Here is a 1153433-nt window from a genome sequence, read left to right as displayed (position 1 = left end):
CAGATCCTTCCCTTTCCTTCTGAGGGCAGCCCCACTGCCCCTCCTTCATCTTCCCTTGGTTTTCACCACACTCTAGATGAGGAGGGGTCATTCCAGAACATCACCTGTTTCCTTTTTCAACTCTGTCTTCTTTTGTCTTCTTCTGCATTATGAAACGGGGGACTTCGGGGGCCATTCTAACTCCTCCCATAGTGCTCCTCATGCCCCTAAGTCCCATCATTCTAAAGACAGTATCAGAAATGTGACTTTGAGTTGTGGGCCACTTTCAGAGATGGCAGAGCTATGAATTACCTTTAACTTTCTTTCCTCCTGTGTGTGAGATTTCACAGCATATTGTAGATATCCTTCATTGTTAATGCTTTGAAGTTATGATTTATTTTCCTTTTTCTTTGGATATGGAAATTTCTTTACCTTTTTTTTTAGATAGGGTGGGGTTAAAAGAAGAAAATAAAGTAATAATACTTTTACATAGACTCCACCCTTATTTTGACTCATTTAAATGTTACCCTGTACACAGATGTTTATGTAAATCCTCCCTTGTGAAATAAAGAAAGTTCTGATATGCTAGTAACAACTACGGGGTAGCCCTAGCCCCTGTACTTGCTAGGCTGTGACTTTTGATGAGCAACTTCATCTCCTTGAGTTGTCACTTTTGCAACTGCAAAATGAAAATTTAAACAAAACAAAAATTCTCATCCTATCTTTCTCATAATTTGAATTGTCTTTAAAAATAAAATGTGTTATGCCTATAAAATTTTGGTGGCTAGTTTATGTTTTATATGTTTCAATTTTCATGCACTGAATTCTTAAATTAAGACACAGATATCTGATTTCATCTTATTTATATTTTAATAATTTTATTTTCATATAGCACTTAGATACTGACAAAGTTTCACAGATATCTTTAAACTTTGCAATAATTCTGATGGGTAGATATTGTTTAGTCTGCAAACTTAGGTTTAAAAGAGGTAAGTCACCGACCTATGGTCCATACCTCCAAAAGTGAAAACCAATTTTATACTACAGCTTATCTGGATACAGTTTTAATGCATATTAAGTAAACTGTACTTTTTCTCATGTGGGCAAACTAGGGTATGTGGACATTTAAAAATTTCTAGTTCTTACTTAGATAACATGCTGACTGAATAATGACATAGTTAGCAAGACTCATTGAATATCCTTTAGGTTCAGAAGTGAAAAAGTGCTAAAAGAAGTAGCATCCCACACTCCTTAACCACAAGGAGTTAGGGAAAAGGAGGAACAGACTGAAGTAGAGTCTTTTAAGATACAAAAAGAATGTGGCCTTAAAAATAGAGGACGTGACCAGAGGAATGATTCCATTGTGTCTTTAGAGTAGCGAGGCTAATCTAGATGTAGATTATGGAATTTCTGAAGGTCTCATTTAATTTTTTTTATAATAATTAATTTACACAAGTTTAATAGACATTGATTTTTATGCATCGTTTTCTTGTCCAAGTTTTTAAGGTAATAGCTGTAATTTATACCATTGGGGGAAAAAAGGCTTTACAACTAGTATGAGAATGCTTCCTCGTTATAGGTAAGAGCTACAGGTAATTGAGTAGGGTAAAAATTATTCTAGTCGATGTAGGGAAGACATTATTAGGGTTCGAAGCCGACGGCCAAGAAAGAATTCTTGAGGACATCTTTGGTTCAAAAAAGTGCCTTTATTAAAGCCCGGAGACAGGACCCGTGGGCAGGAAGAGCTGCAATGGGGTCATGAGGGCGTGACCCCATTATATACTTTCAAGTTGGGAGGGGGTAAGGGATAGCGTAAGTCTCTAAGGAATTTTGGAAGCAAGGTTTCCAGGACCTTGAGGGGGCTAGCTGTTGTTGGAAAAAGGTCATTTATTACCATCTAATAAAACCTTAGTCATGAGACCCTTCAGATGCCATCTTCTTGTGGGATGATTGCCAAAGTGTATCTTGGGGGTATAAAGATAAAGGAAGTTTCCAAAGGAATTTTTACATGTTAAGGTAGACTTACAGGATCTGGTGTGGGCTGGGGGAGGTTCGGGCTAGGATTGCCTTTCGCCCTTAACAAAGTATTAACATTGAGGCAGTTGAGTCCCTAGAAGAATGTCCTCCGCCTGTTTCAAGGACTTGTCAATGGGCTGTATGTAGTAAGGAAATGTAATAATTTTTCTTCTGCCTTTGTTTCCCACATCATTAGTTAAACAGCATCAAATCTAATTTGTACTGCTGGATCACTAAATCCCTTTTTGAAAAATTTTTTAAATGCTTCCATTATAAATATGTGGAAATTTATATACTCACATGTACATATAAACATATATTTGTGTATGTAAACTATAAATATAGAACAAAGTTTTGATGACTGTAACAATCACACACTATCTTAAAATAGTGAGATTGGTGATGAAAAGAATGGATTTCTATATCTTTGTACACTCAAGTTTTTCTATTTATCAACTTTCAACTAAACAAAAAAAACAAAACCCAAGAGGCAAAATCTTATCAATGTGGATCTCCAGATGATGTCGGCTGTTGTTATCTAGTTTTGTGCTTTGTGATTATGACGAAATTGTTATCAACAGTTTTTCAGAATAGACTCACTTTTTAACTATATATCCATATCAAAATATAAAAAATATTTGACATTAATATAAAAAATATCTCCATATCAAAAATAAGATTGAATTACAGCTGATTTTTGCTCTGTTTTTGGTTTTCATGCAATTTCCTAATTTTCTTTACAAATCACTTGCTTAGAAAATTAAAACATAGCTCTACTTCTTATATACCGTAGAGGTGAAAGGTTGAAATAAATTTCTAAATTCATTTACTTACATCCCATATGCTCTAATAAATACCCATTTTTTATTTTGCCTATTACATGTACATATTTTGCAATAATAATATTATCAGTGTTCCCTTACTTAAAATGGTATATATTCTTGTCCATAATGAGTAAGATTTATTTAATATTAATGAATGGAAATATAAATACAGAGAGGTTAGGCATTAAAACTATTACTGTGATATGTAAAAGTAATGGTCTGTTAGAATAATGTTGGACAATGATAAATTTGGGGTAGTAAATGATAGAACCATGCTCCACAGAGCTCAGAGGTTCCTCAGGCTTGCTTTGCATATTACTATTTTGAACTCTTTATGCCATAAGCCCACTCAAACCAAAACAATTCCCCTTTTATCTGTCTTTTTTATTGATCTTTAAGATTTTGTTGCTAGAAAGGTTTCTCAAGGTCAAAAATATTTGAAAACATTTTATTGCTGTAGAATATTAGAAGATTTTCTTTCCATTAATGTGTCCCATGGGAAGGCATGCAGTGCACATCATTATTGAGCATGATTATTTATTAAGTTACCATCTTAGTTATAGGAAACCAATAATTTAAAGAAGGTTTACTGTGGTTCATATATGACATTAAAGTACTTATTAGGTGTATTTACTATATATGTTGTGATCACATATTTCTTCAAACTCTTGAAAGTAATCCCTATAATTGATACTTATATTACCAAAATAAAACACCTTATGATTCTGTTTAAAAAAGAGTGTCATATAAATGAATCCTCTTAATATGTTCAAAATTATAAGTATTTTCAGTACTATAAATTGTATCTCTTTAAATTTGTGTCAGAGCTTTGAAATTACCAATTAAAAGCAATTAATCTAGGGGTGCCTGGGTGACTCAGTCATTAAGTGTCTGCCTTCGGTTCAGGTCATGATCCCAGGTCCTGGGATAGATCCCCACATCGGGCTCCCTGCCAGGCGGGAAGCCTGCTTCTCCCTCTCTCACTCTCCCTGCTTGTGTTCCCTCTCTCGCTGTTTCTCTTTCTCTCTGTCAAATAAATAAATAAAATCTTTAAAAAAATCAAAAAAAATAAAACCAATTAATCTAAAAGTAAATAATGTTATTAATGAGGTTTTAAAAAATAAACGTCCTTCTTTCACTCTCCATAAAAGAAATCTGACCTTAACTTTATCTTTTGTATATGACTCACTTATAACTCATAATATTTTTATAACATAATATTTTAATGTCCAATCCATATGGAACTTTTTTTACATATGGCCTGAGATAGAAATCTATGTTATTTTAATAGATTGCTAACTGTCCTATATACTGAACAATCCATTTTCCACACATTTAAATTACCATTTTTATTATATACAAACTCTAATGATTTTAAAAAGTGCTACCAAGTATGAAGAATTGTGTTCCATAAACTTAGATGTTGACATTGATGGTGAATTTCGTTTGGAAATAAGTGCCAGATGGAGTCGTAAGCATTGAAATAATCAGAAAACTTGGTCTAGATGAAGCCAACCCTGGTGAGCATGTAAAGAGAGAGAAGTGCTATCATGAAATATTGATGAACAAGAATAAAAGACTAGACAGCAAGTCAAAAAAAATGTAGGAGAAAATCTAGGGTATCTGTTCCCCACAAGCTAAAACCTGTACACTCAGGAAAGCAGATGTACAAATATGTTTGAAAAAGCTCAAGTATGGGAAAAATATAATGTGTCTTTTGTCTGTAGTAACAAAGATGTTCTAAGTAACCTTGGCTAATGTAGTTCCAGAGAAGCAATGGACCAAAACTGAGATTTGGAAAGCTGTTTCGGAAATATTACAAACTTTGGGATCTAGAAAGTGGGCTTGTGATATGTTTTTTCCACAAAATTCATAGGCAAAATAAGTATTAGAATGGCATTGAAGTTAACTGCCACAAATAAGTGAAATAGAAGGAAGTAAATCCACAAAACAAGGAAATAACTGTTTGTTTTCATTTAGAGAATTTTAAGTGGGTGACAAGGGAAAATTGTGCATATTTCATGTTCAACACATTCCTGGTATTGTAGCTACTCATGTGAAAAATATTCAAAGTGTACTTACTTCAAATGGTAACACTTTAATTGTTTCTCTGTGGGTAAAATGAGTTTATTCTCCAATTTGGGGGCAAAAATTCTGCTTTAAAATTTGTTTGATTAGGGGAATCTAATTCTGTTTAAGAAAAAGGAGTCTATAATCCCAGGTAAATTGAGCTCTATGGCTGTAGAAGATACCTTACTATGATTGTAGTAATAAAACTCCATTGTTGTAGCATGTTTCCAATTAGAATTACATATAATTACACCAGATGATTGGTATGCAGCCCACTCGATAAGTGCTATTTATTATTACTTAAGCTTGACCTTAAAAATGAGTAGAATTTTCATACTGAACACAGTGGTGGAGGGAAGATGTAATAGTAGGGGTAAGTAAAGGCATCCCAGATCAGAACAAAAACTCAAAGACACAAATGAAGCCTGAAATTTCAAGATATTTGTGGAAAATACCTTAGGTCTGGCTAAATATCCTTTTTGTAAAAAGATTTTTATTTATTTATTTGAGAGAGAAAGAATGAGAGATAGAGAGGGGGGAGGGTCAGAGGGAAGAAGCAGACTCCCTGCTGAGCAGGGAGCCCGATGTGGGACTCGATCCCAGGACTCCAGGATCATGACCTGAGCCGAAGGCAGTCCCTTAACCAACTGAGCCACCCAGGCGCCCCTGGCTAAATATCCTTACCTCTATATCAGATATATCATCCATTCAGGGAAGGTACATCAAGTTATCTATTTAAAATGTAATTTGTATTACATTATTTAACATGTAACTGTGTTAGTTAGGCCCCACCGATTCAAAGCCGAGCTGTATCTCATGTTCTCAGGGAGTTGGTAGTGCAGTGGGATTTAGGAAAATAATGAAATTGAAAGGGCTGAGAGGTTGTTTTAGGCAATGAGAAGAGTTTGGAAGGAGGAGAGTGACAGGCTGCCAGTGTGGAGATTAGCTCAGCACATCCAGTGATTAGATCAGAGCAGATGAGCCCAGGTGTCCAGTGAGGAATCAGGAGGGCTGCAACTTTGACATTTCTCCCCTCCTTGTCCACACTCTGCAGTCCCACGTCAGCATTTCAAATCTTGGTTAAAAAAAAAAAATCACTCATCAGCCTTTAAATGTAATTTTGTTCATTCTAAGGGAAGTGTAGAACTTCTGAATGGCGTTCCAAAATCAGGTCCCCTTTATGGGTGAGGAGTCAGCACTACTTGACCACAGTAGCACCTGGTGGGGGTTCTCACCCAATTTCCAGGAGTGAGTTATAGTTGCTGTGTCTATGTATGTTTTTCACTTCTCCCTGCTGTAGCAACACCTTGAAGAATCGAAGCACAAACTTTTTCGTAGTTCCTCATCTCCCTGTGGAATCTATTGCAGACAAGATTTCTTCTTACGGTGTATGCAGGGTTGAAAATGAAAGTCCTAGTGGCATAGAACTTGTAGTCACCAGGACCTCTGCTGCTTCCATGTGCCCTCTTTTCCTCATTTCTCCTGGCTGAGTCAGGAAATACAGTGGTATGTCTATTTTGGTAATGCAAATTTCCTTTGTGCTTTTTTTTTTAATACTTTATCTTTGATCTTAGGTCTAAGATATTCCTTATAACATATCATGCCTATACTCTGAATGCTTGAATACCATTGGGACTTCTTTTGTTTCAGATTTCAGATTGAGGCTAACTCATTCATCATGTACGACTGCATCATTTCATTCAGCTGGCTCTTCTAAATTTGACACAAGGCAATTCTTTCATTATCAGTGTCGCCTTCATTTATAAGAGCGTTCTTTCTATTGAAAATAGGGGCAAATGATTTGCAGTGAGGCTCATTTAATTATTCAGTGATTGCTTTTAATCATATAAGTATTCCATATGTTATTTCCAATTTTCAACAACAGAAAACCATATTGGTTTACTTAAATATCCTACTTGCTCTATTTTTCTATCAGTATTTCTGCAAAATAAATATGTCCTTATTGAAGAATAAATGCAAATACATTAATTTGAAGAAAATGAGAGCATTTTCAAATTTTATATTACAGTCTTCCTTTTATAAACCATTGCTTTAAAAGTATATACATTTATCTGTTTTCCAGTTATATCTTGAGCAGGGTATTAATTTCTCTGCCACACTCAAAGGTACGTTTTATTTTCTGTAAATATTTTATAAGTGAATAAACACTGACTCATGAAAGCTTTCTTATATTTAATCTGGAAATCATACCTTTTTTGGTTTTATACTAGTTGATCAAATTATGCCAAAACACATTCAAGTGAAGTTTTAGCTATCTAAGAATCTACTGCTTTCCTGGGTAAAAGATAGTGAGTTTAAAAATATTGATTCCATTTGAAATTATTTCTTCTCTAGTACTTGTAAAACATTCTAGTTTATTTTTTTTAATTTTTTATTGTTATGTTAATCACCATATATTACATCATAGTTTTTGGTGCAGTGTTCCATGATTCATTGTTTGTTCATAACACCCAGTGCTCCATGCAGAACGTGCCCTCCTCAATACCCATCACCAGGCTAACCCATCCCCCTACAACCCTCCCCTCTAGAACCCTCAGTTTGTTTTTCAGAGTCCATCATCTCTCATGGTTCGTCTCCCCCTCTGACATACTCCCCTTTTCTTCCTCTCCTGTTATCTTCTTGTTCTTTTTTCTTAAAATATGTTGCGTTATTTGTTTCAGAAGTACAGAACTGTGATTCAACAGTCTTGCACAATTCACAGCACTCACCGTAGCACATACCCTCCCCAATGTCTATCACCCAGCCACCCCATCCCTCCCACCCCCAACCACTCCAGTAACACTCAGTTTCTTTCCTGAGATTAAGAATTCCTCATATCAGTGAGGTCATGTGATACATGTCTTTCTCTGATTGACTTATTTCACTCAGCATAACACCCTCCAGTTCCATCCACGTCGTTGCAAATGGCAAGATCTCATTCCTTTTGATGGCTGCATAATATTCCATTGTGTATATATACCAGATCTTCTTTATCCATTCATCTGTCGATGGGCATCTCGGCTCTTTCCACAATTTGGCTATGGTGGACATTGCTGCTATAAACATTGGGGTACACGTACCCCTTCGGGTCCCTATATTTGTATCTTTGTGGTAAATACCCAGGAGTGCAATTGCTGGATCGAACGGTAGCTCTAATTTCAACTGTTTGAGGAACCTCCACACTGTTTTCCAGAGGGGTTGCACCAGCTTGCATTCCCACCAACAGTGTAGGAGGGTTCCCCTTTCTCCACATCCCCGCCAACATCTGCCGTTCCCTGACTTGTTAATTTTAGCCATTCTGACGGGTGTGAGGTGGTATCTCATTGAGGTTTTGATTTGGATTTCCCTGATTTCCGAGCGATGTTGAGCACTTTTTCATGTGCCTGTTGGCCATTTGGATGTCTTCTTTGGAGAACTGTCTGTTCATGTCTTCTGCCCATTTCTTGATTGGATTATTTGTTCTTTGGGTGTTGAGTTTGATAAGTTCTTTATAGATTTTGGATACTAGCCCTTTATCTGATATGTCATTTGCAAATATTTTCTCCCATTCTGTCGGTTGTCTTTTGGTTTTGTGGACTGTTTCTTTTGCTGTGCAAAAGCTTTTTATCTTGATGAAATCCCAATAGTTCATTTTTGCCCTGGCTTCCCGTGCCTTTGGCGATGTTTCTAGGAAGAAGTTGCTGCAGCTAAGGTCGAAAAGGTTGCTACCTGTGTTCTCCTTTAGGATTTGGATGGACTCCTGTCTCACGTTTAGGTCTTTCAACCATTTGGAGTCTATTTTTGTGTGTGGTGTAAGGAAATGGTCCAGTTTCATTCTTCTGCATGTGGCTGTCCAATTTTCCCAACACCATTTGTTGAAGAGACTGTCTCTTTTCCATTGGACATTCTTTCCTGCTTTGTCAAAGATAAGTTGACCATAGAGTTGAGGGTCCATTTCTGGGCTCTCGATTCTGTTCCATTGATCGATGTGTCTGTTTTTGTGCCAGTACCATACTGTCTGATGATGACAGCTTTGTAATAGAGCTGGAAGTCCAGAATTGTGATGCCGCCAGCTTTGCTTTTCTTTTTCAGTATTCCTCTGGCTATTCTGGGTCTCTTCTGGTTCCATACAAATTTTAGGATTATTTGTTCCATTTCTTGGAAAAAGTGGGTGGTATTTTGATGGGGATTGCATTGAATGTGTAGATTGCTCTAGGTAGCATTGACATCTTCACAATGTTTGTTCTTCCAATCCATGAGCATGGAACGTTTTTCCATTTCTTTGTGTCTTCTTCAATTTCTTTCCTGAGTATTTTATAGTTTTCTGAGTACAGATCCTTTGCCTCTTTGGTTAGATTTATTCCTAGGTATCTAATGGTTTTGGGTGCAATTGTAAATGGGATCGACTCCTTGATTTGTCTCTCTTCTGTCTTGTTGTTGGTGTATAGGAATGCCACTGATTTCTGTGCATTGATTTTATATCCTGCTACTTTACTGAATTCCTGTATGAGTTCTAGCAGTTTTGGGGTGGAGTCTTTTGGGTTTTCCACATACAGTATCATATCATCTGCAAAGAGTAAGAGTTTGACTTCCTGTTTGCCGATTTGGATGCCTTTGATTTCTTTTTCTTGTCTAATTGCTGTGGCTAGGACTTCTAATACTATGTTGAATAGCAGTGGTGAGAGTGGACATCCCTGCCACGTTCCTGACCTTAGGGGAAAAGCTCTCAGCCTTTCCCCATTGAGAATGATATTCGCTGTAGGTTTTTCATAGATGGCTTTTATGATATTGAGGTATGTACTCTCTATACCTATACTCTGAAGAGTTTTGATCAAGAAAGGATGCGGTACTTTGTCAAATGCTTTTTCTGCATCTATTGAGAGGATCATATGATTCTTGTTCTTTCTTTTGTTAATGTATTGTATCACGTTGATTGATTTGCGGATGTTGAACCAGCCTTGCAGCCCAGGGATAAATCCCACTTGGTCGTGGTGAATAATCCTTTTAATGTATTGTTGGATCCTATTGGCTAGTATTTTGGTGAGAATTTTTGCATCCATGTTCATCAAGGATATTGGTCTGTAATTCTCTTTTTTGATGGGGTCTTTGTCTGGTTTTGGGATCAAGGTAATGCTGGCCTCATAAAATGAGTTTGGAAGTTTCCCTTCCATTTCTATTTTTTGGAACAGTTTCAGGAGAATAGGTATTAATTCTTCTTGAAATGTCTGATAGAATTCCCCTGGGAAGCCATCTGGCCCTGGGCTTTTGTTTCTTGGGGAGATTTTTTGATGACTGTTTCAATTTCCTTAGTGGTTATAGGTCTGTCCAGGTTTTCTATTTCTTCCTGGTTCAATTTTGGTAGTTGATACATCTCTAAGAATGCACCCATTTCTTCCAGGTTATCTAATTTGCTGGCATAGAGTTGCTCAAAATATGTCCTTATAATTGTTTGTATTTCTTTGGTGTTGGTTGTGATCTCTCCTCTTTCATTCATGATTTTGTTGATTTGGGTCATTTCTCTTTTCTTTTTGATCAGTCTGGCCAGGCGTTTATCAATCTTGTTAATTCTTTCAAAGAACCAGCTCCTAGTTTCGTTGATCTCTTCTACTGTTCTTTTGGTTTTTTAGTTCATTGACTTCTGCTCTGATCTTTATGATTTATCTTCTCCTGCTGGGTTTAGGCTTTATTTGCTGTTTTTTCTCTAGCTCCTTTAGGTGTAGGGTTAGGTTGTGTATTTGAGACCTTTCTTGTTTCTTGAGAAAGGCTTGTATTGCTATATACTTTCCTCTCAGGACTGCCTTTGCTGTATCCCAAAGATTTTGAACAGTTGTGTTTTCATTTTCATTGGTTTCCATGAATTTTTTTAATTCTTCTTTAATTTCCTGGTTGACCCATTCATTCTTTAGTAGGATGCTCTTTAGCCTCCATGTATTTGAGTTCTTTCCGACTTTCCTCTTGTGATTGAGTTCTAGTTTCAAAGCATTGTGGTCTGAAAATATGCAGGGAATGATCCCAATCTTTTGGTACTGATTGAGACCTGATTTGTGACCTAGGATGTGATCAATTCTGGAGAATGTTCCATGGGCACTAGAGAAGAATGTGTATTCCTTTGCTTTAGGATGGAATGTTCTGAATATGTCTGTGAAGTCCATTTGGTCCAGTGTGTCATTTAAAGTCTTTATTTCCTTGTTGATCTTTTGCTTAGATGATCTGTCCATTTCAGTCAGAGGGGTGTTAAAGTCCCCCACTATTATTGTATTGTTGTCAATGTGTTTCTTTGCTTTTGTTATTAATTGCCTTATATAATTGGCTGCTCCCATGTTAGGGGCATAGATATTTACAATTGTTAAATCTTCTTGGAGGATAGACCCTTTAAGTAGGATATAGTGTCCTTCCTCATCTCTTATTACAGCCTTTGTTTTAAAATCTAGTTTGTCTGATATAAGGATTGCCACCCCAGCTTTCTTTTGGTGTCCATTAGCATGGTAAATGGTTTTCCACCCCCTCACTTTCAATCTGGGGGTGTCTTTGGGTCTAAAATGAGTCTCTTGCAGACAGCATATTGATGGGTCTTGTTTTTTAATCCAATCTGATAGCCTGTGTCTTTTGATTGGGGCATTTAGCCCATTTACATTCAGGGTAACTATTGAAAGGTATGAATTTAGTGCCATTGTATTACCTGTAAGGTGACTGTTAACTGTCTGTTGTCTGTGTTCGTTTCTGCTCTTTGCTGCTTTTAGGTTCTCTCTTTGCTTAGAGGACCCCTCTCAATATTTCTTGTAGGGCTGGTTTCGTGTTTGCAAATTCCTTTAGTTTTTGTTTGTTCTGGAAGCTTTTTATCTCTCCTTCTATTTTCAATGATAGCCTAGCTGGATATAGTATTCTTGGCTGCATATTTTTCTCGTTTAGTGCTCTGAAGATATCTTGCCAGTCCTTTCTGGCCTGCCAGGTCTCTGTGGATAGGTCTGTTGCCAATCTAATGTTTCTACCATTGTAGGTTACATATCTCTTCTCCCGAGCTGCTTTCAGGATTTTCTCTTTGTCTCTGAGACTCGTAAGTTTTACTATTAGATGTCGGGGTGTTGACCTATTATTATTGATTTTGAGAGGGGTTCTCTGTGCCTCCCTGGATTTTAATGCCTGTTTCCTTCCTCACATTAGGGAAGTTCTCTGCTATAATTTGCTCCAATATACCTTCTGCCCCTCTCTCTCTCTCTTCTTCTTCTGGATCCCAATTATTCTAATGTTGTTTCGTCTTATCATATCACTTATCTCTCGAATTCTGCCCTCGTGATCCTGTAGTTGTTTCTCTCTCTTTTTCTCAGCCTCTTTATTTTCCATCATTTGGTCTTCTATATCGCTGATTCTCTCTTCTGCCTCATTTATCCTAGCATTCAGTGCCCCCATTTTTGATTGCACCTCATCAATAGCCTTTTTGATTTTGATTTGGTTAGATTTTAGTTCTTTTATTTCTCCAGAAAGCGTTTCTCTAATAACTTCCACGCTTTTTTCAAGCCCAGCTAGTATCTTTAAAGTCATGATTCTGAACTCTAGGTCCGACATCGTACTAATGTCCGTATTGAGTAGGTCCCTGGCTGACGGTACTACCTCTTGTTCTTTTTGCTGAGGTGATTTCTTTCGTCTTGTCATTTTGTCCAGAGGAGAATAGATGAATGAGAGAACAAAATGCTAACAGGTTTACAACGTCCCCAGCAAATATACTGTATACAAATCAGAAAAGTCCTGAAACCAGGGGAAAAGAAAGGGAAAGAAAGAAAAAAGAAAGAGAAAAAGAAAAAAAAAAGATAAAAACAAAAACAAAACAATACAAAAAAGGCAGAATATGATAAAATATGATCAGGCTAGTGCATAGATCAGTGCCACACACTAGATTTTGGGCGTATTTTGGTCTGTTAGAAAAAAGTGCCTCCTAAAATTTTAAAGGAAGAAAGACATATATGTACAAAATAAGGGTTGATACAATGAAGGGATGGAAGATGACTGTAAAGATGAAAATTATAAAAGATTTTATAAAAGGACTTGGTAAGATAAGTTGTTTGAAAAAAGAAAGAAGATTTAAGGAAAAAAAAAAGGAAAAAGGGAGAGAATGTGATCAGGCAGGAGACTAGAACAAAGCCATACACTAGTGATTTAGGGTATATTTTGATCTGTTAGAAGAAACTGTACCTCAAAATTTTAAAGAGAGAACAACTTATATATATATGCCAAAAATAAGGGTAACTACTATGAAGGGATAAAATATGACTCTAAAATGAAAAATAAAAAATGTTTTTTTTTTTTTTAAAAGGGATTTATAAGATGTTGGTTGAAAAAAGGGAAAAAGAAAAATAATAAAAAAAAGTCAACAAAAAATAACTTTGATGAAATAATGAATCATGGTAAAAAAAAAAAAAAAAAGCCATGAATCTATGTGCAGTATTCCCCCTAGCGCTGGAGTTCTCCTATTCTCCTTGATCGATCAACTTGGTCTTGGCTTGCTGGCTGTTTTGTGCTGATCTTCTGGGGGAGGGGCCTGTTGCTGTGGTTTCCAAAAGTCTTTGCCGGAGGCGGAATTGCCCCGCCCTTGTTGGTCCGGGCTAAGGAAGCTGCTCCGGTTTGCTCTCAGGAGCTTTTGTTCCCTGCAAGCTCTCGGTACAGCTTTGGAGGACCAGGGCAGAAATGGTGGCCTCCCAATCTCCACTCGGAGGAGCTGAGAACTCAGGGCCCCGCTCCTCAGTGCGCCCCCAGAGAAAAGCAGTCACTTCCGTGTCCCCGGTCTCCGGCCGCACTCCGTGCTCACCGGGCCTGTGATCGAGCGTTGCTATCTCTGGCACCCGACCCCGCGCGGAGTCTCCAAACCCAGCAGATCCCTGCAGTGCGTTCCTGCACCGCTCCTCCCCGGGAAGGAAGGGGAGTCTCCCCGGATCTGCTGCTTGTTGGGTCCCTGCTGGGGGAGCCGTGCCCCGACTGGGCCGCAGATCACAGTTTATGGCAACCCCGAGCTGAGAGCCCGCGACTCTGCTCCGTATCTGCAGCCAGCTTCCCTGCTCTGATACCTGGGAGCTCTGGCGCACTCAGGCACCCCCGGTCTCTCTGTGACCCCAGGGGTCCTGAGACCACACTGTCCCGGGAGGATTCCACCCCCCGCTTAGCCACTGCAGCGACGTCCCTCCGCCGAGCCAATTTCTAAAAGGTCCGATTTTGTGCTCCGCGGCTCTAGCACTTGCCAGAAGCGGCCGGCGGAGGCCCCTCCCCCGCCGTCTATCCTCCCGAATATCGCCTCGGATTCACTTCTCCGCACGCCCCTACCTTCCAGTAAGTGGTCGCTTCTCTGTTCAGAGAGTTGTTGCTACTCTCCTGTTCGATCTCCTGTTGAGTTCGTAGGTGTTCAGAATGGTTTGATCCCTATTCAGCTGAATTCCTGAGACCAGATGAAATCTAGGTCTCCTACTCCTCCGCCATCTTCCATTCTAGTTTTATTTGAAACCTTATATTTGGACTTCATTTTCTTAAAATGTAGATTTTCAGAGATTCCACTATGATCCACATTTGATGGTCCATTAAAATAAACAAAAAAGTCAGGGCATTTCATCTGGTTCCTAAAGGAACGAATATTATGGAAATATCACCAAGTTCTGTCTTGTGTTATCAGAAAAAGGAAGACCTTTGGTCTTCCTTGTGACCAAAGGGTCACAAATTCTTTGATATGTACATTTGTGATAGTTTAACAGCACTGTAAAGAATCTAATCTCTCCCCTTACCTCTTGCCCTTACAGAGTTGGTAAGTAACGTTTCTTAGTCACAGATCAGATTATAGCATCCCCTTTCTATGCAGTATTAAATAAATAGCTCATAGGTTAGTAACATTTTGAATCATACTAATACCAGAGAGCTCTCCAGACTGAACCAAGGTTAGTGTAATGTAAATTTGAACGGCTAGCTCTGAAGACAGCCTCAATTAAAAATATATAATTGTATGTTTCTATGTCGAGTCTGTGCAGCCTTGGGGGTATGATGTTATTTACTCAACAAATAATTACTGATTATCTGTTGTGTGTTAAGAATATGTGAAGTGTGGCAGATTAATATGTAAATAAGATCCAGCTTTTCATCAAAGGTTCTTTCAGCCTGATGAAAAGGACCGCCCAGTGAACAGTTACCCTACACTGTGAGAAGTTCTGTGGTAGACTATTGCTTTGGAATTTATAAAAGGAAAAAAAAAATGGAGCCAAGGAGCACACTGACTCTGCCTTCTATAAAGGGAACTTCAGAAAAAAGATTTTAGGACTGAGAGTATGTGAGGTAGTTGGGACTGGAAAGATCATTGCATCTGTCAAACTGTGGAGGCCTAAGAGGGACCAGGTACCTACCTGCTGTGTAATATTTTCTTCTCCAGTGATGGTGGAGCTGAAGCAGAACAGGGAAATTGGACTGGACTGACGGAGACTTTCCCACACCATGCTAAGGTTAACAAGGCCTTTTCTTTTCCTCAAACTTTCAAAAGTATATTAACATTCATAATTTTATTTCTAGTGTTAAATAATTTATTGTAAGTAAGATGCCTAGACTTCTTCATTCTTGTCAAGGTGGTAATACTTGACTCTGTTTTGGCTATTTTTTTTTGTGTGTGTGTGTGTGTTACAAACATCACAGCTGCTTTCTATAGGATTAAATCCTAGGACTATCACATATTCCTCACATCTTCCTCTTCTCCGAGGGTCTGACTATATCTCTGACATTGATAGTGAATGTTGCCCTCAGTTTCCAGATGCCCAAGAAACCCTTTGTATGACGCACATGCAACATCTGGAACTGTTGAGATTTTTTTTTTCCCTTCAGTTTCAACATATTGTTAGAGACTTCATATTCCCTCATAAAACTGAAATTAGAACAATAAGGAACAGTTATAATCTAAGAAATATAATGAATGAATAAAGTCTATAGGATTGACATGACATCTACTCTCGGTAGTAAGCAGGATATAAAATGAAATTTTCCTTACTTAGAATGTCAAGTAGTCAATAATTTGTATTAAATATAGGAGATTTAATGATACCTTATAAGGAGTTAAAGATCATGGCATAATAATTTCTTTTCTTATTACTGTGTGAAGGATTGATATTCAAGGAACTTCTATAGCATGAAATGAAAAAGAACATGTATGGATAAAGTTCTGAACATATTTCAAATATAACACTGAGGGACCTTGCAGACAGTTGCACCTGGTAAGCCGCAGTTGGAAAGAAGGTGCTTTGTTTTGAGTAAAGATTTCTGGCTAGTTCTCAAACCAAGGAAGTCAAAAATACCTGCATCTACAAATTGTTTCAGCAGCCACATATTAGCAGATCATTTTTAGTTATTCATGGTTTTGTGATGCGAGTGGGAGGTAAGCCTGCGTGGCCAGTGATAACCTGTACTCCAAGCAGGCTTTCAGAAGGATGCTCTTTGTTACAGCTTTGTGATTTCAAGTGTACCAGTTATAATTACAGGGAGATAATACCATTTTAAGGCATGGAGATCTTTATATGACAGGGGAAGAGCCAAAATTAAAATTAAATTATACCTGTTTTAAAAAAAAGGATGAAACCTTGTTCTTTTACATTCTACGTCTATAATTTAATATGCCAGTTCAGATACGCCCGGCAATGGGTTTCCTATTCTCAGTTACCTTGTGGGTGTAATAACATGGTTAAGACTTACTCAAAAGTTATTACTGTAATGTCGGTCTTGCAACACTTTGACTTTAAATCTACTAAATTAGGAAGTAATCATGATAGTTGGAATTTTTATTTGTGCTTTTTTTTAAGTCTTTTTTATTGTTATGTTAATAACCATACATTACATCATTAGTTTGTGATGTGTGCCATTATTCATTGTTTGTGCATAACACCCAGTGCTCCACGCAGAATGTGCCCTCTTTAATACCCATCACCAGGCTAACCCATCCCCCCACCCCCCTCCCCTCTAGAACCCTCAGTTTGTTTTTCAGAGTCCTTCGTCTCAAATGGTTCGTCTCCCCCTCCAACTTACTCACCTTCATTCTTCCCCTCCTGCTATCTTCTTCTTCTTTTTTTTTCTTAACATATATTGCATTATTTGTTTCAGAAGTACGAATCCGTGATTCATTAGTCCTGTACAATTCACAGTGCTCACCATAGCACATACCCTCTGCAATGTCTATCACCCAGCCACCCCATCCCTCCCACCCCCCACCACTCCAGCAACCCTCAGTTTGTTTTTTGAGATTATGAATTCCTCATATCAGTGAGGTCATATGATACATGTCTTTCTCTGATTGACTTATTTCACTCAGCATAACACCCTCCAGTTCCATCCACGTCATTGCAAATGGCAAGATCTCATTCCTTTTGATGGCTGCATAATATTCCATTGTGTATATATACCACTTCTTCTTTATCCATTCATCTGACAATGGACATCTTGGCTCTTTCCACAGTTTGGCTATTGTGGACATTGCTGCTATAAATATTGGGGTGCATGTACCCCTTCGGATCCCTACATTTGTATCTTTGTGGTAAATACCCAGTAGTGCAATTGCTGGATCGTAGGGTAGCTCTATTTTCAACTGTTTGAGGGACCTCCATACTGTTTTCCAGAGGGGTTGCACCAGCTTGCATTCCCACCAACAGTGTAGGAGGGTTCCCTTTTCTCCACATCCCCGCCAACATCTGTCGTTTCCTGACTTGTTAATTTTAGCCATTCTGACGGATGTGAGGTGGTATCTCATTGAGGTTTTGATTGGGTTTCCCTGATGCCGAGCGATGTTGAACACTTTTTCATGTGTCTGTTGGCCATTTGGATGTCTTCTTTGGAAAAATGTCTGTTCATGTCTTCTGCCCATTTCTTGATTGGATTATTTGTTCTTTGGGTGTTGTGCTTGATAAGTTCTTTATAGGTTTTGGATACTAGCCCTTTATCTGATATGTCATTTGTAAATATTTTCTCCCATTCTGTCAGTTGTCTTTTGGTTTTGTGGACTGTTTCTTTTGCTGTGCAAAAGCTTTTTATCTTAATGAAATCCCAATAGTTCATTTTTGCCCTTGCTTCTCCTGCCTTTGGCGATGTTTCTAGGAAGAAGTTGCTGTGGCTGAGGTTGAAGAGGTTGCTACCTGTGTTCTCCTTCAGGATTTTGATGGACTCCTGTCTCACGTTTAAGTCTTTCAACGATTTGGAGTCTATTTTTGTGTGTGGTGTAAGGAAATGGTCCAGTTTCATTCTTCTGCATGTGGCTGTCCAATTTTCCCAACACCATTTGTTGAAGAGACTGTCTTTTTGCCATTGGACATTCTTTCCTGCTTTGTCGAAGATGAGTTGACCATAGAGTTGAGGGTCCATTTCTGGGCTCTCGATTCTGTTCCATTGATCGATGTGTCTGTTTTTGTGCCAGTACCATACTGTCTTGATGATGACAGCTTTGTAATAGAGCTGGAAGTCCAGAATTGTGATGCCGCCAGCTTTGTTTTTCTTTTTCAACATTCCTCTGGCTATTCGGGGTCTCTTCTGGTTCCATACAAATTTTAGGATTATTTGTTCCATTTCTTTGAAAAAAGTGGATGGTATTTTGATGGGGATTGCATTGAATGTGTAGATTGCTCTAGGTAGCATTGACATCTTCACAATGTTTGTTCTTCCAATCCATGAGCATGGAACGTTTTTCCATTTCTTTGTGTCTTCTTCAATTTCTTTCATGAGTATTTTATAGTTTTCTGAGTATAGGTCCTTTGCCTCTTTGGTTAAATTTATTCCTAGGTATCTTACGGTTTTGGGTGCAATTGTAAATGGGATCGACTCCTTGATTTGTCTCTCTTCTGTCTTGTTGTTGGTGTATAGGAATGCCACTGATTTCTGTGCATTGATTTTATATCCTGCTACTTTACTGATTTCCTGTATGAGTTCCAGCAGTTTGGGGGTGGAGTCTTTTGGGTTTTCCACATACAGTATCATATCATCTGCAAAGAGACTTCCTCTTTGCCGATTTGGATGCCTTTGATTTCTTTTTGTTGTCTGATTGCTGTGGCTAGGACTTCTAAAACTATGTTGAATAGCAGTGGTGAGAGTGGACATCCCTGTTGCATTCCTGACCTTAGGGGAAAAGCTCTTAGCTTTTCCCCATTGAGAATGATATTCGTTGTAGGTTTTTCATAGATGGCTTTTATGATATTGAGGTATGTACTCTCTATACCTATACTCTGAAGAGTTTTGATCAAGAAAGGATGCGGTACTTTGTCAAATGCTTTTTCTGAACTATTGAGAGGATCATATGATTCTTGTTCTTTCTTTTGTTAATGTATTGTATTACATTGATTGATTTGCGGATGTTGAACCAGCCTTGCAGTGCAGGGATAAATCCCACTGGTCATGGTGAATAATCCTTTTAATGTACTGTTGTATCCTGTTGGCTAGTATTTTGGTGAGATTTTTTGCATCCATGTTCATCAAGGATATTGGTCTGTAATTCTCCTTTTTGATGGGGTGTTTTTCTGGTTTTGGGATCAAGGTAATGCTGGCCTCATAAAATGAGTTTGGAAGTTTCCCTTCCATTTCTATTATTTGGAACAGTTTCAGGACAATAGGTATTAATTCTTCTTTAAATGTCTGATAGAATTCCCCTGGGAAGCCATCTGGCCCTGGGCTTTTGTTTGTTGGGAGATTTTTGATAACTGCTTCAATTTTGTTAGTGGTTATAGGTCTGTTCAGGTTTTCTGTTTCTTCCAGGTTCAATTTTGGTAGTTGATACATCTCTAGGAATGCACCCATTTCTTCCAGGTTATCTAATTTGCTGGCATAGAGTTGCTCATAATATGTTCTTATAATTGTTTGTATTTCTTTGGTGTTGGTTGTGATCTCTCCTCTTTCATTCATGATTTTGTTGATTTGGGTCAAAGAACCAGCTCCTAGTTTCGTTGATCTGTTCTACTGTTCTTTTGGTTTCTATTTCATTGATTTCTGCTCTGATCTTTATTATTTCTCTTCTCCTGCTGGGTTTAGGCTTTATTTGCTGTTTTTTCTCTAGCTCCTTTAGGTGTAGGATTAGGTTGTGTATTTGAGACCTTTCTTGTTTCTTGAGAAAGCTTGTATTGCTATATACTTTCCTCTCAGGACTGCCTTTGCTGTATCCCAAAGATTTTGAACAGTTGTGTTTTCATTTTCATTGGTTTCCATGAATTTTTTTAATTCTTCTTTAATTTCCTGGTTGACCCATTCATTCTTTAGTAGGATACTCTTTAGCCTCCATGTATTTGAGTTCTTTCCGACTTTCCTCTTGTGATTGAGTTCTAGTTTCAAAGCATTGTGGTCTGAAAATATGCAGGGAATGATCCCAATCTTTTGGTACCAGTTGAGACCTGATTTGTGACCCACGATGTGATCAGTTCTGGAGAATGTTCCATGGGCACTAGAGAAGAATGTGTATTCCGTTGCTTTGGGAAGGAATGTTCTGAATATGTCTGTAAAGTCTATTTGGTCCAGTGTGTCATTTAAAGTCTTTATTTCCTTGTTGATTTTTGCTTAGATGATCTTTCCATTTCAGTCAGGGGGGTGTTAAAAGTCCCCCACTATTATTGTATTGTTGTCAATGTGTTTCTTTGCTTTTGTTATTAATTGCCTTATATAATTGGCTGCTCCCATGTTAGGGGCATAGATATTTACAATTGTTAAATCTTCTTGGTGGATAGACCCTTTAAGTAGGATATAGTGTCCTTCTTCATCTCTTATCACTGTCTTTGGTTTAAAATCTAATTTGTCTGATATAAGGATTGCCACCCCAGCTTTCTTTTGGTGTCCATTAGCATGGTAAATGGTTTTCCACCCCCTCACTTTCAATCTGGGGGTGTCTTTGGGTCTAAAATGAGTCTCTTGCAGACAGCATATTGATGGGTCTTGTTTTTTAATCCAATCTGATAGCCTGTGTCTTTTGATTGGGGCATTTAACCCATTCACATTCAGGGTAACTATTGAAAGGTATGAATTTAGTGCCATTGTATTGTCTGTAAGGTGACTGTTACTGTATATTGTCTGTGTTCCTTTCTGATCTATGCTGCTTTTAGGCTCTTTTTGCTTAGAGGACCCCTTTCAATATTTCTTGTAGGGCTGAGTTCATGTTTGCAAATTCCTTTAGTTTTTGTTTGTCCTGGAAAATTTTTATCTCTCCCTCAATTTTCAGTGAGAGTCTAGCTCGATATAGTATTCTTGGCTGCATATTTTTCTCGTTTAGTGCTCTGAAGATATCATGCCAGTCCTTTCTGGCCTGCCAGGTCTCTGTGGATAGGTCTGTTGCCATTCTAATGTTTCTACCATTGTAGGTTACATATCTCTTCTCCCAAGATGCTTTCAGGATTTTCTCTTTGTCTCTGAGACTCGTAAGTTTTACTATTAGATGTCGGGGTGTTGACCTATTTTTATTGATTTTGAGAGGGGTTCTCTGTGCCTCCTGGATTTTGATGCCTGTTTCCTTCCCCACATTAGGGAAGTTCTCTGCTATTATTTGCTCCAATATGCCTTCTGCCCCTCTCTCTCTTTCTTTTTCTTCTGGGATCCCAATTATTCTTTTTTTTTTTTTTAAAGATTTTATTTATTTATTTGAGAGGGAGAGAGAGAGAATGAGAGATAGAGAGCACGAGAGGGAAGAAGGTCAGAGGGAGAAGCAGACTCCCCGCTGAGCAGGGAGCCTTACGTGGGACTCCATCCCGGGACTCCAGGATCATGACCTGAGCCAAAGGCAGTCGCTTAACCAACTGAGCCACCCAGGCGCCCATGGGATCCCAATTATTGTAATGTTGTTTCGTCTTATCATATCGCTTGTCTCTCGAATTCTGCCCTCGTGATCCTGTAGTTGTTAACTCTCTTTTTCTCAGCCTCTTTATTTTCCATCATTTGGTCTTCTATATCGCTGATACTTTCTTCTGCCTCATTTATCCTAGCAGTTAGTGCCCCCATTTTTGATTGCACCTCATTAATAGCCTTTTTGATTTCGACTTAGTTAGATTTTAGTTCTTTTATTTCTCCAGAAAGGGTTTCTCTAATAACTTCCACGCTTTTTTCAAGCCCAGCTAGTATCTTTAAAGTCATGATTCTGAACTCTAGGTCTGACACCGTACTAATGTCGGTATTGAGTAGGTCCCTGGCAGACGGTCTACCTCTTGTTCTTTTTACTGAGGTGATTTTTTTTTTTTGTCTTGTCATTTTTTCCAGAGGAGAATAGATGAATGAGACAACAGTGTGCTGACAGGTTAATAATGTCTCCAGCAAATATACTCTATACAAATCAGAAAAGACCTGAAACCAGGGGACAAGAAAGGGAAAGAAAGAAGAGAAAAATAAAAGGGAAAAGAAAAAGATAAAAAGAAACAAAAACAGAACAACAACAACAAAAAAAAAAACAGAATATGATCAAATATGATCAGGCTAGTGCATAGACCAGTGCCACACACTACCTTTTGGGCATATTTTGGTCTGTTAGAAGAAAGTGCCTGCTAAAAGTTTAAAGGAAGAAAGACTTATATATGTACAAAATAAGAGTTGATACAATGAAGGGATGTAAGATGACTGTAAAGATGAAAATTATAAAAGATTTTATAAAAGGAATTGATAAGATAAGAAGTTGTTTTTTTTTTTTAAAAAAAAGAAGAAGATTTAAAAAGAAAAAGAAAAAAAAAGGGAGAGAATGTGATCAGGCAAGAGAATAGAACAAAGCCATACACTAGCGATTTAGGGTATATTTTGATCTGTTAGAAGAAATTTTATATCAAAATCTTAAAGAGAGAACAACTTATATATATATATGCCAAAAATAAGGGTAACTACTATGAAGGGATAAAAATAGGACTCTAAAAATGAAAAATAAAAAATGTTTTTTTAAAAAAAGGGATTGATAAGATGTTGTTTGAAAAAGGGAAAAAGAAAAAATCAAAAAAAGCAGTTAAAAAAATTAATTTTGAAAAACTAATGAATTATGGTAAAAAAGCCATGAATTCTATGTGCAGTACTCCCCTAGCGCTGGAGTTCTCCCGTTCTCCTTAATCGGTAAACTTGGTCTGGGCTTGCTGGCTGTTCGTGCTGATCTTCTGGGGAAGGGGCCTGTTGCCGTGGTTCCCAAATGTCTTTGCCGGAGGCAGAATTGCCCTGCCCTTGTGAGTCCGGGCTACTCAAGCTGCTCCGGTTTGCTCTCAGGAGCTTTTGTTCCCTGCAAGCTCTCGGTACAGCTTTGGAGGACCAGGGTGAAAATGGTGGCCTCCCAATCTCCGCCTGGAGAAGCTGAGAACTCAGGGCCCTGCTCCTCAGTGCGCCCCCAGAGAAAACAGTCACTCCCGTGTCCCCGGTCTCCGGCCGCACTCCGTGCTCACCCGGCCTGTGACCGAGCGTTTCTATGTCTGGCACCCGACCCCGTGTGGAGTCTCCAAACCCAGCAGTTCCCTGCGGTGCGCTCCCGCGCCGCTCCTCCCGGGGGAGGAAGGGGAGTCTCCCCGGCTCTGCCGCTTGTTGGGTCCCTGCTGGAGGAGCAGTGGCCCAACTGGGCCGCAGATCACGGTTTATGGCAACCCCGAGCTGAGAGCCCGTGACTCGGCTCTGTCTCTGCAGCTGGCTTCCCCGCTCCGATACCTGGGAGCTCTGTCGCCCTCAGGCACCCCCGGTCTTTCTGTGACCCCGAGGGTCCTGAGACCACACTGTCCCGCGAGGGTTCCACCCCCCGCTTAGCCACTGCAGCGACGTCCCTCAGCGGAGCCGGCTTCTAAAACTTCCGATTTTGTGCTCCGCGGCTCTAGCACTTGCCAGAAGTGGCCGACGGAGGCCCCCTCCCCCGCCGTTCATCCTCCCGAATATCGCCTCGGATTCACTTCTCCGCACATCCTACCTTCCGGAAAGTGGTTGCTTCTCTGTTCAGAGTGTTGTTACTATTCTTATCCTCGATCTCCTGTTGAGTTTGTAGCTGTTCAGAATGGTTTGATCCCTATTCAGCTGAATTCCTGAGACCAGATGAAATCCTGGTCTCCTACTCCTCCGCCATCTTGCTCCGCCTGGAATTTTTAATTGAGAAATGTGGGAAGATTCCCTGGGAAAGAATTCTGGACTTTTCCAGAAAAAATATTAACTCCAGTGACCAACGGATTATCTTAATATTTTTATTAATGCAATGTAGTACTTAGGGAAAAGGAAATAATATTTGAAATTAGTGGATACAGATTCATATAATTATCCAAGCCTGCATGGTAGAAATATTCCAACAGTTTTACCACTAATTTTCTAAGGGTTTCCAAAACTGAATGGACTTAGTAAAGTTAATCAGAAGAATACGTCTTGGGTTGATTAGTTTTAGGTTAACGTCTGTAAGATTGAGTATTATAAGTCCTGAACATATGACTTACTTACATTAACAAAAGCAAACCCCATTTCTACTGCTGTCCTAAATCAGTGACAGCAAATGAGAACATTTGGAATTTGTATATCCACATTATTCAATTATAAGCCTGCAAAGCCTGCTAGCCAAATATTAATCTCCTGCAAAAAAAGTCATCTCTTGATTTGTATTTCTGGGGTGTTCTCAAGGTGCAGTGCTCTGAATAGATTCCTTTACTGTGGCCCTCTGGTCTGTTTGTGCCAATGCCGACCCTCATGGCAGGACCCCTCTCCTGGACAGTTGCATCCTCAACTGCTCAACACAAGCCATGGCCCCACTTTTGCCTCAGGACTCCAAGCTGATCCCTGAGCTACTGCAAGTCCTTTGCCACTGCTGCTCTATGAAAAGGGGGGAGGGGCGGCTGCTAGTGCTGCTGTTTATACTCAGTCTATCTCCACATCAGTACAATACTAATAGCTTACTATTTCTTCTACCATCCCCCACTGCTGATGTGTTCCAGGTGTCCATGTCTCAGAGTCTAGGGTTCAAGAGTTCAGAGACAGATAGAAATCTCTTCCTCTATCATATTGGTCAGATATTAGTTTAGTATGCTCTACCCAGAATTCACTAGTTCATGGAATATTTGACGATGGAATCCTCAATCCCCTTAACAAGGGAAAGAGAATATCTGCTTCACCCATAATAGCCAATTTCATTCTCTCGCCCAAAGGAGATGCTCAAAATATAAATAGATAAACAAACAAAGTAGCTGCTATGGGCATTAGCATGGAGATCTTTATTTTGGTGTGTGTGGACATATGTTTTCATTTCTCATGCATAAATACTAGGTAGGTGACCCAGTAATTTTATTCCTAGGTATTTCCCCAAGGGAGATGTAAACATATGTTTGCAGAGAAACTTCTATATAAATGTTCATGGGAGTTTTATTCATCATAGTAAAAAATAACTAGAAATGACACAAATATCCCTCAACCAAATGAATTTAAAATGGATTTCAAATTTAAAATAAAATGGATTTTTTAAATGCGGTACATTCGTACAGTAGAAGTCAGCTGAGAAATAAAAAAGGACAAACTTTTGATATTGCAAAAACATGGGTGAATCTCTCTAGCATTATGTTGAACAAAAGAAGTTGGACACAAAAGAATGTGCACTATATGATTCTATTTATGTGAAATTCTTGAACAGGCAAAATGAACTTATGGTGACAAAAATCTGAACAATGGTGGCTAGAGGTTGGAGAGTGGAAGAAGGGGCATAACTGCAAAGATAGAAATGTTCTGTACTTTGATTGGGGTGGGGTCACTTAAATCTGTAAATTTTATCGTAGGTCAATTACTCCTCAATAAATGTTTTTTTTTGTAGGACCTGGGGAACATTGCTTCCCAAGGTCTGAGTCATTCAGTTCCTATCCTGCTACTCTGATCTTTCATAGTACTTTCCTGAAAATATTTTCATATGATATTCTCAATTGATTTTATAACTACTCTACATACAGCTTTTATAAATTAAATAAGGCAGATATTAGTACCCTATTTTGCAAGCTTTTGCATATTCTGAAACATGATTGACTTTCCTGGACTTGCCTTCCCTTCTCAGCTCAAAGCCATGGTACCTACCAATGCAATATACAATTCTCTTATATTTACTAACAGAGAACAAAGTTTAAAAAAGTTTCTTTGTAGGGCGCCTGGGTGGCTCAGTTGGTTGGGCGACTGCCTTCAGCTCAGGTCATGATCCTGGAGTCCCTGGATCAAGTCCCGCATCGGGCTCCCTGCTCAGCAGGGAGACTGCTTCTCCCTCTAACCCTCCCCCTTCTCATGTGCTCTCTCTCTCTCAAATAAATAAATAAATAAAATCTTAAAAAAAAAAAAGTTTCTTTGTGGGATGCCTGGATGGCTCAGTTGGTTGGGCATCCTACTCTTAGTCATGAGCTCAGGTCATGAGCTCAGGGTCATGGGATCCAGCCCCACGTCGGGATCCAAACTCAGCATGGAGTCTGTTGAGATTTTTTTCTCTCCTCCCTCTGCCTCTCCCCTGACTTGTGCACACATTCTTTTTCTCAAATAAATAAATATATCTCTTTTCAAAAAGGTTTCTTTGTGACAGCTAATAGAAAAAGAAAAAAAAATGCCTTGCTTTCTTTACTCTTTTCAATGCATTTGTAATAATAATCTAGTTTTAACTTGTGGTAAGTTATAATTTTGAAGTTTGACTTGAGTTAGAAGGTGATATATCCTTGATTTATGCAAAAAGCATCTAACTTCTATATGACATAATAATTCATGACATTCGTTAATCATATCCCTTCATCTCCTTATCATCTGGTCATTTCCCCACAGAGTAAACTTTTATAAAGCTATTTCCAAAATTACATTTTTCGTGTTTTTAAATGCTTCACAAAGTCATCTTTATTCTTTTCACTTGATATTTTTAGCCTTATCTCAAGGTTGCGACAGTTGCATTGCAAAAGTTTTTCCATTAGAAATGGTACTGACTGTAAAATAATGTTCTTAAAATAACACTCCAGAAGTATTATTTATTTTCTCCTTGGCACAGAAAATATACTGCAACAACTTTATAAACTTGTTCAGCAAAGTCAGCCAAGAGCCATTTACAACATATGCTATATACACAAGGGCAGTGTGTTGACTCGAATTCTTAACTAATTGTGTGTAACACAAAGAAAACCTTAAAAGTATTTTGAAAAGTAAGTACTCCATGAAACTTGCATGTACCACATAAAATCTATCATAAGCAAATATCCCAATGTCACTGAGGTTATTGCTCTCATCACTAAATACAGTCTTCTCAACAAATACATCATAGAGTTACAACCATCAAACAAAATGAGATTGATTAATATTTCAGGTAATATCTTAGTAAATATAATTCTATGTCCACAATCTCACACACAATTTCTTCTATTTAGTTTAGGCAACTTTTTTTTTTTTTTTTTGGTTTGTGTAACCTTATATATCTAAACTATTGCATCAGATTAGCATTTAATGTGTGTAAGCACAAGGTGTATCTTCCAATCTTTGGAGGAATTATCCTAATAACAAGGCACCTGGGTGCCTCAGTCAGTTAAGCATCTGCCTTTGGCTCAGGTTATGATCCCAGGTTCCCAGGATCCCAGGATCGTAGGATTGAGCCCACATTGGGCTCCCTGTTCAGCAGGGAGCTTGCTTCTCCCTCTCCCGCTCCCCCTGCTTGTGTTCTCTCTCTCAGTCAAGTAAATAAATAAAGTCTTTAAAAAAAAAAGAATGCTTTTACTCTATTTCCTACTTGTCAACAAACCTATAGTCAAATTTACTCTTCAGTTTTTTTCTGATTTCTTCTTGTTTCTAGGAATTGTGTGCCATCTTTACTTTTTTTACTGAATAAATGCATACTCCAACATTTGTATGGCCTTGAGTAATCCAGAATACTTAAATTTGTTTCTATGTTGCTGAAATGACAAAGAACCTGAGCTTGAAGAATGTAATACATAATATAATCTAATATTAATTGTTCTTTATTTTGATGAACTACATAGTTAAGGGAAAAGGTATCCAGGTATTATGGTAAAAGCATGTAACTATGCGATGCCTGGGTACAGCAATTGGTTAAGCACCCAGCTCTTGGTTTGGGCTCAGGTCGTGATCTCTGGGGCCCTGGGATCTGAATTCTGTTTCATGCTTCCCACTAAGCATGGAGTTGCTAAAGTTTCTCTCTCTCAGGGTGCCTGGGTGGCTCAGTCAGTTACGTGTCTGCCTTCAGCTTAGGTCATGCTCCTGGAGTCCCAGGATTGAGTTCCACATTGGGCTCCCTGCTCAGCAGCGAGTCTTTTCTCCCTCTGCCCTTCACCCCACATGTGTGCTCTCTCTCAAATAAATAAATAAAACCTTAAAAAATTTTTAAAAATCCCCTCTCTCTCTCCCTCAGCCCCTCTCCTGCATGCTCTCTCTCAAATAAATAAATAAATCCTAAAAAAAAAAAAAGGCATGTAACTATAATTGAGAAGATGGACTCTTTCTACATGGTATAAAATGAAACCGGGTTCAAGGTTTACTTGTATCATTTATTAACAAAATAAATTTGAATCAGTCACTCCTATTTCACTCTTTCATCTCAAAAAGGTGCAGAGGAGGGGCAAGAACCTCATCTTAAAAAGAAGGAAGTAGAAGCTTACAAGCATTTCTTTTCCTTTCCAAGTCTACCTTAATAGTTTAATTTGGCTTGAAATTGCTTTTTTAACTAGTTCAAAGTTATTAGTAAATTTTGAAATGATACCGATGCAGCAGTTTTAACTTAAAAAATCATGAGAGTCTGGCCCCTTGCTACATGATTTAGAAGATATATATGTAATTTGATTTTTACTAAATTAGTGAAAGATAAATAAAAGGTCAAGCTAAACTCTAAAACTTCATAATTAATTCTAAATTGCTTATATTTTGCAAAATAAAAGAAAATTGGCATGGATTTTATTCTTTCTGAGACCAGAGAACAAATTAAGAAGTATGTAATAGATGATGTCTTTTATTTTTAGTCTTTTTATGAGGTTTGAGTATATACACAAAAGTGTGCCTAACCTAGCTGTATAGTTTGGTGAATTTTCATAAACAGAATACACTTGTATAATTAACACCCTGATTAGGAAACACAACATTACTAGAAGCCCAGAGTCCCCTTCATGTCTTCTTCCAGTCACTAGCCACCACACACAATACAAGTGTGGCCACTGTGTTGACTTCTAAAAGCATACTTTAGTATGCTTTTAGTATTCACATATTTTCTATTCTACAGAAATGAATTATACAATTGTTTTATTGTGTGATTCTACCCACATTTACTTTTCATTCCCCTAGTGATCATTTAGATGAGTTAAATATTTATATCATTTAAATAGTTTACTTACATAGTTAGAGTTAAGTAGTTAAATGGTTATATCATTTATAGTTATAGTTAAATAGTTTTATCATTTAAATAGTTCCAGTGTTTGGTGGATCCAAATAATGCTAAAGTGGTTATTTTGAAATCTGTCTTTTGGGGAATATAAATGCGTGTCCTGTTGGGTATATACCTAGAAGTAGAATTATTGGCATAGAGAGGATGTGTGTATTCAGCTTTCCTAGATACTGTTGTGTGATTTTTTTTCAAACTGATTTTATCACATTTGGCTCCCATCAGCAACACATGAGGATTCCTGTTACTTCACATCCTTGTCAACACTTAGGATTACCAGATTTTTAAAAACTTTAGCATTTCTAATGTGTGTAGTAGTAGTATTACATTCTGTTCTTAATTTGAATTTTTTTGACAACTCATGTTGTCAAGTATCTTCTCTTATGTCTTATCTATTCTTTTCTCTGATGAGTTTGCTCAAATCTTTTTCCCATTTTCCTTCAGTTGTGTCACATTCACATTATGCAATTCCCAAGATCTTTGTGAAATACAGTTTTTTTTTGGTGTAGAAAAACATATATAAAGAATAGGAGAATCAGAATTTGGAGGATGCTGGAGGGTCTCTAGTCAGTGTTGCTACTCTAGTCTTCCCTGGAACTAAAATAAATGTCAATAAGTATCCATGCACAGTTTCATGGGGACAGCACAAAAGCCACACCTGGAATTTTTCACTAGCAAGCATGCCATTGATTACAATTTTTGTCATGTTGCTATGAGCATTATCTAACAATAAGTCAGCTCTGAGGAGAAGTTCTGTGTTTTTACATAATATTTTTATCTCTGTGCAGCGACTTACCTTTTTGTAGCATGGCTCCCTCCTAGCTTTTCTACCACAGGTAGACCTTCCTAGGTTTCACCATTGCAGATTGTGTGTGTGTGTGTGTGTGTGTGTGTGTGAATTGTAGTAGTTCCTGGTACATTTTGGATATGAGGGTTTTGTTTTTGGATATCTGAATGCAAATACTTCTCCAATTCTCTGAGGCACTTTTTCCTTTTCTTAAAATTGTTTTAATGGAAATTTTCAATTTTTAGCATAATAAAATGATCAACTCTCCCCCTGGATAATTAGCTCTCTTCATCTTAGCATATTCCAAATTAACTCAGTTAGTTTTCTCTATTGTCTTCTATAAGGTCTATTGTTTTATAAGGTAATTGCCATGTAGATCAGCCATTTCTCAGAAATTAAATTTTGTGTAATTGTGAAGTAAGAGTCAAGATATTTTTCGTTTCCTGTGTGCTTATACAAATGCTCCAGCACATTTTAGCAAGAAGGTTGTTTTTGCCCTATCACACTGTACTGTCCCTGTATCATAAGTCAAATGATCATTTATGTGGGTCTTTTTCTAGACTCACTCTTTTGTTCTTTTAGTCATTTTATCTACAATATAACTAATGCCATATTGTTTTAATTATCTGATAAATTTTGTTTTGTTTTTCTCTTTTTCAAGATTGCCTTGTCTATTCTTGGTTCTGTGCATTTCTACATAAATTTTAAAATCATCTAGTCAATTTCAGCAAAAAAAAATACAGACTTTTATTTGGATGACATTATACATACACAAATATAAATATATTGTGTCCTGTTCATAATGAAAAATGAAAGCCATGTATGAAATTCCATTGTTATTTCAAATTCAGTTCTTATAAAAGTAAGTAACTCCCATGTAATTGGTGTAAAAGAGAACAAAGCAATGAGCTGAACATTTAATAAAATCAGATTTGATAGAGATGGCTGAGGGTTGTCACTTAAGAACCACAAAAATACAGATACAGGAAGAATTTAAGTGTGGGGGGTTAGTGGAAGAAGATCGTTGCTTATAATTCAAATTTTACCTCTGATTTTTCATTCAAATAAAATTGGAAGTTTTTCAACACAAAAAAAGTATAAACAGGGATCAAAGCACTTAAGGAGAATTCCAAATGTTGGAGAGATTTATGATGTAATGTTAATAAACATTTTCAATTGAGATAAAAATGTGTCTGACTCTTAAGTTCTCAACTGACTAAGAAATAAACCTAAAATGTCTGGAAGTTGACAAATTGGAATGAAATAATATGAATCTAGTTTAGAAAAGATATTATGACCTGTTCACATTTTTTAAGCCTCAAAATTGTGTGTTCATTTAAATAATTACAGTTAAGCAATTGAAATAATTAGTGTCATATATTATCTGTAAAATTTTCTGAAAATGTTAACTTAATACAAAAAAGCCTGGAAATCTAAGAGAAATTTAAGATCCTAAAATGAATCTAAGATCCTAAATTTAAGATCCTAAATGAATCTGAGATCCTAAAAATGATAAAGTATCACTTTTAGGTATTTCAATATTATATTGAAATATCAATATTATATTAGCTTAAAATTTTCTCACATTAAATTGTATTATTGACTATCATTTGAAGAGGTAGTGTGATTTACCAATTGCCTATGTTGGAGCTATTTCAATATACAGATAAAATATATTTTTTTCCTTTACAAATGCTCAAAAAAATCACTCAATAACAAAACATTAGGCTAAAAATTGGCAATCAGATGTAGAATTACCTGGAGTAGTTTTGTTCCCCAGGAATATTTAATAAATTATATTTTCTTTAATTTCTGTTCATACCTGGTGATCATATTGCACTGAGATTAAGTGAGAAGTCATTAGAATAATGGGGAAATAACTAACTTTCCCAGTTTATGATTATATATCATTGAGAAGAGCCAGTACAAGCTTCCAGCGAAATAATCCTTCATGTAAATTTGACAGTGGTTCTTTTAGAAATGGGAAAATGTGAAATAACCTGGGAACGGTTTTCAGGAATTAACGGAAAAGGATAAAGGAATTTGACTTTGTGCATGAAGCAGCAGTGACTATATTGGATTAAATAATGTGTGCTCCCTTCTTCCACTTGGTCCTTCATCTTAGGGGTCTTTTTCCCCCATACCATAAGATATCTCTCGAAGTACAAAGAGAACTGTTGTAAGCATTGGCTTGTTTTTTTTTTGCCATTATTATTATTTTTTTTAATTTGAGTATGGTTGACATACAGTTACTTAGTTTCAGGTGTATTCCTTCATCTCTCTCCTCAGCCATGTGTACTTAATGTTCTCCATTTGGGTAGGCAGTTCAGAAGAGGTGATTTTGGACAGAAAGCAATGAGGAAAACCTCTGCTCTCAGAAAGTCATTGAATCATATCCAGTTGGTTCTAGTGCTCTATGCCTGGGTCCTGACCTCAAATAATCTGCACTGAGCCTGGGTTCTTTTCTGTTTTCCCTCCCCTTCCTTCATCTTTACACGGCCCATTTGCTTGCTTCCCTTACCTCAAATAATTCTGCTCACTTTTATGTTGCTGGATTTGTGTTTTGGTCCCTCCCTTCCTCTGCACCTCAAATGTCCATTCGGCCCTGTCCTGATGCCTCCCAAGCCCCAGACTGACAAAACCTGTAGATTGTTTTAGTGAAGAGTATGTATTTAAATTTTTTGGTGGCTTGTGATGAAAAAGACTTTAGGATGTTTGGATCTGTCCAAACAGAGTAATTCAGTTAAGACTGGATTGACTAGGGGCACCTGGGTGGCTCAGTAGGTGGAGCGGTCGATTCTGTTTCAAATCGGTTTCGGCTCAGGTCTTGATCTCTGGGGTCGTGGAATCAAGCCCTCATTGGGCTCTGCACTCAGCAGGGAGTCTGCTTGAGGATTCTCTTCCTCTGCCCCTCCACCTGCTCATGTTGTCTCTCTCTCTCAAATAAATAAATAAATCTTAGGGGAAAAAAAACTGGATTGACTGTATATTTTTTTTTCTAAATTAAATCGAGACAAACTTCCTAATTCTGTTGCACAGGTTTTATTTTATATTGTTCTCTTAGTTTTCATAGTGCTCAATAATGACAATACAGTCATCTTAGAGCTATAGTTTTAGTGTACTTGTTCTTCTAGAGTGAATATTTATATTTAACATTATATCACAGAATCATCTAAAAGGTATCTTAAAGAAATGAGTCCTGAGAGATGGCCAATTAAAACAAAAAGAGATTATTTGGCCAAAAACATTTGGAGTTATGAATCATACCAGAGACTTTTTTGAGGATGTTTAAATGCACTTGATTACATCAAGGTCCTGCAGTTTAAAACATATATATTAATTTATTAATACATATTAATAAGCCGTTTTATCTTATTCTTATTTGAAAGACTTTGGAAAGGAACCACACTATTGTCCTCTTTTTGTAGGAATACATAATAGTTAATATACCAGTCTACATAATATACTTCAAAACAATCATCATTAGATCTATATTTATTTTTATTGCTCATTCCAAAAGTGGGTGGAAATGGGCTCTGAGAACTATGTTTGAAGAACTTTGCCTGCTTCTCTTATTTATATTGCTTAGTCCTCAAATTCCAACTGAGTGACTACCGATTTTGTTAAACTCCATCGTTTGATAATAGTAGGAAGAACCTATGTTTTGGACCTGAATGAAGATAGATCTATTTCTTGATTTCTCTACTTACTATCTTTGTAGACTTGGGCATCTTCACTAAACTCTCTGGGTCTCAAATTTCTCCTCTGGAAAACAGCATGAAGAGTTACCTTTTTGTCCTGCAGAGAATTAAATGAGATAAGATACATTAAGTAGACAGCACAGTTCCTGGATATAGTATTCCATAAATGTTAGCAGTTGCTGAAAACTGTTTCTGAATAATTTCTGAAAGTTATTGCTCTGTATTCATTTTAAATTATTTCTTAGCACATCCTAAAATTTAAAATCATGGATCCAGACTTGTTCTATATGAGAGAAAATGAACATTTTTAAGTTATTTTGTGTAAAGCAGATTTTACCTAAATGCCTAGTAAAATTTCAGTTAACAATTTTAAAAAATGCCTATTGCAGAAAACGTTAGTGAATATAATTCCTGTTGATAAAAGCATACCAACATTCCTTTTTATCTAGATATGAGTCAAAAGACCAAGAAACACTTGGGAGAAACATCACTTAAACTTCCAGTTTACTTATTTATGTAATTTTGTTATTTTGGGTTATATGTGAAAAATTATTGTTTTAAAATTGCAATTATTCTTTTATTCATTTTGAATATATTTGATCTTGCATTTGGTACAGTACTGTTTTCCTTCACATTCATCTAGCCTCCTATTTGATTAAAACCATATAACATATTAGAAGCAAGAGAAGCTGCCCCTTTCTGTTTTCTCTGCCCTGAGAGCAGTTCTCCTGCCACAGCCCCTCATCCCCTAAAATTGTACGCCTCTGCACAGTTCATGTCCTCCCCCTTCTTGGGCAGGAGCACCCTTCAGTCGAGCCCGATCGCTGTCTGCAGTGGCGCTAAGAACACCAGAGACACTGACGGATGGGAAACTCAGCGGCTTGGCAGCCCCACGTCCCCTGACCTCGCTTATTCCTAGCTGCAGCTTCCGAACCAGCGCCATTTCAAGGGACATCCAGACAGCGGCCAAGTTCACTGTGGCTGGGGCTGCCATGCTAGGGGTGGCTGGCTTTGGGGCTGGAATCAGGACTGTATTGGGAAGGGTCATCATTGGTTATGCCAGGAACCGTCTCTGAGGCAACAGCTCTTTTCCTACGCCATTCTGAGCCTTGCCCTCTGGGAAGCCATGAGGCTCTTTTACCTGTTGGTGGCCTCGTCATCCTCGTCTCCCTGCGAAGGAGGCTTCTCGGCCTCCCACGGGTCTTTCTCCAGTGTTTCATCTGTCCTGTTATATTCCTTTTCCTCTACCTCCCGAGGCAGCCTGGGGAAAGTGGTTGGCTCAGTGTTTGGCACAGGAAGACAAATAAATACTGTAGAGAAAGGAAAGAGAAAGAAAAAAAGAAAAAGAAAGAAAGAAAGAGAGAGAGAGAGAGAGAGAGAGAAAGAAAGAAGAAAGAAAGAAAGAAAGAAAGAAAGAAAGAAAGAAAGAAAGAAAGAAAGAAAGAAAGAAAGAAGAAGGAAGGAAGGAAGAGAAGGAAAAAAGAAAGAAACAAACAAGAGAATCCTTTTCATGTATTTTGAGATAAATAATGACTACCAAAACTTAGAGAAAACTGAGAAAAGTTCGAGTTTAAAAAATGGAAATCCCTAAGCAGAACATAAAATACACATCTAGACATATGTCAGTATAATGATTCCAAACAGGCCCTTTCAAGACTGTCTGATCCTGGAGTGTGTTGCTCAGGTCCTCCTTCAGAACCCAGGAGTCATCTGGCTGCTCGCAGCCCAGTCCCTCGCCAGAATTTCCTTGCATCCAAAGGAAGATACTTCATCCACACTGACATGCCCTCTCCAGGGCAGCCAGCATCCTAGGACTGATCACAGGGAGGTTTCAAAAGGCCTGTTCCCCCGGTGTCAAAAACAGCTCTGAGAGGCACTGCAGCTCTGGAGCTTTCTGAATGAGTGACTGAAGCTCTGTTGCTGCTGTTTAGTCCTGCTGCCCTGCCTCACATGGGTATTTTCTTCCCCACAGAACCCCCATTAAACCTCCTGGTTGCAAACCTGATTTTCATTCGGTCTGTTTCCCTAGGGAAATCAACCAACAGAAATCCTGAAGGAAGTTGTGAGAAATGATTTGGTTACAACTCAAAGAACTTATATCTTCCTCCAATCCCATTGTACTCCAAAACCTCTGTTAAAAAAAAAAAAAGTAAATTATGAGGTAGAAAAAGCTATACCAATAAAGATAGAGGATCTATGGTGGAAATAATTGAGAATAACCGTGTAATCAATTTCTTATGGGAAAATGTATCTGAGACCTCTAATAGCCCTCACAATTTTCAAATGTCAATAAGTGCAGTCAATTAAATCTTTTGATATTTATTCAGGTGAAAATGATATGTGAAGGCATCCCATTCCCTGTTTTCTGTCCAATCCTGGGAAATCACACACAAAATCATTCTTTATATTCTGCATTACAGCACAGCAAACAATGTAGTACAAATGTTTTCATTAGTTTATTGGCAGGAGGTAATATGGATTAACAATCTGTCTAAAAATCAATACCAATGATTTGTAAGTACTGATTAAATTGAAAGCCCTTGTTAAGTATCAATTAGATTGAAAGTAATACTCTTGATAATGAAAAGCGTGGGTAGGCTTTAATAGCGGAGAAAGAATTGCATTTGGTTCCTGGGCCGCCAACTGGAAGAAGAAAATACAGAGAATGACAAGGATAATAAAGGGACGTTCCACCGCATATCAGTCAGATAAATTCTATTCCTCAGAGAGGTGAGGGTTAAGCCTGCCTGTTTACCTGAAGAAAATAAATAAATAAATAAACCCTGTAATTTAAACAAAGAGAACAACAGCCCTGATGGAGGATGGACTTAGTGCCAAACCTTTAACATGGAAACAAAATCTTGGAGATCAAGATTCCAGATTCAGCTCTTAACTCACGGCCAAACTCAGAGAAACTTGAGGGTGTGATCTAATAATTTGCAGCCTCCTAGGCTCAGAGTCCTCTATGATCCGAAAACAACTTCAGATTCTATATTTGGAAACATATTACTGTATCTATATACTGATAAGAATTCTAAAAAGAGCACGGTGAAAATTATAGGAAACTACATGCTTGTATTCAAAGAAGAATAAAGAGTATTCTTGTTCTTAAGAAAACACTTTTCTTGAGTTGTTAGATCCTGTAGTCCCAGCACAGCTAAAACTGTGTTAAATTCCCAACTGCTCTGTTTGCTCTATGATCTTGTGAGAATCTCTAAGCAGATCAGAAAATCAACTTTCTTAAAGGAGAATGATAAAGTATTCATCTCATATGATACTTACAGGAATGAAGTAAAATTTCATATGAAAGTATGGAGTACAGAGCTTGTATAGTAGATTAACAGTTCACCAACTGTTAATTGTTTATTTGAGCCACTTTCAGTAATTGAAATTTATTATTAATCTTTTTTTAATTATTTTATTGTATTATGTTATGCTACTCACCATACATTACATCATTAGTTTTTTTTTAGATTTTATTTATTTATTTGAGAGAGAGAATGAGATAGAGAGAGAGCATGAGAGGGGAGAGGGTCCGAGGGAGAAGCAGACTCCCTGCTGAGCAGGGAACCCGATGTGGGACTCGATCCCAGGACTCCAGGATCATGACCTGAGCCGAAGGCAGTCGCTTAACCAACTGAGCCACCCAGGCGCCCTACATCATTAGTTTTTGATGTAGTCTTCCATGATTCATCATTTGCCTGTAACACCCAGTGCTCCATTCAGCACGTGCCCTCTTTAATACCCATCACCAGGCTAGCCCATCCCCCAACCTCCTCCCCTCTAGAACCCTCAGTTGGTTTCTCAGAGTCCATAGTCTTTCATGGTTCATCTCCCCCTCCCTCCAATTTCCCCCCTTCATTTTACCTTTCCTACTATCTTCTTTTTTTTTTAACATATAATGTATTATTTGTTTCAGAAGTACAGATCTGTGATTCAACAGTCTCACACAATTCACAGCGCTCACCATAGCACATACCCTCCCCAGTGTCTATCACCCAGCCACCCCATCCCTCCCACCCCCTGCACTCCAGCAACCCTCAGTTTGTTTCCACAGATTAAGAATTCCTCATATCTATTTTTTTGTTATTATTCTTACCTTAATACTTAAGTCTAACATTTCCAATAATTCTAATTTATTTTAACCAAAATCAATCATTGGAAAGTTAGGACTGTGCTTTAAATATATTCATATAAGACATAAATGAAATTTTCAATAAACAATTACACATATGGAAAAATTATAAATAAGCAGTATTTTTAAAATCAATTTTTTTCTTTTCAAGGTTCTATAAATCTTACTGAGATAATGAATTTTGTAATTTTGAAAGTCTTTCTCATATAATGAGTATTGTGCAGCACTAAGTAGATTTAACTACTCTGATATTCTCTATTACTGATTTTCAATTGCCATATTATTATTTTGGCATTTCAAAATCTTTTTAGAACCTCTTATATAAAAGACAAATGGGTTGTGATTGAAGAGCCAATATTCAAGGTCTCATCTTAAAAAAAAAAACTGTCTTTTTTTCCATTCCAAAGCATAAGAAATAGAGATCACTATCTCAATTTGAAAGAAAAAAAAAGATATAACTAAATGAATAATTTTAAAAAGCTAAAAAAATAGTTGATTTACTAGAGTATCTGTTTCAAGAAATCAGAAACAAAAGGAAAAAAATCAAAGATAATGAAGGTGGATGTTGGGAACTATTAAAAAGGAGGAGTAAAAAACTCAAAGTAGAAAACAAATATAAAATAGAGAAATCCAGAAATTATAAAGTTGAGTCTTTGTAAAGCTTAATAAAATGAATATTTTATAAGGATGATCAAAAAGAGAACAAAAATATCAGCAACAAATTTTTAAAAAATTAAAATAATAACTAAATTAAACTAAAATTAAAATACTACTATTATGAAGATATAAGGACATCACATAAGGGCGCCTGGGTGGCTCAGTGGTTAAGCGTCTGCCTTCGGCTCAGGTCATGATCCCAGGGTCCTGGAATCGAGCCCCGCATCGGGCTCCCTGCTCAACGGGGAGCCTGCTTCTCCCTCTTCCTCTCCCCCTGCTTGTGTTCGTTCTCTCGCTCTCTCTCTCTCCCTGTCAAATAAATAAGTAAAATCTTAAAAAAGAAAAAAGACATCACATAAAATTAAAGTTATGTAAGATCTTTAAAAATAGAACAAAAACTCTACAAAACATGTTTGGGAGAAATTAGAGACTAATTAAGATTATGTTATATTCATGGATTTAGAGAGAACATTGTAAAGATATGAATTTTTGGCACATTGGTCTATAGATTTAATGTAATTTAAAGCAAATTCCCAGTAGATTGTTTTATGAAAATTAACACACTGATTATAAAATATACATGAAAATGCAAATTATCAATAATAACCAAGACAACGCTGGTACTAGAGGGCTTTATTTAACTTTCATATTTTATATATGACTTTATATATGACATAACTTTCATAAAATTCCAGTGTGTGAACAGTGGGTTGTTGGCGTATATATAAGCTAATCAGTGGAACAGATTATAAAGTCCAGAGGCCCACCCACAGATATACAGCCAACTGACTATGACATGAAAAAAATTAACCTAAGGAAAAGGAAAACTGACAAATTGGACTTTATTAAAATTAATAAATTGTTTCTCAAAACACACTAGTAGGAGTTTGAAAAGGCAAGCCATAGGGAGAAGATTATATGTAAACATGTGTATCATGTATGTGTATGTATGAATGACAAATATTAAGAATATAAAAAGAAGTATTTCACATCAACAATATCAAGATAGACAACCCAATAAATAATAGGCTAATGATTCAGTCAAGTATTTTAAATAAAAGCCATCCAGTGATCCATAAAGATGAAATGATGCCCCACATTATTCATCATCAGGAAAATGAAAGGCAAAACAACAATGAATTACTACTCTACATTTGCTAGAATGGCTAAAATATAATAAGATACTTCCATTTCTAAGCATTGGTCCAAGGATATGGGACTCTCATATATTGATGGTGGGAGTGTTACTTTGTATACTCCCTTTGGAAAAGTATTTGACAAATATTTGCTGAAGCTAAGTGTGCATATATATTTTGTAAAGCAGTGATTTTATATCTATGTATATGCCTAACAAGATGAATACATATGCTCATCAAAATACATGAAAAAACAGGGGCACCTGGGTGGCTCAGATGGTTAAGCATCTGCCTTCGGTTCAGGTCATGATCTCCAGGTCCTCAGATAGAGCCCTACGTCTGGTTCCCGGCTCAGCAGGGAGTCGGCTTCTCCAGTCCCCAATCATGCTCTCTCTCTCACTGTATCTCTGTCTCGAATGAATAAATAAAATCTTGTAAAAAATACATGAAAAAACAATCTTTATATCAACATTACTTATAATACGTAAAATGTCCATTACTATTAGCTAGATATAGACTGACATATTAATGGTGAGCTTTATGTCAATGAAAATGAATGGACTAGCATTACGTATAACAACATTGATAAATTTCGGTAACATAATGTTAAGCAAAAGAGCTAGACCAAAATGTACATATGGCATAATTTCATTTATATGCATTTCAGATGTAGTCAGTGGTGACAGACGTTCAAAGAGGGTAATCTTTCATGGTGGAAACAGTAACTGAAACACAGTTAATCATATTGAGTTATTAATAAGAATGGGGTGTACAACTGTCAGGAATGGAACATATTACATTTCTTCTCTTTAGTTCCTCATATACTTTTTAAATAGAGTTTCTAAACTACAGGATTGCCTTTGCCTTTCATGGCAAATGATAAAGAACACTTAAGTAGGTTCTAAAAGAAGTATGACCCAATATGCTAGGCTCATTGATCCAAAGCTAACCTGTTTTAAAGATCTATTACATCTCTTGAATCAAAATCAAAACATAGGTGTTCAGAATAATGCGAGTCAAACTCACTGAAATTCTCTTTGCTTTAATCCCCTATAAATCAGATATCAGTACCTTCAAAAAGCGATGGTGGCATCCAAATTAAATGATGACCTCTGGATTGTCATACTATGGAGCCGCTTATAATCTTCCCCAGTCTCAATTAGCAGAAGGAAGAAAGATATTTTTAATCATTTTATTGATCCATTCGTTACCTGAACAATGTTGAAACATAAAGTGATTTGTTTTTCAAAAACCTGACTCCAGGACAAAATTGTCAGACTCCCAGCTGTGCTCATTCTCTGCTACCATCTAAATCGTACACTCATGCATGTTACCCACCCCCCGCCTTATTGTGTGTTTCACAGTGTGTAATTTTGCTAAAACAAGCCCTTTAATTATACACTGCCAAAAGTGTCACCTACTGTTAAATGATTCCTGTGCTGCAGACAGAAAAACTGTAGGTCCTTCAAGGTTCTGAAGTTTCCATTACGTGCACAGACCCCAGGAGCAGCTGTTAACAAATCTGTTGGTGATTTTGTATAAAAAAAGAGCCAGGCTGTGCTCCTGCTGTACTTTCGGTCAGAGAGAGCAATTTGCATTTTGACAGGTTCCGTGGGCAAGAGAAAAGACAACACATGTAAATAACAGCTCAACATGAAACATTTGGACCAACAGATTCCTAATATTGAAAGTTTCATTAAATAATGAGCAGTGATCAGAGAGAAATTTATCTTGGGGGAAAGGTAATATGAAAGCTATTTCTTTTGATTTTGCATTATTCTTAAGTATTTTTAAAAGAAATGTATACTTTAATATTCTATTAGACTGTTTTTATTTTATTTTATTTTATTATTTATTCAAGAGAGCGAGAGATAGAGTGAGACCGCAAGAAGGGGGAGAGGGAGAAGCAGGCTCCCTGCTGAGCAGGGACTCGATCCCAGGAGCCGAAGGCATATGCTTAACCAACTGCACCCTTCTTTAGACTGTTTAACATGATTCTAAATTGATCAAAATCAAGTAGAATAAGACAAATTTGGGTAGTGGTGTGACTAAATTTTGTTTTTAAGAAATTTTTTTAAATATTTGAATTTGCTGTTCTTTTATTATATGGAACTTTTATCTAGGGACGCCTGGGTGGCGCAGTCAGTTAAGTGTTTGACTCTTGGTTTCTGCTCCCCAGGTCACAATCTCAGGGTTGTGAGATTGAGCCCCACACTAGGCTCCACACTTGTCGGAATCTGCTTGAGATTCTGTCTCCCTCTGCCCCTCCTGCTCGTGCTCTCTCTCTCCCTCTCTAAAATAAATAAATAAGCCTTTAAAAAAAAACCTTACCTTTTATCTATGTTGGACCTGTTTATGACAAATTATAATAAATTATATATAAATACAGATTATATAACCAAAATATCTATATTTGCATTTAGTCTCCACTCCATTTTTTTTTAATAGACCTTAAACATAGTGATTTAGAGTAGAGCATGAGCACTGCTGGATTTAAATGTTAAATCTAAATTAACTCTTACTGTTGCCAAATTATTTCCCTTTAAGTCTTCACTGAGTAATAGAGATAATAACTTCAAATTTTGTACATCAAACATAGATCTCAACATAAAATATTTCACATGTATAAAATGTTAATTAAAAAGAAAGACTTTTTAACTGTGGTAGAGGTTGATTGTATTTATCAATGTTTAGTTCTTCTCTGGAGGTTAGAGATACTTAAATACATTTGTTTCCCAGCCTCTTTGCTTCTGAATGGGGCCATGAGAAAAATTTTGACTGGAATGTATGTGGCAGAATTGTTTATTGCTCCCAGAACTGACCAAAAAGCAATATTCAATACTTGTCTCTCTCCTCTCCCAGACCCTAGAAAATGGCAGATACAATACGAGATAGGGTAAGTCATAGCATGGAAAGGAGCTGTGAGCCTAACAGGGACCAAATGTACTGAATATACTAGACTTTACACAAATGAGAACTAAAATTTTATTGTGTTAGCCCCAGAAATTTAGGGAGCCATTTGTTCTTATAGTTACTCTACCCAGATTAATATTATTATTATGCTGATATTTAAACAAAGTATGCATGCCTCTCTAAAAAAAAAATCTATATTAACTTCCTTGACTTAGCAAAGGTTTCTTTTGTTGTTGTTGTTGTTTGTTGTTGTTTTTGGCAATTAAGCTAGACAATTTAAAAGCTAATGTAATAGACACTCTAGATGAGAAACTTAAAATACAAGGACTGAAATACAGTATATCAACAACCAAGAAAAAGTGCATAATTAAGACTTTGTACTGTTGTCTTTACTATCTATATGTAATATAATGGATAATATAAGCAGATGATTTTAAAAGATAATTTTATTATATTCACAAGTTTATAAAGCACCTACGCTATGCTTTAATTGTTAGCTACATAGAAACACAGAAATCTTTCCTTTAAAAAATGGCTTTATAAGTAGTTGCACTAAAACATGCATGTAGTTATCAATAAATAGTACAGTAACTCTACTTTATTATTCTTAGGTATATATTTTTCAGACTAAAACCCAATCTTAATTCTTCAGTTATATTATATTACAATCAATTTTTATACATTACAACAGATTAATATAGCTAACATTTATGTAACAGAAAGGATTGGGAATAAAGTAATATTGTACATATAATGTTATATATATAACCATCATATAATATGATGATTCCTTGGAAAACAAACTATAAATCATATGCAAAACTAAAAAAAAGTAGTTTTCTGAGGTAAAACTTTTAGAAAACAATACTTCTTAGACAAGTATACTATAATGTTTTTCTAAAACATAGATCTACAGTGAATACAGAATACATCCTGAAGACAAACAGATCATGATTTATTTTAGTGACTCACTCTATGACTGACACATTTCTCATTTTTACATTTTCCCTTGAAGGAGCGGCATGTCATAGGCCCAGAAATGTCCAATACACTTGCCTTGTCACGTATTCCATTTCCCCATACTCTCCACCCACTGCTCAACACAGTCTTTTCGCCTCCAATTTGGTCCTTTCACCTACCAATCACCATTCCATTCAAGGCGGTAGAATGACTTAGTACTAGAGGGAGTGTAGTTTTATGGAAATGATATTTCCAGATTTACTGGCGAACTTGAAGCTTAGCATGCCTTATTGACACTGCAGCCTTGAGCAGTATAAAGACAATCCCCAACTTACGATGGTTCAGTTGACTATTTTTCAACATCTTGATTTGCAGAAGCGATATACATTCAGTAGACACTGTACTTTGAGTCTGGGATTTGGATTTTTTTCGCCGACTAGAGGCATCAGTGTCATCCCCTCTGGTGACACTGGGCAGTGGCAGGGGGGTACAGCTCCCAGTCAGCCATGTGATCACAGGGATGAACAATCGATACACTTGCAGTCATTCTCTACCCACACAACCACTCTGTGTCTCACTTTCCAGTATTCAATACATCACATGAGATATTCAACACCTTATTATAAAGTAGTTTTTATGTTAGATGATTTTCCTAACTGTAGGCTAATGTAAATGTTCTGAACACATTTAAGTTAGGTGGTCTAAGCTATGATGTTTGGTAAGTTAAGCTGTTAAATGTATTTTTTACTTAAAATATTTTCAGTCTCCAATGGATTTACCCTGACATAACTCCATCATAAATTAGAAGGATCTGTACAAAAATTCTTAATAAACTCTGTCTCTGGGTAAGTTTGAGTTATACTGTTGATTGGGAAGTGCCCAGTCGATTCAGAAATTTCTGAACAACTGTTGAAAATACAATCAGCTAAGCCACTGGTATCAAACAGACCAAGTATCAGGACATAGAACAAATACATCTAGAGAGGGTTTAGTCCAGACAGTTGAAGATTAGCATGGAATAAACCCACGTGAAGTGAATATATTTCTGATGAGAAGTTCGTTTTTATCCACCGAGCAAAGTTTTGATCAACCAGGTAAATTGAACAAAGAGGGAAGATACCAAAGGGCCAAGCCTGTGAAGTTATCCTTATATATCGCAAAACAGACATACCTCTTAAGGGGTGCCTGGGTGGCTCAGTCGTTAAGCGTCTGCTTTCGGCTCAGGTCATGATCCCAGGGTCCTGGGATTGAGCCCCCTATGGGGCTCCCTGCCCCATGGGAAGCCTGCTTCTCCCTCTCCCACTCCCCCTGCTTGTGTTCTTTCTCTCGCTGTGTCTCTCTCTGTCAAATAAATAAATAAAATCTTAAAAAAAAAAAACCTCTTAAAAACTTTATTCAATATGAAGAATCACAAGGTTTTACTTTTCTTTCCTTTTACTCTCGGACTTCTTGAAAATTCTATAGAATGCCTTGCTTTCATATTTTCAACTGCAATTCATTATTTCCTCAACTCTTTACATCTGGTTCCTTTCTTCACCACTTTATTAAGATTTCGGTCTTAAGGATCATGGAGGGACTTCAAATTTGCTTCTTCCATAAACTGTTCTGAGCCCTTTCCTCTGGCATCATTTACTCACACTTTTTTTTTTCTGGTTTTGCTTTTCTGTGATACATCTCTGCCTTCCTTAGTTTTTAAATCATGTTTTAATTTGCTGAACCAGATTGTATTTCAATTTACTTGTACGATTCTTCATCTTCTGCTATCGACTTATCTCCAAAATACTCGTTCTCATGTTCTGATGCTTCAGACTTACTGAGCTTTCTTTATTTGCTTGTACTTGACATCTGTGTGAGCCATCCTCTCTACGGAGCTTTTATACTTTCCTTTTAAATTATGCTCAGCAAGATGACCTTAAAATTTCCCTCAGCTTGACCAAACTTTAGACAGGCTTATTCCTGCCTCTAAGCCCTGACCTCTCTATCACATAGATCTTTACAGAACCTTATAGGCCCAACCACAGAGGTCTATTGCTTCCCTTTTCTTAGAGCACTTACTTTAAAAAAAAAAAAAAAAATTGTAACTGCAAATTCTTTCTCTGCCCCTTTGAGGTGTAAATCTTTTATAAAGCTTCTTACCAGTTTTACATCTGAAGACTATCTTTCTCAAGGACCTGAGAGCTATCCCTTCAAAACGTAATCATTAAGGAAGATAGCATCTCTATCTCCAATCTCTGTGTGAGGGTAAGAGCCTAACTTCAGTGAGTGCCTTGCTCCAAGCTGTAATATTACCTGCTGTTCTACAGATATAAGAAAGTTTACTTTTCCTTTGGGTAAAGCCAATTAGCAATACAAATGGCCTATAATCTCCCACCCCAGCTATATGGAAATGACCACCAGACAGATGGTCTTCAGTAAGGGTCACCTTCAAGTCATAGCAACCCTGATAGAAGAAAACTAAGGTGGGAGGAGGTTAGTAGAATAAACATCCTGATCACACTTGCCTCTCTCCCACTATTGGCCTGCCAGTACTCATCTCAAAGTCAAAAGTTAACAGAGCCTATGGATAAGGTCATATGGGCCACAGAGCAGAGTAAGCTAGTTGATTCATCAATCGGTACATTATCCCTTCAACAATGTTTCATGTGACAGACGTTATATCATGTCCTAGAGATAAAAAGATGGAATACAGCATTACATTAACAACTGCATAGTACTTGCTACTATAGCAACATTCCCAAACCCTGTGGAATTCCAGGAAATAAAGCTAGGAAGTAGTGAAATCTTGACTACTACCTGAGATAGGGCTTAAAGATAAATACATTGCCAGAAAAGAAGTGGAAACTCAGCTTGCTAGACGTGAGGGCCTCCATAGATCTGAACTATATTAATTCGTGAATGAGATAAAAAAATATTCAAAGATATTGGTAAAATGATAGATGGAAGATAGATAGATAGATGATAGATAAATAGATAGATAGATGGTAGATAGATAGATGATAGATGATTGATAGATAGACAGATAGATAGATAGATGATAGATAGACAGATGATAGAACATCACCATAGACACCAAGAAAAGACAGTTTCTAGTAGCAACAATCAGCAGTGTCCTCAATGTGGAACAATCAAAGGAATCAAAACTGAAAATTGACCTTTGAGTTTTGATTGTGAGAATTGTTGATCTTCACAAGCTTTGCATAACAAATTACAAAAGGTTGATCTTTATTCAAAGTTGAAGAAATCTAAAAAATCTAAATAATTGTGACTTGAAAAATTTTCAAAATAATTATGATAAAAGGAAGGGTTAGTTTGATTTGAAGTACAACTGTTACCTCATTTTTCTTTTTCTTTTTTTCTGAAGGAGGAGAAGATTTTAATGGTGGATTTTATCCTTATTGCCTTCCAGACCTTGCCTTTGTCATCAAGGGAAAAATAAGAAAAGAGGTAACCATTATTCTGCAAATAGCACATGAAACTTTCTAAATCGCTGTCACCATGTATACATAAATCTTGAGCCATGTAATGTAAACCCTAAATGTGTGAGAAGTAAACTTAGCATTTCTAATCTATCAGATCATCCAACAGAATATTTTTCTTTCATTTTCTGTTTTAATTTACAAGGCATCAATGAAATTGTCAACTACAATCTATTAATTATGAATTTTTATTATTTTTATTGAAAATCATTTTAGTGGTACTTCTAGATAGTGTTTGCAAGTTATTAATTATAGGTTTAATTATAAGTACTAGGAGAAGATATTTATACCTTAGTATTTTTATTTTTTATTTTATTTTATTTTATTTTATTTTATTTTAATTTTATTATGTTATGTTAATCACCATACATTACATTATTAGTTTTTGATGTAGTGTTCCATGATTCATTGTTTGCGTATAACACCTAGGGCTCTATGCAGAACGTGCCCTCTTTAATACCCATCACCAGGCTAACCCATCCCCCACCCCCTCCCCTCTAGAACCCTCAGTTTGTTTCTAAGAGTCCATCGTCTCTCATGGTTCGTCTCCCCCTCCGAATTCCCCCTCCTTCATTTTTCCCTACCTACTATCTTCTTCTTTTTTTTAAACATATAATGTATTATTTGTTTCGGAGGTACAGGTCTGTGATTCAACAGTCTTACACAATTCAGAACACTCACCATAGCACATACTCTCCCCAATGTCTATCACCCAGCCACCCCATCCCTCCCACCCCCCTACCACTCCAGCAACTCTCAGTTTGTTTCCTGAGATTAAGAATTCCTCATATCAGTGAGATCATATGATACATGTCTTTCTCTGATTGACTTATTTTGCTCATCATAATACCCTCCAGTTCCATCCATGTTGTTGCAAATGGCAAGATTTCATTCCTTTTGATGGCTGCATAATATTCCATTGTATATATACACCACATCTTCTTTATCCATTCATCTGTCGATGGACATCTTGGTTCTTTCCATAGTTTGGCTATTGTGGACATTGCTGCTATAAACATCGGGGTGCATGTACCTTAGTATTTTTAAATTTTATTTTGGAAAATGATACTTGATCCTATTTATAAGAGCTCCTAGAGAAAATAACTCAAGAGTAAATACAAGTGCAGGACAGCTGGTCGGCTCAGTTGGTGGAGCATGTGACTCTTGATCTTGGGGTTGTAGGTTTGAGCCCCATGTTGGGTGTAGAGATTACTTAAAAAAAACACAAAATCTTTAAAAACAAGAGTGACCATGAGGGAAGTACATATCAGTCTATGAGAGAAGAATGAGGCAATGCAGAAAGACAGTTTCAATATAAAGAGCAACCAAACAATTCAAAGTCTAGATAGACCATACTGAGAATACAACTTTTAGTGACAAAGGTAATAAAAAAATCAATCTAACAAATTATGCTAATATACCCTTATTTTCCCATAATTTGGAATTCCATTGTCCATTAAAATTTTCTGCAACTTCGGTAGCCACAGATGTTGATTGAATTCTTATCACGTATCAGCAAATTTGTGTAGAGTTTAGTATGTTTAAAGTTATTCAGCTAGTTATCTGCAATAGAGGATTTTTTCCTAGGTAGATCATAAGTGTTCAGTGCAACATTTCACATTGTAATATTATTGAATATATCTTTTGTCCACTCTAGACTCTAAGCTCCTTAAGGTATAAATTAAATTTTTTCAACTCTGCAATTTTTTTCTTTACTACAACAGTGACAGTGTATGAATAAATTGGAATATAGATATACAGACCAAAGAACAATAAACAAAACACCATAATATACAGGGTTACAGTTTACATTAATTTATATCAGCAATGTCTAGAAATCAACCAGTAGCTTCATGAAAATTCTGACCTGCTGAGCAAATTCTAAAGGAATGGCCAAGTGTATGCATGAGCCCGAGAATGTCTTACCTTGAGACTGGCAGATTTGGTTTCAAGCTGCTCTAAGGAATTAATAAGAATCTGAAAACCAAGATTTAGGAAAAATTCCTAGATATAGGTAGATGATAGATGATAGATAGATAGATAGATAGATAGATAGATAGATAGATAGATGATAGATAGATAATGATAGATAGATAGATGATAGATAGATAGATAATAGATGATGATAGATAGATGATAGATAGTTACATGATAAATGATAGATAATAGATGATGATAGATGATAGATATATAATAGATAGATAGATAGATGATTGATAGATGATGAGTAAATGAAGAGAGATATATAGAGACAGAGAGCTATTAGTGTTAAAAAACAAATTCCAAGAATCCAGAGTCTGCTGGCATAAGATAAAGACAGGCAAACTGGTGACGAACTCAGGTTATGTAGGTCATTCTACAATGCCAGTAAGCAGAGGGTCTAGGAGAACCTAGATAGAAATCCTTGTTTCTGAAATCTCTTTTATAGTTAGAGCCACATGTGGCCCATCCTGCCTGTGACTAGAAAGTAAATTTAACAAGAGGCAGAATCAAGAGTAAGAGCTCAATTGTCTCTTTCAGGGGAAAAGATAGATCTAAGATTACAGGAAAACATCTCTCATATGGAAAATACGAGCTAAAATGTTTTATTTCTAACTTATATGACAAGCAGTTCATACTCTTAGGAAATTCGATTTGTGAAACTTGTCTGCCATCAAGAGTAAGAACCAAGGGTGAAATAACTATCCTTTCTTAAATGAATATCCATCCATTTGTGGTCTTGTTCAACCAGACTTTGGGTAGATAGAAATACACACCACCTCATGACTGAATGAAACTTATTTTCCCTATTTCCTCCACATTAAAAGAATTTTGGTATCCTAAGGAGATAATATAAGGGCTAATAACAAGTTTTTCAATATTCAGTTTTGGTCTAAAGGTTTAAGATTATGAACCTTGAAAAATATTTGAAATCATTAAAATTTTGTCGATTGACCTTTCATTGGTAAATAAAGCATCTGGAGTTTGAGAGGTTTTTTGGTATTTTTTTTCTTTCCTTCAAAGTTGAAGTAATAAACATTTTGATAATAGGTTTTGGAGTGGAACATGCTACCACATGAAGAAATTAGCAACCACACTGAAATTCCCAAGCAATTACATTGTATTTCCCTCCTGAATTTATGACACACGTAGGCCTATGGAAAAGTTTGTGTTAGATGACAATGTTTTACAAGTATAATCATGTATGGATGTGGATGTCCAGTTGTATCAGAAATGCTCTGTAAACAAGGTGATATTTGGTGTTGGGGGTGTGTCTTTGAAGGAAGGCAACTATATCCTCAGGGAGGAAAATAAGCATAATGAGTAATCAGAAAAGGAAATGAAAAAACAAATGGGGGGACGGTGTGTGGCGCTTTTTGAGTAAATAAGTGTGTAGAGATTTGTTTGATAAACAAAACAACTTAGGAATCAACTGCATAATTTTTAATTTTATATTTTATAAAACTCTTTTGTTCCTTCTATAAATTGCAACTAATCATTATTTGAACTACTAAATAAAAATGCTTGAAGGAATGTCAGAACAACCATTTAAATAGTAGATATAATTTTAAAAAGTCATGTGTGGAGGGGCACCTGGGTGGCTCAGTCATTAAGCGTCTGCCTTCGGCTCAGGTCATGATCCCAGGGTCCTGGGATCTGGCCCCGCATCGGGCTCCCTGCTCCGCGGGAAGCCTGCTTCTCCCTCTCCCACTCCCCCTGCTTGTGTTCCCTCTCTCGCTGCCTCTCTCTGTCAAATAAATAAATAAAATCTTAAAAAAAAAAGTCATTTGTGGAAACCCAATTAGATACTACATGCAATTAAGCAGAAAATATGTCACAATGCTGTTTCTAAAAAAATACATCTGACCATAATTCTAAACTGAAAAATGATTAATTAACCAAGATAATCCTAGGTATAATCCCTAAATTACTCTGTTATGAATTTCTTTAGAAATTTATAAATTCTTCTATTGGCTTTTGAAGATAATATAGACTATATATTAGTAATTTGATAAAATAAGTATTTATTACCTGAAATTCTTTAGGATTCAGAACACTAAGAACTTATTTCACGTTTACTGTTTTCATCATTATTCTATCAGAACCAAAATATTTTTAATTCTGGGCTCATCCTGAGAAAAGAATGGGTGTAGGAGAGTTTTAGACATATATAAGCATGTTAAAGAATGATCTATTGGGTTAGTTAGAGAAGCAGACAAGAGTCTATTTGCATGTAGGAGGAGGTGTTGAGGGGTCTTCTGAAAGAAAATGAATTCTAAGGTGAGAAAGACCTGGAGTCTACAGATGTAACCCTATAATAATAACACCTATAATATTATAGATAAGAATAATAACTCTAAACAAACTTGAATGCTTTCTTCTTACCCAGCCTATCTATGTGAGGAACCAAAAGTAAAAACTGAAATCTATAAAACATTGGACTGCAAACAATATTGTTTTAGGACATTAAATGCATCACTAAAATAGAGCAGTATAAGTTTCACAAATATATCCTCCTAATTCCCACAGATATCACCCTGCTTTCGTACCAGGCATCAGTGTTAAGTGTCAAGTAAAATAGCCAAAATAAAATGTTGCAGTCTGGGGTGCCTGGGTGGCTCAGTTGGTTAATTGTCTGACTCTTGGTTTCAGCTCAGGTCATGATTTCAGGGTCATGGGACCACACCCTGTGATGGGCTCCACACTCAGTGGGGAGTCTACTTCCTTTCTCCCTCCCCCTCTGCTCCTGCTCATGTGCACTCTCTCTCTTTCTCTCTCTCAAATAAATAAATATTTTTTTAATTTTTTTAAAAATTGTATTTTATTTTATTCAAATTCAATTAATTAACACAGAGTGTATTATTAGTTTCAGAGGTAGAGTTCAGGAATTCATCAGTTGCATATAACACCCAGTGCTCATTATGTCACGTGTCCTCTTTAATGCCCATCACCCAGTTACCTCATTCCCCTTCCACCCCTCCAGCAGCCCTCAGTTTGTTTCCTATAGTTAAGGTTCTCTGATGGCTTGTCTCCCTCAAATAAATAAATAAATCTTTAAAATGTTGCAGGGTATTAAGGGACCTGCAAGAGCAACAAAGGTCCCTGGAAGGAACCCATGAGTAAGCCATGAAGCACCATCAACACTGGTGCTGCAAACCACTTGTCCCTCTTCAGAGCAGAAAACATATCTCTCCCAATGTTTCTGCATATATCCGTTCATCAGAATCGAGCTGTAGTCTGTATGTCTAGAATGCGCATTCCACTTATATTGGATATATCAAGAGTCTCATGTCATTTATGTTTTATTTCCTAACTTATGTCTTTTCACACCTTTTTTGTTCCTAGTCCTGAAATACTTTATTCAGGAAGTGTTCTAAATAACTAACATGCTTCCCCAAAGTACTCACTATGGTATCTGTTGCCTCCATATTACTGGCAACCCTGTTTTCTATTTTTCTTCTATTATCAGCATGTTTTAATAATTTATTTTGTATCATGAAAGCCTGCTTTTATAATTTATGCAAAAAAATCCTTAATCTGTTTTCATAGAGATTTTCTTCCAGTGAAGTCCATTTGCTCTAAGTGTTCCGATGATACCCATATTTTAAGCCACATCAGCCCCCATTCCCTGTACTTATTGGAGATTAAGTTTAGTCAGTATGGGTAGTTAATTTGGGCTCTCAAAGTAATTGTGTAAGTCACTGTTAACTTCTTTCAAACACAAGCTAGAGAAACGTGGAAAATTCAGATTTTGTTTCCCTTTGGTAGTACCAAAGTGTCACAAGTTATGCAAAAAAGTGTCAAAGCTCTAGCCACAAAAACTTGGGACTTGTTTATCCTGAAAACTTGAAGTCGATTAGGGAAATGAAATTGTTGTTGTTGTTATTTTTGCCCAGAATCTGACCTAGGTGATTCCATTTCCCATTGTAACATCCCGTACTCACCTTTTTTTTTTTTTTCTTTTTTTAGAGGGAGGGTGACTGCTCTTTGCAGGCTCATAATTGATTTGGAGGTTTAGGATATTGTCCATGTCTTCCCTGTTCTTAGCCATCTTTCTGAATTCTCTTTTCTATCAGACTCTTGTCTGTTACCCTCTTAGACTCAAATCTCATCAAATATCTGTATAGCTGGAATTTGGACAAGTGTAAATTTTACTTATTCTCTGGCCAGTGAAAGCATGCTAATTTGTCACCTAGACTGCCCTGGCTCTGAAAACAGATGGGTGTCAAATGCATGGGCCTACTAGACCACTACATTTGTCCTGAAAGTCATAGATAGATGATAGATAGATAGATAGATAGATAGATAGATAGATAGATAGATGATAGACAATAGATAGATAGATAAATAGATAGATGGTAGATAGATGATAGATAGATAATAGATAGATAGATGATAGATTGATAGATGATAGATAGATATATGAGAGATATAGCATCTCTGCATTTACATATATATATGTAACAGCTTTATTGAGATGTAATTCGCACGCTGTACCATTTTCGTTTATTTACAGAGTTGTGCCTTCATCACTGTAATCAATTTTAGAGCATATTTGTTACCTTGAAATGAGAGCTCATATGCTTTAGTTAACACTCCCATATCCCCAAATCCTAGAAAACCTTTAATATAATTTCTGTTTTTATAGATTTGCCTATCAGACTTGTATATAGATGGAATTATGTGTGATCTTTTGTGACAAGATCTTTCTCTTGACACCATATTTTCAAAGTTCATCATGTTATGGCATGTGTTAGTACTTCACTTGTTTTTTGTGATTGAGCAATATTTCACTGTATGATTATGTGACCTTATTGCCATGAAATTGCACATAGCAGTCATATGCATATATATGTTTGTGTGTGTGTGTGTGTGCATGCGTGTATTTTATTTTATTTTTTTTTTTTAAAGATTTTATTTATTTGTTTGAGAGAGAGAGAGAGAAACAGCATGAGAGGGGAGGGGGTCAGAGGGAGAAGCAGGCTCCCCGTTGAGCTGGGAGCCCGATGTGGGACTCGATCCTAGGACTCTGGGATCATGACCTGAGCCGAAGGCAGTTGCTTAACCAACTGAGCCACCCAGGCGCCCCAGCATGCGTGTATTTTAATTTCTGTAATACAATGCCTCTATTTCTTTTTTTATGCTAGCAGTTTTCATTTTTCCCCTTCTCTTTTTTTTTCTCAATATAACTAAACATTATATATTCTATTGATTTTTTCAAGGAACTAACTTTTGGCTTCATTGATTTTTCTCTATTGTTTTCTATTCTTTATTTTATTAGTTTTTCAATCTAATTTTTTTTCCCTTTTTCTTGTTTTAGGTTTAATTTGCTCTTACGTTTTCAGTCTCTTACAGTGGAATTTTAGGCTACTGATTAGAGATCTTTCTTCTTTTTTATTATAGTTATTTACTGCTTTAAATTTTCCTCCAAAGATTGCTTTACTTGTATTTCATAAATTTTGCTACATTGTGTCTTCATTCTTATTAATGTCAAAGTATCTTCTAATTTTTTCTGATTCTGAGTGTGAGAAAGTTTAAACGTAAGGGCATTCTCAATATCACTGGAGGCTTTGGTGGAAAGCAATAAAAAGGAGATGGAGATTTTTGAGATACATTAAACATATGTCAGCATTTGAAATATGTTAAATCATGGGCCAATTTGTTTATCAGAGAGATTAAATAGAATAGAAAAGTAAAAAGAGCCTTCTTGAGGTCAGAGTAAACCTAAAATATTGAACTCAAATAACCTTGGCTATTAGAGGAACAGAATGAAAATCAGGTGGCTCTACTATGGTGGATGAGGAGGAAAATGATTATAATTTTTAGTCTTTTGGTCATCATATCTCCTAATCCAATTAGCATATTGGCAAATTAGCATATGTAATCAGCTAAGATTTAGAGCTAAGTATTATATAAAAATGTAATTCTCACTGTATACCCCAAATTTTACAAATTGTATGAAATGTGGTTATAATTACTACCATGATCTCCTGTGCCTCTCATATCGGATTATTGTTAAAATATAGATATTTTAGGAAGAGAACTATTCTCAAGTTAGATTTGATTTTCTTGTTATCCATCTATATCCGATGTTGCTCTAAAATGCTTGACATGCAATCCATAATATAGTAATTCATTTACTTTGGACCTCTGGTTTATTTACTCTTCTTCTATAAGTGTCCTATAACTTCATGTAGGCAGATTGTTAATTAACTTGTAATTGTTCCAATCTAGAGCAGGTTCAGCATTGTCAATCATACAAAATAGTTGTAGACCCATCATGTAGGAACTCTGGAAATTATGTTGGCTGTGTAAAGAGCAAGAAAAGGAATAAACAGCAATTAGTTTTGTTGTTGTCCTTGTTTCTTTCCTTTCTCCCTTCATCACTTTTTCCTTGCATGAGAAGAACCTGAAACAGGTGTTGGGGTGGTCTATTTTTTTGTACATCCTGATGGCAGGCACTGCAGTGGTTCAGAAGGAAATTCTAGCAAAGTGGGAAGCCATAGGTTTTGGTACCAAAATCCTTGAACTTGTGTTTTAGTACTAATTTTTCTTGGTCGTGTGACCTTCAAAAGTTTACTTTAATTTCTGAGTATTAGTTAATTCCTTAGATTACTGCTGGTAATAAAATCCCACAGAAAAGTGTTATGAGCACTTAAATAAAGTGGAGAGATGAAATATAGAAAAGCACTTTTTGTAAACTGTTTTGTTATTTACCATTATTTTGCATAGTTTAACCAAAGAAGTTAGAAATTTTCAAATTACACAATTAAAGGTTCATTTATACATTTCATAATCACATTTCTGGCATCTTATTCTAGTTTATGGAGATACAGTGTTCTATTACATAGCATATATTCTATTGGAGACTTTGTAACTTTTAGTGTCATTTGAAAAAAACTGGTAAGTACCATAAAAAGACATGAAGATTACAACTTTTTTGAAGTTTTTTTAGAACCTCTTCATCCCAAACCAATGTAAGTTAATTTAAGATATTACTTTAGGGTCTTTTCCATTGTTCTTTAAATCATTCGCAAGACAGAGCGCATGAAGTCACTTGAACTAAAGCTGCATCTGGCATTGTCAGGGGTGGGAATGGTGCAGAGAGTCAGGAGGATTGGGCGGTGAGAAGGGCAGGCATCAGGTGCTGTTTCCTGTTTAATAGTTAATAATTACATTGAGGAATTTTGCTCACACTTCTGTTGTATTCTAATTATTTATAGTTCAAGTTCCCAGCTCTGTCATCCTACTTTTTACACAAGTCTCTTGAGATATCTGAAAGCAGCTGCAAGAAGACAGTGACTTCAGGTCATGGACTAAGTTGGATTTAAAGTCTTCATGTTGCAGCATACGTTATGTAGCTTTTTCCTTCCTATAGTGGCAACAAAACTTCTTTTGTTTTATTGATCGTTTCCAAGCTATCTCAAAGAGTGACAATCAATAGATAAATTGGAAGAAAAAAAGAACAATGACAAAGAGGAGGTATTGCACTCATCCAAGACTGCTGCTTATGTTGCTTGACATGATATATTCAAACGCAGTTGTAAGTGTTGGGTAAGGAAAAATATTCCAGAAAAAGTTGAGTTCTTGAAAGATAAAAATCTGATTAAAACACAGAATCCTATTCAGAGAGTCTACTGTACCTTTCTTGTTTTAAAAATTCACATATTACATTAGACAGGGCATGCAAAAATTTTGGACATACAGAAGACTAAAAGATTGAGAAAAATCTCAAAAATACTAAAATGAAGTAGGAGGAGTTGAAGAAAAAAATAAAATAATGACAGGCATTGAAGAAAATAGCTCCCTTGGCTAAAAGCTTCCATATGGAATAGCATATTGAGTTGCTTCTCAAAGAGTAGCAAAGCTATACTTTGTATCAGATTGATTGAATCTATCCGCCTATGGCTAGACACATGTATGGAGAATGTAGAAAAATGAAGGTCATATTAAGTGTTATGTGTAGTTTCTATGTTTCTTAAAAAACAGGAAATAACTACCCTGTAAGTGGAATTTAAATTTTTATTTTAGAAACTATGAGATAATATATTTAAATATGTTTTCAAGCTATGAATTTTATTACAATTACCTCTTCTAGTCTGAAATACTTGTCAGTATAGATCCCTTGAATGAATACAAGATATTAGTCACAAAAATGATTCCAAGTTCTCCCCATCTTATAAAGTTTTTAAATATAAAGATCAATAGCTTGGCTCACAGTGAATTAAGAAAAATTCAAATTCTAATATGCTTATGTTTACAAATATGTGTGTAAATATACTGATTTATATTTATATATGTAAGCTAAATTAACAAGTTAACCTCACTTTTAGCCTCTTTTATATAGCATTTTATACACCCTCATATTTCAAAGAAAAGTAACAGGCTTCTTGATACTATAGCAGGATAGTCCTGATAATGAGACTATGTTAAAGGTCAACTGAAAAAAAAAATGGATAACCCACAAAAGCACCCTATAAAGATGGTATCAGGTAATTCTCAAGTCTGTATGCATTTCTGTACAGTTGTTTTCAATGGAAAGATTTGTATCAAAAATTAAAGTAATTTTTAGATAATTGTAGGACTAATCCTACAATTGAAATGATTTAAGAGTATTTCACATAGGGGCGCCTGGGTGGCTCAGTCGTTAAGCGTCTGCCTTTGGCTAGGGTCATGATCCCAGGGTCTTGGGATCAAGCCCCGCATTGGGCTCCCTGCTCAGCAGAAAGCTTGTTTCTCCCTCTCCCACTCCCCCTGCTTGTGTTCCTTCTCTCGCTTTGTCTCTCTCTGCCAAATAAATAAATAAAATCTTAAGGGTTGGAGGGATGAGGATTCAAAGTTCCTAAGATCATATAGACAGTTAATGGCAAGAATCTGAAATAGAAAACTTTCTGAATTAATGTCCATTTTTCTTTTGATTAGATATTCAGTCTCTCAATTTTATTTTGGCCTACATTCAGTTTTATTCATTATTCTGGATTCCATTCATAGATGATGTTTGGTGGGGTAAAAAACCAGAAGGAATTTTAATATCTAATAAAATGTTTTAAAATTTTGAATACCTAATATTATTATTTTAAAGTGTGTGTGATTTTCAAGCATTAAATTAACAGTGCTCATTTAAAGAAATTGTCTTCAATATATGTGGTTTCAGTCAACTTTGTGAGTTAATCATTCATATGCACATTAAATGCATCCTATATTTTTAGCTTAAAAAATTATTCAAGCATCATTTGTCAAAATTATTATAATGACATAATAATGTGTTTAAAGGGCTATAATTAGGAATGTTAGCAATGCCATCTGAAACTTAAAACTGAAAGAGGATTATAGTTTAATCCAATTACTCCTTGCACATGATCTCAGCCTTTTGAGAACTTCTAACTAAATTTTCATTGTATTTTTAGAGAATACGGGCCACCTAAAAGAATTCTGATGATAGAGCTCCTGATTAAAATCATGTGTTTAGTTGAGAGAAAACAATTTGATGATCTCATTTATGATCATCTCATATAAATGAGATTTATATGATGATCTCACATAAATATCTAAAAATTTCAAGTTTGATAGTGTTCAAAAGTGAGAGAAGCAAAGCTGAACATATTGAAATAATATCCAGTTTTCTATGAATTGGCAACTCGTTTCATTTGTTTTGTGAATTCACAGGAATTGAGACTGGAAAAATATATCTATATTTTGTCAGGTAAAATTGTCTTCTGTTTGCAAAATATTTGTAAACTGTACTGGAAGAATTTGAACCTTCTTATACTTGGGGTAAAATGCCAAGCAGAAAAAGAGGAGAAGATAATTTTCTGTCAATTATGCTCCATAATCGCTTCTTTCCAAGTTGTTTCTAATGATCATGTATTGTAGGCAGGCACCCTGGTTCTCAGAACAAATCAAATGGAGCGTCAATAAGCCACTTGGGTCTGAATGGCAAAGGATTTTAAAATGTATTCACTCTCTTGTTCTGCACCTGATGTAGATGTTACTAGGTTCTGCCCATCTTTCTGATAATCTCCCATGTTAAATATTAACAGAGAAAATATGCCTTACTTCCTTGACTTTTAGGTGCCTGAGTGCCTAGGATTGTTCGATTCCTTTTAAAGGTACTCCTCAAACTATCTACGGTGAAAAAAAATTCTTTTTATTATTCATTTCCAATGTATTGGTTTTGTGCACTGAGACTTTTATAAAATAAAATAGAAAATTTAAAAATGCACACAAACACAAGCAAATTACTTCCATTATTGGACTCCAGAGATAATATTATTGTTATGCTGTAAAATTTCCAAACACCCATGATGGTATTAATCTCTTTACTGCTCATGGTTTACTGACAGGAACTGCAGTCTTTGCTTTGAGCAGCACTGCTTATTGAATGAGCTCACAGGAGGGAGAATTAATTTCTTCCTGGCTTATTCTTGCCAGTTCTATTTCCCGATAATGGAATCTTTCTCACTGGCTATTGTCTTTCGTCAAGTAGAAATCTCAGATTGGCTTCAGTTCTGCCTGATTTATTTCTCTTTTTCATGTATTTAACAAAGTTCTGTAACTCTTTTCCTGAGTCTTACTCCTTTTCAGACCTCTATGTCTTGCCTAAAACTGAAGAGAATCAGTAATCCTTGTTCATATCGGCATTAAACGACCCATAGGGCATTGCCCTGCGAACCAAATAGCTCCCAACCTAAATATATCCCAGCTTCCTTTTCAGTCTGAAGTATACCATGATGCTATATTGCTCACCATAACTCAAAGGTTCTCAACTGAGCTTCCTAGACTCCTAGAGCATCTATGGATTTACTTTAGGATGTTCATAAATCTACTAAATTACTGGCAGCATTTTGTGCATTGGTGCACATGTTCATGTTCAAGTCTTTTTTGTTAAAAAAAGATTTACTGCCACAATTTTTACGGAAATGTTATTATGCTATAAGGCAATAAACTGTAATAGATTTAAAATCCCGATATTCTTGATAGGTAACTTGGACTCAAGGCAATCGTAGCATTATTATCTGTATCATTACCATTCATCATCACAGAGCATTATTTTTCAGGAGTTACTTAAAAAAGTACACAGGCCTTGCCTTCTAGATTATGCTTATGCTCTACATAGGCCAAATAGAGCATCACCAAAAGATTCAAGCATATTCTCTCAACATTCAAACCAACGTATCAGCATGTGATCAAGATCAACAGTCACAATAAAGTTTTGAACTTTATTGCTGTAGATGCAACATGATAATCTAGGCGAAAGATGCAAACAGCCATTGCTGGTTTGAGGATGAGGGATCACAAAGAAATGAGGTCAGCCTCTATAAGCTGGAAAAAGTGAGAACGCTTGCTTACCTAGAAACCTATATAAAGGAAGACGGCCCTGCCAACCCCTTACTTTTAGCCCAGTGGGACCATTTCAGACTTTTGACCTTCAGAATTTTCAGATAATAAGTTTGTATTATTTTAAATAACAGAAAGAGACCCATTAAGGCAGAGAACAAACTGATGGTTGCCAGAGGGGAGGAGGTGGGTGATGGGCAAAATGGGGAAGGAAGAGTGGGAAGAACAGGGTTCCAGGTAAGGAATGAGTAAGTCAAGGAGATAAAAGGTACAGCATAAGGAATATAGTCAACGATACTGTAATAGGGTGTGATCACAGATGGTAGCTACACTTGTGATAAGCACAGCATAACGTATAGACTTGTTTGTGGAATCACTATGCTGTACACCTGAAACTAATGTAACATTGTGCGTCAACTGTACTCAAATAAAAAATAATGTGCTGTTTTAAACTACAAATATGCACTGTGTTAAGTTATATATCACATTTTATAACACAAATGTTACACAAATGCTATAATAACACGAAGTCTTGAATGAAAAACAAATCCAAATTTGTAATGAATACACCAGAAGTATTGTCTTGCTTAAATCTATCCTGAAATTCTTCTTTTGCTTCCATTTTTTTTTTCCCCTCCAAAAATCAGTCTCTGGTCCTGGAACTACAAAGTAAAGAGACATTTTTAAAGACTATATTTGGTTTTAACATTTTTAATTTCTCAAAAGCTTTTTAGTAAATCAGCATGTCTATGGTTAGTAATTTTAAAAAGCCATTTAATAATCAGATTGTAGATGGATACACACTTCCATAGAAAAATGAATTGTTAGACAAATTGAAAGATGAAGGAAGCTATATTTAGGTTTAATTTATTCATTTTCGATGCAGGCCTATGGAGCAGCAAAGACAAGCTACAATTTCTAATAAATGATTGCGCTGTGTAACATTTTCAAGAAACCATGACTAAATAATTCTGTGCACTGCAGAATACATATTGAAATGGCAGGTGTTGTGTGGGCAGTGAGTTTAAAGAGCTACCCTAAGTGTCTGTGTGTACGTGAGGGAGAGAGAGAAAGAGAAAGGAATTAATATCTATGTCTCTCCCCTATTTAAATATTGAAAATGAGTTCTTTTATTTAAAAATATATTTGTATCTAAAAGTGACTTTTATCTTTTCATCCACATCAGAACAGAATCAGCTTTATAGGGTACGAAAATAACTCCTATTTCAAGAAATAGAAATACATTCAATAATCACGCCCAATTCATTGCTGTGACCACATCAATGTTTTATGAGATGAAAATGTTTTGTAAAATGAATTGGAAGGATCATAGCAAGTGAAAATAAATTATTTCTTGCTAATTAGAATATATCAAATACTTAATGAGTAAAAGTCATGGATTTGACATTATTAAAAATATAATGATGTAAACCATACCTCCCAAGCCCTTCAAATTTATGATCTAGGGAAAAACATTTCACTTTAAAAACATTTTCACATTAAAGACAAAATAAAAGGAAATATGTCACAAGATAGTCCGGATTTATTTGCCAAATGAATTGTTATGGCATTAAAATAAGGTTATTGAAGTAATAACCTTATTTAAATCTATCTAAAGTGGCGAGAATAAATCTATCTAAAATGCAAACAAAATGCCAATTGAATAAAATTAATTCCTCAATGTTGTAGGAAAGTTGATATTTGTCTGATGGTGCAAGATTTATATAACCAGATATAAGATTCATTAACACACAGTATGACCTCAATTTATTTAAAAATATTTCTATATATTTTAGGGAGCCTGGGTGGGTGGTTCAGTTGGTTAGGCATCTACCTTCGGCTGGGGTCAGGATCCCAGGGTCCTGGGATCGAATTCTGCATCAGACTCCCTGCTCAGCGGGAAGCTTCCTTCTGCCGGCCACTCCCCCTGCTTGTGTTCCCGCTCTCTCTCTCTGTCATGCCAAATAAATAAAAAATCTTAAAAAAAATATTTCTACATATTTTAAAGTGCAGAAGAAAGAAGGAATGAGAGAGAGAAAAGTGTTGATTATATTCTGTATCTTGATCAGTATGTTTTATTCACATGCAGAAAAGAAATGCATACAAAAAATTTCCAGGTTAAATATCTACATGATAGCATTATTATCGATTGTTGTATTTGACTAGTATGAATTCACCAAAGTTTCAGTATTTTACATATATTGTTGCCATATTCAGAGAAAAAATAATTATCACAAAACAATAAATAAACACACCAAAGTGAAGGTCCAAAAGAAAATGATCTAGCTTCGAAGAATATTTATGTATATACCATAATGAGAGTCTGCATTTTCCCAAGCACAACATCTCTCTCTCTCTCTCTCTCTCTCTCTCTCTCTCTCTCTCTCTCTCCCTCTCTCTCTCTTTCTCTCATCTCTATTTCTCGTTCAAGTCAGGAAAGAGTCAAATACAGATTTAAACTTCAGGTAATTACTGTAACTGTAGCTTGGAGAATGGACTAAATAGAGGCACAGAAGCCATTGTAAAAAGTTGTAGCAAGTTTCCAGTGATTGTGGCCTAATTTAGTAAAGTGTCAGGAGAGATAAAGGGAAGTACCATACGTGGTTTTAAGACTTATTTAGAAGAAAATATAGACAGAAAATGTGATTGCTCATTTTCATAGTATGATGAAGGAAAAACAAATAAGGTGCTATGGTTTCTAACTTAAAAACAAGGAGATTATGTTGCAATTCATTGAGATAAGAAACAGTGGTGAAAGTTGGAAAACAGAGTCATATTTGGAATATTTTGTGATGTCTATATTAGAAATAAGCCAGCCATCTAGTAAGCACTCCGATGTACAGATTTGATTTGAAAGCCATCTACATATAATGTGATTGAATCGTCCTAGGTAGTGGGTAGGATAAACGTTAGGGAATGTGTAGGGATAAGAAGAGAGATTTGGGAGCAGACTATGTAAAATCAAAACATTTCATAGACAAAAAAGATATCAAGGTGGCTGATTATCACAGAACCCAGGAAGAGTGGACTTCATTTACTTATACCAGCTTTTTATAACATTTTCATTTCAAATAATGCAACAAGTTGGCATGATAAAAGAATGGAGATGTGATTTATTGTTCAATATTAACAAGTAAATTGATAATGAAATTGTTAAAACTAGGATGTGAGTTTCACCTCCTTTTGAGGTGAAATTTTCCTTCTTTCTACTTGATGCCCTTCAATGTCTCCCTGCTCTCAGTGCAGATGATAAACATTATTTGTCGCCATACACTGCTCTTCATCTTCTCAGTCCTGCATCAATAACTCCTCAGATCTGAACCACACAAAATTATATGGTTTGTTTGTGTGTGGTGTAAGTCAGTTGCTAACCATGTAATTTATTGCAGTTATTTTTAATCAGCATTACTGAGGTATAAATTACATACAATAAAATAAATCCATTTAGAGTGTACAGTTCAATGAATTTGATAAATGTATACACATGTGAAGCCATCACAACAATCGAGATATATGAAACATTTCTACCCTCCTTTGAAGTTCTTTCTTTCAAGAAATACAACGAAATTCTGATACTCACATTGTAAATCGTCATGAACAGTATGCAAGGAAAAATTATTAGCCATGTGAAAAAAACAGGAAAATGTGATTCATAACAAATGGCAGTTAAGATTGTATATGTATTTTTATATCTCTCTCTGTGTGCATGTGTGTGAGAGAGATGGAGAGAGACAGAGAAGGAGAGATGCAAAGAAAAAAGGGGAAAGGGATAAAAGGAACCATAAAAATGCAAATGGAAATCCAAAAATGCATTTTTTCTATGTAAATAAGTTACAGTTGACCCCTCACCAACAAAGGTTTGAACTGCATGGGTCTACTTATATGTGAACTTTTTTCAATAAATATAGTACAATCCTATAAACACATTTTCTCTTCCTCGTGATTTTCTTAATAACATTTTCTTATCTCTAGCTTACTTTATCGTAAGAATACAGTATATAATACATATACAAAATATGTGTTTTTTGACTGTTCGTGTTATAGATAAGGCTTCCAGTCAAGTAGGTAAGTTTTGGGGGAGTTAACAGTTATGCTCAGATTTTCCACCACGTAGCAGTTGGTGCCCCTGACTGTCACGTTGTTCAAGGGTCAACTGTATTTCTAATTCTACGGAGGAATTTTCTATCTGGTATTTTGCCAGTGTTTCTCAACTTAATAAATCTCATTGCAATAATGCATGCTGAAAACAAATTCATTCGAATGAAGTAACACACGTGGCAGCAGTACTTAGAGGAAGTGTAATTAGGATTTTACCACTTGCTTAGACATTTCATGGTTTTTCTAAAAATTGAACTGGTGTTTGGTAGATCAGTGAGCTGGTGTGAATGACAGTGTGGAGATTGCTCCCAGCTTACTTTCGAAATGCAACCTCATTTTTCCTTGCTTGTTAAACTGTTTCTACACAATTGGTCCCAAATTTATCTGTTTATAATTACGCATGGTATTTAAATTTATAAAATAAAATATAATTTAAAGCACACATTTCAGTGTTTTCAAGAATTTCTCTTTTTGAGACCACGGAGGTACATCACAGATTTCTGATTCTTCATGGCCTAAGTTTTCCAGGATGAAATCTGTGATTCCCTTACCATTTAACTTAGGACTATCTAGGTCAGACTGACAAACAAGTTTATGATTAAAAAAAAAAAAGTGGTCACAAACACGTAAAGAATTATGAGCCAAATTTATTGTGGATATTTTCCTAAAACCATATTTACATAAACTGTCAGTGATTATAATTCAGAGACAAATTGTCTGCTCATTGCAGCATCATTTTCTTGAATGATAAGGGTAAATGAGATTTTGGGAAAAGGTGGTTGAGACACGAGTATAGTAGAGTGGTTTTCTTAATAGAGCCTCATCTTTCTTCTTGAAAGTTAATTGTCTGCTTGATAATTAAAGCTTAGTGCATTGTTTTAATCTCGTCCCAAAATGTTGTATGTAAAATATATTGTAATGAATCAATATGAGACAACACTGATGCATATTTAAGGCATAAAGTTTTAACGAAAACACTTCCAAACTATAATGTGCCTTATTCATTTGTGGACTTTATAAAAGATGCATGCCTGTTCCCTGCTGACTCAGAATCTTTATTAATGGAACTAAATGGGAAAAAAATTAACTTGCTTCTAGTGTGAGTCAAAAACACACATTAAGCATACCGAATTTTAAGAGCAACTGAACTAAAATATTCTTGCTTGATAACAAGTGTAAAATGTGGTAAAATGAAATTTCACTTTATTAAAAATCACTACATTGTCACTGAGTAGTATTAAACATTGAAATCGTGAGTTTATTGATAGGTGTCACATAAAATGATAAAAGCAGACTTTCTGCATGTGGGGATGGGGTGGAGGGGAAAAGCAGTTTCTTTAATAAGAACTTAGCTGTAACATATGTTTTGTAATATTACCCAAGTAAATGAATAATCTCCACCAAATATATAATAGTATTTTTTCTCTGTGCTATGTATCTACTGAGATTATGATGTAATAAGCAAGGGGAAAAGTTGCCAATAATACATTTATTTTACTTTTTCATTTATATGCAACAATATTAAATTTTACAGTGTGCAGTTCTGTAAATTCTGACAATATATAGTGTCATGTAACTGCCATTACCATAAGGATACAGAACAATTTCTTCACCAGAAAAAATTACCTATTGCTGTCTCTTTGTAATCATATCTCCCCCCACCACACCTGCCACCAACCTCTGACAAACATTGATCTATTCTTACTGCCTATAGAGTTTCATTTTCCAAAATGTCCTATAATTTTCTTTTTGGAAGCTGTAGGTGGGTGAATACATCTGGCTTCTTTTGTTAGCATAATGCATTTTAAATTCAGCCATATTTTTGACATTCAGTCATTAATTCAGTTTTATTTCTGAAAGGTATTATAGAGGCACCTGGGTGGCTCAGTCCATTAAGTGCGGGACTCTTGATTTCGACTCAGGTCATGATCTCAGCATAGTGAGATCAATCTCCACGTTGGGCTGGGGGCTCAGCAGGGAGTCTGCTTGAGATTCTCTCTCTCCCTTTCTCCCTGCCCCTCCCAGCTGTGCATGCACACTCTCAAATAAATAAATCTTTTAAAAAATAAATAAATAAAATACAATACTATATTTAAAAAAAATGAAAGACATTATATTCTACTGCTGCACTAGTATGTTTATCCCACCTGTTAATGATATTAGGCTATTTTCAATATGTGATGATTATGAATAATGCTGATAGATACAATTGTGCATATGTTTTTGAGTGAACAAAACTTGTATTTTTTCGGAGTGCCTGGGTGGTTTGATGGGTTAAGCGCGTGCCTTCGGCTGGGATCTTGATCCCAGAGACCTGCGATCGAGCCCTGCGTCTGACTCTCTTGCTCAGCGGGGAGCGGGCTTCTCCTTCTCCATCTCCCTCTACCTGTTGTTCCCCTTGCTTGTGCGGGCTCTCTCTGTCAAATGAATACATAAAATCTTTTTTAAAAAGGTTGTATTTTCTCTAATGCAAATACTAAGATCAGAACTTTTGAGGGGCGCCTGGGTGGCTCAGTCATCAAGCGTCTGCCTTCGGCTCAGGTCATGATCCCGGGGTCCTGGGACGGAGCCCCGCATCGGGCTCTCTGCTCAGCGGGAAGCCTGCTTCTCCCTCTCCCACTCCCCCTGCTTGTGTTCCCTCTCTCGCTGTCTCTCTCTGTCAAATAAATAAATAAAATCTTTAAAAAAAAAGAACTTTTGAGTCATATAGTAAGTGTATATATATATATATAGCTTTATATAAATGTACCAAACCATTTTCCAAAGCGTCTGTATTCCCACAGTGATTTATAAAATTTCCAGCTGTCCAGTATCCTCTGAGCTTTTCATTTATCACTCATTTATTCATTTTTTTCCATTCATATTAGCTAGTCTAAAACGTATGTGTGGGAATCTCATGTTGTTTTAATTTGCATTTCCTTAATGACTAAAGATGTTTTCATGTGAATTTCTGGCATCTATATATCCTCTTTGGTAAAGTATTTATTCAAATCTTTTGCTTATTTTTAAAATTTGGTTGTTTGCTAATTGTTGAATTTTTATAGTTAACATTTCATTTTTTGAGTTTTTTTTAAGATTTTATTTATTTATTGGGGCGCCTGAGTGGCTCAGTCGTTAAGCAGCTGCCTTTGGCTCAGGTCATGATCCCAGGGTCCTGGGATCGAGCCCCACATCGGGCTCTGCGGGAAGCCTGCTTCTCCCTTTCCCATTCCCCCTGCTTGTGTTTCCTCTCTCACTGTGTCTCCCTCTGTCAAATAAATAAATAAAATCTTAAAAAAAAAAAAAGATTTTATTTATTTATTCATTTTGAGAGAGTGAGAATGAGAGAGAGCGAGAGAGAAAGCACACGAGAAGGGAGAGGGTCAGAGGGAGAAGCAGACTCCCGCTGAGCAGGGAGCCCGAGACTCGATCCCAGGACTCCAGGATCATGACCTGAGCTGAAGGCAGTCGCTTAACCAACTGAGCCACCCAGGCGCCCTCACTTTTTGAGTTTTATTGAGATATAATGGACAAATAAAAATTGTATACATTTAAGGTGTACAGTGTAATGTTTTGATATATGTACGCTTTGTGAAAGGTTGCCACAATCAAGCTAATTAATATATCCATCATGTCACATAGGTATCATGTTTTGTGTGGGAAGAAAAAAAAAAGAACAATGCTTAAGATCTACTCTCTTGGGCGCCTGGGTGGGTCAGATGGTTAAGCGTCTGCCTTCGGCTCATGTCATGATCCCAGGGTCCTAGTAGGATCGAGTCCCGCATCGGGCTCCCTGTTCCTTGGGAGCCTGCTTCTCCCTCTGCTTCTCTCCCTCTCTCTCTCTCCCTCTGTCTCTCATGAATAAATAAATAAAATATTAAAAAAAAGAATTTTAAGATCTACTCTCTTAAAAAAAAATCTACTCTCTTAGCACATTCAAGTATACAGCACAGTAGTATTAACTATACTCACCATGTGCTACATTAGATCTGCAGAACTTATTCATCCTTATATAACTGATCTCTGATCAATATCTCCCCTTTTCTTCTACGCCCAGTTCCTGGTAACCATCGTTCTACTCTCTGCCTTTATGAGTTCAAGGTCTTTTAGTTTCCACATGTAAATGACAACTTCCTGAAGGGTTTGACAGGTGGAAAATAAAAGTAGCCTTCCTTGGGTTTGCACAAGTGAGTTCAGCGTTCATGCCTTGCACATTTCCAGAATCATGACCTTCTCCACTGAATGCAGTGGCCCTACTCTTTATATGCAAACCAAGGCCATACAGGTCTTCCCCACCTGCTGGTAACCCATGTGCAGGCTTCTCTCCCTGATCACTAAGAGCCCTGCTCTGCCATACAGAGGAGCGCCTTTTCCTAACCCTCTGAATAGCACAGGACTCCCTACACTGTCACGTTCCCTCTGGGACAAAGGGGCAAGAGAAAAAAAAAAGAAAGAAAATAAATGGCAGCATTTTTTTCTCCCACATTTAAGACAGCAGAAGTCCTTCTTCCCAGTCCCTCTGAGCAGAGAAGCATAAGGAAAACATAGTACATGTCGTTCCTTGAGTTGATTTTCCTCCCTAATCCACCTGCTCTTATTTTTTTCAGGGCCCTCTGAGTATCTGCTTCTTGGGTGTGCCCAGGGCTTCAATGGCAGTCTGGGAAAGGTGGGGTGGAGCGTGCTTGCCCCATCTAAGCCAGATCCCCAAGTCCCCAAACACGTCGTTATGGTCACTTAGACAATCGTTTGTACAGGTTCCCCTTTGAGCTAGAAACTGCATTTCCTATGAACAGAAATATGCTATCAATGTACAATAAAATTAATTAAATTAAGAAACATGTACAGGGATCCCCTCAGTGGTAAACAGTTAAAGTCTTGCTGCCTAAGATCAATTCTTCAACCACCTGATTTTTCCTGGGGTGGGGGAGCATTGCATTCCACTCTGTCCAGAGAGGTTGGTTCCCGTACAAGAGTCTGAATCAAAGGCAATCAAAGCTGACCTAGGGATTTTGTGGAGTGACCAGTAGAGATGATTATTTATTCCAGTTCACTTCAAGCAGTATGAAAACATGCCTGGAGATTCAGGAGACTGAAGCTAGGGCTCTCGTGTGCCACGTCGCATGAGAGTGAATAAAGCACAGAGGAAAGTAGAATGGTAAGTGATACACCAATATACACAGGTAGAGAGAAAGAAAGATAAATCGCACCCTGATGACATCATCTGAGCTTGGATTTTCTAGAGATTGAAGAATATTTACTCCTGGGCTTTTCAGTTAAAAGATCTAATAAATGTCTCTTTCCCTCTCTCTCTTCCTCTCTTTCTCACCCTCTCTATTTTTTAGGATGCTTAAACTAAGTTTGATTTTCTGTCATTGGCAGTAAACATTTTTCTAACATATCATAGAATTCCTTCTGGTGCCCACTATCATAATTCTGCGTCTTCAAACTTGCAAGATCATAAAAAACAGTTAGTATTTATTTCCCTGGGGATTTTGTATTTGAGTAAGGGTTCTGTTTTTAAGAATGGTCTGGAGATGAATCTTATGGTCAGAAAGCATGAAAATCATCATAATAGTATAATACCTGCAAAATAAGAAAAATATTAATATGCTATCACATCTTACTTGCTAAATATTATATAATTCTCTGATTTTCCTAGCAAATCAGCATAGAACCACAGAATTATAAAACCTTAATGATGGAAAGAATAGTAGTCATAATCTGGTCCAACAGACTATTCTTTACAATGAGAAAATTGTAGCTTAGAGAAGTAAAATCGCACATATAAATCCTATAGGGAGTTAGCAGCAGAATAGATACTATAACATGAATCTCCTGCTAGATTCATTTTTTAATTACAGAAATCACATTTCTAAATTAGAAAATCATAAGAAAAAGTACATAAATAGTAGGATGCTGAAAATTTACCTTTATTCTTCAAGCCCATGGCAAATTAACCAAAAGAGCTTATAGCATGTTCTAAATTCTTAGTATTTTTATTATGAATGAGCACTCCTTGGTTGACCATTATAACCATAGTGAATCTTTACTATTTAAACAGACTCTAAACACTTCCCCTAATCCATGCTGTGATTTTGTAACCATATCCTCTAATGCTTTTATAACAAGTATTTTATTTATAATAAAATATTGAGAGCTGTTACGGGTGAAAAGACTTTAAGAGTAAATAAGTCGGTTTTTTTTTTTTTTTAATCTAAGAATTAACACAAGAAATTGCCTGAAGAATCAAGTGTTCTAAATGCAATGGTCTCAAAGCAAATTTATAGAGTTTTGGATACCGAATAAGGGTTTTCCAATTTTATTTCCCCAGTGTTTGGTAAAGAACTATATGCAATAAAGACCCACACCAGAGGTGGCTGCATACAGGGTTTATATGAGATCATTTGATGGATATACAGGAAAAAGGCTTCTTCACATTATAAAATAAAGCATTTTAAACTAAACACCTTCATCATTTTTCCTCCCCTTGAGGAGCAAAAATCAAACTGAATACCTGCTAGCGCTGAAATTGTTAACGAAAGCCTTCCATTAATGTCACAAAAGGTGATATTCTGAACTATTTATTTCCATCTCAAAACTCCAAGGCCATAAAAATATGTAAGCCATTGTACATATAAAATGTCAGCATTGCTCATCTAAGGAATTTTCTCATATTTGCTTTTACAAGCTGAAAAAATACATGTGTTTATATAAATATTATAGTCACATAAATTCATTACACATAAATTCTATTCTTTATAATATTTTTTCCATAGGAAATGTTTCTGAGTGTACTTAAATGAAAAAGATCAATCTTATTATCTATTTGTAATGAAAATAAGCAAGTATCCATAATTTGGGAATGGGTTTGGAAGAAGAGTTAATGAAAGTATTTATGTCATTGTATAATATTTGTTAATTAAATTAAATTGAAGTAAAATTGAAATAAAAATTTCAATTGAACAAAATTGAAATAAAAATTTTCTTTTATTTTTTTTAAGTAAGCTCTATGCCCAATGTGGGGCTTGAGTTTACAATCCTGAGATCAAGAGTCACATTTCTACCAACTGAGCCAGCCAGGTGCCCCAAAATAAAAATTTAAAAAAATATTTTGTCCCCAAAAAATCTAAACCATTGTTTTCCAAAATTCAGAATTAGCATGGATGTATTTCAGAAAAATGGATTCCTCACTGTAAGCTTATTGGAATCTTAGGAAGTGGTGCCATGGACTCTGTACATTTTATAGAAAGATTCCACCTGGATTTGTAGAGGATCATCAATATCATCACTGAAATCTTTCTCCTTGTGGAGTCCTGCAGCCTACCCAGAGGAAACTGTGGACAGCGGCATCTTTTCCTACATCTTGGGCAACTACCACATGCTTGCCAAGCCTTTTTGCAGCAATCAGTGGTTTGATGTCCAAAAGATAACCAAACTTAAATGTGTCTATACATGTTTTTTCTTCAGCAAATAACAACAGCAAAAGAATAAGGTTGATAAGATTGTGTGATGAAAGTATTAGAAGCTAGGATTTGTGTTGATTGTTTAAAAGCACTTCAAAGATTCCTGATTTTCAATATAGTTAAGAGAGTGAAAATAAAGTTATTTTATATAATCTCTATGTCTATGCATGTGCGATCCAGTTACGGGAGCAGCTCTATACATTTATAACTAAGAGAATCGAAGAGTGGGACAGGCACTGAGAGAGCTCCTTAATGTGGTTTGCTGCAGTGCCTTTTAATAATGTGTTATTTTCATCCCGTGCTTTTCCCCAAACCAGTGTCAGTTTGGATCTTTAGGGATTAAAGATAGAAACACTGAATATACATTTTTATGTGGTACTTCCACTTCTTTGGGGTTTAAACTACCCATCCTCTCTACGGTCTGAATTTCAAATCATCTTAAAATTTGATAGCCTCATTTGAAGTGTTATGCTCTTGGTTTGTTTTGATATGTAAATCACTCGGAGACATCTATATAAGCTGCCTTATTATACAAATGAGAGACTGGATTTTCATCTTTTAAGTGGTTTTTCAACTCACTTCTTTGAATGAGAAAAGTGCAATAGCTCACTGAAGCATATGCGGGTATGATTTTATTTATTTTGAAGAAAATCCACTTCTCACTAAACTATAGTTTGTTATTATGAGGAATTCAAAGAAAATACTACTAGGATATTTTAACATGTGAATTATCATACAAAGCATTCCTTTTCTCCCATCAAGAAGTACCTCGTGCACTGTGAAAAACATACCAGATATTTTTGTTGTTGTTACCCAAGATATTAACAGTTACCAGCTTCCTTCGTTTTCATTTCTTTTTCTTTCTTTACATGGTTTGGCTGTATTCAGTTGGACTGTTTCTTTTTCTTGCTCTTTTTGCTATTGGATCTATTGAGAAACTTTTGTGGTATTACTTAGGCAAAAAAAAAAAAAAAAAAGGAAGCCTAAGGCAAATAGTGTGAATAGGTCAAATAATCATTTTTATAACATCTCACAACAATTTTTTAAAAAGATTGATTTATTTATTTAAGTAATCTCTACACTCAACGTGGGGCTTGAACTCATGACCCCAAAATCAAAAGTTGCATGCTCAACCAAATGAGCCAGCCAGACACCCTCCTATAACTTCTTTATTGAATGAGAACACATTAACAATATAAGAAAACTTATTCAATAAAATTATAAAAAAGATTGAGGAACATGGTTCAGATTACTTTAGAATTCAGGGTTTAACTATTTTTATTTTCAATGTTAACAGGTAGTGAGTGTACCATGGCAGGAACGTTCTTACTTTTATTTTGTTTTTGTTTTTTTAAAATTCCTTCCAAACTATGAATATTTGCTTTCTTCCATTGTAAATAGTCATTTGAATCCACCCTAATCACATAAATCTATTGCCCACATGAAACCCTTATAAAATTTTATCAAACACTTTGCCTCAGCTATAACTGCTTTATATAGAAGGATACAGTAAGATCTTTTGTGTAAGGAATAGTTGTGAGTATATTCCAAGGATAGCTCTGCAAACAATTTCCTGAGCTTTTGTTATCCCACAACCTAGTTCATCCTCATGGCCTGCTTGAACCATGTCCAAATCTAGTGCAATTTCCAAGAGGAGGAACAGGAAAACATCCATGGGACCTCATGTAAAGTAGAAGCTCCTAGGCTACTAAAGTGGCCTTGTCACAAAGGGGAGACACTGGAGCTCATGGACTGGTATAAGTCTCCTCCTTAATGAGTTAACTGAGACCTTCTGAGTTAGCTCTCTGCTTAACTTTGCAAAATGGTGAGCAAGTGAGCCTACCAGGCCATCCAGATTTGTCTTCTGAACACCGAGAAAGCAAAATCATCAGCACCTCCTGTTTTCCTAAATTAAAACCTTGGAGACTCTGGTCCTAGAATTGTTTTCTTAGTAACAGAAATCAAGTCTTTTCACCCCATTTTCAGTTATTTGAGATGATATAATCAAGTGCTTCCAGAGAACTAATCAAAATGGGATTGTGAAATAAAATCTATTCTAATTTTTAAAACAAATCAAATTTCAAGATTTCAAAAAAAGCACAGCAATATTTTAGATTTCTTGATTGGCATATCTATTTAATTTCAGATTGTGATGGAAGTATGTACCTTACTGTCTTAGCAAATAAATTCAAAAGAAGAAACATTCCGGGAGTAGGACTGATAATGTATGGAAAATGAGTTAATAACTATTAGATTCATACAATTCTCATTGAATTAATTCTTCTTAATTAATTCTTGCCATATGTATTAATTCTTCTTAATTAATTCTTACCATATGTGCACGGAAAAGCAAAAAGAATATCTCAGGTAGTTTTGCAATTTAGCATCCTCTTCACTTTGTTGAATATTTCCTTTGTGTAGCTTTGAAATTGGTATTGGCAGATACATACTAAGATATACATAAATATTTCTAATTATTTGTTTAGATGCTGAATTTTATTTTATTTTATTTTTTTAAAGATTTTATTTATTTATTTGAGAGAGAGAATGAGAGAGAAAGCACATGTGATGGGGGGAGGGTCAGAGGAAGAAGCAGACTCCCCGCCGAGCAGGGAGCCCGATGCGGGACTCGATCCAGGGACTCCAGGATCATGACCTGAGCCGAAGGCAGTCGCTTAACCAACTGAGCCACCCAGGCGCCCTAGATGCTGAATTTTACATTTCAGTTAAACAATCCCTTCCTGTTCTGAAATTGAAAAGTCAGGTAATGAGTACCTCCATTTCCCAAGACTAATATTTTAAGATAACTATTTTCTATTATTATTTTTGAAAGCCTTGAGTGACTCTTGGAATCTACTTAGGAAAATAATCAACAAACTAAAATTACAAAAAAGGCATTATAACATTATAACATGTATAATGCTAAGTGAAGTAAGTCAGAGAAAGACAAATACCATATGATTTCACTCATATGTGGAATATAAGAAGCAAAACAAAGAAGCAAAGGCAAAAAATAAGAGAGAGAAAGGAACAAATCAAGATACAGACTCTTAATTACAGAAATCAAATGGAAGGTTACCAGAGGGGAGGTAAGTGGGTGGATGGGCTGAAAGGTGATGGGGATTAAGAGTGGACTTGTCATGATTAGCACAGGGTGATGTATGGAATTGTTGAATCACCATATCGTACACCCGAAACTAAGGTAACACTGTATGTTAACTAACTGGAATTAAAATAAAAACTTAAAATTAAAAAATGGCATTATCAACACTCACTATTCTTAATGTAAGGCTAATTATTAACAAGGGGGAACCATTCCATTCAGAGCAGTACAACAACAAAAAAATGGACTCCTCCTGGCTCATCAATATGGCAGAAAAATATTTGCAAATACATAAATATGATAAAGAGAAATAAACTAAAAGTGATTTATAATAAAAATATATAAATGTGTTTTAAAATATATAACAATCTTAAGATTTGCTTTCTTCTGTCTTTGTGATTAAGTATTTAAGTATGAAGTCAGAGGCCATTCCTTACAAGAATAGGAAAATGTACAGTTAGAGATATGAGTGAATGTACTCTAAAATTAAAGCAAATATTAGACAAGGTCAATATTTGAAAAATCAATTCTATAACTATACATTAGTTATAAACAATTGAAAGTCAAAGTTTACAAACGACAGATATATTTAGATGTGATTCAAACAATATATAAGCAAAAATATATGCTAAACATTAGAAAACATTAATAAAGAAAATCAAAGAATGCCTAAATAAATTCAAAGATATACTACATACATGGATTGGACAACCGAATATAGTTAACATGCCAAGACTCTTCAAAGTGATTTACACAGTCAACAATTCAAATCAAAATGTCATCAGGCTATTTAGTTGATATAGAAAAGCTGAATCTAAAAATTATGTAAAAAGCCACAGGAACGAGCATAGCCAAAAATTTCAAAGAATGAAAACAATGTCAAAAGACTCTCTCTAATTGATTTCAAAACCTACTTTACTTTTATTTATTTATTTTTTAAGTTGGCCCTACATCCAACATGGGGCTTGAACTCATGACACCAAGATTAAGAGTCACATGCTCTACAACTGAGCCAGGCAGGCATCCCTCAGGACTTACTTTAAAACTAAAATAATTGAGATGAATTGACAAAAAGACCCATCTATCAGTGGAACAGAGTTTAGAAATAAACCCACATATATACGAGGTCATCTGATTTTTGAGAAAAGTGCAAAGACAAATCATTGGAGAATGGATGGATAGTCTTTTCAAAAAATAGTGTTGAAACAACTGGACATTTATATACAAAAAAATTAATCTCAACCCATACCCTCACACCTCATACAATATTAACTTAGAATGGGCTAGGGATTGAAATTTAAATCTTAAAATTACAAAAGTTCTGTAACAAAACCTAGTAGAAAAATTTTGGTGACTGACTTTGAATTATGAAAAAATTTTAGGTACGATACCAAGAGCACAAACAAATTAATAAATTGGAGCTCAACAAAACAATACCTTTGCTCCTTGAAAGACACTGTTAAGAATGAAAAGACAAGCCACAGTCTAGGAAAAATTTCGGTAATTGCATATCTGACCAAAAAAAAAAAAAAAAAAAAACCAAACTAGTATCCAGAATGTTAGAGAGCTTTAATTCTCAATAATAAAAAAACAAATGACAAGAAGATACTGAGCAAGTAGAATTCCCATACATTGTTGGTGGAAACACAAAATGGTATACTCAATTTGGGAAATAATTTAGCAGTGTCTTTTGAAGTTTAAACATATACTTATTATATAACCCATTGATACCATACCATCATACTTACCCAAGAAGAGTAAAAACTCATGATCACAAAGAGAGTGTGAGAATATTTACAGTAGCTTTGTTCATAACCACCAAAAACTGGGATTAGCCCAACTGTCCTCCAACTGGGTGAATGGATAGACAAACTGTGGTACAGCCATGCTATGGAATATGACTCAGCAATAAAGGGTAATGAGCGAATGACACACATAACAACACAGATGACTCTCAAACATGTTATGTTAAGTGACAGAGCCAGACTCAAATGTCTAATCAACTATATGATTCTACCTTCCATGTGTATGATATCCAGGAAATAGTAAAAGTGGAAGAATAGAAAACAGGTCAGTGGCTTACAAGGGTTATTGTTGGCAGTAAGAGGGAATTTAGGGGGTTGATGGACCTGTTCTATATATTGATTGATGGTGATATTTACACAAACACTTGCATTTGTTAAATGCAATGGTTGATACCAACATCATGTTGATATAATAGCTTACTGATAAAACTGTTCAACTGTTAGAGTGAATTTTACTATACATAAACCTTAAAAAATGAATTAAAAATGTAAAAATAATAGAAAATAGCAGACTAAATTTGTGCTCAGTAAGACAGAGTGAACTAACATTCAAATCAGAGAAAAATTCTAAAACACGTGACAGATCATTGCCACGAAGTGACACATAATGAAGTATGATGTGCTCAAAGGCAAGCTTTCCTTATTTACATTGTGACATAGGATAAAGTAGTGACAGATTGTCACCTGACCTACATTTCTTATCTTGAAATATCACCATCTGATGGAAATATACTTTGTCTCTTTGTATTTAAAAACATCTCAGAGATCGTATCTTTAGACTGGCAGCGGGGAAAAGATGTAATGGGGGTGGGGGAGTGGGGTAGGGTGGACAAAGTGGTCATATAAGAAACCATGGGGAAACTGATTTAATTTTAATATTTTTTCTAACAGTGTGTGGCTCAGCATATTCCATGGTCATTTGTGCTATTCCTAAAGAAACAATAGTCTCTCTCTCTTTTTTTTCTTTAATGGTAAGGTTCTTTTTTTTTTTAACATGAAAATGACAGAAAGTTTTCTCTAAATCTTTTTTTTTTTTTTTTTTTTTTTTTAAGATTTTATTTATTTATTTGAGAGAGAGAGAGAATGAGAGATAGAGAGCACAAGAGGGAAGAGGGTCAGAGGGAGGAGCAGACTCCCCGCCGAGCAGGGAGCCCGATGTGGGACTCGATCCCGGGACTCCGGGATCACGACCTGAGCCGAAGGCAGTCGCTTAACCAACTGAGCCACCCAGGCACCCAGTTTTCTCTAAATCTTGAAGGTATGTTCTATTTGCCAACTTTATCAGCATGTTTCATTGTAAAATAATATATTCAACTTAATATTTAATTATTTCATTAGAATAAAAATAGTCAGCAGAATGGTGAGCACTGTGAATTGTATAAGACTGATGAATCACAGACCTGTACCTCTGAAACAAATAACACGTTATATGTTTAAAAAAAAAAAAGAAGATAGTAGGAAGGGAAAAATGAAGGGGGGGAGATCAGAGGGGGAGACAAACCATGAGAGACTATGGACTCTGAGAAACAAACTGAGGGTTTTAGCGGGGAGGGGGTGGGGGGATGGGTTAGCCTGGTGATGGGTATTGGAGGACACGTATTGAATGGAGCACTGGGTGTTATACGCAAACAATGAATCATGGAACACTACATCAAAAACTAATTATGTAATGAATGGTGACTAATATAACATAATAAAATAAAATTTAAAAAAATAGCAGATTAAGTACATTGATAACTATTTTTGTGGCAGATATTTAAAACCCAATTTGAAATATACAACCAAAAATGTTGTTATATGTTGGAATAAGTAGTAAATCCATAAGAAATAAATATTTTCTTTTTCTTAAGAAATAAATATTTTCAAATAGTCATATAAAGTCATGTGCAGACACAGACTGGCATGAGTGAAATCTACTGGCAACTAAAACTCCTCAAATAGTTTTGCCATTAGTGATATGATTTCTAATGTATTAAATTACACTGGGTAAATTTGAAAGTAGCTAGAGCATAATCACACCTTAATTTACTTATTAGATTTATTTGTAAAAATTTAAATGTCATTAAAGCCAGGCAAAAGTATTTTTGTGTGGATTGACATTTTAAAAGATAGATTTTATAAATTTGTAATGTACATCATTATCCATCAAAGTATTTGAAAGTTGTGTGGGATGTGAAAACACCGTTTCTTGTTTAAAGTTGTCTAACCCACGGCAAAATGTCTTGTATCTATAGCACTTAACTATTAACTGCCAGCTTCACCATCATATCACTGAAACAAAATTCAGATAATTATCGCCTAGAACTGCACTGCACAGATAAAATCTCACTATCAAAAACCGCAGGCCTCAATTTTCCTATGAGCTTCCAAAGCATCATATTGATCATGTCACTACTCTGCTTAAAATTTACAAAAGTTAGTCTCCAGTTTCCTTAGTCTGGCAGCTAGTATCCTCCATCTTATGGCCCTAAAACCCAACTCTAGCTCTGTCAAGATATCTTATCTTAATGTTTCAGTTAGTAAAGAATTTTACTCATTTTGAACTGTTTGTCTTTCTTTTACATGGTATTTATGCTGTGCTATTCTCCTCTGGGTATGTGTATGTCTACTTTGATTTGCACATTATGTGGGCTTGCTATAGATGTATTATTCAACCTAACTGGGTTTGTCCAGAATTTTTAGCAGCTGGAAATCAATTCTTAACATACACATAATTATTATTCTATGCCACAAATATTATTCACACACTTACATCCACAAATAGAGTAATATTAAGGTGTTAAGAAAACATTCTTCTGGGGCACCTGGGTGGCTCAGTCGTTAAGCGTCTGCCTTTGGCTCAGGTCATGATCCCAGGAGCCCCGCATTGGGCTCCCTGCTCAGCGGGAGGCCTGCTTCCGCCTCTCCTGCTCCCCCTGCTTGTGTTCCCTCTTTCGCTGTGTTTCTCTCTGTCAAATAAATAAATACAATCTTTTTTCTTTTTTTTTAAGATTTTATTTATTTATTTGAGAGAAAGAATGAGAGAGAGAGAGCACATGAGAGGGGGGAGGGTCAGAGGGAGAAGCAGACTCCCTGCAGAGCAGGGAGCCCGATGCGGGACTCGATCCCGGGACTCCAGGATCATGATCTGAGCCAAAGGCAGTCGCTTAACCAACTGAGCCACCCAGGCACCCATAAATAAAATCTTAAAAAAGAAAACATTCTTCCATTAATATCTTTTGGGAATATAGTTTATCCCAAAGCTCAAATAACAAGATGCAAAAATCTAAAAATCCTTTTCAGATATTCAACTGCATCTGATCTATGGCAACTTAATTAATAGATTTGCTTGGTTCTCAAACCATTTTTCTTTAGAAAATCACATTCTCTCTAGACTTCTAGAATTTCCATTGTGTTTCTCGTGGCATAAACATGACAAGAAGAGATTTAAGCCCAATTAAAAAATAAAACTTTCACATTCAGGCTGAGCCTATGTGTGTGTAGTTGAATCAAAATGATCTATAGGTTTTAGTGGGGTCAATTTGCTACAAAGAGTCTGCATGATTCTCCCAGTGACAAAGAAGCTAGATGTGACAGTCTCAGCTATACAAGACACAATGTGCATTAAGTCACAGTAAATTGGGTCTATAAAACCACTCAGTTATAGAGTGATCTCCCACAGAAATGTAGACTCAGCTAAAGATACTGGTTAAACTCTCTCAAGCCCACAGGACCCAATATTAAAGAAAAATTTATTCTCTATGTTATATATGAGTCCTTGAACTAACAATAGCAAAAATATGCATAGCTTTTTATCTATAATTAAAAGATATAAATGAAGGAGAAAATAGAGAACAGAAAGAAATGTTAATGGCTAAAGACATAAGGGGAAAAAAAGGTACTTAGTAAGTTAAAAGCAAAGGAAAAAAAACAATTTTTATATTAATTAGGAAGTCAGCAAATTAATAGAACAGGTTATTTCCTTCTTAATCACAAATAGGGAAAATTTGGACTAGAATGGAATGGCCGGGTGTTATTCATAAACATACTAAACCAGACTCCCCATTCAACTCTACCACATATTTGCATAGTGAGCTTGTTCACATTATTTAATTTTTGTGAGACTTAGTTTCATCTGATTTCTTTGGACCTCGGTTTCCTTATTTGAAGGTGAGTTGCTGGTCTTTATAACATCTTTCATTTATTAGAAATTCAAAGCTTATTTATGGCCTAGATTAACACAAATTTTCCCGCTCAGGTTGTTTTCAGAACTAACCTTTTAATGAATCCTTTTTCTGAAAAAAATCTTTGTATATCACATGCTTTGTTTCACCACTTAACCACATGTAGATCTGACACACTACATTAAAGAATGATACATTTTATTTTGTTTGCAAATATATGTGATATTTTAGCTGAATTAATTTCTGAACATTCCCAACTGGTCCTGTTGACCTACTTCAAGTTTTACTAGAGTTGGTACAATAGAATTTCCCCTTACCCGCTCGGGCACTTGGACACTGCTCATCCTTGGTTCATATGGGAATCAAACCTCAACCCTAGGCTAGATTTGAAGTTGCCCTAGTGTCTCTCTCAGCTCACATAAAGTTGTGAGAATGAGGAACACCCTGCTATACTACTGCTATAAAGACCATACATGTGACTACATTCAATAAATGTGGACTGCAAAATATTTTCTCTAGCACAAAGGGGATACTCTCTCCTATAAAGTAGTATAAATGCTTATTACCTATGTAAGTGTAGCAAACCAAATTTTTTTCTGTTGATCATAAGCAAAATCAAATTTTACATATATATATAAAATACATAAATGTATATTTGTTGGCACATACATACACACATATTTTAATATTTCTGGAATGACCTAGATATTAAGATACATCTGTGGTGAAAAAAACTACATATATGCAATTTTTTTTTTAAGATTTTATTTATTTATTTGACAGAGAGATACACAGTGAGAGAGGGAACACAGGCGGTGGGAGTGTGAGAGGGAGAAGCAGGCTCCCTGCGGAGCATGGAGCCCAATGCGGGGCTCGATCCCAGGACCCTGGGATCATAAACTGAGCCGAAGGCAGACACTTAACGACTGAGCCACCCAGGTGCCCCATATATACAATTTTTTGGAAGAACTTTGACTTCAGCAATAATATTGTACTGGAACAAACTTCCCATCAAAAACAGCTATCAAATTGGGTAAAATATATACAACTTTTTTTAGGCCTTCACAATTAGTCAGTATTGTCAGCTCAAGACTGCAAGTCCTAAGAAAAGAAAAACTCATGATTTCCCTACTAATTTCCCCATGTCTCTGTCTGAGGATAATTTCCCAACTGTAATTCAGTGAGCTGGAGGCCAACAGACAACGGCATCTCCTCCGAGATGAGGAGCCAGAGAAGAGAAAGCTGAAGAGACAACGGAGAGAAGGAAGGCACAGAATGGGGTTCCACCGGGAAGGCCCCATGTGTACTATCTGGGAGTCCATGCCCGAGGGCTGGGCTGAGTGTTTTAAAAACCACGGCAAAACCTGTATATAGTTAAAATTACTGCATTCATCATCTGACAGCAAAGGAGACTGAGATTTAAAATGCATTGGAGGAACTTGCCAAAGCTCACAGAGCTGGTATGTGTTGGTGTTTATGAACCCAGACGTCACTCTGAGCCTGATTGCTTTCCACCGCACGTCCTGACTCTGCCGATTTGTCAAAACTGGGTCCAGGAAATGATAGTCCATGACTGACAGCTTTAGACAGCAAATATAAAATACTCGGATTTCACTTATGGATCTGATTTAATTATCCTTTCTTACTACTCGTTTTCGGGGTTAAATAAAATGATTGCAACTTTCCTCATTACTTTAGATTTCTTGATAGATAAAAACCCTTTTCTCTTTGAAGTAGTCCCACTAAATTAGTTTTATATAAAAACAAGCAACAAACAAGAAAACAGGAGCAAGGAAAACTGTGGAAGAGCATTTTGAGAATAGTGAAAGACAGGAAGATCATCCTAAATTTAAATTTCTTAGACTCCAAGCCTAATATATCTGCCCTCTTTACATGAAAAGAAAGTCTCTCATTGGGGTATTCACTTATCTAGAATGTCTTTGAGGAAAATATTATGTATACTTCTTTTTTTTCGCACCAGGTTCTGTGATGTGCTTGCCTGAGGCTATTTGCACATATCCACTTATTTTCCAATAAAACCAAACTACAGCTAACAGAGTTAAATATTCTCCCCCAATGAATGTTAAACCCATGTGGAATCCCTAAGCTTAATTTTATTATAGTTGTGAGTCTCAGGAATCTTGTAATTATGTTTCCTCAGTTACTAAAGATACACAGTCCTGTGGTATTAACTAACATATTATAGAAAAATTTTGTGCACACAGAACAAAGTTAGTGTCCCAAATCCTCAGGTTTCTTCCTAAGGAATTAGATTTACTCTAGCTTTTTCCTTGCTCTTATTTCTTACTGTTGCTAAATTAGTAGTCTCTCTTGTCTTATGAACGCCCCTTCTCTTTTCTGCCTATTAACCCAAGTGTGGAACAAACCTATATTCCCTATAGTTTCCCCAACTACATTTTATACAAATTAGCTATTTGTAATAGAAATTTATTAAATCAAGTAGGTCATTATTATTTTTATGGCCCAGCATTTCATTTCCCTTTTTTGGGAATAGTATCCAGATGTTTCATCTTGAATATTTATGCAATATGCTTCAGTAAAACTCACTCATACCTAGATCCACGGGTTAGTCATGCGGCCTCAGCTAAGCCAAACAACATTCCATTCTCTGAGTGCCTGATACACATCAGAGCAATCAGGTCGAAGGTAACAGAAGGCAGAGGTGGGTGTTGGAGGGGCGATTTGAGGTCTGAACTCCATGTCTGAAGGGACCTCTGGTTCTTAATTTTTCAGTTGATATAATCCAGTGAATGCTTTTTTTGCAGAAGCCAAGTTGGATAGAAGTCATAGCATCTGTCATTTGAAAAATAACATCTGATACAATGTAGGCGGAAGGGGAAGGGAATACCAGGAACAAATTAACATACAGTAAATAGAAAGTCCTGTTTATAAACATCACCTCATCACTATTATGAATAGTTCAGACATCATCTTTTAACTTCCGTTCCAATACACACAATCTTTCTAGGCCCTTCCTCTTCTATCATCATTCATCCTATTCTTCTTCCCCTTCTCATCTGATTGGCTAGTAAAACTAAGCATTTTGCTTAGTTTATTATGCAGATGAGATAGAATTTTCACAAGATTGGTCAGCCAAATTATTATTATCATTTTTAATTTCATTTTTATTTTTTTTACTTTTTATCATTCATTTTTTTATTTTATTATGTTATGTTAATCACCATACAGGACATCATTAGTTTTTGATGTAGTGTTTCATGATTCTTTGTTTGCATATAACACCCAGTGCTCCATGCAGTATGTGCCCTCCTTAATACCCATCACCGGGCTAACCCATCCCCCCACCCCCTCCCCTCTAGAACCCTCAGTTTGTTTCCCGGAGTCCACCGTCTCTCATGGTTCTTTTAATTTTAAAACGCAGGACATGTCCTAGTACAAAATTAGAAAGGCACCAAGGATACACAATGAAAAGAAAGTTTTCCTACCCTTGCTATCTCCAGATGTATGTATATATATAATATATATACTTTAAAAGCATGTATGTACTTTAAAAAAAGACATTTAAGAAAATATTTAAACGAGGGAAATCCAAATCAAAACCTCAATGAGATACCACCTCACACCAGTCAGAATGGCTAAAATTAACAAGTCAGGAAACGACAGATGTTGGAGAGGTTGTGGAGAAAGGGGAACCCTCCTACACTGTTGGTGGGAATGCAAGCTGGTGCAACCACTCTGGAAAACAGTAGGGATGTTCCTCAAAAATAGAGCTACCATATGATCCAGTAATTGCACTACTGGGTATTTACCCCAAAGATATGAATGTAGGGATCCAAAGGGGTACATGCACCCCAATGTTTATAGCAGCAATGTCCACAATAACCAAACTCTGGAAAGAACACAGATGTCCATCAACAGATGAATGGATAAAGAAGATGTGGTATAAATATACAATGGAATATTATGCAGCCATCAAAAAACACGAAATCTTGCCATTTGCAATGACATGGATGGACCTAGAGGGTATTATGCTAAGTAAAATCAGTCAGAGAAAGACATGTATCATATGATCTCACTGATATGAGGAATTCTTAATCTCAGGAAACAAACTGAGGGTTTGCTGGAGTGGTGAGGGGTGGGAGGGATGGGGTGGCTGGGTGATAGACATTGGGGAGGGTATGTGCTATGGTGAGCGCTGTGAATTGTGTATGACTGTTGAATCACAGACCTGTACTTCTGAAATAAATAATACATGTTAAAAAAACAAAAAACAAAGATAGTAGGAAGGGAAAAATGAAGGGGGGGGAATTGGTTGGGGAGACAGACAATGAAAGACTATGGACTCTGAGAAACTGAGGGTTCTAGAGGGGAGGGGGGTGGGGGATGGGTGATCCCAGTGATGGGTATTAAGGAGGGCACGTATTGAATGGAGCACTGGTGTTATACGCAAACAATGAATTATGGAACACTACATCAAAAATTAATGATGTAATGTATGGTGATTAACATAACATAAAAAAATTTAAAAAAAAGAATGGGATTTATATAGGGGTGCCTGGGTGGTGCATTTGGTTGAGCATCCAACTTCTGCTTTCAGCTCAGGTCATGATCTCAGGGTCGTGAGATGGTGTCCTGCACTGGGCTCTGAGCTCAGCATGGAACCTGCTAGAGATTGTCTCTCCTTCTCCTTCTGTGCCTCTGGCTGATGAGCCTGCTCTCTCATTCTCTCTCAAATAAATAAATTAATTAAAAATAAAAAGAAAATCTTTAAACTTTTCTACGGATTTTTAAAGAGAATTAGTAGATTACACTTTCATAGAACATTTCAAAAAATATTGCTTTAGTTAAATTACAATAAATCATTTTGCAAAAAAGCATAAAATAATTAGAAATATAATTTTATGCTTCTTAAGGAAGTACATAGAAATTGTCTTTTCTGTTTGCCTTTAGATTTATTCCATAAAAGGGATTAATAAATTAGGAGTTAAATAAAAGAGAAAAAATGATTCTGTATCCCCTAGTTATTATATGTATTATTTTTAGGTTTATGTGAAAGGGATAAAGGAAGAATATCATTATAAATGATACAAAAACATACATATTTTGAAATATGCAGATGAAATAGCCACTTAAAGCTAATGTCAATTAATCAGTGTCTCAGTTTTCTTTTTACAATTGAGTATCCTAAAGTTAAAAATGAATTAGTCTTTATATCTCACTAATCTTTTTAACCATGACTTTAAAAATAGATCAACCCTAAAGGAGCATATTTTTAAAAGAAAAATTGGAACGTCAATGAAGTGTAATAACATTACGTTTACTTTAACTATGCCTATTCTTAGAGCTCAGGATAGCCTGTTCTAATTCTCTTCCTCCGGGCTGTATACACATGCAGGAGACAAGGACTTAAGCACAGACACACATACACGTTCATGGAACAATATGGATATTTTACACTGATTTTCATGCAGGGCTTTTCACTACTTCTCTGTGAAATATATAAAAGTAGAATCAAAATCTTCTTTTAGCATTAAGTTACCAACATGGTTGAACTAGTTCTGTCAGTTTTGATCCTTCCATTATTTTGCATTACTTATCTTGGATAAAGAATTTGTACTTTTGCTTAAGAGAATAGATTATTCTTTTTCAAGCTCCACATAGTGCTCAGTATGAACTCATCTTTTCTACCTATATAGCTTATATTTTGAAATACCAAACCACTAATAAAGCTTTTAGGCTGTACTTAGATAGCAATTTTCCTTACTTTATACTTGGGAAAATTACACTGTGACAAAAGCACGTTTTACCAAGTATTAATGTTCTCACCATGACACGCTGTTTTTTTTGTCCCCACTTCACTGACATAATGGCTTTAATGTAATAAGCTTGAAAGGGCAGGTCTCTGATGATCACTGAACCTAGAGACATAGAATGTCCATTTTTAATTCCAAGTAGATCTGGTAAGAATAAAGAAGGGGGCAGAACAATATAATCCATAATGAAATGGAAATCAGATTGTATTATTCCTGTTTTGGAAAAATGTACCTTCCGGCTCAAGCAGTATAGATATTGATTATAGTTCTTTTAAAAAAAAATATTTATTTGAGAGAAAGAGGGAGAGAGAGCAAGTGGGGAGAGGGGCAGGGGGAGAGAATCTTCAAGCAGCCTCCCTGCTGATCACAGAGCCCAATGTAGGGATCAATCCCATGACCCATGAGATCATGACCTGAGCTAAAAACGAGAGTCAGAAGCTTAACTGACTGAGCCACCCAGGCACCTCTGATTATATTTCTAATAATAGTATGATATCATTTTCCTAAAAGAGGAATTGAAAACTGGAAAAAAGTGAAAAACTGTCAGAGAGGATAAAAAAAAAAAAAAGGAGACAAACCAAGATTGTATGTCAAGTTTAAAATTCAGTGAATTGAAAATAAAGATATACGTTCATGTATCCCAAAATCTCTCTTCCATGGGCCCAGCCACAGTGTAAGTTTTTCTTAATTATTATTTATAATGCAACATATTCAGTCTATTTCCAATAGATAAGAAAATCTTTATGAACCTGCATCTGGAAGACACTGAAAGATGAGTGAACTTTGGTAAGATCTTGGAGGAAAGGATTGATAATTCTGGTTGATTATTGCAACGGGACTCCTAACCAGAAGAATCATGAGGGAAACATTAGAAAGTTGTGGTGAATGTGGTGAATACAAATTCATTATAATAGATAAAAACAATTCAACAAATTCAGCAAACCTTAAAATGGTGTTTTATTCTTTCCATTGTTCTCATCAAGGGAGTATGTTTTTTGACAAAAGATTTGTAGATGGAGTTCAATAATAACTTCTATTTGTGCAACAATCATATTTTACAGAACACTCTCACGTACGTGATTCAATGTGTTTGCCGTTTTTTTCCTAAAAATTCTGCTAAATGTTTGGTCTTACAGTTCAACTTAGATTTAGGAGGATTAATATGCTATTGAGTTAAGAATTGTCAAATGTTGCCAGAATCATCATTCATTCCAATTTGGCACTAGTTAAAACTAATTTTCAGTATTTCATCTTCACTTACAAATGTCATCATTAACATGTTCATTCCCAAATTCACTGTTTGGCTTTGCTAAACAATATATACATAAAAGCAAAGCACATGTTGATACTAAGGAATGAATGGACAGCAGAGCTTTGGAGGAAGATACTGTTGATGAATTGAAGACATGCTACACATGGGATTGTGCACAGTATGTCAGAGTGAGAAAAAAATAGGAATTGGAGAGAGTAACTGAAAAAAATAGATATGTATGTAATACTTCTTGAAGCATAAAGATAAGGAAGGAATCAAGAATGCCAACCTTTTTAGTGTTCTGATCAGATTTTGTGATCTGATTTTATGATTATTTATCTACAGTTAACTTTGGAGGGGTCAAAGTTCACACAAAAGATCCAGGTTTGCTTAACCTAAGACAAATTTCTCCACTAATGTTATAAATAATCAGATTTCCTTTATTGAATTAGATTTGTAAGTTGTCAATAATTTATACTTAAGCATGAATACTTTTACATGGAAATAGAAAAAAATCATTCTAATCTTCAAGGAATTGATCTCAAAATCTAAGATTTCTTATGTCCTTGATTGCACAAATAGATTTAGAATTTTCTACTTCTAGCAAATATTCAAAAAAACATTACCAATCAGAAAATGTGTTCTAATTATATTTATAGAAAATGTCAATGATCTGCATGAAAATAACAGATATGTTAATATCTGGAGTAATTTCAAAATTCTGGAGCATAATCAAGCACCCAAGTATAAGATAAATGAACAATTAGAGCTTCCACCGATAAAATAATCATTGATATTAATCACTGACCTCATATTTAATTGGATTCCCAGGCCATAGTGAGTTAGAAAGAACAACAACAAAAATAAAGAAATGAAGATGCTCTCGGAGGTGGCATATAGTGATGGGAAAAGAATTTACCACCAATAACAGAAAGAATGAAACACTCTAAAGTAAACACACAACTCTGTTCATTCAATTAATATTAGTGAATAAAGTTTCAGTTAGCACTGTCTTATCAAAAACCTTAAAAATATTCAATATTAAAACAGCTGGTTGGGTTCAAAGATTCAGGCTTCTGATGCAGAGCCCTGGGGCCCCAATCTAACCTCTGCTGTGGTCCAGAAGCTTCAGTGACTGGACACAAGGCTCCATTCTGAAATTAGAGAATAAGATGTATCAGGCTGGCAGAGGACCTGAATGAGAGCCTGGCGGATACTAACCAGGGCTGTCGGCTTTAGCCATATTCTACTGCCTGTCCTTTACCATTTTCCTCTTTCTCCTATTCCTGCAGAACGAACTACAATGCCCTCCAAAGGTCACTCGCTTCTCCCTCCACACAAACTACAGACTGTCATCAGCCCCTGCCAAGTGCCTTTGACAGGTAAAGGAGCAGGGCATGCAGCTCTGCTATTGCCTGGAAACATGCAGATCTAGGTCTGACGGGGGACAGGCAAGACTGCACGACAATACCCTACACAAAGTTTTGCTGAATCTCAGTCTTTATAGTCCAGTGGATGCCTAATTTTTTCACTGGCACACATCAAACTCCCAAAACAATGGCTTGATACCATGAACTGTGGCAGAGTATACAGCGTTAAAACAAGTTCTGTGCAACTATTTCATTGAATGAAATGGCCTTCTTAGCACAAGTGGGATCTAGGGGAAAAAACAGTCTTTTCTCACTGGAATCCAAGGTATGCTTACAGTACACAGTCTACAGCTGGTCCAAAGGCAGTACCAAAAATCCAGAAACAGCAAAAAGAAAACCACCAAATTAGTGAATAGTATTTAGTTAGAGTTGAATGTGCATAGAAGAGCAGTTTGGGAATAGGCAGCTTTCAAATTCAAAGACTGATATGAAACACAGGGGCCTGACATTACAGAATGAGAAAGTTGTCTTAACATTTTCAATGACTAGCTATTAAGATGGGGCTTCCAGATGCAGAGGATTTGTTAAAAGTGATTATCTTATACCATTTTTAGGAAGCTGATTTAGGTCTCTTTTTGATTATCAGAGACATTTACAAAAAGCTGACCAAGTTAAGTTTTACTTGTTTTGCGGAATAAGCTAAGTGAAGTTTCATTTATGTGGCTGAAGTGGTTTTGTCCATTCAGGGAATTTTCAAGTCTGGTCTCCATTTTGTATTTAATTTTAACAATTCCCCCCATGTGGTCATTTCCTCAGTACGCTGTAAGCATGACCATCTAGTACAGCGTCACTCCCAGTCACCACTGTTGATGTGGTGAGGCTGAAGCATCATATATTGCTGTTTCTGCTGGTTGAGTGTCAACACTGATGGTCATGTAGTCACCATGACCGATATTTGCATTGTCATTGTAGACACAAGTCAGATCATTGAGTTCTCCCTGTTGGCTAGTCCTGATGGATATCATTTGATGTGTGAGTGGCTGCTGAACATAATTTAAACCCCTTCAGAAGATATAGCATACTAGACAGCTTAATATAGTGACTCTAAAGAAAATAATAGCCAAGGTTTGAAAAATTCCCCAAAGCTGGGATCCCCAGGAGCCAAGACAATCAATTAAATAAAACAAGTGGGTTATAATCAGATTCAGGCTTTATCTTTATAAATCCATCTACATTTTTGTGAGTGATGTATAATTGGTTTTCAATTTTTTCTGAGTTATTTACATAGGCACTGCATGATGTATCAGCAATCACATATCTTTATGATTTCTTAAGATAGATGAACATGAAGAAGTTTGATTTCAGGAGATGGTGTTACAAGTCAGCTTCCACCTAAAATAGGCCTCTATATGATGTGAACAAGCAGTTAGTTTAATAAGAAGCATTTCTGTAGAAACAAAAGAAAAGCTAAAGTTAACTGTTCAAAGTATAAACTCAGTTTCTGAGTTTGCACAGCTAGTTGAGAAAGTTTCTAGATTTGAGTTTGAAGCACTTTTAGGTGATGGAATGAGGATGTCAGTTTCAACTTGATGGATTTTTCCTAATTTGTAGTTTGGATGTTTTTGATAATGTCATTGATTTCTGCTTAATTCTCTTGAGTGGTCTATACAGCAACAGACATGAAGTTTGCCTGTATGTGATCTATTGTAGTGGTTTCGCTGAAGTTTACAAGTGGAGAATAAGACCTCAAAGACAACAGGACTAGAATCTGAGAATGGACACACTAGTTTTTAGTGAAACACAGTTTTCTATAATCATTTCATTTTTTATCAAAGATAATTACAGTCAAAGTAAATTGTTTGTAAAATAAGTCGTCTTATTAAGCTTCTCCTGATTATTTACATAAATGTAACAAGAATGATTCAATGCGTATTCTCAAATATGAAATTCCAGTCAAAGTTTTGTTAACATTTAGGAGCTTTATTGGCTCCGTAAAATCAACCTTATTTCTTTAAAATTGTTTGGTAATAAGGAATCTCAGATTAGACCTTGCAAAGTCCCTTTAGGCTAAGAAGCCAAGCTAAAGATTTACCTAATTGTGTCTTACTACAAAGAGAACAGATTCTTTTTCTTTTAGATTTAAGATTTTAAGAGAGTGAGAGAGAGAGAGGAAGGCAGAGGGAGAGGGAGAAGCAGGCCCCCGCAGAGCAGGGAGCCTGATGTAGGACTCAATCCCAGGACCCTGGGATCACAACCGGAGTGGAAGACAGATGCTTAACTGAGCCACCCAGGGGCCCCAAGAGAACAGATTCTTATTGACCATATGCAAATATACTCTGTGCCATGAAAAATAAGAATATTTAATACGAGTTTTTGAATTCTGGAGGGATCAGGTCTGGAGAAAAATATAAATGTTTCAAAACTATGCTTTTCCAAATTCCTGCAAGTTATAGATAGCCTAAAAGAAAGGAGAAGAAAAGATCTTTTAAAACCTCGAAAACAAAACCTTAAAGAGCCAACAGTGTTTTAAATGAAGTCATTAAAAACTGTAATCATCTTCATCAGTTCATCCAGTCTCAAGTAATCATTTCTTGTTTTTCTTATTCTTGGGTTAACAGCTTTATGAATCAATCAATTTTCCATTAGATTTTAAGAAATTCTTACCAAGTTCAATGTTCAGATCATAAAGATCAGAAATCTGTGTTCTAGAATACTTGTCTGGGTCTTTTTCATGAATTTCTTTGGACATGAAACATTGTTTGCCTCTAGTTGATTGTAAATATTTTCAAAGAATAATTGAGAGTAAGGGAATACTGGACTGGAAATGACAAGACTTTAAAATGGCAATGGTTATAGATGTAATAAGAGTTCACACACAAAAAAAAAAGATGTAATTTACAAATAAAAAAAAGAAAAAGAGAGGTGGCCATGAATATACATATAATAATTATTTTCATAATACATGCAGTTTAAATTAAACATTTCTGTTTATTGAAACTGGAGGCTCAACATAGCAGGAACATATATTTATGGGGACAGACATCTTCCAGTCATGCTCAAACTTGTGAACCTGAATCTGTCCTAGTTTTCAAATAACCACATGGACCCAGCACTTAAAATGAAGGATATCAGTCAGCTTAGGCTACTTTAGATTAAAAAAAAAAAAAAAACCCAAATGTTAACTGTATGCAGCAACAACGGTGAATTTCTCTACAGAAAGCAATTATTTCATGGGTCAGCTGCAGGTCTTTATTCTGGGACTCAGGGTCCAAGCAGTGGGAAATGAGAGAAGTAGCAGATCATAAGATGGCTCTTAAAATTAAGTGGCACACGTTACACATTATTTATGCTTATATTCCATTTGGCAAAGTAATTCAGATGAGCCTAGTCTCAATTCCATGGTTTAAAATGTGTAATTTTTCTGCAGCAAAGAGCTTTATTTATAAAGGGAGACTGAACATTCTGAGAAGTAATATGATCTACCAAAAGAAGTTTTAAATTTCATCTTTCTCTCTGTCTTTTCTATAGTCCACTGTAAATAATATGCCATTTATCTCTGGCTACTTTTAAGGGTTTTTTTCTTTATCTTTAGTCTTCAGAAGTTTAATTATAGTGTGTCTTAGCATGGATTTCTTAGAGCTTATTAAATTGGGCTTCTCACAGCTTCTTTAATCAGTATATTTATGTCTTTCACCAATTTTGGGAAGGATTCAGCAATTATTTCTTTGGTTACTCTCTTAACCCTGTTGTTTTTCTCTTACAATTCTAGGACTCTGGTGATATGAAATTTGAAATGTTGTTGTTGTTCCACAGATCCCTGATAGTCTGTTTTCTCCTGATTTTCAGATTTGGCAAATGTTATTACAGGCATATTGTAGGCTTTGCTCCTGACTACCACAATAAAGTAAATGTCTCAGTAAAGTGAGTCAAATGGATATTTTGGTTTCCTAGTGCATGCAAAAGTTATGTGTACACTATATTGTAATTTATCAAGTGTGCAATAGCATTGTGTCTAAAAAACAATGTACATTCCATAATTTAAAAACTCTTTATTGCTAAAAAATGCTAACAATGGTCTGAGCTTTTGGTGAGCCATAATCTTTTTGCACCTGGAGGGTCTTGCCTCATGATTGATGGTTCCTGACAGAATTGCTGAAAGTTGGGGCCGCTGTGGCAATTTAAAGAAATAATACAACAATGAAGTTTACCACCTAAATTCCTTTCAGGAAGTATTTCTCTGTGCCATGACATGCAGTTTGATAGCATTTTATTTACAGTAGAACTTAGTTCAAAATTGGAATCAATCCTTTCAAAATCTGCCTCTACTTTATCAACTAAGTTTGTGTAATATTCTAAATCCTTTGTTGTCATTACAACAATCTCCACAGCATCTTCACCAGGAGTAGATTCCATCTCAAGAAACCCCTTTCTTTCTTTATCCATAAGAGGGAACTCCTCATTTGTTAAAGGTTTATCATAAGATTGTAGCAATTCAGTCCCATCTTCAGGCTCCACTTTCAATTCTAGTTCTCTTGCAGTTTTCATTATATCTGTGTTACTTGTTCCACTGAAGTTTTCAACCCTTCAAAGTCATCCTTGTGGGTTGAAACTAACTTATTCCCAACTCTTGTTAGCACTAATATGTGGACCTCTTTCTATGAATCACAAATGTTTTTGATGGCATCAAGAATGGTGAATCCTTTCCAGAAGGTGTTCAATCTACTTTGCCCAGATTCATCAGAGGAATCAGTCTCTATGGCAGCTATAAACTTTTGAAATATATTTCTTAAGTAATAAAGCTTGAAAGTTGAAATTGATCTTTGATCTGTGGCGTGCAGAATGGATGTTGTGTTAGCAGGCATGAAAACACTAGTCTCATTGTATATCTCCATCAAAACAATCGGTGACCAAGAGTATTGTCAATTAGCAGTAATATTCTCAAAGGAATCCTTTTTTCCGAGCAACAGGTCCCAACAATGAGCTTAAAATATTCACCAAACCATGTTGTAAACAGGTGTGCTGTCATTCAGATTTTGTTTTTAAGTTCATAGAGCATACCCAGAGTAGATTTAGGAAGTAACAAATACATAGCAACATACAAGAAAGAACATACAAGATATATAGACATAAATATCTAAAATACATAAACTTGACAAGGAGGTAAGCAGAGAGAAAATGGGGCACAAAAATATATTAAGTAATACTAGTCTAGCATTTTCTAAAACTAATAAGACATCAAGCCCCAGTTTCAAGATTGCTATGAACTTTAAGCAAGGTAAGCACAAAGAAAGTCAAACCTGCAACCAAAAGAAAAGAATGGAGAAAAGAACCCACCAAAAGAAATGAAAAAATGAAATAGAGTAAAAGAAGACCGTGAATGACATCTTCAAAGTGATGAATAAAATAACTGACAAACTAGAGCTCTATATTCATCAAAAATATTCTTCAAAAAGGAAAGCAAAGTACAAACACTGGCAGAAATTTTCACCAGAAGACTGACATGAATGTAAATATTGAAGGAAGTTGTTAATTCAGAGAGGAAACGACCCACTGATGAAAACACGATTAACATCATAGTTAATGGTGAACAGTTAAAAACATCTTCCCTCCCTTGAAATTAAGAACAAAACAAGGCTGCCTGCTATCATCAGTTCTATTTAACATCATACCAGAGGTCTTATTTGGCACAAAATACAGGAAAAAAAAAAAAGAAGTGTAATGAGTGGCCCATAAGAAATAAAATAGTCATTATTCACAGATAATACATTCATATGAAATGAAAAGCAGGAACGATGTCTATTGCATTAGAAGTCCCATTAAGGGTATCTTGGTGAAAAAGCTAGAAGGTTGTGAGAGAGGAATTGGAAAGGGCATAAGAAAGACTCCTGGGGTTTGTCCTGCATTATGTTTTGATCTAAATGGTGATTACATGGGCATGTTCACTTAGTAAAAATTCATTTAACTCTCTTGGTTATACTTCGGTGAAAATTTGTGTACATGCATACACACATATACACATGGAAGAAAGCAGTAAGTCTACATGATTATCAGGAGCAAGAATTTTTTCTAGAGCATCCCCTTTTTAAATATCAACTAATAAGACAGGCAGAATTTAAATAAAACAAAAGCATTTATTTAGGCTCTCAGAATTGAAATTCAGGGAGCATAGATTTGGGTGGCAACCCAAATTGTGTCCCCCTAGGGAACGAAAGTCAAGGGTTTTAAAGACAAAATGTGTTGTTTACAAAGAATTTTGGTTAGTGTTGGTGGCAGAAAACTGATCTAATCTGAATATAATTGAGTGCTGAGAACATCACTAAGCAGTCCTACTGTAGCAATTTACAAGTGTTTGGGCAGTGTCCTTGGTATATTTGCAGTTTGGCCCCTTCTGAAGTTCATGGTTTCAGTCGCGAGAACATTCATGAAGCTCACTTCCTTAATGGCTTCCCAGTTACATTTTAAAACTCCTTAACATAAGTGACTCCACTGACATTCACCTTTCACAAAAGCAAGTTTAAAACTTTCATAATTGGGAAACCACTAATTTTTGAGTCACCTATGCAAACCAAAATATTTACAATTCTCTGCCTGGTGTAATGAGAGATGGTTTTCATTATTCATTATTTATAATTTCTAGATATTTAACAATCACAATGTATTGCTTATAAAGCAGGAAAATGAAAAAAAATTTTTTTAAGAAAAATAATTACCGGGCGCCTGGGTGGCTCAGTTGGTTAAGCGACTGCCTTTGGCTCAGGTCATGATCCCGGAGTCCTGGGATCGAGTCCCACATCAGGCTCCTGGCTCAGTGGGGACCCTGCTTCTCCCTCTGGCCCTCTCCCCTCTCATGCTGTTTCTCTCTCTCTCTCTCTCTCTCTCAAATAAATAAATAAATAAAATCTTTAAAAAAAAAAGAAAAAGAAAAAGATAAAGAATTACCAATGAACAGAAAGTTAGTGACAACCTATGATAGAAACCAAAGTGATAGCATTGCCTGTTGTTGGTGACTCGAATCCAACTAACACTGCCAACTTGTGAAGGCGGGTGACAGGACCCTTCTTAGTTGCTCTCACATCATGGCGTTAAAATGAAGACTTGTTCTTAATGAGAAAAATAAAATTAGCATCTGATATCTGGAACTGATCTGATGTTCACAGCTAAATGTCAGTGTTATTATTAGCTAGCTATTTTGTTCTCCATTTGGTCATAAACAATCTTGCAATGTACCAAACTCAGATAAGGATACTCTAAAACTATGATAAAATAAGACCAAACAAAGACATTTCACAGTTTGTCTAAGCACAGACAAGATTGAAGTTATCCCCTCTCGGTTAAAATGAGTGACTGCTACTTCAGTACCAATTACAAATTTATCTTCATTCTAGTCTCCCTTTCCTGTATATGAGATGTGTTGATGATGTGGTTTTTGGACTATAGGTGAGGTTCAGTGGGGTGAGGTCCAGACAAGGTGAGGTCCTGACCACCAAGAAAGGATTTTTGAGAAGCCTTTGGTGCAAAAAAGGTCGTTTTATTTAAGCATAGGGACAGGATCCACGAACAAAAAGAGCTGTCCTGGGGTTGTCAGGGGCAATTGATTATATACTATGGGGTTGGGGGAGGTAAGGAAAAAGGGAGGTTTTCAAAAGAACTTTCATATGCTAAAGAGGACCTACAAAAGATACTGGAGGCCTTGCCATTGTCAAGTTAAGGTTGTTTTTCCCTCTAGTAAAGCAGTAACATTAAGACAGTAGGGAGCTTCCTGGAAGAATATCACACATATTCCACCCAGGAGTGGGGGTTGAGGGGAGGTTGCAAGGTGTCAGCTTGTACTTCGTCCTCAACTAGCCTTCTGCTCCCTCATCATTAAGATACTGAATTATAGAATTCCCCCTGATTTATGACAGCATTCAGTCTAGAACAAAACTCTGTTTCCTTAGGCCCTCTCCCAAATCATCTAATAAACCTTTTACTGAAATACTCATGTTTCCCATGGTGTGTATTGTCCTTTGATGCAACAAGTAATAAACTTGTCTAGTTTTAAATGTCTTCCTTGTGAACATTTGCTTAAGGACACTGATGTATATTGAAGATTCTAATTTCTTGATAATCCATTGACTAACTTTATTGGGCAATACTCAAATTTGCTGAGATTCACAGTCAAATTCCTTTCTATACCTGGCGTCGTTGGTAAAACAAATAAACTATAACATTAATTTTTGCCTTTCTATATTAGTCACTGGCAGAGAAGTATTTGTATTGGTAAACTCTGTTTACAAAATTCAATTAATGCCAACAGGGAAGTCATTTCTTAAAATTGGTCTAGAATTAATAATATTTAAACCTAACAATATTATAGAATTCACCTGATTCAAAATTTACAGTGGTTCTCAAGTTACTCCTAATTCAGTGATTAAAAATAAATCATCTCCAGGTACATAGGTAATCTCAGAATATAAATGCTTATTCTCTATGTAGATGGATACTTAAGTTTAGAAAAGTTGTTATTTTAATGAGAAATTTATAAATTTTAACCATTTTTGTCAGTTTATTATAGCATATTTCCTTATAATTCTTTTTTCCCCAGTTTTCCTGATATGTAATTGACACATAACATTGTATAAGTTTTGGGCTCCTGGGTGGCTCAGTTGGTTAAGTGATTGCCTTCGGCTCGGGTCATGATCCTGGAGTCCCAGGATCGAGTCCCGCATCGGGCTCCCTGCTGAGCAGGGAGTCTGCTTCTCCCTCGGACCCTCCCCCCTCTCATGCTCTCTCTATCTCATTCTCTCTCTCAAATAAATAAATAAAATCTTAAAAAAAATTGTATAAGTTTATGGTGTACAATGTGATAAGTTAATACATATATATTGGTAAGTGATGACCAAGTTAACACCTCTATCACCTCATATAATTCAATTTTTTCTTTTGTCTGTGTTCGTTTTGGTGTGAGAAATTTTAAGACTCATAACAACTTTCAAGTATCTAATACAGTTTTCTTAAATGTAGTCAACATACTGTACATTAGATCTCTTGAACTTGCAAATGACAGGATTTCCTTCTTTTTTATGGCTGAATAATATTCCATTGTGTGTGTACATGTGTGAATTATATATGTAATTTATGTATAATTACAATTATGCATACATATGCTATATTACACACACACATTTTCTTTATCTCCATTCAGCAGTTGATGGACCCTGAAGTTATTTCCATGTCTTGGCTGTTGTAAATAATGATGCAGCGGACATGACAATGCAGATATCTCTTCAATATAGTGATTTAATTTCCTTCAGTTATGTACCCAGAAGTGAAATTGCTGGATCATATAGTAGTTCAATTTTTTAGAAACCTCTATACTTTTTTTCACAGTGGCTGCACCAGTTTATATTCCCATCAATACTACACAAGGGTTCCCTTTTCTCCACATCTTGCCAACACTTGCTATATTTTATATTTTGATAATAACCACCCTAACATGTGAGAGGTGATATAGCTCGTTGTGGGTTTGATTTGCATTTCCCCGATGATCAGTGGCAGTGAACATCTTTTCATGCACCTACTGGCCATTTGGATGTCATCTTTGGAAAAATGTCTATTCAGGTCTTCTGACCATTTTTTAAATCAGATTATTTGGGTTTTTGTTACTGTGTTGTATGAGTTCCTTATATATTTTGGATATTATCCCTTATCAGATAGATGGTTTGCAAATATTTTCTCTCATTCTATGGATTGTCTTTTCATTTTGTTGATTGTTTCTTTTGCCATGTGTATGTTTTTTAGGGTTTTTTTTTTTTTGGTGTAGTTCTACTTGGTTATTGTTGTTTTTGTTGCTTATATTTTTGGTGTCATACCAAAATTTGCTACCAAGGCCAACTTTAAGGAGCTTTTTCTCCATACTTTCTTCTAGGAATTTTACCATTTCAGGTCTTCATTTAGGTGTTTAGTTCATTACAAGTTAATTTTTGTGAATGGTGTAAAGTGGGAGTCCAATTTTATTCTTCTGCATATGGTTATCCAGTCTTCCCAGCACCATGTACAGAAAAGAACATTCTTTCCCCCACGTAATATGTTTGGTTCCTTTGTCAAATATTAATTGACTGAATATGTGTGGGTTTGTTTTGTGGATCTTAATTTTATTCCATTGATATATGTATTTGTTTTTATGCCATATACATAGTTTTTGGATTAGTATAGTTTTGTAATAAAGTTGGATATCAGGAATTGTGATGTCTTCAACATTGTTCTTGCTTTTGCTGTTCAAGGTCTTTTGTGGTTCCTTACAAATTTGAAGAATGTTGCTTTCTTTTTCTGTGAAAAATATCATTGGAACTTTTATAGGTATTTCATTAAATCTATGGATAGCATAAGGTATAACGAACATCTTAATATTAATTCTTCCAATCCATGAACATAAGGTAAATCTTCATTTATTTGTGTCTTCTCCAATTTCAACTTCCAGTTTTACCTCCTGTTACTGACTTCTAATTTCATACCATCTTCTCAAATTTGCTAAGACTTGTTTTTTGACCTAATAAGTGCACTATCCTGGAGAATGTTCCATGTGGGCTTAAGAAAAATGTCTATTTTACTGTTGTGGGATGGAATGCTTTAAATGTGTCTGTTAGATCCATCTAGTTTAAAGTGTAGTTCATATCCAATATTTCCTTATTGATTTCCTGTCTGGATGATCTATCCATTGTTGAAAACAGGGTATTGAAGTCCTCTACTATTATTATAGAGTTGTTTATTTCTCCCTTCAGATTTGTTAGTATTTGCTTAATATATTTGGATATTCCACTGTTGGGTGCATTATATTTACAATTGTTATATCCTTTTGATGAATTAATCCCTTTATCATTATATAATGTTATATAATGATCTTCTTTGTCTCTTGTTACAGTTTTTTTTTTTTTTTTTTTTTTTTTTTACTTATAGTCTATTCTGTCTGATATAAGCATGGCTACTTGTGCTCTCTTTTTGTTTCCTTTTATGTAAAGTATCTTTTTCTATTCCTTCATTTTAAGTCTATCCTTGTTCTTAAAGCTAAAGTGAGTCCTTTGTACGTAGCCTAAGTTTGCACCTTGTTTTTCTATTCTATTGATTGGATAATGTAATTCATTTACATTTAAGGTAATTATTAACAGGTAAGGACTTACTAATGCCGTGTTATTAATTGATTTATGGTTGTTTTGTAGTTCCTTCTTTTTATATTTTGTGCTTCTGCTGTAGAATTTTGCTTTGTGGATACCCTAAGACTAGCCTAAAACGTCTTACAGATTTAACAGTCTATTTTATGCTGATAACTTAATTTCAATTACATGCAAAAAATTTACCCTTTTACTCCCCTCTCAATACTTTGTTTTTGATGTCACAATTTGCATTTTTATTTTGTATCCATCAACAAATTATTATAAGTATAGTTATTAATACTTTAGTTCTAGAACCTTTATACTAGGGTTAAGTGTTTAACACACCACCATATTATAGTATTAGAGTATCCTGAATTTGATTATATACTTACCTTTGCTTGTGTGTTGTATATTTTCATCTGTTTTCATGTTCTTAGTTAGTATCTTTTTATTTCAGCTCAGAGATTTTCAACATTTCTTGTAAGGCAAGTCTACTGGTGATAGATTCCTCAGCTTTTATTTGATTGGGAAAATTTTTATCTATCCTTCATTTCTGAAGGACAACTTTGACAGGTAAGTTATTTAACAGTTTCTATTTTTTTCTTTCAGAATTTGAATATATCATCCCATTCTCTCCTGACCTGCAAGGCTTTGCTGAGAAATCCACTGACAGCCTTTGGGGCTCTTATAGGTGAGTAATTATTTTCTGTTGCTGCTTTTAAAGTTCTTTCCTTCTCTTTAATTTTAGACAATTCTAGATTAGATGATATCTCTTTGAGTTGAATCTGATTGTGGGCCTATGAACTTCATGAACTTGGATGTTCTAATCTCTTCCCAGATTTGGGAAGTTCTCAACCATCATTGTTTTAAATAAGTTTTCTGGCCCTTTCTTCTCTTCTGTGACCCAAATGATACATAGATTTTTTTTTTTTTCCTCTTAAAGGTATCCCATATTTCACATAGGTTTTCTTAACTTTTTTTCATTCTTTTTTCTTGGTTCTCTTGTTCATGGATAATTTCAAAGGACCTGCCTTCTACTTCACAGATGATTTTACAGCTTGATTCAGTCTGTTGTTAATGTTTTTTATTGCATTTTTTATTTCATTCCTTGTACTCTTCAACTTCAGAATTTCTGCTTAAGTGTTTGACTGCTTGTTTCTTTGATTCTTATCTCTCTGTTAAACTTCTCATTTTGTTTATGTGTTGTTTTTCTGATTTCACTGGATGTCTTTCTGTGTGCTTTGCAGCTCACAGACCTTCCTTAAAACAACTATTTTCAATCCTTTGCTGGGAAAATCTCTGATCTCCATTATTTTGTGGTCAGTTTTTGGAAAATGGCTGTGTACCTTTGGTGGTGTCATGCTTCTTTGATTTGTCATACTCTCTGACACCTTTCACTGCTGTTTTTACTTATGAAGAAGTAATCATCTCTGACTTTGTGAGAGAAACACTTTCCACCAGCCCTGTTAGAAATACTGAGGATTTCTCAGACCATTTCTATGGGTATTTCTGCTCCACACTTCCTTCCCATTTCCTCTTGTCGGGGGGAAATTCTTAAGACTGTATGCCTCCTCTCAATCTTGCAAATCCATCCTTGGTGCTGACGACCTCCCTTGGGTGGTGCTGAATGCTCAAATTTGTGAGGTTTCTCCTAACCCTGCAGAGTCAGGCCAGCTTTCTGCACATGCTCACCAGCCATCTGCAAAGGCTCACTCTCACTGCTCATGGGAGTGTGCACAGGGAGTTGGAACAAGGTGATGAATGTGTGAGTGAGGCACATAGTGTTTTGGTGTGCCCCTGGCCAATTGAGGGGATCTGGAAGTGAGGGGACCCCGGTGCCTTGTATGCTTCCTAATGGAGTCCTTGACATAGTTAGTAGGATTCATGTCCCTTTGATGCCAGTCAAAAGCTCTGTCTGCTGTTCTTGCTGCTACCCACCCCCCAGATATATAGCATATCTAGATGTATTCTGAAGAGGGTGAGAAAAGAGTGGGCCTCTCTCACTCTCTCTTACAAGAGTAATCACAGGCCAAGAAGGTCTCTCCTTGTCTTCGAGATGTGCCATTATGGGTAAGAAGTAACATGGGTAAAGTGAAACTATCCCTTTTACCCTCTTCAGTGAATTCAATCAAGGAATATTTTGATCCAATTGTGTCCTACTGGACTCCTGGACTTCCACAAAAGTTCTCTCGTCAATAGGTATTTGTCTAAATGGGTAGTCTTTGAGGGGAAGACTATAGAAAACTCTTATTCTGCCATAATGAAGATGTCCTCTTCCCTTATGTCAATTATTTAAAGTCAATTTCTCATAGAATATTTAGTTCATGCCTCTAAAGTGTCATTATTTTCATAATGAAAATAATAGATTTATTTGATTGTTTTCCAATGGCAAAAATGCTTTTCCCCAGTTTATGATTTTCAAGATTCATGAAAGTAAAGAATACAAATAGAGCAATAACAGTAAACAGCAATTAACGTATAAGAAATAACTCAAGGAGGGGCGCCTGGGTGGCTCAGTTGGTTAAGCGACTGCCTTCGGCTCAGGTCATGATCCTGGAGTCCCGGGATCGAGTCCCACATCGGGCTTCCTGCTCGGCAGGGAGTCTGCTTCTCCCTCTGACCCTCTTCCCTTCGTGCTTTCTATCTCTCATTCTCTCTCTCTCTCAAATAAATAAATAAAATCTTTAAAAAAAAAAATAACTCAAGGAGTAATATGCTGATAATGTGTGTGGTAGTTGGGTAATAGATAGTGTCCAAAAATTATATTATTTTTACAATATTTATTCAGTTAATCAGAAGTACTAAGAGATGTTGAGTTTCATACATGTAAATAGTTACAAATATTGAATTTTTGGATGTGTTGTATTTTAGAATAGCTAAGGTTTTAAATCACTGAGTTATAAATTCTATTAGTTCATCTTGGGTTATTACTAATAGTAAACTATATAGAAATTATACAGTACATCATTAAGTTACAAGTCAATTCTATTTAGGAATTTTTTTTAAAGATTTTATTTATTTATTTGACAGAGAGAGAGACAGCAAGAGAGGGAACACAAGCAGGGGGAGTGGGAGAGGGAGAAGCAGGCTTCCTGCTGAGCAGAGAGCCAGATGTGGGGCTTGATCCCAGGACCCTGGGATCATGACCTGAGCCAAAGGCAGACACTTAACGCTCCCCTCTATTTAGGAATTTTTTTAATGCACAAATAAAAATAAAAATTATCTATTATGTGAAATCCAAATATACATTATCTACATTTATGGAAAGTTTATAAGCTAATAAGATTTTAAGATTTCTGTGTTTTTTTCATATAGCTCCATTGATTTTAGATCTGATATGGTCATTTTTTCAAAATTCCATTATGTTTATTTTTCCTAATTCATTGGTGCATTTTCACTTAAAGAATGTTATTTTCCTTGCAGGGAGAAAATGAGATTGCTCCCCATATATGGTTATTTTAATTCTCTTTTTGTAAGTACATATGCATTTTCAACAATAGATCACTCATTTACCATTAAAATCAATGTTTTGAAAATAACAAATCACATAATAATATATTTGCATTACACCAAATACATATTACACATTTAATGAAACAAAAGCCACAAAAAAGTTAATTCAACTATGTGCATTTGTAATTAAACAATTAAAATTTTGTCTTTACATCATAATGAAATGAAGTGTCTGTCACTTAAGTAGTTTTAAAGTGGCAAAATTCCATATGTCATTTTGAAAGTCATACACTGGATGGATTAGTAACACAATATGAAACATTTTCCCCTTCAGGGGAATCTATTAACCCAATAAATTATAACAGATGACAACTGCACCACGTTGAAATTTGCTGTTGCACAACACAATAAGCAGCCAAAACATTTTAAAAAATGAAATTATCAGTTGCCTACATTATCATCTTATGTAAGATTTTGGACATTTTTCAGACTCAAATTTAAAAGTAGTGGTTCTCATTTCTGGCTGATATATTGAATCATCTAGACAACTTTTAAAATTCTGATGCCTGAGGTGTTTTTTGTTTTGTTTTGTTTTGTTTTAAGGAATTTTGATATAAATGCTCTGGATGCTCTGGAGCATACTCTGGGCAAGAGTATATTTTTTATTTAGTTATTGATATAAGTATAAAACATAGCCAGAGTTGAGCAACATTGCCTTAAAAGTCAGCTATGTGTTTACTTTTAGCATATTTCCAATTGAAATAAATAGTTGTTATACCCACTATTCCTAGACCCTGCAGAATATTACCAACTAAGGCTTTCTATGATATCAGTTGAGCACTTCATATTTGGGAAAAAGGGTAAAGAAAAATAATTTCAAAAAGAGTTGGAACATCATAACATTTTAGAAGTGTTTCTTTTTAAGGGCACGATCGCCTATTTCTATAGGCAAAGAAATACTCTACAAAATGTTATCGAAACACATTATCTTTAAATCAGGCCATTATGGAAACACAGGCTTTATTGTTTTAATATTGGGTCAGTTACTTACCTTCCTTAAACCTTGATTTCTTTTTCTCTAAATTAGAAAAATCCACTATAGTCATTTTGAAAATTAATTTAAGGTAACAAAGAAACAATTTTGTAAGTACATTGTGAATGCCACTTTTCCCCCAAAGGGTTCTTACTTTTTTATGTATTAGAAAATTAATCACACAATTAAAAATCAGATAGCTTAATTCTTGAATAAAATATGTATGATTCTTCTTTGAAGTCCACCGAGTAATTATATACTAATTAATTCAAACTAATCAAATCAATAAAGTTAAGGACTGACTACTGAAATTTCAAAAGGAGTTGTTTTATAAGTTCTCCCACACATAAATACTGCAGTATCAACCCAAGTCTCATAATATTATTAATCAAATTTTAATTAGCTCTCAAGTTTTCATAAATATATCAGTTATGTAAAGTAAATTACATCTCTAGTTTTTCAGGACTATTAAAACATAGAAAATGTTCCTTTCAGCTTATTACATATACTTTTTGACCTTGATCACATAATACTTCTCCATTACGTACATATTCACATTCTTCTTGCTGTGCTATTCATTTTCAGACTCAGTGTTTTTTCCTATGGCCAGTACATTCAAAATTCTGTTGCAAATCCATATGGTCATAATTTCTAAGTATTTTTATAAAAGGAGACAAGATATATTAATTTCCCAGAGATCCAGAAAGGCTATAGTGTAAAACCCAAAAAAAGTCATCAATTCTATAAATTGAATGTCTTTGCTCAAGTGCCCAGCCTAACAGGCTCAGGGTCAGGGCCATGACATATAGAATATGGCCACCTATAAAACAGAGAACGGGCAATGCCTTCAACACAGAATGATATTGAGCTATAGCTTTTGAGTATAAGGAACAGAACACATTTGTTCATTGTATTCCCTTGCTGTTGCCAATTCTGCTGTCCAAATTTTAAGTCTACAAGTTTAGCAGTTTTCGACTATCATAATCTCTCTTACTTCTGTGGTTTGCAGAATTACAGTTCTCTCTACCAGAAATGACCTCTCATTTTCTTTCCCCCTACTTAACTACACTTCATCCCTTAGATTCAACTCAGTGTTGCCTCTTCTGGGAAGCCACCTCTACATTCTGCCTGCTGATTGGTTAGAGAGTTTGACCTATGCTTCTGATAGCATAGTATTCTTATTCCATATAAGATACATTCCACTTCTCAGAGTCTATAGATCTCTTAGTAGGCACGTGGTCCACAGACTAGTTAATTTGTCTTGCATACATCTTAACTGTATCTGAATCAATAAATAACAATCAGGACATTTCACAGAAAAGTCCAGTCTTCTCAGGAAAAACACACATATCCACATGGCATAGCAATTGTTAGGGCTAAGTAGATGTTGTCTCCCTAGAGGGGGAATGACTACAGCTTTTATAAATACCATTCTAAAACTAAACTTGTGGTTTCTGGCTAAATGTTTAAAATGTGTCCATATAATCATCAAGATAGCAATCTAAGATCAATAGTGTCAACATAAAAATTACATTTAAAATTCAGTGTTATTGAAGAAATAGAATAACTATAAAATAATAAAAATAAAAAGTCAGCAGAATATACATACATTTAAGACACATCAATCATTATATGCAAGGAATATTAGTGGAAGGATTGAACAAGAGCATTTCTTCACTTAGTAATGGTCTAAGTGGATACAGTTTATGTGAAATAATGAAAAAAATCTTGTAAGGGTAACATTGTTGTGGCTTCATGACCTAGAATTTAATGGTTTAATGGAAAGAAAAGTGAACTCTGCCCATGGTGTATTTAATAAAGGCTGGGAATCAAACCTAAGCACAATCAAAATAAAGATTTATTACTCACATCAAACTAAATTTAACATGAAGGAGGAAAATGCATCGAAATGTATTATTATTAAATCAATAGCAAGAATACACTAGTCATAAGAAAAATCTGTACTTATAATTTATACAAAAGAAATATTGTGATTTCATGAAAATCAAAATCTACAGAAAAACTAAATATTGAAAAATCTCTTGCTTACTTTATAAAATCATCATTCTGAGATGATTCATTATAAAGAGAGTATCTTTTTCATTCAGAGCATTCTAATAGATGTCTATTATATAGAAGAGTATACCAATTAATATTAAACATTTCATGGACTGAGACAAACATTAAACAATTGAAAACAGTTATCTTTTTTTAACTCTATGCACACATTGAATTGTAAGAAAAGGCAATATATACAACTAAAACCAACTTCTTAAGATGTATTATGTCAATTTTAACATTTTAAACTTTTTTGGATGTAATTAAATTCAAATGTCTTCAAAAGAAATTCAGAAAAATGAAATTTTCCTTATAAAGTTGTTATTTCTGACAAACATTTACTGTACTCTACCCTAAAAGTGCAAAGATGAAGATTCATGTGTCTACTACACAAGACCAGGTGAATTAGTCTATTTTCCTTTCAGCATGGATTACCATGTTGAGTGGCTTCTGGTTTAGAAGAGTCTGGAATAGGAAGAGGGAGAGGGACAGGGAGAAAGGGAGAAAATGCTTTCCAGTTGGAACATATTATCTTTAAAAAAATGATGGAGTGCACATGAGAAATGATCAAAAAGCAGTTGAAAATATGTGTCTGAAAATCAAGACAGAGTCCAGGCCTAGAGATAAATATTTGAGAATTATCTTTATGAAGGTATAGGATGATTTTTTTTAAGGATTTTATTCATTTATTTGAGAGAGAGAGACAGGGAGAGAGGGAACACAAGCAAGGGGAGTGGGAGAGGGAGAAGCAGGCTTCCCGCCGAGCAGGGAGCCCGCCCGATGCGGGGCCAGATCCCAGGACCCTGGGATCATGACCTGAGCCGAAGGCAGACGCTTAACGACTGAGCCACCCAGGCGCCCTGGTATAGGATGATTTTTGTCATCAAAGCTTTCTGCCATCTGACCCTTGTTTGTTTCTCCCTCTGCTTCTTTTCTACAACTGATACTTTGAACATAGTGAACAACTTATAATACCTCAAATGTGTCATATTTCTTCAAGGTACTACCTGGAATGCCCTCCATATTTTCTTCCCCCAGCATAATCCTAGAAAACCTTTACACCTCATGTAAGACCCTGCTGAAAAGTTTATGTTTGTAAGAATTTCCACGCCCTCTGAAATGAGAATGACTCACTCTGTTTATTTTTACTCCTCTTTGGTATTTATCACATTAATTGTAGTTATGTGTTTGGTTATCTGTCTGCTCTTTGGCTCCTTTAGGGAAGGTTGTACCTTATTGACTGAGAACATAAGCAATTGTTTAACACATTTGTTGAATAAATGGATTAATTAATTAATTAAACATTTAACATGCTTTCCTGCTAATTCGCCACAACATATTTGCTTTTGCAAAAATTCTACAAATATGTTTGCAAGAGTTCTTCACCTGAACGGGATACAAGTGATTTTAACTGTCCTTATATAGAATTAGACTTGAATTTATCAAAGTCAATTTTTAAATCAGGGGTAGAGAAATTGCAGAGCAATTCCTACAACAACTCAGCTGTAGCCAATACAACTTCAAATTTGTCTCAGTCTCCATCTAGACTGAGGTAACACAGCAAAGGGCAGGAGAAAATTCTTTCATATATGTGTGTGAGCTGTTACTGTTAAAATTCTCTTTGATAATACCGGTGTGATCCCCCTCTAACCGATCCAGATTCATGTTTGTTTGACATTCATTTCATGCCCACTATATGCCAGGCATTGCGCTACTTGCCCTAATCCCTCCCTGGTGACTCCTAGGGGACATGTGAAGAAATTAAAATCTTTTAAAATTATGTATTAACATTAGCAAACACTGAAAAAGTTTAGAATGACTTGAAAATAAATATTATCCTATTGCTAGAAAAGTGAACATCAGTACACTTGATAGATTACATTTAACCAAAATTAATGATTTTGAAATTTCTATTCATATTGTAAAATATGTTCACACTGACATTGGGCTTTTATCCAGTTCTCATATAGAATGTGATAAACAAAAAAAGTACATAAAAGGAACTCATTGCCTTCGAGAAAATCTCCCTCTTTGCTCTTAAACATGATCAAATTAGAATCAAATGTGTAACAACTGAGAAAACTATAAAAAGTAAATATGACCAAAAGCGAATTTCATATGTAGTCTATACTTGGAAAACATCAGGCATGTTTAAAGTTACATTCATTTGAATAAACAGTGATCCTACAATACAGATGAGTTACCCTAAAAGAAGTTAATTGAATTATTATAGTGTAATTTAATAGGTGCTTCTTTTTATAAAACATTTTGTGAAATGGAAGATATTTCCAAAGTTTTAATCTTTTCCCTTGGATTTGATTCTGTAAACTGAGACACGGAAGGGTTCATGTGACCTCCAAAACCAGAAATAAACATAGGAGAGAATTCCTATGGATTTAGCTCAAGAAGGCAACAGAATTCCTAATACTTACAGTGTCTGGCACCTTCATGCAGCATTTTTGTGGTTCTAATCAAGCATTTGTATAGTCTTGTCTATCCCTCACCCTCTCAAAAAACTGAATTATTTTTAAGGCAACTTGTGACAGATTAAGGGACTATCAGTGGTGGCAGGATGGTTTCCTAGAGACTTTTGTGGACTCACCTTGTTCCAAGAGAGGAAATGGAACGTACACTTAACAGGGATTTTTTTAGATTCCAATTTTAAAGGCAATCCAACATCTTTACAGTAAGCAAGATGGATTATCATCCACCTCCCACAACTCAAAACCACCTGTTTGGATCACAAGCTCAAGATCCACTTGGGTCTTAAGAAAATACTCCATACAAAGTAAAGCTTGTCTCTGATAACAAATAGAATTATAAATAAATATTTTTAAAGTAAACAAGATTTCTTAGCTATTTGGTATTAGACAACACACATACAGATAACCTCTTAAACAAAAAAGAAATCAAAGTAAAATAAGATATGGAAAGTAATAAAATGGAGTTTGTGAACATCAAAATATCTATATTTAAGAGGAAACTTTTTTAATTAAAATAATGAAAACAAGGAAGTTTACATTCACCTAAGAACTTTGTAAAAAAGGAGGAGATTAATCAAAATAAATCAATCATAACATATAAAAGATATGAGAAGAAATTAAGTAGAAGTATAAGCTGAAATTAATAAAAACCAATAAAATAGCTAGCCCCTTGTAAAACTTATAGAAGATAGAATATAGATAAAAATATATATTAGGACTGAGAAAAAGTAAAGAGCACTCTCTACTCTGTCTCTCTCACTGAATGCAGCTAAATGTGGAGAGAATGGACAAAGCAGCAATTTGAGGATTTGGAAACAAAAAAATGGTAAGGTAAATCAGAGAAGAAGACCAGAATCTGGAGTATCACTGAATGGGTTTAAGATTTATTTTCTTCTTCCCTATCCCCACCCCCCCACCCCCACCTGATCTCAAATGACACTAAAATCTAGACGTGGCCAACAGTGCAAAGACAGAAACAGTTCTAAGAGCACCCGTCTAGTTGTGGTTCAAGAAGAGGACGATAGAGCTCCTAACACTCAGAGTGTGAAATACCTAGTTTATTTTTTGCCACTCTGTCAAGTCCTGTTTCCCAAGCAATCCTATGGAGGCCATGGCCTCAGCAGCTAAGGAAGTGCAGAGCAATACCCAGGGAAGGGTAATCTTCCTCTCCAGTTGGTGGAGCTGTAGTTCCAAGAGTGTGAGGCAAACGCCCCCCCTCCGCCCCTGCTCATCCATTTGCCTTTTAGTCTTTCGGTCCCCCTGCTACTTGGCTTAAAGATATGCATGCATTTTTGGAATCACACAGCAGAGCAAGATAACTAAAGCACACACCTTCTGACCAGAAGACTATGAGGAACCAGGAAATATCAGGGCGATTGCTGAGATGGAGAAGAAAAAAATAACCTCATAAAGTTGTATGTGAACACTCTCACGCACTTCCAAGTTGTACATACATGGATCTGACCCTGAAAAACAAATCAAAGAATTCTGAAAACTGATGTAAAAAATAAACAAATGCCAAATCCCAGTATAGTAACTGTGTTCATTTTCCCTTTTACTTTAACAAATCATAGCAAAATTAATGGTTTAAAACAACACTTATTTTTTTCATCTTACAGTTCTGATGGTCAAACAGTCTAAAATGAGTCCTATGGGGCTAAAATCAATGTGCTGGTAGAGCTGGTAGATCTCTGTAATCTATGAATCTGCTGAAAGGCACTTATAAAAAATGAAACCATCAGTTCTGACTTGACTGAGCAAAATTTTAATAAGAATTTATCATCAAAAACATCTTAATATGCTACTTAAATCTGACATGGCAAAAATATTTTTAAATCTCTTAATATGATTAATAGATACTTATCAAGTGCCTTTTATGCCTAGAGTAGTAGAATAACATTACTTTAGTTGTATATATTATGCATTACACGTTTATTTTTTGTGACAAGTATATAGTCTATAGTACATTGGAATTTCCGTTAAGCTCTGTAGTTCATTTAAGAGTCTGTGTATATTATTTTTAAATCAATATCAAAGTTTATTTATTGAATATAAACTCCTTAGCCAGAAATATAACCACATCAATCTTCAGAGAAAACAGAGTGTTTTTCATGGCAATTCCCAAAATGACCTAGTTTCCAGGTAGGTGTTTTGCTGAGAAGCGATCTAGACTCTACAGAGATGTCCCTAGCAGAAATGTTTCCCCCTCAGCTCACTTGAATCAAAATACTGCTATAGATATTTCACAATTATTACTGAAAAGTATACTGAAAAAATCAAAACAAAAATAGAGTTTCTGCCTTGCAAGTCTTCATTATTAGCTAGTGGATTCTAGCTGGCACTCACATGGGGACAGAAGGAAACATCCGGAATAGCAACAACAGGCTTTTCAGGCTCTTATGCATCAATTTTCTACCAAATACCAACAATTGCACCCACGTGTATGTGTGTATGCGGGTTTGTGTGCACACGTGTGCGTGCGTTTCATATTGGTTCATAAGATAATTTTATGGGAACTGAATATATTTGTGTGAGCCCGTTTAAAAATTTTGCATAATGAAATCAGAGAACAAAAATTTTAATTTGGGTGAAGTATTTAAGGAAGATGCTTATCGAAGGAAGTTTTCCCAATGTATTTAGGGATTTTACTCTCTCTTTTTTTATTACTATGGATTTAGAGAGCAATGAGTCTAACAAAAATAGAAGATTATTTGAAAGTTAGTAAACAGAATGAAGTCATGGCTCTCTCTATTTGGCTTAGTTAGAATCCTGGAAAGGTCAGTAGTTCAAAAGTTTGAGTCTTTTCAAAGGTTCTTTTTTTTTTAAGATTTTATTTATTTATTTGACAGAGAGAGACACAGAGAGAGAGGGAACAGGAGCAGGGGGAGTGGGAGAGGGAGAAGCAGGCTTCCCGCGGAGCAGGGAGCCCTATGCGGGGCTCAATCCCAGGACCCTGGGATCATGACCTGAGCTGAAGGCAGACGCCCAAAGACTGAGCCACCCGGGTGCCCCTAGTCTTTTCAAAGGTTCTTACAAAAGATTTATTCCTCAACCTCTTTCCCTTACTCCCTTCACCCTCGTGCTCTCTTAATCACACTCAAGCATCCACGAAAACCTGTGGGTTGTTATTTCCTGAATTGTGGAGAATATAAATGATGGTAAAACATTTTAATGGTTGTCAATAATCTAAAGGTGACCTCCTTATTTTCCAGTTGTTCCTGATGCTACTGGGAGTGGAGTCAGTTGTAAAGAGTAAATGAAATATAAGGAGAAGTGAACTTGTATATAAAGAAACTGTGAAAAAATTATGTCAACCTTGACTCTTAAACACGGAGAAGTAACTGGTGGTTGCCAGAGGGGAGGTGGGTGGGCAGTGGTATGAACAAAATAGATCAAGGGAATTAAGAGGTGCAAACGTCCAGTTATAAAATAAATAAGTCATGGAGATGAAAAATACAGGACAGAGAATATAATCAATAATATTGTATACCATTGTTTGGTGACAGATGGTGACTACGCTTATTGTGTTGAGCACTGAGTAATAGAATAGTCAAATCCATTAGTTGTACACCTAAAACTAATATAACATTGTATGTAAGTTATTCATCAAAAATACAAGAAAAGATATGATAGAAAATAAATAGTAAAATGGCAAAAATAAATAAATAAATAAATAAATAAATAAATAAATAAATAACGTTAACCAGTGCCTTGCATTTTGTGACGAGATTTAATATTTTAAGGAAGGGGGTTTTGGTTTTGCCCTTCTGTACTACTTAAATTCCTGTCCAAGGGTATAGAAGTCATTTCTAGATAAACTGAGGATTTTATTGTAGTTCTGATCTGACCTAGATGTGTATAAGAAACAAAGAGATTTAGAACATTTTCTATACCGTTAATTGGGTTGAAACTCTCTCAAGATGAGTTCAGTTTTCAGGAGGCCAATTCTGGACTAGTTTAACCTCTAAATAATAAATAGGGTCCCCAAGGAAGAGTCTCCTGGATGATTAAACCCTGTCATTTAAAGCAGGATGATTCTAAAGAGAAATAGGTTCCGAGATGGTCCTGGATGCAGACCCTGCAGTAATGCAGGGACTCCCTTTTCAGCTTAAGAAGCTTGTGATTGCTGTGTCCACCCCCAAAAATCAGTGAATATTATGCAATTCCACTCTCTCTACGGAAAACCTGGCAGTAAAAAGCAAACTCAAGAGTAATAGAAAATAATGGGACAATAGTAGTTCAGACCAAGAGATATAATGTGAAATGAACTACACTTTTACCATGTGAAGAGAAATAAAAGGCTATCAAGAGTCATGGAAGTATCAACAAAGTAATAGAATTCCAACTGTGCACTCTGTAAATGAAGACCAGATTGATAGCACTTCCTGGATTGATACCACTTCCTGGCTTATATTTTAATGTGTGTGTGTGTGTGTGTGTGTGTTTATGTCAGTAGACTCCTGAGTTCACAACTGAGTTGTTATCTTAGTTGTATCTTAGAGTTTTTCTTTCTCCTCTCTTCTATGTAGAGGGACATATGTATACTTCCTTTATTAACAAGATAATTTTATGTTCTGCCATGACAACTGTTAAAAATCTAAGATTATGCACAATACTAAACATTTATGTACCTACTGCAAATTTGAAATTAATTTTATAATTCTTGAGTTCTGGTTTTCTTTTGGCCTTCATTCCAAGCCTATTCAACATCTTTTGCATTGCTAATCTGTTCCCAATACTGCTAAAGCTGAAACAAAGTTGTGCAATACCTGCTCCACACAGCAGGTGCTGTAGGAAATATTCTATTGTTATCGAGGTAAATGCCAATTTAGTGTAATCTAAATTCTTCCTTAGCATTACTCTCTAGCTTGAGGAATTTTGCAGTGTCTAGACCAACTACTGCAAATGTATGTGATTGGATGCCCTGTTGTGAACAGATGTGTCCTGAAAAAGAAATTGAGATTTTTGACAAGCTTCCTGGAAATTCCAAAACTGCAAACACGTGGGGTTTTTACTTTCTAACCATGGTGGTAAAATCTCTTGGAATTTAAGAAGCACGGCCAGGGCAGGAGGAAGAAAGGTGCCACTCTGTGTTTCCCACACCTTGAGTCACTCCTGAAGTATGCAAATTCTTTGAGCCGTATTGTAGCTGATACTAGAAGACCCAACAGGAAGAGAACTGCGAAATATCAAATGGTGCTTCCCTTGAAATAATAACATTATTTTATCTGTTGACCTAAGCCTTTTTTAGAATTCTGAATCAATCTAGCATCATCTGTAGTTCTTAAAAAATACCTGCCAATGAGGTAACTGCTTAGGCCTCTACCTCAGGTATTTATGCCACCAAAGCCGCCACTATCAACATTTATGGAGAATAAGATTAGAAGAACAAAAGCTACTGATGGAATGAAACATATATGTATATGTAATAATATATGTTATGTACAATATGTAATAATATATATTATAATTATATAGAGGGGCGCCTGGGTGGCTCAGTTGGTTAAGCAACTGCCTTCGGCTCAGGTCATGATCCTGGAGTCCCAGGATGGAGTCCCGCATCGGGCTCCCTGCTCAGCGAGGGGCCTGCTTCTCCCTCTAACCCTCCCCCCTCTCATGTACTCTCTTTCTCGCTCTCTCAGATAAATAAATCTTTGTTAAAAAAATAATAACTATATAGAATATATATTATAACTATATACAACTGTAATATATACATGTAATTGGTATTACTATTTGATTAATAAAATTTATTATTATTACTTTAAATAACTGTATTCTTTAATCCCCAGCACCTATTTCACCCACCTTCCACTCACCTCCCCTCTGGTAACCATCTGTTCTGTATAGGTAAGAGTCTGTTTTCTGGTGTGTCTCTCTTTTTTATTTCCTTCATTTGTTTTGTTTCTTAAATTCCACATATGAGCAAAATTACGTGGTATTTGTCTTACTCTGATTGGTTTATTTCACTTAGCATTATACTCTCTAGTTCTCTCTGATGTAGGAAAGACGTTATTAGGGTTTGAATCCGATGGCCAAGAAAAACTTCGAGATGTCTTTGGTGCAAAATGTGGTTTTATTAAAGCACGAGAACAGAGCCTGTGGGCAGAAAGAGCAGCACTGGGGTCATGAGGAGTAGCCCATTATATACTTTCAAGTTGGGAGGGAGTTAGTGATAGCAGAAGTCTCTAAGGAATTTTGGAAGCGAGGTTTCCAGGACCCTGAGGGGGCTAGCTATTGTTGGGAAATGGTCATTTATTACTATCTAATAAAACCTTAGTCATGAGACCCTTCAGATGTGTATTGGTGGGCCATATGCTTGGGGGATGATCGTCTACACGTATCCTGAAGGGTTTAGAGATAGAGGAAGTTTCCAAAGGAATTCTTATACATTAAAGTAGACTTACAGGATCCTGGGTTGGGGGTGGGGGAAGGTTCGGGCTAGGATTGCCTTTTGCCCTTAGCAAAGTATTAACGTTGAGGCAGTTGAGTCCCTAGAGGAATGTCCCTCTGCATGTTTCAAGGACTTGTCAATGGACTGTAGGTAGTAAGGAAATTTAATAATTTTTCTTCTGGCTTTGTTTCTCACATCACTACCCATGTTGTTGCAAGTGACAAGATTTCATTCTTTGCTATGGCTGAGTAATATTCCACTGTGTATATATACCACATTGTTATCTATTCATCTATTGCAGGACACTTGGGCTGCTTCCATACTTTGGCTATTGTAAATAATGCAGCAAGAAACACAGGGGTGTATGTATACTTTCAAATTAGTGTTTTTGTATTCTTTGGGTAAATACCCAGTAGTATGATTATTGGATAGTTCGATTTTTAACTTTTTGAGGAAACTCCATACTGTTTTCCACAGTGTCTGCACCAGTTTGTATTCCCACCAACAGTGCATGAGCTTTCCTTTTTCTCCACTTCCTCACCAACATTTGTTGTTTCTTGTGTTTTTTATTTTAACCATTCTGACAGGTGTGAGGTGATATCTCATTATCATTTTGATTTGCGTTTCCCTGATGGTAAGTGATGATGAGCATATTTTCATGTGTCTGTTGGCTATCTGTATGTCTTCTTTGGAGAAATGTCTGCTCATGTCTTCTGCCCATTTTTAATTCTAAAATATGTAATATATATTAGCAGGTGGAAAATTTACCCATTTTAGATTCTGAAAATAAATGTTTGTTGACCCATTGACTGACTGACTAAAAAAATGTAAAAGATGAATTACATATTATTTTTAGCCCTCAGACTAGAGGATGAGGCTTTGGGTTTTATGAAGGTTCCCAAAATAGTATTCCATTTATCAATCTGAGCTGTGCACCCACTAACTAAGACAAAGGAGTATGGCAAATAGAGGTCAAAATATCATCCTTGTTACCAATAAAGACTAGATATTACAGAAGATTAATTATTTTGGGTACAATTAAATTTATCCCCTCACTCAGCCCTAAGTAATACTGGATGTGGGTATGGCTTTCAAGATATGGCCTTTTCCAAGAGTCATAGAAAAGAATGACTATGTCCTGCAAGCAGATTGATCCCCATAAAATGAACTATCACATCATGTATTTTCTATATCTAGTGCTCTTTACTCTTTGTGGAGATCCAAATTTCCATATAGTAGTTTTCTTCCTGCAAGAATCAACATTGTTAAGATATCAGTTCTCTTTAAAATTCTCTATAGATATATAGATTCAGCGCAGTCTTTTTCCCCCTCAATGAAAAAAAAATCCCAGATACTTCACCAAATTTGGTTGACAAATGACTTGTTGTTAGGAAAATGAAAACTAAAAGTGCAATGAGATTCTACTACATATGTTTTACTATGGCTAATATATAGACAAACTGAAAATTCCTAATTCTAGCAAGTCTGAGGACCCAGCAACTAGACCTCTCATATGCTGATATTGGGAATGGAAAATGCTGTGGCCACTTTTGAAAAAAATGGCAGTTTCTTATAAAATTAATCATACACTGACCATAGGACTCAGCAATCCTATCCCTAGGTATGATTTATCCAAACTAAATGAAAGCTCATGTTCATATAAAATACCAAATGTACATGTTCATAGAGACTTTATTCATAATTACCAAAACCTAGAAACAACCCAAAGTCCTCCAATATGTGAATGGATACATAAACTAGATGCACCTTTGCAATGGAATATTACACAGCAATAAGAACCAATGAACTTTTGCTTCATGGAAGAACATGGAAATGAACTCTGATAACTGACAGAAGGCCAACTCAAATGGTTACATACTCTGATTCTGGAGAGGCATTTCTACTCACAAGGAGATAATCTGGGTTGATGTAACTAATTTACATCTTGGTATGGCTGTATTTATTTGTTAAGACTCAGGACTACGTAACAGGATGTGTGGATTTTACTGTATAATTACATCACAATAAAAAAACATGAATTGGGAAGTAGGAGAATTTTGATTTCGATAGTGGGATAAAAGAAAACATTTTCCAAACATAATTTGCCCTATTACAATAATATTTGCTGTATTATCAATACCCACACAGCTTGCTTGCTTAAGAACCAAATTTGAGTTCAATTGCATATAGTCACTAAAATATTTATTTTAATGAAAAAAGGCATTCTTGCAAAAAAATTAATGACTATTAAATACTTGTTATGTGAGAAATGAAGCAGCATACTAGAAAAACGCTAATTTATTATTATTAATATTATTATTAAGAGAATAAGTACACAAAGGAAATGTCATTTGTGAAAGAAATTCTATTGAATTTCTGGTAATTGTTGCCTTATAAAAATGGTATAAATAAAATTATTGATTAGATTCATTATTAATCCACCTACATGTCAGTTGGTAAAAATATTCAGATCTTTTATGGGTCAGACAATACTCTTAGCATTTCTGGTTCTCTTTTCATTATTCGTTTCAAATTCTATTTAAATTATTGTCATATACAGCAGCATTATTCTAGAAGGAAAACCAGAAATTATCTAGTCCAATCATATGTGTTGTGTCATTCCTTTTCACCAAATGCAGAACAAATGAGACGACGTGAAGTAATATGCCACACAGATCTGTCTTTAACAGGTCGTTCGACCATTACACCATTTATTATGAGTTGTCAGTTTTTAGGACCTTCAAAAAATTCATTTAAATATAAAGAAAAGTCCTTGAGCCACAGAAATTTGGTATTCATTTCATCTGTATAAGTGATAGTCTAAGGATTTGAAGGCAAAGACACAGAGACTTTCATATGGAACTTGGAAAAACTGAGAAAAGTAAGCAAAGATCTGTATTGTCAGGGGAGTATCCTCTGCATGCTACTAAAGTGTACCTATAGAGTGCTTGCAAAATAACCCGCCCAAAAATAAATCAACATGTTGACTTCCACAGGATTTTGTGTGCATTTGTTTACTTATTATTGAAGGAATCGTATCATATTCATCTTTGAATCAGAAGGGCTAACTCACAGTAGCTACCATAATTCAGGTCCTCAAGCGGGAACTAACTTCTACTAACTACTGAATTTAACTCCATCAGCATACGAACAGTTTTATGACTAAAATCAAGTCTGACTTATAAATATGAGGGGCACCTGGCTGGCTCAGTCAGTGGAGGATGTGACTCTTGATCTTGTGTCATGAGGTCAAGCCCCAGGCTGGGCATAGAGTTTACTTAATTAAAAAAAAAATCTGAATTACAAATATAAATATAATGCTCCTTGGAAATATTATAATTCTGGACTTGCTTTTTCTCCAGATTTTACATATGATTAGAATAAGGTAGCTAAATTAATCATAAAATGACTGAAATTAATTATTTATATAATACAGAATCTCTTGTAAATCAAGTTTCCATCTCTGGCCCTAAGGAGCATTTGATTAAAACATTGAATAACTTAGATCCAAGATAATGTAACACAGTAAGCACTGGCCAAGTTAGCTTATAATAAAAGAAATATGTGTAAATAATAGTTAAATTACAAGGCAAAAATACAAATAAGTACATACAGAGGAAAAAAACATATCAACACTTTAAGTTAATATGATTGTTATGAGTCAAAGCCAAAAGAAAACGAACAGGTTTTACAGCTCTCATTCTATAGGAAAAAGAGGTATCTCAGTTTTGATTATATATATATATATATATATATATATATATATATATATATTTCTTGCCTTGAGCAAAATTGTGAATATTGCTTTGAGCAATAATTTGATGCTGCTAAGGCCTTATGTCCCTCACTATTGTAGCACAAGCAGTTTTACTGACCCTGAGGTCTGATAAGAATTGCATATTAGTAGCATGAGAATTTATAACTGAAGGCCCATCAATTTTTTCATATGTTCTTTATCCATCAATATATTTGTTTAATAATTATTTGTTCAATTCTTGTTCTAAGATTGACACCATGCTAAATACCTAAAATTAGTTTTATAGAATAGAGTAAAAAGCCTTCCTGATTTTGGCAAAGGGAGATGAATTCTCACCTAAGATTTTTAGGATACTGTTTTTCACTATTTTCATCAGTTTTTAAGCTCAATCTATTGAAATAACATGTACCTTCTAATTCATCCAAAATAGCGTTCAGAAACAGTTGGAAAACCCCAGAATCTTGGATGGCTTTTCATTTTCCCTCACACCATTTCAAATAATTGGCGTTAATACAGATGTTTACTGCTGAGTACAGTGTGTTGCTGGGCAAATTAGTGGGCCCTCACTACATATTACAACTTCTCAAAACGAAATCAGATAATTATTTGCTTGAGAAATCAATAGTGTTTATGATGATTACACTTATTTTTAGTAGCAATGCCCTGTAAATATACTCTACTGGCTATACACATATATACAAAATGCATAATACTTGTATAGAGTTGAAGTTTTTAGTGTGTCAAAAGCAACTGATAGCAGACAAAGCAAGGCTAGGTCGTACTAGGATATATGCCCATCAGAAATCAACCGATGTCGCATGTATCAGCAGTGCCTTCCCTGTGCCATTTTCAGAGCTCTAAAGCAAAGGTAAAGCTCTTACGTTATTGCAATTGGAGAGCAACAACAATTAAAAAAAAAAAAAATCTCTTCCCTATGAAAAGCTTTGTTTCTCAAACACATATTTTTTTGGTCTTTCCTTAAAACAAATAATTTAGATGACCTCTGAGAAGCAATAATGGAGTCACAGAAGGCAACTCTATTAAAAATACCAATTGGGCTAATAGCTTGCTCTGTGTCATGTGAAGTAGTGCTTTGTGAATTGAATTTCCTTGCTGATATTTTTAGCTCTGAGTCCATCACTTAAAGGGGATCATCCATCTCTTAACTAATGCAGTTTCCATTTTCTATCCTAGCTTAGAAATCAATTGGAAGTGATTGAAGGAACAAGGAATTCTATTTGTGCCTATAGAAGACGCTCAGCAGTTTTAACAAACAATAGGGAAGGTCTACAATAGTCTGATCTTATCCTATGCAGCTAATATTTCCCAACAAGTCCAAACTGCAATCATTTATTACAGTCAGAGTGATCTCTTTCCAAATGTGCCAGATAAATGCCCAGCTCTGTACTTCAGAGCCTTAGTCCCAAAGCCAGACAGCCTGGATTCAAGTCCTAAGGCTGCCACTTATTATACTTTGGCAGTCACCTATTTTGAGCCTGCTTCCACATCGTTAAGGGAAATAATAATATTACCTTCTCACAAGGTTAGTGTGAAAATTAATATATAATATATGTAAAAATTTAAAAATAAAATCCGACCCACAGTAAGTGCTATATGAGTTTTTATTCAACTCTTTGTTCAAAGTCTTTACCATCTTTCAAGTGCCAATTTTATGCTTTTCAAGTGTGAATTTGAGCAACAATTTTGTCTAACTACCATAGTTTATTCAGACTTTGATTTCTTTTGAATTTCTAAAGCACTTTGGTAATATCACATTCATGTACTTATGATTTGCTAATTGTTTCATACATTTCAACACTATACAAAGAAACTATTAATACTTTAAATAGGTAAGTTTTCCTTTATTTCTATGCATTCTAAATTTAGCCCAGTGCTAGGAAAATAATGAACTCAAATTATTTTTTAAATGAATGACTTATAAAACTCAATTTATAAAATTGAAGACTGTATTCCATTGCAATTGACTAAAAACAGGTTCATAGACTATTTTTTTTTTTTGAAGCCCCAATATGCTGTTAAGCCCATTCAAGGAAACTTTTATTGCAAAAACTATATTTTGAATTTAAGAATTCCATTTTTTAAAGTTTATATTTTGGGGCTTGTATTCTATATATGCTCACTCATTATGTACATCTTTTCCTTTAAATAAAGTTAATAATAGTTCTTTTAATATTTTATGATAATTTCCACATCATGTCATTTCTGAATCCGTTTTATTGATTCTTAATATACCCAATTATGGGTTATATCATTATGTTTCTTGAAATATTCATAAGAAATTGTGGATATTATGTTGTTAATTAATATTTATTTCCTTTATTTAAAGAGTGCTATTATTTCTGGTTCCTGCTTAGAATATAGGAAGCTGGTAGAAGCACTGCTTGTATTCTTCAACCAACCAACCAACAAATTGAAACAACCTGCATTGTCACAAATTTTCTAAAACTGATCATAGATGGAAAGTCACAGGCCAAACAACCAACCTGAAATCTAAGGAAAGGCAAATGCCTGCAAAAATGAAAAACAAGACATGAGCATTTACATCCCTCAGGCGAATGTAGCTACACAGTAGTAAGAATTTAGGCAAAAATGGCAATGAGTAGGTAAATGTAGTGTGTGAGCCAGCAAGAGAGTATAGAAACGCTGGAGACCAGAGATAAATGGAGAATGCATATCTATTCATAGGTTCCACTGCACAAATCTCACAGGGGCTCACACACACATGAAAAATACTGGTAACTGTAGTCATACAGAGTCATTTGTGGTTTATGCCTTGGGAGAGGAATAGGCTGCTATGGGGGAAAAAAATAAAGCAATACCTCTCCCCACATTCTTTTTCCCTTTTCTCCCCCAGAGACAAATATCTAAACTGGGAGGGAAATACCTTTTTGTTTCCCCCATGGCACTAGCAAAATCCTTCCTACCTAGAAAAGGAACAACAACAAAATAATACCCTCTGCATCTGAGGAGAAGTGAAGAAATGGATGCTGAGCACAGAACTACAGGTGGGCAATGGGCAACACCACTGACATGAGCACATTTACAAGGTCCAGAAACACGGGGCTTGCCTTGGACCGAAACTTAGCCACAAGAGTGAATGAATACTCCCTATCCTCACCACTAGTGTAAACACACTGAGTAACAAGTAACAGTGAAGTACTGAGAGGATACTAGAGCTTGTAGAGATTTCTCCAAAGTGCACCACAAAGGAAAACGTAAAGCTTAGTGTAAAGCAGACAGAGAGAAAAATCCTCTGCCAAACTAACACCAACCACAAACACAAGGTATCAAAAAGGAATTGGATGCTTGAACTGCAGTGTGGGAAAGCATTCCAACAACAAACCCTAACCAAAGCTCAACCCTTGACTAGACTGAGTCTGACTAGATTGAGTCAGTGCCTGACACCAAAAGCCTCATAGAAGGAAAAGTTTGCCCATATTGTGGCATAGTACCACAAAAGATATCCTATGTCATTTTTACTGTCCTACAATAGATGCTTTGCATGAGATAACCTACAAAAGTTTGAATAATATTTCCAGGATCCTCACTGGTATACTTGCCATGTTCTTCTATGCCTCAAGAAATCTGTGCTCATTGTTCCCTCTGCCTAAATTATTTATCCTCAGACAGTCACTGACTGAAAATTTTTCTTTAAGTCACACTCAAAAAAATCACCTTCTCATAAAACCTCACATTATTATTTTTTTATAGAAATGTGCTTTCTTCACAACTCTTGCTTTTATCAGAAATTATCTTATTTTCTTGATTACTTATTTGGTATGTCTCTTCTCCTTCTATTCTTTACTAGTATGTACTTTCTCTTAAACAGGAATCTTGCACGTGAAACCAATATAACATTGCATGTTAACTATATTTCAATAATAAAAATTTTAAAAAGCCTACAAGAAATTTTTCTCTCATATTTGATTTTGGCCCTGGAGTTCCAGAAATTAGAACAGTGACTGATAAGTTGTATGAGTTTTCTTTAACAAAACATTTCTTGGGATTACAATGTTTTTGTTCTATATAAATATTCTCTAGTTCAATACGGATGGCATTTATTATAATAATGATATCCTTGTTGTTGGGTAGACCAGGGTTATAAATAATACATTTTCTTGTCTATTTAAAGCTTTTTTATTTTTTGAAGTTTTTATATTTAAATAATTTTGCATTTATGGAAACGTTGCAAAGATAGGGCAGAGTTCCTGTATACTGTTCCCACAGCTTCTTTTAATGTTATTTTCTTACATAACCATGGTATATTTATTAAGATGAAAAATTTTACGTTAGCATTTTACACCTAACTATGTAATCATACTTCATGCAGATATCACCAGTTTCTTCTAAGACTTAATTTTTTAGAGAAGTTTTGGGTTCATAGCAAAATTGAGAGGAAGGTAGAGAGATTTCCCATATACTCCCTGCTCCCACACATGGATAGCCCCCCTCCCTCATTATTAACATGCCCCACCAGAGTGACACATTTGTCACCATCAATGAACCTACACCCATCATAATCACACAAGGTCCATAGTTTGCATTACTGTTCACTCGTAGTGTGCATTTCTATGGTTTTTGACAAATGTATGTCTTATTCACCATTGTAGTATCGTATAGACTGGTTTCACTGCTCTCAAAATCCTCTGTGTTCTGCCTAGCCATCCCTTCCTCTCCATTTGCCCCTGGCAGTCACTAATAGTTGTACTATCTTCATAGTTTTGCCTTTTCCAGAATGTGATATAATTGGAATATACAGTATGCAGCCTTTTCACATTAGCTTCTTTCACTTGGTAATATGCATTTAAATTTCCTCCATGTCTTCTCATGGTTTGATAGCTCATTTCTTTTTAGTGCTGAATAATATTCCATTGTCTGGATGTGCCATAGTCTATTTATGCATTAACTTACTGAAGGACATTTTGGTTGCCTCCAAGTTTTGGCAATTATGAATAAAATAGCTATCAATGCCCATGTGCAGGTTTTATGTAGACATTAGTTTTTAACTAAATTCTGCAGGCTACTACATTGCTTTTTCTCATTATATCCCTTTTCTCAGTTGTTATTTGTCTTCCATGACCTTAATACTTTTGAAGAGTACTGGGCAGGTATTTCATAAAGTAGCCCTCAATTCCAGTTCATCTGATTGCTTATCCTGCAGGATACTACATTGCTTTTTGCCATTATATCCCTTTCCTCAGTTGTTATTTGTCTTTCATGACCTTAATACTTTTGAAGAGTACTGGGCAGGTATTTCATAAAGTAGCCCTCAATTCCAGTTCATCTGATTGCTTTTCATGATCGGACCAGGGATAATAAGACAGAGAAGAACTCTTTTCATCCCATCATATCAGGGAGTACATGGTATTAATATGACTTATTACTGGTAATTTTAACCTTAATCATTTTGCTAAGGTGATATCTGTCAGATTTCTCCATTATGGTTAGTGTACATAATGTTTTTCATTATAGTGGGTGCCCCTTCTTGATTGGCAACATGAACTATGTAACAAATAAAATGAATTTTCATTCTTGAGCCAATAATGTTGATACTGTTGTATTCTTTTAGTATAGTCAGGAGTTATCTATCAATTTCATTGTAATTCCTCGTGCCTCTCTCTTGAGTAGTTTTACAATCTGATCCACTGAAATGTAAGAAAATAGATTAGAAGAACTCTCAAAGTCCTATTGCTTTTATTCTATTATTACAATGAGGAGATTGATGAAAAGGGAAAGCAAGTTTCTATTTAGTTTTTAATAAAAGTCAATAAAGCCATTAGGCTAACATTAGTATAACATCTAATCAATATTATTAACATTAATGTATTTTGTTTCCTTTGTGTTCCTTAAGAAAAATTTGAACCAAGAAAATATTTTCTTTGATGCTTTTTACCCTCATTCAATCTCTCCTTCAAAGAACCTAAAGCTTCTGAACCTCTTGGCTGGGCCAAGAACATTCACTCCTTGTGGCAAACATGTCCCAACACCATCACCCTCCTCCAATTTTTCCAAAAACATTCATCTACATAAGGATACATAGCTAAGCTAAGCCCACAGGTGTACATGAAAATTATAGAAACTGTGATTTGTATGTCCTAACAACTCACAATCTAACTGGGAAAACAATAGTTATTCAAGGGAAATGTAGGGCGAAACCATAATAAAGGAGGTGGAAATTAAAATGTGTCTTTTATATAAGTGGAGAAAAGAGTATTTAGGAAGCATGATAAAATAACTGGGATGTGGGGCGGGGGAGGAAGTGAGCATTAGAGAGCCAAAAGAAATAATGGGGACTTGTCAAAGTAAGATTTTTCTGAATCATCAATCAACCAGTATCCTATGGAGCAAAAATTAAGTGCTTAGCAATTTTATTTCCAAATGATTTTCATTTTTGTAGCTAGCTAATGTGATTAATAAGGTTTGTTAATGGGTGCTGAGGGCTAATCTGTGAGGTGTTTGTATTTTTAGGCAGTGATCTAAATGAGTGGGTATGATCAAAGGAATTGGATATTAGAGAAAATACTCTGGGTTTGGTTATGTCCAATAACACAGATGTTCGGAGATATTTATTTAAGCATGTAAACAGACTAGCCTCATCCATTAAATGTAAATCAGTGCCCACTTATTATTAGGCACCCCAAACACCTAAAAATATGACACTACTCTTATATCTAAAATTTTATGTCATTTCAATTTAAAAATGTTTAAACCAATACAGAATACAGAATTGTCCATATAAGAAACTCAAAGATTTATTAAACATTTTAAAAATAGACATTGCAGTATGAGGTACATGATTGTAATCCTTGATTAAATTTGGGTATTATTCTTTCTCCTAACATTCAGTTAATTAAATTATTTTAATGATTCTTTTTCCAGTCAGGAGCTGAATCACGGCATTGCCTGATAATAAATGTACCAGGCATGCTCAAAGTACAAAATGAACATGCTAACAAGTTACTAATTAATATGCAATCTTCCGAATGACAAGATTTCCTCTCTACTAATTTGTCTACATTGGTCCCTAAAACTCCAGTTAAGATATTTTTAAATGATACACTTAAGTTATCTCTACAAAACTAATGTAGATTGTGAAATCTAAAGATCTAGCAAATTTTGATGTAAAAATCTTCCAGTAAAATTTATACATAAAGCATCTGCACAATCAAAATACTTTTACTAAGAAATTGTTAGCCATTGGGTTACTGCATATAACCTTTCACATAGGGCATTTAAATAATTTCAGTGTCTTTATAATTATTCTAAACACCTGGGCTTAGTGGAGTTTACTTTTTCACCACTTCTTCATTCATTATCTGTGTTTGATGTCGAGTATAGAGAAGCTCATATGACAGAACTAATTTTGGATCCATGTTGTCTATGTGTTTTGTTTTTGCTATTTTATTTGCTCTGTGTTTTTTTATTGTGGAATTTGATTAATTTTTTAAGAAAGAAAGAAAACTATGCTGGCTTAGCTGTTGTTTCTCAAAATCCCATCATAATATTTAAAAAAATAAATCTACTATTATACTACTATCATTTTCATAATGTTTCAATATCTTTTGCAGTTGAACAAACTGACAATGATCGTGCCCTACCATGAAATTGGTGATGCCTTCCTTCGGTCATGATCCAAGTTCATTTTGCACCACTTCATTCCTCTGTCCTTCTTTGTCCACCGTCCTTTTTCAGTTCCTCACACACAGCATGCCAACTTTCAGGCCTTCACACATGTGTTATCTTAGCAAATTGCAGTCTTTCTTTTCTCAGTCCTCTGTTCCAAACCTTACCTGCATACACATGTGCACAAACACGTATTTTCCATACAAGGATGATTCCTTTTTGCCATTGCTTTCTGACAAACCTATATAGTAATCTCCCACCGCATTATTTCTATCATTATGCCCTGTTTTCTTACTCAGTTTTGCCTTCATTATATTATCACATTTTTAAATCATACAATTATGGGTTTTTTAAAATCTGTTTATCTGTCCCACATTCCAAAATGGAGCCTTGTAAGAGTAGAGACTGCATTTTCTAGCACAGTATGTGGTACATGTGAGTTACTCAATAAATATTTCTTAACTAAAATAAATCTTTATTTCTCGCACAATATAATGCCTGTTAAAGTTGGTTGAACCCTTATTCAACAGACTACAGGTGCAATGAGAATAATCAAAACTTGCTGCAAATCATAGCAATCTACTGTTCAAATTCCCCTCCCATCTCCCCATTCCCATATTCCATGGTTATGAGGACCTTGAATTAAATTCCTAGGACTCCCGTTATACAAGTGTGTGAACCAGAAGCATATTTTCTTTTATGTAGTGCAGGCAGGAGACAGAAATACTCCAGCATATGCTACTGCTATTCTCTAATAGGCTTTTGGAAACATCACCTTTATAGCATGCCAATAGCTAGGAACACCACACAGGCTCTGCTCTGCAGATATCCTGGTCCTCTGTTCAATGACCTGTACCCACATCGGCAGCCATCGTTCTTACTCTGCCCTTACTCAACTCAGGCACTTTCTACTGGGTTCAGAAGACTTGTACATAGATGATTCTTAATTGTACTCTCTTTTTCAACCAAACTTATAGAATATTTCTCTCTTTTGAGGAATTTAAAGAATGTCACTGGGGCTGGTCCAAAAAGTCTGTTTAAGTGGTACCATTGTGTTTTGACAGCTTAGTAATGCTCAACGTCCTTAAAATGTGTGTTCTTACTACCACAACTGAGTACTTTTTCTACAATCCTGATGTGAGTTCTCAGGACTTGGAATAGTTTTTATCTATATTTTTGTAATTGTTAAGTGTTTTGCTTTTATTCTTCTTTTTAATCTTAACATTGGTATACTCTAGGTCTAATCAAGATTGCCAAAACCCTTCATTTTACTCAGGGGAACATAGGGTCTTCAAATAAGTCTATATTTTTATCATTCACATTGGCCTTACCTCAAGTGTCTTATTTTTGAGAGGCAGACCTGTACTTTGGTGACAAATAACTTTTAAAAATAAGGTCTTATCACGAGCTTGTTGAGGGATATTGTTTTCCCTTGGATTTTGATCTAGAGATATTTTGTCTGTGGATGTATACATATGCTTCCAGATGAAAGGTTACAATCCAATATGTTTTCTCTTTTCTTTTGTTCCAAGAAAACTAAGAATAAATTTCAGTGCCATGTTGTAGCTATCAATTTATCTTCAAGTGTTTAGAAACATTTACTCCTTCTGTTTTCTATAAATGTATTTCATTTTGGTTAACCCCTTAATTTATTCTTCCAACGATGTGTTTTTTTAAGAATTTTTAAAAAGATTTTACTTATTTATTTGCCAGAGAGTGAGAAAGAGAGAAAGCACAAGCAGAGGGAGTGGCAGGCAGAGGGAGAAGCAGCCCCCCACCCGGAGCAAGGAGTCCGATTCAGAACTCAATCCCAGGACCCTGAGATCATGACCTGAGCTGAAGGCAAAAGTTTAACAGACTGAGCCACCCAGGTGTCACACCAACAATGTGTTTTAAGCATGGGTTACTTAAAGTCCCCTTAGAAATGGATCACTTGTAAACCATACACATGTGTGTGTGCTCGCACACACACACACACACACACACACGCACGCACACACAAATACTTAAGAAACTAAGGTACTGGCTAAAAGATAATAGTGACATTAGCAGGAATTAATACATTTTTTGATTTAGAAAAATGGAAGTTATTTCCCCTTCACATATTAAGGAGTAACATTAACTAAATTAATTAAATTCCATGTAGATAATTGCAACTACAGAGAAGATATGAACAAGTCAATGGTTGGATAATATGATGATTTTAGTGCACTTTAATGAGGACAGTAGCATTACAGAAATCAAATAAAAGAAAAAGTAAGAAAAATATGGACCAATTTATAAGAGAAAAAGAATGATAATTAAGAAACTTTAAAGCTTTAAACTATAAAAATTTTATCAGAAGAAAAGAATTCAAAAGATTTTTAAACCACATCTTTTTTCATTGCAATTTTGAATTATATTTTTTTCCTCTCTGACGGATAGTACCAATCAGCCGCATTATAAATTTGAAAACTTCATGTTTAAAGGAAGAAATTGGACAGAAACATTTTGTGAACCCAGACATGAAAGCCATCAAAGAAAACTCTAGTGGAACAGTACAAGATTACCAGTTTCTCAAGGCTCTGTGAGACCCAAAGAATTTTCATAGGTTTTTATGACCTGTAAAGATCAAAGAGCATCTTAAAAATTCTAAAAGAAGAAACCTTGGGTCTTGTGCTATTCGCCCTAATATGACTTATTTAAATCAATATGTGATTAGACATAATGAAAGTACACCAAAATTCTGCATGAATTAAATTTTCAGATGCATCCATTTTTATGTGTGTGTACACGTTTTGTTAGGGAAAGGGAAATCCATAATTGTGTGTTATTTGAATCAAGATGAGCAGAATATGATTATTCAGAAACACAGATCCACTGTTGTTTTCCTCTTTCCTCTTATTAATTCCCTGCCAAGAACTTAGAGTTTAAACCTTTTTATGAGCCCACAATTAACTGACTTTTTTTCTATTCCTCTGCTTCATTTCCCCTTCCCACCAGAATGATGCATTGATGAGTAGTGTTCTAAGTCCCCAGGAGATTCAGATGGTAAGTAAGCATCCTGTGCTCACATCATGGATCAAAATGTCAGGAACCAGAAACTGATCAATCAACTTACTAACTGCTGTTAGTTTCTCTGAAGCAAAATCATGCCAGCTTTATTCAAATACTCCCACATGAACCATCACTAAAGATAGAAACATGCTATCATTATTAAATGCACCTTAAACATATCTTTACTAATATTTGGGATACACATGCAGATTAGAAGAGTATACAATTTAGAATACTCACAGTTGCAAATTGAAATAAAAAATGGAAATGTGCATAATTATATTGTCCATATGGCACAGCAGCAGTATGATTTTATAAGATTAAATCTTGTATGGGGATGAGAAATGATAAGCCAGTGTTATTATTATGAACCACACAATAACATATGGGATGTGGGTCAATAGCATCACTCTAAACCAACCTTAGAATTTCATAAGCCACTGAATGTTGCAGATGGAAGCTATTATTCATTCCACCTTCCTGACATGATGAGAGATAATGATAAAAGTTTAGAAGTAAAATTAAAATGAAGACAGCTAAGCCTCCCTGTACTCTACTGGCTACAATTATTAGTGATGTGGTGGTTGCAGAGGCCAGAGGTTCATATCAATCACCAGGCTATGACAAGATGACAGTACATTAATTCTAAAAAAATTTAATAGGTATCTAATTTTATAATTTAAATAGTAAAAACAATGCTCCTATAATCCTCCTTGTAAGGAAGATCCTAAAAAGAAGAAAGCATGACAGATTATCTAAATATATAGATGACATATGCACCAAATATACATTTAGGACTAAACCAATTAGAGTTAAGGACTAACTAATTTCTTCCTAGTTACTTCACTTAGCATAATATTTGTCATTTTTCTTAAATTTTTATACTTTGGATCCAGGTGGCAGGATACAATTTGAAATTGATCGGATGATTCAGCATGCTAATGGAGTCAATTCTCCCTAAATTGATCTAGGGATTTATCACAATTGTAATCAACTCCCTCCCAGCAAGATTTTGGTAGATATAGACAAGGTCACTTGAAAATTTATATGGAAAGACCAATGAACTAGTATAAGGAGTAGATTGGCCAAAACAATTTTAATAAAAGAAGATCAAAGATGGAGGAATCAGGCTACCTAGATTTAGGTCTCACTGTACAGCTATGGTAAATATGAAAGTACAGAATTGGTAAAGGGATGAACACATGGATTGATAGAGCAGAACAGAGTCCAGAAACAGACCCAAACAAATATGGCCAGTGATTTTTTTTAAGTATAAAGGCAAATAAATGGGGGGAAAAAAGATTGTCTTTTTAACAAATGATGTTAAAATAGTGCAAAAAAAGAACCTCAATTTCAACATGATACCTTATATAAAAATTAACTCAAAATCAGTTATAAATCTTAGTTTAAAATATAAAACTAAAGAAAAATACATTGAAGAAAACTTCATGCCCCAGGGTTAGGCAAGAACTTCTTAAACAAGGTCAAAAAATTTGCTCCGCTAAAGGTACTCTTAATAAAATAAAAAGAATGTCAGGAACTGGTAGAAGATATTTGCCAATCACATATTTAATGAAGAATGTGTATCTAGTGTATATAAAAAATACTTAAAACTCCACATTAAGAAAATAAATAGCTCTTGGGGCACCTGGGTGGCTCAGTCGGTTAAGCTCTTGACTCTTGATTTTGGCTCAGGTCATGATCTCTGAGTCCTGGGATTGGGCCCCACATCCTTTGGGCTCTGTGCTCAGCCAGGAGTCTGCTTGTCCCTCTCCTTCTGCTCTTCCTCCTGCCCCCTCTCTCTCTCCCTAAAATAAATAAATAAAATCTTAAAAAAAAAGAAAAGAAAAGAAATAGCTCAGTTAAAAAATGGACAAAAGCCTTGAATAGACACTTGACTGAAGAGAATAAATGAATGTAAAATAGTACCTAAAATTATATTCGTCATCATTAGATATTCAAGAATTACACATTCAAATAATGATGAGATACTATTTACCTAATAAACTCATTAAATAATATATTTATATTGCTTATATATATATATATATATATAAGTACAACATACATGCTGCTGATAACAGGAAGTGTTGGTGAGGATTCACAATAAGAACTCTCTTATATTGCCGGTGGGAATGCAAAATGAGACAGCCATCCTGGAAAGGAGAATGGCAGTGTCTTAGGAATTTAAATCTATACTTACTCCATGACCTAGCAATCTCAGTCCTAGCAATTTACTCAGAAGGATTAAAAATCAATGTTTATACAAAAACCTGTATATTAATATTCATAACAACTCTATTTACAATTGTCAAAAACTGGAAAAGACAAAGGTCTTTCACAAGCAACTGGATAAACTGTGCTATATTCATACAGTGGGCTAATCCTCTGAAATAAAAAGTAGTGAGTTATGCATCCACACAACAACTTGGATAAATCTCAAGGGAATTACGCTGAGTAAAAATGTTCTCAAAGGTTGTATATTATATACTTCCATGTATTTGACATCCTGAAAAAGACAAAACTATAATGAAGGAAAAGAAATTAGGGGTTGATGGGGTGCCTGGGTGGCTCAGTCAGTTAAGCGGCTGCCTTCAGCTCAGGTCATGATCCCAGGGTCTTGGGACTGAGCCCCAGGTCGGGCTCCCTGCTCCGTGGGGTACCTGCTTCTCGTTCTCCCTCTGCCCCTCTGCCCCTCTGCCCCACTCGTGCTCTCTCTCTCTCTCAAATAAATAAATAGAATCTAGGGGGGAAAAGGAATTAAAGATTGCTAAAATTGAGGAGTTGAGGGAGAGTATGATTGCAAAGGATAGTAGAAGACAGTTCTGCAGGAGAGGCCATGAAATCGTTCTGAATTCTGATTATGGTAGTCATGACCACACAAACTTATGTATATGTTAAAATTCATAACATTCTGCACCAACAAGTGCATGTTAATGGTCAAGAAAATAAATTAAACTCTGAGTATAAAGGGAAATAAATTTCTCTTCTCTTCCATTCCAAAAGATTTCCTCCTGCATGTTTCATGGGATACTTATTTTCAAATATTGTGAACAATTTGACTTCTACACTTTGAGACACTCATAAGGTTTGTAACTAAGAGGATAACCTAATCATCTTAGCATCATGAAAGATAATATAGTAAAATGTGGATGGATGGTGTGGACGAATAGATAACTGACATCCTCTGAATGCCTACATATCAGGAACTTAAACTTAAAAGTTTCTGTTCCAAGTAATGCTTCAAGAATATAAGCAGCAAGTACTCTATGGAAGATTGTATTTTCCAAATATGGCTACAATATCTCCCATGTCATTTGCTCTTCAACTTGCTACTTTTGCGTGCAAAGGTGGCATCCATCTCTCTAACCCCTTAATCAAGCCTGAACAGGCCTTATTATTGTTATAATCAATAAAATATCACTCAGTTCCAGTTATGGTCCCTAACAGCCCTGGCAGCTTCTGCTTCCTGTCTGGTGGGGCCTTCTGATAATGCTAGTCTGAGCTGTTACTTGACACAAACCCATGAGAGATCTCAAACAAGAATTCTCCAGCTAAGCCAAAAATCACAGAATGCTAAGAAATAATTATAAATTGTCATTGCCACTAAGTTTTGTTAGACTATAATAGGTAACTAGAACATACTCACTGCCTCCAAAGACATTATGCAAATGTATACAACTAAATGTGTTACCTACAGCTAACTCCTATAGGTCCAGCCTATAGAAGAATCTGGAAAGATGAAGAGAAATGAAGAAGTCTCCAAAGAGGCCATTGAGAGGACTTCATAAGTATTCTCAGGAGTTTGCTGTGGGCAATAGGAAGGAGGTAGGTATCTACCTCAGTGTGAGCAAAAATCCTAAGGACCAAGCAGCTTGAGGAAGTAGCCTGTAACAACAGAGTAAGGGACTGTGAAAGGGAAACAGCTATCCTCTGACCAACAAGAAGTAGAATATTTGTGTTTCGGTTGCGCTTGATGTCTGAATACCTGGAGGAAGGGCAGGATGGAGAGAGAGAGAGTGAGACACTCGCTAAAAAAATGAAGCTGGCCCCATAAATGCCTGCCAAGCCCAGGGGGTGTCTCTGCTAACCACAGCCAATAAAAAACCCTTTATGTCTTGGTATCTTGGCCTTTTCCCTCACTTTTGCTGTGACACAGTGGGGAGTAATAGCTAATGAGGGGGAAGGAAGAGCGGGGCCATCTCAAGAGAGAACATGCCTAGTGCACTCTTCGTCCACCCCCACCCTGTTTCCACGTTTCCATCTCAAGTTCCTGCCATAACCAAATCTGAGCTAGGGAAGGAAGACGATTTTAACTCTAAGGAAACTCTGGAACTCTGGTGATTGTGTGGAAGACACATTTTAACTGTGGAAATGAGAGTAGTTTTGCATCTTGAAATTCTGAAGGGGATGTTTTTTTTCATTTATCTGAGAATGACCAGAAAGGCTTTCTTAGATTTCATCCCTGGGTCAGTACACATTGTGTTGATACAGACAGGGGATAAAGTCTTTTTCTGTTCATCTGATGAGTCTCACTTGTTTATGAGTTTGGTTACAGCTGGTATGTTCCAGGTATAGTGATAAATTGTCCATTTGGTTTTCAGAAACCCCCAGGAGTGTAGTCATTAATATCTTCTTGAGAAAAATTGAAGGTTGGGAAATTTAATGACCAAAATTTTATAATTGGAGGATAGGAACGCACAGTGCAAGAGTTCCCTCCCAGGTCATGGAGTAGGCCTGCTCATCAGCTGTGGCTTCAGGCATGTCCTCTCCGAGCACTCCAAGGGAAGAAGACAGGCAGTGAGAATGGCCTTTTGTGAAATCATGCCTATTTGTATTTAAGATCCTTATTAAAATGAATACTACTGCTCTCAACTGGGAAAATCCTTTGCTTTCAGCCTTGCATCTATAAGAATGGCGACTCATTCTTGAAATCCAGTCATTGAACATTTTTTAAAATAATAAATTTTGAAAAGAAAATTAAATAAAAATTTTTTAAAAAGTCTTTCGAATTACTACACTGGATCTTAGCCAAAAGGCCGAGAAGCGATAAAAAAGTCTTTTGAATTACTTTCTTTAACCATGGTTTTTAGGTTTGGGATATTATACTTCTCGCCTATTTAGACCTAGTTAATGGTGCCTTTTTGAAAAATTCTTATTCAATTTTTAGAAATATCTTTCCCTATATTTAGTATACATAATAACTTTATATAACTTTATATTTTAAAGCAGCCTTTCCTCATTTATAACTTGCCATTGAATGCATTGGGTTTTTTTGATGGTCATGTGTATATCTAAGAGATATGTGATTTCCATATGATATTTAGCCTAATAAAACCTCACACGCTTTGTAGCCAAAGTGGTGTAATTTAATGACACCATTTCTGGTCACCATTAAGCTTCTTTATGCTTCTTTTCCAAGTTGGAAAGTTTATTTGAGTAGATTTTTATTCAAAAATTAGTGCCAAAAGACAGAATGCATATATTCCTTAAACATTCACATTTGCCCTTATTCACATAAGGTGTACTTGACTTCCGTAAAGTACTTCCTTGAGAGCAGAGATACAGATGGACGTGGGCACACAGGTGAAAGGCAGTGCTCTGGGCACTGAAGAAGGCACTTGCCAGGGACCACGAAGTTAGAGCAGGCTAGATTTTGGAAAGTCATCTTCAATTCAAAATATTGCTGATAGTTTTGAAATTTTTGGTGGCTAACATTAAATTTCTTTAAAAAATCTTCTCCCTCTTTTAGCTTTATTTCTCTTGTTCCCCCCTCCCCTTTTTTTGGTATTATTTCTGTTTCTTACCTTTGCCTCAAGCCCGTGGTTAATAGTAACAAGCCCCCGACAGTCACTGAATTCCAGGAACTCTGCATCAAGCTCATTAAACTTCTGAAGTTGCTTTACAAGTTTTAACTTAATTTCTTTTTATTTTCATAAAAAAATAGGCACTTGAAATAGATTTTGAGAATTTCTACAGTAACATTACAGAGTAATCATCTTGGTTTCTCAATTATAAAATGTATTTGATTTCCCTTACCTGCTTAATTTACCCAGTAATTGTAGGTGGCTTATTTGTAATAACAGAAGGAAAAAAATAATAAATTACCTTTGTGACATCTTTCATTCTGTCAACTAATCCTGACATTTGCTTTAAAAGGCTTGATATGCTTCTCTGTGGGATAAGTTTTGCAAAATCATCTCCTTAATCAATTTAATTGGATTTTCTCTAAAACTGTCATATAGATTTTCTTTCTAGCACAGTATAAGTATACCCTGCCTCTTAAGTGGATAAATCTAAATAAATTCTTAGTTTCTTTTACATAAATTAATATGTGTGAATAGTTTAATTTTGTTAAACACAAAAGACAAAAATAAAGTATTTTTACAATTAAAAGTTTTAAGAGAAAATGTCAAGAAGATCTTAATCACTATTGTCTAAAAATAAAATAAGTTTCCTTTATTCATCTACTACATTCTTAACTACAGCTGGTAGGATATTTAGCATTAAAACGTGAGATTAAAAAAAATCTCTGAATAGATACTGTATGTCATTTTTCAAATAACTACCTAAAATTATTATAAGAATTTATGCTCTATTTAACTTTTATTGGTAAGTACTAGGAAAGAAATAGAAGGAAAAAAGGAAAGTTTCCTCTTTTACATGAGAAATTTAAGTCTAAAAGCCATGCTAAAGCTGTAGAGCTAAAAATGAATAAATAAAAGTCATGACTTTGGCTCAGCTGTCAGTTACTGGGCAACCGGAAAACAGATTTAGTCAACAGGAAAGCTGAAAATCCTTTTTACACCATAGCAAAACATTTGGAAAAACAGCAGAAAGATAACAGATAAGTTTTAGATAAATGGAAGGCTTACAAACTCCCTACTGAAGTGTATAATCCTAGATGTTGGAAAAAAGAGTCAACATTTGGCATATGTTGGCTTCTTCTTGATGCCAGCACAATATTTAGGAAAGCAATGAGGTGGGGAACAAACTAGCTCTTCTGCAAACAAATTGAGGACAATATAGAGAACCCAGAACTTAAGCTCTTCCCTGGTGGGAATGCTAATTGTTCCTGCAAGCCCAAACAGCAAAATATGAAACTGAAAAAGACTTTGAACAACAAAGACCCCAGAGAAGAACCAAAAAAAAAAGGGGGGGGGGAGAGGGATAGGGGGGGCTTTGAGCAATAAAAGCCCCTGAAGAAACAGCAAACAAAAGGCCCTCAGTTTTGTGACAAATACATAGATAAATAAATAAGAAAAGCGTGCTCTCTCTAGTCAATCTTATGGTTTCAGATGGTTTCAAGGTAGCTGCCATTTAGCAGGCAGAGAAAGAAGCAATGGCACAAAATAAGCAAAGAAATAAAACAGGCTTAAGAACTATTTCCAGAAAATAACTGGGGTTGTGGTTATAATTACATAGAAATGTATAGAAGCAGTAATGTTGAACACTATTAAGATTTCAAAACTATTTATTGAAGTATAGAGAAAAATGCACAAATTATAAGCTTGAAGTTTAACACAGTTTAAAAAATCCCTGTATATCAATCCCACAGGGTAAGAAAAATCATGTTACCTGAAGCATAGACATCTCCATGCCCATATTTCTGTAAATAAAATAAATGAATATTATCAAATATATCTTGGGATATCTTTTTATTGGAATAGTTTAATTTGGTGTTACTTATATCTGTCCCCTCATAATAATTTTCTAATAGGTGTGCTTTGAAAGGAAAACTTGACGGGAACCTGGGTGACTCAGTAGGTTAGTATCTGCCTTCCACTCAGGTCATGATCCCAAGGTCCTGAGATGGAGCCCCGCCTCAGGCTCCTAGCTCAGCGGGGAGTCTGCTTCTCTCTTTCCCTTTGCCCCCCCCCATGCTCATCCTCTCTCAAATAAATAAATAAAATCTTTAAAAAAAAGTTTTGAAAGGGAAAACTTGATGTTTTCTCTGGTTTGCCTTTTTCTTTTTAAGATTTTATTTATTTATTTGACAGAGAGAGGGACAGTGAGAGAGGGGAGACAAACGGGGGAGAGGGAGAGGGAGAAGCAGGCTTCCCGCGGAGCAGGGAGCCCGATGTGGGGCTCGATCCCAGGACCCCGGGATCATGACCTGAGCCGAAGGCAGACGTTTAGTGGCTGAGCCACCCAGGCGCCCCTGATTTGCCTATTTCTATATAAGACAAGGTTGTTTTGATTAAAAAATTATATATATATATAAGATATATATATATATATATTTGACGAGGATGATAAGACCAGTTAGACAAAATTCGTAGGTATGTATCCTTTCCAACAGAACACAGGTTAATTTTATTTAATATGAAACAAATACACCTTCACTGATTCTTCCTGGTTTCTTAAACAACGTTGAAGAGAAAGTGAAACAGCAAGCCATTCATTTTCAGAAACTGTAGTGAGTCACCAGCGCCAAATTAATATCCTCCTGATCTCATCATAAGCTGAGAACATATGGAAAAAATATATCTTCATATTTTTAAGCTTAAATTAATAAAACTAGGAATCAAAATGTTTAAATCAAAATTAAATTCATTTTCAACAAAAATTAAATTCATCTTTTTATTTCTAGAGTTTCACTTAGTTGACTCACTGAATATTATAGTAAATTAGAGAATCAGCCATTCTCTTAAAAATAATCAACACCGGAACAGGCTACCATGAACATTCTGAAAGATTTTTAGATCACAGTGTACCTATCTGTCTTGCATTGTTTGGGTAAACTCTGTTGAAATCAGGAAATTGATTGGATGATAACTAGTTACAAATCATTTAATGTCTACTACAAGAACTGAATAACTTTGATGCGATATAAAAATTAGGGACTATAGGCTTTGACTCTAGGGATCAGTTGCTATTTATACCCTGTTCACTTTTCTAATCTTAATGTGAAATTCTAGATATAAAAAAGAAAAGTGGTAAACCTTTTATAAATGCCTGAATATTTAAAAGTCGCAACCACATACTAAAATGATGACAATTAGCAGTTGCCACATTCAAAGTGTTGGAGAAGTATTAAGATGTTAGTGTATCTCTTTAGTGCACTTTGATGAAACTCGTATCAAATACTATCAATAGGATTTTTCACTCCTTCAAACTACAAAGAAAATCTATCGCCAGACAATTTTCACAGCTCTAATTACAGCATTGCTTTTGCAACTCTATAATTAAGAGTGAACTACAATTTTGCTTCCTACTCTCAGCTGTAAAAAATAAAAATAAAATAAAAATAAAAGAATTAAAAAAATAAAACTTGTTCTGGATTTAACATGGTATTTATTTCTGTAGTTCTTCATCTCCTACAAAATTTTGTTGAAATCAAATTTAATTCATTTATAGATATTTCTAATCTGCAATAGATGTCAGTCTTTTAAAATGTATGTCTATCTCAAAATTTCAGCTTCCCACAATGCCTATGTTTTTTCCTGAATTTCTATGTAAGTATTTTCAGTAGCTCATCTGTATGAATTAACATGCCCGCAAATAAGCTCCTCCATTTCCTGCTTTCATCATCTCTTTCCAAGGTGTGTGAATGTTTCTTGTTATGTTACAATGTGACATATTTTTATCTCAGATTAAATACAATTATTTAAAAATTAGATGATGTTTCAGATATTCCTCCTGCTAGCATCTGGGTTCATTTTGCAAGTAACTCTTGGAACTATGGCTCCAGCTATTAAACCATAATACAATCTATGATTCCCCCCCCATATACCACATGATTTTGCAAATCTTGATAAAACTTCCAAGTAAGCACAATTCACTTAGCATAGCAATTTGGAAAATAGTTAACCGTGCAGTTGAATCCCACGATAGTGCTTGTGTATACCTCCTGGTCTGCACTGACATTCATCCAAGACATCGGAAGGGAAGGACTTGTAGCTTCCCAGTCCTGGGAAGTGAGAGTTTAGTGTCACCTCCTCCAGGGATTGAAAGTTGGAGGACTTCGCAGCCCATTTTTTAAAGATACCAATGTGCACCCATATGGATCAAACCCATGCTAAACCAGAGAAGCTGCTTTGAACTGCCACCGACTGGGATGCCCAAGAGTCACCCCTCCTGTTACTTTAGTCAGACAGATCTGGCTACTCGCGGAATACGTTTCCTGGGTTTTTCGCTTTCCTGCCTCTTCTGTATCTGCACCTCCTCTCCTCCCAATTCTTGCCTGGGTTCTTCTTTTTGCAGCTATTCTACCTCCTCTCGCTCTTTGTCAGCTCTTCTTCCTTCTCTTTACACCCTTACTGTTGTCTTCCTTCTCTTTTCTGGTTCCCTGGCTTTGATGTAAGAGAGAGCCTCGGTTTAGAAGTAAAGCAAAGTAGAAGGACAAAACGTTTGAATAAAAGTCTCATAATCCCCGGTACTGTGAATCTCTGAAAGAAGAACTCCAAAAGTAACAATAGTAGAGAAGTAGTAACGGTAATAGTTATTACTCACCACACCTCCTTGAGGTAAATGTTATCATTACCCCCATTTAACCCACGGGGAAACTGATTTGCTGAGAGATTAATAAAGTAACTTCTCTGGGGTCAAACAGCTGACACAGGGAGAAACAGGGATTTGTCTGTCTTCACTTTTTAATTTATTTTTTATTTATTTATTTTTTTAAGATTTTATTTATTTATTAGACAGAGAGAGAGACACACAGCCAGAGAGGGGACACAAGCAGGGGGGGTGGGAGAGGGAGAAGCAGACTCCCCGCTGAACAGGGAGCCCAATGTGGGGCTCGATCCCAGGACCCCGGGATCATGACCTGAGCCGAAGACAGACGCTTAATGGCTGAGCCACCCAGGTGCCCCGTCTTCATGTTTTTGAAGAAGAGATGATTAGCCCTAAAGGATCATCCAACCACAAGCTTTCTGTTACAATCAAGGGAAATAGTCGATGTAAATCTTCCAAGATTTACTGGTAAAAGATCTGTTGAAAAATGCACTTTAATTTCTTGTGATTCTTAATTTTATCTCCAATTACATTGGACGCATTTCCATAAATGTGAATTCTAGCATAAATATTTATGTCAGTTATTATAAGCTAACTGTACACATAAAAGTAAAAAACAAAACAAAACAAAACAAAAACAAAAACAAACAAAAAACCCATAAAGTTCACCATAAGCTTTTTAGCACAGAGTCCTATCCAAATATGAAGATAACTTTTGGGCCACTTGAAACTGTAAAAATTAATCACTTTTGATGATTAAATGGTTAGGATCAACAGTTACTTGCCCAAACAAGAACATTTTTGGCACTTTTCAATGTGCGAATTTATCACCATTCCTTCTAAGCAGCTCTTATTATTCTGTTTATTGTGATGTGTTGTGTTTATCTTCTTGTTGCCTGATACAAACTGCTATGCCCTTGCCCATACTTATTTATTACTTGTCAAATTTATTTCGATTGATTTGTAATTTTATTCTGCATTCTGATCAGAACGAGGGCTCAGTGGTGTGACTGGGATTGATAACTGGCACCAAACAGCAAGCTAGCCTTGGGCCCCCCACTAAGCGGCCATGTGTGTTTCTCATCTCTCTACGAGTCAGCATCCTGTTCTGCTAGTGAGGAGTTGGAGCTGACATCACAGATCCTTTACGAACCTAACAGTCTGATTTTTCCCCTTTATTGGGGAATTAAAATGTTATGAATGAGGGTACTTCTCTAAAAATAGGCTGCTGTTCCCCTTGTATTTATCAGTGTTTGCAACTCCTTGTTATAGGAGATGAATGATGTTTAAATAAAGATCGCCATCTTGAACAAATGAGGGTTTCATTCTTGCTCTAGGCTGGTATCTTATGCTTCTTCTCTATCATTTGAAATATTATCTGTCATGTCTTTTTCTTCCGTTTACCTTGAATACACTGTATTTTATTTTTATGCATAAAAAGGCATAGTATGAGTATCTCTGTATAAAACATTGAGTACATTTCTAAAACTCAATACCATTAAGATGAATTACCCAAAAGAAGAACTTAGGTAAAATCCTCTTTACCTCTTTACTTCATTGTTTGCTTCTGCACTCTGAATGCTGACTGTCACACTGTTACCCCAGGGGAAAGTGTTAGAATAACTGCCAGCATGGTCTTAGGCCTACATAAAAAAAGCTATTTATAACTACTGGGTATTTACCACAAAGATACAAATGTAGGGATCTGAAGGGGTATGTGCATCCCAATGTTTATAGCAGCAATGTCCACAACAGCCAAATTGTGGAAAGAGCCAAGATGTCCATCAACAGATGAATGGATAAAGAAGATGTGGTATATATACACAATGGAATATTATGCAGCCATCAAAAGGAATGAGATCTTGCCATTTGCAACGACGTGGATGGAACTGGAGGGTGTTATGCTGAGTGAAATAAGCCAATCAGAGAAAGACATGTATCATATGACCTCACTGATATGAAAAATTCTTAATCTCAGGAAACAAATTGAGTGTTGCTGGAGTGGTGGGGGGTGGGAGGGATGGGGTGGCTGGGTGATAGACATTGGGTAGGGTATGTGCTATGGTGAGTGCTGTGAATTGTGCAAGACTGTTGAATCACGGATCTGTACTTCCGAAACAAATAATGCAACATATGTTAAGAAAAAAGAAAAAGAAGAAGATAGTAGGAGGGGAAGAATGAAGGGGAGTAAGTCGGAGGGGGAGATGAACCATGAGAGACGATGGACTCTGAAAAACAAACTGAGGGTTCTAGAGGGGAGGAGGGTGGGGGGATGGGTTAGCCTGGTGATGGGTATTAAAGAGGGCACATTCTGTGTGGAGCACTGGGTGTTATGCACAAACAATGAATCATGGAACACTACATCAAGAACTAATGATGTAATGTATGGTGATTAACATAACAATAAAAAAATTTAAAAAAGCTATTTATATAAAAAGGTATCAACTATGAGATGGAAACTTATCAGGATTTCTCTTTATACTACATTGTAGTGATAGTTTCATTCATTTGGTCATTCAACAAATATTTATTGAGCACCCACTTTCCCCTAGACTAGGATTATAGCATGCATGCACACACACACACACACACACACAGACAAAGAGCCGGCCTTCATGTGTTTATATTACAGTAGAAGTAAGACCAATAATAACAACAACAATAATAAAATTATTTATCAGATGTCGATAAACATCATGAAATATAAAACAGAATAAAAGAAGAGAAGAGACTGGGAGAGTGTGAGTTTAACTTTTAAAGAGTATGAAGAAAATCTCTGCTAAGATGGCATTTGACCAGAGTTCTGAAGAGAAGGAGGATTCAAGCCAGGCAGAGGGAGCAGGTATAAGGTCCCTGAGATACGAGTACTTCTGGTGTGTTCTATGAATGGCAAGCTGCCATCTTTGGCTGTAATTGAGTGTGCAAGCGGGAAGTCATGAGAGATGAAATACCAGTACAAAGAACGTGATGTTATGGGCCCCTGAAATGCTTAGCTTTTGCTCCGAGGGAGATGGGCTGTCAGTACAGTATTTTGAACTTTGCAATTACATATTATAGGGACAATTAAAGTAACCAATCATACTTAGCATTTCTATATATCTGCATGCAGGTATTCTTCTAACTCATTTTGCACATATGCTCAGTATGTTTTATTTTTTATATTTATTTATTTATTTATTAAATTCAATTAGCCAAGGTATAGTACATCATTAGTTTTTGATATAATGTTCAATGATTCATTAGTTGAGTATATCACCCCGTGCTCATCATATCACGTGCCCTCTTTCATGCTCATCAGCCTTTTATCCCATCCCCCCACACACCTCCCTTTCCACAACCCTCAGTTTGTTTCCTGGAGTCAAGAGTCTCATATGGTTTTTCTCCCTCACTGATTTCTTCCCATTCAGCTTTCTCCCCTACCTCTATTGTCCTCTGCACTATTCCTTATGTTCCACATATAACTGAAACCATAAGATAATTGACTTTCTCTGTTTGACTTATTTCACTTGGCATAATACCTTCCAGTTCCATCCATCTCGATGTAAATGGTAGGTATTCATCTTTTCTGATGGCTGAGTAGTAGTCTATTGTATATATGAACCACATCTTCTTTATCCATTCATCCACTGATGGACATCTTGGCTTCTTCTACGGTTTGGCTCTTGTGGACATTGCTGCTATAAACATTGGGGTGCAGGTGCTCCTTCTTTTCACTACATCTGTATCTTTGGGGTAAATACTCAGTAGTGCAATTGATGCGTCACAAGGAGCTCTATTTTTAATGTCCTGAAGAACTCCATACTGTTTTCTGGAGTGGCTATATCAGCTTGCATTCCCATCAACAGTGTAAGAGGGTTCCCCTTTCTCCACATCCTCATCAACATTTGTTGTTCCATGTCTTGTTAATTTTAGCCATTGTGACTGGTGTAAAGTGTTATCTCATTGTGCTTTTGATTTGTAAGCTCAGTATGCTTTAAAAGACCACTCTAGTTCCTGAGTGGAGAAAAGACCATAAAAGCTGAAGGGTGTAGAAGAGATTATTCAGATAGTATGTGAGAAACATATGCAATCTAATGGATAGGTGTGCATTCTACATTGAGCATAAAATACACAGAATGTTCACACAAAAATAACATTTTGAAAGTCTAAGTACATGAATAACTTCAGAAAAATACACAGCTTGATGATTTTGAAATTCAGTAATGTATTTTTTTAGAGATTTTGTTTTTTGGGAGTAGTTTTAGGTTTACAAGAAAGTTGAGAAAAAAGCATAGAGATTTCCCATATACTCCCTGTATCCACACATGCATACCCTTCTCCTGTTCAACATTATTCACCAGGACAGTACATTTTTTTTTTTTTTTTTTTTTTTTTTTACCAAGGATGAACCCATATTGACACATCACAATCACCCAACACCCACAGTCCACCTTAGAGTTCATTTTTGGTGTTGTACATTTTATGGATTTGGACAAATGGATAATGAAATATATCAATCATTTTAATATTATACAGAGTATTTTCACTAACCTAAAAGTCGTCTGTGCTTGGCTTATTCATTTTGCCACCACAATCCCTGGCAACCATTGGTTTTTCTATTGTCTCCATAGTTTTGTCTTTTCCAGAATACCATATAGTTAGAATCATACAGTGTATAGCCTTTTGAGCCTTGGTTTCTTTCATTTAGTAGTAGACATTTAAGTTTCCTCTATACCTTTGCATAGCTTGATAGCTCATTTCTTTTTAGTGCTGAATAAAATTCCATTTTCTGGATGTACTGCGGTCTTCTTATCCTTTTATCTACTGAAGGACATATTAGTTGCTTCCAAGTTTTGGCATTATGAATAAAGTTTGGCATTATGACAAAAAATTTTCAAGGTATACACACATTTTATTTTTAAAAAGTTAACATTTTTCCTTAAGAGTTTATAATCAGAGGAGGCATTATACATATCTGTGTGAAGATTTTTGTATGAACATTAGTATTCAACTCCTTTGGGCAAATAACAAAGATCCTGATTTGTGGATCATAAAGTAAGAGTATTTTTACAATTTTTTTAAGATTTTATTTATTTATTTGAGAGAGAGAGAGACTGGGAGGGAGAGGGAGAGAGAATCTGAGGCAGACTCTGCAATGAGCGCAGAGCCCAGTGTGGGGCTTGATCCCATAACCAGGAGACCATGATGTGAGCCAAAACCGAGTGGGACGCTTAACCAGCTGAGCCACCCAGGTGCCCTGAGTATGTTTACTTTTGTAAGAAATTTCCAAATTGTCTTCCCAAGGAGTTATACCATTTTTCATTTCTATTAGCAATGAATGAGAGTTCTTGTCGCTCCGCACCCTTGTCAGCATTTGCTATTGTCAGTGTTCCAGATTTCGGCCAATCTAATAGCTGTGTAGTGGTATCTCATTATTGTTTTAATTTGCATTTCCCCATGACATATGATGTAGAGCATTTTTTCATATGCTTATTTGCCATTTGCTTATCTCCATTGGTGAGATATAGCTTAGAGTCTTTGACCCACTTTTAATCTAGATGCTTGTTTTTTTATAATTGAACTTAAATGTTCTTTGTATATTTTGGGCAACAGTCCTTATCAGATATGGTTTTTGTAAATATTTCCTCTCAGTTTGAAGTTTGTCTTCTTATTTTCTTGACATTGTCTTTCACAGAGCAGAAGTTTTTATTGAGTTCATTAATTTTAATGAAAGTCCAGCTATCAATTATTTCTTTCTCAGATTGTGTTTTTGGTGTTGTATATAAAAAGGTCACTATCCTGAAGGTCATCTAGGTTTTCTTCTTATGGTATCATCTAAGTGTTTTAGAGTTTCAAATTTTATATTAAGATCTATGATACATTTTGACTTAATTTCTGTGAAAGGTGTAAGGTCTACATCTAGATTCATTTCTTGCACATGGTTGTCCAGTTGTTCCAGCATAATAATATATTTTAATGGTGTTTTCTTTAGTCAAGAGTTTTTTACTAAAATTTGTTAATTTAATTAGCAACATTTTAGATAAACTACTATGTATTGTCATTTTTAATAGATTGAGAGAAATTTGGTACAGAATATATGAACTAAAACATATTTATAGTTAATTGAATATAGATACATGCTTAGGTAAGTGGAAGCAATACTATATTCCTATACATTTGCAAATATATAGTATACAATGCTTAGAGTGGTTTAAAAATATATAAATACACAGTGGTATACACACACACACACACACACACACATATGTTGCCTAGAAATATTTAACTATGGATGTGTATATACTAAGTCCTCACTGAAAGATTTTTAGAATTTTTTTTGACATATCCCGCTGCAGTTTTATTTGTACAAGTAGTACAGGAAGACAGCCACCCCATGCAGACAGAAATCCAGGGGTCAAACCACACCTTCCATCCTCATGTCAGCAAACAGAAGCCTCTACCCTGGAGGCTTCGTGGGAGCTTGAGCTGCAGCAGAAGTCTGGGCCTTGGCTATTGGCTGGCAGAGCCAGAGACTCTTGACAATGTAGGTACAAGTATGTTTCTGAGTTTGGGGTGAGCGATATAGGCAAGTCAATTGAGCTTGCAGCTGCCACCCTTTGGGATTTGGGCTTAACCTCTTTGGGCTTAACAAGGACTTTAATAGCCTCAGCACGTGTACTCATGGCCTTGGCACTATCGGCCTGCATCTTCTTCAGGCCCTTTTTCTTGTGCTTCTTGGAAAAGTGCATGTTCCTCAGGAAATTGGGGTTTAACCCCTTAAGAGATTCAGATCTTCAAATCTTTCTTGTTGTCGCTTCTGTGCCATTTTCATGACTGATTGTGCACGGTGTGGTTCTTGGACTTGGCTGTGTCTGCACCAAAGCCCATGGCTCCCGAAACATCTTGTACCTGAAGAGAAAGAGAGAAATAAAATTTTTTAAAACTTATTTCTCTATGCCGTCATTTTTCTTCTTAAAATATCTCACACAAATTTCCAAACACAGTGAAGGCGCAATAAAGGTAAATGATTAGTCTCTAATCACATGTTTCTGACTATTTGGATAATGCTTTCATTCTCAACATTGTTCAAATGGGAAATATCTTATTAAATATTTTACCTACAAACAATTCATGTGCCACTCAGGATGCCTTTAACCTAATCTCAGATTTCTTTTTCTCTCACAATTAATAATGGAATCTTTTTAGCTATCAATCATTTTCCAAGTTTTCCACCTCAAGGTGTGATTGTTAAATGAGATTATACACATGAAAGCACTTTGAAAAGAGCTGCACAAATGTTAATTATCATTTCCAGAATTTTTTTTTTTTCTAAATTTCAGGTCTGCTACCTAACTAGATGCATGACTTTGAAACATCCTTCAAGTGATTGGCTAGATCTGGAAAGCTTTCCCCCCCAGTGTTTCCTCAATGCTTCCCCAATGTTTCCTATGACCCTTCTTGTCCTTCATGTCTCATTTTCATTATCACCTTCTCAGGGAAGGTCTCCATGACTCACCAAAATAAATAATTCACTCTTATTTTTCTCTTTCCTGGAACCCTATCCCTTTTTCATCCAATTCACCACAGTTTGTAGGTATGTAATTATAGTTTTTGTGTGGGACTATAATGCCCATGAGGCCAGGAACCACATCCATTTCATTCACCACTGTGTCCCTGACACTAATCACAAGGCCTGACTCAGAACATTGGCCAAATGGGGATAAAAATAATTCATCTATTTATATTGAACATTGTTATGATGGTTAAACAAGATTATGTATAAAAGATTCACAAACTTACAGGAGTAGAGAAATTTAAGGTGTTATACTTATTTTGAGGAATAAGTTTAAGGTATTAGTTGTCTCCAACCTGTTCTCCACCAAGCCCCCAATGTGAAGTACAAAGCACACAGAGGACAAAGACCAATAAATGTATATGCTTTATCATTCTGGTCTTTGGCTTAAAATGACAATGTTCAATCATGGACAAACACCAGGATCACATGAAGAATACTTTTCTTATGGTGAGAGGTATAGGAAGATGAAAGAGACAAGACCTGGAATCAAAGCAAGACCAGTAGCCACTACTGCTTATCACCACCACCCCTTGCCCCCGCCTTGAACTCTCATGCCTCAGAGAGAAAAAAAATCATTGTCCAGAGCAAAATGCCAGTTAATTTGAACTATTTCACACACAAATGAAACACATTCTCATTCTGTTCCCTCTAATGTCTTTTAGTGAGGAAAAAGCTTGCTAAAATAACATACTTGCTTCCATTCTGATCTTGTCTGGATCATCCTCTTTGGTAAACTAATTGACATCATTGTGTATTTCATACTTGTACAAATATATGAAAAATTGAACATTTTCAATACCTGTCCACACTTTCTCAAGTTTTGGGCTTTATTACTGAATCTCCATTAAAAAAATATACACAGAGTATTGTTTTTCCTGTTGATTATCATAGTTTTATGGATGATCAGGAATCTCAACTTCACTTTAGTTCTGCAATCAACTCTTGCTGCTGTCTGTTAGCACCAGAAATGCACTTTTCTCTATTTTACATTCTGTAGCAGGAAGATGGAAAATAAGAGGAATTAGCTAAACTATTTGGGTTTTTGGAGACCGGGGAATAACTTATGAGTTTGGGACTCAGCATTAATGAAGTATGCACATTTGGGGGTAGCTTCCGGTGTTACAATCACAGGCAACATTCACTATCCATCCCAGAACATTCAGGAACTCGAGTTTAAATTTTTATTTCTATTTATATGTTGGCAGATGTAGATATTTTAGTCAAAATTAAATGCATATTCTAAGGCGAGGAAGTATAATTAAATCCAAGAAAAGGAGAGATCACTTGTGGTTTGTATGAACAGGCGACACATGTTAGAGATGATGGATAGTGATATTTAATCTGGAATGTCAAGCCTTGTGAGATCTCATCAAGTGTATGTCAAGATGAGGGATATTCTGAATACTTGAGATAAATGTCTGGTGCTTTCCTCCAGGGATATACAAGCATCTAATTTAGTATGTGAAGAAGAGTAGGAATAAAGAAGGCCATAAAGGTAATTTGAGTCCAAATATGGAAGATCTTTAATAACAAGTGAAAATGTAACACTTAAAATAAGAAATAATGGATCCCTGCCAGGATTTGAGCAATAAATTGACACAATTAAAGCTTTAGTGAAATTTGTGTCACAGCTATGAATTAAAGTGAAAAGCAACCGGAAACAGAGAATTGAGGTTTTTAGAAAGTCTAGAGGTTAAGTAATAAGGGCGAGATAAGAATGGCTAAACCAAGAATTGTGGCTGTTCAAATAGTCTAAGACAGAAGGACTCCCAAAAAACTTCTCTTTAGAAATGTGAGGCTCAAGATCTTGTGAAAATCGAGATAAAATTTCATAAATTTGCTGAAATTATGCTGTGCCCCCAAATGAAGCATGAACGTTTTAGCCAACCCACAAATAATAGTAATTCAACAATTGGCATTAATTTAGGCAAAGTCAGGGGCACCTGGGTGGCTCAGTTGGTTGGGAGTCTGCCCTCGGCTCAGATCATGATCCCAGGGTCCTGGGATGGAGCCCCACATCAGGCTCCCTGCTCGGTGGGGAGCCTGCTTCTCCCTCTTCCCCTGCTCGAGCTCTCTCTCTCTCTCTCTTGCTCTCTCTCTCTCTCAAATAAATAGATAAAACTTTAGGAAAATATTTTTAAAAATTTGGGCAAAGTCAATGCCAATGTATACTATTATGTTCTGAGAAAAACACAACTAAAGATGCACAAGAAAATTGTATACAAATCAAATGAGAATTATGATAAAAATGGAAACAGCTCTAGACTGTGAGTCAGGAGACATTTTTTCACAAATCATTAAGCTTCCATGGACTTCAGTTCTATAACTACATCATAATAAGTGCAGATATGCTGTCCTACACAGCCCCTTCCAGTTTTCTTAAACCCTATCACCTATGACTCAAGAATTGGAGATTTCAAACTAAATACTCTCTAAGATTGTTCCCAGCTATAAAATTATACCATTCCATAAATCTATATTTTTACATGTTTTGAAAATTTAAAAAAACTCCTGTTTTCTTTTTTCTTTTTTTTAAACCAATGTTCATTGTTTTTTTTTTTTAAGATTTTGTTTATTTATTTGAGAGAGAGAATGAGAGAGAGAGAGAGAGCGCACATGAGAGGGGGGAGGGTCAGAGGGAGAAGCAGACTCCCTGCTGAGCAGGGAGCCCGATGCGGGACTCGATCCCGGGACTCCAGGATCATGACCTGAGCTGAAGGCAGTCGCTTAACCAACTGAGCCACCCAGGCGCCCAAAATCTCCTGTTTTCTTGACTATAATTATATTTACCAAAAATCGGACTAACCTTAATTGGCATTTCATTGGTTGTACACATATTTTGGGAAAATGCTATGAGGCGATTTTTTTCCACCATTAAATTCAATCATCTCCCTCTTAACAGCTTCATCACATTATAGTTAACATGCAATGGACTGCACATATTTAAACTATATAGTTTGATAGGTTTTTACAAATTTATACATCCATGAAGCCATTACTTCAATCAAGATAATGAGATATCCATTACCTTAGGAAGTTTCCTTGGGACTCTGAATGGCTTTCTTCTGTCCATGCTCCACTTCTTTTGGACATTGGGGTTATTTCCAGTTTGGGGATATTGTAAGTAAGTTTCTATGAATATGTGTATACAGTATTTGTTGCATTGTCTTCAACAAGGAAATCAGTCATTCTTGTCTTTGTTCATCTGTACATAATTTATCTATGACTGCTTTTAGATTTTCTCTTTATTACTGGTATGTGAAATTTTATTATGATTTACCTTGATGTGGTTTCCATCCTATTTCTTGTAATTGGGGTTCATTGATAGTTTTGGATCTATGGGTTTATAGTTGTGGTCAAATTTGGGGAGATTTTGGTCCCTACTTCCTCAAATATATTGTTTCCTCTCCCTTCACTCTCTTGTCTCCTTCCTTCCTATTGTTCCAAGGACACCAAACACATATATGTTAGGCTTCTTATAGTTGTCCCACAGCTCACTGGCACTGTGATCATTTTATTTGTTTGTTCTTATTTTTTTTTGTTCTCTGTTTCAGTTCAGATTATTTCTATCGTTATATCACCAATTTTACTCACCTTTTCTTCTGCAATAGCTAATCTTCTATTGATGCAGTATACTTTCCACCTTGCATTGTGTCATTTTCATTTCTAGAAGTTTGATTTATTTTTTCTTCATATCTTTCCTATGCATCCTTAAATTTTAGATGAAATGGAATGCAGTTATAATGTTTTAATGTCATTTTTTGCTAATTCTAACATCTGTCAGTTAAGGGTCAGTCTTTGTCCTCACTATGGTTTGTATTTTCCTATTTCTTTACATCTTTGGTAATTTTTGAGTGCATGTCATAAATCATTAATCTTACCTTAATGGGTTTTGAACATTTTTGTACTTTATAAATATTCTTGGCATTTCTTTTGGGGCAAAATTAAGTTTTTTAGAAAGAGTTTAAACCTTTGAGTCGTGCTTTTAAGTTTTATTAGTCAGAAACAAAGCAGTAGTCAGTCTAGAGGTAATTATTCACTACTACTGAGACTTTCTGAGCACTCTACCCCTTGGTCTGTGAATCATGAGTTTTCCAGTCTTCCTGGTGAGAATGTTCTAAGCCCTGTGGGTTGTCTTGTTATTGTTCCCTCTAATCCTTTTGGGTGGTTTTCTCACATATATTTACTGATTAGTACTCATTTGAATACTTGCGGGAATGTTCTACATTTCTCTGAGAGTCTTTCTTTTTTTTTTAAGATTTTTATTTTTTATTTGAGAAAGAGGGAGAGCAAGGGGGAAGGGCAGAGGGAGAGGGAGAAAGAATCTTAAGCAGACTCTGTACTGAGCACAGAGCCTGACGCATGGCTCGATTTCACAATCCTGAGATTGTGACCTGAGCTGAAACCAAAAGTCATTGCTTAACCAACTGTGCCATCTGAACGCCCTGGAATTCTTTCTAAGGGTAGCTCTCTGCTGTCCTGAACCAACTCTATCTGCATCTGCTCAACTCAGAGTGTCCTCTGGCCTTTGCCAGGTTCGCCTCTCCCTGTTCCCCAGTCTAGCAACTCAAGGGAGTAAGCTAGTAAAATTGTAGGGCATCATTGGTTTGTTTACATTACCTAGAGATCACTGTCCTTCATTGTGTGTTGGTCTTTTTCTGGACACCATTGTATCATATACTTTGCCCATTTTTGTGTTGTTGCAGAATGGGAAAGAGAGTAAATTATGGTCACGTTTTATTTCGTGTTGTTCAAAAGCTCAATTTCACATTTTTAGTTTAAAACTCTCAATCTCTCATGATAAGTTGCAAGGGTATTCTATTTTTTTTTAATTCTTATTTGTATAATGAAATATATTGAAGTGAATCTTCCATTTGCCCAAGAATAACAAACTTCTTACAGAGGCATATTCATATAAAACCTTTAAACCATGCTCCCTCTATTTACTGTGTCCAGGTGTCCTCTCACCATGAAAACTGGGTAGTATCACCCAGGAAATGATCACTGACAACCAAAAGACATCTCCCCAAGATGGCATTTAACTCGAACTCAGTACTGCCTAAAATCAGTCCCTTTACATGGCAACTCAGAAAATGAATCATGTCAGTGTGCCTTCACATAGATACTTGAGATTCCTAGCCTCAGCTAAAGAATTAGAGCATTCTACACAAAAAGAAGTAAACAAATTAAACAAAGGCCAAAAATGAAACAAAGAAATGTATATTGAGGGTGGGGGGATGGGTTAGCCTGGTGATGGGTATTAAAGAGGGCGTGTTCTGCGTGGAGCACAAACAATGAATCATGGAACACTACATCACAAACTAATGATGTAATGTATGGGGATTAACATAACAATAAAAAATTTAAAGAAAAAAAGAAATGTATATTGAACACCTATTGTATGGCTAGGCACAGTTTTAGGCATGGACACTGACATGCAAAAATAAGAATGAAGGGGAGTAAATCGGAGGGGGAGATGAACCATGAGAGATGATGGACTCTGAAAAACAAACTGAGGTTCTAGAGGGGAGGGGGTGGGGGGATGGGTTAGCCTGGTGATGGGTATTAAAGAGGGCACGTTCTGCGTGGAGCACTGGGTGTTATGCACAAACAATGAATCATGGAACACTACATCAAAAACTAATGATGTAATGTATGGTGATTAACATAACAATAAAAAATTTAAAGTAAAAAAAATAAAAAAATAAAATACTCATTTGTAAGTTTACAATGAGAAGTATAAACGTTAATGGAAACCAAACAGCCCTTTTGCTCTGATGTTTGTTCTCTTTCTATATGCAGGCACTGAAAAGTCAGCATGCCTAGTGACTAAAAATTTATATGTAGAATATCATAAAATCAGTTCATTGCAAATACATTTACCATGGTAATGTCCATTGTGAAAAACAGATTTCCAAATAGATTTAATGCATAATATAAACTTGAGTTTATAAAGATAGATTCAGATGCTGCCTTGAGTTGTTAAACCTTCCACTATATCTTAAACATTATTCGATTTAAAAACCATCTCTCTCTATATTAGATTTTGGGTGGAATTTGCTTTTGTAAGATGAAGACTGCTACATCTACTGTGGGCCTTGAAAGAATATTACATTCCAGCTACTTAACTGACTCTTTCAACATATATAAATGTTTTACAAACCATTTTAAAGAAATTCAAACAAATATTTTTGTTTGTTTGAGTCTCTACTTTGTACTTAAGATTTTCAAGACACAAAGAGAATATTGAATGTGAATGACAGATATTATTAACACATTTAGATCAGTATTATAATTTGCAAATTCTGCTCAAGCTTTTCTGTACTTGATTTTATGACACTTAGAAACTCCATACTTTTCTAGAAAGGTTGCATACATCTGCATTCCAGTCTTTTCATAGTACCAGATTGTCCTTGTATTTATTTATTTATGCCACTCAGAACTCCCTACTGTTTGTGTAATAACAATGCAACAGTAACTAACCAAATTGTTTTTTCTTGGGATATCTGTTCCCATGCTTCTCAGAGAATTTTTTTTCTTATTCATTAAAATAAAGAAAAAAAGAAAAACCATCTTCCATTCAAATTGCTATCCTATAGAAAGAATATCTGTGTACTTTGAAACTGGTTTTAAAAAGTTGAACCATATGATCCAGTGGTGATAGTGGACATCCTTGCTGCGTTCCTGACCTCAGGGGGAAAGCTCTCAGTTTTTCCCCATTGAGAATGATATTCGCTGTAGGTTTTTCATAGATGGCTTTTATGATATTGAAGTATGTACCCTCTATACACTGAAGAGTTTTGATCATGAAAAGATGCTGTACTTTGTCAAATGCTTTTTCTGCATCTACTGAGAGGATCATATGGTTCTTGTTCTTTCTTTTATTAATGTGGTGTATCACATTGATTGATTTGCGGATGTTGAACCAACCTTGCAGCCCAGGGATAAATCCCACTTGGTCGTGGTGAATAATCCTTTTTATGTACTGTTGGATCCTGTTGGCTAGTATTTTGGTGAGAATTTTTGCATCTATGTTCATCAGGATATTGGTCTGTAATTCTCCTTTTTGATGGGGTCTTTGTTTGGTTTGGGGATCAAGGTAATGGTGGACTCATAAAACGAGTTTGGAAGTTTTCCTTCCATTTCTATTTTTTTGGGACAATTTCAGAGGAATCGGTATTAGTTCTTCTTTAAATGTTTGGTAGAACCCCCTGTGAAGCCATTTGGCCCTGGGCTTTTGTTTGTTGGGAGATTTTTGATGACTGCTTCAATTTCCTTAGTGGTTATAGGTCTGTTCAGGTTTTCTATTTCTTCCTGGTTCAGTTTTGGTAGTTGATACATCTCTAGGAATGCACCCATTTCTTCCAGCTTATCTAATTTGCTGGCATATAGTTGATCATAATATGTTCTTATAATTGTTTGTATGTCTTTGGTGTTGGTTGTGATCTCTCCTCTTTCATTCAAGATTTTGTTGATTTGGGTCATTTCTCTTTTCTTTTTGATAAGTCTAGCCAGGGGTTTATCAATCTTGTTAATTCTTTCAAAGAACCAGCTCCTAGTTTCGTTGATCTGTTCTACTGTTCTTTTGGTTTCTAGTTCATTGATTTCTCCTCTGATCCTTATTATATCTCTTCTCCTGCTGGGTTTAGGCTTTATTTGCTGTTCTTTCTCCTTTAGGTGTAGGGTTAAGTTGTCTATTTGAGACCTTTCTTGTTTCTTGAGAAAGGTTTGTATTATTATATACTTTCCTCTCAGGACTGCCTTTGCTGTATCCAAAGATTTTGAACAGTTGTGTTTTCATTTTCATTGGTTTCCATGAATTTTTTTAAATTCTTCTTTAATTTCCTGTTTGACCCATTCATTCTTTAGTAGGATGCTCTTTAGCCTCCATGTTTTTGAGTTCTTTTCAACTTTCCTCTTGTGATTGAGTTCTGGTTTCAAAGCACTGTGGTCCGAAAATATGCAGGGAATGATCCCAATCTTTTGGTACTGGTTGAGACCTGATTTGTGACCCAGGATGTCATCTATTCTGGAGAATGTTCCATGGGCACCAGAGAAGAATGTGTATTTTGTTGCTTTGGTATGGAATGTTCTGAATGTATCTGTGAAGTCCATTTGATCCAGTGTGTCATTTAAGGTCTTTATTTCTTTGTTGATCTTTTGCCTTAGATGATCTGTCCATTTCAGTGAGGGGGGTGTTAAAGTCCCCCACTATTATTGTATTGTTTCTTTGCTTTTGTTATTAACTGCCTTATATAATTGGCTGCTCCCATGTTAGGGGCATAGATATTTACAACTGCTAGATATTCTTGTTGGATAGACACTTTAAGTATGATATAGTGTCCTTCCTCATCTCTTATTACAGTCTTTGGTTTAAAATCTAATTTGTCTGATAGAAGGATTGCCAGCCCAGCTTTCCTTTGGTGTCCATTAGCATGGTAAATGGTTTTCCACTCCTTCACTTTCAATCTGGGGGTGTCTTTGGGTCTAAGATGAGTCTTTTGCAGACAGCATATCAATGGGTCTTGTTTTTTTATCCAGTCTGATACCCTGTGTCTTTTGATTGGGGCATTTAGCCCATTTACATTCAGGGTAACTATTGAAAGATATGACTTTAGTGCCATTGTATTGTCTGTAAGGTGACTGTTACTGTATATTGTCTGTGTTCCTTTCTGGTCTATGTTGCTTTTAGGCTCTCTCTTTGCTTAGAGGATCCCTTTCAATATTTCTTGTGGGGTTGGTTTTTTGTTTGCAAATTCCTTTAGTCTTTGTTTGTCCTGTAAGGTTTTTATCTCTCCTTCTATTTTCAATGACAACCTAGCTAGATATAGTATTCTTGGCGGCATATTTTTCTCATTTAGTGCTCTGAATATATCATGCCAGTCCTTTCTGGCCTGCCAGGTCTCTGTGGATAGGTCTGTTGCCAATCTAATGTTTCTACCATTGTAGGTAACAGATCTCTTCTCCTGAGCTGCTTTCAGGATTTTCTCTTTGTCTCTGAGACTCGTAAGTTTTACTATTAGATGTCGGGGTGTTGACCTATTTTTATTGATTTTGAGAGGGGTTCTCTGTGCCTCCTGGATTTTGATGCCTGTTTCCTTCCCCAAATTAGGGAAGTTCTCTGCTATAATTTGCTCCAATATACCTTCTGCCTCTCTCTCTCTTTCTTTTTCTTCTGGGATCCCAATTATTCTAATGTTGTTTTGTCTTATGGTATCACTTATCTTTCAAATTCTGCCCTCGTGATCAGGTAGTTGTTTATCTCTGTTCTTCTCAGCTTCTTTATTTTCCATCATTTGGTCTTCTATATCACTAATTCTCTCTTCTACCTCTTTTATCCTAGCAGTTAGACCCTCCATTTTTAATTGCACCTCATTAATAGTCTCTTTGATTTTGACTTGGTTAGATTTTAGTTCTTTTATTTCTCCAGAAAGGGTTTCTCTAATAACTTCCATGGTTTTGTCAAGCCCAGCTAGCATCTTTAAAATCGTCATTCTGAACTCTAGTTCTGACATCTTATTAATGTCTGTATTGATGAAGTCTCTGGCAGTCAGTACTGCCTCTTGTTCTTTTTCTTGAGGTGATTTTTTTCCATCTTGTCATTTTGTCCAGAGGAGAATAGATGAATGAGAGAACAAAATGCTAACAGGGTAACAACGTCCCCAGAAAATATACAGTAAAAAATCAGAAAACACCTAAAACCAGGGGAAAAGAAAGGGAAAGAAAGAAAAAAGAAAAAAAAGAAAAAGAAAAAGATACAAACAAAAACAAAACAAAACAAAACAAAACAGAATATGGTCAAATATGATCAGGCTGGTGCATAGAGAAGTGTGAAACACTAGATTTTGGGCGTATTTTGGTCTGTTAGAAGAGAGTGCCTCCCAAAATTTTAAAGAAAGAAAAATTTATATATGTACAAAAATAAGGGTTAGTACAATGAAGCGATGGAATGTGACTGTAAAGATGAAAACTATAAAAGATTTTATAAAAGGAATTGATAAGATAAGAAGTTGGTTGAAGAAAGAAAGAAGAGGATTAAAAAAAAAAAGGGAGAGAATGTGATCAGGCAGGAAACTAGAACAAAGCCATACACTAGAGATTTAGGGTATATTTTGATCTGTTAGAAAAACTGTATCTCAAAATTTTAAAGAGAAAACTATATATATATATATATATATATATATATATATATATATATATATATCAAAAATAAGGGTAACTACTATGAAAGGATAAAATATGACTCTAAAAATGAAAAATAAAAAAGATTTTTTAAAAAAAGGGATTGATAAGATGGTTGAAAAAGGGAAAAAGAAAAATTCAAAAAAAAAAGAAAAAAGAAAATTAAAAAAAATTAACTTTGAAAGGCTAAAGAATCATGGGGAAAATGCCATGAATTCTGTGTGCAGTAGTCCCCTAGCGCTGGCGTTCTGCTGTTCTCATTGATTGGTAAACTTGGTCTTGGCTGGCTGTTCTTGATGATCTTCTGGTGGAGGGGCCTGTTGCCGTGGTTCTCAAATGTCTTTGCTGGGGTCAGAATTGCCCCGCCCTTGCCAGTCGGGCTAAGTATTCTGCTCGGGTTTGCTCTCGGGAGCTTTTGTTCAGCCTTCCATACAGCTTTGGAGGACGAGAGTGAAAATGGTGGCCTCCCAATCTCCGCCCTGGAGGAGCCAAGAACTCGGGGCCTCACTCCTCAGTGCGCCCCCAGAGAAAAGCAGTCAATCACTCCCATCTCCCCGGTCTCTGGCCACACTCCATGCTCACCCAGCCTGTGACCGAGTGTTTCTATCTCTGGCACCCAACCCCATGTGGAGTCTCCAAACCCAGCAGATCCCTGTGGTGCACTCCTGCGCCGCTCCTCCTGGGGGAGGAAGGGGAGTGTCCCCGGATCTGCCGCTTGTTGGTTCCCTGCTGGAGGAGCAGTGGCCCGACTGTGCCACGGATCACAGTTTATGGCAACCCCGAGCTGAGAGCCCACTCCTTGGCTCTGTCTTTGCAGCCGGCTTTCCTGCTCTGATACCTGGCATCTCTGCTGCACTTAGGCACCACCGGTCTTTCTGTGATCCCGAGGGTCCTGAGCCCACACTGTCCCAGTGAGGGTGCCACCCCCCACTTAGCCACTGGAGCGACTTCCCTCAGCGGAGCCGACTTCTAAAAGTTCCGATTTTGTGCTCCGTGGGTCTATCACTTGCCAGTAGCGACTGACGGAGGCCCCCTCCCCCGCTGTCTATCCTACCGAATATCACCTCGGATTCACTTCTCTGCATGTCCTACCTTCCAGAAAGTGGTCGCTTTTCTGTTCAGAGAGTTGTTGCTATTCTTTTCTTCAATCTCCTGTGAGTTCATAGGTGTTCAGAATGGTTTGATCCCTATCAAGCTGAATTCCTGGGACCAGATGAAATCCAGGTCTCCTACTCCTCTGCCATCTTGCTCTGCCCCCACTACATGGTAAATTTTTAGGAAAGGAAGTAATTAAAACCTCCATAAATAAAATTAATACATATTTTTTATACTTAAGAAATATATCAATCTAGTTTTCCAGATTGATTAAGTGTCTGTACACAGAAGAGTCTAAAATCTTTACGAGACATCCTCAGAGGAACATGCATATGGATAAATGTATATATTCAACCAAAAATAATTAAGCAATCATTAAACAGATGAATACTTTTATTCACTTTTTAGTTCCCAAAGATTTTTCACACAAACTCATGTTGCATTGATGTCTTTAAAATACAGAAATAGATATTTATTTAGAGTACATTAACTATCAGTGTCAATGGTTTTATTCTTCTCCAATTATTCATCCTTAGAGCCATTTTTTTTTCTCAAAAAATCAGGTATGCAGGGAAGACAGTGCACATGGTGAATAGGAGGGGCAGTATTAGTGCAATCAAAATACAAAGTACAACATTTGGCCCTCTCTGAAGCTGACATTAGAGTTTGAGCAGTTATTTTCATTTTAAAAATGCATACCTAGGAGACTTAACATTTGTCTTGATAGAGGAATGTTTGAACATTTTTATGCCAGGTTATTTTTCCCCTATGATCATCAATTGCAAATTATCATCCAAAATTCCAAAGAATTTACTCCTGGGTTTAGCTAAAACTAATTTCTTTCCAGGGATTTTTTAGCGGAACAGTTTGTGGACTTAATCACAAGCAAAGATCTCATTTATAATATGGTTCGGGGGAAATGGCCATCTTCCACCCACCCTCACTCGGCTTATAATAACTGATTATGAGAAGCCTCAGGAAATGAGGAGGGAGAAACCCAGAACAAAGAATAAAGATGGCTATGGATTGTACAGCAGAAACTGAATAGTCTTCTTCATTGGAGGGTCAATACTTTTACGCAGTGAAGGCTGATGGTGAATGCGATGGATTTGTCACATGCTCGAGACATCTCATGAAACATAATTTTCTGACTGTTGGTCAAGAAATATATGGGGAGTGGGAGATACAGGCTTCCAGCTTTGGAATGATTAAGTCACAGAAATAAAAGGTGCCACATAGGGAATACAGGCAGTGGTGCTGTAATAACGTTGTATGGTTGACAGATGGTAGCTACAGTTGCAGTGAGCATAGCGTAAAATGCATAGAGACATTGAATTGCTCTGTTGTACACCTAAAACTAATGTAACAGTTGTGTCAACTATACTCAAAAGAAGCCTTAAAAGAATGTATGGCGCGTTTAAAAGGCTTTGACTGGAAATGATTTAATGAAAGGACTATTTGCAGGGTAATAGATACTAACTACAGATGGTGAGACACCCAGAAATTAGAAATAACAGGAAGCCATTTACCTGACTTCAAAAAGGTTATTCTTTGGAACTTACCTTTGCTGGTTATTTTCTTTATCAGTTGCATGATGCCTCATCGAAATCAGCATTAAAATACACACATATATTTGCATTTTAATGAACAGAGCCTGGAGTGCATGGGGGAAAGAAGAAAAAGATTTAGAAGGAAAAAGAATCACAAGTGGTAGAATGTAGTAGCACATATAAAGAAGAAAGGAGAACATGTTGACTCATTAGGCCTGCCAAAGGAAGAAATGCAAAAGAAAACAAAGTAAAATAAGACAAACGATCAAACAAACAAGCAATAGGGAGAGCTGAGCTAACAGTAGAAAATCTCCCAGGTCACTATCCCCATCGGCCACTCATTGGTAAGGAGCAGGGAGTGAGGAAGAGAGTTTGGATATCTGAATCACTTTTAGCATACTTTACTTTTTTTTCTAGGTCCAGAAGCAGAGAGTCCGAGAGAGTGCCTGTCTTGCAATGCTGCAGTTATTAGGAGCGTGGTGATGGTGGAGTGGCCCAAGAGAGATGGTTAAAGGGCTCTTCTCATCACCCGCTTTGTTTGCTGGCACCTTGCTCTTAATTCCTATAGCTGAAGGAGAAGCTGGTCAAAAAGGAAGTAAGGAAGGAAGGAAGAAAGAAAGGAAAGAAGGAAGGAAGGAAGGAAGGAAAAGAATTAACACTTGAAGCCTCATCAGAAATACAAATCCTAGTGTGAGAATTCCATCCAGTGCCTTCTGGATGAAAAAAGAAGTTTTTGGCAGAGAATGGAGAAAATAAGAAAGCAATATAATACCAAGTGTCTGGGAGAGTTTGAAGTGGGAAGGTAACCAATGTGGCTGGGGAGAAAGGCAGAAAAAAGTGCAAATTTGGAAGCCAAAAATAAAATTGGCTTCTTTCTAACTTTGCCTAAAATGACATAATAAAACCTTATCCCGAGCACATGCAACAACTGACCACCTTGAGATGAGAAATTGCCTGAAAAAGACAGAGGGATTTATGGAGCTAAGCAGAGTTGGAAAAGGATTTCTATCCTTCTACAGTTGTTGAACCTGTCTATCCTAGGGGACCATGGGTCTTTTCTTTAACTGTCTCTAGGCTGGTGTTTAAAAAATACCTATTACATGGCATGCTTGCAGGGCCAAGATTTTATCCCCCCAATTCTCTGACCCTGTCTGCAGAAATTTGAAGATTATAATATTATTGCAAATTCATAAAATTTACTGAACTAGTCAGAAGGACACAGGACGATGGCATTAACTCATTCCCCGTTCCAGAAGGAAGGAAGAGCTGGGGAAACCATAGTCCAAATCAACTGGATTCAATGACCAGGTTATCTATTGTTTCAGTGGTTTTTATCAACCCTCTGCAGTTTAAAATCGAGTTAGTACTTTGTCCCTTCGACTGTAATAGATTCTGGCAGTCGATAGAGGGTCTCTAGAACGAATTACTCCCACATTCATCGTTCTACCAGCCTTCCGATAATTTTGTCAAATCACCTGCTGGACTCCAATTTTCCATTTCTTCAGTGAGATATCTGACTGCAGTCAGTTGTTTCACAGCTCCAACAAAAGGAGCTTGAACCTGCAATAAATAATTGAAGGTTACCAGGGGAAAAAAGAACCTGCAGCCTTGAATCAAGACTCTATTAGAAATAAGCTCGGCAAGAGCATAGAATAATACCGGAGAATCTAGCATAAAAGGAACAGATTGGAACATAAACCATTAAGTCTTTAGTTCTAAGATCCCTTATGAATTCTTAGCAGTGCATGCCTCAGTTTCCTCCTGCAATAAGACCTACACACAAAGCTGAATATAAACTACAGCAACCACCTCAAGTCCTCAACTTGCCTCTATTCCTATACATTAGGTTTTTGGTTTGGGGAACGAACATCCATGTATTTGCCCAGCTTTTAAATATAGGAATTATCTGTAATTTTTTAGTTTCCTATAATTCGCACATCCATTCATATATCAAGTTTTGTTAGTTCTGACTCCTACATACTTCCAGAATCCATCCTCGTTTCTATTTTCACTTCCATTTCTTTAATTTGTGCCCACATCATTGCTTACCTAGATTATTTTTTATTATTATGTTATGTTAATTTACCTAGATTATTTTTAATAGCTTTCTAACTAGACCTCTCCCAGTCTCATTCTATGCCTATACAACCTTCACATTGCTTACCAGAATGGGTTTTTTTTTTTTTCAAAGAAAGAAGTTAATTTGTAGCAATCTCTTATTTTAAATAAGCCACGGAGATAAAATTCTAAAATATAGCAAGCAAATCTAGTCCTCTCAGGATCTGGCCTGTTTCTATTTCCTATAAACAACCTTACATACCCCCATATATGCCTTAACATCCCACATGTTGCTGAATGAGTCATTTTCTCTTTTGCTCACTCCTCTGCCGGCAATACTTTTCTCACTCTTGTCCATCTAGCACGTATTTACTCATTCTTTGAGATTCATCTCAGGTATCACTTTTCCAGTTAACCCTTCTCCTGAATGAGTTTTTTAAAGGCAGAGAAAAATGACCCCCTTTCTTGGCTTCCCAAGACTCACAGTCATGATTCTAGTAAATGGTTCCCATGTACTAGTTAATTTTTCAGATGTAAAGTTCTTTCCCCCAGATTCGAGCTATAGAAATTGAGGGACCACATCTTATTCTTGTGTTTTAACACATTGTTTCATGTGGACAGTAAGGATGTCATAACTATTTGTGGAGAGTGCTATCTGAACTCTGAAAATTTAAGATAGTTTTGCAGATACTGTGGATTTTTAAGCTGGGCTGATATTCTTTAATCACATGTATTGTTCAATTACTTTTTGGATTTCCTTTATGAATTTCTACATTTTAATTTCTTACTGGCCTAAGCTTCCTAGGAATATTAGTCTACTGGGATAAACTGTTTTGTTTACACAGACCCTCCCATAGTACCAGATTCCTGTTGACTCTCAGAAGACCAGCAACCTTGCCTGGGGCGTCTGAGTGGGGCAGTGTTAATAATCAACATTTTCAACCATCTTAAATTAGACCTCGCTGAAGAGAGAAAGAGAGAGTGAACTTTAAAAAGATGTTTGCCAGAGAATCATTTCGTAAGAAGCCATTTCTGGAAAATAATCTGTGCTAATGAGAAAACGAAGTGAAGAAAAAGTGGGTTGTGAGCTTTGCTATTTTCAGCTCTTTGTTTTGCTTTCAGCAAGGTGTCTTCTAATCCTTGCCATGAATATCGTACATGCTGTCTGGGTTGCATACTCTGAGAAGTGCAAATGAAATCATACCAAGCCCCAGCCCCATGATATGTGTAGGAAGAAGGACCTAAATCATTAACGTAAAGGCAATACCTCTGGGGAGAGTTCTGCTGAACACAAAAGACACATTAATTTGTTTTACTATTTTGGACATGCAGAGCTCCAAAAGGAACATTGCAAACTGAATAAACAAGCAAAACTATGGCAAACCATGAACACGTAATTTCAATTATCTGACCATTCTGTGTTCAGATTCTAAAAAGAAGGGATTAGAGAATACAAACTCCTGGCTGGACTGCCTCTGAAAACCTCAGAAAACTGTAGCCTGCATTAATTATTTTTTTCATTTTCTTAATTTTATTATTTATTTACTTTTTATTTAATTTCTAGTTAGCTGACATACATTTCAGTATTGTTTCAGGAGTAGAGTTCAGTGGTTAATCATTTACATCAGCCTGCATTAATTAAACAAGTGATAGGGGAGATATTTTTCCAAACAAAATGCCATGAATTTCAGTAGATTGTGTGTAAGAAAAGTTGCCATTTATAACTTTTGCCTTAAATTATTTTCCTCTAGTCAAAGTAAGAAAACCCAACTCTCTTAGTGTCTTCTTATTTTTCTATCCCCTTAGAGTTCACAAATTAATTAGTTATTCAAACTGCTTTAATATTTCATTTCATACAATTTTGCTTCACTACACATATTCTAAATAAGTAAACAAATAAATCATATTAGAATCTATACTTCTGTCCTTACATGAAATATCTAAATAAAAGATTTTTCCTTTTTATCCCTTTGTCATTTTGTATTGGGCCACAAACTGTGCTCTAAATGATACAATCCCAGAACACACTGAAGCATAGCTAATCCCTTTGTATTTAGATACAGCCTCATCTTTTAAAGCAAAGAAATGGAAATTGCTCAGATATGTCTTCTAGAATGCCAACCCTTTCCATTCTTGTTACAGAACCTAAAATAATTTGGTGAGCTTCTTCAGTGTTATGTAGCCAAAATGTAGGACATTTTAGATAAGGCTTTTTCCAGGTGAAGTGATTTAAGATAGAAGCATTTCACTTTATAGATCTGGGAAGTTGATAGATAGCTATGTTGCCCTGTAAGTCACTAAAAATCAGGTTGTTACTGGTTATCTTTATCTTCCTTTATGAGCAAAAGCACAGGTTGATGGTGTGAATAAGTGTGCAACAGATACTGTTGTTCTGCCATTTATACCCCATGTGAGAATAAAGGATTTTCATGCACAAAAAGCCAAAGTTATAATTCTGTTATTAGGTTCATAACCTTTATCTCTATACCCAGCAAAGAACATTTCTGTGTACTTAGCTACCTAGACAATCTTCACATAACCACATCTTTTTATTAAACTCAAAGATGAAGAAATTTCTGGTTTTTTAGTCATTCTAATAATCAGCATAACTGCATATCGTACATACATATAACTCGTACCTTGCAGATTGCAGAGTGACTGACACAGCAGTCTTGCAAGGTATATATTATATATCATTCCTGTCTTAAATTTGTTCAGATGAGAAAATTGCAGCTCCAAAGTTATGTGACGTGATGGACATCATTGAGTATAGAAGTGGTGAGCACAGATTTAAATAAAACTCTTCTCTTGGATCTACACAGTCCAGTGGGAGAGCCACTAACCACATGTGTCTATTGAACCCATGATACATGCAAGTTTGAACTGAGATTTGTTGCAAGGGCAAAAATGTCCATCAGATATTGAAAACTTGAGATGAAACAAAAGTTGTAAAATAGCTCAATGATTTGTATATTGATTGCACGTTGAAATGATTTTCAGGTTAAATGCAGGTTAAATGAAATATATTATTAAAATTTATATCACCTGTTTATCATTTTTACAATGTAGCTACGTTAAAAAATTTGAAATTCCATATGTGGCTCACATTTTGACTCACATTATATTTGTATTGGACAGCATTGTATTAAGCCATACTGCCTACACATCTGTAAGAAAACTTTCTTTTGATTACCTACAAGCATTTTAAGAGAAATAAACCTTTTTTAACATTGGATTATGATTTTAGCCTCAAAAGTACATATATGCTTCTTATTTATATGTACCAGAAATGCTGAATACCCTTGAAGAAAATCACTTTTTCCCAAGAACGTGCTTCCCAGTCTCAACCTGGAGAAACATCATATTCTCTGCTCTGTGTGTGTGTGTGTGTGTCTGCAAGGACCGTACTGTGCTCTACTATCAAGTATCATCTGCTCTGTGTATGTGTGTGTGTGTGTGTGTGTGTGTGTGTGTGTGTCTGCAAGGACCGTACTGTGTTCTACTATCAAGTATCATCTGCTCTGTGTGTGTGTGTGTGTGTGTGTGTGTGTGTGTGTGTGTCTGCAAGGACTGTACTGTGCTCTACTATCAAGTATCATCTGCTCTTGTGAGGATTATTTTTGCTGCAGAGCTCCCAACACCTGGATGCTCTGCATGACTGGACAGTTTCTCCAGGTAATCAAAGGTGTCTGGAATGACAATCTCTTATTGGAGGAAGGTCACAATCGAACGGTGAACAGCAGCTGTCCTTACACTTTGATGTCCGTAACGATGATGAGGGCCGCCTGTGAAAATGATCAATTCCCAGCTTTCTACTTCCATTGAGTTTGACTCAGGAAGTCTGCATAGTATTGAAATTTTTATTTTTGTCAGACTTCCCAAGTAATTCTGATGTAGCTAGCCTATCTATAGACAGACCTCCCTTTCGAAGGCATTTCGCTAGACAAAGGGCTGTGGATGCATCTGGAAGCAAGAACATAAATATCTTAACAAATGGTATAGATGTCAGTTATCAGAACCCAGATCTTATTTTTATGTATTTGTTTACAAAACTATCAACTTTTTTATACAGCCCTGACATGAATCAGTGTCATGTTAGGGTATAGAAACCAATCAGAGATGGAATGATTGTATATTGATACAGAGGTTTCAAAACCCTGGGTTTGAAAATGACATTTGAAAATGACAAGTCTTTTTTAATTCCTGAAATTTCAGTTTCACCATCTATATAATGAAAGAGAATTGTTTGCATCACTAAAAATTAGTGTAAATATTGTTATTCTTTAAACTTTATACATGAATGATACTTTATACATGAATGATACTTTAAATAGATGAATATCTGGTAAGATCCAGTAGATATCCTTCATTGTAGTTTGGAAAAAAAATACAACCTAAGTAGAAATTCATCAGCATTCTGATATTTATTCTCTGACTCAGATCATACACGAGAAACCTTTCAAAACATTGAAATGGGATTGATATTTTGTAAATATAACACCTAATAGATAAAGAGATTTATATTATATTATATTATATTATATTATATTATATTATATTATATTATATTAGCTTTTAGATTGTCAATGACTGATCTTCTTGTCCTTTGGCATTTACTGATATTATTTGCAAAATTTATACATGGGTATGTCCAGACCCCAAAGAAATCTGACCTTGCATTCTAAAGTTAATAATTGAACTTTCCAATTTATTAAATAATGTCAATGGAATACTGAATGGGCAAAGATGTGGCATGGGTATGCTGCAATATACATGACTGGTTTCTAATAATAAAAGACCAACACATATGACACAGAAAAAATAAAGTTACTGTCTTTATATTAACAAAATCCAGCCATTCATCTCATTCCCCTATTTTATTCATCTTATCATAGGGAGACAGAAAATGCTAAAGTGTGTCACAGCAATTCCCTCCCAAGAATAATGTTCAGTAGAATTAAGTGATCATAATGTGTAAGACATCTTACTACGTACATTATTATAGGAAAGCAAAGTCATGGTCTGTGCCTTGCAACATAAAGCCTAACAAATAGAAAGCCATGTGGACTATACTCAGCATCCATTAAACATTTGATGAATAAATGAATTAGTGAGTAAACAAATGAACAAATATAAATGTAGCTAAACAGTTCTATCAAAATTCACGGGAGAAGAGGTGCCTGTGTAGCTCAGTCAGTTAAGCATCAGACTCAGTTTTAGCTCGGGTCATAATCTCAGGCCCATGAGATGGAGTCCAGAATCAAGCTCCTTGCTCAGTGTGGAGTCCACTTGGGATTCTCTGTCCCCTTTTCCATTTGCCCCTCCCCCCACTGACGCTCTCTCTTATGGCTCTCTAAAATAAATAAAGAAAATCTTTAAAAAAAAATTCTGGGGAGGACACATCCCTTAACTACCAATGCTCTCTTCTTGGGGTATATGAAATATTTCTTCTCAGGTATCAACAGCCCCTCCCTATAATTGCGAGAGGAAGAATTCTGAATGTTAAATATAATTGTCATAGACACAACTATGTGTAAATACTATAGCACAGGCTGAAGATTATTAAATAAATAAAAAAGTTATAAAAGAAAAAACAAAACCTCCATTTGCCAGCTATGGGAGTGGAACCTGTGAAATTAAAATAATTCACTCAGTGTCACATCCACTACTACACAAATTTAGAATGACAGGATGCAAATTTTTTACCAGGTGGTTTTTCACTAGGGCAAAGGTCTAGCGACACTCAGTGCTTAAATTCGTGAATTAACACTAATTATTAATATGCCCTAACCATCCAGAAATAAGATTGATAGCATCAGGACAATATTAATGGGGAAATTAAGAGAGCGGTCCAGTATTTGTTGAGGGCTTGCTATGTGCCAGACCCTTTAATTCTGCTTATCTCAATTAATCCTAATACCAACACTGAGAACTAGCTATTACTTTAATTTTTTGGCAATGGAAATTGAGCTTCTATGTTCTCACCTACCTAACAAAGTTATATAGTAAAGAAACGATAGGGTCAATATGTCAATTTTAATTCGTCTATTTCCTATGCTTTTTCCTCCCACTCTGCTGCCCCTCAAGGACGAATATGCCTTCACCACTATCTGAATAATGTCTGGCGTCACTGGTCTTAGTTTTAATTTTCATTCTACTTACAGAGCCTCTGGTGCCTTCTAATATTATATGCCATACAGAAAAGAAGAAACAATTATGAATAGGAAAATGTCTTAATGATCAATCCAAACGAACTCTGCATTCCAAAACAACATGGAAGGCGGAAGTGCAAGTAGGACGGGTCTATGAAGTAAGTAGAAAATTTCACTTCCATAGGCAGAGTTTGGAACAATCTATCAAAGGAGCCAGCTACCATGCATGAATCCCTATGCTGACCCCATTCATTTCCCCGAAGCAGAAGAAGAGAGGCAAGAGGGAAATAAAGAATTAGTTTGGCCGATTCCAGTAGGTTTTTCTGTCTAGTTCTATGTATGTTTTCGTGTCACATCAAGTTTGAAACTGTGCAATCACAGAACCAGAAAGAACATATAGATAGGTGTCTCTAAACTGCATTACTTTTATGCAGTTAACCGTCTGTCTTTAAAGAAGGGACCTATTTTATTGAAATGAAAGAGAACTCTGTGGGGGAAATGCAGGCATTTATGTTAAAGAGGGAGAATGGCAACTGCTCTGAGAGGGCAAGTCCTAAACTAGTCCTGACAGTACAGGTGACAAAAGGTATATAGTAGACAGTAACTGATAGAACTCTAGAAACTGTGGGAAGCCATGTGTATGGAAAGTAGCCACTGTTGTGCAGTGAATATCGAATCTCTGGGGCCAGATACCTGAAATCCCTTGCCTGCAAGCAGAACTCACCTTTCCTGGAACTGATGGGGAATGCTATTTAGGCAAAGCCTACTCTGACTATGCCCCCGTGCTGCGGAGCTACTCCCCACCACTCCCTTTCCTTCTGCAACATCTCTGTTCTTGTGCTTGCCATACTTGATAGGAATTTATATGCTCATTTTCCCCTATTTAATTATGAACCCCTGAAAGCAGTGACCATGTTTTATTTATTTCCTCACTTCATTCTCAAAGCATAGTGCGTGGCACAACTGGAACATAGTTCTTTCAACCACCGACTTTCCCCCTATACCCGCCTACATAAACAATCCCCACTAAGAATTAGCTTCTTAGCTTCCTAACAAGTGGTACTTTATGCGGCACCAGTAATGATCTCTTTCAATTATATTCCATTCAAGTTAGACTTAGGGCTTTAATTAGGTTGAGTTTGCCCACTTGGGAGGGCATTCCAACATCATCCACCCTGAATCTGTATGAACTGGCCCATGAATTTGGCATCAGTGACTAGGCTTGACTCACCCATGAATGATAATCAGACATTTAGTTGGCACTCAAAAAATATTGCTGGCAGAGTTAATATTTAAAATGCAGGACACCTCGCAAGGATCAATGCAACAGAAATTAAGACTGATTCAATTCTATGCAACTAACATTAAAATAAATAAGAAGGTTAACTTACAACCTCAAAATAATTTCAAAATATACTGATCTTCCTTAATATAATAATTTCAGAGAGAAAATTTAAAAACATACACATGAGGCAAAACGACAAAATCTGTCATCATTTATGAAGATTCCTATGCTCAAGCACGGGGACTTATGACGTGAATTAAAATCTAAATTAGTTGTAATTTGCATGGGTTCACAAATCTTCATATGCAATTCCCAGAGCTGTATACAACAGCATTCCCAATATGGGCTCATCAAGCTGACTTGGTTTCTAGGGTGTCCCGGTGCTTGTTTTGGATTTGTTCACACGCAGATTCAGATGCATTTTAATCTCCAGTTCATCCCATATGGTCACCCCATGAGCATTCAGAATAATTCTCAGGTACATAGTCACTCAGCTCTGAAACAAAAGTATGAGCATTCCAGGCATATATCTTATTCATCATCTTCGATACAGTAATTCATGAACCTTAAAGAAATGGTACAAACTCTACTGAAGCCTATTAATTTTCAATTCCTCTTAATAGGAGGATCAAAAGCTGCCTGTGCTCTGAATGTGAGGGGCATGCATGGTTAAAGAATGGATACTCAGAAACGCTTTCTCCACCAAGCTGAGGTAGGAAGCTTCCATCTGAGTAGGAGTTCAGGATCTGTTCTGTGATTTCTGTTGCTAAGCAACCGCTTCCTTTGTCTGCTTTGTTCAGAACAGTTGCTTTATTTATACTTGGTTTAAATGATGCAGATCATAAAGTGAAATCATAAAAGAAAATAGGAAAAAAATTTATATTAAAATTGTTCCAGAAAATTTGTAATTCTGTATGAAAACTCATGAATGCTGATGCAAATAGAGCTCCCCCCGCAAAAAAAAAAAAAAGAACTATAACCCAGCAGCCTCTATCTACCTGATACTTTTTGAATAAGCTACATGATAACCTAGAGGCAACTTTTGAAATTATCTATGACTGACCAAAATAAAATCAAGTATTTAGGCAATAAATAACATATTAAATAATAATAAATTAAATAATGCAATATATATCTTGAGGGCAATTTGCAAGAATAAATAATTTCATTAGTGTGAGATGTTGAGATGATTTGGAGAAGGTTAAAATGCATTAAAATTTTTAAAAAATTAAAAATAATAAACTGAGAAACAAAGAAGGCAAAATAAGTAAGAAGATTAAGGGGTACAGAAGAAAGCTATACTATATAAACTTTCCAAAATTTTGAAATATGTAATACATTTTCTGTATCTCTGATTTACACATACTATAAGAATTGAACTAAATAATCTTGATTGACAAAAATCTCACTTTGAATATATCATATGTGACTTTTTTAATGGTTGTTATCTATTATTTTAAAGGTGATTTTTAAATGAAGCAAAAACAAGGCTATATCCTCTGATCATGTTAATTGTCACTTAAGTTTTGCCTATGCCTTACATATTCATTCTTTTTCTCATTAGCAAGTTCTTCAGTTTTTTCTTCGCGCATTAGTAACAATCAACAATTGAGTGCCCACAAGGATCAGATATTTTAACACTTTACAGATCTTAGTTCATTTGATCTTCAAAGGGCCCTAGGAAAAAAGTACTAATATTATTATCACCCCCATTGTATAAATGAGAAAAATACAGCACAGAGGTGTAAAACAATTTTCCCAGAAGGATCCAGCAACTAGGTGGCAGAACAAGGATTCCAACTCACATATTCTGATGTGGATCCCACCTGCTGAGCCACTAATATATGAATTGTGAGTTTTTTTTTCCCCTGCAACACAATTTTGTGATTGACTATTTTCTCTTTAAGTACCCTCCTTGATTCGGATTTTCATAAAATAACCAGCTAACTCAATATCTTCTATCTCCATCTATTTTTATTCTCAAGCTTATGTACCATGGGTTATAAAACATTTCAACAGCTGCATTCTAGTTAAAATGAGCCCTACCTAAAATGTATCCCATTCACATCATTAACTTTCTTGCCTTTCCTACTGTTGCTTATAGTACTGAGTTCTCATATTCTTGTTATAGACTTACTCGCATAGTTATGATTGTCTTCAGTTTCTCCATTATGCAGAAAAGTGATAAATAAATACTAAGAATTAAAGACCAAACATATAGATGCAGACTATGTGTGAAGTCTGACTATTGATATTGTGGCTAATGAAATTTTGGCTCTTAAAGCTAAGCGAAAGTCTCAGCATGTTTTCATGCCCCCGTAATTACAAGCCCTTTATTTTTTTTTTACTCTACCTTATTATTATTCCACAGAAAATAGTTGGACAAATTTTCAAAGAAGTAAGTTAGGTGTCACAAAGGTGTTTGTTACCCTTATGCCTAAATGAACCCTGAATTTGAGAGGAGTAAAGATTACTTTTACCTTATGCCAAGGCATACTGAAAGGAAAACAAGAATGGAAAGAGCAGAGACATTTTGATGCCACCAGGATTTGTCATTTTAAGGTTAAACTTCAATACATTCTGGTTTGCTGTATTCTGTATGCAATTGGCTCCTGATGAAATTTTCCTCCCTAAATCAATAGTACTCAAACTTTGCACCCCAGACAAATACAGAGCAGAGTCTCAAACGCACACTGTGACCCCTTGCTTCTTCAGTGAACGAAAAAAGAAGAGCAAAACAAAACAAACCAAGAATTACTGGCCGGGATGAAGGGGTATTTAATTTTCTTAAGGTATTTAATTTTTTAAGGGGGTATTTAATTTTCATGTGATTCCGTTTAACATTGTTTTGAACCAAATGAAGATTATTTCAATTCAATTACAAAATTATAATTTCTAGAGTATAAACTCCTTTATCTGTCAAGAATATACCTATCATGAAGTTATTTGTTATTATAATTGTTCTTTTTGTGATTATTAAAAGACTTTAAAGTCATAAGAAAATTTGTTATTGTTCCTTAAGACTACTCTTTGGAGTAATGCACTTAGACAATAGACAGTTTCACATAAGATCATCTTTTTTATAGCTTTTGTCATTCCTAAAGACTGATACTCAGAAATATTACCAATTTCTCATATATCAACATGTATCTTTTTGAAATAAAATGTATACTATGTTATAAAGTATAAAATATACAACTAAAAACTATCAAGAGCACATAAACTATAATGTGGTGTCTACAACAGGAAGCCTTCCATAAGCTGAGTATGGGACTGAAAAGTGAGCCAACAGCTCCAATGATAAATGTCTTCTCTCAATTTGCTACAGTACAGAGAACACTTAGGGTTCAGTCAAAGACTAGAGAGGGATAGTGCAAAAGCCCACCTTTGGATGTGACAAAGACTCAGTAGTCACTGATGAGGAGAGGCATCTGTAAATCAACACGTATGCAGGGGAGGAGGACTGAGATTTGAAACTTCTCATCTTCTGAAAAAACATTAGAATTCTGCCTCTTGACATGTTGGAATATTGCTCTGGGTAGAAGTTTCTCTCCATAGCATCACATAATAAAATTAAAGGACTGCAAGGGCCACACGGGTGTCCAAACATTTGGATCAGGCTAGGTATTCAATAACAGGGAGTGCTAATTACTTGAATGAAGACTTTCACATTTGTTATCTGCAGCTAGATTCATAATCAGTCTGCTGAACATTAAAATGAGGGATCATTTTATACAGTAATATGGGAAAATATTGTTATTTTTATTTAAGTAAATAATAACAAGAAGGAATACTCATATTAAATTTTTTTAAAGATTTTATTTATTTTTATTATTTGAGAGAGAGAGAGCATGAGCAGGGTAAAGGGCAGAGGGAGAAGCAGACTCCCCACTGAGCAGGGAGCCTGATGAAGGACTCGATCCCAGGACTCCAGGATGATGACCTGAGCCAAAGGCAGACGCCTAACTGACTGAGCCACCCAGGCGCCCTCATAATACTAACTTACGCCAAGAACTAATCAATATATATTGTTTAATTTAATTCATATAATAACCCACAAGTAGATACTATTTTATCCCCGTTTTAGAGGCAAGCCACAAAGCAAGTAGGGAGTTGGTCCAGGGTCACATAGCTATTATATAATACAGTTAGATTAAAACCCATGCAATCTGGCTCAAGAATCGTGGTGTTTATATTGACCTAATTTATTAATTTTGACTTTATACTGCTTTGCCTTTAAAAAAATAATGAGAGTTGTCCTTTTAAAAATTATTAATTAAAATATAAATTTCTTTATGTCTGCAACTTGTCAAATTTTTCTTAAAAACTCAGTAATAGAACGAAAACATGACTGCTAAGACCCATGTTCCATAAGTACAATTTGATATCATAACTGAAATCTACCATGATGCTGACTGCCACCTCTGTTCCAGATAGAAATCCACTTAAACTTAATGAAATCTGTTTCTGTATTATCATGTATCTTCTCAGTAAAAATCAAATTGTCTTTAATTTTATAAAATCAATAGTAGGTAAATAATACCTTAACTTCAAATTATATTGCTAAGAAAAAAAAAGAAAGCACAAGATGATGATACACATATTTCAGCAAAACAAATTATTTGTGTAATACTACGTCTTCTACATATATAATACTTCTCAACTGTGTTTCCTTCTCATAATACGTATAACTAGATTTTTGAGCAATGAAAAATGACTATGGAAATGCAGTGCTTCCTCATATCTGATAGAATATAATCACTCAAGATTTATAGGCAATATCTAAGTTTATACCTTTTTTTTAAGATTTTACTTATTTATTTGACAGAGAGAGAGAGTACAAGCAGGGGGAGTGGGAGAGGGAGAAGGAGGCTCCCACTGAGCAGGGAGCCCACAGGACTCGATCCCAGGACCCTGAGATCATGACCTGAGCCGAAGGCAGATGCCTAACCGACTGAGCCACCCCGGCGCCCCTATACCTTTATTTTTAATTAAAAAATTACAAAATATAAGGCATAAGAAAGGTATAAAGTTTATGTTTTATTTTTGATATTTTGGCTTAATTTTTCTATATTTGCTCCCCCCATACCTCCCTCAACATAGAGTTATAGTGAAAGCTAAGAGCACCTTGAGCAGTTGGTGACAGAATAATGCAAGCTGTTTTTTGATCTCTGATTAGCATAGGATCCCAGGATGGGGAATTCACATAAATTAGCTTTGGACCAAAAGAAAACGTATTCTGGGTAAATAAAAGCACACACTATACCACACTATTGCCTGTCTATACCTCGGAAAATAGAAGTACTAGGAACAATTCTAAATAGCCAATAAATTGTGAATTTGTCATTTGTTGGTTAAAATTACTAAAGAACTGTATTTCGCTCTCAAGAGCTTATGTTCTAAAAAACTGTAAATATTGAATCAAGTAAAGATACGTTGCTATTTATATTTGGAGCCATCAAAGGGCACAGAATTACATGTCATTCATCATCATATAAAACCATTTTAAATGTTAGATGATTGATGTATTTTTCTCATATTGAAGTGCAACAACTATCTAATTATAGAATGGGGCATTTGAATGCATGTATGTGTTTAAACCGATGGTGTTTCTTGGTCCCCAGTTTTAAGGCTGTGAAAATAGGGAAAGTGTCACTTGTGACACTTTTCTTAAATTCATAAGAAAAAATCCTGTGGTGAGAATGATTAAATTTGAAACAGTGGGATGACGATGAAATGTGAACTCTCTGTCCACTTTGGTCAGCTCACATTATCCTTAGTTTGACTTTTAAACGGGGAAAATTAGAGTTTCTACTGGCTTGTTTATAAATTTCTGACAGTTTGCTATAAGACGAATCTGGAAATTTCATGCTTATTTAAGTACTTACAACAAAGTTTGTTAATAAACAATTTAAAACTCAATTTAAAAATCTGTTTTTTAAATAGTCATTGATAGAAAAAAAAAGGGTTTTATTTTTGTTCACAGGCTGACCAATTAGACGTAATTATATGTGATCTTTGAGGTATCTGGATTCCCTAATGGAACGCCGCTATTCTTCTGTAGTGCTCCTTAGTTATAAACTCTGTGCCTCCAGGATTTAATGATTTAGTATTTTAATGATTGTGGATTAAAACCACAGCCATTTGTCACATAGCGAAGGCTTAATGCACTGCAGGAGGTACCATCAGCAAGAACAGCAGGGGTGAGTTCTATTAAAGTAGTTTTGCCACCCTTAGACTATAAAATGCAAGCTGTTCTTAAACATTAGTCCTGATGTAGGTTGCCTCCTAGAAGTGGAATTCTTTGCAAAATTTCACAATGCAAGTTTTTCCCCAGGGCCTGTCAATGGATGTTTGAAAAACAACAAAAGAAATAGGAACAAAAAAACCTCTCTTATTGGTTCTAAATATTCAGACTTTCTTTCTGTCTATATTTTCTACTTGGCTCATAAACATATGCTGCTAGATTTAGATGGAAACAATCAAATTATATATATTTTAAAATGTGTTGTTACATTATGTGCTTTTGTCCCGTAGTATGTGTTCTCTCCAAGCTCCATAGAATTTTTTGATTTTAGTTAACATCTGGTACTTTACATTTGTCAACCCTATTTTGACATAATTAAGTCCATTTTTAGGACATACTAAAAAATTGAGTGATATAACCAGATAATACATCCAGTCACATCATGGCTTGGACCCAAGTGATTCTAGATAAATTTTTAGATTGGTCTGGTTCTTGAAGACTGGTTGAGTCTTTTGTGTTTAGCAGACTGAAAATATCCTGGATTTCTAGATTTAGCTTTCTATTTCTTATAGATTCTCACAGCATTAAAGAAGCAGGTTGTTCCTTAGTGTTGTAAATTCTCTAGTGATGCTTTTGGATGTTCCTTAATGTGTTATGTGGAAAAAAGTAAGAAAATAGAGAGGATTATTTGTGCCAAATTCAACATTATATCTACCTACAGACAGTGTTGATGTAGCATGAAGGCGTCTGATTTGTCCTCGTGGATCCCTGCTGAAAAGCATTGCATGGTCAAGGATTAGCTTTTAAATTTGCAATAGAGAGGTTAAAAGGAAGAATTGGAACAAAGTAGCAGCATGAGGCATTTGGATAAAATATAAAGAAGAATTTTACAATCACACATAGCTAGGGTTAACTTTGTAAGAACTGAATGGCAAATTGCCAATCAATATTTCTTCCAGCTTAACCCCCCAAAACAAAAGAAGATGAGAGCTCAGAGTATTGTAAAATCTATTGCATGAACAAGTGGGATTTGGAAGCAGTCTGTTGTCCTATGCCGTAAAGCAAAGCACTTATGGCTTAACAGAACCTAGATACCGTGAGAAACAGTGACCTCATGTTACTAAATAATAAATAATGTGGTTATACATCCACATATTCCTAACAGGTAAACTGGAACTTGTTTAGTAGAAAGTGAATCCCAGAAATCAGAAAGCTAGGAGCAAGGAAACCATATTCCCACTCTCATGTGTAAGACTTCAGAAGAATCTAACCAGTACGTTTTTGGATTCTCTCCCTAATATGAACACAGTCACAGAGCTTTGAGTTGTCCCAAACAGAGCTATGAACTGCAAGTCAACATTAACATAGTGATTGTAGAGTTCTCACTCCGCCATTGGTGTCTGGCCTGTTAAGAATGGAGAGCATTTAAGCCACTCTGATTCATTTTATATAATTTTTATGCAACCTACTAACAGGAATGATGTTTTGCATACTGCTTCAACTTTTAACTTGAAGTATTTTCCATGTATTTAAAAAAGAACTGTTTTCTTACATCATTCTATTTAAGTGTAGGTTTGATTGGAATGACATTAATTATAAGTAAGTCTAATTTAACAGATGGATGATAATGAGATAAAAATTGAATAACCAATTGAGAGAAAAATACACACTTAGAAAATGACAATGAATTATTCACTGGTCATTTGTAGACTATATCCAGTATTTTAAATAATCAGATTTAGAATATTAATCTTTATTAGGTAGTACATATATACCATAAATGTGAGTTATGCTTACACCAAAATACATGATTTCAATCATGCTGATAAAATATACCTATATTAGGACACTGCTTTCGAAGGGGCTAAAAGTTGAGGGTCTAATTCTATTTGCACAGAATCCTCCATTAAGTTCTATATTAACTTTTAAATTTAACACTCTCAGTTCATGTTTTTTACATTTATATATTTTTAAAGATTTTATTTATTTATTATTTATTTATTTATTTGACAGAGAGAGAGAGAGAGCACAAGCAGGAGGAGCTGCAAAGGAAGAGGGAGAAACAAGTTCCCCACTGAGCAGGGAGCCCGATGCGGGGCTCGATCCCAGGACCCTGGGACCATGACCTGAGCCGAAGGCAGACACTTAACCAACTGAGCCACCCAGGTGCCCCAAGTTATTGTTTTTTTAAACATAATGAAGTAGTTACATGAGTTTATTTAAATATTACATATACACATAGTATATCATATAATAAATTAAAGCCGTGATGCTTAATTATTTTTAATGCTGATTAAATAACATTTTTAAAATAATGATTCAATGATTTTATACGATTCTCAGTTCTCATCAAGATAAGTGTTCTCTTAATCCCCTTTATCTATTTCAATCATTCCTTCCCCACCCCACCTCCCCTTTGGTAACCATGAGTTTGTTCTCTGTATTTAAGAGTCTGTTTTTTTTACTTAGAAGAAAGAAAAGAAGAGAAGAGAAAAGAAAAGAGGGAGAGAGAGAAAAGGAAGGAAGGAAGGAAGGAAGGAAGGAAGGAAGGAAGGAAGGAAGGAAGGAAGGAAGGAAGGAAAAGAAAGAAAGAAGAAAGAAAGAAAGAAAGAAAGAAAGAAGAAAAGAAAAAACTCTAGCTTTTTTATTGTTATCTCTCTTTTTTGTTGTTTATTCACTTGTTTTATTTTTTAAATTCCACATATGGATGAAATTGTATGGCATTTACCTTTTTTTACTGATTTAATTCACTTGGCATTATACCCTCTAGGCCCATCTGTGTTGTTGGAAATGGCAAGATTTTATTTTTTATGGCTAAGCAATATTCCATTATATACATGTATCTATGTATACCACCTCTTCTTTATTAATGTATCTATTAATGGAAATTTAGGTTGCTTCCATAGCTCAATTTAGTAACATTTAATAATTTTTAAGGAAGTTACAGATATTATGATGAAAAAAATTAAAAAGTCATTTATGAGGAATGTGTGATTCTGAGATACATTTGTTCAATGATTAACACAATGTTGAATATGCTAAGCCACAATTACTGCTCCCTAGCATATTTAAAAGGTAAGGAACATGTTTACAACACTACTCTCATTCTCTGAACACAGAACAGTCTTGTCTGAAAGAGACTATAGTGAGTATATTCACAGCCTTTTGTTAAATATGCTTTTGACAACTCCATCAGTGTTCAGGTATGTCAACAAACTTTGCCTTAAGGAATTCTTTTGCATATAATTAATCAACTAGAATAAGATATTTAAACATGAACATGAACAAATATATTCCTGGAGTTGTCAATTCTTTATTAAGATTTTTAAAAAATTTTCTCTCTACATTTTTGATAATAATTTAACCACCACACACACACACACACACCCCACATTCTATACTATCTTGATAATCACCTTTCAACCAGGCATTACCAAATGATTTTAATGCCTGCATCTCAGTTTAGGATAGACTTAAGAGCAGACAACACATTTTTACTTGTCCTTGAGTATTGAGGAAAGGACTCAGACTCAACTCCTAAGTTTTACATTTGTGCAAGTGAAATTAAAAATGTTTTCCACAATGCTTTATAATATATATATATATATATATGTTTTTCAGTTTGATTTTAGAAAAACCTTAGAATTTCTCAGATATGACACCAGAAGTACAGGCAACAGAAGAAAAAAATAGATAAACAGGAATTCATCAGAATAAAAAACCTTTGTGCATTAAAGGACACTAGCTCCAGCATGGAAAGGCAACTCAAGGGATGCAAGAAAATATTTGCAGACCATATATGAGTGATTAATATCCAGAATAAGGTAAAAACTTCTTCAGCTTAACAACAAAAAAAACAACCTGATTTTAAGACAGGCAAATGACTTGAATGGACATTTCCTCAAAGAAGATACACAAATGGTTAACAAGTAATGAAAAGATGCTCAACATCACTCATTAATCATTGGTGAAATGCAAATCAAAACCACAATGAGATAACAGTTCATGCCCATGAGTATGACTGTTATAAAAAAAAATGTATAACCCTACCCCTGCAAAACAAACAAACAAAACCCCAGAAAATAACAACTGTTGTTGAGGATGTACAGAAATTGGAACACTTGTACCTTTGTGATTTGCTGGTGGGAATGACAAATGATGCAGCTACTGTGAAAAATGGTATGCTCATTCTTCAAAAAATTAAACATAGAATTTCTAAGTAATACAGTAATTCTACTTCTGGGTATATACCTAAAATAATTGAAAGCAGGGATTGAGCTGATACTTATACACTAATCTTCACAGAGCCCTTTTTCACAATAACCAAAATGTTGAAGCAGCCCAAGAGTCTATTAATAGATGAATGGACAAACAAAATGTGGTACATATTTACAATGGAAAATTATTCAGCCTAGAAAGGGAAAGAAGTTCTGACACACGCTACAACATGAATAAGACTTGAAAACATTATACTAAGTGAAATAAGCCAGTGAAAAAGGACAAATATTGTATGATTCTACTTTATAAAATGCCCAGAACAGCTACATTCACAGAGATGATTCAAGGGCAATGGTGGAGGTCAGGGACTGGGGAGAATGGTGAGTTATTGCTTAATGGGTATGAAGTATCAGTTGGGAAGATAAAAAAGACTTGAAGACGGAGAGTGGTGATGGTTGCACAACAAGGTGAATGCATGTAATGTCACTGAATTATACACTTAAAAATTGTTAAAATAGTAAACTGTATGTTATATGTCATGTATCATAATTTTTAAAATTAAAATTAAAAATTAAAAAAATAGCTGTTTAGAGGCTGTCTAAACATTATAAGCATCAAGTCAAGGGAACTTCCTTAAGACAATTATTTCTTAAAACATGACGTTTTAATTTGGGCAGGGTTGCTATTTGTCATAATAATCATTAATATTGTCGTTAACACAAAATAGAAAATGTGTTTCATTCTTAACCGACTGAGGCACCCAGGCACCCCTAAAATAAAATAAATTTTAAAAATAAAATTCTATTCTAAGTATCCAAATTGTTATAATAAATCAAGAAATAAGGATATGAAATGTTGTTCAGGGGCGCCTGGGTGGCTCAGTCCTTAAGCATCTGCCTTCGGCTCAGGTCATGATCCTGGGTCCTGGGATCGAGCCCCACATCAAGCTCTCTGCTCAGGGGGAAGCCTGCTTCTCCCTCTCCCACTCCCCCTGCTTGTGTTCCCTCTCTCGCTGTGTCTCTCTCTGTCAAATAAATAAATAAAATCTTAAAAAAAGAAAGAAAGAAATGTTGTTCAACATCTTAAAAGATAAATTAAGAAAACATTAAAGGCCATGAAAAAACACTCAATAAAGAATGAGAAATACCACATTGAATGAAAAAATTCAACATTTTAGAGATAATAATTCTCCCCAAATGGACTAATAAATTTTAGCATACCTCTAAAAAGAATATCAACATGATTTTTCATGAAACTTACCTAGATATCTAAAAGACACATAAAGGAAAACAAAAGTAGCTATGATATTTTGAAAAGTAACCAGTAACAGGAACTTGTCCATCGGATTTCCAAATAATTAAAACTAGGTGGATTCAAAGTAATGTTAGCCAAATATATCTATGATATATAAATAGAGAGACTAGTAAAAGACACAAAAACATCATGAGAATGTCACAGACCTCTGAATATATTGGAAGCTGGTTTTGGCAGCAGTGTTATGCATCAGCAAGGAAAAGATGGACTCTTCCTACAAATTATGCTATGACAACTGGCTCTCCGTATGGAGGATGATAAATTAGATGCCTACCGCATACACACTCAGAAATAAATTCCAGGTGAATGAAATACCTATATGTGAAAAGCAAAACACTGCAACATTTATAAGAAAATATGTGAAAGCATCTTTATGACATCAATGCCGAGAGAGAAAACAACAATAACAACAACAAGACTGACAACATTATCCCTGTAAAATTGAAAGGAAATCCATAGTCTGAGAAAAGTATTTGCAATGCATATAACCAATTCAATTTTGGTGGTCATTCTTCTGGAAACACAACACGTGCACGAGAAGAACTGCAAAGAATTTTAGGTGAAGTATTGTTTCAAAGAATGAAGTATTGTTTGGAAGAGTGAAATTTGGAAGTATACACGTTTACATAAGTAATACAGATATACATATATATATGTATAGATTTTACATGTTGCCAATTTATTTATTTACTTTATTTATTTTTACGCCAGTTTTATTTTTATTTTATTTTTTTAAGATTTTATTTGTTCATTTGAGAGAAAGAGAGAGATAGAGAGAGCACAAGCAGGGGGAGAAACAGACAGAAGGAGGGGGAGCTAAGCAGGGAGACTGATGCGGGGCTCGATCCCAGGACCTGGAGATCATGACCTGAGCCGAAGGCAGACACTTAACTATCTGAGCCACCGAGGCGCCCGGATGCCAATTTTATTTTTTTTTAATTTTTAATTTTTTTAAAGATTTTATTTATTTATTTGACAGAGAGAGACACAGCGAGAGAGGGAACACAAGCAGGGGGGGTGTGGGAGAGGGAGAAGCAGGCTTCCCGCAGAGCAGGGAGCCGGATGCGGGACTCAATTCCAGGACCCTGGGATCATGATGTGAGCTGAAGGCAGATGCTTAACGACTGAGCCACCCAGGCGCCCCCAGATGCCAAATTTAAATACACTTTTAAGGTATTGCATTTTTCCTTTACAATACAATGTTCATGAAGTGCACTGTTATTTTTTTCCCTGTGCACATATTTCATATTCAAGTATCAAGGATGGCCAGGTATTTACTATAACATTTCAACTTTAAAACTGCCATGGAATTTGCTACATTTGGGTCCTTCAATTTTGTGTGTGTGTGTGTGTGTGTGTGTGTGTGTGTGTGTGTGTGTGTGTGTGTGTGTAGAATAATGCTAGTGTATGGTAAGATTGACTTGATCAGCCTTTTTAATGGTGGACCCAGAGGAGGCACCACCCGGTGGAGGAGCTCCACCACTGGGAAGCCCCCACGCATTCCTCCAGGCGTGCCCCTTACACTCTTGGGGTTGGTAATGGTGTGGTTGCAAACTTCCTGGCTCTTGCTCTTGATGTTCCTTCTCTGAAGTCTGATTCTTATTAAACCAGTTGATGATTTTATTACAGTTGTCAAGAATCTTCTCTTTGTCCCCATCATTGATCTTGCCTTCAACAGTTGCTTTCATATTGAATGCATAGTGTTTCAAGCAAATTCTTTGAAAACACCTTGTCTCACTACTTTTCATCTTTAGCTTTGTATGTCTCAGCTTCCTAGATAATATACTTGATTCTTCCTTGCTCTCGTGTATATGTGTGTGTGTGTGTGTGTGTGTGTGTGTGTGTGTGTATGTATTCTCTTTGCTGAAGTACATATTGGGTAAACACACATATACATATATATGCATACACACATATGTACACATATATTCATTTATGTATATTTGTTGAAAAGCCATAAAGTGGAATACTACATGAGTTAACTAATCTGGTTTTGATAATACTCATGATCTACAAAGATACTTACTGAATACATAATGAAAGGGCAACGAAATGAGGAGAGAAAAAGAATAGATTTTAAAAGCATGCATAATGGGTGTGCCTGGGTGGCTCAGTGTGTTAAATGTCTGCCTTCGGCTCAGGTCATGATCCTGGGGTCCTGGGATCCAGCCCTGCATCGGGCTTCTTGCTCAGCAGAGAGTCTGCTTCTCCCTCTTGGTCTGCGTGTCACTCCCCTTGCTTATGTGCTCTCTCACACTCTCTCTGTGTCAAATAAATAAATAAAATCATAAAAAAAAACAAAAGCATGTATAATGTTCTACTTTCATGAAACTTTGAAGCAAAATTAAGTATTAACTTTGACAAATCTTAGTGAGGCATACATTGATTCACTTATATTTTATTCTGTATTTTATTATTGTTATTATTAATTTCCAAAGTATAAAAATAAAATTACTTCAAAAGACATGCTGCATTTCATGATTAATGTCCCTTTACTTATAAATGTTATAGTTGTAGATGTGATGACATGAAATGTAAATATAATAGGGACAAAAGGAATAGGCACAAGGGAAGACAATGTACATGTAAAAGAATTCATAATTTCAAATGGGCCTCAAAAATCATAGAATTTGGGAAGAGCAAGAGAGTGTAGTATAAGAAAAAGAAGCAAGTCAGCAACGTGGATATTACTGGGGTATGTTGAAGGGTGAATGAAGAGCCTGATCTAAATGGAGCAGATTTTAGATTCTGGGCTGAAGCGATAATTAGGGATTTCAAAAATGGTATTAGCTTATGAGGACCTTTGAAAAGAGTCAGAGAGATTAGCAGTTGATGTATATATTTCTTACATGAACAAATTTAATCTTTATAATTGGACTTTTTTTGGTTGGTTCCACAATGGGTATGTCAAGTTATCTCCTAGGGAGGATTAATCCTGGTATTAATTTGTCGGCTTCCAGCCGCTTCATCACCAGTTATAGAATGGTCCAGAATGACAAAGATGCTTCTCCCCTTTAATGGTATAAATCTTGCCTAACTTTCTCTTCCCCAAGCCTCTTCCCATAAAAAATACAGTCTGTATCTCAATGGAAGGTTTAGTAATTTCTTGATGAAAGGAGCTGGAGATTATTCCAAAAGAGTAACATGCGATTGACTTGGAAAAGTGAAGCCACAGTGTGCTTGATTTCCGGGTTTTTCCCTTTTCCTGTGTTTTTCTGAATTTATATCTGACTTGGACACTCCCTATGCCTTCAAAAGTTCTCCCACAACCTTCCCTGATTCTCTCACTACCCACGTTCTTTTTGGTTTACATTAGAAATGAATATTTTCTTCTTTTCATATAACTTTGACTCTATATCTTTCAAAATAAGTTATACGTTTTCTCTGAAGCCAGACTGCCTGGGTTGGAATATGAGTTATGTTACTATCCATATAACCTCAGGCAAGTTATTACTTTCTTAGATTCTCCATTTCCTTAGTATAATAAAGATGTATCTCATAGGGTTTTTCCAAATATTAAGTCAATTAATCCCTATTAAGCACTTATAATAGTGCCCGCCACATGGTAAGTATCAGAATCATTCACTGTTTGACGTTTCACTATCTGATATTTATTTTACATTTCTCCTGGTAACCTCCCACTGATAGCATTGAGGGAGCACCAGTAGTCTCTGTGCTTCTAGAAGAGAAGTTTCCACTCCTTTCACTAAAAGTGGGCATTGGATTAGGCCTGACGGATTAGAGCAACACATTCCCCTAGCCATATGATTAATGGGGGGATGGGCATATAGTCCAACTAAAGGCCATGAGAGGGAAGGGAATGGGGGTGGGGGAAAAGCAAGGAGAGGTGCTAGAAATGAGGCAGGTATTCATCTCTTCTTACTTACATAAATTGTGAAAATGCCAAATGAAATTTACTGGTAGTTATTTAATAGACTATTAATAGTTATTTAATCAGACTAAGACCATGTCCGATTATATGTTTCATATTTTTCTAGTTTGAGTTGTGTTTCTTGTCACTTGAAGCAAATATTCTAAATTATGTACTTGGTCTAATAAGCTAAGAGAAGATAGTTGCCTTCCTGTACTTAGTTTAATCACAAAAATCCCTTCTCCTTCACATTTGGGGGAAGTGTTTAGGAGGAAATTGAGTGACTAGCTCTAATCCTTCATATCTTATTCATCTGAAGGAATACTAACGAAAATCAATGTTCCAGGAATATACACGTTTTCACCCAATCCTTGCTAATGAAAACACCAAGCAGGGCCCAAAAGGGTAAAAACCAAAGAGCAGTCTAGCTACCTCAGAGAATAAGTCCAATCCTGAACAAGAAGTGAGTCATTTTCTCACCATTCAGCAATAGTTGATATAGTCATTATTTTTGTTTAAAACTGTAGGTAAATGTAGTTTGATATTTTACTTCGATATCTCACCATAGTTAATGAGACAAAAAGCAGTAATTTTATAGGAGGCATTTTATTACCATAGTCATGAATAACAAAGCACTGAGACTACTTAATCATTAAATTTCATATTAGAAAACCAAATAAAAAAGAGAACTTTTTTCAATCTAGAAAACCAGAAGAAGGGAAATGTCTATGGTAAATCTATTCAATATACAGAGTATCAATAGAATCTGCAGTGTCTGGTTCAGTAAATTGATACATGCAGGAAAGACAGTCAATGGAAAGGTGATCTTAAATATGTATCTGTCTGTTACTAGGTGAACAGATTGTCTCCCTTAATGTTGAAAAGGTTAGAAACATTTCTAACTCCTAATGTCCCTTAAGTGTTTAGTTTTGATAAAATGCATTGCAGATTTAAAAAAAAAATTGAAAAGTCTTTTGATTATACACTGGAATATTTTCTTGGCTTTAACATCACCTCAGCACTTTTTAGATGTGCTTATGGAAAGAAATATTTTGATTTTGATTTAAATTTTAATATATATAGTGGAGTTAATACTGACCATTCAAAGAGTCCCATTTTACTTTCCCCTTATAATAAAAACAGGTCATTCTTATTTATTTACTCAACATGATCTGAATTTTAATGTATAGTAAGCCTGTATTTTGCAGATTAATACAAACAGAAAAATAACTTTAAATTAAATTTGGTTTCAGAACAAATCCTTATCCACTTCTTAAATAAGCATTTTGTTCTTTATTTAAATTTTAGAATAAGACCTGTTAGAAAGCTCTCTACCTCTTGTACCGCACAAATGAAAAGGGAATCTAGAATGAGAAAGCCTTATACAATTAATTTTAAGAATCCTAATAATGAAATGCAAATACTGATTTAGAAATCTAAATATCAAGTATATATATAGCACTACCACCCCCAAAGCATTTATTATGCCACTGATTGTTCATGACATTATTTTAAGCTTTGACAATAAAGTGTCTTCAGTTACAACAACATCTGTTACATTGTGTGTTTCTAAGGGATAGAAAATACATTATTTACTTTTCCAATTCCCCTGCTGTATGAAGTACCATTGGTAATTAGCTGATAATCGTAAATTAGCAACAAGAAAGGCTATATCAAATTCAGTGTTTGGAACACATTTCCCAATTTTACACGACTATGATTATTTTAATTTAATGCATTTTAGTTATATTTCTTGGCATATAATTCACATTTGATAAAAATCACCTTTTAAAGTACATAGTTCAACAAGTTTTACAAGTGAATCCAGTGATGAAATCATGTTATAATCAAAATATATTTCATCCCAAAATTTCCAAGCATTTTGTAATCAATCCCCTCTGCCCATCCCAAGCCCCTGGAAATCACTGATCTAATTTCTGTCTCTATGTTTTTTTCTTTTCCATAATATCTTATAAATGCCATCATAAAATGCATAACCTTATCCATCTGGTTTCTTTCACCTAACCTAATGCTTTAGTGATTCATCCATAATATTACATATCACCAATAGTTCATTCCTTTTGATTACTGAGAAATATCCTACTGAATAGATACACCACATTTTTTTTATCCATCTGCATGTTGATGGTCATTTGGATTGTTGCCATTTGGGGACAATTATGTATAAAACTGTCATAACTATTTGTGTTCAGGTCTTTATGTAAACATACGCTTTCATTTTCCAAAGTGCTGAAACATACTGTCTTTCCAAAACAATGTAGGAGAGTTCCACTTGCTCTGCATCCTCACCAGGATTTGGAATTGCCTATTTCTACATTTAAGCATTATAGCAGGTATGTAGAAGTAGCTCACTATGAGTGTAATTTGCATTTCCTTCATGACTAATGATGCTGAGCATCTATTAATGAGTTCATTTGCCATTGTATATGTGTTCTTTTGTTCACATCTTCAGCCATATAATTCACTAGGTGTCTTTATTCTTATTGTTGAACTGTAGTATTTATTATGCCACTGATTGTTCATGACATTCATACAGTTTAGATACAAGTCTTTTATCAGATACGTGTTTTGTAAGCATTTTCTGCCCATCCGTGGCTTATATTTTTATTTTTTCTGCAGTGTCTTCTGAAGAGCAGACATTTTTAATATTGGTGTTGAACTTATTTTTTTTTCTTTATGGTTCATTTTCTTTTTGTCCTAAGAAATCTTTGCCTAACTCAAGGTACAAAAATGTTTTCTTATGTTTCAACTGAAATTGTTATAGTTTCATGTTTTACATTTAGTTCTATTTCTTCAAGCTAATTTTGTATATAGTGTGAAATAAGGGTACAGGTTAATTTCATTCTTACATATGAAAGTCTAAATAAAGCACCCTTTATTCAAAGGACTACTCTTTTCCCCTTAGAATTATTTTTACCTCATTGTTAAAAATCAATAATTTTCTATATGTGACTATATTTCTGCACTCTGTATTTTGTTTCATTGATGTTTATGTCTTTCCTTTTCCAAAATGACACTGCCTTGAATTTTCTCAGCTATCGTTTTTCTGAAAATGTCTTCATTTATAGGTAAGTCTTAAAATGCAATAGTCTGTGTCTTCCAGTTTATGCTTTCTTTAAAAAAAATTGTTTTGGCTGATCTGGTGCTTTTCCATATAAATTTTATAACTGAGTGGCCAATTTTAAAAAAATGTGGAATTTTGATTGAGGTTGCATTGGTTCTTAAGTCATTTTGGAAAGAATTTGATAGCTGAACATATTTTTCTCTTCCAATTCCCAAACATCATACATGTTTTTCTTCACTCAGGTCTTCCTTATCTCCATAATATTTTAGAGATTTTGGTATAGAAATCCTTAAATTTTTCATCTTTTTTACATTGTTATAAAAGATATTGTTAAATTTCAATTCCCAATATCTCACTGTAATCTTCAAATAAGTCTTCTTTCTGTCCAAGTGTGATATCCCTGGGAGTTGGGAGATGAAGGTTAATATCCAATGGGAGGGACTTCAGTTAAGGTCATAATGTATTTATTTATAAAAGGTGAATAAAAGGAACAGCCCATAGTAACAGCTATGATCTTTCATAAATCTAACAATGAACTCAATATGGAAAATGTTAGTTTACATGCCAGTATTAGTTATTCTTCTCCAACAAGAGGTAAAAAATGGTCAGCAGTGGTAGGTTATGTTACAAAAAAAAAAAATTCTCATTCAAAGATTAGTAGGTTACCACTAAGTAATTCATATAGCTTTAATTTGTGACTAATATAACATTTGTATCCTGGCATTTTAATGGATAATATGTTTTTCAAGAAATAGCTTCTGTATTTAGAAATTGATAATGAAACACCCTGAGAACTAAAAACACTGTAGAAATTATGCAATAACCTCTCAGTACTTTGAAATAAAATTCTCATCAAACTAGGTGTGAAATAAAGTTAACTTGAACAAACCATCATTCAATGAAAATAATGCATCATAAAATAGGAATTGGGTTATGTAGAAATATCCTGCCATATATTAGCATTAATAATTACAGATTTGATAATCTGTAATTATTTCAGCACATAACTTTTTGGTCTATGTAAATATAAATATTTAACTGACATATTTTCTAGATCTGGGGGTATTATAATATTCTTTCCTAGCCCATATTATCCTTCTGCCATTTTTATGATTCCAGATTTTTTTAACCAAATAATGATCTAAACAAGTAAATATGATCTAATAATTAAAATGATCTAAATTATTCTCAAAACTAAAATATGATTACGTTTGTATTCATATTTGGTTTTGATTGAGGGAATGAGAATCTAAATTGTAAGTCTAAATGTCATAAAAGAAATAGGACAAAATAATGAAAGAAAATCTCACCAAAATTCTCCAAAAAATTAAATACATGAAAAAATTTAATTTATTTTTCATTACCAATTCATGTTAGTATTTGCTAAAAGTAAGAACAAGTCTTTTTTATTATAAAAATAGACCAGTCCTATATAATGAACATCTCTAGATCCCAACTTATACTATATGCATATTTTTTCTATTAAAATAAATCAAGATACCATGGAAAAATCAATGGTTCCATGTCTGGGGAAAGAAATAAAGTGAGCCTGAAAATCCTCAGTATAATAGAAAGTAAGGATGCTTTCAAGACTACTAAAGATATAGGTGGTAACCTGCTTCCAAAAGGGCTACCAGTGACCTGCATATCTTGGTAGTCATGTGCTTATGTAGTCGAGGAGAACAGAACCAGGTAATCAATAGGATATGTAGAAATAAGTCTGTGTGTATTCTGAGGCTAGGTCATAAAAGACCTTGGTACTTGGGCCTTGCTCTTTCTGACATGATTTGCTCTGGGGGAAGCCACCTACCATATCATAAGAGCCCCTGGAGAGACCCGCGTGGCAAGGAATCGAGGCCTCCTGCCCTCAGGCAACACAAACTTGCCAAGTATGTGAGTGGGCCAACACAAAAGTGGATCCTCCATTTATATTCAGGTTGTCATATGATTGCAGTTCAGACAAATGTCTTGATTGAAAGTTCATAAGAGATCTCAATCCAGAACTACCCAGCTGAGCTATTTCTGAATTCCTGAGCCACAGGAACTATGCAAAATGGTGAAGATCTTTTTGTTTATAGGTACTAAGTTTTAAAGTAGTTAGTAATATAGTAATAGGCAAAACAAAAGGTCAAAAGAAGTAAGGAATCAATTGAACTTGACTTCCATTATCCAAAGAGAAGGTAATTTGAGCTGCAATAAGAAAAAAAATAACTGCAATAGGCTGAATCACTTCAAATATATTTAAAACCATATGATAATAATAGCAAAACAAAACAAAAAACCTAAAACTCTTAGTTTTCCTTTTGGAGGGTCTTAGATGACCAGGGCATCACACTGAAAACTTGTAAATCTGAGGAAGGACTCAAGTATTTATTCTAAATTTCCTGTATTAGTTAAACATCATGGTAAACAAATATTTGGTGATAGGGAGTGTTACAGATTTCTCTCTACTTCTGCAGATGTCAGGAAATCTCCATCATAAAAGCTAAAGAACAGGGCACCTGGCTGGCTCAGATGGTTAAGTGACTGCCTTTGGCTCAGGTCATGATCCTGGAGTTCCAGGATCGAGTCCCACATGGGGCTCCCTGCTCAGCAGGGAGTCTGCTTCTCCCTCTGACCCTCTTCCCCCTCGTGTTCTCTCTCTCACTCACTCTCTCTCAAATAAATAAATAAAATCTTTTAAAAAAGCTAAAGAGCAATACTTAATCATGAAAGGTGATGATAATATTTTAACTCACCAATTCTGTTTGAAATATGTACTAAAATAACTTTATAGGACTTCAGTTTCAAGGAAAATGGACTGGATTTTGCTTATTCCTCCCACTTACTATAACTAAAAAACATGGATATTATATATGGAATAGACATAAGGAGACTCTCAAAGGTAGAGAGAAGAAGGTAGATGGGAGAGGAACATTGGGATCTAAAGAATGAACAGTGGTGAGTTTACTGAGTTTACTTTTTACCTCATGTGTATCAGACATGGAAATGAAAAAGCTGACAAAAAGAAATGCCAAACACTAAGGGAAAATCAAAGACCCACAAAAGCCTGTTTTCTCCAGCCAAAGGACCAGAAAATAGCATTTTTTTAAAGATTTTATTTATTTATTTGAGAGAGAGAATGAGATAGAGAGAGAGTATGAGAGGGGGGAGGGTCCAAGGGAGAAGCAGACTCACTGCTGTGCAGGGAGCCCGATGTGGGACTCGATCCCCGGACTCCAGGATCATGACCTGAGCCGAAGGCAGTCGCTTAACCAACTGAGCCACCCAGGCACCCGAAAAGACCATTTTTGTAAGACAGAAAGTTTTAGACAATACCAAACAACTGCTCATTTCAACCAAACAATAAAGAAAAAAACTGTGGCCCATCCCCATGCATGACAACAGAAGTTGAGTGGGGAACCTAGACGTCTACCCCGAGAAGGCTGTTGGGAATCCAGTCCTCCAGCTGGTAGACAGAGGGGTCTGGGGAAAGATGATGTCAGAAGAGGATGTGTACAGAGCTGGGACTTTCATCCACACTGGGTAGAAATGATGACCTTCAGTGTTTCAGTGGAAACCACTTGGGGAACCTGAGCTTCAAGCCCCAGCAGGCAGTAATGGGGCACCACACTTCTGACACTGCTGTTAGAGGAATCCTAGAGAAAGTCAGAGCTTTCTCTTCAACATAATGGTAATGAGGCCACTTCCCACTGGTTGGTAGTGAGGGTACATGAAGAGTAGTAATGAGGTACTTCTCTACTTCTCAGCCAGTGGAGATCTACTGGGGAGCCAGAACTATTACTTCTATCTGGTATCAATTGAGATCTATTTGGGATCTGGACTTCTATTCCTAGTAGGTAGTAGTAACAAGGCAGTCCCCATTTCCCTGCCATAGCAATGTCAGAGAAAACCAGCTAAAGTGCAAGTTTTAAATAAGATCCAGAGTCTCATAATATAATACCCAAATTGTCCAAGTTTCAGTTGAAAACCAATCAGACTTCCAAGAACCAGGAAGATCCCAAACTAAATGATAAAAGGCACTCAATGCTAATACCTAAATGACAGAGATATTTGAATTATCTGACAAAGATTTTAAGATAGCTATCATAGAAATGCTCAGTGAGAAATTATGAACTTTTTTGAAAATAAAAAGAATCTTAGCAAATAAATAAAATGTCTCAGCAAACAAGCAGAAGATATCAATAAAAAAACAAATGGGTATTTTAGAACTGAAAAAATACAATACAACATGGGACACCCGAGTGGTTCAGTCAGTTAAGCATCTCCCTTCGGCTCAGGTCATGATCCCAGGGTCCTGGGATCAAGCCCCGCATCGGGCTCCTTGCTCAGCAGCTAACCTGCTTCTCCCTCTGCCTGCCGCTCCCCCTGCTTGAGTGTTCTCTCTCTCTCTCTCAATCTGACAAATAAATAAAATCTTTAAAAAATATATAATACGATAAAAACACAGAAAAAGTACTTAGAGAAATAATGACTAAAAATGTTCCAAACTTGACAAAAGATGATTCTACAGATTAAGGAAGCTTAGTGAATCCCCAAAAGGTAAAATTTAATCCACCTGATTAAGACTTATATAACCACAGTAGACAAAATTATAGCATTTTTAATAAGCAGTGTTAGGGCAAGTGAAGATCTGTATGCCAAAAAAAAAAAATTAATCTCAACCTACACCTTATTCCTTACACATACCTTAAACCAGACTAACTCAAAATGGATCACAGACATACATATGAAACAGAAAACTAAGGAGGCCTGTGTGGCTCAGTCGGTTAAGCGTCTGCCTTCGGCTCAGGTCATGATCCTGGGGTCCTGGGATCAAGTCCCTCATCGGGCTCCTTCTTCAGGGGAACCTGCTTCTCCCTCTGCCTGCCACTCCCCCTGCTTGTGCTCTCTCTCTCTTTCCTGTCTCTCTCTGACAAATAAATAAATAAAATCTCTTAAAAAATAAACAAAACAGAAAACTACAAGAGTTCTAGATAGAAACATAGCACAAAATCTTCATAATCTTAATGCAAGGCAAAGGGTTTTTAGACCTGACACCAAAAATAGGATCCATAAAAGAAATGTCAATAAATCGGACATTATCAAAATTACAAACTTTTGTTCTGCAAAAGTACGTATAAAGAGGATGAAAAGACAATATACAAACTGAGAGAAAATATTTGCAAACATTATATTTGACAATGGATTACTATCTAGTATTTATAAAGAATTCTCAAGACTCAGCTGTCAAAAAAAAGAAAAACTGGAAGAAAGACTCTTTTTTAAATTTTTTATTGTTATGTTAATCACCATACATTACATTGTCAGAGAGACTCTTAATAATAGAGAACAAACTGAGGGTTGCTAGAGGGGTGGTGTGTGGGAGGATGGGCTAACCGGGTGAAGGGTATTAAGGAAGGCACTTATGATGAGAGCGGTGTTACGGGCAAGTGATGAATCACTAAATTCTACTCATGAAAATAATATTACACTGTATGTTAACTAACTAGAATGTAAATAAAAACTTGAACATTAAAAAAACATAAATATGAAAGTGGATAGAGACTTGAACAGACATTTCACTGAGGAAGAGGTACAGAAGGCAAATAAGCACATGTGAAGATGTTTGACATCATTTAGCCATTAGGAAAATGTAAGTTAAACCTTCAGTGAGATATGTGAAACCTATCAGAATGACTAAAATAAAAAATAACCAAAAAACAAATGTTGGCAAAGATAAATAGGGACAAAAACAAATGCTGGGAGGGCATCCTAGTTAACTTATACATTGCTGGTGGGAACGTAAAATAACACGACTCTGGAACACTGTTTAACATTTTCTTAAAAAACTAAACATGAAACTACCATAAGACCTAAAAATTATGCTCCTGGATAATTACCCCAGAGAAATAAAAGCTTATGTCCACACAAAAATCTACACACAAATATTCATAGCAATTTTATCCATAATAACTCAAAACCAGAAACAACTCAGAAGGGTTTCAAGGAGACACTAGTTAAGCCTTGTTAATATTCATACATGGAATACCACATAGCAATAAAAGGAACAAACTTTTGATACAAGCAACAAATAATTAAGTGAATTTCCGGAGAATTCTGGATGAAAAAGCCAATCCCCAAAGGTTACATTCTGTATATTTTCATTTATGTAACATTTTTGTAATGACAAAACTATAGGAATGGAGGACAGGTTGGAAGTTACCAGGTGTCAGGGACAGGGTGGATGAGGCTCTAAGAAGTCAACAGGAGGGATCCCTGTGGGGATGGAAATGTTCTCGATAGAGATGTATGAATGAAATCTAACTTACGCACTTGGAAATATACTAGTAACATTTGTTTATTGAAAATATATATATATATTTCAAGTATAAATTAAACAACTAAGTTTTATTAGACTGCATAGATATTTGTCTCATGGATCCTTATAATATTATTATAAGGCCTAGAAGATACATCATGTTTATAGTGCTAGTTTGTATGTGACATTATTAATATTATTAATAGTATCATTTATGTTAATGATAACCATTCAATTTTTAATAAACATTATTTTCCCAAATACTATCACAAATATCAATATTTATTTGATGAATATGTCTCTCCATATTTATTCATGCTTTCTTTCATATTTTTCATTAGATGTATCCCCACAAAGAAAATTTCTCAGGGGCTAAGTATGCTTTAATTTTGGAAGTATAATGCAAAACTACCCTCCAGAAAGGCTGTGTCATAAAAGCTTTTCATCAAGACTGTGTGAATGTTCCCACTTATCCAATATTAGTTGACCTCAAAGAATGGATACTAGCCAGGAAACTCTCACTTTGACAATCCCAGAGCAAAATTACTAGCTATTACTGTGAAAGAGGCAAGGGGGTACTCAAGTAGTGAAAAATTTTATTCAAGGTTGAACAACACAGAGTGAAGCCGAGAGATGGAAGAGAGACTTTATACTGTTTAAATACCTAAGAAGGAATTCAAGTCAAAATGGGGTAAAATAGGGGCGCCTGGGTGGCTCAGTTGGTTAAGCGACGCCTTCGGCTCAGGTCATGATCCTGGAGTCCCGGGATCAAGTCCCGCATAGGGCTCCCTGCTAGGCAGGGAGTCTGCTTCTCCCTCTGACCTTCTTCCCTCTCGTGCTCTCTAACTCTCATTCTCTCTCTCTCAAATAAATAAATAAAATCTTTAAAAAAAAAACAAAAACAAAATGGGGTAAAATCAATATTGCTTATCATAGGGTTGCCTTTCTGAAGGCAACAAATGATTGCATTGCTTCAGATAAATTATTATTATAACAAAAAACAATCTGTGTACTACTGTTTCAAATTAGCAATATATTGTACATTTTCTGCCCATAGTTTCGGGAACATATTCTGATGAATTTAATTTTAGTGCCAAATGATTCAGATGCCCGTTAACACTGGCCAATATCCCTCTCCATTCCTCCTAGAGCTGGCTATACACAGCTGTAGGTGTTGTGTCCTGCTTTGATCCACATTTTCTTAGGGTCAAGAGATTTTATTTATTTTTCAAATTTTTTAAAAGATTTTATTTATTTATTTATTTGAGAGAGTGTGTGCACAGGAGTGGAGGGGAGGGGCAAGAGGAAGAGGGAGAAGCAGACTCCCCGCTCAGCAGGCAGTCCCTTGTGGGGGTATCAATCCCAGGACCCTGGGGTCATGACCTGAGCCGAAGGCAGATGCTTAACAGACTGAGCCACCCAGGCTCCCCCAGGGTCAAGAGATTTTAAAAGCGACAGACTTAACTGTGACTCATCAAATCCCAATGAAGACAGAAAGACACGAAAATAAGCTCCCCAGCTTCAAGGGGAGTAAGTCGGAGGGGGAGACGAACCATTAGAGATGATGGACTCTGAAAAACAAACCGAGGGTTCTAGAGGGGAGGGGTGTGGGGGGATGGGTTAGCCTGGTGATGGGTATTAAAGAGGGCACGTTCTGCGTGGAGCACTGGGTGTTATGCACAAACAATGAATCATGGAACACTACATCAAAAACTAATGATGTAATGTATGGTGATTAACATAACAATAAAAAAACTATTAAAAAAAATAATAAGCTCCCCAGCTTCAAAAAATGTCATAAAAAATGTCATCAAAACAAAGCCTTTGATTCCTCATATGTAGGAGACAATTTATGGATAAACCACCTAGAGTTGATTATTTTGTACAGCTGTTTTAATGAATTAATTATATAGAAACGATTTAGATAATCCCCAAAAATGAATTTAAAACATACAAGTTGCTTTTATATCATTATGCTTAGAAAAACAGACTCATGGAATAGAGATTTTGTGTAGCTTAGGAAGTTGTAAGCATAGTCAGCTAGCCCTGTGATGTAATCCTGACTCCACCCATCCTTTCCTGGTATATGACATTAACAAGCGATTACCTCTTTAATCTTCCTTTTTCTTTATCTGTAAAAGGCAAAAGAAAACCTGCCTAATAGGGTTTTTGTGATCACTAGAGATAATGTCATATTCAGTGCCTGATACAGAAACTGCTAATCAATAACTCTTATTTATGGTGACTATCATAAAGCTGGTGCCTTACAGGAGATGTCACCTAACACAGTGAATTATACTTATGTACCGCATATCTATATTGGCCAACTAAACTGGGAGTTCTCTGTGCGCATTGATTATGTCTTATCTTTGTGCCCTATTATCTAACGCATGGTTGTTGCTACATAAATGTTTGCTGGGATCAACTGAAAAATTCCTCAAGTTCCTGAAACCATCTCATGCCAGATACAGAGATTACTATAACCAACTCTAAGGATATGAATAGAATGTTTATGTGAATAATTAAAGTAGACCACATGGATTTTATGCAATTTAGATCACTACTGAGTATATTTTTAAAGCTAATCAGTGCCTCTAAAAATCTATAGTTCATTCCTTATCACCATTCTTAATATGTAGTTACTAATATCCTGAAGCTTTATAAGCTAGGGTTTGATAAATGTTTCTGAAATTAATTCTATATGTATAGCCAAATTTATTCAAAACTTTCAATAATTTCCTGAAATACTTTGTCATGTATCAGGAAGAAGGTAAACTGCAAATTAAAAATCATAAAAGGAGAATATTTAAAACTTCTTATATCCCAAGAGAATAGAGAAAAATGGTTCAACACTGAGACTCATGGGAGAGAAGTCAACCTTGATCTCCTTGTGTTTCTCTTTGGTGATGACCTAGTACAAATGCAAGTCCTGTTGATTAACAAACTTCTGATGCCAACTGTATCTACGTCTTATTAACATACCTACATTCTATGAGTCTCATTGCTTACTATTATTTATATTATATCATATCATGTTATATGTAGTATATATTATAACATAAACATATATTTATTGTACTAATATTATGCAGTATTAAAATGTTTTGTATGTTTATCGAGTGCCTGTTATTTCTTACTACCTTTATACATTGCCTACCATTCACTTACCTGAATACTCAGCATGGACCCATAATCAAAGTATGGACATTTTTAGATCTCTTTGACCTTCGTTTTCTTTCTTATGAGTTTTAATTTACTCTTCAGTTCTGCTATCATTTCATTCCTAACTTTTCTCAGTGTGTGTGTGTGTGTGTGTGTGTGTGTGTGTGTCTATTTGTGTGGTTACTTGTCTATCTGTGCCCCTGCCCCAACCTCCAGTAGAGCCAGCTGCTTTTCCTGAAGCAGAGTTCTCACACTCTGCCTTCCAAACCCAAATGGACACATATGATTTCCACTTCCAACATCCTGCCGTCACGGTATGTTTGAGTGTGATGGTTACCATGATACGCCGTACTAATGTGTTCCAATAGAGAAAGGACAGAGAACGATCCTCCCGATATAGGTCCTTTCTGTGCATTGTTGAAGTGACATTTTAGAGGAAAGCCCATCTACTGTGCCGAAGGTTTCAGGCTAGAAGCGAAATGAAGTTGCCTTTATGTCAAAATCAGCTGTCTAGAAACACGCTAGTAGTTCCTTTTCATGCATCCACATGCATAGCATCCAAGAGACAATTTTCCTGTTTACGCATTCCCTAACCACTCCCTCGACCCCACTAGCTTCCTTCTATCTGAGGAACTCATCATCCCTTGCCCAAACACCCAACAGCTGCTTTGCGGGATCCTAGTACCTGAATCCTAGTCATCACTTGTCAGGGAGACTCATCATGCAATCACATCATGCCATCACCTTGTTCAAAATTCCTCACTGGTTCTCATCAACTGAAAGATAAATGCTCATGTTTACTACAAAACACGCGGGGCCTTTGTTGTTTGGCCCACTTTCCCGCCACCACAAGCCCTGAACTCTACGCTACAGAAATGTTGAGTTATTTGCAGTCTCCAAATCACGATGCACAACCAGAACACCACCTCTGCATTTGTTGCTCTTTTCTCTGAAATAGTCATCCTGACTTAGTACAGCAAAACCTTAGTTTTCTTTCAAGTCTTAGATTCATTTTGTCTGTTTGGTGATACTCCTCTATGTGGTTTTTACAAATTAATCTAAAATCATCAGCTATTCTCCCACCAGATCTTGTACGTGATACTCATTATTATTAGTGTTTTTACAAGTTTAATTTGCATGATTTTCTTCCTACTAACCTACATACTTTTTGAAGATGGAGACTAATTCTTGTCACCACTGTGTTCCCAGGCAGCGACATAGTAATGGCACATATTAGGAACTCAATAAATATTTGTTGAGTATGAATGCAAGAAGGCCCTGGGCTATCACTCACATCCTAATTGGGTACATTAATGGCTAGCCCATTCCTTACTCAACCATGTGCTTGTTTTTAATATTCATGGATCCGGTGGGGGGAGCTCAACATAGATCACCTGATTTTCCTGTAAACAGCTTCCACCCCGCTCCTCCTCGGTTAATATGAAGTACCCACAGAAAGTTAAAGTGGAAAGGGGAAACATGGTCACTGTTAGTGCCTAAATCATATTCCTATGCTAGAGAAACATTAATATTATCAACCGCTTATCATTTAACATTCTCTAATACATAATATTTCTAATACTTAATATTGTTTAATGCTTTGTAGTCTTGGAAATATTCTAAAAATTGTTCATAGGTTAATTCAATTAATGTATAGGTGCTAAAATTATTTTGATTTTAAAAATGAGGGAATTGAGATAGACATGTTCTGTAGCTTACCCAAGATCTTACGGAAAGTAGGTGAAGGAGCAGGAATCCAAATACAGGCAGTGTAGATCTAGAGGTCTACGTTCCCAAGCATTACACTATATAACCTTATAATTGACTATAGTGCCAAAAATTTTGACTCAGTCTATTTCTAGCCTTGTCTGATGAACCATTGGTAAGTCCACCAGGAGTTATTTGCAAAAAAAAAAGGATTATTTTTAACCTGAAAAAAAACAATTGGGAAAAGGTTTCTGTGCAGGTGCCTGGGAGAATTGGAAAGGACTGCGGAAGATAGCATGGTACCCGTCTTGGGTAATAGTTCTCCAGCAGGGACAATGAACTTTTGCCTGAGGCTTAGGGAGAGAGGAATTCTCAACCAAAAATAAAAAAGCTCTTTGCACAAGAAGCACAGGAGACAAACAGCTCTCAGAACTCCAGATGACAACTCTGGGGAGATTAGCATTTATCTCACTTCCACATAGAGCACAGCATGGATATGGCCTCTCAGCACTTAGAGCAGTGCTTCTAAAACTTTAATGTACATAGGAAATCCCTGTGGGGTTGTTAACATGCATTCTGATTCAGGAGGTCTGGGGGGAACGGGGGCTGAGATTCTTTTTCTCTAACAAGCTCCAGGCAATGTTAATGCGGCTGGTTGAGAGACTGCGCTTGGAGAATGAGAAGGCTCCAAGGACAAATTGAGGGACCTTGCTTTTAAGGTCTGTCCTGTGAAATCCTTGGTCAATAGCAGGGACATATGGACCTCGTAGCTGCAATAGTGATGAGTTCTCTTTGGTAGTTTTGCGGGCTGTGGTCACCAACAAGGGAGCTACAACAACAATAAAAACAAAAACAAAAACAAAAAAAATGGGGGAAGACTGAAAAAGACCATGTGAAGCAACCTGCAAACACAAAATTATCTGATTGAAGCTTGGAGATGATCTAGATTTCCTGTGTCATTTAGGAGCAGTGGGAAGTCCTTCAAACAGAAGCAAAATTCTGATAGTTTAAATTTTCATGGCAACTTTGAAGTACCAATTCTGGCCTCTGCTGAACTAATTCTTACTTCAACCCCTCCTTCCCTAGGCATTTGTTTTCTGCTTTACAATTCTGACCCAGGTGGACCGTTGAAGCACTTGTTCTCATTCCCCCCCCCCCCCCACAAAATATTGCATTCAAAGTTTTAATTTATTTTTTAAAGTTGTTTTCTTTTTTTAAAAAAGATTTTATTTATTTATTTGTACGAGAGAGAGAGCACAAGCAGGGGGAGTGGCAGAGGGAGAGGGAGAAGCAGGCTCCCTGCCAAGCAAGGATCCTGATGTGGGACTCGATCTCAGGACCCCAGGATCATGACCTGAGCCGAAGGCAGCCGCTTAACCAACTGAGCCACCCAGGCGCCCTATTCAAAGTTTTTAATGCACAGCAACTTTCAGTGACACTTATGGGGCAGTGAAGGATTTTTATATCTGAAAAGCGTGCATCTACTACTTCTTGTAAAAGTTCTTTGGCCTCCTCACCTCTGGGCATTTTTCTCTTATCAACTTTCCCCAAAAACCCAGCTTCATGTGTTCTACTACATGACTACTTCCCTTCTCACACTCCATTTCCCCTGGCTTGGAGAAAATTCCAAATTCCTTTTTAGTGTTTTATGAATAACAGTATGGTTGTTACAGCTGACCCTTGAACAACTTGAGTTTGAACTGCGTGGGTCCACTTATATGTGGATTTCTATTGATAAATATAGTACAGTACTGTAAATGTAAATCTTCTCTTCCTTATGATTCTTTTTTTAAAAAAAGGTTTTTAATTATTTATTTGAGAGAGAGAGAGAGTGTGTGAGAGAGCGAGAGCTTGAGAGAGAGAGAGAGCAAGAAAGCACAAGCAAGGGGGAGGGGCGGAGGGAGAGGGAGAAGCAGGCTCCCCACTGAAGAGAAAGCCCGATGTGGGACTCGATCTCAGGACCCGGGGATCATGACCCGAGCAGAAGGCAGACGCTTAACCGACTGAGCCACTCAGGCACCCTTCCTTATGATTCTCTTAATAACATTTTCTTTCTTCTTACTTTGTTATAAGAATACAGTATATAATACTTATAACATATGAAATATGTGTTAATAGACTATTTACATTATTGGTAAAGCTTCCCGTCAACCTGAGGCTAATTACACTTAAGTTTGTGGAGAGTCAGAAGTTATAGGCTGGTTGCATAGAGGCCAGCCCCCCAACCCCCACATTGTTCAAGAGTCAGCTGTTCTTTGTTTAACAGAGACCAAACCATCCAAAGCCCAGACATCCCCTCCCAGGGCTGCCTTTCAAAGAAGCCTCCCCAAACTAAAAACACAAGGTAATTTTTAAAAATTCCTTCTTTACAGAATCCCTGGTGGTAGAAATTAAAATAACTTTTTCACCCTACTACATATGAATGTGTATTCTTTTTTTAAAAAAGATTTTATTTATTTATTTGACAGAGAGAGAAAGCACAAGCAGGGAGAGCAGCAGAGGAAGAAGCAGGCTCCCCACTGAACAGAGAGCCTGATGCGGGGCTCGATCCCAGGACCCTGGGTTCATGACCTGAGCCAAAGGCAGCCGCTTAACCAACTGAGCCACCCAGGTGCCCCTGTGAATGTATATTCTTAATTGATTGTCAAATGTAAGGGTAGAACAATCCTATGTGTGTCATTAAGGTTTGCAAGAAATTCCACTGGCTTTCACTAATTATTTACATAGAAATTGCCTCTCACCAAGGTTTTTAAAGCACCATTTAATTAATTTGTGTTTTTTAATTGATTTATCTTAGCCATTTAAATAAAAATACAATTATTTTATTTTTACATATATACTCATGTATATTTAAAGTTACATGAACAAATAAATAGAACCATATACCAAAAGGTTTTTAGTTTAAGACAGTATTTTTCTTTCTTTTCTTTTTTGTTTGATTCCTCCTTATTCCTCTTCTCCTTCTCCACTCTCTATTTAAGCCCCATTCCCACCGTACTTGTTAAAAAATAAGTACATGTCTTCCTGTATTATTCATTGTACTAATAGAAACATACCTAGAGCCATACGTGTATCACACACATGTGCACATACATACATGCTCATGTATACATATGCAGAAGAAGGGAGACTGCTCAATTTCTCAAAAATACATCCAGGGAGTGCCTCTATATAAACTCATATAGCTATAATTAAATCTTTGTAATGACTATGCTTGATTTATTAACATTTATACATGAGTGGAAAAATATGTCTATCAAATGACCCTTTTTTGAAAGCAGCAAATTTATCTCCAAGTAATCAGCAAGAGCAATCAATAAAACCATACCTTTTATAAACTTTAAATTATTTTATAAAAACAAACATCCAAATCTCTAAGACAACTACAGAATTGTGCCATCAGGGATCTCGCCATACTTTGTGGGGTAACAACCAAAAATGAAAGTTGGTGGTTATTGTTAAATTTACTAGGAGAAGGCAATTACGGTTTTTCGTGGACAGAGGCATTGATTTAAAGATCCAGTTGTTTACAATATATTATGAAACCCACATTTGGAAGACTCATTATGCTTTTTTATTGACATAAGGAAGTTAAGCAATATTTTTTTTCTTTTACCAAACCAAGATCATTAAGTCCTTTTTCCTACATTTATAACTTCATTACAAACTCATAATGAACCACAGGCATCATGAGTTGAATGCAGTATGGTTTCATACAAAGACTCCTCTGCAGGTTAGCTAGTATTAATAGCTCAGCAGGCACAATGCCAATTAACCTGCATGACCTAAATGGAAAAGGAATATAGGTTGCATTTAAATGTTAGAACAATGCACAAGACTGTGCTAAAATGTCAGGCCAGGGGCTGATTACAGGAGGGAAAAAAAGAAAACGCATCATAATCGCCAGAGTCAAACAACAATGAACACACCTGTTTGTACAAGGCTATTTAAATAATGGTCATCTCATGAGCAGTAAATAATGCCCCTGCTTTCCCTTTGGTAGCAGCAGCCTATTATTAGGAGAGTAACGCAGATATTCACCCTGGTCAATAAAGGACTACCTGTTTTCATATCTCAATACCTCTTTCTGGAAACTATATCAGATTGCTGGATTTTGGCACAGAGCATGTCAGAATGTGCTGTGTGTTGGCATGCTGGAGAGTAAACTGCATTGCTACAGAAGTCATTTTATCTAGAATCTTTTGTCCTGGATCCCGGCTTGGCCCTTTGTCTTTCTTTTCACAGTAGGAAAAACTGCTAACCGTGCTATCTTCGCTTTATAAAACAGACAAAACACGCCATTTATTTGTTATTCATTTCTTGTGCTTCTTCGCAATAGATGCCCTGTGGTGCTGAGACCCTGATCTGTGGTAACCTCTTTTACTTCAAAAACAACCAGACTCCAGCAATAATAGTCCGGTGACAATAACAGCGAAGGAGAAATGTAGGAGACTCGGTGTGGTGGAAGTGAGGTGGAAGGGAGAGGAAATGGAAGGGTAAGAAATGGAGTGACACAAAGTGCAAGAAATGGAAGATTAAAAAATAATGAAACCATTAAAAAATGTAAAGGCTTCTGCTGAGGAAAAATTCTTTAGAATCTTGTGGCTGTTGATTTGTCTTCTTAACTCAATAAATCTGAGTGATCACCTGAAATCTGTACTCCTGTCCCCAAATTCTTGTATCACAAATGCTGAGGACTGTAAGTAAGATTAGTAAGTATTCTGTTTGTGGTTTCCATCACCCACACATTATTGCTGTTTATGACACACACACACACGAGAATTTCTCATAAAGTTATATTACTATTTTAAAATATGTATTGTGTGTAATAATTATGACCTTAGACAATTTTGCAGAAAAAAATACATCCAATGAAAATTGGACAAATTTACAAAGATAAACAGGAGGCAAATAAAACTCTTAAATCATACCAAATTTACATCTGATCTTTGTTATCTATCCAAAGCACTATGGTAAAAAGCTCTAATCACTATTGCTGTTTTATTTTCAGTTCTGTTTATGCAATTTAATATAGTTCTTATACTGTATTTCCATTTAGGACAGAGTATGCATTCTTCTCATTTTATCGATAGTGTGGTATTTGTTTTAATTTATGCTCATTTTGTTGGTTGCTTGGGAGATGTTTTTGTTTTTTGTTTTTTAGCTCTCCTGGAATATATGGTATTGTGTTCTTTCCAAAAAAAAAAAAAATCTTTTCTTTCTTCAAATATATTTCCAGGGTGTGGACTCAAACATGAAATTGCAAACTCTAAGTTTATATTTGAATTTAAAACTCATTATTTCATTGTTTAATAAGAATTTATTTGAATCTTAACATTATTTTAATTCACATTCCTTTTAATGGTAGAAAGATTATCTGTGTTCCTCTGATGACTTAATATCTATTTGCTTTGTGTTAAATTATTTATCCACTTTGAGGACTTGCTACCTTTAAATCTATAATAATCTAGACAGTCTGGTCGTATCATAAGGATAGACAAGTAGATCGATAGAACAGATTTGATAATCCAAAAATAAACCTTACATTTGTGGTACATTGATTTTTTTTCACAAAGGTGCCAAAGCAATTTGGTAGGGAAAAGATGGACTTTTTAACAGAATGTTCTGAGACAATCAGATATACACATGCAGATCTTTATCCTTCTCTCACACCAAATGCAAAAATTAGCTTAAAATAAATGACAGACTTAAATGCAAGAGCTAAAACTATAAACTTATAACAAAACATATGAGAACATTTTCATGGCTTTGAATGTCAAAGATTTCAAAGATGTGACACTAAAGGCATGATCCATAAAAGACATAGATGATAAACTGAATTTCATAAAAATTAAAAACATCTGCTTTTAAGGACACCATTAAGAAAATGGAAAGCAAGCCATATACTGAGGGAAAATATTTACAATTCAGATATAATAAAATATTTATATTTTAAATATATAAAATAATCTTAGCCCAATAAAATGACAAAAATCTTGGAATTGATAACTTATCAAAGGAAATATATGCTGGGGCACTAAATACATGGAAAGATGTTCAATGTCATTAGTTATGAGGAAATGTACATTAAGCCACAATAAGATACCACTTCACACTGAAAAAGACAGCTATATAATATATATAATCATAAATAATTATGTAAACACAAATATGTGTGAGAGTGTGAGCACTCTCATAATTTTCTACGAATTCTATGTTTAGAACTGCATAAAATATCTCTGGAATATTGTGATTAATATGTGTGTATGTATAAAGAATATTTCTGGATACATAAAAAATGAACTGGCCATTGTCTTTGCCTCTAGAGATGGGAACAAAGCAGTTCAATGAGAAAAGTATAGAAGACACACTTTTCACTATATAGTCGATTATAAATTCTGAATTTTATACTATGAAGTTACATCAGCTACTTGAAAAATAATATTTACCAAAAAATATTGAGACTCAAAGTTGTATCCAATATGCTAAAACTGTTACCTTCAGGTCAGAGCTGGAGATGAACAGTTATCTTCCCTTTAAACCAAATATGACATTTTCAAGTGCTCAGATTTTTCTGGAATTTCTTTGAACAATTCTAGGTATCCTTGCAATAACTATAAGTTAAAAACAATGGTCTCGAACCATGAGAGACTATGGACTCTGAGAAACAAACTGAGGGTTCTAGAGGGGAGGGGGTAGGGGGATGGGTTAGCCTGGTCATGGGTATTAAGGAGGGCACGTACTGAATGGAGCACTGGGTGTTATACGCAAACAATGAATCATGGAACACTACATCAAAAACTAAGGATGTAATGTATGGTGATTAACATAACATAATAATAATAAAAAAAAAACAATGGTCTCTTTCCCTGTCCCTTTCCCTTCCTTCTTTCATAATTGTTTCTTTTGCCTAACTAATTACTCTGGGATACTGCTATTATTTTTCCCCATCTACCTTATAAGTATCAGTCCATTTTGGTATATAATATTCAATTCATGTGAAAGGGAAAGGGGAGGGGAGGCGAGGGGAGGGGAGGGGGAAGGGAGAGGAGGAGAAAGGGAAGGGGAAGGGAACATTTATTTATTTATTTATTTTTATTTTTTTAAGATTTTATTTATTTATTTGAGAGAGAGCACATGAGAGGGGTTAGGGTCAGAGGGAGAAGCAGACTCCCTGCGAAGTAGGGAGCCCGATGCGGGACTTGATCCAGGGACTCCAGGATCATGACCTGAGCCGAAGGCAGTCACTTAACCTACTGAGCCACCCAGGTGCCCGGAAGGAAATATTTAAAAACATTTGAAATGACTCTTCAAGTGATACTTAGATTAATGAGAAAATTGGCACATTTAAACCTTTTATTCCAATATAATGTTATTTCCATTTTTATTTGATTGTTAAGCCCCTGTAAAACTATTCATATTACCAAAGGAACAAATATACCAAACAACAACATTATGGAGTGAAATGGAAAATGTTTATGCTATAGTGAAGTAAATCATAAAACTTCAAAAAAATGATTTCTGCTAACAGCTATGACATCGTTTATCATTTTTTAAAAATTCTATCACTAACATTTCTGTTTCTTTTAATTATTTTGTAGGGTATCACAGGTATAGGACCTTTTTTTCTTTTATCAAATGTTAGAATGAACGTGTAGACAAGAATATTTTTATTTAGATCAGTCATATTGCAGCATATGATACTGCTTTCAAAAGCTCAGCATTACAGCATTTTTGTAAAAATTAGATAAAGGAACTCTTTCTGTAAAGACACATTAGAAAAAATTTCCTCTCTGGACTGAGCAATTAGACAAAAAAGATGTCCATCTGGGGCACAGTGTACAATGTACAATATACAGAAGCACAGTGTACAGCTTGGTGGACTGTGCGGAGGTTGGACATTAGCCCTCCAGCCAAAGCACAAACCACCCAATAGAGTTGCCTTGACCAGCCTAGGATGGAGACAAATTCCAGGTACGGTTCAGGACTATTGGTTTACTTCATATCAACTAATATAAGTTATGCCAAAGAAAACTGACATCTTAACCCACCTCCACTTAGAGTGAGCTGTGTATTAGAACTCATGTCAGAGAAAAAGAACTTTGTTCTCTCAGATAAATCAATATAAATAAATAAACTTCTCCTCCAAATAGAGCCACCCAATCTCCACTTAGTTCCAGCCCTCTAAATCAACGACACCTTCAGCTTTTCCTGAACCCTCCCCCGGGGTGGGGGGGGACAATTTACTGATTTTGGGGGGCAAATGTCTGAAAATCTGACAAGTCTTGTAAATATGATAATTATGTGGAAAAATAGTTTTTCATCAGCAACTGGTTTCCGTCAATAATCTTGCTATACTTGTAGATTTTTTGCCCTTTATAAATACCTGAGATATTTGTATTTGGTGAGCCAATACATCTTTTGCATTCATCTTTGCAAGTAAACATTTTTTTTAATTTTTCTTTTCATATCTGTGTCTTAGTTGACATTTACCATTTAGATGATGCTTTGGTGGGGGAGCTAGGGTTATACAATATGTATAGACAGTTTGATTTGTCATGTGCTGTGTGAAAATTATAAAGGCCATTGTATTCTACTGTGCCAGTAAATCCAGTCAGCTATCTTGAGAAATATTTGGATCACAACCACTTCTCACTAAATCCACAGCTGTCTCTCTGTTCTTCTGCCAACATCTCCTGTGTGGATTCTTGCAGATGCCTCCTAAATTATCTCACCAGGTTGTTCATGAAGCCCCTTATCAATCTAAACAAAGCAAACCAGTGTGATCCTGGTAAAAGGCAAATGAGATCAATGTCACTCTTTTGCTCAAAATTCTCCCAATAACTTCTCATTCCACGTCAGTAAATTCTTTGAGAGATTCCACTCGTCTTTTTTTTTTTTTTTATGAAAGAGGAGAGATCACAACCAACACCAAAGAAGTACAAACAATATAAGAACATATTACGAGCAACTATATGCCAGCAAATGAGATAATCTGATGCATTCCTAGAGATGAATCCACTCGTCTTTACACATTGCCACTCACCACCACCTCCCGTTACTTCATCTCGCCCTCCTCAGTTATCCCTAGCTGAATTGTCTTTGCTGTTTCTTGACATCAAATCACCAAACATGTTGATGCCTTGAAAATATATAGCCTGGTGATGGGTATTAAAGAGGGCACGTTCTGCATGGAGCAACGGGTGTTATATGCAAATAATGAATCATGGAACACTACATCAAAAACTAATGATGTAATGTATGGTGATTGACATAACATAATAATAAAAAAAAGAAAAGAAAAGAAAATATACCCACTTTCTAGACTGCTCTTCTCAAATCACACTCTCTCAGGCCGTGTGGGTCCCTGCCCTGGCACATCTCATGCTTCTGACATTCTTCTGGGTAGCATACATCACTCTTGGCATATCGTTTATTTTACCTATGTGCTTTATTTATTGCTTATATTTGCAACACTGCAATACAGGCTCTGTGAGAAAATGTTTTTTGTTTTGAGTATTTTGTCTTCTGTAACATGTATTTGTTCAGAAAATACATTCATCTCACTCATTGACCAGGTCCTTGCCCACAGTAGAAGAACAAGTTGGTCAAGCTGCTTGATGCCTCTGTGTGTCAGTATCTTCATTTTTATCATTTTTTTAAGGTGAGTTCGACTCCCAACATGGAGCTTGAACTCATAAGATCAAGAGTCGCATGCTCTACCGACTGACACAGCCAGGAACCCCAATACCCTCATTTTTAATAGGAGCATAATAATTACATTTATCCCATTGAATTCCTTTGATGGTTAAAAAGAAGAAAATGCACGTAAAAAGAGTTGTTATTATGCCAGACACATAGTAAGTCTCCATTAATAATAACTACATTAATAATTATGGTGAATGATAATGATTTGCTACATGATTCAGGGAATGCTTGGTTGGATTTGGTTTCCTTTTTTTTTTTTTTAAGATTTTATTTATTTATTTGAGAGAGAGAGAGAGAATGAGAGATAGAAAGCACAAGAGGGAAGAGGGTCAGAGGGAGAAGCAGACTCCCTGCTGAGCAGGAAGCCAGATGCGGGACTCGATCATCATGACCTGAGCCGAAGGCAGTCGCTTAACCAACTGAGCCACCCAGGCACCCCATGGATTTGGTTTCTTAAAAAACAACCAAAACCAAAACCCGACTGCCTATTCCTTAAAGAGCTAGCCAACCAAAGGCTAATTGGCCACGAAAGACTCATGTTCTCAGAAGTTTATTAGCATTTGCTTGCCATTCTGCATTCGCCAGGACAGTACACTTCAAATCTATCTTGCTGATTCACTTTATTATAACTTTCCTGTCAATATATACCGTCCAACCAAAAATCATCTTCTGAAACAAAGGATTCTCTTTTCCCTGGTTTTATTATTCAAGCTGTGCAGTCCAAAATGCACAGGCAAACATTTCATCTTCCCAAGGATTTAATTCTCAGAGGGAATTGCAGCCTCCAATTCATTCATCCCAAATCATTTCACTTTTTTTTTTTAAGATTTTATCTATTTATTTGTCAGAGCACAGCAGGGGAAGCATCAGGCAGAGGGAGAAGCAGGCTCCCCGCTGAGCAAGGAGCCCAACGCGGGACTCGATCCCAGTATCCTGGGATCATGGCCTAATCCGAAGGCAGATGCTTAACTGACTGAGCCACCCAGGCATCCCTCATTTCACTTTTTAATATAACTTTTGTTTAAATGTATTCCATTTCCGCTAAACAACAAACCACTTTCCCTTCTACAATATTGGAATGTTACTTACATGTACCCACCCTTTCTTGTTGTCATCCTTAACCGTATGCTTTTACTCTTTTGCCACACAGCCTAAAATGTCATTCCCTAGAGAACTGAATACTATTTTACCAGCAATTTAGTAATACTATTATTACTTCATCAAAAACCTTAAGAACACAAATGTCAAAATTATCAGATATTACTATTCTGCAATCAGCTTTATCTAAAGATCACACTGATTTTAGGTATACTATAAAAGACATCATCTTAGGGGCACCTGGGTGGCTCAGTCGTTAAGCGTCTGCCTTCAGCTCAGGCCATGATCCCGGGGTCCTGGGATCGAGCCCCGCATTGGGCTCCCTGCTCCGCGGGAAGCCTGCTTCTCCCTCTCCCACTCCCCCTGCTTGTGTTCCCTCTCTGGCTGTCTCTCTCTGTCAAATAAATAAAAATAAAATATTAAAAAAAAGACATCATCTTAAATATGTTCCAAACACATTTTTGTATCGAATTTTGCAAATTAAAATTTCAATATCAGATTTGAAAATTGAACTCAGAAGCTGAAATATGTATATGGTCCATTTCAACAGTTTTACTCAACACCATTCAAATATAAACACCAAAAAAAGTTACCTTGTTTTTACCCAGAAAAATGAAGATTTTTAAGGCCACACTCATAGGTTGTTTTGTTTAAAAAAAAAAAAGAGAACAAAACAGAAATAGACTCACTAAATATAAACACTAGTGGTTGCCAGGGGGGTTGGGATTTGGGGGATGGGTGAAATAGGGGAGGGGATTAAGAGGTACAAACTTCCAGTTATAAAGTCAGTCAGTCACAGGGATAAAAAGCACAACATAGGAAATATAGCCAATAATATTATAATAACTTTATATGGTGACAGATTGTAACTACACTCTTCACAGGTGAGCATTTTGTAATGTATGTAATTGCCAAAGCACTATGCAGTAACCTGAAACTAATATAATATTGTGTGCCAATTTTACTTCAAAAAGATTAAAAAGGAAATACATAACATTAAAAAAACTAGTGAACTAAACATTGAACTAAACTTTTTAAAGTTTAATTGCGCTTTTACCTTACCACAAAGAGATATGTTTGCTGATTAAGTCAATGTTAAAAATGCTTGCTGTTTGAAAGTAATTATTGAATTCCATGATAGAGTGGACTTGTGTATGCACAGGCTTGTATTGATCCTGGAGTTTCTTCTATAAGATATGATTTAAAGGGGAAATGAAAAGCCTAAATTATCAAAGAAATAATTCTTGGAAAAAATCATTCCCTTTTGATGAAGGCATTGTATAATCTATGTACTTACGGAAGATGCCAAAAACAAATTCAAAGCATAGAGGATAAATGCCGTTTTGTTTTTGGGAAAGAGGATAATGTTTAGTCTACGAATGTGAGCAAAAACTGTCATCTTCTTGGGTGCCTGGGTGGCTCAGCTGGTTAAGCTTCTGCCTTTGGCTCAGGTCATGATCCCAGGGTCCTGGGATTGAGCCCCATTTGGGTTCTCTGCTCAGGAGGGAGCCTGCTTCTCCCTCTCCCTCTCCCCTGCTTGTGTTCCCTCTCTTGCTGTGTCTGTCTCTGTCAAATAAATAAATAAATCTTAAAAAAAATTGTCATCTTATTGGCTATTTTTATGGGAAAAGCAGTATCACAATTGTTATCCAGATAAGGGTGTTAAAATGTTCATATTTTAGTTTGTGAGGTCTTGTGGTGGTAGGGGTAGTGGTGGCTGTTATGTTTTCTGACTTACAGAGGCAGGCTATGGGATAAAACTACATGAGCCTAGTTATTCTGTAACCGGTTGTAGAGAGTATAATTGACGACTTCATCTATGGGATCTGTCAAGCTGTCCTTTGCAAAAATGCATGTGGGAAGTTAATTTTCATTTTTCTTTTCTTTTTTATACAATGTTACGCTTGCCAGATTAATCCACATTGTTATCTGTGGTCTAGTTCCTTTATTTTCATTGCTTTATAGAATTCAATTACGTAGACTTACAATTTATTTTTCCTTTCTACCATAGCAGGACATGTGGGGTTTTTGCTTTCTCAAAATTATGGACAACGCTACTGTGAATATTCTTTCATGGATCCTGGCATGAATGTGCCTGAATTTCTCTAGTGTATGTATGGAGGAGTGAAAACGCTGACTACAGATGGAGATACCTTTAATTTTAATACATAAGGCCATATTTTCCTGTAGAAAAATAAATAAAATAACTGTCCCTCATATCATTTTGCCTGCAAAGTCAGCCCAAATTCTCAGTCCAGTTAAAACACAAGGTAAGACCTTTTAAGTCACATATTTCTGTTTCTTTTTTTTTTTTAAAGATTTTATTTATTTATTTGAGAGAGAGAGAATGAGATAGAGAGCACGAGAGGGAAGAGGGTCAGAGGGAGAAGCAGACTCCCTGCTGAGCAGGGAGCCCGATATGGGACTCGATCCCGGGACTCCAGGATCATGACCTGAGCCGAAGGCAGTCGCGTAACCAACTGAGCCACCCAGGCGCCCACATATTTCTGTTTCGTTTCTCTGTCCTTTTAGTTCGTTCGGTCATGTTCTTGTGTTTGATTTTTAAAATAATTTATTTAAATTTTGCAATTCTTTGTATTTAAAAGGCTACCTCAGAGTCTTTGTGGTTAAGAATCTAAAAAGCAGGGGCGCCTGGGTGCTCAGTCGGTAAGCATCTGCCTTCGGCTCAGGTCAATGATCTCGGGGTCCTGGGATCGAGCCCCACGTCAGGCTCCTTGCTCAGCGGAGGAGCTGCTCTTCTCCCTCTCCCACTCCCCCTGCTTGTGTTTCCTCTCGCTGTGTCTCTCTCTGTCAAATAAATAAAATCTTTAAAAAAAAAAAAAGGAATCTAAAAAGCAGAGAAAGAGTAAAATAAAAATAAGTACACAATAAATAAAAGGGGCAGATATTCATAAGGGATATAAGGAAGGGAACATATTAATTTGAGAATAAACAGAAAATTATATATGTATATCTGTTTAGCGGTGATTAGGTGGAATATATATATTTTTATATATAGATATATATATATAGAAATATATATATGTAATGTATGTATGTATTCCAATAAAAGTCTCACTTACCATCATGGGTAAGATCTGACTCAGAGGGTATAGGTTCTCCTCTTCAAGTCATTTTATAAATCTCAAAACTTCTATACGACTGAATAACAATGTAATTCTTGAGCTACCTGGAGGTTTGTGTGGAGTGCTACACATTTCATATTTGATATTTTTTTAAAGATGGAGAGAAGAGCAGAGGACATATTCTGGCAATTTCCTGTCAGCCTAGAACTTGAGGAATTTATCTGTTCAAATTGTTAAATTATTTCAGAATTATCATAGTCTCCTAGGCAGACAGAAAAAAATTCTTCATGTGATCCCCATCTCCTATTATCAATGCTTTTAATGTAATCCCCAGACTCGAGTGTGGGCAGGACCTGTGGCTGGCTTAAACAGAATGAGTGTGGCAAAGCTGATGGATTTAGATGGTTACATACATGTGACACATAAAACCTGTGGCACCTGTCTCTCTGTCCTTTCCGGGCTTTGAAGAAGCAAGCTGCCATGAATCCTATAGCCCCAAGGAAAGTAATATTTCTTACCTGTCTTGATCATATTAACTTCTAAGTAGAGAGTATTATAATGCATAACCTAATTATTTTTTTTAAAGATTTTATTTATTTATTCATATGAGAGAGTGAGAGAGAGAGGCAGAGGGAGAAGCAGGCTCCCAAGGAGCAGGGAGCCCGATGCGGGACTAGATCCCAGGATTCTGGGATCATGACCTGAGCCGAAGGCAGATGCCTAACCATCTGAGCCACCCAGGCGCCCTGCATAACCTAATTATTAATCAAAGATAAGCAGGCCCATATATTTCTCACCCAAGACTGGAAGACCACAAGAGTCATTTTAATTAGACTTTATCAGAAAAATAGCACTCAGCAACTACACTGAATCTTTTCTGTTAGAAGCTACCATTGTGTTGATAATGAAAGGAATGAGGATTAAGGAAGAGTTCAGTGGGCTTGTAACTAAAACCTTCTGCCAGGATGGGTGGAACTGTAATCACACACCCATTATTACCTGAGGAATGTTTTCTTGTACCATAGTTCTGGAAGAAAATATGATATATCCTCACTGGCATGACATTAACTTCTATTTGGAAAATGATTATGGAAAAGAAAATTGTTCTACAGTTTGGCAATTAAGATGTCATCCAATTTACCAAAAAGAATTATTGACAATTTAAGCCACAGCATGAAGCGAACGGTTTTGAACCATCCAGATTGTTTACACAGAGGTCTGTGTGCAGACTAGAGTCACTGAATTTTCTCCATTACAATATTAGTTTCCTCCTCTAGACTGAACTGAAATTATTCTATGATCTGAGGGGTCTCATTTGTAGATAAATACAAAATAGTCCTCCTAATGTGTTAAAAAAAAGGATCGGAGTATTTTATCTATTTTTCATATCCTCTTTTTCACTTGCATATTTATTTTGAAATCACATAGATGTGAATGCAGGCATCTAAAATAATAACTGTTGCCTCTTTCTTCCCTCTCAAACAAAGAGCATAATTTTCACATTTCAAACTTTCTGGAAATGTATATAAATATATGTATACCAAAAGATATTAGGTCATTTATTATTTTGAAACTATAATCTAGTTAGTTTTTACGTATTGAATAGACATGAATTCTAACACTAATTAAAATAAACACTTGGCTTAGTGATTTGGCAGCTTAGATTTTTTTAAAAACTATTCTGAGGTGGAGTTTGGCTGACTAGCTTCTTCAGTATTGTTTCCTTTTTTGGTTTTTGCCAAGTCAGCTGTCAGTAAACATTTTCAGGTAAGTCCATAAATGAATTTCCTCCAAGAAAGCCTCTACACTGAGGAATTTTTCTGAGAGAAAACTGAAAACAAACCTGTTAATCATACCAAAATGTATCTGCCCATGTTTAATTTTTTACTAGATATAAATTAAACTTGAGTTTATAACGAGAGACTGGATTAGAGGTTGGCACATGTCTAACCTAACCAACCAACTCAAAGAATATACACTGTATTGGTGCTCATTTTCCAGATATTGATTAGGGTGGTCAATTCAATTCAATTTCTACTGACATTCCCATTGATTCTCTCTGATTTTGAGGAGATCGAAATCTATCTACACCATTGATTAGCTATGCCTTCATTTTTCTTTCATAGATGTGAGAACTTAGCTGTAAGTTAAAATTGTTTTTTTTTTTTAAAGATTTTATTTATTTATTTGAGAGAGCGAGAATAAGAGAGAGAGAGCACATGAGAGGGGGGAGGGTCAGAGGGAGAAGCAGACTCCCTGCTGAGCAGGGAGCCCCATGCGGGACTCGATCCTGGGACTCCAGGATCATGACCTGAGCCGAAGGCAGTCGCTTAACCAACTGAGCCACCCAGGCGCCCTGTAAGTTAAAATTGTAAAGGGGCAACTCTGATTTTCATCTCGTCAAAGCTCACACAGTTACAGGGGTGAAAATATATGTGGCTTATATATGAATATCAGTCCACATGTGGTCTACATTGATGGGTCACTATGCTGAACCCCTAGGCTGAATGAAAGGGTGAATGTGTAATCATTTATTACTTAGTGAGAGGTGATAACAAGTTTTTATGTCTATGCAAGTAGTTACTGGAAAAATATATTTTACTGCATACATTTTAAGCTCTAGTAATTTAACCAGTGAATCATTAATTATTAAAATATAAATAATGGAAAACCTATGATATTATGTCAGAAGACTCCAATTTATTTGCCCACATTGGGTATTTTTTTTTATTCCATCTTGTAGCAGAGATGAATAGGAGTTACTTTTCTGAAACATGTACGTGATTCACTTTTTTTAAAATTTTATTTTATTATGTTATGTTAGTCACTATACATTGCATCATTAGTTTTTGTACCTGCTTCACCTCCAGATTAACAAGTGTTCCAATATCAGAATTGTTGTTTTCAATCTTTTCTTCTTTACAATTTACATTTTACCATTGTTATTTAAATTGATTTAATGCACTTAACTGTAACAAAAGAAGGAAAAGAGAGGAAATAAACTTTCAAATAACACTTTTCCTTTGGGGAATGGTTCAGGTAATTTGGAGTGCTTGATTGCAGTGCTTGAATAAAGAGACATTTTGTGAAAGTCTAATGAGATCTAAAAAGATCTGAAATTATTGGTTCTTTGGAGAATTGTTGGTTTTCTCCTTTTCAGGTAAGGAAACCACATAAAATGATTTCCTTTTTTTTCTTACCTGCCAGGAATGAAATATTACATTCAGTTATACCATCTATATTAATCTTTACAGTTAGACTATATTTTTTGCTTTTTTTCTCATCTCTCTTGTGTATTTGGTTTTATGCATATTTTCCTATAACATTTTGTAAGCCTCATAAATTCTTTTTTCTGGGGGATATAAGCTATAAATAAAGTTTAATGAAAAATATATTGGTTTCAGGGGAATGGAAATTGGGGAGTTCATTTTTCCATAGTGTATGTTGGAAGAGCCAACTTTTTAAAATACGTATCTGATTCCATCATCCTTTTAAAATTTTAGAAGTTGTTTTCAACATAAAAACCCAACTATTTTCTGTGGCTTATAATATATTTTATGAATGGGTCTCTACTTACCTTTCTAATTATCTTCCATATTAATCCACTTCTCACATCCCATGTTCTAGTCTTTCTGAACTACTTATATTTGCAAACCATAATAAGGTTTCTAAACTCTATGAATCTATACACATGGCTTCCTTTACTTCTCCTCCTTTTCATTATCTATGTAATTTCCTCAAATCTCTGTGAACAGTCTTAGTATTACTTACAGCAAAATACTTTTGAAGATCTTCCCACCTTCTTTAACTTCACCCATTCCCACCCACACAGGTCTGAATTGCTCTACCTTCTTTCTCAAGCCCCCACAGTACCCTGTGCAGTTATGTTTCAAAACATTCAGGACAGTATATTTTAATTATCAGTCCATAACTCTCAAGCAAGAGCTCCCCCTATATAAAAAGGCTGTTGGACAATTGGAAAGTTTTAGTAGGAGATTGGAGAATTTAGTAGGACAAGTTTTAGTAGGGAAAGAAACCAAATAAATTATGTAACCGGTGACTAAAACATAACTTACTGGTTAATAATAGATGATTGATATGAATACTGGTCATTCGCAGTTTGTGCTCCATTTCAACTGCAACCAACATTTTGACTCTCATCTCTGGAGAGAACTGCCCTCTTCAAGACTATATATAATGCATACTTCCTGAAGCAATTTTTTCCCTCCAGCTTGGTCATCAATAATTACTTTAACCAGATATTAACAAGACTAGAGCTTATAATTAATTCTAACTTTTTTTTAAAAAGAAACTATATATTCCCATCATGGTATAGATCTCAATTTACCAAATATTTGGCACTTGATGTCTTCTTTATAGCTGAATATCAACTCTGTAAGTGGTCCAGAATGGAAAATGCCTGTGTTAAACATGATGAGTCTTATATTAGTTAAAAAAAAAAAAATAACAGCAACAACAACAAAATAAACTGGCTGGATGACAACCAGTTCAGTCACATATCCAAATCTAGATATTTTAGGTAAAGGTGTGGATAATGTGAAAAATGAATCCAGAATGTAATGTTAACATGTTATCGTACTACAGATCTTATGTGTAGGGAAATAGCGAGTAGAGTCAAACTTATACAGGCTTATAAAAATATGACTCTATTAACATAATTGTCTCATTCTGTGCACAATTTCCCCTTAATATAGCTTTTTATATAAAACTGAGAAGTCACTTTAGCAGTGAAGAGGGGAAAGAGATAAAAGTGGATAATAAAAATAACATTTATTTAGGAACGTTCAATAAGAAAGGAAGCCATAAATCTCATTAGACTTCACAATGGGATATAGGGTGGAGGACAGGCTATCTGCTTCATTTACAAAAATAAACCTGCATCTAAGTGACATTTTCCATTTTGCCCTTCTCATTTGGTTAGCCACTAAAATTTAAACCTGATCAAAGTGCCAGTGCCCAAGGGCCCATCCAGAGTCTCTGCATGCAGTTCATTGATCCTTTGGTTAAAATACAATGGGATTTATTTCTAAAATTAATTTCTAGGTTACAAGCTTTCGGACATTTTAAGGGTCTATGTAGCATAGTAATATTTATCTGTCAACAAATACTGACACCAGCTTGTAGGTTGATCTACTGAAACTTAAATAAACCCTTAATATTATATTGTTTGCGGATCATGGGGTGGGGTGACCAGCCAAGAAAACAGTGGCCTTGACGTCAAACACAAGCTTGACATACAATGTTCAAGACATTGAAGTTATGGGTGCTACTTTCATTCTATTTCATGAAACCGTTTTGCTTTTGTTTTATTTTGTTTTGTTTGTTTTTTGTTTTTTGTTTTTTGCTTCTCTATGAAGAACTATAAAATAATACCTGGTCAGACATTTGCTCACAGACTATGACAAAAATAGATTCCTAAGGGAATAATTAAGTAATGTCTTGTTAAATATGTTTCCTCACATGGAAGGATGTTATTAATGAAAATAAATGCCTGCCCTTATTTTTAAATCTACAGAAAAATATATTTAGATTTGAGGAAGAAAGTATTTTTGTTCAAATTATATTCTCTTTAGATAAAAGACGATAAATAAGAAAAGTGAGGTAGTCAGAATAATAACCCCTCAAGTCCACCTCCTAATCTCTGGAACCTGTGAATATGTTAACTTACTTGGCAAAAGGGACTGACATATATGATTAAATAAAGGACCTTGACATGGGAAGCTTATTTTGAATTATCTAGGTGGGCCCAGTGTAATCACAGTGGTTTTTAAAAGTAGAAGACCAAGGTAGAGGAGTCAGAACAAGATGTGTTCATGGAGGAAAAGCACAGAGAGATTCCATTTTTCTGATTTTAATGATGGAAGGAGGGGGAAACCAGCCAAGACTGTGGCCTCTGGAAACTGGACAGATCAAAGAAATGAATTCTATTCTAGAACCTTTAGAAAGAAAAGCATCCCTAGGAGCATACTGATTTTAGCCCAGTGAGACCCCTGCTCGACTTCTATCTATAGTCCATAAAATAATAAATTTGTATTATTTATGTTGCTAAATTTGTGGTAATTCATTATAACAGTGATAGAAAACTAATACAGTTAACTAGGGTTTCTTCTCAAAGTGGCAGATCAAATATAAGCATTAATCTCTGTAGCTTCCTGGAACACTGAAACAGAAGGCTTTTAGGGGGATTTTAAAGGCATAGCAGAGCAAAGATGTGAGGAAAAGGCACGCTTTCCTTTGTTCTAATCAAGTCAACTTGTTAACTGTCCCTTCCGCACCCTGGTAAAAAGAACTGAAGATTTATTTTTGTTTGAGGGGAAGACAGTATTTAGAATTCAGAACCTACACACAACTAAGAATGAGGATGCTGTTCTGAAATCCAGGGATAAAGATAATCTTTTCCTGAACTCACGTGGCTCTCAGAACACTGGTCACCAGGTACCCCTTCTGCAAAGAGGTGATTAAAAGAATCTTATCGGGGCAATGTTATTGACCTTAAAGAAGCAGCCCAAAGATTCTGACTTCAGGTACATAGTACAAACCTGTCACTCAACAGTGAAGAGGGTGGTTGGACTTACCCCATACATTTGCACAGAGCCTCAATCATCTTTGTAATTGGTCCACTGGAAAATAGACTAAAAAACACATATTAAAAAATAGTAGAAACAGAATGTAGAAAAGAAAACATTTAAAATACACTACAATTAATAATTCGAAAGACCTAAGATCCTTTATCCATGATACAAGGAAAAAAACCTTTAAAAAAAGAAACATGTGGAGAACCAAAATTTTTTTTAAAAATCTTGATAATTAAAATTATTATACAATAAACTAAAATCTCGGAAGATAAATAAAATCAAATAAATGGACATAAATGGTCATAGATGATAAAATTAAGAAAATCTTCAAGAAAGTAGAGAAAAAAATGCAGCGATAACAAAAGTGCAACTATGAGACTATTAGAACATAATTCTAAGAATTCTTACATCCAAATAAGGAAAACCCTAGAAAGAGAGAAAAAGGAAAATGGTGGGGAATAAAGAAACAACTTAAGAAAATTTCCCTGAAGGATATGAGTTTCCAGATTGAAAGGGCACTGCAAAATGGACTAAAATGTGCTCATACTGAGGCAGATCGTCTTGAAGTTTTAGAACACTGTGGAAGACCAGCATATTCTAAAACCTTGAAGGAGAGGAATGCTTCATACAAGGGACTGAAACTCAGAATGGCGTCACACGTCTTCATAGCAACATTGTCACTGAAATTCAGAAGGAAAGAAATTTCTACACGAGGTCAAACTATTAACATTAATTATGAGGAAAAGATTAATTTATTTCAAGATCTTGAGGACTCAAAAAGTTCACTGCCATATTTTCTTTCTCAGAAACTTCTAGAAAACGTGCTGCACTAAAAAGAGTAAACCAAGAAAGATGAAAACCTGTGTTCCATGAAACAGAGAGTGTAAGGAAAGGAATCCTCCAGGATGATGATAAAAGGAGATCCCAAGACAAAAGCAGCACAGTAAGACTTAAATTCACGTAATTTAGCAAGTCAGAATGCTTTGGGAGAGATTTCCTCAAGAAGATAAAATTGTTCAAATATTAATGTGTTTGATGAATTAATAGGAAAGTATTTCTAACTGGGAAAGACACTGTGGCTGAATTAATGGCAAGTATACATATAAATAAGCAAAGAAAAAAACAAGACAATTATTAACCTTATGGGGGAAAATGCTGTGAAGGGTGAAAAAAAGGATCAAAACACATGAGTTCAATTGTAATAGCACTAATGAAAACACTGATAATTAATAAAAAAATTAACACTATTGGAAATTTAGGGTAGGGTGGATGTGGTGCAGGTATAGTAGGTAGCAGGAGTTGAAACTGAACTAGATCTTTATCTACCACAGTAAAAAGTAAATAGATAATGCCCCCCAATGGAAACTCAAGAAGAAACATTATAAGAATGGTTAGAGATTTGCATATAAATAACAACAGCACCACCCAGAGAGCAGGGACTACTCGTGTTTGTGGATTTAATTTAACTAAAAACTGGCTCAACAGCCTCTCTGAGAATCAGTTTCTTCAAGCGTGAAATGGGGCTAATCTCTACCACGCAGAATTATTGTAAAGATTCAAATAATGCGTGCAAATTGCCACGCGAGTGATTGACACAGGGAGCTGGGAAAGAATAAGAAGGGGCTAAGGATGTGATTTGTAATAAGCAGTGAGGAGCTAATGGGCCTTACCGTATATGCTGTTTATAGCATCCACTGATCATGTGCAGCCCAAATATTCTGAAACAGCCATGATTTCAAGGCAACTTTTCAGGTAAAAAAATCAGAATTTGGAGAAAAAAAATTCTACTTACTGAATGATGAGGAGCACATTCTTTGAACTCCACTAGGCCAGAAGCTTCAGGAACTTGGCTTTTTAAAATTACTGCTATGCGGTGCCAGGGAGCTGGACACATTACATACCACAGAACTCGTCTGATGCCAAATTAGGAACATGCTTTTTTTAAGGAACATTTTTAGGAAAAATAACTCAACACTTTTTAAAAAGGTGATTTGATATTTAAACAAAATTCGGAAAACTATGTATTTATCTGTTTTACTTACTATGACTTTTGAAACACTGATTCAGCGAAGGACAGGATGGTCCCGAAGATTCCTTTAAGAAATGCAGGTCGGAAATAGTCTGCATTATTATGTGCAGGGTCCATACCACTGAAGCATCTCACCAATAAAGAATAAAAACGAAAGTAACCCTCCAGGAATGAGTTGTGATGGATTGAATCGTCTTTTAGGAGTTAAGAGTCTCGTGATAAACTGAATCGAGGACTAAGAGTAATTCACTGTTGGAAAGTGGAAAAATGATGAGCACACTGTAAAAATTAAACCTAGTCATGTTTTGAAAGTTTAATATAGTTTTTATAAAACTGAATTTGCAGTATTGAATACATGAATTTATATTTGTGTAACCTAAATGACCTTGCACATTTAAATAATTAATTGCATGCCAGAAAATGCAATTAGCTTGATTCTAATTTGAATACTATGTACAATGTAATTCAAGCACAAATTCTGAAGTAGAGCCCACAGAGTTGCTGTGCAGTCAAGCTGAACTCTCTTCATAGTATGGAATTGTAGAAATTTTTCATAATACAGATAGAATATAAGCCACCTTCTCCATAATCTCATTCTTTCTGCAACAGAAATAATCCATTTTGGCCCATCCTCTCTAATCAAACAGGCTCTTCAGTACTGAGACAACTAAATACCTTTCTTAGGATTTAAAGCTATATATGGATGAATTCAAAGCCACAAAAGGATTTTTCAGAAATAACTAATGATAAAATATCCTTATTTTTAATTTGTATATACTTACAAAACTATTCACATATTGCTGAGAAGAATATTTCAATTGAAGATAGACATTATTAAAATAATCATATTTCTTTTATTCACATCATTTTGATAAATAGAATGAAATATTTTACCATGACAGGAGCTATACCATGAAAATCCCACAAAAGGGACTAGTTTCCAGTTGGTAAGTAGAGTTACTCAGTTCAATGAACATAATTACATTTTGCTTTCCAATAGTCACCACATTGGTGGGCTGACAATTATCCTGGCTTCTGTTGACTTTTATTCTATTTGATTTGAGTTCTTGTAACTTCCTGGAATGGAAATACCAGAGATTTATGTTTTATGCAGTCAATAAAACTCATTACTTTTCACTGCTGAGAAAACATGTCACATACAGATCGAACAAATGTTACACGAAATCACTTTGATAAGAAGTCCTGGAGGCTGAAATATACGAGACGGAGATGATTTTTCTTGGAATGATCAGTGTCAAAAAAATCAGCAAAAAGAGAAGAAAAAGCAATTCTTTATTTTTATCCAAATATATCAGACTTCATAATTTAGTTAGTTTCAACAAAAACATTGAGTCACCATATAATGTATCATCCAAACCAGGACATTCGAAGAGTGAAAGGGAGTGCTATTACTAATTACACAGATACAAGAGGTATAAACTGCGTTCCAGTCCCCGGGGAAACTGGGACCTCCGATCAACTTAGCAATACGCGCTAAACTGCAATTACATGCAGAAATCATACCTTTCCCATACATATGTGGAAAAGATAAAGGAATAGCATCACTGAGAAAAATTAATTTTGGCAACAGTGGTTCTTTCTCATTACGCAGATGTCTGTTGAAATATCACCCCCTCCCTAAGCCGGTCACCTCTTCTAAAATAATCAATTCTTAGTCCACCTAGTCATTTTCCATTTTGATGTCTTGTTTTTCTTACCTTAAACTGATATTTTGAGTATCTGAAATGATCTCATTTGTGTTCTGTCTCCACAGGGCCCCTCCCCACTCTCCTAACAATACGCAGTGTTCAAATGGGCAGCGACCTCCTCTGACTTAGTCATAGCCAAATCTCCAGGACCTAAAACTGCCTAGGACATAAAAGGCATGCAAAAATTTTGTTGAATGAATGAGTGAATACATTCAGAGAGTTTGTTTTTGGTCCCATATTCTCCTTGGTACCAAAGACAATAGAATGACTCCTCAAATTAAATTATGGCTCTGTTTAGTGTTAAGTGTTTGGACTAAATGATCTATGGAGTTTCTTCCACTGATAATAAATGTCTCATGCCCCCTAGACCCCCTTCTCTCTCTGCTATTAGTTCATTTTCTATAACCAGCAAATGGGATCAAGGGGTAGAGCAACTAGCTCTATTCACAGTGGATGAATGCTCAAGGTTGATCATTTTGCCAGTAACAGTTCCCTGGGATATGTTTGCACCTACAAAATTTGGTTGATACAGAGGTAGCCAGAAGGTATTATTGAAGTTATGATAGAATTGTTGATGTAATCATTTTCCAATAAGAAAATCATCACAGGATTGCTAAAAAATGGGAAATGATGGGAGCCCAAACCAGCCATTAAGGATTTAGATATTAATAAGGAGAAATAGCTTAATTCTGGAGAGACTTACAATGCAATGCCCAAAGAAATTTTATAGGAAAATCCATGATATTTTGATAAGGAACACTTATAAATTTTCATAAAAATCTCTGCATTCCAAATCTTTATTTTGTAGGTGTTCTTCTGAGCAATAGTTTTTTTTTTTTTTTTTTTTTTTTTTTTTTATTTCCACTAATGAGTAATAAGTATCAGACCTTGGGGTTAGAAAAATAGTACTGCTAAAATTACTTTGGTAGGCCAGGGATCCAAGACACCCATAAAGTCAGTGTTTACCAAACAAACAAGCAAACAAAAAAAGCCCACATGGGTAAAATATCTTCAATTCATCTAATTTAAAATTCTCTCAGGTATATACAGAACATTCTTCCTGAATGGAGTGACAGGCATGGGTGGGATAGGTTCCCCAGATGCGGGAAAAAGTCTGTCCTGATACAATAAATGCCACAAACAAGAGAACAGCATTAAAAAAGAGACTCATTTAGACATACATATTTTAAGCATAAATATTTATCATCTGTTTCATTGTGTTGTTGTATCTCCTCAAAATAAATTATTGGTTTTTAAACTGACAGAAATTTCAGAAAAAGAGTGGAAATGTTACCAATTGACTCAGTTTGAAACAGGGAACATTAATTATGTAATTTCAAGCAGATTCTGATATATTCAATGTAAGTTGGCTACTGATGATTACAGTGATTCAGCATTTGTTCATAGCTCATGTTTGTGTTAGATCATATACAAAACAGATTTCCAGACTTCAAGTAGTCCAGAAAAGGACCAATTCTCAAATTAACCAATTTTTCCCTAGTACTAGCAACTTTTAAAAATCATAAGAAATTTTTAGCATACTGGTATGCTCTAAAATTTACAAGTTAAATATATAATGGTTATATTTATGCGGGGCCAAAAATAGCATAGACTTGTGTGACTCCCTCATATAAAGTACAATTGATAACCTCCCAGGACCTTAAACAGCAGAAAACATTAAATCAGATTTTAAAATGACAAATAATTTAAGGCTAAAATATTTGGTATTAATAATTAATGCCAGAAGCCTTCCTAGCCTAATAAAGTAAACATGCACAAGAACTACAAGTTTGAACAAAACATCACAATTTTATCGGATATATATATGTATGTATGTATGTGTGTGTGTGTGTGTGTGTGTGAGTGTACATATATATATATGTGTGTACACACACACACACACACACATATATATAGTTTTATCGCCCTGAAAACTATCCACTCATGTTTGGCTTAATATATATGTTAGAAATGTCGTGAAGAGTACCACCTCTTTAAATATATATATATTTTTTTCCATAATATACAATATAAATATACCATATATAAATCATGCCATAAAACTAAATGCAAAATTTGCACATTATTGCATGCTTGATGTGATAATACATGCCCGTTAATAAGAACTTTCTTAGGATGTCTTCCCTTTACATAACTTTTGCTTTCTGCACAGTGGCAATACTTGGGAAGAAAGGGTTCTCAAATAAGCATATATGACTGGGGGGGGTGGGAAATGTACCTTTCGGATTCCTTCGAGAATTACCTCATCAGCCAAATATTGGACTATTACTAAATCAAACAGCAAATAATGCCAATGGGGGTGTTTTGTTATGTGAATCGATCAGAGTTCATTTTTCTCAGTTTGGCCGGGAGATTCCCTTCCATCCTCGCTGCTCCTCCAGCCATCTTTTGAAGCTTTGGTGGCAAGTCAGCCACGGACTGGCTCATGGGGTCAGACAACATCTTGGTGGTTTTCGATACCAGTTTTTCTTCTGAGTTACCGGGAACTGAACTTATTCGTTGAAGTTTCATGGGCAAATCTCCCAAGCTGTAGGCTTTTTCTGAAGTTGTAGAACTCATCCTCAAGAGTTTTTTGGGAAAGTCTTCTCTTCCGGTAATTTTCTGCAGTTTAGATGGAAGTTTTGTAGTAATGTCATCTAGTCCATCTAAGCATTCCACAGAATTATGTCTTTCTTTGCTGTTAGTTATGGCTGGTGCTATTAAAGGGGATGACATAAGGAGCATCTCCTCCTGTTCTTTCACACTATAAGGTGGGGTGGGGACTTCAAATGTCGCATGGAACTGGGAGTAATCGACTTTAAAGAACCCTTCTTCTAAGGAAATCACAGGAAAAAAACGATGACCCCAAAGAACTTCATCTTCAGTGTAAGATGTTCGAGCTTGACAAGTCATCCCTATAAGCAAAAAGAAAATCTTTGATAAATTATGCGTAGTAGAAGGAAATACAAAGCCAGTTTGACCTAAGGAATTCATTTTGCTTTCTTATTTAAGCTTTGAACTGTTTGTCTAAGTAAACTGAATAAAAGAATATGTTAAAATTTTTCATGTTAATAGTTTTGATACATATACTTTCTTCCAATGAAAAATACAGGGAGCCTTTACTGTACATGTTTGGGGGGCAGTACATCGAGGCCTAATTAATTGCTTTGCATCCATGAACCAAAAGTAAAAATGGCACAGACCAATTGCAGAACATATGTGTCTCTAGAAGAAGTAGAGAAATCACAAAATCATTTTCCCTTGTTCACGAAGCCATGTGATAATATGAAACAGACCTGACTTCGCATCCAAACTTCACCACTGTGTAAACTTAAGAAAGATACTTAACTAAGTATCATTTCCCTCTTCTGTAAAGAAGACTGAATATACCTGTATCACAGGACGGCTGAACACGAAATCAAATAACATACAAAAATGTAAAATGTGTCATATAATGTCTTATTAAATGGGGAGCAAATATAACTATCCCAAGTATTTGCTTAATTAATGAAAGTTGAAAATATTGGGCGCCTGGGTGGCTCAGATGGTTAAGCGTCTGCCTTCGGCTCGGGTCATGATCCCAGGATCCTGGGATCGAGTCCCGCATCGGGCTCCCTGCTCCTTGGGAACCTGCTTCTCCCTCTGCCTCTCTCTCTCTCTCTCTCTCTCTCTGTCTCTCATGAATAAATAAATAAAATCTTTAAAAAAAAAAGAAAGTTGAAAATATTTTTATACCGGATAATGGAAGGTCATCGCAGTGGTTCTATTCTTCTGGACCTTTAAGGCTAGAAGGAACTTGGGCTCGAGTCTTAGGAATCCATATGCTAAAATGAGTAATCTGTGACAACGTGATGTTTCCAGCTGTATTCCTGCTATGGGAATCTCTGAGCCTGGATGCTGGATATCAGATCTAAAATTTTGCTATTTACATGTTATTTGGGTATCATTTACCTCATGCTACTCTTTTTTTACTCAACTATATTCTCTTCACAAATTATATATTTAGAGTGGGTTACTATTAAATCAGTCAACCTCTGATCTAGACGTGAACACTGGAAGTAAATGAATACACTTAAAACATATTATCAAATTTCAGTCTTATTTTAGCCAAAAGATATAATTTTCTGTAAGTTGTAAAATTCACTCTCTTCCACTTTTACTATCAGACTTCTAGTAGAGCCTATTAAAGCGTAAAATAATAGACATGTTGTAAAAATGCACCTCTGTAAAATTAAGTATAATTTAACCAAACGATGACAGTCTTTCTGCGTACATTTCTATTCTCCCAGTGTCAGCCTATAAATAATTTCCATTGTGTTTAAGCCTGGAATAGTCTGGATAAAGGGATATTCCATCTTTCCCCCTGACTAGTGATCACACAAAGAATACCTGAAATTAGGATAAATGCATAACTGAAAAGCAGTATTGAAGATAATTTCTTCCTTGAATCTTTCCAAAATCTTGCCTTGTATATATCACCAAGGAAGCAGTTATTACACTTACATACCATCTTTTCCAGACGTTTTAAAAATAACTGATGCAGAAGATGAATGCGGATCATATCTCAGGCACTGGGTTAGGTGCTATCTGTATATTATTTCTGATTCTCAATATCATCCTAATAAGAAAATATTCCTATGTCCAATTTAAAGATAAGGAATATGGTGCTCAGAGAAATGATTAACCCTTGACCTTCCTTGGCCACAGCTCTAGGAAGCTGTAGAAAAAAGTACCGTATTATTCTAATTTCTGGTTTGATTTGGTTGTTCTTTTTACTTTGCCATCATGTCTCTGTTACTTTAGTTAGGAACCCCATTCTAAACAACCTATCCAATTAACTGTCACACTGAAAATCTGATACAGGCCAAATACCAGTCTTCACAGTCAACATCTTATCAGGAATTGTTCCCGGAAACATTTATATATGGGATAACAAAACTAGTTTAAAAAGTAATTTGTAAGCCTTAGACAGTAGCAACTGTCTTTTCAAACAATTTTCTAGCTTCTATTTCATGAAAAAAATTACAGATCAATACTTATTCAGAAAAGATTCAAAAATGTATATCCTGATATAGTCACTGGACTTTATCTTGAATAGTTTAAAGATCTAGCAAAGTACCTAGAATAAATGACAACTATCAACGTACCTACCCATTAAGTTACAAAAAATAAAATAAATAAATAAGTACCCTATATTTGTTCAAAGAAGTACCCTTTTGTTTCTCTCCAAAAGCAATCACTCTTGTAAATTCTTTATGGATCTTTCCAGCCCAGGATATTAATTTAAATTTAAGAAAAAAACCATAAATGTATATTTATTGCTAAGTAGTAGTACTTCCTTTATAACCCCATTTTAATTTTTAAATATTATTCCACTGAGAATTGATGGTGGAGAGAATTACCTGAAGTAAGGGTACACAGTCAACATAACACAGCATAACAAGGTCTGTAGGTTTGTCCTTTGGTCACTATATATCCATGCATATATTAATAGTCGAAGTAAATTCAGATCCTAAACTTTGTTCAATTACTTGTAACAGTAAGTGAATAAATATTGAAACAAAATTTTATTACTATCACCGTCTTAGCTCATTTCATTTTAGTGACTTTTTTTACATTGGGAAAGGAAGATGAAATTAAAAATCAAAATTCTGTCCCCATTATTTGTCATTTTAACATACCACATTGCTGATCCTTACCCTGAGTTGTTTCCTGTGAAGTTATCAGAAATCATAGAAAAAAACACTAGAGAAATTTAAATGGTGGGGAAAAGTGGGGGAAATAAAGTCTTACAAAATTTTCACTTTGGGGAAACAAGCCATCGATTATTAAGGTGCTTATGGTACAATGTCAGTGGGTATTTCAAACATTTGTTCACATACAAATACCCATAAGCATTGTTACTCAAAGCCAGTGGATGATTCTGACTGAAAAGTATGGTGGGGAGATTTTATTCTACTATATGAAATTAACTAACTTCCCTCCGTAGCAAACTGTGATACTTGTGAGGCAGCATCTTTATAAAACTGAAAAGTATATAAATTTGGCTGTCAATTCTATTACTTAAGTAGCTTGTGAAAATTACCTGAAACTCCCTGAGCTTCCGTTCTCTCTTCTACAAAGCAGAGTAGTATCCTCTCATAAGAGTGTAGAGAGTTTGGGACAAGGGCACAAAACAGTGCTTGGTATTTAGGCAGTGCTTAATAATGACTGCTGGGTTTACTGTTCTGTAGTGATCGTTTGCATTTCCTATTGTCTCTGAAAATTAGTGTTACTGCATTAACATAAGTGGGGAATTTTGACATATTAGTAATTTGTGCCATATTAGCAATACAGAAAGTTAAATTCAAAAATGGCTAGATATAAGATAGCAATTCCCTTTTTGGAAATGTCAGTTAAATATTCAAAATTTTTTAAAATATAGAAAAACGGGGCGCCTGGGTGGCTCAGTTGGTTAAACGACTGCCTTCGGCTCAGGTCATGATCCTGGAGTCCCGGGATCGAGTCCCACATCGGGCTCCCTGCTCAGCAGGGAGTCTGCTTCTCCCTCTGACCCTCTTCCCTCTCGTGCTCTCTATCTCTCATTCTCTCTCTCTAATAAATAAATAAAATCTTTAAAAAAAAATAAAATAAAATATAGAAAAACGTACATTACTCACATTCCCAATTTTTAGGGTTTCTTATTTTCCACCTAAGTATCTGTAGTAGCTTGGGAGACTGAGTGTAGAAGCTTGGGGTGGTATTAAAAAGCCCTGCAGCAAGGTGACTAAACCCATGACAATACTTTAGTAATTATACCAAGAACATTTGCCAGCACTTTAACCCTCGTTTGTTTTCTGCTGTTTCTTTTACACTTTCATTAGATGTAGGCACACAAATATAAACATTTCCAATTCAACAGCATCATATTTATTTTAAGATTTTTTTTCCTTTTTTAAGTTTTTACTTAAATTCCAGTTACCTAACATATAATGTTAGTTTCTGTAGTAGAATTCTGTGATTCATCACTTACATACCCAGTGCTCTTCACAAGTGCCCTCCTTAATCCTCACCATCCATTTAGCCCATTCCTCTGCCCACTTCCCCTCTAGCAACCCTCAATTTGTTCTCTATATTTAAGAGTCTGTTTCATGCTTTGCTTCTCTTTTTTTCTTCTCCCATGTTCATCTGTTTCATTTCCTAAATTCCACACATAAGTGAAATCATGTGGTATCTGTCTTTCTCTGACTGACTTATTTAGCATAATACATTCTAGGCCCAGCCCTCAGGACACTTCTCAATCCCCAAGGGCCTGGCCCTGCCCCTGCACTACCCCTCAGACTCCCTGGCACTTGAGACCCCTACCCCCGCCCCTGCAGTGCCTTTCACTTTTATTTATTTATTTTTTTTACCCAAATATCCAGGGGGGTTGGTAGGGGTAAGTCCTGTCAAGGGGGGCCCAAGGGAGAGGAGGGGATAGGCTTTCAGGGATTCTTTATTCTTGTAGTAATAGTAATACTAACAGTGGGGAAATTGTGTCGGGGAGAAAACCAGACCATTAAAAGTGCTCGTGGGGGGTACCTGGGTGGCTCCATCGTTAAGCGTCTGCCTTGGGCTCAGGTCATGGTCCCGGGGTCCTGGGATAGAGCCCCGCATCGGGCTCGTGCTCCGCGGGAAGACTGCTTCTCCCTCTCCCACTCCCCCCTGCATGTGTTCCCTCTCTCGCTGTGTCTCTCTCTGTCAAATAAATAAAATCTTTAAAAAATAAAATAAAATAAAACTGCTCGTGGTTTAATCCCCATTCAGGCTCCTCCTACGTGACCTGGACATTGTGGACTTGACAGGGAGCGGGCAAGAGTCAAAGCAGGGAGGCCCTTCCCAGGACAAGGAGACACTGACCAAGACAGACAGGGAAAGCAGTCTTCCTCCACCCAGTTCTTTGTGGTGTCTTTTGCATCCAAGACACTGAGGCATCTACTCATACTCCTCACCTACCCCCCCAACCCCTGAAAAAAAATACAATGCAGAAATGACCAAAAAAAATATATGTATGTATGTATACACACATACCACTGCTTCTTTATCCATTCATCATTTGGGCTCTTTCTATAATTTGGCTATTGTTGATAATGATGCTATAAACATCAAGGTGCATGTGTCCCTTTGAATCAGTATTTTTGTATCCAGCATCATAGCTTTTAAATCTGGTTTCAACTCAGAATATTAATGTGAAGTTAACATATGGATAATGATATTAAAGCATTGTAAGTTGGATAACAGAGAAATGCCTTTGATGGTCAATCTGCAGTTTAGACAATGTTCTAAGATAACACATAATTGACAGACTACCTCTTTTTACAAAAGTTTTCCCAAAATGATGTTAAAAAATAAAATACAATTGAAAAGATTTAAAGTAAATATAATTATGTTTCCTAAGAATATGTGTGTAACATAGTATTCTTCCTTGTAGTTTGCGTTATCTTATGCTTCTTACTCTAAATCATTTTTAAATAATCCATGCTTAGATTCATAATTGCAAATGCCATTTGAATCGAAATAAATGCAGGTAGGTAAATAGCATTATTCACAGGGTAGTATGTGACTGCAACTCTTAACCGGCAGCGCGGCTGTTTGCGTATTTTAACCAGGTTCCAGACTTGAACAAATGTGATGAAAATCAACACGAGCTCATCTCTGTGGAAAATGGTAAAGCAACAGATGCTGCTACTGGAAATAGCTGGGACTTTTGATCCTCAGATGAAAAACATTTTGTGAAAAAAGATGTATTCTCTGCATTAATTCTTAGATAAAAAAGCTATATATTTCTGCTTAATGTATTCCAGCACTAGTGTGTTGATCTAAAATGATAGAGGCAACGGAGTCTAACCTTTTTCCTTTTGACTTTCCCCCTTCTTGATTCTACCTGTATAGTTTCTCTTTAACTGAACTGAACACTCATTCAAATAACAAGTCTGAGAGCTTTTTAAGTGAAAATGGCAAAGCGAGTTGCTATTTGACAAGTCCTTAATGAAACTTTCAGAATGCCACCAATTCAGTTATTCTCTGTTGTTTCTGCTAGTCAGAAATGGTCGCCTACATGAGGTGGGTATGAGATGGTTAAACACAATATAACCACAGGCCAAGAGGAATGTCTGAATGCTGTGACACAGAAAACATCAAATAATCAATAACTTCTGCACAGCAGAGGATTTATCTAAACCTTAATGTAGAAGTTGCTGAGAGAGAGAGAGAGAGAGAAAGAAAAGAAGAAAGAAAGAAAGAAAGAAAGAAAGAAAGAAAGAAAAAAAAAAAAAAAAAAAGAAAAAAGAAAAAAAAAAAAAAAGAAAGAAAGAAAGAAAGAAAGAAAGAAAGAAAGAAGAAAGAAAGAAAGAAAGAAAGAAAGAAAGAAAGAAGAAAGAAAGAAAGGAAGAAAGAAAGAAAATACAGAAAGAAAGAAAGAAAGAAAGAAAAGAAAGAAAGAAAGAAAACTCCCATTAGGGTGGCTGTGTTTTATGTGTGCACTAAACAAAAGGGAAAAAAAGAGAAAATCTCTTTTAATTAAGCCATGTAGTAATGATGATAGGTAACAATAATAACAAGTAATATTCCTATAGGGCTCACTGGGTCCAAGAATCTTTCTAAGCACATTGTACATGTTATCTTGACTTCTCACAACTCTGAGGAAGTACTTGAACCCCAGTTCTGCTACTAATTAATGTGTGACCTTTAAAACAACTATTAAATCTCTTTAATCCTCAGTTTCATCATCTGTAAATTAAGGCCCACTCTACTGATTTTACATAGATATTGTGAGGATTAAATAAAATTAAGTGATATGTATAAATTGCATGTGCAATAAATATTGCTTATTTTCTTCTAGAAGAGTCCCTAAATGGAGGTTACCTGACTATGCTACAAGTTTCATTTATATGCATACACACACACACACACACACATACACTTGCAAATTTTAGCCAAATAAGACATTGTTTTTCTTCATCAAATCTGTCTTTTTGTCTTTTTTTTTTTTTTCTCGGCAGTGGTTTTTATAAATGAATCGACTAACAGCTTAGCATGTGTAGCATGTGCTATTACCCCAGCAGTTTCCTAGACTGCCCTACGTTTTTTGCTCTGAGGATTACTAAATAAAGTCTGTAGCCACTTCTTCCCTGCAGTACTCCCAAAATTTTGCCCATCCCCCAAGCTACCATAACTGTAAGGCTTACTTGGCATTCTTTGCCTGGTCTCTGTTGTGGTGCACTGAGCTGAACCCAAGTTTAAACTATAAACTTTCTGAAGAAGTATATGATGTTTGGTTTTTTTTTTATCTTGTTTATAAAACAAAGACACTGTGTACACCACTGTTCAATAATACTAAGGTTATGGCATCAGGCTCCTCTGGGATATAGGTTGCAAAGCTATTAAGAATATATAAATTGCTTCCAGAAACTGCAGTTTTCAAGTAGATGGAATCCCTTTAAAGCACAATATATTCTGCTCAGACACTTTTAGAGAAGAGTACAAGTTTCTGGCATGCATTCAACCCAATATTATCCTCTATTATTTACAGCACTTGGTCTTACAATGTGTTAGCAGACATAAGCTTGCCATTATTGCTCAAGCTAGGTCAAAAAATTCTAAAAAGATTAAAAGATAAACGGAAGAAGAAAAACCCAATTACATTTGTTAGAAAATAAAATGTCAATAAGAAACTTAGCAACAAAGATTTCAAATGTAATACTTCAGGTTTCTCGGTTTCCAGAAGAAGAAAAGAAAGGAAAATAGATTTTTAATGACAACAAAGAAAATGTTAGACTCCCAAAAAGGAATATAAATGCAGGTGTGAAGAGTTAATGGCAGGTAGAAAATATGACAGATAATTCATGGTCATACTGCTGAAAACGTATTTAAGAGACTCAAGCTTATATTAAGCCAAAGAACGTGGGCTTTGAATATTGAGGTTGCTGTGGTTTTAACCACACACTATTAGTAAGACCTTAGGCATATTATTGAAATTATCTGAACCTTAATTGCTATAAAACATGGACAGTTATAAGGGATAAAGATATATAATTTATAAGGTTATTGCAATTACAAATTATATGATCTATTTAATGGGTCTACTATATTACCTGGTAAATAACAGAGGCTCAACAATTGGTAGCTATTATAATTATCATTATTGGGGTTCCAATTAGCTCAAAGGTCATTTTTAGATATATTTTGATTCTTTAGTGATCACCCCATTTCTCAGAAATAACTCCCAAGCAAATGAAATAATTTTTGCATTTTTGGTTTCTATTAATTTGACATAGACCATGTTGTCCACATTTATCTGAAATAAGTGGAAGGCCCATTAGTACATATAATATAAACAGAGTAATGCCTGGCACTGTCAACATGGTGTACCCTGCACAAATGTGACTGGCTTTACAGTAGCAAATACTTCCCTTGAAATACAATTAACCTCTCTGCTGTGTTGACAAGGCACTACAATCAGCTATCCACTCCCACTTCATACAGAAGCATTCCAGGATTTGACCAATACACTTTCAACTGATTATCATTTCCTTAACCCAACAGTGGAAATGTTCCATTTTGAGAGTATCTCTTTCTCTTTTCCTGTATGGCACCAATTAAAACATGTTTCCTTACACTGACAATTACAGAACCAGAACAATAACTACCTAAATCTATTCCTTCTATAGTTTTCTCCTGTTAAAATAGGATTTTTAGCTTCTAAAACATCTTAATGATGTAAATATAATGGAACCAAATTACTGTTGGGGAATACCCCATATTATAAGACTGACATCAGAAAAGATGTTTTTCAAAGGGCAAATGTAATACAGTTCTCACTTAAAAAAAAAAAAGAACATTTTTCAGATAATGCTGGAATTTAATTATTTTGAAGAACATTATCTCTAGTCATAGGGAAGAAAACTTTTTTAAATATTGTCTAAAGCAATAACACACATCAGCTTTTAAAAACTGTTACATATAAATTACAATAATTAAATGCTTACATTATTTCCTGTTTTTTTTAAAGATATTCCTAGAACTGTACTTTAAAAAATGTCATTCATATCCACTTTGTATGGGGTTATGAACTGAAAGTTTGTGTCCCCTTAATATACAGGTTGCAATCCTAACCTCTAATGTGAGAGTATCAGGAGGCAGGGCCTAGTAGCTTTTAAATTATGTGATATTTAAACAAAATAAATAAATAAAATTTAAACAAGAAATAAGAAACAAACCCAAAACTTACCAGCATATCTTCCTAGCTCCTTCAAACACTAAGTGTCCGTTATAGTTTTATCTCTTTAAAAACTCTTAACAATAACTACAACACACAGTAAAAGATATATGCTATATCCAAAGTATTTTCTATGTATATTGTAATTCTCTCCACCATTCTATGAAGTACGTAGCCTTCATTTTCTCATATGATAGATAATGATACTGAGGTATTAGGAGGGGAAATAGCTTGTCCAATGTCACATGACAAGACACGGTGGTAGTAAAGGTGTAAAGTCAAGCCCTCCAATTCCATGCTATTCTTTTTAACCTCTACATTATTCTGCTCCAATTTTCTTTTTTTTTAAAGATTTTATTTATTTATTTGAGAGAGACAATGAGATAGAGAGAGAGAGCATGAGAGGGGGTTGGGTCAGAGGGAGAAGCAGACTCCCTGCTGAGCAGAGAGCCCGATGCGGGACTCGATCCCGGGACTCCAGGATCATGACCTGAGCCGAAGGCAGTCGCTTAACCAACTGAGCCACCCAGGAGCCCATCTGCTCCAATTTTCTTGAATGGATGGCTTTCCCATTAAAAATCACTATGTTCTAGGGGCGCCTGGGTGGCTCAGTTGGTTGAGCAACTGCTTTCGGCTCAGGTCATGATCCCAGGATCCTGGGATCGAGTCCCACATCAGGCTCCTTGCTCAGCAGGGAGCCTGCTTTCTCCCTCTCCCTCTGCCTGCCACTCCCCCTGCTTGTGCTCTCTCTCTGTCAAATAAATAAATAAATAATCTTAAAAAAATTACTATGTTCCAGACATATTACTTGGTCCATGTATCAAATACTTGAAATGTCCTCTCATCTCTCCACCTCTTGACATAATTCCTCATATTCAAAGCTCAAATCAAATGCCATTAAATGTATGAAATCTTTCCTGATTTTTCTACTTTAATGTCTTTGAAATATACCATATTGTCATGCACACACACACACACACACACACACGTATGCATAGGCACATACACCCACATTTCTCACCCACTAGTACTATAAATATCTCAGTGACATGCATAATTAACTTCATTCAGTAATAACACTTAACATTTATTAATTTATTAAACATCTCTTTTCTGCCAGGTACTCTTCTACATGCTGAACGACAAGATGCTATGGCAATGGAATGAAGGATCAACCCACTCAACCTCTATGTTTAAACCTAGTCTCGAAAAACAAGTAGTAGTTTGTTACACGGTCCCTGTCTACCATGTGAGAAAGACACATTCTGGGGTGGGTAGAGAGCATATGCAAAAGCACAACCAGCTGCACCTGAATTTAAGACACAGTTTCTTTTTTTTTTAAGATTTTATTAATTTATTTGACAGAGAGAGAGAGCACAAGTAGGGGGAGCAGCAGAGAGAGGGAGAGGGAGAAGCAGACTCCTCATCAAGCAGGGAGCCCAATATGGGGCTCGATTCCAGGACCCTGGGATCATGACCTGAGCCGAAGGCAGCTGGTTAACTGACTGAGCCACCCAGGTGCCTCTAAGACACAGTTTCTATTTGTCCATTCGCTGCAGTTACAAACACATATCAGATTGGAATAAGCTTCTTAAGGGAGCTCTTATCTACCTTGGCATCCCTAGTATCCAACACTGTGTCAGGTATTAGATGCTCAATGCATTCTTCAGTAGAGATACTAGGAGGAATGGAGGAACAGGAAGAATAGGAAAGTTAAAAATGTCAGTGCTGGAGAAGTCAACTTTTTGAATGACACAGAAGTCTCATACTGGTCAGTAATCTACTAGATTGCCAGATCCACTAGAAGAGGTCACTAACAAAAATGCAAGGGACATAATGATACTAAGAGCTTCTTATTTTGATTAGTGAAGTGGGGCAGGGGAGAATATAAAAATAAATTATATATAATCACTATATAAAATATGAATGACTCTTCTTCCACAAAGAAGCAAGAGACACTTGCTCATAAATCACATTCAACGGTAACCAGTTAGTTTTTTCCTCACCTTTTTGTGAAAATATACATGGACAGATGTAGGTCTAGATTTATTTTCTAGAGAGGTTAGATTTATTTGCATTTAACCATTAAGCCACATGATAATTAAATTAATTGGATATTTTGATACACTTGAATACTTGACCTCTAGTTAAATCTAAAGTTTTGGTGAAATTTCTATCCCTCATGCCACTGTAACTGTTCACTTTAGAAAATGCAGTTATATCCATTTTTACCTGACAATTTAAAACTTGTTTTCTCCCAAAGTTATAAGGCTTACTTTTTGTATAGGCTGCTACATCTTTTTCAGTCTCAAACTATAGCTATTTTTTGACATCTCCTTTGGCAGAAATTCAAATATTTTTTTGTTTGCTTGCAGGCTTAGAACAGAACCTGGATAAATATTTATAATTCAACAGTTATTCTGGTTCTGTGCTTTGCAATCAAAAGAGACTTTCGCTTCTAATTTTTGCTCTGAAGTTATATATAGAAACTTATTGAAGTGTAAAATAAAGTCTCTATAATTTTATGGACACTATTACAGAGTGCCTTTTATTCTAGATGTGAAAATGTCACTTCGAAGTAATAATCACAAACATATGATATTTAGCACATGTATTTTAAAAGAAAACTGAATGATTGGCTTGAACATGTACATACATGTCTTATGAAACCATTTAATTTTCTGCCATGACGTAAACAGGTGTTTAAAAATTAAAGTATTAAGTTTCCCTATCAACATCACTCATCATCAGGGAAATACAAAGCAAAACTCCAATGAGATATCACCTCATAGCTGTCAGAATGGCTAAAATCCAAAACAAAAGAAACAGTAAGTTTTGGCAAGTATGTGGAAAAAAGGAACCCTACTGCACTGTTGGTGGGAAAGGCAAACTGGTGCAGACACTGTGGAAAACAGTATGGAGGTTCCTCAAAAAATTAAAAACAGAATTACCACATGTTCCAGTAATTGCACTACCAGGTATTTACCCAAAGAATATGAAAAAACAGAGATCTATCTGAAAAGATATACACACGCCTATGTTTATTGCAGCAGCATTATTTACAATAGTCAAAATATGGAAGCAACCCAAGTGCCCACCAATAGATAAGTGGATAAAGAAGTGGTGTGTGTGTATGTGTGTGTGTGTGTGTGTGTGTGTGTATACATATATATATATATATATATATATATAATGGAATATCACTCAGCCATAATAAAGAATGAAATCTTGCTATTTGCAACAGCATGGATGGATCTATAGGGTATTAATGCTAAGTGAAATAAGTCAGTCAGAGAAAGATAAATACCCTATGATTTCCACTCATGTGGAATTTAAGAAACAAAACAAATGAACAAAGAAAAAAAAGACAAACAAAAAACCAGACTCAAATACAGAGAACAAATTGGTGGTTGCCAGAAGGGAGATTAATGGGGGATGGGTGAAAGAGGTGAAGGGATGAAGAGTACACTTATTGTGATGAGCACTGAATAATGTAGAGAATTACTGAATCACTGTATTGTACACCTGAAACTAACATAACACTGCATGTGAATTATACTAGGATTTAAAAAAGGTTTCCCTAAACCACATGGTTTCTCAGCTTCTTTGATATCATTTTAATTCACTTTAATTTTTTAACAAAAGAAAATCACTTAAAAAAGGCACAATATAGAAATGCTGAATAATTAACATATGGGATGCAATCAGAAACTTCCTTAAGATTGACATTTTCTAAAAGGAAATGATAACTGAACTCCCTAAAGTTTATCTTAAAATATAACTGAACTCCTAAGGCAGCCTAGATTTTCTCCCAGATTTTTAAGTGAAAAATGATCTGTCTACAAGCATTCTGTTAATAGTAGAGAACCACGGTATACTGGCAAAATTCTTATCTGACCTGGTGATCTTTGGGGGAAATTTTATCTTATATATCTTTGCAGAATGTTTTGACATTTGTGAACAGAATTATTTATATCATACAAGTAATACTAAGAGAAACAATATACAATAATGTCTAATAGTCAAAGGCTTATTAATATTACAAAACAATATGTTTAAGGTCTAAACAAGGAAGAGAGAGAGAAGGAAGAAAAGACAAGTGAGTTAATCTACTTGGAATAATAGAAATCAAGCTCTCTGGCCAGATGCCTACAAAGGAATCATAAGATAGAATAAATAATTGGTGAAGAAGCTTGCATTTTGTGGCCGTACATACCCACAGGTATCAATTTTCGTGTCACTCATAATCAGAAACTGCATTCCTATATATTGTACCAATTTTAATAAACTTTGAATTAGTGGTGTTTATTCTTAGATATATCACTTCTGAACAAGCACCAAAAAAAAAATTAGAAAATAATTTAATCATGCAGTTACTTTCTCTGCCTAATAAACATTTCAGAAGTTAATAAGGTAATCCTTCATTTGATCAACGTGCAAGATATATGAACTGTGTCTGATTAAATCCTCCTATATATATACGTACATATATATATGTACGTATATATATATATATATATATATATATATATATGAGAGAGAAAGATAAGCACCCAGTATCATTCTGAGAATGTTTCATTTATTAATTCAAAAATTCCATAGGAAAAAAAATGACAAAATTTCTCTGCATTTAGGTGATGTGTCGGGAATAATAGAAATATTTTAAGCCAAATCACAAAGAAGAATATTGAGAGACTATTTTTTTTTAAATGGGAAAAGAAGCTGGTTGGTGGGGTGGAGTGGGGAGAATATTATTTCAGACATGTTATGAAGTTAAGCAGATAGTTTATAACAAAAATATCATCTAATATTTACTGTACCTATATTCTAGGGTCTATGCTAAGATATCTAAATGAATTAGTTTATTTTCAAAATCCCTGTGGAATAGTTACTATCCTTTCTTTTTTTCAGATGATAAACCTGCCCCTAAAAAAAAAAAATGGGCAAAAGATATGACCAGACCCTTCATCAAAGAATATATACAGATGGTAACTGATCATATGAAAAGATGCTCCACATTATATGTCATTATGAAGCTGAAAATTAAAACAACAATGAGATACCACTAGGTACCTATTTGATGGCCAAAATATGGAACACTGAAAACAGCTGCATTCTGGAAAATGCAACTATGCAGACAGTAAAAAGATCAGTGATTACCAGGATTTGGAGATGAGTAGGTGCCAGGCTATTCTGTCTGATACAATAATAGTGGCTACATGTCATTATACATTTGTCAAAACTTAGAATGTACAACACAAAGAGTGAGCTCTAACGTAAACTCTGGACTGAGGTTGATAATGATGTGCCAATGTTGGTTCATTGATTGTAACAAATGTACCACGCTGGGCCTCCATGGTAACAGTGGATGAGGCTGGCAGGGCAGGTGCTGCTGGGCTGGGGGATGTATGTACCTCCTGCACAATTTGTGAGCCTAAAACTTCTCTAAAACATAAGGTCTATTGATAATAAGTACATTAAAAAGTTAAAAAAAATTAAAACAAAAACAAAAAAGTCAGTACCTAAGAGAGATTATGTAACTTGCTAGGGCCTCATGGCTTGTAAGTGATGGAACCAGGTTATTTCTGTTCTTGGTGTTCACTATGCTGCATCTCAAGAGCCCTCATCCTGGCTTATATGCTATGTTTCAACCATTCCACTAAGCCATAAATGTGGACCTATATACTACGATGCATATGGTGAAAAAAAAGACAATTAATATACAAATTAGCCACCAAATTTGTCTTTTTCTCTAACAAGTTCTAAATTTTGATTATTATAGTTTAGGAAGCCATAAATAAAGAGGTTTTAAAAACTTAAAATTTTACTTTAAAAAATTGCTTTTGAGGTTAAAATGAGAAGTCACATAATCAAACACCCTATTTTGTTGTTCTCAAATGTGTATATTCCAAATACCCTGCTTACTGTGTTCGACCATATCTAGCGTATTCATACATATACAAGTAGGCACATCAGTTTTGCTGTACCTATGTTGTATCTCCATGAAATGAATGGAGGCAAGAAATAGGTATGTTTTCTATGCAGGCTAAACTAATTTCCAAAACCCATGTCTAATGTCAAAGTTTCCACAAACAAAGTTTGTGTTAAAATTACATAATTATTCTTTCACAATATAAAGACAATTTCCCCTCTGTGATTCGAAGCCATCATTATCACTTAACACCGTCTTTGAGGGCTCCATTCTCGCTGATGCTGACAGCTCCTGGTTATTGTGGAGGCTGCTATCATGCTCTTTTAAATCCACTTCTTGCCTCCAGCAATATATATTGTTTTCTTAGTCTTTCTTGAGACATCAATTCTTTTAAGTGTGTATAATATCTAATAAACTGTGGAAGAAGTAGAACTCACTATAAACTACCCCAAGATCTAAGTCTAGCGCCGTTATTAGAATATGGTAGGATTTTAATGCAGAAATGTTCCTATCACCATAAAAGAAAGGGAAAAGTACATAGACTATATTTCAAGACAAACACAGTAAACACTCAAAGGTTCAAACTGCCAGAGGAGGACTTAACATGACACTTAACAAAGCTTAGGTTTCAGAGACCTTCACTAGCACAGTGAAGCACATTTTCATACATTTGATGTCATAATTTTATATTATTTTTATCTTAAAGAGAAGCCCCCAGATTATGCGAGCGTCCACTGCTAGATAGATTTGCACCTGCAAAGTGTTATAACATGTAATCCAAACAAGGCTCAGTGACTCAGACTGCATGCAGTTAGAAAGATTTGCTATTCCCTTGCTGATATCATTTTATACTTCATCTGTCCTTAATATTTATTAACTCCAGAAGGAGAGTACACATTCAGCATACCTTTTATAGGCATTTCCTATTTCACCTCAAGTGTGTACTCACATCTCATCCATACAAATTGCTCACTGAACACTGGTCTTAACTTGACATCATGCTCTCCCACCCAAAAGCTGTGCAAGAATCGGCCTTCCACAGCACCTGACAATGATCTTGACTATGGACTCTTCCTCACAATTTCCATTCCTGTCTTTCATAAAGGACTCAATAAGTGTTAGCTGTGATTACTATTACTATTATTTATGTTTTAATATCTACTTTCAGAGACCAAGATCTTATTATGCAAAACTATTTTTACAGTGAGAGGTTAAACTTTTCTATTTCCTTGGAATGCTGAAAACCTCTATCGGATAAGGAGTATTTGGTGTTGTATCTTGAGGGGATATTGTACTTATCACTTGAAAAAACACATCAGTCCACTCACTGGGGGGCTGGGGGCATAACTGGTGTGTTTTATCAAAGGCTGTGGCACAGTCTGACAGTGTTTGCTAGAAATCACCTCGACTGCTCTATGAAGAAAAATATCTGATCAGGGCAAGACTAAAGCAGGCAGACCAGTTGGGAAGCTCTGGTGAGGGACGATGGCCAAACAATGGCTGTGGAGATAGATCTAAAAGATATTTAGGAGGTGAATCTTTTTTTTTTTTAAGATTTTATTTATTTGACAGAGAGAGACACAGCGAGAGAGGGAACACAAGCAGGGGGAGTGGGAGAGGGAGAAACAGGCTTCCCGTGGAGCAGGGAGCCCGATGTAGGGCTCGATGTGGGGCTTGATCCCAGGACCCTGGGATCATGACCTGAGTCGAAGGCAGACGCTTAACGACTGAGCCACCCAGGCGCCCCTTAGGAGGCGAATCTAACAAGACTTGACAATTGATCGGATGGAGAGGGTTAGAAAGACTGGCGACCAACAATTTCATATTATTAGAATGATGAAAACGGACATGCCATGAAAGTTTACTTGTACTCATAAAAAAGAGAAGCTAAAAATAGTAAATTAAATCATACCCTTTTATTTTCTCAACTTTCTGATTAAATTCGTCTGACAGTTTTGTACTGTCGTGCCTGCCAACTTATAGTCCGAGCAGCCCGTAGCATGAGAAAAATAACCATTCTCATCTAATCATGTGCCATTAAACTAAGAACAATTACTTCCAACTAAACTGTCTCTCCATTCTGCTAAACTCAAAGGAAATGTTATGACCGAAATGTCACCTCAAATCTCAAGTTTCTATATCTGGCATTAATTTCATTAATTATAGCTTCATTGTTTTACTCCTGATCTGCTGACAGAGCACTGGCTGGGTCTCAGCCAACTAATCAGATTAAATACGTTGTGTCTTTGAAATGTACGATGTGCATCTTAATGAAACTGTTTTTCCTAGGCTCCTTTCTAAACAAACAGGTATCAATAATCTTATGGCGATTTGGTGACATTAAAATATGTTTTTAATGGAAGGCTTTAACTTTCTTATAATCAACGGGAATCTGTTGGAGTACAGCCAAATTCACTACTTCTTTTTCAGGAATATAAGAGCGAAACAGGCAAAGAAAATGTACTTTATTAAGAGCTTTATTGAGACAAAGAATTATGTCTGTTGTAAATCTAATAACCTTATTGCCTGAATAGTGCAATTAAAGAAACACATAATAATTTGAGTTAGAGAGGCCTTAGGAAACAATCTAAAACACTAACTTGTATCAAAGAGGGTAACTGAGGTACAGAGGAGTAAGAGACTTTACCTATTTTCACTTTTTTTTTTACCTACTTTCACTTATTATAGCACAATTTGGTTTAAAGATGATGTCAACACTAGAGAGGTAAAAGGACAACATGGGCTCAACGACCAGATGATTTGAACACAATCTAAATCCTTCCTCTAAAATGAGAAAGGTTATTTTGTCTAAACTCTCCATATTAACTTAATTCTCTGTATAGGTTTAGTCACATTCTGAGCTGCCCCTTACTTTAATTAACAGCTCTAGTTGCTATTACAACATGTGAAGGGAACAGCCATCTGTCTCTTTTTCTACTGTCATTTAAAAATAATAAATTTGTGTTTCGGTTCTTGGTATACCTATTCTGAGGTCCTATCAGCTCCTTTGAATTCAACCCCTACTCAACTAGGGCAAGGAGGCAAGTTACAGAACCAAGATGGTGTGGTGGATGAAAATACACTATCAAATAGATGATTTTTTTTTTTAGTTTATTACTTTAGACCTAAGTATTACATAAAATCTACTATATGAGAGAGCATAATAATATTTTTGATATAGTGATTTGGTTAAAAAATCTGTTTTCCACTGTCTTCTGTTTAAAAAACTCAAACTAAATATTCTACTCCTAAATCTATCTAACAATATAGAGCAAACTTTATTGATTTTGAAGAATATAAAATTTTACATGTCCAAACTATGGACAAGAAGAGAGAGTAACAAGAAAACTTCCAGCATTGCCAGAAGGATCACCACTCAAAAGAACAGCTTAGGGCGCCTGGGTGGCTCAGATGGTTAACCTGAGTCTTCGGCTCAGGTCATGATCCCAGGGTCCTGGGATCGAGTCCCACGTTGGGCTCCCTGCTCCTTGGGAGCCTGCTTCTCCCTCTGCCTCTCTCTCTCTCTCTCTTTCATGAATAAATAAATAAAATCTTATAAAAAAAAAAGAACAGCTTAGGTGCAAAGCTTGTGTTTTCCACACTGGAATAGAATAACCTGGTTTTACTTGAGCTAAGAGTCCATGTTTATCTGCTCTTCTCATTTCCATTCCCTGTTGATGTCTCTCAACCCTGGTGGTCCTAAGTCAACTGATTACTTCAAATCTCCTGACCAGTCTTGACAAGTGACCTCACAGAAATGCCAACACTCCTCCCTCATCCAGCAAACTGATGATCTTGAACATATTTAAAACTTCTAACTCAACCTTCTTCCCTCCCAGCACTGGGGAATCCACCTTTCCCTGCCTTGGTTGTTCTTGCGTGTAGGAAGTGGGCAAGACAGAGATCACTATCGGTCCTAGTAGACTATCTAAAGCTCTTTATAACCTATTCTAAACATCTGGGCAGGCTCTCCAAGGTTCAGGTACATAAGGTTTTCATATGATGGCTCTTGTCAATGAAATCTACACATCCAGTGATCTTGTGAAAGCCATGCTTTATAATTTTTAAATGCAGACAATAGTAGATAACTAGTTCGTAGTGATTTCAAGGAGTGACTCATTGTATTCTGGCTGTTTATTTAATCTTCCAGGATTTAATTTGAGCATAACTACAATGCAAATGTCAAAACTGTATCACCTATTTAATATGAAGGTAATAGAGCACAGAAATGCATTAGAAATCATATTCTTGAATCTAACATATTATTAGACTCACTAACATATAACATGTTAGTGTGTGTATATATGTATGTATACATACATATGTACTATATGTATACATACATATATACTGTTACTGATATATAGACACCAGCGTATATACACACTGGTGAATGTATCAGATGTAGCTAATGTGATAAAAGCCAGTTAAGAAGGAAATATTTTAAATGCACATGTTTAATAAAATTGACAATTTTCTGAACATTTATAGAAAGCACTTTTATAAACCTGTCTTCAATTTGTTGACCCCTCCCCATCTATCCCGTGTTCTACAAATCTCACCAACTTGTGAGACTCCTAGAGATTTAGAGCCTGCTGTAAATTGTATTGCAAGCAGAGACCATCACTAGAAAGGGGCAACAGTCTCTTCATACTTTCCAAGCAGAGAGAGTTTCATCAGCATGGGGCAGCCCAGTTAGTAAAAACATCCGTTAAGCTGATTTAGTAAAAATATCCTTTAGAAGAACTGGGGGGGGGACTTTCTAGGTTATAGCACTAAACCACAGAAATGGTGATGGCTTTTATCAACACACATCAAAAGGAATGAGGGCCTCTTTAGAGAACTTCTTGATTGAAATATATTTTTAAATAATACTGCAAGCCCCCCCAAAAAAAATTATTGCAAGCCCATGCCTAGAACATTTTGCCTCCAAAAGTTAGATTTTCTCAGCAAATCAAAGAGAACATAAATTAGTTAAAAGACACGCTTATGTCATACCAGCGGAATGGGAAAGTGAAGGAAAATGAAGGCAGATTTATTGAGATAGAGGAATGAAGGATTTGATTTGTGCGTGGCTGGGCCGCGGGTGATGCTGCTCCGGAGTTTGGTTGGGGGAGGTCGGACGGTGGCCGCCACTGCCTGCGGTCCGGGGCCACGTGGACCCTCCAGCTGAGACAGGTGCCAAAGGCTTCCTGGAGGTGGCAGCATTCTTTACAGGCCGCATGCCTGGGTCCAAGTCCGTGAGGGCACAGAGATTTTTGGGAAGGACCATGTAGAGGAGGGCTCTCAATCAGGGGCAGATGGCACAGGGCAGCCCAAGTCGTCCTTGCCTGGCAGGGGCCCTCCAGAAGCCCTGTATCCCCCGCCGCCTGAGCTCCAGCCCCCAACAAACTGCTGCATGAGTGGCTGCCCCAACTGTGTGTGGGTAGAGTATGCAGATGCACTGCTGCGGCATTACCGAGACGGTGATCAGAGGGCCCTGGCTGCCCTCGAGGAGCACGTGGCTGACGAGAACCTCAAGGCCTTCCTCAGGATGAAGATCCAGCTCCGAGTGAGGAGTGGAGGCTGAGCCGACTTGCCCAACACCCACGCCAGCTCCAGCCTGACAGCTCCTTCTCAGGAAGCAGCACGGAGCTTTACCCGTGGCCCTTCGTGAGGCCGGAGTCGGGAATAGAAGGAATTATTTAATGACTTTATCTGAGAATAAATAAGTCTCTATGGTGATTAAAAAAAAAATCTTAGGGAACAGACACTACCAATAAGAAAGGGAAATGGGGATCTTGGAGGCTCAGATAAACAGCCACAGAAAGACAATGGAGATGTACACCCTCTAACCTGCTCTTGAATGTGAAACTGTACAAGATGCCTGGAGGCCCCCAAACCATGTATCCTGTTTGTGAACAGTCACTAGAAATATATGCAAATTTATTAAGTTCAAATTCCTGTTAAATGAAGTGCACATGCTTTCAGTGAAAATGAAGCTGCAGAAAATATCCTCCTACAAACACACACACATATAAATATACAGGTAGCTTTATTCAAAAAATGAAACGTTTGGTCAAAATACTCATCACAGCACCGGTGCTCTCTTGGATTCAACATGCAGCATTTTGCAGCACGTTGGCACAGGATGTGTTGCCCGAACTCAATCCTACCCTAACTAACTACCATGATTCAGGGCTCTTGTCAAACAGAAACAACTATTCAAAAGTATCCATGTGTATTTATTTCTAGTTCAATATAAAATGAGCTTTAGCATTACGTCTGAAAAGCAAATTTTAGTGACAATTCTCAACAAATCATCTGTGTGGAAACAGTAAAGGTTTTTCGCACGTTAGATTAAATGGGCAAAACTCCATGAGCCGACACTACAAACGACTGACATCTTCACTAAATTCCCTTTCGTGTAAGTAAAAAGAAAATAAGGGTTAAAAAGTCTGTAAATATTTATAAGTATCTGAAAATTTTCAAATACAAAGGTTAACATTTCAGAGAAAAAAAAAAAAAACCTGTTTCTGCCCAAAGTGCTATGTTCTCTAAACTGTTTCTTTATGGACATTTGGACATACCCCATTGGACAAAGACTATTTCCTATTCATCTGTGCCCTTTCTAATGATTATTTGAGGCAGGTACATACTTGGCTCTCAATAAACAATTCATGAATCTTGAGTAGCAATCTACCAAGTGACCAAGGATAACAAGAGGAAGACAGGGCCTCAGTCTCTCTTCCTCATTCTCCCTCCTAAACCAAATATGCACCAAATCTACCCTGTAAGATTAATAAATGGGAGAGAAGTATTGCTGAGGATTTTTTTTCAATAAAACAAATAGTGAGTTCATGTCAGTTAATTTCACCACTGATCTTTGACTAATACAATTTCTATCCCAGCCCTGTGTTGGTGGTGGAGTGCAAATGTACAATTAAGCTTGTTTGTAATAAGTGATCGCTAATGAAAAATTTTGCATGGGCCCCTGGGGCCCTGACCCTTCATTCCTGAGATTAACTTCTCAAAACTACCACTTGCTCCTTAACATTCCTCCAAATATTTTAGTTATGTCATCAATATATCCATTCACACGTGTGTGAGGTACCATACGAGGTACTCAATATAAATCAGTTAGCAAAACAGGTTTGTTCTCCACTCTAGTGGATGTATGAGTCTAGCACAGAGTAGATTTTTAAACACAACATTTCACTGAAGTGTGATGAATTCCATCCCAGCCCTTTTGGAACACAAAGTTGAGTCATTCACCCTGGTTATTAGAGGTCAGGGAAAGTGAGCTTCCCAAGGTGGGTAGTACGTGGAAGGATGATAAAGAACAGGTAAGTTGGAGGAAGACTGGTCCAGCCCAAGAGACCTGCATACCAGAATGCCCAGAGGGGAAGCTAGAAGGCACCTCGAGTATGCTGAAGGAAACCAGTCATGGACAAAGAAAGCACAGGCTGCTAAAAAGAAGGAAGGGAAGAGACACCAACTAGACAGTGACCAGGCCACAGGGAATGATGAAACCATAGTAATCACACTGAACTTTAAGAGAACTATGTAAGCATCAAAGGATTTTAAATGTATCACATATCTAGCAAGTGATCACTGCCCTTTCAGATTTGTTTTCCCTTTCAAAGGTCTCCCTAATACAGACTGTATAGCACTACTAGTACCAAATACATTTTATGACTATCTTCCCATAAAGGAGTTTTACATGTGCTTCACAGCAACCCTTTTGAAAAGACCCCATTATGGTCATCAGTTTATAGTAATTGCTTTGGCCTGCATCCCTTGAAAGGTTAGCTATAAATGTGTTTTTGTTATAAGCCATCTTGTAGCTACATGATCCCTCATCTGGCCCTTAGCAACATCCTTTCCTTGTGCCTGGATTCTGCTTCTTGATTTCCATGCATGAAAATGTGTATATGGCCTATGTCATATGATTTAAAAATATACACAGCTTTCTTATTTTGCAAATGCTTTTGCATTTTTCTCAATAGAAAGGATACCATTGCAAGCAAGAGGTATATCTCAAGCTTCTCATAGATTGTTCACCGGTTTCATTTCAGTGGTAGACCCTCAATGAACACTAGACTTTAAATGACTTTGAAAGAAATCAAATTTGTTGTAGTGTGACATTAATGTCAATATTACAGTGATATAAACCCAAGTGTAGGATAATTTAAGGCAAATAGACTTTCCTCAAATTCACATCCCTTTAAAACCAAAGCAAAGAAAGTACACTTAACATGAAGAACCCTGAGTAATATATAGAACTGTAGAATCACTATATTGTACACCTGAAACTAATATAACATAACTGTATGTTAACTATACTGGAATTAAAATTTAAATAAAAACAAAGACAAATATTGCCCACCAATAGTTTTACTTGAAGGAAGTGGCAGGTCTTTAATAATCTACTCATACATTCAAGAGTTCCATGATGCCAATCACTAAATGATAGTGAGACCAGAGATGAATAAATGACACAAGACCCCTGACCCCATGTATATCACAGCCTTATATAAAAGGCAAAATTATACACAAATTCCTTGCAAAAAAGTAATATGAATAAAACAAGAAATTTTCATATAAATATTAAGATAACAGAAAAAGAACTAATTAATATTGGGCGTTATGAGTGACAGCAGGGACACTATTCAAGAAGAGGTAGTAAATGAGCTGATACAAATCAACTTATATGATTGATAAGAGCAAAAGGAGACAAGGAATAGATAAATGGACTAATGAAGGCAGGGAGATGTGAGACTACATATGAGAGATGGAGGCCACATGTGAGTGATATAGGCATTAGGATCTATGAGATCACCACCTTATACGTTTAAAAAATATTTGTTGAGGTAATAAAAGACTAAATAAAACCATTAAGTTATCACTGGACTTTGGTCATTGACTAGACATGGGAAGAGAGAATGTGGGAAATCTCTATGGTATCTCAGTTGTCTTTATTTACCTTGGCCTTTGGTTTTCCTTCTGTCTTCTAATTCTGTATCAGCATTAACTGTTCCTTATCTTTTTGTCTTTCAATATTGTCTATTTATTATTCATATAATTACATTAATGTACAGTAGTAAATGGGTAAAAATCAACTCAAAGTTGCATATGCATGATTTATATACCATACTTTTTGTTAGAGTTGTGTCAATATTATTTTGCAATATAAATATTAGAAACAGCTGTTAAAATTCCAAGCTATCAAATAAAAGATACAGTGCTATCATTACTTCAGTAAAATAATACCCTTCATGTTAGAAAAGAACTCCAAACTAGCATTTCCACAAAATATCCAATGCCAAATTTAACTTACAGCCTCAACTACTGCATAGTCAAGCAAAAAACATTTATGATTATAGTCCTAAAAATTGTTTTTCTATCTACTTCTACATCAGATTACTTTATCCTAATCTTTATTGGCATGCTTATACACTCAGATGCTGATGCTTTTAGAAAATACTTTTCATTTTAATAATTTTAGCAATTTAAAATATGTTTTTAACAATATCTTATTAGCATATTAATTAAAATAAAGATTCGTTTACTTGGAACAATTAGAACCTTACTCTTGAAATCTCCTAGGGATGTTCTGTTCCCATTCAAACACAAAGTCCATTATTACACCAAAAAGTTCAGAAACCACACTACATGTATTATCAACTACACAGGCTAAACTGATTACAGTTATCTTGTCAATGAAGCAAAGGCAAATGTAAGGATATCTATTTTCCGTATCATAATGAATGGACAGGTTGTCATGGGCCCAATTCTTCTAGTATATACCACACTCACTATTTCATTTTGCAATGACAGAAACTAAATAAAACAGATTTAAATGTTATCCTAGGTCAGTTAGAGCTACTCAAATGCCCCAGTGGTTCAAGATAATTATGAGGCACATAATGATGAAGATGATGAAGATGAGGAAGAAGATGAAAACACGATGAATACCTGTTAGTATTGTAGTTTAATATTTTGCATATTTAAAAAACTAAGTGATCATGTATATATGACCTATTCCACCTCAGATATTTGAAAACCTGCTCAGTCTCATTTGCAAACATCTTCAGATATCATACTTCAAACCTAAATACCGGAGTCAGGAAAATATGACTCTGCTACTTGTTTTCCATGTTTTTGTGTAGAACATCATCATTAAGCTTGACAAGAGTATTGTAGGTAGTGAGCAGTAACAGTGGCCTGCTGAGGTACTCTGAGTCCAAAATAAGGAAGTAGCATGACGGCAGTCTTTGGTGTAGTTCTGCTGTCAGACAGATGCACACTTGTTTGAAAAAAAATTAGCATATTCTCTTTTGCTTTTCTGGAAAGATTTTGGTGCTAGCATTCCCATTTAGTCACTGTAGGCTTCTGAGGTAGGTTTTGCTTTCTTGAAACTGGAAGGCCATCCCAAGAAAGGTGCAAGATACAACTCATAAAATCTTGTTAAAGTTATTGTGCAGAAAATGATTTGGAGATAACATGATTTTTGAAGGGCTGGAGAAAAATTTTTTATTTTTTGTATACAAATTCATTTAATCTAAGCAAGGGGGTACGTTACAAATAGCTACATATTAGAATACATACACACACCATATATTTCCCCCGTGCTTTTTATTGAGGTATATTTGATATATGGTATTGTATTAGTTTCATGTGTACAACACAGTGATTTCATATGTGTATACATTGTGAAATGGTCACCACAATATCACAATGACCAGCTGTCCTGATACAAAGTTATTACTATTATTGAATATGTTCCCCATGCTACACATTACATCCCCATGACTTACTTATTTTATAACTGGAAGTTTGTACTCTTTAATCCCCTTTACCCATTCTCCCCCAACCGCCTTCCCCTGTGGCAACCACCAATCTGTTCTCTGTATCTATGAGTCTGGGTTTTGTTCTGTTTTTTGTTTTGTTATGTTTTTAAATTCCATATGTAAGTGAAATCATGTGGTATTTCTCCACCTGACTTCTTTCACTTAGCATAATAATCGCAAGGTCTATCCATGTTGTTGCAAATGACAAGATTTCATTTTTTTTTACGGCTGAGTGGTGTTCCATTGTGAGTGTATGGGTATATATGACTTAGGTTGTTTCCATATCTTGGTTTTGGTGAATAATGCTGCAATGAACATAGGGGTGCATATATCTTTTCAAATTAGTGTGTTCATTTTCTTCTGCTAGATATCTAGTAGTGGAATTGCTGGATGGTAGCTCTATTTTTAATTTTTTGAGGAAATGCCATGCGGTTTTTCACAACAGCTACAAGAACCTGACACGGAGCTTTATCCCACAATCCTGAGATCACAATCTGAGCTGAAATCAAGAGCCGGACACCCAACTGACTGAGCCACCCGGGGAAAATATTTTTTTTTAAAGATTTTGTTTATTTATTTGACAGAGAGAGACACAGCGAGAGAGGGAACACAAGCGGGGGAGTGGGAGAGGGAAAAGCAGGCTTCCCGCCGAGCAGGGAGCCTGATGTGGGGCTTGATCCCAGGACCCTCAGATCACTACCTGAGCCGAAGGCAGACACTTAAGGACTGAGCCACCCAGGTGCCCCCCGGGGAGAGTATTTTTTAAATACAATTCCTAACTTCTAAACCTTGGAAGTAGGTTATTTTCTAATAGTCAATCACCTAATGTTCTGCCCAGGAAAATCATGGACTTCAAGGAAGTGTCCATGTTTTTGACGCTTGGTGTCCAGGCTATGCATTCTCAATACCAATTTCACACACACACACACACACACACACACACACACACACACACACAAAGGATCCTGGGCTTTTTGAAGAATTGGCTCATTTGAGGTCTCAGATAAGAAATGCACAGGATGAGATTCTGACATTTTGTTACTCTGAAAAACAAAAAAAGTGTCGGAGTCTAATGGGGTTGTAAGGAAAGAACACAAGAACCAGATCATGAGCTAGGACTGATGAGAGATGGGGAATTTCAGTGTGAAAAAGAATAATGGGCACAATGAATGGAAAAAGCGAATGTAATGTATACAAATCTATTAACTCACAGTTTTATTTAAAAACACATCTATAGATATAGATATAAAGAGAGACAAAGTCCTCAAAGAAACAAAATAAAAGAGAAAAATAAAATCTCCAGTGTTCATTGGAGGTAGCTAGAGCACCAACCCCTTATTTTTAAAACTTAGTAATTAAAGGGAGAAAATTAAATTTCAGGGTGTTATAGATTGAATTGGGTTCCCTTAAAATTCATATGTTGAAGCCTTAACCCCCAGTACCTTAGTGTGTGACTGTATTTGGTGACAGGTCTTTTAAAGAGGCAGTTAAGGTTAAATGAGATCATAAGGGTGAAGCTCTAAGACAATATGACTGGTGTTCTTATTAGAAGAGGAAGAAAATCCAGAGATTCACAAGCACAGAGAAAAGGCCAAGGGAGGACACAATGAGAAAACTGTCATTTGCAAGTCAAGGAGAGAGACTTCAGGAGAAACCAAACCTGCTGACATCTTTTTTTTTTTTTTAACCTGTTGACATCTTGATCTTCGACGACCAGCCTCCAGAACTGAGAGAAATTGCTGTTTTTAAGCCACCCAGTCTGTAGTAATTTATTAGGGCAGCACTTGCCAACTGAGCCGAGGGCTTTCTGTGTATTATCCTTATCTGATAAATGAGGATAATACACAGGGTAACTAAATAATTCTAGCTGTTAAGGGCAAATTTCTCTTTACAGGGTGGTTCCAGATAATACATTATAAAAAGGAACATAAAAATTAGAAAAATATCACCGTTTTGAAATCCCAAACAAAAGATTAAGGCAATGATTATCAATGGATATGAAATTAAAACATGAAACGTTGATGGGGGAATTTACAACATAATAACCTCACTGTGAACACCTGCAGCCCCAGCCTATCTCCATCATTTAAATGGGATACGTGTGTCTGATGTGATATGAAATTAAATACACAGCATAGGCTTTGAAGTATTTTTGTGAAAAAGATGAACCTAAGTTGAATCAAACCTTTTTTTTTTTAAGATTTTTATTTATTTATTTGAGAGAGAGAGAATGAGAGACAGAGAGCACGAGAGGGAAGAGGGTCAGAGGGAGAAGCAGACTCCCTGCTGAGCAGGGAGCCCGATGCGGGACTCGATCCCGGGACTCCAGGATCATGACCTGAGCTGAAGGCAGTCGCTTAACTAACTGAGCCACCCAGGTGCCCCCTGAATCAAACCTTTTGATATAACTTCCAGTTCTCAAGAAAAATACTGGATCCAGGTACATAGTCAATAAATACCACGAGGAAGTAGTCGGACAAGTTCAAAATGGAGGACATTCTACCCTTCATTTTTTTTTTATATATATAAGTTTATTAGGGTAGGCAAATATGGACTATAAATCAAACCAGGTGTCCTTTCAATCCTGGAAAAAGAAGGGCACCAGTAAAAAACAAAACAAAACAAAACAAACAAACAAAAAACAGGTGAAATTAGAATAAAGTACATAGTTTAGTTAATAATATTGTACCAATACTAATTTCCTCATTTTGATCATGGTTATAAGATGTTAAACTTAAGGGAAGGTACATGAAGGCTTTTCTGGAACTCTGTGTGATTTTTTGCAATGTTTCCATAATTGAAATTATTTTGAATTTAAAAGTATAAAAAAGAGAGAAAGGCAAAAGTGCACAGCATATTTGGTTCCTGATTTGAACATATCAACTTACAAGTGGACAGTTTTTAAAGACAATCTAGGAAATTCTAATATGAATTCAGTATTAGATATGCTGAATTTTGTAGGTATGAAAATGGTACTGTGGTTATAGAAAAACTCCTTACTTGGAAAAAATACAAAAGCACTTAGTGATAAATATCATGATGCCAAGAATTTAACTTTAAAATTCTATAGGAAGGAAAAAAGGGAAAATGAAGCATTGGCTATTTTCCACTGATGGGGTGAATCTGGGGATGGCAAATGCGAGTTCATTATAACATCCTTTTCACATTTGTGTTTCTTTGCAAACAAGAAAAAGCTACTAAAAAGTGTGTCTTCTATAACTTTTGCTTGGCCATGCCACTACAACAGAGTTCTGGGCATATTCTCAGTATCTACCCACAGTGTTCACTGCTCTGTGTTGCTGAGTGGGACAACTGCTTCAAGACCTTGCTAAGGTGAGGGCTTCCTGGTATCCTCTGTGCCTGCTTTTAGGTCTGCAGGAGGATTTCACAAGACAAAGAAAGATTTTTCAACTAAAGCTCAAGTGCTACAGGATTCCTATTACATTTACTATGCTACTGAATTCTAACAAAACAAACAGAATGTCAAATGCGTCCTTCGTGTTTTGTCCACCATTATGATTTTCAGAAGTCTGAACATTCCATTCATGGAATCAGAGTAATGAAAGAAGTACAGTTTCTTAAACATCTACATACTTAGTAACATTAAGTGATAATGAGCTATGTTAATTCTGTTCTCAAGATAGAAAAGTAGATGTTTCTGTTGAAACAATGCTGGTCATATGATAGGATATAGATAGCTAATTTATGTTCACTTTTTTTTTTTTAAAGTATGTGGTTTCCCTCACTAGCCATCTGTGTCAGAAAATATTTTCAAAGTTAACTCTAATCCAATACCCGTGATTCAGGGGGATTTCTGAGATTGGGGAAAGATATGTTGGTCCCCATAACCTAGAGGAGCCCAAAGTCATACGTGGTATGATAAAAACATACTCCATTTCCTGATATCTGTTGTCTTAGACAGCTTGGGTTACCACAACAAAAGACCATAGACTGGGTGGCTTAAACAACAGAAACTTATTTTCTACTGTTCTGGAACCCAGAGGTCCTAGATCAAGGCATCAGCCGATTCTTTTCCTGGGGAGAGCTCTCCTCCCAGCTTGTAGACAGCCACCTTCTTGACAAGGCCTCAGAGGGCCTTTCCTTTAAGTGCACAAGGGGTGAGAAAAAGATCTGCCTTTCTTCCTCTTCTTATGAAGCCATCAATCCTACTGGATTCAGGCCCTACCCTTATGGCCTCATTCAACCTTAAATACTTCCTAGAGGCCCTATATCCAAACATAGTCACACTGGGGATTAGGCCCCCAACATACGAGTTTGGGGGAGAGGGGAAAAACTCAGTGCACAGTACATGTCCTGGAATATTTGTTTTAACTCTCCCTCTACCACAAAGAGAAGCTGGGTGATGGTGGTGGGGCGGAACATCTCTGATTTTTGATATAAGGACCTGGAGGCAGAGACAATTATATAAAAATGATTATCTCAGTTTCAACTACACATGAAATCAGGATATTTCTTAGTTGATGAGTAAATATGACTTTGGTTGGACAAGTTTTTTACCCTTCATAAGTTTTCTTATTGCCCACATTTTGAATCTCAATTGGTTAAATATAAAACTTATTTGATATGTGGGCTGAATATAAGGAACAGAAACAAATGGACAGTAAAACAAAGGTTAAAATAAGAGAATAGCATGAAATTAAAGGGGAAAAGATGTAGCAATTAGGAAGCACTTCCCAACAATGAAATCTATTAGAGCAGGGAAAGTTCTCCTGGGGGAAGTATAGAGGTCTTATGGACCAAGTCATTTCAAATAGACTAGACAAAATAATCAAAAATGGCATTAAGAGAACAGTCCCTCAAGAGAAAGACAGGGGTAGGAGGTTGATTAGATAATCTAATAGAGCTGTCTCATCTTTAAATTTCTTTGAGTCTAAAATTCTATGAGATTTTTTTAGACAGTTTGATCACCCAGTAGAGAGATTTTAATTTCATTTTTTATGACATATCTAATAGGTGAACAGCAGTGATCATTCAAGCTTGGCCTGGCTTGCTCTCTGGGGCTTGGATTTCTGGCACGGCACTAACTACAACTCTAACATAAACCTCAATGAAACCAATAATTACTAAGTAATCCCTGTGCAGAATTTCCATCAGACATCGAAGGCTCATACCAGCACTGCTAATGTAGAATTATTGAAATTTAAATCAGAAGTGTTTATCCAACACTGTGATGAGATAAAATGATTTGAGATTGCTTATCATGATTAAGCCTGCAGATTGCAGGTTATTATTAGGACGCAAAAGGGATATGAAATTAATGGGAGGAAAACCAAACATAGGTTCTTATTACCAGGGAAGAGAAAAAGAATGTGTCTTGAATGCAATTAATGCACTAAAACGGTTGCGGTATTCTCTTGTTTCCTCCCATTAATCACTTTTATAACCGAGGACTGGCATGGGTATGACACAATGCCTCAGGGCCAAGTGACTTGCCAGCAGAACAAAAAACAAAGTCCTGAGCTGTCTAAAATCTCTCTCTCATAGATCTCATCTTTTACATGCGAAACTATTATTAGTGACTAAAGTAAAGGCCGATGAGAAATTGCAGTACGGATAAAAAAAAAAGGACGGACTTGGAACTACACTTTAAATCCACATTTCCGAATATTCCGATAGAATAATTACTCACACTTATACAAAAATGTCATCCCTGGGGAATTTTTTTTTTCCAAGACTCACATAAACTGAACATTTAATGGCAAACATTATGTGCTATGACATCTGCTGATGTATACAGAATTTTCTAATACTTTTTAACCCAAAGTTATAAAGATATCTGCAGAGAGAGTCTACCAACTCGTAAGTATTTACATTTATTAAAAAGTATGTGTATAACATATTATAGTACATTGTCAGTGCTTTTATGTTTTCAACAGTACACATCTCCTTAATATTTGTAGATGTGCTTTCATTTCCAACTAGAAAATGACCTCCTTTGGCTTAGGGATCTCATTCATCTAAATACCACATTGTGTGATGTATATACAGCAGGCAATCCAAAATATGTGTTGCATGAAGGGAAAAAATTAAAAACAACTCAAAACCAAAAACAAATTATGATTTTTTTCATCAGTGACAACCATACTATAGTGTGCAAACTATTTTTAGAAATGCACAGCTTTTGAAAAATATTGCTCAAGTCCCAACAATCAATATTCCCTTTCATATAGTAACAAACAGCAATTTTTCCTCATTGTAGCTTCTTCATAAGAGATTGTTTTGTTTGATTAGGTTAACTGATTTACTCCCTTTTATTAGTATTCTGAATTTCTCATCAAGAATTGCTTCATCATTTCAATTATAAATAATTTTGAGAATACACTTTGTAACAGGAAAAAGAACACCTCATGAAATTGATATTCTAATGGGAAAAGCGACAGAAAATAAAGAAATAATTGAATAACATCATACCAGGGAGTGATATGCTCTCTAAAGAATAATAAAGCAGTGTGATGAGGAATGCATTCACATATTAGGCATCAAGAAACACCTCCCTGCAGATGTGTAAATAAAATGAGCAAAGGAAGCTGTGAAATTATCTGGCAAAACAGGGTTTTCACAAAAGGACAGTAAATGCAAAGGCCCTGAGGTAGATGCAAACTTGGTAAGTATGAGTAACAGCAGGGAGTTCAGTGTGACTAACAGGTAGGGAGTGAGGCAATGAATACTAAGAATTGAATCAGGGAGTCTGCTCAAGAGGCCTTTAGACTGAAGCAAGGAGGGGCAGGGTATAAGGAAGACAGGAAGGGGATCTGTCCTTGGTCAAAATGTATGAGCACTTCATATATGCCTATGCCTAAGTACAAATAAGGTCAATACTGGTTGACTCATACATTTTGCATCTATCCAGCACTGACTCTTTCGGGTGAACAAAGGCATCTGTAATAAACCTATAAATAAATTATAAACAGGAACACTGTAGGAAGCTGACAATATATAATCAATATTAATATCTAATGCAATTTTTAAAAGAAAAAAGAGGAGGAAGAATAAAGACCTGAATGAAAGATGCAGAACCTGTCTGCTATCACCAGTTACTAATACTGACTTTTGAACAGAGTTAGCAGTTGAGATTTTTTTTTTTTAATTCCTGCATATTCTCTATAGCAGAATTAAGAACCCATGTGTATTCACCTTTTTAGGACTGAGTTAAATTCAAAACATATGTTGAAGAAGTTAAGACGAACCTCTTCTTGAGAAAAAAAAAATGATACAGAGAAATAATTTATATAGAAATATGGCTTTAAAGGAAATGTTTATATCAAACAGAAGTCAAATCAGGCCACTCTCCTCTCCTATCTGCCTGACTCTGGGGGGCAGCTGCAGCTATTCCTGCACACTCAACATGCCATAAATACACAAGCCTCGCTTCTGGCTAAGTCACGGTGCCGGCTTTAACTCTCTTACCTATTTATGGCTGTGATCTTTTCCAGAATGGCTTTCTGGCTCTGCAAGTAGTTTGTTAAATTGTCTACCTTACAATACATCCTTTTGTTACCACTTTATTCTTAGGATTTAACAAAGATTCTAAAACATTTCAGGGTGGCCATCTTTCACAATAATGCACATACCATCACTGATTATTAATTTTCACCTGCAGGCCTTGAAAGGCATTTCCACTCAGATCATTATAAAAGAAAAAGATCGAAAGGAAGCAAAAATAATTTTTATCAACTTAATACACTGAAGGATTTCCTCCCTTATCCGATGTTATTTTTTTATATTCTACAAATTCACTGTGACTTATACTACTATTATACCAGGCACCATACATTTGAAAGCTTTGCTAGTAATGCATGGAATTGCATCTGTCCCCTGGGAATGGAGCTATGACATCTTTTGTCAAAAGTCAGACACTTAAGTAAGAAACAAGAGAAATCATTAAATTTAAAAAGTTAAATCATTTAATTTAAAAAGTTAAGCTACAAGATAAAAAAAAATGTGTATGAGGTAATAATCTTGACAGAAGAGCTGAACCATTAATGACAGTGTGGGAGAGAATGTGATGAGACCAGAATTCGTGACATAGATTAATTAAAGAGACGTGCAGTCATTGCCCAGCGAGTGGCAACTACGTAGACAGCAGCACTACCGGTTCATTAATATACACATCTTTAAAGGTTACAAGTTGTGAGTATTCCTCTAGGACAAGTAAGTTCAATTTTGTAATATATTATAGGGACAATGCTTTTATGTTATTTCTATATGAGGAAGATATTGACACCATCAGAGTTTATAACTCAAGCCCTCCCCAAATCTTAACATCTTGTCCTTAGGGCAAAAAGGCTGAGTTTACAAGATCAATATGAGGAGTTACGTATTTCAATCTATAATGTGAAATCTGATTCAGCTCACTGGATGATATCAAAACCAAATACATGTTATTTCATATTTTGCTGAGCAATTTATAAAACTGGTCCCAAATAATAACAAATTTGTCTTGAATAGTGGCCAATTATATATCTATCTAAACCTACACTCTACCAGTAGGCAAAAACATGTAAGAAAAAGGGGAAAAAATGAGTTAAACATCGGATCTTAAAAGAAGTAAATTCTGCCAAATAGACTGTAGAAAGTATCAGACAATGGAAAGATGACTCTGGTCATGATTCCAGGTATGGTGCAAAAGCCTGTTGGGGAAACAAGGAGAGCAGATCTCAGAGGTCCATGAACAACATGCTCTATCTTGAAGAGGTCATGGGCAGTGGGTTCTTAGCAGCTGTTCTTGGGTAGAGGCTTCAGAGGGCTTCCCATGGTTTGTGCTTGGAAAGGCCACTGTGCCAGGCAGAAAGAGGGGCACGGCTGCAAGGTGGTTACTAATGTGGGCAAATAGGCTCACAAAAAGAGGGTGGACTGCCCCTCCCAACTACTAAACACAGCTATCCAACACACCACTTAGGAGTGTGAGTTCCAGCTACTTACTGGCTATGTAACCTGGGTTAACAAGTTAACATCCAGTCCTTACTAACATCAATTTCTGCATCAGAAAAACAGGAATGATAATAATAATATTAATTTTGTGGACACTGCCTGGATTAGTGGATACTCTGAATGTAAAGCACTAAAATATATGAGACACACAGGAAGTACTCAATAAATATTGGTCAAGATTATTATTAATATCCATAATATCTATAATGAGGCTTTTATTGCCCTTTTCCTAGCTTCACTAACTATGTCATATGACAAGAAATCTAACGTAATATCTGGCAAAGTACATTATAGACTAACTATTTTAATATCTCCTCATCAGATTATGGAGAACCATAATAAATCAAAACAAAATTTTGTAGAAGTTCACATCAACTTCCAATATTGCATCGTGCCTATAGGAATGAGAAAACAGAAAGATCCCAGATGTTTTGTTAAAAAAAAGATTCTTTAATCTGAAACAGGGGGTTACCCTGGAGACTCACAGTTACCCTAGAGAACCACTGTCTCGCCGTGAAATCAAGGTCCTTCAAAAAATGTGAAACAACTTTAGAAAATTTCTAATTTATCTTCTCAACAGAATTCAAATGATTCTGCAGCTTTCACAGTACAACAGTGATGATACACGAGGAAAGCTTAGAGATTATTTTAAGGTTGCTTTAAAATTAAAAGTATAAATATATATGCTATATATAGATATGTAACCTATTTGTTACAGTTTTTGTCCTTACCCTTCTTTTTCAGCTAACAAATTGGATACATTCTATGTGCTACACATTATGACAAGGCAGTTTGTCAAAATTTCACTGATTATATAAGCACCTGTTTGGTTCTACTGTGCTTTTGATTAGAATTGCATTAATTTTTGAGATCAATGTGAACAGAGTTTTCCCTTTTTAATATTGATCCTTCTCGCCTAGGACAATGGCATTCATATTTTGGCTAATAAACAGTCGATAAGCATTTATGAAAGGAATAAATAAATGCCACCTAATTATTTTTTGCAGTGTTCTTAAAAAAAGGTCTTAACATTTCGCTTCAAGGTTATTTCAAAACGTTTTGTGTTTTTGGTAAATTAAATCTTTTTCTCCTCTTACAGAATTTTCTATTTAATTGTCACTATTTACCAGTTTAAAAGATGCTGAGCAGAACTTTTTCCTTTGCCCAACAATTGACACCAGAAGAGTAACTCTTATGAAAACCCAAAGGAAGCTGTTAAGTATTTTTTTGTTTTAAAGAGGACTTCATGCAACACAGCTAGATCCTTCCCCAAGACTAGTCAAGTGCGGCAGAAGTGGATAAAGTATCACTGGTCTCTCCTGTGAGCCCACAGTTCTCTTTCCACTATCCCGTTTCTCTAAGACGGCTGAAAAGCACACTAACAATCACTTCTTACGTGGACATTTCTGAGGAAGGAAGTTTCCCTGGAGTGACTCACGCTGGTAGAATGCGAACGGACAATGGTGTGGTGGGTGGGATCTCACCTTAGCGGACAGGGGCCAAAGAGAGACAAGGCTGCTACTCTCCAAGAAAGTGGAGGGACTTGAAATAAAGTTCAAAACTGTCCCCCAAACACTCTTATCTTTCCTGAGGAAGCAACTTCATTGGCAAAAACTCCAAACACATACAGAACCAATTTAGAGCCACCACCCCCTAATTCCTCTCACATTTAACATAACCTGTTATGTTATATATAAACCCCCTATTTAACGCCTATCATATCTCCTGTCTCTCCTTTGACCAGGAATTCCAGCAGATTTAAAAGGGGTGGAAGAGGAGATGTCCCCAAAACACACTTTTTAACCACAAGACTCTGAATGAGTACACTATGGCCTTTCCCCACTCAGGTCCCTCACCCGAATAGGACTATGGCTGGGTTTAAATGGGTTATTATTTATCTGTGCTTACAGCAGTGTTTGGCACTTATTAAATACACACTAAATGTAATGAACATATAAAAGTGAAGAAAATTACCCAGGCTTTATCTCACACAGGAACAAACCCAGTCATCGTATTTCTACTCTGGACAAGAGAATGAAAGACATCACAACAAAATCTTCTAAAATAACATTGGAACTTGGAATAGTGAAAAAGCCACCCATGAGCAATAGCAAATAAAATGTCTTCATACTGACAAAGTTTTGAAAGAGTTTGAAACCAAAGCACTGGCCAGGAAAGAAAGTTTTATGTATTTAAATCTCTGTCTGTATCTATTATAGTTTCTTTTCACTGGCCTAGTAAATGGCCTAGCCACACTAAACTCAAATATTTAAATTAGATGCCCATCTAGTTAATTTTGGTTTAAATTTTATTTTTTAGTTCATCTATACTTTAATTTAGTACATTTTTGGATATTTCTCAAAGAGTAAACCAACTGTTACAGTATCCTTTAATGATTTTACTAATATAAATTGATCTGGGAAACTAGGTTTAAGATATGCTGAATCTGTTTCTTGGTCTCCTACTTTGATCAACTGTCTGGTCTAGTCTTATGATTGTATTTTTTAAGTACATAATCTCTTAATCTCATAAATTGCTTTAATAATTGCCTTTATGATATCCTATCTAATAAGATATGATTTTTAATGTGTCCTTGTCTTGCCTGTTTTTCTTACTCCCTGACCTTAATGTGGAGAACACGTCGTAATCGTTTTAAAAACCCTTTTTAGTGCCCTGCACATATAAATGCTCCATATATGTGGCACTGAACTAAATTTTGGAAAATGTAAGTAAGATAAATATGTGTATGCATGTATGTGTGTATATCTGTAATTTTCAATGATGAGTAATTTCATATGCGTTATGTGAAATAGATAATGTTATTTCTTTATAAAGATTCATACAAAGGTATAAAGCATGTATAAATTTGGTATGCAATGCTGGCTCTTTAAATACTAGACAAAAATAAAATATTATTGTGGATAAGACACTATTCTACCAAGTATGTTGCCGCTCTGCATGAGGACATCGTCAAGGTGGCTTTGGGTTTCAGTTTAAAGTTCATAAACAAACAGACACAATTGACCCCTCTATACTTCTGATGGAAAACCGGTGAATAAAGGAAAAATACCAAGCTAAGGTATAAGAAGTTCAAACAAAAAAAACTGACTACTCTTTTGTCAATCCAATGCTACTTATTCTCAGCTCTCTATGAGTGTTTCTGATTTTTGCTTTGTAGCCAATTCACTTTGCCTCTCAATTTGGTTAATTAACCTGATTAACTTATGTAATTAGCTAACTCTAGCCTAGTCGTTTTCACAGCACAGTTGTAGGTGAGATCCTGCCCTCCTTTTCCTAGTTTCCTGCCTATCAAAATGAAGTTCTAATTTCTCAAAGGTATTGGGAAAACTCTCACTGGTCTTACTTCTCTGAGTGGTCAGGAGAAGGATTTATCAGGAATTGCAGATATTCTTCCTGCTGCCCCTCTATTCTGCATGAAGGTGCCCACCCCTGGACATGGCTACCTACAGTGTGCAGGGCTGCTTGAATACGCTGGAGGGAGGGCAGCAGTAAGCTGTTATTATTCCAGACTCATCAGCCACCCTCCCGCCACATCACTGTGGCCTGTGAAACTAAATTATGTGTATGTTCAGCCTTCAAGATCATTTACCCACTAACCATCTGACAATGGTGCACCTTTTGTCACAAAGGTGGCACCCAACATTGGGTTAACAGTCAAGGTAGTCGATGGACAGTGTAGAAAGTGTAGAATGTCGATGGACATTCTACACTTCTTTCTTCCTGAACTGTCAGTATCATTAAGAAGTGGCATGGTTTAAAAAAAAAAAAAAAAAAACACTGGAAAGATTTCTAACTCCACCTTCTTCACCTTCTCCTGATCCACTTACCTTAGTTAAGGCAATTTGTTCACTAAATGTCGCAGTTCCCCCAAAATGATTCTTTTCCTGGTTACCTCCTGAATAATGATCAGGATCACAGGGTGGAGGAGTTGCACTGACCCTATTTCAAAAATTTGGGATTCCACTCTACCATTTCTGGCCATGCTGTTTCTTTTCATCCCCTAACAACAGCCTCAGGTTGGCCTGGCACATACTCTGGGTGGCATCCTGGCCAAAACGTGGCCTACAGAATTCAAACTTAAATCTAGTTCAGCCACCTGAATTCTCTTGCTGGGTTGTTACGGTCATATAGATAATAATTATTAAGTTGTGTACACTGATTCTCAAGTGCATGACAGAGACCCACGTGAGGGAAGGTGGGAGGGAGGGTAATAATGCATCTCAATACATTTTATTAAGACAGTCTTAACCCCTTTGCATGTAACACTCCAGCTGAGAGGTCTGGGTACAGGGAGATGATGAGGGGGAAAGGTGTATTTATAGCTACTAGAGTTGGACACACTGATTTGGGGGAATATAGGGAGAGCAACAACTCTGACATCTGGGAGGGAACACCTTAGAATCTGGGTGCAGAGCAGGGAGGGACACTAATGATCTCTTGTCTTTTAGAACCACCCTGGAATCTTCTTTCCTGTTCAAAGAAAAACATCCTGGTGCAGCTTTCACAAAAGATAGCAGGCTGCTTAATTCAAATGACACCTAGATCTGCCACTCCTCACCAAATGGTAGGTGACCAGGACTTGATATCCAGTCTCTCTAACTTTACTGAGAAGCCAATCAGAAATATTAGGGGGTGATCCCAGTTCCTGCATCTCCCATACAAAATGATTGTCCGCACCTCTAAATGTCTTTCTACCTCTGTTCCTATCTCTATCTCTGAGTCATGACACGGGATGGATGAATACCACCTAGCAGGTGGTGTAAACAAATACTGTATCTCAGACTGATGCCCTCATGCAATCCCACCGAACACAGGCTGGACCAGAATTAGGAAAACTAATATTTACCAGCTGGCCACGAAGGCATATTGGAAACTGTTAACCTGTGTCCCCTGACTCATGTAGGTCATATGTGCTGTGAACAACAACTGCAATTAACGCTTTCCTTCCAGGGGCACCCAGCTGCCTTTGGGATTGAACTAGGGACTGAACTTCTTCTGTGGAAGCTAGACATTAACTTATATGCACTTGCTGTGATTTGTAGCTAAGGAGTGATCATAAGAGCTCTTCAAGCGTTTAAGAAAACACCACCAGCAGATCATGTGGCTCCCAGATGACTGTGGAGATCCCTCTGGTACCCTTAGAGTTCTAAAAGGGATAAATCACTCACTGTATATGCACTCATTGGGTAGGTATCCCTACAGTGGGAACCATCCAATCAGAAAATTTGGCAGGAAATGTGTCCCCGGACTTCAGCTGAAATTATCAATGATACCATTTGGATACAGAAGGCATTCAAGTGAGTTTCAACTCACTGGCCAGAACTGCTATGGAAGACAGAATTGCCCTCCACATCCCTCTTTCAAGACCAAGGTGAAACCTGTGCAATCACTTATACATTGCTACACCTGGGTTAATTCCTCTGGAAAGGTGGCAAGTTCAGTGCAGAGACTCAAATAGAAAGACATGTGTCTTTATGTCTTTATGTTTATGGGATTTCTTCAGCCTGCTTTGTCTTGGGCCCTGGGGGTCATGATTGAGGTCAATACTGCAGGTTGGCTCCATCCTGCCACTTGCAGAATTACTGATAGCAGCTTTAATTAAATGTTGTCTGAGACAAATTGAACAAATATAGGTCTAGTCCCTATTGATAAGATTAATCAGAATGGCTCACAGAGCGGCACACTCATGTGAAAATTTGAGTTCGGCTAAGAATGTGTAGGGCTAAGGGGTGGTTTTTGGGAAAGGCAGTCTGCCAGGGCTCTGAGCATCCCTGAATATTCTTGCTGAGTGAGCCAAATTGGAAAGCTTACCAGTCTCCTGATACTGAGCAGTTTTTCTAGCTTGTCACATAAGCAACTAAGTAGGCCAAGTCCACTAGAGTGTGACAACCATGTAACTGCTTGTTTTCCTGTGGAAGGGAAATCTGATATTTTTGCCATTTGCTATAATGTTTGCTGCTTGCTCAAAAAGTGCTTTGGCCCTGGGTCCCTCAGTTGTGAAACAAACCCACTGCATGTGCAGCATCTATCTGGGTCCATGGCAAGGCCTCAGTGGGACTTGGGAGGGAAGAAGGACCGGCAAATATGGGGATGCTCATGCTTCTGGCTGTGCCAAGAGTGATAAAGTTCTTTGTCTCTGACCCAGGAGTCCTGAATCTTCTGCCAGAATGCATGGAACGATGGCTGGCTCACTTGTTGGCTTACAAGTAGGGTAAAATCAAATCTTAGAATGTTTACAGTTCTTGAGAGAAACAACATGAATTTTGAATGGGACAGAACTGTATTCTATTTAAACATCTCTTAATCATCTTCCAAATTTTTTAAATACATCCTTCCAATTAATAAAAGGCACATTAGCTGGCAAGTAGCTGGACTAGGATTTGAATTAGGCAATATGGATGCAGAGTGTGTTTTTATTCTCCTATATTTCTCTATATGTTGATGTGGTTTAAAAGCATTGGAACATTTTGCATCTTATTTAGTGATTTTCCCATGTCTCCTTGATGTGATTCTGTTTATAACTCATTAATCATCAAGTTTTTCAAAGTCCTATTTTCTAAGTTAGTAATCACTTTAAATTTGACAAATCTGATCATTTTCTTTCATTTGTGTATGATAAACATTTTCAAAACAAACTAATTCTAACATGCCCATGTTTCACACCATAACTATCATTTGAATATAGAGAGCAGTTAAAAGAAGGTTGATTCAATATCAATTAAAAAATAATTTAAATCTAGTTATATCATAGCCCTTTAATTGAAAAAAATCCAGAAATCTAGATACCAAAATTTTACAAAATAACAACATAATCTTTTAGTTACCTTGTTCCAATTTGTAATTCATAAGATGTGCCCACTTCGAAATTATCCCTGTACTATCATTTACTAATTAGCCAGGAAAAGAAAAAGACAAATTTAAAATCATTTCAACGTGTTATGAAAATGTTTTCTGAGACAGAAAAAAAACGACTTACAGATATTCTATTTATGAGTACAAAATAAGCCAACTTCCCCAGACTTCTACTTCATCTTAGCCTAAGGCTATTCTACTCCTCAAGTTTTTGCTCCTATCCCGCCACTTACACTATTTCAGCAACTGAGCTACCCCAGAGTGATGACACCAAACACAAGAAGGATATCCTGCCTTAAATTCCCATCACTTCCTTTAGCCTCTCCTTTGTCTGTTAGGTCAGAGTTTTTACCAAATACTGCACATCTACCCCTATTTTTAAAATCGTTCACCACCAGTTATTAAGTCTACCTCTTTTGTACACACATCTATAAATTATGACTTTTCACCTACACACCCATTCCAATTGCTGGGTAGACTTCTTACAAAAATTGTTGGTTCTTCTCAGAATTCCATTGGTTAGTCCTTCAAAGTACTCAGTCAGAAGGCCCTTTGGGAATTCTACTTATCTTATATACTAATTTGTCCCTTCTGATTATACTAGCTTTTCCTCAACTTTAAAGACAATTTTAAATTTTATTTCTTATCCTCATCTTTAAAAATTGATTTGGAAATGAATTTTGGGACATAATACATTTGTAATTGAGGACTCCCTAGAATTTTATATTAAAATATAGAAAATTCCAAATAACATAATAATGGAAAATTGATAATGTATAAATAATTAATATTATAGACAATTTTGTCTAATGTTTAATAAGGTTAGGAACATGCCAAACATTGGCAAACATTTCTTCAGCTGGGAGTATGGCTTTGAGTTAAACTGACCCAGGTCTTATCAGTGCCATTACTTTTTAGTATGTGAACATGAATAAACTCTCTAACTCCATCTGTTTTGGGTTATTCATCAATAAATGTGCATAACACCTAGTTTACAGGGTTGGATGTTATAAATGCACCTTGCATGATACCTGACACTTGTCACAGTGGGTGAAGTAAATCCAAGCTGTTATTATCTGATGAGAAATTCAGCAGAAAATTTATCATGAGAATATGGTAGAATATGGTTTCTCCTTCATTCTTACTCATTTGCCCACTTCACATTACAATAATGTGAAATATTTGCCAGGCAATTGGGAAACAGAATTTTTGCAAATAGGGACAATGAAGGAAAATTAAGAAGTCTGTGTGACTGAAAAGCAAAGTAAGTGACATAGTATCAGAAATACCTGTACAGTAAATTCCCTTGATTAGATTTTTATTTAAAACTGGCACTTTCAGGGCACCTGGGTGGCTCAGTCAGCTAAGCACCTGCTTCAGCTCAGGTCATGATCCCGGGGTCCTGGGATTGAGCCACATATTGGGCTCCCTGCTCCGCGGGGAACCTGCTCTCTCTCTGCCCCACCCCCTTCTTGTGTTCACTCACTCTCTCTCAAAGAAAGAAATAAAATCTTTAAAAATTTTTTTAAAAACTGGCATTTTCAGTTAAGTTGAAAATCTACAACTTTATAACTATTTCCTTAGAGATATCTCATAAGCCTGTCCCCCAGGATTCAATGTTTACTAATCTTTCATGCCACACACTGTGCTGTGCTATTTCTCATGTATTATCTTTCATGTGTCTGAAAAACTACCCTTTGGAGTAGGTATTATTTTTGCTATTTTTTTCTTTTTTTTAAGAGTTATTTATTATTTTAGAGACAGTGTGAGAGCATGAGCATGGGGGAGGTGGGAGGGGCAGAGAGAGAGTGTGAGAGCCTGAGCATGGGGGAGGGGGTAGTGGCGGGGCAGAGGGGGAGAGAGTATGAGCCTGAGCATGGGGAAGGAGGGAGGGGCAGGGCAGAGGGAGAGAGAGTGTGAGTGTGGGGGATGGGGGAGGGGCAGAGAGAGACTGTGAAAGCATGAGTGTGGGGGGCGTGGGGCAGAGGGAGAGGTAGAGAGAATCTCAAGCAGGCTCCCTGCTGACGGGGGAGCCAGAAGCAGAGTTTGATCTCAGGATCCTGAGATCATGATCTGAGCTGAAATGAAGAGTCAGATGCTTAACCAACTGAGCCATCCAAGTGCCCCTATTTTTACTATTTTATAACAAAAACCAATGCTCAAAAAATAAAATGTCTTGAGAAAAATCATAGCTAATAAAATTCTAGGATTCCAAATTTTGAAACAGCCCCTCAGAACACTGAAATCTTTCTTAAAAATATAAAAGCTTTTTAAAAATAAGCTTGAATACCTTAATATAGAAGGCATTTTAATACTAATTAGATACTATCACAACTTAGATTTTGTAACCTTTCGTGTGCTCTTTTTAATTTTTTTCTTCTGCTCAAAAATAGTACTTAAAGTAGCACAATTTTCTGTAGCAAGAACACCATTATTATTCACGTACAATGTAATCAACATTATTTACTCATTTTTTATTACCCTCCGGCTCAAATTCAGTATTAATCTTGACTACATTTCATTTCCATACTACAACGTATCTTTATTTTTATAGACGCTTGTTAATGAGATGGTCTAGTTAACTTTTCATTCTGATTTCAAATCCATGACAGAGAAAACAATGTCAGCATACCCCCATGTTTACATATGTATTTTAATAGCCAGGATTTAAATCCTAGGTTTCTGGAGTTATGATTAGAGAGATACATAATTTAGTTCAAGACTAAAGGATAAAATCATGATTAAGAATATGTAATCTAGAGGGCGCCTGGGGGGCTCAGTTGGTTAAGCGACTGCCTTCGGCTCAGGTCATGATCCTGGAGTCCCGGGATCGAGTCCCGCATCGGGCTCCCCGCTCAGCAGGGAGTCTGCTTCTCCCTCTGACCCTCTTCCCTCTCGTGCTCTCTCTCATTCTCTCTCTCTCAAATATATAAAATCTTTAAAAAAAAAAAAGAATATGTAATCTAGATTTTCTTAGTCCTTCTCTGAAGCTATTTGCTCAAAAATACCATGTAGATATACAGCTGCAAAAACTGGCAATATTAACTAAAACTATATTTGAGATGACAGAACCAAGTCACAGCAGGGACCAGAAGACCAAACAGCCACAACTCTGCTTAGGGTCCCTCACCCAAGGCCCACTGAATCAAGCCTCCCCATATTACGACTCCTCTTTTGTTCCCACCAGCACTATGTTTTTTGAAGATTTTATTTATTTATTTGAAAGGGAGAGAGAAAGAAGAGCGAGTGTGCACCAGTTGGGGTGGGGGACAGAGGGAGAAAGAGAAGCAGACTCCTCGCTGAGCAGGGAGTCCGACGTGGGGCTTGATTCTAGGATCCTGAGATCATGACTTGATGAAGGCAGATGCTTAACGACTGAGGCACCCAGGCGCCCCCCAGCAGCACTTTCTATATCACTGTAAACAACTGAGAGACAAGAAGGCTAGAGAGAGAGGAGCTGTTGCCAACAAACAAACAAATCTTTAAAACCCTGGAAACATCACATAATGGGTAAATCGGTAGCAGGTTCTTTCATCAAAGACACACTTAAGCAGCTATACATTATTCCTGACTGAACTACAGTCAGAATAAAATAGCCAGAACTGGAGAAAATCCCAAAGCATCAGCATATTGATATAAACTACATTAATACATACTAAGAAAATGAGGATTAAAAAACAAAGAAAATGGGGCTAAGGCTATTTTTTTTTTTTTTGGTTCTGTTGTAATTCTAGGTGTAACACAAAAGGGGAGCCTGGAAAACCTGAGGGGGGTAAACACAATTCCTTCCCGATACCCAAAGCTAACAACTGATATATGTGTTCTTTTTTAGAGTTGAATAAACAGAAACAAATAAATACAAACCCTGGGATCTGTAAATAATTATAAGTAAAATGAAGAATCAATTTGCTAACACGTATCATTCTTACTATTTGTCAAACATTCTTTTGAATATTTAACAGGTTTTTCTCATTTAATCCTAACAATAACCCTCTACAGTCAGATGACACTTTATTTCCATTTTTTAGATCAGAAAAATAAAGCCAAGTAACTTACAAAATTAAGGTAAGCGATTTGCCTGGGGTCCTGCAGCAGACCTGAGTGAATAAAAGTGAAATTTAACTCAGGCATCTGGCTCCAGAGGACACAGGTTTAATACTCTCTTTATCTTCCACATCAGTGGCTTTAAAAAAAAAAAGGAAGTGAGAATGTCTAAGATTCTAAAACACTTAGTGGGCACCTCATCCAAGTCAGGGGGGAGCCAGATAGGCAGCAGGGTTCTGGAGGCAGGAATGTCATGGGAGCTTGTTCCTCTGAGAGGAAGAATCCCACCAAGTGTCCTGCTTTCACACAGCCACCTTCCAATTAGGCTTTTATATTTTCTACTTAAAACAGAATCTAAACAACAAGTAAAACCTGCCTCTAAAGGGGCTATGGAAAAGCACAACAGTAAAAAATTATTTTAAAAATAGGATTCAAAACACATTTTTTTATTGGTTTCAAAGATTTTATTTGTTTATTTGACAGACAGACACAGCGAGTGAGGGAACACAAGCAGGGGGAGTGGGAGAGGGAGAAGCAGGCTTCCCGCCGAGCAGGGAGCCCGATGCGGGGCTCGATCCCAGGACCCCGGGATCATGACCTGAGCCGAAGTCAGATGTTTAACAACTGAGCCACCCAGGAGCCCCCAAAACACATTTTTGAAAATAATTATTTGATATCATCAAAGAGTGTCAAGCTCTATGAAACAAGACAATGGGCCAGAAGGAGAAGACAACCTAGAATGAACAAGATATTATAAAGAAGTCGGCAGAAAGAAGGAAAAAAAATGCAAAATATCCTAGACACTGATGCTCAATTAAAAATCATTTTGAAAGCAGTAAAAAGCAGAATTAAAAACTGAAAATTACTAATGGAGAGGAAAAACATATGAAGTACTCTGAAAAGAAAACCAAAAAAACTCACTGAAAGAAAAGTTACAAAAGTTGACAGATGTGAGGGAAAAGAATGGAGAGCAAACCTATACATTCATCCCCATTCCTTCATTCAGCAAATATTTCTTTTTCCTAGGACTGTTCAAACCCCAAAACTTCTTGCTTCCAAAAATCACGTCCAAAACAGAAAAGAAAAGAAAAGAATAAAGGGGTGCTTGGGTGGCTCAGTCATTTAAGTGTCCAACTCTTGATTTCAGCTCAGGTCAAGATCTCAAGCCCCACAATCAGGCTCCATGCTTAAGCAGGGGAGCGCACTGAAGATTCTCTCTCTCCCCTCTCCCATCCACAGCTCAGGCACTCCCTCTCACTCTCAAATAAATAAATAAATAAAATCTGTTTAAAAAAATAAAATCATGTCCATATTTTTATAGAATTCATAAATTAAGAGAAGCTGACCTTTCACACTTATTTGTTTGAATTGTGATGAAATTCCAAGAGTTCCCTTAGAAAGGACTAGAAAAAAACTAAGCTATATTCAAAGATATGAACTGTAAACTCTCCTGAGCTGGGGGCAGAGAGGACCTAAAGCTCTAGATCAAAACAAGTCACCGAAGACCAGACAAATGTAACACAAAGGAGCCAACATGTACATATTTTCTTGACTTCTTTTTTGGAGTTTCGAGAGTAATGAAAACAAACTTTTTACTGTAGAATCCAGCTATATGCACTGCTAGTCCTCTTGCCTCTTTCAAGACCAGGCACAAATGTCACCTTTTCATTGACTCGGTCCTGACAATCCTATTTCAAATTACAACCCACTCCCAACTTAATCCCACTCTTCAGTTTTTATTTATCCTTAGCACTTAGCACATGTTAATATGTCATATAATTTCTCATATGTTATGTCTAGAACATAAGCCCATTGAGGAATTGAACATTTTTGTGTGCTTTATTGATAAATCCCTAGTGAACAGTGCCTGACACATATTAGATATTGTTAGTTTTATTAAGGAATGAAGTGCCCAGGAAGGAGACAGAGGGCAGGCTACATACACAGAAAAAATATCAGGCCTCAAGTGCCTACACTTGGGAGAAAAACCAGAGGGTGATTTGAATGGCAGACTGGGGTCAAATCATGAAGAAGGGCGTTTTATTCTAAGAAATTTGGAGATAGTTCTAGAGACAATGGGATTTATTTATTTATTTATGTATTTATTTATATTTTAATTTTATTTTATTACGTTATGTTAATCACCATAGATTACATTATCAGTTTTTGATGTAGTGTTCCATGGTTCATTGTTTGTGCATAACACCCAGTGCTCCATTCAGTACGTGCCCTCTTTAATACCCATCACCAGGCTAACCCATCCCCCCACCTCCCTCCCCTCTAGAACCCACAGTTTGTTTCTCAGAGTCCATAGTCTCTCATGGTTCATCTCCCCCTCCGATTTCCCCCCCTTCATTTTTCCCTTCCTACTATCTTTTTTTTTTTAAATATAATGTATTATTTGTTTCAGAGGTGCAGGTCTGTGATCCATCAGTCTTACACCATTCACAGCACTCACCATAGCACATACCCTCCCCAGTGTCTATCACCCAGCCACCCCATCCCTCCCACCCCCACCACTCCAGCAACCCTCAGTTTGTTTCCTGAGATTAAGAATTACTCATATCAGTGAGGTCATATGATACATGTCTTTCTCTGATTGACCTATTTTGCTTAGCGTAATACCCTCTCGTTCTATCCATGTCGTTGCAAATGGCAAGATTTCTTTTTTTTTGATGGCTGCATAATATTCCAGTGTGTGTGTGCGTGTGTGTGTACCACATCTTCTTCATCCATTTATCTGTTGATGGACATCTGGGCTCTTTCCACAGTGTGGCTATTGTGGACATTGCAGCTATAAACATTGGGGTGCACGTACCCCTGCGGATCACTACATTTGTATCTTTGGGGTAAACACCCAGTAGTGCAATTGCTGGGTCATACAGTAGTTCTATTTTCAACTTTTTGAGGAAACTCCATACTGTTTTCCAGAGTGGTTGCACCAACTTGCATTTCCACCAACAGTGTAGGAGGGTTCCCCTTTCTCCACATCCTCGCCAACATCTGTCGTTTCCTGACTTGTTAATTTTAGCCATTCTGACGGGTGTGAGGTGGTATCTTCTTGAGGTTTTGATTTGGATTTCCCTGATGCCGAGCAATGTGGAGCACTTTTTCATGTGTCAAACTCAACACCCAAAGAACAAATAATCCAATCAAGAAATGGGCAGAAGACATGAACAGACATTTTTCCAAAGACAACATCCAAATGGCCAAGAGACAATGGCATTTAGATTTTGAGCTGTCCTAGGTAAAAGAAGTGCTGGTGTTTGAATCCAATGGACAGAGACTTAGAAACATCTGAGACTTGAGTAGACGACTGGCTTCTCCATCCCTCTTCACTTTCCCTGCCCAACTACCACAAATTCATAGAACCATACACAGCGTCCTCAAATACTCACCATCATACATACTCAGTCCTGCTTCTCCCTACTCTAACGCATGCACACCCACAACACCCACAGCCTGTTCCTCAGCCACAGCATCTTGCTCACCACATACCAAATGCAAGATACATGGTTAAACTTCAAAGGTTTCTAGACAAAAGTTTAGTACTTTAAATACGTCACCTCTTCCCAGATATATGTGAAAGTCACTGCAATCTTAATCAAAATCTCAACAAGTTTTTTGTTATTTTTTTTTTCTGAGTAGATCTTGTCAAGTTGATTCTAAAGTCCATCTGGAAGAAAAATTGTTCAAGAACAGCCAAGATATTTCTGAAAAAAAGTAGAATAAGGGAGGACCAGATTTCCTGACATTAAAGCATACAAAAGGTTGCAGTAATTAAGATAGCGTGGTTTCAGTGCAGGAATACCTCAATGAACGAGAATAGTGTCTGTGGCTACCGGAACCTGAGATTTAGGATAAATGAACTATATGACATTTGGGGCAACTTCACTTAGTGTTAAAAACAATAGAGGCAACCTAAATGTTCAACTTAAGAATGGTTAAATAAATCATCATATATTCCATAAAATATGGTATCTAGGGGAGAATGCCAACAATATAACTTTCAGGAAAACAGAGAGAAAGATATAGTACGTGTGTGTGTAAAGGTATATTTTATATACCTATACGTGTATGTATATACAATATAAAATATGTTTCTATTTTTATAAAATAATACTAAAAAGAGGAACAACAAAACAAAATATGTTTGCCTGTATGCATGGACATGGCTAAAAACATCAGAGAACACATTAAAACTGAATGATGCGGGGCGCCTGAGTGGCTCAGTTGGTTAAGCGACTGCCTTCAGCTCAGGTCACGATCCTGGAGTCTTGGGATCGAGTCCCACATCGGGCTCCCTGCTCGGCGGAGAGTCTGCTTCTCCCTCTGACCCTCCCCACTCTCATGCTCTCTCTCTCTCTCTCATTTTCTCTAATAAATAAAATCTTTAAAAAAAAACTGAATGATGAGGTTTGGGAAGGGGAGATTTTTCACTTTCTGTTTTAGAGTTTTATATTATTGGAAATATCAAATAAGGAACATATTATGTATTATATCTTTTGTAATTAAATGTATATCTGTGCATGTATCATGTATCAAATTTCAGGCTTTTAAAAAATATCTATTATCTAATTTATTTTACATCAACTTTGTGAAACACAACCATACATTAATATTCAATTTTACAAACGAGAAAAGAAGTAAAATGAGATGCTCCATAAGATGAGATTGGAATGCTTATACACTGGAAAAGTGACAACCCCCTTTGTATGCCAAGCAGCTAGAACATTAAGTGATGCATTATATGTCTTAGTAAATGCTCAGTGACATGAATAAGAGATAGACTGTTTCTAAAAGCCAGGATTGTGAACACCCAGACTGAGACTCTTCCTTCTCCCACTCCCTGAACAGGTTAAACCCCTTGCTAGACACTACTGAATGGCAACATGCCACAGAATTTTGGTCAGCAATGCTACCACTCAATGGGCTCAAAAATGGGTCTAAAAGATAGAAAGGACTCAGCCAGCTATAGCCACAGATTCTGAAGCAAGAACTTTTAAAAAGACTTTTCTGCTAAAAAAAAAAAAAAAGACTTTTCTGCTTTTAAAAGAATAGTTGACACAATTGAATTTATGGTCCCTCCTAATAAATATATTCTGCAACTCCTAAATAACCTTCCAAATTTAAAGTAATAAACAACAGTAAAACTGACAATCATTTGGTAACCTAGGTAACCTACTTTAAATGGTGCCTGCATAAAACCATTCAACTCTCTAATACAGTATCTTTTTTCATAATTATTATCACAAAGAAAACTTTAAAACATGATTTGAATACAGTGACTCAAAAATTGATGAGCAACAGAGACTTCTGTATTAGCTTTTCAAATGTTGAATGCTATGTCTGTGTTTGATAGAAAAACATAACCCAGGAGCTTCAACTGAGTTAATAGCCAAAGGGTGTCACTTCATTGAACAAGGTAGTTAGTATTCAAAAAACACAAAACAAATAATTATATCAATATATATCAGTGAAATCTCTAAGAGAAAATGAAAAAGGCAGGTAATGGGAATACTTAAACATTGTCTAGACAACATAATTGGAAAAACTGCATTTTTTACTTTTGTAAGAGGACATTATGTGGGATCTTTTCTTAAAGATTTATTTATTTATTTATTTATTTATTTATTTATTTGAGAGAGAAAGCATGAGCAAGGGGAGGGGCAGAGGGGGAGAGAGAGAAAATCTCCAGCAGATTCCCCACTGAGCAGAGGATCCCCACGCAGGGCTCCATCCCATGACCCCAAGATCATGGCTGTAGCCGAAATCAAGAACCAGATGCTCAACTGACGGAGCCACCCAAGCGCCCCTCTGCCAGATTGTTTAAACCCACAGAAATCCACAGGAGTTCTAGTGAGTGCCTATTTTACTTGGCATCTTTTCTTTTCTGAATGTATCCCTCGAGTGGCATTCCTAGAATGAATGCTTCTGTTGTAGATCCTGTACCTTAAAGATAGACTTTGATTTCTTCAGATAACCTCACAGGATTATGTAATTTAGCATTCCACCACAACCTTTGTTTAGCACCACAACTCAGTTGCTGCTTAATCCAACACCCATGTTATGCAGGCAATAGCAGGAGAGACACCAATGAAAGAGAGCTGCAATTTAGTAAAGAATAACAATGGTCCCAGGTTTCGTGAATTGGTCTGCAAGGATATTCCAAAGGACACCCTTCTCTTAGAGTTTGAGTTACTGTCATTCATACTCCAGTGGGGAAATCCAATTCCTCACAATCCAATTTCTCAGGTAGAAATCTAATTCTCTAAGTCTTCTCCTACTCTGTAATGATGCCTTGGGCTCCACACCAATTTAATAGGGAGAATAAAAAGGAAAGCACCTCACAAAGCAATGCAAAACTAAAACTATTCTTTAAGACCCCAGAAAGGCCTACTTTTCAAGTGTATATTAGACAAAAGTACTGTTCATAATTTATTTCATTTAGAAATAAGGCAGCAAATCAAAATGAAACATTTAAAAAAAATTTTTAGCTCATTAGGTATTCTTAATGAGCTAAAAGACTTGAAGATTTTTAAATAGGGAAAAAGTTATGTATGAATATAGTAAAAAGATGAGTTTTAGCATTGAAATTTTCTAAAACATTTATAAAAATTAATAACTATTATTACAATAGTGAGATAGCCAAAGGGAATTAATTTTAACAAATGATTGTCCACTAAATGAGAAGCACTATATACATATACATATAAATGCATATAGATATACACTCACATATATGTGTAAGTATACAAATATGTATATATACATGAATACATATATAATATACATATTATAGGCAGTAAAATATAACTTCAGCACTTTTGCAGAGGCAATTTTACTTGATTTTTGTTTTTCTAGGTGACAGATTATAGATTTGTGATCTCCAATTTTATAAAACTCATTTTTCTTTAAAATTGTGGAAAATACGTCATTAATGTACACTAAGCCCATCTAAAGGAGAAATGAGAAAGTCAACATAATAGGCTTCCTTAGGCATAGAACATAAGAAAAAAATAGCAAAACTGAAAGAGGCTCTGCACAGATGAAACCAGCATATCTACTTTTTAATACTGTAAATCTGAATATAATCTACTAAAGATTCATGATGTCAACCAAAGTTATTTACTGAAGAGCACTGATTTGTGACAATGGACATGTTACAGTTCAACAATTCATACTCATTTGCTAAATTTAAAATACAAGCCTCACAGAGAAGATAAAAGGAAATTATGGTTGATTGTCCAAAAGTGTAGCTTTAATCAGATTATTCCAAGATACCTGCAAATGTTACTAAGCAACTAGCCTTTCTTGATGAAGCTTCCTTAATGTCCTGTATAACATTTCTATCTTAGAATTACAGATCTGTGTTCCTTACTATGAGTTTCCTGAGGGCCACAACATTGTTTTTTTTCCTTTTTTGGAAGATTTTATTATTTATTTATTTATTTATTTATTTATTTATTTATCTGAAAGAGAGAGAGAAAGACTAGGCAGAGGGAGAGGGACAAGCAGACTTCATGCTGAGCACAGAGCCTGACACAGGGCTCGATCTTAACCACCCTGAGATCACGATCTGAGCAAAATCAAGACTCGGACACTTAACCGACTGAGCCACCCAGGCACTCCCACTGTTTTATACCCATTTTTATATCTCATTACACAGTGACTGGCATATAGTTTGGGTATTAGAAAAGAAAGCAATACATTGTAATTGTTCTTTGATAAGGAAAGTACTAGGCAATGTTTGTGGATGTTCGATATGTCATCATTCACTTATACTTACTAGAATACCTACTATGTGCTGAGCACTGTGCACATTCTATGTGGACCGAACGGGGAGCTAAATTACCTTTGATTGAAAAGGATGAGGAGTCAGATGACTCATTTATTATACAACAACATTTAGTGCTTCACATAAGTTGAAATATTCATCAAAAGTAATGATCACACTTGTTCATAAATTAGATTCATTATGACTTTGAGGGCAAGATGCCATTTGGCAGGTTAATCCCCTTTGCTGGGGAAACGAAAGGAGAATTTAGCTGTTAGTGCTCTTCTAGATATATTTATTCCTGGATCTCTTTCTCTCCTCCACTCAGTCATACCGCAACATATTGCATACTGCTTTAACTTGGAACAAGCACCAACTTCAAAATTCAATTTGGAAAACCTTAAAAATAGACTGAACATATCATGACAAATCAAACATTTTGAAATAACACTGTTGGCAAGGTGGCTTTTACTTAAAATTGAAAATGTTAACATTTTGCAAGAAGGTGAATTATTTTTCTTGGCAGATATGTTTTAAAGAACATAGAAAGAAAAATACTGAATAAGAACAAAAGTTTCTAAAGTAAAATCAGTTCTCTTAAAGGAAATAAAAACATCAAAGAGAAATGACAACAAAATATATATTATTTCCTATCTGACAAAAGCAACACTATCTGAACAAAAGCTTCCTACCAATAAAGCAACAGAAGTTCTTACTCAATAGCCCAATATATAAAATTACAGAATATATTCATCCAAGGCTTCCAGTTCTATTTGAAATGTCAGCTTTTAATTCAGTAAAACAAAACTTTCTTCATAGATTGGCTCTGAGGAGTTTCTAGACTCCTCCACCTTATACTCCTGAAAGTGAATGCATGAAGCCCTGACTATAGCAAGGCATTTGCTTGGGGGGGGGGGGTGCGTGTAGGGGGGGGGCGGGGGGGAAGAATTACCATAATGTTTGGGCTCAGAATCAGCAAGATGAGTGTCTAGAGGCATTAAATCCTAGCATCTACATTCAATCCATAGTCATTTTTCTTTTGGTACTTTTCACTCATTTACTCATTCAGCCAACAAGTATTTGTGAACTGCCAGGCCCCCTGGGTCAGTTGCTGACTTTACAGACATATGTACTGAAGGTTAGTCAGCAATCCGTGAAAATCTCAATCCCAGCCCTATGTGTGTGTGTGTGTGTGTGTGGTGTGTATTTAAAAGAACTATCCAGTAGCTAATACAAGACAAACATAAAATTTGGGAAGCTTATATAATGCTCTCATTCAGAACATGTCTGTTCATAGTTTTTAAACCCACAGATACCGCTTTATGAAATCACTTTAGAAAAATTCATATGTGTAAGGAATATAAAACAGGATTAAGGACCATGGAGTCATAGTAAAGTGATTTAATCACATCTTTCTGAATTTTTGTGGTGTGGTATAGTTCTGGAAATCATATTTTTAAAGAGGACGTTAAAAGGCAGGACACCGCAACACTGCGGTCAGATATACGCCTGCATTTCCCGCGTTCACCATCAACTGACAATCAGGTGTCTACAAGGCACAATTCTGACAGTTTATGCAGTTGCCTTGATTACTCAAAAACGGTTCAGTGTCTTCAGTGGATATTTTCCAGTGAGCAAAAAGTAGATTAAAGGTATTGGACTTCCTCAAAGAGAAAGAAAATACAGTGCAAACTCACCAATATAAGTCTTATGACGCTAACTTGCAGTTTTCGTTAACTCACTGATTTTCCCGGGAACTTGAAGTGTTTTCCTTTCAAGTGCCATGATATAAACCCTTAGAAGCTACACTTGATTCTGAGGGAAAAAAATACCTTGAATCAGCCTGGTGTTTAAATCTATTCTGTTCCCTTAAAACTGACCATTTTAAGAAGCACTTCCCAGTGCTCTATTTAGTACAACTCCAGGTTTTCATTTCAAATAAAACTGTTTTATTTTTATCTCCCTTCTGAAGATTTATGGTAGGGGTTTATGGTAAAGATTTCCTTTACCTCATTCCTACTTCTATGATCTTTATTTATAATCATAAAAGTTTATTTTGTTCGGGAGACAGTTTTCCATTTGAGTGGGTTGAAGTGTGTTTGAAAGCATGATGAATTAAGTTAATATTTTTAAGTAGGATAATCATGTCTCTAAAAACCACACGAACACCTAAAAGAGAAATAAATAAACAAGGACAACCATTCTGTGAGGCCGCAGATCTCTGCTTTTGGCCTTGGCTATGATCAAAATTAAGGATGATTCTCCAGGTCGACACAATCACTTATAAATGATTCCCTGATTTAGACAAAGTCTGCAATGCTCCTAATAGAATTTTTTTGGAATTTTACACTACTTAAATAAGTGTGATTATGGGAAGGAGATCTAGAAGCAGGAAAATCCATACTGAAATGCATACATGAACTAATAAGTTAGCCTGTCACAGCTTTATGGATTCTCACAGAAAACATAGGATTCCTGGATCAGGGACATGGAAACTTGATTCTCATAGCAAAAGCAGAAACAGATGTCATCAGCATAGTGGTGCTGGTTCCCTGAGCCCCCAGTGCCATAGGATAACCCAGAGATCTACACGGAGGCTGCAAGTGCAATAGGTTGTGCCACCAGAGAGGAACCCTGAGTTTAGGGAATCTGCTACTTTTACAGCAAGCAGTAAGCGAGCCTCTGTTCTGTTCAGAGGGAGACCAATAACACAGGATGCATTCCTGAGATGCATTTCCTCACCTTTCAGAGTCACCTGCTGTACAAACAATCCCAAGAGGGGCATAGGTAAAGGAATGAGTTGGCACTCTCTGCAAAACCCATAAAAGCACAAGTGGACCATGGTGGACTGTCTTGCCACAGTTCTGAAAAATATTTTGTATGTAACCCAAAGTTGGGAAGTCCCATGCTCCTAACTAGAAACATAAAAGCAGTTAAAAACAAACCGTCCACTTCTACTTCTGCTTTGCCCTCTGAAGAAGCTGGATAAGGATGGGGCCTTTATCTGCTTTTCAGACCAATGTAAGCTCAGGACTTAATAGGGACCTGGGCCCATAATAGGGGTTTAACATGTTTTTCTTGAATGAATAAATGAATTCTGCTTGCCAGTGAACTTGTCCCATTCTATTAGACACCCTGCTGATGGATCACATGGATCTCGTATATTTGCTGCTTTGCTGTCCTTTGCTGTAAAAAAAAAAAAAAAAAATGTGGCTTGTTCCTGTAAACTAACACTAAAGGCTTTCTAGTCTCTGCTCCCAGACCCTCGCTCTAATTCTCCTGCCCTTTATCTACCCCGGAGCTTTTACATCACTAGCCTGGTCTTGTTCTCCACAGCTGTGCATCCTTACCTCCCACTCTACTGGTTCTGACACCCATCCATACTGCTGAAAAGGGCAGATTGTCTGGTCAAAATCTAGTTTCAAAACCTGTCTTAGTCATCCGCTAGCTGCAGGAGCTATGTCATGCACTGCAATCTCTCTTGGAATCACATTCTTTAAAATGGTAACAATAATAGAATCCACTTCATGAGAATCAAATGAGGTAAAGCATGTGTAACCAGTCTGCAGAGTAGGCTGGACTCAGAAGGATTCGACAAAGAATAAAACACTTATTTTTTTTAACATTATAGGCTTCTAAAATTCACTTTGGAGCACCATTTCTTCTCTTCCCTGGACAAAATCTGGAGCATAACCTTGAGATTTTTTACAACTTTCAGAAATTAATTAACAAACATCTTATGCTATGTATTTTAAGCTACAAAATTTTTATTTCAACCAGTTAAAACTAACATACTACCCTCACTGAGGCACAACCAACCAATTCCAAAGGCCAAGCGTGGGGACAAGACTTACGGGTTGCTTTTTTCATTTGTTTGTTTGTGTGTTTGTTTGTTTTTCATTATGCTTCTACTTTAAGCCCCAGTTCTTTGTCTGAGCCTCTACCTCTAAACGTCTTCTGGCTCTCACTCTCCAGATTGTAGGAAAAGAGGAGAAATGTGAGGATAAAATCAAAGTCTATTTAACTAAGGCTGTTGAAATCCAAATACTAGTAATCTCTACAGGGATACTTTTCTGGGTTATTCAAAGACCTCCCTCTCTTCTCACTGGGTCCTCCCACTATCCACTCCTCAGCAGAAGGGGCAAAACCCCTTTGGCCAGACTCCTCAGGACTCTCCCTCAACTCCTGCTGTATATTCCCTATAGCTTCTTTCAGCTAGAATCACCTCAGCCATTGGAGGTGCATGGATTTGAAAACATATGCCTTCCCACTGAGAACACATCCAAAAAAAAATCCCAAGATCTTGATCATCAATAAAAAGGAAACACTCTTACAGCTTACAATAATCTTTATAAACCTGTTTGATTTCTTTGAGGGGAGAAGCAACTTTCTTCAAAGCACTTGAACCCCACAACAAAACTGCAGTGAGAAAGGAAAGACAAGCAAAATAGTTAAACATTAACGTATCTGTCATCTAACAAACTGAGGGTTCTAGAGGGGAGAGGGTTGGGGGAGATGGATTAGCCTGGTGATGGGTATTAAAGAGGGCACATACTGAATGGAGCACTGGGTGTTATACGCAAACAATGAATCATGGAACACTACATCAAAAACTAATGATGTAGTGTATGGTGATTAACATAACATAATAAAATAAAAAAAAAATCCAAAAGAAAGAAGATAGTAGGAAGGGAAAAATGAAGGGGGGAAATCGGAGGGGGAGACGAACCATGAGAGACTGTGGACTCTGAGAAACAAACTGAGGGTTCTAGAGGGGAGGGGGTGAGGGATGGGTTAGCCTGGTGATCGGTATTAAGGGGGGCACGTATTGAATGGCGCACAGCAAACAATGAATCATGAAACACTACATCAAAAACTAATGATGTAATATATGGTGATTAACATAACCTAATAAAATAAAAAATAAATAAATAAAATGTATCTATCATCATACTCACTAGTCATTCTTTGGGAAGCCTCAGAGTAATTTGAGAGTGTCAGATTCAGGACAAGTATGTAAGAGGAGTAATGAAAGCAAGTGTAGGAGATAACTGAAGTTCATGCAACAGTATAATTAGGGAATCATTAAAAGTGTCAGAAGAGGGTTCAAGTTATGTTTGGCATCTGCTGCTCTATTTCCCTAGCAATTTGGTTGTCAAAGTAAGACTTACTAAATTTAAGGTTTGTTCTACACATGACTGTCTCACCTGTGATGGCAAAACACAAACTCTAGGATATCTTTTCAGTTCTCTGTATTACTTTGAACAATTTGGTCAAGATGTCTTAAAAGTTGTGCTATGTTTGAAATTCTGTTAAAACAGTATCTGTTATCTATCTGTCATGAGAGGGAACAAAGATCTGCCCCCCAAATGAGAGTAGTATTTATGATACATATCAGATCAGTGGCCTTCCCCTTTTCCTACATATAAAAAAACAGCTGCTTGTTATGGATCAGACTTGATGGAACCTGATTTCTATGAATTCTCAAACATCATAAAGTATTATTAATAATATTCTTATTAGAGAACACTGATCACATTAAAGTTCATTTTATATTACTTTATTTTGCTCCAAATGCTCTCTGTTGCAAATCTCTATTCTCTTCCTCACAACTTCTTTAAACTTTCTTCTTCTACCTACCTATTTATCTCCGAATAGCCAAAGCCTTTCTTATTTGGGCACTTCAGCATCAGTGTTACACATTTCCCCATAGAATGTCAACACAGATTTTAGATTCTCGATAATAATCTAAAATACCTGGGTGAAAATACACATCTATAGAGTTGAGGACAGAGGATAAAGGAAATTAATTTCTCTATATATCTTTTGTGGATATCTCTTTATCTTGCCAGGACGAGTTTATGTTAAAATAAACTAATAATATCTAACATTTGAAAGGTGCCTCGTATATGCTAAGGCACTTTCGACTGTATTATCTCAGTAATCAGAGTGGACGTCAACACCATTCTGTGAAGTATATTAGAAGCGTAACATGTAGAGTTAGTATTTTTCAAAGAAAATAACCCTCGTTTCTGAGCTCCCTTGGCCCTGCTAGTTCCTTATAAAGCCTCCCATAAAGCAAACTCATACAATTCAGATTCCTTGGTGTTTTCTTTGCATAAAAGCCCCATGATATTCCAAAACACAAAGTAAATTCAAAGAGATAGTGGTTTAATTTCCCTGGGGGCACAGTCTTCATTTTAAGCCTAGCCTGATTACTATGAGGCCCTAGATACATAACTGCTGGGTTTGTTGGTTAGAAGGAAATCTAATACTCAAAGATCCTTGTGCTTTCTCTTATTGCAATATTATACAGCTAAGAAAAATATCAGCCACCAAATCTCTGAGTCCTCAGCAAATTAAGGATTATGGAATTAATATAACACAGGATAACCAATAATAGCAAAACTTAACACTCATATCAAAAAGTTATTGACCACCTGGTAAAGGTTTCTCACCCCCTAAAACTGCACTTCAGAGTGAAAATCACAAATAAGTCTGAATCAAGAGCAGATTACATAAGTTTGTTCAGAACTCTCATATCCACATCAAGACAAATTTAGGGTAACTTTTTTTTCTCCAGTACATCCTTATTTTTCATGCAACACGTTACCTCATTTCTTGAAAATCAGCTGTCAAATACATTTGACTAGTAGTTCTCATACTTGAGTTGAAAAACATTTCAAACTCAAATAGTGATATTTCTTCATTCATCTTAAAAACTATAGTAATATTAATTGTAGGAAACATAAATATATTTGAAATCAAGATTTTAAAAATAGGAAGAATGGATGACTTATGCAAGCCACATGTCTACAATAAATATTACTAGCTATTTTAAATTTTTCCATCAACATTTATTTAAGACTAGTTTTGCTAGCAGACAAGCAGCTGTGGGTATCAAAGGAACAGAGAAAATGACAAAACATCCACTTAGGCTCAAGAAAACTCTATCCAGTAAGTTTGCTTCCTCTGCAAATTGGGAAAAGACTGCCATATTTCTCAGTTCTTGCAGTACAGCACCTGAACTCAGAGTTGAGAATACCAGCAACCTATGGTATACACGAGGACCACTTGCTCAGTTCATAAGCTTACATTTAAGCAGCCCTTTACTATCAAAAAGCAATGGTATAGAATTATATGAAATAATTTTTACTGTTTTCTTTATTACATTTCAATAGTTCTACTTTGCCAGGTGCACATTTTGGATAAACTATATTTATGTAGATGACATTTACTTTATAATATGGTAAAGACTACAGATACATGATATGTGTGTGTTTCTTCTTACTCTCTCTGATTGGCCTCCTTTTCTGTATCTTATATATTGGTCATCTTCAAGGCTTTGCCCAAGCACCTCTCATCTAGCTTTTCATGCATTTTGTAGCAATATCAGCCACTCCATTTCTTAAATTTCCAAACTGTAGAAATGGGTGTGGATGAATGTCTAGGTATCTTCCTGAGCACTCTTCCCTCCACTCAAGGAGTTTTGGGCCAGTTAACACTAGTGTATGTTGGATTATATTACAAAGAAGGGTAATATTATTGTCAAAAAGTATTGAATCTCATTTAGTTGGAAAGTACCAGAGAATGATAGTTAGAATACTTGAAATGATTAGCAAAGGATGGACAGCTTTTCAAAAGGCAAAGATGAAAGATTTTGTGTTCCACTTAGAGGGAAAATCATAGGGAAAAAACATCATGAATGCAGAAGGACAAAGGGTAGGTTTAAGGAACCTGAAAAGCACAGGCTGAACAGCGGGTATGGTACCCAACACTATCTACATCTAAATCCACCCAGATATCGCTTTTCCATCTATTTATTACTGCTTGTTATGAGAATTGGATTGGGAAGTTTGAGAAAACAGGAAGAATCACAGGGGTAAATAAACAACTCTGTCATGCTTGGAGCAGTCACATTCCTATGTGGCTCCTTGCTCACTAGGGTTTCCAAGAGGCCCCCAGTGGTTATTGTGGTGGGAGGGAAGTGGAAAAGGAGGGAAGAGTACACAGGGTTTACCCAATCATTGGGGCAGAGAAGCTCCATAAAGATATGTTGAAATTCTATTGAAGTTCTTATTCAAAAAGAAGGTGAAAGGGCAAAAAAAGAAAAAATATATACACTTAAAATCAATTTCTTAGAAAGAATACTAGGAGAAAAAGCCATTGGCACATGAATGAATGAAACATCAATGAGAGGAAGACAAGGTCATGTCAGTAATACCTAATGTTATAGAAACACAGGGAAAATGAAATGGAACCTTAATTCCAAAACAGAAGAAAAAACATCGTGTTCTTTCATTTTCTAATTATAAAAATAAATCTTTTTCCCTTTTTTTTAAGATTTTATTTATTTATTTATTTATTTATTTATTTATTTATTTATTTGGCAGAGAGAGAGAGAGAGAGAGAGAGAGAGTACAAGTAGGGGGAGCAGCAGAGGGAGAGGGAGAAGCAGGTTCCCCACTGAGCAGGCAGCCTGATGCGGGGCTCGATCCCAGGGTCCTGGGATCATGACCTGAGCTGAAGTCATACGCTTAACCTGGCTGAGCCACCCAGACGCCCCTAAAAAGAAATCTTTTTCATCTCAATTTACTTTTGAGCTTTTTTTTCAACTGGCACACATTCTTTCTAGTGGCAAAAACAAAACAAAACAAAAAAACACTTAGTAGAAGATTCCAACTAAAAAAGCCAACCAATATCATTCATTAACAGCAGGTCCCCACTTGATAACTCAAGATTCCTCTAAATTGTATAGTAAACTACATTTGAAAACAACAAAATAATATTTTCTGGTGTATATTTGCAAACATACTGTTAAATCTTTTGCTTCCCCTCTAACATGGACATTATCCTCTGATATATTCTGGCTACTTCACTCTGGGTTTGCTCTTCAATTACAAACACTAAAATTCATAATTCAGCTTTTGGAAAATGCTATATTAAACAAAGGAGTATATATACTGCCTTGTTTTCTTTTTCAGTTGACTAAAATGAAGTTATTTTTATGATGATACCTTTATTACAGCAATCCTGATGTTATCAGAAAATATTTTGATTTGTTTTGTTTTGGCCAGAGTAAAGTAATAAATAATAACAAAGTCTTATGTAGGTATGTGTATGAATATATATTTCTATTTATTTATTATTTATATTAAGACTCCTCTCTCTCTTTCTCCATATATACGTATATATGTATAGATATATGCATCTCAATGGTGCAAAATACAGTAGCCTCAAGTACTAAGAAACAATTGGACTGCAAGTAACCTGGGGATGACATTCCATTCCTCATGCAAACTATGTCCAATAACCAATTGCTAATTATATAGCTTTGGTGGATAACACCATTCATCTTGAAAAACATTCCTAAGGTCCAATTTCTAATTCCCAGAAATTAGTGAAATATTTATAAACTTGAGTAATTTTTTTTCAGGGAATGTTTGGTCTTCGATATCTGCTATGTTCCCACAGGTCTTTGAAGGGAAATTTTTTATAACTTTCTCCCTTTGTTTCTCAAAGTGACAGTATAAACATTTCATCAAAAATTAATTGAACACTGAAAGGAACACTGAATTTTCTAACTGGTGATTATTTCAGTTGTAAATATATGGAGTCAAAAGTCCATTTCAAAAGTTTCTATCAGATTTGGAACTCTTTAAAATAGCTTTGGTCTGATTATAGCATAATCAATCCATTACCTTAGGGAATAACCTTCATATCACAATAGGCAATCCTAAATTTCAAGATTGAGGCATTAAAAAGAGATGAATGACATCTGGTCCAGTTGGTCCAGACATTTAGTCACTGGTCTTCAATTCCTTTGCTTCAAATATAACTGTTATAGCCTAAACTGTGTTCTCTCATAACTGTTACATTGAAGCCTTAAGCCCCACTACCTCAGGATGTGGCTGTCTATGGATATAGGGACTCTAAATAAGTAAGTTAAAATGAGGCTATTAGGGTGGGCCTTAATCCAATCTGACTGATGTTTTTATATGAAGAGGGAATTTGAACACACAGAGAGACACGAGGGATGAGCCCAGACCAGGGAAATCCTTTGTGAGGACACAGTGAGAAAGGAGTTATCTGCAAGCCAAAGAGAAAGACCTCCAAATAAACTAAACATGCCAACACCTTGATCTTGGAGTTCTAGTCTCCAGAACTGCTAGAAAATTAAAAAAAATAATTTCCTGTTGCTTAAGCTACCCAGTCAGTGATATTTTGTTATGGTAGCCCTAGCAAACTAATAAATGATTTCACCACACATTGTCACCATTCATATGAAAGAAAATTGACATTTTCTTTAGTCATCATAAGTTCTCTATGAGAGAAAGGTTGATAGCTGCAACATTTGGAGTAATATTTCACTTCCATAATGTTGCCCTGTCTTACCTTCTATTTAGCATATTTAGATCAGTGTCCAGTAAAGCTCTCCTCCTCCTCTTCTTCTTCCTCCTCATTATCACCACCATCAACCCAACAACACCAAAATCTAACTAGAATGTTGTAGGCACTATTCTAAATGCTTTATATATGAAACCATTTAATTCTCATGATTCTACAATTACTGTACTCATTTTATCAACTGGGAAACAGACCTAGAGAGGTAGGTAAGTTGGCCAAAGACAGAGAGCTAGGATAGAAATCCAAGCAACCCAATCACAGATCGTTCCTTGACCACTACTTTATAGGGTTTAAAAACACCTTTCTGCCATTTAGAAAGTGAAACTCTCTTCCATTTTGGCTCAGTTACTCTCCTTGGATAACCTGAATCTTTTTTTCAAGTCTTGTCTACTTTTTACACAAAGACTTTTCTCTTTTATATAATTTCAATAGCTCTTTGGCTGAGATAGACAAATAAGCTAAAGCTAAATTTTGTCCAGTTTAGAAAGGGTCATAAATAATATTTCTGTGATACAGGATAACTTTTAAGTATTCAACATTGTTTGAAAATCCGTGGTAACTCTACCAATTGGAAAACCAAATTTACCCTTGCCACAATTATTGATATATCATTAAAGCACTACCTTAAAATATAAATCGGGTATATTATAAACCTCAAATTTTATCTCCCAACAGGAAAAAAATTTAAATTAGATTTTTCTTTAAAGCTTATTAAATGAAAAGAGTAGCAAACTCTTCCATCATACATTTATAAATCAATGTTAAATTTCATTATGATATGTGTTTGAGAAATTTTTTTCTGACATCTAATCCAATCAAATAACAGTAATCCAAATACATTCTAAGGTTGCAGCACACGTAGAATTTAAAGAGGGCATTTAAAAAAAGACATTGTAGGGGTGCCTGGGTGGCTCAGTCGTTAAGCATCTGCCTTCAGCTGGGCTCATGATCCCAGGGTCCTGGGATGGAGCCCCGCATCAGGCTCCCTGCTCGGCGGGAAGCCTGCTTCTCCCTCTCCCACTCCCTCTGCTTCTGTTCCCTCTCTCACTGTGTCTCTCTCTATCAAATAAATAAATAAAATCTTAAAAAAAAATGTACAAACACGGGGGCGCCTGGGTGGCTCAGATGTTTAAGCGTCTGCCTTCAGCTCAGGTCCTGATCCCGGGGTCCTGGGATCGAGCACCACATTGGGCTCCCTGCTCAGTGGGGAGCCTGCTTCTCCCTCTCCCTCTGCCTCTCTCCCTGATCATGCTCCTCTCTCTCTGTATCTGTGTGTCTCAAATGAATAAATAAAATCTTAAAAAAAATAAAAATAAAAAAAGACCTTGTAATGGAAATAGCTATCATTGAGTTTCTTGTATGGAAAAGAAACACTGTCTCTTGTAGTTCAGAAATGTAGAGTAAAGGTTACTTGAGCTGAAATCTGACTCTACCACTTTGTAGCTGTGAGATCTTGGGCAAGTTCTTTAGCCTCCTGCTAAAGCCTCAGTCTTCTCTTCTGTGTGTATAATCGTAATGCGTACCTCGGAGTTTTTATGAGGATTTAAGCAGTTAATATTTATAAGTCACTTAAAACTATAATTTGGCCACAGTATCTTCTACATATGTCTTTTAATTCTGTAGTTAACCCAAGATGTTAGTGGTAGCAGAAACACCTGTAGTAAGGAACCATTTCCTTACTATGGTCATGAGGAAACCACATCGCCAACGTTTCCTTGTCTCTGTATCATTCCAAGAGAAACAAAGAATCCAAAAAACAAGGGCTAGATCCTTGAACATTACTAAAACTCATATAAAAATATCTGAATCATGAAAAATGCACCAAGGGATGCAAATAAAAAACTTTAAACATCCTTGACTATTCCAACACTTAAAATCCAAGCTACTTTTTGTTGCTCCAATGTCACCTCTGGATGTTTCTTCACCAAAAACATACTAACAGTACTCTTTCATGATTTAAGTGCAGAGCTCTTTATTCAAAGGAATTATGAAATTATGTCTTAAGCAATGTAATTTTAATCCTTATTCTCCTTTTGTATCTTTACATACCCTGATCAATGGAGAAAGTAAACAAAATAAGGATGGAATTCTCTGTGCTTTGATCTGAGTAAAACACTACAAAGAAACTGTATCTCTCAGCCAGATCTTTTCACTGAGGCAGACTGCAAGGAAAGGCTTTATTAGTTCCCATGCATGTTACCAGACAGGCAGCTGGGGACATACTTTTACTAGTAGTTATTTTATCATGTCAGTCTGCCTCCATTTTCTGATTTATAAATCGTATGCTGGAGGTAAAAGTGTGTATCTGTGTGTGTGTGTGCACATACTTTGTCAGAAAATGAATATGTACATATGTATGATGTATGTGTGTTTCATAACAGTTCAAAATATATGTTTCAGTCATTTTTAATCACATGTGAAGTAAATAATTATAGCTAGCATTTATTTAACACTTACTATGAGCCAGTCACTGTTCTGAATACCTTCATTATATTAACTTATTTAATCCTTTTGACGTGCGAATGAGATAAGCAATATTGCTATCCCCATTCTACACATAAGGAAGGATAAGGAACTTGCCCAGAATGGAAAAGTTGGGCAGGCAGGAGAACCACATGTAACCATATGCTGATTCTGCAGTTCTTCTCTAAGCACTGCCAGTACTTCTTTAAACTACCTCATCAAATAACGCTTCCTAATAACCACGATGTGCATGAGCAAAATGAAGCTCCTAAACAACCACAAATTAAATGATACTTTAATTTCACTGACAGGCCAAATAATTACAAGAAGAGTTGAAAATGCACTGAGAATTATATACCCACTTCAGAACATTTCTCAGCACTCAAAGCCACTGAACATTCTGTCCAGGAGGACATACTGTTTCAGCACTCACCAGTTCGTCTGACCCAATTCAACACTGAACCAAAGCAACTTTATTCATTTAAGGTTTACTGAGTGCCTAAGTAGAAGTAGGCATAGTAAAGAAATAAAAAGTCACAGATGTACCCAACATTTACATCATCAGTCTCTGTGTGGATTAAATATAGCAATAGTATAAATTATCAAACAGTTCAGGCAAGTAAGAATTAACCAAATATTGATGTTTTTCCCTTTAAGATCCATTTTTATCTTACTATATCATCAGTAGCCAAGAAGCAAGCCAATTAAAAGCCAAGATCTTGCATGCTTTTGAATTCTCCTATCATTTCAGTAATTAAAATGCACATTACTTAAGTACAAATTTCTAAACAGACCCTCATGGCTAATTTTTGCATCTATACTTTTGTTTCATTGGGTGCTGCTTCTTTTTTCCTTTTTAGACTGTTTCTTCTACTAGCAAAAGACTAAAATTCAAAGGTAAAACTTCTTTGGAAAGGTTGTATATGATGTTTTAGTACTAATGTATTACTTGTGATCTTAATGTAAATAATTGAGCACGGATGATAAAAAAAAAGTTAGTCTTAAGGCTCATCTTATGTTCCAGCGATGAGTTAATTTCTTAGTGCTACTTTAACAAATTATCACAAATTTAGTGTTTCAAACAAATTTATTATCTCACAGTTTTATAAATCAGAAATCTGAAATGGGTCTCTCTGGGCTAAAGTCAGTATGTTGGCTCGGCTGCAGTCCCTACTGGAGCCTCTAGGGCAGGCTCCATATCCTGGCTTTTTCTTCTTCTAATGACTACCTTAATATTTGGCTCATGGCCCAATTCCATCTTCAAAGCAGGCAATAGCCAGTTGAGTGTTTCTCACATCTCATTACTCTGACACTGACTCTTTTACTTTTCTTTCCCTTCCACATTTAAGGACCTCTCTGGTCACATCAGGCCCACCCAGATAACTCAGGATACTCTCCCTAATTTAAAATCAGCTCATTACCAACATCATCTCATCCACCACTTTAATTCCCCTTTGCCATGTGGTATAACATAATCAGTGGTTCTGGGAGTCATATGTGAATATCTTTTGGCGGACCATACCCTGACTACTGCAAGAAGCCATTCTTTCTTTGATATTTAGAAATCATTCCTATCAGTCTTTCTTTAAAAGCAAGAAGAAAGACTGAGAGAGAGTTTCTAAATTGATATGTATCATATACTTCTATGACATATGCATAATATGTAATATATGTACAAAACAAGGACATCATAACCACAAACTTCCTGAGAGAAGTTCCTCTTCATCATTTAACTCCAATATTTCTTCATAACTAAATTCTTCCCTGGCCTTTCCAAAGTGGGATATTTCTTCCTCTGTATTCCCTTAAATAAAATGATACATTTACTACTCTACTAGTGAGTTTATCAGATTACTCTTGAATAAGTATTCTCCCATCTCTTTCTCTCTCACACAGGGACACACACACACACACGCACACACACATGCGCACACACACACACACATGCATGCACACGCACACACACACACACCCTTCTCTCCTCTCCTCTCTGCTACTGTCTCTTTTCCCTCCTGTCTGCCTGGGATTTAATCCCTTTGAGGGCAAGGGCTATACAGTTGCCATTTTTCAATCTGTTCAACGTGTAACATTCTTATAGGTGGCACTTAAATATTTGTGAAATACAAGTTATTCTTTTATTATACTATTTATTATTATATAATGTTATACATGTATATTATGTATAATTCTTATCATATTGTTATTATTAGTATTTAGTTACCCTAGCATAAGAAAACTGACTTTTCCTCACAGGACAATAGTGCTGAGGCATATTTTGAAACCCATAGAAAATAAAATTCCCATACTTCATCATAATCCTAACTAGAAGACTACACGAAGAGTCAAACTATTTGGGAGTCTGACTCTGGGAGCTAACTTGGGAGATTTCCTAACCAGTGCATTATTCAACTATCACACTAAGAACTGGCTTGATAAGTTACCAAGTATTTAAGCCCATTGGGTTGGTAGTGGGAGCTCCCATGTTAGAGAAGCAAGTATCTTCAACAACTTCAGGTTTCTAGGCATCACCCGGAGTGCTCTCTTCTTATCAATGACTCTGTACAAGGTTCACAGACACTGATTCCAGGATAGAGATAAGTAACTTCAAACTGACATACTTAAACATCTCAAATCATTCTGAATTCAATCAATCTCCAAATTAGACAATGTGATGACTAGTCAACATACTGTGGTTTCCTCTGTACCACATAAAAGTAAAATAAACTACTAATAGATTAGTAATAAGTTTTCTTTCATTTTTGAAGAGGTAATTCTGTTTTATTTGATGTCTATTACGTTTGTATGGAATTTACACACATTTAATCCTTATAGCAGCTTAATGAGAGGCACACTAGTATCTCTATTTTATAGGAAGAAACTGAAGTTTAGGGTGTTACACCAGCCCCTTGTTACTAAGGTCACAAAGCGTTAGCCCCCTCCAATGACTAAGCACATGCACTTAAACAGTAACCTTTTCTACTTCCCATGAACCTGAACAAATTAAGTGATAACACCTCTTTCTGACATCAGAAAAGGAAGAGAAGGGAGAGTATACCCAATCTCAACTATATAGTCTCCAAAAGAGGCCTATGCATACATACTATGATGATTAAATAAATCAATAACAATCAAATAAAACAATCTCAGTTCCTAAAGCTATTATATCATTTACATGTTTACATACTTAACTGTTTTAAGGGAAAACTATCCATGCCTAACTCTATAATAAATCCCATTATAGGCTAAAAGTTTGAAAGAAGATTAACATTAGACATTACTGTGAGATTCATACTTTGGGGCACTTTGGATGCCTACAAGGACAAAGGGAGGCCACAGAACTAGGAGAGGAAGAAAATGGGAACTGAGACAAGTAATGATAAATAGAACAATGGCTCATTAACATATAAAAAAGGAGTCGCCCTGGCTGGGACCCCATGAGAAGATTAACACTTTAAATGTCAAAAACAATACTCTCTGAGTGATACTGCAGAAAACAATTCCTATTCTAGAGATTTCAATCTACCAGATTAATATAGTAATCTATATTACTATTCAATATAGTAATCTTGGTAACAGCATACTAACCAGAAGCTGTGATTGATGATTAACTCCGTTTTCATTTTTTTAAAAAATGAATGGTTTCTTTATATTAATCTTTTGAAATTTATTTTTTTTCAAAATACAAATTCTCTCAGTGAAAATACAAAATAAGACTTTGGTTGTAAAAATTTTGAAGAAGGATTTAGTGTTTAAGTAATCATACTGTATAAACATAAAGGTTCTTCAATAAAGAATCAGAAGGTAACACAACTTTACAGGTATTATGCCTCGTGTCTTTCCTTTATGATTTCTGCTTATTCCTCTTCTTTGTGAAGAATAAGTAAGAAAGAATAAGTCACTGAACACACTAGGGAATATCTATTACATGGCATGCAGAGTTTGTGGATGCAGTGGTTCATTGACTCCATTTTTGGCTCTTGTCATTAAAGTTCCACCAACAGAGCTCCATACTCATGTTGCTGTTTTATTTCCTAATGGTACCATAAAGCCAGTCACCTTTATCCCTTCAGTTTTCTTCTGTCAACTTAGTCTATAAATTAAATTGGTTCAATTGACTCAGAGTAGATGAAGTTGAAAAAAATCAGCAGGTTTATACAAAAAATCTTTTTTAAGCCTTTGAAAAAAGCACTTCAAAAGAAAAATAAAATAAAAGTTAAAATACACCCAAAGTCACATCTTTTTTAAGAGAATATGACAAACAGTGGGGTTCAGAAGAAGGGTGGTTGCTGATTCAGCTAATAAAATTACCAGTTTCTGATATTCTACACTATGCAGAACTATAAAAAGTATCAGTTCACTGGCAGGAAATGGAAGAGGGGAAAAGGGTGAAATTAAAAAAAAAAGAATTTGATAGAAAAGAAGGAAGATAAGTTATGAATTTCACAGGATTGTTGACGGCTGTATAGCTTGCACCAGGTCAGACAAAGCCAACCCGGCTAAGCCAAGAAATGCAAGTAACATTCACTAACAATGAAAAAAATTAAAAAAAAAAAAACACTTGCTGACAATGTATGTCTGACATACCCACATGTACACACACACCCACTATACATACATCCATATGTTTAAAAAAAAGCCCAGGAATATACAGGAATATGATGTAGTCATAGTGAACTAACAAGGCCTATAGCAGTTCAATCCACACATTCTCAAGGAAAACTATTTGTAAAGACCCTACTTACACAAAACATTTTTATTTATGTGTGCTGTGTATGAATAGATGTTTTTAGCATGGGTTTACTATTTTGTTCCATCAGACAAATTTAGGTCATGCTTCAACTGCATCTTTCCAATTTGATGACCTGTGTGTGTACATGTGTGTCTTGCCGGAGGGGGGCAGGAAGCAGGGGAGAAGGGTAGGGAGAACATCAGGTGAGAGATTTCTCAAAAAGATTTCTTTAGAACATTTAGAAACTAGGTGATTGATATGTGTGATGATGCCATTTTAAAAAAGAATACTAGAATATAATTCCACTGTTGTGGATTTTTTTTTAAATATAGAGAGTTTTTTTTTTCTGTTTATTGCCAAAGGATTGCTAACAAATGTGAAAATACAAGACAAACAATAATAAAATATCAATAATCTTGTGGGACATTGCTAAATATTTAGTACTGTCATCTTTTTCTTTCATTATCTTCATTTAACTATAATAATTTTTTAAGTTGATATTATATATATCTTTTCTTTAGTGGAACTAAGATATTAATTCAATGTAATCAAGAATAAATTTTTAAAGTACTTATGTGTCCTTATTGAATCATATTGTACAGATATGACCATGCCATTGAAAGAATGTTTCATATATTAGTTATGTGACAATTTCAACAATGGAAATGACCTGTTTTACAAAATATTTGTTTTGAAAATTACCATGAAATGTCTGAAATCTTCAGCTTCAAATGAACTAAATTTAATTAAATAGTTTATGAATTAATTCATTAATATGTATATCAATATATCATGTATACTCTAGGGGCCAAGGCAGGCCACTCCCAAATTTGCCACTTTGGCATGCACTCTATGCTGACTGAAAAGAATCAAGGCCCAGAAGTCCTAGGAAGAAACTCTTGATACTGTTCTCTTCCCCACAACAACCCAAAAGATTTAAATAAAGAACCTGCTTCAGGAAGAGAGCTATCAACACAGATAACTACATTATAATATGAACTAGGTCTGGCAGACAGGGAGGAACCTCCCAAGGCCTGCGTAATCAAAGTCCCCTTTGTTGTTCCCTTGTTTCCATATAAACCAGCAAACATTTGTTAACCAAACATTTACTCTTTTTCATCTTTCCATGAACTGCAGTCATTCCCCATGAAGTTCCAGACCATACCCCTCTTCTCCTTAGTTTAGGATGACATATATACCTCATTCTGTTTGTCTTTGGAATCTCATGTCTGTGTGGATTTTCCATACCTACGGAATGAAATTTGATTTTCCTCTATTAATCCCTCATGTCAATTCTTAATTCAGCTAGAAGAATCTTGAAGGATAGAGAAAACATTTCCTCCCCCACAGTACCTATCGGTCTTTATCATGACCAATAGTGAACCACTGCTTTTGTTAAGGTCCTTCCCTATTTATTCTCCAAACTTTCAGGCAGATAGGGAGGGTGAGAAAGGGAACCATAAGAGTAAAAGAGCAGAGCATCAAGTATCCCTTCTCCTGAATTTCTTTTTAAAATGTTGTTTTTTTTTAATTTTATTATGTTATGTTAATCACCATACACTACCTCATTAGTTTTTGATGCAGTGTTCCATGATTCATCGTTTGTGTATAACACCCATGGTTTGACAAACAAAGATGCTACTATGAACACAAAATAAAATAAGAAACAAGCAACCTCAGTATTTTGGAAGGAATTTTTGTTTGTCTCATAGACAAATTAGATTTATCTAAACTCTGGTTTCTCCCTCCTTCCCGGTACTTTTATCTCCCAAGTTTGCCCCAGCCTGGGTCTTGCTTTTTCAATGTTCATTGAAATTACTTATGCCCAAATCATTTAACTGATTTGTTCTATAAAATCTCAAAGGGACAGGCAGCTGTCCTTTGCTATCTGAAAGTAGAGCATTCTTATGAAACCTTTCATAAGCCAAAATGGTGTAAAGCAAAGAAGCAATTATCATTAATTTATACTGAAAATTTTTGAGCATTCTCAGACCCAAAAAATAAACTCTCTTGGGCTTTTCTGATACCTTAGGACACATCTTGCTAACGATGCACAAAATAAATTGAGATAAAAAAAAGATGGTCACAGATAACACTTCAAAAACTATGGTAGCTTGTTGCTCAGAAGCTGAATGTAGTTCCTGTGGATGGAACTGGGTGGTGCCATTCTTCCCGCTTCAGGTGAGTGCTGCCTCTGTAAAGGCTTGTTGCAAACCATGCTTAGCATTTTGCTTTTCATTGTCTTTGCTTTCTGCCTTCTTTAGTAAAAGAGAAAAACCTCTTTGGATTTCAGTGAAAACAGGTACTAATGTAGATTTTTCACAGAAATGAAGTGGTATAAAGTGAACTTTTGAAAAGCAAACTTTTTAAAAAGCAGTATACTGTATACTGAATTCCCTTGATTCTAAAATGTACAGTGAATTCCCTTGATTCTAAAATGAATGTTGACACATAATGACATTTGTAAAAATGTGTTCTAAATTCAATAATGTATCTAATTAAATAGTATTATTTGATTGTTTTTGATGTTAACTTAGCTCACAAAATGTGCTGTAAACTCACTTTTTTATACTTTAGCAGTCTATGATATTTAGAAAAGGGGAAAACAAGACAAATTATATATTAGGGAAACACTCTACATAGGATAAGACAGATACCCAAATTCTGAGAAGCAAACAGCACTGTATTACATAAATAGAATACAAAAAACAGAGATGAGTGGTCTAGCAAAAACTGTTCTGCAAAATGCTGGTTCCTGAATAGCAAAAATAAACTGGTCAAGTTTCTTCATGATTTTTTAAAATTTTACGCAACTAGAAAGAAATACAATTTTCTGTGATATTCCATAAATATTATGAAGAAGGCCATTCTTCTATCTTGAAAAAAAAATAAAAGCAAAAGTAAAATTCAATGGAAGAGGTTAAAAAAAAAAGAGGAATAACTTCATGTGCTTACCTGAATTTAATAAACAAAAAAGTGTCCAATTATTATATTGTCATTATGAAAGCTAAAATAAGTGACATCCAAAAAGGCTAAACATGGTTTTAAGAAAACTGTCTTTTCCCTTTTTCTAACAAGTTCATAATTCTAAGTTTTTTCCATGAATACAGAATTGCTTCTAAACATTACTTATAATACTGATCATTTTAAGTGGAGTGCATGGTTTCCATCAACTGCTCATTATAGTTTTAACCATTTTATCAAAATACTTGCCTCATTATTACTAGTTAATCTCAGAACCAATGAGAACACATTATTGCTCTAAAAAAATAAGTATTTTCACTATAATGATTAATTAATTTATTTACTTTTAATTTATTTATTTGACAGAGAAAGAGAGAGAGCCCACATAAGTAGGCAGAGCTGCAGGCAGAGGGAGAGGGAGAAGCAGGCTCCCCGCTGAGCAGAGAGCCCGACATGGGGGCTTGATCCTGGAAGCCGGGATTATGACCTGAGCTGAAGGCAGATGCTTAACCAACTGAGCCACCCAGGCGCCCCTATAATGATGAGTTTAAATAATTAAATCCTAAAGTTAAAGATGTTGCAAGAAATTATAACATTAGTCAGTTCTAAATATAAAACACTAAGGAAATCAACTATCTTACTTTGGATACTTGTATTGCTGGGGTAGGATAAATATTGTTATGTGTAAAAATATCTGATGTAAAATATTATATTGACTCATCTGACCACAAATCACTACATTAAATTGAAACACTGAAGCAATGCATGTAACCAAGAGGTAGTACAGGAATGCAGCCTTCTTTTATTTGAGTGTTGTTAAAACATTCTTGGAGATGAAATGAGACAGAGTTTACAGGCATGGCAATTAGTTTCTATTTGAGGGAACTAATTCTACTTTCCTTTAAAGCATTTGTCCTGGACCAGCGAGTTTTTTTTTTTTTCCATTGGGAAGATATGTGTCATTTTAAACCTTATTTGCTGGAAGAAAATTATGATTGGCAAATGAAAGTTGGTCTACTTGGAAGTAATTAAAATCTTAAAGCATTACTCTCTAATTTTTTTTAATTTAATAAAATGGGAGATCAACATCCATCCTTGGCCAACTTAATTTGTCAAAACTACATCTGATGACCTTTCCTGTAGCTCACTGGGATGCCATAAATAGAAATACGAACTCATAAGAAAGGACAGAATTAAAGAAAAACATTTTAGCAATCATGCATTGGTGGTATTAATAGTTGCATAGTAAGTTTAGAAATAGCTGAAGACTAATGAATTTGTATCTAAAAACTTATTCTCTAACAAAGTATTAAGAAATAATGTAATATCATAATGATTACACAAATGTTTTTAGCAGGTGTAATTTACATATTAAGACATGCTTTCAAGTATGAATATTAGATATTCAATCACCTTAATAACTCTTTAAAACTTCTAAAAGAGCATAAAGGAAAAATGTGCAACCAAAAAAGGAACAGATCTGAATTATTAAAAAAAAAAAGAATACTAGTGCTATCCAAGTCAGAATAAAAAGGCACTTGGTGTTATACGCAAACAATGAATCATGGAACACTACATCAAAAACTAATGATGCAACGTATGGTGATTAACATAACATAATAAAATTTTTAAAAAGGCATTAATTGAAACACAATTTCACATGACTATAGCTCAACAGTTCTTGACATTTGGGAGACAAAAATCAATTTGGCAGCACCATGGATCTGCTCAAAACTGAAAAATATTGCAAAGGCAAAAATCATCTCCAGATCATAAAATCTGTCCCCATATTCTAGGTACCTCATATCCTAAGGCTGTCCTCAAACTACCCTCAAATTCCTATTTTCAAAATCACACTTAAGCCAACCACTTAGTAAAACAGCCATGGTCCAAAGATATCCCAGATTTAACACCACCCTTCACACACACAGTCTTAAAAATCATATTTTGGTGCTAATCTCAGCAGCTATGAAGAAGAAAGCAATCCCATGGTGTCATGTGTGGAGGAAATACAGTAAGCCATTCAAGGAGGTGTTTATAGATTAAAAACAAAGACTAAATGTATTAAAATAATTAAACAATTAATGTAAATTGAAAGTTAATTTTAATAGTTAAAATATGCCATTTCCCCCATATTAAATGTGATAACTTTTAATCCAGGGTCTCTTCTTATGTCCCATGCTTAATACATTGAACTGCCCTGTCCTAATCTGTTTGTTGGAATTTGCCACCCATTTCTTAAAGACTAATGGATTATATATTACAAAGCATCAAAGACTCCAGTGATGGGATGCCTGCGTGGCTCAGTTGGTTAAGCATCTGCTCTGGGCTCAGGTCAATCCCAAGCACCTGGGATTGAGGATCAAGTCATGATCCCAGGGTCCTGGGATTGAGTCCGGAGTTGGGCTCCTTGCTCAGCAGGGAGCCTGCTTCTCCCTCTGCCTGCCATTCCCCCTGCTTGTGTGCACTCTCTTTCTCTCTCTGACAAATAAATATATAAAATCTTTTAAAAAAAGAAAACAAAGACTCCAATGATTTTCATGGAATAATAATAAGGTGAATTTAAATTTGCAACTGTTATTTTAGGGCAATACTGGGTTAGTGAAAATATTTTGTTAGTGAAAAAGAATTCATCAAACTTGCACAGCTTGAATTATTAAAACTTTCTGCTCTTTTTATTTTTTTATTTTTATATTAAATGCCAGTTAATTAACATATAGTGTAACATTAGTTTCACATTTATAATTTAGTGATTCAACACTTCCATACATCATCCAGGGTTCATCAAGACAAGTTCATTCCTTAATCCCCATCACCTAGTTAACCCATCCCCCCAACCACCTCCCCTCTGGTGGCCATCATTTTGTTCTCTGTAGTTAAGAGTCTGTTGCTTGGTTTGCCTCTCTCTTTCTCTCTTTTTTTCCCCCTTTGCTCATTTGTTTCTTAAATTCCACATATGAGTGAAATCATATGGTATTTATCTTTCTCTGACTTATTTCGCTTAGCGTAATACTCTGTAGCTCCATCCAAGTCACACTGAGATTGGTAAAGGAAAGAAGGCTTGAAAAGTTTGCCACTGCCAGCTTATAAGAAATGGCCTCTAAAAGCAAAAGTTTAAGGATAATAATTCAAAATGAACCTCAGATTTCAAATTGCTCTGATTTTCTGAGTTGATGTTTAAATTCAAAATATTTTAGATTGAGGTGACCACGCAGTATCATACTGTCAAAAATCACACTTTGAGAACAAAACCAACTATTAATGTAGATGTAGATGTTATATTACTTGTGTTACAACCATTCCAAACTCCATGATGCATTTTTAATACCCATGAATTGCACATTAGAATTTTCTTTATTCCAGCAGTTGTTAACAAATTTAAAAAATGAACTGAGATAAGAAACTGTTATCCATAGTCATTCTCATCTTTTATCTCTTGCTCTCTCTTTCAATCCCATTGAGAAAATAAATGTAAGGCAATGAAGATGGGAGGATGAGACTGATCCCTTGAGTATATTACATAAATTACAAAGATACCCTGCATCTCTGCAAATGATCAGAAAAGTATTTATCACTGTTTAGATGTCTCCCTAAATTCAAACTTTCATTACAGGTGATTGAATGTCAGTGTTGGCTTAAGGCCTCACTCAGAACCAGTCCCCTTTCCCAGTATTGATTTGTGTATTTTTAGCAGCTTGACACCAGATCTTTCATTTCCATCTCTGCATCTGTTCCAGCACAGGTGGGGCTAAACCTCTAAACACCAAGTGGTTTCTCTGATTAATTCCAAGCATAAGCAAGAGGAATTCAAGCTACTATATTATTTAGATATTTAGTAACAAGCCACCCTTTGTGTGAAGCTACCACTAACATTGGGCTCCAAATTCCCAATCTAGTAACATGCGTAGCTCACCTTGCTAGTATCAATTCCTCCTCTAAGGAACTAGAGTCCAACCCCTGACCTCAGCCTCAGGCTATGGTCCTGTCACCTGGAACCTAGAATCTACTTCCCTTTTGAGCAGTGTCCATTCTTTTTCCACTGGACCTGTAGAGCACAACTTCTTGATAGCTGGCCCAAGGTATAATGGGTTTACCCTTTTAAAATACAGAATCTATCAACCGTGTGGTTGGGTTTGTCCTATGTCTGCCCTTTCACCCTTATCTTTTCAACTATCCCAGCCCAGTAGTTCCAAACTTTCCCATAGATTCCTTCTCACTATCATCAAATTAATTTTTCACAGTACCATTCCATATTTACAAAGTAATTCCCCCAATGTTTTTATCTAGTATTTTAATGTTTTAATGTTTATATTTGAATATTTGATAGTTTTACAATTTATCTCACGTAATATGAGGTATGGGTCCAAATTTATTTTCCTTTCCACATGACTGCTTACTTGTCCCAACATTATTTATCAAAAAGTCTTTTGTTGTTGTTGTTGTTTCACGGGGGATAGAATCACTAATGTTTTTTCCATCTTCTGAACAAATTATTTTTAACAAATAACTATTAAAAATCATCTTTTTGAAATTTACTATTTATGAAAGGAAATTTAATATTTTAATCATTACAAACATATTACATAAATCAAATTCTGTTGGCACTTTCAAAATAATGGTTTCAGTAGTTTGCTCTAAGAGAACACATCCAGGGACTAGAGTAAGGAATAACAAAACTGTTTCTGATAAACAAGTTAATGAAAATTATAGGATCTTTATTGATTCTTATGATTCCTAACATACCTCCAATTCACTACTTCTCCAGTACTCCAAGAAAATAACAAAAAAAAAAAATACTTTAAAAATAACAAGCAATGGAATGACTGAAACAGAAGACAATCCCTTATATCAGAAAATCATCTCATTAGCAATGGCATGAAATGATCAAGATACTATACAATAATACATTTTCAAAACACTGTAGGCAAGAAAGAAAGAGAAAAAGAAAAAAAAATCTGAGGCAAAAAACCCTATTTCTCAGTTTCTTCAGTCTGCCAAATATGCTGCATCCTGCTTCCAAGAGCTGTGCTGGAACAGAATTTAGGACTAGGCCAACTTCTACCCACATGACTTCTATTCATCTTTCCAAGAAGTTTTGGTATACAGATTCCTAACTAGATGGGTTGGTGCACAGTGTCTGGAATTTCACAGAGAATTGTTGAGGAGAGCAGTGCAATGCAAAGATATGACAGGGCACGAGAAAGCAAAAGAAAGCTCATTATTATACATATTTTTTTGTAAGTATGTTTAATACTAAGAATTGCAGATTGTTGAATTTTCTCTAAATGACACTGTTAAGGTGTGGAACTCATTCTGAAATTTAATCTATCATTGTAGTACTTTCCCAGAACTAGTAATAATACAAGTTTGAAGATATAATCACCTTACAAAAGAAGTCTTTTAAAAGGCTTGAATTTATTACTGAAAATTTCTGAATTAAAACTATCAATGGGGAAAGGATATCAATAAGCAAAGTTTATTAATAATTTCAAGATTCATATATTTTCCCTCTCACCCATCTCTACAGTAATTCATATCACCCCAGGATGTTGGGATTGGTCTACAGAGTCCATTACAAATGTAAAGAATGTACAGGCATTAAGTCAGAGTTGGATTTTCAGCTAATAAATTTGATTTCATTACTAATGACATTTACTCCACCTTTGGCACAATTTAGTGAAAGTTATTGAAGAAGCAAAAGCAAGGAGATTTGGAGTTTAATGAAAAGTGATAGTTAAGGCCGATTTCAAATGAATTCTTCCGAGAGCCTTATCCAGTACAACCAAAGTATTAATAACTTATGAGTACCTCAGGACCCCTCTGGTAGATACAGTGCTAAGGTCTAACTAGAGACAATAGCTTAGTTTCAGTCTTAACAGACAGACAGACACTGTGAAAATGAAAATATAAATAACAATGTTTTTTAACTAAAATTTCTTGTTTTGAGTAACCCCAAAATCCTCTAAAATCAACCCTATTTTCTTTGAGAATTGAGCTTCAACATAATGGCAGGAGAAAACCTGCAGCCCACAACCATTTTAAGTCTCTTATCATATTTTCTTTTCCAAATCATCATGATGCATCACATCATAAATACATTACAGTCAGACCGCTTAAAATATGTTACTGCTTATATAAGGAACTAGAAACTAGTGTCTATAAAAAGAAAGCATTTCGAAAGGAAATGGTTAAAATGGGTAATGCTGAGATTTCCAAACTGTCTCTCCTTGTCACTCCCTGTTTGCCTTAGCCATTGTCTTCTTTAGTCCTTTGTCCAAAAGAAATACCTAATTGTCTATTCATTAGAGAGTTAGTTCAAACAACTTACTAATTATTTATGTCCTTAACAACTTGGTAGTCATTTTAAAGACTAGTAACAGAAATCAAAAGAGAAATGGTATTTTATTCCATTTTCAAATAACCACAATTACTTGCTAATGGCATGTGTGCACCTGTTGTCACAAAACCATTTCTCAAATCCTAGAATCAGTTTGATCATGACCCTCATAATCTGTTCCATATTGATTTTTCTTATGGTAGTTGCTTTGTATCACAGCAAATGTCAAAAACCTAGCTTTGCAAATAGGACATCATCAATAGTAATGTAATACAACCTAATGTTGAAACTGAACTAACTTGAGCTAGTAGTCTGCAAGGTGTGTGGCAAATATTACTCTAGTTTCCTGAAAAAAAATTTAAAATATCCCACAGCTTCTGTGAGTTTCCTGGGCCACCTTAGCACACGGTTTGGGAACCACAGGGCTAAAGATTATTATAATGACAATAACAAAACTCAATGTTGAGACCCTAATGATTGCAAAGAATAACTGATTTCAAAAAACTTTAATGTTATATAGTGGAAAACAAAGAGAACCCAAATCAAAGTTCATTAAGTTTACAAACGCATAATGAGTGCCAGATCTATGCAAGGTGGTATGCGAGGCACTAGGAATATAAAGTAGAACCAGGCAGCAAAAGTTACTTCCTCTCTGGAATTTACATTATAGCAATTAAAACAATTAATGCAAAATATGCAAATAAGTATTCATTCCATAATTTTATTTGTGACAAGTTTTACAAAGGAAACCAATAGACAAATAGGATAGACTGATTTTAGAATAATGGGTTGAAGGAACCAAGTTATTTTAGGACACAAAATAAGGAAATAATATCTCCTTATTTATAAGGAATAATAATTCCCTCAATAAGGAAATAATATTTGCAATAAACTCTAAAGTAGTGGTTCTCAATCCAAGGTGAGTTCACCCCCCATGGGACAGCTGGCAGAGTTCGGAGACATTTTGGTTGTCATGAATGGGAAGTATGCTATAATCACTCTAGTGGGTAGAGGCCAAGGATGCTGCAAACATCCTATAATGCATAGGAGAGTCCCCAAGCACTACCACTCCCAACAAAGAATTTCTGACCCAAAATATTAATAATACTGAGAAGGATTTAAATAGGCAAAGGTATATATGTGGTTGTACATTTGCAGGTAGGGGGCATCAGCAGACATTCCAAGAAAAGGAACCACACATGCAAAGACTCTTAAAGGGTAAGAATACAGTACATCTAATGCACCAACAGAAAGCTACTGTAGATGGAGGCTAGTGTAGACAATTGCAATAATTCTCAAAAGTAACTCAAGGAACTTAGAAGGAAATGTAATCAAAAAGGAGATTTCACCTAAATAATCCTTAGGGTAGAAGGACAAAGAGTAGTGTTTGTTATTTTAATTATTTAAGCAAATGCCTATATATAGTATTCAACTTTTCCTTCTGCTGTAAGTTGTGACACAGCATGCAAAATAAGCGATCTACACAAAGGCCTACTTAGTCATTAAATGGCTGCATCATGGCTTGTGTTGGCCACTGAACAGCTGTGAGATTCTGCAGGTTGATCAAGCATAACTTGATCAAGCCAAAAACCCTGAAGGGGAAAAGAGAGGGCATTTTATAATCAGAGATGTTTTCACTCCTTGGCTTGCATTATACATTACTTCCATGACTTTTGTCATTGACATTTCTTTTCACCCAGCTTATAATTGAGATAGTTACAGCATTTTTAATAGTTAAACAAGTCAATGATGTAGTAAGCTGACAACAAAGATTGATACCACCACTGAGGAGAGGGAGAAAAGCTCATTATTTGAGTGATAACTTTGGATAACTCAGAAGCAGAAGAAATGGCTGGAGGAGAAGGAATATATAATCATGTTGGTAAGAAATACTGGGACTCCTAGCAGCAGAGACCTGTGCAGAATCACCTGAAAAGGACAAAATAAAAGGGCTACATAGAAAAAAATCCGATGGGGGAGACGAAGATTCCATTTATTTCTTCTCCACACTGCACTGGCTTCTAAGCTTTAGTAGGTAGCCACAGGCAAGGGACTATATTCATTCTGATAGCATCATAAAGAACAAATTAAAAAGGTATACTCTAATGTATTTAAGTTTTCAATATCTAGGTGAAATCCTCGTAAAATCTGTCAGAAACTTAAATCCCAAAGTTACAAATACAAACATACTGGACTGATGAGTATTTTCATTATTTTGCCTTATTTTATCACCACAACAGCTCTGCAAAGCTTTAGGATTGTCTCAATGTTACAGAGGAAGAGACTAAGTCTTGGAGAAATTAAGTAATTGGCCTGAATGGATAATGGATGGTAGAATGGACAATTCTCTGCACTTTCCTGCAAACCACCTGTGGGCCACTGTTCCCCATCCCGAATCCCCACCCAATATCCCACCCCCTTTCTATCTCTAGGTCAAACAGCTTAAAGCTTCCCGGTCCTCGCAATAAGCAAGAGAGGTTACTTAAAATATTTTCAAGTCAATATCCAGTGTAATATCATGGTCACAGTTAGAAAGGATCTATTCCATTTTGATTACCAATTTGTTTCTTCTTTCTTACTATCTCCCTTTGTTTAGGCCTTGGGAAATAGTCTTTCTTACCATATCCCTCCGTATATCACCTGACAGCTTCTATACAAGATCTGACTTGTTTTTCCTAACAATTCCCAGAGGTAAGGGATGTTATAAATTCGCTTGTGTATGTGCACATGCGCGCGCGCGCGCGCGCACACACACACACACACACACACACACACACACACACACACACACACACACACACACAGGCTCCCAAGAGGTGAACTGGCTGGGAACACTTTGTAAATAAGTGACTATCAGGTCTTCAAACGTCTAACTCCAGATATCACTTATTACAAATGACTGCCTTTCATATTTTCAAACAGGCTTAAGCCATGGCCCACTCTCCAGGGGTCTGTGGATCCATCACAGATGAGCAACTGGTAATGATAACCCATCTCTGTATGCCTAAACTCCTTGATCAACTTCACTAAAATAACAAATGTTTTAAAATAGATACATTTGTTATTTGATAGACAATATTAAAGACACTTTCTTCTTCATCCTGAATCTGATCAGAGCCTTGCAAAACAATTTCATCAGAAGGTGTATTTTTTTCCTATTGCTGCTGTAACAAATAACCACAAACTTAGTAGCTAAAATCAACCCAAATTTATTATCTTACACTCTAGAAGTCAGAAGTATAAAACTAATGTATTGGTAGAACTGAGTTTCCTCTAGACACTCTTGGGAAGATGCCACTACTTGCCTTTTACAGCCTCTAGAAGCTACACACATACACTGGTTTGTGGCCACATCAACCTAGCCTCTACTTGCATCAGTTCCAACTTCTTCTCTGTCTCTTACCCGTCTCATTCACTTATAAGAACCCGTGTGATGACATTGGGTCCTCCTGGATGAGCCAGGATAATCTCCCCCTCTCAAGATCCTTAACTTATATGTCTGCAAAGTCCCTTCTGCCATGTAAAGTATATATTCACAGGTTCTGAGGATTATGACACAGATATCTTTGATGGGTCATTTTTCTGCCTACTACCAAAGATAAATTTTAAAATGCAAGTATCAAAACAATCACTTTTTACATAATTCTCACAGGCTCTGACATAGTCACTTCAAGAAGTAAAAACAAAAACAAAAAACAAAACTAATCTAATTCATATTTGATAAAAACTAGAAGCATTCCTTTTAAAGTACAGAATAGAAGTAATATCAATGTCAGTGAATGTCATCTACTTTATTCAATATGCATGGGTGTCCTAGAAAGCATAATAAAACAAGAAATATGTAAACCATATAAAGATGGAAAGATTATGAAGTTGCAAGTCTCCTAAAATAAGCCTAAAAGTTCAATGAAATTCTGATCACCATTCCAATAAAAAATTTTTTCTTAGAACTTGATAGGCTGATCCTGAAATTATAGAAAAGATGAAACAACCAAAAATAACATAGGGACACATGCCTTATAAGATCTCATGACTTATTTTAAATCTCTAGTAATTAAAATAGTGGGGACTTGGTACAGGGATAGAAAGAACTCTGAAATAAGCTAAAAGACTAAAAATTGATGCAGGTATAAACAGAAACTTATGAGGCTGGAAGTGGCATTTCAATTTGGTGGAGAAAACATCTGATATTTCTTCTACCAAAGTCAGCCAACCACATGGAAAAAAAGATGACATTAAATCATTACTTCACATAATATAAATAAATGAATTCAAAAGGGATTACAGACTAAAAATGAAAAATAAGGCTTTACAATATTTAGAAAAATAAAAGAGAATACCCTTAGACTATTAGATTGAGAACAGATTCCAAAGATAAAAGCAAACTAACTTTAAAGAAAAAGACCAAATTTAACAACAAATTGAAACCTACTATATAACAAAAACTCCTCCATAAGTGTTTAAAGCCAAAAACTGGAAGAAAATAGTTATAAAACACATATTGCATAAAAGATTATATCCAAAGTATGCCTGCAAATCAAAAAATAATAGGCAATTTTGGCAATGTGTTACAGTACTTAGAAAATCTGTTGAGGTGCACTCCCTACCACCCCTCATTTCCTTCCACAGTTCTGTAGCTTGTACAACTGTCTTATCTTTCTAAAATAATATTCAGTTCAGCAAAGCTTATAGTACTTGAAACTGGAAATGAACAAAGCATCAATAAAACACTGATGAATGAACATTTTATTCATACCATGGAAGACTACAGAGCTGTTAAGTGCATGAACAAAATCTAAGTTTCCAGAACATATAACAAAGTTTAAAAAAAAAGCAAGTTGCAATGATATAATTTGCCTACATTTTAACAACAGAAAAACCACTATTTATAAGGATGCTTATAAATATGATGAACATTTTTTAAAAACTGTTCATGGTATTAATACATGTAATTTCAGAATTGTAATTTCCTTGGGGGAAGGAAGAAATGGAAAGAAAAGTATAGTTAGGTCTCAGTGATTTGTGTTCTTAAAGCACAAAACCTGAAACAAATATTTCCTAAGGTAAACAACTGTTAGATTCTGAATAGAAGATACACAGATGTTTCTTTTTACCCATATGTTTGAAATATTTTAAAATTAAATTAAATTGAATTAAAACCAATATGAAGAAAGGCCCTTTTAGGTATATTGCAAAAATAACCAGCTCAAATGGCAAATAAGCAGACTTCTAGAACCACATTGATATCAAAAGTGCAAAATCCTGGTATATCTGAAAGTCATCCTCAGTTCAAACACTGGACTGAGGTGTCTGTTCAACTCCACGAAGGACTAAGAATTGACAATAACGTCCCAGTACTGTGAGCTTGTTCCAAGGTTCAATCCAATTCCACACAAACCTGTGCTTTACAGCCCTGACACTCATTCTGGGCTGGGCACAGATACAAACATTATAAAAGGGAATTTAATGGAAGGATTAGGAGCACCATCTGTTCATGAGCCAGCAAAAACAGAGAATTTCTATCAAGCATTTTAATTCTTTATTTATGAAACTTGTTTTATTGTTGTCAGAGGCCTCTAGGGCAAACCCAAGAGTCCAATCAACAGTGTAAACTGCAAACTTAAAATCACTAAGCATAATGCCCTGAAGAAAAAGCTAAAAAAGAACTGTCATGACAAATACTTTCAAAGCACCCTTTTGCTTTAAACTGGGCTCCCATATATCCAGCTTATTATGTAATCCAATAAAGGGATCAGCTTTTGTTTCACATCAAAAAAGAATTTTTTTTTTCCTTAACACATTTTACCTATTGTCCAAGATGGCAATTCCTCTAGGGACACCCAACATTAGTATGCAAATGTACTTGGTTAGACACAGCTCTTACATCACTACCCTGTGTGGTAATCGCATTTAATCTACCACTTCTTTTTTTTTTTAAAGATTTTATTTAGTTTTTTGAGAGAGAGAGCATGAGAGAGGGGAAGGTCAGAGGGAGAAGCAGACTCCCTGCCGAGCAGGGAGCCCGATGCGGGACTCGATCCCAGGACTCCAGGATCATGACCTGAGCCGAAGGCAGTCGTCCAACCAACTGAGCCACCCAGGAGCCCTAATCTACCACTTCTTTGGAAGTCAACACTGGGTATAAACTCTGAACAATGGGCTGACCAAGTGCCATCCTCACTTACCACACTAAAAACAATCCTTATTCTGGAATTCTGATTTGCCACCAAAAGCCCTGTAAATACACTCAGCTTAAATGTAAAAATATAATTGTCAAGAGATTTTCTATTGTCAAGAGATTTATAGGAACCTCACTTGGTTAAGATTATGTTCAATAGGCTTGAAATGCTGAGTATTTCTCCAATCTTAAGCAAATAATTTTTTAAGATGTCATCAAAATCATAGATTAAAACCAAGTTTACAAAATAGAGCAGAGTATCCCAATTTTTTTTTCTCCTTCATACTCCATAATGATATCTCACAGGGAGAGATAAAAGTCAAAATGGGTGTATTCACAAAGTTGGGAGATACAGAGAAGAATTTAAGGAGGCAAAGGGGCAAAGAGTTTACTTGGTTGAGCGAAAATTATATTTTAAGCTCCTATTCCTACTTTTGATAGTCTAGAAGCACTATTTCTGATAAGGGAACAGCCTGAACCAGCTGTCGTAATACTAAACCTTCCTCCCCAAAATATTCCCTTCACTTATAATACTGCTCTACTGCTAACAAATACAAAATCAGCAGCTTTCCTTAGTTGCTCATCTAGAAAGAGCCAAAAAAAAGAGGAATGGAAAGAACATTCTGTTGCATTTAAATATATCTTCATTTATACTATTTTATCTATTAATATGTTATAGTTCACTCTGAGAAATCCATACTTGCTGTGAAAATATTTATATAATACTTTGACATTTAAAAGTACTTTTTAAATTCATTATTAATGTCTTTGTAATGGCCTATGAAGTTATCATTATCATTCTTCTTTTTACCTATTTCACTTGGAAGGACATAGAAGCCTAGAGATCTTAAGTTCTGTAATTTTTCCAAGATCATGTAGTTCCCCAAAGGGGATCTGAGTCAAAATCCTCTCACACATATCTTGAACACTTTCTACTATAAATTTCTTACATGTTAAAATTCACAAATTTACTTTTGTCCTAAATATTAAATTAGACTGAAAAAAAAGGGCTTTGTTCTCTTATACCACATACCATGTTTAATGAAAATGGCACTATGAAAATATAGCTACTTATAGCACCAGTTTTACAGAAATCTAATATAGATGTTCCCAATACACAAAAATATGAATTTGATATTCATTGAATTGTCAAATATGAGTCACAACTAAGCTAGAGGATATCAGTGCTTGAGTACATAATACAGTGTTGTTTTGAAAAATAAAATGACATGCATAAAGTTCTTAAAATAGAACCTTCCAAATAGGAGGTAATTAATATACATTTGATAATTACTACAGTCACCACCATTAGTATTTATATTCATGGATATTCACTAACTTCCTTTGGTATTGGTATCAAGTCATATTGCATTTACACAAAATGAGGAAAATAATAAACTTGTAGAATGAAGGTGGCATTCACATCTAAACATGAAATTCCCATTGCTTTGAGGTGAGGACAACAGAGATTAGATTCTAGGATTGGTCAAATGCTGATAATAAGAAAAAGTGTGCCATGTATGCTGTTTATATAGAATTATATAAATTGTCTGGAAATCCAGGAACCATAATGTAAAATGATGAAGACCATCAGAATGAAAGGAAAAAGAGAATGTCCTCAAAGTGGCAAATGGTATGGAAGAACGCCAGCATCCTTAAAATGTAACAAAACTAGTGATAGAATCTTGCAGATATCTCTGTCTATATTATCACCAATTCATAAATAAATAAAGTGCAGGAAAGTTTAATTAACTTACCTAACATAAAAAAGCTAGTAAAAGCCAGAACCAAATTCCAAGCCCAACTGTCCAATCTAACACACTAACCTTTAGATGGAATTATTTGTTATATTTTTATATTCTTTTTGTGTAAGTTCATGTCTGTGTAAACTTAAGCGCAATAAAGAACATGTCAGTCTAGATTCAATATCAAACAATAAAGAAAAGCAGGTTTGTGAGAAAAATGTGAATGAAAATCTTAGGATAAAATAAATGTCTATGTTTGCCCTCACAAGCTTTATGAACATAAAATGCTGAGCATGATGAGAAACAATTTAGTATGCTATAATAAAAATCAAAATTATTTGAATTTGACTACTTTCTGTGGCCACATATATTCACAGGGATTCTTCATCTTTTGGGTATGAATTTCTTAGACAGAATAATGTTCTTAAATACATAAAATAACAGATTAAGTAAAATATTCAACTAATCAGGAATTTAGCAACAAAACTCGAAAAAAAGTCTATGTGCCAAAATTTGTCAGAATAAAAACTATGTAATATTTTGAATTAAATGAAAAGTCAAGAATCAGTAATCTAAGCTTTCAATTCAAGAATGTACAAAAATATGACAAATCAACCTCAAGAAAAATTAGAAGATAAAAAGAATGTTAATAGAAGAAACCAATGGCAAAGATGGCAGACATACAATAGAGAACCTCAATAAAGCCAAAAGTTTAGTCTTTGAAAAGCTTTAAAAATGTTGAAAAACCTCAAGCAAGACTGATGAACAAAAGGGAGAGAAAAGACACAATATCAATTACAGGAAGGAAAAGAAAGGCATCATTATAGATCTTACAGATATTACAAAGATAATACAAAAATATTACAAAAACTTTTCATCAATAAGTTTGACAACTTAAAATAAATACACAAATTGCTCAGTAATACAACTCACTAAAACTGATACAAGAAAAAACAAAATCTGAATAGTGCTATATCTGTTAAAGAAGTTATATTTGCAGTTAACACCTACTACATGTCCTACAATGGATGAATGGATAAAGAAAATGTACACACGCACACACAGAGGAATATTATTCAACCATAAAAACAAAGGAAATCCTGCCATTTGCAACAACATGGATGAAACTGGAAGGCATTAATGCTAAGTGAAATAAGCAGATTTCATAGAGACAGAGAATAGAACAGTATTTGCCAGTGGCAGGTGCGAGGGGGAAATGGGATGAGGTAAGTTAAAGGGTATACATTTCAGTTATAGGAAGAAGTTCTGGGGATATAATGTACAGCTTGGTGACTGCTGTTAATAATATGGTTGTGTGGGGCTCCTGGGTGGCTCAGTCGTTAAGTGTCTGCCTTCAGCTCGGGTCATGATCCCGGGGTCCTGGGATCCAGCCCGGCACTGGGCTCCCTGCTCCGCAGGAAGCCTGCTTCTCCCTCTGCCCCTCCCCCTGCTTGTGTTCCCTCTCTCGCTGTGTCTCTTTCTGTCAAAAAAATAAATAAAATCTTTAAAGAAAATAATATGGTATTGTGTATTTGAAAGTTGCTAAGAATAGATCTTAAGCCTTCTCACCACAAAAAAAGAAAAAAAAAGTTAACTGTTAATTTTGTGAGTTGATGGATGTGCTAATTACCTTGATCTTGGTAATTGTTCCACAATGTATACTTCTATCAAATCATCCCATTCTACAATTTGAATATACCCAACTATATCTGTCCATTACAGTTGACCCTTAAATAATATGGGTTTGAACTGCGAGGGTCCACTTATACGTGGATTTTCTTTGATAAATAAACCACAGTACTGTAAATGTACTTTATCTTCCTGATGATTTTCTTCATAGCGTTTTCTTTTCTCTAGCTCACTTTATTGTAAGAATACAGTATATAATACATAGAACATACAAAATATATGTTAACCAACTGTTTATGTTATTGGTAAGGCTCCAGTCAACAGTAGGCTGTAAGCAATCAAGTTTGGGAGGAGTTAAAGGTGTACATGGATTTTCAAATGTGGGAGGGGTCGATGCCCTTAATTCCACATTGTTCAAGGGTCAACTGTATTCCTCAAAAAGTTAAAAAAAAAAAAACCTGCTACAATAAAAACTCTAGAGCCAGATAACCTCACTAATGAATTTTATGAAATGTTGAAAGCAGAAATAATATCAATCTTAAATTCATTCAAGAAGAGAAAATGTCTTAAACTTGGCAGGTATATATATATATATATATATATATATATATTGCAATATAGTATATAACATATATACTTGTTACATAGATATAACAAGTTGTAGACTAATATATCTTATATAAATTGACAGACTCTTAAGTTAATTCCAAATCAAATTCACCATTATATAAAAAAAGGATATTGAAGCATTTACTAAAGGAATGCTTACTCAAGGTAGTTGAAGAATGTTAGGTTGATTAAATACCCCAAAATCAATGTATCTTAGTACATCTATGGAATAATAGTACTTGATAGAAGTCAACAATTATTCATGAAAGAAACTAAAAATAGAAAGGAACACTGTTAATCTTTGCAATTTTCCTATAAATCAACACTATTATAAATTAAAAGTTTATTTTTAAGAAAGATATTAGTGGGAAAACTTGGAAAGCTCAAGTAAGGTATGTAGTAAAGAATTATTGAGTTAATATGAATTTCCTGGTTCTGACACTTATACCGTAGCTATGAAAAATAACATCAAGAGAAGTTAGGTGAAGTTTAAGTGGAAATTCTCTGTATTACTTATGGTAACTTTTCTATAAATATAACACTATTTCAAAATAATAAGGTTTTTAAAAGAAAAGATAAGGCAAATGTTATGGGTAAATGAGCATCTATGTATATACGAGAAAATACAGAATTTTCTTGAAATATCATCTGAATGATATTTAAAATCTGTCATATATTAATGCCAAAAAGTCCTTCTCCCGCACCCCCACCGTAGCCTCTGGAAGCGTTTCCCACTTGCATTCTTTCGGAGTTTCAGATACACTCTATTTTCAAAATGCAATTTTAAAAACTGGGAGTAAAAGCCAGTCACATGGTTAAAACAAACCAAAAAAACTATTTGCACGGTGGACTGCAGTTTGCAGAAACAGACTAAGTATGAGAATAAGGAAATTCCCACTGGAAATTAAAAACTGGGTGAAGGACAAGACATTTATGCCTCAGTGCTAAGACCCAGAACAAGTTCAACAATTAAGATAAACTCTTAACATCTTAAATCTGGGTGAAGGCAAAAATAAACAATAAATGAAATAAAGGAGAAAATGTTCCTAATGTTAGCATCAACACAATTTGAATAAACCAACATGCCATGCTTCTTCTAAATGGCAAGTCATTTTGAATTTCAAATCAATCATAAATGCTATTAATAAACATTACTATACTTCAAAGGAGGGGCATAATTGGTATAACCTGTATTGAAAGCAATAGGGAGTTGTCATATTATGGGCCTGTGATCTTGTAATTATAGTTTTAGCAATCCATTACAAAGAAATATTTCAATAGCCCAAAAAGGCTTGCTACAATAATAGTTATTACATTATAATTCACTAGACAAAATTTCTGTCCAGTAGAGAGGATTAGGGTCTTCATCTGAGGTCAATGATAATACCAACCAAATAGGATTGCTGTCTTAGGACAATAACTGGTACATAAAAATTGCTTAATATTACTTCTACTAGACTGTCTCATACACTGATTGTTGTATCTATTTAATGTTTTAGACATGATAATTTGTTACATTTCATGTATGTTTTCTTTGTGCCTGCCATTCTTCTTTTAACTCTATTCATGACATTTTTAGGTTACAAAAGATTTAATCTGCATATAGGCATATTATCAATAGCTTTTTTTACTTATTTAGTTTTATATCTCTATGTTCAATAGTTTAATAGAATTCCTAACCCCGCATGTCTTATTGGAACAATTATTATCCCAATTTTACAGTTGAGAAGACCAAGGTATAGAGAAGTACAAAGAATTACAAAAGATCTTACAAAAAGCAAATAACTGAGAAATGTCTGGACCCAACAAATAATACATACTTGAGAAACTCTAGAAACTAATAAATAGTAAATATTTAAGGAAAAGCTAGCAGTAAGCTATTACTAATATTATAGTCCAGGATGCACCAAAAAGAATATTTTTAGTAAACTACTCTTTTACATATAGAATTTTAATTTAACTAGAAACATGTCTCTCTCCATTTCTTCAAGTCTTTTATATCCTTCTATAAAGCTTTACGTTTTCTGTGTACCTTCTACATTAGATTTATTCATATGTATTTTGTAGTTTGTATTGTAGTTTATGTTGTTATTATGAATGGATTTGATTTTTCCCTTCACATTTCCTAAATGGTTATTGATGTTGCAAAGGAAAAGTAATGATTTTTGTTGTATTACTTTTATAATAACAACTGTACAGTTTAAAAGAAAAAAACATTATCACTTTGAGTAAAACAAAATGTTCTTTCTGTATTCAGTAATATTTTTTTTGTTCTGCACTCAAGATAACATCAAGCCACTTCACTTACCTGGATAGTTATAAGAAGAAATTAGTTGAAATGAAAATAAAAGAAGCAACATTTCTTTAAATGATTCAAAAGTAATTTTAATAGATGTTATAAGCTGAATTGTGCTTCTCCAAAATTCATATGCTGAAATCCTACGGCCAAACACCTCAGAATGTAACTGTATTTGGAGATAGGGCCTTCAAAGAGGTAATTAAGCAAAAATGAGATCATCAGGGTGGGCCCTGGTCTAATATGACTGCTGTCATAAAAAAAGGAGATAGGACGGACAGACACAGAAGAAAGACCATCTGAAGACATAGGGAGAAGACACCAGTCTGTAAGCCAAGGAGAGAGAACACAGAAGACACCAACTCAGCCGAGACCTTAATTTTGGTCTTCCAACCTGTAGAACTGTGAGAAAATACATTTCTGTTGTTTCCACCACCCAGTCTGTTGGCCTTTGTTAAGGCAACCCTAGCAAACTAATATAATAGAAGCAACAATGAAGTCCCTTATTTTATTCTGGAAGATATAATTCTATGATTTTGTGACATGTTTTGAGAGATCATTTTAGTCTTTTAACATTTTACAGCGAAATGTAATTAATAGGCAAAAAGGATCACATAATAATAAGCTGTAATATACTGGATACCAATCATATACGGCATATTCTTTGTCTGGAAATCAATTAAGGGAAACATTAATAATGAGGTTTAAATTGTCACAAATTGGGGGAAATTATGCAATAAACTTCTCAATACCCTAGTTTAAAACAGTAATTAGAAAATAATTTTAGGAGCACCTGGGTGGCTCAGTCTGCTAAGTGCCCGACTCTTGGTTTCAGCTCAGGTCATGATCTCATGGCTTGTGGGATTAAGCCCCAGGTCCCCAGGTCAGGCTCCATGCTCAGCAGGGAGTCTACTTCCTCTTTCTCAGTCTCATTCTGCCCCTCCTCCCCACCCCTACCCCATGTGCTCTCTCTCCCTCTCTCTCAAATAAATAAAATCATTTAAAAAAAGTTTGTTGACTGAATAAAGGAAAAGATTTTTTAAAAAAGAAAAAAATATTTTTATATTTAATAAAAACTTACTATCCTATGAGACAGAGCTAAAGCTTTCCTGAAGGGAATTTGTATCTTAGGGGGAATCTTATTGCATATATCTGAAAGAAAAAGGGCTGAAAGCCAATAGGCTAAACTATTAGAAAAATAAAAATTCAGCCAAGTGTTATAGTTTTAAAATGATATAGATAATAAAGTTTTTTGCTTTATAATGATTATAGACAAAGCTCAACTTGCCAAATCCCAAATACAATTTTTCAGTTTATTTGAAGGAAAATAATTCTTTATGACTAAAGGCAAAAGTGAAAAATATAATTCCTTACTGGAAAATATATGCAATTATGAGGATTTTTGTTGTCCTTCTAGTTATAAAACTTATACCTTTTTTTCATTCTATTCATGACCTGTGAAGAAAAGAGTTGCAGTGAAGAGGGAACTAGCAAAAGTTTAGTTGATAAAAAAAATCTGTAAAGTAAAACAAAGCCATATCTTTCATTGTTAGTTCCATCTGGTAATAAGGTTGTATATAGGAGATACAGCAGCTATAAGATTGAGGATAAATTAATAAAGTGGTGTTTTTGTTGTTGCTTATGTGTTTGTCTATTTGTTTAGAATGACATGAAATAATGGAATCATGCCACAGTTCAGAAACTATTCCAATAAATGGTGTAATTTCAAGATAAAAATTCATAGCCATGGATAAAGAATTTTAATCAGTTTTGAAAGAAGTCACCATTGTATTAAATAACCACAAAACATGGGACACCTGGGTGGCTCAGTCGGTTAAGCATCTGCCTTCACTCAGGTCATGATCCCAGGGTCCTGGGATGGAGTCCCCACATCAGCAGGGAGCCTGCTTCTCCCTCTGTCTGCTGCTCCCCCTGCCTGTCCTCTCTCTGACAAATAAATAAATAAATAAAAATCTTTAAAACAAAATAAACCACAAAACATCAAATTTTTTAAAGTTCCATGGTTTACATATATTTGCTTTATCTAAGACCTTTTTTCAGTGTTGATATTTTAAATATATTAACAATAGTTAATAGTACAATATTATTATGAATTAGCAAAGCTCATGACCAAAACCTGTAACTACTGAAGCTAAAATAAAAGCTTTTGTTAATTAATCACCTAATTAATTATAGTACCACAATATAAATGTGTTCAAATAAAATATAAAAAAGCCCTTTACATGGGCCTGTTTCATTTATAAGTTGCACATAATGTTTATATAGGTCTATAGTTTAATATTGTTTGATGGGAGAGGGACGCCTGAGTGGCTCAGTCGGTTGGGGGTCCTACTCTTGGTTTCAACTCAGGTCATGATCTCAGGGACGTGGGATTGAGAGCCTTGCTTTGCACTCCTTGCTCAGTGCGGAGTCTGCTTGAGATTCTCGCCCTCCCCCTCTGCCCCTCCCTCCTCTGGAATAAATAAATAAATCTTAAAAAAATATTGTTTGATGGGAGAAATATGAGAAAAAGATAACTCTGGAAATGTACCATCTTAATTGGAGGGCATAATTTACAGTTTCAAGTTTATACAAATGTAAATGAGTAAGTATTTAGTGGTTAATATACACTCATCACCACTCCCTCAGAAATAATCTTTTCTCATTTTACAGATGAGAGAAGTATGTATCAGAGAAGTCACATTTCTTTGCCAAGGTCATAAAACTAAGTGATAAAACCAGTGCCCAAGCACAGTTTAAAATACAGAAAAGCAAAAGACAAGATGTCTTGAGTTATAACCCTCTGAAGTGAATTACATTGTCACACAGTTCAACAATTTTGAGTTACATTTATGCAATATGACAGATACAACCAAAAATTGCACTGATTATTTGTCCATAGCACACCTGTAGAACACTGAGATCAACAGAGAACTGGCTTAAAATCCTAGGGGTTGGCAAACTCACTACCTTCATGAACCATGATGAGGCACATCTCCTGAAACTTCTGAGCAAATCCAACTTTTCCATGGAGATGGAGATGAGCCTGCTACAAAAGTGAATATCTGAGAAAAACCTTAATGTTTAAGGGTTGCTTGATCTCAACTAAATGCATTTGAAAGGTTTCTTACTTGTTGGTGAATCTAGTAGTTACTGTTCAGTGGCTAAATTCCTAAGTGATAATTTATACAAAATTAATAGCTTCTATAAGAACAGCCTGATTTCTTTGTTGACACAAATTCACCCCATCAACTGCCCATTCCAATTAAAAATAAAAGCAGTGATTCTCATTATGTGATACACCTGGTACCTTTAAAAATGAAATGGGAGGGCGCCTGGGTGGCTCAGTCGTTAAGCATCTGCCTTCAGCTCAGGTCATGATCCCGGAGTCCTGGGATCAAGTCCCACATTGGGCTCCCTGCTCCGCGGGAAGCCTGCTTCTCCCTCTCCCACTCCCCCTGCTTGTGTTCCCTCTCTCGCTGTGTCTCTCTCTGTCAAATAAATAAGTAAATCTTTAAAAAAAATGAAATGGGAATGATCTCTGCTAATGTTGAACAATGAAAATATTAATAGCTCTCCACTGGAATGAGTCTGGTCAGCTGAAACTTGCAAAGCGCTTTGCAAAAGTTACTTCGTTTTTCACTATTGAGCTAGGGAAAAATCAAGTAGCTGACAAATAATTGTTAATATGTTCATATCTGTAGTCTATTTATCAAATGTCTAATCTCTTAAGATCATATGAAACAATTTGTGTTTTCTTAGTATGTCTACCAGTGTTCCACTGACAGTCTGGTAAAAGAAAGAAAAGGAAAAGAAAATTTGGATTTTATCACTGCTTCTTGAGCATGTTATTACCTATTTTATTTGCCTAATACAACTGACTGAAGAAAAGTATCGGTTTCTAAGAAATTTGTCAATCATTGTATAACTGATAGTTTTCAATTCACTCATTTTTATTTTTTTATTTTTTTAAAGATTTTATTTATTTATTTACTTGAGAGAGAGAGCGTGTGCATGAGTTCGGGGAGGGGCAGAGGGAGAGAATCTGAAGCAGACTCTCCCTGAATGTGGAACCAGATGCAGGGTTCAATTACAGGACCCTGAGATCATGATCTGAGCTGAAATGAAGAGCCAAATTTATTTTTTACAAATTTTTATTTGAAAGGGTGTTATATCTCTAGCCCATAAAAGAGAAAGTGGAAAAAAACAGGGAATCAAACTATTTTAAATTGGTTTAAAACAGGAGGTCTGTTACTTTTAAAGAATATTGCTTAATAGGCATGTGTGCAACATGAATTTGGTTTATGAAAGGCAATCAAGTGGAAGAAAAGCCATATTTCATAAATTTTTTAGAGATCAAAATAATCTAATATGGTTTATTTCTCCTTGTCACACAGGGATGACAGGAAATTCTTAATCATGCATTGTATTCTGGGATGGGAGATGATAGAGGTAAGGACCCTCAATGATACCTAGGGTTTTACTAAAGTCCCAGGGAGGCATATTTTGTCCAGAAAAATTTGAAGAACTTTGGGTTTAATGAGAATTGGTCACTGCAGGGATGTTCTCTATGTTCATGCAGTTCATTTGAAGATGAACTGCTTTCTTGCCTTGGGCACTTTATTTCCCAAAGCCATGAGCTTTGGTATTCAGCTCCCAGTAGGTACATACCACTCCATCAAACATCTGGCCTTCCTCTGGGGCTCTGTAGGGTTCTGGGCTCAAAGTTTTGCCACTACTATGACCTACAGCCGTAAGCCCATTCCTCTTGGGAAATTACTCTATGTTGGGCTACTTGTCCTTTTCAAATTACAGCAATAAGCTCTCCCTTCTCTTCCCTGAAACAGGAATGAAACTGTAAACTCTTTTACTTGTAGGAGGGCAGATGAGTAGTGTAAAGAAAGCTCAGGCTTTTAGCAACACTAATGTTGTGTCCTACCACCTCACTCCACCCCCATTTTCCAGAATAGTAGTAGAAAACAGATTAGATTCATTCTTGCTTAATGGTCCACAGCAAAAGGAAAAAAAAGAAAAAAAAAAACCTGTACACCAGTTTTCTCCTTAAAAGTACACCTTGTTACATAAGTTTTATTTTTAAAAAATAAGCAAAAGATAAAAAGTGAAGTAGAATACTAATTAAATTTTCTCAATTTCCCCCTCAAGAATTCTTTAGTCTTATCTCTTACTTTTCTATTTTGCAAATAATTCTATAAGAACTAGAGAATAGTGACCTAATCACACTGAAAAATGAGTAAAAGGAACAACTGTTAATAGCTCAAAAGGTTTGTTTGATGACAAGTATAATACTGACTTCTCAAGAGAGACATTATTTTCAGTTCACTTATAGTTAATAGACTATATAGAACAACTCTAAAGTGGTACCAATGAAAGTAGGAATGAAAAAGTACTACAAGTGTGGTACATATCATTTATTGTACAAAAAGTAATATTCTGGGGCTTCCCTGATTTTCAATAACAACAGCAGGAAGTAGTTTGCCTGTTAGAAGCTCTTACTGTCATTTTACAATAGACAGACTGGATTTTATTGCTATGATCTGAGCAATGTGCTATTATTGCTCATTTAGATAAAAACTTGCCCATAAAAATTATGGTGTAATAACTTTGGAAATTTATTTTGATTTTCCAGGAAGTTATAGCAAGAAAATATCCAAGGGAAGAGTTTGTGGCCTATTAATTTCCTATACTGTTTCAGAACCCTTTATGAACATTCTTGTATCCACTGTGATCATCTTCAAAATAAATAAATTTCAGAAATGTATATATATATGATGTATGTTTGTATATCCTTACCACCAGTAATGATAATGGAAGTAATGTTAGTACATGCCTTTATCATTTTAGTATATGTTTGTCTAAGAATCAAAAATTTCATAAATTTCCCTGGAAGGCAGCCAGCAAATTGATTACACTAAATACCTTTTATAAATAAAAAAAAAAAAATTCAGAGGGACTTCCACTTCTGGGAAGACAGACTAGATATATTTATTTCTGTTTTTCTGGTTGAGTATAACTGAAAACTCTAAACACTACATATTAAGCAAACATAAGAAAACTGAAAGCTAGAGAAACTGAAAAAGGGAAAATGGCAGTGGATCTCAGGGACCAAAGCAAGACATGGAAATTAATTCAGTGATCTGGTTTTTTTTTAAAGATTTTATTTATTTATTTGAGAGAGAAAGAGAGAGAGAGAGAGAGAGAGCGCACAAGTGGGGGGAGGGGCAGAGGAGAAGGGAGAAGCAGATTCCCCGGCTGAGCAGGGAGCTCAGTGAGGCTGGATGCCAGGACCCTGAGACCACGACCAGAGCCTCAAGCAGATGCTTAACCCACTGAGCCACCCAGGTGCCCCAATTCAGTGGGTTTTGTTTTTGCTTCATCTATTCCAGACTTGAAGCAAAGAACTGGCAACAGAGAAACTCCAATGGGCACAGATAGAAAAGCCCCAATAAAAGTCTGCTTTCTCTAGCCAAAGGACAGAAGAAGGGCAGTCCACCAAGATAGAAAGCTTTTAGGCAATAATCACTCCACACAAGTCAAACACCACAGAAAAACTTTGGCCCTGCCCCATGCATACCTACAAATATTATGTGAGGAACCTATATTCCCGTCCTCACTGGGCTCTAACAAGGTACCCCTAACTCTCAGGCTGGAGAAGTCTCAGAGAAAACTGAGTAGATGCCTCCCACCCTCACCTCTGCTGTGTCAGTCGAGATCACATGAGGAGTCTGGACTTTATCACCAACTGGTAGTAAAAAGGTGCCCTCCTTCCTTCTGTTGTAAGAGTGTCATAGTGTCAGGGAGGCCTACTCAAAAGAAAGGATTTTCATCAGTAACCACAACGACCCCTTCAGCTCATAGAGTCAGTGGAAGCCACCTGAGAGAAATAGAGTGGCATTCCTACACTTCCCAGCCACGTAGGCATTAGTGGAGGCCTAGCAGGGGACAGAATTGCCACCCCTGTCTAGTAGAAGGGCACACCAATGTCAATGGAAGCTGACTGAGAACCCAGGTTTCTAATTCCCACCTTACCTTTCCCTACCAAAATGGTGTCAGAGGAGGCCCACTAAAGTGGAAGGGTTAAGTAAGGTCCAAAGTCTCATAAAATGTCCATTAGTCGGGCACCTGGGTGGTTCAGTTGTTTGGGCAACTGCCTTCAGCTCAGGTCATGATCTTGGAGTCCCAGGATCGAGTCCCGCATCGGGCTCCCTGCTCAGCAGGGAGTCTGCTTCTCCCTCTGACCCTCTTCCCTCTCATGCTCTCTATCTCTCATTCTCTCTCTCTCAAATAAATAAATAAAATATTTTTTTAAAAAATGTCCGTGAGTCATTCCAAGAACTAGGAAGGTCTCAAACTAAATGATAAAAGACAACCAATAGACACCAAAACCAAGAAACAAATATATTAGAATTATCCGAGAAAGAATTTAAAGCAGACTTCCTAAAAATGCTTTAATGACCAATTGTAAACATTCTTGAAAAAATGAAAAAAATTCCCAACGAACATACAGAAAATATAAACAAAATGAAATTTTGGAAGTGAAAAACACAATTAACTGAAATAAAAATTATCAGGAACAAAGAAGGACATCAAATAATGATAAAAGAGCCAATCCACCAAGACATAACAATGCTAAATGTGTATGTACCAAACAGCATAAATGAAAACTACATGAAACAAAATCTGATAGAAATGAAAAGAGAAATACACAAATTAACAAGTAGAGTTGGAGACTCCAAAACCCCTCTTCCCACAATTGATAGAACAACTACACAGAAGAGTAGGAAGGATACAGGACAATTAGAAACATCATTAACCAACAGGATCTAATCAACATTTAGTAAATATTCTACTAACCAACATCAAAATATGCATTCTTTTCCAGTACCCACAGAACCTATACCAATATAGACCATATACTGAGCCATAAGACAAACCTCATCAACTTTGAGAAGTTGGAAATCATGCATCAAGTGTTCACTAACCACAACCAGAAATCAGTGACAGAAAGATAACAAGAAAATTTCCAAACACTTGTAAATGAACCAACACACTTCTAAATAATTCATGGGTCAAGTGGAATTTCTAGGAAAATCAAAAAAGTACACTGAACTCATGAAAATGAAAATACAATGTATCTTATGTAGTGCAAGACAGCTAAAGCAATGCTAGAGGTAAATTTACAGCACTAAACACACACACTAGAAAAGAGGAAAGTTCTCAAATGAATAAATTAACACCCTACCTCAAGGACCTAGAGAAAGAAAAGAAAGAAAAAAGCCCAAAGAAACCAAAAGGAAGGAAATAATAAAGATAAGAGCATAAGTCAATGAACTGAAAGCAGAAAACTCAAAAAAATAAATGTTACAAATAGCTGGTTACAAAATAAATGTTTACAAATATTACAAAAAAATAAATGTTACAAATCACCTCCCAAAGGGCCCCTTCCAAATACCATATCATTGGGGATTGGGTTTCAACATGGGGGGTGGTACAAACATTCAGTCTATATCAAGGTAGAATATAAATACAAAAATACCTATCTTATTTCTATATACTAGCAATGAACACATAAACACCCAAATAAAAATGATCAATAAAATTGACTAAGGTCTAACAAAAAAAGAAGATACAAATGGCCAATATCAGTAATGAAACAAGGGATACACTACAGACCCTGTAGACATTAGAAAGCTAGTAAGGTAATACTACAAATATTCTACATATAAATGTTTGACAACTTTGATAAAATGGACTAATTCCTTAAAAAATAAACTAATAAAATACAATAGAAAATAGAAATTTTGAGTAGTAGTATAGCTGTAAAGAAGCTGAATTCCTAGTCAAAAACCCCTAAAATAGACATCTTCAGGCTGGTTTCACTGCAGAATTCTACAAAATATTTTAAAAAGAATTAACACCAATATCCAAATAATCCCTTCCCAAAATATTGAAAGAGAAAGAAAAAATTCATTTTATGAAGTTAATATCATGCTGATACCAAAACAAAAACAGTACCATCAAAAGAAATCTACAGATTAACATCCCTCATAACTATAAATGCCAAAATATCTAACAAATATAAGCAAATAGAATTCAGCAACATATAAAAAGAATTATAAACCATGACCAAGTGAGGTTTATTCTAGGAATGCAAGTCTAGTTCAATATTTAAAAATTATTCAATATAATTTACCATATTAACCTACTAAAAAAGGAAAATCAGTTTATCATATCAATTGATACAGAAAAAGTATTTGACAAAATACCCATTCATAATAAAAACACTCAGTAAACACTCAGGGAGAACTTTGTCAACTTTATAAAGAATGTCTACAAAATCTATAGGTAGTACTATATTTAATATTAAAACAACTAAATGCTGCTCTGAAAAAGGAGAATAAAGCAAAAATGTCCACACCAGGGGTGCCTGGGTGGCTCTGTCGGTTGAGCTTCCGGCACTTGATTTCAGCTCAGGTGATGATCTCAGCGTCCTGAGATCAAGCCCCAAACTGGGCTCCTCTCAGTGGGGAGTCTGCTTGAGATTCTCTCTCCCTCTGCCCCTCCCCCACTGTTCATGTGCACTCTCTGTCTAAAAAAAAAGAAAAAGTCCACACCAATAACCTGTATTCAGCAGGGTGCTAGAAGTTCAAGTCTGTACAATTATGCAATAAAATAAAATAAAATGCATTCACATCAGAAAGAAATTTATAAATAAAACTGTACTTTTTCATAGATGACATGATTTTCTATGTAGAAAATTTCAACAAATCAAAAAAAATTAAAAACCTCTTAGAACCAACCACACCAGCAAGGTCACAGGTATGTCATAGTCTGTTCAGGCTGCTAACAGAATTATTATAGATTGGGTGGCTTATAAACAAACAGAAATGTATTTCTCATGGTTCTAGAAACTAAGAAGTCCAAGATTAAAGCACTAGCAAATTTGTTGTCTGTTGCAGACCCACTTCTTGGTTCACAGATGACCATCTCTTTGTTGTGTCCTTACATGGCAAAAGGGGCAATGGAGCATTCTAGGGTCTCTTTAAAAGGATACTACTGTTCATGAAGTCTCCACCTTTATACCTTAATCACCTCCCAAAGGGCCCCTTCCAAATACCATATCATTGGGGATTGGGTTTCAACATGGGGGGTGGTACAAACATTCAGTCTATATCAAGGTAGAATATAAATACAAAAATACCTATCTTATTTCTATATACTAGCAATGAACACATAAACACCCAAATAAAAATACAAACCATTTACAATCAATTAAAAAATACTTAGGAGTAAATCTAACAAAACATATACAGGATTTGTATGCTGAAAAACTACAAAATATGATAGAATAAATCAAAGAAGATTTACATAAATGGGGAGACATACCTGTTCCTGAATTGGAAGACTTGAAATAGTAAAGATCTCAATTATTCCCCAAATTGAACTATATGTTTAAAGCAATTTATATTAAAATCCCAGCAAGATGTTTTATAGACATAGTAAGATTACACTAAAATTTATATGAAAAGGCAAAAAAAACCCCACAAACCTGGACTATTCAAAACAACTTTGAAAGGAAGAATAAGGTGGAAAGAATCTGTCTACCTGACTTTAAGATGTATTATATAGCTATAGGAACTAAGATTATTTGGTACTGTCAAGGGAAACACATAGATCAGTCGAATAAAATAGAGAATTTGGAAGCAGACGCACACAAATATGCCCAATTTTGACAAAGGTATGGAGGTAATTCAAAGTAGGAAAGATGGCCCCTTCGACAAATGCTGCTAGAGCAATTCAATATCCATTGTCACACACGAAAAAATGAACTTTGAGCTAAATCTCACACTTCATACAAAAATTAATTCAAAATTGATCAAAGATTTAAAGGTAAAATATGAAGCTAAAAAATTGTTAGAAAAAAATAGAAGACGCTTTTTGGGATCTAGAGCTAGGGAAAAAGTTCTTATACTTGACACCAAAAACAATTTGTGAAGGGCGAAGTTGATAAATAGGACCTCATCAAAATTTAAAATTTTAGACCCTGTAAAAAGGATAAAAAGATAAGCTACAGACTGGGTGAGAATATCTGCAAACCATGTATCCAACAAAAGACTAGTGTCTGGAATTGATAAAGAGCTTTTAAAACTCAAGAATTAAAAAAATACAATTAGAACATGGGGAAAGGAAATTAATAGACATTTCGCTGAGAAAGATATACAGATTTATTGATGGCAAATCAGTTCAATATAGTTAACCATTAGGTAAATGCAAATTAAAACCACAATGAGACACCTGTAGGAATATCTAAAATAAAAAATTTCATCAACACCAATACTAGCAAAGATGCAGAGATATAAATGGGACATTATGCAAAACATGTTGGCACTTTCTTAAAAAAAATAAACATATGACTACCATCTATCGTAGCAATTGCATTCTTGGTCATCCAGAGAGATAAAAACATATTCAGACATAAACTTATACATGAATATTACTAGCTTTATTCAAAATGGCCAAAAAATAGAAAAAACTCAGATATCATCCAAAGGGTGAATGGTTAAAGTCTGCTAGATGAATACCATAGAACTGTACTCCCAATACAAAAAAACACACTAGTGGTACACAAAACAATCAGGATGAATTTCCAGAGAATTATGCTGAGTGGGGAAAAAAATCATAAAATGTTATATATTGTAGCTTCTATTTATATGAAATTCTTGAAATGACAGAATTAGAGAATTTGAGAACAGATTAGTGGTTACCAGGTGTTAAGAAAAGGGAGAACGTGGGAGGGAAGTAGGTGCGGCTCTAAACAGGCAAAATGGGCAAGCCATGTAATATGGAAATGTTCTGTATCTTGATTTTTCCAGTGTCAGTATGTTGTGATACGGAACTGTGGTTTTCCAAGAGGACACCATCAGGGGAAATGTGTCAGGGGTACACGGGCTCTCTAGTATGTCTTGTAAGAGCATATGAATCAACAATTATCTCAAAATAAAAAGTTTAAGAAATCAAAGCTCAAAAATGTTAACTGGCCCTGAAATCAGCAAGAAATATGCCCACACCCTTTCTACTGAGTCACTCTGCCTGAGTTAATCAGAGTAAAAAGATAGGATAGAATCAAAATAAATGCTTGAAATGAAAGAAGTCATCAGAAAGCAAGGGCTGACTAGTTCTAAAAAAGGCAGATCAGGAGAAAATGCCAAGTTGGAAACAAGGTCAAGAATAGGAGATCTTCATCAAAAGGTCAAACCAAAATTTTAAGATTTCTGCCTAGACTACCGGAAGCCAAAATAGTGGACAATAAGGAAGAGAAAATTGCCTGGGAGTTTCAAATACTTGGCTACCTTACTCCTGATGGCACTTCTACATTTTCACTGGTTCTAAGGTTAACTCCCACATGACAAAGCTACCCCTCTCCCTCCAGGGACCAATCTGGACCAGAAATCAACTGATGAATATTTATGGAGGACTCATCAGAAATATTCAGTACTTGGGAAAAGCTTTGCATCAAATCTGTCCAGAAATATTTAAAAATGTAAAAAGGATACAATTACAAAAGAAAGTGTATAAATAATACCATTATGAACATTAAGTTCAAGAGTAAACAGGTCAGCAGCACACACAAGAACTTGTCCCAACATTTACTAGCTATGTACCTTTGCACATAGATTCTCCATTGATAAAACTAGAAGATTGTAAACATAGTGTTTTTATAAAGATCAAATGAGATAACAGACATTGATTGTGTGTAAAAAAATGAATAAAAATCTATTTAAATTGCCTTAACAATCTTAAAAAATAAACAACTACATTCATCATATTTCTACCCTAAAATATGATTTTGTGCTTTTTGAAAACAGTAAATACACTTTTTTTTTTAAATGAGTGATCTAAGTAATGCTTATGAAATTTATGAGTTTGCCCAGATCCAGATCTTGTGGACTCGGCTGAACTGAACCTAAACTATATACTGGACTTCCTAATGGAAATATCAAATATAGTTCCACTACAAATTTGAATAAGAAATTTAAAGAGAAAACTGTCCTTACTGAGGAATCGTCATGATTATAAAGCAGTTGACTGAGTCTGATTTTTTAACTCTAGCTCAATACTATAAAGAACCAAAGAGGTATTCATGTTAATTTCTAAGTCCTTTCATTGGCATACTTACACTATTATTACGTATCTATTTATGGTACTTAGGTTCATTGCTATAAAAATCATGAGACTTTTACTGTCATATACATAAGCCTATATTTGTAGACATGTACTTTTTTATAGATCACTTTAGCAAAAATAAAACTATCCTAGAAATCTATAATTATAAATAACTATAGGATATAGTTATCAATAATTTAATGCACACAGAAACTTTGTCTCATGACAAAAACACCACAAATAAAAGATTCTAATTGGTAATCTGAATATATTCAAGTATTTTTCCATTAATGCAATGTTATTTTATTTTATTTTTTTAAAGATTTGATTTATTTATTTGACAGAGGGAGAGACAGCGAGAGCAGGAACACAAGCAGGGGGAGTGGGAGAGGGAGAAGCAGACTTCCTGCTGAGCAGGGAGCTACGGAGCTCCATCCCAGAACCCTGGGATCATGACCTGAGCCTAAGGCAAACACTTAATGACTGAGCCACCCAGGAGACCCAGTGCAATGTTATTTTAGAAAACAGGGTCATTTGAAGATACTATGTTGCCATACAGAAATGTCTTTATTTTTCCTTAGGAAGTTTTATAATCTGAAATCAGTAATTCAGTAAACCCTTTGTGATTTCAATTTTAAGAGACTTCTAAGTAAGTTAAGCAAACAGGTGACATGCAAATGCGTCTTGTGACTAGCAAACCTTAATTCCAAAATTGTACTATGCATTCTTCATCTTTGATTTGTTGCTGATGTTGCGATTGCTGTTCACTTTTCTTCCCAAAGAGCACTTTGCACAGTGTGTTCTCTCCCTCCCATCCTTCCCTCTTCCTCCCTCCCCACCTCTCTTAGGCTTGCCAATAATTTGTCCATTTTCTTGCCCATTTGGACAAATCAAGCTTGGAGTTCAGTGCTTCCTTTCTGAGATACAGATTCGGGTTAGGTAGGTAAAGAATGAGCAACAGTTCTGGAAATATATTGGGATTTTCTCCATGACCTAATGTATGTGTGATGTCTGCAATTAGTTATTCTCAGTAGGGCATAGCAGTCACTTTACAATGTATCTTAATAAACTAAATTTTCTAAACTTTGTGAATAATATCTTTTATATCCCACTTAGATTTTGTTGTTGTTGTTGTTTATTACTTTGGACAGAAATATTGTATCATTGTAGATTTGTCAAATTGCCCTTGTATTTCCATACTTTTTATTCTTTTTTATTTGTTTTTGAGTCTGTTCTATTTTATCACCTAAAAGTTAGTAAGAGCACTATCATCTAATATACTGTACCTTTTTTTGACAATTGTTTTTCTATTGAATGCATTAGTCTCTATATATTACCTGGTATTTTCTAATCATTGAGTTCCTTTTGCCTGGCATATCTTTGTCTATCCATTTGCTATAGTTTCATCTTTTTAACTGACCTTTCTTTGTTACGTTAAGCATTATAGCGCTGGGTTATGAACTGATCTAAGAACTCCGTTCGAACAGAAAATGTACCTCTGATTTGATTTATCAGATGTCAAGTACTGAGGTTTCAATGGGCTTTGTTTTGCTCTTCTTTTAGTCCTTACTAACATTATCTTTCCCTCGATCTCCAATGAGGAAATTCTCGCTTAACCTTAACAACTGTTCTCCCAGGTTTACCAAGGTTACAAACACTGAGGCCAGCAGAGGGGTCCGAGTGTACCAATGCTTTAGCAGATTCTTCTCTGGGGGGAAGAATTCTGTTGTGAGTTCCACAGTGAGTAATGTCTTTGCTCTGAAGCAAATTTCAGCTTCAATTTTTGTGTTCTAAATTTTTCTGCTCTGAGTTCTCCCTCACCTCATTTGTTTAACACATTTTAGAAATTCATCAAATTGTCTTATTTTCTGATTGTATCCTTTCCGGCTTGACCAGATTCTTATAGCTTCCTTTCTCTGCACATACATTTTTCTGTCATTTCAATGAAATTCGGGGAAGGGTGGGAGCTTAAACTCATACGTGTAACATGCCATTTTGAACCCCAGGTCAATACTATAAGTTACGTTTTCAGCTATGATTTTCCACATAGACATCGGGAAATAAAATTTTTTTGCTCAAATTTATCCAATTCCAACTACTTCCATATCCCAGAAGATTTTAACGAAGAAATTTCCATGTCCCAGTATCAATAAAACAATTCAATTCTCATAATTTTTAACACAATCAATTCCCTACCACCCATTTTCAATCAAATAAATAAATAAAAAGCCTGAGTCGGGGTAGGGGGCAGGGGAAGCAAAACTTCTATTAAAATACAAAATTGGAAAATGACATAGCAAAGCTAAAAATGTATATTTTTATTTTCCTGTAGGAGAGTTTGAATTAAACTCATTGGGCAAATGTGGCACGAGATGGGTTCGTAGAGTCTCCTGGAGATAATCAAGTACTGCAGTATACTACATACCAGCACCTGGCCTAGAGTCGGAATGGAAGGACTCTTAGCTCAGATGCACCACTAGCTAGATGTGTGGCTTTGAGCAAGTATTTAACTTCTCTGATAATCAATTTCATCCATTGTCTGTAAATATAACAGTGTCTACCTCACAAGGTGATGAGAGATTTAAATAATATATGAAAACAGTTAAAGTAAGGACTAGTACATAATTGCTCAATAAATATATCCTAAGATTTCGTAAGATTATTAAAGCTGTTTCTCTCAGAAAGTACGGATGTAGTCCTGCCTCGAAACAGTACTACATTAATTTCAGTTACAAGATTCTCTAGAAAACTGTGTTGTAGTGAGTAAAATATTCAGCTAAGCAGTACCTAGTACAAAAGCTCAAGAAAAATGACTGAAGTGTTTTGTATTGGTCTTATTTGTAATTTGTATTATTTTCTGTCTGGCAGAATGCAGAGCCAGAACTTGTAGACTCTGCCAATACAAAATTTGTGGTTTTGATTTTATATCATGTGCCACAGTAAAATGATTTTAGATGAGAAACTTGTCATTTTTTTGTTATATAAAATTTTCACCAAAAAATATAGGAAGAAGATTAAAAAGAGTCAGTGCTAAAGCAGACTCTTTAAAAGCAAAAACCCACCATCTGTAGCAGGAGGACTTCATAAAACCCAGGGGTGTCTTCTTACCCAACTGTCAACACCAGGAAATGTGCCAAGGGGACAGATGCTAAAATTGGAAAGTCTCATCTAGGGCGTGACATCAGAGTTCTATAATTGCTCTCTAAAAAAGCATCAGTCACCAACACAGCAACAAAGCATTAAGGAGAAAACAAAACCACCCTCCTTAATGAAGAATGGTTTCCATTAAATAGATATACTACTAAAATTCTATTAACAAAAATGAACATATTGGTTTGTGGGATGGGAGTTAAAATCTGTATTGAGGTAGTTTCCAAGAGACCAGGAGGTATTTTTTTTTTAATTATTGGCAACAACAGGGAACATATGATCAATAAGGAAAATAATAACAGAAGCCATAACCAAAAATAATTTCCATGAAAGTGCAGAGTCAAAGGAAAACAATAAGGAAATCTCTCCTGCTGTTTTAATAATACACTAAGACCTGATAATGAAAACTGATAACTCAGATATTGCATTCAGCATCAAAAATGGAAAACAATCGATAATTAACAACATTACATGGGGAACCGATGGTCCAGAAAAACAGATATCCTTCAGCAAAACATATTTCGTGCTCATTCAAGAACTGTTGAATTTGGATTTTCACTCCCATTAGACTTTCACTTCTATCAGAGAAATTTGGCTTTTTTAGAGTCTTCAACTGTTTTCCAGCCAGGCTGAATCTGAAAGTGTACTTGCGGCTTTACTATCTAAAGCAGAGACTGCAAGTGCAAAGCATGTGCCAAACAGGTAACATGAATGAGTGAAGCCAACTGTGCGAGAACTGCGGGAACCCAGCGAGAGGGTGCCACAAGCACAGGAGATGGATGCTACTTAGCAGCATGCTAGAAAGCAAGCCTGGTATTGTCAAATCTCATTTTCTAAGAGGAAGTTTTAAAATCCACACTTGTATTTGAATCACCAAGTTATGTAAGTGTTGGAAGAAGAGAGAAAGAAAGAAGAAAGAAAGAAAGAAAAAAAGAAAGAAAGAGAGAGAGGAGAGAGAGAGAGAGAGAGAGAAAGAAGAAAGAAAAAGAAAGAGAAAGAAAGAAAGAAAGAAAGAAAGAAAGAAAGAAAGAAAGAAAGAAAGAAAGAAAGAAAGAAAGAAAGAAAGAAAGAAAGAAAGAAAAAGAAAGAAAGAAAGAAAGAAAGGGAAGGAAGGAAGGAAGAAAAAGGGAGGGGGGAAGAAAGAAAGGAAATTTATTTTAAAACTATGCATTATTTTAAAACTATGGGTGCCAAATATGACCATAAACTAAATCCAACACACAGGTTACCAGATGGTAATCTCAGAAGGGTTTCCATTATAATTAAAGCTCATAAGGGTAAATATAGCTGTTTTGTTTGTTTTACTTTGTTTGGGGAGTATGATGATTTAACCATACATGCCCCCCAAAAATCATATGACTTTTTAAATGAAGATAAAGCCTGTGATTTGCAAATTCTGTTCAGTTTTTGGTATGTGTGTATATAAAAGATCTAAACTGGCTAAGAAAAACAAGATTATAAAGCTTTATTCAGCACCCCAATATCAGAAATAATGCTAGATTTCTCAAGAAATCAAAAGAAAATGAGAGAAAGATAGCAGTTATTTGCTCTATTTCTAAAAGGTAAAAGAATAATATAAATTTGGGGGCACCTAGGTGGCTTAGTTGGCTGAGCTGTCTGCCTTCGGCTCAGATCATGATCCTGGAGTCCAGGGATGGAGCCCCACATGGAGCTCCCTGCTCAGCAGGGAGTCTGGTTGTCCCTCCACCTCTCACCCTTGCTCGTGCTCTCTCTTTCTCGCTCTCTCGCTCTCTAATAAATAAATAAGTATTTTTTTAAAAAAGAATAATGTAAATGTCTCTTTGTGTTTCAGGTAAGAATAAGCACTAATGTAACCCAGTCTGGTTGTTGGTTGGCTTATTCAGTGTTTCAGAGGAAAATAAAATCATGAATAATGAATGTGTTTTAATGAGATATGAACCACTAAATACAACTCTAATGAAAGAGACTTAAATAAATATATCATTGTTTCTCCTTTTTAATATATGAGTAAAAACAAAAACCACAAATAAAAACATACCAAAGGGAAAAATTAATATAAGGACTACCAAAGGTGAATATTTTATCAATTTCAACTGCTACTTCACTCCAGGAAACCCTTATTACCCACTTTCCCTTCATTTCATTCTAAGGAAAAGTGATAAGGAAATTTTCTTACCCTCAGGCAGACTTTTCCATTTCTATACTTCACTGCTTCTCATTTCTGTTTACAGGAAAGGAAACTCATATACGCCATACTAATATAACACAATGTTATTTAGGGGCAGTCGTAGGGCTCACCTCATTTGTCTCCTGTCTCTCAGGGATCATTGCCCTTCCTCTTTTGATAGCCAAAGTCCTGAAACTTGTTGTTTAATATAGCTTGTCCTTTTTTAGATGTGTCAGGTGAGAGAGTATACCTTGTCCCTGTTATGCCATCTTTGCTTCATGGAATTTTTTTCTTTTGCGGATATATAATTAAGAATAAGAATCTAGGGGCGCCTGGGTGGCTTAGTCGGTTAAGCATCTGCCTTCGGCTCAGGTCATGATCTCAGGGCCCTGGGATCGAGCTCCATGTGGAGCCTGGTGTGGAGCTCCCTGCTCAGCAGAGAATCTGCTTCTCCCTCACCCCCCCACCCGCCACCTCCCCAACCCCCGCTCATGCTCTCTCTCTCTCTCCCTCTCAAATAAATAAAATATTTTTTTAAAAAAAGAATAAAGAGTAAGAATCTGTTCTTTTCTCCCCACATTCATTGCCCTTTATAATTCCTATTGCTTCATTAAATATGCACATTGTAAAGCTTCAGGGTGGGGAAGTAGTACTAGACGAAGTTAAACCAGGGTGTCCACAAGCAGAATCCAATGTTAGGTCTTCTTGTTTGTTTTGTTGCTTTTTACCTAGGACTAGTGACTCCCTGTCACTTTCTCCCACTCTAAAAAGGCAAGAAACAATGGCAAGAAGGTAAGAGACTTCTTAAGGATCTGATGTCTGTTTTGAAACACTCAGGTTCTAGACGGTAAAATGACTGCATCAAGAGCTGAAATACTTACATTTGTGATTTATTATACCAACCAATGTATGCTAAGTTCAGGAAAACCATATATACAGTCTACAGCAATGAGAGAAAAAAAGGAAGGAACAAAGGAAACAAACTCCAAGAAGGATTCAGGAGATACTGAGTTTCTAGAAACTAATGTCATAATAATACATTGTATACTGTGCCCTGGGGCATTAACAGAAACATAGTAGCCTTTTTCTTACAGTCAAGAATTATAACACAAAATTCAAAGTTGAACTTACTACATATTTTATTGTATCAAATTAGAAGGATAGAGCTAAAACTGCTTAAGCCACACCATGGCATCTTTCTATGAAACAGACCAAAGCCAATCACTCAAAATCAAATTTTCTCAGTTCTGTTCTCTTTTGCTTCTTCTCAAAGATATTAATGGAGATAAAAAGTGAAATATACACCAAGGATGACTTTCTTCAGAAATTCTGACAATTCCGAAGGAAATAAATATTAAAATGGTAATTAAATGAAGTCATCTGTGATAAGATATAAAGGAAAAATTAAATCCTCAGAACAATTGGCGACGTCTCTATAGATGCCTAGTTCTACTTTTAAATTGGCCTTCTTAATATTCAAAAACAGTTTGTACTCGCATCAATAATTCAAGCAAATTTAATTAACTACATCCCAGATGAAAACAGAATAATGTAGGATTTTTACTAAGTGTATTTCCAGGGTTTTCCCTTCATGTTGGGAGAAAAGCTGCCACATAATTAACCTATTCTTATCCTGGGAGGAGGACTGTCTTGCCATCTCAGGTGGTTTGTGTCACCAGGAACACAGACTGATGCTCACACCAGTGACCTGGAGACAGGCGCACAGCAGGGACGCAAAGCGCAGCTAGCTAAAGCCCGCACTATTCCTTGACTGAACATACATGGACCTTGTTTCTTGAGCAGCCTGAACTTGCTGTGGATAGGAAAAATGTCCTTTTTTAACCCTATTTTCCCGCCTTTCAATTCACTTGGTGGGATCTCAAATCTTCAGTAAATGACAACATCTCAGCTTTTGGGGAGCCTTTGGGTAAAGAGCAGTCCTTTCCTGATCATTACAATTCACTTTCACTACTAAATGGTTCGGTCTCATCTAAAGTCAAACTTCCATCTCCTACGTAATTCTTTTTAGTCCGCATCAGCAGGGGCATGTGGTCTGATCCTTCACTCTCTGTCTCCTCCCTCACCCTCTTCGTCTGCTGCTTCTGTGGAACTGGAAAGGGTGGTGGGAGGAGGGATCAGAGGGAGAGGAGTGAAACACTGGCACCTCCGGTTCTGGCTTGTCCATCACAGTCTCCATTCTGGCGATCACTAGTTGCTGGTTCTTTTATAGGACACATGTATGTGTATGTTGGGGGGGGGCAGGTTGAGGCACCTTACCATTTCTTATGATTGGTATTTCACTAATTCCCTTTCTTTGTTGAGGCAGGCAAGTGGGAAATAATGACTTAGAAAGAAGTCAGGGGCACCTGCGTGGCTCAGTCAGTCAGTCAGTTAAGCATCCGGCACTTTGTTTCAGCTCAGGTCATGATCTCAGGGTCCTGGGATTGAGCCCTGTGTCAGGCTCCCCACTCAGCGGGGAGTCTGCTTGTCTCCCTCTTTCCTTGCCCCTCCCTCCCATCACACACACTCTCTCTCAAATAAAGAAATAAATCTTTAAAAAAGAAAGAAAGTAATTTCAGACCATGGGGAATCATCCCAGATTTTCTTATGTTAGAGTCTCTCCTCCCCTCCAGCAGGCAGCCTTCTTGGGCAGGATTCCCCTCAGGATGGTTGCAGCCTGGCTCCTTCCTCTGATATGCAGTTAGCTTATGGCAAACTAAGGCATCCTTGCCATGCAACATGATAGATACGTTAGCTCTTTCCAGTCCTGTAGAATTCTGTCACCTCAAGCATCTCCAGCAAATTTCCAAGAATTCCCATGAATTCAGTAAGCGAGAAGCAAGTATGAGTTTATATTAGAGGTGGATTTATCATAAAAATAAGGAGGTTTAAGCTTAGAACCCCCTGCCCCCATGCATGGGCCCTATCTAAATCTCTGGAAAGGGCCTTAACAATGTGTTCGTATGATTAAATAGTTTGTAAAATTTGCAAAGCTAATGTAAAGAGTAATATAATTAAACTGCATACTGGATAAGCTCTAGGTCCCACAAAACTTGGGTCTTCTCTATATTCATTTATGCTCACGGAACTGCAAGAGGGACAAACACATATCAACTTCTCTAGGAACTCTCATTAGGATTTTTCCTCATCAACCTTCAATGGGATAGGGGTGGACAAATGCCCTAGGATAACAAACTCCCCAGGAGACTGACCCTCTACATTAATAAATCTCAATACTACTCTTCAAAGTGGAAGTTGGCAATGGGCTTTAATAGTAACTGAACCAGTTTTGTTATTTTTTTTGAAAATCCTACATAAATATATGGAGCACCTCCTTTATATATAAACGGGACACATCACTTAGTAAATTTCAGCTTTGGAGCTTCAGCTTTAAAATGCAAGGCAATAAGGAAATGTCCATGTAATTCCCTATTACATAAGCATTCACCTCAGACAGCATGGGTGGTTAGCACTGACTCAAGCTTCCTTGGCCATCTAAAACATCTTCCACTTAAAATAAAAATGATAAAACTATTCAGGAGGATATATTTATATTTCATATTTTATTTTATTTTCCTGAATAAAAAAGAAAAAACACTTTCTCTTTAAGGGACAATGAAAACAAAGCTGACAGTTCACCAAAACGTTTATTATATCTCAATGAAAAGCAAAACACTGTAGATTATTTTGCAGAAGGTAAGAATCTATGGTTTTTAAATTTAAATTTATAATTAATAGAGTAAGACAAAATCACTTAAGAATTGGGTTTGAGGGGCACCTGGGTGGCTCAGTCGTTAAGCGTCTGCCTTCGGCTCAGGTCATGATCCCAGGGTCCTGGGATCGAGCCCCGCATCGGGCTCCCTGCTCAGCGGGAAGCCTGCTTCTCCCTCTCCCACTCCCCCTGCTTGTGTTCCCTGTCTCGCTGTGTCTCTCTCTGTCAAATAAATGGAGTCTTAAAAAAAAAAAAAAAAAAAGAATTGGGTTTGAAATAGCCAATTCAATAAAAGTCATAATACAGTAACTAAAAAAGTAAAATTAATTCTACAACTAAAAGAAAAGGTAAAGTGGAATCTGTTAAAAATAAAATCTGTTTCAGTACTCAAAGTGGGTTTTTACCACAGGTAAACAGGCTAGTTTAATCTCTAAATCTGAATAAAGGAAAGCAGATTTTGAAAACCAAAATGCGTACATACCAGTAACAGGCTAAACCAAAAATCAATACTGAAATTTTCATTTGTTTGCTTTTTCCAATGTTGTGCTGGGCAGATTAGGCCTCTATTTCTTGGAAATGCACTAAACATCTGATTTATTTTCCACTTTTTAAAATAAGTTACTGATAAAAGCTAAATGTGTTTTTGTACTTTCCATCCTTGATTAATCCCTAGTGCTTTCAAGTGATCTGTAAATAATACAGATCACATAATGCTTCTGAATGATATCTTGCCCTTTTGTTTTTAGCAGGCCCAGAGCCACACACTGAATTTTGATGGGCAGTTAGTGAAACAATGTGAAGATGAACAGCTAATGAGGTACTTGGGATGCCAACCTGGCATTTTGTCCAGGAAAAACTTCAAACCAAGTGGTGATACAAAGGAAAAAAATGATTAAAGCCACAAATCCTTTGAATCCTATTCTAAAATATGACCCTGCAAGATGTTTTTATGTTTCTGAAGAGTCCACTGAAGTCTGGAATTGTCTTTCATTTACCTAAACACCAGTGGGTAAGAAAAGTATGGACTGCCAGGAAGAAAAGGAAGTGAGGGTTGAAAAAGAGTAAAAAACAAAACATAAATGCTATGCTAATTAGGAAACAATGACAAATTTCATAGCAACAAAATTGTACTGGGATATCTGGGGCATTTAGAAATTTAAAATACAAAGATATGCAGAACGAGACAAGGTGCAAAACTTATTTCTTAACAAGCTGTGCTTCTACAAAGAGTTTCACAATGGCAGGAAAAAATGAATAAATTGTACGACCAGCACTTTTTAACCTACTGAGCAGGTATCTTGGCTTATCTCACAAGGTATAAATGAAGACTTTGACATATAAAAGGCAAATACTCTCAGATTGTTTCCTCATCCACAGATACGCGAAAAATACTGTCTAACTCATGTGGAGGTTGTTGAGTAAACAAAAGGCATATTTCGATGTGTTTAACCTCTTTCCTGGCACATTATAATCAATATACTATAACTGTACTAGCACTACATGTCTGAAGAGCATGATGCTGACTTTTTGGCACACAAAGACTCCCTAAAATGAATTAGCATTTTCATCTTGACAATTCTTTTAGTAGGAAAAAAAAAAATGTTTGTCTGAGAATGCATGGGTGATCCAGGAATTCCCTTCACTAAAAAAAAAAAAAAAGAGAGAGAGAGAGAGAGAAAAAAAAGAATTGAATCATTTTGTTTGAAAAAGTACTGAGAGACAATTTTCCCCCCCAGAGCAAGATCTTTATCTCCTATTTGAAAAGGTAATTTCATTTGACAACAATTATTTAAGACAGTAATGCATAAATATGATCACTAATTCTATACACAATAGGTACTAGTTATATATATTTAAAAGATACCCAAAGAAGTTATCTGGCTTATTCAGAACAATTCAAGTATGTATATAACACAAGTATTTTTAAAAATTTTCTTGAATTAACTCGGTAAATTCTCTTATTCACAAAATAGCTAAACTAGTATATGAACTTTGGCAGAAAGCACAAAGAAAATAGGCAACAGAAGTTAGTAATTTTAAGATAAAAATTTTTACCATATACATTTGAATTTTTAAAATAGTCCAGAATTCTGCTAATCCCAAAGATGCTATTTGAATAGGCTTCATTATCTGACAACCCCATCTCTTATTTTGTGTCCCTTACAGAAGGGCACATAGCTACCCAAATGATACCACATTGCCTGTCCTTCAAGCCTTTGCTTTTGGTGCTGGGTAAAATTCTATTCATCTTTTAAAATCCTAGTGAAGTAGTGACACTTCATCTGAATAGGCTGCCTTGACCTCGAACTCTCAAAGCATTTAATCATACTTTCCTTTACAGGACATTTCTTTATTCCATGTCCTCCTATTATTATATGAACCACACCAGAGAGTTAAATGAATTACACATTTTTCCCTTTGCAGAAAAAAAAAATGCTAAGTTACTTTTTAAATATGATTGAAAGTTTTAGTAGACCCACTGCACCACACCTCAAGTAGGGAGTAATTGCAGCTTATTGGAGGATATGATTTAACAATGTCTTATAGATAAAGAACCATCTACTGAAAGTACATTTCTAATCTGTGATGAGATTCAAACTAGACTATGTTTAGGGGGGAAAAGTTCCTTGTATGAATGCACCATTAAGGATAACATAAAATTGGATATTTCCATAATATTTTATATGGGTTTTAACATTTATTGCTGTACAATTAATGAGACTGCAAAACAAGTTTATGCTACTTTTCTTTCCTTAGACCTTAGCCTTATTCATATTTTAAAAAATAATTGTAGGGTAACACCAAAATACTAGACTGAATAATTTTAATACTCCTCTACCACTAATTTTCTTACTTTGCATTAGCTTTTACAGGAAAAAATATAAAACTCTTACATTTGATTATTTGCATATTTAGGTAGAAGAAATATCATTTAAAATCAGTACTTTGCATTATATTGCCTATTCATACAACCTTTAAAATTTGGTTAAGCAAGGATTTCCTTTTTTTTGAGATTATCCATTCTCCCATCCCATCATTCTTACTGAAAAAAAAAAAAAATTACCAAACAAACAAACTCACCTTACTTAAATCAAGAAATTATGTACAGCTAAAAGCTATCAATTCCTAAAACTCTTCTGGTTGGGGCAAGGGAGTCAGAGGATGTTCAAACCAATGCAATGGAGAGAACTTTTCCTAGGCAATGTCTTTCCTGAATACAACATCGCAACCTCCTTAGGAGAAAGCTCTGTTGCCCTTTCCTCTTCCCCATTCTTTCCACTTGAAACTAAAATGACAGCTGAAGGTGGAGTAGCCCTCAAGACCACTAGTAGGAAACACAAATGTTGAAGATGGCAGCGCAGGAAGACTGGAGGCATCTCAATACTCCAGGAGGGTCTTTGATGACATCCTGGAGCAGCTGGACCAGCCTGACTGCTGGCTCTGAACATATTGTTATGGGTGAAAAATAAAGTTCTAACTGTTGAAGTCACTGTTGGTTGCATTTTCTACTATTTGCAATCAAATGCATGCCTAACTCATACAATCTTATTTAGGAGGAAACATATTGCAAATATAAATCAAGCTTTCTGATTTAAAGTTATTCTGATTAGAATTATTTCATTAGGATATGCCTTATAATAAAATATTAATTATTTTTATTCACCCTGTTTTTAAAAACCAATTTATATAGTGCATATTATTCCAGATATGCAGTGGGTTAGCACCCAGTCCTTGCTTCTCGTGGATGATGAGAAGTCACAATAATTAACCTTTTTTGTCAGTCATTATAAGCCAATATACTGTCTCATGGGTGATGGTTGATAAAAGGATTAAGCTATCAAAAAATACTTTAAAAATTATAGTATAAGAGAATTTTTTTAAAAAGGCCTAAGTCAATTATGAGTTAAATACACAGCTGCTAAAAAAATAAGATCTCAGATTAAGAATTCCTCATGTCAGTGAGATCATATGGTACATGTCTCTCTCTGATTGACTTATTTCACTCAGCATAATACCCTCCAGTTCCATCCACGCTGTTGCAAATGGCAAGATTTCATTCCTTTTGATGGCTGCATAATATTCCGGTGTGCGTGAGTGCGTGCGTGTGTGCGTGCGTGTGTGTGTGTGTGTGTGTGTGTGTGTGTGTGTGTGTGTATACCACATCTTCTTTATCCATTCTTCTTTTGATGGACATCTAGGCTCTTTCCACAGTTTGGCTATTGTGGACATTGCTGCTATAAACATTGGGGTGCACGTACCCCTTCGGATCCCTACATTTATATCTTTGGGGTAAATACCCAGTAGTGCAATTGCTGGATCGTATGGTAGCTCTATTTTCAACTTTTTGAGGAACCTCCATACTGTTTTCCAGAGTGGCTGCACCAGCTTGCATTCCCACCAACAGTGTAGGAGGGTTCCCCTTTCTCCGCATCCCCGCCAACATCTGTCGTTTCCTGACTTGTTAATTTTAGCCATTCTGACTGGGGTGAGGTGGTATCTCATTGAGGTTTTGATTTGGATTTCCCTGATGCCGAGCGATGTTGAGCACTTTTTCATGTGTCTGTTGGCCATTTGGATGTCTTCTTTGGAAAAATTATTTCATGTCTTCTGCCCATTTCTTGATTGGATCATTTGTTCTTTGGGTGTTGAGTTTGATAAGTTTTTTATAGATTTTGGATACTAGCCCTTTATCTGATATGTCATTTGCAAATATTTTCTCCCATTCTGTCGGCTGTCTTTTGGTTTTGTTGACTGTTCCCTTTGCAATCTGAGGGTTGCTGGAGTGGTGGGGGCTGGGAGGGATGGGGTGGCTGGGTGATAGACATTGGGGAGGGTATGTGCTATGGTGAGCACTGTGAATTGTGTAAGACTGTTGAATCACAGACCTGTACCTCTGAAACAAATAATACATTATATATTTAAAAAAAGAAGATAGTAGGAAGGGAAAAATGAAGGGGGGGAATCGGAGGGGGAGACAAACCATGAGAGACTATGGACTCTGAGGGTTCTAGAGGGGAGAGGGGTGGGGGGATGGGTTAGCCTGGTGATGGGTATTAAAGAGGGCATGTACTGAATGGAGCACTGGGTGTAATATGCAAACAATGAACCATGGAACACTACATCAAAAACTAATGATGTAATGTATGGTGATTTACATAACATAATAAAATAAAAATAATAAAATACTTAAGAGACAAAAAAAAAAGATTCCAAAATACGTATAGGATTCCTGGGAGGCCATTTGGTAATACCTTTAAGATGACTGTTCTAGGAATTTATCCTAACGCAATTACTAAAATTGGACTTAACAGTTTACCCAATATGGTTAAGTGTGACATAATTATAAAAGTGAGGGATTGAGGGAAATGTCCAGCAACAGAGGGACAGGTTAAGTAATAGACAAACTATGGCGGGTCCAGGGGAAAGAATACCTAAATAGCAATTGAAAATGAAGCTGTTTTGTTAAAAATAAAAAAAATGTGGAAAGCTGTTCACAATAAATTAAGTAAAAAACAAAGACAAAATAAATTAAGTAAAATTAAGGGAAAATAAAAGGGCACTAAAAGCATGTTGAGTTTTACCACAGATGTGCGTATCTGTGCACATGGGTGTGCATGTGTGTGCAAGGGCATGCAAGCCTACACGTGTGGGCCTGTATTGGAAAAGTTAGTCACCAAATCCATAGCTGAGGTTATTTATGGGTGATGGTATTACAGGAACTCTAACTTTTGTCTTTTTGCTCTGATAAGAACAATAAATGTCTGTTATCTTTAAAAAAATAAAATAAAATAAGATCTCAGAGAAATATTCTGAATGTTGGACACTATATTTAGATTCATGGACCAGTTCTAAAGGAACTTAATTAAATGACCATGACTTAGTTAAAGGAAAGGCCCTTACTCTGTTAGCACTCTATGACATTTTATAGCATTTAATTAAAGGACAGGTGAAATTCCTCTACATCTGGCTGGCAAAGGTAATTGTAAAAACTACAAATTTTGCATGCAATCCTTCCTGGTATAAATAAATACAATTTTCAACTATTCTAGTATTGCTAAACCTGCACTTGTCCATTAAAAACCTGCTGGAACTGAGGAAGCCTTCATTTCTGGCACTTACTAATAAAACTGCAATGTAATTCACATAAGGGCCAATCTTTGGTCAAAGTTTAAGAGAACTAGTCCAATGATATTGGTATATATTACGTATGTTAATGCATTATTATTCTCCAAAAATGTGTTCAACTAAGAACTCTCTATTAATAATGCTTTTGACAATATCAATAACACTAATTTTATTGGGTGACCCTTAAGTCCTAGATAATATACTAAGCACACTCACTATTGTATCTTATTTTAATATAGTTAGTTTAATCCCCACCCCAAAAAAAGATATAGAAATAATTTATACCACAATTTTACATATGAAGATCCTGAGGAAAGGGAAATTAATCAACTTGCCCAGAATCATGTAAATACATGGTGTCTAGACTCTAAAGCCAGACAATCTGACTCTGAAGTCTATACCTGTAATCACTGTGTACACCTATTTTCTCAATTCAATAACCCAATCTCCTCTAACACCTGACATATTTTAAAATCAGCAGGTTGAAATATCATGCAACACCTTCTTCTATAGTAAATCAGCTCTTCAAATACTGAATCTTTTTACTAAGCATGACAGATTTGTGCCGGTGGTTTCAGGAACCCACCATACAAATTCCCAGAAAGTGAAGTTAAACCTGTGGTAAATTAATAGAGAAGAAGTTTACTGTAACATCACCAAAGTTTTGAAAATATATAATTTTTTTGATATTCCCCTTCCAAACTGACATCAATAAAAAGTGGTCCAGAGAGTTATATGGCTACTCCAACATCAGACCAGAGTGTTTTAAAATACATAAAGATGAGCATATAACATGGTAGACAAAAGTAAACCACAAGGCTATTTCTATAGAGAATAAACAATGTCAAGAGCATCATTGGTTTTACTGGCTATAACTACACTGTCATTAAAAAAAAAAAAGAGGTCACAATAAATAACCAAGATTGTATTTTTACTAAACATATATGCAAGGACAAATACTATTGAAATTTTGGTACAACAAAACAAGTTAAAGAAATACACCTGAACAATAATGACATAAATGAAATACTAATAAGTTGAAAAGTGATATTTAAGTCATTTTCATTCATAAAATCATTATATTTTACATATTATGGAATTTTATGATTTCATAAAATATTAATTTCCCTTTGCCTTAGCAAAAACCAGACAAGGAATATTATTTATAGATTATAAATAAAAGAATTTACTCAAGAATATTATTGGACTTAGTAAACATAACATGGCCAGTTAGGGGCAGAACTGGCTTCTAACTCAGAGTTCTTTCTACCATAGTAACCAGTCATGTAGGTATAGGACTATTCGAAATGCTATTTTACAAAGTACCATGTATAACCTCTGTACCCCAGAAGTTTTCAATATAACCAAATTCTCAAGGTGAGAAACTATATAAAAAGACCTACAATATTCTCTAAACACTGAAAGGATACAGCTTTTGAATAAATGTAGTTTATGCCTTTTCCATACATTAATTTTCAGATTATTGGCAGATCTTTGTAGATAATAACAAACAGTTAATAAAAACAGAAAGTCAAGAGTATTGCCAAGAGCTAGTGAAATAGTTGGACACAGAAAATTAATTAAATATTTCTAAAGAAAAATATTGTAAACATGACCAGGAAAATTCATGTCTTTAAATAGGTGGTACAGGGGCGGAGGGGGTTAGTGAAAAATAGCAGACACCATGAGTTTGAAGATGTTCTCCTATACAGGGCTTAAATTCTGCAATGCATGGTCTATACATCAGGTCTTTGAACTCTTAGGATAAGTTTAAGTGGTAAGCGGAGAGAAGAGGATATGTATTATTACCATTTCCAAAATAAAAGGAGACTTTCAAAGAAAAAAATATCTGCCCAAAACACCCAGTTAGTTGGTGGAGGATGCAAGATATAAAAAGTAGAAACAAGCAGAAGATAATTTTGAAGACAAAACAAACAAGAAACATATATTGTGTGACTAGTGAATGACAGGGCAGGAATGTGATCAAACTAGTAACAATCTGAAAGATTTGATTTTTGGGAAAAAAAAGGCTATAGAGGATATTATTACCAGTGAAATTATATTTCTCAAAGGAGATTTTTAAATGAAAGAAAATTATTTTGAAACATGGACCATTAAGCAGCAAAAGAATCTCCTATGGGAAACATTAAGAGCCCAGATGAGTCATTAAAAACTCTTCAGAGAAAGATAATACTTCTCCATGTCTCAGCTCTGCATTAAAATATATACATAGGTTTAAAAAAAAGTAACATTTTATTTATATTTATAAAGAATGTGAAGTAAAACATTTCATGGGTAATGTAACAGTAATATAGAATTTACTTTCACCCATTACATCAGATTTTATTCTCCCAACCAGTTAAGATCCTGGTTTTCCAATCTGAAACAGTATTATATAGGAGCATAGCAAAGTTAATGCAGAAAAGCAATCAACCCATTCCTATGGCACATAATTGCTGGCATTATTTCAGGAAATGAAATGAGTCCGAGAAGAGGCATTTTTCAACAGGTTATGCTCTCTTCTAACTTTTGCTTGCAGAGCAAAAGCCACTGCATGAGCAGGAAATTGTATAACAACTTAGATTGACCTTGGTAACACATCAGAAGAAAATCCTTCAGCCCTTATAAAAATGGACTTACCTATGCTTTTTTTCCCCAAAATCAAGTTGAAATGTATTTGTTTCAAAAATAGTGCAGAATTTGTCTATATTCAGTACCTACTGAATTGTTACTCTTATAACAACACAGATCAAAATAATAATAACATAATAGCAATAACAGACATAATAGCAACTCTTGGTTAACCTTAGGTGTGCTCATCAGAAGACATATATGTACACATACATTGACACTTTGTAATTTCAGATACTCGTAGTATCTTTTAATTGGATATTATCACTAATAGACTAATCTCCATAATGATAAAATTTGTCATTTTATCTTCAAAGTGCTCATCTAATTTTAACATATATCAAATTTCTGAGATTTTTTCTTCACAGAGTCATAATACTATTTCTTAAAGAACTCTGAAAGACAAGTGGGGCATGATTCAAAACCATCTAGAACTTCATGTTAAACTAGAGTACAAATGCATAATTGAATGAATTCAAATATCTTCACAGATTTCTTCTAAATAATGTTTTTAAATTCCACTTCTAACTGAACACTATTTTTCATATCACTATGTAGAGGATCTTCAAAAGATCATGTTAAAGACAAATTTATTTTAAGTATCTAAACATTTTTTAAAAGAATAAATTTGTGCAACAAATTCTGGTTAAAAAAAATCATAATTTAGCAAATCTCATCTGATATGTAAAATGTACCTATCACATTGATGTGAGGTGTTTTTTTCAAAAAGCTAAATGAAATTAGAAAGACAATGTTATATACAGTATCATTTATTTTATACATTATAAAAGTACAGATCTCATTGTAGTTTTGGATCATCTGCTCAGAAACCTGTACTACCTTCCTTTCTGTCCGATAAATTGAAGTCCTGGCACTCTTGGCCATCCACAAGCTTCTCTCAGTACCTTTCTGGCCTTACCTTTTACCCACATTTCCTACATCACACACTTCAGTCCAAATCTGAATTTAGAAGCTCTTCTGCTCGGTAGTCCCTCCATCGTCACATGTCAGGCCTGTACTCTTTCTTCATAAGTAACTTCTCCTTCACCTTGAGGCATCAAACTTCATCAAGGGCAACGGGAAAGTTTACATACTTCAAGTTTTCAACAAATCTTCCTTCGTAATCCAGCCAGAAGTGGATGCTTCTTCAAATTTCCTTAAGCGACAGATTACCACCTCTCATCTGAATTACTGTGACAGCACCCTAACTGATCCACCAACCTCTGGTTTTGTCCATGGTCAGTCAGAGTGATTATTTTTCCTAAAACACAGCTGTGATCATGTCACTTGCCTGCTTAAAAGCCATCTGTGACTCCCAGTTACTCATAACAATTAAGTGCCAACACACACATGACTTAAAGGTAACTACATTTTCCAGCCTTCACTTTTCTACTACCATCATCTGAAACCTCTTCTTCCCATACCCCATATGTACTCTGTCTTTAGCCATATGAATATTACACAGGACCTGAAACATAGTAAGTTTTATCTTTCTCTTACTGTATTTGACTAAAAATGGACTTGGAAATGCTGCTCAAGCCCAGGCCGATTTATAAGGCATAAATCTCTTGATTGCCCTTCCCCTCTGCTCAGCTAAGCAACTAGCTGATCTGATCAAAAACTTCGACCCAAAATCCTTGACATGTCTTAACAAAATACAGTCTCCATCATTATAAATTATGTTAAATTAGAGAAGCCAGAAATGCATTTAAATAGCTGAATCATTGTTAGTAATGAGAATGCCAGAATAAGAGTTAAAGCACAAAAGCATATTCCAGACTGTTCCACCAACTGCTTCTGAAAAGATAAGCAAGTTGTTTTACCTCCCTGAATCATGCTTTCTATTTCCCTAAAATGGAAAGTTTTAACTAGATTATATCACTAAGAAGCATTTTATCTTTATAATTCGATCATTCCAATTCTACTATTCAATTATATGGCAGTTGTTTCAAAAATCATGAATGTGTCTCTTTTCTTCTTCCTCCCAACTTTTTCTGGTTCTGATGATATTATGATTTCCAGTGTAAAGGAAGAAATATGCTTCTTCAAAGCTAAAAGTAGCATATTAGATTTTCCCAAGTGTATCCATACCAGAGAAGACATCATATCAGGCACATATAATTAAATGATCAATTCAAATAAGAAATAATATTTTAACCGGTATCTGTACTACTGGTCTAGTAGAACTTGGAAGATAAGGAGGGCACTCTATGAAGGCACTTGGTGCCTTCCTATAGAACATTTTAGACACATTTAAAGACAAGCAAAATTCACCTTGGCTAGATTGAATTTAAACAATATTCAATAACTGAATTAAAAACAAAAGAACATCAGTATACTGCATAGAATGGACATAAAAAGCTCTGGACCATAGTGTGTCCCCAATTTTAGCAAGTTAGCCTGAAAAAAAGACACCTAAACTTTATTATAAAGGACTATCGTGAAGCATTACCAGTCTACAATTTACAGGCTATAACATATTAAACTCTTAACTACATGAAGAAAATAAGCCATATACGTGTAAGAAAGCTTTGCATTTCATGTATAAAAATGCAGAATGGAGAGTAATGAAGCATATTTGAAAAAAAGGCCACTGGGAGAAATGTAGAGCAAAGCAAAACCAGGAAGAAACAGATAACACATGTGAAGACATTTTTGGAACCGATAATGCTAATCTGAATAAATACACATATACAAAGAGGCTACATCATTTTCTTTCTACATTTTCTAAGTAGTGCTGCCAAATATGGAAGGATTGGAGCCATTTCTGGGGAACTGCTGAATCAGGAGCCTGAGTCAGAAAGTAAACCCTCAGCACAGAGAAAGTACTAAAAAAAAAAAGAAAGAAAAGAAAAAAGAAAATGTTGAGAGCTCATACGCAAACAGACATTCAGTTCATAAGGTCCAAACCTTCTCTAGTTATCAAAGCACCATGCATTCTTCCCTTCCCAAACTGATCCCCTCATATTATATGTATCTGGAAGAAAGTTGTCCTTCCAAGAAACCAGATTACACCTGTATCTAAATATTAAGGTACAGCACAGAGTCGGTACTACATGTGACTAAAGATGGCTCTGAAAACTAATGGCAGGAAGTTTTCCATCTTAAATGACAAGAAATCTAAAATAAAAATAAAATTAAACAAAATAAAATAAAGGGCTTATATGATATTAAAAAATAATTCAGAGACATACAAAAAATTGTTTGACAGTAATTTAAGGGAGACTAAGATGCTCTTTCTCCAAAAGCCTTTAAGATCTGATTATCTCTCTGAAATGGTCTAGACATCACTCTTCTCTGAAGAGTGGCAGCAGGAATGGATCATGAGCTATTCTCAGGCTTGAGAGTATATTTTTGGCACAGGAGGTTCAGCAAATACACCCATACATAATCAACACAATTAAGGTAAAGCTCCAAGGGTTAAGTCACCTTTGACCAACAAAACAATTATTTCCCTCTTACTCCTCTGCCCCATACAGGACCTTCTCAATTTTGTGACGGCACTCTGAATCATCATCAAGAGATATTAAAATACCATCATTTATATACTTTATATAATTTTTATCTCATTCAACATTTATTTTCAACAGCAACAATGACTTTGTACTTGATTTTCAGTTCTAAGCTCTACTGAGCTAAATGCGCCAATGATCTTAGTTCTTTTTCAGACTACGGCATAGAAATCACAAAGTAACAACTAATCAAAATGAAGCAATGTCAAATTGCGCCTATGATCCTGATTTGTCAAAATAAACTCAGTCTATCTGGATCTCAAGTCTTATTCTCTCATTATCACTTTTTATTAAGAAACATATTTACATTTATATTTAATCTCTGCAATCTCTACAAAATTTATCCCAGAAAAGAAAACTCTCAAATAGTTTAGCTTGAAGGACTAAGAGCCAGTGTTAGTCTTAGTACACAATTGTGAAATTGTTCTTTTGAGCTTTACAGTAAGCATAATGATATTCTCTGCTATGAAACAAATAACCAGAGAGAGTGTTCTGGTCTAATGCATGTGTTGCAATTTCAGTGATCAGAATTCTCTCCATCAGTGAGTGGCACTAACATCCTTGCTTGGCATTTATATTACATCTTCACACAATGTTCCACAATAGCTATCACATCTTGTTCTTGCTTATGATGATGAAGAGCAATGCATTTTAATTCATACTCCTGATTTTCGCTGCTTTTCTACCCATATTAATTTGCATTTGGCTACATTGATCGGCACAGTCTGAATTGACACAAAGCTTCATCTCTGAAGACTTCAGAAATTTAACGAGCTAAGTTCTCTTTCATTTTTACAACATATCAATATGGTAGATTAGGCCAAGATATTACAGTTGAGTAGTTAATTCAGTAGCTATAAGTGGCTTTTCTAGTTGCCGGATTGAGGCATTCTCAAACTGTAATGGTCTTAATAAGAATCACCTGGGTGCTTATTAAAAATGCAAATTTCCTGAGCCACAAACACCAGACATTTTAACACTGTAAATGTAGGTAAAAGCCCAGAAGCCAGTATTTTAATAAGTATACCATGAGATTTCCACATACATAGTCCCAAAACTTCACACTGAAAAATCTCTGAGAATGAGTTAATGTTTAAACTGTGAAGTTCCCAGTCATCGGACTATGCCACATCTTATCCAAAACTGCTTTACCTAATTACAATTCTCCTATGCCTATATTTAACAATTAGCTAGATTATCTATAAAGTTTGCTGACTTATGTTATTCATATCAGCCAAAGGTCAGATTGTGACAAATTTGGTCTTACCCTCCCTAACCCACCTCACCCCCCGTAATTGACCCACACCAACCTCCTGCAAAACAAATGAGAAACTTCCATCCTAAGATGCTGGGATTGTATTAATGAAATGTTCTATAAAATACAGCAGTGAAAATACTCGAGAAAATAACATATGTGAAAATACCCTTTTTAAGTATTTTTGGGACTCCAGTGCTGACACTGGTGGAGTAAGTCCAATCATGAGTTTGAAAAGACCTACTCCACTATTTATAAAGTAAACTTCTCAATTCAATTGAAGCAGGCATTTAGGAAGGCTTAACTAATATTCCTGACTCTTAAGTGGGATAACCAAATACCCCATTTTTCTCAGGACTCCCGTTTTTTTTTTTTTTTTTTTTAAGATATTATTTATTTATTTGTCAGAGAGAGAGAGAGAGCGCGCGCGCATAGGAAGAGGCAGAGGGAGAAGCAGGCTACCCGCTGAGCAAGGAGCCCGATGCAGGACTCAGTCCCAGGACCCTAGGATTATGACCTGAGCCGAAAGCAGATGCTTAACAGACTGAGCCACCCAGGCATCCCAGGACTCCTGGTTTTAGCACTGAAAGACCCATACCTCATAAAGCTTTCAACTGTCTTGGTTGGCCACCCTACTTCATGCTTCAGTATTTAGGCATAAAATTTGTAAAGCATATTAAAAATCCCTACAATGGCCTATCAAAAGAAAATCCTGATAAAGTAAGATTTTATTGAGGAATTGCTCATGAAAATTAAGGCTTTAGATTTAAAAACTAACCATGGCACCCCTAAAGTTTGAGCTTTATTTTGATTCAACAACTCACTGAAAAAGGGTCTCTAAAAAAGAAAAAAAAATCACAATTAAGAAGCAATAAATACTTAACAAATATATAATCATAGAAGTTACCAGGAGGAATGTACTTTGACATTTCCAATATATACAGATCCAAAATATCATGGACTTTTAGCTGATAAGATAGAAAGTCTTCTGAAACACCAACAATAACTTTAAAAGGTAACACCACGAGAGACTATGGACTCTGAGAAACAAACTGAGGGTTCTAGAGGGGAGGAGGGCGGGGGGATGGGTTAACCTGGTGATGGGTATTAAAGAGGGCACACTCTGCATGGAGCACTGGGTACTATATGCAATGAATCATGGAACACTACATCAAAAATTAATGATGTATGGTGATTAACATAACATAATAAAATAAAAAAAATAAAAGGTAACAGCAATCTGGGCAGGAACAAGAAAACCAAAGAGTTAAACAAGTCGCCCTTGATTTAGGTCCTGGCTGCAACAGTTATGAGGAGCTCAATGCTAATGATTTAGAACCTGCAATGAGGAAGGAGAAGTAAAATTTCCAATGGTCAGAAGAGAGCTACCTCATTTACAGTTACGACTAGGGGGGCTGCTGATCACTATTTTCTGACAGATCACTGAGGAGTAATGATTAATTACAACTAATAAAGTTAAATAGTGCAATGATTAATTATAATTAATAGAGTTAAATAGTGTAGGGGAAAACTAGAGGCACATCTCAGTTATTCAAAGTTGAACTTCTGCTCTGTGATTTATTCATTAGAAAATTTCAAACTGTTTTTAACTAGTTAGGAGAAGAGTCAGTGTCTTCTTTGTGCTGTTTTATTTATTTTTCTCCATTTATCTTTTTGTTTCTTTGGGTGCCTCGGCTTCTAAGTAGCCTGCAGAACTTCAGTGGTAAGGATCCTGGGGCTCTTTTCCCCATTCCTGCTTAATCACAACTAACCGCTTTGAAACCAGAGGCTTTTTTCCATTATTTTCCACATGGTTGCCTGAGCCAGACAATTTCACACAAGACCCAATTACCTCTGGTCTGGTCCTACTGTAACAGCCTAATAACTGGCCTGTTTCCGGTCTCAGCCCCATTCAATCCATCCTCCACCTGCAACCAGGACCTTTCAATCATGAAAATATGATCATGGCATTTTACTGCTTAAAATCTTTTAAGGGATCTATTGCCTGCAAAATCAGGCCCAAACTATAACTCACAGATAGGTTCCTCTCCAGCCAGGTCCCCTCCACCTGTTCTATACTCTGACCATACCAAATTACTTGACTCAACAAAATGAAGTCTCACTTTCCGTCCCTCTGGCCAGAATGCCCAGCAGTCTACCCTCCTGATGACCTCTGCTTGCCCTTCCTACTCATACCATGTCCTCTGGGGGGGCCTTCTCAGACCTTCTTAAGAACAAATCCATCAGTGATCACTATTCTAGGCCCCTACATGGGCCTGACACACATCTGTTTGAGCATTCATTGTTAATACTCAGTGTCACTCAACTTCTTCCTCCCTGTGGGTGTGGGCTTCTCCCTTAATCATTTCTATACTATCTTACACTTAATATAACATGGATAATCAACAAGCATGTATTGACTGATTTCCTATAAGAAACAATTTGTGACCCAGAAAGCAAGCTTATAAAAAGAGAGCAACTCTATTAAAATCAGTTAAAAATAACAACAAACAGATCAGAAGTGTTTACTGGGATCTATGAAATAAAACATAAACAGCCATAAAAAAAGTCCTCAATCAGTCCCTGTAGATATAATAAAGCACATAAGTGATGAAGGTGAAAAATCATACACACACACACATATATATATATATACATACATAAAGAAAATATTTTTACAATAGTACACAGACTACTGTATACTGGGGACATGGCTGCTCATAATGCTCTAGTTATGCAAGCAACTTATACATAAAAAGAAATGCAGGCAAATGAGCAATATGAACTGAGAATTCATGAAATAAAACTAGTAGCCCATAGATACAATAATTTCAACCTCACTAGTAATCCAAAAGAATAAAATAATGTCAGATTGGGAAAAAAATCAATTGTAATATCCATCGTTGGCAAGGGTATGAGGAAATGGGCACCTTCACAGTTGTAAACTGTTACCAACTTTCTGGATAGCAATCTTAACATATGCATTAAAAACTAACAGATTTACATGCCTCTTTATCCAAGAATCCTATCTCTAGGAAGTTATAGGAAGTTGGTGGTAAATAAATTAAACTATGAATATAAAATATTTACATTATTAAAAGGAAATGCCTAAAACTCCTAGACTAGCATAGATCATAATAAAGCCATTAAAACTAATGGTGTAGAATGATAATTTGATGTGAAAGGTGTTAATAACATGCAATAAAGTAAGCTATGAAACAGCACATGTAGCATACTAACAATATATCTGAACGCAGACACCTGAAAGGTTAATGACCAATAAGGTAACAGTATAGTGGTTGAAATTAAGAGTAGTTTTTATTTTGCATATTTGTGGCTTTTATTTGTTCTATATTGAGCTTTATTTAATAGCCCTTTCATAACCAAAAACAGCTTTTTAAAGTGAATTATTAAAGAAAAATATAGATTAAAGAAAAACACATACAGGGGAGAATGAATATATATGGCAGTGAAAATGGTATTATTGCAGACATGGGAGCCAAGAGTGAGCATCAGTATATGGACATTACAGTAAAGAAGAGCAGCCTAATTTTCTCAGGAAGAAATACATGCATTTTGATATGGCAGTCATTAGGGAATTTTGAGCACAGATGTATCATGAAAGTAGTGTTGTAAGCAAATTTACTGGGCAATGGTGTGTAATGTGCATGTAAGCAGAGATCCTAAATCCATTCCTGAGACAAGTACTGTAATTTAGAAGTATTATTATCTGGGCTTAAAGGAGAATTGAATTGAGAGACATCAATAAGAGAGAGGGGCAGCCAGTACCTTGCTCCTTTGGAGCCTTTAGTAATACCCATAACTGGAATGCCCTTCCCTTAAGTTCTACTTATGATCTGGTGTTTGGTCTCGAAGTTCACTTTCTCATTGCAGCCCACCCTGATTTGCCTATGCTCCCAATCCCTCTTGCCTTGCTTTATTTCTTCCACAGCACTGATTACTTTCAACATTCCAGATGAAACACTTCATTTTGTTTTCTGTTTCCTACATAAGAATAGATGTACCCACAAGGGCCAGAATTTTTGGTGGTGTTGTTAACTGATGTGTCCCCTAGGGTCAGAATAGTGTTTAGCCTACAATAGTTATTCAGTAGGAATTCGTGGAATGAACAATTGGATCTAAAAAGGGAAAGAGGTGGGGAGTCTGAGATAAAACTACAAACACTAATAGTGACAAACTTTCCAAAATGAGGATGTAATCTGAATGTAAGATGATGATTAGGTATTTGGACAAGCTGACTCTGAATTGAAACAGTGGCATCCAAGTAAGGAAAGTGCCCAAGACCATAACTGGTGAGAGATTTCATAGCTGAAGATGAAAGGAATGGTGGACTTGTATTTTGTTAATTCATTTAAAAAGGGGGGGTATCTAGATTTGAAAAGAAAGAAGGCAATGGCAGAGATTTACATTTACAGGAAAGAGGAAGAGGCAGTGATGCAGGATACAAAGAACATTTGGAAAACATAAATTAGAAGAAGCAGAAAAAGAAAGACAGGGAGAACGTGATGTCTCCAAATCCAGGGAAGAACCTGGAGTATAAAGGGACAAATAATGGGTTTTGTATTTTTGTCAAAGAGCTCGAAAGGTTTGAGAGCAAATACAGTCAACAGGATTTTAGGTATTAGGTATGTTAAGTATAGGAGCTTAAGCCACGGGTGGTAGGAAACAGAACTAGCTGTAAAGGAGATGGTTTTGGAGAAGAATAAGGACACTTTTCCCCACAGACATCCGGAAAGGGAAAGAGAAGATAATTATGAGAAAAGGATAAGGAGAGTAAAAAAAAAAAAATGTACAAAAATTGAAGTGTCACATTCTTTTTGATAGAATAGGTGGAGATGATATGCCAAGGAAAGGACAGGACAGCTGGGACTGGGGGCAGGGAAAGAGAGAAAAGGTCTAAAATAGCTCCCGCAGGGAGAGAGCCTGGGAGTACAGAAAAGACAATTAAAAAGACTGCCAAATAGCAGCAGAGAGCAGATTGAAGTTTGAAAGCATCCAGTTCTAATGAGCCAAATCTGCAATGCTGTTTGCCTCTAGCAGTGCTCTCTCTCCTGGGAAAAGAAGCAAAGGGAACCAGAGTTAGAGGTAACAAAGGTTTAGGAATTTGCTGGACCAGTAAAGAAGCAAAGGTTATTAATGAAGAGGCAAAGCCTGTGCTGCTGGTTGGGAGTGAAGATCCAAAATCATTTGAAGCAAGGAAGGCACCAGTGCCGGAGTCTAATCACGGACGAGTATTTCCAAGGAAGGAGGGAAAGTAATTATTGTGAGTTCTAAGCTGAAAGCTAAAACTTTCAAGGAAATTAGAAAGCTTCTCATTTCCCACCACCACCACCATCACTCCTGCTGAGACTGGAGGAATGGGAAGAAGCAAATCTAAGAGACCAGAAGATTTTTTTTTCCTTTTTTATGTATATCGATAGGAAATTTTTTTTTCCAGAGGACTGCTGTGAAGTGAGCAACTTTGTGTGTGTGTGTGTGTGTGTGTGTGTGTGTGTGTGTGTGTGTGTGTTGGGGAAGGGGGGATGAATATTACCACTAATACAAAAAAATTGGTAATTGCCTAAAGTTTTATGCACTTCGAAGGCATGAGGGTCACTCATTTTTAAATAAACTACAAGGCAATCCACTAGAAAAAAAAGTGTATTTTGTTTGTTATACACAATTAGAGATTTCTACCATATAAATACAGGCTTTGCTTTTGAATCAAATCCCAATGCTTCCCATTGGTTCAACACAGTCTTCTGTAGTGCAGAGATGGCCTCTCCACCTCTCGGACCTCTCACTCCACTCTCCACATTGTTCACTCTGCTCCAACCACCTCGGCCTTCTTTTAGTTTCTGAAATAAATCAAGCTGATTCCCAACTTGGGACCCTTGCCGGCCATGCTGTTTTTCCCAGACAGGCCCGGGAGGACCTTCTTGACAGTCAGGTCACCTCAGAGAGGGGTCACCTCAGAGAGAACTCTTCTGTCAACATAAAGTGCCCCGAGATGCACTCTTTATCCCATCACCTGGTTTCATAGTGCTTTTTATTTCTGACACATTTTACCTGATAATAGCTTGCTTATTTATTTTTCGTGTTTTGCCATCTGCCTCCTCCACTCAGAATAAGACCTCCGTGAGGAAAGGGATTCTGGCTGTCTTGGTCACCACCATATTGCCAGCATTTCCAATATTACCAAGCACACAGCATACATTCAATTATTTTCTTAATGAATGAATGAATGATAATGAACTTAGTATTTTAATGTTAAACATGATGGAAAGTTAAACTGTGTATATGTTCATTCATAAGACTGTGTACCAAAAAACATGAGAGGTAAAAATGATTATTATTGCTATCTCAAAACATCCCCAAATACCATATCTGTCTTATTATAAGCAATAAATATATTTTTTAAAGATTTTATTTATTTATTTAATTGACACAGAGAGAGAGAGAGACAGCGAGAGAGGGAACACAAGCAGGGGGAGTGGGAGAGGGAGAAGCAGGCTTCCCACAGATCAGGGAGCTCCATGCGGGGCTCGATCCCAGGACCCTGGGATTATGACCTGAGCCGAAGGCAGTCGCTCAACCAACTGAGCCACCCAGGTGCCCCTATAAGCAATAATTATTATGAGAAAGAAAACTTGATTGTGAATGGAAGGATAAAGGAGGAAATCTCCCTGAAGATGAACCTAAATATATCTCAGTAAAGATACAAATGATCAAATGGACAAAAAAAATGTTTCTGCTATTTTTGCCAGGCTGAGAGAGGTCCAGAACTATAGACAGATTTTACAGAATTTGAACAGTGTGGGATTTAATTAGTTAGGGCACATAGACAAACAAGATGTCAGATAAATTTTCCACAAAATAATTCTATAAATTATGAGTAATGTTTTTGCTGTTTGTCTTGCTATATTATAGCTAGAAACAGGCTTAAGTAAGAGGTTAAGAAGAAGCAGATTTTAATCTTTTTTCCATAAATGGCAACTCAAAATAAGAAATTCAGTCCCCAGTCAAGTTTCACACTTTCTGTGGAAAGTATTCTCTGCCAGTTCATTGTTACCAAAACAAAACAAAAAGAAGAAAAAGAAAAAAAAAAGGGGGGGTAGGAAACGTTAAAATCTGCAGTCTTAATGAACAGTTTTATGTACAAAACTCCTAATTACCTTATGTAGGATATTATTAACCAAAATCCTCTGAAATCTGATGAAGATGTATCAATTAAGTCCATACACAGGTATATTTTCAAAACAGCCCACTTCAGTATTCTCTTAAGATGCCCATGTAGAAGTCAAAAATCAAAAGGTTAATGAATAAGGAAACTTTAGATGAATCCAAATTGAGAGACGTTCTACAAAATACCTGGCCTATGCTGTTGAAGTACATCAGGGTCAAGAACACAAAGTAAGGTTGAAGAACTATTCCATCTTGAGACTGAGGAGACAAGTAAACAAGTGAAGGGCATAATCCTTAAACTGATGTTGAATGGGGCTGGTGGGGTCAGGGTACTGGTGGAGGGTAGCTACAATGGAAATTCCTAGGACAACATGAAATTTGAACAAGGACTGTGAGCTAAATGGTAGTATTCTATCATTGTTACATTTCCTAATTGTTTTCTTAATTGCACTGTGATTTTGTAGGAAAATTTTCTCATTCTTAAGAAAAACAAACTAGGGATAAATAGGAAAAATTAATGGATGGATGGATGGATGGATGATAGATAGATGAATCAATCTGTCGACTGACTGGCCTAATGAAAAATTTCTAAGACCATCAAGTGAAACAGAGACCTCACTCATGTCAGTGATTAGAATAACAATAAGTAACTAGTAAACAGATGTGTCAAAGACAGAACCATATGCTATAAGAAATAAATCAATAGAAATTACAACATCTGTTGTTTAAGCCCTAACAATATATTATTACTTCATTAAATGAGACGAATAAAAATTAAAGATGAAATGTAAGATTTATTGAACTAAGAACTTTTGTAATTGATTTCATTATTTATCAATAGATGGTATATTAGAAATATACAATGACATCATTTCAATTTTAAGTTAAAAATATAATTGGAGGATTTAAACCATAAAATAGTCCACAGAAATAGAATTCCAGATATAGATTGCTGATTTAAATCTTTACTCACTGTCCTTAAAAAAATCTTAATTTTTAAACTGAAGCACTAATAATAATAAAAATAATAGTAATACAGCAAGCAGTTCTGAGGTGGTTATTACATCATTCTGACTTTACAGAGAAGAAAAAGAACCTTATAGAGATTAAGTATCTTCCCCAAAATTGAAACAGTGGTATGTGACAGATGTACAAAGATTAAAAGGCTTGCCTTCTGCTCCTTGGACAAAACTTTATTCCATGGTGGGAGGTTTTTCATTATGTAACATCTCCCATCTTAGTATAAAGCTTGAACATGTCCATGTTACTGCCAATGTTACTTTCAAAATTGCTATAGTTTTACATAATGATTAGCATTTTAAGATTGAAATGATATTGGTAGAAAAAAAGGAGAGCTAAAATATTTCTTGCTTTTCATTACTCTTAGAAAGGGCAAAATTCAAGATACACATACATGCATTTATTGTATATATATGTGTGTGTGTGTTTGTGTGCGTGCACGTGAGTAGAGATGTATAGATATTATATTGTTCTCAAGTATCTAGCAGGTTCCAAACCAACTGGGCAATACTCAGACCCCAAATAATATACTCTGATTTACTGTTTCTTTCCTTTGTAACCTTATTCTCCCCACAGTGTAGCAAACTGTGAATATTTGGAACATACCAATGTTATAGTGCATCTTGAGGAATAACATAGAGCACATAGCTATACCGAAGCAGAAAGAGAAGAAAAATCTCTTTAAAACATTTTTTTGGTCAAGGTTCAGCTGAGGAAATCTACTGACCCACTTTGAAATTAAAATGCTGCTTTAGCACAGACACACATAGGAGGGAATTTTCCACTGAGGCTGCACATAGTAGCATATCAAAGCTCTACCAGTGACACCCCAAATCACCAACCCCAAGGCAAGAATATGCATGCTGAGTTTAGGCAGCTCACTAATTACCCTGAATTTATTTTAACCTTAAATCTTTAAAAAAATATATGATTATAGGAAATCCAACTTTGCAATTAGACTAGAATATCATAATCATTTCTAGGAGTCATCTGGGTTTCCTTTTTTTTTTTTTTTTTTTTTTGCTGTATTCCTGAGTAAACATTACATATGCAATTATGACAACAGTAATCTTCATTTTCAAAGTGTTATCAACTTAATGTCACAAAGAAATAAGAGATAAGTCATTACTTTCAATATTGTGAACTGAGACATTTTGACCAATTCATGACAGATATTGTGCATGTAATATTAATGTTATTATAGAATAAAGAAACTTGATGACATATCTGTTATTACTCACCAGTTGTTTCCACAATGCCTTCTAGGATGACGACAATCTCGAACTGTTCAGTTTGCATGCTTCGCTGCGATAGGTCATAAAAGGGGCTTTTGGCATCAATCACGTGGCAAATTGTGAGGGGGGAAACAAGAAAAAGTTGATCTGCCCCTGTACTAAAACCTACATCCAGTTCAAGTTGGTCAAGGGGAAGGAACTCACCCTCAGGTGTCTGCCGAGACTAGACAAGCACACAGAAAAAGAGAAGAAATCACCACTTGTACTGAAATTTTCAAGGCAGCCCAACAGTAATTTACATCATTGCCAACATTCTGCACTATCAATCATCTGCAACAAAATCCAAACAAATCATTATGCAGCTATGTTCTAGCAAACGGGCCGAAATCCCACATAGCTCATGGGGAACATACATGCATTATTTATAATATACGACTTACTATAATTATCATTCCCTAACTCATGAGCTTTGGAGAAATGCCTGGTCCAACAATGGCTGTTAGCACAAACTGTGGAACTGAGTGTACATGTGCTACTGCCTGACATAAATCACTTCAGGATAACTCACTGCATGCCAGATTTGTTTTCCTCACAAAGCAAATAAGCAGGCAATTCTTAGGGAGTTTGTTAAAGCTGAAAAAGTTGATCATTAATTTCAGAAAAGATTTACTGCATGGTTACAAAGCAAACCAATAATTTTTCTAGGGTAACAGATAGATATAAACTTTAATATAAAAGTGAAGATGATATCCTATTATGTTATGTACCCAACAGTTCACATAATACAAAGAAAAGGCTGTTAGCTGATGGCTTTCAAACTCCCAATAATAAACTGCATTAAAGTTGTTTAGCTCTCTATTTATCTCATGAATTTAAAAAACATAGTGTAAAAACTGTGCTACATCAAAGTTTTTTAATCAAAATACAATTAAGAATCTATACTGGGTAAATTTTCAGTTTCCTAAAACTTTCATAAGGTAGTGGCATTCGGTATCAGCATAAATCATGATAAAACTTAAATTGCTTACACGCTAAAACTCTGAACAATTACCTAAAAATGACTATTAACAATTAGCAAACCACGAAAGTTAAATTCTTTCTTTTCTATTCATTCTTATTTTATTTTCCATATCTGTTCCTTATAAAGATCATATAAGCAAATATTTGTTTGATTTAAAAGATGGTGCTGGTAAAATAAGGGTTAAATAGTTGCATACAGAAAATCTGCAGGGTTGGGAGCTTGCTGCTGCTCAAATCTGCAGGGGTGGGGCTTGGTAGAATCCAATATATTTAACAGAATCTGCACAGTTCATTTAATAAACAAAACCCGAATCTGTAACACTGGTCTGTCCAATGAAGTGACGGTTTAAAGACAAACTCCTTACTTTTTGGTAAGGTTAGGGTTCCAAAAAATACCTTGGCTTTTTAAGTGGAGTAAATGAGTCTGAAAACACTAGGAAATACAGTTTAGTAAGCTGCCCTCTTATGGCAAAACTGAACCAAGTTAGTGGTAGACTGTTAATGGCAGCAACTGCAGGGTCTTAACAGCAGAATCAATTTAGGCAGGCTACTTTGTAATTAGTGATACTCAGGAATTTTATTTGTGTAGAAAAAAATCCACTGAAAATGTTGGGACTATTCTTCTTGTGAGTAGTTGGCTAAAAAAGAATAAGAAGAAAAAGAGGAAGGAGAAGGAGGAGGAAGAGAAAACAATAATTAGTGACAAGAAAAAAAAAATCCATGGAAAAACCTGATGGTCCAAAAATAAAAACAGTAGCTCTAAAAACCAATGTTGGAGAAAACTAGACATTTCAAAGCCAGTAGAAATTAACCTATATTTATAACTTATTCACAAATTAGTAAAATATGGATGAGACCAGCATCCTTCCAACTAGAAAACTGTATAACAAGTATTGATTAATACTACAAAATAAAAGCCAAAAACAAAACAAAAACAAATAAAAACAAAAACCCTGCGTCATTGTTCTCTCACCTAGTAAGAAACAGGTGCTATATAAACACAAGGTGGTATTCTGATGTTTATAATTAGTGAACAGTATTTGGGTCATTTCACTAATTATTCTAAGGTCTGCTTTTTCTGTACTAAATGAAAATGATAAAAATAATTCCTTAAAAACTCAATTTCCCATTTATTTTAAAATAAGTCTCCCCCCAAAAGATGTACTTTTCTAATTTTTATATATATACACACACATCAAAACTCAAATCAATCTTCCCTTTTTATATATTTGCTATTTATGCCTGTGCCTCATTCTAAAAGGCTGTAATCTATTAACTTTCATATTTCCTGATCATTCATCAAACCATGAAGAGAAGTGACCTAGAAACAAGCTATCAGGAGAATGCCAACCTAGAATAAGAAACGTTTCATTCTTAGCAAAGCAGTTAACTCATATATAGGTAACTTAGACTTGAATATATATGACTCTGTTCCATTCAGACTCCATCCTCTGATTTTAAAAATTTGTTTTATATATTCAAAATTATATCTATGTTCCTCTTCCCAAAAATACTTTATATCCTATCCAAGTCTTAGCAGAAACAAAGTTGACAACTGTACCTATTATGTGACACTATGGGGAAAGTAAAACTTTCATTACTTTAAAAGGTGTTTTCCATGCTTACGTATTTTTCAGATGAGTAAAATTCTTGGCATATTCCTTGAAAATTATTTTCCAGTGGATGCCATATAATTTAACCTTTCTTTAAATGATTCTGAGACACTACAGATATCCACAATTTTATCTTTTGGGTCTTCTTCCTTCATGTTAGGCCAGCAATCTAAGGTTGACTTTATTTGGCGAAATAATCATTTAGAATCTTAAAATGACTGAATGAATAAGAGAGTGAGAAAGAAGCACAAAAACAAAAGAGTTCATGGAAAACTGGTAATTCTTAAAAATTTAGCACACAATTTAAAAACACTAGGACCTGAGAATGACTTCCATATGACTTTTATTGTCAATTGTATGGAATTTGGGGAAGCAAATAAGCACTTTTCTGGTTGACAGCATTATAGCAATTCCTGGGAGATAAGAAAACAATTTTAAAAACCTAAGGCTTAAAATTTAAATTTACTGTATAAAAAATTATAAGTAGAACATCATGGATTTTTGAAATGGTTTTGTACAATTTAGAATGTGTTAATAATTTCTAAGTTTTTCTTCATTATAAAAATATTGCTATTTAAAAGTAGTATTTCAATTATATACATTTTAATTATATGTAAATGTGGATGTGTGTAAAAGTTAAGGCTTATGCTTCATCTTACAGTTACATGTACTGATTTCAAAGAAGCAGCTAATACCAGATGACTTTGAACTCCCTTAAAGTCTAAAAGAGGCCTACCAGATAATCAATTACAAATCCTGATTAAAGGTGGAAAAAGATTCAAAAGTCACAGATGCCTGGAAGGGATTATCAATGTCATGGACTTTACAGATAAATAGCTTTCATATTACAGATGAAAGACTATTGAGTACATGTCCAAAGACACACACACACATACACACACACACACACACACACACACACACACACACACACACACACCCTCTGGGATGCACATTTAGAACTGCCCTGGCATATGCTCCTTCTTTGAGATTTGTGACCAGTTGTCCACATTCATTCAACAGAAACACACTCTACCAATACAATCAATCTCTTTGCAGCCTTTCTCCCATTTCTCTAGCCCATAACGGTGTTCTAATTATAACCATTGTGCTCTTTCCTAGCTCGGAGGGAGGCTAAGGGAATGTTGAAAAGAACATTTAATCACTACCATCTGATTCATGAGATGTTCCTCTATCATACTCTAAGGTTTGTCCTGTGCCCCACCACCTCCCACTAGTGTCCACTGGAAAAGGGTGCTGAGGGCCAGTGGTCAGGAAAGGAAAAGACAGGAAAGGAAACTAAGATGGAGAGGGCAAGCCCTCCTTGACTCCCACCTCCCGCCATTTTACATTTATCTGTAATTTCATTTCTCCTCTTTAAATGTGCAGTGTGTGTGTGTGTGTGTGTGTGTGTGTGTGTGTGTGTGTGTGTGTTGAATATATGCTGAAGTCACCAAGAAAAGCACAAATGAAATGAGGTTGGAGTGCTATCTGCAAGCTAAAATTAGGAAATAAGCCAAAAGCAGTACTAGAATAAGGAACAAGAAATGCCCTGTGACTCAAAGCAGTTCTGGCAATGGTTTTGGGACTCAGACCAAAATTCAAGTCAGGTAGAGGAGAGTATGGACCTAGAATTTTATCTGGGCTGTCTTTAATTAAATTGTGCGTTTCTTCTGGACTCCATAAGTTTGAAATTCTGTCAATATTCAGGTCGAAAAAATATGACTAACATCAAGTCTAAAATAAAAAATGTAATGCTAAGATAATCATCCCATAAAAATATGTTTATTTTTATGTAAAGAAAGCACTTTACAGAATGGAATGTAATTTATCTTGTAATAAATTATGTGAGGCTTTTATACTTTTCAAATGAAAGAACAGCTTTATAATTCCTTGAGGGTCTTTTATGGAATTTATAATAACTGTGGACAGGATTTGTAACCCTACATGCACATTTTCCTCCTACTCACCAAACACCCTCAAATCCATCAAATGCTTTTTCCTACTTCTCTTTATCATTTGTTCTTACCTACTGCTGTTTATTTGTAGGTCTTTATGTTCCTTATTTCTGTTCACACTGTATTCCCCTGAGCACAAGCCACCCTGTATTTTTCAGGAACCATATTAAAAAAAAAGTTACTATTATTTTTTAAAAGAATGAAAATTCTACTTTTAAAAAAACTTCTGTACCTATTGGAGAACTGTACTTGTGTCAAAGAAAGCAAAGCTAGACTAAGTAGGAACTGTGCTTTCTCTTTAAAAACATAATGAATCCACCTGAAAAAATCACCGAACATTATAGCATCTAGCCCCAAGAGTTCTGGGGAACTCAGTCTTAGGTTCCTTGAACATTTTTACTGACAGCTTGTATGATACTGAGAACAGGTGTTTATTAAGTATCCATTTGTGGATTTAATTTTTTGTTAAAGGAGGTAACTAATTATCTCAAGATCAAAACTAAATTGGCCAAGACCAATTGGTAAAAAGAGTCAGTCGTACAAAATAAAGTCACATAGAATCAAACACCTAACTGCATTTCAGTGCATGGTATGAAATGAAGACAAACAAATAAATATATGAAAAAAAATCAGGAATCATGTGGTCCAGAAATCACTGTGGTTAAAAACTTAAAAGGTTAGGACATATGAAGAGGATGAAGAGCTTATTGGTTTCAAAAACAATAACTTTTTTTTTATTGCCTCTGCACTTGCTCACATTCATATGGGGAAACCAGATAGCATCCAAAATGAGTATCCATATAAACAGAAAATAAAAGACGTGAATACGAAAAGAATATATATAATACATCAAAAGGTGACTGCACACCATTACCTTTCAATAAGTGAAAGTTAAGGGTTGCAAAGCTGCACTCCTAGGAAGGAAAGATAACTATTTGCAATGAATAGCAATATGAAGAAGTATAATTATACTTCCATGAGAAAAATTTATCCTTATTTCTATCTTTTAAAATATGGATCCAACAATAATTGATTTTAAATTTATTTTATGTAAGTAAATATAGTTTGCCTGGGTGCCTATATAAATACATGATGGCTTCTGGAAAATAAGCTTCTAAATTCGTGAACAATGTATCAAGAAAGATTATTTAAATCTTCCCTAACAAGATGTATATCTAGGGCAGTCAACCATTCCTGTTAGATTTATAGAAAGGAGTAAGATTTCCAAATCCTTTAAACCCACCACTAAATGACAAGGTCCAGAGTTTGAGCCATTAGCTTCATGTCTCAGGCATTTCTATTAACACTTTCAGCTAGATGATACGTTAACTTAACATGACCATGCTATTCATTAGTTCCTAGCATCTAGAATTTAAAAAAAAGAAGGTAACTAAAATAAATTGAGAATCCAAGTAAAACATCGATATGGGGATGAGAAGAGGAAAAGAGAAAGAATATTCATTTTAAAAGAGTTTTCTGTAGTTTTATTTATAATCGAATTACAAATTTCAAAGAATAACTTCCAATTATATCCTTTAATTTTTTATTTCTGAGCAGAAAAAAGACCGACCACTCCAGGCATAAGGCTGGAAGATCTATATTTGAATATCAAATTTAATTTCAGTATTTGCAAGCTTGAAAGACAGGAATAGAGTTGAAATAAAATTTGCCTTCACATAGGGGCGTGTGGTTGGCTCAGGAGGTAGAGCACGTGACTCTTGATCTCAGGGTCCTGAGTTCAAGCCCTATGTTGGCTGTAGAGATTCCTTAAAAAAATTTTTTGCTTTCATATAAGTCAATAACATAATTAAAAATAAGGCAGAGAAGTTATAAAAAAAACTTTTAGCAAAACTTAGACAATTCAAAATAAATATGCATGAAAATTCATAGTAGCAAGGATAAGAAAGCCATATCCATGTTCTTACAGTCCTCCCAAGAATAGAAAGCACTTTATAATTATTAAATAGAACTCTTACATTAATACTGATAAGCTTTTATTCAAAAAATAAGAAAATAACAATAGAAAAATATAAATGAAATTAAATTAGATAATAGGAAGAACATAGCCTATATTTATTATCATTGAATATGTTTTTGTTGCCATAAAATTCCAAATATTTCTCTATATTAAAAATACATCAATCTTAGATTTAAAATGTCAAACAGGGGTTAAAAGAGGGAGCTAACTATGTGTAATAATATTTAACAAGAAGACTGCCTAAGACTGATATCAAAACATTCCACTTATTACTTTAAGATTATGGTATAGCTCCTCTTTCAAAATATAGGTGGCTGTTTTAGGTCACTTCAATCTCAGTCCCTAAGAGAACATGAGAGTAACTTATTAAAGGCAAATCTCCCCTCTAATTTTGCTGAATGTTACTAGTTCCCTAATAAAACAGGACTCCTTTTTAATGAAGTCTAAGGAAATGACAAGAGCTATGAGAATTCATTTTAATTACTATGGCTACAGGAAAAATCAACTCAAACAAACAACTGGCTGGTGAAGGGCTGCCACTGACCAACCCTCTCACTTCACAGACAGCAGGGCATCATTTCACCATAGTTCTGCTTAAATATAAATCAATACCACATGTCAATTATTTTTACTCCTAGCACTGACATCTTCTAACAAAAGTAAAGAATTTTATAAGAATATTATATATGTATCATTTTAATTAGATGTTGTCTTATCACCTTGTGTTAATATAGCACCCTGCTCCAAATTTGTCAACACCATAAATCTTTTATTGTTTTTAATCAGGACACTCCTTACAGTATATGTGGTACATGGCCTTTGTACAAAAAAATCATTATCAGTGTCCTGAACCACGGTTAGCCTGGATACTTCAGATTCATGGTACATTCGTAAAGAACAGAACAAAACAAAACACACACACACACACACACACACACACACACACACCCCAAACAAAAAACTGGTATGTAGATTAATTCTAATTATTCTGGCTCTGTTAAAACACAATTTAATAAAGTCTAGAAGCATCTGGAATACGTTGCCTCAAAAGATACTTGTTTTAATAAATGACTTCATATATTTGAAAAACTAGAGAACAGCAATAAATGACCTTTAAAGCCTAATTTTAAATTTCCAATATCCAATCACTATCGTAAACTAGTCTTCAGTAAGAATCTCAAAGTGACACATAAACATGAGTTCCTTGACAGAGCTGTTTGCACTGTATTAACGAGGTGTTCCTCTCCTCCACGTAGGCCTGACCTAAAAAGAGAGATTATATATCTTGATCTATTCATAGAAAGGCACATACAACTAGCACCAAAGCAATAAACATGTCTATGATACAACTGCTTTGCCTAATCCAAACAACTCACTTAGTTCAAATAGTGGTCAATAACACAATGTGCTAAGTTACATAAAAACCGGTATGCAGCTCATTGAAATTAATTATGAAGAACATGACCTCAAATTGCTTATCCATAGTTATCTAAATGAACATGCACACCAAAACTAAGTTGAAAATTTGCCACTAAGCTCTACAGAAGTTAGTGTGTCTTCCTGTTTATAGTGTATGATGTGTAGTGACAGGACAACTGAATTATGTTAAGTCTAACACTTTACTGAGCAACATGATGAAGAGTAATTAGGGTAAGATCTTATAAATAAATAATGAAAATGACAGAAGAGCCAAACTTTTTTAAAGCACTTTTAACTACAACATAAGTCGAGGCTGTGTAAGACAATATACTTGCAGAGTGGAATTGAAATTTCAAAGGCAAAATCTCAACTTAAATATTCATCAGATTTTCATTTTATTAATGCTAAATTCTGAATCTAGCTATGGTTCTCTGTGCAACCTAGATAACTTTTTAAGATTTTATTTGAGGTCATCTTTTTCAATTTATGAACATTTGAAAACTACCTAAGGCAAATGCCTCAAAAAGTTGAATTAAAAAAAAAAAGTTGAATTGTAAATGACACATAGAGAGAGAACTGAACTTTTTATTTCTCATCCCCAGGCTCTAACTGGGTAAATGCTTAGGGTGGGCTTCTCTTGTTTATAGTGGTGCCCTTTAAGGACTAGATGGACCTTGCTTTAATAACCACTCCATGTGCAAGCTGTCTTAGCATTTATACTGAGGATGGTAAGAAGCAATCTTCTTTAATGGATGCTGAAAAGCTTCAAGCGTAATCTGTAATTGACAAAGGCTTCGTAGTAACTGGCAATTAAGAATAAAAGTAACAAGAGGCTCTACAGAAAAAGTATTCAAGCTTTCACAGAATAATTCTCTAGGAAAATATTTAGTAAAAATAAAAATTTAAAAGAACCAGGTGTTGTTTCGTCCGCATTATTAACTGCTTTTCGGGTCACTGCGATTGTTAAAAAGATGACCATACAGTTAATATTATTGAGTATAAAGAAATAATCCACCTGCTAATACTGTTAGGAGGAAAAAAAGAAATAAAGAAAAAATAAAGCCCTAAGCGAAAGTTAAGGCAAGTTCAGCACCTATTTCTTCAAAATAGAAGCTGCTCAGTTTTAGTACTTCAAGATTAGTGGAGCAGTGTGTATTGACAACATATCAGAAACTCTTTAAAGAGCAAAGCAGCAAGGGTAGGGAGGACAAGGCACTCTACCTCAAGGCTCCAGGAGCCAACACCACTCCGTAAGTGTTACTAGTCAGAAAGTGATAAAAGCACATTCGAATAATTAATTTAAATAAGAGCACGAGAGTGAGTGGAAAAGGAACAGAACTGTCAGCTGTCCTCTAGTTGCACAATCCTCCACGCCACCCCACTCCACTCCACCCCCGCGCCCTCAGGGACGTTTACCTGTGAGTAAGGTTAGACTAAAAACCGGGGAAGAGTCCTCCGGTGAGCTATTTTCCGCCGTTGAGGGTGGGCGGCAGCCAGGAGGGGAAGGGGCGGGTAACACTTACTTTGAGCAGCTTACAGCGGATCTGCGCGGAGACCATGTGGCTGTTGCGCAGGTTGCCCACCCGGAACATGAGCGTGAGTTTTCCGTCCCTCATGGAGATGACCGCGTGCTCGCTAAACATCAGGGTCTCCGCGCGCTTCTTGGGCTGGGACATCTTGATGAACATGCAGCCGATGAGGAAGGCGTCCACGATGGAGCCGAGGATGGACTGGAAGAGGAAGAGGATGATGCCCTCGGGGCACTTGTCGGTGATGTAGCGGTAGCCATAGCCGATGGTAGCCTCGGTCTCGATGAAGAAGAGGAAGGCGGAGGGGAAGTTATAAACATTGGCCACGCAGGGCGTGTAGTTGCCGACGTGGGCTTTGTTCAGGTCGCCCCGAGTGTAAGCGATCACCCACCACATGGACGCCATGAAGAGCCAGGCCACGGTATAGGTGAGGATGAAGATGAAGAGGTTCCAGCGCCACTTGAGGTCCACCAGGGTGGTGAAGAGGTCCGAGAGGTAGCGGCTCGTCTCGCTGCCCAGGTTGCCGTGCTGTACATTGCACCGGCCGTTCTTGTCCACGAACCGCTGCCGCTTCTTCTTGGGCACAAGCTGCTGCTGCGGGCCCTGGCCCGGCCCCTGGGGCTGCAAGCCCGAGCCGCTGGACGAGGTGGTCACTACCTGGTAATCGTCCCCAAATTTCCTTCGGAGTGCAGACATAATACGGAGGGACGAGCCAGATTCAAAACGCGAAGCGGAGGCGCAGGGGCCGAGCGCTGCAAACCAGCACCAATAAGGAGGTGGGGGCGGGGGAGAGAGGGGGGACAAAAGCGAGCGCGCCCGGGGTGGGGGGCGCACCCGGCAGGTAGCTGCGGTCTCTGCCCCCCGCTGACTCCTCTCTTCCCCTGGGACGGAGGCTTTCTCTCCAAGCTGAGTCTTAAAACAAAAAAGTGTTCTCCCGCACTCAAGGTAGGAGGGATGCAAGGACCAAGAACCCAAGCGCAATTTTGCCTCCAAGCTTTTCGAGGCTTCTCTTTTCCTCCCCCACCATCGGCATCCCGGGCCACCTCTCGCCTCGCCACAGCCCTCCTGACTACGCTGCAGCACTCCCAAACTGACTTTTAAAATTAACGAGTTGACGGGTGAGTCCCACCCCACCTGCCAACTCGCCAGGCTGCCGAAACTGCGCTACCTGCTCGGACCCGACCCTCCCCCCCCCTCCCCGCAGCTCCCCGATCGCCCGCCCCCCGGAATAGATCCCGGCCCCCCCCCCGCCACTCCCGCCTCCTATCTTTTGGCCAAAATCCCGCCCAGAGGCATGTCTGCAGGGCACTGGTGCAACACCCCCCCACCCACGCTCTCCGGGCTCAGAGTCCCAGGCTCCGGACTCCAGAGACGCGCTCGCCCGGCGTCCGCCGGCCGCAGAGTTTCCGCGGGCGCCCCCGGGGCCCTCCCGCCGACTCTCAAGGGCCCCCAGGTCGCCCCCGCGCCCAGCGGAGACGCGGCGGTGAGCGAAACCCGAGCACTCACCCACCGGGAGAGAGCAGGAGGCGGCGCAGCCGGCGGCAGCGGCAGCCTGGCCTCGCACTCCGCGCTCAAGGCTGTTTTCCTCACCCCCACTTTTCCTGGTGTACCACGGTGGGCACCAGTGCAGGTCCCCCAAGCTCCACACCTCCCTGAGGGCACCACGCTGCCCCCAACAGGAGGATCCTGGAGCGCCCGCACGGACTGACTTGGGCGCGGGACTTGAGGGTTCCTTGGCGCCGTGCTCTCTTAGCAGGCGACAGCGGTGCTGCTGTAAGGGGTTCGAGCCTCGAGCTGCCGGTCAGACTTTCAGGCTAAATACCAGCGCCGCTTCAGCCCTTCTTCTGCTTCACGGTGCCTACCTTTGCCTCTTCCCTCCTCGGTCCCCCACTCCCTGTCCGCGCCTCGGTGGCTCCGGGTAAGATGCTTGGAGCGAGCAGGGGCGGCGGGAGAGTGGTGTATGCGCTGGTGCGTGTGATCAGCTGCAGAGCCGCACTAGCCCCGCCTGTCCCTGCCTTCCCCCGCTGTTCCACCAGCCTGAATTGCACCTCCGCGCCTCAGTTGAGCCCGCAGTGTCTGACAGCTCAGGAAAAAGCGAACCCCTCCAATGAGGTGCAACTCTACATCCGCTCCCGAATGCCAGCCAACAACTCTCCTTCCTGGCCCTCCTGCCTCAAGTCCGAAAGAGCCCAGCAAGCAGCAAATGCTGCCCTCCGAGAGAAGTAACAATACGTCCCTGTAACTAGGGCTCTCATTTAAACCGATGGGTGGATGCACCATAAACAGAGAAACCAACTGGCTCCACAATGAGCATGTTCAGAACTCAAGAGTTGCAAGTAGCAGAGGGGGCCTTAGGATGGGAACTGAAGGGAGGGGAGACAGTAATGGGAAAATTCACAATCCTCTCTGAAAATGGCTCTGTTTGAAATGCTCAGAATGAACACAGTTAATGTGTGGCTGTAAAGGAGGGAAGAAAGCTGGACTTTAATGACCCCGGGCCTGGCAGTTAACTTAATGGAGGGGCAAAGTGCAGAAATAGTTAATATAGTGCCCATGTGTCAATATCAGCTTATTTACCACATTTCATGTTCGTTTTAAATTGCCATTCTATCTTACAGCCTATTCCCTTCAGTTCAGATTCGTGAAATTGATTTTGTTGGAAAATCATCAAATCGTGGTGTTATAAAAGCAAAGGGCTGCTGTGAGACTCCCATGCAAATGAAAATTAGTACATAATCATTCTACTAGTTCTCTGCCAATACCCCCTTCTACCTCTCTAGCCCTAAACCCTAATGCAGGTAAGCCTTGCACCTTGTCAGCCATAAGTAGAGAACTCTCACTGTCATTTGGTCTCTCACTGTCATTTGTCATCTATCCCAAGTTACAGAGTGTTCTCCTGCAGGCTCTCTGATAAGAGGTCAGTAACTCTTATTCTTTAGGATTACATAAGAAGGGAAAGTGACACTGTGGGAAGTGGAGACTGCTGTGGGTCTGCAATCATAAGACCTGATTTGAGTCCTGGCCTTGCCATTTACAAACTCTGTGACCTTGAGCAAGTAGCTAAACATCTTTGAGCCCCAGTCTTTGGCTCTGGAAAAGCAGAGTCTTAACATTTTCCCAATGTTGGTTTTATTAACTATTTTTGCTGTGAAGGATGTTATATACTGGGCTGTAAAGTTGCAACAAGGCCAAGAGATTAGGAATGAGTTTTGGGGGTTGGCCCCATGCTGTTACTAACACATATATTCCCTTCTCGTTCCTGACTACTCTCCCCCTAACTCCCTCTGCCCTTGCCAGGCTGGCTTCTTTCAATTCCTGAAACCCACAAAGGCATAGGCCCCATCCTTGTGCCTTTGCCCTATCTGTTCCCTCTTTCTGGAGTGTTCTTGCCCTGCTGTTCCATGTTGCTGGCTCCTTCACAGTCAGTCAGCTCTCAACCTGAAAGCATCGTCCTCAGGGAGGCCTTGGCTGTCCCCCAAGTACCCCCATCACACAGCGCAGTTCATCTTCATTTCATTTTCCTAGCTGCTGTTTTCTTTGTTTGTTGTTTCTCTCCCCCCTCCATCGCAGTTCCTGGCATGTAAGCTCTAGAGGAGCAAGAACTTTGTCTATTTTGTTCACCGTTGCATCCCCAACACCTGGGACACTACCAGTCACATACTTGGGTCACCATAAATATTTGTTGAATCAACAACAGATATACCAACCTATAACAAATGTACCAATCTGTATCACTAGAAACTCCATGTACACTGAAACTCTCTCTGAATAATACACAATTAAAAGTCATCACCAAATCAACTACATGATTTAATATAAAAGAATGTGTCAATTTTTAAAAAGCAGTATTTTCCATGCTTATTAGCTTTGGAACTGATACTCAATGAGCTGCCAAATCCTTTTGATTGTACTACTGCACTATATCTCATGAGTTTCCTCTCTCTTTAAAAAATGCTGCTTTCTTCAAATCCCCATTTGACTTTAAGCCTCAAGTCAAATGTTTTCTTTTCCTCAGTCTTTTGCTCCTTCAAACTGTCCAATATTACTAGACCTATCTCCTTAGAATCAGATAAGCTTAGCAGTGGGATGGAAACCAAAGAGTTCTCTGATTATTTCATTTCCAAACTTTTATGCATTCCCACTTTTCAAAAAACACTTCTCTATGAAAAACCTTTGTCATTTTCCAACAACCGAATTTATAAACAAATAACTTTATGCTTCGAAAGACATAGTCTAGTCTAATCCTCTCACTTAACAAAGGAGCTACTCGAAGCTGGAAAGAGAAAATAAAGTTGCTCAATGTCACAGTGTGGATAAGTGGAAACCTTGAGATCTGAACCCAGAACAATGCATCTCCATAATCTGGGTGCTCTGCCATCCCTTACCAGGTGCCTAGAAAGGAGTGTGGGATTCCTGCTTAACAACCAGGGTCTCCTTCCACTCTGCCATCTTCTCATACAGGTTGAAATCAAAGGGCCTCCAAAATATGGCCTAATCTATCTTCCCAAAATCATCTCCCACCTTCCCTTTAGTGTGGGCTCTGCTCCAGCCAACTTTGACTCTTAGCAGTTTCCCAAACATACTCTACATTAACTTCATTTGTTCACCTTCTTTCTTGTCACATAAATATCCTTTTTTCTATCCCTGCGAAGTCCAAATCCCATCACTAGCATGCAAGGAAGGGAAGGATTTCTTCAGCTTTTATTTTAAGGGCCACCCCCTCCATGAAGCTTTATTTTATTCTGCCCCTAAAAGTAATCTACCTCTTCTCTGAATTCTCATTCCCCTAGATTTGCAATGTGGCATTTATTTATTTATTTACTTATTTACTTATTTATTTATTACTCTCTAGTCTGTATTTGAGCTCAAAATTCACCAAGATTTCCCCCATAAAATGGCAAGCACCCTGACTATCCACCTCTTAATATTTTGATACTGCCCAGTACTCTGGCTCTCCAATTTTTCCTTGCTCATGGTAAATAATTAATAAAATTTTAGAGAGAACTGCAATGTTTAGCCTACTTTAATGTGTCAGGCAACATGCTTGGAACTTTACAGTTAGTATTTACATAGCTAGAAAGATGGTGGAGTAGGGATTTCAAAACATGTGTGCCCATTTTCAAGTTCCTTATTTTCTTAGAGGAACAGTACTGCCTGATAAGTTACATATGTTTCAGGATGCCATCACATCCCACTTTAAATGTGACTGAGCCTTTGACCTGTTTGTGACATTGAGTCCACTCCTTGGAAATGTTTAAAGATGAACCAAACTCATCTTCCCCTGTCAGGACAGCTGCTTCCATGATGACGTTCTGGAGGGCAGCCAGCCCCACTGTGCTGAGGCCAGGCAGGATGTGTGGGGAATAAATGACAGAAGGCCACCTAATCAGGTGCTGTTTGATGAACTGAAGTAGAAACACTGTAAACAGAATGGGTCAAAGGAAGGAGAGGCACCCAGTTTCAGCCAAGGCCACAAGGCCAGAAAAATCTGGAAAATATATAACTACAGAATATACAATCATTTGGAGTCTAACATTTAAAGATAGGGTGGTAGATGATAAACAGACTACCGTGCAGTTCTTTGGGGGGAGGAGACAGGTCAGGGAAGGGGAATCAAGGCTATATTTAACAACAAACTCAGTTAAGAACAAGCTTCATACTTATTCTGCCCAGAAAGTGCTTCTGGCAATAGCTTATTTGCTGTGTCCAGAATTAGTAGTATCACCAATAACTAGACCTTCAAAAATAAAGGATATGATTCTGTGTCTTAATACTAAAAAGGCATGGCTTTGCACAGGCATTCACCCTATTATGTAACTGAACAGTGTAGGGAAGAGTATATTTAATGTAAAAGGAAAAAAACCCTCTGCCCTGAGAAGTCCAAATTCTAAAAATGACTTAATCGGCCAACTGTGAAAAAAGCAAGGCTTTGAACATCTCCGTACACCTGGATTCTTCTTCTCATCATTCACTTATTGCCACTGTGACTCCTACCATGTGATAGTCTGCGTGGCCAAAAACATTAATTACTCTCAGGTGAAAATGACATTGTACTTAGTACCTCTTTACTCCTAATCCTATCATTCTCCAAAGTACAATGAAGACATGGGCAGGCCTGGAGATCTGAAGTGCTTATGCTTCAAAAAGGTGACACATTCCATTGCCACCATAAGTTCTGCTATATCTGGGAAGAGGTCACCCTTTGAAATTCTATATGCAATTTTTGGCAATAGAATGGTGTTACTTTTTTTTTTTAACCCTCCTAAAAAAGAATACTGAAGTTATTTTCTCTCTTGCCAAAAAGAGGAGAAAAAAATGAAAAGGAGAAATCAGTTGGAGATTTGATTGCGCAGACTTGGGAATAGAGAGGCATTGCCATACCATGGCGGATGACTCATCTAGCCCTTAATCTTGGCTCCAAACCCTGGCCTCTGCCTGAGGATTCAGAGAAAGGCAAAACACCATTGTCACTTGGAAGCCATTTATTTGACAAGGTTTTCCTGATTTAAACCCTCTCTTTACTCCAACCCTGTACATAGGAGTACTCTGGTTTATGAAAGAATAAGGACTTTTAAAAGAGCCTTCCAGGACTCAACATCTGTTAAAAAAAAAAAAATTATAATGATTGTTTTGTCAGCCCCAAGGGTTTGTTGGCAAGGCATCAAGGAAAAATAATAAATTCCCATCCTTATCCAAGTCAGTCAAAGTTCTATTTCTAAGGATCTCTTCCCTGGGAACAGTGAGGTCCCAGATATCAAAATATGTACAAGAATGTTGCTTAGGTCAATACTCAACATGCACAAACCATGTGCCTAGAACCATGCCAAGGGTTGGTTGTACAGGTCAGAAATTAGGACAACATCATGCCAACAAAAAAGTTAACAACAACAATAATAAGTAATACAATGTGGCAAGTGCCTAAAGAGGACTGCTGTTAACATTCAGAGAAACAATTCTTTTTAGGAAATACTTCTCTAGCTAATATGAATTTTCCAAAACTACTAAACAGGCATTACTTACATTTTATGGAGCATTAAATTAACGCAGTCCAAATGACTTTATTTTAGAAATCTGCAGATTTGTTTTTAATGACAAGATTTCCAAGAGGAGAAATAATTTGTACTCATTTTATAGAAACTTACAAACATAGGTTAAAATACTGGAAGAAAAACTACAACCAGTAGCGTTTTGGAGTGGGTAGAGTAGATTTCCCACTCTAGTTTTTTGTGTTGGTATACACAGAAATGATTGGAATTATTTTCCAAGGTTGGAAAATAAAAATGCAAATTCTGTAATTTTATTTTTAAATGTTAAAAAAGATTGACAGATTGTGTCAATACAGTTTATCTTGGAAGCAGATACTGAGACAAAGCTAGGAGGGCAAAAGTTTTCTTAGGGAGGAATCTCCATGAAAGATAAAAGGGAAGGAATAGGATGGAGTAGAAAGAGCCCATACACTGTCGTTCTGATCGGACGCCAATGAAAGGAAAGGCTGGAGAAGGCAGAATTGAGTAGAGTGACGCTCTAACTATGGTGCCAATTTGGTAAAGTCTTGGCCAACCCAATGGGGAGCTCCAGAGCAAAGGTCACCCACTGGAGTAGTACCATATTGCGCAGGGATGGCCCTATCCTAATGGGCCTGCTGAGCTGTCATTGGCTGGGGGCTACTCTCAGAAGGACATGACTTCTGCTGAATTCTACATCAGATTTGGAAAGGTGCTATAGCTGGAGACCATCAGCTAAATACACTTCTGCCAGCAGAAGGGCAAGTTCTTCTTGAAGGGAGATCAAGCAGCACAACTCCATGGCTGCCAGTCAGAGTAGAGAAATAGAATTTATCAGTGTCTTTCCAGAAGTTCTGTTACAAATATCCAGAAATACTAATAAGGTCTAACCAATGGATGAGGAGTGTATGCCTAAATCTTCAGTTTTGTCCGAACCACATGAATCTGGTAGAATCATGAGTCTTTTTTGGGGGTGGGAGGGACAATCATGTTGATTCGGCTTTGCTTATAGTCTGCTAGAAGGTAGGAATATACATACGCATATATATATATATATATATATATATATGTATATACACACATATACACACACACACACACACACATATATATATATGTATATGCTTGTTGACAACACCAATGAATGACAAGGCTACCTCTATGGCTGAGAAAGGCTGCATATCAATTGTGAGAGGTAACATAGATGAAGGACAATGTAGACATCAGAATTCATTTCAATCGTGCCATTAAATTAGATATGTTACCAGTAACCACACAGTAAATGCTACTTATAATTCCCCTGAAAGAAAAATATCATACCTTTTAGCATCTTCCAGTACTGAGTCCACATTAAGACTGCACGAAGGAGGAGGAGAGACAGGAGTAATGGAGCAATTGGGCCATAGGACAAGGTAGGAAAACAAAGAAGTCACAAAGACTGTGGATGACAAAGGGACGGTAAATAGAACTCAAATATTTCACAGCATGTGACCCCAGGCTAGAAAGGAAGGAAGGACGATGACTAGAATTTTCTGAAATCTGATTGCCCTGCTCACAGTTCCTAGCTATGCATCAGAATTGCCCCAGATAATTATATCAGGTTCTGTGGGCATAGAGCCCAGCCATCAGTATTTTTCAAAAGCTCCCTTGGCGACTGTAGCAGAACAGCAAGAATTGAGAAACCCTGTTCTGTGGGAACTCATGTCTAATAGTAGAGGAGCTTCCTGAGAAATGTCACAGGTGGAAGTACCATTAATCTTCCCTCCCCACTCCTCAGAGCCTTCATCCTTTGGCATCAAAGAGAGACCCTTGAGATTAGTAAGCCCCGGTCCCCACACTCTCACATCACCAGAGTCCAACATGTACGGACCTAACTTCAACGTGCAGGAGGCTCTTCCCCTCATTGGAAAAGCACATGGCCAAGCAGGGCACATTGTGGCTTGACTGCAGTTTAATCCAGTCCTACCACTCACAATCCTAAATCAGGAACATGAATGGAAGAATCTGGGGCCACCGAATTCTAAAGCCCATAAATGTTTTAAATTTTTTTATTAATAATGTTTCTACTGCTTTCTGTGGATGTGGATGTGAATTGTAAGAAGTCTGCCTTTACTATCTCTCTTCTCTACTATTTATCACGCTGTCCTGAATTCAAAAAGGTGAAAAGAAAGGAGGGGTGGAGGAAGAAAGAAGGGAAGAAGAAAGAAAAGAAGAAAGAGCACAAAAATTAAAATTTTCATAAAGATTACTGATCAACCAGTGGAAGAACACTGGTGAAACTGTGGCCCCAGTGGCAGATAGCCAAGCTGGGATGGGCACACTTGGTCATTTGCTTTACATTATATGATTATTCAAAGAGGGAGGGGGAAGAATTATAGAAATAAAAACAATAACCACGAGAAACCAGAATGTTATTTTTATACATGCTTATTTCTAGATTTCCTCCCAGTTTTATTCAGGGAAAACTCTCAAAAATTTTTCTTTAGCTTGTCTCAGGGAAAAATAACTGATTGGAGTTCACCCGGTAAAAAGCCAATGTCAACTCCCCCACGTTAGTGATTACCCAGTAGCCCACAAATCAGTTTTATGTTGCCTACAAGATGATGGAGGAGGCTTTGGGGACTAGTTTCAGGGGTGGAATGGAAATGCATTAGAACACTTCCTTGTTATGTGGTTCCCTCTCCAAATTACAAAGTAGGTGCTTAAAGCCATTCACATTTCTAGTTAAGTAGCAATTGTTCAAAACTGATCTGAAAGTAAAAATTAAGAAAAAAAAGGAAAAAAATTTAGGCTAATCATTTGTAGGGAGCTTCTACCTATTGATTATGACCCCACAGATAATAATACCGTGGCTCTAGAAATAGCTTGGAATTTGGAGTAATAATTAAAAGTAATGATTCTCTAAAGCTACTCTTTTTCCTTCTCTCATCTTTACTAATCAGAAAGCCAAACAGAGCTGAGATGATTGACGGATTTTTTTTTTAATTAGTGAATTTCTCTGTTGGAGTGGATGGGTGTTAGCACTTTATTGTGCATAGAACAGAAAGAGGATGCCTGCCGTTCAACCTTTACATATCAGTATTGTTTTTGTTTCACACCAAGTTTCCTTCTGCATCAAGATTAAAAAAAGAAAGAAAAAATATGCTGTGAAATGACCAAATAATGAATTGATTTTCTCTACCTGTGGAAAGAAAGTTCTTTCAGTGAGTTCTTTTTAGTAAAATCAGAGAATAAAGATGTAGCAATTAGCAAAGGGGAGAGAAAGAAGAAAGATGTAAAGGGGGGTCAGAGCCCAGTCCCAACTCTTAGTAACATTCACATTCTTTTTTGCATTCCATGAGGCTGGAGTTGCTGTTGATGAAATGTCCTCACATATTCTGTCAATGTCAGAATGCAAACATCACTAAATAAACCCTTGTGTCAAAATGTCACGTAGTGATTATTTATGCTTCTTGACAACACCAATGAATGACAAGGCTGCCTCTATGGTTGAGAAAGGTTGCATACCAATTGTGAGAGGTAACATAGATGAAGGACAATGTAGACATCAGAATTCATTTCAATTGTGCCATTAAATTAGATATGTTACCAGTAGCCAACACAGTAAATACTGTTCTAATTTTCCTGAAAGAAAAATATTGACTGCACAACATAATGCAAATCATTTTGGAATTAACATGCATTTGTGAATCTCTGCTATCAAGTAGATAGTATTAGTGAAAGAGAAGTGTCATTTATTTTTCTTCTTTATTTGCTCACTGTTTCAAAATGTTCCTTCTTCTGGAATTGAATTTGGAGTCCACATGTTTAGAGAAGACTGCAATTACTGATGAAGTTTGGGTAACACAGAACAAACCAAATGACACAATGATAAAGTCTTTGCAATATATACACAAAGTGGCTAAGATATTCAACCCTTGATTGTTCCCAAATCGCATAGTGTCTCCTCTTCCAACTCTGAGTACTCACTGAGGAGTAAGAGGCATAGCATCAATCATTAGTACAAAAACGTATATTGTGAAAATATTTTATCAAATTAATCAGTAAAATTGTAATGTTATTATAAATCTGTCATCATACGTTGTAAATGTTAGAAGATAGTTAAAAGGTACTGTTTTATTAGGGTTAACATTCTTCTAACATACCACTCTACTAACCATACTGACACATACCATGCTCAAAACACAGTTCAAAGTCACCTAAATCCCTATGACTTTTAGGATCTTGAGCAACACCTTTGATGCTGCCATACAATTGCTGGAGTGTGAATCCTTGCTTTGAAGTTTCGAGCTGTGTGATGTTAGGCAATTTATTAACCTCTCTGGGCTTGGCTTTTCTCATTGTTAAAATGAGATAGAAATACCTTCTACCTCTTTGATGTAGTCTAATGTGAGAATTAGAAGAGAAAACCTACATAAAGCATACAGCCTAATATCCAGCATAAGATATTTTCAAGTTCAGTGAAAAGCAAATAAATTCAAAAATTATCTTTAAATGAAGAACAAATCCACACGGAGAGCTTCTAATTTACTATAGCCCACAAATGATTTTATAACTTCAGATATGTACTGAAATGAAAAAAATAATTCAAAACATTTCTCATGTTTGCACCTTTCCTTACAACATTGCAGGTTCATAGGTTACATACTCTGTTTCTTCAACTCAACTCAACAGAAATAAGAGTATGCTTGCTTTTATTCCCTACACTCTCCCATTGTCTTGCTCCTTTCTTAATATTGGCTGTATCTGAAGTGATCCAACACTGGCTCTGCTATTCGTTGTCTAATTAATATCTTCATTTACTCAGGATACCTTTGCCTATCAATGGAGAAGAAATCACTTACCATCCCATCCCACCACCACCCCACCCCACTCCAAGTGCTTGCCTTTATATAAGAAAAAAATGGGCCTCTTGGCAGTCCAACAAAAAGATGGTCCCCACCCACTCCCAGCAACAACCAAAGTACTACTAGAAGCAAAGCAAAACAAAACCTTTCTTAATTTTTCTCTGTAATAAAATGGTGAAAGATCCATTCACCAAAACATTTCTTATGAAGGGAAAGTGTTTGGGCAGACTCTGGGACATCAGTGAGTGGATAGAACTACTTCAAGGTAAGAACTCAAGAATTGCTTGTTAGTCCTGGAGGCAAGAAGAAAAAGAAAGAAAGAAAAAGGTCAAGGTGGCATTAGCACTGGGATGGATTGGAGGCCTGCCACTCTGGGAGGTGACCCCTCCCCATGATAGTCATTTATAAAGTTCGTCAGTCTGATGATTGGTTTTGATACCAAAGAACTGCCTGGACTCACCTTGATACAGGCAAAGCCAAGGTGATTCTTGCAGGTGTAAGAGCTGAAAGGTAAAGATATGCAGGAAGAGATAGCCCCTAAAAACAGAGAAATCTCTTAGAGGGCTTTGCATTGGATAAGGCCATAAGGTTCAAATCGAGCTGGAATAGTACAGTGAGGGCCAATGGGCCTCCAAGGTGACCGTTGCTTTATTCATGGTTTTGTTTTGGGAGTTCATTTAAAAACACTTTGCTAAGTCAAACAGATGATCCAAATCAGCTTTTTCCCCCATTAACCTTTCATTGTGTTCTATGTTGTGTTCAGTGACACAACTGAAAAAAGGAACAGTTTAAAATTCAGAGATAGGTGTGGGCCAGGCCAGTAAAACAACTGTGCAAATAACTATCCAGAAACACTAGCACAGTGTTTCACATAATGACCTGAGAAAGTAAACCCACCTAACACAATAATGCACATTTAAATTGGTGCTATTTAAAGGCAAAATAGCTGTACTATACAAAGTGTCACTGATACTTCACTTCTACATGACTTTCAAACAGTATATAAAGCTGTAACTTCAGGGGATGCTCAAATAAAAGGAAAAAAATGTAGCAGTGATAGAAATAATACATAATTTCCTGAGAAACATCTTCATGCACACATTCTAGAGCAAGAAAATTTCATTTTCAAAAGCAAGGACACTTATATGTAATACATTAGCTTCATGTAACTGTTATGATGAGAGTGTGAGGGGAAGAAATATTTTATATTGAAAGTATGTTTCTCAGAACTGCCTACTATTCACCATCTATTTGCAAGAAGTTACAATTCGCTGCATCAATACCAGGGCTGCTGTTAGTAGTTACCAGGGCTAAGTAACTCATGACCCTAAGCACCTTCTAGAACTGTGATTGAAGGTAGGGGCAAATAAAATTCTTAGAACTCCTTCTTAAGGAAAATTTTGAAGGAGGAAAAACAAAACAGATAAAAGCAGAGCTACCCCCATCGGAGCTGGGTTGGGGCACAGAACCCCACCAGCTTAGATCCTCCCTCCTTTCTTATGGTGGTCCCAGGAAGGCTCAGAAACTGCAGGGCTCTGAGGGGCATAGTCTATCCTCTATGATTCTCTGGAATTCAATAGATAGAATGGAAGGGAGGTGGAGTAAGAGAGAAATGCCAACTTCATCCCAAACCATGTCCTCTTCTGAGATTCTCTGACATTTGGAAGAATGATGAGACCAAACTGATGAAAATGAATTCCTTGAGGGACTTGAAAGCCTCATGAAAGGTGCTCGTTCCTTAGAAGAGAAGAAGGAACAAGGCCAGGAAGCCAGTAACAAAGCCTTAGTCACAGAGGGATGAGCAATTCTGCCATAGTTACCTGTTACACAGAATGTCTCTCATCCAGGCACTAATGGTCTGATATAATGCATGAATATTACAAATGTGCAGGTGTGAAAAAGAGTTGACAGTATCCCTAATAAAGAAAGAGTAATCTTTTTCATTAAGAATTGTGTGGGGAAAAATGCAGAGTAAAGCAACATGCTTTGGTACCCTTGTGAAAAAATACTAACATTGCAGGAGAGAGTTGTTTTGAAAAAGCTTGTTCTGAGCATCAGGATATCCAATGAATGCCTACCCTAACTGCTGTGGGCAGAATGGATTTGACCCCAGTTTCAGGATATGGGTAGGGGATGTCACTACTGGAGAGTGAAATGCCCAGGAGAGACAGTGCCATATGCAATTCCTCAAGCGGCACCCAAGAAAAGTGACAGAGTTGGCAGCATAAAGAGGTTTGAGGTTGTTTTGTTCTATTTTGTTTTCTCTGTTGGGACACCTTCCACTTCCTAAGAGGAGGCAGAACAGGAAAAAGGGAAAACCATGTTATTTGACCAGACCTAGACTTGCACATCAACAGTAGTAAGTGACGACCAGAAGATTCCTCTAAAAATGTGATGGACGGTAGAAGGTGCATTAATTGCAAAAGAAAATGCTAGGATCAAATAGCAATGAAAAAGAGGTTAACTATGAATCATGGAACACTACATCCAAAACTAATGATGTAATGTATGGTGATTAACATAACAATAAAAAAAAAGAAGAAGAAGATAGCAGGAGGGGAAGAATGAAGGGGGGGAAATCAGAGGGGGAGACCAACCATGAGAGATGATGGACTCTGAGAAACAAACTGAGGGTTCTAGAGGGGAGGGGGTGGGGGGGATAGGTTAGCCTGGTGATGGGTATTAAAGAGGGCACGTACTGCGTGGAGCACTGGGTGTTATGCACAAACAATGAATCATGGAACACTACATCCAAAACTAATGATGTAATGTATGGTGATTAACATAACAATAAAAAAATTTTAAAAAGTGGTTAACCACAAGAATGGGATTGTATACATTTTATTCTTTCAAGTTTTAAGAAAATCACTTTCAAGTTTTAAGAAAATCAGATTTTAGGAAAATCGAGTTTTAAGAAAATCAAATTTGTTGCCCTACTTGGAATATTCTAATCATTTCACATTGTGTTAGGTAGAGCTCTATGGCCCTCTGGGGCTCACATGTAGTTGGTGCCTTTCCAGCCTAGTTACCTTATAAAAAATTGGATGTGTGGGTCCCCTCCACCTTTCTTCCTAAGTGTGAGAAGCTGATGCTACATTACAAGACAAATTAAGATAGGAAGTTACTATGGAATCACTGAGGATAACATTGTTTAAGAGAGTAATCCATCTTGGAATCACTGGGAGTTACTCTCCTTAAGCACAGTAGGAGGCCATAGCCTTAATTTGGTGAAGTTTGCAGCCCCATGTGGGTGACAGCTAAGGCAGTAGAAGCCATGTGTTCTGAAGTGTCAGGGAGTTGGCTTCTGCCCTGACCCAGTGCTCATGAGACTTGTCTTCCTGGAAAGATAGCCATATATATGATAAGAAAACCCTAGTTACCAGATCTGGACTCAGGATAGAGAAACAGTCTCTTAGGTGTACTCCAGATAGAGCTATCAGGTGCTAGATAAGGCAACGCCTCTCCTTGAGCCCCATCGGTCCCCTCAGCAGCTCCAGTGTGCCCCTACTGCAGCCATCCACGACAGCCAAACCTCACTGTCTCAAATTCATGACATGACAGAGAATTAAAAGGCCTTGAAACTCAAGGGTATTAGCCTCTTTGATTGAAGATACTCTCTTTCAAAGAGGTTTTGAGTGTTCTTTTGGAGAGCCCTCAGAATTTTCCTGCTGGTATCCTCCAACTGCAGATGGACCAACTGTGCTGGCTGCCCATAACTCCTCCCTCAGCTTCCCACCTTTGGGAGTACATCTCCTACCTTCTTTGCTTTCTTAGCAGGAACACCCTTGGAGCCTTTCCAAAATGGCTCATAGACCCCTCTCCAAAGACACTTTGTCCCACCAAGCACAGCTTGCTCACAGTGAAAGCCTCTTATCTGGCTGCCCTGACTGTCCATCCGGGCATAGCTCATCATTATACTTTCTAGGTGTGATCCAGGTTCTTGTTCCAGTGTTCCTCAAGCCCCAGGGAATCCATGGCAAGATTCCCAAAATAGTCTCTTGAAATTCCTTCCATCTGGCTTTATCTTCCTCTTTCCCTCATGGGCAATTGTGAAGAGGACACATAGTACTCTGTCAACTCTTTACAAAGCAGGTCTCACTGCAGCCTTTTAAACCTCAAATAATTCTTTTTCTCAAAACCAACTGGAAATGGCTAGTGGAATAGTACTGGTTGAACCACTTTCATAATACTTGAGCATGTCTCAAAGAGGTCTGGCACTTCATTTTATTTATTTTTTATTTTTTTAAAGATTTTGTTTATTTATTTGAGCGAGAGTGAGCAAGTGAGAGAAAGCATGAGCACAGAGGGAGAGGAAGAAGCAGACTCCCTGCTGAGCAGAGAGGACCCCCCCCAACTCCCCACCCCCTACTCCATGCGGGCTCAATCCCAGAATCCTGGGATCCTGACCTGAGCTGAAGACAGACATTTAACCAACAGAGCTACCCAAGCGCCCCCTGGCACTTCATTTTAGAAATGGAATGACTTGGTAACTATTGTATTGTTTACTTCTGAGTCCTCTGATAGATGAACCACAATGACAACATTGATCATATTACACAGGGATCACATTACACAGTGATCATATTGTATATGGATAACATTATGCATTAATAGAAAGAAGGAAGAGCATTTTGAAAATAAAGAATAATGTGGAGAGAATTGATAAATCCCATATTAAAATGTGATATGTGACCATAATAAGTAAGCTAAAGAGACCTCAACTGGACAGATTATATAGCCAGAATCCCACTTAATATCCTATTATATTATGAAAGAATTCCAAACCAGAGAGGCAAGAATTGGTTTTTAGTAAATGTTGTTATTGTTGAGTAATGTCTTAGCTTCGGATCCATGGAAAGTAGATCCTGAGGCAAAGACTAATAGGAATCACTTTATTAGGGAACCTGATCCCAGACAGCAAAAGGAAAGGAAATGGGAATGAGGTAAGAAAGGGAGAAAGCCAGTGGAAGGTGCAAGAATTGTATGGACTGGCTGACTGCTCCAACTCAGAGGTCGTTTTCTTTTCTTTTATATTTTTTAAAGATTTTATTTATTTATTTGCCAGAGAGAGAGGGAACACAAGCAGGGGGAGTGGGAGAGGGAGAAGAAGGCTCCCCGCCAACAGCCAGGAGCCCGATGCGGGGCTTGATCCCAGGAGCCCGGGATCGTGACCTGAGCCAAAGGCAGATGCTTAACGACTGAGCCACCCAGGCGCCCCCAGAGATCGTTTTCTAAGAGACAGTGTAGACTATTGCTTCTCATGACACATCATCTGAGGTCAAAGGCAGAAAATTGATCTTTAGCTTTCCCCTCTACCATCTGTCATTGGTCAGTCAAGAAAGTGACCCAAGGAGATTTATTCCAGTTACAACACACACAGGAACACACACACACTGTTTACACCTATTTCCTCATTGAACAGGAACAATCACCTTTCACTCCTCTGCATCAGTAAAGAAGACCTAAAGAAGGGTGGGAGGCCGGAGGCCCCTGTGAAGTGGGTTCCCCAGTTAGTCCTGACGATCGTCACAGGCTGGAACAAGTGATTCAGATGACATGGATGATTTGAGATGGGCCCATTTTGATGTGGTGCATATCTGAGATGGAAAAATTAACTTCTGGGTGGAAGAGGGGCATCAATTTAAACCTATATGCCACATTTTACCCTAAAATGAATGCCATTAGATTGAAGAATTAAATATAGAAAATGAAACTATCACATAGAAGACAATGTTGGTGCATATTTAACACATCTAGAGAACAGCTTCTAAGCACACCAGCAGTGGAGGAGACTGCAAAGGAGAAGAAATGATAAGGAAAGTCAAAACTCTGTGCATCATTTCCTGAAACTCTTTCCTTCGCCCTCTCCTTGTTCTATTGAATGTTTTCTAATTACATTTTCTTGGTCTTCTTCAAGGGCTCTCCCTGCTTAGTTCATATTATACACATTACTCTTTTTTTTTTTTTTAGATTTATTTATTTGAGAGAGAGAGAGAGACAGAGACAGAGACAGAGCTAGGGCAGGGGGGCAGAGGGAGAGAGAATCTTAAGCAGGCTCCCACCCAGCGCGGAGCCCGACATGCGGCTTGAGTTCATGACCCTGAGATCATGACTTGAGCCAAAACCAAGAGTTGGACACTAAAGGCACGCCTATACACATTACTCTTAGCCAGATTCCTGTCTTGTTTCTGTTTCCCCCTTATTCTCTGTGCCCCTGAATGTTCCCATCCATAGTCCCAACTTCAGGTTATCTATTGGTTGATGACTTGCAAACAAATTTGTCAACGCTGATCTCTTTTGAGATCAGTATTTCTGCCTCCAGTTGGGTATGTCCATGTTGTTGGCCCTCAGGCAACTTTGTGGGTTCAAGTTTGGAATCAATACCTCCTTTCCTTCCTCTCTGTCCTGAAATGTTATTAGAATTACCATCCATACCATGTCCTAAGGTATAAATCATAGAGTGATCTTCGACACCCCTTATATTTCCCTTCCTTCCCCATATTCAACATGTTAGCTTTTCCTATCAGTTCTCTTCAGAATGTCTCTCATATCTGCCCTGTATTCTTCAATTCTATTGCAACTGCCTTAGTTCAGAAACTCAGGATCGCTCATCTGAAATATTGTCATAGCTTCCCATCTGTTCTTTCCCTCACAGGCTCTCTACACTAAAGCCCCTCCACCATAGTTCTGCCAAGTGATCTCCCTGAAAGCATTTGTAATTGATAATGTCTCTATCCTGCTTTACAACCTCTTTTTGTTCCCACTTTTCACAGCAGGATTATTCAAAACCATAATTTTTTTAACCTCAAGTTTACCTGGAAGACAAAATATAACAACTTTTGACCCCTTGCAACACTCTGCCTGGGCCTCTATTAAACATCTAGGTCATAGTTTTGCAATTTATCCATTTATGTGTCTGAAAATTCCAAACCATGCCTTCCCTTATAGCAGGAGCTCTATATTCTTCATATGTGTATGTCCCAGAGCATAATATACTGCCTAGAACAGAGAGGGATCTCAAAAATGGTTATTATTGAATGAATACTTAAAGACAGGAATTGCTAAATTAGCATCTTTCAAAATGTGCTCCAGAAATATACTAAATAATGTCATTTAAAAATATGGTTTTGTAGATAAACCGATTTTAGGAAAACAAATGGAACAACTTTATTTTTTTAACTGGAGAACTTCTTGAAAGCATTAATAGCCCTTAATGTATATCATGACTTTTAAAAAAAATCAATGCAATATAAAAAATTCACTGAACTTTTTGACTTGTGAACCAGTTTTTGAGATAAGTACTGTCCCAAGGAAATGACTTTGGAAATGCTTTTATATACAAATTTACCAATTCACTATAAGAAGATAATAAAGATAGCTTCTTTTCATTTGTGTCTTTATTCTTCAGGAGAATATATAACATGACTCAAGGTATAATTTTCTTAAATTTAGAAATTCTGCAAGGCAGGTGAAAGCAAGGGCAAGGTTAATTTTCCAATGCCATCCCAAGCAAATATCACAGATGATGTCCTATTCCATGCAATCACAACAATAATATAAAGGATCATGTAATTTTTTTTCCTGGGTTGTATTCATATCCTTCATGAAACTGGTGGTTCAAGCCCTTGAGAACTCCCTGAGGGCAATGCTGATAATGCAAAATACACACATTATGTGTGTATTTGATCATTACTGTGTCTATAGTAAAGCAAACAATTCACGAAAAAAATAACTACCACATGATTCGATGATTTCAGAAGACAAACAATTATTCTCTAATTTCACGAGGTAGAAAAATGATTTGCTGTGTTTATCAAAAGATAAATTCTATTCCATCAATGTGTATAGGGCCTAGGAATCTATCCTTTAAGAAGTTTTCCTTGAAATTCTTGTTCAAATGATTCAGAAGTTAACAGATAACACCTTACACACTCTGACTTCAATTTTAACAGTCTATTAAAAGGCTACATGAAGGAAAATAAATAAAAGTGTGATGGACAATTTTATGTGACAATTTGGCTGGGCCATGGTGCCCAGATATGTGGCCCAACATTATTCTGGACGTTTCTATGAGGGTGTTTTGAGATGAGATTTGCATTTAATCAGCAAACTTTGAGTAAAGTAGATTGCCCACTGCACTGTGGGTAGACCTTATCTAATCAGTTGAAGGCTTGAGTTACAGCAAAAGGCTGAACATCCCTCTAGCCCCTGTTCCACTCAAGTAAGAGGAAATTCTCCAGCAGACGGCCTTCAGACATCATCTACAACATCAGTTTTCTCTGGCTTGCCAGACGACTACCTTTGGACTGGAACTACAACTCTCCTGAGTTTCTAACAGGCCAGTTTCCTTCATCAGAATTTTGATTTGCCAAGACTCCTCAATCACAGGAGCCAATGTTTTAAAATGAGTGAATGAATGAATGAATGAATGATCTTCTTAGTTCTATTTCTCAGGAGAACTCTGAATGATATATAGGGGAACACATGACAGTAATCATACAATGACTCTAGTCCCAACCTTGTCAAGCTAGAATATGGAATTCCTACCAATTGCTTTGCCTGCACTCTATAATCTTCTGGGAATTCCCATTCTATTTATTCTTGTACCTGTCCTCTCCACCATGTATGTCTGGTTAAATCAACCAGACTATATCCCTGGAGCATCAAAAATAAAACTGAGAAAGGGAAATCAACTTCCCTTGAGGTTCTGAAGGAAAGCGTCCCAGGTATTTATAATTTGAAGCCAAGGTTGAGAACCATTGATCCAGGACCTTATGTGTCATATCAAGACTGATGGTTTGTTTGCTTCTTTGTTTTGATTTTAATTCTAGGAGCCGTGGGAAGTCACTAACAGCTCTTAGATAAAAGAGTGTCCTTATCAGGGTTGAGGGTTTTTTATATGCTCATTTTGGCAGCTGAGAGAGTGTGAATTGGGTGAGGAGGGATATGTGCAGATACAGAAGATTAAGTGACTTGAGTGAGGGAAGTAGCAGTGAAGAATGAAAAGTTGATGGATTCAAGGTTTATTAAGAGATGAAACTGACAGGAAAGTATCAATTGATTGTCTGGGTGTGGCCTTTAGAAAGAGTGAGGGCGTCAAAGCTGACTTCTAGATTTCTACAAGCAATAGACGATGACAACAACATTCTGACATTTACTAAATAGGAAATGATGCAAGAGGATCAAGTTTTGAATTCTATCTTGGGTACTTGAGTCTGAAATGCAAGAAGTTGACTATGTATGCGTAGAATACAGATATAAATTTGGGAGTGATTATCACACTGACAAACTCGGTACTCTCTCTTCTCTAGTAACACACTGGTTCCAGGGAGTATGAATTATTATAGAGATGAGAAAGGGGCTGAATTAGAAAGAAAGTAAGAAATGTTGCAGTAGGGACAGGTTTTGTTTTTTTTTTAACTTATTTAAAGTATGGTTAAGATGTGCTTCTTTTAACTGTGCTTAAGATACTGCATTGCCTGATCTGAGAAACAGGAAAAAAAAAAAAGGGGAGAGAGATCAATATAGTTTCTAAATAATCCTTCAAAGCATTTCTTCTTTATTTTTTCAGAACAGAAGGGAAGTCAGAATGAATAAGCAGTGCCCAGTGGCAGTTAAAGTCAATAATAATCTAACTCTATCATTTCAATAAATGTTTCTCTGGTTTTTATTTAAGATATTAAAAGATCTAGGGGCACCTGGGTGGCTCAGTTGGTTAAGTGTCCAACTCTTGATCTCAGCTCTTGATCTTGATCTCAGGGTCATGAGTTCAAGCCCCGCATTAGGCTCCATGCTTGGCATGGAACCTACTTTAAAAAAAAGATATTAAAAGATCTACATATGCCAATATGATTTGTTCTTAATGTTAGAAAAATATCTAAATGTTGCCCAGCTGGGGTTCCTGTATGGCTCAGTTGGTTAAGCATCCGACTCTTGATGTGAGCTCAGGTCTTGATCTCAGGATCATGAGTTCAAGCCCCGTGTTCATGATGGGTGTGGAGCCTACTTTAGAAAAAAAAATAATAATAAAATAAAAAATTTAAAAAAAAATGTCACCTGACCTGTCAAGGGAATCCTGACTCTAGGCTTTATTTTTGTGGTAAATCTGAAAACGGTGACCATAACATCAGAAAGTTATGGGTGACTAGAGAACAGTAGTCACCAAAAGTCCTTCAGAAGCTATCAGAAGTGCTCTTTGGGGAAAACTGAGTTTCCCAACCAAATGATCATTCTCTTGTGGCTTGAACGATTTCAGGTGTAGCCCTATAATCACTCATGCCTAAAGCTGACAGAGCTTGGAATGCAAACAATGGTGGATGGCAGTCAAAGACATGGTGGCTTTCTCTCAGAAAATATATTCTTCCAAAAGATAAAATAAAAGACATTGACAGATTATTAGCATAATGCAACTGATGAAAAACAAGATGAAGCAACTGATGAAAAACAAGATGAAACAACTGATGAAAAACAAGATGAAACAAAGAATTGGTTATGAACATAGGAGAAATAATTTATAATTTGGAGGTTTATTTTTCTGTTCTTCTAGGTCAAAAACTTAAGTCTATTTGATAGCCATCTATTTTTTTTTTAAGCAACTTAGACTTATTCATCGTAATAGAAAAGGTCAAACCAATAGTGAAAAACCAATGGTGAAAGAAACCCAAGTGACCTCATACTCACAAATATCAAGCCATTTGACATACATTTTTACCACTGGAGTTGCATTTTTAAAATAATAAATCCTTTTTAGATCTTAAGAGTTCACTGTAACTACTCAAGAGTTCCCTGTGGAAGGACATAACCAGACTGTCACTTAATAGAAATCATAGTTTAGGGATGTTAACTGCCAACCCATCTCCTTGGCTGTGGGCACTGTGATTGGCAGAAGCCCTGTCAGAGCAATTGTTAAATATTTTGAGCATCTCTCCTGGGCCTACCTAAAGCTATTATTGGTTAAAACCTGAAGGAATAGTCACACCTTATTCAAGAGATTTGGTTAATCCAAAATGATACCTAGCACAAAGAGTATTCATATTTAGCTTTGAAATGTATTTTTGTGCTAACATTTGAATGTGTGTTTGATGTTCGGAGAAATTACTTCAAAGAAATTAATGAAGCCATACTGTGAAGACCTGACTCAGGAGAGCTGGGAAATTGCCAGCTTTCTCTTCATTCTGCTTCCCTGCTGAACTCCTCTTTGACACGCACTCTCTGGCACCACAACCAAGAGCTAAAATGTCTTTTTAGCATAATGTCAGTCCTTATAGAATGAGAGATGAGAGTTTGAGTACCAGACTACCTTTTTTGCAGCAGACCATGCAGATTTAAAATAAAATAACTATATTTGTTGATTATAACATTATTTAAGTATGCATTTTGCTTTTCTCCTATTGTTTTTCAATTGTTCCTGGTTTTCATCTTAGAGATCCCAGGGCTTCCAGGAAAATTGGCTTCCCTCCCAGCTTCAAATATGGGAATGTGACCATGACTCAGTACATCCCAGGCCCTTCACCAGTCATGGGGTTCAGAGCTAAACATTCATTCTAAGCTGGCCCAATAACAGTAAACCTCACAATTTTGCAGTGTTACAGCTGGGTTCCCTTTCCTTAGATAGATGTGAGTCTTACATCTACTGTAGTCACTTGAATAAGGTCATACGGGAAAAACCAATATCTGAAGATGAACAAAGCTGAGAGACACAGAGCTGGATCCCTCATGATGGATGAAGCCATGCCTGAGCCCTGTCCCTCCTCTTCCTCCAGTACATGTACTCAACCAAAAATTTCCGGGATTCTCCCAGCCAATTACGGTGGGCTTTCTGTTATTTGCAATGTAAGGCCTCCTAATTAATACAATACGTCAACAAATAGATAATTAAGCTGATTAGGAACTGTCAATTATGTTAAAATATAAATGCTGCCAATTAATATAAAACAAAGCTTCACCACAGATTATCACAAGTTGACACACACATACATCCATTTACTTCCCTCTTCACACAAGCACATGTATTCACATGTACACACAAACACCACCAATCTATATTGGCTGCTATATTTTCATTCATTTGAGCTGTGTATTTTCTTTTTTTTTTAAGATTGTATTTATTTAATTGAGAGAGAGAGTGAGAGAGAGCACGAGAGGGGAGAGGGGCAGAGGGAGAAGCAGACTCCCTGCTGAGCAGGGAGCCCGATGTGGGACTCGATCCCGGGACTCCAGGATCATGACCTGAGCTGAAGGCAGTTGCTTAACCACTGAGCCACCCAGATGCTCTGAGCTGTATATTTTCAAAGAATACATGACAAGAAGATATAAAAGTAATTTCTATGTTATGAGTTAAGGTTCACTTGTTCCTGGGAAAGCAGCCTATGAGAAAGCTGAAGTATTCCAAATATTGGTATGTTCACCCTCCGAAGTTCTAGTACATTAAGCTTCTGCACTAAAATGAGAAGTAATTTGAATCTTTTTGTACAAAGATGTATACAAATTTTGATTAGTAGAAGGATAACCAGAAATGGCATTAGCAATGAATGAAAATAACAAATCAAATGCTGTGAATTAGACTTGCCTTGATGCAGTCGTAATTATACTCGCATGCCATCATTGTCGATACCTTGAAATATTCTAAAGTAAGAGTTTTATGTCATTTATAGGTATTTCTTTTGTTATATCACATAAGTAGTGATTTTCTTACAAATGTTAGAACCAAAGGCAAAAATAAATCAATAGTTAATAAAGTTAATGAAGTGAAAATAATGCTTTGTCATTTTTTGAAATATGATGGTAAGTATAACTATATAATGAGATTTTCCTTCCAAATTTTGCTACAACTATTTCTTTGACGTATGATCCAGGGGTTGCACAAAAACCAATTCACCAGATAAAATGTTTCCACTGTGACTGGGTAACTGCTCAGAAGTAATTAAAACATTAATAAGAAGAGTGTCATGATCAAAGGTTGTATTGCTCTTGTTCAAGCCCCATAACTAGGAAATTGCACTCTCCAGGAAAATTCTTGGAGATTCTTCATTAGCCTGGCCCTGTAGTAAGAACAACCATAATGAGGCTTCTCCTAAAAGTGCTCACTGACACATGCTTCCAGGATAATGGCTTTCATAGGCACTCTGCTTTCAGCTGCAGAGATGTGTGGGACCAATTGACAGGTTCATCATCAGCAACAACTGGGAAATAGGACTAAGGACACAATGGAAAGAAAAATCCATTCCAGCCACAGCAGCCAGACAGAAAGGCAGAAAGAAAAGTTCAGTGATGGAGGAGGCGGTTTGGGTGGCTTTAGTTGCAGACTATAAGATTGAGTTAGCAACTAAATTCTGAAATTCAGCAGAATCTGAGAGATTTCAAAAAAGTCATTGCAAATCAACAGTTGGTTTTGGTGTGAAAGTGTTCTAAAGAAAGCAGCTGTCCTTACTCTATAACTAGGCAAAAGAATAAATGGTCTTACCTGTAGAGCCCTGACTTCCTGTAATCAAAAAATTTATTTATAATATATAATTTAACATGAATATATAAATATAAAATTTATATCATGTTATATCATGTTGTATATTGATAATCAAATAAATTGTATAATATTTAGGAACATTTTTTTTCTTTCTTTAGTACATGGGACCAATGTAAGGTGTTTGTCTCTTAGTCCTAGCCGTGAACCTGTAAATAAAAAGATAAACAAAACAAGACTGTGATTGAGTTAAACTATAAACACAAATTGTAGAGAATTAAAGCAGAAAAACACAAAGCACCATTATCATTTTAGCCACAACATCATCATCATTATGATCGCCATCATCTTCATAAGACAAAGGACTGTCAGACAGCTATGTTCTACAACTATACTCTTAACTTGTAAGAATTAACATACATATTGTGACACTATATTATCAAGAAGTGGATTTCTCCACTGTGAACAAAGAGGAAAAGTAAGTCCAATAAGCAATTATTGAAGTGCCAACAGAGCTCCATAAACAGGATCACAGGTTCTATATAACAGACATGTCCAAGTATAGGGAAGTTTGCATTCTGTTCGTGGCTCAGTAACCTTGGCCTTAAAGAAATATTGCAACTAACTCTCCACTTTCTAACTTCATGTTCACTTGGCATATTTTTACAATAATTTGGCTTCTCACATGACATTCCCTATAGCAGTGAATATAATTATTCCCCTCACTGCTTATTAGTTATTTGACATTTATTTTTCTTCATCAGCTTCTTGTTAGCATATTTAGTAGGAGACTGTCCCCCACAATTGTATGGATCTCTAAATTTAATTTAATTTCTAGTCCTGAGTAAAGGAGGAACAGACTTTGAAATAAGGACACTGATCTATGAAGCAACACATCTTGTCCAGGTAGCATCCCATTCATTTTCTCTGTGCCTTTGGTTCTCTGATGTTCATTACCCTTCCCTCCCATTTACCAAAGGAACCATTCTTATTAATAATGGTTCTAATCGTCATTTTTGTTAATTCACAATAATTATCCTAAAAATATTGGTATATGAGAAAATGGTTGCAGAGGAGACTAGGAAAGGAATATGCACATACTCATTCAAAGGAAAGTATATATTTGATAAGTAAAAATTTCCTTAGTCATAATAGTAAACTGAAATACTAGAAAAATTCACAAAACTATGATAGGAGGGGCTAAAATATGAAAAAAATGGGATCTCACTTTTGTCAAGTTTATAGATTTAAAAATTATATCAGTTCTAAGGGGAAATGAACATAAATTTTTTTTAAAGATTTTATTTTTTTATTTGACAGAGAGACACAGCGAGAGAGGGAACACAAGCAGGGGGAGTGGGAGAGGGAGAAGCAGGCTCCTGGCTGAGCAGAGAACACAACATGGGGCTTGATCCCAGGACCCTAGGATCCTGACCTGAGCCAAAGGCAGATGCTTAACCAACTGAGCCACTCAGGCGCCCCTGAACATACATTTCTAATGGGGGTATATGTTAGTATCAATCTTGTGAGTAGATTTCAAGTATCTTAAAAATGTCCACAGACTTTGAACTAGATATTCAGTTACTCAGATAGCATTCTAAAGAATAATTCCGTATGCAGAATCAAGGTTCAACCACAAAGATATTCATTGAGAAATTTCTTACAACCTAACAAAATTGATCACACTCTATGACCAAAAAAAAAAAAAAAAAGTATTTAAGTAAACAATGATACGTCTGTTGGCTCAATTATAAAAATAATATAAAGATATTGGAATAAAATAAAATATTTACCTTAGTTTTTTTATTTTAATTCCAGAAAGAAAAAAAAAACTAAGCTTTTAACTTATATAGCGCTGTATGTTAATATACAGCGCTATATTAGTTTCAGGTATACGATACAAGGATTCAGAAGTTCCATGTGTTATTCAGTGCTCATCAAGATAGGTGTACTCGATCCCCTTCACTTATTTCACCTATTCGCCACCCACTTGCCCTCTGATAACAATCTGTTTGTTCTCTATAATTAAGAGTCTGTTTTTTTGGTTTGTCTCCTTTTTTTCTTTGTTCATTTGTTTCATTTCTTAAATTCCATGTATGAGTGAAATCATATGTTGTCTTTCTCTGACTTGTTTCACTTAGCATTACACTTTCTAGATACATCCATGTTGTTGCAAGTAGCAAGATTTCATTATTTTTTATGGCTGAATAATATTCCAGTGTGTGTGTGTGTGTGTGTGTGTGTGTGTGTGTGTGTGTGTGTGTGTGTGTACATATATATACTACATCTTCTTTATCCATTCATCAATCAGGTAACACTTGAGCTGCCGCCATAGTTTGGGATTGTAGTTAATGCTGCAATAAGCATAGAGGTGCATTTTTCCCTTCAAATTAGTGTTTTCATATTCTTTGGGTAAATAGTAGTGCAATTACTGGATTATATGATTTTTAATTTTTTGAGGAATCTCCATGCTGTTTCCCACAGTGCTCCACCAGTCTGCATTCCCACTAACAGTACACAAGGGTTTCTTTTTCTCCATATCCTGATCAACACTTGTTTCTTCTATTTTTGATTTTAGCCATTTGACAGGTATGTGATGATATCTCATTGTGGTTTTGATCTGCATTTCCTTGATGATGAGAGATGTTGAGCATCTTTTCATGTGTCTGTTGGCCATTTGGATGTCTTCTTTGGAGAAATATCTGTTCATTTTTGGGATTTTAAGTTGAATAAGTTCTTTATATACTTTGGATATTAACCCTCTATTAGATATATCATTTGGAAATGTCTTCTCCCATTCAGTAGGTTGTCTTTTAGTTTTGTTGGTTGTGTCCTTTGCTGTGCAGAAGCTTTTATTTTGATGTAGTCCCAAGAGTTTATTTTTGTTTTTCTTTCCCTTGCTTCAAGGGAAAGAAAGATGTTTTTGGGACCAATGTCAGAGAAACTACTTCTTGTGCTCTTTTCTAGGATTGTTATGGTTTCAGGTCTCACATTAAGTCCTTAATCCATTTTGAGTTTTTGCATATGGTGTAAGAAAGTGGTCCAGTTTCATTCTCTTGCATGTAGCTGTCCACTTTTCCCAACACCATTTGCTGAAGAAACTTTTTCCCATTGCATATTCCATATTCTTGCCTCCTTTGTCAAAAATTAATTGACCATATATTTGTGAGTTTATTTCTGAGCTCTCTGTTCTATCGATCTGTGTCTATTTCTGTGTCAGTACCATACTGTTTTGATTACTGAAGCTTTGTAATATAAGTTAAAGTCTGAAATTGTAATACCACCAGTGTTGTTTTTCTTTTTCCAGGTTGCTCTGGTGACTTGGGGTCTTTTGTGGTTTCATACAAATTTTAGGATTGTTTCTTCTAGTTATGTGAAAAATGTCGATGGTATTTTGATAGGTATAGCATTAAATGTGTCAGTTGCTTTGGGTAGTAGAGACATTTTAACAATATTTATTCTTCCAATCCATGTTTTTATGTGGTCTTCAGTTTCTATCATGAGTGTTTTATAGTTTTCAGAGTACAGGTCTTTCACTTCTTTGGTTAACTTTATTCCTAGGTATTTTATTATTTTTGGTGCAATTGTAAATGGGATTATTTTCTTAATTTCTCTTTCTGCTGCTTCATTAGTGTGGAAATGCAATGGATTTCTATATTGATTTTGTACCCTGCGACCTTAATGAATTCATTTATCTGTTCTAGTAGTTTTTTGGTAGAGTCTTTAAGGTTTTCTGTACATAGTATGATGTCATCTGCCACATTAGTTTTTTTAAATAAGTAGAAGGACAAAAATTTATAGGTGCAATTTAACTGATACATATCATATAAATTCATATTTAAGAAAAAATAATTATATTAAAATATTAATAAGATTTATCTTTAGGTGAAATGACTGTGGGTTTTTTTCCATGTTTTGCTTTTATATATTTTCAAAAAAATTTTTTTAAGATTTTTTATTTATTTACTTGACAGAAAGAGAGAGCACAAGCAGGGGGAGCAGCAGAGGGAGAGGGAGAAGCCGGTTTCCCGCTGAGCAGGGAGCCCAATGCGGGGCTTGATCCAGGGACCCTAAGATTTTGACCTAAGCCAAAGGCAGATGCTTAACTGACTGAGCCACCCAGGTAGCGTCAAGTATTTCTTTTAAGCATTTTCAATCTTTGAATCAAACGTTGGTCTTCCGGTGTTTAATAGAATTAAGCCTATAGCAATAGCTGTTCTAACACTGTATGAAATAACAAGTTATAAGAAAAGTTATTTATTTTAATTTCCTAAAATCAAGGCAAAGAACTTACAAAGCAATACCACTTGGCCAGGAGAATATATATAATTACAGAAACTAGACATGATATTTTAATATTTTTAAATTTTTCCCAGCTACACTGTGATATAATTGGCAAATAACTTTGTGTAAGTTTACGGTCTTCAACATGATTATTTGTTACACATATATAGTGAACTAATTACTACAATAAGATTAGTTAACACATCTACCACCTCATGTAATTACCACATCTTTGTCTATACTGAGAACATTTAAGATCTACTGTATTAGCAACTCATGTGATATTTGGAAAACTAAGTACAAAATGTCAGATGAAGGCTGTTAAAATGTTTTTTGCTTTGCTTTTTGTTAGGTAGAAAAGTTACTTTAAAATAACATCCAGGGGTGCCTGGGTAGGCTCAGTTGGTTAATTGTCCAACTCTTGATTTCTGCTCAGATCATGATTTCAGGGTCCTGGGATGGAGCCAGGGCTTGGGGCATGCTTAAGTTTCTCTCTCTCCCTCTGCCCCTACCCCCTGTATATACTTGCTCTCTCTCTCTAAAAAATAGAAAATAAAATAACATCCAAAATAAACTTATCAGATTTGGGAATAAGGAAAAAAATCTGTTGTAAAGAACCAAATGATGACAACATCTCATAAGGGAAAAACAAGCAAACAAACAAACATACCTATTTCTAAAGAAATAGAGCCAAATATTTTTATTTGTTAGCAACTAGTTGGAATAGTAAAAAATATGTTAATGGTAATGCATAAATTCAAATTGATAATAACCCAAATCCTAAAGTACGAAATAGAGGAGCTTTTATAATTTTTGAAGGAAAAGGCCTTTGGCATCATCTATTACACTAAAATAAATGATCGGTGAGCATTGTCTACTTGGGAAAAAGCATAAGCATTGACCACCTAGTTAGCTCAAAAATTTTTTCTTGATCACATTTGTATCTCTAAAGGAACAGTTACTTCAGTTTTGAGTTTACTGAAATATACAGCATTGATTTTTGCTGCTATTCACGGTCCCCCAAAATATATGAACAGAAGAGAGATCAGGGTTAGTTTACTAACACAACACCACACCCTTCGTGCTCTTAAAGTAGCATTTTCTTATAGAGATAATGAGAAAAAAGAAGTGACTTTGGGATCAAGAATGGTATTGGTCACAGGTTTTGAAGAATCTAGTTGTCCGGACCAAATTTCTCTTATTAAATAAGAATAAAAAGGGGCGCCTGGGTGGCTCAGATGGTTAAGTGTCTGCCTTCGGCTCAGGTCATGATCCCAGGGTCCTGGGATCGAGCCCCACATCGGGCTCCTGGCTCAGCGGGGAGCCTGTTTCTCCCTCTGCCTCTCTCCCTGCTCATGCTTTCTCTCTCTCTCTCTATCTCTGTGTCTCAAATGAATAAATAAAAATCTTTAAAAAAATAAATAAATAAAAAAACAAACAAACAAAAAAAACTTAAAAAAAAAAAAAAAAAAAAAAAGAATAAAAATAGTACCTGATGTAGGAAATGGTTGGGGTTCAGAGACAACGTCCAAGAAGGAATTCTTGAGACGTCTTCAGTGCAAAAATGCGGTTTTATTAAAACACAAGACAGGACCTGTGGGCAGAAAGGGATGCACCGGGGTGGTGAGAAGTGGCTCATATTACACTTTCAAGTTGGGAGGGGGTTAGGGACAGCACAAGCCTCCAGTGTATTTTGGAAGCCAGATTTCTAAGACTTTGAGGAGACTAGCCATTGTTAGGAAAAGACCATTTATTATTGCATAACAACAACTCAGTCATGAGATCCTTTAGATGTATATCAGTGGGTCATAAGCTTGGAGGATGATTGCTAACACGTATCTTGGGGGGTAGAGATAAAGGAAGTCTCCAAAAGAATTTCTATACATTTAAGCAGACTCACAGGATCCTGGGGGTCAGGTTAAGATTGCCTTTTGCCCTTGGCCAAGTGTCAACATCGAGGCAGCTGAGCTCTTAGAGGAAGGTCACTCTGTTTCAAAGACTTGTCAGTGGGCTGTAGGCAGTAAGGACATTTAATTTTTTCTTTTGTCTTTGTTTCCCACATCAGTACCTACTATTTTTAACTACTAAGGATTAAATAAGACAATGCCTATTAAGTGCTTAACTCACTACATATAGCTGCATAAAAGGAGGGCTTTTCTCCTATTCTTCACCTTCTCTTTTTTTTAATCCAAAGGCCAGGTGGAAGGGTAGTGTTCTGGATTTTTGGAAACCAGGAATGTGGAAGTCATAGCAAAATCCAAAATTATTATTATTATTTTAGTTTTTGTGTCTTTTCTGTATGTAAGACCAGCCCTAATATTTCCTGTAGGTTAAAAAGTTGTCTCCAATGCAACATTTGAAGGTAAGTACCAGGAAAGACTTCTTTCAAAAAATACCTACTCTTCAGGTCTGTTTTGTTATTTTCTAGGACTTCACATTGAATAATTTATCTGCTGAAGTCAAGCATTGATCTGTCTTCTTTACAACAGAAGTATCTTTACAAGAGTAGGTTTCAAGCCTTTCTCTTTGGTAGCAGAATGCCTTATTAAAACAAGCGCTAGTGGCATTTGGAAAAACAAAACAAGTAAAAACAGAACTGCTCTGATAGAAGGAGACTCAGGAAGCCAGGAGTCCAGAACGCCAAGCTAAAATAGCAAATTTGGAATACCATTATCTTATAGAATGTCATGTTTCCCTGTGAGTGAGTTTAGCAATTCATTTTCCGCAAAGGCACAAAAATGACAGGTGTAACTGAAACACAAAGACAACAGAAAATAAGGTGTCTTTGAAATTGAGGCTAATACTAGTTGGCCCTTTCTGAATCTTTTTTCTGAAATGCTTTTTTCCTGTGACTCAGCTATGCTTACAAGACGTATATGGACAGAACTTACTTATTTTCCAACAAGGCTGCTTTTCCTAGAATTATTTTATCAATGTTCCCAGTCGCTAACCAAACCAATGTGGTTGTCTATCTCCAAGAAGTACCTTTTCATTCAGAGACTTCTTTAGAACTATATAATATTATACCTTGTCCAAATAAATATTTCAAATAGGGCTACTGATTTTTCAATGCCTAGGTGGGACTGAAGTACTCAAACTCAGAAATTAACAGCCGCCACTTCATTGACTGATTTAAAAATTATCTACTCAATTATAAGGCATGTAGCCATATCCAGATGTTCATTAGTTATTGCTTATTCAGAGGATTGGCTATATTGGTCTTCCTATATTTTTAGGTTTATTAGAGTGTGAACATATACTGTAATTACGAGATGCAGATGAGCAACCATCTGCAGATATTCTCTTCCTCTCAAGGACTTTCAGATCAAACTGAGTCATATTCCACTGATGAGTTTCCCCTGGATTAAAGCTTTAGAGCACTGTAAATGACAATAATTATGGTGCTGAAAATATGTTTCTTTGGACTGGAAACTTCCTTTTCTGTCCTTTCATGCTTTTAAAATAACTTTGAAAATAAACAATGTCTTGTGTGATAGGTTAATAAGCCCTTTAGGTCAAAATTATTAGTTATGTTTTAAATGGACCGTTATTGATAAATGAGCAATTAATTTTTAGGTCACAATTTAAGGACCATAACAGCAACGAAAATATTTGATAATAATTCTTAAAAATATATCTTCGTACAGCTAGGTAGTCACCTCAACACATCTTTCTTTTTGATAAAAAGACTCATCCCTTCTCAGTTGTGGTGTGTGTCTGTTTTATGGTATTTTGAGAAATATTCTTTGGGAATGTCTACGGTAGAAAGGTCCTCTGGGAGTTCTCCAGGAATTCCTGCCATAACTTAACATTACATGGAAGAGTCTGATTCTATCAGCAATTTTTGCTCATGAAAATATGAATTTACAGAGATTATTTGAAACAGAAATATTTTTTATTTTTTTTCCTCTGGAGGATTACAAGCTCAGATATATGTCATTTCCATATTATGGAGCAAAATAAGATAGGCATACCTCATTTTATAAAGCATCTCTTTACTGCATTTTATTGCATTTTTTACAAAACTTGCAGCCAGCAAGTTTATCAGCATGATTTTTCCAACCTCATTTGCTCACTTTGTGTCTGTGCCACATTTGCTAATTCTCACAATATTTCAACCTTTTTGGTTATTATATTTATTATGGTGATCTGCAATCAGTGATTACAACTTACTGAAAGTGCAGTTCATGGTTAGCATTTTTTTAGAAAAAAAGTAATTTTTAATTAAGGCATCCACATTGTTTTTTAGACATAATACTATTGCACACCAAATAAACTATAGTGTAGTGTAAATTTTAACTTTTATATGCACTGGGAAACCAAAAAATTCATCCGACTTGCTTTATTGAAATACTAACTTTATTGTGGTGGTCTGGAACCAAACCCACAAAATCTCTGAGGTATGCCCCTATGATTTTTGGTCTCTTGGAGAACACCAGCTTTGTTTTTGATTTACAACAAATTAATGGGCTTTGGGAAGATAATTCAGAGAACTATAAAGCTAGTATATCCAGTTTGAAAGATTTCTTTTTTTTTAAAGATTTTATTTATTTATTTGAGAGAGAGAGAATGAGAGATAGAGAGCATGAGAGGGAAGAGGGTCAGAGGGAGAAGCAGACTCCCTGCTGAGCAGGGAGCCCGATGTGGGACTCGATCCCGGGACTCCAGGATCATGACCTGAGCTGAAGGCAGTCGCTTAACCAACTGAGCCACCCAGGCGCCCCTCCAGTTTGAAAGATTTCATCCTAATCTTGATGTTACAGTATTCAACACACATCTAATGCATGTCTAAAATGGGCAGAGATCTATTGAATATTTGGCAGATCAAGAAAAACCAAACATGGTTTTTGATGTTCTGCTTATGAACTAGCAGGGGCAGATGGACATAAAACTGTTCAACCATAGTAAGAAGAATTAAGCTGATGCCAGAATATAGACTCAAGCAATATCCTGGGGAAAGGAAACTGAATAGAAAGGATTAATTCTGGTTGGGATTTCTCAGACTCTTGTCTGCCAAACAATTTCCCTTCTTGTTTTCTAGCTTAGCTCTTTAAGTATTTATTTTCTTTTTATTTCATTTTTATAAATTAGGTGTAAAGAGTCAAGACTCCCTTTTAAACTCAGTCTTGAAATCAGAAAGTCAACAAAGGACAAGCTACTTAACATGTCCATGGAAATGCAAATTAAAGCAAAAATAATATTACCCCCACCGCCCCCACCAAGAAAAGAAAAAAGAAAAAGGTTGATAAATTTTGGTGAAAGTATGGAGAAACTGGTATTCCCAAACACTGCTGATGTGAGTGTAAATAATAGGTACTCAATTTCACAATGTCTACCATAATTAAAAATTATCTTATAACCTTATATAGCAAATTCAGCTTTTGTATATTCATCTTAGAAAAACAGGCATATATAACCACAAAGAAGAATGTATAAGGTGTTCAGAGCAGCCTTTTTGAAAGAGTAAACGTTAGAATTGAATTTCCTCACTAAATCTCCATCAGGATGTGAATGGCTAAATTATCCAAGAATGAAATAGATCTCTAGATATTAAAATAGATTTCTACGATATCAAAATGACATTTGTTATACAAAATAAAAAAAATCCACACTTAGAAATAATATATATCTCTTGAGGGGTACATACATATGTATATAACTGCAAAGCAATTGTTCTGCTAAAGTAGCTTAACCAGGGAAAGGGAAAGAAGACATCCTTATTAGAGGTAGTTCAGCATTCAGTCATACGTTGAATAAAGCAAAGGATGATCAGAAGCAGAAGTAAAGCAAAGGGACTATAGCCAAAAACAGTTCTGTGATGCCCAGAGCTTGTTTTTAGTTCCATGTTGTGTAATTTTTACAGGATTAGAGTGGATTGCTAGTACCTTGATTTTAGATTTGCCCTCCACTAGTTCTTTCTCATTAAAGAAATCTTTAGAGAATATGGGGCCAAATACAGAGGGTTATCTGATTAACAAGCCCCAAATTCCTACCCCATCCTCAAATTTCATATCTCTATTGCCTGCTTAAAAGGCATTTGCCATTATTGACTCCTGATTAAACTGTTAGACCTTTGAGACTAAAGGCTCCAATGAAACCTCTGGTTTTTCATTGCATTGTAAAAAAAATTTTTGACCATCTCCTTTGTCTCTTCTTCCATTAGTTGGTGAGCTTGAAATCTTGAAATCCTATACTACAAATTGAAGAGTCCAACTTCTCCTTGATTTGATTCATTCTGTTAGTAAATGTAAGATTTATTCGAGCTAGTTACTTCTTTTTTTTCCAGTGTCTCCTGTCTTTGGCAATTTTTCAGCAATATTCACATTAATATTCATGAGAAGGTGGATTAAACTTGAAATTCAGATCAAATACACATTTTGCACTATAGCAGAGCTAATAAAAGTTTATGTGAAAAAGACATATTTCTACATGACCAAAATAAAGACATTGAATTTTCCAGAATTTATCTTCTCATTAATTATAATCCTTGTCTCATTTTGCCAAGATATTCAAAAGATTACTTATTTGCAAAACTCATGACATTAATATTTGCGAAGTTTTTCTCTTAAATTCAGTGTTCACATTTGCTTTCTTATTTGATGAATGCAATGTATAGGAGCTCATTAAATATTTGTTAATCTAATGAATGACAAATGAATGCATATTCAAACTGAATCTGCCCCAAACAAGAATATAAATCTACCAACATTCTATAATATTAATTGGTTAATTTACTTAAGATGACTCTGACTACAATGAAAATAATCTCATCTGATTTAATATCTGTGTTTCATCCTCTCTGACAAACATCATAGCTCCTTTTTTTTTTTTTTTATCCAAGGCCACAGTCTTAATCCATTTGGGCTGCTATAACAGAGTACCCATAAACTGGGTAGCTTATAAAAGACAGAAATTTATTTCTTACAGTTCTGGTGGTTGTAAAGTCCAGCATCAAGCACATGCTGATTCCGTGTCTTGTGAGAGCCTGCTTCCTGGAAGTCTTCTCATTGTGTCGCCACATGGTAGAAGGAGTGAAGAAGCTCTCTTGGGCCCCTAATGAAAGCACTAACACCAATAATGGGGACTCCATCCTCATGACCTAATCAGCTCCCAAAGACTCCACCTCCTAATACCCTCACATTGGGGGTTAGGATTTCAACATGTGAATTTTGAGGGGGACACAAACATTCAATCTAAAGCAACCACCTTGTTATGCTCATTTTCAATTTAATATGTAGCATTTATAATGGGGAATACTACACATTCCTAGAAATAAAGAGTTTGTGTCTGGAAAACTAGTGGTGCAATAAAACCTTAATTCTGTAGCAGCCATGAAGAAATGCCATAAGACCCTTAAAATCTCTGAATTAAATACAAAAGTACCATACACCGAGAGGTCTCCTAGGAATGACCCAGAAATAAAAAAGGCTATTGAACAGATTCTCTCTTTCATTCTTTTTACTCTTATTTATCTTGGGAACTGGAACAAAACCATGTTAGCCACAGTGCTGGGAAGATAAAACAATATTTATCCAAGTTTATATTTTAATGGTTAAGTGCATAGACTCTAGAATAAGGCAGAGTGAAATCTGGAGTCCAGTGAAATCTGGAGATCTGCTACCTACTAGCATATAAACTTGTCTTAGCTCAGACTGCTGTAACAAAATAACATAGACTAGGTGGCTTAAACAACGGAGACATTATTTCTCACAGGTCTGGAGACTCACAGTCCAAGATCAAGGTGCCAGCAGATTTGGTGCCAGGTGAGGGTTCTTTACCTGGATTGCAGATGGTGGCCTTCTTTCTTTGTCCTCACATTACCTTTCCTCAGGGTGTGTTCCTGGATAGAGAGCTCTCCTGTCTCTTCCTCTTCTTATAAGGGTACTAATCTCATCAAAAACACTTCACCCTCATGACCTCGTCTAAGCCTAATTATTTCCCAAAGGCCCTAGTTCCAAATACTGTCACATTGGGAATTAGGGCTTTGACATATGAATTTTGGAGGGACACACACATTCAGTTCATAAAAAAAGAAACAATGTAATTAATCTAAGTTTCAGTTGTTCTATCTGAAAATCAGAACAATTGTAGTAGCCATGATAAGGTTTTTATATTAAATAAGATAACACAGGTAAAACATGTATCATCTCCATATATTTTGGCATAATCTGTATATTAACTACTAAAATTGTTATTTGTTAATTGTTTACTAGATTATCTTTTCTTCTGTGGGACAACTGTTTGGCTAGTATCCTTTTAATATTAACTTCAGCTATAATAACTGGTTTTATTTCACTTACCTGTAAAATAGGAAAACGTCTCTTTGTACCTATGCCTGTTCATTTGTCAAGATAGATAGATGACAGATAGGGAGATAGACAGAGGTGATAGATTAGATAGATAGAATTTCTCTATTGAAAAATCCATATTTAAAATCCACATGTAAAATGTTATTCTTTTATTTTTCTCCAATGGACAAAAAAGTTCCAAGAAAAATGTACATTCACTGTTGTGGTTTGAACATTTTCTTTTGCCAGTCTTTTTACCTACATTTCTTGACACTCCAAAAACTAACTCTTGCCTCACCTTTCAAACTCAAAAGAATGGTCTGCTCCTAGAATATTAAGAATGAGGGAACAATGATGAACTACAAGTGTCTGCTTGAATGTAATTTTAAAAGTCAACAAAGCAATCTGAATCATTTTATGGTATAAATTACACTCTGTTATAATTACACTCTGAGCCCAGTGTATCAGAAGATATGAAGTAACATATATTCCTGAATGAGAACCTGAGTTCACTAGCCCAGAGATAAGCTCCACTGAAACTTAGATTTAGAAGACAGAGCTACTGTAGAGAAATGAACGAAGTAAAATGCTGGGTTGCTCAGAAGTGTCTACAAGGACAAGATTTTGCTGAGAATGCGTAATCGAAACAATAACAACAAAACAGTTCTTAGAGGAAAAAAGATAAATTTCAAAAGTTATGCCTAAGGCACAATTGTCCTTTTGCATTCCACAGTTTTCTTGTGAAGGTGGAAGAATGAAACCTTTTAAAGTGTTAACCAGTTTTGTTTCAGCGCTCCTGGATCTGTTGGCCTAAATGCCCTTGACTGTCAAACATTATGTTAGCATCACATTGTGGCAGAGGGTGGCCAAATTTAGAATTATACTGAAAAAGAGAACAATAAAAAATTATTGTAACCACCCAAGCCACAGTATCTCTCAGCACTTATTTTTTTGTTTATTTTTCAATAAAATTTGGCCAATGGTGAACTGCTTCTACTTCAAGTTTATATTGCTTTAGGAAAAGCATGATGAATTTTTCAAAGTGTGTTGTCACACAAATCAATGCTGGAAATATCAACCAAAAAGGACATAAAATTTGTTTATAATCCTTCATAATTTAAATAACTCCTAAGGAAAAAAGTCTACAGAGCCTCTATAGAGCTTACCACAAAACTTACAGAGGCTGGTACCATGTCTGAATTCAAGTTATGAAGTCAAAACACTCTGTGGTGTGTGTGTGTGTGTGTGTGTGTGTGTGTGTGTGTGTGTGTATCTGTGTGTGTGTGTGAGAGAGAGAGGGATATGGAGAGACAGAGAGAGAAAGGAGAGTGAGGAGAAAGTTACAGTATGTATTTGTGATGAAAAATGGTGGTTATGTAGAATGGTTTAGTCTTTGAACAGCAAGGATGGACAGGGAGAAGATCTGAAAGTTTCTTAAAACTTACACTTTTCTTTCTATACTCATAACCCTAAGCTTTCTTTGTATCCATTTCCCTATTTATCAATTATGTGGTCAGTATACAATCACTCCATCTAATTCACAGAATTATTGTGATAATTTTAATTCTACGCACAAACATATTTTGTGTCAGTGTCACACATTAAATATTACATCATACCCTAATTGTTTAGAAGAGTGGCAGACAGGTTCAATATGTTTTGATATATGCAATTTCCAAAGGTTTTATACCAGGAATGTTTCAAGTGAACTCTGGTTTTGTATATAACGAATTTTACTATCTGTTATCTTGTTATTGTAGCAGCAGCATGGGAAACTGGGAAATGTCACAACTATAGAGTTAAGACCTACTTATGTTAAAATTGCAGCCCCAATACATTATATGACTTGTTCTTTAACCTTTGTTTCTTCTGAATAATAGATATAATAACATTCATCCATAGGATTATGGAAATGCCTGGTTTACCACAAAACAACTCCTTAATAAATACTGGTTGTATCCAATGGTCTATTGAATAAAACATTAGTTGCTTTGCAAAAAACACATAAAAATCTCCTTGGTTAATTTGGTCACTCTTCCAACTTCTAAATAGAGGATCAAATTAGGGGAAAAAAAAAGAAAGAAAGATAAAGCTTGGAGAAAACAAACACTTCACACGATAATTCTAGCAGAATGCTAACAATAATGGCTTTTCATTCTGTCACCTCAATTGTGAAATAAAGCCCTTTACCTTAAAATACTAACTCTTAGAGAATAGTTTTAGAACTCTATCTTTTCTCTACTCAGTTTCATCTTTATATGTATAAGGAAGGAAAAAATAACCCTAAATCTCTAAATATGATGTAAGAATCACGGAATCTTAGCAAGAAGTAAAATCACCATGCAGGAGTACCAATTTTCAAGTGTTCCTATTCATTAACTTTAAAATTAAAAAACTATTAAAAAATAGGTACTAAATAAAATACTTTTTTTTAAAATGATAAATACCCTAAACTGCCGGTAAACACTGTATTTACAGAATAAAATTTTAGCTTCAAATAGTGTTACAGTTTTAGGATATTCCAAAGTAAAAATCAGGTTAAAGTATGCGAAAAATTGAGGAGAATACTTCAGATCCACGTTTAGGACCACTTTTAGCAATTTAGTAATCTTTGGAACTGTATATTACAATTTTTGCAAAAGAAAACCCTGCCAGCAAGATAACTATGATTAGTAAGCAGTGTTTTCTATTACCCAGAGCTCTCCAAAAATTCTCCTGCTGGGATGACATTTGCAAGGTTACTGTATCAGAAAGCAGTTCTCCTTTCAAAAAAAGAATTTAAATATATTTTTATAGATCCAAAAATGAAAATAACCAAAAACTTCATTTTCTATAAATTGGAAGCTTATATTACATATCCTAACATGAACATCATACATAATAGTAGGAAATGCTTTTAAAAATATTTCAACTGAATATCTAAGTTTAGTTTTGAACTTAAATTCAATTTAAAAACTGAGCAATGTATTTTACCAACAGTATTCACTTAAATAATTCATTTATATAATTAATATTATAAATCACATTAAAATTAGAATCCTAAAATGAACTAAAAGTAGCCATAACATTTTATGTAATTGATCTATTATTTCTCAAGATTGAAATTCAGAGTAAAACAGACATGTACAGCCATAGACATGTTTGATTAGGCTTATTTTAAATCCTTCTAAGAGTAAAGGCATGTTTTCCTGAAAACATGCTGGAATTACTGATACAGCTTCCGAAGGCAGAACTGGAATCTGTCAGTACCTGTCCTGGGAGACAGACGTAAGCTCAGTGCAAGGGGACAGTTTCTAACAACTGGAGTTCTCTGCCCTGGGGTGCAGTGATTTGGAAGCAACCACCAGAAGACTGAACTATCTTCCAAGGATGATCTCTAGAGGATCAGTGATCCAGAAGTCCCCTTAGAGGAATTTCATTGCTTGTTTTCACGGACCAAATTGAAAATGAAGTGGGGCTAGACTAATTGTCGGGAGAGGAAGATTGGTTTTAAAGCAAGGAGAGACCTTATTTTTTTTAATTAAAGCCATAATGTCTCAAAAATACTATTATTATTATTATTATTATTATTATTATTAGGAAAAAAATCATAGTAACATATCTATCTCCACTACTGCAAATAGCTATGTAATCCTAGCCTAGCTGCTAACACGTATTATAGAGCAGCATTAAGTGCACTATATTTTTGTTTTTCCCAGTTAATATATTATGAACATTTTTGTAAGATTTTCTCTATTCTTTACAAAAGTTGATGAAAATGCAATGATAATAAAAACATTATGATCATGAAGACAGGGATGATGATCACCTCAGTTGAATATTTTTTATATGCTAGGCACTATTGAAAGTATCTGGGGATGATTATCGTACTTAATCCTCACAACCCATTTACAGATGGGTTATTTAGTCACAGAGTTTAAATATTTGCTCAAGCATAGAAATATTATGTGGTATAACCAGTCTTTACAACAGGTAGATTCTCCAGGCTGTTATAGCCTAATTTTCTAAATAATGAAAACTTACTGTAAAAACCTAATAGATGCAATTACCCATCAAAATGTGAGGGGAGGAGAATTTCTGATGCCAAATCTGATTTAATTTGCATTTTCTCTATCTTCTTAAAAATAAGGTGTATGCATTTCTGTATAACCCTTCAGTCTATTAAAAGGAATTAAAAGATGATAATCTGCATTCCTTTTGGAGACTCTTCAACCTGACATGTAGGAATTAGCACTACTCTGATATTCCTAGGAAAAATTCTAGGATTCTAGGAATTCCTCAGGAGCATAGGTATTAGCATGCCTAGATGAACTTAGAACTTCTTCCAGGGTGGAAGAAATGGTACAATGTATCATAAAATCTCACAGTTTCTTAAGACTAAGGCAAGATTCTTCTCTAGAAAGGACTCAAGTAAATACCCCTGAAGGGGCAGAGTCAGGTGCAACAGGAAAGCTTAGTTCTTATTTGCGTCCAGATGGTAACAACTTGTATGGGTTGGTTTTGTTTTATTATGGTGGTAGTGGAAAGGAAAGAAACTGACAAAAGTTTACAGTGTTGCAGCGGAAGAATTATTTTAGAACTTACAGAAAACTCAGAACCTGCTCCAGTGTAGCAAGCAGCTTCATGGAGGTAATAGCTGCAACATTTTCCTTTGTCTTCAACAGAATACACTGGAAATTCCAAGGACTAAAACTGTAGAGGAAGATTCTTCCTAATTATTTGGTTTGTTGAAAGAGTAGAAAAGAAAAAGAACATTTGTTTGCAAACAATTAGAACCTCTTTCATTCTACTTAAGTCTATTCATTATCTTCCTAATGCATTTAAACTATTCATATCCTGGAATAATGCCCTAAGATTTCAATAATTTGCTTCCTTTGAAATACCGAGTCTAGAAGCTTTGCGTCTGAGTCAGGAATTCCTCCAGTGTCAATGTTTTTCTTTTCTTTTCTTTTGCTATCTCCTTTCTGAGCATTTTTTCAGCCTCACATCAGGCCTGGAATTAAACTCACAGCTCCAAAATTAATTCCCAGCTTCTGGGTTGTGAACAATTCCCTGACTTGCTCTGACATACTGTCTGTCCTGTGGGTTCCTGCCTGTCCTTGAGGGAAAACAGTGAGACTGGAGGAGGTCATGAAGGGAGTGAGTGCGGATAGAAAAGAGGGCATCGAGCTGAGACAGTAAAGTATTCGGAGGTCTGGGAGATGAGGAAGAACCAGCAAAACAGACTGTTAAAAGTCAGGAAGGGGTTTAGAGGCAATAAAGCAGAAAGAAGAGATATTGGTCTGAGGTGGTAACACAATTATTAATAATAACAAGATATAGGTGAGTTACAACCACAAGAGTGGGAGTGGAGAGACCTTATTGAACGCATGGGACATTTAGTAGAGATCCAACTGTGGTCATACCTTGATAGTGGTATGCTGAAAACCAACCTTACAGTCAGGGCTACTCCAGACCCCATTTTAAAAGCTTAAAAAGAAGCTTGAAAGCATAACGAGAGATCAGATCAGAAAAGCCATAGACGTGACTGGACTAGGTCCTTCCAGGTTCTCGGATAGCCCCAGCATTTTAAAGGTTACTTAGATAATAATAATGATATATTGATTTTTCTCTCAACATGTTTCCTTCATTTAAAATAACTAACTAGGACATCTGGGTGGCTCAGCCAGTTGAGCGTCTGCCTTTGGCTCATATCGTGATCCCAGAGCTCCAGGACCAAGTCCCGCATCAGGCTCCTGGCTCAGCGGGGAGTCCGCTTTTCCCTCCGACCCTTCCCCTTCTTCATGCTTTCTCTCTCTCAAATAAATAAATGAAACCTTTAAAATAATTAACTAGCATTGATTACTATGATCTGCTGAAAATTGGTACTTACTTTGAAGAGCATACCATTGGGATGAGAGTGCCATTTTAGGAGTGATAAGAGCAAGGCTCAAGGAATCACTTAATATAGGTGAGTGATTCTGCCAAGCATGAGGAAAATGAATTGTGTCTCCATCCCAATGGAATTAAAAAGGTAGTTAATGTTATCATCAAATCATTGCTGTACAAGAGCTAATTTGTTATGTTCTTTTACCATTCTTTTCTACACTTTGTTCCCCACTCCAAACACAAATTCTATCAGATACTCCTATAAAATAAATGCATAAAGTAAAAGTTTAAGAGGAGACAAATTCGGGGGGGGAAAGGTAATGAGACATCATCATTTAGCAATGAAATATTAATGCCATAGAGAAATTCTCTCCATGTAATTCAATACTCATTGTAAGAGGGAAATTTCAGAAACAGGTATGCGACATGATTCTTCACATAGATTATCCCTGATATTATTAATTGTATATCTTTACTTATTCCAAAGCAAACTTCTGAGAGTTCAGAAGCACAATGAATGCATTTACACTTTGATCCAGCAACAATTCCATATCTAAAAAGTTATAGAAATATATATATTCTCACGTATGTGAAATGACATTGGTGCAATGACACTGATGCATTGTTTGTAATAGTAAAATATTAGATACAATTTAAAGTGTTTAAATAAATTACATGCAATCACTAATGAAATACTACAGAAGATTGTCCAGCAACAACAACAAAAAATATTGTTAGGGAACTAAAGGGTTGTATTGTGAAGTTGAAGTTGATTCAAAGACATCTTTTCTCTCGGCTCTGACACAATAATCTATGTATTTTATCTACTACACCAAAACACTGATTTCTGAAACACAGTGCATTACTTGGTTATATGAAATTTGTAATTTTGAGACATCTCCATTAATCAGGCCTTCTTTAAAAATCACGGTACATTGTATACACTTCTCTTCTGCATTTTAATAACAAATATGATTTTCTTCCCACTTATGTTTGCATTGATAACTTTTAATTTTATTTTGCTGTTACATTATGTCTGTGAGTAACAAACTAGTGATCTATGTGATATAAAATGATGTAATTTCCCATCTTCTATTATTTAAATCCATTTTTAAAATGCATTTTTGAGTCAGGAGTTTTATTGAGAATGGTCATATTCAAGACCTCCCAGGTCTATCAACAGTGAATGAAAAAGTGCTAATTTCTCAGAGCATCTCAAAAAGTATTTATTACTTTTTATAGCTTCCCTATTTTCTTTATTCTTGCCATTTGCAATGTATTTAAAATGAGAATAAAATAATACTGGAAATATCTTGTGTGCTAAATCAGAAATATAAACATTGACTCAATGTCTTCTAACAGTGGTCAAGAAATGTAACAATTGTCACTTTTATTTATTTTAATATGTTATAATCACCTCTAATTATGACAAACAATATATCTGAAAGGTAAAAATATATACACATACTTATACACTCCATATATGTAATAAATACTTGCAGAGTGGATGCCCAGAGAGCAAACCACAAGACCCTGAGGGATAGATTAATAAGCTTGATGTTTTAACACTTCTTTCTCATAGCTTTAAAGAAAGGAAGGATATGGTGAAACCCATTTTAATCAAGGAAGGTGATATGCAAAAAAACAAACAAAAAAAAGATCTGGAAAGAATTCAACCACAAAATTGATGTGTGCCCTGTGAAATAAAGGATACATATTGAACATGTGTAGTGATATTCTTGTTTGTTCTTTTCAAATTGGTTTTGGCTACATATTCATATATATCCAACTTACTGAGTAGCATATTTTTAAAGTGTTTGATTCTTTTTAACTACCCTGTGGGTGATAAAGAGCTAGGAGAGGAAAATCATTAAAAGGATTCAGTTTCAGACATTTACCTGACTTAAAAGACAGGAACATATCAAGTACAATCAATTGCATGAACAATGTCCCTATTTTGTGTAAGTATTATTCCTCTAAAATGTTTTACAAAAAAGTGGCCTCCTGAGAGCATCAGAATCCCAAAAGAGCTGGTTATAGCAAGCTTGAGTAAGAAATAATACAAATAAATCTGTAACCAAATTAGTGACATAAATTCAGATTGACAGATTAGAAATATCAAATGGTTTGGGGAAAGGTATCTTTTTCTTTATGTCCTATAGATGGGGTCTAGAGTTTGTAACTTGCCTTGGTTTTAAGATAACTTAACTGATAGATATCAATAGTCACGATTCGTCAACAGTACAAGCTAAGCTGAATTTGTGTTGGCTCTGCAAATTGCATAAGTACTCTATTTTCAACCACATAAATTATAGGCTGAGTGCAAGTAAGGTCTGAATTCCTTCCCAAAGTTATCATAGTGTATTTTCTGGCTTTGATTTAAAAGTCGGTTTAATTCTTAGAAATAAATAAGAACGTTAAATCATTAATACATATCAAATGTTTTCTTTAAAAGCCATGATATATAAACTTTTTGGCCTACAGAAATATGTGCAAATCTATTTAAAGCTACGGAGAAGTGAAGCTGACAGTGACAAGTGTCCTCTCTCCATGTTCATCTGTGAGGCGGGGCAGTGTTTTTATTAATAATCAGATATCTCAGGCATTGGAGAGAGCCCAGGCTTAGCCTCCACTGGCCCACTGGGGTGGAATGGGTATCTAGAATATTCAACACAGCAACTGACCTGTTTGTTCCTTCTACTCACTATTCAGACCCAGGGCAAGTTGAAATAGTAGGAGTTAGGGTTCAGGTCCTAGTTCGGCAGGAATCCAGTTCCGAAAGGCAGATGGAGGAACACTACAAGTTTTTGGAACAGAATAGGATAAAAAATAGGAGCTGAACCATGAACTAATGAACATAAGAAAATTCAGGCTTAGGCACACAAGGCAGAGGTGAAGATGCCAGAAGAGGCTCTCTCTGAAGGCAATGGAGTTGCAACTCAAGAAATGGTGTGGAACTCAGCAGCCAGCATTAGGATATGAAGTTCCAAATGAGAACTAACTATACGAAAATGAAATCTGCCTTACACTTTGGGATCTAGATAATGCTGATGGATGAAATACTAAAATCTTAACAAAAGCAAGGGAGGCTAACAAAGCATAAATACTGCATGAAGAAGTTTGATTTGGGAATTAGCATGGGTTTAAGACTGTTGGTCTTAACTCCCTCTATAAAGAGAGGATGGATGCTAGAGACTTGGCAATTAGCCAGAGCTGGAGATGCTTAGCAACATGCGAGGGAGTGGTATTATTAAAACCCACCTTCTTTATACCTTTTCAAACATAAGCATTTATGTTCTTACACAAAAAATCCTTTATGTCTTTGGGCCGATCAGGGCTCAAATATGAACATTCTACTCCCTACGAGACAAATTGCCATTAGTCTCAGCAACCATTGGACACAAATATTGGGCTAAGCAGTGGGAACCTCTGTGTGTACCCAGCAATAGCCTCTTTCAGTTAGTTATGGGGATTTTAAACTGCTTGCCAATGACAGCAAATCTGTACCACAACGGCCTTTCCCTAGTGATTATTATTTAACCAGAGATGAGCACATGTTTTACTTGGTCCTATCAGTCTGAAGGGAACAGCTTTTATTCTCGCTGTTAAATGAAAGAACTCTCTCCCTCTCTTTTTTTTCTCTCTCTCCCTCTCTGTCTCTTATTCTCTCTCTCTCTCTCTCTTCCTTTCTCTCTCTCTCCCTCTCCCCAAGCATATAACCTCAATTGCTTCTAAGCAACCATTTGGTGTTTGATGAGGAAAGCAAGTCTGAGAAAGAGTTTGAAGTTGAAAACTCACTGCAACATTTGAGATAAATACTCTACTTATGAAACCAGTCTGAGTCGGGTTTTTTGTTCACTGCATTCAAAAGCATCTCGACTGAGAATGGTTTTCTTTTTCTTTCTCTTTTTTCCCTAATCATCTGACCAGATCAGATAATTCTGATCACAGTCTTTTCTCTTTTCTTGACCTATATGCCTCCTTGCTTGAATTCATCTATTCCCACGGCTTTAATGACTTTCTGTGCATTGACATAGTCAGGTCAGAACGCACTACTGAGCACCAAACTCATATTTCCAAATGACATTAGTTATCCCTTCCTGAGTCACCAACAAGCTTCTCAAAATTTGCATTCTAATACCGAAATTTTCGTCTGTGTTCTTACTACCTCTTCCTCTACCTACATTCTCATTATTTGTTGTGTTGTTATCCATCTTACATGAGACTTCAAGATTCCATTCTCAGCCTCTTTCCAGCTCTTAACCAATCAGCACTACATATTTGCCTTTTCTATTTCCTAAAGTATCCCCAAATTCATTTCTTCTTTGCTCTGTAGTATGTAACTCTGGGGGCCAAGTTCTTCATCATCTCTCGCAATAAGTGTTCTAATCTCCTCTTGTTTGAACTCCCAGCCAGGAATTTCTCCTTCTTTCTATCAATCCTTGAGACACAAATACCAGAGTTATCCTTCCAAATAAAAAATAATAATAATTCACCCTTTTTCCCTGTGGGAAAATCAAACTGCTCAGCATGTTTTCACCCCCAGCTCTTCATGACTAGACCCCAATCCACCTCACTGAGCTTATTTTCTTCTACTATCATTCTTTCACACATTTCTAGCCTCCCATCTAGAAATGTTTGGTGTGCATGTCTTACTTTTCTCCAAGCCTGCTATCCTTCCTCTTGATCTATGCAGTTCTACATGTTTCTTCTGCTGCTTCAAAAGTCCTGACCCCAAAACTCTGCCTGGACAACTTAATTATTCTGCAACATCCAGCTCAGTAACTTCTCTGAAAACCTATCCCTAGGAACAAACTCAGCTCTCAGGGCAGAATTAATGCCCCCCTTGCTCTGCATTCAAATCACATGTTCTACATAACTTCTCACGTAGCATTCCCCACATCATGCGATCATTCATAGTTGGTGAAGCTAAGTCTACTCTTAAACCATTAGGACTTTTAAAAAGACAAAATGCACAATTCACCTGGGAACCTCTCAGACCAATTAATGCAGTGTCTGGCACATAATGATATTTCCATAAAAATCTGCAGGAAAACAGCTGCAGGAGCTCTCGGGGCTCCACACAATGGGAAGTACAGCTTTCTCAGGAAATGTTCAGATTTGTGTCAGTTATAGTTTGGGCTAACCATCCTCATATTCTGTCATCACTCTGTCACTGGGCCATGCCACTTCACCTTTCAGGTTATCCTCAAGGACAAATAACTTGGAAACTCCTCTCCCAGCTACAAGCGGAAAGAGTACAAAAGCTATGTCCTAGATCTAATGGAAGAATAAAGGTAATCATGAATTCATTTCTAATAAACAACCCATCACATCCTAAGGCTGTTACAGGTGAAAAATTCATAATATGCACATCTACAAAATGTAATGAGGTTTGAATAAAATCACTGGAGAACCACAAATTGATATAATGGACTTTTCTCCCCTCTATTAGGCTTGCCTTCCTCCCACCCCCCCAGAGTACAATTCTTTCAGGGTAAATGTGAGTGTTTTACCAGAGCAGGGCAGGGAATGCAGAGGCAAACTTGTCTTGACCCAAACACAGATCACCTCTTAGTAGCCTTCATAATAACAGCTCACTATATGTGCTGTAACACCTTGTGGGACACAGTGATATTGTTTTCAAGCTTCCTAACAGATAATGGTCTGCTGCCAAATACTACCTGCTCTATTCCTAAGTAGTTTTGCAATGGTGCTAAATTCTTCTAAAGCGTTGCTTTGCCCTTTCGTGCATGAAGGTCTTGGCACATGGATCAGGAGACACTATATGGTTTATGACAATATAATTATTGAGTTTCATGTAGGCCTGACACATTCATGAAAATGACAAAGTTACCTAGACTGAAATGAAACGCAAGTTGTCATCATGAGACAATTCTGAATAACAGGCATGTTCCCAGATGAATCCATGCTGAAATAAAGCTGTAAAACTCCATAGTTTATGTGTGGCATATTTATATATTGTAACCACATTCTAAGCTTTTTTTTTTTTTTTTTAAGATTTTATTTATTTACTTGAGTGAAAGAGAGACAGAGAGAATGCACACAGAGGGAGGGGGAGAAGCAGACCCCTGCTGAGCAGGGAGCCTATCATGACCTGAGCCAAAGGCAGATGCTTAACCGACTGAGCCATCCAGGCGCCTCTCTAAGCTTTTTTTAGTAAGAAGACAATTGAGAAAATCTAGAATAAGTAGTTCATTAATGCATTTAAATGTCACAAGAATCTTGTGAAGTAAGACACTACTATTATACCCATTTTAGAGAAATTGAATTATAGAGTCTTAAAGTAACTTGTTCAAGGGCACAAAGCTAGGAAGTGACAGAACTAGTAATAAAATCCAGTCTGGCTTCACAGACTCCATATTTTATCACTATGCAAATTGCCTCTCTATTTAGTGAGGTCCAAGGAGAATAATTGGCTTTCTGAAAAAGGTGGGAAAGTTTATTGCACATTGCTGAGTGTTGGGGTTAATGTAGAGCATGAAATCAGCCATAATACCTGGCTTGCTAAAATGTCACACAGAGGCCGCTGGGGGCGAGGGAAGATTTCCGAGAAGGGCATGGGCCTTTGGAATGCCGAGGCCCGCCTGACCACTGCCATTGGAAGGCAGCGGGGAGTTGCCTTCCCGAGGTTTTCTTAGCCCAAACAGCCGCCCTGTGATCTAAGAGATGTAGGCATTGTCCCTTAGGCTATGTTTGGCAGAACTTGTAGAACATGCAGATTAGCATATCGTATCTTTCCTGAAAATAAATCCTCTCAGTTTCAGTAAGACCGCTTGTCACACATCACGTGCTTGAGAAACAGTGATAAGGATTTGGATATCCCGAAGGACCAACAAAAGCGGGAGCAGAGAAGAGCAAAGGGTCTTCACCTCTGAGCGTTGACCCCCTTGCCTTCTCCTCTCTTTCGTAGCAAAGTTTGGAGTCATCCTTCATCCGTCGGTACAGGGATTGCTGGCCATTCCCAGCAGCTGAGGTCAAGATTTAATGCCAATTATAAAATTTACTTTATTTTGGCCTTTAATCATACCATTTGTACTTGTGCATAACTAGGTCCTGAATATTCAGCAGTCGTTTACATGTAAATTATCTTCACCTAACATGTTAATTTAACATGATTTAATCATTGAATTGTATATTTGAAAGTAATCTAGAAAATACACAACAGCAAAGTCCTCGATGTTTCAAACAGCTAATTGGAACACTTCCAAAGCAGTAAGTAAGTCCTTCAAGGGTTATTTTGAGGTCCAACAGAAACCCAGCTCAGGACGTCATGGTCAGGTGGACTATACCGCAGGGTACAAAGGAGACTGCAAGGAGCAGTTCCGAAAGAAGACAGGTGTGGGCTTCACAGTCACCCCAAAAGGGAGTGTGCAATCCACTTAAGTGAATTAAATCATTTAATTCAAATTATAATTAATGCATCCCAATGACCAGCTTGCCCTATTATTATGAGCAATGAAAAGGAAACTCTGAAAAAATAGGAAGTTTCAGCTTAGGAGACCTGAATCAAAAACTGCTAGCATATCTCCATATCAAGTTAAGAGACCCTTGCCAGCTCACTATGAGAAGGGATGCTACCCAGTGTTCCACTTCCTACAGGAGCTGAGAAGTAAAGTATGTTCAGAAAGCAGAATGAAATCGATATCGTAGCAACCAAATTAATCATTCATTAGCAAATAAAAACCACATATCCTCATCCAATCTCAAAAGCTAAATAGTAAAAATCCCAGGAGCTTAAGAGAAAACATAACATTAAAGCTCGACTATCCCATTTATGAGTAAAAACAAGTACAGAAATCCAACCCTTAATGCTATCCTTTTCTAATTTTTCTAGTCCAGCTTCCACCTCCAGCTAATGTGTCTTGGGTAGAAAAAACACCTTTATCTGAGCGATGCTGAGGAAGAGAATGAAAGGTTTGTAGAGTACAAAGTTCGATTCAGAAAAAGGAGGAGATACTAGCACTAGCGTTTTCACATCAACGCTGCAAGGAAGGGGAGAAGGCCCGCGACCACACAAGCTGAACTAATTCCAAGGAAGATTAAGGGAAATACAGAAACATTTCAGACCTTTGCTTTGACTGAACCACCAAAGCAGGCAATCTGGTCTTTTTAAGAAGGAAGGGAAAGGGAAAGGAAAATGAATATATATATACACATACATAGTATATATACACATATAGATAATATATAAAAAATACACATGCACAGACTCTTAACTGACATTTTGAATGTCATAGAAAGAATGCCAAATTGTTCAGCAATAGTTTTCCAAATATTACAGGGCCCACCACCATAAATGCAAGGTTAAATTGGTTTATACAATAAGGGAACATAGTAGAAGGCTCTCTGCTATGAGAGCTTACAGGGGACAGGAGTCAAGGGGGATGTGGTAAAGAGAAGTTCTGTGCCCCAATATTTTACAGGTCGCCATATTTTGTTAATTAATTTTTCAATGGTATTGTTCACCCAGTCTTTCTAGCATACTACCTGTTCTGTGCACTGAAATTAGAATCAGAAAACACAGAATCAGAAAACATGGGCTTAAGCTGGGCCTTGTCATGTGCCATCCTTTAGGGAAGGTAATTTCACTTCTAAAATAGGGAAAATAGAAACAAAATGACATATTTGTGGTGAAGGTTAACTGAGGTTGCATGTGTGAGACCAACTTATAACCACACTTGTTACTATACTATAAACTATAAAAGGTTAGACTAATAATAATGCTATTAGTAATATCAGTAATGATAATAATAGTAAAAGTTACTTTTGGTTACCATTTGTTAGTATTAAGTTATAATAGCACATTATTACCTGGCTCTAAGGCATGGATTTTGTAACACTGAATTTACAACCAGAAGAGATGAATTAACTTTCCACATATGGTGAAATTTTGTACAGAAATATAGGATTCCTCAGTCAATATGGAAACAAGATTTTCCAGCTTTAATGCTTGTTCTCTACACTTCCTGATAAAATGTCTATGAATATATCCAAAAAAGCCAAAAGAAATAGTAACACTGGAACTAAAGATAAAATTAAAATCATATATCAACAGGCAAAAGAAAGTTCATGAACTTTGTTATTGGTGATAATTTAATGAGAGGCAGAGGCTTGAGTTAGGCATGATGTGCTTTATCTTTGGTAAACAAAACAAACAAACAAACAAAAAACCCAAACAACATAAAAACATACTTCTGAAATTCTCAGAGTATGGTCCTGGTACCATGAGACTGGCAGAATTAGCCTCAACTGGGAATTTGTTAGAAGTGCAATTACAGCAAATTACAGGCTCCTAGCTCAAGGCCCATACCATCCTCTCCAGCTGATTTCCATACCTACTGAAGTTTGGGAACCACTAGCACAAAAACAAAAAACATAGAGAAAAATATTTTTGATTCATGCCCATCCTATGATTTAACTCCGAAAGAAGAATTTGCAGTGACCCGAAACAGATGAGTATTATTATTCCTACTTTCAGGTGAAAAATTAAGAAACAGGAATTAAGAGATTTGACCAACCCAGCACATCAGGAAGAATCAGGGTTAATGTGCTAATTATTTGACCTTGAAGATTATCTCCTTCTTCACAATTTATATATACTATCTCCCTAGCTTTAAGACCAATAGTTTGAAAACTACACCTTTAAGTAAACAGAAAAAAAAATTTTTTTTGTAAGCTTCTTGCTTGTTGTCTTCAAAAGCATTGTAAAGGACACGGTCCAGATATTTGTAAGATGTAAACAAAATTAAATGGGAAGAGAGAGACAAAAAAGATGGGTGAGGAAATAAGAGTGTGAGAAATCCCAAAAGACAGTGGCAGGATCGAATTTACATTAATAAGAACAGAATAAAGACAAACAAACTGAGGAGAAATACAGAACAGAATATGAAAGTAATAGACGTATTGTCGAAACCCTGACAGAGAAGATAAAAGGTACAGAATTCTGACACCTGAGACCTAAACATGACATTGACTTTCAAATAAAATATAAAAACAAGAAGAGGGGCACCTGGGTGGCTCAGTTGGTTAAGGGACAGACTCAGTTTCAGTTCAGGTCATGATCCCATGGGATCCTGAAATCAAGCCCTGTGTGGGGCTCCGTGCTCAGCAGGCAGTCTGCTTGAGATTCTCCCTCTGCCCCTCCCCACCCTGGGCTCTCTCGTGCTCAGGCTCTCTCTCTCAAATAAATAAATCTTTTTAGAAAAATAAAATAAAATAAAAACAGGAAGAGAAGAGAAATACATGATACAACATGGAAACAGTCTGACAACGAAAAAGGACTGAGTATACAAAAGGGTAGTAACCACAGAATTCCACATAAAACTGATGATAGGGGTGCCTGGCTGGCTCAGTTGGTAGAGCATGCAACTCTTGATCTCAGGGTCATGAGTTCAAGCCCCACACTGGGTGTGGAGCTTACTTAAAAAAACAAAAAAAAACAAAAAACTAATGATAAAACACCAATGTACAGCACAACATACCATGCTTATTTTATATATAATTCTAATTCCAAAGGTAGAAAAAGAAAATTCACAAAGCATCCAGGCTCAAAATGCATGTCACACTGGAAATAAATGAAGACCACCAAAATGAGAACAAATAGAGGCTATTTATTCAGTTTGCTATAGCAAAGGACTCAGCTACCATCACTTGGATTTTCCAGAGCCCTAAAGGTAGGCAAGGAAGTGGGAAAGCTCTTAGTGAAAAGAAAAAAAAAGAAGGCTCCAGGCATGTTCTGATTGGAAGTTGATGGCAGGAGGAGGTAGGCTAATTAGAAATAGGGCATCTAATGTGCTTGATTAGGGGAACATAGCTGGCTTCCTCTGGTTGTTCTGGTTGGTCCTGAGTTAGAAGTAGCGGCAAATATTGGAGAAGCTGGAAGTCATTGACCAACTCCTGACCATGCTAAGCTGAGGTCTCCAGAGGTAGTGTTTGGCATCCCCAAGGCCTATTGCCGCAGAGGTTGTAGGTCAGGGCTCCCTTGTCATGTATAGTCTTATTATTCATACCAAATGAATGAAATGGTTAAATTTTCCTGTTTCTAAGTATAAGCTTGCAGGCAATAAAAATTCCATTTGGCCATAACCACTTCTGTATTTATTAGACTTGTATAGATTAAATGCATTAAAAGATATTTATAGTATTTCAAACATTAAAAAAAGTTTTTGATAGTTTAAAACATTTAAACCAATAAAATGCAGGAAAATTATACACGGATATTTAACTGACATTTAGATAAAGAACGACTTTCTAAGCTTAATGGCAATAGAGGATATCACCAATATCTCCAAGGAAAAGATGAGTAGATTTTACTGCATAGACATTTATGTAAATTGAAATGAAATGTAATATTAAAATGTACAATATGAAAATAAAGGGTTTTTTATTATTTTAATTCCAGTATTGTTAACATACAGTATTATATTAGTTTCAGGTGTACAATATAGTGATTTGACACTTCCATACATCACCCAGTTCTCAACACAATTGCCCTCCTTACTCCCCATCGCCTATTTCCCCCTCCCCCCCAACTCTCAGTTTGTTCTCCATGGTTAAGAGTCTCTTGGTTTGTCTCTCTCTCTTGTTTTCCTTTGCTTACTTGTTTGCTTTCTTAAATTCCACATATGTGTAAAATCATATAGTATTTGTCTTTCTTTGACTGACTTATTTAAGCTTAGCATTATTTTTGAACATCTTTTTAGTTCGTCACCTTATTTTTTCTTACTTTGTTTCATACAACCTGCACTCTAACAATGAATTTCTAAGGTAGTATTGTTGATCCGCAAACTGACCCCACACCTGGAGGGCAATGAGAGACTGAAGAAAGGGACAGACAAGACTGGTAGGTGGCAGGTTTCGTAAGTGAAGGAACTCGCGAGCCTGGTCTCGGGCAACCACAAGACAAATAAATCTAGGCCCTCGTTCCCCAGAATCTTAAAAGTTTATACAGAGGCTTTACCTGGGTTCAGTCATATATATCCTACAGATAGTCTCCCAACAGCACATTGCTCTCTCAAGGCTGAATCCTTGAAAACAGTTCTCACTGTGGGAACAGTAGGCAGAACTTATATTCCAAGGACAGTGGAGAGAGTAAGAGGCCTCTGATTGCCTGGTTCTGCTCCTGGGTCAACAGGCGGTCATTTCCTCTCAATTACCTATTACCTCCTGCAACAAAGGAAGTATTTTTTACATAAAAATCCACCCTGCCATCCCCCCACCCCCACCCTCTACAGAGGAGGATACTCAGGTGGATAGGATGACCTGTCACAGAAGGGGCAGCATTTTGTCTTTACTAAAATAAACACCCTAGATACAGATTTGCCTTCCCTGCACACAATGCTGCTGCCAAACTATTACCCTGGACTTACAGAATGCCTTCTTCACCATCATGGTGTTCCACACAGCATTACCTCTGATCAAAGAACTTATTTTTCATTAAAAAAAATATGTGTCCATGGACCCATGTTCATGGAATTCACTGGTCTTTTGACAGAACAGTGGAATGACCTTTTGAAGGCCAGCAGAAGCTAGGTGATAATACCTTGCAGGGTCGGGGCAAGGTTCACTAGAAGGTCATATATGCTCTGAATTAGCATCCAAAATATGGTGTTATTTCGCCCATTGCTAAGATTCATAGGTTCAGAAATCAAGAGGTAGAAATGGAAGTGGCACCACTCACTATTACCCCTAATGACCGACGAGCACAGTTTTTGCTTATGGTTCCCAAGACTTCATGCTCTGCTAGCCCAGAGGTCTTTGTTCCAGAGGGAAAAATGTTTCCATCAAGAGACACAATGAAAAAAGAAAAAGAAGAAGATAGCAGGAGGGGAAGAATGAAGGGGAGTAAGTCGGAGGGGGAGACGAACCGTGAGAGACGATGGACTCTGAAAAACAAACCTAGGGTTCTAGAGGGGAGGGGTGTGGGGGGATGGGTTAGCCTGGTGATGGGTATTAAAGAGGGCACGTACTGAATGGAGCACTGGGTGTTATATGCAAACAATGAATCATGGAACACTACATCAAAAACTAATGATGTAATGTATGGTGATTAACGTAACAATAAAAAAATTTTAAAAAAAGAGAGACACAATGATTTTCCTGAACAAGAAGTTAAGACTGCCACCCAACCACTTTGGGCTCCTCATGTCTCTGAATTAACAGGCAAAGTAAGGAGTTATGGTGCTGACTGGGGTAGTTGGTTGTGACTACAAAGGGGAACTTGGACTACTTCTCCCCAGTGCATATAGGGAAGAGGTTGTCTAGAATACAGGCGACCCCCCCCCCAGATCATCTCTTAGCATTTCCATACCCTGTGACTAAGGCCAATGGAAAACTACAATAACCCAATACAGGCAAGACTACTCAAGGCCCAGGCCCTTTAGAATGAAGGTTTGCGTCACTGTCCCGCATAAAGAGCAATTACCAGCTGAGGTGATTGCTAAAGGCCAAGGGGATACAGACTGGAAGGTAGATACAAATATCAGCTACAATCCTATGACCAGTTATAGAACTGAGGACGATAATTGTCTTGAGTATTCTCTCCTTATTTTGTTATGAATATGTTCGTGTATGTGTGTTCATGCATTTTTGCTTTCTTCCCTCTCTCACTTCCTTATCATGTAACATAAGATGCAGGAACTAGATCATAGAATTTAAGTTTGTTAATTTTACATCATAGTGTTTAGGTTATAAGATATCAAGAAGAAGGGTAAATATCACTCAACTGCTTCTGAGGAAGTATATTTTCGGTTATAAGCAGGATATTTGCATCATGTAAGGCAGAGTTATTATCTTGCTAATCTATATTTGAAGATTAAGAATGGTTTAAGGAAGTGTGTATCTGTGCCAAGTCAACAAGGGGTGACGGCCAAATTGCCTGGGCCACAAGATGCCCAGATAGCTGGTTAAATATTATTTCTGGGTGTGTTTGTGAGTAAAGCAGATGGCCCTCCCCCGTGTGGGTGGGCATCATCCAGCCATTCCGTCCTTTGAGGGCTTGAATAGAACAAAAAGACAATTTGAATTCTCTCAGCCTGATTATCTGCTGGGCCATGACTTCTGCTGCCCTCAGCACTTCTGGCTCTCAGGCCTTCAGCCCTGGACTGGAATCTGCACCATCAGCTCTTTACTTTTCAAGCTTTTTAAACCCCTGGCTTTCCTAGGTCTCCAACTTTCAGAAGGCAGATCATGGGACTTCTCAGCCTCCATAATCATGTGAGGCAATAATTCATAATAGATCTCTTTTTCTTTTTGTCTGGATAAACCTAACATACCCTATCTTCAAAAATAGCAATTGTATGATTCCGATACTGATAAATTTTATAAGGAAATGGTTAACTCTAAAATTTAAAATAGTTAATTAAAATTAAAACATCAAGATAAAAATTTTATTTTTGTCTATATTTGGGATATTTTGCTTTTTTATATTTGGGATATTTTCCAGCCATATTTTATATTAACTCAAAGAATTGAGAATATGAATTTTCTAAGGTAACCACATACTAAAGTGAAAACTTTAACAACAAGCTTAATTTTTTGAAGATTATAAATTCTTTTATACCAAATATATCAGACAGGATAATAGCCTTACTCTGTAGAATGTGTGAAATATTTCCTGAAGATCCAGACTGCTTTACCACATTTTAGTAGTGGCAGGCATCTATACACAAATGCTAATGAATGACAAATTGCTATAAAAACAAGTGATTTAAAATGTTCAATTAATCAGCCCAAAAATGTGGAATAAGTATTAAAATGAATTAACTTCCATGTATCTGATGCCATGTATCTGATGTAGGGCATACACTATATTGTGCAGTGTTAGTTCCAGTGATATAATGATTATGATCTTTTAAATTGAATTATAATTGACCATATAATATTATACTAGTTTCAGATATACAAGATAGTAATTTGATACTTTTATACATTATGAAATGATCACCATGATAGGTCTAGCTATCATTGGTCACCATACAATGTTATTATAATGTAATGGACTATATTTTCTATGCTGTATATTATATCCCTGTAACTTATTTTCTAACTGGAAATTTGGTACCTTTTAATCCCCTTCACCTGTGATGCCCATATCCCTATGCCTCTCTTCTCTGGCAACTACCAGTTTGTTCTCTGTGAGTCTCGATGAGTCTGTTTCTGTTTTGTTTGTTCTTGTTTCTTATATTCCACATATAAGTGAAATTATACAATATTTATCTTTTTCTGACTTATTTCATTTAACATAATAACATCTAGTTCCATCCATGTTGCCCCAAATGGCAAGATATCATTCTTTTTTATGGCTGAGTAATATTTCACTGTGTGTGTGTGTGTGTGTGTGTGTGTGTGTGTGTGTGTGTGTGTATCACATCTTCTTATCCATTTGATGGACACTTAGGTTACTTCCGTATCTTGGCTATTGTAAATAATGCTGCAACAAACATAAGAGCATATATCTTTTCAAATTAGTGTTTTTGTTTTCTTTGGACAAATACCCAGAAGTGGAATTACTGGATCATATGGTAGTTCTATTTTTAGTTTTTTGAGGAACCTCCATACTGTTTTCCACAGTGGATGCACCAATTTTCATTCCGACCAACAGTGTATGAGGATTCCCTTTTCTCCACATCCTCACCAACACTTGCTATTTCTTATCTTTTTGATACTAGCCATTCTGACAGATGTGAAGTGGTATGTCATTGGAGTTTTGATTTGCATTTTCCTGATGATGAGTGATGTTGAACATCTTTTCATGTGTCTGCTGGCCATTTGTATGTCTTCTTTAGAAAAATGTATATTCAGGTCCTCTGCCCATTTTTTTAATCCAATTATTTGGTTCTTTGTTATTAAGTTGTACGAGTTCTTTATATATTTTGCGTATCAACCCCTTATCCCATATACCATTTGCAAGTATGTTAAGAAGGATATATTTGTATATTGTGGGACATATGTAATGTCTATGTCATTCATTATAGTACTTAAAAATCATTTGTCAAATGTCTTTAATGTACCAGAACTTGTGGTAGAGAATAGAAAAATGAGCAAGCTATAACTCCTCCTCTCAGAAATTCTTAGTCTAGTGAGCCCCAAAATAATGAGAATCAAAAGACACAGGTTCAAAAAATGTGGACTCTGAAGAGTGAAAGAGAATTATGGAAAAGAGACTGAGGAAGAGGTGCTCTGAATCTTTCTGTTTGAATGGAATATGTAAATGCTTTAGTGTGGTATGCTAGTTCCTGGATGAGGATTGTGTGTGTGTGTGTGTGTGTGTGTGTGTGTGTGTGCACATGCACGTGCATGGGCACTCATGCCCATGGGCACAGCTGGTGGAACGAGGAAAGACCTGCCCATGAGTAGAAGCTACAGAAGCAAAGGAAAGGCGGACACAACAAAAGGCTAGCCTTTTATGCCAATATTCCTTATTTCTTGATACCCACCTGAGAGTCACATTTAGAAATCATAGCTTTTCCTTAATTCACTGAGTTCATGATACTCTGGCACATGAAAGATTGATCTTACAAAGGAGCCAATTCATCTTCTCTAGATGGGAGGTTTGTTTCACAAAAAGTCATTCAGAGAAGTAAAAGGAAAATTATGAGTGAATATTTATTGAAAACCAAAGAGAATAAAGAGAGAGACACATATTACAGCACATATTGAGAAATACGCTCGAGAACAATTGTACTAGATGCCAATTTGCAGTGTACTCTAGGATAAAAATTGTGAAGAAATGGAAATGATTTTCCAAACCCAAGGTAAAAATGAATACAAAGTATAATAACACTAATAATATTTGTAAATGAGGCACTCAATTACAGAATATTTTTATACCCTGAATCTTTGTGCTTTTTAATTTTTAGATACAAATTTGGTTAAATTTCTTCTATTTTAAAAATGATTCCCTCTGCTATAATCTTTTTTAATATATAGTAATAGAACAGCTTGAAAGCTTCCTCACAGAAGGTTGCCACAGCAACATCCCTTCGATATGTATGCATGGAATTGGGGGAAGGGGGGTAGAAATACAGGTGAAATGCAGTGGACTGTGGAATGTAATTTAGTCGATTTTCAAGGGAGGAATAAAAAATTCCAAGGTACATGGGGAAAGGGGAAAAGAGCAGACTGCAGAACATGCAGACTCTTTTAGTATCAGTCACCTCTATTCTCATATAACTCTGAACATACCTCTAGATAACCTAAAACAGAGAAATGTTGCTTCTGAAAGACAGGCAGGATGATTCTTAAAGTAGGAGCAGGGAACACCTTAGGTCTCCAGGCTGGCCCACAGCCAAACAGAGCTCATGTGAGGTAGCTACCCAAGAGGGAAGCTCAGCCTACTTTACTCCCAGATGCCTTGAATGCCAAGTGTTCAGATGTCTTTGCCAATATTTTTATGCTTTTTACACTCCAAAGAAAAATTAACTTGAACTTAGCTATTTCACCCTGCTCTTGAATACTTTGGTCCAGCGAAAGCCAGTTAAATTTATAAAGAAGGCAGTGTTTGACTTAAATATCACATCCCTGCTTCTTTTGAGCATTAAAAAACCCTCAGTACTCAGGTGTCTAATACTAGCGGACATGCTGAGCAGCATCCGAATTTCAATACCCATCATTTCATCTCCTCCCCAGGATTTCCTTCCTGTACAATTTTCCCTTTTTTTCTATTTACATGGAAATTCACATGAACTTGCCCCTTTTCCTCAGGTAAATAATTTCAATCAATCTAATAAGAAAGGCTAAATTTTATTGAGATGCTATTGGCCTATTAATGCTAAGCCCTTTATAGGCATTATCTTATTTAATACTTATAATAATACTATGAAACACATGTAATTCTCATTTTTAAGGTCAGAAACATGAGTGTTAAAGGTGTTACATCCCTTGAATAATGTCACACAACCAATATGTGAATGAGTCAGGAATCGAGCCTGGCTCAATTAAAGTATGATCTCAAGGTTCACGCTCTTAACCATCACATTCATTACTTCCTACGGACTAACCCATGTGAGACATCTATGATCTATGATGCCCTAGAGTGTCTTTTTTTTTTCTTCTGGAAAGTATTTCAGAGAAATCTTGAATGTATCTATCAGTAGAAAGAATTGGTTATAAAAGAGATTTCAGATTGGAATATGTTTGGCCCAGTCTCTCCAATTCTTCCACATAGTAACTGTTTTTTCCATTTTCACTAGCATTTTTGTTTGAGTCTCTGCTGTCAGGGCAAACTTCACATTGATATTTGTGCATCTGTCTACTTCAGAGTCCAAAGTCAAGGGTGTAGGCCATTGAGACTTTTCTGGGTGACACACTGCTCCCTCTGCTGGACTGTGGAGGACACAAAGAAAAGCATCTTCAAATGCTAGTTTGACAAGGTATCTTTCTACAGTTACTGAGAAATTAGGAGAGACAAAGATCACAAAGAAGTCAAGCGTATGATGGCTTAACATAGCTGAAAAATAAGGGATTCCAAAGAGACCTGTCCCTAGCACAGATGTGCCTTCCGTGACTAGATTTTATTTTTTTATTTAGGAGGAATAGCAAAGATACATTATTCGCACCAATAGGAGAAGCTGACTATTGTCATCGTGATCTCTCTTGAAGATAGAGCTGGCATCATTATCTTAAATTTCTGTTATTTGTGATCCATTTCTGGTGTGTAGACTGCACATGCTTTATTCTTCTGGGAATCTTTTATAATCTGGAAAAATACCAAAGTTAAAGAATATGCGCTGACTAGGTGAAGCAATTCATAGCAAAGATAATCTAAGCTTACTACAATGTAGACATGATTCTGAATTATGTGTAGTGTGAAAATATGGCAAAAGTAGTGGTTGAGTCATTTCAAAGCTTAAAAGACTTTCTATAAATTCAAGTAACGTGGCAAGATTCATGGTTTGTTAATCTTACTGATTTATTCATCTATTCATTCAACAGACACTAATACAGTTCTATGTGATAGACTCAGAGTTGGCCACAGGGAACTTTTTTTTTAATGTTTCCCCCAAAGCAAATCCTGAGACAGGGTTTGGTTGTAAGTTGTGTTTCTCTGGGAAGTGATCTCAGGAAGTACCTGGGTAGGGGAAGTGGCAAGTGAGATAGGTAAGGGATGGCGGCCAATGAAGGGTGTAGTATTAAGCTAGTTACCACTGTGGGTCATTAAAATTTAATCATGCTGGTGAATTCTGGAAAGAAGTGTAGAGCATGTGCCTCATAGTTTTCCTACCTAAGGGACAAGAGTGCTATACTATTTATATATCAGCTCTTTAAAATCATCAGTTGAGGGCAGAACCCTGGCCAGAGGAAAGAGGTGATGAATCTCCAGGACGTTCACATAAGGCACTGCCCCCAGAGAAAGCACAGGCAGAGACATAAGAGTTAGCACAGTAAGTGGTAAGTCTGAGGGGATACAGGCAGACCACTCACACATCTGCTAGAGGACACCAAAGTGGTTAGGACACATTAGCTGGCCTAGAAAGAACTCACAGTTTAGTGAGAGATAGAGGTCAGGGACAAATGGGGTTGTCCTGAAAAAAGAGAAATAACCTGAATTATTTGCAATTAGAGGCCAGATGATAAAGACAGTTGACAGATAAGTCTGTCATTAGAAGGATAAGCAATTAATAAATTAAAGAATACAGGCCTCATCTTCTGAGGAAATAGGACCTTGATAACCCATGAGAGTCAAAAGAGAGAGAGATCCAGCGAGAGATGTTCAGGGAATTAGAAGGGGAGACAATTAAGTACTTTTTTTTTTCTTCACACATAATGTTTAAGATAGAAGAGTATAGGAAAGCAATTTATAACAATTTTAGTTGCAAAACATAAATTCTGGGAGTCTGTCAGACCACATGTGTAGAGAGATATTTAATGAAGAGTAAATAGTGTATATACTTTTCTACAGAATATCATATCTGTCTTGTTACATGCTCAGCTGGTCCCTAAAGAAGCTGGATTTTTCTGTGGGTGGGCACTAAGAATACCAACATTACTAACCTACATTAAGTCACTGACTACTTAAAATCTTAGGTTATGGAACTAATATTCATGGAACCTTGTTTAAGCAAAATGCTTTCCATCCTTCATCCACTTCTATGAATGTTTTCTTACTTGGATACAATTCTTATTTGCATCACCAGAAAGATGCATGCTCAAATCACATTTTTTTAGTGCCTCTTATGACAACTTTCACGGAATTATGAATATTTATTGTATCTCCACATACTATTAAAGATCTGAAATAGCCATATTAAATGTGCTTCTATTTTGTTATGAATTTTTCATTGATGATATTGCTCATTATATCATCCAATGCCTGTTTTGAAGACACATATGAAAAATTTTCTTACTTCAACTGAGATAATGATATGCATTCTCCCCTCTGATGACAGAATGCTATAACTTCTTTTGCCAATATTACCCTCGCAAAAAGGAGCTTGAAAACAAACACGAAGGTTTGTTTTTTGATTGTTTTGTAAATTTACCATATGGGTCATTCACTGTTTTATTCAGTTATGATTTTCTAACTCTATTTTTATTATTATTATCACTGTGAATTTGTATATGGCTGCAAGTGTCATTTTAGAAAAATAAGCATAAATAAATTCTAATGTGAAAATAATTTTTGGAGCAATGTAATCTTTTAAAGAATTATAAAATATGAATATCCAAAGGGCATATGGCTATACATAGAATGAAGCCACTTATTTATGCTAACCCCAGGGCATCAAAATCCCTGCTCTGTCTTTGCCACCACAAGTCTTTTCATGCTGATGTGATTTACAGTCTACAGGGAGTCTATGATATAAATATATTTGCATTTGAACATAATGAAGCAGCTCATTTTCTACCTCTACACACCTAGGAAGAAGACCCAGATTCTGTGAGACTTAATTTGTCACTTTAAATTTATCAATGTATCACAGCCTCAGAATAATCCCATGAGGTGAACTGCATTTCATACAAGCTAAGCAAACTTGCTAGTAACAGAAGAGGTCAGGATTCAAACAAGTCTGTCTGAATTTAGAATGTTCTCTCTGCCAAGACACTGTATTATGACTTTTCCCTTCCAACTATACAGATAACAGTACATAAAGAAGAAAAGAAATGTGGTGTATTAATACACATTCAATGCCTGATGATTATGAAAGTATGAAAAGCTTCACAATGGCAGTCCTAGCACAGACAATTAATTGTATCACATCGTTAACTATTTTTGTCACATAAGGTGCCAATTCATTCTTATGTGATTTTAAAGAATAGTTCATAAGTCTCTACAAGGCTTTTCTCTTAAGCTGTGTCATAGGAAATCATTAAATTTGTAATAGGTATTTTCTATGGAAATAGAGATGACGTCAGCTCAGTGGATGATTCCGATGGCCAGACTGAGGCACCTGGCAGAACTGAAAGCAGAAAGATGGATGACGGTGAGAAACACACGTGTGTGTGGAGCAAAGGAGCCACCTAAGAAATGGAGTCAACGCATCTCTCTTCTGCAGCTTGGGTATAAAGGATGCTAGCTATCAGTCTTCCTTAATTTGCACATTGGTGTGAGATAATCAGCACATTGTCATTTATGCTGAATAACAAAGACAGCCACTAATAGATGATCTTAGCATAAGGAAGGACTGGTGGCTAACAGTAAGGTGTTTCTCCTTTCCAGGTTCACCTGATTTCCTCCATCCTTTCGCGGACAGTAATAGCAGTTTCACAGGCCAGGGGTAGTACAAAAAACATCATTTACAGTACTTACTTGTGATTGTTTGGGCAAAGATGCCTGGGGAGAATGCTATCTGTTATTACAGTCAAAACCCTGTTAACGAGATCGATTTTTGCCGAGAGGGAGGCTGAAGTGAGAGGTACATCTCAAGTGATGGGTCACCCACCCAGTTATAATTACCAATGGGGTCGGAAAATGTCAAGAAAATGTGTGATATGGTCACCATTTACACCACAGCACTATTCTCCGATGTGGTCCTTGAGCTTCTGCACCAGAATCCCGTAAGAGTAGGTTTTAAAGTCTGTCAGATCAGAAATCTCTGAAAGTAGCAACCAGATTTTGAGCAAACATCATTTTGAGCAAACAGATCAAGCACATTGGCCACCACTCACCCTAGTTATGCCATCTATCTACTGCAGCCCAATGGGAAAGAAGTACTTTTCCTTACTCCCTACCATCAAGTAAAATTGTCGCTCTAATGAGGATTGTTTATAATGAATGAATGCCTCTTTTTCATATAAGTGATCAAAATTTTAAAAATTCTGAAGCCTAGCTCTCAGGCTCTTAAGCGAATTCTCTTCTGCTACCATATTTAAATAATTCGAATAGTTCACATCAAATGATACTTGTTAAATAATGTTTTAAATTATTACAAATACTTTAGAAAACATGACTAAACCTCTATATCCTTCAAGCTGGAGCTATCATTTTAACAAATTATCCTTGTCTCCCTTTATACCAAAGAGGATTTTAGTAACTTTTGTGATTGGTTTATCATGGGACTAGCCAGAAAATTCTGCTAGTCTGATTAATATGGTTATGAATCAACCATATATTTTCATTGTGGTTCCTAGATGGCTAATCCTGTCACTTGCTATTTGTAAAGTTCACATAAAAGGAAAGCGCCTCATTCTCTTCTGAGATTCTGAGCAATTATGTGAGGCCCAAACTGATTAAGACAGCTACAGGTAGAATAAGGGATAGAGACCGGGGAAAAACTAAGGGGAAAAAATAAAACAAACAAAAGAGTGAAGAAACAAAAAGTTGGTGAAGTCTTAGTTTCTTGCAACCATCTTAAGGGTGAGATCATTTTACTGTGAAATTGTTTTAGCATCTATATCCCTTGAAGAGGATTTGATTCAATAGTGCTACGTGAAGATTTCAATATCGTTCTCTCACCTGAGAGGTATAAATTAGGAATTCATTTTTTTGAAAGAACAAGGCAAAATTGAATTAACAGATCCTGGTAGGATTTCTAGTCTTTCAGAACTAATGACCAATTTAAGTTCTACATGTTCTTATCAAATAACCATTTAACAGAATATTAGTATGAGAATGCAAATGGCATTAGTATAACATCAGCTTCAGAAATTGTATGATAGGGGTAGCTGGGTGGCTCAGTTGGTTAAGCGTCTGCCTTTGCCCAGGTCATGATCCCAGGGTCCTGGGATCGAGCCCCGCATCGGGCTCCCTGCTCAGCGGGAAGCCTGCTTCTCCCTCTCCCACTCCCCCTGCTTGTGTTCCCTCTCTCGCTGTGTCTCTCTCTGTCAAATAAATAAATAAAATCTTTAAAAAAAAAGAAATTGTATGATATTTACAATGTATTCCTTCTAGCCCAAGCAGTTAAAATGGACATATAACATAATAAATCAAATTTTTAAATCCATTGTTTACTTATTTACCTAAGCACTGATTTTTCATCTACATCAATTAAGCATCTAATAAATGTGAAGTTTTATACAGACACTCAGTAAATTGAAGAAAGAAACAATTATTTGATCTATATCATTTATGTGAATTCCCGAGCATTTGGAAGAATAATCTGTAAGTCTATTTAATTTTACATTTGCACAGGGCTTACAAATACTAATTCGTGTAATCCTCAGAACAGCCCTATGAGGTATGCATTATCTTACCACCTACGATGGATGCATGACCCATGTCTTCTCCATTTTTCATATAAGCAAAATCACAGCCCAGACAAGAAGTTGCCCAGGGTCACACAGTTCATAAGCCATGATGGAGAATGATTCAAACCTAGTCTAAAGTTCATGTACTTAATGGTTATGCGCTATTGACTCTGACACGGGACCACTGTTAAGAGGTAAAATTACAGTCATTCATATAAATCAATTTCTTCTTATGCTTTTTGGCCTGTATCTGTATTTTAATCTGGAAAAATTACAGGCCCTTTGGGAAACCTTCCTACCTACTACAATGACATTATGACACTGGCATAAATCATTAAAAGCTCTCCACTCTGTTAAATTTCCAGAAAGTAAATTCAAAAAATTTTAGAAGATTTTATTTCTTTATTTGAAAGAGAGAGAGAGAGCACAAGCAGGGGGAGGGGCAGAGGGAGAAGCAGGCTCCCCGCTGAGTGGGGAGCCTGATGTGGGGCTTGATCCTGGAAGTCTGGGATCATGACCCGAGCCGAAGGCAGACGTTTAACCGACTGAGCCACCCAGGTGCCCAATTCAATTTTTTTTTACTCAATAATTTATATTCTATCTCTTTTCTATAAGATATCTTCATTAGTGGCTATAGAGAGTAATAATTACTTATAATTTATAGAAATCACAGTAGAATTTATAGAACTCTAGAGCTAAAAATAGATACTGTGATGATTATTCTGAATAACTAATTTTGAAGATAAAGCTCAGAGAAATTAAATATTTTGTGTTTGTTTGCTATGCAATGGACATTAGTCAACTTCTGTCTACCAAGGATTCTTGCCTTCTCCCTCTTAGGACCTCAATTTTCTATTGAGGAATGACTTGTCCCCCGTTTTGGTCACCTTGAAGGGAGTGAACAACTGACATTATGAATGTTGATGGGTCCATATCTTCCCTCTTCTTGGACAACTACACTTGTGGCCCACATATGTCATAATCTTCTCCCAACAAGGGCATTTAATCTTGAGCATCTGAGGTAAGTATGAGAGAATATGTATAGATGAGTTATCCCAGTGGGACGTGGTGACAGTAGCTGATTACACGTGGTGTCTCATACCTGCAGCTGTCTTAGCTTTGAAACAGTTTGTTGTTCCTATTTCTAGCCCTTCAGAAGAATCACTAGTTTTAGTTTATTCTCCTCAGTCTCCCAGCCTTACATAAATCCCTACAATAAATCAGGGTCCCGTTAAAAAGCTGGAATTGGTTTCTGTTACTTAAAACTGTGAATCCTAACATAAATATCTTGCCAATTTCTTTGCTCTGGTCACACAAACAGAAAGCAGAGAAAAAGGGCTTTAATGAGCCCTGCTCTCCTTACTTGAATTTTCATACCTTTTCACAAAGGAATTCTGCTTCCCCCGTGTGCACAGTACCCTCACCGTCCTTTACACCCAAACTATTGCTGGGTAAACTCTTGGTATCAAAAGTCCCAGAACCCTTTCTCTCCAAATTATTTATCCAAGTGATCATTATTCAAAATAAAGAAACAAATGAATGAAGAGAGAAAGGGATACATTATGGGTAATAAACTCGTTCTATAATATTACCCATATTGCATAGCAAATGTACATGAGCAAATAAATTTTCTGAATGAAGAGCAAAATTTCTTTTTTTAAAAGATTTTATTTATTTATTTGACAGAGAGATAGAGCCAGAGAGCACAAGCAGGGGGAATGGCAGAGGGAGAGGGAGAAGCAGGCTCTGCCCTGAGCAGGGAGCCTGATGCGGGGCTCAATCCCAGGCCCCTGAGACCATGACCTGAGCCAAAAGCAGATGCTTAACCATCTGAGCCACCCAGGTGCCCCAGGAGCAAAATTTCTTACTGAGACTCAGACAGCAATTGTAGAATTAAAGACTTCTGAAAAATGGAGTGAGAGGGCAGTACAATATCCTTTCAAAAAGCTTTAATTCCTTTAAAATGTATTCAGTACTCTGTAATAAGCATTATATGTACTCACCCCCATCCAAAGTTCTCCCGGGAAAATTTATGACTCATTATAGGAAACTCCCTAAAAATCTATACCCCGCACTAAGACTCTCCTGAACCATAATTACAAATCGGTGCTTTAGAAGTTTTTCATGTAAGAAGAACATTAGAAGTTTCAATTCCTTCAGATTATGATAAAATAACCTAAAATAGAGAAATCTATTATGTTAACAATTGGATATTGCTTGACTTGCAAGGAATCATAGTGATCATCTAGCTCAAAATTTACATACTTACAAATGTGGAAACAGAGGGTCAGGCTGATAAACTGACTTGTATAAGATCATAGGCTTGTTAGTGTCCTTTTCTGACTCTAGGGCTAGTGTTTGCCCTATTACACTAGACTTATGGTTGACAAATAACTTCTATTTTGTTTTTGGTTATTATAATGTTTATTTCTCAAATTATATTCACTAAATTTCATAAAACTTTACAATTTACAATCATGTCTTGTTAGGCTCGCTGTAGCACCTATTATAAATCATCCTGCGTTCAGACACTTAGGGCTTTGGAACGTCCTATTCCACTGAACAAGTCCAGGTTACAAAGAAATAGTGTGGGTATATGGAACTACGGAGCAAAGAAGCCCAATGTAAGAAGCAAGGCAGAAGAAAAGTAAAATAGAAAAATACTCCAAGCAAAGATAAAATACATAAGGCTTAAGTCTAAAAGAGAATAATGTGGGTTTCTATTTGACAGGGAGAGGATATGCTCAATGGGAAACATTAAAAAGGAAATGATTCATGGCACTTCACTTTAGTCTTTATACATAAAAGATGTCACTTGTGTTCAGACAAGTGGAGAAGGCCACACGGTAGGGAGGAGGGCAGGAAGTAATCCTGAAATAGAGAAGAATAAGATGACATGGATGGACTCTTTATTCCTGTAGGAGCTACATTTTAATAATTTAAATAATTTTTCAATGCCCTATTGAGTTAACATAAATTACTTTGACATTCAGAGAAGAAAGATAGTCAGATGTAAAATATGGAAAAACTAAAGAAGGAAAAATGATTAAAGAAATAGAAACTCTTTTAATCTACCATCAAATCTTTCAAATAGTGTTCTTGTTGTTATAATTACTCAGGACATTGAAGATCCACCTTCTGTTAAATTTCAGAACTTATATAGTTTGCAAAACCATGCATTTATTAAGCAGTGTGGAGTCTCATCATAATTTCCTTCTGTCTCTCTCTATATATACAGAGTTGCTGATCTCTAATTGATTTAAGGCTACGTCTCTTTACACAAAGCAATGACATTTAACATAATCATTATAATATTCATTTTCTGACTAGTGTCTCTATACCATAGCTGTTCATCAATTGTAGAAATTAATTTGACCATCCTTGGGTAACGGAGCATCAAACATTAACAGTTCGTAAAATAGTTACTCTGTAGCTTTCCAGAGACATGAGGAGGGTGGTCACTCCATAATTCAGAGATTTTTGACACCCTGACTTACCAGTTTCCATACTTTGGTTCTATTGAAAATTGAAGTTAGCAGTGCCCGAATCACAAATCACTATAGTCATAAGCTCCTAAACGGCATCTTCTGCCCCAAGTTCCAAGAAGAATTTCTTAGTGGTGGATTAGGGAGGACCCCACAGTCCTCCCACATGTTTGACAGTGCCCTATCAAACATATTATTTCACCTAGTCCTTACACAGAAGGAGGTGGATGGGATGTCATTTTGAGATGTGAGTGCATGGTCAAATGTCAAGTAGACAGCAGACTAGAAAATTTTGCTACAGTGAGTGCCCCCTTTGGGTCCTCCACACTTTTACACCTTTGTCAAAATACACCTTTATTGCTTGAGAGATGCTATTTAAAAAAATCCACTAATCCCAATGAATAAAAATATAGAATTTAGTTTTTTACATTAAACAGAAATGGTTCAGAAGATAGAAAATAAGTACACTTTAATCAACAAACCTAAAAGGCAACCTATGGAATGGGAGAAGATATTCACAAATGACATATCAGATAAAGGGCTAGTATCCAAATGTATAAAGAACTTATAAAAATCAACACCCAAAACCAAGAAATCCAGTCAAAAAATGGGCAGAGAACATGAACAGACATTTCTTCAAAGAAGACATACAAATTACTAACAGACACATGGAAAAATTCTCAACATCATTTGGCATCAGGGAAATATAAATCAAAACCACAAGGAGATACTACCTCACACCAGTCAGAATGGCTAAAATTAATAACTCAGAAAACAACAGATATTGGGGATGATGCAGAGAAAGGAGAACCCTCTTACATTGTTGGTGGGAATGCAATCTGGTGCAGCCACTCTGGAAAACAGTATGGAGTTTTCTTAGAAAGTTAAAAATAGAACTACCTTACAACCCAGCAATTGCACTACTAGGTATTTATCCAAAGGACACAAAAATAGTGATTCAAAGGGGCACATACACTCCAATGTTAATAGCAGCAACGTCCACAATAACAAAGATATGAAAAGAGCCCAGATGTCCATTAACAGATGAATGGATAAAGAAGATGTGGTATGTATATACATAGGAATATTCCTCAGCCATCAAAAAGAATGACATCTTGCCATTTGCAATGACATGGATGGAACTAGAGGGTATTATGCTAAGAGAAATAAATCAGTCAGAGAAAGACAAATACCATATGATTTCATTCATATGTGGAATTTAAGAAACAAAACAGATGAACATAGGGGATGGGAATGAAAAAATAAGGTTAAAACAGAGAGGGAGGCAAATCATAAAAGACTCTTAACTATAGGAAACAAACTGAAGGTTGCTGGAGCGGAGGTAGGGGAGGGTGGCGTAATTAGGTGATAGGCATTAAGGAGGGCACTTAATGTAATGGGTACTGGGTATTATATGCAACTGGTAAATCACTAAATTCTACCCCTAAAACTAATGATACACTATATGTTAACTAAATTGAATTTAAATTAAAAATTTCAAAAAAGAAAATAAGTACACTTTGATGAAAGAGAGAAGCTTAAAAAATAAAGCTATTAACTAGAGAAAATATGTAGATGAGAATCTCTGACAGTTACAGAACAGCATGAATGCACTAGATTCTAACAGCAAATGGTTGAACAATGACCAATATTGAAATTTGCTAATGTCTTGTTCAAATTCATGAGACTATGTCCGAATAGGGAGCACCTTTAATATCTGATCTTCTCTACATTCTCCATTGAGTGACCAGTAAATCTTGGAAGCTCTGAGGTTTGGGCAGATATTAAGGGAGGATTATCACCCAGATATCGTGCTATAGAATTAACAAATGTAAAAAAATATTCCAGAAGAAACATTCTTCAGGTATACTACAGTGGTGAATATAGGTGGTTGCCTACCTATAAGAGCGTTCTTTATGCTCTTCCATCCTTGCAGATGGGACCCTGATTTTGTTCAGGTATTAGATGGCCACGTGTTTTGGGGGAAGATGAACCTAAGCCAATCCTGATAGTCTCATTACTCTTGCCATTATACTTGATTGGCTTAGACTAAGCAAGTGTTTAAATTCTGGCCAATGAAACATAAGGGCAAGTCTAGTTCACACCACCCAATTCTTATAAAGGGACACAATATAAGAACCATCAGTTCTTCTGTGATATCTGGAACTACAAATCATCTCAGGGCCATGATTATAGCCAGTATAAAAAGGCAACTCAGTATAATGAGAATGGTAATAAAGAAAGATTGAAAGAAACCGTATCCTTGATATGTAGCTTCTGAATTAATCAATCTCATAGTTGCCCTAGTTTTTTGGATTTACTAGATAAAAATATCTTATTTAAAAAAAATAGTTGTGTTGGTTTTTATTTTTCATGGTTGAGTAAATCTTAACTTTCTATAGTAGCCAATTTATATCACCAATATGGATTTGCAACTCCATTTCTTCCTTAGATTGGAGTGATTGAGATAGATGGAATATAAATTCATGAAGAGAAGATGTGAATCAGCAGCAAGTGAAAAATACGGCTGCTTTATGAAGCAGGACTCCAAAACAATATGTAAATCCATTGCCTGTTAAAAGCAAAAGACTCAATCAAAATTAATTCATCTGTGAAGGAGACAATGAATATTAAATATGCTGACAAAACTAATAGGAAGCAGACATTTCCAACTCAAGCCACAGAGCATATTACACCCAGCTTGAAGGAAGTCCACATTTATTATGCAAATGGAAGAAAACGCTGTGGGAGAAAAAAAGAGACAAAGTCGAGGTGATTATAAGGAGATTTGGAGGAAGTTCTAGTCTACTAAGTGACTATATAATCCTTAGAAGACCTTCTCCTGGGTGGGTCAGGTAGTAAGTTACTTGATTACTGGAATCCCAATCCAGCAAGCAGTCTAAGCCTGAAGCTTTATAAACTTCTTTAGCCTCCCTTCTCCGGGCAGATAAACCTGAGTCGATCATTAACCCGGCCATTTCTACACGAATGTGATTCTTGAATTCATCCCTATTTCCTGTGTGTATCCCCACTTCTATAATCCAGACCTTTAACACACCTGACGTAGATCATTTTAAAGATGTCTAATGGATCTTCCCACCGCTAATCTCCACATCCTTTCTTACCATTATCTTTCTAAAACACAAATTTGGTAAGTCAAACTCCTGCTCAAAAATTATTCACTGACTCTTTCACTGAGGGCCTAAAAATTAATGCTCAAGCTCCTTATCACAGTTTCAAATATAAAGCGTTCAATTTCATTTCTTACTGTTGCCAGTGACATTAAAAATTTCCCTTTTTTCTCGTAAAGTCATGTGCTTTTTGTTCTATTTTTAAAATCAGACACACTTATACTTACATGCTTTACTTCATTCTGCTTCTTCTTGTATTTTAGAGATAATTTCATATTCCAATTTGCTTTGCCTAGAACCTCTTTAAGTCATCTTTAGGCCTTGCTCAAATACCACATTCTCTGTGATATCTTCCCTAACTTCCCCAAGTCAGAAATGTTCTCTCCTGTTTCTGTCCTTGTTATGCTGTGCTTGCACAATGATATAGCTCTTTTCAAAGTCTCTCTGCAACATTTTTGATTATGAATTGACTGAGAGCTCTTTGAGGTCAGGAACCAGCTGCCTTTAGATTCATACCTTGTTGGATGGGGTTGGTGGTGAAGAAGAGGTCCATTTACTAGACACATGGACGAACTGGTCTCTGTGTCATTGAGTGGAAGCTCCCTGCTGTTCAGGCCTGAAAGGCCAGAGAGAAATGAAAAAATACCAATAAATGTAGGTATAAGATACAAACTTAAAGGCTTCTGACTGAAACATTATTTTACTTCTAATATGAACGATTCTACAAAGAATCATGTAACTGCAGCATATTGCCTTTTAAATAGAAGCAATGTTAGAGCAGGTTTACCTGAGTTTGAGCCAGTCACTCTCCATATGGTTTAATTAGAGCCCATTCTTTCTATCTTGTAAAAGCATAAATTAGATCCTATCTCGCCCATAATAAAAATCCTACTGTCATATTATTAGAAAACAAAAAAAAAAAACAAAAATAAAAACAAAACCTCCTTCCTTACAAGGTCTATAACATCCCTTTCAATTTGGCCACTGGTGCTTACCTCTGACTCTTACCACTTACTTCATTCATTAGGCTTCAAAAATCCAACCTTTTTACAGCCCCTCATCAAGCCTATTCCATGCCCAGAGGTTTAGGTCTTATAGTTTCCTCTGCCTGAAGTCTTCTTAGACCAGACATTTGCACAGTTGGCTCACTCATGTCTCAACTCAAATGTGTTCTTCCTGACATGGTTTTGCCACACAGAGTGTTTGGGTTTTTTACTGCCTAAAAATATTTCATTACTAATTTGTTTTTATGCTTCCTATGGGTTTCCCTGATTAGAATATAAACTCAATGAGGGTAAGACAGATTTTGCCTTTCTTGTTTACTGCTGTATCCCCAACACTGAACTTGAAGAACATAAACATAGAACACAGTTGGAGATAAATAGATATTTGTGGAATGAATAAAAGGATGAATGAATGATTAATATTATTTTCTTTTTTAGTTTCACAATACCTAAATCTTTTTTTTTATGTTCAATTTTCTTAAAAAGATTTTTGGAGCATGCTTAGGAGGACTGGACCTCAGCGTTCTACTGGAAGTGCAAGAGTATTATGTAAACTGAAATTGTGATGCACTGGCCTTTCCAATCTCCTTCCTGATTGAAGAAAAAATTGATTGAGGGAAGCTAAAATATGGAGATTAAATATGTTGAATAGACTTTTCTTTACAGTTTCCAATAGAATTGAGTGTACTCTTTTAGATTCTTTAAAAATATCATTTATTTACACAGTTAACATCATACTCAAAGGTGAAAAACTGAGAGCTTTTCCCCTAAGGTCAGGTATATGATGAGGATGTCCACTCTCACCACTTTTATTCAACATAATACTGGAAGTCCTAGCCACAATAGTCAGACAACAAAAAGAAATAAAAGGCATCCAAGTCGGTAAGGAAGAAGTAAAACTTCCATTGCTTGCAGATGACATGATAATCTATAGAAAAAACCCTAAAGACTCGACAAAAAACTACTAGAACTGATAAATGAATCCAGTAAGGTCCCAGGATATAAAATCAATATACAGAAATCTGTTGCATTTCTATATACTTTAATGAAACAGCAGAAAGAGAAATTAAGAAAATAATCCCATTTACAATTGCACTACAAAGAACAAAATACCTGGGAATTAATAAGACCTGTACTCTGAAAACTATAAAATACTCATGAAAGAAATTGAAGACCACACAATAAATGGAAAGATGGTCCATGCTCATGGATTGGAAGAACAAATATTGTTAAAATGTCTATACTACCCAAAACAATCTACACTTTTAATGCAATCCCTATCAAAATACCAACAGCATTTTTCACAAAATAGAATAGACAATCCTAAAATTTGTGTGAAACCACAAAAGACCCTAAATAGCCAAAGCAATCTGGAAAAAGAAAAATAAAACTGGAGGCATCACAATTTCAGACTTTCAGTTATATTACAAAGCTGTAGTAATCAAAAGAGTATGGTACTAGCACAAAAATAGACACATAGCTCAGTAGAACAGAATAGAGAAGAGCTCAGAAATAAACCCACAATTATATGGTCAACTAATGAGTGTGTTTTTTTAAAAAAATGAGTTTTTGACAAAGGAGGCAAGAATCTGCAATGGAAAAAGTCTCTTCAACAAATGGTGTTGGGAAAAGTGGACAGCTACATGCAAGAGAATGAAACTGGACCACTTTTTTACACCAGACACAATATAAACTCAAAATGGATTAAGGACCTAAATGTGAGACCTGAAACCATAATAATCCCAAAAGAGAGCACAGGAAGTAATTTCTCTGATATTGGTCCCAAAAACATCTTTCTAGATGTGTCCCTAAGGCAAGGGAAGAAAAGCAAAAATAAACTATCGGGACTACATCAAAACAAAAGCTTCTTCACAGCAAAGGAAACATCCAACAAAACTAAAAGACAGCTTATTGAATGGGCAAAGACATTTCCAAATGACATATCTCATAGAGGGTTAGTATCCAAAATACATAAAGAACTTACACAATTCAAAACCCCCCAAAATGAATAATCCAATTTAAAAATGGGCAGAAAACATGAACAGACATTTCTCCAAAGAAGGAATACAGATGGCCAACAGACACATGAAAAGATGCTCAACATCACTCATCAGGGAAATGCAAATCAAAACCATAATGAGATATCATCACATACCTGTCAAATGGTTAAAATCAAAAATAGAAGAAACAAGTATTGGCCAGGATATGGAGAAAAAGAAACCCTTGTGCACTGTTGGTGGGAATGACAACTGGTGAAGCCGCTGTGGGAAACAGGACGGAGTTTCCTCAAAAAGTTAAAAACCATATAATCCAGTAATCACACTACTAAGTATTTACCCAAAGAATATGAAAATCCTTATTTGAAGGGATATATGCTCCCCTCTGTTTATTATAGCATTATTTACAATAGTCAAATTATGGAAGCAGCTCAAGAGTCCATCGATAGAGGACTGGATAAAGAATATGTGGTATATATATACAGTGGAATATTATTCAACCATAAAAAGGAATGAAATCTTGACATTTGCAACAACATGGATTGAACTAGAGGGTATAATGCTAAGGAAAATAAGTCAGAGAAGGACAAATGCCATATAATTTCACCCATATGTGGAATTTAAGAAACAAAACAAATGAACAAAGGAAAAGAAAGACAAACCAAAAAACAGTCTTCTTAACTATAGAGAACACACTCATGGTTACCAGAGGGTAGGTGGGTGGGGGATGGGTGAAATAGGTGATGGGGATTAAGAGTACACATGTCATGATGAGCACTGAGTAATGTACAGAATTGGTGAATCACTATATTTTACACCTGAAACTAATACAACCCTGTATGTTAACTCTACTGGAATTAAAATAAAATAAATATATTTTTTTAATTTTTAAAAATATTGTCTTAATTCTGACATCTTATTTTAGGCTATCAGAGCGCAAAACCATTCAAACGCTCCAAAAAATATCAGTTTTTGTTTCTTAGCTGCAATAATTACCTTTAAGGTAAATTGTATCAATGCTTTGTCTTAAAAGGTTTTCTTTAGGCTTTTAACTTGGAACTAATATAAGTAGAACATAAAAACTTAAATAAAAATGTTGAACTTTTTAATGCTTTCACAGAGAATGGAAACCACATTTAACTTGAATTAGTTTTTTATTCTTAAAAATAAAGGTTATATATATATTTTTATTATTATTTTTTATTATGTTATGTTAATCACCATACATTACATCATTAGTTTTTGATGTAGTGTTCCATGATTCATTGTTTGCGTATAACACTCAGTGCTCCAAGCAGAACGTGCCCTCTTTAATACCCATCACCAGGCTAACCCATCCCCCCACCCCCCTCCCCTCTAGAACCCTCAGTTTGTTTCTCAGAGTCCATAGTCTCTCATGGTTTGTCTCCCCTTCCAATTTTATAATCACTAATTTTCCTTATTTTCTAAGCTACTGGGTTTTTTTTTTCATATTATTTATTCTTTCAGTTGATCTCACAAATCTCCTTCATCTAATGAGTTTTGAGACAAACCTGATTTGAGCAGTAACTGCCTTTTAAAACTATGTTTTTACCAGAAGGCAGAATTTCTGGCAGAAAGTTACATGAGTGTAGAGTCAAAGGTTTGGCTCTCTAGCCCTACAATTCTTACAACAGCTTTGTGTGGCTCATTGAGACATGCTGAATTGTAACAGGTAAAAGAGATCCTGGACTTTACTGAAAAACATAATAAGCTCACATCAAAGCAAAAAGCTTAAAAAAGAAAAAAAAAGAACATAGTTACCATAAAGATAGATTCAAAATTACTATCCTTTCCCTCTTTAAACATGTTGACTTAGATGACAAGGATACAGTTGGGTAGCTGAATTACTTGAATAGTTACAACCTTCATTGCTATGTCTTGTTTAAAGTCAGGTATATCTCAATATAAAAGCTGATTTATTAATCCTGGTACGAGGTGGACAGCCATTATTTAGGTAAGTCAAATGACAATGGAGTGTAGAGCCATCCCTCGTGGCAGTAGTCAAGAAACTGCTTGAAGTCACGGTGTGAAGACATGGGCAAAAATACAAGCTCAAGGGGACAAAAGCTAGATGTTAAACAATTAAATGTTTAATTGCCTGGCCACTAAAACCAAATAATTTGTTGATTTATTTTTCAAGAGTCATGCTGATCTACCAAGTGCTTGTTTGGGCATCGTATCGCTTAAGAACACAAAAGTGACTCCATTATTATGGCCATATAAGCACTTCCGGATGAGCAGTGGAAGTATTAGAACAGCCAGGTAGATCAGGAATTAGCTGCCCCAACAATGATACTGGGCTATCACAATTCATAAAGGTAGCATAAGCTACAATGCTTTGGAAAAGTTAGGTAAATAAATTGTGTTAAATTAATTAAACAAAGAGGCCATCAGACAGAAGTGACTTCAGTGCTTTGATGACCTATGTAAGCAAACCAAAACCTAATGCTGTAAAGGCCTCAAGTTAAAAAAAATCAAAACTGAAGGAAAGCCGATTACAAATAGCCAACTATACTTTTCCAAATAAGGAAAACACATAAGCCACAGCTATTCAAATAATTTCCTTGCTTTCCTCCCATATCCTATAAAAGTTTCTCCTCAGTTCCTGTATATAGGTAGAGCACTCCTAACCAATCCCATTTTGGCCTGTCCAATTAGAACTGATTTTTATTCAATTACACTCTTAAAATTTGGGGGGTGCTTAGGTGGCTCAGTCAATTAGGTGTTGGTTAGGTGTCCAACTCTTGATTTTGGCTCAGGTCACGATCTCAGGGTCTTGGGATCAAGCCTCACGTCAGGCTCTGTGCTCAGCTTGTCCCTCTCCCTCTGCTCCTCCCCTAGCTGGTCCTCTCGCTCGCTCGCTCTCTTTCCCTCTCTCTGGAATAAATAAATAAATAATCTTTTAAAAAAAATAAATGAGGTCTTAAAATTTCTAATATGCCTTGGTTTATCTTTTAACACTTGCAAATTAAAAACTGTAGAGGATTCTAATATTCTGGAGGTGAATAAAGAAGAATAACAAAAAAAAAAAGAATGAAAAAAGATAGAGTTACCAAGCTTTTGCTTCATTAAGTGTGAAAAAAATATGAAGATAGAATTTGACTAAGTGTATTTAATCTTCAATCAGAATGTGCTGGAAGGAATAAAAAACTGTTAATTATTGAGGTTTTCCAATGCTGTAAAAATCAAATATCAGGTAGACATTTGTCATAGATTTATGGCTTGGGAAATAAAGAAGGAAATACATATATATATATATATGTATATATATATATATATTATAAAGTCTCTCCCCTTCCTGAAGTCATACTGGGTAATGTTTTCTAATATCCCCAGAGCTGTCAGTGGAATCATTTTTGGGAACAGAGTTGCTCGCTTTCCTAATGGTTCATATTAGCAAGTGAGGTAGCAGTGAGGGTAATGAGAGCTACTATTTATGTATGCTACGCACAAAGGAAAATTTGGTCAGCAAGGATCTCCACCTACTCATCTGAATATTGAGCAAGTTGATCATACTGGGGAAATCTGACAAGACTTCAGGAAAACTGTAAAGAAGAAACACATTGACTTGAAAAATAGCAAAATGCTCTAAAAATATTATTATGGTAAAGATCACATGAGAGATGATGAGATTTCAAAGAGGCACACATATGCAGTCTTCTGAAAATAGCACCATTCAAGAGTCTTAGGATGCTCATAACATCAGGGAAAGAAAAAGAAAAACCCAAGTATTTTACTACTTACAGTGTTTTAATCTGTACTTTTGGGGGACCCAGACAAGGGTGAGGTCATTTGGTGTTTTGAGTGTTCTGTGCAGATATTAGAAACAATCTCTTTCTACATGAAATATAAAATTTTAAAACTTGACAAAACTAATCAAGTCCTGACATATCTCTATTTAAAATATCAGTGTATCTACAAACATGTTCAATGAAAAGCAATTCATAGCTACTGTTTTGTAAATTAAAACAAAGTTATCCTGTCTCATGTGATTATTATGATTCCCACCAATCTAGGTGTTAGCAACCTGATCACTGCCTCAAATCTGCTTTTACCTTTTGTTTCTACTTCCAGAGATTGGTGCTTAATATGCGTCTATTAATGAATAGATAGAGGAAAACATACATGAGTAAGTAACTGAGTAAATGCCAAATCCCTCATATTTTCACCGTAGAAATAATACTATTTTAGCTTATTCTCTAAGACTTGTCTAACAAAGCCTAATAATTTGTTTAGCTAGCTCCCAATACATTTTTACAAGTCAGAGGTCAATCTTCCAATTGCTGCTACTGTTTAGTTGCAACAAATATTCCAAGTCTGCAGTTAGCAAGCCCAAAGTTTTTTCTTTACTCTTTTCCTTTCTTTTGTGACAATTGATTAAGAAATCAGTCTCCTTCCTTAGTATGGTAATAGCTGATGTACCATAGCCTACTGAATTTTAAAAGTGCAATCTGCTCAAGCTCACAAAGGATCTTGTACAATTGAAATTCATTTCAGTATAAGCTAGTTTAGTTAAATATCAGATTGCCAGTCAATAAGAAAATGGCAGAGATATCTATGGATAGTGATCATTTGCTGCTTTAGAAAAGATCCCAAGCCACCATTTCATACATACTTACAAATATCATATTGACATCTACACAATGAAAACAAATGTATAGATTTCTGTTAGACTTTTACCATTTGCAAGATTTACTTGATTATATTATATCCTGGTAAAGCATTTGTACTTCACTAAATTCTTGATATATTCTGGCACCATGTCTTTCGGCTAGTAACTACTATAACTTGTTTAATCTTGGGGTCTTAATTTGTAATTTCTGCAAGTGGATAGGTGACTGAAGGAGACAAACAGTCACTGAAGAAATGGAAATGGACTTTAAAGGAGACTGACACTAGGTTTGCTAGAAATACCATGTTTAGGGCACCTGGCTCAGTTGGTTAAGCATCTGACTCTTGGTTTCCACTCAGGTCATGATCTCAGGGTCATGAGATTGAGCTCCATGTTGGACTCCACTCTGGGCATGGAGCCTGCTTAAGATTCTCTCTCTTCTCCCTCTCCCTCTCCCTCTCCCACTCCCATCCCCAACCCCTGTGCATGTGTGCTCTCTTTCTCTCTCTCAAGAAAGAAAGAAAGAGATAGAGAGAGGGAGAGAGAAGGAAGGAGGGAGGGAGGAAGGAAGGAACGAAGGAATGAAGGAAGGAAGAGGGGCAGGGGTCGCTCATTCAGTGAAACGTCTGCCTTCGGCTCAGGTCATGACCCCAGGGTCCTGGGATTGAGCCTTGGAGCAGGGAGCCTGCTTCTCTCTCTGCCTCTGCCTCTCTGTCTCTCATGAATAAATAAATAAAATCTTTTTAAAAAGGAAGGAAGGAAGGAAGGAAGGAAGGAAGGAAGGAAGGAAGGAAGGAAGACCATGTTTAATTATGAAAAGGCAGGGTGCAAGTTGAGGACAAGTTATAACCCTCTGCACTTGAAAGAGAAATAAATGATGAGATAGAACATGAGTGAATACATTGCTATGGGTTTATTTGCTTGAAAACCCACACCTACTCTGACAGCTATAATATAAATAGAGTTGGTGAGCAAAAAAAAAAAAAAGATTTAAAGGGGCATACACAGACTATTTTCTATTCTCATCAATAACTTCGATATTTCAAAAAAAGTGTTTCCCTTCTGCTATTTGGTTAGTCTTTTCTCTTAATTAAAACCACTGTGAGCTTTCCCTTATATAATCAAAGTGTCTCTATTCTCTCACTTCTTTTAATGCAGATGTCACTCAGAAGGTAGACATATAAATATAAATCTACCTTTCTACTGATAGGTTTCCTTCTTGTCATGTACATTGTAGTAATTACTTTTTAGGTATTTTCTTTGCTTTGGAATTTTTCCATTTAAAATGTGAAGTGCTAAGCTAGGAAATGGTAAAAACAAATAGTATAAGAGAAAGTTTTTACTCTTTCGGACACAGATGGTAATCAATACTGAGCTTTGCATCTGCAAATACCTTTCTGCCCCAAGCCATGCCTATGGTTCTACAAGCAACCAGGATGGGAAGAACAAGTTTGTAGGGGACGAAATAATATCTTTTTCCTCTACCTTTCTAAATTCTTGACTGGCACCCTTGTAACAAAAGACAGATTAACAAGAGAAAAGCGTATGAATTTATTGACTATAAGTCTTACATGACACAGAAGCCTTCATAAGGAAATGCAGACTCAAAGAAATGGTTGTTTTTATTCTAGGTTTGATGAAGGGTAGAAAATTGTGGAAAGAGATGAAAGAACAAAGGTGAGCTAAGTATAGCAAACTGGGGGAGAATTAGGAAGGTCTGTTCATTTAGATGCCTTCTCTGTGTCTCTTTGTCTTTGGAGATAAGGATGCTTGCTCCTTTCCTCTGGGTATAGGAAGGGTACCTCTCACAAGAGGGTTTTTTGACTTGCTTCAGGGAAGGATCAGCAAGCCCTCCTTCACATGCCATTTCTCAAATTCCTACAGCTTGGAAGTATACAATAAGCCAAGGTACCATATTTTGGAGTAGCATGTCCCGAACCACACTGAGACCCATGAAGCTATTTTGGAATTAAAAATAAAACTAAACAGTGCAAACAACATACAATAAAGTCTTAAAACAGACATGCTCAGGCACAGGGTTGGTGGGATGACCTGAAGAGAGAGATTCTGGCCAGGCAGGGCTGGATTTACAATGGGTAATCTCATACTCTCCCGTTTTATGTTTGCTAGGATTTGGGTGGAGCAGGGAGAGAACCAACCAAGTTAAAAGGGGTAAAACTTTGTGATCAAGGTTTCTACTTGCTACTGTGAGAAACCAGCTATTTTGGGACACAAGTCTGGAGAAGCTACATAGGAGAGGTTTTACTGCTGTTTCTGCATCTGGCTTGGCCACCTAACGGGGAACTGCTTGGAGCATTCAGCTCCAAAATAGGTGTTGTCTCTCTGTGGTTATAAGACCATGAGTTTCTCAGGTGGTTAATAGCTCCACAAAGAAACAAGGAGGCCCCTGTCTATACCAGTGTTCTCACAACTGTTTATTTGAAATGATTTCTCCCTCTCTACTTTGTTGCCTTACAAAAGGCAAGAAAATTCTAGAATGAAGGGCCCAAGAGTGCTCAATGAGAGATGTGCTTTATCTCTGGGTGAAGGCTCAGAGTAAGGTTCTTAAAAGGCACTAAGTAAGAAAGCAGGCATGATCTCAAGTAAAAGAACCCACTGAAATTCTTATCTCTGCATTTCTCTCACTGGTAACCCTATAAGACCATCTGTTGTATAATAAGAGGAAAAAATATCTAACTCATGAGGCTGTTATAAAGGTTCAATAAAACATCATACATGAAGTACTAGTCCAAAGCTTAGCAAATACTATGGGCTAAACACATGCAAGTTTCTCCTTCACCTCTAAATGTCCAGAGTTCCCTCTGTTAGAGTAGGCAGCTAATTAGGCTCAAATAGGATACCTGGAGAGCAGCACTGAGGAAGGAATGGCCAGCTATTAGGCAAGTCAGAGACCTGTCCTGGCAGCACTCCACAAGAAGCTGGATCAAACCAAGCAGGCCCAAGATGGCGGGTGCCATGACAGGAAACCTCAGACCAAATAAGAACAAAGAGGCGAGAAACCCTGCTTCCAAGAAATCCCTGCCCCAAGTAATGAATATTCCACCCCCTAGTTAACAACTGTCAATTAAAGATAGAAACTGGACGCCTAGAGTGTGCACACTCTTTGTCTCTCTAGACTTACTTGTACCACTCAACCACTGCATCAGTCTGTCCTTGAATTTTTTCTTGCAAGGAGACTAAGAGCCTCTGGCAACATCCCAAGGATAGGCTAGGAGGTGGCCACAGGGCCCAGGGGGTCTCCCCAGTTCACCCAGTAACACCTTCATATCTTGACATACTTCCTGAAATCCAAATTTTACCTAAATAAATCTATGGATTCAGGAGGACGAATTAATCTCCATGGCTCTCCCCGAAATTATCCAGTTAGTCAGGATCACATCTTCAGCTTAGTACTTAAACCACATCATATCTCATAGCCATCTTTGAGATAGTGCCTTAGATTTAATATCCAATAGATACTCAGGCAATACCACTGTATATGATTGGAAAAGGAGTTATTTTATTTAAGAGAGCAGATGCAATTTGAATCTGTTTAAAAAAAACAAAACAGAATTTGACTGAGCACGTTGTAAAGATCTTATTGGCTTTATTCAGTGATTCATGAATTGGGCAGCATTTCATTTAGCAGAAAGAAAGGAGCTCTGAGGGGCTATACAAAATGAAGGATTTCCATATGCAGAAAGGAGAGGACAAGGAAGTTATAACAGCAAAAAGAGGATTGGTTGTGGCAAGTCACCTTCCCTTAAGGGAAGGCAGGGGTCTATCAGGCGAACTCCCCCCTAGTGCTGACCAGGCATTTTTAAATTGACTAGTTTTAAGACTCTATTCTTGGGGGAGGCTAAAATGGAAATTAGGTTAGGTATTAAGTCTTGGTTTGGTGACTTGGGGCTTAGCATAAGAGACTCCATTTGAAGTATGTTGTCTTTTCTTTTAGCAAACCTGAATGACAACCTAGGATTTTTATTTTCAGTTTAGCAATTTGCTAAGGAAATTTGATGACCTTGAGGAGTTTAAGAAAGCTAAATTAACAAAACTACATCTGTGACCCCCGTCACCAACAAAATAAAAAATAATTATAAGTAGACTTTTGTTTTATTTTATACAATCTCAAATAATGACGGTAAAAGGACATGAAAACTGATATGTGATTGTTTCTCTAGGTATCTAGAAAACACATATAGATTACTCCCACATAGTTCATTGGAAAAAGCAACAAAGCCAATTATTACTTTCTGAAGCAAAAAAGAAACAAAAAACCTCTACAATTTAGATCTATAGAAATCTCCCATTGAAGGAAGAATGAATTATTACAAAAGACTTGGAAGAAGTAGTTCAAATCATCACACTCATATTTAAATATGGGAAATTCTAGAATGTTCTAACATGTCTTAAACTCAATAAATTCTTAATAACTCTTTATTGTTAGATGTGCATGCTCTGACCTTTGAAAATAGAACATACATTTAATTTCCCAAGCTTCACACATAATGCCAAAACATAATTCTGAATATAGTATGATTCTAGGAGACAGTAGTCAGGAAAGGAAGGAAAGACAGTGATAAGTTACTTATCAAATAATGTTCGTTTTGAAGTCACAATGACTCAGTTAGTAGTGCCACAATTTTTATCATGTTAAGTATATTTTTCCCCCAAAATATCAGATTTAACAGCATGGTTATGAGGAAGAAAATATCTTAGTGATAATGTAGTTATAATCCCAACTAAGTTATATGTATAGTTTTTGAGAAAAGATTGGCCCTTGCTACAATCTATAATAGGAGGTTTAGGTGTTCTGTCCATAGTCGGTGAACCCATTCCTTTCTACCATTAGGACACAAGTGGCATGTTTATTTACAAGTAAAACTTTTATTTCTAGGATATCAACAAAAAGAAATCGAAGACATTCTCTTTCTCAAAACATCTTGGAATTTCATCTCCTGTTCTTTGATGATAATCTTTCTGGTAAACCAAGATACTGTGACAATGGATGTTATTGAGTTTCTGGTTAACGGTCTGATTTTTATGTTTCTGGAGACTCTACCTTTTTGAAAATTATTTGGTTTGGAGGAATATCAGAAATATCAGGAATTTAAACCCTCAAATCTCCATAGCTCAATATTATTGAGGTTTATTTCTTGCCTATTTAAAGTCCAAATCGAGGCAAAGGAAGAGATATACTCTATTTAGTGATTCAGGAGCTCATATAGATGGAGGCTCTGTAGTCTTGAATACATGTCCTACAAGATTGCCTTGTGTATTGATATCCAATCAGCATGCAAAGAAAGATAGAATCTGCAGGACAGAATGGGAGATTTTTACAGACCAAGCTTGGTAGTCATGTACATCACTTCCATGCACATTCTACTGGCCATAATTCAGTGACCTAACCCTCCCAATAGAGGTAGGCTGGGAAATAGTCTAAGAAGACAAGAAAAAATAGGAAAACAGTTTTGGCAAATGGCTAGCCAGTGTCTTTTGAATTCCCTAATTCCATTAATATCCCTATAATTACATTATAATTTCAACGTGTCTTCCTTTAAAAATATTTGATCCCCAGATATATTTTTAAGCTCATGTAAAAAGCAAAAGAACATCCTTCTAAATTTATGTGTGACTACAGATTAGTGAATTTCTTATAAATCATTCTAATACAATAAAGGAATATTATATACAACAAGAAGTTATGGTCAACAATGAGACAGGTATTTGTTATAAGCACTGGTTTATGTAAAAGAGAGCTCTCGAAGGACTAAAGATATAACATAGGATGGCACCTAAGCCCATGCCCTGGTATCACTTGTATGTTCAGTGTGCCCATCCCTCAGCAGACAAAAGTGTTGCTTAAGGCTCACATCTACAACTTCTCCAGAGCCTTGCCTTTCGGTGATTAGAACCACTTCTCTGGGACTTTGCTTGGGGTTACACAGTCAGGTGCATATTCAATGAAAGACCAGTGGGGGTTAGAAAAGTCTAGCTTCCTTACCTAAAACTGGGACAGAATTATATGCAAACAATGAATCATGGAACACTACATCAAAAACTAATGATGTAAGGTATGGTGACTAACATAACATAATGAAACAAAATTTAAAAAAAAAAGGCATCTGCATTGCAGAGTAAGCTGTAGTTCCTTGTGGTATACATGGAGGCTGGAATCACCTAATACCAGGGACTTGTACTGCCGCTTCCTCTATCCTGTCTACTCTTCTCACTCCCATACAGGTTTTGTCTAATGTCACTCCCTTAGCAAATCTCTTTCATCCACGCAAATCCTCACTTCAATCTCTGTTTTTAGGGAAACTGACTCAATACAGAAGATAAGTCATTAAAATTATGTTTTTAAGTCCCCGGCATTTCTAGACATATTTAGCACAGGTAGTAAAGCTGCAGACACTGCACTGACATTCTGGAAAATATGTCTGCATCATCTCTTTACAAATCAGGTTTTTCTTGTTTTGCAACTATGCTGAGAACTTTTGGTTTCCTTTATACTCCTCAGGAACACTCATGAAAAAGCTGTGAATAAATATAAATTTAAAGAATAAAGATAGAGAACCAAAATCCAAAGAAGAAAGTTGGCCTCAGCAAGCTGATGAACAGAAAAAATGGAAGGCAAGGAAATTGATTATCAGCAGGAATTATTGCAAGTTAACCCTGAATCAGTAAGTACATTTATAACTGGAGCCAGGTATATTTAATGTTCTAAAACAAATGGGGCATACAATGAATGATTCTGACCTATATAAAGCTAGCCTGTTTTAATAGAATTTTTTGTAACTTGATGCAATTATTTAGAAAATCCAAATACACCTTCTAAATCCTAGCGATTATGGAAAACAAAAATATAAAAGTGTTACATTTTGCCAAATTAATAGATAGATGTTTTGCCATCAAAAGAAAAATCTCAGGGGAACCTGGGGGGCTCAGTGGGTTAAGTGTCCAACTCTTGATTTCGGCTTAGGTCACGATCTCAGGGTGGGGAGATGGAGCCCCAAGTAAGGCTCCATGCTGGGTGTAGAGGGTGCTTAAGATTCTCTCCCTCTCTCCTCCTCCCCACCCCAGTCACATATTCTCTCTTGCTCTAAACAAACAAACAAATAAACAAAGTATAAATAAATGAATCAATAAATCATACTGAGGATTTTTAATATTTTTAACTGAATCATTTAAAATGCAAGGGATTCAGCTAAAAGATTACTTTAAAGGAAATTTATCAAGCTAAATATATGTATTAAAAGAATAAAAACTTTTAAATTAATAAGGTATTTATTCTAAGAACTGGTTGGGGTGGGTGGGGAATCAGCAAATAAACTCAAAGTAAAGAGAGGGAAGGAAATAATAAAGATCAAAGTAGAAAATAATGAAATGGAGACACACATATAATGAAGGATCCACAAATTGATTAAGAAAGGAAATTAGACACCATAAAACAATTTCAGGAATGGGAAAGGGTACATTACTACAAATCCTTCACATTATAAATATATAAAAATATTACTATAAACATTATACCAAGAAATTAAAAGTGTATATAAATAAAAAGATAAATTCCTAAAAAAATCCAACTTATAAAAACTGACTCAGGAAGAAATAAAAACATTGGAATGGAATCCAGAATTTACCAAACCATGCTGGTCACTGTTCTAGTCACTGAACACATGTAAACTATGCAGTACCAGTGAAAGTTTTGTTTCCTTTGGTTAAATAAAATTCTTATGAGTCTGCTTTGGCAACTCAATTCTTTATGTAAACAGTTTTATGTCTTCTCAAATAAAATACTGGATTTAAATTTCACTGAATACTGATAATAGTTTTTGCAGGGAGTGCTGTATTTGTGATATTTGAGGGGCTTTTATTTAGTGTTTTATTTTATAAAATAAAACTTTAAAATAATGTTTTATGAAATGTAACACACTGAATACACTCCATTTTTTAGTTCCAACATATTTTATTTGAACGTTATTTAATAGAATACTGCATAAAATTATTTAGCAACTTATGTAATGTTTAGCAGCTTGCAATTGTGACAACTTTCTATGTAGCAAGTTGTTATGAATAATTCCAAAAAACCTGAAATTAAGAGTATATTATAGAAACATTTATTCATAGCTGGTGCTTCTAAAATGTAAAGTGATTTTCAAGGAAAATCAGGGACATATTTAGAAACCCACTATCACATGTATTCACTATGCAGTATCAACTGGTCTTCAGTGTTATAATATTAGTCAAGTACCATCGCCAAAGAATCATCTCTTACACAAATGACTCAATTTTCTAAGGCTGGCAGCTATTCTGGGCTTTAAAAATAATTTTAGTATTCTGAAAAACCTGCTTTTCCTCCCTCTTTTTATTTAAATGTCGTTTCATCATCTACACTCAGGAAATTGGAAAGAAAAGTCTTTCTTTATGAAATAATATATGTATATATAAAGATATAAGTATAAAAATTAGGTCAATCTTAAAATTGCCCTTTTAATGAGTAGTAATAATTTCACTTTTCTGTATCTGAATAATAAATGTGACCACTATCTATGGTTTGTTCAATATAAATTTATTTTTTTATCTCTCTGTTTTTTGAGGAACAATTTAAATTGCAATAGTATATCATGCTTCAAATACAATCCTGTACATTGTTCACATCAAAACTCCATTATCAACAATAATCACATAACATAACTAAAAGTATACAAAGATTTGTTTATCACATTTGAATTTATTTTCTGAAAACCACTAACTTGACATTTTGGAAGATTCCACTGCTATTCTCATCCCCCTTCAGAAACCACCTATCTAGGAAGAAACACTAATTCCTCAGTATAGAATCATACAGTGCTAAGCATAAAAATGTCAAGTAAAGGAAGGGACTCCACAATTTAAAAAGAAACACAGCATATAGTACATCACTGGTTTTTGATGTATTGTTCAACGATTCATTAGTTCCATATAATATGCTGGCTAATTGAACATAATAATAAAATAAATAAATAATAAATAAATATAAATAAAAAATAAAAAAATGAAATATAACCACATTTAAAAAAAATTTTCTTAAGAGTGATTGAAAATGTTGGCACCATTTGGAGGGAAAACTCCTCTCATTCACTTGCTTATGTTTACATAAATTGTCCTAAGCTTTTGGAGGAAAAATTAGCAAAATTTTGGAAATTTAATATGTGCATTGTCTTTGTCCCCAAAACTTCATTATTTAGAAATCTATACTAATATTCTCACATATACAATAATACAAGAGTGTTCATTGTCATATTGCTTGTAGTAGCCAAACTGTAGAGATAACTTAAAAGGTTATTAACAGGAAAATGGCACTCGATCACATTACCATGAAATTCTAGGTGGCCATTCAGTATAAAAAGGTAAATATCTTTGTACAGGAATGGAAACATGGCTTAATTACACTGTTAGGCTTAAAAACTCTCTTTACATTTTACAATCATACATACTGGAGAAATAGAAGTATTTGCACACTGGAAGGTTAAAGAGAATACAAAATTGTAAGAAGAAAATACAAACAAAAGAGCAGAGAAGGGTATCAAGTTTCCAGTTTAAATGTTGTCTCTACCTTTGAAGAAATGGATTCTAATAAAACAGTTCTTATTTTTAACTCTTTTCTCTCTAATGAGTCATTTAGGAATAGTAGTATGCCCTGGTAAAGTACCTGACTTACCATTATCTGTAAAGTGTGTTATAGATTAATTTCATGGCATTCTGCAAATTCACTGCTGCCACTTGCATTCACGATTGCTCTCATCAGAGTTAAGGTGTCTCACCAATCTTCTGCCAGGTCTCCTGCAGCTAAACACCACTCTAATTGACCTGTTAGGGGGCACCTGGGTGCTCAGTCAGTTAAGCATCTGTCTTTGGCTCAGGTCATGATCGCAGGGTCCTGGGATGGAGCCCTAGGTCTGGCTCTCTGCTCAGCGAGGAGCCTGCTTCTCCCTCTCCCTCTGCCTGCCACTCCCCCTACTTGCGCTCTCTCTCTGTCAAATAAATAATTAAAATCTGGAAAAAAAATTGACCTGTTAGGATAAACTGAGGAATTGAGATAAAAATCTACATTATATAAGTAAACTTAACAAATTTGTCATCATTTTAAAATGAAAAAATATGACACACAGAGATCACATGCTCCATCTAAAGCATCTGAATAAAAAAATTAATATTAATCTCAATTTGACAGTCATGACCATTTATGGCCTTAAGGACGGTTTTATTCAAATAATGTCCACAGTCATTTCTCCTCATTAGCTGGGTGTGATACTTAAAAATGTGTACCTCCCTAAGTTTCTTTCTGACCACACAAGAATATCTGTACAAATATTTCATACAATGGAGAGTTGAAAGGACTGGAATGAGAAGTTTAGGCTGATATATTTTATTTTTATATAATACGCATATCTTAAGTCCCCGAATTTCAAACATGAACAATACAATTTCTAATTTCTCCTATTTGCAGGTGCCTCTTTTGACAATTTTCAACTCTCTTGAATATCCAAACCCTCAATCATGTAAAATAATTCAATGTTCCTTAAATCACTCATTATAATCAAGATGAGATGCCTGATTAGTCATTGTTATAATGAAAGGGGAAGATGTAAGTAAATATTTATAAATGATAGTCAAGATGTGATCACTCTGATGAAATTCATTTTTCCACAAAAGGTGATGAAATAATCACCTCAATGTTGACAATCTTTTCTTTTGGATATAACACAATTAAAAATAAATATTAAACTATCAAAATTGTAATTTATTCATCTTATGAGCTTAAATTGTTTCCCAAAGTACAAAAATGTTTCCATATAGAAACCTTCATTTTAAGGTGCTACATGTTTAAAAAACAAACAAACAAATAAATAAAAAACTACCTTTGGTCTCTGTAGTATGTTATTTAATCCTCATAAAAATCCCTTATAATATATTATGTAATTTTCATATTGGAGATGAGGAACCTAAAGTTCAGATATAACAGGGATCTTGCACAAGTTCTAGAGCACAGATTAATAAAGTATGGGCTTGGGAACTAGATTGTCTTGATTCAAGTTTTTCTCTACTTTCTATTTATTGGGTGACTTCATTCAAGTGACTGAACTCTCTGTGTCTCAGTTTCCTCATCTATACAATGGGGTGATGGATATGATAGTACCTTTCTCAAAGACTTATTATGATAACTAAGTGAGTTTAAATGTTCTTGGAACAGTTCTTGGTACACAGAAAGTGCAATATAAGTATTCAATATTATTACTATAAAACTGGTAACTGATGGAGTCTAGACTTGAACTGAAGTCTTCTGATGTCAAGTTTGGAGCGAGACAAACCTGGATTCTGATTCTTACTGCACTGTGCAAAGGCTGTGTGAATTTTTGGGTGAGCATTTTTCTTCATCAACTGGATGGGAATAAAAAATACACACATACATAACAAACGACTTATGAAGTTAAATTTGTCAATATAATAAAGTACGCGATGTGGTCCAGAAGCCTGATGTACACCAGCAGTACAGTAGATTATTCCACTTTCAAGTCCTGAGCAAGTACTTTAATGTCTCTGTTTACATATGAAATGCTGAGTAACAACAATTTCTATGGAAAGCTTATTGTACACACACAGGGCTATGTTTACGGACTCCCTTACTTCTTAAAGTCGATCAGTAAGGCATCATCTTCATTTTAAGAAGAGGAAACCAAGGCAGAGGAAGGTTAGGCAATGTATCCAAGATCATAAAACTAAGTGATGGGATGAGAGTGAGAATCTGAACAGTTTGGTACCAGACACTGTACATTCTGCTGCCTCTGAGCATTTCCATATTTAGAGGTGATACATAACGAAGCAGTTCTTAATGTGATGACTTTTTTTTTTAAAGGAACACATAAAACTGCTATCTATTCTGGTAACCTAGGAGTCAAGGAAGCCTGAAAATGCTTCCTCTATCAAGTATCTAGAAATACTGGAATAAATACAACATTCTTCCGAATTAAGCGATATGCCCAGAGGCTAAAAATGACAAGGCATGGAAATGAAAGTTTTAATCAGTTATTAGGAGTATGCCAGTCTCCATGGCTGAGAGACTCGTGACTTAAAAGGCAAGCTATAAACAGGAGACGGGGCTTTGGACCCAAGTAAGGTGGAGAGTTGATATGCCCCACAAAAGACTGAATCTTACAAAATATGGGCTAAGGATCTATTTATTGGCCAGCAAAAGGAATGGGCTAGAAATACATCTCTCCTGGCCAGGGCTCTGAGTAGGAAAAAAGTCTCTGAGAATTCATAATCCCTAGTTTGTTGTGCAGGTTTATACCCTGTGTGGTCCAGGAAATCCTAAACAAAAGAATGGTTCAAGCAGTCCAGATTTTAGCATGGCAAGGCCCTTAGCTGAGGTAAACACAAATCATTTCTTAAGGAATTCACCCACAACAGAGAGCTCATATTATTTCCATGTATTAAAATCAGTTGAATGTAAGCTCACAAATCACATTTATAAAATAAATGTGCAGTGAATATTGTCAATGAGAGTTGGTAAAAACAACACACATCAGTCCCGCAAGGATTTTGTACATTTAAATTTTAAAATGTGGAATAGAAAATAGCATATCAAAGATAAAGAAAGGCAGGATTTTTAAAATGCAAATTAATTAATTAAACTGATGAAGTAAATGCTTCAACTATTAAAAAGAAAAAAAAGAACATGGCTGAGGAACGTGATACAATTTTAAAAAGTCTAGGCAGATTTGAAAGGAAATTAAATAGTACTTCAGGAAATGAATGCAACCATTAAAATAAAATATAACTCCAAGGACGGGTTAAGCAGCATACTTGACACTACTGAAGATGGAATTAATGACATGGAAATATGGATCTGAAAGCATAATCCCAAATGAAAGAGATGGAAAATAAAATTGAGTTTATGCAACGTGAGAGAGTGGACGGTCTTACAGAGGTCTGTGTGACTTCCAGTAGTCTGATTCAGGGTGCATATGGAGGCAGACTTCTTAATAACAGAAGACAAAAGAGAGGAAAAAATATTTTTAAGATGCTGTGAAAAAGTCAGAATTAAACCCAAACTATTAGTGAGAAATGTGATTTAAATATAGTCATCGAGATGCCAGGGTAAAATAAAGACACTTTCAGACAAACACAACTGATTTTATCACTGACAGACTCTCACAAATGGACTTTCTGAAGGATGCCCTTCAGGAATAAAGGAAATGTGAAGATGGTCCTGCAGAGATGTCTAACATACAACACAGTAACATAAAGAAATGGGAAACTATGTAATAAATGTAATCAAAGACTAATTGAATAAAACAACAATAATAGTAACACCAGCATCTGTTTGGGTAATAAAAGCTAGAAAGAACTGTGACCCTGCACAAAAATAATAGTAAGACAGGAATGAAGAGAAAGATATGAGACATTTTTAAAATTTTATATTATTTAGAAAGAAGGTAGAGATTGATTTAGTTTAGACTTCATGAACGTGGAAAATTTTTAAAGTAACCATGAGTATATATATAACCAATATATATACAATGTTTAACATCCAAACAGGTATATTATAGAAAATGTAAGTAATATAAAAGAGGGAAAAAAAAGAAAGAAAAAAAACAGGTCTTCGCACAATAAAAAGTGTTCAAAATATATCCAAATATCAGTAATCACAATAAATGTGAATAGAAAAAGAATGTTTAGAGACCAAAGATTGAATGCAAAAGAAAATCAACTTTCATTTTGTTTTATAAAATTTACTTCAAAAAAACAAAAACAAAAATACAGTCCTTTTACACACAGTAAAAAAAAAAAAAAGGAAGAAAAAAGAATACCTAATAAAATAATACCCAAAAAATGCTGCTGGTGATATACTAAGATGAGGCTAAAAGAGTCTTTTAAGACACAAAACATTGTGAGGAACCAAAAGGGTCACTACTTAAGGATCAAAGGTTCATTTTATCAGAAGTGTTGTACCTTTCTTGACTTAAAAGTACATATTAACATGGCCTTGTAAAGCAAATACTCTCTATCAAACAGAGATTTTAACTTGCCCACTAATTGATAGATGAAGCTAACACAAACATGGAAACTATTTTTAACAATACAAATTATCAGCTTGATTTCTCTACCTCCAAAGTTAAAGAATGTATACTTCCCAAGCTTGCATTAAAAAATAAACAAAATGTTATATTTTAAGGCATAAAGACAGTCTTAAAAATATTTTAATAATGGTTTCATATAAATTACAATCCAGTAAGTTAGAAAGTAATTTCAAAAAATTAATCAGAAAAAAAATACACCTAAAAGTAAAACTAATAAACCACTTCAAAATAACTCACAGACAAAAATAAATGAAAAAAATTGTAAAAATTTAAAAATTTATAGTGTGAATTGAAAAATACAAAGAACTGAATGATAAAGAAAATACTACAAATCAAAATGTAATGAATACAGGGGCACCTGAGTGGCTCAGTTGGTTAAGCAACTGCCTTTGGCTCAGGTCATGATCCTGGAATCTCAGGATCGAGTCCTGCATCCGGCTCCCTGCTTGGTGGGGAGTCTGCTTCTCCCTCTGACCCTCCCCCATCTCGTGTTCTCAATCTCTCTCTCAAACAAATAAATAAAATCTTTAAAAACAAAAACAAAATGTAATGAATGCAGCCACAGGAGTTAAGGAAAAATTTGTTTTCTTAAAGTTTTTATGTTAAAAGAGAAGCAAAAAAAATAATAATAAGCTAAGCTAAGCTTTTAATAGAAGACACATACAAAATTAAAATATAAGCAGAGATTAAAAGGAAAACAAAAAAACAATTCAAAAACTATTAAGTTGTTTTCATTAAGTCAACTAGTCAAATAAAATAGAACCAAACTTCTGATCTGAACACAAAAAGACAACAAATATAGATATGGCATAGGTGAAAGAGAATTTTGTAATTACTTTTATGCCAAAACAGATGAAATGGAAAGTTTATAAGAAAAATAAAATTAGCAAAACTGACACATAAAAAGAAAATCTGAATATATCTATAACTATTTAAGAAATTAAATCAGTAGATGTTAATCTATACATTCCCCCTCACCCACCCCTGAAAAACAACCCCACAAACTTAAGAATATAAAGGATTTACTGGGTATTTACCCCAAAGATACAAATGTAGGGATTCGAAGGGGTATATGCACCCCAATGTTTATAGCAGCAATGTCCACAATAGCCAAACTATAGCCAAGATGTCCATCAACAGATGAATGGATAAAGAAGATGTGATACACACACACATACACACACACACACACACACACACACACACACACACACACACACAATGGAATATTATGCTGCCATCAAAAAAGTGTCATTTGCAATGACATGGTTGGAACTAGAGGGTATTATGCTGAGCAAAATAAGTCAATCAGAGAAAGACATGTATCATATAATCTCACTGATATGAGGAATTCTTAGTCTCAGGAAACAATTTGAGGGTTGCTGGAGTGGTAGCAGGTGGGAGGGATGGGGTGGCTGGGTGATAGACACTGGGGAGGGTATGTGCTATGGTGAGCACTGTGAATTGTGTAAGACTGTTGAATCACAGACCTGTACCTCTGAAACAAATAATACATTATATGTTAAAAAAAAAAGAAAGAAAGAAGATAGTAGGAAGGGAAAAATGAAGAGGGGAATCGGAGGAGGGAGACGAGCTGTGAGAGACTACGGACTCTGAGAAACAAACTCTAGGCTCTAGAGGGGAGGGTGGTGGGGGGATGGCTTAGCCTGGTGATGGGTATTAAAGAGGGCATGTATTGAATGGAGCACTGGGTGTTATACACAAACAATGAATCATGGAACACTACATCAAAAACTAATGATGTAATGTATGGTGATTAACATGACATAATAAAATAAAATTTAAAAAAAAGTGATTGGCCATAAAAAAAAAAGAGAATATAAGGGATTTCAGACAAATTCACTAAACATTCAAAGAATGAATGTTATCTGCATACAAGTCTTTCATAAAACAGAATATTACTGACCCCCCCTTTTTTTTTAATGAAGCTAATAGAACCTCCGTGAAAAATTCAGGAAAAAAATTATAAGAAAGGTAAATTGATGTTCAGTATTATGGATACAGTACAAAAATCCTGACTAAAATACTAGCAACCTGAGTCCTTCAACATATAAAAATAGAGCAGGTCATGAGTAAGTTGGATTTTTACCACTAATGCTAGGATGACTTAACAATTAAACATAAATTAATATCACTTATCACATCAACATATTAAAAGACAAAAACATGACCAGTTCAATAACCATGGGGATGTAATTTTACAAAGGGACACACCTATTCATAATAAATATCATTATTACATTAGTAACTTATTTCATATATGATAAAAGGTGTTGGTGACAGAGACAATATCCTCATCAAATGTTTCATTTTCCCCTATATTTCCCCATCCTTTGTCATAAGGCAGAGCCATATGACTACTTATGCCCATTGAATTGTGAATGGTCTATGGACAATTTTCCATTTTTCTTTCCCTGACTTGATCATAAATGTGCCATAGTTCAACTTCAATCCCGAAAGAGCTGTCTGGACCTGAAGTAGAATTTGTGTCAAGCCAGAAACAAGATGCCGATGTGTTAATTCACTGACATTTTTGAGTTATTTATTAGTGCATCATAGCCTACTCTATATCATCAGTAATACAGACACAAGACTTATAACCAGAATTTATAATGAAGTGCTTTACAACTCAATAGAAAAACTATAAACTACCTAATAGAAAAAATAGGCAAAAGACATAAACAGACATCACAGAAGGTGAAATTGGAAAAACTGAATACGAAATAAACACAAAAGAAAATCCTCAACCTCACTATGAAATGGAAGCATGCAAAACAAAACCATAAAGGTTTGTAATCTCATACCTACATATTGGCAAAACTTTAAATGTCTGATAATGTCAAATGTTGGCCAGAAAGTGGAGTACCAGGAACTCCTATATGGCTGGTGGGTGTGAATTTAAGACAACCACGTTAGTAAACAATCTGGCAATATTTTGTAATGTTGAAAGTACTCATGATTTCAACATATGCTCAAATGGTAGGACCCTCTATAAACCCTTCCCTGCTTCCCAAACAGTCTGAGGCAAATTTCTTATATTTGTGCTAACTTATAGAAACTTTCATTAGAATTACAGCAGACATGAGTTACCTCGGGCTTCCCAGAATCCAAACAGACTCTCCCTCTTGGGGAAACACAAAAAGTTAACCAGGGATGGTTTTGTTATTTGTAAACAACAGTCTTGTTTTCTCACTAACTTACTTGGGGTTAAGGCAATTATCTTTTCACAGCTGTGTGCTCAATATCTAGCAGAAGACCTGGCTCACAGTAAGCATGCAAACATGACCATTTAATTTAAAATTGTTGTGTAGTTCCTGGGCACAAATTAGATTTTATTCAATGTGGTTCATTAAGACATTACTTGTAATACTGGCACAGAAACTTAATAGTCATCATTCTAATAGTCTGTATGGTGGTTATTCCTTAGTGAGGAAGTTGTTCAAAAATAAATTTATGCAACGTGCAAGATTGGGTTTATTTTATAGAACCTTCTATTTCTTCTTAATGTATATGTTATTTCCAAGGTACTATTTTTCTCTACTGGGAACAAATTATTTTTGAACTCCAAGAACCCGAAGTAACTGTCAGGATGTTATATTTCAGATGTGACAAAAATTCATTTAATTTAGAAATAGAACTAGAAAAAAAAATGCCACAACTTACATATATGTGAAATGTTTTCCACTTTACAGACTTATATGGCCTTTCCCTGTCACAGGTTTCCTGTTTTCAAATGTCCGTGAAACATCTGATAACTTTCTGAATTGGAAATCACAGGGATCTTATAGAGCAGGGAAACATCGCTTTATTTTCTAATTTTTGCGTTCTTGTACTGAGTATTACATGGCATATTCTGACAGATCAATCTAGTTTCAGCTGTGCTTTATACATCCGGGCAGGTACAGTGGTGACTGAAAGTTCATCTGGGTTTTTAGTTGATGTGCTCCTAGAAATGCACCAAAACAGATCAAAATGACTTGCTTTTAATTTCCTTTGGGGGTAACTTGCTGGAATGGGCAATGCTGAATTACCATCTTGCCTCTTTCTCTTCTTTCTGAGTTTGTCCCTTTGAGCAACGCTGCAATAGCTGCTGGCTATGCAATTTGGCATCTCTGTCTGCCTCCCCTTCAATCTTTTTCTCCTTACTAAGCTAGTAGGAAAATGTTAAGCCCCTAGGCATTTGCATCTATTAATAGGAAGAGAAGATTAACTGTCACTGTTGCATAGATTCATGATTAGTAGACTGCTTGTGGAGTTCTCTTTTATTTCCTCCTTTTTAGTAACAAGGAGGCCATAGGCATCATTGCAACGTCATACAGTGGCTCTGCAGTAGGCCCTCTAATCTGGTCTCTGATGGGAGATTATTGGTGCTCCGCCTTGAATTGTCCATCCACAGGATTAAAACAAAGGAAACGATTAGACTTAGTCCAAGATTCTGATTTCACAGAAAAGTAGTAGAGGTCATGTGACCTGTCAGAGGGCAGGCAGGTAATCAACGACAAAGAGGAAACAAATACAGTGTCTAGGTCCCTGGCTACTTTTAACCCATCCTACTGAACTTGTTATATTGCTTATTATTTCAGCACCAGGATTTAACATTTTCCATAACCAAATATTTAGAAAATTATTCTTTCTGGGATAATAGAAAAATTTATGCACAGAATTGCCTGAACAGAATTACTGCAAAAGAATTAGCTGTAAAGTCTGATATGAGGAATTCCAAAAGATGTCTTACTTAATTCCAAAGTGCTATTTCAGTTTACATCATTCATTTGGGTCTAGCTTTTTCTTCTTACAAAAGGACAATTTAAAACATAATTATGTAAGTTAAAAATTAGCAAACACAGAGGCGTAGTATGTCTCATAATAAAGTGATTCTCCAAGTGTGATGCCTGGCCCAGTCACCTGGGAACTTGTTAGAAATTGTCAACCTGAAAATAAAGAGGCAAAACGAGAGGCAAAGGAGTGTTTACTTGGGATTAAAGAATTGCAATTCGGGGAGCAAAGATTCAGGTAGAAACTCAAACTGTCTCCCACTGGTAAAATGAAAGCAAAGAGGTTTTATATGGAAAAGGAAGAGAGACAATTACATTGAGTTGAAGAAAAGGAAAAAAACTTTCTAAGAATATCCACCAATTAAGCTAATCTGGGTTCTACATTGACTGACTACCGATTTTACCTTCAGAAAATCCACAACTATCAGTCTTGTGTTTAGGATGTCTGTTCTTCTGCTGACTTCTCACACAGTCGCTTGAAACAATTGCCATTTTGCCCAGTCCAAAGGTTTGGGCCCAGTTTAAATAGAGACAAATAAGGCAGGTTCTCTGCTGTAGGGGTTCCAGGGTTATTTAAAAATGGCTCTGGTCATGTCAAGTTTTCACAAAACGCAAATTCTCAGGACACACTGCAGTCCTACTGCATCAGAAATTCTTGGAAAGGCATTTTAAGAAGCAGTCCACATGATTTTGATACATGTTGGAGTTGGAAGAACCTTGGCTGAGTCCTTCAGAGCACGGTCTCTGAAGTCAGTCACTAGGTTTGAATCTTGAATCCCAGCCTGCCACTTAGGTATGCGAACAGAGATAAAGACTTTATCTCTGTGCACCAGTTTCTTCCGTAAACTGAGGAAGCCTACGTGAATACTACTTATTCCATGGTGTTGTTATGAAGATATATGTAGAGTAGGTACCTAGCACATTATAATCATTATTATGTACATTTTATACTCTTATTATCTACATGTCATCCCACTACAACTCATCTACTAGATTAACTGACTGGAATTTATCATCAAGATTTGCCCTGAAGAACAAGATTATTAGAAATAATGAACGAAAAGAAGATTTTAAAAGGTTCTATGAGGAAGACAAGCCTGAGTTGAAGGCCTCACTGGGCTACGTGAGGATTAAGGCTGCTTATGGACCTATGTGTCTGTACATACAGTTAAGACGTATTTGTCACAAAAATGCAATAGAAAACAAGTTCGTTGCTTCATGTCTCATCATGACCTTTTTTTTTTTTTTTTCCCATCACGAGCTTTCTAAAGAAATGCCTACCTTCTCTGAATAACAGGGCTTTATTTTCCACAAACAATTCTCAATTTGTTCCACTGTTCTTTGAGAAAACTAACATGTTTTACCTGTGCCTGGCCTCTGATCTCTTCATGGGAATTTGTAAAGAAGAAAATATTGAAACATCCTTTGATGACAAAAAAAGGAATGAAGTCTGTCCTTTTTACTCTTTCCTGCTCTTTGGCTCGTGCTCTTCAAACTGGGCTATGCATACATATCACTTGGGGACCTTGTTCAGACACAGATTTTGACTCCCTGGGTCTCCAGTGGGGCCGGAGATGCTACTTTTCTTAACTGGCTTCCAAGGGATGCTAGTACCACTGGCTCAGCCTCCACACCTTATGTAGCAAGGATTTCTATCACATCTGATTACTAACAAATCCTGGGCTCAAAAACTTTCAGTAGATCCCCTGCCAAACTTTCATTTACTGGCCATCAACAATACGATGGGATCTCTGTTCTATTCTGGGAATACAAAGATTAAAAAACACAGGTTCTATCTCTGAGAAGCTCAGACAGAACAAAACAATTTTAAAATAATAAAAAGGACAATGATATAGATATATGCATGAAGTGTTATTAAAGCATCAAGAAAAGGTTTAGGAATTAATTATAGAGGTTACACATTAGCTGAGTTTTAATGGATGGATGAATAGCTTTGAAAATAAAGCCAGGTGAAAATAGGGAAATTCATGGAAGAAAAGTGATCAGCAGAACAGGGGCCAAAAGGCAATGGTCAGCTGCTAAATGTTTCACAGTGGACTCTGGGAAGAATATGTGCATACTTGGCTCTTTCCAGCAGCTAGGAGCAGACTTCAGCATATCATTTAATAGATGTATGCAGCAGTGTGGAAAGGTGAGCAGGGAACTATAAGTAGTTTGGTGTTACCAGAACATAGAGTATGTATTTGGCCACTATTATTCAAGATTTTCCATAATTTAACCTTTTAGGTCTAAAAATCTATGGAGCCTTGGGTTAGTCACAAAACCAACTTTCTTAGATTTCAATTTACTCTTAAAGAAACCAAGAGGTGGAATCAGGCCAACTCTAAAGGGCACTATATCTCAACTCGTACAGGTGTCATTGAATTTTAGTCATTATTTACTATCATTCACCCTCATATGCTCCATATTCTAGTGGTTAGATTTTCTAGACCACTCCCCAAAAAGCTTTGTGATTTTCCTTTCCCACAATCATCTTATAATAGTAGGGATAACAGCTCTTCAGCCAAGCTTACCGTGTATAATATACAGTCAAAATTGTTATTTAAGTCCATTTTCATTAAAGCAACCATTGCTACCAAAGCTGGAACTGTAGTCCTTTGGCTGGTTCATTAGACTCAAGATACAGAGACAGTAGGGTCAGTTAGCATGACATGGTAGTTTCACCACCTCTGGGAACCAGACAGATATTGTTCCACCACTTATAGGTAGGATATTTGGAAAAGATACAAACAGCTGGGGCTCCTGGGTGGCTCAGTTGGTTAAGCAACTGCCTTCGGCTCAGGTCATGGTCCAGAGTCCTGGGATCGAGTCCCACGTCAGGCTGCCTGCTCAGTAGGGAACCTGCTTCTCCCTCTCCTCCCTGCTTATGCTCTCTCTCTCATATAAATAAATAAAATCTTTAAAAAAAAAAAAAGGATACTGAACAGCTTTGTACCTCTGATTCCTCATTTGGAAAAGTAGAGATAATAGACTTGACCTCTCAGAGTTTCTGAGATTAAGTTGAATGTGATAAAAGTCCAGTTTAAGCGGCAGAAATATATTGGGTTCTTGGTAAATATTAGTGAGATGGCTAATTTTGTGTATTAATTTGGCTGGGCCTTCGGAAGCCCAGATATTTGATTAAACACTATTGCAGGTATGTCTAAGAGTATGTTTCTGAATGAGATTAACATTTGAGTCAGTAGACTGAGTAAAGCAGCTTGCTCTCCCTAGTGTGGATAGGTCTCATTCAATCCTCGGAGGCCTGAATAAAACAAAAGATTGAGTAAGGGAGAATTTGCTCTCCACCTGACTGTCTTCAAGCTGGGACACTGGTTTTCTTCGGTCCTCAGACTCAGACTTGGATTAGGATTTACGTTATTTGGTTCACCTGGTTCACAGGCCTTTGGACTCCAATTGGAAATATACCACCAGCTCTCCTGGGTCTCCAGCTTGCCAGCTGCAAATGTTGGGACTTCTCAGCCTCCATAATCACATGAGCCAATTCCTTATAAAAATGTGTGTGTGTGTGAATACACACACACATCCTGTTGGTTCTGTTTCTCTGGAGAACCTTGATTGATACAACTAGTTATTATTGTTATCAGAAAGAATGCCCAGAGGGACAATTCAAAATAGTCTATTCACAAAGTTAGTGGTCAGAGTGAAGGTTGTAGAAGGTCAGAAAAAAAATTTTTTTTTTTTGCTGTGACTAAGGCTTTTCATTTTCCACAGCCATTTACACCAAATTAGTCCCACATTTGGGATGGATGACTCTAAAGTTTCAAGGATTCAAGATTTATTATTTTAGATCATAAATGATCTTTAGAACACTTTGGTGTCTGTGTTGGTTATTCAACCCATATCTCTGCTGCACTGAGAGTGAGGCCTTTGAGGGCTAAAGGGGTAGAAAAAAGAATTTTCCCTGAAACTCCCAAAGGTCATAAGAAGTCTGACTGGACTGGTGGAGAATTCCTGTGTGCAGAATCATCTACCTTTTTCTCAAGCTTCTCATATTTGAAGCTACTTGTCTCATGTTGCATACTGAAGTCTAAACAGAAGATGAGCCCCTGGTAATGATTTGAGCATTCCTTCTCCCTTACTTAAAATAGCTTTCTTCCTCTGAGAAAATATTTCTCGTGTCCTTCAAGGTCCAGCTTCTCCAGAAAGCCTTCCCTATTTATATCAAGTTTTGAAGTGACCTCCGATTCTTCTTAATTCTCAGAGGATTTCATGGCTAGACACTCAATGGGGATTTGTCATATGCTTCATTATTTTTGAATTGATTTACAAAGTTTTTAGAACTTAAAAGGCAACACTCTCTGGCATTTCTAAGTAATCTGCAAATCATTCCATATGCTAGTTATGTTAGTACTTTCATAAACACTAGATGGTGATAAGTGGGTTTGGCACTGGGATAAAGTCCTGTCTTTGGGACCATATCTGAAAGGAAGATCCCTTGCTTGAAGGACAATCAAGATGTTGGAGCCAGATATGTGTATACTTCACTTGGGGAAAATACATTTCTGGCTGACCTGGTAACTGTTTTCAAATATTGAATAACCCTCCTGGGAAACTGGGATGGATTATTATTTGTGACAGAATATTCTGTACTGTATTAGTATTATTACCTCCACTTCAGGCTAAGCCAGAAGGCATTATGGCACTTTGGTTACACAGGCAAGTTTGGAAAGAGGAAGAAGCCAGTGCATGTGGGAATCAAATCTACAGGACCTGACTTGCTATCTAACCATGCACGAGAGTAGAAAGCTCACACTTCACCTCCTCAAGCTCAAAAGACTAATAAATAAGGGCTGGCTCAGAAAGAAAGCAGGACTTAATCTGGCATTTAGCAGCCTCAGTGCCTGTAGCTGAAAAGGGCTAAGGAAGGCAAGGCATAATCCGGAAGCAAGTGACAGAAATAACTATTTCATTTCAATACTTTTGGGAAATGTGCTTTAGCACTGCTAAAAAAAAAAAAAAAAAGTTCTTTGCTTATTACAATGATACAAGAAATTTTATAATTCAAGTATTTCTTATAAAACAAGGCATGCTGTCAATAGGAGACAAGTACAAGGTTTTCCAAATTGTTCTGTCCACTCTACCCAAATGACAAACAGTATAAAGAAGGTAGAGAGAACCTCAGAGCATGGAACAAAGTTTATATACGATTTAAGAGCAAGCTAAGGCAGAGTCTATAGCAAAGGCTTGTAAACACAAAGCTGTTTGGAAAATGTTGATATTGACATCTGATACTTTTGATATCTTTTTTTGTAAAATTATTTTTAGAATCATTTTTGATTTACAGAAAAATGACAAGGATAATAGAGTTCTCATATACCTATGTTTAGTTTCCTTATCATTAACATTAGCTTAGCATATACATTTGTTATAATTAAAGACCCAATATTGATACATATTATTAACTAACACCCCTACTTTGTTCATAATTCCTTAGTTTTTACCTAATTGCCTTTTTCAGTTAACATCCTTTTCAGGATATTACCTGACATTTAGTCATCATGTCTCTTTAGACACCTTTAGGTTGTAAGAGTTTCTCAGATTTCCTGTGTTTTTGAGGACTTTGACAATTCTGAGGACTACTGACCACATATTTTGTGGAATATTCCTCAGCTGGGATTTGCCTGATGTTTTACTCATGATCAGTCTGAGGTTATAGGTTTTGGGAGGAAAAACACAGAAGTGCCATTTACATCACATAATTTTGAGAGTACATACTATCAACATGACTACAGGAATTTTTCAAGTTGTTCTTTATCAAGTTGAGCAAATTCCCCTCTATTCCTGGTGTGCTAAGAGTTTTTATTATCAATAACTGTTGGGTTTTACCAATTTTTTTTCTGCCTCAATTGATATAATCATATGATTTTCCTCCTTACCTTGTTGATATGATAGGTTACATTGGTTGATGGATTTTCAAACGTTTATCCAGCCCTGCATACCTGAGAAAAATCCCACTTGGTAATGGTATATAATTTATACACTGTATACATTATTGGATTTGATTTGCTAATATTTTGGAGATTTTTGCATCTATGTTCATGACAGATATGGGTCTATAGTTTTCTAGTAATATCTTTACTGGTTTTGGTGTTAGGAGACTGCTGGTCTCATAAAATGTGTTAGGCCATGTTCCCTCTGCTTCTGTTTGATGGAAGAGATTGTAGAGAATTGGTATTATTTGTTCCTTAAATATATGGTAGAATTCACCACCAGGGAAACAATCTGAGCCTGTCACTTTCTTTTTTGGAAAGTCATTAATTTTTGACTCAATTTTTTGATAAGTATAAGGGTATAATAAGGGAGATGGTTGGGGGTGAGCTCTGGATTGGTTTGTTTGCATTTGAAAAGCACACTTGCTGGCAGGTTGCTTACTATCTCTAGATGTTGGCTAACATTGGGAAGAGAGTTCCTCCAGGGTCAGCAAGGTCCCAGATGTTAAAACATCAATAAATACAGATAACAAAAGACATCTTTGATGCATGACACCAGAGACTTCTGCTCCAAGTAAACAGATCTCACTTGTAACTCACTGAATTCTCCTGTCTCTCCAGATTTCAGGGTGGCACTTTTCCCTGCAACCCCAGTTCTCCCATGGGTCAAAGAAAAGATATTGATTTTCATTTTTTGTATTCAGCTTTTCCTTGTTGTAAGAAAGAAACTGAGGACTTTGAACCTCATTACAACTGAAACCAGAAGTCTTTAACTTATTGTTAATTGTTTTGCTGACTTCAATTTCATGCCGAACTGAAAATATTTGCAGTAGTTTCTAGTTCAATGCAATTACCCTGAGAAGTTTCTTTTTATGGAAATTTTTGCTCAACCTAGGAGTGAGATGGCAGGCAGTTCATTCATACAGTAGTACAATGTGCTTATATTTTGCTAAAATCTAAGATTAAAACATATAAAAATATTATCTCATGGTTATCTTTTTTTAAAGGAAACTGCCAGTTAATTATTTTCCTTAACAAGTTAGTTATTCAAACATTACTTAAAGCAGCTAAGAAATAAATGACACAAAACTACAGGAATCTCTGTTGTCATATGACAAAAGAATTGGACTAGAAATCCTAAGACCCAGGTTTGAGTTTTGATTGTTACTTACAAGCTGTGTATCTTGCAAATAATTCCCTCCCAAATTTCTCAGCATGTGAATTTGGATACTATCACTTATTTTCTAACTTACAGTGTAGTTAGGAGCAGGAAAGGGCATGTGAAAGCTTTAAATTTAAATTGCAAAGCAGTACAGAAATGTAGGGGCCAGGGGGCGCCTGGGTGGCTCAATCGGTTAAGCGACTGACTCTCGATTTCAGCTGGGTCATGATTCTCAGGGTCTTGAGATCAAGCCATGGGTGGAGTTCTGTACTCAGGGGGGAGTCTGCTTGAGATTCTCTCCCTCTGCCCTAACCCCCATTCATGTACATGTGCGCTCTCTCTCAAATAAACAAATAAAATCTTTTTAAAAAGAAATGTAGGAAAGTAATATCCTTATTAGTATCTCCTATACACACTCTCCTAAGTGTCAATATTAAAAGTGACAAAGAGCTTTTAATTCTGGCTGAAAGAAACCACAAGCTTCAGACCACACACATTGTTAAGAATGAGTACACTGAATGGCCAAAGAGAACACTGATGGAAGGGAGACATAGGTTCTATATTCTTGAATCCCTTTCCTGCGTTAAAAAAAAAAAAAACTAATCAAGCCTTTGGTCCTAACTCAAAATGTTCCTAAGTAATTTTATTATTACATTAAAATCAGTAATCTACAGATGTTTCTATTTCTCTACATCCTCTCTAATAACTAAGGTTCTTTTTTTTACTGCTTATGACTATCTGAGTATGGGCTAATATTCAACAATGTTTTAATTTCTACTTCTATGATTACCCCTTAACTGGAAAATGTTTTTTTACACCTCTTCATTTTATGGCTATTCATCTTTCCTCTTCTCTGAATTGTCAGTATGCAGAATCCATTTTTTTTTATTTGTAGCAGGAATTTTACAGAGATTGTGTTTACACTGTTAAGTATACAAAGATAAATTTTCTCAGTCAGTGGTTCTCAACCTTGATTACACAATAGAATCATCGAAGAAGCTTTAAAAATACCAAAGTCTAGAGTGCAGATTTCATACAATTGAAATCTTTTTATGTGCTTACACTGGCTGCTACTGCTCCCATTTTCATACCTTCACCTTGGCTTTGGACCTTGCTACTTGTACATTGCTTTTGATCATTATCCCACCCATGCCCCTCTTTTTTTCAGCTTTCAGTGAAGCATCCACCCAGCTCACTGCTGGGTTTTCTCTCATTTTTGATATACAGAGCTATTTAACATATTGTTGGGTTATTGGCTTTGTTAGCACAGCTAATCCTTTTAAATATTGCTTATATGCTTTATGTTTCACTGCAATTTTTTTCTGATATTTTGAGGGGCAATGCTAAAATAACCACAAATCCCTGTTGACTAGGTCCTCTCCATTTTTCAACTTGACAACTACCTAGATCATTAAAATCAATAAGGATTTCAATTCTTATCTTATTCATTATTCAGTCAGTGAAGTCATAAATACATTTCGTTGGCTTTCCATTTGCCGTGCACTCTACTAGGCTCTGAGTGGAGAATGATGAAACCACCATCTTGCTCTCCACCAAAAGAATGAGAAATAAAACCAAAGAACAAAATACCTGTCACTTAGCTCACAATCTAATAGGAGAGTCAGCCATCAGATAATTTCACAAAATGTAAAATTACAACTGTGATAAGTATTAAGAACTGGCTATCAATGAAGCTATAATAATATAAAATTTAGATAGTTAAATTGATAACTGAAGTTAGGAAATCTTTTCTGGGTTATTGATGGTTGAGCTGAGACCTAAAAAATGCATAATGCAACAGAAGAGTGGAGCTTCCCCTTACTTATTCCTGTCTTTGAAATACTGTGTGTTACTGTGAAAAAGAAATCATACCGTACAAATGATGGAAGAATGATCCAATATTAAATATTTGATTGTTATTTCCTTGATTAGATCATCAATGATGAAGACAGTCTGTTATCTTTGATTAAATAACAATAGCAGAATCTAAATACCTCAGAATAGATTCTCTCTTGATCATACATCATTATATGACAGGTATCAATCATAATTTTCAAGAGAATCCCAGATCTACTGCTCCGATAGATGTATCTTTCCACCTATAAGTACTTGTGACCTATGCTTTTGAAGAAATACCAGCTTGTGTGTTTATCCCTTACTTTGCTGTGGCTTTTTCATGTGAAAGTATTTCATGCATTCACACCTAACAGGAATGTTTGAGGTTTTTTTTGATACTGCCTTTTATACGCTCTTTGTTAGAAGTACTTTCTGATTAAGACTCAGTGACTGAAGACTCAACAAGATAAATTATTTGAGCTTAGAATTTTCTAGTGAGACTCCCCAGTGAAAATTTTCTTGTGAATACACTAGAGTTATAGGTCCAATCTATTTGCAAAAGTTTTAGAAAATAATATCAATGTAAGGAAAAGGGGAAAAAAAGAAATAATGATGATTCAACCTCTACACAACAGAGAGGATATCACTTTTCTACAGTAAAATTTGGAACCAAAAACAAGTGGTAATGAGTGTTGGGTTACTTTCTTTCAGTTATAATCACTTGGTTCATTCATCAATAAAGTCTTTTAAAGTTCCACCTGCTGAAGAAATTCCAAGTTGTGTTATTCTGGCTTAATAAGAATGTTCATTCCCAAAAGTTAAGAATGCAAAATATAGAATATCCAATACACGAATACATCAGTATTCTATATTACAGACAAACTGTCTATAAGAAAATGTTGGGAGAGTGCAACACTCACTCTTAGCAACCAGATGCTAACAACTTGCCAACAACAATTCTGCAAACATGATTTTAAACTGATTTTGTGGGGAAGCTTCCTTATTTGTGCAAGAAACTGAAAGAACTGGAGATAGTTAATTTGCTGTTGCAGTTGAATGAAAATGGAAGAAAGAAAATAAATCCCCTGGAAGGAAGTAACAAATATATATTAAGAATGAGGATTATAAAGATAACTCAGTAGTCAAAAATTCTAGAACTTCACTCTTAAAAGTGCAAGGGATTTTATTTCAGTGCAATTAACCTTTGGGTATACACAGAAAACATTAATCACTCATTGGTTTCTCCAAATACCCAGTCTACAGTGAGTATAACTTCGGGTGCATCCACACTCTTAGAAAAGCCAATTTCTTTTTACATATATATATACATGCACAATTATGTAGCTTTCATAAATACAATTATGTCAAATCATACATGATTTTAAATATTGTAATCTTATAGTTTTCTTCCCGTTCTTCCATTGCCCAAAAGAGGAATTTTGACTCATTTGCATTCTGAGATATTCTTAAGTATTAGCACTCTTAATATTGGATGAGCAATATAAAAAAAATCTTCTACTCAATGGAAAATATTACTTTTAGCTGTTGCTCAAAGCAGGAGTGTGTCAGTTTATTATAATGGGTTCATTATTTCTTTTATCTTGCTCTTCTACAAGTTAGATATAATAATATTAGTCTTTCTCTAAAATTTTTATTTTTTAATTATGGTGAAAATTGAGAAGTCTTCAAAGCTCATCTCTCTACCATAAGCTTTGTTCTGCATAGATGTTCTAACATATACACACAGAAAGAAGATACCTTTACATCATGTTAATGTGCCATTCATAAATCATCATTGATAACAAAATAGTATAGAAAAATCAACAACTCAATTAAATAAAACTCTATGTGCCATTACATTAAACCAGATATTCTTCTCTAGTAATGGTTGAATAATTATTTTCACTGAATCATATAACCATATAGCACATTCCTTTCCACTATTAAAATATTCTTAGTTGGAAAATACTTTCAAAATAATGTTTTTAATTTCTAACAAAATAATGAATTCTTCTTCTAGGGAATGCTTTTGTCATTTGGCAAGTGTTCCACTGAACCATAAACTATAATTGCTACCTAAACACTTAGTCTCCTGTGTCAAGGGACTAGCAGGCAAGAAGAGTGACCATTTTGAAGTGAGTTATTGACCTTGATCATTAGGAAAAAGTTGGGTTGCTATTACACAGGGAGAGCATTTAAGAATATGGTTAGCACCTAAGTGACCAACTTGGGTGCCACTTTTTGCTCCCTTGGTCAATTTGATAATAAATAGTCCAAGAAAGCCATGGTGACCTAAGACAGAACTCTCAGAGACAACAGTCAGGACATCAGGAAGACAGGTCCATTGTAATCATTAGAGTTTTCTCAGACCTTATATGAAGAAATGGATCTAAGCCACACAAAGATTGGTCTGGAAAAGATGCTGCCTATATTACCCAGACCCCCTGTAGGATTAAAAGCCCTATTATCCCAAATGCAGAAATACTGCCAACAGATCTCCTTCATCTATCAGTCCCTTTGGGAGATTGCCTTATCTAATGAGACATGCCTCAACCAAGGCCATTCTTTCTTCTCCAGGCAGACCTCAAACAGTGCCTAACTGACATGGGGTAAAGGACTGGTCCTTTTGACCCAGCTTGGGGTAGCTCTCAAGTTTCATCCCAGTAAAGTCAGCTGATACTTTTTTAAGACTGTATCTCTCTCTGCCTAATTTTGCTCCCTTTCCTTACCTTCTACAAGTGTTTCCCCCAACAGCACTTCATGACAAATATCCTACTGGCTAAACAAACAAATCAACTATGGAAAACAGAAGAGGATTTAGAGTGTATATTCCAACTCTTTATTATTAAAAAAATAATTTTTACATTATTTTTGTTCTACACATGTGCTGTATACGATTGTTCAGTATCTTCCTTTCCATCCTCCTTCATATGTTTACACTTCAGAGGCAGGAAAGCTAAACATTATTTTCCCAGCCTCTGTTATAGCTAGAGTTCTGTATATTGTTTAGGTTTTATCAACAGTTGGAAAGCCAAGGGAGAGGCCATTCTCCTGGTGAGAAGGAAACCATTCTCCAGAAGCTGTTCATGCTGTTGAACAAGGGCAGAGATATGTCAAGCAAGAAGGAAGCAGAGTTCTATAGATCTACTTGCTCATAACTAAAATAGAGGTAGCCTATTAACAGGTGCTTCATTTAAGATAGCACCCCCAACTATAAGCTGTTTAGGGACTATACACTTAGATTTCTCATACTTCAACCTTAAGAGTTTTATTTTACAGAATTACTTGCATGTATTTTTTTCAGCTTAAAAATTGAGACATAAAGCATTAAAAATAGTTTATTTTTCAAATTTGCATCCATAAAATGGATGACTGATTTTTTTCTCTTATTATCTGAATAAGAACATGGAGCCACCACAATTGGTTTTGTCCATATGAAGCAATGCAATGCATCTTTAGAATATAAATTCCCAATCCCTGTGCCAAGCGCTCATCACCAATTTCTACAGAACTTTCCAGCAGACTTGTTATATAAAATTTTAGGAACTGAAATTAACTTGTTTCTATTTTCTGTATTAGACTTTCTATTTAGAGGAACAACACACTTTAGGTTATAACTTTAGGTTAAAAAGTATGTATTTCTAGAAGACCATAGTGATACACCTGAGCATTTTTAAAATAGCTCATATAATAACATTATTTCCATCTGCCAGGAATCATTTGCTCAGTAGGATAATTCTAACACTTTAGGTTGAAGTGTATGGTTCTTTGGGTAATGTGTATGGTATTGTATTTCTATACTTATTTTACAAACACTATCGATCGCAAACAGATCTGTACATACAGAGCACATATTTTAGAAAAATGATACACAATTTCAAATAAGTAAGCTTTCCACTTGCATAAACCTATGAATCTCATTCCCTTTATGGCATCCACTTCACAGGAAACTCCATGTTGTAATTCCTCTATTTAACCTCTCACGTAAACATCTTCTGCCATCTCACCCCACACTCACTCCCAAACTCCTTCCACAGTAATGACATCTTTTGGCTTCTGGTGCAGTCTACAAAACTGGGAAAAGATAAACCCCTCAGAATTAATGGACTACTTGGAAGTGAATAAGGTGATGTCTGGAGCTCTCCAAGAAGTATGTTTTGATGCATGTTGGTATCAATTACAAAAATACCATCACTAGGATGAATATTTATCTTGAGTCATGTATTCCTGGTAAATAGTTTCTAAGAGTGTTTTCATTTCAAGAGCTAATTTTAGGATGGTGTTTTTAAAATCCTAATTTGCAAGAATTTTGCATGCCAGAGGAAATCCTACTTTCCTAATAGAGCCAAAAAGGCTATAGACAAAAAAAAAAAAAAAAAAAAAATGTGGTAGATTTCCAGAGCTGTCATAACCCAATTGGTTAATGAAAGAAACACAAGAGCCCATGAACTGAGAGTTAGACTTTCCAATTATCATCCCTCCTAAAACAAACCCCTGTAGTTAATACAGGTTGAGAGAAATTCTGAAATGGTACTACTGTCCAACAAATAAAGAAAACAAATAATAGCTTCTTGTATTTCTTTAACACTTACATGCCCAAACTCTTAACTACAACACTAGACTTCCTAGTTTATTCAGATTTCATATTTGTCTTCTATAAACCTCTGAAGTCATCAAATTCCTTTATATCTCATTGTATCCATCCAGGCTGAGAAACAGAAACCACTCTAGTATCTCAACAAAGAGATGTTAATAGAAGAAAGAACTGGTTATCAAAGTGTTGGAAGGGTCAGGGAATGAAAGAGAAAGCAGTATTACCCACAGCCCATCTCCAAGTCCACTATTGTGTCCGCAGAAAGCTGTGGAAATGTCACCCAGGTAGAATAGCTGGCAGCTAGGAGTCTATACTGATACCACCATGGGAGCTTGAAGTCTGTACTCCATCTGCAGCGATCACATACCCCCAGTATTCCTAGAGCCAAAGGTCAATTCCAGTCCTCTGCTTTTGCAGAAGACAGAGCAACAATAACTTGTCTTCCTCTTTAAATTCTACTTCAGGAAAAGTGCCTCACTTTGGCAGAATTTAACCAGCAAACAGCTGGTGAGAGAGTCCAAGAAATATAATTTTAGGCTTCCAGCCCATAACACAGGGCAGAGTGAATGTGGGATTGAACTCAGAGACATATTTAGCACATTGATGTATGCACTATTCCTAGAGAGATATTGAGTGATTTTGTTTTAAAGTTTGTTTTGGAGGGACTAATGATATAGATTAGTATGATATATAATATAGGAAATGTATGCTGTGCTGGTGTTATCAGAAGCAGTGTTGGGATAACAGTTCTGTAGGTTTGGGTTGCTACTGGTGGACCCTCAGTCGCTTTTACAGCTTCTGTTGTACACTGGAATAATTTTACCTATTAAGACCAGCAAATGATGCCATGAGCAAGTGTCTGCCCCATAATGAGCACAAAAACTGATCCTTAAATATCGCATCACGGTTAGGTCTGCTAACAGTTCTGTGTGCCGCTATGGGCACAAGTACAACCTGTAATACAAGCTATCAATAGTTCCATTAAGGTCTTCGGTTAGAACAGTCATAATGGAAAACAGCCTTTTTTTGACAGCAGCCCATACGTTATTCAGTAATAGATCATTTCTCAAGCACATCGATAGTTGTTTATGGTGCACTGTATTCCAGATTCATGTATTTCCAGATAAATTTTTTAAAATAATATTTAAATCGGACAAGTGTGGGGGGGGCGCGCGCGCGTGCATGTGTGGGCGCGCGTGTGTGCCTCTGTGGGCGTGCGCGCGCACATGCGCCGAGGGAGAGACATGAGACGCGTTGGGAAAATGTAACACTAAGATCTAAATACTTAAGGATATTAATGTCAAGGCTATAATATGAAAATAATACCTCCTAAGAGAATGCTGACCAAATAGAAATCTGATCTACATGGGTTTTTTATAATACTGTAAGAGGTAGAACACTAAGTCATTTTTTTTAATTGTTAATTGACTTTAGAGGAAATAACTGCTAATATTACAACTCTAAATGTAATGTTTCTCATATATGTCTGGTCTATCAAGTTTGGACATGTTCTTTGTTTTTCTGGCTTACTATTCTGAAGTTAGACATATCTAGTAAATCCTGTCAAATGCATTGCTTATCTTTTCTTGAGAGTCTTTTTTAGTATTTTAATTTATTAAAATAGTTAAGCTTATATGTAGCCCAATGCTATTCTTGGATACTTCTAGGAGAAGTGGGGCATGTTGTATTAGTCTGCTTATACTCTGTTGGATTGCATAAACAAATGTATATTTGGGATATTTGTAATGATTTTGAATTAAGTGGAGATATGGTTATTTTCTTTTGTATTTCTAATATTCTTGTTCTGTTATAGAATCTAGGGTAGTATTCTGACAGAGTGTGTTAGAAAACTGTATTTTTCTGTGTTCTGGAAAAAAATGTACATACATAAAAACTATGTTACTTGACGTTGCCTGGGTCTAGAGACTTTAAGGTTAGAAACTAGGATGAAGTTTTAGGTTTGAATACCATTGTTTTTAATTAATAGAAGATTCAAGTATTATACTGTATCATGAATAAATTTTGGGTATTTTTGTTTTCTGAGATTTATTGAATCCATTCATAAAGTTTCAAGTTGTAAAATTTTAATGTCATTTTTATTAAAATGTCTATTTTCCACATATGTGGTTCCAACCCTTTTCTCATGTTTAATATAGTTTCTTAATATTTGGTGCCAACCATTAGGGACCAAATTGTGCTTACCCCTCAAAATTCATATGTTGAGTTCCTGACCCATAATACTTTAGAATGTGCTCTATTTAGAGATAGAGCCACTGAAGAGGTAATTAAGCTAAAATGAGGTCTTCATATTGGGCCCTAATCCAAACTGAATGGTAGCCTTATAAGAAGAGAGGGTTATGACATACCAGAAGAGACATCAGGAATGCCATCACAGAGAGGAAGGGACATGGATGGACAAGTAAGGAGACAGTCATCGTTAAGCCAAGGAGAAAGTCTTCAGGAAAAAACAAACCTACCAACACCTTGATTTGGACTTTGAGCCTCCAAAATTGAGAAAATAAATTTCTGTTGTCGAACCCATCCCATCCACCGTATTCTGTTATGGCAACACAAACATACTAATATATCTTGTATTGATCAGATTTACCAAAGGTATATTCTTTTATTTTTCCTTCCCCTAAGACCGATTTTTAGTTTTATTTCATTTTATTAAGTTCATGGTTTTAAATTTATTTTTTCTTTAAGCTATTTCTGTTTTGGTTTTTATTAAGTCTCCTGTATTTTAAAATGTAAATTATTTCAGCTATTTTTTTCAATTTTTTCTAAACTTCCATAGTTTTATAAATATATACTTAAGGGTCATTCCATCAGTTTATCTCTGTAGTCCCTACTTTCTATCCATTTCTAAAATTTATAATTTCAGTGATATTTTCTTTTTCACCTCAAGAGTTATTTATAAGGGGCTTATATAGAAATGGATTTTGCTTGTTTCTTTTTTTGCAATCTCTTTGTGACTCAATTCTAGAGTATTGCATTGCTTTCACAGACCATATTCTATATAATTTCTAAAGAAATAATATTTTCCTTATAGCTAAAAACATGGTTTATTTTTAAATATTCCATGGGTGCTTTAGTCACTTATTCTTTTAGCAAACTTCTATTGAGCAAAATTCTTTTGTGTGCCGGGCTGCAGGAAAAGGAGGGAATAGCACCATGAACAGGAAACAAGGTCACAGGGATAAAGCTTACAGACAGACAAACAGAAGTAAGCAAATAAAATAATTTCAAGTCATAATAGAAGTTCTAACAAAAACAAATAAGGGCCGAGAGAGGGAATAGCAAAGGGAGGCCTAATCTAGGTAGGGTGCTCAGGGAAGTCTTCCCTGAAAAGATGACACTGTCTGAGACATCAAATTAGAGAAAAGCTCACCGTGGGAAGAGTTGGTTAGATGTCAGGGGAAGGATGGAGTCTCACAAGGAGCCCAAAGCCAGGGCCACACAGGGGAGAGCTAGGCTTGCCAACAAGAAGCCTTTCCTCTGGTGTTGTGACTAACTTACATTTTACGCTAAGTGGAATGGTTTATCTTCTACTTAGGCCTAAGTAACTGTGTCACTGTTCTGCCTCTCTGGCCCCAGTGCCAATTCCATGAGTCTCCTTGTCATAACATCTGCCTTATTTGGAGAATTATATGCACAGATTTAATCTGGGAAGTTCTTCCTCATGGCCTTTTCTTTTGGTCAGCCTACACCACTTCTGATGATGGAATTGTGTTTCTATCAGAGAAATTCAGCTTTGGGGATTTTCTACTTTTGAGTTGGCAGAATCCTCAATTACTTTGGGTTTCTTCTTCAAATCGATGGTGTTTGCTGTATAACTCCCTGAATTCCTATTTTGGCTTGTTGGTGGCACATTTCTAGCTGCCTACTACTGTTATGAATTTATTCTCTTAATCATATTTTTTTCCCCTGTCATTTCAATGGGATTTGGGAAATGACTGGAAGTAAGTACACAAGTCAACTCTGTTCAGGGTGGGGGAGGGAATAATTTTCCTTCCACCCTTCTGGATTCTTGGATAAGATTATCCTGTAACAAAGGACAAATTAACAGGAGAAAAACAAACAGAAGTTTAAACAATTTTATACCACCTGAATACATAAAAGTTACCCAGGAAAACTCAGTAACTCAAAAATAACTAAAGCCACCAACTTGGAGATGTTTCTTAACATCTCCAGCTAAGGAAAAGAGAAGCTGCGGGTGTGGGGAACCAGTTATGGGAGGACACCAGGAAAACGACAGTAAACAAGGGTAAGGTTCTTATCAGATTTAAGTCATTGCCTTCTCCACTGATAAAAGTTTCTAGACATTTAGAGTCACCCTTCTTTTCTAGGTACAGAGAGGGAGACACCCTTACAAATGAAAATGTCTCTTACATTATGTAAAAGGGTAACTTCTCAATTTTCAAAATTTCACCTGTGTCTTCTATTTCTTCAAAAATAACCAGCTCAAAATAATCAATATGCCAAAGAGGTCTATTTTAGAGTAGAATTGTCTGTTCCAGTTTATACTGGAGTCTTACAATGTATTTCAAAAGTATCCTTTTATATATTTAAAACATGCTTTATGGAGTTCACAAGCAATTGCAAATATGTTAGTACATTAGTTTATGAAAACCACTATGAATTGTTGTCATCTGCTTTTAGAACTTGATCTTTATTTCTTACTCTTCTATGATATTACTACTCATTTTTCTGCATTTCTAATTAGGTGTACGCAATACTGTGATTTATTATATATATATAGTCATTCAGATGACGAAAATATACTCCTCATATATATTTGTTCTTGTCCATGTTTTCTGACTCACAGTTGCAAAAACACTTGGAATTTTCTAAGTGACAAAAGTCTAAAGGTATCTCTTATGTTAGAAAGGTGACTTTTGGAAGGCACCTAAGGCTGGGGCCCGGTTGCCAAGGGAATTAACCATGTGATTAGAAGGTTGGAACTTTCAGCCTTACCTCCCCCCCCACCCCTGACCTCCCAGGAGGGGAGAGGGGCTGGAGATTGCTCAGTCAACAGTGGCCAGTGATTTAACCAATAGTTCATATATAACAAAGCTTCCATAAAAATCCAAAAAAGACAGAGAACTTCCAATTGAGGAATACTTGGAGGTACTAGGAGAGTGACATGCCTGGAGAGGGGATGGGAGCTGAGTGCCTTGTTCCCATACATTGCCCTATGCATCTCCTTTACCTGGCTGTTCCTGAATTATATCCTTTTATAATAAGCCATTGATCCACTGAGTAAAATATTTCTCTGAGTTCTTTGAGTCCCTCTAGCAAATTAACTGAGCCTAAGGTGGAGGTGGGGGGAACTTCTGATTTATGGCCGGTCAGAAGCACAGTAACAACCTGGGCTTGTGGCTGGCATCTGAAGTGTGGGGGAGGCATCCTTGTAGTACTGAACTCTTAACCTGTGGAAACTGATGCTGTCTCCAGATAGATCAAGCCAAAATTTAGTTGAATTCTTGCGGAAAGCCTGCTGGTATCCCAGAATAGTTCATTGGTGGTGTGATGAGCTCTCCACCATGCACATAAATTGGAATTGGTACTAGAACCCATCGGGTATAATAATTGATATTCCAGTGAATTATTTAATAAATGAATGAATAATGCAGAATGATTTGGTACCTCCTACATAATGCATATAAACAGAAGAGGAAACCAACCTTTATTGTGCCCTTACCAAAACCAAAGCACTTTGTACATATTTTATACAATTATACATTAAAACAACCCAGTCTAATTATAGCTCTAATATACTTGTTTTTTCTTACCTAAGACCCCAGAATTAACAGCTGGTTTAGCCAAAATTGGAACCCGTGTTTACTGTTTTAGGCACAATTATCGTTGTTAAGAAACCGATCCAAGGGGTGCCTGGGTGGCTTAGTCGGTTAAGCGTCTGCCTTGGGCTCAGGTCATAATCCCAGAGTCCTGGGATCAAGCCCCTCATCAGGCTCCCTGCTCAGCGGGGGAGTCTGCTTCTCCCTCTTCCTCTGCCCCTCCCCCACTCATGCTCTCTTACTCACTCACTCTCAAATAAATAAAAAAAATCTTAAAAAAAAAGAAACTGATCTGAAATTCTGAAATAAACTGACATGGAAAGACTACATTATATTCAGAAAAGGATGAAAGAGGGAGAGAACAGTTAACTACAGAAGGGTGCTTCTAATAAACAGGAAAGTTACCATGTACTGCCACTAGTATTAGCCCAGAATTCCAATCCTATCCTGTGACAGTTTACAGGAGAAGACAATGGTTTCAGCATTTGTTGCCATGAGAACACCGATTATATTTGTTTGTTTTCTATTTCAAGCTGCAGATTTCTCACTCCAGTACTTTTAATAGTGACAAAAGAATAATCAGTCCGCTCATCACTCATCTTTCCCTTAGTATGCTTTAAAAAAAGAAATTGGCAAGGATAATATTTTATAAGCTTGGTAAATAGCTTAATTTTTAGCAAAATATGTCCAAAATATTAGGTAACATGGCAATAATATAATGTTAAGTAACATAGCAAGTAACACAGTAATATTTACATCTGTTTTTAAATTGAGGTAAAATTTACATATAATGAAGAACAGATCTTAAGTAAACACTGATGACTTTTGATCGATATAATCATTCACATTAACTACTAACCTATCAAGATATGAAGCATTTCCATCACTCCACCAATCAGGACAACAGGTTGGACAGCACCTAACTATTCATTAATAGGCACTGATTACATCAATTATGGCAAAACAGATTATCCACTCTTTCATTTTAATAAAGCATATCTTTATATATTAACTTGGAAAGTGTTCCATATGTATTAAGTGAATAAAAGCGACTCCCATAGCCTAAGATCAAATGTATTTTTTAATCTCATATATGTGTATGGTGATTGACTTAAGCAGGACATAAGGATCTATATTGATATTCTTGTAATTACCTCAAATGTATTTTTTAATCTCATATATGTGTATGGTGATTGACTTAAGCAGGACATAAGGATCTATATTGATATTCTTGTAATTACCCCAAATTGATCTGTTAATGGCACTATTTCTGGGAAACAATTGAGAATGGAAAGAGAGTAAAGAAGTATCTGTTTCAAACCGACAAATGATGCTGTTGAGATAAAGAATAAATAAAACAAAGAAGCTAAATAAAACAACGAGGCAAAAAGAGGGAAGCACCCTCTGAGAACCTAGCTGTTCTCTGCAAATCGCCTGCTGTGAACAGCCAGGCCATACAAAACTGACTTTGTAGCTTTCTGCAATTTGCTCATTTTTCTGGGTAACTTGGGGACTTTTTGTCTGAAATCTCTGGATATGAATTAGATGAATAGCTACATACACAAATTAAAGTACCCGATGGAGATCATTTACCCAGCTTAATTCACGAAAACGGGTAGAGAGCAGGGCATCTACTTTACCCTTTACTTAAATATAGACTTTAAAAGATAGCAGTAGCCCTGGAAGCATCTCCTAATGAAATATGAAATCTAGGAACTTTATCTTCTTCTATTACATCTTAAGCATTGTCAAATGCCCATACTCCTTCCCCTGCTGAAGAGAACTGGTTACTATAACAACCACTGCGGCAGTATTACTAACCACACACACACAAACAAAACCCACAACCTCAAACTGACGAGTGTTTCTGCGTTCACAGTTTTATCAGGTAATTTAAAAATGGACAGACATGTAATAACAAAGGAAGAAAATGCAAGGGATTTGAAATTAGATATTAACACAGAAAACAAGTTTAAACAAAATAGAGGACAGAGGAAACGAACGAAACAGCTAGGGTGGCTTCCTCGTTGCACTTCAAGCCACACCGTTCCAGCTGGGGAGGGCAAGATGGCAGCGTTACAATCATCCTGAGAAGCCAAGTCACAACCTCACTTTCCAACTGATGTTGTGGCTGTGGGATAAATAGGGAAAGCTAACCATTGATGCCAGACAGAGCAATGAACGTCTATTTCCAAAAATGCACCCAGATTTCATAATAAAGACTACTGGTCGAGGTGAGAGCATCTGAAGTAGAATTTGGAAGCTTTCGTTTTGCTTGCTATAAAATGGAGATAACATTTCTCCTCCTTCCCTTACCACTGTGAGTATAAATTTACATAGCTTTCTTAGAAAGTGATTTAAAAGCAATTAAGTTTTATAAAATAGAAGTAATATTTCTTATTAATAAAATAACCAAATATCTGTAATTCACTGATAAGCTGCTTTTTGTCATAATGTTTTTAATATTGTCACTTCTCCACAACAAAAACATTTACTCATATCTGAGACTCAATACCCTTCCAATACTTTTCAATAAATTTAAGACTGTGAGTAAAAAATGAAAATAAATTAAAAAGTGTATCCAAGAATGAGTAGATATAGAGAATTTTCAAATAGAGTCGGAGTCCGAGTCAGATTATAAAATATTTTTTTTCCTCTAAATCTCAAAAGAATCACCTTTGCTTAAAGTCTCTCCATTATATGTATATTTGGTAGTCAATTAGTAGCCTTTTACCTTTCAGAATTTAGCTACATTCAAAATATCATATTCTTATTATGCTGCTAGACATATTTCCCTCCACATTAGAGTACAATGACCCAAAACAGTTTTACTCATTTAATGGAGCCATTTTTATAGCTGTGAGAAAGTATAAAAATGACATTCTCTCATTTTAGCCCAGCTTTTCTGAAACTAAGTAGTCAAAATAGCTCATTTTAAAGAGAAACAAAAAGATACATGATCACCTTGTCTCAACTGAATTCATGTATACCAAATTCTAAACTATAAAGGTATTTTTATAGTGAACTGATAGATTTTGGTAAGCTTTTACTACAGAGCTGGATTGTGTTTCTATAAACACCAGACTTAAAAAATCCTAGATGATTGTCCTATATGTTTAAACAGAGAACACTAGAAAACAATGTGAAAATATAATAGGGAGAGTGTGAGTGTGTAGCTTTAGAAGTAATGTTTGGTTTTGTTTGATCAAGTAATATCTATGATTACTTTCATGCATCACCCACCATGTTAACAAAGGCAGAGTCTATAGAAAACTAGGAAAGATACCCAGCTCATAACTTCTTCCCACAGCCTGCAGAATGTCAGCTTCTACATCAGTAAAATAGCTTTTTCTGTGGCTATGAAAGCAAGAGTATGTTTCTAGATTTTAGATTGATGTACTCTTATCTTTATAATAATAGTAAAGATAATAGTAGGCATAGTAAATTTCTATTATTCTATATATTTTTTTCTTCTACTGAAATTTTTTTCTGTCAGGAATTCTGTTAACTTTTGTTGTTGTTTAATATTTTCTAAGGGATTTCAAATCTGCATTTTATTCTTTGCTTTCATTGTAAGAGAGATTCTACTGAACTGAGAAAAATTAAGATTCTTAATCTAATTAATGAGATTTGGTCCAACATTAGCTAAAAATATGGCACAATTTCAGATGGCATTTTTGAGCAAATGTGATCAGAAGATAACATTTTTCTGCAAAGGTCCTAAGTCCTTTATCAATTTACCATTATCCATGGAAAAGTCTAACCTCTAGCTTGGCATTCAAAGTGCTCTGCTCTTCATCGCTGTCTCTTTCAATGTATTTCCTATTATTTCTCTACACAAATCATTCCAGCAGCCAAATCTGCAAGTCATCCCCCATTCATATATGTCTGTCTTTGTTCATTTGATTCTTCCTTGGACTAATACCCTTTCTGTTTCATTCTACTTGTCCACACTTAACTAATCCCACAAAGTCTATCTCAAGTTCCTTCTTCATGAGGTTTATCTGTTTACATCAGCCTTAAGTAATCTCCCCTTCAATCCAAATCTTAAAATACCTAATGCATTTTGCTCATGTAGCACACATTTGCTAGTAGACAGCAGTCATTTACATGAAGTCCTTCTCTAAGGCAGTAGAGAGGAAAATAAGAGTCCTATAATTTCATAATTCCACAGGAGCTAGCAGATTTTCTTGAACACAATAATAGTGATGATAACCAGATACATTTATGGACCTATCATTTTATTAACTGTGAAGGAAGATACGGATGTGAGTTTAAATCCAAATTCCACCATTTATTAACTTTGAAGTTTTGGTCAAGTTATTTGATATTTCTAAGACAGTGTATTAGGTATATTCTAAGACAGTATATTAGGGCCTTCATAAGTGTTACCTCACTTAAGGTTCAACATAACCTTGCATAACAATTTCAATTATTAACTCAATTTAAGACTGAAGAAAGTGAAGCCTGGGAACTTGTTTAAGGACCAAAGCTACCCAATAAAAGAGGGTAGGATCTCCTTGATCAAGAGCCAGAGCTGTGGTCTTACCCAGATAGAGGTGTCAGTTTACACAGAAAAACAACACGTTGGGTGTGTACTTGCTAGCAAAATGGATTTTAAGGTTATTGGGGGCTGACAAGAGGAGGTGAACCTTCCTAATTACAGTAAGAACCAGGCACACAAACTCAAAGGGCTTTCTAACATTAACAAGCGAGAACTGTTGAAGGACTACTTCCTATTTGCAGAGCAAAGCTAAAGCCTGCAATTTTCCCTTACACTGGAAGCCTGGGTACCCTTGGTTAAATTCGCTCCCAAGTTTTGCCAAAAAGCGTAAGGACGTGACCGGCCAGGGGAGGTCTGATGTCAGCTAGCCACAATTACAAAGGTAGTTGTCTTCAACTACACCTGGGCATTTGAAGTTGAAGCTGGTTTCCAATTAACCATTCAAAATTAAAGCAGAATGTAGAAAGGGAGATAAAGGAAATACCTCAAGCACTTCTGCTTTTTAATAGGTTTGACCTTTTTAAAGTTGAATTTTGTGACAGGCTATGCTGCAAGAAAACCTGCAAGAAATAAAACTGCAAAGTTCTAAAAATATGAAGTACAAATTGTAATTTTAAAAAAAGCATAAGCCACAATTCAGCTCAGATGTCCTAAGTACAAATACCTCTTAATTACCACCCAACACTCTCTAAGCCACACAAATAGACACAAATAGACGGTCTTTTCTGCTGTCTCCCTCTCTTTGCCAATTCCTCTCATGGCTGTGCTAGCAGATCTATTTTGTCAAAACTTCACTCAGGGTTTAAGCTGATAGTCATTGGTTACATTCTTCCAGCCTAAAGCTAACACTCTCTTCTAAGTGCTTATACATGTAGATGTCTCATTTGCATTAAAGGCCAATGGCCACCCAGTGTGTTCTAGAGGCAAATCAAGAATTAGGAAGACATGTTTTATATGCTATCACTTTTCTGAAAACTATAGCAGTTGTAAGACCTTGCCTAAGCCACAATCATTCTTGATCTCAGTTCTCTCATTTATGAAATAAAAATTGTCTAGATTATAGCCAAGCATGAAACTCATTCTATGCCTGTAAATCTACCTATCTGGCGCAGCTTCCACAACTATAATCTCTTTCTTCTTCCTTATCTTCTCTTTCTAACATTAGTTTACATTTCTTTGCTGGTTATTAGGCACTGTCCTCCCCTAAGCTGATTTTCAAGCATTTTCTACTCTTCTATGCCTACCTCTATTCAATTTCTTTATGCATTCACTTATTCATGGGATTTCAACTGTCAATTATTTGAGGCTGAATACCAAATTTTCTATCCCCAATTCTATAACCATCATGTAATACCACTTTTTCCAGGTCATTTATATTAGCGATTGAGATCATAGATCCTTAGTGTAAGGTATTTTCACATGCCCCAAGTTCCAGAATTTCTCAATCTTGGAATCAATTTATGCTCCTTGAACACTGCTGTAGTTAATTCACAGCTAAATTTTATTCCCTCTACAAACTTTCCTTTTGAGATTTGAAATCACCTGCACCAACATAATTCAACTATTGGGACTGAGAACTGAGACCATTTATATCAACATAGTTATTTGAGGAAATATTTTCCCCATGAATGTAAGACCATAACCCAGTGACAACATAACAATTTGTTTCAAGAAAAGACCTTGTTTTGTTCCAGATATGAAATCTTAATATCCAGGAGGATAACCAACACCTATGACTTTCATGCCATGGAGGAAGCATTGGGTAAGGAAAGTTTGAAGATGGAGTCAGAGGATCAGAGGAGGCACCTACCAGTCAATGTGAGAAGCCAGCAACTGTAACCACTGAAGTCAAACTAGGACGGGTGAATTGGTAGAGAAGTCTATGGGATGCTGCTGTCTCTATGGGTCTTTAGTCTGTGGTCTGGTGGTGGGCTTGGGACAGCTGTTGGTCAACAAAATCATCAGTTGGGTGGAAGCTGGACATGGAGGGGAGGAGAATGAGGAGAAGCTAAAATCTTTTACGATCTGTGCGTCTGTCTTGTCACCACAGCTAGTGATAGAAACCTTTAGAGAGGAAGGTTGCCACATCACTTCCACTTTCCAAGTCTCATGCAAATTTTCCTTTTAGCTATTATTATCCAGAACCATACAAAGAAGGGGATGAGAGGAGCAAAACAAGGCTGGGCCTCTTAAATCAAGAGAAGTTTAAATAAAGTGGTTAGCCTGAGAACAAAGAGGGATGGATTAAAGATGGCTGCAGATTCTTAAAAACAATAAAACAAACAAACATGGCTGCAAATTCTTAACTGTTTGTCCATCCGTGGGCAGAGGCTTTGTCTCCTCCCATTGAATCTTGGTTGGGCTTTGAGATGCTCTTTGGTTTGCAGAAATGAAGCTATGTCTGTTCCTGGTCTAGCCTTTTAGAGACCCTGCAGGCAGTCCAATTAACTAGAGCATCAGCTGCACTCCTCCTGGCTCCACCCCTAGGTCAATGCTGAGGCCAGCCATACTTTCCTCCAGGTGCTCCTACCTAATGGCTGAGCGTGGCAGGGGTGCTAATGCAGACCCATTGCTGTGATACTTTAACTTATGACTTTGGCTTGAGTATTCCTTATTGGCCTGGCAGAAACATAATCAGAACTGTGCTACAACCTGAAATTCCTTTTACCTGAATTTCCCTCCTTTCCTCTCCTTCACAGGTTGTAGATCTTCCATGATTTCCTTTCTGTATATCCTTCATAGACATTTCTCTCAAGAAACATCTTGCACATCTAACCCCATCTTGCTATCGGCTTCTTGGAAGACCTGAATTAACATGACCAGTTTGTGATGCGGCAACTCCTAACTGAAACAGCTGGTCGTTCTTCCACATTTGTCTAAGACTGACCTCATGAAATTCAATAAAGATACACTTACAAAATGTCCAATTATTAATAGTTATTCCTTTATAAACTTTATATAAATTGCAAATTAGGAAAAATATCCTTTGTTCAACCAGGCATTCTTTTATTTTTAATAATATGCATGATTTGAAAAATACCACATTCTCATAAAAATGTAATCTTCAGATTCATGTGCTTACAATAAGCAATCAACAAATCTTTTCTGAGTGCCTGCTTTCTGAGAGGCAAAAAGCCCTGGGGGAAAAAAAATTGACAAGACAAAGAGTGTTATCTTCAAGAAGCGTGTTTTGTACTATGGAGAAAATGAATTGACAAATATAATCAACAATATTATGAGGTTAACTTCTGGTTGGTCTACTCTCTTTATCTGTTCATTACTGGAATGGGTCAATCATTAACCCCAGCAATGTCCGCATTTGGCTACAGTTTGCAGAAAGAGTGGTTTGTAAAGGAAGATAAAGAATCAGCAAAGAGGACAAAAATAAAAACAAAAAAGAACTTAAAAAAATACTAATTATAGATTCAGTGAGAATTAGAACGGTTCATGGAAAGAAAATGGGACTTTCAAGGTAAGCCAGGCCTTTACATACTGGCAGCCTAATTTTGGTGTCAAAACTATCAGCAAGATGGAGAACTCTATCCTAATACAAGGAACTTGATGCTTATAGAGCTTGAGAATCTGGAGCACAAAGTTTCTTTACATGGCAGAGCAAGGATTCAATACCACTCTGTCTAATTTGTTCAAACATGGTAATTTACTGGAATTCAGAGAATAAGAGGAAATTTGAAGCCACAAAAGCTAGAAAGGAAGAAAACAGAAAAAAATTACATTAATAAGAGGTCATGAGAAACCTTCAAGATTAAAAATTCATAAAGTGGGAAATCCCTTTTCAAGGAGTATGGGAGAAAGAAAACACAACAAAAAAAAAAAAGACTGAAATTTGACATAGATCTTTTTTTTTTTTTTTTTTAAGTTTTCCATTTTCCTTCTAATTCCTGGCTGGTGGAAAGTAGAAAATTCTTTAAATTCTCCAATCAGAGCTCTGGGCCCCCTTTGAAAGAAAAAAATTATTAAACCAGGCAAGTTAGCCCAATGAGTTGTTACAACTTAATAATAATAATAATGGCCTCCTTTATTGAGTAGTGTTATGTGTCAGACAATGCATTCAATGTGCTATCTCATTTAATCTTTCCCAGAGGACTTGGAGTGGGCACTATTTCAGCCCCACTTTGTAGATGAGGACTCTGGCTCACAAAGTTAAAATTCACAACAGCCTTCAAGTAGTGGAGCCAAGCTTCGAACCCAGGCAAAATCTTATGTCCATATCCTTTTATTTGTAATTCAACTGCTGTTTTAAAAATATATTTGCTTATTTTTTAAAAAGCCTTATAATCACATGGTTGAAACTCCAAAGGTTAGTAGTCAGTGCTAGATTTTGATATGTCCTAAAAGAAAAATTATAAGGATAAATAAGCAAAAATGTATGTGTGTGTGTGTGTGTGTGTGTGTGTAATTGCTACTTTTAAAACACAAACTGTCACATAATGTAGGCTTCTCTACAACTTGCTTTTTTTAAGATACTAATTTTCAATATCAGCTTAGAAAAAACTTTTTTTATGGCCACCTAGTCTTTTTTTATCATAATTTGTTAACCAGTCCACTATCGGTGGACATTTGGATTATTCTCAATCATTTGTAATTATAACCATGAATAACCTTGTATTTACTTCATCTTACGTTTCTCCCAAGCTCCTCAGTTTTGTTCCTATCCATGCTGCCTCTCTGAGGGACCCAAATCATTCTTGGTATAACTCTGAGATAATTGTTTTTAAGTTAGAACATTTTGAGATATGCCAGTCTGTCACAGTAGTATTTTCCATCAGGCATGAACATGAATGTTTAACTCCCAGCATTTGTTAAACCAATAGAACAAATGGGAAACAATGTTAGAAAAAAGGTCCACAGGGTTTGAGGACAATTATGAGTGACAATCAAGTCTAGACATCAAGATGTCTTTTCTAAAAAGTGACTCCTATGTTTTAGGAAAAACTGCAGGCTATTCTTTAGAAACTAACCTCCCACAAATGTACATCCCAACTAACACACCACATGTGTTTTGCCAACTAATTCTCTCACCAAACATTTGTTGGATGCCTAGATATACTTTAAAGAGCTCTGGAAGCTAGAATAATTAGTCCTAGAGGTTATTTTTTTTTCTCACTCGTATTAATTACTTATTTAGAGAGTCAATTCATAAAACTGAACAACTATCTTCAGCAGATCTATTTTATTTTGAGCTCTTCGGAGGATACTTGTTATATAAACCCATGGTAATGTTATGAATGATACTATTCTTGTTAATAACAAGGACTCTGGAAGTTTTAATGCTTCTATTTTGAAGATATTTACTAATTCTATCTGTTCTTCTCTGAACATTTTTTCCTTCTGGTTCCTTCTTTCTGACTATGACAATCCCATTCCATTGCAATCTTATCTCACCCCATTAAGGAGAATAAGCTTTATTAAAGCTCTTTAAGGGCAGGTCAGTAGAGTGAAACCCTCATATATTAAAGTCAGAAGCTTAGAGGATGTTCAATAAATGCTATTGCTGTGATGATGATAAAATGACATTTGCCCAAGATAAGTCGGGAGACTTCTTAAGCCTTAGATTGCTCGTCTTCTGTTAACTCCTAATGATCAGAACTTGAGCAGTCTCCAGTGCTTTAGCATCACTAAGTAAAGGTTCATCATTATAAATCTTGCTTTAGAAATAAATCTTCACAGCATGCAAATGATATAATGAAAATATTTCTCATACAGACTAATTTACATCTAGCTTTTGTTGTCAATTGAATGATTATGAAGACATTTATTGAGTGAAGCAATAATCAAAGGGATGAAAGACCAGAAGCTATTTCTAAAGTGTAGGTGAACACTTCCTCAAGCAAGCAGTATTGCTTTATCAATCAGTAAGTAATTCAAAAATGCCAAACTAAAGAGCAGATTTTCTTCTATTCTTATCTCTTCTACATCTTTGCATTGATCGGTATTGTTGAATCTTTCTTGCACTCTGAACACTTGCTTTCGTGACATTATATCCCCTGGTTTCTCCTCAAACTTTTCTGACTATTCCTTTTCTATCTCTTTTCAGGGGTCCTCTCCTTAAGCCCACCCTGGAAAGTGTAAGCAGTTGTACAACTCAAGGCCCACGTCTGCTCCTACCACTCTTTCCACCCATACTATCGCTCTATTCTGTTGTCCTATTGACTATTCTCACAATTTCACCCATTTTTATGATTTAGCTACTTCATAGATGATGAAAAGACATTTTCCAGATGTCTTTTTAAATCCCCAACTGATTCCTCTGGCTTAAAATCTCCACCTTCAGGTGTTTGCTGTACAGTTTCAAAGCTGGATGTAAAAGCTCAAAAACAAACCAAAGCAAAAATCCTAAACAGAAATCTTAGCTCCCCCCCTGCAAAGTCATTTTTTCCCTCTATCTTCTCTATCTCCGCTTATGGCTAAATGTATTTATGTCCTGTGAATCTTCCCTCCTTAATATTTCTAAAATCAGTCCACTATTTCAGATCTAGCCTCCACTTGGCAAAAGCAGGGTTTTCTTTACCTCTTACTTTGGCCTCTGACCTTATCTCCCTCAATTCATCTTTCATACTGCGACCAGAGTGATCCATAGAAAATCCAAATTCAATGTGTCATTTCCCACCTAAGAACCCTTCAGTGTTTCTTATTTTTTATAAATAAATTCCCAAATCCTTAGGCTGACACATCAATTTCTGAAGATATGGCCCCTGATTATCCTTCTAGCACTAGATCTTATCTTCACTCAAATGATTCATGGAGCATTCTGTATGGTATTTAGTAGCACACAAAACATATTCAGAAATGAATAAATGAGTGCTAGAAATATGATAATAGATTATCATGGATGACTGGACAAAAATATCTATAGGCAACAAAAGGAAAGTAACATAACAACACTGCCAATAGCTAAGCAGTAGTGGTGGATAATAAAACAGCTGATGCAGCAATCTGAACACATGTGGCCCCAATAAGACAATTAACTTGTGTGCTGATTGGTATCCGTTTGCTCTAGGACTAGATACGAATAAAACCTCCTCAGAACAATTGGGCAAAATCTTTTGAAAATGAAAGGGTCCATAACACCAGTCCTCTTTTAAGTAGTCCTTGCCTGTTTTGAGTTAGAGACCCCTTCTATGGCAATTAAATGAATGCTAAAGGCACTTTTAGAAGAAAAGTGTATATGAACCTGCATTTACAAAGTTTTACATAAAATTTCAGTGGCTTTGCTGAGCTTGGCGTAAAAATTCCTGCTGTAATCAATCCTTGATGCTAATTAAATGTACCTTTTCCTTAGTTAGGTGAGGCTTAAAAGTTGTATCAAGAAAAATTGCAAGAGTATTATATACTCTATAGAGTATTAGATGATAAGTACTCTATAAGAGTAGATGATAAAACCCAAAGGCAAGTGATTGGTTTAAGAAGAATAGGTAAATTAAAAATTAGTTTTACTATTAGTAAAGATTTCTGTTATTAAGTAAGATGTGTATACATATGCTAATAGTTTCAGAGAGGCATGTTGCTGAAGTAGATATTTGAACACAAGTCCGTTGGTACAGAGACAACTGTGAAAGTCAAAAAAACATGGCTATTCGGATTTAACCTAAAAAATCCAGATGGTTGTCTCATGCATATGGCTTTCAGTCTTACTTTTCCCTTTGAATTTAGGGCATACACAGAGAGGCAAAAAATATAACAATGCTTTAGCATTACTCAAAGCATTTAATTAGTTAAAGAATAAACACTGTCATTCACTTCTTCAGCCCCATAGGCAAAGATTACATTATTTAAGGAAAAGAGAATGAAGAGCTGAGCCCTAAGTGGGTGATTCAGAGCTACATAAATGCCCCTCCTGGAGTATTCAGTCAGACTCTTACCCTTCATCAAGCTCAGGATTGAGAGTCAGAATTATATGGATGATTTCCCCATCTTGCCATTTTGCCATCTGTCCTAAAGTAATCATTATTTTTCTACAACAATTGCATTGTGGAATCTTCATTAAGGAACAAACTATTACTTGGAACAATTAGGCTGGCATTGAGACTGTTGGCCCAGCAAAGCACATTATTCACAAATTCCACATGCTTCACATATGTTGGTTCCATTGCAGTCAAAACTGAAATTCTATAGTTTTAGCCTGATTGAGAGCTTAGAAGTAAAGACTATTAAATCCAGTACATCAAACCAAATTTCGATTTTAGCTAAGGAGCCAAAGTCCAGATTTTGAAGTCTTCTTAATTGTGGGCAGTAACTGGATAATTAGATACTTTCACTTTACGATGTGTTTATTGACCACAGTTCTATTTAAAGCTTCCCATTTGATTTTTATTCCATTCCTTTGTATTCTGCTGTCAGCAATTACAGATGTCAGTTGAACTGGCTCACAACCACTGAAATGAGTGAAAGATTTTATGTGTTTGACAATCTCCTAATGTCACGCCCTACTAAGTCTCTCTAAGAATTGAAATAATATTAAATTATATGTGTACTAGATGAAAATACCAAATCCGTGTTCTCTTTATTCCTTTGTTCAACAGCACGCAGTCAATACCTGCACTAGCACATGTGATCAGTATGAAGTCCTGGAATAAAAGGTATGTTTAAAGCAATTGGGAGATGGCTGTATTTATACATTGTTATGCAATAATAGAATCAAAAGAGTAGATTTCATCTAGCTATTTTTTGTTTTCTGGTATATCAGTCATTTCTTTTGCTTGTGTTCTGTTTACTTCTGTTTGGCAGTTAGTGAAAGTAAAACACACATGACACATAAATAACAAAGGTTATTTCCTATGCATAAAATTATCTAGGAATTCTTTTTCTTAAAAGATTTAAAATATTTCATCATGAATCATCATGCTCCTGATGGCTAGCAGAAATATATCTAGGATACTTTGGGCAGACTCAAAACTAGAGAACACCAGGTCAGCATGAGAGAAATGGCAAGTTGATATATGTTACATTTGTACTACTTGATCATTCCTAAATTCCTTTTTGTCTATGCAGAAAGGTAGGGTGTTCTTCTAAATCAAATGTAATATTTTAATAGGTAGTGTAAAGAATTAGGAAGAAAGTTTTCCACAATGTATTTGTAGGAGAAATGGAAATCTACTTCTGTCGAAGAAAAGTAGTTAGGAATTTTACAAGAATAATCCACCAAGTTATTATTTTATTAATAACAATTGTCCTTTCCAGATATGGAAGCAAAAACTAATACCTTCTCTAATAACCATGCTTTGCCAAGCTTATATCTAAAATATTGTCAAATATAGGTGAAATATACTTTATACCCAATAAGATGGCTTTATAAAAACATAGAAAATAAGTGTTGGTGAAGATGTAGAGAAATTGGAGCCCTGGTAATGTGAAGATAAAATGATGCATCTACTTGGGAAAACAATATGGCAGTTCCTCAAAAAATTAAAAATTAGAATTACCATATGATCCAGCAATTTCACTTCTGGGCACATATTCAAAATAATTGAAAGCAGGGACTATAGTCATGTTTATAGCAGCATTGTTCATAATAGCCAAAAGTTGGAAGCAACCCAGGTGTCCTTCAATAAATGAGTAGATGAGCAAATGTGGTATATACATACAATGAAGTATTATTCAGCCTCAAAAAGGAAGGAAATTCTGACAAATGCTACAATATGGATGAAACTTGAAGACATTACACTAAGTGACATAAAGCAGTCACAAAAGCACAAATAATATATGATTCCACTTATATGAGGTACCCAAAGTAGTCATAGAGACTGAAAATAGAATGATAGTGGCCCGGGACAGATCTGTAAGATGAAAAGAGTTCTGGGGTACATGGTCGTAATGGTTGTACAACAGTGTGAACGTATTAAAACTGCTGAACTGTACACTTAAAAATGGTTAAAATAGTAAATTTACGCTACGTATATTTTACCACAATTTTAAACAATAAAGTAATTTTTTAAAGTTTTATTTATTTAAGCAATCTCTACACCCAACATGGGGCTCAAACTCATGACCCCAAGATCAAGAGTCTCACGTTATTCCAACTGAGCTAGCCAAGCACCCCAAAAAAGTAAAATAATTTCTAAATGTAGATGAAACAAGATTTAAAATATTTATTCTTTCTTAAAAAGTCCCTGTATGATCCAAATGTGATTGTTGAATTTTCTGTCTATATTATTTTGTATATATAACTAAAGTAACATAACTGAAAATGTGCTCACCTTCCTTCCACAAGAACAGTTCTGTTGCACCTTCTTTTAAAAAAAGATTTTATTTATTTATTTGACAGAGAGAGAGAGAGCACAAGCAGGGGGAATGACAGGGAGGGGGAGAGGGGGTAGTAGGCTCCCCACAAAGCAGGGAGTCCAATGTAGGTCTCAATCCCAGGACCCTGGGATCATGTGAGCTGAAGGCAGATGCTTAACCAACTGAGCCACCCAGGCGCCCCTATGTTGCACTTTTTCTGTATCATCTGCCTGACTTTTCTCAGGGTTGAGCTATCTACTGGAAACTGTACGGACATAAGCAAAATAAGAAACCCGACTTCCATGATGAGCGGCTTCTGTGTAACAGCCTGTGCCTAATCGGCTAAAGCAGCAGATAGCCCCAGATTCCTGGAAATGGAGAAATAAATTGCTATTAAAAAATTAAAAATTAGAGAAACCAATCCATTTGAAAACATGGTAATGAATGTGTTATATATATATAAAGGAAAATTGTCTGGAAATATAGAACAGAGTGTTAATAGCAGCTATTAATTCTTGCTCTTTTAATTTACTTATATCTTTGGTTTTGTCTATTTTATAATAAACAATTGAAAGGACAAAAAAAAAAGAAAGAAAGAAATGTAGTTGTTTTTTCTATTACAAGATACTAATATCCTGGCAATTATGGATCGTTTTGGAATCACATCTCACTTGGGATTTGATGACCTTCATTCCCAACTCTGAGACTCCCTTTTATGAAAATACTGTACTCCACTGGAGTTAACAATGAGCTTTATGTAGTACCATCTGCAGGACTGTGTAGTATAATGTATGTTTACCTTCTTTTTCAGGTGATTAATGTAAGCGATGTTGAATGTGAGGTCCCACAGAATTTCTTCAGCATTCCTCTTGATAGCTCCCCTTTATTTATTAAGAACGATCTTTATCCTCTGTGGGCGCCTGCATGGCTCAGTGGGTTAAGTGTGGGACTCTTGATTTCAGTTCAGATCATGATCTTGGGGTCATGGGATTGAGTCCCACCTTGAGCCCCCCATTGGCTCCATGCTCAGCAGGGAGTCTGCTTGGGATTCTCTTTTTCCCTCTCCCTCCCCTTTGCCCCTTCCCTCCCACACTCTCTCTCTTTCTCTCTAAAATAAATAAATAAATCTTTAAATAAAATTAAGATCATTCTTTATGATCTTAAGAATGATCTTCACCCTCAAACATTTTCTATATTCCTCAGCTAGCTTCTAATCCAAAGCTCTGTTGCAAAGGAATATTGACAGGCCTTCTCTGAAAGATGGTAAGACGGTTTAACATCTTTGTAATTACTGTTCCTCTTAAATTATTTTTAATTAAAAATTACCTCTTAAAAATACATCGTGTAGATGACACTAATGCCACAGGCCCATTAAATGTTTCTCTGTCATGTTTTTACTGCTGGCCTCATGCCCAGCCACTGGACCTTACATTGCAACTACAGTTCTCTCCTGACAGGAAACTCAGAGAATCCCAAGGTTGTTCAGAGATGTGTAATATAGGCAAAACCAAGGAATATACATTTCTCACTCCTCTAGCCTGAGAATGCCACAGCCAGGACCTCAGTAGAACTGTCCCTAAGGGGGGCTGACCCTGAACATCCCAGAAATCATAGTATCTACTAAACTCAGTTTGTTGAGGATAACCACTCATGGTGGATCTAAACTTAGTTTTGAGAAACTGAATTGAGGTTGCCTGTAGACACAAGGCTTTTGAGAAATAAAGCAGTTAGATGAAGCAGCTTGAATAAATAGTGCTTTAATTACTTGTATTTCTTAGTTTTCATTAGTGCAGGCAATTAGATAGGTTTCTCCAGCACGAAAATAGGTCATTCAACGATTCTATTACATTTAGTATTTTTAAACCAAAGAATGAGTCCATACTCCAAAACTTTAAAAAAAATTGTGCAATAATTATCATCATCTTTAAGACCAAGTGCCACTAGGATTTTTTTTTAATTTTTTTAACTCCCACTGTTTATATCATGCTCATATTTTTTCATAGCCCTCTCTGTGTTCAATTTGCAAGGGTAATTCATTTCCAACACTTTTCCATTTTCAAATAATGCCCCTTGTTTCTTTATAATACTGCATGCACAGACCGTGAGGACTCTGATATCATTTTACCACACAAGCTAGCCCCTCTACCTATATAGCCCTCTGTGTTCTAGATCTTTGCTTCTTTTTTCAACTTCTAATGTGAACATAACTTTTCTGTGTCTCATTTTCTTAAAACCACATTTTAGTGAAAACTAGCTAATCCAATGTACTCAAATGCTAATTAGTTCCTAAGACTCCATGGTAAAATGTCATTCATCTTCAGTAAAAACGAATCTAGATCTCCCAGGGACAATTAACCTAAAGAAATGTATATTGTGTTTGGGATTTCGGACACCATTTTTGGAATTAAAAAGGGACTATTTTTCTTTAGTCAGCTGATTGTTAATATCCCTTAATTCTTTGCTACTTGGCATGTGGACCTCAGACTTCTGGTCCATCACTAGACCTAATCAATAATAATCTGAATTTTAACAAGATTCCTAGGGATTTATGTAAACACTAACATATTTGGCAAGCACACTTTAAGTCCCATCATACTAATATTTATATAATAATATTGTATATTAATAGTAAGATAATGCATTAATACTAATGCACAATGCATTAAAACTAAGACTCAATTTTTTTAAAGATTTTATTTCTTTATTTGCCAGAGGGAGAACACAAGCAGGGGGAGTGGCAGGCGGAGGGAGAAGCAGGCTCCCCACTGAGCAAGGAGACTGATGGGGGACTTGATCCCAGGACCCTGGGATCATGACCAGAGCCAAAGGTAGATGCATAACTGACTGAGCCAACCAGGCATCCCTAAGACCCAAGATTTTGAGTGTTAGTCTGCACAGGCAGTGTGATAAGTACTTTGTGTGTGTTATCTTACTTAACCCACACAATAACTCTATAAGGTAAGTGTATTATTGCAATTTTTCAGATTGGTGGAGAGCCTGAGAGTTCCCATAGCTTATCTCAATTCACAGAGCTATTACTTGGAAGAGTCAGGAATTAAACTCAGCCCCACTGCATGTCTGACCATGAGAACTCAACCATATTTTCTACTTTTTTTATTATGTTATATTAGTCATCATACAATAGTACATCATTAGTTTTTGATGTAGTGTTCCTTGATTCATTGTTTGCGTATAACACCCAGTGCTCCATGCAATGCATGCCCTCCTTAATACCCATCACCGGGCTAACCCATTCCTCTACCCACCTCGCCTCTAAAACCTTCAGTTTGTTTCCCAGGGTCCATAGTCTCTCATGGTTTGTGTCCCCCTCTGATTTCCCCACCTTCATTTTTCCCTTCCTTCTCTTACTGTCCTCCATGCTCTTCCTTATGTTCCACAAATAAGTGAAACCAAATGATAATTGACTTTCTCTGCTTGACTTATTTCACTTAGCATAATCTCCTCTAGTTACATCCATGTTGATGCAAAATTTGGGTATTTATCCTTTCTGACGGCTGGGTAATATTCCGTTGTATATATGGACCACATCTTCTTTATCCATTCATCTGTTGAAGGGCATCTTGGCTCTTTCCACAGTTTGGCTATTGTGGACATTGCTGCTATGAACATTGGGGTACATGTGGCCCTTCTTTTCACTACATCTGTATCTTTGGGTATATGCCCAGTAGTGCAATTGCTGGGTCATAGGGTAGCTCTATTTTTAACTTCTTGAGGAACCTCCATACAGTTTTCCAGAGTGGCTGTATCAACTTGCATTCCCACCAACATATGTAAGAGGGTTCCCCTTTCTCCACAACCTCTCCAGCATTTGCTATTTCTTGCCTTGTCAATTTTTGCCATTCTAACTGGTGTAAGGTGGTATCTCAATGTGGTTTTGATTTGAATTTCCCTGATGGCTAATGACTTAATCTGGTTTTGGTATCAAGGTAATGCTGGCCACATAGAATGAATTTGGAAGTTTTCCTTCGATTTCTAGTTTTTGGAATAGTTTGAGAATAGTTATTAACTCTTCTTTAAATGCTTGGGTTCACCTAGGAAACCATCTGGCCCTGGATTTTCGTTTGTTGGGAGATTTTTTACTACTGATTCAATTTCTTTGTTGGTTATTGGTCTGTTCAAGTTTTCTATTTCTTCCTGTTTCAGTTTTGTCCAATTTGTTGGTGTACAATTTATCATAATATTCTTTTATAATTGTTTGTATTTCTGTAGTGTTGGTTGTTATTTCTCTTCTCTCATATGTGAGTCTATTGTTTAGGTCCTTTCTCTTTTCTTTTTGGTAAGTCTGGCTAAGGCTTTATCAATTTTATTAATTTTTTCAAAGAACCAGATCCTGCTTTCATTGATCTGTTCTATTGTTGTTATTGTTGTTGTTTAGTTTCTATATCATTTATTTCTGCTCTAATCTTTATTATTCCCCTCCTTCTGCTGACTTTAGGCTTCTTTTCTTCTTTTTCTAGCTCCTTAGGTGTATGGTAAGGTTGTTTATTTGAAAATCTCAAATACTTCCCTTTTAAGACCACCTTTGCTGCATCCCAAAGCTTTGGACTGTTGTGGTTTCATTTTCATTTGTTTCCATGTAATTTTATTATTTCTTTTTTCATTTCCTGGTCGATCCATTCATTGTTTATTAGCATGTTGTTTAACCTCCATGTATCTGTGGTCTTTCCAAAGTTTTTCTTATGGTTGATTTCAAGTTTCACAATGTTATGGTCAGAAAATATGCATGGTATGATCTCAGTCTTTTTGTATTTGCTAATATCTGTTTTGTGACCCAGTATATGAACTATCCTGGAGAATATCCCATGTGCACTTGAAAAGAATGTGTATTCTGCTGCTTTAGGAGGGAATGATGTTCTGAATATATTTGTTAAGTCCATCTGGTCCAGTGTACCATTCAAAGCCATTATTTCCTTGTTGATTTTCTGCTTATCGATCTGTCCATTGATGTAAGTGGGGTGTTAAAGTCCCTTACTAGTATTGTATTATTATCAATGAGATAATGATGGTAGTTCTCTGTGCCTCTTGGATCTGGATGTCTGTTTCCTTCTCCAGATTAGGGGAGTTTCCAGCTATTATTTCCTCAAATTTTCTGCCCCCTTTTCTCTCTATTCTTCTCTTGGGACTTCTATAATATGAATGTTATTACATTTGATGGTGTCACTGAGTTCCCTAAGTCTATCCTTGTGTTCCATAATTCTCTCTTTTGTTCGGTTTCATTATTTTCCATTATTTTATCTTGTATATCACTTATTCATTCCTCTGATTCTTCTATCCTTGTGCTCATTGCATCAAGTCTTTTGAGTCTCAGTTGTTTCATTTTTCACTTCTGACTGATTCTTTTTTAGCTCCTTTATCTCTGCATTAAGGGCCTTCCTAAAGTCGTCCATTCTTCTCTCAGGCCCTGTGAGTATCCTTATGATTATCACTTTAAATTCTCCATCAGGCATATTACTTATATCTGTTTTGCTTAGATCTCTGGCTGTGACCTTATCTTATTCTTTCATTTGGGATGAATTCCACTGTCCTGGCATTTTTGTCTCAGTCTCTGTCTTCTTCTCTGTGTTAGAAAAACCCATTGTGTTTCCTGCTTCTGAGAGTAATCGCTTTATTAAGAAGAGATAATTTAGTGTCCAGGGCCTGGTGCTTCAGGGAGTGTCCCTGGTGTGTGCTGCATGGACTCTGCTGTTGAGTTTTGGCTGCTCTATCCTTCAGGCCTGTCATCTACAGAGGCTCTCCTTGCCTGCAATGGGCAGTATTTGGTTGTTGGCCAGAGTGTGGTGAATTTTAACTAGGTGTGCTCTGGTCTGCTTGTTAAATGAGACCTGATACTAGTTTCATGAGAACTGAAGCCCAGCAGAACTCTCTGGTTAGGACATATGGTATGGGCAAGTGTTTCTGCTGGTCTCTTGGGGGAGGGTCTCACTATGCTGGGACTGAGGCAAACTTGACCAAGAATGGCAGTCATGCTAGGATGCAGAGGTGTGGGACCTGGTGTAAGCAAGTTAGGCAGCCAGTGTCAGGGCTGAGCTGCTTTCCACTGGTAGCTCTGTGTTTACACAGGGGGATAGGGGAGGGAAATGGTGCCAGCCTTCTCCCTTGTCCCCAGAGAGGCATCTCTGAATGCCATCCTTCAGGGATGTGCTCCAAAAAGAAGAATTACCCCATTGTGTGCCCCAGGCATTCTTGAGACCTCTGTTTCCACACCATCGGCACACTCCGCCCCCCCCAAATTGTTTGCTTGTCTTCTCTCTAGGACCAGGGCAGCACCCTTGTGTCTCTATTCCAGCCAAGCCCATCAACCTCTAAAACTCCAGGCTTTAAGCTCCTCTGCTTGCAAGAATTCATAAAAATCAGCCCCTCTCATTTTCCCAGCCAGAGTCTTTGGAGAAGTGTTCTTGTGCAATCACCTGCATGCTCCTCTCTCTCATCATTCTCTGTGACCACAGCTCCTTCCTCTTCACAGAATCATGATCCATATCTCCCCCAAACCATGCTCTGCACTCCCCACCTTCGATGTGGCTTCTCTCTCCCTTTAGTTGTGGAGTTTGTTCTGTCAGTCTTTAGGTTGATTTCTTGGGTATTTAGAATGATTTGATAGTTATTTAGCTGTATTGCAGGGAAGAAACAAGCCTAGAGTGCTCCTACTCAGCACCATCTTAGCTTCTCCCACAAATTGCTCTTTTTTAAAAAGCATCAGTTGACATTCCCATCAGCAATGTAAAAGCCTTCATATTGGTTACCTCAGACTTTCAAAAATGTTACCAATATGACAGCTAAAAAGTTATATCTTATAGGTATTTTTATTTTTGTTTATTTGACTATTAGCAAAATTGAATGTTTTCATATAATTGTTGACCATTTATATTTCAATTTTTATAACTTCCTAATGTAATTATTTTGCCTATTTTACATTTGAAAGTTCATATTGTTATCTGTAGGATTTATTATGTATTATGGGTGTTAAAGCTTTTCCCTAAATTATACACTTTTCCTTAACTTGTAATTTAACTGTAACAGTATCTCTTATACAAGTACATTTTAGGAAATAAAATCTGTAATTATTTATTCATATATTTTATCTTAAAATCCAATTTACCTAATATGCTATAATCCATTTTTTTCCTGAAAAATATCATGCATATGTTAATCAATCAAAACTTAGAACTTAATATACTAAAGCCCGATGCTTCATATCATTTTTGGTCACATCAGCACAGCTAGAAAAGTTTTTATTTATTTCATTTTCCATTCTTTACTGATATTTAGCTCATAATAATAACTTTCTAAAAATTTTTTTCTTGGCAGTCGTTTTGGACTGAAAGTCTCATCCTAAACTTATTAAGACCTCCGAGAGTATAAGGTAAATAAATAAATGCATTGTGTCCACAGATCTCTAATCTGGAGTTCACACTTTTATTGCACTGCTCTTCAAACTCTAATAAATATGATAGATCACTAACAAAGAAGGTTATTCTTTCAAACAAACTGTGAGAGTCAGAAAGATTCTATGCAACTCTTGTAAGTGGGGATGGGAGAAGCAGAGGGAGAGGGAAGAGAGACTCTCAAGCAGATTCCCTGCTGAGTGCAGAGCCCAACATGGGGCTTGATCTCAGGACCCTGGGATCATGACCTGAGCCAAAGTCAAGAGTCAGACACTTAACTGACTGAGCCACCCAGGTGCCCCTAATAATCTAATTATTTTAAAATACAGGTTTAATCACTGTTAACCTTCCAAAAATAAAATAAATCTCAAGCTTGTCATTTTTAATTTTTTTAGAAAGCATTTTAAAATATTGAGTCAGTTTTACCTACCTAACTGTTCACTGGCCAAGTGAATCAAAATACTATGTAACCTACTGACACATTTTTAGGATGTAAAGAAAAGCAGTTTTTAGGGTATGTGATCCAACTCTGGATCCAGATACAAAATATTTACCATATGTGACATCTTCTGTAATTTCCTGCTTGACTTTTTTTTTTTATATATGAAAAGATATTATAACACTCCCTGTATGAAGTCAGAGCTATTAGATGTTAATAACATGTAACTTAATTTGTGAAAAGTATAAAACAAATATGCTGTTTGGGTGTCACTTTTTCTCAGCATATGTTTTATCCTCTTAGAATTACTTGTCTGACAACAGGTGGCCTCCTAAGAATACGGAATGACAGTTTCTTAGTAACTAAATTGTAAACATTTCTTCCTGGAGGACTAGCAATGCAAGTAAACAAGTCACAGTTTTCACATTGGCAGATTTGAAGAATAACAGCCAAAATTTAACTATTATACATAAAGTGATCCTAAGTATTGTTTTTATTATACATAATTAAGGCAGGAGAATGTCTATATTTTGAAGTATTTACAAATAAATATGTAAACATGGCCATTTTGTTTTGTTAACTAAATTTATTAAAGGTAACATACATACAGTAATGATTTTGAGACCCTGAACATAAATCATTTCTTCAAATCATAGGTATACCCCTCTGTGTATTAAATTCATAAGAAAACTTTCTGGCACATGTAAAGGATAGGAAAGGTGAATATTCTTATTTACTATAGTGATTTTGTTGTTGACATTGGCCTACATTATTCCATACTCTTTAAAATGCTATGACTAGGGGTGCCTGGGTGGCTCAGTCAGTTAAGCGACTGCCTTCGGCTCAGGTCAGGATCCTGGAGTCCCGGGATCAAGTCCCGCATCGGGCTCCCTGCTTGGCAGGGAGTCTGCTTCTCCCTCTGACCCTCCCCCCTTTCATGTGCACGCTCTCTTTCTCTCTCTCCCATTCTCAGTCTCTCAAAATAAATAAATCTTTAAAAAAAAAGATTGCTTTAAATTAAATAAATAAATAAAAAGCTATGGCTAGAATAAGCAAAATTATAATTATAAATTTTAACTTTCAAGATAAGGACTTTACTGCCCCGGATTATTCTTAAATTTAAAGAAGGGAGTCATTCTTCTTTTTATTAAAAAGAGCATAAGAGCATGTCAGCTCTATTAACAATTACTAGCATACATCTCTTCCCATAATTGTTAATCTCCTTCCATTTTATATTCTGGAATAGAAAACAATTATGTACTCAGTAGTCCTTGTATAATATTCTGATTTACAAATGGTTACAGTATGCAAAGAGATGATTTATTTATTTCCAAAAAATGAGCTAATAAAAAGAAATACACTTTCACTGCTTCATTACCAGGACCTAAAAACCACATCAACATATATTTTCAACATAGGATTTCTTGCATTTCTTCTGCGTTCTTTGATTAAACCTAAGCTTTTTAATAGGAGGTAAAAACAAGACTCTTTCTGTTTGGGATTTCTGACTGAGGTAAACAAAGTACAAGATGTGCCAAAGAACACTCACTTTCTAAAGTATCCGTCAAAGGCTAGCCCTCTCTACCTCCAGGCTACAGAAAGAAAGGCTGCAAAACACCAAAAGGAAGAATGCCTGGGGAAACTTCTTTGCAACGATTATTAAAGGATTGTATTCTTTCCCTTGCCCTTCTGCTCAGACAAGGGAGAACTTTGTCTTTCTCAATCAAGTTGGGTGGTGCTCAAGAGAACCCCTCTGAAAACTTAGAAGTTGGGTGTCCACAGCAACTAGTATCTTCCTCATATGTAAACAACTGCTAATGGTCAAAACCTGGCTGGAGCTGCCTCTATAAGAAGAGAAACAGAAATCTGCTCTGGGAACAAGCCATTCTTTTACCAATGACACAGCAGAGGTGCTTGTTTCCTAGAACCAACTGTGTTACCTGCAGACCTGAGTTGGAATGGAATTACCTTGAAAGGAACCCCTCTACACACACACACACACACACACACACACACACACACACACACACACACGGCCTAACTTGATGGCCAAAGTCAACTCAACACATAGTGTCTTTTTGCAATAGTAGCCAAGAGCTGAAGAAGTCATAAGCAGCCTAAGGAGGAAGGTGTCACCTGTGAAAAGCAAGGCTGCTATGGGAGGTCACAAGTGGGTGGAACTTCTAGGTAGTCACAAAATCACCCCATGAGAAAGGTAGCATTTGGGAATCTCACAGAGAGAACTTCAAAGACAAATTTAGAGAACACCATTCAAGTTAGAACTGGGCAACCCCCTGCTTGCAACTGAAGGTCTAAGATAGGGAACTAGCTAGTAGAAAAGATGATACAGATTCACAGTGAAGCAACCTTTCATGGCCCTTCCCTGCAGGCTTCCAAGCCCATAGTCTTCCAAGCCCACTTCCAAGCCTAGGCTGGGTGTTGGGGGGATGAAAGCTTTCAATTAAATGAGAGAGTGAAGATTTTATTTAGATTGAATTAATATTTTTATATCTTGAAAAATGAGATTATTAATTCCTGAGAATGTCTGGAAATTCTAAGGCCTCTGAGAGATAACATGCAGAAAAGAGAAAAAGGATTTGACAAGAGTTTTTGAATAGAGTAATGAAAAAAACGATAAATTCATTTTCTAATATGGCCTATGCTGCATTCTTCTCACTGATTCATTAGTAAATTGGTTACCCATTTTTAACTGTTTGCTTCATGTGGTATTGCACAGCTTATAGAATGACTTGATGGAATTATCATATTTGATCATCATCAAAAAAACTTCAGATGCCAGAGTAGATATCATTGTTCTTCTTTTTTGAGCTGAAGAAACTAGGTCTAAAAAAAATGTGAATTATCTTGCCCAAAGCTGTATAACTAGTACCAGTAAAGGCAAGATGCCACTTAGCACCCTTTCCTCTGCTCCTTGCTCTCAAATGAAATCTGTCAGGGATGAGTAGATTTGGGATTCACTCATTCATTCATTCATTCATTCATACATGACCACCAACTACCTTCGTGTTTTTGTTGTTGTTCTTTTTCTTTTTAAGCTAAATGCATCACTGCATACTCAAGTATTTTAACAGAAACTTAGGACAGTAAACTCACTGCTCACATACAGCTGGTGAAAAGCTCTTACTCTTTTAAACAGCTTTATAATGTTTAATTTACATAGAAAAAAGTGTACATGTTTACGTGTGCAATTTGTTGTTTTAACATATGTAAGCATCCAAGGAATCATCACCACAGTGAAGATAATACATCAATCAACTCCAAAAGTTTTCTTATGACCCATTCCTCTCTTTTCTCCCTCCTGACCTTCTTCCCAGGCACCACTAATCGATTGTCAGTCAATATAAATTAATTTGTATTTTATTTTTCTTAAAGATTTTATTTATTCATTTGAGATACAGAGAGAGAGAGAGAGAGAGTAAGCATGAGCAGGGGGAGAGGGAGAGGGAGAAGCAGGCTCCCCGCTGAGTCAGGAGCCCCGTGTGGGGCTCAATCCCAGGACACTGGGATCACGACCTGAGCCAAAGGCAGACATATAACCATCTGAGCCACCCAGGTGCCCTTAATTTGTATTTTATATAAATGGAATCATATAGTATGTACTCTTTTTTGTCTGATTCCTTACACATAGCATAATTTGGGAGAGATTCATTTACCATTTTGTATGTATCAATAATGTGTTCCTTTTTATTGCTAAGTAATATTTTCTTGGATAAATATACCATAAGTTGCTTATCTAGCCATCTGTTGATGAGCATTTGGGTTATTCCTAGTTTGGGGTTAACACAAAACAAGGCTTTTTTGAACATTTTTGTACAAGTCTCTGTATAAATATTTAAATTCTCTTTGATAAATACCTAGGAGTAGAATGGCTGGATAATATGGTAGCTGTATTTGTTTCAAGAAGCTGCCAAAAATATTTTCCAAAGTGGTTGTAGTACCCTACATTACCAGTAGCAGTACATGAGAGTTCCAGTTCCTCCATATCCTTGCCAACATTTGATATGATCAGTCTTTTTAACTTTAATAATCCTAAGAGTTTTCTAGGGGGTGTGACAGAGTAATATTAATGTGACTTTCTCTAATAATAAATGATACTGAGCTTTGCTATCCATATATCTTATTTGGTAAAGGGTCTGTTCAAATTTTTTTGAGGGTTTTTTTGTTCTCTTTTTAGTGAGGTTGAAAGTTCTTTTTATATTCTAGATATAATTCCTTTATATAATTCCTTTATCAGATTTATTATTTGAAATGTTTTTTTTTCCAATCTGTTACTTATCTCTTGATTCTCATAATATTTTTAAAGAGCAGAAGACTTTAATTTGTATGAAATAAAATTCATTATTTTTTTCCCTTATGGATTATACTTTTAGTGTCACTTCAATGTCATCTTATGGACATCTAAGAAATCTTTGACTAACCCAGGTCACAAAGATTTTTCTCCTCATTTTCTTGAAGTTGCATAGATTTAGGTTACACAATTATTAAATTTTTGTAAAAGGTGAGGGCTATGAAGTTCTTTCTTCTCTTCCTCCTTCTTCTTCTTTGCATAAGGAGCAATAATTGTTGATTCACCATTAAAGAAAAAAACAAACTACCCTTTCTTCATTGAATTACTTTTGCAACTGTCAAATTTCAGTTGTCCAAATATATATGGATTTATTTCTGGATTCCTTATTCTGTTTCATTGATGTATTTGTCAGTCTTGACACCAATTCCACACTCTGAAAATTACCGTAATTGTAGAATAAGTCTTGAAATCAGATAGTGTCGGTCTTTCAAGTTTGTTGTTCTTCTGCAACAGTGTTTTTGGCTATACTAGGTTCTTTGCATTTCCATATGAATATCAGAATCCACTTGTCAATTTCTACTAAAAATCCTGCTTGATTTTTTATTGAGATTGAATTGAATCTATAGATGCAATTAGGGAGATTTGACATCTTAAATGATACTGAGCTTTCAACTAGTGGAAAAAGATTATTTACTTAGATCTTTTGAAATTTCTCCCAGCAAGATTCTGTAGATTTCAGTGTACATACAGACCTCGTATATTTTGTCAGATTTATCTTTATTTGGCTGAGAGACTACATAAAGTAAAAACAAGTTTTCTGAGACATGAGAACTGTAGACTTCACTTTATAGAAAAAGCAAGGAGCTACACTTAAGCCCTCACACAAACAGTTGTATATAAAATAAGACATAGATTTCCCTGAAGAAATGGCTGGTTCATGTTGATAGAGGTGCTAAGTGTAGAAATGATATCTGGTGAGGCTTATGATCAGAATTAGCATTCTTGAGGACTTAAAATGAGATGACAGTCAATGAAAGAATAAAGTCTAGGACTCTGTTGTGCATATAATTATTAATTTTTTAGTGATGAAATTTAAAAAAATATTTTTAGGCTGGTCTAAAATTGCTACTCATGCCCCCTTGGCAAGATCAGATAGATATACCACTTACTGCAGTATCATAGAGTTGAACTGATCAAAATGAAATAACTGTTTTACTCTAATGCTGATCAACACCAGGATGGTTCTGTTCAGTGTTAGTAAAATCCCCATGTCTGGTTGTTTATAAAAATTAAATAGCTAGTAATCTGTGATGGATGGTGTAGGCACTGACTACCCTAGAGTCAAAAGTTACATGCCTATAGAGCCTCCTGTGACAACCCAGAGCTCTATGTGCAATTAAATAATAATGTTAAATGAGAATCCACATGACTTTAAGAAAGAAGACCATTTGAGTTCAAGTCTTCCATGTATTTCTTTCCCTTGTGCACACTCTCGAATCAACTAGGCTGTGGGGAAAATATTTGGTATTGAAATGCCTTGCAGCTCTGTTAGCTCCCTTGAGTGGCAGTTGATAGTTCTGAAAGGCAATGGCCTTGGAGGCTGATGAGTCTCCTACCCATCCTGAATTGCAAACACAGTTATTTTTAACTCCACTATCAGTGCACATGACTGTCCTTGCAGGGCAAGTGAGCCACACTGAGATGTTTCTATTGCTGAGGTGAGAGATTGGGACACAGCCAGTAGTTTCACATGATCCCTTAGGGTAGTGGATGGCAACCACAAAAGAGAATGAAAACAGCCATTTTAGTGAACTATTTAGGAATACCAGCAAATGACAAGTTACAAGGACTTTCTAATTTGATTATTCTAACCACACCTAACAATTCAAGTGTTGATGGGGTAATGGTGACAATGCAAAGACCAATTTAAGGAGATCTCTTGACATTCATTTCATAGAGTAGTTTTTAAAGACATGTTTAATCTTACCAACATTTTTGTCCTTGGAGAACTTCATTCAGCTCACATATTTTCCTACTCTTCAAAAATCACTCAGCTACTGACTTCAAACTTCAATTCATTCAATTCAACACTTACTGAGCAACTAGCATGTGCCAAGCATTGAATCAGGGCTTGAGGGGATTCCAAGATAAATATAATATAGCCTCCACCCTCCAGGGGAATAGGGAGGAGAGACACACACATCAATAATTTTAAAATAAGGGGATCTTTGATGAGTGTTTCGACTATTGTGTTGTGGAAAGATAAATTCTGGCTGTGTGAAAGAACCTAGACAAAGCACTTTCTTTTCTCCCATTGATGACTTTTGCAACTTCCTCTTATAAGACTCAGCTTTTGCTCACCATGCTATGACATATTACCAAGTAGAACACTTACAGTTACAAGTACAATAATAATTACCTAGCCTTGGTTTAGTGAGAAAAAGAAATCTCACACACAGAAAAAATAGTCTGATGTAGGTGATTTCTAAGCGAGGTACAATAACTGAAGGGTATCATTAAGGACCTGGGCTCTCCACTCTGCCAACTCAGTACTTGATTTTTTATTATTTAGCTTGTTACTTCCTGGTTGCAAGAGGGCTGCCTCGCTATAAATATCATTTGCTATCCAATCTATCCAAAGTAAGAAGAAAAGAGTAAGATTTATCACTATTTCTTTATATCAGGGACACAAATCCTACCCATTAGCATCCCAGGACATTTCTCTTACATCTTCTTTGCCAGTACTGGGTCATGTTTACTCCTAAAGGAATTACTTAGCGAAAGGGAAAACAGTCATCTTACTTGTCTTTGAGCAATCATAGTTCATTTCCTGAATCTGTGGAGGGGCCTGCTTTCCCTGAGCCTGTCATTGCTCAAACAAATACAAAAATGTGTGAACCAAAATGAGGAGGAAAAGAGAGTTGATGATCCACTGTGTCTGCCAGGACATATTCATATAACCAAAGTCTCAGAGATACAATACTGTGTTGTACATTTAAAAACTTGTTAGGTGGATTTCATGCTATATGTTCTTTACCATAGCTATATGAGCACACACACACACACACACATACACACACACACACACGTAGATGCCCCTATCACTTGAGAAACTGATTTTCAGATTTAGTTTGTATGGGTTAGAGCCTGGAGTTTTCTAGGTTTGGGTTTGGGTTTTGGTTGGTTGGTTTTGCATTTCCATGGCAATTCTAAAGTGTAACTGACCAAGAGAGTCTTAATGCTCCCCTTAGCTTGACTAAACTTAAAATATATTTCCTCCTCACTATAGGCCCTTGCCCTTCCTTTTCTTAGAGTATTTACTTTAGAAAGCTTATAAATTTTCTCTGTGCTCCTTTGAAATGTTTGCAAATATTTTCCCAGACTCTTGCTAGGAAGTGTCTTTCTCAAGGACCTGCTAACCACTCTCTGAAATTTAAACATTCAAAAGGAGTTAGTCCCTTCTCTCCCAGACTCTGGAGAGTAGGAGCCTGACTTGGAAAGATGGGCCCCCATTAGTGAACACAGATGCCATACACCAAGAATAACATTTGAAAACTCATGAATAACTCAAAGTGCTCATTACACCCCATTGATGAACATCCCTTCTAACCTCCTCCAATACTTTGCTACTAGCTCACCCCAGACCATAAAAAACCCTCCTGCACTTTGTCCCAGCAGAGTTGGCTGTTTATACTCGACCTGGGCTCACCCCTATTGCTGACAATAGTATAGGAAAGAAATCAAATTCTGTCACCCCCCTTGACCAGTGTGACTTGTTCCTTTAACATACCACAGTTAGGAATATCTAAGTGGCTTTAGAAGATCTTTCTCTTACTGTCAGTCTACTCAACCTCAAGAGACCTTCATTTCCCCAATGTAAATAGCGCCTTCCTCATAAAATGGCTGGAGAGATTAGGTGAGATAGACACACTCCCTGACCTGGGGTGGGGGGCACTCAAGAATTTCTTTCTTCCCCTTGGGAAAAATAGGTGCATGGCTAAGGGTTGGGTAAGCCTGACTTCCATAGGCTTCAGTTTATTTACCATAAGTCTACAGTGTTACATTTCTCTATTTGTCAATACAACGATCAAGAAACTAATTTCACTTCATAGGGACCGCTACGATTAACCAATTTCGCTCTTTATTCATATTTTAAGAATCCAGAGTAGCTAAAGAGCTGAGATAAAGAGTTAATTGATTTATATTTTAAAGACAATGAGAAGGGATTAGATTCTAGGAGTTAGCTCTCAGGCCAACAAAAGAATATTCATGCAGGCTGACCATCTTTTTCATTGTGTCTCTACTCTACCTTTATATATGAATACAGAATTAAATTCTTTCTGTGGACATCACCCTCCAGTCCATCTTGCTTGCTTCCCATCATATTGTTAATGCTGGGCTCTCTTTCTCTTACTTTCTTCTGTTTCTTATCTTTGTCTTTCTGTTTTATTCTTAGCATTTAACTTTACATGTGTGTTTACATCCCTCTCTTGGGCCTCACACACTCCCTATCAGTAAGGGAGACCCCATAAACCCCATTATAAATTAAGACACTGAAAGAAGTACTTTTCAAAATCCAAGTAGGTGGCCACTAGAAGCAGATGGATGAAATTCCAATGATCTAACTCTAAGCTCAGTATATTTTCTACTTTGCCATCCTAACATATTCTAAAATATATAATTGATATACCTTTATATCTAGCTTTCATGAAAATATCAGGTTAAATATCGATTTCTAGGCCCCTAGCCTTATTTTTCCTTTACCTTAAGCCACCTGCCTAACTAAATTTTTGAATATTGCTAAGACTGCTTGTTACCTGTGTCCTGAAGAGTGTATTTACACTCTTTGGATTTGCTTGAAGAAAACTGCTGAATGAGATTAAGAGCTATTGGTGAACTCTTTGCTGATGCTGTTCCAGATGCCAGCCTGCAGGGTCTCCAGCATCTGGCACAGTGGTGCCATGTTCCCACAGAACAACTAGTCCCAGAGCTTTGTTTACCACACCTTGTCTCTCTGTGTTAGGATTTCTTACCCCAAGCCTAGGCATGTGGTGGACTGTGATACACACATAGCAGAGCTGGATAAAGTCAGTTGTCAGATAAATGCTTCCTTGACTCTAATATCTTTTAAGGGGATGAGTTTGGTAATGGACTCAACCAGTCCTGTCTAAATGAACTCTTTTACAGCCAAGCCTAATAAGGAAAGAGAAAGTTTGCCTTCTTAGGTAAATCAAGGCCTCAGCTGTAGACCTCTAGGATTAAAGGACACAAATGATTTATCCCACCATTGTGTAAGGGAATTTTAATACTTAATAGTACACTTTTATTTCTATTGGCATATGTGAGAAAAATGTAACCCCAAAAGGAAAGTTAGGCTTAAAGGTAAAAGATACTACTAACAATTAAGGATTGAGATAGTTAGCCAGCTGTTTGTTTCTTTAAATTTTGCTTAAAATTGTACCTTTCTTTATACTGAAAAGCTTTTATGTTTTTTAAAATTATGTTTATATGTGTCAAAATCTAACAGTTTATTGAATCTTCCATCTAATAACTAATGCTTATCTTCTTCCCTTCACTATGACTTGAGTGTTACACAATCAGATGAAACGACAAGAACCTAGCTTGAACTGTGTGGCCCGAGCTTGAGTTCCTGGAAATAACTGGCAGAATGACTTTTTCCACATATTCTTCTATCTTAAGTTCATTTGGGCTGTCAGTTGTTTTAAAAAGGAACATCACATGTTAATATCCACCTTCCATTACCACTGTCCATTATCCCTTACTGTGCATTATTAACATCAAAATAACATCTACTTGTCAAGGACTGAAACAAAGGGAGCATCTGTTTTAGAAGGGGAAGAAATAATATAAAGTTATTTGGATGGCCAGAAAGATGCAGGAGGACAATGTTTAGACATCGAACACTAAGAAGCACCTAATTCCCATAGGGAGGAAGGAAGGATAAGAAATGGAGAAAAGAGAGTGACAAAGATAAAATTAGTCTATTTTCAGGGTGAAAATTCGTGCTATAGACACTGCTGCCTAAGGTAAGAAGACATTAAGATTTATTTAAAATAAGTCAATTGCCAGGGCATCTGGATGACCCTGTGGGTCAAGCATCGGCCTTCAGCTCAGGTCATGATCTCAGGGTCCTGGGATGGAACCCCATGTCAGGCTCCCTGCTCAGCAGGGAGTCTGCTTCTCCCTCTCCCTCTGCTCCTCCCCGCCATTCACTCTCTCTCTCAAATAAATAAATAAATAAATAATAAATAGAATCTTATAAAATAAATCAATTGATTGCCTAAGTCACCCTAAGCTACGTACAAATTTTCTACATTCAAATCCTTCCCTCTTCATGGCAGGGAAGGATAGGGCAAACAGATGACACAAGATCCTGCATGCTCCTCCCTTCTTCAGTGTCAAGGTAGAGCAGTATGTCTGGCATATGTTGACTACAGAACTGGTTGCTATGAGTGAGGAATATGGGCCAGATCTGCAAGAACAAATTCCCTGGAGACTCTGAAAATTCAGGTCTCAGCCAAGAAGGTATGTTTAGAAGTTGGACAGAAACTTCTTTCTCTGCCTGCATAGAAATCAGCCCTGTCTAGCACTTTAACTACCAGTATATAGAGAAAGACACCATCCTCTGGCATGGGGATTGACATTCCCATGTAGGTCATGGTAATGGCAAAATCTCTCCAACAAGATCAGAAAAGACCCGAGAGGGAATCAAAGCAGAATGGGGAGAAGCTATATTGGTACTGAAACTGACAGAAAGATTTGAAGGTACAGGTGAGGCATCCCTTTGGTAGTGTTAGAAACAACAGATTTCTCAGTTAAAACTATAATTAAACTACTAAAATAAACCAGCAAAACCAAACACATTCAAAAGTTCATTTTTCTTGGTAAGGGCTTAGACAAATTGATCCTATGGTAGCCACTCCTCTCAGATAACCATGCCTGGACCAAGTTGTTTGCCATTAAAACCGTGGGCAGAGTGCCTAAGGAATGACCAGGTTATTCAGGGCTTACACATAAAACTCATGAGGCAAATTTAGGTATCACATACATTTCCAACCTTCGCTAGAAGTTAATAGCCAACTGCCAGCCAGATCACTTTATCCATTTTCTGAGTACCACTGTAAACACAAACTCATTGACTCTTTCCACCTAAAATTAAAGATCTACTTTTTGGGAAAAGCCTAAAAATTTTTATCCATCAGAACTTTCATGAAGTCTAAAATACAGAACTATTATCTCCAGACAAACCTTTTCTCCAAAAATGAACATGGGTAAATGTTTTATGATGAGCCCAGGAACCATTTCTCCCCTAATTCAAAACAAGCGTTCATTGACCAAATGAATATTTGCACCGTAATGGACTTGGGAAACACTGGTGAACAAAGGAAACACAGCCACCACTCTGACTGGAATTACAGCTTAGTGGAGGTAGTTGAGCATTAAGGAAATATGCCCAGTAACAAAAGTGCCCTGAAGGAAAAAAGATCCCAGCTTGTACTTACAACTAGATTCTTGGCCTTGATTATGGCCTAAGAACCCCATAAGGAAGTGACAGGAGGAGAGAGGGGGAAGGATTAAAGAAGTTAACCAGATAAGATTAACTCAACTTTAATTTAAACCAATGTGACTAAACAGCACACCAGAGCCTCTGCAGTCGAAGAACAAACTGCAAGAGATGCAGTTTGGCCCCCAGCCATAGTCCGAGCTAAAGGTCAGAGCTACAAGACTAGGGAGAAGGAAATTGTTGTTCATGTGGCAGACACACCTTAGGAGTTTTTCTCACAATCAATGCTTTTATATTAAATATGATTTCCCAGGGTGGCTGGGTGGCTCAGTCGGTTAAGTGTTGGACTCTTGATTTCAGCTCAGATCACCATCTCAGGGTCATGAGATCAAGCCCCACATCTGACTCCGTGCTGACCATGGAGCCTGCTTGAGGTTCTCTCTCCCTCTGTCCCTCCCCCCTTTCTAAAAAGCAAACAAACAAGGAAATAAATAAATAAATAAATAAATAAATATATATATATATATATATATATATATATATATATATATATATATATATATATATATGATGATCCCCTCCAGTGCAGACTATCAGGCTTGCAGACAAGCCTGGCGTGCATGCACAGGGCACTGGTTCCCTCTCGTTTTCTGCAATTCCATGAAGAGTGGCAACTCCTGTTATCTGTAATCTGTGTCATCATTGCTGTGTGATGACTGATCTTACCGCAAAAGTATGTAGTAAAATTTGAAATCTTCCTGGCCTTAAAATTCCAATAGTGTTTTAAACATGTCACTGTGAAATAGTAGAAAGAACAATCATAAACATGGAAAAGCCTAGGAAAGATGCAGACGTGACTGTGGGGATTTAACGTTCATGAAGCTTTTGTCTCCCGACCGTGGCAAAATCACTCGGTGATCCTGAAGGTCACCTACTATCAGTCTACTAAGTGTTCCCACCTATATTAACAGAATGGCTTTGTTATTTTGCTCTTCCTCTAGCTTTTAACGGTAGAATAACACAACCTTGAGTGTACCCATCTTCCTTCTCTACTTTGTTCTTCCTGATTTTAGGGTTTTTTGTTTGTTTGCTTTGTTTTTAAATTAATGAAGTGTTTCCTTCTTTGGTTTCATAAAATCTTGCTCTCTACCCCGTGAGAAAATAAGGCTATTACGTACATATAACAATTTGAAGAAAAATGAGATCATAGGTGTGAAAACAATGTGAGCTCTGGAAGAATGTCATCATCATCACCATTTTTGAGCACTTGTTGTGTCGGACCTTTTGTTATTAAACAGTAAACATGGATTATCTCATTTAATGTTCAAGACAACCATATGAGTTAGGTATTACTACTAGTGCATTTTACAGAGGATAAACTGAGGCTTGGAGAGAATAACTTCTCAAGGGGATACATTTAGTAAGTGTTAGAACTGGCAAGTTCTTCTTGAATCTGTGTTCTGAATTATCTTCTTACCCCATCAAAATTATGTAACTCTTCATCTATAGCTGGATTTACCTAAAAAAAAAAAAAAAAGATTTAGCATGCCAAATTGCAAGGCAAATTCTCAGTAAAGTCTTTTTTTTTTTTTTTTCCATTGATAAACTCAAATGTTGACAGCAAGAAACTTCCTAGGTAGCATTCTTCAGTGCTTTCACCTTTCCAGGTAATAGGAAGTAATTCAGATAACAAGTCAATATACCCATTCCATAGGTTTTTTTTGTTCAGGCCTGCCATCTTGGGAGGGAATCTCCAGGTGGATATTCACACCACTCTTAAGACCATGACATGTTTTATTTTCGCTTAAGAAATTCAATCTAGCAGATTCAGGGTATGAAAAACATATATATATATATATGTATATACAGGAAGAAATTAATTAGTAGTGCCATCCTTTCTAGCACTTCTTTGTGTGAAAATCATACAGAATCTCCAGGGAGGAATAAAAATAGACCAAACTCTACACCCAGTTCCCTGCCTTTTAAACACATTTCCTTGAGGGCATTTGAAACCACAGTTTCAACTTGCTAGGGGAAATATTAATAAACCCCTGAGAATATTCTAAAAATGTGGATACATTCTCTTCCCATTTTTGTCTTTTAAAGACTGAATTCCATGCTCTCCTGTAACTGGAAATTGCAAAGCTTGGTTTCTGAGTCTGAAGATTCAAATCTAAAATTCTTTAAAGAACAGAGCATAAGGAAACACGAAATCTCTTCAGTTGATATAAAACTAGAGAACAGAAGCCACCATTCAGCTAATTTAGACAAAGCAAGGGTGTTGGGGATTGGGTGGGTAGTTCCAATAGTATGAGCTTAGTAAAAAAAAAAAAAAGAAGAAGAAGAAGAAGAAGCTTTTAATGACCAACATGCTAAATGTGTTCCTCATTCACGAACTTCTTAGGTGAGCCTATTATGGGTCAGGCATGCTGCTAAGGAATCTACAAGGGTGTTGGTACATACTATATATTACTATGGGTTTTCAGAGCAGAATAATAAAAAGTAAATGGACTTCTGGTTTAATTTTCATCTTAACTTCTTACTGTTTATGTTACAGTAAACAAAATAGTTAACCTGTCTGAGATTCATTTCCCAACTGTAACAGAAGGGCAAATAATACTCACTTATTGTTACAAGCATTAAATAAAGTAATGTGTATCACAGAGAGTAGAAACTGTCTCCTAGATTTCTTTGTATCTTCTGCAAAGCCTTAAAAATACAGAGATTTACTCACCATTTTTTCTAATTATCAAATGTCATTTCTGGTAATTCATCATTAGTGTTATCCCCAGAGCAATAATATTTGATAGTTTCCATTTATATAAAAACAATACCAGCATCATCACCCAATAGTTTCAATTTATAAAGTCCACACATAAAATTTTATAATTTTATGGCCTTTTTCCCAAGGTGCTGTGCAAAGCAGTTAGTTGGAGAGTTTGCTTTTGAGACTTTCTCCTCTGACTGTCTTGGTCTGTGAATCATTCCAGGCTTCCCACTCTCTTTTCTCTATCACTCCAAAGGCCAGACCTGCTCCATTCACTAAGGGCTTTGGTTTCAACTAGTTCTAATCTCATTTTGATTGGGTGCTTCTAAACTGTTGGATTCACCCATTCATTCCACAAATATTTGTGAGGTGCCTGCCACGTAGAGGAATTGTTGCTAAATGTGAAAACATTATACATGACACAAGCTATTAATTTTTTTTTGAATCAAGGCTCTACTCACTATCAATCAAATCATAGCAAGTAAAACCACTTTGATACCCTTAAGATGGCTTATTTTATAAAGATTAAATTAATAATGGATCAATTCCAAAGGCCTGTAAGAAAGAATTTTAAGTTCTTCATTAGGGAATGACATTGAAAGCAGGTGGCAGAGACTGGAGGTGATAACCACTTTTCTTACTGCTCCACACTGGAAGCAAAGACATATTTGAATATGAGTCATCCTCCACAGCACGTTTTAATTAAAGGGCTAATTACATGTTTTGTTCTAGAATAGAACAAAGAGAATTAACCCAGCAGATTTTCCATCTAAGACTAATATGCTAATATGGATATACACACACATTCTGTAAGGAAACACCCCAGAAGTCCTCGATCAAATTGATACAGAGATTACATGGATATGAAAATGTTTGCTTCCAATGTTGATCAAGGGGAAGTACCTTGGGTTAGAAAACTGGGATAAATAAAAGTCAGTGCCAAGTTCAGTGCTGTTTCCCATTTTAGGGTTAAAAAAGAAGTTTCATTTTTTTCTTGTAATATCCTGATTTATCTTGGAGTGATAAAAGACTTTAAATCATATTCCATGTTGTATGTTCTGGAAGATCTTACTATTAATCCTATTGCCATTCCTTAAATACAGTAGAAACTTCTTTTAGTAGGTGTATAGCAGAGGTTTAAAAAAATTCCCTTGACCTTTTCATTGTTAGTTCAGGGAAGAATAAGAAATAAAAATGGGTAAGATGTTCTTTTGAGAGCTAAAGAAAGAGATGTTCTTTCTCTCCTCACTTACTGCCCCAGTGAAATATCTCTCAAGAAAGTTAATACCCTCAAAAGGCAGTTTGGTCTTCACTCTATTTTAATCAATATTGGAGAATGGAGGTCCTTGACATCTACTGTTTTTTAGCACTTGATATTTCTTAGAAATCATTCTTCACAGTTCAGCTTTTTGAAACTACCTTGCTTTCTTTTTTCTACTCATCAAGTTACCATCTCTTCTACTTGTTTAAGAGAATTCATGAAAATTTTCTAAATCTAACAAAATTGATATAAATCTTGGATTTTTGTTTTTCTCATTGTGTATTATATGACTCATCTTCTATATACCTCTCTTGTTTCCTATTATATCTCCATGCCTAATGCCTGATATGCAAAATAGGCATTATTTATTAAATGGACTGATGAATTTTGTTTCCATAGGAATCACTTCCTGTCCCCAACACTGAGGAACTAAAAATCCTATCAACGGTGTTTACTTGTCAGTTGTAGTAAAATACATGCTGTAGAAGATTGAAATTATTTATCAAAATGAAACTTAAAAAAAATAAACCATGACTAAAATCTTTAATGATGGAATTGGCATAATTTTCATATTTGGCATAGAATAATTATCAAGAACACTTCTCTAGAGTCATGGGGTTGGGAATGAAATTCTGGCTCCAACACTCATTACCCATGTGATTTGTGTAAATCATTTACAATCTATGTGCTTTGCTTTCATCATCTGTGTTAACCACCTCTTAGAGTTGCAGGCAGCTTAATTAAGATTATCCATATAAAGGGCATTAGGACAGCATCGAGTCCATAGTAAGTTGTTGTCTACGTTGTATCTATTCCATCTTATCCTTATATGGAGAGATCTCTGATTTCCAGAAACCTTCTAATTGCATACAGGTGAATCAGAGTGAGTATTGAGAGAGCAGATCCACCTTAACTTAAATGCTCCTGACCCAACCCCTTTTCTCCCTTGCATTTGCCATGTACTTGGAAATGGCATAAAGAATAAATACAGAGAGAAGGGAGTATAGAAATCAGGAAGGGGAGGAATTGACACCACTCTACCCAAGTTGGAGGTCCAGAATTTATATGCTCTGTGGAAATAAATAAAGGCAACCTCATTTTTTTTTTTTTGAGAGAGAGAGAGAGAGAAAGAGAGAGAGAGAGCAATAGAGAGCATGTGCATGCAGGGTGGTGGGGGGTAGGGGCAGAGGGAGAGGGAGAGAGGGCATCTTAAGCAGACTCCATGTCCAAAGTGGGACTCGATCTCATGACCCTGAGATCATGATGGAGCCAAAATCAACAGTGGGAAGCTTAACCGACTGAGCCACCCGGGTGCCCCTAGGCAACCTCATTTAAAATGGACTAGAGAAGCCATGAAGTGGGTGCTGTCCCATATATACCCCTGGCTGCAGCCTGCATAACCAGCAAAGAAAGGTAAGGATTGTCTTGATAAGGAAGGATATTTTTTGCATAGGAAATTTATCTCCTGTTTTTAAGAAAATGAAGGAAGACCCCTCTGTACCCCAGCAACAACGCACTAATCATTTGCAGCCAAAGAGGAACCACCACATCCTCGAATTTTTGTTCTTCTCCAATGAACTTTTGTTTAAAACAACCCTTCCCACTTTCCTCATAAAACCTAATAAGAGCTGACCTTCCCTTTGTCTCTTCAGATCTGCCTATGATTCAATACAGCTTGCATGTCCCCAACTGTTATTCCTCTGCTCTTCCAGAATAAGCTCATTTTGCTAGTAAATAACTGGCTGTTTTATTTTGAAGGTTGACAGCTCCAAAAGAAGGTAGCAATGCCTGCCAACCGTACTGTTTTTCTGCCCCCTCAATTTGGAGATAGACAGTTTGGGTTCTAGTTCCAATACTGGTACTAATCGCTTTGGGCAAAAAAAAATGCAGCTGTCTGGGCCTCTTTGTTTCCTCCTGTGAGAAAGAGGTTAAATGAAATGATCTCTGTGGTGCATTTCAGCTCAAAAGTTGCATGATTTTAAAGTCTTACTTCTTACACTCTTCTCAGAAGGGATTATTTTGACACGATTTTTAGTAGTGCCAAAATTATTAAGTAAAATTTTTATTTTGTCTAATAATTGCAACCTGATAGCTATTTCGTTGTAATTTACATGCAATAAATATCATCAACTTGTTCAGGAGTAAACAACTATACTTCCAAAATGGAAGCATGTTGATTCTACATATTATGATTGTTTTAATCATCAACATCATCATTATTGATTTCATTCGAATTGAAAAGCATTGCTTGCACAGCATTTTATATTACATGGTATTGCTGTTATTAGGAAAACAAGTGAAACTTATATTAGAATCTTAACATTGGATGAATTGTTAGCTGCACTTTTGTGAGGATTTTGCTCTTCTGCATTTTAGTAACTCTTTTGTAATTATTGGAAATTACCTGAGGCAGAAATGAAATTATATTCTTGGAAATACACAAAATGTTTTAGAAGTTTAGCAATATATATCCTAAAAACTTTAGCACAGATGAGACTGAACTCTGTCAAGTTTACGTACGGTATAGAGTTTAGAACCTCTGCTTCGTTTGGGAGAAAGCATCTCTGCAGAAAATGAAGGCTGTCTTGATGACATATAGATCAAGTCTCATTGTGTTTCAGCTACCAATTTGAAAGGAAGTGTTTCAACATTTCCAGGCATCTCATTATTTTCTTAGTTTTAATAAGATTCCAAATGACCTTTAGAAACATTTTGAAAAATATTCTCTGATGCAAACTTTGGAGGAAAACAATAATGCCCTGAGCAATCAGACACATGCTGTCTGCCAGCCATTAATATACCCTACGGATCTACAGCAGGAGGCAGAAGCCTGGAGGATGTATTTTCCAAACATTAGCAGGGTGAAAGCTGCCCTACTCTAGTGGGTATATTTGTGCAGCTGCCTTGGAAAACATCCCCTTGATAGGGCTCCAGTGAGCAGCTTTTTCAGCAGCTTTCTTTCCTTTCTGGTAGTTGCTTAATCTCTTAGAGCTGGGTTAAGCGTTCTTTTCTCTAATTTCTCCCAGACTGCTGCATTCATTCATTAATTGCGCACCCACTAAGCACCAGGGCTCAGGTGGGCTGGAGAACAAAGAGGGCAAGCAAGAGGGCACAAATACTATCTTTACAAGAAAATCATCAGGACACAGTTTCTTTTGAGAAAGGGGGGTTAGCAAATGGTGCGCTGACCACGGCTGTTAGGAAGCTTGACCCTGGTGGCCCATTACCTACCACAAGAAATTATCAAAAGAAGGCGATAATAAAAATCTGAAATTGAGGGCTAAAGAGAAGTCATAGTAGTAACTTCTAAAAAAGCGCTTTTAATTCATAGTTTTAAGACAATTTTAAAGATTTACAAAGCTAAACCCTTTCATTTCTGTAGCTCTGTTACAAAACATTACTTTAAAAACATTTAAAACCAGAAGAGTGGGGATGCCTGGGTAGCTCAGTGTGTTAAGTGACTCTTGATTTCTGCTTCAGGTCATCATCTCAGGGTCATGTGATTGAGCCCTGCATCAGGCTCCCTGCTTAGGATGCAGTCTGCTTGGGATTCTCTCTCTCTCTCCCTCTGCTCCTCCCAGACCCCCCCCCACCCTCCTGCTCATGCTCTCTCTCTCTCTCTGAAATAAATAAGTAAATAAAATCTTTTTTCAAAAATCAGAAGAGTGTTTTACTTTTTCAGTCATTGAATATCAGACACTGGACAAATGTTAGAAATATTGCTGAGCTGGATTCTCACCTCAAGAGCAGCATCCTGCTTATTATAATACTTTGTTTTCACTATAGAGTAACATACATACATATTCTTTCCCTTAGGATATATAGAAAAGGAAGAAACATACAGAATCACACAATTTTCAGGTTTTCAAAGGACTTTAAATTAGACTGTTCCTTAAAAAATTGTTTTTTTCACCAATAATTGAGCTTTCATAACTTTTAGAAACCAAAATATACATTGTTTTAGACATATATAACTCTAATTATGGAAAATTGCAAATATACATTGAAAAAGAGAGACTAAAATAAACTCCCATGTTCCTATAACCAAGACTCAACAATTATCAACATTCTGCTTTTATTAGTTCATCATTAATTTTCTTTATTTTCTATATATAGGTAGCTAGATCTACTTGTGGAGCATATTGAGCATTCCATTGTATTCTATCAAGAGACATATTGTATGGGTTGTCTGAATTTAATATTATAAAGATTCATCAATAGTTTCCTACATTGTCATCCATTTCTCACATCCCTATCAAATTTGCACAGAAGAATTTTAGCATCTATTAATGGTATTGCCAAGATATATTTTTCCTTTAGATATTGGATTTATATGACTTTCTAGTTTTAGCACTTCTGCATTGATTAACCTTGATTCTTACTTTATCAACAATTTGACGATTCTGAGTCTACTGAAGACAAAGTAATGCTTGAACTTTGTCAATTCTCAAAATAATTTGAGTTAAGGAGACCAATAATTTTTGCTCTGTTTTCTCATTTGTTTTACTTTAGGAATCCATGGATTTTAACATATTTTATGATTGGTCCATTGCAGCCATTATTATTATTGTTATTGTTGTTATTATTATTATCATTATTTTGATATTCAAGCTATGCTGTCAATGCCAGTGGCTCCTGGCTCCTTTTTCTTTGATGGATTTCTTGCTTTTACTGCAACAATCTATTTCAGGCTCATCTTGTACATTTCCTGCCCTAGACTCTGAATCAGCCATTTTCCCAAGGACCCTGGTTCCCTTCACTTAGTAAGTTGCATTTAGGGATGACAGTATGGGCATTGGGGATGCTCCTTGCTTCTAGAACTTTTTAGAGCTAGAAAATATACAAATTGTAGAAAACCAATATACAAATTGTAGGAAAACAAAACATCCATGAATTCATACTGATACTTGCAATTGGCAACACAGGGTTTAATCTGTAAAACTTTACATGATTTTTAAAATATGCATATTTATGTGCTTCTAAAAATTTAGGATTCTAAATGATGTTAGTTAGCATAATTATATTTTCTTTACCTTATTATAATATAGACACATAACATAGTTTGTACATGTATATTATATAGTTTTGAAATACAATTCCCCACATTGTCATTAAAAACAAGCCTGCCCACTGAAAGCAGTTTACAATCTGTGTGGTTCTTTTCAGAACTTAGAATATGTACTTCTACACTTTTGGGTCAAAGAATTGTGTTTTTAAAAGTCATTTCAAATAACTTCTGCACCTGGTTATTCAACCAAGTTTACATACTAACAGGTTCATTTTTGGTTTCTTTCCATTTTAAGGGATTACTTTCATTTTTCTGTTTATTTTTGTTTAATTTTGGCTTTTAATTCATGAAAAATATTAACATGATTTCAAAGTCAAAACTATGAACTAAAATGCTTTCAGTTTCCAGCTTATTCCTCTTCCCTCCTTATGCTTTCCCACAGAGAAACTATTTTTCTTACTTTCCAGATCATCTTTCCACTTAAAAAAAAGTTAGCATACTTTACAAACTTCTTAAATCTATTAGGATTTGATTAGTGAAGGAGAACCACTATGAGTGATATAAAGGATTTATTGTAGGGATTAGACATTATGCAATCAGGAAGGCTGGCTAAGCCGTCTACGTAAGCCTGGTGCCTCTGGATCTGGTGCTGGGCTTGAAGTCAGCTGGCCCAGCAGTCAGGAAGGAATGATGCACATAAAGGGAGGAGAATAGAGGCAAACCAGAACCTGTGAAGTTGCACTGGAACCTCCATCTGTCTCTCTGCACTGGCAATGGTGTTTCACCACCTCCAAGCCTCTGACTTTGATGATGTGGATGACCTGCAAAAGAGCTGGAATGCTTTGCCACAATGTTAGCCCCCAAAATGATCAGTATTTGGAGAAGCTGAAGGAGGAGATCCAGAGGGATATGGAGGAGCTGCTTGCTGAGCTGCTGCCCTCTGCAGATCCACCACAATGACACAGGCTGTATGAGCTTCAGTGGTGCCTGACCTCACATTGATCTAAGTATATGTCTCCAGCTGATTCCAATCAGTCTTCAAACACCATGCAGATTTTGCTTGTGGCCAACCCTAACCTAGAACTGTACATGGAAGAGAATAGTAGAAAACTTAGCTCCAACTAAGCTGACAGAATACAAAGCCATCACAGTCCATCCTTTGTCAACTTGTTATCCAACATATAGCCCTCTTTTAATCATACTTAATTGCCCCCCAAAATTCAATAACAAAATCATGATTCCATCTAACATAATGCAACTATACCTCATATAACCAAAAAATACCACCCTCTCCCCAAAAGAGGACACAAAGTTCTTTTATTCATCTTGTGTAATGTTCATTCCTCTTCTTGCTGAAGCATGCTTCCCCTTTGGTAGTCTATAACTTAAATATGGACATGATGCTTCCTACTCTTAACACATTAGATAGTAGAGAATGGTAGAGAGTAAGAAAAATATGACTTACATATATACGTGTGTGTATATATACACACACCTACACACCTATACACATCTATATGTTTAACGTATTCATATCAAAGTAAGGAAAAAATACTCAAATGACAAATGGTCATAACTGATACGTTCCATATCCCCTGTGACCTTGGCAAACACCTTAACGGATAATGTTTCCTTGCCTAGTGGGGTGGCCTAAATCTTCATTCCTGAAGGTCTAGGCCATTGGAATTGCTGCCTCTATTGAGTTATTCTAGTTACCACTGACTTTAATGACAGGACATGGGAGTTCCCAGAGGTACCGTAGAGGATCTCCTGAATTTAGCCATACTCTTCCTTACTCCCATAGTATAATGGTAACCGAATTTTCCCTTGATATTTAGGATCAATCTAACCTACAAGTGCAATAAGTCTCTTTTTGCCTATTGTTTCCAATTCAGTGATTCATTCCCGTATCCCTGGTGGAAGAATTTCACCCTTGCAATCTAAGACATCCAAACAAGCAGAGCCCAGTGTTACAGATAGAGGAAACAACTACTATATCCCTGGTGTTATAGACAGAACAGCCACTCCGATTCCCATTCCTTGATTCCTAGATCCATAAATCCTAACTATGGGAAAAACCATACTATATATTAGTCACTCGTTTAGAATGTACACAGCATCCTGGGAAATATATACCCCCACCGCATAATGTATAGCAAACAAGCTGGTTCCATTATTAAGTCTTCAAAGGCTAATCCATCCAATAAGCATGAACTCATTACAACATTTGCTGCAAAATTAGTTTCTTGGTCAGAAGTGATGCTATGGTAGAATATCATGAAGGCAAATAAGGCATGTTGTAAATCCAAGGATGGTGATTTGGGAAGTATTGTGGGAAGGAAAGCAAATCCACATCTAGAATTAGCGCCTATTCCAGTGAAAATAGAGTACTGCCTTATCCATGGTGAATATGGTCAAAAGTAATCAACCTGGTGACTGGCAGAAGTTAATTGCCATTTATAACCTAGTCTTGGAAGTGACATAACTCACTTCCACTATACCTTATTTTTTTTTTAAAGATTCTATTTACTTATCTGAGAGAGAGAATGAGAGAGAGAGAGCACATGAGAGGGGATAGGGTCAGAGGGAGAAGCAGACTCCCCGCTGAGCAGGGAGCCCGATGCGGGACTCGATCCCGGGACTCCAGGATCATGACCTGAGCCGAAGGCAGTTGCCCACCCAACTGAGCCACCCAGGTGCCCTCCACTATACCTCCACTATACCTTATTAACTGAGACAGCCAAAAAGTCTCCCAAGTTTCAAAGGAAGGGAGATATATATATTTACACACTCTACCTCTTAAAGGAAGGTTCTGATGAACATGTTGATTTGGACAAAAAATACGCTGCACAGTTCCTGGAAAATATAACTGGCTATTCTTCTATAAACTGATGTTTTTATCTAGAATAGGTATTTGAGATCACTACATCGTAACAGAGATAGATGGTATTATTTTTATGGCTGCATGATATTCTATTATGTGATTATACCATAGCTCATTCAACTGGCTCCCTATTGATGGATATTTTGTTTTGGTATAGAAAATAGGTTTTGTTATACAAAAATAATTATTATACAAATAATGCTGTAATGGATAGTTTTGTTCAAAAGTCACTTTTTTTATTTTGTGTGTGTGTGTGTGTCTTCAGAGTAAAAACTGCAATTGTAAGTTTTCTATTTTTGCTTTTTGATTCAGATTCAGTGAGGAGCAAAATATTCTATTTTTTTCTTGAGATGAGCCCCCTTTTATTCATAGATTCTTAGAGGAATGCATTTGTGGACTATAAATTAACATTATACAATAAAAACCAAATAATATCCCACACGTAATTTGAAATTATAGTACACATTACATAACAAAGAAGCAATCATTGGATAGATAGTGTATTAGAATATTCATTATGCAGTATTGTGTAGTTTGTACCTTGATGAGAAGGCAAATTAATCCTTCTAGATGCTCAAACAAGTCCCAAAAAAGAGAAAGTCTTTTAAAAAAGCCATTGATTTGTTAGGTGCCAGCATGAAATTTTTATGACTACATGGAATGCTGCAGAAAACAGTGATCCGTGCTGTTTCAGATCTATTTAAAAGCAGAATTGAATTTTGATCCAACTAAGTCTGTGGGGATTTCCTATAACATCACCATAGCTTTCTCTGTGAAAATGAGGACTTTTTTCTATGATTCAAGTAAAAAAACCCATTCAGTCTATCAAATCTAAGTCCACATGCACCAATTTCATTAAACTTTTCATTGAAAAATACCGTATTTATGTGAGATAATTCAGCTCTGAGAATTGAAACTGATGATTTTCCTTTTTCTTTTTTTTTACATTCTTAGTCATGTTAAGGTGTGAAGTAATCTAGGAAGTTCAAAGTACCTGAAGTAGAGTGTTCGTTCTTAAACTGGTATGAAAGGATGCTGAAAAGAAATGCTTGAAGCTGATGTAAACTCAGAAATTATTATAGAAAAAGAAACGGGATACTGAGAAAAGATGAGGGTTCAAGAAATAGGGCAAAAGTAATCAACCTGGTGACTGGCAGAAGTTAATTGCCATTTATAGATGAGCCACTCATATAGGATCAGTGGGCATAAAATAAGGACATATTTTTGGTAGGAGCAGGATGGATAAGACGTGCAATAGGCACTAAATCAAATGGTGAACTACCCAAAGTTGACTCCATCAGCCTGTGGTTATACCAGAAACTTTCATTAAAAGGAAAAAAAAATAAGTAATTTTCATTAAAAGGGAATTATATTATGGAAAAGGGATGAGATCATGCCATGTGGGTTTTGCAACTCATTACCTCCCTGTCCCCCTTTTACTTTCTCAGTCACCTCCTCTTATTTCTCTTTCATGTCTTTCCTTACATGGTCCCCAGGTTTTGTTGTCAGTTTTCTCGGTTTTTCAGTCTACATCATTGTTTTAGAAACTTTCTTGAATGTTACTCATAGTAATAAATATATATTTATATTATGATCCAGAACATAAATCTATATAACTAAAAAAGTAAAAGCTTTAAGGAAAAATACTTTCTTCCATTGCATTCAATATATGTTCATATTTTATTTTCTATACAACCCTATTTCTATGTCACCAAAAAAGAATGTTGGTTTCCACCCACTAGGTGGATATTGTATCTAATATTGCACAATGCCTTAAAGTACTACCATACACTAATGATTTCTAAATCTAAAACTCTAACCTAGAGCTCATTCCTGAAGCCTAGACATGCATTTACATGTATTTATCAGGTATCTTTCTATAGATGTCCTATATGTCTCCCGAATCCAACTACCTCAGGTAAAACCTTCTCTCTTCTATTTTCCACCCTACTGAATGGAACCAACATCCACCTTGTCACTGAAAGTAGAAATTTGGGAGTTGTGCTAGATGGAGAAAAGAAATCATTAATCAATGTTTTTTTGACTATAAGTACCAGAAATCTTAGCTCAAAATGATTTAAACAATAAGGAGATTTATTTGATCATTGAGGTTGGCTTAAAACTGGCTTACTCTTAAAGGCAAGAAACTTCTTTCCTAGAAGCCCACGGAAAAACTCCCCTGGCATCTCGTTGACTTTTACTGACATGCTCATTTCTAAACTAACATCTATGTTTGGGAAAGTGTTAAGTGTTGATTGGCTTCATAAACCAATCTGTTTGCAAAGGTAGATTGGATACCCTATCATGAATATCCATTGAAGTTCCCTTATGTGATCAACTTTTCCCAAAGAACGTGAATTATATCTCAGAGGAGTGGCTGTCAGAGGGACAACTGAAGTTCTGGAAAGAAGAGAGAATGGGGAAACAGTTTCTAGTTAGGCAACCAGTAATGCCATTTTCACATGACAAATGTGTCCCGTCTCTCCTCTCATGCCAAGGAACAATGTTTTAATCCATCACTTTTCTAGAACCTATTCAAATAGCCCTCCAATCACTCTGAACTGAGCATTCCCAGGAGCACTTTAAATTCATCAGAGTTATCACCCTGTGTTGAAAGCTATTTGCTGTTCCTGCTCTGAATTCTTCCTCCTACTTCATCCCCATCCCCCATCACCTATTAAGACATACAATTTCATCTCCGACACAACCCACTAATCACACCTATGTCACAGTTCTATTTCAAGGCCTAATCCTTTCAAGCCTAAACTATTGCAAAATCTCAATTTCTCAACTCATCCTTTCTGATTTTAAAGAGGTATTTCTAAAATGCAGATAAAACCATGTCACTAGCATGCTTATAATCCTTCAATGATTCCCCATTGCCTATAAAAAAAAAGTCTCCAAATCTTTATCAGACATGCAGAGCTGTCTGTGACCTGACCCCTTATTTCTTATGTCTGTTTGCCCCCATAAAAGCCCTATGCTCCTGTCATAGGAAACCTCATACAACTCCTTGAATTATACCACTAAAATTTATATCTTTATGTATTACACATATTCCTCTGCTCAGATAGTTCTCCCTCCTTACCTACTAACTTTTTTTTTTTTTTTTTAAGATTTTATTTATTTATTTGACAGAGAGAGACACAGTGAGAGAAGGAACACAAGCACGGAGAGTGGCAGAGGGAGAAGCAGGCTTCCCGCCGAGCAAGGAGCCCGATGTGGGGCTCGATCCCAGGACCCTGGGATCATGACCTGAGCCGAAGGCAGACGCTTAACGACTGAGCCACCCAGGCGCCCCCTTACCTACTAACTTTCTCTCACTGAGGCATCCCAGGGTTCACCATATATATGCCTTGCTGTAACACATTAATAAACCTAATTTTGCTTGACAATGGGTGTGTTTCTCATTGTCTTTGGGCACTGTGCTTCATCAGTATACAGCAATGCTTTATGGCACAGTCTGGCAGCAAAAAAAAAAAAAAAAGCATCACCTGTCTTAAAGACTGAGGTATGGCAACATCTCAGCATACCTGTTACCTAACATCTAGTGTGAAGAGTTCTAACAGAAGATTTGGGGAAAATGATGAGAAGGTAGAAAAGTTTACTTTTGGCAAAAATCCTGTATATAAACCCCCACCAAGCAAACCAAAGACTTCATCAGAACCCCTTTCCTAACAAAGAGATTACACATTGTTACCAAATGTTTGACCCTTAAAGGAAGTAGTTTCTCATCCCACTGCACTTTCAATCCCCCATCTCTTTAAATAATGTATTTCTTTGATCCACAGACAGAATAAGGAATGAAAAGGACAGCACTCTTCATCTTAGCATATTCCCAGAGAGATTTCTCCACGCCAGTGATATGGTAGTATTTCCTTTTTCAGCCTGACTGGCCTGCTTATTAATGGAATCCTGTCCATGTGGAATTTGGAACCACTAATTGGAGAGTCAGGTGGAGTAGAAAGCCTGAAAATAACATTGCCTACCTCTTAAGGTTCTTAGAGGAAGTTGGGATTGATGATCAGCAATATTTGTTAAAAAGGAACTAGATAATAGAGGATAGTATTACAGAGGAAATGTGTGAATATAAAACAATATTTATGTTTTTTGGAAGAAAGGGGGTGTGGAGGGAGAAGGGCAAGGCATGCATAAGGTATAGAGCATGGATAAGAATGGCAGTAATTGAAGGCGACTAAAGTTTCTCCATGACTTTCTTAATGCTCTTGGGGGCTTTGGGGGAGTTTTGTTTGTTTTTTAAAGATTTATTTATTTACTTGAGAGAGAGAGCAGGCAGAGGGAGAGGGATAGAGAGAATCTCCAGCAGATTACTCCCCGCTAAGCATGGAGCCCAATGCAGGGGCTCGAGCTCACGACCCTGAGATCATGACCTGAGCCAAAACCAAGAGTCAGACGCTTAACCAACTGAGCCACCCAGGTGCCCCCTTAACAGTCTTGTTTTTGTGGGTGAGCTTTAAAGGAAGAGGCAAACCTCAAGTGTTACGGGTTGGATTGTGTCTCCCCCAAAAGATATGTTGGATTTCCTCCAGTACTTCAGAACGTGGCCTTATTTCGAATAAGGTCTTTCCGGGTGTGAGACAAATGAGCTCATTAGTGTAGGCCTTAATCCCGTACGACCAGCCTATAAAAAGGGGAGATTTAAAGGCAGAGACAGACATGCACAGAGAAGACAGTATGGGACATGATGGTCATGTGACTGGAGTGATGCTTCTGTATAAGTCAAGGAACACCAAGGATTGCCAGCAAACACCAGAAGGGGAAGGAAAGATTCTCCCCCTATAGGCTTCAAAGGGAGTCTGGCCCTGCTGACACCTTGATTCCAGACTTTAGCTTCCAGAATAGTGAGAGAATAAACTTCTATTGTTTAAGCCACTCAGTTTGGTACTCTGTTACAACAGCTCTAGGAAATGAATACACAGAGAAAGCATCCTGAAGACAGCTCGAAAGAGAATGAAAGCCTTGGTAACCAACAGGGTTAGATCAGCTCCGACAGGACAGGAATCTTCACAGAAAGTCCCTCTGTTCTTCCCACCCCTGCTCTGCTCATAGACAATGGCGAAAGTGCCTTGAAGCTTTATTTTCTGAAGTTTAGAAGAAGATGAAATTCAGATCACCCAACTTTAAACTCCAAGCCTAGTCCATGAAACCAAGGGGAACACAGGAAGATAGTGTTAGCCTGGTTCCAAGCCTATAATATATGGGTTTTTTTCAATTTTTTTTCTTAACCAGAACTCTCTACACACATACACAGACCCACATGTACACACTAATTGATGAGTGATTTTGAAAGGTTTTACTTCAATAGAATTTAAGAATATTTTTATAATTTATGATTTTGTGCATTGACTTTAGGCATACATTTTACAGCTATTAGGAATCCTGATTTTAAATCTTTGCTAGGAAAACATGTCATTAAAACACTTGCTTTAGACTCTGAAGGACTACCTTTGATATTTTATTCTTGCTATCATAAAGCTACTTTTGTTTCAAGCACTGACTCAGTACTACACCTTTCCCACAGACAATATACTAAATGATATTATATTACTATAATATTGCACATACTCCATTCTATTAGACAAAATTAGGAAGCTATATTCTCAGATGACACACGAAGGTAGGCAAAGGTGACAATAATGTTGATGTCTTTTCATAATATTATTATTTATCTTACTGAATTGCTCCTAGAAAGTAGAAATTGGGTCTATTAAAATCATTCACAAAGTATTTAGCTTTAAGGCCTCAGAAGATAGGTGCTTGGAAATAATTTCAGTGATGAGCACTAATTTTCATATTATTACTTATGTCATTCATAGGACTACTCATAATTTAAAATAATTTAAGTGATGAATATTACTTAATATTCATATTACTCATGTTAATCATATTATTGCTGATCTTATTTGATAATTTAAGTGATGAAACTATTCACTCAATTTAATCAAATACAAAGTGGTTTATCTTTTCTTTTCCAATGTAAGTTTCACCATTGCTTTGATCCAATCATAACCCTTGTCAGTCATTGCTACAACTTATTTCTAGTTGTGTCTTACCTTTAAAAAGACTCTCATTGGATGCTATAGATTTGGGGAATCTATTTTATGGGAGGCAGAATTATAATGGCTTCCTTTATAAAAGGTTATACAGAAGTGAAGGTTTTGGCTATAAACAGGTGGAATTATAGTTTATAATTACTGTACCCAGCTGCTATTTAATAAGCCATTTTTATGCGACAAGCCATTACATTTTAGAAGTAGCAAATGTAGTCCATACAATATTTTTATTTTCATAAAAACTTAAAAAAACTCAATTGAGAGAAATTGTGTTATGAAGGCCCACTTTTACTAAAACACTGAACATTAAAGAAAAAAACATCACAGTCATTTAGCTTAAACTCTAGGTACATTAATGGTGCGGAAGAATTTCATTTGGGTACATAATAATGTTTGTTGTACATGCTCTTTTTCTTTGGTGTGTTGGAAATAAGAGTGGATAGAAAAAACTAGTTTCTTCTGTATACCCTCTTAATTCATGTACAACCGAATGCTTTGCATAGATTACAATTTTGTAAGAGATATATGATATGCGTTTTATCATTTACTTTGTACAAATAAGGAAACAGGCGCAGCCAGTTAATGTAATTGATTAGCTAGCATAATCTTATTTTCAGGTGCCTAAAACCCAATCTAAACTAGTTTAAGGAAAAAGGGGAGTTATTGATGTATTAGTTAAGCAAAAGAAAGGATGAGGGTAGGACTGGATTTAGTGATGCTTGGGTCTATGACCCTAATCTTCTTAAACTCTCCCTTTTTCATTATCCTCTACTCTCTCTCTGTAGTTTCTTTCAACTCATTTCTGCATGAAGCTGTAACATAGGCTCTTTTGATTCTTAGAGAAAATGAGAATATTTCCCAATAGTTCCAAATAGAACACTTATTTAAAAATCTAATTGGCTTAGCTGCTATCTCAAGTCCATTTCCGGAATAATCACTACAGTTGGGGACAAAGAGTTCCACTGGCTCATTCTGGATCATGTGCTCACTCCTGTGGTCTGAGTTTGTGACCTCTTATCAGAAGAGGGTACGAGGTGGGGATGGGTTGTAGTGGTTGGCCCATGAAAGCAATATTTTTAAGATACTTTCCCAATGCTGCAATTGTCAATTTATTTGTGCTCTATCAACTTCAATGCTGTCCTTTCTAATATACCATGTTATTGTAATATGCATTTGCTATAATTATGGAAGTTTTAGGTTAAAACTGAATCAAACTATACTTTGAAAGAACATCACAAACATTCTTTTTTGACTATACAGCTTTTAACTACAGGGGACACTTCTTATTTTCAAGCAATAAAATAAATAGTTATAATAGGCATGGAGTCACAAAATAAGTCAATATCACAGTAAATGTGTGAGCATTTCTCTCTATCCACTCGTCTCATCACAACCTTAATATTCAAGCTGCAGTCTCATCACAGAGCATCAGTCAGAAACTAGATTTACCTAATTATATGTTAGCTCAAGAGCTTTAATTTGAGAATGAATTTTTTTTAAAGATTGATTTACTTATTTTTAGAGAGAGAGAGAGAGAGCATGCAAGTGGGGGGGGCAGAGGGAGAGAAAGAGGGAGAGAAAGAATCTCAAGTGGATTCCCCACTGAGCACAGAGCCTGATGTGGGGCTCAATTGCAGGACCCCGAGATCATGACCTGAGCCAAAATCAAGAGTTGGATGGCCAGCTGACTGAGCACCCAGGCACCCCAAGAATGATTTTTTAGGGCGCCTGGGTGGCTCAGTCGTTAAGCGGCTGCCTTCGGCTCAGGTCATGATCCCAGGGTTCTGGGATCGAGTCCCGCATCAGGCTCCCTGCTCGGCGGGAAGCCTGCTTCTCCCTTTCCCACTCCCCCTGCTTGTGTTCCTGCTCTCGCTGTCTCTCTCTGTCAAATAAATAAATAAAATCTTTAAAAAAAAAAGAATGATTTTTTAACCATATTCTCTACCAATGGAATACTAGCATAAAAGCATAAGGATTCATGTTAATATATCCTTGTTTTCAGTGCACTTAGGTTAGCAGATCACAATTTTCATAAGCTATGCATGTTATTTTAATCAGGGCAATATTTTTTTTCACAGAGATTTATAAGAATTTCTATTAAAAAAATCTCTCACTTTTCGACTTTTTTTGTCTTAATCCTACCTTCCATTGCCTCAGATCTTGGCAGATTTCCAGAGTGCCAAAAAGACATCATCCTTCTAATTGTGTATTTGGTTGTCATGTAAGTGGAGGGAGCTGGTTGGGAAAAAGGAGGGAAAATCAGATTGAACATTCTGCCGGAGTGGAGAATAAAGAATGAAGAGATCTCTTCTGCTTTACTGGGTCTGTTACCCTCTTTGAAGCTTATGACTTGATGAGTCAATTTGAATTTAACTGTTAAAAAATTGCAAATAGATGTTTTTCACCTTTGTTTAATTTTTGGAGAGTGACATTCAATAGCTAATTATGTAATAACTGTTTGATACTTAATTATAATGCACACTACAAGTCCACACACACCACACTGCGTGCGATCACTTACTTGCACAAAGTATTCTTAAACTAAGCTTCCTAGCAAAATTCAGAGTATAAAAAAATCAGTGCATTTATCCTTTCAGAGAATCCAGCATTTGACCAAAACTGAATAGTTTCAGAATCACAAACTGTACCTGTAGTCAAATGTTTCTGACTTAGTGACTTTCTCTGTAAACAGATTAAAAATTAAAAAAAAATAGAAAATATTCCAACAAGTCATTGTGGGGAAAATAAATGGTTCTAATTTTCAGTTCTTGATAATAATGATATTTTTAAGTTCAATGCTACAGGCAACTTCATCTCATAAAGTCAGAACTAATTTCTATAATGACTCATGTATAAGCACATGTACATTAACTTGAGCTTTGCTGATAATTGCGTCTTCTGAAAAACAAAGCAGCAATAACTCCAGTAGCACTGGAAATCTTTTGAAAATATTTATCTGTAGAACCCAGAATCAGGGATCGGGAGAGCTTCTCACAAAGAGTTTTGTGTTTCAGTATGGTAGGCTACTGAGGAACAGCTAAAAATGTTTGCATTCTGGGCTTCTGCAAATCTAAGTTGCTTCTTCTCAGAGAAGCTGATCTGAAGAGCTTCTTACATAAAGTTCCTAAATTCCACAATGTATCTGCCTCAGGGTGCTCTAGTTTAAATTCTGTTCCACTGATTGTGGGGCCACAGGGATAAATCCAGGGGTTTTAGCTGCTTATTGTGCAAAACAGAAGTCAATTTCCATACACGGTGGAGGGATAAGATAAACACAGAATGCCTGGACATTTCTTATCAAAAGCATCCTTTGTGTCAGCTCTTCTACTACGTGGAGGAATCAATAATGAACATGCCAGACATGACATAAACCTGCCCCGTGTACCTTATATTTTGTTCAAGAAGCACTTACCCGAATCATTGCTAACCCTCCCAAGTGCTCTTTGAGGTATGCCCCAGGTGGGCACGTTGGCTGATAACGACCAGGAATATGTGGCCCAAGAGAGAGGGTAACATAAGTCACCTGGTTTCAAAACCCGTATTCTTCCCACTATACTCTAATTACAGGGTTAAAAGGTCAGGACTCATCTCCGTGGTTATTATCTGAGCAAGAATAGCTCGTCTGGGGCTTGACTGGTATCGAAACAGATCTCTGTCAGGTGCAAGCAACTGTCATTAGATCCTCAGTGTCGGCCCACTATAGTGTAGCTAAGGAGAACCTGTGCCTTCCACCTCTTGCCCAAAGTGATACGGTGGCGAGAGCCTCCTGGATCTGCTCATGGCATGTGGAAAAGGACAGAGGTGTCATAGTGTAGAGGTGACACCACACCACTTAAGATCTGAGAAACGTAAGAGGGAAAACCCCATCTACTTGCCCATCTTCAGGAACTTGTGCACATAAATTTTGACCCTAATAAAGGGCACAGTGGGGAAAATGTAATTTTCAGGATTTTTTGAAATTTATAAATGTATGCTATGTATTTTCTTTAAATGCATAAACATATATCTTTAGGAATGTCTAAGTGGTAGGTATGTAGTTTTCAGAAATAAATCTTAGAAATCACAATAAATTTGCAAAAATAAAGTTAGTCTGTGATAGCAAACTTTTTTTTATGTTTTGGTTGATCACATCTCTAGCTGTCTTGTCATCCTAACATTCCATTATCCTATCACAAAATACCATGCTTCCATTAAAGGAAAAATGCTCATCTGGGTCATATCAAATTTAATTACTCTAATACTCATATAATTATGGAGTTGTCTCAAGTTCCAAATGCATCCTTTATCCTAAAAATTAATAGTTTTGCAGTGAAGAAAGACAGTGTAATCCTTTTGGCAGGAGGACATTAAAAAAGTAAAGGGGAGGTTAAAATATCAACACAAAAATAACAAGACAAATCTTAAAGTCCTTCTCTCTCTGCCTCCCCTTTGTCCTCTGCATATAGGAATACAGTACACCAGTAGAGGGGAGAAAAAAATGAAAATTAATCTGACACTCAACAAATATTTGTTGGATGCCTAGTACATGCTAGGTATTGTCCTAGACACATGCAACATATCACAATGATGATGAGATCCCTGCTCTTTGGTATCCTCAAGTGGTGAATGCTTGGTAGGGGTGAGGTGGGGGGGGTGGAGAGAAAGAGGTAATAAGTAAGCATTAAAATTAATAAGTAAATTAGATAATACATTAGCAGGTGATAAGTGCTATGGAACAAAAAATTGAGGCAGGGTTATGGTTTGGTTCACCTGGCAAAAGTGGGGAGGTAGGCTACAGTATTAAAATGGGTGGAAGGGGGTCCTATTGAAAATGTAAGTTGTGATCAAGGTGAGGGAGTTAGCATGTGGATATCTCAGAACAACTATTCCCAGCAGAGGCCCTAAACCAAGAGCATGCCTGGTGCGTTCAAAGAAATGGCAAGGACAGTGACTGTGATGAAGCAAACAAGGAGACGCGTAGGAAAGGAGGCCAGAGAGTTAATAAGGGTCAGATCATGAAGTGCCTTTTAGGCTCCTGTGAGGCCACAGTCTTTTGCTCTGTGTAAAACAGGAAGCCAGGGGAGGGTTTTGAGCAGAGGAGAGACAACATTTTAGAGCATCATTCCGGTTGTCTGTTGAGAATAGACTGTGGAGGACACAAGGGTACAACCCATTGCAAGAGCACTGCAGTAAATCCAATGATGACCCTGACCAGCATGGGGTAGTGGAGATGTCAAGAAGTAGTTGGACTTGAAAATATTGTGAAGGTGGAGTCAATATGATTTTCTAATTGAGAAGGAGGTATCAAAGACACCAGTATCTCTGGACTGAGCCACTGGCAGAATGGAGTTGCCATCAACTGAGATGAGAAAAATCTCTTTGGATAGAACACATTTGTAGATTAAAGTAAGGAGTTCAGTCTCATACACATAAAGTTTGGGATGGGTAGTAGTCATCCAGTGGAGAAGTCGAGTAGATAGTTGGATTTCAAAGAGTTTGGACCTGGGGAGAGACATTTGGTACTGAGCAGCATGTGGTAGGTACTGAAATCCACCGTTCTAGAAGACCTCCCCAAGGGGGTGAGTGCAGCAAAGAGACAATGACCCTGGAGCACTCCAATAGTAAGAGACGGGAGGGACGAGGGAGGCTGCCAGGGCAGGAGCTGAGAGCACAGGTGCCACTCAACTTTGTGAAGGCCATTTTCAATTGCTTAGTCTTGATCTCTTAGTCTCTGCCTTATATAAGTTATCACATGGTCTACAAAGGGCGCTTGCTGTACCACGCTCATGTGTCTCATTAGCAGAGAAAATTGTGAACAGATGTTTGCATGTTTATCTAGGTTTCCACTCCACAAAATTGGAGAAGAGATTTGTCAGCAGAAATTCAGTGAACTCTCTATCTGCCAACTCCGATAGTAGAAGCTGAGATTGGTAATTAATATCCTCTGTCATGTGGAAAAAAATAATTGTTATGTCAGAAAAGAGGGAGTTAGCGGAGACCAGCAAACAACTCCTCCACCGAGGAGGCGGGAATGCGCAGTTGTTGAGCTGAAGAGTCCACGTTTTGTTTCTGCCAGGGGCTGAAGAGAAGCAAAACAGGGTAAGGTACAGGACTGCCAAAACCTGAGGTGGATGGTGCTGTTTTACTGGGTTAACTTGGTTGGCATTTGAAATGCAAGGCTGTACTGTGGGGGCAAGAGTTAAGAGAACAGAACGTAGCAGAAAGAAAGCAGGTGTAATAGAGAGTCCCACCTGGTTACAGAAAGCCAAAAAGGGACTTAGTGTGTGTAAGACACAAAGTCCAGTGGGGCGCCTGGGTGGCTCAGTCGGTTGAGTGTCCAATGTCTGACTCCTGATTTCAGCTCAGGTCCTGATCTCATGGGTAGTGGGATGGAGCCCAATGGCATTCTGCACTCAGTGGGGAGTCAGCTTGGGTTCCTTTCCTTCCGCCCCTCTCCTTGCCCTTCCCCTCTCTCTCTCTCTCTCTCTCGGATAAATGAATACATCTTAAAAAAAAAAAAAGACAACATATAGCAAGAAAACATTCTTTACTCTAACTGACAGTCATAGAAAAATTTTCGGAAAACCAATGAGGTATTCATGATGTTTACAAATCAATGAGCTTCTGAATCATGCAAGCAATATTTTAGGTAAGTCTTCTTCAGAACAAAATAAAATATGAAAATAGTGTTAGAATACTCCCACCCTCCCCCCTTCCTTCTCTCCTTCTTCCTTTTTTTTTTCTTCTTTCTTTCAACTTAGCAAAGGAAATGATTTATCATTTTCCCCCTTGAGTTTGTGTGTGGTTGATCCTGGGGGATCACTGCCCTTGGATTGTGTAGCCTCATCCACCCTCGCCTCCTAACCCTGATGGACTGTATTCCAGAATTCCAGTATCAGAAGCAAGGAACTGGCCAGGACTCATAGCAGTCTGGGAAATAACGTTCATCATATAATATGAAACATTTTAGCTTTTCTGCTCAAGTCATTTTTATAAAACAGAAAAAGAAAAAATATCAATTTCAAATCATTTTAGAACAAAAATTAAAAAATGATAAATTCTTAAAACCATGCACATTTTAATGTTTCTACTCTATATATTTTTTTGCTATCAAAATTGTACCAGGATCACAATATTTTCTTACTGCTAAGAGATATCCATAGGCACTTAATCATTTATTTAAATAATCTACAAAATGGAGCATATGCATAAAAGACTGAACTTGTTTATCTGTTTAAAATACTAACAACTTTTTTTAAAAAAAGACAACATATAGCAAGGAAAACTAAATTGATATTTTTTAATTCTACAAAAACATATAAATATTTAAATTTATAGCAAAAGAACAATTATACCATTTAGTAATGCTTACAATATTTAAAATGTGTAATTCTTTATGCACAAGCTACTTTTATAAATGTTAAAAGAACGGTGTGCCAAGCATATATCTAAAAGACTTTTGAAATTACTTTGCTTTAGCTGTGGCTACACTCAGTGAAAAAACAAAAGCTCCAAAAGAAAAGAAAAATCATATAATCATCAAGTTATTTTTCACTTGTGCTATTTTTAGCAGAAAGTACAACTGAAACCAAGCAGCAGCTTACGTTCATTTTTACACCAAATTAAACGCATGATGAAAATTTCATTTTTTAAACCATTATAGATATAGCCTTAATCATCTAATGTTCCATTCTCATTCGAACTCATTAAAAACCAGATGTTAAGTGATTTGTTCTCCCTAGATAAAAACAAAAACAAAATAATTTTATATAACGATGACATTGGTTAACATAGAAATGGTCTTTATCTTAAAAGATGGTTAACAAAAGAGCTGCCCTGCATCACTAGGTTTTCAGAGAGATTTTTTGAACACATACAATGAAAATTGCCTTTAGAATTTATTGAACAATATGAAACAAAAGTTGGACACAAATGTACACAAACTATTTAAAATACATTGCTGGTGCTCATTCACCACCTTAATTCCTACAATAGTTGATACTTAATAGTTCGAGCATGGTGTAGTCACACCAGATGTGTTCATGTGCTATACAGAAGAGTGCTGATTTTACCGATTCCATGCTTAGACATATTGCGGGAAAAATAAGAAAAAAATGGTGGGTAGTGGCTGAATCTTGAAAAACAAAGTGCTTTAAGACTTAATTGAATTTTTGCCGTCCATCTGAATTGGAAATTTATTCAAAGTTTACAGATATCCGCAAACAGCTGAAAGACAGCTTGTGGATGATGACACATCCATTAAGATCTTGAATTTCTTGAATTCTTCATATTTGTTAAATTAGCATACTTTATGACTTATGAATGCGTATAAGTTTTGCCTCATCTGAGACTAGACCGAACATCTATAAATAAGATGCAAATAAAATGTTTGTGATCACATATGATCATCATTTCTCAAGTGGTAAAATATATTGTAAGTGGGCAGGCAATATTTTAAGGTTTACTGAACCAATTCATACTACTCTCTTAACTTCCCACAAAATGAAAGGTAAAATCATGCCTGTTGTTCTACTCTAGTTGTTCTTTTTTCTTTCTTTCTCTTTCTCTTTTTCTTTCTCTCTCTCCGTCTCTCTCTCTCTCTTTGCTTTTTTTCCCCCTTTTTATTTATTAGGCTCTTTCTAAGAACCCTGGCAAAATTGAATTTATGGGTTGTGTTTCCTGGAGTCTAGAGAGCTCCACTGGGAAGCCTAGAAGTCTCTGCTGATTACCCTGTAGTCTTTAAACCTGCATAGCCTAGAATCTCTCCAGTGTTCACAATAGTAGATGGTCTAATGCTCTGTGCAAGCTGTAGGCCAATCATTTTTAACTTGAACATAATTATATGGAAAATAGAAGTGAGGGGAAGGTATGCTCCATTAGTTACTGCTTAAGAGGCTTTGCTTCCCTGAAACTCATTTTGGCCAGTAATGCCAGGATGCTCTGTAATCATGCTGTTTCCTGTTAATTTCTTTATTTTTGCTACAGGTCTTTATTTCCTATGGTATTATTTTGTAGAACTAATCTTATTTAAATATGAAAGGCAGTGAGAAGTAATATATCTCAAAAAAGTCAATGTACTTAGCACAAAATGTTTAATGAAGACTTTTTTTCTCATTATTGTACCCTTTCTACTTTATTTTTGAATGCTTTTTAATTGAAGACTATATTAGGTTATATTAAGAATGATGAGTTCTGGGAACACAGTTTATAGTTATCTGACCCCTAGGCAGGCTACATTACATATCTGGATGTTGGTCTTATTTGTAAATGGAGAAGCAAGGAATAGATCATCTGTAAATTCCTCTCAAAGTTACTGTGTTTGTGTTCCATTCATAGACTTGTGCTTAGAAAATACATTAGTAATAGCTTCTATGAAACTGAAAATACATATGACTTTTAAGAGGATGACATGTCTCCACTCTAAAAATAAAAAAATCTCACTCCTTCAGGTAGCCATTGAATACAACCAAAAAGTAAAAATAAAAATTTTATCTTCATAAAGCAACTTATATAATAGAGCAGCATGTTTATAAAATGTCATATTTCACTTCCATAAGGCAGGCTATTTTACCATAGAGAACAAAATGTAGTCCCTACTTTAATGTAAAGAATATTAGGGAGAAAATTATCATTTGGAGACAAAGTTATGCAAATCTTGTCTAAATATATTACTAGATTTTATTTAAAAATTTTAAAATACAGTGCAAAAGAAAAAGATATGCTACAGTAGCATTTAGCAACTTTAACACCCATTTTTCAGTTCATTAATTCAAGAAATATTTAAAGAATACTTACTTTGTGCCCAGAACTATATTAGATGCTTGGGGATACCACAGTGAATAAAACTGGCAAAGCCTGGCCTTTATGGGGCTTACATTCTAGGGTGTGTGATGAGAATGTTGGGAAGGGGGCAGAGGTGGAAGGGTAGATAGGAAAAAAAACACATTTTTAGTTTGTCAGAGAACATACAGGGAAGAGGGAGGGTACGAGGGAGAAGGGTTTGCCTTACCGATGAGACTATTTGGACAGCTACCTAAAGAAAGTGAGGTGAGAGAACTCTGTGGGACAGAGGGAGCAAAACAAGAAGACAAAAACCTCCTTGGCAGCCAGAGTGGAGCACGTGAGGGGCAGCATGAGGACATGCAGTAAGAAAGGAGCGCTTGCTGGGTATGCAAAGGAGGGGGGCGGGGGGGGGAGCTCACGCGCATGTGCTTGAGGAGAGCCGTGTCATTCACCAAGGACCTTCAAGACCAATGTAAGAAATTTGGTTAGAGAGACATGGAAAGTCATTGGAGGGTGGTGAGCAAAGAAGTGACACAATCAAATTGATGTTTAACAAAATCCCTACGGCTGCTGTAACTGATAAATGCTGTTGGAGGCAAGGGTTGGGAAATGAGGGGAACCAAATTATAAGCATACCACAGTTTAAAAAGCTAGAGGTGGTGGTACACAGTGGATGCGGTGGGAAGTCGTTGGCTTCTGGTTATATTTCAAATATAGAATCAAGGGATTTTACTGATGGATTAGATGAAAGTGGAGAGAAAAACAGAGGAATCAAAAGTGACTTGAGGTTTTTGATCTTGACATCTGGAAAGATGGAATTGGCAATAACTCTGCTGTGGGGAAAACATCAGAAGGGGAAGTTTGCAATCATTTGAAATATTTGTTAGTCTAGCCCCACGGATAAGATGAATGCACCGTGAAGCCAATCATCATTTTTAATGTTCTGTGCTGAATACAGTAGATTTTTTTGCTTAAACTGAATGTTAGTCATTGCTTTCTGGGTTTTGGTGTTTTATATTTTATGGCATTTTTTTGTTTGTTTATTAAACACTCTAACACAATGTGTTTAAACCATCTGAGGGTTCTTTGAAAATCTCTGGCATGAAACTTACACAGTTTTAATTTTTCCTGTGTTGTTGCTATGACCATAATGGACTTTGAAATATTTAAAGTGTTGCTGAAATGTGTCAAATTCAGTTCCCATGGAGCAGCTGTATATTAAAAAAATGTGTCATTGACCATTTTGTAGATAATATAAGCATTTTGATTGACAAATCCACAATAAGTGGAACAGATAGTATAAAAGAGTCCTTGAGGGTTTGAGCTTTTCTGCTTTAAGGAAGAATGTTGTGCAGGGACATTTTACTGTATTTTAGTCAGCACAGGAAGAAAAGAGAGCAAAATGGAAAATGTGATTGTTAAGCCAAACCTTGGGTTGTCTTGTGAGGCCACTATCAATTTAAGGCAGTGGTTCAATAGCTCTCGGGAGTCATAGCTTCCTTTGAAGTTTGCTGGAAGCTACAGATTCTTTCCTCAAAACCATATGCCCTGACATTCAAACTTTTGTTTAAAATTTTAGGAGATTCAGGGATTCCCAGCCAGCTTGAGGTGAGGGTGTGTACACTTTAAGGAGTAAACCTGAAATGCTTCAGGTTGTAGAAATCTTCTTTAGAGTTGTACCAGTATACAGCCAAAAGAGAAAGGGATGCTAGATGGGAAAATCATACAGGATTTTACTGGCCTTCAGAAAGTGTTCTCCTTTTTATTATAAAACAATGTATGTGTGTGTGTGTGTGTGTGTGTGTGTGTGTGTGTGTGTGTGTGTGTGTGTGTGACAGAGAGACGGAGAAAGAGACAAAGAGAGTTTGTGTGTAGCCATACTGATTACAAGTTTCTCTCAGAGATTTTTAAAGAAAAAATGAGGGCCAAAGATGTAACATCTTCTGCTCCAGGGGATGCTTTTCCCATTTTCCCCCTAAATTTCTATTAGCAGCTGAGTGCAGTTATAATGACTAAGATACATACGCTGTGCAACTTTATGAGCATTTTAAATGGTATCAGGTCCTAAAACTTAATAGCACAAATCTCAGATAAATTTTCTTCCCTTTTCACATCTTCTACTCATGTATTTTGAACATAAAGGGTTTGAAGATGGAAAAAGAACATGTGAAGCTGGTCTAATTATGATTGTCTTCCTTGAACTATAATTTATGGCAAATGATTTTAAGCAGCTTAATTAAAATAAAGTTTAATGGATGTGTATTGAGTCCATTCCCCTGGTGAAAATTTTAGATACTATTGGATGGCAGTGAAATTCTGATAGAAGCACATTATTTTTTAAAACATAAAATTAAAATGGTAATAGTGGCCTAACTAGAATCTTCAAATGCCAAAGAATTAAAAATTATGGAAAGTACTCTACCCTTCACCTATAATTCTGTACAGCATAAGAGATAAGTCATTCTCTACCGTGAAAAGGGTCTGTATAGTTTCTGTTCGACAGAGGCAGTGGTTAAGAATTGAATTTCCAGCATCAACTCTGGGACCAACATGATTGTTATGCTCAACCTGTGCTAGGAGTGATCACAACCTGAACAGAATGTCTTTTATAATCATCTGTTTTTTTTCAATTTCACTTCATCTTGCTCCCCTCAATGCCTAGCTAGTTTCCTCTGATTTCATCTACTTGAAATTGAACTTTCAAACTCTCCTCTATTTTGTTTAACGGTGATGCTTTTATAAGGACTCTATGAGAAGTCAATATCCAATGTAATTTTTTTCATACAAAATTGAAACTTGTACGATGAATTCACTGCTCGGAAATAATTCAATATGTGGCCTTGGTGACATAGAAATCCAACAAGTTTCCATGAAGGTCCATTAGAAACAGAGTGAGTTTTTAAAACAATTGATAATATATCATAATGAAGATATTTTATAAGGCATTTACACTGTCTCTCTTTCAATCACTATGACAAAAAAAAATTAAAATAAGCCCCTGACTGACCTTATGAGATGAGGACAATAGAGATTATTGTTTTAAAGCAAACCCAATTTATTTTTCAAGTTGTTCTGATGTTTAATAACAGTTTGCTGTTATTTATATTGTATGTGCTTCTTTTGATCGGATACAAATTTTAGTAGGGAAATAAGCAAACATTCCTAAAAATGAATTATAAACAACTGTATTTTAGAATACTAAAAGGATTTTAAAACCTTCAATTCAGCAAAGTTAATATCTTTCCCTAATTGAAATAATGGAAAAACAAAAGTGTAGACACTTTCATGGCTTTGGGAAACAATCTTCATGCCCCCAATGTCATGTTCCTTAGCAGCCATTGTTGGGATCTGCTTCCACTACAGTCCTGCATGGTAGGAACCATTTTGTCTTCTTCAGAAGGTTCATCGAGGCATTGGTTACTGTTAACATGTCTCAAGGTGAGTCTCTGTAAAAGATAACCAATAATCAGTGCAACCTATTTTATCTTTAACTTCACTAGTTCATTAGATTAAATCTCTTTTAAAAAATCCTTTATAATTTTTTTTAGTGCACACAGTGATATGTTTGTAAAATGAACTATACACATGGCTCTGAATTATTACACAAGTTTCACGGTTACAGTTTCTTCGTTGTCTAATGCACCTTTAGCTGCAGATGGTTAAAGAAATTGGCTGACATTTATCATGCATTGCCAAGAATTCAGGCTCCTTTGCAAAAAGCCCATTTGTGAGCTCTGAGTTCACTTGAGGGCTGCAAATATTAACATGCTTTCACAAAAGCTTAGTTTTCTTAGGCATGTGTTGATTCAGTAACCATTTGGTAAACATGCAAAGAGATGTCACAGCTGTGACCCAAATGAACAAAACCGCTAGAGATGTTCCCATTTCAAAATACTAAACACTCCATAGTATCTGTGCCTATGAGACATTCAGTGTACACGAATGATTATCATAGCAATAGCAACAAAGACCTGTGTTACTTGATAGTATGCTCACCATATTTTGGTTTTCATTTTTAAGCATCTTAAAAAATAGCAATACCAAATATAGAAAGAGATGTTATGGTCATATGTTTTGAAATATTATATGTGCATTTTACTTTGTGCATAATAACGATATTCATTAATAAGCATCCTCTCAGTGCCTGAATGCTGAAATATAATTCCAGTAATTGTAGCATGTGAACCAGTCATCACATGTCTTCTGTTTTGAGTTTACATTTATATTTTGAAATCATATTTTTTGAACTTTTCAGATATACATTTTAAAGATTTTTTTAATTTATTCATTTGAGACAAAAAGAGAGAGAGATGATGAGCAGGGGAGAGAGGCTGAGGAAGAAGGAAAAGCAGACTCCCTGCTGAGCCAGGAGCCCGACTTGGGGCTTGATCCCAGGACCCAGAGATCATGACCCGTGCTGAAGGCAGACACTTAACCATCTGAGCTAACCATGCACCCCCAGATACACATTTTAAGACCACGTGTTTTATACATATTAATTTATGCACACGTATTATATACATTTCTGCTCAGTTTCATGGGCAATGCCTAGAACCATTTTATATGAAAAACCCTAAACCAGAAGAAAAGCGTTTGAATGTATGGGAGGTGATTTGCAGGTATATCTCGAGAAACAGCACACCATATACTTTTGTTGCCAATACTAAAATTAAGGGTAAACAAACATTTTTGCACGGGGCAGCTCTTGAAATTACACTGAAAGTTGGATTTAAAAAAAATGCAGGGCAGATGCAATAAAAACGGTGGAGAAACACTGCCTGGACAATTTTAATTTGTTTGGATTAGGACTGCATACCCTGGGCTGTACTGTCCTGAGGAAAGACTGAATGGAAAACAGGCTTGTGGTGGGATGCCTCATTGGCAACGAGCAGGAAATTAAAAGCACAAGGCTATTACACAGGAAAGAGATTTCAAGATTGAGGCTTTTGTTGCTCTTTCAATACATGAAATCAAGCTATTTATACAAAAAAGAGAGACAGAGAGAGAGAGAGAGACAGAGAGAGAAGACGAAATGGCCAAAGGCCCAAGATAGGCAAGAAGATGGTTGACTTATGCTTATGGTGCCAGAAAAGATGCTGTTGGCTTATGAACCAGCCACCAACTTGAAAAAAAAAAGATACAAAACAAACATTTTTTTTTCCTAGAAAGTTTTAGTTAAAATCAACAAAATATTCTTTATTTTTGTTACATACCTGAGGTCCTTTGTGTATATATGTCTTCTTTCGAAAAAAGCCATTCGCCTTTGCTTGCTTTTATTAGATCTTTTTTTTTAAAAAAGTATGTGAATCACCATACATTACATCATTAGTTTTTGATGTAGTGTTCCATGATTCATTGTTTGTGCATAACACCCAGTGCTCCACGCAGAATGTGCCCTCTTTAATACCCATCACCAGGCTAACCCATCCCCCCACCCCCCTCCCCTCTAGAACCCTCAGTTTGTTTTTCAGAGTCCATCGTCTCTAATGGTTACAATAAAAAAATATTAAAAAAAATATGTGACTTTAAGGATCAGATCGAATATGTGTTGTCAAGTACACAAATAATGATAGTTTTAAAAATGTTAGTATTTTTTTGGTAAAAAGTATTTTCTTTGAAGGAATTCATTAGTCAAAAGCCACCATCATAAAGATAACAACTCACCAAAAACCTCTTCTTTTTAATGGAGTGCAGGAGAAAGACCAGTTTAGGGTCAGACAGACCTACGTGTGAATTCCTAGCCATGAAAATTTGGGCAAGCTACTAAATCATTCTGAGGAATCAGATTCTTTGTCAGAAAATGCATAATTATACTTACGAGTGTTTAAAAATGCCCTCCTCTCTGCTGCTTAAAAAAGTTAACCTTTAGTCAACTATGTAACTGTGATCCTTTAGCAATCTGGTAAGAGTAACAATGTTAACATGTTTCTAGGCAACATTGCTTATGGTGGAAATAACCTCTGAAAGATAAACTGCATCTGTATCTGATAAACTTCATTGCAAATACCTGATAAGAAACAAATCGTGGACTTTTCAAAGCGCCAAGACTTGTAATTCTGCATATGCTCTTGGCTTCCTGGGAGCTGGGCCTGTGGAGTTGTTAACAGAGATCTGTCTCCATGGGTCATAAACCTATCAAGCTGGGATGGTTGCCACACCAGCCTGATAAGGCTCTCATCTCCTCAAGCAGGCTGTCACCTGTGGAAAAGCTGGCTCCCCTAAGGCTAATATGAATTGCTACAAGGTCTGCTGAGAGAAGCAAGTTGTGGTTTCTGTCCGAGAATTCTGTAAGTAAACTCAGGAGACTAAATGTCTAGTTAAGCCTAAGAAGACCCCTTGCTGGGCGTTACACTGCCAGGTATGCTTTGGAAACAAACATAATATATGTACATTGCCTTGTACACAAGTTCTCTGTGCAGAGTCCAGACTTTCCCAGCTTTCTAACACATCTCAAATATAGTTCTAATGTAAACAATGCCCCTTCTCTCCTCACCTCTCTATACCTCATTCAGCCTTGTCATGAGCATTCCAAGCTCAATTGTGTCTTCTACTAACATTTAACTGGTTCACTGGAACCAGAATAATGCCCTAACTTCCCACGTGTTCTCATAGGAAGGTGCTGCACAACGTAATATCCTTTATTTACAGGACAATAATCCCCTAAGATCAAGAACAAGGACATATACTTATTTGCACTCTTTCTAAAAATTCTGTAAGTTTTTTAACTTCAACTGAATAAGGATTCATTTTATTGCTTACTGAGAAGATATTCACAAATCACACAAGTGATAAGAGATAAAATTTTTAAAAAGCTTTTATTACTATATCACTTTGCCAACCACCAAGAAATACTTAGATATAATTTATAAAGTTATTGAAAATTACATCTTAGTTTTTAAAAATGCATTTGCTTAAAGTTTCAGGTTAAAGTAGATTTTAGAAAAGCTCTCCTAAATCTGCACACAATGGAAGTACTGGAATAAAAATTAATAAAATTAATTTTAATGTTCCAAAAACAATCCTTTTTTTGGCTATGTTAGATTTTTTTTAACTGATTTTTCTCAGCTCTAATGCAAAATCTACTGTTACATAAACATGGCTGTAGTTAGCCTAAAAAGGAGCTAATTTCATAATGTATTCCATTAATTATATTTATGCATGTATAAATATTTGCAATAAAGTGAAAACTGGAAAATACTTATTAATTAATAATAGACCAAAGAATACTTAATATAATCAGCTTCCGAATTAATAAGCAGCTAAGAAGTAAAAGACAGAAAAATAATTCCATGGAGAAACAGCACATACAGATTTTTCTTAAGTACATTTTAAAGAAGTTTCTAGATTTCGATAACAGAACATAACAAAAATAGTAAAATAAATTTAACACAGTCTACAACACAAACTTCCAAAACTTATTAGAGAATATAATCAGTAGGATTCTCAAAAATATTTCTAAAAACTTCCATTCTTGTATAGTTTCTTAGTAGCCATTTTTGCAAAGGGCTATCATTACATGTTTCCACAGTGGACTGCTGGGAGCCATCAGCTACTTTGCTTACTGAGAGACAGGACTGGGTGATTATGTGAAGAAGAGTGTGGGTCTGTTTGACAAAGAAAATAATGAATAATGACAAAATCAAGTACAAAGGCAGTAATCAATCAATCATTCTCAGCAACATACAATTTCTACTGGATAAGGATGGCAAGCACACATCACAGTAATTGCATCCATGGAGCTAGGAGCCACCTCCTTTTTAGATGGCGTTAGTACCAACTGTAGTAAGTAGGTGTAAATGAAGATAAGCCTGGGAAGCTGGAGAAAAGCCTGAGATCAAATGGTGAAACATTTTAAGCAAAGGTTATTTTGGACAGAAAAGGTATATTCTCAGTGTTCATTCTAGGGATAAAATGTTTTTTAGTGCTAAATGAGTTATTTTGTGAAGAGATATTTAAAACCGCTGAATATCCAGAGAGTTTTCAGTTATGGTTCTTGCCTTCTTCATTCCTTTGCCCTAAATTTGAGTGGATCCAAGGGAAAATCTAGGGGATGATTTAGCTTTAACTCTTTGCTTCACTTTGTACAGTGGGGTACTTGAATTGTTGCCACTACGTTTTCACAGGGCTAACCTATGTTAACAGAGTTGCACATAGGCATGGCCACATTCATCTAAATGTCAATTAGAAAGTTAATGAACTTCGTTTGATTTATTAAGGAGGCTAGTTTTGTTTTCATTTTTGTTTTTTTTAACCATACCTGAATTTCCTATCTATATTGTCTAAAATTCCTAAGCTTGTTAATCCTCTACCTTCAGTGATGTTTTTTTAAATCAAATTTTTCTTGATAAATGTCATGTTAACATCAAAGACTCCAGTGTTAGTGATTGTGGATTTCACCTGTTATTAAAAAGAAAAATGAATTATAAAGTCGCCCTTCGTTTAAAATGAAACAAAACTTGATCTCACTTATACTCAGGAAATATAACTCCAGAATGTAAGTACAGTATAATTTTTTTCCATGAAAAAACATTTGTAATATTTCCCCCAAAATATTATCATATGAATGACCATGAAAAAAATTCAAAGAACTTTCACTCCTGATGCTTCTGAAAAGCCATTAAACCAGAAGAAAAATTAGAACTCTCAAATAATCCCATTGAGATGAAGGGTATTTTTCATTTAAAAAAAACCTACAAAAACATTTAGTGTTTTCATTTGTTTGAAAAAGAAGTGTAGTTTACTTATTTTTCTGAGTATTCTGTCTAGAAGAGATACCAATTACTAATATTTTATGTGTTTTCTAGTTATTCTTAGTGTTTATATTATGCAAATGTATTAATTGTGGTCATCCATATATACTCCCACTTTATCATGGGTTTTCTTATCATTTCTTATTATCTGTCTTATCATTAAAATAATCTAAAAACATAAGAAACACACAATTTCTACAAAGTAGATTTGCCAGAAATCATTTCACTTTTCCATTTGGGGGGGGACTATTTTTCCAGTTTGGAGCTATTATAAATAATGCTGTAACAAACATCTCTGAACATCTCTTTCCACATCTATAACCATTTATTCAGAAATGATCCTTAGATGTGAAATCACAAGGTGAAAAGGTATGAGCATTTTAATACATACTGGCAAAGCTTTAAAATTATTTTGTAATAATAACAGTAGCAGCTAACATTTCTTGTGCTTATGATATGCCAGGGTACTGTATTGCATGTCAGTTTTACTACACGTACACCAGTATTGTGTGTCCCATTAAAAACATTTCTTGACAGAGGCTAAAGAAAGAGATAAAAGAACACAGATGAAATGATTTTTTATGTATGTATTTTTGATAGTTACAAATAGCCAATGAAAATGGAAAAAAAAAGTTAATTTAAATATTTCTCCTGTGCTGATTATTCAAGACTTTGCTTATTTTTATATTGGGTGTACATTTCTTTTTCCTTTAAATCCTCTTTATTAAGCATATCAGCCCTTACCATACTTGTTGCAAATGCCTCTCACAACACTGGAAGACTGTCACGTTCACTCAATTTTGAAGGTAACGTGACATAACCAGCTGATAGGAAGCATACTGCCACATATCTTTTCCTATTGCTTCATTTAAAATATTGACTAAAAAACAAGGTAATATGAACCCTAAGCTAGTATTGGTTTTTGTTTATAACATTACTTAATTATTCTCCTCTGAGGTATAAAGCACTAGTATTTCCTGACAGAATTTTAGCCATACTGCTTTAAGATATGCAAGAAAATGATTATAACTCCTGTTTTTAAACATATCTGTATGGTTTACTATCTAAGACAAGATGTGTCATGGAGTATCCCTCAATCTACCCTTTTGAAGAGGCAATTACTATTGAAATCAGGCTAGGAAAACAAGGTGAATGACAAAGTAAGACTTACAAAATTGTAAAATCAAGTCATACTTTTGTATGCACTTTCTTTAAAGAAAGCACCTTCTTTATTAAAAAGCACTAAGTGCAAAATGTGATAATGAGAAGAAGTGACTGCATGGTTGACTAGAGTCAATCACATAGGCCTCGGTGTAAAACATGCCATACTAAAATGAAGTTTAGTTGAAAGAGTTAAAAAGTTTAAAATGAAACTCAATTGTTATATATGATGATAAACAAAGTAAGAAAAAACAGACTGTTACAGATATTTAATAGCCAAGGCAGTAAGATTTCCCCTGTTGATATAGTACAAAATCATAATTTTTTAAAAATTAATATAATAAAGTTATTATTCAAAATATTAAATGTGATCTGAGAAGGTGAACTGTGTTTCATTAGAAAAGAATATGAGTATTCTAAAGACCAAGTGTCAATGTTTAAGAAACAAGAACTAAAATTACACTACTATACTACGGAAGTTCCTATTCACTAATTGAGTCTATGTAAGAAACCACAGCTTTGGGGTCAATGGGAATATGGAAAGGTAATGCTAGTCAGATATACACAGCCTTCTAAAGGTAAACTGAGCCACTGTTTTTATTAGGAGTTCTACACAGGGAAATGGCCGGGTTGCCATTATAGATTACTTACCTTGAAATTATATTGCCATTTACCTGCTTTCTGATAAAGGTAAATAAATAAAAGAGGAGGTTTTAAGTAAAGTATAAATATAAGCTTCTGTGATTTCAGTAAATATCAATCAGACATATTTTACCTACTGAAAAAAATCCTTTATCTAGTGACTCTGGGAAACACTGGATACAGATGGATATTGAATTCATTTTCTCAGTCAACTTGCTCAGTCACATGAAAAACAAGACTTATTTTTAGCATCATATTTTGCTCCCTTATTTTTTTCTTTGTTGCATAGTGTTTGTTGAGCATAAGTGTTCTGTTCTAAAATTAGATTCTTACACTGTATATAGCTGCTTGGATGTTCTAAAAGAAATGTAATTATGTGCATTTATTGTCAGAAAATGTAAATTTCAGATGGATTGGAACACAACTGCAATGTTCAAACAGAATATAAGAAAATCTGAATAAAATTGAATGGATGGATGATAGGACTTTATAATAATAATCTTTTTTTAAGGATTTTATTTATTTGAGAGAGTGAGTGAGAGAGAGAGAGAGAGAGAGAAGGAGAAGAGGGATAGGAAGAAGCAGACCCCCATCTGAGCCGGGAACCCGACACAGGACTCGATCCTGGAACTCCGGGATCATGACCTGAGCCAAAGGCAGATGCATAACCGACTGAGCCACCTAGGCGTCCCTAAAAATCATCCTTAAAATGTTTCAGTGAGATGAAATATAGGGTTCCTTTTTTCTTTTTTTTTTGTTTTAATTCTGTGGCAATGGCTTTCATAGCAACAAAGTGTTCAGGTAATTTATTTAAGAGATTCTAGACCGGGGAGGATCTTGTAATTTTGCTAATGATGCTCAGTTGCCCTCAAATTGAACACATTTAACCACTATAAAGTGGTACCGAATTAAATTCATGGCTGTTAAAAAATATTTAGCTAAGAAGGTAGGAACCTCTGTATTTAGAATCAAAGTTGGCCAAGACATGTATTTATTACCAACATGTGCTTAGTTTCATTCAAATAAAAGGAGAAGCAATTAGATCATAATTGTATTATGAATATGTGTAAAGTTTGTAAGCAATCAGACCATACTGACAAAGTAGTTTTATGACTGTTCAACTAAATAGATAATGTTTATTGCAGAATATCTTTCCAGTTATTAAGGAGAAATTCTATGTGAATAAAATTTGGTACCACAAATAACTGATAATATTTAATAATTCCTTTCATTTATTATAGTAATACATTTAGCTTTTCAGATCAGCATCATTAAAAGCACCTAATTGTTCCTAGTTTTTCAATGTGGTATAGTAGAAAGAGGCAATGTAGTATAGTAGAAAGATTACTAAATTCAGTGCCAGAAACCTGAGGTCTAAAACCTAGAGAAGCTATTTAAACACTCTAAGCTTACATTTTATATTGTGAGGAATACAAATAATAATATTATCTTCTCGGCCTATTGTTAGAGTTGCTTGAGAAAACAGATGAAATTTTAGACACTCAATAAATTTCATTCCCTTTCTTTCCCCCCATCACTCACCTAAGAAGCAAACTGGATAGACTCCATGTTTTGAGGCTTTATGATACTCTTTCAGCTTTTCCCTACATATTCCAATAATTCTCCTATTTACGACTTGCTTTTCTAAAACTGCAAGTATTATGGGTGATAAAGTGATGGAATATTTGAGCTCTTCACACTGCGAGATTCACATTGTACTGGTAACTAGCTTTCTTGGATTACTTTCTTAGAACTGAACTCCGTCCCTGCTGCTGGTGGTGTGATCTTTGTGCTTACTTTCCTCCTGATACAGGCTGAAAGAAGAGAACTTAAGAAAAGTTTCAGGTCTTGTAATTCTGTGAACTTCACCAAGTTTTATTCTGCTTTGATAGTACACCACCTCAGAGGTTTCTCAAAGAAAAATAATTTTGCCTTTGACAGCAGTAGATAAAGAATTTAATTAAAGAAGTAGCAAGGAGTACTTTCTACTTCCCACGGGGTGGATGCCAGACCAGGGCTACTTGGCAATGACTCCTCTTTCCCATCTCAGCCTCTCTCACCCTCCCTCCCTCTCCCCCATCTCTCCTTGAGGCCTGTCATTTTCCAAAGTGTATTTATGCTTTTTCCTAACTCTACAGTAATTCCAACAGTGTATAAAGACTAAGGAAGATAAGTAGATGTTTAGCCACTGTCTAGACCTGTCCTTCTCAAACTTCAATATATATGTAAATGACCTGGGGATTTTTTTTTTTTTAAGATTTTATTTATTTGACAGAAAGAAATAGCGAGAGAGGGAACACAAGCAGGGGGATTGGGAGAGGGAGAAGCAGGCTTCCCGCGGAGCAGGGAGCCCGATATGGGACTCAATCCCAGGACTCTGGGATCATGACCTGAGACAAAGGCAGCCACTTAACCGACTGAGCCACCCAGGTGCCCGACCTGGGGATTTGTTAAAAGGTAGATTCTGATACAGTGTGTCTAGTAGGGTTCTCAGATTCCTAAGTTTTAAAGAGTTCCCAGGTGATGTTACTAGTCCCAGAATCACACTTTGGGTGGCAAGGGTTGGGACTATTCTGTAGACTAAAGTGACCTCAAGTATTGTATTTCAATTTCTTTAAAATAAAAAAAAGGCTCTTTCTTTTTCACAAATAAAATCAATCTTATTCAAAGCTGAAATTTCCAGAAAGGCAATTCATGATTCCTACAATTATTTGATTCTTTTGTGACTTCTCTACATTGTGATTTATACATTCATAAATTTGGCAAAAAATCTATACTTTGATTTAAAATATTAAATTTAGGCAGGTTGAACATCACAATTGAATTTTGAAAACATAAACATATAGGAGAGTAGAGTAAGCTATGTTACATAATCATTGCAATGATCAGATTGTTCATTTAAAAACGATCTCTCAATATTTATGGCATATTATAAGCTTTTTTGTGTGTGTTCTAGAAACAAAGTTTACATGATACAAAATATCACAATGCTTGAAAAATCCTACAATATATAACTATTAGTTATCCAAAATAGTAAATTTACAAAAATCACTTCTATGTCCTAGGTGAAGCAACCTATTTTTTTTTCTCTTTTCTGTCAAAATCCCTCAGTATTCAACAGTCTTTCTACTGGCTGATAAAAACATAAAATATACACCTATGTACCAACAATATAGTTATTTCGGAAATTAAAGAATCTGAGTTATGACTATAGCAGCCATCATCTACTCAAAGATAAAAGTTTGAAGATTTTAAGTGATATTCTGAAATTCAGCACCGCTTCATCTTATAAAAAGTATGTACACTCATTCCCCTTTCCTTAGAAATACATGCTAGATTTCTTTACTTTTAGCGCAAGCCCAGTGAAGTTCTGGGCTCCTGGTGAAAACTAAAGAGCAAGAGCAACAATAACAATAACAAATTATTTTAAAAAATACTACTTGCAGGATTTCTCCTTTATCTGTACATTTATCTGTACTTTTCCTAATAGAAGAGGGAGGGAACCAAGGCTCCAGGTTTACCCCCATGTATTATTGAAGGAAATATCTTCTGCAGTCTTAATATAAAGTGGTGATGATGAGACCTCAAGAGAAAAAAATGGGGGGTCAGACAGAAGTAAACGAGGTATTGGGGAGACAAGAGACTGAACAGAACACACTGGTGCATTATAGGAAAGATTCGGGACATTTGCCCTTCCTTATGTCCCAGAAGAAGGGTATTGTATGTCCAAAGAGCATGGTTATATTACATAAATTTTAAAGCCAAATTTTAACCCTACACAATCAGTTTCAAATCACATAAAAATTCAATAAGTTTTCCTGCTAAGAAACTACAACATCATGCAAATTGAAATAACATTCAAAAAGTTTTTAAAAAGAAGACCTTATTGCAGTATCAGTAATACCAAGGACTCTGTAGTTTTTAAAATGTTACACTGGAAGTGTATCTTAGGCTTAGGTAGAACACTGCATTTGTGAAATTCATTTGCCTCTAGTGCATTATTTATCTTGCAAGAGTAGCTTATTTCTTATCTTAAATAAGTCACCAACCATTTAATAATGTGGAAAATGTAACACAGATGACCCAATTCGTTTTGCTAAGCCAAGAGAACTGAAAGAAATGAAACTGTTTCAAGGCAACTTCCTTATGGAGAAGAAAATATTTCTTTTTTAGTAGCTCCATCTGATGGTTGATCTGGTTTTTACACACTGCCTGGCTATAAATTCCCAACCGTAATTTTATTGTTTTCTCTCCTTCTCTTCTACCAGAAAGATGTGCTATATTGAGAAAATGCCGCTTAGCTGATTATGTGCCTAATTAGTTTATTGAATTTTGCAAAGTATTTACTATTATAAAGAGCATTCATGGTAATCTTATCAGCTTTTTTCTTTTTTTTCCCCTTAAATTGAGAAGGATAAATTTCACCAATTACAACAGTATACAATTTAAAATTTGAAAAATGGAAATATTGTTGATATTGTCCTATAATGTGCATCTTCATACATACCTCTCAGATAAGCATAGCTGGTGCCTTGCCTAATTTATGTTAAGCACGTACACGTGCTAACACACTGTAAGCACATAAAAATGACTTTATTTTCCTTATTCATTTTTTATGCTAATGAACTCCTTTGACAAAACCCTATTTATATACTATACCATCCTAATGCTATCAGATAGGAGCATGCATGCTTGAAAATACAGTTCTTCCAGGGTAGAAAAATAGCTTAGGATTGAAGCGTATTTGAAATATATAACTGAGTTTAAGCATTAAATAATAAGTAAATTAAGGAAAAGACTATACCTCAGCATCATATTCCCATAACTGATTTCCTCTCATGTGGTGGCATTTTAGCATAATTACAGGTCCACTGAGTCTAGACACATCCAAGCACAAGTCATCGGTTCGGATTTCTTTGTCAGCAGTATAAGAAAATACCTGAAAATATAAAATTCAACTAATAAAACAATCTCCTTAAAAACAAAAAAGTCACAGTATAGCAGATTTCTCTGTGGAAGCATTCATATCAACTTGTGTTTTCAAATGGTCTCTGCTGTGTGATCTTGAGAAAGCTAGTCCTTTTCCTCAACTGCAAAATAGGGACAGGGTTATCTGTGTTATAAGGTTTTTGTGAAACCTCAATTTAACAAATTAAATTATTAAACACATTATTTACTGGCACCGTATTTCCTGCACTGTACTTGCCTTATATACCTCACAACAGATTCAGTAAAATAGTTTGTTAACTATATGGGACTGTATGAGGGCAGTCCTTGTTGTCACCACCGTACGACCAATTCCCCAACTCTACAGAGAGAATGATGTTTTTCATAAAGGCGTTTAAATCTTTCTCTCCATAAGAACACCATGTACATTTTATTAAATATTGTCAGTGTGTTTCCAAACGTTGTAGCATTAGCTTCTCTAGAGACCTCATTAAAGAAAGGTAGGCTCTGTGCTTATCTTTCTCATATGGTTATAGCTGGGCTTGGCTACAGTTCTTCTCAAAATATCCAAGAAATGTTAAGGTGGAGTGTAGATTCACTGTTAGCTAATTTAAACTGATACTATAATAATCTCTATGTTTTAAACTCCTGGCATGAATAATTTATTTATAACATTGATTATTAAAGGGTCACGAGAATTATTAAGTTAATAATTACAAAAGTTATTTTCTTCTGTTTGCTCTGATAAGCATGGTTTGGTATTCTGTGGGTATTTTTTTTCTTTACAATGTCAAGAGGGAGCGTAATGAGGAAGCTTATCCGAGGATCTTTTAGTTTCCCGTAACAGTCCGGTAAAATCAGAGGAAGTCAGCTCAATATTCCCCTATAAATTCTGGAGCCCTAGTGTGTTAGCTGAACAAATTAGTCTTGAAGGGGTTGCCTCTACAGCACTGTGACTCAGGGCTTCCCTGAAAATCACAAGTGGTAGGAGAAAAATGCAAAAGAAATTCTTCACAAAGATGTAAAAACTTGAGAAGTAGATGAGGTTCATTTAATTGAACTATATAAAATACAGATTTCATGTATGGCATTCAGAAAAATAATTTCCTATCTTTAGTACTTTTTAATGTACATACTTCTAATGGTAATTATGATGAAACTAAGAAAAGAAACACCCATCAGATATTAGTACTATATCCTTTCCAAACATGGTATTTATTAATACAATACTTAGTTTAATACAAACATTTAATTAAGTAAATGAATTGAGTAGTAAACCTTAATTTGAAGGAGCGAAATTTCTAGAGAAATTTCTTTTATCTTTTGTTTTAACGTGAAGTATAATTTTCCACATAGAAATTATACTCTTTTAGTTGTATACAGATGCCAGTGTAAATGGAGACAGCAAAGCATCCACATCTGCCAGTAATTTTGTATGAGTATAATTACGGCCTGAACAATGATTTCTCCTCAGGTCTCTTATGATAGTTGGGAAACTTTACCTAGTGAGAGAAGTCAACCACTTTCTTTGTTCCTTAAGTCCTAACTGTAATTCATTTTACGGTCAATCAGTAGCTATTTTAAGTGACTTACATTCAAGAAAGATTTATTCGTAGAATATTTTCTGAGCCTATATATATTATCTGAAATTGTCTTTCTTTGGCCTTTGTACTTGAAGAAAAATTTAACTGATGTTAAATACTTGGCCCACAAATAATTTTTCCTTTAAAAAGATCTGTATATAATGCTTTCATTATTTTCTGGCATTAATTGGTTAACAAATCCGAACGAATAATTAACAGGATTAATTTATTTTTCATACCTGAGAATCTCATTTTTATGCTGAAGTGTTTCTAGGGTGGTTTTTATTCTGTATAATAATAAAAAGTCAGTGCATGCCAGTATATACATCTTTCTTGATTTTATCTGGAAATTATTAGGCTTGATCTCAATTATTTACCCTATATATCTATCCTCTTTTTACCCAACATTGTCATCTTTCTGCTTTTTCATATCTCCTGCCATAGGAGGCTCATGGAACTCACTTTGGGATAGACTAAAATTTTTTTTAATTTTTATTGTTATGTTAATCACCATACATTACATCATTAGTTTTTCATGTAGTCTTCCATGATTCATTGTTTGTGCATAACACCCAGTGCTCCATGCAGAACGTGCCCTCTTTAAGACCCATCACCAGGCTAACCCATCCCCCCACTCTCCCCCCCTCTAGAACCCTTAGTTTGTTGTTCAGAGTCCATCGTCTCTCATGGTTCGTCTCCCCCTCCGACTTACTCCCCTTCATTCTTCCCCTCCAGCTATCATCTTCTTTATCTTTTGTCTTAACATATGTTGCATTATTTGTTTCAGAAGTACAGATCTGTGATTCAACAGTCTTGCACAATTCACAGCGCTCACCATAGCACATACCCACCCCAATGTCTATCACCCAGCCACCCCATCCCTCCCACCCCTCACCACTCCAGCAACACTCAGTTTGTTTCCTGAGATTAAGAATTGCTCATATTACTGAGGTCATATGATACATGTCTTTCTCTGATTGACTTCTTTCACTCAGCATAACACCCTCCAGTTCTATCCACGTCATTGCTAATGGCAAGATCTCATTCCTTTTGATGGTTGCATAATATTCCATTGTGTATATATACCACTTCTTCTTTATCCATTCATCTGTCGATGGACATCTTGGCTCTTTCCACAGTTTGTCTATTGTGGACATTGCTGCTATAAACATTGGGGTGCACGTAACCCTTCAGATCGCTACATTTGTATATTTGTGGTAAATACCCAGTGGTGAAATTGCTGGATCGTATGGTAGCTCTATTTTCAACTGTTTGAGGAACCTCCATACTGTTTTCCAGAGGGGTTACACCAGCTTGCATTCCCACCAACAGTATAGGAGAGTTCCCCTTTCTCTGCATCCCTGCCAACATCTGTCGTTTCCTGACTTGTTAATTTTAGCCATTCTGACTGGGGTGAGGTGGTATCTCATTGAGGTTTTCATTTGGATTTCCCTGATGCCGAGCAACGTTGAGCACTTTTTCATGTGTCTGTTGGCCATTTGGATGTCTTCTTTGGAAAAATGTCTGTTCATGTCTTCTGCCCATTTTTTTTTTAAGATTTTATTTATTTATTTGAGAGAGAGAGAATGAGAGATAGAGAGCACAAGAGGGAAGAGGGTCAGAGGGAGAAGCAGACTCCCCACCGAGCAGGGAGCCTGATGTGGGACTTGATCCCGGAACTCCAGGATCATGACCTGAGCCGAAGGCAGTCGCTTAACCAACTGAGCCACCCAGGCGCCCCTGCACATTTCTTGATTGGATTATTTGTTCTTTGGGTGTTGAGTTTGATAAGTTCTTTATAGATTTTGGACACTAGCCCTTTATCTAATATGTCAATTGCAAATATTTTCTACCATTCTGTCTGTCGGTTGTCTTTTGGTTTTGTGGACTGTTTCTTTTGCTGTGCAAAAGCTTTTTATCTTGATGAAAGCCCAATAGTTCATTTTTGCCCCTGCTTCCCTTGCCTTTGGCAATGTTTCTAGGAAGAAGTTCCTGTGGCTGAGGTCGAAGAGGTTGCTACCTGTGTTCTCCTTTAGGATTTTGATGGACTCCTGTCTCACATTTAGGTATTCCAACTATTTCGAGTCTATTTTTGTGTATGGTGTAAGGAAATGGTCCAGTTTCATTCTTCTGCATGTGGCTGTCAAATTTTCCCAACACCATTTGTTGAAGATACTGTCTTTTTTTTCCATTAGACATTCTTTCCGCTTTGTCAAAGATTAGTTGACCATACAGTTGAGGGTCCATTTCTGGGCTCTTGATTCTGTTCCATTGTTCGATGTGTCTGTTTTTGTGCCAGTACCATACTGTCTTGATGATGACAGCTTTGTAATAGAGCTGGAAGTCCGGAATTGTGATGCCGCCAGCTTTGCTTTTCTTTTTCAATATTCCTCTGGATGTTTGTGGTCTCTTCTGGTTCCATACAGATTTTAGGATTATTTGTTCCATTTCTTTGAAAAAAAAGTGGATGGTATTTTGATGGGGATTGCATTGAATGTGTAGATTGCTCTAGGTAGCATTGACATCTTCACAATGTTGGTTCTTCCAATCCATGAGCATGGAACGTTTTTCCATTTCTTTGTGTCTTCTTCAATTTCTTTCATGAGTATTTTATAGTTTTCTGAGTACAGATCCTTTGTCTCTTTGGTTAAATTTATTCCTAGGTATCTTATGGTTTTGGGTGCAATTGTAAATGGGATCAACTCCTTGATTTGTCTCTCTTCTGTCTCGTTGTTGGTGTATAGGAATGCCACTGATTCCTGTGCATTGATTTTATATCCTGCTACTTTACTGAATTCCTGTATGAGTTCTAGCAGTTTTGGGGTGGAGTCTTTTGGGTTTTCCACATACAGTATCATATCATCTGCAAAGAGTGAGAGTTTGACGTCCTCTTTGCTGATTTGGATGCCTTTGATTTCTTTTTCTTGTCTGATTGCTGTGGCTAGGACTTCTAATACTATGTTGAATAGCACTGGTGATAGTGGACATCCCTGCCGCATTCCTGACCTTAGGGGAAAAGCTCTCAGCTTTTCCCCATTGAGAATGATATTCGCTGTAGGTTTTTCATAGATGGCTTTTATGATAATTGAGGTATGTACCCTCTATCCCTATACTCTGAAGAGTTTTGATCAAGAAAGGATGCTGTACTTTGTCAAATGCTTTTTCTGCATCTATTGAGAGGATCATATGATTCTTGTTCTTTCTTTTGTTAATGTATTGTATCCCGTTGATTGATTTGCGGATGTTGAACCAGCCTTGCAGCCCAGGGATAAATCCCACTTGGTCATGGTGCATAATCATTTTAATGTACCGTTGGATCCTATTGGCTAGTATTTTGGTGAGAATTTTTGCATCCATGTTCATCAAGGATATTGGTCTGTAATTATCCTTTTTGTTGGGGTCTTTGTCTGGTTTTGGGATCAAGGTAATGGTGGCCTCATAAAATGAGTTTGGAAGTTTTCCTTCCATTTCTATTTTTTGGAACAGTTTCAGGAGAATAGGTATTAATTCTTCTTTAAATGTCTGATAGAATTCCCCTGGGAAGCCATCTGGCCCTGGGCTTTTGTTTGTTGGGAGATTTTTGATGACTGCTTCAATTTCCTTAGTCGTTACAGGTCTGTTCAGGTTTTCTATTTCTTCCTGGTTCAATTTTGGTAGTGATACATCTCTAGGAATGTACCCATTTCTTCCAGGTTATCTAATTTGCTGGCATAGAGTTGGTCATAATATGTTCTTATAATTGTTTGTATATCTTTGGTGTTGGTTGTGATCTCTCCTCTTTCATTCATGATTTTGTTGATTTGGGTCATTTCTCTTTTCTTTTTGATAAGTCTGGCCAGGGGTTTACCAATCTTGTTAATTCTTTCAAAGAACCAGCTCCTAGTTTCCTTGATCTATTCTACTGTTCTTTTGGTTTCTAGTTCATTGATTTCTGCTCTGATCTTTATTATTTCTCTTCTCCTGCTGGGTTTAGGCTTTATTTGCTGTTCTTTCTCCAGCTCCTTTAGGTGTAGGGTTAGGTTGTGTATTTGAGACCTTTCTTGTTTCTTGAGAAAGGTTTGTATTGCTATATACTTTCCTCTCAGGACTGCCTTTGCTGTATCCCAAAGACATTGAACAGTTGTGTTATCATTTTCATTGGTTTCCATGAATTTTTTTAATTCTTCTTTAATTTCCTGGTTGACCCATTCATTCTTTAGTAGGATGCTCTTTAGCCTCCATGTATTTGAGTTCTTTCTGACTTTCCTCTTGTGATTGAGTTCTAGTTTCAAAGCATTGTGGTCTGAAAATATGCAGGGAATGATCCCAATCTTTTGGTACCAGTTGAGACCTGATTTGTGACCTAGGATGTGATCAATTCTGGAGAACGTCCCATGGGCACTAGAGAAGAATGTGTATTCCGTTGCTTTGGGATGGAATGTTCCGAATATGTCTGTGAAGTCCATTTGGTCCAGTGTGTCATTTAAAGTCTTTATTTCCTTGTTGATCTTTTGCTTAGATGATCTGTCCATTTCAGTCAGGGGGGTGTTAAAGTCCCCCACTATTATTATATTGTTGTCAATGTGTTTCTTTGCTTTTGTTATTAATTGCCTTATATAATCGGCTCCTCCCATGTTAGGGGCATAGATATTTACAATTGTTAGATCTTCTTGGTGGATAGACCCTTTAAGTAGGATATAGTGTCCTTCTTCAACTCTTATTACAGTCTTTGTTTTAAAATCTAATTTGTCTGATATAAGGATTGCCACCCCAGCTTTCTTTTGGTGTCCATTAGCATGGTAAATGGTTTTCCACCCCCTCACTTTCAATCTGGGGGTGTCTTTGGGTCTAAAATGAGTCTCTTGCAGACAGCATATCGATGGGTCTTGTTTTTAATCCAATCTGATAGCCTGCGTCTTTTGATTGGGGCATTTAGCCCATTTACATTCAAGGTAGCTATTTAAAGATATGAATTTAGTTCCATTGTATTTCCTGTAAGGTGACTGTTAGTGTATATTGTGTATGTTCCTTTCTGATCTATGCTGCTTTTAGGCTCTTTCTTTGCTTAGAGGACCCCTTTCAATATTTCTTGGAGGGCTGGTTTCGTGTTTGCAAACTCCTTTAGTTTTTGTTTGTCCTGGAAGCTTTTTATCTCTCCTTCAATTTTCACTGAGAGTCTAGCTGGATATAGTATTCTTGGCTGCATATTTTTCTCGTTTAGTGCTCTGAAGATATCATGCCAGTCCTTTCTGGCCTGCCAGGTCTCTGTGGATAGGTCTGTTGTCAATCTAATATTTCTACCATTGTAGGTTACATATCTTTTCTCCCGAGCTGCTTTCTGGATTTTCTCTTTGTCTCTGAGACTCGTAAGTTTTACTATTAGATGGCGGGGTGTTGACCTATTTTTATTGACTTTGAGAGGGGTTCTCTGTGCCTCCTGGATTTTGATGCCTGTTTCCTTCCCCACATTAGGGAAGTTCTCTACTATTATTTGCTCCAATATACCTTCTGCCCCCTCTCTCTTTCTTCTTCTGGGATCCCAATTATTCTAATGTTGTTTCATCTTGTCGTATCACTTAGCTCTCAAATTCTGCCTTCGTGATCCTGTAGTTGTTTCTCTCTCTTTTTCTCAGCCTCTCTATTTTCCAACATTTGGTCTTCTATATCGCTGATTCTCTCTTCTGCCTCATTTATCCTAGCAGTTAGTGCCCCCATTTTTGATTGCACCTCATTAATAGCCTTTTTGATTTCGACTTGGTTAGATTTTAGTTCTTTTATTTCTCCAGAAAGCGTTTCCCTAATAACTTCCATGCTTTTTTCAAGCCCAGCTAGTATCTTTAAAGTCATGATTCTGAACTCTAGGTCCAACATCATACTAATGTCCATATTGAGTAGGTCCCTGGCTGACGGTACTACCTCTTGTTCTTTTTGCTGAGGTGATTTTTTTTGTCTTGTCATTTTGTCCACAGGAGAACAGATGAATGAGAGAACAAAATGCTAACAGGTTAACAACGTCCCCAGCAAATATACTCTATACAAATCAGAAAAGACCTGAAACCAGGGGAAAAGAAAGGGAAAGAAAGAAAAAAGAAAGAGAAAAGAAAGAAAAAGGAAAAGAAAAAGAAAAAGATTAAAACAAAACCAGAACAATAAAAAAAAAAAAACAGAATATGATCAAATATGATCAGGCTAGTGCATGGATCAGTGCCACACACTAGATTTTGGGTGTATTTTGGTCTGTTAGAAAAAAGTCCCTCCTAAAATTTTAAAGGAAGAAAGACTTATATATGTACAAAATATCAGTTGATACAATGAAGGGATGGAAGATGACAGTAAAGATGAAAATTATAGAAGATTTTATAAAAGGAATTGATAAGATAAGAAGTTTGAAAAAAGAAATAAGAAGATTTAAAAAAAAAAAAGGAGAGAATGTGATCAGGCAGGAGACTAGAACAAAGCCATACACTAGTGATTTAGGGTATATTTTGATCTGTTAGAAGAAACTATATCTCAAAATTTTAAAGAGAGAACGCTTTATATATATATGCCAAAAATAAGGGTAACTACTATGAAGGGATAAAATATGACTCTAAAAATGAAAAATAAAAAATATTTTTTTAAAAAAGGGATTGATAAGATGTTGGTTGAAAAAGGGAAAAAGAAAAATTAAAAAAAATACAGTTAAAAAAATTAACTTTGAAAAACTCATGAATCGTAAAAAAAAGCCATGAATTGTATGTGCAGTATTCCCCTAGCGCTGGAGTTCTCCCGTTCTCCTTGATCAGTAAACTCGGTCTTGCCTTGCTGGCTGTTCGTGCTGATCTTCTGGGAGAGGGGCCTGTTGCCGTGGTTCCCAAATGTCTTTGCCGGAGGCGGAATTGCCCCGCCCTTGTCGGTCTCGGCTAAGCAAGCTGCTCGGGTTTGCTCTCAGGAGCTTTTGTTCTCTGCAAGCTCTGGTACAGCTTTGGAGGACCAGGGTGAAAATGGTGGCCTCCCAATCTCCACCCGGAGGAGCTGAGAACTCGGGGCCCTGCTCCTCAGTGCGCCCCCAGAGAAAGACAGTCAGTCAAGACAGAAAGACAGCCACTCCTGTCTCCCTGGTCTCCGGCTGCACTTCGTGCTCACCCGGCCTGTGACCAAGCGTTTTTATCTCTGGCACCCGACCCCATGTGGAGTCTCCAAACCCAGCAGATCCCTGCGGTGCGCTACCGTGCCGCTCCTCCCGGGGGAGGAAGGGGAGTCTTCCCGGATCTGCCGCTTGTTGGGTCCCTGCTGGAGGAGCAGTGGCCCGACTGTCACCGATCACAGTTTATGGCAACCCCGAGCTGAGAGCCCGCACCTCGGCTCCGTCTCTGCAGCCGGCTTCCCCGCCCCGACACCTGGGAGCTCTGGCGCACTCAGGCACCCCCGGTCTTTCTGTGACCCTGAGGGTCCTGAGACCACACTGTCCCGGGAGGATTCCACCCCCTGCTTAGCCACTGGAGCGACATCCCTCAGCGGAGCCGGCTTCTAAAAGTTCCGATTTTGTGCTCCGCGGCTCTATCACTTGCCAGAAGCGGCCGACGGAGGCCCCCTCCCCCGCCGTCTATCCTCCCGAATATCGCCTCGGATTCACTTCTCTGCACATCCTACCTTCCAGTAAGTGATTGCTTCTCTGTTCAGAGAGTTGTTGCTACTCTCTTCTTTGGTCTCCTGTTGAGTTCGTAGGTGTTCAGAATGGTTTGATCCCTATTCAGCTGAATTCCTGAGACCAGACGAAATCCACGTCTCCTACTCCTCCGCCATCTTGCTCCGCCCCCTGTCCCGGGATAGACTAAAATTTTACACGCAAAGTACTTTGTAGAGATCCAGGTATGCAGATGGCAGTCAGTGACTGACACCTAGTGTTATTATCCCAGTCTTATAGGTGCTCCCAGGATGTGGCCTCATATATGGATTCCTGCCTTGATGGTATGTCCAGTTCCCAAAGAATTTTAGGACAGGAGCCCAGCAGGCTTGGCTCTTGCCTCTCTGTGCTGACCCCTAGGCACACAGTCTTGAGGAGGGGCTCTCATACCTGATGACAGACTGACCTGACACTTGTAGCGTATATAGTCACCCTCTGTGACTTTGGGGACAACCTCACATCTTATTTTTGATTCGCTAGGAAGCAGGGGCTCCCTATGGCCGTTGCCTGTGTTGCTACCCCACGTTGCAGTTGGTATGTGTGGTTCCTGGCAGAGTATCTGCCTGATCTGTTCTCCTGTTGCAGTTAAAACATTAATGCCTGATTATAAGGTAAGATTTTTCAATCCTGAACACATATGTAGCACATTAACTTAAACAACACACATGGTGATGACTTTACAAGATCGAGTCCCTCAATAGTGAAGTCTACTTGTGTGTTCTTTCACAAAAATTGCACACTATTCCTCCCTTTCTGGTTACCACTCAAATTACTTTAGCATTGGTTATCAAGACTGATTCTCACTAAAACTGGAAGTAAGTTACACAAATGCTAGATTTAGCATATTTTTTCAGTGGCTCCAATGCCAGATTGATTCTAATAACAGTGGGTTAAATCAAAGTCTCATCACTTTAAACGAAGGTGACTAGAAGCAGAGTAAAAGAATCAATCTCAGTGTCCTTCCATCCATTATAAAAGAGGAATATGGAGAAAGTTAACATTAATTGAGCACCTGTGTTAGAAACCATGTGTGATACGATTCACATATGTTATATTAAATAAGTTTGCCCTTTTGTTACATTGTACAATTACATTCATATTCCTATGCATACCAACTTAGCATTTTTACAAAGCATAGTAAGTCGAGGTCTTTGCATGAACTGTATAGATGCAATAATTTATGGTGCTTTGAAAATTCTGTTTTGCCCCTAATCTTCATATTTGTTTTAACACATAAAATTATGAGCCATCTAGCAATACACATCTTTCTCTGTAGTCTGTTGGTCAAGCTAGCCATAGAAACAACCACTAAAAAGGCCAATTTTACTCAATTGTTTTATGTTAAGCTATCTTATAAGAAGTGATAGATCCTTTGTTTCATTTTGTGGACCCTTCAAAAACTACTTTGATAACTATAACAATTCAGTTTTTATTGTCTCCTATTAGTTTGCTAGGGCTGCCATAACAAAGTACCGTGGACTAGGTGGCTTTTAATCTTCTCAGAGTTACTGGAGGCCACAGTTCCAGATCAGGGTATCAGTGGGACTAGTTTCTTCTGTGGACCTCTCTCTTTTGCTTGTAGATGACCATTTTTTTTTCCCTGTGTCTTCCATGGTCTTCCCTCTGTGCCTGTGTCCTAATCACTTAGTATAAAACCAACATCCATATTAGGTTAGGGAACACCCTAGTGATCTCATTTTATCTCAATCATGTCTTTAAAGATCCTATATCTCCAAATGTAGTCACATTCTGAGATACTGGGATTAGAACTTCAACATAGGACTGGGGGCGGGGCACAATTCAGCCCCTAACACCTATTAACCCCTTACATTGAAAGAAATAATGCATCTTTCCCTACCCCTAGATGAAAACTATAGGTTTTTCTGCTTACTTGTCCAGGACCCCTGGGGATTCAGTTCAGAAATTAGAATGGTCTGTTTAATATTATTAATTGAAATTCTGAATGAAATGTAATCCCAAATCTTCTCCCTTTCTTGAAATTGGAAGTGCTTTCATGCTTTCGGTTGGAAGCATGCAGTGGGATAGGGCGTGGTTAACTTCTCTATTTTACCATCTTGAGAGCTGCTTATCTCTCTTGCCCACTCCCAAATTCCTCCAGGCTGCTATTGGTTTTTGATTCCTCCAGGGTCGTAAAAGTATAAGAGGTCTTACCTAAACTGTCTCTCTCTCTCTCTTCTTTTGTAAGTAAAGCGATAGAAATTTATTAAGTGAAGATACAGAAAAGACTCTCAAGAGTGAGAGGAGTCCCAACAGGGTTGCCACAGGGTTGGTCTTTTATAGAAAGCTAACCAGAGAACTTAAATTCTTTTAACATTTCTATTGATATCACCATGGAGGAAGGACTAGTTATAAAACCTTCAATGACTTACTTCCTCTTTAGGGTCTGGTTGGTTATTCCTTGTTGGTATCATAAACACCCACCCCACACACTTAGGGCAGGGTGATCCGACCCACCCCACACGCCTAGGTCAAGATATCCACTGATCTATTTGACAAAAATGGTAATTGGGGATCTTATCTAAGGGATGTGATAATCATTTTGGGCCTAATACTTGTTTTATGTTCATCCTTTTGCATGTGCTAATGCACGTACCATTTGCTGCACATCATGACCCCTGGAGCCATACCAGTAGCCCGGGGACCGAGCCCTGGATAGATTCTAACTGCCACACAGCCCACCGCCCCATTTCAGCAGGAAGCAGCCAGAGTGGTCATCATCCCATTCCCTAAAAGCAGTTAGGGTTACTATTCCAGGGGGAGGAATGAATAAGGGACAGGTGGAGCTAGGTAGGGAGACTATGAGATAGATAGGGGGCTATGTGATCAGGCTTACAGAAACCCCCCAAAACGTGGAGGCGTGGGGAAACCAGAGGTAAGGGGGCAAATTGGACCACGCTAAACTGTCTCTTGATAAACCCTTCCTGTTCTCTGGCATGGCAGAGATTTAAAGTTCCTTCTCCTGAGAGGGTTTATGGTTCTTTAGAGATTCCCATTGCTAAGCACCTCTCACTGCAGTGCTAATGAAGAGGACAATGCATATTTTATAAGTGGGCCACTTTCTATGACTTGACCAACTTGGGGAGGCAAGCTGACTCAGGCGGTGCCGTCATTTCAATTCAGTTGTCAGAGGCCAGCTTTACAATGTGTGAGTCAAGTCACAGCCTGCCACAATCCCCAAGAGCATGAAGCACATGGCAAGCAAGCTTTTAAAATGGTGTTCTCCATAAGTTGCAGGGCCTAGTGCAAAATACAAATGCAGGATTTATTGTTCAAAAATTATTAAGGCTTTCGAATTGTAGGGCCCTGCTTGAGGGCATATTGCACACCCAGGAAGCTGCCCCTGCCCTGAGTCCTCCTCTCAGTAAGGTTTGTCCCTGGAAGCTAGAATCCCAACCCCTCCTCTCTAGAGGCAGGGCCACTGTTCTTTTCCTAGAAAACCTGAATCTTTTCCACCTTGTGATACCTCCTGTTATGGGTTGAATTGTGTCCCCCATAAGAAATGCTGAAGTCCTTACCTCTAAGCACCTCAGAATGTGAACATATTTGGAAGTAAGGTCATTGCAGTTGGAATTAGGTAAGTGACTGTGAGATCATACTGGATAGGGAGGACCCTTAATCCAAAATGACTGGTGTCCTTAGGAGAAGACAGAGATGGAGGCATACACAGAAAACAGGCCTCTGTAATGACGGAGGCAGAAATCCGAGCCATGCATCGTCTACAAGCCATGGGGATTGCAGGCAAACACCAGAAGTTAGAAGCAGCAACAAATGCTTCTCCCTTACAGGTTTCAGAAGGAATATGCCCCTCCTGACACCGTGATTTCCAGCTTGTAGCCTCAAGTATTGAGAGACAATAAACTTCTATTGTTCACGCCACACAGTTTGTGGGAGTTTGTTATGGTAGCCCGAAGAAACGTGTACACCTCCTTTGATTCCGTATGATGGTTGAAGGGTCTAAAAGTCATGCAAGCAGTTTCCAAATTGTCATTGCAAATTTTGCATAGGGAAGTCTGATTTTAGATTTCACATCTGTTGTATCTTGGTATCTGGGTTGAGATTTGTAACACACACTTATGCTTTCTGAAAGCATCATTCATTTTTACAATCATTTTTCTATTTAAATATATCTTCATAAAGTGGTTCTTGACTGTGATGAGGTGAATTACCCGCTTTCATTGTAGACTTTATAGAGACCAGATTAATTTCTGTCTCTGAATTGAGGTACTCAAATGAGTTTAGGAACAATTCTTAACAGAGAAAAGGTGACAGTCAATTTCAATTTCAGTTCCTTTCAATCTTAACTGTTGTTTTTTAGAGAAGGTAAGCATTTTCATTACTGCACATACGCATGTGGTTTGTCCTGGATATTTCACTTTGGGGAGTATGTTCAAAGGCATTTATGTTATACTTCTTCAAATATCTACAAATAAAACATTTTGATGATTTTCAAGGACTGTTGGGAGAAGGATCTAAAATATTTTGCATATTGCTTTGTTTCACACAATGAAAGAATGTGTACTATACATACCATACTTAAGATCCTAATGTTGTATAGTTACTTCTTTAAAACCACTTTAATTTTCAGCCCTTTGAAAAATTTGAAATTTGAAAAGCCGCAAGCAAATTTTGCTCAGATTTGTAGCATAAGCCGCTCCTGGCAAAACTCTGCTGAAGCAATGCCAGATGCAGAGCAGGTTCACTGTTCTGTGTGAGAAGCTCAGGAACGAAACGCCCTCTGCTGGTTCTGCATTGCTACAGGGGTTCTTTCCTTCCATCTTAAAACGAAGAAACACTTAAAAGACCCACACTAATTTTTATATATTTACATTATGTTCATATACATTCCGTGTGTGTTTAGAAGGTTCATAAGTGTATTTGATTCAGCTTTATTATAGAGGTGGTGATTTTTCTAGACTTAGTTGTGAATTTATAAAATACTTTTCCTGTTGAATTCTTCCTATTTACTATAGAAGTTCACAGTTTGAAAGGACTCCGTCACTCTATGCCAAATGCTTCGCTTTCTCTTTGAAGAACCTAAGCCAACAGAGTTACAGGATTCACATACTTGGCCAGAGCCACTTCATGACAGAAGTTTCTCCGGACCACAGGCTCACTGGCATTTTCTTTCACTTGACTACACTGCCTCTTACATCCCATCACTTACTCATTTTACAACTTTGGGCCCTCTAGGAGATTGCTTTAGGTATTTGAAGTGCAGTCAATTTGAGAAGTCTGTTAGAGTCCAGAAGGATAAATTATTTTAAAAAGCTCACACACACATTCTAATAGTTTTCTTCCCCCCTCATTCGGTAAAAATAGCCCAGGTAAATTTGGATTGAAATAATAAGAAAATTGTTTAACAACAAAAATTAGACCTTTAACAATGTGATTTTTCAAAATGTTCTCTCTGACTGTATGTCACACCGTTGTGAAATTAGCCTGAGGAATGCATAAATGGAGTTGAATTCATCAGTGGAGCTGCCAAGGAAAGAGACTTTTGCTCCCAGACAGAATGTTTTTCTGTCTTAACTGATTTCAGGCTTCATCTCAGGCCTGTTAGCTCAGTGGTCTGTGTAGAAGCAGGTAAGGAGAGTAGGTAGCTTCTGGCTGTGTGATTTTGACTTACCTTATGTGCCTAAATGATATCTATGGTCTTTTACAGATTTAATGCTCTCAAATTCTATTGTTAAAAGTAGGATGTGGGGGCGCCTGGGTGGCTCAGTCAGTTGGGCGTCTGCCTTCAGCTCAGGTCAGGATCCCGGGGTCCTGGGATTGAGCCCCGCATGGGGCTCCCTGCTCAGTGAGAAGTCTGCTTCTCCCTCTCTCTCTGCTGCTCCCCCTGCTTGTGCTCTCTCTCTCTCTGACAAATAAATAAAATCTTAAAAAAAAAAATAGGATGTGCGTGTGTACCTCATGTTCAGTTTTCCCATCCGGTCCTCAACACCGTCCATGACACATTAACAACTTTACATTTCTGACTTGGTGCTCAGCACGTCTCCTCGTCTTTTCATTCCTGACTGGGTATGTTCTGCTCACATCACTAGAACTATCCTAATTTCACTTTGCCCAGAAAAAGACTACTACCTCACCTGAAGTTTTGGTACTTTTTTCACTCTCTTCTTGTAGCACTTTGTTAACTACTCTCACCTACTTACCTGCATTGTATTGCAGGCATGGCCTCATTTGTGTATATCTTTTTTAAAAATTTAATTTAATTTAATTAATTTATTATTTATTTTTTTTTTTTTAAGATTTTATTTATTTGAGAGAGAGAGAGAAACAGCATGACAGGGGACAGGGTCAGAGGGAGAAGCAGACTTCCTGATTAGCTGGGAGCCCAATGTGGAACTGGAGCCCAATGTGGGACTCGATCCCAGGACTCCGGGATCATGACCTGAGCCGAAGGCAGTCGCCTAACCAACTGAGCCACCCAGGTGCCCCAAATTTATTTATTTTTTAAAGATTTTATTTATTTATTTATTTATTTATTTGACAAAGAGAACACAAGCAGACAGAGGGCAGAGGGAGAGGGAGAAGCAGGCTCCCCACTGAGCAAGGAGCCCGACATGGGGCTCGATCCCAGGACCCTGAGATTATGACCTGAGCCGAAGGCAGACGCTTAACCAATTGAGCCACCCAGGCGCCCCTGTGTATATCTGGAAAGCAGGACAGCACTTAAACAATGGGCTTTGGGAAATGACACAGACCTGCATTTGGGACTATCCTCTGCTAGTCATCAGAACCAGAGTTACTATGAGTTGTCAAAATCTTGGCTCCCTCATCTTGGAAAGGGATAAAGATGCCCCCTGTTTTCTGGGCTACTTCAGAGGTTGAAGGAGGTAATTCATGTCAACTCTAAATGCAGTACTTGATGCAAATAGCATCTCAGTTTTAGTTATTATCTGCTCAAAGTCTAGGCATACAATCCACATTTGATGATATCCTGTCTCATCATTGTGCTCTATTTTATTTTTAAAATCCTGCTATCCCAATAACAAATATTAAAGATATATTTTTGAACACCTATGGAAACAATTCTAGGAAAAGAATATTTGCCCAATAATTACTTATTGAATTGAAATGAAAACAATTTGTCTTTGGAATTTCTAGTCCACTTTGTGAAAAACTGAGCAAGAGAGTAAGGTAAAAGAATGAGCAGGATACACTAATACAATAACCAATTTTGACATTTCTTCTTTCTTTCTACTTCATTGTTCAATCTTCCCATTTTAAACAATACTTTACTCTGTCTTGAAGGATTTTCAAGGAAGTCTACCATTCAAGAAATCTAATATATAAACATTATGTTCCAGCTACTCATACTTTACTCTTGTAGTACTGAAGAATATAAATTGCAAATTTAAGCCTAATTGGATATCCCACTAGATATGCTTGAACATGCAGATGCTGTTCTTTATGTGACTGTGGTAGAATTCTCAGATGGCCCCAAGATTCCTCTCCCAATATACATGCCCTTTATAAACACTCTCCCCTTGAGTGTGGGTGAGACTACTATCACAAGGAAGTCACTCACTCCATGATTACTTTATGTTATATAAGACCTAGAATTAGACAACTTAAGGAGAGAGATTTTCCTACTGGCCTTGAAGACACACACTGCCTTGTTTTGGAGAGGGTCAGCATAGCAGGGGTACTGAGAAGAGCCCCCCACTGCTCAGAAGAACTCCTGGCAGAGAGCCAGAAAAAAACAAAACAAAACAAAAACACAAAAAGCCACACCAAAAAACGAAATGATAGAAGCTCAGTTCTCCAACTGCAAGAAACTAAAATCTGCCTAAAACCAAGAAGTGTGGAAGGGGACTCTGACCCTCCAGTGAGGTCTCAGCTCTGGCCAACACCTTGATTTTAGTTCTGTGAGACCCTAAGCAGAGAACCAGCCATGTTGCGCCTGAATTAGACCCATAGAACTGTGAGATAATAATTTTGTGTTGTTGTAAGCCACTGAAGTTGTAGTATCTTGCTATATACAGTGATAGAAAACTGATACAGTGAGTGACCATCAGGAAAAAGGAAATACATACAAAAATTAGAATTATTCTTACCATGTGGAATATCTTCTCCCATGCTATGTCTCTATCATTTATTTATTCATTTAATCGTTCACCCATCTATTTATTCAACAAATACTTTTGAACATGTTAAATGTTTCAGACCTTATCCGAACCATATAGGCTCTTCATGAAACTTTGAATTCAAGACACGAACATCTAATAGGGTGCCCACATTTTTGTAAGAGTTTCCTCCACTCTTCCAACCTGACTTGAACTTTGTTCTCCAAGTTCTCTTTGTAATGATTTTCTGCAACAAATTATCTTCCTCTTTATGGTATTCTCTGCTATATTCCTGATTATATCATTCCTTAAATATTCATTCTCTGAACAATTTGCCCTCACACATATAAATTGCCAGGAAACGCAAATGGATTATTGGATGGGATAATTTCCTTCAGTCAAGGCAATTTAATACCTAGTTCCCCTCTATCACTATTTCACTGGTTAGTACCATGGAGCACCAAGATATTTGGTCTTTGAGGTTCTTATTGATTTATGCCAGCAAATGTAAAGCAGCGATAATATATATCATTCATGTGACATCTATATAAGCTAGTATATTTGTTTTAGTGTTTATTATCCACAAATTCATGGTGAAAGACTTTGTGTGATCCTTTCTGAATATATTTTTACTGGTGTTTGGGTAATATTTTCTATCTTAAAAGGTGTTCACTTTCATTATATCATTAGGTGCTTCTTGAAAGTCTGGTATATGGCATAATAATTAGATAAAAATGACTAAATATATAAAGAGCCTCAAAAGGCACATTATAATGTCCTAGATGGCACAAAGGTACACTTAATGTGTATCAGTTAAAATGGCCTTTAATCTGTAAAGGTAAACTACTCTTTATATTAGACATAATTTAAAAAAAAGTAACCTCCAGATTATTACAACATTTGCACTGGATGCAGATAAAACTAAATTTTTCTAGGTGGTTTCAAGCTTAAAGTAGTCCTTTGGATTTATGGCATTCATCATTGTGGCAAAAAAGATCAAGCTCTACTTAGTTTGCAAGTGAAACAAAGATTCAAGTGCAAGTAGTTCATTAGTTCCATAATCCCAGGAAAGACTAGTAGGTGAGCAGGGAAGGAAAAAGAACTAACAAAGGGTATGTTACAAATTATACTGTGGGTAACTGGAGCTTAAATATTTGGGGATCTCTGGTACAGAACAAGCAGTTCCCTTGAAGGGTGAAGAAGCTGGGATAACATTTGCCATCTGCCCTCAGTTGGCTTGAGGTGAGATTCCAGGTAGAATTAATTCCCCAGGAGTGACTAAGTGGGCAAAGCGGCCTCTGGCAGTGAAAGTCTACTTTGACAGGGGCTCAGACAAAAGGATAGAGGTTGGGTAGAACCTTTGGATGCTGGGGCTGCAAGCAAATGAGAGAAAGTACACGCCATTTGGGGAGCACCTGCTGTGTGTTAGGCAAGATGGAAGTCATTATGGAGATATGATAGACCACATATAATATATGTTTCTTCAATAACCTTTCAAGATAAGCATTGTATTTCCTCCTTTACAGATGAGGAGTAGGGTGCTTAAAAAGATTAAACAGATTCTCCCACGTCACTCAGTTTATGAGAACCTGTCTTTGAAATATGGTCTATCAGGTCCCAAATCCCATGCTCTTTTCACACACTTAACATTTGTTTCTTGAATATTTAAAAAATTAGATGATTCAGATTTCACTGTTTATCCTTAAAGTGTCCATTTGATCCCATGTTCATTTTTTTCCAGGATCTCATCTGATACCACATTACATTTAGTCATCATGTCTCCTTTGCCTACTCTGAGAGATGCTCAGACTTTCATCTTTTTGATGACTTTGACAGTTTTGAGGAGCACTGGTTAGGTATTTTACAGAATGTCCCTCAGTTTGTGCTTGTCTAATGTTTATCTTGTGGTTAGAATGTTTTTGAGAGGAAGGCCATGAAGGTGAAGTACCATTCTCATCATATCATATCAACGGTGTATGGTACCAACATGGCTCACAATGCAGAGCCTTGGTCACTTACCCAAGGTAGTATCAGCCATGTTTCTCCACCGTAAAGTTACCACCACCACCACCACCAGCTTTCATGTTTTACTGTTTGAAAACAAGTCAGTAAGCACAGTCCACATGCAAGATGGGCAAGAGAGTTAAATTCTACTTTCTGGAAGGGGGATTAATCTACATAAATTATTTGGAATTCTTCTTTACAGAAGATCTCAGAGATCAATTTTAACATGTCTCCAAAAAGTTATTCCAAAACTGGGGGCCATATCTTTATATTAGATTTATCTGTAACACACTAAGACTCCTGTAATAAATCTTGTTTGGGCCACTTGTTTCACTGGCAAGATGAAGAAAAGTTCTCTTTAGTAGATGGAATTATAATGTGACCATTTTTGCCACATAGAAGTGGCACTTGCTCTTAGCTGTGTGTAAGACATGGATTGAACACTGGCTTCTGTGAACTATAAAGACCATTTTGGGGGCACCTGGGTGGCTCAGATGGTTCAGCATCTGCCTTTGGCTCAGGTCATGATCCCAGGGTCCTGGGATCAAGCCCCGCATTGGGCTCCTTGCTTGGTGGGGAGTCTGCTTCTCCCTCTCCTTCTACTGCTCCCCCTGTTTGTGCTCTCTCACTCTGTCTATGAAATAAATAAAATTTTTTTTTAAAAAAGACCACTTTGATCCTTCCTTGATGTTGCAATGAGCATAAAATGCACCTCTGAATTTGCCAGGTTTTTAAATTTATTTATTTATTTGCCAAAAAAGTGTCTCTTAAAAAAATTCTGCATATCCCACCAGATGCACATATTTTACTTCTTTTAAATAAAAAGAACATCCCCAAATCTATTTAGAAAGTTAGCAACTAGAATGTTGGGGTAGAAATATACCTACCTGGTAGGTTTTCATTAGAAGACTACGATCCTTTATTAGAAACTGGAATGGACGCTAGGCTGTTTCTATGGTAACCTACTGAAGCCTTTTTTCCTTTAATGGAAAGGTATCATTTCTGTATATACTACATGTAGCTTCTTGCTCTCTACTGGATCAAGTCCTTTGATAAAAGAATAAAAGAAATGAACTGAAAGAAAGTTCTATAGTCTGTCCCTGCTTGTGGTGAAATTAGACTTGGGTACTAAATAACAAGAATAAAAAGCTCTTTTCATTTTGGCTGTATTCACCATGTCATTTTTGATAACAGAAGTTCATGTCCAAGTATTTTCATGAGGTTGTATAAGGAATAGGTTCCAAGCTCTCCTTTGACAACCTTTGCAGTCTGAAAGCTCTTTGCTCCTTTTGTCCCTTCAAATCAAAATTCCCTTGCTTGACATTTACATTCTATTATAATCTTAGCTCCTCTACTTATAAAACTTACTGTTCCACTCTCCTCATCCAGGCCTTCTACTCCATCTGGGCTAGTATCCCCAATGTCTTTGCAGACACTCCATTCTCTGTGCTCACCAATGTCTTTGTGACCCTTTCAGACCCACTCCTGTTCTTACTAGACCCTTCTCTGAATGCCTCCGAAAGCATAGCAGCACAAATACTTTTTGTTTCAACAATGATTGCTTTGTATTCTCATTGGGACTGAGTATAGGGATTGTGTGCCTATTTATTTATATTTCATCTTGTAAGAAGTGGAAGTAGATTTAAACAGAATTTTACATAGCTATGTAACATACACACAGCAAGAAATAAGAGAGAAAAAAATCCATCTGCATAAACAATGGTAATGTTTAAAAGAATGAAAGAATCCAATATAAGGCCAATATAAATATTTTTCCACAGAATATTAGTAATTTTCTCTGGATGAACCATGTGTTTGGCAATAAAGAAAGAAAAGAAAAACCTGTTTCTCAGGAGACAACGAACTCTTCATTTTTTTTTTTTAAGATTTTTTATTTATTCATTTGTCAGAGAGAGAGAGAGAGCACAAGCAGAGGGAGAAGCAGGCTCCCTGCTGAGCAAGGAGCCCGATGCGGGACTCGATCCCAGGACCCCGAGATCATGACCTGAGCTGAAGGCAGACGCTTAACCGACTGAGCTACCCAGGCATCCCGACAACCAACTCTTCTTAATACTCAGTGCAGTATGAAATTCTCTTAGGGACACTCATGGAAGGATTCCATGTCATGTAACAAATAGCATCTTTTTCAACTTCCCTATACACAGAAAAAGAGTTTGAGTTTTGGGTATATTTTCATATTCCTCTTGGCACTGCCCATAAATTGCTGGGTATACATACGGTATTCAAGGAATTCTTTTTTTTTTTTTTTTAAGATTTTATTTATTTGACAGAGAGAGACACAGCGAGAGAGGGAACACAAGCAGGGAGAGTGGGAGAGGGAGAAGCAGGCCTCCCACCGAGCAGGGAGCCCGATGCGGGGCCCGATCCCAGGATCCTGAGATCATGACCCGAGCCGAAGGCAGACGCTCAACGACTGAGCCACCCAGGCGCCCCTCAAGGAATTCTTGATTAACAGAGTTGTTTTTTTTTTTTTCTTTAAATCATTAGGTTTTGGTGACTGACAGATTGCTTAAAATTTTCACATTGTTCTAAGACATTTTCCAGAATAATTTTATATATATATATATATATATATATATTTTTTTTTTTTTTTCTAAATTCTATCCTTTTAAATTCATGTCCCCTATCACTGGAACAAAGATTTCACAAATCATCTGGACTTCATGCTCTTTCTTATCTAACAGTAGGGATAAAGAATACTAGAACTGTGAACATCTAGTTCAACCATATCAATTACAGTATTAGAAACTAAGGGCAGAAAGGGTAAAGAACTTCCATACAGCCATTGGTATGAACTGAATGTTTGTGTTTCCCCCTCTCTCCAACTCTTATGTTGACCCTAGCTGCCAATGCAGTGACATTTGCCAATAAGGTCTTTGGGATTTAATTAGGTTTAGATGAGGTCATGAGGGTGGAGCCCCAATGATGGGATTAGTGCCCTTACAGGGAGAGGAAGAAAGAGACCAGAGCTAGCTCTCTTTCTGCCACATGAAGACAAAGCCAGAATGTGGCACCGTACCAGCCAGGAAAGTGTCCCCACCAGAACCTGACCATTCTGGCATCCTGATCTGGAACTTCCAGCCTCCAGAACTGTGAGAGAATAAAGGTCTGTTGTTGAAAACACCTATGATCTTGTGTTATGGCAGCCTGAGCAGACTAAGATAGCAGAGAGCAATTTGACACCCAGGTCTTCTGATGCTATCTTGACTTTTTACCAAAGCTGACTCAGATCAAGTATGATATAGTATAATAAAGTATATGAAAAATAGAACCCGTTTATGATATCTTTCTATTACAGTTATTCTGAGAATCAAATTTTATGTACATTTAAAGCATCTGGTAAAGGTCTACTATAGGAATAGTGTTCAATATATAACAGTTTTCACCCCAACACCATCACAGGCTGTTAGGACCAAAAATTCATGCTCTATTCTTAAAAAATCTTTAAAAATAGAAATAACTAAACCGACTCATGTTGCTGATCTATGCTTTAATTTAGTGTAGAATGCAATTAATCCTATAAAAATATTGTTTTATGCAAAGAAGAAATTATTGGTATACTTTTATTTAAATAAAAATGATAGGTTTTAATGGTGAGAATAGATTATTAACTAGGAGGATTGCCTAATAAAAGGAGAAAGAACTGTTCATAGTTTAACAGAAAAGCAATGACATTCCCATGATATCTCAGATAAAATTCTTATTTACTTGACACAAAGAATATATAATTAGGACCATTAAAATATGAAAGATATTTTGTCACTATTGTTATGTCTACATTTCTAACCATGAAAAATATTTTTGGAATATATACTTAATTGTGAACAAATAAAAACCCTAAAACATTTTGTTTTCTGTCATCCAGATATGTAAGCTTGCCTTTAATTGGTTCATCTTCATAATATATACGATAACTCCTTTTATTTATTTATTTATTTATTTATTTATTCGTTTATTTATTTGAGAGAGAGAGCAAGCAGGAGGGAGGGGCAGAAGAGGAGGGAGAGAATCTTAAGCAGGCTCCACAGTCAGCGTGGAGCCCAATGCAGGGCTGGATCTCATGACTCTGAGCTCATGACCTGAGCAGAAACCAAGAGTCAGATGCTTAACTGACTGAACCACCCAGGTACTCCTGATAACTCCTTTCAAAAACTGGTGAGTATTAAGTAAAGAATGCTTTAAGAATCTTGGTGATACAAAAATATTATACCTGACATTTTACTTGGCTATAAAATTTGCAGATTTTATAGAGTTTTCCTTTTTCCAAACTTTATGTTTCTTTCCCTGACACTGGTTAGTCAAGTATTTGAATATGAATTTCTTTTCTAGTTTTTTGTTACTGAGGCTTTATTGTGCTAACTTTTCTTTCCTGAAAAATCAAGATTTCATATTTGAAAGAAAAATAAAAACCGAGAAATACCCTTACCTGTTCCTTCTCTTCAACAGAATTTAATAACTATGATAGAATTAAGAACTCAGTAAGATGAAGAGTATCTTAGGTATAGCAAAGCAAATAATTTTAAGTATGGATTCTGCTTGGCTTCCAGTGAATATAAAAGTAGGCTAGCCAACACTGTTAATTTAGAAATCATAGACATTGTTTACCTTACCTAGAAGTTAATAAAGTGGTTTTTACTACTCAATTAAGCCAAGATTAAACTATTACATCATCTACTATAAACCGCTTCACATGGAAATTAAAATAATTATTTACATCCTCAGTGAAATTTAGGCACACATGTGGTCTAAGGGGGAAAAACAGGAGATCATTTCAAAGGACCTTAATGTTCTTTATATATAGTAGATTCATGCATTCACATTGTTAATTTTTTTAATATTAAATATACAAAAATGTCATCAGGAAGATTACTTGAACAAGGCAGCAGCTCAGTAATGATAAGACTAGGGTGCTGAGTCAAGAAGAATTATGCTAAGTCAGGAGAAAAGCACTTGAAGATAAAACGGAGAGAGAAATGAGGTTCAGAGGATTGAAACATCGCCGAGGGGAAAAGCTCTGCTGGGACTAAATGGCTGAATGCAGACAAGCTTATTTTGGTAATGTTAGCGGAAAGCTTGGAGTCTGTCTGTACTTAACATGGACTGCAAAGGAGATAAACGGGTGAGGTGAGGGAACAGACTGATGTTGCTAACATTTTTCTTCTAGTAGATTTTTGTGCTAACAGCTTACCCTTCTCAGTAAGAAAAGTTCTACTGATGGTGTGAGATAAGAGAAGCAGTGTGTGTGTGTGTGTGTGTGTGTGTGTGTTGGGATTTTATTAGAGTAGTATTAAACTTTCTTCTTTATGAGAATGTGTGATATTTAAGTTTTTAAGGGAGGGTTTAAAAAAATTTTTAAAAATTCTGGGAATCCCATTAATAAAATGAATATAAATTTACATGTATTTCCCAAAGAGCTTAAAGTATTTTAACATTTAACCCTACAGAAATTTAATTTTAAGGCCTTTAGAGCATAGGCTGATGCGATGATACACCATAATTAATTGATTAATCAACAGAATAAATATTTCTTTTGTCCTGCTATGTGCACTGACATACTTTGATAGCATTGTCGTTTCCTAAGATGACTTTTATTTTTTTTTAAGATTTTTATTTATTTATTCGAGAGAGAGAGAGATGAGAGCATGAGCGAGAGGGAGAAGCAGATTCCCCGCTGAACAGGGAGCCTGACTCGGGGCTTGATCCCAGGACACTGAGATCATGACCAGAGTGGAAGGCAGATGCTTAAGGGACTGAACCACCCAGGCGCCCCCTAAGATGACTTCTTAGAGACTGTTGTCCCTCTAAATTTAGTCTGGTGTCCCTCCTTGTTGCTTTCTTTATCAGGAATCAGAGTAGAAATTTTTATCACTTATCATTTCAACACCAGGAATAATTGAACCTTTTTGAAGGTGGCTTGTTTTTATCTTATTGACACAATGAATCATATAACCAATTTTGTACTTATTAACTAGAAAGCTCAAAGCCAAGGGTGTGGCTTATTTAAATGAATGTGGGATTTCAGGGAATTAATCTTAAGTACTTTAAAAAGTACTTTCTAGGTTAACTTGCACTGCCAATTTTTCCATAGCTTTTGAAAAAATGTCATGTGATAGGTATTAACTATCGTTATGTAGAGATACATAACATTACACCCAGAGGAAAAGATAAATCAAAGAGATGGCCAATATTAGTGCTCAAATTATAGGAAACCTTAAGAAAAAAATTTCACAATCTCTGAGTAACTACTACCAGGGCAAGAAAGGGGTTGAACACAATAGATTTGCTCTTTGTTTTTATGCCAGGAAACACTCCAACCAGGCAAACTAGGCAGAATCATATCCTACGTTTAAGTTTAAGTTCCTGCAAATTTCAATCAATTCCAAGCTTACCAGATATTCCTTCAATATAAATAATGATGCTCTCCTCCAGCTTGCATGTATCCAGCTCATTGAAACATTTAATGAATGGTACATGCTCCTTCTTTCCTCTTAGGCCATTTCATTTCACTTGCAAATTTACCCTGGTGATTTTAATTCTATTGCACAAACTTTACTACAAGGGGACCAAATAAACATAGAAAGGGCTTCTAAGTAATTATAGTACTGATAAAAATGCAAACTGTAAAGTCAATTCACTTTTGTTGAATGAATGTATTCATTACAATCTGTGAATACCGTAGAATGCATTACTAAAATAATTAAGCTCTTTCTAGGAGAGGGTTTGTAATAAGGCAGGAAGTATTTGTTTACTCTCAAAATTTGTTTACTGTCATAAGGTTAGATTCTTCTTAAATATAAGTAGTCACATTTTAGAGGAGGAGACATTTGTTTGAAAATATTGGTAAGACCTAATGATCTCTTCTTTACCTTGGCAGAAAACATGGTTTTAATAAATGGCTAGCATAAGCTTCCCTAAAGGCTTGCTATCTTGAAAAATGGCTGTGAATCACTTACTACAATAAATTACATGGAATGTTTCCATATGCTTTCTAGCTCCCTCCAAATGAGTGGCTCCAGGGAGAAAGAGAAACATTCTAATGCATTTGCTAAAATGTGAGTATTTTTCCATCATTTTATATTTTTTTGTCTTTAGAAAAAATGAGTACAATATGCATGAGGGCTGCTTTTTCCCCTTTTGATTAAAAAGATACTGCAATTCAAAGGGAAACACTCACCTTGGATTCTTGAAAATTTTACATATACTTGTTATTAAAGTAAAATAGTTATTTTATAAATATTAATCTAACTTGTACCCAATTATAGGTATATTTTTTATAAATTTTAAATAAAAAATAGTGTCAGATATATGACCAATAAGACTAAGGCCTATTTGCCAATTTTGATATTAGCTCCTTTAAGCTGAGGTAAATGTCATTTAAAAGCACCATTAAAAAAGAATGGTATTTCTACATCCAAAAGAGAAAGCATAAAACAAAGCAATAATTAAAATATATAAACTGTTTAAAAGTCTGTACATAAAAACACACCAGAAACAAAATGTCAAATCAGAAAAAAATATCTGGAACATGTATCACAGAAGGTAATAATCTTAATAAAGTATTTTTATAAGTGGAGAAGAGAAACAAGAGCTCCCTCAACCACCAATGAAAATGTAAGCAAAAACAAAGGCAAAAATGTGACTAGAAAATCTACAAAGTATTGATGTCAATTTTTAAATTACTTACATGCATTGATAACATTAGAGATACAGTTTAAAAAAGATAAAATGTTTCTCCCATACTAAATTGGCAAACATGAAAACCAGAACAAAGCAAAAATACAATAGACCCATTTAGTGTTGTCCAGTCTGACCACAATCCTGGCGGAGTGGGGTTAGAAATCAATACAAATGCAGTGAACATACATTTGGTGGGGAGTCAGCCAGATTTAGATTCAAACTGGCTTTACCTCCTAATCATATTACCAATCTCTCAGGGTTCCCATTAGACTCGTGAGTAAAATCAGGATAATACTACTATGTACTTCATAGATTGTTGTGGGAATCAAAGGCAGTAATGTATATAAAATATTTATCATGGTGCCTCTTCGTAGTTTAGCAAATAGACCCGTTAAACTAGTAAAACCTTAAAAAGGACAATTTGTCACTATTATTAAAAACCTTATAATGTCGCATAAGTTTTGACCTGTCAAATTTACTTCTAGACAGTATTTCTAAAGAAGTAAATATAGATGCTCACTAGATTTTAGCTACAAGGTTATTGATGAGCCTCACCTATAACAATAAAAATTCACAGTACTAATGGTACTGTATATTAAATAATAAGGGATTGATTAAAATAAATTATAGCGTATCCATTCAAATATGCCCTGTTCAGGTTAAGAAATTGTTAGCCAATGGAGAGCCAAAAAGTAGCTAAACTATTTGGGTTTTAAACAGTATGTCTTAAGTTTGTGAGTGGAGTAGTAGGTGGTCAACAGTGCAAGTAGACAGAACAGTATCAGTGAACTACAGAGATATGAAAATGCACAGAGCCCACAGGGAATAGAAAATTATCAGACATGTCTACAGCACGAAAAAACTATTAGAACATCAAGGGAGACAATACTGGGAAGTCCGATGAGGATGAAATTATGTGGGATTTTGTATATATACATAACTAAGGAATATATAACTATATACATAACTGAGGAATTTTTATGTGATTCATTGGGCAGGGGAGAATTGCTGGAGATTATCATATTTTAATTATAATGTGGCCTATATAGAATATAAGCCTGGAATTCCATATGATGTGTGGAAATAATGAGGTTTTCTGACCACATAGGTGAAAGAAGATACAGGCTAGGACAAAGAAAGAGGCCCTAGTTGTAAAGGGTCTTAGAGATCGGAGTCAAGACATATTATTTTCATGTTAATATCAGGGTTGGGTGACCAATCAAACTTTAGAAGTGTCTATGCTGGGTTTCAATTTTGGATGCTTATGTTAAAGAGAAGAAAATGAGCACAGTCTGGAAACAGTTGCGTTTGAGATGTCTGCAGAGATTCCCAATAATTACTTGGCAACAGATTCCAGAGTTCAGGAGAGACGTTGGAGATGAAGATATAAATCTGAGTCATGAGCATTGTAGGGGACATAGAACTGCTTCCAGGAATCAATTTCATCTTTTCAGAAGTAAAAAGAAGATGATCCCATAACTTTTAGTAACATACGTTCTACCAGGAAATTGCAAGTTTTTCCTTCCCTTATAAAAATTTATGTTCAAGTTTGAATCAAATTTATTTTCATTCTTTTGAAAGTGTTTAATGGTCATCACCTTCTTTGTTAATGAAAGCATTTCGAGAACAGATAGGAATGGACTTTCTAATTATGTCATTATTCTTTGAGACAGAAGGTTTTTATTACTAAGGTTCTAAAAGAATACCTCAAAAAAAAAGAATACCTCAAGATGATTAAATTAAATGTTGAATGTAATAATAATTCTACACTTGGTGTCTTATTTTTATGGTATCTTGCTACAAAAACTTCCATGCATTCTTTCATTTAGTTGGCTAGTTTTTATTAGGTGTCTACTGTATCCCAAGCCCTGCAGGGGCTAGGGGTGGAGGGAGAGTATGTTGGATATTTGAGTGTTTAAGTGTTTAAGAAAAGTATTTCCAGCAACTACTGAAAGTAAGTTTCTTCCTGATATCTCCAAGAATATTTAAAAAAAAAAATAACAAAACTCCTGTGCAAGGAGAAATGGTTAAGGGATAGTTGTCAACAAATATAAAGCACCTTCTTTTAGAAATGAAACCAAGCGGAAATGCTAAAAAAAAAAACAAAAAAAAAAAAACAAAAACAGTGTTAACACTTCTTAGGAATTTTGTGTAAAAGCAGGAGTGAGAAACTTGAATATTTTATATGGGTTGGGGCTACTTTTAAAAAATTTTAAACTAAATAACCATAAAAATAGATACTGCTTCCATGGTAACATAAGAGAATAACAATAAAGCACAGGGAAGGTAGCTCTGAGAATAAAATCCTAAAATCTGTTCTTTTCTAAAGTTAAGTAAAAAATGTAAACATGTCCCTAATTAGGGACTAACTAGAATTAATCATCCAAGAAATATTGATTTCCATCAAAGTATAAATCATAATAGGGTTTTATGTGATGGTTTATTTCAAAATATAAAAACAACAGGAGAAAAAAAAAAAAAAACAGGAGAGGCAGTTCATTTTATTAAGCTTAACAAGACCATAGAAGTGCTGTGCATTTACCTTGCCTCTGGCATTAGCCACCGAAACTTTTATTTTCTTAGAGAGAAAAGAGAAACAATTGAGAATAGAAACCGAAATACATAAAGAGAATAATTAATGTCAATAGACCAGTATATGTACTGAGTGTCTAGTATATGCCAGGCTAGTGTTAGTTACTATATAAATTTTACTAATCTTCAGAGGAAAAAAATTTGGGTGAAAGTCTTTTACCCATTTTATAAATAAAATAGTAAAGCTAAAAAATATTAAGTAATTTACCATAAATGACCCAATTAATCAGGTCAGAGCAATGCTCTAAAATGATACTCTTTTGGGGTGCCTGGGTGACTCAGTCGTTAAGTGTCTGCCTTTGGCTCCGGTCGTGATCCCGGGGTCCTGGGATCGAGACCCCGCATCGGGTTCGCTGCTCAGGGGAAGCCTGCTTTTCCCTCTCCGTCTCCCTCTGCTGTTCCCCCTGCTCATGTTCTCTCCCCCCACCCCGGTCTCTCTCTTAAATAAATAAATAAATAATAACTAAATAAATACAATCTTTAAAAAAAAAATAAAGTGATACTTTTATTCTCAATAGTTCAATTTTCTCCATTTTTATTTGTTTAATTATGAAAGTAATACATATATATAGAAAAATGTGGGGTAAAAAGTAAAGTTTCCCTCTCTAACTCATTCTTCTCACCAGAGGTAATTATATTCCAGATAGATTGCTATGCATTTCTAACAGATTATATTGCATCTATATAAATACAGATATTATAGTTTATAGAGAAAAATGTTCACATACATTTCTCATAAATGAAGTCATTCAAAGTAAGTTATATTCTGGATTTTTTCCCTCCTTTTCCATTTTCCACGACAATGCATATAGACCTCTTTCACTCACTTTGGTGGCTATGGAGTATTCTGTACTATGGATGCACCACAATTTATTTAAACATTCCTGTCTTGGTAAATATTGAGTTGTATCCATTGTATTTGTTATAGCAAAAAGGGCTCCTGTAAACTTTCTTCAATGCGTATCTGTAGACATGAATAACTATTCATGTAGATGGAAGAAAATTCATTTTAATTTCTACTTTGTCATTAAGTTGACAATGCAGAAACATTAGAATATATGTAGGTGTGGGTTTTTATTTATTGTTTGTTCACCTTATTTATGAATCCCTAAGATTGGTGTCTTTATATACTTTTGGTTACTATGACAATAACAGCATTCTGTGGCAATGTCTACATAGTACTAAGGTATAAGTCTATTGTTCTGACCATGAATTCTTTCATCTATTTACTTGACTATTAGTTATTAGTTACCTACCACATCCCAGGCCTTCAGCCAAGTTCTAAGTGAAGAGAAGAATAAGACATAGTCCTGGACAACAAGAAGGTTATGGTAGAGTGGGATAGCTTATTTCTGGGTATTTGAACACTTGTAAATGAGCGATATCATTTTTAACATTAATGATCCAGGTGTTTTGTTTCATTTAGACAAACACAGGTATATGACTGGTTATCTTTTTGAACATTAACTATGGCAACTTAAAAAAATCCATGAGGATAATTCATCTAGGTTATCTTCCTTTTCATTTCCTATCTTCATTTTCATCTGCATTAGAGCCAGAATGATGTCATAAATAATGTTTTTTTTTTGGAATTCTGTAGGTCACCATGGTACAGATGATTAGTTGACTTTTTCACCAGCTGGTGAAACACATTATGGACACAGTTCTACATGTCCACCCAGTATTAATGGTAAATAAACTGTGAGGACATTTACACATGTAAGTGTAGTAAAATGTTCCGTGTTTTTGTGCTAGAGGTATTCAAGTAACATATTTCTGGCCAAAGAGACTTACAAGAGGGAGTGTAAAAAGCCTTTAGGTAGTCTTGTTTTTCCTAGTCAAAGGACAGTTATGGCTACTGCAGCTCTTCTCTACCCCAACTTCTTCCTGCCTTGAATGTGGATATGATGTCTGGAGTTTCAGCAGCCCTCATGTGACCAGTTGATGATAAAAGTGAATTTTAAGGATTGAAGAATGCAAAGTTAGAAAGTTTTTGATTTCTTGACAAAGTCACTGAAGACCTGAACAAATGTCAAGAGTTGATCACCTTCAGATTTCTTACTTCCATTTGTGAAAAAATTAAACCCTGCACATTTAGTCCTCGAACAGTTAAGCTGTTTGCTGTTTCCAGCTGAATTCATTGGGATTCCATTGGTTTTGGTAGTAGAGGCCTCTCACATTCATTGTGAATCACTATAAAAGCTGGACCATTTCTGAATGCTCTGTCATTGTTCTGTCTGTATTGTTTTTCCTGTTATTTTCTTTCATAAAGTTATTTTTCCATGCTGTAACCTAGAAACTTTGATTTAAATTTTTCTGGTTAAGTTGAAATTTTGGAACACTAATTAGGATTTTAATAAATTTTTTTAAGAAGAAAATTTCATTTTTGAATGTTCTCCATTGAATCTCACAGGTCCTATTTGAAATATGATGACAAAACTCAACAGGGCTATTGCTTTTTCCCTGTAGATTCTTGACACATTCAGCTGCATTACCAACATAACCATGATGTTGTGCTGCATAGAATAACTTTTACTTCCTAATTTCACTATAATGCACTAGATAAAGAACTCACTGGTGTGTTTCTCCTCAATTTCTGTGGACACCTTGTCAACAGAGGATTAGCTACCTCAAACTGAGTTCCTACCAATTCCAAATTCTGCCTCTCAAAATGGCCATGACAGCAGGGCTGCTCCACCTGAAGACTCACAGCTAAGCAGCGTCCACATGGTCCACCTTGCAGACTCACTGTCCAGTATTTAAAGAGAGTACAAGGATCCTTGTTATAGTCTGACAGGTCTCTGATAATTGGACGGCAACACACAAAAAAGCTGTCCTAGACTTGTAGTCAGCCATCAGTTTTGTTTAAAGACTTCATTTTTACCTGGTTCAAAGGGCATCTTCAGATAGCCAAAGCGCAAGTGTAACAGATGTGCTTACCATGCATTTTAAAGTTTACTGAACCTCAGAAATTCATAGAAAACATGATATACATAAACACAAAAGAAATTTAGAATCACCATTGGGAAAACATCATGGTTGTTGAGGGATTACTTTATACTAGTCAGAAAAAAGAATAAAATGTAGTGTTCATTTGCTCATACATGGTAAAATGAGATAGGTCTAAAATATTTGGCTTTCATTAATTGGGCTCGTTGAAAGTGTTGCCCTATTTATTAAATTCTGTAGTGCTTTTTTAAGATACTTGGGGTAACAAAATAGCCAAATTAGTTCTTGATTTGAATGCCCATTAATTCCCTAAGTTAAGACTTTATTGTTATTGGCATGTGAGTCATGGTTTACTGTGATAGTTTTCACAGCAATATTTTCCCCCCAAAGATGAAGTTGATTAAAAACAAAAGAGAGTTTACCTGATTTCCTCCCATACCATGACAGTTGAATATACCCACTTTTTCATTTTCCTTGCGGCCCATGTTGTCTAAACATTGGTTGGTTTCAACATTTCTTATCTAAAGGAAACACACAAAAACAGAAGTCAGATAGTGATGTAAGTCAGAAAATCTTCCTGCTGTTACCAAATTGTATATTGATAATGAGAGGATACATGTTTGCAAGGATATTTCTCCAAGAAGAACACATTGTTTTAAATATTGATTTTTCTTTTTCTATGTCTGTTCTTAATTTTGTGTAAATTTCTATCTCCTACTGTAGTAAACTTGAACAGCAATGGCATTGTCATTAGCATCTAATCAAGAGGCACTCGTTTATAGCATAGTATCAGAGAAAGAGGAAACATTACAAATTAGTCATTCTTCCCAAAATCCTTTTAAAAGTAAGACAGTTGCCAAATTCCACTCAGAAAACCATAATCTATTCTTGAACTCCTGTGGTACCATATGCAAAGGAATAGAAACAAATTGGTTAAATATTCAAATTTATGTGTTTTTAGATAGCTTTATTACTAGATGTTCCATCCTATGTTGATGGAAGTTTAATTATTGCTTATTTCTGTAACTAAAACATATTCATACATCTTTTTCTTCATTCCTAATGCCAAACTTAATGGAAAAGAGTTGACCTTAGCTAAGGAAAGCTATTACAAGACTAAATGGTGATTTCACATTAAAAATGCCTTAAAAACAAGATTAAATTGCCAACTGCAAACATAGGATTCTTGGTTTACACTCAAGTACTGCATTAGTTCCATAATTAACATAATGTTATGTATTTGAGACACATGTAATTACAAAAGCCATTCACTGAGTTTAAAGATGCTAAAATTCCTAAATCAAGCACAAATGAATAATAAAAATGGCATTTCTAATAAATGGACTGTTTTTAATTTCTTCCCTTAGTTGAAACCCCAAGTATGTATTTATTTGTCCACTCTGCTTCTGAAAAGTTCTTATCTCTGACTTTTATTAGAACATGCATATTTTACTCTTCACTCATACATTACTTGCATATATCTATCTAGTTATCTATGCTTTAAGCACATATTTCTTCATATTGGCAAATGAATAAGATCAAAAACTTCTAAAGAGGATAGATTAGGTTTATATGAATCACTTTGTGTATGATGCAGAACCCAAAAGTCAAGTAATGGCTCCTGGCATTGGGAAAAGTGGTGTGATTTGCATTAAGGCCCCAGTCAGCAATTGAGACAAGTAGGGACTGGAATTCATACTTTGCAAGGGTTGGAAAGAGCTGAGCAGTCAAGCCCTGTTCCAATGCCTTGAGATTGAGAGCAGGATTATAGATGCTTTCATAGAGAAATCTGAGCTGCAACCCATTAGAAAGGACAGAACACACAATGAATATCAAAGAAGAGGGGTGCCTGAGTGGCTCAGTAGGTTAAGCTTCAGATTCTTGGTTCCAGCTCAGGTCCTGGATGGAGCCCCGTGTCCTACTCAGCAAGGAGTGTGCTTCCCCTCTCCCCTTCCCTCTGACTGCCTCCCCAACTTGTGCATTCTTCTCTTTCTCAATTTCTAAAATAAATAAATGTTAGAAAAAGATAAAGAGAAAAGATACAAGCTTCAAGAAGAAAAATCATGTTCAAATTCCATCCTGGTAGGTTTAGGTTATCTGATGTAGGTGGATTATTCAGGCACTGGAGGATACTGAGCCTATATGCAAAGGTTAAAGATTTTTCGGAACCTGTAGCTAGGACAGGATTGAGAAAGGTAACAATTGATAGATGATGTAGTATATCAGTCTGTTTATGTTTTACATAATCTAATCAACAGGTAACATGCAAGTTTATTTTTAAGTCCTTTATATCCACTTTTCTTGCTAACATTTAATAAAAGGCAAACTTCTTGAAAAATAATAAAATGATGTATTGTTATTTATTATCCTAAAAAAGTATGGGACGGTATAATACTATAATACTTTGGGGAATAAATATCTCACAAAATGATTAATTCACCTTTACATGTAAGCTATGCAATCTGATTCAAAGGACCTCTGCTAGATTCATGGTACTTGAATAGATACTAGTTAATAATTACAGGGGCTACAGTCCAAGTCATTTATAAAATTTTGAATCTTCGGTGGATGACAGAAGATTCAAAGCCATATTCAGGCCAGTACATACTCTGACAGAAGCATTTTAAAGGGACATATGATAGATTCATATCATCCTACTTTTTGACAAATTAAGCACAGAACTCAAGAATGCTTCCAAAGTATTTTGTCCCCAGTAACAACTTATTATTGATCTATTTTTTATAATGGATACACTTGGTCTGTAACCTATCTTATGAATGCACTCATTCACTCAACAAATATTACTGAGAGGAGGTATACTTCATGCTAGACACCATTTAAGGTGCTGAGGATACTGAAGTGAACAGAGTAAACCTAGTCCATTCCACCATGGAGCTTATATTTTAGAAGAGAAGAGTGCAAAACACAAATACATTCTAACATGTCGGAAGATCAAGAACTTCTGTAAAGAACTATAAAGCATAGTAAGGGTAGACAAAGTGATGGAAGGAGTACTATCCTATTTCAGATAGTGGATTAGGAAAGGCCATTCAGAGAAAATGATACTTAAAAAGATACCTTGTAAGTGAGAGAGCAGCCAAATTTCCATGTGTATGGAAGGGCGTTCCAGAGAGGGGGAATAGCCAATGGGTGCTCTCTGCAGCTGAGAAAACTGACTGAAATAACAAGCTAGCAATGTGGCCAGGGTGCAGTGAACAAGGGCAGAGGAGAGAGGTATCTAAGACTAAATCATGTAGGAAATCATAATTTCTAAGCATGAGGATGACCTATTAATAGCTTACTCTGGCTGCTGTGTGGAGAACAGATTAGAAGGAGGCAGGAATGGAAGCAGAGAAACACTTAAGGGGACTCTTGCAGTCATGCCAACTAGAGATGGTAACAACAGAGGTGGATAGGTCAAATGTGGGATTTTTTTTCTTTAAGATTTATTTATTTATTTATTTATTTATTATTTTTTATTTAATATAGAGAGAGCACAAGTGCTTGTGGGAGGAGGGGCAGAAAGGGAGGGGGGTGCAGAAGGAAAGAATCCCAAGTAGACTTGCATGGAGCCCAGAGCCAGGAGCTGGAGCCTGGACCAGGGCGGGAGAGTTAGGACCTGATCTCAGGACCCTCAGATCATGTCCTGAGCCAAAACCAAGAGTTTGACGCTCAGCCAACTGAGCCACCCAGATGTCCCAAATTTGTGATTTTTTAAGGTAGAACCAAGTAAGACTAGCAACTGAATTGGGTATGAGCTATGAGAGGAAAAAAAAGACATCAAGAAGCATTCCAAAGTTTTGCTTGAGCAAATGTACAAATGATGTTTCCATTTACTGGGAACAATATTCTGAGTTCTTACATGTTGATAAATATATCTGTGGCCTTTATATTTGAAAATCAATTTGGCATATCTGAAGTCCTTGGCTCACAATCTATTTCCTTGAGTATCTTTAAAATGTTATGCTATTTACTTCCAGCATGAATAGTTGCTTTTGAAAAGTCTGATGATAATCTGGTTTTCTTTACCTTACTCTTTTTTACAAATATCTATTTGCCTGAATGCCAAACTGATTTTTTCTTTTTTATTTAAAAGTTCAATAGATTTACCACAATGAGTCTTAATAATATTCATTTTGGATCACTCTTCCAGATGTATAGTGTTCCTTTTCAATATGTCATTTCAATTTTACTTTCAGGCACATTTTCTTAAATTATAAGTATTAATGTTCATTTTGTTTTATTGCTTTGATTTTTCCCACTAGGAAATCCTATTATTTTGGATCTTGTTGCTTATCTCTCTATATGTCACCTTCTATTAAAAGTGGGATTTATAATGTTCTTTTCTACATTTTATCATTATACAATTTCTTTTAGCTTGCTTTGAAATATTAGGTTACACTTTTCCCGTCTATGAGCATAAAGCTTTGGTGTCCTTGCTTTGTTTGTAGAGAGATCATTCTCCTCCTTATTCTCTTTATTCTTACTGTGGCCATCCTCTTCTACTATTGCTGCTGTTCTTATTGCATGAGTCCAATTCTCCTGATCTTTTAAGAGACAGGGTTTGATCAGGAGACCATTTCTTTCTTTTCTTTTTTGGGAATCATCTGGCATCTTTAAACTTATCCTGTTGCCCGGTTCCCAAGTCCACACATTCCCATTTAGTTGGTAGAGGGTGTAAGTTGGCCATCAGGGTTTTAAATTCTTCCCCAGGTATTTCTTTTTTTTTTTTTTTTAAGATTTTAATTTTTTGAGAGAGTGAGAGCACAAGCAGGGGGACGGGGAGTGGGAGAGGGAGAAGCAGGCTCCCCACTGAACAGGGAGCCTGATGCGGGGCCCGATCCCTTGACCTTGGAATCATGACCTGAGCTGAAGGGGGATGCCTAACCAACTGAGCCACCCAGGCGCCCCTCCCCAGGTAATTCTAATGTGCAGCAAATTTAGCAACTAACATTCTGGAGGGAGGTAGGCAGTGTCTTGATGTTAAATGGTGACATTACAATTACAATTACTTTTCCTTTTTAAAGTAACTTCTTTTTCAGTGGTTCCCACTTGGGAAGCTTTTAGAATATACTTCCGCTTGGCCTCACCCTCATAAATTATGATACAAATGGTCTGGAGTAGGACCAGGAGACAGCTTAAAGCTCTGCAAATGATTTGGGTGTATATTCAGGGTTGAAACCTCCTGTATCAAGAGAACAGATGGAGTACTTGCTAGCTGCAGGCTTAGCTATTTTGTGAATCAGTCTGAAAATTCTGGATACTGGTGGAAAGAAAAGGAGGTTTTCATAGTAAAGCTGATTCCTTCAGTACCCAGTGGGGAAGTTGAAGAGCAAAGGTTTCCAGCTGTCCCTGACAGGGAAGGTTTACACAGGAGACCATTTCTAACTTTACAAGTCTAGCTCTCCTGTTCCTGCACTTTTCTGAAGAGTTGAAAAGAAATTGCCTTCTATTCTTTAAGATCTCTGGGTTCTGTTCATCGCTCCTATTTTCATCTGCACTTTCCATTTCCTTTGTCCCTATTGTCTCTCCTCAACTGGGCTTTACTCCTTGAAGTTTCTCCTAAGAAGAAACTTCAGCTAGTGAGTTAAATAATTCATAGAACTCAGGGTGCTCAGGCCTTTCAGACATTAGAAAGGGTACTTTTCACTGACTTACAAATTGGATTGTATGAAAACACTTCTCCCAGTATCAGCTACTATTCTTGAATTGGCCTGAAGCAATTTCTCATGAGTATCTGTTGGCAATTTGGGTATTATCTGGGTCTCATTTCCATCAGACATCTCATCACTTTCCTTTGCTTTCCTTCCATGGAGTATCACATGGTCATGAAATTGACAGCTCATATTTTGGAATTTGTGAGAATACCTGCCACCTAATTGTGTGGTCAGTGTTTTCTATCAATTTTTGGTTTTGCTATCCTGGATGCTTTTGTTTTGTTTTGTTTTACCTGTCACTGCTGCCACTGTTTTTTTGGATTTCCAAGATGGACTGATTTGGGGGACTTCATGAAAAGAATCTTATGCTATTTTGGATATGTTCTAACTATTCCACAAAGTGGTTTGATAATTTCTGGACATGTAATATTCTGTCCCTTAGGATATAGCAGGGGCTAAGAAGATACAAAGTGGTTTGATGATTTCTGAACATGTAATATTCTGTCCCTTAGGATATAGTGGGGGCTAAGATGATACAAAATAGAAACTCAAGTCAAATCTGGTGACGTCAGCTAGACTTGGGATCTGGACTAAAAACAAATAGGAGTCAGTGGCTTAGTACAGCTGTCAGAATGAGATGGGGTGACTACCACTACCACCACCACCAATAATAATAATTAGCAATCGTAATTGTATGTGCTCTGTGCTGTTCCAAGCACTCATGTGTAAAAGGAAATTTAATATTTACAACCAACCTACTACCCCCATTTCATAAATGAAAACATTAAGACACAATGAATTTAAATAATTTGCCCAAATAAGGAATTGAAAGTTATTTCTTCTGTCTTGTTGGTGTATAGGAATGCAACTGATTTCTGTGCATTGATTTTATATCCTGCCACCTTACTGAATTCCTGTATGAGTTCTAGCAGTTTTGGGGTGGAGTCTTTTGGGTTTTCCACATAAAGTATCATATCATCTGCAAATAGTGAGAGTTTCACTTCTTTGCCGATTTGGATGCCTTTTATTTCTTTTTGTTGTCTGATGGCTGAGCCTAGGACTTCTAGTACTATGTTGAACAGCCGTGGTGATAGTGGACATCCAACAACAAGACAGAAGAAAGAGAAATTAAGGAGTCGATCCCATTTACAATTGCACCCCAAACCATAAGAATACCTAGGAATAAATCTAACCAAAGAGGCAAAAGATCTGTACTCAGAAAACTATAAAATACTCATGACAGAAATTGAGGAAGACACAAAGAAATGGAAAAATGTTCCATGCTCATGGATTGGAAGAACAAATATTGTGAAGACGTCAATGCTACCTAGAGCAATCTACACATTTAATGCAATCCCTACCCAAATATCATCAACTTTTTTCAAAGAAATGGAACAAATAATCCTAAAATTTGTATGGAACCAGAAAAGACCCCAGATAGCCAGAGGAATGTTGAAAAAGAAAAGCAAAGCCAGTGGCATCACAATTCCAGACTTCAAGCTCTATTACAAAGCCATAGTCATCAAAACAGTATGGTACTGGAACAAAAACAGACACATAGATCAATGGAACAGAATAGCCCAGAAAGGGACCCTCAACTCTATGGTCAACTAATCTTTGACAAAGTAGGAAAGAATGTCCAATGGAAAAAAGTCTCTTCAACAAATGGTGTTGGGAAAATTGGACAGCCACATGCAGAAGAATGAAATTGGACCATTTCCTTACACCACACACAAAAATATACTCAAAATGGATTAAAGACCTCAGTGTGAGACAGGAATCCATCAAAATCCTTGAGGAGAACACAGGCAGCAACCTCTTCAACCTCAGCCACAACAACTTCTTCCTAGGAACATCACCAAAGGCAAGGGAAGCAAGGGCAAAAATGAACTTTTGGGACTTCATCAAGATGAAAAGCTCTTGCACAGCAAAGGAAACAGTCAACAAAACCAAAAGATAACTGACAGAATGTGAGAAGATATTTGCAAATGACATATCAGATAAAGGGCTAGTATCCAAAATCTATAAAGAACTTCTTAAGCTCAACACCCAAAGAACAAATGATCCAATCAAGAAATGGGCAGGAGACATGAACAGACATTTCTGCAAAGAGCACATCCAAATGGCCAACAGACACCTGAAAAAGTGCTCAACATCGCTTGGCATCAAGGAAATCCAAATCAAAACCTCAATGAGATACCACCTCATACCAGTCAGAATGGCTAAAATTAATACGTCAGGAAATGACAGATGTTGGCGAGGCTGTGGAGAAAGGGGAACCCTCCTACACTGTTGGTGGGAATGCCAGCTGGTACAGCCACTCTGGAAAACAGTATGGAGTTTCCTCAAAAAGTTGAAAACAGAGCTACCCTACGATCCAGCAATTGCACTACTGGGTATTTACCCCAAATATACAAATGTGGTGATCCGAAGGGGCACATACACCCCAATATTTTTAGCAGCAATGTCCACAATAGCCAAACTATGGAAAGAGCCAAGATGTCCATCAACAGATGAATGGATAAAGAAGATGTGGTATATATATACAATGGAATATTATGCAGCCATCAAAAATGAAATCCTGCCATTTACAATGATGCAGATGGAACTAGAGGGTATTATGCTAAGCAAAATAAGTCAATCAGAGAAAGGCAAGTATCATATGATCTCACTGATATGAGGAATTTGAGAAACAAGACAGAGGATCATAGGGGAAGGGAGGGAAAAATGAAACAAGACGAAACCAGAGAGGGAGACAAACCATAAGAGACTCTTAATCTCAGGAAACAAACTGAGGGTTGCTGGAGTGGAGGGGGGTGGGAGGGAAGGGGTGGCTGGGTAATGGACATTGGGGAGGGTATGTACTATGGTGAGCGCTGTGAATTGAGTAAGACTGATGAATTACAGACCTGTATCCCTGAAACAAATAATACATTATATGTTAATTTAAAAAAATAAAGTGCATCTTGAGAAAGTAAAAAGAAAAAAAAGAAAGTTATTATAATCCTGACATCCAGATAGGCAGGCAGTATTTGTCAGAAAACAGGTGTGGAAGGAGCAAGGAATGGCTGGGTTGTAGCTAACCAGAGTAAAAGTTACAATTGGTCATTCAGACAATGATGAAGACACATGGAACAAGAAACATGAGCCGGCTAGGATCAGACCTAGGGGACCAAGTCAAGAAGACTAGATGCTAAGTGCCACACTGTTGGGCTGAGGTCATGTAAATAATTTCTGGCTATGGCCAGGATGACATTAGGCACAAATAGGATGGGACACAGAATATCAGGAACAGGAGTATCAATAGCCAACTAAAATAAATAAATAAATAAATAAATAAAAGAGACACTTCATCTGGATAGAGACAATATAAAAAGGTTTATGTCACTAGACCTATAATACTCAGATTAAAAAAAAAAATCCATGCACACTTAGAAAGCAGGTTAGTGTACATCAGATTGTTCTCAAGTCAGTGAACCCAACACTATGGGAATCTGCTATATTCTCTTTAAAATATAAAAATGGTCACTAATGTGTACTGACAATCCACATTAAGCAATTCTTATTGCAAATTATAAGATGTTGGCATACAGAAGGTTTTAATCTATGCACCTTATCTTTTGAGATGGAAAGGCTGATCTGGTTTAGGATGATCTTGTGTGATTTTTAAATCAGAACCTTTCCAAGAATACCCTGGCACATCATAGAATGTTTGTTAAAAAAAAATGAATTTTAGGAAAGACCCTGATCTTGCCACTGGTACCATATTATCTGACAACACCAATTACTTGGTCATGCCATTAATTCTGAGAAAAATCTAGGCAAACAAACACTGATGACCTTCAATTCATTAGAAATTCCTTACAGATTCTATTTTATGACCTGTATCCACATAAGTAGAGCACACTGGTAGTTCTCAGATCTGGAAAATTCTTTTGAATCATTCTTTATGTTATGGTATAGCTTTGAATATGTGGCATAGGGCCAGCATAGTTTTAACTTCAATTGTTGTCTGCTTTGAGATTCCTTTGTTTACACATAATCTTTTATTGCTTGAAAACAATTTTTAATGACATAAAATAGAGAGTATTTTTCCCACTTGTGTTTTTGTGTTTGATATCAGCAAGCCTTTTTCTAAATGTTTCTACCCAGCATCGTTGGTAATGTTCTTACCACTTACATAGTTTGTTCATTAGCTTTTGCTCCCTCTGCTGGATTGTAACAGCAAGAAACAGTAACTCTCAATTTTAAAAAAGAGGCATATGCTCCCACTCACCCTCATACCTTTGCATTTCAAAACCAGTATGTAAAATCCATTCTAAAGATAATAATCTAAACTTAAATTAGCTTTTATTTTGCTTTAATTACTCCAACACATGCTTATCCTTCAATTGTACATTGTTATTCATTATTATTTTACATATGTCAACCTTGTTTGGTTTCTCTTTACTTGAAAAGAAGAAAATAGGTACATCTGCAGTGAATTCCAGTTTAATGTTAATGTTTCCATATTATAATTGCTCTAGTGAATATGCATTTAAGTATATTTTCTCTTTACCAAATTGTGCATAAATCAGAAGGATGAGTGCAAAATCTATATATTTAACAAATCCAAGCTGACTACTTATGTAGACCTGGGTTTAAAATGCCCTGTTTGGGCCCCAGGATGGCTCAGTTGGTTAAGCAACTGACTCTTGATTTCTGCTCGGATTATGATCTAGGGATGTGAGATCGAGCCCTGCGTAGGGTTCTGTGCTGGGCATGGAGTCTGTTTAGGATTCTCTCCCTCCCTCTGAGCACCCCCTCAGGCACTAGAAAGAAAAAGAAAGAAAGAAAAAGAAAGAAAGAAAGAAAAGAAAAGAAAAGAAAGAAAGAAAGAAAGAAAGAAAGAAAGAAAGAAAGAAAGAAAGAAAGAAAGAAATTAAAAAACGAGAATGCTCTGATTAATGACTACAAGATTTAAAAATTCTGATTACATGATATACTAACCCCTGTCCAACTTTACATACTTTTCTATGTAAAGAACATAGAAAATTGGACATTTTCATTTATTTTGGTGGATAACAAAAACAAACGAGAATACTGGGAGAACTCAGTAAATGCCCAATAGTTTGTTACCATTGTTTGTGTCAAAATCTACCTGAGTAATAAAATTAGAATTAGTTCTAGTCTAATTATCAGCAATGTGAAGTAAAAAATATTTTTTCAGGTGATAAACTCCTCACTTTGTTCACAGGTAGGCTACACAGTCCAACAGTCTTTAAAGTTAAGATCTGCTGAAGATTAACATCTTTTTTTTTTTTTTTTCTGTACATAGGCCTGTTCAGTTGCCCTAGGTTGAAAATTAGCTACTGGGTCACAAAGAGTTTGTGAAACAGAATTGTGGGCAAAGAGAATGCTCCCATTAGTGTAAGTCATCTAAAACGAGGCTTCCTCACTGGTTATCCTAGTGAAAGGTCAGGAAGACTGTGAATCTATAAATAGATCTCCTAATTACCAAGCAAGGGTAAATCTCTAAGCGTTTTAGCATCTGCATTTGGCAGTCACAGATTGTACCCTTAATCCCTGCGGCCAAGCAGCCTCAAGCGCCTATTTTTAGTTACATAAATTTGCTTTTTTAACAACATTTATGGGATACAGTACTAATATGTACCAGAACCTTAACTAGCTATTATGGTTAAAGGATACAAAAAGAAAAAGGAGTTCTGAGGTTGAGTAGGCAATCCGAAATGCACAGACTAATGTCTAAACATCTTCGAAGCCAGATGTAAATTGTAAGCAAATGTAAATTGTAAGCCCCAAGAGTTAAGTCACTTGGTTACACAAATCCACTTCTCCCTGTTGCCCTACAGAGCTCACAATACATTTTTTTTTCTCAAAATGCTGGCTTGTCATAGGCCCCCAAATTTGAAGCATTATGACTTTAGAATCCCATTTTTCAATCCTATCGTACTTGAATTTGCCTTTATATTTACAAGATCAAAACCTGACATGTTAAATCTATATCAGCTAAAGGTCTAGTTAAGAAAGAATTTAATGCTGCAAAGAACTTGACTTCCTTGTTCTATTATGATATGCTCACTGAACCTAAAAGGCACATGCTTCATTAAGCTACTTAAAGGTTTTAGTTCAAAGCAATTGCACAGCTTTTGACTTCCCATTGGAAATTGCATGTAAGTCATGGGCTGGTTAAAGAATATTTCAATTACCTGAATAAAATTCAAACATAACAAATTAAGATACTGATATCAATAAATTTCCTAATGATTGTTCTGGTGATGATATAGGATAATGAGAAACTGAATATCAAATTTGCATCTTCCAATACAGCTAAGAAAGTTATAAAGAGAAATTGACAGAGAAAAATTTATATTCACCAATACACTGGAATATTAAATAATAGGCTTTGAACAACATTGAAACTTAAGGAAATTGTAAATTGTTAAATCCTATCAATTTCATTTTAAATTAAGTGATGAGTACATATGAAAAATATACATATCACAAAGAAATAATTTGTTATCTTGATAAGTAGGTTGGATACCTAATACCACTTTGAGGCTCTAAGTATCTGAAAAAAAATACCCTCATATATAAGGAAAGATAGCTTTTTACTTTCTTCTAAAAATGGTTAATGGCAGGCAGTAAGAAAGAAAAAGCTTTAAGTAAAAGTCTGTTGTCCATTAACAGTTCATCCCAAACTCATTATCAAAATGTCCATCTTAAATTATGTATACATGACTATGCAAAATCAAATCGGGAAGTAGTGCTTGGTAAACTTGTCCTTTTGTTTCCATGGAAACAGATGCTGGATTGCATCTCTTTAGGGCTGGTTTTAAAGTGGAAAACTACAGCACAATAATATCCCACGAAGTTTGAAACTTAACACATCTCACAGACTTTTTTTTTAATTAATTAGGGGTTCTGAAGCAGCAGTTTATAGCATGATTATATACTTCATGTAGGGCATCTTTTATTTCTCTGAATTTCCTTTTTTTTTTTTAGTATTTATTTATTTATTTGAGAGAGAGCATGGGGGGCGGGGGCTGGTGCGGGGAGGAGTAGAGGAAGAAGGAGAGAGAATCTCGAGCAGTCTCCCCGCTGAGTGCGGAGCCCAACCCGGGCTTGATCCCACAACCCCAAGATTGTGACCTGGGCCAAAATCAAGAGCTGGACGCCTAACTGACTGAGCCACCCAGACGCCCCTAATTCTCTGAATTTCTTAATTCTTTGTTTCTTTTTTGCCATCTCTCCTGCCCCCATTTCAGTAGAATGGCTTAAGAGGAAAGGGCTTCGCTTATTTGACTTTGCATCCTTAGCATGTAACATATAGGTTCCAGCTTCACCTCTTATGTGACAAAAGCATTTTGAATAAACTATAATAATACAACCTATTTTGTCTTTCTAGCTTAAAGAAAAAGTGAGCATTAGTGTCAGACTCACATCTATTTGAATCCTGAGTTTAACAGCGAGCTCAATGACCCATAGGTGAATCACATAAATTTTCTACATGTCAGTTTCCATTTTAAATTGGGATCATAACAAAACCCAAGTCGTGGAGTTGAGATTTTTAAATAATATAATTGTTATAAGGCATCTAGCATAATGTTTCATTTAATAAGAAATCAGTAAATGGTAGCTATAATAATTATAATAACTATTTCTACAGGTGCTGCTACTCCTTCTTGCCAGGCATTGTGCTAAATGCTCTAGATCTTCAATCATCACTATAGTCCTTTATGATTATCTTCACACTGCCGACAGGGACAAGAGAGGAGACCTAGAGCCACTCAAGTCCTAGGCTATGAGGTCAGGATTTAAACCTCCCTCTGCTTGCCTCCAAGGCCTGGTATTTTTTTTAATACTAACAAGCTGTCTCTTCTTGGATGTGTTTCAAAAACCCAGAAAGGTACAGTCTCTTTCTTTCAAACTATTTCTATACATTAAAATATGGCTACCTGATCTATCACAGAAGGCAGCTAATTCAAAATCAGTAGGTTGTACAAAGGAATTTGCCCACACTATATTTTTACTTTTTCAGGAAGTCAGTTAATTATGTTTCCTTGATGTAGTGCAGGAAACCATAAAATTGGATTTTTAACATGGAAATAAACATCTCGGTTCTGTTTCAGAGTTCTTCTCAGGAGTCACTTGGGAGGCCCCAGAAAATTTCTAAAAAGTCCACCTTACTCATATCTGTTTCATTATAGGCCCTGGTTATACCTCCTTTTAGAAAAAGTAATCAATATTCACTCATCAGCTGGGTGCCCTGACTGCAGCGGGAGCAACATTCTATGACAAGAATAGAAACATGCCCTTCTTCTTAGGGTACAAGTCAGGTTCACAATTGTTCAAACACTTTTCAGTAAAGAAATGAAAGTATTAGATATTGGGGATCTCAGAAGCACTAGATCATAATAACTAGCACATAAACAGTGTTCTAGTTTAAAAAGGGCTCATATAATGTATCGAATATAAATCCCTGTAACATTAGTGCTTAAATAGAAATGTTACATTATTTGAAAACAATGGCAATAACCCTCCCCCTTAATAAAAGCAAGCAAACAAACAAACAAAAAATAAAACCCTGAGGCACAGGACAATTAAGTAACTAGAGTCAAACTTAGAAAGTTGTACAGGGGCACCTGGGTGGCTTAGTCAATTAAGCAGCCAACTCCAATTTCGGCTCAGGTCATGATCTCAGGGTCTTGAGATCAAGCCCTCTGCTGGGCTTTGGGCTCAGTGGGGAGTCTGCTTCTTTCTCTCTCTCCCTTTCCTTCTGCCCCTCCCCCCAGGCTATTTCTCTCCAAAATAAATAAATAAATCTTAAAAAAAAAAGAAAGTCATACATTCACTGTTACTACACGCAAATCTTTGCACTACATTATTCAGATTAAGTTTAAATAGATGTAAACTGAAAGATTCTATAAAGAGATATTACATGGCTAATAAGGAAGAGGAAATTTGACAACTAGAGCAGGGATGTGGACACAGAAAAACAGCCTTTAAAAAACAGTTCTGCTGGGGTCCACTCGGTCTCAGTAATTTTTGCTTCAATTATTTTCTAGTTAATCATAAATAAATTATATTTATGGATTAAAGTGACAGAGTGGATAAGTTACAGATTGTTATTTTTGGCAAATGAACCGAAAAAGTGTTAGGTTGTGCTCTACACATTTTCAGATATTCTACTATTATGACCTAAGAAAATTGCAGTTTCAACCTAAGGACAAACTTAATTAATAATTATTTTCCAAGTGCATTGTATCATTTCTGTCAAAATGCTTTAATTACAACCAATATTAAATTAGTTTTGATTCCCAAAACTGATCCCTATTAAGTGGGAAATTACCAATTTGAGGCATACAATTCATAAAGGAATGGCTCTTATTTTGAGCAACTGAATATATATTGTGAAATGTTTACATAGTCATAATGAAGCCAACTATATATTTTTACAGATAGTAGATATTTTGGAAAACATATTAAGGAGGGCACATGATAAAATGAGCACTGGGTATTACATAATAAGATTGATGAATCACTGACCTCTATCTCTGAAACCAGTAATACATTTTATGTTAATCAACTGAATTTAAATTAAAAAATTTTATTACCTATTAAAAATAGGTAGTTTGGAAAACAATGGTAGAAGATCAATGATTTTCAATGGGCCTACAAAGTCAACACGATTTTAACAATAACACTAAGCTATTACTTGCAGTTTTCACTTTCACTTCTCATGAAGTACAAGGAGTCTCTCAGAGGCTACATGGTGTGTACTATTACAGTAGACTGAATACCAAAACAAACTCCAGTTAACTTCTATTAGCCAGACAGTTATGCAATTTACAAAAATATAATTGATGCTAATCTTGCTATTTGATTTTGCTTTGGAAAATATATTTGTTTTTAAAAACGCATTACTTATATTAACATGTAATGGATAACATTATTTTTAATGAATTAATAAATGGGTTTTACAGTTCTCAGGTTTAGTTTCAATACATTAAATATTAATAGTTTTAAGCCACCTAAACCAAAGCTCTTGGGGTTCACAGTAAATTTTAAGGGTGTAAGGTCCATATGACCAAAAAGTTTCTGAACTGTTGGTAAAGAAACAAGAAAATACTATTTAGTCTTAAACTATCCCCTTACTTTTGCAAATCCCAATGATAAAGACCTTTATGGTCCTTGAGACCATAAGTGACTTGAGAAGTTATTTAAAATAGATCTATTTAAAAACCTGAAAGCATTTTATTCATAACATAAAAAATATTGAGCTCCTTAGAAATTGCTCCATTTGCAAAATGTATTTATAACTTAACCAAAATAAATAATGCATACCTCACCGAGTGAGTAATAACGTCTTGGGATCTGGGAGTCCGGATAGATGTTTTCAAGGTACCAAGAAAAGGGTTTACACTTCAGATTTTCTCTTAGTGTTTTTCTGACTGACACATCTCCATAATCCACTTTGACAACACCTGGAATTTTTCAGAGAAACACACAAATCAGTTTGTGTTATTTTTGATTTAGTACGTTTCACTCTGTTTACTTTGTTATCAGTTTTTTTCCCCTCTACTCTAATTCCATCAAATCCAATTGCATATGCAGCTGCTACTACACTGATTTTCTTACTAGCAACAGTTAGTACATGAAATAGATATAAAAAAACAGCTTTTCCTTTGGCTATGGCTTTTCAAATGGAAATATTTATCACCAAGTACTTATACTTCTTAGATGGAATAATTAATCAAATAAGTGTAAACTGGGTATTAATTTATCATCTCATAATCAAAACTTAACTGAGCTGTGTGATAATGTGGCTGTTTCTCTTTAATAAAAATTCTAATCCTCAGATTTCTCTAGGGTCTTTTATTCACCATCGTAGATTTCATGATAAATTTATATAAATATGATCCTCACAATGAACACTTATGTGTTCTAACTTTCTCTCTTCTTCTTGAACTTTTATTCTATCTAGGTTTACCACAAACCTGATTTTTTCTTTATTTTTTTCTTGTATTATTTTATGAGTTAATGTGAGCCACCTCAAATTCTTAGATAAGCAAGATAGTAAATAAGTAAGCTAAACTAAGGAAATGGCTTATACTTAACATGTGTACATTAAAATTACTTAATTTCAATTCATATAATAGGAGAATATATGAAGTTAAAAGGAATATTTCCATTGATGATCATAAAATGATGCTAGCTAGTTGAGAATTAAACAACAATGCTACTAATTTTTATATAAAAATACCATGGTGATGTGATTTGCTCACTACTATCAATATTAAAAATGATTTGCCTGAAATGACTAAATAACTGTGAGAAGACTGCCTTAGATTATTTTTGACAAGTCTGTGTTTAACATGTTTAAGACGAGTAAGCAACTAGACTTGGGCACAGAAAAAAAAAAAGGCCCAGTATTTAGTATATTCTATCCCAGCCAAACAGCAAAACCTAACAATCATTCTATAAAACAATGAAAAATTGTTTAGACAATGCAGATGTCTGTAACTAATGCCATTATTTGAGTCAATGTATTCAAAAGTGGCAACACTCTTGAAGCTCTCATCACCTGTTAGTTTCCCCATTTCCTCACTCTTCCTTAAAAATTCTTCTTAATTTTTGTTTTTTCAAAATTAAATGCTTTAGTGTTGTTAGAAAGCATCCTGATGATGCTTAAGCAGCCAAACCATTTCCTTCTAAAAGACCATATTGATTTTTCTACCTGGTGTTTGGACAGAAAACAATAAGGTCTTTGGGCTTTTTAAGCACATAAATATTTGCTTTCAAAATAATCCTATTCAGAACTTGCAATCTGGAGTGCAACCTTCAAAAGAAGAGCCTAGAAAACATTTACAAAATAGATCACTACAAGAATTTCTCTTTGTGTTAAGTGCTATATCAATTGCAGTGATCTAATAAATAGTCTTGAAAATCATATAAAGAGATTCCATTGGACCCAGAAAAAAAAAGGGCACTGTAGCTTCAGAGGACTTAATTTGACAATCAGTTTTACTGTACTGTTTCATTTTTGAGGTGGGCAAATGTAATCGAGATAGCTTATTTATATATCAGGATCTTTCCTTTTTCATCATTAAAATGTAATAGTCCTGGCTCCAGAATTTTTTCCGAGGAGGCTTTTATGAGCGGTTTTCTGATTGGAAAGGAGTTTAAAGATTCATTTGCATATATTTTACATTAGATAAGAGAAAATATTAATTGCCCACATCAGATTTGGCAAAGATTTGGTTGGTGTAAAATGACAGATACTATTGAGAAAAGCTAAAACCTTCTTACACTATCACCCTAAGCTGCCCCTTGGCATTGCCACTACATGAGTTTTGTCTTAGTCCTAGATAATTATTTTAATTACTCTTAGAAAAGCATAAAAATACTGTGGGCTTATCTTAATATTTTGGTGAGAATGTTTTTTCCCTCTATAGCTATATTTTCTAACATAGAAGTGAGATACTATGAGGGTTAGTATCCAAAATATATAGAGAACTTATAAAACTCAACACTCAAAAATTAAGGCAGAAGACATGAACAGATATTTCTCCAAAGAAGATATACAGATGGCCAACAGACACATGAAAAGGTGCTCATTGTCACTTAATCATCAGGGAAATGCAAATCAAAACTACAATGAGCTATTACGTCACACCTGTCAGAATGGTGGAAATTAAAAACACAAGAAACAAGTGTTGGTGAGGATGTGGAGAAAAAGGAACCCTCTTGAACAGTTGGTCCAATTTAAGAAACAAGAATTTAAGAAACAAATGAGCAAAAAAAAAGAGAGAGAGAAACCAAGAAACAGACTCTTAACTAAAGAGAACACACTGATGGCTTTTATTTAAATTCTAGTTAGTTAACATACAGTGTACTATTGGTTTCAGGAGTAGAATTTAGTGACGCATCACTTACATATAACCATCAGTGTGTTCTCTATAGTTAAGAGTCTGTTTCTTGGTTTGTCTCTGTTTTTTTTTTTTCCTTGCTCATTTGTTTTGTTTCTTAAATGCCACATAAGAGTGAAATCATATGGTATTGTCTTTTACTGACTGACTTATTTTGCTTAGCATTATACTCCCTAGCTCCATCCAAGTCATTGCAAATGGCAAGATTTCATTTTTTATGGCTGAATAATATTCCATTGTGTATGCATACCACTTCTTCTTTATCCATTTATCAGTTGATGGGCATTTGGGCTCTTTCCATAATTTGGCTATTGTTGATAATGCTGTTGTAAACATCAGGGTGCATGTGTCCCTTCGAATCAGTATTTTTGTATCTTTTGGGTAAATCCCTAGTAGTCTTGTCTTAAAGACCAGAAGACCAGGTATGAGACCCTCTGGTTCTTTTTTCCTTTACTACAGGGACTGAGGAGGCCTTGTACCACAGCTGGTATGGCTTCAAGATGTTCAAGATGGTGAGGCCTTTGTTAGCCTGTGTCATGGAAAGACCATGAAGTAGAGCCTGAATTATTCATTTCCATGGCTTGAAATACACTCTTACTTGTTTCCCAAACTCTTATCTGCAACCCAAACCTCTCCAAAATAGCTCATCCAATTGTTTACCCAACAATTTTACTGGGATCTTAAATAGGCATCTCAAATTTGACATGTCCAAAACTGTCCTCTTGATTTTCCAACTTCATCCAACTCCAAGGTTCTCCATTTCAGGAACTACCACAAAAATCCACCCATTTTCTCATGGTAATTATCTTTCTCTCACACTCACATATTCAGCTCATTAGCAATTCCTATTTGTTTGATACATCCTCAGTCCCTCAAACATCCCCTTTGCCATCCTGGTTGCATAATCTCTCATCTCTTGACTAAACTAGCATTGTAATAGGCTTCTAACTAGTTCCCCTGACATCTTACATTTCTCCAACTATCCTTTATTGGCTATTGCCTGTTCCCTGGACAATATATTTGAAATACAAAGAAAGTCATGTCACTACCCTGCTCCAAAGCTTCTAATGAATTTTTCATTATGCTAGGAATAATTGACAATATCTTAACCATTGCCTAAGATCCTTCATGAAATGATTCTTGATTATCTCTATGACCTAATCATCTGTAATCACTTCATTGTGGCCACACTGGCTTTTTTTTTTCTTTGCCTTTTTTTTTTTTAATGATTTATTTATTGATTTTAGAGAGAGGGAGAGAGAGCATGCATGCATGCGTGGAGGGAAGGGCAGAGGGAGAGAATCTTCAAGGAGACTCCCCGCTGAGCACTGAGTCCAAAGTGGGGCTCAATCTCTCGACTGTGAGATCATGACCTGAGCCAAAACCAAGAGTCAGACGCTTAACTGACTGAGACACCCAGGTGCCCCTTTTTCTTTGGTTTTCTTCAAACATGCCAAGTTCATTCCCAATTCATGGTTTTGTACTTGTCCTTTTTCCTGTCTAGAATGGTATTAACCAGGAACTTCCATGAGTTGTCCTTTAGTACATTCAAGTAACACCCAAGATAATCAAAGCATTCCATTTTTCCATCCTACACATAACCCGTCATAATGATTGGCTAAGGAATGAGCCTATGAACCAGGCAGCTTAAAAAAGATATATATTCTGAGAATTTCCTAGGACTATTAGGAAGTTGAGGCTCTATTTCCTCTCTAATTGATAGCTGTAAAGATGATTTAAACCTGGAGCTTTGGAAGCTACCATATAGAGAATGCCTAAGACAATGACACCAATACAGGACTGAGGTAAACAGATGGGAAGAGAAAGTGAAAAAAAGACAAAAATACAGAGCAGAGGCCAAGACAAGATTAAGTCAGCAGATAATTATTGTGTTCCAACTATATACAAGGCACATTTTCTAGGCACTTGGGATATATCAGTGAACAAAACAAATTAAAAATATCTTCCTCAGGGCGCCTGGGTGGCTCAGTCATTAACTGTCTGAATTTGGCTCAGGTCATGATCCCAGGGTCCTGGGATCGAGTCCCGCATCAGGCGCCCTGCTCGGCGGGAAGCCTGCTTCTCCCTCTCCCACTCCCCCTGCTTGTGTTCCCTCTCTCGCTGTCTCTCTCTCTGTCAAACAAATAAAATCTTAAAAAAAAAAATCTTCCTCTATGGAGATTACATCCTAGAGGAGGGAGACATGTACAGTAATACATCAGAAGGCGATACATGCTATGACAAAAATAGACTGGGGTGAGGGAGGAATGTTGCAACAGAATGAATCTTAATGTGTTATTATTTTTTTTCAAAGGCAACTTATAAAAGTTGCAAGTTTTTAAGGTAAGTCTTTCAGTAGGACTTGCACAAACCCTGAGAAAACTCTGACAATTAGATAAAGCTTCAGAATAAGTTAAAAAGAGTATTTTAATTAACTCCCAGTTTGCAGGTGTGATTAATAAGTAAATGATAACACATACAGGTTTGTTATATTTTATTTAATAACCTGTCCTCTATTCATCATTTAAAAATCTATTTCAAGGTAGTATTAAATTTATATATGTAGAATAATCATGTATTAAATTTTTATATAGACGATAGATTAAAGATCATAATAATCTCAGTTAAGTTCTTCCTTAGTAGATAGCTAAGAGGCCTGTGGTTCTGGTTCCCCATAATCAAGGTCCTGATAACAGAATAGCCTGATTATAGGCCAAAGCTTAGAGTTTTCTGTATAAAAATATATAATGCAGCATAAAAAGGGGAAATGATTTCCTTTAATCAGGAATGCTTAAGCAGATCAATGGTATATCTAATTGTCAAAATACATATATTGAAACAATTAGGTGTATTAGAACATGGGAAAATGTTACTAAAAATATAAATAATTTTTATTATATTGACATTATAATAAAATAAAATATATATGAAGCCAAAAAAATGAGAAAAATAAAAACACATTCCCTTTGCTACTGAAAAAAAAAGAGAGAGGAAAAAACTTTTAAAAAGTCTCCTATTTTAAGGCATCTGGGTGGTTCAGTTGGTTAAGCGTCTGACTCCTGATTTCGGCTCAAGTCATGATCTCATGGTTCCTTGAATTGAGCCCCACCTCAGGGCTCCTCACTCATCAGAGAGTCTGCTTGAAGATTCTCTCCCTCTACCCCTCCCCCCCACTCGTGTGCATGCATGCTCTCTCTCTCTCTAAAATAAATAAGTCTTTAAAAAGAATCTATCTTTTCCTTAAGCACAATTAAAACTATGCAGCTAATCAATGTTTTTGTATACAATGATATATTAATAATATACTTGTATATTATAGTAGACCATTATACATAGTTTCAGCTCAGAATTTTTTAATATATTTTCAAAATTCCCTATTAAGAGGAAATCACCTTCTTTATATTGTTATTTACTTTGAAAATTTATCATCAGGAGCTTTATGGATAAGGATCTGCATTTTCTTCTCAAGAGAAGTAATAATAAAAATCATTTTTAAGCCACCTAGAGATTATTGTAGTCTAGAATATCTAAAAACTATATTGTGTCAGAGGTTTAGCAGATTACTTCGAATATTTTTCTAATTTTAAACTATTCTTTTAAATCACCATTTTAATTTTTTTCCATTCTTGAAATGCACACAAATTACCCATGCTCATAACCACTTATTAGGAGTTACTGGATAGAATTACATTAACAGGCTGATGGCACATGCCAGCTAATAACATATAGTGATTATATGATGAATTTATCATTTCCTATTATTACTGCAATTTTATTTTAATGGAATAAAAATGAGATAATGAATGGTACAAAGATCATAGCTTCTACTGAGAGGTATATTACATAGAAGTTGCAAATATTAGAAAACTTGTCAATTTATTTAAGTCTGTCTGATACCATAGTCAAAAGTTTGGGCAGATCTTGAGGATAAAGTTTCTAGGTAATTGCCTCAAACTTCAGTTCAATTTGGCAATAAAAGTCTCATATTCAACTGCTTGATCCCTGATCAATGAGAATATGGGAAATAAGAAAAGTGAATCTTTGCAATGGCCTTTAAAAATAAAGGTCAATTTAGTATCAGTTAAAGCAAATGGAGTATAAAATCTATAACTGCTAGGAAAAAAATTCCAAGTAAGGATGTTCAGGCAGTGTTACCATCTTTCAGAAGCTAGAATAGCCAGAATATGTAGTAATCTGCTCTATAACTCATGTTTTCTATGGAAAATCCAAAGGAGATATTGAGCCAATAAAAATACTACTGCTGTACTTGTATGCATTTTTTTTTATCCCCAGGAGTAAGGAAAAATTTGCATACAATTTGTATATTGGTCTTTTAAAAACTTCTTACAATTATTTGAAAAATATGTATTCATTGCAGAATTCTAAAACATTAACAACTATGAAAAGTAAAATAAAAATTACTTGTAATATGACTATATTTACCTTATGGTAATGATTTTTCTAGACTTCTATTTATGGATAACTATAAGATACTTTTCCCCTGAGACAGTATGTCATGAACACTTTTCAAGTTCTCTAAACTCTTCTGTAACTTTGTTTTTAATGCCTCTGTGTTGTTGTATTCTACAAATTGGCAATAACTTATTTAATCAATGTTCTATATTTGGAAATTCAAGTTGTTACTTATTTTGGACTTTAAAATCAATGAACATCTTTGTATAATTTTTATTATGCCCTTGATTGTTTTATTAAGATAATTTTTAGAAGCAATATATTTTCATAAATTATATGCTGATTTCAAGACTTTAAAAAATATATATTACTAACCTGCTTTTCAGAAAATTGTTCAAATTCACACACCGTCTTATGGTGTAAGAAGCTAATTTCCCTTCCAGAACACTATTTTATTTTTTTTATTTTTTTATTTTTTTTATTTTTTTTAAAGATTTTATTTATTTATTTGACAGAGAGAGAGACAGTGAGAGCAGGAACACAAGCAGGGGGAGTGGGAGAGGGAGAAGCAGGCTTCCCGCAGAGCAGGGAGCCCGATGTGGGACTCGATCCCAGGACCCTGGGATCATGACCTGAGCCGAAGGCAGACGCTTAACGACTGAGCCACCCAGGCGCCCAACACTGACTATTTTAATTTATCCTTTAGTTTACCATTTTTTATTATGTGGAGATAAATGTTATCACATTACTATTTAAAACTGATTACTAGCGACTTCCAGGGAAGATGGCAAAGCACAAGGATGCTAAGCTCATCTTATCACAAGAATACAACTAGGTAACAGCCACATTCCTGTAAATAACCTGGAAAGCAACCTGAAGAATGGCAGAACAGACTCTCCACAGCTAATTGTAGAGAAGAGGCCACATCAAAGAGGATAGGAAGGTCAGAGGCAGTCAGGAGCTAAATGGACCCTCAGGACTGCACACAGGAGAGAGGGAAGACATGGGGACGGAGAGGGGGAAGAAACAGACCCTCACCCCGGGCACTCCGGGCATGGGCAACTCACAAAGGGAGGTTGAATCCCCATAACATTTGGCTTTGAAAACCAGAGGGGCCTAATTTCAAAAGTTCTTATAATCAGCAGGGATTAACACCTGCAACTTTAGAAAAAATCAGCAGGCTGAGATACAGCATGGAAGCAACAGGTTGAAAAATGCCTGGTGTAAACCGGAGGGAGATTTATTTACTAATCTCAAAGCCTGTGTTGGAGAGGCAGGGATCCTTGGGAGACTACTCCAAGAACAAAAGAACTGGCAGATGCTATGTCCCTCCTGTGAACTGCAGCCTAGATACACAGACACCTGCAGGCCCCTCCGGGGTGCAGTCCCAGCATACTCCTGCAGGCACGCCCCCTCCAGCCAGGCTTCTTGCTATGATCCCTGTGAACTTCTTAAATGGGGTTTTAATTTAAATGGGGTGTATTGGGATGGGATTCCCGACTGAGCCACTCAGATGTCCCCCAAATTTTTTAATTAATAAATTTATAAATAAATAATAAATAAATAAATATACTGTTCAATTTTTTTCATTAGCCAGTTTCTATCTTAAGATTTCAATTAAACCAAGAAAATGGTATGAAATACAAACACGTATTTGTTGATGTGTGTATGTTCAGTCCCTAGAACATTACCTGACACCAATGGACATTCTTTAGATATTAGTTGCACGACTGTCTGGTACATATTCTCTTTTTCCTCCGGGGCTTTCCATCTCATTCTCTCTTTGTCTCACATATACGTGTTTATAAGAAATTACTATATAATTTGCTTTCATGACTTAGAATTAGTACTTTATACTTATTAAAAGTTATATACATATTTCCCTCTTCTGTCCTGAACCTACTCTCTCTCTCTCTCTCTCTCTCTCTCTCTCTCTCTCTATATATATATATATATATATATATATACGGGGGGAGAAAGAAAGTTTATGCAAAATTTGTTTCCAAAGTGCTAGTTGGTCTCATTAACGATTATTAGTATTTATTAAAGTGCATCTTCCTAGTCTATATTTAGTCAGCAGTCTTGTCTGCAAAGCCAAAAGGAAATCTAATTATGTTTTTGAATTATGAGTTATGAAGGAAAAAAACTAACACAACCCAGAAAAACTAATGTGAATTGGCAATCCCATCTTATTAACTCAAACAATGTCTGAGATTATATTATGGAACATGTTAAAAGAAATATTAAGTACACATAGTCAATTCTTGATTATCTAGTCTAACAATGTAAACGTAGGGTACATAATTTTTCTCAAAAGAAATGACTTCCATAGCATTTAAATATCTCTATTTATGCAGCAAAGGGAAAGAATTCTGATTATATGCAGGTATGACTAAAGGAGATTAAGAACACACCAGTGCACTTACAGACTGGTTCTCACTTCCTGGGTGTGAATTCTGCTCTGCCACATACTAGATGGGTAATATTGGGCAATATATGTACCTCATGGGGCCTCAGCTCTTTCTTCTACTAAGTGGGCACAATACTAACACCTTCCTTAGAGTGTCGTTGTGCTTATTCACTGAGTTAACATGTAAAACACTTAAATAGTGCATGATATGTAGTAAGTGCTCACTAAATGCTACTTATAATGGTGGTGGTTTTATTGTGGATATGGACCTCGAGGGGTACATCATCCCCTAATAACAGAGCACCCTGGTTATTTTCTGAGCCTGCGCACTTCTGTCGTATATTAGATGAGTAAAGTGGGAAATCAGCAACTTAACTTTGGTCCAGATGTCCTTTCAGTGAGAAGCATACCATACATCACTTGCAAGCCTCCTCAGAATTGCACTACTATAGGTATTGTTCAAGGTCTCCGCCCAAGCATTTTTCTAAACCCAAATTACTAAGAAAATGAAGCTGAAGTGCCACACATCTCTCACTTGCCACTTCCCCTGTCCACGTTTGTGCCCTGCAGTGCTTTTCACACATACGCCACACAGGAAAAACATAAATTCCATAATCAGTAAAACTGTTCTAAGAGAACACATTGATTTCTGTTTTGAGAGAAAACTTACAAAAATATACTCAATCTCCATTGTCAATGGATTTCCCTCTTCTGTCCTGAACATACTCTAAATGAGCGAGCCGCGAAAGGCTGAAGGAGAGCCATCAGTCAACCCCAGGACACTGTGCCGTTACTGAAACAACCAGTGACAAAAATTTCAATAAGCATGAGCTTCACTTATGATGTTGGGAATGGTAGAGTAACATGTTGCTCCTGGGGTGCCCATGCAGTATTTATCTTCTTGCAGCACTAGTCATGTCAAAGACTGGATACTGAACACAACACAAAGTTTATTTATTGCATACGTAAGATTCAGTTCACAAACCAGACTTAACACCGGTTAGTAGGAGAACTTCTCAGCACTTACTAAAGAAGGGCAATATTCAGTAATGATGAAAACAGGCCAAGTGTGTCGGCTGTGCTCTTGTGATGCTAAAATATTCTACAGAATGGTCTCCCACTTCATTACAGAGAATTCTAACATGCCTGTCTTCTTTTTTTAGAGCTTTGTATTTTTCTTAGGATGTTGCTGGTCTAAGTCTGTGCTATCATCTAATTCAGCAAGCCTTCTGGGTCCATACAGGGGATTGGGCAGCTGAAGGGAAAGGCAGAAGGCCAACATCTTAAAGGAATAGCATGCTTGCAAGGCAGGTTTTGCGTTTTCTGGTGAGAGTTTGATTTGTCTAGAGGAAAGCAAAGCGTTTTGAATCACATCATAGTGATGGTATTCAAATACAAACTCTGACGAATATCAGGAGTGTTCTTTAAAATATAAATCCTCTTGCAGATGTTGATTTAGGCTACTCACATTATTTCTCCTGTCCCCTGACTTTAATTGTTGCAAACAGGTTAAAACCTCAAAATCATTGATCAAAAAATGGAAGACTAGTTACTGAAAACTCTGGGAAAAAAAAATTCAATGTGGTGGAAATTTACTGATTCACAACTGTATAGCATCACAATATTGCATCAAAATTATAGGTTTGAGTTAAAATTGACCTTTCATGGATGGAATACTTAAGGCTCAGAAAGTTGATTGGACCTGTGGGAAGGAGCATAGCTGATAAGTGAAAGAGCTTACATTACGACCTAGGTCTCTTGATTTCTAGGTCAGTGCCCTTAACATCTGTTCCTTCAGTCATCTTGTCTTCATAGTTTCTCTTTCTGTGTTATATACTGCACTGGATGATAGGGGTAAAACGTTGAACAAAAACTATGTATTGTTTCTTCCCTCACAGCTTAATCAGTAATCAAATAACCAACACACATGAAAATTACAAAATGTAAAATTACAAATGTGTTTGAGAGATGTATAAAAGCATAGAAAAAGGAATTGATCCTCTGGTGGTTAGGGAGGGGTAGGTCAGGGAAAGCTTCTCTGAGGAAGTGATCCTTAAGCTGAAATAGTAATCAAGTGTGGGGAAGATGAGATAGAGAGTGAATTGGGTGCGTATTACAGAAAATGCCACCTGGTTTTGTTTTTTAGGAACATATTGATAAAAAGGGTATTTTTCTTTGGCTCCTACCAATGATGACTCACTTCTTTATTTCTGTATTATTTTCTGTGGCAAATAGTCTCTAAGATGGCCCTTGATTATCCCTACTTCCCAGTATTCTGGCCCCTGTGTGGGCCTTTTCCCTTGAGTGTAGGCAGGACCTGTGACTTGCTTCTAATGAAGAGAATGTAACAAAGATGAGGGGATGTCGCTACTGTATTAATGTAAGATTGTAACTTACATCTTGGTAGCAGATTCTCTATTGACTCCGTTGTTGGCTCTGGTGAATAAGCTGCCATGTTTTAAGCTGCCTATGGAGAGACTCACACTGCAAGAAACTGCTAGCTAATAGCCAACAAGGAACTGAACCTCTCAGTTTAAACAACTTGGAAAAAACTAAATTCTGACAACAATCGCATTAACTTGGAAACAGATCCTTCCCTAGTCAGGCCTTGAGATGCGACTGCAGCCCTGGCTTACATGTTGATTGTAGCCATGTGAGAGGCCCTGAAGCAAGACCTTGCCTGGACCTGCAGGAATTGTGACATAATAAACGTGTAGTTTCAAGCCACTAAGTTTGTGCTAATTTACCACATATCAATTCGTAATATATTACCCTTTTTTGTCATTTCAGATTCTATTTAAAACGTCTCCTTTTTTGGTACTGATAACATTAAGTCCTGTATTTAAAAAGTCTCCTAGAGGGACACCTGGGTGCCTCAGACAGTTGGGAGCATCAGATTCTTGGTTTTGGCTCCGGTCATGATCTCGGGGTTGTGAGATGGAGCCCTGCATGGGGCTCTGCATCTGGGTGGAGTCTGCTTGAGATTCTCTCTCTCTCCCTCCCCCTCTCCCCTTACCCCTGCTCTCTCACTCTCTAAAATAAATAAATGAATAAAATCTTAAAAAACATTTCCTAGAAAACAAAGAAAGAAATTCTTTCTTTGGGATAATATTATAAAATTATTTATATCATTATTTCTTATATACATTTTTAAAAGGCTCTTAGAGTTGAACATTTAGGATCTCATTTAAGAATACATAAAGATATTCTACCACTTTTTTTTTCTGAAATGTTTTACTATGGTCTAATAAGCATTAGGCTGAAAACTGCAGAGAAATGGAGACTTGGGTGACTAACTGCAGTGTTTCACATGGGAATGATCCACCTGAGGATGAATTCCAGATTCATCATTATACTAGCCATATGACCTTGGATAAACTCCTTTACTCGTGGAAGGTGCAATAGAAATAGTAATTGTAATGACTTCATAGACTCATGAGGAAATGAAAGAGATAATACCCACAAAGTACCATGGCATGGAGGGAGGGCTCAAAAACTGTAACTACTATAATGTAAAAAAAAATTATAAATGCCTTTTGTTCAGTTATATAGACTTTGCATTAAAGTATTTCATAATCTAATGACACATTATCATCTTGTTATTTCATTTTTTGAATTTTTAAATACAAATAAGACAAATTTCACGTTTGGCCACATTCCTGCTGCTAGATTGTTAATGTTACTAATATTTTCATGGGGCTCAACGATCTTAATCCCTTTAATATTTTTATGTAGTCCTTAATCTTACTTTTGCTTGCTTCCTACCCAGTGGTCAGTGTTTACTGAGGTAAGAAATATTCTGCAAAGTTACAGATTTTATCACAAATTTTTAAGAATATTAAAATTGTATGGTTACCATATAGTATAATTACAGATTTCTGCTTGACAATAAACCAATGTTGTTTCAGTATTTTACAGAACATAAACACTGTTGGACTTAATGCATATTCAGTAATTATTAACATATTAGCATAATTTTACACTTCAAATAGTTTCTAGATAATTAACTTTTATAATTTTTTTAAATTTTAGATATATAACACGAGAATCAAAAAGCCATCTAAGAAATTGACTATGTGGTTAAATATTAGACAATGTTAATAGACCAAATATGAATTACTTTAAAATTATCTACACTAAAGCAGTATTTTAATTTTACTCATAGCTTCAGAAATAAGGTCTCTACTCTTAAATATGGTCAACAGTAACATTAACAAAAAGTTAAGAACATTTTAACACACCTTGTTAATAAAAATTCAGTTTAAGGCTTTCTTTAAAAAGGAGAGAAAGCTCCATGGCATTTCACATGGTGAGTTTATTTCATTAGCACATAGTTCATAGCCAATATGACATATGTGTTATTATACATAAATACCAAATTTCCAACTGTCCTACCAAGATGGGCAAAATTTGGCTTTAAAAAAAAATAGTTGCTGGTGTGTTTTGTTTTCTGCTTTAAAAGAGCTAGGTATCATTTATTAAGCAGACATTATATATTTCCAGTCACCTATTATATGTTCTCTGAAATGCTATTTTTATGATTTCATTTTTTATAGTATAATAAGAAATTTTCCTGAGACTGGGTCTTAAACATGTTTTTAAAGTTACAGTTTATAAATTTTAAGTATAGACAGTAGTTTTTTTTAAGATTTTAACATTTATTTATTTGAGAGAGAGCATGCACAAGTAGGGGTGGAGGGAAGATGGGCCAGAGCGAGAGGGAAAAGCAGGCTCCCGCTGAGCAGGGAGTCTGATGCCGGGCTTGATCCCAGGACCCTGAGATCATGACATGAGCCAAAGGAAGACAGACGCTTAAACAACTGAGCCACCCGGGCGCCCCCAGACAGTAGTTTCTAAATTATGCAAGCCAAAGAAGAAACATCATGACAGAATGGTGCAGATCAATGTTTAATCCAAGGGAAAGTTTTTTTTTTACTTTGTAAGATAGAATTTTTAATACATACTTTTAAAATACAAGAAATTGTTGCAGCCAACCTGACCTCTGCATTGCTTCACTTAGACAAAATAAAATGCAATTTTTATGCATGTGTAAACTATTTTAGATTAGGCATCTACAACAGAGGTGGAATAATGGTTTTGATATAAGCTTCCTAAAGTTCAGGCTTTTCCTATGAGAAGAAGGTTTGGGAAGAAGTCATTCTCCCTATCATAAAATAGTAATTATACACTGCCTCGTTGTATCAAGAGAGGAAGCACAGAACTGTGCATCTCAGATCATTCATAAGGTAGTCAACCAGGGGGCTTTAGTAACATTTGTGACAAATGAACAATTCTTAATGTGAACATGGAGTAAAGTGTAGCTGAGCAACCTCCTGCTATGATCCCTGTGAGCTTCTTAAATGGGGTTTTAATTTAAATGCAGTGTATTGGGATGGAATTCCCTTATAGAGAATTGGGATTCCCTGGGACAGTTCCCTGGACAGGAAACTGGAGGTAAAATCGTCAGTGGGTCTGAAATTTGAGGATCTACTTAGGTTTAAGGATACCACCAGATGATGGGGATTATATGAATGCAGTCACAAGGAGGTAGGTCAGGATAATCCAGATAAAAACACACGATGTCCTCAAAGACCGCTGAGGTTTTCCACCAATAGGCCATAGTACCAAGTATGGTTAAATCACTAAATTCTTTCCAGGAGGCCTTTCCTGACTACCTTACCTAAAATGGCACAGCTACTCTGGCCCAGGTCCCTTTCATGACCTATTAATCTCCTTAGTTACTATCATAATCAAACATACTATTTAATTATTTATCGTATTTACTGTCTTCCTAATATTAGGTAAGCTCCACGAAGATAAGGATTTTTGTCTATTTTATATACTTCTAGATCCCCAGGACCTAGAAGAATGACTGGCACATATTAAATAATCAACAAATATTTGCTAAGTAAACGAAGAAATTTTTCCTTTTAGGTCAGGTCAACTAATTCTATGTAACTTTTCATTTTTTGTTTCCTTTGTGAAGTCTCCCTTAAATAATTTAAGGTTAATGCATAGACTAAAGCCACAGAGTGATTCTTTATTTCTTGCTACATTAGAATGTCTGGGCCTGATTTTGTTAGAGGAGAAGGTGCAAAGAAAAAGCTGATTTCTGGTTGTCTCTCAAATGCCAAGAGATTTCTGATACAAAACTAAAAACTAAAAAGTTCTCGGTGTCAGTTAGCATGGGTTATAGATACATGATAAAGGTTGGTCATAAAAAAGATAATGAACAGAACCTAGACAATTCAAAAAGAGGAAACCACAGGACTAAAATAGGTCCTTACCAAAGAGAATTACTATCACATTATTATTTGTAATTTAATATTTGTTGAATATACTTGCCAAGCTAATATATATTTAAATATAAACTAGGGTATCTACTATTCTCAGCAAATCATTTTACAATCTTCAAAAATCCTATTTTAGGAAGTTCTTCAGATACAATCATAAGGTCATATCTCAACTGGGTAGATTCTAACATTCTAGTATATTCCAGGTTCTGATGCTAAGAGTATTCAAAATGAGGGCTATGTAACCCTAATGAATTCTGTTTTAGCAAGACTTACTCTTTTATAGATGTGGAATTATATATTCACTAATTTGTAAAGGAAGGAATAGGGAACTCACCTGGGAACCGTTAGGTATTTGTTGCAGTTTAGGAGACAAAACAACATTTTTCTGCTTTATTTCTTCAAGTCTTATGGGACTGGAAAACCCATAGATAGTAGTGTCCTAAATATCTATGAGTTCTAAGTAAAAAGAATTTTTGTCACGATTTTTAAATTTTATCTTATTTGCCAGATATCCACCATAGTTATACACGGACATTAACCCATGACTTCTAATTCATTTTCATTTGGTGTAAAAGATAGTATGATTTTGACATGAATTGGGGTGACAAATTCAAGAGAGTTCAGTAAGAGACACCTAAAAATTATGCTGCATGTACATCTGCTTTCTACTGACTGAATTTGTTTTATTTTTTTATTTTTTTTCAAAGATTTTATTTATTTGAGAGAGAGAGAGAATGAGAGATAGAGAGCACGAGAGGGAAGAGGGTCAGAGGGAGAAGCAGACTCCCCGCTGAGCAGGGAGCCCGATGCAGGACTCGATCCCGGGACTCCAGGATCATGACCTGAGCCGAAGGCAGTCGCTTAACCGACTGAGCCACCCAGGCGCCCCTAAATTTGTTTTAAATAAAAGTCTTAAATTCTAATGTTCTTTTAAAAAATCCAACCTGCTGGTGGGGGATAGATCTTTACCTCTTTGTACTGACTCAGTGAAAGATGACAGAAAAGGAGTATTATATGACTTATCTCAAATTATATATACAGCCTATAGTGTTGTTCAAAGTATGCCCCCCAAAAGGACCCCTGAGATTATCTGTGTAATGCAACATATCAGCAAGAAGATAGGTCATTAAGTAACATGAGCTGAACTCAAAATAGGGGCACTCTAATTGCAGATGGGATTTGTTCGTGAAAAGACAATTTTTAGAAAAGAAAAAAGTCTCTATTCATATAAATAAAACAGAACATCCCATTACATTCAATCAGCTTGATATTCCAAGTTAAAGTTATTGTCATTATGGATTTTATTAATAGAACTTTTTGTTGGGTATATTACTGTTTCATATCATTTTTTAAAGGAAAAGGCAAGTCATGTATTTCTTTTGTTTCCCTTGTGTAATATAAAAGGGGGGGTTATGTTTTGTAAAATCTGAATGTGTTCATTAACAGCTAGAGTCTTAAAATGAAATGCAATTAAAATGAATTATGAAACCTCTAAGTGGACATGCTGGGTTTTGCACTGCCAACGGCAAAAGAAAGTCTAATGTGGACTCACAAAGTCTTTATTACTCAAAGAATCCAGTAGATGGAAGCCTTTCCCTTTTAAAACTCAAACTGCTTCAAATGCTTGTGGTTATATTTGCTATTCCTGATCAAAGAGGAGCTGGAAATAGCTGGGGGTGGAGTGGGGCTGGGGTGAGGGGAAACACTTGCTCTCCTAAGAGCATATCAGAAAGACCACAATTTACCTGCTTTGTAAGTGGTTTAAAAATTGCATTATCAAAGTCAAGTTGTTTTGACCCCCATGAGGTGAAGGAGAAAGGGAAGAATAAATAAATCGATTGATTCCTGAAGCCAGGCTCTTGGTGGCTGCAGTTAGGTTTGTCTTCCTGCATTAGTGCCACTTTCTTGTTGCCCTCCCTCAGTGATAAATTCCTTAGGCTACTGATTACATCCGTTTCATTACATTATGGCTCTTGACTCAGATGAACAGAGGACCTTCTGAATTAGGCTCCATTGGGGTGAGCGAAGGAAAATGGCCCAGGGTTTCTCCTGAGGGAGGGATGATGCTCAAATGCATGACTTGGCTTTGTTTCTCTCTGTCCCTATGAATGGTCTCTGTCTTCCTCTCTCAGGCTGGTGACCTCTGCCTTCTTACCAGAGTCCTGAGTATTATCTCTGAGGACATCTATAGATTGTTCTTATACTTGACTGTCTAAGGAATAAATGATTGCATTCTAAATAATTGATCAGATTTAATTATTAAGCTGAATTAAATCACTTTTAGTCTATTAGATTGGTTGTTTCATTCTCTGTCTCTTAGATATTCAAAACTAATAGTTAAAATGTCTGAGATAGTTAAAATGTCTGGGTTTGGAGCATTTCACTGTACAGTGTAAGCTGGGTATTTTTGTCAGTTCAAATCTCAATATGGAATTAACACTTTGGCAGGAAACCTACACTTTTCTTTAATTCTAAACAGGGCTGTTAAATGATGTTTTTCCATGTGTTTACAAGTCAAACTAATGAAATAATTATGTACAATGGCAACCTCTGCTCCTATAGCTAGGGTACTTGAAATCAACACTACCCACTTTCCACTGAATTGCATCACAATTAGTTAATGGTTCCCTCTCCTTTTGTTACTCAATTTTGAGGTTTATAGTTAAGCCTTAATTTAGAGCCTTATCTCTGGTAATGACTCCTAACTGCTCTAACTGCTCATCAGTTTTCCTTGTACTAAGCAAGAGTCATCAGCTCACATTTCATTGAAAACTCATTTAACCATCTCCCATATGCTTTTAAGGACAAAAAAGCAATATACTTAATTAAGATTTGAAAAACAACAGCTACAACAACTTCTCTAGGTTAATAGTATGTAAGCATTCTTTCTTCAACAGGCAGAGATCTGGATAAAATATTTGAATGATGTTTCCTGAGTACTGGAAATTCATCATGTCTCTAAATGGCTTACAGTGATGCAATTAAATAATTTTCCAATTTGCAAAATGGAGGGTTTCATCTCCTAGTCAAGCCCCTATTTCTGTACAGCACAAGAACCAAGAGAGAAGGAAGCAGGAAACGGGAGGAGGCCAGAAGGAAAGGAAATACCCTGTTATAACTGCTGAACTGTTTCAGTTGACAAGTGTGAAGGAGGAACTCACAAAAGGCTTTGAGGGGTTATCGCATATTTGAACACAATGTTAGCCTTACAACTCAAAAGACCAAAATTAGCACTCAGATGTATGAAATCTGCCTAAACAAACAAAACAAAGCAAAATACACATAAAACCCAAAGAGTTATGAGTATCTATGTTATTACTAACACTCCATTTAAAAATCTTTAAAAGTCCTTAAAGCAGTATTCCTGCTACACATGTAAACTATGATCTCAAGGTCAAGGTAAGATTTGTGCCCACGATGGAAAAGCATTTGTTGTAATCATTCTGAGATCAAAACAGATTTTGTGTCTTTGACTTAGCTAGTGTGTAAGATGAAGTAATTTTTTTTTATAATTAAATTTTTAAAATGTACACAAGAGATGTTCATTTATTTTAAAAGCAGGTATGAATTTTATCCAAGATTTTGGAGAAAAAGAAATCCCAGTGATGAGGTTCTTTGGCCTATCCATATTGTCTTTGTGAACTTCAAAAGAGAATATGTATCTTTGGCATATTGCTTTTCTTCTTAGTCAGTTAGGTGGGTGGACTAGATGATCTGTAAATTTCCTTAAAGGTTTGGAATTATTAGAGACATGGACAGACAGACTCAAAGAAGAAAGGGATAGAAAATCCTGGTGTCATTCAGATTCAAGTCTCAACTTATTTTTATTTTTAAAAATCTTTAAAAAGATTTTATTTATTTATTTATTTATTTATTTATTTATTTATTTAGTGTGTGTGAGTCAGGGAAGGGGCAGAGAGAGAGAGGAAGAGAGAGAACCTCAAGCAGACTGGGCAATGAGTGCAGAGCCCGACAAGGGGCTCAATTCTACACCCTTAGATCATGACCTGAGCCCAAATCAGGAGTTGGTTGCTTAACCAACTAAGCCACCAAGGCGCCCCTCAAGTCTCAATTTAAATTTTGAGGACATAAATGTAATACAGTTTCAATTTCTCATGTCATTCCTGTATTTACTGGGATGACTAAAACAGCTAAGTTCAATGCTTCTTTTTTTTTCCTTTTTAATTAGCATGTTTCCTCATATATTATGCCAGATGTCTCAGTCTCAGTATCAGCATCTGGTAATAAATTACAAGTGCTGAAGCTTTATTACAAAATGAGGAATTCTTTTTGCACATTATTAATTTTTCAAAATGTTTTCATGACTCTAATTGACTTTGGCATTAAAATACTTAGTAAGATATTTTGAATTTTAAAACTGTAATTTAATTTAGCCTATCTTAATTCCTAGAAACAGTATCCCTTAAAAAATAATGTTCTTTAAAAAAATATTTATATATATATACATATTACTGATTAAATATAAGACCGAGTCCATCTTTTAACTTATTTTAATGTATTGAGAAAGAAAAAAAAGTAAATGGAGTTTATACCATTCTGATTATTTGAGTTCACCTATAAAAGGTATGACTTTTTTTTAAATATAGAGAAATATATGCTTACTATGAAAAGTTTCAAATAGAAGAGGAAAAGACAGTGGAGGAGTAGGGGACCCTATTCCAGCCAGTCCCCTGACCACTCTGAACACCCATGAAATCAGCCTGAGATGTAAGAAGATATATCTGGATCTCTACAAACAGAATATCGCAGGCAGTTGGTTTCGAGGTATGAAGCAGGGAGCCATAATTCCATGGGCAGATATTGGAAGAAAAACAGAAGGGGGAGGGAACCATGGGGATCCTGCACCGCCAGTGAACAGAAGCCTCCCGTGCTGGGGACCAGGCACAGACTCACAGACCAGTAGCAGTGGGGAAGGGACTTTAGGGCAGCCCCTCGGACTAAAACCTGGAGTGGCAGGGCAGCGCATGAGAGCCGGGGGCGGCTGGCGGTTTTAGAAGCACAAAGGGCAGAGACATGCCAACATGCCCCCATGCCCTGACCAGGAGGCGAGAACTGGGAGCCCTGCTGAGGGCCACACTACCCAGGACACTGCAGTTTATAGCAGCACAGACAGAAATGGAGATAGTGTGACCTGGAGAGCTCACTGAAGAACAGACTGCAATTATTCTGCTCTGAGGCAGAGAGATGGAAATGGTCTCTTCTGCTCTGACTCTTGGAAGAGATGCAGAAAGCTGCCAGGGAAAGCCACCAGAGAACAAAAGCCCTCCAAAACCGGTTTTCACTGAGCCCATTCCCCCCTCCACCAGGGGGCAGGGCAACTCTGCCCAAACAGGGTTGCCTGAGTAAGAGCATGCCAGGCCCCTCCCCCAAGAAGACAGGCTGAGAGAACAAGAGGCCGACAACCCTATGGTCCCTACAAAGCAGGTGCATCTTGCTTGGGTTGTGGTCAATAATCTGGACTCTGTACATTCCCTCAACCACCCCTCAACAGAATGACTGGGAGGAGGAACCCCCAAAAAGGAAAGGCTCAGAGACTGTGACTTCCGTCACAGATTTACAAATGGATACAAATATAACCAAGATGTTGGAAATGGACTTCAGGGTAACAGTTATGAAGATGATAGCTAGAATGGAGAAATCAATTAATGGCAAGATAGAGTTTCTAAGGGCAGAAATGAAACCTGAACTGGCAGAACTTAAAAATGCTATCAATGAGATCCAATCTAATATAGATAATCTAACAGCTAGGGTAAGCAAGGCAGAAGAAAGAATTAGTGATCTAGAAGACCAACTGATAGAAAAGAAGGAAAAAGAGGCGAGGGAAAAACAGCTCAAAATCCATGAAAATAGAATCAGAGAAATAAGTGATACCATGAAATGTTCTAATGTCAGAATTATTGGAATCCCTGAGGGGGTGGAGAGAGAGAGAGAGAGAGGACTAGAAGATATATTTGAGCAAATATAGCTGAGAACTTCCCTAATCTGGGGAATGAAACAAACATTCATGTCCTAGAGGCAGAGAGGACCCCTCCCAAGATCAAGGAAAACAGACCAATGCCCCAGCATGTAATACTAAAACTCACAAATCTTAGAACCAAGGAAACCATATTAAGGGCAGTTAGGGGGAAGAAATTCCTTATGTACAGAGGGAGGAACATCAGAATAACATCAGACCTATCCACAGAGACCTGGCAAGCCAGAAAGGCCTGGCAAGACATATTCAGGGTACTAAATGAGAAGAACATGCAGCCAAGAATACTTTATCTGGCAAGGCTGTCATTTAGAATAGATGGAGAGATGCAGAGCTTCCAAGACCAGCAGAAACTGAAAGAATATGTGACCCCTAAGCCGAACTTGCAAGAAATATTACAGGGGGTTCTATAAAAGGAGAAAGACACCAAGAGTGATACAGAACAGAAATTTACAGACAATCTATAGAAACAAGGACTTCACAGGCAACATGAAGACAATAAATTCATATCTTTCAATAATCACTCTCAATGTGAATGGCCTAAATGCTCCCATAAAACAGCATAGGGTTGCAGATTGGATAAAAAGACAGGACCCATCCATATGCTGTCTACAAGAGACTCATTTTTAACTGAAAGATACATCCAGACTGAAAGTGAAGGGACAGAGATCCATCTTCCATGCCAATGGACCTCAAAAGAAAGCTGGGGTAGCAATTCTTATATCAGACAAATTAGATTTTAAACTAAAGACTGTAGTTAGAGACACAGAAGGACACTATATCATTCTTAAAGGGTCTATCCAACAAGATCTAACAACTGTAAATATTTACACCCCCAACATGGAATCAGCCATCTACATAAGCCAACTGTGAACCAAAATAAAGAGTCATATTGATAATAATATGTTAATTGTAGGAGACCTCAACTCTCAGCAATAGACAGATCATCTAAGCAGAAAATCAACAAAGAAATGAGCTTTGAATGACACACTGGGCCAGATAGACCTCATAGATATATACAGAACATTCCATCCTAAAACAATAGAATACTCATTCTTCTCGAGCGCACATGGAACTTTCTCCAGAATAGACCACATACTGGGTCACAAATCAGGTCTCAACCAATACCAAAAGATTGAGATTATTCCCTGCATATTCTCAGACCATAATGCTTTAAAACTGGAACTCAGTGACAAGAAAAAACTTGGAAGAAATTCAAACACTTGGAAGCTAAAGACCATTCTTCTCAAGAATGTTTGGGTCAACTAAGAAATCAAAGAACTTAAACAATTCATGGAAACCAATGAGAATGAAAACACATCGGTCCAAAACCTATGGGATACAGTAGAGGCAGTCCTAAGGGGGAAATACATAGCCATCCAAGCCTCACTCAAAAAAATAGAAAAATCCTGAATTCACCAACTAACTTTACACCTTAAAGAACTAGAGATAAAGCAACAGACGATGCCTAAGCCACACATTAGAAGAGAAATAAAGATTAGAGCAGAGATCAATGAATTAGAAACCAGAAACACATATCAGATCAATGAAACTAGAAGCTGGTTCTTTGAAAGAATTAATAAGATCAATAAACCACTGGCCAGACTTATCCAAAAGAAAAGAGAAAGGAACCAAATTAATAAGATTATGAATGAGAGGGGAGAGATCATGACTAACACCAAGGAAATAGAAACAATTATTAGAAATTATTATCAAAAACTATATGCCTATAAATTAAGCAACCTGGAAGAAATGGATGCCTTCCTGGAAACCTATAAGCTCCCAAGACTGCAACAGGAAGAAATTGACAACCTGAATAGGCCAATAACCAGTAACGAGATTGAAGCAGTGATCAAAAACCTCCCAAAAAACAACAGTCCAGGACCTGATGGATTCGCTGGGGAATTCTACCAAACATTCAAAGAAGAAATAATATTTATTTTCCTGAAGCTGTTTCAAAAAATAGAAACAGAAGGAAAGCTTCCAGACTCATTCTATGAGGCCAGCATTACCTTAATCCCCAAACCAGGCAAAGACCCCATCAAAAAGGAGAATTTCAGACTGATATCCCTGATGAATATGGATTCCAAAATTCTCAACAAAATCCTAGCTAATAGGACCCAACAATACATTAAAAGGATCATACACCATGACCAAGTGGGATTTATCCCTGGGATGCAAGGGTGGTTCAACATTCACAAATCAATCAATGTGACAGAACACATTAATAAGAGGAGAGAGAAGAACCATATGGTCCTTTCAACCCATAGTGAATATCATCCTCAATGGGGAAAAGATGAGAGCTTTCCCTTAAGATCAGGAACATGTCAAGGATACCTACTCTTGCCACTATTTTTCAACATAGTACTACAAGTCCTAGCAACAGCAATCAGACAATAAAAAGAAATAAAAGGTATTCAAATTGGCAAAGGAGAAGTCAAACTCTCTCTCTTTCCAGATGACATGATACTTTATGTGGAAAACCCAAAAGACTCCACCCCCAAATTACTAGAACTCATACAGCAATTCAGTAATGTGGCAGGATACAAAATCAATGCACAGAAATCAGTTGCTTTCTTATATACTAACAATGCAACTGTAGAAAGAGAAATTAGAGAAACAATTCCATCTACAATAGCACCAAAAACCACAAGATACCTTGGAATAAACCTAACCAAAGAGGTAGAGGATCTAAACTCTAGGAACTACAGAACACTCATGAAAGAAATTGAAGAAGGCACAAAAAGATGGAAAAAAATTCCATGCACATGGATCAGAAGAATAAACATTGTTAAAATATCTATGCTACCCAGAGCAATCTACAGCTTCAACGCCATCCCAATCAAAACTACAATGACATTTTTCAAAGTGCTGGAACAAACAGTCCTAAAATTTGTATGGAATCAGAAAAGACCCTGAATCGCCAAGGAAATGTTGAAAAAGAAAAACAAAGCTGGGGGCATCACGTTGTCTGATTTCAAGCTATACTACAAAACAGTGATCACCAAGACAGCATGGAACTGGCACAAAAACAGACATATAGTCCAATGGAACAGAATAGAGAGCCCAGATATGGACCCTCAACTCTATGGTCAACTGATCTTCGACAATGCAGGAAAAAATATACAATGGAAAAAAGTCTCTTCAATAAATGGTGCTGGGAAAATTGGAAGCTATATACAGAAGAATGAAACTCGACCATTCTCTAACACCATACACAAAGATAAACTCAAAATGGATGAAAGACCTCAATGTGAGACAGGAATCCATCAAAATCCTAGAGAACATAGGCAGTAACCTCTTCGACATGGGCCACAGCAACTTCTTTCAAGATACATCTCCAAAGGCAAGTGAAACAAAAGTGAAAATAAACTTTTGGGACTTCATCAAGATAGAAAGCTAATAGGGAATATAAGGAAACAGTCAAGAAAACAAAGAGGTAACCCACAGAATGGGAGAAGATATTTGCAAATGACACTACAGACAAAGCGCTGATATCCAAAATCTATAAAGAACTTCTCAAACTCAACACCCAAAAAACAAATAATCAAGTCAAAAAAATGGGCAGAAGACATAAACAGACACTTCTCAAAAGAATACATACAAATAGCTAACAGACACATGAAAAAATGTTCATCATCATTAGCCATCAGGGAAATTCAAATCAAAACCACATTGAGATACCACCTTACACCAGTGAGAATGGCAAAAATGGACAAGGCAAGAAACAACAAATGTTGGAGAGGCTGTGGAGAAAGGGGAACCCTCTCACACTGTTGGTGGGAATGCAAGTTGGTAGAGCCACTTTGGAAAACAGTGTGGAGGTTCCTCAAAAAATTAAAAATAGAGTTACCCTATGACCCAGCAATTGCACTACTGGATATTTACCCCAAAGACACAGACGTAGTGAAAAGAAGTAGCCATATGCACCCCAATGTTCATAGCAGCAATGTCCGCAATAGCCAAACTGTGGAAAGAGCCAAGATGCCCTTCAAGAGACGAATGGAAAAAGAAGATGTGGTCCATATATACAATGGAATATTACTCAGTCATCAGAAAGGATGAATACCCAACTTTTACAACAACATGGACAGGACTGGAGGGGATTATGCTAAGTGAAATAAGTCAAGCCGAGAAAGTCAATTATCATATGGTTTCACTTATTTGTAGAACATCAGGAATGGCATGGAGGACATTAGGAGAAGGAAGGGAAAAAGGAAGGAGGGGAAATCGGAGGGAGAGATGAACCATGAGAGAATATGTACTCTGAGAAACAAACTGAGGGTTAACAGGGGAGGGGGGTGAGGGGGATGGGTTAGCCCAGTGATGGCTATTAAGGAGGGCATGTATTGCATGGAGCACTGGGGTTATATGAAAACAATGAATCCTGGAACACTACATCAAAGCTAATGATGTACTATATGGTGACTAATATAATAAAGTCATAAATAATATAATAAAATAAAATAAAATTTAAAAGAATTAAAAAATAAAAATAATAAAAATTAAAAAACCAAAAAAACAAAAAAGTTTGAAATATACAGAAAAGGAATAAAAATAAAATAATAATCACATACAACCCCCACTATCCAGAAATAAGCAAAAGTTATATTTTACCACATTTCTTTTCAATATTTATATTCTATGTATTTTTCATCTAACTGAAAATATACTGTATTTTACATTTTGGGGTTTTTAAAAAATATTTTATTGTACTTCCTAAGCAATTTCCTGATAAAAAACACTTTATAAATATTTTAATGGGTACATGATAATCTGTTTGATGTTCCATCATTTACTCAGTCCCCTACTGTTGATAAATCTTATCCCTGTAAAATATTACAAGTAACAATGTGATAAATACACTTGTGCATAAATATTTGCATGAATTTTGTAATAACCTGTAAGCCTCTTTCTTAATAGGGCTCCAGGGACCAAAAATCTGTTTTCTATTGCCTCTAGTTGCTAGGGAAAATTTACAACCACATGAATAAATCAGCAAAGCAGAGGAAATAGTGAATTCTTCCATACCTTAAGATCTTGAGGTTCACTGGACTATTAGTCTGAGCAAGTTCTATTCTTCTCTCTAGATAAACTTCAAGTTAGTGTAACAATAAAATGTCACTCAATTTGATGATTTTTGTAAGTTTTGAATTTTGAATGGATGTGTAAGTTTACACATTCATTTTGTGTAAATCCAAATAACTTTCTTGTAATCTAAAAAAAAGAAAAGCTTATTTGCTTTTTATAAAGCCATTAAGCTTTAGAATCTTTTCAAAGATGTCTGAACTATACACCAAAAATAGCCTTCTATATACTCCAATACTGATGAAAGCATCTCTTCCTTTCTGTTATAATAATGTGTTGAATATGATTTTAAGCAATAGAGTTCCATTTTCTTACTGTATTTGTCTATGTCAGGTGTAGGCACTTAAACCTGCTCTTAAACTTAGAAAAACTCTGTATTGAACAAACTGTTCATTCTAATTTAACTAAATATGGAACAGGTATTTCTAGACATGTCTTGCCAAAACTTTTAGTCACAATAACCTCAAAGATTAATGTTTCTATGGGAAATAAAAATTTAACTAAAGCACTAACATGTATGAGGACTGTCTTTTCTAAATATTAAGAGAAGGTATAAAAAATTTGGGCAGTTTTATAAATTGTTTTTGAAAATGAGTTTCCCTTGTGGTGCTTGGGTGGCTCAGTCGGTTAAGTGTCTGACTCTTGATTTTGTCTCAGATCATGAGATCAAGCCCTGTGTGTGTGTGTGGGGGGGGGGTCTGTGCTGAGAGTGGAGCCTGCTTGAGATTCTCTCTCTCTTTCCCTCTGTCTCCCCCCCCCCCCCAACTTGCACTCACACGCGCTCTCTCTCTAAAAAAAGAAAGAAAATGAATTTGTTTTTTAAACCTAAGGACCCATTTCATATCCTCTCTCCACTCAGGATCAGACCACAGCTGCAAGTCAGGCAAAATGAATTCCTCCAGTGGTAGAAAATAAAAATGTTTACTCCTGCTAACAGAAGATAAGATACCTGCAATTATACAGTATTTGGTCCCTCTGGCCTCCTCAAGGACTTTCTTTTTGCTATTGTTTAGCTTAGTCTTAATCATTAACTTCTCCCTCTCTAGATACTCCTCATTAGTGCATAAATATCCTCTAGCATTTCTGATAAAAAAATACAGTTAAAACCACAATGACAATAACAACACCAGATACTTTTCTTGCCACACTGTCACCTTCTTTCACACACACAAAACAACTTCTGGAAGGAACCATCTGACAATAAAGGTATTTCTCAATGCTGCCAGCATATTAGAATTACTTGAGGAACTCTTAAAAATACTCCAAGCTCTAATAATACTGCTAAGCTCTTTCCTCTACACTCTTCCTCCCTCCCAGAGGCCCTGGTTTAACTGATTTGGATTAGACTGGTTTAGGATTAGACACTGGTAATTTCCAAAGTTCTATAGGTGATTCTAAGATGAATCCAGGGTTGAAAGACACTGGTTTCTATTCTGTTTGCAATTCCACACCTCCCATTCTGTTTTCAATCTACTCTAGTTGGCTCCCATCAACACTACTCCATTACAACTCCACTAAGTGAGGTCACCAGTCACTTCCACATTACCAGATAAAATAGTCACATTTTGTCCTCACCTTACTTGCTCGGCAGCATCTCATGCAGGTGACTATTCCCTTCCTGCCAGTTTATTTTTTCTTAGCTTCCACAACATCACAGTCTTCTGGGTTTTTTCTATCTCAACAGCCACTCTAGATTATCTTTGGTGACTCCTCTCTTGCTGGGTTTTGAAATGTTATTACACCCTGAGGTTCAATTCTGAGACTCTTTGTTTTAATCTAAACTTTCTTTTTAGGGAATCTCATTTAGTCCAATGGGTTTAAATACTATGTATACACAGCTGACTCTCAGATCGTTAACAGTAATCCTGACAACTCTAGACAACTCAAATCCAACTGCCTATTTGACACCTATACTTGAGTATCTAGGAGGGCATCTCACCAAGTGCAGAAACAAAAACAAAAAACAAAACAAAAAAAACCCCTCTGGATTAAACTTTACTCAATCTGAAACTGCTCTTTTCCAATTTTCTCCATTTTATTTTTTTATGATTTTATTTGAGATAGAGCTGGAGTGAGGGGTGGAGCAGAGGGGGAGGGAGAGGGACAAGCAGACTCTGCCAGAGCATGGAACCCTACTCAGGGCTCAATCTCAGGACCCTGAGATTATGACCTGAGCCAAAACCAAGAGTCAGATGCTCAACTGACTGAGCCACCCCAGCACCCCCAAACTTTCTCCATTTTAGCAAATGGCACCTCCAACCACTCAGTAGCTCATAGCTAAAATTGAGAAGATTTTTACTTCTATTTCTCTTACCACTCCCCTCCATCCAGTCTATTAGCAAAGCCTGTTGACTCTACTATGATATATTCTAGTTTAGATCACTATGCCATCCTGCTTACCATTATCCCCATTAAAACTACCATGAGTCCCCCTTTTGACTGTGAAAGTAGCCTTCAAACTGGTTTCCTTGCTTATACTTTTTCCTCTTTATATTCAATACCCCAAAGAGCCACATAGTAATTTTTTTTGAAAATGTAAGTCAAATTTTAGTATGCTTTACAAACCCTCTGAGTTAAACCTAGCACCTAGAATAAAATCAAACTCCTTAGAATAGTCTAGAACCCTGCCTGATTTAGTGCCTCTCTACTTGTCCATCTATATCTTGTAACTATCACTCCCTCTCCAATTATGCCTTAGTAGCTGCTATGGACTGATATGCACCCCTTCTCCTCCTCCCCCACATTCATACGTTGAAACTCTAACCCCCAATATGATTATATCTGAAGATAGGATCTTCAGGATGTAATCAAGTTTAAATAAGGTCATAAGTGTGGGTCCCTAATCCAGTAGGATTGGTGGCTTTATAAGAAGAGATAAAAAGATCTCTGCACAAGCACGAAGAAGAGATCCTGGGAGCGCACAGTGAGATGTTGACCACCTCCAAGACAAGAGAAGAGGCCTCAGCATAAATCCTATTTCACTGACACCTTTATCCTGGACGACCAGCCTCCAGAGCTGTGACGAAATAGATTTCTGGTATTTAAGCCTCACAGTCTATAGTAATTCTGTCATGGCAGACTGAGGAGACTAGTACAGTTTTTCTTTCTTTTCCTCAGAAACATCAAGCTCATCCTTGTCTTATGGTTTTGCATTATGTCTTCTGCCTTGGCCATTCTCTCCCAGATCCCTACCTGTTGCACCTAGTCATTGCTTCAGATGCCACTTTCACAGAGAGACATTTCTGAACCACTTGATATAAGTTGCTCTTACCCTATTTTATTTTCTTCATAGCACTTTGTCTTTGAAATTGTCCTATTCATTTTCCTGTAAATTATTCATCTACTCCACTAATTTAAACTCTGTGAGAGCTGGAACTGCATGTGTCCTGTTCACTGTAGTATCTCTAGCATTTAGAACAGAGCCTAGCATGTAGTAGTAGGTTAATAGATGCTGGTTGAATGAATAAATATCTAGAACTCCTAAGAAAATTTAATAAAGCCAAAGGATTTCTGCAAAAGAAGATAAACTGCATGATCTAAGAAATACTTAAGTGGTTTGAAGGAGCTACATGAGGTATTGATACAGTAGTGGCAAACAGGCATCGATTAAACAGAGGTCTTTGATTTTCTTCCTCTCCTGATACCTGGCACTGACTGGGTAGAAATTTTGCATGGGTATTGTACCATTTCTTAAATAATTTTCACAAAACCCATATGGATTATGATTTCATTTCATTTAAGAAAACTGAAGCTCATATAAGTGACCCTTAACCAAAGTTACAAAGTAAGCAGGATTTAGCCCAGTCTGTTTAAAAATCTCTACTCTCTCAACAGTGTCATGTTTAAAGTCCCTTTAGATACAACTAGGCATAATGTTATCTGAAAGATGTTTTGTCTTTGGCTTTAAAAGTTCCCCAAGGGAAACTCTGTCTTGGATAAATTAAGTACAATCCATAAGAAAATAAACTTGGTGACCCCTTAAAGTCTCTACCAGATGCTTATGATTCTAGAACATAATGGAACTTTCACTTGATGAACTGTGGTATGAAACCAGCAAGCTCTGACTTGTGAAGGAAGTTAAAGAAAATGTTGCCTCAGTAGCATCTTATTGCCACCATCTCTTACTAGCCACCACAAAGTTGTAGAGAATTTTCTGGGATGTTCCACTGAGGTAATAATTACAATAGTCAACATTTATTGAGTATATTCTCTACCAGGCCTTGCTCCCATAACTACTTGATGCAAGTGTTATACACCATTTTAGGAATGAGAAAAGTGAGGCTCAGAAAAAACAACCATGAGGCATCCAACAAGGCAATGGCAAAATAGGATTTAAGGATAGGCCTGACTCCAGACCTCTGGCTCTCTAGGCCAACTCAACCCAACTCCCTGCCTCCCATTAGTCAATTCCTCCAAAGTTAAAACCCAGTAGGATTTGCTCTACGAGTAAAATATAAACAAGGTAATATTAGGAAGACGTTTGATTGACTATTCTCCATAGAAGAATTGCTTCATCCCAAGCAGCACCTATGGTTCTTTCAGAGAAAGACTGATCTGCAGCTGGTCGGCCAACTCTCCTGGAGAGGGCTTTGCTATTATCTCAATGTTGGTGGGGATTTGTATGTTGTGGCCAGCTTTGCCTGAGCAATACTGACCTATGCATTGTCTAATCTGCTATGGGAACAAGCTCATAGTAAACATATCAGAAAAGTATTAATGTGTTTCATTATGAAGTTGTAGTAGCAAATCTGGGAGATGGCCTTTTTTCATCAGAGCCAGAAATATTTTTTTCACATATTTTATCCAATGTATTATCTATTGAATTTTCTTTTAATCAAAATGAATTCATTGGAGACATATACAAATAGTTTATTCTAAAGGGGAAAAAAAAAGCCACATTTCAAAATTCATTTTTTACTAAAACTCAATCTTTCCTACCTGTATTATTGGCCTATTGATTCTTTAAAATCTGGCACTACTCATTTTTCAACCACAAATCAGAAAATATTGTGAGAATCTCTATTATCATAAATTATTATACCTTACTCTTGAAGTTTGTATTTTTCCCCCAGTATTCCCATTTCCCATGACAAATGTTTTCATTCTAACTGCTTTTGTTCCATTATTATTCTACTTTGGACAATTTTTTATCCCTGCTTGTCATCTGAAGATGCTTGTAGATATCTCTACCTTTCCCACTCTTGCTTTATCAATAGAGAAATTGACAAGGTCATAAAAATTTAACCTTATTATTTTTTTCCTTGCCAGTTAGAATGATCTGGCTTGGGTCATTTCTGTTTTATCTCTTCATTCATGGTTTATAGCACAGTTGTCTTATAACCAGGAACTTTCCACACTATAAAGCAGATTCTATTTCTACCCCATTACAGCAATTTTAATTAAAAAGGAAAAAGTTTACTTCTCAATTTTATTGCCTTCAAACTCCATAGTTACATGCATATGTTTCTCTTTGATTTGCAACACACATTTTCTCCTATTCTTTGAGGATTCAATCTTCCTTTCTTTAATCTTCTTAACTTGTATTTTTAATGGTGATCTCCGAAACCTTGGCATAACTCAGAGGGTTACACAACTAATAAGAACAACCATTTATTGAGATTTTACTATGTTCTATGCTCTGTGGTAAAATCTTATGTATACAATAATTTGAGATAAATTTTTTCTCCATCTTCTATAAAAAGACACTGAAGGGGCGCCTGGGTGGCTCAGTCATTAAGCGTCTGCCTTTGGCTCAGGTCGTGTTCCCAGGGTCCTGGGATCGAGCCTCACATCGGGCTCCCTGCTCCGCAGGGAAGCCTGCTTCTCCCTCTCCTACTCCCCCTGCTTATGTTCCTTCTCTCGCTATGTCTCTCTCTGTCAAATAAATAAATAAAATCTTAAAAAAAAAAAAAGACACTGAAGCCAACAGAGGCAATATTACCTTCTCAATGTAACATTAACTAATAATTGATAGAATCTGGATCTAAAGGTAGGCATTTCTGATCTTTGCTCTTAACTACTCTTTTTTTTTTTTTTAAGATTTTATTTATTAATTTGACAGAGAGAGACACAGTGAGAGAGGGAACACAAGCAGGGAGAGTGGCAGAGGGAGAAGCAGGCTTCCCGCCGAGCAAGGGGCCCGATGTGGGGCTCCATCCCAGGACCCTGGGATCATGACCTGAGCCGAAGGCAGACGCTTAACGACTGAGCCACCCAGGCGCCCCTTAACGACTGAGCCACCCAGGCGCCCCTTAACTACTCTATTTTGATTCCTCCAAGGATACAGTCAACAAATTCTATTGTGTCATAGATAAAATCAATTTTGGGCTCTATTATAATACATAATTTGCTTATGGGTAGTCTAGATTTAAGAAAGATATCACAGATAAAAAAAAAAGATATCACAGTGCCCATGATATCTAAACAAACGAAGCTACAAGATAGTAGCAATGAAATTCCTTCTCGCAGTGTCCAACCAGGCATAAGGAAAAGAGTACTCTATGGTATTTCTTGATTTACATCACTCATAATCCAGTCTAATCAGTCCCCATACACTTACTTTCAATGTTTGACCCAGTTTGTTGGGATTCCTGCATCTTTAGTGACATCTTGGAATTGACTCATATAAGACCACCTGACTTCAAACTTGGACTTGCTTTTTCTGTGTAACTATTTTCTCCTTCTTTTCTCTTCCCTGGTGACCTTTTTCATATGTTAATTATCGCTCAGTTCCTCGGTAGTCTCTATCCATTTCACAGAGAGGATTCTTCATATTGTGTGCCAATTCCTGCCCAGTCCCTTGAGAAATCACCTTCATTTTCACCTGATAATTTTCACCTGATTAACACTATTCAGAAGTCTTGACAGTACATAACACATTTTGGAAATTAATGCTGGTTTGGATATATGAACTTGATTAAACAGTTTAACTCATTGCATTTGATATCTTATTAGTTCAAAAGAGATGTCTCTTACATCCACACATATATACACACATAGACATACATACATTTATATTTATATTCATATTTTATAGAGGTATACACATATTAATATATAGGTATTATTGTGTTTATGTATATATATATACATACATACATATATTTTTCTAAATTACATACATTAGACAAAGAATTTGAAAACTTTTTTTCTTTAAAGGAGACAGAAACCTTACTTTGGTTTCAAATGTAATAGCAGATTGGTAACTAGGGCATTAATATCAATGACAATATCATTATTGGTAACTAGAGCATTTTCTAGAAGGAGAAAAATAAATAAAAGAATAGCCCTGGCTGTGATATGCCACTAAATCTTTCCTAATGGCTTTGGCATAAATCAATGTTAAATGATGTATGTGCACACAATCAGGAAAATATTTAATGTATTATTAATCAAGATTAATTACAGGAACACATCAACAGCCTTTAGTTCTCATCAATGATATTTACTTCTTAAGTACTCTAGTGCAAAGCATAAAAGCATTAGATGATTGTCAATAGCATTGACTTTACACTAATGGACATAGGGCTAGGTCTCTTCACCAAGCTGGTAATAGGTCAGTTTTCTCTGGAGGGAAATACTCATTAGTCTTTGCATTGAAGACATCCTTCAGAAGATTTGGCTATCAAGGGGGATTTCCTTTTCTAGAGATAATTCCTTCTATGAAGTAAATAAGACTGTTTAGTCAGTCAGTCAATCTAATTACATTTATTTAATATCTAACAGGAAAGAATGCAGGCAATGGAATCCTAAGCCTATGGCTGTTTCTACTTGCTCTGAATAAAACCAGTGGAAAAGCATTTCCTTGTTTTACTCAAAATGGCAAGTCTGGGTCCAGTCATAGGATGATTATGTCACAGCAGCCCACATTACTTTATAGAATAAATATGCTTTTGTAAACTGAATCTTTATTGGGAAAACTTACTCTTTCAAGCAATTTTGGTATGAATCATTATAATAATGTACACGTGAGAGTGTGGAACTTTGTAAAATATAAATGTCACATTCTGTAGGATTGATTTTTTTAATTTTTTTTTAATATTGGGATTTTAAAAACAACAAATATATTCTTCTTTCTATTCTTTATTGGTGGTATAGTTGTGTTTTTCTGGTTTGTTTAAATTTAAGGTTATATAGTTGGGAACGATGTTCATAAAAATATTTATATCCAACAACTGTTTGGATTAGGAGAAGAACATGCCTATTTTGTATCCCCAGAGGCTGATATAGTAACAGATTTGATGAAGATGCCTAGTGAATGGAATAAATGAGTAAATAGAGCCATTCAAAAAGAAGAGAGCAGTAGGGAGGAATGTGAAAACCACCCCAACTAAGTGGTATTCTATTTCTCATATGCTGAGTAAGGGTTATTGAACTAGATTATCTAGGAGGTATTAAACTGGCAATTATATTTTTGCAGAAAATATAAGTATATATATGTATATATATAAATTCTTATACACAATATAAGAATGTACGTGCACAGTATAACAATACTTACTCTTAAAAGATGGATTAAAATTTAATTTCTAAAGTACAGCATTTTAGGTGAGATTTGCTTTCATGGGTCCAAAATCATCTAATGATATTAATTTGCTGTACTTTCTAATTGCTATCACATTTTCACAGTCTTGACAGAATTCCCTAGAAATGATATGTTCACCCTTCAATCTTCAAGGCCACTCCTCTGTAATCATCAAATTTTGTTGATTTCCCATAGGAGAAGTAATATTGAACAATATGTTAATGCTTTATAAAGTTAGGTTAAATGTGTTCTTGCCAATGAGGAGGTTGCATTATGAGGCCCCCAGAATACGTTAATTAAAAATTGTTTCTATTTTAACTCCATGAGATAAAATTACAAATTTTCATAATTATAAGAGTTGTAAATTATTTGTTTGTCTCTCAGTGCAATATCACTTGCCTACAAATAGGTATTCTGGGATAATCGGAATTCTATGGGAGAGACAACAGTATCTCATCTCTGCTCAATATAAGATACTTTTCATTGTATTCCATTCAATACATAACCTGTGTGATTTTTAGTTTATACAATTTGCAGGTGAAGGATGATGGATTTTAAATGCTCTCAACATCAAACACTAATTATTGAAAGGTAAATGACTGAGCCTGTTTCACTTTTTAGATACCCCTCCCCTTAGTTAGTTTCAGCTGATGACCATAAAGGGATTAAAACTTTTATGCCAACCCACTGAGCAGTACTAAAATGTGATTCCTTTGTAGCTGGGATAAAGCACTTGGGTGATATTTTCAGATGAATAAAGACATTGACTTAAAAACACAACTGTATAAACATGATGTGGAAGGCACAGGTCTGGGGAGTCAATTCAACACTTCTATTTAACTCCAGTCTTTATCTTTTATATTTATTCTAAAAGAGCTTCACATAAAAACTCCCTCCAGACAAAGAATTTGCCCACATTTAAATTTCAGGCTATAGACATAACCATTTCATTTCATTTCATCTTGCTGCTCTTTGCTTTTTTTCATATTTTGGAGTGTGCTTTAATTTTCTTTCATTACTATAATGGGTCAGAGTGTGCAGAACAGTGATTGCAGCAAAATTGCGTTTTTAAGAAAAGGTCGTGCAATTAGCTGATGGATTGACAGAGATATAACTATGGCTGCCAGAATCCTCACTAGATCCATCACAGATACCCATAGAATAAATGATCAGGACATTTACTCAAAAAAAGATAAAACAAATGCCATAGACATAATTCAGAGTGCTGCTCTGAGAAGGCTGGAGGCAAGCCAAAGTTTGAGAACATCTAAGCCATAACGGGAAGACAGGGATGATGAAAGAGTCATGCTTCAAACTGGGGTGAGCTGGTTGGACAGGCACACACCTGGCTCACCAAGCCTGTTGGGTTTTTGACACAACTAAGGTATTACAGGGCTAGAGAGAGTTGCAAAAATCAAAACTGGATTCAGAAAACTTCAGCAAATCCCAGAGATCAGTAACACTTGGTGAGCAAAAACAACAAAATACAAGTATTAAATGCATTTAAGACTAGAAAGAATCATTGGGTTCAAGTAAACCCGAAATAAAAAAAAAATTTTCTGGACAATTTAAAAGCTGCATAATGAAATTCAGTACCTCAAAAACAGACTATAAATTTTATTTGTGACTTAAGTCTGTTATGGTGAAAACTCAATCAATATGTTTAATATTTTAGAGACTTTAAAGGTTGATCTAAACTAATTATTGAGTGAATAGAGTCTCCTCAGTCATGAAAATAAATATGGAGAAAATGAGAGATAGTATCTTTTCTTTTTTTTTTTTTTAAAGCTTTTATTTATTTATTTGACAGAGAGAGACAGTGAAAGCAGGAACACAAGCAGGGGGAGTGGGAGAGGGAGAAGCAGGCTTCCTGCTGAGCAGGGAGCCCGATGTAGGACTCGATCCCAGGACCCTGGGATCATGACCTGAGCTGAAGGCAGACGCTTAACAACTGAGCCACCCAGGTGCCCAAGATGGAATCTTTTCTTTAATGCAAAAGCTTGCAGGAGATATTTTAGAGGTGGTCCCCGCATTGTTAAGGATGGCAGTTAACTTCTGCTACAGGACAAACCACTCCACACAGTGTCTAAAACAAAAGCCAGTTATTTAGCTCACGACTCTATAGGTCAGCAGTTTGGGCTTTTTTTCTTTTCTTTTCTGGTTCAAGTTTCATCTTGCTTTTGGTCTTCTAATCCATGAGCATGGAACGTTTTTCCATTTCTTTGTGTCTTTCTCCATTTCTCTCATGAGTGTGTTCTTGCCAATGAGGAGGCATTGGTTAGGTTCATTCCTAGGTATCTTATGGTTTTTGATGCAATTGTAAATGTATCGACTCCTTAATTTCTCTTTTATCTCTTTGTTAGTGCATAGAAATGCAATCGATTTCTGTGCATTGATTTTATATCCTGCCACGTTGCTGAATTCCTATATGAGTTCTAGCAGTTTGGGGGTGGAGTCTTTTGGGTTTTCCACATACAGTATCATGTCATCTGCAAAGTGTGAGAGTTTAACTTCTTCTTCGCTGATTCAGATGCTTTTTATTTCTTTTTGTTGTCTGATTGCTGAGGCTAGAACTTCTAGTACTATGTTGAACAGCTGTGGTAAGAGTGGACATCCCTGCCATGTTCCTGACCTTAGGGGAAAGCTCTCAGTTTTTCCCCATTGAGAGTTATGTTCACTGTGGGCTTTTTGTAGATGGCTTTTATGATATTGAGGTATGTTCCATTTGGGAAGAGCTACTAAATTGATAGGGGCTGGCTTGTTTATGATGACTTCAGGTGGGAAGGCTGGGATGAAGTGAAACCTCTCTCCACGTGATCTCTCACCTTGTGACAGGCTAGAACTGGTTTGCTCACATGGCAAGCCTTCTCTTTTCCAAGACAGAGGAATGAGGTGCACAGTCCTCTTCAGTCCCAGGCTCAGAACTTACATTATGTCACTTATGCCACAAAAGCAAATTATAAGACCAGTCCAGATTCAAGAAGTGAAAAACTAGACTCACTTCTTGATGGGAGGGAAACATTTGTGGTGATTTTCTTAGAGGTTTCTTAGAGTAGAAACCTCTAAGGAGCATTCTGATTCTTATTGCCTATGTTTATGCAGTGATAATAGAGTGCCATCTTTTTCTGTGGCCACCCAGGTCCTTACATATCCTGCCTGCCTACCTTCCCCCTGGTTTCCTATTTCTACAGTGATAGCCCAGTCAGTGTCAATTCCCTGTGATTGGGCTGAGTAGTGGTGGCACCTCTTACTCAGAACTGTGAACAAACTAAATCAAGTTTGGCAGTCAAGGAAGAGTTACCTTAAGAAATGGGTCTAATTAGTTTCCAAAAATAAATCAGGCCTTAGGGGAGTACTAGAAGCGAAACCATGAAGTCCTAGGAAAGCCAGAACTAAAATTCAAGGATTAGCAGTCACTGTCCAAGGCCAAGGTGAAAGATGTTAATAAAAAGGCTGGTTTTCTACATTCAAAGGCTAAGAAACTGAGGGGACATTGTTATTTTACTAATCAATATAGTATAATAATAATCAGTAGCATCTATTAAGCACCTCACTACATGACAGAAAACGGACTAAGTAAGCACTTTACATTTAATCTGAAGGCAGTTTTGTGAGGTAGGCACTATTTTTAAATTATTATTAAATTATATTAAATTTTATAAATCATTTTTATTTTATTCAAGAGGAATCGGGATTAGAGTATACCCTGTATTATAACAAAATGAAAAATCTTACACAGCTAGTAAGTGTTAGAGCTAAGATTTGAGCCCAAACAGTCTAACTCCTTATATTTAGCTTTGAACCACAGAATTGTATGGTCACCCCAAAGAAGATTATAGCCAAAAGAAATACTAGAGACCACCTAGTTACATTTCAGAAAGGTTGATAACTTAAGCCAAAGTCACATATTTGGGCAGTGTCAGAATTGGAACTATAATATAATTTAGGTCACACACACACTGAACTTGAAAGGACTGTTTATAATATGTACAAACACACACAGTATATAGATACATTGTTCTATCTGTTGATCTACAAATATGCCCATTCATTGATACATCCAGCAGTTCTGACCACATTCTGCTCAAAAATCTTCCCTAAACTTAAATAATCAGACAAAAATAAGATGCTTTTTTAGGTGTTTTAGTCTGAAAAATACACAGGAAGCACAGTCTATTCAAGATCTATCTTCTTTCCCCACCAACTGCTCCATATTCCAATTACTTTACATAACCCACCCTTCTAAATTATGCACCATATTTTTGTTTCTCTCGCTTTATTGAATTCCCTAGCTTTTTTTTTTTTAAAGATTTTATTTATTTGATAGAGAGAGACAGAGAGAGAGAGGGAACACAAGCAGGAGGAGTGGGAGAGGGAGAAGCAGACTTCCCACGGAGCAGGGAGCCAGATGTGGGGCTTGATCCCAGGACCCTGTGATCATGACCTGAGCCTAAGGCAGACGTTTAACGACTGAGCCACCCAGGTGCCTGAATTTCCTAGCTTTTTCACCAATCCGATCTTCACCCTGCTATCCCAATGCTCCAAAGTACAGTTCATCTTTATGGCCCAACTCAAATGCCCTAACACCCCTTGGATGGAGTAATCTCATCCTCTCTCCTCTGAGTTCTTGGAGCATTGTATTCACATAGCTTGCATAGGACTTAACATTGCCTGATAGTTATCAGGATCCTACACCAAACAGTTTCTTGAAGCAGGAGGTCTGCTTTATGTTTCTTTAAATCCCTGGTGCCCACTATACTACTTGGTACAAAGTATATACTCAATAAAAGTTTATTGAGTAGTCTCATTTGTGAGAATAGGTTTTCTTTGGGACATCTATCCACACACAGGTACACTGTTGCAAATCTATCACTCTGTAAATGGAGAAGGAATCAGAAGCACAACCCATTGATGAACACTTCCAGGGTTTTTTTGAAAACCAAAAGCCCACAATCATTTTAGAATATGTTTTGTTTTCTGCCAAAGTGGTACCCTGTACTGGAATAAAACCCAATCTTTTGTATTGTCTCTGACACCTTCCTCTCCTGCCTGGCCTTTCCAAACCTCCAAGATCAATCTAGGAAAAGGAGCTGGACAAAGAATTGCCTATTTCCTTAATAATCAGGAACATGAATGTTTAGACAGTTTTTGTGTTAAAAAACAAGCTTGACTAGAGAACCAATGAACTGTATATGGATTATCATTTTCTTTACATTGTAAGCAACAGCAGTAAACAAGGATATAAATGTTAATGATTTTCCCTTAACTGAAGCCATCCCGTCAGCACTCTTGCATTCAGAGCAATGATTAAACTACTGTAACATATGTATATGTGAATATTTGCAAACACCCAATCTAGGAAGAAAAGCAGTCGATGTAATACTGTGTAACTCAAAAGAACATGATTATCTTTCATTTTTACAAGATTTATTGCCAAGTTTTTTTTTTTTTTGGAGATTTGCTAAAATTCATTAACTACATTTTCTGAGAAGACACAATATGGTCCCTTCATATGATATTTATATCTATGTTCATTAAATCATGGTATCTTTTGCAATGCTTATTTTTGAGATCAAGAGCTGCATTTTCAGTCAGTTCACCTTAACAGATTGCCTTAGACAGCATTCTATCACATTAGGTTTAAGAAAATAGCCATTCTAACTTACAATCCATTTTACTGGGGAGCAGGAATCTAATTCACATTGATTTTGAATAAACCTTTACATACCCATCTGCTCCATTTTAAGCTGGACTTGTACAAATCAATGCATCAACATGCACTAAGTAATCAATGGGTAAGGAAAATCATTATTTACTGCTCAGTAATTGCGTTTACATTCAAATAAAATATAATAAAATGTGCAAGGCCATTTTGGAGGAAGAACAAGTGACCCATGAATCACAAGCAGATTGCCTTCCTTTGAGTAGGAGATCTGAGGAATTTTACCAGAAAAGTAAGGAGAAAGTCATAAGTTTCAGCATGGCCTACTTTTAGCTTTCAAGTACCAAGGTAGTTGTCAATATTTTCATGATCCTTCAATCCTAGGAACCCTCCATCTGGTAAATGGCAGTCCCAGGCACAATGGCTCCAGGCAGCAGTACTCTTCGCTGGATTATGATGAGCTCCAGTACAGATCTGGTCTCTTCCCACCTGCTCACTCTTGGCTCTGAACCCTCGCTTTAATTATCCCTCTTATTGTTCAAATTTGGAGTATATAGTGGGTCTCTCCATTGTCTGAATCTGTTCTCCCTAGTGGGTTATAGCTTGGACTCATCCCACTAATGCTCTGTCCTCATAACCACCTCTAACAGGATACCTGGCCTAGTTCCAACTCCATCTGAACGTCCATCTCTGGTCCCACTAGCTACCTGATTGCTGCTGTAGGCCCACCGTAAAGGGTGGGGAAAGGAGTCAAACAACAGTGATAGAAGCAAATGAAATACCTTGTTGTTTTGATTCTCCACACTTTAGTAAGGCAGTCCTTACGAGCAGCAGGACAGATAACCCTAAGTTTCTGCCACACGGCATAAACGAACAGATGGGCTGTGATGAAACTGCCCATCAAAATTTGTTTTGTCCTATTTTATTACAGTGATTCAGGAAAGGAATGCAAACTGAAATAAGGAATGGCTGAAAATAGGTTCTGTTTTTAGTGAATTTCAGTGAGGTAAAAAAAAAAAAAAAAAATCATAGTACCATGAATGCAGGCCACACATCTCTTTCAGTGTAGCTTCTTATAGACTCAAAGAGCTGGAGATTGCACTTGGCATGTATCTGAGTAGTAAAGCTAGATGTATAAAAATTGGAATAACACAAAGGAAATGGGCAAGTACCCTGTTCAAAGATCCTGCAAATTTGTGAATCAAATCAGCAAATAAAAACATATTTTGAAAAATGGTAAGATGTTAGTCCCAAAAAGGAAAAGAAGAAGCAAACAAATAAACAAAACCAAAACAGCACCAATTATGATTCTTTTGTGTGGTATTGTATAACCATTCCTATTGTTTGGAGTAAGTTATTAAATTGCATGGAAAAGTCAAGTTAAGTGATTTTGAACTTAGATACTGTTTTAATATATAAGACACCGCAAAATTTAAAGAAAAGTGAACGTAGTTTTATGGTTGCACCTAGAATTGGCTTAGAAGATGTGATCTCTCAGTCTGCTGATCTTTAACCAAAGCATCCAGTAAAATGAGTTCACATAATGAAGAATAGAGAAAGAAAATTCTTTTGGAAATACCAAAATTCACTTAAAATAATTATCTTATGACATAAATGACAGACTTTTCTAAGTGAGTGATTCACTAAAAGAAGGAAAAGAGAAGAAGAATAACATTAAAGATAACTGGATCCTTCTTCCATGATAACAGAACTTGCTGTTTGGAAGAGCAGTCTTTTTGGTTTTAGTGTACCTACTTAGTGCACCATGTCATCTCTGTCAGGGCAGAGCAAATAAGATGATTTCAAGAGGTATTCTATTAAGCAATTCTATTAGACAACATGCAAAAATGTTCACATTCTACGGAAATATTTAGTTTATAAAGGCATACATAGCCTATGTAAAGCTCAGATATGCTCAAAATCTGTGAAGTTAGAACCTCAGTATAGAAGACCAAAGAGCAGTTAGAGGCAAATTTAAATAAAGGAGAAAAGTTAAAATATTACTAGTTTCATTTTATTTAGTAGTCATTTAATCAGTAGTTTATTTTATAAAGCCATAAACATAACAGAGCTGCATCCTGCCATTTTTTTTTTAATCTTCTGTAAGGCATACACCAGAAGATCAATGAGATCTATCTATCTATTCCTGCCATTGCACCAGCTAAATGTCAAACATGACTGATATTGATGTGTTAGAGAATGTCCTGATCACCTCCACCAAATGATCAACTATCCCTGGCCAATACTGGTCAGTTCAAATAACTGTAGATCTGTTACAGGTGGAGAACATGGAAGATCAGAGGATTTGAGTAGCTTGCCCAATGTTATAGAGAATATCAAAGTCAAGTCTTTCTCCAGCTGTTCCCCACCAAGGACAAAGCTTCATGATTGCCTCCTGCTATGACTAAACTAACTAAAGAATTTGTATTCCTTAAAAATCAGAAGCACCCTACTTCCTACACTAGACATGTAGTCAAATAGGAACCAGGAGTAGACCTGGGATCCTAAGCCAGAGAGTGAACTCTAATAAGTTTACAAGAACTCACATGGAGTAATAAAGAACAGCATGCTCTCATCAGTAATACAAGAAAAAATTTGAAAAATAGTAGTAATACAATTTCAAATACGTGTTGCCCAAAATAAAGCATCATCCAAGAATGCTGTATAGCATTTCTGACTTTCCCAGAAAGTTAAAAGCTAGAAGGTCGTCTTAGCAAATCTATACTTCTATTTATTTTTTTTTAAAGATTTTATTTATTTGGCAGAGAGGGAGACAGCAAGAGAGGGAACACAAGCAGGGGGAGTGGGAGAGGGAGAAGCAGACTCCCCGCCGAGCAGGGAGCCCGATGTGGGGCTCGATCCCAGGACCCCGTTATCATGACCTGAGCCGAAGGCAGACGCCCAACGACTGAGCCACCCAGGCGCCCCACCAAATCTATACTTTTAAAAACTATTTAAAGATTTTATTTATTTGAGAGAGAGCAAGAGCACAAGCAGGGGTAGTGGCAGGCAGAGGGAGAAGCAGGCTTCCCGCCGAGCAGGGAGCCCAATGCGGGGCTCAATCCCAGGACCCTGGGATCATGACCTGAGCCAAAAGCAGATGCACAACCAACTAAGCCATCCAGATGCCCCAAATCTATACTTTTAATGTGGAGATGAAGCAACTGATCTGACCTCAGTAGATCATGATTGCAAGGAAGAGATACAAAGTCAATTAGAAGATAATGTGCATCAATCTATAATTTCATAGTTTAAGGCTCAGTTAAATTGTGATGAGATTTGAAATCAATTTAAATAAAAAAATAAATATATGTTAGGATATGGCAAAAAAATAATAAACGATGCAAATTAATGACAGATTTAGGAAATACTGGTCTAAAGTAGAACCTATTAACATAGAAAATTGAGAAAAGTGGTTATTTACCAAAAACTATACCAGTGATAGGGTTTCCTAAATAGAATAATTTAGTGTAAGTGATAAAATACCTCACCTAAATATGAAATCAGCTAGAATGCTCCATGATATTCACCCTATAAAGTTCTTTTTCAAAATAATTTTTCATGCATTGCTTTATTGCTATATTTATTTCCAGAACTGATTAAAAAGCACTTTTGCATGGGTCTAGGTTTCTCATAACCAAATCCAATCCGAGCAAATTGAAAACTGGCAATTCCCAGGCTCTTAAGTGAAAACACAGGATTTTAGAGTCTGAGTTTGGAAAATCAGAATAATACACTGGAGGCACATTTCTTCAAGTTTTTATTCCAAAGAGTACTAAGAAAAATCTACTTAATAGCAGTTAGATTTAAATTTACTTGATGAATAGCAGAAAGCTAACGGGAAGATCTGTAGATACCTTTGTTGAAAATAAAGCAAACAGGGTTGTAAACCAATTCTGAAAGGCTTTGCTCACAAATAGTAATAAAATGGTGATCAAAGAGAAATCATTAGAAATTGTGTTTAGTAGAGATTTAGTGAAAAATATCAGACCCAAATGAAGTCAAATTGAGATGTGTGAAACTGTTTTAATTTCAAGGGGACCCTGATGACAAGAAATTCTGTTCTCAGAACAAATGGCAATTAAAGATACCGGCAGGAAGAAATAGGGCGGAGACTCTGACTCCTACCACTAATGAGAAAACTTAAAGCCTGTCTTTGTTATACTGGTAGCAAGAGGAAAAATGTGACCTCACAGTCCATTATCAAAAACAATTTGATCTCAGAACATAGTGTCTAAAGTTCTAGAACATTATTGGATAGTTTTACTTGAGGAAAGTACCTCTTTTATGCAGTCTCCTAAACAGAAAGTGGTCCTGTGGATGCTATGAGATTTTATGATTACATTTATAAATAAACTCTAGGGTTATCAGCTAAGCATATCAGCAATAATGAAAATCAACTCTTCATAATTCTATATTAACTTTTCTGATACGTGTTTTATGTTTGTGTTTCATATAGATGATTTTAAAAAGCAGTGGCACTGTAATATGTAATATACATTCTGAGGTATTACCCACCAACATCTGAAACATGTTTCCTCAAAAATTTTAAACAATGTCAACCAGAGTTGCAATTCATCTCACATGGTTTAAGATAAACTAAATTTGCCTAAAAAGAAACAATAATCACACTGCCTAAAATAATAGTGAACATTCAACATGTCAATATATGTAATAGTTAAGAAGTTTTAAAAGATTTGGGGCCCTCATCAATAGTAGCTATGAATATATGCCAAATACCTATTAGGTGCCAGAATTGAACATGTCTCATTAACAACCATGGTTCTCCCACCAGTTTCATGAACACTACATGGCATCTTCTTTCAGGCTCAGCAGTGAAAATAACCAACACAACCAATTAATTAAATCCATTGAAAACTACCAGGTATTTTAAGGGGTTACCAGAGTACAGGATAAATAAGAAACAGTCTAGATACGCATGAACACTTCAAGAATTGGCACTACATTTGTGAAATCAGAAGTCTCATGTATCCATTTCTATACAGAAATCATGTTATTTTCAACCTCTGAGAAGTTTTACATATTTCATTGCTTTAAATTATATTTGAATAATTGAAATGTATATTAGGCACTTTTTTTCTTATTAGTAACTTTCAAAGAATCCCTACCTTCTCTGGAAATATTTGAAACACTGCATTTTCTTAAGATGACCACTCCATTAATGACAAAACTCTAGTTAAACGTTCAGATATGGAGACATTTAAGAAAAACAAAAAGTGAGTTGTTATTTTAGAAAATTTTAAAGTGAATATTCTTTGCCAGCCCCTGTGGTGCCTCCCAACAGGGTAAAATAGGCGATCATTATTTTTAAATGGTCCATTAAAATGATAGAACCTATATTACCCAACACAACATTGAAAAAGAACCAATTTGAAATACTTACACTATCTCACTTCAAGACCTACAGTAATCAACGCATAGTATAAAGCTACTAAAAAGCTATAATAAAGCTAGAGTAATCAAGGTACTGCAGTATAAGCAAAAGAACCGACATATAGATAAGTGGAACAAAATGAGGAGTCCAGAAATAAAAATACACTTAAACAGATACCTGATTTCCAACAAAGGTGCCAAAGCAACACAATGAAGAAATGAAAATATTTTCAAAATTGGTGCTGAAATAACTGTACAGGCAAAACGAAATGCTCAAACCCTACCTCGCAACACATAAAAAATAATTTAAGATTGACCACAGACTTAAATATAAAAGTTAAGTCCATAAAGAGCATTTAGAAGTAAGCATAGGAAAATAACTTTGTGACATAGAGGCAGGCAAAGAAGTCTTAGGATACCATAAAATTACCATTGATAAATTAGGTTTCATCAAAAGTTTAAAAACTCCGCTCATCAAAAGACACTATTAAAAACGAATAATAAGCAAGTCACAGTGAGAAAATACTTGCAAAACATAGCTGATAAAGGCCTAATATACAAGATATATGAAGTCCCCAAGTCAATAATATAAAAAGACAACTCAATTATTAAAAGTTGGAAAGTATTTGCACAGAGATATTTCAAGTAAGGTTATTCAAATGGCCAGTAAATGCACAAAAGGTACTCAACATCATTTGTTACCAGGGAAGTGAAAATTAAAAAGGAGATACCACAAGGAGATACCACCATACATATCCATTTTATCATACCCAGAATGGTAAAAATTAAGAAGACTGATAAAATTTAATCTCTGTGAAGATGTGGCAACCATAACTTTCATATATTGTTGGTGGCATTATAAAATGGCCTGATTATTTCTCATAAAACTTAAATATGTACCTATCCTAAGACTCAGTTCTACCTCTAAATATTTATGCAAATTATATGAAAGCAGATGTTCACAAGAATACTTGTTCATAAATGTCCATAGCACTTTGATCCATAATAGCAAAATAAAACCAAATTGAACAGGAAACTACCCAGACATTCATTAATAGGATAATTAATTGGTTAAAAAAAGTGTAGTATATTCATATAATGGCATTCTACTTAGTGATAGAAAAGACCACTAATGCAGGCAATATCATAGGTAAATCTAAAAAAAAATCTAAAAAAAAAGAGTCAAAGAGGTCTTACACAATTAAGTCCATACTATATGATTCCACTGATATGAAGTTCTAGACCATGCATCAGAGTTGCATTGGAATTGCAGCTGCCTTTGGGAGGATGGGACTGACAGGTGAAGGGCAAAGGGTAATTTTCTGGAGTGATGGTAATGTACGATATTTTGAATAGAGTCTTGGGTTACACAGTTGTATACATTTGTCAAAACTCAGAAATATGCACTAAAGGTATTTGTATTTCATTGTACATAAGTTTCACCTCAAAAAAAACAAATAAAAAAAAATGCTCCAAACAAATATTGACTTTAGCTGGTGCTGTTTAAGTATTTAGTGCTGTTTAAGTATTTAAGTATTAAATATTTAATGTTAGATATTAACTATTAAATACTTTAATATTTAGTATTTACATAAAATATCACATTTAGGTATTCATGGGAAGTGTACGGATGCCTGCAATTTGCTTTAAAATGCATTAAAAATAAAATGGATTAATATGTAAAAGGTTAGGTAGGCAGATAGGTATGTGATAAAGGAAGTACACAGTAAGATGTTAATAGGAGAATATAGGTGGTTGAGTACACAGTTGTTTGTAAAGTTCTGTCAATTTTGCTGTATGTTTAAAATTTTTCATAAAATTTTGAGGAAAAAGTATACTATTTTTGGTATTATACTATTTGGTATTGTACTATTTGGTATTTTACTATATACCAACAGATAGAATAGTAGAAAGGTAACATTACTGCTAGAACATTAAAAATGTATACATAGGACACTATATCCCCATAAAACAAAATTATTTAGGGTGTTTCACCTCAATATGGAGTATATATGGACACTGATATCTTATACATTAAAATTGGCTTGATAATGACAGATTAAAAACTTCTGTTTTCTTCACCAAACACCACACTTACCAACAAGATTTTAGAAATCATTTGAACTCTGTAATGACATCCTTAAAGGAAGTTTAGAGGCACCCAATGGTTTCTGCAAACTAAAGTGAGAGCAGTATTTTTGTAGTACTTTTCCATGCATCTTTGATCACAACTTCTATGAAAGGGTGTTCATACAAAAACTACCTTTCTCTTTCATGTTAAAAGTAAGCTTTTAGCTTAATTAAAATATAATTATAATTATTCTTTGCCTTTTGAGACTTTCAACAATATTTTTGAGTAGTGCTCATAAATCATTAAAACACTTAACCACTTTTAAGTAAAGTGCCCAAGGCACAAGGTTTCATTGGCGTATATTATCTCATCTATTTTGAGAAAAACTGATGTTCTAAGGGTAATGTGAGCTTGCTAAGTTCATACAAGATGATATCTCAGAATGAATGAAGTTCAAAAACCCTTTACTTTCAAGTTCCATTTTTTTATGTTCCCATTTTTAACAGTAGACTAGAGATAAGCAACCTAAGTGTCCAACAATAGATGAATGGATAAAGATGTCATGTGTGCATGTGTGTATCATGCTTACATGCAAATACACACACACACACACCACCACCACCACCACCACCACCACTACCACACACAACGGAATATTATTATATAGCCATAAAAAGGATGAGATCATGTATTTGAGACAACATGGATAGAGACCTACAGTGTATTATGCTAAGTGAAATAAGTCAGACTGAGAAAGACAAATACCATATGATTTTATTTATAAGTAGAATCTTAAAAAATGAACAAATAAACAAAAAGTAAAATCAAACCAATAAATACAGAAAACAAACTGATGGTTGTCAGAGGGGAAGGAAGTAGGGAGTTGGGCAAAATGGGTGAAGGGGAGTGGGGCATACAGCCTTCCAGTTATGGAATCAATCAATCAAGGGGAAATAAAAGGTACAGCATAAGGAACATAGTCAACGATATTATAGTGATGTATGGGGAGAGATGGTAGCTACACTTGTGGTGAGCACAACATAACATATAAATTTGTTGAATCACTATGTTCTACACCTGAAACTAGTGTAACAATGTATGTCGACTATTCTCAAATAGAAAAAGAGTTATGAAACTAGTTTGCATAATGAAAATTTAATACACATACATTACTCATTAAGTAGTACCTGATAAATTTTTTAGGTAATTTATCAATTCAGTTAACAAGATTTATTAAGCAGCTATAATGTGTCAGTCACTGTGCTAAGAAGGATACATTGGATTTATAAGTTTTCACAAAAGGTTACGAGTCTTCTCATTTAAAAAAAAACTCAGGAAGCATTAATGAATGTAATACCAGGTAAGAACATCAAAGCAACCTTCCAACCATGACCAGGAATTTAGCTTTTTGAGTTCTAGAGAGAAGGAAGAAGCTGAGGAGCTTTCATGTTGTGTCAGTTGATGATGTCAAGGCAGCGTCTGTCCCATAGAATCCATCCTTTGTGCCAAAGGAGAAAGCTTAAAGATGGCTTCTCTCATTTCAGTGTGGCAAATACCATAATGTCAAAATGAAGAGTGACATTTACATGTACCTCTGTTGATGCATTTCAAGAACCAAGACTATTTAATCTAAGACAAAGAACTCGTATCCTACATATTTAGGAAAGTATTAGATTGAATCATAAGAGATTATTTGCATAGGCCAACAATGTTCAAGTATCAGCAATTTCATATGGTTCAACTGAATGTTATTTTTAAAAGGCAAGTCTCCATTTCTTCATTTGACCAGTTACAATTCCTCCACTGACTTATTGCAAGAATCAAATGAGATGGCAAATTTGAAAGTACTTAGTACACTATAAATATATCTTTGGCAATACATTCTGAGTTTGGGAAGAGGGAAGACACGGGGCCGGGTATGGGTGCAAGCCTAGGGCGCATTATTCTACTTGTAGGTGAGTGGGGACTAAAGCTTAAAAGTTGTTTGTAAATTCAAAATCAGTCCACAGGAGATGGAAATTACATGTTTATTATAAAATTCCTACTGAGTCTAATTTCTGCCTGGGAGGGATTGATGGCAAAGATCCAGACAAGAAGAAAATCAGTATCATAGAAATAATGGGAAGTCCCAGGCATGAAAACACTAGCATGCAAGTACAAGAATCCAGACATGGGAGCTAGACTCCAGAAGAAAGAATTGGCCTGGAGATATAGGGTTAAGAATTTTAACAAGACAGGTTTACTGAATGCTAACGATATAGGAGGCATTATGCTAATGCCCTCTATATCCATTATTATTTATATCCATTATTTAGTTTGAATTGGCAAGAAGCCCAATGAGAAATATATTACAAACCCATTATTCAGATAGTAAAATGAAGCTCGAAAGTCGTACAACTTGGGGCACCTGGGTGGCTCAGTTGTTAAGTGTCTGCCTTCGGCTCAGGTCACGATCCCAGGGTCCTGGGATTGAGCCCTGCATCGGGCTCCCTGCTCAGTGGGAAGCCTGCTTCTCCTTCTCCCAATCCCCCTGCTTGTGTTCCCTCTCTCATTGTGTCTCTCTCTCTGACAAATAAATAAATAAAATCTTTAAAAAAAAGTAGAATTAATAAATGGCTGAGTTGATTTTGAAATGGGATCACTGGAGTGTAAAACTCATGATCATTCTATAACTTTCTATAAGAAAATTACCCAGTCATCACAGAAAAAGGCCAGTTCTCCATTCCTGAGTAATTGTCATTCAAAGTTAGACTCCTCTTAGTAAAATACTACTATTAAGACCAACTGATGCTGCTCAGAGAAGGTACTCCCAGTTAGACACTGTACTGGACTTGCCAAGTTCTCAGAATGCTAGAGGAGGCTAACTAACTCTAGGCAGAGCTGGAGGAGACCAAATGGAGACACTGAGTAGGACGTACACTAAAGATTCCTACACTAGTAGGTACACGGAAGGAACTTTGGTAGTATTGGGAATCATTTCTTATAATGGTGGCCATGGAAAGGGAAGGGCGATGAATATTTGGCAGACTGACTTGAATTAAGTTCAAACTTTGCACCACCACTTCCTACAGGGCAGACTTTAGGAAGTTATTTTACCTCAAATTTGCCTCAAATTTCTCATTTGTAAACTGGGAAAAATAAAAGGACCTACCTCATGGGTGCCTAATAATAATGAGCAAGCACTCAATAAAGAGTAGCATTTGTTGATTAGAAGGCTATGAATTTTACTTTGCAGAAAATGTTAAAAAGTAAATATCTGTTTCATCTACCTGAGAATTAAAGCCAAGTTTTAGGGAAACCAAGCTTGGCACAAAGTTAGGAGAAATTGGCCCACAATAGGAGCAGGTTGTGCAGAACTGTGGAAGGGCAATTGCAACGGCATGTGACTTAGTCTATTGGTTATTAGAGCAAAGGCAAGGCGGGCTACCTTAAAAAACGGGGTTAAGGCAGGTACAGTGATACTGGATGAATCTCTGTTACCTCTTGGGCTTTACTTTATTTATTAAAAAGGGTAGTGATATTTAGGCCATAGCCTGTTATAAGGATTGCAACCAATTAAAATTGTGTGACTACATTTCCTAAAGGAGAACGATATGGAAACTAGCTTTGTATTGTTATCAAACAAGATTGAAAGAGTATTAAAAAAATATTCCTCATGGAACTGAAACGTAGAAAAAATTCATATGAAATAATCAGACTTTCTGAGAGATGGTGCATTTAGTAAATAGTTTGTCTCAAAGAAAAACAAGCTCTATGGGGAAGCTTTTATCATCTACGGTTCATTAATGTATTTTACTTTTTCCTTTTTATATGCTTACATAAAACTACTTGCTTTATTGATCAAAATGGTTAGAACCTATATTTTTCCTTGTGATAGAGATTCATGGATCAATACAATTTTATAAGAGATTTATTTGTGTACTAGGGACTGAGTGATCTCATAAAACAGAGCTCTGGTCTTTATTGAATTTGTTTTCAATTCAGCTCTAAAAGCTCACAACTGCAAACTTCCACAACATGCAAGAATATTCTAATGCTAACTTGGGTTTTCAAACACATTTTTTCGACTTTATTTAATCTGAGATCTTTCAAAATAATGAAATCATGTTTACGACACCAATCCCGAAAGATATTCCATGGCCTTGCCATTAATGCTTAGAGGGAATCAGAACTAAACTGTGCTCAGTCATTCCTGTCCTTCAATGCCTTCCTGTGATCTTCATGATAGAGATTAGAGCTATTTATGTGGCATACATGAACCTACATGAAACTACAAATCTCCTTTCTCGTCAGCTTCAAATCCTGCCTCCCTACCTTCCCCACCTCCAGCTCCAACCCCACTCCCATATACAAAGCTTAATCTTCAGTAATAAACTATTTACTGTTCTCCAGTAATCCAGACGTTAATAACACACTCTCTCTCTCTCTCTCTCTCTCTCTCTCTCTCTCTCTCTCTCTCTCTCTCTTCCTCTGTCATATTCTTCTTGAAGTAGAACTACTAGTTTCTACTGGTCATTTAAGACATGATTCGAGTGTGAGGTTCTCTGGTAAGCCTTTGTCTGGTTCCCACTCCCTTGTGCTCCCCACTCCCTTGTGCTACATAATACTACTGTCTGTTTGTTTACTCACATGTGTCCTAACTTGAATAACAAGTATATGAAAGCTACTGTATGTTTTATGTCTATATTCCTAGAATTCACTTGCACATAGTAGGGAGTCTATGAATATTTTTTTGAATGAAGTGAATAGATATAAATCACTCTTACTGCTAACTCTGAATTAATGCTTTTACAATACAAATACAGTTGCTTCGGCTCTACTTATTTGTCCTTGAATCCCATAAGCTCTAGGTTACTGAACCTCTCTTCTTCTTAGTAGCACCTAAGAGAATGGACATCTATTTTTGATCTGCACACACTGTAATAAGCATAGCCCTTATACTTCCAGCAGACTTGACTGACACAGTCCTCCTTCTGTTTCTCATCCAGCATTGCCATGCTCTGCAATCATGAGCAAGGCTCATCGTTACTTAACACCAGATTCATTTTACCTTGCCTGAGGGCTTAGATGGCCACCTCTTATGAGTGCCCATAGAGTTAGGATATTAAGTTTGCTGGATTGGTCATCTTCCTAACTTTAGCTTCTGGGTATGCCCATCTCCTTCCCTCCTGGCTTCTTTCTTTGTACCTGTGTCACCCTACGTGTTGGATTTACATCAGTTCCCTGACCTTTCCCAATCTGAATGATTTCACAGTAAATTAAGCCATGGTGAGCCACATCCTAAAAAGGGACTTGTGATAGCTTTAATTTTGGATCTAACAGCAGTGTTGTTTGTGAATAATTGGATCTTATGCAGAGAAGATTTTGATTTCTTCTACCTTCTAAGGGAAATATTTATAATTAAAAACATTTATCATGTTCATCTATATTTTGGTCAAGGAGGAGAAAAACCTGCATGTCAGTCCCTTTTGTTAAAAATTCTTTAAACTATTTTACATGGTATTTAGATTATCCTTGCAATGTTTCCATAAGCAAGATAAGATGGTTTTATTTAATCCACATTTCATGGATAGGAAATTTTAACAGGGTAAAGCCACTGACTCATTCCCTCATTCATGTGCCTGATTATTAATGATAATTAAATGGAGATCCTTTGATCCCTACTTTATGGCTCTCTCCTTGGATTATACAAACCTGTTTACTCATAATTGCTCATGTGAACGTTCTTGGTACTCTCTAAAATTGCATTTGATTAATAGAACAACTATAAGTTACAGTATTTTCAAATATTACGGTAATTTCAGATACTTTGATATTTAAAGTATTGTAATGAATCAGCAACAGAGGTGATCTTGAAATCACAGTATTCATTTTTAAAAATCTTGTGAAAAACAAAGAAAGGCAGAATTATTAGAAGGAATTCACTAGTCTTTTCATTTCCATGACCCTTTAAAAAGTTCTGGAAAGGCTCTGTTTGATTCTGACTATACTCTTTCATCCTTAATGCTCATCTCTGAATAATGTGCAGACTCCAGAGAGCCCGATATTCAAGTGCATTTCCAGGACCTTGCTGAATAAAAGTGTCAAGGACTGCTTTGTGAAGGCTTTCCTACTGTCTGGTATAAAATGGTATTGGGACTTCCTCAAATAGATTCCCCTGCTGGGACACACAGTTGGGAAGCAACTCATAGCTCATCAGAGACAGGCCAGGCCCAAACATGAAATAGATTCTGTGGCTTTGTTATGAATATGGCAGACTTCAGGGTCAACACTCCTGTCAGGAGGGAATGCATACTGTTTTTCAAAGAAGCTCTCGTACATGCTAGGAAACCTCACTTGTGTGGGTGTTTCTTCTCTCTTAACTCTAAATTCTGACTAATACAAAGTACACTTAAACAAGGAAACCGAATTTTTAACACTGTGAAACTATTAAGTACTACTGACGCTAGTAAATTGGCAGTGAATATATTAAGTGCTTAATCAAGCAAATGTGCTATAACAACACAACAACAAACTATTTGAGCAGCAATTCATTCCACTCTGAAATGACAGGGAAGTTGTTTTAAGTATAAGACAGAATAGAGTAAATGCGAAGCAGGACTATAGAGGTTAAGGGCCAAGAGTTAGGAACAAAACCAAGATGATAAGTCCCTACTATCTGATAATTCTGTGACCTTGAGCTTCTGTTTTCTCATCTTTAAAAAAGGGATGTAATACAACTCTATAGTATCGTGATCAATACCGAATAAGATAAAGCATGACAAGTCTTGAGCAGGGCACCTGCTTCCTAGGAAGGATCAATAATTATTAGCTATTTCTGAATCATTGTTAACATGAATGTACCGGATAAAAAGAAAAGTCCTGGTTAGGTAAGTGGTCTCAGAAATATCATTCTGGGGAAGAGAATATGGACTGAAGCAGCTGGATCTGGATTAGGAAGCCAGGTCCACTAATGTCTATGTGTATGATTTTAGCACTTAGCCTCTCAGAGCCTTGGTGGCTTCCTCTGTGAATAAGAATAATACATATTTCTGAAAGTTGTAGGTAACATGAAATAAGCTCACACATGCCCCAAGTACCTACTGTAGTACTTGGCTAGTCCCTTTGGCCTTCATGGGAAATCCCTGGTTATAATCTTTGTCCACCATTTTAGTTGGACAGAACCAAAAAGACCAAATATTTCTTTCATGACTCTTATCTGACAATTTGACCTCTTTTCTGACAATACAACCTTCTAATTGTGTTAGCTTCGATATTAAGAGCAAAGACAGAGGTAAGAACAAACACCTGAGTGTTAGAGAACAAATTTGACAATAATTGGCAAAACCACTGGAGGATGAAAGTTTACAAAGTTCAGAAGAAATAGAAAAAAGTTACAAAGAACAATAAATGCAGGTCTGAGGGTATAAATATTTAAAAAGTCATACCCTCAAACTACATTACCAAAATAGGAAAATAAAGCATTTGGAATAAAATGTTATGTTTATAACAAAATGAAAAATCAAGGGTTATTTCTTTCATATAGTATGCACTCACATGAATTGATAATATACTGAGACCCTGATAAATAAATGGGCAAAACCAAAATAGACTTTACAAAAGAGGAGACATGACTATTAAATAAACATAAAACAAAATACTAGAATTTTTCTTAAACCCAAGCATATAAACTAAAATACTGAGATAGGATTAACCTCTTATTATTTTAAAATTTGACTAATAATTAGTCAATAAAAAGTCATGATGTCTAATAAAGTCTGACATTCTAACACTGATTTTCCCTTACCTTTCAAATTTTTTGAATGATATAGTATTATTCCTGCACTTAATTTTTACATAAAATAATTGGATATTAAATGCACAGGTTTGGAGTAGTTGACAGAAATTTTCACACCAGAATGAGACACATGGAACCCACAGTTCCTTGCTATTTACAACAAATATATATTAAATCCTTTTTTTGAGAGTATTTCTGGAAACTAAGTTACATGGGTATTTGATCAGAGTCTAAGAAAAATATATACACCAGGCAGTAAATGCATGCAGTGTTATATTGAAAAATTGAAAATATAATGTCTGCTGTGAATATATGGTATTAAGGATGAAACTTCAGAAATGGGAAGAAGGGGCAAGTCTGTGAAAGAAAGAATGGACAACTGACAAATTAATTATAATTTTTGACATTTCCCTAACATTTATTTTTCTAAAGCACTGCCATACATGTTTTTCTTATCTAATCCCTTCAAAGAGTCTATAAGAGATATATTATTGTGCTGTTGCTGATGGGGATACAGAGACTGAAAGAAGTTAAATGACTTCCTTCTTCAAATACAGGAGGCCAATAAAGACTTCAGCCAGGGCTTGAGCCTCAGTCTGACTAAAGGTTCTCTACTTTCCACTCTGCCAGCCTCGGGATGAAATAAGTATTAATATATGAGCTTCAGTGATAAAGAATAAATAGGCTATCATGGAGATTTTGGACAGAGAATGAGGTGCATAGAGAATGAGCACATACAAATGAAGTTTTCTGAAGTTTTCACTGTTTTGAGAACAATGGATAAAAGGTTCTGCTAATTCCTGGATGAATTGCAATGAAGGCCAGAGGTAGAAACTTGAATTTGAAAGGCTTTTCAGTGAAGAGGGGAATTTGCATCCGAGGTTATGTTAATAGTTACCAGCTCTGAGGATCTCCAACCAGAGTCAATGGAGAGCTCAGAAGAGAGAGAACTTCCATTATTATTGGGAGTTTGTGCCACTATCTCATTCCCCACTAGGTCTCAAAAGTGATTTGATTTTAGGGCTTTGCTTTGGGTCAAGCATTACTCTCTACTCTGGAGCTGTGCTATCCACATAACTTAAAATAAAATAAAATTAGAAAAGCAGTTCCTTATTCATTCTAGGTACTTTTCAAATGCTCAATAGGCAATACAACTAGCAGTTACTTTTTTGAACAGTGTAAAATTCTCGAACATTTTTAAATCATTGCAGAATATTCTACTGAGTAACAGGTTTCCTAGAGCCTGGCTACTTCTTTGTGGGGGAAAAACTTTCAATTCTGGGAACATGGGAAGTTGAACAATTTGGTGAGCCTGAATTCTTTCCCTGGGGCTGTTCTTGATCTCAGAGGACCATCTGTCTCATGCTCCAGGTGTTTGGAGATGTTTTTTAAAGATTTATTTATTTAATTAAGAAAGAGAGAGAGGTAGGGAGGGAAAGGGGAGAGGCAGAGGGAGATAATCTCAAAGCAGACTCCCCAATGAGCATGGAGCCTGATGTGGGGCTCCATCTCATGACCCATGAGATCATGACCTGAGCCGAAATCAAGAGTCAGACACTGAACTGACTGAGCTATCCAGGCACCTCATGGGGATTTTTTAAATGTACTTTTCACTTACTGAGGTCTCGGGAAAGAATAGCAAAGGCTAGAAGAAATCACATCAATCAACAGCACTGTTAGGATTGAAGTGATTGTGTACTTATCTAAGGTTTCTTCGATCTCAGTAGATAGACAAAAGTTGCTTATGGGAAATCCTACTCTTCTTGACTTCATTCCCCAAATAGTAAACCTTCAGGCATCTCCAATTTGAAGCAAAGTTGTACAGTATATGGAGTTTTCTTTTCACAATAATCCCACATTGTTCTGAGTCTCTCTACCTTTCCGTATTTTTAGCCACGGTGTGCCTGGAGCCTTTACGACACCTTCTCCCGGTCCTGGCCCCCACCACCTGATCCCAGACAACTTCTCAGGCTCAAAATTTATCCTGTTTCCTCTACCCCTCCATTGTTGTCCAAATATATACCTTTCTGTAATTCTCTCCCGCTAATTGTATTAGGTTTCTCTGTAGTTAATGATTAATGGTGATGGCATAAAGAGAGTGCCCTAGAAATAAGAGTACTTGGATTTCATGTGTGGGTGGTCGTGTTGCAAGACTGTACCCTTGAAAGAGAGTGAAAAATGGAATAAGACAACCTGGATTTAGTTCTGCCTCCACAATTTCTTAATTGTGTAGCTACAGGCTTAGTATTCAAATACCCAATGGTCTTGAGCTGGATTCTTCGTACAAAGAATGGGGACAGTAACACCTACAACACATGGCTTTTGCAAAGATTAAATGGGGCAATGGACTTGGATACAAATCCATTCTAACAATTTTCCCCCATGATGTCAAGTTAATATCTTTGCCAGTTTTATTTTATTCCTTTGTGAAAGCATTGATGTCAGCTCAAGGGCTGTTTTCTGCAGAAAAGTTCAGATGTCCTTTAACACTGTCAGAATGTTATTTGTTAGGCTGAAGATAAAAGGATGACAGTAACAGCAACATAATGGCATGTTAAAAGTCTTCGTCAGGCCAGACAACAAACAAGAACTTCTATTTGTGCGCTGTGTTGTAGGAGTTAATTTGCTTTAATTTTTATAAATTTACACCATGTAATCATGCAGTTTGCAAACAAAGTCTGCTGTGCTTTAAAAGCAGAAAATTTCAGATCTGAGGTTAATGTCACCACCTGATAAAGGATTTGTAAAGATCATAGAGACAGGATGCATAAAATCCTTCTTTAGAAATATTCTATCATCAAGTCATGGGTCATAAGTCTTACAAAGGGGAAAGAAAACAGCATATATTTGGAGCTATATTCTTATTTCCAAGCCACTGAGGTGCCACTCAAAAGCACTGAAGTAGTTTGTCTATAAATAGACAAGTGACAGGATCATACGTCTTCTCAAAATGCAAAATGTTCTTCTCAAGGGTTCAATTAGGCCCAGTAAAACAGTAAGAGCAGCTACCTTCCCAAGTTTGAATAGCTCATATTTAAAAAAATAAATATTTTCATAATTATCTCATTTCATGCAGCCAAAATCCCTGGGACTCTTTTTCTTTTCCTATTATACCAGTAATTACGACTAAAGTTGTGTCATTGCACACAACGCAGTAGCCATGATTTGGGATAGCATATTCAACATGACCTACAACTTCCAGGATCTCATCATAGGTAAGGTTCATTCAAGTCAGAATACCCTTTGACGGATGCAACAAAAGGCATGTTGGGGAAGGGCATGGCTGTATTTTGTTGACTGATTTTTTTTTTTGATGTAAATTTTAGAGGTGAGGCATAAAGACCAAAGTATTTTTTAATGAAAGCTCTAGTATTCTAATGTGTCAGGTCCATGAAATCACACCTATTTGTACTTCCTTCATAATAAAGTTGACTATTTACCTGACCACTGGCTTGAAAATTTCTTCGAGTCAAGGAATATGTCATTTATCATTTTATCTCCAGGCCCCAGGAAAGTGCCTATTAAAACAACTTTCTTAAAATGAATTTATGAAGAGTAAATACATGCAATTCTAAAGCGGGTGATGTCTTTAATATTATATTTCTAAAAAATCATTTTATTCACCTTTCTCTAAACCTCTGAATATTCTCCAAATCTCTGGTATCTTCCTTGAGAGGAACCGCTGGAGTTGCATACAGTGGGTGAGGTGCTGATACCCCATACATGTAGTTCCACATGTTGGGATTGTGGTAGAGTAAAAGAAATCCCAGGCTTAAAAATGAGTTTATATTCTGATATCCTCGTTGATCTCTCTGATCCTCAACTTTCTTGTCTATAAAATGGGGATACCAAATTCATACTAAATGTGATCATTTACAAAGCACTTGCAACACGGCAGATGCTCGAGACACGGTAATTCAGTGAGCTTAATTCAGGCAAATTAAATGCGAGCTCCATAAAAAAAAATGTTTTAAATATCTTTAAAATTAAAAATCCCAAATACCATATACACACACACACACACACACACACACACACACACACTCTTAATTATATAATGTAGTTTACATACATATAAATGTATAGAATTGCATAAACCAGGAGTTGTCATATTTTTCTGCAAAGAGCCAGACAGTAAATATTTTAGGTTTTGTGAGACATATGGTCTCTGTTGCAATATTCAGCTCTGCTACTATAGTGCTAAAGCAGCCCTAGATAATATATCAACAAATGAGCATGGCTATGTTGTAATAAAACTTTATTTATGGACACTGAAATATGAATTCCATAGAATTTTCATGTCATAAAATATTATTCTTTTGGTTTTTTTTCCCAGTCATTTAGAAATATAAAAAACATTCTTAGCTCACAGGCCATAAAAACAAACAAGAAACCAAACAACAACAAAAAAGCCAGCAGGCTGGATTTGTCCCAGGGCCATAGTTTGCCAACTTCTGGTATAAACCAAGCCATATATACGGAATTTATGGGTGATTTAGGGAATTTTCAAGATTATGTTTACTATATAGTTTTTCTTCCTTATGTGCTAACTTAATAACCACCTTTTGAGAGGTGGATTAATGATTATTATTAGTATCCCTGAGCTGCATTAGTACACAACCCTTATTAGATCTCATTTTATCTACACCTACTCTCTTGGTGAACTCATCCAGTGGTTCTGACCTGAAAATCATCTGCAAATTGATAACTCCCAAATTTATATCTTCAGCCTGAACTTTTTTCCTGAACCCCAGATTCATATTTCAAAAGCCCTCTTCAACATTTCCACCTGGATGTCTAAAGCTGATCTCAAACTTAATGCATCCAAAATTAAACTCATGATCTTTCCTTAGAAAATTGTTTCTCTCATCATAGTCTTTCTGGTCTAATTCATGGCAACTCCTCTTTCTATTTTTTCAGGCCAAAAACAGTCATCCTGATTCTTTTCTTTTTCTTACAACACACATTCAGTCTACCTGCAAATACTCTTGGCTCTATCTTCAATCACTTCATGTCATTTCATGTCATCTCACGTTACCATTATTTATCACTTGAAATATTGTAATAGGCCCCCAAATGGTCCCACTATCCAATGCCCGCCCCCCCAACCCCTAGCTCTCTACAGTCTATTTCCAATACAAGAGTCAGAGTAATCCGTTCCAATCTAGGTTAGATCATGTCACTCCTGTGCTCAAAACCTTCTGAAATGGCTCAGTTTCACTCAGAGAAAATGCTAGAGTCCTTGCTTTGTCCTACGTAATTCACCCACAGTCCTGATTTCCTCCACTCTTCTTCCCCAACCTGCTGACCTCATCTTCCTCAGCTCTTGTACTCACTTGCTGCAGCCCCACCGGTCTCCTAGCTGTGCTTTAAGCATGACAGGCACACCTTTGTCTGGAATATTGTACCTAATACTTGTAACGTGGGTTTTCACTGAAATGTTACTTTCCCAAGGAGACATTCTATGATTACTGATTGATTTTTATCCAACATCCCACATCTCCAAATCCTACACTTTGTTGCTTTTTTTTTTCTCCATTACATTGTAACTACTTGACAAATACTACACAATTTAACTAGTTAAACCACCCTATTAGAATGCAGTCTTTATGAGGTCACTGATATTCATCTGCTTCTTTTTCATTGTGGTTCTCCTACTAAAGTAGAATGGTACCTGGCATAGTGGGACTTCAAAATGTATTTATTGAATAGTTGAACATCTTAGTGCTGGAATTGTTTTTTTCCCCTCCCTCTGTGCATGCCTATATTTCTTATTTAAAAAGTAGAACAAACTTTAGATCAAGAGATACAAATGTTGGCTTTAGCCTTGGATAGGTCACTTTATATCTGTGTGAACTTGGATGGGTAAGTTCAAAAGTCTGTCACCTGAATTTTTATCTGTTTGACTAAAACAAGATAAAATGATATATTTTACATATGTATGTTTATATGCATATGTGTATATTTATGTGTATATAAGGTATATACACACATATGTAATGAAGTAAAATGATACTCTGTGACTGCCTCATATGGATTATTGTGAGGATAAAGTATAGTAAGTGTTTCTGAAAATATTTTTTGAAATATTAAATGCTATTAAAAGCAAGATCATTATAAAGAGGTTATTATATGTATTTCTACTAATCATTTTAGGATAAGCAATAGACCCAATTATATTCACATATTTATTTCTGTTTCATGGACTCTATAATCTGAAAGGACTCATTTTGAATCTAAATTCAGTTTGATGGTATATTGATTTTTTTCTCCACCTACAGAAGAAGAGAAGTCTTGAAAAAATTCAATTTTACCATCAACATCAATACAGTACATCAGGTAACACAAGGAACAATAAAAAAGAAATGAATTGGAAAACCATTTTATTAAATTGAAGTCATTAATGAAACAATGCAAAACAGCATTAAAAGCCAAATAATTTTTATGTGCTTCATTTAAAGAATTTATGTGTCTTATATCCATGAAGAAGGCTGAGAAGGAATGAAGGGGTTCAAAGATGATTAGTGGAGTTGCAACTAAAAGATGAGGGATGAGGGAAACTTGGTCCCCTAACCAAGTTAGAAAGTTGGGGCAATGGAAATGAATCTGCCAAGAGACTGACAATGGGAATAACACAATACTATGCTGGCTGGCTTAGGAAGTCTCAACAGGTTCTATTACTTAAAGCCACATACAATATTCCAGTGCTTTCTACATCTATCATTTGAAGACAGAAATGGGAGATAGCTCATTTTAAAATTAGTTTGTATAATAATCACCCAATGTACCTGCAAAATATTCCTGTGATAAACATGAAATATATGTTTACAAGGCATGTATTGCAACTGAAAGTATATTTTATCTAACAATAAACCTCTACTAAATTAAACATAAAAATTCCTTCCGACCATTGGGAAATAAGCCATCAATCTGAGAAACTCTGGTACACAGAGAAAGAAGGCTCAGGTCCCAAAACTGACTCTCAACAAGTTTTAATACTAATAAGTATTCAAGTCATTCTTTGGAAATCAGGATTTAAGTCAGTAATTGGCAAAAAAAAAAAAAAATCAGTACTTGGTAAAACCTCATCATTAAAAATCCATTGTCACTAAAGTGTATATTCATTTCTGGTTATGAACTGAACACGATTCGAAGCTAAAACTCTACCCATGTCCTCACAGCAAATTTTAATCCTTATTTTCACTATCTCCAGTCAAATATGTCTGTGTAAGAATGGCTATATTAAAGAAGAAACCCTGTAATTTCATTCAAATAATGAGATACTTCAAACATCCCAGTTGGCCAACACACTTCTTGACTTATTAAGGAGGGTGGTAAGTACTGAACTATATCAGAACATTTTAATGCTAACTTAAAATATGTTTATTATTTTATAAAGTCACTGCAAAAAAAACCTTGTCAATTATCCAAAGTTCCTCCAAATTATGATCAAATTATACAACACTATTATTTCTGTTAAAGAGTAAGGCAAGCCTGAAAGCCTAAAGAAGCTATCATACATAGAATATACAGAAGCTAGCAATAGACACACCAGCCGCATATTACTCTTCGGTTTTGAAACATCTTGTATTAATATAAACTATGAGAAAGCTACATTAGTATGATACATTTGAAAATTAGGTTCAGAGTGTAAGTTAAATGAAAGCAGGGTCTGTGCCTGATTTTGCTTACGACTGAATGCTTAGCATGTGGTAGGTACTCAGAAAACATTTGCCTAATAAATGAATAATTTTCACAACCATGTATCTTTGGCCCAATTCCCTTAGTCCTCACGTGCATTATGCATTTCCGTTCATTCACTAAGAGCATCATATGTAATAACCAATTTGTATTAACTATGCCTTTTATTTTCTGTATTCTGATGCCTTAACATCTGGGACCTTGCTGACCCTAAATGGACTGACTCTCCCAGAGTTAATTTCTGGAGATAGTAAACAACCTACCAGGGAGCATGCCTTTCAGGTGTAAACCAACAGATCCAGAGCACACACCCCCATGACCTCTTCTATAGGGCTCTCACACTTTTATAGGGTTCTCCAGGGGCCAAATATCCACTTACTCTACTTACCCAGGGCTAGGTACCAGATAACAAGGGCCACTCCCTATGTACTAGAGCCTGATGAAAACATTAAAATAGCCAGTCCTAGGCTTGCTCACCCTGCCTTGCCTGTTCCGGCCCATGGAAACCACAATAGAGGCTCTTGTACATACTACCTCATTCCCTTTGCCTTCTGATTGACCCCTATATGTGGTGCTTGTTTCAAGGGATCTGTGAATACAACAAACTTCTTCCTTTCTGACAGTCATTTTCATGTCCACATGTTTTATAATACTTGATTAAAACAAATCGTTGTTAGAAAATGTTTCCATTCAAACTGTGGGCAAATGAAACATAACTCCACATCTGGAAAAACAAATGATCTCATATGAAAATGATGAGAGACTCCTCACCTATGAAGTTAGCAAAGATTTTTAAACTGGTCATTCTGAGTGTAATTTGGTATTAACTTTCTACTCTGGTAAGACATTTTGGTAACACTTAAACCAATATTGCAAAAATTAACTTGTGACAGAAAAAAAAAAAAAAAACTAGCCAAAATGCCTAACAAAACAGAATGATGTTAATAATATATATTAATCCATAACACATACTGTATCTTCTATGGAAATGTATAATATAGTGTTCAAAGAAAAATATAAAAAATATAATTCTACATTTATAACAAAATATGTATTTGCTTGTTCATATAACAAAGGCTAGAAGGCTAAACACTGAAATGCTGAATGAGTATCCTATGTAGTGAGTTCATGGGTGTTTAAATATTTTTATATGAAAATTTTAAATATTAAAAATAGACAGATTAAATTATGTACCTGTAAATCTAGGTGTAGCAAAGGCAAATAGTTCACCATATTAGCTTCAGATCTCTTTCTAAAAAAATAAAACATTACAAACACAGCTAAAAGCCCCACCTAACCCTCTCTCTTACTTTCCTCCCTATAATTTACTATAAAGCAATCATCTTCCATATATAGATTTTTAAAGTTTCTCCAATAAATATATATTACTTTGGAATTAGGAAAACCATATTAAATTTATCTGGCATTGTATTGTAACATCTCTTCATACTGAACTGATGTTACTCTGTGTCACTATTTTATTTTTTAAAATGGTAGCATTTCCACTTAAACCCTGGCTTTAACTGGTAATACTTATTATATGGGTCCTGACATTCTACCAGAGGCTGCCAGGCATTATCAGGAATCCTTTGATGGAAATATATATATATATATATATATATATATATATATATATTTCTTTATAGAGAAACATTTAACCATTTAAAATTTATATTCTTTTACTAGTAACTAAAAATGGTAGATTTACAAAGTTACTGATTATAATGGTTTTTGCCTGGATGGCACTTAACAGCATCAAACCAGAAAGTAACTCCAATAATCCTGAACTAATTACGACTCTTGCCCCAGGGATTTACCAGTTAGGTAGACAGAAAAGTCCTTGAAGCAAGAAGTCCCATTCTGGGGGAATGACTTCGTTAACTTGAAGTAATTTCACTGTAGTTTACTTTAGTAATAAATATTGGGACATTAACATTTTAAACAACTGAATGCCAAGTTGTAATTACTACCCAGAAATTTTAATCAAAAAATAAATTTGACCATTCTCAAACTAATGTTACAATTACATTGAAAATGATTTGTGGTTTTATTAAGTTTCTTTAGACAAAAGAAATTGTCCAGGATCTCCAAATTCTAATTTGAATTCTAAAAGCACCCTTTAAATATAACCTAACCTTAAATAAAATGTTCCACCTATAGAATAACTTTGTCTTCCTTTGGTGCTTAATAAGGGAAGTTCTACATGTGAAGTAAACCCAATCGATGTTTGGAAATTTAAATCGACCCCTGTGGTCTCACAAATGAGAGCCAAGAATATCCTTCATTAGAGTGCAGCAGTTATCATCCAAGTGCATGGGCTCCTAGTGCTTGGGTGGACAAAGCTTTCTGGTTTCCCTGATGGGTTGGCCAGGTGATGGCCACTTTTAAAAAGAAAACCAAAAAGTTTATGGCTCTTGACTTTACAAACTGTACCTCTTATTTAAAATATTCCCACTACCAACCATTCCAGTTGCCCCTCATGATCTGTTCTTTTAATCCTAAACCCAGCAGGAGCTCATTTAACCAATTAGACCTCTAGATGTGCCTGGTAGTTCCATAGGCAGGTGGCACTCAATCCCTTCTCCTATCCACCATTCATGCTATTCAGCCCTTTGGTATTATAAAGTATCTGTCATTCATCCCGATACATATATGCTCTTTTACAGCCATTATCTATACATTATTTAGCTCAGAATCCCTAAGGCTTTCTAACAAGTTAAAGTACCAAGTAGAAAATTAATGAATAGACACAAGACATAAATGTAAACTTAAAGTTGATATAAGGAATAAAGGATCATGAAAATTGTCAGATCATGAAAAAACTCATTTTTTTATTTTACCATTTATCTCAGCATTTTAACTTCTAATGATTTAGACTAAGGACGGCCAAAGATTTAGTTCCAAAACATTCATTGCTCTGTTGCTTACAGCATATTTAAAATGACCTAAAATCCCAGTTACGAGAGTTTGAATAATTTTGATTAATCTACATAATTTAACCTAACACAGTCATAATTAATGAAGTACAAATGAATGGGGAAATGTTCAAGGTATATAAGTTAATTGTTTTTCTTTTTTTCTATCTAGAGATTAGAAGAATATATGCAAAAATGTTCACAGCAATTATCACTCGTATTAGCGTACAGTTATTTCTCATTGCCTTTTTAAAAATATATTTTTATTTCTATTTTTCCCACATAGACATTCATTCTATGATAAAATATGAATTATTAAAAATGATCAAATGAAGTTGTTTACTGATTAAAGTGATTCTTTTAGGCAGTTACTCTAGTGTTGCATTAAATGCATAAATGCTTTATCCAGAAAGCTTTATTCTTTGAAAGAAATACAATTATATTTTCAGTTTCAAAATAATGGTGTTGAGCATTTGCCATTTGTTGAATATACGCATTGAAGGAAGAAAGAAATTTGCAAGTCTCTAATTATGCAGACATATTTTCCATAAAATTGTTCTATTTTCCCGTTATTTCATATTATAATATTAATTGTGAAGTCATTTGAAAAAGCATCAATTCTTTATATCTCTGCTTAACTATGAAAAAAAATGCCAAAAAGTGTCTCAAAATATCAGTACTGAGCAATGGCTACTAATAGTGGTAAATCAACATCTCCTGGTATTGTAAAGGCAATTAGCAGCTTATCCCTTCCCCTAGACAAATTAAAATGATGAATATTTCTCCCTGTTAAAGGAGAAAGTGAGTTGTTCTCCTACCAAATCTGCAAATGGCAGCAGAGGCTTCCTTTGAAACCAGCCTTTTGTTTTAACAAATGAAACTAATCTAGTGTCTTTGCTTGGATACCAATCATGGAAGATAATATCAGAGAGGCCTTTATCTACAATTGTGGTAACTTGCAAAGCTTCACAGACAGCTGAGTTCATTATGTTGGAGCTGCCAATCACATAGGCAGTCATTTATATTGCTTTTGAACTTTCATTGTTATGGTTCCTCATGGACATTTCTTTGCTCTTTCACAGAATGTTTAAACATTCCATTCTCTATCCCTACAAATGACATTCTAGAAGATCCCCATAAGATGTTCTTTGCCAAAACAGAGAAATAAGATGTTTTTCATTCCACTAATGTCCAAGATATGATTGCTCAAGCTATTCTCAAATTTTTGAAATCATTATCACTATTATCTTGAGAATTTTTTTTTTCTGCTTGCACTTATGAAAAACCGTAGGATACTGTAGCCTTCTACACACTATAAATTCATTACGGATTCTTATAACACCCACTGAGATAATTTACTGATGTCCAAGAAATCAATAAACACCCTTTAAACTGAATTGGAACTAGAAGCATTCTCAGCCTTGGAAAAATTTAAGCTGTAAATAAATATGACACAGCAAACAATGTGGAGGAATTGATGTGGGTTTTCAGTCCTTATAATCTAACCCCCACAATCCCTACACCAGAACTTTTCCTTGGGGTCCCCATTTCAAACAAAGGCAATAACCACCTACCCACTTGTTTGCAACAGGAAACTCGCAGTCATCTTTGACTTCTTCCCTCTCTGAATTTAAAGCTTTTAAATGATCACTACATTTTGTTATTCCTACCTCCAAATTATTGCTGGACATCTCTCTATTCTCACTACTATACCGGTTTAGGCCATCAACGACATTTACCCTTGGTGGAAAACACCACACCCTGCAGCCTCCAACCTCCTGCCCACTCCAATTCTTCTGCCATAGAACAGCCAGGGTAATCTCTCAAAATAAAATCAATTCACTTTCCACTTATGTTCAATGGCACCCAGTTGCCCTGTGAGATAAATTCTATGCTGCCGTGTAACTCTTCCAACCATATCAAATTTCTCACTTTCAGTTCCTGGAAAGCATCATGCTTTCTCTTAGTTCTCTGCAGTGACAGACTTTAATCTTTCTGTCAGAAAAAGTCCATTTTCCCACTAGTTTCCTTTTTCCCCAGCTAACTTCAGCTCATCATTCAGGTCTCTGCTTAAAAATCACTTCACTCAGAAAGACTGCTCTGACCTCCTAAAACTATTTTCCGAAGGCCTCTTCTGTGTTCTGCTGTGCATTCTTCCATCCTACATCCTACTTTTCAACTGCATCCTAACTGCTTATTGACTTGCCTCTATTTACCCTTATGGGGTAACATCGAGAACAGGAGTATGACATTTGTTCAACATTTGTTTAAAAGAGGGGGATGGATTCAAGATTTAATAGCCAAAATTATTCATATACATTTCATTACAACTCCAATTTATTGCCAGATGGTTAGAACTGCCTAACTTTCTTCCAGCTCAGGACTTTAAACTCCCCTTATCTTGAGTACTTTAAATAATGTCATCATTCCAAAGACATCACACTTCTTTTATATTGTTCCAATTTCTCCCCCCTCTCCTTTCAGAGGCTGAGATTTTTCCGCCTTTTGTACAAATAACATCCATTTCTCTCTCACAAGCAAGTTTCCTATTTGTTTTATAGCTGACTCCTTCCAGTGCCAGAACACCAAGGATATTAAACTTAATAACAGACTCCTAGGACCCTTCTCCATAATGGCCTTTATTGGAATAGCTCTTTCCTATATCCCTTCCACAAATGCATCCATGTGAATAGAGAGCATTAGTTCAAATGAAAACCCTCACTTGCTCAGCACCAGGCTGAAGCAGCTATACAGCCTTCCATCATTTCCAAAGTTTCTGAAAAATAAAGTCGTGTGATTTTTCTTTTCCCACACTTCTCTATTCTCTGCCATGTATTCAAGCCCTCTTCTTTCTTTGACTCTTTCAGAGCATACATAATACTAATGGGTCTGAAGGAAAAGCTTAAAGCAGCATCATTTATCAAGAGTCAGTATTTCTTGAAGTCCTACTAAGTCTTAGGTGTGGAGCTAGGCAGGTCTAGGTAATACAAAAAGGAAATGATAAGCCTCCTAAAAATCTTCCTTATTGGAGGGGGGGGAGGGGCGGTGAGCCAGATTCATAAACAGATAATTCCAAGCCATGTGGCATTTTAAATTCAAGGTTTGAGCAATTCTATGGAAGCATGGAGAATGGAGTGATTCTGCTCAGGAAAAATTAGGAAGGGAATTGTGAGAGGTAGGAAGGCTTCCAAAAGGAGGCAGCACATACCTATGTGCTCTGAAAACATGTATGAGTAAATAGATTCCTTATTTTTTCATTTTCTTCTGTTGTCAGATAAAAAAAAAAAAAACTAACGAATTTTCAGCATTTGCCTTCAGGCTGAAATATAATTTCATAAATTACCCCAGTTTCAACAGACACCTCACCACTAATCTGGCTCTGGGGGAGGGAAGCACAGGATGTAGCTATTGACAAGTCTGAGCACAAGGAAACCAGCTCACAGCATGTTCTAGTGATATCTCTGTTGCTGGGTGAGCACCTAGGAGAGGTATGTATATTCTTGTTAAGGAGGCCCTTCAGCTTGTTTCTCTGCATCTAGAAAATTGGGTCCAGTAAAGAATATTACTTAAAAAAAAACTGTATCTAAAAAAAAAAGATATCTCCTTTGCAAACCACAAGGCAGTTTTATAGAACACATAAAATTTCTTTAATATCTCATTTGGTTAGATACTCAGTTTTTCTGTGGGGTAGCTGGGGCAGAATTTATTATCCCCATTTTATAGATGAGTTGCTGAGGCTCAATAAGAGTCAAGGATTTATCAAACCTAGAGAAGTCTTGTAAAAGCAGGGCTTGAACCATCTAGCTACAAAGACTGTCCATATGTTCCTCATTTCTAGACTTGGCAAGGTAGAAAGCTATATTTTTACCTTTAACACAACATTCATATACATATACACCATTCATGTTTACATTCGCTTAACAACAAACTCTTTTCTCTTTAATGCCTCTAAACAATAGCTTGTCTCATAGATCATAATGCCTGAAGCAATTTATTTGCTGGCCAATACTGGGTAATTAGACAAATTATAAATTCATAGTGTTCAAATGTGCTTCAATCAATAAACACTATTTTTATTCATCTGTTCATTCATTCATTCATTCATTTATCCCTTGCCTATTCTCCTGTGCACATATAGGAGAGCATTTGTGCCAGGCACTGGGCAAAGATATACGAATGAATCGAAGTCCTCACTCTTGAGGAACTCCTAATTAAGTAAAAGATATAAAGAAAAGCACATAGTTATAAATGCAACTTTATGGACCTAGATAAAGTGTCATAGGAGAAGATTCAACACAAAGGTAACAGTTGAACAGAATTTTGAAGGCATTTTTCAGATGAATAAAGGATAAAGGCATTCGAGGCTGAAACAAGAGTATGCATAAAGATACGGAGTCTAAATGTGTCTGGACTGTTAGCCAAGTGTGAGAAGCATGGTATTTTGAATGCTAAATCTAAGAATTAATCATTTTAAATATTTTCCATAAGAGAAAATAAATTATGTAACCCACTACTACAGCATTCAAGCCCAAAATAGATCAGCACATAGCTGCTGTTTAAATCGTTCAAACTAGTCAAATGACTTTCTTCCTTAATGAAGATTGCCTTGGCATTTCCTCCAGAGCTCTTGTCTCTTTCACAAATAACACATTTACCTTACTCTATTTCTGTAGCAAGAAGCAGCTACCAACTTATTCCAAGAGCTAGATGCTTGTGGTTTTAAAGAAAAAATTAAAGGTATTTCAAATTAGTTCTCACTACTCAGGGGATGTTCATATGTTAAGACCTCCAGGTTGTTGATAAAGACAGGCATCATTCAGAGTATAAAAAATAATGTATAAAATTACTTTGTCAAAATTTGATTATACCTTCACTTTTTCTAAGCTAACTTTCTAGAAATTTATTTATTTATTATTTTTTTAAAGATTTTATTTATTTATTTGACAGAGAGAGACAGAGCGCACAAGCAGGGAGAGCAACAGGCAGAGGGAGAGGGAGAAGCAGACTCCCTGCTGAGTAGGGAGCCCGATGTGGGACTTGATCCTAGGACCCCGGGATCATGACCTGAGCCGAAGGCACATGCTTATCTGACTGAGCCACCCAGGTGCCCCTAGAAATTTATTTTCACTAAAATTCTAGAGGAGTTGCTATTTGTAATGAAAATATTTTTGAAAAACAGAAATACAGGGACATTTCTAAATTTAAAAAAAAATGTGGTTCTTTAATAGATTTTTTTCTACCATAGATTATTTCAGAGATAACCTTATCAAAATCTTGCCACATACTTTTCTCTCCATTTTCAAAACCTCACATTATTTTTGTTTCATGTATAGCCAAAGCCTTGATTAAAGTTTTATTTTGTGTTTTATTTTAATAAAGAAATAGTGTTATAAAGGGAATATTTATGATGAGCTGTAAGTTTTTCTTGAGGTCCTCATAATGATAAAATAACAAAGTGCTCAGGCATATTCATTCCTTCAATCCTACTTTTGTCATATTATCTTTCGTCCTTGTCACTCTTCCAGACAAGACAAGGGAAATCATAGCTTGTGGAAGAAAAATATTTGTATTGCAATTCTTTTGAATTTACATTACAAAGGGAGGAGGATTTAAAAACAATGGGAAGTATGGAATGCGAGGGATAAGATTACATTGTTTAAATTTAGGTCATACTTGTTATTTTATGTCATACTTTAGGTCATTTTGTTATTTGAACTGTATCATGTCACGTGAACTATACTGCATAACACAGCTGAACTTAATGTCAATGGGGGTTAGGATAAGGTGTGAATTTTTGATCCATGGTGTGGTATGGTTTGAGTGAAAAAAATTAATATTCCTATTGAGACACCTTTCAGAGATTTTTAGAAGAAATGAATGCCCAAACTGCTGGTCCCTGGATACACAGAAGCAGAGGAAGCTGGGAATCAGTACAGCTTGACTCTTAATTGACCATATCACAACGGGTTAATAGAGAGAAAAGAAAACAGATGTATATATTGGTGGAAGAAAGTTATTGATGTCTGTCTCATTTTACCATTTTTGCTTTGGCCAACAGGTGAAGGCACATGAGAATTTTATATTAATTACATTGCCTTTGTGGCTTTTTTTCACCCCCAGCTGCAGAGGCAGGCACTGCAAATTTGATTGGGATCAGTCCCACTCACTCACTGAGCATGTTATGCTAATGGTGGATTTCTTAGTCCCAACAAGCCAGAACAGAGGCTCTAGTTTCTCTAGCATTTCCTGTTTGCTTGTGATTAGTGAACATGTGCTGGTCATTCTTTCTGCTTTAAAGTATGTGTGTGTTTTAATTTCCTCTGACTGGGTTCCTAGGCACGATTGCATCTTCTCTGGAATCTTGCTGTTAGTATGGGTACATTAGATCTGCCTGGCTCTAATAAGTGATCTTTGTTTCTCATTTAGCTATTTTTTTCTTGTCTGTACATTCCTGTTGGGAAATACTTAGCTAGGATATAAAGGGCGTGATAGGTCTAGACATGAGAACTTCACAATGACTTCTGCTTCCAAAAACATGGAAGACTAGAAGTCCAGAGAAACCAAACTGGCCAAGCACAACAACAACAAAAACACCTGCTACCCGTTAAGAAAAAACTGACAAATTTGACTATATTAAAAAAAAAAACCTTCGGTTAACCTCATAGAAATTAAAATCACTAGCCATAAACTGGGTAAAAATATTTTCAATACCTATAAACAACAAAGAGTAGTAGACAGAATATACAAAGAATACCTTAAAATCAATAAGGGATCAAAAAATTTAAAAATTAACAAGATTATAAACAAGCTTTTAAGAATATTGATGGCCAACAAATAATTGATGCTTAAACTCATTAACAAGATGACTGTATAGAATATTGATACATAAATATCAACTGCATTTTTATACAGTACTGATAATCAGCAAAATATAAAAACGTTTCCATGTTACACTATTTCAAAGCCTGAAAATACCACTGTTGGTGACAGTGTTGGAGCAATGGGAACTTTTTGGGCAGTAATACACTGGCAAAACAACTTTGGAAAAACACTGAGCTTTATCTTGCAAAAAAAAAATTGAACTTGCTCAGTAATTTCACCCCTTGGTATATTCCATAGACTAGTGCTTTTCAAACTTTAATAGCCACAGAAGGATATAATAAGATGTAGATTCTGATTCAGTGGATCTAGGGTGGGGTATTTTTAATAAGCTCCAGGTGATGCTGTTGTGGCTGGTCCGTGGACCACACACTTTCAGTACCAAGCCGCAGAGAATCTCTTAAACCTTAACAACAGGAGTTTTGTAAAAGAATGTTCACAGCAGCTCTATTTACAATAAGTGATATTTGAAGACAACCTAAATATCCATATTTGGTAGCAGAAATAAATACTTCATAATACAGTTACACGATAAAACACTATGCAGCAGTGAAAATGAACTAGTATGGGTAAATATTAGAAACATAATATTGAGCAAAAATATACATCCTGGAAGAATACATACAAAATAGTTCCAGTTATGTAAAAGATCAAAGGCAAGCAAATAAACAAGTATGTGCTAAAACCATCAAAGGAAGGAAGAAATGACTCACAAAATTTAGGATCGCACTCAACTCTGGCAGCAAGATGGTCAAGACAACGCAATTAAGAAAAGGCACACAGGGACTCCTGGGTGGCTCAGTTGGTTAAACATCCAACTCTTGGTTTTGGCTCAGGTCATGAGACTGAGCCCCACATTGGGCTCTGCACTCAATATGTAGTCAGCTTGTCCCCTCCCTCCCCCTTGGCACAAGCGCAGCCTCGCTCTCTCCCTCTCTCTCTCAATCCCTCTAAAATAAATAAATAAAATATATAAAAAAAGAAAAGGCACACAGGTGCTCTTAAGGCAAAATCAGTACCCAGTTTTTAAAAAGCATGTTGGGTAGAAGGATGTTTGTTTTTTCTTTAAATGGCACTTTATCATGCCAATGCTGGTTTTCACAATAAAAATAAGTCTTCTATACTATTGCCCTAATTAAATATAAATTAATATAATGTAAATGTAATACAAAAGAGGAAAAGGAGGTTAACAAAATAACAACAACAACAGAAAGTGAGAATCAAAATGCATGGACTGGGGAGCCTCAGTGGCTCAGTAGGTTGTCCACTTTCTGCTCAGGTCATGATCCCAGGGTCCCGGGTAGATCCCCGACATTGGGCTCTCTTCTCAGCAGGGAGTCTGCTTGTCCCTCTCCCTCTGCTCCCCACCCCCGTTTGTGCTCTCTCTCTCTCCCTCATCTCAAATATATAAAATCTTAAAAAACAAAACAAAACAAAATGCATGGACTATATAATGACTGATAAAATTTGAAGGCAAAACCTATAAAGAGAATTCAGAAAAGATCATTCTGCCAAAGTGATATGATCAAATTTACAGCTCTCTGGCATTCTAATTTGATCTAAAAATAGACTTTAAATATAAGAGGAGTGCATCGTTAGCAGCGTATCCCTTAAATATCTTCTATAAGACTTTCGGTAGAACCCACAAATGATGCATTGACGGTACTCCCGGAGTAAGAGTTTAAATTGCAATAATGATTTTGCTGATTAAGGTCATTTATGTAAGTTCTGGAAACCTGGTGAATAGAGACAGACTGTATATTGTTGAAATTAAAGAGTGCTCTCATTCAATACTCTTATCAAAATAAAAGTATACTTCATCTCCTCATGGAGTTGGGCCCAAGGACAACTGATAAGAGATTTCTTCAGGAAACTGTCTTAGTTACTCCCCAGCACTGAACCAGCATTTCACTGTAAATCCCCAACACAGATTATAGCAGAGACAATTTTAACCTAAAAAAAACCCCCCAAAAAAACAAAAAAAACAAACGCACTCAAAGCAGGCATTACCAGCTATCCTCCAAGACTAAAGGAATCTTTGGCAGTGATCCAGCAGAGTGTCAAATTTAAAGCAACAGGGACTCCTGAAGGTCAAGCCAGAATGACCTCACTGCAAAATGTGCCCTTGGGGGGCGCCTGGGTAGCTCAGATGGTTAAGCGTCTGCCTTCGGCTCAGGTCGTGATCCCAGGGTCCTGGGATCGAGCCCCGCATCGGGCTCCCTGCTCAGCGGGGAGCCTGCTTCTCCCTCTCCCCCTACTGTTCCCCCTGCTTGTGCTCTCTCGCTCTCTCTATCAAATAAATAAATAAAATCTTTAAAAAAAAAATGTGCCCTTGGCACCTGAAACATTTAACCCACTGCAGAGAATTATTGACACTAAATTTTGTATGTTGGAGATATTAAGGATGATTTTTTTTTCTATTTTAATAGTTAATTTGAAATTCATCCTGCTGACAAATGCTGGGTGGCAGGGTTTTTTTATTTTAAGGCCAATTCTGACTTTGTAAGGCTATGCAAAATGATATCTTTTGTAAGTAAACAAAGTCATATAGATGGGTGCTTAATAGAGGGTAGAGACCAGGAGTTCAGCTTCTGTCTCATTCAAAAGGAACTGAAAAATTGTCATATAAAAAGATATGGATGTTTTAGCAAATATCCATATGATGCTGTAAGAAATTACCAGTTTCTGGGGGAATTTTTGAGCTATATGTAGAGTTGCCAAATGTAGCAAATAAAAATATAGAATGTCCAACTTATCAGTATATGTCCCAAGTATCAAATATTACACAGGACACACATTAAATGTTAAATGTTATTTGCTGTTTATCTGACATTCAAATTTGACAGGCAGTCGCATTTTAGAGGAGAGAGGACTGGAATCCCTTTCTATATGGAGTAATCATAAAGCTTAGTGATTTTAGAACTAAGGGGCTCAATGTTGGAAAAACCTGTGCAACTATTTTAGGGGCCAGAGAGCAACAAGAAGGTTAACCAGAGAAGATAAACATGAGCCTGAACAATTTTTACTAGATTTTAGTGTTTCTCAACCTTTAACATACACCAGAATCGCCAGAGATCTCGTTAGAATGTAGATTCTCTTACACTGGTGTCTTCCTTAGGGCTGTTATAATAAAGCACCATAGACTGAGGAGCAGTGGGGGCTTACAAACAACAGACATTTACTTCTCACAGTTGTAGAGGCTTGAAGTCTGAGATCAGGATGCCAGCAGGGTCCGGTTCTGGTGCGAACCCTCTTCCAGGTCGTGAACTACCAACTTCTTGTTATATCTTCACATGACAGACAGAAAGTGTGAAATCTCACTGGGTTCCTTTTATAAAGGCACCAATCTCAGTCATGAGAGCTCCATTCTCATGACTTAATTATCTCCCCAAGGTCCTGTCTCCCAATATGATCATTTTGGGGGGTCAGGATTTCAACATATGAATTTTGAGGGCACACAAACATTCAGTTCCAAAACAGTGGGTCTGGAATGAAGGCTGAAACTGCATTACTAACAAGCACAGAGGATGACATACTGTCAGTACTTGGCAACATGGAGTAGAAAAGGGTTACAACAGTGCTTCTCAGCTTTAGTGCCCATTGGAAACATCTGAAGGCTTTTTAAACACAGATCCCTGGGCACTGCCCTCAAGAGTTCGTTTCTGAGTTGCCAGGTGATGTTCATTTGGCTGCTTGGGCCCACACTGCAGGAACCACAGGATGATGACTTTACCTGAACAGCTGATCACTAAATGTCTAAGCTAGTTATGTACCATATTGAAAAAGTAAAACAAATTACACATAATTAAAAGGAAATGACTCCTTTTAAAAATAAATTACAAAAAAGATTAAAGGGAAACTTTAGTTCCTAGACTGTAAAGCTTAAAACCAGTGCCAATAGTAGTATGATCTATTGCCTTTAAGACTTCATCTCAATTACCTGTGAATTTGACTGCCTGAATCCAGAGGAGCCTGATCTAGTTCCTTTAATCAAGAGTTAAGTGAGGAAATCTGGTTACTGATCCTCCATTCAAATTTAACAGTCTTGTATTACTGTTATTATTTTTGGCTTAAATCTCTTTCTTCATGTAGTAATCATATTATAATGCTTAATAATGTTAGAATTAAGGGGTACAAGGTTGGAAAAACCTGTACACCCATTACAGGGGTCAGAGGGAAACAAGAAGGCCAACAAGAGATAAAAAAAAAAAATGAGATGGAATAATTCTTTCAAACTTAAACATGCACAAGAATCTCCAGATATCTTGTTAAAATGCAGACTCTTAAATACAGAGTACAAACTGGTGGTTGCCAGAGGGGAGGTGGGTGGGGGGTGGGAGAAATAGATGAAGGGGATTATAATATTATAATAACACTGTATGGTGACATATGGTGACTACACTTAGAATGGTAAACACTGAGTAATGGATAGAATTGTTGAATCAGTTTTGTACACCTGAAACTCTACATGTAACATTGTGTATTTATTACACTTCATTAAAAACTAAAAATAAAAGGCAGATTCTGATACAGTGGTGTCTTATTTAGGGCTATTATAATAAAGTACCATAGACCGGTATTTCAAGCAAGCCTTAAGTAATTGTGTGTCACATGAAGAGCAAGAGTGAAACTTTCTGTTCTGGCATGGCCATGAGCCCTGAAGTGGTATCTTGCTCTCCTGTAAGGTTGGCCTGGTTCTTTTCTCAGGGATGAGGATGTTCTATTCTATTAGTACAGGTTTTCTAACAGGAAGCATTTTTTATTTTCTCACCCAAACACTTCCACAGGGAGCTAATATGTGTCAGGGTTTGGCCTCATAGAGTTGGGATGGTGGAGATTCTGATTACAATGGAACCACCAACTTCAGGACACAAGGGGGGACAGTGGCTGGGTTTCTTATAAAGAGACAGGGAAAAAAAAATGAGGCAAACACTTTTAACAGGTTAAAATGTGTCACAAATAAGGTTGAATCTCTTCACTGGAAATTAACTACTACTTCTGGAGGCCATGTCCAAAGCACTGTGGCAGAATTGAAATATTCCCACCCACTATTCCCAGCTGATAGTCCCAAGTGACCACATGACTTCCAGGGAGCAATCAGCCTCCGGATCACTCAGTTACAATGGGTGGCCTTATGTCCGATCTGTCACCAGAACCACTGTATCCATTCCCACCTTTTCTGTTTCAGGGTCAGGACTGGCCTACTGGTCTTCCTTACCTTCTCTGCAACCTACTTTCCTTCTTGTGGCCATGCTAGTTTAGCCCAATAAATATAGAACTTGAAAGAGGATTGACTCCTTTAGGAAGGCCACGGACCCCCCATGCAAATCAATCTACTTTATCTCCACAGAGCAGAGCTTGGTAAAAGATGCTGAGATAGCATTAGCCAAGTCACTGCAAAAGCATTTTGAAATTTGTCATTTAAATATAGCACAATGTAAAAACATAAATCTTCAGGCACTGCACTGCTCAATAACATCTAGAGGACCAGGATCAGATTTAATCTATTAAAAAATAGTAAAGCAAATTTGTGCCCTTTGCATATGGTTTTAAAGTTAGTAAGAACAGGACATAGTTATGCCAACAAATTGGACATGCTAGAATAAATGGATAAATTCCTAAAAATATAAAACTTCCAAAACTAAATCAGGAAGAAATAGAAAATCTGAACAGACCAATTACCAGCAATGAAATTGAATCAATAATCAAAAACTCCCAACAAAAAAAGTCAGGACCAGATGCCTTCACAGGCAAATTCTACCAAACATTTAAAGAAGAGTTAATACTGGGGTGCCTGGCTGGCTCAGTCAGAGGAGCATGCAAGTCTTGACCTCAGGGTTATGACTTCAAGCTCCACATTGGGTGTAAAGGTTACTTAAATAAATTACACTTAAAAAAAAAAAAAGAAGAGTTAATACCTATTCTTCTCAAACGATTCCAAAAAGTAGAAGAGAACTGGCAAATTCATTCTATGAGGCCTGCATTACCAATACCAAAACCAGATAAAAACACTACAAAAAAAGAGAACTACAGACCAATATCTTTGATAAACATAGATGCAGGAATCTTCAAAAAGTTATTAGCAAATAGAATCCAACACTACATTAAAAAATTTATTGATCAAGTGGCCTTTATTCCTGGGATGCAAGGGTGGTCCAATGTTCACAAATGAATCAATGTGATATATCACATCAAGAGAAAGGATAAAAACCATATGATCATTTCAATAGATACAGAAAAAGCATTTGACAAGAACAACATCCATTCATGATAAAAATCCTCAACAAAGTAGGTTTAGAGAGAACATACCTCAACACAATAAAGGCCATATATGAAAAAAGCACAGATGAGAGATGTCCCCTCTCACCACTATTATTCAACATAGTACTGGAAGTCCTAGCCACAGACATTAGACAAGAAAAAGAAATATAGGCATCAAATTTGGGAAAGAAGAAGTAAAATGATGAAATGATACTATATAGAAAACAAAAAGACTCCATAAAAAACTACAAGAACTGATAAATCAATTCAGTAAGATTGCAGTATACAAAATCAATATAGGGACGGGGGTGGGAGGGATGGGGTGGCTGGGTGATAGACACTGGGGTGGGTATGTGCTATGGTGAGTGCTGTGAATTGTGCAAGACTGTTGAATCACAGATCTGTACTTCTGAAACAAATAATGCAAGATATGTTAAGAAAAAAGAAAAAGAAGAAGATAGCAGGAGGGGAAGAATGAAGGGGAGTAAGTCGGAGGGGGAGACGAACCATGAGAGACGATGGACTCTGAAAAACAAACTGAGGGTTCTAGAGGGGAGGGGGGGTGGGGGGATGGGTTAGCCTGGCGATGGGTATTAAGGAGGGCACGTTCTGCGTGGAGCACTGGGTGTTATGCACAAACAATGAATCATGGAACACTACATCAAGAACTAATGATGTAATGTATGGTGATTAACATAACAATAAAAAATTTAAAAAATCAATATAGGGAAATCTGCTGCATTTCTATACACTAATAATGAGGTAGCAGAAAGAAAATTAAGAAAATAATCCCATTTGTAATTGCACCAATAATAATAAGATATCTAGAAATAAACATAATCCAGAAGATGAAAGACCTGCACTCTGAAAACTATAAAACATTTTTGAAAGAAATTGAAGATGACACAAAGGGAAAGGTATTCCATGCTAATGGATTGGAAGAACAAATATTGTTAAAATGTCCATATTACCCAAAGCAATCTATAGATTTAATGCAATGTCTATGAAAATACCAACATTTTTCACAGAACTAGAAGAAATAATCCTAAAATTTGTATGGAACCACAAAAGATCCCAAATAACCAAAGCAATCTTGAAAAGAAGAACAAAACTGGAGGCATCACAATCTCAGATTTCAAGATATACTACAAAGTGGTAGTAATCAAAACAGTGTAGTACTGGTACAAAAATAGACACAGATCTGTGTAACAGAATAGAGAGCCCAGAACAAACTGACATTTATATGGTCAACTAATCTTTGACAAAGGAGGCAAGAATATACAATGGGAAAAATATTGTCTCTTCAACAAATGGTATTGGGAAAACGGGACAGCTACATGTACAAGAATGAAACTGGACTACTTTCTTACACCATACACAAAAATAAATTCAAATAGATGAAAGACCTAAATGTGAGACTTGAAGCCATAAAAATCCTAGAAGAGAATATAGGGAGTAATTTCTCTGACATTGGTTATAGCAACATTTTTCTAGCTATGTCACCTGAGGCAAGGGAAACAAAAGCAAAAATAAACTATTGGGACTATATCAAAATAAAAAGCTTCTGCACCACAAAGGAAACAATTAACAAAACTCAAGGCAACTTACTGAGTGGGAGAAGATATTTGCAAATGACATATCCAATAAAGGGTTAATATCCAAAATATATAAAGAACTTATACCAAAAAATCCAATTAAAATTGAGCGGAAGACATGAGCAGACATTTCTTCAAAGACATACAGATGGCCAACAGACACATGAAAAGATGCTCAGCATCACTCATCATCAGGGAAATGCAAATCAAAACCACAGTGAGATGTCACCTCACACCCATCAGAATGCCTAAAGTCAAAAACACAAGAAACAACAAGTGTTGTTGAGGATGTGGAGAAAAAGGAACTCTCATGCACTGTTGGTGGGAATGCAAACTGGTGCAGTCACTGTGGAAAACAGTATGGAGGTTCCTCAAAAAATTAAAAATAGAATTACCATATGATCCAGTAATTGCACTACTGGGTATTTACTTAAAGAATATGAAAAACTAATCCAAAAAGATATATCTACCCCTATGTTTATTGCAGCATTATTTACAACAGCCATATTTTGGAAGATGCCCAAGTGTCCAACAAAAGAGGAATAGATAAGATGGGGTATATACATATGTGTATATATACATATATGTGTATATCTACATATATGCAATGGAATATTACTCAGCCATAAAAAAAGAATAAAATCTTGTCATTTGCTAAAACGTAGATGGAGTTAGTATAATGCTAAGTGAAATAAGTCAGAGAAAGACAAATACTATATGATTTCGCTCATATGTGGAATTTAAGGAACTAAACAAAGAAAAAAGAGACAAGCCAAATAACCAACTCTTAACTATAGAGAACAAAGTGATGGTTACCAGAGGGGAGTGGGTGGGAGGATGAGTGAAAAAGGTGATGGGGAGTACAGTTATTAAAAATATATATATATATATTATGTATATATATATAAGAGTACACTTCTTGTAATGAGCACTGAGTAACGTATAGAATTGCTGAGTCATTATATTATATACCTGAAACTAATATAACACTGTATGTTAACTATACTGGCAATCAAAACAAAACAAAACAAAGAAAAAGACATAGTTAAGAATAAAATAAAGAATAAAGTATCTAATAACAATAATGTGATAAATAACAAAAATATTAAAGAGAGAATAACTAAAAAAGACCTAGAAAATGTTTCCTAAATGAGCACCAAAAAGCAGAAAAAGAAATCAATGAATCTGATTACATAAAAATAAAGGCTTTCTCACTGGAAGGATGAAGGAGAAATTAATAAAAAGTAAGGGAGACAAGTTGGGTTGAAGGAAATTCGTTTGGATCAAGATTTCTCCATATTGACAAATGGGGATTAAGAGGCACAGACTTCCAGGTACAAAATAGGTAAGTCACAGAGATGAAAAGTACTGCATAGGGAATGTAGTCAATAAGATTGTGAAAATGTTGTTTGGTGACAGATGATGACTACACTTATCATGATGAGCACTGAGTAATATATAGAATTGTTGAATCACTATGTTGTACATCTGAAAATAATATAACAGTGTAGGTTAATTATACTTAAATTAAAAATATGTAAAATAAAGAAAAGATTTCTGCATATTGACCTCATTATATTGTTTCTATTTTTGAAGTATGTGCATGTATTACATATTCAAAATAAACATTTAAAAATTAAAAACAAATTTTAATGAAAAAGCCATGTACAAAGTTAAAAGGCACTTGGGAAAATATGCTTGCTGGATTCTGCAAAACTATCTGACAAAATTCTGTGACCCAGAAACTTTGCTCCTGGACATAAATCCCCCTCCTCATTCTTATATAAGTCCATAAGAACATGTATGTTGCTAGTACCTAGAACAGTGCTTGGCACACAGTGAATATTTGATATTATTTATTGAGGAAACTAAAAAGTAAATGGTGGCAGTGAGTTGGAGCTACTTTGGATAACCATCCCAAAGAGGATGAAGAGTTGAAATACAGAGGATTCCCACCATTGAGGGCTTTGCAGCACACAGATGTACACATAGAAACCAGGAATTGGTGTTAAAATCATGAGTTTGTGTTATAAAGAGAAGAAAAAGGGGCACCTGGGTGGTGCAGCAGTCAGTTAAGGGTCTGACTCTTAGTTTCTCATCAGGTAGTGATGTCAGAGTAGTGAGATAGAGCCCTGTGTTGGGCTCCACACTCAGCACAGAGTCTGCTTGGGATTCTCTCTCCCTCTCCCTCTGCCTCTCATGCTCGTGCTCTTGATCTCTTTCTAAAATAAATAAATAAATCTTTAAAAATAAAAGAGAAGAAAAATATGGACATGTAACTCAACACTATGCTAATGAAAAATAAATTGACCCCAAACAAAGTACATTTTCAAGCAAAACATTCAAATAAAATACACAAATTAAAGAAATTAAAATGGTTGCCTATGATGGGGGATTAAGGGAATAAATAGGTGGATAGATGATGGATAGATAGATAGATAGATAGACAGATAGATAGATGATAGATAGATAGATAGATGATAGATAGATAGGCCGTAGTCACACTTTAGTCACCAAAAAGTGTGATTAATTGAGTCTTCTTGACCCAAAGTTTAGGGGGGGATCTGACTGTGACACATTAAAAATGATTACAAATACTTTGCTATTCCTTCCTTTGAGAGATAGGGTATAAAATCTCACCTTGGTTTTGAGTTTACATTGATGATTTGCTTAACTAGGAGAATGTGGCTGAAGAGGCATGTTGGGATTCCCAAGTCTAGCTCATAAGAACCCTTGCAGCTTCTGCGCAGGCCTCTGGAAACATTGGCTCTAAAGCTTCCCCTAGAGCTTCCTTGATAGTTTTCTGAGTACCTTGAGACCACTCTGCTGGAGAAGTCACAGATAAGCCCTTCAGTTGACCATCCTAGCACAGCCTGGCCTTTGAGCCATCAGAACAAGGTGCCAGACATGGAAGAGAAGCTATCTTGGACTCTCCAGACCAGCTATGTGCCAGTAGAATACCACTGAGTGACTTCAGTCAATGCCATATGAAGCAGAGGAAGTAGTCTGCTGAGCCCTGCCTAAACTCCTGACCCACAGAATCATGAGATATTAAAAAAAATGTTCTGTGTTAAGCCACTAAATTTGGTGGATAATTTGTTATGCAGTAATAGAAAATGGGAATGAAGACGAACAGATAACAAAACCTGACTACTACCAACTTTAAATACCAGGAATCGAGGATAAAATTATGAAGGACTGAAGGATTAAAAGACAAACAAAATGGTTTACATTCTGAAACAGCTTCCTACTGTGAATCAGAGTCCTTCAAATTAAGGGTGCTACTAATATCCAGTTATATCTACTTAATTGTTCTCCTAGTCTTTGAGAGCAAACCTCTTATCCTTTCTGTTTTTGGCTCTTACCCTCTGTGCCTTGCTCTAATTTAAAAGTCCCGAGTCAGAGGAAAATATATTTCCTTAGTCTGTGCTGCTGAATCATCCCATTCATATCTACATAAGCAGGTGACATAAAATGGTCTCATATTTTAAAGTAATTAGAGAAGCTAGTTATTTCATAAGAATATAGAATGTTAGAGTTGAAATTAGAGATCATTTTCAATTGCCAATTTAATGAAAATATTCAATATCTAAGATATTGTTACTTTCCCAGAAGAAAAATCTACATGTTTATTTCTTAAATCCAACATTTCTAATTTACTTTATTGCTTTTAAAGCTAAAGTCCTAGACCTGGGATCTTGGGCTCCTGTAAATTCCATAAATGGGAACTAAATCTTCCATTAATTCCAAATCAGCATGAATAAAGTTGTGTATATATGTATCTAATTGGGAATGATTTCATACACTTCATCACATTTTTGAAGTGGTTTGTGATCTCTGTTCCAAGTTAAGGAACAATGCCTTAAAGAAAGCCAGACATATATTCTTGTATAAAAAAAGTGTAATTTTATTATGCAAATGTTTTGTCACATATTTGTTATCTGTCAATAATATTTTAAATAATGACCTTTCTAAAAATAACAGATTATGTATATATGTATAAAATATTTGACCCTATGGGGCACCTGTGACTCAGTCAGTAAAGCGTCTGCCTTTGGCTCAGGTCATGATCCCGGGGTCCTGGGATCAGAGTCCTGCATAGGGCTCTGCTCAGTGGGGAGCCTGCTTCTCCCTCTCCCCACTGCTCATGCTCTCTCTCTTGCTATCTCTCTCAAACAAATAAAATCTCTAAAAGATAAATAAAATAAAATATTTGACCCTAGGTCAGTGTTTCCTTATATTATTTTCTTCAGAAATTTATTATTATTTATAGTTCATTAAATCCTTAGTATGTCTCAGATACAATTCCAATATCTTTGTATCCTTTATCTCATTCATGATAACAAAAATGGGATCTGTGAGAAAAATGAAAACCTCAAAATCTCAAAAATGAGATTCTGTGAGATAAACATTACTAAAATTCCTACTTTATAGATGCAGAAACTGAAGCATAAAGAGATTACATAATTTGTCCTAGGTTACATAGCTAGTACTGGAATATGACTCTACTTCTGATTAATACATTCATGTATGTTTGATCAAAAAAGTTGAAATATTTATTGTGTTTATGTTTTAGTTTACAGAGAAGACAAAGGTAAGAAGGGAGAGCAGTTATTGGCATATTCTAGTAATAGGAAATTTTTAAAAGATGGTAGGATAAAAAAAAATTGGAATCAGGAATGGGAAAATAGGGGTTATTAGGCAAAGATCCTAGGATAGGAGAAAAGAAGACAATGGATAACATGCTCAAAGCTTTATCTGTGGGAGACACCAAATATTGTTCCAAGTCTTTCCTCATTGAAATTTAGTGCCCTTCACCATGATGAAACCAGGCTGACTCCTTACAATCCAGGGTCCTTTTCTCTTTTTCCACCTTTACTCATTCCTCTCCACTTTTCCCATAATTGACATCCCCTCTTACCTTCCACTCAGCTGGACAATTCTTAAGCAAAGCACATTTATGGTACTAGTTGCTACCACATTTTCCCTGAGGTGCTTTTCTACTTACTGTCTTTTATACATATTTGGGAGGAATTTTCCAAGTGAGGCCAATAAATACCAGAAGAAAATGGGAAATCAGACCATCTTGTAACTCCTATTAGAAAGGTTCTACAGGTAAAACAAAACACAAACAACAACAACAAAAAAACAAAACAAAAAAACCTCCTTTCAATGTTAATGTCCCCAGGAGTCTAATCTGGGATGAAGTTCAGAATATAGAATCTTGTATGACATAGGTTTGTGAAAGAAATATTTGGCTTTCAGTACCAGAATGGAATGGCATCTGAAAGTAGAAGAATAAAAGAGCCTTCTTTAGCCTCTCTGGTCCATGCCTGGGGAAGACTAGACTGACCCCCAAAATATAATTAAGAAAGCTGTGGACCACATAGAATGATACATTAAAAAGAACATTCACCAGAATCAGGTGGGAGTTATTCCTGGAATGCAAGGACAGTTCAATATTGACAAATCAATCAACATCATACACCACATTAACAAAAGAAAGGATAAAAATCATATGATCATCTCAATAGATGCAGAAAAAGCATGTGACAAGATTCAACATCCATTCATGATAAAAACTCTCAAAAGTGGAGTTAGAGGAAACAAACCTCAATATAATAAAGGCCACATAGGAAAATCACATGGCTAACATCATACTCAATGCTAAAAATAGCTTTCCCTCTAAGGTCAGGAAAAAGACAAGGATGTCCACTCTTGCCATTTTTATTCAACATAATACTAGAAGTCCTAGCCACAGCAATCAGACAAGAAAAAGAAGTAAGAGTTATCCATATTGGTAAAGAAGAAGTTAAACTATTTGCAGATGACATGATACTATACATAGAAAATCCCAAAGAATCCACCAAAAAACTATGAGAATTAATAAACAAATTTGGTAAAGTGGCAGGGCTAATACCAGATTAATTAATTAATACAAAATTAATATGCAGAAATCCATAATGTTTCTATACACTAAGAAATTACAGAAAGAAAAAAAAAAAACAACACTCTTTGTAATTGCACCAAAAAGAATAAAATACCTAGGGATAAATCAGAGAAATGACTGATATGAGGAATTCTAATCTCAGGAAAAAAACTGAGGGTGGCTGCGGTGGTGGGGCAGTGGGAGGGATGGGGCAGCTGGGTGATAGACACTGGGGAGGGTATGTGCTATGGTGAGTGTTGTGAATTGTGCAAGACTGTTGCATCACAGATCTGTACCTCTGAAACAAATAATACATTATATGTTAAAAAAGAAGAAGAAGAAGATAGAAGGAGGGGAAGAATGAAGGGGGGGAATCGGAGGGGGAGATGAACCATGAGAGATGATGGACTCTGAAAAACAAACTGAGGGTTCTAGAGGGGAGGAGGGTGGGAGGATGGGTTAGCCTGGTGATGGGAATTAAAGAGGGCACGTTCTGCGTGGAGCACTGGGTGTTATATGCAAATAATGAATCATGGAACACTACATCAAAAACTAATGATGTAATGTATGGTGATTAACATAACATAATAATAAAAAAAAAGCTGAAAAAAAAAACCAAAAAATCTTAACCAAAGAAGTGAAAGACCTGTACTCTGAAAATTATAAAACACTGATCAAAGAAATTGAAGATGTCACAAACAAATGGAAAGATATTCCATGTTCACGGATTGGAAGAATTAATATCATCAAAATGTCTGCTTTACACAAAGCAAGCTACAGATTAAATACAATACCTATCAAAATACCAAGAGTCACTTTTTTTTTTTTGCAAAACTAGAACAAATAATACTGAAATTTGTATGGAACCACAGAAGACCTTAGATAGCTAAAGCAATAGTGAGAAAGAAAAACAAAGCTGGAGGTATCACAATTCCAGACTTCAAGATATACTACAAAGTTGTAGTAATCAAAACAGTATGTTTCTGGCACAAAAATAGACACATAGATCAGTGGAACAGAAGAGAGAGCCCAGCAATAAGCCCACATTTATATGGTCATTTAATCTATGACAAAGGAAACAAGAATAAACAATGGGGAAAATACAATCTTTTCAATATCTGGGAAAACTGGACCGCTACAAGGACTACTTTCTAATACAATACACAAAAATAAACTCAAAATGGACTAAAGACCTAAATGTGAGACCTGAAATCATAAAAATCCTAGAAGAGAAGACAGGCAATAATCTCTATGACTTTAGCCATAGCAACATTTTCTTAGATATGTCTCCTAAGGCAATGGAAACAAAAGCAAAAATAAACTATTGGGACTACATCAAAATAAAAATCTTCTGCACAGGAAAGGAAACCATCAACAAAACAAAGAGATAATAAACTGAATAGGAAAAGATATTTGCAAATGATATATTCAGTTGGGTTTAAAATCTAAAATATATAAAGAACTCATACAACTCAACACACACATACAAAAAATCCAATTAAAAATGAGCAGAGGACCTGAACAGACATTTTTCCCAAAGAAAACTTATAGATGGCCAATAGACACATGAAAAAAATGCTCAACATCACTTATCATCAGGGAAATGCAAACCAAAACCACAATGAGATAACACCTTACATCTGTTGGAATGCTTAAAATCGAGAAGACAAGAAACAACAAGTGTTTGCAAAGATGTGGATAAAGAACCTCAAGCACTGTTGGTGGGAATGTGACTTGGTACAGCCACTAGGGAAAACAATATAGAGGTTCCTCAAAAAATTAAAAATAAAAATACAATATGATCCAGTAATTTCACTATTGGGTATTTATTCAGGGTAAAAGAATACACTAACTTGGAAAGATATATGCAACCCTATGTTTATTGCAACATTATGTACAACAGCCAAGATATGGAAGCAACCTAAGTGCCCATCAATAGATGAATGGATAAAGAAAATATGTTATATACACATATGTTATATACACATTATATACACATATACACATACACAGAATATTACACAGTTATAGAAAAGGATGAGATTGTGCCATTTGAGGTACACATGGATGGACCTAGAAGGTGTTATGCTAAGTAAATAAGTTGGTCAGATAAAGAGAAATACCATGTGATTTTACTCATAAATGGAATCTTTAGAAAAAACAAATAAAAAGCAGAATCAGAACAATAAATAAAGAGAACAAATGGATGGATACCAGAGGGGAGGGGGATGCAGTTCAGCAAAATGGTTGAATGGAAGAGCGAGATACAGGTCTTCAGTTATGGAATGAGGAAATCATGGGATGACAAAGCTGGAGAATACAAAGAATACAGTCAACACTATTGTAATAGCAATGTGATGGGACAGATGGTGGCTATATACTTGTGGTGAACATAGCATAATGTATAAACTTGTCAAATCACTAAGTTGTACACCTGAAACTAATGTAACATTATGTGTCAACTCTACTCAAATTAAAAAAACAAACCAACAAAAAAACTCCCATAATCAGAAAAAAAATCCTACAAGTTTTATGTAAAAAAGAAACTACAAATTTTACTATATAGCAGTTACACTCCCAGGAACATGCCAACATAAATGCATTCATATGTTCATCCAAGGATAAGTACACAAATTCTCATAGCAAGACTGTTCATAATAGCTCCAAACTTGGAAATCACCCAAATGCCCATCAACAAAAAGATGAATCAATATAAAGTGTTATAGTCACATAATGGAACTCTACATAACAATAAGAATGGCTTATCTACACAGCATTATGCCAAGCAAAAGAAGTCAGACACAGATGAGCACACACTGTCTAATTCCATTTCTATAAAGTTTAAGAAAAGGCAAATCTATGATCTTAGAAGTCAGATTTATGGAAGGGTAGTAGCCAGAAGGGGCATGAGGGACTTCTAGGGGCAGGAGAGGTAGGAGGCTTTGGTATGTTCTGGTGCTTGATCTGGATGCTGGTTACACAGGTGTGTTTGGGGTGTGAAAATCTATTGAGCTATATGCTTATAAACTATGCACTTTTCTGAATCATGCTGAACTTCAATAAAAAGTTAAACATTTTTTAAAAACTAAGGAAACATTTGTGGAGAGTGAGGGTGGAGAAGGTGGGTCATAGAAGATGCTAGTATATTTACAAATAAAACACAGTTTTCACACTGTGGTTCCTATTAGGCCATGTATTTGTAACTTCCCACATAACTCACCACACTCCTCTACGACTCTACTTACAGCTATGGGGAAAAAGACTGCTGTGAGCACAATGTGGTGTCGGACACAAATGAACATTTCTGGGCAACATAGCTGTTGAACCTACACTAAGAAGCCCACCAAGAGGCCCACACCTCATCGCTTTCCTTCCTTGTTTATTTCTTTGTTAATAAAATATAGCGACTCTAAACACAGGAAAGTCCAATGGAAGAAAGTAGAGCACAGCCTATGCAAAATCTCCTTAGATTGTTCTTCAGCCCATCAGCACGGGCTTCCAAGTTTTCTTGTTTTATTTGACAATGAAGAAATTATATTTTCCTTGTCAAAGGTGGAGACTCTAGATTGGTTAACTGTTAATTTGAGATGATAAATTATGTTCCCAGTTGTGTACTTTACAGATTTGACAGGGAAAAAATCTAACCTCGATATATAATTTTCCTGAAAATGTCCATTTTTCAAATACGGACTCACAGTATTCACAGAAATAAAAGTTAAGCCTGATATTACATAGACTTCCTCAAAAATAGGACCTATGAGTATGACAAATATTTGATTTTGATAATATTTCATCTGATTTATGTGTTTTATTGCTGAACACACAACCATCAAATGTCCACTAGCAGTGCAACTATCTGGCAGATATAAACATCAGTAAGAAGAAAATGTGATTTTACAATTTTGGGGTTGACTGAATATAAATTACAATAGATGCCACAGGATTTTAAGGGTAGGAGTCAGAAAGTGCATGGATGTCTGCTATACATATTATTCTCTTGAGAAGGATTTCATAATGGTCTGAAATTACAAAATAATTTTATAGGAGAACTTCTGCATTTTGGAAAGAAGGATGTGGCAAATATTATTATGGCATGTTTACTTAGCTTTCCAAACATGTGGGGAAATCTGCTATCAGACTGTAACCTATAATGATATTTCAATCAAAATGAGAATTTTATATGGCTTTACCTTCCAATATATTAAAAGTAAGGCACTTTTATTATTGCTAGAGAAAATACAATATATTAAACAGCCAAAAATGAGATTGAAATTAGTCAATATCTCCCAAGCAATTCTGAATCTGGAAAAAAAAATATACACACACACACACAAATGTATGTGTGTATGTATATATATGTATATATATATATACACATATATATGCATATATAATGTATGTGTATATATATTCTTTCTCATGTGGAAAAAATATATATACATAAGTATGTCTATATATGCATACATACATTTTATTATGTGGAAAATATATATTCTTATATCACTACATATATTTCATATATGTATATCAGCACCATTTTTCTTTTTGCTTGTATAACCAAGAAATTGAGTAAGTTTAAACTCTATTTTGTAAATGAAAGTTTAAACTTACTACATATAAAAAATGAAAAAGTAACCCTACTATAATCACACAAATTGATAAGAAGATGTTGGCCAATACATTATCAAGATGAATCAGAATTCAGTGACATTATTGTATCTTCAAAGAGATAGCTTTTAAAAAACTAATTGTCTCTTTGTAGACAGAATTTCAAAAAAGGGCATTTATTTTGGGTGTCAGAGAAGTCACTGAACTAGAGCATTTACTTGAAACTGACAATACAGAAGTCTAAAAGACTTACGGATTTTCTCTAGATTTTGGTAAGACAAGAATTTGCCTCCATAGAAGTCTACATCCCACTCAATGCCATAATGATTGCTATCTCTGTCAGTCCACTTAGCCACTTCCAGGGATAGCACTTCCACATACAGTTTATTCAATGCCTCATAAGCAGAATGACTAAATAATTATTATTTAAATCAGGACAATGTGGTGAGTGAAAGGGGATGCTATTAATAATCATGCCCAGATAACAGGCATGCACCATGACTGTCCCAAACAAACAATTATATATAGTCACCCGTCTTCAAGGCTTCCTATGTCATGGTTGAAAAATTCATTAGAAGTTTTTCATTTTGAGTTGAAATCTGTTTTTTTTTTCAATTTTAAACCAGGTGCTAATAAATGTACTGTTTTTATTCATTGATATGTAAGTTTCTCTGACAGTAGAATTTTAGAGTTAGAAAGACAGATCTGATAAGAAATCAAATCCAACCCCTTATTCAATTCTCATTAAAGCATTTCTAAAAGACAGACATCTAGCCTCTGTTTGCATATTTCCCAAGACAAGCGGCTCAATGCATTGAAAATCAATTCATTATATTTCTGGAAAGCTTCTTGATCGAGAACTTAAAATTGTCTGCTTATAATTTCTTATCTTCTGAATCTGTACAAGTGCCTAAGCTCTTCCACATAATATCCCATTTTAGTAAAAACATTGCACCATCTCTTACCTTATTTCCCAGTCAAAGTCCCCCTTCCTCCCACTGTTGTTTATATATCATAGATCGAAGACTCATTACATATAGTTACATCTAATTTGGTGTTCATTTTGATCAATTAAACAACTTATTCAGACACTTGAGAACTAAGTTCTTTAATTCTGATGGGAATCTTTTACTGAAAATATAATTAAATTTTGCTGAAATAATAGAATATCCTAAACGATTAAGTTGTACAAAATCCCTAATCAAAGTTCCCAAATTTTGTTATCTGAGATGTTGCACCAAAAATGCACAAAATTTATATACAAAGCAGTTTTAAAAAATTAAAATAATGTCATAATGGAGCTCACTTAGTAATGACAGTTCTAACAGAATAACTTTCAGTCATAAGAACACCATCACTATAACTTCATTTATCTTACTTTTAACCATATAAATTACAAAGATTTAACTGTTTAATATATTTTATCGATATTTCCATATATTTAGAATATGCCTTAAGTCAAATCGCTAATATGTACTATTTAAAATTTTCTTGCTGAATAAATAAATAAATAAGTAAAATTTACTTGCTAAGCCAAACTAACCAAAAATAAACACTGATTTGAGTTCTTCATTATTTTGTCACTTTATTTATAAAATATAGCAATCTCTTAATTTTGGCTCATGTCTCTTGCAATTAAAACATGAATTAGTACTTACTTCATTGACCATGTGTTAATGAATCCATGTGTATGTGTGCACATGGTCTAAAGCAGAGCTTTTGCATCAGGTGGCTTATAGACTGTTATCAATATGGCGGCCACCTGCTCTTCAGGCATCGGCAATCCCACATTAACAGTAACTACTTCATATTAATGCTGCTTCTGGTAAAAGCATGCAAAAAGCTTTGTCAAATAGGTATCTTAACTTTTCAGAAACTGTTTCCACTTTCCTTTGCAAAGCCCTAACCCTGTCCCCCTAATTCACCTTTCCATCCTGGCCTATAACTATTGCCCCACATTCTTCTCTACCAAAGACTTGCTGAAAAGCTCTCTTTACCCAACTACCCCACTGGATAAAGATAACTATTAACAATAGCGTTTTTATTTTCTAAATAATTTGTGTTAACATGCTAAAGGAGAGCTACTCCCAAAAAACTATAAATTATTAGGATGCTGAGGTAATCTGTCATTAGTGTTTAATATCTGGTAGGCAAGTATATGGCTAGTCTTTTTATTTGTATTGTTTTATTTTTGCAAAGGATTATTTAAAGGAGCCTCAATTGAGAAGTTTAATGTACTTTCTGTCATTATTGGATCTAGAAAAGACTATGTTTCCTAATTTTCTAAAGGTTATCTTCGACTCTGTTCACTTTCCAGAGAGCATATGTAAATAAATAACTCCAGAACTGAACTCATATTTTATTTAAAATAGCTACAAGATGATGATAACATAGACGTCCAGGCAAAGATAATCTACCAGAACACCTAATGCAGGGGACTGAGCCTGAGAGTATTTGAAATAAGAAATGTGTAATTTGTAACCATCTGACCATCAATAACTTTATGTAAATGACTACTGCTGAGTGGCAGAGTGAGCCGTTCAATTGAGTTAAGAATTAGAATTGAAACTTAATGCAATTGATTATATAAGTGTTAAGCTGTTCAATTTTAGTTATGCTAAAATTAAATAATGAAATGGGGGTACTCTGAAGATGACAAGATGAAAGTAGGTATGATAAAGCCTCTGTATGCACCTGGATCATGTTTGATCCACATTTAATGCTCTTACATCAAATAAAAACTCTTAGCCAACTCTTGACAGTAAAAATCCATGCATCTTACACGAGTGTTCTTGATCATTTACACCAATTTGAAAAATGTTGTAATTTTCTACTTTGGCTAGTTGAACAAGCCTTAAGGAAATGAAAATTAATCATGACCATCCAATCCAAGTGGGGTAGGATTTACTTATTGGAAACTTCAGAATATTGCAGAAGTTACATTTACACACACACACACACACACACACACACACACACACACAATGATTAGACTAGAGCTATACATGTTTCTTTTGAAGAAGCAGAAACTAAATGTATGAATAATTTTGGTATCTAAATTCTGGAAGGTAGTGATAATTCTGTGAATAAATCTATATTAGAACTTAAGTGATATTTATTCACTCTAGAAACTACCTAGATTCGGTAATGATAAAATCATTTGAGGGGCTAATTATCTGAGTTTCTGAGTTGTTAATCGAAGACTGAGGATACAACGATCCACCCTTACTGTTCAAATTCAATATTTTTGTAACATTCAATAAACATAATTTATACCATCTGTTTATTAGCTTAATGGACCATGAATACAATTCAAGATACTTGAAAGAATTACTATAATGGGAACTGATATAATCATTTAATAGATTTATTTAAAACTATAACTGCTGTAGCTGATTAACTAGCTATAGATGATGTAACTGTTGAAGCTAATACTTTTATTTATGTTCCATGGATAAAGATAAATAACACTTTCCATAAGGAGAGTCATCTGATTGTGGCATTCTGCTTATATTATGACCCAGAGAGATCACTGAAATCTTAAAAAAAAAAAAAAAAATCCCACGCATTTTACTAAACTCAAACTTAAATTGCTCAACAAACACTTCTGGGCACTTAAAATTTGCCAAGTTTGGGGTGGGGGTGGGGGCAGTGCTGTTTTGACAAAAAATAATCCCTTAAGCCATAAAGGCTAAACCAGCCAGATTTTATTTCAACAATTAAATTCCTTTTTAATATATCTTTTTGTATATCAATTGTTACAATATGTATAGTAGTCTGGGAGAAAACACTTGCAGTAGATATAGCATAGAGAAGATTAGTTACCAGAATACACAAATATCTATGGATATATAAAAGGGCAAAAGCTATCCAATAGTAAAATGAACAAATGATCTGAATAAAAAGAAGGAATCCAAGTAATAATAAAAAAAGATGTTCATTCCTAGTAGCAGTATGAAAAAAAACTACATATATATGTAAATCTATATGCAAATATAAATAAATATACACATACATGTGCACACACATATATATGCAAAAATAAAAAGTATCGAAAATCTAGAGTGGTGACAGCACATTGTAAGTGCTCAAGAGTTCTGGTGGGGTAATGGTGACCGTCTTTCTTTGATGGAATTTCTGAAAACATCTACCAAAATATAAATGTACATATTCTTTGATCTAATAAATCAATTTCTGTGAATATATCTGACTAATTATAACAAATATCTAGCACTAATTGAGTGTCTAATATTTGCCAAGCATTGTTGTAAGTGCTTTATATATCTTTTCTCATTTAAGTCTCAAAAAACTTTATGGGGAAGGCCCTATTATTGCAATTCCCATTTTATGGTAAGGAAGCTAAGTATAGATAGGTTAAGTAAATACAGAGGGGTTATGTGGAGCGAGGATCTAAATTAATCTAGGCAGTCTGCCAACAACTCTCTCTCTTAAGCTGCTATGTTCTTCAGAAATACCCTGTCAGATTCACAAAGATATTGTTTCAAGAATGCTTCTTAACTATTTTATAATAATAGATAACTAAAACCTGACAAATGCTTGACTTTATTGGTATAATTAAATAAGTTTTAATATATCCACGCAATATAATATTACTTAGTTGCAAAGGTGGAATGATATAATTCTATGTAAAACATTATAGGACATACTACCTAGTTAATAGAAAGGAAATTAAATAGTACCTGTTATATGATCTTATTTACTTAACATATGTATATATGTCTGTATATGTATGCCAATGCATAGGAAAAGGTTTTGAAAGACAGACACCAAATGCTTAACAGAGGGTTATTTGGTGGAAGTGGTGACTGAAACATGTATTTTGTTTGCCTCTGACAAATACAGTAAGAAAAAATTGAGCTCAATGAACTCTAAAAACAAAACCAACCAAATAAACAAAACAAAACAAAAACAAATATAGTGCCTTTATTCACAGAGTTTGGTGGAGGGAAGAAATACTCTAAAAATGCATAAATCCTACAACAGGGGAAGCCACTGGAATTCCCAGGAAACTAAAATAAACCTGGTCCATGAATGATGAATGCACACGGATAATGATGGCACTTTATGCAGAGGTAAACTCATACTTAGCTCATCAAATACTATGAAGTCATCAAATATTTTAGACATTTGCAAAAACCTAAAAGCTGGAGGAAGCATCCTAAACTGTCGACCTGACTATAGTTCCACATGGTAGGTATGTGGAAAGCTAGGGTTGAAAACCAGGGAAGAAGGGCTGGAAGGCTGGGTGAGGACCACATCACACAGGGCCGTGTTGGCCACATTCCAGATTTTTGACTTTCTGGTAAGTCCTGGTACTGTTACTTCTGGCAACAATTAAAAGATTGTTAGGTAAGTGAGAGATCAAATGAAATTTACTTTTAGGAATGTCCTCCAGAAGTATGGTAAAAGTAGGTGAAAAGTGGGCAAGCTTCGAGGCGGGAGGTGCCTCAGGATAATCAGGAGTTTTCCCGGATGAGGAATGACTGGAAGAATGAGGGTAACTGAAGGCATTTGAGAAGACCTAGCCAGTAGACTAGAAAGGAATTAGAGATTCATTTGATTTTGATGCTTCTAAGTTGAGAAGGAGAAATCAAGGAAAATGTAGGTAGTCCACATCAGTCTCTCTTTTAAATCTTGACAAAGTGCTCCCCGTGTATTAAGGGCTTATTTTCATTTTTCGTTTAAACTAATTAAATGTAGACGGTTAACTTTTTAGAGGCGAAGGCAACATCTTTTCTGTGTTTGCGTCCCCCCCTCCCTGGCATAGTACAGATCAGGATCTTAATACTTACCCAATGAAGACAGAAGCAAGGAAGTATTATCATAAATGTACAAATAAATACCCATAAAATGCCAATAAAAATCCCAATGATAAAAATTGACCTAATGTCTTAAAGAATTCAAAAGTGTTTAACTGTAGGAAGGAAAAACAGTTGTCTGTCCATTGTACCAACAACACTGAGTACAGCTCTCACCCCTTACTTGCACATTTAGCGTTTCATGGTATCGACCAGATAACTGAATTGCATGTTAATACAATATAGCATATTAAAATGGTTTAGAATTTCTTCCTCATCATATCATATTCACTCGGTGATACCATGGTTGATGCTGCTGAAAACGTGTTTATTAAATGATAAAAATACAAAATGCATAGGTGCAAATGTACTTTATGTTCAGAATTGCTGTACTCTTTTCAGATGAATTCATGTAAACCCAAACAAAAATTGATATCCCTACATTATTAAAAAAAAAAAATCTGCATGCTGCACATTTTGCAGGGAACATCAAACCTGTGCTTATAAAATCAGCCTGGAACCACATTTTTTTTTTTTTTTTTTTTTTTTTTTTTTTTAAAGATTTTATTTATTTATTAGAGAGAGAGAATGAGAGATAGAGAGCATGAGAGGGAAGAGGGTCAGAGGGAGAAGCAGACTCCCCGCCAAGCAGGGAGCCCGATGTGGGACTCGATCCCGGGACTCCAGGATCATGACCTGAGCCGAAGGCAGTCGCTTAACCAACTGAGCCACCCAGGCGCCCAAAAATAAATGGCCTTTTATTTTTTTTTTTATTTTTTAAAGATTTTTCTGGAACCACATTTTTATGACTTATAAAAGAAATTAGGCTCTACACTCAAAGGGCTGGTTATTAAATATTTTATCTTTAAAAAAAATCACCAGGCTGATAAACATTTGTATTTCATAGATAAAAATTTCAAAAGATAGAAATGAATATAGGTCTTGAACTTTAATAATGATCCAAAGATGGTGCTAACAAAGGCTGCCTTTGATGAACTGATTTTTCTAAAGTAGTTTTAAAAGGTTAGCAAATAGAGTTAACTTTCAGAATAAGTTCAAGGGTGTGTTTCTAAATGTGTGGTTTCTGTTTATCTGGAATACAGGTCATAATGCTACAGTACTGCCAAAGGAAAATAGGCTGTTTTCCCAGTTACATACAAATACCTTTAAAGTATGTTTTGGGGATCTTTAAATTCTATTTTCTATTTGTTTTTTCTGCTCAAAACAAGAGCACAAGCTGCCCATTAAGAAAAGGAAGAACAACCGGAGATTATATAAGGACAGCTGCTTCTACCCACCATGTCAATTGATACACAGTTAGAAATCCACCTCCCCCAAAAAGAAAATCAATATTTATAGAACAGCCAGCATTTCGAATATACGGTTAGTGTTATAACCACACTCCATTTTAAAGTTCTTAAACTTTTTACCTGTGACCAACAGGAAAAATTGTTGCCATTTTTAATGGGGTGCTCTGTGAAGTGGTTTCTGCTTACATCACTTCATTTCAAAGGATTTGCTAGGACAATCAGATTGCCTCAAGCTGAAACAGCCCAATTATTAGTAAAAACTGCCTCAGACTTTAAGAGCCTACAGGGCTTTAAAAATCAATGATGCTATAGTATTTGCATCCTAAAAAAGGCAGCCAAAAAGCAAACTAAACAAATGTTGAAAATGTATTCTTCGACGCTATTTCAAAGTATTTCTACTCTTCACTCATGCAGCCATTTGAGAGACATAATTAGACTCTGCCAGCTCTATCAATATGGCCAATGGCTAATGGGCATAGCCAAGACAATTAGGACATACAGTAAATATTTTCAAAAAATAAATCAGATAAAGGTAATTCACATACATAGTTATTTATACATCCCATTGTCATGAGAAAAATAAAAATCAACATGTGTAAAAGTAATCTTAAGTTTATGGGCTCTTGTATTATGCTGCTCTATTACAGAATGTTATTGTCTACCTAAATCGTGTCTGTTTGATTTTATATTAGTCCTGGAAGGTAAGATTGTATTACTGTGTGGGCCTATAATTATGGTGTAATTATCATACCCTAAGAACACGGGGTAAGCCAATGGGACCTTCTTTTCGGATGGCAAACACAGAGGAATGACATCGTGGATATATGAAGAGCATTTTTCACCTCTTTCTTATCAGAGAGTCCTTAATCAGGGGTTAGATCAGAGAAGTGGGACAAAGGCTCCCAATTTGCTGCAATTCTTGTGAGATTCCCTGGGATAGACCAGACATCCATGGAGAATTCAGTAGAAAAGAAGAAAAATAAGTGGCTTCCTTTTAAAATGCATTCATTCCTTTAGTCATTCACTGATTCTTCTAATTATTTAACACATATTTTTTTCAAGGACTGCAAAGTGACAGGAAAACTTGCTAAGCACTGTAACTATAAGTCTCTGGATGTAGAGACACGTAATAAACATAAAACAATATGGTACATAGTAATACTTTTTTTCAGGACAGAGCTGAAGCAGAAACCAAACCATAAAGTAGGTAGGTAGTATTTTATAGGGCATATTGAAAGGAAGCAAAGTTGTCAGAATTCAATTCATAGAGACTCAGTACTTAACGATGGCATTTTGAGAAGCTGCATAAGAGAAGAATAAGATTCTGTAATAGAAGCCCTGATGTAGAAAATGTGAGTCTCCTCATAAAAGATGCCCATCTTTATGCCGAAGATGTTCGGCAACATCTTCAGCAAATTCACAGATACATGGAGGTCCTTCTAGAAAGAATTACAACAATTTCCTCAGCTAGATTATTAAGGAAGTTCTAGAGAATTAAACAGAACTCAATATAAGCTCTTTAGAGTTTTTCATAAATACATGTGTGTGTTTGTGTGTTTCTATGTATATTATAGCAAAGGATGTAAGTCTAAGTGTAGATGTCCATGCATGGATGCCTCCACTATCCCCGTACACCAATTACTCTCTTTACAAACTTTTCTGTTACTCAAGGCAATGAAAAATAGAATCCCAACAATTCTAGATGATAGCAAAGAAATCCATGATTTTGATTATGAGTATCAGAAACCATCAGTAATAACTAAAATAGTTATTCACTCAAAAAACGTTCAACACCATACAAGTGCCAGATTCCTGACTTCCAATACAATCCATTTTATCCATTTTTGGGTGACCTGAAAGTTGCCCAGGGCTAGAATTGTTTTTGAAGTCCAGCTCTAGTCTCCAGTTTACTTCCTTTCCTTTTCCACTGGAAAGCAATTTATTGGTTTGTGTTTTTGGTTTTTCCTGTTTGCCCATACTACAGCAGGCAGGTCCCATGCTCAGCAATGCTGACAGTTTCTGAGACATACAGAAACATAAATGCCCCTTAGGAAGTTCTAGATATTTTCAGCATATTCCCCAATTGTCCTTTTTCTGCTTTCTAAAATACCTTTCTGGATTTAAATGAGCCCATCCTCATAAGAACAATAAGCTTCCAAATGATATTTATTGTAATGTAAAAACTACATTTTCCAGAATATACAAACAGTCCCTGCTGAGCAACATAAAGTCAATAGTTCCAGATAGCAAGCATTCCTTTTTACCCTTTAAACTCTAAAGCCTGTCATTTCATTACAGTTTGAGAAATGGTTCTACCATTTATCTGCCTTTTTCATTCAATGGGAAATTATACAAAAGACTAACATATCACTTTTTACAAATAATATTCATCATGAGTGGATATAATACACATGGTGGCAATTATTCTCAATTGCTTATATTCTTGAATATAAGTTGTATATAATCACAAATAACACATTTCTTTCTTCCATTACTCCTTTCTTCATATTTGAGCTTATATATTTCTAAAGGTAATGATTTGAAATCAGAAAGTATTGTCAAAAGAAAATGAAAAGGTTATATAAATGTCACTGCCTTGCTACGAATTTTACACGTTCTTGCCGAACTCAACTCTGTGAATATCTGGACTGGCTTTCTACTATAAAGAGAAATACATCTATGCGTGAAATAGTGTTTCTGACAATAGCTTCTTGACATAGAAGAAGCTTGAAAACGTGTGAAAACAATCCTTTGCCTAATCACACATTTACACATGCATTGCCCTCATTGTTCTTTCCTATAGTAATACTGGATCTTAATAAGAAAATTCACACTGCTTATTGCCTCTTTATCTATAAAAGAAGAGCTTTCACAGCCTCATATATACTTTCAGAAATCAGAGCACGTCAATTAGAACCCAAACTGGTAACAGTCAACAAAACTAAAAGATAGTCAACAGAATGGGAGAAAATTAACAAGTCAGGAAACAACAGATGTTGGCGAGGATGCGGAGAAAGGGGAACCCTCCTACACTGTTGGTGGGAATGCAAGCTGGTGCAGCCACTCTGGAAAACAGTATGGAGGTTCCTCAAAAAGTTGAAAACAGAGCTACCCTATGACCCAGCAATTGCACTACTGGGTATTTACCTCAAAGATACAAATGTAGGGATCCGAAGGGGCACATGCACCCCAATGTTTACAGCAGCAATGTCCACAATAGCCAAACTCTGGAAAGAGCCTAGATGCCCATCAGCAGATGAATGGATAAAGAAGATGTGGTACACACACACACACACACACACACACACACACACACACACACACACTGAAATATTATACAGCCATCAAAAAATGAAATCTTGCCATTTGCAACAACATTAATGAAACTGGAGGGTATTATGCTCAGCGAAATAAGCCAATCAGAGAAAGACAATTATCATATGATCTCACTGATATGAGGAATTTGAGAAACACGACAGGGGATCATAGCGGAAGGGAGAGAAAAATGAAACAAGATGAAACTGGAGAGGGAGACAAACCATAAGAGACTCTTAATCTCAGGAAACAAACTGAGGGTTGCTGGAGTGGTGGGGGGTGGAAGGGATGGGGTGGCTGGGTGATGGACATTGGGGAGTACCTATGGGCACCATAGGTACTATGGTGAGCGCTGTGAACTGTGTAAGACTGATGAATCACAGACCTGTACCCCTGAAACAAATAATACATTATATGTTAATAAAAAAAATTAAAAAAAATTTTTATTCTGAAAAAAAAAAGGAACCCAAACTGGTTTTTCCAAACCATGTAATAGATTTTAATGTGAAAAAGAGGAGGTTAGCATGAATTTTTGTTGCTTTTCTTGTGGGTTACATAATAATGTCATTGATGACCACATGGCCTAAATATAAATTAGCAAAATAGAACTTTAAAAATTATTGTATCAGTACAGTCGAATTCCTATTGTATTAATTTATGCTTTGGTCTCTTTGTCTAAACTTTGAGGTCTTGAGGGCCCCTGTGTCTTCTCTTTGTTTGTAGCTTCTCATAATGTCTTATCTTATTTCCTTAAAAAACAATGTAATGTCTCAGAGGTTGTTTTTTTAATAAGTAATATGTTGGAAAAATACTAGGAAATTATAAAAATGAGATCATTTATAATCACAGCACTCGGGTATGGAATTTTCTCACACATTTTTTTCTTTCTTAATTCTTTAAAACATTTTTAAAATTCTTTATTAAAATTTATTTTCCTTTTAAATTCTTTTAAAATAAATTTTTAAAAATAAGTAGTATGTTTTATTTTTTAAAAATTTAGAAAAGTATAAAAAGGAAAATAATGAAATTACTCACAGTCCCACCACCCAGTGATAGTCTACATTTACTTCTATTTCCGTATCTACTATCTGTAATTAAAGTAGGGTAATATTTTATTATCCTATATTATGCTTTTCCACATATCAATTAATGAGTAATTTGCTATGTCATTTAGTATTTTTTAAAAATATATATTTTAATATCTGCATAATTTACCATCCTATATCTTCAGGAAATTATTTAGGCAGTAGAAAACATCTCTTTAAACATTAGCAAAATTTCTTAACAACTCAGCCAGCTTTATTTGTGAAACAAGGAAATCTAGGCTACTTCTCCTTAAAAAATATTGTTTTTCTTAAATTGAGCCAATACATATTAACTATATTTGGATCTCTCTGTGTACTGCTTACTCCACTTTTCTAGCATAATTCTTGTGCCAAGAAAGACACAAAGAGAAAGAGAGTATTTAGGCATGTGAGATAAGTGTAGTCTTTCTCACTTTAGATGAAAAATGACTTCATAGTACAACTTTCTCAAACACGATTTTCTGTAATATTATGGTGATAAACAACATTTTATTTAAACTAGTAGAATAGTAGCAACAATGAAACACATATGCAGCATGTTTAAAATTTTATTTTCCCCTGCAGAGGAAGAAATCATCTTTACCTGGGGATATGATATAGAAGAAATCTTTAAATTCATCCATCCAAACTTCTGCCAGTCTCCTGTTGTTCTTGTTGATGACATGACCAGTACCACCAGGAAAAGTGTAGGGAGTTGCCTTCCGAAAAACGTGACCAACATGGGAGCAAGTCACAATCTCCAGAGAGCCTCCACATTGCCAAATCTGGGAAAAGGAGCAATGGATCTATCACAACCATTGTAAATAATGCAGTAATATTTATTGTCTGACAAGTCTAACCAAGGCCAAATCTTAGATTTTATACGGTTCAAACAAACATTGGATGGACACAAAATTTAGAACAGGTGTACTCAGTTTGGCAAAAGACTCTAATTTAGAATAGCTTTATCTATGTAAATATTGTAGCACTGGATTTGTGGAAGTAAGGTGCATTTATTTTTTCTTTTTTTTAAGATTTTATTTATTTATTTGAGAGAGAGAGAATGAAAGATAGAGAGCACGAGAGGGAAGAGGGTCAGAGGGAGAAGCAGACTCCCCGCTGAGCAGGGAGCCCGATGTGGGACTCGATCCCGGGACTCCAGGATCATGACCTGAGCCGAAGGCAGTTGCTTAACCAACTGAGCCACCCAGGCGCCCGCATTTATTTTTTCATGTGCCTTTATCAGACTACCAAATTTTCAGTTTCTAGTAGTTAGCCTAATTGCTATTTAATAGACATTTAGTATCGAAAATCTGCTATGAATTAATGAATTTGTACATGTTAGATGCCATGGTAAATAGCTAAATTTGATTTGGAGAAAAACCGATTATACTCCATTCATCTACAATTTTAAATGACCTTTAATTCTCAGCTTTCCTAAATCCACTGTGTCTTACACCTTTGGATATGTCATTCTTATTAAAATGTGCTAGGACTCCTTTACATCTGCTCAACATGTGCAGAGGTTTAGTATTTTGTGACTTTTGTACTTTAAACATCCTTTCTATTTTTTTTTTAAGATTTATTTATTTATTAGAGAGAGAGAGAGCACACATGAGTGGGGGCAGGGGTAGAAGGAGAGATTCCTCAAGCAGACTCCCCACTAAGTGCAGAGCTCAGCTCAGGGCTGGATCCAATGACCCATAAGATCATGACCTGAGCTGAAATAAGAGTCTGGTGCTCAACCGAGTCACCCAGGTGCTCCTTTAAACATCCTTTCATGAAGAACTGATTACCCCATCTTGTAAGCAATCGTTTACTTCACCATCTCTCCTTTAAAACTACAAAGTTTAGAAAACATATGTCATATACTTCTTGGTGTCCTGGATTTACTGTGTAGTTGAGGCTAGTTATTCAGTATCCCGAACACATTAGATATACACACATATAACACACATATATATGTTTGTTACATACATGTAACACATTGAATATGTGCTACAGGTTGTTTATCCCAATAAACAAGAGCCACAGTTATTGCTTTATGTAATTGGAAGGATTGGGTTTTATACTGTAACTAATACTGTTCTTTTTTTGCTCTTATTTTAAGGAGAGTTGCTTATTTTGAAAGATAAAGTTTTCTCCAGTTGACCCCTCAGGCAATTTTCATCTTAGAAGGTTGTCCTTGGGTTTGGGTAGCAGTAAGAGACATTCATTTTTATCAGAAAATGGAAGATGGTAAATAACAAGGTATATTTATCAACACTGGCTTGTGCATTACATGTGCGATCTACCCATTCTTTCTCATTTCTAATTGTTTAAACAGCATAATGTGAACAGTAAAGAAGTTTCAACCTAACACTAAAATGGAATGGAATTCACTATTGCCCTCAAAAGACAGGATAGAGCATTCTTAAATAATCAAGAGTATTTAATTGATTGGTAACTCTCTCATCTTTGTCGCATTAAATCTATAAGCCTTCTTGGAATTATACAATTCTTCCATTCTTTCCATTCCATTAAAATGGAGGAAGCTGATCCTTCTCCTATCAAAGATAAATCAATACTTGTACATCAGTCTAGACCATATGCCTAAGTCGATTTTAAGAACTTCACTAGTCTGGTTCTTCCTTTGATTTTCTCCAGAAACATTAACAGTTTTGCTCATTACTAGATAATGTTTTACCTTCACATAACATCTCCTAAAATCTCCTATCTTTTAAATAGATTTTTAAAATAGATAAACAAGTAAATGGGCGCCTGGGTGGCTCAGTTGGTTAAGCGACTGCCTTCGGTTCAGGTCATGATCCTGGAGTCCTGGGATCCAGTCCCACATCGGTCTCCCTGCTCAGCAGGGAGTCTGCTTCTCCCTCTGACCCTCTTCCCTCTCGTGCTCTCTATGTCTCATTCTCTCTCTCTCTCAAATAAATAAAAAAAATCTTTTAAAAAAATAAAATAGATAAACAAGTAAAAAGATTACAAACACAACAAAAAGTTCTTCCCTTGCTCAATATTCTCTTGGTTCAAAGTATCTCATTTCTCTGTTTCCCCTCACTGTAAATTAACCTAAAATTTTTTAACTGTAAATTAACCTAAAATTTTTAGGACATATGTTGTTTCTCTTCCTCATAATGAAATGCTCTTTATTTTTACAGTTCCCCAAAACTGCCATGGTGAAAAACACAAATGTTTCCCTTAATGAATATCTAGTAGACTCCTTTCTTGGATTGTCTTGCTTTTCCTCCCAGTACTTCACTGTTTATATGTTTTTCACCCTGAATTTATATTTAAATGTTAGCCTCTACCTTTCTACCGTCCTCATTCATTCTCCAGGTGGTCTTATTCATCCTATTATTTTGCATGTGATCTGAATACTCACAACGTCAACAGTGACATCTCAGCCCAGACCTCTCCTCTGGTATCCATACTTGTGTGTCCAAATCTACTTGGTCTCTCCTCTTGCATGTCTCAGGTACACCTAAATAAACATGTCTGCAGTAGAACTGTTGATTCATCCTGGCCCTGTCAGCCAGGTCTTACTTTCTTTTAGTCCTTTCAATCATGAATAAACAGTGCCACCTCTAACTCTGGTGGACAATTAAAAACAAAACAAAACAAAACAAAAAAACAAAAACAAAAAACCCAAAAACAAAAGAAAAAAAAGAAAAATTAAAAAGAAAACAGAAGCCCTCCCCCTTGCTAAACCCTAGAAGTCATTATTGACTTTTTTTTTTCATCACTTATATTCAATCTGTTAACAAATCCTGGCTTTCCTATCTATAAAATTAATTCTCCGTATATCCATCTCTCTCTGTCTCTCCACCACCACCCTTGTCCTAACCACTGTCTTGCTGAGCTCACTGTTGCTCTCCTATAATTTGTTTTGTACTGAGAAAGCACAGTGGTATTTTAAAAAAATTTAATCATTTTATTTTACTTCTGTGTTCAAATAATTCCATGGTTTCTTACAGAACTGTGAATATAAACAAAAACATTTAGCAGGGCCTCGCAGACCCTACATGATTCTCTCCCTTTGTCAATAAAGCACTGGTGATATTGGCCCTCTGCCATTTCCTAGAATAACAACTCACATACTCTTTCACACACCAAAGCCTCAACAAGTGCTTTCCCTATACCTGGAATACAATTCTGTCTGCCCTGCATCTGACTGCCTCTTTCCCAACCTTCTCATCTCAGCCAAAACTTCGCTGCATCAGAGAGCTCTTCCCTCATTTCCATATTTAAAGTGTCCCACTCCAATTATTTTCTGCACGAGCACTCTGTTTATTTCCCTCTTTGCTTATCACTAATCTGTAATTTATTCATTTGTTTGGCTGTGCACTTTTTTCCCCAAGGGGCAGTGGAGCTATCTGGTCATACCCCCACCTCCCCGTCCTCCCAGCCAAGCCCAGTGCCTGTTACACAGGAGATGTCACTGCATGTTGGTTGAATGGAAAAATGAATAACTCAAAATCAACTACCAAAATTAATATTAAGAAAAAAAGCATCCTTGGCAGAATGATGAGATTTAAGCAGACATATTTTGGAGGGGTTTTAAACAGCATTTATGAAGGAAGTATTTTTAGTATCAGACTAAACAGAGTAAGTCTAGTAAAATGAAATGCCACTGTTATTTCACACACTTTGGGAACTGAGGAAGTTCTTTGGAGGTCATGGCACAAGAGATAAACATTAGAAATGGTTGATGGCTTATGACAAACAAGGTTGCTAAATGATACAATCTTAATTTTTAATGTTACTAAAGTAACCATTTAGTCAAATTCACATTATCTCTCTCTTGAAAACACGATTTAGTAAATACTCAGGTATTTTACCAGGCCATTCAGCAAAGTGCCCCAGATTCAGAAGAAATAGCACATGATGTGTTTCACTTGAGAGGGAATTTCAGACATTCTTTTCATTGTACACTGTTAGTTGTGGTAGAGGTCCCCCTCCTCTTCGATGGATCAGGCATGAATGAACACCTTCTTTCCTCCTTCACCCAACTCATATAGGGGAACTACATGAGTGAAGGAGAGCCTGGCACTTCCCTCCCTGTTGGATACTTGCAGAGCAGTAAAATCAGCAGACTACCCTGGTGTTACCATCACAACACAGCAGAATGTAGTGAGTGAGACTGTGGGAAAGCCTCAAATGTAAGGAAAAACGTGATCCTAGTAAAATAGGAAACACTCTGTCCTAGAGAATCCTGAAGGTGGGCTAGGGTATATTGGACAGCTTGTTGCAGCAGAATTGGTAGGTCCAGTCATGTAGTAATCCTGGGAAGGAGTAGTCTTTGGAGACAACGGGACAAGACTTTAGTGGTTCCCAAACTCTATAGATCATGTAATAGAGAAGAGGGAAAATGAGCTGTGAGACTAACAATATGGCAGATCAGCATTGAGAAAGGCAGTTGGAGACCACACAGGGTGAGAGAGAGGCTAAGATTTAAACCTTAAATCTTAAACCTAAGATTTAAACCTCTGCAAAAGGCCCTTGGATAACAGAGGCAATAGAAGGTGAAGCTGAGAACACTTTTGAGAAAACAATGAAACTGTGTATAGAAGACTCAGGGATGGAGGCCACTAGTAGCAAGTGGAACCAAACTGAGCCAATCACAGGCAGCCATCATAAAACATGAAATCAGATGAAACCTGACATTTCTGTAGCCCACCTATTTGACATACACTGGGGGAGTGGCAGCCGGGAAAACCCTGCCTTCCCCCTTGTAAGTGCTTCTATCAGCATGGGCCTGGGGAGAGAAGAGAATTTGAGGCATGCACTGCTTATGAAACCAAAGCTTTAAACTGAACATTACTAGTATTTTTAATAACTGAAATTGGCTAGAAAGCTACTGAGTATATCCTAAATGACATCAAGATTGGAAAGGAATATTCCTCAGAGCATTATATAATGATGGGAGGAAAAAAAATCATTTTAAGTTTGTGCTTCTCTAAATTTAGATTGTAAAATAAACCCTGTTGCATACAAACCAGTGATTGACAACTGTCTTCTGAGTTCACAGTATGCCTTTTTGCAAATATGGATTAGCACTGTGGTTGGGTAAGGGAGGGCACTTTATTTCCACTCTGTCACTTCTTGGCCCTCCCCTGGTTTGTAGGCTCATGGGTTCTATGTCCCAAATATGTACACAAAAAGAAGGATCCCTACTTTGAAAACATTCAAATATTGAGTTCCAGTGGTCTCTCTTCTTTCCTTCATAATAGGCAAAGAGGTAAGGGTACATGCAAGTGCTGATGTTTGATTATCATGCTAACTTGCAGTGAGATTTTTGTGAGCACATGTACAGGCATAATGGAGTAATAGCTGCAGACTTACAAGACAGAAAGTAAACTTGGCCCTGACTTTGACTCTCACAGATGGAGGCAGTTCTGAAGTATATTTAGGAGTGGTAACATAGGTAGAGGTAACTGTTCCATGACTCAGTGACTATTGGCCCATGCTTTGCTTGTGAGCCATAGCCAACTGACTCCTGGAATAAAGTGAGTACTTCTCCCATTGCCAACAGTGCGCACAGAATGTGTGGATTAACATTCATATTGCATCACCCAGGGATAGCCTCTCCTCAAAATTTGCATGAAAATGAAAAGATCAAGGTAGGAATGCATAACATTATGTGTTAATTAGTCTCAGATCTGGTCATAATAATACCCAATTAGTTAATGTAAAAACAAAACATTTAATTGATCAAGTGTTGACCAAATAGTTACTCTGTAATTAGGAGACACTTCAGTAATATGAAGTAATTCAGACGTAAAGAGTTCCCAGAAAACTACATGGTTAAATATTATGGCGGCAAGAACTCAAACTGAGTGGAGACCCCAAAATAACTACCCTGACAATTTTCCTTAGTGTATCTTCAATAAATATTTTAGAAAAATGGAAGAAAGGAAGAAAAGACGAAAAGAAGGAAGACTATGACACAGTCATTAAGAACCTGGGCTTACAAATAAGCAAGTAGTTTCTCCAGTAGTTCTGTCACTTACTATCTGTGCATACTTGTGAAACTTACCTAAGACTTCAAGGCCTTAATTTTCCCTCTGAAAAACAGGGATATAACAACTACTTCCTAAGACCCTAATAAGATAGCATATATCAAGCATTGTGCCTGATACTTCATATGGGAAGAAGTAAAATGTTATCTGTATGTTACTTAACTTTTACTGTTGTTGAGGGAAACCAGCATCTGTAGTGAATCAGCTTATTGTTGCTTCTTAAAAAGTATTTTGTTTAAACTTGGTAGGTTTTGCCTCTTACTGGAATTGCAATATTAACATCCAGGGGTTTAGGTACAGTGCAGAGTTTAAAAGAATAGCCAATTAGTTTCCAATTAGAACACTATATTTTGTTCTCTGAAATTATTTTACAGTGTCTGAACAAACAGCAAAAACTGAATAAAACATGATGTCTCATCCACATGAGCATGTGATGTCCGAATTACTTTGTATCACAGAGCATATCTGATTGTTATTTTCCAGACTTCTGACAAATTAATATTTGTACATTGTATCTCTCTCAAGTAAATTTGACCATGTATGAAATACAAACTGTCCTTTTATCCACAGAGGACTGAAGCTAGCCAGTTACTTGTTTTCTTTCCCAGATATTTTTAAGAGAGTCTTTTGATGATGGAGAAGGTTATTAATCAAAATGTAAAATGCCCATTGCTCATTTGATTATCTACTTGATTTTCTTCCCCCAGCGAGAAGACAATTAACTAACATACATTATTCTTTTCATGTTTTTTAGCACCTACATCAGTGACATTTTAATTAAGATTCATAAACTTCATAAGCTCTAACTCTGCAATCTCAGTTCTAGTGCTACTATTTCTAATTTTACAGCTGTTGTGCCAAATTCAGGTAGCTGCTTGTTTTTATACTAATCTTTATCCCCCCACTGCCAGCCCACACACATACTATCTCTGGCACAAAGTCACTGTTTAATATGCCCTTAATGACAACAACAATAGACTGTAAAGGCCAGGTAGCACAATAGTTATGGTAGTATAGGCTCTAGCTCCTGAGGTCATATCCTAGCTCTGTCACTTCCTAGCGGGGTGAACTTGGAGACTTCATCTTTCCATGCTTCAGGTTTCAGGTAATAACATGAGACTAGCAGAATAGACCTCCAAGGGTTGTTATGAGGATTGAGGCAGATCAGCTGCTGTGGCCTTTAAGTGTGTACCTGAGTTGCAAGAAATCACAAAGTCAAACTGCCCAAGGAATGTATCCAGTACTTGATAATTTAATGCTTAAAACAAAAATAATTATTTGAATGAAAAAGAAAAAGCACCAGATTTGAAATTGGAAAACTGTATTCTTAACTGAAGTAAATACAAACTGATCATAGAATTTGGAATTAAGTCACTTAATCTTGAGAGTCCTCAGAAAATTCATATGTAAAAGAAGAATTGAAGTTGATAATAGCTAAATTTTCTTTTAGATTTCTAGGATTTAGATGGATCTCTTTGTATGGGGCATACAACCACTTCTATTTCTATTTAAAAATTTTGCTTATTTATTTGAGAGAGAGACAGAGAGAACTTGCACATACAGAGGGAGAGGGAGAAGCAGGCTCTCCACTGAGCAGGGAGCCTGAGGAGGGGCTTGATCCCAGGACCCTGGGATTGTGACCTGAGCCAAAGGCAGACGCTTAACCCACTGAGCCACCCAGGTGCCCCTAGATATCAGATTTTTAGATAGGAATAATACATCTCTCCAAAATTTAATCAACATTTTCCTACTTGGGCAAGCTGGCTTGGCTTTAGCTGTATTAGAAGTACATGTTGTGTAGGTATTATTCTCTGAACACGAGAAACTATGCAAGATATAACACTGTCAAACTTATGAGGCAGTCAATGCGGATTTTTTTTCCTTTTCCCCTCAGATTTGGGAGTTTCCTATTTTAGAAAGATTGTAAATGTTATAAAAAACAAGGGAAATCACAAAAGTACTCTTGTTCTCTCAGAGAATGAGAATTTTTCAGGAAATCACCATATATTAGAGTAATTTGAAGATTTTATTTTCATATTGGCATGAAATATAGACAATTCTGAGTCGAACTTATACTATTTCATATATCCCATCAATTTGCTACCAAAATATCCAGTTATCAGATACTTTCCCTTCCAAAGTACTTTTCATCCTTGGGCATCTTGAATCTGTGATCTCTTTTCAACTTGGAAATGAATTTCCCGAAACCCCCGAGTTTGAAACAAACCCTTTTATACCTACTCATTTTCTACAGGGCCTAACATATTAATTCTGAAATAAATTTCTTTAAGGAAAGCCTCACAACCCAGCTTTATCTTTTTGCTTTGCCAAAGACTTAGCAAATGACTCCTGGGAATTGGGGGTGGGAGGGAGGGGGAAGAGAGTAAAAGGAAAGCAGAGAAGAAGAAAATGGAGCAGAAGAATAGAAAGGTGTGCTTATACTGAGTGTGGTTTGAAGTGAGGGAACTGTTTTGAAATGGAACCGAGGCAATCTGCATATGAACCAGTGGGTATCAGATGGATGGTGAGGTGGGAGTGGCCACAGACGGGATCTTTTTAACCTCTTCTCTCCACTGTCCTCAAATACAAACACCCATTCCCAGCAGTTAAAGTGCATAGTGCAGATACCTCCAATATATAGACACCATCATTTCATAATGTCCATTCTACTATCTATCACTTTTTGCCTCTCAATGACTTTCTTTGCCTCGGAGCTTTCTGACCTTCAGAATTACCACATATTATAGCTACTGTATTTCTTCGCCTCAGGAGAATTGTTACTTGTCATTATTCTACATTTTATCAGGACTGCTCATATTGAAGAAATTCCCAATTCTCCTTCAGATCCTGACTGTGTTATGGCAAATCTTCCATCTTCTGCCTAAATGACACGTATGAGCACAGAAGGCAGAAAATGAAGAACATAAAGCAGCCTACCAGATACTGCAAATGCTGCGTAATATGGGGTGGTTCTGCTTAAGAAAATCAGCATCTAGCTTTTCGTATTCACAAAAAAGTATTGCTTTTTATATTAGCATAGATTGGTGCAAGCAGGTAATTCATAAAAAACGAGCAAGAGAAATAATATGCGAGACAGTCCTACTTTTTCATCTTTCAATTATCAATAATTTTAAAGTGTGGTAAGTACTAAAGGTTTTGGAAGTATTTTCAGGGCATTTTAGGGGAATAGTAACTAAGACAAAAGTAGAATTATTGGAATTTGTGCTTTTCTCATTGTACAATTAATCCTATGAATACATCTTGAATGTGAAAAAATTGTACGTAGATGAGATTTTTGAGAACTGGATGGAAAGGGTCTGTGATTTATTAAATCATATTTGGGTCAGATATTTTGCATTTTACACTGGTGTCCTCCCATGTCTGATGATCCGACTGCCTGTCAGATACCAGTAACATCTGCTGCTTCTAGCCACAGAGCAGCTCGTGATAGCTGCATGATGTTGCCCTAGAATTCATGCCAGAACAGTCCTCTTTGAATATCAGTAGACCACCTGGGTACCCAGCTGCAGTGTGCGGCATCTCCTGCTCTCTTGCAGATGCCAGAGATACTTAAAAAGAACTTGGATGGGGTAGGAGAAGAAAACTTGGTACCTCAGAAAGAGTTATCCTTCGGTTACTCAATCTCTCCATCTATAAACTGTCCACCTCACCTGACTGTGGCTGTAGCATTTTAGTCTAAATGAAATTTCCTGTATAAATTGTAAAGTGGTCAAATGCTTTTTAAATGTAAGTTCCCAGGATAAACTTGAGAAGAGGAAATGACCTCTCCCCTCTCAAGCATTTTTCTTCAGGCCTTGGCCGGTGTCTATTCGGCAAATATACACTAACCATTAAGTTTGTGTCAAGCACCATGCTGGGCTTTGGGGCACAGAGGAAGAATAATAAAGCATGGATCCCTGTCTTCAAGTAGCTCACAGCCCATCTAGCTGTGACTGTTAGTACTGGGCATATTAAAGTCCAATCATCAATTTGCATCTGACAGTTGAAGAGTAGTGTCTCATGCCTACAAGAAAAGAACTGTTTTAAGAGGTACTTATCCTAACAGTAATCCTTTCATGGACAGAATTTTCTTTCCCTAGTTTTTAGTCAGCTAGAGACATTTTATTTCTTGTCAAGGACCTGAGACATTTTTATAGGAAGCTATAAGTTTTGCTTCAGATAAATACTTTCCCTAGGGAGCCCATATAAAGCTCTAATGCTATCAGTGGAAAACTATGATTCCTTTCCAAAAATCATCTTACAGGCATCTTTTTTTTTTTTTTTTGCCATAAAATGCTTAGTGAGATAAATGTGAAACATAAAAATATCCATATTGATGTCACCTCCAGCACTCATTACAAATACCCATAAGACCCACCGTGAAGGAAAATAATACTCTACTTTGACAGTTTTTGATCTTTTAAAAATAAATTGGTAGTAGTAAATGTAGTCTATATCATACTTTAAAAGAAGAGTGAAGAAGTAACCACCACTAAAATAGCCACATTTAGTGTGATACTTTGCTCACTTACTCACAAACAAGGAGAATGCAGAGCAAAGTTTATTTGTCCAGATATGATGTTTAGGCACAGTGAAGATAAGTTTCTGGTCTCTATTTCATTAGAATTGCAAGATGTCATTCTTGTGACATTTAAAGGTTGTTTAATAGAGAACATCAATGCTCGTTAAAATGCTTGCTAAAGGAGATATGCTTTATCCAAAACTTTCTCCTCTTATCAAACCTCAATATCAGTTTGTGGAGAATTTCGGGCTTTCTACTTTTTTTGAATTTAAGAACAGCTGACCTGACTTTCTATGCATTTCCACCTTGAAACATCTCATATTGCCTTAGTTTCTTCTCTAGGAAAACGAGGCAACTCTTCTCTTCAAAATTAAAACCTGCCCTTGGGATCTTGAACTCAGAGTAGAAAAGGGCTGGACTGGGATCAGAGGACATGGCTGAGGCTGATGTTCAGCCCTGCCAATTTCTAGCCACATGACTTAGTCTCTTTGAAACTCAAAAGCATTATTTAGAGAATAAGACAGTAATGACAACTCACCCATAGTGTTCTGGTAAGGACACAGGAAAAAAATGATGAACATAAAAACTGGTACAAACCACAAAGTGTTGCACAGATGTCCTTTAGTATCTATAATATTCTTTTAGCACCGCCAAGTATTTATCTCATCAATTGTGCCTTCCTCTTTCTTTTTCAGTATCACCTACTTTTTCTAAGAATCCTTCCTATCAGCTTACATTTTATCTTACCCCCATGACAAAATAAAAGAATAGCAAATATAAAATAATTAGTTTGATCATATTTACCCTTCAAGTTACTATGTACTTTCTTTCCTACTTACTGGGAAACTTCTTAAAGAGTTTTTCTTTTCTCTATCCTCACGATCCAATTTGCTTCACATCTTATATTCTAGTATCTTGATTCTATCATCTGCAACTGTTCATAAAGATTTTTATGAGCTTTCATTATTCTTTCTTGCTTCTTTGCAGCATTTGACACTGTTGAAAATCACCATAACTTTCTAAGGTTTTGTGATATATATTTGTTCTGTTCTGACAGCCGTGACTTAGCTTTCAGTTTCTCTTTTTTTTTTTCCCACCCCTAAATGTAGGCGCCACCTAAGGACATGCCTTGCTATTCTGCTCTCCCTATTTTCTTTCTTGGCAAACTCATCGATTCTCACACGCTCATTCAATTATAAATTCTGTAAAGCTAACTCTCAAATCTGTCACCTTCCCTAGACTTTGCCTCGACACTGCAACACATTTCCAACTTCTTCAGGTACGTCTTTAACTTTCCATGACCTTAAAGAGCCAAGAGTTTCTATTCTCTTCTCCAACTATAAAAAGAAAGTTTGTAGTTCCTGGGGTTTTCTCTTGCAGGGTCAGAGAAACGATCAAGGAGTGTGTCTTACATCAGTCCCAATCACTATCTAGATACATCATTATAGAATTTGTGTGGGATGCTTTGCCCTTGAACAATTTATTTATATCTTCTTATGTTAATTTAAGAGTTATAGAAGGTATGATAATTGTTCATACCCCAATAGCTTCGTTTGACCAATTAAAAATATAGAATATAAAATTAGTTGGCCAGTTGAAATACAGGATTTAAATATAAACACAAAGAATTTAGTTGACCAATTAAATAGAGAAAAAAACCAAAAAAATTAGAATTGCATGTTGCTGGATTGTTAAGTAATGCAATGAGTAGAAAAATGTAGTGAAACTTTTGATAATAGAAACAGTTAATGCAGAAACGTATCTTAGCATTCAAGAAGTGCTGATAATTCTACACCAAAATTTTGATTTCAATTTTATCCTATTTGCAGTGTAAACCAGTGACTAGTTTGATTATAAAGGATCTTAAGGATTTTTAATTCATCAAGTTTGAATTTTTGCAGATGTAGAAGGCTGTTAATTTGGATTTATTTTTTAAGGGTAATTTAAAAATTACACATTAAAAATCTACAAATACCAAATAAAATAAAATAAAAACTCCATAAAATTTTAAAAAAAGATCTACAACTACTTTTTAAATGATACTTAAAACTCAGTTTTACTGGTACTTAATACTCAATTTCTGAACAGTTGGATCAAAGGCCTCCGTCCACATTATTTCACACCTTCAAAAGAATCATTCCTAGTATCTAGAATGTTATTGCTGAAATCAGTCAGCTTATTTAAATAAATGTCATAATTGGTTTCCTTTTTTAACTACATTTCTGGTTGACTAGAACAACAGTAAAACGATTGGTAGTCATGTACTTAAGATAGACATCACTAAGTGTGACAGTATAATCATAGCTTAAGATGTTGCACATTTATTGCAGTAGTTACCATAGAGATTTAAATTTAGCTCTTTAATAAAAAGTGCATGAATTCAATTTTGAATGCATTAATTTTGGCTAGTAAGGGGCACAGGTTTCCCAACTGAATGCACATATATAGAAACAAGAATTTTGGAAATCTGTCCTAGAAATCTTTAAGGGATCAAATATAGATATATAAAAATAATCAGTTCAATTTCATCAGTTTTTAATGGAAACTTTATTAATTCTGTCACTTGAATCCTAGTTCTGCAAAATACATATTTCATGATTTAGTTATATGTTATTCATGTAATTTTCATGAGGGAAAACACAAGGTGGGGAGACCAGATATTCTAGCCTAAACTTAAGTATGGCTCAAAGCACAAAGGAGGACCACAGGAGTATAGATCTGAGAGCTTGCTGGTTTCTAGCCCCTGTTCTCCTCTTGCCCTGCTGTCTACATGAAAAGACCCTTGGATTTTTAATTTATGAATTCTTCCCTGACTATGCTAGATCACAGAAATCTTTCCTTCTTTTGAACTAGATGCACTTTATATCTGCACTTTCAGACAATACCTAGACCATACTGGACTTTCTAAGAGACAGCAAGAGCTACATCTCTTATATATACCATTCACAGTGTCTAATGCAGGTCTAAGTATAAAACTATTTATATTGATTGATGGGTAAAATGAGGGTAGATTGACACCTGGCTGCTACACAGAGGTAATCTGAAGTATAATGCAAACATTACAAAAGGCATTATAGATCAAACTAATTGGGAAAAAATTCCTCATATTTTAACCCATGCTGAGATGCATTATAATCATATATATAAAAGAATTCTATGAAGTGCTATTTAAATGTAAAGCCTCATCAACAAATAAACTCCTAGAAAGCACGGCCTGGCTGCCTGTTTTGTTCATTTCTATATCTCTGTCTCTAGTAGCTAGTACAGTGCTTAATACACAGCAGGTACATATTAATTATTGGCTGAATAAATCAATCAACCAAATATTGTGCTGAGACAATGATTATTTCTTTTTTTTTTAAGATTTTATTTATTTATTTATTTGACAGAGAGAGAGAGACAGCGAGAGAGGGAACACAAGCAGGGGGAGTGGGAGAGAGAGACGCAGACTTCCCACGGAGCAGGGAGCCCGATGCGGGGCTAGATCCCAGGACCCTGGGATCATGACCTGAGCCAAAGGAAGGCAGATGCTTAACGACTGAGCCACCCAGGTGCCCCGACAATGATTATTTCTTAGCCCTTGAAAAAGAAAGCTTTACTTCACCAAAAGCTTTAGGATATTTGTGATCCTAAAGACTTGGAATATCAGAATTCAGCTCATCATTTCATAGGTGCCTAAGGCCTTGCGTACTTTTTTTAAGAGATTGAGTCCATGTGCTCATGAGTGGGGGCTGGGGGGTAGAGGAGTGGGACAGAGGGAGAGGGAGAGAGAGAACCTTTTTTTTAACCTATTTATTTTTATTTAACTTCAATTAATTAACATAAAGTGTATTATTAGTTTCAGAGGCAGAGTTCAGTGATTCGTCAGTCTATAATACCCAGTGCTCATTACATCACGTGTGCTCCTTAATGTCCATCACCCAAGCCCCCCTCCCCTCCAGCAACCCTCAGTTTGTTTTCTATGATTAAGAGAGAATCTTAAGCAGGCTCTGAGCCCAGCACTGAGCCAAATCTCAGGACCCTGAGATCATGACCTAAGCTGAAATCAAGAGTCAGATGCTTAACTGACTAAACCACCCAGGAGCCCCAGGCCATTGGTATTTACTCTCTTGCATTATGCTCTACCTTGATTGTGCCCCCTCTAAATAAATCCTTGCACAGCTGAATTCTCCCTGTCAGTTTGGTTTTAACTAAAATGCTTCCTTAGAGGTCTTCCCTGTCCACTCTAAAGTGATGCAGGGCTCTGCCTCTCATTTTATTTTATTCAAGGCACTTGTCATTATCTGGAATTAATGGAGTAATTTTCTTTACTCATTTTTTTTCTGTCATCTTCCTCTAGCGTAAGATCACAAGACTAAATTACCATTAGCACATTTTCTGAACTAACATTGCGAATTTTATTTGAATTTAATGTCAGGTTTATTTCATTTAATCAAGCCCAGCATATATCAATGATTCTTAAAATTTCAGTACTAGAAATTTTTTTAGAAGTTACTTACTTCCAATTGCCCTTTCCATAAAGAAAAAAATAGAACCTAATTTGGAAAATAAATAGTCAAAGTTAATTCACAGCAGCATATATTTAGATACAAAAAGAAAGTAAAACATTTCATTATCAGAATATTTTAGATGCCCTTCAAATGTAAATCAGTAGGATAATTGCCTTATTTCTCAGCACCACTTGCATGTGTGTGTGATTGAGTACACTTAATGGGAGGCTTTAGCAAAATCTGGCCATAATAGTAGGTGTCAGACTTTTCTGTGCAATAATTCTGAGCACATTAACATTCTTCATATAACTCTTTTCATTGCCATAAATTCAAGCAGTTAAATTGAGGCCCTTTCTATTTAGAATCAGAAGGATCATAAAGATTTTTATAGCAAATGTGGGTATGTATGAGATATTTGTGTATATTAGCAGGGAAGGATCAACAGTCACAGGATTGGAGTGTGTTATCCAACATTTCAGATACTTGTTTCTAATGCAGATTGTTAGTTTCTTAATGACCTAAAATTCACTAAAAAAGCCAGGTATACGTGGCCTATTGAATATATACAGAGAGATTCTGCTTAGAATGTTTGAAATGTGACCGTATTTGTTTTAAGTACAATATTGTCAAAGATGTTTTTATCATACTTCAGAAATCAATGATTTCTCTTTGGTATACTTTTAATTCTATTAAATAGTTATATCCAAGAAGATAGAACAACACTTAGAGTGATCTTTGAATAAAATATATTTCCAAGGTGTATTTCTGAATAAATCTTATAAAAATATGATTTATCTCTGCCTTATACATTTATGGAATTGAAAATGTATTATTTTATATTATTTTCATTCAATTTCTTCCTCTTTCTATGCATTTAATTCCTACCCATCTTCCAGGGTTTCATAATTCCCTAATTCTCTTAATTATTTGAGTCCCAACTCCTACAGGATGTCTGGTGAGTACCACTCAGCCCTCATTTGCAATACAGACTATTTATGCTGTAAACTTTTTTTTAAGATTTTATTTATTTATTTGAGAGACAGAGAAAGAGAGTACGAGAGGGAAGAGGGTCAGAGGGAGAAGCAGACTCCCTGCTGAGCAGGGAGCCCGAGGTGGGACTTGATCCCGGGACTCCAGGATCATGACCTGAGCCGAAGGCAGTCGCTCAACCAACTGAGCCACCCAGGCGCCCCTATGCTGTAAACTTTTAAAATTCATATATTTATTGTCACATTATATCCTTTACAATAACTGCTACTAAAGACTCACATTCTGGCTCTTCATAAATATTTAATTATTCACACTCATATAGACTCACATACACATAAATTAGATAGAATAAACAGAGTGTAGACAGAAGGAGACAGACATTAGATGAGTATATTTCCAGGTTGATGAATATAGTATATGTTTACATTTTCCACAGAAACACTCATGTGATAAGACTGAGAGAGGCTGTGAAAAAAAGTAGTAAATACTATTAGTTCAAGAAGACCTTAGATTGTGAGTGCTACTGACAACTCAGAAGAATTATTTTTCCAAAAAATATCACTTTAAAAGATAATTATGTGACTATAAAAACGAGCCAGAGATTAATAACAACTTCTGGTGTACCTAAGTCTCCTACAATGCCTTATATTTCTAAAACGATGTCTCCGCTTGGTATGTTTGCAAGGTGAAGAATCACAATGATGACTATTTAACACAAGTTTATTCTCATATCTGGTTTTGTGAACTGGAAAGTTTAATGAAGTTTAAATGAAGAGGTATAGTTATTACATCAAAATAACCAAGCCTGAGACTATTTTAACTTAAAAAGCCAAACAATTTCTGTTAATGTTTGCTAAAGTTTGATTAATACCTAATTTCCTGTTGTTCACTTGTTTTTTCTAAGAGACCATATGAAATCAGGTATTTATTATAATTAACATTCAGAACAGAATTCTAACACATTTATTTTGGAAACATAGAGTCCTTTGTAGAAACCTTAGTTGAATATCATTATATGGCTCTTACTGACCCAATCCTTAAAAATATATAATAGATGTAACACAGTCTTAGGAACAATATCTCAGCTACCTTTTACTTAGAGATATTTTATTCTGTGCTTTCAATTAAACAAAGAATAAAGTGATTGAATAAACAGATATGTTTAAACAATGGTTGAGGATATAGTGGTGGTCCAGATGCCAGAAGATCTAATTATAAGCACAGAAGCTAAAAATTCAAGCTATTTGCAATGTGTTTTAGGTGTACTCTACACCAAACAGGTAACCAGAGGGAAGTTTGCCGGATTGAATAATCATTAATACTGGTTTATATTCTTTAACGAGGCTATACATGAACATGATCTCAGTTTACGACCTCCTAGCCTTTTTTTAAATAAAGATTTTATTTATTTGTGAGAGAGAGTGCATGCACACAAGCAGGGGGAGCAGGCTTCCCGCTGATACGGGACTGGATCCCGGGACCTTGGAATCATGACCTGAGCCGAAGGCAGGTGCTTAACCCACTAAGCCACCCAGGCATCCCACCTTCTACCTTTTTAAAATTTTTATTATTTTTAAAGGTCTTATTTTTATGTAATCTCTACATCCAACGTGGGGCTTTAACTCAGAACCCCCAAATCAAGAGTCCCAGGCTCCACTGACTGAGCCAGGCATGCATCACAATCCCCCCAGCCTTAAAAAAAAAAAAAAACGCTATTAGGGTAAAAACTCTCAGTTATAAGATAAGTTCTGAGCTCTAATGTACAGTATGGTGACTATAGTTAATAACGTTGTATTATATACTTGAATTTTGATGTAAGTGGATCTTAAATGTTCTTACCACACACACACACACACACACACACACACACACACACATACGGTGACTATGTGAGGTGATGGATATGTAAATTAGTGTGATAGTGGTAATCATTTGACAATATATATGTTTATCAAATCATCATGTTGTAAACATCACATATATGCATTTTTTGTTAATTATATCTCAATAAAGCTGTGGGGGGAAGAGGCTAAGAAATCTCTATATTAACATTAAGAGAGTGCTTTATTAAATTTAGAGAAAAGGGTTCCATAAAACCACAGCCACCAAAATCGTGGATAACACATGGACTTGGTGAGATTAAGTTCACTTAACTGAAATATTTTTATTATAGTCCAGTTTCTATGACTGGCCAAATAAACAAACACAGTCAAGTTTAGTACACTGACAATCCACTCTGCTCAAATTTAAAAAACATAGAGTTCTAACAGAAATAAAAAGACTTTTGTCTAAATTTATTTCTGTCTAACAAATTATTATAACTGACATTTTTGCTTGCCAATATTTGAACTGTGTGGGTATTTCTAGAAAGTTCTTTACTTTCTTTAAATACTTCCAAGAACTAGCATATTACAATCCCCCAAAAGTCTACAAACTTCTTTGCCTCATTTACCATACTCTTCTGCTCAGTAAGAACCTTTGCCTTTCATTTTCCATTATTTATTATGTCAGCTCTCATTCCTTTTCCACTTCATTGCTTGTGCAATTTGGAAATAAATGGATTTCACATCATAAGATATTTCACTTGGTTATATCCTTCAGATAAATATACCACTGTTTTCATTGTGATTTGGAAGAAAAAGAAAATTGGGACACTTAAAATTCCATCCTGCTGATTAAAAAATCTGGCTATTGAAAAAATTGCTTATATTTTAAGGGTGACGATAATAAAATTAATATTTCCAGAGTACGGGACAGCTTATTAAAAATTTCAATAAATCTCATTTAATCCACACAACTGTCCTGACAGATAGATTGCTAGACTCCCATCAACAGGGTATTTAAAAGTAACTGGGCTAACATATAGTAAGAATCTTAAGTATAGAGGTCTATAGTTACTAGATACCATCAATTACATTTTCTCTTCATTTCTTTCTCTTTGGTGAATATCTGCAGAGAGAGGAGTGGGGAGAGAGAGAGAAAGAGTGTGTCTGTGTGTGTCTGCGAATATTTTGACAGCTATATTGAAGTGTAATTAACATACATTGAACTGCATAATTTAAGTTGCATAATTGACACCATTATCACAATCAAGATAAACAAATATATCCATTACCTCCAAAAGTTTTCATGTGTTCCCTCCTTCTACCTCTCCTTTCCCCTCCCAATACCTTGTTCCTAGACAACTTTGCTTTTTGTCACTTATGGATTAGCTCGCAGTTACTAAAATTTTATATGAATTGACTCATACAGTATGTAATCTATTTTGTCTGACTTGTTTGATTCAATGCAATTATTTCAAAATTCAAAATGTTGTAGGGTGTATCAATAGTTCCTTTATTTTTTTGAGTAGTATTCCATGTATGGACAAACCACAGTTTAACCATTCACGTTTTAATGGACATTTGGATTGTTTCTGGCTTTTGGCTATTGCAAATAAAACTGTTGTGAACATTAGTCTACATCTCTTTGTATGGACATATGCTTTCCTTTCCTTTGAGTAAATACCTAGGAGTTGCTTAAGAAGTCGAGTAAAACCGGGTGCCTGGGTGGCTCAGTCGGTTAAGCATCTGCCTTCAGCTCAGGTCATGATCCCAGGGTCCTGTGATTGAGCCCTGCATTGGGCTTCGTGTTCACTGGGGAGCCTGCCTCTCCCTCTCCGGCTCCCCCTGCTTGTGCTCTCTCTTTCCCTGTCAAATTAATAAATAAAATCTTAAAAAAAAAAAAAGAAAGAAGGGCACCTGGGTGGCTCAGTCGTTAAGCATCTGCCTTCGGCTCAGGGCATGATCCCAGGGTCCTGGGATCGAGCCCTGCATAGGGCTCCCTGCTCGGTGGGAAGCCTGCTTCTCCCTCTCCCACTCCCCCTGCTTATGTTCCCTCTCTCTCTGTGTCTCTCTTTGTCAAATAAATAAAATTAAAAAAAAAAAAAAGGAATGAGTAAAACTGTTTTCCAGAGTTATTGTTACCATTTACATCCCCACCTCCTTTTCATGTTCTTCCAAATTCTAACTACTATGGTCCTTTTTGATCATAGCTATTCCAATAGATGGGTAGTGTGACTTCATTATGGATTTAATTTCATTTTTTCTAATAACTAATAATATTAAGGATTTTCTCATGTGCTTACTTGCCATCTTTATGTTTGCCTTCATGAAGTATGTGTTCAAATCTTTGAGTCACTTTTATTGGTTTGATTTTTTTTTTCTTATCACTGAGTTTTGAGAGTTTTTCCGTTTGCTTAGTTTTGGGGGTTGTTTTGTTTTGTTTTTCTGGACACAAGTCCATTATCAGGTAAATTATTTGTTGCCAGTTTCTTCCTGTCAGGAGCTTATCCCTTCAGTCTCTTGACAGTGGCTTTGAAGAGCAAATATTTTTCATTTTGATGAACTCTAATTTGCCAATTTGTACTTTTATGGGCTGCTATTCAGAGGTCAGAAAAGTTTTTCTCTTATGTTTTCTTTTACAATTTTATAATTTTAGGTTTTATGTTTTGAATTAATTTTTATATAGTGTGAAGTATGGATTTAAGATATTTTTGTCTACATGGATATCCAGTTGTTCCAGCACTATGTGTTGAAAAACTATCCTTTCTCTACTGATTTGTTTTCATTCTTGTAATGTCCGTCAGGTTTTGCTATTTGAGCAATGCTGACCTCATAGTTCAAGTTGGAAGGTAGTACGTCTTCTTCAATTTTCTGAAATTTGTGTAGAACTGTTCTTATTTTACCCAACGTTTGGTAGAATCCACCAGTGAAGTCATCTGACAACAGAGTTTCCTTTGTAAAAAGTATTTTTTTTAAATGACAAATTTCATTTCCTTACTAGATTTTGGGGTATTTGCTTGATATATTTTTTTCTTGTAAGCATTGATAGTTTGTGTCTTTTCAGGAAGCAGTCTATTTTATCAAAATTGTCAAGTTTATTGCCATACTGTTGTTAATAATATTACTTTATTACCCTTTAAATATCTGTAGGGTCCATAATGAGGTTACATTGCTCATTCTCAATGTTGGTAATTTGTGTCTTCTATTTTTCTAATTAAGTTTGGCTAGAAATTTATCAGTTTTATTGATCTTCTCAAGGAAACAGCTTTTGATTTCCTTGCTTTCATCTAAACTTTTCCTCTTTTATATTTCATAATCTCCACTTCAAATCTTTATTTTTTCCTTTTTCTTATATATTTTGGGATTACTCTCCTTTTCTCTATTTTCTGAAGGTGGGGGGAAGCTGAAGTCATTAATTTTAGATCTTAGTTTCTTCTTTCTAATATAGATGTTTAGTGCTATTAATTCCCACTAAGTATTGCTTTAGTGGTACCACAAACTTTAATATGTTGCGTTTTCATTTTCATTCAGCGAAAAAATATGATTAATTTCACTTTTGACTGCTTCTTTGATCCATGGGCTATTTAGAAGTGTATTATATAGTTTCCCAATATTCATCTTTCCCCACATCCCATGAATCACCCTGGCTGGAGAGTACAGGCACTCTTGCTGGTCCTAAGTGAGCACTGGGCAATGAGACCTCTAATCTTGCTGATGGTTTTTCCTCAATCTTAGCTGTTTTCTCACACCCATGTGCTGATCTGCACTCAATATCTCCTGAGTTCTGTCTTTGCAACTCTCTCCTCTCCAGTATTCTGTACACCAAATTCTAGCTGCCTAGGTCTTCCCAGACATTTTGCTTCATCTTCTCAACTCAGGAGTTGGCTGGGATCTGCCGAGGTCCCCCTTTTGTTGCTGACATCTAGACACTTTCTCAAGACAGTAAGCTGAGGAAAACTTAGGGCTCTCCTTTTTTGATTTCCATCTCTCAGACCATTATTCTCTGTGACCTGCTATCCAGTGTCTTGAAACTCTTATTTCATATATTTTGTCCATTTTTTGATTGATTCAGGTGTGTGTGCATCTGTGTGTGTAAACCTTGTACCTGTTACATCAAGTCTAGATGACGCTTTTTGGTAATCGAGTGTTTTATTTCAATAATATGAATATGGGTAAATATTTAACGTCTAGGTTCTTAGGATGTCTGTAGTTACCTCAAAGGATATTGCAGCAGTCTGAAAAGAAAGTTTTTTTTTTTTTTCTTTTCTTTTCTAAAATTTAATCTCTTTTCTGGGCAGGGAAGTTTTAGAACCACACCTTGACTAACTCTTAGAGCAGGAGCACTTTATGTATGTATTGCGTATTCTTGTTTTAAAGGGATTTTCATATATGTTCTCCATTTGATTATCTGTAGTCAAGGCGAGATTACTAAGGTCAAGGTTGTTACTAAGTGATGCTCAGGAGCTTCGTGACTTGCTCAAAGCTGCACAGCTTACAAGCACTGCAGGAATAAAAGCTGCCATTTATGACACACTTCATGTGTGGTAAGTAGGGTGCTTAGCACTATCTATAAAATCTCATTTAATCTCCCCCAAAAATGTATCAGGAAAGTGTTACAATTTTCCTTGTTCCAGATATAAACAAACTAAAGCTTAGAAGACATGCTACCTTATCCAAATTTATACAGCCGGGAAGTGCTCCAGCCATCTTGAACCGAGGCCGCCTGGCTCCCATTCTTAGAACCACTAGTCTACCTCTCATAGAAGTCAAATGCTCCTCTGTCTTCTTACTCTCTTTCTCTATGACCTCAATTGGTTCAACAGTGGCAGATTATCTCATTTTAAGATGGACAAAACATTGGGAATACCGCTCCTGTGCTATTGCTCATGAAAGGCAAGGACTTTTGGTGATAATGCTTATTGGGTAGTACTTACGGTGGCATCAGGAATATCATTTAAAGATAGATGACTCCTTTGATAGGGGCAAATTCGTACCATACTGGGTTCATTTTGTCATCAGTTATATGGATATTCATTTCAGAGTTCTTCCTATTAAAATTTCAAGCCCTACCCATCTCCAACATCTACCATTTCATATTCCTCTTCCCTTATTTTTTTTCTCTTTAACACTTATCCTTAATATATTAACACATTTTATTTCTTTTGTTTATTGTTTGTCTCCACTAAAATGTAAGTGCCATAAGGACACACAGTTTTGTCTGTTTTGATCACTATTGTATCCCCTACAACTAATGAATAAGAACTCAACAAATATTACACAGTATTCTTAGGATTTATGTTATTTGGGTTGTTATGTAATGGAGTGGAGAGCAATATATGAGACCAAGTTTTCAGAAGCATTAGGATCTGCCTGTACACACTCACACTGCTACTGGATGTGTATCATCTACTATAAGAGGCTAAAGCCTGTAAGAGGAGGATGAGATCACTAGATGAGACAACTATCTCAGAACTGTGGGGGAAGATTACATTTGCTTGTTAGCTCCTCCCTCCCCTCCTGAAAATACTATCAGCTGTTAGGACTGTCATGTTATGAAGATATAAATTGTAATGGGGAAGTAGTGGTATAAGAGTAACATAGCCACTGGTCTCAGAATGCTGGAGTCCAATTCTCAGCTATTTTGCTTATAAGCTTTATATAAGTATTAGAAGTCACTATTATTTTATGCTAAAGATGTTTATCCTGTGAAGTCAAGGGATTCTTCAACCTTTTGAAACTGTATGCAAACTCATTGTGTCAAAGAGATAGAATGTATCTTTCTTGGGAGGTCTGTATGTTCATCACATTTTCAACATCTCTCAGTACTTATAATACTCTGGGCATCAAAGATCAAGTGATACTATTTATAAATCAATCCACACAAATACATTCCTTTGGATTGGCTTGAACTCCTTAGGGCCAGCCAAACTCCTAATATTTTGTAAGCCCTTAATATTTCTATGGTTTTTACTTACCCTACCTACATAGACTAGAGGTACAAAACATTAACTTCACTATTATTATATTCACCTTTTCACAGTGGAGGTTAAGTGATTTGCCTATACTAACATGACAGAGACAAGAAAATCTCATACATATTTTTATAAAATAATCACATTTAACTGTCAATAATACCTATGTATCTCTCTCAAGGAAATGTGGTTCTTTGAGAGTAAAATCATCATGCCTTATCTATTTTTGTAGTCTCAGCATCTGAAAAGTGTAAAGTACATACTACAGGCTCAATATATGTCTGTTGTATAATGATTGACCTGGATATTAGCCTCAGATTTTCTGATTTTAAATCCTCAACGTATTATTATTTCATTAGGTCACATATCTTGTCATGAAATTATTCTAAAGGGGCAGTCTCATTCTTTTGCTAATATACTCTTCTAGCATTTTCTCTTACTCAATATCTTCCTCAGCTAGAGTACTATTAAGAACACATTTACATTCAAGTAATAAAAAGAAAAGAGTCAAATAAATAGAAAGCAAAATATATATTTTGTTTCTATTGAAAGCATATGGGAAACTAAAGCCAGTGGTACATTTTAAATTATTCAAACCAGTCACTTCTTACAGTAGTCCCCCTTATCCATGGGTGATATTTTCCAAGACCCCCAGTGGATGTCTGAAACCAAGAATGGTACCAAACCCTATATACACTATGCTTTTTTCTCTATATACATAACTATGATAAAGTTTAATTTATAAATTAGGCATAGTGAGGGATTAGCAATAATCCCTAATAATAAAATGGAACAATTATAAGAATATACTATAATAAAATTTATGTGAACGTGGTCTCTCTCTCTCTGGAAATATCTTATTGTACTGTACTCACCCTTGTGATGATATGTGATGATAAAATGTCTGCATGATGAGATGAAGTGAGGTAAATGATGTAGGCACTGTGACAGAGCATTAGGCTACTACTGTTGACCTTCTGACAATACATCAGAAGGAAGATCATCTGCTTCTGGATTACAGTTGACTGCAGGTAACTGAAACCGCAGAAAGCGAAACCACAGACAAGGGGATGTTACTGTGCTTTATTTCTTCATAATGTCAAAGAACCAATCACAACTAACCTCTTGTGTCATTTTCTTGGAATTTGATCATTCTTATGGCCACCAGTTGCATTCACTCTGTCCCTCTGGTATCTGTTTCACCTACCATATTCCCCAATCTTCTTTTTTGGTGCACTTATATGTCTGTTGTATTTTCTGATCATGTTCTCCTGGTTTTTCATATTACTCCACTAAGCTGCTCCCTCACATATCTTTCAATTAGTTAGATAAAGAACATCCATCCGATATGGAAGCTATGTGATGAAAGGCAGAGAATCAAGCTTAACAGGTGAGGAGAAAAGAGGAGAAAAAGGAAAAAAACCTGGGCAATAGGATCACAGATAATAGCAATATTGCTATATTGATTTTTTTCCTTATATAATCCCAGCACAATATCAAAGGAACATTGATTAAGGAATGGGTAAATACTCTCATTGCTACATCCCAGGGTAAGAGCAAATTTTTTTTTTCAGCTTTTGAATATACTGCCTGCCTTCCTCCCATCTTTCTTTCCTTCCTGCCTGCCTGCCTGCCTGCCTGCCTTCCTTCCTTCTTTCCTTCCTTCCCTCCCTCCTTCCTTCCACTCTTCTGTTCTTTTTTTAACTGTCACCTCTTATTTTCTGCACTTTGAGAACTACACCAAGTGAAAGGTTGGGTCCCCCAATGTCCCTAAAAATTGTGAAAGATATATCATGTGCCTGATGTCAAGAAAACATTCCTGAGTATGGTGCTAAATTTTGTGGGGCAAGTTCTAATCTGACCATAAGTACATAAGCAAATATGGAAAGAATACAATTCCATTAGCTAATGATGTTCTCAGACATTTGGCTATAAGGAAGGTTTATAGGCAAAAAATTGTATAAGAAGGCCATTCTAATGGTTCTAAAATAATTCAGATTATTGAGATCCACTAAATTCCACATTATATAAATTCAAAGTAATTTTTATTCTCAAATTTTAACTTTTCTTACACATCATATATTTATATTTTGTTAGTGAAAAACAAACTTTACTTTCTAAATGAGAAATTAAAAGTCGTAACTCTGGCACTTCATAATTATATCTAAACTCTAATAATTTTATTACACAATTTTGGCAAAATCAATACAGCATTTTGAATATTTCATGTTAAATTCCAGGAAGAAAGAAAACAACAGTATTATTAACTTAATTAATTTAAAAATAATAATATATGTGGTTTGAAGAAAAAACAGTATTGCAGCACTTATCATTTGTTAGCATGAAGGCACATGTGTCTGCTTTTTAGATTTCCAAATATAACAAAATATAAAAATTATTCATATGCTTTCCAATATCATATGCATGAAGGATTAATCCTTAATTTTAATTTGCTTGGAAGGCCATTTAATAAGTGAATTTGCATTATTCAAACTGATTCATCAAACAATAATGTCTATAACTGTGAAATCAATCATGCTACTTGCAGAATTATCCAGCGTTCCTTTGACCATGCGTTATTCTTAAAGGTATTTGAGAATAACTTCAGGCAGCACTTGCAAATTCAGGTAACATAAATACTTCCAAGTTTCAGTTCAAAAACACAATGCGATTTTATAGGGTAATGCTTTATATAAGAAATAAAGCCCTTCTTTATTTCAAAAATTGAAAGCCCCAATGTCTTTGTACTATGAATAAAGGAATTATTTTTGAAAACTTTAAAAATAGCTATAATTTCCCATTTAACAGTAAATATTGCATGCAAAAAACTCTAGCAAAGCTTCTAAATAAGTATTAAAATGACCAACTGATCAGTAATTTGCATCACTTCACACACAAAAAAGATTTGACAGTAAATTACTGGGTCTATATGTGCATGCTACAGCATAGTGTGTTCAGAGTTAAAAAAATAAAGTAAAATGCAATTACCCTAAAAGACATTTCAAGATTCTCTCCACCCCAGATATCCATTCCTGCATCGTAAGTTCCTATCTCTTCAAAGTAGTTTCTGTCAATAGAAAATAGGCCACCAGCCATAGTAGGGGTCCTAGTTGAAAAAAAACAAAAAGAAAAGAATATCTTTTGAAAACAATGTGTGGAGTTTAATGAGACTATAGCAAATAGTTTTGAGACATTTTAAATTAAAAAAAATATAGTACTCAAAAATTTCAAACTGGAAACAGAGCCAAGGTGTCAGAGGTTTTAAAAAATTAATAAGTAGCATTTTATTTCACATTTTCTGTAAAACTAAATTTAGATTAGTCTATATTTTTCTTACAGGTGATCAAAAAGATAATATGGAGGGAACACTGGCCACTTATGAGGGGGGCAATTATATTCCTTCTGAAAGGCATCGTGAAGAGAAGTTAGTGCTCTTAGCCCTACCAGTTGTGATCTTTTGTCACCTAATTATAAAACATTTTAATGTGAATTCTAAAAACCTGTGGAAAGGGTTTCTCTGAAAATATCTGATCTATTTAAATATGAAAAATATTAAACACCATAAAATGTTTATAGGCAATAAGTATCTAACGATATTTACGGAAGTATTTTTTTTAAGGTAAGAGCTTTACATGTATTTGTTTATTCTTCTCTTTACTCAAGTAAAATGATAGAGTTAATCACATGGCCCTATGGATAAACATAAATCCCATATGCTTAGAAGAACATTTTGCACAGATTCTAAAATGTTTTCCTAGGAATAAATGCCTTTCGATTCTCACATTCGAAATTTCTCTATAGGAACTAAGAAGTCAGATGTTAACTTTTCAAGGGATTACTCATTAATTAATTTTAAAAGATTAATTAAAGTCAATGGTTAATATATGAACTATGCAAGTCTTCCTATATAAGCAGTACGAACTGAAACTAAAAAAGAAAATTCTAGTTTTTCACAAATGGATCTATCTATACTGATAATTATTATTTTTTAATGTTAATTGTAGAATAGCGGTTTTAAACCTTCCTAGCACATTAGAGGCCCCCAAAGCACTTTTAGAAAACACATTTCCATGCTTGGGTATCACCCTCCACAGATTCAGATTTAAGTGGCCTGGGGTGGGGCCACACCTTTGGTAATATGTAAAGTCCTTGGTGATTCTAATGTGCTGCTAAAGAGGAGTAACACCGGTCTAAGGGATTTGGAATGTTCATCCAAGTAGTCTGAGATTGTGAAAAAATTAACAAATGTTGCTTTTTTAGAGATTATATCTTCTTCTGCCACAGGATATGCTCATGTTCTCTAACTGAACAATGTAGTTTATTGAAAAACCACCAAATAATATTGTACTTGGAAATCAACCATATGGCAAAGTTCTCTATTTCTCCCAGTGTTCTCACTGTTTTACACTCAAGCAATTAACTGTCCATCAGCTGGAGTAGCAGAGCCTCCTTAGTCTCAGAACTATTTCATTTCTTCTGGTCTTGCTGCCTTGCCATCATGAACAGTATCATTGACCTTCTGAGTTATAATGAGAAACACTAACATAGCTAAACAGATGGTAATTATGGAGTAGCCACGACCCTCACCTGATTGGGGTTTTGGAATTCTGTGGCAATAACTATACAAGGTGTAATAGTGCTGAGTAGTCTATTTAACGAAACTGGGAACAAAAATTGCTGCGATTATCTTATCATAACGCAACCAGGTGTGTAAGAATGTTAAGTGATGCATTTTTAATGATCCGTGCAGAGTGCCTGCCCACTTCTCTATTTACTAATAAAGTACTAATGCATTTAGCTTAAATACATGCATTGAATTTCATCTTACAGTTGTTCGTAATTCCTAAAAATATGTGAGAAATGTATAATAAATGACTAAAATAATTTATATATTTAACCATAAAAATGACTCAAAAGTTTCACTTATGCTTAAAAAGTAACAAAAATAAGAGCATAAAATCACAATTCCTCAAAAAAATCCTGTATTTTCTGAAGACAGATGCTCCTAGGAAGATTTTTTTTTTTTGTATTTGCAATGTTAGCTCTCTCAAACAGTCCAGAGACTGTGCCTTATATAATATCTACAGCCATAGCCAGTGTTATGCAACATGTTCTATTCTAAGTTAACTGCTCTGTACTGTCCTTAATGGATTGTTTGCATATGCCTGTGTGAACCTTAAGTGTTCAGGGTGCCTAGAAAATTAAAAACCTATATACGGCCTAACCTTATTAATCAATTCAACCCATTGGTGGGGGAGGAGGGTAATCAGCCCAAGGGCTGTGAATCTTACCTACCACACAGTCAGTAGGTAAAGATGAACTGAGTTAGTAGAAGTAAAGCACTCAGCACAGTTCCTAGCACAGAACAAATAGTTAATAAGGTTAGGTGGTATATCGTTGTCTCCGTCGTCGCTGTTGTTGATAATCATTCATGGGTCTTGAGCATCCCTCACTTAGTTTTGACTTCCCATACACACCCTCATTTCATTTCAAAATCATCTGAATCTACTTCAGATCCAAGATGTTGAACTCCAACATCTGCCTCTCTGCAGTCAAATGCTCTACCACTGAGCTATACCCCCCAACATCTGCCTCTCTGAACACAACTTTCTATTTTTTAACCCCTCCTATTTCAATCCTATGACAGTCACTTTTTTATTCTACCTTCGTGTTTAGGGTTCCTTAGCTACTCCTTATTCTCACATAATAACCCTCTTCAGGAATTGTTCCTTTCCCTCCTCTCACTCTCTCTCCAAGGTTCTGCCAGGTCAGTGAGCAAAAATAGTGTAGCATCCTAAATTCTCTGTCCTTCCCTTATCTGACCCAATTCTTTTTGTAAATATCAGTGTCTGGGTAAACCTCCCCTTGCATTATCCACTTCTGCTCCTAGGAGCCAGAGAATCATTGAAAAAGCAGTAAGACAAGGTCAACTGGTAATACTTCAAGTCCAAATACTCTCTGCTTAGCCTATAAACAGCTAACGATCCTTTTATCTGTGTTAATTTGTCTCATTTGTGTTAATCTGTCTCATTTTTTAGCCGACTCTTATCTAAAAGTTTTGGCCTCTTCTCAAAAAATGAGATTAAGGCAATGCATAAAATCAAAATTCCCTCGGTCATGAAATCTAAACTCCCCCTATCTCTACCTCAGTATGTGTATGTCTTCTCGCGGCTTCTTCCTTCCTCCTGCCTCGGAGGAAAGAGTATCTCCTTCTTCATGGGGAGCTAACATTCACTCTTTTGCCTTCAGCCAGCTTTTTCTGACTACTCTTTCAGCCACTTGCTCATTGACTATTACATTTATGTTTTATGCTTTTCATTTCTAGATTGTCCTCTTGAGTTTATGACACTGCTCAATCAAGTTCTATCCTAAACCAAAATAGTTCTTCACTCCATCCTACTACTCATTCCAACGAGGGATATGTATTTTCTCTTCCCTTCACTGGCAACCTTATTGAAAGGATACGTTTTACATACTCCCTCAACTCCTCTTGACCTTCGAACTGGAATCTGGATCCTGCTCCCACCTCTACCATAACTTCTTTCTGAAAAGGCCCCGTTGATTCTGAACTTCAATAGGCTTTCCTTAAAATGTCTTCCTTTGGAAGCATTTGAACACAATTCAGCCTCCCTGCTTAAAGCACATTTCACCCCTGACTCCAACTGCATTTTTTCCAGAGAGGTTTTTCCTACTCGTTTTATGATTCTTATTGATATCCCTTCCTATTCCTTTTCCTTGCTGGTTGTCTCAAGTTCTTAATTCCCTATTTGTGACATGACTGTAAGATACAATTATAATATTGTTTTGTAGATGTGTGCACTTAATAATTATCTCCTTTCTCCCACTATGTAGTCTTCCCAAGGACCTCTCTGTGGAGCTTTCCCCTTCCTATACTCTCTACCTGTATAAACTCTTTCACTGTGGTCCTTTAACTGTCCTATCTGTGAGGCAGAGTCCTAATCTGTGTTTCCTTTTTTCATTGCTTCTTTCTGCATTGTTTGTGTTTTTCTAATTACTTTCTAGATGTCTTCTTAAAAAAAATTCCTTTGAGTCTGCTCGAGGTATAAACATAGCACTGGACATGTGCTACTCTTCCATATATGCTTCTCCTTCAGTGTCCTCTAGTTCCTTCCAGAATCTCAATACAAAAGGATAAAACCCCTTTTAGTAACTTTCTTTCCTGTGTCCCATTCAATCATTTCCCAAATACTTCCTATTTTCCTTTTTTTTTTTTAAGGATTTTATTTATTTATTTGACAGAGAGAGACACAGCGAGAGAGGGAACACAAGCAGGGGGAGTGGGAGAGGGAGAAGCAGGCTTCCCGCTGAGCAGGGAGCCCGATGCGGGGCTCGATCCCAGGACCCTGGGATCGTGACCTGAGCCGAAGGCAGAAGCTTAACAACGCCACCCAGGCGCCCCTACTTTGTATTTTCTTCCAAAGTATTTTTGACTCTTATCTCTGTTCTCTGTTATCATGGTCACTATCCAATTTTAGTCCTCTTATTTCTAACTCTGTTAGGGGAATCCTCCTGCTTCTAGAGTCTGCTGCTTCCAAAATTTATTCTACAGACCATAGCCAGATTAATCTCTCTAAATCAAAACTCTTCTGAAACTGTTTACCAGATGTTTAAATACCTATTTTAAGAAATAAATTCCAGGGGCGCCTGGGTGCCGTTGTTAAGCGTCTGCCTTTGGCTCAGGTCATGAGGGTCCTGGGATCGAGCCCCGCATCAGGCTCCCTGCTCTGCGGGAAGCCTGCTTCTCCCTCTCACACTCTGCTCGCTTGTGTTCCCTCTCTCGCTGTCTCTCTCTCTCTGTCAAATAAATAAATAAAATCTTAAAAAAAAAAAAAAAAGAAAGAAATTCCAGGGGTGCCTGGATGGCTCTGGTGGTTAAGCATCTGACTACTGATTTCCACTCAGGTCATGATCTCAGGGTTGTGAGATCAAGCCCTGTGTCTGGTTCCACACTGAGCATGGAGCCCGCTTAAGATCCTCTCTCTCTCTCCCTCTGCCTGCTCCCTGCCACTCGTGCACGCTCTCTCTCTCTCTCAAAAAAAAAAAAAAAAAGAAGAAATTCCAGCTCCTTATTGTGGCATCAGTGATGCGGTGCCACCCAAAGAGCATCTCCATTCCTTTTAACTATTTCCCTATATTCAAAGTGCTTAGCTGTTCATAGTAACTTTCCCACCCCGGTGCACGTGTCTACATCCACTTGTCACTTGGATTTCCCTTTTTAAGCTTCTGGTGTATGTTCACACCTGCTCTATTCTTAGGCCAAAGACTATCATTCCATGCAGCCTGCCCTCAGTACAGCCCCTGTCCCTCCAGTCTGGATGTAATCCTCCCCTTCTGCCTCCTTCAGTAGCCCTCAGTCTCTTTTTCTTCTCAAGGCACTTTTTTACTTCTTTCTGAGTATTACATTTATTTCTGCATATATTTTACCACTTTTATACATATAGCTAATATATTGGTTTAATATTATTAGACTATTAATAGATATTTGTTAAATAAGTGAAATAAACAAACAAGCAGGTAGCCTCATGGCCACAAAGCATGTATTTGTAAGTTAAAATCACCTGAAACTTTATTTCTAAAATTACAAAAATAATTCTTTCTTCATGTCTGCTACCCTGATAAGTAACAAAGATGCCTTGGCTCATTCCAGGATTTTGTCATCTAGTAGAAGTTTTGGGGATTGAGTTTGGTAGTATTTTAGAATTAAAGATACAAAGCTTTGTAATAATGTGGACTATAGGAAAGGATTCCAAAAAGTAAGCATTTGACATGAAAAAACACTGAAGCATTTCACCAGAAGTTGGCAAAGTTAAAGAAATTATGATAGAACACGTCTGATTATTCATTAATGCTAAACTGTGAGGTCTCCATTTTCACCAATAAGATGATAAGTCAAGTATTTCACACTAGAATCACCACCACGTGTGTGAAAAGCAGAGCGACCACAGAAGACTTAAGAGAGGGGTAAGTTTAGATTTAGGAGCATGGACTTTGTATCTAGACTGACTGGGGTTAAAACTCAACCCCACAGTGTGACCTTTGGTAAGCCAAGACACTTAAACTCTGTGTTCCAGCTTAATCATCTATAAAATGAGGATATATGTATTAATGGATGTAACACTATTAGAGTAGTACCAGCACAAAACAAGAACTACGCATTTTAAATATTAATTTTAATAAGGAAGAGAAAACATCTATGTTTGGTGAGATTATAATCAGCTTTTTAAAAATTATTTTCAGAATCTAATTAATTTTTAATAGAACTGTAGTATTTTAGAACTTTAAAATCCCTATAGATCTGGTCAACCAAATTTAGTTGCCATGTGTTTAAATGACTTGTTCAAGAACCCCCAGGTAGTCAGTGGCCCAATTAAGGAAACAATCTTTCTTTTCTCTTTTTTCTCTCTTCTCCTCTTTTTCCTTCCTTTCTCTCTCCCTCTCCCTACATACCTCTCTCCCTCTCTACCAATTAGTCATCACTCAATGTGTCCATATACACCAAAGAATTTGAGGTAGGTAATTAGAAATACACTTTCCTGATTTCAAGCCCCAAATTTATGCACCGTGTTTTCCTATGGATTTTAGCACTGCTCTTCAAAGCAACTTATTTCAGTTATTGAAACATCTTTTCTTCTCACTAGCCTTTCCCTTTAACCTATCGGATTCTATTCATCTTACTTGGTAAATAAGTAAGGTCTCTGGGAAAAAAAATCTAAAGATTTGAGAGACTATAGGTCAGCCTCAGGCTGTCATTTGCAATGATCAAATAACACAATATCTAGACTGTAAGTATTTAGCTCTGTGTTAGTAACATTTCTCATATAGTATAAGCCATAATCAAGACAAATGATAAACATAAATATTTTATTATTTACACAAATATGAGGCATAAATAGCTGAAATAGTCATCACATAATCTCAATTTTTTAAATCATAAAATATGATTTGGTTTACCATTTTGCAGGTTTAGAAACCAAACAAAAATTAGATGGTGTGAGTTTCTCTCCTTCCCTCCTTATTCTGTCTACTATCTCCAATATAGAAAACAGAAGAGACAGAAAGGAAGCAAAAGTATAATGATTATTTCATTAGAGTGATGAATAATCAAATGTTGAATGTATTTCAAGGTTTGTACAGAGAACAGAAATGGGGCTTAGTGAAATATTGCACACCACGACACTCATTTAAACATATTGGGTAAGAAGACGCAGCTTTGGTAGAGAAGAAACTGTCACTGTAAGAGCCCATGCTGGTTTAAGCTCTGAACAAGGAAACCTGCTCAATCCTTTAGTCTATGGAACACAAAAACAGTTACAAAGCTATTTTTAAAGGATAAGAAAAAGAAAAAAAAAGAAGAAAAAAGTTCTGCTTATTATGGGCAAGTGGCTTGCTTTGCTGCCAAAGACCCCATTTACCAAGTATTGGAATCAAATACCTTAACTTGTTCTTAAAGACCTATATGCCAGGAAAGGAAAAGTTATTTTTTTCCTTTTTCCTTAATCCTTTTTCATAATCCTCACAACCTGATAAAACCCTAAGCTTCCAAGAGGATGTACAGTAACTGGCGCAAATTTTTTATCTTTCCTTTTACTTTCATTTTATGTGTAGGAAGAATCAAAATAAACAATGGGGCCAGATGTTTTTAAATGTTTTGGTTAATACCCTGTTTTCATCTCATTTCAACAGATGCTAGGGAAGTCTTGTAAATTATCTAAAGAAACCTCTGGGAATGGATATCAGAAGATTTGGCCTTAATATATTTCCAGTGTAATCAGCAGGCTCCCCCCTGCCCAAGAAGGTGATCAAATCAAAGGATGATCTAAACAAGAGCTGTATTTTAAATATTCAGACAGTTACTTGTTAGCTGGTTTCTAGTTGAATTGGTTATCTATCTAGTTACCAATGCTGCAGTCGTGCAGTCACCTAAACATTATTTAAATGTATTTAACTGTTTAATGCACTACCACCAATAATGAAATAGACCTCTATGAAAACTGTGAAAAAATTATCTTCTAAACCATTAGGAAATAATATAATGTACATGTGGTATTTTCCTTTTTTTTTTAAGTTTTATTTGTTTATTTGACAGAGAGATACACAGCGAGAGAAGGAACACAAGCAGGGGGAGTGGGAAAGGGAGAAGCAGGCTTCCCGCCGAGCAGGGAGCCCAACGTGGGACTAGATCCCAGGACCCCGGGATCATGAACCTAGCCAAAGGCAGACACCTAAGGTGGGATTTTTTTCTTTCCAAATCAACATATATTAGATTTTCACATGAGTAGGTAAGAATGCTGAACAGTTGGAATATTCTAAAGTTCTTCCTTCAAACTCTGTCATAATTTTGACCTTTCCCTGTGTTTTGCCTTAGTATCTTCTATTGTAAAGAAGTGTGTCACAGGATTTGAGAGTATCTTTGCCTCTTTTCTCCAAGGTAAAAATGTATTTTCATTGGCCTGAGGAAAATCTAATAGAGAAAATCTGACAGATAAAAATTAAGCAATATATATATATATTTTAAGATTTTATTCATTTATTTGACAGAAAGGGCGAGCACAAGCAGGGGGAGCAGCTGGCAGAAGGAAAGGGAGAAGCAGACTCCCTGCTGAGCAGGGAGCTGGATGTGGAACTCGATCCCAGGACTCTCGAATCATGACCTGAGCCAAAGGCAGATGCTTAACTGACTGAGCCACCTGGCATCGCACTTCTTAGCCTAGGAGCCCCAATAATATATTCTTAGTTGCTATTAAATAATAGGAAATATGGTGTCTCATGTGTAAAACATTTTATAGAATAAAATAACTGTGTTTTTTTTTTATCATACTTACTAGAGGAATTGTAGAGTCTGACAATTCTGGGGGGGAATCAAACTGGCAAAAAGTATTAAAAATATTAAAACAAGTTTCACATTTCTTAATTGCATAATTCTAAAAGACCACATTATATACAAAAAATCAGAAGACAAAATTGGCAAAAGAAAGTGTAAAAAAACTCTCAAATGTCTTTTTTTTTTTTAAAGATTTTATTTATTTGACAGAGAGAGACACAGCGAGAGAGGGAACACAAGCAGGGGGAGTGGGAAAGGGAGAAGCAGGCTTCCTACTGAGCAGGGAGCCCGATGTGAGGCTCGATCCCAGGACGCAGGGATCATGACCTGAGCCGAAGGCAGACGCTTAATGACTGAGCCACCTAGGTACTCAAATGTCTTTTTTAAAAAATTTTTCTTATTACCATATCATCTATTATTTGTTTCAGGGGTACAGGTCTGTGATTCATCAGTTTTACACAATTTACAGTGCTCACCATAGTACTTACCCTCCCCAGTGTCCATCACCCAGCTACCCCATCCCTCCCACCCACCTCCACTCCAAAAACCTGCAGTTTGTTTCCTGAGATTAAGAGTCTCTTATGCTTTGTCTCCCTCTCCGGTTTCGTCTTGTTTCATTTTTCCCTCCCTTCGCCTATGATCCTCTGTCTTGTTTCTCAAATTCCCCATATCAGTGAGATCATATGATACTTGTATTTCTCCGATTGACTTATTTCGCTTAGCATAATACCCTCCAGTTCTATTAACATTGTTGCAAATGGCAAATTTTCTTTTTTTTTTTTTTGACGGCTGCATGATATTCCATTGTTTATATATATATCACTTCTTCTTTATCCATTGATCGGTTGATGGACATCTAGGCTCTTTCCATAGTTTGGCTATTGTAGACATTGCTGCTGTAAACATTGGGGTACATGTGCCCCTTCGGATCACCACATTTATATCTTTGGGGTAAATACCCAGGAGTGTGATTGCTGGATTGTAGGGTAGCTCTATTTTCAACTTTTTGAGGAATCTCCATACTGTTTTCCAGAGTGGCTGCACCAGCTTGCATTCTCACCAAAAGTGTAGGAGGGTTCCCCTTCCTCGGCATCCTTGCCAACATCTGTCCGTTCCTGACTTGCTAAATTTAGCCATTCTGACTGGTGTGAGGTGCTAGCTCATTGAGATTTTGAGTTGGATTTCTCTGATGCTGAGTGTTGTTGAGCACTTTTTCATGTATCTGTTAGCCATTTGGATGTCTTCTTTGGAAAAATGTCTGTTCATGTCTTCTGCCCATTTCTTGATTGGATTATTTGTTCTCTAGGTGTTGAGTCTGATAAGTTCTTTATAGATTTTGGATACTAGCTCTTTATCTGATATGTCATTTGCAAATACCTTCTCCCATTCTGTCAGTTGTCTTTTGGTTTTGTTGACTGTTTCCTTTGCTGTGAAAAAGCTTTTTATCTTGATGAAGTCCCAATAGTTCATTTTTGCCCTTACTTCCCTTGTCTTTGGCGATGTTCATAGGAAGAAGTTGCTGTGGCTGAGGTCAAAGAGGTTGCTGCCTGGGTTCTCCTCAAGGATTTTGATAGATTCCTGTGTCACATTGAGGTCTTTCATCCAGTTGGAGTCTATTTTTGTGTGTGGTGTAAGGAAATGGTCCAGTTCCATTCTTCTGCATGTGGCTGTCCAATTTTCCCAACACCATTTGTTGCAGAGACTGTCTTTTTTCCATTGGACATTCTTTCCTGCTTTGTCAAAGATTAGTTGACCATAGAGTTGAGGGTCCATTTTTGGGCACTCTATTCTGTTCCATTGATCTGTGTGTCTGTTTTTGTGCCAGTACCACACTGTCTTGATGATGAGAGCTTTGTAATAGAGCTTGAAGTCCAGAATTGTGATGTGACCAGCTTTGCTTTGCTTTTTCAACATTCCTCTGGCTATTCGGGGTCTTTTCTGATTCCATACAAGTTTTAGAATTATTTGTTACATTTCTCTGAAAAAACTTGATGGTATTTTAATAGGGATTGCATTAAATGTGTAGATTGCTCTAGGTAGCATTGACATCTTCACAATATTTGTTCTTCCAATCCATGAGCATGGAACGTTTTTCCATTTCTTTGTGTCTTCCTCAATTTCTGTCATGAGTATTTTGTAGTTTTCTGAGTACAGATTCTTTGCCTCTTTGGTTAGATTTATTCCTAGGTATCTTATGGTTTTGGGTACTATTGTAAATGGGATTGACTCCTTAATTTGTCTCTCTTCTGTCTTGTTGTTGGTGTAGAGAAATGCCACTGATTTCTGTGCATTGACTTTATATCCTGCCACTTTACTGAATTCCTGTATGAGTTCTAGCAGTTTTGGGGTGGAGTCTTTTGGGTTTTCCACATAAAGTATCATATCATCTGCAAAAAGAGAGAGTTTGACTTCTTCCTTGCTGATTCAGATGCCTTTCATTTCTTTTTGTTGTCTGATTGCTGAGGCTAGGACTTCTAGTACTATGTTGAACAGCAATGGTGATAGTGGACATCCCTGCCGTGTTCCTGACCTTAGGGGGAAAGCTCTCAGATTTTCCCCATTGAGTATGATATTTGCTGTGGGTTTTTCATAGGTGGCTTTTATGATATTGAGGTATGTATCCTCTATTGCTACACTCTGAAGATTTTTGATCAAGAAAGGATGCTGTACTTTGTCAAATACATTTTTCTGCATCTATTGAGTATCATATGGTTCTTGTTCTTTCTTTTATTAATGTATTGTATCACATTGATTGATTTGTGGATGCTGAACCAACCTTGCAGCCCAGGAATAAATCTCACATGGTTGTGTTGAATAATCCTTTTAATGTACTGTTCGATTGTATTGGCTAGTGTTTTGGTGAGAATTTTTGCATCCATGTTCATCAGGGATATTGGTCTGTAGTACTCCTTTTTGATGGGGGTCTTTGCCTGGTTTGGGGATCAAGGTAAGGCTGGCTTTATAATATGAGTTTGGATGTTTTCCTTCCATTTCTATTCTTTGAAATAGCTTCAGAAGAATAGGTATTAATTCTTCTTTAAATGTTTGGTAGAATTCCCCTATAGAGCCATCTGGCCCTGGGCTCTTGTTTGGTGGGAGATTTTTGATGACTGCTTCAATTTCCTTAGTGGTTATGGGTCTGTTCAGGTTTTCTATTTCTTCCTGGTTCAGTTTTGGTAGTTTATTGATCTCTAGGAATGCATCCATTTCTTCCAGATCATCTAATTTGCTGGCATAAGTTGCTCATAATATGTTCTTATAATTGTTTGTATTTCTTTGGTGTTGGTTGTGATCTCTCCTCTTTCATTCATGATTTTATTTATTTGGGTCCCTCTTCTTTTCTTTTTGGTAAGCTGGCCAGGGGTTTATCAATCCTATTCTTTCAAAGAACGAGCTCCTAGTTTCATTGATCACTTCTACTGTTCTTTTGGTTTCTATTTGATTGATTTCTGTTCTGATCATTATTATTTCTTCTCCTACTGGGTTTCGGCTTTATTTGCTGTTCTTTCTCCAGCTCCCTTAGGTGTAGGGTTAGGTTGTGTATTTGAGACCTTTCTTGTTTCTTGAGAAAGGCTTGTATTGCTATATATTCCTCTTAGGACTGCCTTTGCTGCATCCCAAAGATTTTGAACAGTTGTGTTTTCATTTTCATTTGTTTCCATGAATTTTAAAATTCCCAATCTTTTGGTACTGGTTGAGACCTAATTTGTGACCCAGGATGTGATCTATTCTGGAGAATGTTCCATGGGCACTAGAGAAGAATGTGTATTCCTTTGCTTTGGGATGGAATGTTCTGAATATATCTGTGAAGTCCATCTGGTCCAGTGTGTCCTTTAAAACCTTTATTTCCCTGTTGATCTTTTGCTTGGATGATCTGTCCATTTCAGTGAGGGGGGGGGTGTTAATGTCCCCTACTATTATTGTATTATTGTCAATGTGTTTCTTTGATTTTGTTATTAATTGGCTTATATAATTGGCTGCTCCCATGTTAGGGGCCGAGATATTTACAATTGTTAGATCTTCTTGCTGGATAGACCCTTTAAGTAGGATATAGTGTGCTTCCTCATCTCTTATTATAGTCTTTGGGTTAAAATCTAATTTGTCTGATATAAGGATTGCCACCCCAGCTTTCTTTTGATGTCCATTAGTATGGTAAATTGTTTTTCACACCCTCACATTAATCCCGGAGGTGTCTTTGGTTCTAAAATGAGTCTCTTGCAGACAGCATGTTGATGGGTCTTGTTTTTTATCCAATATGATACCCTGTGTCTTTTGACTGGGGCATTTAGCCCATTTATATTCAGGGTAATTATTGAAAGATATGAATTTAGTGCCACTGTATTGTTGGTAAGGTGACTGTTACTGTATATTGTCTCTGTTCCTTTCTGGTCTATGTTACTTTTAGGCTCTCTCTTTGCTTAGAGGACCCCTTTCAATATTTCTTGTATGGCTGGTTTGGTGTTTGCAAATTCTTTTAGTTTTTGTTTGTCCTAGAAGATTTTTATCTCTCCCTCTATTTTCAATGACAGTCTAGATGGATATAGTATTCTTGGCTGCATATTTTTCTCGTTTAGTGCTCTGAATATATCATGCCAGTCCTTTCTGGCCTGCCAGGTCTCTGTGGATAAGTCTGTTGCCAATCTAATGTTTCTACTGTTGTAGGTTACAGACCTCTTATCTTGAGCTGCTTTCAGGACTTTCTCTTTGTCTCTGAGACTTGTGAGTTTTACTATTAGATGTCAGGATGTTGACCTATTTTTATTGACTTTGAGGGGGGTTCTCTGTGCCTCCTGGATTTTGATGCCTGTTTCCTTCCCCAAATTTAGGAAGTTCTCTGCTATAATTTGCTTCAATATATCTTCTGCCCCTTTCTCTCTTCTTCTTCTGGAATCCCAATTATTTAATGTTGTTTTGCTTTATGGAATCATTTATCTCTTGAATTCTGCCCCCGTGATCCAGTAGTTGTTTATCTCTCTTTTTCTCAGCTTCTTTTCCCCCATCATTTGATCTTCTATATCACTAATTCTCTCTTCTGCCTCATTTGTCCTAGCAGTTAGAGCCTCCATTTTTGATTGCAGCTCATTTAATAGCCTTTTTGATTTTGAATTGGTTAGATTTTCGTTCTTTTATTTCTCCAGAAAGGGATTCTTTTGTATCTTCTATGCTTTTTTCAAGCCCAGCTAGTATCTTTATAATCATCATTCTGAACTCTAGTTCTGACATCTTACTAATGTCCATATTGATTAGGTCCCTGGCAGTCGGGACTGTCTCTTTTTTTTTTTTTGAGATGAATTTTTCCATCGTGTCATTTTGTCCAGGGAATAGATGAATGAGAGAACAAAATGCTAAAAAAATGATAAAAGGGTAACAACCTCAGAAAAATAGACACTAAACAAGTCTGAAGAGACCAGAAACCGGGGGGAAAAGAAAGGGGAAAACAAAAAAAGAAGGGGAAAAAAATAAAACAATATGATCAGGCTGTTGAATAGAACAGAACCACACACTAGATTTTGGGTGTATTTTGGTCTTTTAGAAGAAACTGCCTCCCAAAATTTTAAAGAAAGAAAAACTTACATATATTAAAAAAATAAGGGTTAATATGATGAAGGGATGGAACATGACTGTAAAGATGAAAAATAAAAAAGATTTTAAAAAAGGAATTGAGAAGAAGTTGGTTGAAAAAAAGAATGAAAAAAAGTAAAAAAAAAAAGAGAACGCGATCAGGCAGGAGACTAGGACAACATCATACAGCAGATTTAGGGTATATTTTGATCTTTTAGGAGAAACTGTATTCCAAAACTTTAAAGAAAAACTTATATATACAAAAAATAAGGTTAAACATTGAAGAGATAGAATATGACTGTAAAAATAAAACATTAAAAAGATTTTAAAAAAGGAATTGATAAGATGTTAGTTGAAAAAGGAAAGAAGAAAACTTCAACTAAATAAAAATAGAAAAAGAAAAAAATAAAATTTAAAAAATTAACTTTGAAAGACTAAAGCATCAGGGCAAAAAAGCCATGAATTCTATGTGCTGTACTTGTGCTGGAGTTTTGTAGTTCTCATTGATCGGTAAACTTGGTCTTGACTGGCTGTTCGGCTGATCTTCTGGGGGAGAGGCCTGTGGCAGTGATTCTGAAATGTCTTTGCCCCAGGTGGAATTGCCTTGCCCTTGTCCCGGGCTGGGCTAAGTAATCTGCTCGGGTTTGCTCTCAGTAGCTTTTGTTCCCTGAAAGCTTTCCATAGAGCTTTGGAGGAGGAGAATGAAAATTGTGGCCTCCCAATCTCTGCTCTGGAGGAGCCGAGAGCTCAGGGCCCCACTCCGCAGTGCGCCCTCAGAGAAAAGCAGTCGATCACTCCCATCTCCCTGGGCTCCGGCTGCACTCTGTGCTCACCCAGACTGTGACCAAGCGTTTCTATCTTTGGTGCACGACCCCGTTTGGAGTCTCCAAACCCAGCAGATTCCTGTGGCTCACTCCCACACCGCTCCTCCTTGGGGAGGAAGGGGAGTCTCCCCGGATCTGCTGCTTGTTGGGTCCCTCCTGGAAGAGCAGTGGCCTGACTGTGCCACAGATCACAGTTTACGGCAACCCGAAGCTGAGAACCCACTCCTCGGCTCTGTCTTTGCAGCTGGCTTCCCTGCTCTGATACCTGGGAGCTCTGCCACACTCAGTCTTCCTATGACCCCGAGGGTGCTGAGACCACACTGCCCCAGTGAGGGTTCCACCCCCTGCTTAGGCACTGGAGTGACATCCCTCAGCAGAGCAGACTTCTGATTTTGTGCTCTGCTGCTCTATCACTTACCGGTATTTGGCTGATGGAGGCTCCCTTCCCCCGCAGTCTATCTTCCCTAATATTGCCCCAGATCCACTTCTCATGTCCTACCTTCCAAAAAGTGGTTGCTTTTCTATTTAGAGAGTTGCTGTTATTCTTTTCTTCAATCTCCTATTGAGTTTGTAGGTGTTCTGAATGGTTTGATAACTATCTAGCTGAATTCCTGGGACCAGACGAAAGTTAGGTCTCCTACTCCTCTGCCATATTGCTCCTCCTCAAATCTCAATTGTCTTTATAAAAAACAAAAGAGCTGGGGTGCCTGGGTGGCTCAGTCTGTTGAGCGACCAACTCTTGATTTTGGCTCAGGTCATGATTTTGGGGTCCTGGGATTAAGCCCCATGTTGCACCTCCATGCTCAGTGGGGAGTCTGCTTGAGGATTCCTTCTCTCCCTCTCTCTCTCTGCCTGCTCTCTGCTCTCTCTCAATCTCTCTCTCTCTAAGATAAATAAATCTTAAAAAAAAGAGCTAAGTAAATAATTCAGATGCTAGCAGCCATTAAAATTTTTATTTTATTTTTTTAAATTTAATGGCATGGAGAAAAACTAATAATATACCAATTTTTAAATTGTGGAGAAATCTGGGGCACTTGGGTGGCTCAGTTGGTAAAGTATCTGGCTTTGGCTTAGGTCATAATCTTGGGATCCAGGGATTGAGCCCCACATCGGGCTCCCTACTCAGCGGGGAGTCTGCTTCTCCCTCTGCCTCTCTCCCTGCTCCTGCTCTCTTGGTCTTTTGCTCTCTCTCTATCAAATAAATAGATAAAATCAATTTTGGAGAAATCTATCTGAAAAGAAACTCTCTGGAAGGAAATAAAATAAAATACTAAAAGAGGTGGCTCATTGGTGTTCTGCTTCTTTATAGCTGTAGTTACTTGTCACATTTATTTAGCAATGCATATATTTGTTACTTACATTTTCAGAAATACATTTAAAGTAATTCCTTTCAAATATATTTCTTGTGCTAACATTAATATGTTAGCACTTCATGAGTTAAGCAAAACAGGGAATAATTTTCCTTTTCATAATTGAGAAGAATGGGTAATTTCCCAATTGAAGGAGCTTGAAATAAAACCCAGATCCTCCAAAGCCAGCCTCAATGCTTCTTCAATGATATCATACTAGAAGGTTACAGAAAATAATATGTGAACATCTTATGAGTTTTTCACAATAAAGGAACAATAATTATAATCTGAGCTGTTATTAATAATGTTTAATTTATTTGATCTTCTTTATAAATTCCTAATTCCAACTGAGAGAAAAATAAATGTATAATATCAGACAAATGTTAATAAAAAGGGATATCTAAGTAAGTAAAAGGTGTAAGGAATAAAATTCATCATTACATTTATGTTAGATTTATTATAAGAGCAAATATTAGAAGAAAATCTAAAACTCTTTTGTTTTACTTTAGGAAGATACTGAACATGGTATTCCAAGTAAGAATGAAGAAAGTCATGTCAGGAATATTAATAATGACTAAATATAAAAGAGTCTATATGGCAAGACAGAAAGAGTAAAGAAAGTTATACAGACTTGATAAATAACTGATAGCTTTTTTAGTAATCTATTTTAATCAATGAGAGATTAAAGTAGAAACTAATATCTTTATAATTATTTATTGAGGATTACTACAGGGCATAATTAAGAGACTAAAACAATCAAGATTAAAGCCAGATTCTTTACCAATCTGTCAGTTCATGTAGTCTAACTCCTGTGCATCAACACTCTGGCCACTTATACTCTCCTCATTCCCTTGTCCAGCACACATATGGCCAGTGCCAGTGAGCCACTTCAGAGCAGAGATAGCCAGATTCATTTTTGTATGTGCAGAACCTAGCATATGCTCAACAGTGGGTAAGCATGCACATTTGCATATGTCATGCAATTCATTTCAATAGCCAAACCATATCACCTCAAAAATGATACATATTAGAAAAATGCATAATACAACCCCAACCTAATGAAATGATCTGGGGGATTATCTACACTACCAGATAATTTATGTTACTGGTTGCCTAATCCATTAGGTAATGGAGATGAGTATTCATGTAGGGCTAATATGTTTGATGAGTTTCAAACTCAGTCATTTCCCAGGCAGTACCCTCTAAGTCAAGGTCACAAATTGAAAAGATTATAGCAAGGCAAATAAAGTCAACATGTGAAGTTGATTAGTTGCAATAAACATATTTCCCTCACCATTGACTGGGAAACAGTTACCGAGAAACATTTTTTTAAGCAGGAATGATGATAAATGGACACTGATCCTCAGCCTCAGGAACACACAAAAAAAGGGGTTGGGGGACTGAGCTAAACTTTCAGGGCATTTCTAAATGGTAGCTCCTACTCAACCCCACCTGATGGTGTCAAGTAGGAATTCAAGACCATTGTAGCAAGATCTGACTTTTCAAGGACAGCTAAAAATTCATACACTTACTTAGAACATCTCATTTTTAAAACGTTGGCAATTTTTTAAAATGCAGAACACTATGTATTTTGCATTTTATGTACCAAAAAAAACCACATCTGCACAGCATGTCTGACACTTAAGCTCCTGGTTTATGACCTCTGGTTTAACAATTTGATTACTCTATTGTTGCACATATAATTGAGATATGACTGAAAAGTCATATAATATGAGTGCTAAAATGTCAAGGAGACTTTATTTATTAAAGAAAACTAAAAGTTCAAGGTTATGTGTGCTATTATTCCATACTCATAACTTCACAAATACCAAGTATTTTACAAACTTCACTTAGTACCAAAATGAAAATATCAAAGCCCAGAAGTTGACAGTAGAATAATATGTATAACCATTATAAACTTTACTTAAAATGTGATATAACTAAGGTTAAGTCACAAGTTCAATTTGGTTCTCTATGTATGCTGATGCGTGATTGTATTTCTAAATGATGACTAACTAGCCAATTATAGTCACTAGAAAGTTCTGTCATAACTGACATTTTAAATGAGGCATTCCGCTAAGAAAGCTAAAATTTCAACCTCATTTTAATCACTTTAGCTATTCAGAATTCTGTTAATCAAGTAGGGGAAAAAAAATTTGTCTTCAACACCTAGAATGATTTATCTGTTTGTACGAATGTGAGAAAAATGATCACATCTTCGAGTAATAGATTACAAGTACAAAGAAAGTTCACATTACAGCTATGCTGATGAAAATTACCTGCAGGCTGTTACAACACAGCCCGAGAATTAATTAACCTTTTGCCATAAAAATCTGGAAACTTCAGCAAAGACTGAGGTTTTTCTGTTTCTCTTGTTCCAGATTCCTCAGCATTTTATAAAGTGAAATACTGTGCCATTACTGAGGAAAATAGATAAAATATACTTAGATTTTATTGGGTATCCATGTTATAGTAAAAACATAAGTTGTGGTTAAAACACAGCAAGTTGGATGTTTCCTTTTTTATTTTAATTAATGAAAGATGAGAAATAATAGCTGATTTCTATGTAGATCTTTACTTTTGTGAATGAGATCAGTAATTTCTTACTATGAATGTTGGCTAACTCTTAGTTATCTACCTTTTCACTCCGTGAGAAAATAAAGTTAAATAAAGCATGTCTTTTGCCAATGTGTTAAAAAAACAATGACGTTTTAAAAAAACCTGTCTTTTGCCAATGTGTTTAAAAACAATCACACATTCTTTCAAACTTCATTCTCAAATGAATAAACACATTATATTTGCGTGTACTGGTCAAGTATACTGAAAATTTTCACATGGGTTCGGAAGCTGAAAAATCAGCTAACACTAAATGAAACCATGACCTGGGAAAACAGGATTTCTGATAAACAATGTTGTAATAAAAGTGCCTGTCTTTCCTCAAGTTGTGAAGAGCAAGGATCAGTAAGACTTGGCGAATGTGAAGATTACAGCAAAATTTAAAGACCACTAAGTTATACTTAAATACTGACATAATAACTTCATATCTTTATTAAATTGTTTGGAGCCACATTTTATTTTTCTCTTTGATATAGTAATATCTCCTTAAGAGGGTTAACAATCCCAACATTAACTGCTCAATAACGGAGTGGTTCTCTTCCATGAGCCAGTTTTTAGAGTTAGCTTTAATTCATTCATTAGATAATTAGTCTTGCCAATGGATAAATCATTTCTTCAGTAGGTTAGGAGACATCCTTGTTTAGATAATGGGTCATACATATTATTTTAGGATGTTAGGGCATTTCTCTATTGTTCAAACTAAATCATGATTTGCCAAATTCATCTTTAAAGAGCAAAACTAGTGATCTCCCTCTCCAATATATTGTTAGGAAATCAATTTTTGGTTGCAGGTAAGAGGTACACAATAATATGTTAAAATAAGAAGGTGATCATTTTATGTTAATAAAGGGGGTAATGCTTATCTGGACAACTAAAGATACATATGATATTTCTCATTTTGTATTAAGAGCAAATACATATTTTATGAATCAATACTTCAAATTAAGTAGCTATTTTAACTAATTTGGAACAATAAATCTTTCATAATTGTTAATATATTAAAATTTTCCAAATGGATCTTTCTTTTGTATCTATAAGGAAGATGGCTCTTTGAAGTTGGTAAATTTAGAATATGTTCCAAAACATTTCTGGTTATTTCAATTTTGAGAATATATTATAAAGCATACACATTTAGGTAAGATATATATTTATTGGAAGTGTCAAGGCTGTCAGATAGAAAATTCACAATAAATATATTTTGAATATAAGAATATACAAGGTTTTAAAAGAAATTCAGCACTTCTGCCAATAGTAAAATTTGCCTGGGTTAATTTAAACTAAATTTAATATTGTTACTGATTCTTAGATTTTCATGTAAGCAGTGATAATGCAAATGTGTATATGAATAAAAAGTATATGCCTTTAAAAGACTTAAAAATGAGAGCATAAATTTATAATACCCCTTAATTATTACAGAAATACACATGCTATCCTTTGGAAGATATGAGCTACATACCTGACAGGTAATGTTCTATCGCCTTTCCTCCTATCCATTTCTCTTTGGGGAACAGGATACCAACGGAAATTCAATTTCCAGTTAAAACCCCCATAAGTCATGTCTGACCCAGCCATATATTCAAAGGTATCATCACTAATCACATCAATGATGGGGCATACAACTGTTTTCCTGCAGAAAAATCAAAACCAGTTTACACATAAATAATAATTTAAATACTACACCAGCTTCTTCAGACTCAGTATAGATGTTAAGTTGAAATTTAATCATTTTGTGACTTTAATATGACTTTATTTTCATTTATCCTTTTTCTCTGTGGACTCATTTTCTTTTACTACATCATGCTTACAGTCTCTACTTCTTTCTATCATTTATATTCTAATCAAATATACTAATTGGTCTTCAAGCTGATTTCCAAATGCATTCTAAGTACTAACTCAGCAGGATGAACATGGTCTATTTTTCATAAAACCTCCGCGCACAGCATGATTAGTAGCACTGCTTTGATATTATGCATCATTTTAGCTAGAGCCCACTGAAAAGCAATAGCATGCAGAAGTAGAGAGTGGATGATGGCAAATTAGACCTGGTATTTTGAATCTCAAAGAGGATAGGTTAGTTTTAAGAGTTCTGAAAAAATCTTCCTGGGGAAACGCCTACTAGAAAAACAAACAAGTAAAAATCAACAAACAGAAGCAACAATAAAAATCATGATCATCAGTGTAAGTACACGTTTCCTCTGAAAGATATTAAGGACATGACGATATCTAAGTGTGCTGTCCCAGATCTCAGAATTTACCATAACAACCTACATATTTTAACATAGGGAAAGATAAGTGACTTAAGTTTCTGGTGTTTTTATCTCATGATCTGTTTCTTCATAAAGAGTGGGTGTTCTTAATGGTGGCTTTTTTAGGGTAAGGAACTTCCACCAGGAGAAGACTGGATATTCTTTTAATCCATGTTGTGCTTTCTCCAGTCTCCCTCTGTTCCTGGCTTATATGTTTTATCATGGGACCAATCTGTCGTCTCTACAGTAAATGTTCAGGTCTACTCAAGTTTGCATCGCTTGTAGCTAATTCCAAAGAGCAGAGCTTATTTTTCATATGTGGTAGTGGGTAAAAATACAAATATGCTTTTGAATCACCCATAAATGTGGAAAGCAAATAAATGTTGTTCATTATTTATTCCAGTTTTGTAACACCAGTATCACAAATGCTCGTTTTCAATTAGGTCTTCTATTCCACACAATTGGCCAAAGCCTCAAGTTCTCAGCAATCAATAGGATTCATCTAGCCTTGAAAAAGGTTCTTGGTAATTCTGGTCCCTACAAAATCAATATCTTTCTCTCTTCATTAAATTTAATGACTTAATTTGTAATGGGGAGGCAAAATTAGATCTAATAACCTTGAAGAGGACTTTATTATCTAGTTATGGCAACTTTAGAATGTATAAGCAGGACAAGACCTCAGAATTCATTATATGCAAATACAATCTAAACATATTGTTAGATTAAAAAATAAATGATCTATGCATGATGATATTGAACATTATATTAAAAATTCACTAAGTTGAATATGAAACACATGTTTGAAAAAGCAGCATAATGTATGAAAAGTTGCCAGGAAATGCATTTAAGATGTTCTAAGTTCATTTTACTTTGCCCGCCTTACCCTGCAGTGCATACTGTACAATACACAGAGTGGAAAAATGTTATTAGCTGTGTACTACACTCAGTTGACTAAAAGGTTCCCACTGCTTTCTTCAACTGCTATGGTTTATTTTACTGACAACCTCCATCTATCTTCCTGGCAAGTACCAAATCCTGCCGTTTACATGATGTAGTTGGACTAGCTCACCCTAAGCAGCTTTTGTCTTAGATGCTTAATTAAAAACTTCAATTCTAAGAAGACCTTTCTAGGGTAGGTGAAATAACTATGCAAACAATGCAATGCTTTGTTATTATATCAGAGCATTCAACACAGTTGTCTTCATTAGGTACTTAGGAATTATAATCATTTATCATCAATGTCTATGAATATCTGCAAGAAAAGCTTGTACTTGATAGCATCATTATCAGAAAAAATTTCAGGTAGGTATGAGGGTTCTTAATTTCTATAAAGTACTATTCAATTTTTTCAGATTTCACAATTTGTGTTTACAAATTGGCAACATTGTTTAAATAATTAAAATTCTAATAGTTGTGCTCTGTTTTTTGTTTTTGTTTTTTTTTAACCATGATTTCATTCCAGTGGAATGTGTGAGTGTATGTCTACATTTTTAAGATCCTCTAGGTGGTTTTGAACCAGACTTTGAATAAGGGCAGTGACCTAGTAGAGAGAAGACTGGTCTGGGAATGGGTAGAACTAAGGTGCTATTCCCAACTCTTCAAATAACTGGGACAAGCTACTTAACGTCTTTGTTCCTTTCTATTACTAGTACAGACAAGAAGATCTATATTACCTTCCTCACAGGGTGGTTATGGGGACATAATGAGGTGCTTTGAAATGTATTTTATAAAACGTGACACTGTTTCAAATTGGACTCATTTGTATTACCTACAAAATGAATATTCAATACATTTTTTACTGTTTGAACTGTTTGACTCTTAAATATTAATATTCAGCATGAATAAGCCTGTATTATATGGGGGAGGGGTGTTTTTTTAAAAGCTAGAAAATAAACCTTCTAAAAATAACAATTTATAAAGAAGTTTTGACTGGTACCTGGAACTGTCCTAGCAGGTTCAGTCAAAACCCAGGCAGACATAACACATGAATTCTTACCTGTCTTCTTTTATTCTCGCCAGCAAAGGCTCCAGCCATCCTAAGGTGCATTCACAGTGTGCATCGAGAAAAGTTATGACCTGCCCTTTTGAAGCAGCTGCTCCTCGAAGGCGGGCACGTATTAACCCAGAGCGCTCTTCCATCCTAATAATTTTTACTGGCACCTCTAAATTTTTCACATAATTCTCTAATGTCAACTTGAGGAAATCTGTAATGCGCAATAAGAATTTATAAAGTTTTAAAACTATTTTAAGACACAGCGGAGAGACTACTGCCCAGATGGAATTCAACACACAGAAGTGGTAGCCAACTCCTATCAACATTTCTTTGCATTAGGTGAAATAATTATATAGAGATTTTATCAGTAAATTAATGTATATTTCATGATAACTCTATCATTTGACTGGATACAATAGGAAGTTAATATACCAGACTTGAATTTAGAAATTGGGCCACAATAGTAAATGGAGACTTCTTAATTATAAGTTATTTTGCTTTTACCTGCACACGCACACACACACACAAGACCTATGTCCACAAAGTCATATTCATGCTCAATCGCATGATCATTTAAGTTGAGAAAAAAAAACACTTTTGAAAATAATTTTAGCTGATTTCTTAGGTTAATACCGATCAAATGGGATCATAAGAGATACAGAAAGAATCAGTTTCGTATTCCTGGAATTGGCACTGACTGGCTATATTGATGAAAGTTGATGGGTGATTTCAGGGCTAGTAGAATTATAAGGAAAATACAGATCATTGCCTGGCTATCTTCCCAACCATAATAAAGCTTTCTGATTAAAAAATATATATGGGGAAATATTTATACCTCTTTCGCTGGCATCATCTACCAAGATGACCTCGGAGAGCAGATAGCGTGGGGAACGGTTTATAACACTGTAAACAGTTCTAAGGAGAGTGCTCCACGCTTCATTGTGAAACACAATGACTACGCTTGTGTTTGGAAGTTCATCAGGGTAGACCTTTGTCTTGCATCTGCAAAAGAAAGAAGAGCGACATGCTTATAAATTCATTCTTCATTCTGATCACTCTAATAAAAAATACCCATGATAACATAACTTTAGACTCAGCTGCCCCTTACTAAGGAAACATTTTATGATTATCGAAGATAATTTTCCTTTTTATAAATGTTGTGAGTAATTACTTGGCATTTTGAAAATTAAATATGCATAATTGCTAATATTTTATTTTAATTACTGTAGGGAACAAAGCAGCATGATTTCCACAAATCTAAGAAAGCTAAAATAACATTCTGAGACTATCAATAGAAGACCAGAATGCAACAGGGACATATGAATTCATTTAGTGGATATAATTTTATTCCTTGTTTAGAAAAAAAAATTATCGTATAACTCAAAAAATCATAAGAACATGAAAAGACAGCATTTTGAAGCATGTAAAACTGAGATTATTTTTGTTTCTAAAATCTAGTCATGTGTGTTTTCCATTCTGTTTGAGAATGCTATAAACCATGTCTACTTTGAAGGAAAGGTTTAGGGTCTGGGATTTACTTTGCAGATTCTCAGTACGATATAATCAAAACTGGAGATCAGGAAAGGGAATAGGCTACCAGCACTCCCCAAACTTTGATGTGCACAGGAATCACCTAGGGCTTTGTTAAAATGCAGATTCTGATTCAGTCAGTCTCGGGTACAGCCTGAAATTCTGCATTTTTAAAAATAGCTTCCAGGTGATATAGATGCTACCAATCACACAGAGCGCACCATAATTCTTTTTTTTAAGACTTTATTTATTTTAGAGAGAGAGAGAGAGCACAGCAGGGGGTAAGGGCAGAGGGAGAGGGAGAAGCCGACTCCCCACTGAGCAGGGAGCCTGATGTGGGACTCAATCCCAGGAACCTGGGATCATGACCTGAGCCAAAGGCAGACGCTTAACCAACTGAGCCACCCAGGTGCCCCCAGAGCACACCATAATTCTCATCACTTTTAGAACTTGCTGTTTTGAGAAAAAACTTTTAATTTTGCTTATAAATCCAAAGAAGCCCAGATTTTACTTTTCGAGAAATCAGTGTAAAAAGGTACATTTGGATAAATAATATGTGTAGTGCTCTAGGGGATCAACCCAAGTTTAACATGAAGATGGTCCTCACCCCCATCAACTTGTCAACATTCAAATGTTTAACTCATGTAATTATAAAATTTTAGAAAAAAAAAAGTGTGACTGGGTATCTGGAATAGGAATAGAAGTTTATTCACCTTAGGTTATAGTTTCATGGAAAATATTCTAAAGAGCTAGAGAATTAAAATCATCCCATAAAATAAAATGAACTAGATACTTCCTGCCACTCATGAATGATCTCATACATGACACAAAATAAGCATTGTTAAAATTAGTCTTCTTCACAGGTGAGTGAAAAAAATTAAATAAAAATGTGGGACATAAGGGCATATAATTAGACAAATACTGATTGTATGCCTATTGAGATGTTAATCATCTTTTAAAACAGTCTAAAATGTCATCTAGTCTTCTAGATGTAGCCAGCGAAGTCTTCTGTACTGTAGCCAGATAAGAAGGGACTATACCTGAAATAGGACATTTTTTTTTGCATATATTTATTTGAAAAGCATTCATTAATCATCCATCCTATAGAATATATTTGTATATACTGGAAAATCAAAATGTAGTGGGAAAAAGTACTTTGATTCATAGTCATCTTTTCCCGTTCTGGTGGTGAGATTCAAATGTTTTCCATATACCTCAGCAGCCTGGGGATCCTGGCAGCTTATCAGTAAATGAACTCAGAAAGCCATCTTGGTAAATCAGAAAATGTTCTCACCATGATTTTCCTCAAACCTCCATTCTTCTGCTTCAACAAAATAGCATGCTGAGCAAAAAGTATGGTAAAAACCATCATGATCATCATCGATAAAGAAATAAAACTGGAAAATCAGGCTGAAAGCAGTCCAACAGTCAACAGTGACTGGTTTGAGCCAAGGATAGCAGTCTATAAAGGCTCCCCAGTACCACCGGAAAAAAGTGATTTCTTCTAAGTTAAATTTTTTGTATGTTATATATGCATGTACATTATATGTTTTGTATTCTAAATGCCAACAAAGAAAAAATGAATGAGATAGTTAGATAAACCTTTTAAAATACCAAACTAAAAGCAGATACTCAAATCCAGCTTCTTAAACTATTTCTATCTTGCTTTGTTTCTGTGGTTAAAAAAAAAATCTACTCACAAATGTTAATTTTATATTCAATGTATGTGACAAAGTTATAATGAACTAATTTACTATTAATGCAACTATTATGTTTAGAGAAAATTTCCATTATGTCATTATTTAATGTAGCATACAAATAAAATGTGGCTAATCTTTTTATTAATTCTTTCTCTTCTTCCTATGTAAACAATTATTTAGCAAAGAAAACTTTGTGTGATAATAAAATAATTTCTAGAATAATTCTTAAGCTATGTAAATTAATTATTTTCAATGTCAGTTTGTCCTATTATCTCAAGTTCATAGAGGCTTATGAACAGGAGTTATTTCTATGGTTTCTAATGGGGTTGTGATACACTGTACTTTTACCATTTTCTGTATTTCATCACATCTGTTGTTTCACCTATAGTAAGATATACCGTCATTTTATGTATTGCTAGGAAAGAAAAAAAATGTTGTCAAATAAACCATAGCATATGCTTTCTTATCACTAGAATCTATTTAATACCTAGATAGAGCTTACAGAACAAGCCTTTAAATTTACTTGGACATAGATGTCTATCAATATTGTCATGCTTGCTTACGAATCAGTCACATCAGCTTTTTGTTGCTTTAAAGTTTCTTTCATCTTTTCTAAGGGGCTTTCTCCAGCTTTAGGTTGCATTGCTTAACATATGAGAGAAAGCACATATCTCAGTAACAAAATATAAAACAGCTTCATCTTCTTGTGGGTATCTTCCTTGGTACTATAAAGTTATGCTTTTCAAATTTTAAGATGCAAATAAATTATATGGGCATCTTGATAAAATGCAGATTCTGATTCAGTAGATTTGGGGTGGGCCCAGGATACTACATTTTTTTTTTTTCAAAGGGGGCAGAAGGAGAGAGAGAATCTTAAGCAGCCTCGACATGGGGCTCGACCTCACAATCCTGAATCATGACCTGAGCTGAAATCAAGAGTCAGATGCTTAAACAACTGAGCCACACAGGCAAGGTGCCCCAAGATTCTGCATTTCTAATGAGATCTCTGGTGATAATTGTCGCTTGGTTGACTTGATAAGAAAAAAGGCTATATAAATCAGTCAGCTGTTGATTTAACAAGAAAATATAGAGTTGTGGTCATTGCTCCAACAATAAATATTTGCTTCGTCTTATGAAATTTAACACTTGTCACTGTTTCCTTGCCTTTCTTTTCACACAATAAATTTTTGTTACAATACTGAACCAGACTGAAACTTCTCTGAAGGAATGTTGAATGACAAACTCTGCACCTGTAATATAAATGTTGTAATTAATAACTTAGATGAAGCATGACTATGTGAACAGTCATGACCACATTCATACAAACTTAAGAAATCTTTCTTATATAACAACTGACAGCTGGTTGACAATGATTGTAACTAACCATTGACCCTCATCCTGATTTCAGACACAGAAAACTAAAAGGGGTGCAGCTTACAACAGGTGAATAGAATAATTTTTTGTTTAGCCAAGAAAAAGTATGGATAGGGTTACTTAGTTTTAGTTGCCTTTTTTTTAAGACCTTTAGGTATCTAAGCTGTCAGAGTTTCAACTCACTGCTTTTTCAAGAAATAATTAAAAACAAAACAAAAACAGGGAACCTATATGATGGAGGGGAGGGGTAAGTACTTAAATGGATTGGGACCTCTCTAGTAACCTCGTCTCCTGACACATGGCAAACAACTTCTCTGTGATACTGCAAGAATTACTTCACCACTGTCCACCTTTTAGCTTTTACATCTTTTACATAATAAGGTTAAAGTAGGTAATCTGAAATGTATAGTGGACACTGCTTGGGTTACACTGCAGAATAAAGCTCAGAATCTCCAAATGGTGGACTTGGAAACAGCTTTCAAAGTTAATTCAAATCTTCACTTTACAGAATGCAAGTCTCAAGTCACAGAACTCATTCAGTATTCTGCATAATAAGGTAATAAATAATAATGATATATTTTATTCTTTAATAATACTAATAACAGTAATGATTTATGCCCCATATTATATGCTACATCAAATGTTTTAATGATATTACTGGTGTCTGGAAAATTAGAAAAAAACATTTGAACTTAAAAAATATGCCTTAATCTTACACTCAAACATATATCTTTAAAACAAATAGAGAAATAGCTATTCCCCTAGAATCATGTGATTAAAACGAAGCACAGACAACAGCTTTCATTGAAATTATGTACATATAGACCAAATATTCTTTTAGCAATCTGTCCTGTGAAGATATTAGTTTTCTTTTATGTAATAATCTAAATGGGATTGGCAAAAGTTGACATTCTTGTGGGAACACAATGTATATGTAATTAACTTTGAGAGTAAAGGTGGCAGACTGCAATAGCAATTTTCATCAATTTGAAAGGAATATTTGATGCCCACTACTCAAATTAAGTTCCTGAAATTTGGTATTCTAGTGAAATCATAAGCTTTATTACAGCAGCATTTCATATTTACACTATATTATGACATGCTAAATCTGTAATACTTGAAAGGAAGTGAAAGTTTATTTCTTTTTAATTCTGTAATAATATATCTGTGGCTTTTAAACTTGGCTGCACATTGGAATAATCCCATGAGCTGGAAAAAAATACTGATGTGTGGGTTTCAACCACAGAGATTCTGATTTAGGTGTCTAGGGTGTGGCCAGGCGCAATGGGATTTCAAAAAATCTCCCGTGGGAATTTGAATGTGCAGCCAAAGTTGAAAAAGTTTGACTAAAGTTATTTAACAAAAAACACTGATTTTAAATATGTGTGTGTGTGTATATACACATATCAATGTAGATATGTATATTTGTATATATATATATAAAACCTCTTTGCTTACATTGACATTTTAAAATAAGATGCTTAAGGTTAATACATCTCTTTTTTGCAGTTATATCAGATGAAGTTAATAAAGCACTTTTCCCTGTAATCATAAGCACTGGAGTCAGAAAGTCTTCTCCACTTCATTTACAATCTTTTCTGTCATCTGAATGTACACTAATGTTGGTCCAGTCTTCTGTGTATCAGCTGTTGATTTATAAATATATGAGAAATAAGTTAGCTGCTCTTATTTAGAGAGAATATGGGGGTAGAATCACATTTCCAATGTCTGGAACATGGAAATACAGTGAGATAGCATACCTATTTACCATCTTTTCCCTTGGCTATGCACACATTATAGGAACATAGACTGTTACAATTTGATTTTATCCTTTTCAAAACCATATTGATGTTTTCAGATAAGTTACTGAACACAATATGCCACATCAAAGAAAGAAAAATTGACTATAAGATGAGAATGTGAAATCACAAAGGATCTGTAATTACACAGTGGTTTAGTTAGACACAATCCATTTAGGACTACAAAGGCTGTCAACACTGTAGTTTGCATGACTTGTTGAATTGCTGCTCAGTGAGTCAGTGGTTACCATTTACTGCCTCAATCAAGAAGATTAATAATAGTAATTAAAAATAAAGACTTACAGTACAAGTCTTCTATATACTTCTTATTTTTAACAGCTGTGGGAATTGCCTTGAACCTTGCAGAATTATGTGTGGTTTCTTTGTTTCCCAATCATTAAAATTCATATTCACAGAGGGAAATTTCATCTTTTGCCAATGCATCCATGCAAAGAAAACTTGGGCAACAGCAAAGTGATTCTCTCACAATAACCGAACAGCTTGGGGCCTCAAGTAAAATGAAGCACTTAATTTTGCATGGGTTACTATATGTTGATTTATATTAACATTGTGTTCAACCTTCCAAGAGTAAGTTACTATAAGTCATAATTATTGACTAATGTTTTCAAAATTCCTATGTCCCAAGCACCTTTATTTTAAAATCCAGTGGAACCTTGTACTCATTCTTGGCCTATATGCTATCAGATCCACTCCTGGCACCTTCTGCTCTCTTTTAAAGTGTTGGGATGGGTGGAATGGGAGGGTTACTGGGCAAGAAGCATTTCCAAAAATCCCTTGCTCCTTGGCTTCTGTTTGAAACACAACATAAGGATCTCCGGTGGGAGAGTGCCATGCTGTAAGAAACAGGAACAGAAAGCCAGGGAATTTCTTTCTACATGCCCCACTAATCTCAGAGAAGACCACTCAGACCCCTTCCTCAGCCTTGTACCTGATGTATGCCTCAATCTTTTTGACTTATTATGCTTTTTCACAATATATAGTTATCTAATTCAATAGACTAGGGGATTTTTTCAAAAGAAGAAGCAAGGTTAATATTATTTATCTCTGCCTTTCCAGAATTTAGTATTCTGCATGTCACAAAATACATTTAATAAGGGGTTGGTGCATGAAAACCTCACAGTGAGGCAGGCTATTGTATGAATTATCAGATCGACTTCTTGATCATAGCTCTGCATTGTTATAGTCTGAACTAGAGGTGCAGAAAACAGTTTTTCTACTTTTTTTTTCTTCTTTTGTATCTTCAGTTGGTTTTCTTTTTCCAGCTTCCAGAGCCACGGCAAATAAATGAGCTAAGGGTGTAGGGAAGGGAAAGAATATAAGAAAATTGGGCTGCAAGTCACTGTATTATAACACAGTCCCTGTAACATAGGTGGCATCATTCCTATTTGGCGTATTAGAGCAAGCTCTGTCCCTGGAAACCTATGTTTGCTCCCCCCTTCTGCCATATAGGATCTGTGAGCAAACTCCTTAAATTTTGGTTTTGTCATCAACTAAATAGAACGAAGACTGCTGCCATTTCTATATTGCAGTACTTTTAGAGGAAACAAATGAAATTATAAAGGGATTAGGTGAATGTAATTTGTTATTATGCTATTTTTATGTTATGAAGCACTGTACAGAATATTACAAGATAAAGACTCTATAATTATTTGGGTCAGCTTTGCTGCTGATAAGACTCTGACCATTGCCTTGTTCTAATAACTTGCCTTTTGTCCTTAGTTCTTGCGGCCAAGCTGCTACTTTATTCCTTACTTCTGGTGCAGTTTCAATAATAGATCTGGTGTCTAGACTGTTGTGCCTCGAGAACTGCTTTACTCGTTTGTCTAGCGTAGTGGCGTGCAATACAGGTCCTGCCTCTTTCTCTTTTAGTCCTTCTAAATCATTTATTGCCCTAATCTTAAATTTTTCTGGCTGCCTGTGGCTGCCTGCTAGTAAATCTTCCTGCTTACTTACCTTAATCTCTGCTTATTATTTTCTGCTGGAAATCTCAGAGCGCCATGTTCTGCCTGCCTGCTGAGATCTCTGCTTCTTGCCTGCTCTTGAATATCCATGAGCTCACTATCTAGTAACTTGTGCTCCCTCCTACTAACCCACTACTTGCTTTACCCTATGGGTTAGTCCGGTTATCAAATATTGCATTCCTCAGCCAGGGTGAGGCCATCTCCTCGGGCAGTCAAGTCCTGATTTAAGTAACATCAGAATAAGATAACCAGCACTAAGTGATGAACATTTCTTAAACTCTTAATTATGCAGCAGACATTGTACTATATGCTGTATTCTCATTTGACCCTGAGAACTGAAACCTCCTGCAACCAAATAGGTTAACTATCAGAACCATGACAAGGCTATAAACTCATATATAGCTTTGCTGCATGCTTCAAGAACTTCCAGAAAATAAATTGATTCAAACAATAAATTCCTCAGACAATCCCCTTCTATGGAGAATGGGTTGCTCAGCTGTCTTCTCAGGATGATACATAACTTAACTAGACAAATTGTTTGCTTATCAATTGACTTCAAGACTCGCCATTATGTCCACCAATCCTAAACTATTATATCATGTACTTGACCAGTGTCAGAAAGATCCTGCATTGAAAGACCAGTCTTAAGCCACTTAAGTCCAGAACCCTAATCTCTATAAATACCCACCTTGGCCTCCTCCATGCAAGACTGCTAGGACTCTGTCAATGTGGTGGAAATTCTGGGGGCCTTTTATGGAGTCAGCAATTGATAATCCTTATAATATTCCTTATGAACTAGTTATATTGTTACTCCCATTTGATGATGATAAGTCAAGAACCTAGTGTTCAGATCAGTTAAGTACAATGTCTCCCCTTACCTGTGGAAGATACCTTCCATGACCCTTCCAGTGGTTGCCTGAAGCCATGATAATACTGCACCTTATGTATACTATGTTTTTCCTACACATGTATACCCATTATAAAGTTTAATTTATAAATTAGGCACAATAAGAAATTAACAAAAACTAATAATAAAATTGAACAGTTGTAGCAATATACTGTAATAAAAGTTATGTCAATGTGGTCTCTTTCTCTCAAAATATCTTATTGTACTATATTTAACCTTGTGATGATGTGAGATGATAAAATGCCGACATGATGAGATGAAGTGAGGGGAATGACACAGGTACCATGACCTAGTTTAGGCGACTATTGACCTTCTAATGATAGTCAGAGGGAGGATTATTTGCTTTGGTAATTTAAAGTCAACCTCAGGTGCACAAAGCTAAACTACAAACTACTGCAACTTGCTTCTAAGTGTTGGAACTGGGTTTCACCAAACCCTGGAACTTTGAGGATTCTGTCTTTTATGATAGGATAAGGTCTTTTCCCCCATAGGGAAGAAACTGCTTTTGTTAGGGAGAATTCTGAGGCAAAGCACCTGGGGAAGCAGGTAGGAGCCTGAAGGTATGTATTCCCAGGAAACAAAGGAAATCATTAACTATCTAAACCAACTAGATGAGAGAAGCCTTTGCTTCCCTCCAGGAGATTGGAGCTTGAGGTAGAAAACACTAAAGCAAGGAGTAAAAAGGAATTAGGGAGAGGAGATAGCAAGAAAAATGATGAGAAGCTAAAGAGTCCCAGTGGATTTTCCTCAGTGATGTGATACCTGGAGGACACTTTATTTATTTATATATTTTTAAAAGATTTATTTTTTTTATTTTAGAGAGAGAGAGAGGGAGAAGGGCAAACGGGGGTGGGGGGTGAGGGAGAGAGAGAGAGAGAGAATCTCAAGTAGACTCCCCGCTGAGGGGTCTTGATCCCAGGACCCCTTGCTGAAACCGAGAGTAGGACGCTCAACCTCCTGAGCCACCCAGGCACCCCTGGAATACATTTTAAAGATGAATTATTTCTAAAGTTCATATCTGACTACAGTGTTGTAATGCAATCCAGCCTCCTCTCCTATTGTCCATTACATTCACCAGTCTCATAAATGCACTGAATTAGAGGTTCTGTGAGTATATCTCTATTTGGAGAAAGAAGCCCTGTTTGGTTTGTGCTGTAAGGAATAGAGAGGAGGCAGTCACAAAAACAATCACAAAATGGTAAGTCCACCAAGGAACTGAATAAATATTGGAAGGGCTCTGGACTTACACAGATTATTCTTCTGGGGTTTAAGCTGACCTGATCTTGACTTTAACAGATTAGGTACACTCAGTTGACGTCTGGCTTATATTAAGAACAAAACCAAAAAACTTTATAGATCTAATTTCTACCAAATAAATGTCAGTCATACACTCCTGTTGGAGTTACTTCCATAATGCTAATAGTCTTTTTTTTTTTTTAGGACATAAATGTGATTCTATCCTTTCTATTATGAAGAATTCTCCTGAATTTTGGTAATAAACTATAATTTAACTCTGTAGCTAAAAGTAAAGAGAATATATTTGAGTAAGTGCTGTGTGTAGCCTTTGTGGTTTGGGAACATGAATTTATGAGGTTGTTCCCTCTCAATATAACTCTTTCATGCTATTGAAAGTATTTTAACAATGAAAACAATTCAGTGTTACTGAATATGATAAATAAAATAAAGTGACTTGACAACAAAATTACTTACTATTGCCATTCATAGGTTTAAGTTCTTATATTTGTTAATGAAAATAACACTAATGTTTATATCAGTGGGCTTGGATCTGACTGAACCAAGCTTTGCTTGGGCCATCATTTATGTCAGGTCAACTGAACACACTGAACTCACATTTTTCACTTCTCTAAGATAATGAAACCACCATCCACCAGGTTCAAAGCCAAAAACTTTGATGTTGACACGACAGTGATGGTGACATCACGAGTCACCAAATCCTGATGATTCCTCCTTCAGTATCTTTATTATGCTTCCCTGCTATTGTGCCCTTTCCATAGACCATCACCTCTCCTTTCAGTTAATGCATGGGGTCAATATGGGGCATTTATGGAACATTCTTGATCCCCAAAGTAGATCCTTCTCAATTCAGACCAAAATGCAGAGCCAAAAAGTTACTCTTTTCTTCAAATGTTTTTGGTAGCTCTTCATTGCCTAATGCTAAAATCTAAAGGCTCTCTGGATCTGGCTCAGCCCACTTATGTTACTTTCTCCTCTCACTATGGCATTTAACTCTTAGCAATATTGAACATCTCAAAGTTCCTTCAGGAAACAAATCTTTCTCGTTTTTATCTCACTCTATCTCTAGAATTCCTTGCATTCGGAACACTTTCTTCACTGAAGAAATCACACATGTTGTTCAAGGTATGGCTCAAGTCATGCTTCATGTTTTCTCCAGATATTCAATTGTTCACTGTCCTAAAATACCAGCATATTTTATATATTTATTCTCCATTTCTTCTCATATACATAAGTTATTAGATAATTCAACACATTGAGGAAATGGAGTCATTCTGAACGTGTGGAAAATTCCCTCTCATGCTGTAGCTACTGTGTTCAAGTAAAGACCTGTAAGGGTCCCTGAAAGGATCCCTTTCATCTTAGTATTCTTCTAATGAGACTTTCTAGCTATTCGAATTATTTGAATATAAAAAAGTATTTACTCATCAAATACTTGAGAATTTATATATACTAAACAATAATTTGGTTGTAAATCATGCATTCTTGAGGAAGGATGGAATTATAGAGAATGAAAGAAATTTTCCGTTGATTAAGCAAAGCTCTATATCCAGAGTGAATTGTGACAGATGATGTTTCATCTGTGTCAAGAACAGCCAGGTCAGTTGGCAAGGGATGAAAGCATCGCCATGGGGTGCCTAGCAACAAGCAAAATGAAGATATACCAACAGAGAAACTGGTGATATTCATAGGACTTAGTATCAGATAACAGGGACCAAATCTAGAGATGAAATCAGATATAGAACACTGCAGTCCCTGAAAGTTCAGAGAAAGTAAAGAATTCACTCATGAAGAAACTGGGGTTCTGCTTTTGTTGGATTAAGGATATTGATACACAAGTACAAAAAACACACTCAGTTCATGGAGCAGGGTATAACATGGGAACTAGATTTTAGGATCAAAATGGTAACTGAAAGAGATACACAGGATCAGGAAAGATGTAAAATGGACATATTGAACCAGAATCAGGGCCACAACCAGCCTATCTTAACCATTGTGTAATTAGGAAAATATGCTCCTTCTGGACAGTGAAGTCCTGCTGCCAAAGACTTAAAAGCAAATTAGGCCTCTGTGCCCAGAAAAAGGCACTCCTTCTTCCAGCCCCTTGCCAAGGTACACAGCATCATAAACAGAGGGTATTATCCACTCCCTCTTTTAGCTGGATGCCTTTGTACAGCGCACACACTGGACAATTCTATAAGGATGCCCTAAGCCTCAAAATCCTTTAATTATCCTGACTATGAAGACAATTAGTTCTGTTTCCAGAGGCACAGTTGCATCTTTACACCAAGAATTCTGGATAGAATGAATAATGGGGAAAAATTAGGGAGGTAAGTGTATTTTATTTAAATGGGGTCAATGTGAAGCATCTATATGTATGGAGTCAAGTATGTGGGCTTTGTGATAATTTTTTTGCTTTGGCTCACATGATGTTTTCATTTATTTCTAGGTTTGTTTACTATAAAGGACTATATATCTAAATATTCATCTACACCTGTGTCTATAAACATATATGTATACAAATCAACACAGTAATATTCAAAGAAATTGACTATCATGGATTTCTAACACTAAAGAATGCTGCAGGGAACTATACTTTGTTCCCTAGCATAGAATTTAAATACCCTATGTTATATATAGTCACAAAACTATTTAAATCCATGAAAAGAACAAAATTAAGATCAAAGTCTCATGTGTGAAATAAATGAAGAAATTAAAGCATAGAAACCAAATTCCATTACCTACTAAAATGAAATTATAAAAATACCAAATAATAATTGCAAGGTTTAATTTCTGCTAAATTAAGTATCAATTAGAAGACTGTATGCATCATGAATTTCTCTTCTTGTATATTTCTCCACACCTGGATTTAAATAAGAAATAAATTTTTTTCTTCACATTATTTTTCATTGAGTACAGCCATCGTTATTAAAGGCAACATCAGGAACATCATTTTTGGGGAAGGGAGAGTTGTCTGATGTTTCCAGATCATTAGATTCAGGTTCAGGTAACCATTTTGGATAATGTTGCATCATTCTTAGTGTATCATTGCACAAGGCACATGATGTTGATATGTGTCATTACTAATGTTAACAATGATCACTTGAGTAGGGTAGTATCTGCCAGGTTTTTCTAATGTATAGTATTTTTCTCATTATAATAAATGACTTGTGAGAAGATAACTTGAGACTTTGTATATTTTTCTGTTTTTTATCAATATTTCAGCTGTTAGTTACACTATCCATTGATGATTATTGTCTTTAATATATATCTTGTGCATGCATTTCGTCATACATTTGAAAGTGTATTCTCATGTTAAATTTCTAAAAGTAGAATTGCTGATTCAAAGGTAAATGCATATACAATTTTAATGGATCTTAACAAATCTCTCACTGTAAAGGTTATACCAATTTGTTTTCCCTTCATCAATGTTTGACAATTTTTGTTTTCCCATAGATTTGCAAACAGAATTTATTATCAAACTTTTAAATTTTCATCAGTCTGAAAGGTGAGTGAAGATAACTCAAAGTAGTTTTAACTTGCATTTTTCCAATTGGGAATGAAGTCAAATACCTTTCAGTATGTTTAGTAGTCAACTTTGTGTGTGTGTGGTGTGTGTTTGTGTGTGTGTGAGTGTGCGTGTATGTAAAAATCTGTTCTAATTCTTTGTCCATTTTTGAATTGAAGGTTTTTTTTTTTTGGTTGTTTTACTTTGTGTCCCTCAGTTTTTCAGACCTTCACATATTAATGATATTAACCTTTTATCACTATTTTCTATTATCTGATATTTGTGTTTTCATTTTCCTTATAATTTGCCATGTAAATTTTATTATATGTTTTCAAATGTTTCAATGTTTTCTTTTATTGTATGTGCATTATAATTACAGTTAGAGAGTATTCCCTTCACCCAGGTTATAGAGAAATTGTTTTGTTCTGTTTTGATTTTAATTTAGATCACTGATTGATATGGTACTTATTCTTTTGTATGGTTTGCAGCATGGATCTAATTATTTCTTTTTCCAAATGACTAGCCAGTTGTTTCAGCCTCACTTATTAGCACTAGGACAGTGATTTCAGATGTCACTTTTATCATATATTAAACTTCAATTTATTCTTGTATTTATCTGTGTATTTTCTATTTCATTCCACTTGTCTGTGTACCCATACCCCACTATCACACTACTCTACTTTTTTTTTAAAGATTTATTTATTTATTTGAGGGGGGGAAGGAGGTTGAGTGGGCGGGAGGGGCAGAGGGAGAGAATCTTCAAGCAGACTCCCCGCTGAGCATGGAGCCCAGGGCAGGGCTTGATCTCAAGACCCATCAGATCATGACCTGAGCTGAAACCAAGAGTCAGATTCTTAACTGACTGAGCCATCCAGGTGCCCCCACACTGTTTTACTTATAGAGCTTTATACTATGTTTTAATATCTGGTAAGACTAGTTCTCTTTTGTAGCTTTTTTCCTTTGTTTATCTAGTTATTCTGGCATGTTTATTCCCCATGTGAGGCCCATTATCCATCTTATTTTAACGCATTTCAAAGTATCAACTCACTCTCCCTCCCTAAATTTTGCAGCATGCTTATTAACTAGAGTTTGGATTTTAATCATTTTTTTCTTTTAATGAAAATATAAGTACAATGAAATGCACAAATGTTAAGTGTAAATTTCCCAAACTTTGATAAATGCATGCACTTGAATACCCTAACCTCCTATCAAATTATGAAACATTATTATAACTGCAGAAAAATTTCTTCATAAACAAGTTTTTACCCTCCAAATCAGCCACTTATCTACCTTTTTATAACCATATAATTACTTTGCCATGGTATTGTATAGTAAATGCTCTCTATATAAGATATTCCATTCTCTCCTCTCTCTGCACACACACACACACACACACACACACACACACAATTAAAAAACAACATAAACTCTTCTTTTTACCTAAAAAAAATCTGAAGAACAACCTTATTACCAAGCATTTTCTGAACTATAATGAATAACTGAAGTCAAAGCAATCTTCGTTTATCAACTCCTCCCTTCCCATCATTTACACCTCATAAATGCCCTGAGCCTCAATTGTTATTGCTAAATGTAACATAAAATACCATGCTTCAGTGACTGCAAGCAATATCGAAATATCTATTCTTAATTTCAATGTAATGTTAGTTAAGAGCAGCCATTACTATTGAAGAATGAAAATCCTGGGTGATAAATACTTTTACCTGTAATAAGATAATTCCCAAATGATTTATTAAAAATGAAGTAATGAATTCTAGCAAAGTATGCCAGCTCTTCATCTACAATTACATAGTGAAGTGGAATAATGACTATAATGACTGCCAAATAGATTTGATATCCATCCAGCAGCTGTTGCATATTGCTGATATCTCTTCTACTGAGCTATCTTAAAAAATGGTGTGTATTTACCTAATTTCATTATTAAAAAATTCCAGATCTGTATTTGATTAAAAAAGTACTTAAAAAAAAGAAAAAAATTGTATATCAGTATAATAGTTTTCTTTTTTAAATATTTAAGATTTAAGACTACCTGATTACAGGGGCGCCTGGGTGGCTCAGTCATTAAGTGTCTACCTTCGGCTCAGGTCATGAACCCAGAGTCCTGGGATCGAGCCCTGCGTCGGGCTCTCTGCTCAGCGGAAAGCCTGCTTCTCCCTCTCCCACTCCCTCTGCTTGTGTTCCCTCTCTCACTGTGTCTCTCTCTGTCAAATAAATAAATAAAATCTTAAAAAAAAAAAAAAAGGGACGCCTGGGTGGCTCGGTTTGTTAAGCAACTGCCTTTGGCTCAGGTCATGATCCTGGAGTCCCAGGATCGAGTCCCACATCGGGCTCCCTGCTTAGTGGGCAGTCTGCTTCTCCCTCTGACCTCTCCCCTCTCATGCTCTCTCTCTCTCATTCTCTCTCTCTCTCAAATAAATAAATAAAATCTTAAAAAAAAGACTACCTGATTAAATATGTAAAGGTGATTAGTTTTATATGCTAGAGAAATTCTAGATATTATCTTCAAATAAATTACCTAAGAGCTACAACTTTTGATTTAAAAAAATAGAAATCAACTACTTAAACCAAGTATTTCTCCTTTGCAAATGTAATGTCCGGACTAGACCAAAAAAGAAAAAACCCTCTTAATATGGACTTCTTTATGATTCATTTAATCCACATGCTATTCTCCTTTGTCTTTAAATCCTGTTAGAATAAAGTGGAAACAAAAAAATAAAAAAAAAATAAAACTGTTTGCCTCTCTCTTCTGCTCACATAGCTCCATTGCTCCTACCATTTCAATGATGCACCCTTGCTAATCCAACTCATTCCATGTACTCACACTTGCAGAACAAGTCCCTGCTTCAAGAGACAACATATGGCATCAACTCTTTTTCCTAATTTCTCTTCCTGAGAGATAACTATGTTGGGTAGATTTAGCTTCTGTTTCCCCATTGCAACCTCAATTTCATTAGTTTCTAGATGGCTTAGACTCCTGGTACCAGCACTGGAATTTACTCCCTGGGATAGTTAACCCAGTTTTCTTTCTGGAGAATTCTACACATAGAGACATCCAGCACCATGATGTAGGGAGGAGAGGAGGAAGCTGGCAAAAGAGGAGGGAGAAGTGACTGATACAATGTCTGGGACACAATAAGGAACCTAAACCCTTAAGAGACTATGATTCTCACCATCTGGAGCAATGTTATGTATATATTTCCTATTTTCCTGGTTTTATGTTTTATTTAGTATCCACAGAATCATAGATGAGGAAAGTGCCTTACCGACCACCTAATACCTTTAATTTTATGGATGGGGAAACTGCATCACAGATGAAGAAAAACCCTGGCAAAGGCTCAAAAATACGTGGTGGCTGTGATGTCACCAGAATCTAGATTTTTGAACTCCCTGAACAGTGTGACCTTGCCTCTTCAGTGTGTCCAGGGGCTACTGGGGGAACTTTCCCCATAAAACACAAAGACTTTACATAGTTCACCTTTTATGAGGCATATAACAACAGATTAAAAAACAAAAGAAACAGGCCAGGTCAAAGTTCATTCAGTGGTTTACTGAAAATCATTTTAGGGATCAATATAATATAAGGGACTTCCCTTTTTTTTGTACAGTCTATCCTTGTCTGGTTTTCTTATTCCTAAGCCTTCTTTATCTTTCATGAGGTTGGCTGTTTAACAGATACATTTTCATTGAAACAACATAGTACTGATGAGGAAAAGCAGTGAAATGTTTCAAAAGTCTTTCTCATTGATTAATAATTTATGCAAATCATTATAGAATTTATTATAGCATTCTAGAAATTTAAATTTTATCTAGATTAAATATTTGATTGTATTAAGATGTGCTATATAGGATTTATAGACAAAATACCCAATACTTTCTTCTCTAGGGGGAGTGGGATCAACCTGTAAAATGTACAAAGAGAGCAGGTAGGAATAGAATACAGGCATGTAGAGAACAGATGGTGAAGAGAAAAGACAAAAATGGCAGCTGTCCCTAAAATGCTAGGAAAAGGCAATCATGCATACATTTAAAATTTTTCCCAATACAGCAAACCAGCTTGAATTGAGACAGTTATGGAGGAATTACTAACTATTATAAAGAAATGCTGTAGTGATTCCATCTCTTGGAGGACTACGTAGTTTGGTCTCTTGGGAAAGAGGCTAGGCTACTCACTTTGTGCTTTACTTCAAACACTAATACAGAGTAAAACAACTGACTTTCTACAATAAGAGAAAGAAGAGATGTTTTCAGCCAGGGCAAGAACAAACTTCATTTTAATGTCAGTCTTTGTGTTCTAAAAGAAAATGCTTTCACATCATAAGAAAAGTTTCAAGAGTAGTGAGTGAATAGAGTTACTATCTGCAATCTAATTCCTTTTTCCACATGCTGCAGGAAGGAATGAGTTATCACTGGAATTCGTTTCTAGAAGCCTCAAATAATGTTTCTTCTCATTCTCCAAGGAGAAATTACTGCAGTTGTGATTGTCAAATTATTATATACTGAAGGTCAATCCTCTCTTAGATGTCAAATGGCGCATATGGATATCAATTTTAAGGAACCAAATCAACCTCAAGCCAAAAGTCAAAGGAAATACCTACCTCCCCAACAAAACAGTTCAATTAGGTGAGGTTAAGGAGTTTTTCTCCTAAGAATACTAATTACAAGAGATACTGGCTTTAAACACTCAATGAGGATGATTCACTCTTGATTACTGATGTTACAACTTGCTTTATTAGTGTCATGAACACCAGAATAGTAGAATTCATAATAAAATATTCAAGTGTAGAACTTTGTATGAGATCAAAATTTTAAGAACTTCTATCACAAGGTCATAATGTAAAATATTCAAGTTAAAATAACATTTGACTCCTCAAAGAGATACATGAGTATATTTACGCATACATACATGTATGCACATTTACACATATATTTTTAAGATTTGAAGTGAAAAAATGGATTTTTTTAAAAGATTTTATTTTATTTATTTATTTGAGAGAGAGAGAGAGAGCACAAGACAGGGTATGGTCAGCAGGAGAAGCAGACTCCCTGCCAAGCAGGGAGATGGATGCAGGACTCGATCCCGGGAATCTGGGATCATGACCTGAGCCAAAGGCCGTCGCTTAACCAACTGAGCCACCAAGACGCCCTAAGAAATAGATTTAAAAAGAAATTAATTTAAGATCATGTAATGCAGAAGAAACTGAGTTTAAAATTGCTAAGAGAATGTAAAAACTAGAAATTGGGTGATTTCTTTTTTTGGTACCTCATCAAATAACTAGTTTATCTTCAGTTTTTTGACCTTCAAGACTTTTACTAACTATAAGATTTGTTTTCAGTTTCTTCATTCTACTTTGTAGTCTCTATCACTTCAAGTTGTCCTGTGTACTATACATTCAAACTTTCCACTTATGACTCATGGATAAAATTTACACTTGGAACATATGGGAACATCCACCCATGGGGGGAACTGTTGAATCAACATGATTCCAGTATTTAATGAAATAGATAGAAACAAATGTACCATAAAACCAAAGAAGATCAAGCATCAGACCCAGAGCACAGCCCATTCAGTACACTCAAACTAATTTTATGATCACAAATGTTATTACTATTATTATTATTATTATTATAGAGGGGGAGGGGCAGAGGGAGAGAGAGAATCTTAAGCAGGCTCCATGCCCAATGCAGAGCCTGATGTGGGGCTCAATCTCACAATCCTGAAATCACAACCTGAGGTGAAATCAAGAGTCAGACGCTTAAGACTAAGCCACCCAGGTGCCCCTACAAATGTTGTTATCTTTCTCAAAGAAGACCCCAAATGGGTTTAGGTTCCAAGCCCTACAAACACAGATCTGCCCTGGAAGTTGAGGATGATGTGTATGAGATATTTCCTCATTCCTCACTTATCAGAAATTAGTTTGCTGCTTGCTGAGGACCATCTTGTCTCAGTGCATTAGGCATCTAGAGGCCATATGTGACCCACAGACTGAAGGCTTCATCAAACCACAAACTCTGCTAAAAACTGTCACTTCCCAGGTGGAGAGTGGCATTCTTCTACCTCCACAGGAAACAGGGTCTGACCATGGCGCATTCAGGGCCAGCGACCACAAAACTATCTTGGCACTTTGATAGCTCTAGTTACCAAAAAACACCTAAGGCCAAGGTCATCTGAAAATAGCTCAACTGAAAGCAGGATTGGGCTGGTGAGGTGTGGCTTCATCATAAGCATAAGCTGAAGTGGCTTATTTATGAGACTTCTGAAATGATCAAATTTGAGTCATGCTAGTGGTGTGTAATATACCATTAATGTGGACACCCAACTGGTATTCTTAAAAAAATATGGATAGCAAAATTTATATTTATATTTAGGTTTGGGAAGTGGTAATATTGGAAAGATAGAGACAGGTAATTAAATTAGGAGGCAGGTTTTGGCACCAGAATGCCTAGACTCAAACCCTGACTTCATCATTTACTTTGGATGGGACCTTGGGAAAATGACTTAATCAACTTTCACCTTAATGTCCTCATCTTTAAAATGAAATTAGTTACAACCTCTATCTTATTAGGATGTTGGATCAAATAAGTTGATACATTAAAAAGCACTTGGCACAGTGCCTGTATCATAGTGAGCATTCAATAAATGTTGGCTACCATTTATTAGTTACTAGTTAACACATTATTAAAGTAGGCTAGGAAACAGATAAAAATTAAAGATATACTTAAGAGATATTTGCATCTTTCTGGTTGATTATGATGTGTGGGGAAAGATACGGAGAAGTCTGAGATGACTCCAGATTCACAAAAAGAGACTAATAGTGATAAGAAATGCTCTAAAAGGAACTGGTATGGGAGATGCAAAGGGAGAGATTATGCATCTTTTTAGGTTATATGTTGACTTTGATAGATGCAAGAATATATGGAAAGCAAAAGATAAAATGTTTGACTTTGAAGACCTGGGGTTAGTCAAAGGTTCAGACAGGTAATGAGAAATCATCAGTGGAGGATTGTTCACAAAATTAATAAAAATGAGTGAAAAAATATGTGTCATGAATGGATACTAATATTCAAGATGTGAGAGGCAAAAGAACTCATGGAGGAACCTTGGAAAGAACACTGAGAGTATTTGAATAAGATTCAAGATAAAGTGATTTCATGGAAGGCATAGCCAATAGTGCATAGTAAGAGAAAGACAAAAATCTCTTGGATTCCCCAACAAGGAGTCCATCCTCTGTAACTCTACTGAAAGGAATTCCAATAGACAGTCTTGGGGGACAAACAGATTACACAGCTGGAGTAATGAATTGAAGGTAAGTAAGTAGAGACAGTCAATTGAAAATTACTTTCTCTAGAATTTTGGCTGTTAAGAAAAAGTGAGAAATAGTGCAACAACTGGAGGATCTGGGGTCAAAGGAGGGCATATTTCTTGTATGTATGCTTGTTTACCTGGTTGTTTATATGATAGATGTGATATGAGAGTGTTCATAGGCTGAGGAAAGAGTCAGTAGAGAGGGAAGTTATGAAGACTGAGGAAGACATGTGGTTACTGCCACATTTCTGTCTACGGATGATAGTAGAATATGTAGAGAATCACCTTTCATAGAGTTTTATTAAAATGAATAAATACAATCCTGGTTGAATGCCATGTCCCACGTGACTACCAAAACTATGCTAATGAAAGTCAGATCATTCTTTGTTTGGGTTCACTGATCTATGTATCTGACCTTTTATTGACTAGCTCTTTTGCCAATTCTTTATTATTTTTTTCCCTGGAATGTAATATCTGATGCATATCTGATGTGATATCCTGGTGTCCTGGAAACTGAAATGTCCCCCTGGCACCATACCATGTCCTGGTTGGGTGCTTCCTGCTTCAGTAGATATTCCTGGTCTTTCCTTGCAATATATAACTCCTAGACTCCTACTGCTCAGCTAGGATCTTATTCTGGATGATTTTGTATATTATTAATGAATTCTAGAGGTGATTAAGTATAAACAAATTCTGTTCACACAGACTCTTTTGAAAATAAGTTTTAAAATGTTTTCCTGAGAAGGGCTTTTTTTTTTTTTTTTTTACTCTCTAAATACTTCTATGCAGTTTTAATTTATTGTTATTGTTTTGGTTTTTGTTTTTAGCCATTGGCATTCAATTTCTCTTTGAATCTTGAAAAATGAAAATTATTTTAATCTTAACATTGCATAATTCTCATACTACTGGAATGTTGATTCTTCAGCCAGGGCTTTTGGGTTTTGTTTTGTTTTGTTTTTGATAGATTTTTCTAAAGCTTTGTATACATAAGGGAATCATCAGAGTCAGCATGGTCTATAAAATTCATGAAAATAACAATTGCCAGAACATGTGTATGGTATCACTTGATGTCACTGAAATCAAGAGGTATATAAATTAGAATGGAACATCTGATATATAAAATTAAAATATAAATGTACAAATGTCGATAACCTTTCTTCTCACTAATTTACACAATTATATCTTCCCTTCAAACACACTGAGTTGGTTTCCACATGTACAGCCAGATGTAATTCCCTCCAGAAATGACACTTTGCTCAGTTTTATGTTTCCAAATAAGAAGTTACATGTGAGTTATGTACTAAATAGTGAGAACTTCATCATTGGAAATTGAAGTTTAAATTTTATTTATTATGTTCTTCAGAGACAGTGTTTATAAGAGGTAAAGCAAATAAGTTCTTTTTGTTTGTTTGTTTTTATCCTCTAATAATATAAAATACAAAAGCATTTTAGGAAGACAGAAGAAACCTGAACAACTTAATTTAAAAAAAGAAATATAAAGTATTTAATATAGTTGCCATCTATAAAGAATTTTAAGAAAGGGAAACAAATTATTTTTGTATTTTCTTCTTAATATGTATCTGCACAAACATTGATAAAAATCTATAAAAAGTGGTTATCCTGAAAGTTCTACCTATATCAAATTGCAATGTATTAAAAACAAACAAACAAACAAAAGAAGTCCTATTGTAAAATTTTGGATCATCCTTGTTTAACCTCATTTTAAAAATTAAAGGGCAATATTTGGAGCATTTTTAAACCAATCACACTTCAAATTCATAATATGTTATCATAATCCATAATAAGAAAAATAATTAACAAAAAACAATACTTCATTATAGGGGAAAAGACTCTACAAAAAACTACATCTTCACTAACTTATTTTTTTTTTTACTTTTAACATCTTTTATTTAACCTAGTATGTCCAAAATATCGTTTCAAAATATAATCAATATAAAAATTATTGAGGTTCTCTACATTCCTTTTTTTGTATTGTTTTCAAAATCAGTGTCTATTTTACATTTATAGAATGTCACAATTAGGATGAATTATATATTTCAAGGGCTTGATAGTCTCATATGAAAAGTGGCTCCTCTATTTCACGAATTTTACTGAATGAAAATACATGAATTTTACTGAATGAAAATACTCAAAAGCCAGTAAATTTTTATACCTAGAAAATGATGGCTACAGAAATATGTAAGGGAAATAACTCTCTAATGTTCCATTATGCAATATAATTAGGTTTGTAGGCTGTAAGAACAAAGACCCCTCAGTTACACCTTCACCTGACAGTTCATAATGATGACATACTCTAAATCTATTTTGAATATCAAACTGTAAAGGAAAAACACTCCCCCAGTGTGTCTTTAACAAGCAGACCAGAACACATCTAGTTAAAACTTGCCTCATTCTGGCCAAGTACCAAACACTGCCCACTGCAGGCAAGGAGAGCCTCTGCAAGATGCCTGGCCTGAAGGACAGAGCAGCCAAAACACAGCAGCAGAGTTCACGCAGTACACCTCGGGGACACTCCCTGAAGCACCAGGCCCTGGGCATTATGTGACCTCTCCTTCATAAAGCCATTCCTTTCAGGAGCAGGAAACATAACTGGCTTTTCTAACACAGAGAAGGAGGTAGAGACTTAAACAAAATGCCAAGACAGAAGAATTCATCCCAAATGAAAAAAACAAGATGAGGTCATGGCCAGAGATCTAAACGAAACAGATATAAGTAACATGCCTGATGGAAAATTTAAAGCAACAATCATAAGGATACTCACTGGGCTTGAGAAAAAACATCAGGGAGACCGTTACCACAGAGATAAAAGAGTTAAGGAATCAATCAGAGATGAAGAATGCAGTAAATGAGATTGGAAATAGGCTTGATGCAGTAAACAGCAGGCTAAAAGAAACAGAGGAATGAATTAGTGATATAGCAGACAAAATAATGGAAAATAATGAAGCTGAACAAAAGAGAGAAAGAATAATTATGGAACACAAGAATAGACTTAGGGATCTTCTACTCTCAACACTCTACTTCACTTTTTAATTCTGATCAACAAATGTGTAATAGTTTTTCACATATCAAGGAATTCTGGGACACAGCTGGGTGTCCTAAAATTTAACTCAGTTCTGACATTATCTATCTGGAGTTGGGATCAGACCTCTCAGATTAAGGGCTCAGTTCCACAAGACTGCCTACCCCCCACCTCAGGTACTAATCACAAGTCTAGGTTGTTACCTGTGCTTCTGACTGATTCACTATAAATCAGAGGTTTCCACAAGCCCCCTCCTCAGGTTTGACCAATTTGCCAGAGAAGCTTACAGAACTCAATAAAACAGTTTACTTACTGGATTGCCCTTTTATTATAAAAGAATATAATTTAGGAACGGGCAGATGGAAGAGATGCATTGAGGGAGGCATAGGGGGAGGGGTATGGAGCTTCCATTCTCTCTCCATGTATGCCATCCTTTCCACATCTCCATGTGATCACCAACAGAGAAGCTCTCTGAATCCTGTCCTTCTGGGTTTTTATAGAGTCCTCATTACATAGGTATGGTTGATCAAGTCATTGACCATTGGTGATTGAACTCAATCTCCAGTCCCTCTTTTCTCCATGGAGATCAGGGGATGCGGCTGAAAGTTGCAACCCTCTCCTCTGTGTAGGTTCAATTTTCCTCTATGTTAACTTATCTCTCTACACATGGTTGGAGAATTAGCCACCAGAAATTTTTGGCTTAAATATTCTACCCAACTCAGCAATACTTCCGAAAAATTTGACATTTCTGCAAACAAACAAAATTAAAAGTGAGTGTCTCATAGATCATCTTTAGTCATGTGCCATTCCTGAATCCAATACTGTGGCTAGGGTAACAGGCTGCTCTTAATGGCACACCCATCACAAGCCCATCCCTCAGCATAGGAAGCTGGCAGCAATTTCACTCCAATCACATAGACTGATAGTAGGGAAAGGATGGTTCCCCTAATCATGAACTGGAATAATGTCATTTAAATAAGATGGGACTGAGAATGAGAAACAAAAACAATAGCATCACAAGCAGGGTCCACATGTTGGATCAATAGGTAGAATGTTCAGTACACCATGTAATAAATGATGAGGGTTTAAATTAAGGAGATGAGAGATTAGGGTTGGAATTCAAGACAAGCTTAGGACAAAAGCAAAGACAGACTTCATTTGATGAAGGATTGGTTATCGGTTATAGGAGAGAGGAAAGAGAAGGGAGATCTCCTAGTACCCCATCTTAGTGAATAGTTTGAATTGTAGAGCTAGTCACAGAGAAAGAATCCTATTGTGGATTCATAATTGGGATTGATAAATTATGTAAGAATATCAGTGGGATATTTTGAGATGGACCTCAAAAGAGAGATCTGGACAAGTGAAAGTTAAAATTGTTTAACTGAATGAGAAAGTAAAGAAAAATTTGTGAAGTGAAAAGAGGGAAAAGACAGGAATAGAACAGATGGGGAGAGGGAGGCATGTGAGAATGACTATTACTCTAACTCTCCTCAAATAATTATGAACAAATTGGGACATGTGAATAATTTTAGGTAAACATAAAATAAATGCTAACAAATATTTTTTGGTCTCGTCTATCTTGTTATTTAAAGATGAGCCATCTTGTTATAAAAACATGATTTTCTGGGTGCCTGACTCTTGATTTTGGCTCAGGCCATGATCTCAGGGTCATGAGATCCAGCCCCAGGTCAGGCTCCACGTTCAGCAGGGAGTCTGCTTGAGATGCTCTCTCACGCCCTCTCCCTTTGCCCCTCCCCCTCTCTCAAATAAATAAATAAATCTTAAGCAAACAAAAAAGCAAACAAAAGGACTTCCAGGTTTAGTTCAGTCCCAGGACTTTCAGAAAAGGACTTCCCAAGTTTAGTTCAGTTACCATCTCCTCCTGGTATATCAACATCCAAATCCTCACCATCTGCCTTTTGCCTACTCCTCTTCCTTTCTCCCTATGAAGAAAAATTATCTTCCTCTCCTCCTCATTCCCCACACCTGCCTAAATGTTCTTTTCTATTTTCTAGTCTCGTATCTGCTATATGTATATTTTATTAATTTGAATCTGACTTCGTGAAGAGAGTTTTTGCATTGATATCCACAACCTGCTTTCTGCTAGTCTGTCTGCAGCATTTACTTTCAAACTGAAAGTCACTTGGCAACTTCAGCCTCCATATAAAAAAAATGATTGTTTCTGCACCTAAATCCACACTTCTTCACCTTATAGCAACTATCACCATTCTTATTCTTTAAACCAATCTGAAAAACAACCTTCAATTAGTGGCTCAGTCCTTTGACTTCAATATCCAAAATGAACCTTAAACTTTCTGTATATTATAAGATTGCAGAATATTTGGATATTTATGCTGTTTTATTTCTACTATTGTGATTTTTAAAAAGTAGATACCAAAGTGGAAAAAATTTGGAAAGGAACATGCACAATTCTTATAATCCCTGTATTTTATTGAAGGAATTATACTACGTACATCTGCAACCTCCTTGTATATACTCCACTGGATTATTTCTCTAGGCATTTAAACTTGCTCTAGTAGGGATGCCTGGGTGGCTCAGTCAGTTAAGCATCTGCCTTCAGCTCAGGTTATGACCCCAGAGTCCTGTGACCAAGCCCCACATCAGGCTTCTTGCTCAGTGGGGAGCCTGCTTCTTCCTCTGCCCGCCACTCCCACTTCTTCTGTTCTCTTTCTCTCTCTGATAAATAAAATCTTAAAAAAATAGGAAAACTCTTAAAAAAAAAAACTTGCTCTAGTAGTATCTATTGACTTTAAAAAAGAAGAAACAGAGGAGGAAGGGAATATATGTTTGAAATGTTTGCTTGATTGCCTATCTCCAAAATGGTACCTTCTCCCCAAACACTTTGTACCCTTTCAAAGGCAAAGGTTCTTGAAAAGTTGCCCTGCTTTCTGTCTCCACTTCTTTGCTTCTCATTTAATTTTAATCTCAATTCAATCTGACTTCTGAACCTAGCATTTTAGCAAAATTGTTGTGGCAAGTATTACCAATGATGCATTTTTCCAAATTCAGTGGACGTTTTGCAGTCCTCACCTTGGTAAATCACTCACAGATTACTACTCTTTTCTCCTGTTTTCTTGGCCCTACTGTCTCTGGTTATCCTGTTAACTATCTAATCATTTCTCCTCAATTTACCTTTCTGAATTGTCTTCCTTGACCTATGCTTTCAAAGTCTTCAAGCGCCCCTCTGAGTTCACTTCTCCTTTCTTACTTTCACCTTAGGAAGTCTCATCTAGGACCATGGCTTTAAATACCATTTATACATTTCTATATCAAGCCCTAATCTCTTCTTTGGACTATCAACTTGATATATCTACTTGAATATTTCAAAGACACATCAAGATTAGCATATCCAAAATTGAACTATCAAAACTACCACTTTTTTAGTTTTCAGTATCTCCATTAAGGATGCCCACATCCATTAATTTATTTAAACCAGAAACTTAGGAGTTATTTCTGACACTGTCCCCACCTCCAGTCTGTCAACTATACTCTCTAAATATATCGTGAATCCACCTTCTATCTATCATCACTCTACCTTCATAGTTCAAATCACCATAATACCCTTGCCAGTAATAGAAAAATAGCCTCCTAAATGATTTCCCTGCCACCATATTTGCCCAATTCCAATTTTTTACAAACTATTCAAATGATATTTTATTTTAGTTATTTTATTTTTTAAATTTATTTTATTTATTTATTTGAGAGAAAGGAAGAGTGCATGCATGTGCGCAAGCTGGGGAGGGGTAAAGAGAGAGGGAGAGGGAGAATCTTAAGCAGGCTCTGTGCCAATGCAGAGCCAATGCAGAGCTTGATCTCACAACCCTGAGATCATTACCTGAGCCGAAATCAGAGTTGGATTCTTAATCGACTGAGCCACGCAGGTACCCCTCAAATGATATTTTAAAAATGGAATTATGATGGTATAATTCCTCGGTATGAAACCATTAAATGGCCATCATCACATTTAAATGAACTACAAACTCTTTAACATGTCCCTCAACACCCTGCACGATATGGACCATGCCTACCTTTCAAACCTCATTGTCTGACATTCTCCCAATGATTTATATATGTAGGTACATTGGCTTTCATTCAGTTCCATAAAGTTGCCAACATCTTTCCAGCATTAAGTCAGGTTTTACTCTTTGATGGGAATTTTATTCTCCATTTCATCTGGCCAGATCCTAGTCATTCTACTGTCAGCTTAAATATACATATTCCTCCAAGAGTCAAAAATAAATATTACCCCAAATATATATTTCTCAAAGAAGTGGACCTCTTCATAAATTATTCTATCTCACCTGTTTTTTCCTCTTTTCCATTTATTACAAATCATAATTACAGGTCCATTTGTAGCTTGACAGTTTATTAGCTATCTTCTAAACTGTAGGCCATACTGGGGTAGAATCCCTTTTGGATCAATCACATTGTTTTCCAAATATCTAACAAATTCTGGGGCACATATGTTCAATAAATAAATGAACAAAATGTTATAATTAAGATGCATTTTATACCTTGTCACCAAAGGTCGGTGGCATTTTCCAATAACTAAAAATTCATAAAAAATGAGGAAAATACAAAAACATAGGAAAAAAATTATACACACCCCTATTAAGATATATCATCCAAATCTTCAAGGAATTTCAATAAATGTTTTATGTGAACATGTCAGAAAGTTAAAATACAGAAAGAGTGTGTATCATTCTAGTTTGAAAACTAGGATAGAAGGTTGATACAATATCCTTCAAGAAGCTGACATTTACTGATTTTGTCACTATAGATATACAGAAACACTATTTGAACTGAAGAAATATGCAGTGATCATTCTGAAACAATGCCCAAATAATGTCCTGGCATGTAGGACAATTTCTGAAAGGCTGGATTTTTTTTTTCTAATATTTTTTAACTGGAAAGAAAATTACTAGCAGTATTGGAGAGCTTTGCATCAGCATTATATAAATGATGGGAGAAAATATCAATGCTGAAGCAGTAAGAAATGTTATAGGTTAGAAGAAAAAATCTTCAGCAGGAGAAAGTGGAAACCAAGTGCAATTCAGTAAAGTGAATCCTAATTTATAGATTCAGTCAGAAGTTATTAACCTAAGGTCCATCCTTTGGGTCCTATTCTCTGAGATATATGAAAAGAGTTTGTATTTATTTGCATACTTGCATTTTCCTTGGGAGAAAAGAATCCTAGCTTTCATTAAATGCTCTCCCAAGGTTTGTGACCTAAAAATAGGTCACCAACAACCATAACAACAAACCCACCCTATATCCTGAAATGTAATTAAATTGGCTCTTATGAAGGATTTGGGTATTTTCATTTTTTCCAGTTGAAATCCCATTTATTGATATTCTTTCTTTTATTCTGAACTTTCACAAACCATTTTTCTTTCCTCTTTTTCTTTTAGAAAACCATCATTGTTCCTGTTTTTGTTGTTATACCCACACACTGAAAATTCTTACTCTGATGGGGAACTAGGACAGTCTAGAAGGGACTTGATCAGCGTTGATAAAGTCATACAGAAAATGTAAAGAGGATATATGGGCTTATTTATCAAATCCTTAATTACTATTATTATGGGTACCCCTTGCAGCACAACAGAGACAAAGTTATTTAAAATAAAAAAAAAAATTCTACTTCTTAGTATTCAACCAGTTAATACATTTATGGGTCTCATTATAAAAAGTATTCACATGCAATTAAAATACATACAGACTCAAAGAAATTAGGAAGTCAAACTGTGATAAGTGATTATGAAAACTACGACACTAGAGGGCATTTGAAATAATGAAAATATATGACACTCATCTAAAGTATGACTAGCGCACCATAGGCATAAATATTCAATAAGCAATACACACATACACACATAAGTTACTTAAACAGGATAGTGCAGTGCTTCAGATATAAGACTCCAGGGTCAAGCAGATATAGTTTGAATCTTGTGGTTCTATGACTTCATGACTCCAGGAGACATACTTAATCTTAGTCCTATATTGTTGTGAAGACTGAACATGAAAACATAATAAATGCTCAGTATTACCTAATCTTATTAGATTTTACACATTGTTACACATCATATTTATAACGCTATGTATGAAATAATTTTATATTTAGTTTTATGTAAATGCAATATACAGATTAATTTTCTGACTCTAAGTCCTATTTTTCTCATAATAAACAGTCAAAAGCCCAGGAATTCAGTCTATCCTTTAGGTAAATACATTTATTATGTCTACTGAATAATATCATAAGTGCCAGACACAAGGAAAGAACCAACTATTAACCACTATGTTATTATTCTTACTCTTTTTATAGCTTTTTCTGGAATGATCTTTTGGTTATTAATTCAGTTTTTAGAAACTACATGATATATCTCTTCTTTCATCTAATTGGAAACTTAGTAAAAATTGCTACCATCCCTATTTGTTGCTAAAAAAAAAAAACAACAAAAAAAAACCCGAACTATTGTGTAAGTAGAAAAGAGCTAAATTAGTAGAACAGAACTATAGGAAGTAAATCAGAATATTGCTGTAGAGTCTACACTGAAAAGTCCCATGTCAGCACTACATATGCTCCCTTAGTCCTAACATCACCTAATACTACGGTTTCTGAGGGGCTTAACAATGACTATGTGAAAAATGATTGCTCAGGAGAAAACTGAGTGATCAAGGTTCAGGCTAGGATGGGGCATTGCTAGTTTCAGTTGGAAATTTCTGGCCTCATGCTTTCTTTTTCAGTTTTTTGCTTTTAATTCAGTTCAGTTCTCTTCCTACCCCGCATTCTTGGATTCCTCAGTGTAGTTTATCAACTGGTCCTTATTCAGTCTACACACATTTACTGAGTGCCTACTATGTGTCACTGTCACATGAGATAATAACAAACTACTGCTACTATTGATAATTATAATAAGACAACAATAATCACAATATAACTAATACTTCATGAGCACTGACTATTGAATGAGTTAATACAACTCAAAGTTGTATTAAACTCCTACAAAGTAATATGGAATTCTCATTTTTCTATGAGGAAAATAAGCCACTTAAAATAAGACAAGGTCTCAGCCTTATAGAACAAACAGTCTAGTGGGGAGATTTATAATGAACAGATTCATAATAAAATTTGGTATAGCAATGATAGCTAAATCTATAGGTTATTAATGGGAGGGCAACAAAAGAATTCAGCAAAGACAGTCAGAAGAACAGAATATGGAGAGGAGAAAGGGGAAGATGTAACTGGTGTTGCTAGAAAATATGGCAGGAAATAGAAAGTAGTAAGCAAAACACAATGTTGGAGAGGCAGCCAAAAGCTCAATTACACAGGGGCCATGTGTAACCACCTTTCAAGGGGTTTAGACTTCATCTCTGTACTTAATGAGCTCATAGTTAATGATTAACAGAGGTTCTTTCTTAGGAAAGTGGTATTTTTAGATGATACATATTTAATCATCTCTCTGGTAGCCATGAGGAAAATGGATTTGATGGAGATAGTACTGGAGGAAAATAGAGCAGTAAGAAGAATACTGAAGTCATCCAGGTAAGAGATCACAAAGCCCCAGCAAAAGACATGGTATTAGAGGTGAGGAGGATGAACAGATTTGATAAATGTATCCCAACGGCTGATTCTGCATAGTGAAGTAGCCTCTTTATTCTTGACCTTGGACTTATCCCCTAACTCCAAAATCCTCTTCCTCTTACAGCCTTAGACAAAGGTGGTCCTAAACTCAGGATGTTTAAAAGGTAAATACCTGTGTCTGAATAAGGAGATTTATTTAGAACCACAAATTTCACTCAACTAAAGAAAACAAATAAAAGTTTTCAAAAATCAAATTTGCCTTACTATAAACAGTAAACATAAACCTCATAAATGTCTCAAACCATGTAAACAGAGCTTATAAATAAAATACAATGCAAAAGAAGACACTTAAAGATAAACTCAGAGGGCGGAGCAAGATGGCAGAGGAGTAGGAGACCTGGATTTCCTCTGGTCTCAGGAATTCAGCTGAATAGGATCAAACCATTCTGAACACCTACAAACTCAACAAGAGATTGAAGAAAAGAATAGCAACAACTTTCTGAACAGAAAAGTCACCACTTTCTGGAAGGTAGGACGTGCAGAGAAGTGAATCCGAGGCGATATTTGGGAGGATGGACACCGGGGGAGGGGGCCTCCGTCGGCCCTTCTGGCAAGTGATAGAGCCGCGGAGCACAAAATCGGAACTTTGAGAAGTCGGCTCCGCTGAGGGACATCGCTCCAGTGGCTAAGTGGGAGGTGGAACCCTCACGGGACAGTGTGGTCTCAGGACCCTCGGGGTCACAGAAAGACCGGGGGTTCCTGAGTGCAGCAGAGCTCCCAGGTGTTGGAGCGGGAAAGCCGGCTGCCGAGACAGAGCCAAGGCGCTGGACTCTCAGCTCGGGGTTGCCATAAACTGTGATCTGCAGCACAGTTGGGCCACTGCTCCTCCAGCAGGGACACAACAAGCGGCAGATCCGGGGAGACTCCCCTTCCTCCACTGGGAGGAGGGGCGCAGGAGCGCACTGCAGGGATTTGCTGGGTTTGGAGACTCCACACTGAGTCGGCTGCCAGAGATAGAAACCATCAGTCACAGGCCGGGTGAGGATGGAGACCAGGGAGACAGGAGTGACTAACTGCTTTTCTCTGGGGGCACATTGAGGAATGGGGCCCCGAGTTCTGAGTCATCCAGGGCAGAGATTGGGAGGCCACCATTTACACTCTCATCCTCCAAAGCTGTACAGAAAGCTTGCAGGGAACAAAAGCTCCCGAGAACAAACCAGAGCAGATTACTTAGCTGGGACTGGCAAGGGCAAGGCAATTCCGCCTCCAGCAAAGACATTTGGGAACCACGGCAACAGGTCCCTCCCCCAGAAGATCAGCAAGAACAGCCAGCCAACACCGTTTACCAATCAATGAGAATGGCAAAACTCCAGCGCTGGGGGAATACAGCACATATAATTCAAGGCTTTTTTACCATGATTCTTTAGTCTTTCAAAGTTAATTTTTTTTTTAATTTTTCTTTTTTCCTTTTTCAACCAACATTTTATCAATCTCTTTTTTAAAAAACATTTTTATTTTTCATTTTTAGAGTCATATTCTATCCCTTCATAGTAGTTACCCTTATTTTTGGCATATATATATATATATATATATATATATATATATATATATATATATATATATATTTTTTTCTCTCTTTAAAATTTTGAGAGACAGTTTCTTCTAACAGATCAAAGTACACCCTAAATCTCTAGTGTATGGCTTTGTTCTAGTCTCCTGCCTGATCACATTCTCTCCCCCCTCTTTTTTTTAAATCCTCTTCCTCTTTTTTCAAACAACTTCTTAAAAAATTTTTTATAATTTTCATCTTTACAGTCATTCCATCCCTTCATCGTATCAACCCTTATTTTTGTACATATATAAGTTTTTCTTTCCTTAAAATTTTGGGAGGCACTTTCTTCTAACAGACCAAAATACACCCAAAATCTAGTGTGTGGCACGGATCTATGCACCAAGCTGATCATATTTGATTATATTCTGTTTTTTTGTTGTTGTTTTGTTCTGTTTTTGTTTGTTTTTCTCTTCTTCTTTTTCTTTTTTCTTTCTTTCCCTTTCTTTTCTCCCAGTTTCAGGTCTTTTCTGATTTGTTTAGAGTATATTTTCTGGGGATGTTGTTACCCTGTTAGCATTTTGTTCTCTCATTCATCTGTTCTCCTCTGGACAAAATGACAAGATGGAAAAAAAATCACCTCAACAAAAAGAACAAGAGGCAGTACCAACTGCCAGGGACATACTCAATACGGACATTAGTACAATGTCAGACCTAGAGTTCAAAAATGATAATTTTAAAGATACTAGGTGGACTTGAAAAAGCATGGAAGTTATTAGAGAAACCCTTTCTGGAGAAATAAAAGAACTAAAATCTAACCAAGTCGAAATCAAAAAGGCTATTCATGAGGTGCAATCAAAAATGGGGGCACTAACTGCTAGGATAAATGAGGCAGAAGAGAGAATTAGTGATATAGAAGACAAAATGATGGAAAATAAAGAAGCTGAGAAAAAGAGAGATAAACAACTACTGGGTCACAAGGGCAGAATTCTAGAGATAAGCGATACCAGAAGATGAAACAACATTAGAAAAATTGGGATCCCAGACGAAGAAAGAGAGAGAGGGGCAGAAAGTATATTGGAGCAAATTATAGCAGAGAACTTCCCTAATTTGGGGAAGGAAATAGACATCAAAATCCAGGAGGCACAAAGAACCCTTCTCAAAATCAATAATAGATCAACACTGCAACATCTAATAGTAAAACTTACGAGTCTCAGAGACAAAGAGAAAATCCTGAAAGCAGCTTGGGAGAAGAGATATGTAAGCTACAATGGTAGAAGCATTAGATTGGCAACAGACCTACCCACAGAGACCGGGCAGGCCAGAAAGGACTGGCATGATATTTTCAGAAACTAAACGAGAAAAATATGCAGCCTAGAATACTATATCCAGCTAGACTGTCATTGAAAATAGAAGGAGAGGTAAAAAGCTTCCAGGGCAAACAAAAACTAAAGGAATTTGCAAACACGAAACCAACCCTACAAGAAATATTGAAAGGGCTCCTCTAAGCAAAGAGAGAGCCCAAAAGCAACATAGACTAGAAAGGAACACAGACAATATACAGTAACAAGTCACCTTACAGGCAATACAATGGCACTAAATTCATATCTTTCAATAGTTACCTTGAACGTAAATGAGCTAAATACCCCAATCAAAAGACACAGGCTATCAGATTGGATTAAAAAACAAGACCCATCAATATGCTGTCTGCAAGAGACTCATTTTAGACCCAAACACCCCACATTGAAAGTGAGGGGGTGGAAAACCATTTACCATGCTAATGGACACCAAAAGAAAGCTGGGGTGGCAATCCTCATATCAGACAAATTAGAGTTTAAACCCAACACTGTAATAAGAGATGAGGAAGGACACTATATCCTACTTCAAGGTTCCATCGAACAAGAAAATATAACAATTGTAAATATCTATGCCCCTAACATGGGAGCACCCAATTATATAAGGCAATTAATAATAAAAGCAAAGAAACACATTGACAACAATATAATAATAGTGGGGGACTTTAACACCCCCCTCACTGAAATGGACAGATCATCTAAGCAAAAGATCAACAAGGAAATAAAGACTTTAAATGACACACTGGACCAAATGGACTTCACAGACATATTCAGAACATTCCATCCCAAAGGAACAGAATACACATTCTTCTCTAGTGCCCATGGAATATTTTCCAGAATAGATCACCTCCTAGGTCACAAATCAGGTCTCAACCGGTACCAAAAGATTGGGATCATTCCCTGCATATATGTTTAGACCACAATGCTTTGAAACTAGAACTCAATCACAAGAGGAAAGTTGGAAAGCACTCAAATACATGGAGGCTAAAGAGCATCCTACTAAAGAATGAATGGGTCAACCAGGAAATTAAAGAAGAATTAAAAAAATTCATGGAAACCAATGAAAATGAAAACACAACTGTTCACAATCTTTGGGATGCAGCAAAGGCAGTCCTAAGAGGAAAGTATATAGCAATACAAGCCTTTCTCAAGAAACAAGAAAGGTCTCAAATACACAACCTAACCCTACACCTAAAGGATCTGTAGAAAAAACAGCAAATAAAGCCGAAACCCAGCAGGAGAAGAGAAATACTAAAGATCAGAGCAGAAATCAATAAAATAGAAACCAAAAGAACAGTTGAAAAGATCAAAGAAACTAGGAGCTGGTTCTTTGAAAGAACTAAGAAGATTGATAAACCCCTGGCCAGACTTATCAAAAAGAAAAGAGAAATGACCCAAATCAACAAAATCACGAATGAAAGAGGAGAGATCATAACAGACGCCAAAGAAATACAAACAGTTATAAGAACATATTATGAGCAACTATATGCCAGCACATTAGATAACCTGGGAAAGAAATGGATGCCTTCCTAGAGATGCAACAAATACCAAAACTGAACCAGGAAGAAATAGAAAACCTGAACAGACCTATAAACACTAAGGAAATTGAAGTAGTAATCAAAAATCTTCCAAAAAACAAATGCCCAGGGCCAGATGGCTTCCCAGGGAATTCTACCAAACATTCATAGAAGAATTAATACCTACTCTTCTTAAACTATTCCAAAAAATAGATATGGAGGGAAAATTTCCAAACTCATCTTATGAGGCCACCATTACCTTGATCCCCAAACCAGACAAAGACACCATCAAAAAGGAGAATTACAGACCAATATCCTGATGAACATGGATGCAAACATTCTCACCAAAATACTAGCCAATAGGATCCAACAGTACATTAAAAGGATTATTCACCACGACCAAGTGGGATTTATCCCTAGACTGCAAAGTTGGTTCAACATCTGCAAATCAATCAACGTGATACAATACATTAACAAAAAATGGATAAGAATCATATGATCCTCTCAATAGATGCAGAAAAAGCATTTGACAAAGTACAGCATCCTTTCTTGATCAAAACTCTTCAGAGTATAGGGATAGAGGGTACATAGCTCAATATCATAAAAGCCATCTATGAAAAACCCACAGCGAATATCATTCTCAATGGGGAAAAACTGACAGCTTTCCCCCTAAGGTCAGGAACGCAGCATGGATGTCCACTATCACCACTGGTATTCAACATAGTATTAGAAATCCTAGCCACAGCAATCAGACAACAAAAAGAAATAAAAGGCATGCAAATCGGCAAAGAAGAAGTCAAACTCTCACTCTTTGCAGATGGTATGATACTTTTTGTGGAAAACCCAAAAGACTCCACCCCAAAACTGCTGGAACTCACACAGGAATTCAGTAAAGTGGCAAGATATAAAGTCAATGCACAGAAATCAGTGCCATTCCTATACACCAACAAGAAGACAGAAGAAAGAGAAATTAAGGAGACAATCCCATTTACAATTGCACCCAAAACCATAAGATACCTAGGAATAAATTTAACCAAAGAGGCAAAGGATCTGTACTCAGAAAACTATAAAATACTCATGAAAGAAATTGAGGAAGACACAAAGAAATGGAAAAACGTTCCATGCTCATGGATTGGAAGAACAAATATTGTGAAGATGTCAATGCTACCTACAGCAATCTACACATTCAAAGCAATACGATCAAAATACCATCAACTTTTTTCAAAGAAATGGAACAAATAATCCTACAATTTGTATGGAACCAGAAAAGTCCCCGGATAGCCAGAGGAATGTTGAAAAAGAAAAGCAAAGCTGGTGGCATCACAATTCCAGACTTCCAGCTCTATTACAAAGCTGTCATCATCAAGACAGTATGGTACTGGCACAAAAACAGACACATAGATCAATGGAACAGAATAGAAAGCCCAGAAATGGACCTTCAACTCTATGGTCAACTGATCTTTGACAAAGCAGGAAAGAATGTCCAATGGAAAAAAGACCGTCTCTTCAACAAATGGTGTTGGGAAAATTGGACAGCCACATGCAGAAGAATGGAACTGGACCATTTCCTTACACCACACACAAAAATAGACTCCAAATGGTTTAAAGACCTAAATCTGAGACAGGAGTCCATCAAAATCCTAAAGGAGAACACAGGCAGCAACCTCTTCAACCTCAGCCGCAGCAACTTCTTCCTAGAAACATTGCCAAAGGCAAGGGAAGCAAGGGCATAAATGAACTATTGGGACTTCATCAAGATAAAAAGTGTTTGCACAGCAAAGGAAACAGTCCACAAAACCAAAAGACAACCGACAGAATGGGAGAAGATATTTGCAAATGACATATCAGATAAAGGGCTAGTATCCAAAATCTATAAAGAACTTCTTAAGCTCAACACCCAAAGAACAAATGATCCAATCAAAAAATGGGCAGAAGACATGAACAAACATTTTTCCAAAGAAGACATCCAAATGGCCAACAGACACATGAAAAAGTGCTCAACAGCACTCAGCGTCAGGGAAATCCAAATCAAAACCTCAATGAGATACCAACTCACACCAGTCAGAATGGCTAAAATTAACCAGTCAGGAAATGACAGATGTCGGCAGGGATGCAGAGAAAGGGGAACCCTCCTACAGTGTTGGTGGGAATGCAGGCTGGTGCAACCACTCTGGAAAACAGTATGGAGGTTCCTCAAAGAGTTGAAAATAGAACTACCATACGACTCAGCAATTGCACTACTGGGTATTTACCCCAAAGATACAAATGTAGGGATCTGAAGGGGTACGTGCACCCCGATGTTTATGGCAGCAATGTCCACAATAGCCAAACTGTGGAAAGAGCCAAGATGTCCATCGCCAGATGAATGGATAAGGAAGATGTGGTATATATATATACAATGGAATATTATGCAGCCATCAAAAGGAATGAGATCTTGCCATTTGCAACGACTTGGATGGAACCAGAGGGTGTTATGCTGAGTGAAATAAGTCAATCGGAGAAAGACATGTATCATATGAGCTCACTGATATGAGGAATTCTTAATCTCAGGAAACAAACTGAGGGTTGCTGGAGTGGGGATGGGGTGGGAGGGATGGGGTGGCTGGGTGATAGACATTGGGGAGGGTATGTGCTATGGTGAGTGCTGTGAATTGTGCATGACTGTTGAATCACAGATCTCTACCTCTGAAACAAATAATACAATATATGTTAAAAATAAAAAGAAGAAGATAGCAGGAGGGGTAGAATGAAGAGGGAGAATCGGAGGGGGAGACAAACAATGAGAGATGATGGACTCTGAAGAACAAACTGAGGGTTCTAGAGGGGAGGTCAGTGGGAGGATGGGTTAACCTGGTGACAGGTATTAAAGAGGGTCCGCTTTTCATGGAGCACTGGGTGTTATGCACAAACAATGAATCATGGAACCCTACATCAAAAACTAATGATGTAATGTATGGTGATTAACATAACAATACAAAATTAAAAAAAATAAAGATAAACTGAATGAAATTTAAATAAAGAAAATGAAAGCAATGGAGTTTTTCTGATACTAACATTGGGCATATTCCAAAACTTTGTAATGATAATCCCGATTTTTAGGCAGTGGAGGTAAAACAGAGAACGGGTTACTTGATAATTATGTCCTGAGAGGGTTACTGATTAATTAGAGACACAAACAAAAAGCTATAATACACTTATCTGATTTAACTATTTTATCCTGCAAAAAATAAATAATGATAATAATAAAAAATGTGATAGAAGGAGGCACTCCTAGGAACAGAGTAGCATCACTGGCATAAACACTGTGAGAATTAGAAATAACTGCTATAAACAAACAAGACACGTTATAAAGAAGACAACTACAGCTGTAATAAAATATAAATAAAATGCAAGTCATATATGTAATTCTAAATTTTAGTTGCCACATCAAAAATGTGAAAAGAGGGGTGCCTGGGTGACTCAGTCAGTTAAGCGACTGCCTTCGGCTCAGGTCATGATCCCTGGGTCCTGGGATTGAGCCCCACATCCAGCTCCCTGCTCAGTGGAGAGCCTACTTCTCCCTCTCTCTCTGCCTGCCACTCTGCCTACTTGCGCTTTCTCTCTCTGGGTCAAATAAATAAATAAAATCTTTAAAAAACAAAAAAAGTGAAAAGAAACAGGTGAATTAATTTTAATTATATAGCTTAATATATCCAAATCATTAACATTTCAATATTTAATCCATTTAAAATTATTATTTAGATAATTTACACTCCTTTTTTCTACTGAGTCCACATATGTACTTTATACTTAAAGTATATCTCAGTTTGGACTACCTATATTCCAAGCATTCCGTAGAATCAAGTGACTAGTGGCTACTATATTAGAGGACACAGGTGTAGAACATAGGACACTATACTTTTTTTAAGAGGAGGATAAATCTCTTTTAGAGAAAAGTGTGAGAATACTATTCTTTAGCCACTTATTTAATAAGTACCTAGTTATTTTATCTATTCATTTGATAAATAGCGCTAAGCCCTTAACATGTTTAAGGCCCTGTCAAGGGGACACCCAGATGATTTAGAAACGATCCTGTCCACATGATGATTAGGGATTAGAAGGAAGATATTTTCCATCCATCCATCCATCCATCCATCCATCCATCCATCCATCCATCCTTCCAACCATCCATCCATCACTCCTTCAGTTTGCAAATATGGAACATAAGCCGATCACTATGTTAGTCTGCAGGGCTAGAATAGCTTATAAAGAAATAATTACCATATGGAGTAATAAATGCTAAGTAGAGACTTGTACAAACCACTAGCTGCCCACAAAGAGGGAAGAACTGACGAGAGGAGAACCTCTAAAGGAGTAATGTACTAACCATGAGCAAAGACACAGATCACAAAATAAGATGTTATTCCTGATACTATTCATATGGAGGAAACAGCAGAAAATAAAGGTAAAAATAAAGATGGAGACAAAACTATAAAATGTCTTTAGGTCTTACTCAGGACTTCTGACTTTATGTTATTGATTTGGGAACCTGTAAAAGTCTATCATCTTATTGGTTTAGAAATTTAACTTTGGTAAATTCTGTGGAAGATAAACTGCAGTGAGATCAAAACTGGGGAAAGGAGAATTATTAGAATGTTCTAATTGAGAGCATAAGAAAAGAAAACATACTGAAGTCCTCTCACAATTCAGGAGGTTTTAGATGGACAAAAAGAAAGTCAAGAATTCAAGTTATCATGCACTGAAATGTATTTATTTATTCAATGAATATTTATGGCATACCTACAACTTACTGCACTTTTCCAGGGTGAAGAAATATGATGATAATAAAAAAAGAGTCTTACATTTTATGGGGAGTAAATTTTGATTAAATCAATATACAATTTTTTTTTAAAGATTTTATTTGTGAGAGAGAGAGAGAAAGAGCACAGAGGAAGAGAGAGAAGCAGACTCCCCACTGAGCAGACAGCCTGATGTAGGGCTTTATCCCAGGACCCCGAGATCACGACCTGAGCCTAAGGCAGACACTTAACCGACCGAGCCACCCAGGAGCCCCTAAATCAATATATAGTTTAAAAAATATTTTAAGGGGCGCCTGGGTGGCTCAGATGGTTAAATGTCTGCCTTTGGCTCAGGTCATGATCTCCAGGTCCTGGGATTGAGCCCTATGTTGGGCTCCCAGCTCAGCAGGGAGTCTGCTTCTCCCTCTCCCTCTGCCTCTCCCCCTGCTTGTGCTCTCTCTGTCTCTCAAATGAATAAATAAAATCTTTAAGAAAAAATAAAATAAAAGAATAAAAAATACTTTAAGTTCCATAAAACAATAAAATGGGATAAAATATTGAGAGAGAGAATGGAGTGGTAGAATTATAGTTAGGCTGATTAGAGAAGGCTCTCTCAGGTGGTTGATTCTTGAACTTAGACCTAATGGACAAGGAGTCAGTCAGGAGTAAATTGCCTCAGAAGATAGCAAAGAGCAGTGGTCCAGAGGGTATGAACTTGAATGTCCAAAGAGCAGAATTATGGCCTGTGTGTCTGGATCAAAATGGACTTGTGGGAATGCGATAGTATAAATGTGGTCAAAGAGATGGGCAGAGGCCATATTATTGAAGGCCTAGCAGGTAAAGTAAGAATTTTGCATTTTATTTAATGCAATCAGAATCTACTGGAAAGTCACTACTGAGGCAGTGACAGTTTCATACTTTGTTTTCATGAAGTCTCCTTTCGTTTTTCTGTGGATAAGGGGCTGGAGGTAGGCAACAATGGAAACTCAAGCAACGGCAGTGGCATATGGTGGCAGCCAAGTGGAGAGAAGTGAATTGATTCAGGATACATTATGGAGTTAAATGAATAGGTGTTTCAGATACTTGAAACTGAAAGCGGGTTACAAGTGAAAGAGAAATACCATAAAGACTCCTGGCGTTCTCTCCGAATCACTGGATACAATGTGTGGTCACACATTCAAGCAGAGAAGTCAAGAGGAGGAACAGATGAAGGGGGTCCCCTGGGAATCAAGAGTTAGCGGGGAGCCTCCAGGTGTCTAGTGTGAATGACTTGGAAAGGAATTACAGGACCAGGAGGAGGTTTTATAGCAAGAGGGAAATTACCATTAAAAATATATACATTGAAAAACTATATATACATAAATATAAAATACATATATATATATATATATATATATATATAAAATGTGACATGAGACATATCATAGGACAGTTCAATTATAACTGGGGATGCCAATCCTGATACCTTGACAGTAAGACTTTCAACCTTGAAACTGAGAGTCTCCTATTGCACAGTATTAATAAGTTATTAATCATCCAGATGTTTCACATGAAAACAGAATTGGAAGTTAACAAGGAGAAATATAAAACACTCACATTTATTCCCCCATCATCTTCTGCCAGGGCTGCTCAAGGCAAAAATGGCTGACTGGTTATGAGTCCACATAATGAATTTCATTGTTATGTTTCTCCCTACCACCAACTGGGTTGCAGTAAGTTTTAAGTTCTGAGATACTTTTGCTTGGGGGTCAATTACAGCCCCTGAGAACAAAAGAACAGACTGGAAAATGTAAGAAAATGTATATTTCACTAGCTGATGTTCAAAATCTAGATCAATGGTTTCCAGGCCCCATTTCATAGACAGACAGAATCATAATCACCTAAATTACATATTAAAAGTATTTTATTTTTGTTCCCCAGACCTACTACAGCAAAACATCCAATGTTAAGTTCAGGACTCTTCATTTTTACTAATTTCCTTGGGGGACCTAATATCCACTTAGGCTGAAACATGGGGATCAACTGGGATTATTGATATGGATCTTGAAGCGCTAAGGAATATGGTTTTAGCCTACGTGGAATATAAAAAGATTTTAAACAAAAACAAATCTTGTTAATCTATTTTTTAATAGAATGTCACGGGAGTGAAAGATAGAGTTATAAGAAAATGAGTATTTCAACTTATAAAACCTTTATAGTGACAGAAGTTTGGACCTTGGTATTGGCATCAAGTAACCAATAAAACTCCTAAATTTTCTCAGGCTACCAATCTTTACTTTACTCTATGGTTTTATTTATGGATTCCTGGACCATGGCTGAAGAAAGAGGATACTGTTTGTCATCATCCTAATGTGAAGGATCCCACCTGAAGGATCCCTATTTGAAAAACAAAAACAGCAACAAAACCCTACTACCTCCTTTCACGTTTATACCAATAGAAAAGCAAAATTGTGTTCTCAAAGACATTCAGAGTAGTTCTCCCCTAAAAAAAAAAAAAAAATCTTTAATCAGGAAACATACAGTGCTTACTATAGGCAATAAAAATACAGTTTTTTCCCTTCAAATTCTAGCTCACAAACCATGAGAGACTATGGACTCTGAGAAACAAACTGAGGGTTCTGGGTGGGGGGTGGGTTAGCTTGGTGATGAGTATTAAAAAGGGCACATACTGCATGGAGCACTGGGTGATATACGCAAACAATGTATCATGGAACACCACATCAAAAACTAATGATGTAATGTATGGTGATTAACATAACAATAAAACAGACGAAGTAAAAAAAAAAATTTCCCAAGGCCGTAAGAAGGGGGAACTGAGATTTGGTTGGAATTCTGGCTGAGACCTGAAATAAAAGTGTAAGGGAAAAAAAATCTAGCTCAAATATTACCTTACTGGCATTTTCCCTGACTACTCTGATCCAATCTCTTCCTATGAAAGGCCAACTTTTTATTTTCTCCACTATAGATACTCCATTAAGACTTTATACATGTCTGCATTATTCTGTCATATAGTTATTTATCTGTTTTCCCTGCAAGACATGGAGCAACTTCTGCAGTCAGACATTCAGTAAGTTTTTAATAAAACTATTTTGGATTGAATTAATCTTAGCATAAGCAGTATAAGCAGTAAAAATGCCAGAGGGTTACTTTCACCAATGTAGCTTAGTTCAGAAAGTGATTGTCAAATGACAAATTGTAAATAGCAATAATAAAGTTAGGTGAATCTCTCACAGTCTTGGAGAAGTCAAGGACAAATCACAGAGTGCACCAGGATTCATCAATATGAGTCACTCCAACTGAACAAGACTTTAGGTGAATGGAAAGCAATGCTAGACAAATCAATCTTTTTGGACATATCTGCTCAACTAGATGCCGATTCTGTAAGTGAGAAGCAGAGAACGCTCAAATACACATACTTATGGCGAAAACCATTTAGAATGGACTCTTTATCATTACCAGAACACAAATGAAGGTAAGGAAGCCTGCAAAAGATTTTAGCAGATAACAAAAAAGCCTTTTAAAAAATGTGGTCTAAGGAATCACATTATATGGTCTATGATTTTGATTGTCTTTGTATGTGGCAAAATTATCTAAGCCCATTTGGAGTCATTATTGGAGGGGCACAATTCCATGTCACCCTAAATAAAGTTAGAGGGTGATGATATACATGTGTGTCGTCATCACTAACATCTCTCATCATGACTGCTAATAGGTGTGAAACACTTTTCAATGCCATGCTTCACAAAGCAGGTAACAGATGCGTCGGTCTCAGGGCTTCCTTCCTAAATTGAATTTCTGTCAAGAAAGCAACAGCAACAAATCAGACAAAGCTTCTATGACATGCCAGGATTTCAAAGTGCACCTAGAGAGAATTATTCTCCCACATGGTCATCAACATACATTCACGCAAGACTTTCTATTGCCTTTATTAACTACCAAAATTATAATTTCATCACTGTGAAGTCGTTCAGATTACATTATTAATACTTATGACAACTCTTCATAGGCTGCCCAAGATTCCTTCAGTTAGCCAACTGAACTTGATAATAACAGCTCTCACAGACTAATACAATAGAATATTTATAGAATATAATAATATAATAAATAATATTTCTATTATTTATACACATATATTTATACATATACACCCAATATGACTACTCACACACAAACATACATACACACATGTATAAAGTGACCTTAAACGTAAGAACTGATAATATTCCCAGATGTCTTTTTGAAAGTTCATTTAGTTGTGAAACTGGATTGTATTTTCTTCGAAAACCAAAATTACATAAAATGTTAAATTTTCCAGTTTAGCCCCGAAAGCCTCTTTAGCTCACAATATGGCTAAAAAGATGAAAAGCATCATCATATATGTTAGCCAAGTTTCATAACAGAGTCTCTACAGGAAAATGCATTTACAAGTAGTGTACTGGCTTTCCTGCCATCCCTCCTGCTGTATGCCCTCCAGATCACACATTTGTGTCTTTGGTAGGATCCTCTCCTTATTCACCACCCCCACCCCCATAGTTAAATGAGCAAGGGCTTTTAACTGGAAGTACAGGAGATAGGAAAAAGTATGCTTCGTGTGTAAGTTAAATATTAATACCTAGATAATTGACTTCAATGCAAGGACAACATCTAATTCTCCGGGTTCATGGTAAACATAACATTTTGATCCCTAAAGTAAAAGCTTAGAGAGATAACAATTTATAGACAACATTAATGCCTTAATAGTTAGGTTTCTTTGAGTTAATCCCCCCACCCACCACCAAAAATCAAAACAAAAAATGTCTTGCTAGTGGAAATAATTTTACAAATGTCGGTATGATTTCTGAGGAGTCTATGCATAATACGGCAACTGTATGTATCTCTTGAGATTCCTGCTCTGCAATTATAAGATCAAGGACATAATGCATATCTGAATAATGTATTATGCTTTTAATCCAAGCCTTGATTATTGTAAGTCTTAGAAAAGTCAAGACAGAGTTCAGATAAAAGATTTCTTACCCTAGGGTCAAAAAGTCTTGTCTTTGGTATCCAAAAGAGACATGTTCCAAAATTAGATTTAAAAAAATAACCCTGCAGAGGCTCTGCACGCTAACAGTATTATAATCTGCAGTTTTATCTCCCTAATCAAATTTTATGACAAAATTATGAGACTGATTATTTTTGTACTAGTAAAAACTTCTAACATACACATAGGCAAAAATTACTCCACTTAGACATATTTTGTTTAGCTTCCACTGTTAATTCTAAAACCCTCTCACTAACTACCTTGTCTTAAAGGTAAACTGCACAAAAGAAAAACAAAATCCAGTTAGTGAAACCACTGTGATAATGGATAAAGTGTCAAGGAAGGAAAGTGACTAACTCTCAAGCTTCCTGAAGTTTAATGTACCCACTCTGTGCTTGCATTTGATTATGAAGAAAGCATAATACAGTTTAAAATCTTCCCTAAAATCAAGGTTGAATTTTATTTCAAGTCTACTAGACCTAAAAAATTATTTGCAATGCATTTTAGTTTACTTCTTACTGTTAAAAACACTTCTCTTTTCCTCTTGCATTAAATTTTTTAGAGTAATCCTATAATGGGTATTCTATTCTATTAACAGTGAAATATTAAAATTAAGATATAACACAAATTTAAGAGACCTCAGTGGAAGAACAGAATCAGTTTGCTGAACCTAACAGAATAATTACTTTTTAGTAAAAGCAATACATGCAAATGGTTAAAAAAATACAGAGGAATTTAGAATTAAAAGCCATAATTGTCTGATTAACCTCTCCACTCTGAGTCTACTTTTTCAGATGCATGCACTTGGAAACTTTTTGTTGTTATTTCTTCATAGCTACAAACAATAAACTATTTTTAAAAAATCTGTGAACATATATGCTCATTTTATTGGATTATTTAACATCAAACATTGAAATTCTGCTATGCTATGTTCATTTATATCATGCTCCTCTTCCTAATATAGTTGCAATACGATTGTTACTCTATTCGTCGTATTTGTATATTTGTAAATACCATATCTAAATCTCTATCTCTTGCTACATCAACCCCAGACAGTATGTCTTGATTTCCCAATTTTTCAGAAAAGCCTATTAACTCCTCAACCCTTCAACTGTTCCCACTTCCATCTCCTCATTTGTTGCTGTCATTTAACTTTTTATTTTGTCAAGGTTAATAACATTTGTTTTCTATTCTGTAATCTCATCTGAAAAAGCTATATGCTCAGAGGTATCCCTTAGAACTCACAGTCTCACTCCATAAAAGTGGAGGAAGTTACAATCTTTTCCAGTACCTTCTCTACCCCAATTTCCTGTCCTAAGACAGTAGTCACATGCTTAAGAGAAAAACACTGTTATATTTATAACATATTGAAAAAATAATCAAATAACGTGAGGATGTTGAGGGAATATATCCTGGAGAAGACGTTGGAGATTGGGGGGAGAAAAGACTTATGAAAAATATGTTTAAATTTCTAAAAGGCTTTCATGTGTAAATAGAATTTCCATATGGCACCAAGGGAATTGGACAGCGATGGAATGATTCGTGTTTTGACGTAGGAAGCAGGAAATAATAGAACCAATCAAAATTAGAACTCATGGGACTCAAATGCAGGCTGAACGACCACTTAGCAAATACACTGCCAAAAGGCATTCAACAGAAAGTCCATGAAATGATTATTAAGAGAACCTAATTCTTTGAAACTGGAATACAAAGAGCAACAAAAAAACAGTAAACTTTACTCTGAAAATCTACATCTGTAATTCAAATGCGACTCTTCAAACATGGCTTTATTTGTAGCTATCACAAAGTTTATATAATATTACAACTTACCAACAATGGCCAGTAGTAGCTTCCTATTACTCTCATCATTGTTTTGAGATACACATTAATCCTCATATTGATTGAATCAAAGCCCTTAAATAGAAACTGAGTTTTATTATACCTTTTTTTTTTTTATTTTTGTCATTATATCACCTCTGAGTGTATGATTAGCTAAGAAATTCACTTTCCTGTGTCTTTGGTGTGACTAACACAAATGAATTAAAAAATAAATAAATGAAAATAAAATACTCTAAAGGATTATAAAATTTAAGGATAAACTTTTCTCTTTCTTTCCTGAAGTATCATTAGGACTTTTTATGTTGTATGCAATCAAAATCCCAGACAACACAGCCTTCAGCATGAAAGGGATTTGAAAAGTTCAGAATTCTCTGACTTCACATATGATTCAATCTGAATTCTCACAATGTCATTAGAGAATTTTTTTTTTTCTTTTCTGAGTATCATACCCTTTTCAAAGACTGGCTTTTCTCTCTCAGAAAGAGCTGCAATAGTCCCAAGCTTTACAATTTTATATTCCAATGTCCAGAAGAAAGACTGTATTTCCCCACAGCTCTCAGAAGAGGAAGTTTCTTACTCAAAAGATACCAGCAAATATTTGCAATGTAGCACTGGTTCAAACTGACTCACAAGCCCAGGCCAGATGAAATTAATGTGGGCAGGAGAAAGGACTTCACAGATTCAGCCTCCAGCCTGGCTGGTCAATCTTAGCCAAATAATAGATCTAGGAATAGGAGCCACACAGCTCTTCAGAGTGAAGCTGGGGTTACCATGAAGGGGAGCAGGAAGGATGTTTGCCAGTGGCAAAATCATTTCACTCTAAGAGCTGAGTTGTCCAGGGTAGGTTTGCATGTAACTCTCCAACAGTCTATAAGTTGAGACAGACTAATTCATTAAAGCCCCACATCTGCAACTTTTCAAAATTTGAAGAGGTTCATGTTTAATGACCACTAAGAAGAAGCTATGCGCCCTCTCCCCTCTGTGTGGAAAGCCTGGAGCGCTAAACAGTGAAAGGATAGAGAAAAAAAACAAAAAACAAAAACCTCTTTGTCAGGCCAAAGGGTTGAAAATCTAAGTGCCAGAGGCAGAGGAGGATCAGGATGGTAGGATTAAAGTTGAATTTAAGGTCAAGTATTTAAACTCAACAATCTGAAGTGAGCAGCGGCCTTTAAAACTTAGGAAAATTATGATTTCTTAGGAATCCTCTGTTTTGCTGGTTGAGTACATTTGTTGATATGGATTATTTAATCATGTCTAAAGGAAAGAACCCTGAAGGAGAAATGGTTGCATTTCTCCCATGGTAAGTTTTTAGAAAAAAAAAAAAAAAATGGAGAACACTTCTCCATTGCACTCAAACTTGAAATGCTAAGAACAGCAATTTCAACCAAGAAAGTGTGGTAATGGCCAGCTCGGGTGGCTGAAGACAAAAGTCAGGAGAGAGAAATTCCCAGGTAAGAACATTTCTGGTTTCCAGAAACAGTAGCCTATATGAAGGGATGAGTTTATTCTCAAAAGGATCTGGCCGTGAATCACAGACCTGTACCTCTGAAACAAATAATACATTATATGTTAACAAAAAAAAAAAAAAAAAGAAGAAGAAGAAGAAGAAGAAGATGATAGCAGGAGAGGAAGAATGAAGGGGGGAATTCGGAGGGGGAGACGAACCATGAGAGACGGTGGACTCTGAGAAACAACCTGAGGGTTCTAGAGGGGAGGGGGGTGGGGGGATGGCTTAGCCTGGTGATGGGTATTAAAGAGGGCACATTCTGCATGGAGCACTGGGTGTTATGAACAAACAATGAATCATGGAACACTACATCAAGAACTAATGATGTAATATATGGTGATTAACATAACAATAAAAAAATTAAAAAAAAAAGAGGGCACGTACTGCATGGAGCACTGGGTGTTATACACAAACAATGAATCATGGAACACTACATCCAAAACTAATGATGTAATGTATGGTGATTAACAGAACATAATAAAATAAAATTAAAAAATAAAAAAAGAGAAACAAACAAACAAAAAGGATCTGGCCGAAAGACTGCAGTTGCAGGAGGTGGCAGCACAGAGCAATAGTTAAGAATGTGGCTCTGGAGTTGCATCTTTAAGCTTAAAATACTTAACATCCTGGCTGTATCACTTATAAATATTGTGACTTTGGGCAAGTTGCTTAATCTCTTTGACCTCAGCTCCCTTATAGGTAAAATGGTGATACTGATAGGTTCTACTTCTCTGCATTTTTTGTGATAAAATCATGCAAAGCCCATGCAATAGTGTTCGACTCCCAAAGGGCCTTTTCAATAAATCTTAGCTAACAATAATACTGAGGGTCACCTGAGAAATTTATCCTGAGTAGAATGTAGTTTTGCTCTGGAAGGAGCAGTGGAAATCTTGGGGCAAACCAAGATCCAAAGACATTCAGAAGCATGTTCTGGTTCGAATGGACACAACCAGTTCACCACCAATCCCGCAAAAAATGAGTGTTCGCTCTAAGGAGCTTAACAGAAATTGTGATTTCTCTCTTTGTCTACATTGTATTTTCATAGCTAAACTTTGATGCTTTATGCTCCTCTTTCCAACGCACATTTTTTTTCCCACTGCATGTGAATGGCACAGACAGATTTAGTCTCAGCCTCTCACTTGAGATCTCCAGGTAAATGTTAACATTGAATGGTGGTCTAGAGTCAACAAAACACACCATGGCCGCTGTTAGCATATAATTAGTTTGTAACTATTCAAAACTGCTCACCAAATAGATTGATAATATCTTCTTATAGCACTTAGCCTCAGACTTGGCTGCATACCAGAAAATACTTGTAAAACTCTTTTTTTTTTTTTTTTTTTAAAGAAGGACCCATGAGGGGACACAAGTTACTAGTTCAGTAAGTCTAGGCTGATGCTCAAGCAGCACAATTTTTTAAAAATTTTGTTGAGTAGGGCGACTGGGTGGCTCGGATGTTAGGCATCTGCCTTCGGCTCAGGTCATGATCCCGGGGTCCTGGGATCAAGCTCTGCATCAGGCTCCATGCTCCGCAGGAAGCCTGCTTCTCCCTCTCCCACTCCCCCTGCTTGTGTTCCCTCTCTCGCTGTGTCTCCCTCTGTCAAATAAATAATTAAAAAATCTTAAAATTTTTTTTTTTTGTTGAGTAGTTCTGATGAGCAATCTAGAAGCACTGCTGTGAGGAGACACCATCCTACAATGCTAATGACAGCTATTACCTACCTGTTCTTCCCAGGTGCCAGACAGGATTCAATGTGGCTTACATGAATTAATACATTTGACTCTCAGCTCACCTAATCCTCACAGTTATCCTAAAAGGCAGGCTGCTATTATTATTCCATTTCACAGCTGAGGAAATTGAAGCACAGGCAGGTCAGTAACTTGCCCAAGGCAGCAGAGCTAGTAAGAGGTGGAGTGGGGATTGAAATCCAGGAATTCTGGCTCCAGAAGCCACCTACTGCCTGTCAATATTAGAAAGCAAAGCAAAGTTTTGACATTTGCTCTCAAGGAATTAGTGGAGGCAAATGAGATGCGGGAAATTATCATTAGTTATTATCTCTAGGGCAAGGGGGAATTCTGAGCAGCCCTACAGCCAGAGCTCCTTGGGACAGGGCCTTGTGCTTCCATCAGACCCTGTCATGATCAGGACTGTGATTAATCACAGACCAGGTGTCTATAGGAAATCAGGCTCCCAGAGGAAAGCTGTAGAAGAAGAAAAACTCCTAAGTTCAAGTGATATATAGTTATGGTCATGGCTCTTCAGCAGACTGGTCAGCTCTGAGGAAGGCCACCTACTCTCCCCCAAAGATAGCGGTCACAATTCTGGAAATGCAATAGGAAGGCACAAACTTGCACGCCTCAAACCTGAGTTTATGGGTTCTATTTTAATAATAATGAAAAATAAAGCAGCAAGAGATATCAGTGCCACATAAGGTTGTAGAAGAGAAGAAGCAGTGAATCATATGGATATATACACATAATATTTATGCTCATCTGATTCTGTGCACAACAATTATAAATTATTTACAGGTATTTTCAAATAAAATTATTTGCTGTCATTTTTCAGAAATAGCCAGAGATATCTGTATTCTTATCCTGATCTGAAGGAAAACACATGTGTGCTTCTATTTTTTTTTCCCAGAAACACATGCATACCCACACCACACACAATATGGTATTTTATCAAAATGTTTTAATGCACGTGTGGCGTGGTATTTATTCTTTAACTACTTTAATTAATATATGTCAATAGCTCTTTTCCTCAAGAAATGGAACTTACAGCCAATTTAAAGAAATCAAGAAATTTCAACTTTCATTAAGCCTGCTTCTCCCTCTGCCACTCCCCCTGCTTGTGTTCTCTCTCTCTCTCTGACAAATAAATAAAATCTTAAAAAAAAAATAAAGAAGCCGTGTCACTGGGTCACTGAACCCGTGATTATAAATGTAACCCAAATAAACATAACCAGCCTCGTGGCCCATGTAGGTATCATATCATGTCACATTTCTAAAAAGGCTCAGGGGCGCCTGGGTGGCTCAGTTGGTTAAGCATCTGCCTTCAGCTCAGGTCATGATCCCAGGGTCCTGGGATCGAGCCCTGCATTGGGCTCCCTACTCAGCGGGAAGCCTGCTTCTCCCTCTCCCACTCCCCCTGCTTGTGTCCCCTCTCTTGCTCTCTCTCTGTCAAATAAATAAATAAAATATTTAAAAAAATATAAATAAATAAAAAATAAATAAAGGCTCAATTCACCATCTTGCCAAACTGAGAGGTAATTTAAATCTTTACCCAAGGCATTGGCATGGATAACTCAGGGAGATTACATGCCTAACACACAATGGAATGTTGCCTTTCTACATTTCTCTTCTGTAGCAGGAGACTTTCAATCTCTCTATCACTCTCCCCTAAATCTCACTCAACAATGACACTTTTCTTACTCCCAACTGCAGCCTTCCCAGCTGTGCTTCTGCTTTACAAACTGTAGTTTTCCATCCCTTAAAATCTAAATAAATCTAAACTTAATTCATACTTTGCTCAACACAAGAAAAGTCAATAAGCCGAGAAAATAAATGCTGTGTGTGTATGTGTGTGAATATTTGCTATTGTTCCCATCGTATATGCAACGAAAATTATCCTTTATAGTCTTAGCATATCGAAAAAGCCTCATTAAAGCAAATAATCTTGTCCATTCTTGTCTATCATTTCACATCTCCAGTATTTGCCACTTACTAAAGGGTTCCGCAAACCCCTGAGTGCAGATTTCCTTTTAGGATGTTAACGATGGTAGGCCTGCATTGCCCAATGACAAGAGTGAGTGGCTATTGAGCATCTGAAATATCACTACTCCAAATAGAGATGTGCTGTAAGCGTAAAATATATCCTAGATTTTAAAAACTTAACATAAAAAACAATATAAAATATATCATCGAGCATATTTTTTATTAAGTGTATTAAGTGTCGAAATTACCATATGTCTGATATATTGGGTAAATTAAAATATATGCTACTGAAATTAGTTTCACCTGTTTTCTTTTCACTTTTTAAAAGTGACTCTTAGAAAAAATAAAATTATATATGTGGCTTGCATTTGTGGTCGGAATTAGATTACTACCAGACAGCTCTGTAGACTATTACCCTTTTCAGACTTCAGAGGCTGCAGTGCAAAACAGCCACGCTCAGGGTGTTTGCTTAAGTTAATGAGGAAAAAACAAATTGATTGTTTCCTGCGTAGCAGATGGTCAGAGACAAAGCTGAGCTAGGCTTTGCCTCTATAATTTTTAGACCTGGTAGAATTTTTATTAATAGTAACTTGTCTATATCTACTGAAAGCATTTTTTTAGTCAATTTTAAAAATACAGTATTTTCCATCTGTGCTATAATCATATCTGGCTCTTTTTAACCCAGCACGTTAATCACATAGTGCTGAGGTTCTAAGAGCCACATGACTATTTTCACCTTTTAACTGTCTGAAGAGACATATTTTCTTCAGTGGGGTTTACAGAAAAGCTTAACTCGGATTCCAGCAACAATTGGTTGGGTCAACAGCTGTAATCACAGCAGACATCAAGTTTTTGAGCCTTGACTTGCCAGGCAAAGGGGATCGCTCTACATGAAGGAGGTAATTTCATGCTTGAATAGCCCTGCACTATTAAATCAGAAAATTGAGTTACAGTCCTCTCACACCATGGAACCTGCTGTAAGCAAGCCTGCCTCTAAAGGAGTGCTTCAGGGAACTTCATCGAGAACAAGACACTGAAAAGAAACACACGCACAAAGGAAACCAAATAAGGTGTCTTAGGATCGGACACTCTGGCTTAACAATCTTTTATTTTCATATCTTTTTATGGTTTTGATAACCACTTGCATTTGACATGTTAAAACTCATGATAGAAAAATTCAAGCAGCACTATCACAGGTATAAAAAGGTGAATCTTTCCCTATTGTTTTTCTATGAGGTGAGGCAATTTTCACCAACATTGGTAAAACAGCTTTATCACTAAAGCATTCACCCTGCACCCTACCTCAGCAAGAATGGGTGGTAGAGTAAATGTGGTTAGGCGTATAATACTTATTGAGATGGAAACTGACATCACTCCAGCATTCCAACTCAGTCTGTTTTTTCTAACTTCTAATTTTTATCTCACCTTTTAGTTGTGTATGTCCTATGTATGATTGAGAGCATCTTCATTCTCTCTACATGCTATTGTTGAAAAGATCAGAAAAGTATAATTATATAAATAAGAGAAACACTTTAATTATCCAAGTTCAAAATGTTTCTCTTACACCACCTCATTCATAACTTTTAATCTTATGAGACAGAATTATTAAAGCTGTTTTCAGATTGGGAAACTGAGGCACATCAGTCTAAACACTGATTCAGGACTATGACAGTAAGTGGAAGAACCAGGGACTTAACAAATATTTTCAGTCTAGGGCAAGGTGTAGAAAACTAACGGCTGTATTTGAGTATAAGATAATGCTTGGTATTTTAAGAATGAAATAAAATGTACGTGTTTTCTCTGTGATGACTTTTGTTTCCAACGTAGTACTGAAGTAAACAAAAATAAGAAAAGTCATATCTTACTCCATTTGTTATAAACAAGTACAAATAAAATATTCACCAATCTAATTTAGAAATAGTCTGCTGTTTATCAAATGTTCTTTGCTGTTCGGAGATTAATATGCTTATCTTTCCTGCTCTGACATTAATAAATACTAATTAACTTACGTGCAAGGCTTCAGCTGGGCTCATAATCATAGCATTTTTGTGTTTTGTTTCCCCAGCTGGCAGTCAGCCTAGTAATGGATTTTATTTTTATTCAACACGGATAAATTTTATAATTATAAATTATAGTAACTTTTAATAGACCTAGTTTTAAAATCTGTAATAATGACTCTCTACAATACACACCTTTACTTTGTCTGCCTAGTAGCCACTCCCTTCTTCAGAGACAATCCTGTTCTTGATTTGAGGGTTGTCATCATCCCATACTTTGTATAGATCAAGTGAGGATTTCCATGACTCTTTAGTTCCTGGTCATTATTTTGCATGGTCTAAAGTGTTCATCTGACCAAAGCTGGGCCAGTGAGCCCCTTCCTTTTGATTTCTGGATGTCTGTCCAGGGGAGTCAAGTTACTATAAGATGAAAATTTGGGAGTTTTCATCTAAATTTTTCCAGTATTTGGGAGAAACTGTACAATAGTGTGAGGAAATGTAAACTAATAACAGAGAGAAAGGCAGAAATGAGAGATAGAGGGAAAGAGGTCTGATTCCTGGCTGCATCACTACTCTTTCCTAATTATTCTGTAAAATAAGGAATTCTTCTCATCAACATTAATAGAAAAGAACAATGCACATTATTTACCTCTTTTTGGTGAACTAGTATGAGTTATATCTCTATTACTTACAGTCTAAAGAACCCTAATAAAAATGCCATAGGAACAGAGAGGATTTTTATTTTAATTGTAATATAAATAAAATTTCATCTATAATATCTTCAAAATATACTGCAAATTACTTACTTTCCTCCACCCTCAGTTTTTAATTTCTAAATGTGACCTCAGGTGGTTGTTCAAGCTTCAACTCATATGTCTCTCTACCCTACTAGAGTACCTAGAACTTTTAGTATGATTAATGAGTCATGCACTGTAGTAATGATAAAGGATAGATTACCTAAGCATATATGTTTATAAATGTACAACTGGACTCACTAGCCCAAGCCTACATATTTGAAAGAGGAAGATTCAGGTAAAGAAATGTGAATGCATTATTACAGTATTTCCCAAATAGTTTCAAAACAAAACTAGGATGTTGTTTGCCTTTATTTCAGAGTTGACATTTGCACTGATGGTGTAAAATCAATGGTGGGTAAAGCGCTGACCCCTTCAGCACCAAACTGTACTAGAGATCATTAAATTCTTCACCAATACACCTCCCAGTAAAAAGCAACAGAAATACATCTCCCAGCAAAAAAGCCCATATGATAACAAATACCTTTTAAATATTTTGTGTGATGAAATGGAAAGATGCTTGCAATGATAAATTTTATGTAGCAATTTGACTGGGCTGAGGGATACCCAGATAGCTGGTAAAACATTATTCTTGGGTGTGTCTGTGAAAATGTTTCCAGGAGAGATTATCATTTGAATTGGTGAACTGAGTAAAGCAGATGGCCCTCCCCAGTGTGGGTGAGCATTACCCATCTGTTGAGGGCCTGAAGAGAACCAAAAAGCCAGAGGAAGGGAGAATTTGCTCTCTTCACGGCTAGAGCTGAGACATCCATCTTCTCCTGCCCTTGGACATGAGGACTCCTAGTGCTTGGGCTTTCGGACTCAAGTAGAAACTTAAAACATCATCAGCCTCCCCTCAACTCCACCTTCTCAGGCCTTTAAATTTGGGCTGAATTACATCACTGGCATTTCTGGTTCTCTATCTTGCACACATATATATGTGCTGGTTCTATTTCTCTGAAGAAACCTGAGTAATGCAATGTTTAAAGCACTTGGGCTACATAGACAAATATGATGGTGTCTAAAGAAAAGTACCCAAGAGATTGAGTCACAAGCTAAACCAGCTACTTGGTCCATGGAATGCCTTTGTCAGACAAACTATCATTTAACAATTGGAAATTTGCTTGACATTTTCTTGAAAATTAACAAAAATAATTCTGTTTTTTTGAAGGAAGACAATTGACAGTAGTAGATTTTTCATCAATGATATAAATCTGTCAAATAGTATGATAGGAAATGCACTAAATTTGGAAGACTAGAAAAATTTAGTAAACAAATATTTTCCAAACAAATAATGCATGATGTTACCAAGTTTCACATGAGCAAAATATTTTAATATACCAGAATAGAAAGTACACTGATATGATTTCAGATTCTACATTGCAGGTGATCTTTAAGAAACTACCATTGCAAGGTTTTGGGATAGTATAAGAAAATATCCATAGTTATCTTAAATGACTGTTAAAATACATCCTCCTTTTCTTACTATACATCTCTGTGAGATCTAATATTCTTCATATACCTAAACCAAAGCATCATTTCCAACAGACTGAATGCATAAGCACGTATGAGAATTCAGCAGTTTTCTAAGACTGACATGAGATTAGTACTACTCTTGTTAGTTTCCAAATTTGTAAAATACAGTTACTTTTCATAAAAATACTTTAACATATAATGGGCTTTATTGTTATTTTTAATGAATCAGTAAGTATATATTTAAAATTATTCTGTTTTAACTTCAAATATGATAAATATCATTTGTTATAATCTACACATAAAAATAACTTTAAGGTTCTTCAATAATTTCTAGGATTAAAGTTTGAGCACTGTTGGTTTATTCTCCATATTAACAGTAGTTAAATGACTGGCATAGTTTTGGAAGTCAGACAGCCTGAGTTGAAACTGCATTTTGCAATTTCCTGCCTGGACCATTTATTTGACCTCTATAATAAGCATCTGCTTCTTTCTAAGGGAAGAGAGCTATGACAGTACCAACCTCAATAGGTTCTAAGAAGATTAAGTAAACAATGCATATAAAATATTTAGCACAGTATCTGACATTTAGTAAGAATCCTCTAAATATCAGTATTTCAAATTATATTATCACAGTTACTATTATTCTTCTTAGGGTTAGCAGACTGGAAGACTTTCTTAGAAAGGAGACATAAATAATTACCAATAATATATGAAAAAGAAAAAAAAAGAAAGTCTGAAATGTTCTTAAAGAATACACTTAGCTTGGACAGTAAGGACATGACTAAAATGAGGAAATACTGTTAATATTAAGTATCTGTAATTCATTTTTTAAGAAAAATCATTGTTTATAATCTCCAAGAGGCATAAAAATGTAATTTGCTGTTATATGGATCAAATAAAAACTAAATTATTTCTAGTTTTATTTATGAAATCCAGTAACTAGTTAACAGTGAACTGAAAAAGGTTATGGTATATAGTTAAAACTTAAAAGGCTATATCTCATGCTGTGGAAGTTGACCAAACTCAATGCTCTAAAATGCAGTACGGTATTGCGTTGCCTTGAAGTTTTAATTATCCCTTTAGGGAAAGTACATATTCATTTTAAATCAAGCAATAAAACCTAAAATCATTATTTTACTATAGTACTTAGTAGAGAGGAAAATGTCAATGTAAAGAGGAAAAATGTTATAAATAAGAGCACTAAATATGCATTATTGATAGTAAAGCCCAAGAATATCTTCTCTTCAAGGATAAAATATTTTTCTTTTAAGGAATACATTCTTACATGTATTACATGTTAATGTAATGTGGATTACACATTACATGTTTATCATGTAATGCACATTACATGTTAATGTGCATCTGGATTCTGATCTCAGTTCTAAAACCTATTCTCCTATTAAATTCTTTATTGTCAATACGGTCTGCAAAAAAATAAAAAAGACTCAATATATAACAATGAAAGTTTAATTAAAGACAAATATCTATATGCATTGAACACTTGTTTTATCATTAACATCCTTAGGAAGATCTACAGTATTGACATTGAAAGACAGCCATGAAATTAAATACACAGAGCAGATTAAAAAAAGTATCCACAAAATCTGCCTAAGTAACACATAGATGAATTCTATAGCTATATATATAGATCAAAATATCTATATAAGGATATTAGTTTAGCTTATATTAGTTTAGAAGACGTTTGGGAATATGAATAGCAAACGTTTAACTACGCTTATTTGGGGAGGTGATTTTTAGATTCTTTGTTACACAGTTACGATTTTTGTGGAAATTTTCCCAAATGGATTTATTATATTTATAATCAGAAAGAAAATAAATCTATTCATTTCAACAAATACATGTAACTATAGAGATGTGTACCTTTCATTAAGAAATTATAAATGTAGATATGTAAAAGCAATATTTACACTGGTTTTTAAAATAAGTGGTTTGTTTAACTGAGGAAAACCACCCCCCTCACACACACACATATGCCAAAAAAGAGAAAATGAACTACCAAAATATATTTAACATTCTAGTTATGTGAAAGTAATGGAAGATAAAAGAACAATAATTATATATAATCAATTTTTATTTTTAATACTCAGGAAAACAATTTCCATGTTGCTATGAGTCTGCATGTATTTTGAAATAGCTTAAAATAGTCACTGAACAAAAAGCACAAAACCCTGAAATGATTATGAGAAGGCTACAGATGTCACAAATTATTTTTCAGGCACTAATGCCTTCAATGCCATCTGTATTGTGTGTGTTTGGGTTGGTTTAAACAACTTGATGACACCTTCATAAATTGGTATTCATGCTAAGTATGTGAACTGCAGTACAAAATAAGCAGCATATTTCTGTAAATTTTGCTGTGGAATTTGTTTTCAAATCAAGCACATAATAAAATGCACTCTAAGTCAGCTATAGAGAAATGTGTGTCCAAAGACATCTGCCTCCCAAAGTATCTAATTGGATATGCAGTCAAGTAACAAACAGAATTATGTCAAAGTTAGCTGCAAACATTCTTGAAGATTTTCATCATGAAAGAGAGCCCCCAAACCCAAAACACTGACACTTATATGTCCTTTCTTGAGAAACTGCTTTGCCTGGATATGAAATTGTAGCTGAAGCCTCTTTAAGTTATAAATGTCAGATGAAGGAACAGCCCTTAAAGTTAGCATTTAGTACTTCTTCATGGCCTATTTCAGAATAAAAAGAACAAACTCAAGACATTTTATTTTACAGTGAATATTAGTAAAGTCCTCTGACACTCAGTCCTACAACCCTGGAAACATCACTGTTTTAAGGGATTACTTTCCACAGTTTACATAATTTCTCCCACCTTCTCACTTTGGAAAACTTTATGCATACATATCATTTTTAAATAACTATGAGAAAGTGCACAGGAAGAAGTGAAATCATACGTGCAACTTACCACCAAATTTCCCATTTCATAATTTAATGTAATGAAATCAGGCTGAAAAATAACTATATATTTCACATGCAGATTCCTTTGCCCATTTATGCACATATCCTTTTGTTCACTGATCAGTTACTGAATATTTACTACATGTTAGGAAAAAAGATGAAGAAGAGTCTCTAATTTGCACTCTATAGGAGGAAAATAGATGTGTAAAAAATAATCATAATGAACTGTGTAATAAGTTCACAAAGGTATACACAGACTGCTCTGCTGAGAGGTACGGCTTACCATACCTGGGGGTACAGTTAGGGGTGGAGGGGATTAGAAACGGTTTCAGAGGAGGGAGATGATTTTGCTGGGTCATGAAGAGTGACTGGGAGGTTACCAGGTGGATTTGGCAAGGAAGGGAATTCTAGAAAAGGGAACAGCACGGTAAAGGGAAATGTCAGCAAGAGAAAACTGAGCGCTCTAAAACTCCAAGTTGGTTCTGTGTGTCTGGATCATAAGGCACCTTTGGGGCAGTGGCTGCAGATGAACTTAGAACGGCTGTCTGAAGGAGTTTTAAATGATGCCAAGGCATTTAGAGTTAGGATGTCAGTGAAAGGTGTTAGGAAGGGAGCCATATGACCATATTTGCATTTCGAAGATAATTCTAGCAGACTTGTGAAAGAAATTGGAGCTGACCGCCGAGCTGGTGACAAGGAGATAAATTAGGAAGCTATTGCAAACCCTCAGGCAGCCAAAGATGAGGACAGTGCAACCAGAAGAATGGGGAACATGTAATTGACAGAATTAAGGATGTTGTGACTATCTGAATGTTCAGGGTAAGGAAGAGGGAAGACATGCGAAATTCTGAGTTATTTTCTCACTTAGCAGCTCCCATGTTTTAAATATTGTTTCTTCACTCTATATTCTATTTCCCATCTGAAAACTCCCTGTCAAATCTGTCAAATGCAAAAGCAGTAGGAGACATTTTGGTATAAGGTGGTGATTCTGAGCACCGGCTTTGCAGGTTGGTAGGCCAGTAGACAAGCGCCACTTGCTTGTGTGACCTCAGGCAAGTTGCTTCCATCTCCTATAGCCCCCATCTCACGGATGTGAATGGAGGAGTAAATGAGCTACAATATGTAAGGTACTGGGCACTGTACCTGACCCATCAGAAGAATGACCAAAGTTAGGCACAGGAGTAACAGAACATATCATAGTAGAGGCCCTTCACCAAATGTTCTCAAGAGCAAAAGATTTTAAATATTGATGAATTAACTGGCAATTCTGATCTTAAAATGGATGATTTGAATGATTAAGGTGTGAGGGCTTGGTGTATGTAAATCAAATTCCTAAAACGGCAAGTTAGGCATTGGGGCAAATGGATGTGTCTTGGCCTTTCAAGAGAGAGTGGCTACCACTCAGCTGTGGAATATTATTATGCTAAAAACCTAGCCCAATATGGGCAGATGCTTTTTCGTTTGGCATCTACATATATACTAAACAGCTTTTATTTTTTATAGTAGTTTTAGGTTTACAGAAAAAAATGAGCAGGAAATATACAGTTCCCTTATGCCCCCTTTCCTACTACATCTCCTCCCCTCACCACAGTTTCCCCTTTTATTAACATCCTGCATGAGTGTGATACACTTGTTACAATTGCTGAACTGATATAGATACATAATTATTAACTAAAGTCCATAGTATACACTGGTTCACTCTGTGTGTTGTACATTCTATGGATTTTAACAAATGTGTAATGACATGTATCTACCATTACAGTATCATGCAGAATGGCTTCATTGACCTAAAAATACCCTGTGCTCCCTTATTCTTCCCTAACCCCTTAGCCCCTGACCACCACTGATTTTTTAATGTTTCTATCGTTTTGCTCTTTTTATCATGTAGATGGGATCATATAGTCTGTGGTCTTTTTGGACAGTCCTCTTTCACTTAACAATAGACATTTAAGCTTTCTCCATGTCTTTTTGGTGACTTGAAAGCTCATTCTTCTATTGTTTCTTTTCTTTTAAGATTTTATTTACTTATTTATTTATTTGAGAGAGATTGAGAGAGAGCAGGAGGAGAGTGGAGGGAGAGGGAAAGAATCTCAAGCAGACTCTGCACTGAGCTCAGAGCCCAACTGAGGGCTGGATCTCAGGACCCTGAGATCATGACCTGAGCCAAAACCAAGAGTCAGATGCTTACCTTACCTCTTCTTATTGTTGAATAACACTCTCTTATGGATGTACCACAGAATTTGCTTTTTTTTTTCTTTTTTCATGAGACTAGACTTCTAGATTATTTTAACATGAGGTCTTTCAGTGTTTAAACATTGGCTAATCCAGGTTGTTGCTATTGTTGTTTACCACTGTTTATATCTGTTAAAAGCCTGATCTTTTAGCCATACTCCTCCAAATTATGACTCAATAGATCAGAAGGGGGCTCAGGAGTTTGTTATTTAACAGGCAGTTCAGATGCCACTGGTCCCTGGCCTACAATCTGAGTAACACTGGTCTAGATAATCCAAACTATAAATGTGGCCTACAACATTATTCATATGAAGAACTTTTCCTTTGCTTTAGTTGATAGGTTAAAGGAGACAAAATGAACACTATTTTTTAACATCTACATTTTTAAGAGGAATATGGATAGAACAATAACCATAAGAGAAACACTACAGAATAAAGGAACATCTCCATTAGGATTGTTTCCCCATTTTCTGTTTCAATGTGGCAGCATTCATACCATTATTCATAATAGACTTGTATCTCAAACCAAAGTAAATGCTTTTTCATTCTTCTCATACCAGGAATTTGTAAAAAGAGTTATTCTTTAAATCTTATGTTCCTCTACTAGAACTTAAACAAAGAAAAAAAAATCTGGATCATGCTGACTTCCAAGAGGCACATATTCCCATAACGAAAGAAACAGAAGATTTAGTACAAAATAGGATATGTTCCTTTTGTTCCTGCCTGTGCATGTACGTATATATATAAACTAAGTAGCACAGTCCAAATCTATTCTCATTTCTACCTCTCAGAGGAATCATTGACACAGCGTTTCTTATCCTGGCTTCTACTTCCCAAAGGAGGTTCATGGATAGAAATTGGAAGTGTATGAGATTAGATGGGAAAAATACACATTTCATTAATTTCTAAATGGGAGAAGCAGTTACTTTAGTTACATACAGAGGCAGCAAACCACAGACATATTGCAGTACCTGTTACTTTGACACTACTAGCAATCATAGATATTTTCATAAACACATCACAGTTGTAGATATCTGGGATTATCATCTATATTTATCACTATTTTGAAATTATGGTAGTTATCGGAAGTACCTCAAGTTAGAGGTAGGACATACTACTCGATTACAAATATATTTAAAAATATTTTGGTGACTAACTGCTACTAAACATAGTACTAGAAGTCCTAGCCTCAGCAATCAGACAACAAAAAGAAATAAAAGGCATCCAAATCGGCAAAAAAGAAGTCAAACTCTCACTCTTTGCAGATGATATGATACTTTATGTGGAAAACTCAAAAGACTCCACCCCAAAACTGCTAGAACTCATACAGGAATTCAGTAAAGTGGCAGGATATAAAATCGATGCACAGAAATCAGTTGCATTTCTATACAACACCATCAAGACAGAAGAAAGAGAAAATTAAGGATTTGATCCCATTTACAATGGCACCCCAAACCATAAGATACCTAGGAATAAATCTAACCAAAGAGGCAAAGAATCTGTACTCAGAAAACTATAAAATACTCATGAAAGAAATTGAGGAAGACACAAAGAAATGGAAAAACGTTCCATGCACATGGATTGGAAGAACAAATATTGTGAAGACGTCAATGCTACCTAGAGCAATCTACACATTTAATGCAATCCTTATCAAAATACCATCAAGTTTTTTCAAAGAAATGGAACAAATAATCCTAAAACTTGTATGGAACCAGAAAAGACCCCGAATAGCCGGAGGAATGTTGAAAAAGAAAAGCAAAGCTGGTGGCATCACAATTCCAGACTTCCAGCTCTATTACAAAGCTGTCATCATCAAGACAGTATGGTACTGGCACAAAAACAGACACATAGATCAATGGAACAGAATAGAGAGCCCAGAGATGGACCCTCAACTCTATGGTCAACTAATCTTTGACAAGGCAGGAAAGAATGTCCAATGGAAAAAAGACCGTCTCTTCAACAAATGGTGTTGGGAAAATTGGACAGCCACATGCAGAAGAATGAAACTGGACCATTTCCTTACAGTACACACAAAAAAAGACTCAAAATGGATAAAAGATCTAAATGTGAGACAGGAATCCATCAAAATCCTAAAGGAGAACCCAGGCAGCAACCTCTTCGACCTCAGCCGCAGCAACTTCTTTCTAGAAACATCGCCAAAGGCAAGGGAAGCAAGGGCAAAAATGAACTACTGGGACTTCATCAAGATAAAAAGCTTACGTACAGGCCAAGGAAACAGTCAACAAAGCCAAAAGACAACCGACAGAATGGGAGAAGATATTTGCAAATGACATATCAGATAAAGGGCTAGTATCCAAAACCTATAAAGAACTTATCAAACTCAACACTCAGAGAATAAATAATCCAATCAAGAAATGGGCAGAAGACATGAACAGACATTTTTCCAAAGAAGACATCCAAATGGCCAACAGACACATGAAAAAGTGCTTAACAGCACTCGGAATCAGGGAAATCCAAATCAAAACCTCAGCGAGGTACCACCTCACACAAGTCAGAACAGCTAAAATTAACAAGTCAGGAAACGACAGATGTTGGCAAGAATGCGGAGAAAGGGGAACTGCCCTACACTGTTGGTAGGAATGCAAGCTGGTGCAGCCACTCTGGAAAACAGTATGGAGGTTCCTCAAAAAGTTGACAGTAAAACTACCCTAGGATCCAGGAATTGCACTACTAGGTATTAACCTCAAAGATACAAATGTAGTGATCCAAAGGGGCACATGCACCCCAATGTTTATAGCAGCAATGTCCACAATAGCCTAACTACGGAAAGAGCCTAGATGTCCATCAACAGATGGATGGATAAAGAAGATGTGGTATATATACACAATGGAGTATTATGCAGCCATCAAAAAATGAATCTTGCCATTTGCAACGATGTGGATGGAACTAGAGGGTATTATGCTAAATGAAATAAGTCAATCAGAGAAAGACAATTATCATATGATATCACTGATATGAGGAATTTGAGAAATAAGACAGAGGATCATAGGGGAAGGGAGGGAAAAATGAAACAAGACAAAACTGGAGAGGGAGACAAACAATAAGAGACTCTTAATGTCAGGAAACAAACTGAGGGTTGCCAGAGTGGAGGGGGGTGGGTGGGATGGGGTGGCTGGGTGATGGACACTGGGGAGGGTATGTGCTATGGTGAGCACTGTAAATTGTGTAAGACTAATGAATCACAGACCTGTACAGCTGAAATAAATAGTATATGTCAATAATAAAAAAAAAATATTTTGGTGACTGCATTTCAATATACAGTTAACCCTTGAACAATACAAGGTTTATGGGTGCTGACCCCCTAGTACAGACAAAAATCCACATATAATATTTGACTCCTCAAAATTTAACTGCTAATAGCCTACTGTTGACCAGAAGCCTTACCACTAACATAAAAAGTGGATTATATGTATTTGTATGTTATATGTATTACACACTGTATTCTTGTAATAAAACAAGTTTGAGCAAAGAAACCATTGATGAGGAAATTGTAAGGAAGAAAAAATACATTTACAGTACTGTACTGTATTTATATTAAAAAAAATCCACATGCAAGTAGACCAAGTTCAAACCTGTGTTGTTCAAGAATGTAAATGGCTTCTTTATTTTCTTCATATTTTGTACATTCTGAAAAGGGGTCCATAGATTTAAGCAGATTTCCCAAGGAACTCATGACCCTGAAAGTTTAAGAAAGCCCATAGAACTTGGTAAAAAACATCTTTCCTGTTCCAAATTAGCACTAAGGATACCACTGGCTTGAATTATTCCATCCAGAATAGTTCTCAGTTCTGCCATTTGGCTAGTATCTCTCATATGCAGGTCAATATTAGAGATGTGGCTACTGAGACAATAGAAATACTCAGCTCTTTCTGAATGATCTTCAGGATGTTGAAAGTGTCATGTTTTGTGATCAGTGTGGATCTCTATAAATTGAATTGACCACAGTATCGCTCAGGAAAACAGCTGACATGAACAGATTAGCTTTGCCACATACTGATATATTTGTTGCAGAACTTAGTTGGTCCAGAAGGTAAAAAGAAAAAAAACCCTAAAAGTAAAATTGTTCAAATTATTAGTTAAGTTCCTAATAGTATTTATTTTAAGAATATGCAGATTACTTGCTCTTTTCAAAGACGGAAAGATCTGAATTTACAACTTCTCTAATCAAACTAACAAAATGATAGGGAATATTATACATGATTTGCTCAGGAAAAAGATAATGGTTATTATAACCGCATTGAAATGAAATAATATCAGCTCAAGTTTTCATAAGAACTTATGATAAATCTCTTTTTAATATGCAGAGACTTTTTAATCAAGCATATGGGAAGCAATGTAGTTTTGTTGACAAGAAGAATTTCCTTATTTCCCCAAGACTAAAAACATTTCCATATGATATTAGACATGCAGCAAGAAAAATGTGGTGATGATCTATTATAGTCAACAATAACAAACGATGGGAAAAACAAAAACAAAAGTCCCACTTCCACAATTGCTTCAAATTTTCAAAAAGCTTCCCTTTTATTTCTTAATGACAAATCTAAAAAGTTAATAAACCAAAAGTCAAGTTTCCTATATATCCTTAAATAGGGGAAAAGATAATGTAGGTTATATCTTCAAGGTAACAAAAGTCAAACACTTCTACTAGTCTTGCTTAAAAACTCCCTTTGACTAGAAAAGATTATTTTAGACAAGTTAATGTTCACTTTTCAAACTTTATGTCTGTCCGATCCATTAAATGCTTTCCAACATCCCCATGGGATTGTACACATCCTCAGAAAATCCTAGATTTATCTCACTGAATTTCTTATTTAATAATATCTTCCTACACCACAAGCCCCTCCGCCCCCCTCCCATTTCTCAGCCGATTTTGACTCTGCAGACCAAATGCCTACTTTCAGTGTGGCCCCATGGATTCTGTGCCCGAGGCTACGACTGCTCATCCAGGCTCAGACTGTGGCTGCAAGTGTATCACTCCACATCTCCCTCACATGAATACTGGTATTTGATGAAGGGTAGCAAAACACTCTGAGGCACTATCTGGTTGGAGCTCTCTTAGACCATCCAATGTATCAGTGAAAAAACTGAGATTGCACAATTGCAATGTATCTTAAATATTCTTCCGAAGATAATAACCTAAGAAAATCCTAAATGAGCTAGGTTAAGAAAACTTAATGAGCTAGGTATGCACTGGAAATTTATTGCAATTAAATTATGCCTATCTAATTTAAGTTCAAAGAACATTTTTATTGGGAATGGTCATTTGAAATTGACCTTCATACACCGCCTCTGGGTTTTTTCTATTTGGCAAACTTAGTGGGAAACTCAGTTTTGCAGGAATCCAGATTCATATTTGATATTCAAACTCAAGGTCAAGTAAAGTTAAAACTCACTTGCTTAGCTTAACATCGGGTATATATATGTGTACCTACATTTCATTTCATTCTTGTATTGAACACAAATGTCATGTCTACTAAACAACAAAGTATCAGATGGAACATGAGGGCAAAGAATTAATAGGAAACTCATAACAGAGTTATCATAACCTACAATTTACTACCACTTTCACAAATGGATTATATCATTAGTGACTCACAGCAGGCCAGAAGTACAAAACTCTCAAGTGGAATAATTTTGAAATAGCTGATAAAACAAGCTGTGAAGCTGAGAAACAGTTTAGCACTTATGTGTTCATCCTTCACCGATGCTTGCCTTAATAAGACATCCAGAGTGTTTATTTTCAAGTCAAGGACCTCAGAGTGTCCAAAGTAGACAGACACTTTGGAGTCAAGAAAATGAGGCTTGTATTCTGCCTGCCTTTTCCAGTTATTAGCTGTATTGTCTACAGCAAGTTAACGAATCTCTTGGAATTTCATATCTCCCATCTGTGAAATGGGATTATTACCTGATTTGCCAACCATGTTCTGTCTTGAAATTCAAAGGAAATATAATGGGGAAATCATTTTATATATTAAAAGCATACACATTTACAGTATGGTTCTTATACTTACTATGCTTCATGTTATAGTGGAATGGTAGGAAGCAAGTAGAATTGAGGGCAAGTTCCTAGAGTAGCAGGTAGTATTAACCCCTTTCCATTCCCCAACCTGTGAATGAGAATTTTATAACTTGATAAGGAGTGGCTGAGAATGGAAGACTCTGTCTGGGAAATTTGTTGAGAAAACACTTCCCATGCCCAATGGGTGGTTGTTCAGTCTCAAAAATATTTCTAACCTCAGTCACTTTTCTCAGCCAGGAAAAGGAAACTGACACTGATGAATGTCTAGGAAAGCCAGACAGATACTATATGCTTTAAAGATATCCTTTTTGACCTTTAACAACATAACTGAGAAAGGCCAGGCTGGGAAAGTTTAAGCAAATTACTCAAGGCCCCACAACTGCTTGTTAGATTTTAGAGTTGACTGAAGCCTTTTGAATCCAAAGCTTCTCTAGAAAACTACACAAGTTGTTCCAGAAGATTCACTTGTCAAATCAAACATTTCTTTCTTTTATCATCAGTCTTGGAAATTTTCATGTTGGAATTTTACTGTACGGTCATTTTATTACTTATTCATTTGAGGGAAATACAAAATGACATCACAAAGAAAATGGAATAATATTCAGGTACTGTTCCAATAATTCAGCATACCTACTTCTGCCTATTTTAGCTCACTTGATTGTCACACAATCTTAAAAGGTAGGCCTTAGTTCATTATTTCCACATCACAGATGAGAGAGGAAGTCTGTGACATCAGCCATGATGCTAGGCAGCCTCTCTGGTAGAAGCAATAGAATTAGGATAACTATGTGATTTATCATCCATACTAGGCTCTTATTTATTACTAATTAACCTGGTATAGACCTGAGTAAATGACATACAGTATATGGTTACCATAAACAAAGTGAACAGAAGTCCAGGATCATATCTCCTACCTCTCCCCCATGGGCTATAGTCTTGGCGAGTCTATCAGTTAAAAGTACTCTCTTCCTGTGGTTAAGGACGAGTTTCATGGTCCAAGTAAGCCAATAAGAAGGCTGTTTTTGTTCTTTTTTGTTGTTTGTTTTTGTTTTTCATTTTTTGTTTTTAATATAAATCTTGGTCTGCCTAAAACTCAGGTAAACTTTTTTTCAATCCAGAAGCTATGCTCCTGCTTCCTGGGTCTCTGGATATACTTGGTTCTTGTGCATTCAGACATTCACATCTTCCTCCTCCCCTTGGATTTTGTGTGTTACCTCATATACTATAAATATATATTTACTTTTTGATTAAGTCAGTTAGAGAGGGATTCTCCTTCTTGAAGTGAAAGAAACAATTGGTACAAAGATCAACCTAGAGGACTGCGTACATAAAAACTGCTTATCACCTACAATTAGCACCTCAAAGTCCTTGTAAACCTGAAATAGAGTTTATATGCCAGACGTAAAACACCCTAAACTCTAAGGCTCTCCTTGGGATGGGTATATATATTGGTTTCTTATGGCTGCTATAACAAATTACCACAAACATGGTGGCTTCAAACAGCACAAAGGTATTATTTTATAGTTCTGGTGGCCAGAAATCTAAAAACAGTTTCACTAAGCTACAGTCCAGGTGTCAGTAGGGGCATTCTTTCTCCAGGCTCTGAGGGGAAAACCCATTTCCTTCCCATTTCTAGCTTGGAGAAGCTACTGCATTTCTTGACTTGTGGCCCCTTCTCCATCTTCAAAGTCCATCCCTCCAGTCTCTGCTCCCCTTGTCAGATGCTCTTCTCTCTGACTCCTCCTGCACCCTTTTGAAGCACCCTCATGATTACAATGATTACACCCACAGGGTTGCCACTCAAATAATTTAGGATAATCTCACCATCTCAGTCTACTCAATCACATCTACAAAGTCCCTGTTGCCATAGAAAATGATATTCACAAATTCTGGGGATTAAGATGAGGACCATTAGGGGTAGGGGAAATGGCATCATTCAGCCTACCAAAGCTGGCTTACTTAATTAATACTTACTTCATTAATACTTAATGAAATGCTATGGAAATGAAAGACTACCACAGGAAAAAGCCACCTACAAAGAGGAAAAAAAAAAATGTTTTTTCTTTATATTCCAAATTGTCATTCTATTTAGAAAGACTCTTCAGAATAAAAAAAAATGATAATTTTCATAGCTGTTTTGTTTTAAATGTCATTTAGCGCACCAAAGTCAAAAGTTTTAAGTAAGACTGATTGGAACTCCTGACATGGCATGAACAGATACAGAGTTGGGACTGAGGAGAGTTTTTCAACATTAGAGCCTCTCTATATGCATATTGTCCCCAATGGCTTCTTATGAATTTGGTGAGACCTAAATACTGGGATTTATCATTGAACATCATGAGTGTTATAATGTGTTGCCCAGTTCCCCATCCAGGAAAAAAGAACTTATTCAAACTGCTGGAGGGCTGGGGGCAAATAGCTTCAATTGTCAGCCTGGTTTTGAAGACTGCCTGGACTCAAGTGGGCTGCCTTTCTCAAAGCCACAACCCCTTCCTAAGGGTCTGTGTCCAATGATTGATCAACTCAGGGATGTAGTGGTCTGGCCCACTTGTGTCAAACTGGGACAGTTTTGAAGGGGCCCCCCATCCTCAAAACTCTCCATAGCGTTAGCTGAAGCTTCGATTTAGACAGCATCACAACATTACTCAGTGATGTCCTGGAAGCAGCTAGTACCATCTCACAGAGCTGATTTGAGCATCAAACTCTTCTCTACTTCATATCCACTGATATTAAGTGGGTAACTTAAAATCAGTCATAGTGAGAGTACTTATATCATGGAAAAGGACAAATACTATAAATCAGGGCTTTAGAAAAATCACTCTAATTCCAGAGAACCAGCTATAAACATTTATCAGCAAACCACTGGAATTCTCCCTCTGCCCAATCCTTGATTCCTTCTCTTTCTTCCCAAAAGTATTGAACCCAAGAGCACTTCCTAGTAAACCTACTGCAAGATAATCTCAATCTGCATCACAAAAAAAAACTAATTTGTAATACTTAAGATGCTACATATTTATTTTAATCAGCTTGTGAAATAATTTTGAGCCAATTTTAAGTCAAGAATTCAAAAATTGTATCTTCAGAACCCCACAATTGTACAAAGAACTTTCTTTGAACGATGTGAGACTAAGTTGCTATATGATGGGCCATCAACTCCAATACCTTAGTATTTTTCACAAATAAGGATATTATTTTATGTAACTATAATATAGCAATTAAAATAAAGAAATAAGAATCGATCCATTACTATTATTTAATCTACAGCTACCAGTCAAATTTCACCAATTGCTCTAATAATGCCTTTATAGCAAAAGGCTCAAATTCAGAACTGTGAGTTGCATATGATTGTCATATCTCACTAGTTTCCTTCAAATTCAGGTTATCCTTGACTTCTATGACCTTGACATTTGGAAGTTTATAGGTCGGTTTTTTTGTTGTCCTTGCTGTTGAATGTCCTTCAGTTTGGATTTGTTCAATGTTTCTCATGATTACATTCAAATTATGCCTCTCTGATGGGAACATTGCACAAGAGCTGCTACACACGATCAGGTGTAGCAAGATTTTGATTCATCCCATTGCTAATGGTGTTCACTTTCATCATTTGATTGAGGCAGTCCACTGCATTTTCCCCTTATAATCAATAAGTATTTTTGTATGAGGGACCTTTGAAACTATTTAAACCTCTCCATTGCTCATCAAAATGTCTCTTTATATATTCATTTATTCATAACAGTATAAAGTCATGAAATCTTATTTTATTCAATAGTTTATGGTCCATTATAGTATTACGTGTTGTGATGCTAAATTTGTCCCAAGTTTGGGTAGTTGGAGCCCCTTCAACTGGCTTCTATGTCCTCCATCATTTTTTATGCACTCCCCCTTGCTCTCCAGTAAAACAAGATGTTCCAAGATCTTCTACTTTGCCCCAGGCCAGCAATCAGCCATTTCTCTAAGGAACTTTGGTTTCCTTCTTTTAGTGGAGAGTGGTATTAAGAAATCTAAGATATGAGGGCACCTGGGTGACCCAGATGGTTAAGCATCTGCCATTCGGCTCAGGTCATGATCCCAGTGTCCTGGGATCGAGCCCCGCATCGGGCTCCCTGCTCAGCGGGGAGCCTGCTTCTCCTTCTCCCTCTGCCTCTCCCCCTGCTCATGGTCTCTCTCTCTCTCTGTATCTCTGTGTCTCAAATGAATGAATAAAATCTTAAAAAAAAAAAAAATCTAAGATATGGGTGCTAGGTATGCTCACTGTTATTGGGATGTCATTGTTCCCAAGCCTCTCAGCAGTAGGTGTGTGTATGTGTGTGTGTACACACATACCCAAACTTACGTATGCACTTGCACAACTACCTTTTTAAATTTATTTCTATCTCTCTCTTTCTCTATATATTAAAATCCAGAAGTTAACACTGATATCCCCAATTCCATCTTAAAAATACAGGATTCATTCTATTTTTTCCATTTCCATATTTTTACCTCCATTTTCTGACAGTAAGAAGACTGACTTATTTGATGTACCTCCCCATACGCAGCATATCTCCCAATCATCTTCCTCCCCACACAAATGAGCTCTGAAACTCAGCAAGGGTGCCACCTGAGCCCTATGTAGTCAGTTTCCTCACCCTACCCATGCTCTGACATGTAGTTCTGGACTATTCTGCCACCCAGCAGACTTCCTTCCTCTATCCAGGCTCCAACACCCTTCCCTGTGCCAGTTCCTGCAGGGACAACCTTGTCATACCACTTGGGAGTCCAGCTGCTCATGCCAAATTCCTCTCTTCACACAATGATGCCCTGTATATGTGACTTGGCTTTGAAACCACAAACTGGCTGGCCCCCATGTGAAAGCACTCTTCATCTCACTCAGGCTCTAAAATCCTGTTCTGGGAAGCCCTCCTATGAAGATGTCTTCCTCATGCTATTCGTTCTGACATGCCATCAGTAGGTTGCTAGATTTGCAAAGGTTCTGATACCTGGTGCAAATCTGCCATTCAGGAGGACTCTCCCCTCAGCCAGCTTGGGCTCTCATGCCCATGTGGTGCCCTCATTGTACTCTACAGGCTCTGACACCTTGTATCACACATGGATGCATGGATGCCTTCTTTACCCAACATGGGTTCTGGCTTTCTGATCAGCTGACTATGGTCCTCCCACCCTGATCAGCCCCACCTAATGACTTTTGGACTAAAATATTTAGGAAAAGAAGTGAAACAGGAAGCGGGGGGGGGGGGGCGGGGGGGGCGGATAAAAGAAAAGAGAAAAGAAAAGAAAAAAGCCTTGTGCTTTATTTTGAATGTGAAGAAGTTTGCTGTTGTGATCGTTCCCAACAGCTCATTCAAGAAGTTGCTTTTTCTTTTTAACTTTTCAGATATTTAAACTAATTCCTGAAAACTGTTAAATATCAAAGCCTCAATTGGTACTAATATTCCTTTGTTAGCCCTAGAAGAATATAATTTTTTAAAGTGCTATATATGTTGGAGAAACATATCAATTGATCTTGCTAAGTTTTCTGGCACACAAGGTATTCTTGGGTACTTTTCACTTTTCCCATGCTAAAATGCAAATCCCACAAAGCGGAGAACATATTTAACTCATATTTGCTATCACAGGATCTGGCACAGTTCCTGGCACCTGGTAGACCCTAACAACATTGCTTAGTGAACGAGTTAGTTGAGTTCCTTTAGTCTTTAAGAACAAATAGAAAGCTATTTTGTTAGGGTCATGAGACTTTCTGAGAAACTGACTGTCACACCAGACCTAGGCTATGACATCCAAACATCTCACACAGAGCCTGAGATAATAACCATCTTGTGCCCAAAGATCTCAAGCAAAACATGCCTCTGCCCACTACTCTGTTGAGTTCGTAATCAACTGAAAGTCTCCTGCCACCTGTGGAGTGTAACCCAATGATAGCCCTTCGAGTGAGTTCTTCTAATAGCTTTTTTTGTGTGTGTAATTTTCTTCTCAGCTTGCAACCCACATCCTGCTTTAATTTCACTTTCTCTACCAAAAACTACAATCAGTGCCCCTTGGTAATGGTTCTTTCAGATTCTTTCTTCATCTAACAGAAACATCCAGAATATCCCTTAGATTTTCTCAATATAAGGAATTAGAACACTGTTATATCTTATGTCAGAAAGTTACATTCCAACAATTCTGAATACTCACGAAAACTGAATTTTAAAGAATCCCTCACATAATAAAATATAAATAAGTATTCATTCATAGCATTTTAGTCATATCTTAAAATGGTTAAATACCCAAGTCAATGTTTATCCTTTCTACAGCTGATTTTATTTGCATTTTGGTTATATATTGCCACTCAGTGTAAGCATATACGTATGTCCTATTAATTACCAATTTCTGAAAATTGAAAAGGATCTTTCCTTAAATGGAAATAGGATGATTCCTTCCTAATTTATTGATGGTTTTTGTTTTGGTAGACAGAGAAGGGGCAAAAATCTCCAAACAAAATATCAAACTTCTTAAAGAGTAGTATTTTTATTGATCTTCCTCTCACACTAACATTGATTAAAAGAGAAAAAAGTAGCATCCTACTATTTGCATTTACTTTCCTTCTTTGAGTTCTCTTTTGGAACTCTTTTGAAAAAATTGGCACAATTTTCATTTGGTATGGGATTTTCACTTGGATTTTATTTTTTCAGAGTGCATTTATTAATTTATTCAATATATAATCATTACTGAATATAGACTATGTGTTAAATACTTTACTAGACTTCAAAACTGCAATAATGAAAAAATAAGTCCAAGCCCCTGTCCCCCTTAAACTTAAGATTTATTATAAATAAACAAGCTTTTTGGTGTAAAAAATAACATGGCTGACTTTTTCCAAACCTTTAGATTTTCTCAGTTCTAAATTTGGATGTATTCTGTGTGTGTATTCAAATTCAAATATCTATTTGATATTCAAATTCTAAATTTAAATTACTGTATTTGAAACTGACACATCATTTGTTTTCTGTTCCTTATGAATAACTTTTCAATATTAAAATTACAAGAAACTTTTGAGTAGATAAATTGAGTAAATCTTTTAACCAAACACCACAGTTCTTTATTTAGTCAATACAGTTTCTCTTCCTGAGCAACAAACCCTATATTTTATTGTCTGGAATGCCAAGTTTAGGTTTTTTGTATGTTTTAGTGAACTTAAACTGTCTTTCATTTGGATGGCCAGAACCTCATGCCTCTATTACTTTTTGCTAAAAAATATTTTTAATTGTTGAAACCATGAAAATATTTTAAGTATTTAAGTTATACCTCCAAATCGCAAATGCAATCAATGTAACACAGAAATGGAATGTTATACATACTCTATGCATATTTCAGTTACATTTGAGTTATTTATCATCCAAAGATCACCTTTTGCCCTATTTTTAAGATAATATACCACTATTACCAGATTGGCCTTAAAAACATTGTGAATTTCTGGATTCATAACTTCTTTTCTACTATCAATTCTAAACTTCTTTTTATGCCTTCTGTGTTAGGACATTACAACAATTAATACATTGCCTACACTATGTCTGCATCATTGCCTACTTGTTGTAGACTTGTTTATTTATTTGAGAGAGAGAGAGAGAGCACATGAGAGGGGGGAGGGTCAGAGTGTGAAGCAGACTTCCTGCTGAGCAGGGAGCCTGATGCAGGACTCCAACCAGAGACTCCAGGATCATGACCTGAGCCAAAGGCAATCGCTTAACCAACTGAGCCACCCAGGCGCCCCAAGACACAGATATTTGATGTACATATAAAAATAAATGAATATTCTTTATTAGGAAGAGCTGATCTCTGTCCACCCCCTATGTCATCAAGAACAAATATAAAAATGTATTAACTGTGTGGCCTCACCGAGCTCTCCCAGAAAGCATCTGCCGTAGCCAGGCCATGACAGAAACATACTCATCTCACATACACCTCATGCTTTTCGCCCTCCTGTCGTCGGGGCTGCAGTTTTGTGGCACAGTCTATTAAGCACACAGTTGAAGCAATTCACTCCTGTTAAAATCACTCACAGCTGAACTGACTCTCAGACAAACGAAGCTGTTTATGAAAGTCACTAAATGTCTTTTTAAAAAGTTATCATGTTATTTTGGAGTTGTACAGGACAAAAATTTTACAGTTAAATCGACGCTTCCCCACAAATAAACTGGGGCCCTTCTACCAGTAAAAATTTCATTGTTACTTAAATTCTAGTACATGACCACTTTTCTTCATTGTTTTTTTGTTTGTTTGTGTCTGATACAGAGTATTTTTGTTAGGATGGAAAGCTGCACCAAAATTTGTCAAAGGAAAAAATACACTTGATTCTCTTATGTTGCTCAGCCTTATCGTTTCTTATAAACGGATCCTCTTGACTATTAACAAGAGGTTTTAACAAAAACATTGAAAAAAACGTTGTATAATTTTCACTCTCAAAGGTATTAACCATTTAAAGGTCTTCTCTCAACATGTAGTCTCTGAATTCTTGGGATGGGATTATCCTTTCTTCCTTACTGCCCAGGGCTACTCGTACGGTTATTTATCCACCGCCCTCTGACTTTCTTTATTTGAAATCCACACCATCTGTCTCAGCCACCCACTTAATCATCCCTGTTGTTCTCTTTTGTCCCCACTCCCACCACAATGCATATCAATTCTGGACTCCCTAAAATGATACCACAGTAGGACTCAGAGGTATATTTATACTCCACAGTCCACTCCCATCGTCTGGTTTGGAAATGCATTTGGCATGGACTTCTAGATGCAGTTGGGCCTGGTTAGTACTTGGATGGGAGACACATTCATTCTAGTTGAATGCTCATTAATAGTACAGTACATGATCATTGGGCCTCGGGTATACATTCATTGAACAAGGTACACTGCAACATTTCATAGATAGGTATGCTTGCTTTTATGATCTTAATCTTTTTACCATTGCCTCCTCACTACTGTACGCATTTTCAGTGTCCTCTGCCTTCTCAAAGAACTCAAATAAGAATATCAGAAACAGTACAATTTTGGAGTCAGAGAGCCTTATACAAATTCTGGCTATGCAACTTATATTGTAGACTGTTTGAAAACAGATAAACATGGATAGGTATAATGGGATTAAAAAAATAAACTGTTCTTGCAATTTTAGCAAGTCTCAAAACTGAAGCCAACTAATCCTGGAAAGATAGCAGAGCTGATACTGTGATTGAATCTCTATCACCCACCCCTAGCTTCTATGAGAGGAGATTAGAAATTTGGAGAAAAATTCAATGAAGTGAGGGAATTCAAAGGTATTGAGTGTGTGGTGGTACTTCCTACATCTAAGATGAGGGAGAAAAGTACTTCTTACTTAAGCCAAATGACAGAAATCTAAAAAATATTCATTCTCAGAGGTTGTGACTATCTTTAAGACATCGGCATCTCCCTTTTTGAACAGATGTTTACTGGTTGTTTAATTTTAAACTGAAATGATGTTTTGGGGCCATAACAGAATGCAATAAGAAGAACCATGATCCCATTTCCTTGGTGTTCGGAGACACGCAAGGCAAGAAGCGTCCTAGAGGAGTCTGTAAGGACAGGGTGAGAAAAAGAAGTAAGTGGTCACAGAAGCACATCTCCATGTTATATGTGGCACGGAGCCATGAGTTTCAAAGGGCAAGTGGACATGGTAGGAGGTAGCTGGACCCACAGCCTCTCAATGGGTTCTGCTCTATAGAGCTGTCTGCTGAGATAAGGGAGCCCCAGAAGCAAGCACTTGGGTGGCACATTACCCAAAGCAGGAACTGGGTGAGGAGACTGAAAGAAGTTTTCTGGGAGTCTTTGGCAATTATAGAGTGAAGAAGTCTCCAAAAGACCCCTCACTAGAAAGTAAAACATGGATGCCTGTCACACTGAAGGGTATGAGGGCCTTCCACTATTAGCCTATGCTAGGCTGCAGCATTTACTATTTGAAAATGAGACTTTGCTACTATCTTAAAATGGCCAGAAAAGTGCAGATAAGTCAACCAAAGCCTGGGAAGGGAGATCTGGCATCATATTTAGAAGAAATTATGGGAGAAAGCCATTTCCAATAGTTCAACTCAAACAAAAATCTCTCTTCTTACCTCAGTTTCCTAAATTGTAAATGGGAATAATGCCATTTACTTTTTTTAAAAGATTTTATTTTTATTTATTTGTCAGAGAGAGAGAGCACAAGCAGGGGAAGGAGCAGGCAGAGGGAGAAGCAGGTTCCCCTCTGAGCAAGGAGCCCAATGTGGGACTCGATCCCAGGACTCCGGGATCATATCTGAGCCGAAGGCAGACGCTTAACCAAGTGAGCCACCCAGGTGTCCCTGCCATTTACTTTTTAAGCCCAATTTGAACATTGAAGAGGAGGCCTAAAAGTTCAGAATTTCTGAGCACCTAGCATAGTGATTTGCAGCTACTAGTTTATCAATAAATCGAAGCTAAAAAAGGACCCCAGCTTTATATTTAACATTTTGTCATTCCTCTCTAAGCTATCATTAAATTTCAACAACTGCAGGAGCAGTCTTGCTGATATTGCAAGAATTAAAGTTAACTGAAGTGGGTTTAAGACAACATGGAGGTGCACAGTGGTTCAAGACACTGACTACAGCCAATTCTTTGAAGAAGATTTTGGAAAAGGAAGAAAAACAGACATATCCATGAGAAGTGTTGTCTGAGGAGATACTTTGTTCACAGGTTTGTTTTTAAGAAAGAATAAACAGCATGTTTGCCTCCTGTTGAGAATAACTCAAGAGGGAAAAATGAATTGATGATGGAAGATGTGTACAGAATTATCATAATGTGCTTGAGTAAGAGGGGACAGCATCAGATTGCGATAGATGGGCTAGTGGTCATTAGCAGCATGGACAATGCATTCATAGCAATAGGAGAGAAGGTAGAGTGTAGGGCTACAAATGCAAGGAAGAAGCAGATTGATGGTGAGACCAGTGGAGACTTTCTTCTATTTGCTTCTGGTTTGCTCAGTAACATAAGAAGTAAGATCATAAACTGAGAGAGAGGATGTACTGGAGGTGTGAGGGGAGTGCTAAAGTTATGAAATAATAAGTTACATCGTAGAAGGGAGAAGAGACAAGGGAAATGTCAGATGACTGTTGGAGGGCCTGCTTGAGGGCAGTGATCATGACTATGAATCAGCATGACTGCCAGCATGATCATATGAACAGTCCTCAAAATAAACTATTACATTAGGTCAGTCTCTTCAACAGACTCATCCTATTTTGTGCATCTCCTCATCTCTTTCTCCCCCTTGGGATCTCCATGTTTTCCCTTGTATCTATATGAGTTCTACCCATTATTTAAGGGCTAACCCATGGTTCATATTGTTTACGAAGTTTTTAGTAACCTGACTCTCTGTCTTCTTTTCCTCTATTTACAGTCACTAGTGTTCTCTAGTAACTGAGAGTACATACTGGGAGTTATACTGCCTGGATTCAAATATCACTTGTATGACTTTGGAGAAATTCCTTATCTTGAGAATCTTTCCCAATCTTTTGTTGAGAATACTAAGACATAATGCAGGTAAACTACTTAAATATAATGCCTGCTAAGTTGCAAAAGTTCAACAAAGATTGACAATTAGTTACATTTGCTATTATTATAGAATTTATTAATTCATATATATTAATTGATTCATGGGGAAAATCTTTCCTTAATCACTATGCTATGTAAGCCCATTAAGGATAGGAACAATGTGTTATATTTGCTTTTAAATATCTCACAAAATAGTGGTCAGAAAGGAGACACTGGATGAATGTTTACAAAACTGAATTTTATTTATTAACTTGCATTATAAAATTTAACTTTATCTTGCATAGTATGATGATACAATAGTTACTTTATGGAGAACCTAGGTAGCTCAGTCGGTTAAGTGTCCGACTCTTGATTTCAGCTCAGGTCATAATCTCATAGTCGTGAGATCCAGGGAACTGCCCCTGCCCCAACTTACTCTCTCTTTCTCTCTCTCAAAATAATAAATAAAATCTTTAAAAAAAAAACAGTCACTTTATACTGGATCTTTCCATTTGATTTTCTCAGAAAATTAATTAACTCATTAAATATAACCAGCTAGCTCCCTATGATATTTTAGTAAAAATGTCTCTATCTAAAATCCACCACAACATTACTTAAAAAGAAAAAGACATTTAAAAAAAATGAACAGAAAGAATGTCTTTCTTCAGGGGAAAAATAAATCAAGACATGATAAATGCAGTAAATAATATATGGTGGACAATATATTTTTATACATATACTTTTTATCCTAAAATCATATATTCCATATATTTTAAGTTGGATATGAAGTGTACAAAATAAAATTTATGTATTTTTAACACTGCTTAAATACGCTTTATTTTTTTGACATTGTTCTAATATGTTTTAATGCAACAAAATTATGTAGGAATATTAAGGTATTAAAATTAGAAGACTGAACACAAATTTCTCATTTATATGGCAATTATCATTACTAAAGTATATTGGTTTCAGCAAGGAGATTTTGCAAGGTCATGAAAATATTATGATATACAATGAGAATTTTTTTTTAAGATTTTATTTATTTATTTGACAGAGAGAAAGACACAGTGAGAGAGGGAACACAAGCAGGGGGAATGGGAGAGGGAGAAGCAGGCTTCCCGCCGAGCAGGGAGCCCAATGTGGGGCTCGATCCCAGGACCCCGGGATCATGACCTGAGCCGAAGGCAGACACTTAATGACTGAGCCACCCAGGCGCCCCAACAATGAGAATTTTTAGGCATATGCCAACATCTCCCATGTCAATAAAATGACGATTTGCTGTCATAACTGTATTGAACTATATTTACTATGAAATCACATCTTCCTCAGCAAAGTAACACTGGAAGCTGGCATTAGAAACAATTTAGGCTTCCTGTAAGGCACTGATATGTGTACAGACAACATCTGTCATGGGAAAAAATAGTGAGGAAAAATTTCATACAGAAGTCAAATATTCCTTCCACGTAGGATTATTCTTGCAATAGCAGAACTCTGTTTTCTTAAGTTGAATCAATCTGCAAATACTTGTTAGAAAACCATCTTTACTTTTTAAATTAGATTTTTTTCATATGCTAAGTTAAAAACCACATATTTGTAACCCCAAAGTCTACCTGTCAAGGGCTAATTTTAGAAATAGTAGAATCTAAAATTTTTTAAGTTATATTTTGCCCAATTATGCTAACACTATGCAGATAAATGTAGCATCAATTTCACAAAGAGAAATAGAAAATGAGACTATTAATTGGATTTCTGATCTCTGCTCTACATCTTTTCTTTTTAATTTGAGAAAAACTACAACTTTCATGTGCTGGCAAAAACTTTGCCTGTAAAGATAACAATAGTTTCCACAATACTTTGGTTTATCTCATGTGCTCATCTGTGGAATTAATTTCACTACCCAGATTAAAACTGGTATTTAAGGGGTGCCTGGGTGGCTCAGTTGATTAAGTGGCTGCCTTCAGCTCAGGTCATGATCCCGGGGTCCTGGATCGAGCTCTGCACCAGGCTCCCTGCTCAGCGGGAAGCCTGCTTCTCCCTCTCCCACTCCCCCTGCTTGTGTTCCCTCTCTCGCTGTCTCTCTCTGTCAACTAAATAAAATATTAAAAAAAAATAAAATTAGTATCTAAGTATGACTTTGTGTGTGTGTGTGCGTGTGCGTGCGTGCATGTGTATAAAATCAGCAATACCACCAATCTCCTAGTCATCCAAATGTGAAACATTATAGTCACCTTTTAACTCCTCTGTTTTCTCTTGTCTTGTATCCATTCGGTCACTGGATATCATTTCAAAATATACTTGGAATTATCTCCTTTCCCTCCCCCTAATTTACTTCAGGTTTAAAACACACACACACACACACACACACACACACACACACACACACACAGAAAATTGAAAATTCAATTACATGCCAGCCCTCCTGAAGCCCTCCTGAATTTGATGTTTATCTTTCCCCTTCATTTTAATTTATTACTATATATTGCTTTATGTTTCTAAGACAATTATCCTAGACAATCTCCTTATCTAATCATATCTACATGAATATAATAGCCAAGAGGAATTCTATTAAATTCAAGCTTTTCCTCCCTATAATATATTCCATATAAATAAAATGGCAGAAATGTTTCTTCCTAAATATCATTTCCTTCATGTCATGTTTCTCCTCTAATATCTCCTAGTTGCCTACCATGACATGTTTAAACAAAGGGCAGAGGCATTGTTTGTAAGATTCTTCATCATCTTCCCTAGGCCAATGATCTGGAATGACCAGCCTTCCACCCTCATTGGGTTGTTTCCTCACAAGGCCTCATATACTTACTGTCTAAACTCTATCATCTTTTTCCATTCCTTAATTATCTAAAATCTCTGCATTTGAAAAATTGCTTTTTCTTTTTTCTTTATTTTTTAGAATGCAATCCATCACATTTTTTTATATGAGCTCTGATTTTTTTAAAAAAATTATGAAAATAAACACTTCTGCCACAAGTCACATAGAATAAAAATTTAGGGTATACAAAATTAGAAATATAAGGAAACATTAATGGATATAAAAATGGGTAACTATGAAAACACTTATAGTCCTAAATACCTCAAGTAGGAAAAAATATAAGTAAAAGTATAAATACCATGGTAGATTTTAAAACTAAAAACTAAATTATCTGATGATTCAATTAGAATTTGCTAAATAAGGGGTGCCTGGGTGGCTCAGTTGGTTAAGCCTTTGCCTTTGATTCAGGTCATGATCTCATGGTCCTGGAATCGAGTCCCACATCCGGCTCCCTGCTCAGTGGGAAGTCTGCTTCTTGCTCTCCCTCTGCTCTTTCCCCCTGCTCATGCTCCCTCTCTCTCTCTCTCAAATAAAATAAAATAAAAAAGAATTTGCAAAATAAAACAAAAAATATTTGGTCAACTTAAATATATAAACTCTTAAAAAAGATAAATGAACAAATAGCCAGGGAACATACCCAAGTTTACCTATAATCCATGTTCCTTTTTTTTTTTAAAGATTTTATTTATTTATTTGACAAGAGAGAGATAGCGAGAACAGGAACACAAGCAGGGGGAGTGGGAGAGGGAGAAGCAGGCTTCCCGCTGAGCAGGGAACCTGATGCAGGGTTCGATCCCAGGACCCTGGGATCATGACCTGAGCCGAAGGCAGACGCTTAATGACTGAGCCCCCCAGGCACCCCTAATCCATGTTCTTAATAAGTACTTTCATTGGCTCTATTCTACAAAGAAATGGCTTGCTTCTCAAGTGCTTTTATTCCTACCCAGAAAGCTATCTTCTTTTTGTCTAAGCCTGGTTCCATACACATCCATTCTATAAAGCCAGGCTACCAATACACCCACTGAAAGCTCTCCTTCATCTCATCTCCACACAGTGCTACTTTTAAATTCACACTTCCAGGTCCAGTTGACCCCTGAAAAACACAACATTGAACTGTGTGGGTCTACTTACACACAGATTTTTTTTAATATAAATACAATATATTACTATAAATGTATTTTGTTTTCCTTATGATTTTCTTAATAACATTGTCTTTTTGTAGCTTATGTTATTGTAAGAATACAGTAAGTAGGGGCGCCTGGGTGGCTCAGTCGTTAAGCGTCTGCCTTCGGCTCAGGTCATGATCCCGGGGTCCTGGGATCGAGCCCCGCATCGGGCTCCCTGCCCGGCGGGAAGCCTGCTTCTCCCTCTCCCACTCCCGCTGCTTGTGTTCCCTCTCCCGCTGTGTCTCTCTCTCTCTGTCAAATAAATAAAATCTTAAAAAAAAAAAAAAGAATACAGTATGTAATACACATGTTCTCTCTCTTTTTCTCGTTCTCTCTCAAATAAGTAAATAATTTTTTTTAAAAACAGGAAAAAGCTTTATGACATTGGATTTAGCAATCATTTCTTGGATATAAAAGCATAGGCAAAAGGGTAAAAACAGATAAACCAGACTATGTCAACATTTAAAACATCTGTTTTTGATCAAAGGACAAGAGCAACAGAGTGAAAATGCACCTTACAAAATGGGAAAAGATATTTGCAAATCACATATCTGATAAGGAGTTAATATCTAGAATATATAAAAACTCCTACAACTCAACAGCAAAGTAACCCCAAACAATCTCTTGAACAGACATTTCTGCAAAGAAAATATACAAATGACTAAAAAGCACATGAAAAGATATTCAACATCACTAATCAATGACATTAAAGTTTTAATTACTTTAATTTAATTAAATTTAATTTAATTAAAAACACCACCTCACATCTAGTAGAATGGCTACTCTCAAAAAAAAAAAAAAAGAAAGAAAGAAAAGAAAAGAGAAAGTGTTGGCAAAGATATGGAGAAACTGGAACCCCATGTACTACTACAGCTGGTATGATAAACAGTATACTGCTTCCCCCCAAAATTAAAAATTGAATTAGCATATGACTAAGTAAGTCCACTTTTGGGTATATATATATATCCAAAAGAACAGAAAACACAACCTCAAAGAGATATTTGTAAACCCATGTTCATTGAAGGATTATTCACAGGAGCCAAAAGGTGAAAGCAAACCCAGTATTCATCAATAGATGGGTGGATGAAAATAGTATATACATATAATGAAATATTATTTAACTTTAAAAAGTTGGGAAATTCTAACCCACACTATAACATTGATGAACCTTGAGGGCATTCAGCTAAGTGAAATAAGCCAGTCACAAACAGACAAAAGCTGTATGATTCCAATTATATGAAGTACCAAGAGTAGTCATATTCATAGAGACAGAAATTTGAATGCTGATTGCCAGGGGCCAGGGATAGGAGGGGAATATGGAGGATCTGTTTAATGGATACAGAGTTTCAGTTTTGCAAGATGAAAAGACTTATGGAGACTGGTTACACAACAATGTGAATATATTTACAGAGGAGGGAAAAGAAAGAAACTTTTTTTCTCTGTCCTCTTGTTTTTAGAACATGAGGCCTGCAAATTAAATCGACAAAAGAAAGAGTAACAGGAGAAAAGGCATACAAATTGTATTTGATATTAATATTTGTGGTTTTTATGTGCATGGAGGCCTTCATGGAAAAGTCCTGAATACCCAAAGAAGTGGTTAAACTTGGCAGCTTATATATCATTTTAACCAAAGTTGATAAATTGTGAAGTGACAAGACAAAAATAAAACAAGACAAAACAAAAAAACCGAACAACAGCCATGTTTGGGCCCATGTTTGGGGCGGTAAACTGTGGAAAAGCAAACATATGGGAGAAACTAATGGCAGATAAAAGTTAATTAGAAAGTTTAGCTCAGTTTATGCATAATCATCTCAGTGCCATCTGTATCTCAGTGCCACCTCTATTGAAAAAGGTGGTTGTCCCCTTCCTGGTTCAAGAGAGAGGGACACTTTCGAAAGGGAAATGCAGATGGGACACATAAGAGAGCTTTTTCTGTCTCTGCAACTTCTCAGTTGCCTTCAACTTAAAATCATCTTTATGTCAAAGTGGTATGGTTTGGGGTGCCATATTCTGATCCCCTTCATGCTTAACACTAATGAAATGTAAACTTAAAAATAGTTAAGAAAATACATTTTATACTATGTATATTTTACCGTAATTTTTAAAGTTCAAAGTAATAGTATCAAAGAATTAAATAAAGAGATTGTTGAGGGGTAGTTCAAGTCTGAATTGGGTTATGCAGCATGCTTTCTGCCTACATTGGTACATAAATGTGTTCCTGAGAACATACCTAGAAATACTTTAATCCACTTTCTTATTTGAAAGGAAAGTTATAGTGTAATATTATTATCCCAAAGATAATAATAATAACTATCATCTCCATTTTTGTCAAATATATATGTATTTATATGCATACATAAATACACACATTCTTATACACCCCTCTTAATTTGGGTAGTCAAATTAATTCCACACATGAGCACATTACATAAATCAAGTATTATAGAAATTATTATTATTATTCTCAAAATTTTTGCCAGCATATGAAAGTTGTAGTAATTCTCAAATTAAAAAGAAAAGATGTGGAACAGAGATGAGAAATCCAATTAATATTCTCATTTTCTCTTTCTCCTTTGTGCAATCAATCTTATATTTGTCATATTTTAATCCATGGGAAAGGCAATCCATATAAACAGACAAGTACACTTATGAGCTTGAGCACAGAAAAAAAAATGTATACTACGGTTATTTTTGTTTGATGTAGTAAATAAACGTGTTATCCTCTGAGAGCAACTTATTCAGAATTTGTATGCTACAGCTCTTCCACTAATAATGCAAGACGGCTCAAGTCTTTTTCTCTTTATCAGCTTGCATGTGTGCATACGTAAGAAGCAGTTATTTGGTCTAGGATATAAATAGCTGAAATAAATCTCCTATTTCCTCATTGTTTTCCCTGATGAAATACATTTAAATGCCAGGTGCATTATAACCTTCAAATAACTCAATACCAGAACTTGAAATGCTATTAAATGTCTGAATATAAGTAAATGCTAAAGAACCTTAGCATTTTGTTTTAATTGCCCATAGCTTTTTTTATAAATATTCACCCAATAATTACTGTTAATTTCTTATTCAAAAATAATCACAGAGTAAAGGGAAAAGCCGACTGCTTAAAAAGTTTCCTCACTTAGTTGAAAAAGGGAGCCTAGGGCATAAGAGAATCCTACAGAATAATAATAATAATAAACATAAAAATTTCACCAGGAACTCAGGGCAATCCTATTCTTACTCTGTCATTTTTGCAATTATAGGTGTGTTCACACAATACTGTTAATTAGTTGTTTATGTAAATATATCCCTTTTACCTCCTCACAGTCAGGGGCTGTTATATGCATTTATTTGTTCTCAAAGCTAAATTTGTAGTAGGTATGTGACAGGGGCTGTTTGGTTGGTTGACGACTGATTTTGCTGATTTAATCAGTGAAAGGAAACTGGGGCTTAGAAAATGAATGTCTTGCCCAAGACCTAACAGTGAGCCATAGAGATAGGTCTTAAACTTATGTGTTTGGCAATATATCTAGAGATTTTTCCCAATTACTTGAAAAATCTCTTTCCATAGTTGGCTTTTTCTTCCCATATTTGTTTTGCATATAATCGTATAGAGTCATGTACCTACCTCATTGATTATGGTCATAGTCATGTTTTCTCTACTTCTAGGACAGCCTAGAAGCATGAGATAACATTGACTACTGATACCCAAGCAAACCAATGTATGATTTTTGCTGGCATTCATTGGATATGCAATTCAAACACTATTTTCAAAATAATACACACACACACACACACACACACACACTCATCTATACATTTGCTTAATGATTCATTCCTTTACTTTTGTATCTTTATGGAGTTTTACATATCCATAGATTCATTATGTTTCTAGCATTGATGGTTCCAGGAACTCAGTAAATACTTAACATCTCTATGTATTAGTAAAAAGAAATTATAATATTTAGTTTTTTAAAGTTCAATCAACTTGCCCAGATGTGGGTTTCTCAAAGAGGCTTTCCCTCAATACTCTATTCTCCACACCTCACCATTCTTAGGTCTTTTATTTATTCTTGATTCCATGAAGCAGGAACTTGGTTTTGTTCACTGTTATATCCCAGGCACACAGAACAATATTTGGCACATATCAGCATATTAAGTGCTCAAAAATAATGCATTTAATGTCTCTTAGTGGATTTTTTTATTTGGTAACTCTCTAAATCTCTCTCTCCAGATATTAACATAAAGATCTTATGTTAAAATCCAAATAAAATGACATCTATTTACTTGCTTCCTGAAAACAGTAATATTTAAGCCCTGTTCTTACCTCCAAACTACATAAATTTACAAAATCTTAGAACCATAATTATTGAAAAACATGGTATTAAATCCCTAATGCTGACCATTAACACATTAAGCTAATATTCATTTTCCTCAAAGTTCTGAAATCAGAATTTTATGACATTTCACTTTTGTTTTTTAAGTTAGGGAGTTTATGGGCAAAGAAGAGACAGGGGTGTTAACACCATCAGTAATTTTATTTATATGTTTATGCAGACTATAACAAGAATCTTAGAAATGTAGGGACTTCAAGAAAGTAAGAAATTTAGTAAGATCTTCAGCCTTAACTGCACTTAAAATATCCTATTACCATGACTATTTGTAATACTATCATTTTTTTGGCCCAAATAATTAAAGAGTATATATAAATGTATTACACATGTTAATAAATTAAGTATAGTAAATAAGTTAATTAATTAATGTAAATATACAAACATCACTAGGAATGGACATTCCAGAACTTAACCCTAACTTGTCCTGTTGTTTCATCACAATTACCTCAAGGAAAAAATATTTTTATCTACTCTCTTCTCTAGGAAAACATGGGGTATTTACTTAAATTTTTTGTTCTGAACATATCTTCAAATATTTGTAGATGGATATTAAGGCCAAACACAACATTAAACTATTAGGATAATTTTCTGAATACAGTCAAGCCAGTTTAAGGCTATGTTCTAGTAAAATATGCTGAGATATTTGAATGAATTGATTGTGTGGTTCAGACATTTTGTAAGTAAATATCAACTCAACTTTTCCACTAAAATAAATTAAGCTCTTTTTAAAACTATTTCTCAATACCAATTTTGTATACCTTTATATAATTTATCAGTCATCACTGAGACTAACTTAATGTGTTCATATCTTTTTAAGATATAACTATCCAAAAACTGAACTGTAACTAATACCAAAATTGAAAAACAAAGTGTTTTCTACATCAAATGAGTATTGGCAGACTTCTACTTCTTTTAAATAAGTTTGGATATCTGATTCATGATTTGTTTTCCAACATTAGATTTTCCCAGACAGTCACAAAATTGTCATTCAACATGACTTTCAAATATCTCCAGTAAAACTCACATACATTTTATGATTTGTCTAGAAAGTTTGGATTGTTTTTATGTTTTCTTACTGATAGTACACACTATGGTGGTGCATTAAACTAAAATAAAAATTATTCATTTCATTAATATTATTTCACAGAGTATTTTTAAAATCTCAAAATTCAAGCAGTAATAATCACAGTAAACAGGAGGTGGTTCAAGATAGTGATGTAGAAAAATCCTCAACTTACTTCCTCCCACAGACACACCAAATCTGCAGCTACATATAGAATAATTTCCTCTGGAAAAGACCTGAAAACTAGCTGATCAGCTCCTCCACAACAAAGGGTCACATGGGGTCACATTAAGATGGGTGGGAGAGGCAGAGACTAGGTCTCACCAAAATCCCCATCCCAGCACAGCAACCCACCATCAACAACCCACAACCTGATCATAATCAGGTCTCACAAATACAGTTTTTCCCTGAGGAGCAAGAGGTTCATGCTCCACATCAGGCACCCCAACCTTTGAGATCTGCACTGAAGAGACAAAGACCCAGAATGGCTGGCTTTCAAAACTAACAGAACTTGTGTTCAAGAAACCCAAAGGGATGTAGGAAGCTGAGAATCTCTCTTAAAGGGATCACATGTAGACTCAGGCACCTCAAGACCCAGCACAAAGGCAGCAGTTCGAAAATCACGATACCATGTGTGAAAGAGATTCATTTGCTAATCTTAAAGTGTTTGCTAGAGGAGCAGGGGTCTGCTGGGACTCTCTGGAGACACGGATGCTAGTGAACACCACTTTGGAGCTCTCATTCTACATGGTAGAGCCAGTGATGATGGATGGTATTTTTTTACACTCTTCCTAGTGCCAGTGAGTGTGCCTCAACCTTGCACTTTCCCATGCCTTTGCTGAAGCTGGCAGATGTCTCCCACCTCAGTGCTTCCCTACAGCCTCACGAAAGCTGGCAGGCATGCCCAGGTCCTGCACTGCCCCACAAAACCACTAAAACAAGTGGGAACACCCTAGTCCCATGATCCCCATTGCCCCATTAAAGCTGGTGGGTTTGTACAGTCCATATCGGGGATGCCTCCTGAGTGTTCAACTACAGTGGCAAGGGGTGTTTGTATTTCTGGGCCCCATAATACTGAAACAATTGGAAAGACAGTTTTTGGCAGGCTAACAACCCCAGGGCACAGCACAGACAGAAAACTGAAACATCTGAGGGTGTCTGGGTGGCTCAACCCGTTAAGCAGCTGCCTTTGGCTCAGGTCATGATCCCAGGATTCTGGGATCGAGCCCCTCATCAGGCTCCTTGCTCAGCAGGGAGCCTGCTTCTCCCTCTGCCTGCCGCTTCCTCTGCTTCTGTTCTCTCTTTTCCTCTGTCAAATAAATAACATCTTAAAAAAAAGAAGAAGAAGAAGTAGAAGAAGACGACTGAAACACCTGAATCTTTCTGTGAAAAGGCCTATTTGCTTGTCCTGAAATTTTAGCCTAAGGGGCAGGTTACAGGTTCAGCAGGTATCTTCAGAGGATATAGAGTTGCTCTTAGGGAACGTAGACCAGGGGATGCCATCTTTGTGCTCTCCTGTGGCTGTGCTACAGTCAGCCAATACCTCCCAGAACGGAGTTTATACAGTCATTTGGAGCTTTGATTTTTGTAATTGTTGCCAAGGAGATACTTCCCAAACACTTGGTCTGGAGGCCAGCAGGGTTTACAACTGTAGTCCCACAGGACTGTATATACTAGCATACTTTAAAAGCTGCTGCCTGAGTGTTTGATTTCCAATCAGCCTGAAACTAGGGGCTAAGATCCCTCCCTCTGAAACTATGATAGGTCTTGATATGACCTCAAAAGTAGGAATGGATCAGGAATAAATCAGGCTGTGTAGACAACTGCAAAAGTATGAGAGACAACCAAGAGCTAGGACAAGGTTGAAAGATAAGGTTCATCTTCTACATAAAGCCACTCCTTCAAGACTGAGAGAGGTAGGTGTTTCTCCTAATACATGAGTACAAACACAAAGAATCAAGGCAAATTAGGAAACAGATAAATATGTTCCAAATGAAAGAAAAAGACTCTGGGAAAAAAACCTTAATGAAAGAAAGATAAGTAATTTACCTGATAAACAGTTCAATGTAATGGTATAAGGATGCTCACTGACTCAGGAGAATGGATGAACATAGTAGAACTTTGACAAAGAGATAGAATATATTAGAAAGTACCAAACAGAAGTCACAGAGCTGAAGAATAAGGTAACTGAACTAAAAAGCACACAAGAGTTTTCAACAATAGACTAGATGAAGCAGAAGAAGGATTATTGACCTTGAAGAGGGCAGTGGAACTCACCAACAAAGAGTAGCAAAAAGAAAAAAAAAAATTTAAAAGGTGAAGACAGCTTAAGGGGGCAACATCAAATAAAACAACATTTGCATTATAGGGGTCTCAGAAGGAGAATAAAGAGAGAAAGGGGCAGAAAACTTATCTGAAGAAATAATAGCTGAGAACTTCTCTAACCTGGGGAAGAAAAGAGACATCCAGATCCAGGAAATCCAATGAGTATAAAAAAATGAACTGGAAGAGATCAACACCAAGACACATTATAATTAAAATGACAACAGTTAAAGATAAAGCATCTTAAATACCACAAGAGAAAAAGGACTTGATATGTATAAAAGAACACCCATCAAACTATCAGCAGATTTTTCACCAGTAACTTTGCAGGCCAGAAGACAGGCATGATATACCTATAGAGCTGAAGGGAAAAAACTTCCAGCCACAAATACTCTACCCAGCAAAATTATCATCCAGAATTGAAGGAAATATAGAGTTTTCCAACAAGCAAAAGCTAAGGGAGTTCACACCACAAATGAGCCTTACAAGAAATTTTAAAGGGACTTCTTTAAGCTGAAAAGAAAGAATACTAATTAGTAACAAGAAAATAAAAATCTCAATGGTAAAGGTAAATAAATAGGAAAGGTAGTGGATTAAACTTATAAAGCTAGTATGAAGGTTAAAAGACAAAAGTAGTATAAGTGCCTATAATTTGTTAAGGGATACACAAAATAAAAAGATGCAAAATGTGACATGAAAATATAAAATGGGGGGTGGCAGTGAAAATGTAGAGTTTTAGAATATGTTCATACTTAACTTGTTATCAACTTAAAATTGACTGTTGTATATGTAGGCCACTGTATGTGAGCATTATGGTAACCAACCACAAAGCAAAAACCTGTAGAAGATACACAAAAGATAAAGAGAAAAGAATCTAAGCATAACGTTAAAGAGAATCATCAAACAACAAAAGAAGAGAGAAAAACGAAAGAATAAGTACAAAACTATAAGAGAGTCAGAAAACAATTAACAAAATGGCAAATAGTGCATAGCTATCAATAATTACTTTAAATATTGTGGACATTGCCGCTATAAACATCGGGGAGCATGTACAGATGTCCATCGACAGATGAATGGATAAAGAAGATGTGGTGTATATATATATGATGGAATATTATGCAGCCATTAAAAGGAATGAAATCTTGCCATTTGCAACGATGTGGGTGGAACTGGAGGGTATTATGCTGAGTGAAATAAGTCAGTCAGAGAAAGACATGTATAATATGACCTCACTGATATGAGGAATTCTTAATCTCAGGAAACAAACTGAGGGTTCCTGGAGTGGTGGGGGGTGGGAGGGATGGGGTGGCTGGGTAATAGACATTGGGGAGGGTATGTGCTAGGGTGAGTGCTATGAATTCTGTAAGACTGTTGAATCACAGACTTGTACCTCTGAAACAAATAATACATTATATGTTAAAAAAAAAAAAAAGAAGAAGAAGATAGCAGGAGGGGAAGAATGAAGCAGGGGACATTGGAGGCAGAGACGAACCATGAGAGACTATGGACTCAGAGAAACAAACTGAGGGTTGTAGAGGGGAGGGGGGTGGGGGGATAGGTTAGCCTGGTGATGGGTATTAAAGAAGGCATGTTTTGCATGGAGAACTGGGTGTTATATTCAATGAATCATGGAACACTACATCAAGAACTAATGATGTAATGTATGGTGATTAACATAACATAATAAAAAAATAATTACTTTAAATATAAATGGACTAAATTCTCCAAAGGAAAAAACAAACACTGGCTGAATGGATTAAAACAAAGAAACAAATAAGACCCATCTGTATGTTGCCTACAAGAAACTCACTTCAGATGTAAGAACATACACAGATTGAAAGTGAAAGGATGGAAAAAGATGTTTCATGGAAATGCAAACCAAAAGCAAACTGCAGTAGCTATACTTTTATTAGACAAATTAGATTTTAAATCAAAGACTGTAATAAGACAAAGAAGGGCATTACAAAATGATAAAGGATCAATCCAGCAAGAAGATATAACATTTATAAATACCTATACACCCAATACACCCAATATAAGAGCACCTAAATTTAAATAGCACATATTAACAGACCTAAAGGGAGAAATTAGCAACAGCAGTATAGTAAGAGTAGGGTTTTTAAAACCTCACTTACATCAGTGAATAGATTGTCCAGACAGAAAATCAATAAGGAAACATCAGCCTTAAACAATACATTAGACCAAATGGACTCTATAAATACAGAACATTCCACCCAAAACAGCAAAATACACATTCTTCTCAGATGCATATGGAACACTCTCCAGGATAGATCATATGTTAAACCACAGAATGAGTCTAAGTATATTTAGGAAGACTGAAATCATATCAAGCATCTTTTCCAACCACAATAGTATAAAAGTGGAAATAAATTACAAGAAGAAGATTAGAAAATTTAAAAAAAAATATGTGGAGATTAAACAACATGGTACTGAAAAATTAACGTGTCAATTAAGAAATCAAAAGGGAACTAAAACAAAGAAGCAAACCAACAAAAAACCCTTTAGAATGTAAATGGAAATACAACACACCAAAATCTATGAGATGGAGCAAAAGTAGTTCTAAGAAGGAAGTTCACAGTGATATAGACTTATGTCAATTAGTGAAAAATCTCAATCTAGTTGTACACTTAACAGAACTAAAAAAGGAAGAACAAAGCACATAGTACAAAGAAAGGAACAATAAAAATCAGAGCAGAAACAAATGAAATAAAGACTAAAAGGCAATAGAAAATATCAATGAAAGAGCTGGTAAAAGGGAAACAAAATTGATAAACCTTTCACTAGACTCATCAAAGGTAAAAAAAAAAAAGAGAGGACCCAAATAAATAAATCAGAAATGAAAGAATACAAGTTACAACTGATACTAGAAAAATACAAGGAATCAAAAGAGTCTACTATGAACAATTATACACCACCAAACTGGACAGCCTAGAAAAGATGGATAAATTCCTAAAACATATAACCTTCCTGAATCATGAAGAAAGAGAAAATCTGAATAGACCAATTACTAGTAAGGAGATTGAATTAATAATCAAAAACTTCCCAACAAACAAAAGTCCAGGACCAGATGGCTTCACTGGTGAATTCTACCATTCAGAAATTTAATACACACCCTTCTCAAACTCTTCCAAAAAAATTGAAGAGGAATGAATACTACAAATTCATTTTACAAGGCTGGCAGTACCCTAATACCAAAGCCAGACAAGAACACCACAAAAAAGAAAATTATAGGCCAACACCACTGATGTACGTAAGTGCAAAATCTTCAACAGTTATTTGCAAATTTAATTCAATATTAAAAGGACCTTGCATAATGATTAAGTGGGATTTATTCCTGGGATGAAAGGACGGTTCAACATCTGCAAACCAATCAATGTGACACACCATATTAAAAAAATAAGGGATAAAAAATCGCATGATCATCTCAATAGATGTAGAAAAAAGCATTTGACAAAGTTCAACATCTATTTAAAATAAAAATGCTCAACAAAATGGGTAATAGAGGGAATATAACTCAACATACTAAAGGTCATATATGACAAGCCCACAGCTAACATCATACTCATAGGTGAAAAGATGTTGCTTTGCCCATATTACTCAAAGTAATCTACGGATTTAATGCAATCTCTTTTCAAAATTACAATGTTTTTTTTTTTTTTTTTCACAGAAATAGAACAAACAATCCCAAAATTTGTATGGAACCACAGAGGATCCCAAATAGGTAAAGCAATATCTGGAAAGAAGAAATAAGCTGGAGGCATCATGTTCCCTGATTTCAAAGTATATGACAAAGTTTCAGTAAACAAACAGTATGGTTTTGGCATATAAACAGACCCATAGATCAATGGAACAGAATTGAGAGCCTGCAAATAAACCCATGCATAAATGATCAATTAATTTCTGAAAAAAGAGGCAAGAACATACAATGGGGAAAAGATAGTATCTTAATAAATGCTGTTAGAAAAACTGGACAGACACAAGCAACAGAATAAAATTAGACCACTATCTTACACCATACACAAAAATTAACTCAAAATGGGTTAAAGACGTGAATGTTAAGACTTGAAACCATAAAACTCTCAGAAGAAAACAGACACAGTCAGCTCTTTGACATCTATCTTGGTGATGATTTTTTGGATCTGATTCCAAAGTCAAAAACAAGAAAAGCAAAAATAAACAAGTGGGACTGCATCAATCTAAAAACTCCCTACACTGCAAAGAAAACTGGAAACAAAATGAAAGGGCCACCTCCCAAATGGAAGAAGGTATTTGAAAATCACATATATGATAAGGGCTTAATATCCAAAATATGCAAAGAATTCATACAACTCAGTAGCAATAAAACAAACAATCCAATTAAAAAATGGGCAGAGGATCTGTACAGACATTTTTCCGAAGATGACATACAGATGGCCCACAGGCACATGAAAATATGCTCATTATCACTAATCATCAAGCAATGGAAATCAAAACCTCAATGAGGTATCACCTCACAATTGTCAGAACGGCTAATATCAAAAAGACAAGAAATCTGTGTTGGCAAAAATGTAGAGAAAAGACTCTTATACACTGCTAGTGAGAATGTAAACTGGTGCAGCCATTATGGAAAACAGTATGGAGGTTCCTTAAAATATTAAGGATAGGACTACCATATGATACAAAAATTCCTCTTCTGGGTATTTATCCAAAGAAGACAGAAACACACATTTGAAGTCACATATGCACCCTTATGTTCAGTGCAACATTATTTACAATTGCCAAGATATGGAAATATCCTGTTTCCATCAATGGATAAATGAATAAAGAAGTGGTATATATACGGTGGAATACTCAGCCATAAATATGAATGAAATCTTGCCATTTGCAACAACGTGGACGGACCTTTATGGTATTACGCTAAGTAAAATAAGTCAGACAGAAAAAGACAAATACTGTATGATTTCACCTATAGATGGAATCTAAAAAACAAAACAAATGAATAAACAAAACTGATACAGAGAACAAATTGGTGGCTGCAAGACGGGAGGAAGTTTGGGGGCTGGGAGAAATGGGTGAATGAGGTCAAGAGGTATAAATTTCCAGTTATAAAATAAATAAGTCACGGGGATACAATGTACAGCATGATTACTACAGCCAATAATATTGTGTTGCATATTTGACAGGTGCTGAAGGAGTAAATCTTAAAAGTTCTCATCATGAGAAAAAAATTTTGTTATTTTGCATGCTGATAGATGGTAAGTAGACTTATTGTGGTGATCATTTCACAATATATGCAAATATCAAATCATTATGTTGTACCCTGAAATGAATATTATCTTATACATCAATTATACCTCAACTTAAAAGAATGCCTGTGGTGTTTAGAAATTCTTGTAATAAAGATGCGTCAAACTCATACAAACACAAAATAAATAAAAACAAACAGTAAATATTGCATTTTGTGTAATTTTTATAGTAATCCATTTGAATTCTTCCTTTTAAAATGCTGAACTGTTCTGTATTTTAAGGCTTAATTACTCAAGTACATAATTTACTAAGTGATTCTTAAAAGAAGAAATACATTGGCCACAAATATTTTAAACGATGCTCAATGAAGATTTTCCTTCTTTTTTTGAAGTGATGGTTCTGTACTAAAGCAGTTGTTACCTTAATTGTCCCAGATCTCATATAAAATTTATGTTCTTATAGTTGAAAGTGAAGATTTCTTAAAAATTTGAAATAGTGTTTATATGTTTTTCCTGAATAGGTATCACATTTATCCATTTTATCACAACATGGTATATAAAACAAAGTAAGAAATGCATTATTATAATGGTATAAACAGCATCTAAAATGTTCAAAATTACTTAAAAGAATATGCTTATTGTATATCTTAACTGTGTCTATGGACAAACATACAAATACGGACAAAACTACCTATAAAATGATATAGGTCTTTGGAATGCATAAATGTAATATTCAATGTTTTAGTCTTTTGCTAGACACCAGAAATGTCCATAATATGTAGTTATTTGTGGTTTTTCTTTTTCTTTTTTTTTCTTTTGAGAGAGAAACAATTCAAAAGCACACAAAGGTGTACCAAACCAGTTACTTAGCTATCACATAAACCTGACAATCGAACCCCACCATCTCAACAAGATTTGGTTATTCTATTTTGGTCTTATTTGAAGTAATTTAGAAAGGAAAAAAAAATCAGATTTAGTTCATATGATGTTAATATCACTATTCTACTAATGTAATATAACCCATTATAGGTGGCAAGACGTTATTTATATTAACTGTGATTTTATTCTGTATGGAAAAAGCCATTACATGTCTAAAAGAATAACTTCTTTTTACATAGAGGTGGGGTCTGAAGCATATTTGTAAACTTGGCGATTTTCTAAAGTCTCAGGACATATCTTTTCTAAGCGCCAAGAGTTTGCTTTATATTACTAGGATGACAATACGGCCACTAAATATTCTGATTTTTATTATACCCATTTAAAATATGTTCAGCTATCTAGAACATGGCTTATAGTTAATCACAAATAAGCTGAATTTTTCAACATCATTTTGCGTGCAGTATTACTATTTCCAAGTGAGTATTTCTTCCTTGGCTGATAACTGAGCATTCTAATTATAAATAGTAGCATAAATCACTGGAATCCATAATAAATAATGTTTAAAGGGTCAAAGAATCATACAGGCAATTGGCCATTTTTACACTGGAAGCAAAGCATATAGTTTTTTAGCACAAAGTATAAGAGCTTTCTATGCAGGCAAGCATATAACCTAACAAAAAGCATGTTTATTTTGTGTTTGGCAAGATAAAGCAAAACACACACACACAAAAACATCTCACAAAGAGAAACCTGTTAGGCTTGTATATTCTGCAATATCTTTGCAACTAAACTATTTTGCTCTGCCAGAGAAGAAAATAGTTCATATTTCTCATCATATGCATGCACAGCACATCCCTGCTGTGGCATAGGTATTCAGAACCAGAGAGATCCAGAAGTTCTGAGATAGTGTGAGATATAGAGATTACCAATATAAAAGATTATAAAACGCATGTAAACTCACCCTTCTAATCTCACATCCGGCAGACTTCTGTTAAGGGCAATCAAGTCACTGGCCATTAGGTTAAACTGATTGATTTTAAACAGTTCTTTCATTTTCTCCTGGTCATCTTTAGGAATCAGCACAGCCTTTCCCATTTCTCCTGGCCCTTCTTGGTTTCTTGAAATAACAGCTGTAAGACACACACAGGTACACACACACACAAACACACAGATAATGGACTGAATAAATAAACTCACGTGTTAGATTAGATTCTGAAGTCTATTATTTATACACTGGCCTAATAATATAATCATGAAGTCTTTATTCCTTACTTACAAACCATACACTACACTAACGAAACAACCTATTTTAATTCATTATCTCAATGCTGCATGTTGTCTTTTAAGTCTAGACATATTATATGATTTGACTGATCATTTAGACTTGATAAATGAGCAATACAAAGTACCAAAACTTAAAACTTCTGTCATATTTTTAATATAAAATTATTAGAGAAGGGATGAACTTGGGCACTAGGTAGACAAAATTGTGCAAAATAAAAGAGAACTTTTGAAAATATACCAAGATAAATTTATTTTCACATCCAATTAAATATTTTGATATTTCACATATCTACTCCCACTGCATCTTTATAAAAGCAAGCAACGTTGATAACCCATCTCAATTGCAATTTGATTCCTCTGTCAAAGCATTTTCAAAAAATAAAAGAACTTTCATAGTTGTGACATATAATTTCAAATGTCAAGTTGAATTTGGACACTATGTGCTCCATAACTGGAACTTAACAACAATATTCTCGGCTTGACTATTTATTAAGAGAACTCAGGATCCTATATACAGGCTAATGTTCTGGTCCTTTCCCTGCAAGTTATCTCAACACTAATGTCCCCTCTTGCTCCAAAATACATGTTTCAATGTGTGTATGTTGTGTGTGTGTGTGTGTGTGTGTGTTAATATATAATAAAAAAAAATTCCAGTCAATCCTAATGGGCTCTTAATTTACTCTTCATAATGATGTTAAATTAAGTTAAAATGAAAGGAATGTGGCCTGGTCTTGACTCTTCCAATGTGTTGCTATTTTATTTCCTAACACATTAATCTTACTGAAATTAGCTTCCCACATTACTTTTAAGGGCAAATACTTGGACCCAAATTACCTTAAAATTATAAAATTTATAAAGGATACAAAGCCTGTGAAAATAATTTGTAAATTATAACGTTTCATAAAAACACAAATTCCAAAATAATAGAATAGGCTTGAAACTAGAACATAATAAGCAAACTTTTGTCTGCCTTGATATTTATAGTTAGAGAACATCTAGCCTGATATTACTAGTACTAATAAACAATTGGCTTACTCAGGTGATTATTCTCTTTGAAAGGTTATCCTAACTTTGGAATGGCATGAGTCAGACTATAAAAGAGAATGAGCATCTCTAAGGACTTTCAGATATGGGTATGAAGAAGGTAATGAGCCCGGAAATCCTCTGATACACAGAAAAAGAGTAAGAATTAGGAAAATTTTAAATGAAAAAATTATATGTATCCAAGCCCAAACTATTTAAAAAGCTGTCATCTAAAGAAAGTTTATAAAGAGCCTCATTCACTTTATGAAGCAAAAATAGAAATGATGGCAGGAATTTTATGAAAAAGCACATTTTAGTCACTTTAAGAAATAAAATTCTAACAGCAGTATTTTACTTTGGGAGTTAGTATGCCTATTATCCCTAAACTCAGATGAAGTTGGTGGAGTTGGCTTTCAGTGAATTTGTGCTCTTGGTGAGATGCTGGACTTGGATAGGTATTGAAGTCACAGCCCTTGGGCAGGGTAACTGACGAGAAGAATGGGAATACACCATTTAAAGTTGACTTTTTCTCATAAAATGATGGCAGTTATGGGAAGAGAGAAGAAAGATTTTTTAAAAAGTAACATGATAAAAATAAATGCATATATATATACTTACATACATGCTATTTTAAAGAAAGAGCATAGAGCTCAAAGGAAAAACTAAGAAAATAGCATTAAACGAATAGCTGTTCAAAATAATTTTCTTAAATAAAATTTACAAAATTCTTCAGAAAATAAAAAAGTGATTAAAGAATTTGAGGTTAAGAATTTTTAGAAATTAAGAAAGCAATTCACCATTTACAGTTTTTTTTTTTTTTTAATTCCCTCTATACACTCTAACAAAAGTATATGACATTGCAGAAAAATGCACCAGAGTCAACATCTAGAAAGCAGACAGGGATAACATTTATTCTATGTGGAAAAGACATGACACTCAGCTACATCTTAGGGCATGAAGATCAAGTTGCCCACAAAAGTGTTTGGTTTTTGCAGCATATTCAAAGGTGCATCCATTTGCTTTGCTTCGCATTCTAAGGATGACATGTCAGTGGTAGTAAGTGTGATCATGTTATAGAATTATCAATAAAAACAAAATTGTCATAAACAGTATCCTTATACCTAGAACCAGTTAGCAAGCACCGGTAATCATTCTCCTTTATTATTCTCATTTTTTTAGTGGAGAATAGATAACAACTTAATGTGTATCAGGTTAAGTATCTCTTCCCTAAAGTTAAATATTTTTTCTGTAATAGCCTTAATGAATGCATATTTGACATTTTCTAAAATGTTTTTTTTTCTTTTGCATAAGCAGACTTATTGGTGTTTTTCACCTTGTTCAAGCAAAAATGAAAAAGAATGCTAATTGCAATGTGGAACTAGCCTTTTTCTTTTTCTGGGTCTTACCTGGAAGAATGCATCTTGCTAGAAAATACTTGCTAGAAAGTATTTTTTCTTCAATTAATAGAAATAGTAAATGGGAAAGATTAAGTGATTGGGTATGTGGCTTATCTCTGATTTGCATTTTGTTCAAAAAGCAACTCCTATTTTTTTCTAACCTGTTGATTTCTCTCTTCTACATAGCTAAAAAAAAAAAAAGACCACCTACATCCAAACAATATCATGCTCCCCCACAGCCAACCTTTAAAAAAAAAAGAATCATCATTAAAGTATTGATTCAACTTCTCTGCTCTAACAGGCAAATGTAATACGAAAGGCAACAAAATCTATATTATGATTCCATTATTATTAATTTGAAAACAAATGGAAAGTCCCAATTCCAAAGCTAGTTTGAACTGCAAAAATAATATGCTGTGCTCTAAGTTATTTTCTTTCTAATTATATGGTGAAATCATTAAAAAATAATAATTAGCTTCACTCAAAATGACATTGTAAAGCTTGTAGAAATATAAAAGCAGAATCATTGTATGTGTGTGTATATATATATATATATATATATATTTCATTTTTTTAACATAGTACATCCTGCAAAGATTTTGAGGAGATTCATTTTAATCTTAGAATTCCTATTGATAAAGAGGATACTACCAAAATATAAAAATATGACTATAAACAAACCAATGGATTAATCTACCAAAGGAACACTATATATTAATTTCATTATTGGTTATATAGATTGCATTATGAACATATTTTTTCAATTGTAGAAATGTCCCATTAACAATGAGCATTATTTATTTGAAAAAATAGAGTTAAGACAATCTATATTTAGGAAAAAAACCTGAGTAAGAAAACTTCGTTTATTTTCTTTTATTTCGTATATATACATATATATATTTTTTTAAGATTTTATTTATTTGACAAAGAGAGACACAGCGAGAGAGGGAACACAAGCAGGGGGAGCGGGAGAGGGAGAAGCAGGCTTCCTGCTGAGCAGGGAGCCCAATGCGGGGCTCGATCCCAGAACCCTGGGATCATGACCAGAGCCAAAGGCAGACGCTTAATGACTGAGTCACCCAGGCACCCCATATACATATATTTTTTTTAAGATTTTATTTATTTATTTCAGAGAGAGACAGAGAGAGAGCATGAGTCGGGGGAAAAGCAGAAAGAGAGGGAAATTGAGAATCCCAAGCAGACTCCATGCTAAGTGCAGAGCGCATCACGGGGCTCAATCCCAGGACCCAGAGATCATGACCTAACCAAAATCAAGAGCTGGACAGTTAAATGACTGAGACACCCAGGTGCCCATTAAGTTGATTTTAAAGTAATAACTTTACTGTTAAAGAACACAGTAATATATGATGTATGTTAGTAAAAGCATAATATTGAACCAAAACCTAATGTTATTCCAGGTGCTATGCCCTCCGGGAGATTACTTCAAATTGTATTTCCATTCTCAAATTTACTCAGTTGTTAATTTCTGTATATTTGCCTTTAAAAGCTTTCTTTTCGGTAACACTACAGCTTTTCTCTCACTTTTATCATTTCTAATTTGTCAACTGTAATAAATTTAAAACCCCGACTTTCAGTCTCTCTCATCTTTGAATATTCATACTCCATTGCTAATAAATCAGTTTCTCTAAGATAGTGCTTTTTTGTCTTGCCAATCATAAATGTGTTTGTGGTGGGGTTAGAGATGAGGAAATCAAACCATCACTGGGACACATTTCCACAATCCAAACCATTTTGCCTCCCCTCAGGGTTCCCTAGGCCATGCTCTTTTGCCAATCTAAAGACGCTGAATTTGTCAAGGATAATTCTTGTTTAGGAACAAGGCCCATTTCTAGAAACAATAACGACTTCAAATATAAATATAAATATAAATATAAATATTATAGTATTGATATTACAACATATAGCTTAATATATATTAAATAATCAAATTCATTGTATTTAAAGCATAAATAAACAGCAATTCACTTACTATCTCTTTGAAAAATAACTATATACAACTTTTATAAATCTGACACATCTGGCAATAACATTTTTTTTTCATTTTTTCCTAGCCATATGTGGTGTTCTGATTTTTGTCCATTACATTTCAGTAACTAGATTTTTATGTGGCAAGAAAGTTGTAAATAGCAAGCCCTGACTGGATCAAGTCCAGCAGACATTAACTACTATTTCCCAGGAGGGCCTCCCATTAGGTATTAATAAGATAGTATTTTTACCAGCTAGCTAAGTGAGAGACCATCTGCAGAACCAGGGGGACACTGATTGCCAAACTTTCATTTATTTTTAAATAAAAAGTATATTATTACTATTTTTTTTAAAGATTTTATTGATTTATTTGACAGAGAGAGGGACAGCGAGAGCAGGAACACAAGCAGGGGGAGTGGGAGAGGGAGAAACAGGCTTTCCGCTGAGCAGGGAGCCCGATGTGAGGCTCCATCCCAGGGCCCTGGGATCATGACCTGAGCCGAAGGCAGACGCTTAATGACTGAGCCAACCAGGTGTCCCAAAAAGTATATTATTTTTATGACAAATAAAAATAATACATGCACATTTAAAAGAAAAGAAGAAAGAAATATAATAGAGATAGACAAAGATGAGAAAGAGAGTTGGGGGTAGGCAGGCACTATGAAAAAGAAAGTGAACAATCATTGAAACTACTGCTTGGCAGAAACATACTTATGTATTTAAAATAGAATCATTCATACACACTGAATTTTATCATTTCATTTAGCATGATCATTATTATTGTTTATTTTTATCATTTAAAAAGTAATTTTGGGACTCTTTCTAAATAAACATGTGAATCCACACCTACTTTCTATTGGCTGCAAAGTATGCCATAGCTTGGCTATACCATGATTTATTTAACCAATCCTTTGTCACTGAACATTTATGTTGTTTCAGTAATTTCTATTATAAATCATGATTCAATTAATATACTTCATTATGCATCCATCCTTAAAAATTTGTCTGAAAATTTATTTTGAAAAAGTGGCAGAAATTTAATGAAGAAATTATATAGTAACCATGCTATATAGGAATTATTTTTTTTATCATCTCTGACTTCCCATATATTCCTTTGGCTAGGAAGTATCTTCTATCTCTGATGACCAAAATAGTCCCTGTTCACCAATTTCAACTTTAAGGAAAGGTAATTGTTCTCTCCTCCATGATTTTATGGCTCTTTAACTTTACTCCATTATCCTTTTATAACACTAAATTACCACTATCTGTTTATGTGTTATGGCAGGGAGTCTATTGAGCCCATTTTCTGTCCTACCTGGACACACAGCCATACAACATTTCCCAGCCTCCCCTGTAGTTAAATGTGTCTTGTAACTGAGGTAGAAATGATATGAGCCAAACCCAGGTCTAGTGATTCTCCATGCTCTTTCCCTCAATACAGCAACTCTGGAAGCCATGTTGAAAACAGCAAAGGGTGGGAGGGCACCTGGGTGGCTCAGTTGGCTAAATATCCAAGTCTGGATTTCAGCTTAGGTCATGATCTCAGGGTTGTAAGATCAAGCCCTGTATCAGGCTCCATGCTAGGTGTAGAGCCTGCTTAAGATTCTCTCTCTCCCTCTCCAGGGCCAAAACAAAAAAAAATAGTAACATGGGTGTGTGAATCACTACTTGGAGGAGAGTCACTGACTAATAAGGTATACATACTGCATAATTTACATGAAAGAAAAACAACTCTATTTTGCTAAACTGTTGGGATTTTGGACCTATTATCCCTGATAGCATTATTTTTACTAATGTACCTCATTCTTTCCCCTTTAGTCTATGAAGACTCACTAATGCATTCTGCCTCAACCCAGTGCCTGGTACTGTTCATTCAATCAGTGAACAAGTTGAAAAAGATAAAAGAAAATTTTCAGACACTCTAGTTCTATGGAAAGACTGATGAGACAGAAGAATTAAAATAGAGGTTTTCCCCATCTCAGAGATATATAAAAGTATCCATTGTGGTATTTAAAAAAATGAAAAACCTCTAGTTTATTAACTAGAATTTAAATAATAACTTAAAAAAATACTATTTTGTATACTTGAAATTTGCTAAGAGAGTAGATCACCAATGTTCTCACCATAAGAAAAAAAAAACTATGTGAGGTGATAAGTATGCTAATTAGTTTCATTGTGGTAATCATTACAAAATATCCACATATATCAAAAAACCACATTGTATACTATAAATCTATACAATTTTTATTTGTCAATTACACCCCAATAAAGCTGGAAACAAAATACATGAATGAATGAATGAATGAATGAATGAATATTATATGCCAATGCACATAAGTACTATGTGGATGCCCATATCACATCTTTCTACAGTGTTTCATACAGGAAAATGAAACACAGCTTATAAACTATGACTCAAGAATTCTTTTTAAAAAAAATATATATTCTAAGGAAGGCTAGATATGATATGTCCAAAGTTTTACCTACATAGATGATTAAAGTAGCATTATGTGTTTGTACATGTAGGTGAAAATAAATGTATATTCTCTCTCTCTCTGTATATATGAATATGCACACAGAGTAAATACTATAAACTGTGTTAAATACAATGAAAACTCTGCAGTAATTACAAATTTCCTATACAAAAGTTTGTAATGATATGGAAGATGTTCATATTATAATCAAATGAGAAAGAGGGATCATGAAATAATGTTACAAAATAAGCCCATTTCTATAAGAAATTAAGTTCCATGATGTATATGCACATGTCACCAGGGAAGATTAGCAGTGGTTCATTAGATTAGAGGAGTTTTACATTCTTTCCTTGGCATTATCTGTGTTTTCTAAATCAGTTCATCACCTCATAAGGTGATTTCAGCCACATATTAATCAGAAATCTGGCTTCAGTGAAGACAGACACAACTTGCTATGACAGAGACAGGTACAAAGTAAAGGCAGTAGATGCTGCGGGCATGACAACAGAGCGATCAGAGTTGGGTGGAGTTCCTGAAGGAAGGAAAGCCTCTCAATGTGCATAAGATGAAAAGCAGGTAGACCACCCATAAGGAATTATGTTTTTTTCCAACAGGAAAGTTCTTCCCAGGAGCTTCAATACAATTTACAGCTAAGGAAAACATTTAGCTGAGCAAGGACAAGTAGCAAAGTTCTTGGTTTCTTTTTAGGAAAAGCAAATTCTTAAATTAGTATAAAATGTTTTACTTTTTTTCCCCCACATCATCCTTACAAAATATTCCACACATTTATTAAGCCAGTGCTATTCTTATATACAGTAAGAGGTTGTTTGGCACATGTTACAGTCATAAATGTTTCCTGGAAATAACTGGCCCAGCATTTAAAGTGTTCACTGAGGTAATAAAATCATGCTGAAATATGAAATTATTTCCTTCTACATTAAGAATAAGCTTCCTCATTAAAAGTATTTAAAAGGCCCTCATCTTGCAATGGCGCTAGTAATAGCCTTAGTTTGAGCTTTAAGTAGGAAATCCCATCCCCCTACCTCTGCCTACACTGCCAAAAAAAAAAAGAAAAAGAATTCTTTGTTAACAAAAGCACCAACTGGGGCTGTCAGCTGCTTTGGGAAGCCCTTTGTAAAGGCACATTTCAAGTGGAACAATGGCCATTTTATTTATTTTTGGATTTTATTTATGTATTTGAGAGAGAGAGTTCAAAGGAGTGGAGCGAGGGGCAGAGGGGGAGAGGGAGAAGCAGACTCCCCGTTTAGTGCGGGCCCCGCACACATGACCTGACCCAGGGTCAGAAGCTTAACCAACTGAGCCACCCACGCACCCCAACAATGGTCATTTTAAAGAAGCCCCTTACACAGCCCAACATTCAGTATAAACCGTTCCTAAGATACACAATGATAAACTCTCGGTATTTGATATATCATCACACATATGATTTATCAAGTTTGCAAAAATATACCCACTTCGTCCACCTCCTTACCCCCAACCCAGCATAAAGGTAAAGATAGCTTGAGGTAGGGATCTATGCTAATCTTTGAGCAGTAGCTGACATGTTGGGCCACTGGTAAGGAGGGATTTAAAAGTTGATGACAAGAAGTTCTGATGCAGTATATGAGTGGTCCCCTTAAAAAGAGCATAAAATATGGATATCCGTGTTCCATTTAATCTTCCAGATAAGGCTTCCACTGCAGAGGAACCTCTCAACAATCAGATGTACAAAATTATCTGTCCTACAGCTGTTAGTCTCTCTTTTCAGTTAATCCAAGTATTGGCTCAATGGGAAAGATACTAGTAGGCCAATGGAAGACTATGCCTACGTTTGACAACGTGAACTTCTCACCATAGTTGATATGGTTATGGCCAACCAGCTTGCTGATAGCAGAAGACAACACAAAGCCATTCATAGGACACATTCTTGACTAACTGGAATGAGGCTGATTCTACTGGACTCCTTTTATCACTACAGGGAAATGTTTTCTTGCAGGAAGAGACATATCTGGAATTTGTCTTCTCTGGTCACAATTCTGTTAGCACCACAACTTGTAGGCTTACAAAAATCCTTATTTTCCTTGGATTTTGACATAATCTTACCTCAGACAAGGAGGAGTAATTTGTATCAAAAGAAATATGTCCATGGGCTCACCCCAAAAAATCCACAGTCTCAACATCTAGAAGCAGCAGATTTGATAGAATGGAATAATCTGCTAAAGGCTGCTATAGCATCTTTTGAGAGACAAAATCTTGTGGATTTGGGATGATGTCCCACTGCATGTTATAGACTTTACACCAATATCCAATGCTCGATGTCATCTCTCCTACAGACAGAATGCACCGGGGTCCAGAAATTAAGGAATCTTAACTCCTTAAGAGAGTGGTCTCTTTCAGCAAATAGGTAGAAGTGCACTAGTTTCCACAGAAGAAATGCTTCCACTAGACAACACAATCTTTGTTAAATTGGAAGCTGAGTATGCCCTCTGGCCATCATAAGCTCCTCAAGCTGTTAAACTTACTGGCAGAGAAAGGGACAACAATAATGGTTGAGGTGACTGATGTTATTTAACAATAGGAAATCAGATTGCTGCCACATAATGGAAGCAAGAAGAACTATTTCTGGAACCTAGAGAGGTTTCTCTAGATTGTCTCACTTCTGTAAAAGGCCAGAACAGAATAATGAAGCAATGCAATCAAGGCAGAAGCAATCAAAGGCTCATACCACAGGATCATATAACCAGGAAAAGAATACTACAGCCCAGTCACTGACAGAGCTTAGAATACACACTGAGTGGATGTAGCTAAAAGAATATATAATTGTCATTTAAGGTCTCATGAGAAGTTACATAAATCATGGGACTCTGGCAGCTATATTTTAGGTTAGTTAAGAATTTCTTTCCCCACCTTTTTTTCTAGATTATCCTATATAAAGAGTACTGAGTTTTACTAATATTTTAGATTTTGTTTGGGAATATGACTAAAATGACATTAATTCATGAGGCTGTAGTAGGCAATGGGATTCATGTATCCCTTGTATTAAGACACATATTCTTCATCAGGAAAAGAAAAGATGCTGAGAATAAAGAGGAGCGGAATGCAGGAAATTTTCAATTTGTTCCTGCAGATCCACACTCCACTCTCTTTCTCAAACTATTCCCGAGGAGGCTGACCTGTATGGACTACATTTGTGCACTTCCTTCTCTGGCGTCAGATTGGATCTGGCCAATGGGAGGAATCAGTAAGAGTTTGGAGGGTGGCAAAAAATAAATAAAGTCAAGATATCTTCTCCCTCTGTTCCTCCTTGGGTAGTGGCCATCACCTGTCCCCACAGTCTCTGTCAGGTGGCCCTCTGCAAAAAGGTATTTTTTATGAGTTCATATAATTGCTTCCTCCCTTTCTGTTTAAGGTCTAGGGGTAGTGATGACTTAACCCCTGATTACTAGCTCAGAGTACAACCAACCATTCCTTGTTGCTTTATTTAAACTCTGTTGACTCCCGTGTGAATAGTTCTTGTATTATACTTTTTCCTTGGCTACTTGCCTGAAGTGTGCCATCTGTTTCCTGCTGATAAAAATTTTTAGAAAGGCCTGTGAGAGCTGTAGTGGATACCCTACTTACATGATAAAGTTTACAGTTAAACCGCTCTAACAAGCACTTAACCAATCATTTTTTCTGTATTCAATTCCACTTTTCAATTTAACTCCCTAAAATGCTTTCTTAAAAGTCTTCAACATATTGGGGGGTCATATTCTTCAACCAATTAAAAAATATATGACTACATATCTGTAATATATTATGATTATTTGCTGGTGATTAACAGAGGTATTACAGCAAACCAAAAATAGAAAATTTAAAGTAGGGTAAAAAATAAAGAGCAATTCTAATACATTCTTTTTCCACCCCAATAAAGTATCTTATGTATCCTTGGGGTGCATATAGTACATTCTGGAAATCACTGTCAATAAATCAATCATAACATGCATTTCTGCTTGTCCGACATTTTGCTGTCAAAAATAGTTGTTTGTTGACATTGTTGGTTGGTTGGCTGTTATACAGATACTCTTCCATTTTGGTATTCACCTCTCGATGCTGAGCATGGGGTTGACCTTCTTACTGATTATCCTAAATGGCATATTATCAAGAAAAAGAGAAAGTTAATGGATACAATTTCTTAGGGCAAAAAATATGGATTAGGTTTGAGTAGTAGATGTGCTTTCTTGCCTTTTGTGATAATAACATTGTCACATTTCATGGCATTAGGTATGTTAAGGTACTGTATATGTGTGTATTCTGATGTGGGGTGGTACAGTGGGGTTGGGCAGAATACAAAAACTGGAAAAGGAAGTTTAGAATGGCGGGACACATAGAGTGGAATCATGAAAGTACAATTTGCTTGTTTTATTCTAAATATTAATCAGAATGTATTCCTTCAAGTCAGGTTAAAATACTGCCAGTTTCTAGGATACTAAAAACATCATGAGGTTAATGAAGGTTTGTAAAGTTTACATTTCTGAATGATCAGATATAATCCCAAAAGAAAGCTTGCATATTTCATCAGTAAACTTATAAAAATGAAATTTTATCACTTCTTCAATTTAGCTGTCCAGTAATGGACTCAGATTTCCTATTACCTAAATGGTTACTTGATCTTTAAATCAAATCCTTTTCAGAAGCTCCAGCAATAATTTCAGGCCATCAAAAAAAATGATGTAAATTTGCTACAAGGGGCACCATCATGTGAAATGTAACATTTTGATAATTATTTTTTCACAGAGAAAATTTCACTGGAAGAAAAAAAAAGACCAATGTTCTACCCAAACTAAAAGCTAACCCCAGCCATCACAGATCTAATAACTACCTGCCTCCTACCATCACCCCTTATGTTTATATTTTGGGCATTCCAACATTTTACTGGCCATCTGTATAAACCAGCTGCTGATCTTTGTATTCAGTCACAGTTGTTATAAGTCTTATTGTTTAACATTAACTTATACTGAGTTTTTAATTTTCTACTGCCTCTGGGCATTTTCTGTTAGTTAATAATAAAAGCAACAAGGATACTAATAATGTGCTATGATGACTTTGTATAACAGTCAAAAAATTGAATTGAATGTGCTAGTTGAAAAATGTAAATATGTCATTAAAATTTCAGAAATCTATGATATACATATGCCTTTGCCCTTTTTAAAGTATCCAAATATCCCAGAAACTCAACCATTCAAACCTTGGGTCAACACCCAAGACCTAAGTCAATACTCATTTAATAAGTATTTACTGTCTGTGCTGAAGATATATGATAAATCTAAAATTTAAATGTCATCATAAAAATCAAGATGCTCAAACATCAATAAGGTACATGTTTAAATGAAAATAATCTTTCTTAAAACTCATCAGAACTACATGAAATATTGTCAAATATACCCTGTCCTTTATTATCTAAACCTTGTTTTATTTGTTTTGTTTTTTTGGTTACATCACAAGGTTAAAGGCATATTGTGGGTACTTACTCACCTAGATAAGCTACAGATTAAATTAGTGAACGAATATAAAATAACAGTCTTTCAAGACTGAGGATAAGCAATAACTTCTTCCTTCTTCCTTTTTTAGAGTTTCCTCTCAAAATCCTCAACATTCTACCTGACTATATAGTAAGTATGTATATGTATGTACATACACATATATATGCTTATATTTATACAAAAAATTACATAAACACACACATACACTTATAAATATATACAGATTTTTTGTGGTAATATTTAAAATACCTTTATTGATACTACTTTTTTCTTTCATATTGATGATCTTCACCTTTTCATAACTACATATGAAACTGTTTAATTTTCATTATGTATGCATTGATAATTTAAATCCTGTACTAGTTAAAACCTATCACGACAGGTTAAAAATTATTTATGGTGATTATGCACTCAAACTTGATTTTCAAGATAACTATGAACCTTTTGAGGAATTATTTTTTAATTTATTTTAACCTTGAAGAAAAAAGCAGTTTACTCTGGCAACAGATACAGCTTTCTATAGGAATAAGTAGTAGTAGTCACTTTAGGAAACAGCTTTAAAATCTCTTTATATTAGGGTTTTTGTCATCCAATAGGCAATTCATGGTTAATAGCTCTTTATTCATGCTACTGGGAAGGGACAACTAATTTAATATTTATCATTATATTGTTATATTTTCACAGTTACTTTATATTTACTCTTCTGCATCACTGAACTAATTTGAATTATTTTCTTTCTTATTTTAGAGCACACCAAAGTAAAAATACTCCAGTGATTTCAAAATGAGTTGTTTTTTTTTTTAAGTGCAGCTATAAGATGAGTGTTGTTTTAGAAGTGACCTTTCAGATTACTTATTGATATGTTAGTTCATCTTCCATTGCAGCATAGCAAAAACATTTCACTACGCATTAGAATTTGTTTTCTTCCAGCTCTACTTCTTCACTCTGGCCCCATTTTTCCTATGTACTGTCCTATTTCATGAACTCTCCAATGAGAGACGTGTTGGGTGAAAAGACTGACAGGTACCTGCATGGCCATATTAAATTGCATTCATCAAAACCCACCCCTTGCCTATCTTCTCAAATTATAGACTTACAATATCTCAGGATTGGAAATTTAGGTGTTTTCCCTGAATGCACAAAAGTGTTTTGAATAGGGAAGTGCTTAGAGTCAGAGTATCTCTCTTTGCATTAGCTATTTACAAAATAAAGTTGAGTTTAGTGTGCAAGTCAGTCGTGCAAATATCCATGATCTTACCAATAGTTTATGACAATTTAAAGAGTAGAAGAACTTGTCTCAGGAAAAACAGACTGTTGGGAGAATAGAAAAGGTAGAGTAATGCAATAAAGTTCCTTTTCATATTAAGTATCACACCAAACTAAACAGAGTCACATGATAGTAGCAACTTGCTATTCCCTTGCCTATTAACTGACATCATTTATTCATTCACTGAAAAGTAATCAGGGATCCTCAGCTTAAGATGTTGAAGAAGGTACATTATCTCTCTTGTAACAAAGCATCTGGGACCATTATGTAAAGTCGTTCTGCTCATATAAAAAGATGTTCCTAAGACTTTACAGCAAGCTATACATGGAGGTCCAAGGCAGAATTAAAAGTTTAGTTTTCACGATAATCATTTCAGGAAACTCCATTCATATTACTCATCTTTTAACCATATAGAATAGCTAAAAGGAGGTGAGGAAGATGAAACCAAACTCTGTCAAGTTCAACTGTGTAAGGTTCAGTGTGATGCATTCCTCATAGAATACAACTAAGGAATTCCCTGATCAACAAAAATTTGTTCTTTAAGAGTTTTTCCATTTCCTCCCATTTTTTTCCTCAGCTAATGTAAATTATTGCTGTCTTTTCTTCATTCTGTCAGATGCCAATGACTCATCGAGGCATTTTGTAGACTTTTTTCACACCTGCAAATTATCTACTTCATGCAGACTTCATTTTTCAAGTTTGGGACAGAATTTCATGAAACAATTTCAAATTCTATTCTTGTGTGTATTACATGTTTAGTTATAATTGTTCAGATGTAATTGAGTGTTTAACTTTTATAAGTATTGGACATGATGGAATTGTCTCATGTTCATGCCAATTCAATTCAACAAGCATTTATTTTCTTTTATATGCCAGGCTCTATTTCTGATTCTTGGCATATATCAGTGAAAAACAGAGAAAAAAACTCCTACTCTAGTGCTTCTTAGATCTTATAATATACATTCCCTAGTTCTGCTCCACCCACCAACAATTTCCACTTCCTTCTATGTTATTCATTTGTATTTGTACCACTAGAAAGTTTTCAATGAACACTTGTGCTAATGTCCAATAAAAAAAAGTAAACAAACAAACAAAAAAACAGGTAATACTTAAATTGTGTTCATGTGTTTGGCACTGTTCTAAACGTGTTATATATATTAACTCACTTAATCTGCATAACAAGTATATGGGGTGGACACTATTTATCATCATCCCGATTCTATGGAAGAGGAAACCAAAAATACAGAAAGCTTAAATAACTTCCATGCTTGCCCAGTTAATGAGTGAAGCCCTGATCAAACCAAGGCAGCATAAGCTCAGATTTTGCGCTATTTACACATACACACACATATCTGTATCTGTCCAGAATCTCTCCGGAAAAATTTATGTCGCATTTCTTTTAATGTGGTTACTTTAATTATCTGTTCCATAGTAATTCAAAACTCAGTTCACAATCTCTGATCTAGCTGAAATTATGCTGTATATTTAAAGTCAATTTAAAGACATCAAATTCCACTGAATAAGTCTCAGAGCACAGTAGTCTTTCCAGTTCTTAATCAATTTAACTTCATCTTATGATTACTGATATAAAATTTTCCTCTTTAATTCTGAACTGATCATTCTTCATGCTAATTCAGAGAATTAATATCTGTTAAAAATAATTGAATTTTCCCTACAAGTGAGAGATATATTGTATTAACAGGATAGTGTGTATATTTTACTACTCCCTAATACCATGATTTTTCTGGGTTGTGACAAAATATAGGCAGCCTACACTTCCAAATATTTTGTTCTGGACAAAATGATTCTAATAATTGTATAATTATTTCTGCAGGAAATATAAAGTATCTTTAGATAGTGACTTTATTTGCATATTGTTCAATGGACACAGACATAACAAAATATAAAAGAACAAACCTTACTGCATCAGATTAGGTAAATCGATTTAACACATAATGACAAATGTACCTGGTTCTTATTCTGGATCCATTGTTCCAGGCTGTGAGCATATTCCTCCTGGCTAGAAACCTGAAAATGGTGGATATGTCTTTTTTTTTTCTTTTTATCACACCCATATAACTATTAGATATATACCTTCCTTATCTTGCATATAAATGAGATTGCCCTCCTCTGGATGATTTAAATATCTCTTAAGATAATTAAGCAGATTCTAGTTATGCCCATCTTCAAGTAAGAGAGAGAGAAAGAGAAGGAAACCCAGATATGTTACTTATTTTAAGGCTAATTACTGGCCCTCATAGTTAAGATATATTTTTCAAGACTAACTTTAATGATGTATGACAAATATAATACACTCATGTGTGCAGTTCAACTTTTGACAAATGTATATACATTTAACCACCATTTCAATCAAAAAGCAGAATATCCATCATTTTCAAAGTCCCCATGTTTGTTTCCAGTCACACAACTGCTCAGACTTGTTCATATGTTTTCTGTCACTATAGTCTAGCTTTGTTTTTATAGCATTTGTATGAATAAAATGATAAAGTATGTACCCTTTTGTGTCTGACTTATTTCCCTCAGTATATCAAGATTCATCTATATATCAGTAGCAATTTTTCTTGAGTAAACATCTAGAAACGAAATTGCTGGATGGTATGGTAAGTATATTGTTAATTTTGTAAGAAATTGCAAACCTTCCTTTAAATCACATTCCTACCAGCAATGCGTGACAGATCGAGTTGCTCCACACCCTTGCCACTACTAGATATTATTATCCATTCTGATTTGGTCCTAAAAATGGGTACGTAGGGGTGCCTGGGTGGCGCAGTCGTTAAGCGTCTGCCTTTGGCTCAGGTCATGATCCCAGGGTCCTGGGATCGAGCCCCGCATTGGGCTCCCTGCTCAGCGGGAAGCCTGCTTCTCCCTCTCCCACTCCCCCTGCTTGTGTTTCCTCTCTCACTGTGTCTTTCTCTCAAATAAATAAAAATAAAAAAATCTTAAAAAAATGGGTACATAGTGATATTATAGTGTTTTTTTAAGGGTAAAAGTATTTAATAGTTTTCTATAGATTTATAACTTGTAAATATTTAGACAAATGATATGGTGTCTTTGTTATCTTGATCTCCATCTGACAAATGTTTGGATAGGGGCCTATACTGAGGCATTACAGGGTCCTTAAAAGGCAAAGAGTTACTTTGGATCCCCTGCACCATTCTAGAGAGGACTTTATAGAAACACACCCTGGGGGCGCCTGGGTGGCTCAGTTGGTTAAGTGACTGCCTTCGGCTCAGGTCATGATCCTGGAGTCCCGGGATCGAATCCCACATCGGGCTCCCTGCTCGGGAGGGAGTCTGCTTCTCCCTCTGACTCTCCTCCCTCTCATGCTCTCTGTCTCTCATTCTCTCTCTCTCAAATAAATAAATAAAATCTTTAAAAAAAAAAAAAAAAGAAACACACCCTGGGGTCCCTGGGTGGCTCAACCCATCTGACTCTCACTTTTTGGCTCAGGTCATCATCTCATGGGTTGTGAGATAAACCAGCATTGAGCTCCACACTCAGCATGGAGTATGCTTAAGGATTCTCTCCCTCTGCCTCTCCCCCTGCTTGCTCACTCTCTCTCTCTCAAATAAATAAATAAATCTTAAAGAAAAAAAAAGAAATACACCTTATGTTAACATGGCAGAAATTCTTTCTCTAGATTGACATTATAGATGCTGACCTATGTATCTCTGTGTGTCAGTTAATCGTGGTCCCATTTCTAATCTTTTTTTATCTCAGAAGTTTCTATGGATGTCCTCTCTATTTCTCATGGTCCTTACCTGTAACAACAGATCTTTTCTTGTAGAACAATATCAAATACTGATATACATTTCTTTTCTGATACACTTCCTTTCTTTATGTAGGTCCAAGTTTTTGTCATGTTATCTTGAGCTCCTTTAAAAGAACCTTCAGAATTTCTTATAGTACAGTCTGCAAGCAATAAATTTCCTCAGTTTTTTTAAAAGATTTTATTTATTTATTTGACAGAGAGACACAGCAAGAGAGGGAACACAAGCAGGGGGAGTGGGAGAGGGAGAAGCAGGCTTCCCACTGGGCAGGGAGCCCGATGTGAGGCTCAATCCCAGGACTCTGGGATCATTACCTGAGCCAAAGGCAGACAGATGCTTAATGACTGAGCCACCCAGGCACCCCTCCTCAGTTTTTGTTTGGGAAAATGATTATGTCTCTTTCACTATTGAAGAACAGCTTCATTTGATATAGAATTCTACATTGGTAGTGTTTATTTTCTTTTTAATATTTTAGTGATTTGACTCCATTCTCTTATTTGCATGGATTCTGAGGAGCAGCTGGTTCTAATTATTGTCCTTCCTCTGTAGATAAGGTTCCTCCCCTCTGGCTGCCCTCAAGGTTTCTATTTGTCTTTAGTTTTTTGCAATTTTATTTATTTTTTTTAAAGATTTTATTTATTTATTTGACAGAGAGAGATAGTGAGAGCAGGAACACAAGCAGGGGGAGTGGGAGAGGGAGAAGCAGGCTCCCCGCGGAGCAGGGAACCTGATGTGGGACTCGATCCCAGGACCCTGGGATCATGACCTGAACCGAAGGCAGACACTTAACCACTGAGCCACCCAGGCACCCCAGGGTTTTTGCAATTTTAATATGAATTGCCTAGGTGTGTGGTTTTGATATTTATCCCATTTGTGTTTCCTGAGCTTCTGGGATCTGTGATTTAAGGAAATAAATCATTATGTCTTCAACTATTTTATCTGCTCATTTTCCCTTTCTTTTCCTTCTGTTATCCCAATTACATAAATGTACTTTTTATTTTGTCCCATAGTCTTGCGTATTGTGTTGTGTTTTGTTTTGTTTTCTTCTCCAATCTTTTTTCTCTTTGCATTTCAGTTTGGGTAATTTCTACTACCTTAGGTTCAAGTTTGCTGTTTTTTCTCCTTGGTTATGTTAAATCTGCTATGCGCACATTGAGTGCATTCTTCCTTTTTATTGCTATGTTTTTAATTTCTAATATTTCCTTTTAATTTTTTCTTAGTTTCCATATCTCTACTGACATTTCAATCTGATATTTCATGTTTCCTACCTTTTCTATTAGAGTCTGTAAAATATTATAATTATTTTAAATTCCACATCTGATACTTCCACCATCTGAACATATCTGAGTCTGATTCTGATAATGACTATGTTGCTTCACATTGTTTTATACTGCTTTTTGGCATGCCTTGTAATTTTCTCTTGAAAGGGAAATTTGTACAGGGCAATAGAAACTGAAGGACATAGGCCTTTACTGTGAAAATTCATGATAATCTGGCTAAGAGTTGGGTTGTTTGATGTTTATTATATTCCATTAAAGTTATATATATTAATATAATTTCGATGAAATTAAATTCATCCTTATTAAGATTATTTTTGACAAATGTTGACAGCATACAATTGCCACCAAATCAAAATATAGACTACTTCCAGACCAGTAAGTTGCACTGTGGTCATTTGCAGTCAATCTGCTCCTCATAATACCAGTCCCTGATAATCACTGTAACTATCTTATGTTCCTATAATTTTTTCTCTCCTAGAATTTCATATTAATAGAATCTCACATCATTCAGTTTTCTGTGTTTTTTTGTGCATCTGGCTTCTTCCACTTAGCATGATGCTTTTGAGATTTAGTCATGTTCTTCCGTGCATCAATTTGTTCCCTTTTCAATAAGTAGTATTTCTCACTAAATGTGTACCCAAATTTGTTTAATCCATTTGCCAGTTAATGGGGATTTGATTGCTTCCAATTGTTGCATGTTACAAATAAAGCATCTCTGAACATTTGTACAGGGATCTTTGTGTGGATGCATTCTCTTGGTTAAATATTAAAGAATTAGATTGGTGAAGCATAAGGTAAGTCTATGACTAAATTTATAAGAAATTGCCAAACTGCTTTCCAAAGTGTCTGTATCTTTTTATCTCTACCAGCAATTAATAAGATATCTAGTTGTTCTGCATTCTAGCCAGAACTTGGTATTTTTAGCCTTTTGGCTTTAGCCGTCCTAATAGATGTGTGTTCTTATTTTGGATTTAATTTGCATTTCCCTAAGCTATGATGTGGAGCATCTGTTTATATGCATATCTGCATCCCATTATCTTCTTTCGTGAAGTGTCTGGTCAAATTTCTTGTCCATTTGTTCTACTCGGGTAGTCTATTATCTCTGTAAGTTATGAGAGTTCTTTATATACCCTGGATAAAATCCATTATAAACTATATGTTGTGCAAATCTTTTCTACCACTTTGTGGTATTTTTTTCTTTTAAAAAAGAGAATTTATAATTTTTATGGAGTCCAACTTCTCAATGTCTTTTTCCTTTATGATCTGCTCATTTTTGTCCTGCCTGAGCAATCCTTACCTACCCTAAGTCACTGAACTTTCTCCTACATTTTCTTCCATAATTTTAATAGTTTTACCTATTACACATAGCTCTACAATCCATTTCAAATTATTTTTAAATAAATAAGTACTTAGATTAAGGTTCATATATATGTATATATGATTTATATAACCATAAATATGGTGTATATAAAGTTTTTATAACCATCTATATCTGTATATCTGCATATGGGTAGCCAATTATTTTAGCATCACTTGTTGGAAAGACTATTCTATCTCTACTGAATTACCTTGTCATAGTTGTTTAAAATCAATTGACCAATAATTGTTTGTCTAAAGCAATAACAGTAATAAGTTACTAGGTGACATAGCATATACACAAGTGAAATGAATGAAAGAAATGTCATAAGGTTTACAATGGAGGCATTGGTAATATTCTATTAAAGTTATCTATATTATATGTGAAGTGGTATAGCATCATTTCAAAGTATACTTAGATTAGTTTAAAATGTATGATTAGAGATTTCAACACCTCTCTTTCAATAACTGGTAGATCTAGCAGGCAGAAAATCAGTAAGGATATAGATGATCTGAACCTGAAATCAGTAGAATATAGAATCCTATGAATCAACTTAATCTAATTGACATTTATGGGATAATCCACCTAATGACAGCAAAATACACATTCTTCTCAAGCTCACATGGCAGACTCCACAGGATACACATTCAAAGACACAGAATGCACCATAAACATTTTAGAATAATAAAAAGCATACAAAGTATGTTTTCAGACCACAGTGGAATTAAACTAAAAATCAAAATGTATGAAACCTATAGGTGGAAAATTATAAAACTCTGATGAAACAAATCAGACATAAAGGAATAGGAAATATCCCCTTTTTATGGATTAGAAGACTCAATACTAGTAAAATTTCAATCATTCCCAACTTGATCTATCAATCCAAAACAAAAATCTCAAATACTATACATTCTACATTTGCAATCTCTCCTATTTATCTACTCCTTTCCAATTGTATAGCTAATTCACTTTATTTGATGATCTCCGCAGCAGGCAATTATTGATTGTTTCCTATGGGATGCACATATTAGAAAGGAAATGATGGGATTCAGTAGATGTAACTCTCCTGATGGAGGTGGCTTCACTTTGCCTCCTAGATGCATCATTTGCCATACTTCTGATGGTCAGAATCACTTGCTCCTTTAGTATTAAGTGGCAGGCTTGCCACATTAGTTGTATGCCTTGAAGGGGAAAGTGAGGACTGAATGGGCTTCAGGCTCTAACAGTATTTACCTTGGTTTGTCATTTTTGGTTTCCTTACCCTCATCAATTAACCAAGAGTTTCCATACATTCATTCTAGAGCTGCATTAAACAATATGGTATCCACTAGCCACATGTGGCTATTTTAACTTAAATTAATTGAAATGAAATAAAAATTTAGTCCCTCAGTGGCAACAGCCACATTTAAGTACTCAAAATTCACATGGGGCTAATGGCTACTGTATTATTGAACAGTGAGAATTTTTAAACATTTCCATCACTGCAATGAGTTCTGTGAAACAGCACTTTCTAGATTCTCTATACTAATCCAAACAGACTTTTGTTATCCTGTCAAAGTTCCTTATAAATGTCAAAAAATCCAAGTTTTACTAAGATCCTTAAATCTTTTCTTAGCAAAAGTCTAATTCTGATGAAACTTTCACAGTCTAATAGTTATTGTATTAGGTATATTTCATGAAGATTGGGCGTACTGTCTTATGTGATGAAGGAACGGTCTTAATGGAATAATTACTAAAGGTTCAAATTTCAGAGTATTTCTGGATAGATATTTCAATAATTTGATGATGTTAATGAGCAGTGTACATTATCTTCCATGTTAGGTTTATCAAGATAAATACAGAAACAGGCCTTTTCTTAATTCTGACATTTTTTGGTTCTTAAAATCTGACTTAATTAGTTCTTAAATTCTGACTTAATTCTGACTTATTTGTCTTTTAACTAGGGTCTGTTGGTGGATAGAAAATTATCTTTTCTTCCCTCCTACCATCATAGTACATCATTCACCTTTATACTATTTCTCATAGTTCTCATACTAACTAACTATGAGAAATAGTATAAAGGTGAATGATGTACTAGATGGTAGAAGTAGAGGTACAAAACCTCCCAAAGGTTTTGTGTTATTGTTTGCTTTTATTTATGTGTCCATCTGGCCCACTAGTTTCTGAACTACGCAAAATGCCATAGAAGAATACCAAAACCCATACAAGGTTTCCCCATAAAGTCTAACATATAATGCTTTGAATGGAGTGAGCACTTAATAAAACTTCACTGAAATAATTACCTAACATTAATTTGAAAAAAAAAATTATGTAATATGGCAAATCCCCTGTGAAAATAAAGACTAATTTTTAGAGTTGTAAGAAACACAGGATGTGATCTGCTGTGTGTTTTAAGGCTTTAAAAAGGATTTACTTATTTATTTTTTTACGTATTTATTCTGAAGATATGGGATATGTCCTCCGCAAATACTCCATGTCACATTGGGTAGATCTGCTTGATCTCTGATTCAGTTAACAATACCATTTGGTTCTCATACTAAGTAAGCTATGTCTTGCAATTTAATCTTTATCAGTAATAAAAGTACCATTTTAGCCTGCAACTGCTAACACCTTTTCATATTTTTCAATTTTTTAGAACTGCAATTTCTAGGCATTCTTCACAGTCCTTGCCACCAAGGACTTGATATCTATGCTAGTAAGTTTGGATTTATCCTGGAGGCAATAAGAAGTCATTAATAGTATTTGAACCACATGGTGTAAGTATAGTATTTTATAACTAATCAGTAGTAGCAAAGGGAGTGGTTGTTTATGATAAAAAAGAGAAGCAAGAATATCAGTTGAGAAAATATTATGAGATGACAAACATTCCTGTGTATACAAGTCTCTAAGTCTCTGTATATGTAAGAGATGAAAAGGCTTTGAGAACCATTTCAGTGTTGAGACTTTTTCTGTTGTTATTTTTAACTGAGTTTGAGATTACTATAAGCTATTTCAATGTCACTGCCCATAGCCAGTTGGAAAGATGGCATGCTTCTTATGAACTGCCTCTGATTCATAGTAAGAGTATTTGTATCTTTTCTCTACTCTATCAATTATGATAGCTCAATATGTTTCAGAACCAGAAGCCAGAAGGGGAGTGGCATGTGCTTAACACCAGGAAAGGGTCAGGGGAGTTGGGATTAGAGAGATGAAAAACACTATCTAGAACCTATGATTTTATTTTCTTAGAATATGCTATATAAATTCCATCGGAAGACTTAAAATTCTATTTTGATTTGTTTGTCCAAAGAAAATACATATTTTATTAAAAGTGATACCTGAAGAATAAATATATATAAATAAATATAATTCTTTATTTATAAGTATAATTCTTCCTTACTATATATACATTAATAATACATAGACTATAAAATAGGTTTTATAGATATGTTACTTAGAATAAAACCAATTATTTTAATCTACATATTCTGTGGTTTGTAGGAACTGATAAATGCACTTTGAAAATGACAATATTCAGGGAACCCGTGTGGCTCAGTCAGTTGAGCATCTGCCTTCAGCTCAGGTCATGATCCCAGGGTCTTGGGATCAAGCCCTGTGTCAAGCACCCTGCTCAGCAGGAGTCTGCTTCTCCCTCTCCTTCTGGCCCTCCCACAGCGGCTCATTCTCTCTCTCTCTCTCAAATAAACAAATAAAATCTTTTAAAAAAAAAGAAAATGACAATATTCAAGTTATAAGGGTTTATGCTTAATTCTTAAATCTTTCATAAGGTACAATATCAGAACCATTATATTCAATATTACAAATATTAAAGCCAGTGTATTTTAAATTATGTGAATTATTTAATTTCTTATGATTTATTCAGATGAAATTCTGCAATTCTAAATTACCCTATAAATAATCCACGTTATTCACTTTTTTTTAAGTTTAATAAATGGAACATTTTTGGGTATAACCCATGAATAAACAGAACTGAATAAACAGAATTGCATTCTATTCAGATATTAAGAAAAACAATTTTTTTTTCTTCTTGCAGAGAGCCCATATGCATTTTGCATAATGAAAGAGACTTGAGGACAAGAATGAATTGGGGGTGGAATGCAAAAATGCAATTAGCATATTTTTAGCAATGATTTGAAAGGGTAAATATTAAATTAAATCTCTAAAATAGGGATTCTTGACTCTTCTTTGTTCCATGGATTCCTTTGGTATCGTGAAGCTCCTCTAGCTCTTTTCAGATTAATATTTTAAACAGATAAAATATATAGGATTACAATAGAAACCAGTAACATGGATTCTTCTCTGCTAACACATCATATAACATGATCTAGTAGCAAATCTAGTATCTCCAATATTTATGAAGTAGTGATGAGACTAAATGATACTTAAAGATATTAGAATATCTAGACAATACATTGACAGATGAAGGAATCAAAAAAGAACAGCCACCAAAAATGTCACTGCAACATCAAATTGGCTATATATGAACAATGTAGGTGAGATCTATAAAGTCCTAGACATTTGCAATAGCTAAGATGGTGGTCACATTTAATGTAATATGACTGTTGCCCTTACAAGAAGACACAGACACATCCATCGAGGAGAATGGCATGTGATGATGGAGACACAAAAAGGGAAACTGACCACAAGAAGACGGAGGCAGAGATACTGGAGTTATGCTACCACAAGCCAAGGGATGACTGTGGCCACCAGAAGCTGGAAGAGAAAAGGAAGGATCATTCCTTAGAGACTTCAGAGAAAGCCTGGTCCCGCTGACACCTTGATCTCAGATTTCTAGCCTCCAGAACTGTGAAAGAATAAATTTCTCCTGTTTAAAAAAAAGGAATTCTCACTTCAAAAACATTTCTCACATCCATCAATTATGCATCAGGTACAGCTGGTAAAGACGTTCATCTTCCATATAAAAGTATATTTTTCTATTAAAACAAAAAATATCCCACCAACTGTACCTAGAATCAATGAAATATACATAGGTGTTGGGAAATTAACTGATAGGAAATATTGCATAGTGACAAAAAGAGTAATATGCATTATATTATTTTGAACATAAAATTACTTTATCTTTTCTCCTTAATCTAACAAATAAATTAATGTCTTATGGATACAGGTTATGTGAGACTGAGAGTTCTGGAAATGGAAAATATTGAATAAGGCCAAGCAAGAGAGCTAACTGGGAGAAGAATAGTTTACCTTTAAGCCAAGAGAATGTGTTAAGTGAATAATATTTTCCTTTGAAAGTGAAGTCAGTCTGCCAATTAAATATTGTACAAAACTACCCAGTGTCAAATTTAATACTGAAATACATTACTGGGAAACAGGGAGAAAGAGAGAGAGGGAGGAAGGGACAGAAAAACAGAGAGTCAGAGACAGAGAAACGAAGAGAGAAAGAGAAAAATTGATTACAAAATTATAATATACACCAATTAAAGTGAAAAATATTAATTTTTATTTGAACAGAAACTTATTTCCTCAGCCAAATAGGTCTTTAGGCAATTTTAAGGGAGAATTACTGCTGGCAAATAATCTTTACATATTTGCTATACTATTGTATCTTAAAACTAATGCCTTGTTAATCTCAAGAGCCTAGGGTAATAAGAATAGATGGTGAAACTATGCAACAATACACCAAGGCTTTGAGAGTATGGCAAATAACCTCAGTGGGAACAAGACATCACCCAAATATTTCCTTTCGTGATTGAACTTTTTGCTCTTCTTTTTGTGAAGGCACTACACTTTGCTACCTTGGAAACTGCCTGGTGGCCTAGTTTTATAGGAATTCATCCAGCTGACTTTAATGGGATATTGAACAGCACTGAGTTTTATACAAAAGAAACAAGCTTGAAAGACAATAATAATAACATCTATACAAAACAATGTGCTCAGTTTTAAAGGTACTTTACATTTATGAAATATGAGATAACTGTTCATGCAACACCTAAATGCAATACAAACACTAAAGAGTGGCAGGTTTTACATGTAGTAAATAGCAACAAAGTCACCACATCAAAAGATCTGACTTTTACAACACCAACAGGAAGTTCCATTTATTGCCTATATGGCTATATTTACATACTGCTTTTATTCAATTTAACAAGCATTTTGTTGTGTTGGGGGGAGACTAGTATTTAGAACAAGATTACCTGGGTTTGAGCTATGCTCTGTGATATATTAATTGTAAACCAAAGTATATGTATATTGAGCAAAGATATTTACCATCTTATCATAAATTTTCTCATTTGCAAAATTAGGACAATAACTATCCTGTGAAATGCCTAGAATCCCCATTAGATTCAAATGAAATAATGTCTGGCAAAATGCTTTAAATATTATAGAGTATTTCATAAATGATTTTATGTATTTATGTTTATTTAACTATTTTATATTTAATGTGGAATGTCTTCCAAGAAATCTCCTATAAACTCTTAGTTTGGACTATTATCCTTCTTTGTGGTTCTATAGTATTCTGTGCAAATATTTACAAGAATATTTATATAGCTAATTCATCTTCCTCACCAAACACACAAACTATGTACTATTCATTTTTGTAGTTGTAGAACAGAGTGTATTACAGATGCTAAACATATACTGTTGAATTCGATTAAGCTAAAATTAAAAAGTAAAAAAATGAGGGATTGCAATGATGGTGGCAGAGTAGGAGGACCTTATATTTGTTTTGTCCCATAAATACAACTACATAGCTATCAAATCCTAAACACCCCAGAATTGACCTGAAGACTGGCAGAACAAACTCCACAACTAAAGGTAAAGAAGAGGCCACATGAAAGAAGGTTGGAAGTGTGGAGACACAGTTTGAAAGAGAAATGGGTCATGGCCAGTGTGGTGGGGAAGCAGCCAAGGTCATGGAGAAGGGTTAGAGACAGAAAACACACAGGGAAAAGCGAATCCCCATAGCAATTGGCTTGAAAAGTAAGAAGGGCAGAATTTCATGAGTTCTTGCAATCTGTGGGGCTTAAAGCCTAGAATTCTAAAGGTCAGTGTGCTAATGGTCAGTGTCCCCCCACTGGGGGGCTATTCTTGGAAAGAAGTCAGGGCAAACAGCCTGCAGGCATGCAGTATAGAAACAGCAATCTGAAGAGTGACTCAAGCACACAGGAGAGCGTTTATTTACTCATCTCAGAGCTTGTCCCATAGAAGCAGGATTTAGGAAGAGACCCCCTGGGAACAAAGAAACTGGTAGGCACCATTTCCCTCCCCGACCCCCAGCATAAGCACAGGGCCACCTGCAGGAACCAGAGCAGTGCCAACACTAGCTACCTAACTTGCTTCCACCAAGCCCTGCCCCCACACATTCCAAAGGAACCACCCTTCCCAGTAACACTTGCCTCAGTCCAAGTGCAGCAGGACCCTTCCCCCAGAAGACTGTCCCAATCCTCTGCCTCAGGAGTTTTGAGGGGCTCAGTTCTGGTGGCAGTGGTGACAGGTTGCATCTCACAAATACACCAGAGCACATTTAGTTCAAATGTGCCATCATTTGGTCTAGGGACCAAACACTGCCCACAACAGGCAAAGAGAGCCTCTGCAGATGACTGGCCTGAAGGACAAAGCGGCCACAGTGCAACAGCAGAGGACACTCAGCACTCGCGGGAGACACTCCTTGAAGTGTCAGGTCCTGGGAACAGGGAACACTACACTGCAAGGCACTACAGGACCTCTTCTTCATAAGGCTATTACCCTCAAGAACAGGAGACACAGGTAACTTTTCTAACAAACAGAGAAAGGCACAGAGACTTAGAAAAAAATGAGAAGGCAGAGGAACTTGTCTCAAATGTAAGAATAGGGCAAAGCCACAACCAGAGATCTAAGCGAAACAGATATAACTAACATGCCTATGAATGTTAGAGAATTTAAAGAAATGTTCATAAAGATATTTACCAGACTTGAGAAGAGTGGAAGTTATCAGTGAGACCCTTAACACAGAGATAAAGAATAACAGAACAGAGATAACAGGGTTCAATAAATAAAATGAGAAACATGTTTGATGGAATGAAGAGCAGGCTGGAAGAAGCAGAGGAATGAATTAATGACCTTGAAGACAGAGTAATGGGAAATAATCAAGCTTAATAAAAGAGAGAAAAAAGAATGCAAAAAGAGAACAGATTTAGGGAAATCAGTGACTCCATCAAACATAATAACATTTGTATTATAGAGATCCCAGAAGAAGAAGAGAGAGAAAAGGGGGTAGAAAAATTATTTGAAGAAATAACAGCTGAAAACTTCCCTTATCTGGAGAAGGAAGCAGACATCTAGGTCCAGGAGGCACAGAGAACCCCCCAAAAATCAACAAAAGTAGATCTACACCAACACATATTGTAATTAAAATGGCAAAATGTAGTGATAAACAAAACATTTTAAAAGTAGCAATACAAGGCACACCTGGGCAGCTCGGCTGGTTAAGCATCTGACTCCTGGTTTCAGCTCAGGTTGTGATCTCTGGGTTGTGAGATCAAGCCCTGCATCAGACTCCTCACTCAGTGGGGAGTCTGCTTGAAGATTCTCTCCCTCTCCTCACTGCCCCCCCGGAATAAGTAAATAAATCTTAAAAAAAAATAAAATAAAATAAAAGCAGTAATACAAAGAAGACAATTACATACAAGGGAAACCCCATAAAACCATCAGCAGATTTTTCAGCAGAAACTTTTCAAGTCAGAAGAGAGTGACATGATATATTCAAAGTGCTGAATGGGAAAAATCTGCAGCCAAGAATATTCTAAATAGCAAGGCTATCATTCAGATTAAAAGGAAAGATAATGAGTTTCCCAAACAAAAACTAAAGGAGTTAAAGACCACTAAACCAGCCCTATAAGTAATATTAAGGGGGATTCTGACTGTAAAGACTAAAAGTGACAGTATGAAAGCAGGAAGCACAAAAGCACTAAAAATAGACCCTTCTGTAAAGAAAAAGCAGTCAAGGAATCACAGAATACAAGGACATAAAATATGACACCATATACCTAAAATGTGGAGAAGAGCAGCAAAGAATGGGTTGAAATTTAAATGACAATCAAGTTAATATACACTGCTATTGCAGAGGATGTTATACACAAACCTAGTGGCAACCACAAATTAAAAACCACTAAAAGATACACAAAGAATAAAGATAAGAAATCCAAATATATCACAAAAGAAAATGAGCAAACCATGAAAAAAGAGAAGGAAGGATCAGAGAAAATCTCCAGAAACAACAAAACAAGTAATAAAATGGCAATAAATACATGCCTATCAATAATTAATTTGAATGTAAATGGACTAAATGCTGCAATCAAAAGACACAGGGTGAGAAAAAAGAGAGAAAAACAAGACCCATCTTTAAGCTGTCTATAGGAGACTCACTTTAGATCTAAAGACACCTACAGATTGAAAGTGAGGGGGTGGAGAAACATCTGTCATGCAAACAGATGTCAAAAGAAAGCCAGAATACCAATACTTACATCAGACAAATAAATTTTAAAACAAAGACTAACAAGAGACAAGGAAGATACTATATAATAATATAGGAGTCAATCCAAAAAAGAAGATACAACTATAAATATTTATGCACCCAAATACATAAAACAGTTCATAACAAACATAAAGGAACTAATGGATTGTAAGACAATCATTGTAGGGGATTTTTAACACCCCATTTACATCAGGGACAGATCATCCAATCAGAAAATCCATAAGGAAACAAAGACTTTGGATGACACATTGGACCAGGTGGATTTAATAGACATATTTAGAACATTCCATTTTAAAACAGCAGAGTATGTATTCCTTTCAGGGGCACATGGAACATTTTCCAAAACAGATCACATATTAGGTCACAAAACAAGTCTCAACAAACTGAGAATGATCGAAGTCATGCCGTGCATCTTTTATGACCATAACACTAGAAACTAGAAATCAACCACAAGAAAAAAATCTGGAAAGACTACAAATACATAGAGGTTAAATAACATGCTACTGAATAATGAATGGGTCCCTGAGAAATCAAAGAAGAAATCCAAAAGTACATGGAAACAAATGAAAATAAAACACAACAGTCCAAAACTTTCAGACAAATTTCTAAGTTCCAAATGCAGTTCTAAGAGGAAAGTTTATAGTAATACAGGCCTACCTCAAGAAGCAAGAAAAATCTCCAATAAACAACCTAATATACCTAAAGGAGCTACAAAAAGAAAAACAAACAAAACCCTAAACCAGTAGAAGGAAGGAAATTATAAAGATTAGAGCAGAAATAAATGATATAGAAACTAAAAAAGCAGTAGAACAGATAAATGAAATTGGAGCTGATTCTTTGAAAATATAAATGAAATTTTCATTAACCTCTAGCCAGACTCTCCAAAAAACAAAGAGAAAGGACTCAAATAAAATTACAAATGAAAGAGATGTAACAACCAACATTACAGAAATACAAACAATTGTAAGAGAATATTACAAAAAACTATAGGCCAACAAAATTAGATAACCTAGAAAACATAGATAAATTGCTAGAAACATACAAACTACCAAAACTGAGGCAGGAAGAAATAGGAAATTTGAATAGACCAATTATGAGCAAGGAGTTTGGATAAGTAATCAAAAATCTCCCAAAGAACAAAAGTCCAGGACCAGACAGCTTCACAGAATTCTACCAAACATTTAAAGAAGAATTAATACGATTCTTCTCAAACTATTCCAAAAAATAAAAGAGGAGGGAAAACTTCCAAATTCATCGTATAAGGCCAGCCTTACCCTAATACCAAAACCTGACAGAGACAACATGAAAAAAGTAAAGAGAACTAACTACAGGCCAGTATCTTTGATGAACATAGATGCAAAAATCCTCAACAAAATGCTAGCAAACAGAATCCAACAATACATTAAAAAAATCATTCACCGCGATCAAGAGGGATTTACTACGGGGCTACAAGGTTAGTTCAGTATTTGTAAATCAATCAATGTGATATAGCACATCAATATGAGAAAGGATAAAAAACATATTATCATTTCATTAGACACAGAAAAAGCATTTGACAAAGTACATTTGTTCATGATAAAAGCTCTGAACGAAGTAGGTTTAGAGGGAACATACCACAACACAATAAAGGCCATATATAAAAAACCCACAGTTATTCTATCAAGACATAAGTAGGACTATATTATCTCATTTAAATGGGACATGAAATCTTCTGAGCCTTTAAGTACCTAAATTTATATTTAAAATTTTGTACTTAGTACTTTAAAAGTAGATGTGTTGAGCACTCTATATTTATTTTTTGAACAAGCATAGGACACAATCCAAATATTCACTGGGGTGTGACACAGGAACTACAGTCATTTTTCTCTACATGGAGATGTATACATCTACACATGTATACATGTATACATGTATACATGTATACATGTATACATGATTTCTCTACATCTTCTTTACACCAAAGAAGAGCCATTAGCTGCCGACACCCCACAAAGTTCCCTGTACTCATATTCCATGCCTCTTACTTACCATGTACACATGGTATATTTTTCTCATTAAAAATTCCATAATCATTCACCTGCCCTCACATAGTTACCATTCTTAGTGTAGATTATTGAGTAAATGATGTTCCTGTGCAACTGTAAATTTCTCTTAGTCTTGATACTGTTAACTAGTCCCTAAGTACATTCCTAGGTATGGTTAAAGCAGCTTCCGATTCTAGCAAGAATAATTGTACATTCTAAGTATTTGGCTATGCCAGTGCAATTCCAGTAGTGACAGTTTTCAGTTCATTAAGTTAATTGGAGAAGATATTTTCAGCATTCCAGGAGATATAGCCTACATGGAGCATGCTTTTCAAATTGAGTAGTTGCTTTTCAACTCTAAAAGATCCATATTATAACATACATTTTGCATATCTCATTTAGTCCCCCAAAACACCTTCACCAAAAAAGACAGGGCTTCTAATGCATACAAAATGTCAAACATTTGCCTCAATTTTCTTCTTAATAATTTTAATTAGTTCTTATTTTGGAACCAAATTATTCTTAAAGAGAGCAGTGTAGAGTAATTCTTACCAATATAGATGAGATCTATCAAAAATGACTGCAGTTAACTTGGCTGGGAGTTTACAATTTTTCACACGAGGACTCAGGCCTGAGTAGCTGGAATGTAGACTGCCAAAGCACCGACTTGAAACCATCTGAACAACCATACACAACCAAATTACAACATTTTTTGCAGACATGAAGCATGAAACGCCTCCACTGGCAGCAAGATTCTCTATACTTAGCTTGTGATAATAGGGTTGCCAGACGGGGCTTCTGCCTATCTAAATTTTGATAATAAACTCTCAGGGTATCATTAAATATCTGATTATTTCAAAGCAGTTCCGTAATCTACATGATCCATTTAGTTGCTGACTATAGAGCCTTTCCTGGTCAGTTGGTAAGTCTCATTAAGTCATGAATTAGTATCTAAATGAAAATTTAAAATTACCTCAATAGAGTGAAAAATAAAAACCTTCAGTTTAACCACCATATGTCAGTTTCTGACAGAAATGACTGTAATTCTGAGGAAAAGGGTTTATTAACATTTTTAGAGATGAATTAAATAATTTAAAATGATTTAATACAATAATCCCCATTACAAAAGATGTGCAAAATGACATACATATTTGGATTAATGACCTTAAATTCTTCTATTTAAGACTGTTGAAAACATAGCTTAATTATAAAATATAACCAGAAAGTATGATATAAGCTATAAAAATGATAAAAGGTAACTCATTCCTTTTATTTAGCATATTTTAAAATGCCTAATACAGACTATGTATATTTATGTGATCATTTGCTTCAGCTTGTAAAGATTATTTTGAAGGTCTTGAGTTTTTGAACCATTATAATCATATATAATCAGTATTCTCCAAGTCGACCATTTTTTACACATGCAACTAGCATGTCCTTTTGTCTTCTTTCTAATCAATGATGAGTAGAGGATTAAAAATTTTGAAAATAGATAATTCAAAATTATCTATATTGATAATATATATTGAAATAGATAAAGGGTATCAACAGGAACAGAAAAAGTTGAATGTAACTCAAACTTATTTCTACATTTATAAAAGTATATAAAATTATGTCAGTACTAAAAATAAACCTATCACAGTCAATAAAGTAAAAAAATAAATTAACTTGCATAAATGTACCATTCAGCATAGATTTATTATCTCCATCCCAAAATGGAGATCTTCTTAATAAAAATATTATGAGAGATTTTATCAAGTATCTTGAGCACTGGACTTCAAATGCAAATTTAGCAGCAAAACTGAGTTAGTTACTGTAGGGAAAGGGCAGAGGGAGAGAGAGAAAGAATCTGATGCTCTATCTCCCACGACCCTGCGATCATGACCTGAGTCGAAATCAAGAGTAAGTAGCTTAACTGACTGAGCCACCCAGATGCCCCTATGCAGTCTAAGACATTTAAAGCAATTTTTATGGTGACAACAGTTGGCTCTTGCTGAATTATTTCTTTTCATTCCTACTAATAATATTGATAATTCTATATTTAATAATTAGTCTGACTCATCAAATTAAGAACCCTAAGCCATTATGCAAAAGCTTCTAATAAAAACATTTGCTGTTTCTTCTCATAACAAAGAAATCTTATCCAATACAGTGGATTAAATTTGTTCTTGGATTTTAGAATTTAAAATTTAAAACAGTGCTGATGTATAGATATTTTGTTGTGTAATTGTGACATACATATTTATGTAAAATGGGACAAAATAGGGTCATGTAAATGAGTAGGATAAATATAATATTAGGATATAAAATATCCTAATTGAGAAAAGTTATTTTTATAAAGGTAAAGGAAATTTGAGTTGAGTATCTGGAGTGACTTCCTACTTATGAAAAATAAATGAATTATGGAACAGCTTCCTGAGACTCTGGAAGCAGCTCAATCATAGGGGTTATTTTAAAATAGACTGGGAAAAAGTGCTGAAGACACATTTTGTAGGATAGGAAATCTAGGTTTTCCAAAAGGATAGAATGAGTAAATTAAGTCTGCTACTTTTTATGGACTTATATTTTTGGGCTTGCATTGATAAAATACATTTTAAATTGCAGGCAGCCAGAATTTCTCATCCCCCACCTCAGGTCTGTATTGCAGAAGCTCTATTCCAGACAACAATGACTGAGAGACCTGGGCTTTACTCCTTTGTCTGGTCTCCACTCACAGGTATAGCATACCCTAGGGATGACAGGCTGAGAAAATACCTGGTGGACCAAGAATAGGGGCCCTGATTATATTTGCCCCAAATCACACTTGAAGGGCAAAACTTCTACACTAGGAGAGACAAACCAAGAAGACCAGAAGCTACCATGCCTTCCCAATGTCCTGTTTGTGAAGCAGGAGTGTTACTCTTAAGAAAAGTAGACCACTGTCCCACCCTCAGCTGCAGAGTAGTGAGGCACAGAGATTTTGCACAGGAGCAACATAGATTTAAGAACAGATAAAGGTTCAAAGTTCTCCCCAAAGGAACTGATGTTGTTTGGAATAGAACATGAAGAAGATCAAGCCTAGAGATGTTCTTTTCTATAACAATGGGGATTTTGGGAAGTGAGCATTAAGACAAGACTGGTAGTTCGATGACAGTAATAAGCCAAACTGTAGACCCTTTACAGATAACCATAGAGAACCAGATAAAGAGACAGTCAATAAGAGTCCTCCTGGGTTCAGAACAAATCTCAAAGACCCGTCTCTAACATTTCCAGCAAAGACGTCTGAATTTAATTGGATCAGACTCTGGAGCAATTTATATCCCCAGGCATGTTTAAAACAATAGAGCAATCAGTTGGCAACTGGGGTGAAGAACAAAAATAGGTCTGATACTTTTGTGCAAATAAATATATTTAAAGACTACTAATCAAGCTAACATAACCACACTTGAGAGCAATAAAGTCTTTCAACTATTTGTAGCCAGGAAGTGATGAAGGTAGACAAATTGACAGCTAGACCTGGACAATTAAACTCATAATGGATTATGATATCAAAACATAGTCTCACTAAAATAAAATTAATTTGAAGAAACTCCAAGATAGACTTGTGAATGTTAAAGTTAAAAAGGTCCCTGTAATCTCTGTATCATCAGAATATAATATGTGCTATGAATTCTACAAACATGTGCCTTCAGTTAATATGCAATATATTTTAAGGCTCAATGATTCAGAAAATTTTTTTAACAATCACGTACCACAGTGTTTATCTTAAGTTTCCACTAATCTGAACAACAGTCTGAAAAATGAGCCTATGGACCAATGACATACGGAGCATTGTTAGAAAAACTTTTTTTTTTTTTTGATAGTCAAGGTTTCTCAGTAGTACAAAATCTGCACATTTGCAACAATCCCCATTTCCTTTCAAAAGATAACAATTTATCTTTTTCTTTTCCCTATCAGGGACCTGAATTCACACCTGAAACATTCAATATAAATAACTAAATCCTCTCATAAAAAACAAATACTGATGCCACACTGCATGTGGTGAACTAAATTCCATCTGTTTCATCACAAGCTAGATTTGCTTTTTTTCATCCAGAAAGATGTTTTTGTTTTGTATAATGGTATATCTATAAATTCATTTAATCTTCTTTAACCAGTATAAGTTACATTCTTGAGGGCATCAATCTGTAGGCTCCCTCTATATTATACTTATAAACTTTAAAAGTATAAATAGGTACCCTCTGCTTTGGTAAATATTCGGTTCCCAAGTTGTACTTTCATTATTGGTTTTTTGAAAGTTAATCCATGCTTTAAAGTATCACCAAAACAAATTCAAAGGTAAACCCTCTGTGGACAGAAAATTACATTCATTGGGTGAAAAAAATCAATGTTCTGAATACAGATGCATATCATCAAAAGTTTATAGATGAATACATAGAACACTGATTACATTTATAAATCCATAAGTACTCATATCTATATCTAAGATAAACCCATAATAATATAGATAGATAGATGATAGATAGATAGATAGATAGATAGATAGATAGATAGATAGATATAGAGAGATAGACTTTTATATGCAAAGAAAAAATATATACATATCACTAAGAAAAAGGGGAAAAGCGTACGGTCAGTTTCATATTAAAGCCTGGTGTAACAATGTCTAGTGACAACGGGCAGCAACCACGGTATAATAACTTCCCAATGTATACTACTAGTGGCACTATAAAATTAAACAAGCCAAATTACAAAGTACTTAAGAAAATATAATTTTCATGAATGAATTCTTCATTAAAAGACATTCAGAAGGTGGGAGATGAACTCCATTATTCATGAAACTTAAAATACATTATCACGTGGGGGCGCCTGGGTGGCTCAGTCGTTAAGCGTCTGCCTTTGGCTCAGGTCGTGATCCCAGGGTCCTGGGATCGAGCCCTGCGTCAGGCTCCCTGCTTGGCGGGAAGCCTGCTTCTTCCTCTCCTACTCCCCCTGCTTGTATTCCCTCTCATGCTACCTCTCTCTCTCTCTCTCTCTCTCTCTCTGTCAATTAAATAAATAAATAAAATCTTTAAAAAAAATGCATTATCACCTTCAATCTTCACAGATGCTCTGTTGTATGAATAAAAGGAAACTGAGGCTGATTTAGGCAACTCTCCTGAAGTTTACTTCAAATAAATGACAGAAGCAGAAATCAAATCCAGACTCGAGGACTCCCAACCTTTAGCCCTTCCTTTACAACACACCTCATCAGAGAACACAGACTCAATCACACTCTCCTGTGTCTCATGAAGCCATGGAATTTTGAGTGAAGCCTCTGTCTGTATCTCCCCTAATCTGTGAATTTAGCTGCTATTATCCCTACAACTAGCTTTGTGAGGCTAGGCTGCACCTGAATACAGTAAATGTTCACATGAACAAAGAAGAGTCATTCTCACACTACTCCTACAGCTTACATTAATATTATAATTGAATTTTGTTTTACTCAGCAATTATTTCCAATTCACAATTTTCAGTTGCCACTATTTCAAATGTAGGCAAAAAAATAAAGAACATTTTTCTTCATTCAAAGAAATAATCTCAATTGGTACATTTCTTTCATTTAGAGTGTTTCTTACCTTTTGAGAATTAGCCCTACCAAATATTTCTATTTCCTGAGCTGGGCTGGGGGGAGTAGGAGGGTGAAGGGGGACTCAGACAGCTCAGGAAGAATATAAATATAGATCAGTTGTGTGCAATTGGGGTCTCTGGCATTTTCATTACAGAAAATGTTCTGTAGGAACAGGCAGAGGACTAATAACTAATCATGACCTTGAAATTACTTGAAAGCAATTAGATTGCGTAAGTGAGCAAGAAAAAAGTAAACAGTGACAGAGAACATTGGAATTTCTTAAGCAAGAAATTTGATGTGAATATCCAAAATTGATGCTTGTGGTCAATTACTCAAAATAAAAAAGATTTCTAAACAATTTTAAATACAATGTAACTAATTTATGTTGAGTAAAAACAAAAGAATGACATTTACAATGAAGAAGGAAATGCTTGTTATACATGAAGTTTTTCTTAGTACTGATACCATGAAATCTAACCTAAACATTCACACTGAGCTTCCCTATTATTTTAGCTAAAACAAACACCTGTGTCATAGGTGGCATGAAAGATTTGTTTTAAATACATGAGTTTTTCAGCATCTGTGATAGAGGCAAGTGAAAGCATTAGTATTATTGTAAGCAGTTTTAGACTATAATATGATCTCTCAGAGTATATTTAAATAATTTAGAGATTATATTATACTTAAGTTAAAATCAATTCCCTGAAATTTGGTGAGTTTACTTTAGGTTGTAATATTGTTTTGTGGACTACAACTTAGTTTTAAAGAGTCCTTTTCATGTTCAAGATATATCAATTTAATTTTTACAAAATTCAGATAGGATTTGTATAGTAGAAACTATATAAGCCAAGATTTTTGTTAACCAGTTCAGCAAGTAGAGAGAATGTCCAGGAAAACAAAGGTAAGGAACTTAATAAAAAATGATTTTGTAATACTCTTTAACTTATAATAAAGAGTGACATTTATAGTTAAAATACTAATTTTGGACCATTACTGCTTGGGATTCTAAAAACAGCAACCATCAGATAGTGTTTAGGCTAAATCTCTCCAACAGGAAAAATTAAAAAGTGCATTTTTTTTTTTTTTAGTGTTCCAGAGGTAGCCTATTTGTGTTACTAATGCTTGTCGCCATAACCCTTTCTTCCATAACATCACTTCTGTTGCCTTCTTCACTTTAGCACCGACCAAACTAGAACTGCTGTGATTGCCATATAAAGGGAAATTGCAGGCAGATGTGGTTACCAGATGAGAGGACAAACAGGTGCTGCTTCATTATCAGTGGTGCAAGACCTTATATAAAGGTGAGTCCTGAACACATGTATCTACACATCAGAGAGCAGAGGATGAAAACAAGGTATCTTTCTTATCTTTCAAGTCTTCCTTTAAAGCCATTCAAGAAAGCCTGTTCCTTCTCCAGCTCAGAGAGATGAACAACAATTGCATTTATTTCCAATCATTAGATATTTATCATTTGTTCCTTTGAGGGAAGGAACTGTTTGTTATACTTCATTATATTTATCATAATTGACCTGCATATAAGGTATGCTCAAAACATAAGCATCCCTGCTAATTCAGAAAGTGAGAGCATTAAAGAATTGTAGATACCATTATGTTTAACACACTTAATTTAAAAGTGAGGAAATACAGGTACAAAGAAATTAATAGAATCAGCAATTAATTTTCAAGGTCTGTGAAATGAAAATGAAGAGAGTTTTAATATCATACATAAATTTTAACTGCTCTGGTTCATAAAGTTCGGGCTTTGAAGCATCTGGCTAAATGTCAGCTCAGTTGTCTTTGTTTTATGACCGTAGGTAAGTTATTTATTTTACTTCAGCTTCATTTTGCACAAGATGAAAATAAAATTTATATGTTTGTATGTTATATTGCTTATAAAACAAAGGAGATAATTCATTAAATTCATTAAATAAACATACATAATAACATCATAGGGGCACCTGGGTGGCTCAGTTGGTTAAGCGTTCAACTCTTGATTTCGGCTCAGGTCATGATCTCAGGGTCAAGTCCCATGTCAGGCTCCACACTCGGCGGGGAGTCTGCTTGAGATTTTTCTCCCTCTCCCTCTGTCCCATCCCCTCTCTCTTTCTAAAATAAATCTTAAAAAAAATAATAATAATCGAGTTCTTCTTCCCCTCCTCCTCCTTCTTCTTTTTTTTTTTTTAACTCTCTGGCCCATGGATATAAGGAACACCTAAAAGTTAAGAACAAGCTTACAACTAGGGAATCCAATAGGATAGGGAAAAGTAAACAGGTTTCTAAATTTTAACCTAGAAGCTAGGTACTAATAACCTACGTTATTTTAGAAGAAACCTGTCATATTCATAAAATGTTTAAAGAAATTTTTTGGTTGTATGAATAGGAAATTTCTTGAATTAGAGCTTAGAGACTAAGAAAACCCAAGGCTCAAGCATAAGCATATTTCTCTATTGTGGCTTAACCACAGTGTCCATTAAACGTTGAGGCTACTTTATACTATTAAACACCAGACATATTGTCAAAGCATGAATGAGCTAAATCAATGGTCATTGACAATGGTCTACTTTCAAAGCAAACTACATTTGGATAACATTCACATCTATGAGAATTGCTCAGTAGTGTGCGAAAAGTCATTGCAGTATGGGGTAAAGTGATATCACTTGAGTGTGGATTACAGTAAAAAGACACTTATACCAAAGTGTGTTTAGGGTCTATGGTCTGAGTTTGGGTGTGAGTGTCTTTGGAATGATAATGCTACATCCATCATAGCTCATTTTACTACTATCACTCACTTACAGCAAGGACTAAAATAGAATTACTGGTACTGCCACATGCAGAAAAGTGATGGGCAGTGATGTGGTTTTTCTGGTAAGAAGATACAAGGGCACTGTTTGATCAAAAGTGATGCAAGTCACTAGAAGGTAAGTCATGAAGAGAGGTAGGTATGGAACACAGAGCAGAAGGCAGTAGGCTAAAAGAACGCCTGCTCTGTCTCAGGAAGACAGATTTGTATGCCAATATTGTGGTGGTTTCAAATATGGAAATGATGTAGGAGGAAAATAAAAGTGAAAACACCAAGAGAGGGGTGCTACGGTGGCGATCAGTGCCCAGAAATGAAAAAGAGATTTAGATAGAAGATGAGTCTGCAGGCTTCCTAACTTCTCTGTGGAGTTTTTACTAAAATCAGCTTGGATTACAGAAGTTCCCCAGGTGCACCCAGATAGTGAGGACATAAAACTTGGCCTACCTGTGAGAAGTATAGGTGAATCTTGGAGGCAGAGTAACCTAAAATATAATACCAAATGCTTCAATGTGACCACATAGTGTGATGACTTATCCTAGAGGCCATGGAAAACATGAAATACTAAGGTTTCTTCAAAATCTAGTATTTCCTGCCCTTTTCTCTTCCAGAGACTAAATCTGAGGGATCCTGACTTCTGAGTTTACTCAAGGAACTGCAAAATTTCTCAACACTGACAAGATTAGCAATACGCTTTAGTTAATATAAGGTCCTAATTTATGAAGAAAAAGAGCTGAAATCATCTTGCTTTGAAAACATCATTTGAACAGCCAAAGATTAGGGAGAAATACAAGTGTCTCTAGAGTATGAAAGGGTGCTTTGGGTTTTGTATATCCTGGAATTTGGCCAAGGTTAATGTGTCAGGAGAACCTATAAAAGTGCCAAATTAGAAATCAAGTAAACGCTCCTCCCCTTGCCATCTCCTTGCAGGGAAATCATGTTTTTAAATGATCCTTCAGGAAAAACATTCTAAAACTTCCTTCCATTGATGGCTCGGTCTAGCATTTAAACATATTTACAGATTGATACCCTAGCCTAAGTGCATTTTAACTTTTCCTTATTGCTCCTTAACTCTCTCTTCCCTTTATTTTCTTATTAAAATCTAAAGGAACCACTTCAACACCTTGGTTATAAAGGTAATATAATACTTAATCCTTCCTCTTTTTCTCTTCTTCTCCCCCTTCCCTGCTGCTAGCTTCATTCAATCATCAGGGGGTAGGACTGGAAAAGAGTAGCTGTATTCTAGTTAATGTCCAGTGAATTTCTGCAGAATGAACGGATGTTGCAAGCAAAGCAGCCAAGTTGCCTACTTAAAGGTTTCCACAGAATACCTCCTTCCCGGCACCCCTTGTGGAAGTGACACTTGCACAGAGCATCAAATCTATGAAATAAAGAACCTTAAGAAAACAAAGGGATGAAAGGAGTCCAAAGTATTTGGGGACATTATATCCAAATATACTCAAGTCCAAAATACTGACTACCTATAAAAAATATAAACAAAAAGATGTAATGTTTATTTTGCTCCACATTCTTTCTCAATATTGTCAATGTTGTTAAAGACGGCTCAAACTAATTTGATTTTACTTTTATGTAAGTTTCAACTTTTTATGTTTGATGATTATTATTAATAAGGAAAACAGGAGTAATCAGTCGTAAATACTTAAGTTATTTTATGTAATTTAAAAGTATTATTTTTATCAAGTATCCAAACTTTTTTCTCTCTTTCTTTTTTAATTTTATTTATTTATTTGACAGAGAGAGAGACAGCAAGAGAGGGAACACAAGCAGGGGGAGTGGGAAGGGAGAAGCAGGCTTTCTGTGAAGCAGGGAGCCCGGCGTGGGACTCGATCCCAGGACCCTGGGATCATGACCTGAGCTGAAGGCGGATGCTTCACCAACTGAGCCACCCAGGCGCCCCTCAAGTATCCAAACTTTTTTTAAAAAAGAAATTTTCAATTAAGAAGAACTACTTACATAATGCCTTCTGTCAGGATTCAAAACCCGCTTTTATTTTGATCCACAAATACTTATCATCATACTGTTTTGGGAATCACATAAGAACTTCCTTTTCTAAAAGCTCTTTAATGATATCCCATAACATTTATAAGTTTCTCTCTCTAATTATAAATTCATCAATAAACATTCTAGTTATCATGCATTTCTCTATATCCAGAAATCTCTTGATGCTTAACTGTACATATGTTGATTATCATCTACATCCCTCTGTGTAACAATAGAGCTCCCCCAAAATTATTCCCAGGTTTGAATATGTTTATGTATTCCTCAATGTGATAGCCATGGGCTTAATCATTATAGTCACTTAGCAAGGAAATTATCTTGGAATAGTAATAACTACACATATAATGTGCCAGGAACTATTCTAAGCAGTTTATAAGCATCAACTCAAGTAATTCTCAAAACTGTAAAGATAGGTAGCACTGTTTCCCCCCTGTTATTATACTTGAGAAAACTGAGGCACAGTGAAGTAACTTTCCTTAGGTCACCCAGCAATCCTGCGATTTAAATACTAGCAATTTGACTGTACAGTCTACTCTCTCAACCACTGTATTCACTGTCTTTCTGTGTGAAGGCAAACATGTTTAGTAATTTATTGTCTATCCCTTATCTAACATACGCAATGTATTTGGTAGTTTGGACAGATAGAAAAGGGAAGGAAACTAGGATCCCTATCCACAAAAAGTTCATCATATAAATATATAAAACAAACAGGAAAAATATAAGTACATTTAAATGACTACGAGGCAAAATTACTGTTTTCTCAATTAAGATGTCAACAATAGTGATCAGAGAGATTCTTCCATCAAATCTAACATTATTTAGGGATTAAGAAGGATGAAATAGGAAACTTTTTCCAACCTACATTAACTCTACTTAGATATCTTGTAGCTTGCTTACTTGCTTGCTTACTTCCTTAATTTGTCTGTCAGTCTGTCTATCTATCTATCTATCTATCTATCTATCTATCTATCTATCTATCTACTCATCCATCCACCCACCCATCCACAATTATAATTTGAGAAACACACTTTCATCTGAGGAAAGAAATGTATGAAACTGAAATGAGAAAATCATTTTAATTTTCTGGATTTATAGCGCAAATTCAATTCATTAAACGTAGATTCTATTGTAACACAAATGACATGATTGTACGTGGAGTAAATGAACTACACAAATATGTTATGGATTTAAAGATATGTAGCAAACCAGATGGTAGTCAACAAGTTAAAAAGTACTCCTCCCTGAGGTGCCTGTTGATTCAGTCAGTTAAGTGTCTGCCTTTGGCTCGGGTCATGATCCCAGGGTCCTGGGATTGAGACCCAAGTTGGGCTCCCTGCTCAGCGGGGAGTCTGCTTCTCCCTCTCTCTCTGCCCCTCCCCCCTGCTCATGCTCTCTCTCTTTCTCTCTCAAATAAATAAACAAAATCTTAAAAAAAAAATACTCCTCCAAGAAGCAACATTCCACTAATAAATTTCAATTCCTAATGGTTTAAATTCATTTGGTAATTTTTTTCTGATTATAACACTGATTATAATAAAAACTTTTTGCAGAATATTTGGGAAATACCCACAGTTTGGGAAAGGAAACAAAAGTCACCCATTTTCCCAAAATACAGTTCAAATTGAACTGCTGTTAAAAATTTGGTACATATTGGGCGCCTGGGTGGCTCAGTTGGTTAAGCGACTGCCTTCGGCTCAGGTCATGATCCTGGAGTCCTGGGATCGAGTCCCACATCGGGCTCCCTGCTCGGCAGGAAGTCTGCTTCTCCCTCTGACCCTCTTCCCTCTCGTGCTCTCTATCTCTCATTCTCTCTCTTTCAAATAAATAAATAAAATCTTAAAAAAAATTTGGTACATATTTATATTTCTTCCTACTTTTACTTTTAAAATTATGATCACCCTCTGTTTAACAATTTTATAGACTGCTATTTTCACTCAACACTGAAAAATTAGTATTTCTTCTGATGCATTATTTGAAGGCATTTTTAAAAAAATTACTACATAAGATTCCTTCATATGGACAGACTATAATTTGCTTAAACTTCATTATTATTATTTCAAATTTTTCAATATTAGATATAATGTTGGAACATAAATATTCCATTAAAAATTTATGAATATTTCCAAAGGATAAATTCCTTGATATCAATGTTAAAAATATTTATAAAATCTTGCTTATTATTTTAGATTACTTTCCATAAAAGTTGGGTCAGTGTATATATATATATTTTTTTTTTTTTTTTGACTACACCCCCATCAAAAATGAATGCTATTTTTTAATCTTCGCCCATTTCATAGGTGAAATGGTTTTTCATTTTAATTTAAAGGATGTTTACTCACAAATAATGTCACAAATAATATGACATATATTTTTATTATTATTTCTTTTGAGAGTCACCTGCTTATTTTATATCCTGTTATCAGTTTCTCTATGAGGAATTTATGTTTTACTTTTAAGTTTTCCAATTTCAAATGTTAGATACCAACCAATGGGAACCTTGTAAATATAAGATGTACTGGACAACTAATGACTCTGGTAAACTTATAAAAGCTTATAAACCAAAACTCCCCTAAAGGTTTCTACTACATGAATAAGCAATGTTGAAATTAATGAGGTTTTGTAGTTTGTATACTCAGCTGCATTTATAAATTCCCTCATTGAGCATACAAAACAATAAGCACAGAATCCAAGGTCAGAAAATCTTGGTCCTTTTCATTTTTATACCAATCGATTCTCAGTGTACATTTTATTATTTATTCTACTCTAACTATTAAAACTTTAGAACTATTATTTGGCTTCCTTTAAGAACAATTATTATTTTAAATGGTAGCTAAAATGAACTAAAATAGAACAGATTTTAGAGACCATCTTGGGATACACTACAAATATTAATAAGTTTCATTTATGGTATGCAGCAAAGAAGCAAACCCAACTTAGAAATTTACAATGCATTAGAGGGTATTACTTCATGTATTTGGCAGTGAAGTCTCTGTATTTACATGATTAGTACTCTTTACCCAAACTTGCCAAAGCCCTTAATTACTGACCCATACAGAACTTTATAAAATTTGCCTCGAGGTTAACCACTCATCTTCATTTTTTTGAGATAGTCCCAGGTGAAAAGTAGTCAATGCATCCCATTAGATTTAGCATTTATCAAAAAAAAGAGTCCATGTTTAGACAATAAATTATAGAGCTATTGTATTTATAAAATACCTGATGGTATTTATAAATACCTATGAGTATAATCATAGTACTCCTAAAATCACCTAAGGTGATTTTTACTGGAAACATTTTATTTCTTATCATTGGGCCAAAGCACAGTCCTGCTTGGGCTTACACCCTGCTCCACCATTTATTAAATTTCTGAGCATGAATAAGTTATGTAAACTCTCTGTATCCCAGTTTTCTCATCTATAAAATGTGGAAAATGACTGTATCTAATGTGATAGATTTTACTTTTTGCTCCTAAATATTTGGCATCCCTTCTTATAAGAAGGTTATACTTTCGGGGCGCTTGGGTGGCTCAGTTGGTTAAGCGACTGCCTTTGGCTCAGGTCATGATCCTGGAGTCCTGGGATCGAGTCCCGGGATCGAGTCCCACATCGGGCTCCCTGCTCAGCGGGGAGTCTGCTTCTCACTCTGACCCTCTTCCCTCTCATGCTCTCTATCTCTCATTCTCTCTCTCTCAAATAAATAAATAAAATCTTTAAAAAAATAAATTAAAAAATAAAAATTAAAAAAAAGAAGGTAATACTTTCCATTCACCACTGAAAGCATGATGGATCCTGTGACTTGCGGTGCCCCTGGACATGGAAGGATTGTACATCTTTATCCCATTAAGACAGGTGTAGCCATTTGAAATTTTGTGGCCAAAGCAATGTGAACAAAAGTGGTGAATACCCAATACGCAAGAAGTTTTATGAATCACTGTGTGCTTAAGCCTTCTCTCTTTCCTCTTTGACAAAACATTGACTAGGGACTAATTCTTCAGCCAGGGTCTTAAAATAAAGAAAAGGTAAAGCAGAGATGATGTTGGTCAACAATGGTTATGCACTGTGAGCAAGAAATAAAACTTTGTAGTTTAAGTATGCTTGAGAGATTTGAGGGTTGTTTGTTGCACCAGCATATTTTGGCCTAACTAAATGGTATATCATCTCAGTGTTTTCAGGGAAAAAAAATTATATACACACACACACATACATATACACACAGCATTTAAAACAGTTCCTCACTCATAGTAATTAATATGTAATTGTTGATAATGATTACTTCTAGTAATATTTCAATAGTTAATGAAGATTTTTTTAAACTGCACATGGCAGAAGGAGCTAAGATGATGTAGTTATAGGAGGATCCTTGGTTTGCCTCATCCCTTGAACACAACTAGATAAATATCAAATCGTATGAACACCCAAGAAACCGATCTGAGGACTGACAGAACAAACTGCACAACTAGAAGGAGAAAAGAAGCCACATCATGGAAGGTAGGCAGTGCAGAGATGTGGTTTGGGGGAGAAATGGATCTCGGGTGCTGTGGAGGGAAGGGATCCCTGGTCACGTAGAGAAAAGAGAGAGGGAGAGAGAGAAGCATATAGGGGATCACACAAAGGAAACACTTCCCCTAAGATTGACTGGAAAATGAGAAGGGCTGATTTTCGTGAATTTTTACAACAGCAGGGCTGAAATACTGGAGTTTTAGAAGTCTGCGGTTTGGCTGGGGTGGAGCCCCGAGGGTGCTGCAGTGCTCCTATGGAGAAGGAGGGCAGATAGCCAAGGAGCAGACAAATGATCTGAGGATCCCCTAGAATGCACTGGGAGAGATGGTTCCCCCTTCTTGGAGTACATCGGGGAGAGGTGGCATTGCCTCTCAGGGATAAAAGAGGTGGCAGGTGCCATTTCGCTCCCCTGACCCTCAGCATAAACTGAGTTTGTTAGCCAGCACAGCACCAAGAGTGGTGGCCTAAATCACGTACACCAAGCCCTGTCCCCCTGTGCTCTGTGGGTGCTGCTTTTCTAGGACAAGTATGCCTGAAAACAAGGGCAGGGGCCCTTTTCCCAGAAGACCAGCACAAAGCCCCCACATGTAACACATCTAGTGACCATAGACTTCTGCAAAGCTTCACCTCTAGTGGAAAAAGGATCAGGTCTCTTTAATAAGCAGACAGAGCACACATAGTTAAAACTCACAGCACTCTGGCTAAGGTCAAAACACTCCCCACTGCAGGCAGGAGAAACTGCAGAGGACTGACTTGAGGGAAAGAGCAGACAAAACACAGCAGCAGAGTACACACAGCATATACCAGAGATACTTCCTGAAGCACTGGACCCTGAACAGTATATGACCTCTTCTTCATAAAGCCATTACTCTTAGGAGCAGGAAATACATCAGCCTTTCTTAATACACAGAAGACGGAGACCTAGACACAATGCCAAAACAGAGTAATTCATCCCAAAAGAAATAACAAGAAAAGGTCATGGCCAGGGATCTAATCAAAACAGATATAAGTAATTTGCCTGATTCAGAATTTAAAGAAATAATCATAGGGATACTAGCTTGGTTTGAAAAAAACATAGAAGACACCAGTAAGTCCTTTACCACAAAGATAAAAGACCTAAATAAAAAATGCTATAACTGAGATGAGAACTGACTGTATGTAATAACCACAAGGATGGAAGAAGCAGAGGAATGAGTAAATGACACAGAAGATAAAATTATGGACAATAATGAAGCTGAAAAGAAGAGGAAAAGAAAAATAATAGATCACGAATGTAGACTTAGGGAACTAAGTGACTCCATGAATCATAGTAACACTCATAACATAGGAGTCTCAGAAGAGAAGGAAAAGGGGCAGAACATTTATTTTAGGAAATTATAGCTGAAAACTTCCCCAATCTGGGGAAGGAATACACAGCCAAATCCAGGAGGCACAGAGAACTCCCATTAAATTCAGCAAAAGCAGGCCAGCACGAAGACACAACATAGTTAAATTTGCAAATTATAGAGATAAAGAAAAAATACTAAAGGCAACAAGACAAAACAATTCCCTAACTTACAAGGAAAGACATATAAGGTTAGCAGAAGACCTCTCCAAAGAAACTTGACAGGTAAGAAGATATTTATGCAACATGCTGAATGGGAAAAATGTGCAGCTAAGAATACTCTATCCAGCAAAGCTCTCATTCAGAATAGAAGGAGAGATAAAGAATTACCCAGACAAACAAAAACTAAAGGAGTCTGTAACCACTAAACCAGGCCTGCAAGAAATATTAAAGGTACTGAGTGGGAAAAGAAAGACCAAAAGCGACAAAGACAAGAAAGGAACAGAGAAAGTCTCCAGAACCAACGACAAAACAAGTAATAAATGGCACTAAATACATATCAATCAATAATCACTCTGACTGTAAATGGACTAAATGCTCCAATCAAAAGACAGAGGGTATCAGAATAGATAAAAAACCAAGACTCATCTATATGCTGCCTACAAGAGGCTCATTTTAGACATAAAGATGCCTGCTGATTGAAAGTGAGGGGATGGAGAACCATTTGTCATGTAAATAAATGTCAAAAGAAAGCTGGGGTAGCGATACTTATATAAGACAAACTAGATTTTTTAAAAAAGACTATAACAAGAGATGAAGAAGGTCACTATGTCACAATAAAGGAGTCTATCCAACAAGAAGATCTAACAATTATAAAAATCTATCCCCTCAACTTGGGAGCACCCAAATACATAAAACAATAACAAATATAAAGGAACTCATTGATAATAATACAAAAATAGTAGGGGACTTAAACATGCTACTTACATCAATGGAGAGATCATCTAAGCAGAAGATCAACAAGGAAACAATGGCTTTGAATGACACACTAGACCAGGTAGACTTTAAAGATATATTCAGAACATTTCATCCTAAAGCAGAAGAATATACATTCTATTCAAGTGCACAATGGACATTCTCTAGAATAGATCATTCACTGGGTCACAAGTCAGGCCTCAACAAAAGTACAAAAAGATTCAGATCATATCATGTGTATCTTCTGACCACAACACTATGATGTGAAGTCACCTACTAGAAAATTTGGAAAGACCAAAAATACATGTAGGTTAAAGAACATTCTACTAAAGATTGAATGGGTCAACAAGGAAATTAACGAAAAAATAAAAAAAAAATACATGGAAACAAATGGAAATGAAAACACAATGGTCCAAAACCTTTGGAAAGCAGCAAAAGCTGTCTTAAGAGAGAAATATATAGTACTACTACCTCAAGAAGCAAGAAAAATCTCAGATACTCAACTTAACCTTCCAACGAAGGGAACTAGAAAAAGAACAACAAATGAAGCCTAAAGCCAGTAGAAGAAGGGAACTAATAAAGATGAGAGCAGAAATAAATGACATAGAAATAAACAGACAAATAGTAGAACAGATCAATGAAACCAGGAGCTGGTTCTTTGAAAGCATTAACAAAATTGGTAAACCCCTAGCCAAACTCATCAAAAAAAAAAAAAAAAAAAAGAGAAAAGACTCAGATAAATAAAATCATGAATGAAAGAGGAGAGATCACAACCAACACCACAGAAATACAACTGTAAGAGAATCTATTAAAAATTATATGCAACTAATTGAACAACCTGGAAGAAATGGATAAATTCCTAGAAACATATAAACTACCAAAACTGAAACAGGAAGAAACAGAAAACTTGAAAAGGGGGGCCTGGGTGCAGTTCATTAAGCATCTGACTCTTGGTTTTGGCTCAGGTCATGATCTCAGGTCATGGGATCAAGGCGCATATCAGGTTCCACACTGAGTGGGGAGTCTGCTTGAGATTCTCTCTCCCTCTGCCCCTCCCACTCGTGGTCTCTGTCTCCCTAAAATAAACAAATAAATCTAAAAAGCAAAAAAGAAAAGAAAACTTGAACAAAATGATAATCAGCAAAGAAACTGAATCAGTAATCAAAAATCTCCCAAAAAGCAAAAGACCAGGGCCAGGTGGTTTCCTAAGGGATTTAAACATTTAAATAAGAGTTAATACCTATTCTTCCTAAACTGTTCCAAAAAATAGAAATGGAAGGCAAACTTCGAAACTCATTCTACAAGGCCAGCATTACCTTGATTCCAAAGCCAAAGACCCTACTAAAAATGAGAATTATAGGCCAATATCCCTGAGGAATATAGATGCAAAAATTCTCAAAAAGATTCTGGCTAATCGAATACAATGGTACATTAAAAGAATTATTCACAACAATCAAGAGGGATTTATTCCTGGGTTGCAAGAGTGGTTCAATATTCAAAATTCAATCAACATGATACACCACATTAATAAAAGAAAAGAACCATATGATCCTCACGATAGATTCAGAAAAAGCATATGACAAAGTATAGCATCCATTCTTGATAATAACCCTCAACAAAGTAGGGATGGAGGGAATATCCTCAACATCATAAAGGCCATATATGAAAATTCCACAGCCAATATCATTCTCAACGGGGAAAAACAGAGAGCTTTTCCTCAATGCTCAGGAAAAAGACAGGGATGTTCAGTTTCACCATTACTATTTAACATAGTACTACAAGTCCTAGCCTCAGCAATCAGACAACAAAAAGAAATAAGAAGCATCCGAATCTGCAAGGAAGAAGTCACACTTTCACTATTTGCATACGAAATAAAACTCTATGTAGAAAACCCGAAAGACTGCACCAAAAAATTGCTAGAACTGATACAAAAATTCAGTAAAGTTGAAGGACACAAAAATCAATGTACAGAAATCTGTGGCATTTATATACAACAAAAATGAAGCAGCAGAAAGAGAAATTAAGGAATCGATCTAATTTATAATTGCACCGAAAAACATTAGATGCCTAAGAATAAACCTAACCAAACAGGTGAAAGACCTGGTCTCTGAAAACTATAGAACACTTATGAAAGAAACTGAAGAGGACACAAAGAAATGGAAAAACATTTCATGTTTATGGGTTAGAAGAACAAATATTGTTAAAATGTCTATACTACCAAAAGCAATCTACACATTTAATGTAATCCCTATCAAAATATCACTGGCATTTTTCACAGAGCTAGAGCGAACAGTCCTAAAATTTTTATGCAACCACGAAAGACCCTTAATAGCCAAAGCACCTTTGATAAAGAAAAGCAAAGCTGGCGGCATGACAACTGCGGGCTTCAAGTTCTATGGCAAAGCTGTAGTGATCAAGACAGTATGGTACTGACACAAAAACAGACACACAGATCAATGGAACAGAACAGAAAACTCAGAAATGGACCCACATATTTGGTCAAGTAATCTTCGCCTAAGCAGGAAAGCATATCCAATGGAAAAAGGCAGTCCTTCAACAAGTGGTATTGGGAAAACTGGACAGCAATATGCAAAAGAAAGAAACCTGACCACTTTCTTATACCCTACACACAAATAAATTCAAAATGGATGAAAGACTTAAATGTGAGACAGGAAACCATCAAAATCCTAGAGGAGAACACAAGCTATAACCTGTTTTACATTGGCCGTAGCAACTTCTTACTAGACATGACTCTGGAGGCAAGGGAAACAAAAGCTAAAAGGAACTACTGGGGCTACCTCAAAATAAAAACTTCTGCACAGCAAAGGAAACAATCAACAAAACTAAAAGTCAGCTTTCGGAATGGGAGAAGATATTTGCAAATGATATATCTGATGAAGGATTAGTATCCAAAATCTATAAAGAACTTATCAAAGTCACACCAAAACCAAATAATCCAGTTAATAATTAGGTAAAAGACATGAATAGATATTTTTCCAAAGAAGACATACAGTTGGCTAACAGACACTTGAAAAGATGCTCCACATCACTCATCATCAGAGAAATACAAATCAAAACTACAAGGAGATACCACTTAACACCTGTCAGAATGGCAAAAATAAAAAACACAAGAAACAATAAATGTTGGAAAAGTAACCCTCTTGCACTATTGGTGGTAATGAAAACTGGTGCAGCCACTGTGGAAATCAGTATGAAGTTTCCTCAAAAATTTGAAAATAGAACTACTCTACAAACGAGGAATTGCACTACTGGGTATTTACCCAAAGATACAAAACTACTGACTCAAAGGGACATGCACCCTGATGTTTATAGCAGCATTACCAACAATAACCAAATTATTGAAAGAGCCCAATGTCCACAGACCAATGAATGGATAAAGAAGATGTGGTATATATATGCAATGAAATATTACTCAGACATAAAAAAAGAATGAAATCTTGCCATTTGCGATGATGTGGACAGAGCTAGAATGCATTATGCTAAGTGAAATTAGTCAGTCAGAGAAAGACAAATACCATATGATTTCACTCACAGCTGGAATTTAAGAAATGAAACAGCGGAATATAGGGGGGAAAAAGAGAGAGGCAAACCATAACTATAAAAGAACAAACTGAGGGTTGATGGAGGGAGGTGGGCAGGGGATGGGCATCAAGGAAGGCACTTGTGATGAGCACTGGGTATTAGATGTAAGCGATGCATCACTAAAGTCTACTCCTGAAACTAATATTACACAACATGTTAACTAGCTGGAATTTAAATAAAAACTTGACACTGAAAAAAGAAAAGAAAACACATGAATAAAAATAAAAATTACAACTGTAAAATAAAAACTGCATATGGCCTATGATTATCAGGAACAATGTAAAACTCATTAGTGATATTAGTGATAAAAACAGATAAAAATTAACATTAAAACAAAAATATTTATTCCAGTAGTAAACTGACAGTAAATATTATAATATATTTATATTAACAGTTAAAACATCTCTGCAGTACAATTCAGAGGTGCATACCAATAATTATAATTTTAATCTTTTTCTGGGAAAGCAATTATGGATATATGCTAAATTATAATTGAAGAGCATCTATTGCTACATTATTTACAATAGCAAAATGTTGGAAATGTATCTGATCCCCAATAATAGGAATTTATTAAATAAATTATGGTATAGCATACAGTTAAATTGTACTTAGAAAACTAAAAGTGTTAAAGAATATTAATGACACCTAAAAATATAAATATATACATATATTACCTTCATATATGTATATATATGAAGGTAATATAGACATTAATGGAGTATATGGTAACTATTTTATTAGTAAAAACAAATGCAGATGGGTAATTGTCTTGCCTTTTATGTTTATTTTTAATTTTGGCATGCATTAATTTCATAAATAATTTAAAATTCAAACATACTAGGCTTTATTCATTGTATGCATGTGGCTGGAAACCTAAAGAGAAAAAAAAAAATCTTTCTCATACCAATGTGGTGCAACAGAAATAGAAAGGCCTGTGGTGCTGAGACTATCCAGTCTGAGTCCTAACCCTCCCACCCTCTATGTGATTTCAGCTTCATCAATGAGCCATGTTTTCCACAATCTACAAAATGGTGATAGTAGTACCCACTTCATTGTGTTGTAAGGAAAGGAAACAAGATCATGCAAGTGAAAACCTGATTGTTCTCAATAGAGGTCAGCATCTTAACACGCACGCATGAATAAGAAGAGGTATTATGCTGTACCAGTTGACTGATACTTTAGACCTCAAGCAAACAAAATATTTCTTCCATTTTTGTGGTTTATCTGCACCTTTTCACTATACAGCAACTGAGTGGACGTTCTACTGTCCTCTCTTTTCCATGTATTTTTTACCCCAGGGACTGTGCCAAATGGCACTACTTCAACTGGCAGGAAAAATCACTAAGTCCTAACACCCTTCTTTTAATTGCCCTAACTGCCATTTTTATTTTTAAGAATAACTTTTTGAAAGACAATAATGAAGCTTTATACTATTGAGACATTTGCAACATGTGGTATAGCAGCTCTCAAACTTATGATTTTAGGACTCTACTCTGAAAAATGATTAAGGACCCAAAGAGCATTTGTTTGTTTTGGCTGTATCTACCAACAATTACTATACTACAAATTAATACTATATTTTTTAAAGTTATTTGTTTTAAATGTAAAAATAATAATAAACCTAATACATGTTAACATATAAAATATTTTAATGCAAAATAATTATGTTTTCCAAAAACTAGTGAGAAGAGTAATGTTTTTGTAAATCAGAAAAACTGTAATATTTGTCTTAATAAAAAGCCAGCTGTATCTTTATATATACTTCTGAGTGGAATCTCTTACAATAGATTGCTTTGGTCACATTGTTTTGCTTCACCCATGTATTCAGTTAGAAAATAGAATAGTATTTTTATGGCATTTTTCCTATAATTGTGGATACTCTCTTTTAATACTACATCAAAACTCAACAAGAAATAGTTTCTTAAAGGTTATTTGCAATGTGAAACTTGAAGCCACAACAACTAATATTTCACACTCAACAAGGTTAAATCTATTGGTCTACCTTGCACTTTGCATGTTTTTTTTTAAATCTATGTATAATTTTGTAACATCATGCAATGTAACATCAAGCATGGAAAATATTGGTTCATGGAGTTAAGCAGATCTTCCAAATGTTGACAAATTTCATATGATACATAAAAAACACATTTGTATATATCATCACTAGTATCCTCAGAAAAGTCTCTTAAGTATTAAAGTATCAAGTTCACAGTGAAGAATACAAGTTTTCCAAAATTCTAATTTTCACTTGAAAGTACGAGTTTTATCATGGGCAATAAGCACTGTTACTTGTTTTCCTTGAGATGAATGATTCACTTCATATTTCAAGGAAAATGTCTGCCAAATCCCCAACTTTGAATACCCACAATTTCTCTGTCAGTCATTCTTTTAATTAAAAATGATGATCCACGAAGGGTCCCTGGGTGGCTCTGTCCCTTACGTGTCCAACTCTTGATTCCAGCTCAGGTCATGATCTCAGAGTCTTGAGATTGAGCCCCGCATCTGGCTACACTGGAAGTGCAGCATGCTAAAGATTCTCTCTCTCTCTCTCTCCCCCCCCCCCCAACCTCTACTCCTCCCCACTGCTCATGCGTGTGTGCATGCTCTCTCTCTTAAAAAAAAAAAAAAAAGATGGTCTGTGAAAAAGGTAGCTATTTCAGCTTCGCCTCAAACAACTGCACAAGAGCTTTTTCTCAAGACAGGCCCCCCCATAGACAGTGTTAAGTGGAAGTGCTTTGTGCTTACTTCCCATTCATCATAAATGATAGGAACTGACTACCTTCATTTTCATGAAGGCACCAACAGGTACACTCATTACTTGTTGTCTCCATTAGTGCAAAAGAAAAGAGCAAAGAATATCTTAGTATATTATGAATTTTTTTATACCATGTATGCTCTGAAAGTCTCAGAGGGATCCTTAGAGATCCACAGACCATGACTGGAGAATCACTGACATCAAGCAATGCATATCCTTACTCCTCTGAGGTAGGTAGGAAATTGTTATACTTTGATTCTTCAAGAAATGGGGAGAGGACATGAAGAGACACTTCTCCAAAGAAGACATACAAATGGCCAATAGACACACGAAAAAATGCTCCACATCACTTGTCATGAAGAAAATGCAAATCAAAACCACAATGAGATACCACTGTGTACCAGTCAGAATGGCTAAAATTAACAAGATAGGGAACAACAAATGTTGGTCAGGATGTGGAGAAAAGGGAACCCTCTTACACTGTTAGTGGGAATGCAAGCTCGTGCAGCCACTCTGGAAAACAGTATGAAGGTTCCTCAAGAAGTTAAAAATAGAGCTACCCTATGACCCAGCAATTGCACTACTGGGTATTTACACCAAAGATAAAAATGTAGTGATCTGAAGGGGCACCTGCACCCCAATGTTCACAGCAGCAATGTCCATGATAGCCAAACCATGGAAGGAGCCAAGATGCCCTTCAACAGATGAATGGATAAAGAAGATGTGGTCCATATATACAATGGAATATTACTCAGCCATCAGAAAGGATAAATACCTACCATTTGTGTCAACATGGATGGAACTGGAGGGTGTTATGGCTAAATGAAATAAGCCAATCAGAGAGGGACAATTATCATATAGTTCCACTCATATGTGGAACATAAGGAATAGTGCAGAGGATCATGGGAGAAGGGAAGGAAAACTGAATGGGAAGAAATCAGAGAGGAAGACAAACCATGAGAGACTCTTGACTCTGGGAAACAAACTGAGGGTTGAGGAAAGGGAGGTAGGTGGGGGGGATGGGGTAACTGGGTGATGGATATTAAGGAGGGCACGTGATGTGATGAGCACTGGGTGTTATACACACAAGTAATGAATCATTGAATACTACATCAAAAACTAATGATGTACTATATGTTGATGAATTGAATTTAAATAAAAAATAAATAAAAAATAGAAATAAAAAAGAAGAAACTTTTCCTGTCTTCATTTAATTCTTTTCTCTGATAAGTAGTGAACAATTTTCCAATAAAAAATTTGGCAGCAGATTGCAGTGTCATCAATGAACCCCACCTCCACCTGCTATAAGGCTCCTTAGGGATAAGCAGAGGAGTAGATTCAGTCTTCTATTACTTATGACCAGGCAACAAAATCTGCAAAGCATTTCATTGTCTCTTGGGTGAAACACCATGAACGAGGGAGCATTAAACAAGGAAGTATACATGTGGGCTCTAGACAACTGCTAACAGTTATGAGAGGCAGGGCTAGGTTGTGATCTTCTTTTTAAAGATTTATTTATTTATTTGAGAGAGAGAGCAAGCAAGGGGCGGGGGCAGAGGGAGAGGGAGAGAACCTCAAGCAGACTCCCCAGCGAGCAAAGAGCCCAATGCAGGGCTCAAACCCAGAACTCTAAGATCATGACCTGAGCTGAAATCAAGACTCATTCACTCAACCAATTGAGCCACCAAGGTACCCCTAGGTTGTTATTTTTGAGCCAAGTCTTGAATACACAGTAATGAAGAGAAAAATTGCAATTAGACCCAGTCCCTGATAGTAAACAACAGAGTGTAAGCTACATGTCAGTCACAAACAAACACCAGTCTCATGTTCAAACATGAAGACTATGCACATATGTAGATCAAGTATAGTGGAGTCTCATTATTCGCAGGAATTGTGTTCTATAAAGATGGCTGTGAACACTGAATTAACAAAAAATGAACTATTGTTCTTGGGGGAAATACACAGTTCTATTCCTGCAAGTCTCTGGTCTAACATTTTTGTCACCCAAAATACTATTTTAATTGTATAGGTTCATTTGCCAAAGTCCTTAAAAAAATAAGCCAGTCGCATCAGCCTTGAATCTGTTCTTCCATATAACTCTTTTCCTATATAAAATTCAGTAGGAATTTTTTTTAAGAGAGGGAGGGGGGGATAGGGGCACAGGGAGAGGGAGAGAGAGAATCTTAAGCCGGCTCCACGCCTAGTGCAGAGTCCCATCTCACAACCCTGAGATCATGACCTAAGCTGAAATCAAGAGTTGGATGCTTACCCAACTAAGCTACCCAGGTGCCCCTTAGCAGGCATTTTTTTTAAACATTTTTTTTTTATTTGTCAGAGGGAGAGAGAGAGAGAGAGAGCACCCACAAGCAGGGGGAGCAGCAGGCAGAGGGAGAAACAGGCTCCCCACTGAGCAAGGAGCCCGACACAGGACTTGATCCCAGGACCCTGGGATCACGACCCAAGCTGAAGGCAGACGCTAGCCACCCAGGCATTCCTCAGCAGGCATTTTTAAAGTTCTTCTACAGCCTCCTATCTGCAGAATCTGCCTCACCTGCAAGTCTAACATTTTCATGCCGTATCACCCTTTGAAATGTGCAAACCAGCCATCACTAGCTGAGAAGGGTTTAGCATTTTCCTGACTCTGGGTAACATGACTATAAATGTATTTGCTATTGGCCTCACAGCAATGCTGTCCGATATGCATTTTATTGGTTGTCATCTCATGAACCCCAGACTTTAGCCACTTCCCCATCTTTCTGATGGCTTCATCATTGACTACAAATGTTAGTTTAGCACTTTGCAGAGTGACCTCATGTACAAATCAGCGAATTTCCTCTTTCTTTTGCTGGATATATTATACTGTTGATTCATTAACACTGAACCCAGGGACAATAGCACTATAACTCAAGCTGGAACCAAGCTTATCTAACACACGTATTTTCTCCATAAAGCACATCACAGCCTTCTTACACTTAGGAACACTAGACAGCACTTCAGCACTGTGCCTGAGGATCATTTTCAAAAGTGAAAGCACCAACAAAACCCACAAAAATGCAAAAAAAAAAAAAAAAATAGTACCCCATAGACTGCTAAAAGGATACTTGTTTACATGAGACAAGCTGAAACAGACAGCATTACCTTGTTCTCAGGTGGCAATGTGTGCACTGAGTAACTTGGGTTTTTTACTTCTCTGCATATATGCAAGAATGACTGAAAAAGTCATAAGTATTAATTTTTGGTTACAAATAATAATTTAGTGTGTAGGTATATTCACAAACACACCATCCATGAATAATGAGGATTGGCTGTACTTACACAGTATTTAAAGTTCAAAGGTATTTGGAAGTTCAAAAATGGTACAACCAAAAACAGTGTATTTTTTTCTGTCAATCATCAGTGTTCATCTATAAATTCCTATTTTTTAGGGACAGATGACACTGATTTAAAGATATTAAAGTAGCTTGTTACACATGGTGTAACATTAAAAACCCACAAATTGTTGACAATTTTAAAAATATGAGCTCTTTATCCAAATGGCATCAATTCTCATATAGGTCCAATGAAAGAAAATAAATTTGTTATTATTTCAGCTTTTTGTATTTGGTTTTTTTTTTTTTCCTTAAAGATTTATTTATTTATTTATTTATTTGAGGTTGGTGGAGGGGAAGGGGCAGAGGGAGAGGGAGAGAGAGAATCCCAAGCAGACTCCCTGCTGAGCACACAACCCAACTTGGGGCCTAATCCCACAACCCTGAGATCATGACCTGAGCAGAAATCAAGAGTCAGACACTCAAATGCCTGAGCCACCCAGGCATCCCTATTATTTCAGCTTTTAGCATTGAATGAAATATTGGTAGAAAAGCCATGATGCTTGAATTAATAAAGAAAAAAGTGCCAACTTGCAACAAAAAAGTTATAAATCAGAAAACATTTCTGAAGCATTAATTTTTTTAAAAAATTCATTTTTGAAAAATTAGTATTTCCTTCACTGTGATTGATTATAGAAATTTTAGAAAAGGCAAATAAATATAAAAATACAATTCGCAGAAAATCATTATTGTCCATTTCAAATCATCCATAACTATATTAAGATCTCTTTATTAATAGCTAAATGCTAAAACTTTTCTTATCTCAAACTTGAGTCTTTATCACAATAGTGAAGAGGAAAGGTAATGGATTATTATTTTTCTTTTTTTTTTTTGGTGACTTTTAACAGTTTCTTTGTTTCTTTTTCCAAGTCCTTTCATATTCTTCATTAAAGGATGCCAGGCTTTTACCTCATCCATATCATTCTCTCCTATGTCTGGCTTTGATGCTCATTTGGATTAAGTCTTTTTGAGCCAACTATTTTGTATGGGGTTATCAATACATAGAACCATATGATAGTATCATGTTAACTCTCAGAAATTTTAGAAATCATCTTTTATAATGAGGTTTCCCTTTTTTAGTGACACAGAGGGAACATGAAAGACCACCCTTCCATTTCTTCTTTACTTCAACACCGAGTAAAGAACTCTTTTTTTGTGATAGGCTCCATAAATGTAGATTTCTAAATCCTTGGATGGCAGCTCAGTTGTGAACCCCCTTAAATTCAAATGTAGAGTCACATGTCAAGCACCTATAGAAACAGCCCTCATTTATATTCCTTCAGCCCTCAATAGCGAAGGTTCCAGGATCCTAAATTCTGGATCAGTCATGTTGCTGGTCCTACTTATGAATTTTAATAAAATTTTCATAAAATGAGATTTAAGTGTCACAGGTTCATCATCTATTTATTAAAATTCCAATATGTGCCATCAATTGTGCAAGTCACCTGAATTAGAAAATGAATAATACTACATACTTCTGTTAATGGTCATTTTCAAGTTAATTTTTATGTATGGAAAGAAAGAATAACCATTTTCATTAAAAGACCATCCTTTCCCCAATGTCTATGTGTTGATTTATTTATGTACTCTATAGTCTATCTTATTGGTTGAATTTTCGATCCTTGAACTAATCCCATACTCTGTTAACTTCTCTAACTTTATGATGAGTCCTGAAATCTGATAATAACATGCTTTCTTCTTAAAGACCATTTAGCTATGCTATGTCCTTTGAATTTCTATGTAAATATTAGAATTATCCAATGTACATCAAGATGTAAAACAGGGCACCTGGGCGGCTCAGTTGGTTAAGCGACTGCCTTCGGCTCAGGTCATGATCCTGGAGTTCCGGGATCGAGTCCCACATCGGGGTCCCTGCTCGGCAGGGAGTCGGCTTCTCCCTCTGACCCTCTTCCCTCTCGTGCTCTCTATCTCTCATTCTCTCTCAAATAAATAAAATCTTTTTAAAAAAAGATGTAAAACAATGCTTGGAAATAAATTTGAATAATACAATATAGATCAAGTATATTCTCCATTTATTTAGCTCTTCACTAAATTCTCTTAAGTAATGCTTTAAGACATTCAGGATAGAATGTCTAACACATATATTAAATCCACTCCTGGGTATTCTATGTTTTTATGCTATTGTAGATGGTATTTTTAAATGTTCATCTTATAATTTTTTGTTTCTAGAGTATAAAAGTATAAGTGATTTTTTATATATTGACCTGTATCTATAGTTGACCATTCTGGAGCTCTTTTATTCTTTCTGCAATTCTGTGCTTTCATTTGGAATTATTTTCCTTCAAGCCAAAGAAATTTCCTTAGTATTTCTTGTAGTGAGAGTTTTGTTTTTGTAAAAAGTATTTTTGCTTAAAATTATTTATTTAAAAATAAATATTTGTATTTATTTTGTACAAATTTCTGAAGAACACACAGTTGAGTACAGAATTCTTTGTTGACTTTTTTTTCTTTAGCCCTTTAAAGACATCACTTCATATTTTCTTCTACAGGAAAAAGTCAGTTGTCAGTCTTACTGTTGCTTTTATTTATTTTATTTTATTTTATTTTTATTCATTTGACAGAGAGAGAGAGTGAACAAGCACAAGCAGGGGGAGTGGCAGGAAGAGGGAGAGGGATCCCAGGACCCTGGGATCATGACCTGAGCCAAAGGCAGACACTTAACTGACTGAGCAACCCAGGGGCCCCTTACTGTTGCTTTTATAAAGGTAATGTATATATTTTCCTCTGGGTATTTTCAAGATTCCTTTTTATCTTTTATCTTTAGTTTGAAATATTTGGTTCCACTGTGCCTTGGTGATGTTTTCTTTATATTTATACTGCCTACAGATCGATAAGTTTCTTAAGTCTGTAGATTGATGTATTTCATGAGATTTGAAAAGAGGCTCAAGCACCATTTTTCTGGTAATTGCTTCTGTCCTGTTCTCTTTCTTCTCTTTCTGGAATCTTAATCATTTGTATTTTTGTCTCTCTTGGCTGCATGACACATCTTTTACAATATTATTTTCTTTTTCTTCTACCTTTTTTTTTTAAATCTCATGCTTCAGTGTATATGTTTTCCATTAGGTTGATATGAGTTCACTAATTCTGTCTTCTGCTGTACCTAGATTTCAGTTAATCCTCATCCAATGAAGTTTTAATTTCCCATATTGCATTTTTCAGTTCTAAAATGCCCCTTTGAGTTTTTACATATATTTAAATTTTAAACAGTATCACCATGTGTAAGACAAGTTAGGTCAAGTTTGCATTGTTCCAGGCTCTATTCCTTTACCAAAGTTTACTGTTTCTTTCGAATGGCCCTCTTGTACAGATACAACTATACTAAGAGCTACAACTCTATCTTTTGAGTACCTGCAAAATTATTCCTTCCCTTTGTTTAGTAAGTATAACACCAACCTTGGCCTTGTGAGCCTATTCTCTAAGCTTCACTATCTCTTTTTCATTTCCTTTAACCCATCCCACACCTTTGTAAATATCCCCTTTATTAAGTTTTCCCCTTACAGTCACTTTCTCTGTGTGTTATCTTTCTCTTGCAGGAATGTTGTCTGATTAATAATGCTAATGGGGAAAAAAAACTATGAAAAATGTAGTGTATTTAAATACTGAAAATATTTTCAAAACAGTATCTTACCAAGAATGCAACTTAGTAGAAGTAGTGAAATAGTATGAAAAATTAATCATTTTGCAATATCTCCATGGGCTGTTTCTCAGATGAAGAATAGATGAAACAAGTTTAATCATGTTAAAAAAAGCATCACATGTTTCTCAAAAGATTTCTATACAGTAGTTTAACATAATAGTGCATATACAATTTGGTAGGAATTAAATATTTACATGTGGATACCAGAGGCAATGCCTTAAAAACAAAGTCAAGTCCATGCTATTTCTGATCAAGTCCTTATAGTGTAAATTATTATCACTTAACTTTTATCACTCTACTTGCAGCCATGGTCAAGACCCCAAAGACTATTCAAGGGAAAAGAAGTTGCAAAATAGCTAACTTAAACACAAAACCCTGACTATTTTCCCTAGTTTTTCTTTATCTTCCCTCCATTTTTTTCTCAAAACATTCTATCCATATTCTATAACCAAATCCACCTGAATTCTACCTCTGAATATTAATATCAGCAAGTTAGGTAAAAGTGAGTATTTTTTATCACTCAGTTTATGGTAACTCTATCTTCCAGTTATTCTGTCTTAAAACCTTGTGGTCATCCTTGATTCTTATCTTGGTCTCACACTGCAAATCCTATCCATCAACAAAAACTATTAGTTCTGACTTTGAACATAAAATCTGACTACTTATCACCTCCTCCACTGCTCCACCCTAGTGTGAACCATCTTCTCCTCTCCCCTAAATTACTATAATAGACTAATTGGTATTATTAAATCTATCCGGCCTCTATCAAAGTTTCTTCCTAACACAGTGGCCAGATAATCCTTTTAAAAGTAAAGCAGACTATGTCACACTTATTCTCAAAACTCTACAATGGTTCCTCTGTTCACTCGAAGTAAACCCCACAGTCTATAATTGCCTAAAAGCCCCTGTGTGATCTTGTTCCCATTACTTCTTTAAACTTATTGCCTACTAATTTCCAACAGTTTCCCTCTCCTCTAGTCAAACTGGCCTCCTTGCTGCTCCTCAAATGCAGCAGGCATGATGCCACCTCGACAATAGCTGTTCTCACGGCCCCATATGATCAACTACTCACTATCCACAAGATAAACTTTATGTATTTGCTCAAATGTCAACTTTTCAATGAGGTCTGCCCAGAACTGCAATTTAATATTTGTAAGATGTCCCTCCTCCCACCATTTCCTATCCCCTCTCTTTTCTAACTTTTTGTTCCACAAGGGTCATTGCCTTATAACTTTCTATATCAGTTATGAATTGCATTCATTATTAATGGCCTCCTGTGAGTCAACTGCAATGACTGGCACTAATCAAATGTTCAATAAATATTTGCTAAATGAACAGATGAATACATTCAACAAATGTGTACTGAGTGCCTTCAGAATTTTTTAATAAACATTTATTCTGTAGATTAACCACAAAGTCTAAATGATATGGAAATCATAATATATGATTTTATCACACACAAAGAAAGAATTTTTAATTTCTGAAAAAATCCTCTTCAAATATTTGTTCATATATTTCAAACATAAAAAAAAAGATTTTCTTGTCATGGGTCCCTCTTCTCTCTGTTCTGCACTCCCATATTAGCTTCAAGCTGGATTAGGTGGCCTTCCTTCTCTGCACCATGTCACCTAATATATTTAATTGGGGTTATCTGTTAAGGTGTCTATCCCACAATAGTTTATGAAAATTCCCCAGGCAAAGTCCGTTATATTCACCTTAATTTCTCCAGCACTTAAAGTCAGCACTGCATACATATTTAAAGAATAATAAGGAGACAAAAAGGGAATAAAAAAGTGCACTGTACCTCTATTTTACAAACTGTCGATGTACAGTTTTTTCAAAATTTAAAAAAAAAGTTTTCCTTCTTGCCTTTTTCTTAATGTTTTCTTTAAGTTTTAAGTAGTCAGATAAAAGAAACCCATACACAAGCCCAGTAAGAATAAAAACTCAACCTGACTTAAATAAATTAATTCATATATTCCTCAAAATTTTGTAATGTCTTAGTTTTATATGTGGGTAATTGACTATTTTCAAAGTGTCATGTGAATATGCTAACACTTGCACTGTTTTTTTTTAAGATTTATTTATTTATTTGAGAGAGAGAATGAGAGAGAGAGAGAGCACATGAGAGGAGGGAGGGTTAGAGGGAGAAGCAGACCCCCCGCTGAGCAGGGAGCCTGATGCGTGACTTGATCCTGGAACTCCAGGATCATGACCTGAGCCAAAGGCAGTCGCTTAACCAACTGAGCCACCCAGGCGCCCAACACTTGCACTGTTTTGACAGTCTTTATCATCCTTAAAATACCATGAAGTTTTGTAACAAATTCAGGGAACGTAGGTCATACTGCTTTAAGAAAAGACATATTTAAGGGTTTAAGTAAAATTTGAGCTGTTCTTATTATCAGTATCAGTTATAGGCTTGATTCCAAATTCCCATTTATTTAATGATAACTCTACCATCAATAACTTTAAGTATAGTAAGAAGAAAGAGTGAAAATTAATTCAAGTACAAAGAACTCAAGGATTTTTTAAGTACTATAAAAAGCACTTGATGTATGAATCTGAGGTTATCAGGACAGTTAAATTGATTAACTAATGTATGAACTACGCCCTAGGATAGGCTGATCAATATTTTGCCTTAAATTAAAAATGTAAGGATGCTACTAAAATATTGCTATGATGAATAAGATAAACCTAGCTGTCCAGTAATACTTAAATTATTATAAGCAAACAAAATGTATTGTAAGACTTGGGATTTTTTTTTTTTTAACAAGTTGTATATTTGGAGAACGTTAAACTCAACAGAATAATATTGACTTTTGGCCAAAATGTTTTCAATTATTTTTCATATAGAAAGTAATTCTTTTTTTTCTTTCCAATTTGGTAACATAAAAAGATTCACAGCACTAAGAAATAGGACAAAATCAGCTTAGCACGCTCTTCTTACCTAAGCTTTTATCTTTATGGGAGATCAGGAATTCTCACATGAAAAAATCCTTTCACAGAATTATAACACAAAGATAAAAGTTCTTATTGGCTTATTTAACAGTAAAATTTAGATTTCAGTTGATCTCCTTTGCCTGAGGGAATACTCAATTCTTGACCCAGTAGAGAGATATATTATGTATTAAAGTTGAAAATGGCCATTAGATCACACCCCATTGCCTTTGTTCTGGTTAGGTCACAAGCCTCTGAAAGCTCTACTTGAAAATGCAATATTCCTAATGAGAATGAATCTGAAACTAGAAATTTAACAAAAGTATATTTGTGAATAAAGACTCTAGCTTGCCTTAGTGCTGTCTTTGTAGTTAGCTCCTTATTTTTAAATTTACTTTTCTCAGACTATTCTAATTGCATGGAACAGCATCCCTCCTCCTATCCCTAGCGTTTTCTTCCTTAAAATTGCACCTCTGAGATACTTCCTCCAATTAGTCACTCCCACTCTTATAGCTGAAACTCAATGCAATCTTGTAATTATGTGCTTATCTCTAACTGTTTTAATTATTATACATTTGGTTTGTCTCCAAAAATGTGTATATGTTGCAGAGGCAGGAATATTCTTAAATTGCTGTGAATGCTATGGTCAGATAATAAATTCTAGATGAGTAATGGACTCATCACACTCCCATAAAAAAGGCATTGTATTTACTTCAATTCATATACAACTGTAATACCATGAACAATATTGGTTCAATTAAAAAGAAAAATAGCTACATATTGGAAAACATGGCTCAAGAGGAAGGACCCCTGCTGTGAATAAATCCATCAAAGATATCCTGACTTCTCACAGAGAGAACTGCTGCTTCCAAGTGATAGCTATATCTACATAAGCTAAGTAGCAAAATAAAACATTATACGACAAAAATTCCTATTTATGAGGGAAATCATATGAAGAGAAATAATTATGTGGGATTTAGTGAACCAGAGAGTCTAGATCCTTGATCAAACCTCCAATTAATTTTGCCTAAAGAGAGTAATTTGTCATACATATGCAAAGTTACAATAGGAATTTTTTTACTTTTAACAAAGCTATGTCCCACATCATATTTTACCAACATAATTAGACACTGAATATGTCATGCAGTGCACTGAAGTCATACAGAATATTTAAAGACCATTTTAAGGTGTGCTCATAATTTCTAATTTTTTAGATATTTTATTTTGGATATCATTTTCACTTCAAACTTCCTATGAAAATACATCTACCAATAATTTTGTTGTCAACTTGATTTTTTTCCCCTCCTACCTACAAGTTGCTCTGTTGGCTACTGGCATACATTGCTCAAAGAATGTTACAAATGAAAGAATAAGGACCCATGCTCCTGTCTGCCAAGAAAGGAATTAGTCAAGAAAGGAGGAAACTACTTTTTGAATATTTGTACACAGAAAGATAATTTCTGAGGGATTATGCATATGCCTGCACACAATTTTTTAAAATGGAAGTGAACATTTTTTTCCTATTTAACATAGTTTTCTTAAGAGAAAAGCAAAAGCAAAATATTTCTTGAATAAATTTCTTTATTTTTTTCTTTCTCTCTCTCTTTTTTTTTTTTTTTTTTAGAGAGAGAGAGAGAGAGAGAGCTTGTGCACGTGTGAACAGGGAGCAGCGGGGAGAGTGAAAAAGAGAATCCCAAGCATGGGGCTGGATCTCATGACCTGAGCTGAAATCAAGAGTCCGACGTTTAACTGACTGAGGCACCCAGGCGCCCCTATGAATAAATTTCTTAAACATTAGAATAAGTAATCAGTTGGCAGTAACTTTAATGGTGGAGTTTATAATCATGTTATCACAAGATTTTCCATCTTTGCTCTGCAAGTAGATAGTAACAGAGGCAGAGAATGTCACTTCAGAGCATGAAAATAAAAATGGATTATTTGAAATTAACAATACACTGTTCAGAAAAAATTTGGAAAAAACTAAGGAACAAGCCTAAGAAATATTTGGGGCAGGGGGTGGGGTGGAATGGGTGGGTAGGGAAACAAACAAACAAAAAAAAAGAACTGAACCTGTACTGTAAAAAGGAAACAACCCTATATGGAAAACTTCCTCATCATCATACAGATACAAAAAAATATTAAAAATGAGTCTATTTGCAAAAAATGTTCCATGTCTTTTGTAACAACATGGATGAATTTAGAGGATATTAAGCTAAGTGAAATCAGTCAGTGAGAGAAAGACAAATATCAAATGATTTCACTCATATGGGGGATTTAAGAAACAAAGGAACAAACTAAAAACTAGACAAAAAAAAAAACAGACTCTTAAATATAGAGAACAAACTGAGGGTTACTGATGGTTACTGATGATTAGAAGGGAGGCAGTGGGGGGAATGGGTGAAATAGGTGAAGGGGATTAAGGTTAACTTATCATGATGAACACTGAGTAATGTATAGCTTTTTTGGGTCACTACACTGTACCCTGAAACTAATATAACACTGTATGTTAATTACACTGGAAGTAAAATTCTTTTAAAGTTCCATGCAAAAAAAAATGCACTGTACTCCTATGTAGAGAGTAAAAGTAAAGGAGAATAATATTGAGTATAAAATAAAGGGAAAGTAAATAAATCAGAGTTCCTCAGGCAGAAAGTGATAAAAGGACAAAGTTAAGGGTCCAGAGCCTGTTGTTTATCTGTAGGTAAAATAATAGGAAATCTCTCAATTCTATTAAATGTATTTATCATCATAGAAACCATAGTAGGACAGATGCACTATCAGTTTCTATAAGGAAAGGAAAGTCAGAAAAAGAAACACAAAAAAAGGGCATTTATATCAAAACAACTCTCAACACTGACCTTTCATCCATTGTTAGCCCAGATTCAAACTATAGATTTCTTTAAATTCTACTTATTTAAAACCTAAGCCACAAAGCCACAAATTACCTAAACCCCTTTACAAGTATTCCATTACCTACAAATATCCAGTCTACTGTTTAACACAGGATCTAAATGCATTAATGCAAAAATGTTAGATATGGTACCTGTCTCAGCCTGTGAGGCAAGATAGTTCTATAGAAACAGAAAATGTTTTAAAAACAAGCTAAATGTATTGAGTAATTATGTGCTAAACACTGTTATGTACATGCATTATTTAATAATGATCCTATAGGATAAGAACTATCAGTACAACTATTTTGAGAAACTGTGGTACAAAGGAATTAAGTGATTTGCCCAAGGACATACATGCTGTAGACTGGGGGAGGTGAGAAGAATGTGCTGAGCGTGGAGCCTGATACGGGGCTCAATCCCAGGACCCTGAGATCACAACCTAAGCCAAAATCAAGAGTCAGAAGCTTAACCAACTGAGTCATGCAGGCACCCTCAGCATAATTTACATTCAGTAAATTTCACTGTTTTTGATGTACAGTTCTGTGAGTTACAACCATGTAACCACCATCATAATCTAGATATAAAATAATTCTAACATACCAAAGTCACCCTTTTTAATGTGCTGTTCTATGAGTTCTGGAAAACACACACAACTATATAACTACCACCATAATGAAGACATAAAATAGTTCTATCATCCCATAAGATTCCCTTGTGCCCTTTTGTGGAAAATCCCACCCTCTATTCCCTTCCCCTGGCAACCATTGATCTGTTTTCTGTCTCTATAATTATGCTTTCTCCAGAATGTCATATAAAAAGAAACATACAGGTTATCGCCCTTTGAGTCTAGTTTTTCTCACTTAGCATAATCAATCTGAGATTCATCCATGTCATTGCACTTATCAGTAGTTAGTTCATTTCAGTTCCTGAGAAGTATTGCATTTTATGGATGCACCATACAATGGTTTGTATCCAGTCACCAGTTGAAAGATACCTGTTTGCAGTGATTGCTGTTTGCAGTGAACAGAGCTGCTACAAGCACTTGCATGCATGTATTTAGGTAAACGTAAGTTTTTACTTTCCTTGGGTAAATACCCAGTGTGGAATTGCTGGGTCATGTAATAAGTGTAAGTTTACCTTAAAATAAACAACCAAACAATTTTCCTAAGTGACTATACTGTTTTGCATCCCACTAGCAATGTATGGATCAAGTTGTTCTCTCTGGTACCATCATTTTGTTGCTGTTGTTGTTAACCATTTTTTAAAGTTTTCTTTTATTTTAAGTAGGTTCCACACCCAGCGTGAAGCCCAATGTGGGGCTTGAACTCACAACCCTGAGATTAAAACCTGAGCTGAGATCAAGAGGCAGACACTTAAGTGACTGAGGCACCCAGGTGCCCCAGTTCTTAACCATTTTAGCAGGAACATGGTGGTGTCATATTATGATTTTAATTTGCATTCCCCTAATGGCCAAAGATGTTAATCATGTTTTAATGTGCTTACTTGCTGTATATCTTTTTTGCTGAATATCTATTCAAATAGTTTGTCCTTTTTATTATTGGGTTGTTGGGTTTTTTTATTATTATTGATTTTGAGATTCCTTTATATAATCTGAATAAAAGAACCTCATCAGGTATATGATTTGGAATTATTTTCTCTCAATTTCTCTCTACAAGTAGGCTGATTATATTTTCATTCTCTTAACAGTGTCTTTTGAAGAACAGAGGTTTTTTTTTAATATATTTTGATAAAGGTCGATTTGACAGTATTTTTATTTTATGGGCTGTGCTTTGGAGTGTATTTAGAAAACCTTTACCTAATTCAAGGTCACAAAAACTTCTACCATGTTTTCTTCTAAAAGTCTCAGAGTTTTAAATTTTACATATCGATCTGTGAACCATTTTGGAGTTAATTTTTGTATATAGTGCAAAGTACGCATCAATCCTCATTTATTCTGCATATGGATGCCCAATTGTTCTAAAACTGTTTTTTTGAAAAGGCTATCCTTTCTCCATGAATTGCTTTTGCATCTTTTTTGAAAATCAATTAACCATGTATGTGTGTCTATATCTGGCCTCTCTACATACTTCATTCTGAAGAGGATGTGGGAGGTAAATGCTAGCAGCATATCTAGGTATTGCCAACCAATAATATTTTTATACATTATTTTTATTTATATTTAAGTTTTTATTCATACACTTCATCCTAGGAGCTTAAGGCACTATTGTTAGTCTTCTGCTTTTCAACACAAAGCAAAAAGATTTTTCTTCCAGTTTTTGCATATGGGAAATCAAACGCCCTAAAAGGAAAAGGCTCAATTGATATAATATAAAATTCAGGTCATAAAAGTTTCAAAAGGGCTTGAAAGTTTAAAAGAAATTAAGATTTATTTAAGAAAATTACTATTTTTAAAAGGGAGGACAGGAAAGAAAAGAGGAAAGTGAAGGGGCATAATACTAGGAAATGGAAAACAGGAGCAATTATTGAGCACCTACTATTGGCATGTACCATATTAGGTGCTTTTGCATAGATATTAGGTTTTTTTTTTGTTTTTTGTTTTTTGTTTTTTTGAATCATCAGTTCTGAGGCAAATGTATTCAATCAGTTTTTAGAGAAGCCAGTCATAGAAGTTAAGATTCTTTCTCTTAATTCAAATTCGATCTTGTTATATACCTGGAACCAAAAGTTACTCTTCAGGTATCTTTTTTTTTTTTTACTCTTCAGGTATCTTTAGGAGCCAAGTTCTGTTGGATTCCTAGCCAATCAACATCAGCTGTGGGGAGTTTGGAAGATACCTAACGGGAAAAGTGACAAGTAAAAGAATCAATCCTGCAGTTAAGCGTGATAAAAGAAGCCATGTGTCCATTTGCTCAACAGTCATTTAATGAACTGCAGCAGCACACCGAAGGTTCTGTGCTGGGCACTTTAGAAGAAAGAGGAGTTATGACCCTCTCTTTGCTCTTACACTCACTCACCACAAGAAGGGAGAAAAGATATATTCGGTAACTGCTCCGAAAGAAAAAGGAAAGAAATTTAGTAAAAGAAATGCAAATAAAGTGCTGAGGGAGTTTTTAGAAGATTAAAAAAAAAAATCTAAATGAGATTAGAAAAACCCTAGGAGCAGAGTACATGTGAACTGGTGGTTCTTAGAATGACAGGAAAAATGGAGGCTGCAGATATGAGAGCAAGCTATTTTAAGAAGTAACATATAAAATACATGGAGAAAGTGGGGGCATATGTAGGGAACAGGGAAACATAGCTAATTGGGTTAAAACATAGAATATGTGAAGATAAATTATGGGAGATAATCTATCGGTAAAGCAGACTGAGATTCAGTGCTTTGTTGCAACTTTTATCCTTTTACAAATATTTCCTGTGTGCCTAGGAGAAGACAAGCACAACAGCAAGCACTGACCATATCAGCCACAGACAAGACACACAAGTTGTCTGCCCTTATGGACCTTAAAGTCTCGAGGCTTAGGAATTTGGGTTTTATTTGGGCTTTATTTAAGAGGCAATAATTATTAATGAAGATTTTCAAGCAGTCAGGTAGTGGTACAACCATGAGAACAAGTAAAAAAAGAAAATATTCAAACAATTTGCTTTTATATCCTAACTTTGATTTTGCTAAAAAGCATGAACACTGAAAAATATAGTGTTTTACAAATGAAAATAATTTCTAAATAGATCTTTGAAAGTTTAGAGTTAGGATAGGACAGTATACTGAATGAAACTCTTTGTTAAATAGGAGAATCATGTGGTTTACATATAAATAGCATATAGTTCATATGTTGGAGTAGAATTTATGATATGTTGACCTAGAAAGGAAAATTTCTTGTATCTATACACCTAATGACATCTATCCATCCAATGATACCTGTATCAATGAGTATGTATATTCTATTTAAAAGGAAAAAGCTTAATGAAATGAATTAAGTGAAATAAATTCTCTGACTTGATTTGAACCTTCACTATTAATTAATTGTTAAAAGCTTCAGCGTCAAGAAGGAATGAGATAGTTTTTCACCATTTGCTTCTTTCAGTAATTGAGATTTAAACAGGGATGGAATTTAACAAGTTTTACTCTATAGAATAGAACATTCTGCACATTTGATGTCTCCTTGGCATTATCTTCTGATTTCCACTCAGACAATGTCTGATTCATGAGATGATAGGAGAGATACTGTTACTGAGAGTTAGAACTACTGTTGGCCCTTATCTGAGCATCAGTCCTCAGTCTGACACAATGCTCCCCAAGTTTCCGTGAGGATATTATATTCCGGAGTTTATAAAACCCTATGTCCTTGGATCGGGGGTCAAATACTGTGTCTGTGGTAGAAAGCAGACATAAAATACTCAGCTGTGGTTACTGAAACAAATGACATGTGATTTCCTTTAAATTTTTCAATAATGTATTGTTACTTTCTACTACAGTACAATATAAAGACAGTATTTCTGAAGGGAATACTAATTATTTTAAAGATGATGAGCGTGTAGGAAAAGGCAATAATAAAAATATTAAGTATTAGAATATTTCACCAGTTTAACACAACTCACTTTCCTCTCTACTATATATGCAGTATAAACACTATATATTCTACATATCATATATGTCACATATATACTATATATAGTTTATATATACTTATGAGTTTATGTATGAGTGTATGTGTATATATACATATATGTATGTGTGTACGTATATGTAGGTATGTGTGTGTGTATATATATCCCCTGGTATTATGAAGCTTTAAAAAGAAAGCAGCAATCTATTCACATACTCCCTCTTTGAGCACCTCACCATACCTGATACTTTGTTGTTAAATGTGGATTCGTATTTCAATATCATTTCCCCCCTCAACTGGCTGCTGTGCTTCTCAGCATCAGAGGAGAGATCCTCAAGGCTTTATAAAAAACAAAAAAAAAACAAAAAAAAAACAGGGATCAGAGTTTCATCATTCTCCAAAACCTTTTGATTGTCTTCATCAGTCTTTGAAAGACTCCACCAAGGGAAGTGCACATTGCAATAGACAACTCAAGTTCTTTTCTCAGCAACAACTGTGAGAAAAGTTGATCCAGCAGACCCTGGGACGGAGCACAGCGCATCGGCACTGGAGCCCGGGGAGCGAGGATTAGTACCACTTCTGCCACTTCTGCTCCACCTACCAAGCCCTTGTCCACCCAAAGGCTCACTTTTTCTCACCACATCTGTATCACCCTACTATTATAATTTTTAAAAAATCCCTATAGTAAAGCTATACAATTGTTAATTATTATTACATTTAAAAACCCTTGTTTCTCTTTCTCTCTATTCTTGATTTCAACTTTGATTCTGTAAGACAAAATGAATTGAAGGAAAAAGAAAGTGGGGTTGATAAAAATTTTGCATCCAATTTTTAGGTAGTATATTCAAAATAACATGTTGACAGAAAATTACCCAAGTCAATAATAAACACTTAACTGAGGAAGGAAAATATATATTTACATAGAGCTATATTTTTATTTTGGAAAGATATGCACATATTGTTTAAAGAGAAATGGTATCCAACAAAATGAAAACAAAAGAGGTAGTTTAAAAAATTCTATGACAAAACTGTGGGATACCATCTTCAAAGTGGCAACAAAAGAAAACTTTTTCTTACAGACTAAGCAATAAAGAGGTAAGCCATTCTTTTCCTGTATGTTACCATGCCAATAAATGATTATGTAACTTCTTCACATGAAAACCTGTTATAGTAACTACTAAACTTATGAAAAACTCCATTAGGCTCTTAAAGTTACTATAATTGTAATTTTTTTAAAAAGAAAGATAATCATTTCCCATTATATCTGGTAAACCTGGAATTCTGGATCCACTTGGTACCTATAGCTCTTGATTTTTACACTGTAGTACTGTAGTATCCTTTATCCTTTAAATGTGTGTGTGTGTGTGTGTGTGTGTATGAACCTTTAAATATATATGCCTATTTTACGGACCAGTATATCAATAATGATACACCCCAACTTTTAAGCAGCAAAGGACTAATGAATGGTAATTGACAAGTACAGATCATTTTGACTGATCCTAAATAGATGCCAGACACAAGATTTGATATATTATTACACTTTGGGATTCCCACATATATACTGAACTTTTTTTTAACTTTCTATTGGGTTTTTGAGCCACAATAATTTCCACTTATACTGTAATTTAGAAAAATGGTATACATTTGACTGCCATGTATTTTATTTCTCTAGCAAAATAGTGCCTCTATGGTACTTTTAAAAATTTCCCCCACACTTCATCTTTCTACACATTTAACAATGAAATAAGGCAGTACACTTCGATGAATGCTTACATTTCTCTCTCCTGCCCCCAGTGCTCTTAGTCAAAGTGCTCTACAGTACATGAAAAGTATCAGGCAGTAATTGCTTCCATTGCTGATAATATTTGAGTTAGCTCTGATAAGACGTAGGTGTAACTTGTTTCACCCAAATACAGATCTTCATTAAAATGTATGTGATCAATTTTTAAGCCAATTACATTTTTCCATTGTTACATATTATTATTTTAGAAAAAAAAGACATACCAAGATGTTTTTGCCTTATGCCATAATAAATTGTGTTACATTTCAGCCGACCTGCTTTAATTATATTTTAAAAGAAAAACTGTATTACAAAATCCCAACACTAACAAAATAAATCGAGCATCAGGTTAGCTCCTGTAAGAAGCAGGCGATACATATATTTTCCCAAATAACTTTTTGTTTGTCAATCATGTTGTTTTCAGTGATTGTCAACTGAAGACAATTTTGTCCCCCAGAAGACATTTGGCAAAGCTTGGGGGCACTTTTAGATGTCATAACTAGGGGGGCATGGTGTTAGCTAACAGAATCTAATAGATAAAGCCTATGGATGCTACTAAACATACTGCACGCACAGGATAGATCTCACAACAAAGAATTATCCAGCCTTCAGGGTGTCTGGGTAGCTCAGTCGCTTAAGCATCTGTCTTTGGCTCAGGTTATGATCCCAGGATCCTGGGATTGAGCTGCATGAGGCTCCACACTCAGTGGGAGTCTTCTTCCCCCTCTCCTTTCCTCTCTGCCCCTCCCCCGCCCCACTCACGTGCGCAAGTGCTCTCTCTCTCTCTCTCTCTTCTAAATAAATTTTAAAAATCTTTAAAATAAAAAAAAAGTGGGTGCCTGGGTGGCTCAGTCAGTTAAGCGGCTGCCTTCTGCTCAGGCCATGATCCCAGAGTCCTGGGATGGACCCCCACATCTGGCTCTCTGCTTGGCAGGGAGCCTGCTGAGCAAGGAACCTGCTTCTTCCCCCACCCCCCCACTAGTGCTCTCTCTCTTTCTCTCTGTCAAATAAATAAATAAAATCTTAAATAAAATAAAATAAAATAAAATAAAATAAAATAAAATAAAATAAAAAAGAATTATCCAGCCCCAAATGCCAATATAGCCAAGGGTGAGAAACCCTAACTGAAATTAATATCATAATAAGGTTCTAATAGGAACAATATTAATACAAAATGACTTTTCAGATTAGTAAACAATAAGATTCAGAAAAGAAGAAGAAGAATAGTAATAATAATAATGGCTCAGATGCAAGGAGTATTTACCATGAACCAGGTGCTCGCTTTATTAACTAACTTACTCAGCATTAATCAGAGTCCTATGATTTGAGCACTACTATTGTTATCACTATTCTATGGAAAAAGAAATGAGACTTTAATTTAATTAATTATCTTGCTCAATGTTACCCAGCTTCCAAGAGGCTGAGCCAGGATTTCAACCAACAGTCTGCTAACTCCAGATCAGACTCTTGACTATATCACTATATTGTCTTCATGTTGATCAGAGAACCTGCTTTTTGATATAGATTTTTTTAAAAATTGTATTTAATAAGATCTATAAAATTCCCTGATGTATTACTCTCCACTGCAAAATTTCATTCCGGAAGATCAATAAAAGCTCAAGCACACAGCAGATGTCACTAAATCATTATTTATTAATTTATTGAGATTCTCATTTCAGCTTTAGCAAATGTACTCAAAATGTCTAGAAAAATGAAAAATGCAACTAAGTGAAACCTATCACACTACCAAGAAAATGAGAACAGAAAGCACTTAGCCTTGGTATAATATTACAAGTGTAAAAGCAAGTTAGAGTAAGAGAAAGGTTCACTGAATCATCAGGACGCCTCATACTTTCAGTTACAGCAGAGATAAGTTATGTGCTACCAAAAATTCACTCAGGGAAAATACAAACTTACTAACTAAAAGTATGGTGTATTAGTTTGTTACAACTGCCATAACAAAATACAATAGACTGGGTGGCTTACAAAACAGAAATGTATTTCTTACAGTTCTGGAGGCTAATGCTCCAAGATCAAGGTGTGGACAGGTCTGGTTTTTCCTGAGGCCCCTCTCCTTTGTTTGCAAATGGCTGCCTTCTCCCTGTGTCCTCAGATGGCCATTCTTCTATGTACACATCCCTGGTGTCTCTTCCTCTTCTTATAAGGACACCAGTCATAGTGGATTAAGGCTCCACCTTTGTGGCTTCATTTTAAATTAATCAGCCCTTTAAAGACTGTATTCGCAAATACGGTGTATTCTGAGGGATTGGAGATTAAGACTACAACATTAAAATTTGAGAGTACATAATCTGCCAAACGTATGGCAAGGACAGTTCCTAAGAAGACACAGGCTTAACCTGCCAAGAGCTTGTCCATGGAGGATTACTTTTAATAGCTTGTTAGATATTTTTTTAAAAAAATCTATAAAACAGTTATGAGAATAAATAGAACGGTGTCAGTCCAAGGAAGCACCACAGTTGCTAAACTTAAAGACAAATACCTTCACAGACCCAACTTGAAATTAATGTTTGTGTCTACAAGCTAAGGTAAGCGATTGGCAATCACAGTCATCCATAGCCCTGCAATATTTGCCCCACATTTACAAGACAGAAAGACAAACAAACATGCAAACAAACAAATAAACGACTTTGATGGCAAAAATGCAATGACAGTCAAAGTGTATGGATCATTGTCTTTATCAGTTAGAGAGATAAGGCAATCTGCAGTTCCTTCGCTTCCACTTAGGTTTCTTGTTTGTTATTGCTTTATTTCGTCTTTGGTTCTGAAGTCACAGTAACATCAGAAACGCTACGTTGAATTGAAGGCAGTTGTTTTCAATAGAATTTAAAGCCTGCTTCTCCCTGCCTGCCAAGAAAGCAAGATCATAACTGCAGAACATGTTTTTCTCCCCTCTACTCTTGAAGCAACACAACTTGCCTCCAGAGCTGTCTGCCTACTCAGCAGGTCAGCAAAAACAAAGAGAAAAAGATGAGAGTCAAACAGAACAGAAGGAAAAGACCAAATGGACTGAAACAAGGGTCACAGAGGAATATTTTCTTGGAAAACATGGCTAAGTGGAAGATAGATAAGAAGCAACATGGTAACAAATAAAGGACATTTGTTAAGTGTAAGCAAATCACTAATATAACTATCAATCATCTGAACATAAATTTCCATTTCATTCATTTTGTTAGTCTCCTGTATCATGGCTATTATGTCCCCCCCTCCCATCTCTTCTAACCACAGCAACCAAAACTCACATGGGTTTGACTGTAATAATGTCTCCCCCTTCAACCTCTACCTGATTAGTTGTACTTAAACAGTTTTTTCATCATGTGATGTCATTCCCTTTTTCTAAAAGACCCTTCAATTAAAAAGCACATCAACTCTTAATTATTCTATTGCTTTCCTCCGTAATTTGGTTTCACCCTACAGGTCCATGATCCATCCTTATTACACATTACTCCAGCACACACTGAATTTAATAATATCTGTCTTCTCATTGTTCTAAGAACGTGTCACCAGTCAGACCAGAATGTCCTCTCTTCTACCTTGTACTGATCATAGACACTTCATCTTCTGAGGCTCAGCTAATATCCAATCTGTTCCAAGTGAGGGCTTCCAAATGGATAATATCAGAGCTAGACCTGACTATCCATCTACCTTCTGGATATCTTACCCTGTATCTCCCCTAGTTACCTCACATTAAGCATAACTAGCACTGAATTCATTATCTGCTCCAGCCCCAGGGGTCCCTTTAAATACTCAGCCAAGACAGACCTGAGAATCATCCCTCTCCCTCTGCTCCTCCCCCTGCTTGCTCTCTCTCTCAATCAAATAAATAAACAAATAAATCAATAAAATCTTTAAAAATTATTACTTATCCTCAATATTATTTGAAAATGAAAATGTAGGATGTTAAGAAACAATTCAATAAAACAAGTAAGACACTTTGAAAATAGAAAAAAATACTTTTTAAGGCAATATGTTTAAGAGATACATTGCACTTGAAGATCATCCAAATACTTGTACATAAATGATAACAAGCTTCACAAAGTTTTTAAGGCAGTGTCTCTAGAATATTAACTAGATGTTGAATTATTTTTCCCTTTTTAAGTCATAGTCCAATATCTACTTCACTAAAATTATTTTGTCAAGGTAGCTTTCAATTACAGACTCAGTTTTTATACTCTTGAACTTAGTCTTTTCATAAAATCAATTTGTATGTTAACTTCACAAATTTTATTAATTCTTACTTGTATGACTTGGACTTTGTGCCTTTGTTATTAACATCTTTCCCATTCTCTCCATTTAGTTAATATACATATACTTCTGTTTTCAAAATTTAATTAAAATCTGATCCCCTACAGAGCCTTATATCTTTAACCAAGCCCAGATCTTGCTCATCACTTCTCTTTTAAACTATGTGCCAGCCATATATTTCCTTTGATACTTTTCACATATATAAATTTTAATTCTCAGCTGATTTTTGAAAGTAGAACTAGACTTTCTATTTCCTTTATGCAAAGTAGGTATTCAATGAATATTTTTACTTAATTATTAATGTATTTATAAGTCTTGAGTCTCTATTATTTATACTTTAGACATGGTTTTCAATTCAGTTTGCTTCAGTTGGACAGATAGCTTTTTATTTTCTTAACCTGTATTGTCACTGTTGACAACTGTTTCATAGATACCTTACTTCTGTGTGTGTGTGTGTGTGTGTGTGTGTGTGTGTGTGTGTGTGTGTGTGTGTAACATTTCACATCCTCACAGTAAAAGTATGAGAAGAGATTTAGGAAAGGTTGATATTTTAGGGTAGAACAGTTATATCCCAGGACAAGGGTGTTGTATCACTGACTCTTTTTTATCTTTTTCCTTTGCTCACACCATTCCCTGTAGATGCATTTGCTTTTTGATATCAACTGTTAACATAGAGCACAACTCAAGGTATCTCAGTCACATCTCTCTCACCATCCAAGTGCTCCCTAGAGTTCATCCACACTGTCCTCCTTTCATTTTCTTAAAAGAGCCTGGCTACCACCATCATGATGCCTTTGCACATCTTAGTGTCACTGATTTTGCATGATTAACTCAAATCACTCAGATATTAGCTCAAATGCAGCTTCCCCAAAAGGTTTATTAATAAACTTTCTTATTAGGTTAAAAATTTTGTTATATAAACATATGCCACCCTAGACTGTTCCTTCATAGTACTTACAATTGTTTATAATTATGGAATTGGTTGATGTCGGTTTCTCCACCCAACTAAGATTAAGCATTCTCAGGAGCAAGTACTATGCCTCTGGAACACAGGAGACACATAATAAACATCTACGAAATGAATGAAGTCTTCTTATCTGTGCTGCCATGGCGCAAGTATTTTTAAATATCCTTTCCCTCATTTCTCTAATAAATATTCAATGAAAGCCTTATACATATGAGGCATAATTCTAAGAGCTGAGGTAAAGAAGTGAGTAAAGTAAGGGACATCACCAAGATAGTGGCATAGGTCAATCCTGATTGTGTGCCCCCTCACAAGAAGAACAACTAACATCAGTTCAAGAACAAGACACCATTGAGGGAATCCTAGAATGTGGGGCTGAAACTGAAGCATCCCTGTGCACCTGAGAGACCACGACAGACTGCATTAGAAGGATAAGAGAAGGGGCTACACACTGACCACTTTGCCCCTCCCCCAGGCCAGCATAGCATCCAGGTAGAGGTAAGCCTCTGGTTCCTACAATGGAAAAAGATAACCCAGAAGGGACAACCAGCCTCTTCCAGAACATGGGCAAGTTTGTGGGAGGTCCCACATTGATCTTGCACCACAAGGATCTTGCAGGGAAATCTGTGGGATTTGGTCACTGGGAATCGGACTGTGATGGAGAATGAGGGAAGGACTTTGAACAAACAGCACATGGATCTTGGCAAACCAAGTTCATACCTGTAATGCCCAACGAGCAAATTTGCTCACCTTCATTACCAAGCTGAGATGCATTCTGAGCATCTCAGAGCTGGGGATTTGGAGGGATGGAGATCTGGAGGATCCTCAAAGGATGAGTTTTGCCTGACAGCCCAGTTTGCCCATGCCCAGTCTAGGTGCTAAATCACAGCCCCTTGGAAAGGGGAGAGTATCTTCTCATCTCATGTGAACCAAAAGCCTGGCAACAACTTCTGGAAGCTATGCAACCCATTGGTGCTCAAGCTAAGAGGTGGACAGGCAGAGCTGATCACCTGCACAGTAAATCCAGTGTCCAGCATGAAGGCTTGTCATGACTGCACAGTCAGGGGGATTAATTCATGCTAAGACTGAGAGTAGCTCCTAGGCCCTTCCGAACAGAAAGCCTGTTTGGGAAATTGAGAGTAGCATGGAGTGGCCCCTCCCCTTCCCACAGAAGCAAGGGGGCTGGGACATAGCCCAATCTGCTGTGGCTCCCAGCCCCATCTGACCAGAAGGGTGGGTGAAAACACCTGAAAGCTGTGTTGCCCATTGGCGCCTTAGCAGAGAGAAGGAGAGGCAGAGCCAACAGTTTGCAGAGCAAAGCCAGTGGTCCTGTTAGGCCAGTGAACTTAGGGTGCAAGTCAGTTGGAGTTAAGACAACAAAGCTTCATTGACTGTAGAGTTGCTTCCCCCCAATGCACCCAGGCAGAGAATATAATTTGTAGCCCCACTTATTGTTGAATACAACCTTCATTCATTCTTTTTTTTTAATTAAAGTTCAATTAGCCAACATATAGTACATCATCGGTTTTTGATGTAGTGTTCAATGATTCATTCGTTGCATATAACACCTAGTGCTCATCACAAGTGCCCTCCTTCACCTGGGTGGCTCAGTTGGTTGGGTGACTGCCTTCAGCTCAGATCATGATCCTGGAGTTCCGGGATCAAGTCCCGCATCTGGCTCCCTGCTCAGCAGGGAGTCTGCTTCTCCCTCTGACCCTCCCCCTTCTCATGCTCTATCTCATTCTCTCTCTCAAATAAATAAATAAAATCTTTAAAAAACAAACAAACAAAAAAAAAACAAGTGCCCTCCTTAATGCCCATCACCCAGTTATCCCATCCCTTCACCCACCTCTCTTCTGCAACCCTCAATTCTAACCAGGGACCTTAACCAGAGCACACAGGAAGCTGTGAAGCCCATTCATCAGCCCTATGTACTGAGAAACCTGAACAGAGAGCACATCTGGTGGCTTCCCTCATCTGCAGAGCAAACTGGTGGCCTCACCTGACCAAGGAATTCAGTGTACACTCAGCCTGATTCAGGCTCCAAAACAATAAGCTATACAGGCCCTGGGCTCTGGCCTGCTGACCTGCAAGTGCAGGGATGCTAATCCATAGGTACCCAACTAGTCCCAAGCATCTAGTGAGACTGACCACAGAATACAGGCGACTGTAGTGACCATCCTACAGCCTCACTTGTATAGGGAACCAGGCCATCTACAAATTCAGTGCAATCTCTATCAAGAGTCCAATAGCAGTTTTTATAAAAGTAGAATAAAACCCACTCCTAAAATGTATGTGGAACCACAAAAGGCCTCAAATAGCCAAAGGAATTCTGAGAAAGAATAACCAAGTAAGAGGTATTATACTTCCTGATTTCAAGCTACACTATAAAGCTATCATCATCAAAATGGTATGGTACTGGCATAAAAACAGACAAATAGGCCAATATAACAGAATCAAGAGCCCAAGCAACTAATATATAACAAGAGTGCCAAGGATACTTAATGGAGAAAAGACAGTCTCTTCAATAAATGGTGCTAGGATAACTGGATAATCACATATAAAAAAATAAAACTGGGTCCATATTGTACACCATTCACAAAAATTAACTTCAAATGGATTAAAGACTTAACTGTAAAACCTGAAACCATAAAATTTCTAGAAGAAAACATAGGAATAGAGCTCCTTGGCATGGGTCTTGGTATTTTTAGCACCTAAATGAACATAGCACCCAAAGCACAAGAAACAAAGTCATTATCAAACAAAATTTATATTCAGTTAAAAAGAAAACAAGTGTGGCTGCCATTTGCAACAACATGGATAAAACCAGAAGGCCTTATGCTAAGTGAAATAAGTCAAACAGAGAAAGACAAATATTATGCGTTCTCTTACTTACATGTGAAATCTAAAAGACAAAATGAACGAAAAAAAACACATAGGAAAAGAGATCAGACTAGTTGTCAGATGCAAAGGCAAAGGAGGGTAGCCGGAGAGGGAAATGGAGGAAGGTGATCAAAAGGTACAAACTTGCCTTTATAAGATAAATAAATAAATACAAGGGGTAAAATGTACAACTCTGTAACTATAGCTAACGCTACTCTACAGTATATAGGAAAGTTATTAAGAGAATAAATCCAAAGAGTTCTCATCACAAGGAGAACTTATTTCTTTTCTTTTTATTGTATCTACATGAGAATATGGATGTTAGCTGAATCTATTGTGGTATTCATTTAACAATATATGTAAATCAAAACATGATATATGTCAATTACTTTTCAATAAAATTGGAACAAAAGGAAGTAAATAAAATGTCATCTGCTGTCATAGGTCTAACATTACATTTGAGGAGAACAGAAAACAGATGATAAGGCGATATCTATCAATAGATGATAGATTGATAGACAAACAGATATAGATAGATAATAAAGAAGATTTACCAGTGTTGTGCACTTTAAAAATGATTCTGATATCACCTGGGAGACTGCTTTAGACTGGGTGGTGAAGGATCGCCTTTCTGAGGAGGTGACATTTAAGCTGGGACCAAGAAATAAGACTCAAATGACAATATCATATTACCCTGTAGTGAGAATCTGCTAGTTTGTCTACCCCATTGATCATAAGATCTTTCTTTGAAAGCAGGGATTAAATGCTCAGTACTTAGAGTCATGAGCAGCACATAATAGATACTCCATATGTATTTCTAAGTTGGCTGGGAATAAAACAAAACTGTGATTAATGAGGCAAATGTCATCATTTCCAATTTATGTGCAAGGTAACAGATCCAGAGAAGTGAAATGATAATGGACAATCAAAGAACCCAAGTTCTACTTGAGTTCCTCCAATGCTCTTTCTACCCATCAAAATCTTGATCTTGTTCCTCCTTTAAAGAGCTATGATATACAGCCAATAAGTTTGCTGCATCAAGTCACAGAGTGGTGACTTGATGACTGCTCCTAGTTTATACAACGCCATGGGAAGAAACAAATGTTATTAATCATACTGTTTATTGTCAGGAGGCTTACAAACTAGTCAGAAAGACAAACATGAGAAAAAGTCACTATAAAGCACATTATAAGGCATGAAATTTGATGGAAACACAGAGAAGGCAGCATCCAAATATTTTAAGGACTGTTCAAGGTACAGAACAGAAGAAAATACACAGGCCTTTTCCCTAGAGTCTTTTTTTTATTATTATAACTATGTTATGTTAATCACCATACATTACATCATTAGTTTTTGATGTAGTGTTCCATGATTCATTGTTTGCCTATAACACCCAGTGCTCCATGCAGAACGTGCCCTCTTTAATACCCATCACCAGGCTAACCCATCCCCCACCCCCTCCCCTCCCTAGAGTCTTATAGAAGCTTACAATTTATGGGAAAAATTCATCAATATGCTATTTAACTGAATGTATTAGATGTTTCTTGTTAAATTGGCAAAATGGTTTTATCTACTCCAAATTTTTCTCTTTTTCTCTTTGTTTCTTAGAAATCAAGGGAAAAATTAGCAGTTGCTTTTTGGCTGGACTCAAATTATGGTGACTGTATAATATAAAGTCTTAGACATAGCCTTGGGATGAGGAAGACACCATACCTTAGCCAACCTTTTGGTTAGTTTTAAAGATTATACAGAAACAAAAAGAAAAAAGCAGTAAAATCTATATTTGAATTAGATATGCATTATAAACCTCATCTCCAATATCATGATGATTTTGAAAGACATTAGCAGTTTCCTATATCAACAGTAACTAAATACAAATTACATTTTATATCATAAGAGAAAAATTGCATAGTACCTGTATAAATTCTTATGTCTGTTTAAAAAAATATACTCAGTAAGATAAGCCAGGCCGAAGGAATTCTGAACTTCTCATTTGTCAACATGTTTTATGGTCATCTTAATGATTTATATAAATTAATTCATGGTGTACCTCTTCTCTTGTGTGTAAATTTAATACTGTGTTTATACTGGTTTTGATCAATTCTGTCATAGTATTTGCCCAAAAGAAAATGCAGCACATTTTCTAAGATAAAAAATCCTCCAATTAGAGGGCAATGAAAACTCTACATTTTCTATCAAAAGACTCTCTTTAACATTTATATATAGTATACATAATTTAGATATTTTATACACTTATAAATATGCAAATATAAATATATTATTTGTATATTTACAAATATACATATATATAAATATATTATTCAGGCTTCAGAACAAGAGCTGAATGCTAAAAAGTAGTGATGTACTTATTGCAAAAAACAAGCAAAATACCATAGTCTAAAAAATGTCCAGAAGGTTTCCCATTTAAACTATTGTAATTTCTACAACAAAATACATTCAGTCATGGAAGAAGCCACATTTTATAAAACCCTCACAGGCCCTGAAATCTATAAAATAAAGATTTTCAACAAAGAACAAGATAACCACTGAATTTATAATACCAATCCATCTGAAATGTGTAGTTTAGCTTATAATTGTGTCCTACTCATAATAAACAGTCAAACCAAATGAATATAATCCCATGCCTTAGCTGCAGTCCCAAACTTCTTATATGTTTGCTATTTTTTCTACTGATGAAGTTTCATAGCAGCACTTTCTATGTACACAGTTGTTCTCTTTAAAATTGCCACATGGTCTTATACAGAGGATGCAAATGTCTTATGAATACTTTTAGGTTTGAGACTGAAAGCAGAAAAAGAAAATATTGATATGTTGATTTAAAATAAAAGTATTTTACTTTTGTCAACTTTCTCCTATATCTTACTGATGAAATCATTTTCTCCTCCAATTGAGTAATGACTAGCACCTACCATAAGAGTAAAGGATTTCCAATTAACCATTTTGATGCATAAAAAGTCAGAAAGAATATACTTCCTGAGTAAGTGATATCATCAAAGTAATTTTATAATAAATTGTGAATGACCATTCCCTCTGTGTCAGGCATCATTCAAAGAAATGTAAAGGTATTACTGCATTAATTCTCATAACAGCTCCAAGAAGCAGATATTATTATTATTAGCTTACTTCACAGATGATAGTAAAACACAGAAGTTGATAATCTGCCCAAGATCGTGCAGCTAACTTGTAGTGGAGCAAAGATTTGAGCCAAGACAGTATGATTTCAGAGCCTAACCATTTATCCTTTAGTTTATAACCTCCCAATAAAAATATTTCTTAATCACAGTATATCTCATTCCATGCACCACAATGCCAATGCTCAAGAGACATTAGAAAAATACCTTAAAGTTGAAATTTTTTGTTTTCGGCTTTAAAGGACTCCAAAATGACCTCCTTGATCTGTCACGTTCATATTTTAGTTGTGCATATTCTGGATTTTCCCCCACCATCCAAAATACAAATGTGTGTGTGTGTGCGCACATGTATCTTTCTTGTGCATTAAATGGGGATTCAACTGAGACGAGAACCATGTATCTACAACACCTACCAAGTGTCTGAAAAACACTTAACTGACATTTGAATGAATGATTTTCTAATGAAAAAAACATGAATGGGTTAACAGTAAATATGTTACTCAGTAAAATGATCTCAAAAAAATACTTTATACAAACGAAAGGCCAGAAGTAGGCTATGGATAGCAGTGAATAATTACACCTGAAATCTGTACAGTGCTTAAGAATTACCTTCACATATACCATTTAATTTTCAATATATCATAAGGACTCTATTGCTATCTGCACTTTATACATAAGGAACTAAATTTCATAAGAAGCCCAGCTAACGCAATACATTTAGGAAGTGGAAGCATTACCATTGAAAGACATGTTTCCTGACTCTTAAGGTGGGTCATTTTCCATTCTGTACACTCCACAAAAAGAACAATTACACCTTAATTCATACCCCTTCTTTTTTTTTTTAAGATTTTATTTATTTATTTATTTATTTATTTATTTATTTATTTATTTATTTGACAGAAAGAGAGAGAGAGAGCACAAGCAGGGGGTAGTGGTAGAGGGATGTGGGGCTCGATCCCAGGACCCTGGGATCATGACCTGAGCCGAAGGCAGACGCTTAACCCACTTAGCCACCCACGCGCCCCTATTCACAGCCCTTCTTGAAGATTGATGTGGTACATCAAATCACCTTAAATTCCTCAAAAAAATAACTTTTATACATTTTTAAAATAATAAAATATTGCTTCTGTTTCTAAATACACAAGTATCGGGGTGCCTGGGTGGCTCAGTGGGTTAAGCGTCTACCTTCGGCTCAGGTCATGATCCCAGGGTCCTGGGATAGAGCCCTGCGCTGGGCTCCTTGCTCAACGGGGAGCCTCTCCCTCTGCCTGCTTCTCCCTCTGTGCGCTCTCTCACTCTCTGTCAAATAAATAAATAAAATCTTAACAAATATACAAGTATCTCTGTTTATTAGGCACGTATATAAACTATATTTTCTAGAGCAGTGGTTTCCAAACTTCCCTGCACATTAGGATCATCCAGGGAGTCGGGGTTTTGTTTGTGTTTTTGGTTTTGTTTGTTTCTTTAATCCTAATATCCAGTCTACCCACAATACATTTTAAATCAGAAGCCCTGAGGCTAGATCCAAGGCATCAGTACTTTTAAAAAAAAACTCCACAAGTGTTTCCAATCTCCAGCCAAATTTGAAGACCATCCTCAGACTTTTCCTAGAAGCTTACAGTATTTTCTTCAGCCTTTCATTGGAATAGAGGGCAGCTTCCCTTTGTCCATGGAGGTCAAAGTAACAACACATGATGGTGTGAAGGAAAGTGAAAGAAGAAGTTTTCGTTTAAAGAAGAAAGTGTGTGGGAAAAGTTGTGTGTATGAATACACACAGACACACATTCACACCCATATGCCACCCATGGGCCACAAAGAACATTTTCTTGCCATTACTTGGCATGCATCAAATGAACTAATGCTAAGTCAAGGCTAATTTACACTTTAGGAATTGAGTCTGAGATGTATAAACTGCTCTGTGGTAAAACAATGATTCTCTCAGAAGCTTTTGTTTGTCATCATTGTATAAATTTTGCATGAGTTAAATCACATTTACTGCGATGGTACCTGCAATTCAGAATCTGTGGCTCCCACTCAAGACAATTAGAATATATCAGGTATATCAAGGGATCAATTTTGCTATTTCAGGTATAAATAAATTTAAACAAAAGGGCTATAATATAAAATATTATCACTTTGTGACTAAAGAAGGCCTCTAAGGAAGTCATGTTGTGATAGCAGTATTTCTTCAATTACACACTAATAGCCGACAAATGGTATCAAAGGTGGCACAAAAATTCCATTTGTCTTAATAAATAATTCTCAGAATAGATAAATTTATATGTATATTGAGGAGAAATAACCAAACAGCTCTTATTATGGATAAGTTAAAAACACTAGAACAAAGAAATCATCAAAAAATTAGTAAATAATAGAAAGTCAGGTTTATAAATCCGTCAACAGTGAAGACTTACTAGGTATCTTCAATATTAGGCATGGAATAAGATCTTCACCTCAAAGGGATTATTTGTTCTTCATTTTTCCCTCCCCAGATGTGACTAAGTGTTCAACCCATATCTGTAATATAGCAATGCTAAAATCCCCAACGTGTTTAAGGTATATATACTCTAGATTTTGCTAAAACGTATCTTAGAAAAATGGTTTTCTTATATTTAGTTATGCTGTGTTCTCATTATAGATTCATTTATCCAACAAATTATCCAACAAATATGTACTATGTTCCAATCATTGCTCTAGGCATTAATAAATAACACAGTGATCAAAGCATGTCTGCCTTCATGGATCTAACATACTGTTTAAACTTAAACATCAATTAATAGTTTAAACCACTCCAATTTGAGAGTTTTCTACTTTAAGGAAATTATTGTTTAATAATAGCATGCTAGATATCTGTTAATTTTCTTACTACTCCTAGGGTGCCTGGGTGGCTCAGTCAGTTAAGTGTTGGACTCTTGGTTTCTACTCAGGTCGTGATCTCAGGAGTAAGACAGGGCCCCGTCTCTGGGCTCCATGCTCAGAGGGGAGTCACCTGAGATTCTCTCTCTCTCTCTCTCTCTCCCTCTGCCCTTCCCCGCTCCTGCTCTCTCTCTCCAAAATAAATAAATAAATATTTTTTTTAAAAAATGTTCTTACTACTCCTATTTGTAATTCAGTGATGGAGAAACAATTTGCAGTGACATTAACCAGTGTAGACAAAATATAACCTAGTTATAGGGCTAAAGTTCTAGATTATACTAAATCCTAGTGTCCATTTGACTTCTAACTGACCATCATACCATGTGAAAAGAATTAAGCTACAGGCTGTTCACACTCATTTCTATGGCAAATAATGTTTTGGTGTAAAATATTTACTACTAAAATTACCACACACACACACACACACCACTGAATAGTGGGAATAGAGAAGTGATGAACAGTAAGCAAACCAAGGGAAACTTCACCTACTGACACTAATTTTATTCTGAAAATTTATTTTTTGGCCATTTCTAAAATATCACATAAATGGAATCACACCATGTAGTCTTTTGTGTTTGCCTTCTTTCACTTAGCAAAATATATTTGTGATTCATCTATGTTTTTGTGTATGTCAATAGTTTATTCCCTTTCAGGGCTGAGTGTTCACTGTATGGTTCCATTACAGTTTGTTTATCCATTCCTGATGGAAGGGCATCTTGAGCATTTCCATTTTTTGGTGGTTATGAATAAAGCTGCTAAAAACAATTATGTACAAGATTTTGTATAAACATAAATTTTTATTTCCCCACGTATATACCTATTAGTGCAACTGCTGGGTTATACAGTAATTGTATGTTGAACTTGATAAGAAACTGACAAACTGTTTTCCAAAGTGACCGGACCATTTTACATTTTCACAAGCACTGTGAGAATTGTTCCATATTGACAAATTGTTCCATATCCTCTTTAGCATCCATTATTGTCAGTTTTTCCTTTTTTTATTGAACTATAATAAAAGGCGTGTGATATTTCTTGTATTTTTAATTTGCATTTCCTTTATGATTTATGAGGTTGAGCATCTTTTCATGTGATTATTTATCATCCATATATATTCTCTGGTGAAGAGCTTGTTCATCTTTTACTCATTTGTTTTAATTGGATAGGTTTTCTTATTATTAATTTGTAGGAATTCTTCATATATCCTGGACACAAATCCTTTGTTAACTAAATGATTTGGAAATATATTCTCCCAATTTGTGGCTTGTCTTTCCATTGTCTTAACAAAGTCTTCCACAGAGCAAAAATTTATTTTGATAAAGTTAAATATATTAATATTTTCTCTTATGGATCATGACTTTGGTATCATATCTAAGAATTCTTAGTCTTATCCAAGACACAAAGATTTTCTCATATGATTTCTTGGCATTGTACAGTTTGATGTTTTACATTTAGGTCTATAATTATCTTGAGCAAATTTTTGTATAGGGTGTCATATACGGATCAACGTTTGTTTTTTTTTTTACACGTAGTTGTCCAAAAGTTTCCTGCACCATTTATTGAAAAGATTATCTTTCTCTACTGCATTTCCTTCACACTGCTTGAAAAATTGACACTATTAGTGTAGGTCTAGTTAGGGACTCTATCTTTCCCCCCACCCAAGACCTATTCAGATAACATTGTTTTCTATGTAGAAAACACTGAACAATCCATAAAACAACTTCTAGAATTACAAAGTGAATTTATAAAGGTTGCAGGCTACAAGGTCAATGTAAAAAAAAGTCAATTGGGGCACCTGGGTGGCTCAGTTGGTTAAGCGACTGCCTTCGGCTCAGGTCATGATCCTGGAGTCCCTGGATCGAGTCCCGCATCGGGCTCCCTGCTCAGCAGGGAGTCTGCTTCACACTCTGACCCTCCCCCCTCTCATGTGCTCTCTCTCTCTCTCTCAAATAAATAAATAAAATCTTAAAAAAAAAGTCAATTGTATATTCACCTACTTTGTTACTAATCTTAGGGGAAAAGCATTTAGTCTTTAATTAATAAATACAATGCTGGTTATTTTAACAGATGTCTTTTTCACACTAAGGAATTATCTTTCTATAATATTTTGAAAGGTTTATCATGAATGGATGTTAAACTTCACCAGATGCTTTTTCTGCATCTATTGAGACAACATATACATTACCTTCTTTATTCTATTAATATGGTGTATTACATTGCTTGATTTTCAAATGTTAAACAAGCTTGGGATAATCTAGATAAACCCACTTGTTAATGATATAATTTCCTTTTAATATATTGTTGGACATTTTTTTCCTAAAATTTTGTTGAAGACTTCAGTATCTATTACTACCTATTGGTTGGTAGTTTTCTTTTGTTTTTGTTTTTTCATTTGTTTGTTCGATGATGTTTACATTTGGTTTTGGTATTTGATAAATCCTGGCTTCATAAAATGAATTGAGAAGTTCCTTCCATTTTCTGGAAAACTGGGTAGAATTTGTATTATTTCTTCCTTAAATGTTTAATAGAATTTACAAGTTAATTCTTGTAAATTAACTTGTAATTTACAAGCCTGGAATTTTTCCTTGTTAAATGGTTTTTAACTACAGATACTACTATACATGTAATCTATGTTTTCATGAGTTAAATCTGGTATTTTATGTCTTTTAAGGAATTGGTTTATCTTATCTAAATTTTTGAATATATGGTATACAATAGTATATAATAACCTTTAAAATCTATTTTAACATTGTGAGGTATGTAGTGATACGCTCTTTCTTTTCCAATTTTGACAGTGTCTGCCATCTATCTCTCTTTTGATTCCTTCTTGGTTAGTCTGGGTAGAGGTTTGTCAAATTCAATGCTGCTTTTTTTTTTCCCAAACACCAGCTTTTAGCTTAATTAATTTCTCTATTATTTATTATAATCCTCTATGATTGTTCTAAATTTCATTATTGCTGCTCCTATCTTTATTATTTTCTTCCTTTGCTTCTCAAAGATTTAATATGTTCTTCTGTTTAGAGTACCTTAAGGTAGAAAATTCGATTACTGATTTATGTCTTTTCTTCTTTTCTAATATAAGCCTCTAGTGCTATGACTTTTCCACTAAGAGTTGTATTAGTTCTATTCCACAAATGTTATCATTTCATATTTTTAATATTAAAAATATTTTCAATTCCTTTTGAAACTTCTTCTGTGGATTACTAGTGTTCTTAATTGCCAAATATTTGAGAATTTTTCAGATATATTTTTCTGTTTTAAGTTTATTTATGTTCAGAGAACATGCTATGATTTTTATTCCTTTGAATTTATTAAGGTTTATTTTATGTCCTAGAATATGGTCTGTCATGGTGAATGTTCCATGTGCACTTCAAAAAAATTTGCATTCTATTCTACTATTTTTTTAAGATTTTATTTATTTATTTGAGAGAGAGAGAGAGAATGAGAGATAGAAAGCACGAGAGGGAAGAGGGTCAGAGGGAGAAGCAGACTCCCTGCTGAGCAGGAAGCCCAATGTGGGACTCGATCCCGGGACTCCAGGATCATGACCTGAGCCGAAGGCAGTGGCTTAACCAACTGAGCCACCCAGGCGCCCCTATTCTACTATTGTTGTTTGGACTGTTATATAAATGTCAGTTTGGTCAAAATTGGTTGATTAAAATGCTCAGGTCCTTATAACCTTATTTATTATACTTCCAGTTGTTTTATTAATTATTGAAAGAGGAATATTGCAGTCTTCAATTATAATTGTGGGTTTTTCTATTTATCCTTTCAATTTTATTCATTTTTGTCTCATATTTTGAATCAATGTTATTAAGGACATGCATATTTTGGATCATTAACTCTTCTTGGAAAATTGACCTCTTTATCATTATTTAATGTCCCTTTTTAATCCTGTTAATAGGCCATATTTGAATTCTACTAACTTTCTCTAGATGATCAGTTATCCTTCAAAGTCATTAAAAATAAGAGAAAAGTGAATTTTATTTCTACCTTCACTCATTTCATTTTCAGTGACCTTTATTTCTTTCTCTATATTCAAATTTTATCTGGTATCATATTCCATACCATAATAGAACTCCTTTAAACACTTTTTATAGGGCAGTTTGATGACAATGAATTCTCTTCATTTTTGTTTGTCAAAGAAAACCTTTTTTTCTCCTTTATTATGGTAAGTTTCAGTGGGTATCAAATTTCAGTTGACAATTGTTTTCTTTAGGCATTTTAAAGATGTCATCCTATGTCTTCTGGCTTGCATAGTTTCTGATGAGAAGTCTGCTATATGTGATGTCTTTTCCTCTGGATGCTTTCAAGATTTTCTTTTTGTCTTTGGTTTTTATTAGTTTGAATGTGATTTGCCTTGTATGTGTGTTTGTGTGTATTAATTGGTTCTCTGAACTTCTTCAATCTGTGCTTTGATCTTTTCCTCACTGATTTTTTTCTCATTAAATTTTCAATGTTTTTCTGATTAATTTTTGAAAATTCTTTACCATTATTTCCTCAAATAGTTCTTTAGTCTGTTCTTTTGTCTTCATCTGGAATTATAATTACACATGTGTAAAACTGCTTCTTCTGTGATTACAAATACACTGTTTGATATTATACCATAATGCTTTTTTTTTAAAGATCTTATTTATTTATTTGTCAGAGAGAGAAAGCGTGCACAAGCAGGGCAAGCGGCAGGCAGAGGGAGAAACAGGCTCCCAGCAGAGCAGGAAGCCCAATGCGGAACTCGATCCCGGGACCCTGGATCATGACCTGAGCCGAAGGCAGATGCCTAACCGACTGAGCCACTCAGGCGTCCTTGTACCATAACTCTTGATGTGTTCTGATTTTTCCACGTTTTTAGACTTTTTTCTCTTTGTTTTTCAGTCTGAGTAATTTTATTTCTGTGGACCTACATTCAAGTATAAAAATTCTTTCCTTAGCTGTAACAAGCATACTGATGAGCCCATCAAAGGCTTTCTTCATTTTCCTTACAGTGTTTTTCATTACTAACATTTCTGTTTGATTCTTATGGTCTCCAGCTCTGCTAAAATTACCTATGTAATATGCATATTTTTCACTTTTTACATTAGACTTTTTAAAAATAATAATAGTTATTTTAAATTTTCTGTCTGGTAGTTCTATTATCTGGGTCATATCTTTGGTTCTGTTGATTTTTTTTTTAATCCGGCAGTATGTCCACTTTATTGTGCCATTTTCTGTAGCTCATAGATTTTGTTTGAAGCTAAGCATCTTGTGTAGTATATTAGAGACTGAATAAATAGTTTTTATGTCTTTAAATGAGAGTGAGTATCCTTTTGTTAGTGCTGGGTTTGAATCAATCTATCCAGCAGTTGAACTAGGTTTGGGATTTGCTAATACCAAGGTTGCTCTCTATACCAAGGGCTTCAAATTCCTCTGGAATTATCTTGTGTTTAGGATAGGGACTAGTTGGATAGAGTTTTCCCTCAAGCCTTTCCACCCTCAACTTTAGGGCTTCCCTTTGTTCTGTGCCTCAAAGAAAGTCTCTCTGCCCATTCTTTCACTAACCCAGCAGTATTTGACTGTCACTTGTTATTTGAAGGGTGTTAGCCTGATTGGTGCAGGCTAAGTATGGTGAGTGTTCTGTAGCTCTGATTCACCTTCAGTCTTAACTAGACTCTGTGTCCCTGTGTCTAGAGATGTGGCCTTCTCAGCACTCCAGCCTCTTCCTCCAGCTGTTGTTCTGGGACTAGGAGGTTCTCTTGACTTTTCTCCAGAGAAAGAGGGTATTTTTCTGCTACCTTTCTCCAGCTTCAGTGGGGGACCCTAAAAGTCATGCTTTATTATCCTTCCTCCAGCAGTTTAAGGCTTTTCTTCTATGAAGAAGAAGGAGAGGCTCCAGATGGTGTTTTCTGCCTTTACTGAAGTGGTTGCTGTATCCTAAAATAACCCTGTATTAGAGGAGATGCTCTCTGAGGACTCTAACCAGTTTGTGTGTGTGTGTGTGTGTGTGTATATGCATCCATTGAGGTCCATGAAGAAAAGCCTGCATGTAAATGCAAATTTCCCTTATATCTGCAGTCCCTGGGGATACTATCTTCTTTTTCCAGCCCACTTTGCCTTATAAATTAGGTAACCAGTTTAGCTAAATTCCCTTTTAAATTTATTTTTGTTGAAGTATATTTAACAAGTTGGTCCAAGGGTTGTGGGTTATTGTTAAGCTGAAGTATATCTGACATATAACATTGTACAAATTTAAGGTGTAAACATTGATTTGTACATTTATATATTGTAATGATTGCCATTGCAACAATAATTAGCACTTCTATCACACATCACTAATTACCATTTCTTTTAGTGGTTGGAATAATTAAGGTCTAGTCTGTCAGCAAGTCTGATGATTATTATATAAGATAATTGTTTATATTAACTGTACTGTGCATTAGATCCTTAGGATTTATTTACTACTAATTGCAAATCAGTACATTTAAATAACATCTCTCCTATTCCCCCCAACCCCAATCCCCTGGTACTTACCATTTTGCTGTTTTTCTGAGTTTGGCTTTTCTAAATTCCACATATAAGGAGGTATCATACATTACCACTGACTGGTGGCATTTTTCCCAGGCAAACAAGTGCTCATGTCCTGTCTTAAATTTCTGGTTAGTTGCCTGCCCTATGACCTCAGCTCTCTGAGGAGTTCAAGAAAAATTGTGGATTTTCAGATTGTCCAGATTTTTCTTGTTATTGTTTTATTTTTTTTGTTGTTGTGATTGTTTTAAAGGTGAGAATGATGCTCTTTCCAGCTTTCTATAGGCCAAGCAGAAGGTAGAAGTCTCCTGTTAGTTATTAATCCATATGTTGTATCATATTTCTTTATGAAGGCATGATTATGTCCCACAAAATGTAGCAGAAATGAAAGCTCAGACTGAAGTATAAGCAAATTCTAATAAAGATATGTCAGGTTAAATAATAAATAAATTTTATGTATTCTAGCAAAGCCTCAATTACCCTAAAGAATTGGCTAAAATAATCACAGAAAAGTTATCTATTATTTATTTTAACACATGGACTATTTTAAGATGTTAGGAGATTGGAAATGGGCAATTATGTTGCCTTTTTTAAAAATACATATTTATAGAAAGAGGTAAATAAAAAAATAATCCTCAAATGATAGGGATACTTACCTAATACTTCATGCTTGGGAATATACTGATGCAAATCATAAAACAAAAAATCAATATGTGAGCTCTAATAAAATTACAGGCTATTGAGTAAAAAAAAAAACCATCATGCCCTTGTGAAGAATAAACTTATCAGACTAATCAAATTATTTCCCTAGCAAAATAGCACAGGCAAAATAATAAACTATAATATACTGTGACCTTATAAAACTTCTGATTTTGCCTACAATGAAATAATTTTATAAATCCATAATTATTATTTAGAACAATGTCAATATTTCCTTCAATTAATGTCACTGTCAGTATCATAAATGTCCTTGCATTCAAGGAGGTTCAGCGTTACCTAAAAGTTTACCATCCTTCTTTGCTCTAGAGATGCAGCTGCTACCATGTGAAGACCAAGGTTCATTTCTGATGACAAAACCCCCAATTTTATATTTTTCTTAGGAAAAGCTTACCAAAGAAGGATATTATATAATATCTTTCTCATTCACAAATATTTTTTAGAAGATTGTATTTATTTAGAGAAGGGGGAGAGAGTGAGTGGGGGGACGGGCAAAGGGAGAGGGAGAAAGAGAATCTCAAGCAGACTTTGCGCTGAGCACAGAACCCAACACAGGACTTGAGCCCATGACCCTGAGATCATGGCCTGAACCCACATCAAGAGTTGGATGCTCAACCAACTGAGCCACCGGGTGCCCCCACAAATATTTTGACATATAATATGTAATAACATGTCAAAAACTACATTTTACAACAAATATTCTGTTTCATTTCATGTTGTTCTTAATTTAAAATAACATTAAATTTAAGTTTATGGAAATGCCTTTGCCATGAAACTGTTCTGTGTGAATATCTGGAGATATATTCCCAGTCTTTATTTATTCTCCCATAATATTTCTAGATATTATACAGAATTTATTCTGTTCATCTTTTCCTAATATTCTTTCCTTAACAATGGGAATTTTAAGTTTTCTAAACATTAGGTCTCACTCAATATCTTTCCTTCTGAAAAAAGCAGCTCTTAAAAAATTTTTCTTTCTCCCAGGGAAGGTTATGCTTGAACAGTTCTAAGCTCATGTCTTCTGCATTATAAATCTCACATATCATTCAACTGACTCCAAATAGAGAACCAGCATGGTTTGCCATCTAAAGGAGGACTCACTTGTGACAATTTTTCTCCAATTAGATATGTTCTGTCTATTCAACACTCTGTCCCTGATAATCCCAGGCAATCTCTAATCAACAGTCATTTTTTTTTTAGGATAAAACATTAAAAATTGTAATCAGCTTACAATAGAGGAATAGATACCAAGCACGGCTTCTATATAGTTGACAGTCTAACGCTATGCCATTATCATTGCTTGTTACAAGAAATGTGACAAAGAATTGGGGTAAAATAGAACAAATGAAGTAGCCAAAGACAAACTAGGAACAAGGAAGAAGTGGGGAGTGGGTGAATGTACCACTACTATATACTGCCAAGAGCTAAAGATTTGTTCAGATAGGTAAAATAGTTTCTGACTCATTTTCCTTGACTTCTACATATTGTTTGATACTGTTGAATTTTCAGCTCTACATTAAACTCTCTACTTTTTTAAATTCAGAGACATCCTGCCTTCTTCTTGTCCTCTAACTGACCTTTCCTTTTCGGTCTCCCTTGCAATCTCCTCTTCTGAGTGCAACATAAATGTTAGAGTTCTTCACTCTTTTCCTTTCTTACTCTAGATGCCCACCTGGGCTTACTCATCTATTCTCATAATGAGGCATACTCAACTCTATCTCCAGCTCCAAGATGTCACTTAAGTTCCAGATTTACATCCAGTTTCTATAGACTGAACTGTATCCTACCAAAATTTATATGCTGATGCCCTGGCCCCCAAGGTGATTAGAATCTGGAGATAGGGTCTTTGGGAGCTAATTAAGATTAAATGAGGTCATAACAGTTGGACCTAATCCGATGGGACTCTCTCTCTCTCCTAAGGACAGAGTCCCTTTTGCTGTAAAACAATCAACTGAAAATGCAAATCTACCAAGCCCCCACCCCACCTCAAAACTTTCAGTTTTATCCATTACTTATATATGGCAACAAGCTTCCCTCTACCATGATCTGGGTGCTGCTTACCCTTCTAATTTATCTCTTATTGCTTCATATGTACTCTCCCCTCCAGTCATTTATTCATATGTCAAGACTCAGTTCAAGACCCAGGTTCCCCTTAAGAAGCATTTTTTTGTTTTGTTTTTGTTTTTTGTTTGTTTGTTTGTTTTACACCCAGCATGTATCCTAACGTAGGGCTTGAACTCAGGACCCTAAATCAAGACCTAGGTTGTGATCAAGAGCCAGAAGCTCAACTGATTGAGCCACCCAGGTGCACCAAGAAGCATTTCCAACCCTTTTCCTCAAAGAATTGACTGACCTGAATTCAATGAACGTATTGGTTTACAAATCTCTTTCACATTAAGGCTCTAATCTCCTCAAAGTAAGCAAATACAACTTATTGCATCAACAAGTGTTTGCTACATAGGAGACACTTAATAAAGATTTGTTGAATGAAAGAAGGAATAAAAAGAATCAAAGCTCCAATAAGCCTACAATTAACATTGTGTAAGTTAAAAACAGAATGATTATAAATAGGAAAATGGTTAAATGATGTTGTAGTAAAAAAAAAATCTCCAAAAAATATTTTGTTAAATAAAAATAATAGAATATAAAACCATATAGACTGCTGATCATGGTTCATTAAGAATGTGTGTGTGTGTGTGTGTGTGTGTGTGTGTGTGTGTGTTTCTGGGCGTGCATGCTGGCATACACGGAAGATTACCAGAAAATATATCAAAACATTAACAGAAGCTACTTCCAGATAATGGGATTCGAGGTAAATTTTATTTTACTTTTGTTAAACATGTGTGCATTTTTAAAATATGACAAACAAAATTATTATTCCTATAGCAAAACAATATGTTAAATGAAATTAAAATGTTTAAAAATCTAAACAATCCATTTGATTTCAAAGCATGAGAGTGGTAAAGCTTTGATTTAATTTGTTTTAGTCAAAGTTCTTAAGGTGTAAAAATGAAGCAAAATAAATGAAGAAAACAATATGAGTGGACCTCAAGGAAGCCAAGAAAGAACAGGGAGGTGTAATCATGATTCTGGGAACTAAAATCAGGGAATAAAAAGATGGCTGTGACTTGGATCTCTATTTCCCAGAAGATACCTAATCTCTTGATCCTGCTTTTCACACATCTGTTTCCTACAATCTCCCCTTCTCCTCCTCTCCCCTCTGGTTTGGCTTTCTCTGATTTCTATACACATAGGCCAATGTGCAGAGAACCCTTTCATCCTGAGTTTATATCATCTTAGTTTGAGTGACCACACAGATGAATTTGTATGAAACCCAATTCCAAACATCTGAGAGAATCTGATTGACCTAGCTTGCATAAGGTATGGCCAATCAGCTGTGTCCGGGTTGCTGAGGAGAGTCTGACAGAATTACATTTTAGAACACGGTTCCTTCTCACATGGTTGTGACTGACAGTTTATAGGAGAGAATAAATCCCAAACAATAAATAACAATGTAATAACAGCAAAATAAGTAAACATGTAAAATATTTTTTCACTCATATATTTACTAGGTTTATGAATTTATAGCTGAGAATATACCATCTGATATTTCAAAAAGAACGATTCTTAGGTTGCTTTTACCCTTGAATATCCAAATATAAAAATAGATAGGAACAACAGAATATTGCTAACAACAATAATTATATATCTGCATACATTGTTTGCTCTTCTGTTTGACTACATGGGTATCTGATTCTCTAAAAATCATTCAAATTTCATTAACACAAATTAGAGAGCTATAGCAAAGGTCACCAGACATGACATCAGAGGACCTGAGTCTGATTCCAGTTTTTCCACTTAGTGTATATACATGACAATATTAGATCACTTAATTTCTCTGATTATCAGTTTCCTCAAATCACTTAATTTCTCTGATTATTAGTTTCCTCAAATCACTTAATTTCTTTGATTATCAGTTTCCTCCGTTGCAAAATGAAGAGAATGAAATCTGACATGCTTACTTTCTTGTACTGCTAGGAAGATGAAAGTGGATTAAAGGTACACTAATAAAAAACGAACTTTTGGGGGCACAAAAGTCAGCAATATACAGTGACAAATGTCAACAAAGAACTTTATCTTCATATGTACCGAAAATATAAATAAGAGTTTAAAGACAAGAGCTATTATAACTAAGGTTCATTTCAGCACTTCAGAAGTTAGCTATATAATAATGCCAAATATCCTCCATATCAAGAACCAAAATAAAGTCCACAATGTGCATGTCAAGTTGCAGTGGTAAGATATAAATAGAACACATTTCAAATATAATAAAAATAGTTATTTAATTAGAGAAGAAATGTTAACTCTGTATTTCAGAGAAGGGCTAAGGTTTTGCTCATGTTTGACAGAGAAATCTGAATATTTTTGTCCATCAACTAGGGCAAATTAATTTTTGTGTGTTCAGGCAATAAAAACACTGGACTTTACAGACTTCCCAAATTACTTGGAAACTATGTAGATTTCTGAATGTTACTATTATAAATAATACCTTAGTGATTTATAAATAACAAAATTTTAAATAAGGACTAAAGTAGTGTACCTGTTAAGTAATTTCCAAAGACAGAGTTCTTCAGTTTATATAGTAATGTCATAGCAATCGTTTATTTAATAAGAGAATGGCTTTTGATAGTTTTTTAAAAACCAATGAATATCGTATGGCTCCAAAGCTAGTACTTTCATACTCCCCATTCCTACACACATGGATAAGTGAAAAGTATATGTGGATATAATTTCACTTTATAGTTAATATACATTTAATATCAATTATAACATTTAATAACTTACAATTTTAAAATACACTACATCAAAAACTAATGATGTAATGTATGGTGATTAACGTGACATAATAAAAATAAAAAAATAAAAAATAAAATACACTCACACATTTCATATTTGTCAGAATAAGCAGAATCAACAATCTCCATCTTGTAGATGAAAAAAGAAGGTCCCTAGATTCCTAGTCCAGTGTTCTTCTTGAGGTATCAGGCTACCTATGAATATACTGTTCTTTGTTCTGCCCAAGATCATACCTTCCTCAATAATCTTTGTAACTATATGATAATCCTGCCGGGAAGAATAGGCTCCTTTCTGCTCACATATGTTACACCTTCTCCAAGTCTCTGCTTGTACTCTCTTTCCTACCCACACTCTCAGAAAATTCTTATGAATTAATTCCATATACTTCCTTCTTAAGCTCCCACATCTTAAGAAAAACTTCCCCTTGACTAATAGCACTTTCCTTTCAATAATGAGCATCTACATCACACTTTTTAGCATCCAAATGTTGATTGCTTATCATTTAGAAGTAAAAAGTACTATTGTTACTCAGTTTTCTGGTTGTTTCATATAAGCCATTCAAATTCTCTGGCTGGCTTGATTTGTTGATTTAAGTGTCTGACCCAAAGAAAATCTGCCCAATCTCTTTCGAGGAGGCTAATCATCAAAACTAAAGTTTCAAAAATTGAATCTGTAAAACTTGCCTCCATGCTTAGAAATGACTGATCCAATACTCTAATTTTATACTCAGCAAACACACTGAACTTCCCTTTTGTTCACTTTGTCCCAACTTCCAATTCTGAAAAGTAAGATCAACCGCTCATAGTAAACAGAGAGGGAGCCATCTAAAATCATTTAGAATATATTAGACTAATTCATAGTTATAATATTAAGTATTCCCACACCCTTATCAATCAAGGGCACATGTTTCTAAAATGGTCCATGTCATTTGGTCAGGTGTTTGCCCAGAGTGGAACATATATAATTATGCATCATTTATATATATATTTGGCTTAATATATATATAGATATGTATATATATATATTAAGCCAAAGAATAACCTAATTTACTACCATCATCTGTGCTGGTAAATTATCTAGAACAAGTAGATACTGATTAGTTTCACTTTGGCTGGCACTTCTGTGGCCACGGCACCTAAACCTTCAGAATTTCACATCAGCATTCAATTGCTTACAGGTAATTGTTTTTTGTTATATAAAATGTTAGGGGACTACAAAGATTTAAAAATTTAAAGAAATAATATAGGATTTCTTTTTCAGGTAGGAGAGTACAAAATCATAGCACTAACAGGCTAAATATTGGAGGAAATAATTGATTACAACTAGGAACATTCAAAATATCTGAAAATAAAATCCTCCCAGTAGATATTCTCTTTTTTAAATTTAAGCTTTCGTTCATTTCCTCCAAGCCTTAGAGTACCCAGTGTAAGAGAAGGCAGTGTAATCGGTAATACATATTTCCAAGGGTAAAAAGGGAAAAATCGTTTTTAAAACCCAGAAAAATAGAAGAAAAGTTGCTCATGGAGAGCTGTATTTTCTCCCAAAGAAATGTGGGAAAACCGCAAGAGAGATGGCTAAGGAAAAGAAGACGTGGTGATTCACCAGCCACAATGTAGCAGACACCTCTTACTGACATAAATGATACAGAATCGTATTTATCGATCAGAAATATCTATTTCTGCAAAACAATTTTCTTGAAAATTCATCAATGAAGCCCTGCCTTTGACTTACCTAGTATCGGGAAGTAACTAGTTTTATTTTATTTTTTCTCATACTCTCCACTCATGACCTAAAAATAAAACTGCTTAAATCTGCTAAACTAGATTTATTCTAGTGGCAAAAATTTATATTTTAAGTTACTGTAGCAAATATTAAAGAACTGAAGTACTTCAAACTGATTTTGGAAAAGCAGTAACTATCAGTTTCCTTTATTTCTTGTGCTGACATGTATAAGGCCTTGTTTCCTCTGTTAAGTGGATATTTATCTCTAAAGATTGGATACATATTTATCTGTAGATAGCACATGTTCTGTTTTTTTATTTTCTATTTCATATATATGTCAATAAAAGGAAATTATATGTTTTTCTATTGGTATATTTAGAGTCAGATAGATATAGAGAACTGTCAGAAAGATAAAAAGTTGCAGTAAAAGCAACTAGAAAATTGACCCCAAATAGGAAGAAATCATTATAAGGTCAGATAGGAAAAGATTGTGGTATTAAGTTGTGAGATAATGGATAACCCCAATGTCCTTAAAGGAAAGCTGAGTGATCTGATTTGATTCCCTGTCTTGAGAGAGAGAAAGATTTTGGATGACCCTACAAACTATAATGAGATTCTAGTAAAGCGTAATGAAGTTATAAACTGAGGTTGGACATCCAGAGACCAAAATTTGAAGAACACGGGTGTAATTGGGAAGCACCAAGGAAGTAGTAGATATCGGGAAGGACTGGGTACATGAGCACTCTATTTTTTCACTGAATATAGAAAGGATTCCCCACTAGCAGTAAGTTTAGATGAGGTTATAGTTGGTAATGGACTTCCTCAAGACTGTATGCGGAAATAATTTTTGATCCTGGTGCATTGTACTATTAGATCAAAGTTGATATCAGGGTGCAAGAGAGTGAAGCGTAAGCATTCTTTCCACAAAAAAAATCAAAAGTATATAAGTGCATAAAGAAAATATTAAAGTTCTCTTCTCTTTCTCCCATCCACAAACTCCTAATCCTACTGTAGCTACTAAACATTAAATATTAAGAATTTGGTGAATATTCTTGAAGCGCTTTTCCTAGTTATATAAAATCCTTTTCAGTGAAACAAAGAACAAATCATACAGAGTCAATTCTAAAACACTCGATTCAGAATATGATACTAACACAATTTGGGAATATAATGTTTAGAAATGAAAGGAACTATTCAAGTTTCCCAACCAAAACCTTCCATTACTACTAATGAGGATTCTCACAGTTTCCATGGGTCAGGAGCCCAAGCAAAGCTTGGCTATGCCATCTGTTCAGGGTCTCATGAGGCTGAAATCAAGGTGTTGGCCAGGCCATGTTCCTTTCTGTAGTAAGCTCACATGATTGTTGACAAACTCCAGTTCCCTGCACTTATAGGAATGAGGTCTCTGTATCTTTGCTGGCTGTCAGCCAGAGGCTACTCTCAACTTCTAGAGACCACAGGGCCCTCTCATACAATAGTTGCTTAGTACTGCAAGGCTAGTAAGAGAAGCTCTCTTATTAGAAAGAGCCCAGTCACTCTTTTAAGAAATTACCTAATTAGTTAGCTCACCTAGGATAGCCTCCTTCGTGATTAACTCAAAATAATCTGCAAAATCCCTTCACCTTTGTCATAGAGTTGAATCTAATCACAGCATGATATCCTATCATATTCTGAGGTCCTCCAACACTCAAGAGGAAGGGATGATATATGGATATGGGTGATTGAAGGCTATCTCAGAATTCTGCTGACCCCAGTATTGGGGCATCAGCTTAGAATTCTATCGGATCCCTATAGCCAATGTGTAGCCCTTTAGTCTTATCAAATGAAAGCTTGGGTATTTACCACAGCTACTCCTTGGTACGTGCCATCACCCTAGAAAACTATCAGAAGCTCTGCTTGGCTTCTTAACCAGTTAACTCTCACTTGCAAATTGTCAGTTACCAGAAAAATAAATCTGTGCTGAATGTTGGACTCCAATATCTGCTTCCCTTCTTTCCAGGATCCTTGACCCTTTATGTGCTCCCTACCTTGGTAACTATTTGATTTTCAAACACATGTTCGCTGTGGGGTATTTTAAATTTATTTTGATTTTATTTTTAAAAATAGCATCCAGGTTTTCTGGTTGTTCTTATGAGGAATGCTAATCTGCAACAAGCAGGTCTACCATTACTGGAGCCCAAAATTGAATCTCTGGTAGTTTATGAGATTTCTATTCACAAACAGAAAATTTATAAGATACAGCACAACAGTAATAAGCTAGCAACTGGTTTAGTTTGAAAGAAAGTTAACTTTTTTTAAATCATTAAAATCTGTGAAGAATTAATTAGAAAATAAATTTTAAAAGTCAGCTTTTAATGTTAATCATTCTACTTAAATGTAATTTCTATTGACAATACATCACCAATGACTTTAAGCAAAAATTTTAATATATGCATCAGAAATTATATTTTTGCAAATGTCCTCTTTAAAATAATCTATAATTTGTATGTTATTATTTTTTTAATAAGTGATCATTAATGGAAGCAGTTTTCATTTTGAGGCTTAAACTCTTTCAATGAGCTTTGGGAAATTAAGAATCTCACAGAATTATTCTAACGTAAAAATTTTATGGAACAAAGTAGATGTTCAGCATAATTGCCACCAAATTTGCAGCCTTATACTCTGTTAATTAGTAACATTCAAACATGTGGAAGTTTTTCAGGTGCTTAATTAATAAATGTCCTTATTCTCCTCAAAGTTTTAAACGTTCAGCTAATATCTCTAGTTAACATTATCCACCTCAGTGCTACTCATAATATGGTCCTTGTACAGGCAGCATTAGCAACACCTGAGAGCTTATCCAAAATGAAAATTCTAAAGCACCCTACTCCTAGACCTACTAAATCAGAATCTCGGTGTGATAGCCAGGAGTCTCTCCAGGTGATTCTTATGCACAATCAAGTTTGACAAGCATTATCTAGCTCATCTTGATAGCAATAGGAATTTTAACAACAAGACAAATAAATCAAAATGCATATAAGAAATTTTACCCTTTTATTTACACCCATCTTTGAATTAGTCGATAAACTGTCTCATCGACAAGGAAGGGGACACTAAACCCACCCCATATTTGGATAGGCCCCTGGGATGAAGGGCAAATGGCCAGAGCCTGAATGTACATTCGAATGTTATTTCTCATTTCCACATGATGGTTTGGGGACATAAATTCCATCATAGTGCAGACAACTGAACAACAAATCAAAGATACTAGCACTTCAGCCTTGCAGATTATGCAGTGAGGAATTTAAAAAGGGGATTTTAAAAAATACAACAGTGGGCACAAGTTTTCAACATACCAAAAATCACTCAGAATAAAAGCATAATCATGAAAATAAAATTTACAACCAATAAAAAACATGATATAAGTAATCAAACTTCCAAAACTATAATATTGGAGTACCCTGCTTATAATTATTCTAAAATGTAAGATAATTACTGCTTATATATCAATATCAATATGACTGACCCATTTAACTAACCAACAATTTTAAATTACTTTCAATAAAACCATGATATAAACTTAAAGTTTAATTATTTAATATGGTTGAAAAAGACAAAATTCAAAAACTTATAGTATTCATGGAACTTAAAAGCAGAAAAACCTAAGGTCAAAAAGTGAAACATGAACAGAATGTGATCCACTTCCCTCACATTGATAGAATTCTAAAGCTACATATTATGGAAATTCTGTATTAAAAATTACTAAATTTGTCATCCCATTCTTCTAACTTTAATATACTCTTTAGTGATTAAATATTTTCCTAACATTACAAGCAATAAAATAATAGCAAAATGCTGATACTACGGATCAAACAGCCACCTGGTATTTTGCTTATTAGAATTGTGTAAAGATTTCTTCTCTTTGCAATCAAGGATATATATTTGAAAGATATCTATGCTGAAAGTATTCTCCTCACCAATGAAAAGGTTTTAATACCTGTTCCCCCAACCTTAGTCCCATGGATGATTAGAGCTAATTGAGAGACTGTAGGTCACTGATGGCAATGAAACCATCAGAGGTTAAGTACTGATCTATGGACCCAGAGGTATTAGCTGCAAATAAAAACACTGAGTGGTTGGTCAATCTACAATAAACAGTAAGAAAGGCTGACCCCAAATTATTTTAAGTTCCATGTTCTATCAAGAACTAAACTCTATCTTTCAATGTATCATATTTACTCCATTTTATGAAGTCAGGTCCACAATAAATAGTTCAGTATTTCAGGGAAATTGAATCCTTTATTTGGATACTTCATAGTAAACTAGTAACCCTTAGGAATAATCCTATGGAAAAAAATTGAAAGTACAAAACAAGACTTTGTATTCAACACAACTTAAAAATATCAAAATATCAGTAATGAAATAACTGAAAATATTTCTAAGTTGCCTCTAAGCTCCTTGAGGGCAAGAGCAATGCCTTATTATTATTAATTTACATATAACCCTTCATGGGTTCCAAAGAATATGCAGTTGATGTTTATTTGTATATCTGACTCTGCACTAAGTTTAGAAGAGTAAACACAAAATATGTTTTAATCAGAATGAGTTGAAAATTGTTTAAACTTTTTTTTACCACAAAAGCAAATCAAGAGTTGATTTACAGATCTTAAACGTTATCAATATATGAGTTTTAAAATTATTAAATAGATAAATGAACTTGAAAAATGGAAAATTTCCAATATAGATATGCAAATGTTTATAACTAATCTATTTAAAAGTTGATAAACAACTTTTGTATATGCAAATAACTCAAATGTGTCTATACCAAACAAAGGGGTATCCATGACAATACTCTTCATCATATTGAGAAATATATGAGCTCATTCTACAAAACATTTCAACTTTCTTAGATGATCTTAGATAATTTATAGTGCAACAAATGTTTTGTTGAAAATACGAGTTAAATAATAAAAAGTTTTCCTTATTCTAAGTAATTAAAGTATGATCATGGATGCACAGTGGGCTTACATACATTTTTTGAAAAACAAGAAGATAAAAAGCATTGCCACAAAAATGCTTGCATTTTTGTAGCATACCTTCTAATATGTTAGTAGAATTTGATCATATTAATACTGACTTCTATAGTGAATTTGAATTTGGAAGAAATCATTTGTTAATTTTACTATTAAAAGAATACTTTTAATTTTACTATTAGTATACTAAATAATACTAATTTTAATCTGCTTTATTTAGTGAATTTATAGCCATTTTTAAAATTTTATGCCATCTATTCAGTGTAAACTGGATTTTTAATTTACAGCAAACATCTATTGTTGCTATTGGCAACTTAAAATATCTAATAATTGTATACTTTGGTGTCTGAATTATCTACATTTTTTGTTGTATGTTTATAAATTGACTTTCACATTTACTAAGAATTTAAAATATATTAGTCATATATATAGCACCTTCTGAATTTCCCAAAATTATTTCCTAAAGAAAAGCTTGGACTAACCTTTCCTAAGCAACTAAATGCTTCCCTAGACTCTATCATATCTGATTTCACAGTATATTTTTTCTCAAAGTAGATGTTTGGAAGGTTTTAAGGTTTTAGTGATAGAAGAAAACTGAGCATTAGGGAAAGACATAAGATGTGCAAGAAAAACAATCATAAAAATTAGTTTACTTCTACTGGCATCAAGGAAAATAATTAATTTGCCTAACAGGCCTGAGTAATGAGACAGCACTTTTGCTGCCATGACTTTTCTGCTTTTTTATTCCACCTTTTCTTCTAAAATAAGAGGCGGGGAGCAAGAGTACTAGTGTTTTCCCAGAGTAAAAATGATAATCCAAGACAATATATTACAAATGCACTTTGTCTTTTTAGAAGAGTTATAGGAGGGGATATCCACAATCCAGAACCACCTACCACTATTGCTAGGGATATAGTTCTGTGGTCCTAGAAGCCCAGAAGCAAGTTATACAAGCAGATCATTCAGTGTTCAGGGTGAATCCAACATTATCCACACATGCATTTTTCAATGAATTATATATAAAATGAATAATTGAGTACTAAGTTACCTGGTCCTACTCTACTTTAATTCCATATATGTGTCCACAGACTTAAAAATGTTGCAACATGCATTCTAAGTAGCATTAAACATTCCTGACATTCATTATTTTTTGTTTTCATCGAAGTGCAATTTGTGCCTAGAATTCTTCCCTTAGAAAATAGTAAAATGAACAAGTGTATATTATCCTAGCACACTAATTTTAAAAATGCATATGAGATACTAAGATACACTGAACTATATCAATTACCACTCCATTTCATGTTCTTTTAGTCTGTGTTATCTAAATATTTAAATAAACAAAGTGGTTGATATTTTAGTTATTTAGAAGAACTCATAGATTGAAAGCATAACATAAAAATATAGCAATGCTAATTCATTCATTTTTAAATTCCAGGACAAAATAATCAGATAGTATTATATCTCTAAAAAGTTTAGTTTCCCCAAACAGGGTAACAATTATCAAATGAATATTTCATTTATGTGATTTCACTTTCCTATTATTTCAAACACATTGCTGAAGCCATTAGCCTTCCACATTGTTTATTTATTTGTCATTAAGTCCAATCCTGTCCCCATGTCTGATGATCTTTGACACACTGATCCACAGCAGCCCAATAACATCAGTAATGTCAACACCCCCTTATAAGAAAACGGAAATGGAAGTCTAAAGACTAAATAATCTCTAAAGGTTAACATTGCCAGGAATGGCAGAAAGGAGAATTAAATGTAGGTCAAGCACCTTCCCCTTAACCACTGCACAATATCTCTGTTTAATGCATTATATAATAACTATTTGCTTATAGGTCTGGTTTATAATCCCCTCAATAGCATAAACTACACCAAATTCCTTCTCTTCTTGTAACGTAGTCCAACAAAGTTTCAATAGCACTTCTTGTTTGAAGAGGAAAGCCCTGTCTGAGGGAGAAATGCTCTGTACACTCCCCACCATGGACTCCCCTCTAACTTGGACCTTGGGACAAGTTTACCCTTTCTCCTCTGAGTCTTGCCCACGTCCTCCAGTACAGCCTCACTTCTCCCAACCTATCTCATTTGGATTGATTCTCTGGACTCCAGGTCCTTCACTCTCTTTCCCTATTCGGTCTTCTCCTCAGGCCTCTCCACCCCAACCTTTCCACTCAGCCAAGGGTCAGCTCCTTTTCACATACTCTGTCCTACTGCAATTCAGCCCCAGGCAAAGGTTTCTTGGAATGAGTTGTACACTATTCCCAACATTGTGAAAGAATTTTTCTGCCCTTCTCCCACCAACGGCTTCAGTTTCTATGAAAGTTATTTGATGCTTTGTTCTGACTGAGCATCTTGGAGAAGGTTTTGCTGAGTGAAACTTCGAGGGTGGTTTTGTTAAAAACACCCTGTTTCTCTTTGCTCCATTTCCCAAAAGTCAGTAGAACATATGTCCCCAGAGATTTGAAAGTCCCCACAAGTGAATTTAGTCAGAACTCTGGGCACCTATCCCAAATGGAAGTCAATTTGCTAGCTTTAGTTGTTTTCCTCTTCCTACAAAGCACTTGGGCTTTAGGCTAATAGCCAATTTTGTGTTTCAGTCTGCTTATCAAATGTTGAGACAATAGCTATCACAATTTGTACACCAATTTTTTAAAATATTAGTCTGAACTAGCTCAAAGTTGCAGAAGAAAGTTTTTGTTCTGCTTTGTAAGCTATGTGACTAGGGAAGTCCACATTAGATTATTCATTTAGAATTGTTTCTAACACAGCTCTGGGATATTTATCATTCTATATTCTCAAACCTACTCTTTTTTATTTTCCACAGTAACAGAACACTACTATATGTAATGAAAGTCATGTCAGAGTCTTAAACATATTTTTAAATATGATTAAGTGAGCCTAATTCCCTTATAACAAGGATCTCTAAAATTTACCAACCTCCAGTAACTCATTTTTATCTCTGCATTAAGTGTGGAAAGCCTTTATTCTAAGAAACTGAAAGTGCATTATTAGTTACTCATTTATTTATTACAAGTAAGCCTTATACAACAGAGATTTAGGATTATAACATTGGCAATCCATATAATTAAGTATGGAAAGTCTCTAAACACAAATTATGATACAAGAACACACTGTTGGTAAATATATCTTCTCTCTTGCTTTTCTGTGACAACTCCACCTTTTTACATCTTTTTCTCTTCATCTTTTTGTAAATGATAGCTGATTCACGCAGAATGTCACCTTCAGTGTTTGCTAACTGCGTGATCTTGAGCAAGTTATTTAACTTCTGTGTGCCTTTATATATGTAATATATATGTGGTATATACATTATATATAATAAAGTAATAGCATTCATTGGAAGCCTTTAGTAAATGGTAGTTGTTATGCTATCAATAGTATGCCTACTTGAGATCTAGAAAGATCGAACTCTGATGTTTTGCTCCATTTTAATGAGCATATTTCGCTATATTGTGGATCTTTTTGTTTTGTTTCATCTCTGCAGGTTAATATCATCCTTCTTAGAGTAAAACTAATACCACTGTCTTCTAACAAGTTTATTTACCTCTAGAATTTTCTTTGTCCAAACTTCATCCAAAATGTGTTTTGATATCATATCAATATGCCTTAAAACATCACTTCAATCAATATCTTTCACTCCCCAACGCTTCTCACTAAATTCCTAAGACATATGAGGGCAGGAAAAGGAATGCACATCTTTTTACTGCTGTAGTTTGTATGTGAATAGATATGAAAAAATGCTTAACAGTTCTCTGTGATATTCACTCTCTTTCTCTAAAATTGCCCTGGGCTTTGCCACACTCATACACATTTCCTCCCACAATCTACTTTGCCAAAAATACTTTTTCAGATATTCAAATTCTACTCATCAGTTAGCTTCAAAGAGAAGGGAGTCTTCTTCATTTCATCTCCATGCTACCTTGCAACTGCCCCAAAGGGTAAAATTAAATGGGTTGACTTTTATCATCATAATTGGGCCACATATACTTAATAATTGATACCTTAGAGGAAGGCATATAAATAATCAGGCAAATACTAAGCATTCTCCACTCTACTTCTTTCCTTGGCCCTAAAGGATGTGTCCTTTTCAAGCACAGAGGAATATGATTTGAGATTCAGGTTTCTACTTAGAGCTTGAAATATATGATGCAGATCTATCACTTTACTCTGATTCTGACTATTTGAGGCCAAAGCATTCAAATAATAGAGTTTTCAACAGAACCAAATATACCATCATAAAGTATTACTTTACCCTGTTTTAAATCATTATGCATTAATTCCTTAGAAAATTCCCAGCAAAGTTTCAATGGAAGAGGATTTGGATATCCCAAATGCACTGGTCAAGATGTTTTAAGAATAATAACTAATTGTCACTCCATAATTGCACCTCTACCTATCATTGCAAGCATGTGGCATGGCCAGGATTAACCAAATTTGACATAAATTACCTAATTTTTTAAATTTCGATTTAAATCCAACATGATGACTCTCTCAGGGGCAGGGAATCATCCGTTTTTACTACCATCTCTGGCGTTTACTCTTTGTTTACTCACTATTATTTCCTGATTTATTAACAAATCATACCTCTATTTTAACTAGTCTCCTGAGTTCAGTAAGAAAGTTAACACATAAATAATTCAACAACTTTTTAAAAAAATATGTAGCCTTTACTAATATTAGCACTTTAGGTCCTTGCCATTCTCTCAAATTTTTAAATTTTCTTCTAGTATAGGGTGGATACATTTTACTCAGGAGGGCCATTAATATCCTTGCTCCCCACAAACTCATGATGTCAGCTGACTTGGACATCAGTCTGCCAGTGCTTTATTCCAGTACCACCCATATTTTAAATTCCTGGTTCATGGTACTCCTTCCCATTATATTCATAAGGATCTTAGTGCTGACATTATGGGTTGCTATAAAGCCCTTAATATTATAACTCTTTTTATTTTACCAATCCTTTCCATTTAATTCTGTTGCAAAACATGCATTAGAGTTGGTCAGAAAAACAAATGAATGATTCCATAACATCCTTCTCTATAAAGAATATATTTTCATTACGTTTAAGTCAAGTATCCTGAAGTTTAGGTGAGTTCCATTCCATCTAATATCATGCCCAGGAAATTAAGGGGCAAATCCTATTCCTATGATTGTCTATGAGGTCTCCTTTCAACATAGGAGTAAAATTCTTCCAAAGATAGTTTGCAGGATATAATCCCTTTGTCCTGCTCTGGCATAAACTAATATGACCAAATCCTTACAATAAGCATAAGAATAGGCTCAATCTTGGGACCATTTAAACATGTGTATATGCATTTGATCTCTCCAATTAAAGTGTAAGGTCTTTCAACACAACGGTTGGATCTAAGAATATTTGCCCTCTTTAGTGCTTGGACAGGTACCTTTTTCTTGCTAAATATTTGTTTTATTTCCAAGGTAGAGGCAGCAAAGTTCCTATTCCCTGAGACTAGACTAATTTTCAATCACTTACCTAACAACTCTAATAAGATGGATTATGAGCCTCTCAAATCTAATAGCTGACACCAAACCCTGTTTTCACAAAAACCCCCTTGCTTTCTATTCCCAAACAATTCCTCTCCCCATTGCCTTTTCCAATTTTAAGTAAATGACCTCAGCATTTATACACTGCTTTGGCCAGAGTTCTAGACCTCGTCATGATTCTTCCCACTCCTTCATCTTTCAGATCCAATATATTAACAAGACATGTTCATTCAATGGATAAATGCATCTCAACTCCATGCATTTCTCCCCATCTCCATTTCCCCTTCATAAGTTCAAACCCTCTTCCTCTCTCCCCTTGGACTACTGCAATAGACTAGTTATTGGTCCTCATGCTTCTCCTCTTCTTTCCCTTTAAACTACTTGCCAAATAATATCCACAATGAGATTTTTTTCAATGTAAATCTAATAATGTTATTTCCCTCTCATGCCCCTCCTCTATTTATTGTTCATATTTTTCAATGGATTCCACTCTACTTCAGAAAAAAATCCAAAGTTTCTCCAGGAGCTAGAAGACCCTGCATTTGTTGCCTCTTGCCTAACTTTCCATAGGAGTCTCTTGTAATTCTACCCTTCATCTATATGGCGAAACCCAACTTGGCTTTAATTCCTTGAATATGTTGAGCTCCTTAGAAGCTTCCACAATTAAAGGGTGTTTTACTTTTCAAAATACTAATACAGAACACTAAGTCTTCCACTCTGGCATGGAAATCTAGTCACAAGTGATTGAGATAAACTTGAAATAAAAGGTTTTAGGGATGGGGAGGTTAAAAATAAATGCCAAGCTATTTTACAATTGTGACTGTCCATTAATTCAAATTGGGATGCCAAAAGTATATCTCCCCGTAAGTGATTTTCAAATGTGTGATTATCAAATCCTGGTTGATGTTTATTATATGATCAAATATATTGATGTAGTCCTGGTACTTACTTTTTCTCTCCCTTTTTCTTTTTCTTCCTTTCTTTCTTTCTTTCTTTCTTTCTTTCTTTCTTTCTTTCTTTCTTTCTTTCTTTCTTTCTTTCTTTCAGGTAAGCTCTCTGCTCAGCATAGGGCTTGAATTCACAACCCTATGCTCTAGAGTCTCATGCTCTACCAACTGAGACAGCAAGGAACCCTCTAGTACTCATTGATTATTATAAATTATAACTAATTAAAACTAGAACATCTTATTTGGAAAATTAATGATATTTCCCTTTTGTTTTAATAAGTAATATATATTTTGAGTATTGCACGTCTTTCCTCTGATTTAGAGGTCCAAAGTCAAAAAGAAAATATTGTAATCTCTAAGTGACACTCCTCCAGAATAAACAAACCTCCATATTAATACATATAGCTTTTGATATTTGGAAGCCAACTATTTACTATAAAAAGCAAATATAAGGTAATGATTTAGAAAAGAGGCAAAGTCACAGAGGCATAGTTGTCTTTTTTATTGCTAGAATCAAATAATAGGAGAAAGCCAGCTCCCAGGGGCTCCTGATCAGTGTTTCAGTACCTCATCAGTAGAAATGCTATCTATTAATTTTACATTACTTGTAGATAATGTTTGATAATCTGGCCAAGGGCCAGTTTTAGAACTACCACAAAAGTACAAAAGTGCTCTGACCTGGACAACTATGCTGAGATCACATAACAACTTACACCAAGGAAATAAGATACAGCCAAAGATTTCCAATAAAAATGCAGCATTGCAAACCATCACCAAATTCACCTTCCTGAATAGCATTTTAATAAATAATGAAACAAGGAAATGCATGAGGCAAAACAGGCCTGGAAGCCTTCTGGAGACATTCGGTCAGGACATGTTTTCATGTATTATCAAGTAGTTGCTGGGGTAAAATCTTTGTATTCTACAGTTTGCTAAGATAGGTGAGAGGGAAGGACATTATTGTGTGAAGCTGATATAGTCCATAAAACTGCTAACATGAAAATGACACATGCAATAGTTAATTGTTTTTTCTAGAACTTGTTTATCATTTTGTATATTGTCCTTCAATATTAAGTAACTACTATGCAAGATACTGCGTTTGGTGCTGAAAATACAACAAATAAAATGAGCTCCCAGTCCAAAGAAAAATTCATAAGTAAATCTAATTTTCATGTAAAAGTCGATGTAAAAGAGGAATAGCAAGAAACAGGAAAGGAATTCTTCACACAACTCAACTACCAATGGAGAAGGTCTACTGTATGGATGAAGGTGAGAAAAGGAGTCTAGGCAGGATGCTGTCAAGAGGACTTGAAAAAAACTGTCCTTTGAACTTATTTTGTAAGGAAAAGAAGTTGAGAAGGAAGCAAGAGTCTTTTTTCCTAGGAAAGTGATGCTCTTGGCTGAGAACTAGAAATAATGAGCATATTTAGTTACCTAAGAATTGGCATTTAATAAGTCAGGAAGACTAAGTTATAATAAAAATAACAGCTAGTACTCATTGAGAGCTTACTATTTACTGTTAAGGGCTATACAGAGATAACTGAATTTAATCCTATGAGGCACACATAATTATTTTTCCATTTTGCAGATGAAAGACTCTAAGTTCAAACATCAAAGGCAGGATTTGATCTTGAATAGTCAATCGAAAAATTATGCATATTTTATTACATAAGTCCTTATAGAAGTGGACAATGGAACTGGGTAAAATTAACAGTAGATTCAATACTGCAGAATATAAGAGCAGTGAACTTAATAGTGATGAACACTATCAAAAATAAAGCAAAGGAAAGAAAAAACCCTAAAAATGCAAACAGAAGCATCAATGATATGTTAGACAATAAACTACAGTTACAAAAACCAGATCAATGTTTCCAGGGGCTGAGGGGAGAAGATCATGTTGGTGATTACACAACTGTATATATTTGTCAAAAATCATCATAATGTACCATTAAAACTGGTGAATGTAACTGTTTAAAAATTATATTTCAATAAAGCTGATTAAAGAAAAAAGTGAATGGCGAGAAACTTACCATTTGGCTTAAAAAAAGATTGTGATACATTTCATGAAAATAAAGGTTTGAATTTATACAATTCAAATAACAAAATTAAAACATTATTAAAGGTAATATTAATATTAATGTATTAGTAATATTAATGTTAGTATTAATAATATTACTAATAATATTTGGGTAACATTAAAGGTAACTATTTCTCTAAATTTCACTTTTCAGCTATATGTTAATGTTATTTTCTCTATGTGCTGTTAGTATATCCAAGTCTTCTGGAGTTAGAATAATATCCCTTATTACACTAGCCTCCAAATACACTTCCAAGTATCTAGGTGAAACTGCACACATAGTGGTTGTGTTCCACATAAGAACTATTACTGATGATACAAGTGGTCAATTACAAAAATAATTTAAGGTTTTCATAAACCTGTCCTCTATTTTTTCTCCTTCCAAATTCCACAAAAATCCTACAACATGAGAACTCAATGAAAGCATTACATTATTACTAATCATCTCTGACCACAATACAGTTTAAGAATCAAGTATTTCATTAAACTTTTAAAGCTGTAGCTCCTAAAACAAAAATCAGCATTGAATGGATTTCCTTTAAGAAGCATTTTATTGTAAAAAATAAAACTTTAAAATTAAAGATGACAGATATCACATATGAAAGATATTTCCTTAAACTAACCAATAAAATTTATTCCAGTTCTGTGATACAATTAAATATTACCTGTTTTATCCTCACATTATCTTTCCTTTCTTTTAGGAAGAAGCACAACATTTTCTCTAAAGGGAACAAGGTAAGTGACACCACCTTTCTGGAAAATGCCAGTATGTCACACTACAAAGGGCACAGAATGAAATATGTTCATTTAGACCATATACACTGCCACATGTTACATGAGTGTTAAAAATTAAAATAGAATGCCAAAGACATAAAGGGTTGCAGTGAAATAAATGACACTCAAATGCTTTCTTATTACTTTATTATGCAAATAAAATCTCATTTCAGTTTGTCATATTTAGAAATCAGTTTGAGAGAATGTTTGAAGCCTAAATCTTTCATTACTGTGAACATAAACCATCCACTGAACACTTCAGTGTTCAGTCTAGTGTTCAGTCACGGACCAAGTTTATCAAATAACCTTAACCAACCCAAAAAATAAATGGAGAGAGGAGGAAGAAGAGAATTAAATTATATTATTTTAAATGCATATTCTAAGTAGTAGTTTCCAATACTTACAGGGTTTATAAATAAATACCTGTATTAACCTGGTTAACACTTACCTCAACTTTAATTTCTTTTTTTTTAAAGAATTTTTTATTTATTCATTTGAGACAGAGAGAAAGAGATAGTAGGAGCAGTGGGGAGAGCCAGAGAAGGGGGAGAAGCAGACTCCCCGCTGAGCAGGGAGCCGGATGCAGAGCTCCATCCCAGGACCTGGAGATCGTGACCTGAGCCGAAGGCAGACACTTAACCATCTGAGCCACCCAGGTGCCCCTCAACTTTAATTTCTTATCAAGCAATTACGTAGATACTTTAAAAAAAAAGAAAAAAAGAAAACTATTTTCTCATTTGAAAGTATTTAATTGGAGAAAACTTTCCAATGCCATAAATAATTATATTCTCTAAACTACTATAATAACCTGCATCAAATTTATTTGGAAGTTCTACTCCAGCTCACAACTGGTAAAGACTAAAGTAACACTTGTATTTATTAAAAAATATATATAGTAAGAATTGAAGAAGCTGTAACAAATTTCACTACACGCTGTTGATACCAAATTTCACTATCTACATAACAGAGAAAATTAGTTTATAAAAAGAACTGCTTATATCAAGTTTGCTTTCATGTTTCTGAAAAATTAACTTTATAAAATATATCTAATTTTCACTGAAATTTTTTCCAGATAAACATAGTTCTCCTTTCAGTAAATTTAGTCTTGTTTGTTTGTTTTTTTTTTCCCTTTTCAAATGCTAACAAAAATTCTCACCATCTACTACCTGAAATATTCTCAGCACTCTGGTACAGAAAATATTAAACTTTTATTAATACACAGTTTTTTTTTCCTCCAGGCAGATTAAAAACAACTGTCATCTGTTTTGTTTTGTGTTTTTTATAAAGTTATATTTATATGATCATGTGTATATTTTGAAAAATGAAATGAAACATGATGTTTGGTTAAGATCATTCATCATATTTCTGAAAGTAAAAGTAGAAGTTATAGCATCATCATGCCACTTGTTAAGGGAAATACAGGGTGAATCTTAGAAGAGGCCCTATATTACCTGCTAAAGGTAGTTAAGCTTCTCACCCACAAAAGGAAATAGCTATCTACACTGAGATATGCTATGCAGAAACTAATCTATCCCTGTCTTCCACATACAAACTTGGTGACAGATGATGGCTACAACTTACAACAGAATTTGCAGTTATCAGCAACCTATTTACGGACTAGTAAAGTGAAATGGCACAGGATTTGTAACACAATAGAAAATGCTTTGCATACATTTATAACCTCCACATTTTGAAATCCATTTAATCCTTCCACTGAAAACAGATCAATATTTAAATAAATTTAGCAGTATTTACTTACTAAGATGAGCCAAGTGCGTTTTAATCCTTGCAAATGGATCATAAAGTTTAATTCCACAGTATAACTTCTCTCTGAGCCTGGCACTTGGATTCTTAACGTTTCACTGGCCTAAAATGATCAATGTTGGAACTGTGTTTGTTCCTGTGGGTTGTAGTGAAATATGAGAGAAAAAAAATGTTAATTTCTCTCAGCACACATTTGTTACAGTTGAGTGTCAGTGTGAAAGAGCATCAGAAAGCTGAAATTATACCTTTTCAGTTCCTGTAGTACAGGGGCATTCTGTGTGTGGTAATTATTTGTCCTTCATAGCAAGAAAAAGGGCAACACCACTCCCTAATCCTGAAAATGACATTACAGTAATAGACATGATAAAATATACAGTAAATTAGTAATAAGACTACAGAAAAAGTGACTAGCAAGACAAAATATATCTCAGTCTATTCCATCTCAGTCAGAGAAATATTGGAAATGGACCACTAGTCTGTGTTCCCTGCAACTGGTAAAAATCTACAAGTTGAAAGGAAATAATCTGGTTCAGCCAGTTGCTGATCTTAGGTGACAAGGCAAAACTCACAATATAAAACTGTGGATTGAAGCAACTTTTGCCCTTTTGTTTCTGAAAATTATCTTTCAAATATATCATAGAGATGAAAATAATTTTGCGTAAGAACCAAACAGTCCTTCCAATCCAGTATTTAGTCTGGAAGATAAGTATGAGTAGTTGCCCTATGTGAACTCAGATCCCTCGCTATTCTTTATTAATGTATCAGAGAATTAGCATTCATAGATGTAGATATTTTTAATTTAAAAAATGAATCCTTTTAAAAGTAAAATATAATCTGAAATCACAGCTTTTGTAATAGAAAAAAAGAGAGCTCCTTTCCATGAAAAGGAGGTTAAGGGCCACCTCCTCAGTACATAGGATGCTCTGAGGCTCCTTCATGATACCTTAGGACTCTGAGAAACAAAGCTTGAAAACCACTGCATGCATCTAAATCCTTTGCAATTCTACTTCTATATTTCACATTTTCAAGAAAGGTAAGATGACAAGTTTCCTAGGTTTATATGATTAGTGCAGAAGTAGTTCCTTTCATTTGCCTTAAAATGATAGTTTTCAAATTTTAAAATTACCTCGTGGTTCTCTAAGCTTCAAAACATGTATCTAGTGGCCTACTCAACATTTTTACATGACTCTCCCAAAGGCAACTCAAGGGTAACATACCCAAGATTAAACTCATTTTCTTAGCAAAGATCACTCTCATCTATGCAACAGCTCAAGCAGGAAACCTGGGATCATCTTAGTCACCTCCCTTCTCACTTATCCCCTAACAATCTCTAACTGTCTCTAAGCCAAGCCCACTACTCTTCTTAAATCTTTCTTTCTCAGACCCGTCTACTCTTCCTAATCTCCATCTCTGCTGCCACTGAACTGGTTCAAGCTACCATTATGTCATTTTCCAATCTACTGCAGTAACCTTCCCACAGGTCCTCCCTCCCACCCACTTTTCAGGTTTTCTAATCTATTTTTTCACATGGCAGTTAGTTATGACCTTTGGGCTTCCCTGCTTAAAATCCTTCTGTGGTGTCCCACTGCTTTTAGAATTAAAAGCAACACTCTTAATATAGCCTAGAATAATTTGACCACACCGTTAGCTTCCTTGGTCTCTGTCCTCCAGCAATTATTAGCATTTTCTCAGTCGTTCAAATCGGGTAGTTCTTCCTTGTCCCAGGGCCTTGGCACAGAAAGATTAGGTCGCCATTTACATGCTGTCATATCATTTGGGATTGGAAACATCATAATTGTAAATCAACATGCAATTCTATTTTTAAAGTTTATGTTCTATATTGGCTGGACTCTCTGGCTCACGCTTATATCTCAGCACATATTATAATGTATTGTACAGAACAGAGCTCAATGAGTATCTATCAGTTGAGTTAGTAAGTGATACCCTGGAATCTGGGTAAGAATGTGACCTACCTTTCATCTGATTTTCATAGACTTTTGACCAGATTTAAGAAGCAGATCAGTTCTAATTTTAGATTCTGAAATTGCTCTTCTCTATTTTTTCAGCTTAGTTATACCTTTAATGAGGTTGACGAATGTCTAGAATCACCTATACAAAAATGTTTATTTGTATGTAGGCTGTTTTATACAAACATACATGTATACAGAACAACATATGTCCTGTAAAAGATTCCTTTAGAGAATGACTATGATTTGATTTGTACTTCCAAAGCTATTACTGATTGAAGAGCTCAACTCTTCAATTTCCTTTTGAGCATCCAGGCATATCAAGACCTATTGAAATTGACAAGCATTACAGAAAGGGAGGATAGCAGAAAGGAATATGTATTTGGGTCACTAAGTTTTGGCAGAGACCATAATCTTAGATCCCTAACTCCATCTAACCACAGTGAATCTATTTTTAATTTATTCCTGGATATTTAGTTGTAAGTGCCTCTGGTTCACTTACAGATATTGATCTGTTCAAAAGCAAGGAAGCCTTTACTGCTACATTAATTTTTGATCCTACGCCCCTCAGCAACCTGGCAAACCATTTAAATAAGTGTGGCTAGCTGAATTATTGACAAGATTCATGAAAATATCCATATTGAAAGTTCAAAACTATTGATTTGGGGCAATTTATTAAAGGTAAATAAAAGGGCACCTGGGTGGCTCAGTTGGCTAAGCAACTGCCTTCGGCTCAGGTCGTGATCCCGGAGTCCGGGGATCGAGTCCCACATCAGGCTCCCTGCTCAGCAAAGGAGCCTGCTTCTCCCTCTGACCCTCCCCCCTCTCATGTACTCTCTCTCTCTCATTCTCTCTCTCTCAAATAAATAAATCTTTAAAAAAAATGAAGGTAAATAAAAATTAAATAATTTAATTTTAAAAAATTTTGTATGTGCTTCCTTTAGGTACACTAAATCAACCTAGATTTAAAATAACAAAATAATAATAATAATAATACCAATAATAGTTATTTCAGAGTGTTCATTATATGCTAAGAACTATGCAAAATTTTCTGCAGATATAACTTAATCCTAATGATAAGCCTATGAAGTAGGTATTGTTACTGTATTGTCATTACCCTCATTTAACAGATGACAAAACGAAGACTTAGAAAGCTAAGATACTTGCTAACGGTCACACAAAGCAAGGAAGAAAAGGAGTTCACACTCAGGCTGCCTCAATGCAAGCAGAGATGATAATCCAGGCCTAATTGCATAGGATCTCAGCCATTCAGAAAAATGTAGGTAGCTTCTTCAGCTTTCCTTCCCTCCGCTACCATTTTAGAGGGAGAAGACGGAAAGTTTCTGACTCTGAGACCCAGCAATGCCAGCAATTAAATAATAGCTTAGGGAGTTACAGACAATAATCTGTCTTCTTACCTCAGAGAAATTTAGTTTGCATTAATTCAGTACTCCATTTGTAATGTTCGGGGAAGCATGGATGTAACTACTTAACAAAACATGTTTGGAAGATCCATGAAATCCATTTACTTAGGGGATGGTTTAGGCATGAATAGTATCCTTAAGGAAGAAACTTGTACACAAATAATAATAATTAAAGGCAACATTTTTAAAAATGCAATACCCTCCCGGTTTGAGACATCATATTTCTCTGGAGGATTCAGGGAAGACATTAAGAGATAGAGGTATGAGTGTAAAGAAAAATTAGAATCTCAAAAACTGGGGGCGCCTGGGTGGCTCAGTAGTTAAGTGTCTGCCTTCGGCTCAGGTCATAATCCGAGGGTCCTGGGATCGAGCCGTGCATCGGGCTCCCTGTTCTGCGGGAAGCCTGCTTCTCCCACTCCCCCTGCTTGTGTTTCTCTCCCTATGTCTCTTTCTGTCAAATAAATAAATAATATCTTAAAAAAAAAAAGAATCTCAAAAATTGGACCTACTTCTACATTTTTAGTGTGCATATGAATAACTTGGGAATCTCATTAATACAGAAATTCTGATTCCGTTGATTTGGGTGGGACCTATAATTCTGCATTTTTCTACAATGCTCCAAGGATTGTAATGCCAATGCTATTGGTGTTAAAGGCCACAATTTGCAAAGTGAGGTGAGTTTAGAGATACAAAATAGCATGAGCAAATCTACAAGGCAGGAAAGAATCATCCGTATTTTGAAGAACAACCAGTAGCACTCTTTCCTTGGGGAAGCAATAGCTGGAAAGGAATATTTAAGTCAAATTATGAAGGTGTTGAATAACAGCTTACTACTCTGAGATTTCATTTCAAACACATTACTTGTTTCCAAGGCTTTCTCAAAGAAAAACACCCCTTAAATTGACAAGAGCAATGTTTAAAAGAACTTAAACATAAATGGTTAATTTTTCTTTTATTTTTTTAAAGATTTTATTTATTTGACAGAGAGAGACACAGAGACAGAGGGAACACAAGCAGAGGGAGTGGGAGAGGGAGAAGCAGGCTTCCCGCGGAGCAGGAAGCCGGATCCCGGGCTCCATCCCAGGAGCCTGGGGCCATGACCTGAGCCAAAGGCAAACACTTAATGACTGAGTCATCCAGGCACCCCCATAAATGGTTAATTTAATTAAGGCTATCATGACCTCAATTCTTAGAAGAATAGGTCCTTAAAATTATTATTGAGATGGAATTATTTCAAAATTTTATTCTAATTTATTTTATTTTATTTTATTAAGATTTTATTTATTTAACAGAGAGAGACGCAGCGAGAGAGGGAACACAAGCAGGGGGAGTGGGAGAGGGAGAAGCAGGCTTCCCGCTGAGCAGGGAGCCGGATGCACAGCTCGATCCCAGGACCCTGGGACCATGACTTGAGCTGAAAGCAGACGCTTGACAACTGAGCCACTCAGGCACCCCTATTTTTTTAATTAATTTATTCTTTTTTTGATGTAGTGTTCCATGATTCGTTGTTTGCATATAACACCCAGTGCTCCATTCAGTACGTGCCCTCTTTAATACCCATCGCCAGGCTAACCCATCCCCCCACCCCCCTCCCCTCTAGAACCCTCAGTTTGTTTCTCAGAGTCCACAATATCTCATGGTTCGTCTCCCCCTCCGATTTCCCCCCCTTCATTTATCCCTTCCTACTATCTTCTTTTTTTTTTTAACATATAATGTATTATTTGTTTCAGAGGTATAGGTCTGTGCAACATGGATGGATCTAATTTATTTTAAATGTACTTTCAAATCAATAATATTTTTTTTAAAAGTCTAACTTCATACCACTTTCAATCAAGCATTGAAGATTGCCAATCATATATTTTCATGTTATTCATTTTTTATCAAAAATGTTCTTAAAAATGTAAACATCAAATGTTCTGCAGCAATTAATTACTTAATAGTATGGAAATAAATGTATTTATTATGTAACTTATTGTAAATGGCCCAATGCAGAAGATTGACAGAAAAATCTGTTTCTGCAATAAAAGCTAAAATGAATTCCTCTTGTTTTCCAAAACAAGCTTTTTCTCAAACATTTATTATTAATTCCAAATGTTTTACTCACTCAGCTCACATGATTCCAACACAGCCTGTTCTTCACAACAAAATTATTTTACTTATTTAACTAAAGCAATACAAATATTCTTCTGATAAATTAATACCTGATTAGCTTAGAAGAAAATTTAGTTTAGGTATAGGAGACATCCATGTTTTATGAGGCCTGAAACTTATTATTTGGGGGGGATCTTGTTACAAAAAATACAAAATTGAAAATGGTTCCTGATCATATGGGATCCTAAAGCTTATGCTCCAATAGCTTCATGGTAAATGAGATTCTGTTTAGTAACAGCAGAGCCCATATTCTTTACATTGGAGTGTTGATTAATTAATTAATTATTGAGTATCTACTATGTTCCAAAACTATAGAATACTATTCTAGGCACTGAGAATGACATTTTGAATGAAACTCAAAATTTTCATCATCATAGTTCTATAGGTGGGAGAAACAATAGAAAAGACAAATCCAGAATACATAATAAGATAAGGGCCATGAAATTAAAACAGGGAAGGGTAAGGACATAGAGAAGAGCTGAGGAGTAGCTATTTCAGCTGAAATAGGGAAAGTGTGCCAGAATCTAATATTTAAATTGAATCCATTAATGAAAAGAAGCCAGTAGCCAGGCTAAGAGGGATTTATTTTATTTTATTTTATTTCAGTTTTATCCATAGTAGGGTGAGGAGGTGATCGATAAGTATTTGTTAAAATGTTAAATGAATGCATCTGGGAGAAAGCATTTTAAGTAGAAAACGCAAAGAACCTGAGATAAGTGTACAATTTGCAATATGGAGGAATGGAAACAAGGCCTGTGACCAGAGAAAGGTAAGTTATGGAGACAAAGGCAGGGCTAGATCACTTAAATCAATGGTTCTCTGGCCAGGTTGCATCTTAAAACATCTGAGGAATTTTAGAAAGCACCAATGCCTGGGGTCCATTGAGAGACCAATTATATCAGCAGAGAGAGGGGAAATGGTGTTCAAACACAAGCACTGGTTTTTCAGCCCTCCAGTGAATCTGATATGCATCCAGTGTTAACCAATGATTCACAGACTTCAAGGCATTCAATAAGAATTTGGGTTTTAGTCTACTGCCAAGGAATGCCATGACAGGGTTATAATCAGAAGAAAACCAATAATGTCATGAAGATGTATATTGCCTTGAATTTAAATTCAGAATAAATACATTGCCCAAATTCTCCATTTCCCTTACCTGATTTATGCATTTATAGACAGACAAAAGGAAAACAATGACAGTCATATGCAAAGCATAGAATGGCATAAAATATTATCTTTTCCAAAGGTGATACCCATACAATATACTAATCAAGAACTCTGAATGTCTCTCATTCATCATGTAAGAAAAAAATCCACTTCTTCATCTAGGTTATTTTACATTATAAAGGCCTAGGAATATTAAACTGTCAAAACCAACTTCTTTTCCTTACACATAACTACAATTTCCTAGGACCTTCTGACAAAACAAGTAATAGAAAGCTTGAATCAGTTTTATCTCAAAATTCTGAATTTTTCTGGGAGCTCTATGATTTCTGGAAAGCAAGGGAGGAAGAATACCTCAGTTGTTCCAAGACCGATTTCCATCCTTCCTCTTCACCAAGACCTCCTCCCAATTCTTGATACTCACCTACATTTTTTTCATAGTACTCTACCTTCTAGAATATAGGTTTCTTATTCATTTATTCTATTTATTGTCTACTCTCCTCACTAGCATGCAAGCTCCATGATAATTTTGTCTATTCTGTTAACTGATTTATCCCAGTACCCAGAGAAGTGCCTAGCACATGGTAGGCACCCATCAGACATATACTGAAGGAAGGAATAAAAGTAATGCAGTCATCATTCCCATTTTCAAAATGAAGAAGCTGAGGCTCATAATGGCAAATGAATTGTACAAGGTCACATCTTTAGGAAATGACAGATTTAGAATTAAAATGCAGATCTTTTTCACACTAAGATCCATGTTTTAACCACCATACACTAAATATTTTGTAACGCATTTAAAGCTAAGACTGGAATTTTGTGCAGTGGTCAGACTATAGACAACCTCTAGTGCCAGAGTAAGGAGTTATGACTTTGAACTGCCATTAGTAGGAAGTTATTGAAGGACACTGAGCAGGCAAGTAACAGCATCAAAGTAGTGTTTCAGGAAGATTTATCTGCCATCAGTGTGTGGAATAGATTAGAAGGAGAAGAACATCAAGGCAGAAATAGTTCAAAGAAAAAAGCACAAGCCAAAGATAATTTCAGGAACTAGTCAAAGTAAAATCTATAAATCATTGGCAACATTGAATTAGTCTTCAGCTTTGAAATGCAGACCTATTATAAATGTTCATTCAACAAATATCTATTGAGGACAGACAAGGTTCATAACAGCCATCGACAGACTCTTCCAGACATTATATGTCAAGTGATAAGATCATCTATATCTAGCCATGCTCATTTCAGTCCACTTGGTGGGCATGAGAATAGCCCAGACAACTTAAGATCTTCAAAGAACCACTATAAAGTAAAAGTAGAAAAGGGTAGCCAAACTAGATCAAAGTTTATTTATTCACCAAATGTTGGTCCTATACCTGCTCTATGAAAGACACTCTGGCAGATGGTTTCCTGAGTCACAGAAGGATCTTAATCCTAAATACAAAGTGCCCTTAGTTAGAACAACAAAAATGCACACAAATAGCCTAAAAATAGAGAGATTATAATGGAAGTTTAGATAAGGTATTATGTAGATTGAGAGGAAAAAAGGGTTACCTTCAGTTTAGGATTGCAGAAATCTTAGGTGAATTTCTAGTAACTGAACTACAAAATATATTCCATTAGAGCACATCAAAAATAGTATATTCATGGATTTTGGGTAATTTTTGGTAAACACCAGTAACTTTTTTTTTTAAATATATTTTTTTAAGATTTTATTTATTTATTTGAGAGAAAGAGAATGAGAGAGAGAGAGAGAGCACGAGAGGGAAGAGGGTCAGAGGGAGAAGCAGACTCCCTGCTGAGCAGGGAGCCCGATGCGGGACTCGATCCCGGGACTCCAGGATCATGACCCGAGCCGAAGGCAGTCGCCCAACCAACTGAGCCACCCAGGCGCCCAACACCAGTAACTTTTAATGATATTGGGTACAGCAGATATAATGATACTGATACAATTCAGGAAGAAATATTATAAAACTCATGAGGGCAAAAGCAAGGTTGCAAACTGTATAGGCCCTTTCAAGGTGACTAATTCCTGAATAGGGCACTAGGTTGGAATCCTTAAGGCTCTCAACAGATTTAGCTTGTCCTCTAGTATTAGTCTACCTTTGATAACTGATTCACTTTCTTGGATCTCCATTTCCTTTAACAACAATCACCACCACAACAAAGAAGGGTATGGACCACTAGCCCTTCCTTTACACATAAGAGTCTTATATTTTATTTTATTGATTGATAAATTATATTTATATAAGATTTTATTTGAAAAATGTATTCTATGTCATTGAAAATTTTGAGAAATTTGAAAATAGGCTAGATGGTTTCTAAGACTATTATGAGCTTTAAAACTCAGTAACTATCTTTACATCATTTTCTCTTTGTCATACACATACCAAGTCTAAAAAGTTATATGAGTTCTATCAATAAGGCCATTTCACAGATCACCCTGAGTGATCCATACTACTAAGTTTTACCCTGTGTACTTACTATAAAGAGTTACATGCACATACTATGACATAGCTTCCAGTTCACTTGTAGCTCCTTTGGTCATGAGAAGTGAGAACTTCAAATTGTATAACATAAATGATCTTCCAGAAGTCTGCTTATATAAGTTGATAAAAGTCTGTATATTCTCAATATTTCCTAACTTTTTTTCTAGTATAGATGACTTTCTGAACTATATATTCATACTTCATAGAACTCTAAAATATTTTATTTTTATCCTGATATTGAAGTTAGAAAGATTGGTGAAGTGTATTTGTGGTAGCGCCTTTAATCTTGATGAAGATTTCCTAATATCATCCTCAGTATCCTGACTGAACTACTTTGTGATTTGAGACAAGTCATGTCTTCCCTCTTCCTGTACTTTTATGACTGTGGAATATTTTTTTAAATGGCTATTAATAGTTAGTTGTATGTGTTTCCTAGGGCTGCCATAACAAATTACCACAAATTCTGTGGCTTAAAAGAACAGAAATTTATTCTCTCACAGTTCTGGAGGCTAGAAGTCCAAAATCAGGTTGTCAGCAGTGCCATGCTCCTTTCAAAGGCTTTAGGGAAGAACCCTTCCTTGCCTGTTCCAGCTCCTGGAAGGTACTGCTTGGCCTGTGGCAGCATAATTCCAGTCTCTGCCTCCAATTTCACATGGTCTTCTTTTCATTTTCATGAAATGTGCATCTCTCTCTTGTCACTCTTTCTCTTTTGAGGACACCAGTCATTGCACTGAGGATCCAACCTAATCCAGTATGATCTCTTAACTAACAACATCAGCAAAGATCCAATTTCCAAATAAGGTCTCATTCAGTGATTCTAGGAAGTTATGAATTTTTTCAGACACTACTCAACCCATAACACCAATTTGGTAGAAATATTCTACCAATTTGTATGAAATATGAAAAAAAGTACATGTGATAATAATAATGCACACGTTTTTATTAATATTATAAAGTTATGTAAAAAAAGCATTACGCTTTCAGCTGTGGAGAACATATTTGAAAACTTCATGCTTTCTTTATATATTGATCATGTTTATATATTATTTATGTTCTGTAAAGATTTCTAGTTAGAGTCTTGAAATGATTCTCTCCAGTGGTAATTTATTTTTGGAACAAAAGTTTAATTTTTGCTCTATAGATCCTTTTATCATGATAGCATAAAGCAAGTAATTACTCAGTATTCTTTACCTCATTCACCCATCTGATGTGCCAGGCACTCATAGGCACCAGAATCATAGCAGTAAACTACATAGACTGATATTATTGTTGTCAGCAGGGAGGGAGAAAATAAAAGAAAATAATGTAAATAAGAAAAATATATAATATTTCAGGTGTTAGAAAATGCAGTAGGGTAAAACAAAACAGAAAAGAAAGATAAGGAGTGCAGGGAAAAGGAACAATTTATATTTTCAAATAGTAAATGCCATGGAGGCCACACTCTATCAGTTATATTTGAGGAAATATCCCAAAAAAAGTGAGGGAGAAAAATAAGACATAAGGACACCTAGAGAAAGAACATGACAGACAGAAGAGTCAGTAATTGCAAAGGCCCTGAGGTGACATGTTCCAAGAACAGCAAAAAAACCAGGGTGACTGGAGTAGAATGAAGTAGAGGAGATTAACAGGACTTGAGGTTGGTGGTGACTTCAGTGCAGGTGTTATAGAACTCGGTTAGGCCATTTGAGAACTTTCACTTTTACTCTGAACGACAGAGAGCCAATGAAGTAGTTTGGGCATAAGAATGGCATGATCTGATTCAGGTTTTAAAAGAAGCTGGTCTGCTGAGAATAGATTATAGCTGAGCAAGGATAGAAGCAGGGAAACCAGTGAATTGGTGAGAAGTGTTTGAATTCTGAATACATTTGAAGGAAGAATAAATAGGATCTGCTACAATGGAATGTGGTGGAAAGAAAAGTTATGGATGATTAAGATTTTTGGCTTAAGCAACTGGAGTGCTGGGGCTGCTAAAAACTGAGAGAGAAGACTACAGGTAGGGAAGTTTTTGGTGGAGGATCAAAAGTTCAGTTTTAGACTCAGTTAAGTCTGGGATATCGCTTAGAATCCAACAGACTATATCAAGTAAGCCTTGGTCACAAATGTCTAAAATGTAGGTGAAAAGTGTGTGATGGATATATAAATTTGGAAGTTGTAAAATTATAAGACGGCCTATAAAGCAAAGAGTTCAGATTAGATGAGATGGCTAAAGGAGTAAGCATAGATAAAAAACAGATAAATCAAATCCCATCTCCTGGGCTACCTCAACATTCCCAGGTAAGGTGAAGAGAAAGAGCTTGTAAAGGAGACTGAGAAGGAGCAGTCAGTGAGTAAAAAATCAGGAGAGTGTAACAGCCTTTAAGACAAGAACAGAAGTATTACAAGGAAGTAGAAATGATTAACTGTTTCAAATGTTATTCATAGTCAAGTAAGGTAAAGGTTGCGATTTGGCATTTGGATTTAGCAAGATGGCGACTTCATATAGTGGCCTTCATAAAAGCATTTTTGGTGAAGTCATGGTAGAAAAAACCTGCCTGGTGTGGTCTGTATTTAAGAGAGTTAATTCAAAGACACTGGGTACAAAAAAAAAAAAAAAAAAAATCTGTCAAGATAATTCTCTCTTAACTTCTCCATAGAGATATCTGAAGACTTAATGATATGGCACAGGGTGTGCTTATAGTGTAAGGCTTGGCATAAAGGAGACAATAGGTGGTAGCTCTTATGATGCTGAAGATGTTAATGCACACAGTCCTTCTAGTTCAGCAAGAGTGCCAATTTCCCCATGAACAATTTCTCACCTCCTGGAATCTAATCTTTTGAGATCTAGTTCACAGCTCATATAATAAATAATAGGTAGACTTAGGCATGCTCAGAATAGGCACATTAATAATGAAATAAATTACAATTCATAGATTAAAGGAGAGAAAACTACAAAAGAACCATACTATCTGGCAGCAAAAAATAAGGACAGTTATAAATGAGGAACTAATAAAGAAAGATTTTTAATTTTTCCCCTTTTAAAAGACAGAAATGTTTAGGGGCGCCTGGGTGGCTCAGTCGGTTAAGCGGCTGCCTTCCGCTCGGGTCGTGTTCCCAGAGTCCTGGGATCGAGCCCCGCATCGGGCTCCCTGCTCTGCAGGAGCCTGCTTCTCCCCCTCCCACACCTCCTGCTTGTGTTCCCTCTCTCGCTGTGTCTCTCTCTGTCAAATAAATAAATAAAATCTTTAAAAATAAAAAAATAAAAAAATAAAAGACAGAAATGTTTAAATAAATTATGATGTATTAGAATAATGTACAGCCAACAAAATTGTTTTAAGGAATATTTGATGAGGCAGATAAACGTGCAAAATATAAACTGAGAAAATTAAAGCAGAATATATGAAATAAAATAAAGTAGAATCCCTATTAGAAATATAAAGAAATAAACCAAAACTTTAATTAAAATAGTCTATCTGTGGTTGGCGTTTAAGTGTTTTTTATATCCTTTCTTATATTTTTCTACATTGAAAAAACACTTTTTAAATAAATATTATGCATTACTGTAACTTGAAAGAAGAATTAATCTTCCAGAGAAAGAATCATATATTATATTTAAGTGATTGGTAATAATAACAATATTTGAAAAGTGTTTTTACCTAAAGGAAGAAGGTTGTGTTTTTAGAGCTATTAACTTCAAGTAAATATTGTGCACTAATGCCCTTCTGTAGAGCCTTTTATCATCCTTAAAGAAATTTTTTTAGTATATCTATTTAATCCTTAAAAGAGAGAAGTGAAATTCTATCTGGGTCACACTTCTGGTTAAGTACAGAACCACAATGAAATCCAGATCTTACAACCATAGCACCAATGTTCTTGCCATTATAATATTTTATGTCCAATATCCCCACTCATTGTACCAACCTAATGGAATCAGTATGACAGACTGTAAGAAAACACACCTGAATGTATTTCCAAAAAATATAAAACAAAAAAAATAAAGGATACTGCTTATAGTAATGCCAAATATAGTTTTTAGTTGCATATTCTGTACATTTTCACAGCCTGATTTTATTTATCAGAACTTTTTATATTTAAATGTGGCAAGATTCAGTGATAACATAATATTTCCCATTTGTTATCATGAAAAAAATATAATTCTTAAATATAGAAAAAGAATAGGTCTGCACCAAGTTTCTCATTTCACAGATCAAGATAGAATGATATGGGGAACACACTGAGTAGCAAAGCCAAGATTAGAACTGCAGTGTTCTCATTCTCCACACTAAAACAGTCTACAAATTTGCCAAATGTTTCATCAGGTAATATAAAGTTAAATAATCAAAATAGTTTAGGTCTGGGATATGATTTAGAAGACAGATCAATGGAATCAAATGAATAGGCAGATATAAAGACCTTGGTAAACACAAAGATTTTTCCACATGTTCATTTTAACATTACAAATCAGTAATGAGAGGAAAGATACATATGCTACAAGTAATTACTGAAAATAATACATCCTCATTCCTACACAAAAATAAAATACATATAGATCAAATTATTCAATTAAAAAAAAAAAGTTTAAAAGCAGAAAAACTAAAAGAACTGGGGATTATAAGGACCTCTCCATTCATTCCTAAACAGGTTTTTCCTCCAACTGCAGCCCAAAGTTTTACGTTTTCCTTCCTGTCTCCATGGAGTTTACTTGTACCACTAAATGTGTCATAGTATAGAGGCAGAATTTTACCCCCAGGTAGATTTTGTCATTGTTGAACATATCTACAGTGGGGACTAATACATCACATTTTTAAGCCAACCATCCATTTATCTTTTTTTATTTCAAAAATCTGTACCTAGCATATTTATACTCAGTATTTAATGGTAAAATTTAAATGTAAGTACAATAAAAGGTGAAAACTTAAAAAAATTGTTATTAGATAGTACCCTAATTAGGGGCACATGGGTGGCTCAGTCGGTTTTGTCCAACTTTTCATTTCAGCTCAGGTCATGATCTCAGGGTCATGGAATGGAGCTCTGCATCCATTGGGCTCCATGTTCTGCAGGGGTCTGCTCAAGATATTCTCTCTTTCCCTCTTCCTCTGCCCAACCTCCCTGCTTTCTCTTTTTCTCTCTCTCAAATAAATAAATATATCTTTAAAAAAAGAAAGTACTCTAATTAAAATTATAAATATTTTGGTGAGATAAATAGTCTCATACACTGATGATGAGGTGTGAAGATTATAAGTCTTTCCAGGAAGTCATTAGAGCCTTTTATTTATTTTTTAACATTTTTATTCAAATTCAATTAATTAACATATAATGTGTTATTGGTTTCAGAGGTACAGGCCTGTGATTCATCAGTCTTATATAATACCAGTACTCATTACAACACATACCCTCCCCAATGTCCATCACCCAGTTACTCCATCCCTCCACCCCCATCCCCTCCAGCAACCCTCAGTTTGTTTCCTAATTAAGAGTCTCTTATGGTTTGTCTCCCTCTCTGGTTTCTTCTTGTTTTATTTTTTCCTCTCTTCCCCTATGATCCTCTGATTTGTTTCTTAGATTCCATGTATCAGTGATATCATATAATAATTGTCTTTCTCTGATTGACTTATTTTGCTTAGCATAATACCCTCTAGTTCTATCCATGTCATTGCAAATGGCAAGATTTCATTTTTTGATGGCTGGCATAATATTCCATTGTATATATATATATACCACATCTTCTTTATCCATTCATTTGTTGATGGACAACGGGGCTCTTTCCATAGTTTGGCTATTGTGGACATTGCTACTATAAACATTAGGGTGCAGGTGCCCCTTCGGATCATTAGCACAAAAACAGACACATAGATCAATGGAACAGAATAGAAAACCCAGAAATGGACCCTCAATTCTATGGTCAACTAATCGACAAGGCAGGAAAGAACATCCAATGGAAAAAAAATCTCTTCAACAAATGGCACTGGGGAAATTGGACAGCCACATGCCAAAGAATGAAACTGGACCATTTCCTTACACCACACACAAAAATAGACTCAAAATGGATGAAAGCCCTCAATATGAGACAGGAATCCACCAAAATCCTAGAGGAGAACACAGGCAACAACCTCTACAACCTCGGCTGCAGTAACTTCGTGCTAGACATGTCTCCAAAGGCAAGGGAAGCAAGGGCAAAAATGAACTATTAGGACTTCATCAAAAAAGCTTTTGCACAGCAAAAGAAACAGTTGAAAAAACCAAAAGACAACCAACAGAATGGGAGAAGATATTTGCAAATGACATATCAGATAAAGGGCTAGTATCAGATAAAGGGCTAGTATCCAAAATCTATAAAGAGCTTATCAAACCCAACAGCCAAAGAACAAATAATCCTGGGACACCTGGGTGGTTCAGTTGGTTAAGTGGCTGCCTTCAGCTCAGGCCATGATCCCAGGTTCCTGGGATCAAGCCCCGCATCGGGCTCCTTGCTCAATGGGGAGCCTGCTTCTCCCTCACCCTCTGCCTACCGCTCTGCCTATCTGTCCTCTCTCTCTAAGTGTCTGTCAAATAAATAAATAAAATCTTAAAAAAAAAAGAACAAATAATCCAATCAAGAAATGGACAGAAGACATGAACAAACATCTCTGCAAAGAAGACATCCAAATGGCCAACAGACACATGAAAAAATGCTCAACATCACTTGGCATCAGGAAAATACAAATCAAAACCTCAGTGAGATACCACCCCACACAAGTCAGAATGGCTAAAATTAACAAGTCAGGAAACGACAGATGTTGGCGAGGTTGCGGAGAAAGGGCAACCCTCCTACACTGTTGGTGGGAATGCAAGCTGGTGCAGCCACTCTGGAAAACAGTATGGATGTTCCTCAAAAAGTTGAAAATAGAGCTACTCTATGACCCAGCAATAGCACTACTGGGTATTTACCAAAGATACAAAGATATAAATATGAAGAGCCTTTTAAAAGTATGTACAACTTTAAAAAAGTAAATCCCATAACCAAGAATTTAGCTTAAGAATGTAATCAGCAACAATTCCAATATTTTCAAACTTCCTAAAAATGTTTTATAACATTATTCTGTGGTAAAAAAAAAAAATTAGAAATAATCTACAAAAATTAATAAAAAGTAGTTAATTATGAAAATTATAGTATATACATGTGATAAAATATGCAGCCATTAAAATCATGTTTTGAATAAATATTTCATGCAGTACAAAATGCTCATGCTATCAAAAAAGTTAAAATATTATATTTTATTTTAAGATGACAATTTCTGGGTGAAATTCCTGGTTATTTTTCTTCTTTATTTTTATTTGTATTTTAAATTTCTTCTACAATAAATACTTATTAATTTTATTATTTGAAAAAATAGTACTAGAGCATTTGGGTGGCTCAGTCGGTTAAGCATCTGCCTTCAGCTCAGGTCATGATCCCAGGGTCCTGGGTCTTAGTCCCGCATCGGGCTCCCTGCTCAGCGGGGAACCTGATGCTCCCTCTGCCTGATGCTCCCCTGCTTGTGCTCTCCCTGTCAAATGAATGAATGGAATCTTGAAGGAAGGAAGGAAGGAAGGAAGGGAGGGAGGGAGGGAGGGAGGAAGGAAGGGAGGGAGGGAGGGAGGAAGGGAGGGAGGGAGGGAGGGAGGGAGGGAGGAAAGGGAGGAAAGGAAGAAAAAGAATAGTACGTTTTTTTTAAACATAGTTTTATGTTAGATTTTCATTTGCCTTCAAATCAAAATGTCTAAAGAAGATTTGGTTAGTAACATTTGGGTACTTTTCAAGTTATATAACAAAATTTACATCACTTACATATAATATGCAAGAAAGTAAACTCAAATGTTTGTAATCAAATCATTCATATAAGAAATAGGGGCCCCTGGGTGGCTCAGTTGGTTAAGTGTCTGCCTTCAGCTCAGGTCATGACCCCAGGATCTTGGGCTCAACCCCGCATCAGGCTCCCTGCTCAGCAGGGAGTCTGCTTCTTTTTCCCTCTGCCTCTGTCCCTTCCCCTGTTCATCCTCTCTCTCTCTCTCTCTCTCTCTCTCTCTCTCTCTCTCACACACACACACACACACACACACACACACACACACATGCTTGCTCTCTCTCAAATAATTAAATAAAATCTTCTAAAAATAGGAAAATGTATGGGTATATACTGAGGAATATTACATGAAAATACCATGCTTATTTCTAAAATCCATGCCTTTTTTATCTTCAAGAAACAAATGTTTCTGGAACAGCTGGGTTTTTATTTTAGGAAAAAAGTAATCTTGACTCTTCTCACACCGTACACAAAAATTAAGTCAAAGCTTAAAGGCTAAAACCATAAATCTTCTGGGAAAAAAATACACAGATTAAAAAAAAGTCATCATGGCCTTGGGTTAGGCAAAGATTTCTTAGGACACCAAAAGAACAATAAAAGAAATAAAAACGATACACTGGACTTCATCAAAATTAAAAATCCCTGTTCTTTGAAAGACACCATTTTAAAAAATTTTTAAAAATCAAGCCACAAACAATTACAAAATTGGCAAAAGAATTTGACAGATACTTCATAAAAGAAGACTGGCAAAAAAAAAAGAGAGAGAGAGAAGTTACTCAATACCACTAGTTACCAGGACATGCAAATTAAATCAAATGAGCTATTATCACAAGTTTACTAAAGTAGCTAAAATTTAAAGCCCTGGCTATGAAGTGTCGGCCAGGATGTAGAGAAACCAGACTTCTCTTATGTCACTCATGGGAAGAGCAAATAGTTTAACAACCTGAAAAAACAAACTGGCATTATTTTACCAAATTAAAACACACTTAGCATATGGCTCAGCACTACCTCTCCTTGATATTACCTAAGAGTTGTGAAAACATATGTCCATACAAGGATTCTTGTACAAATGCAGCAGCTTTATGTATAACAGCCATGGAACAAACCCAAATGTCCATCATCAGGTGAAAGCGTAAACAAACTGTAGTATGTACAATAAGTGATAGGATGCTTCTCAGCAATAACCACTGATATACTCAATAGCATAGATTAATCTCAAAACCCTATGCTGAGCAAAAGTAGCCCAGATACAGAGGAGTTCATACTGTACGTTTCCACTCATCAGATTTTCTAGAATAAGAAAAACTAACCAATAGTCACAAAACCAGATCAGTTGTTGTCTTTTTTCTTTTTAAAGATTTTATTTATTTATTTGACAGAGAGATAGAGAGAAAGCACAAGTAGGCAGAGAAGCAGGCAGACGGAGAGGAAGAAGCAGGCTCTCTGCTAAGCAGGGAGCCCGACATGGGGTTTGATCCCAGAACCCTGGGATCATGACCTGAGTGGAAGGCAGAAGCCTAACCGACTGAGCCACCCAGGCATCCCATGTGGGGCTCAATCCCAGGACCCTGGGATCATGACCTGAGCCAAAGGCAGATGCTTAATGACTGAGCCACCCAGGCGCCCCTCAGTTGTTGTCTTTAACTAGAGTGGAGGAAACTGACTGCACAGGGGTATAAGGAAACATTTTGGGGGGACGTATCTGATTATGGGGTTGAACGCTGGGATTCATTTGTCAAAACTAATCAAACTGTACACTTAAAGTTGAGCATTATACCTCAATAAAATTGATTTAAAAAAATGTTCTTTAACCAAATACTCTCCTCAATCATTCCCAAAGCAGTATTTACACATAGCCTTACTTATTGACTAACCACAGGTCCTGTTCCACAATTACATTACCTTATTCTCAGTAATTTTCCTTTTTGATTGGATTTTTCATTGTTAGAGCTTTCCAATATTACTTTCTTATATCAGTTTTCCATCATCTCCAATTTCCCTTTTTTTTACAGATGAATTAAATTTACCACATACCTACGTCTTTTTTTTTCAAAATTCCTTAATCTAACATCTATAAACATTCCTCTGTGTCCTCTATGCATTGATTCATTCCACATATCCCACATGATACACCTGCTCCATCTAGAGAAATGCCACATGTCAACATGCAGTGATCTTATATGTCCCTGCATCACAGGGACAATATATACAGTGTAACACAAGACAAATTCTGAAGGAAAAAAAGACAGTCCCCTGGCTATAAATGTGTCAATTTGGGTTGTAAACCATATCATATGCACCAATGAAGGCTAAAAGAAATAATTTGGACTATGTATGTAAACAACAAAAACAATAAATAATAATTTTGCCATGATAATTGAGTTATTTCATATTTCTTAATCATCCACTCAAACTGCACATTCTGTAATCATAAGAACCCTTGGAAAGTATCAGACAGGTCATGCATTCATTCAATAATTATTCATACAGCACCCACTATGAGCCAGGCGATGTTTAAGTGTTAAGGAGAGAAGAGGACAAAACCGATAAAAATTCTACATAGTCAGTTGTCTCTGCTGCAATATAGCCCTTCAGCAACAATGGTTTCCAGTGGTTCAAAATAAAATTTGTCCATTCCCATTTTGTTGGTGGACTATTTGGTAAATAGTTTTGCCCACCACCCTCTACTCAATCAACTCAAGTCTTTAGGGAAGTGAAAATTAGATCTTGCCCTCAAAAGACAGATAATGTCTTATTGAATTTTTTTCTTTTGTCATATATTCCCTCTCCTCCTGACAGTACAGCATTGATATGCTGACATTTCATTCATACAATTCTGAATTCCTTTCTCCCTTTCTAAACATGAAAATAAGATTGGCTTCTTTATCTTCCTATCCCCACCTCTGATGCAAATCAAGCATTCCAATGTTTGCTGAAAGAATTGTCTCAGTTTATTTAATACTAAATTAGTAAAGATTTTGAGTAGTAGACTTTCTAAAACAACATCTGAATTTGCAAATGGAAAATGTTGTTGTTCCAACTAATTTGCGAAGTGAACAATTTAAATGACTTAATATTCTATTTACTTACCAGGAAATTCAAGTAGTTTTAATTAATGAATAAAACATCAATGTCTGAGACTTTATATAAACATAAAAATGTGTTTGTGCTATTGTGTTGCATATGTAACTCAGAGCATTACGTTCTCCTTCTAAACTTCAGATGATGATCAACACACCTTTCCTTTTCCAGAAACCTTCAGTGGTTCCCCATTTCCTAGAGAACAAAGTTAGATTTTTTTTTCTTCTCCAGCACTCAAAGTCCTTTAAAATCTGTCTCTATCCCCACTTTCAACCTAAAATCTAGAAATCCCCTCTATGTCTGATTCTGCTTCAATCAACCAATTCACTGTTCTCCTTCTAATCCTCACTTTGAAAAAGGCAATAGCTTTCTTCAGGCATTTTATTTCCTCCTGTATTCACCCCCTCCCAATTTTCACATGTCCATATAATTTATGTTCTTCAAGCCCTCTCCTACTAGTTCCTTTGGTATCCCTCTCACAAAAGCTACTACTTCCTATTGTGTAATGCAGTTATTTATGTATACATCGTGTATGTACATGTCGTACCTCCACCAGGCTGTGGCTCTTGAAGGCAAATGCTCTATTTGTTTAAATTCTGTATATTTCAGAATACCTAGCCCAGTACTTCTATTGAATAAATGGATGAAAGAATTGTACCAATGGGTCCTATTAAGCTTTGAAAAAAAAATAATGTTTCACTGCTGTTCATGACTTTTAACTACTCTTGCTAAGACTTCAGAGGCTCAGCCCCAGAGAGAACTGCTGAGGAAAATTGCAACATAAATTAATATCCTGTAGAGATTCAATAAATGCAAAACTGCTATAAAGTCTGAAGTAAGGCAAGGCGAGCCTGCTAGAATACTTTTCTCTTAAGTATATTAAATAAGATATTTTTTACCCAAGGTCAGTGACCACCTCCTTCTATGTACTCCAGAAATATCTCTATTTGTGTAAATATTTCATAAACTAGCATATAAATGTGGTGATTGTTTTGCCTAAACGGAGTCAAGGCGCACCTAATTCAAGGGCACAGAATATGATTGAAAGTCTGGGTTCAGAAGTCTGACAAACCAGGTCGTGAGTCCTTTCTTCCCTCTTACCAGTTTTGCAACCGCAGGGAATTTAATTAACTATTTTAGGTCTCAGTTTCACATATGAAAATGAGGATAATAATACCATGTGTCCTCAATGCTATGTTGGGAATTAATCAAAAGAATATATACAAAATACCTGACACAGTAAACTTAATAATTGCTCATTATAACAATTCATTTTCATTCCTAACATTAACATGTCTATGTGGACCAGCAGAGGGATCAGAGTGACTTGTGGATAAAGCATTCAAGGCCAAAGCAAATTTTATTAGGCCCATAGAGTTTTGAACACTATTTATAAATTTGATTGAAAATTATCTGGTATGCGTGCCTGGCTGGCTCAGTTGTTAAGCGTCTGCCTTCGGCTCAAGTCATGATCCCAGGGTCCTGGGATGGAGCCCCGCATTGGGCTCCCTGCTCCGCGGGAAGCCTGCTTCTCCTTCTCCCACTCCCCCTGTTTGTGTCCCCTCTCTCGCTGTCTCTCTCTCTCTGTCAAATAAATAAATAAAATCTTTAAAAAAAAAGAAAATTATCTGGTAAATATATGTTATCCATTCAAACTCTGTCTACATGCCCTACTTTTTATATGACAATAAATATTATTGCCTGAAAGTTCCAGCAGTCATCATAATTTATTAAGGGCAATTCCAATACCAACAATGCATTTAAATCAGTCACACTCATCTACCCTGCTCCCAAAAGATGAAACCATAGTTTTTTTTTAAAAAGACATAAGGAAAATTTGGTGTTAGTTTTACACTTGACTTCACCAGTTTTCAGTTTTCCCTCACACCTGCACACAGGAATTCTTCTCTGAAGCACCAAAGATTAATTAAACAAAATCAACAAACATTCACTGTTTAATAAACGATTGCATGGCTTGGTGTTAATGTTATGAGGAGATCATCTAGAAAGAAATAAAAGAAAGCACTGATGCAATAGTCCATTGTCAAGATTCCAAGAGAACAAGGCTACCTGTGTCCTTGGATTTATGAAGAAAAAAAAAAAAAAAAACAGTTATTCTCCCAGGCAGGATGAAGGGAAACATGAAAGTATCAAATTGGGGTTACTGGTCAGCAATTCCATTCATTTTATTGATTTCCCCCAATTCAGAGCTGCAGTGAGAAGGTCTTAAGGAACACAAGTGGTTAACAGTAACTTTGTAAAACCTTAAAATGCCAGATAATGTGATACTGCTCTATAAATGATCTGAAATCAGAGGATCCCTAGGAAATATTTTCCTGACTGGAATTTATACATCCTACTAGCCAGGGAGATCTGGCAGGGTCCATAGTGCCTCTGAGTGAAGACAAAACAGTCATTTCAAGTTTTCTGAATTATGTATTCCATCCTGGCATCCAAATGAAAGCATGGTGCTTGAACTCTAGTAGAAAACTGACATTTACTGATAACATAGTCCTTTATTTAATAAAAGTGTTAATAACCAACACCTTATTAATCAAATCCTATTCTATTGATTGTGAAAATTCTGGCATTAAACTCACTATGGAAAAAAATGAAATATATATATATATATATATATATATATATATTTCCCTCCAGTTCCTGGCAGAGAGCATCTCTAACCCTTGTAATTTCCTAAGTGATAAGACCACTGGGAGCAGCTTTTGTTCTAATATTTGGTCTTTTACACAGAGCTCCTAAATCCCTTGCAATTTTCTGTGTGATAGAAGTGTCTTTTGTAAGGGAGGGTTGCTGGACGGGAGGAGGGGTGGGGGACGGGCTAAATCGGTGATGGGTATTAAGGAGGGCACTTGTTGGGATGAGCACTGGGTGTTATATGTAAGTGATGAATCACTAAATTTTAGTCCTGAAACCAATACTATGCTATATGCTAACTAACTTGTATTTAAATTAAAAAATAAAATATGAAAAAAAGAAGTATCTTTTGTTCTAATGAGGCACTCTTGGTGGGCTCCTAAATGACTCCTGGCTGTCACCAGAAAGACCAAGCCATGATTACAAGCTTGGAACTTTCAGCCTCACTCCTATCATCTGTGAAGGGGCGAGGGGCTGGAGATTAAATTAATGACTGATCATTTCTATGTGATGTGGCCTCCATAAAAATCCAAGTATGTGGTTCAGAGAGCTTCTGGGTTTGTAAACATCTACCTGACAGGAGGTGGTACACCCAACTCCAATGGGGACAGAAGCTCCTTCCTTTGGGACCCTTCTGAATTTACCCTATGTATCTCTTCATCTTGTTCTTCGTTCATGTCCTTTATCATATTTTTATAATAAACTGCTAAATGTAAGTAGCCATTTCTCTGATTTCTGTGAGACATTCTAGAAAATCATCAAACTTAAAGAGGGGGTCATGGAAACCCCAATTGATAGCCTGTGGATCAGAAGTACAGGTAACAATCTGGGACTTGCAATTGGTATCTGAAGGGGGAGCAGTCCTACGGGACTGAGCCCTTATCTTGTGAGATTTGATGTTAACACCCAGTAGATAGTATCAGAATTGCAGGACACTCAGCTGATACAGACAATTGCTTGGTGTGGAGAAAGAGCCCACACATCTGGTATTAGTGGTATAGAATGTATGAGTAAAGGAAAACACAGGAGTGTTTTTCCCATACACTCACTCTGCCCCAGTTTCTTCATATGTAAAAGAGGAATGCTTACTTCACAGATTTTTTGGTAAAAAAAATAATGAGTTAACATTTGGAAATAATTTAGAATAGTTAACGCCTATAATTAGTTATTGTGATCATTACTGGCTATGTACTTATCTCTGTTTACATACAAGCAACAATTCTTTCTTAGATATCCCCTCTTTTTTAAAGTAAATTTCATTTTATTCCCTAAGTATGTGCAATATGCTCAAGACTCAGGATCAGGTAAAGAAAGGTAGGTTCCTTCCTGTCTTGAATATCATAAATTTATACCCTTTCTGTTCTCTGTGATGATAGGAAGCCCTCTGGGGTTTCTCTTTTTCTTTTAAAGATTTATTTATTTTAGATAGGGGGGAGGAGCAGAGGGAGAGGGAAAGAGAGAGAATTTTGAGCAGACTCCCCGCTGAATGTGGAGCCTGACACGGGGCTTGATCTCATGACCCTGATATCATGACCTGAGCCGAAATCAAGAGTCCAACACTGAACCAACTGAATCACACAGGTGTCCCACCTTTGGAGTTTCTAAGTAAAATCCTTCTACCATATTACTTCCATAACACTACTTCTCATCTCAGACCACATATTATTTATGGACTGACCAAAAGTTAGATAGTAAAAGAGTTTACTTGTCATAGTTTCATTGAAAAAAATAGCTAGAAACATATAATCATTCATTTGAAGACCTGGATTTTTAAAATCATGACTCATATTCATTTCATTTTGCAGATGGCAACCAAGGCCCAGAAAGATTAATTAACTTGCCCTCGGACATAGGCCCTTAGTGGGTCAGCCAAGAGTAGGATCCACTACGGCAGAGTGCTCATGCAAACCCACCACACAACCTCAAATTTGTCCCAAAGTTTCTAGATGGACTACAGCAGCACTGGTCTTTTTAAATACCTCTACTCTCAAATATCTAATTCTTCCAGCTTGGGAGTACCACTAGTGAGTATTCCATACCAGTTATCCTTCAGTGCATTTTAATTCTAGGTGACCCCAGAGTGGCATGAAAAAGGTAACATGCTCCCCTAACAAGTACTTACGTTACCAAAAAGCAATCCTTTAGAAAAGAGGAAAAGAAAAAGGATTTACATGTCTGTATTTAATATTGGAACAGTTCTACGTGTTCCCATAAAGTGTCTGAAATAATCTTTTTTTAAACAGCATCATTCAATAATTGATGTGTGAATATGATAATGCTGACTCAGTAACAAAGATTCAATTATTTTCCATATGCTTCATTCTTCAATAAAGAAGAGAAAAAATGCAATCCATTTTAGAAAAAAAGTTTCCACAGAAGTGACGGTTTTTAAGTTTGATACTTGGAGTTTAATAATGTAGCCAACTTCCTACTGAAAAATTCCCTTCAGTTGCCTAACAGGTGTCTAAAATTCAACATGTCTAAAATAAACTCAATGTCCACCCTCAACTCATCTCCTCCTACGTTTTTCCCCTCTCAGGAAATTGAACCAAATAATGCCCTCAAGAAACTCAAGACTCTTTCTTGACACTCCCATATCCTACACCTGCCAGAGCCAGTCATGTACCTGGCTCATTTTTCCCATTTCCTCACACCAAAATACCTCATTTTTCCCACTTCCATCACACCTCACCACCATTCCTCTGCCATAAGTAGGCATCATTGCCTACACAGAATTCATGGGACACTACCAGAGCTTCATACCCAACCTCCCTAAAGAGACCAACTCTTCTCCAATCCATTCTCCATACTGAATCCATAGTGATCTTTTCATAACACAAATGTGATCATGTCTGCTCTTTTAAATCCATTCAGTGGCTCTTATTCGTTTAGTTATCCATGTAATATAATGTAATAGACACATCAAACCCACGAGAAAAACAAATCGAGGACACTCCTAATGCCCCATATTCAGTCAAAATGTTCATCCCCATCTCATGTACCTGTCTCACCCAACACATGAAAATAAACATCCTAAATCCCATTATCATAATTAATCTTGCTTGCTTTATAGAGTCTTGTTGCATCTCTACATATTCTTAAAATATATACTTTTAAATTTTAGTTTTAGCTTTTCAAACTATATCATGTTATTTATCATCTTTGAGGGATATAGCTTACTATTATATTATTAAAATTCATTCATTTTAACTAATATATACTATTCTCTTATCTTGATATATCGCAATTCATTCATCAGCTTCCCCACTGATAGATCTATGGGTTATTTTTAGCTTTTATTTTTATGAACAGTAGTACTATGAAATATTTGTCTATGTGGAAGAAATCCTGAGTGTATGACTATGAGTGATGGGTTATATATGAATGTTCAGATTTCAGAAATCATTAATGAACTCTTATCTAAAGTTATTATAAAAATGTGGAGATGGGGGTGCCTGGGTGGCTTAGTCGGTTAAGCGACTGACTCTTGGTTTCAGCGCAGGTTGTGATCTCTGGATCATTGATCCTCTACTTGGGATTCTCTCTCCCTTTCCCTCTGCCCCTCCCCCACCCTGCTCACACTCTCTCTCTCAAAAATATAAATAAATAAATAAATAAATCTTTGAAAAAATGTGGAGATGCATCACTTCTAGCAATTGGTATTATCAGCCAATTTAATTTTTGCCAGTTGAATGGATATAAATATATCATTATAGCCTTGGTCTGTGTTTCCCTGATCACAACTGATGTTAAATATTTCTTCATAAGTTTTTGTTGCTATATGTATTTTCTTTTCTAAGAAGTGTCTATTCATGCCTGTCACCCATTTTTTCCTATTGGGTTATTTGTACTTTTCTTATTAATAATAGTGTGTGTGTATATGTGCATGTGTGTGATATATATCTCCATATGTATGTGTAGGGGATGTGTTTGTGTGTGTGTGTGTGTGTGTGTGTGTGTGTGTGTGTGTATACACTTAATAATTTCTCAGTTGCATGCTCTTTTAACATCTACAGTTTGTAACTTCTCTTTTAAGGTATATTTTAATGAAACAACTTTCTCAATTTTAATATAGTCAAATAGTCAAATTTATCTATATTTTCTTTTATGGTCAATGTTTTTTGTGTAGTGTTTTAGAATTTTTCCTTAATTCAAGGTCTTATAAATGCCTAAATTTTTTTCACTAAAAGTTTTAGTTTTATTGTTGACATTAATAAATCCAAAGTTTATCTTGGTTTATGACATGAGTTAGGCATCCAATTTCATGTTTTCCACATGGATGATCATCTTATTTTCAGATCCATTTATTAAAGAGCCCTTCTCTCCCCCATTGATCTGTGGTGTTCCTGTCATATTTTGAATGTCCAAACACTTAGTGTAAGTCTACTTCTAGAGTCTCTATGCTATTCCATTAGGCAATTTGGCTACTCATTGTGACCCCTTGTACCAATACTATAGTCTTAATTACTTGAATCTTAGAAGAGCTCTGCATTTTTCTCATTCAGAAGTATCCTATAATCTCTGTTATTTCATAAAAATTCTAGTACCTTCCTTTCCTTTGTCCATCACTTGGCTATGTTCTTTTCCTTTCCTTTCTTTTCTTTTTCGAGATACAGTTGACATAGAACACTATGTAAGTTTAAGGTGTACAAAGTGTTGATCCAATAGGCCCTTAAATAATTGATGAATTGATAAATAAATGAACAAACATGTCTCAAAAATTAACTCACAGTGTATGCTAACAGTGGGCACTTAAAATTGTTTAAAATTTATTACTAAAAGGGATCTGAGAAACCACCAAGTCCAAACCCTTTTTTTTTAAAAATGGGGACACAAAAGTTCAGAAGGATCAAATTTAAGTCAAAAAGCCTGTTTTTAGCATGTGCAGAACATGAAATATTTAGTCAAGTACAGTTTGCACAGTACTGTCTGCCTATAAATAAAATATCATTTTAAATATATGGCACAATTCCTAAATAAAGATTCTAAAATAAGAAGTAAAAATAGAAAATAAACTTAAAACCCTAAAGTCTATTTCCATATATTCAAGAGAAATATTAATGTACAACATTAAATAAGCCTTAAAAATAAGGAGAATATAGTTTAATTTTACAACTTAAGTATGAGGAAAAATTACTACTTTTGCCTTGCATCATTAAATTTCACATTTTGAGATTTAAGACTGAGCATTAAGGACTTAAATCAGCAAAGCTGTACTTTTTTGGTACTCGCAGAATAAGCTGTCATAGTTTTGCTGAATCAGATTATGACATTTTTTTGTGACCAATCTAAATGTCTCTATTCAACAAATGACAAAGTGATCATTCCAAACTGATGAGATCCATCAAAACAAATTTTCAGTCAAGCAGTAGCTCAACTGATTTAACAAAGAGGCAGAGAAGGAGGAGTTTTTCTGGGATATTAACCAAAGATCAGCGTATCAATCCCCATGTTCATTTATCAAAAACTGATAGACTCATAAAGTTCTCCTCTTTGAATAATTCTAGTATAAAGGCATAAAATATGCATATAAACTACCTAAATGGGTAGTTTATAAATGAGCCTAGGCTCAGTCACTTCCAAAGTACTTTCTCTCAATTTTTTGTGTTAGCCAAAAATTACAGTGAGAGAAACTCACTTTGAAAAAGGGGAAGATAGTCAGAATTTCTCCAATTAAGCAAGAGCATTACTGCAATCTAAAGTGAAAAAAGGTTCAAAATACTCTTTTAACAAAAACTAATTTTTGGAAATACTCTTCTGTTTTTCCTAAGCCTCATATAACCAAATAGTATCAATAAAATTCTGTTTGTTCACATATTTTGATTAGTAAATAACCTCAAAAATATCTAACATTAAAAGCTGACTACATCCATTAAGCAAATGCAAAACTCAAGTCAGTAATTTAGATTCACTTTTCTAAAAGGTACAAACATTCCAAATGGGACTCAAAGCTTACCTTTTATCATATTTATAAAGAAAACGTTTGCTAAGCAGAGAATTAGTGTAAATTAGATTTCAAGAAAAACAATGTTTATCTCAATGATAATAAAACTAATTTCAAGCATCCTATATACGTTAGAAGCACTACTATACTAGGAATATTATGGAAATATTTTAATAAATCTACAAGTCAACAAAAAGTATAGAGAAAATTATTTGGAATAACTGCAAAAAATGAATCCATATCACTTGACTTAATAAATCACCACTTATAAAAATCATTATGTTTCTTATGTCATCATTGAAATTGGTCCCTAAAGAAGGAAATACTGAGTTAAAGTGACTTTATCATGCACTTCAAATTATGGGGCAACGATCTGTTGCCCACAGATTGAATCTGCCCATCAATATGTATTTTGTTTAAAAAGTTGTTTGTTTGTTCATTTATTGTTTTTGGAAGTCTGTAGGGGTGTCATGTGTCCTTACATTTTGCTATAGTCCCCACCACCTCACTTTAGTAGCTTTTCCCTTTTATGTTGTGTGCTTAGCCTCCAAGAGCTGTTGCTTCTGGAAGCCTAAATTTTAAATTCTGTCCCACTTGAATGTTCACTAAATTGTTCTTTCCATACAGTCACAGAACACTGGAATTATTAGAATTGGAAGGTACCTTAGAGGCTAACTCTTCTCATTTCTTCCAACAAGACCCCTGAGGCAAAGCAAGTAAAGTAGCTTTCCCATGGTTAAATGTACATTAGTGGGCGCCTGGGTGGCTCAGTTGGTTAAGCGACTGCCTTCGGCTCAGGTCATGATCCTGGAGTCCCGGGATTGAATCCCGCATCGGGCTCCCTGCTCAGCAGGGAGTCTGCTTCTCCCTCTGACCCTCTTGGATCTCGTGCGCGCGCTCTCTCTCTCTCTCTCTCTCTCAAATAAATAAAATCTTTAAAAAAAATGTACATTAGTAGATCTGCCAAAATGCTCTTCTAACTCAATAGCTTAAAAAATCCCTATTTCAAAGTTTCACGTTTTGTCAAGAGTCACCACAACTCTCATCTCTATAAAAGCAACATTTGCTTCATAAGCACTTACCCCTGAGTGCAGGTAGCAGGGATCTCTCCTTCTTGTCATCACATTTGTTACATTCACTGAAGTACAGGAGTAAGAAGACATCAACAAGCACCCACATCAGTGAAGTGGCTAGAACCACCTTGCAGTAAACAAACCTCCTCATGTCTTCCCTTGATTTCTAGTTAACACATAGATCGAAGACAGATGCTACTGTGATAAATCCAAGCCACAGGGGTGAACACCAAGATAAAAGCAGGATGGATCCCACTGTATCAAAAAAAGAAGGAAAAGAAAATTTCATTATTGTATAGTTTGTTTTGCATAAAGGAGCTATAACATGAAGTATATGATTTATTTAATGTTTCCATATATATATATCAGCACTCAGCCTTCGAATTAAGAATGAAAAGCCTAAATAAATGAAAACTGTAAGCAAGCCAGGTGGCTAAAATTCTAACAGCTAATCCTAGATCTGTCACTAGTCTGCTGGCAACTTGACAACTATTTGATTTCTTCAGGTTGTATTCTTTTCTTAAAAAGCCCTATCATGATATTCTGCAGAGCACCAGGTCGTCAAACAGAGCAGCCCTGAATTTACCCTGATTCAGCACTTTTGAGGAGCCAAAACTGCTGAAATAGAAATCATCCTGGGATACAATATATTATAGTAGTTAAGAACTGGCCTTTATACACAGACAGGCCTGTGTCTATTCACCTCTTACCTGTGGGATCCTTTAAAAAAATTTTTTAAAGATTTATTTACTTATTTGAGAGAGAGAGCACATATAGGAGGGGCAGAGGGAGAGGGAGAAAGAATCTCAAGCAGACTCCATACTGAGCACAGAGCTGGTTGCAGGGCTCGATCTCACCACCCTGAGATCATGACCTGAGCCAAAACCAAGAGTCGTACACTTAACCGACTGTGCCACCCATGCACCCCTCTGTGGAACCCTTTCAAGCCTCTATTTCCTCATCTATAAAATGAGAAAAACAATGCCAAACCTAAAGATTTGCAATAAGGACAAACCACAACAATGTTTGTAAAGCATCTTGAAGAAAAGATAATTATTAATATTAACATATAAAACAAACTAACAAAAATTCTCAAATTCTCAAAAAGGACCATTACATGAAATAAGTCATCAGTTACTTAGCCTTAAAAACCCTATCTGGTCTGCACAGAAAGTATCCACCACAAATGTATATTTTAGAATGGATAGCATATTTTCAAAAAAATTATCAGTTTAAAGTGACTTAAAATACCCAAAGCACAAATTCTAAAAGGCGTAACAGATAATGCACAATTACAGAGACATTCAAAGTAAGTATAGAATTAATACCATAAACATATTTTTATTTATACTATAAAGAGCAATAACTATCTGGTTAATTAATTTACAATAAAATTACAGTTAAGTAAATATAACAAGCCAAAAATATTCTCATATCATTTGCTACTTTTAGAATAATATCAACTGGGGCGCCTTGGTGGCTCATTTGGTTAAGTGACTGCCTTCAGCTCAGGTCATGATCCTGGAGTCCCAGGATCGAGTCCCGCATCGGGCTCCCTGCTCGGCGGGAAGTCTGCTTCTCCCTCTGACCCTCCCCGTCTCATGTGCTCTCTCTCTCTCTCTCTCTCATTCTCTCTCTCTCTTTCAAATAAATAAATAAATAAATCTTTAAAAAAATAAATAAAATAAAATAAAATAATATCAACTGTGGGGCTCCTGTGGCTCAGTCAGTTGGGTGTCCAACTCTTGATTTTGGCTCATCATGATCTCAGGGTTATGGGTCATGAGATGGAGCCCCAGGTTGGCCTGCTTGGGATTCTCTCTCTTCCTCTCCCTCTGCCCCTCCCTCACCCCCACTCACTCTCTCTCTAAAAAACTAAAATAAAATAATATCAAATATAAAATCTTTGATGTGAATAAGTAATATAGTTTTGAAAGATATTTGGGAAGAACAGCTATTAAATACAAAGATACTTGGAATATTTTATAAATATTTGTCTCAAAATAAAACATCAAAGTGCAATTTGCAGAGGCAGAAGCTCTTTAAATTAATGGCAGCAGACTTTACATGATAAAGCAACACAAATGCAGCTGCCTGTTACAACCTACCCAGACTCACAATGAATTAAAAATTTACATAGAGTGATCATTGAAAAAATTATAAGTCTATTTTCAATATCTACGTTAAATTTACACTTATTCAGCAAATAAGTATTAAAAGAAGAAAGGTGCAAAATGTGCAAATTGAAGGAATACATGATATTTGGGGGTTTATATGCTTATTATTTTTCTTGAAAAAAATCGCATGTTAATTATCTACTTTATCTCATTTCAACTTCATTTTTCTGTAAATATTATAACTAAACATTATAACTAAATATTGTAACTAAACAATAACTCCCCTATGTCTATTCCCTTTTACTTTGCATGCTTTACTGAATGAGATATGAAACAATTCAAGGTATCAAATGTTCTGTCTTTCTTTGGTCCTATGATGAAGTAGTTCCCTTCAGTTTATTGTGGGAAAAAAAGTCTCACAGAAAAGTACATATAACACTGATGGTTACCAAGTGGCTATCCCCAGATTTAAGACAGGAATATCTTAAAATAAAAGATCTTATATGTTATGTAAAGATCTATTATAAAAAGCATAAACAACACCATCCCTGGTCCTGTTAAAATGAAAAGATGTCTTTGGGTAGGCATTTTGCCTCTCCGTGCATCATTGCCTTTACTATAACATATTTCCTGTCATATTCACCTCACAAAATGTTGTAAGGCTTAAGTGAGATAAAGTATGAGAACATTTTAAAAAGAAAATATAAAAAATAGTATTATAAGAAAAAATGTGAAATCACTTAATATTAAAAATATTAAATATTAAAATGTCTAAGATAAGACATTTCCTAATAAGAGCATAACAGTTAAGGTTATTCAGAATTTAATATAAACTTTAGTTATAATAGAAAGTCAAAATCATATCTTATTGCCACTTCAAGCATTACTCAAATTATTCTAATTTCATAGCCTGATAGAGCTATATATCAAGTCATTAGCACTGAGAGAAGCCTCCTCACTATTTTAAGTGATAAAACTACACTGCTGTTTAAATTTTTGTTTGTGAAAGTCTTTCCTCATGTATTTCAAGTTTTTAATTCTATCTCTACCTTGAAAACATCTCTACCTTGAAAATACACTAAATTTTATCATTCCTAAGTTTTATCTGTTGGCACTTGTATATTAGTAACCTCATATATTGTATCCCAATATTCTTCATGAGAACAAAACTGACTGAGCAGAAGGATGGTACAATATACGCAGTAACAGTAACCAACATAAGCACAGTTGGTGGCCCAGGTTTATTTAAGAGAATCAGCATCTGTATTATGTTTTTATTCCAGTAAGTCTCTATTTATTTGCAAACACTTCTCAGTTTCTAAAACCAAATCCAAGTTCTGCAATATCGCTGGCTTGCCAAACCAATGTGGAACATGACTAACTTGCATAAACTACAGGCTCTTCTATCTGAAAACACAGCCCCTTTCTAATTGTTTCAATATCTTCTGAGCAGAGTTATTTCTCTCTTTAAAAGTATTTCTCTAGGTAGGAATACTTTTAAAAGAAAACCATCAAGTACCATCTTGCTAGTTAGATTGCCTCTCTTTTCCTTCTTGCCCACCAAATCATGATATCAGCCAGACATTCTATGACATATTACATGATTTTTGTTTGAAGATATGCACCATTTTCTTTTTTTATCAAACACAGATTTTAAATTTAAAAAAAAATGTAGATAAAGCTTAGAAGTTTGGTAAATATGTTTTTAAATAAGGAGAAAGCTTATTGTTTTTGAATTACGAGGTTATCACTTGCATAGGGAGTCTAGTTTAATTGCTATTAGACATATTTTTATCTGTACTCACTTATTTTATTTTGTAGAAAATTGCATAATAGGTGCAAATTTATTCTATCTACTTTGTGAAGCTATATGTGAGCCTGCCAAAGAATCCTGGGAGCTAGTGGAAGACTGCTGGTAGTGCTCCCAGAAGTTTCAGGCACCAACATGCTTCAAATGTTTTAAATAGCCATGCAGGAGCTTCTGGGAGCTGATGACTGGACAAATTTGCAGAATTTCGTTTACGGACTGATAAATCTGATGTGTAAGCATAAAAAAAAAAAATGCCCTACATTAGCCACAGGTATGCTTGACAGGAAGACTGATCTATGTCTGAATGAAGATCAAAAATTAAGATGAGCTAAGGGGATCCGCCCATAGCCTAAACCAAAGGATCCACTATGAAAATCGCAACACACGGGCCCCCGCATCGGGCTCCCTGCTCAGTGGGAAGCCTGCTTCTCCCTCTCCCACTCCCCCTGCTTGTGTTCCCTCTCTCGCTGTGTCTTTCTCTGTCAAATAAATAAATAAAGTCTTTAAAAAAAATCACAACACACGGGAATATATACTAAGAGAGAAAGAAGCAAAAATAATGTTAAATGAATGCTTATGTGGAAAAGTGGAACAGAAGGGAAAAAGGGGCCCTCACTTGCTTTTAAACTAAGGAAGTGGAATATTCATAACATAAAATTTGACTATTAGGAGGCCACCTAGCATAAGATCTAAATTTATACAGTGCCGAGTTAGAATGCCATGGGTTGAATCTGAGTTCCAACACTCACTAGTTGTATGGCTTAATTCAAGTTACTTAAATCTGTGCCTCAGTTTTCCTAATCAGAAAATGTGAACAATAATACCTACCTCACAGGCTATGATGAGTATTAAATGAATTAATACATGCAAAGCTCTTATAACAGTGCCTGGCACTTAGGAGGGGCTCAATATACATTAGTTATTTTAGTTATTAGTAGTAGTAACAGTAATATTACTATGATCATGAACATTATCAAAAGAATGAGAAAAAACAGTGATAATTCTCTTTGCCCATCCTTTCAGAAGTAGTATATATTCAGTATGTATGTATTCAGGGTGTCAGGGGGCAAGATGAGCATCACAAATATATTTAATATTAATAATTGTGAGTATTACAAATTACAGTATTTTTATGTTTAATAATCACAAATATATTTAGTAGAGTTTCTGATCAGGAAGAGTTACACAGGATTTTATAATTGTCAAAACTCTTTGAACTGTAGACTTAAGATCTGTGCATTTCATTCTATATAATTATACTTCATTTTTTAAGGCAAAAACCAAAATGTTTGTGTACCTATCATTTGATTCCCTGATTCTATCTTTCTGACCCTTTTCCTAATTGTTCTCTATGGCAGTGACTTGGGTCTCCAGACTGTTCCTTACATAACCTTGCCTCAGGGCGTTTGCATATGCTGTTTTCTCTGTCCACTGACACGGTCATGGCTTCCTGCTCTTATTTCCTCCAGTTCTTACTTCCTTCCTGTTCAAATGTAAAATCTTGGAGAGCTTTTCTATCAACCTATACAAAATAACACACACAACTTAGTCACTCTGTATTTCTTAACTGATTTTATCTTTCTTCTTTACCTATTACCTATTACCCCCAGACATATTAAAAGATTAATTGGTTTTTTAATTTGTTTATTATATGTCCCTCTTTCTTAAATAGTAAGTTATATGAGGACAAGATTTCAAATGTCTTACATATTTCCTTTCTCACTCAAATATGTTTAAGTTTTTAAAACTCCAGCTCTGGTTTTATTATGAATTTTGCCACACCCATCCCCAAAAATTCGTATGTGAAGTCCTAATCGCCAGTATTTTAGAATGGGACTATATTTGAAGATAGAGCCTTTAAAGAGGTAATTAAGGTAAAATGAGGTCATACACATTGGCCCTAATCCAAATAAAAAGAGGTGATTAGGATACTATCAGAGGAAAGACCATGTGAAAACAGAGAAGGCAGCCATCTATATGCCACAGAGAAAGACCTCAGAATGAAACTGAGTCCGCTGACACATTGATTTTGGACTTCTAAAATCTGTAAGAAGATAAATTTCTGTGTGTAAGCAACCCAGTCTGTGATACTTTGTTATGGCAGGTCTACCAAACTAATACACAGTTTAATCCAACTTTCCCTTATTCTACTCCTACATGCAAACAGATGAACATGACCTTGAAAGAGCCCCACCCCCAACCTCTGTATGCTGCTTGTTGTCATTTTATCACTATAAACTCACATCACACTACAAGTAGACTTTCAGTGCTTTGCTGCAATCCTGCAACAGTTCCTACTCAAATCAATCTCCATCCATCAGGAAACGTTTGTACTTTGTTTGCCTTCCTCAGATTGCCATCTCCACACTTTTTCCTCTTAGCCCATCATTACACTTCTACATTTAGCAGAGAAGACATAAACAAAGTACTCAGAAGAGTACTTTGCCTACTGCCATGTTGAATGTATCAACTTGCTTGTTGCTATTACTGCCAAGCCTAAATCTGCAAGTCCAGGTGTTAAAATGGATGACTGTCCTTTTAGGAGTGCAAGCAACACCCTCTGCTCTCACATAGGATTTGACTGATGGATTGCACTTGTCTCTTCTGCATCATTTTTTCTTCTCTACTAAGTCAATGCTATCAATACAAAGATGCTATATGAATAATCATCTTAAAATAAACAAATTTGGCTCCACATCCCTCTTCAGCTATTCTTCCAGCACCCTGCTCACCTTTAATACAAAACTTCTGGAAAGAATTATGTATAACTACTGTCTACATATCCCAAATCCCTAACCTCACATTTTCTCTTAAAACCAACAGCCTTTAGCCCCTGCCACCATATGGAAACCTTATTTGATACAGTCACATTCAATGGTTAAATTCAATGGTCAATCCTTAAGCACCATTTTACATAATTCCTAAGCAGCATTTGATATAGCTTGGCCAAAAACCTTGTACTCATTTTTTTTCTTTCATCTGTAGAATTTAGCGATTCATCCCTTACATACAGCACCCAGTGCTCATCACAAGTACCCTCCTTAATACTCATCACCTGTTTAACCCATCCCCTCCAGTAACCATCAGTTTATTCTCCATAGTTAAGAGTCTGTTTCTTGATTTGTCTCTCTTATTTTTTTCCTTTGCTCATTTGTTTTGTTTCTTAAATCCACATAAGAGTGAAACCATATGGTATTTGTCTTTCTCTGACTTATTTCACTTAGCATAATACTCTCTAGCACCATCCACATCACTACAAATGGCAAGATTTCATTCTTTTTATGGCTGAGCAATATTCCATTATAGATGATAGATAGATAGATGATAGACAGACAGATACCACATCTTGTTTATCTATTAATCAGTTGATGGACATTTGGGCTCTTTCCATAATTTGGCTATCGTTGATAATGCTGCCATAAACACTGGGGTGCATGTATTCCTTCAAATTATTATTTATGTATCCTTTGGGTAAATACCTAGTAGGGTAATTGCTGGGTCATAGGGTATTTCTATTTTTAACTTTTTGAGGAACCTCCATACTGTTTTCCAGAGTGGCTGCACCAGTTTGCATTCCCACCAACAATGCAAGAGGGTTTCCCTTTCTCTGTATCCTCGCCAAGATCTGTTGTTTCCTGTGCAACATTTTTTTTTTATATCTCTTATTTGATCTTGCAGCAAATTCTGTTGGCTCTTTCAGATTTGACCCACTTCTTACCAATTCCACTGCTGCCACCTCTAGACCAAGCCACCATCACCACCTTGACATACTGCCTTAACTTCTTTTTTTAATTTTTTCAGGGTTTTTTTTCAAGATTTTATTTATTTTTTTGACAGAGAGATAGAGAGAGAGCACAAGTAGGCAGAGAGACAGGCAGAGGGAGAGGGAGAAGCAGGCTTCCCCGCTGAGCAGAGAGCCTGATGCGGGGCTCCATCCCAGGACCCTGGGATCATGACCTGAGCCGAAGGCAGCCACTTAACTGACTGAGCCACCCAGGAGCCCAAGCCTTAACTTCTTTTTTAAAAAATAACTTTATTGAGATAGAATTTACAGATTCAAATTATAATTCACCCATTTAAAGTTTACAATGCATTGGCTTGTAGTATAGTCACAGAGCTATGCACAAACACTTTTAGAACACTTCATTACCTCAAAAGAAAACAGTTTCCCTTTGCTATAAACTCCCAGTTTTCCCATGGCCCCTAGGCTTAGGTAACTGCTAATCTAATTTCTGCCTCTTATAGAAGTGTCCATTCTGAACTTTTATTTAAATGGAATCATACAACATATGACACTTTTGGACTGTCTTCTTCACTTAGCATATTTTCAAGATTTATCCACGTTGTTGCATATATCAGTACTTCATTTCTTTTTCTTGCCAAATAATATTCCATTGTATGGGCATACCACATTTATTTAATCATTTATCGGTAGGTCTACATTTGGATTATTTCCACTTTTTTGTTATTATGAATAATGCAGCTATGAACATTCATGCACAAATATTTGTATGGACACATGTATTCATTTCTTTTGAGCATATCCTTAGAATGCTATCACCTATCATACGCTATTCCTTGTCTTCTTAAATACACTCCCATAATAATCTATTCTCTGCACAGAAGTCAGGTTAATCCTGTTAAAAATTAATCAGATCTCTTCTCTGTTCTGCTCACATTGACCAATGGCTTTCTATCACATTTAAAATAAATTCCAAATCCTTATCTTGACCTATAGCATTCAACCAAATCTGGGCCTTGACTCCCTTTCAGACTTCATCTTCTATCTCTGTCTCTCCTTCACTCAATGTGCTCCAGAAGCCTCATGCTTGAAGTTCTCCCTGAAACACTCTTTCCCTAAATAATCCAATGGAACACCCCTTACCTTTTATTCAGATCTCTGCTCATATATCCTTAGAGATTCCTTTTCTGGACCAACTTATAATGCCCTGCCACCATCTATGTAATATGCTTACGTAGATTATTCAGAGTGCATATCACTAGTGCATGTCTATTTATTGCCTATTTTCCCTATGGAATTATGTCCATTATTTTCCATGCTATTCTTAAGATACTAAAAACAGTTTTTAGCACAAAATAAGTGCTTGATAAACACTAGTTGAATGAGTGAATTCAAGAGGAACTGAGAAGTAAAAGTTCTGATAAAAATGTGGTAAAATTAAGCACTGGCAATAATAATAATGAAAACCAAAAACATAACATTTGTTTGGTTGAGCTGTAAGTGAATGGTCACTCTAAATCGAAAATAAATGCAAACTTGCTCATTGGCATAAAGCTGTTCTTTCCCTCCATGTCCTCTGACACCTACAGTCTCTTCTACCCAGATATCAGTTGTCTTAAGGAAAAAAAGATTATGGATAAGGCTGGAGGTATCCTGTCACCAGAGCAGACAGAAGGCCATATGTACCTGGAAAGTATGGTTCAGAAGTTAAGGGGGGATGGTGGAAGTAGAGCTCGTACCTATAGTTCTGTTTGAGTATGGCAATGTTTGGTACAGGCACAAACCTAGACAAGTCACAGTCCTACCTAGTCACGGTTACAGTACTGCTGTCACTGTCCAAATAGCCACCTATGGCCACACCACTGTGGCCCCCAAAACCAAACTGCATCATGTTTTCTGATTTCCATGCCATCTACAGTCTGACAATGGCATGCTTTTTGTCACAGAGGCCACCCAACAATGGAATGATAATCACAGATAGATAGGGATCAAACCATTCTGAACACCTATAAACTCAACAGGAGATCGAAGAAAAGAATAGCAGCAACACTCTGAACAGAAAAGCGACCACTTTCTGGAAGGTAGGACGTGCAGAGAAGTGAATCCAAAGGGATATTCGGGAAGATAGATGGCAGGGGGAGGGAGCTTCCATTCACCAGTACCGGCAAGTGATAGAGCAGCAAAGCACAAAATCGGAAATTTTAGAAGTCTGCTCCACTGAGGGACTCGCTCCAGTGGTTAAGCGGGGGGTGGAACCGTCGCTGGGACAGTGTGGTCTCAAGACCCTCAGGGTCGCAGAAAGACCAGGGGTGCCTGAGTGCGGCAGAGCTCCCAGGTATCAGAGCAGGGAAACCGGCTGCACAGATGGAGCCAAGGAGTGGGCTCTCAGCTCCAGGTTGCCATAAACCGTGATGCGCAGCAGAGTCGGGCCACTACTCTTCCAGCAGGGACCCAACAAGAGGCAGATCCAGGGAGACACCCTTCCTCCCCGGGGAGGACCGGCACGAGAGTGCACCGCAGGAATGTGCTGGATTTGGAGACTCCAAACGGGGTCATGAGCCAGAGACAGAAATGCTCAGTCACAGGCTGGGTGAGCACAGAGTTCGGCGGAGACCGGGGAGATGGGAGTGATTGACTGCTTTTCTCTAGGGGCTCACTGAGGAGTGGGGCCCTGAGTTCTCGGCTCCCGGGAGGAGATTGGGAGGGCGCCATTTTCACTCTCGTCCTCCAAAGCTGTATGGAAAGCTTGCAGGGAACAAAAGCTCCCGAGAGCAAACCCCAACAGATTACTTAGCCCAGACTGGCAAGGGCCGGGCAATTCCGCCTCCGGCAAAGACATCTGACAACCATGGCAACAAGCCCCTCGCCAAGAAGATCAGCAAGAACAGCCAGCCAAGACCAAGTTTACTGATCAATGAGAACGGCAGAACTCCAGCGCTAGAGGAATACTACACATAGAATTCAGGCTTTTTTCCCCCCCTGATTCCTTAGTCTTTCAGTTAATTTTTTTAATTTTCTTTTTTTATGTCTTTTTTTTAAATTTTTCTTTCTCCCTTTTTCAATCAACATTTTATCAATCCCTTTTTTAAAAAATCTTTTATATTTTTCATTCTTAGAGTCATATTGTATCCCTTCATAGTATTTTAAGCTTATTTTTGGTATATATACGTATATATACATATATACGTATATATGTATATATACGTATATATGTATATATACGTATATATGTATATATATAAGTTGTTCTCTCTTTAAAATTTTGGAATACAGTTTCTTCTAACATACCGAAATATACCCTAAATCTCTAGTGTATGGCTTTGTTCTAGTCTCCTGCCTGATCACATTCTCTCCCCCTTTTTATTAAATTCCACTGCCTTCTTTTTCAACCAACTTATCAATTACTTTTATAAAATCTTTTATAATTTTCATCTTTACAGCCATATTCCATCCCTTCATCAAATTTACCCTTATTCTTGTACATATATAAGTTTTTATTTCTTTAAAATTTTGGGAGGCAGTTTCTTCTAACAGACCAAAATATGCCCAATATCTAGTGAGTGGCACTGATCTATGCACCAGCCTAATCATATTTGATCATATACTTTTTACTTTTATATTTCTCTTTTTCTTTCTTCTTTCTTTCCCTTTCTTTTCCATTGGGTTCAGGTCTCTTCTGATTTGTTTAGTGTATATTTTTTTAGGGTTGTTGTTACCCTGTTAGCATTTTGTTCTCTCATTCATCTATTCTCCTCTGGACCAAATGACAAGATGGACAAAATCACCTCAACAAAAAGAACAAGAGGCAGTACCGACTGCCAAGGACCTAACCAATATGGACATTAGTAAGATGTCGGAACTAGAGTTCAGAATGACAATTTTAAAGATACTAGCTGGGCTTGAAAAAAGCATGGAAGATATTAGAAAAACCCTTTCTGGAGAAATAAAATAACTAAAATCTAACCAAATCGAAATCAAAAAGGCTATTAATGAGCTGCAATCAAAAATGGAGGCTCTAACTGTTAGGATAAATGAGGCAGAAGAGAGAAATAGTGATATAGAAGACCAAATGATGGAAAATAAAAAAGCTGAGAAAAGGACAGATAAACAACTACTGGATCAAGAGGGCAGAATTCGAGAGATAAGTGATATGATAAGATGAAACAATATTAGAATAATTGGGATCCCAGAAGAAGAAGAAAGAGAGAGAGGAAGAAGGTATATTGGAGCAAATTATAGCAGGGAACTTCCCTAATGTGGGGAAGGAAACAGGCATCAAAATCCAGGAGGCACAGAGAACCCCTCTCAAAATCAATAAAAATAGGTCAACACCCCAACATCTAATAGTAAAACATACGAGTCTCAGAGACAAAGAGAAAATCCTGAAAGCAGCTCGGGATAAGAGATATGTAACCTACAATGGTAGAAACATTAGATTGGCAAGAGACCTATCCACAGAGACCTGGCAGGCCAGAAAGGACTGGCATGATATCTTCAGAGCACTAAATGAGAAAAATATGCAGCCAAGAATATTATATCCAGTTAGGCTGTCATTGAAAATAGAAGGAGAGATAAAAACCTCCCAGGACAAACAAAAACTAAAGGAATTTGCAAACATGAAACCAGTCCTATAAGAAATATTGAAAGGGGTCCTCTAAGCAAAGAGAGAGCCTAAAAGTAACACAGACCAGAAAGGAACACAGACAATGTACAGTAACAGTAACCTTACAAGCAATACAATGGGCACTAAAATCAGATCTTTCAATAGTTACCCTGAATGTAAATGGGCTAAATGCCCCAATCAAAAGACACAGGGTATCCAAGACCCATTGATATGCTGTCTGCAAGAGACTCATTTTAGACCCAGACAGCCCCAGATTGAAAGTGAGGGGGTGGAAAACCATTTACCACACTAATGGACACCAAAAGAAAGCTGGGGTGGCAATCCTTATATCAGTCAAATTAGATTTTAAACCAAAGACTATATAGTTAGAGATGAGGAAGGACACTATATCCTACTTAAAGGGTCTATCCAACAAGAAGACCTAACTATTGTAAATATCTATGCCCCTAACATGGGAGCAGCCAATTATACAAGGCAATTAATAACAAAAGCAAAGAAACACATTGACAACAATACAATAATAGTGGGGGACTTTAACAGCCCCCTCACTGAAATGGACAGATCACCTAAGCAAAAGATCAACAAGGAAATAAAGGATTTAAATGACACACTGGACCAAATGGACTTCACAGACATATTCAGAACATTCCATCCCAAAGCAACAGATTACACATTCTTCTCTAGTGCCCATGGAACATTCTCCAGAATAGATCACATCCTGGGCCACAAATCAGGTCTCAACTGGTACCAAAAGATTGGGATCATTCCCTGCATCTTTTCAGACCACAATGCTTTGAAACTAGAAATCCATCACAAGAGGAAAGTTGGAAAAAACTCAAATACATGGAGGCGAAAGAGCTTCCTACTAAAGAATGAATGGGTCAACCAGGAAATTAAAGAAGAATTAAAAAAAATTATGGAAACCAATGAAAATGAAAACACAACTGTTCAAAATCTTTGGGATGCAGCAAAGGAGGTCCTAAGAGGAATATAAAGCAATACAAGCCTTTCTCAAGAAACAAGAAAGGTCTCAAATACACACCCTAACCCTACATCTAAAGGAACTGGAGAAAGAACAGCAAATAAAGCCTAAACCCAGTAGGAGAAGAGAAATAATAAAGATCAGAGCAAAAATCAATGAAATAGAAACCAAAAGAACAGTAGAGCAGATCAACGAAATAGGAGCTCGTTCTTTGAAAGAATTAAGAAGATTGATAAACCCCTGGGCAGACTTTTAAAAAGAAAAATGACCCAAATCAACAAAATCATGAAAGAAAGAGGAGAGATCATAACCAACACCAAAGAAATACAAACAGTTATAAGAACATATTATGAGCAAAACTATATGCCAGCAAATTAGATAATCTGGAAGAAGTGGATGCATTCCTAAGGATGTATAAATGACCAAAACTGAACCAGGAGGAAACAGAAAACCTGAACAGACCTATAGCCACTAAGGAAATTGAGGCAGTAATCAAAAATCTCCGAATAACAAAAGTCCAAGGCCAGATGGCTTCCCGGGGGAATTCTACAAAACATTCAAAGAAGAATTAATACCTATTCTTCTGAAAGTGTTCCGAAAAATAAAAATGGAAGGGAAACTTCCAAACTCTTTTTATGAGGCCACCATTACCTTGATCCCAAAACCAGACAAAGACCCCATCAAAAAGGAGAATTACAGACCAATATCCTTGATGAACATGGATGCAAAAATTCTCACCAAAATGCTAGCCAATAGGATCCAACAGTACATTAAAAAGATTATTCACCACGACCAAGTGCAATTTTTCCCTGGGCTGCAAGGTTAGGTCAACATCCTCAAATCAATCAATGTGATACAGTACATTAACCAAATTAAGAACAAGAATCATATGATCCTCTCAATAGATGCAGAAAAAGCATTTGACAAAGTACAGCATCCTTTCTTGATCAAAACTCTTCAGAGTATAGGGATAGAGGTTACATATCTCAATATCATAAAAGCCATCTAAGAAAAACCTACAGTGAATATCATTCTCAATGGGGAAAAACTGAGAGCTTTCTCCCTAAGGTCAGGAACATGGCAAGGATGTCCACTATCACCACTGCCATTCAACATAGTCCCAGAAGTCCTAGCCTCAGCAATCAGACAACAAAAAGAAATCAAAGGCATCCAAATCGGCAAAGAAGATATCAAACTCTCACTCTTTGCAGATGATATGATACTTTATGTGGAAAACCCAAAAGACTTCACCCCAAAACTGTTAGAACTCATACAGGAAGTCAGTAAAGTGGCAGGATATAAAATCAATGCCCAGAAATCAATGGCATTCCTATACACCAACAACAAGACAGAAGAGAGAGAAATTAAAGAGTCAATCCTATTTACAATAGCACCCAAAACCATAAGATACCTAGGAATAAATCTAATCAAAGAGGCAAAGAATCTGTACTCAGAAAACTTAAAATACTCATGAAAGAAACTGAGGAAGACACAAAGAAATGGAAAAACTTTCCGTGCTTATGGATTGGAAGGACAAATATTGTGAAAATGTCTATGCTAACTTGAGCAATCTACACATTTAATGGAATCCCTATCAAAATACCATCCACTTTTTTCAAAAGTGGAACAAATAATCCTAAAATGTGTATGGAACCAGAAAAGACCCCGAATAGCCAGAGGAATGTTGAAAAAGAAACACAAAGCTGGTGGCATCACAATTCTAGACTTCAAGGTCTATTAAAAGCTTTGGTCATCAAGACAATATGGTACTGGCACAAAAAAAGACACAGAGATCAATGGAACAGATTAGAGAGCCCAGAAATGGACCCTCAACTCTATGGTCAACTAATCTTTGACAAAGCAGGAAAGAATGTCTAATGGAAAAAAGTCTCTTCAACAAATGGTGTTGGGAAAATTGGACAGCTGCATGCAAAAGAATGAAACTGGACCATTTCCTTACACCACACACAAAAATAGACTCCAAATAGTTGAAAGACCTAAATATGAGACAGGAGTCCATCAAAATCTTAAAGGAGAACACAGGCAGCAACCTCTTCGACCTCAGCTGCAGCAACTTCTTCCTAGAAACATCACCAAAGGCAAGGGAAGCAAGGGCAAAAGTGAACTATTGGGACTTCAACAAGATAAAAAGCTTTTGCACAGCAAAAGACAGTCAACAAAACCAAAGACAACCGACTGGGAGAAGATATCTGCAAATGACATATCAGATAAAGGGCTAGTATCCAAAATCTATAAAGAACTTATCAAACTCAACAACCAAAGAACAAATAATCCAATCAAGAAATGAGCAGGAGACATGAACAGACATTTTTCCAAAGAAGACATCCAAATGGCCAACAGACACATGAAAAAGTGCTCAACATCACTCGGCATCAGGGAAATCCAAATCAAAACCTCAATGAGATACCACCTCACACCAGTCAGAATGGCTAAAATTAACAAGTCAGGAAATGACAGATGTTGGAGGGGATGCGGAGAAAGGGGAACCCTCCTACACTGTTGGTGGGCATGCAAGCTGGAGCAACCCCTCTGGAAAACAGTCTAGAGGTTCCTCAAACAGTTGAAAATAGAGCTACCATATGATCCAGCAATTGCACTACTGGGTATTTACCCCAAAGATACAAACATAGGGATCCGAAAGGGTACATGCACCCTGATGTTTATAGCAGCAATGTCCACAACAGCCAAACTGTCGAAAGAGCCAAGATGGCCATCGACAGATGAATGGATAAAGAAGATGTGGTAAATATATACAGTGGAATATTATGCAGCCATCAAAAGAAATGAGATCTTGCCATTTGCAATGACGTGGATGGAACTGGAGGGTGTTATGCTGAGTGAAATAAGTCAATCAGAGAAAGACATGTATCATATGACCTCACTGATATGAGGAATTCTTAATCTCAGAAAAGAAACTGAGGGTTGCTGGAGTGGTGGGGGGTGGGAGGGATGGGGTGGCTGGGTGATAGACATTGGGGAGGGTATGTGCTATGGTGAGCGCTGTGAATTGTGCAAGACTGTTGAATCACAGATCTGTACCTCTGAAACAAATAATGCAATATATGTTAAGAAAAAAAGAAGATAGCAGGAGGAGAAGAATGAAGGGGGGCAAATCAGAGGGGGAGATGAGCCATGAGAGATGATGGACTCTGAAAAACAAACTGAGGGTTCTATAGGGGAAGGGGGCGGGGGGTTGGGTTAGCCTGGTGATGGGTATTAAAGAAGGCACGTTCTTCGTGGAGCACCGAATGTTACATACAAACAATGAATCATGTAACACTACATCACAAAGTAATGATGTAATGTATGGTGATCAACACAACAATAAAAAAATTTAAAGAAAAAAAAAAAGAGGGCACGTACCGAATGGAGCACTGGGTGTTATACGCTAACAATGAATCATGGAACACCACATCAAAAACTAATGATGTAATGTATGGTGATTAACATAACATAATAAAATAAAATAATGTAAAAAAAAAAGAAAATATGGGATTCTACCCTCTCTATTCATGGACATGGCACATTTCTCTTTACTGTAGCAAGAACCCCAAGCCAACCTGACTAGTATACCTCTAGGTAACAGCCCAGCTAAAAAGGGAACTAGTGTATTCAAACTTAATTCTGTTTGTAATAACATGGTCACAGAAAATGAGGATAATAAGCTCTTGGCTATGTATACAACTAACTGAATCCCCCTATAATGGCCCATGTGGGCCAACATGAAAGGTATTTGTAATCTTTGTAAAACTGTCTTTTTCCTACTTACATTTAACTCTTCCATATGAAAGGTCTCAATCAGAGTAAGAGATGATTGACAAAAAGAGATGAGGTTGTACTTATTGAGCTAAGACACACCAAATGTCATGGCTTTGTAGGGAGATTATAATCTTGACACCTTGGGAGAAAACAGATTGTATCCCAATAGATGGAGGAAAGGGGTGATGTCAGTTCATGTTCTCCCTGTCACCTAGATCCAGCATGAGAGCCTGGCAAAATCATCACAGGGCCTGCCTGAATGAAACAACTCCTGTGGCTGCCAGTGTGACTACCATTTCATTTGTCACCTAAACTTGATAATTTCTGAAAAGAAGTGATTTATAGTCTTTTGTAGGTTTGATTTTTAATATAAGCATATATTACTTTCAGAATAAAACATTACCTTAATTATAAAAAGGAAAGTATTCCTTTAATTTATCCTACAGTTACAATTCAGTGTCTACAAAGATGCCAACAATGTGCTAGACACTAAACATAAACGATATAGAAAGACATAAGCCCTGCCTTCTGGTTTGGGGTCCAGTAGGAGAGACAGAGGAATACTGGAGTAGAGGTAAGAAAAGAGATCCGTGAAACATTAGGAATGATTCCAAAATGTGAAACTCTTTTTAATGTAGTTATTATATATAATTATTAATGTTGGGACAATGCAGTAACAGACAAAATAATTGAGCATGTTGAGATTGAAAGAAGAGTGAAGTTTTATACAGTGTTTATAAGGCAGATGCCACTTCACAAGACTGTTTGTTATACATTGGTCTTTGTAGTCACAATTGTATATACGAATATGCATTCTATGAAGATTGAATGACAAAGTCTAAACTATATGTTAATAGGACTTTATAAGCAATAGATTATCATTAAAATATACTGAAATTAAGTCTTCATGAAGAAAGCTTGTAAAAAGCTATTTATGACTCTCAAAACGATAATGAAATTAAGTAGTTTTAAAAAATGTATTCATCAACCTAAAAATTGCTCACCATTTATTTGTTTTAGGTATTTATTGACAGCTCAGTATTCATCTTATAAAATGGCGTACCAGTAGTTTAAGCTTGTTCATTAATAGTTACCAAGAGGGGAAAACATAAATCCAAAATGTTGCACTGGATATAAAACCTAGAGATTTAAGACAACAGTAGAGCATTTAGACAGTTCCCAATAGACATCTGCCAGTGAGCCGGCCATCTTCTGTCATAAATCACATGATTAAAAAGAAAATAACTGTTTCCACTGAGACATCAAACCATTAGAAAATCTTAACCTTAGCTTCCGAGCTGGACTTAAGGCTTTTGAATTCTTCCTAACAAAACACGTAAGGAATGAATTACAAGTGTTCCTTATTTGAAATGCGGAGGGTAATGGCTATTTCTTGTCTAGGCTTTCTTTCCAAAGCATTTATTTGTAGAAGACAATGAAAAATAATTAAATTATCTTTTTAAAATTATATCAGAATCACTCTGCTCTAGCTGGCAATTAGTGGGAGACAAAAAGAAAGTGAAGTCAAAGAAAAGCCCAGAACCCTAGTACACAAAAGGCAGCACAAAGGAGAGGATGCAGAAGGGATTTAGCAACAAAAAACCCTAGAAGTAAAATTGGTTAGCACTCCCTTCCAAATTTTTATCGTATAGATGCACAAACTTAAATAAAATTTTATTTGCCTGCTTGAATATTTTAATATACTGATTTTTTTACCTTAATGATACATGAAAGAAATGCATACACTTCCCAAAAACAGAGTTCGGAAGTATTAACAGGTAAAATATTCAAAATCCTCCACTCAAAAAATAAAAAATAAAAAAAGCCCATGTTAATAAAGCTACCATATACTTACTTATTACCTTGATTTGCAGCTTGAGTTTATGTTTATTTCCTGCAACCTTCTTGGTGAAGTTATTAATCATAAATTAAATGCCTTAAAAGACAGGCAATTAGAGGGAAGAAGTAAATAAAGAATTAAAAATCAGAATATTGATTAATTAGTTCTCAATTAACAGTAAAGTAAATTATTAAATACTCAAAGAATGAAAACTCATATTTTTATTAGCAAAGCAATCTTGTCATAAAATTGTTACTGACTGTAACTTGTTTATCAATATAAAGCAATCTACTATAATGAAGTATATAATCCAGTAATACAAAACATAGAAACATTATAAACTAAGGAAATTTTCCAAAAATACATGAGAAAGGGAAAGCTATAATACAAGATTTAAAAATTGAACAAAGATTACCATTATATGTACTTTCAAATGAACAGCTAACCTAAAAACAAGACAACATTTTCCCTGTTGTATGGGAAAACTACTAATTATTTCAATTAATGATTGTGCTAATTAAAGAACTGTCTGTACATTAAAATTAAATACTGTTTTTGACAAAATTATATTTTAGGATGAAATGGGTCCTTTTATACTTTGTGGGTGGAAATATAAAATGATAACTTCTTTGGAAAGAAATGTGGTTTATTAAAATTAAATATGATTTTTTACTTATTTTCTTAAAAATAATCATATACTTTGAAACAATAATTTCTCTACTGGAAAACTCTCTGTAAAAAACCCATATTAGAGAAGATAACAGAGTAGTAGGGGGACCCTGGGCCTGCTTCATCCCTCAAACACAGCTAGATCAACATCAAATCATTTTGAACAACAAGGAAATTGATCTGAGGATTAAGAAAACAATCTTCACAACTGGAGGGAGAGAATGAGGCAGAAACAAGGTTCAGAGATGTGAATTGAGGGAGAGAAAAGCCTCAGTGCCATGGAGGGTAAGCCTTTTTGTAGAGAGAAGTCAGGAAGAGGAGAGAGTGGGAGAGAGAGTAGCGCACAGGGTTCTCACAAGGTGCTGTGGGTGTAGGGATCCCCTGGTCACAATGGGATAGAATGGTCCCCTTCCTGGAGTACGTTTGGAAGAGGGTATATTGCCATGTAGTTTTTAATTTCTTCTTTAATTTCCTTATCACTCATTCATTTATGCCCAAGTTAGGGGCATAAATATTTACAATTGTTAGATCTTCCATAAATTTCAATAATATCCATATCATAGGAGTCCCAGAAGAAGAAGAGTAGGAAAAAGGAGCAAAAGGTTTATTTAAGCAAATCACAGCTGAGAACTTCCCTAATCTGGGGAAGGAAATAGGCATTCAAGTCCAAAAGGCACAAAGAACTCCCTTCAAAATCAACAAAAACAGGTCAGCACCAAGACATATCATAGGGAAACTTGCAAAATACAAAGAAGTAGAGATCATTCTGAAAGCTAGGCACAAAAAGTCCTTAATCTATAAGGGTAGACACATAAGGTTAGCAGCAGACCTGTCCACAGAAAATTGGCAGGCCAGACGACATTGCATGATATGCTAAATGAGAAGAATTTGCAGCCAAGAATACTATATATGCAGCAAGGCTGTCATTCAGAGTAGAAGGAGAGATAAAGACTTTCCAAGACAGGCAAAAACTAAAGGAGTTCATGAATACTAAACACTAAGTTCGTCAAGAAATACTAAAGCAGACCCTTTGAGTGGGAAAGAGAGACCAAAAGCAACACAGACCAGAAAGGAACAGAGACAATCTACAGGAACAGGGTCTTTATAGGTAATATAATGGTACTATATTCATATCTATCAATAGTTACTCTGAATGTAAATGGAATGGATGTTCCAATCAAAAGACATGGGGTATCAGATGGTTGAAAAAATAAGACCCATGAATTCTCTGTTTACAAGAGACGCATTTTTGACCCAAAGACATCTCCAGATTGAAAGGTAGGGGTGGAGAACCATCTATCATGTTAATGGACGTCAAAGGAAAGCTGGAGTAGCCATACTTATATAAGATAAACTAGATTTTAAACCAAAGAGTGTAATAAGAGATGAAGAAGGGCACTATATCATAAGAAAGGGGTCTATCCAACAAGAAGATCTAACAATTGTAAATATTTATGCCCCCAACTTGGGAGCAGCCAGATATATAGATCAATTGATAACAAACTTAAAGAAACTCACTGAATAATACCATAATAGTAGGGGACTTTAACATCCCACTCACAGCAATGGACAGATCATCTAAGCAGAAGATCAACAAGAAACAATGGCTTTAAGTGACAAACAGGTCCAGATGGACTTAACAGATATATTCAGAGCATTTCATCCTAAAGCAGCAGAATACACATTCTTTTTGAGTGCAATTTGAACATTCTCCAGGATAGATCACATACTGGGCCACAAATCAGGCCTCAACAAGTACAAAAAGATTAAGATCATACCATGCACATTTTTAGAGCACAGCACTATAAAACTTGAAGTCAACTACAGGAAAAAATTTGGGAAGACCACAAATACATAGAGGTTAAAGAACATCCTCCTAAAGAATGAATGGGTAATGAGGAAATTAAAGAAGAAATTTAAAAAATACATGGAAGCAAATGAAAATGAAAACACAACAGTCCAAAACCTTTGGGACCCACCAAAGTTGATCCTAAGAGGGAAAGGTATAGCAATATAGGCCTTCCTCAAGAAGCAAGAAAAGTGTCAAATACACAACCTAACCTTACACCTAAAGGAGCTGGAAAAAGAATAGCAAACAAAGCCAAAATCCAGTAGAAGGGAAATAATGAAGATTAGAGAAGAAATAAATAATATAGAAATCAAAAAAGCAGTAAAACAGATGAATGAAACTAGGAGCTGGTTTTTTGAAAGAATTAACAAAACTGATAAACCTCTACCTAGACTTACCAAAAAGAAAAGAGAAAGGACCCAAATAAAATCACAAATGAAAGAAGAGAGATCACAACCAACACCATAGAAATACAAACAATTATAAAAGAATATTATGAGCAATTATATGCCAACAAATTGGGCAATCTGGAAGAAATGGATAAATACCTAGAAACGTATAAACTACCAAAACTGAAACAGTAAGAAATAGAAAATTTGAACAGACCCCATGACCAGTAAAGAAATTGAGTCAGTAATCAAAAATCTCCCAACAAACAAGAGCCCGGGGCCAGATGGCTTCCCAGGGGAATTCTACCAGATATTTAAGGAAGAATTAATTCCTATTCTTCTGAAGCTGTTGCAAAAAATAGAAATGAAAGGAAAACTAATTCAATCTATGAGGCCAGCATTACCTTGATCCCAAAAAGACAAAGACTCCACTAAAAAGGAGCATTATAGACCAGCATAGCATCCCTGATGAACATGGATACAAAAATTCTCAACAAGATATTAGCAAATTGAATCCTACAGTACATTGAAAGGATTATTCACCATGATCAAGTGGGATTTGTTCCTGAGCTGCAGGGTGGTTCAATATCCACAAATCAATCAATATGATACACCACATTAATGAAAGAAAGGATAAGAACCATATGATTCTCTCAATAGATGCAGAAAAAGCATTTGACAAAATACAGAATCCTTTCTTGATAAAAAACCCTCAAGAAGATAGGGATAGAAGAAACATACCTCAACATCGTAAAGGCCTATATGAAAGATCTACAGTGAATATCATCCTTAATGGGGAAAATATGAGAGTTTTTCCTCTGTGGTCAGGAACAAGACAGGGATGTCCACTCTCATCACTGCTGTTCAACTCAGTACTGGAAGTCCTAGTCTCAGCAATCAGACAACAAAAAGAAATAAAAGGCACCCAAATCTGCAAGAAGAAGTCAAACTTTCATGCTTCACAGATGACATGATGTCCTATGTAGAAAACCTGACTCTACCGAAAAATTGCTAGAACTGATACATGAATTTAGCAAAGTTGCAAGATATAAAATCAATGTACAGAAATCTGTTGCACTTCTATACACCAATAATGAAGCAGCAGAAAGAGAAATCAAGGAATTGATCCCATTTACAATTGCCAAAAAAACATAAGATACCTAGGAATAAACCTAACCAAAGAGGTAAAAGATCTGTATGCTGAAAGTTATAGGACACCTATGAAAGAAACTAAAGAAGACACAAAGAAATGGAAAAACATTCCATGCTCATGGATTAGAAAAACTAAAATATCTACACTACCCAAACCAATCTACACATTCAATACAATCATGATCAAAATAACACCAGCAGTTTTCACAGAACTAGAACAAACAATCCTAAAACTTGTATGGAACCATAAAAGAACCTGAATAGCCAAAGTAGTTGAAAAAGAAAAGAAAAGCAAGAGTCATCATGATCCCAGACTTCAGACTGTATTACAAAGCTGTAATCATCAAGAGAGTATATGGTACTGGCACAAAAACAGCCACATAGATCAATGGAACAGAATAGGGAAACCAGAAATGGACCCACAACCGTATGGTCAACTAATCTTTGACAAAGCAGGAAAGAATATCCAGTGGAAAAAAGGCAGTCTCTTCAACAAATGGTGTTGGGAAAACTGGACAGCCACATGCAAAAGCATGAAACTAGACCACTTTCTTACACCATACACAAAAATAAGTTCAAAATGGATGAAAGACCTAAGTGTGAAACAGAAAACCATCAAAATCCTAGAGGAGAAAGCAAGCAGCAACCTCAGTTGACCTTAGCCGTAGCAACTTCTTACTAGACACATCACCGGAGGCAAGGGAAACAAAAGCAAAAATGAACTACTGGGACCTCACCAAGATAAAAGCCTTCAGCACAGTGAAGAAAACAATCAACAGAACTAAAACACAACCGAGAGAATGGAAGAAGATATTTGCAAATGACATATCAGCTAAAGGGCTAGTATCCAGAATCTATAAGGAACTCATCAAAATCAACACCCCAAAAATAAATAATCCAGTTAAGAAATGGACAGAAGACATGAGCACACATTTCTCCAAAGAAGACATACAAATAGCTAACAGACAATATAAAAAAATTGCTCAACATTACTCATGATCATGGAAATACAAATTAAAACCAGGATGAGATACCACCTTACACCTGTCAGAATGGCTAAAATTAACAACTCATGAAAAAACAGATGTTGGTTGAGGATGCAGAGAAAGGGGAACCCTCTTACATTGTTGGCAGGAATACAAACTGGTGTAGCTACTCTGGAATACAATATGGAGGTTCCTCAAAAAGTTAAAAATAGAACTACCTTAGGATGCAGCAACTGCGCTACTAGGTATTTATCCAAAGGATACAAAAATGCTGATTCAAAGGGGCATATGCACCCCAATGTTTATAGCAGCACTATCAATGATAGCCAAATTTTGGAAGGAGCCCAAATGTCCATCGACTGATGAAGAGATAAAGAAGTGGTACACACACACACACACACACACACACACACACACACATACACAATGGAATTTCAGCCATCAAAAAGAATGAAATGTTGCCATTTGCAACAACATGGATGGAACTAGAGTGTATTATGCTAAGTGAAATAAGTCAGTCAGAGAAAGATAAATATCATATGATTTCACTCATATGTGGAATTTAAGAAACAAAACAGATGAACATAGGGGAAGGGAAGGAAAAATAAAATAAGACAAAAACAGAGAGGGAGGCAAACCATAAGAGACTCTTAACTATAGAGAACAAACTGAGGGTTGCTGGAGAGGAGGTGGTTGGGGGGATGGGCTAGATATGTGATGGGTATTAAGGAGGGCACTTGTTGGGATGAGCACTGGGTTTTATAGGTAGGTGATAAATCACTAAATTCTACTCCTGAAACCTATACTATACTATATGTTAACTAACTTGAATTTAAATTTTAAAAAATAAAAACCCCATATTAAAGGCTTTATACATGGAAATGGTATGAGGGCATTATTTATTTAAAAGAGTTCAAAATAGATACATAACTAATTGATAGCATATTATGCAATTTTGCAGTAACATGAAAAAAGCTTATAAGACACTATAAAATTCAACAAATTAACATACACCGTTGTTTATACACTATAATCACAACTTTTTTTTACTTATTTTTATAAAAGTACTAGAAAGAATAGGTGGGAATGTGTGGATTTTTTTGTTTTGCAATTCTTCCTATTATTTTTTCTAATTTTCAAATTATCCAGAAATAGCATATATTATCTGAATTATGAGAAACATATGTTTTATTCGAAAGCAAGTAAGAAAAGCACCATGTAATAATGAGAAAGAATAAAATCCTTAGTTACGTGACACTTGTGCACATGCATATGTGAGTACATGGGCACACACACAGTTATGATGAAGTGTAACAAATAGTATCAGACTCAAAGATTGTCAAAAGTTGTTCACAAAACAGAGTAAATGAGAATGAAAAGGAGGGCAGAACTTATCGTTAAAATAATGGCTGATTTTGGGGGCACCTGGGTAGCTCAGTTGGTTAGATGTCTGACTCTTGATTTCATCTCAGGTCATGATCTGAGGGTCTTGGGATTGAGCCCCATGTTGGGGGGGGGCATGCTCAGTGGGGAGTCTGTTTGAAATTCTCTCTCTCCTCTCCCTCTGCCCTTCCCCACCCTCTCCTAAAATAAATGAATAAATTTTTTAGTTAATTAAAAATTTAAAAATACAATAAAGTCTGATTTAAGTATTCTGTTTCCAGATTTTTCTCTCGTTTCCAAAAGTCTCCAGTGTTACAGAATCTATGTGACTTTGGAAAGATAAAAGTTTACACCCATGTCAAATTCTATTAAAACTCTTTTCAAGAAATTGGCTAACTTTCCAAACCTGGAGTCTCATGCAAGATTCAGGAGCTATCTTTTCTGGTTGCATTTGTGGTTTTTGTTCCAAATAAATACCTTCCCAAAACCATCAGGACCAGTATTTAAAAGCAGTCATTGAAATTAGGGAAGACTACTTCACTTCCTATCACTGTCACTGTTGCAGCCTACATGTCATCAAATCCGCCTAAGTTTTTACAAAAGAAACAACATGAATGAATTGTATATGTCACTTATGTAAAGAAATTTTAATATATTAAAGACATACCTACTTGAACCCCAAAAGGTTCTTCCTTTCTATATGATTTAGATTAAAATGGCATACTAACTGAAGTACCTGAGAACTACAGTGATTGCTGCTACAGAAGAACATGGTCTCCTATCAATAGTATACTGTAATCTGAAAAAAATCATTATTGAGTTAATGACAAAATGAATTAGATTCAAAAATCAAATTACCATGAGCAAAAACAACCTCCCTGTTAAAAGAAGGCACCCTATTATTTGCTTTTATTCAGACAAAAGAAAAATTTAAAAAGAAGATGTAGTGTATAAGAAATATAATCTATCCTATAGTCTGTTTTTAAATGTCTAATCTAAAAATGCTATTTTAAATCACCTTAATTCTCATTTTAATGCAATAATTAGATAATATTATGTCTCTGGGTCACAAAAAATTGTATGTCCATTTATCACTTTGTACCAATCACTGCCAATTAAATCAATTTCTGGAGACAAGTTTTCTTTCAGTATTATTTACCAGAAATTAGATATGGGGAATATGGTGGGAGGCTGGGGAATAGAGTGGGGCAGGACAGAAATGATTATCACCGTACTCAATTTTACCTTAACTGTTAGATTTCTTTTCTAGAAATGAGATCTTTATAGTTTACATTAGAGCCGTGAGAAACAAGTTAATAATAGACAGTTTTTCTTATTATAGTTTATTTTTGAGTCAAGATTCAAGTTCCAAAAGCAAAAACTCGTAAATTTTCTGCAAAGCTTTTATAGTTTTATACGTCAAATAGCAAAAGTATAAAGCTTCAAGATCAATAACATCTGATTTGTCCAAGGAAAGGCTCCACTGTATGCGGCTAAATTGTTATAATGTTTTCTTTTGATTTTGATAAGCATAGTTAAATACATTCTAACCACTGATTGATATCCAAACAAATCAGTAAGTATACTCCATTCCAAAATCTCCTATTAACTTCAGTGGAATAAAACAGTGAGCAAACTGAGAAAGAAAATGCTGGTATGATTCCTCTCCTGCAAAAAACCATAATCAGTATAAAAATTCTCAGATTTCCCACTTCCATTCAGCTCCACCCCAGCAGAATGGCAATCAACATTTTATTTTTCTTTTTGCTTCACATTTCTGGCAGATACCTACAAAGGCAGCAATCTGAGTCAATGAAACCTATTAGTGATACATTGGATATTTTTCTTTATGCCATTTTTAATTCCTGGTTATTCCCTCTCTTCTCATTTTATGAAATTATATTTCTCTTTGATCATACTTAAGTCATGTTTCTCTCCATCACATTTTTATTTTCCTTCTTCATTCATCTCATTTCCTCTCTATATTCTCCTTTTTTTTCACTTATAAAAGTCACTAGCCAGAATTTTTCTTTTCAATTTGCAATTGGCTCTGTAGGATACATTTGTCAGTTGTTTCTCCCATTCTTTCCCCAACTTCCCTGTATTTCCTTTCTCTTCTTTGGAGACAACACCATATCTTCTGGCCGTCCCAATATTCCTCCATTATCTCCACCTACCATTTTACAGAAGCTCCTTTTCTCTTAGCCCAAACCTGAATGCACATTCTTTTTTCTTTTCTTTTCTTTTTTTTTTTTTTTTTGAGAGAGAGAGAGTGTGAGAATGTGAGCAGCGGGAGGGACAGATAGAGAGAGGGAGAGAGAAAATCCTCAAGCAGACTCCCTACTGATCACAGAACCTGCCACAGGGATTGATCCCAAGACCCCTGATCCCATCACCTGAGCCAAAATCAAGAGTCAGACATCTAACCAGCTGAGCCACCCAGATGCTCCCTGAATGCATATTCTAAATTCTCTCTTCATGCCAAACCAAAATGATAATTGTTGACACCTAAGAAAGACTGTGCTTATAGTCATATGCCAGTTCTGAGGTATTGAAGAGACTAAGTAATGGCAAAGGTATCACAACAATAAATGTTTGTATCAAAGAACCAGAAATGTAAAAAGTGTTGCTTTGTTGTTGTTGTTGTTGTTGTTGTTGTTTTACTAAAAATCCACCTCTATATAGTACAGTTAGGGGTATGACACAGACTTTGATTCAGGTCCCACCTCTACCACCCTTTCATTTGGAGATATTGGAGAGATCAATTTCCCTGCTAAACTCAGTTGTTCTCATGTTTACAAAGTGGCAATAAGAGCAATACCTACTTGTAAGGTCATGGTAAAGATTATATGTATAAAATGAGAATCATAAGAACTGGCACATAGTAACTAACCAATACATATTAGCCATTGCTATCACTGTGATCAATAGTATGATGAGCAAAATAATTTATTACAACTTGAAAAGAGAAACACATTCAAGATTCATTTATATATAAGCTATTTATTTCACTCATTTGACAAACTGAAGTGCCTAAATGCTCTTAGCACTATGCTAGATGGTTGGGACAACTTACTTCACTGAGCTTATAATACAGCAATCCCAGATAAAATCAAAGACCTGTTGAAGATTAAGATTTCTGGGGCCAACATCACCGTTAAGAGTACTGATTTTATGCCTTCACTTGCTTCTGACGGCCTGCCTCGCTGCCCGCACACTCTGCCATCATTCCACAGAAATGCTTCAATTACCAGCAGTCCTTTGCCAAATTAGGCCAGTGTCCAGGGCCCTGGCTCCTCATCTCACTCGGGCCTATGCCAAAGATGTAAAATTTGGTATAGATGCCCAAGCCTTAATGCTTCAAGGCGTAGACCATTTAGCCAATGCTGTAGCCATTACTATGGAGCCAAAGGGAAGAACAGTGATTACTTAACAGAGGTGGGGAAATTCCAGAGTAACAAAAGATGGTGTGATCATTGCAAAGTCCACTGACTTACAAGATAAATATAAACATACTGGTGCTAAACTTGTTCAAGATGTTGCCAATAACACAAATGGAGAGGCTGGGGATGGCACCACGACTGATACTGCCCTGGCACACTCTGTTGCCAAGGAAGGCTTTGAGAAGATTAGCAAAGGGGCTAATCCTGTGGAAATCAGGACAGGTGTAACACTAGCTGTTGATGCTGTAATTGCTGAACTTAGGAAGCAGTCTAAATCTGTGACAATCCCTGAAGACATTGCTCAGGTTGCCATGATTTCTGCAAATGGAAACAAAGAAATTTGCAACATTATCTCTGATGCAATGAAAATGCTTGGGAGAAAGGACATCATCACAGTAAAGGATGGAAAAACACAAAATGATGAATTAGACATTATTGAAGATATGAAGTCTGATCGAGGTTATATTTCTCCATACCTTATTAATATATCAAAAGCTCAGAAATGTGGGGGTGCCTGGGTGGCCCAGTCGGTTAAGTTTTGGACTCTTGATTTTGGCTCAGGTCATGATCTCAGGGTGGTGGGATCGAGCCCTGGGTTGGGTTCTGCACTCAGCGGTGAGTCTGTTTTTCTCCATCTCTCTCTCTCACTCTCCCTCTGCCCCTTCCTCCACTTGTGCACGCATGCTCTCTCTCTAAAATAAAACTTAAAAAAAAAGAGGTCAGAAATGTGAATTCCAAGATGCCTATGTTCTACCGAGTGAAAAGAAAATTCCTAGTGTCCAGTCCATTGGACCTGCTTTTGAAACTTCCAATGCTCATCATAAACCCTTGGTCATAATTGCTGAAGATACTGATGGAGAAGCTCTGAGTACAGTGGTTTAGATAGGCTAAAAGTTGGTTTTCAGGTTGTAGCAGCCAAAGCTCCAGGTTTTGGTGACAGTAGAAAGAACCAGCTTAAAGACATGGCTATTGCTACTGATGGTACAATGTTTGCAGAAGAAGGATTGACTCTAAATCTTAAAGATGTTTAGCCTCACAACCTAGGAAAAGTAGGAGAGGTCACTGTGACCAAAAATGATGCCACACTTTTAAAGGAAAAGATGACAAAGCCAAAACTGAAAAATGTATTCAAGAAATCATTGAGCAGTTAGATATTTCAACCAGTGAATATGAAAAGAAAAGGCTGAATGAACGTCTGGCAAACTCTGAGATGGAGTAGCTGTGCTGAAGGTTGGTGAGACAAGTGATAATAAAGTGAATGAAAAAAAGACAGAGTTTCAGGTGCCCTCAGTGTTCTGAGAGGGGCTTGCGCCCTGCTTCGGCACATTCCAGCCTTGGATTCAATCACTCCAGCTAATGAAGATCAAAAACTTGCTACAGAAATTATTAAGAGGACACTCAAAATTCCTTCAATGACCATTGCTAAGAATTCCAGTGTTGAAAGAGCATTGACAGTTGAGAAAATTATGCAAAGTTAGCTAGTTATGACACTATGCTTGGAGATTTTGTGAATATGGTGGAAAAATGAATCACTGATCCAACTAAGATTGTAAGAACTGCTTTACTGAATGCAGCTGAAGTGGTTGCTCTGTTAACTAAAGCAGAAGTTGTAACCACTGGAATTCCTAAAGAAAAAAAGGACCTTGGAACGGGCGCAATGGGTAGAATAGGAGGTGGTATGGGAGGTGGCATGTTCTAGTTCTAGAATAGTGCTTCACCATTATTAATGAGCTGTGAGAGGAAGATCAAGGCAGAGCTCCTCAAAATAACTTCAGAGAAGTCAGCTGAAGAAAATGACTGAAGAAAAGGCTGGCCAGGTGTCTGGGTGGCTTAGTCAGTTAAGCGGCCAACTCTTGATTGTGGCTCAGGTCATGATCTCAGGGTCATGAGATCAAGTCCCGCAACTGGCTCCAGGCTCAGCGGGGAGTCTGCTTGAGGATTCTCTCTCTCCCTCTGCCCCCTCCCAAGATGAATAAATAAATCTTTAAAAAAAAAAAAAAGGCCGATATTTAAGAAAATCACTATAAGCATCCATTACTGATTTGACAACATATAATGCTTTACTGCTGTCATTGCCCATACCTACAGATCATTTACTTTGTATTTTTGAATAAAAAGACATTTGTACATTCCGGATAACAGCGCAAGAGCCATCTACCGATGTACTGCTTTCAACTTAAATCACTGAGGCATTGTAACTATTATTCTGTCAAAAATCAGGATTTTAGTGCTTGCCATAACCAGATGAAAAATTAAGAAGCAGCCTTTCTGTGGAGAGTAAGAATAATTGCATACAGTGTAGAGATGGTACAAAGTTATGCAAAGAGATCAAAGGTATATAGTCTGTGTATAGCTCCAGGACTCACTTTGTGACTTTAGAAAGAAGAGTTTCAGACAAACAGAAAAAGTGAGTCAGTGTGTTGAGGTGTGAATAATGGAGGATGCAGATTTGAGACAGAGAATATAGATATTCTTGGAAACATCTAGTTGTGAGCAGAGACAAGAGTTTCTGTGCAGCTGAAAGTGGACTTGGACTATAGGGAGGATTTGTGCACAGGTAAATGTTTGTTTTTAAGGGGAAAGATCCTTTGACATGTCTAATGTCAATGGAAAGAAATCAGGAGAGAGGGAGAAGGCTGAGAATACAGAAGAGAAAGAAAATACTCCTCAAATCAGGGCTTTAGAACACATACAGGTGTAAGATCCAGAGCATGCATGAAGGCATTGGCTTATAAGGGGAAGAAGCATCGGAAGGGAAGAATGAAAGAAGTCAGGGAGAGTGATAAATTATTAGGAGCTTCCTATCTCACAGAGGCTATTTTCTCTGTATGCCATCAGTTAAACAGGAAGGAAGGCGAGTAGTGTAGGGTGAGAGCACAGTACAGTAGAAAAGGTTTTATAGAAAGCCATGGAGAATGGAAGATAGCTTTCTAGGAAAATACATAAAAGTTGCATCTCAGAGCGGAGGGTGCAGCCGAGGTCATCATCCCAGATTCTTTCCCTGTTTGCTTGGTGCACATCATCTCCTCTAATGCCTGCCCAGAGGGGCTTACACCTGCCTCCCTCTCCCTTCCTTTTTACCTTTACCTTCCACGAAGAGGGCTGATTTCAGGTGGTGAGTATTTTATCTTGTACTTTACATTTTTTTTAAAGAAAGTATATCAATGTAAAAATCAGGTTATTTTAAGCATGACTGAATCACATATAATACTGTATGATGAAAATCTCAAGGAACTTTTAGTTAACATGGTTTGAATGTGCTGAAAATGACTCGCAGAACATCCTTCCCTCCTAAAAATTAATGATGATGCAGTTTACCAAGCCTCCACACTCGTGCCTGTGGACACAATGAAAGAGGAAAACACAGTGAAGGGACTAGAAACCCAAAGAATTTTGCTCTAAGCTAGCTGCATGTTGCTACGCAAAAAAAAAAAAAAAAAAAAAAAAAAAATTGTTTGTGGTCATGACTAACATGGATAAGTGTTCAAGTGGCACTCTATTTTTCTCTCTCCTCCTTCTCTCCCTCTCCTTCAGCTGGACCCTTCTGTTTCTAAGATACCTTCTAGTCCGAGTCTTTGCTGCTCAATTGGGTGTCTCTGATACTGACTGAGGTTGCCTGGCAACATGACCAATAGACCACTCACCAGCCCGTGTGGCAGCTCCATTTTTTGGTTCGCAGGTGGGAGATTTGGATAGAATTGCATGAGGTTTCCACATTGCAATTCTGTTTCATTTCAGTGATCATATAATGAAGTTTATTACTTACAATATCATTATTATACTTCATTGCATTATTCAGTATTGTACAGAGGTTTTTCTTTTTTGTCATAATTATTAATACTTCCAGGAAATTTTAAAAGATTGGAATTGCCCTTCAAAATACTTCCCTTCTAAAAATAAATAAATAAATAAATAATTTTAAAAATGAAAAAAAACCTCATTCCTTTTTAGAAGCTCCTTACCATAAAGGCAAAATTTTTTAAATATTAAAAACCATAAGATTATTGACAGGGAAGAGATATAAGGGGAACATCTTGGAGACTGGAAATGTTCCATATCTTGCTCTGCATAGTAGTAACACAGGTACATAGCTATGTAAAATCCATCAATCTGTAGACTTAATATTAGTGCACTTTGCACACTTTAATATACATATGGCATGTTTCAAGAGTTTTAAAAAGTAGTGACAAGATGAATAAATATACACACACATATAGAAACAGAGACTATATATAAGCTTGATACATGTTAGGGAACAAAAATAATCTCTAGGCTTTTATCATAGAACACAATATCTTCTTAAAGACTGGACATTGCTGTTGTATTTAATCAGTTTAACAACAGAGACTATTTTGCCATATGGCAACATGCTTTAACTAGTAACTTGCTATTTATAGAGGAGCTTTAACTGTCAATTCTGATGGGTAAATTGAGGAGAGCAGACAGCATTAATAGCCACACACTGCAAAAGATTTGCTATTTGTTTCAGCTCACTGGATCACAAGCAGAATGCCTTGGATACAAAGATCACATCTGGAAATTTATCTCAAGGACATACTTCATGCACAAAGTCACAGGCATGCCTTGCTGGTCTGGTTTCTGAAGTGCCTAAGTTTTTCTGGATGGAAAAACAGATTGGCAAAATCTAACACAAATAGAGATCCTTAGTGGTTTTATTTTACTGTATTTTATTTGTAACACTTTATTATACAATCTCCACACCACAGAGTGAGGGCATTTTCCATTTTTTACCCATTGGACTTTCTAAAGCCCTTAGCATTGAAAAATTGTGGCTTTTTTATAAGTACCTTTACATTGTTATTTCATTTGGTCCTCATCGTGGCCTTAATATATATTGTCCATTTTATAAATGAGTAATCTAAGGCACAGAGAGTTTAAGTGACACACTTTGTCTAGGCCAGCAATCACCACAAGCAGAATTTGAAGCCAGTTTTCAAATACAGCACCGTGTTGTTCAATTAATATCTATCACTTCATTTCAGAACTGGCAAAACCTCACAATAAAGCCAGTTCCTGTAAAAATTCAACTTTGGTTTGAGAAATTAAGTCTTTATCACTTTATTTGCTGGTTTTAGGATGTTTCTTTTGACAAGAGAATATGTCTGGGGCAAGTAAAACTGCATAGAATCATGGTGCTTTAAAGCTGTCAAATAGTGGTGGAGGTCAGCTCGTCTACCTAATTGATTTGTCAGCTGACAAAACTGAAGTCCAGAGGGTTAGAATGACTTTCACAAGTTTCATAACTTCTAATGGTAGAATTCAAACTGGAACTCATCTTATCTGTTTCTTGGCTTGGTATTACATAAAGAGCTGCTATCATAAACCTAAATTTTGAGCAGTATTTCACTATAGTTCAAAGTATAAAAATGATATATTTAAAGGCTAGAAATTGAGACTCTCAATCCCATCTAAAAGATAAAGTTTTACCCAAGAGAAACAAATTAAGTGGGCTTTCTACCTTATTAATCAGTATCAGCCTTGATAAACTCTGTCCTCCCTTAAATAACTGAATCTAGTATAAGTTAATATATGGTGGGTGACATAAAACATACCATTTATTGATCCATTCCCATGTGATAGACCGTTTTCATATTATCATATTAAATCCCCACCAAAATGTTTCAAAATAGTAATTATCATGCCCCTTTTATAGCTGAGAAAGTAAAACAAGTTAGGGTAAGAACCTTGGCTCAAGGTCATAAAACTAGTAATTTGCAGAGCTGAGATCAGAACCCAGCCAGCTCTCTTTTATGATAGAATCTGTGTATTTTAACCCACACCATCCTAGCTCAGAAATCACATTACCAAAATGTATTCCCCATCCTCTAATTGTAATTGAGATTTCTAACAGCCCACGTGGTACCTATCTTCCCCTTCCCTACTAGGGACATGTTCAGAGCCATTGCATGTACAGCAAAAATACTATATGTAACAGCTTCTTTTGCAACAAACAGTAATGATGGTTAGGTAGAAAATATTGGGTGGAGTTTCCAGGGAATCTCCGAAGAAGGCTAAATCAGCTGGTAGTATGCCCTTTTGCCACTGCATTTTTTTTTTCATTCTTGCTGCATAGAACACAAATAGCTGCCCAGTGGTCATCTTAAACTACTGGAAAACCCTTGGGGACGAAGTCATATGGCCAAGATGGTGGAACAGAACTATCAAAGGAGACTAGATTCCCTAATGAGCAAGTTACCACAGTTCCAGCCCCACAATGCCAATGGCCAGACTTCCTTTTGCAGGAGAAAACTTGAACTCCACCTTGTTTAAAACAATGGAATCTTGCTACACATAATCCATTGAGCTTCACTTGCTCAAAAACTGATAGCAACAATTCACTTTTGTATGGAATGCTAAAGATAGCATTAATTCAGGACTTCTGGCTCTGGTAACTGCAGACCAGGTATTGTGAAGGAAAAAAAGCATTTTGCTTTGGAAAACTTGAAAGGCTGAGTTAAAATATATGTGGAAAATATTTGCAGTTTTCCTTCTACTTAGAAAGTCAAAAGCCACCAGAGAATATTGCTCTTATCCTAATAGTAATAAAAGGGCAGATAATCTACAAAATAATAACTTCTCTTGAGCCCATCAGAGACGTGGAGTTGCAAGACAAAGAGATTAACTAAATTTTAAAGGGTAAGAGCCACTGAGGACAGACAGGACATATAAGCCTTTTCACCTTTGACAGAACATGAGAGGAATAGTTGCTCATTATGAAAGTAGGTAAGAAGAAAACATCTAAAATTGTAACAAATACTTGAAGGCCAGAATGGGTCACCAGAACAAGATAGACACCCTGGGATCACCCAGACACAAAGGAATATGCACTCATTCATAAGCTCTTTTTTCAGACAGAAAGATTGAGGTCAGGGCAAGAGACCAGAAAGAGCACTTTGGTGTCACAAAAACACAATTATCTTTTCTGATTCCCCAGACCTTTCTCTAATGCAAAGCAAAATTTAGCCTTTTAGGATAGAAAACTCTCACATCTCCAGTGCCCTGGAAAAGATCCATAGTTTCTGGGAAGGAAACAGAAGAAAAATTCATCTGGCCCTCTTAGAGGAACAGGTAAACCTCTTCCAAAAGAACCCCACAGAGTCAAGGAGGAGTTTGGGTACCATGAGAAGAATGGGAAGGAATGCTGAAAGAGCCATTGTCCCAAGGTCCAGATGCCCAGGACATGTTTAAGGTTGAGACTGGAGCAAAGGAACCCAGCACCCTCCTGCCCCTACCAGAAGCACTGCCCCAAGTAACAAGCAATAGCACTCTGCCACCTAGGAAGGTACAAGGTGCAAGAAGAACCTTACTCTGCTATGCAAGCATGGGGGACATCCCAAAAGGGGAGGGTAGAGAACAAAAAAAATCCTTTGGCACTCTAGGTCCCACAGTAAGCCCAAGAAAGCAGCAGCTCTGCTGCTGGAATGTGAAGTCTGTGGGGAAAAAAGATCAATCAATATAAATCACCAGATTAACAAAAGAAAAAAGAAAAATCATTTGATAATCTCAATAGATACAAAGGAAGCATCTGATAAAATTCAAAACCCAGTTATAATGAAAAATTCCAGTAAAACCAGAAAAAAATAAACTTCTCAATCTAATATATGATATTTATCAAAGCATTATAGCAAACAGCATTCTTAATAGTAACATGGTGACAGTGTTCCCCTTTGATCTGGGAATAAAAGCAGAATTTCCACTCTTCCCTCTTTCATTCAGCATCGCTCTGGACATTCTAGCCAGTTCAATAAGATATGAAAAAGAAAAGTGTAGGGGCACCTGAGTGGCTCAGTCGTTAAGCATCTGCCTTTGGCTCAGGTCATGATCCCAGGGTCCTGGGATTGAGCCCCTCATCGGGCTCCCTGCTCAGTGGGAAGCCTGCTTCTCCCTCTCACACTCTCCCTGCTTGTGTTCCCTCTCTTGCTGTCTCTCTCTCTCTGTCAAGTAAATAAATAAAATCTTTAAAAAAAAGGAAAAAAGAAATAAAAGTGTAAAGCTTGAAAAGTATTAAATAATATTATCTCTGATCATAGAAAACATAATTCTTTATGGAAAAAATTCAAAAGAATCTATTAAAAATATTAGAATTAATAAGTGAGTTTACAATCTGCTGTATGCAAGGTCAATATATAAAAAACTGTATTTCTTTACTCAAGGAACAAAAAGAAAATAAAGATTTTACAAATTTATAATACATAATAATATTAAACTGCATAAAACATCTAGAACAAATTAACCACAAGGTATAAGACATCTATGTAGAAAACCATAAATTATGATTAGGAGAAATTAAAAAGACCTAAATATATGAAGTACATATACTATGTTCATAGATTTAAAAAGTCAATATTGTAAGCATGCCAACTCTTTAAAAATATATTTAACAACAGATTGAATGCAATCCCAACTATAATCCCAACAATTATTTTTCATCAAACTCGACAGATTAATTGTAAAATTTGTTTGAAATAAGGCAAAGTCAAGATTCCTTGAATAAAAACATAGTGGAAGAACTTGACTTAATAGATACCATGAGTAATTAAAAAGTGACCATAGTTAAAATAGTGTTATAATTAGTAAGAAGAAATTAACAGACCAGTTAAAAATGACAGTTGGTGGCACCTGGGTGGTTAAGCATCCAACTCTGGATTTCCACTCAGGTCATTATCTCAGGGTGGTAAGATCGAGTTCTGCTTCAGGCTCCACACTGGACACAGAGCCTACTTAAGATTCTCTCTCTGTCTACCCCCCTAAAAAAAAAAGAATAGTTGGCCCCCAAAATGCAGACATATATGGATATTTAATTTATGATAAAGATGGCATTGAAGAGCAGTGGGCAAAGAGGTGAATTTTCAGTAAGATTCTATAACAACTGGATATCCAGTTGGAAGGAAAACAGGACTTGGCTTCTACCTCAAACCAGTCACAAAAATAAATTTAAAAGGAATGATCTAAATGTAAAGAGATAAAAATATGATTATAATTAAAATTAGAAACTTTTCCTCATCAAAAACTCCATTAGGAAATTGAAAAAGCAAGTCACAGAGAGGAAAAAGGGATTTGCAACATGTAATTGAAAGGAGGCTCTTCATTCAAATACAATTAACTTCTGCATATTAACAATAAAAAAAATCAACACAATAGAAAAATAGGCAAGACACTTGAACAGGCAATTTACAGGCAATAATATCCATATGGCAATTAAACCACATAACAGAACCACATCATTCAAAGGGAAATGTAAATTCTATTCTCATCAGAATGGCTAAAATTAAAAGGACTGATTACACCAAGCAAGGATACAGCTGAAACAATGGGAACTCTCATACACTACTGACTAGAGTATAATTAGTATAACTACTTTGGAAAATGTTTAGCAGTATCCACTAAAATTGAAAATTTGTATACAATATTTGTATACAATGAGCAATTTCATCACTAACAGAAATGCATGTATATGTGCAGCAAAAAACACTTCAAAAATGTTCACAGCAGCACAATTCATAATTGCCCAAACTCAAAAACAGTCCAAATGTCCACCGACAACACATGGATAAATACTCTGTAGCATTTTTCTGCAATGGAATACTACACAGCAATGAAAATTAACGAACCACACAAAAACATTAATGAAACTTAGATATATAAGTTTAGGAAAGGAAACCACACACAAAGGAATGCATGACTATTATATATATAAATTAAGAAATTAAGCTAAACTAGCATTTCATATTTAAGGATACATGATTAAATGTTAAAACTATAATGAAAAGCAAGGAAGTGATTACAAAGGTCATGAAAAACTTATCCATATTGAATTGGTGGAAAGGAGTAATGTTTAGGAGGTTAAAAAAAAAAAGGCAGGGTTTCTGAGATGCAGAAAATGTTCTATTTCTTGATCTGTGAAGTTACATGGGTCTTTGCTTGTAAAAATCACTGTGTTGTGACCATAACACATAAAAATTCACAATAAACATGTTTAAAATAGCAATAATTATGCAATTAAATTTTATAAATTAAAAAATTAATAGATGAGATAAACTTCAATGAACATAACTAATATCTATTGAGGATTTACTGTGTGTTAGGGACCACTGTAAGTGCTTTATCTCCTTTAACCTTCACAATATTCAGAAAACACACTACTTTTCTGTCACATTTCAAAGGTGAACAGACTGAGGTCAGAGAGCTCGCATAACTGACACACAAAAAGTCACACATCTAAGATCACACTTTATAAAAGTCACACAGCTAAAGAGGACTCATTTTGGGATCTGAATCCATGCAACAGTATGGTTTCGGAGCCCAGGCTACTTCTCCAGTATAGAAAAAGAGAGATACTCTCTATATTAGGTGTTAGATTTTTTTCCCCTGTCAAAATTATTGTTTAGTATGATGGTAAACTAACTCTAAAATATTGGTCTTTCATGCACCCAAGATATTTAATCTTTAATTTAGCACTCTATCCTTGTTTCATTTTAAGCTGTGCTAAGGAAGGAAGACAAATCATATTAAGATGACATATTTACTATTCTAATTTATAACTGAGCAATATCATAAATTATGCTGTTCCTGTTGCCCAGCATAGAAATGAATGTATCCAAAAGATTCATCACGAAGCATAAGGGAAATTTCTCCCTAAAGGTCCAAAGATTTTCCTCCCTATGCAAAGACTTAACTGAAGAAGGGGTAAATTCTGAAAAAAATATCTGTTTCCCTGACTATTGGTAATGTCATTTTCCAGTTCAGTCAATCTGGAAATCTCAGTTACTCTTTACAGAAATGATGTACAGTGGTTACCGCAGAGACTCTGGAGATTGACTGAATGGGCTCAAGTCTCATCTTTGCTATTTTCTAGCCATTTGACCTGGGACAATTTACTTGGCTAAACTCACCCTCGGTTTTCTCTTGTGCGAAATGCAGATGGTTTTAGTGTCTACCTCTCAGAGTTGTCTGATGTGAAATTAAATAATATAAATCACTTAAAACAGAGTTCAGTACCTAGTAAATGTCACACAAGTGATGATGATTATTATTACTCCCTGACCCCATTTCTTTCAAAGTCTTACCTGCATCTATTCCTTCTCTCCATTCCCACTGCTACTACCCTAGGTCTTACCCTCATGCCTTATTCTTATACTTCTACATTTTCCTAAAAATTGTTCCCTTGTCTACATGTCTTCCAACTGGTATCCATTGTGAAGACACCACCAGCCTAAAGAGGAAACTTTTTATTCACAGGATTGGCCCTCCTAAAATATTCTCTTTGTTGTTTTTTTTTAACTGCCTACCAATTAAATTCAAAGTCCTTACTGTAATTATCAGTATTTCCTACAACCTACCTCCAGCCTTAATTTTCCAGTGTTATCTGTTTTTAGCCCAACACAAGAAACTTACTCTGTTGTCAAACTAATTAATTCACCATTCATTGAATGTGAAGTATGTCTCTTTGACTCTAAGCTCAGGTATGCCATTTCCTTGACTTCTCTGTTAACATTTTCCACCTGCACCAAGATCTACTGCAAATGAGATCACCATGATGAAATCTTGAGTCAATGCAGTCCAGAATTATATTTTTCTTAAATCTCTTCTGCTTTGTTTTTTAACATATATGCAATCGTTTCATTATTTCTCAAATTATTTACAACAGCTTTATTGATTTGATTACTTTAGGCTATTCTCATGATACCATATCCTAATAATCTATCCTTTATTTATGCCTGTGCCTATCTTATTTCCTTAAATTGAACATGCAATTTTCTTGAGAGTCATTTTTGTCTTTCCCTCCCACTTGCTCTAGTACTAAACCAGCATGGTGCTCCTCATATTATAGGAGCATGCAATAAATATTTATTGAATTAAGTGAAAAGAGAATCACTAAATGTAATCATTAGCTGTGTATTTCAGAGACCAAATTTGCAAATTGAAACGAGAAGCATTCTGTAAGTCCTTCCCTCTCAAAACCAACAGTAGTGTGAGAACACAGTGTGACCCATTCCCTTTAAGGGCAGTAATATTTTAAATACTAGGAAGTTTGAAAATATCCCTCGAGTAAAATATTGCTGACAGTTTGTTTCAAGAAGTGATACATAAAAGGACTGGGATCCGTGGATGACTGAAATGGAAAAAAGATGAAGATCACCAAAGAGACAAAAAGGGGAAGTATCAGTGTGACCAGAGTGGTGTTATAAAGGATGTCCCTCAATGATGACACACCTGAAGATGACAAATAGGGAGGAGAATAATTAATTAAGTCAAGCTGAACTCTTCATTCTGAACTCTGCACTGCATGAAATGGTGGGCAGACTGCAAGAAAATGGTATGGTCAGTCACCTCAAAGTCAGAGAAGCATAAGTTATAGTCTCTGCCCTTGGGGAAGGAGCTTTTTTATTTTTTAAGTTTTCTTGACACAAACAATATTTTTTAAAGGCAATTTGTTTCAGACTGCTGAGTGGCCCTATTAACACTTAACATGTAACGGGGAGAAACTTAGCCTGTCTGACTTCATATTGCTTCTGTTTCCCTTGCTGCTATAACCTATAGCTTAGAAACTTCCGCTTAGCCCTGCTACATAGACATACTATAGCTATGATTTGCAAAAGCCACTTTTCACCCAAAACCTACTTCACCTGGGAGATAAGGAAATACAGAAATGATTATGCTATGATTAAGATTTACAGGAATGGCGGGGCGCCTGGATAGCTCGGTCGGTTAAGTCCAACTCTTGATTTTGGCTCAGGTCATGATTTCAGGGTCATGGGATCGAGCCTGTTGAAGGGCTCCATGCTCGGCGGGTAGTCTGCTTGAAAATCTCTCCCTCCGCCTCTCCTTATGCATCCCCCCCTGCTGCTCACACTCTCTCTCTAAAAGAAGCAAACATATCTTGGGGTGCCTGAGTGGCTCAGTCATTAAGTGTCTGCCTTCGGCTCAAGTCATGATCCCGGGGTCCTGGGATCGAGCCCCGCATCGGGCTCCCTGCTCGGCAGGAAGCCTGCTTCTCCCTTTCCCACTCCCCCTGCTTGTGTTCCCTCTCTCACTGTCTCTCTCTCTCTCTGTCAAATAAATAAGTAAATAAAATCTTAAAAAAAAAAAAAAAGATTTACAGGAATGGCATGACCAGATATCTATATACAAAGATGAACAGACCAAGGACAAAGAAGTTACATGACCTTCCCTGGATTTCTACAAACATTAGTCAACTTCTGACAACAACTCCATCCCACTTCCCCCTTTTGCTAACATAAAAGCAGCTCAAATTCCATGTTGAGGCAAGACGGTTCTCTGGGACAACAGTCTGCCATCTCCTCAGTTTGCTGGCTTTCTGAATAAAGTTGCTTTCCTGGCCCCAGCACCTTCCCTTTCAACTTACTGGCCTGTTGTGCAGGAGCAGAATAAGGTTGGACTGGGTTACAAATGTAAGGCAATTGATTTTGGTTGAAATTCAATAATCAACTACTTATTTACTAAAGAATTCATATGTATAATCTGAGGTTTGGGAGCAGTGTTTTCATGCAAATAAAAGAAAGTTAGATCAACCACAGAATTTCAGTCCTTAACACTCAGGTTAAGAGTATAAAGAAAAAAAGGCTTTAGAATTAGATCAGTCTCAAGCTTCGGTCCCATGAAGGACAGATTTAAACTTCCTATGGTACATTTTCCTCATACAAAAAAAAATGGGGATAATAACACACCTACCTCATTATCTTATTGCTTAGATTACCGGAGATATTGAATGTAAAATGCATGGGATAGAGTAAATACTTAATAAATACTGTTTTCTTGTCCACATGGCTTCAATTTCCATGAATCGTCTCATAAAGCATTGGACAAGATTATTTCCTCAAGTTAATTGACCATCATTTCAACTATTTATTTTATATCTGTAAGTTTGTCCTGTCTCTTTCAAAATAAGCATTTCAGACTCTGTAAGCACTTCACAACGCCCCCTCTTTTCTCCACAAAACACACAAACACACTTTCAGCCTAGATATGCAGTCAACACAATAGGATATATATGTGTGCATATTTTATACAGTGTATATATACATGCTGATTACCTAAATGGTTTGTTTCTTCACTAAAAGTTCAAAGAAGTAAAGATGTGTACATTTATAAAGAAGGCTGAACTTCAGTTTCTTTTGGAACAGGTCAGTCAACATTATTCACTGAGTACTTTTGCTGTGTACTTTATGTGACATGATTATGAAGTTATGATGCTTACTAACAAACATATTTGAATTGAAATGCCAATTTACTATGTACCTGGAATTGTGCTATACTTTACATGTTTTAACTCACTACAAATGAAGTAGTTCCCAATCTTACATCCATTTTAAAGAGACATTCAGTAATTTGTTCAGTCACACAGCTAATAAGTGATAAATCCAGTATTCAAAGGCAGGTGGTCTGAATCCAGAGTTCTGAATTTCTAAACATGTACTAGGCCACCTTTTTTAAGTTATATTGGAAGGCAACATAAAAACATTAATGCTGTCATTACTGCTTCCACATTTTTTGGAAATTCTACGTTAGAATTGTCTTCCTGGTTATCTCATTTCATCAAATAAGAAATTTGAGCATGTGGAAGCTAGGACTCTGATTCTGTGGTCCCTCCAAACTCCTAAAATAATAACATGACTGAATTTTATTTGTTTTTTCTTTAATGAATGAAAGAAAACTCTTGGAGAAATTCAGAACTCTAAACACTTTTAATCAAATATATACTTAGGTGATTTACAAACTCTTTTTTTCAGAAGCTACATTTTCATTTCTTCCTTCCTAGTTCCGAGCAGTCCAAGTGAGGAATTGGAAAGCACCATTTAAAATGAAATCGATCACATTATAGACAATACAGAAAAAAATACAATATTTCAGGATTATACTTAAAACAGTAATACAAAGAAAGTATCAGAACATGTTTAAAGTCTTTAAATATTCAGCCTCTTAGAGAAGTTATTTAGCTTTGTCTACATGAATAGGTAAAGGCAGTATTTTCTGAAAAGTCTTGTGTTCAAAGCCCAGATTCATCACTTGGAATAGATATTGAACAAGGTGTTAAAACTTCTTAACTCTCAGTTTCTTTTACTTATAAAATGGGGATAAAAATAATGATCTTAAAATATGTGGGGGAGAATTATAGGCAACACATATAAACTGCCTGATTCAAAGTCTTAATACTTGGCAAATCTTAATTCTTAATTCAAAAAAAATTCTTAATTCAATACTCTTTTTTTAAATCTCCATAACAGCACTGGCTAATAACACTAATGTTTCCTGCAGTCTTCTCATTTATGATTCAGAGAAAAAAATCTCACTCAAATATAAGTGAGAAATATCATGTGCAAGTTATATAAGTAGAACAATAGTAAAATCTGTCCTTAGAAATCTTGAATTTATACAACTTAATTCAAACTAGCAAATAGCTCATCAAATTTTTATCTTTTATATACATTTTGCCTCAATATTCACAAATATCAAGAACCATAAATAGAAATGTTTTCTTATATGACTGCCAAATTCATTCAGCATGACTGCAATTGAGTGGAAAAATAAAAATACATATTACTTACTGTATGTGGCGTTTGGCAATTTCAAAATGATTTGCAAACATTCATCCTCAAAATACTCCTACAAAATGCATCTGTGAAAAGAAAAAAATCCAAGAGTAAGCAATCTGCCAAGGTCACAGAAAAACTACTCCAGACCACCACACACTTAGACAATACATACTTTAACATACTGAAATAAGGTTTTGCAAAATACAGATTATACACCTAGCAAGGTATAATGGGCTGACGAACAGAAACATTTCCAACTATATGCAAATATTCTACATATCAGTCAAAGAGGATACTCTTAAGAGGTAAGAGTCTGCAAACTGCCTTCAGAAATATATGGAAGAAATGGTTTTCCCAGAACATGGCAGAACAACATAAAAGCAATTCAAAAATATGAGATATTTGTAAGTAAATTTAGGTTGGAGATTTGAGGTGGTTATCAAAATATTTTAAGCTTTTAAAATGTACTTTTGTCTGATATATGAAGATCACTGAGTCAGAAGAGAATTTTGCTTGATTTATCCAGAGAATTGCACCAATTCACTTTGTAATTGCATTTCAATTCTAATTGAAAATCATGCACTGAGAAAAATGCAGGCATACCACTTGCACACCTTCAAAAATACACAAACATCCATTTCTTTTTTGTCAGAAAGTCACTTATAAGGAGAAACTTAATCAGATTTTATTAATTAATTTGTTTGTTTTAGAGGAGAGGTGTTGGGAAGAGCACATTAATTTCAAAGCTCAAAATATTTCAACTTAAATGGATTTTGTTCTATTGGGTATAGTGTGCCATAAAAGAGCTGTTCAAAAGAAGACAAAACAAAACACACCTAATGAAAACCAAAGTAACCCTTTACGGTACAATGTGTTATTTCAGACAGATCAAACACACTGTGGGAAGTACAAATAAAAATCCTCTTAAGTAGCAAGCATCTTTACTGGAACATGAGTTCTCAGTGAGCAGAATCTCTGCCCAGAAAGATTTGGTTTACAGTGCTAAACAGAAATATCAGCTTACTAAGGCAGAAGGTGTACTTTTGTGTTCTCCAAAACCAAATGTAATCAAATCAAAAGTTCAATAAGCATATCAGGTATTCTGAGCTGAAAGTCTCATTTATCTTCTTCTAGTGTATGAAAGACAACAAGATGACACTGGCCTCTACCTGGCACAAGAATGAATGATTTTACTAATCCTCAACACAGAGCCTCTCAAAGATGAAACTAGACAGAGTTAGCAATTTATAGTTATATGTCAAAAGTGAATTAAGAAATTTTTAAGAAACTGTATTTTTATAAATTTCATTTTCTAAGTGTAAAACTTAGAGCTTAATAAAAGATACCAATTCATGTCCACATATAATTTCAAAAGAATTATAAAGTTATAACAATTAGCAAACCTGTATATTTCTTCATATTTTAGCATATTCACCCTCATAGGCAAGAAAACAGAAATTAATACTAATCACGTGATTTGCCCAATTGCACACAGCTAGTAAGAGGTGATCCTAGGCTCCAAATGAACTTTTTCTGACACAGATTCTTCTCACTACAGCACCTGCTAATCCCTAAAATGCATCCTGAGTGGAGGGTGCAAACTGGGATATAATAACCAAATCTGGCTTACTGACATGTTTTGTTTATCCCATGCCATGGTTTTAAAACCGTTTAAGAATTTTTTTAAAGTAGAAGATTTCCCATAAGAATCTCATTTCTATCTTCTTTGAAAGAGCAAAGATTTTGTAAGGCTGGGCTCACTGCCTCCAGAGAACAGAGAAATGCTTGCCCCTCCTGGATGCAGCAGGCTTTGGACACTCACCTGTTCTCTACTCCTGCAAGCTGCCTTCTACTCTGACATTTGCAAGCACTGCAGCATTTTGTTCCTGATCCCTACGTGCCAACTACAATCAGACCTCTTTGCTGTGAAACTGGAGAGGAAGAACTTTCCTTATTTATGGTCAAAAAGCTTATTTCATTAGATAAAGCAATTGCTTATAACTACATTTCACTGGATTCTTATAATTAGATATTATTGATTAGTTATCTTGTTTTAATGTATATACAAGTCTTAAAATTCCATGCTTGAATTTCCATTTTTTAAATACATATTTGGTAATTTTTTAAAAGATTTTGTTAATTTGAGAGAGAGCCAAAGAGCGCATGAGTGGGAGGAGGGGCAGAGGGTGAGGGAGAAGCAGACTCCCTGCCAAGCAGGGAGCCCAATGCAGGGCTTGATTCCAGGACCCTGAGATCATGACCTGAGCTGAAGACAGACAATTAATTGATTGAGCTACCAGGAGCCCCAATTTTTGATAATTTTTAAAGCTAAGGGAGAAATTTACAAACCCAATTGATTGGCACAAATTAAGGGACTTGATCTAAAATAATGATTTTACATTTACCATGAACACATCTTCCAGAGACATACTTCCTAGACTGACAGATGTACTATTTGATAAGATAGTTGCAAAAATAGAGAAAGAAACCTTCAATTTAACTAAATTAAACCAGATTAAGAGAACACAGACCAGTGAAGGTGAAGATCTACAATCCATAAATTCTGGTTGCATCATGGCATATTGCAAATAATTTGAAATGTTAATATGTTTTGTATAATCCTTAAAATACATAGACCTGGAATTCTGGATAGTTGTGGTAATACCAGTCATCCAAATCTGAAACTCTTCTCACATGCTGCAAAAAATATACAGCCAACAAAAACATAAACACACAAATCCTAGGTCTTCAGTATAACTGGAAGTTGGAGAATAATAAAAATGTCAAATTATCTGTAAACAGAAAATTAAACACTGATTTTTAACAGAGCTATCTTACAAGCTCCCACCATATCTATTACAGAAATCTAAGGAGTCCAGAAAAACTGTGAGGAAAAGAGGAAAGCAAAGGTCCTAAGAGTAAAACAATACTCACTTTCAGAAAGCTACTGAAACAATGAAAATGTGAAAAAACTATCCAGGCATTTTAGAACATGTACACAGGGAGGCTGCGGAAGTATACAAAATTCAAGGTGATGACATTTTTTTTGGGGGGGAGTAAGGCATTTAAAAATGATGGGATATGTCAAAAGGTAATAGGCTTCAGCTTCAAGAATTTCTTACCAGTCATACCTAGGTCAACTGGAAAATCAAAATAAAGAATTATCATAAAGAATTAAGATTCATTACAGAAAATATAAATAAAAGAAACAAATGAAGTATATAAGGAAGAAGGAAAACCTCTTCCTTTTCCTGGAATGCCACCTAACAAATGTAGATGTATAGTTAGGAAATCACCATTAAGCAAACATTATAGTTAACTGATTCAATCAACAAAACACTGTGGGTCCACACTTACTTATGGGTGAAAGTGGGATAAAGAGCAAGATATTTCCATAGTCTTAAGCATCTTCTCACAAATCACTTATTAATTACAAGGCAGAAAATAAAAACTTTCAATGCTGAAACTTGTAAGATATCACTTTATCTAAATGGTCAAAGACAATGTCATCAATAATGGAGCAAATACACTTGGTGTGCCTCCACTCCGTAAAGTGCCTCAGGTGCACTTGAGAAGGACACAACATCACTCCTGTGGTACACATATCTGCCCAAACGGCATAACCTGAATCAATCATTTGGAAATATCAGGCAAACCGAAATTGAGGAAAGTTGGAAAATATGTTCAAATTCAGTCTTTAAGGACTGAGAAAATGTCCCAGATTAAAGGAGGGCATGATGACCAAATGCACATGTGATCCTAGATGCACTGTTACATAACAGTATTTTGTTGATAATACATTTCTTAATTTTCACAATTCTGTGGTTATATAGGACAATGCCCTTATTCTTAGGAAATACATACTAAAATACTTCAAATAAAGAAACATAATGCTTGAAACTTATTCTCAAATGATTCAGGGAAAATTACATATATATGTACATATATATGCACATATATATAATCACGATTATATAATTATGTAATTATACACATGTATATAAACACATACATATATGGAGAGCGAGCAGAAATAATAAAGGGGCAAAATGTAAACAACTAATGAATCTGGACAGAGAGTATTCAGGATTCTTAAGTACAATAAGTGCAACTTTTTATGTTTGAAACTGTATCAAAATTTAATATTAGAAGGTGCCTGGGTGGCTCAGCTGGTTGGTTAAGCATCTGCCTGTGCCCAGTGTCCTGGGATCAAGCCTCACATCAGGCTGCCGGATCAGCCAGCCTGGAGTCTACTTCTCTCCTCTGCCCCTCCCCCACCAGCTCTCACTCTCTCTTGCTCTCTCTCAAATAACTAAAATAAAATCTCTAAAAAATATTTACAATTAGACGAAAAAGGTAGAAGTAAATAAATGGTTAACATTTATTAAGATATTTTGGGATCACAAAAAAATAGTCAGATAAATCAATGATGTGTTTTTAAATCAAGAAAAAAATTAAGAAGTTAAAAAATTTATAATCTTGTCCAGTGATTTTGGACAACTAAAATAACAAAAATCCAATTATCTCTCTATACACATCCTCCTGTATTTTACATATTTTATATCTCTATATAATTTGTATATTAAATATATTAAATATGCCTTATTTAAATTAAAATAGTTTATAATTTATATATTTACATATGTGTATTAAATACATAAATTACAGGCAAATGCAAATAAATGTGGAATCTAGCTTTGGATTTAAATAAATAGTACAGACAATATTCTATAAAGCAAATGTACAGTTAAATAATGAAATTTTATTCACAAAAAAATAAAAGGCATCAGCAATTAAAAGGAAAAACATAAAGAAAAAGAAGATTATCAAATAGTCTTTAAAGGTTATTAGTATAAATGGTTTTTCCTTATATAGTTGTTTTGCTAAATAAAAAATTACCAAGTTCTTTTTTATGAATTTACAAAAAATTCAAAAATAAAATCATCCTTAATTCCTAAAGTAATATATTTAATGTATAACTTTTCTGTCTTTATTTCCAGTCTATTCTTTAAAGAACTATATCATATAAACTATTTTATAATTAATATCTTTTTACTTGTGAATTTCTGTAGCAATACCATGTTTTTTATCATTACAATACAAAACCATTTCACTCATTGATACCCCATACGTGCCATTATTTATATTGTGTTTTTTTCATACATAAGTTATCAAGCATCTGTTACCAAAAAAATTAAAAATAAAAACACTGCAGTATCCTGTTGTATATATCTTCTGCCATAGCATGATTGTTTCCTTAGGATAAAATACCCAGAAGGGGAATTGTTAAATCAAAGAGCATGAGGCTGTTAAGACTTGATATTTTACTGTATTAGAATGTTAAATAGTAAGTTAAATAATATGACATATTCATTAATATACTAATTTAATTATATTAATAATATTTGGCATATTTTATTAATACTGATATATACAATTTTCATATTTGAACCCCACAATCAGGTTATATTTTACAATCACTGCAGCCAGTGGGGGTCATGACATAGTATTTGTTGCCTGTTTGAAACTTGATTTGGCCCTAGGTCATCATTTATTGTCATGTCTTGAATTGATTTCTATGCATTCTTGATATTATACATGTTGAGTTGAAGTACCTTTTAAGATGTCTTCAAAAGAAGTTACCCAAAACTTTGACTTGAAATAAAAAGCTAATATGGAAAATAATGGAAACAGAACAATTTTAGTAAAATAATTGTTTATTTTTGGAGAAATTAACACAATTCCTTATTCTCTTACAAAGCAACAGTCAAGTACTTTATAGGACCTAAGGAAAGAAAATAACTAGATGAACATGTGTTACAGTCCTGTAACAGGGACATACAACAGGATTGATTATTACATGACAAGTGGTGCAGGTGAAGGCAGGAATCACTAACGTGCCCGCACGTTACCATTTTACGTACACTAGCTATTACCATTTACATCTTATTACACTAGATATTACCCTTTTTTTTTAAGTGTCATTTTAATTGCTGCTTCTCAATGATCTACGTCCTTCAGCAACCTTTCTTTCTTCCTGTATTCACTTTGAATTCTTGCAGATTCCCTACAGATGTAGCAACTTTCTAGTCTGTAGATTCCACATTTTGTATTCTTTAATTCTGGAGATGAATACAAATTTCATTGAGTATAAGCACCCACTCAACCCTCTGAAGTCTTCATTGGTTTGTCCTGGCAGGTCACTGATCCAGTGACACTCACAAGTTATGCCTCCCTTCACATGTCATGTAAGACAAAAACAAAACCTCACTGAAGTGAAGATATACAAACTCTTGCTTCCACTCATATTTAAATCTTGTCATTGTGTCAGAGAATAAAATTAGATTAAGTCAGAGTGATTTACTTCTCTCGAAATCATGTTGGTTTTTACTCCCATTCATTCTGCTCTTTTGAGGTGTATGAAAATCAGCTGTCTTTTTTATTGATTCCTCTATTTTCCTAGATATCAAAACAAGCTGATTAATCTATAACTTCTAAATTTATCACTAGTATGTTCTCGCCCTCTCCCTCTCCCTCCTTCCCCATCTCTTTCTTCCTCTCCCCTCTTGCTCATTTCCTGCCCCCAATATTTTCATGTGGCCTTCAAGAACCTTAAACTGACTCCCCTGCATAATTTCTACTGTAAATACAACTTGATAAAAATCCCATAATTTCAATCATGAAAAGCATGACAAATCAGAAGCTTCTAGATATTGTACATTATTTAAACATAATTCTTCTGAAGACCACTAGCCAACTTATATGAGTGCATAATTCCATATCCCATCTATACTCCATGGTTAAATGCATAGGTACTGCCCTGACCAAGTTCCTGGACATCTTTGATCCTTGATTTTTGACAATGTGTTCTACATTATAGACAGTATCTACACTGTGGCATTCTCTAACTGAAAATTGTTTACCTATCCCTCTTCTCTACTTGCCCAGCTTGGGAGAAGTCAAGATCTGTTTCCTAACACAAGTGGGCTCTCAGTCAATTCTCTGTCCCCTTCTTTTTATTTCATTTTGTTGTTGTTGTTGAATGTTGAAGGAACTGGCAAGGTGCCTTTTCCAAATATTTACCAGCCTCTCCATCACCTGGTCCTGTCTACCTGGAGATGAGAAAATGTTGGCTCCTTTATCCCCTGATATGAAAGCTGTAACAGTTTTTGCTTAACTCACTCCACCCCACTCGCAGCACACATGCACTAAAGCATGGCATATTTTATACCTTCACTTCAGGATTTGCTAGTCTGCAGAAATTTTACCTTTTCCTTTATACATCCCTTTTTTGACCCATTTCACTTGTAAAGTTATTCTAAACTAATTAAAGATACAGGAAAAGATGGATGCTAGGAGAATTTCATCATGTAAATCCTTAAAAGTAACTGGAGTATCTAACAATTAGAGATCAAATACATAAGTTGTGACTTGTGCAGATAATAGAATGCTATGCAGTCACAAAACTCATGTCTCAAATAGTACTTATTTATATGCAGAAATCTTAAATATATTTAAAACAATATACTTTCTAAAATAATATGAATAAAGTAGCAATTGCATTACAAATATATATTTATATTTACATATATGTATATAAAATTCAAAAAGATTGAAGGACTATACAGCAAAATCTTAATAGTTATCTCTGAATGATGTAAAAATATTAAGTAGTATTCTTTTTTATCCTTTTCTTAATTTTGCAAATCTTCTGCAAAAATATATCATGTTACAATCCAAAAAGAAAGAAAGAATACTAGTTTACAAAAACTTGGTGGAAACAAAAGAAACAAAGTACATATATAAGAACCAAATGCACAGCTATAAATCAGATAAAACTAGCTTATTAAAAGAGCTGGAGACTACCACAGACAAAATTGGGGCATTATAAGAAGAAATTGTCAAAAAATTAATAAAATGTGATTTTTTTAATGTGATGTAGCTGGACCTGACAGTTGCCTTCCCAATATCTATTCTCTCCTTCCTTTGTTGCTATGTGCACCTTTTTTTTTCTTTAAGATTTATTTATTAGAAAGAGAGAAAAAGAGCAGGGGAAGGGGCAGTGGGGGAGAGAGATCTCAAGCTGACTCCTACTGATCTCAGAGCCTGAGGCGGGGTTAGATCTAACCACCCTGAGATCATGAACTGAGCCAAAATAAAGAGTCAGACACTTAACTGACTGAGCCATCCAGGCTCCCCAGCTTTGTGAGCTTTTATGCTCATTGGTCTTTGCCTGTCTAAAATGTAGATATAATGATTAGAACTCCGGCACCTGTTTTGAATACATGAATCTTAGGATGGCTACAAAGATCCAAGACCCTTGGTGACATGATAGAGTCCTCTTGTCACACTTGGGCTACCAATATCAAGATTTCATATTCCGTGAGGGAAAAATAAATCACTAATTTCTTTATGCTATTCTGGGTATACACTGAACACAATTTCTAAGTGATACATATTATTTAAGAATTTGCAGGTAAGAATAAAGAAAATGTTTCTCTTTGATGGATTAGTGATTATTTGACCAGCACCTACATTATCAAATATTAGGGTTCATATGCCAAGTCATACTTAAAATGAAGAATTTAAAGGAGTTCAGAGAAGAAAAATGGAAAGAATTAACATTTAGGAAATTAGGATACATTAAGAATGAGTCAAATAGAGAAATTTATATTTCATAAAAGGAAATATTTAGTAGTTTATATTTAATTGTATGAAGGCTTTTACAATTAAAATCCAAATAATGAAATAGCATTAAAAGTAGCAGAAGAGGGGTGGAACAAGATGGCGGAGGAGTACGAGACCTGGATTTCGTCTGGTCTCAGGAATTCAGCTGGATAGTAATCAGACCATTCTGAACACCTACAAACTCAACAGGAGATCGAAGAAAAGAATAGCAACAACTCTCTGAACAGAAAAGCGACCACTTTCTGGAAGGTAGGACGTGCGGAGAAGTGAATCCAAGGGGACATTCAGGAGGATAGACGGCGGGGGAGGGGGCCTCCGTCTGCCGCCTCTGGCAAGTGATAGAGCCGCGGAGCACAAAATCGGAACTTTGAGAAGTCGGCTCCACTGACGAACGTCGCTCCAGTGGCTAAGCGGGGGGTAGAACCCTCATGGGACAGTGTGGTCTCAGGACCCTCGGGGTCACAGAAAGACCGGGGGTGCCTGAGTGCCGCAGAGCTCCCAGCTATCAGAGCGGGGGAGCCAGCTGCAGAGACGGAGCTGAGGAGCAAGCTCTCAGCTCAGGGTTGCCATAAACTGTGATCGGTGACAGTCGGGCCACTGCTCCTCCAGCAGGGACCCAACAAGCGGCAGATCCGGGGAGACTCCCCTTCCTCCCCCAGGAGGAGCAGCGCGAGAGCGCACCGCAGGGATCTGCTGGGTTTGGAGATTCCACACGGGTCGGGTGCCAGACATAGAAACGCTCGCTCACAGGCCGGGTGAGCACGGAGTGCGGCCAGAGACCGGGGAGACAGGAGTGACTGACTGCTTTTCTCTGGGGGCACACTGAGGAGTGGGGCCCCAAGTTCTCAGCTCCTCCTGGGCAGAGATTGGGAGGCCGCCATTTTCACTCTGTCCTCCAATGCTGTACAGAAAGCTTGCAGAGAACAAAAGCTCCCGAGAGCAAATCCAAGCTGATTACTTAGCCCGGACCCAGCAAGGGCGGGGCAATTCTGCCTCCGGCAAACAGGGAACACCTGGGAACCATGGCAACAGGCCCCTCCCCCAGAAGATCAGCACGAACAGCCAGCCAAGAAAAAGTTTACCGATCAATGAGAACGGATGAACTCCAGCGCTAGGGGAATACTGCACATAGAATTCATGGCTTTTTTGCCATGACTCATTAGTATTTCAAAGTTAATTTTTTAACTGTTTTTTTTTTTCTTTTTCCCTTTTCCAACCAACATCTTATCAATCCCTTTTTTTAAACAAGCATTTTTATTTTTCATTTTTAGAGTCATATTCTATCCCTTCATAGTAGTTCTTTATTTTTTGCATATATATATATAAGTTGTTCTCTCTTTAAAATTCTGAGATACAGTTTCTTCTACCATATCAAAATATACCCTAAATCTCTAGTGTATGGCTTTTTTCCAGTCTCCTGCCTGATCACATTCTCTCCCCTTTTTTTTCTTTCTTTCTTTCCTTTTTTTTAATCCTCTTCTTTATTTTTTCAAACACCTTCTGATCAATTCCTTTTTTAAAAATTTTTCATACTTTTTATTTTTACAGTCATATTCCATCCCTTCATCATATCAACCCTTATTTTGTACATATATGTCTTTCTTTCTTTAAAAATTTAGGAGGCACTTTCTTCTAACAGACCAAAATACACCCCAAATCTAGTGTGTGGCACTGATCTATGAACCAGCCTGTTCATATTTGATCATATTCTCTTTTTTTTGTTTTGTTCTGTTTTTGTTTGTTTTTATCTTTTTCTTTATTTTTTTGCTCTTCCTTCTTTCTTTCCCTATCTTTTCCCATGGTTTCAGGTCTTTTCTGATTTATTTAGAGTATATTTTCTGGGGACGTTGTTAACCTGGTAGCATTTTGTTCTCTCATTCAAGATGAAAAAAATTACCTCAACAAAAAGAACAAGAGGCAGTAGCGTTGGCCAGGGACCTACTCAATAGGGACATTAGTGCGATGTCAGACCTAGAGTTCAGAATTATGATTTTAAAGATACTAGCTGGGCTTGAAAAAAGCATGGAAGTTATTAGAGAAATACTTTCTGGAGAAATAAAAGAACTAAAATCTAACCAAGTAAAAATCAAAAAGGCTATTAATAAGGTACAATCAAAAATGGGGGCACTAACTGCTAGGATAAATGAGGCAGAAGAGAGAATCAGCGATATAGAACACCAAATGATGGAAAATAAAGAAGCTGAGAAAAAGAGAGATAAACAATTACTGGATCACGGGGGCAGAATTCAAGAGATAAGCGATATGATAAGACGAAACAACATTAGAATAATTGGAATCCCAGAAGAAGAAGAAAGAGAGAGAGGGGCAGAAGGTATATTGGAGTAAATTATAGCAGAGAACTACCCTAATGTGGGGAAGGAAACAGGCATCAAAATCCAGGTGGCACAGAGAACCCCTCTCAAAATCAATAAAAACAGGTCAACACCCTGACATCTAATAGTAAAACTTACAAGTCTCAGAGACAAAGAGAAAATCTTGAAAGCAGATCGGGAGAAGAGTCATGTAACCTATAATGGTAGAAACATTAGATTGGCAACAGACCTATCCACAGAGACCTGGCAGGCCAGAAAGCTCTGGCATGATATCTTCAGAGCACTAAACGAGAAAAATATGCAGCCAAGAATATTATATCAAGCTAGGCTGTCATTGAAAAAAGGAAGGAAAGACAAAAATCTTCCAGGATAAAGAAAAACTAAAGGAATTTGCAAACATGAAACCAGCCTTCCAAGAAATATTGAAAGGGATCCTCTAAGCAAAGAGAGAGCCTAAAAGCAGCATAGACCAGAAAGGAACATAGACAATATACACTAACAGTCACCTTACAGGAAATACAATGGAACTAAATTCATATCTTTAAATAGCTACCTTGAATGTAAATGGGCTAAATGCCCCAATCAAAAGACACAGGCTATCAGATTGGATTAAAAAACAAGACCCATCAATATGCTGTCTGCAAAAGACTCATTTTAGACCCAAAGACACCCCCAGATTGAAAGTGAGGGGGTGGAAAACCATTTACCACGCTAATGGACACCAAAAGAAAGCGGGGGTGGCAATCCTCATATCAGACAAATTAGATTTTAAAACAAAGACTGTAATAAGAGATGAGGAAGGACACTATATCCTACTTAAAGGGTCTATCCAACAAGAAGATCTAACAATTGTAAATATCTATGCCCCTAACACGGGAACAGCCAATTATATAAGGCAATTAATAACAAAAGCAAAGAAACACATTGACAACAATACAATAATAGTGGGGGACTTTAACACCCCCCTGACTGAAATGGAGATTATCTAAGCAAAAGATCAACAAGGAAATAAAGACTTTAAATGACACACTGGACCAAATGGACTTCACAGACATATTGAAAACATTCCATCCCAAAGCAATGGAATACACATTCTTATCTAGTGCCCATGGCACATTCTCCAGAATAAATCACATCCTAGGTCACAAATCAGGTCTTAACCGGTACCAAAAGACTGGGATTATTCCCTGCATATTTTCAGGCCACAATGCTTTGAAACTAGAACTCAATCACAAGAGGAAAGTCGGAAAGCACTCAAATACATGGAGGCTAAAGAGCATCCTACTAAAGAATGAATGGGTCAACCAGGAAATTAAAGAAGAATTTAAAAAATTCATGGAAACCAATGAAAATGAAAACACAACTGTTCACAATCTCTGGGATGCAACAAAGGCAGTCCTAAGAGGAAAGTATATAGCAATACAAGCCTTTCTCAAGAAACAAGAAAGGTCTCAAATACACAACCTAACCCTACACCTAAAGGAGCTGGAGAAAAAACAGCAAATAAAGCCTAAACCCAGCAGGAGAAGAGAAATAATAAAGATCAGAGCAGAAATCAATGAAATAGAAACCAAAAGAACAGTTAAAAAAATCAAAGAAACTAGGAGCTGGTTCTTTGAAAGAACTAAGAAGATTGATAAACCCCTGGCCAGACTTATCAAAAGAAAAGAGAAATGACCCAAATCAACAAAATCATGAATGAAAGAGGAGAGATCATAACAGACACCAAAGAAATACAAACAGTTATAAGAACATATTATGAGCAACTATATGCCAGCACATTAGATAACCTGGAAGAAATGGATGCATTCCTAGAGATCTAACAAATACCAAAACTGAACCAGGAAGAAATAGAAAACCTGAACAGACTTATAAACACTAAGGAAATTGAAGCAGTCATCAAAAATCTCCCAACAAACAAAAGCCCAGGGCCAGATGGCTTCCCAGGGGAATTCTACCAAACATTTAAATTAATACCTATTCTCCTGAAACTGTTCCAAAAAATAGAAATGGAAGGAAAACTTCCAAACTCATTTTATGAGGCCACCATTACCTTGATCCCAAAGCCAGACAAAGACCCCATCAAAAAGGAGAATTACAGACCAATATCCTTGATGAACATGGATGCAAAAATTCTCACCAAAATGCTAGCCAATAGGTTCCAACAGTACATTAAAAGGATTATTCACCATAACCAAGTGGAATTTATCCCTGGGCTGCAATGTTGGTTCAACATCCGCAAATCAATCAATGTGATACAATACATTAACAAAAGAGAGAACAAGAATCATATGATCCTCTCAATAGATGCAGAAAAACCATTTGACAAAGTACAGCATCTTGATCAAAACTCTTCAGAGTATAGGGATAGAGGGTTCATACCTCAATATCATAAAAGCCATCTATGAAAAACCTACAGCCAATATCATTCTCAATGGGGAAAAGCGGAGAGCTTTCCCATAAAGTCAGGAATGTGGCAGAGATGTCCACTATCACCACTGCTATTCAACATAGTATTAGAAGTCCTAGCCACAGCAATCAGACAACGAAAAGAAATCAAAGGCAACCAAATCAGCAAAGAAGTCAAACTCTTACTCTTTGCAGATGATATGATACTTTATGTGGAAAACCCAAAAGACTCCACCTCAATACTGCTAGAACTCATACAGAAATTCAGTAAAGTGGCCGACTATAAAATCAAATCACAGAAATCAGTGCCATTCCTATACACCAACAACAAGACAGAAGAGAAAGAAATTAAGGAGTCGATCCCATTTACAACTGCACCCAAAACCATAAGATACCTAGGAATAAATCTAACCAAATAGGCAAAGGAACTGTACTCAGAAAACTATAAAATACTCATGAAAGAAATTGAGGAAGACACAAAGAAATGGAAAAATGTTCCATGCTCATGGATTGGAAGAACCAACATTGTGAAGATGTCAATGCTACCTAGAGCAATCTACACATTCAATGCAATCCCCATCAAAATACCATCCACTTTTTTCAGAGAAATGGAACAAATAATCCTAAAATTTGTATGGAACCACAAGAGACCCCGAATAGCCAGAGGAATGTTGAAAAAGAAAAGCAAAGCTGGCGGCATCACAATTCTGGACTTCCAGCTCTATTACAAAGCTGTCATCATCAAGACAGTATGGTACTGGCAGAAAAACAGACACAGATCAATGGAATAGAATAGAGAGCCCAGAAATGGATGCTCAACTCTATGGTCAACTAATCTTTGACAAAGCAGGAAAGAATGTCCAATGGCAAAAAGACAGTCTCTTCAACAAATGGTGTTGGGAAAATTGGACAGCCACATGCAGAAGAACGAAACTGGACCATTTCCTTACACCACACACAAAAATAGACTCCAAATGGTTGAAAGACCTAAATGTGAGACAGGAGTCCATCAAAATCCTAAAGGAGAACCCAGGCAGGAACCTCTTCGACCTCAGCCGCAGCAACTTGTTCCTAGAAACATCGCCAAAGGCAAGGGAAGCAAGGGCAAAAATGAACTCTTGGGACTTCAACAAGAGAAAAACTTTTGCACAGCAAAAGAAACAGTCCACAAAAACAAAAGACAACCGACAGAATGGGAGAAAATATTTGCAAATGACATATCAGATAAAGGGCTAGTATGCAAAATCTATAAAGAACTTATCAAACTCAACACCCAAAGAACAAATAATCCAATCCAGAAATGGGCAGGAGACATGAACAGACATTTTTCCAAAGAAGACATCCAAATGGCCAACAGACACATGAAAAAGTGCTCAACATCACTCGGCATCAGGGAAATCCAAATCAAAACCTCAATGAGATACCACCTCACACCAATCATAATGGCTGAAATTAACAAGTCAGGAAATGACAGATGTTGGCGGGGATGCAGAGAAAGGGGAACCTTCCTACACTGTTGGTGGGAATGCAAGCTGGTCCAACCCCTCTGGAAAACAGTATGGAGGTTCCTCAAACAGTTGAAAATAGAGCTACCATACGATCCAGCAATTGCACTACTGGGTATTTACCCCGAAGATACAAATGTAGGGACCCGAAGGGGTACATGCACCCCAAGGTTTATAGCAGCAATGTCCACAATAGCCAAACTGGAAAGAGCCAAGATGTCCATTGACAGATGAATGGATAAAGAAGATGTGGTATATACACACAATGGAATATTATGCAGCCATCAAAAGGAATGAGATCTTGCCATTTGCAGCGATGTGGATGGAACTAGAGGGTGTTATGCTGAGTGAAATAAGTCAATCATAGAAAGACATGTATCATATGACTTCACTGATATGAGGAATTCTTAATCTCAGGAAACAAACTGAAGGTTACTGGAGTGGTGGGGGGGGTGGGAGGGATGGGGCAGCTGGGTGATAGACATTGGGGAGGGTATGTGCTATGGTGAGCGCTGTGAATTGTGCAAGACTGTTGAATCACAGATCTGTACCTCTGAAACAAGTAATGTAATATATGTTAAGAAAAAAAAAGAAGAAGAAGAAGATAGCAGGAGGAGAAGAATGAAGGGGGGTAAATCAGAGGGGGAGATGAACCATGAGAGATGATGGAGTCTGAAAAACAAACTGAGGGTTCTAGAGGGGAGGGGGGGTGGGGGGATGGGTTAGCCTGGTGATGGGTATTAAAGAGGGCATATTCTGCATGGAGCACTGGGTGTAATGCATAAACAATGAATCATGGAACACTATATCAAAAACTAATGATGTCATGTATGATGATTAACATAACAATGAAAAAATAAAAAAATAAAAGTAAAGTCTATTTAAAAAAAAAAAAAGCAGAAGAGGGAAGCCTGGTGGCTCTGTCAGTTAAGCATCTGCCTTCAACTCAGGTCATGATCCCAGGGTCGTGGGATCAAGCCCCGAGACGTGCTCCCTGCTCAGTGGGGAGCCTGCTTCTCCCTCTCCCTGTGCCCCTTCCAGCCCCACTCATGCTCTCTCGCTATCTCTCTCAAATAATTTTTTCAAAAATCTATAAAAGTAGAAGAGATAATATTATGCATTAAAAATGAATTTCCAGAAACTAAAAATTGTTTATAGATACTAGTTATTTTTTTAAAAGCAAAGACTCTTTTAAACATCTTTTATTTTTTTTAAGATTTTATTTATTTATTCATGAGAGACAGAGAGAGTGAGAGAGGCAGAGGCAGAGGGAGAAGCAGGTTCCCCACGGAGCAGGGAGCCCAATAAGGGACTCGACCCCAGGACCCCGGGATCACAACCTGAACAGAAGACAGACACTTAGCCAACTGAGCCACCCAGGCACCCTAAACATCTTTAAACCTAAATTCAGAACTGAGGCCTTTCAAATCATGAAATCCAATTAAAATATAGTGTGAATATATGATGAACTTAGGTAGAGATAGTTAGTTTTATATTGTATGTTTTATGGCCGATATTTGTGCTTTCTTCATGTTTTATGCCATTGTTTAAACATATAACATTTGTATTAATTTTTTTTGAGAATAAGTTAAAATTTATCAAAAATGCATCCTTTACTCCACTACACCATACAAATGCATGGTGTGGCAGTTTGTTTTTCCACAAAGATGGTCACATCTCCCATCCAGCATGCTCTTCTGCTAAGTCACCCAGACATTCCGCCCATCATGAGATGAAACTATTCCTTTACTTCCTGGAATCTGAGCAGACCCCAGGATTCCTCTGACCAAGAGGATATGGTAGAAGCAATATTGTACAATTTCCATGAGCAGCCCTTCACTGGCCTAGCATCCTCTGTTTTCTGCCTCTTGGAGCCCTTAGCTGCTACATAAAAAGTGCAGGCTGCTCTTCCAAGTGGAGAAGCATTCAGGCATCACACATGTGACTAAAGAAGCCATACTGGACATCCAGTTCATCTGGCCTTTCGAGGACTCCACCCCCAGCTACCACCTGATGGCAACTACAGGAGAGACCCTAAGTGGGGATCTCCCAGCTTAGCCCAGTCAACCCATAGAACTATAAGAGATTATAAATAAATTGCTGTTTTAAGCCAATAAATTTTGAGATAATTTCTTGCATAGCAATAAGATAACCAGAAAAAAAATGTGATCATCCTAGAATCTAAAATCTGGAAGTATAGTGAATTAATCTAACGTCCTTTATTTATGTATCTGAAATTATATATATAAACATATACTGACCAGAATGTAAATTGTTTGTATGGTAATCAATTTTTCTGTCTCTGTCGCTACTTCTATCTATGCAAGTTATCTTATTTCCAATTAAAATTATTTCCAATGGTTTTCTGGCTATACACACACACACACACACACACACACACACACACACACACACACACACACACAGTGTATAGTGTATCTGGGGGCCCTTCAGCTTATAAAATATAATTAGCAGAAACCTGAGTGCTATTCCTATGTGAAGAACTGAAAATGTGGAAAGCAGTGTAAATTTGTTTTCTGTTCTCCCCAAAAGCAGAATTGAGACCAATAAGACAAATGCGAAGAGTTATAAGGAATCATGTTTAAGCTCAGCACAAGGAAAAGCTCTCTTACTGTGAGGAATGCCAAAACAGAATGGGCTGCCTGAAGAAATGGCCTAAGGAAGAGTTCAACTAAAAGTTAAATGTCCACACTCCAGACACATGGAAAGGGACTTCAAGTGCTGGCTCGTTGTTGAAATTAAATGGTTTTTAAGCAGCCTCTTGAATCCATGATTTTGATAAATTTGTGGTGATTATTTTGGAATACATTACACTAATATTTTTATATCCCCATCATATTCCAGAAAAAGATACCAGGAATGTCACAAAGATTCATTCAATAGGGCATCGTTAAATTCATAACCCTGTCTCCACCAAATCAATATTTAACAATTTCTCAAGACATTTATTGAATGACTAGCTATGTCATGGACTTTGGTAGGCCTCAGGGGAACAATGAGAAATATGATGCCTCCATTGTGAGAAAGCATATAATTTAAAATGGGAGACAGATGAGGACACAATTAACTATGATAACATGGTCCAAGTTAGCAACAGCAATAGGAACAAAGTGCTATGGGAACAGAAAACAAGAATAGAATGATTCTGGCTTGAAGACTTGGGAAAATTCCTTAAAAAAAGAAGTATCATTTGAGTTGATCTGTGCTGTGAGGAGATAAGTAGTTCAAGGCTGAAAAGCAGTGCAAGCAAAGAAATGGCCATGGACATCTCTGACATGTCCAGGTAACAGAGAAGTAATCCAGGGACCCCTGAAAATAGGTTTGGAAGGGTTAAAAGATGAAATATGAAGCTACAAAGGTCATGTGGGATAGGTTTCTATGAATGATCTTGAATGACACACTGAAGAATTTGACATTTACCCTGTAGAGCTTTCAAAGGTTTTTACACCCAGGAATGACATGTTCAGAATTACAGAGAGATCCCTCTATTGGCAATGTGGAGTATGCAATGGACTAAATGCTGTGGGGGAGCTTTCTTTAGAGAAGCAAGTCAGTCTTGGGTTTAGACTAGGTACAAACTTGCCTGAGGGCAGGAGGGGTGAGCGGATCACCCTTCAAGATCCCTCTCAGTCTTAAACTCTGTGATTTCTGTCCCTTGCAAAAGAAAGGGGTTCCACACAAATACTTAAAAATGACAGAGGTGGCAGAACCCTCAGGCCACTCTGGTGAAAATCTAAAAGACACCACCATTTCAAATACCCATTGAGTTTGACAAGAAGTTGTACAATCTTTGACTAGCTGACAATGGAATCCGAGAGGGAAAAAAAATCACAAGGAAGACATTAACATAGCAGAGTGGAAATGCATTTTCAACTATCCTACTGGGAAAGCCAGATACAAATTTGAGTGACCTAAATCCTTTTTAGCCTGTGTCATTTTCCAAAGTAGCATCTACTACTTTGGAAGGCCCAAGGGACCTATCTGTACATGTGCAATCTAATTAAATGCATGTAGTAAGGACTTAATTGTGGAGGACATTTTGCTAGGTACAGCACAAAAAGAACTGTATTGTACCGTCTTCTTGGATTTCATAATCTATGAAAGACTGATAGATGTAGATATAAATCTACAGTTTAGGAAGATTGAAGAAAGGTTTTATTAAACTTAGGAACAGGCAAAAATATGTAGACTTACACTGAATGCTTCATGAGCATCCATATGCAGGACAACTCCTTGATTGGTTCCATTTCAAAGGAAAGCACAGCTAAGGGTCAGAGGATGAATACCAGTGACCGGATCTCACTCCTGAGACTTGCTGTGTGAAAAAAGGAAAGCTCGGTCCTGTTCAGCTTTCACAGAACTAAAAGTCAAGGTCAGCGAAGCAGGAGAAACAGGCCAACCATGACACAGCATCAATTCTGGGGTACTAGCTCCTTTTCTGTCCTTCCTTCCTTCTTACTGGTGTTGGTGTTGGGCCATTCCAACAAACTCATGTAGCCTTACAGAGGGAGATCTACATATGGGTAAGAGCATAACAGTAAGAATTCATAAAATATCTAATAAATAGAATGTGTAAACCTGGATTGAGAAAGTAACATGTGAAAAAGTTAGAAATTGGGGTGCAGTGTGAATTTTTTCCCCTGAGACTAATATATGGTGTGACATCAGAATTCTTAAGCCCTCTGGATGACTTGCTTGATGACAATCAGCCAAGCATATCATCAGATCACAGTTCTAGAAATAAAGAACCTCACTTCAACCTCAATTCAAGCCCCTGTACAATGAACAAATGAGGTGCATCATTTCGTAGAAAATACAGTCATGAATAACATGGTATGAACACAATTACTGAAAAACACAGAGAAGAAAAAGTAAAATTTCTACAAAATACCAATATGTAGTAATGTTCTCAAATCATAAGTTAATAATGTTAATACAGAAAGATGATAATTATATTTGTTTATGGTATGAGGCCCTTTCTTGTTGGAACACATGGCCTTATAAAAATATGAAGCTGTATTTTGCAGATGTTGTTCAACTCTGAATAAGAAAATAATCCTCAGAAGTGGGAAAGAGAAAATTATCTTTTTAATGCTATGAGACTTCAGTAAGGCAGAAACTTGACAGGAAGCAAGAAGAAGAGCAGATGCACAGAAAAAGGGATTTTGCCTAGGGGACCCCCAGGGTTTTAAGAATTGCAAAAGCACTCAGTAATTGCATGCAGTGAACATGAGCCCATTGCTGGAAACTCATTTGTAAGTATGTGCCCTTCAATGAAATTTTGGAAGCACCCAACCTTGCATTTACATGTTGCCCTAAAATAAATGGATCCAAAAACCACTGGCCAGATTTATTAATTGATTATGTATACTGACTGCTTAAAAAGGAATCATTTCATGCACCAATCAAGGGTACTTCTGTATTAAAATGTGACAACAGTTTATTGGCCCGCAAACGTATATATCAAGTTATTGTGAGATATAGCCCTTTGGCTAATTAAAAGTGTATGAGATTTAGGGAATTACAGTAAAATACAGATGGATATAATGCATTTTTATTAAATCACACAATTTTTTTCATGGCGAGTAAGTACATATATAATATGTACATACGATAAATACAATACATATATGAATAAAAAGATGGACAGAAAATAACTGGTTAAAAATGACTAAATGTGGGAGTTTTAGGGGTGTGTTATTACAGAGAGAAGTGGCAAGGTGCTAGGGTATATGAAAGGTTTTCAAGTGAAAAACTAAAACTACTGAGTTAAACCCTACAAGATAGTTATACTGAAAATAAGGTTTGAGATAATGAAGTTTAAAAAAGTTGGACCAGAATTTAATTTGCACTTGATCTTAGCCAAAAGGCCGAGAAGCGATGGACCAGAATTTAATTTGGTCCAATAAAGGTCAAAATGAACTCTATAGTTAATAAAGCAACTAAAAGTCAAGAATAAATTTGAATTATCAAAAAATAAGATCAGTAACTTTTTTTCTAGCTTGTGTGGTGCCCAAACACAAAATGGTGAAGGTCACACTTAAGAACTCCAGGGAACCCATAAAAACAAAAACTCAACTTTCAGTAGAAGCCCTTTGGGAAACACACACACATACACACACGCACACCCACTCAGTTGGTTGGCATTAGACTGGTCCTGTGACAGGAAACCATATGTATCTTTGATTTAGAGTTAGTTAAAACTGCACTGCAAAACCAATCTTTACTAAACTTCCTATATCTTGGTTTTATATTTATAATGATGGAGAATATTTTTTGTGAGTCACTAACTTCCAAAGCACTTGTTAAATAAAATGAAAACTGATCACAAAGCAAGTTTACAAGGTTAATTATCAGTAGACTATCACACTATAAAATACAGGTGGTGTAATACTTTGGCTGAGAGATGTAACAGTACAAGAGAATCAATTGTCTGTGACTTAATGTAAACTTGATCGAAAACTGTGAACCTCATGCATGGCTCCCAGACATCACAGGAGTCACACTTGATTTTAAATATTTCTCATGTAGAAATTCTTTACAAGATTGTTGAAGCTTATAATAAAGTTTTCTTTCTAATAACTTTTAAAATATTACTCATGTGGCCCACGATACTTCATGATGGGAGGAAAAAGGAGTACTAAGAAAATGCCCACTGAGGACTCCACATTATTTCCAGGCAGTTCTAGAAAACTGTTTGAATCACAGTGAGAAAAAAAGTAACAAAAAGTTATTTTAATAATTTCATTATCTGTAATATGAAAAGAATTTTTAAACATAGATAAACACATATATTATTTAGTATCCTATAAAACCACTTCTTACATGATTAAGTCTCACAAAACATAATGTAAGTTAGTCCTTTGTTACTTTTTTAAAATAACTATTCTATTTTACTGAACATGTTTTTGGAGTTGAGGAATTTGTAGGTTACATTAAAAAATGAGTTCTGGAACATTTCAACAGTCTACAAATGATTCAGAAATAAATCAAAAACAGCATAATGCATCATTAGATTCCCACCAACAGTTTATTAATTTATGTATAATTATCATTTGTTCAAATTATTGTGGAGGAAATGACAAACTATCAGTGTTTAAAACAACACATTTTCCTGATATGATAAGAAAAGAGAATTAGAATTCAAATATTTCTAAATGAGGTATCAATTATAATTTGTTATTTCATGTGTTTTTCTAAATAAAAAATAGAAAACCTCCAGTTAAGCATTTATTTAAAAAAATCATTAAAAACAACTAGACATCACATACTGAATATGAAATCTCTGTCTCTAAAGCACAAAAAATAATAATATGTCACATCTTTTTTCATTCAGGGACTAAGGCTAGGATGGCAACATGTTTCAAAATTTTTACTATTTTTGGTATTCTAACACAAAAAAAGCTCTCATCTTTCCATTTCTCTTAGGATCATCCTCAAGAAAAACTAACACAAAGCTGATGAAAAAACTAAAGGGAAAATGGAGGATGACTGCCCAACTTAACCAAGAACACCTAACAAAAACTAGCAGTGACACTGGAATTTTCCAAATAAAGTTAAAGTGAATAGAAGCTTACCACCCTTTTTCTAAGCTAGATGCACTTTCTGCAAAGAGGCACTTCAGTGTTAAGCATTGTGTACAATTTGTACAATATTATGATATAATATTCATCATCATGTATCTTTGCCTTCACACATTTATCTTCCCTTTTCTCTTAAATAAAATTTCTAAATATCTCGTTAATACAGTTTAACTGTGCTTCTGTTTTGCTTGGATTCAATCCTATCTTTGACTTCTACTTACTTATTGTCTCCTGGGATCTGATTTTGCAGTTACTCTTTACAATAACTCTTCCAGGTCTGATCATTTTATTTCGGAAATTGGCTAAGCAGGCCAGATTTACTAGGCACCTGTCAGGCTAAATACCAGTTCAGGACCCTGGAAGAAGAAGTATATTAATAATAGCTAGCATTTGTTGAGTGCTTGCTAAATGCCAAGCACAATAATTGATACATTCCCTGTATTGTCACCTCAACCCTCATGACAACCTATTAAAATACTTGTAATTATTATTAGGTGGGTGAAAATAAATATCTAGATCTTACTATTGTGAGAATAAAATGAGCTAATCTTATGAAAAGCACTTAAAAGGGAACCTCATGCCCATTAGAGACCTGGGTTTTATTAGTGTTAGCTATTATTACTATTACCCTCATTTTTAAGATCAGGTAACTAAATTCCACAGAGGCTATGTAACTGTCATTTGCCAGTCTATTAGTAATTGGATAAGTCATAGTTTCTACACTGCATTTATGCAAGCTCCCTGTTCCAACTTGTATCTTTAACACAACCATGTTTCTTTGTCTCCTCCAAACTTGAAAGTCTACATTTTTTCTACCTTATAATCAAGGGGTAGTTCATATACTTAAAAATACTTACCAAAAATGCCACCTTTAAAAGGAAATTTAACGGACCCCTGATTCAACAGATGAAGTGATAAAGAGGACAAAGCAACTCTCGCTACACTCAAGTCACCGTCCAAAAACCAGATCACTCAGAAAATGGTAAAAAGAGATTATCCAAAGAGATTATAATCACAAGCTGTCAACAGAAACCAGATATTCACAGCTTTAAGAATGCCTCATAATTAATTTGTTTTTTCTCACTTCAGAATCCCCTATCCTCTCATACCATAAAAATACTATATTTGGGCAGCACCCTCGGGGCTCAGTCAGTTAAGCTGCCAACTCTTGATTTTGGCTCAGGTTGTGATCTCAGGGTCCAAGATGGAGCCCTGCCTCAGTGTGGAGCCTGCTTAAGATTCTCTCCCCCCCTCTTTGCCCCTCCCCAGCACGCGCATGCTCTCTCTCTTTCAAAAAAAATTATATTTTAACATGCCAATTAAAGGTAATTTTTTTTCTCAATTTTCCACGATACCTTTTCATGTTACATACATCCCAAGTTATGGAGGAAAACGGAAACTTCATTCCTCTCTCTAAAACTACCACAAATTTTCTTTTGGTTTACTGAACTGATGTTCATAGTTAAAAGATGCTAAAGCACACACAGATACATAACACCCATATGCATGCACGTACCACACACAGAATCCTTCCAATAACCAGTAGGTTAGAAATTTCTCAGGAAACACATCTGTGTTCTCACATTTGTTAGGAATAGCTAGCATTTTTAGAGCAACTATTTCTGATTAGCCATGAAATTAACGTGTTAGCCCAAATGATAAGCAGTGAGAAATTCAAGAACAGCTGCCCATCTAAGATGGCAATAACCTCACATCTGTGTAACAGTGAAATGCCCATCCTTCATCTATCAGTTGTTCTGTGAATCTGCAGGCACGTCAGGTAATCAGAGTAACTGGTATAATTTAGTAACACAGAGGGCTATAAAATTTACCATCTCTGTCTGGAAACCACTACAAAATGTTGTTTAAAATTATCGCTTAGGGCTATTAAAATATTCAGGAAAACAGAGGTGCAATGGAAATAAGATCTTTTAAAGAAGCTTTCAGTAATGTGTTACATTTTTACATCAGCAAAAAAAAAGTTACTTTTTTTTTTACTTATAAGGAAATAAAGTCTTGCATAATGGAAAAAAATCTATCAAAACAACTCTATGTGGGAAGTGATTATTACAGATTAATAAAACTAAGAAACCTGATTCTGATTTGAGTGGTCAATTCAGTTAGACACAAGCAAGGTAAAGAAATAAAGAGGATGAGGACCATTGTTAAAAAGGCAATTAATACCTTTGTTGGGTTTTTTTTTTTTTTGGCAATTAATACCTTTAATAAAGAGCTAGAGCAAGTAAGAAGCCTGAGTCAGTCTTGACAACCCTCATATCTAGAAAAATTCATTTCATTCTCAAAGAAAATAATAGGCCTATCTCTGTAAAAATAAACAGTAGAATATAGAGTGATACCAGGTATTTTTTCATACTAGTTGCCTTATTTTTTTAAGTTTTTATTTAAAAGTCCAGTGAGTTTATAGTGAAATATTAGTTTCAGTAGTAGAATTTTGTGATTCATCACTTACCTACAACACCCAGTGCTCATCACACGTGCCCTCTTCAATACCCATCCCACATTTAACCCATTCCCCCACCCACCAGTTGCTTTATTTTAAAGATGGGGAAATTCAGCTCCAAAAAAGTTAAATGATATGCCACAGATTTTATGAATGCTTTTTTTCTGGACTAGAATCTAGTTCTTCTCCTCTTAGCCCCATGATCTTTATTAATTCCATAAGGGTTGACTGCTACTATGCTAGTGTTCAGTTCAGTATTTATATTTTTTTATATAGTGCAGCCCCACCCCCAAATCCAACCAGTTCTTCTCCCCTGAGGGAATCATATTTAATTGTTTATTACTTCCACAATAGAAGCCTTAAATTCAAATGTCTTCATGGACCAGGGTGATTTGACAGAGTAATTGGAATTTGTAAAAATCTGGAGAGTACATAACCACCTAAATGCAGGCACATTTAAAAAAAATCAAATTGAAGGATACTTTGACCACACAAATGGACTCAAAGTATTTTAGACATTATCTGAATTATCTCACTTGCCACATTCCCCACTTCTCTGTACTCTTCCTCTTAATATATTCGTTATTCCTCCTCTTGGTTATCTTTCTAACTTTAAGGAATACATCATCACTGCTATTTCTTGTCACCAACTGTAGACACTCTATCTTGACCCCACTTTGTAATACGCTAATCTTCCAATCCCTACCAATCCCTGCTGCTTTCTCCAAACCTCATACCAAACTCCCAGCCCTCACCATCTTTATGTTTACTATAACATTACCAGTGCTGATAATGTTTGCATTCTGTACCATAGTCATGATTACCTTTGACATTTTATCTAAAAATTGATACTAAAAATGGAAAATCAGTAAATATCACTTACATTTAACTGACATAAAAATGTTTTTTTAAAGATTTCATTTATTTAAGAGAGAGAGAGAGAGTGAGCATGAGCAGGGTGGGAGGAGCAGAGAGAGAGGGAGAAGCAAACTCCCCACTAAGCAGGGAGTCCAGCACAGGGCTCCATCCCAGAACTCCGAGACCATGACCTGAGCAGACGCCTAACCAACTGAACCACCCAGGTGCCCCTTAAACTATGTTCATTTAAGAGTCAACTAAAATTCTATGATTAGATTACTTTCCTTTCTTGCAGATTCTTTTCTTTTTCCTGGAGTTTCTACTCTTTTTTTCTCCTGGCACTGTTTCTTTTCCTTTTCAAATATATCTTGAACATTATAGACATTGTTCTATAATGTCTCCTTTTGTCAGAGAGACTTTCACTGACTTAAGCACTCCACTTTTTACACTAATCCTGCACGGCACTGGAACAACATAATCTGTTTGCCATCTAGGACTGCTTCACAACTATCATGCCATGTCTTTTTCTTTCTCAATTAGACTTTGCTGGAATTGGACTTCAAGTAATTTTTTAAAAAGGCTATATTTGTAGAAAATATATTTAGTCTTTGTATGTCTGAAAATGTCTTTATTCTACCCTTGCATTTGATATTTTGAGTAGATATGGGATTTTGAGTTGCAAATTGTCTTTCTTCAGAAATTTGAGAATTATTCTATTAATCCTTGCTTTTTTATTGAGATATAATTGATATACAAATCATGTGGGTTTCAGGTATATAACATAGTGATGCAACATTTGTATACACTGTGAAATGATGACCATAAGTCTAGTTACCATCTGTCACCTGCCAAAGTTAACACAATATTATTGATTATATCCCCCATGTTGTACATAATATCCCCATGATTTATCTTATAACGGGAAATTTGTACTTCTTGACCCCCTGAACCCACTTGGCTTGCCCAATGCCCCTCTCCTCTGGCAACCACCAATCTGTTCTCTATATCTAAGCGTCTGGATTTTGTTTCTTAGACTCCATATGTAAGTGAAATTATGTGGTATTTATCATTCTCTGTCTGACTTAACTCATGTAACAGAATATCCTCATGGTCCACCCATATTGTATCAAATGTCAAGATTTTACTTTTTTTATGCCTGAGTAGTATTCTATTGTGTGTATACACACAATAGATGATATATATCACAACCTCTTCATCCATTCATCCATCAGTGGACGCTTAGGTTGTTTCCATATTGACATTTAGGAAATTATACTGCAATAAAAATAGAGGTGCATATATCTTTTCAAATTAGTTTTTATGTTTTCTTTGGGTACATACCTGGAAGTGGAATTGCTGGACTGAATGGCATTTCTATTTTTAATATTTTGAGAATCCTCTATATTGCTTTCCATTGTACCAGGACCATTTACATTCCCAATGGCAGTGCACAAGTATTCCCTTTTATCTACAACCTCACCAGTACTTGTTATTTCTTGTCTTCTTGATAATAGCCATTCTGATAGGTGTAAGGTGATCTCTCAGTATGATTTTGATTTGCATTTCCCTGATGAATAGTGATGTCAAGTATTTTTCCATGTGCTTATAGTCATCTTCTTTGGAAAACTATCTATTCAGATCCTCTGCCAATTTTTAAATCAGATTTTTTTGTTGTTGTTATTGGGTTGTAAGTTTTTTTTTAAAGATTTTATTTATTTATTTTTGAGAGAAAGAGACAGCAAGAGAGGGAACACAAGCAGGGGGAGTGGGAGAGGGAGAAGCAGGCTCCCCACTCATCAGGGAGCTCAACACAAGGCTCGATCCCAGGACCCTGGGATCATGACCTGAGTGGAAGGCAGACGCCTAATGACTGAGCCACCCAGGCACCCCGAGTTGTAAGTTCTTAATATAAGTTCTATATTTAACCCTTATCAGATACATGATTTGCAAATATCTTCTCCCATTCAGTAGGTTGCCTTTCTGTTTTGTTGCTTGTTTCCTTAACAGTGCAGAAGCTTTTTAGTTCGATATAGTCCCATTTGTTTATTTTTACTTTTGTTTCCCTTGTCTTTGGAGTCAGATCCAAAAAACATTGCTAAAATCACTGTCAATAAGCTTATTTTCTCTGTTTTCTTTTACGAGTTTTATGGTTTCAGGTCTTACATTAAAGTCTTTAATCCATTTTGAGTTAATTTTTGTGTGTGTGTGTGTAACTTGAAAGTTTATTTTTAAAATATTCTGAAATTTAAATTCTTCAAGACTCTTAACCACCATCCACTTTCCTTCAACACACACACATTTTGTCTTAAAATTGTTGGCCCTACCGCAGTACAAAACAAGAAACAATAAATCCACTAACCCAGCCAATGAAACTACTTTTTGTATATGGTATAAGATAGTAAACTAGTTTCATTCTTTTGATTGTAGTTGTCCAGTTTTCCCAACATAATTTATTGAAGAGACTGTGCTGTCCCCACAATATATTCTTGTCCATTTTATCATAAATTAATTCACCATATATGGGTGGGTTTATTTCTGGGCCTTCCATTCTGTTCTATTGATCTATGTGTCTATTTTTATGCCAATACCATGCAGGTTTGATTACATAACCTTGTAGTGTATTTGGAAATCAGGGAGCATGATACTTCTGGGTTTTTTCCTCTTTCTCAAGATTGTTTTTGGTTGCTCAGAATTTTCTATGCTTCCATGTAGATTTTAGAATTATTTTTTCAAGCTGTAAAAAAATGCCATTTGATTTTGATAGGGACTGCATTAAATCTATAGATTGCTTTGGGAAGTATGGTCATTTTAATATCAATTCTTCCAATATATATGAGCACAGAATATCTTTCTTTTTTTTAAAGATTTTATTTATTTATTTGACAGAGAGAGCACAAGCAGAGGGAGAAGCAAGCAGAGGGAGAGGGAGAAACAGGCTCCCCGCAGAGCAGGGAGCCCAATATAGGGCTCTATCCCAGGACCCTGAGATCATGACCCGAGCTGAAGGCAGACATTTAACCGACTGAGCCATCCAGGCGCCCCTGGGCACAGAATATCTTTCCATTTATTCTTGTCTTCTTCAATTTCTTTCATCAATGTTTTATATGCTTTTCAGCATATAAACGTTAAATGTTAAATGGTCTAACACTTTGATTTGTGGATGTTGAAACATCCTTGAATCCCTGGAACAAATCATACTTGATCATGCTGTATGATAAATTCAATGTATTTGGTTTGCTAATATTTTATTGAGGATTTTTGCATCTATGTTCATGAGGAATATTGGCCTGCAATTTTCTCTTTTTATGATATCCTTGCCTGGTTTTGGTATCAGGGTAATGTTGGTCTGGTAAAATGAGTTTGGGAGCTTTCCCTTCTCTTTAATTTCTTGGAAGAGTTTGAGAAGGATAGGTATTAAACTGTTGAATGTTCAGTAGTATTCACCTCTGAGGCAGTCTGGTCCTGGACTTTCATTTATTGGGAGGTTTTTATTACTATTCAAAATCTTCTTAGTAATTGGTCTATTCAGATTTTCTATTTCCTAATGATTCATTCTTGGAAGATTTTAAGTTTCCAAAAATGTATCCATTTCTTCTAGGTGTCCAATTTGTTAGCATATAATTGGTCATAGTAGTCTCCTGATCCTTTATGTTTCTGTGGTATCAGTTGTAACTTCTCTTTCATTTCTGATTTTATTTGAGTCTTCTCTCTTTTATTCTTGGTGAATCTAGCTAAAGGCTTGCCAATTTTGTTTATCTTTTCAAAGAACCAGCTCTTAGTTTCATTGCTCTTTTCTATTGTCTTTTTAGCCTCTATACCATTTATTTCTGTTCTGACTTTATTATTTCCTTCCTTCTACTAAACTTTGGCTTTCTTCTTCCTTTTCTACTTCACTAACATATAAAGTTAAAATGTTTATTTGAGATTTCTCTTGTTTCTTGAGGTAGACCTGTTGCTAGAACTGCTTGGCTGTATCCCATAGATTTTGATATGTCAGATTTCTGTTTTCATTTGCCTCTAGGTATTTCTTCTCTTTGATTTCTTTTATGACCCAGTAGTTGTTCAGTAACCACTTCTTTAATCTCCATGTATTTGTAGTTGTTCTAGTTTTCTTCTTGTAATTGATTTCTAGCTTTATACCATTGAGGTCAGAAAAGATGCTTGATGATTTCCATCTTCTTGAATTTATTAGGACTTTTTTATGGCCTAACATGTGATCCATCCTGGAGAATATTTCATGTGCACTTGAGAAAAATGTGTATTCTGCTACTTTTCAATGGGATGTTTTATATACAGTAAGTCGATCTGGTCTAATATGCCCTTTAAGGCTAATGTTTCCTTATTGATTTTCTGTGTTGATGATCTACCCGTTGATGTAAGTGAGGTGTTAAAGTCTCCTACTACTATTGTATTGCTCTCAATTTTTCCCATTAGGTCTGTTAATATTTGCTTTATATATTTTGGTCTTCCTATGCTGGGTGCATATATATTTATAAATATTATATCTTTTGCTAGATTGACCCCTTTTATCATAATGCAATACCCCCTTTGTCTTTTATTACAGTATGTTTTAAGGACTATTTTGTCTGATTAGCACAGAGCTATACCAGCTTTCTTCTCATTTCCATTTGTAGTGAATATCTTTTTCCTTCCCTTCACTTTCAGTCTCTGTGTGTACTTATTTCTGAAGTGAGTCAATTATAAGCAGCACATAGATTTGTATTGTTTTGTATGGTTTTTTTAATCCATTCTATATCTTTTTATTTGGTCTGGTTTTATCTCTTCTTTTGTGGTTTGATGACTATTTAGTGTTATGTTTAGATTTCCTTTTGCATTTTTTTAATTCAATTAGCCAACATATAGTACATCATTAGTTTCAGATGTAGAATTCAGTAATTCATCAGTTGCATATAACACTCAGTGCTCATCTCATCACATGTCCTCCTTAATGCCCATCACCCAATTACCCCATCCCCCCATCCACCTCCCTTCCAGCAACCCTCAGTTTGTTTCCTATAGTTATGAGTCTCTCATGGTTTGTCTCCATCTCTGATGACTTCCCATTCAGTTTTCCCTCTCTTCCCCTATGATCCTCTGCACTGTTTCTTATATTCCACATATGTGTGAAACTATATAATTTTCTTTCTCTAATTGACTTATTTCACTCAGCATAATACTCACCAGTTCCATCCACATTGATGTAAATGGTAAGTATTCATCCTTTCTGATGGATGAATAGTATTCCATTTTGTGTGTGTGTGTGTGTGTGTGTGTGTGTGTGTGTGTATACCACATCTTCTTTATCCATTCATCTGTCGATGGACATCTGGGATCTTTCCAGTTTGGCTATTGTGGACATTGCTGTTACAAACACTGGGGTGCAGGTGCCCCTTCAGATCCATATACTTGTATCTTTGGGGTAAATACCTAGTAGTGCAATAGCTGGGTAGAAGCATAGCTCTATTTTTAACTTCTTGAGGAACCTCTATACTGTTTTCCACAGTGGCTGTACCAACTTGCATTCCCAACAAAAGTGTAAGAGGGTTCTCCTTTCTCTGCACCCTTGCCAACATCTGTCATTTCCTGACTTGTTCATTTTAGCCATTCGGACTGGTGTGGGGTGGTGTCTCATTGTGGTTTAGATTTGTACTTCCCTGATGCCAACTGATGTGGAGCATTTTCTAATGTGTCTGTTGGCCATTTCTCTGTCTTCTTTGCAGAAATGTCTGTTCATGTCTTCTGCCCATTTCTTTTTTTTTTTTAAGATTTTATTTATTTGACAGAGAGAGAGAGACAGCGAGAGTGGGAACACAAGCGGGGGAGTGGGAGAGGGAGAAGCGGGCCTCCGGAGCAGGGAGCCCGATGCGGGGCTCGATCCCAGGACCCTGGGATCATGACCTGAGCCGAAGCCAGTCGCTTCACTGACTGAGCCACCCAGGCGCCCCTTCTGCCCATTTCTTGACTGGATTTTTTGGGTTTTGGGTGTTGAGCTTGGTAAGTTCTTTATAGATCTTGGATACTACCCCTTTATCTGATATGTCACTTGCAAATATATTCTCCCAATCCATAGGTGCCATTTAGTCTTGTTGACTATTTCCTTTGCTGTGCAGAAGCTTTTTATCTTGATGAAGTCCCAACAGTTCATTTCCACCTTTGTTTCCCTGGTCTTTGGAGACATGTCTAGCAAGAAGTTGCTGCAGCCAAGGTAAAAGAGGTTGCTGCCTGTGTTCTCCTCTAGGATTTTGATGGACTCCTATCTCACATTTAGGTCTTTCATCAATTTTAAGTTTCTCTTTGTGTATGGTGTAAGAAAATGGTCCAGTTTCATTCTTCTACATGTGGCTGTCCAATTTTTCCAACACCGTTTGTTGAAGAGACTGTCCTTTTTCCATTGGATATTCTTTCCTGGTTTTGTCGAAGATGAATTGACCATAGAGTTGAGGGTTCATTTCTGGGTTCTCTATTCTGTTCCACTGATCTATGTGTCTGTTTTTGTGCCAGTACCATACTCTCTGATGATTACAGCTTTGTAATATAGCTTGAAGTCTGGCATTCTGATGCCACCAGCTTAGGTTTTCTTTTTTAACAGTCCTCCAGCTGTTCAGGATCTTTTCTGGTTCCACACAAATTTTAGGATTATTTGTCCCAGTTCTGTGAAAACGTCAATGATATTTTGAAAGGGACTGCATTGAATATGCTCTGAGTAGCATAGACATTTTCACAATATTCATTCTTCCAATCCATGAGCATGGAATGTTTTTCCATTTCTTTGTGTCTTCCTCAATTTCTTTCATAAGTATTCTGTAGCTTTTAGAGTACAGATCCTCTTACCACTTTGGTTAGGTTTATCCCTAGGTATCTTATGGTTTCTGGTGCAATTATAAATGGGATTGATTCTTTAATTTCTCTTTCTTCTGTCTCATTGTTACTATATAAAAATGCAACTCTATTTTCTGTGCATTGACTTTATATTCTACCATGTTGCTGAACTCCTTTATGAGTTCTAGCAATTTTGGGATGGAGTCTTTTGGGTTTTCCATATAAAATATCATGTAATCTGCAAACAGTGAGAGTTTGATTTCTTCTTGAAAGCTTTTATTTCTTCCCAGGGTAGAATTCCCCTGCAAAGCCATCCAGCCTTGAACTCTTGTTTGTTGGGAGATTTTTGATTACTGATTCAATTTCCTTGCTGGTTATGCGTCTGTTCGGGTTTTCTATTCCTTCCTGTTTCAGTTTTGGTAGTTTATAAGTTTCTAGGACTGCATCCATTTCTTCCAGATTGCTAATTTGTTGTCATATAGTTGCTCATAATATGTTCTTAAAATTATTTGTATTTCCTTGGTGTTGGTCATGATCTTTACTCTTTAATTCATTATTTAATAACTTGGATCTTTTCTCTTTTCTTTTTGATAACTCTGTCTAGGGGTTTATCGATCTTATTCACTCTTTCAAAGAACCACCTTCTAGGGTCACTGATCTGTTCTACTGTTCTTTTGGTTTTCTATTTCATTGATTTCTGCTCTAATCTTTATTATTTCTCTTCTCCTGTTTGGTTTAGGCTTTATTTGCTGTTATTTCTCCAGCTCCTTAGGTGTAAGGCTAGCTTGTGTATTGAAACTTTTCTAATTTCTTGAGAAAGGCTTGTATTGCTACGTACTTCTCTCTCAGGACCGCCTTTGCTACATCCCAAAGATTTTGAACAGTTGTGTTTTCATTTTCATTTGTTTCCATAAATTTTTTTAATACTTCTTTAATTTCCTGGTTGACCTATTCACTCTTTAGTAGGATGCTCTACTAAATGCTCTACTAAAATGGAGGCTAAACTCCATTTGAGTTCTTTGAATATTTGAGTTCTTTCCAAATTCCCTCTTGTGATTGAGTTCAAGTTTCAAAGCATTGTGATCTGAAAATATGCAGGGAATAATCCCAATCTTTTGCTACCAGTTGAGACCTGATTTGTGACCCAGTATGTGATCTATTCTGGAGAATGTTCCACTGAACTCAAGATGAATGTGTGTTCTGTTGCTTTAGAATGGAATGCTCTCTATATATCTGTGAAGTCTATCTGGTACAGTGTGTCATTCAAAGCCCTTGTTTCCTTGTTGATTTTCTGCTTAGATGATCTGTCCATTGCTCTGAGTGGGGTGTTAAAGTCCCCTAGAATTATTATATTATTATCAATGTGTTTCTTTAACTTTGTTATTAATTGGTTTATATGATTTACTGCTCCCAAGTCAGGAGCATAAATATGTATAATTGTTAGATCTTCTTGTTGGATAGACACTTTGATTATGATATAGTGCCCCTCGTCACCCCTAACTAGTCTTTGTTTTAAAATCCAATTTGCCTGATATAAGGATTGCTACCCCAGCTTTCTTTTGATGTCCATTAGCATGATAAATGATTCTCCACCCCCTCACTTTCAATCTGGAGGTGTCTTTGGATATGAGTCTCTTGTAGACCGCATATGGATGGGTTGTTTTTTGTTGTTGTTTTTTTTTTATCCAATCTGATATCCTGTGTCTTTTGATTAGAACATTTAGCCCATTTACATTTAGAGTAACTATTGAAAGATATGAATTTGTGTCATTGTGTTACCCATAAAGTCCCTGTTTCTGTCTATTGTCTCTGCTTCTTTCTCGGCTATGTTACTTTTGGGCAGGATCCCCTTTAATATTTCTTGCAGGGCTGGCTGAGTGATCAAAAGTCTTTTAATTTCTGTTTGTCCTGGAAGCTCTTTATCTGTCCTTCCATTCTGAATGACAGCTTGCCGGATAAAATATTCCTGACTGTATGTTTTTCTCATTTAGTACCCTGAATATATCATGCCAGCCCTTTCTGGCCTGCCAGGTCTCTATGGATAGGTCTGCTGCCAGTCTAACGTTCCTACCCTTGTAGGTTAAGGACCTCTTGTCTCAAGCTGCTTTCAGGATTTTCTCTTTATCTCTGAAATTTGCAAGCTTCACTATTATATGTCAAGTTGTTGATCTCTTTTTATTGATTTTGAAGGTGGGGCAAGGGGCTCTCTGAGCCTCCTGGACTTGAATGCCTCTTTCCTTCCCCAGATTAGGGAAGTTCTCAGCTATGATTTGCTCAAATATAACTTCTGTCCCCTCTCTTTCATCTTCCTCTGTAACCCCAATAATTCTAATATTGTTTCACTTTATGGTATCGCTGATTTCTCGAAGCCTCCCCTCATGGTCTATTAGTTGTTTTCCTTTTTCTCAGCTTCCTTCCTTTCCATCATTTTGTCTTCTATGTCAGTGACTCTCTCTTCTGCCTCATTACCCTAGCTATTAGAACATTCATTTTAGAATGCATCACAGTTAAAGCATTTTTAATTTCGGTCTGATTAGATTTTATTTCTGCACTAAGAGATTCTGTAATATCTTTAATGCTTTTTTCAAGCCCAGCTAGTAACTTTACATTGTTATTCTGAATTCTGGGTCTGACATTTTACTTATATCCATAATGATTAGATCTGTGGCAGAGTATTACTTCTGGTTCTTTCTTTTGTTGTGAATTTTTCTTTCTAGTCATTTTGTCCAGAGAAGAATAGACGAATGGAGAACAAAATCAAAAATATCAACCACGACCCCAGCAAAATACACACTAGACAAATCCGAAGAGGTCAGAAACCAAAAGAGAAAAGAAGGGAAAAAAAGGAGGGGGGAGAGAGAGTATAATCTCACAGGTGGACAAAACGGGGTGATCCACTTGATCCTGGGTGTCTTTTGGTCTGTTTATTAGAAGACACTAAATCCAAAAATTGTAAAGACAGAAAACCTTACATATCAACAAAAATAAAACTGAATACAGTGAAAGGAAGCCAAAAATGAAGAATATATAAAATGTAAATGTAAAAATGAAAATTAAAAAGACTTAAAAACAAAGAGTTGTAAAATAAGAAACTAGTTGAAAAGGGAAAAAAAAGAAAAAAGGAAAAGAAAATCTTAAACTGAAAGACTAAAGATTCTTGAGAAAAAAACCTTGAATTCTATACACTATTTTCTCTTAGCTCAGGAGTTTTTCAAACCTGTGTGATCCATAAATTTGGTATTCACCTGCTGTTCCTGCTGGTTTTCTGGGGGAGGCGACTGTTGTACTGATTCTCAGGTGTCTTTGCCTACGTGGAGTTGTACCAACCCTTGCCAGGGGACTGGGCTCAGTGTAAGGTGCTTTGGGTTGCTCTATCTGGCTTTTGTTCCCTGAAGGTTTTTCACACTGTTTTAGAGGATGAAAAAAAACAAAACAAAACTAACAAATAGCAGCACCCTGATCTCCAGCCCCAGAACTGAATGATCACTTTCCCCACTCTTTATCCATCCTCAGGGAAAAGCAGTCAGTCCCTTTTGTGTGCACCAAACTCCTTAGACTCCTGCAATGCATACCTGCACCAATCCTCCCAGGGGAAGGAGGGGGGTCTCGCTGTGCCCTGCCACTCCCTGGGCCCCTGTTCAGGGAATAGTTGCCCAATCATGTGCACACCTGTGCCACTCCTCTCAGGGGAAGAAGCAGGGTCTAACAGCGGTTGTTGCTTGTTGGGTCCCTGCTTAGAGAGTGGTCAGTCGATCTTACTGCAGTTCGTGGTTTACGGCAATACCACACCGAGAGGCCACTCTGGGGCTCGCTAATTGTAGCTGGCTTCCCGGCATCAATGCTTGGGAACTCTGCTGCACTCAGGCACTCCCATTCTTTCTGAGACTCTGAGGATCCTGAGACCACACTGTCCCACCTTGGATTCTGCCCCGCTTTGCCACCTGAGCACCTTCTAGGCAGAGAAGTCCCTCACAGGAGCAGACTCCTAAAAGTTCTGATTTTGCACTCCACTGCTATATCACTTTTCGGTAGCCAGTTTACGGAGGCTCCCTCCCCCCGAGGTTTATTTTCCGATATATCTCCTCAATTCATGTCTCTGCACCTCCTACCTTGCAAAAAGTGGTCGCTTTTCTGTTTGTATAACTGCAGCAATTCTTTTATTAGATCTCAGGTTGAATTCACAGGTGTTCGGAATGATTTGATAGATATCTAGCTCAATTCAAGGGACTGGATGAAAAGAGGTCCCCTACTTATCTGCCATCTTGCCTCTCCTCCAGGTCTTCTGATCTTAACTCTAAGATCTTCTATATTGGAACAGGCTGCTTGATCATTAAATTAGTATTTCAAGTCTTGTAAATAGAGAAGATCCCTTAATTATTGCTGTAAATATCTGAAGTTCCTGCCTATTCTGAAGCATTCTCCTTGCTTCTGTTAAGAGCACAGTAATTTCCTTTGGGAAAGCATCTCTCCCATATTAGCAGCCCTTTTGTGTTTTCTTTTGTCTATTTACTGTAAGTTCTTGTTTTGTGGTTACCAAGAGGTTCACATATATCATTTTCTCTATATAGTAATCTATTTTAAGTTAATGGCAACTTAAATTTGAACACCTTCCAAAACCACAATTTTACCCCACCCCCAGCACAATTTATGTCTTAATGTCACATTTTACATCTTTGTATTTTATGTATTCTTTAATTATTGTGGCTTTGGTTAATTCACTACTTTTATCTTTTAACCTTCATACTAGCTTTACAAGTATTTGATCCATTACCTTTCATATATATTTACATTTTCCAGTGACATTTTTACTTTATATTTTCTTCTTGTTAATTAGCACCATCATTTTCAGCTTAAAGAAGTTCCTTTAACATTTCTTATAAGAATGATTTAGTAGTGAGGAATTCCTTTGGCTTTTGCTCAACTGGAAAACTCTGTATCTCTCCTTCAGTTCTGAATGATAATCTTGCCAATTAGAATTCTCTTGGCTGGAAGTTTTTTTTCCTTTCAGAACTTTGAATGTCATGTGACTCCCTCCTGGCTTGCAAAATTTCTGTTGAGAAATCTGCCGATACTCCAGTGGAGTTCCCTTATATGTAATAATTCGTTTTTCTCTTGCTGCTTCTAAGAGTCTCTCTTTAAATTTGATATTTTAATTACAATGTATCTTAGTGTGGAGCTTTTTGGATTAATTTTCTTTGGAACTCCCTTGGCTCCCTGGACCTGGATGTTTCTTTCCTTGCCTAGATTAGGGAAGTTTTCAGCCATTATTTCTTCCAGTAAGTTCTCACCTGCTTTCTCTCTCTCTTCTACTTCTGGGACCCCTACAAAGCAAATGTTATTCCACTTTATGTCCTATAGGTCCTTGGGTCATCTTATCTTCTAATTCTTTTTTTCTATTTGCTGCTTTGTCTGGGGGAGTTCTATTGTCTTCCAGTTCACTGACTTGTTCTGCTTTATCCAGCCTGCTTTTGAGGCTTTCTGGTGTGTTTTTTTTTAGTTTAGTTACTGTATTCTTCAGCTCTGTGACTTATATTTGGTACTTTCTTATATTTTCTACCTCTTTGCTGATGTCCTCACTGTGTTCATCCATTCTTCTCCAGAGTATGGTAAGCATCTTTATAACCTCACTTTGAATTCTTTACCAGGTAAATTACTTATCTCCATATCATTAATGTCTTTTTCTGAGGCTTTCTCTTATTCTTTTCTTTGGAACATATTTCTCAGTTACCTTATTTCCCTTAACTCTCTGTGTTTGTTTATATGTATTAGCTCAAACAGCTGCCTCTCTCTTGAAGGAGTAGTCTTGTGTAGGTAATAAACTTCTCATCCAACCTTGTCCTAGCTTTTGCTTGTCTCTCAAATCCTTGATTATCTAAACTACCTAATTTATCTTGATATGCCCCCATTTTTGAGGGTGTGGAAAGAGCTGTCAGTTTTCCAAGGAGAGTAAACTCATTTAGCACCGAGTTTCAGACTAATTGGAAGTCAGACCCTCACGCAGTAGCTTTGGAAGTTTGCAAATATATACAGTCCCAATGGGCCACAGTTGTAATCCCTGATGGCCTCTATGCCAGGAGATCTGCAGGTGTCCCTGGAAAACAGTTATAAAAATCAGGGCTCCAGATGAGTTTATAAGTTCCTTTCTGTGAGGCCTTGTTGAGCTGTCATGAGGCCAAGAGGGAACACAAGGATGGTATTTCCCTGTTTACATTCCCTGGGAGCACTTCCATAAATCTATAGATGTTTACGAAGCCTGAAGCATGTCCCTCTGGTTGAAGCTTCAGACTAAGAAGCCTTTTTCACAGAAAGACTGCATTTGTGTTTCAGTCTGCTCTCTGTGCAGTGCCCTGAAGGTGGTGGCCTGCCAAGAACTGCCTTTCCAAACGTTGCACTCCCATGGAGCTCAGGAATGCCAGTCCCCTTGGCCACTAGGGTCAGGCAGTTAAGAAGCCTCCCCTTTTAGTGACTGCATGAATCTCCTGGCTTATGGGCAGCTGGAGAGTACAGGGGGTAGGGCACACTTGACTTCAAAAAGGCAGCATGAAAATGTCTGTATGTGTGCTCATGGTCTTTACAAATACAGTGGGAGAGTGTTTGGTCTGTGCACCATCATTGCCTTCAGGCTGGTAGTAGAATGCCATGATCACCCACACTTGCCAGGCTCAGCCAAGAAGCAAGGGAGTGTCACAACCACCCAGCTAACCAACTTTAGCTAGGGAACAGAAGAATGCCACAGTCCATACTCACCTGCCCCAGCCAGGAAGCAGGGAAGTGCTGCAACCACTCATGCTCCCTGGCTTCTCAAGGCAGGATAGTGCCATGACTGCTAGCCCTTGACTGACTTAGCAAGGCAGTGAGAGGGTGCCGTGTATGAGCTCACCCACCTGCTAGCAGGGTAGGTGGAAAGTGCAAAAACAGCATTTGTCAGCACCTCCATCTCTGGGGAGAGTTCCAACTGTCCTCTGTCCCTCCAGCAGATGCTTTCAGATCAGCAATTAAATATCCTTCACATGCAGTCTAGGTGCTTTTCAAACTGCTGTTTTTTCACTGGGTCTGTGGTGAGTGAGACTAGACATGAGCCATTTAATAAGAAAATTTCAATTTCCTACCGTATATTGGCTCCCTTGGACATCAGCCCCACTCACATTTTGGGGGCTCATCTCTTTGCTGTGGATCATGGGGAGTTGGGGTGCCTGATGTGAGGCATCAACCCCTTGCTCCTCCAGAAGTGCTGCACTGGTAAGATCCCTCCCTCTTGTGTGGGGCCATGCTAGGGTGTGGTTTCTGTGACTTCAGGTCTCTGCCTCTCCTACCTTTCTCAGTGTGGTCTTTTTATCCTCTGACGTAGAGAAGAAGTTCATCTAGTTTTCAGAACCTTTTCAGAGGGAAATGATTCATATATAGCCAAAGATTTGGTGTGTCCATGGAAGGAGGTGAGTTCAGGGTCTTCCCAGGCAGTTTCCTCTGCCTCGCTTCACTCTATCCAATTTGTAACAGTCTGATATCCTTCTGACTCTTGAGGTTTCAGAAGAACATATAATAAATAAAGATATGTATCAATACTTCCTCTTAAAATGGATACTTACCTGTTTAAAAGTAATTCCACTGACCTAGAGAAGCTACGCCAAAACCTAGAGAAGCTACGCTAAAAACCCTTACAATGAAAAGAAACCAAGAGCAAACAAAATTATTACACTATTGAATATCAACATAGTCATGATGGCAACAATGCTGCCCTTAATGATTCAAACAAGGCTCTCTGTTGAAAGAAATGCAAACTGCACATCTGCATAGGTCTTAAGGTACACAGGGTAAAAGCAATACCACTGATTTCATGTTTACGAAATGCCTTATACTCTGTCCTTCTTGTGGAGAATGAGACAACTGATTAACATTCTCAGAAAAAAATGTTTATTGAAGTTCAAAATTGTTTAATGAGATAGTTGCAAGTATCTTATATTTGTGAAGGATATTTTTCCTTACAAAAGGAATGGAAATGATGCATACATGTTATCCCACTTGAATTAGAACTTTATATAGATAATAAGAATTTGTGCATTGTAGAAGCAAAATGGGCCTATTGTTGTCTGCAACAGCAAATGAAGTGTCTCATAACTAGCAATTCAATGTGTTAATTCAGCTGCACCATCCAATTACCTACGATTCATCTCAACTTAGTGCACAACAATAAAACTCTTAAAAAATCTGTGACAAAAATGTCTGCTCTACTTTTATCAAATAGGGGAAACACTACCCAAAATCAGGGAGTGAGAGCCACAGAAAATAAATTATTAAAATTGCTCATTACAATCTATCAGTTAATAACATAATAAATTTTTGACATGAAGTCAATAGCCTCGAGTTAGTAATAAAACACATACTGGATGTTTTACATGGAAAATCTGACCAAGAAATATGGAAACCGTGTGGCAACTGAAATTGGCACCCCTTCAAATAACACAGCATTCCCTCGGAGCCATGGGCCGGCCAACTGCCACCTGACCACAGGGCCCAAGCACACAATTCTAAAAGTAGACAAAGGTAATGAGATGTGAATTTAGCATCCCCAGCCTCCTGCTAAATGACCCAGATGCAAAAGCTAGAGCGTCTGTCTCTTACCTACTCAGAACTAACTGATGAAATGAACAGAAGCTCTTTTTTTAATTTTTTTAACAAATCAAGAGCACTAATAGTCTAGTCCTGCTACATGTGGATTTATTAAGCCATAGAAGAAAGACCATATAAAGTAGAGACCACCATGAAGAAGGATGAAAGGAGAGGAGGAGCAAGGAAAAGATATGGGAGAAGAAAAAGAGTACTGAGAAATAATAAACACATTATTTACTTAAGAAGAAGATACAGAGGCACACTGACAACCTATAGGAGAGGTGTAAAATCTGAACTGTATTCAGGGGCAGTCTGGTCTCTAACATTTTTCAGGACAAACGACATATAGTTCCATTTGAGACTGAACTATCAAGAGAATCAAAGATGAGCCTTGTGAATTCAGAAAAAAAGAGGTGGAATGTACTGCCACAAAAAGGAAAAACTGTACAGAGTCTTGCTACTAAGCTAGTTAGTAACCCCATAAACCTTCATTTCATTTATGGACTCTGAAAACAGCATTGTTTTTAAGTGAAAATTTTAGTTTTTAAAAAACCAGGCAGGTGGAGTGACTCATTATTGACGCTGTATAATTTAATTAATTACATAATCCAATCAACTATCAATCTAAAATAGTGCTTAATTTTTTAAAGACTAAAGAAAAATCATTAAAACACTGTCCTCATGCATTAAACAAAAATAGTAAGCAATAGAAAGTTGCTGAAAATCAACCAAAGGTCAGAAAGAGAAAATGTATCAAAGATTAATACATCAGTTCTTACAGAGTACTAATTACAAATCAGTAAAGATATGCCATCATATAAAAAACTTAAAACACTTGAGAAAAAAAGCCAGAAATTTCAGCAGGATTTCCCCAATCCTTTCATAAGATTTTTTAATGTAATTTAAACGTTTTATCAGCAATATCACAGGAAAATAAGCTATTTCTTATTAGATCAGTTACAGGTACATATCTCAGTTATGGACTGAGGTCTATATAAAGAAATCTTATTTACTTAAGGATTTAGTTATTTTTCTATACGTTAATTTCTTCTTATTTTGGGGGGTAATCTGCATCTAAGTAGAGACAACAACATACTTAAGAAATCCATTCCAATTTTTCCACATTTATTGTCTCCTTCATAATTAACTGTCTTTCTTAATCCAGTGCTATGACTTCTGAAACGTAAACATTTTTGTTTCCCACTCTAGAAATCTGATTTGTTGGTCAGGTTTTCTTCCTTCATTTTTAAAGGCAAAACTTACTCAAATAGGAAACAAGACCTAGGAATCTGGGTTCCATTTTCAGTTCTGTTACTTCGAGCTTTGTGATGGAAAGCAAGTTGTTTTATTAACCATTTCATCAAAATAGCATAGTCCTTGCCCTGTTACTCATCAGCTTAGCCTGGGACAATTTACTTAACCTTTCTGTGTCCCAATTTCCTTGTGTGTAAAATGGAGGTACTAATAAAACCTACTTTGGAAGGTTGTTATGATGAAATGAATTAATATTTGTAAAGCACTTAGAATAGTGTCCAGAACATAGTAACTTCTATCTTTTTTAAGGGAAGAAACATTCTACAGTAATGTGAAGCTATTTTAAATATTATGTAATCCTGTTTTTTTTCCAACTAATCTACCCTAGTTAAAATTGAATGGTTTCTATCAAAAGGAATCCACACGCCTATTTTAGAAAGTGTAACTGTTCAAAACCAGAGTAACAGAAGTAATATTGAAATATTGATAATAAAAGTAATATTGATAAGTAATATTAAAAGAAACGGCTCTGTTTCTTAAATATGTAGACATGGACTTGATGGTTCAGTCTAATTCTATTTGCTCCCCTTACAGATTATTGGCCCTTCATACTTGTAGCAGTGAACATTTTTATTATTCCCAGGGTTATCTGTTTTAGGTTCCAGGTCATAACTTCTGCCCATTTTTATTATTTCTAAAATAGTTATTTACTACTTTCTTTTATTGTTAATAGTCACTACTTTAAAAGCTCAGAATGGAAGAAGATCACTGAGCCCTAGCAGCTTGCCCAGAGATTGCATTCTGACTTCAGATTTGACTCTATTTTTCCTTGAAGATCTAGGGCTATTTTATATTCTTAGTATTTTGAAATTTGGGCATCACGAAAATGGAATCAAATGCACAAACATGGTTACTAGGATTCTAGCATTTCCTATGATAGTTCAAGTCCTATGAACATTCAAGTCCTGAATGTTATTAAAATGTAAGTGTGTGGTTGTGAAGACTCCCTGACGTCCGAAGTCCTATGAACAAACTCTGTAGAGAAATATGTATTAAATTGTTTTAATAGCAATTTGTTTGTCATTGTAATTTATGATACAAGTGAATGTACAATTAAAAAAAAGTGTGGGTATGGAGAATAAGTCTGGCTGCGCTAAAAACTACAATTTTTTAATGAGTAAAAATTAGTAAGTAAATCTTAAAAATGATGAACTGGAAGTAGATCAGTTGCTTGAAACCTCACTGTATATTAGAATCATCTAGAAAAGTATTTATAAAAATAGAATCTGGGGGCTCCTGGGTGGCTCAGTTGGTTAAGGGCTGCCTCCAGCTCAGGTCATGATCACAGGGTCTGAGATCATGATCTGAGCTGAAGGACACCTGGCTCCCAGCTCAGCAGGGAGTCTGCTCTCCCTCTGCCTCTGGCCCTCCCCTGCTCCCATTATGGTCTCTCTCTCTCTCAAACAAATAAAATCTTAAAATAAACAAATAAAAATAGATTCTGTAAACCCATCCCAGGCAAATGAGAATCTGTATCAGTGGGATCTGACAATCTCTATTAAAATAAACACACACACACACACACACACACACACACACACACACACAAATCTCTTTAGGTAATTTCAATGTACAGACTGGTTTGTTAGCAGGGACACTAAACAATGCCTTAGGTCATTTAGCTACATTTCACATACCCCCCACTGGCATTTTTTCCCTCTTCAATGGCCCCAATAGTCTCTATCCAAAGCAAGTTGGCATTTAATAGCCTTGGTCAGTTTTACAAAAGCAGTTAGAAGTCTACCTTTGCAATTTTCTTTCTTACTTAAAGCAAAACTTCTTTGTCGACACTCACCAAGGCAAAGAAGTGAAAAAGGAACAAAAGGATCCCTAAAGGCTGGAACGCACAGGTTTGGGGGAAGGACAGAGGAATAAGTTCTTGAGACATGCTCCTTTATTTCTGCCTGGCATTCATCTCTTGCCCCAGGACACAGATCGGCACCATCTTAGTGACAGTGATTTGCGGTTAACCCCCATAAAGGAACAAGTCACCTCCAATTCTCTAATCCTTTCAACAAACACTGCTACAGTAAACTGAGGCTAGAGCAATTGCTAGCATCTTTCCTGGGTCCGAACTTTATTGCCTAGGCTGGGAACTGGCAAGAGAATGGAATAGCTATAAGGGTTGTGTATGTCTCATTAAGTGATGGATATAACTACCATACGAGCCTGTGCTGTCTATGTGCACAGGGTGCACAGGGAAGATAGGATATTACAGAGGCTCACACCGAGACGCGTTCCCAAGCACAGACTACAGAAGATGGTGAAATAAATTACCAGACTGTGATAAAATTTTCACCAGTCTTTGTTAAATTAGAAAAATAAGTACAATGTAGAAAAACGCATAGAAAGCTAAATTTATTCTAAGAACTATATTTTGATATTCAGTTCTGCCATCTTAGCTGGTGTACAAATATCCACTCTTTTATAACATGATGGTGATAGAAGTAGACTTTTTAAATCATTCTTACCATACAAAAGAAAACGTTCACATGGAGGTTGGCACTCAATTCTTTTAAAAAAATTTATTAGGTTCTAGAGGGGAGGAGGGTAGGGGGATGGGTTAGCCTGGTGATGGGTATTAAAGAGGGCACATTCTGCATGGAGCACTGGGTGTTATGAACAAACAATGAATCATGGAACACTACATCAAAAACTAATGATGTAATATATGGTGATTAACATAACAATAAAAAATAAAAAAAATAAAAAATAAAAAAATTTATTAGTCAGTGAAAATGTCAGACTGAGAACTACTAGAGTACTGGCTTCATATACAGAAAGAAATGATGTGATCCCTGGTGCTAAAACATATTAGTTGTGTCATTCTGAGTGAGTAAGCCCTCATTTATACAATAGGGACAGTAATACTACTTACTTACTCATATGGTTATGAGGATAAAATTTGGCGAGAGATATTAGATGTTTACTTATCCACAGTACAAGGACAAAGTAAGCATCCAATAGATTTCAGTTATTTTCTCAATGTGTAACTCAATTCGCCATTTCTAACTCCTTCATAAATAAACTGAAATGGCTGTACCTTCACATAGATTTGTTTCCAAGTATTTGTTCCCATTTTTCTTTCATTAGATTAATGGTAGTATTGCATAGGGGTCTTGGTAGTCATATAAATCTCATCCTCTCCAACTGAAACTAATTATATAATAAAAATCTCAAGAGGAAATTAAGTCAGTTATTATGCTTCTGATCTACAAGAACATAATCCTCCCCATATGTCAAAATCTATTTTTTAACAAAAAAAGAGGTGCTGTGCTTATAATATCAAGGCAATTAATATTAGGCAAGAAATTAAGTTGACATTTACTACTATCTCTGAGGTGTAATTTAGATTATTTTGAATATGCAGACTTTGCTTTAAATTCTTCTGTTTACAGTGGCTACTCAGCACTTGTATTATGATCACCAAAATGCCAACTAACAGTTTAATCACACTCCCTATAATGTTCTACAAGAGCTTAAATAAGATTTAAGTGACATCAATGTAGTTTAATGTATCAAACAGAGTCCTAATTAATTCCACATCATGTTAAAACCCTGATATGCTAGATCTTGGACAGTTCCCATCTATCTTAACAGTAAGCAGTTCTAAAAAAAAATACAAAGTCTGAATATTTAATATGAGCAGCATTTTAATTTTCTCATATAACTGTAAATATGATCACAAACGTGTTCATATCTATGATGTTAACAGTCATGATTTTCTCTACATCCCTCTCAAGCTATGTTGGAAGGATTAACCATTAACATGGAACGACTTTCAACAACTGATATTTCGTATCTTGCTCTAGGTCTATTGTGAAGGGTGGGCAATTATAGTAGGGTAAACATTAAGAGAGAACCCAGGAGTTCATAAGGACAATAATTACATGTGTACATTTCAGTAAAGTTGGGTCCATAGAGAAAGGCACATCTCCCTACTTTCACTTAATTTTAAATGTTAGGCCCCAGAAATCTCTTAATAATCTCTAATTAAAAATTTTCAAAATTAAGATTTCAACTTAAATAGGTCCTGACTCATATAAAGAAAATAAAATTAGAAAATTCATAGCTAAAAATGAATTTTAGCTAATTCATTTACAGGGGAATAGAAACATACATTCATCACACAGCTATCTTTAGCCACCTGTAATTATTTCTTGGTAATCAAGCAAAGACCCGTTAAAAATATTTTTATAATATACTACATTGAAAGCATACACATAGGTTTAAATCTGAATCCAGGAGAAACAAGTATCAAAAAAACCAAGTCCATTTGATTTATATTTTGCTCTAAAAGATAATTGCTTATAACGCCCCAAATGGATGACCAACTACTGAATTAATGTGTGCATTCACTTTCACAAATTTCTTTGAATTTTCTAAGTACTAAATTTCACAATAGAAAGCTGGAATCTTCAAAAACACATATGTCTGTAATTGACTAGCAGACGTCCTTAATTAAACAATGTGCTTTAAGATAGAAATTGTAAACAAAAGTCTAATCTGGGGGTGTCTGGCTGTCTCAGTCAGTAGAGCATGAAACTTGGTTTTAGGGTGGTGAGTTCGAGCCTCATGTTAGGTATAGAGATTACTTAAAAATAAAACCTTAAAAAAAGTCTAATCTGTTAAAATGACAAATGGTTTATTAGAGCAGATAGTACCAGATCTTTAAATGTGATTTATGTGTTTGAACATATACTTAGTATGTATGTGTGTGGGGGGGGTATATTAAGAAAGGCCATCAAATAGATAGTCAGAGTCAATATGAGACTTGATTTGATGTTTCATATGTGTTTATTCAGACGACCAGAATGAAAGGAAGGATTGAGAATTAAAACCCAGTTAAAATTCTTTGAATAATTAGCATATGGTCACTCAGACTTCAAACTAGTGATCCTGCAGGCTTCATTAGATTTAAGATGTTTACATGTTCCTACTACTGATGGTAATGCAAACCCAAGAAGGTGATATATTAAAAGTCACAGTCAAGAATTTCTTGTTTATGGGCACCTGGGTGGCTCAGTCCTTAAGCGTCTGCCTTCGGCTCAGGTCATAATCTCAGAGTCCTGGGATCGAGCCCCGCATCGGGATCCCCGCTCCGCGGGAAGCCTGCTTCTCCCTCTCCCACTCCCTCTGCATGTGTTCCCTCTCTCACTGTATCTCTGTCAAATAAATAAATAAAATCTTTAAAAAAAAGCTTTTAAAAAAAAGAATTTCTTGCTTATTGCAAGAGGTGCCACTTGAGATTGTGATATCTAACAACACCAATAAAGAACAAAACTAGAGACTATTCATTTACATAAAGCACAATGAACATTTATCAAAGACATGTAGTACTGTTACTTATTTCACCTAATGGACTTTATTCATACTTTATTCTCAATCATATTCCTTACTTTTACTTGGTGTTATTCAGAAACACCAATATCCTCTTCATTTGTCCAACCAGAAAGAATAAAAATACCCATGTATTGCTTTCTCTCACCCTCTCCCTAAAATGCCAAGTTTAAAGAGCTGCACAATCTCTATTCCATGGAAATGTTCCTGTTAGAACTACCACTTCTAAAAAAGAAAGGAAAGGATAAAAGAACTACCACTTCTAAAAATCAAGTAAGCAAAATGGAAACATTGTATTTCATTCTGACAAAACTGTTCAACGTGAAATTAATGCACATAAAGTTAAAAAGTTAAATATGCCTCAATTATTATCAGTAAGAAATCAGAACACATCTCAACCAGTATCAGAATTTTCACCTTCACTGTATCTTTGCTATTTTTAAATATAAAACATAGGGTACAATGTCAGGTGATCTATAAGTAATATTTTTAAAGCAAAATTGCCTTGAACATGCTCCTGTACAATACTCATGGTAAATCCCCAACTGCTTTAAGAAGAGACTACCCTATCATCAAAAAAGCAATACTGAAAAAAAAGACCCCCAAAACAAAAACAAACAAAAATAAAACAAAACAAAAAAACCAATACTGCAGCCTATGAATTCCTACTAGTACCTTGTGTCAGGAGGACTACATTTCCAGATACTTTGGCAAATTCTCATATGCATGTAGTACCACACTTCTCATATATATTTGAAGCAGTAAGAAAGCCTATAAATTAATTAAGGCAAGTGATTCAGTTTGCAGATCAATTTATAGCCCCCAAATATTTTAAGCTGACAGATCTGCTCTTTATATTAAAAGAGAGAGCTTTTTGCTTGTGAAAGACCACAGGAAAGTATTCTCTAATAAATGATGTCATGTTCCAGTTTACTTTCAGGTAGGAAGATTAAGAAATGCCAGCCATCTGAGGCTTTAAAATCATTTCTTCAATTCTGCAGTGACTTGTTAAAGAGCAAGTTAAAGACTTGCAGAGAGGGGCAAATTCAAGCAGTGAATGAACCAAAAAGGGACAGGAGAGTCAGGTTCCAACATCCCTACTACTAGTCCTCAATTCCCATTCATAAAAGACTAAATGAAACAGAAAAAAAAAAAAAAAAAAAGGGAGGCAGAATTCAACTTCTTTTCATAGGCTCATTAGCATAGCTGGATGACTTCAAAGCCCATAATTAGCTGAATGCTAATCACCCAGCTAACAAGTTTTTATTAAGTATTTACTAGTTTTCCCACACTGTGCTAGGGTCTGCATATCTGAAGCAGCATCCGGTCCCACTAGGCACTCTGGAATCCAGAATTAATCTACCCCAGCAGCACTGTACCTCTTTTGCAAAAGCTTTCTTTTCTTCCTCCCCAAACCTGATCTCAGACACAGTGCTTCTACTTAAGCAAGCAGCTTAAGCCCTGGAATGGGATGAGCATCACACAGAGAATTAAAAGCATTTATTTAAATAAGCAGGAGCAGCCAGAGAAAATTCTCAGTGGAGTTGAAGGTGGTCAGGGGCATAAGGAATCCTGGCTTGTGGCAAACAGTGCAGAGAAATGCACATTTCTCCTGTTCAAAGCCTGCCTTAGGCTATGAAGAATCTCCAAATCTATCCATCTGTGAAGTCACTCAAACAGGGTTTCAATATTAAGTTTCTAATTCTGCAGGAGAGGAGGAGTTTATAGAGATGGGGGAAAGGAAAAATTAGTAATGCAATGCAAAAGTCAAGATGAGGAAAAGGAGAGGATGGGTGAAGGCAAGGAAAATGATCTGAGAAAGTGAAACGTCCAAAATATGTCACCAAATAGGTTGACCTTACTTTTCACTATTCTGAAACAAGCTGGTTTCTTTAACACTAGAGGGCATGAACACAAGGAATAGCGCGCGCACACACATGCACGCGCACACACACACACGGGGACGGTAGGGAAGCAACCCTGAGCAAAGGCAGCCTTCATATAAAACTAAAGATCTGAGGGTCCAAAGAAAACCCGAAATTTCAGGGGTCTAGGGCATCCAAGTGTCTTTCCCCTGCAAATAAAATCTCTACGCTCTGTTCCTGGGAACAGTGACCACGACCTCTCGCAAGGAAACCGCTCAAGGATTGAGAGTTATGGCAGTTTAAAGCAAATAGTCTCCAATGCTCCTCTCCTCCGCTAGCAACACCTTTGCCTCACGAAAGCTCCCACCCTTTCGAGGTTAGTTTTCCCTGGACCCCAAAGCTCCATCCATCTCTCCCCTGGGGCTACCTGTAAAAGCTGGAGATGTAGACTCTCTACCAGGAAATTCAACTGATCGTAGTCAAATAACGGAGAGAGGGAAGGGGCGCCCGCAGCTTTTGCTGCCAGCAGCCTCAGTGCGCAAAGGTTCGAGGCCGCGCAGAGCCGGGAGACTGGCCCTTGCGCCCCTCATTCAGCCCCTCGACTCCAGGAGAGCCCACACAAGGGCATCCCCCGCACACTCTCTGGCTCTGAGCAGGGAGATCTCTGTACCTGGAGATGCCCAGAAGGTGGGCCGGGGCGTGCTCCACTGGCCAAAGCGCCTGGGGATCTGGAGGACAGGAGAGGCGAGAAAGGGAGACAGAGATAGGCAGCTAGAGGCAGACAGAAAATACGGCAAGAAGGAGAGACAAGCGTTAAGAGAGTAACAGGAAGAGACATCCCAAGAAAGACAAGGAAGAAAAGGAGGGGAAAGAAACAGACCTGGAAGGCGCAGGGGGAGCCAGAGTCAGAGAGAAAGTCAGAGAAAGAAACTGAGTCAGAGACAGAGACGAACGGAGAGAATGAGAGGCCGAGGGGCACTGGGAGAGAAAGAAAGGAAGGCAATCGTCGAAGAAGACACCCAAGCTCCAGAGCGTCCGCGGTGTCAAGCCGAGAAGCGTACGCGCACAGCAAGCGCCAGCCGCCCGCAGCTGGTGGGAGAAAGTTGCCCCGCCGCCGAGCGCCACCAAGGCGCAGAGGGTGGCCAGTGCCCCGGAGCTCAGCCGAGTAGCGGAAAAAGCAAGGTTAGAGGGCGGGCGGCGGCAGAAAGTTCCGCGCCTCGTGATCCTCCCTCCGCACCTGCAGCACCAGACGAACGCGCTGAAAGCGCCCAGGGGGCCGTCTCGCCGGGTCCGCAGGCGCCCCGGCCCGCCGTCCGGCCCCGGGAGCTCGACTCCGCGCCCTACACTCGCGGCAGGACTTTGCGGCACCCACCCGGGCACCCTGGCTACCCGGAGAGGACTCGCCCCAGACAATTACGAGAAAGAGAAGGGGAGCAAGAGAGAGACGGAGACCTGCTATCGTGGCCAAGGATCCCGCGAAGAGGGAACGGCAGTCCACACACGGGATTCAGCTTCCGACCAGCCCAGCAGGCGCCGGTCGGCCGCGCCGAGAGTGCCGGGTGCGCCGAGCCCGCGCTCACCTGGAACCCGCGCCGGCCCGCGAACGCCGCGCGCAGCCCCGGCTCCCGCCCGCGCTTCTCTCTTCACACTTCCCCCCGAGCGGAGCAAGCTGGCTCCGGCCTGGGCCAGCCCCGGAAAGGCGCCCTCATAGCGCAGCGGCGGGCTAGAGGGCTCCACGAGCGCCGCGAGAGCGGGCGCCGAGGCCGAGAAGGCGCAGGAGACCGAACGAGGGCTCCTAGCACATTGTCACCTCGGCAGAGCCGGCTATGCCGCCGCCGCTGCCGCCTGGTCACTTCGCCCCCGGCCCCCGCCCCCCTCCCACCCCAACCCTCTCCCTCCCAGCCCCTCCTCCTCGCACGGTCCCTCCCCCTCCCGTAGCCCCAGCCTAGAGGCCTCTCACTGGGCTAGTATCATTTACGTAACCAGCACCCCCAGCCCTCCTCCCTCCCCGCTCCCGCTCCTCCCCGGGCTGGGGCGGTGTGCACCGAGCGCGCTCCAGCTGCTCCTAGAGCTGCCGCTCCAGCGATGTGCACAAGTCCCGCGATACTTGGCAGGCACGGCCCCCAAGAGCAACTGTGGGGTCGGCTCCTCTACCCTACAGAGCGGTTCGTGACCCCTGGCCGTCCAGGTTTCCCATGGTGCAAAAGCCGGCTTGCATCCACAGTGTTAGTCCGGTGCACCAGCGAGCTTCTTATAGGGATGCTGGAGGGTCGGGGACTGCCCTCGGGGAAAAGCTGGGGCAACCCCACCCCCGTCGTAGTCTCTCCAGTGGAGAAATGATGCAGGGACTTAAGGTTTCAGAACCTTGAAGCAGAAAGGACAGACAAGAGTTTGGCCCCTTGTCCATTACAGTTCTTACACCCTGACAGGATCCTAGTGTTCTGGATGGCGACAGCTGCTGCCAGCTTACACACTGTAAGAGAACTGGGAATGCAAAACGCTTCCTTGTGCTCTTAAATTTTTTAGGGAGAAGAAAAGACAAAAAGTGGGGCTTTGAATTCCTTTCTCAGTCAACAAGGTATAGTCTTTCACACACACACACACACACACACACACACATACACACGCACCCACCCTGAAGTGCCTGAATGCTGGCATTTCAAAGTAAAGTTAATGTGAAGTCATTTCTAAGTTAATGTATGGTGTAGCAGAAAGTCTCTGGTACTAAATGAATTAAACTGTATGTAAGGATCTTAGAACAATGCCTGGCACAAGACACAGACTTAAGACTCAGATATTATTACCATCTGAAGACTTGGGACCTATCCCCCACTGCCAGGTGGGAAGTACTCTTCTAGGAAATTGGGATTACTGAGTTCAAATCCCTGCTTTGCCATTTATTCACTGTTGCCTTTCTTTGGTCTCAGTTTTACTTGTGAGAGTAAAATTGGGGTCATTTTTTCCTCTCCCAGGGTCACTTCACCTGTCTTAGCTCCCTTTTCTAAGTTTATTTGGCAAAACTGGGGGAAAATATAGTAGCTACTTCAAAAATATGAAGAGCCATGTTGTACACACATATTATTTTTATCTAGAATGTCAATGAGATTCTTGGCTATACTCGAAATTTCTGGAACTGTTATCTTTATATCTTTCATGAATCAATTATCTAAATTGGTATGATAACTATACTTAATATCTTCTCTTACATTGTCCATCCTGCCACCCCTTCCAACTCTCAGTAATGGAGCATCTATCAGAGGTATTCTGTGTATGTGTGAGGACACAGGATGCCACTCATAATACCAGGGACACTCTGGAATTTCTCTCTATTGCTCCCTCATGTGAGTTCCAGTTCTACCATCAGGCTACCCACCTCTGCATGGCAAATGCTATGGGCCAGCAAGTAAAAGATTGGGGTCCTAATGCTGACGTAGCCACTTCCCAGACATATGGCCTTTGAAGCCATATAATCCCCCATCCTTACATTCATCATCTCTTAAAAAAGTAGCGATGCTATTTTGCAAGTTTTGTGCTAATATTTAACTAAATCAAGAGTCATAATTCTAGTGGGTAAAGATTGTATGTTGAACAAGGTATTTCTGTAGTCCCAAAGTATCTCCCTGGGTATTCTTTTTTTTTTTTTTTTAAGATTTTATTTGTTTGTTTGATGGGGGGCAGGGAGAGAGAGAGAGCATGCACCAGTGAAGGGGCAGAGGGATCTCCAGCAGACTCTGCGCTGAGCACAGAGCCCGATGCAGGGCTTGATCTCAGGACCCTGAGATCATAACCCGAGCAGAAACCAAGAGTCCAGTGCTTAACCACGTGAACTACCCAGGTGCCCCTCTCCCTGGAAATTCTTAGCTTTTGCTTTATAACAAACCATTCCCAAACTTTACAGCATAAAATAATAAAACATCTATAATTTCTCAAGGTTCTATGGGTTGTCTGGGTAATTATCTCCTCTGGATGGCTTAGTTTGGGCTGAATAGTCTAGGATGGCCTCACTTGTCTGCTGGTTGTCAAGTTGATTGGGGGCAGGGCTCGGCTGGAATCTTTGTTCAACCTGTTGTCACCCTTCAGTAGGTTAGCCATGTTTTCTTGAGTAATGGTACTTTCAGGGTTCCAAAAAGCAATAATGGAGTACAGGCTCCAAGGTAGAACACTTCTCAAGATTATGCTGACACAAATTTGTCAATGTCCCATTAGCCCAAGAAGATTACATGGACAAGCCCAGATTCAAATGATGGAGTAATATATTCCATGCCTTGATGGGAAAAACTGCAAAGTCATATGGAAAAGAAGAATGCATACACAAATGGGAAGCACTTGAAGCCATTTTTGTAATCTGCCATAGATTCTTAATTACCGGGCAATAAAAAAAATAAATCCAGACATTATCTTAACCAAGTGATCAAGGTTAAAATCAATAATGGTTCCAGGTGACATCATGATCCTCATGATGTGATGCATGAAAAAGTACACAATGTAATTTGTCTAGTATAAGACCAAAAAAAGCATAATTGATTGTAACCATAAAAAAACAAAAGACAAATCCAAATTGAGGAAAACACCATAAAATATCTTGTCTGTACTTTTCAAAAATATCATTCTGATGAAAGTTAAAGAAAGGCTAGAGAACTATTCCAGACTACAGGAGATTAAAGAGACATGACTCCTAAATGCAATGTGTAATCCAGAATTAGTTACTGGACTGGAAAAAAAATACATTATTGGGACAATTGGGAAAATATGAATGAAGTCCATGATATCTAATCTATAGACCTTTTATTTATGTTAAATTACAATTAATTTTACATCAATATTAAATGTCCTAATTTTTATAATTTTACTATAGTTACTGTAATAAAATATTTGGGGGTAAAAAGGGCATAGTGGCTGTATTTTATTCACAATCATTCAGAAATACCTACAGAGAAAATGATGAAGGATACATGATCAAATTTTAACAGTTGGTAAATTTGCATGAGGAGTACCAGGGAATTTTTTTGTAGTAATTTTGCAACATTTTTAAAGTTTGACTTTATTTTATTTAAAAAATGAGAGGAGAAACAATCTTTGCTTATCTTACAAGAAGAATAAATGCAATAATTTATGTGACTGAGTGTTGAAAGTAAAAAAAATTTATATTGCACTTTTTTCAAATAGAAAGCTAGGAATTTATCTTTAATCAGTGAAGACTCATTGAAAGTATCTGTTTAGATAAATGGGATGACCAACATTTTACAAGTAATCGTCTATAAAGCATAAAGTGATTTAGATGGAGAATATACTAAAGACAGAAATTCAGCAGGTACACTTGACCAACCTGTGATTAACCAAGGTCCAAAAGGAAAACAAAGCGTGATGTTATCTAGAGAGATAGAAGAAAGAAAGAAAGAAAGAAAGAAAGAAAGAAAGAAAGAAAGAAAGAAAGAAAGAAAGAAAGAGAAAGAAAGAAAGAAAGAAAGAAAGAAAGAAAGAAAGAAAGAAAGAAAGAAAGAAAGAAAGAAAGAAAGAAAGAAAGAAAGAGAGAGAGAGAAAGAAAGAAATAGAGAAAGGAAGGAAGGAAGGAAGGAAGGAAGGAAGGAAGGGAGGGAGGGAGGGAGGGAGGGAGGGAGGGAGGGAGAGAGAATAGGAGGAGAGCGAGATTGCTGAAGTTAAATTGTCAGGTCTTGAAAAATTATTAGCAATGAAGGAGAAGGATAAAAGTGTTACATTACTGTGAGATTTTAAAATTGGGTGAGTAGAAGAATGGAGATGCCATTATTAGGAGATACAGAGAGCAAGAACTCTGTTTTCTAAAATAAAAATCTAAAAATATTTCTTACAAATTATAGTATTTTGGTGGATTCTCATTGTTTTTAGGAAATCGTCTAAAAGCCTTAACAAGTCTTACAAGAATCTTTATACTCTGGACCCTGCTTATCACCTTAGTGCAATACAATGACTTAAGCACTGGGATAGGTACTAAAAGATACAGAGGAAAACAAAGATAGCCCTCATGAAACTTGTCCAGTGAATATGTATTGAATGTTTACACCATGCTCTGGGAATACAACAGTGAGCAAAAAGGTAAGACTACACTTCCATGAATGCTACACTTTAGTGTACTATGTCCTAAACAAAAAACAAATATGTACTTATGTCAGATGGTAATAAATTCTCAGAAGAAAAATGAAACAGGTTAATTGCTGAGCTTTCCAACTAGTGTATCAAAAATTGTTAACAGATATCACATGATGTATTGACCACCTCAACCATCAGAAGTGGCCAAGTAGGGTGGCCTCAAGTTGCCAGAGTTCATAGACAAGAAGCTTGTTTAGGGCTCTTTGTTGGATGGCCTGAACAAGTGGAGTCTGAGTGTGTGTCTCATTCTTCCTGAAGGTGACATAAAGAAGTTTCTACATCTGAACATCTACTTCAGCATTCAGCTACAGACTCAGTGGTCTGCAAGGGCTAATGGAATAGTTTGAAGATTTTTATTTTAGGGGCCAAGAAACATTGCATGTAGTTCAAAATGTAGCCCATTGCAGATGGGGGAGCAAGGAACCTAGGCAGGAAATTGTAGTGAGCATACCTTCAGTTAATGACCCAAAGCTCTAGCAAAATAAATATACAATAATTCTGTGCCATGTGGTGATTTGCTATTTTTGTGGTAGCCATGTCAGCTGCAGATTGAATGCTCTAATAATTCTTGAGTATTTTTCAAATTTAAGCTTTATAGTTATTTTCAATTTTCTGATAAAAATTTTTAATGGATTTGAAATCCATTTATATCCACAAAAATGCAAAATCACAACTGATATGAAAGAAAAATAGAGTTGATATATTTTAAATACTATTTTAATTGACAAATATTTTGTCATAAAAATAAAGGTATAAAATCTTTTACACCTACTTTGTGCAAACATTTTCTCACCCTTGATGATAATTATTATATCATCATTTAAAATGTCATGATCAGGAAATATAGCTATTTCAAATAGAAAATCTGTTATTAAAAAGTTAAGTTCAGGGCACCTGGGTGGCTCAGGTGGTTAAGCGTCTGCCTTCGGCTCGGGTCATGTTCCCAGGGTCCTGGGATCGAGTCCCGCATCGGGCTCCCTGCTGGGCGGGGAGACTGCTTCTGTCTCTGCCTCTGCCTCTCTCTCTCTCTCTCTCTCTCTGACTCTCATGAATAAATAAATAAATAAAACATTAAAAAAAATTAAGTTCATGGAGGCAAGATCTCATTAAAATATTTTTTAGGATTTTATTTGGAAGTCTTACATGATTCACTAGACCTTATCTTCTGTAATATATTATTTTTATAATAGTTTAAAAATATGAGGGAAAAGTAATTAATTTTTAACCAAGCTCCATACTTGCATACTCATATTTGCTCTAGTTTATCTCATGATCCACTGCAGCATCGTAGCATCTAACACAGTTTCAAATTTACATTTTTCCATATTTGTGTGATTGATGTCTGTTTTCTCCAACATACAATGGAATACACCAGAATAAAGTGTAGTTGTATGGGAACAGTGCAGGTGCAAAGTTGTAGCTTCACTCTAAGCACAATACCTGTCATAAACTTTAGGTAAATAAATGAATTAATCCAACCATCTATTAACCAATGGCTGAAACTTGCATGTGAACTTTCCTCTTTTCATCTTTCCTTTCCCCACTAAATGTTTCCTTTCTTTGTGTTGAATTCTTTTCTTCTCTTTTTTTTTTTTAGATTTTTTTTTTATTTATTCATTTGAGAGAGAGAGAGAGACAGAACACGAGCAGGGGGAGAGGCAGAGGGAGAGGGAGAAGCAGGCTCTCGGCTGAGCTGGGAGCCTGATGTGGGGCTCGATCCTAGAACCTGAGATCATGACCTGAGCCGAAGGCAGATACTTAATCATCTGAGCCACCCAGGCACCCCTGTGTTGAATTCTTGATTGGGCAATAATAATTAGTGCCAAAGAGTTAGAGGAAATGGGGCAACTGGGTGGCTCAGTTGGTTAAGCGCCTGCCTCTTGGTTCTGGCTCAGGTCATGATCTCAAGGTCGTGACATCCAGCCCCACATAGGGCTCCACATTTGGTGAAAAGTCTGCTTGCTCCTCCCCCTTTGCACTCTCTCTCTCTCTCTCTCTCAAAAAATAAATAAAATCTTTTTTTAAAAAAATTAGAGGAGGGGCACCTGGGTGGCTCAGTCAGTTAAGCGTCTGCCTTCAGCTCAGGTCATGATCCCAGGGTCCTGGGATTGAGCCCAGGTTGGACTCCTTGCTCAGTGGGGAGCCTGCTTCTCCCTCTCCTCCCTATTTGTGCTCTCTCTTGCTATCTCTCTCTCTCTCTCTCTCAAATAAATAAATAAAATCTTTAAAAAAAAATTAGAGGGGCGCCTGGGTGGCTCAGTTGGTTAAGCGACTGCCTTCGGCTCGTCATGATCCTGGAGTCCCAGGATGGAGTCCCGCATCGGGCTCCCTGCTCAGCAGGGAGTCTGCTTCTCCCTCTGCCCCTTCCCCCTCTCATGTGTGCTCTCTCTCTCATTCTCTCTCAAATAAATAAATAAAATCTTTAAAAAAAATTTTTAAAAATCTTAAAAAAAACATTAGAGGAAACAACTAATTTCAGCTCCCAATAGTTTTCAGCACCACGGAGAGCGACACTTGAGCGTCTCCCAACCAATTTTGTGGCCATGCCAGCCTATGCTAGTATTTAGCATACATTGACAGGAATAAGTAAATAGGTAGAAAGTAGGACAATACGTAAAAAACTAACTGCTACTATTCAGCATTCAAAAACAAAGATAAGTAAATAAATGGAAAACAGAACAATGTGGAAAAGCATTAGCATTCACATGTGGTTTTGCTGTCACTTAACATCTCTATATCTCCATTAAATCAAAATCTCCAAAAATCAAAAATATGAAGCAAATGTTAAACACCATCAGAGTTCAAAGCATAAAACAATTACATATCCACTACCTCAAGAGTTTTTTACTTATGTATACATATGGATATATATATATTTTTAGAAGGTAAATCCCTGGAAAGCAGGGGCTCTATCACTGATTCCCAAGACTGAATATAATGTTTGGCAGACAATAGTCATTATTTATTAAATATACACATTAAATTACATCATCCTGTAAATAATATTTCACTTGCTTATTAAAACTCATGAATTATCCATTATTTTGGCAAAACTACTTACACATTTAAGAATCTTAATAATTTTTATTTAAAACTTGAGTATGAATGCTTGTCAAAAATAGTTACAGAGCAAGTAAACTTTATTGGTTATCATATTTTAAAACTATATTCAAAATATCAACTTCTTGTAATGAAGGATTTTCCAGTGTGTTTTAATTAGTTGTTTGAAGCTTTACTCATGAATCCAACATACTAAAAAATGTAACAACCACAAAATCCTTAGTCAACAAATAGCTACTAGAGCCCTCTACCCCATCAAGGCACAAATGTAGAAGTCATTGTCTAATAGAATTAAAGGAAGTAAGATATAAGGAATAAAAAAATGTATCAAAGCCACTTTTTTAATTCTAACATTTAAAAAGATTCCCAGATTCATATGAAATTTTCCTACTCAGTCTTACTTTTCTTCAGCTATTCCATTCAAAGAAAATTATTTATGTTGCTACACAATGTACAAAATTTGTGTGTACTGGACAAGACAATTTTAACAAGGTAAACTCATAAATTATCCAATGTTTAACAAACAACAAGAAGTAGAAAGTATTAATTATAGTGTCATAAATCTTGGTTTAGACTCTAACTATCTAATTAGAATCAGGATAAAAAGGAAAGAACCTATTTCACTTTAAATCCGTCTGCACTGCCAAATTGATATGAAAAGGCAATTACCTTAACATCAAAGGACAGAAGTTTGAATATCATTAGGAAAAGATGACTACAAGTAACTGAGGAATTTTCAGAACATATGTAAATAAAGGGAGATATTTTTATTTTGAAAGAATAGAAGCTGATATTATACTATAGATTAAATATAAAAAGAGAATATGCTATTAGAATTTTTTCATTCATCAGCCTGAAATGTATAACAATTCATGAAGTCAGAAATAGGTAGTAATTAAATTATGATATATACAAAGGAAACATATATTCCTATTATTGTATGTATATAGTTCCTTTGAAAAGTAGAAAGCATTTTATAAATGTAAAGTATAATAATAAGTATAGAAGTAAAATTCAGCAGATTATTAAGAACAAGAAAAATGATGAAACAGGAGACCTCATGATTCTAAACTCAATAGAGAGTATTAAGGAAGACACGTTAGAGTAGAGTATGTAGCAATGCTTTGAAGTACTATTGCCTTAAAAGAGTCACTAGTATCAGATAAAAGCAATCAAGTTTATTATCCATAAAGACATTAATGATATACTCTCTGAGAAGAATTCCATAAACATGGAAATAGGCTTTTCATAACTTATATTCTAAGATTTTAGCAATTACTCAAATTTGTAAAGAAAACAGAATTAAAAGTATTTAAGCATATCTTTGCCCCAGGAACATACAAAACAGTTCTTAAAATTCTTTCCAGACTTTCAGTTATATCAATTTGACTGACATCTTTGTATTGCTTCTCTGAGCAGAGGTCATAATATATTATATATATAAAGTATATATAATATGTATACGTGTATGTATGTATATGTGCGTATATGTGAGCATATGCATGTGTGTGTATCTGTGAATCTATGAACTGTAGTATAATTCATTTTCATGAAGTGAATTCCCAGAGTTATCTATGTGGGTAATTGCTTTAAGTTTCTTGAATGTGAAAAATTAGTTTTTATAGCTACCTCTCATTAAACATACAATGGGACTCAGTATGCATATGACATATAGGCATTATACTGAATTTTAAGGATTCTTCAGTAATCAATGTTGAATGATTTTCAGAGTGGTTAAAAATTTAAAAATTGAAAATAATATTTCCCCCCGAAACACAAATCTGTAAAATATGTGAACTTCCAGTAATTAAATTTAAAAATTGATATAAAACCTAGTGTCATGCATGGCCTCTATGCACCCATTAAAGAAAGGAAAGCACAACAAAAGTTAACTGTATTAGAATCAGCTTTTCAAAAGTTGTGCTTCTGCTTCCATTTTCATCACAAACAAACCATACTATTAGTAAATGGAAAGTCACACTCATATTTACTCATTGACCTATACAAAGTTGTGTATATTTTTTTTATCTACATATTATCTTCCTTCTTAAGTTCAGGGAACCCAAACAGTTTGTAGACTTTGAAGCAAATTAGACATGGATTAAATGGCCAATTCTGTCACTTAGTACAGAATGTACCTCTCTGAGTAGTCACATTTTTGATAACATAAGTATTATACACTAGTACTATAATAGAATTTTTGAGAAATAAATGATGCAGTATATATACCTGACTTATCCTAGACACTCAATAAGTGATAGTATTTTTGTGTTCCATGTACTGTCAATTTTCAAAGATAAATGGAGTTTAAGGTGAACCCAGGAAGATTTTATTTCCCCTGCTTTGGGGACAATTTAGAAAAAGGAACCAAGGTGATCAACACCATTTGGCTACATATCAAAAATTCTCTCACTGCTTTCCCCCTCCTGAAATCTCTAAACTCAATAATGGCCCTAACTTAGAATCAGAATAAGCATTTGTAATATGAATAGTCTCCTAGCTCTAATTACTTCCCATCATAGGCACAACCATGTATGCTCACGTGAGCACACAGATTCCCACATTAAAATGTAAGTTCCATGGGCTTTGTCTACTTTAGTCATAGAATTATCCCAGTAAAGAGAACTAAGTGCCTGCCACTTAATAAGGGCCAAATAAATAGCATGGATCATTATATTCTTCTCTCAATAACCCCTACATATGGGGAAAAATGGCTTTTTTATCAGTCTCTTCATGATCAGCATTTTTTAATAGCCTTCCAATCAGGCAATGAATGCTCTTCTCAGTGAAGATCATCTTGCCAACAACCACCTGCTGAATCCGCCACAAACTTTGCATAAAGAAGAAGAGGATAGAATTCGACCAGTTCAACAAAGTAACTATCTCATATTCCTAGTTTGGCCTGAACTTCGCTTAGCCAACTCTAGCAACTACAAAGATGTCCTAAACTGCCTAAGATGTGACAAATATAGGCAGCTCTCAAGAAAGAACAGGGGGCACCTGGGTGGCTCAGTTGGTTAAGCGACTGCCTTTGGCTCAGGTCATGATCCTGGAGTCCCTGGATCGAGTCCCACATCAGGCTCCCTGCTTGGCGGGGAGTCTGCTTCTCCCTCTGACCCTCCCCCCTCTCATGTGCTCTCTCTCTCAAATAAATAAATAAAATCTTGAAAGAAAGAAAGAAAGAAAGAAAGAAAGAAAGAAAGAAAGAAAGAAAGAAAGAAAGAAAGAAAGAAAGAAAGAAAGAAAGAAAGAAAGAAAGAAAGAAAGAAAGAAAGAGAAAGAAAGAAAGAAACAGGAATAGAAGCATGATCTGTTTCTCAGCACTCAAAAACACTTTGATAATAACTCCAACATTTTCAAATTCTGAACTTTTCCTTATAAAGAATTATGGGAGATAGTTTCTATTTTACCTTTTGTCAGTCCAATTTCCAGATTTTCAGAAGAAAGTATTAAACCCCTGAATAAGTTAATGTATTGGCATGTAATTTACTTACTCATTATTGAGAAGTAGATTATCTAGGACTTCTTTTTCCCACTTTTTTATCTATCCTCAAACTACTGAGTTTTTGTTATCAGTGCCAGTGGAAAGAGGAACCAGTTTTATACAAACAAATTATGAACTTTGTCCAAGATATACCATACTACAGAACTATCTGAATAGAATTCTAAGCCAATTATTTTATTAATAATGAATAGTATTACAGCATTTACTACAAGGCTTTTGCAAAGTCTTCCATTAGAAAGTATAGAAGTGATGATTTCTAGATTTTAAAATAAATGTGCACTCTTTAAATACAAATTTATATGGATATTTCAATAACATTTAGAAAGTGTTCCCAAATTTCCACTTTATAGCCACTATCTGTGGTTCAGAGTCAATTTATGTTGCTTCTCTTTTTCTATCTTAATGCTAAGCAAAAGCTGGACAGTGTTTTATTCATCTATTTCTTTTGTCCACTACTAACCTCTCATATTTTGAGGTAAGTTTCAAAGAAAAATAATGTCAAAAATAGCTCACTGGGGGCTAAAAGAGCAGTTTCCTGTTTGTTTCTTCTGTTTCTCAATTTGTCATATTTTAAGACTTGGTACAGGAAAATGAAAGCTGGTACCAAAAGATGTGGAATAAATAAGGAGAGACACTAAGCCAGAATCTGGTTGGAGACTTGTCTGTTTATGAAAAATAGACCTAGCTACAAAAAGCAGTCATGAGGGTTAGAAGCAGTATTCCAGTGACACTATGATTCTAGTAAAAAAATCTGTGGATGTGAATTTTGTATATGCATGTCTTCACATGTTAAAAAACAAAACTGAACAAAAGAAATTGATCCAATATTAGGAAATCAGTATATTTCTCATTTAAAAACCTTGATATCTGGCTTGTCTTAAAATTAGAAGATATAGAAAAATTGAACGCATTTTATTAAATGTAAAGTGGAACTAATTCACTGGACCAAGCAGCTATTATTTCTCACATGGATTATTAGAATAGCCTCCTTTTTCCATCCTTGTTTTCCTCAAATCTATTCTCAATGAAGCAGTTAAACTAATCCCATTAAACCCAAGTTCGATTCCATCACTATTCTGCTCAAAACTCTGCACACTTTCACATCTCATTCAGAGTAAAAGGCAGAGTCCTTATGGTGGTCTATCTTTGTGATGCTTTACCCCTCTGCTTTAGTCATAGTGGTCTCCTTCCTGTTTCTCAAATAGTTCAGGCATGATTATACCTCAGGGCCTTTGCATTTCCTGTCCCCTTTGCCTATGATGACTTTCCCCCAGACAGTTGCCTCTTGCTCTCTTGCTTCTTTCAAATTTTGACTTGAATGTCATGTTCTCAGTGAAAACTAACCACCTGTACCACTGACACCCCTTTCTCCCTTTCCCAGTTGACTTTTCTCCATGGTTACCACTGCATATAGATTTTACTTATATATCTTACTTATTCTGTGTCCCTCTTACAATATCAGCAACTTTAGATCATGTATCTTTGTATATTTTACTTCTTGCTATATTCCCTGCTCTAAGAATCATACCTTGCACATAGCCCTTACTCCACATATTGCTTTGAATGACTAAGTGATGGAGTATGATTTTCCCTGCTTTGCTAATAAGGAATCTAGAAGTTAGACTTATAATTTGTCTAAGATCACATACCTAAAAAATAAAAAGCCAATATTCAAACCTTGGCAGTCTGATACCAGGAATCAATATCCTAAATCCTCAGGTTGCAATATTAAGAAGAGGTATGTGATTTTCAAAGAAGTAGAAAAAACAGTTTTGTGTGGCAGTACAGAATGTTGCTATGTGAATAAATATGCTAACTATCTTCATTTTTTGCATCATGTCTGACCTCTGTAAAAATAAAAGATCATGACCCTTGATTTAAGTGGTGAAAATGGAGAAGAAACCAATGGGTTTTGTTTGTTTTTTGTTTTGTTTTGTTTTGTTTTGTACTTTGGCCCTATTTTTCTCACAGCTGCCTACCTAGCTCTCCTGCTCCACTTTCCCTGGATTTGAGTTAGTCAATACTACGGGGATATTTGTTTGAAATTACAGTGACTTCCATTTTTCCTCCTTTGAAATATGAATTACCTTTTGAAGTATAACTTAAAGAAAAGTTCACAAATCACATGTACATAGCTCTGTGAATGTAACAAAGTGAATACATCCTGTACCAGTATTATGCTGGTAAGTATATTAACAACCAGCTACCCCACCTCAAAACCAAACAAAAACACCTTGAGAAAACACAATTTCCATGGCATAAATACCCGCAGCATGGCCAATTTCAAGCTACCAACTTGATGTCAACCAGCTTGCAAATTTCAAACATTTAACAATCAATTCTTGCAACTTGATGCAAGCCAGCTACAACTAAAACCCAAGAAGCTCTATCATGTTTTCCACCTAAAGGCTACTTCCCTCTTCACCCAGGGTAACCAGCACTGTCACTCCCAACACCTATTTTTGAATTTAATATAAAGGAGCAATACACATTCTTTTGCATATGGTTTCTTTTCGCAGTTTTGTGTTTATGAAACATATCCATGTGTTGCAAGTAGAGATAAATCATTCATTTTCAGTGCTGTATAGTATTCCATATCATGGTATAATTTGTATCTTCTTTAGAGTTGGTAAACATTTGTTTCTAATCATTGTTTATTGTATGATTATTGTAATCATTGGTTATAGTATTGCCATGAAAATTCTTATGCATGTCCTTTAGTGAACGTATGTACTCATTTTTGTCCTGTAGTACTCACCATACCTTCTTCCTAGGAGAAGAATTATTGGATCAGAGGATAGATATAGCAGGCTTATTAGAAACTGCCAAAAATGGTTCCAAAGTGATGGCATGAATTTACACCACTGTTTAGAGTGTGTAGAAATTCTAGTTTCTCCACATCTTCTTCTAGGCAAGGGATTTTCGGTGTTTTTAAATTTAGGCATTCTGGTATGATATATTTCAGTTTGATTTAAATCTATTTCTCAGAGGATTGGTTAGATTGAGCACATTTTTATATGTTTAGTGAACCATTTGGACATTCTCTTTTGTGAAGTAGTCAACTTAAGTCTTAAAGTTATATGGTTGATTTATAGTTCTTTATATATTCCATATGCCATTGTTGATTACAGGTACTAAAAATATCTTTTCCCACTCTGGGACTTGCATCTTAATGCTCTCAATGGAATTCTTTAATAAACAGAAGTCTTTTATTTTAAAATAATCTAATATCTATATATCTGTTATCTAGCTTTCTAACTACCTATGTATCACAGCTTTGAGATATAATTCACACACCTTTCAATTCACCCATTTTAAGTGTATAACTCAATGGTTTTTAGCATATTGACAGAGTTGTGGAACTATCATCATGATAAATTCTAGAACATTTTCATCACCATCAAAATAAACTCCATATGTATTTTCTTTTTTTTTTAAGATTTTATTTCTTTATTTGACAGAGAGAGCACAAGCAGGGGGAGAGGCAGAGGCAGAGGGAGAAGCAGACTCCCCGCTGAGCAGGGAGACGGACATGGGGCTCGATCCCAGGACCCCGGAATCATGACCTGAGCCGAAGGCAGACGCTTAACCAGCTGAGCCACCAAGGCACCCCCCCATATGTATTTTCAATGACTCCCCATTTTCCACCAGGCCTCACCAGCCTCAGGTAACCACACATCTTCTTTCTGTTCCTCCATATTTTTCATTTTTCATATAAACTGAATCATACAATATGTGGTCTTTTGTGGCAGTTTTTTTTTTTCATTTACCATAATGTTTTCAAGGTTCATCCATGTGGTATTTTGAATCAGTGCTTTATTCTTTTTTAAAGCTAAATAATACTCGGTTGTACAAATATATTACTTTTTTATTCATTCATTCAACATTTGAGTTTGTTTCCACTTTTTGACTATCATGAATAATGCTGCTAGGAACATTCATATACAAGTTTTCATGTGGACATATGGTTTCCTTTTTCTTGTGTATAGCCCTAGGAGTGGAAATGCTGAGCCATACGGTAACTTCATGTTTAACATTTTGAGGAATTGCCAGACTGTTTTCCAAAGCAGCTGCACCATTTTACAGTCCCACTAGCAATGTATGAGGGTTACAATTTCTCCATATTCTTGACAATACTAGTTATTATGTTGTTTTGATTATAGCCATCAAAGTGGGTGTGAAGTGGTATCTTTTTGTGTATTTGATTTGCATTTCTCTGGTGACTAATGATATTGAACAATTTTTCATGTATTTATTTTCTTTTTTTTTCATGTATTTATTTTCATTTGTAACCTTCTTTGGAGAATTGTCTATTCAGAACCCTTGTCCATTTTTTGTTTATTTTTCCTTTGTCCATTTTAATCAGATTATTTTTCTTTTTATTATTGAGTTCTAAGAGTTCACAAAAAAATTTTAATGTTTAATGCATTCTGTTTAAGAATCCTCTCCCCACTCCTAGGTCATGAAGATATTCTCCGAGTTTAATTTCTTTTTTTTTTTTTAGATTTTATTTATTTATTTGTCAGAGAGAGATAGCACAAGCAGAGGGAGAAGCAGGCTCCCCATTGAGCGAGAAGCCCGATTCGGGACTCGATTCCAGGACCCCAGGATCATGACCTGAGCTGAAGGCAGATGCTTAACTGACTGAGCCACCCAGATGCCCCTCTGAGTTTAATTTCTAATATGTTGCCATTAATTTTTATGTAATGGTGTGGGTCAAGATGAACTCTTTCCACATGAGTGTATAATCAATTCAACACCATTTATTGGAAAAACAATCTATTTTGCACTGTTTTTAAAATTCCAAATTTGTTACAAATTTAGTGTTTACATAGATGTAGGAATGGTCCCAGTGTCTGTACTAAATGGAAAATCTATTTCACAGCAACATCACATTGTCAAAATTAATGTACTATGACAATGTTTTGATTTCTGTAATGGACGCTGTCCATTTTTCTTCCTATTCTTCAAGATTGATCCATTTATTCTCATCCTTCCCATTTCTACATAAATTTTAGAATCATTGTGTCAATTTCCCCCCCAAATTTGTTTGGTTTTTTTGAGCTATATGAAAACCACATGTTGATTTGTAGATAATTGAGTCTTTAAAATATTGACTCTCCCTATTTGTTAATGTTGTATGCTCCCATTTATCATGTTTCCTTTGCTTTCTTTCAATTATATTTGAAGTTGTCTTTGTAAATATTTTATACATTTTTTCATTACATTCTGAGAGATTTGATTTTATTTGATAAGTTATATTCTTATATTTATTTTGTAATTATTTCTGATATATAGAAACACATTTTTATACATTGATTTTATATCCAGCAATATTGTATCTAGCAACACATTATTTCCAACAGTTTATCTGCCATTACTTTTGGATTTTCTAGAGTCTTAATTATGTTATCTGCAGTAATGATAATTGTATTTCCTTCTTCCCAGTATTTATATAGAGAGATATATTTATTGGGGTACAATTAACATACAATGAATTCACAGATTTAAATGTACAATTTGATTAATTCTGATATATATATATATATATATATATATATATATATATATACTCTTAAAACTATCATCACAATAATGAACATATCCACCAATCCACAAAATTTCTTCATGTGTTTTTGTAATCACTCCTTCATGAATCTCACACCAACACCCTTCCTATTCCTAGGCAACAGTTATTCTGCTTTATGTCACTACAGATTAATTGTGTCTTCTAGAATTTCATATAAATGACTCACACTGTATATATTATTGTTCTGACTTATTTCACTCAGCACAATTATTTTGAGATTCATCCATGTTATTACATGCATCAATAGCTCATTCTCTTTCATTGCTGAGATGTATTCCATATATATATCACTATTTGTTTATCCATTTGTCTGTTGTGGATAGCTGAGTTGTTTTCAGATTTTGGTTTTTACAAATAAAGGTGCTATGAACATTTGTGTACAGGTGTTTGTGTGGATATATTCTTTTTCTTCTTTCCTTAACTAAAAAGTTAAATGGCTAGATGATATGGTTGTTAACATGTTTAGTGTTTTAAAAAACCACCATAACATTTTCCTCAGTAATTATACCATTTTACATTGTGTATTCTGCTGTTTGTTCTATGTAGTGCTCCATAAATTTTAATTAAGCAAAGTCAGTTGATAGTGTTCTTCAAGTCTTTTACATATTTACTGATTTTCCATGTACTTCTATCAGTTTTTGAGAGAGATCTGTTGAAATCTCCAACTATTTGTAATTTTTTCCATTTCTCCTTTCAGTTCTATGCATTTTTGCTTTATACATTTTGAACCTCTGAAAATCTCTATTGAGTTATCTACTTTATCTAATATTAATATAACCCCTGCAATGTTCTTTTGATTAGTACTCACATAGTATTTATTTAAAGTGTCTTTTTTGAAGGCAGTAAATACTTGGGTATTTTTGTTGTTGTTGTTGTTATTTGTTTTAATTTACTCAATTTGTCAATCTGCCTTTTAACTGTGCTTAGATCATTGACCTTTTATGTGACTATCGATATGGCTGGATTTAAATCTACCATCTTGCTCTTTGTTTTCTACTTAGTTCATGTGTTGTTTCCTTTTTCTTCTATTTCTGCCTCTATTTAGACTGAGTAAATTTATGACTCCATTATATCTTCTTTCTTTTTTTTGGATTATGAGCTGTAACTCTTTGTTGTGTTATTTTGGCAAATGGCTTAAGGTTAATAGTGTACCTCTTTAAGTTATCACAGTCCACCTTCAAGTAATATTATATCACTTCACAAAGTATAGGTCTTTACAACAGTATGCTTCACTTCCTCTCTTCCAGCCTTGTACTATCTATTCTTGTCATACATTTTATTTCTTCATATGCTAAAATGTCCCAAGACATTGTTATTACTTTTAATAGTTCATTATCTTAAAAATATATTTTTTAAACTAAGAAAAATACTCTTTTATATTTATCTAGATATTCACAAATTTGATGTCCCTCATTCGTGTAGATGCAGATTTTTACCTGGCATCATTTTCCTTCTGCCTAAAGGACTTCATTATTACCATTTGCTGTAGTGGAGATCTGCTGGCAACCAATTCTTTCAGCTTTTCTGTCCTTAAAATTCCTTATTTTAGCTATTTTTTAAAGATATTGTCCCTTCTATAAGGATATAGAATTCAATAATGTGTTTTCCTTTCAGTATTTTAAAGATGCTGCTGCACTCTCTTATGGTTTGAATTGTTTCCAACAAGAATTATATTGTCATTTTCCTCTTTGTCCCTCTCAATATAATGTCTTGTTTCTCTTGCTAATTTTCAGATTTTCTTTATTACTTATTTTAAGCAATTTGATTAGATAATCCTAGTGTGGTTTTCTTGTTTCTCATGTTTGGGATTGTTAAGATTCTTAGAACTATGAGTTTACAATTTCCATAAAATTTTGTAAATCTGTCATTAATATTTTCTCTATTTCCTCCCTCCACACTTATTTAGGGTCTTGAGTTATACCAAGGCTTCTTGAAGATGTCGCACAGATCCTGATGTTCTTTTTCTTTCTTTCTTTCTTTTTTAATATCTTCTGTATCATTTAATTAGTTTTGGTTACTATTCTTCAACTTTACTAACCTTTCTTCTACAATGTCTTATCTGTATTTAATTTCATCCTATGCATTTCTCATCTCAGGAATTTTATTTTTCACCTCTGTAAGTTTGGTTTGTTCTTTTTTATATATATTTATATATCCTAATTACACGCGATCTTTCCTCTTTCATGGACTACATGGAATATTACTATAAAAAAATTTTCAGTGCCCACGTCTACTAATTATCATACATGTCTTTCCCACATCTGTTTCTATTTGTTGGTTTTTCACCATGTTCTGAACCATATTTTCCTGCTTCTTTCCTGGTAATTTTTGATTGGTTGACAAACATTGTGAATAGTGCTAGAAATGTTTGTATTTCTATAAATGTCCCTGGGCTTTGTTCTGAAAAAAGCTGATTTGTTTGGTAAATAATTTGATTTTTTTTTTTTTAAGGTTCGCTTTTAAGCTTTGTTAGGCAGTACCAGACAATTTTTATTTAGGGCTTTTTTCCCCCACCACTAAGGTGAAACCATTCTGATTATTCTATCTGTATCCTACTAGTAGGAATAGAAACTATTCCCAGACCTTTGTCAACTCCAAGGATATGCTCTCTCTGCACTGGCTGGCCTCAGGTAGTTTCTTATACACATATGCTCCTCAGTTCTCCGCTGAATATTCAAGGGCCCATTATTGATTTCTGGAGTTCTCTGTGCAGCTCTCTTCTTGTAAATTTAACCTTGGCCACCCTGGCCTCCCAGTTCTGTCCCCTCAACTCAGGTAGACTGCTGTGATCCCCCGGGGTTTTCCCTCCCAGCATTCTCAAGGTCATAAACTGTGGCAATTGAGGTACTCACCTTGTTTGTTTCTCCTTTCTGAGAGATCACTATCTACCATTGCCCAATAATCATCATCTGAAAACTATTGTTTGATATATTTTGCTAGAAGCAGAATTCTAATCCTTTTATTTTTATTCCCTTTTCCTGTGTTACTTCACTGCTAAGCAAGAATACAATATTAGATTCCCTTCATTATTGAGGTTTAAGAGCAGACATTGTAGTCTTGTTCCTATTCTCTAAGGGAAAGCTTTAGATATTTCACTATTATGATTTTTTTGTATAATTCTGTAATGCTCTTTTTCAGCTTAAGGTAGTTTCTTCTATTCCTAGTTTTATCATGAATGGATTTTAACTTTTCTCGAATACTTTTCCTGTGTCTATTGAGATGATAATATAGTTTTTACTCCCTTATTTCGTTAGTGTGGTGAATTCGATTGACTGATTGTTGAATGTTAAAATGATTGTACATTCTTGTAATATATCCAACTTAGTCTTGATATAGTATTCGTCCATATTTAATTGGTTTTGATTACTAATATTGCATTTAAATATTTTCTGCAGCTAAACTAGTAAGAGAGAATGACCTGTAATTTTCTTTCCTTATAATGTTCTGGTCAGGTTTTGGGGTTGAGATTTTGCTAGCCTTGGATAAAAATTTTCGGAGTCTCTGAAAGAGTTTTCATATTAGTGCAATATTTTCCTTACATATATTGTAGAATTTACCAATGAAATCATCTGGGCTCTAACTTCTTTGGAAAGGATTTCAAATACAGATTCAATTATTTCAGTAGCTATGAAAACTTCATATTTTCTATATCATATACTTTCCACTTGGGGTTAAATTTATTTTTGACCTAAGAATTTATTTCTCTAAGTATTCATATTTATGGCATAGTTATTTTTTTCATTATTTTCTCTCATAATATGAGAAGTATAATGTTTTTATTACCCATAAGATCTGTGGTGATAGTGACCTTTTCTAAAACTCCTGATATTGGTAATTTGTATTTTTTGCAATTTTTTGATAGATAAGGTTTTTTTTTAATTTTTATTGTTATGTTAATCACCATACATTACATCATTAGTTTTTGATGTAGTGTTCCATGATTCATTGTTTGTGCATAACACCCAGTGCTCCACGCAGAATGTGCCCTCTTTAATACCCATCACCAGGCTAACCCATCCCCCACCCTCCTACCCTCCAGACCCCCCGTTTGTTTTTCAGAGTCCATCGTCTCTCATGGTTCGTCTCCCCCTCCGACTTACTCCCCTTCATTCTTCCCCTCCTGCTTATCATCTTCTTCTTTTTTCTTAACATATGTTGCATTATTTGTTTCAGAAGTACAGATCTGTGATTCAACAGTCTTGCAAAATTCACAGCACTCATCATAGCACATATCCTACCCAATGTCTATCACCCAGCCACACCATCCCTCCCACCCCCCACCACTCCAGCAACACTCAGTTTGTTTCCTAATATTAAGAATTCCTCATATCAGTGAGGTCATATGATACATGTCTTTTTATGATTGACTTATTTCACTCAGCATAACACCCTCCAGTTCCATCCACGTTGTTGCAAATGGCAAGATCTCATTCCTTTTAATGGTTGCATAATATTCCATTGTGTATATATACCACCTCTTCTTTATCCATTCATCTGTCGATAGACACCTTGGCTCTTTCCACAGTTTGGCTATTGTGGACATTGCTGCTATAAACATTGGGGTGCACGTATCCCTTCGGATCCCTACATTTGTATCTTCGGGGTAAATACCCAGTAGTGCAATTGCTGGATTGTATGGTAGCTCTATTTTCAACTGTTTGAGGAATCTCCATACTGTTTTCCAGAGAGACTGCACCAGCTTGCATTCCCACCAACAGTGTAGGAGGGTACCCCTTTCTCCGCATCTCCGCCAAAATCTGTCATTTCCTGACTTGTTAATTTTAGCCATTCGGACTGGTATGAGGTGGTATCTCATTGAGGTTTTGATTTGGATTTCCCTGATGCTGAGCGATGTTGAGCACTTTTTCATGTGTCTGTTGGCCATTTGGATGTCTTCTTTGGAAAACTGTCTGTTCATGTCTTCTGCCCATTTCTTGATTGGATTATTTGTTCTTTGGGTGTTGAGTTTGATAAGTTCTTTATAGATTTTGCATACTAGCCCTTTATCTGATATGTCATTTGCAAATATTTTCTCCCATTCTGTCGGTTGTCTTTTGGTTTTGTGGACTGTTTCTTTTGCTGTGCAAAAGCTTTCTATCTTGATGAAATCCCAAAGTTCATTTTTGCCCTTGTTTCCCTTGCCTTTGGCGATGTTTCTAGGAAGAAGTTGCTAAGGCTGACGTCAAAGAGGTTGCTGCCTGTGTTCTCCTTAAGGATTTTGATGGACTCCTGTCTCACATTTAGGTCTTTCAACCATTTGGAGTCTATTTTTGTGTGTGGTGTAAGGAAATGGTCCAGTTTCATTCTTCTGCATGTGGCTGTCCAATTTTCCCAACACCATTTGTTGAAGAGACTGTCTTTTTTCCATTGGACATTCTTTCCTGCTTTGTCAAAGATCAGTTGACCGTAGAGTTGAGGGTCCATTTCTGGGCTCTCTATTCTGTTGCATTGATCTATGTGTCTGTTTTTGTGCCAGTACCATATTGTCTTGATGATGACAGCTTTGTAATAGAGCTGGAAGTCCAGAATTGCGATGCCGCCAGCTTTGCTTTTCTTTTTCGAGATTCCTCTGGCTATTCGGGGTCTCTTCTGGTTCCATACAAATTTTAGGATTATTTGTACCATTTCTTTGAAAAAAGTGGATGGTATTTTGATGGGGATTGCATTGAATGTGTAGATTGCTCTAGGTAGCATTGACATCTTCACAATGTTGGTTCTTCCAATCCATGAGCATGGAACGTTTTTCCATTTCTCTGTGTCATCTTCAATTTCTTTCATGAGTATATTATATTTTTCTGAGTACAGATCCTTTGCCTCTTTGGTTAAATTTATTCCTAGGTATCTTATGGTTTTGGGTGCTATTGTAAATGGGATCGACTCCTTGATTTGTCTCTTTTCTGTCTAGTTGTTGGTGTATAGGAATGCCACTGATTTCTGTGCATTGATTTTATATCCTGCTACTTTACTGAATTCCTGTATGAGTTCTAGCAGTTTTGGGGTGGAGTCTTTTGGGTTTTCCACATACAATATAATACCATCTGCAAAGAGTGAGAGTTTGATGCCCTTTTTGCCGATTTGGATGCCTTTGATTTCTTTTTATTGTCTGATTGCTGTGGCTAGGACTTCTAATACTATGTTGAATAGCACTGGTGATAGTGGACATCCCTGCCGCGTTCCTGACCTTAGGGGAAAAGCTCTCAGCTTTTCCCCATTGAGAATGATATTCGCTGTAGGTTTTTCATAGATGGCTTTTATGATATTGAGGTATGAACCCTCTATCCCTATACTTTGAAGAGTTTTGATCAAGAAAGGATGCTGTACTTTGTCAAATGCTTTTTCTGCATCTATTGAGAGGATCATATGATTCTTGTTCTCTCTTTTGTTAATGTATTGTATCACATTGATTGATTTGCGGATGTTGAACCAACCTTGCAGCGCAGGGATAAATCCCACTTGTTCATGGTGAATAATCCTTTTAATGTACTGTTGGATCCTGTTGGCTAGTATTTTGGTGAGAATTTTTGCATCCATGTTCGTCAAGGATGTTGGTCTGTAATTCTCCTTTTTGATGGGGTCTTTGGCTTTGGGATCAAGGTAATGGTGGCCTCATAAAATGAGTTTGGAAGTTTTCCTTCCATTTCTATTTTTTGGAACAGTTTCAGGAGAATAGGTATTAATTCTTCTTTAAATGTTTGGTAGAATTCCCCTGGGAAGCCATCTGGCCCTGGGCTTTTGTTTTTGGGGAGATTTTTGATGACTGCTTCAATTTCCTTAGTGTTTATAGGTCTGTTCAGGTTTTCTATTTCTTCCTGGTTCAATTTTGGTAGTTGATACATCTCTAGGAATGCACCCATTTCTTCCAGGTTATCTAATTTGCTGGCATAGAGTTGCTCATAATATGTTCTTATAATTGTTTGTATTTCTTTGGTGTTGGTTGTGATCCCTCCTCTTTCATTCATGATTTTGTTGATTTGGATCATTTCTCTTTTCTTTTTGAAAGTCTGGCCAGGGGTTTATCAATCTTCTTAGTTCCCTCAAAGAACCAGCTCCTAGTTTCATTGATCTGTTCTACTGTTCTTTTGGTTTCTATTTCATTGATTTCTGCTCTGATCTTTATTATTTCTCTTCTCCTGCTGGGTTTAGGCTTTATTTGCTCTTCTTTCTCCAGCTCCTTTAGGTGTAAGGTTAGGTTGTGTATTTGAGGCCTTTCTTGTTTCTTGAGAAAGGCTTGTATTGCTATATACTTTCCTTTCAGGACTGCCTTTGCTGTATCCCAAAGATTTTGAACAGTTGTGTTTTCATTTTCATTGGTTTCCATGAATTTTTTTTAATTCTTTAATTTCCTGGTTGACCCATTCATTCTTTAGTAGGATGCTCTTTAGCCTCCATGTATCTGAGTGCTTTCCGACTTTCCTCTTGTGATTGAGTTCTAGTTTCAAAGCATTGTGGTCTGAAAATATGCAGGGAATGATCCCAATCTTTTGGTACCAGTTGAGACCTGATTTGTGACCTAGGATGTGATCAATTCTGGAGACTGTTCCATGGGCACTAGAAAAGAATGTGTATTCCGTTGCTTTGGGATGGAATGTTCTGAATATGTCTGTGAAGTCCATTTGGTCCAGTGTGTCATTTAAAGTCTTTATTTCCTTGTTGATCTTTTGCTTAGATGATCTGTCCATTTCAGTCTGGGGGGTTTAAAGTCCCCCACTATTATTGTATTGTCAATGTGTTTCTTCACGTTTGTTATTAATTGCCTTATAAAACTGGGTGCTCCCATGTTAGGGGCATAGATATTTACAATTGTTAGATCTTCTTGTTGGTTAGACCCTTTAAGTACGATATAGTGTCCTTCCTCATCTCTTATTACAGCCTTTGTTTTAAAATCTAATTTGTCTGATATAAGGATTGCCACCCCAGCTTTCTTTTGGTGTCCATTAGCATGGTAAATGGTTTCCCACCCCCTCACTTTCAATCTGGGGGTGTCTTTGGGTCTAAAATGAGCCTCCTGCAGACAGCATATCGATGGGTCTTGTTTTTTAATCCAATCTGATAGCCTGTGTCTTTTGATTGGGGCATTTAGCCCATTTACATTCAGGGTAACTATTGAATGGTATGAATGGTATGAATTTAGTGCCATTGTATTGCCTGTAGGTGACTGTTACTGTATATTATCTGTGTTCCTTTCTGATCTATGCTGCTTTTAGCCACTCTCTTTGCTTAGAGGACCCCTTTCAATATTTCTTGGAGGGCTGGTTTCGTGTTTGCAAATTCCTTTAGTTTTTGTTTGTTCTGGAAGCTTTTTATCTCTCCTTCTATTTTCAATGACAGCCTAGCTGGATATAGTATTCTTGGCTGCATATTTTTCTCGTTTAGTGCTCTGAAGATATCATGCCAGTCCTTTCTGGCCTGCCAGGTCTCTGTGCATAGGTCTGTTGCCAATCTAATATTTCTGCCATTGTAGGTTACATATCTCTTCTCCCGAGCTGCTTTCAGGATTTTCTCTTTGTCTCTGAGACTTGTAAGTTTTACTATTAGACATCGGGGTATTGACCTATTTTTATTGATTTTGAGAGGGGTTCTCTGTGCCTCCTGGATTTTGATGCCTGTTTCCTTCCTCACATTAGGGAAGTTCTCTGCTATTATTTGCTCCAATATACCTTCTGCCCCCTCTCTCTTTCTTCTTCTTCTGGGATCCCAATTATTCTAATGTTGTTTCGTCTTATTGTATCGCTTATCTCTCGAATTCTGCCCCCGGGATTCTGTAGTTGTTTCTCTCTCTTTTTCTCAGCCTCTTTATTTTCCATCATTTGGTCTTCTATATCGCTGATTCTCTCTTCTGCCTCATTTATCCTAGCAGTTAGTGCCCCCATTTTGATTGCATCTCATTAATAGCCTTTTGGATTTCGACTTGGTTAGATTTTAGTTCTTTTATTTCTCCAGAAAGGGTTTCTCTAATAACTTCACGCTTTTTTCAAGCCCAGCTAGTATCTTTAAATTCATGATTCTGAACTCTAGGTCCGATATAGTACTAATATCAATATTGAGTAGGTCCCTGGCAGACGGTACTACCTCTTGTTCTTTTTGCTGAGGTGATTTTTTTCGTCTTGTCATTTTGTCCAGACAGAATAGACGAATGAGAGAACAAAATGCTAACAGGTTAACAATGTCCCCAGCTAATATACTCTATACAAATCAGAAAAGACCTGAAACCAGGGGAAAAGAAAGGGAAAGAAAGAAAAAAGAGAAAGAAAAAAAAAACAAAAGAAAAAGATAAAAACAAAAACAGAACAATACAAAAAAACAGAATATGATCAAATATGATCAGGCTAGTGCATAGATCAGTGCCACACACTAGATTTTGGGCGTATTTTGGTCTGTTAGAAAAAAAGTGCCTCCTAAAATTTTAAAGGAAGAAAGACTTATATATGTACAAAATAAGGTTTGATACAATGAAATGATGGAAAATGACTGTAAAGATGAAAATTATAAAAGATTTTATAAAAGGAATTGATAAGATAAGTTGTTTGAAAAAAGAAAGAAGATTTAAAAAAGAAAAAAGAAAAAAAAGGGAGAGAATGTGATCAGGGAGGAGACTAGAACAAAGCCATATACGAGTGATTTAGGGTATATTTTGATCTGTTAGAAGAAACTGTATCTTAAAATTTTAAAGAGAGAACAACTTATATATATGCCAAAAATAAGGGTAAGTACTATGAAGGGATAAAATATGACTCTAAAAATGAAAAATAAAAAATGTTTTTTTAAAAAAGGGATTGATAAGATGTTGGTTGAAAAAGGGAAAAAGAAAAATTAAAAAACAGTTAAAAAATTAACTTTGAAAAACTAATGAATCATGGTAAAAAAAAAAGCCATGAATTCTATGTGCAGTATTCCCCTAGCGCTGGAGTTCTCCCGTTCTCCTTGATCAGTAAACTTGGTCTTGGCTTGCTGGCTGTTCCTGCTGATCTTCTGGGGGAGGGGCCTGTTGCCGTGGTTTCCAAATGTCTTTGCCACAGGCAGAATTGCCCCACACTTGTCGGTCCGGGCTAAGCAAGCTGCTCAGGTTTGCTCTCAGGAGCTTTTGTTCCCTGCAAGTTCTCGGTACAGCTTTGGAGGACCACGGTGAAAATGGTGGCCTCCCAATCTCCACCTGGAGGAGCTGAGAACTCGAGGCCCCGCTCCTCAGTGCACCCCCAGAGAAAAGCAGTCACTCCCTCCTCCCTGGTCTCCGGCCGCACTCCGTGCTCACCCGGCCTGTGACTGAGCGTTTCTATCTCTGGCATCTGACCCCATGTGGAGTCTCCAAACCCAGCAGATCCCTGCACTGCGCTCCCGTGCCGTGCCTCCCTGGGGAGGAAGGGGAGTCTCCCCAGCTCTGCCGCTTGTTGGGTCCCTGATGGAGGAGCAGTGGCCCGACTGGGCCGCGGATCACAGTTTATGGCAACCCCGAGCTGAGGGCCCACGCCTTGGCTCCATCTCTGCAGCCGGCTTCCCTGCTCCAATACCCGGGAGCTCTGCTGCACTCAGGCACCCCCGGTTTTTCTGTGACCCCGAGGGTCCTGAGACCACACTGTCCCGCGAGGGTTCCACCCCCCGCTTAGCCACTGGAGCGACGTCCCTCAGCGGAGCCGACTTCTAAAAGTTCCGATTTTGGGCGCCTGGGTGGCTCAGTTGGTTAAGTAACTGCCTTCGGCTCAGGTCATGATCCTGGAGTCCCGGGATCGAGTCCCACATCGGGCTCCCTGCTCGGCAGGGAGTCTGCTTCTCCCCGTGATGCTCTTTCCTCTCATGCTCTCTATCTCTCATTCTTTCTCTCTCAAATAAAGAAAAAAAAAATAAATAAATAAATAAATAAATAAATAAATAAATAAATAAAAGTTCCGATTTTGTGCTCCGCGGCTCTATCACTTGCCAGAAGCAGCCAACAGAGGCCCCCTCCCCCGCCCTCTATCCTCCCGAATATCGCCTCAGATTTACTTCTCTGCACGTCCTACCTTCCAGTAAGTGGTCGCTTTTCTGCTCAGAGAGTTGTTGCTACTCTCTTCTTCGACCTCATTCTCAATAGGAATGGTTTGATCCCTATTCAGCTGAATTCCTGAAACGAGAGGAAATCCAGGTCTCCTACTCCTCTGCCATCTTGCTCCGCCCCCTTTTGATAGATAATTTTACCAGATTAATTTCATTAGTATTTTCTAAGAAGAAACATTTGGCTTTGTTGGTTTTCTCTGTTTTCTATTTGCCTTCTAGTCATTAATTTCTACTCTCATTATTTTTGTATTTCTACATTGTTTGTATTTAATATACTTTTACTTTTCTGACTTCTTGAGATGGAATCTTAGATATTAATTTTCAGCCTAAAACAATCTAATGGACATCATGAAGCCTTGCTCAAACCCTCTTTATCCCCCAGTGCTGTGCATTCTTCTCCCTATTTCTATGTTTTATTGTTGTTGTTGTTGCTATTAGTGTGTAGCTACAACCTTCTCCAGAGAATGACCATCAGGTACTGAAACTACCTCACCCATACGGAGATTTCTACGTGCCTGGGCGGTTACATTTCCCGTGTAAGGCATGTAGATTTCCTCAGCTACCTTATACCATGCCTGCGAATCACCCAGTTTCTGACTTGTAATTGAGACCTTTCTCAGAGAATTACCTTTGGATTTCTTGAGCAGCCTTGATTATTTGGAGAGTTTGAAGTGCCTAGGAATTTACATCTTCCTGGAACAGACAACAGTCAGTTACAAACTGATGCAGAGGTTGAAAAGCTAGCTGTCTTGTTTCTAGAAAAGACTCACACTGAGGTACACTTTTAGCTCTGGAGCTTTCCACAGGATCAGACAGGATGTGTCTTTAGGTGAAATCACACAGTTCTTGGGTTTTTACATTTTAGCAACCTGATTTCTCCACTCCCTCATCAGTTTCTCTGGAGCATTTCCCAATAAATCCTTGATTTAGGGAGTGCTTCTGGGAGAAACAAACTTAAGACATACTATACATTCTAAGTACTAACTTATAACTGGATAAAACGAATTTGACATATATCTTATTTTCATTCCCACATAGCTGAAAATATTTTCTAATTTCATTATAATTACATCTTTACCCTTGGATTATTTAGAAGTATCTTGCTTATATTTCCAAATGCCTAAGAATTTTCATGTTATTTCTTTGCTATTGATCTTTAGCTTATTTCCACTAGAATCAGAGAAAATATTCTGTATGATTTTATTCTTCTGGAATTTGTTGAGATTTTGGTATATATTCCACATGTACTCTTTTTCAGTTTTGAGTACAATATTATGCATGTTGTGTATGTGTTTAAGGGTACATATACGTGTTAACCATGATATGCAAATTTTCTGTATTATTGATTTTTTTTTTGTCTGCTTATATGAGTTACTGAAAAACTTGTGTTCAAATCTTTTATGATGCTTGAGTATTTGCTCAAATCTGTCCACTTTTTCTATATAATTTGAGGGGAGGGCAGTATTGGATGCATTAAAATTTATAATTGCAATAAATAATCTATCCTGATAGATCCCCCTATTCATTGTGAAATATGTTACTCCAATATTTGGATTACTTGGTGGACTGTTTTTCTTTTTATATATATATTTTTTGTCATTTGCCCTTCTTTTGGAATTCTTGATATTTTTATTTTTCATTATTTGCCCTTTTTTTGGAACTCTTGATATTTTTATTTTTCATTATATTTTTCATTATTTTTATTTTTCATCATTTAAAAAAATGAAAGAAAGATTAGCTGAGGCTCTGGCTGATGTAATATCTCTTCTGAAAAACAAAACAAACAAAATACACATCTTTGCTTCATGCCAAGCAGTCTGAGTAACAAAGATGGCCACTCAGTTTAGGACTGAGCTGGTTTGAAGTTGTTTTTCAGTCCTTTGTAAGAGCTGGTATATTTTCAGTTTACCCTTCCTCTCAGGTTGTGATAGTTCCAGGTTCCAAAATGTACATCTTGAGTATTTTCCAGGACATCTGCTCTTTGATACTACTTGATTTCCAGTATTTGTCTCACCAGCCTCTGAGACTGTCAAAAATCTGCTCAGTTTTTTATCTGTTAAGTGCTGCTTTTTTTAAACTTCTTGGCCCCTCAGTTGTGCATGACATCAATTGGCATAAAATTTTAAAAAGAAAAGGGATAAAGGATGTCAGGCTTATTTCAACTTACTTCCTTTCCTTCTCACCCTGGCCACCTTGCTAGTTCTCTGATGTTGTGGGTCAGATTTGGGGCTCTCCCTCCCCCAACTTTACTGGTTGTTCTCAATGACAAAGCTGTGCCACAGCAATCTATTTTACCATTATTGGAAATAGAATCTCTCCAAACCTCCACTCTCTTTTTCCAAAACCACTGCATTTTCTTTTGTATAGGAAAGCACATCCCCTAAGATTTCAATTCTTGCCTCATTTGTCTTTCCTTGAATCAACAAGCTTAAATTTTAAATCTGAAATATGTCAACAATGAAAATCATAAATGTAAACAACATCTTTTGTGTACTTTGTTTTGAGAGTTAACTTCAACTTTCCAGATCTCAAAAATGCATTGTTATAGACACAGACCACTTACTAAACAAGAACCTCATTATAATTCTGTACTTACAGATGTTCTGTTTCAAACTTGAAATCTAACCATAACACAGACACTCATGTGATTTTCTCAAAACACAGGCAAATACTGTGTAGTAAAAATTATTAGAGGAAGTGAGGGAGAATATAAATACTATGTTGTATAAGAATCGAGAGCCCAGAAATGGACCCTCAACTCTATGGTCAACTTATCTTTGACAAAGCAGGAAAGAATGTCCAATGGAAAAGAGACAGTCTCTTCAACAAATGGTGTTGGTAAAATTGGACAGCCACATGCAGAAGAATGAAACTGGACCATTTCCTTACACCACACACAAAAATAGACTCCAAATGGTTGAAAGACCTAAATGTGAGACAGGAGTCCATAAAAATCCTAAAGGAGAACACAGGTAGCAACCTCTTTGACCTTAGCCGCAGCAACTTCTTCCTAGAAACATCACCAAAGGCACGGGAAGCCAAGGCAAAAATGAACTATTGGGATTTCATCAAGATAAAAAGCTTTTGCACAGCAAAAGAAACAGTCCACAAAACCAAAAGACAACCGACAGAATGGGAGAAAATATTTGCAAATGACATATCAGATAAAGGGCTAGTATCCAAAATCTATAAAGAACTTATCAAACTCAACACCCAAAGAACAAATAATCCAATCAAGAAATGGGCAGAAGACATGAACAGACATTTCTCCAAAGAAGACATCCAAATGGCCAACAGGCACATGAAAAAGTGCTCAACATCGCTCGGCATCAAGGAAATCCAAATCAAAACCTCAATGAGATACCACCTCACACCCGTCAGAATGGCTAAAATTAACAAGTCAGGGAACGACAGATGTTGGCGGGGATGTGGAGAAAGGGGAACCCTCCTACACTGTTGGTGGGAATGCAAGCTGGTGCAACCCCTCTGGAAAACAGTATGGAGGTTCCTCAAACAGTTGAAATTAGAGCTACCGTTCGATCCAGCAATTGCACTACTGGGTATTTACCACAAAGATACAAATGTAGGGACCCGAAGGGGTACGTGTACCCCAATGTTTATAGCAGCAATGTCCACCATAGCCAAACTGTGGAAAGAGCCAAGATGTCCATCGACAGATGAATGGATAAAGAAGAGGTGGTATATATACACAATGGAATATTATGCAGCCATCAAAAGGAATGAGATCTTGCCATTTGCAACGACGTGGATGGAACTGGAGGGTGTTATGCTGAGTGAAATAAGTCAATAAGAGAAAGACATGTATCACATGACCTCACTGATATGAGGAATTCTTAATCTCAGGAAAGAAACTGAGTGTTACTGGAGTGGTTGGGGGTGGGAGGGATGGGGTGCCTGGGTGATAGACATTGGGGAGGGTATGTGCTACGGTGAGCGCTGTGAATTGTGCAAGACTGTTGAATCACAGTTCTGTACTTCTGAAACAAATAACGCAACATATTTTAAGAAAAAAGAAAAAGAAGAAGATAACAGGAGAGGAAGAAAAGGGGAGTATGTCAGAGGGGGAGACAAACCATGAGAGATGATGGACTCTGAAAAACAAACTGAGGGTTCTAGAGGGGAGGGGGGTAGGGGGATGGGTTAGCCTGGTGATGGGTATTGAGGAGGGCACGTTCTGCGTGGAGCACTGGGTGTTATGAACAAACAATGAATCATGGAACACTGCACCAAAAACTAATGATGTAATATATGGTGATTAACATAACAATAAAAAAATTAAAAAAAAATACTATGTTGTATATTTCAGGAAATGTCTCAGCTTTGGGATGAGATAGATATGTGCTCAAATCCCAACTTGACCATTTATTACCTACGTGACCTAGGACTTAATATCTCTACTCAGTTTCCTCTTCTGTAAAATCAGTCCCTAATATTTATATAATATGAGGAGAGTGTAAGTTTAAATGAAATATGTATAAATATCTAATTAAAAATCTTCTTGACTCAATCAATATTACTCACTCATTCATATTTTTTGAAAACAATTTCCCATGCTAAGTAAAAGTATCAAGAAATAAATTAGAATTATGCTGGAATTTTAGGTTTTAATATTATAAAAGAACACATTATTTTAAATTAAATACTTATATATTTTTAAATACTTATATATTTTAAAAAATACTTATATATATATTTAAAGAAATAGCAGAGATTCGAAAGAATTATTTCATAGGAAGGAAAATATTAAATATCTAAAGTTCTTACTGTAGAGCCTTTGTACTTAAAAGTTAGGTTAATTGCCAAGAGTAAGTAATAAGGTCATAAAATCATATAAAAATTCGAAGTAATTGAAAGTAAACCTTTAAATTGTTATGAGACTTTAAAATATGTTCCATTAAGTAGTGTAAAACGCTGCAAATTTAGGGCAATTTAAGTTGTTTTTCAATTCTGAAGTTGTTTTCAGAGAATCATGGCCAGTTTAGAATTGTAAGGGATCTTATTTAAAAGATAAGAATTATCAGATGTAGAAAGGTTAAGCAACTTTCCAAGGTTACACACAAAAAGTCTTGAGAAAACCAAAGATTAGAATCTATACTGAATGCCTTTTATTTACCTTTTCAGTTGCATTCTCCATCCTTCTGCATCCTGTGCTGTGGTTAAGGGACACCTGGGTGGCTCAGTCGGTTGAGCAGCAGACTTGATCTTGGCTCAGGTCACGATCTCAGGGTGGTGAGATGAGCTCTGCACTGGGCCTGGAGCCTGCTTGGGATTCTCTCTCATCCTCTCCTTTTGCCACTCCCCTCACACTTTCTCTCTCTCTAAAATAAAAATATATATATATATGTATGTATATATATGTTTATTATTATTATTATTTTTTTTTTTTTTTAAGAAGGCTTCTGGTTGACTTCATCCAATGGACAATACTATCAAGAGATTACAAGGGAAGCAGGAGAGTGAGGTCAGGGTATATAGCCCCCTCCCCCAGGGTAATTCTGGGCTGACCCTATTTCTTGTATAAGGTTATATTTTCTGCCAGTCAGTCTTCATCACATAGCTGTTACAGCTCTTGTTACAAAGCCTCAGGGTATTGCACTATACCTGTGGTTTACCTGTGCCTCTGCCCTTTATTAAGCAAGCATTCCTCAAATTACCCCATGCATGCACCATCCTTTTTTTATTTTTATTTTTTTTCCTGTTTGGACCTTGATGCACACAGAAACCATATCTTTAACTGGGAACTTAGAATTTTGTGTTTCCTTAGTTAACATTTTCTCCTTCACAATATGGTGATCAGATTATTGCTGCCTGGAAAGCTATTGATTTATCACACAGATTATATAGAATGACCCAATTCGCAAATATGTTCTTAAGGCGA

The 1153433-nt window shown here is 36.0% G+C and overlaps 2 protein-coding genes, 2 long non-coding RNA genes and 3 pseudogenes across 9 annotated transcripts; 4 read left to right on the top strand and 3 right to left on the bottom strand.

Moving 5' to 3' along the window:
* Nucleotides 1–135181: 135181 nt before the first annotated feature.
* On the bottom strand, nucleotides 135182–135338 carry LOC113921236 (annotated as a pseudogene).
* Nucleotides 135339–223187: 87849 nt separating this feature from the next.
* On the bottom strand, nucleotides 223188–377620 carry KCNJ3 (potassium inwardly rectifying channel subfamily J member 3). Of its 5 annotated transcripts, none has more exons than XR_003519375.2 (4): nucleotides 375424–376607; nucleotides 365919–366135; nucleotides 223939–227668; nucleotides 223188–223293 (listed from the first exon to the last, which is right to left on the bottom strand). XR_003519375.2 is itself a non-coding variant. In XM_027591157.2 (4 exons), exons 2-4 carry the CDS (start codon nucleotides 376123–376125, stop codon nucleotides 227082–227084), a joined length of 1506 nt encoding a protein of 501 aa, XP_027446958.1. In that variant the 5' UTR covers nucleotides 376126–376181; nucleotides 377292–377620; the 3' UTR covers nucleotides 223899–227081. The 5 variants fall into 5 exon arrangements, 4 of the variants coding, with proteins under 4 accessions (XP_027446958.1, XP_027446957.1, XP_027446960.1 ...); XM_027591157.2 differs by lacking the exon at nucleotides 223188–223293 and adding an exon at nucleotides 377292–377620 and having other exon boundaries at nucleotides 223899–227668; nucleotides 375424–376181; XM_027591156.2 differs by lacking the exon at nucleotides 223188–223293 and having other exon boundaries at nucleotides 223899–227668.
* On the top strand, nucleotides 248010–248489 carry LOC113920798 (annotated as a pseudogene).
* Nucleotides 377621–497404: 119784 nt separating the features above from the next.
* LOC113920810 lies at nucleotides 497405–503096 on the top strand. The gene is made up of 3 exons (XR_003519378.2): nucleotides 497405–497667; nucleotides 501546–501669; nucleotides 502551–503096. It is a non-coding gene; the product is annotated as an uncharacterized LOC113920810 (long non-coding RNA).
* Nucleotides 503097–555024: 51928 nt separating this feature from the next.
* Nucleotides 555025–1120069, bottom strand: GALNT13 (polypeptide N-acetylgalactosaminyltransferase 13). Of its 2 annotated transcripts, none has more exons than XM_027590905.2 (13): nucleotides 1119678–1120069; nucleotides 1068435–1068505; nucleotides 1024091–1024336; nucleotides 875586–875754; nucleotides 777279–777445; nucleotides 776447–776654; nucleotides 773661–773831; nucleotides 753000–753117; nucleotides 725803–725983; nucleotides 621591–621730; nucleotides 606009–606107; nucleotides 572880–573014; nucleotides 555025–560968 (listed from the first exon to the last, which is right to left on the bottom strand). In XM_027590905.2, exons 3-13 carry the CDS (start codon nucleotides 1024230–1024232, stop codon nucleotides 560828–560830), a joined length of 1671 nt encoding a protein of 556 aa, XP_027446706.1. In that variant the 5' UTR covers nucleotides 1024233–1024336; nucleotides 1068435–1068505; nucleotides 1119678–1120069; the 3' UTR covers nucleotides 555025–560827. The 2 variants fall into 2 exon arrangements, with proteins under 2 accessions (XP_027446706.1, XP_027446705.1); XM_027590904.2 differs by lacking the exon at nucleotides 555025–560968 and adding an exon at nucleotides 564460–565126.
* On the top strand, nucleotides 683491–725854 carry LOC113920648. Its single transcript, XR_003519326.1, has 3 exons — nucleotides 683491–683667; nucleotides 685016–685136; nucleotides 725784–725854. It is a non-coding gene; the product is annotated as an uncharacterized LOC113920648 (long non-coding RNA).
* Nucleotides 1052643–1054546, top strand: LOC113920647 (annotated as a pseudogene).
* Nucleotides 1120070–1153433: the final 33364 nt, after the last annotated feature.

Source organism: Zalophus californianus, chromosome 3 (genome assembly GCF_009762305.2).
Source record: "Zalophus californianus isolate mZalCal1 chromosome 3, mZalCal1.pri.v2, whole genome shotgun sequence".
Classification (NCBI taxonomy): Eukaryota; Metazoa; Chordata; class Mammalia; order Carnivora; family Otariidae; genus Zalophus; species Zalophus californianus.
Note: the sequence above shows the minus strand (reverse complement) of the source record. Positions and strands in the feature narration are given on the sequence as shown.

Coding starts and splice junctions, on each gene's coding strand:
- KCNJ3 (XM_027591157.2), bottom strand. CDS start 376,125: ATGTCTGCACTCCGAAGGAAATTTGGGGACGATTACCAGGTAGTGACC. Junction 366,136..375,423: donor TCCGCTGTAAGCTGCTCAAA/GTAAGTGTTACC, acceptor GTGCTTGTCTAG/TCTCGGCAGACACCTGAGGG. Junction 227,669..365,918: donor AGGCATTGTGGAAACAACTG/GTGAGTAATAAC, acceptor TTTTGCTTATAG/GGATGACTTGTCAAGCTCGA.
- GALNT13 (XM_027590904.2), bottom strand. CDS start 1,024,232: ATGAGGAGGTTTGTTTACTGCAAGGTGGTTCTAGCCACTTCACTGATG. Junction 875,755..1,024,090: donor CCTGCTACCTGCACTCAGGG/GTAAGTGCTTAT, acceptor TGTGTCTTACAG/CTGTTATTTCAAGAAACCAA. Junction 725,984..752,999: donor ATCTTGAAATGTCTTTTAGG/GTAATTGCATTT, acceptor TCCTTTTCCCAG/ATTTGGCAATGTGGAGGCTC.